The sequence below is a fragment of the Pan troglodytes genome, chromosome 9, assembly GCF_028858775.2.
Source record: "Pan troglodytes isolate AG18354 chromosome 9, NHGRI_mPanTro3-v2.0_pri, whole genome shotgun sequence".
Lineage (NCBI taxonomy): Eukaryota > Metazoa > Chordata > Mammalia > Primates > Hominidae > Pan > Pan troglodytes.
The window spans coordinates 72,327,232-73,341,679 of NC_072407.2; the positions used below are offsets into that span (position 1 = coordinate 72,327,232).

General features: G+C 50.5%; 4 protein-coding genes, 4 long non-coding RNA genes, 2 other non-coding genes and 1 pseudogene across 58 annotated transcripts; 7 read left to right on the top strand and 4 right to left on the bottom strand.

Moving 5' to 3' along the window:
• The first annotated feature begins 327 nt into the window (after positions 1-327).
• PPFIA1 (PTPRF interacting protein alpha 1) lies at positions 328-118,787 on the top strand. 38 transcript variants are annotated; one of them, XM_016921448.3, is made up of 33 exons: positions 328-462; positions 1,718-1,981; positions 54,255-54,356; positions 54,700-54,864; positions 55,351-55,425; positions 56,105-56,206; positions 56,438-56,659; positions 60,019-60,165; positions 61,798-61,932; positions 62,817-62,891; positions 63,265-63,348; positions 65,358-65,489; positions 67,169-67,231; positions 68,178-68,257; positions 68,975-69,110; positions 73,465-73,688; positions 77,986-78,217; positions 79,720-79,836; positions 80,789-80,818; positions 84,099-84,250; positions 85,437-85,609; positions 85,959-86,052; positions 92,205-92,286; positions 92,398-92,598; positions 95,499-95,561; positions 96,067-96,093; positions 106,592-106,770; positions 106,857-106,954; positions 109,303-109,478; positions 110,915-110,983; positions 112,412-112,577; positions 116,467-116,537; positions 117,382-118,787. In XM_016921448.3, exons 2-32 carry the CDS (start codon positions 1,718-1,720, stop codon positions 116,523-116,525), a joined length of 3,924 nt encoding a protein of 1,307 aa, XP_016776937.1. In that variant the 5' UTR covers positions 328-462; the 3' UTR covers positions 116,526-116,537; positions 117,382-118,787. The 38 variants fall into 38 exon arrangements, with proteins under 38 accessions (XP_016776937.1, XP_016776939.1, XP_016776942.1 ...); XM_016921450.3 differs by having other exon boundaries at positions 106,595-106,770; XM_016921449.4 differs by lacking the exon at positions 328-462 and adding an exon at positions 725-867.
• LOC129136442 (histone H2A.Z-like) lies at positions 8,463-8,847 on the bottom strand (annotated as a pseudogene).
• MIR548K (microRNA mir-548k) lies at positions 13,483-13,597 on the top strand. Its single transcript, NR_035892.1, has one exon. It is a non-coding gene; the product is annotated as a microRNA mir-548k (primary transcript).
• LOC134807260 (uncharacterized) lies at positions 118,531-132,561 on the bottom strand. Its single transcript, XR_010147270.1, has 2 exons — positions 132,301-132,561; positions 118,531-120,480 (listed from the first exon to the last, which is right to left on the bottom strand). It is a non-coding gene; the product is annotated as an uncharacterized LOC134807260 (long non-coding RNA).
• CTTN (cortactin) lies at positions 131,903-172,223 on the top strand. 5 transcript variants are annotated; one of them, XR_008538087.2, is made up of 18 exons: positions 131,988-132,267; positions 139,512-139,608; positions 141,541-141,627; positions 141,761-141,834; positions 144,070-144,199; positions 149,543-149,653; positions 150,675-150,729; positions 152,027-152,137; positions 154,761-154,871; positions 155,415-155,525; positions 156,486-156,596; positions 157,974-158,029; positions 160,413-160,482; positions 164,114-164,262; positions 166,855-166,944; positions 168,765-168,942; positions 169,311-169,382; positions 170,688-172,223. It is a non-coding gene; the product is annotated as a cortactin (long non-coding RNA). The 5 variants fall into 5 exon arrangements; XR_001707392.4 differs by lacking the exon at positions 131,988-132,267 and adding an exon at positions 132,703-132,817; XR_010147269.1 differs by lacking the exon at positions 156,486-156,596 and having other exon boundaries at positions 131,903-132,267.
• Positions 152,256-153,159, top strand: LOC104001239 (uncharacterized). Its single transcript, XM_024347312.3, has one exon. It carries the CDS (start codon positions 152,353-152,355, stop codon positions 153,103-153,105), a length of 753 nt encoding a protein of 250 aa, XP_024203080.2. The 5' UTR covers positions 152,256-152,352; the 3' UTR covers positions 153,106-153,159.
• Positions 172,224-203,785: 31,562 nt separating the features above from the next.
• SHANK2 (SH3 and multiple ankyrin repeat domains 2) lies at positions 203,786-899,228 on the bottom strand. 8 transcript variants are annotated; one of them, XM_054662506.2, is made up of 24 exons: positions 899,086-899,228; positions 871,424-871,523; positions 794,760-794,978; positions 766,004-766,207; positions 760,461-760,532; positions 757,099-757,207; positions 741,537-741,688; positions 739,354-739,521; positions 723,319-723,435; positions 700,680-700,757; positions 636,661-636,727; positions 559,925-560,243; positions 546,523-546,692; positions 537,136-537,249; positions 437,292-437,367; positions 400,155-400,237; positions 398,408-398,532; positions 238,824-238,959; positions 238,240-238,320; positions 228,307-228,437; positions 226,264-226,348; positions 225,288-225,308; positions 221,274-223,680; positions 203,786-209,364 (listed from the first exon to the last, which is right to left on the bottom strand). In XM_054662506.2, the coding sequence occupies exons 3-24, from the start codon at positions 794,964-794,966 to the stop codon at positions 208,794-208,796; spliced, it is 5,493 nt and encodes a 1,830-aa protein (XP_054518481.2). In that variant the 5' UTR covers positions 794,967-794,978; positions 871,424-871,523; positions 899,086-899,228; the 3' UTR covers positions 203,786-208,793. The 8 variants fall into 8 exon arrangements, with proteins under 8 accessions (XP_054518481.2, XP_016776964.2, XP_054518477.2 ...); XM_016921475.4 differs by having other exon boundaries at positions 226,237-226,348; XM_054662502.2 differs by lacking the exon at positions 899,086-899,228 and adding an exon at positions 898,076-898,430 and having other exon boundaries at positions 226,237-226,348.
• Positions 603,555-605,328, top strand: LOC107967140 (putative uncharacterized protein SHANK2-AS3). Its single transcript, XM_016921477.2, has 2 exons — positions 603,555-603,780; positions 604,007-605,328. Exons 1-2 carry the CDS (start codon positions 603,555-603,557, stop codon positions 604,126-604,128), a joined length of 348 nt encoding a protein of 115 aa, XP_016776966.2. The 3' UTR covers positions 604,129-605,328.
• Positions 612,495-612,603, bottom strand: MIR3664 (microRNA mir-3664). Its single transcript, NR_106648.1, has one exon. It is a non-coding gene; the product is annotated as a microRNA mir-3664 (primary transcript).
• LOC134807359 (uncharacterized) lies at positions 708,105-722,678 on the top strand. Its single transcript, XR_010147590.1, has 2 exons — positions 708,105-708,243; positions 722,047-722,678. It is a non-coding gene; the product is annotated as an uncharacterized LOC134807359 (long non-coding RNA).
• LOC112204761 (uncharacterized) lies at positions 801,765-802,566 on the top strand. The gene is made up of 2 exons (XR_002938501.2): positions 801,765-802,177; positions 802,330-802,566. It is a non-coding gene; the product is annotated as an uncharacterized LOC112204761 (long non-coding RNA).
• Positions 899,229-1,014,448: the final 115,220 nt, after the last annotated feature.

The following is a 1,014,448-nucleotide window of genomic DNA, read 5'->3' on the forward strand; positions in this document are numbered from 1 at the left end:
CCGGCGAGCACCTGAGCGCCCACCTGTGGCTCATCCCGGAGACCGCCCCCTCCCCCGCGACCCGGGCGGGGCCTGAGGGGCGTGGCTCCCGTCTAGCTCAGCCAATCAGTGCCCCGGAGCCGCCGCCCGCCCCCTCCTGAGGAGACAGCGCTTGCGTACTCGGGCCGCGGTGCTCCTCGGGCCCCGCCCCCGGGGCGGTGCTGACGCTCGCGCCGACGCGCTCGACGTCGGGCACGTAGACGCCGGCGCCGCGCAGCCGGGCCCGCTCCTCCTCCGCTCCGCCAGTGTCCGGCTGCGGGCCGGCCTTAGTGACTGGGGCGGCGGGCCCCGGGGCCGCGGCGTGGGGCGGGCAGGCGGACGCCGGCCGCGGGCTGCTTTCGTCGGCTCCCAAGCTCGCCCGGAGCGAGCAGCCGCCCGCGAGCCGCCGCGGAGCCTCCTCGCCCGCTCCCGCCGGCGAGCAAGGTAAGGGAGCGGGACACTGAGGCAGGCTCGGGGCCCAGGCGTCACCGGCGCGTCCCGGTCTCCGCGGCGGCCACGCAGCCGATTAGATGTCTCCGCGGGGAAGGGTGCGCTCCGGGACGGGTGGGGGCGAGGCCGCGGCGCCGGGTCGCGCTGGGAGAGCTCCGGCGGGACCCCCGCGCCCCAAGGGACGGCTCCGGGGACTGCGCGCTGCCCCTTCCCGAGCCCCGCGCCCCGTGACCCGGGCGCTGGGGCGAGGGGCGGGGACCTGCGGCCGCTGAAAGCCCTGGCCCGAGCGGGCTCCGTTGTCAACGGTCCTCACCCCCCGGGGTTCGGGGCTCCCGCCGCACCTGATACAAGAGGGGAGGAGTGCGGCTCGAGCAGGCTGGAGGTCACCATCCCCATCAGGTGCGCCGTCTGGGGCATCCCCCTCTCAGGGGTCCACCGCGCCCCCAATACTGCCCGAAAGGCTCAGAAGCGACTTCCCCTTTCCCTGGCGCTGTCTTTATATCCCAGACACTTAATAGACTCTCGTAATCTCACCTTTCACTTTTCCCTCTTTCCTAGCCGCCCCCGGCTGTATCGACCTGCTATGTTTCCATTGTGGATTTTTTTTTCGGTTGTAAACTTACGTAAGTTAGGTTGACCAACCGTTGCAGCCATTGGAAAACACTTCTACCAGCGTTTAACGAATCCGGTTCCTTTTAGTGCTCACCAAATCCAGCCCAAGAATTCAGGGAGCCGTCAGTTCTTCCCGGGAGCTGACTGCACACATTCCTGCAAGATGCCTGATAGATTTTGTACTTGTCAGTTTTGCTGGTTGTATGCTCCTTCTGTGCTTTTTCTGAAAAATGATTGGGTGACATGTGTTTTGACTTTCTCCCCCCCTACCCCCCCCCTCCCCACCCCACTGGGAAGTAAAAAAAATAGGTAACAGAAGCACACTTGTTTTCAGCAAAAACAAGTACAGCTTTGCAAACAGACTACCCCAGGGGTTGCCCTTTTTTGTGAGGGTAGTCCTCTGGGATCTTGACCCCTTCCCTGGATTTTTGTCTATGTTAATGTCTTCATGTTGTGTATTTTTGCACTTAATATTTGCCCTGTGTATGTTTTCCCAGCTTATTTACACACAAAGCATAACAGATCTGAGCATAATGAGGCTGCCCATCTTTTTAGCTACAGATACCTGTAAAGTTGCATATTTGTGGGAACCTGTATTCTGCGCTTAATGACTGTAGCCTGGGTCTTTCATTTCAAGATGATGTGCGAGGTGATGCCGACCATCAGCGAAGCAGAAGCCCCCCCTGGAGGAGGTGGAGGCCATGGTTCCGGCTCCCCTTCACAGCCAGATGCAGATTCACATTTTGAACAGTTGATGGTCTCCATGCTAGAAGAAAGGGACCGCCTTCTTGATACACTGAGAGAGACTCAAGAAACGCTGGCCTTAACCCAGGGGAAGTTACACGAGGTTGGTCATGAAAGAGATTCCTTGCAGAGACAGCTCAACACGGCACTTCCACAGGTATGAGTGCTTTTAACCTGAAACTATAGATTTTTCTCCACTAAATGTTTTTTTATTGGTGTCATCTTTTGTTAATGTTTCAGATGAGTATTTTCCGTAACGATTTGTGAAATGATAGTTTCTGGTGTTTGTAAGTCAAATACAAAGTTCCTAGGGATTAAACTTCTTAGGGAGAACAAATCGTTGTACTCTAAAGTCATGTGAAAATACCTCATTATTTTCATTCCTATCTTTGGGAACTGCCTAGGTTCAGGAAGTTCTCCTTTTTGAAAAAGGGCTCTGAAGCAACCAATCTATTTGGTGCCTCCATTCTGTTGTCTTAAGCCTTTTCTGGCTAAACTTGTACTTCCCATAGATTATCTCATGTATTTCTAATTTCCTAATGTAATTTAATAGACAAATAGGATTGATTTCACGGAAAAAAAAAATATTATTTTGATAGCCCACCTTTATCAGAACATCTAGGTTTTGTAAGTCACATTTGTTTTAGGGGATAGAAGACTCGAGATTGATTCCTTAGCAACTTTTTCCTTGGCAGATGAGAATTTTAAAGCTTAGGCCGGGTGTGGTGGCTCATGCCTGTAATCCCAGCACTCTGGGAGGCTGAGGCAGGCGGATCACCTGAGGTCAGGAGTTTGAGACCAGCCTGGCCAACATGGCAAAACCCTGTCTCTACCAAAAATACAAAAATTAGCAGAGCGTGGTAGCGCGCATCTGTAGTCCCAGCTACTCAGAGGCTGAGGCATGAGAATCACTTGAACCCGGGAGGTGGAGGTTGCAGTGAGCCAAGATTGCACCACTGCTCTCCAGCCTGTCTCAAAAAAAAAAAAAAAAAGATTTTTAAAGCTTAGAACAACTGAAATTGTTTCTCTGAGTATGTTACATTTGGACCAGTGTTTGAAAGACTTTGCTCATGGAGTTGAATGAGGATTTACTTAATGGTAGGTAAAGGGAGAAAGTAAAAACTAGAAGAGTGTAAGGTGAGTGGCACGGGGCATAGTGGGAGAGAAGTGGGTTATTTATGTGTTTCAGAGCTGTCTAGGCACCACGTTACTCATCATAAGTGCCTTTGGGGTGCATTCAGGTAGACCCGCATAAGCACACATTTATACTCGCATGATGGGTCTGCAGTGATAAATTAGTAAATGAATAAGTACTAGCCTTAATGTGTTTCTTGGCTGTAGTCAGTTCTCCTGAAAGATTGATAAGCCAAACGTGGGTTTCCTTTTTAGCAACAATAATTTGATGTTAGCGCTCTATGTTCCTTTTTTGTTGGATTAAAGAATCATTAAGATTTTTCTTATTTCGATCTTATAAATTACCAAGTTTATTTATGTTGAATTTTATTACTACAATTTTAAAAGAAGTAGCCAATTTATGTTTTACCAGGATTTTATTATATTTGTAGTTTAAGGTACACGTATTGAAGTGTATATCAAATACTAATATACTTAATAAGGTAGGTTTTGGAAAGAATGGGCACACAAGACATGTCAGGGAAGTGACAGGAGTTTTGTACAGTTAGTCGCAGGCTGTGGAGGTTGTCACACACACTGGTGACATGGTTGCTCAGTGATTTGTTTCTGGCACTGCTCAGTGTAGCAGCCTGGGAATGCCTAGTTCAGTGGATAACATGATGATGCCGACGGTTCACGTTACCACCTGAGCACCTGATTCCAGCCTTTCAAAAATGGAAACTATTAAGTAAACTTGTTTTGGACCCTTCCCTTTCCTGGAATCTGGTTCATCTTTGGTGGCTGGTAGTGTGACCAGATAATGAGTCCAGGAAGTGCATTTGTGCTCCTGGCACATTATGGAGGCAAGTTAGAGTGTACTTAAAAATATACATAACTATAGCATACAGCAGAAAAATTCACAAATCGTAAGTATACATCTCAGTGGACTTTTCACAAAGTTAACACACTTGCATACCACCACCCAGATCAAGAAATGGAACATTACCAGGCTTCCTAGAAGTCCCCTCCTAACTATTCCCAGTAGTTGTCCCCCAGAGCTAACCAAGGTCTTGACCTTTCACCATTGATTACTTTTGCCTGTTCTCGACTTTGTTTAAGTGAAGTAAAATAATCTGTATGTTTTGCTTCTTCATTCTGTCGTTAGCATCATGTTTGTGAGATGCAGCTTGCTCATTCTCACCTGCTCTCTGGTCATCCCGTGCACGAACAGACAGAACTTACTCTTTCTACTGCTCACAGACATTTGGGGTTGTTTCCAGTTTTTACACATGCTCCCCTAATATTGTTTGTTTTTTGGTGCAGATGTCTATAAACCTTTTTTTTTTTTTTGAGATAGGGTCTCACTCTGTTGCCCAGGCTGGAGTGCAGTGGCATGATCTCGCCTCACTGTAGCCTCCACCTCCCAGGTTGAAGCAATTCTCCTGCCTCAGCCTCCCAAGTAGCTGGGAATACAGGCACGCATCAACACCCTCCGCTAATTTTTGTATTTTTTGTAGAGGTGGGGTTTTACCATGTTGCCCAGGCCGGAGGATATGTATACACTTCTGTTGGATTTCTACAAAGAAGTGGAATGCAAATGATGGTGTGTGCATTTGTTCAGCCTCAGTAGAGAGTGCCAAAAGTGGTGGTTGTGACAGTTTGTACTACCCCAGCAATGTATGAGAAGTCAGTTGCTCCTGTACTCTTCAGCACTTGGTATTGTTGGGTCTTTACATTTTAGCTGTTCTGGTGGCTGTTAGCTGGTAGGTGGCTCAGTATGGTCTGAATTTGCTGCTCCCTGATGGCCAGGAACATGCAGAGGTAAAGCATCTCTACCTGTGTTCACTGGCCACCTGGATGTCTTTTGTGAAACGGTTATCTTTTGCCCATCTGTTGATTGGGTTGTCTGTTTTGTTTTTTACTGATTTGAAGGAGTTTTCTCTATATTCTGAGTACATATGTGCATGACAGATTGTTTTTAGACTCTTGTGTTTGCCTTTTCACTCTCTCAGTCGTATCTTTTGATACATAGAAGTGTAAAATTTTTAATGTAGCCCAGTTGATCCATCTTTTCAGTAATGTTTAATGCTCTTTGTGTCCTGTTTAAGAAATTTGCTAGGTCAAGTTCATGAGATATTCTACATTGTCTTCTAAAAACTATTTTTTAATCTTCCATCTGAAATTGACTTTGTTTATGGTATGCGATGGGGCCAAGAGAGTCTCTTTCTTTTTTTAAATGGATATCTAGTTGACCTTGCATAATTTCTTAAAAGACTATTCTTTCCCCAGTGTACTACATGCAGTGTCATCTCAGTCCAGTGACTGTAAGTGTGTGGGTCTGTTTCTGGACTCTCTTCTGCTCCTTTGATCTTTTTGTCATCTTTGCACAAATAGCACAATGTCTAAATTCCCATAGATATAGTCTGTCTTGAGATCTGGTAATTTAAGAAAAGGGTACTCACTCGGTTGCCCAGACTAGTCTCCAACTCCTGGTGTCAAGCGATCCTCTCACCTTGGTCTCCCAAAGTGCTGGGATTACCACTGTGAGCCACCACACCTGGCCCTGTAGATATTCTTTATCAAAATGTAAAAATTCTCCTCTTCTTAGTTTGCCAAGAGTTTTTTAAAAACCATGAGCAGGTATTAAATTTCTTAACATGGATTTTCTGCATCTTTTGAGACAGTCGTGTGATTTTTCTGTTATGTGGGAATTTAACTGTTTTTGTTTGTTTATTTTTGAGATGGGGTCTTGCTCCATTACCCAGCCTGGAGTGCAGTGGCACCATCATAGCTCGCTGTAGCCTTGAACTCCTGGGCTAAAGTGATCTTCCCACCTCAGCCTCTCAAGTAGTTGGAATTATAGACGCACGCCACTGCGCCTTGCTTTTTTTTTTTTTTTTTTTAATTGCATATTGTTTGTAGCCTGGGGAAGCAACCTCAGGAGCTCCTGAGAAAGAGCACCTCCCTTTTAAAAAAAATTTACAATTGTAGAATAATTCCAACCTGATCTTGATGTATTCTCCTTTTACTGGATTATATTTGGTAGTATTTTGTTTAGGATTATTGCATTTATATTCACGAGAAAGATTGACTTATAATTTCAGTTTCCTTCAGTGCCCTTGTTGGGATTTGGTATCAAGGTTATGCTGGTTTCTTAAAACAAGGTGGAATGTATTCCTTCTTTTTCTACTCCCTAGAAGAGTTCCTAGGAAATTTGTGTTTTCTTCCTTAAATGTTTGAAATAATTCTTTGGCAAAACCAGCTGGTACAGGGTTTTCCTTGTGAGAAGGAAAAATTTTAGAATTAATTTTATAGGTAGATGTAGGATTTTGAATATTTCTTCATGTGTCTATTTAGATAAAGCATTTTTCCCCGCTAGAGATTTGTTCAGGCCACCCAGACTTTCCAATTTGTAAGTTTAAAGTGGTTTATAATCCTTATTATCTGCAAGATCTGTAGTGATGTTCCCTTTTAATAATTCTTGATATCAGTAATTCATATATTGTCTCTTAATCAGTCTTGTTGGGGGTTTGTCAATTTTGTAAGTTCTTTTAAGGGACCAGCTTTCGGCTTTACATTTTTTTCTACTTACATTTGTTTTCTATTGCATTAATTTCTACTTTTTTTTTTTTGTTTGATTGAGAGAGAGAGAGATATATATATATATATATTTTTTTTTTCCAGGCACAGTCTCATTGTGTCTCCCAGGGTCAAGTCCTTAGATACTTGAACTGGATTTAACTCCCTCCTACCTTTTGTGTCATTGTTTTATATATTTCAGTTTAATTTATATTTATTTTTAAAAATAGAGACAGTGTCTTGCTGTATTGCCCCAGCTGGTTTTCAACTCCTGGCCTCAGGTGATCCTCCCCCCTTAGCCTCCCAAAACAATGGGATCCAGGCGTGAGCCACTACACGCTTTTAGCTGCATCTTACAAGTTTATGTACTTTAATTTTAGATATACTTTTTGCAGTATCATAATTATTTTGTACAGTTAATGTTTATTTAGATTTATCCTCGTAGTTTCCATTTTTGTTGCTCTTCATTCTTTATTGTTGTTTCATGTTTCTGCCGGGGATTATATTTCTTGTTTTTTTTTTTTCTTTTTTTCTTTTTTGAGACAGAGTCTCGCTCTGTTGCCCAGGCTGAAGTGCAGTGGCACGATCTTGGCTCACTGCAACCTCCATCTCCCGTGTTTGAGCGATTTTCTTGCCTCAGCCTTCTGAGTAGCTGGGACTACAGGCATATGCCACCACATCCGGCTAATTGTTGTATTTTTAGTAGAGACTGGGTTTCACCATGTTGGCCAGGCTGGTCTCAAGCTCCTGACCTCAAGCGATCTGCCTGCTTCAGCCTCCAAAGTGCTGGGATTACAGATGTGAGCCACTGCGCCCAGCCTATATTTCTTTTCCCTGAAGAACTTCTACGGTATTTCTTTGAGTTCATATCTGTGGATAATGAATTGTCATTTTTGTTTGCCTGAAAATTTTCTATTTTGCCTTTAGTTTTTGTTTTGTTTTGTTTTGTTTTGTTTTGTTTTTTAAGATGGAGTCTCGCTCTGTCGCCGGTCTGGAGTGCAGTGATGTGATCTCGGCTCACTGCAACCACCGCCTCCCGGGTTCAAGCAATTCTCCTGCCTCAGCTGCCCGAGTAGCTGGGACTACAAGCACGTGCCACCACGCCCAGCTAATTTTTGTATTTTTAGTAGAGAAGGTGTTTCACCATGTTGGCCAGGATGGTCTCTATCTCTTGACCTGGTGATCTGCCCTCGTCAGCCTCCCAAAGTGCTGGGATTACAGGCGTGAGCCACCATGCCTGGCCTTTTTTTTTAAAAATGTGATGTTTCACCATGTTTCCCAGGCTGGGGTCAAACTCATTGGCTCAAGCAGCTGCCTGCCTCAGCCTCCCAAACTGCTGGGATTACAGGTGTGAGCCACCGTGCCCAACTTGCCTTCAGTTTTGAAGGATGATTTTGCTGGGTATAGAATTCTGGGATCGTGGTCATTTCCTTACACCATTTTGTAGCAGCGAATTCATTGTTTTTTTAGCTCGCTTCCTTTTTCTTGACAAGTCAGCTTTTGGTGTTATTGTTGTCCCATTTGAAGTAATACTTCTTTTTATTTTCCCCTCTGGTTGCTTTTTATTTTTATTTTTTGGAGAGGATATGACTTTTACTGAGTTTATCCACCAGAGTGGAAATAATGTTTGTGCAAAACCAAATGTTTGTTACTATAACTCTCCATCACAATTAAAATCCAAACAGTTTTTTGAAAACAGTCAACTCAATCAAAACCCACTACTTCAGAATCAATAGCTTCTTTGAAGCCACAGTAACAAATATGGTTAAGACTTGAATGTAGAAATTTGTTGGTTGGAAAGCTAATTAAACTTCCAACTTGCTCAAGTAGAATTACAGAAAGGCAGAATTGTGTTTTTCACAGAGATACAGTTCACTGGAATCAGCCACACTGGACAGCTGGTAGAGTGTTTAGGGTCCTGAGATAATAAGGAATCCAGGCAGCCTTTAGACAGTCTGCTGTTGTCCTTTCTTCCCAATTAAAGATTTGTGGATGTGTGGAATGACACCTTTACCAGCAATTGTAGACTTGAAGAGAGAGCCCAATTCTTTATCTCCACGAATGGCAAGTTGCAAGTAATGAGGGGTAGTATGCTTTACTGTGAAGTCTTTTGATGCATTTCTTGCCAGTTCAAGTACCTCTGCGGTGAGGTACTCCAGGATGGCTGTGCTATTCACAGCGGCAGTCGCGCCCACACGTCCAGGACTGATTGTCCTAGATTTCAGGTGTCAGTGAATACGGCCCACCAGGAACTGCAAATTGGCTCTCTGTGAGTGGGAAGCTGCCTTTGTTGGCCTTTCTGGAGTCCTTCCCAGCCTTACTGCCAGCCATTTTCAATTCTGCTGAAGCTCAAACAGGCAAGGCAGAGAAAGGACTAATCAGACACACAGCAAGATCTCACCAGCTACTCATTCCTCACACCAGGATTTGAAGCTGCCTCTGGTGGCTTGTAACATTTTCTTTGCTTCAGGCATTAGCAAAACTTGGTATTTGTTGTATTGGTGGCCTGGTTCCTAATCAATTTTGGAAGTTTTGGCTCTTCTCTCTATAAATATTCCTATTTTCCACTCATCTTCACTCAGAGGGCCTCCATTTTTGTGTACATTAGGCATTTTTTTTTTTTTGAGATGGAGTTTCGCTCTTGTTGCCCAAGTTGGAGTGCAATGGTGTGATATACATTAGGCTTTTATCATGTCCTATGTGTCTCTTGTGCTCCTTTCCGTATTTTCTAGACCTTTTCTGTGTATGTGTCTAGGGGTGTGTGTGTGTGCGTGTGTATTTAGTTTTTAGAGACTGGGTCTCTCTGTTGCCCAGGGTGGTCTTGAACTCTTGGGCTCAAGCAGTCTTCCTGCCTTGGCCTCCTAAACTGTTGGGACTACAGGCGTGAGCCACCGTGTCCGGCCTGTGTGTAGGGGGGGATGTGTGTGTGTGTGTGTGTGTGTGTGTGTGTGTGTATTTTTGGGACAGGGTCTCGCTCTGTTGCCCAGGCTGTAGTGTAGTGGTGCAGTCTCAGCTCACTGCAGCATCTGCCTTCTGGGCTCAAGCGATCCTCCCACCTCAGCTCCTGAGTAGCAGGGACTACAGGTGCGTGCCACCACACCTGGCTAATTTCTGTATTTTCAGTGGAGGTGGGGTTTTGCCATGTTGCACAGACTGGTCTCAAACTCCTGGACTTAAGTGATCCACTTGCCTCAGTCTCCGAAAGTGTTGGGATTACAGGCATGAGCTAGCATGTGTGTATATATATATACATACATACATATATATATAAATCTATATGTATATAAAAATTTTTGAGAGACAGGTGGCTGGGTGCAGTGGCTCACGCCTGTAATCCCAGCACTTTGGGAGGCCAAGGTGGGTGAATCACTTGAAGTCAGGAGTTCGAGACCAGCCTGGCCAACATGGTGAAACCCTGTCTCTACTAAAAATACAAAAAATAGCCGGGCATGGTGGCACATGCCTGTAATCCCAGCTACTTGGGAGGCTGAGGCAGGAGACTCACTTGAACCTGGGAGACGGAGGTTGCAGTGAGCCAAGATCACGCCATTGCACTCCAGCCTGGGTGGCAAGAGCGAAACTCCGTCTCGGGGTAAAAGAAAAAGACAGGCACCCTGTTGTTGCCGAGGCTGCAGTGCAGTGGCGCGCGTGATCACTGTTCACTGCAGCCTCAAACTCCAGGGCTCAAGCAATCCTTCTGCCTCAGCCTTCTGAGTAGCTGGGACTATAGGTATGTGCCACTGTGCCCAGCTAATTTTTAAATTTTTTGTAGAGGCAGGGTCTTGCTATTTTGCCCAAGCTGTTCTTAAACTCCTGACCTCAAGTGAGCCTCCTACCTTGACATGTCAAAGCACTGGGATTACAGGTGTGAGCTATTGTGCCCAAAATCTAAAGTCCAGATTTTTTTTACTGACCCATCTTCCACTTCACTCATCCCCTCTTCATTTGTGTCCAATCTGCTGTTTAGCCCATAGATTGAGTTCTTAATTTCAGTTATAATTTTTAGTTCTAGAGTCTGCTTAATTCCTTTTACTATTCTAGTTCTCTAGTGAAATTTTTTCCTTTTGTCAAGTATATTTTTGAATAGTTGACATTTGCATCTGATAACTCTATTATATGGGTCACCTCTGGATCCATTTCTGTTTTTCTTTTTTCTCTAGGTTCATTTGTTGATACGCCCATTTTTGTTTTTTTAATTGAGTCAGACATTATGTATGAAAAACTGTAGAAAGCGCTGGGTGATGCTGTCTTCCTTCAGAAAGTTTCCCTCTGTCATCTGGCACATGCCCAGAGTAGGGACAGATCATCTCAGCTCAGTCAGGGCCAGGGTGACCAGAGGCTGGGATTCAGTCAGTAAGCGTCAGTTGAAGCTGCCTTCCCCCAACCTCCTGCTCCTGGTGTAACCATCCGGGGGTTCCATCTGAAACCCTGGAGTGTTTCCCAGGGCCCCTCTTTCTTGGCGTGTCCTGGAGCCCAAGTTTTGTCTCCTTAACGCCATGAGACTACTGAAAGCCCAGCTTCTCGGCCAGGTTTGCAGAGTGTTGGGCTCATTTCCTGTGTCTCCCTTTTCTCTGGGATCTTGGCCCCTTAAGTCCTGGCTGACTGTCAGGCCTGTACTTCTTTTTGTCTCCCCAGACCCTTGGGGCTTTCTAGAGCTCTGTAGCCTCTACTTTCTGCTGAGTTTTCTTCCCAGTTATCAGTGTACTCCTCCCAAATCCTTCCAAATTGTCAAATGCACTGACAGAAAGAGTGGGGGCTCTGAATAGTGGACTCACCTCAGTGGGCCTCTCTTTGGTTTGGAATGTTGGTCCCTTCATTTGTGGCTGCCTTGGCATCTCTTTGATGCCTGCAGACTTTCAAGTCATACTCACCTTTTCTAGTTTTTGGTGGGTTGCCGGGCTACAGGCCACCCCACGTATCACTGAAACTGGAGCTGAAGCGGGCGTGCTCTCTCTGTCTGCAGCATATGCGGAGTCTGGAGACATTGGTTATCATTACTTGATAGGGAGCATACAGAACCCACTCACCTCGCTTAGGCTACCTTGTCCAGTTTCTTTTTTTTTTTTTCCAGTCTGCTTCTCATGACATTGTCCAGTTTCTAATCAGAATCCCCCATTTGCCCCTGCCCAGTCACTTAACCACTTAAAGACAGTAGAGCAAGTGGCCCGCCCAGCGGGAGACACAGCCCTTGGCCTCCAATTCCCGTCTTGGCCACTGTGTGGGCTGTTCCACCCTGCTGTAGTCTCTACTCTTCCCCGTGCCCTGTGTCAGACCGAGGGAGGGTTTGTGATGACATATCTGGCAGTGGCAAAGAAGGAGGCTAGGGAAGTAGGAGAGGTTGTGTGTGTGGTGTTTAGTCTTACTTTGGAGATGGGGTCTTGCTATGTTGCCCAGGCTGATCTCCAACTCCAGGGCTCAAGCCATCCTTCTGCCTTGGCTTCCTGAGTAGCTACCACTACAGGCATGAACCAGTGTGCCCAGCTACCTAATGTTTATTCTATGACTTGATCCCATGTATGTTTTCTTTTTGAGTGCTGATTTTTTTTTTTTTTTTGAGATGGAGTCTTGCTCTGTCACCCAGGCTGGAGTGCAGTGGCGTGATCTCGGCTCACTGCAAGCTCCGCCCCCTGGGTTCACACCATTCTTCTGCCTCAGCCTCCCCAGTAGCTGGGACTACAGGTGCCCGCCACTACATCCAGCTAATTTTTGTTTTGTATTTTTAGTAGAGACAGGGTTTCACCATGTTAGCCAGAATGGTCGCGATCTCCTGACCTCGTGATCCACTGCATGCCTTGGCCTCCCAAAGTGCTGGGATTACAGGCGTGAGCCACCGTGCCCGGCTTTTTTTTTTTTTTTTTTTTTTTAAGAAGGAATTTTGCTCTTGTCGCCCAGGCTGGAGTGCAATGGTGCGATCTCAGCTCACTGCAACCTCCATGTCCCAGGTTCAAGCGATTCTCTTGCCTCAGCCTCCTGAGTAGCTGGGACCATAGGTGCGCATCACCATGCCCGGCTGATTTTTGTATTTTTAGTAGAGACGGGGTTTCACCATGTTGGTCAGGCTAGTCTCGAACTTCTGACCTCAGGTGATCTGCCCGCCTCAGCCTCCCACAGTGCTGGGATTACAGGCATGAGCCATCATGCCTGACCGACCGACCGAGTGCTTTTTTTTTTTTTTTTTAAAGCAAATATTGCCTTTGGGCTTCTCTCTAATTTCATTTTAAAGTTTCAGTTGCATTTTCAAATGGAGATTTTATTTTAAACTGGAGTGCAGTGATTTTTACAGTCTTTTTGAAAGCAACAAATGAGATTTTTAGAAGACCTCTTGCTTGAAGAACTCTTTTGTGTGAAACCTAGAAGAGAGACTGTTCACCTTTCATTGCACGTGAGGTCCCAAATTTTGCTAGTCTCTGTCCCAATCTGCCAATCCCTGAAGCAGGGAGTACAAAACTCAGAAGATTCTAAGGAATGAGGTCTTCAAATCAAATCCAAACTTAGTGAAAAAGAAGTCTACCTGTGTCAGGGGTGTTCCCTGTCAAAGTGATGGGTGAGCTTCAGCTGGTTGCAGTGGAAGGTGTGCTGGATGGATTGAGGAGGCGAGAGGGTGCAAGACAGCCCATTTAGGAGGCAGTTCCTGCAATGTGGGCATGAAGTGTTACAGCCCAAACTAGGATGCTAGAATCCGAGGGCAGAGGGCAGTAGAAAAGAACAACCTGGCGGAATTGTGTAGGACTAGAGGATGACAGCCGAGTGGCAGATACCAGGGTCAAGCTTGCGGGGAGAAGGGGGACGGGGGTGGGGGAGAGTAAAGAGGAGACGCTGGTGTTTGGCGGTGTTGAGAGGTATTTGTGGTTGTCACAGCTAGGGCAGGGATGCTCCTAAACATTCTGCAGTGGAGCCCCCTCAACAAAGAATTATCTGGCCCCAAATGTTGGAAGTGTCCAGGTTTAGGTATAAAGAATCAGAAGCTTTTCTCAAGTATTGCTGTTAGGTTGGTGCAAAAGTACTTGCGGATTTTGCTTTACTTTTAATGGCAAAAACCGCAATTATTTTTGCTTCAACCTAATATGATGCAAAATTGGCTACAACTGTAATTTGTTGAGTGCTGCAAACAAGGTACTTGCTAAGCTTAGCTTTAGTGAACAAATTAGGAAGAATTGGAATAAGGTAAAACTAGCTAAATGACTCTTCCCTGAGAATAAATACTAATGACTGCCCCTTCAGATGGTGCCCCCTCATCTGCTTTACTGACTGTTTCTTAGTAGTAGTTGGCAAAACACCTCTTAAAATACCATGCTTGTTTTCATCGTCTTTGGTGTATGAAATAGTTGAATATATCCTTTCAGAATAATATTTGGCCATTTACATCTCTCTTTTGCACACACTGAATTTGCCATCTTGTCTTCCTGTTCCTACACCTTTAATTGTCAGCAAGGAGACAGAGTCCTTCCTCCTATTTTGTTGAGCCCTGTGTGAATATTACTGTTCTAGGCTCCTGCAGTCAGTGGTAGAGACAGACAGGGTCTCTGCCTGCAGAAGACTTTCACAATATACCCATGCTCAAAGCAGGTGCAGGTTGCGAGACACATCCAGATAGAATGAAGTGGTTCAGAAGAAATCCATGATCTCGACTGAGTGGGGTGGGCTGCCAGGCACACTGTGGTCCAGAAAGGTGAGGCTTTCGAGGGGATTGGCTTAGAGCTGAGGGATGAAGGCTAAGAGGAACCAGGTATGAGAGCTTTCTTGGCAGTGGGGCTACTTGAGCAAAGGCCAGAGCAAGGGAGAGCTTAGCATTTAGCTGAGTCAAAGCTGGGGTCTGTGGCCATGGTTACTTGGCCTGGAGGGAAGGGAAGAGTGAACATGGTAAGGTTGGCTAGGTAGGTTGGGATGGGATCAGACAGAGGTGAAGACTTGCTTGTTTTTGTTTTAAGTACCTTAGGGCTTCAGTACTTTGCGTGCATCATGGCCTCAGGGGAGGGAATGATATGATTTAGCTGCGTTGTTATTTATTTATTTTTATTTATTTATGTATTTCTTTATTTAAGATGGAGTCTTACACTGTTGCCCAAGCTGTAGTGCACTGGCATGATCTCGGCTCACTGCAACCTCCGCCTCACAGGTTCAAGCGATTTTCCTGCCTCAGCCTCCCAAGTAGCTGGGATTACAGGCGCCCGCCACCGTGCCCGGCTAATCTTTACTAGAGACGGGAGTTTCACCACGTTGCCCAGGCTGGTCTTGAACTCCTGACCTCAGGTGATCCTCCCTCCTTGGCCTCCCAAGTTTTTAAAAGATCATGCTATGTGGATAATGAGCTGGGGATGGAGGGAAGAATGGACCTAGGGTGGAAACCACTGGTTAGAGTAGAGCCACTTCGAGTGCATGGGTTTGGGCTATAAAGTTAGTGCTGTGAGCAAAAATTAAAAACTCTTGCTGGGTGCGGTGGCTCACGCCTGTAATGGGAGGCCGAGATGGGCAGATCACGAGGTCAGGAGTTCGAGACCAGCCTGGCCAACATGGTGAAACCCTGTCTCTACTAAAAATACAAAAATTAGCTGGGCGTGATGGTGCGCAGCTACTCGGGAGTCTGAGGCAGGAGAATCGCTTGAACCTGGGAGGCGGAGGTTGCAATGAGCTGTGATCGCACCACTGCACTCCAGCCTCGGGGACAGAGGGAGACTCTGTCTCAGAAAAAAAAAAAACCTCTTAACATCACCCATCACATAAAGCACAGAACAATGTGTACCTTTTAATTATCATATACATAAATGCATACTGTTTTAATGCAGTATACATAATGTTTATGTATATAGTGTATACATGAATGTATTCAGGTATTTTGAGTGTCTGTATGTGCCATGCACCATTCTAGGTGCTGAATATTCCATAGGTAAAAAGGGTTATTTAGCCCACATTTTTTTCGTTGTATGAAGAGAAATGGAAAAAAACAAACTTACATAGTTCGGTTTGAGGAAGTTAAATGCATGGATGATGTAATGTGGGAGCACTTTCCACTTTTCGTTGATGTTTGTGTAGGCAGAACTAGGGAGGTGGTTTTCCTTGGGAGTTTCAGCTGCCTACTGTACTCCTCCACTCTTGGCCACCGTGCCTCGCAGGTGCCTTACCTGACTGCCATGCTGTATACTTTCATTTGGGCAGGCTTTGGGCTCCTTAAATTCAATATTGGCTCAAACCATCTTTCCCCCGCATCCGTACCCCGTCCTGTGAACGGTAGTTTTCTACGTAGTCAGGTGGCTATGTCTCTTCTTTTCTTTTGAGATGGAGTCTCATCCTGTTGCCCAGGCTGGAGTACAAGGGCACAATCTCAGCTCGCTGCAATCTCTGCCTCCCGGGTTCAAGCGATTCTCCTCCCTCAGCGTCCCAAGTAGCTGGGACTACAGGCACGTGCCACCGCGCCCTGCTAATTTTTGTATTTTTGTAGAGACGGGGTTTCACCATGTTGGCCAGGCTGGTCTTGAACTCCTGACCTCTGATGATCTGCCCTTCTTGGCCTCCCAAAGTGCTGGGATTACAGGCGTGAGCCACTGCTCCCGGCCCTATCTCTTTTCTGCGCTAACCTTATCCTTCTAGTCTCCAGGACCTGTGGGATGGACCTTTCCATCTCTTGGAGGTTACCCCTGAGGCCCACTGACTCTCAGACCTGAACCCTTTGTCTTCATTGGGTTGACTCCCATGGCCCCTGTTCTGGAGCCTCTCTGCAGTATCTTATCCCTTTTTGCAGCAAGATCTTTCTTTCTTTCTTTTTTTTTTTTTTTTTTTTGAGACAGGGTCTCACTTTATCACCCAGGTGGAGTGCAGTGGTGTGATCGGGCTCAAGCAATGCTCCTACCTCAGCCTTGTAAGAAGCTGGGACTACAGGTGTGCGCCACTATGGTTGGCTAATGTTTTTTCTGTGTGTGTATACACACATATATATACACATATACATATACTATATATATACATATACATATATATGCACATACACACACACACACACATATATATGTAATTATTATTATTTTGTAGAGCAGGGGGTCTTGCTATGTTGTCTAGGCTGGTCTCGAACTCTTGAGCTCAAGTGATTCGCCCACCTCAGCCTCCCAGAGTGCTGGGATTACAGGCGTGAGCCACCACACCGGGCCAAGATCTTTCTAAAACGCATGTACAGCTGCCTTTCCTTTGCTCAGAACACTTGAGCTCTCCATTCCTCCTCGGGCTGAAGACTCCTGTGTCATCACATCCTGGCCCAGCGCCTCCCTGCTCTCCCAGTTGTGGATAGTTCCTCACTTGCAGACTCCTTTTTTTTGTACAACTTTGTAAATAAGCTGTTGTCTGAGATTAGGCCTTTCTTATCTTCTACTTGCCAACTTCATTCTAGCTACAACCAAGTAATTTGGTGCAGCTCTTTCAGCGATCCGGTTTTGCCCTGTGTATACTGATCCTCAAAAATGCCCATATTCTGATGCAGTGGTTTGACTTCAGCTAAGTTTTTTTTTTTCAGTAGATACAGGAGTCTTTATGTTACCCAGGCTGGTCTCCAATCCTGGTCTCAAGCAATCCTCCTGCCTCAGCCTCCCAAAGTGTTGAGATTACAGGCATCAGCCACTACACCCGGCCTTTTGTTTTTTGTTTTTAAAAAAATTTGTTTTTAGAGATGGGGTTTCACTCTGTTTCCTAGGCTGGAGCGCAGTGACACAATCGCAGCTCACCGTATCCTCAGCCTCCCTAGCTCAGGCAGTCCTCCCACTTCAGCCTGTTGAGCAGCTGGGACCACGTGCATGTACCGCCACACCTGGCTAATTTTTTGTTTTATTTTTGTAAAGATGAGGTCTCCCTGTGTGCCCCAGGCTGGTCTTGAACTCCTGGGCTCAAGTGATCCTCCTACTTGGCCTCCCAGAGTGCTGGGATTACATATTGATGTTGGCCCTAACAACTTGTATGGTTAGATTTTTAAATTCAGGCGTTTGTAAGAGTTAAAGTCTAAGTGTGTGTAGGTCCCACTGCGCTGGGGCTCAACATCTCTCACTTGCTCTCCAGCCATGCCTCCTCTCACCTCTGCTTTTTTTTTTTTTTTTTTTTTTGAGACGGAGTCTTGCTCTGTCGCCCAGGCTGGAGTGCAGTGGCACAATCTGGCTCACTGCAACCTCTGCCTCCTGGGTTCAAGCAGTTTTCTGCCTCAGCCTCCCAAGTAGCTAGGATTACAGGTGCCGCCACCATGCCCGGCTAATTTTTGCATTTTTAGTAGAGATGGGGTTTCACCATCTTGGCCAGTCTGGTCTTGAACTCCTGATGTTGTGATCTGCCCGCCTTGGCCTCCCAAAGTGCTGGGATTACAGGCATCAGCCACCGCGCCCGGCCTCCCCTCTGCTTTTTGTATCCCTTCGAGGCTCACAATTCCCAGAGCTCTCCTTCTTGGTGATAGAAAGTGGGGCCACTGCCTGAGGTGTGATTGCAGACCTCTCCTTTGACTCTCTCTCTGTAATTACTTGTTCCTGGGAGACCTTCAACCTCATGGTTTTAGTGTCCATGGTGTTCCCTGCTCAAATCACTTCTTCCTGGAAGTTGCAAAGAGGTAATTTTTCCAGCTCTCCATCCGTGTACAGTGATGAACAGATATTCCTGTGTGAAGAAGAGTGTTCTCCTTTGTTCACTTTCCAGCTCTCTCAGTCACTGAGGACACTGCATATTAGAGTCAGGCATCGTCATTACTCCTTGGATGCTCATATTGTCCCTTTCAGATTGGCTCCTGTGTCTTTTTGCCAAGACCCCATTAGTTCTTGAGTGCTTCATTGCTTTCTGGCACAGAAATTTGTCCCAGGCCTACTTTGTACTTTTCCTGCCTCAGATCTGAAATCATTCCTCTCAGGAGCCCTGGTTCCCTTTAGTGGGAAGTGGCATTTAGAAATCAGCATTTGGGGCTGGGTGTGGCCACTGTCACGGGGGTAGCATCTGGTTGTTTTTTTTTTTTTTTTGGGGGACGGAGTCTTGCTCTGTCGCCCAGGCTGGGGTGCAATGGCGCCATCTCAGCTCACTGCAAGCTCCGCCTCCCGGGTTCAAGCAATTCTCCTGCCTCACTCTCCCAGGTAGCTGGGATTACAGGCCCACACCACCATGCTTGGCTAATTTTTTTTTGTATTTTTAGTATTGATGGGGTTTCACCATGTTGGCCAGACTGGTCTTGAACTCCTGACCTCAGAACTCCACCTGTCTTGGCCTCCCAAAGTGCTGGGATTGCAGGCATGAGCCCCTGTGCCTGGCTGAAGGTAGCATCTTTTATGTCCTTTCATTGGACAGAGCTAGAAAAAAATGTTCATTAAAAAACCTCCAATTTCATACTGATTCTTTAAAATAAAAGTTTTTTCCCCTTATTTTATATTTACACAGCTTAAACTGATGATTTTGATTTCTAATAATATTAACATTGTTTTCCTTATCTATGATATTCATAAAATGGGTTCAGCATTTTAATACATTGTTCTTACAAACAACCCTTCGAGTGAAGTTTAGGATTCCTTAGCAATTCTTTTGGCTTTAGAAATAAATACATCTTGAGAATATATAGTTAGAGTAATGGGTTTAAAACAATTTGTTGTAACATAACCAAGGTAATTACCAATTTGATAAACAGGTTCATTTGTTCCTATTTATTCTTAATTCAGAGTTTGCATTTTATAAACTTTTTAAGTAGCTGGGACTACAGGCATGCGCCACCACGCCCCAGCTTTTTAAGTGTTGGCATTACAGGCGTGGCTCACTGCGCCCAGCCAAGTTTATTCTTTTTCAAACCAAGTGTGGTGGCACACACCTGTAGTCCAAGCTACTTGAGAGGCTGAGGTGGGAGGATCGCTTGAGACCAGGAGTTGGAGGCCAGCCTGGTTAACATAGCAAGACCCTGTCTCTCAAAAACACATTTTTTAAAAAAGTTTATTATTTTTCAGCCAGGTGCAGTGGCTCACACTTGTAATCCCACACTTTGGGAGGCTGAGGCAGGTGCATCACTTGAGCCCAGGTGTTCAAGAGCAGCCTGGGCAACATGGTGAAACCCCGTCTCTACAAAAAATAAAAAAAATTAGCCAGACTTGGTGGTGCACATCTGTAGTCCCAGCTACTCAGGAGGCTGAGGCACGAGAATCGCTTGGGCCTGAGAGATGGAGGTTGCAGTGATCCAAGATCATACCACTGCACTCCAGCCTGGGTGATAGAGCGAAACCTTGTGTAAAAAAAAAGTTTATTATTTTTTAAATACACAAAACATTTACATGGTTCAAAAGACCAGAACTTTGTAAAAATGTAAACTCAGAAGTCTTGCACCTAGCCCTGTCGCACCCACCTCCGATAGGTGGGGTGAGGACGTGTCTGGTTTGCATGGAATAGTCCCGGTTTTTGCCTGTTATCCTGGAGCAATTAGTGACAGTGCCTTCTTTCACTCTCAGAAATGAAGCATAGCTAAGGCTTTGTTGGTGCCTGCTAATGCTAATTTAGAGATGTGGACAAAATGGTTCCACTTTGTGGATTTTTTTCCCCTGTAGCTAAAAGTAAGGGCTTGGCTGAATCCTGTAGACTTGGATTGAGGTTCTCTTGGCAGGGGAGGTCCAACCATGGAGTTCATACTCTTTTCACAGAGTCTCATTCTTATTCGGAGGAGGAAATTTCATTTTACTCTGAAAATTTGGGAGCTTGAAGCATATTGTACATTTCCAAGTTTTTCTGCTTTGCAAAGGGCTAATTATTCCTCCTGCCTATGTAGTTTTAAACCTTTGCCAGTACTAATATAAAAATTGATTTCAAGTAGTGACATGCTGAAGTTGTTGAATCATATAGAAAAGTTAAAGTTCTACTTGAGATGAATCAGTGTTTCTGAGCGATTGATCTCTTGAAATCTCTTTTTTTTGAGACAGTTTCACTCTTGTTGCCCAGGCTGGAATGTAGTGGCACAATCTTGGCTTACTGCAACCTCTGCCTACCAGGTTCAAATGGCTCTCCTGCTTCAGCCTCCCGAGTAGCTGGGATTACAGGCATATGCCACCACGCCTGGCTAATTTTGTATTTTAGTAGAGACGGGGTTTCTCCTTGTTGGTCAGCCTGGTCTTGAACTCCCGACCTCAGGTGATCCACCTGCCCCCGGCCTCCCAAAGTGCTGGGATTACAGGCGTGAGCCACCACGCCCGGCCGATCTCTTGAAATCTCAAGGTGCTGTGAGGAAGCTAGTGCAGTCTCTTCCACCTTAAAAAAAATTTGTGGGGGAAACATGAATGACAGCCGAGGTCATGGTATCCTACGTACCCTTAAAGAGAGATGTGGCAGGATGAGATGATTTCGAATAGCCTGAGTATTAATTTGAATAGTGTGACGTGGTATTTCTTTTCATACAAATTAAAATCTAAAGAACTTCACTTGTGATTAAGTGTGAGATCCCATTGATGCAGAAAGGCTTAAAGAAATTCCAAGTAAAATTTTACTTAGCAGCCCTGTGGCTCAGCTCATTTTCCTCCACCATAGATGCTGAGGTGTTCACACTGGAGGGCGATCTCAGCAGACAGGCACTGTGCTCTTTGTGTTACCTGAAGGCACTTTACAAACAGGAATTCAGTGCATTGCCCTTCCTCTGTTTCTTTTTGTGATTGATGGAGATCTGCTGACTTAAATGAATAGTTTACTTATTTATTTATTTATTTATTTATTTTTGAGACAGGGTCTCACTCTGTCATCCAGTCTGGAGTGCAGTGGCATGGTCACAGCTCACCACAGCCTCCACCTCTCTGGGCTCAGGTGATCCTCCCACCTCAGCCTCCCCAGTAGCTGGAACCACAGGCATGTGTCACCACGCCTGGCTAATTTTTTTTTTTTTTGAGACAGTCTTGCTCTGTCACCCAGGCTGGAGTGTAGTGGTGCGATCTCGGCTCACGGCAACCTCCGCCTCCCATGTTCAAGCGATTCTCCTGCCTCAGCCTCCCGAGTAGCTGGGACTACAGGTGCGTGCCACCACACCTGGCTAATTTTTTGTATTTTTAGTAGAGACGGGGTTTCACCATGTTAGCCAGGATGGTCTGGATCTCCTGACCTTGTGATCCACCCACCTCTGCCTCCCAAAGTGCTAGGATTACAGGCGTGAGCCACCGCGCCTGGCCAGTCGCCTGGCTAATTTTTGTATTTTTTTGTAGAGACAGGGTTTTCCCATGTTTCCCAGGCTGTTCTTGAACTGCTGGGCTCAAGTGACCCCCCTGCCTAGGCCTCCCAAAGTGCTGGAATCACACATGTGAGCCACCACACTCGGCCAGTGAATAGTTTAGAAGCAGGCCATGTGCGTCCTTTCTGCCTGCCTCTGTAGGTAGATTCCACTCCGCCTCCCCTGTGTGGATTCCCACATTGGAGCGCAGGCTGGGTGGGTGGCAAGGAGAGCAGTAGGTTTGTGTGGAGCATGGGCTTGGAGCCAGCTGGACTCGCATGTCCCCTTTCCCTTGTTACCTTTGTCACGTTCCCTCATCACTGAGCCTTCTGTTTGCTCACAGTAAATTAGAGATAATAATCATTTGGGTATTTTTTTAGCAAATTCGTATTGTCTACTGTGTGTAAGGTACCGTCCAGGGGCTGGGTATATGGATGTTTGGGAGATAGAATGAGATCATAGTGAATGTTTATTGCCTCTAAGCCTCTTTATAGGAATGAGCCCCCACTGAAGCCTCGTGACAGTGCTATAAAGCAGGACACTGTTATGACCCCATTTTCTAGATGAAGAAATTGGAAACTCACTCAGGATCCCATAGATATTACATGGTAGAGGCTGTATTTGAACCCAAGCAGTCTGACTCCAGAGTTCTTCAACTGCATGAAAAAGAGTGGGCACAACAGTATCCTTCAGACCCCTCTGCCCCCTTATAGTATTACTGGAGTGCACACACTTATGGTTCTTTAACGGAGGGACTTGTCTCTCAGTTAGATCCCCTTCCACCCCTTCGCACCTACTCCACCTTTGAGCATCCGGGGCAGCTGCTTGGGCTTCCCCTGCCTGGGATGGGAGCCTAGTCTGAGCAAGGTGCCTGCCCATGTGGCCTGCTGCCTGGTGCTATTCTGTCCCCATTGTTGAGCGTAGCCTCTGGCACACAGTAGACACACACACAGTGATGCATCCTAGAATGATGAAATAATTTCCTAAACGGGATCTTTTAACAGTTACCTACCTGTTCTTCAGTGGCTCATCTAATTCTGTTCCTAGCTCTTCCACGTGGTTAATCCAAGGCATTCAAAGTTTCAATTTTTTTCCCCTTCTTCATTGCTTTTTCCAGAAACTTTTTCACAGTGCAGAACAAGGGGATTTAAGTGTGCTATATGTTGGCTTCATAGCAAGTGTATGACACTATTGTTTGGTTTCCCATCAATCAACTCTTGGCCCATGATAACATTAAAATTTGCTAACCTGCAATTTCGTTGGTATTTTGATGATAACTTGAAACAAATCACTGGAACAGTAGAGAAGCAAATAAAACCAATGGCTTTGAAACATAATAGAGTCGCGGTGGCAAGGCCAGTCCCCTACCCCACTGCCTTTGGCACGTGGGAGCTGCCGATTAGCAAAGTGTGAGAGCAGGTGGCTCAGGAGCCAGTGGCGTCTTCTGGTCTGCCATCACTTAATCTGCTGGAGTCTTGTGTTACTTCTCCACATGTATAAACTGGGTGGACTGGGCCCTGTAGTTTAAAGCTTTCTGGAAGAAGCCAGTCTCCGAAGGGTCTTTTTCCATAGGTAAAACCATGCAGAGTGGCTCAGGGCAAAGTCAGCTGCCCTGGGGAGCCATTTGCTGAGACCCTCAGCCTCTGCTTTACCCTGCCCTCGAAGGGGTCCTAGGAAGACAGTTGGAAAGCCCTAGGACTAGCGATTTGATCCCTTTCAGCTCTCTGATTCTTTAAATACTCTGTAGTTCCTGCACAGTTCTCTCTCTCTCTCTCTTTTTTTTTTTTTTTTTTTTTTGACAGGATCTTCCTGTGTCGCCCAGGCTGGAGTGCAGTGAGATCAAGGCTCACTGCAGCCTCGACTTCCTGGGCTCGAGCAATCCTCCCATCTCAGCCTCTCGAGTAGCTGGGACCATTGGTGTGCAGTGCACCACCATGCCCAGCTGAGTTTTGTATTTTTTGTAGACACAGGGTTTCGCCATGTTTCCCAGGCTGGTCTCAAACTCTTGGCCTCAAATGATCCTTCTACCTCGGCCTCCCAAAGTGCTGGGATGACAGGTGCGAGCCACTGCACCTGGCCTGCACAGTTCTTTTGTTGCAAATTGTAGAGAAAGGTAAACTTTGATTCCAGTATTCACCTGCAGAAGACCTGAGTGAATGTTTGGAGATGGCGAGGTGATGGAAGTTGGCGAGGGTCAAGGGAGAGGAACACTGGGAAGGAAATCCAGTGTTTCTGCTGAAGGGATATGCCCACGTCCTTTAGACATGGGACAGAAAGCAGGATTTTGGTGTCTTTGAATGGGGGATGTAAATCCTACCTTGAGTGTAATGAGGCTTTGTGACAAAGGCAAAAAGTCAAAAGGGAAATGGTGAGAATTTTTTTTTTTTTTTAATTTTTATTTTTATTGATCATTCTTGGGTGTTTCTCACAGAGAGGGATTTGGCAGGGTCATAGGACAATAGTGGAGGGAAGGTCAGCAGATAAACAAGTGAACAAAGGTCTCTGGTTTTCCTAGGCAGAGGACCCTGAGGCCTTCCGCAGTGTTTGTGTCCTTGGGTACTTGAGATTAGGGAGTGGTGATGACTCTTAACGAGCATGCTGCCTTCAAGCATCTGTTTAACAAAGCACATCTTGCACTGCCCTTAATCCATTTAACCCTGAGTGGACATAGCACATGTTTCAGAGAGCACAGGGTTGGGGGGTAAGGTCACAGATCAACAGGATCCCAAGGCAGAAGAATTTTTCTTAGTACAGAACAAAATGAAAAGTCTCCCATGTCTACTTCTTTCCACACAGACACGGCAACCATCCGATTTCTCAATCTTTTCCCCACCTTTCCCCGCTTTCTATTCCACAAAACCACCATTGTCATCATGGCCTGTTCTCAATGAGCTGTTGGGCACACCTCCCAGACGGGGTGGTGGCCGGGCAGAGGGGCTCCTCACTTCCCAGTAGGGGCGGCTGGGCAGAGGCGCCCCTCACCTCCCGGGTGGGGCGGCTGGCCGGGCGAGGGGCTGACCCCCCCACCTCCCTCCCGGACGGGGTGGCTGGCCGGGCTGGGGGCTGACCCCCCCCACCTCCCTCCCGGATGGGGCGGCTGGCTGGGCGGGGGGCTGACCCCCCCACCTCCCTCCCGGATGGGGTGGCTGGCCGGGCAGAGGGGCTCCTCACTTCCCAGTAGGGGCGGCTGGGCAGAGGCGCCCCTCACCTCCCGGGCGAGGCGGCTGGCCAGGCGGGGGGCTGACCCCCCCACCTCCCTCCCGGACGGGGTGGCTGGCTGGGCGGGGGGCTGACCCCCCCACCTCCCTCCCGGACGGGGCGGCTGGCCGGGCAGAGGGGCTCCTCACTTCCCAGTAGGGGCGGCTGGGCAGAGGCGCCCCTCACCTCCCGGACGAGGCGGCTGGCCGGGTAGGGGGCTGACCCCCCCACCTCCCTCCCGGATGGGGCGGCTGGCTGGGCGGGGGGCTGACACCCACACCTCCCTCCCGGACGGGGTGGCTGGCCAGGCGGGGGGCTGACCCCCCCACCTCCCTCCCAGAAGGGGCGGCTGGCCGGGCAGAGGGGCTCCTCACTTCCCAGTAGGGGTGGCCGGGCAGAGGCGCCCCTCACCTCCCGGACGGGGCGGCTGGCCGGGCGGGGGGCTGACCCCCCCCACCTCCCTCCTGCACGGGGCGGGGGGCTGACCCCCCCACCTCCCTCCTGGACGGGACGGCTGGCTGGGCGGGGAGCTGAACCCCCCACCTCCCTCCCGGACGGGGCAGCTGGCCGGGCAGAGGGGCTCCTCACTTCCCAGTAGGGGCGGCTGGGCAGAGGCGCCCCTCACCTCCCGGCGGCTGGCCGGGCGGGGGGCTGACCCCCCCACCTCCCTCCCAGATGGGGCGGCTGGCCTGGCGGGGGCTGACCCCCACCTCCCTCCCCGACGGGGCGGCTGCCGGGCGGAGACGCTCCTCACTTCCCAGACGGGGTGGCTGCCGGGCGGAGGGGCTCCTCACTTCTCAGACGGGGCGGCTGCCGGGTGGAGGGTCTCCTCACTTCTCAGACGGGGCGGTTGCCAGGCGGAGGGTCTCCTCCCTTCTCCGATGGGGCGGCTGGGCAGAGACGCTCCTCACCTCCCAGACGGGGTCGCGACCGGGCAGAGGCGCTCCTCACATCCCAGACGGGGCGGCGGGGCAAAGGCACTCCCCACATCTCAGACGATGGGCGGCCGGGCAGAGACGCTCCTCACTTCCTAGATGGGATGGCGGCCGGGAAGAGGTGCTCCTCACTTCCTAGATGGGATGGCGGCCGGGCAGAGACGCTCCTCACTTTCCAGACTGGGCAGCCAGGCAGAGGGGCTCCTAACATCCCAGATGATGGGCGGCCAGGCAGAGACGCTCCTCACTTCCTAGACGGGGTGGCGGCCGGGCAGAGGCTGCACTCTGGGCACTTTGGGAGGCCAAGGCAGGCGGCTGGGAGGTGGAGGTTGTAGCGAGCCGAGATCACGCCACTGCACTCCAGCCTGGACACCATTGAGCACTGAGTGAACCAGACACCGTCTGCAATCCTGGCACCTCCGGAGGCTGAGGCTGGCGGATCACTCGCGGTTAGGAGCTGGAGGCCAGCCCGGCCAACACAGCGAAACCCCGTCTCCACCAAAAAAATACGAAAACCAGTCAGGCGTGGCGGCGCACGCCTGCAATCGCAGGCACTTGGCAGGCTGAGGCAGGAGAATCAGGCAGGGAGGTTGCAGTGAGCCGAGATGGCAGCAGTACAGTCCAGCTTCGGCTCAGCATCAGAGGGAGACTGTGGAAAGAGAGGGAGAGGGAGACCGTGGGGAGAGGGAGAGGAGGGAGAGGGAGAGGAGGGAGAGGGAGAGGAGAATTTTCTTTATCACATTTGTTTCTGTGCTTATGGAGAGGATTGCTTGTTAATGTGGTGTGATATTGAGGTTGTGTGTAAGAGCATGGCCTCTGGGTCTGGGCTGTCCCCTTAGCTCTCCGCTGCTCACTGTGAGACGTGCCTCACAGACTCGTGGTGAAGATAGTTAATTCATGAAGCTCTCAGAAGAGAGCCTGGTATTTAATAAGCATTCAATACATGTTAGTCATTCTTCTGATAGTCATTATTGAATGGGCTAAAGAAGTTTGGTTTTGGTGAAGAATGCTTTTCCCTGTAATTCCCAAAGTTAATTGTGATCAATAGAAAACAAAACCAGAGAGGCCGGGCATGGTGGCTCACGCTTCAGGCTCCCAGCACTTTGGGAGGCTGAGGTGGAAGGATCACTTGAGGCCAGGAGTTCGAGACCAGCCTGAGCAACATAGCAGGACCCTATTTTTACAAAAAATCAAAAAGTTATTTGGGCGTGGTGGTGCGTGCTTGTAGTCCCAGCTACTCAGGAGGCTGAGGCGAGCGGATCGCCTGAACCTAGCAGGTTAAGGCTGCAGTGAGCTATGATCATACCACTGTACTCCAGCCTGGGTGACAGCAAGACTTGTCTCTAAAATGAAAAAAAAAGAAAAAATGAAAAAGAAGATGTAAACAATATGGAAACATATGGTGTCCACAGTAACAGTCTCTCCTTGCACTCAGTGTGTCCACAGTGGGTGTATTGTCTGAAGGGTGCATTCATGTGTGAGAAGAATGGATGAAATTCAAAATTACTCATATTCAAAATATGAGTAATGGGTAAAATAAGCCTGCTAAGTCAAAGGGCTTGTTACGCACTACCTGTGTGATCTGCACAGAAAAATTATTGTGAGGATTCTGACTGGGTCACAGTGTCTCTGGGAAGGTGGAGAACCGGGTTTGGAGGACACTGGTTAGCCAGGCCCTGCTAGCCGGGCCCCATTTCCCCGTAATGTCTGTGCTCCGAGGTTGTCACCAGCAGATGCAGTAGAGGCTGGGAGAGCAAGTTTCTGGTGCTTTCAGCCCCTCGTCTGGGCCACTTGCTTTTCCTCAAGAGTGGACCATTTCCCATCCATAGGAAGAGGCTCAGATGCTGGGTGGCCAGCATGCCTGACAAATGGCAACAGCATGACTAAAACCCTTGACAGCTGTGCCTTGAGATCTGAAGAGAGCAGTTTCGCATTTGCTTACATGGTGGTGGTAATGCTCCTTCCCTCTAGAATTATCAGGAAAAAATGCCATGTGATTCTCTCCTCTCTGCTCTGACTTTCCTCTAGAAAGAAAAAAGAACACATATTGAATGAAAATCCAAATCAGATGTTTGGGTTTCCTTCCTTCCGTCAACTTTTCTGTTATATCACTGCCCATGTTACTTTTATTCCTGTTCCTGATTACTCCATTTAAAGGAGAAAGGTTCATAAACAAGAAATATTGCCTTTTTGGTTGTGTGTAGTGGGGTGCTGAGCTGAGTGGTAGAAGGCCTATGCAGGAGGCAGTAGTGGGTGGGTAGAATAAAGGTTTTACATCGGAAAGAATCTACATTCCAAGGTTGTTTTCTTGTACAAACCATAGAAATACTTGTTCCTGAAACAGTTTGATGATGAATTAGGAGACTGCTTAAAAGCACATTCCTGTAGATAGGGTCTGGGTGCTTTTCACAAACCCATGAATGCCTGGCACTTTCTTTTTTGTGTTCCCCAAACTATTTTTACTATAAATGGTTGTTATTAAAAGGCCCAGGTGCTGCCAGGAAGTGACATTTTCTAGAGTGTACCTAGAAGTGTTCATCCCAGAACCTGTTCATTAAAAGACTTCCAGGCTGATCTGTCCCACGGTGCTGGCCTGAAAACATCAGCTGCTGCTCAGAGGGCTTCCCTGGGCTCGGGGAAGAGCTTCCCTGCCTCCCCACCTTAGAGTGCTGGTTCTCCTGTGCTGTGACTCACTATGGGGATTGCTGTTACATTCATCTTTACGATTCTCTTAGAAGTTTACAGTGATACTGCATAAAGAGATACGGACACTTACCATAGTAAGTTACAGTCACTTTTTAAACTGCCAGTAATTTAGAGGGTAAGTGTCTAGATACAGTTATTCTGTCATCATTAAACAATTTTACCATGCCTTTTTATTTAAAGGAACATGTTCTGGGCCGGGCACAGTGGCTCACACCTGTAATCCCAGCACTTTGGGAGGCTGAGGCAGGCAGATCACTTGAGCTCAGGAGTTTGAGACCAGCCTGGGCAACATGGCAAAACCCCATCTCTACTAAAAACACAAAAATTAGCCAAGCATGGTGGCGCACACCTGTAGTTCCAGCTATTTGGGAGGCTGAGACAAGAGGATCACTTGAGCCTGGTAGGTTGAGGCTGCAGTGAGCCAAGATTGCACCACTGCACTCCAGCCTGGGCAACAGAGTGAGTCTCCGTCTCAAAAGAAAAGAAAGAAACAGATTCTGGGTAGGCCTTTTGTTAGCTGCAGCTTTAGAATAAAATGGTTTTCTTTTTCTTACAGGGGTCAGACACCATAGGATAAAATGTTAATACCGTGCTTCTGCTGACATCTCTCTGTTTACTGCTCAACACTGGCAGGCATTAGGGATTTCTTTTCATGTTAGGTAAACCCCTGTGAAAAGAATCAAGGGAAAGGTAGCACTTGCTATCCACAAAGATACTGTTCTCGGACAGTTACTTTCATCTGAACAAACCCTCTCCTCGGCCCCTCCAGCAGCCTTTATCGTGGGGTCGTCTTCCCTTCTGGATGCTCCGGGGACCTCAGCCCTGTGTTTTGTGATTGTTTCAGACATGTCCATTGGGTGTCCTGCTGTCTCTCCTGCCAGAACTGTGCTCTCCTTCCCTTCCAAGTCAGCATTGCCCTCTGCCTCTCATCCAAGCTTCGCTCTTGGCCCCTCTGCTCCCCTGCTGCCACTCAGAGGCTCTGTCAGGGGTTTCTTTCCTGATCCCCCCGATACACACTCGCCTTTGATGTTCTCGTCTCAGAGCCGGGACCTCGGTGCCTGTGGTCCAGGCTGTGCTTCTGCACTCTCCCTTTGGAGTCCACCCAGCACACTTGCCACAGCCACCAGCCTAACCTCAGCCATCACTTTGGGAGGGTTTGTTCAGTGTCTGTCTAGGCGCGGGAACAGAATCTCGACTCGCTTAGCCCGGCTACCGACTCCGTGTTTTGGCTCCCTCCACCTGCCCCACAGATCTCCCTCCATCAGTGCCAGCCATGCCCTCTGCCCCTTCCACCCGCCCCACAGATCTCCCTCCATCAGTGCCAGCCATGCCCTCTGCCCCTTCCACCCGCCCCACAGATCTCCCTCCATCACTGCCAGCCATGCCCTCTGCCCCTTCCCATAGGCCTGGACTCCCTTCTCCTGAGATGTCCCGCAGACTCCTCTTCATTACCATGCGCCCCTCAAAGCCAAAGTCAAGCCTGCATGGTTTCTTCTCACTCCTCATAGGTGCTTTTTCTCCGCCAGTTCCTACTGGGATTCAGGGGCTTGGGGCTGATTTTACTATTTATTCCTTTTATGTTTACTCAAGCTTTTATTTTTCTAATTTTTATTTATTTATTTTGAGACGGAGTCTTTCTCCATCATGCAGGCTGGAGTACAGTGGCCCGATCTGGGCTCACTGCAGCCTCCGTCTTCTGGGTTCAAGCAATTCTCCTGCCTCAGCCTCTCAGTATCTGGGACTATAAATAAGCATGTGCCACCATGCCCACCTATTTTTTTTTTTTTTTTTGAGATGGAGTCTCGCTCTGTCGTCCAGGCTGGAGTGCAGTGGCGTGATCTCGGCCCTCTGCCAGCTCCCCCTCCTGGTTTCATGCCATTCTCCTGCCTCAGTCTCCCAAGTAGCTGGGACTACAGGCGCCCGCCACCACGCCCAGCTAATTTTATGTATTTTTAGTAGAGACAGGGTTTCACCATGTTGGCCAGGATGGTCTCGATCTCCTGACCTTGTGATCCGCCCGCCTTGGCCTCCCAAAGTGCTGGGATTACAGGCATGAGCCACCGCTCCTGGCCTATGTTTTGTATTTTTACTAGAGACGGCGTTTCACCATGTTGGCCACGCTGATCTCAAACTCCTGACCTCAGGTGATCTACCTGCCTCAAGCTCCCAAAGTGCTGGGTACAGGCATGAGCCACCGCGCCCGGCCTACTCCAGCTTTTAAAATGCTACCGGCTTTAAGAAAAACACAGATGAAATATTAGGATCAAGATAAGCCGTGAGGGGGCAAAAGAAACCACCAAAAGATACCCTGGGAGGTGAGGCCAGCATGATTCTCTCCATTTAAGGTCATGGGTTTACTGTGTAAACAGGCCCTTCATTTTTACTAACTGCTGCAATGGCAGTCTGTTGTTTTCTGCCCAGTCACTCCTTGTTCCCTCTCGCCTACATACCTGTTACAAGTTTTGGGTCCTCTGCTTACCAATTTTCTGATCTTGGCCAAGATAGTTCACCTCTAAGACTGTTTTGCCATCTATAAAATCTGTAAAATAGAGATACTACTTATTACCCAATAAGTAGACTTGATGAGAACTAACATAAGGTATCTACCATGCTAGCCTGCACAAAGTAGACATTCATTTGATGTGAGGCATGTCTCTGCAAACCACTCAACACAGCCCCCAACACAGGGAAGATGGAGAGAACTCAGCTTCCCTGCGCACTTGGTTTTGGTCCTCACCATGGTATCTTCCCCTGAAGATAACATCTGCATTGGGCTGCGAGTCCCAAGCCACTTACTAGCTGAGTGACCTTTGTACCTCTCTAATCTGCCTGGGTCTGTATTCTAATTTGTAAAATAAGGTAATTATGAGTGCCTTACTGGGTTGCTGAGAGTAAAATGTGATAAAATATATGAAAGTATTTTGAAAATCATAAGGCATTAGACAAATATAGTTATTGCAGTTTACATCTTTTGAGTACCTAGCATATAGCACCTTAGAAATATTTTTTTGTTCAGGAAAGTGCTTGAATTAATAGGGGTACTTGTTCTTAAGCTTATATGTCTATTTAGTAAGCTTAATAGAACCACAGAGAGGAAATTCTTAATAAAGGACCTTCGTTTACAGTTGTGTGTCTGGATCTTTGGCTCATTTTGAGATGCCTTCTTGTTAAAGTAGAGGGTGAAACCATTCATAGAGCTCTTGTCAGACTGCTTTGCCAGACGCAGTACGCAGCACATGAATGTTTCACGGGACCACCGTGCAGTAATGTGAGCTGTCAGTATTACTCAGTTAATTCCATATGCAGTGACCGTGTGAACATGGCTGCTTTGCTCGGTTCCTTGTTGTGGCTTGGGGTTTTAACAGTGATGGTCACAGCCTTTCAGCTGGGAAGCATGGAGTCTAAGTAGACTCACGAAAGTGCAGTGAAGCGGTGGCTGTGCAGTGGCACAGTAGACAGAATCCAGCGTAGCACAGGAAAGGAGCTGGCCAGGTTGCCCTCAGGGGCCAGAAGAGCCTTCCCAGAGGAGGGGGAATGGTTGAACTGAGGGTTGTGAGGTCCCATTCAGCATCAAGGGGATCGTGGGGGTGGCAGCAGTGGGAAGAGAGGCTCGATTGGAGGAGGGAGCAGCCAGCAGCTGCGTAGGGTGGGGCAGCCACACTGGTCCTTAGAGGGGATGCTTCCCCAGGGAGCAGTGGGAGAAGGGTGGCTGACCAGGAAACAGGAAAGGCATGGAGGGCTGTGAGCTCACAGGAAGGTGGCTATCCAGGGCTGGAGTGCATTCTCTGAGAGCCTCGTGGGAGGATGGAGATGGGCAGTGGAGTCTGGGCGGGCAGAGGGAGCGCACTGCGGCAACAGAGCTGTGAGCTGGAGACAGGGCACTTGAGACGCTTCCTTGGTTGACAATAAACCCTTTCTTTTTATCATTTCTGCCAGTCATGTCGTTTTCTGGTAGGCAATGTCGTGCTTGTTAAGAAAACTGCATGAGACAGAATCAAAAGCTTTAACAAGTCCATTTATATTTATACATTCAGCCTTAGCTGTATGGTCTCGAACACTAGAGTGTTGTGTTTTCTTGACTCATCAGCAGAATATCAGGAATGTAAATGTAAATGTAGCCGTAGATACTCTCAACACCATTTTTTTTTAATTTTTTTTTTAAAGAGATGTGATCCCAGTATGTTGCCCAGGCTGATCTTGAACTCCTGGGCTCAAGCAATCCTCCTGCCTCGGTGTCCCAAGTAGCTGGGACTACATTTGTGCCACCACACCACAGGAAGAAATCCCTAATAAGGCGTCTTTCAGTTACAGCTTTATACGTAGACCTTTGATTCCTCTGTTTATTAAATTAGCAAACTTCCCATCTTTTACCTGACATCTCTTAAGACCATGTCACAGGCTGAAAGGAAAGTGGCAGCCCAGTTTTCCTTGGTCTTGCGTATGCTGAGGCTTGAGTTTTCAGTTGTGGTCTCCCATGTCTGTTAAAACACTGGCCACCGTTCTCAGTTGGCGTTCCTTGCATTCTTTCAGCATTGCACTGTGGTTCTAGACCCCGGTCTGACGCAGTGTCGGGCAGCCCTACCGCGTGTTCGAGTGCTGCTCTTCGGTAGCACTTGGTCTAGCAGAATATACCGAGTCCTGTCTGCAGAACCTTGACAAGTCTTGGAAAGCGGTCTCAGAATGCTTACTCACACACATCTGGGACATTTCCAATTTAATAAATGTCATGGAAAAAGTTTGGCAGATTGTTTAATTACATGTAAAAGCTGCTTGTGGCTTTCCTTGCTAATATGAGCCTGAAAAATGCTAACTACAATTGTAATGAAATCAGGGAAAGCTTGCGCATACCCTAAGGTTTTTCTGGAGAATTGCTTACCTGTGAACTCTAAAGCCATTCCTGAGCGGTGCCAAGTGTGATATTGTAGCATAAGAAGAGATGTACATTTGGTCTGTGCCCTGGCCCCTGGCACAGAGCTTCTCAAACTCCTGGACTCTCTGGAGTACTGAGTGTGTCCTTATGTGCTGATCAGGTGACTGGTGACTGGCTACCCCCTAGGTAGCCTCAAGGTAAGGACTGGTAACTGGAGGCCTGGCACGGTGGCTCATGCCTATAATCCCAGCACTCTGGGAGGCTGAGGCAGGCGGATCACTTGAGGTCAGGAGTTCAGGAGCAGCCTGGCCAACATGGTGAAACCCCGTCTCTACTAAAAATACAAAAATTAGCCAGGCGTGGTGGTGTGCGCCTGTAATCCCAGCTACTCCGGAGGCTGAGGCAGGAGAATCACTTGAACCCAGGAGGCGGAGGTTGCGGTGAGCTGAGATCGCGCCACTGCACTCCAGCCTGGGAGATAGCGAGACTTCGTCTCAAAAAAAGAAAAGACAAAAAAAAAGAAAAAAGGACTGGTCACTGGAAAGACCTAGGCAGGATTAGAGGGTTAGGACTTTGAGCTCCATGCCCTAGCTTCTGTTTGAACGTTGGGTTATCCAGTGGCCAATGATGTTAATCAGTCATGCCTATGTAACAAAGCCTAAAACCCTAAAAGGATAGGATTCTGGGGGCTCTGGGTTCCTGAACATGTAGCAGTTTCTGGAGGGTAGTGCCCTCAGAGGGCATGGAAGCTCTGCACCCCTTCCCACATACTTTGCCCTGTGCATCTGTCCTTCTGCTGTTCACCTGGGTCCTTTGTGATAGCCTTTAAAAAAAAAAAAATTAGAGATGGGATCTCACTATGTTGCCCAGGCTGGTCTCAAATTCCTGGCCTTAAGCAGCCCTCCCGTCTTAGCCTCCCAAAGTGCTGGGATTACAGATGTGAGCCAACATGCTCAGCCTGTGATATCCTTTATAATACATGGGTAAATGTAAGTAAAGTGCTCCTCTGAGTTCTGTGAGCTGCTGCAGCAAATTTAATCGAACCCGAGAAGGGTATCATGGGAACCCTGATTCATAGCTGGTTGGTCAGAAGCACAGGTCACAACCTGGGACTTGTACTTGGCACCTGCAAAGGACTGGGGGAGTGGTCTTGTGGGACTGAGCCTTACCCTGTGGGATTGATACACTCTCCAGCTGGACAGTGCAGAATTGCATGGAATTAGAGGCACACAGCTGCAGAACTGCATGGAATTAGAGGCACACAGCGGCAGAATTGCTTTACACCCCCGACATCTGGTGTCAGCAATGGTGGTGTGTGTGGAAGTAGGGAAAACACTTTGATTTTTCCTATCCTCATTAGCCAGGGTGGTCAGCACCCCCTCATTTTACTAGAGAAGTGGGGATGTTAATCAAGTGCCCTGCCCTTCTCAAGTTCAAGGTGCCTGAGACACTGGCACCCCTCCTGTCACCTGCATATATTTACTTCATGTTTCGATTGTCCCATCACTGCCAGCATCACCAGGCATGACCACCGTGTTCCAGAGCATGGTGGCAGTTTGTGAGTGACAGAGTGGCAGCCAGTGGCCTAGTGTCCCACAGGCAGAGCAGACTCTTTGTTTCTCCAAGGCAAGGATGTGGCAGTGCCACCAAATGGTGGTGTCAAATGATGCCCAAATGGCTCACCAAAAGCTGAGTGACAGTTGCCACAGCAAAAAAAGGGGAGAAAACATAGGTTCAGAATTTCTTGGAAATGTTTGAAATGCATGTGATAGAACTCTAGGTGGGAAATTGGCTTGTTAGATACAGTAACTTAGCATGCAACTAGAGTAAACAGTTTGACCTACCAACCCACCGACTCATCTGTTTATTTTACTTCTTTTTTTTTGAGACAAGGTCTCACTCTGGCCAAGCTGGAGTGCAGTGGCATGATCACGGCTCCTGCAGCCTCGACCTCCTGGGCTTAAGCGATCCTCTCACCACAGCCTCCTAAGTAACTGGGACTGCAGAGGCACACCACCACGCCTGGCTATTTTTTGTAATTTTTGTAGAGATGGGTTTTCACCCTGCTGCCTAGGCTGGTCTCGAACTCCTGAGGTCAAGCAGTCTGCCTGCTTCAGCTCCCAAAGTGTTGGGATTACAGACGTGAGCCCCTGAGGCTGGCCCCATTTGTTTGTTCTAATAAAAATGTAGGACTGAATTTGACTCACTGTTGACTAATTTACATTCTAAAGTGGCCAGAAAACTTCTCTTGGTAGTTTCCTTCATAGGAAAATTGGGAGGTTCTCACTCAAAATTGGCTTATATTTGGGCATATGTTAGGATACATGTAATGTTTAAGTAAAAGTAATACTTTGAATATCAAGCTAACTAGTGATAAGTTTATGGTTATTTATACTGTTAGGTAATAGGGTATTTTAATCTACCCCTTATTGCCATGGGGAGGTTTAAAAAAGCAAAATTCAAAACGGAGAAATTGCGCTGACATTTGAACAAAATAAATGGATTATTTTTCAAGTAATATTTTGTTTTTAGAAATAGTAAGGCAGCCCTGGTTTTGCATGGTGGTACTGTGGGACTAGAAAAATGGCCTTTTGGGGGCAAACTGGTGCAAAGTGACCTTTTTCTTTTGGAGTAAAACATGCATGCACACACGCACGCTTACCTGCGAAGCAATCTTAATCGTCAATGGAGAAATGGATTGCTTGTGATCTTTAATTTTTTTTTTTGTTAAGGCACAAAAATCTCTTACTGTAAATTGTAAACGTATAGGGGAGTGACAAGCAGTAAAACATTGATTAAATACACTGTAATTTATAACATTAAAAACATTGATAGTTAAAGTACGTAACCCTTTGACGCAGCAGGTTCATTTCTAAGTGGATAGCTTAGAGCAATCTGGCGTCTCCTTTTAATAGTATTTTAAATTATAATTTTTATCATAAAATGACATTCATAAAAAAACCCTACCGAAACACATAATTTTAGAAAAATCAATACAATGCCTCAATTGTGATGTAAAATAAATAAGGGGAAATTAGTTTACAGTAAAATGTTTTGTTGTGTAAATGCTTGGGCATGACAACCCTAGAAGGCATAAGGCCCGATGTGTGTACTTTCTGATAACGAATGTTTGACTTTAAGAGAAGATTGTCAGAAGCTATTACAAAGAAGAATATAGCAACACAAAAGAAGAGGTGACTCTGCTGGATAAAAATGTGTTAGGATAGGTAAAAGCAGACCAGTCATTTATACGTAATAAGAGAAAAGGTAAATAATGAGGTTAGAGATAACATGCCATTCATATTATAGATTGTCACCTGGAGAAAATGAGGAAGTATTATAATCTCACAAAAAAACCCCTAAGCCTTCTTTGTTTCCAGTGAAACGTCAGAATCCTTCCCTGGGTCATGACAGACTCAGAGGAGCAACAGGGTATCACAGAAAACATATTGCTTCCCACCTCTCCCAGCAGATGGCCAGACATGCACCCAGTTGAGTACATGAAGAGATTTTGGAGATTCCTGTATGATAGGCAATGGCGAATGGAGAATGGATCTGAAAAAAGGGAAAATTAACCTCAAGGTTTAATAACACACCAGGGTGGTAAGCCACAAGGAAACAAGCATTTTATTATGTTGCTGGCCTACTGGGGATAATTTCGCAGTATCTTTTAAATTACAAATTCCCTTTGACCCAGAAATTCTAAGGTTTTATCTTACTGGTATAGATGCACAGGTATAGAATGATGTATTTACAAGGTTATTCATTGCCATATTATTTGTAATCGCAAAAGACTGGAAGCAGGAACATAAACCTCATCAGTAGTTGAACAGTTAAATTATGATTCATATTCTTTGTATGCCAGGAAGCTGTAAAAAGGGAGGAGGATGTTATGCACTGATATGGAAATATCCTTAACTGAAGAAAAGCAAGGGCGAAAGAATAGATTTGTTCATATATGCATTAAAAAATCTCTAGATAAACAGGAAAGGCACAACTTTAGTTACCTACTGTGTGGAAGAGTGAACAGGGCTGAAAGGGAGATTTCTCTATATACACCTTTATTACTGATCCAACAAAATTAAGTACTTTTTCTAAAGGTGTGTGTAAAAAAAAAGAAAGAAAAAGGTCTGTTAGGCTGGGTGTGATCGCCCCTGTAGTCCTAGCACTTTGGGAAGCCATGGCAGGAGGATCCCTTGAGCCAGGAGTTCAAGACCAGCCTGGGCAACATAGACAGACCTTACCTCTACAAAAAGAAATTTTTTTAAATTAGCTGGGCATGATGGTGTGCACCTGTGGTCCCAGCTACTTAGGAGGCTGAAGTGGGAGGATTGGTTGAGTATGGGTGTTCAGGGCTCCAGTGAGCCATGGTTACAGCACTGCACTCCAGCCTGGGAAACAGAACAAGACTTTGTCTCCAAAAGCAAAGAAAAAAGCTCTGTCCTAATCCCCTTTCCTTTGCTGCTGCTACCACTGTTTTTAAACCTTGTTAGGGCCAAAATGTATTTAGAAATATGGGTTATACACTGACCTTAGTGATGGCTTATTTATTTATTTATTTTGAGACGGAATTTTGCTCTTGTTGCCTAGGCTGGAGTGCAATGGTGCAATCTCGGCTCACCGCAACCTTCGCCTCCTGGGATCAAGCGATTCTCCTCTGTCAGCCTCCTGAGTAGCTGGGATTACAGGCATGTGCCGCCACGGCCAGCTAATTTTGTATTTTTAGCAGAGACGGGGTTTCTCCATGTTGGTCAGGCTGGTCTCAAACTCCCGACCTCAAGTGATCTGCCTACCTCAGCCTCCCAAAGTGCTGGGATTACAGGTGTGAGCCACCACACCTGGCCAGTGATGGCTTTAGACTGTCAAGTTCAAACAGGCATTTTCTGATTTCATGCTTTGAAGACAGTTTATGATTCATTGATTTTTTGGCACATGCATAGGTCTATTAAATATTTGAAATTGAAAAATATTTTATATTCCTGTAAGCATGATCAATGCCAAAAGTCACATACTTGCTCTATTGGGAACTTTGAAAAATACTATAAATATAAACTGGATGTCATATGTTTGTATTTTGTTATTTTCTAGTGTTTTAAATGTATCCGAAACTCTTAAGTGAATATTCTTTTAAAAAATTGATCGCAGAGGCTGGGCGCAGTGGCTCATGCCTGTAATCCCAGCATTTTGGGAGGTCAAGGTGGGAGGTTTGCTTGAGGCCAGGAGTTCAAGACCAGTCTGGGCAACATAACATCTCTTAAAAAAACAAAACAAAACAAAACAAAAAAACCCAACTTGAACATTGTGGTGCACGTCTGTAGTCCTAGCTACTTGGGAGGCTGAACCTAGGAGTTGGAGGCTGCAGTGAGCTATGATTGTGCCACTTCACTTCAGCCTGGGTGACAGGGCGAGACTCTCTCGAAGAGATAAACAAATGTAAGAATAAAAAGGTGATTGTAGAAGGCTTTCATTTCTGTTGGAATCAAGGGTTTCTGCCCTTTATTTATTTTTATTTTGTTGGTTTGATTCTGCCCCTCCCCTCAGGCTGTTTAAACATGTTAATTAGAATGTATTTTCTTTGGGTTTTTTTTTTACTAATATATACTTGAATTCTGAAGTATATGAAATATACATTCTCAGTAATATTTCAGGTTGTTTTGAAACATACATGCTAATTTTTTTTTTTTTTGAAATGGAGTCTTGCTCTGTCACCCAGGCTGGAGTGCAATGGCGCGATCTCTGCCGACCGCAACCTCCGCCTCTCGGGTTCAAGCGATTCTCCTGCCTCAGCCTCCCGAGTAGCTGGGATTACAGGCATGTGCCACCACGCCTGGCTAATTTGTATTTTTAGTAGAGACGGGGGTTTCTCCATGTCAGTCAAGCTGGTCTCAAACTTGCGACCTCAGGTGATCTGCCCGCCTTGGCCTCCCAAAGTGCTGGGTTTACAGGCATGAGCCACCATGCCTGGCTGCTAATATTTTTAATTGTCTTGCTTGCTTATTCTATGCAATTATATGTGTTTAAGTATTGAAACGCTAACAACAACCAAAGATAGTTTGGTTTGCTCTTAGCAGAATGATAAAAGTACAGGAAGCAAAACTTAGAAACTCCCATGAAAAAATCCCAGTTTTGCCTAAAAAAAAAAAAGTTTTCCAAAAAATAAAAAGGAATAAAAAGGAGTGGAGCTACCATATGCTACAACATGTCCGATCCTTGAAAATACTATGCCAAGTGAAAGAAGCCAGGCACAAAAAGCCACATAGTGTATGATTCCATTCCTGTGAAATGTCCGAAACAGGCAGATCCACAGAGACAGAAAGCAGATTGGTGGGTGCCTAGGGCGGAGAGGGGAGGGAGGGTCGGTGGTGATTGCTGATAGGTATGGGGTTTTTTTGGGGGGTGACGAAAATGTTTTGAATTAGATAGTTGTAATGGTAACACAGCATTGTGAATATACTAAAAACCACTGAATTGTACACTTAAAATGGTTAGGATGGAGAATTTTATGTGACCTTTATCTTGACAAAAATTTTAAAACATAAAAGCAGTATGGTCATAAATTTTTTGAATGTATATTCACATCAGTATTTCAGTTACTATGAAGTAATGCAACTCCCTTCAGAGTCAAAACAAAAAACAAGTTAAATCATTAAGGATAATATAGTTTCAGAGCTGACGGACCAGATGGATTATAAATTGCGTTTATTATAAAGTGGCTGGCAATGCCACTGTAGCTGGTGAAGAGACCACGTCTTGAATTAAGGTTTCTCAGGTTTGGCCTTCAGTGATACTGATCTGACATTTAGAAACACACAAATGCACCCTCCTTAGTTGCTAAGCCAGAAGTTAAGAGAGAGGCACAGTGCATTTTTATTTCATCCATGTACTTTTTTTTTTTTTTTTTTTTTGAGATGGAGTCTTGCTCTGTCGCCAGGCTGGAGGGCAGTGGGGCAATCTTGGCTCACTGCAACCTCTGCCTCCCGGGTTCAAGCGATTCTTTTGCCTCAGCCTCCCGAGTAGCTGGGACTACAGGTGCGCGCCACCACGCCCAGTTAATTTTAGTATTTTTAGTAGAGATGGGGTTTCACCATGTTGGCCAGAATGATGTCCATCTCTTGACCCCGTGATCCGCCTGCCTCAGCTTCCCAAGGTTCTGGGATTACAGGCGTGAGCCACCACACCCGGCCCCATGTACTTTTCTAAAAGCACTAAGGGCTTTTTTCCTCTTTTTCTCTTCCAAATGAAAACCCCACTCTGTTTTTGTTAAGTTCAAGCTGCGGTTGGTAGTGGTGAGCTCCTTGTCATTTAATGGAGACTGAACGAGTTCTGGAAGACAGGACCAGGTTTGAGGGCCAAGTGCTGTTAGCCTTCCATCCACAGGCCAAGGACCCAGTATCGGGAGAGCAGAGAGGCCGAGGACACACTGGTTCTTAGGAGCGCTCAAGGTTGTTCACCCTTGGGAGCAGTTTGTGAGCAGTGAAGGCAGGAAGGCAGGCCGTGAGCACCCAGGAAGCAAAGGCAGAGAATGCAGACATTCTTGGAGGATTTTTGTTAGCAAAGATAAAGGCTTCGGGAGGCCGAGGTGGGCGGATCACCTGAGGTCGGGAGTTCGAGACCAGCCTGACCAACATGGAAAAACCCCGTCTCTACTAAAAATACAAAATTAGCCAGGCGTGGTGGTGCATGCCTGTAATCCCAGGTACTCCGGAGGCTGAGGCAGGAGAATCGCTGAACCTGGAAGGTGGAGGTTGTGGTGAGCCGAGATTGGGCCATTGCACCCCAGCCTGGACAGCAAGAGTGAAACTCCATCTCAAAAAAAAAAAAAAAGATAAAGGCAGGTGCAGGGTAGGCTAGAAATCCAGAAAGTTGTCCATAGACTGACAGTGATGAGGGCGTGTGTGATCATTTTCCACTTCATGCGTCAGAATGCACACAACTGCTTTCTTCAAACTGTTAACAGTACTGCTAAGAACTGAATTAACAGTTGAGATATTAAGTAACTTTATTTTAGCCATGTGGCAAAAATCAACCAGTCCATCACAGGCCAAGGATTTGCATTTGAGGAGCAGACAGAGAGGAGGTGTTAATGTGGAAGGGGCTGTGGGACACCTGTCGAGCTGCTCTCCTGGGTTAGAGGGCTGGTGGCGATACTGCCTTTCAGTTGAATGGCACTTTTGATGGTTTTCCCATTTGATTGTTACGGTTGTGGACCATGGGTAGAGTGTAGCTGTCTTTGCACACATTTTGTAGATACATAAACCAAGAGGAATAATAACTTAAGTGACATGTTTGAGGTTGGAAGGGTCAGTTCGTTTCAAACATGGAAGGACAGACAGTGAGTCAGCTTTTTTTTTTTTTTTTTTTTTTGAGGCAGGGTTCACCTTGTCACCCAGGCTGGAGTAGAGTGGTGTAGACACAGCTCACTGCAGCTTCAACCTCCTGGACTCAAGCAGTCCTCACACCTAACCTCCCGAGCAGCAGGGACTACAGGCATGCACCACCACGCCTGGCTATTTTCTATATTTCTATTTTAGAGATGGGGTTTCACCATGTTGCCCAGGCTGCTCGAACTCCTGGGCTCAAGTGATCCTGCCTGCCTCAGCTTCTCAAAGTGCAGGGATTACAAGCGTGAGCCACCACTCCTGGCCGTGAATTAGCATTTTGTTGTCTTTTTTTATTTGTTTTGAGACAGGGTCTCAAAACAGCCTTGAGCACTGTTGCCCTGGGCACTGTTGCCCAGGCTGGAGTGCAGTAGTGTGATCATGGCTCACTGCAGCCTTGACTTCCTGGGCTCAAGTGAGGCTCCCACGTCAGCCCGCAAAGTAGCTGGGAATACAGGTGCACACCACCACACCTGGATCATTTTTGTATTTTTGGGAGGGACCAGGTTTCACCATGTTGCTTGGGTTGGTCTCAAACTCCTGGCCTCAAATGATCCTCCCACCTGAGCCCTCCAAAGTGCTGGGATTACAGGCAGGAGCCGCTATGCCTAGCTAGCGAATTAGCATTTAAAAAATATATACTTCCTGGTTCCCCCTACAGGAGTGTTGATTCAGCAAGGTGAGGCCCAGGAGTCTGCATCTGAATCAGCTCCACAGGTGGTTACTGTGCAGCCAGTCTGTACTTCCCGTCTTGCCTGTGCCGCCTCAACATCGTGGAGCCTGCGTGTTTTGCTAACTCGAGAGCCCAGGTGTGCAGTGCATTATTTTTCCTGATAGGCAGCATTCTGGTTTTGTGAATGGGTGTGCCTTTGGTCCCATTGTCATCATCTGGGCTGTGGACATTGACTGGGTTCCTCCTGGGTGCCCAGCACTTTGTCACAGGTCCGGGCTTCTGCTTTTCAGAGTAGAGTGGGGAAGACAGCTGGACATGCAGCCGGGAAGTGAGGAATGCCGGGGCTGGGGGCAGGTGTGACCACCTAGCAAGGGGACCTGTCCATGCCCACGTGGGAAGTAGAGGAGGCCTCTGCAGGAAATGGCCTCAAGCTGTGAACATCAGGTAAGTGGGAGCTGGTCAGGGAAAGGTGGCAGCTTCAGAGGTCAGAGGGAACAACCGTGGTGTGGAGGGCCAGCAGAGGAACAGACGGCATGTTGAGCGAGCTGTAGATTGCTGTGACTGATGTGCTGTGAGGCATGAGTTGAGGAGGGAGACGCCGGAGTCAGAATGGGCCGAGCTGACTTCTAGAGCGGCCACTCTGACCTCTCTTCTCTGTGCTCATGGTGTCACCTGACAGAGTATCAAGGTCTGGATGAGACAATCCATGTTAAGTGCTTAGAACAATGTCTGGCAGATAATGCAACAGAAGTGTGTGTTATGACTTCTCATTTGGGTTAGAAGTTATTAGGGGGGCTTTGGGCTTGACCTTAAGGGCAATGGGAAGTTACTGAAGGATTTTAAGCAGGAAAGTCAGAGTCTGATTTGTTTCAGAAAACATAGAGAATGGATCCGAGCGGAGAAAGATTGAAGGCAGGGATGAGTTAGGCAGCTTTTTTAGTAGACCAAGGAGACACAGTGGCTTGGATAAAGGAAGCTGGGGCGAGGAGGTAGAGGAGTGGGCAGTTCTAGAAGATATGTGTGTGAGGGCGAATTAGGGGTCCTCAGCCAGTGGTTACTGTGGAGGAGGAGGCGATGTGATGTCTCAGTGTCTGACTTGGACAACTGGATGCTGATGTCCACTGCGTGAGAGCTTATGAGGAGTTGGGAGCTTGGGCAGGAAGATGATGATGAGCTCAGTGTGGACAAAGGTTTTTGAACCTCCAAGATATCTTGCCTGTAATCCCAGCACTTTGGGAGGTGGAGGCAGGAGGATCACTTGAGCCCAGGAGTTTGAGGCCAGCCTGGACAACATGACAAACCCCCATCTCTCCAGAAAATTAGCTGGGCATGGTGGCGCGTGCCTGTGGTCCCAGATACTTGGGAGACTGAGGCAGGAGAATCACCTGAGCCTAGGAAGTCAAGGTTTCAGTGAGCCGTGATTGCCCCACTGCACTCCAGCCTGGATGAGAGATTGAGGTCGTGTCTCAAATAGAAATTTTAAAAAGTACGGTTGGGCATTTGCCTAGGGTAGGTGATTGAAGCCACGGACACTGGCCGGATCAGGCAGGCACACTGCATAGGGTGAGCAGCAGACCGGAAATGTGGAACCCCAGGAGCACCAGCATTCTGTGAATAGACAGACAGGAAACAGGGTGAGGTGAACAGATGGGGGTGAACAGTCAGAGGCTACCCAGTAGGTGAGGACTGGAGCTGGCCTTTGGGTTTAGCAGAGGAGAGGTGGTGAGTGCCATGAAAGCAGCAGGCGCTGGAGACAATTGCAGTGGTGAGTAAGGGGGCAGGAAACAGAACTGAAGACCGAGACGACGCAGGCTGGGGAAATGTTTCTGAACAAGTTACGTGTCCATGTGGACACCGTGTATTCTGGTCATGTCCTTGGGTTTAGCATTGTTTAGAAAGACAGAAAGGAGGACTGATCTTTTTTGTTTTTAATACTAAGCAATACAGACTTAAAAATTAAAACAAAAAAAATTATCTTACTTCCAACTCTCATTCCCAACTGTAGTGGGTAACCAGCATCAGCAGCTTGGTGTGTATCTTTCTATATTTTATCTTATATATACTTGAAAAATACATAAAAGCGTGTGTTTGCTTTTAACCAAATAGGATCATATGGAAATGCGGTTCTGTACTATGTTTTTTTAACTCAATATTTATGTGGTCCCTAAATACTAGGTTTGGGCATACATTTTTTCAGCATGTATTTCTTAAAGAGAAACTGACAGGGAAAATAAATATGATATTGTATTAGTCCGTTCTCACACCGCTATGAAAAAATACCAAGACTGGGTAATTCATAAAGGAAAGGTTTAATTGACTCACAGTTCCGCATGGCTGGGGAGGCCTCAGGAAAGTTACAGTCACAGGGGAAGGCAAAGGAGAAGCAGGCACCTTTTTCACTGGGCGGCAGGACGGAGTGCATGCAAGCAGGGGAAATGCCAGACACTTATAAAATCATCAGATCTCGTGAGACTCACTCACTATCATGAGAACAGCATGGGGTAACCGCCCTCATGATCCAGTTACCTCCACCTGGTCCTGCCCTCGACACATGGGAATTAGGGGATTATAATTCGAGATTTTGGGTGGCTTCACAGCCATATCAAATATATTGGAACTTTAAAAATGTTTATGTAATCTGTTATACGCAAATATTGTCCAGTGATTGAAAAGCCAGTGCTACTTCAGTCACAGTGGCTTTGAACATGTTTAGAATTCAGTGAGATGATGAGACCAAATTTTTATAAAATTTATAAAATTGTGAAGTTTGTGGTCTTCTTTTCTAGTGTCCTCCTGTCCCCCTTTTATCATTAGGAGTGGTGCACCCTGCCATCTCTCTATGGACTGACGGGCAGATAGATATAGATGTTTATTAGCATACTTTTAATCGTGGCACCAGGGTTTCAAAACATGATTTGCTCATTCATTTTAATATATAAACTTCTAATTTTCTTTATTTCAAATTTGACATGCTTTTAAACCTAGACTGAGGCGAGTAGCTTCTACTGCCTGAAGATCACAGTGTGAGCTCTGCATGCCGGTTTCTCATGTCCTTGTGTCCATTTATTAGACGTCTTTTTGACTGAGAAGACACAAGACTTTGCCTTCTGTGAAGTTCTTTTTTTCTGTTTTTTTTTTTTTTTTGGTGGTAAAATACATGTAAGATAAAAATACCATCATAACCATTTTTAAGCACCCAGTTCACGGCATTAAGTATATTCACATTGTTGTGCAACCGTTACTGCCACGCATTTCCAGAACTTCCTCATCTTCCCAAACCGAAACTCCATCCCCATTAAACACCAACTCCCTATCTCACCCTCCCCACCCAGCGTTGTCCGGACACCTACCATTCTATTTTCTATCTCTATGAGTTTGACTGCTCTAGAGACCTCATATAAGTGGAATTCTACAGTGTTTTGTCTTTTCGTGACTGGCTTATTTCACTCAGCCCAACATCCTCAAGGTTCACCCATATTGTATTATGTGTCAGAATTTCCTTCCTTTTTTTTAAAATTTTTTTTCTTTGAGACAGAGTTTGGCTCTCATTGCCCCGGCTGGAGTGCAGTGGCGCAGTCTCGGCTCACTGCAGCCTCTGCCTCCCAGGTTCAAGTGATTCTCATGCCTCAGCCTCCCAAATAGCTGGGATTACAGGCATGCACCACCATGCCTGGCTAATTTTTGTATTTTTAGTAGAGACGAGGTTTTGCCATTTTGGACAGGCTGGTCTTGAACTCCTTGCCTCAAGTAATCTGCCTACCTTGGCCTCCCAATGTGCTGGGATTACAGGCATGTGCCACCATGCACTGCCAATTTCCCTTCCTTTTTATGGCTGAATAATATTCCACTGAGTGAAGTTTTATTTCATTTTCAGCAAAAGGTTAGTGAAATGTTGAAAAGCAGTTAAAAAGCAAAACAGAGCTATTGAAGGAGATTATAGAGAGTAAGAGATGTGGAATTGTAACATGTTATGGCCAAGTAAAGAAAACGGGAAGAGGAAAGGGTAAGGGGTGGGGCCCAGGCACCCACGTGAGGTTGGGGACCATAAGGCTCTGTTGCCCCTTTCCCACTGGCGATGGGGCTACTTCAAGGCATTGGGATGATGGGAAGAGGGCCCAGGCACCCACGTGAGGGTGGGGACCATGAGGCTCTGCTGCCCCTTTTCCACTGGCGATAGGGCTACTTCAAGCCATCGGAATGACGGGAAAAGATGGATCACTTTTGGCAATAAATGTCACATCTGATCTTAACTTGAAATTGACCTGATTGTGGCTTTTGAGTAATAATGTCTGGTCTATATAATATGAACCTGTTAGCCAGATCTAAACCTTTCGTTCAGAAGTGATAAACATCAGCATTATCAGGCATTATGTGAAACCAAGTTCTTTAGCTGATTTTAGTGTTACTTTCTGTTGTCTCAATCCTAGATAATGTCAAATAGAAATACATATTTGCATTCTTCAGATTTATATTTTAAATGAAAATATTCCGGTAATTATTGCATCTATTCTATTTCAGAAAATACTTGACAGTTTAATTATTAAATAGAATGTCACTTTAAACTAGTGATATATTTGACTTACAGTATTTTTAAACTTAACATTTTTTTTCCTAAATAGGAAAAAATGTACACTGACAATTAGATTCCTCTGATGTAATAAGGTAGATCATTTATTGCACATATTTGGGGTTCCTACTATTTTTTTTTCTGCAATAATAATGCAAGCAGTACATACAGGAACGTGCTTTTGGGATCTTAAACTTTGGAATGTCCCGTCTAATGTTTACCTAAACTGCTAAGTTTAAATTTGCTTTGATATATTTTCAGTTGTTGGATTCTTCTGAGCAGAGAGAAAGGTTTTTTTCTTTAAGTGGAGTAATCATGAACGTCTATGAATTCGTTTTCTACTGTAGCCACAGCAGTATACCATAGAATAGTTTTGGTAGTTGAATATATTGGGAATACTTACATTTAACCAAAATAATAGAAATTCCCTGTATTCTCTTTGGTTTTAGAGGCAAATCTAAAATCTGGAAGTTGAAATGAGGATAGTTTGGGGCTCTTAGGAAAACCTTAGGGAAACTGTATGAAACAGAAAAAGGCTTGCTGCTGGTGCCGGAAGAGTGACAGCGTGCTGGGGGGTTTGTGCGTGAGTGAAGGTGGGGCCAGGTGGGAGCCTTCCTGTTTCTGGATGGATGGTCTGTGCAGTAGTAACTCAGGCTGCATGGTTCTTGCATCATCTGAGTTGTGAAGTGTTCTTCCTCCACTTCCAGGTCCTCCTTGTTATGAGGACTTAGGCTTTGACTAGGGCTTTCATTTAAAGGTGACGAAATTTGTTCATAATAGACTTTTAAAAATAAAACACCGATATTCCACCTTCCTGGGACCGACAGTCCTAAGACCCTGCCACCTTGTCAGGATTCTTCATCTCCCCTACTGGTCCATTATTACCCTCCCAGCCCTGCCAGCCTTTCAGCTCCCTTGCCTCTTCCACTTCATTGCGCTTACCTGGCAGAAACCACCCCATTCAGTCCGTTCTCCATGCCCATTCACCTCCGCTGACCCGCAGAGGCCCTAAGTGCCGCCAGCATCTCTGTTAGTGCATCCCGCCCTCTTTCTTCTACGCGGCATGCTGCCTACCCGTCCTCTCTTCTAGATGCCATTTCATACCTTCTCCCCTCCTATCTTCCCCAAATGTAAATGCAGAATGATGACATTGTGTTTGTTTTTTCTGTGTGAAATTGGAAGAAATCAGAAAAGAAGTTCCACCAACTCCCACCACACCTCTGGATCTGCACCCCATGTCATCTGCCCTCTTTCCCTTTACTGTGGGTGATCTGTGTGCCCCAGAAAAGGTCAGCCTCTCCTCTTAGTCACTTGACTTACCTGCTTTCAGCTGGACTCATCAGTTCCCACCTCCCCACTGGATTCTTGCCCTCACTATGCAAATGTCTGTCTCATCCTGCAAAGGTCTTTCTTGACCTCATATCTTCTCCAGCCACTGCACTGTTTTTCTTCCCCTTTACTGCAGAGTTCCTTGGAAGAATTTTCTGTACTCCCTACTTTACTTCCACTCTTCCCATTCTCTTTGAACTCAGTCCAGTGAGGGTTTTGACCCGCCACTGCAGCATGCTGCAGATGTCACAGTCACCATCGATCTCCATTCCAGCAAGTCCGACCAACGAGCATCAGTCAGCTCATTTGATCCACTGGCATCAGTGAATACAGTTGATCATCCTCCTGGAAATAAGGATCTTCAAAGATCTTGAAGGGTTTCCTGGTTTTCCTCCTCCTCCCTGATTGCTCCTAGCCTCTTTTGCTGATGCCCCTCAATGAGACTGTTGGGGGCTTGATCCCCATCTCTTCTCACCCTCCACCCAGGGCCTCACTGACTTGCATGGAACAAAATGATTATCCCCATTTGCAGTCTCTACAACACACCCAAAAACTCCAGACTGTGAATTGCGCTCAACTGTCTAATAACCATTTCAAATTTAGCACGTCCAAACCCAAACTTTTACACCTTCCCTTCAAAACATACTCTTCCCGTAGTCACTCCCTTCTCAGGAACCAATGACTCCATCCTTCACTTGCTTCCGCCAGAAACCTTGGACGCATCCTCGTGCCTTTCTTTCTCTGCGATCTTTGACCTGTCAGGAGCTCCTGCTGGCTCTGTGGTGAACAGGTCCAGAGTCCCTGCTTCTCACCACCTGCGGTGAGCCCACCCAGGTCTGCTGCATAATTGCAGTCATTTCTTACCCATCTCCCCACTTCTGGCCTCACCTTCTCACAGGCTGTTTTGAAGACAGCATCCAGGGGAATCCTTTGAAAAGTGGTGAAGGGCACGGCTCATGAGAATCCTTACTTAGGCTCTTTCTTTTCTCTAATATTGATCTTAGTTCAGATCCTCATTAATCCCTGGGATTATTGCAGTGAACTCACTGCTGATTTCCCAGTCTTAATCTCCTCCAGCCCAGGGGTAGCAGTGCTTCCAGCGACCTTTCATTGCTCCAACACACCCATTTTGAGCACATCCCTTATGCTAATGACTGACTGAGACTTTACCAGTTTTGCCCCGTTTTCTGTTCAGAGTCCTCAAAGCCTGTAGATAAGGTGATTTCTATAGCCTTCAACATTAAATCCAGGTTTCATGCTGTGTGCTGTTGTTCTCTGAAGGGCTGCCCACTTATGACCTCACCTGCTTCCTCCATACACGCTGCCCATGCCCCAGCCCTGCTGAAGCCCTTGCTTATCAGATACCTTCGGCTTTTGTGAAAGAGGCTCTCACTGGCTATACAGCATGTTCAGAATTCAGCTCAATTCAAGTGCTGTGTCCTTCAGCAAACCTTCCGAGAAGCACTCCCACTTCCCATCATGGATGGCTTCAACTCAGCTCCCGCAGTATCCTGGTCACCTCTCACCCAGAGCACGTACTGCTCTGAGGTTCCTGCCAGCTCGTCTGTCTGTTCTTTAAAGCATCCTGAGGAGTGGACAGGCCCTGTTTCTGTGTTGCTGCAGCGGCCAGCATAGACGAGATATGCACTATTTCTTGAAAGAACTGTAACGTCCGATCGAGGTGGAAGCACTCACTTGTGCTTTGATGCATCTCCCCTCCAAACACAGCAGTGAAAAGGTACAATTTAAGTAGAGAAACTAACCAAAAAGCATAGCCAGCCCCCCAAGCAAGAGGAATACCCTTCAGTACACAAACAGACTAGAAACCTAGCATGGTAAGCCTGAATTGACTGGATTTCACTGGCCACCGAGCCGCAGGCTCCAAGCAGGCAGTGTCAGTAGGAAAGTGGGTTCTTATAGGGGTAAGGGTAACAGGGACTAAAGTGTTCAGTGGAGTTAGAACTAGATGTAGCTACTTTTTTTTTTTTTTTTTTGAGACACTCTCGTCACCCGGCCTGGAGTGCAGTGGTGTGATCACGGCTCACTGCAGCCTCAACCTGCTGGGCTCAAGCAGTCCTCCTGTCTCAGCTTCCTGAGTAGCCAGGTCTATGCTACTGGGTCTACGCATGGTGTGTGCCACCATGCCCGGCTAATTTTTTATGTTTTGTAGAGATGGGGTCTCACTATGTTGCCCAAGCTGGTCTTGAACTCCTGGGCTCAAGCAGTCCTCCAACCTTGGCCTCCCAAAGTGCTGAGATTACAGGCAAGAGCCACCATGCCTGGCCTTAGATAGTTTTTGGAGCTGGAGTTAGATAAGGTTTCCCCATCTAAGGCAATTCTCTGCTATACAGATTGGGGCTCTACTGGCAGTTGTGGTCCTAGGGAGGTAGAATGCAAGGCCTGGGATGAGCCATGCTATTCCATGGTTCTCTACCAGGGTCTGCACTGTTGGTGACATAACCACGCAACAGAATCCTGCATCACCATGGAAAACCTAGTTCTGGACGGAGGCCTTGGAAGGCTTGGAGGGCAACAACCACAGAACACTAGTGCTATGGGCTGAATACTTTTGTGTTCCCTGCTCTGCCAAAGTCATATGCTCAAATCCCACTCCCTGGTTTCACTGTATTAGAAGGTAGAGCCCTTGGGAGGGGATTAGGTCATGAGGGTGGACTCCTTGTGAATGGAATAATGTGCTTAGAAGAGACCCCATAGAGATCCCTGGTCCCTTCCATCATGTGAGGACATAGAAGCTGGCAGTTGGGCCCTCACCAGACACCAAATCTGCTGATGTCTTGCTTCTGAACTTCCAGCCTCGAGAACTGTGAAGAATGAATTTCTGTTGTTTATAAGGTAATGGGAGTTGGTTACAGCAGCCTGAATGGACTGAGCCACTAGACAGGGAGGAGAGCACCAGCAACAGAAAACCTTCTGTCGCGATGAGCCCGAGACCCCAATTCCTCTATGCTCAAAGACCTCTAATACACATCCTCACAGAGCTGATGCCTTACAGAGCTGTACATTTACTGCATCGGAAATTTAAGGACAGTCTGGCAAAAACTGTCAAAATAAGTATGTTTAAGATGCTTAAAAAGATAAATTAGCATCCATGAAAACAAACAAGAAATTTTCCAAAAGGAAACAAGAGCAAGAAGATATGACCCAAAAAAGAAAAAGAAAAAGGAAGAAGAACTTGAAATCTAGTAAATGAAAAGGATATTAGCCAGGATGATAGACTCTGGACCAGACATAGTCAAAGACAAAATTAGTGGATTGGCAGTTACTTCACAAAATTGACCCAGATGACAGGGACAAGATGGAGGGGCACAATGATAAAATTCAAGGTCCTGAATTCAGGCAGGCCTGGAGCCGACTCTGTACTTTGACTTGACAGTTATGTGCCATATTATGGCTATTTATTAATTATTATTTTTTGAGATGGAGTTTCGCTCTTGTTGCTCAGGCTGGAATGCAGTGGTGCAATCTCGGCCCACTGGAACCTCCGCCTCCCGGGTTCAAGCGATTCTCCTGTCTCAGCGTCCTGAGTAGCTGGGATTACAGGCATGCACCACCATGCACCACCATGTCCAGCTAATTTTGTATTTTTAGTAGAGATGGGGTTTCTCCATGTTGGTCAGGCTGGACTCGAACTCCCGACCTCAGGTGATCTGCCTGCCTCGGCCTCCCAAAGTGTTGGGATTACAGGTGTGAGCCACCATGCCTGGCCTAATAATGGCTTTTTAACTGAAGCTAGTTTGAGTCTGTTTGCTTTTTGCCTGCAAGAGAAATAATCTTTCCTCACGTACGAACCCCTTCATGAGATGACAGTGTTTCGTTAAAGTTAGGCATTAGATGATCTGACAGTCAGCTAGAGTTAATTATCAGAGATGTAAATCAGTATTTGATATGATTAATATTGGCACATAAGAAATCTCAGAAACTTAGGAAGGAAAACAAACTTGGTGGGAGGACATGGACAGAAGACTGGTCTACTCGGCGGCCTGTCCCTACCCTCCTCCCGCACGCTGCCCAGCCCAGGAGCCCGCTTCTGAATGCTGCGTTCGATCTCTGAAGAGGTTTCAGCACTTACAGATCCTTACCAGGTTTTAAGCCACATTTGGGTGATCTTCATTAGTATTGTTGGCATTTCTTTGTGTTTGCAAGTATGCACTGAAATACTGAATTGAAGAGCTATTCATGTTCTTTAGCTAATTTTATGGTCTCAGGAGCAGCCTTGTCTCCAAAACTCACTGTATAATATGTTTATAATGTCTATATATATTTAATTGCAATAAAATATACTAAGATAAAACTTGCCAGCTTAAGCAGTTCAGTGAATGCTAGATTCATGTAGTGGAATGTGCTTGTGTCCCCTCCCCACCCCCGCTGTGTTCAGCCTCTGCTGTTACTCCCCAGCCAGGCGCAGCTTTGGATGTGTCCACAGTCACCCTGCTGCTGTCTTCCACTCTCTCTGACCACACTCAGTTCTGAGCCCCACATATGTTTCTGTTGTCTTCAGCAGTGCCCTGGGATAATTAGAAACCAATTCAGTGAAATTGTGGCTAATTCTAAGAAACAGTTTCTGAAGTCATTTTAGGAGATTTGTTCCTACTCTGGAGGGCTCCTGCAGCAAGAATTCTCCAGCTCTCCCTGCTGACTAGCCAGCCGCAGTCCAGGCTGTGCCTCCATTAAACCCACACCTCCAGTTGCCTTCACTAGGACCTCCCCTGCTGCTAGGTTTAAAGAGAGTGCCCTTAGGTTTAAACGTCACCAAACTCGTTTCTCCCTGAATGACGCCCCTGGTCTTATGGCGGCAGCCAGGGCCCTCTCAGCTTGTCACTCCAGCCCTGCAGCTACCGTCTTACAGAGCCAGGGCACAGCTGATCAGGACCCCCAGTATTCTTAGCCTGCCACACTCAAAGTTGAGCCTCCATTCCAGAATGGAGGCTGGACAGAGGTAGGAAGGCCCACTTTGCCCATGACTCCACTAGCCAGGATGCAGCATCAGCACCACGTAGCTGGGGTGGGGTGGAACTGGGGGAGAGGGCACTACATTATCAGCTGCAGCAGTCTGGAACAGAGTCGCTGCCTCACTGACCTGGAAAGGGGAGGCAGGGAGCAGTCTTGGTTCAAATACAACAGACTCTGGCCTTTCTTACTGAATTTTCAGTTGTTTGCTGTGAACCCTTAGAATGATCTCCAGAGTCTTAGAACAGTTGTTTTCTTACAATGTTCACCTGTTTTCCTTGGGAGCAAGCAGGTCAGTGGAGCTTCTTGTGCTGTCATGCTGGAAGTTGATTACCCACAGTAGGGATTCTTGCAGAAGAAATATTACTTTAGAAGAGAGGCTGGGCACGGTGGCTCAAGCCTGTGGTCTCAGCTACTTGGGAGGGTCACTTGAGCTCTGGAGGTCAAAACTGCAGTGAGCCATGGTCACACCATTGCACTCTAGCCTGGGTGACACAATGAGACCCTGTCTCAGAAAGAAAAAGGAAGAAAAGGAGGCTAGGACAGGGGTGGTGGCCTTCTAGGCCATCTTTCCTCTCTCTCCAGCAACTCTAGATCACATGTCTGTGAGTCATTTAAAATGTCTTCATTCAGTTCTTGTCAGGATCCTGTTCAGGAAAATGTTTTGGACTTCTCTGGCTGCTGAGAAGGTGGACTTGGATTCCCCTTCTTTCCCTGCTGTCCTTGTCCCAGGGCGCAGGGATAGAGGGAAGTCAGATGGTCTGTCAGTGTTGTGATTTGTTAGGGAATCTGTGTGGTCCATTGATGCCCTCTTTCTCTGGAGGATCACTGAGATCCCTTCCCCATAACTTGTAATGAGGTTGCCTTTGTGTGAAGACTGTGGAGCCTTGATGAAAGGCTTTCTTTAGGGGGTCTTTCTTATTTATTTAATTTTGTTTTGTGATTTTCTAGGAGTTCGCAGCACTTACTAAAGAACTCAATGTATGCAGGGAACAGCTCCTTGAAAGGGAAGAAGAAATTGCTGAACTGAAAGCAGAAAGGAATAACACCAGGGTGAGTGTGACCTTTCTGTTCACCGCCTGCCCCTGGAGCCACTGTCAGGAGGAGGGGCGCTGTGTCAAAACGAAAGGACGACCCACTCTGTCCGGCCTGAAATACTTTTCATACCTTTTCCCACTGAGCAGACTGTGATTAGTCAGCATGATCACACATTAATGGCTTGAAATTTGTGATGAGAATTTGTGATATTTTAATACAATTGAGAGGAATTTGTTTTTCTGCGGAATTGAAGGGACTTCATTTTAGTATGAGACTGTAAAGGAGTTATTTGCCCCAGATTCAATCATGAAATTAAAAATGCTCTTTAACAAGTCTTTATTTTGGCCTTTTATTTCAGCTGCTGTTAGAGCATTTGGAATGCCTTGTCTCCAGGCATGAGCGGTCTCTTAGGATGACCGTGGTGAAGAGACAAGCGCAGTCTCCAGCAGGCGTGTCCAGCGAAGTGGAAGTGCTGAAAGCACTGAAGTCCTTATTTGAACACCACAAAGCTCTGGATGAAAAGGTGCCATCAGCCACATAAGTCTTGGTTTGTGCACATGCTGTGTATTAGGCCAGCTTCACAAGTGTTGGTGTAACTTTTGTTTTTTGAAGCTTCTTGAATTCTTGGAAATAACTTCTCTAAGAAGACAGGGTTTTGTAGGTTTAAAAAGTACTAATTGGCTTAAATGTCTTAAAATTACTAATGTATATTGATTTGCTGTTACGAATTGGGTAGTATTAGGTTGTTGCAAAAGTAATTGTGGGCAAAACCTGCAATTACTTTTGCAACAACCTGATATTTCGGGGGAAGATTTATTTTTCTGAAACTTAATTTAGAGCCATTAACAAGTTTTCTTGACAGTAAGATCAATGACAGACATTAATGGTATTTTATTATGTTATATTACACTAATATATACATTAAGTGTATATATTACACTTAACTATATATTAAGAATAAAATAAACAGTATACACACACACACAAACTCAACCCCTTTTATTTTCAGGTGAGAGAGCGATTACGAGTAGCACTTGAAAGATGTAGTTTGTTAGAAGAGGAATTAGGTGCCACACACAAAGAGGTAAGCTTGAGACTTCATCATGAGTTCAATTGGGGGGGTTTTATTTTTATCCTTTAATTATTAAAAGCAGCATAAGGCCAGACGTGGTGGCTCACACCTGTCATCCCAGCACTTTGGGAGACCGAGGCGGGCGGATCACCTGAGGTCAGGAGTTCCGAGAGCAGCCTGACCAACATGGTGAAACCCCATTTCTACTAAAAATACAAAAATTAGCCAGGAGTGGTGGCATGTTCCTTTAGTCCCAGCTGCTCGGGAGGCTGAGACATGAGAATTGCCTGAGCCCAGGAGGTGGAGGTTGCAATGAGCTGAGATTGCACCATTGCACTCCAGCCTGGGTGACAGAGCAAGACTCTGTCTCCAAAAAAAAAGTAAAAGAAGTATAAGGACTGTAGTTGTACATATCACATGTTACTTATCTTCCCAATTGAGGACCAGCCTATCTGAGTCATTTTAAGGACTACAAAATGATGGTTACCTAAGGACTCATCTGGCCAGTGGATAATAAATTCCATCTTTAATGATCTGGTTATTTTCAGGTTGGGTAGCATTGCCATATGCTTTCTCTTTTATACTATGTTAAGCAGTTTTTAGTTGTGTTTTTCCAAAAGGAGTTTTGCTATCTTTACTTATTTCTCTTATGTAAGGTATTTTACACTCATATTCAATTTTTTGCTTTCAGCTAATGATTCTTAAAGAACAGAATAATCAGAAAAAAACTCTAACAGATGGAGTGCTGGACATAAACCATGAACAAGAAAATACACCAAGCACGAATGGAAAGGCAAGTCTGTAGGCTTTGTCTTTATTCTGTTTGATTTCATTTGTTCACAGTATGTGTCGGGTTATGTGGGAAACAGTTGCTAAAGTACCGGCTTAGAGCTGAAGTGGTCATGAAAGTTGTGTAATCCAACAGATTGCATAAGTCAGTTTTGATTTTAGCTATTTCCTGGAAGTATTTTTATTTTATAGCTCACCAAACAAGGGTATTTAAGGATTTTTTTCCCCCTATCAGAGATCTTCTGATGGTTCTTTAAGCCACGAGGAAGACCTTGCTAAAGTAATTGAGCTCCAAGAAATCATAAGTAAGCAGTCAAGGGAACAGAGCCAAATGAAAGAACGCCTGGCTTCCCTTTCCAGTCATGTGACAGAACTGGAAGAGGATCTGGACACCGCTAGAAAAGATCTCATCAAATCTGAAGAAATGAACACAAAATTGCAACGAGATGTCCGTGAAGTGAGCAATAACAAAAATTACAGTCTTGTCATGAAGTTGTATGTTTGGGATGTTTTAGTTAAATGATTTTTTTTCTCTGTTTGTCTCTTACTCTCCCAATTACTTTCAACCTTTGGATTATTGTATAAGTTATATTGAAAAAGAGAGAGTGCTGTGAAACTGCCATAAGCTACCTCCCCATTTTTGTTGTGAAATCTCCTGTCCCTGAGCTCTTCAAAGTAGAGAACTAGTCCCACTGACTGACATGGCCATGGAGTGGACGCCACACTGGTCTCTCCTACCTGTGCTGCTTTAATATTCTTTAATGTCCTTGTTTGTAGATTCTTCATCTGTGCAATTTCTAGGCTGTCTTAATTTGTTCTTATGTTCAGATTGCCTTCTGTTGCACACATACTTAGCAAGCAGATATTGATACTGGCTGTGCTAGTTCACGTAGGGCAATGTGAGTATAGTCTCTTAACTGTGGGAGGGGGCGTTGCTGGCGGTCTTCTCATTTTCTGACCTGCTCCTTCAAGGAATTTGTGGCGTTGAATATTAATGGTCAGACAAACAATCAAGAGTGGAATTTGCTTCTACATGGGTCATCAGGATCGTATAGCAAAAATATGTCACAATATACTCATTGCTGACAAATATTTCTGCCATTATAACTGTGAGAAACTATTTGATCATGAATGCCGGGCGTGGTGGCTCACGCCTGTAATCCCAGCACTTTGGGAGGCTTAGGCGGGCGGATCACGAGGTCAGGAGATCGAGACCATCCTGGCTAACACGGTGAAACCCCGTCTCTACTAAAAAATACAAAAAAATTAGCCAGGCGTGGTGGCGGGCGCCTGTAGTCCCAGCTACTCGGGAGGCTGAGGCAGGAAAATGGCATGAGCCCGGGAGGCAGAGCTTTCAGTAAGCCGAGATCGGGACACTGCACTCCAGCCTGGGCGGCAGAGCGAGACTCCGTCTCAAAAAAAAAAAAGAGAGAAACTATTTGATCATGAAACAGTGAGGCTGAGTGCTTTCTCAGGTGCCCTTCCTGTCACTTTCTAACCTGCGCTTTGTCCCTTGTCAGGCGCCTCAACCGTTGAATGTCTGCTTTTCAGTTTGGTAGTTTGACGTTGAGTAATTTCATGTAGGAATTCACCACAGGAAGAACATTTGCATGTAGTATGTCACCTAAGGTTCTATTCTTTGGCTACAGCAGGAGATTATGTGGCAGAGATTAATATGCAGAGAATTTTGAAATTCTTTTAAGACCTATCACTTTTATTTTTTAATTTTTTATTTTAACTTTTAAGTTTGGGGTACACGTGTAGGTCTGTTACATAAGTAAACTTGTGTCCTGGCGGTTTGTTTTACAAATTATTTCATCACCCAGGTACCAAGCCTAGTTATTTTTCCTGATCCTCTTCTTCCTCCTACCCTCCACCCTCCACCCTTTGATAGGCCCCAGTGTGTGTTGTTCCCCTCTGTCTGTCCCTGTGTTCTCATCAGTTAGCTCCCACTTATAAGTGAGAACATGAGGTATTTTGTTTTTCTGTTTCTGTGTTTGCTAAAGATAATGGCCGCCAGCTCCATCCATGTCTCTGCAAAGGACATGATCTCATTCTGTTTTATGGCTGCATAGTATTCCATGGTGTATACGTACCACATTTTCTTTATGGAGTCTATCATTGATGGGCATTTAGGTTGATTCCTTGTCTTTGCTGTTGTGAATAGTGCTGCAGTGAACATACATGTGTGTGTGTCTTTATAATACAACGATTTATATTCCTTTGGGTATATACCCCGTAATGGGATTTCTGGGTTGGTATTTCCATCTTTAGGTCTTTGAGGAATCTCCACACTGTCTTCCACGATGGTTGAACTAATTTACCCTCCCACCAAGAGCAGGAAAACATTCCTTTTTCTCCACAACCTCACCAGCATCTGTTACTGATTGACTTTTCCACAATAGCCATTCTGACTGGTGTGAGATGCTGTCTCATTGTGGTTTTGATTGGCATTTGTCTAATCGGTGATGTTGAGCTTTTTTCCCCTATCACTTGTAATATTTAGACTTTGCTAACTTTAGTCATTTTATAAATAGGGAACAACTTGAAAATAGTGAATTCTGGGGGTGGGGGACAGGTATTTCTCAAGCAAAAAGTTCTGGTCCTAGCCTTAAGTGTTTGAAACTGTATAGTAATCATCTTGTAGACTTCAGGTAGTTGCATCCAATTAAATTAAACTGGTACTTTTGTTTCCATTTGTCAATATGCTTGAGTGTTGTAATTGTATGAGAGTTCATCCAACCCTTATCCTAGAAAGTGGGACTTGTATCTCACTACTGTGTCCACTGAGAGAGGCCGCACCCTGTCCTGTGTGAGACCATTTGTAGCGTGAGGCAGACGTAGACTGCGTCTTCTTTGAGGACACTTTCACCTCCTTGAAAAATATTTAGATATTTGAGTGTATATATTTTTATAATATTATGTAGAAACAGGAAAGCTTGGTCAACTGAGTGGCCAGACATAGTATTAAGAGAGACAAGTCTTTGTTAATCGTATAGGTGAATATTTATGGTATTTGAGGTAGTTACATTTTCATTCACATTTGAGAAAATTGACATCTTCATCAATTTAATTTTGAGGACATTATTATTTATTTATTTATTTTTTTGAGACAGGATCTCTCTCTGTTACCCAGGCTGGAGTGCAGTGGCGCCATCATAGCTCACTGCAGCCTTGAACTGCTGGACTCGAGCAATCCTCCTGTCTCAGACTCCCAAGTACCTGGGACTACAGGGGCGTGCCACCATGCGTGGCTAATTTTTGTTTCTTTAAAATGTTTTTGGCCAGGGACACTGGCTCACGCCTGTAATCCTAACACTTTGGGAGGCCAAAGGAAGGCCAAGGAGGATCTCTTGAGCCCAGAAATTCAAGACCAGCCTGGGCGATATAGTAATACCTCTATTTCTACAAAAAATTAAAAATTAGTTGGATATAGGGGTGTGCGCTTGTAGTCCCAGCTACTGGGAAGATTGAGGTGGAAGGATCCCTTGAGCGTGGGAAGTCAAGGCTGTGGTGAGCCTTGATTGCACCACAGCATTCCATCCTAGGTGATAGAGGGAGACTCTGTCTCAAAAAACAAAATAAAATATTTTTGTAGAGACAAGGTCTTGAACTCCTTGCCTGAAGCCATCCTCCCGCCTTAGCCTCCCAAAGTGCTGTGATTATAGGAGTGAGCTGCTGTATCTGGCCTGAGGATGCTAATTTTTAATTTGATTGGAAATTTGGGATTTACTTCAGTTTTTTTCTCTCTTAAGTATCTTAATGTGTAATCGTTAATTACCTACTTTTTTGTCCCCTCTGAAATACCTAATTTAGGCCATGGCCCAAAAGGAAGATATGGAAGAGAGAATCACTACTCTTGAAAAACGCTACCTCGCTGCACAGCGTGAAGCCACATCTGTGCATGACCTCAATGATAAACTTGAAAATGAAATTGCAAATAAAGATTCTATGCATCGACAGGTAATGGATTTTATCGACCTTTGTCTGGCTTTAGTTAATTATTAATGAAGTTAAAGACCCTTTTTCTCTCACTTTCATGTTGGAAATCAAGTCCAAATATCAAGTTTTTATGACCTTAGAATATTATGTTCAAGACATGTGGGAGTTCCTTCAGTTTAGAGGTTTTGATTACGTAGGATTTGATTTAACCAATTTTGTCCTCAGTTTTTTCTTTTGTTGTAATTGAAAGTTAATCTATTGCTTGTTAGCATTTTTACCAAAGGAGCAGAGAGTGGCAAAGAACTTCAAGGCAATTGGCTATTTGTAACTAAGTGGGAGCACTATGATACATGAATAGTATGACAAATGAAGTCTTGGTCGGATGCGGTGGCTCATGCCTGTCATTCTAACACTTCGGGAGGCTGAGGTGGGAAGATCGCTTGAGCCCAGGAATGTGAGAACAGCCTGTCTCTACAGAAAATTAATAAATAATTAGCCGGGCATGGTGGCATGTGCCTTTAGCCCTAGCTACTCAGGAGGCTAAGGAGGGAGGATGACTTGAGCCCTGGAGTTCAAGGCTTCATTGTGCTATGATTGTGGCCCAGTGCCACTGGACTCCAGCCTGGGCCACAGAACGAGACCCCGTCTCTAAAATAAAAAATGCGGCCAGGCGCGGTGGCTCACACCTGTAATCCCAGCACTTTGGGAGGCCGAGGCAGGTGGATCATGAGGTCAGGCATTTGAGACCAGCCTGACCAACATGGTGAAACTGCGTCTCTACTAAAAATACAAAAATTAGCTGGGCTTGGTGGCGCGCATCTGTAATCCCAGCTGCTACTCAGGAGGCTGAGGCAGGAGAATCGCTTGAACCCAAGAGGCGGAGGTTGCAGTGAGCCGAGATTGTGCCACTGCACTCCAGCCTGGGTGACACAGCTAGACTCCGTCTCAAAAAAAAAAAAAGGCAGTGAAGTCTGTAGTAAGAAATTGTGTCTCCTGTGGTTTCGTAAATCATACTTATTCTTGTAATTACGAGTATCACTGTATTCCAGCCTGGGTGACAGAGCAAGACTCTGTCTTTAAACAAACAAAAAAAAAGCTTCTTAAAAGTTATTTAGGAAAAGCAAACACTTTGACAAGAGGTGTTTTGCACATTGAAACCAAGACCAGGAAAGTGGGCATGTACTCCTGGCAGCAAGAAAACCTTACCCAGGCCGGGCACAGTGGTGCACACCTGTAATCCCACCACTTTGGGAGGCTGAGGCGGGTGGATCACTTGAGGTTAGGAGTTCAAGACCAGCCTGGCCAACATGCCGAAGTCCTGTCTCTACTAAAAATACAAAAATTAGCCAGACCTGGTGGCACATGCCTGTAATTGCAGCTACTCAGGAGGCTGAGGCAGGAGAATTGCTTGAACTCAGGAGGTGGAGGTTGCAGTGAGCCAAGATTGTGCCACTGCACTCCAGCCTGGGTGACAAAGCGAGACTCTGTCTCAAAAACAAAAACAAAAACCTGACCCAGAAGCAACTCCCATCACTGTAGCTCTTCCATCATGACTCTCTTAGTCTGTATCTGCATTTCAGTTTGTTTCAATCTGTTAAAAACTGATCAGCTAGAAGATTTGTTGCATTTTGATGCTTTGCTCTCATTTTATAGACTGAAGATAAAAACCGCCAGTTACAGGAGCGCTTGGAATTGGCAGAGCAAAAGCTGCAACAGACACTGAGGAAGGCAGAGACGCTCCCGGAGGTGGAGGCGGAGCTGGCCCAGAGGGTGGCAGCGCTATCCAAGGTAGTGCCATGAGCTTCATTCTGGTTCGGCTGCCAGGCCTGTGACTGTGCCTTGCCTGTGTACCTTGTTTGTCACTGTTCTTATTACATCAGCACCTAAATCCGTGGAAGAGCACGGATTTGGTTTGAGTGCTCTTTCATCTGAGATTGGAACAGTTTGTAAATGCCAGACATGATCCTTTTATCCCGAAGTCTACCTTGGTTTTGTGCGCTGTATACTATTTGTCCACGGCATGTGTGATCTGAGAGTTACTGCTTCTTAGAATTGTTTTGGTCACCAGCTTAAGCATAGGATAGAAGTCTCTGTAAAAGAAGGGTAGTTTTTCTCAGAAATAGGAAGATGCCGTTCTTTTAAAAACACCATCAAGATAAATTCTTAATAAACACATTTTTAAGTAATTTTATTATTTTGAAATTACTTAAAAATGTGTTTTTAAGTAATATTTATTCATTTGTCCAACAACTGTTGACTAGGCATGTGCAAGACACAGTCCCTCCAAGTTCTCCCTATTCATGAGGGAAGCAGCTAAAGAGGCAAATGCTGTCATAGGTCCTGGGATCGGCGAGTACCCAGGGAGCGCATCACCGGGCACAAACCCAGCCTCTGGGGCGTGGGGAGCCCAGCACTGCAGTGCCAGGCAGGCGAGCAGCAGGAGCTGAGGCCCCTGTCTGTCGTCCTGAGTCTTCTTGCTCAAGCTTTTCAAGCTGCTGGGGAGGGCATCCTTCTGGACCATTCAGATGGTTTTAGGGCTCACACACCTGTTCCTTCTAGCAAGTTTGTTGCTAACAGCTGTAAGAACCTATCCTCCCACTCCATGATCTGCTTTTAAAGTCTCGATGTCTTTTCTCCCCTGTTATCTTTCCTGTCCCTTGTCGGCTTTGTAGTCTGACCTTTTGTCTTCTGGGAGCTCTGCTGCTAAGGAAGCTAAACTGTTGGAACTTACTTCCAAGCTTAGGAAGGTAGAATGGGTCCACTGCTCCTTGCTTGTGCTTGCCGCTGCTTTCTGCTTTTCATGCTTACTAACCAGAAGCAGTCCAAGGATGTGAGAATCATGACTCCATTGAGATTGGGCATAGGGGTTGGGGGGAAAACACCCAGTCAGTCGCCAGCAGCAGCCATGCTTCAGAATCACCAACACAAGAGGGCTAGCCACCTCACGGCCCAGCACGTGAAGCCCCGTAGGCTGTGTTGATGGATGAGTATGTGCTTTCCATTTAGTATGGCGGAGCAGCCCACGCAGAGCATGTTGTGCCTGTTGCCACTGCAGTGGTATGCAGCATGTCGTTAATGAAGTGTAAGGATGACGTCAGCGTACGCTGTTTCTGCTGACAGGCTGAAGAGAGACACGGCAACATTGAAGAAAGGTTACGACAGATGGAAGCACAGTTGGAGGAGAAGAATCAAGAACTGCAGCGGGTGAGCATGCAGCCCTGAGGGCGGGGGCGCTGAGTGGGTGCTGCAAGGTCATTGCTCGGCTGTGGGGAGCTCAGGGCCTCCCACCCCTGACTGAGATGTTGGTCCTCCAGCTCAGTTCTGGTCGCGTGCATTTGTTTTGCGCCCTCATCTGTGAGTCGCCTGCTAATGCGTACATCCCACACAGTAGTCGTTTTCAGTCAGTATTGGGAGCTGCGGAAGAAATTTGAGATCCTAGGCAGTACTTCAGGTGTCCAAAAATGCTTCTTGCTTGTCTAGCGGCCTATCAGGGGAACTGTTCTAGGTAGCTGTGGTACCGGCGTGGCCCCCCTGCCCCCTGCAAATGTAGAGGCAGGTCCATTGTCCTGGATGACTAGTCCACTTGTCTAGGATATGGCACTGAATTCCCACATGCAGGTCAGAGGCCTGACCTCTGTCCCTGGTTAAAATACTCCAAACATAATGGCGTGTTGGAATGAATGTTTCTAAGCAAGAGCAACACCGTAATTGAGCTACAGTAAAAAGCACTAGGAAGGAGTGTGGCAGTGGAGACTTCTGTCCATTGAATCCTAAGATTGTTTTCCTGAAAGAGTTGGGTGGATGTCAATATGGAACATCCAGGAAAAAGTTATAGCAAGAGCAGTCCCAGGGCCAGCTGGTACCAGGCCTGGGGTTTGGGGTAGATTTCTCTTTAACAAGTAGGTGGAGAAAGGAAGCATGCAGTGTCTAATTTTAGAACTCTTGCACCGTCACATCAGCCCACTTTATAACATTAATTTAAGGCTACTAGATTTTGTTTTCACCAGAAATCTGTATTCTTGGCTATGCCCTGCAGAGAATCAAAGGAGCTTCTGGGAAACGACGATTCCGACTCCCAGTGAGAGGGTGCATTTTAGGCAGTCCCCACCTCCCCTTCCAAAATGCACACTCATGCTCACAGACACAACAGTGAACTTTAAGCTGTGTTCTTTAAAAATTATTTAAATGCTGACGGAAAATAAGCACAAAGAAGGATATTGTTTCTTTCCCAAGAGGAAGTATGCGATACTCCGTATGGCACATGATGTGCTGGACCCTTTCAGGTAATGATAGTTGCTACATGTTAGACCTTATGAGAAAAGGAGAGGTCACTACCCATGTTTTCCCAGTGCAGAAATTGGGCGCACGGGGTTCGAATGCACTGCTGATGGTGCGGTCTCATGGCTGTCTCCTCCTGCCTGGGCAGCATGACTCGGGTGCACGTCGTAACCCCGTGCCATTGCCTCCTGCCTGGGAGGAGCCCCCTGAGCACTGCAAGGGCACTTGGGCGATGAGGGCATGGAGGTGCCACCTGGACAGATGCCACCTACTGACACTTCCTGTCCCTTTCTGCCTGTCATTTGAGAAACAAAGGTTTTAAACCATGAACTTGATTATGGTTTTATAAAATAATAGACATGTCAGTTTTGTTACTACATATTAAAATTACTTAAGGTAATTATTTATGATTTTTGAATGTAAATTTCCATTACGAGAAATTTAAGCAACGTAAAGATATAAAGAAAAAATATGAAAGTCTCTCTAGCACAATTTTTTTTTCCAAAACAAACTTTTTAACTTTTTTGCTTTGTAAATTAAGTTCACCCTTCCTCCCCAAATCCAGACCCAAGCTTTTAGTTACACAAGGGGAAATTCCTCTACCAGCGTGGAGACAGGCTCATCCTCTAAATATCTGCTATAAATCTGCTCCTTAAGTCCCTCTGACAGTTAACAACTAGTGACATTCCTGAGGAGTCCTGTGGCAGGAGCAGTGGGACCTTCTAGTTAATGACCTTTCCAAGACTTGTCCTGTGTTCCCTGTGTCCATGAGTTGGTTCTGGTCACCATGCAAAAGTCCACTCAAGATGGCAGTGTGGGGAGCAACCGGGGGAGGGGAGGGCACACATGGGGCTCACCCTGTTGGTCCTTGTGCTTTTAAAATAATGATTGAGGATTTACGTGAGGTTTATAAGACTTTGTTTCTCCTGCTTTAGGCAAGGCAAAGAGAAAAAATGAACGAAGAACATAATAAACGTTTATCAGACACTGTTGACAAGCTGCTTTCAGAATCTAATGAGAGGCTTCAACTTCATCTTAAAGAGAGAATGGCTGCTTTGGAAGATAAGGTAAGTTAGATAACACGGACATCGCTGGAGCTTTCCCACCCTCTGCCAAAAGATTGCTCATCTGCCCCTGAGCAGGCATGTGTAACAGTGGTTAGCAGCTGTTACCGAAAATGGGAATTATTCTTTAAAGTGGAAAAGGTACGCACAGTTATCCAGTCATTGAATTAACTTATTGTTTGCTAAGTCCATGCCCCATTTGTGTGTATGGGAAATTGTTTATCATTCTTATTCTCTAGAATGAGAGTAGGTAAGTGGTTTTTATAAAGGGCCAGATTGTAAATATTTTAGGCTTTTAGTAGTTATGAGTAATTAAATAATTTTATGCCAATCAAGTCATTAGCACAAAAGCAGCCATAAATAACATGTAAATGAATGGGTCTGGCTATGTTCCAATAAAATTCATTTGTAGAAACAAGCAGTGGGCTGGTTTTGGCCGTCAGGTTCTAGTTTGCCAGCCCCTGCACTAGGATCATTTTTTGGGCCCAACCCTCACCCCTTTATTGTTCATGCATTAGAAGTTAATTTCTGGCTGGGCGTGGTGGCTCACGTCTGTAATCCCAGCACTTTGGGAGGCTGAGGCAGGCAGATCACTTCAGCCAGGCGTTCAAGACCAGCCTGGCCAACATGGCCAAATGCCATCTCTACTAAAAATATAAAAATTAGCCAGGCCTGGGGGCACCCGCCTGTAGTCCCAGCTACTTGAGAAGCTAAGGCATGAAAATCGCTTGAACCCAGGAGGTGGAGGTTGTAGTGAGCCAAGATTGCGCCACTGTACTTCATTCAGCCTGTGTGACAGAGCAAGATCCTGTTTCAAAAAAAAAAAAAAAAAAAAAAAGTTAATTTCTGTCTCATTTATAAATAGGTCACTTAGGTTGTATCGTGTACTAGAAAGGGTTCAGTCAGCTGAAACCAAATAAACCAACCTCTACCTTCGTTCTTTTTCATTTGATTTGGAAAAAGTTTAAGCCTGGACTCTGAGTACTGTCATCATGGAAACATGTTAGCTGTCACCAGAGCGAAGGGATATCCTAGAATCTGTGTCGGAGAAGCTCTGATGGGCAGCAGCTGGATTCCCGTTTGATAAAGCCTGTCCTGACTGTGCAGTGTCCCTAGCGATGGGACTCAGAAACTGCCCTGAGATTGGTTGTTAGGATTGGGGTCTGCTCATCTGAGAGACTTAATGATTCCCGCTCATTGCATGACACGTTTATTTACACGGTGCTGACCATGGAGGGCATTTCCAGAGACCATACAGAGTCGTTATCCCACTCACCTCCTTGATCAGTGGGTCAGCCTTAATGGAGCAGTGTTTTTATCTTTGATTTTAATTATGCATTTGAAACTTAAATTCAGGTTTCCCAAGTGACCAAGAAATTGTAAAGCCTAAAAGTTAGTATAAGCCAGTTTAACTGATTAAAATGAACTTGCACCATGAACTTGACATACCTACCTTTAGGAAGTTCAGTTGGTGAGGAGTAGATATATTAGTAAGAGATATAAGAGAAGGTGTCGCCGCCTCACGGTCTAACCCTGGGACTATAGCAGTGCTTGCTGGTGTGCTCTTTTACTCCGTTCCCTTTGTGTGGTCCTTTTTTTTTTTTTTTTAAACGAATACAGCCATGCTATATTTAAATGGGACATTTTAAAGAAACACTAAAGGACTATCTGTCTTTTTTCAGAACTCTCTTTTAAGAGAAGTTGAAAGTGCAAAAAAGCAGTTAGAAGAAACACAACACGATAAGGTACTGAAATCTTCTCTAAATCCATGAAGAGCCAAGTTGAACTGAGTTGATGATGATGATAGTTACTGCAGATGTCTGACAGTGGAGAGCAGCTTGGTTTGTGGCTCTCATAGTCCACTGCCATAAGTTTCTAGCACTCTCAGGCTTGTGTGTTGAATGCCTTTGTATTTCAGGTGATTTTGAGTCTGGCTATGCATATGGTTCAGAATTCAGAGTCCTTTCTGGGTTTATTTGAAGCTAAAATATTAGCATCAATGACAGTGCTGTCCAACAGAAATATAATATGAGCTGCATATGTAATGTTTAATTTTCTAATAGTCACATTTTAGAAAGTAATAGGTAAAATCTATTTTATTTAATTCAGTATATGCAAAATGTTATTATTTCATAATGTATTAATAGAAACAAGTGAGCTACTTTGCGTTCTTTTTCCACTGTGTATTTCCTAGTCATAGCACATCTCCATTTAGACTAACCCATTACAGGGCTCAGTAGCCACGTGTGGCCAGTGTTGGACAGCACAGCTCTAGAAATGAGATCAAGTATACCCATGACACAGGGATGGGTGCATACTTGATGTAAGACAATTAAACACAATACAGAGATGCACAGGACGTGAATATTGTTCCCCTTCTCCTCTAAAAGTGTCTGCTTCTCTACGAAACTAATAATTGTTAATCATTTGGTGTTTATCTTCTGAAAAGCTTTTCTATGACTAAGACACAGCTTTTCATTCATTAGGGCTTACAAAGTTAATATAGTAGTCTGAGTGTTTATGTTTATTGCAGTACTCTTGGAGAAAATTTTCCCAGAATTAAAATGTTTGGTATTTGTAACTGCTGATTTAACCTGTTAGGGTTATGCCCAACATCTGAGCACATTTGAGGCAAGTGGTTTTAAAATCTAAAAGAGATAGCAGTAATGTAAGTCTTTTGCTTTTCTGTAGGATCAGCTTGTCCTAAACATTGAAGCATTGAGGGCTGAACTAGACCAGATGAGACTAAGAGGTGCTTCACTTCATCATGGGTATGGTATTAACCAGTGAGCAGCCATATTGTCAGCACCTGTGGCAGGCCAGTTCTTGGCTATGTGGGCAGCCTAACTGGATGTGGCTAATGGTGTGACCTCAAGGAGCCTGTAGCTTAGTAGGAAGCGAGAGAGAAAAGTAACTCAAAGGTTAGAGCTTGGTACTGAGGAGACACATCATTGGCGAAACTCCAAAACACAGGAGGAGTTTTGATCAGTTAATATTTGGATATCTTAATTTAGGTGCCCAGCAGAGTGTGACACTGATGATGTAAGAGCAGAATGACAGATCCCAAGATCTCACACCACAGATGCTGGCATGGGTGGGACAATTGCAGAGTAGTTGAAGGCCAGCAGTGGCGTGTGGCTGTGTTTTTCGTCAGCCCTGGGAAAGTGGAGCAGAAATGCAGAGCCAGACATCTGGACCCAGAGGAGGGGTCTCTCTCATCCTAGACAGCTGGGCTCCTTGTGGCTCATCACCTTGGCTGTCTGCACAGCTTTTCCTGGAGAGCTTTCTACCTGGTAGGGCTGAGAGACTAAAACTGTTGGCCTGGAGCAGGCAACATGTAGCTCTTGGGGCAGATGAGAGCATTGCCCTCCCTGGAGACCCTTTCCTGTGTGGAATAACTTTTCCAAATTGATAGATTCTGCCTTAACTAAAAGAGAGTTTATTTTCTTGTCTTCTAATAATGATCATTCTTATTTTTCATGTTTCAGCCGACCCCACTTGGGCAGTGTCCCAGATTTCAGGTTCCCCATGGCAGACGGCCACACAGACTCCTACAGCACCAGTGCAGTGCTGCGGCGCCCGCAGAAAGGCCGACTGGCAGCCCTGCGAGATGAGCCTTCCAAGGCAAGGTCTTTGTGTGAAATACCTCTGCTTACGTGAAAGTTACCTACTTATCCCGTGGCTTTCAGACTACTTTGGGATAAAAATGTTGATAGGTCATTGCTTTCTTGCCCTCCTCTCATTTTCTATTTTCTGACTAAGAGTTTAGCTTTTAGAGCATTTTTTAAAATAGGGTTTTGTTTTTGTTTTTGTTTTAAAGAGGTAGAGTCTGTGTTGCCCAAGCTGGTCTTGAACTCCTGGCCTCACACAGTCCTCTTGCCTCGGCCTCACAAAGTGCTGGGACTACAGGTGTGAGCCACCGTGCCTGGCCTCTGTAGTTTTTTTTTTTTTTCCTTTTAATAGGAATTCTTATAAAAATACAGTCATTTTTAAATACAATGATAATCATGGATTTAAAGTAGTGATTAAAAATAAATGAGTAGGCCAGGTGCAGGTAGCTCACGCCTATAATCCCAGAACTTTGGACGGTCAAGGCGGGTGGATCACCTGAGGTCAGGAGTTTGAGATCAGCCTGGTCAACATGGTGAAACCCTGTCTCTACTAAAAATACAAAAAATTAGCTCGGCACAGTGGCAGGTGCCTATAATCCCAGCTACTCAGAAGGCTGAGGCAGAAGAATCGCTTGAACCCGGGAGGCGTTGCAGCGAGCTGAGAAAGCACCATTGCATTCCAACCTGGGCTACAAGAGCGAAACTCCATCTTAAAAAATAAAATAAAATAAAAAGCCGAGAGCAGTGCCTCACACCTGTAATCCCAGTGCTTTGGGAGGATCGCTTGAAGCCAGGAGCTTGAGACCAGCTTTGGCAACACAGGGAGACCCCTGTCTCTATTAAAAAAAAAAAAAAAGAAAAAATTAGTTGGGTGTGGTAGTGTGTGCCTATAGTCCCAGCTACTCAGGAGGCTGAGGCAGAAGGATCCTTTGAGCCCAGGAGATTGAGACCAGCCTGGGCATCATAGTAGGACCCTGTCTCTACAAATAAAGAAATTAGCTGGGCATGGTGGCATGTCCCTGCAGTCCCACCTATTCTTGGGGCTGGGGTAGAAGGATCCCTTTGAGCCCCGGGAGGTCAACACTATGGTGAGCTATGATTGCACCACTGCGCTCCAGCTTGGTCAACAGAGTAAGACCCTGTTTCTACAAAATAAAAGAAGTAATTGAATACATATATTCGTCATTTAGTGAAAGAATTCACCTTTGAACGTTTACCTTCTTACTTTGGTCTGTTCAGCAGCATTTGTTTCAATACACGCAAGTATAATTTTAGCCCCCATCGTCACTCAACAGCTAGTTTGGGCCAGGCCCCATTACAGACCTGTAGAGTCCTAGGCCTGCAGCAGTGTGTAATAAAACAGGAAGAATGCCTGCATCCCAGAGGACACAAACAGTCGACAGATAGAGTCTGGTAGTGTGTGTGTGTTGACTATTGGTGTGGAACAAATTACTACGGAGCTCAGTGGCTTAAAACAGTGAACATTTCGTAGTTCACAGCTCCTGTGAGCACAGGAGCAGCAGAGCAGGACAGTCCCAGCTCAATCTGGCAAGGCTGGAGCCACAGAAAGACCCAGCTGGGGCAGGAGGCCTCGGGGCCGTCACCCACCACTTGGAACTGGCCACCGGGGCTGCTCTAGGGTCCTTGCATTGTGATGCAAGCAGCCCGTACTCTAGGAGAGGGCGAGGAGAAAGTCCCACAGCCTTTCCAGTCCTGGTCTTGGAAGCCACAGCCTTCACTTCCTCTCTATTCTGTTCATTTGAGTGAGGTGCTGAGTCCTGCCCACACTCAGCGTTTGGGGTGAGAATCACCCTCCACCTCTTAAAGGGACGAGTGTTAAAAGTGTTTGTGGACATATTTTTAAACGATCCCTGTACGTCAGATGGTAATAAGCATGGAAGTGGGACTCAGGGCGGCCCTGAGTTGTGGAGTGAGCAGGGAAATAAGAATTTTAAGAAGGGAGGCCAGGGAGTCAGTATAGTGAGGGTGACGTCTGAGCAGGGGCGTGAAGGAGGAAGGAGAAGGAGCACATGGAGCGTGTTCAGTGTATTGTTATGGAGTGCCAACAGGATTTGCTGAGGGATTGGATCCAGGGTGAGAAGGAAAGAGAGGAGTCAGAGATGACTCCAAGCCTTTGGGCTTGAACAGCCGGAAGGATGGAGTCTGTTTGTTGAGATGAGGAAGACACTGGCTTAGAGGAGACTAGGAATTGAGCCAGGGCCATGTTCAGGTTGATGGGACTGTCAGCTGTCCAGGGGAGGTGGCAGGTTGGCTGTTGAATATCACAGTCTGGAACCCAAGAGACATCTAGAACTAGAGATGAAAATTGGGGCATTTTGCGCATATGGATGGTATTAAGAAACATGAGACAAGACGATGCCACCTCATGGGTGCCTGGATGGAGACAAGGTCTAAGAATGGCGCTCTGGGGTGCTCCAATGCCATCGGTGGGGAGACTGGGAAGGAATGAGACAGAGGCATGACTAGCGAGGGGTAGGGTCCTGGGACCAACTGGGTAGAGTGCTCAGGGAAGAGAGGAGAGCAGCGGAGCCCACCCTGCTTGTGGGCCAGGTCAGATGGGAGACGGGACAAAGGGACAGCTGGTGGCCTTAGTAACGGGGAGCACGTTGGAACTGCCATAGAGTAGTCCCGCTGGCAGGGAAGTAAGCGCTGAAAGCTGGCCTGCAGCAAGGTCTAGAGAAGTGGGGAGAGGAAGACAGAATGGAGGTGGCTCACCAGGATCTTTTACTCTGGTTGGGAGCAAAACAGTGGAGGGGTGGGTGAAAGGAGACCCGCCCGGGCAGGGACTGGGGAAGGGCCTTGGTTTCTGCCGTGGTGTTTTAAGGTGAGATGGGGGAGAAGATGTCCTTATGCTAATGGAACGAGCTAGTGGAACTTGCTTATCCAGAGAGGGAGCTGTGATGGCCGGAGATCCGGGTGTGAGCCAGGGCTTGAGGCTGCTGCCCAGCAGGTGGGGCTGACCTCAGAGAGGAGGAAGGCCGAGTGCAGGCCTTGGTTTTGTCTCCATGAAATGGGAAGGTCGCCAGCTGGGAGTGAGAATGGGAGAGGAGGTGTTGGGGGCTTGAAGAGTGAGGTGGCATGAAAGAATCACCCCTGGGGGGATTGCGTAGGTCCCGGCACACACACTTTTCCTTCTGCATTCTGATGACATACATAATGCCTCAGTCAGACACGGCCACTCAGCACTGAGCTGCCCATGCCGCATACACTGCCATTCTTGAGGTTGCCCTTGATTCTCTCAGTTGCTGCTGCCCTCCTTTTCCTCGTTCGAGCTTGGTAGTGCCAGCCTCAGGTAGGGCGGGATGTGGACACGCAGGTTGGTTAGAGGGAACTTGAAAACACTTATGAAATTTACAGCAACTGAGTGAACTCAGTTGATATGGATTTAAATCTTTTTTTTTTCTGTAACTTTCCAGTAGCATGTATAATTGGAGTAAGGTATATTTTTTTATTGATCCATATTAAGTATACATATTTTGGGGATATATGTGATAATTTGATACATTCGTATAATTAAATCAGGGTAATTGGGATATCCATCACCTTACGTGTTTCTCTTTTCTTTACACTAGGAACATTCAAGTTATTCCCTTGCAGCTATTTTGAAATGTATCACCTTTTTTTTTTTTTTTTTTTTTTTTTTGAGGCAGAGTCTCTTTCTGTCGCCCAGGCTGGAGTGCAGTGGCGCGACCTGGACTCATTGCAACTTCCACCTCCCAGGTTCAAGCAATTCTCCTGCCTCAGCCTCTCGAGTAGCTGGGATTACAGGCATGAGCCACTACACCTGGCTAATTTTTGTATTTTTAGTAGAGATGAGGTTTCGCCATGCTGGCCAGGTTGGTCTCGAACTCCTGACCTCAGGTGATCACCCACCTCAGCCTCCCAAAATGCTGGGTTTACAGGTATGTGCCACCACGCCTGGCGTGTATCACCTAGTAATGTTAACTTTAGTCACCCTGCTGATCTGTCCAACACCAGGTCTTATTTCTTCTAAGGCTCTATTTGCAGCCATTGATCAGCCTCTCTTCATCCTCCCCCTGCCCACCCTTCCCGGCTGATTTTCGGTTTTTGTTTCTGACTCTGCCATCTCCCAGTTGTGTATTTCGCCATGGAAATGCCACATGTCCATGTTAGGGCGTTAATATCACAAGGGTCCAAGGAATGGATTGTTGCCCTCCCCAATTTCTTAAATACTGCCTGCTTCATGTCAGTACCTTATAAGCATGGCCCATCTTTCTAAAATCTTTTGGGCTTTCATTAAAGAATTCCTAAATTTCCAATAGATTTATGTTTCTACAACTAATGTTGTTACTTTATCTACTGAGATTTGGTTTTCTTGTTTATAGGTACAAACTCTTAATGAGCAGGATTGGGAACGTGCCCAGCAAGCTAGTGTCTTGGCAAATGTAGCACAAGCATTCGAGAGTGATGCTGACGTGTCTGATGGTGAAGATGACAGGGACACTCTCCTCAGCTCAGTTGACGTGCTATCGCCCAGCGGGCAGGCCGACGCGCACACACTAGCCATGATGCTTCAGGAGCAGCTGGACGCCATCAACAAAGAGATCAGGTGTGTGCAACCGTGCATGACACTCACCACACGCATGGGTGTCTCTGAGGAATCTCATCCTGCCTGGAAAAGTCTGGATGAAATACTATTAACATTTTCTAAGTATTACATAATAATAGAACTTACTTAACTTCTGTTTTAAGAATTTTAAGGTCTGAAATTGCCCTTGAATATAAAATTCAGGTAACCAGGGCACTCTCCCCACAGTTACGGCACTAGTACCTTTCTGTAGGACATTGTGGGACCTGAGAGGTCCTTCCCCTGAGAAGCTTGCCACCTAGCTGGAGGGTGCTGAAGGGGCTCAGCCCAGCTCCCACTGCCGTCCTGAAAGCTGCACCTGGAAGGCCACATGAGCTGAGCACATCTGGAGGAGGCCGATCGGCCTACCTTCCTGATCCGGAGTGCAGATGAAAGGTGTGCACGGTGGTGGGCTGGGAAGAGATGACGGACTGAAGCCTGCCTTGAATGAATAGCAGTGGCTGCCTCCACAGGCCAGTGCCACTCACCAGAGAGACCAGCACTCAGAACACATGCACGCCGGAGCGGGCGCATATGGTGGGAAGCGGGAGGAAGGGTTGCTTATCAACCCCCTTCTGGTCTTAGTGTCCCTCCTTGACCCTGAACCCTGAAAGGAGCGCGTTGCTATCACCTGCCGCATGTGCAGCCTCCTGCACAGAAGAGGCTGTGTGTAGTGACGTTTAAAAGTGTAGAACGTTTACCTTCTTACTTTGGTCTGTTCAGCAGCATTTGTTTCAATACACGCAAGTATAATTTTAGCCCCCATCGTCACTCAACAGCTAGTTTGGGCCAGGCCCCATTACAGACCTGTAGAGTCCTAGGCCTGCAGCAGTGTGTAATAAAACAGGAAGAATGCCTGCATCCCAGAGGACACAAACAGTCGACAGATAGAGTCTGGTAGTGTGTGTGTGTTGACTATTGGTGTGGAACAAATTACTACGGAGCTCAGTGGCTTAAAACAGTGAACATTTCGTAGTTCACAGCTCCTGTGAGCACAGGAGCAGCAGAGCAGGACAGTCCCAGCTCAATCTGGCAAGGCTGGAGCCACAGAAAGACCCAGCTGGGGCAGGAGGCCTCGGGGCCGTCACCCACCACTTGGAACTGGCCACCGGGGCTGCTCTAGGGTCCTTGCATTGTGATGCAAGCAGCCCGTACTCTAGGAGAGGGCGAGGAGAAAGTCCCACAGCCTTTCCAGTCCTGGTCTTGGAAGCCACAGCCTTCACTTCCTCTCTATTCTGTTCATTTGAGTGAGGTGCTGAGTCCTGCCCACACTCAGCGTTTGGGGTGAGAATCACCCTCCACCTCTTAAAGGGACGAGTGTTAAAAGTGTTTGTGGACATATTTTTAAACGATCCCTGTACGTCAGATGGTAATAAGCATGGAAGTGGGACTCAGGGCGGCCCTGAGTTGTGGAGTGAGCAGGGAAATAAGAATTTTAAGAAGGGAGGCCAGGGAGTCAGTATAGTGAGGGTGACGTCTGAGCAGGGGCGTGAAGGAGGAAGGAGAAGGAGCACATGGAGCGTGTTCAGTGTATTGTTATGGAGTGCCAACAAGATTTGCTGAGGGATTGGATCCAGGGTGAGAAGGAAAGACAGGAGTCAGAGATGACTCCGAGCCTTTGGGCTGAACAGCCGGAAGGATGGAGTCTGTTTGTTGAGATGAGGAAGACACTGGCTTAAAGGAGACTAGGGATTGAGCCAGGGCTGTGTTCAGACCAGCCTTGGCAACATAGGAAGACCTCATCTCTACAAAAAAAAATTTAAAAAATGAGCCAGGTGTGGTAGTGCATACCTGTCACACCAGCTACTTGGGAGGCTGAGGCGGGAGGATCCCTTGAGCCCAGGAGTTCGAGGCTGCAGCGAGCTGTGATCATGCTGCTGCCCTCCAGCCAGGATGACAGAGTGAGATCTGTCTCAAAAAATACAAAAATTAGGCCAGGCGCTGTGATGAGTGTGCGTACATCAGAGCCTCACATGTTCAGGTCCCGTCACACAGTGGCCTGGCACAGAACACTGGAGCTCTTCAGGAGTGCATGGCTCCACTCCAGTGTGCCTTTCCCTGTGTGAAGTTAACATGGACAGTGAGTGCTCAGAGTGCAGGTTTGAATCTTTCTTGTCTCGTCAGTATTTTAAAGGGTTTTTGTTTAGCAACTTTAGCAGTTATAATGCAGAACTTACAAAACGGGCCAACTGTAGAATGGAATCCAAGAATTGCTTTTATATTTATGAAGAGACCGGTAAACCCTGCCCACGCTGGCTTGGCCTAGGGACACAGCAGTGTGACCAGGGGGTGCCTGGGATCTACCCTCGGGCCCTGGCCTGACGTGCCGCTTGGCCAGCCTGAATCCAAGTGAGGAGCAGGTGTGTGTGTGGAGTCCTGCAGCAGGTCTGGGTGGGGTGCTGCCACGACTTGCTTGTGAAGTTTACGTGGGTGGAGGTGCCAGTCCTGGTCAGAGAGAACAGGAGGTAAAGAAGAGAAGGTTAAGAGAAACATCAACAAGAGCTGTGTTACTCCAGCTTTTTTTTTTTTATTAAAAAGAAAAAAATAGGGCTGTACATTCTGAAGTAAGAAGTTGGTGTGCTGCCTGTGTTTTTGACTTTATAACTCCCATTTCATGTGCCACCTTGAAAACTGGCGAAGAGACCCCTGCAGCATCTGTTGCCAGGCATGGGGGCCCTTTGAAGGAGGAGGTGTAAAATAATTAGTGTGATGAAGCGTTCAGAAAGATCGTCTTTCCTCATCATTATGGGAGCTGGGAAAGGATTATATACCTTTTGTTTTTATTTTTTATGATGTATAGCTAGATAAAAGTGTTTCCTCTTTATGCAGAAAGTTGACCTGATGTAAGTGTTCTGTCCACGGACTTGTGGATTTTCTTCTATTAATAACGATCAAAAAGCACTTTTCTTAGAAATGTAAGTAGAACTTTAATTGGAAGGGTTATTGCAAGGTTTCTATATTTTAATACTAGAATAATTATTATTGGCACAGTCAAATATTAAAACTGCTGTCTAGTGATCCATGACACTCTAGGAGAGAGGAGCGTTAATCTCGAATTCCAAATTAATGTAGCATGGTTGGCATGAATCCAGAAATTTAGATGAGGATGGTAGAGAATCCCATCAGATAACGCTCTGGTTCAAATTTAAACTAAAAAAAAGAACCAACTCAATATTTTCGTTTAGTCTAAACAGTTAAGTGTTGGGAAACTCCTAATTGTTTTGTGCATCTGTTCTTTATATTAGAGTTCCTGATTTCCAGTTGAAGAAATCTGTAGATTTCTTCAGCTTTGCTCTAAGAATAGGGGAGATAAGGGTCATAAAATTTTAAAATATTACTTAGTAAGGAAATTATTAATTGCAACCATAGGAAAAATTGCCATCCAGCCTTCTCCAGAATTTTTGTGTAAATAAGTAAAATCAAATGTTAATGATATCCAGAACCAACAAGACTCAATGGAAGGTTTACTTTTTGTTGTTGTAAGATGTAGTATATTAAAAAAGATTGAGGCCAGTGTGGTGGCTCATGCCAGTAATCCCACCACTTTGGGAGGAGGCTGAGGTTGGAGGATGTCTTGAAGTCAGGAGTTTGAGACCAGCCTTGGCAACATAGGAAGACCTTGTCTCTACAAAAAAAATTTTAAAAGATGAGCCAGGCGTGGTAGTGCATACCTGTTGCCCCAGCTACTTGGGAGGCTGAGGCAGGAGGATCCCTTGAGTCCAGGAGTTCGAGGCTGCAGTGAGCTGTGATCATGCTACTGCACTCCAGCCGGCATGACAGTGTGAGACCCTGTCTGAAAAAATAAAAAATTTGGCCAGGAGCTGTGGCTCACGCCTGTAATCCCAGTACTTTGGGAGGCCGAGGCGGGCGGATCACGCGGTTGGAAGTTCGAGACCAGCCTGGCCAACATGGTGAAACCCCGTGTCTACTAAAAATACGAAAAATTAGCCGGGCATGGTGGCACGCGCCTGTAATCCCAGCTACTCAGGAGGCTGAGGCAGGAGAATTATTTGAACCCAGGAGGCAGAGGTTGCAGTGAGCCGAGATCGCGCCACTGCACTCTAGCCTGGGCAACAGAGCGAGACTCCATCTCAAAAGAAAAATAAATAAATAAAAATTTAAAAAGAGTAGAACATTTTTGCTGAAGTGTTCATTGTTTGAGCAGCTTATTACTGGAGTTTACTCATAGTAATACAGAGTATAAGCATGGTTTTTCTCATGCAAACACATTAATCTGTTTGCCGAAACAGGAGGACTGACTGCTTTTGTTTTATTTTAGGTTGATTCAGGAAGAAAAAGAAAATACAGAGCAGCGGGCAGAGGAGATTGAAAGTCGAGTTGGCAGTGGAAGTCTAGACAATCTTGGTCGTTTTAGATCAATGAGCTCCATTCCCCCCTACCCTGCTTCCTCGCTTGCTAGCTCCTCCCCTCCGGGCAGTGGGCGCTCCACCCCACGAAGGATCCCTCACAGTCCAGCTCGGGAAGTGGACAGACTGGGCGTCATGACCCTTGTACGTATCCGCCCTTTCCCTGCTGTGGCTGCCCTCAGCATACCTGTATGAAATCTTGGACACTACAAATCTACCCACAAGAAAATCAAGTACATTCATTATTCTAAGAGGTTCAAGATTATAAAAACTAGTTACTATTTAATCATTCAGTTATGACAAACTAATTTTAATATCTGGGGCCGGGCATGGTGGCTCATGCCTGTGATTCCTCACACTTTGGGAGACTGAGGTGGGCAGATCACTTGAGCCCAGGAGGTCAAAACCAGCTGGGCAACATGGCAAAACCCCATCTTTACAAAAAGTAGCTGGGCCTGGTGGTGTGTGCCTGTAGTCCCAGCTACTCTGGAGGCTGAGGTGGGAGGATCACCTGAGCCCAGGAGGTCGAGGCTACAGTGAGCCATGATTGCATCACTGCCCTCCAGCCTGGGCAGCAGAGTGAGACCCTGTCTCAAAACAAATCCCAAAAAATATTTAAAAAAATTTTAATATTTGGATGACCAGGCTAGCATGCCACCATTTGTTTGTGTGACATTAGGCATGACATCTGTGCAAAGTACAGCAGCCAGAAGGGGAAATATTTTCTGTTTTATAGGAAAAACCACTTAGCAAAAGTAAATAAAGGCAGACATCAGAGCATATGGGAAAATGCACAAAGGGAGTCAGTGCATTTCTTTCCTTTCGGAGTGCCCAACCAGCTTCCTGGGCATCTACTACCAAAAAAAAAAAAAAAAAAAAAAGGAAAAACATGAAATGGGTTCTGCATTTGAAGCCGTGAACAAGCCAGCTGCTTCGTGGCTCCCTAAGGAAGCAGATGGGCTTCTTCCCTTCACAGCTTAGGGTCACCTCTCACCTGGAAATGCAATGACCTTCTGGTGTTTGGTGTTTGCAAAGTGTGCAGATCTGAGGAATGTTTAAAACTTTCCTTTGGGCCTGGCATGGTATTTCACGCCTGTAATCCCAGCACTTTGGGGAGGCCAAGGTGGGAGGATTGCTTGAGCTAGGAGTTAAGAGACCAGCCTGGGCAACATAGTGAGAACCCCATCTTTATCTAAAAAAAAACCAAACTATCTTGTATATTTAGAATTTGTCAGTGTGTTGTCAATGAAATATTTCATATTTACACCATTTGCTTTTTAACTGTGCTTCTATCATATTTTTTCCCGTTACCATCTATTTTCGTTTTTAGTTGTGTTGTTAGCCAGCATGCAATTAAATCGACGGTGAATCATTTTAGTGGCATATGAGGTGGTAACTAGTCTATTTTGCAGTGTTTTGAAATACTGTTTTTATAATTTACATCATCTACTAATTAGGTAACATTTTAAACTCTTTGACTGTTTTATTTGTGGGTTTGTGCTTATTTCTGTCCAGAGAATTCGTAAAAACAGTTGTGTATGTATATATATTTTTTCTGGTTTTGTAATTCTGTATGCTGGCTGACAGTCTCTATGCTTCCGTCATTGGTTTTGATTTCCTGTCATCCTTTTGTTTTATTATTTTAGCCATCTCCAGATTCATTTTTAATCCAGACCTCAGGTCCCCATCAGTCAGTAGTTTACTCATCCACCTCCCCTCCCAGTTCCACCCCATGCTATAGCGATTCTTCACAGCATGCTCAGGTAACCACGCAACTGTGTGTGTTCGATCATGTGTGAGTTTGTGCTGTGATGACTTTATTAATGGGTTGTTTTTTTCTCAGTTAAAAGTATCTTTTTCTCAATGGTAATTTAAATTAGTGTATTACTATATAGTAAGTATGGATACAGGCAAGACATAGGTGTTTAAGAGTTTTTTTACTCAAATTACGTAGGATTTGTGTAATTCATAAGTGTTTCCTACATAACTAATCTAAGCGTAGAATTAATGGAAGCTGTTTACACAAACAGTATGCTTTCTGGTTCTGATGATTGTGTTCAAGACTGTAAATCTCATCAGCCTGTTGAGTCTCATCAACTATCTCTAATAGGTTATTTTTAAATTAAAATATCTTATGTGAATCATAGGATGGATGTAAAGATTCTACCTAATATTATGCTAGCTTTTGTTCTTATATATTTTCACAGGATACCTTGCTTTAAGCAATAAATTTATTTTTGAAAAGTGGTAAATCAAATTCTAGGTAAGGATTTTACATTAATGTCCAACAGGTGATTAACTAAAAGTAGGTTTGTTCAGTTTTATAATTGGTATTGCAGTAACTTCCTCATCCGTTGGAATATTTTTAATTATAACATGGATTTTATTAAAGAAAACTAAGTTATAGAGAGGTTTGGCTTAGAATAGATGATTGTTAGGGCCTTTTATTATATAGAATGCCATATTTTAATAAAACACATGAAATAGAATTTTATCTAAGTAATAATTTATAGTGTTTCTCTAATAAACCTTTAATAACTTACATTTAAATTTTTTGGTGAAAAAATGGTTCTGTATCCAGTTACATTTTCTCTAAATCCTGTCGCCTGTCATTTCTATTTTAATATATTTGCTTATACTGATCCTTGAATTTTTAACTTCAAAGTGTATATAGTAAATCTGGTTTCTCTTCATTTCTTTGCATGCATCTATCAGCCTAGTGATTTAAGGAAACATCGTAGAAAGGTAAATTGTTTAGTAATTTAACATATCTTTGTATCTCCATAATGTATTGAAGAGTACCTATCATATTTTCCATAAATGTAGCATTATGTAGTTGTATAATAATGAATGGTTGGCGTTTTAATGGAAGTGTTTAAAGTGACCTAGCACCTTACTGACAATTGTTCTATTGGAAATTGGTCATTAGCGGTTTTCACAGAACACTGGGACAAATGTAACAGCTTGCCATTCTTTCACCTTTTCAGCCTTCTGATCATTACATGCTTATTCATAGACGTAGTAGTTTTAGAAATAAGAAATTACTAGTGCAAAGCTATAGAATGTAGATGCGGGGGGACCCATTTTCATAATAATCACAGCTAGCATTGGGCTCTTGCTGTATGCCAGGCACTGTGCTGAGTGCTTTCCCAGTTTGGTATAGGCTGAGTGTCCCTGATCTGAGATGCTTAGGGCCAGAGGTATTTCAGATTTCAGATTTGTTTAAATTTTGAAATATTTGCATTACACTTACTAGTTGAGCCTCTCAAATCTGAAAATCCAAAATCTGAAATGCTCCATTGACCATTTCCTTCAAGCATCATGTCAGCACTCAAATTATAGATTTTGGAGCATTTTGAATATCAGATTTTTGGGTTTGGGATGCTCAACCCGTATTTAATCCCCATACACATCCCTGTGAGGTTACTGTTGTTATCCCCATTTTACAGATGTGGAAACTAAAGCTTAGAGAGGCCCCACAGTGCACAGTGCAGATTTGAGTTCAGATTTGTCTGATTTCAAAACCTGACAGTTGACCACTTCACCATCTAGCCTTACTTGTCTCAGATACTCTGACCTCCCTGGCAGCGTTCCTACAGAAGGAGGCCCAAGGCCACTTCTCTTTAGAGATAACTGTGGATTGGGCCTTCCTGTTCTCGAAGGAAGTAGAGCACATTAGGAGGAGATCTGCTCAGCAGCTTTTCTTTATGTTGACCCCAAATCTCTCCCTCATAACTTTCATGCTCTGGTCTGTATTCTGTGCCCCTGTTTGAAACCCGCCTGATGGTGCAGTGACTGGACAGCTCTTCAGAGATACCTAAAGGCAGCTGTCCTCTGACAAAAGTGTGGGACCTGGTCAGCAGCTGTCTGTGAGCTGCTCTGTTGAGTGATTTAGTGAAACTGCTTGGGTTCAGATCCTAGTTCAGTCACTGATGAGTTTGTGACCTGGAGTCTGTTTGTACCTTGGTTTACTCTCCTGAGAAGTGAAGATAATGATAGAACAGTGCCACTTAAAGTGGCATTGGACCTGTGGCTGTCTGTGGTGAGATAAGGAGCTTACAGCAGCAGCAACAAGACACAGAGCACGGCCTTCAGTTCAGCTGACTTCTGTTGGATTGTTTTTTCTTTATTTTTTGATGGCAAGATTTTCTCAGTGAAGGAAGTAGCATGTTGATTGACACTTAGGCATGATAACCTGGCCCTGTTGGTCACTGGTAACTTCAGCATGCTACTTGGTGTCTTTGAGGAGCCTAGGCCTCGGGTGGTTGTGAGGTTAAACCAGGGGTGCGTGCAGAGTGCCAGGCCTTGTCTACAAGAGACTGTCGCCTTCCTCCTCTGTGTCAGTGGTGTTGGTGTAGACCAAGAGGACTTCCCTGCTTTCTAGTAGGCCTGAGCTGGGATGGAGGCAGAAGTCTGGCGCGTGACAGCACTACAGCGTGTGGAGGGGTGCGGAGGGCGGCGTGTGGAGGGGTGGGAGGGCGGCGTGTGGAGGTGTCGGAGGGCGGCGTGTGGAGGGGTGGGAGGGCGGCGTGTGGAGGTGTCAGAGGGCGGCGTGTGGAGGGATGAGGAGGGCAGTGCTGGCCAGGCTCACGGGGCTTTCCCCAGACCCTGTTAACAGCTTATAGCTGGCTGCGTGTCAGCTTTCTCTGTACCCTGTTTTTGGTTTTGTTTTTTTAAAACAGATGATTGTTTTAACCTGAATTTTGAAACTTAACCTTCATATTGATAATTTCTAGCTTTGAAAGCCTTTCATTGTTTTGTGATTGCAACTGGAAATTAGGAAAGGATGCAGGATTCATTTGCATTTTAACTGTTAGTTGAGATTCTGTCCTAAATGAGCACAGCTCCATTTTGCATTGAATGCTCTTAGTCCTCTCTGAGCCACAGTGGGGCTACAGTAGGATTGATACACTTTACACAATCCCATTTAAGAAGCAGAAATTCAAACTGAGCCCAGTGGTACGTGCTTGTAGTCCCACCTACTTTGGAGGCCGAGGCAAGAATCAGTTGAGCACAGGAGTTTGAGGCTGCACCGCACCATGATCACACCTGCAAATAGCCACTGCAGTCCAGCCTGGAATCACAGCAAGAACCTGGCTCTTAAAATTTATTTTTAATAAAATAAAGTTCACTGTTCAAGTCTTGCTGTTTATAGTAATGCTTGCTGAACATGTTTTATGAAATCCAGTCCCACTCAAAACCAGAAAACACAAATGTATAAGCAAGATCTGCCTAGACCCTGCAGGGGTGAGTCTGTTCACTGTTGTTAACCACCATCCTGCTCCCTCAGCACATGGGTGTATTCACGTTCCACTGCAAAAACAAAAAAACCCTGGGAGTCTGACAAAGATCATCTTGTAATGATAAGCCTAGAAGTATTTTCTTTTAAGCTATATTGAACAAAAATGTTTAAACTGCATAAAAGTGCTTGAATTTATAGTGTCCATCCAAACATTATTGAGAAATATGAGCCATACACATGTGTATGGGGGTCATGGGCTGTTCCTTGTTTATTTTTACCCGGTTCAGACAAAAAAGGTATTTGACAATTTTGCCCAAGTGGTTTCTTGCCCTCTCTAGTGTTTCTTTTGAAGGACATCAGGAGATAAACGTATTTGTTGCTGGCTCTTCATTAGTGCAAGTTAATGCTGTCTCACATTTGTAACGATGTGGTTTATCGGTGTTGTTCAGATCTCTGCTGCCCCTTCAGAGACTGTCCTCATGATGTGCCTAGGATTCCGGGGAGGGCAGAACCTTGGGCTGCATGGAGGAGGCTGAGGATGAGGGGCATACCTGTGTCCTGTTGGGCCCCAGCGCACGCTCGTGGGGAGGCAGACCAGGAGTCTGACAACTCTGTGGTGCTGTGCTGCGTGGCCCTTCAGAATGGTGCCAGACTGAAACAAGACTTTCTGTGCTGGCAGAAAGCACAGCAAATCGATTTTCAAAGAAGTTTATGGCTATAATTTAAGGCCCGAGTTTTTCACAGTCTGCTGTTAACTAACTTGGCGCTTCTCTCACCCCTCAGTTGCCACCTTCCAGAGAAGAGGTACGAGATGACAAGACAACCATAAAGTGTGAAACCTCCCCGCCTTCCTCCCCGAGAGCCCTTCGGTTAGATCGGCTGCACAAAGGGGCGCTGCACACCGTCAGCCACGAGGACATCAGGGACATAAGGAAGTAAGGAGCCTGCAGCAGCCCCATGCAGAGCGCACTTGTCTTTTCGTTTCTGGTGTTGAGAAATCGACAAATCTTTCCTTGAGTAAAACAGTGATTTTGTAGAATTACCCATTAATTCAGTTGAGTGTATTTACATGTTACACTTAGAATGCTTACCACTGCTCTGGGCTATAGTGAAATCCAGCAGAAGATGCATATCTGTTTGGGCAAGCTTAGTTTGGAAAGAAAGGAGTTAAATGATATCAGCAAGTTTTGGAAAAACTTCATGTCTTCAGAGTCTATAAATTGACTACTTTCTATTCTTGATGGAGAGTTTGGCAAGCAGATGACAGGCTTGGTATTGGAACCGCTCTCTAGGACAACCCGTGCCTTTCTTGTGCCTTTTGTAAACTGTGGAGAGTTCCAAGTTGTACTTACCAATTTAGTGAGTGTCCCCTCTCAGGAAACCAATCAGCTGTTTTGTTACTAGTATGCTATCTATGCTATCTTTTTTTTTCTTTTTGAGACAGAGTCTTGCTCTGTTGCCCAGGCTGGAGTGCAGTGGCATGATCTTGGCTCACCACAACCTTCGCCTCCCGAGTAGCTGGAACTACAGGCGCACACCACCATGCCCGGCTAATTTTTGTATTTTTAGTAAAGATGGGGTTTCACCATGCTGGCCAGGCTGGTCTCGAACTCCTGAGCTCATAATCTGCCCGCCTCGGCCTCCCAAAATGCTGGGATTACAGGCGTGAGCCACTGCGCCCGGCCCCTCTTTTTTTAAATTCCATTGGATTTCGGTTCTGTGCCAGGCAATATGCAGGGGAGGCATGTATATTAATTTTTGCAGTAACCCCTCAGGCAGTTAACATTGCCACGGTTCTCAGCTGAGCAGAGTAATGCTCAGGGCGGTTGTGGGAGCTGCTGGAGGGGAAGCAGGCAGACCATTGGGCTTTGGCACCTGATGGCACGGAGTCAGGGCCTCCCCTGAAGGGGAGGGGAGCTCCATGTCAGAGAGAGTCTCAGCTGCCCAGAATGGGTCTCTGCGCTGGCCTCGCCGGGAGTCTGCCTTTATCATGCATGATGCACTTGGTGAGGAAGATGTGTGTGAAAGAGACTGGAAGTGCTTGTAGGGAAGTTTGCGACTGTTAATATGTGAAGTATCCTACAAGGGCACATTGTAAAGATCCGTTTTCTTTCCTCGAAGCTCCACAGGCTCCCAGGATGGTCCCGTGAGCAACCCCAGCAGTAGCAACAGTAGCCAGGACTCGCTCCACAAAGCCCCAAAGAAGAAAGGCATTAAGTCCTCCATTGGCCGCTTGTTTGGCAAGAAAGAAAAGGGCCGACCTGGACAAACTGGCAAAGAAGCATTAGGACAAGGTTGGTTGGTTTTCCGCACCCTTCTCAGCACCCAGGGGTCGGGGAGGAAGGCACTGCCTTCGGTGCCAGCAGTTCCCACGCGGTGCTCCAGGAGCCGTGTGCTCTCCAGGGAGCAGCAGCTGTGAAGGCATGGGAGCTAGAGAGCAGCAGTTTATGCTCACTTGCCACTCAGGTACAACACATTTCCCGTCTTGAGCATTTCTGTCTTGCGCATTTAGTTGTCTAGTCAGAAGCTTAGCCTTAAGAAATGATTTAAATCTGAACCTGCAAATATTCATCTGCCTATTTATGAAAACATAGAGCTTTGTCATGCTGATTTTTACTTCTGGGCTGTTCTGCTTCCTCACAGCTGGTGTTTCCGAGACGGATAACTCATCTCAGGATGCCTTGGGACTTAGCAAATTGGGGGGACAGGCTGAAAAAAATCGTAAACTTCAAAAAAAGTAAGCTTTGTATTATTTCTTCATCTCATTGAATGGTTTTCAGTTGTGCCTAAGCTCTAACTAGTGTTTGTTAATTATAATAGCTAGCTATGTATATATACATTATATTCTGAAAGCTTTACCTACAGTCTTAATTAAGCTGTACTTTCTGGAAGATTTAGTGTTTGTGAAATTTCGAAGAAACTCACACTGGTATCCCTATCATCTTGGAAAGCTGTCCAACCAGGAGATAGGGTGGGTGAGAGTTGGACTCAGCTGCCTGAGCACTGGAGTCGGCCCTGGCGCCTGCCCAGGTTCACTTTGTGACGTTGAGGAAGTGGCCTAGCATCTCTGTGCTTCAGTTTTCTCATCTGTAAAGTGGGGATCCTAGTAGTACATACCTTGTATGGCATTTATGAGAATTAAATGGGATAATGTGCATACAGTTCTTTAAACAGTACCAGCAAGTCATAAACAAGTTGTAGCTGTGGCCAGTGCAGCGACTGTTGCTTGCCAGCATTCAGGATTTGCTCTTCATACTGCTGGTCTGTCCGAAACAGTCGCCATGCTGCATTTTTCTCTCTTCCGTAGATCGGGTAGTTTTATCTCAAATAGACTCCTGATTTTATAGCCCGTTTATTCAGTTTTAATTCTAAACTAAGTCTGCTTCTGACAATAAGCTCTAATATTTGGGATGGCTTTGAACAAAGGAGAACAGGCATTGTGATGCCCCAGGGTGAGGACGTGGAGGAATCGGGTTTCTGTCCCTGGGCCTTCTGGGATGCAGGGTGAGTTGCGTGTTGGCTGACTGTAGATGAAGTAGATAGGCTGAGACAGTGCCCAAGTGAGCCAACAAATGTAGAACAAAACTAAACCCAGTTCTGCAATAAAATAGGCAGTTTGTGTAGTCCATGGGATAAGGGCTGAGCTTGAGCAATGTGGAAGATGATAATGCCAGGCTTACAGGGTGAAACTTGACGGGCTGTGTGATGACTGTGACTGTGGGAAAAATCATCTGGCCGCTTTTAAGTGCCCTGAGAAACCAGTGCTCATCTGGAAATTGGGGCCCAAAGATGCACCAGAGCCTATGGGGACCCTCTCCCCTAGAGGCCCCTTTGCCTTTAGCCCCTAGAGTTGCCAGCTGATTTTTTTCTGTTGTGAAATCTATCTCATTTTAGTTTTCTTTTCAAAGCCTTTATAAATGCTGTATTGAGGCCGGGCGCGGTGGCTCATGCCTGTAATCCCAGCACTTTGGGAGGCCGAGGCGGGCGGATCACGAGGTCAGGAGATCGAGACCATCCTGGCTAACACGGTGAAACCCCGTCTCTACTAAAAATACAAAAAATTAGCCGGGCGTGGTAGCGGGCGCCTGTAGTCCCAGCTACTCGGGAGGCTGAGGCAGGAGAATGGCGTGAACCCGGGAGGCGGAGCTTGCAGTGAGCCGAGATCGCGCCACTGCACTCCAGCCTGGGCGACAGAGCGAGACTCCGTCTCAAAAAAAAAAAAAAAAAAAAAAAATGCTGTATTGATTATATTTTAGGTAAAATGCTCTTATATTAACAGTACCATAGGAAGACTCAGTTTTTTGGTTCCCTGTAAATGGAAATTTATCGAAACCACGTAACAGCAAAATCTGATTTGAACATTGCTATGCTTGAACTGTGTAAGAATTTTTTTTTTTTTTTTGAGATGGAGTCTCGCTGTGTCACCCACGCTGGAGTGCAGTGGCGCAATCTCAGCTCACTGCAAGCTCTGCCTCCTGGGTTCACACCATTCTCCTGCCTCAGCTTCCCGAGTAGCTGGGACTTACAGGCGCCCGCCACCACACCCGGCTAATTTTTTGTATTTTTAGTAGAGACGGGGTTTCACCATGTTAGCCAGGATGGTCTTGATCTCCTGACCTCGTGATCCGCCCGCCTCAGCCTCCCAAAGTGCTGAGATTACAGGCGTGAGCCACCGCGCCCCGCCAAGAATGTTTTCAAATAACTTGGGTAATTGCCATTTGGCCCTGTGAAACTTAATGTTAGAGCTAAACTTTCTGCCTCCTGGAAACATGCTAGGAAAATTTCATTCCTTAGATTTTGCTAATGTTACTGTTTTTATGATAGTAAGTATGAGGAAGTGAAATAAAACTTCTCTGTCCTTTATGTTGTGCTTGGGATCCATGTGGAAGTTCTGAAATGTACCAGCTCCTTAGTGGGGAAAATTTCCAAGTACAAAGATTATTTGTCTGACTATAGAGGGCAGTTTCGTTTCTTTCACTTAAACTGAGATAAAACTGATTTTAGAAAAAGTGCTTTATTTATTGATTGATTGATTGAGACGAAGTCCCTCACTCTGTCACCCAGGCTGGAGTGCGATGGCACGATCCTGGCTCACTCCAACTTCCGCCTCCTGGGTTCAAGTGATTCTCCTGCCTCAGCCTCCCAGCAGCTGGAATTACAAGCGTGTGCCACCGTGCCCAGCTAATTTTTTTGAATTTTTAATAGAGATGGGGTTTCACCATGTTGGCCAGGCTTGTTTCGAATTCCTGACCTGAAGTGATCTGTCTACCTCGGCCTCCCAAAGTGTTGGGATTACAGGCCTGAGCCACCACGCCTGGCCTAAAATGTCTACATATAAATGTGAAAAAAAGTTTGCGTTTTCCAGAAAAAGTATTGTGTGAATACAGTTCAATATTTATGCCATCTTAAGAACGAACGTATATTTCTCAGAATTATTTTCTTCTTATTAACCCCTGATTTAACTCAAAGGTGTGTTTTAACTGCAAAATTTACACAGCCAGATGCTTTCACTTACAGAGAACTTAAGGAATCTGGTGAGTTTGGTGGCAAGCTGATTTCAAGTTTTGTAAGACACAGCATGGTGGGCGCGTTTGGTGCCTGGGATACGTAGTAATGAACCCGCAAGTCGGGGCTGGCTGTCCTAGAGCCATTCGTCAGCTTTGATAGTGCATAGTGCTTCCACAGCACTTTTAGAATTCCCCAGCGTTATTGAAACACCATCTCTTGAAGTAACCTTGCTTTTAAAGTGTTCCCTTTTCATGTTCTCCTTTTTGTCTTCGTAGTGCTTTCTCAGGGTAAGCAGACTCGGGAGATTTGCTGGGCTGAGTGTGGGCAGTCACCAGCCACAGGCTCTATGCTGAGCTTCCTGAGAGGATCTTTTTATTTTTTTATTTTTGCCCTTGCAAAATAAAAGAAGGCCCTTGCACCGTTGCCCAGGCTGAAGTGCAGTGGCGCGTTCACCACTCACTGCAGCCTTGACCTTTATTTTTAGTAGAGACAGAGGTCTCAATATGTTGACCAGGCTGGTCTTGAACTCCTGGCCTCAAGTGATCTTCCTGCCTCTGCCTCTCAAAGTGTTGGGATTACAGGCATGAGCCACCACACCTGGCCCAAGGATCTTTTTAGTTTTGCATGAGAAATGCTGACTCCATCCATTTCTCATCAGGGCGACCCTACATCTTTCCTCAGGACTCTGCCAGTGTGCCATGGCAATGGAGCATGGGAGGGGCTATGCCTGGGTCACAGAACTGTACTTGTGGTGGTGGTGTTTTTTTATGGGTTTTGGAGAGGGTCCTGCTCTGTCACCCAGGTGGCAACTGTACCTGTGAAAGCAAGTCTTATTCACTCTATGCAGGGTGCCAGAGGATTGAAAAGCTTCAGTCTTAAGAAAGTAAGGCAATATATTTAGTTTCGATAGTTGAGAGAAAGCACTTCCTCCCATCCCTTACATACTGTTTGATCAGCAAAAACTCACACAAGCTTCTCATTATGAAAGACAACTTTACCGTTATGCTATGTCTTAATTATAAAATGTACAACATTATTCACAAATTATATGACCTTTTTGCATTATAGCATTCTCAGTAGCAAGTGAAAGAGCCAAGTCTGAGATCAAGCAATAAAGGAGGAATGTAGTTGTTCATGTAAATGAACGGCCCAGAGGGCCAGGGTGGAGTGGCTTCAGCCATCTCCAGGCTCTGGACTCTGCATCCCCTCGACACAGGGGCCTTCTTCCCATGATTGGAACAGTCCCCCCAGAGAAAACAGGGGCTCTGGTGTTCCCACCTGGAGTGCCAGCCCAGGGGCATGGTCCCATGTTTGGTCTTACAGATCATGGACTGGTCTGATAGGGGAGGGGAGCCAGGACACACACCGAGGCCTGGGCCCGCCACCCAGATGGGGTCTCCTCTGCCTTCTCCCTAACTTCCTGTGACTCTTAGACACATCCGTCTACCTCCACTGTCTTAACACTGTTTCCACTGTTGCCTCTGGACCCAGAAGCATCTCCATTCTGGAAAAGACTTTTTATAAAAGCTAGTGATCATTGCCAGGAAGAGGGTGCTGGTGAAGTCTAGGACAGTGTACACCAGTCTCCAAGTAATAGAAGTAAAGAATTATTTTTTGACAATTATTTTTATTTACAGTGAGTATCTATTACATGTTAAAAAACGAAGTCTCTGGCAGAGTGCCAAGGCTGAGCGTAAGTTGGGAACCCTCCTGACTTGGCAGCAGTCAGATCCTCCCTGCGCCTTGGCCAGGCCCCGGACGCTAAAAGCCTTAGCAGTTAACCAGATTGTTAGCGTTCAGAGCTTTTTCTGGGATTGATGTGGCAGGAATTACCTGTACTACTTCCTAGACCCACTGGTGTGTGAAGGAAGCTCCACTGGCTGTCTTTGAGTGGCATTTGTCCCAAGGGAACGGAAGGCAGGGTTTCAGCCACCACCTGGTGATTGGCGCCATGCAGCGCGCCCTTCCTCCCAACCCCTTCATTTCGCATCTTGCGATACCACTTCATACTCCTAAGAAAAGTCTGCTGCTATTGAAATGTATTGAAGAGCCAATATCAAATTTTTAAAAATAAGTGATTCTATGGTATATGTCTTATGAAATTATTATAGAAAAAATGGACTAAAAGCAGCCTAGGGATGTTTGAATGACTTGGGGATATCTGTACTTGCAAACCAAATGTATGTGTCCTCTCCATTACAATGACACCTTCTCTCTGAGACTTTTTATTTTTTAAAACAATTAGCCTCTTTGAAAGCCTTGTAGGTAAACACTTGAGAAATAAGATGAGATTCACCAAGCTTATAGTGTTATTTCTGAAATACCTATGTTAGAGAGCATTATGTTAACCTCTGATTCTGTAAGGAGACGGGGATTCTGTAGAGAGTCAGAGGGAGTCATTCAGTATTTTCTCACTCAGGCATTCTTTGTAGTATGCACAGAAGTAGTGTGAAATGGATCGTGTTGATACTGTTAAAGCTGTAGAAGATGAAAGGAAAATGATGAGAATGTATAGTCGTCTCTCAGAGTCTATGGGGGATTGGTTCCAGGACCCCTCCTGAATACCAAAATCCATGGAAGCTTAAGTCTCCTGTATGAAATGGCATGGTATTTCCGTATCACGTAGGCATAATCTCCTGTAGACTTCAAATCATCTCTAGGTTCTTTACAATACCCAACGGAATGTAAGTGCTATGTAAATAGCTGTTGTACTGTATTGGGTTTTTTTGTTTTTTCCCACTGAATATTTTTGATCTGCAGTTGGTTGACTGTGTGGATGTGGAAGCCGCAGATACAGAGGGCAGACTGTATACTGCTAGACTTTTGCAAATGCTCAGAACACTTCGTTAACTAATTTTATATATGTGTATAATAGTGGTTCCTTGATTTTGTTTTTGCTGGTTGTAATTTTTTTTTTTTTTAGAGATAGGGTCTCACTCTGTTGCCTAGGCTGGAGTGCAGTGGCACAGTCATGGCTTACTGTAGCCTTGACCTCCTGGGCTCAGGCAATCCTTCCACCTCAGCCTCCCAAGTAGCTGAGACTACAGGCATGCGTCACCATACCTGGCTGATTTTTTTTTTTTTTTAATTTTTGTAGAGATGCATCTCATTATATTGCCCAGGCTGCTCTTGAACTACTGGCCTCAAGCAGTCTTCCTGCCTCAGTCTCCTGAGTAGCTGGGACTACAGGGGTGTGTCACTACACCTTGCAAATTTTTAAAATTTTTTGTACAGTTGGGGTCTTGCTGTGTTGTCTAGGCTGGTCTTGAACTCCTGGGCTCAAGTGGTCCTCCTGCCTTGGCCTCCCAGATAGCTGGGATTACAGGTGTGAGCTACCATGCCTGGCTGATTCTTTAATTTTCAATATCTTCTCCTTTATAGGCATGAATTGCTGGAGGAAGCCCGGAGACAAGGTTTACCTTTTGCCCAATGGGACGGGCCAACGGTTGTGGTCTGGCTAGAGGTACATCCTTCATTTAACATGCAGTTGCATGGGTTACAGTATGTGAACTTACTGTTCTACCTTGTAGACTGTACCTCACTGTGCTGCCTTCCTTCCGCTTTCCGCCTCCAGCTCTGGGTTGGGATGCCAGCCTGGTATGTGGCTGCCTGCCGAGCAAACGTGAAAAGCGGGGCCATCATGTCGGCCCTGTCCGACACAGAGATCCAGCGTGAGATTGGCATCAGCAACCCCCTGCACAGGCTGAAGCTGAGGCTGGCCATCCAGGAGATCATGTCGCTGACCAGCCCGTCTGCCCCGCCCACATCTAGAACGGTACGTTCAGAGACAACCCCTGCATTCTTTGGAAACAGGGAATGCCTCTCTGAAGGTATCACTGCCCTGTTTACATTGCTTCTCCAGTTCCTTAACAGCATATGAAGTATAGTTCTAATTCAAAATTTTAGCATCACATACATTAGAACTTTTAATTTTGGGGAATTGGATGGTCAAAAGAAACTTTATTAAATGCTTTTATGAAAGATTGGCTAGAATGGCTTCATACTATAAAAATATGAGCTTTTTTAAACATAGAAAAGCAATTACAAATTTAAATATGGAAATATGAAAAATATGAAATACGAAAATACCAAAACAAATTGGTAGAGATGGGGGTCTCGCTGTGTTGCCCAGGCTGGTCTTGCACTCCTGGGCTCCAAGCAGCCCTCCCACCTCAGCCTTCCAATGTGCTGGGATTACAGGCGTGAGCCACCACGCCCAGCTGAGTTTATCAAAATTGAATCAGTCTAAGGGCCTCTTGAAGGAAAAAGTTAATATTTTAAGGACACATTTTATAATTAAATGTTTTGAATTTCATTTTTCAGTTTTCATGATTCAAACTGAGTAATTAACATTTGTACTATATATAAAGATGTTTGCTAAGCCAATTATAGTGTATTTTTAAATGTTACTGCAATATAATATACATATAGAGAAATGCACATATGAGTGAACAGTTAAATGAATCTGTAAAGTCAGCATCCCCTGTGTGGTCCACACCTACATTGAAAAATGGGATCTGACCAGGGCTCTGGAGGCCTCCTGCTCCTTCTGAGGCACTGCCCCTTCCCTAGGGATGAGCGCCTGGCTCCTGGTGCCATAGACTGCTCTGTTTGTTTCGTTCTTCATGTGTATAAACAAGATCATGTAGTATTCACTCTCTTGTGTCTGGCTTCTTTCACTTAATGTTATGTCTGTGAATTCATCCGTATCATTCCATGTGTAAGTAGCATCTTGAGTAAAATTTTTCTGTCTAGTTCAGAGGACTGGCTCTTCCAGGCTTCTTAGAAGCACCCATTTATTTATTTATTTAAGTTTTTTATTTTTTGGAGGCAAGGTCTTACTCTGTCACCCAGGCTGGAGTGCAGTGGCTCAATCATAGCTCACTGCAGCCTCAACCTCTTGGGCTTCAAGCGATCCTCCCACCTCAGCCTCCCAAGTAGTTGGGACTACAGGTGTGCACCACCACACCCAGCTAATTTCTAAAAACTTTTTAGAGACAGGGTCTTGCTGTGTTGACCAGGCTGGTCTGGAACTCCTGGCCTCCAGTAGTCCTCCTGCCTCAGAGTCCCTGAGTGCTGAAATTACAGGTGTGAGCCACCATGCCCAGCCAGAAGCATCCATTGAAATATAGCTGACATACTAGTAAGAGATACTTGTTATCCCACCGTCAAAACTGATCCCTAAGGAATTTTTGTATTTTTTGTAGAGATGGGTCTCACTTTGTTTCCTAGGCTGGTCTGGAACTCCTGGGCTCAAGCGATCCTCCTGCCTCAGACTCCCAAGTAGCTGTGATTACAGGCATGCACAGCCATGCTTGGAAAAGGTCCCTAAAGAATTCTAATCCTCCCTTCCCCATCATTCCAGTTTGCGGACATTTTTTAAAATAAAAACTAAAGGGGAAAATAAAGATGAGATCACTGGTTGCCTTGTAACCAGTGTTTTACTGTATTTGATTTGTTTGGCCTGTAGGTGTTTTCCATTTGGGGAGCTAAAGACCCTGGGAGCTCAGGATTTCAAGCAGTTCACAAATCTGCAAATGTTCATCCAACATGAGCTGTACTTATACAGTTTCTTTCCATGTGGGAAGTCCCTGAAAGTCCTTAAGAAGGGTTATCCTACTTGAAAAAAGAAGAACTATGTTAATAAAAACAAGAATGGTTATTGGGAGATAAGGGCAGGCCAACTCCAGATTTATAAAGTTCAGACTTTTTACACTGGCTGGATTCCCAGTCTCTGCTTTTAGTCTCCTCAGGAGAAAACAAATTCTTGTTGCAATGAAGAGCCTCACACATTGCTCCAAGGAGCACGTCAGCGCTGGATTTAGGGCTCCCAGTTACCTTACAAAAAAAGTTTTGAGGGGTTTTATTTGTTTTATTTGTTTTTTTCTTCTTAATGAACAAATTATGGTGATGAACAATAAGCTTTGTCCTCCCCTGTTGCTCCAAGAGCTCCTTTCCCACAGCCTGCCTCAGGAGCAGGGTCTGAGCTCTTCCCTGGTTGTTTCACATGACAGTGGCCTTGCTGAAAATGAAGGTGCTGAGTGGTTTCTCCCATGTTTATCCACTGTCTTCAGTAATGATGGAGAACACCTCACATAAGGCAGACTCTTCACACCATGTCAAAGTGCAAGGAAAAAATCTCCCTCAAGTAGACACACAGGCCACTGTCTGTCTCGTGTCTGGTTCTGATGGCTGCACAGAGCCATCAACACTGCTTAGCACATCCGTGACCCCCTCTGCCCTGTGGCCTGCCTTCAGCCTTTCAGGCCGTCACGGAACATCTGCGAGAAAGCCCTCCAATAGCCAAAGCAAGAGTTTCATGCTGGGTTCTTTGTTGTTAATCTGCTTTAAATATATTGAATCAATAGTTACTTGAGAATTACTCAAAGTTTCCAGAAGTACACAACGTGTTTTCTTCTCTTGATATTTCACATACCTCGGGTAAGCATGGCATCTAAAGCTCTCGTCATCGTGTGCTCTTCTCCTGATGGTGTTGACCACCCGGTGTTAACAGGGAATGGTTATTCTGTACGGGCATCTGAACTGAAAAGTGAGAAGAGCGAACTTTGCCTCCTCGGCCCCTTCTCTGTGCCTGTGGCTTATGCGTGTGCCCCTCTCCTCTTTGTCACTGCTTCCCTTGCCCTGGATGTGGTTGGTGCACTGGGGTCACCTTAGACCACAGGAAATGTCTGGTTAACACACGAAGAGATGGAAACGCTCGCAGCCACGCCGCAAACGGTTAGTCACGCCCCACAGCCTGCACTCCTCCCGGCGCGTTTTCCACTTAAGACCGTCCGGGTTCTTTGCCTTTTTGTTGAAAACAAAATGTTGTTTTCCATTCAGTCGTTCCAGATAAGTATTTCCTTTAGTTATTAGTTGAAATGTGTAAGTAGAATTTGTATTTTATTTTAGATTTTTTCCAGGAACTTCAAGTTGTTAGACTCTGTCTTTTAGAATAGCTTTAATCTAGCTCTCCTTTTGGAGAGATCTCAGTTGAGCCTCCCTGTGACTGACCGTGTGGCCCTTTCTCCTTCCATGAATGTGCTTGGCATGGAGAGAGTCTGCTCCTTGCATGAGAAGTTGAAATTGTTGGTTTTGCATGAGTTTTGCATGATGCTTTGATAGTCTGAACTTTTTCACTAAGTGAAGCTGCATCTTCCCTGCAGAGTTGCGTTGCCTGCATTACCGAGCTCACCAATACTAATAGTTATGTTCTTTTGCATTCCTAACCACGTAACCCCAGGAAGATGAGGAGGGAAGCTGGGCTCAGGTTGGAGTCTTTCTCTAATATATTCTTCACTACATGTACAGCAGCAAAAAGCAATTGGAGTATGAAAACTTGTGTAATCTACTTTTTTGATGTTTATAGCATCTTAGTTTATTTGGAGTACAGGATTGTTAATGATTTGAAAGCACTGGTCAAGCAAAACATAGCATCAAAGAGTACGTCTCATGGACAATTTTGAACATTTCTCATATGGTGCCATGGCAGTTATTTTTAATTAATATAGATTGCTTTGTTTAACATATGATCTTGTATACAAAGTCTTGTGGCTTAGGCAGCTTCTGAGATTATGTATGTAATTTCCTGGTAGGGTAATGTTATTACAAGATATACTGATAGGGAAATTGTGCTCTAATAAATTTCCAAACACAAAAATTGGCATAATGACTTTTCCTCTGTGTCTTTGTGTTGATTTTTTACTAAATACTATCCTAATACTATGTCCACTTAAAGATTTTCTTACTAATGGAATCCTAAGGAATTAAGCCTCTTCTTGAGTACTGTATATTTGAATTTTCAGCTTCTCAATTCTTTAACTCACCAAAAACTCTATCCCAACTGTTTTGCATTCTGTATGTTCAGACAGCTTGCCGAAATGTCGTGCGACGCCACTGGCCTTCTGTGGTCAGAGTGTATGTCTCAGTGGCACATTGCAGCCATGAGGCATGGACAGGCAGTTCTAGAGGCTTTCCCGAATGGACTGTATTTGAGGGCTTCAGAATAATCATTATATATCTGAAAAGAATCAAAAGGATTTTAAATAATAATTTTCCTGATTACGAGGTGATGGTTGAAGCAGCTGTTTCCTTCTCTTGGTACTCCTAAAATCTAGCTCATTAGACTGTCCCCCCACCTTTTTTTATTTTTATTTTTTATTTGTATTTTTTAACAAAATAGAGTAGCTATAATGTGATTCTGTGGGCTTTTTTCTCTCTTGATTTAAGCATTCTGTGCCTCTCCTCCAGATAAATAACCTCATTGTTTAACTTGTTAGATATCCCTTTATAGGACCAATAATGACCATAAATGAATTATACAGGGTACATTTCATAATTACTTAAATTTCAGTATATTTTCCACCAAGGAGCAGAACTTGGTTAATACTTCAGTATGAAATTGCCTGAGTCAGGGACAGGAAGTGTAAATTAAATAAGCTTAACCTTGCTCTTTGCGGTGGAAATATAAACAAGACTGAGCTGTGGTGATGACTCCAGAACTAGCCGACATGCAGTCTAGTGGAAGCTCGTATCACTTTTCCCTCCTTCCTCCTTCCTGTCTTCCAGATGGGACTGCCACCTGCTGCCAAGGGCAGTACACAGTGGCCAGCTCTTAAACCAGGGAGAACTTTGAGCTGCGCCGAGACACTAGGGGAGGAAGACATCAAGGCGTGGTCAAAACCATTTATACCTCATTTAACAAAATTAGTAAGAGTGCTGGCTGCGTGGAGCATCTATGAGCAGGACACCCATGGTCCCCCCGTCATGGAGCTCCCATTTTATGGAGTTCATAAGACTGGGTTGTACTTGTGGCTGTTTCAGTGCTGGGAGTAAACACTGTGCAGTGGGTGTCTCTTGTAGTTCAGATGTTCTCTGGACTGACATCACCTGGTATGTTTTTTTTTCCAGAAGGCTGCTAAGGCAGTCCAGGAGAAGAGGTGGGTCTCCCTGGGATGGAGCCTGATCCTTCTGGGAGTTCATGTTATAGGCCACTTCAGGAGTCTGAGCAGAGCATATAATGAGGAAACAGAAACAAGTAGGGTTCTGCTTCCATGCAGTTTTCTATTTAGACAATTCCTTTGTTTAATTTCCCCATTTAAGAATACATAATCAGCAAGCAAGAGAATAATACCAGATATCCCTGCTACATGTATCAGGCCTAGGCCAGGTGCGGTGGCTCACACCTGTAATCCCAGCACTTTGGGAGGCTGAGGCAGGTGGATCGCTTTCAGCCCAGGAGTTCAAAACCAGCCTGGGCAATGTGGGGAAACCCTGTCTACAAAAAATATAAAAATTAGCCAGGTATTGGTGGCTTGAGACTGTAGTCCCAGCTGTTTGGGAGGCTTAGGCTGGAAAATCGCTTGAGCCCGGAAAGTGGACGTTACAGTGAGCCGAGATCATGCCACTACACTCCAGCCTGGGTGACAGAGCGAGACCCTGTCTCTAAATAAATAAATAAATATCAGGCCTGTAAGGGTAAGGTTTAGAAGAGTGAATCAAGCATGGTGATGCTGTTATGTAGCTGATAATTACCCAAAAATGTTTGGCATATTTCTCTCTTTTTAGAGAAGGTAGTGAAGCATTTTTTTCTAGTAGAATTTAAACATTCTTTGTTTAAATTTGAGAATTTGAGTTATTGCTTAACTTAAATTTAGAATTTGAGTTATTGCTTCTAGTTTGGACCAAATAACAAATGATACTGGAAGCCATAGTTTCAAGACCAACATGGTGTTAGTTGAGAGTCACTACAAAGATACCATAAGGTAGCTATGACTGGTGACCATAACTTAGTCTTCCTCAGCTGCAGACTTCAGGTACCTCGGGTACCTTCCTTCGATATGTGTGTGTACAGAATGTGTTCTTTTTCATTGTACACATTTTGCATGCATTCTGTTAGATTTATCCCTGAGGATTTTGCAGGTTTTGATGCCACTGTAAATGGTACTTTTTAAATTTCAATTTTCAGTTCATTGCTAGTATTTAGAAATATAGTTCATTTTTATAAATTGGCCTTGTATCCTGCAACTTTGCTTAAACCCACTTATTCTGATAGCTATTTTGTAGATTCCTTTTCTACACTGATAATTTTGTCATCTTCAAATAAAGACAATTTTATTTCTTTTGCAATTTATGTGCTTTTTATTTCTCTTTCTTGACCTCTTACAGTGACTGGGATTTCCAGTACAGTGTAGAATGAAAGTGATGAGAGTGGACATCCTTCATTTGTTCCTTATCTTAGGAGAAACACATTCAGTCTTTTTTTTTTTTTTTTTTTTTTAAAGAGACAGGGTCTCACCATGTTGCCCAGGCTGTTCTCAAACTCCTGACCTCAAGTGACCCGCCCACCTCTGCCTCCCATAGTGCTGGGATTATAGGCATGAGCCACCATGCCCAGCTGAGCAGTCTTTTACATTAAGTATGATGTTCACTGTAGGGTTTTTGTAAATGCCTTTTATCCAGTTGAGGCACTTTTCTTACATTTCCGGAATGCTTGGAGTTCCATAAATGATGACAAATCTTGTCAAATGCTTTTTCTGCATCTTTTGAGATGATATGGTTTTTTTTCAATCTCTTCATATGGTGAGTTTCATTGATTTTTCTTTTCAAATGTTGAATCAACTTATGTTTCTAGAATAATAAACCATACTTGTCATGATATCTTATTGTTTTAATATGTTGTTGACTTGGCAATATTTTGTTACATATTTTTGGATCTGCCTGAGGGCTATTGATCTATAGTTTTGTTACATCTTTGGTTTTGCTCTCAGGATGATGCTGGCCTCATAGAATGAGATGAGGTGTTTCAAACTTTTTTGGAACACTTCGTGTAGAATCGTGGTTATTTATTTATTTTTGTTGATAAATGTTTGGTAGAATTCACCAGTGAAGCTATCTTGGGTAGAGATTTTCTTTTTTGTATGTTAGAAGATTTATGATTACAGCTTCAGGTTCTAATAGAGATACGTGTTACCTGTTTCTGAGAAGCTTTGGTAGTTTATCTTTTAAGAAATTTGTCCATTTCATCTAAGTTGCTTAAAATTGTTCACAGTATTCCCTTATTCTTTCAATGTCTGTTGAATCTGTATTGATGTCCCCTCTTTGTTGTCATTTTGTGTTTGTTTTTGAGACAAGGTCTCGCTGTGTTGCCCAGGCTGGTCTCAGACACCTGGACTCAAGCCATCCTCCTGCTTCAGCCTCCTGAGTAGCTGAAGTTACCGACATGGCCACCATGCCTGGCTGCCCTCTTTTACTCCTTTTTTTTTTTTTTTTTTTTTTTCTTTGAGATGGAGCCTCGCTCTGCTGCCCAGGCTGGAGTGCAGTGGCTCAATCTCAGCTCACTGCACCTCCGCCTCCCGGTTCAAGCAATTTTCATGCCTCAGCCTCCCAAGTAGCTGGGATTACAGGCACGTGCCACCATGCCTAGCTAATTTTTGTACTTTTAGTAGAGAAGAGGTTTCGCCATGTTGGCCAGGCTGGTCCCCTCTTTCATTCTTGATAGTGGTGATTTATATCTTCTGTTTTGTCTTATCTAGTCCGGCTAGGGTTTGTTAATTTGATTGATATTTATGAAGTACTAGATTTTCATTTCACTGGTTTATTTGCTGTTATTTTTCTGTTTTCTGTTTCATTGATTTCTGCTTTTTTACCTTGTTCCTTCTGCTTGCTGTGGATTTCATTTGTTCTTCTAGTTTAAGTTTTAATTTTTTTTAATTTTGAGACAGAGTCTCGCTCTATCTCCCAGGCTGGAGTGCAGTGGCATGATCTCGGCTCACTGCAACCTCCACCTCCTGGGTTCAAGCCATTCTCCTGCCTCAGCCTCCTGAGTAGCTGGAACTGCAGGCATGCACCACCATGCCCAGCTAATTTTTGTATCTTTAGTAGAGATGGGATTTCACTATGTTGGCGAGGCTGGTGTTGAACTCCTGACCAAAGGTGATCTGCCTGCCTCGGCCTCCCAGAGTGCTAGGATTACAGGTGTGAGCCACCGCACCAGGCTAGTTTAAGTTTTTAAAAGCAGACTCTTGGATCACTGATTTTCGAGGTCTTTCTGCATTGATAATCCTTTGTCATGATTTTTGCTCTCAAGGTATTGTTTTAACTGTTTCCCACAATTTTTGAATTTTTAAAAAATTTTCTTTAAATTAAAAATATTTTCTGGTGGGGCGCAGTGGCTCACGCCTGTAATCCTAGCAGTTTGGGAGGCCAAGGTGGGTGGTGGATCACTTGAGGTCAGGAGTTTGAGACCAGTCTGCCCAACATGGTGAAACCCCGTCTGTACTAAAAATACAAAAATAAGGTGGGTGTGGTGGCTTGTGCTTGTAATCCCAGATACTCGGGAGGCTGAGGCCGGAGAATGACTTGAACCCTGGAGGCGAGGTTGCAGTGATCCGAGGTCGTGCTACTGCACTCCAGCCTGGGCGACAGAGGGAGCAATTTCCCCTTGTAATTTCTTGCTGTGAATTATTTAGAAGTATGCTAATTTTTAAATATTTAGTAGGGGGTTCTAGATAGCTTTTTATTATTGATTTCTAATTTCTGTTGAAGTCAAGAGAATGTACCTTGATTTCAGTCTCTTTAAGTATGTTGAGATTTGTCTGTCTTCGAGAATATACTATACAGGCATTAAAAGCATATATATTCTGTTGTTGGGTGGCATGTTCTATATTCTGTTGTTGGGTAGAGAGTTCTATATTCTGTTGTTTGGTGGTGTGTTCTATATTCTGTTGTTGGGTGGCATGTTCTATATTCTGTTGTTGGGTGGCATGTTCTATATTCTGTTGGGTGGATTGTTCTATATTCCGTTGTTGGGTGGATTGTTGTATATTCTGTTGTTGGGTGGTGTGTTCTATATTCTGTTGTTGGGTGGCGTGTTCTGTCTTCTGTTGTTGGGTGGCGTGTTCTATCTTCTGTTGTTGGGTGGCGTGTTCTATATTCTGTTTTTGGGTGGATTGTATATTCTGTTGTTGGGTGGATTGTTCTATCTTCTGTTGTTGGGTGGAGTGTTCTATATTCTGTTGTTGGGTGGAATGTTGTATATTCTGTTGTTGGGTGGATTGTTCTATATTCTGTTGTTGGGTGGTGTGTTTTATATTCTGTTGTTAGGTAGCGTGTTGTATATTCTGTTGTTGGGTGGCGTGTTCTATATTTTGTTGATGGCGTGTTCTATATTCTGTTGTTGGGTGGATTGTTCTGTCTTCTGTTGTTGGGTGGCGTGTTCTATATTCTGTTGTTGGGTGGATTGTTGTATATTCTGTTGTTGGGTGGCGTGTTCTATATTCTGTTGTTGGGTGGATTGTTCTATCTTCTGTTGTTGGGTGGCGTGTTGTATATTCTGTTGTTGGGTGGCGTTTCTAAATTCCGTTGTTGGGTGGATTGTTCTATATTCTGTTTTTGGGTGGATTGTTCTATATTCTGTTGTTGGTGTAGTGTTCTATATTCTGTTGTTGGGTGGCGTGTTCTATATTCTGTTGTTGGGTGGCGTGTTCTGTATTCCGTTGTTGGGTGGATTGTTCTATATTCTGTTGTTGGGTGGATTGTTCTGTATTCCGTTGTTGGTGTAGTGTTCTATATTCTGTTGTTGGTGTAGTGTTCTATATTCTGTTGTTGGTGCAGTGTTCTATATTCTGTTGTTGGTGCAGTGTTCTATATTCTGTTGTTGGGTGGCGTGTTCTGTATTCCGTTGTTGGGTGGATTGTTCTATATTCTGTTGTTGGGTGGATTGTTCTATATTCTGTTGTTGGTGTAGTGTTCTATATTCTGTTGTTGGTGGAGTGTTCTACATTCTTGTTGTTGGGTGGCATGTTCTATATTCTATTGTTGGGTGGATTGTTCTATATTCCGTTGTTGGTGTAGTGTTCTATATTGTGTTGTTGGGTGGATGTTCTATATTCCGTTGTTGGATGGCATGTTCTATCTTCCATTATTGGGTGGATTGTTCTGTATTCTGTTGTTGGGTGGCATGTTCTATATTCTGTTGTTGGGTGGCATGTTCTATCTTCTGTTGTTGGGTGGCGTGTTCTATCTTCTGTTGTTGCGCGGCATGTTCTGTATTCTGTTGTTGGGTGGATTGTTCTATATTCTGTTGTTGGGTGGCGTGTTCTGTATTCTGTTGTTGGGTGGCGTGTCCTATCTTCTGTTGTTGGGTGGAGTGGTCTATCTTCTGTTGTTGGGTGGAGTGTTCTGTATTCTGTTGTGTGGAATGTTGTATATTCTGTTGTTGGGTGGATTGTTGTATATTCTCTTGTTCGATGGCGTGTTTTATATTCTGTTGTTGAGTGGCGTGTTGTATATTCTGTTGTTGGGTGGTGTGTTCTATATTCTGTTGTTGGGTGGATTGTTCTATATTCTGTTGTTGGGTGGCCTGTTCTATCTTCTGTTGTTGCGTGGCGTGTTCTATCTTCTGTTGTTGGGTGGATTGTTCTATATTCTGTTGTTGGGTGGCTTGTTCTGTATTCTGTTGTTGGGTGGAGTGTTCTGTATTCTGTTGTGTGGAATGTTGTATATTCTGTTGTTGGGTGGATTGTTGTATATTCTCTTGTTCGATGGCGTGTTTTATATTCTGTTGTTGAGTGGCGTGTTGTATATTCTGTTGTTGGGTGGTGTGTTCTATATTCTGTTGTTGGGTGGATTGTTCTATATTCTGTTGTTGGGTGGCCTGTTCTATCTTCTGTTGTTGCGTGGCGTGTTCTATCTTCTGTTGTTGGGTGGATTGTTCTATATTCTGTTGTTGGGTGGCTTGTTCTGTATTCTGTTGTTGGGTGGCGTGTTCTGTATTCTGTTGTTGGTGGAGTGTTCTATCCTCTGTTGTTGGGTAGATTGTTCTATATTCTCTTGTTGGGTGACGTGTTCTATATTCCGTTGTTGGATTGTGTGTTGTATATTCCGTTGTTGGGTGGTGTGTTCTGTATTCTGTTGTTGGTGGCGTGTTCTATATTCTGTTGTTGGGTGGAGTGTTGCATATTCTGTTGTTGGGTGGTGTGTTCTGTATTCTGTTGTTGGGTGGATTGTTCTATATTCCGTTGTTGGTGGCGTGTTCTATATTCTGTTGTTGGGTGGAGTGTTGCATATTCTGTTGTTGGGTGGCGTGTTCTATATTCTGTTGTTGGGTGGCGTGTTCTATATTCTGGTGTTGGGTGGCGTTTTCTATATTCTGGTGTTGGGTGGCGTGTTCTATATTCTGTTGTTGGGTGGCGTGTTCTATATTCTTTTGTTGGTGGAGTGTTCTATATTCTGTTGTTGGGTGGAGTGTTGTATATTCTGTTGTTGGGTGGCGTGTTGTATATTCTGTTATTGGGTGGTGTGTTCTATAATCTCTTGCTGGGTAGAGTGTTCTATATTCTGTTGTTGGGTGGCGTGTTCTGTATTCTGTTGTTGGTGGGGTGTTCTATATTCTGTTGTTGGTGGAGTGTTCTGTATTCTGTTGGGTGGAGTGTTCTATCTTCTGTTGTTGGGTGGAGTGTTCTATCTTCTGTTGGGTGGAGTGTTCTGCTGTTGTTGGGTGGCGTGTTGTATATTCTGTTGTTGGGTGGCGTGTTGTATATTCTGTTGGTGTAGTGTTCTATATTCTGTTGTTGGGTAGTGTGTTCTATATTCTCTTGTTGGGTGGTGCGTTCTATATTCTGTTGCTGGGTGGATTGTTGTATATTCTGTTGGGTGGAGTGTTCTATCTTCCATTGTTAGGTGAAGTGTTCTATATTGTGTTGTTGAGTGGAGCATTCTATCTTCTGTTGTTGGGTGGAGTGTTCTATCCTCTGTTGTTGGGTGGAGCATTCTATCCTCTGTTGTTGGGTGGAGGGTTCTGTCTTCTGTTGTTAGGTGGCGTGTTCTATATTCTGTTGTTGGGTGGATTGTTCTATCTTCTGTTGTTGGATGGCTGTTCTGTCTTCTGTTGTTGGGTGGATGGATTGTTCTGTATTGTCTTGGGTGGCGTGTTCTATCTTCCGTTGTTGGGTGGAGCGTTCTATCTTCTGTTGGGTGGCGCATTCTATATTCTGTTGTTGGGTGGCGTGTTCTGTATTCTGTTGTTGGGTGGAGTGTTCTATCTTCTGTTGTTGGATGGCATGTTCTGTCTTCTGTTGTTGGGTGGATTGTTCTATCTTCTGTTGTTGGATGGCATGTTCTATCTTCTGTTGTTGGGTGGATGGATTGTTCTGTATTCTGTTGGGTGGCGTGTTCTATCTTCTGTTGTTGGGTGGAGCGTTCTATCTTCTGTTGTTGGGTGGAGCGTTCTATCTTCTGTTGGGTGGAGCGTTCTATCTTCTGTTGTTGGGTGGAGCGTTCTATCTTCTGTTGGGTGGCACGTTCTGTATTGTGTTGTTGGGTGGCGTGTTCTGTATTCTGTTGTTGGGTGGCCTGTTCTGTATTCTGTTGTTGGGTGGCGTGTTCTATATTCTGTTGTTGGGTGGCATGTTCTGTATTCTGTTGTTGGGTGGCGTGTTCTACATTCTGTTGGGTGGCGTGTTCTATATTCTGTTGTTGGGTGATGTGTTCTATATTCTGTTGTTGGTGGCGTGTTCTACTGTTGTTGGGTGGAGTGTTCTGTCTTCTGTTGTTGGGTGGCATGTTCTATCCTCTGTTGTTGGGTGGAGTGTTCTGTATTCTTTCGTTGGGTAGATTGTTCTATATTCTCTTGTTGGGTGGCATGTTATATTTTCTGTTGTTGGGTGGCGTGCTCTATATTCTGTTGTTGGGTTGCATGTTCTATATTCCATTGTTGGGTGGCATGTTCTATATTCTGTTGTTGGTGGCGTGTTCTATATTCTGTTGTTTGTGGAGTGTTCTATATTCTGTCGTTTGTGGCGTGTTTTATATTCTGTTGGGTGGTGTGTTCTGTATTGTTGGGTGGCGTGTTCTATATTCTGTTGTTGGTGGCATGTTCTGTATTCTCTTGCTGGGTAGGGTGTTCTATATTCTGTTGTTGGGTAGAGTGTTCTATATTCTGTTGTTGGGTGGATTGTTCTATATTCTGTTGTTGAGTGGCGTGTTCTATGTTCTCTTGTTGGGTGGCGTGTTCTGTATTCTCTTGTTGGGTGGCGTGTTCTATCTTCTGTTGTTGGGCGGCGTGTTCTACATTCCGTTGTTGGGTGGAGTGTTCTATATTCTGTTGTTGGGTGGTGTGTTCTATGAAACATCAGGTCAAGTTTGTTAAGGGTTGTTAGTTTAGGTTTTCTATATTCTTAATTTTTTTCTTTTTTTGCTTGTTCATCAGTTGCTATGAGAAAGAAGTGTTGAATTTTTTCAACTATAATTGTGAATTTGCCTGTTTCCCCATTTAGTCCTGTTGGTTGTTGCTTTATCTCTTCTCTAAAACTATATTTTAACTGACTTTTACTGATTTTGAAATGGATTTTTTCTTTAGGAAAACAAAGTGTTAAAATGTAAACCAACCAGAGATAATTTTAGTGAGCAGTGTTGAATTGAGCCTTCAAACTTGTTCATGAGTCGTGATCAATCTTTGTCACATTATTATACTAAAAACTATCTCAGAGAGGAAATTTATAGCCAGTTACAGTTTTTTTGTAGTTTGATTTAAAAGTTAAATTTATCACAACGAATCATATATTTTTAATGTTACTATTCCTGTTGTATAAAAATTTTACTAACAAATTTAAAAGGTGAGAAGAAGAGATCAAATTATTTTGCAATTATAAAATTATCATTAGTTTAGCCTTTGAGAATATAGGTAATAGATTAAAAATTCATTTTAAAAATGATATAAACTACTTTTGAGACTTCCTCCGTAACTGACCTTTTCCATTTATGAAAAGCAGACACTCGCCTATGGGGACATGAACCACGAGTGGATCGGCAACGAGTGGCTCCCCAGCCTGGGCCTCCCCCAGTACCGCAGCTACTTCATGGAGTGCCTTGTAGACGCCAGGATGCTGGACCACTTGACCAAGAAAGACCTTCGAGGGCAGCTGAAAATGGTCGACAGTTTTCACAGGTAACTTAATGGAGATAGCTCTTAATAATTCGCTAAGATTTTTCACTGTTATCATCTCTAAATCATCTCTCTTTTCTTCCAAATAGAAACAGTTTCCAGTGTGGAATTATGTGCCTGAGAAGGTTAAATTATGACCGGAAAGAACTGGAAAGAAAAAGAGAAGAAAGTCAGAGTGAAATAAAAGGTTAGTACATGACATTTAATTGATTCGGTTTACTCCTACTTGCTGGTGTGTTTGGAGCCTCAGTGACTTCCTATTTTTCAAAAAATCAAGAAAGGCTAAATTTAAGTGGAGAAAACTAACTAGTCTAGTGTCATTGCAGAGGAGGGCTGGATGAAGTTGAGTGCTTTTGAGATTCTCTTCCACAGCTAGAGAACTGTTCCCTGTGTTCTCACACATCAGTCTGGAGGTTAAATGTCTCCGGCTAGTCGTTTCCTGTGAGTTGAGAGTTTTCCTTTGGTCATGCCCTGTGTACTCCTTCACTCCGAAATGCTGTTCCACACTGTTAGATAACAACAGAGCAAAGCTCACTTGATGATTCAAGTGTGAGAAATATGACTGGGGGCTTATCCAAGGGGTTCAGGAGAACAGGAGAGCGCCGTGTAGTTCTGCTCCCGGAGGGGAAGGAGAGGCAGCGTCCGCATTTCAGCTGGTCCTTGAAGAAGGAGGAGAAGCTGCTTAGGGTAAGGAAAAGGCATTTCAGTTGGAAAACACAGGCCAGGGAGGCGTTAGAGGATGTGAGACATTCATCCAGAAGACGTGGAGTTGGTTCTCTTCTCCGTTGGGGAGTCCCTCACTCCGTACTCAAATTTATTTGTTTGTTTGTTTATTTATTTATTTAATTTATTTTGAGACAGGGTCTTGCTCTGTAGCCCAGGCTAGGCTGGAGTGCAGTGGTGTGATCACAGCTCACTATAGCCTTGAACTCCTGCGCTCAAGTGCTCTTCCTGCCTTAGCCTCCCTAGTAGCTCCTGGGAGTACAGGTGTGCTCCACCATGCCTGGAATTTTTTTTTTTTTGTAGAGACAGGGTCTCGCTATGTTGCCTAGGCTGATCTCGAACTTTTGGGCTCAGGCGATCCTCCTACCTTGGCCTTCCAAAGTGTTGGGATTACAGGTGTGAGCCACCACACCCAGTCAGAATTTGCTTTTAAAATTAGACAGTAAACATTAAGCTCAGAGTAATGACTCCCAGAATTCCTGGAATGCAAGGAAGTCACCAATAACAATAATGATAAGAAGAGGCCAGTCTTACTAACAGTGAGTAGGTGCCAGGTGGTGTTCTAAGTACTCAGGGGTTGCTTTCTTTCATCTTTACCTTAGCCCTGTCAGTCTAAGTGCTGTTTTCATCCCCACTTTATACTAAGAAAGAAACTAAGGATAAAAATATGGTTGGGAGATGGCCCAGTTGAAGGGAAGTTTACTTGTGATTGAGTTAATGTGAATCAGGAGAAAAGTCGTAAGTCGACATTTATACAGTGTGTATTATATGTATGGACTTTTATCCAGAAAAGGGCATTGGCAATGAAATATGTCCATCTGTTTTGTTTTCTGTATCTATTTTACATCTTTTTCCAATAGACAAAGATCTTTGGAAGTGTCTTTGGAAGTGATTGGTGATCATCTGCATATATTTTTAGAGTGGCTATTTTTAGATCTAATAGAGCAAATTGAATAATTTGTTAATTTGCATAAGATATTGTGGCCAGGCATGGTAGCTCATGCCTGTAATCTCAGCACTTTGGGAGGCCAAGGCAGGAGTATTGTCTGAGCCCATGAGTTCAAGACCAGCCTGGGCAACATAGTGAGACCCTGTCAGTACAAAAAAATTAGCTGAGCTTCGTGACACACGCCTGTAGTTCCAGCTCCTCAGGAGGCTGAGGTGGGAAAAATCACTTGAGCCCAGGAGGTTGAGGCTGCAGTGAGCTATGATGGTACCAGGCTGTATCCAGCCTGGGTGACAGAGCAGGACATTGTCAAGAAAAAGAGAGAGAGGAAAAAAAAAGATTTTCTGCAAAGTCTCTAATGTGCTGGATGATATTGTTAAGTTTCTCTCATTTTAAAATAAGACAAAGACTTCGAGATTAGAAATGAGAGGTTTCTGTTGAATTGAGCAAAGTGTTCATATTATTATGGAGCCAGCTCCATCCGTGATGAAGTATTTCAGAAGACTCTCCAGTCTGTGTGTGAAGCATGTTTATACATGTTAGGTATTCAAGTTCTTGCAGTCCTCTGGCTTCTGATCCCTGGATCCTCATCATCTTCTTTTCTCTAGAAATAATAACTTCATTCCTCTCGTGCTCACTGGAAGGATGAGTTCTAATGGGAGAGTCTCCCTGAGAGTGGAGCAGGGCCAGGACACCATTGTCTCAGTGCAGCAAATGGTTGTCTATTTAGCAGTGTCTCCCAGCACTTTTCTCAGGAGCCGAAGGATTAGGAACCATGGTAGGAATCTTTCTCCTGCATTACAGGGTACATGTGATAAAGATGGCTTTCTGAAGCCACTTTTATAATTGTCTTTATTCTTTTGCAGATGTGCTTGTTTGGAGCAATGATCGAGTGATTCGCTGGATCCTGTCAATTGGCCTTAAAGAATATGCAAACAATCTTATAGAGAGTGGTGTTCACGGAGCACTTCTGGCCTTAGATGAAACCTTCGACTTCAGTGCACTGGCACTGCTGTTACAGATCCCGACGCAGAACACACAGGTGACGCCAAACCTGTCTGTGTCTGCACTCATTGTTCAGTTGGCACCCTGATTATAGACAGCTAGTTATTCGAATAGAAAGAAAACTTTAAAAAAAAAAACAAAAAACCTCAGACAACTAGTTTTTGGTTTTTTTTTTTTTTTTTTTTGTCTATTGTCTTTCCCTTTTCTGTTGGAAGCATGAGAGTCCTGCAATAAACCAGATAAGGACGATCTTTCATTCCAGCCCATGTGCCTGATCAGAAGAGTGACATATATTTAGTTCTTACATGGAAAGAGAAGTGTTTTTAGGTGTGCCACATGAAGATTTTATTAATTTTGTTTTTATGGGTAATTGCCTTATGCCATTCTTTTTGACTCATGGGCTCATTTGAAAAACAGGGAACTTTTATTCCTCTACAGAACATTGAATATGCCAGGCAAGGTGGCTCATGCCCACAATCCCAACACTTTGGGAGGCCCAGGTAGGCAGATTGCTTGAGTCCAGGAGTTCGAGACCAGCCTGGCCATCATGGTGAAGCTCTGTCTCTACAAAAAAATACAAAAAAATTAGGCGGGTGTGGTGGCACATGCCTGTAGTCCCAGCTACTTGGGAGGCCAAGGCAGGGAGATTGCTTGGCCCGGGAAGTGGAGGTTGTGATGAGCTCTGATTGCGCCACTGCACTCCAGCCCGAGTGACAGAGTGAGACCCCCATCCCAAAGAAAAAGGAAAAAAAAAAAAAAAAAAATTGAATATCTTTGGCCAATACCCCTGACCAACCCACACAGCACACCCTTGTTAATATGACTCCAAGGATCATGGATCCCTTTCTGCAAAAGCCCATCCATTGAATCCACATTAGATGCCCTGATTTAAAATATTATTATGGTTCAATGTAGTCATAGCAGTGAGGGAGTTGTTTTTTTGTTTGTTTTGAGACGGAGTTTCGCTATTGTTGCCCAGGCTGGAGTGCAATGGTGCAATCTTGGCTCACTGCACCCTCTGTCTCCCAGGTTCAAGTGATTTTCCTGCCTCAGCCTCCCAAGTAGCTGAGATTACCGGCACACGCCACCGTGCCCGGCTTATTTTTGTATTTTTAGTAGAGATGGGATTTCACCATGTTGGCCAAGCTGGTCTCACCTGATCTCAAGTGATCTGCCTGTCTCGGCCTCCCAAAGTACTGGGATTACAGGCATGAGCCACCACACCCAGGCCCTAATTTTTGTATTTTTAGTAGAGACGGGGTTTTACCATGTTGCCCAGGCTGGTCTTGAACTCCTGACCTCAGGTGGTCTGTCCGCCTTGGCGTCCGAAAGTGTTGGAATTACAGGCGTGAGCCACCAGACCCAGCCAGCAGTGAGGGAGTTTAAGTCTTGGTTTAAAAAACAATTACGATGCTAACACCCTTCAAATTAGATTTGATGAAAGTTTTATTTGTTTTTCTTTGGTTATTTCAGGCCCGTGCTGTCTTGGAAAGAGAATTTAACAACCTTTTGGTCATGGGGACTGATAGAAGGTTTGATGAAGTAAGTTTTTGGCCTAACGTTCTTTAAATGTCTGAAATGTGTGTAAATGTTTAAATGTGTGTGAAATGTAAGCTGTTATTATTATTATACTTGGGACATCATGTAGCTAGGCAGTCTCTCTGGATGTTAGAAGTCAGGCTTTGCTCTTATACATTTATTCACAAATGAGCCTTTAAAAACTAATACCTGGGCCGGGCATGGCGGCTCGCGCCTGTAATCCCAGCACTTTCGGAGGCTGAGGCGGGCGGATCACCAGAGGTCAGGAGTTTAAGACCAGCCTGGCCAACATGGTGAAACCCCATCTCTACTAAAAAACACAAAAATTAGCCGGGCGTTGTGGTAGGTGCCTATAATCGCAGCTACTTGGGAGGCTGAGGCTGGAGAATCGCTTAAACCTGGGAGGTGGAGGTTGCAGTGAGCTGAGATCGCACCACTGCACTCCAGCCTGGGCGACAGAGAGAAACTCCATCTCAAAAAGAAACCCCCTCCCTGCAAAAAAAAAAACCCACAAAAGTAATACCTTCAAGAAGGTAGTTTTGTTTTTATTTTTGCTATTTAATTTTTGACATCCCTCAAAAATGGTTTTCACATCATAAAACATTGGTTGCAGCTTAGGAACAGAGTCTGTAAGTTGGGTTTTGGGGACCAGTAGGTATCCTACCCCAGTCCAGAGTGTACCCCCATACTCCTGTGCATGGGTGGGGTGGCATGTTTCAGAAGTATATTAAAAACACAAAATGTTAATTTCCCCTTAAAACCATGACTCATTTGTTCCACACGATTAGGAGTCTCTTAATTGGACCTTAAGAAAAGTTGAGTTTGACAGAGAGAATAGAAGACCACCTCTAAAGATGAAGCACTTGTTGCTATATCCTGGCATAAGATAAAATTGTTTCTAGTTAAAAATTGTTTGTAGAGCTGCGTGTGGTAGGGGCACACCTGTAGTTCCAGCTACTTAGGAGGCTGCGGTGGGAGGAAGGCTTGAGCCCAGGAGTTTGAGGTTACAGTGAGCTATAATCACACCACTGCATTCCAGCCTGGGCAACAGATCTAGACTCTGTCTGTAAAAAAATAAATAAAAATGAAAAATAAACTTTTTAAGATAAAAAAAAACGTATTACGTAGCAAGAAAGTGATTCCTGCGAGGTGTAAGAAGTAGAACATGATGCTGGGGAGAAGGAGCACATCCTCATGGCCCAGCACCGACCTCACTTCACCAGCTGAGGCCCAGCCGGACCATCACCATGCCCCATTTCACGCTGAAGTTCCAGGTTGGGCAATATATTGTGTGGTCATCAAGAAGGGATTAAATACATGTGGACAATAATACATTCTCGAGTTCAGCAGTCATTTTAAAGGACATGTAACTTTACATCTCTGACCTTTATTTTTTAAATGAATCTTGTTTTCTGTTCCTTAATTTACCAGGATGATGATAAAAGCTTTAGGAGAGCACCTTCATGGAGAAAAAAGTTTAGACCAAAGGACATTCGTGGCTTAGCTGCTGGGTCAGCAGAGACTCTCCCTGCAAACTTCCGGGTGACTTCTTCTATGTCTTCCCCCTCTATGCAGCCAAAGAAGATGCAGATGGACGGTATGTGATGGGTCACACTAACCTGTCACTTGTTGGGAGCATGAGCAGCTTTCTGTCTGGAACATTAATAATGATCTAAAACGGCCTATTTAATATGTTACAAGGCACTTGAGTATGGTTGCATGTCCAAATATAAATGTTTTTAAATTAACTCTAACATTTGTTTATAAAAGTTTAACCATAATAATAGAATTTTTAAAACACGCTTGTCTGGTTGAATCTTAGCATATTTTTCCAACTAATAAAGCTCAGTATTCGTCTGTGTTCTCAGAGAGAGACTGAGGCATACTTGTAAATATGTGTCTGTGACAGGCCGTGCTAGAAAGCTCTTTCAGGAAATAGTAGTGTAGTAGTAGCTTCCAAACCACATAATTTACTGCTGTCCACACCAGAGAAAATAACTGAGTACATTTTTAAGAACACACAGTTTCCAGCTTGTGTGAGTTCTGCCTATGCTTTCTGCCCTCCCTGCTGCTGCTGTTCCGTGCAGTCACATGTCTACCCATTAGAGGGCAGGGAAGGGAGGAAGGTGAACCTCCAAGAAGTCCCCAGTGGAGCGAGGCAGCTATTGACTATACCAGCCAGAGAGAGAGCATCACTGCCATGATTTCACATGCAGTTTGGGATTTTCCCTTAGACGGCCACTTTGATTTGAGGTTAACAGTTGACCATGGCTTCCTTACAGGTCTCTCAACTCTGCCCTTGTACTCATCTAATGAAAGGCAGTGCACAGGTTGAAGAGCCAGGCTGCCTAGGTTTGACTCCAGCTCTGCCACTAGGAGGTGCATGACCCTGAACAAGTCATTTAACTACCCTGGCCTCGGTCTCCCCATCTGTAAAATGGTCGTCATGGTAGAGTCTTCCTCATAGAGTAGTTGCGATGATTGATTGCCTCATTCATTAAGCTGGTGAAGTTCTGAGCCCGTGTCAGTGGGGGCTGTTTGGCAGCCCCTGTGCTACACACAGGTCACTCATGCTCACTTCTGAGGCCAGTGAGCAGACTGGAGGAAAGGAAGTGGCATTAAAAACTGTGCTAATCCTTGAGGCCAGGAGTTTGAGACCAGCCTGACCAACATGGCGAAACCCCGTCTCTACAAAAAAAAAATACAAAAATTAGCCAGGTGTGGTGGCACATGCTTGTAATCCCAGCTACTTGGGAGGCTAAGGCACAAGAATCATTTGGACCTGGGAGGCAGAGGGTGCAGCGAGCCGAGATTGTGCCGCTGCACTGCAGCCTTGATGACAGACTGAGACTCTGTCTCAAAAAAAAAAAAAAAAAAAATTTTTTTAAGTGCTAATTAGGGGCCAAGCATGGTGGCTTATGCCAGTAATCCTAGCACTTTGATAGGCTGAGAGGCAGGAGAATCACTTGAGCTGAAGTTTGAGACTAGCCTGGGCAACACAGTGAGACCCCATCTCTACAAAAAAAAAAAATAATAATTGAAAACTGTGCAAATGGGGTTTTTGCCAATTTTTTTTGTCATCAGTCCCTCCCGTACGTAGGTTCATAAATTTTGTTCTCTATCACCTGTATAAAAATAAAAAGAAAAGTACATTTATATAAAACCTTAGTTAAGCTGGACGCTTTGGGTGAGAATAGCTTACTTTGTGGCATTTTTAGTAAAAAGCTGTATTATTTATTTATTGTTTGCCAGAATTTGATAATATACTCGAGGGGGAAAACCCAGTATATCTTTTAACTAGGAACTTTTTACAAATTAGCATTTTTCTTCCAAGAGTCATGCATATAATTCTTAGAAAGCAGAACTGTGACTTGGCCTTCAGCTCAAGCTCTGTCACCTGGAGTCCACGAGTGCTTTCTTGTTTTACTTGTGGCTTCAATTTCAGTTTTCCTTCTGATAAATCACATCTCCCTTGTTAAATGTTAACAGGAATATTAAGAATGAGAGTTTGGATGGATGAAAAGTAAACCTAGGCCGGGCGCGGTGGCTCACGCCTGTAATCCCAGCACTTTGGGAGGCCGAGGTGGGTGGATCAGCTGAGGTCAGGAGTTCGAGACCAGCCTGGCCAACGTGGTGAGACCAGCCTGGCCAATGTGGTGAAACCCTGTCTCTAGTAAAAATACAAAAATATTGGCCGGGCTCGGTGGCTCACGCCTGTAATCCCAGCACTTTGGGAGGCCAAGGCGGGAGGATCACGAGGTCAGGAGATCAAGACCATCCTGGCTAACACGGTGAAACTCCATCTCTACTAAAAATACAAAAAAAAAAAATTAGCTGGGCACGGTGGCAGGCGCCTGTAGTACCAGCTACTCGGGAGGCTGGGGCAGGAGAATGGCATGAACCCAGGAGGCGGAGCTTGTGGTGAGCCAAGATCACACCACTGCACTCCAGCCTGGGCGACAGAGCAGGACTGTCTCAAAAGAAAAAATTTGCCAGGCATGGTGACACATGCCAATAATCCCAGCTACTTAGGAGGCTGAGGCAGGAGAATGGCTTGAACCTGGGAGGCAGAGGTTGCAGTGAGCCGAAATCATGCCACTGTACTCCAGTCTGGGCGACAAGAGCAAAACTCTGTCTCAAAAAAAAAAAAAGTAAACCTAAAAGGTATAGGGAATTTATTATAAAGAAGACTTTTTACCCTTACATTAAATAACTCAGGCACAAGCCTGCTAAAGGGATTATTATTATTGAGACAGGGTCTCACTCTGTTGCCCAGGTTGGAGTGCAGTGGCTCAGTCTCGGCTTACTGCAACCTCAGCCTCCCAAGTAGCTGGGACCACAGGTGTGCACCACCATGCCTTGCTAATTTTTTGAATTTTTTGTAGAGATGGGCTCTCACCATGTTGCCCAGGCTGGTCTTAACTCTTGGGCTCAAGCAATCCTCCTGCCTTGACCTCCCAAATTGCTGGAATTACAGACGCGAGCCACCGTGCCCAGCAAAGTTGACTATTTTAATGGCTTTTTAATTAAGGGAATGTGGGGTAAACTCCAGCAGGTCTCCCAGGCTCTTAGAGTCAGAGGGTTTGTGAAGATCATCTGTCCTCACCAACAGTCCCAACTGTCTTAACGTCTTTGCTGGAACCATGCAGGATGTTGATTAAGTGTTCCTGGTATACCTGTGGGAAAACAAAAAACATAACCGGGAGCAGCCAGTACCTGCTTCCGATTTGCAAAAACTTAAAATCCCAGTTGTTAATGGAAATCGGGCTTACTTATGGCCACACGTGTTTCTTGAACAAGACCAAAATCTGTGGTCTCTATGATTAATATTTCTGGTAGGAACTGAGACTGGGCTTCAGTTTTTAGATCAGCTTTCACCCCACTCCCTGGCCAACGCCCCACCCCTGCAGCCAGATCTCTGCACCTGCTCTGCTCCTCCCCAGGAGAAAAGGGCACCGGCTTCCCAGACACCCAGCTAGTGCTGGGCAGCAAGGTTCTCTCCCTCCTCTTAGACTGGTCTTGTACCCGACGTCGTTGGCCTCTGCGCTCAGTGGGGCTGGACAGCATCAGCAGTGCCGCTTGGTGTTTCCTTCATACCAGTGTTAGAGATGGAGCACTTAGGGCAGGGAGAAAGCCCCATTGGTCTATGAATGCAGAGTTTAGTAAGAGATAAAGGGATCACTCTAAGTAGGGGTCATTTATGCAGATGTACATTTTGAAATTGTTACTGTACCATTTGGTGCTTGGTATTTCGGAGTAGTGTTCCAGAGTCTCCCGGGGCTCTTTGGGAGCTGGGGAGAGCCACCACTGGGTGACACTTGGATCTCTCTCTGGCTCCATCCCGCCCACTCAGGCAGCTCCCCTCAGGTCCCTCCGTAGGCGCTGCTGTAGGTGTGAAGATGTGTGTCTACTTGTGCCCTCATGTGATGTTCTAAGACTAACTGCACGCTGTGTTTGCACGCTTCCTCTCGTGGCTGTTGAAACAGGCAATGTATCAGGAACACAGAGGTTGGATTCTGCTACAGTCAGGACTTACTCCTGCTAAAGTCTCCTGTTGGTGAGTAGAGAGCACCACAACCCCTAGAGATGGCTCAGAGGCACAGCAGGAGTCATCGGAGCTGCAGTGCCAGACTAGGGGTGTGGACCATGAAAGCCAGTGCAGTTTTTGGGGAATTTAAAATATATAGAGACACAAGCTCTCCGTACCCATTAAGATCATTTTGTTGTTACAATTGATCATAAAGAGGTTAGTGTGTCCTCTTTTTTTAAGGAAAAAAATGTATTTTCACCTTTTCCTTAAACCTGAAAATGCTGACTCATTTTAATTGTCTGTGGATGTCATGGGGGTGGAGTGGGGAGGAGAGCAGAGCATGGCAGAGAGCGTCAGGGGAGAGTCTCTCCTCCTGACGTCGTTATGCACATTGCTGTGATTCCTAAGCTTGCTTTGTTTTAAATACACATTCTTGAATGAAACAAGCCCAAAGTTTTGTGGTTAATTATATATTATATTAAGTGTGACACTAATAGCCTTTCAGTTTGGAGAGACTGGTTCTTAAAACTGCGGACTCTGGCTGGTGAGTGGCCCGCCCTCTCCTTGCTGTTCTAAGCAATTTTAAGGTCTCCGTTGGAATATTTGACTGGTTTGTTCATCTTTTATTTGTAATTGGTAACATGGAGACGTAAGCCAAAATGAAGTCAGCCAAGGAGCTGTCTCATTGATGTGCATAGCCCTTGATGTTCTAGCCAGTGATTCTCAGAGCAGCTACGGCACAGAAAGTGAGGGGTCCTGGAGGGGAGGGGTCAGTGTCGGGGGGACGTTTGGGCCCCAGCATCAGAAGTTCCCGTTCGTCAGTATGGCCCGGCCTGTACTGAGTGGTTTTTTGTTTGTGTTTATTTTCCAGTTTACCCACACTACTTCTACAGATGATTATGCAGCATTTGAATCCAACAAAGACTACATTTTAGAATCCAGTGGAATCTTTAATCTTGTTAATACTTGTTATATGGACCCTAAGATATTTTATTACAGAGTTTTTAATTAGTGAAAAATTCATGAATACCATAGAGAAAATATTTTAGAATTTAATGTTTCTTATATTTATGTAAACTTATGACTCTTCATTTATATAGTTACTTACTTTTTCATGTATATCCAGGCTATAAATATCCTTTCAAATCATGTTCTTATACCTAATTTTAGTCTTTCAAATGAATGTACTGTAATGCTTGTATGTATAAATCCTATGAATAGAGGGCTTTTGTAAATTATGCATTTATTGTAATTATCATTAATTTTTTAATGATAAACCATGACAAAGGATTTTACTACATTTATAATATTATGACAGAAGCCATGTGCATTATCCTTTACAGACGCAGCCTAGCTCTACAGCAATCATCCTGAAATAAGCATACCTAATTTCAAGCAATTGTTGTATTTTCATGACTGACCTTAACTGTACTTTTTCTAGCAAGAGATGCTTTATTCTGCAGCATGAACAGATTTAAAATGGCTGGTGTTAAATATCAGCTCCTAATAAGATGTGGACTGAAAACACTATCACAACACTATGAGAAGCCCCTAGCACTGGTTAACGCTTTCCTAGCCTAGTCTCTGGATTTGGGGAGCTTGTCTTCAGTGGCTGAGACCGTGAGCTGGGAGCAGTTCTCTCAGCTGGAGAGACTCGGGATGGGGTAACCTGGGGACCAGTCTAGCCCCTGCACCCTCTTCCCTGCCTCTGCTCCTTGGGAGCGGGTGGAGAGACACCCATGTGGCTCCCCTTAGGGCCAGCACCAAGCACCACGCTCTCATCCTGCAAGTCGGCGCACACAGTGGATGAAGGCAGGAGACCCAGAAAGCAGTGCAGTGCAGCTCTAATAAAGGCCTTATTTTTCTTATGTAAATCATCTTTTTACATTTGTTTGTAAACATGTTTAAAGAACGAACCTAGTGGGACATTTTTAGACTTTGATGCTCTAGCCATTTTGGATTGTGTAAGTTGCAGATGTGGCTTTTACTTTTCAAATGGCATATTAACAAGCCAGCAAAGTGTGTCAGACCATGGCGTGGTATTTATTGTGCAGCAGATCCAGAGACAGAGGCAGCCTGTCTTTTCAGTTGGTTTCTGCTTTTAATTTACTTGTACAATTCATTGTTACTGTTCTGTTTTTCTATTAATCTTTTGTCAACTTCCTGATTATGTAACAAAGTATGTACAGTCTACTTTTGAACTATTTTTATCACAGTATTATTTATTGCTTTCTTTCAATAAAGTACTGAAGCATTTTCCACTGCCAATGAAGAATACTGAGAATAAGCTCTAACTGTTTTGGAAGGCAGTGTCACCATATGGAAATTGTATTACAGAAGTCAATTGACAGAATAAAGCAGCCAGGAGATGAAGTGCAGGTTCAGGGTGTCATCCTGCCCGCTGCTCTGGAGGTCCCGAGCCTGCATCACTGCAGGAGACAGGTGCCTGGTGTTAAATTGTTAAATGCAAATGTGGGGGCTCACATACACAGTCGGTGGGTAGGGCCCAAAGGCAGAGCCTAGGCCGTGGACCGCGTGCATGCACGCATGTCCCTTAACACCGTTTCCCAGCTCTGCTTCCTTCCTCGGTGCTGGCTTCACACTCCCACCTGCTCTCCCTGCCTGCTCACAAAGGTGGCTCCCAGGCCTGCACCCTTCCACACTGATGGCCTCTGGAAATCAGGAAGCCTGGTTCCCTAATAGCTCACATCCCGTCCTGAGTTGTGAAGCAGCCCAGTGTGGCAGAGGGGAGGCGACACGCTGACAGGCTGGGGGAGTCAAGCAGGGCCCACCCATGGAAGTTGGTGAGCTCAGGCTGAAGGGCTGGAAGCTGATGCCCAAGAGGAAAGCCAGACACCAGCAAGTGTCCCTTTCCCTCCTCCCACCTCAGTGTTGCCATTGAGCCTGGGATTCGCAGAGCCCATGGCCACCACCACCCCACCTGGAGCAGGCATCAGCGGCCACTGCCGACGTCACCTTGGTCTCCGTTTCCTCATTCTGTCTCCGTTGCTGACACCTCGTCTGAGTGGCACGTGCTGTCACATGGGTCAGTGTGTCCTGGGATGTTTCTCTCAGGCAGCCATCGGGTGTTCAGTGCTTTCCTGTTTCGAACCTGTGTTTGCTGATCTTCCTGCTTAATGTAGGGAAAGCCTTGTTTTCTGTACTTTCTAGTTCTTGAGGTTAACTTCAGTGTGAGCTTTAAAACATAATGTAGTGCCTCCTTGCTTTTTTCCATTTAATAGTCCTTTTTGGCTGAACAAAGCCAAAGGCATGCGTCGAGTATCTTAAAACTTCCAGAAAAAAAGAGACTGGGCAGGGTGTGGTGGCTCACGTCTGTAATCCAGCACTTTGGGGGGCCGAGGTGGGCGGATCACGAGGTCAAGAGATCGAGACCATCCTGGCCAACATGGTGAAACCCAGTCGCTACTAAAAATACAAAAATTAGCTGGGCGTGGTGTCGCACGCCTGTAGTCCCAGCTACTCGGGAGGCTAAGGCAGGAGAAACGCTTGGACCCAGGAGGTAGAGGTTGCAGTGAGCCGAGATCGCACCACTGCACTCCAGCCTGGCAACAGAGCAAGACTCCGTCTCAAAAAAAAAAAAAAAAAAAAAAAGGGACTGGGGGCAGTGGCTCGTGCCTGTAATCCCAGCACTTTGGGAGGCCAAGCTGGGAAGATCACTTAAGGCCAGGAGTTCAAGACCAGCCTGGGCAACGTAGTAAGACCCCCTTCTCTACCAAAAAAAAAAAAGTGAAGACATTTTAAAATAAAACGACACTTGGCATGCAAACAGGTTTGACGTCTAGGACCGTTAATCTTCAAACTTGAGTGTGCGAAGCATCACCTGGCAAAAGATGCAGTTGTGGGCATCCCCTCTCCATTCAGAGCGATTCAGCACTCATTCATTGAGTATCTACTCTGTACCAGGCTCTTTTTGGTGCTGGAGAGACCGTGGTAAGAACATTATTTCACCCTTCCAGGAAAAAGAAACATTTCTAAGCCTGTACATCCAAGAGACAGCCCAGGAGTACAAGTTGCGCCATGACATTGGCATGGAGGGAGGGAGAAGTCCTCTGGGGAGGCCTGCATCACACAACATCAAATGCTGAGAACCATTTCATGTTCACGCTACATATTTACTGTCTCCTATGAATAAAACTCCAGACAGGGTTTCAGAGAACACCAATGCAAATGGACCTGTATTAGGTAATATGCCACCTTTCTTCATGTGACCTGTCATGCATCAGCTCTTGTGAGGTTGTTTTTTTGAGATGGAGTTTCACTCTTGTTGCCCAGACTGGAGTGCAATGACACAATCTTGGCTCACTGCAACCTCTGCCTCTTGGGTTCAAGTGATTCTTCTGCCTCAGCCTCCCAAGTCACTAGGATTACAGGTGCACGCCACCACACCTGGCTAATTTTTTGTTATTTTTAGTGGAGACGGCGTTTCGCCATGTTGGCCAGGCTGGTCTCGAACTCCTGACCTCAGGTGATCCACCCACCTCTGCCTCCCAAAGTGCTGGGATTACAGGCGTGAGCCACCGCGCCCGGTTGTGAATTTTTTTTTTTTTTTTTTTTTGAGACGTCTCACTCTGTCACCAAGGCTGGAGTGCAGTGGCGCGATCTCGGCTCACTGCAAGCTCGCCTTCCGGGTTCACGCCATTCTCCTGCCTCAGCCTCCTGAGTAGCTGGGACTACAGACGCCCGCCGCCATGCCCAGCTAATTTTTTGTATTTTTTAGTAGAGACGGGGTTTCACCATGTTAGCCAGGATGGTCTCGATCTCCCGACCTCGTGATCCGCCCGCCTCGGCCTCCCAGAATGCTGGGATTACAAGCATAAGCCACCACGCCCAGCCACCAGTCGTGAATACTTTAAATAGGTCTTGCCAATCGACCTCAAAAGAAGCCAACAGAGCACAATTTTTCACTCCTGATGAAGGGCGGTCGACAAGCACGACTCTGCCTTAACACTACACGGTTCTCATCTTCAAATAGACCAAAATGTGCTCATTAAACAAAATCAATATAACTTAGGAATGGGGGTATTACAGAAACTGTAAGTCTTGAGGGAGTTGAATCACCAATTCTCCAACACCCTATTTTCATTTTTAAGTTTTTTGTTATAATCAAAGTCATACATGCACATCATTTAAAGTAAAAACAAGCCGGGTGCAGTGGCTTACGCCTATAATCCCAGCACTTTGGGAGGCTGAGGCGAGTGGACTGCCTGAGGTCAGGAGGTCAAAACCAGCCTGGCCAATGTAGTGAAACCTCATCTCTACGAAAAATACAAAAAAAATTAGCTGGGCGTGGTGGTGGGCGCCTGTAATCCCAGCGACTAGGGAGGCTGAGGCAGGAGAATCGCTTGAACCCAAGACGCAGAGGTTGCAGTGAGCTGAAATCACACCATTGCACTCCAGTCTGGGCAACAAGAGCGAAACTCCGTCTCAAAAATAAATAAAAATAAAAAAAGAATTAAACCAGCAGCCCTTGCCCTTGCCCTTCCTCTCTTTCTCCCCACTCCCTAGACCATGGGGAATGGATTTGGCTATTCCTTCTATTTGCTTTCTTACTCCCAAATGATATGCGCTCAGCGTGGCGTCCTGCTTCCTCCATTTTGGGCCATGTCTTGTGGCTGATGAGAATTTGAGCACCTGGCACCTCCCTTCCCCTCTCCCAGTCTCCCAGCTGAGGTTAAGTCAAGTTGTTGGGATCAAATCCATGTTCTCTGTTTTCATTATTATGACTATATTATTTATTGGTGAGGCAAGTGGGATACTTTGATTATAACACAGGGGGGCACATGGTAAGACTATATTCCCCAGTATTCACAGATGAAATAACACGATGTCTGGGGTTTGCTTTAATCTTAGGGGGCCGGGCGCGGTGGCTCACGCCTGTAATCCCAGCACTTTGGGAGGCCGAGGCGGGTGGATCACGGGGTCAGGGGTTCGAGACCAGCCTGACCAACGTGGTGAAACCCCGTCTCTACTAAAAATACAAAAATTAGCTGGGCGTGATGGCGGGCGCTTGCAATCCCAGCTACTCAGGAGGCTGAGGCAGGAGAATTGCTTGAACCTGGGAGGTGGAGGTTGCAGTGAGTCGAGATTGCACCACTGCACTCTAGCCTGGGTGACAGAGCAAGACTCAGTCTCAAAAAAAAAAAAATCATCATCATCATCATCTTAGGGGAGGGAGGGCTTATGGATTGAACAACACTGACCATGTGGATTGGTGACTGTTGAAGGTGGATGGTGCATTCATGATGGTTACATTAATCCACCTTCACATTTGTGTGAGATTTTCCATAATAAAATGTTTGCTGGGTGCAGTGGCTCACACCTGTAATCCCAACACTTTGAGGCCAAGGCTGTAGGATTTCTTGAGGCCAGGAGCTCAAGACCAGCCTGGGCAACAGGCTCTGCCTCTGCAGTAAATTTAAAGATTAGCGGGGTGTGGTGGCACACGCCTGTAGTTCCAGCTATTCTGGAGGGTGAGGTGGGGGACCACCTGAGCTTGGGAGGTCGAGGCTGTAGTGAGTTACAATTATGCCACTGGACTCCAGCCTGGGCAACACAGCAAGACCCTGTTTCAAAAAAATAGTCCAAAAAACAATTTTTAATAGTTGTCTCAGGCAGACCCTCTATGTGATAAACTGTCTTCGTCTTTGGATGTCTGAGAATACTGCTGCTTACCCCTTCACTTCATTATGGTAATTTTGCCCAGTTTCAAACTCTAACTGCAGCCCACAGCTGAAATATTTTATATCACAACCCAGCATGCACACACTACATTTCATCAATTCTGCTGTGAACATTTTTTCATATTTTGGTATCTTAAATTAGGATGTGTCTTATAAGCAATGATACTGAAGCACTCTGGGAGGCTGAGGTGGGTGGATTGCTTGAGCTCATCAGTTCGAGACCAGCCTGGGCAACATGGCAAAACCCCGTCTCTACAAACAATACAAAAATTAGCTGGGTGTGGTGGTGTGTGCCTGTATCCCCAGCTACTCAGGAGGCTGAGGTGGAAAGATCGCTTGAGCCCAGGAGGTGGAGGTTGCAGTGAGCTGTGATCAGGCTGCTGCACTCCAGCCTGGGCAACAGAGCCGGACTGTGTCTCGACAACAACAGAAACATTTACTCCAAACTGTATTTTTGACATTATTTGTAATGGCTGTTATAGGGCCAACAGATGAAGTGGCCCTGCAAAGCTGTCTATTGTCAGGGCAATTTGCATCTGTAGAGAATCTCCATTACTGCACCCAGGCCTTATATAACACCTTGAAAAGTCTGAAAAGAGCCGTTTATCATCCCTGACGACTTCTACTTGTGAGGTTTCATCTATGTAACAAGACCCCGTTTGCTAGCCAGACCTCTTCCTCCCGTCTTCCCAGAACCTCATTTGCCAGGATCCAAGCCCTCATTCATTCTGTGGCCTCAAGACCTGACAGTGGTGCCCAAGGAGAGAATACAGTCATGGCTTCCTAGTCTCTTTCTGGTTGGCCCAGTAAAGCCCCTTCCTTATCCCTCTTTTCTACTTATCACTAGAGACAGAAACTCAAAACCATGGCGTTGGGCTGCCAAAAGCCTAGAACAGAACAACAAAATAAGGCAGGTTGGACAAGCCTGGATAAGCTCCTGTACCTCCTGGGGGGCTGGGTCTCTATTCTGAAGGCTCCTGTGTATACATGGTAAATACATGTGTGTGCCTTTTCTCCGATTAGCCAATCTGCCTCATGCCAGTGATTTTTCAGCAAACCTTTAGGGGGCCAAGGGCCTTGGCTCCCACAACATGTTAGACTTGATGAAACACATACAGTATGTGACAAAACATTTAAGACAGGCTGCAAATTCTCTGCTACTCCTCACAGTGAAAGGTAAGAGTCTAACTCCCCTCCCTTAAACCTGGGCTGGCCTTAGTGACTTGCTTGACCAAAAGAATGCAGCAGACATAACTTTGAGACCTGGAGCTAGGTCACAAGACGATTTCCTGGGTTTTGTGGAATTCTCGTTCTGAAAGAAACAAGCCACCAAGTGGCCGGGTGCGCTGGCTCACGCCTGTAATCCCAGCACTTTGGGAGGCCGAGGCGGGCCGATCACGAGGTCAGGAGATCGAGACCATCCTGGCTAACATGGTGAAACCCCGTCTCTACTAAAAATACAAAAAAATTAGCCGGGCATACTGGCGGGCGCCTGTAGTCCCAGCTACTCGGGAGGCTGAGGCAGGAGAATGGCATGAACCTGGGAGGCGGAGGTCGCAGTGGGCCAAGATCGCGCCACTGCACTCCAGTCTGGGTGACTAGCAAGTAATAAGTCCTATTACTCCAAGACCACCCCGCTGTAAGGAGGCCCAAGCTAGCCACATGAAAAGACTGGAGAGAGCTGTCTAGTGTCTGTCCCCAGCTGCTCCCGCCATCCTATTCGAAGTGCCAGCCATACACGTGATGAAGCCAACTTGGACATGCCAGTTCTCACAGCCGTGCTGGAGGAGAAGCCATTCTGACGTACCCAACATTCAGAAGCGAGGCCCAGACATAGAACCCCGGTCTTCATCGCAGCCATGGCTGACCAGATGAGCCACTCCAGTGGAGACCATTGAAATGAAGGTAAGCCGCTCCCACATGCCCCGTCTGACTCACAAAATTATGAGCATGATGAAAGGTTTCACCAGTAAACACCACCACCTTTTATGGTTTATTATGTTTGGGGTGGTTTATTATGTTACAGGAAAGAGGTCCAGATCCAGGCCCCAAGAGGGGGTTCTTGGATGTTGCACAAGAAAGAATTCAGGACAAGTCCATAGAGTAAGGTGAAAGCAAGTTTATTAGGGGAGCAAAGGAACAAAAGAATAGAGCAAACCTTTAGAATAGAGCAGCCCCAAGGGCTGCTAGTTGCCCATTTTTATGGTTATTTCTTGATGACATGCTAAACAAGGGGTGGCCGATTATTCATGCCTCCCCTTTCTAGACCACATAGAGTAACTTCCTGACGTTGCCATGGCATTTGTAAACTGTCATGGCGTTGATGGGAGTGTAGCAGTGAGGACGACCAGAGGTCACTCTCGCCGCCATCTTGGTTTTGTTGGTTTTGGTGGGTTTTGGCCGCCTGCTGCTGCTTTTTTTTTTTTTTTTTTTTTTGAGATAGAGTTTCACTCTGTCACCCAGGCGGGAGTGCAGTGGTGCAATCTCGGCTCACTGCAACCTCCGCCTGCCGGGTTCAAGCAATTCTCTGACTCAGCCTCCTGAGTAGCTGGGATTACAGGTGCCCGCCACCATGCCCAGCTAATTTTTTTGTATTTTTAGTAGAGACGGGGTTTCACCATGTTGGCCAGGCTGGTCTTGAACTCCTGACCTCATGATCCACCCACCTCCCAAAGTGCTGGGATTACAGGCATGAGCCACCACGCCTGGCTATGGCCGGCTTCTTTACCACAAGCTGTTTTATCAGCAAGGTGTTTATGACCTATATTTTGTGCTGACCGCCTACATCATCCTGTGACTTAGAATGCCTCAGTCATCTGGGAATGCATCCCAGTAGGTTTCAGCCTCATTTTACCCAGCTCCTATTCAAGATGGAGTTGCTCTGGTTCACACGCCCCTGACAATTACACAGCCACTGATATGGTATGTAAACCAAAAGTGACTCTTAAGCACCCTCAACCAACTGAATAGACCCTTCCCCCTTGGCCAAGAGGATGCCAAAGAAACCAGAAAACCGGCCAGGCACAGTGGCTCACACCTGTAATCCCAGCACTTTGGGAGGCTGAGGCAGGTGGATCACGAGGTCAGGAGTTCGAGACCAACCTGACCAACAGGGTGAAACCCCGTCTCTACTAAAAATACAAAACTTAGCCGGGCATGGTGGCACAGGCCTGTAATCCCATCTGCTCAGGAGGCTGAGGCAGAGAATTGCTTGAACCTGGGAGGTGGAGGTTGCAGTGAGTCGAGATCATGCCACTGCACTCCAGCGTGGGCAACAGAGTGAGATTCTGTCTCAAAAAAAAAAAAAAAGAAAAGAAAATCTGAGTCCACCTATGCCCTGCAAGCCCCCGCTTTGAGTTGTCGCGCCTTTCCAGATGGAACCAATGTATACCTCACATGCACTGATTGATGTCTTATGTCTCCTTAAAATATATAAACCAAAGCTGTAACCCAACCACCTTGGGCCCATGTTCTCAGGACCTCCTGAGGCTGCCTCATGGGTCATGGCCCTTGCATTTAGCTCAGAATAAATCTCTTTTAATACTTTCCAGAGTTTGGCATTTTTTTGTCAATATGTATATGAAATATACCCTTAGGTTTTCTGTCTAATATGTTCTATGCTGTCCCCTGCTCCCACCCCACGATCATCTGCTATATTTTCTTATCCGTTGCTGTATAAAGACCCACCCCAAAATGTAACGGTAAAAAACAACCAAGATTTATTGCTTCTTTTGATTCAGTGAGTTGGCAATCTCGGTGACTTTTTTCCTTTTTTTTTTTGTAGATGGAGTTTCACTATTGTCACCCAGGCTGGAGTGCAATGGTGATCTCGGCTCACTGCAACCTCCACCTCCCGGGTTCAAGTGATTCTCCTGCCTCAGCCTCCCAAGTAGCTGGGATTACAGGTGCCCACCACCACGCCCAGCTAATTTTTGTATTTTTAGTAGAGACGGGGTTTCACCATGTTGCCCAGGCTGGTCTTGAACTCCTAACCTCAGGTTATCCTCCCACCTCGTCCTCCCAAAGTGCTGGGATTACAGGCGTGAGCCACAGCGCCCAGTCCCATTCCCATTTTTTTTAAATCAGAGTCACTCTGTCACCCAAGCTGGAGTGCACTGGCATGATTATAGCTCACTGTACCCTTGAACTCCTAACACCTGGGCCTAAGGGATCCTCCCACCTCAGCCTTATGAGTAGCAGGGACTACAGGCATGAGCCACATGGCCTGGTTCTAAACATAATTTTAAAATCATACTCATGTTCTACAATATAAAATTCAACTTTAATAATTCATGTTCCCATTGTTCACAGTATTGGCTTTCTTATTTATTTTATTTTATATTTTGAGACAGGGTCTCCCTCTATCATTCATGCTGGAGTGCAGTGGCGAAATCATGGTTCACTGGCAGCCTTGACCTCCTGGGCTCAGCTGATCCTCTTGCCTCAGTCTTCCAAGTAGCTGGGACTATAGGCACAGGCCACCACACCCAGCTAATTTTTTTAAAGTTTTGTAGACACAGGGTCTTCACTATGTTGCCCAGGCTGGTCTTGAACTCCTGAGCTCAAGCAATCCACCTGCCTCGGCCTCCCAAGGTGCTGGATTATAGGCATGAGTCACTGTGCCTGGCCTTTGGCTTTCTTATTTAGTATTCATTTTTACAATCCCTTTGGAACTTACATTCTAGGTTCATTTTAATTAGGAAATGTTTCATTTTCTCTCTTCCTCACTGTGTGTGACGCTGTCTGTCTCCCTGTTCTGCAGTTGCCTCAACCTCTCTGTATTAGGGTGGGCTAAACATCTGGAACAAATGGACTCCAAACGCAATATCTTAAACACAACAGGATTTTCTTTTGCTTTCACGTAACAGGTCAGGGTGTATGTCCAGGTCAGGCAGAAGAGGAGAAAGGGATAGTAAGGAAGATCTGTTCCACGCAGTCTTGGAGGGATGCAGGCTGGTGGGCTCTGCCATCCTCAAAACAGGGCTTCCAAGGTTGTACCTGTCACCTGTAGTAGGCTGAATAATGGCCTCCAAATATGTCTGCATCCTAATAGTCAGAACATGTGATGTTGCTTTACATGGCAAAAAGGAGTTAGCAGATGTCATGACATTAAGGATCTTGAGATGGGAGGATATTCTGGGTGGGTCTGAAATGGGATCCCAAGTGTTCTTGTAATAGGGAGGCAAAGAGACATATCCGTACAGAGAGAAAACAGGTGTGAAGATGAATGCGTGGGTCTGAGGGATGCAAGAAGCTAGAAAGGCCACAGATGGTTCCTCCCCTAGAGTCTCCAAAAGGAACAGGCCCCACTGACACCTTGACTTTAGCCCATGAAACTGATTTCAGACTCTGGCTTCCAGAGCTGAAGAGCATATATTTGCATTGTTTTGAGGCACTGAGTCTGTCATAATGTGTTGCAGCAGCCTAGGAAGCTGGTCCACGGTAGGAGGCAGCCCCGGGGAGGAATGATGGTCCAGGCTCAGAAGCCATGCATGTCACCTCCCCTCATGTTCCATGGGCGAGAACCTGGCCACGTGGCAGCTCCCAACTCCAAGGGAAGCTGGGAAATGTAGTAGAGCTGGACACTCACATGTCCACTTAGTACCAAGGAGGGTGGGGGCGCTGGGTGGACAGCTACATCTCCGTCACATGTGTTGTGTTGAGTCCTACAGTCCTGCGTGGTGGTGCAAATGCCCCAGGTCCAATCTGCACTCTAAGTCAGGGACTGGTTTGCTCAGGTCCTGGACATAAGGCTGTCTGGACATCCCTCTTTGGCTGCATGGGTTTTTAAAATTTTTCTTTATTTTTATTTTTTTGAGACAGGTTCACACCATGTTGCTCCAGCTGGTCTTGCACTGCTGGGCTCAAGTGATTCCTCCCACCTCGGCCTCCCCAAGTAGCTGGGACCACTGGTGCGCCCCTGGCTGCGTGCTTCTTTTACAAGCGTGGGTGACCCAGGCCCAGCAGCTTTGCAGTTGCAGGCCCACTCAGCACTTTGCATTTCTCTTCATTTCTGGCTCACAGAGATATCACTTTTTTTTTTTTTTTTTTTTTTTTTGATAGAGTCCCGCTGTGTCTCCCAGGCTGGAGTGCAATGGCGCGATCTCAGCTCACTGCAACCTTCACCTCCCGGGTTTGAGCGATTATCCTGCCTCAGCCTCCCAAGTAGCTGGGATTACAGGCGCCTGCCACCACGCCTGGCTTATTTTTGTATTTTTATTAGAGACGGGTTTTCACCAGGTTGGCCAGGATGGTCTCGGACTCCTAACCTCAAGAAATCCATCTGCCTTGGCCTCCCAAAGTGCCGGGATTATAGGCATGAGCCACGGCGCCCGGCTTCGACCTATTTTTGAGCACAGCTATACTTCTTGCTTTGCAAATTTTACACTGTATGTGTAATTCCTGTGGCCAGCCTCAGTCTCTGCCACACATTCTCCTGCGGAGCACAATGGGCATGTGGAAGAGTGTGCTGCCCCTTTCTCTCTGGGAGCCACTCTGAAGCACCCTGCTCTTCACCGGCAGCAGACTGGTCTTTCTAAGCCACGAACGCTGCCCTCCTGCTGAAAAGTCTGCAGTGAGCTTTGTCTTTCCTTCTCTGTAAAATTAGCCCAGCTAATTTTTGTACTTTAATTTTAGAGACGGGGTTTCACTATGTTGGCCAGGCTGGTCTTGAACTCCTGACCTCAGGTGATCCACCTGCCTTGGCCTCCCAAAGTGCTGGGATTACAGGCATGAGCCACCGCGCCTGGCTGCTATATTTTCTTTACATGTTTTCTTGAATAAAATACATTTTCTTCAACCTAAAAGTTCATTTTTCCAATTTTAATAGAAATAAGAACATTTCCGTGGGCGCCCAAAGATATGTCCACAGCCTAATCCTCAGCACCTATGACTATGACCTCTTATGGCAAAAGGTGTGACACAGTGAGGGACTTGAGAGGAGGGGTTTGTGCTGGATCAATACAGTCACAGGGCTCCCTCTGAGATGGACACCACCGGCTATGCCTGCTTTTTTGACTAGATGATTTCATACCTCTGTAGAGGCAGAAATTAACCTTTAAAAAACAGGCAGCAATGTGGCCTGGCAATGTGGTGGCTCACACATGTAATCCCAGTGCAGGAGGGTCACTTGAGCACAGGAGTTCGAGACCAGCATTAGCAACACAGCAGGACCCAGTATCTACAAAAATATTAAAAAATTAGAGGCCGGGCATGGTGGCTCATGCCTGTAATCCCAGCACTTTGGGAGGCCGAGGCGGGAGGATCACCTGAGGTCGGGAGTTCGAGACCAGCCTGACCAACATGGAGAAACCCTGTCTCCACTGAAAATACAAAATTAGCCAGGCAAAGTGACGCACGCCTCTAATCCCAGCTACTCGGGAGGCTGAGGCAGGAGAATTGCTTGAACCCGAGAGGCAGAGGTTGCAGTGAGCTGAGATGGTGCCATTGCACTCCAGCCTGGGCAACAAGAGGGGAACTCCATCTCAAAAAAAAAAAAATTAGCTGAGTGTGGTGGCACGTGCCTGTAGTTCCAGCTACAGCTACTTGGGAGGCTGAGGTGGGAGGATCACTTGAGCCCAGGAGATCGAGGCTGCAGTGAGCCTTGATTGCACCACTGCACTCCAGCCCCTGTCTCTAAAGATTAAACAAACAAACAAAAAAAAACAGTCAGCAATGTAAAAAAAAAAAAATTTTTTTTTCAGAGATGAGGTCTATATTGCCCAGGCTGGTCTTGAACTCCTGAGCTCAAGCAATCCTCTGGCCTTGCCGCTCAAAGTGCTGGGATTACAAGCCTGGCCAACAATCCTTGTGCACAGAAAATGCAAATTAGCTGTGTCCAGTTAAATGCAATTGACCTTTGCACTAGAGATAGATCAGTTTTTGCAAATTCATTTCAGCATTCGTCTTCGGTTTTTTTTTTTTGACACAGGGTTTCTGTTGCCCGTGCCGGAGCGGTCCTTTTGCCTCAGCCTCCAGAATAGCTGGGACCACAGGTAAACGTCACCATGCCTGGCTAATTTTTTTCTTAAAAAAAATTTTTTTTTTTGGTAGAGACAGGGTCTTGCCATGCTGCCCAGGCTGGTCTCAAACTCCTGACCTCCAGCAATCCTCCTGCCTTGGCCTCCCAAAGTGTTGGGATTACAGGCGCGAGGCACTGCATCTGGCCAAATTCTTTAAACAATTTGTAACAACTTATGATGTATTCATTATCGAGTTAAATAAAATATTTGACGTGTTCATTTTATATGTGTATGAAGGTCATGATTTTACCTTTAAAAAAATGGTCAACACCTGACATTTCCTTCCGCCACCCGCACTTCCAATTCATCCTCACATCTGACAGTTTAGCTTTCTAAATGCCTCTTGCATCTATCCACTTCTCCCCATCTTACCTGCCACCAGCGGTCTGCCCGAATTGGCTACATTAGGCTCTACCTGGCCCTTCTCCCATCCATTCTCCACACAGCAGCCAGAGTGATCTCATTACAATTCAAACTTCATTATGTCTTATTTATTTATTTAGCGATGGCGGGCGGGGGCGGGGGTCTCGCTATGCTGACCAGGCTGGTCTCGAACTCCTGGCCTTAGGCGATCCTCCCATGTCAGCCTCCCAAAGTGTTATGATTACAGGCGTGGGCCACTGCGCCTGGCCCAAACTTCATGATGTCTCTTATCAGCTTAACTTCCTCCGAGGACTTCCCGTGTCTCCCAGAATAAAGACCGAGGTCTTCGCTGTGCTCTTTCGGCCTCTGCATGACCTGGCCCCTCTCACACCACAGCTCCGCTGCACCACCAGCCCTCTACCATGCTGAGCTGAGCCTCCTCCAGTTCCCCTGCTGCAAGACCGTTCCTGCCTTGGGACCTCTGAACCTGCTGTTGGCCTGCCTGGAAAATTCTTCCCTCCTTACCTTGTTTACTCTTATAGGGCCTTCACATCTTGGCTAACATGTGAATCGCCCAAAGAAACCTCTGGTCTCCCAGGGGTTCAGGTCCTACCGTCTCCCCAATACGATGTTATGAAACTCTCACTTCTTGGCATTTATCTCATTTCCCAGGTGAGTACCCATGTGGTTTAACGCTTGACTCACCTTCTAGGCTGCTATGTCCCTGTGGCCGGGGCTCACGTCCCTGGCACGCATGTGGTCCTTTCTTGGGGGGGAGGTGCATGGTGAGCGGACGAGGACGGCTGAGGGCGCGCGCGGAGGGAGGATGGAGAGATGAAGAGGCTCCCCGCTCCCGGACTCAGGGCACGTGCGTCTCCTCGGCTGGCTTCCTTCCCCCGGCCCCGGGCAGCGCCGCGGATCCTGAGACCCCGCCGCGGGCTGTGTGCTGCTCAGCGCCCATCCTCTGCGCGCGCAACGCTACTTCCGGGCGAGCTCTGCAGACTCGCCACAGGCCGGGCTAGCGCTTAGCCAGCTGCGGGCGGACCCCCGGGGCTCTTGCGGGCCAGGACGCGGGAGGAGGCGGGGCAGGGGGCGGGGTCGCGCGGGGACCCGGATGCGGCCCCGCCCCCGCCCGCGGAACCGGAAGTAGAGCCTGGCGCCTGGGAGCGGCTGGCGCGGCGGGATCCAGGGCCGACCCGGGCCGGACCGACCCCAGGCGGCGGTGAGCGAGCGCGGCGTCCGCCCGGGGTGCAGGCCGGGCTCTGCTTCTTCCCTCCTGTGGCGTCGCCTGGCCGCGAAAGGGGAAGGAAGCGGCGGCCGCAGCGGTCTCACCGCTCTTCCGCTTGCGGTTTCGGGGGCCGGGGCAGAGTGGCGAGGCTTTCCCGGCCTGGGGCGGGGCAGGGCGTGGGCCGGGGGTCCGCGAGGGCCACGAGGACGGGTCTGGGCCCAAGGAGGCCGGGCAGGGGGCAAGGGGGCACGGAGGGCTTGGGGCTGGGGTCCGCGGAGGAAGGTTAGAAAGGGGCCAAATTGGGGTATCAGCTCTGAGGGGAGGGTCCCTGGGCGCCGGGGGGCTCCAGGGCAGGAGAGGGGCCAGGCTGGGAGGGGTCTTGGGTCCGAGGGAATAGGAGAGGGGGATGGGCTCCGAGGGGGAGGGTATTGGGGCCCGAGGGAGATGGGCTGGGCCTGTGGGGTTCGGGGGTCTGAGCGGAGGGGGCCGGGGTTCGAGGGGCCAAGGAAGGTGGGTGTGGGGGGTCTCAAGGAAAGGGCGAGGGGTCTGAGAGGGAGGGGTCTGGGAGCAGAGGGAAAGGGATGAGGTCCGAGGGGAGGGGATTGGGGTCTGACGGGAAGGGGTCCAGGCGCAGAGCTACTGGGATGGGGTCCGAGGGAAGGGAATTGGGGTTCGAGGGAAGGGAATTGGGGTTCGAGGGGAAGGGAATTGGGGTTCGAGGGGAAGGGGTCGGGGCTCGGAGGAAAGGTATAGGGTCCGAGGGGAGGGGATTGGGGCTCCAGGGGAAGGGATCCAGGCGCAGGGAAAAGGGATGGGGTCCGCGGGGGTCAAGGCGGTTGGGGTGCGCGACTTTGAGGGGCTCGCTGTGGGACGTGGCGGAGCAGCTGGGGATCCCCCCGGCCTGCACCTGAGCGGAGATTTTGCAATCAGGTCAGTGGAGGCAGCGAGGCGCGGCTGCAGCTAGTCGTGAGGCTCTAAATTTGGAACCGTCCCTCCTTCGGGGTGTGTTTAAAATCACCAGAACGGTGCTTTGGGGCTTTCTGTTACGTTTCTATCACCTGGATAGTCTAAGGGATGCCTGATCCCTGAAGCTGGAAGGCCTTGGGTGAGAAGGGACAGGGCTTCCTCCCACTGGAATCTGTGGACGTTTGGGGCCCCTTGGGGAGGAATTCATTTTCTGCTGAAGGAAGCTCCGGAGGCATCCGGTGAGCGCTCCCTGGAATCCCATGCGCTCCCTTTGGGCTCAGTGTTGACTTGGCTGCGCAGGCTCTGTCGGGGGGACTTCACCCACTAGGTCCTTCAGGCATGATCCAGCCCTCAAGCCCGGCCGGGCCCAAGGCCGTGGCGCAGGAGGGGCTGGCCGCCTGCCCCTGTCTCCATTCACGTGTTTGACCGTGTGGGTGAGTCACTGGCTCCAGAGCACAGAGTCAGTCCTGTTTCTCCTCTGGTTAGAGAAGTATTCGCCAGATACTCAAGGAACAAGGAAGAGTCTTTTAAGTGGGACTCAATAAAAAGTTGGGGAGGCAGGGTTGTTTTGATATTAGGTCCCCTAGAACTAGAAGCTAACCTTCTGCTAAATCTTACTGAAAAGAAATTTCTTTTGACCTGGGGCAGGGGTGCGGTGGCTCACACCTGTAATCCCTGCACTTTGGGAGGCCAAGGTGAGAGGATCGTTTGAGGCCAGGAGTTCCAGACTAGCCTGGGCAACACAGGGAGACCTTGTGTCTACAAAAAAAGAAATTCGCTGGGCATGTTGGCTTGCACCTGTTGTCCTAGCTACTTGGGGCGCTGAGGCAGAGGATCTCAAGCCCAGGAGTTGGAGGCTGCATTGAGCTCGATCGCACCACTGTACTCCAGCCTGGGTGACAGAGCGAGACCCTGTCACCCAGGCTGGAGTGCAGAGGCTCTTCACAGGTGACATCTAGCACACTGCAACCTTGAACTGCTGGCCTTAAGCAATCCTCCCACCTCAGCCTCCCAAGTAGCTGGGACTGCAGGCCCAGCTAAAGCTGACTTTTAATTGTAGCATTTTGATGGACTTGTTTTTAAAACACTTTTAAAATGACAGCACACATAATCGGCAATTCAGATCTTCAGTCTGTGCCACGCAGTAGGTGCTCAGAAAAGGTGTCCTGAGAGTGTGAATTGCTGTGAGCGCTGGTTGCTGCCTTGTGTTGCAGTATTCCCATGGCCTGGGCCAGCCAAGAGCAGGGGACTGTGCTCCAGGAGCAGGCTTGGCTTTCACTGTGGCCCAAGCCCACCCCATCTGCTCAAGCACTGCTTTGAGTAAACTGAGTAAATGTTGGGGGCGGGGTTTCCCTTGAGTAAGTGTGGTGTAGGGAGTGTGCCTGTGATGGTGATTTTGGCTACGCAAGTGTCTGTTTCCTTTCTCCTCCTGCTCTACCATAGATGCTGAGGCTAATGGAAAGCTGATGGTGGACGGATGGTTCTGTCCTGTCATTTAAAACATTCTTCGGCCAGGCTCGGTGGCTCACACCTGTAATCTCAGCACTTTGGGAGGCTAAGGGCAGGTGGATTGCTTGAGCCCAGGAGTTTCGAGATCAGCCTAGGCAACATGGGGAAACCCCATCTCTATTAAAAATAGAAAAATTGGCCAGGTATGGTGGCTCACACCTGTAATCCCAGCACTTTGGGAGGCTGAGGTGGGCAGATCACGAGGTCAGGAGATTGACACCATCCTGGCTAACACAGTGAAACACCGTCTCTACTAAAAAAAAAAAATACAAAAAATTAGCCGGGCGTGGTGGTATATGCCTGTAGTCCCAGCCACTCAGGAGGCTGAGGCAGCAGAATCGCTTGAACCTGCGAAGTGGAGGTTGCAGTGAGCCGAGATCACGCTATTGCACTCCAGCCTGGGCAAAAGACTGAGACTCCATCTCAAAAGAAAAAAGAAAAATTAGCTGGGTGTAGTGACAGGTGCCTGTAGTCCCAGCTACTCAGGAGGGTGAGGCAGGAGAATCGCTTGAACCCAGGAGGCGGAGGTTGCGGTGAGCTGAGATCACACCATTGCACTCCAGCCTGGGCAACAGAGTGAGACTTCGTCTCAAACAAAAAAAAAAAAAAGAGAGAGAGAGAAATCAGCTTGGTGTGGTGGTGCATTCCTGTAGTCCTAGCTACCTGGGAGGCTGAGGTGGGAGGATCACCTGAACCTGGGACACAGAGGTTGCAGTGAGCTGAGATTGTGCCTCTGCACTCTAGCCTGGGCCACAGTGCAAGACCCTGTCTCAGAAAAAAGAAAAGAAAAAAAAAGGCTGGTGGGGGGCTTTTAGGCGCGGTGGTTTGTGCCTGTAATCCCACCACTTTGAGAGGCTGAGGCTGGCAAATCACTTGAGGCCAGGAGTTGGAGATCAGCCTGGACCAACATAATGAAACCCCATCTCTACTAAAAATACAAAAAATTAGCTGGGTGTGATGGCGCATGCCTGTAATCCCAGCTACTCGGGAAGCTGAGGCAGGAAAATCACTTAAACCTGGGAGACAGAGGTTGCAGTGAGCCGAGATCGCGCTGTTGCACTCCAACCTGGGCAACAGAGCAAGACTCTGTCTGAAAAAGAAAAAAAAAGTTATTGTGTAGGGGAATTTTTCACTCTGTCTAGACAGCAAGATTACTTCACGTTTGTGCAATCTTGATTTATACACTGACGTTTGCAAGGAAGGTTTAATGTTGAGGTTGGACAGAGTCATTATCTTCTTTTGAACCGTATTGTAACAGCTTTATCGAGATATAATTCACATACCATACAATGCGCCTGTTTAGTGTGTACTCTCCACTGGTTTTTAGTATCTTCATGCAGTTGTACAACTGTCACCACAGTCAATTTCAGAATAATTTTATCACCTCAAAAAGAAGCCCTTGTACCTTTTAGCCATGACCTCCTTATCCTCACCACCACCATCCGCCCAGCCCTGGGCAACCAGCAATGTATCTTTTGTCTCTGTAGATTTGTGAACTCCAGACATTTCCTAGAAATTGAATCGTATAATATGTGGTCTTTTGTGCGTGGTTTTCCTTTGTGCAATGGATTTGAGGTCCCTCCATGCTGTAGCAGGTGTCACTGCTGGATCCTCTTTGTGGCAGAATAAAATGCCTTTGTGTTAGGTAGACCACATGTTATGTATCTTATCAGTTGATGGACATTTGGAGTGTTTCTGTTTTTTGGCTGCTATGAATAGTGCTGTTCTGAACACTCATGCACAAGTTTTTGTGTGCTTATGCTTTATTTCTCTTGGGCATAGACCTAGGAGTGGAGTTGCTGAGTCATACAGTACCTGAGTTTAACCTTCTGAGGAACTGCCAGACCTTTTCCATTTAACATCCCTGTCAGCAGTCTATGAGGCTTCCAGTTTTTCCACACTGTTGCTGAGACTTGTCATTGGCTGTTTTATTTTAGTCATCCTAGTGGGTATGAGGTGGGTTCTCATTGCGGTTTTGATTTGCATTTCCTTGGTGGTTAATGACATTGAACAAACTTTTCCTGAGCTTGTTGGCCATTTGTATATCTCCTCTGAAGAAATGTCTCTTCAGATCCTTCAATCATTTTTAAATGGGGTTATTTGTCCTTTTTATTGAATTATAAGAGTTCCTTTTTTTTTTTTTTTTTTTTTTTTTTGAGATGGAGTCTCACTCTGTCGCCAGGCTGCAGTATAGTGGTGCAATCTCAGCTCACTACAGCCTCTGTCTCCTGGGTTCAAGCAATTCTCCTGCCTCAGCCTCCCAAGTAGCTGGGACTACAGGCATGCGTCACCACGCCCAGTTAATTTTTGTATTTTTCGTAGAGACGGGGTTTCACCATGTTGGCCAGGATGGTCTCGATCTCTTGACCTAGTAATCCGCCCGCCTCGGCCTCCAAAAGTGCTGGGATTACAGGCGTGAGCCACCGCACCTGGCCAAGAGTTCTTTATATATTCTGGATCTACAGTTCAAAATACTTTTCTCTCGGGATCGTCTTGTCACCTTCTTGATGAAGCACAAAATTTTTAATTTTGTACAATTTATTTTTTTCCTCTTGTGTTTTGGTGTCATATCTAAGAAACTATTGCCAAATTCAAAGTCACAAAAATTTACACCCTTTTAGGATTTTAGTTCATTTTTGAGTTAATTTTTCTGTATGGTTTTGAGGTAGGGCTCTAGAGGCTTTTTATCTTTGGATCCACAAAACAATCAAACTTATTTTCTATTGGTTATTTTTGTGATTGTTTTTTAAATTTCCAATATTGAGAGTATAAAATTGTGGATCTGAGCCTATCCTTAGCTGCTCATGAGTAGATTTTTATTATTTACTTTATGATTGATTTATGTATGAGACAGGGTCTCTCTCTGTCTCCCAGGCTGGGGTGCAGTGGTGTGATCATGGCTCACTGCAACCTTGAGCTCCTGGGCTCAAGCAGTTCCCCCACCTCAGCCTCCTGAGTAGCTGGGACTACAGGTATACACGACCATGCCTGGCTAATTTTTTAGGCAGAGTTGTATAGATGCTTGCCGATTACACTAATTACTGCAGTAACCAGAATGTAGCAAGCAATCTGTAGAAGTTAGGATTGCCGAAGGGAACTGGGGAGAGAGATGGAGCAAACAGTTGGGTCAGAAACCAGATAGGAAATTAATTAATTACCAGGAGGGCCAGCCAGGCACCATCCCCTAGTTCCTAATGCGTGAGAAACCACTCTGCCTGTGACCGGCTTGTTCCTAGGGACAAGGGGATTTCATTCGTCCATGTGTGTTGTCTAGCAGTATGGTGTCCAGCTGAGGCTGATGTGTGGTCCTAGGGAAGGGGTCGTGTGCTTGGCCACCCTCTGGGGAGCTGGAGTCTTGCTCCCTGCGCGGTAACCGTGTACGTTCATTAGGAATGCAGCCCGCCTCCTCCTCGGCTCTCCAGCTGCCAGTCTCATGTCTTGTTAGACAGTCACCATACTGGTTTTTCCTCCCGGCCATATCATGATCCTCTCAAGGAGTGTTTTTCTTATATTATTGTTTTAAAAAGCTCACAGTAACAATTTTATTTTATAATGTCATTAATTAGAATGAATAAAAAGTGAAAATCTCTAAGAATTATAGCAAACAGTAAATGCATACTAGCAATTAAGGCAATAATTTCTGTTTGCATTCGTAAGAAACATCATGTAGGCCGGGCGCCATGCCTCACACCTGTAATCCCAGCACTTTGGGAGGCCAAGGCAGGCGGATCACCTGAGGTCGGGAGTTTGAGACCAGCCTGACCAACATGGAGAAAACCTGTCTGTACTAAAAATACAAAATTAGCTGGGCGTGGTGGCGCCTGCCTGTAATCCCAGCTACTTGGGAGGCTGAGGCAGGAGAATCACTTGAACCCGGGAGGTGGAGTTTGCGGTAAGCCGCGATTGTGCCATTGCACTCCAGCCTGTGCAACAAGAGTGAAACTCCATCTCAAAAAAAACAAAACAAAAAAGACAAAAAGTCATCATGTAGTTAGAAATCTTTTAAAACTTATTTCTTTAGTTTCTCTCTGTTGAACTTTTTTATTAGTAAAATGCAAGTCTTCCCATCCTCCTCTCAGATTTCATTACAAAACCTTGTTACGTTTGGGAAGATTTCTGAAGTTTTCTAAAAAGATCTCCACACAGAAGGGTTTGCCCAGGGAGCTGCTCAACAGACATCCTTCTCAGCTTTTTACTCTTAATCTTTTTACAGACGGAATCAGTCCCCAATGCCTGGAAATTCCTCATTGGATTACTGTGTTTTAAACAGAATTTTGTGAACAGCCTTTTATCTCCAAGCAGAAAGAAAGGTACTTGTGCATTGTGAACATCCTAACATTCTTTTCCTGTGGATGGTAAGGGCAAAAATCCCTTTAACAGGAAACGGGGGAGGTTGCTGTTTCTGTGGATTTACTGGGAGAGAGATGATAATATTCTGGAAGGAAATTTCATTGTTTAAAAAATAAAGTCAGGTTTCTGTTGCATATGACTTAGAGGAGACAATTGCAGAAAACTCTGGAATTGAGGAAGAGAACCATTCCTGTCCTCCCTGAGGGGAAATCTGGCCCCTTCCCCACCCCATGAACATGGGTGGGGCCCCCAGGCACAGGATTGTGAAGCTCGCAAGTGCCCACCCCGCTCGCTGGTGAAGCTGCGTCCGGGAAGATGAGCAGAGACTGTGCTCTGCTAATCTCTCCCCGATGAGCCTGAAAAAGTACCAGGCAAAGACACCTGCCGCCTTTCTCCTTTGCCTTGGGGGTGAAGGTGGCCTCGCCAGCCCTGCAGGGACTCCCATCCTTTCTTGCAGCCACCTTCTCAGTGGTGGGAACCATGGGCAGCTGAAGTCCTGCAGGCGGGCAGCCCCCTCGCCAGGGCAGCATGGTGCCATGGGGCGGCCGGAGACCAAGCATCCCGTTTCTCTTTCCTGCAGCCGTTGCTTCATTTATAAATGGGCGCGTTGGGACAAGACGGACTGGTTGTGCCTTTCCGTTCTGAGATTCTAGTTCATCTGTTTTCTAAAATCCTGGCAAAAGCAGATCACTCTGGAAATTCTTGCCATGCTTTGGGCATTGACAGAAGGTTCCAGGGGCACTGTTAGTCCTGCTACACCCCTTGGCAGACGGTTCTTCCCCAAGAGACAAAGTCGCACCTAGAAATTTGAGAGCACGCTGCCCTGATTGGTCCCTCACTGTCACATTGGATTTGGACTTGAGACCCAGCCAGGCTGGAGGGAGAGGAGCCAGATGGGACATTCTCAAGCTGCGAAGGGGTTTTGTCCAGTCCTGATTCAGGGTGCTAGAGTCCCAACATGGCGCCTGAGAAAAAGTGAATTGGGTGTCCTTAGTTCAGACCCCTGGGCACAGCTTATGGTTGTTTGATTTAAAATAATCTCTCAGTTGCTCTGTGGCCTATGTGTAATTGTATTACTATTTCTGTGGAAAAGGAATCACTTCTTTTTATACGTAGTTTGAAAAAAAAAAACCTTAAAATTTTATATTTTACCACTGCAGTTACAAGAATTGTCTTGTTAGGGTTTACAGATGTGCCATTGTTCTGTATAACAGAGAAAACCTTCCAGTCTTCAAGGGCTGAGGGAGAAGGTGGCTGCCCACTTGCAGAGCTGCCTGATAGAGGAAAAGGTGGCATTTTATATTCCTGTTTTCTTCCAAGTAGAGAGTAAAGCAATTCTCCAATAAACTACTTGAAACATTTATTAAATTGTAAGTCTGAATTAGGAAAATTATTGTTATGGTTTCAGTAAGCACTTGAAATCAAAATGGGCGCACTTTTTAAAAATGTGTGATAAAATACACATACCATGAGATTTACCATTAGTAACATTTAGTATATTTATAATACATAATCCAAAATGGTGCTTTTATTTTTGGTTGGAAACTATCATCATATGATTGAACAGAACAGGAATATGTTCTTAATGAATAAATAAGTGCACACCCGACTTTTTTATTTTCCAGAAAATTTTCTCACTCAAGGTGAAGCCAAATAGTATTTCCAGTATATTTCTGACGCCAGGTGACGGCAGTGTTAGAACCCCGAGGTGAAGTTTCTTTTACTCCTGTGGTTGTCACTCAGGCTTATGGATCATGAAGGATTGGCTGGTCTTGCAGCCTCGTCCTGCTGGGTTGCCTAGAATCTCGGTAGTTTTGGCCAAAGGGCTCATCTGCTGGCCTCTGTGGATGGCGCCCTGAGGCCTCCATAACCCTCCCCGGCTGCTCTTTCAGATGTGGAAAGCTTCAGCAGGCCACGCTGTGTCCATCGCCCAGGATGACGCGGGGGCCGATGACTGGGAGACCGACCCCGATTTTGTGGTAGGAGCCGCCAGCCTTTGCTTTCCTCTTTCATGAAGTGGAAGTGGCTCTCCTGGGTTTTTCTTTGATGGGGTGGTGGTTTGTCTGTGTCACAACCCAGGCTGTGAGATTTACTGGTCGCTTTTCTTTTCAGAATGATGTGAGTGAGAAGGAGCAAAGATGGGGTGCCAAGACGGTGCAGGGCTCCGGGCACCAGGAGCATATCAAGTAAGAGGCGTCGCCACCACCCTCCCGAGGGCCCCTCTGCGGATGGAGCCCCAGGTGCAACAGGGCTCATGGTCATCTGTGGAGGGACAGCCCGTGTGGAAACTGCATTTATCTTCTTGACCTGATACCCATGCAGTAAATGAATATAAGACACACACATATATGTGTATTTGTGTAATGTGTGTGTTTATATGTGTATATTTAGATACTTCTGTGCTCAGTAATTTTTAAATTCCCATTGCAAACAATTTCCATATTTATAATTTTAGAGTGTCCGCTTCTCAGTATTGTGGCTTTTATCAGGGAACATTTGTCCCTAAGCTCTACCTTACAAGCGAGAGGTTTCTAAAGTATGAGATGTCTGAATAACTGAGACCTTAAATGCCCTGTCCCTTTTTTTATTATCTGGAAATGATTATGTGTTAATAGTGAGGTACTGTGAGCTTTGTGTTCTTATCAAAAGCCCAGAGTCGGGCACTGAGTGAACCCTGTCATTGTTTCTCACTTGGCACTATCTAAAATGCCAGCTCTTGGGGCAGTTTTTTTTTTCGTCGGGAAGTGTAGATAAAAGGAACTTTTAAAATATGCTCAGACTTTTATTTTAGGCCACGCTGGGTTCAGAGTGGATCCTCCTTTCCCTGGCTGTGAAGGCAGCACCACTGACCCGGTGACCGCCTCAGTATCCTGGGAAGACTGTCCCGCTTGACCACGGTCCCTTCAGCTGAGAAAGATTTAGTCCTTCCTCCAGAAAAGAAGGCACAGTCTGCACAATGGCTTTTTATTTTGTTTTTAAAGATTTATTTATTTATTTATTTATTTTGAGACAGGGTCTCACTTTGTCACCCAGGCTGGAGTGCAGTGGTGCAATCATAGCTCACTGCAGCCTTGACTTCCTGGGTTCAAGCGATCCTCTGACCTCAGCTTCCTGAGTAGCTGGAACCATGGGCGCACACCACCATGGCTAGCTAAGTGCTTTTATTTCTTGTAAAGATGAGGTCTTGCTTTTGTTGCTCAGGCTGGTCTTGAACTCCTGGGCTCAGGTGATTCTCCTGCCTCAGCCTCCTAAAGTGCTGGGATCACAGGTGTGCGCCGCCGCACCTGGCCCCCAGTGGCTTTTTATACACAAGTTTTAGTCCCTCTCTGGCTTGCTCAGCACACTCCCTTCCACAGAAGCAGCTTCGGAACTCCAGTGGCCGTGCGGCTGCCCAGGACAAGAGACTGGAATGGGGCTGACTTGGGAGTCCACTGTAGCCTTGGGTATTTGCTATGGCGTTAAGCAGACTCCTGAATTCGTTGAGTCATCATACCTCTTCTCATCTCTTCTGTTCCCTGTGGCTTCAAAACATGTCTCGGAGGGTGGCTTGGAGAAAAAACAACTCTCCAGTACAAAACCCTTGGGCTGGTTAGGATTCAGAGAGGAACACATGGGGAATAAGCCCATTCTTCATGCTCTGGGGCCTTCCCAGGTTTTAGGAGTGGTGTCTTTCTTTCTCCTGCTCATAAGGGTATTGGGCGGTTTCCAAGCCTGGTTTGTATTTCATCTTCAATTCTAGGATTGTCGTCCAGATGTCAAAGGTGGCGGCCTGGTGTCTCCTGGGCAGAAAGTCCGAATGCCAAAGTGGCCTTCTTATCACTCTGGGGTCTCTCAATGACAGCTGTGTCCGGCCTACCAGATTTGAGCAAACCTTGTCATCTGTTTCATTATCTGCTGTATTAAAATTTTTTAATGGCGTTTAGATGTTAAATTCTGAAACGCTTTCCTCTCATCTTTGAATGTATAAAAAAGCTGGAGTACTTCAAGTACAGACGAATCATCTGAATGTTCAGCACCACTGGACTTCTGCCAGTGGCCGAGGAAGGGACCATAGCCTCGTGTTTCCCCCTCTACCTCTGGATGATTACAGACTAGCTTTCCTATTTTCTGCGTGTGAAATAAAGGTCAAGTTTCAGTAGAGCCATCTTTAGCGGGGATTTGGGATGATCCCACTGTCTGCCTTCAGATTCGTGTTCTGTCTCCCACAGAGCATGCGTCTGATACTGCGGACTGCCGAAGTGGGTGTACCAGCCGGCAGAATAGTCAGGAAGGCACAGTGCAGGGAGAGAATCGGTGAACATCAGATAAGCAGATTTACAAATTTACAAAGATAATGTCACCTGTTCTTATTTATCATACCAGGAGGCAAAGCTGCACGTCTGTTTTATTGATCTGTTCCTATTTTCATCTCTTCCATCAAGCATACACAAGCTGAGGGAGAATGTCTTTCAAGAGCATCAGACCCTTAAGGAGAAGGAACTTGAAACAGGACCAAAAGCTTCCCACGGCTATGGAGGGAAATTTGGTGTGGAACAAGACCGAATGGATAAGGTAAGTGGCCCGCGGCTGCCTATGCCAGGCTCCTGGTGTGCTTGGACCACTAGACTGGGTGGCAGAGTCGTCCCTCAGTCTTTCCTTAGATCAGCAGTTTTGAGTCCATCTGCTGAGGTTGCGATTTGCCCGAAGTAGACCCCTGTTGATTGGACTTGCTCATGAAGTACTCTAGCTTTCTTCAAAGCTCTTTAGGAACCCTCAGAGGTGCTGGAGCACGGGTGTTCCGTGGGGAGGCCCAGAGAGGGAGATTGGCCCTCAGAGGCAGCCTTGTGATAGGACAGAAGTCCAGAAGCATCCTGGCTCTAGGTGTCATCACTGTCAATGCCTGCGGTTCCAGCCTGTAGCCTAAGTCATGCCAGTCTGAAGACCAAAGTCAAATCTGTAGGCCCCCATGGTTCACAGCACACACGGAATCCAGCCAAAGGCCTGGCTAACATCCTTCATGCGTTCAGTGACCATCAGAGCAGTCTCCCTTGTGTAAATTCGGCGCGTACCAGGCTGGGGACAGTGCTCACTCTATTCGAGAGGTCTGGGCAAGCCTCCCAGCAGCTGTCATTGATGGGATGCAGACTGCCACGCAGACGTTGATTGAGGACGTTGGCCAAATGCATCCGGCTGCACCCGTGCTTTAGGTCCTCTCTACCTTAAGAAAGGGAGCCACATTAGCTCAGGAGGGCTACCTTTTCCTTCCTGGAGAGAAGATGGAAGAGATCGCAGTGTGTTTGCATGTTTCTTCAGTAAAACAGACATCCTGGAGGTGAACTTTTGAGTCTGAGCAACATAAGCTTGTTCTGACCTGACAGATGCTTGCCTTTACTCTGTGGAAGGAAGTGTGTCAGCCAGTGTCGGATTCCAGCCGGTAATTCCATACCCCTCTCCCACCTCATGCACCAGCCAGATGAACATTTGAGCTGGGCACGGGATGATGTTGCCGTGTCACAGTGAGCTGTACTTTGCTCTGTCCCCCGCAGAGTAGATGATGTGGTGGGCCGGCAGGGCACCCCAAACCACGACCATAAATAGCCTGGGGGAGGAGTGGGGTGAGGGACCTTCTGCAGGAAAGAGACATGGATGTTGCTGTGTCACTACCACAGAGATGCCCTGACACCGAGAAGAGCAATGTGTGCAGAATCATCATCTTTAGAGTCTAAAAAAAGTCTGGTAGCTCTTAGGAGTGTAAACAGGCAGACGGACCCCTGAGTTCAGTGCAGCGAGCGAAGCATTTGCACACGGACAGACGGAATCCATGTGTTCAGTGCAGCGAGCGAAGCATGTGCACACGGACAGACGGAATCCATGTGTTCAGTGCAGCGAGCGAAGCATGTGCACACGGACAGACGGAATCCATGTGTTCAGTGCAGCGAGCGAAGCATGTGCACACGGACAGACGGAATCCATGTGTTCAGTGCAGCGAGCGAAGCATGTGCACGCGGACAGACGGAATCCATGTGTTCAGTGCAGCGAGCGAAGCATGTGCACGCGGACAGACGGAATCCATGTGTTCAGTGCAGCGAGCGAAGCATGTGCACGCGGACAGACGGAATCCATGTGTTCAGTGCAGCGAGCGAAGCATGTGCACGCGGACAGACGGAATCCATGTGTTCAGTGCAGCGAGCGAAGCATGTGCACGCGGACAGACGGAATCCATGTGTTCAGTGCAGCGAGCGAAGCATGTGCACGCGGACAGACGGAATCCATGTGTTCAGTGCAGCGAGCGAAGCATGTGCACGCGGACAGACGGAATCCATGTGTTCAGTGCAGCGAGCGAAGCATGTGCACGCGGACAGACGGAATCCATGTGTTCAGTGCAGCGAGCGAAGCATGTGCACGCGGACAGACGGAATCCATGTGTTCAGTGCAGCGAGCGAAGCATGTGCACGCGGACAGACGGAATCCATGTGTTCAGTGCAGCGAGCGAAGCATGTGCACGCGGACAGACGGAATCCATGTGTTCAGTGCAGCGAGCGAAGCATGTGCACGCGGACAGACGGAATCCATGTGTTCAGTGCAGCGAGCGAAGCATGTGCACGCGGACAGACGGAATCCATGTGTTCAGTGCAGCGAGCGAAGCATGTGCACGCGGACAGACGGAATCCATGTGTTCAGTGCAGCGAGCGAAGCATGTGCACGCGGACAGACGGAATCCATGTGTTCAGTGCAGCGAGCGAAGCATGTGCACGCGGACAGACGGAATCCATGTGTTCAGTGCAGCGAGCGAAGCATGTGCACACGGACAGACGGAATCCATGTGTTCAGTGCAGCGAACGAAGCAAGTAGATAGGAGCCTTTCCCACTGCAGACTGAGGCGAGCCCTGTGCTTAGGGGGCTTGTGGGGAGTTAGCGCAGAGAGACGTTTATTCTAAAAATGGGGCTCCCTGCTGTGGGTTGGGAAAATTACATATTGGGGAAAAGAAAGGCAACGTGTCAGGAGAGCCTGGTAGGGAAGCTGCTGTGGCTTCTCTGCTGCTGCTCGGCCTGCACCTTTTTTCAGCGCGAGTCTTGCTCACCCTAGAACCTGCAGCTCAGGCCTTCCCGAGTGCCAGGAGCTCCCTGGAAGAGCCCTCACTTCCCTCTCTCCTGTGCGGTCTCCACAGCAGCCTCTGCTTCCCTCATGAGCTGTTCTTGCCTCATCCTGCTGTCCTTCCCAGGGAGACTCCCCTCTGGGCTGGGCTTTGCAAGGGTCGGGACTTGTCATCCTCACCTTGTGCCTGGCTCAGTGCCATGTGCCCCCCCCTTAGGCCAGTGCTCTCATGGAACCAAGGAGGCTTATGGAGCCTTGCTCTCACCTCTCAGCCGGCAAGTTGGAGAGCTGTCCTAGCAGGGCGAGTCCAGCAAGGGATGCTGCTGCTGCTCAGTCTCAGCCGGCATCGGGGCCAGGTTAGCGCTCAGCTCAGGTCAGCACCATGGGACAGATACGTTGTCAAAAATAACTCAGGGCCAGGTACGGGACTCACACCTGTAATCCCAGCATTTTGGAAGGCCGAGGCAGGATGATCTTATGAGCCCAGGAGTTTGAGACCAGCCTGGGCAACATAGCAAGACCCTGTCTCTACAAAAACATAATTAACTGGGCATGGTGGTGCACACCTGTAGTCCCAGCTGCTTGGGAGGCTAAGCTGGGAGGATCACTTGAACCTGGGAGGTGGAGACTGCAGTGTCCTGTGATCGCACCATTACAGTCCAGCCTGGGTGACAGAGAGAGACCCTGTCTCAGGAAATAAATAGATTAAACTCAGATTCCAAACCGAAGGGGAAACGGCTTAAGTTATTTGTAACTTGCCTACTCCAGAAACTAAAAAAAAATAAAAAATTGAAATCTCTGCGTTAAGACTTGAGGAATATGTGCTAGAGACTTCCAGAACAAAAGAAGACATTGAGGACAAGCACACGCAAGAGGAGCCTGGACGGGCTGTCAGGATTCTGTTTATGCTGGGGCCTGAGCACACTGCACCTTTCCCTTGTGGCCAGCGGTGGCTGCATCCATCACACGGGGCAGGTTTCCTTCTTGATCCCTTGTCTCCTTGCATCCCGTAGCCCTGAGTCTACACATTCAGGCTTCAAGATACAATCTCCCCAGCGTGATTGTTTAATAACAGATGTGATTTCGTCAATGTGAAATCGAAGGCAATTTTGGAGATGAATCCCTTTCAATCAAAAAGCTGGAAACTTTGCCTAGTTGTCATTCTGGGCATGTCTTTAGATCAGTTTTCCTGTAACTTCCTTCTGATGAAAACCCATGCTGGGGAATCCCTTTGGCACGTCTGCCTCTGCCACTCCTTCATCTCTCTTTTCTGGGTGAGACCCCGGAGGACACAGATGGGCAGTCTCTGCCACAGAGGGTTTGGAGGTGATGGCTCATGTGGATAGAGAGTCAGCTGCCAACCTCAAAACAAACGTGGGAAGAAGAGGGCGCAGCACAGGCCCAAGGCTTAGGGCAAGACCTGCTTTTTCAATAGGGGAAATAGTGGACGCTCTCTGAGTTGCCTGCTGCGTCAGCACCGGTGTGGGATGCTGCTTGGGTTAGCAGGTTAGCATGAGTGGCTCCACATGCTAGAGGGAGTGAGAAGAGGGGTCCCGATGTGCCGTGGACTTTCTCCACGCCCTCTGCTGGGCCATGTGCCCGCACTGTCTGTGAAGGAGTCCTTGACCCGGCTCTGCTGTGAGGAGGGAGCCTCAGAACCCTGGGGCCTCGGTGTCAGGACTGGAGCAGGGCCAGTGCTTTGAGGTAGGAGATCTTTTCCACTTTGTGGACCAGAGGGTCTCTCAATAGAACTGCTGAACGGAGTTGCTGAATCACACAAGCAGCTGTGGACAGCACACCTGTGAATGGCTGTGGCTGTGTCCCAGAGGCGTTATTTACAGAAGAGCTGGGTGCCGGGTCTGGAAAGCCCAGGGGAACCTTGGGCTTTACCTGCTGGCTTTGGCGAACAGAAGGTCCCCAAACCTGTGTGCGCTGATGGGGGCTGACGACATTAATGATGCTGAAATGAGCTGGCATGGGAGCCGGCAGCTGGCTCCTGCCTGAACAGGGTGCTGCTCAGCGGAAATCCAATGTGAGCCTGTGTTTTGCAGACTATTTTTGTTTATAGTCTATTAGAACAAAATAGTTTGCTGGCAGACTATTTTTTGTGCCGATTCTTTGGTCATGTGATTCACAGAGGTCCCACTTCAGTAGATGCCAGCAGTCTCCACACCAGCGGGTCTCACGGATCCTGCCACAGGCTGCCGGCTCTGTGTACCTTCTTCATGCCCGGTCGTGTCAGAAATCCCCACTGGTGGCCCCGACCTGTGTCCAGGGTTCGTGTGCAGCTTCCAGGAGCCCAAGGGCTGGGGTGGGCCATGAAAGCCTGCACCAAGGGCTGGGCGCGGTGTCTCACGCCTGTAATCCCAGCACTTTGGGAGGCCGAGGCGGGTGGATCACAAGGTCAGGAGATGGAGACCGTCCTGGCTAACACGGTGAAACCCCGTCTCTACTAAAAATACAAAAAATTAGCCAGGCGTGGTGGCGGGCGCCTATAGTCCCAGCTACTCGGGAGGCTGAGGCAGGAGAATGGCGTGAACCTGGGAGGCGGAGCTTGCAGTGAGCCGAGTCCCCGCCACTGCACTCCAGCCTGGGCAACAGAGCAAGACTCCGTCTCAAAAAAAAAAAAAAAAAGCCTGCACCAAGGACCTGGGCCTCCCAGGAGTCGTGTCGCCTTCCTTGGCTCCCCAGATGGGTGTGTTAATGTAAGGTTTCCCTGCACTGACCAGGATGTGGCCTCCCCCAGCCCTGCTCTGGGAGGAAGTGAAGCGCCGCAGTGTCGTTGGTGTCTAATGCTTTGTGTTTGAACCCTGTTCCAGTCAGCTGTCGGCCACGAATATCAGTCGAAACTTTCCAAGCACTGCTCGCAGGTGGACTCGGTCCGTGGCTTCGGAGGCAAGTTTGGTGTCCAGATGGACAGAGTTGATCAGGTGAGTGATGTGGCACTGGGACTGGGGCAGGTTGGGGCAAGGGGGGCGTTCCCCGTAGATCTGAGCCCTGTTGGGCCACTTGTAGTAGCAGGCAGGTGCCCTCCAGCTCTGGGGGACTGCAGAGAGGGGCATCTGCCTCCCAGGATGCTCTGAGAGCCTGGGCTCTTCAGAGAGAGGAAGCAGGATGCGGCGGGCTTGCTGTAGCAGTCCCTGCGGTCGCTCTTCACTACGTGCCTCAGTACTGGATGGCCCTGTGTCTGTCCCAATGTGCCAGCAGGGACCGTTTCCACCCGTGTTTCTCACATGTGTGTTACTGTGACAGAGTGACATCAGAGCCTATACCGGGGGGCAGGATGCGCTCGTGTCCAGGACCCAGGCTTTGCGTCCAGGTGTTGTTGCAGTCATCCTAGGCCCGAGCCTCTTTGATTCTCTTCGGCTCGGGGCTGTTGGCTCTTTTGTTTAATAGAGGAGCGATCAGGAGCCTGGAGGGAGCAGGGAGCTGATGCTGGTGGCAGATTGTGGCTTTGTGACATATTAGCCACGGTTCTGAATTTATGTGTCTGTGAAATGAGGAGGATGATCATACCTATCTCACAGGTGTTTGCTCAGATGCCCATCGCAGTGCCTGGCTGGTGGGAGTGCACCCCTGGTGGCCACTGCTATTCTCATTACTAATATTAATGTTCTCAGCATGACTTATTTGAGAAGCGAGTTTTTGTGAAGCCCGTGGAATGAATCAGCTGAGCATTCCCTGCTGCCGCATGCTGGGGAGGGCAGGTCGCCAGGGATATGGCTTGGCCCGCGCCGCCCACTGGGCCTTGCAGAACGTTTGCTGGCCTGTCTATTTAGGATGCCAGAGCTCTTGCGTCACTGCCACCTGCACCTGGCTTAGGAACCCAGAGGTCACAGCATCATGTGTTTCATATTTTTTTAAATGTCATGTCATGAATTCAGAGAGATTGTTTCAGGGACATTGGAAAGTATTTCTCCCCACTTTTCCATGTGTTTTTGGTTGTCACAGTCTGCTGTAGGCTTTGAATACCAGGGGAAGACTGAGAAGCATGCCTCCCAGAAAGGTAAGACGCGAAAGGTGCAGAAAGAGCCCACTCCGGGGGCCCCGATGGGGAGAGTCACAGCCACCTGAAGCCGTTTCCCCGCGCTCCGGGGGTCCTGATGGGGAGAGTCACAGCCACCTGAAGCCATTTCCTGAGCGGTGGCTGTTGCCACAAGGAGGACTCTGCCCTCCTCTTCATGTTTCTGGATCATCTGGATACCACATGATGGATGTATTCCCCGTTACACATCCCCCTCGGAGCCCTGGCATCTGCTGTCATTGTGGGGCTTCTCCCCGTTGTAGCGGAAGCCGCCTTCCCTTCATCTGGGCAGCGCTCCTCCTGGAAAAGAGAGCTCACAGATTGATCGGCAGAAAGCTAACTTCCCCCTCTAAGGCTAGAAACCAGAGCTGTTAAATTCTTGTTTTCCTTATACACATACGGTCTTAACTGCTGGTGATTAATCTTGATTACATCATGCAGTCTCTTTTTTGAAAGACCAAAGCATATCGCCACCTTAAAGTTCTCAGTTTATTTTTTGCAAGCTTATTTAGTTCTTCCTCCTTTGTGTCATTGCATCATCCGGGGAACAAGCTCTCAGTCCTTACGCAGTCTCGGTGCAGTCTAGGTGGAGGTAGCTGTGGTGTGGGCAGGCGGAGGATCATGGTCTTGTCTCCCATGTTCAGCTGCATGGCTTTCTTCATATGAGGCTTTCTCTTTCCATTTTTTTCATTTTGTTTTGTTTGTTTGTTTGTTTTGAGACAGAGTCTCGCTCTGTTGCCCAGGCTGGAGTGCAGTGGCATGATCTCGGCTCACTGCAACCTGCGCCTCCTGGGTTCAAACGATTCTCCTGCCTCAGCCTCCCAAGTAGCTGGGATTACAGGTGTGTGCCACTACCCCTGGCTAGTTTTTCTATTTTTTAGTAAAGATGGGGTTTTGCCACGTTGGCCAGGCTGGTCTCAAACTCCTGGCCTCAAGTGATCCGCCCACCTCAGCCTCCAAAGTGCTGGTTCTTTGTATGAAGCTTTCCAGCTTTTACCTGAGCAGTTGATTTTCAAAGTGGGCATGCAGCGTCATTTCTGACTACACAAAGGAACTGCCCTGTAACAGCTGACAGGGCCCAGAACCCCCCCATGCACCTGTTGTGAAACAGGGTCCAGCATCACCTGTATGGAGCAGTGGGTGGCTTGTTGTACATTTTAAAATGTGCGCTTGATGTGTTTGTGAGTTGTAACCCCTACACACTTTTGCTTAGTTTAACAAAAGGAACAGTGTAGTTCGTCCTCAGGCCCCCGTGCTAATTGCTGCCCTGTCTCTCCAGACTACTCCAGTGGTTTTGGCGGCAAGTATGGCGTGCAGGCCGACCGAGTAGACAAGAGCGCGGTGGGCTTCGACTACCAGGGCAAGACGGAGAAGCACGAGTCACAGAGAGGTGGGGCGGACCCCACGGTCTGTAATCACGCGTTTGCTCCAGAAACACCCACGAGGGCATTTTCTCTCTGCACGCGTGATTGTTGTAGATTTTTTAACTGAAAATGTTTGGTGTTCTTTTCGTACCAGTGTATGTGGGCTTTTCCTAATTCGAATGGCTGTACAGTTCCCCATCGTATGAGGATTCCATAGTCCATGTAACCATTCCTTTTTTGAATGTGGAATTTAGGTTATTTATTTATTTATTTATTTTTGGTAGAGATGAGGTCTTGCCGTGTTGCCCGGACTGGTCTTGATCTCCGTGCTCTCAAGCAATCCTCCCCCACCTTGGTTTCCTTAAGTGCTGGGATTACAGGTGTGACCTGTAAATTTTTTTTTTTTTTTCTTTTAGACGGAGTCTCACTCCGTTGCCCAGGCTGGAGTGTAGTGGCGTGCGTGATCTCTGCTCACTGCAACCTCCACCTCCCTGGTTCAAGCAATTCTCGTGCCTCAGCCTCCCGGCTAGCCAGGATTACAAGCACACGCCACCACGCCCAGCTAATTTTTGTATTTTTAGTAGAGACGGAGTTCTGCCATGTTGCCCAGGCTGGTCTTGAATTCCTCACCTCAGGTGATCGCCCTGCCTTGGCCTCCCAAAGTGCTGGGATTACAGGTGTGAGCCACTGCGCCCAGCTGAAACTTGACTGCAGGGAACATTCTTGTACCTGTGTTTTGTTCACAAGTGATTATTCAAAAGAATCAACTCCTAGACATGGAATTGCTGGGTCGAAGGCTATTGAATGTAAAATTTCCAGATACTGCCAAGTTGTCCTTGGAGGCTGTGCTGAGTTCTTCCTTCCCCACTGCATAGCCTGTACACCATCACTCAGAGCATTTCCCAGGGCTGCAGAGGCTGTGGCCTGCCTGTTTCCCTGTGCCTCTTGTTTGGCCTGCACATTTAAATTTTTAAAAATATTTGCCAACATTTGAAAACTGAGAGCTTGACTATTTAAAAACTCAAAAAAAAAAAAAAATTACCCCAAAGCAAGAAACACCACTGGAAGATCCAACCACGCTGGCTTGGCATTTCCCTGAGGAAAGTGCCGGTGGCCTGGAGGGCAGCTTGGCTTGTAGTTTGTCGCGGCCTGGCCTGGCCTTCCTGCCAGTCAGGCCTTGCCTGCTGCACAGAGCTGCTTGCCTCTGCTCTCTGCCTCTTTCCTGGGAACAGTCCATTCCTCCTCTTCCCGACGCCACACAGTTGTGAGCAGCGCATGCTCCGCGAAGCTGCATGAGTGTGTGACTCCAGGGAGCCAGGGAGCACAGGCCGAGCACCTGGGCAGACGCAAGGCTCCTTGGATGCTTCAGGCCTTCTCTCCCAGGCCTTGATCCTCTGCCTTGTGCTGTTAGTGGGTCCATGAGAGAGTCATGTTTTGGTGTCACAGTGACATGCTAAATGGCTTCATTCTGAGTAGAACTGGAGTTTCTGGAGGATGCTGTGTGTGTCCTGTTTCCTGGCATCCCCCTGCGTGCTTCAGTTTGTGAAGAGTGGCCTTTGAAAGCCTTGCCCTTCTGCTGCCTCCTGAGCTTAGAGCCTTATCATAAACTCTCATCTCCTTCTAGCTTCTGGATGCAATGGATGATGTTACAGGAATTCATCTGCTGTACTTTATTTCTTTTTTTTTTTTTTTTTTTTTGAGACGGAGTCTCTCTCTCTCGCCAGGCTGGAGTGCAGTGGTGCGATCTCAGCTCAGTGCAACCTCCACCTTCCGGGTTCAAACAATTCTCCTGCCTCAGTCTCCTGAGTAGCTGGGATTACAGGCATGCACCACCAAGCCCAGCTAATTTTTGTATTTTTAGTAGAGGCGGGGTTTCACCATGTTGCCCAGGATGGTCTTGATCTCTTGACCTCATGATCCGCCCACCTTGGCCTCCCAAAGTGCTGGAATTACAGGTGTGAGCCACTGTGTCCAGCCTCTGCTGTACTTTAAAAAAAAAAACTTTTTTTCTTAATTCTTTTTTTTTTTTTGAGATGGAGTTTCACTCTTGTTGCTCAGGCTGGAGTGCAGTGGCGCAATCTCGGCTCACTGCAACCTTCACCTCCTGGGTTCCAGTGATTCTTCTGCCTCAGCCTCCCGAGTAGCTGGGATTACAGGTGTGGGCCACCACGCCCAGCTAATTTTGTATTTTTAGTAGAGATGGGGTTTCATAATGTTGGTCAGGCTGGACTTAAACCCCTGACCTCAGGTGATCCACCCGCCTCGACCTCCCAAAGTGCTGTGATTACAGGCGTGAGCCCCCTCCCCCAGCCTGTTTTTTTAATTTTTAAAAGATTAGCTAATGATTTAACTTAGAGATGGGGTCTTGCTATGTTGCTCAGGCTGGACTCAGCCTCCTGGGCTCAAGTTATCCTCCCTTCTCAGCCTCCTGAGTAGCTGGGCTGCAGGCACACGCCCCCACCTCTGGTTACCACTGTTTGTGTTTCTGTTATTACACATAAATAGCACCTTTAAATACTGTCTGTATTATTCAGTGGTCCTACAGTGGACCTGAAAGATTATTGTTTTTTTTAATCAAAGGATAAAATACTTGCATGTTCACTGATTTCGTTGCTCCTTTTAAAGTAGTCCTTTTTTGTTTGTTTTTAGATTACTCCAAAGGTTTCGGCGGCAAATACGGTATCGACAAGGACAAAGTGGATAAGAGCGCCGTTGGCTTTGAGTATCAAGGCAAAACGGAGAAGCACGAGTCCCAGAAAGGTGTCTTCCGTTTTATCTTACCCTCCAGCCAGCAGCTAGTAATGTGACAGGTGGTAGCCACACCGGAAAAGGAAAAACAAAGCATTATTGATAGCCCTTAACGTAGATGTCTCTTTTTCATGAAATACCCAACTTGAAAACGGCACATCCAGAAACACAGCTGCTAAATAGGAACTCGCAGCTTGAGTGTTATGGCGCTCCAGCCCCAGCGGCGTTGCTTATCGTGGTGGCCACACCCCGCACGTCTGTGTTGCCCGTGTGAGCCTGTGCTGTCTCATGGTGCAGGTGGAAGCCGCATGCGTGGGAGCTTCCATGGGGTCCTGTCTGGCTTAGTCACGATGCTGAGGTCATAGACTAGGTTATTTCCTGCCACTCTCCAAGGAGGGCCTCTTCATGGATGTTATCTAAAGTATTACCAAAGATCCGGAAGGGAAGAGTAGATTGAGTGAATCATATGTGTTTAACTGTATTGAAAACATACTTTCCACCTGTGACCTGCACTACCTGTTAATGATGGGTTCTGGCCTTTCATTGTGCATGTAGACTATGTGAAAGGGTTTGGAGGAAAATTTGGTGTGCAGACAGACAGACAAGACAAATGTGCCCTTGGCTGGGATCACCAGGAGAAATTGCAGCTGCATGAATCCCAAAAAGGTACATTCACTCTGCCTGTATGCGAGATGGTTTTAGAAGTTTGTTTTTGTTCCTTGCGGGGTCAGTTGGTATGTGTTGTGTCTGCGTGTGCCTGCTGCACGTTGTTTTGTCTTCACTGTTTGAAGTTGTCCTGTGTGCCCCCCCAATCCCCCAGTTCCCTCCAGCTAGTGTAGTCACAAACCCTCCCTGCTGACACGGGGGTGGTACCCCAGAGAGCTGGGTTTACCTGGAAGTGGGTTGCACGGGCCAAGCCTGCAGCAGGGGGCTGGGTTTACCCGGGAGTGGGGACATGGGTCAAGCCTGCAGCGGGGGGCTGGGTTTACCCGGGAGTGGGGACATGTGTCAGGCCTGCAGCGGGGGGCTGGGTTTACCCGGGAGCGGGGACATGGGCCAAGCCTGCAGTGCTCCTCGTCCAGGCTTCTTGTCTATAAAGTGGGCCACGGTTTTTGGCAGGAGATACTTACTTTTGAACCGAAAGTGTTTTCTTGTTGGAATGGGTGCCCCTTCCCTGGGAAAAGGAGCCTGAGGGGGCTGAAAGCTCTCAGTGTGACCCAGCCCTGAGAGAAGCAGGAGCGGGGCTAATGGGGCTGCAGCGCCCTCTGAATCTGCAGGGTCTCTCCTCCCATGTACACAGATACGCACACTCGTCTGCAGTGTGCGTAGGACGCTAAGAATGAACTGCACAGCTGGGAGTGCCTTTACTGAATTATTTGAAGTACAGTTCTTAGGCTGTTTCCAGATCTTCGCTGAGTGTTCAGATTTTAAGTTCATTCTTTAACGTTGACCTCTGGAGCCACCTTCTGGCGCTGAGCCTGGGAGTAGGATCTCAAAGGCCCTAAGCTCAGGAGAGCCCTTGCTTTCTGGAAACTGTGTTTGATTTTTGTGCATGCTCATGCAATTCTAACCCAACTGTGTTTCCTCTTTTGGTTGTTTTCCCCACCGTTGCTTGTGGATTTTCAGATTATAAGACTGGTTTTGGAGGCAAATTCGGTGTTCAGTCGGAGAGGCAGGACTCCGCTGCTGTGGGGTTTGATTACAAGGAGAAGCTGGCCAAGCACGAGTCCCAGCAAGGCACAGTTGCCACCAGCCTCCTACCCTCCCCCCCACCCTCCTGTGCGGCCACTTCTAGCACAGACTTCAGGGCTCACCGTCAGCACCTGCAACACAGTCCTCCTGTGTCACCACTTGTCAGCTGTCAGGCTGTTCGGCACTTTAAACCCATTTCTAGTAGAGCGACACTGATTTTGAGTGGTTCCCTTCTCTTCCCCCCTTCACTTTCTTCCCTGTGAACTTGTGATCTGTGTATGGCAGGATGCGCCAGTTAGTGTGTGGGTGCCATCTTTCTAACCCGGTGACCCATCCAGTCTCTGGACTGGGGCATCTCCGGTCTCCAGCAGCATTCTGCCCGAGGCTGTTCTGCTGTTATTGGTGACTGCCGTGAGCCACTGAGTCAGGCCTTCCAGATGAGGAGAGAGGTGTTGGTTCAACCAAACCACTGGCCATTTGACCAGGGGCTTCGTAGCAGCAAGGGCCAGGAGACAGGCGTGTTCTGTGTGGTTTCTGTGTTTCATTTGTGGTGGTGTTTTTGGCCGGGGTTGGGAGGTTTTTTGTTTGTTCTGTTTGATGACACCATATGTGTGTAACATCTCCACACAGAGCCACACAGTATGTACGTGAAGCCAGCTCTGCATCCTTCCTTAGAGCAGTTATGTTGTTACCTTCAAAATTTGGACTTGGTTATTAGAACCTGAACACATAATTGGAAAAACAGTAATTCCCTAACCTTGCAGGGAAGACTCTAGGCTTTCCACCTGCAGCGTTAGAAACACACAGCAGTGTTCAGGTGTGGGCAGGTAGACACACCTGGGGTGGTCCCGCAGACTGCATGGAGATGGCAGTGGCTCTCCGTGGCATCACTGCTGCATGACAGTGTGACTTTCATGTGGATCTGTGTTGCTGCAACGGAAGTATTTGGCTGGTAGAATTTCCACATGGATTTTTTTTTTCTCTTAAAAAGCAAGAGAACAAACTGCGATTGAGCCTCTTTTTAGCGCTCAGTAGAGCAGGCGCACAGGAAGCAGATGAGAATAAGCCCGTGCTGGTGCGGAAGACTGTGCTATTGAAGTGGCGCGTTGCAAAGGCCTGTCCGTGCCCTCTTTCCTTGCTTAGCTCCTGCCTGCTGCCCGCCGCCCCTCCTGCCCCTCCTGCCCCTCAGGGAATGCTGAAGCCTCTGCCCCTGGCCTGTGCTCTGCTTCTCACTGCCTGGGTCTCACGACCATGGGTGGAAGCAAAACTTGCCTTGCAAGTGAAGCCTCGCTTGGCCATTCTCGTTTCTTCCCGCTGTGGTGCACCTTCTTGGGCTGTTTCTGGATCTGTCTGCATGCACCCACGGCCACCCCCACGCTCGCCTCCACCTCAGAGTAAGTGTTGTGTTTTGCCACGTTTCAGACTACTCCAAAGGATTCGGCGGGAAGTATGGGGTGCAGAAGGATCGGATGGATAAGGTAAATATTCCAGCCCCGGAGCTTAGTGTCTTCTGCCTGCAGGGGCTCTTGGTGGGCGTGGCTCACAGTGCTGGCCAACATCCACGCGCTGGGGTGGGGCACAAGTGATTTCCGTCGTGGTGGTGGTGGTGGTGGCGATGACTGACTCGGACAGTCTTGTGCTCCTCATGGCCGTGCTGTGGGATAGGCGCTGGCACCGGCCCACCTCCTAATTGGGGGCCCCAGGCCAGGCAGGCTCAGCACCTGGCTGCGGCACAGCAGTGGACGGCTGGGCAGCCATAGGAACCCAGATGTTTAACATGAGAGGTGAGAGCCTCGAGGGCTCATGTCCATTTGAACTTAAATTCTTAATAGTAAATCAGATTGGAACCTGAGTGTGTTAGACTGCATGTGGGGCTACCTTGCTGGCAGCCAGCGCTGCGTGTGCGGTGATGAGCCATGTCTCCCGTCTTCAGCCTCATAGAGACGCGGGCTCCACACTGCCTGCTCCTGCGCGTGGCCTGTGGTCAGGGGTGGCAGGGTCAGTCCTTGCCTCGCAGCTGACCACGCAGCACCATCCAGGGGCTCCTGATGTGGGCTCCAGGGGCGTAGGCGGGCAGAGCAGGTGTTCGGGCTGGGCTCCCCAGGGAGCGGTAGCCTGGGCTCATTTCTGAGGGCAGGCGCGAGTTCACCAGGAGAGAAGGCTCAGGAGACCACGGAGGGGCGAGGTGTGGGCCTGGGTGGGACAGGAGTCACTGCAGGTTCTCAAGGAGCCTAGCTGCAGAGGGAGGGCGGGGAGCGGGGATAGAGCTGGCCCTGGAGAGCCCCACACACCACAGAGCATTCTGCATGTCGTGACATGCGTCACACACCACAGAGCATCTGACGTGCATGGCCCCAGAAAGGTTAGCAGGCAAGAAACACTGGGGGGGGGTCTACTTTGAGAAGCCCCCGGCCTCAGCGTGGAGTCTGGGTTGTGGGGGTTGGCCTGGGCAGGGGGGTGTGGTCCTGAGGAGAGCTGGAGGGGCTCGGGTGGTGGAGAAGCAGGGCATGGTGTTTGGCGCCAAGGGACGCAGGGGAGGGAGCAGTCGGGTGGATGTGGGGTGGACGTGGGGCCAACTGTGGAGCCGAAGAACTGGGAGGAGCAGATGTGGGTGTCAGCGAGAGAGAGCTGGGGTAGGGCCGGGGCCGGGGCCGGGTGGCGTGCAGAGTTGGGAGGGGAGTAGGCACGTGCTCAGAGGACACTGGGCAGGGGGACCCAGTGAGGTAGCAGGGGCCTTGCAAGGCACTGGGACAGACGGAGGGAAGGAGCTCCCCTGTGGGTGAGTCAGAGGTTGTGGCTTTGAGGCCGGAACCTGAGGGACTGCCTGTGTTGTGGGTGTCTGTGGTCAGCATTGCTGGTGTTGGCGGTGACCACTGAGCTTGTGAGCACGTGAGGAGGCAGTGTGGGGGTGTGGCCTTTCGTGTCATTGTCTTTCATCCAGGAGGGGGTGGAGCTTCTCTCTCTGTTTGCTGTGTGATGGAGGAGTCCAAGGCTTAGTGAGGGTGACGTAACTGCCCGGGTCCCCGTACATTGTGGGGATAGGGCTACAACCCAGGCTGGGAGGTGAGGTTGCCCCCTCAGGGCAAGGTGATGTCTGCAGAGGGCCCAGTGGGTGATGGGACCCAGTAAGGCTGATGGCCTTGCCTTTGAACAGGTGCAAGCGGCTCAAGGGACATGGAGTAGACGCTGGAGCTGACTGACGGGAGGAGGGAGCGGGGTCCGAGGAAGGACAGGCGGGCCAGGAAGGGGGCAAGCAGGAGGTGCTGGGCAGAAAGGGGCCATGGTATGGGGGCTCTGGTGGCTTCTGAGCCTCAGGTGTTCTCATCAGAGGTAGTGAAACCCACAGTGAAACTGGGGACGGCCACTGGTCTCCATGAGCCCTGACAGTCTCCACCTGAGTCAGCACGTAAGAGTCATCGCCGTCGCTTGGTCAGACCATAGTTGAGTCCCCTGCAATGCAGAAAGGTGTGATTGCACCACTGGGTAGTGTGGAGGACGGGCCACTGGAGGCTTGCATGTGTCCCCAGCGTCTTTGCTTCCTGTAAATGCTCACACTTCTGGGTGGCGACGGAGGGTGGGGAAGGCTTGAGGCTGATCCCAGAATTCGTTTATGGTAGAGCAGATGGAGATACATGCATTTCTTATGCTAATGCTGACCCACGATTGCCTGCAAATGTGGTTGGTAATAGTTTTCATGCCTCAGTTAGTTTGCAAAACCGAGAGGCCATGAAGAGTGCTCTGGGCTGTGTGGCTGGGCCTTTGGGAAGATCTGGGGAAGGCATTTGCATCTGGCAGGAGCTACCACAGGGCATGGAGAAAAGAGAAAAGTGCTTTCCTGACGCCCACGTCCTGTCTCTGCAGAATGCGTCAACCTTTGAGGATGTCACCCAGGTGTCCTCTGCCTACCAGAAGACAGTACCTGTCGAAGCTGGTGAGTCCCGGCTGATACCAGGAGCACCGTGTGGTTTCCCAGGAAAACACTGAGGGGAAGGACAGTTGTGAAACAGCCAGGAGCAGACGCACCACTAGTTGAAAGCGTGGTTGTTGCTGCGTATTTTTGGGAAAGAAAATGATCGTTCTGATGAAGATCTTGTTTCTCCTGCAGAGGTTTAGAGTCACCTTTTAGATGCAGCATGGTGCAGCCGTTTCAGTGGGGCCTGTTTCAAGGGGCTCTTCCCAGAGCAAAGGGGCTAAGTGCACATTCACAAGGGCCTCCACACTGCCAGTGACCAGCTTCTGGGAGCAGCTGGGGCCTGCCCAACTCCCTGAGCCGCTCGGTCGCAGCTGTGACAGGAGGAAGACATCATGACGTCGATGTGCAGGCGACAGCAGACATTCTCTCTGCTGCTCGTTCTTGGGCCCTTGACAGGGAGCTCGAAACCTGTCCTTTTCTGTGCTGGACACACGATGGAGTCAGATGTGGGCCCTGCCCCAGAGAGTCAAGTAGTTGGGGAAAATGTTATACATGAGAGCAAGTGCTAAATTTAACACAGGATGCAGAGAGCCACCACTGACTTCCTTCGGGGGCTATGGACCCACAGTTCTCAGAGTTTGAGGGCCCAGGACGCTTTGACACTTTGACCACTCGTGAGAACCCCCAAGATGTTGATGTATTTGATGACATTGACTATATTAGAAATTAGAGGAATGTGGCCCGGCACAGTGGCTCATGCCTGTAATCCCAGCACTTTGGGAGGCCAAGGCGGGCGGATCATGAGGTCAGGAGATCGAGACCATCCTGGCTAACACGATGAAACCCCGTCTCTACTAAAAATACAAAAACAAAATTAGCCAGGCATGGTGGCAGGCGCCTGTAGTCCCAGCTACTCGGGAGGCTGAGACAGGAGAATGGCGTGAACCCAGGAGGCGGAGCTTGCAGTGAGCGGAGTTTGCGCCACTGCACTCCAGCCTGGATGACAGAGTGAGACTCCGTCTCAAAAAAAAAAAAAAAAAGAGAGAGAGGAATGGTTTATTTATTTATTTATTTTGAGACCGGGTCTTGCTGTGTCATCCAGGCAGGACTGCTGCCTCAGTCTCCTGGGCTCAAGCAGTACTCTTGCCTCAGCCTCTGGAGTAGCTGGAACTGTAAGCGCATGCCCCCATGCCCAGTTAAATTTTTTTTTTTTTTGAGACGGAGTATCACTTTGTTGCCCAGGCTGGAGTGCAGTGGCGCGAACTCGGCTCACTGCAAGCTCCGCCTCCCATCCCGGGTTCACGGCATTCTCCTGCCTCAAGCCTCCGGAGTAGCTGGGACTACAGGCGCCTGCCACCACGCCCGGCTAATTTTTTTGTTGTTGTTGCTATTTTTTAGTAGAGACGGGGTTTCACCGTGTTAGCCAGGATGGTCTCGATCTCCTGACCTCATGATCTGCCCGCCTTTGCCTCCCAAAGTGCTGGGATTACAGGCATGAGCCACTGTGCCCGGCCAAATTTTTTTATCTTTAGTAGAGATGAGGTCTCACTGTGTTGCCCAGGCTGGTCTTGAATTCCTGAGCTCAAGTGATCCACCTGCCTCAGCCTCTCAAAGTGCTGGGATTACAGGCATGAGCGACATTGGAAAGTTATTAATTGGTTCACTTAAAAAGAATAAACCTTGGCCGAGTGTGGTGGCTCACACCTGTAATCCCAGCACTCTGGGAGGCCGAGGTGGGTGGATCACCTGAGGTCAGGAGTTTGAGACCAGACTGGCCAACATGGTGAAACCCTGTCTCTACTAAAGATACAAAAAGTAGCTGGGCATGGTGGTCCACGCCTATAATCCCAGCTACTCAGAAGACTGAGGTACGAGAATTGCTTGAACCTGGAGGCAGAGGTTGCAGTGAGCCTTGATTGCGCCACTGCACTCCAGCCTGGGCGACAAGAGCTAAACTCCATCTCAAAAAATAAAAATAATAATACAACTGGCCATGCACAGTGGCTCATTCCTGTAATCCCAGCACTTAGTGAGAAGACCGGCATTGTTTTGTTTTGTAAATCTCTTTAATAGAAGATGGCTGCACTCTCACATCTGCCTCTGCAGTCTATCGATGTTACGTTGTTTAGGAAGAACATGTGGAATCACCTAGGTAGGCGATTGGGAAAGGGAGGAGTGTTTGTAACCTTGAGGGCAGCGTGAGTGTCCTTCTGCGACGCCGCCCAAGCGTGCCAGGCAGTGGTGGTCCTGCAGGCCGGCTCCTCTGGCCCTGTGAGGGACTCGCTACCCACTGTGCTTGGGCAGCACTGTGTGTTGGTCATTTGGAAAATGCTGGGTCTCTGAGTTGTGCTCGTCTTCCAGTTGTGGACACTTCTCATTACACAATACCAAAAAAAATCACATTTGCTGTCATCATCGCTTTCATCTGCAGAGGCTGAGTGGAAATCAGCATGTTCATGTGGCAGCCTCACATTTTTCAAAATTCTGTCTTTTACTTGAAAGCTGGAATTTTCCTGTTGGCAACAAATACTCCAGTAATTTTTCTTGACACAATAGGCTTAGTTCATTCACTTGGAAGAAAACTGTTGCCAGATACCCAGCTTTGCATAACCATAGTTGGACTGTCAGTTGTTATTTCAGGGAAAAACGCTATTCCATGAAAAAACAGTCAACTTGCAGCTCTCATGGTTCCATTCATGTTCCTTGAAACACAGACAGCCACCGCCGCAGTCCTGGACACAGCAGGGAAGGCTCATGTGTCTTCCCACTTTTTTTTTTTTTTTGAGACAGAGTCTCGCTCTGTCGCGAGACTGGAGTGCAGTGGCACAATCTTGGCTCACTGCAACCCCTGCCTCCCAGGTTCAAGCGATTCTCCTGCCTCAGCCTCCCGAGTAGCTGGGATTACAGGCGCCTGCCACCAAGCCCAGCTAATTTTTCTATTTTTAGTAGAGACAGGGTTTCACCACGTTGGCCAGGATGGTCTCGATCTCTTGACCTCGTGATCCGCCCACCTTAGCCTCCCAAAGTGCTGGAATTACAGGTGTGAGCCACCATGCCCGGCCATATTCCCCACTTTTGACTTAAATTTTTATCATTTTTTCTTAATAGACATGGGGTCTCACTGTCTTTCCCAGGCTGGTCTCAAACTCCTGATCTCAGTCTTCCCGTCTCAACCTCCCAAAGTGCTGGGATTACAGGCATGAGCCACTGCCCTCTTTTCCATTTTTGTCACACACAATATAAAAAAATGTATACTCTGGTTGAGATTTACTATACTCAGTATACGTCAATTACAGTATACATCAGTACCTTAACTGCTTTATCAAGGACAGATGTCTTTAAGGGAAATTGGCTGTTTTTATTTAAAAAGGTGAGTGTGGTGGTGAAGATACCGTCTTATTTAGAGATCTTCCTGATGCCAGGCTTAGGGGGATTGCCAGTCCCACCAGGTACGCAGTGCCCTGTGGCAGGCGCCCAGTGTTGGCTCCGGACCAGTGGGCTGACCTGGCAGCTGCAAGAACCTTTCCCTCCTCGGGGGTTAGGGGGATGACCGGTTCCTGGGGAGATCACTCTGTGTGGGTGGGGCTGTTGTCCAGGAGCAGTGTTTTTGCTGTGCTCAAGGCACACGTCCTCCCTCCTTCCTCTATAGTGACCAGCAAAACAAGTAACATCAGAGCTAACTTTGAAAACCTCGCTAAGGAGAAAGAGCAGGAGGACAGGCGGAAGGCGGAGGCGGAGAGAGCCCAGCGGATGGCCAAGGAGCGGCAGGAGCAGGAAGAGGCCAGGAGGAAGCTGGAGGTGAGCGGCAAGGAGTGGGCCGCAGCGCACCCTCCCTGGGACCTGTGCCGAGGGGATTGGGAGCTCTGGGGCCTGGGCGGGGCTTATTCTCTCCTGGCCAGGTTTTCCTTGGAAGGCATGTTTAACTCTCCTTTAAGGCTCTCCATTAAGGCACTTGTCACTTGCAGCCACACATAGGCTGAGTCTCTGGCCACAATGCTCCAGGCAGCCGGCTAGCGCTATCCTGGTCTTGCCGGTCCAGCCCCAGGACCCGCCAACCTGCCCTGCCCTCTGTCCCTGAGCTGACAGCAGAGTCTTGTCGGCTTCCACCTCCACGGGGCTCCTGTCCAAATGTCAGCCTGAGTCTCTTCTCACCCATCCCCCTCTGGAAGCCCCTCCTTTCCCAGGTGGAAGTTTGGGGTTTGGAGGGGACTCTGTGCAGAGGCAGCCTGCTCTTGGGGCCTGCTTCTGCTTGGCCAGCCCAGCCCCGCTCACCCAAGCCCCTGGGCTGTGGAGAAGCGCTCCCAGAGAAAGATGCCAGAAGCGCACCCCTGGCAGGGGCGGAGCACGAGCCTGTGTCTGGGTGCTTTGGGTCTAGCCTGGGTGGCTTGCCACCGACAAGGACTTTCCTTGTGCTCAGCTGGATCAGGGGGTTGTGAATAGAGCCTGAGGCCTACAGATGTGTGTGTGTGAAGTTACCAGGTGTGGTTCTGCAGCTGGGGCGTCTGCAGTGTGGGGCAGGCCCAGCCTGTCTGGAAGCCTGGGCTTCTCCTATCCACCCCAGGCCCTGCCCCTGCCCCTGCAGGGCCACACAGGACGTGCTACTTTGGGTGTTTAACCTGTGGATGGCATCAGGTGACGTGGGAATTTACAACTGTCCTGTTGGGGTCAAGCAAGGCCATAGATGCCAGGAACCGTGCTAGGGTCTCAAGACCAGGGGTGGTTTTCTCTTCAACAAGACAAGACAGCACTACCATTGTTCCCGTTAGAGCAAGGCCGCCTGCAGAGGGAGAGGAGGGAAGGGGTTTGGAGTGGACACCTGGGGTTCAGATCCTGCCTGGGCAGCTCCCTGGCTGGTGTGCCTGTGCCTGCCACCTCACCCTCAGACTCAGCGTCTGGCACTGGAGCCCACAGGCTGTCAGTGAGTTTCCTGTTGCTGCCATAGTCACCACCACACACAGCACACAGCTAGTGTCTTATAGCCCTGGAGGTCAGAAGTCCTCAAAGATGTCAGCAGGGCTGTGTTCCTCCTGGTGGCCCCTCGGCCCTGTCTTCCCATCTCCAGCCTCTGCTTTTGTTGTCACCGCCCCTCCTCTGTCCCTCACACTCCTGCCTCCCTCCTCTCAGGACCTTGTGATTACATTGGGTCCACCCAGGCAGTCCAGAGTTCTCCCCATCACAGAACCCTTAGTTTCATCACATACACAGTCCCTCCCCATGGGGTCTGGGGACTGCGATGTCAGCAGCTTTGAGGGGCTATTATCCTACCCCAGTTCATCCTTTGGCCCCTAAAGCTTCATGTCCATCCCATGTGCAAACATACTCAGCCCATTTTAAGGTCCCCAAAGTCTCAACCCATTGCAGCATCAACTCAGACTCCCAAATCTGTGCCTAAACTATCTAATCGTGTGTGGGCGAGAATGAGCTGTGGCCCAGTCCCGGCACTGTCGCGTCACTGCCTGTGTGATCTTGGCCTCAGAGCACACCTGCCCCTCGAATCCTGCCTGGGTGCTGGTGGGATCTGAGGCTTGGTGCTCCAGCTCACCTGCCTCTCGTATCCTGCCTGTGTGCTAGTGGGATCTGAGACTTGGTGCTTCAGCTCACCTGGCCCTCGGATCCTGCCTGGGTGCTGGGGGGATCTGAGACTTTTCGTGCTCCAGCTCACCTGCGCCTTGGATCCTGCCTGGATGCTGGTGGGATCTGAGGCTTGGGGCTCCAGCTCCCCTGCCCCTCGGATCCTGCCTAGGTGCTGGTGGGATCTGAGGCTTGGTGCTCCAGCTCCCCTGCCCCTCGGATCCTGCCTGGGTGCTGGGGGGATCTGAGACTTTTCGTGCTCCAGCTCACCTGCGCCTTGGATCCTGCCTGGATGCTGGTGGGATCTGAGGCTTGGGGCTCCAGCTCCCCTGCCCCTCAGATCCTGCCTAGGTGCTGGTGGGATCTGAGGCTTGGTGCTCCAGCTCCCCTGCCCCTCGGATCCTGCCTGGGTGCTGGGGGGATCTGAGACTTTTCGTGCTCCAGCTCACCTGCGCCTTGGATCCTGCCTGGATGCTGGTGGGATCTGAGGCTTGGGGCTCCAGCTCCCCTGCCCCTCGGATCCTGCCTAGGTGCTGGTGGGATCTGAGGCTTGGTGCTCCAGCTCCCCTGCCCCTCGGATCCTGCCTGGGTGCTGGTGGGATCTGAGACTTGGTGCTCCAGCTCCCCTGCCCCTCGGATCCTGCCGGGGTGCTGGTGGGATCTGAGGCTTGGTGCTCCAGCTCAGCCTTGGTGTGGGTGTTTTCCGCTCCTTTCCCCAGAGCATGCCTAGAGCTTGCGCACGATCTTCTGAAACACGGCAGGCGTGACAATGCAGAGTGTCATGGCAGCATTCTGATTGCTGTTTGTTTTCAATCACAGGAGCAAGCCAGAGCCAAAACGCAAACGCCCCCTGCGTCGCCCGCACCTCAGCCAACCGAGGAGAGGCTGCCCTCGAGCCCCATCTATGAGGTTGGTGTCTTTGGTGTTTGAATGAGCGTGAGTGACTTACTGCCAGAACCCAGGTCCTGTTTGTGGAGTGGAGGAAGCCCTTGCAGGCAGGCAGTGTGGCGTGGGTGTAGAGGGCATCGCTGCATTCCACGCCCGGAGAGGGGTGGGCCAGGAGCGCCTGGGGGGTGGGTGACATGCCTCAGTGCTGTCAGGGGATAGCTGTGCAGGCCCACATACCATCCTTTCACCCCTCTGCAGCCTGTTGTAGTCTGGCCACTGTCACTGCAGTCCCTGCTGGAGTCACCTGCTATCAGATAATCAGATGGGGGTGTCTTCACCCCACTTGCTCTCTGCTGTGCAGGACGCCGCTTCACTCCTTAATGGCAATGCTGCCCTCCTTCATCACTGAGCCCCTGCCTCCTGCACAATCTGCCTTCTATACCTGCCCCATTCAGCTCTCCAGCCTTGCAGCCCCTCATGAGTGTGGCTGCAGACATGCTGTCCAGCCCCTCCCTGTGCTGCTGACCCCCTCTCATGGGTCCCCCAGTGTTCCGTCCCCATCCCTGAGTTACGGAGCCACCTGCCGATGCCCTGCCCATCCCTGACTTTGGGTCTCCTGCTCCCCGCCAGCACCTCTGCGCTAACCACACCCTCTACCTGTAACCACCTCTCCTGTCCCCAGCCCTTGCCCTTTCTCCATCCCATGGCCATCATCCTGGTCTATGCATTCATCTCTGCTCGCCCAGGAGCCAGTCAGTTACAGGGGTCACACTCCAGACCATGGTAGTTCAGGAGCCCAGAGAGAGCCCTGGAGACAGGCCGGGTCTGGGATCTGGGCCTCACTGGCCGTGGCCTTGTCACCACCCGACTGTCCCTCCTTGGCTATGCTGCTGCCTGCTGCCTTTACCCTGCCGGGCCCTGGGGGGATGTGGTAAGTGAGGCCTTGCAGCTTGTCAGGAACCGGCCTCCCCCTCTAGTCCCTCCCCTTGGCAGCCAGCGCCATCTGCCTCAAGGAAGCTCCGACCCTGCCCCTCCCGTGCAGTTCAGCCCTTGTGTGGTTCCCGGTGCCTGTGCTGAGGGTGGAGTCGCTCTCCCTGCCCGATTACTCTCCCTGGCTAGCAGCTCTCCACCACCGGCTCTTCCCAGATCTCCTGGGTGCGCGGTTCTGAGCTGTCGGCATTGCTTTCTTTCAGTCACTGCTGGTGACATCAGGTGGACCCTGGTCAGAAACATTGATTAAAGCCACTGTCGGTGATGAGCAGTTCAGAATTTTCGCTGGGGCTCCGAAGCGGCAGTGGTTATAGATAGAGAGGTGTTCCACTGCGCACCTTTGTAGTTGAATGTGATTCTTTGGCGATGCCCTGTCTGCAGGCTCAGCTGCTCTGGAGCCATGTGGTGAAGCCGCTGTCAGGCAGGGCCAGGGTCGAGCAGCACAGGCAGGAGGGTGGCCGTTCAGCCCAAGGGTGCCTTGTGTGGCCTTGGAGATGAGGCCTAAAAAAAGAAATCAGCCAAATTAACCCAACAAAGACAGGCTCTACCCCCAGGCAACAGTGTGGGCAGGGGCGTGTCTCCTAACCTGCTGTGTGGGCGTGGTTATTGCAGGACTGGAGTGTCGGTGGTGAGGACCTGGTCATCATCGGGAAGGAAATGGCATGTGGGCACTCACCACCATGGTGAACACACCGGCAGGCCTGGCCTTCCTATACCGTGTCTGTTTTCTCAGTCCTGGCTGGGACTGAGAATTAGATGGCCCGTGGGTTTCTGCTGGCTGTGGCAGTACAGCTACTGCTCTCTAGAAGCCAGCATGGGCCCCGTGCCATGTGCATGTGACCCTTCCCCAGGATGCGGCTTCCTTCAAGGCAGAGCTGAGCTACAGAGGCCCTGTGAGTGGGACGGAGCCGGAGCCCGTGTACAGCATGGAGGCCGCTGACTACCGAGAGGCCAGCAGCCAGCAGGGCCTGGCCTATGCCACAGAGGCTGTCTATGAAAGCGCAGAGGCCCCGGGCCACTATCCCGCAGGTACTGGGGCCCCACGCTGCAGCGCCCTGCCCAGGGCAGGGAGCTCCCGGGACATCCTGCTCGACCTGTGGCGTCGTTGCGAGGAGCATGGGTTTCCCACTGACACGCCTTTGCTTGCTTGCTATAGGGTCTTCTTGTCCCTGGAGGGAAGTGCTCTAGGCACATTTGGGGCATCGGCTCCTGTGCTGGGTCCCAGGAAGATCCCCATTGTGCTGGGGAGGGGTGGGCAGGGGCAGAGGAAGGGAGGGTTTCAGCTGCCGTCCTGTGTCCTTGAGACAAAATCTTAGGAAGTGTTGTCTAAAACTTGAGAAGGCTGGGAACCTGTGTGGGACTTTGTATTGTTCAGCTCTGTCATGGCTTTCTTTTAGAGGACAGCACCTACGATGAGTACGAGAATGATCTGGGGATCACAGCCGTCGCCCTGTACGACTACCAGGCTGGTGAGCGGCCTGCAAAAGCACTTGGAGGGGAGACCCAGGCAGCTGCGCCTGCCTCTGCTTGTTTTCTGAGAATTCACTTCTCTAGCGTTGTTAGTTTTAGAAATAATTTATGTTGAGATAATTTCAGAGATATAGAAAAGTTGCAGGTATAGTGCCAAGAACTCCCATGTTCCCTACCCGGATTCCATCTCTGCACACACACGCACACACCCTGTTATCTTTAGTATTCTCTGAACCCTTGGAGAGCTGCAGGGGTGCTGCCACCCCCAAAGACTCCAGCGTGTTTCCCAAGATCAAAGATGCTGTCCCACAGGGACACCCCACCCTCCAGGTGAGGGGGCCGCACAGATGCCTTGATGTTCGAGACCCCATTCCTGCCTGTCCTGCCCCAGCCGCCAGCTCCCGTGTGGCCTGCGCGTTCCCCTGAGTTCCCTTTGCGGCCTTGGCAGTTTAAGAGCAGCCTCAGCTCCTGGGCTGGCCTCAGCCGCCCACCCCGTGTTCCCTCAGGGCCAGGCTGAGCTGTGCTCTGGTGGCGGTGAGGTCTTGGAGACCATGCGGTGGGGCTCTCTGCTGGGCCGCATAGCATCCACTTGTCCCTCTGTCTCAGCCACCACCTGGTCCACAAAGTCACCACCACCCCTCTGCAGTTGACAAGCATCTTACGGGTGGCGTGGGATTCCCCTCAGAACCCCCGGCCTCTGCCTCTTGAGTGCTTCCCGTTTGCAACTTTGCATCAGCGCGGAAGCTGGCGTTCTACCATAAGTGAGCGCTGGCTGTCCCCGTTCAGTGCCTTTTGCACACGTGCATTTGCATGCACGCATGTGGGTGTGTCTGTGGCATCTCGGCACCTGTGCGTGGATTCTCATCACCGTGGCTTTTGCCCTCCATTCCCATTTCAGCCATCACCTCGGGCTTCTCTCCGGGTGTCCCCTGGCTGTCCTTCCACTGCGGCCTCCGCAGCCCATCTCCCCACCCCCTCCACAGACACGTCTGCCAGAGAGAGGGGAAGGGAGGGCGGGCGGGGCCGGAGTTATGTGGTGGAAACCTGCTCCTGAGGAAGGGGTCCGGGTGGGGTTGGTGCTTGTGTGAAGGGCTCTGTGCCTCTTTGTACTCTCTCGGTTCATGTTCACAAATCCTGGCCTTGGTGGCATGGCAGAGGCAGCAGGAGCCTCTGCGGTGGCCCGCATCTCTGCAGGGGGCATCTCTGAGCAGGCTGCCTGGGAGCTTGCTCTGGGTTGTGCTTTTTTTCTGGCAGACCAGGAAACGCTTGCACTTCAGCATCTTTCTCTGTGTTCTCTTCCCCAGCGGGCGATGATGAGATCTCATTTGACCCTGATGACATCATCACCAACATCGAGATGATTGATGACGGCTGGTGGCGCGGGGTGTGCAAGGGCCGGTACGGGCTCTTCCCAGCCAACTATGTGGAGCTGCGGCAGTAGGGCCCCCAGCCCCCCGGAGCTGCGCCCTGGATCCTCACACTACAGATCAGGCCTTCTTTGGTTCTTGGGTGGTTTTGGGTTTTTTCTGTTTTTTTTTTTTTTGAAGGTGGGGAGGGGAATATACACATTGCTTTTATATTTAATACTTTTGCTGATGCTTTTGAAAATGTTTATGCCACAGAATTTGCTAATATATTGTAATCACATTCCTTAGGAGGACTTTGGTAATTGGTTTTATGCATTGATGGTTTTTTTTTTCTTTTTTGCCAAATTGACTGTCACGCGGCAGCTTCAGGGAGCTCGCATTCTCTTGTGTGCGTGTTGCCCTCGTGCCCATCAAGTGCAGTCGGGACCTCCCAGGACAAGCACGAGGCCTCAGGTCGGCCCTGTGGCGGGTAGGCAGGAAGGACTGTCCCAGACGAGGGGCCTCCTCTAGAGTCTCACTGCTGGGGAGGAGAGGACTGGGCCTGATGGAAGTTAACCCGGAGCTAAGTCACCCAGAGCACAGGAGCTGCCATGTCAGATGGGAAATCTGCCTATGTCATACCGTGACAGCCCGCAGGATCAGGTGACTTCTAGCAGAGACCCTGGTTTTTTTCCTGTGCCCACTCCAGCTTGTCCTCATCTCTACCCATCCCCTGATGCCCAGGTTGCCGGGAGGGCTGCTGGGAGCCTCTCCTGCCCCCGCCGGGCAGTGTCACTGAGTCCTTGAAATCCTCCCCTGCCCCGCGGGTCTCTGGATTGGGACGCACAGTGCAGTTGAGGTCTGCGTCGGGCTTGGCTTTTCACAGAGGCTGATGTCTTAACTGTCACCCATATGGTCCCTGGGCCACCGGGCAGCCTGGGGCGGTGTGTGTGCCATGTCACAGCATGGCCTCTCGGCCTTGGGAAGGAAGGCAGTGCCTGCTCTGCTGTGAGCCGCCAGGAACCCTCCTCCTGTCAATGGGGGTGTAGTATTTTTGCCAAAATATCATGTTCAATTACAGTAGTTTGATCAGTTGAAGGCTAGAAGTGTGAAGTGCAGATGAGTGTGTGTTCTTCCCCAAGGTCCCCCCACAGCTCCAGGACACCGCTGTCCTGGCATTTGTGGCCACTCACTTTGTAGGAAACTCATCTCCTTCCTGAGGAGCCGGGAGGCTGGACCAGTCCCGTCGTGCAGTCAGGTGGGCGGTGTGTCTTTCCAGAAGGTCACGTGGAAATGTCTCGGGACTTGGGTCCCGGAGTGCCCATGAAGCGTGTTTTTGCTCCTGAGGTGCATTTTCTCATCATCCTTGCTTTACCACAATGAGCAATGAGGTCGGGTTTTATATGCAACTTATTGTATCTGAATTCCTGTAGCACACCTCATAGGTATGATTTTTTTAAATTAAAGAATTCAGAATAAACTTTTTTTGATCCACTTGCGTGATTTGCTTTGGTCTGTGGTCACTCCGTTCTGCAGTGGAAGCTGCGTCGACACTCTCGGTGTCCTGCGCCCCGGACCTGGGCTGGCGGAGGCTCTCCCGCCGTCCAGTGCGTCTCGCGCGTTCTGTTCTGGCTTTAGACCGAACCGTACGTTCCCTTTTCAGTGTTCCTTCAAAGGTGCTGCTTATGAACTGAAATGTGTTTACTCTGGCAGATGATTCCGTTTTTTGCACAAAGGTTCCAAGCAAAATAAAACACTCTGTGCTTAAAAGTCATTTCTGAATTACAGTTCTCAAATCCTGAGAGGGATTTTGCTCCCAGTCTCGTTTTGCTCAGGGGCACCAGAAGTTAAAGGCTAAGGGGAACAGTGGCACTGAGGGAGCAGGTGTGCCCTCGGGAGCCGGGGGTGCTGGGGAGCTGGGTTCCGGCTCACACTTCTGCCCATCAGGTGCTCCCAGGGAGCTTTCGGCTGCACGATATGCCTGCTACCCCTTCCAACCTGGGTGGTGACGGAGCACTGCCTCCTCCCTTGGGCTGTCCCACACCTGCCTCTGGCTTAGGAAACAGTGCCTCTGCCAGCTCTGCCCACAGGAGCCTAACGTGAGAGTGCCCCTGCCCTCCTGCCACAACCGGGCTGCTGTGGGTTCTGCATCACAGGGTTGCAGCCCTAACGGCGAGCCCCGTCCCACACAGGGCCTGTCTGCTGGGTGAGATTGCAGCCACCTGCAGGGAGCTGAGTCCTGAAGAAATGAGGCATGAAGGCTTGTGAACCAGGGGAAAGTCCCAGCCGGGGTGGGCAGACGGGGTCGGGGGCTGGAGGACAGGGTGTGACGAAGGGAGGGGGCCATGCAGAAAGGGCCCCCGCTGGCCCACTGTCTGCCCAGTCGGTCTGTGCCTGTGCCGCCTGCGGATGAGCATGGCAGGGGCTCAACAGGAGCGGGGCACATCTTGAGTGGGTCTGTGTTTCTGTTCTATTGGTGGCCAAGCGTGGCCTGGCAGCTTGAGTGCCTGGAGCCAACCACCTGAATCTTAGCCGCTTTCTTTTTAGATGTGGTTGGGGTCTTTTGTTTCTGTTTTTTGAGAAAGGGTCTTGCTCTTTCGCCCAGGCTGGAGTGCAGTGGCGTGATCTCCGCTCCTGCAACCTGTGCACCCAGGGCTCAAGCAATCCTCCCACCTCAGCCTCCCAAGTAGCTGGGACTACAGGTGCACGCCACCACACCTGGCTACTTTTTGTATTTTTAGTAGGGACGTGGTTTCACCATGTTGCCCAGGCTGGTCTAGAACTTCTGACCTCAAGTGATCTACCTGCCTCGGCCCCCCGAAGTGCTGGGATTACAGGGATGAGCCACCGTGCCCAGCGTAGATGTGGTCGTTTTAATGTCAGCTCACCGTGCCTTCTGTCTCAAAGTTGGATTCACTCCCCAGGTCCCCTCTGGCCTGAAGAACAGCCTAGGGGCATGCTTGCCTGGGAGCAGCTTGCTCTCAGCCTGCTGGAGGAGGGAGGGCAGGACATGGACGTGCTTTTCTCTCTTGGTGCCCAGACATGGAAAACGATTTTGTGGCACATAGGGAGCCGTCGGCACACAGGCACCTCCAAGAGCCACTGGAGCCACTGCTGGCCACTCTGGGCGCTCAGATGTGGGCACAGCGTGGAGAGTGCTTTGTCGGGGTGAAAATGCTTACTTTGCTCCTGGAAGATATGCTGGCGAATGCTTCTTCAACCCAAGATGTTCAGAGAGCGGCTGACATGGTATTAACTGTGCGCATACTGTGTGCTGGGCCTTGGAGGGGAGATGTTGAGTAAGAGAGATGGCTCAGCACTGGGGAAGCTGACACAATAAATCTGATTCCACCACTGTGCTGATTTTTATTTTTTTAATCAATTTATTCTTTTTGAGACAGAGTCTTGCTCTGTTGCCCAGGCTGGAGTGCAATGGCACAATCTCAGCTCACTGCAACCTCCACCTGCCAGGTTCAAGCAGTTCTGCCTCAGCCTCCCGAGTAGCTGGGACTACAGGTGTGCATCACCACGCCTGGCTAATTTTTGTATTTTTAGTAGAGACAGTTTTGCCATGTTGGCCAGGCTGGTCTCAAACTCCTGACCTCAGGTGATCAGCCTGCCTCAGCCTTACAAAGTGCTGGGATTACAGGCGCGAAGCCACCGCGCCCAGCCCCCACCACTGTGTTTAATTCTAACCAAGGAGAAGAGGAAGTTCTGAAAGGAGAACAAGGAGATCTGAGAACACGGCTCGGGCCTGGCCAGGGGCCTCCTCTCAGAGGAAAGCTCTCCCTGTTGCGTCCCTCCACGCCAGGGCCTGCGTGGAGTGGGCACGGTTTTTGATACCTGCCTTGCTGACCTTCAGCTCCGATTTCTTCATCTGAAAGTGAGGATAAAAGAATTAACCCCTCTTTCTAGTCAGATGCCTGCTAGATCCATTTACCTGCTTGAATTTGAGATGTATTGGCAGGATACACCTCCACAGTCTGATGGAACACACTGAAGATATCTGAACAACAAAAGGTAACAATAGATTTTAATAATTTTTACTTGTTTTGCCTGAAACATGAGGATTCTCCCCTTTTCTCATCTCAGTCCCATGTTTTTTGGTTTTGGGGTTTGAGACGGAGTCTCACTCTGTTGCCCAGGCTGGAGTGCAGTGGCACAATCTGAGGTCACTGAAGCCTCCGCCTCCCAAGTTCAAGCAATTCTCCTGCCTCAGCCTCCTGAGTAGCTGGGATTACAGGCACCTGCCATCATGCCTGGCTAATTTTTGTATTTTTAGTTAAGATGGGGTTTCACTGTGTTGGCCAGGCTGGTCTTGAACTCCTGGCCTCAAGTGATCTACCTGCCTCAGCCTCCCAAAGTGCTGGAATTACAGGTGTGAGTCACCGCACCCGGCCCCTCAGTCCTGTGTTTTGAATTCTGTTGTTTCTTTTCTCCCATTTTCCCTCTGATTATTTCTTCTGACCTGTTTGACCTCCCATGGGAAGACGAGCTCTGCTTTTGTTGATGATTGTGAAAATGCACACAGACAGCAACATAGTCAAAGAATTGTATGTTGTGTGATAAGGTGCTTTTTTTTCCTACCTACTGTCATTGTTATAATAGTGCTTCTTGGATTAAAAACCATTTGAGACAGCTCCATTGTCATTTGTGAGCTGTCAGCTTGGCCCAACTTAGCTATCTCTGGATTTAATGTTTGTCCATATTTTCTGTGAATTACACCTCCTGCTATTACCTAGGAATAGAGCTGTCCCTCGGTACCTGCAGGGGATTGGGCCCAGGACCTCCCTCCTGTACCCAAATCTGCACATACTCAAGTCCCCCAGTCCCCTGCAGAACCCACATCTATGAAAAGTTGGCCTTGTGTGTGCAGGCTTTGCATTCTGTGAATACTATATTTTTTGTTGTTTTCGAGACAGGGTCCCTGTCACTCAGGCTGGAGTGCAGTGGAGTGACACCATCATAGCTCACAGCAGCTTCCACCTCCCTCACTCAAGCAATTTCCTATCTCAGCCTTCCGAGTAGCTGGGACCACAGGTGCACACCTGCCATGCCTGGCTAATTTTTTTTTTTAGATCTTTGTAGAGACGGCATCTCACTATGTTACCCAGGCTGGTCTTGAACTCCTGGCCTCAAGCCATCCTCCTGCCTCAGCCTCCGGAAGTGCTGGGATTACAAGTGTAAACCACTATGCCCAGCCCGAATACTGTATTTTTTATATGTTTGGTTGAAAAAATATGCGTATAAGTGGACGCTCACAGTTCACACCCTTGTTCAAAGGTCAGTTGTGTTCTCCTGAGTAGGTTGTGTGAATGAGATGCACGTGAGTCCCTGCAGGCCCAATCTCCCTCTGGTGGGCAGAATCCTGGCCTCCCAAAGATGTCTAGATCCTAATCCCCAGAACCTGTGATGATGTTACCCCGCATGGCCAAGGAGAATTAGGTAGCAGATGGAATTAATGTTTCTAATCAGCTGGCCTTCAAATTGGGAGATTATCTTTTCAGCACATGGCACTGGGAAAGTGAAATTCACATGCGAAAGAGTGATGTTGGTCCCTTACCTTTCACCAGACAGAAAAATTAACTGAAAATGGATTAAAGACCAAAACACAAGACCTAAATCTATAAAACTCTTAGAAGTAAACGGGGAAAGCTTCATGACATTCATGATTTGGCAATGATTTCTTAGATACGCAACCAAAAGCACAGACAACGAAAGGAAAAATAGCTAAGTTGGGCCGAGCGTGGTGACTCACGCCTGTAATCCCAGCACTTTGGGAAGCCGAGGCGAGCGGATCACTTGAGGTCAGGAGTTTGAGACCAGCCTGGCCAACATGGCAAAACCTGTCTCTACTAAAAATACAAAAATTAGCCAGGCGTGGTGGCACGTGCCTATAGTCTCAGCTACTTGGGAGGCTGAGGCACGAGAATCGCTTGAACCTGGGAGGCGGAGGTTACAGTGAGCCGAGATCACGCCACTGCACTCCAGCCTGAGTGACAGAGCAGGACTCCATCTCAAAAAAAAAAAAAAAAAAAAAAGGTAAGTTGATTGTCATTTTAAAAACAGCATTGAAGGACATAACAATGAAAAGGGAACCTAGAGAATGGGAAGAAATATTTGCAAGTCATACGTCTGATAAGGGGGTAATGTCCAGAATATTTAAGGAACTACAGCTAAACAACAAACCCAAAGCATTTAAAAACGGGCAAAGGATTTGAATAGATGTCTCAAAGAAGATACACAGATGGAAAATGAGCAGGAGAAAGGATTCCCAGCATCACCCATCATTAGTGAAATGCAAATCAAAACCACATGGAGGCTGGGCACGGCGGCTCACGCCTCTAATCCCAGCACTTTGGGAGGCCAAGGCGGGCGGATCACGAGTTCAGGAGATCGAGACCATCCTGGCAAACACGGTGAAACCACGTCTCTACTAAAAATACAAAAAAATTAGCCGGGCATGGTGGCGGGCGCCTGTAGTCCCAGCTACTCAGGAGGCTGAGGCAGGAGAATGGCGTGAACCCAGGAGGTGGAGCTTGCAGTGAGCCGAGATCATGCCACTGCACTCCAGCCTGGGCAACAGAGCAAGACTCCGTCTCAAAACAACAACAACAACAACAACAACAACAAAAACCACATGGAGGCTGGGCAGGGCAGCTCACACCTGTAATCCCAGCTATTTGGGAGGCTGAGGCAGGAGGATCACTGGAGCCCAGAAGTTTGAAACCAGCCTGGGTAACATAGGGAGACTTTGTTTCTACAAAAAATTAAAAATTAGCTGAGTGTGGTGGGACCCGCCTGAAGTCCCAGCTACTCAGGAGGCTGAGGCAGGAGGATTGCTTGAGCCCAGGAGGTCAAGGCTGCTGTGAGCTATGATTGTACCACCCCACTCCAGCCTGGGGGACAGAGCCAAGACATTGCAATAACATCTCACACCCATGAGGGTGACTACCATGAAGAAAACGGTCACAAGAGTTGGCGAGGATGTGGGGAAATTGAGCCCCTCATGCACCGTTGGTGAGAAGGTAAAATGTGGCAGATGCTGTGAACAGTATAGCAAATCCTATTAAAAAAAAAAAGTACCATATGATCCAGCAATATGTCTTCTGGGTATATACTCCAAATAGTTGAAAACAAGGTCTCAAAGAAATATTTCTACACCCATATTCATAGCAGCAGCATTATTCTCTGGCCAAAAGGTGGAAGCAACCCACTGTCCATCTGTGGGAAAGTGGGTAAATAAAATGTGGTAAATACATAAATACAGACAGTGGAATATTATTCAGCCTTTGAAAGGAAGGACAGTCCTAGCTATTCAGGAGGCTGAGGTGGGAGGATCCCTTGAGCCCAGGAGTTCAAGGTTACAGTGAGCTATATAGTCCCGCCACTGCACTGGGCAACAGAGTGAGACCCTGTCTCTTAAAAGAAATCCTGACATGCTACAACACAGATGAACCTGAAGATGTTATGCTAAGTGAAAGAAGCCAGTCACAAAAAGACGAATGCAGTATGATCCCACTCGTGAGGTCCCTAGAGCAGTCAAATTCACAGAGACAGAGAATGGTGGCTGCCAGGGCCTCGGGGGCGGGGTGGGGGGTGTGGAGCTAACGTTTAATAGGCACAGAGTTTCCATTTGGGAATATACCTTAGTCTCTGTGTTGCTATAAAGGAATACCTGAGGCTGGGTAACTTCTTTTCTCTTTTTTTTTTTCTGAGACAGTTTCGCTCTTGTTGCTCAGGCTGGAGTGCAATGGTGCAATCTCGGCTCACTGCAACCTCTGTCTCCTGGGTTCATGCGATTCTTCTGCCTCAGCCTCCCGAGTAGCTGGGATTACAGGCACCTGCTGCCACTCCCAGCTAATTTTTTTGTATTTTTAGTAGAGACGGGGTTTCACTACGTTGACCAGGCTGGTCTGGAACTCCTGACCTCAGGTGATCCACCCGTCTTGGCCTCCCAAAGTGCTGGGATTACAGGCATGAGTCACCGCACCCGGCCGAGGCTGGCTAATTTCTAAAGAAAAGAGATTTGGCTCAGGGTTCTGCAGGCTGTACAGGGAGCATGATGCCCGTGTCTGCTCCTGGGGGAGGCCTCAGCTGCTTCCACTCATGGGGGAGGGGAAGGGGAGCCCACGTGTGCTCAGATCACGTGGGGGAGAGGAAGCAAGGGGGGCAGGTGCAGGCTCTTGAACAACCAGCTCTGGAAAAAACCAACAACTCCCTCCCGCCCCTGGGTAGGGTATTAATCTATTCACGAGGGATTTGTCCTCATGACCCAAGAACTTCCTTAGGCCTCACCTTCGATATATGGGATCAGTTCCAACTGAGGTTTGGAGGAGTCAGACAAACCCTCGCGAACTCTAGCGGAAGCTGCGGGCGTTCTGGAGCTGGACGGCGGCGACGGCAGCGCGACAGTGTCACTGTGCTGCAAGTCAACGAACTGTTCATGGAAACACGGTTAAAATCGTGATTCTTACGCTTTGAATATTTTACCACATTTTTTTTTAAGGCAGATTCCTTTCAATCATCTGAGTGAGCCCAGTGCAATCTGAAGAGTCCCTACAGGTGGAAGAGGCAGGGGCCAGGATCCAAGGAGCACCACAGCCTCTGGAAGCCGGGCAAGGAAGTGGACACCCCGGGAGCCTCCAGCAGGAAGGAAGCCCCGCGGACGCCCTAACTTCAGCCCAGCAGACCTGGTCAGATTTCCGGCCTGCAGCTCTGTTAAGGGGAGACGTTTGTGTTGTTTGAGGCCACCGAGCCTGGTCATCTGCGCTGGCAGCCGCAGGAGCCCAGGCCACCATCCCCACGAGGTCCGTATACTGTGATGTCTGCCTGGGCATTCTGCACAGGGTCTTTATTTTCTCTTCCCCTCCCCTGCAAGGTCAGTCCCGGGAGCCCAGAAGGTGCTTGATAAATGATCTGCAGCTGATTGAGTGAAGGAACGAGTGAGCCGAGCCAGTCAGCAGCATTAGTGTGATACGTGTTGCTTTTCAATTAAAGCTCTCTGCCTCTCGGTTGAGCAACTTTGAGAGCCGGGGTCCCCACCCTTCTGTGCCCCTCATGGTGGGTCTTGTACCCAACAGCTTGCCAGAGCAGAGAGCCATGAATAGGGTTTGGTTTCAGGAAAGATGACCAGGAGACTCAGCCCAGGAGTCAGCCTGAGTTCAAATCCTGGCCCCACGCTTCCTGCCTTGTCACTCTGGGCATGTGATTCAGTTCTTGGCTCTTGTACATTTGGGTGGAAACTGACAACTGCCTGCCATGGGGAGAACCAGCTTGCCTGCCTTCTGCACCACGGCTGGCACTGATCATTAGCAGGTTAAAAAAAAAGCTTTGCCAATAGGCCGGGCACAGTGGCTCACACCTGTAACCGAAGCACTTTGGGAGGCCGAGGCGGGGGCGGGGGGGAATCACGAGGTCAGGAGATCAAGACCATCCTGGCTAACACTGTGAAACCCCGTCTCTACTAAAAATACAAAAACAAAAAATTAGCCTGGTGTGGTGGCAGGCGCCTGTAGTTCCAGCTACTCGGGAGGCTGAGACGGGAGAATGGTGTGAACCCGGAAGGCGGAGCTTGCAGTGAGTTGAGATCGTGCCACTGCACTCCAGCCTGGGTGACAGAGTGAGACTCCGTCTCATAAATTTAAGAAAAAAAAAAAAAAAAAAAGCTTTGCCAATAGGTTGAGGTGGTCTCATATTGTCGGTTTAATGCACCTCTCACTATGAGAGGGTAACAGCTTTACATTTGTTTAGGAAAGATTTGTTTTTCTCTATGTGCTGTATATTTATAATATTTGCCTACCTTTCTCCCCTATTTTTCCATTTGTCTTTCACTTTGTTTACGGTAGGATTTTTTTTCCTGCAGAATTTTAGAATTTTGATGTGGTTTAATTAATCTGCAGTGCACGGCTCAGAATTCATCTTCCCATAGAAACAACAGTCTAAGCAATGGTTTGGTTTCCAGACCAGCTCACTGAAACGGATTTCATTCATTGTCTAATGCGAACACTATACCCTATGCGGTGCGGACTTCAGCCTGACCCTGAGTGAAATGGGAGCCACTCCAGGGTTCACAACCAAGCAGGGAGATGAATTTGTGTTCAGAAGATCTTTAGGGGGGCACAGGAGGAGGAAGGAACCCCAGTTAAGAGGTCAGTTCAGTAACCCAGGCAAGAGGTGTGGAGGCGTAGACAGGGGTGGCATCAGCGGAGTGGTATACGCGGGCCTTAGCATCTGGCTGTGCTTTAACGATAGACCCAGCGAGAATTGCTAGCAGATTAGACACAGCAAGAGGAAAAGAAAGGAGTCAGGATGATTCCAAGGTTTTTGGTGCCTGCAGCAGGAAGTATGGAGTTGCCTTTTATTGAAACGGGAAGGACTGAGGGAGGTTCCTTGACTGCCCGTTAGACATCCAAGCACCTGCTGGAATTCCGTGTGGGGTTCAGGGATGAGACCCAACTGGGAACGTAAGTGTTAGAATTGTAAGCATGAGTTAGAACCATGGATTGGATTAAACCCCTAGATGTGGGTATTTGCAGACTGGGAAGATGGCCAAGGGTGAAACCCGGGGCACCCCAGGATTTAGAGGTCAGGGAGAAGAGAAGAGACCCCTAAAGAAGACCCAGAAACAACAGGCAGTGATAGGATGATGGGGTCCTAGGAGCCGGTGGCCAGGGCATCCCAAAGAGGAAGTGCAGCCGCGGTGTCAGAGGCTGTGGCGGACACAGGGGAGATGAAGATAGATCTGACCGCTGCTCCAGCATGGGGGTCACGGGGACCTTGAGCAGGAGGCTGGCGCAGCAGAGGGAGGGGAAAGCTGGTGGGAGCAGGCCCCAGGGAAAATGGAGATACACTAGCCCTAAAGGAATGCAAGAATATTTCTCAAAGCCATCATTCCAGCCCCAGCAATTACAACCAAAGAAAGTAATTCAGAAGCTGCATTTCTCTTGAGTGTTGCACCTTCAGAGCCTGGGATGGGGGAGCAGGAGGGTGTGGCACAGTCTGAGGGAGGCCTCTAAGCAATTGTCAGACCTTTTTATTTATTTTACTGTTACTTTTCTGAATGAACATATTTAATATAAAAATATGAGTTCAAGCCGGGTGTGGTGGCTCACGCCTGTAATCCCAGTACTTTGGGAGGCCGAGGCAGGCGGATAACCTGAGGTTGGGAGTTTGAGACCAGCCTGATCAACATGGAGAAACCCCATCTCTACTAAAAATACAAAACTAGCCAGGCATGGTGGTGGGCCCCTGTAATCCCAACTACTCAGGAGGCTGAGGCTGGAGAATCGCTTGAACCCGGGAGGCAGAGGTGGTGAGCCTAGATCGCACCATTGCACTCTAGCCTGGGCAACAAGAGCAAAACTCCATCTCAAAAAAGAAAAGAAAAGAAAAGAAAAGAAAAAAAAAATATATATATATATATATATATGAGTTCAAAAGCAATCCAGACAGTACAGATCAGTGTAACGTGAAAAAAATAAAGCCTTCTTCCTCTTTTTTCTCCCTTCTTAGAGGCGACTTTGTCAATAATTTATGGGTAATTTTATAAATTTTCTCTGCATATAGGAGCATGTATGTATAGTACAGAAATCCCTTTTTATATACAAAGGGATCATACTGTACTTCACCTTCTACAACGTGCTTTATCAATGTGATATATTTTGCCCATCTTTCTCTCTCTTTTTTTTTTTTTTTTTTTTTTTTTTTGAGATGGAGTTTTGCTCTTGTTGCCCAGGCTGGAGTGCAATGGCGTCATCTCAGCTCACCGCAACCTCTCTCTCCTGGGTTCAAGCGATTCTCCTGCCTCAGCCTCCCAAGTAGCTGGGATTACAGGCACCTGCCACCACACCTGGCTAACTTTTTGTATTTTTAGTAGAGACAGGGTTTCATTTTGGCTAGACTGGCCTCGAACTCCTGACCTCAGGTGATCCACCCGCCTCGGCCTCCCAGGGTTCTGGGATTACAGGCGTGAGCCACCACGCCCAGCTTGTCCATCTTTCTCTGTCTCATTCTTTTTGTACCCTCTGCAGAGAATCTCATTTGTGTGTGAAGGTCAGGTCAGCCCCATCAAGGGACATTTACTGGCTTTCCGCATCTTTCTGTTACCACAGCGCTGTCCTGTCCTGAGACTCAATGCACACTTGTGCGCCTGAGTCTGGAGGGTGAATATTCAGCAGTGGGATTGCCCAGTGTGTGACACTAATAACCAATATGCCTTCCCTGCTCTCCTCTTTGTTACAGTCCCAAGTTTCTTCAGCATTGCAATGCGGTTGAAAGACTACAGTTGTCTGTCACTTGTCATCTGATTTAGCTCTGTGACTGTTCTGGAAGCAAAGCTCAATTGTGGAGGATTTCTGGGACTGGTCATTAGAAGGACAGACAGCTGGAGTATCCTTTGATCTCACCACTCTTCCCATTTCTCCCTTCTATCCTCTGGAATGTGGGTGTGATGGCTGATGGCTGGAGCTCTGCCAGCCATTTTTGACCATGAGGCATCCTGAAAGATTTTAGATTCATGTTTGCATCATGGAGCTGCCGCACTGGTCTTGCCTGCTTTAGGACTTTTTTTTCCTTTGAGACATGGTCTTGTTCTGTCACCAAAGCTGGAATGCAGTGGCGAGGGCTCAAGCCATTCTCCCACCTCAGCTTCTCGAGTAGATGGGACCACAGGCGTGTGCCACCATGCCCGGCTTTTTTTGTTTTCATTATTATTTGCAAAGATGGGGCTTGCTATGTTGCTCAGGCTCGTCTTGAACTGGGCTCAAGCGATTCTCCCACTTTGGCCTCCCAAAGTGCTGGGATTACAGACATGAGCCACCACACCCAACTTGCTTTAGGATCTTTTTAAAAAATGAGACGAAGAAGTAAGCTTCTATTTTTTCTAAACCATTGTTATTTCTAGTCTCTATTATGAGTCCAAGTACGAATCCCAATTGATCCACTGAGTCAGTGAGTACGAAATTTCCCTCTAGCATGTTTGGCACTCATTTACATGTGAGAGCATGTTTCTTCTTATTTTTGCAGAATTCAGGTATAAAAATTTTAGGCTGAGCATGGTGGTTTACACTTGTAATCCCAGTACTTTGAGAGGCCAAGGTAGGAGGATCACTTGAGCCCAGGGATTCAAGACCAGCCTGGGCAATGTAGTATGACCCCATCTCTATGAATAATAATAATAGTAATAAATTAAGCTGGGCATAGTGGTGTGTGCTGTGGTCTCAGCTACTTGGTAAGCTAAGGTGGGAGAATCACTTGGGCCCAGGTGGTCAAGGCTGCAGTCAGCTGTGATCATGCCACTGCACTCCAACCTGGGTGACAGAGCAAGACCCCATCTCAAAAAGAAAAACCTCTTTGCCAATCTAAGAGGTCAAAATGCATATTATTTTTGTTGCTTTATCTTTAATTCTGCTTCCAAAGAATGGGCCCCTCTTTCCCTCCTCCTCTCGTTTAATTTTCTGTTTGCTTCCTTTCTTACAAATACACAAGTGATTCATTACATGCTCATGGTGAAAACTCAAACAAGGACTTTCAGTTCTGGAAGTATTTTTAACTAGACATTATGAAAACTCTTTTGCCATACAACACCAAAAATGGTAGATAAATTGTAATAGGTATCTTTTAAATGTAAAGTTGAGCTTGCAAAAAGATCAAGAAAATCTTCAGGGGGACAAAGGAAAGAGGAAGCAAGAACACAGAATGGAAGGCCAGCCCTGAAGTCTTGATCACCGCGAGACCATCCAGGCATTTTTCTGGATGTCAAACAGTAACAATATACTAGAACTTTCAGCCTTGGGGTTTAACAGATGTGTGGGGGCAGGAGTGCGCATTTGGAAAGGGTACCTGAATAAGGCTTGGTCCTGAAAGGGATATGACCTCAGGGAAAGGGTGGGAGAGTGAAAAATCTGTCCGTGGTCGAAGAGTGATATTGACCTAATTTGTCTAGTCATCTGATCTGGGTGGGGAAAAAGAAGTTGTGTGATATTTGAGCAAGATTTTGCCTAAAGGAGATTAATGACTGGTGCAAGGAAATACAGAAGGCTTACTGGACCAGGATCCCCAAGGGGGCTGGAGCGACCTGAGAGGGGGAAGAGAGATTGACTGACATTTCCCACACTAGCCACTAGGTGGGGCCATTAACTCAGGACAGCTTGGTTGCCCTCTCATTGTACAAACTGGATTTCCCACTCCCGCCTCTTTGCTTAAGAATTGGTGATGGAAGGATAAAAGAGACAATCTCAGTAAATCCAGAGACAGAAATCAGACTCGTGGTTGTCAGGGGCTGGGAGAAGAAGGGAGTGGGGAATGACTGCTAATGGGTACAGGGTTTCCTTTTGAGGGTGATAGAAATGTTCTGGAACTAAATAGAGGAAGTGGTTGCACACACTGTAAATGTACTAAATGCTGCTGAATTGTGCACTTAAAATGGTTAATTTTTAAAAAAGCAAATAGAGAATGATTCAGTCTTGAAGTTTGTGATGTAGTGAAAAACAGACAATTTTGATACTACATGAAAGGTACAGAGGCCAGGGTCACTCAGAGGAAGGAGGGTGGATTCAGGGGAAGATTCTGGGAGAAGGTCAGGAGTGAGCTGAGTCTGAAAGAACAAGTTCAAGTAAACCAAGAGAAACAGGGAACTCTGAGTAGCAGGAGAGGCAAGGCTGAGACGTGTGTGTGTGTGTGTGTGTGTGTGTGTGTGTGTGTGTGTGATCAAGGGCTTCGATGCAGCTGAAGCATCCGGCACATGTGGAGAATAGAGACACAGGCAGGGGCAGATCAGAAAGGTTCATAGGTCATCTCAAGACAATTGGATTTCATTTTAAATGCAGTGAGGAGTTACTGAATTTTAAGCAAAGAAGTGACCCGATCTGTATTTTGGAAGGATCATTCTGTCACTGATGTGGACAAAGATTTAGAGGACACAAAAACTGGTGACAGCTTTATTCAGGGGCTTCTGCAGGATCTGAGGGGATATTATACTAGGAATGGGGGGGGGGGCCATGCTGCTGTTTGAGATCATGCATTTATACAATAAATCCTCACTTAATGTCCTTGATAGCTTCTTGGAAACTGACTTTAAGCAAAATTACTTACTGTATGCTGTGAGAACTTAACTCTTGTTCATATGAGTTAGTCTATGGTAAATTAGTTTTGTTATGCAGACCATTATTTCACTTAAAGTCAGTTTCCAGGAACCTATCGACTGTGTTGTGCTAAAACTGACTGAAATTTCAGTCTATACTTGTTCATTGCTGGTATTTGGGAAAGCAAATGGCTTTTGTACATTAACTTTGTACCCTGCAACCTTGGTATAATTGCTTATTAATTCCAGGAATAGATTATACATTTATAGTGGCATTAGTTTGTATGGCCGTGTGATTTTTCTGGTGTAACCAGGACTCAGGACTTGGCAAGGTGAGGGAGTGGGGGTGAAGAGCACACGTGACTTTTTTAGCCTTCCAGCAGTAAGTGGGGATCTGCATATTCAGGAGAATAACCAAGGCCGGTGCTGCAATACAACCCTAAAAATGGATGTCTGTGTCATCTAAACAAGCAGCAGCTAAGCTGGGTCTCTCAGAGGCCTTGTAGTTATGTGGGCCAGCTGTGATAGCATTCTGTCTCTCCTTTAATTCACTGTACCTTTTCTGTGAACATCCTGGGAGCCTCAGATTGACCCACACCAGAGAAGGTTTAACTTCCTGCATCAGATAGAAAATGAGTGATAAAAGTTGCAATCAAACTGGCTGAGGCAAAGAAGGGAATTTGTTGGCTTGTGTATTGGAAGGCCAGAGGTACCTCTACCTTCAGGTAGGGTTGGATCCAGGATCTCTGCTGTGTTCTCGGGCCTTGGTCTCTCTATTTCCTGGGTCTGTTTTGCCCTGTGTCACTTCATTTTAAGGCAGAGTCTCCTCATGAAGGGACGGGCAATGCCTAGTGGTACATAGCATGGGACCCCATCAGCGAGAGCCCTTCTTCAGCCCAGTTGTTCCAGTGCAGATCTCTGGATTTGGACTTATTGGTTTGACTTTGGTCATGCACCCATTCCTGAACCAATCCGAATAGCCAGGGATGGAAGATACTAGCCAGGCCAGGTCACATGGGCCATCCCTAGAACTGGGGGCTGTGTGCAGGGGAGGGGCTCCCACAAAGGAAAGCCAAGGTGGTCTTAGTGGAGGGGAGATACCCAACAGGCAGGCAAAGCACCAGGGCCCTCTCCCCTTGCACTGGGCAGTCCTGTTTGGTTATAATTTCATTATCCTCGGGAGTTGCTTCGCATGTGGCCAGCTGTGGCTATCCAAGCATTCATGTGCTCTGTGACAAAGGAAAGGTCAGAACTTTACCGTGACCAGGACTCGCATACACTTCTGTCCCACACTCTCACCAAGTGAAAGATGGTTTTTTAGAAATAGTGGCTGGGCATGGTGGCTCATATCTGTTCTCCCAGCATCTTGGGAGGCTGACACAGGAGGATTGCTTGAGGCCTGGAGTTCAAGACCAGTCTGGGCAACATAGCAAGACCTCGTCTCTACAGAAAATAAAAAAAAATAGCTGGGTGTGGTGGTGTGCGCCTGTAGCCCCAGCTATTTGAGAGGCTTAGGGGAGAGGATCACTTAAGAGACCCTGTCTCTTTAAAAAAAAAAAAAAAAAAAAAAAAAAACTGATGCAGAGGGTTTTTTTTGTTTTTTTTGTTTTGTTTTGTTTTTTGAGACAGGGTCTCACTCTGTCACCCAGGTGGTGCAAACTCGGCTCACTACAACCTCTGTCTCCTGGGTTCAAGTACTTTCTCCTGCCTCAGCCTCTTTTTTTTTTTTTTTTTTTTTTTTTTTTTTGAGACGGAGTCTTGCTCTGTTGCCAAGGCTGGGGTGCTCAGCTCACTGCAAGCTCCACCTCCCGGGTTCACGCCATTCTCCTGCCTCAGCCTCCCGAGTAGCTGGGACTACAGGTGCCCACCACCATGCCCGGCTTATTTTTTGTGTGTGTTTTTTTAGTAGAAACGGGGTTTCACCATGTTAACCAGGATGGTCTTGATCTCCTGACCTTGTGATCTGCCCACCTCAGCCTCCCAAAGTGCTGGGATTACAGGCACGAGCCATGGCGCCCGGCCACCTCAGCCTCTTGAGTAGCTGGGATTTCAGGTGCTCACCACAATGGCTTATTTTTGTATTTTTAGTAGAGACGGGGTTTTACCATGTTGGCCAGGCTGGTCTTGAACTCCTGACTGCAAGTGATCCACCCGCCTCCGCCTCCCAAAGTGCTACGATTACAGACGTGAGTCACTGCACCAGCCTGGGTTTTTTGGTTTTTTTTTGCTTTCAGTAAATGAAATATGAGGACCCCTTTTTTTCTATAGCATACACAAAGTGAATGGGTAGTAACTCTTGAAATACAAAGGATTAAATTCTAAAAATTTCTTCTTATTATTATTTTTTAATTTTACACAGTCTCGCTCTGTCGCCCAGGCTGGAGTGCAGTGGCGCAATCTTGGCTCACTGCAAGCTCTGCCTCCCAGGTTCAGGCCATTCTCCTGCCTCAGCCTCCCAAGTAGCTGGGACTACAGGCGCCTGCAACCACACCCGGCTAATTTTTTGTATTTTTAGTAGAGACGGGGTTTCACCGTGTTAGCCAGGATGGTCTTGATCTCCTGACCTCATGATCCGCCTGCCTCAGCCTCCCAAAGTGCTGGGATTACAGGCGTGAGCCACCGTGCCCGGCCTAAAAATTTAATTTCATTGATGATACTCATCTTTAAGGACTTTGCTCCTGAGAAGTACAACACTGACGTCCCATGGGAACTCCCTGTGGGTTCTGGGGCTGAGGAGTGCCCAGCAAGCTCCTGACTCCCAGCACTTGGTGACCCCCACCTCCTGCCTGTTCCGTGTCACTGCACTAGTCCAGCTCATCCAGAGAGTGACATTGATGAGGCAGGGCTGCGTGCAGGAAACCCATGTGGTGCCAACGAAGAGCCCACAAGGATGGAGGGTCTGCCCACTGTGCTCTTCCAGGGGCTGAGATTTTAGTATCATTTAAATTTACTTATTTATATTTACTTTTTTTTTTCTCATTCAACACCTTCGGTATGTGTCATTTTTAGGTTTTTTTTTGTTTTTGTTTTTGTTTGGGACGGGTCTTGCTCTGTCATCCAGGCTAAAGTGCAGTGGCACAATCACAGCTCAACGCAGCCTCGACCTCCTAGGCTGAAGCGATCCTCCCACTTCAACTTCCCAAGCAGCTGGGACTACAGGTGTGAGCCACCAGACCTGGCTAATTAAAAAAAAAAAATTTGGGGGCCAGGTGGAGTGGCTCACACCTGTAATCTCAGCATGTTGGGAGGCCAAGGTGGGTAGATCACCTGAGGTCAGGAGTTTGAGACTGGCCTGGCCAACATGGTGAAACCCCATCTCTACTAAAAATACAAAAATTAGCTGACTGTAGTGGTGCACACCTGTAGTTCCAGCTACTCGGGAGGCTGAGGCAGAAGAATTGCTTGAACCTGGGAGGCAGAGGTTGCAGTGTGCTGAGATCATGCCACTGTACTCCAGCCTGGGTGACAGAGTGAGACTCTGTCTCAAAATAATAATTTTAAAACATAGAATAAAAATAAAATTTTATAGAGATGGGGGTCTCCCTATGTTGCCCAGGCTGGTCTCAAATTCCTGGACTTAAGTGATCCTCCCTTCTTGGTCTCCCAAAATGCTGGGATTACTGGTGTGAGCCCCCTTGCCTGGCCTTTTTTTTTTTTTTTTTTTTTTTTTTTGTAGCAAGTTTTCTAGAATGTTTTTTGGTGGATTCCTTGGGATTTTCTACATAGACAATCACGTCATCTGCAAACAGGTGGTTTCAGTTCTTCCTTTTCAGTGTGTATCTTTCTGATCTTTTATTTCTTTTCTTACCTTATTCCAGTGGCTAGAACCCTAGCACCGTGTTGAGTAAGAGTGGTGAGAGTGAACACATTTGTTATCATTCTTAGGAAGAAAGCATGCAATCTTTCACCCTTAACGTATGTGTTACCTGTGGGATTTTTTTGTAGATGATTTTTTTTTTTTTTTTTGAGACAGGGTCTCACTCTGTCACCCAGGCTAGAGTGCAATGGCATAATCTCAGCTCAATGCAACCTCTACCTCCTGAGCTCAAGTGATTCTCCTGCCTTAGCCTCCCAAGTAGCTGGGACCACAGGTATGTGCCACCATGCCTGGCTAATTTTTGTATTTTTTGTAGAAATGGCGTTTCGCTGTGTTGCCTCGGCTGGTCTCAAACTCCTGGGCTCAAGCGATCTGCCCACCTCGGCCTCCCAAAGTGCTGGGATCACAGGCGTGAACCACCTCGCCTGGCCTGCCTTATTGTTTTAGATCATTAGCTCCTCGAAAAGCCAGCGAGCGCCCTGTCATGAGGACACTCAAGCAGCTGTATGGAGAGGTCAGTGTGGCGAGGAACTGAGGCCCCCTGCCAGTATCCTGGTGAGCAAGCTGCTTTGGAAACAAATCCTCCATCCCCAGCAATCTCCTCCATCCCCTCCATGTCCTCTCTCATGAGAAAGTCAGCCAGCCTCACTCTCATGAATCATGACTTTCTGTTTTTCATCTCAGCTGAAATCTCATGAGACCCTAAGCCGAAACCACCCAGGTAAGCTTCTCCCCACTTCCTGACCCTCAGAAACAGCAGAAAATAATACACATTTAGGGCTGTTTTAGGCTACTACCTTTTGGCATAGTTTAGAAAGCACTGTAGGGGAGCCAGAGGTCACCTCCTGCCCCTCTTTAGCTGTTAGTGGGCTCTTCAGCCAGCTTTAGAAACTAAATCAACACCAGGCAGATGAGCAGGAGAAAAGCACACATGCTGTATGAGTTTTGAATGCTTGTGGGGATCTTCACAAAGGAGGGAAGTCTGGAGATGTAGCCCAAGCGAGATGCTTTTACTTTATTTTTGTCCTTCTTTTCTTTTTTCTTTTCTTTTTTTTTTTTTGAGATGGAGTCTTGATCTGTCCCCCAGGCTGGAGTGCAGTGGTGCGACTTGGCTCCCTGCAAGCTCCGCCTCCCAGGTTCAAGTGATTCTCTTGCCTCAGTCCCCCGAGTAGCTGGGATTACAGGTGTGTGCCACCACGCCCAGCTAACTTGTTTGTGTGTTTTTGTAGTGGAGACGGGGATTCGCCATGTTGGCCAGGCTGGTCTTGAACTCCTGACCTCAGGTGTACCACCCGCCTTGGCCTCCGAAAGTGCTGGGATTACAGGCCTGAGCCACCATGCCCAGCCTCCTTTTTCTTTCTTTCTTTTTTTTTTCAGACCCACCCGAGAATACAAAGATGCTTTTATGTTTTTTAGGCAAAGAGTAATAAATTTGAGAAGAAACAACAGGACAAAGAAAATCTAGCTGGGGCAGTCAATTTTCTGGGGGAGTCACTTGGAGACGTACAGGGGCATGTAAAGTAGGTGGAAGATGAGGACTACTGCATTATCTATGTTTATTCAGGCCCATTGCAGCCCCCGATGTCCGGTCTCTGGTGATAAGGGCTGCTTTCTTGCCCTGGCACAGAGAGGGGACCCCTCCCAGAGGCATCCTTATGCTACCTGCATGCAGGAAGTGACAGGTCACCTCACCCTTTCTGAAACTACTGGTCATGGTTCCCAGGCATCATTTCTCCAGTTTTCAGTTCCTCCAGTTTTCAACATGAAATAATTGTAAACCAAAAAGTGTCTGAGACAGGTCTCAATTTATTTAGAAGTTGATTTTGCCAAGGTTAAGGATGTGTGCCTGGAAGACAGGCCTGTGCCTTCCTCCAAAGGTGGTTTTGGGGGCTTCAGTATTTAAAGGGAAAAGCAGGCAGGAGGGGAAGGAAGGGAGGGCGTGGCCACGTTACGGAATTCCCATGATGCAAGAGAAAAGGGGCAGTAGGGGAATCGTCAGTTACATATTCGTTACACAAAACCCGGTGAACAGAGTGGAGACATTTCGCCTTTTATCCGTCACTCTCTGCTTGGGAACAAAAGGAAAGGCAGCTTCTTGCACGACTCAGCTCTCAGTTTAGTTTTTTCCTTTAGGTGGAGTGGATTGGGGTCCTGAGTTTTTCTTTTCCTTTCACATAATCGATATACCAATCTGGCATACTGGGGGATGGTGTGTCCTTCACTCCTTCAGCAGCAATGGTAACTGTCAGAGATGTTTGCATTTCTTATTTGGATCCAGCAAAAAATGGGCATGGGTTCGCGCATGGAAAATGTTGCCATGCTGATGTGCGTGCCTGATACCATCTTGCGGGAGGGGGGAGGGGGTGGGCAACAATTAAACATGTCCTTCAGCTCACAGTTCGGCTTCTAAGGATTTATCTTCGCTACAGGAGCATGTTCATAAAGGAGACAACTTTTTTTTTTTTTTTTTTTTTTTTTTTTTAGTATTTATTGATCATTCTTGGGTGTTTCTCAGAGAGGGGGATGTGGCAGGGTCATAGGATAATAGTGGAGAGAAGGACAGCAGATAAACACGTGAACAAAGGTCTCTGGTTTTCCTAGGCAGAGGTCCCTGTGGCCTTCCGCAGCGTTTCTGTCCCTGAGTACTTGAGATTAGGGAGTGGTGATGACTCTTAACGAGCATGCTGCCTTCAAGCATCTGTTTAACAAAGCACATCTTGCACTGCCCTTAATCCATTTAACCCTGAGTGGACACAGCACATGTTTCAGAGAGCAGGGGGTTGGGGGTAAGGTTATAGATTAACAGCATCCCACGGCAGAAGAATTTTTCTTAGTACAGAACAAAGTGGAGTCTCCCATGTCTACTTCTTTCTACACAGACACAGTAACAATCTGATCTCTCTTTCTTTTCCCCACATTTCCCCCTTTTCTTTTCAACAAAACCACCATTGTCATCATGGCCAGTTCTCGACGGTCGCTGTCTCTTTGGAGCTGTTGGGTACACCTGCAGAAAGGCTGTCACTTCACACTTGGAAGATTACACAGCGGCCAGGCAGAGGTGCTCCTCACCTCCCAGGCGGGGTGGCCGGGCAGAGGCGCCCCTCACCTCCCAGACGGGGAGGCCGGGCAGAGGCGCCCCTCACCTCCCAGACGGGGCGGCCATGCAGAGGCGCTCCTCACTTCCCAGATGGGGCAGCCGGGCAGAGGCGCCCCCCCCATTTCCCAGACGGGGCGGCCCGGCATTGGCGCTCCTCACTTTCCAGACGGGGTGGCCATGCAGAGGCGCTCCTCACCTCCCAGACGGGGCGGCCCAGCAGTGGCGCCCCTCACCTCCCAGACTGGGCGGCCGGGCAGAGGCGCCCCTCACCTCCCAGACTGGGTGGCCGGGCAGAGGCGCCCCTCACCTCCCAGACGGGGTGGCCGGGCAGAGGCACCCCTCACCTCCCAGACGGGGCGGCCGGGCAGCGGCGCTCCTCACCTCCCAGACGGGGCGGCCAGGCAGAGAAAGGAGACTTCACTGCCCATCCACAAGGGCTGGTTGCATACACTGCAGAACATCTGTGCAAAGAAACTGGACAGCCTACAAAGAACAATGATGCCTGGGAACCATCGCCAGCCTACGCTGTTGACTAACAAAGGCACGGGCCCCGCAGGAAACAATTCAGTAATTTCCACAGGGTTGGAGATGACTCAGCAGTTCCACTCCTGCACGAGCACCCGAGAGTTGCCCTGATAGCCGTGCACTTGGGCGTTCATCACAGCATTTGCTTTTTACATGTATTTTTAATTTTGGAATAATTTCAGATTTACAGAGAAGTTACAAATCCAATACAGAGAATTCTTGTATACTACCCTGCTCAGTTTTCTCCTACAATTAACATCTTAATCATGATACATTTATGAAAACCAAGAAATTAACATTGGTAGAATGTTATTAATTAAACGACAGATTTTATTTGGGTTTCATCAATTTTTCCACGAATGTCCTTTTTCTGTTTCAGGATCCAATCTAGGATCCCACATTACATTTAGAAAAGCATTGGTTTTGGTTTTCTTTTTCTTAAAAAATAGATTTATTAAGATAATTTGCATACCATATAATTTACCTATTTACATTGTACAGTCCAATGGTTTTTAGTGTATTGACAGAATTATGGAAATATCATCACTGTTTAATTCCAGAAAATTTTCATCACCCCAGAGGAAAGGCCCTACCCATCAGCAGTCCCTCCCATCCTCCTCCTCCCGCCACCCACACTCCTGGCAACCACTTGTCTACTTTCTGTCTCTATGGATTTGCTTGTTCTGGACATTTCCTGTAAATGGAATCATATAATATGTGGTTGTGACTGGATTCTTTCATTTAGCATAACGTAGAAAATCAGTGTTTTAAAATTTTTATTTGAGTTTTTTTTTTTTTAAGACAGAGTCTCCCTCTTTTGCCATGCTGGAGTACAGTGGCACGATTTCGGCTCACTGCAACCTCTGCCTCCCAGGTTCAAGTGATCCTCTTGCCTCAGCCTCGTAAGTAGCTAGGACTACAGGCATGTGCCACTATGCCCGGCTAATTTTTGTATTTTTAGTAGAGACAGAGTTTTGTCATGTTGGCCAGACTGGTCTCAAACTCCTGACCTCAAATGATCCTCCCGCCTTGGCCTCCCAAAGTGCTGGGATTACAGGCATGAGCCACTGCACTACCCAAGACTAATTTTTTTTTTTTAATAGCAGTTTTAAGTTCACAGTAAAACTGAGTAGAAGGTACATAGATATCCCATATATTCCTGGCCCCGCACACAGCAGCGTCTCCAATGTCAACGTTCCCCACCAGAGTGGTCCATTTCTTACAAGCAATGAACCTACATGGAAACATCGCCATCACCCACCTGCCAGTGGTTTACGTTAGGGTGCACTGTTGGTGGTGTGCATTCTATGGGTTTGGACAAATGAATAAGGACACGTATCATACAGGATAGTTTCACTGCCCTAAAAATCCTCTGTGCTCCACCTAGCCATCCCTCCCCCTCAAAATAGCATTGTTTTTAATAGTGAAAAATTGGAAATAATTTGAAGATCCATTGACAGATGAATAGCTAAATAATTTTGATATATTCACAGAATACTATTCAGCTGTGAATATAAATGATTTAGACTACATCTGTCATCTTGGATGGATCTCAAAATGCTAGTGAACAAAATAAGCCAGCTGCAGAAGGATTCGTGATTGCCAATAACTATAATATCAATGATAATTGTGGCCAACACTTAATTGAGTGATGACTGTGCTGGGCATGGTTCTCTTCATAAGGATTGCTAATTTATTATGCATGAGCTAGAGGCCATTTATATAAGGTTTTAAAATGAGCACAATAATACTACATATTGTTTATAGAAGCATACATATGCAATAAACGAATAAAAACAGGCACAGAAATGATGAACGCCAAGTTCAGGGCAGTGGTTGCTTCTAGGGTAGGAGGAAAGAGGGTGGAATCTGGACAGTATGAAGGATTTGTATTGTACCTGTAATGTTTGATGTCTGAAGCTGGGTGGTGGGCATGGCTGTTTGTTATTCTCCATCCTTTTGGTATGCCTGATACATTTCATAATAATTTTAAAAAGGACAAGACTACTGCAGAGAAATGCATAGAGTGAGCTCTGTTTGGGTTTTTAAAATGATTCCTACATCTATGCTTGCAGATGTAAGCACCAGCCCTGGAAAACATTGCAAGGGATTCTTAGTAGGCCCAAGCTTTGGGAAAGGGCCCAGGGGGCTGGGGAGCTGATTAGGAGGGGATACATGCTTTTTCCTGCTGCCTTTTGAATTTTGTACCACACATAGTATTACTTATTAATTAAAAAATAATCTGAACTAGCCAGGCATGGTGGCACATACCTATAGTCTCAGTTACTTGGAAGGCTGAGGCAGGAGGATCACTTGAGCCCAGGTGGTTGCAGCCAGCCTGGGCAACATAGTGAGACCCTGTCTCTTTAGAAAAAACAGGCCAGGCATGGTGGCTCACACCTGTAATCCCAGCACTTTGGGAGGCTGAGGTGGGTGGATCACCTGAGGTCAGGAGCTCGAGACCAGCCTGACCAACAAGGTGAAACCCCATCTCTACTAAAAATACAAAATTAGCCAGGGATGGTGGCAGGCACCTGTAGTCCTAGCTGCTCGGGAGGCTGAGACAGGAGAATTGCTTGAACCTGGGAGGCGGAGGTTGCGGTGAGCCGAGATCGTGCCACTGCACTCCAGTCTGGACAATGGAGCGAGACTTCATCTCAAAACAAAACACACAAAATAATTCAACCTCTAACCATATATTTCCTTTTGCTTTGCTAGGTAATTTCCTACCCAGGACCTCATTTGCTCCCACAAAGTCTCTGGGGTTCCAGCGACTGTTAGCCCCTTTGAGATGAGAAGGCAGAGGCGCAGACAGGTTCCTTGCTTCCTTGGTCAGTGGTTGGTGTAGTCTTGGAACCCAGGTGGCTGGTTCCCAGCTGAGGTTCTTCCTGCCCTGGACAGTGGAGCTCAGTGGGAGGGGTACCCTGGCCAATCCTCAGCATTAGAGGCCACAGTGTGCTCTCTCTGGTGTTCCTTGTGGCCAGATGAGCTGCTGCAGAGGTGTCCACAGGCAGAGCTTGGGCAGTGCTGTGGTGCGGCCCCTTCCTCATGAGGTGGCCACTGCCTCTGGGACTGTGGGGCAGTGCTCAGTGCTGCATGGCCATATGGGAAACCACAGTGGCTGCAGTGGTCTCCCTGTGTCCCCTGATGTCCCACAGCTGGAGGTTTGGGGGAGGTTTATACTGCGGGAATGAAAGTTTTTATGTGCTCAGACTTAAACAGGCATGGGATCACCTGGAGGGCTTGCTAACACACAGCTCACTGGGCTGTGCCCGGAGTTTCTGATTGCGTGTGTGTGTGTGTGTGTGTGTGTGTGTGTGTGTGTGTGTGTGTTGGGGGTCAGGGGAACTTGCATTTCTAACCAGCTCCCAAGTGATCTAATCTGCTGCAGCCAGTACAGGGACCACACCCTGAGAATCACTGCCTTAGAGCCTCCTCTTCTGTAAACTAGGGGCTGATGGAGCCACAGGGGACTGCCAGACAGCCGGTATACAAGCTGCCCTGCCACTAAAGTCACCCATGCACCCTGCACTCTGAGGGCCTGTGGCTGTAGCACTGGTGTCTGTCACCCACCCCTTGCCCCAGTCAACTGAGGATGGGGTTATATGGAGCAGTTTCTCCACCTTCCCATCAGACTCCCCTGGGAGCCTGTTGAAAACAGATTCCCAGGCTTCCTTCCTACTGAATCCGAGTTCCCAGAGGAGGCCTGGGCATCCCCCTTTTCACAAATGCCCCCTGCTGTGCTCAGGGAAGTGGAATGCAGGGATGCAGACCTAGCCTCGCCAGCAGTGCCTGCATCCTAGCCTCGCCAGCAGTGCCTGGTGCGTGTGGGAGACGCAGAGTCTCTGACTCTCAAATCCATCCCCAGTGCCTGTGCTGCACACAGGAGTGAGATGGATGGAGCTTGGCCCCTTCCCAGCTCAAACATAACTCCCCCGGAGAGGTGCGGCAAACAGAAATGGGAGCCCCCATGCACTCCAGGCGGCATGTCAAATGGTGCCGCCATTGTAGAAAACAGCTTGGCAGACCCTGAACAAGTTCAACATTGCAATACCACAGGACCCAGCAGTTCTACTTTTCAGTATATGCCCCCCCAACCCCCGCCAAATTGAAAATAGGTGTTCAAACAAAAACTCATGCACAAATGTTCACAGCAGCCCTGTCCACGATAGCCAAAAGGTGGAAAAAACCCAAATATTCATCAACTGACAAGAGAATAAACAAAATATGCTCTACTCATTCAGTGAAATAATATTCAGCCATAATAAAGAGCAAAGTTCTGATACCTGCCACAACTTGGATGAATCTTGAAATACTGCAGTAAGTAAATAAGCCAGTTACACAAGGACAAATATTTCCTGATTCCGTTTGTACAAAATGCTCAGAATAGGCAAATCCATAGTGATGTTAAGTAGATTTGTGGTTGCCTGCAGCTGGGGATGGGGTGGTGGCAGGAACAAGGAGGGCCTGCTCACTGAGTACGGGATTTCTGTTTAGGGTGATGGAACTAGGTAGTGGTGATGGCTGTACAACATTGAATTTATCTAATGCCAATGAACCATACACTTACACATGTTCAGTGAGGACACTCCACCTGAACACACTCTTGCTAGCATCTGCCACGTGCCCACCCATTGTCCATTCCCCTTCTGCCTTGCTAACATTTTGTCCTCCATCCCACCCACCCCATTTTGTTCCTGGCAGCACAGTGCCAAGCTAACCACTCACTCTGCCAGTCTGCCTTGCTTCTAAGTTGCTGCAGACACCATTGTGGCTGATGTGTTGGTAGACATTTCTGGGAAAGCATTGACTTTTCTGTTAAAAGAGAGAGACTTGGCTGTCATAGTCTTGTCCCTTCTTCCTACCTTGGAAGAGAATGTCGTGTGTGGAGTGGCAGCAGCCTTTGGGTGCTGTGAGGTGGTAAGTTTGAGGGAATCTGAGACTTGACACTGTTGAGCTGTCAGACCAAAGCCGGGAACCACCCACCTCTTCTCCAGCACATACTAAGAACATCCTATTCTAGGTGCTGGGGCAGTGAACAAGACTGACAAATCCAGGCCCTTCTGGAGCTTACATTTTTGTGTGATATGAAAAGAATAAACCATTATTTGTTTAAATTGCTTTTAATTGGAGTTTCTGTTATTTGCAGCCAAACATGATATCAACAGACACAACTGTTTACTTCCATTGTTTGATGTACGTCCAGGGGTCAGAGTGAAAATGTTCACATCTGTGTTAAGGTGCCCTGGCCACATAGCTAACAAGCTCCAGAACTTGGATGAGGACAAGAGTTCTTTAAGGCTGGAGCCCTGACTCTGTTTCAATACATGTCCTTTTTATATCTGTCCCACCGCTCTGCACAGACCCTGCCTAGGGTCTGTCTCGTGGGTTGAAGTGTATGCAGCAGCACCATAGTGATGTGAACACCACACCTTCAGAGGACTGGATGTAAGATGATACCGTACTAGCGAAAAGTGGTCGTTATCCCGAATGCCAACTAAAAGGACATTGTCAAGGACATCACACCATACCACTCAATGGGATCTCACACCACCATTTCCATGAAGGGCTGGGGACTGACGGCCATGCAAGCAAGGTTTGGGGGCTAAACGGAAGCCAAGGAAGCAGGAGTGGAGGTGTAGGTGCGTCATGATTCAATGCAGGGAGAAGGTGGGTGTTAGGACTGGAGGTGACTTGGGTGACTGGATGCGAACTCAGCTTGGTGGCAAGGCTGTGGCAATTCTCCATTTTCCAGGGTGTGCCTAATGTGGTTACATAGCTTTGAAATTCAAAGCCATAACTCTTAAACAAACCTCAAACATGTGCACCCCCACACTGAAGGAGGGACTTCTCACTGCTCCCTTAGGAGGATGCAGGCACCTAAGGGGACATCAATATCCCGGCTCCCTCCCAGGGCACCTGCCTCGTCTGTGGACCCGCCTCCTAGTCCCAGGGATTGGCTGATAGCTGCCCTGCCTACTCTAGCTCAGCCAATCGTGGATCCCCATTCTTTGCCAGTGATTGGTCAATGTGAGGCATGTGACCAGTGGGCCCAGAGTCCTCTGCGCGCCTTGTTCAAAGGCGGGAGTAGAGTGCAGGCTAGGCTCAGAAGGTGGGATGGCGGCCGTGGGTGGCTGCATCCTGCTTGGGACCTGGGTGAGGTGGCGCGGGGGTTGTTGTGGGGAAAGGTGGGCCTGGCTTTGGCCCCTTCCAGAGTGAGGGCCCCCAGTGACCAATCTCCTCCCCGTTCTGTGGCCCTCGCCCTCACCCAGATCCCTGGCCTGGGAGCCGGGGGCTGCGGGCCGCGAGGAGGGCGAAGGCCGCGCCGCTGCGGCGTGAGGACGGCTTCGCACGCGGGAGCAGGCCCGGCGCCACCTGAGCTCGGCTGCCTGCGCGGAGGCGCCCTTCGCCTACTGAGAGGAGAATGAGGGTGAGTAGGGGCGCAAGTGGAGCGTGCCTCGGGGCTGTGGGTGTGGACGCGCCGGCAGGTGTGGCGGTTTGGGTTCTGCAAACCCTCCCTACGGCGGCTCTCGCGTCCTGGAGCGAGACGCCGGGTGCACGACGCCAGAATCACTGAGGTGCCGGCTCCCCGCGGTGAAGGCTCCAAGGAACGGGCCTGGGCCCGGCCGGCGCGGCTGGAGCAGCAGTTCTCCGGCAGCCCTGCCCTTCCTCGAGTTGGGCCTTTGAGGGGCCTTGGGGCCTCCCGGGGCGGCGGCCTTGAGCCATTAGTGTTGGCTGAAGTCTTAATAACAGGCGAGAGGTGGGCGGAGACATGGGGTTTGAGAGGCTGTCGTTTCCATAGGCCGAGGTTAAGCCTAGGCCAGGTGAGGGCTCCGAGGCGCCCGGCTAGAGTCGGGCCAAGGCTGGAATCTTTGTCCTCATTCAGGGACGCCTTTGCGGTCTTTGAAGCTACGCTCAGGTGAGCCGAGGGCAGACACTGTGTCTCCTTCCGGAAGCTCGGGATTGCGATACGCGACCCCAAACACCTGATTTTGGGAGAATGGCTGCACTCCCAGCCCCTCCACTGTGGGCCTTGGTGCACGAGTCGCGCACCCTCCCAGCATCCCCTTAGTACCCCAAGGAGCTGTGGGACTTTCCACTCACTGAAACGGGGCCAGTCTATACAGGCGTCTTTCCCTTGTGGAGCCCAGCTCCGTGTGCCAGAAACAGACTCGTGGGGTTTGGGGGTTTCAGCCCAAGCATCCGCCCAGAACACAGTCTGCTTCTGCTGCGGCCGCTGAGAGGACTAGGGAAGTGTTCCTTTCCACACCCTGGGACAGGACGGGCGAAGTCCGTGGGTCTGGTGGCCTTGGGGAGCAGGGCAGGTGGAAGACTCCCAGGCACTTTCCAGGCAGGGGACTAGGAGGGCCCGTGGAGGGGCAGGCAGTGCTCCGAGCCTTTGGGGAATCCCCTCTTCCTTACCCGGTGTCTGAGGACCAGATGGAAGCTGCAGGAGTGGGAGTGGCCACAGCATGGGCACAGCTGCAGTGGGCTGAGGCTGTGAGGGGGCCTCTAGGAGGGGCTGTCCCTGCAGACATTGCCTGGGCCAGGGTTACAGCAGTGCATGAAACAGGCCGTGCCTCCCCCACGGGGATTGTCTTCCAGAGGCATGTGTGGGCGGGGTGGGGCGGTGGGCACTAATCAGTGAGCAAGTAAGTAAAGCAATAAGCCAGTAAGTGCCCTGGGGATGTGGGAGGGGGTGATGGCAGTGAGTCCCATTCTAAATCAGGTGATCTGGGAAGCCGTGTAGGTACGGGGACCCCACAGGGAGGCGGTGCTGAGGTGGCACTGTGGCTGGAGCCAGGTGAGCAGGGAGGAAGCCCGAAGAGGAGGGTGGGTGGGGCTAGATGGCTCCGGACCTGGTGGGCAGAGTGGTAGAGCTGAGGTCAATGTGGCCGTCTCTGTGTCGCTGCTATGAATGCACAGGTGGCTTGTGTTTCCTGCTATTTCTAGACCTCTCTTTTTGTGGTCTCCTTCCTTCCCACCACACTCTCCACTTAGCCCTCCTGGGGCCTGCCGGAGAAAGCTGGTCCCATGCCTATTGGCGAGGGAGGCTGGTCTTTCCCAGCACGCATGCTGGGTGTTAAAGGTCTCAGGCTGTGTGGTTTTCCCTGGAGCCTCGATGTCTCTATCGGGCACCTTGTATAAACTCCCACTTGTGAAGATGGAGCGTTTCTTAGCTCTCCCAGGTGGCTCCAAGGCCAGGAGGGCAGCTGGCCATGCCCTTGGCGTTAAGTGGAGCTTCACAGCTGCATGGGGCTGGCAAGCCATTTCCAGGCTCACTCGGGAGCCATGAGACCCCCTTCTCATTCTTCATTAGCTCCGCCTTTCTCTTCTGCCAATGGGGGTGACAGTGGAAGGAGAGGAAGGGGCTGCCCCAGTTCTGACTGGCAGAGGGAGGCCGTGGGCTGTGGGAGAAAACACATCATCATCGTGGGGGGCTAGGAGCTCTGTCATATGGTGGTTGTAATGAAATGGGCTCTGGCTGGCTGAGGCCACAGAGGTGTGTGTTGGGAGGGCTCTCTCTGGGCAGTTCACAGCCACAAGAGGAAGGCTTCACGGAGGACCTGGGAAGGACTGGCCTCGGGCAACTCTGCCCCCATGGTGAGGGCCCACAGTCTGGGGATATCTTGTGTAGCTGCCTGGAGGCCATGGGCAGTGGCAACTGGTTCTCCAAGCCTCAGTGTCCTCGTGAGAAAAGGAGATAGTCACCTCAGTGATACTTAACCTCATAGGATTCTTGTGGGAATTAAAGCAGATCCATGTGTCACATGCCCTCTAAGCCAAGGGGACTTTACAAACATTGGGTCCTTTCTCTGAGAAACAGGGGTTTCTAGGTCTTGGTTCTCCTGATCCCGGTGGAGTGAATTAAGGTAACCAGATTGCCACTGAATTCGGTCTTCGTTTTCCACAACCCTGAGGTGATTCAGCTGGTAGGGACTCCCCCCTTGCCCCGCCTCCTGAATTCTTAGCCCTGCACATATGACATCAGATGGGGCAGGGAGAGGAAGCACCCTGTGGGTGGAGCAGATTCGGAGCCAGCGATGGTTCCCAAGGCCCCGGGCTGGGTTCTGTCACCTGTAGATAGACTTGGGAAGCTGCACAGCAACCTCTGCTTCTCCACTTGCTGTGGACCTTGGCAAGACTTAGTTTCCTCATCTGGGAAATAGGGCTTTAGTTGTTACCTCACAGGGCTTTTAGCCACTTGGTGGGTGCAGTGATCTGAACGGTGCCCGTCCCAGATAGCACTAGGTAGACTGAGTGCTGTTTCCAACCTGTACCGCCTCTTGGGTATACACACAGAATGCTTGTGCTTGTGGCCACCTCTGCAGGGCTGCAGGGGCTATGTGTTTTTCCCACTCCCTGGGTTCTGGGGTTTGGAGAACACGCTTAATTCTGTTTTTGCAGTCATCTTGGGCAGAGATGACTACAGTTGGGCAATGGCAGGATGGCTTGCCTTCCAGGAGCACCGCGTCAGAGGGGCCGGCCCCCAGATGCAGGTGGCTGGTGAGGGGTCTCCACACTCTGTCCTATGAACTGGGCCATTTCCGTGGTCCCTACCTCACGGGGGCCTAGGGCCTGGCTGCCAGGTCTTACCCAGTGGCTGTGAGCAGTGCCAGGGCCCCTCCTCTGGCTCTCAGACACATGCTTCATACTTGGAGCGGAGGTAGCAGCACATGTGGAGCAGGGTGATCAAGAAGCTTTGGCCACATCTCCCTGAGCACCCTGCAGGTTCTTGGATTATTGGCTGCATTGTTGCCTGAAACTACACAATCTGAATTCCAGTGGACTCTTCTGGCTGGTAAATAGCCACACCGATAATAGTCTGTGAGCTGAGCAGGCACAGTGGGGAGTTCTGGATCTGAGTAGCTCCTCACTCCCTGGAGAGATGTGTGTGGCAGGACAGCCTGTGGCAGTGCTCTGCCTCCAGAACTTCTGCGGCCTGTTTGCAGGGGGGCCCCCGAGAAGATGGGGCTGCTGCCGCTCCCATCTGTCCGGAATCCCACAAACGCTCACTATTGCTGTGGCTATTCTGGTCCCACAGGCAGATGGCAGCCCTAATATGCTCACTACACCCCAGGCTCATCCTCTAGAAAGGCAGAGGCTGCTCAGGGAAGCTTCGCACTTAAAGCAAATGGAGCATGACAGCATTGAGACAAGAATTACGCTGATGTACTTCTCACATCGTTTTTTTGTGGAAAGAAAAACACACATGTTGCCACTTTCACTTGTGAAAAATGGAAACAGTTTTCCTGCAATGAGTGGCCTCAATCACTAAAAATGAATTTGTGTATATTTATAACAAAACGTCGAAATGATTGATATTGATGGCTTCGTTAAGCATTACCAATGAGTACCACCGGGGGGCGGCACAGCACAAGGGGAGTAGGTCAGAGAGCCCAGGGCTCCTGTGGTTAAACTTTTCTCCTTTCCATGAAAATCCTCAAACACATTTTGTATTTTAATTAAATGAAAATACTGAAAATGATACAGTAGAGAGCACTTTTAATGGAAAATTAATTGATAACACAATCTTATTTCAATTTACTTTTTATTTTTAACTTAAACGACTGTGTATTTTCCACAGTCTTATGATGAGAAAGGCTCCAGAATCACGTGTAGGTGTCCTCAACATTTCATAGCTCGAACCGTCCTTTCTTTACGTTGTGCATTGATATGGGCTTCTCAGTTCAGAAAACAAGGCACTATAACTATTTTATCAGCTACATTAATACATTGAAGATATATTTATCCTTTCATGAAAGATACAGCATTTGAATACAATATGGTTTTATGCAGATCAGGTTCAAAACACCCAAGGCACACACTTTATTTTTTTCCTTTTTTTTTCTTTTCTGTGTTTATTTGAAGGCTCGTATTAAAATTTCAAAATTGGCATGAACAAAGAGTTCCAGAGTGGAATCAATGGACAGGGATTGTTGTAATTTTGAACATAAAACGGTAAAGACTGTGGAATGTAGAACAAGTTACAGGAACGATAAACAAAATCACCAATACAGCATGGATTAGAAATCAAAGTGATGAGATCTGCGGAAGTCTGAGAAACAAGTTTGGAAATTCTCTGATTCCCCACAAAGCACGGGCAGTCCTGTCTGCATGCAGCTGCTGTGGTCACCCAGCCACTGTGGAATGTTCACCTACTTGCATGGGTACATGGTTGTCTACAAATACAGAAACACATTCCAGTTCGCCAGTTAGTAAAATGCCTCCAATTTCAAGTAAAAGAAAAAATCTTCCAATAATTTTCCTAGTAAGGTAAACGAATATATTCATCTAGGAAAAGTGGTCTGGAAGAAACCATTGGAAGCAAAGTCTAGGGGGGTGCCAAGGTTTGGGAGAAACTATTGGATGGTGAAGCGGGAGAGCTTGAGGGTGAACTACAAAAGATATGAGGACTGGAATTTTTCCTGAACATGGAAGCATAGAGGCTGCTGCTCAACTGGGGAATGTGCCAAAGTAGAAGAAACTTTAGGAACTAAAGACAACAAGTTTTCACTGGTGAGGCCAAAGAAGAAGTTCAACGTTTAGGTTTAAAATATGCTTCCCTAAAGCGGAGGGATGGCCCATGTCTTCCTGGCTTAGTTCTTTGCCAGTAGACACAAATTCTCTCTTGCTCCAAGCCTTAGCATGTGGTTTGCTTGTCAACCAGAGAGGCGGCCCAGTTCTGCCACTCCCTTGGCCTTATGGCTAGAAGACACCCTGCTGGGGTGTGGGGAGACTGGACCCTAAGGGAAGGGTCCGGATCTGGCTGGCTCTCCGCGGCACCACTGCTTCCACCCAGAACAAAAGGAGAAGCCGAGCCTCAGCTCCACGCCTATAGCAGCGGTCACAGAAGCAGATTTTGACGTTTTGCATAATTCTGAAATAACATGCACGTATCCATTGATAAATTGAGAATAAGGAAATGGAACCAAGGCAGATTAGCTCAGTGACAGGAGCCTGTTTACTCGATGAGAGAGATTTTTCTGGTCAGTTTTAGAGAGGCAGAGCTGGCCACAATGCTTGAGATAATCTACATTAGATTGCAAGTCGGGCAGCTTTTTGTTTAATTCAGACAGTGTTCACTGTTTGTTTGCAATCAGAACCACAACCTTAGTGCAATAGTATATTTATTTTTTTACAGTAATTTTGGTTGCCATACAAGAGATTTAAGGATTGGGAGAAAGTGCAAATTACAGGAGCTTTTTTTTTTTTTTTTTATAAAGTCTAAAAAGAATAAAAGCACAAAAGTAACAGCAACATAGATAATGCGAACACGTGTTACACAAACTATAGTGTGAAACATATTAGTATTTAAAAAACAAAAAAAAATTGTTAATGGGAAAATCAATATTGTGGCCCACACACAAAAAGTCATTGCCAGATCAACTGGATAATGCTTGCTTGTTCAATAACTGAGAAAAAAATTTACCATTTTATTAACTAAAGTATCACAAATAATTCACTTTGTGATATGTAAAGTTCAGCAAATCAACAGTCACATTGAGTAATTTTTATATTATGTGAATTAACTTAAAATGTGCGCAGACACCCTGGAAAAGGTATCTTGGCAGGTATACATAATTTACATTTTGAGAGATTTGGGTTTTGTATACACAATATTACAGAAACTAGGCATGTAAATGCAGTTTATTTAAATTACAGTATGTAACAAAAGTTGATCTTAAAACCTGGAATAATATCAACATGATCTTTAGATGAGCAGTTTAACATTTGTTCCACCATTAAAGAGGAGCATGGAATAGGGCCTCGTCCTAACATGTCCCAAAGGGGGAGAACAGTGGGTGGTGATTTGAATGAGGAACTATTGCTTTCAGTACCAAAATAAGCAGATAGAGATAGAGACCGATTCATCTTGGCAACATGTGTTTATTTGTTGGTCAGTGCAGGTTCTGATAGGTCTATTACTTCTCTATAATAAGACAGTGTAAAAATAAACTATGTTATCAGCTCTTTAGTCTTGCAGCCAGCTTGCTTGTGGTTAGTGGCATGTGGCTTGGAGTATCTTTAAGAAAGGGAATAACATCTGGCCCTCACCAACTGGCTGCCAAAGTTCAACAAACCGAAGTCACGAGTTTCGACTGGTTGTCATCTGCCAGCGGTTTCCTTGACTCTCCTTTGAGCTAGTGTTTTGCCTGGCACTGAGCACAGAGGTAATACCAACTGTAGGCCCAGGGAAAGCGCCATGCCAAAGGAATGGACTCATGGAATTTTGCGGTATCATCAAATGGAAGACAAATTAATGGCCAAACCACCGTTTTTACATTTTCTAAAATATGGGGCAGCCTCAGCAGGCCACCTGTAGTATCCTGTCTTGAAATTTATCTAGAGTAATGCTCATTCATCTCATGATGGAAAAACTGAAAGCACACGGAAGTAAAGCGCCTTAATATTCAATTGACTTCAAGTTGGATTGGATCATTTCAAATACAAAGATTGACCTGCAAAAGGTTTTGGACCAGAAGGTCCAAAAACTTGGTTCCAACATCAGGGGTGTGTGACTGGAAAAGCGCGTGTGTGTGGTGTGTGTTTTGTTTTTGTTTTTGGAGAAACTGCTGCATTATGAATTGTAACCACTTTGAAGAAATTGTCCTTCAATGACGAAGTTCTAGCAAAGATAGAAAATATAACACAGCTCTGCTGGTTCAGATGCATCCAAATAAGGTTGATTTAAAAAGGTCATACTTTTATAATTATTCCACAGAAATAGTATTATTAAATCACAAAAGTTTTTTTTTTCTTTAACTTTCTAGCACTGAAGTGGCACAAAGGCTGCCTAGTAGACCAGCCACTTTTTTTTCTTAAAATATTGTGCTTATAAACTATCTGTACAACTATTTAAACTTGCAGTAAAGAAAGATTTTAAATTGCTAAATTTTATGTGTTCATTCTAGAGCTGTTCCAGACCTAATCAAGAAAAAAAGGAAAAAAAAAACATGTTTTATAATTAGAGATGGGCTGAGCTAGTTCTGAAATCATAATAAAACCAAAAACCTGACATTCGAGTATCCTCCAAATGGGGGAGAATGTGCTGGAAGCCTGACTGTGTGTTTTGCGGCCCATGTGCATCTGGTGACCTCTTTTGGAAATTCGAGGTATTGTTATGGGGTGGAGGGACTCCGGGGAAAGAAAGGGGCGGGGCTCAAGAAAGCCTTGCCAGAGAGGCTGACCTGGCAGCCCAGGAGACCTCCCTGCTTTCCTCTCCTCACGCCTCTGCTTTCACTCTGATCCTGCCGCCCACCTTCTGTTCTCAACCCTGGGTTCTGTCTATACTCCATACCCACTGGGTCCTCAAAGAAGCTGTTGTACTGTTAAGACAAGCTGGTGGGATTCCTAGACACCCAGAGCAATAGGGGAAAAGCCTCTAAGTACCATCTTCCCTGGCCTCCGAGAGCAAAAGGACTGTCTCAGCAGAGATGCTCACCCTTGGCTGGGCACAGAACTGAGGATGCTGTGCCCGCCCAGCTCCCAGAGGAGACGCTGTCTCACTGGCAGCCGCATGTGCCCGCCATGAGCCATGCGTCTTCTTGTCCTTCATGTCAAAGTGGATGCTCACCTGCTCTGATCTTTGCAGAGCTCAAGACATCTTCAATTAAAAAGAATTCTGAGAGGCAGAGAAGCCCTTATTCTCCATCCTGGATGGGTGCTCGTGGCAGACAACTGCTCTTGTCCTGGAGACCTGGAGCTTGGGCAGCTGCACGCTGGCTGGCTCCCTTGGCCAGGTCTCCCCTCCATTGTGGAATCGTGACTTTGTGCTTTGACTAACTCCATGTGACATCTGCTTGGCCACCTTGGAATTATGCTAACAGATTTGCAGAAATAAAGAAAGCTAAGCAAAGCTGGGCACGATCCCATCCAAACTCCCAGCACTGCCAGGAACCTCATGGCCAAAGAGCCATGGATGCAAACCACAGGAGGAGATGGGGAAAAGAATCTGTGTAGGAAAAAGTTTCTCTGCCTTTCAGGCCCATGATGGGGCACTGGACAAATGCATCTGGGAGCATCTCACTGCAAGCCAAGTGCAGGAGAAAGAGGGGCAGATGAGCATCAGGTGTCCTCCGAGAGGCCACAGGACTGAGGAAAGGCCTCATGCCGGGGCCTGGGGTGGTGAGAGCTGCCCGGAAAGCAGAGGACGGAGGTCTCAGGAGGTATCTAGAGTGCACTGGTGTCTGCCTACAAGAGCTAGGATCCCGTGCAAAATTGACGGGGAGCCTCTCGGACCCGGCAAAGCGAGGCCACCTGCATGCTGGGCGGCAGGCTGGGAATCTTTTTCCATGTTAGAAAAACTCCCTCCCCTTGTCCCATGTGTGATAGAAACTGCCCAAGACACCCACATGGTGAGCCAGGGGTCTGAAGACCCAGCCATGTTGTGGACACAACTCAGTATTTCTTTGGGTACCAGGAGACAAACCCATGGAGTGGGGTTGATGCTCACAGACTTCGCTTGGCATTCAGATGTTTCAGCACGAGCCCATCTCTACTTATAACAAGAGCAGTCTGCGAGGTGGAGAGCAGCCGTCCTTATCTGTCCAGCAGCTGTTTCAAAGCCCTTTCTATGTTCATTCTGTGCCCGACTCGAGTTACCCCAAGATCGATGAGGTCCTCCTTCTGCAGGTTTGGTAAGTGACTGCCATCGATCTCATTGTCCATGAAGGCCTCTTTATGTTCACCTAAGTTTAGACTTTCCAGCCAATCGGCCACATCTGGTTTAGTCCACAGGTGGACAGGTTTAGTTGTAAAAGGCTTATTTGAGATTGGCTGTTGCAGTATCGAGGGGGATGGCGACCTACTGCGTCCCGCTGGGTTCAAGCCAAATAGATCCCCAGAAGGGGGCTGGCTTGGAAGGCTAAAGACATCTGAGAGAGCGGGAGAAGGAGAGGCGGTGGCAGCAGACAGGGGGGCGGGCAGGGTCTCTTTGTTCATCTCTGTTGGTGAGACCACAGGGCTTGGGGCACGTCTTGTTCCTGAGGTCCTGCTTTCATAGTCGGGGGGCCGGCTCTGCAGGGTGATGGGCTGGGAGGTGCCGGGGCGAACAGTGAAGGTGACCGTCGTGCTCCGTGTACCTGAGATGGTGCTCATGATCTCCGGGCTTCTGAAACAGCAACACAGAGAAAACCATCACAAGGCAGGTCACCAAGTCAGGGCAGCTGGCTGCAGATCACCAAGGAAGGCGAGGGAGACGCCCAAACCATGCCAGAGTGTCTAGTGGCAGATCCACTGGCAGTGAACGAATGATTTGCCATGCCAGGGTCGGGGAGGGGGAGAAAGGGGCCAGAGCAAAGTTGGAGACACCAGAGCACACCACGTCAGCCCACTCACCTGAACTGGGACAGAGGGGCTGGGGGACCTGCCTGTGCTGGGGGGAGCACACCACGTCAGCCCACTCACCTGAACTGGGACAGAGGGGCTGGGGGACCTGCCTGTGCTGGGGGGAGCACACCACGTCAGCCCACTCACCTGAACTGGGACAGAGGGGCTGGGGGACCTGCCTGTGCTGGGGGGCAGGGCCGGGGGACCCTCAGGAGGGTGGCCACTGAGGCACTTGGAAGGGGTCCCTTGAAGAGGGCATGGAGACAGGGACAGAGTGGGGTCCTGTCACCTGGGTAGAACGTGCCAGGCAACATCTCCAGCGCCTCAGCTTCAGCAGGTGGGAGGGAGCACACCTGGAGGACAGGCCCCTCAGCCGCCTGGCAGCCTTAGGCTTTTTGGGTAAATGGACAAGAGCAGGGCAGGATCCTTCCCAGGTGGCCCCTTTCAGTAACTGGAACCCCTGTAGCTACGCAGGGCACTCAGGGTTTGAGATCACCCGGAAACCCAGACAGCAGGGCGTGGCTTGTGTGGCCAGTGTGGGCTGCGCTCACCTTCCTGAGGCAGCACTGTCCAGCGCCCACCCAGTGGACAGTTTTGTTGCAGAAGGAGCTGGGGTACCCTGTGTTATTTTTAGCCCCTTTCATGTGAGAGGCTCACTGGTAGGACACACGGGCCTTACTGAAAAGCAGAACGCGCGAGGAGCCCTGTCTTCCCCAGGGTGGCCATGGGCGTCCCCGAGGGTCCCCTGTGCCTTGCCGCTCTGGCTGGGCAGGCAAAGCCCTCAGAGCTCAAGTCAGGGAGGATGACCCTTCTAGCTCCAACCTTTACTGGCCCCAGGGTGGTGGCCAGATGACTCCCACAGGCAGGAGGTCCCATCTCAGTGCCAGAGAAGTCCAAGTCCTCACGCTTACCCACGTGGAGGTGGCCTTTCACACACCACTCCCTCACGGGCTCTGGCCAAGGCCTGTGGCAGGCACTCTCCACACCAAGAGAACTGCCACTCTGGGCCCTAGTGCATGTTTTGCTGTCCCCACACTGAAAGCCCATTCATCCTATTGTCCCTAGGAAAGCCACAGCCACTGGGGAGGGGAGGAGGGGTGTGGGTCTCCTGCCTTTTGGGCCCATTCACGTGGATGTGAACGGCCCACCCACCGCTTCTGAAAAGATCCATCCTACCATGGCTCTCTCTTCAAGACCTGGACTTGAGAGATGTCTGCTGGAGCCCTGGCTCTGCCAGATGCCAGCTTGGGTGCACTTTTCTCCTGTCTCCACATCTTCCCACATGAAGTGGGCTCCTCTCCCTCCTATGTGGTGGGTTACCCTGGGTGGAGGGGCTCTGGAGAGCATGAGGAGTGCACTGGTGTGACATCATGACCGTGAATGGTGGTGGGCTGCAGTGTCTCAGTGAAAGGGTCATGGGCAAGAGGGGGAGAGCTGCAAACAGTAGAGATGCTGCCGTGTGGGGAGACTCCCTGGAGGGCAAGACTGAAGCCCCTGCCCGTCTGCTGGGGGCCAGTTCATCGACTTGCACTGGGGCTGTCTTTGGAGCTCAATGGCTGACCAGTTAGAGCAGCACTTCCCAAAGAGGAGCCCACAGACCCTTCATAGAAACCACCTGGGACACTGGTGGGCCGTGAGGACTCCTGAGCTCGTCTCAAACCTGTGGAAGCAGGAGTGCTGTGCATGGGGACCAGGTGTCTGCAATTAACAAACTCCCCAGACACTGAGAGACCCTGAACCTTAGAGGCCATTTGGTTAGGCCTTGGTTTTCATTCCAGGGTATGCACAAAGCTAATGGCCCAGAACCCTCCAGGAGCTAAAAGCAAAGGGAGTGACCTGGAGACGGGCCCCGCTGCTGGTCTAGTCTGTCTCTCTCCGTTTTTTTCTTTTCTCTTTCTTTACCATGGATGTATATTTGGGTGAAACCAACCATCAGTTACCTAGGTTCCCCTAAGCTGTGGGTCAGTTTCCTACTTGATGTTAGTCACTGTTGCTTAAAGTGTGGACTAATCCATAGTGAGAAAGGAGGGGCAAATCTGAAAGGGGCCTGTGCTGTGGACTGAGGCTTCAATCCTACTGTGAGAAGTGTTTGCAGGGGCTGGTGGGTGCACTGCTGGGCCAGGGACCCCATCCACCCATAGGGTGTTCACGTGCTATTTTCCAGAGGGCTGGGTGCCCCTGAGTGGGAGATGTTACAAACCAGGCATCCCCATCTAGAACCTGCCCCCACCCTCAATGGTGGCTTGCTGGTCATTGGTTATACTGCTCACACCAACAGGCACAAGGCAGGTGAGACTCTGAGGATTCCTCCACTGTTTCTGGGCCCAGTTACTCACAATCAAGAAATCAGAGGCTGCACACGGTGGCTCACGCCTGTAATCCCAGCACTTTGGGAGGCCTAGGTGGGTGAATCATTTGAGGTCAGGGGTTCGAGACCAGCCTGGCCAATATGGTGAAACCCCATCTCTACTAAAAATTAAAAAAAAAAAAAATTAGCTGAGTGTGGTCGTGGGCGCCTGTAATCCCAGCTACTGGGAGGCTGAGGCAGGAGAATTGCTTGAACCCAGGAGGCGGAGGTTGCAGTGAGCTGAGATCATGCCACTGCACTCCAGCCTGGGCGACTGAGCTAGACTTCTTCTCAAAAACAACAACAACAACAATAAAAAAAACCCCAAAAAGCCCGAAATCAAATCAGAGCCCAGTGGGGCTTCACAGCAGGGGAGAGGGGCCAGCACCCTCTAGTATCTCAAGAGAGAGGTGGCCTATGGACATAGGATACACGAAAAAACCTGCAACCCCCCCCTTCTCTGGTCCTCAAAGAAGGTCGAAAGACCAGCTCCAGTTCCAACTTAAAACTGGGGGTGCTGTGGCCTGTTCTTCTGTGTTTATTCCAGAGTCACAAGAGCACAGGTTTTGGGGAAGGCTTATTTGTCCACGTTGATAAAACAAGCCAAGATGATTGAAATCAAATAATGGGTAAGTTGAAAGCCACTGCATTCAGAGGTGATTTGGGGTGTTAATTAGGGCCAAGGACCTTGGGGCACAGGGAATGTTTCCTATAAAATGGGAAAACATCTTACAAGAAGACATATGCCCACAGAGGACTAGAGGAGGAGGGGTAGCTGGGGTAAAGTTCTGGTCTCCATGTGCTTTTGCTAAAGCTGACTACATGGTGACTGTGCCTGCAGCCCTGACTCTGGGCAGCTCCACCGTGGCAGCATGACTGGTGCCTGGCCTTGGTGCTCACCAGGCCTGTGAAGCAGAGGCAAGTGAGCCCCAGAGTGAGAGCACCTACCTCACGCCTGGGCAGTATTCACCACGGGTATCTCTGGCCCAGAGGGTTGCCCCAGTGCCGCCCTCACTGGGAAAATACCCAGCTGTTCCCAGGTAGTTGGGATTGATTTTGGTTTTTGTAAGGAAAGGCTCTGCAGGCAGCTGTGTGTGTGGTTAGGAAGCGAAGAGGAGGCTCTGCAAACACCTCGGTGGGCAGCGGGAGCGCGAGAGTGGCACACACGGGGTCACGCAGCAGCATAGCAGGTGGCACTTACTTCTGTTCAGCACGACCCTCTTCTGTTAACACCGGTCATGGGAGCAAATGAAAATGACAAATGGAATGACTTGAGACAACACTGCAAAAATTAATGAACAAGAAAGGAAGAAACAGAAAAAAGCTGCTTTCGACAGATGAAATGAAGGCAGTGGGGCAGACCCTGGCTGACAGCCCATCCGTGGTAGTCCCTTTGGCCTGCCACAGCCTGCCCAGAGCTGAAACATCAATATGGCATCACTTTCATAGGGAGCGTGGGAAACTCACAAGCTTGTCTTCTCCTTCTTTGGCTTGGGATAATGTAACCACTTGTAAAGAAGAAAAATAACCAGGAAAAAAGAAAGAAAATAGTAGCATTGGAGTGAAGTTCGCCTCTGCCTGAAGCCCACTGAGAAGCAGCTTATTGCCAATTTCCTACCTCAGGTGCCTGAACCGTCTTTCCTGTGGCTTAGGGAGGATAAACGAACATTCCTGGTGGGGGAGGGCACCCCAACAGGACAAGTGCTTTGCTTCAAGTCTACATCATGAGATGACAGCCCAGCCGTTAATCACATGGGCGTCACGTGCTTGGGGCCTGCCAGTGTCCTGCCCAACATCGCTATAGAAAGTAACCGCCTGCGAGTGTGAGACGCAGGGTGAAGGCCACCCTGGGCTGCCCACCCTGCCCTCCTCAGCAGCTTGACTCTCTTGGTTAATCACATTGATGATATTCACTGGATCTTCCCGGTTGCACAGATGGTTACGTTGCTAAGCAACCGCTGGGTTCCCAGTCGGAACACACAGGAATCTGCTGCCCTGATTTAGAACACAGACACATATACATACTCACCCAACTCCCCACCAGGTCACCACTGTCTACCCTGCCTTTTAAATCACATTCATGTAGAAATGTGAGAATTAAAAAAAATCAAGGTAATTGAGGCACTCAGAGAGGTGCTCTTATTTCATCAGTCAGTACAAGTTAATTGGGGTGAGGTAAGTAAAGAAGCAAGTGGCTTTTTTACTGTTTACAAATTCAATTTGGCTTTTTTTTTTTGGAGACTGGGTCATGCAGCAATCATAGCTCACTGCAGCCTCAACCTCCTCAAGTGATCCTCCTGCATCAGCCTCTGGCATAGCTAGAGTAATCTGCTATTTAACTGTAGCTGAACATGCGCCAGGGGCTGGTCAGTGATGCTGATTAGGCATGCTGGTTCTGTCCCTCCCATGAGCCGCCTGTCAAGGGCCTGCTGGGCCTGGCCAGCACTGAGGCTGGACTTGGAGCCTGTCAACATATGTTCTCTCCAGCACACCGCACGCCTCTGCATTTTAGTGATGAGCCCCCATCTTGCATGAAAATAGCACTTATTTCCAAACTGCTTTCTTATTTTTTCCATCTTTACAGCCTCCTGATAAGCAGGGCATTGAAAAGATAGAACCGGAGGCAGCAAGTCCTTACCTAGCTTCCCCGAGGCCTGGATGTGGGGACTGGAGCCCACACTGCTCAGCTGTGCCATGTGTTATGTTGTGTGTCTCAGCAGCTGCCAGGGCTCCGCCTCACCCCCAGCTCTGAGTGCCATGAGGGGGTCCTGGTCTAGTTTTAGTCCTCGAGGTCTGGCCCAGAACAGGGGTGTGATAAATAATTGTTGACTGAAGTGTTGATGGATAATATATCCTTTTCCCAGATCAGAAAGTTAAGTGACTTGACCGAGTTACAGAGCCAGACCTGGGAGCGGGGCAGGCAGCCTGAGGCTCCGCGGCAGTTCCACCAGGAATCCAGGTCTTCAGGCCAGGAGGTTCGCAGCTAAGATCAAGAAGGTGCCCAGCTCTTGGGAAGAGAGATTAACCCTGTGATATGCTTTTGCCAAAAGGGCCTCATGTCCAAAATGGGGAGGAAGACTCTGACTTGAGATTCGCCTGTTGATGGGCAAGGACGAGGCACTCCCATTCATCCTTGCCCAACGCCCGCAAGTACCAGCCCCGATGGACGCACATCCTGACTAGTGCTCCCAGCCACCCACAGTCGCATTCACTGATGTCACATTCACTTTTCCATCAGGGCCTGGAAACCCTCAAACCACCTAGTGGTCCTGAGATGCTGAAAACACCGTGAGGCAGCTTCTAGTACCAAGTCAGTTTTGAAGCAGTCTGTGCTCTGGGACCAGCTGGGCAGAGATAACTTTTTAACAACCCAAAGTTATTTGAAAATCAAGAGGCTGTCAGGATAATACTGCAGAGAGCCCAGTAGGGACTGGAGGCCTTGGGAAGGGGAGGCAGGTACCGTGAGGCAGCAGGTGCAGGGGCCTTGGGAGGAAAACTCGCCTGAGCTCACATCCCAGGTAGCCTGAACTCCCTCAGAGGCCTCTGGGACCTGGAGTTTCACAGGACAAATCTCCCTGAAGCCCATCCATCCCATGGGGAAGCGAAGGCCAATCTCGAGGTCCCTTCTGGACCCCACCCACTGCAAAGGGCTGGCGACCTAGAGGGGACTCTGGGGAACTCTTATAGGCCATGCACCCTAACAGAAGCCATGGGGGACCCCCACAAGCACATACTCACTGCTCTGTTGCCCCCACATACAGAGCAAATGTGAAGCTGACCTCTGCCATGGAAGCGATGGTAAAGAACATCAGATTTATCTGGCTTTACTATCGGCGCCTGGTATGTGTCAATATCTCTCAATAAAGCTGGAGGGCACATGACACCTGGGGCTCCTGGGTCATAGCAAGTTTGTTTTGGGTCAAAGCATATAAGTCAGGCAAGCTGCTGTGTTCTCCTGGGTTCCTTAGGCACTTAACCCTTGAGTCTCCCTGCTTGTCTCCAGAGTGCAGGCCCTACACTCCCACAGCAGCCTCCCTGTGCCACCAGTGCATTCACCTGATCACACAGCTGCCTGGGCCATCTTCAGGAAACAAAGTCTGGTCATGCCAAGACTTTGCTGAAGCCCTCTGAAGGCAGCCATATCTGGAACTCCATTCAGCTCATGCCCATTACCTGCAAGCCCCTTGTGACCTGGCCCTGCCCAGCCCTCCTCATCTGGCCATGGTTTCATGAGCACAGAAGGCACTTTCTGGCCTCAGGGCCTTGTACGCTCTGTCCCATGCCTGGGATGCTCCACTCCTGGTTTTCTGCAAGGTTGGCTCCTTTTTAAATTTCTGGTCATTCAAATGTCATTTTCTTGCAGAGTGTCAGTCCCTTTCTGCACATGCTCACTGTAACCTGCTAGGGCATCCTAGTCCGCCCTTTCTGCATGTGGTCAGGGTTAACCTGCTGGTGTCCCGTGGCTCTCTTCTGCACGTGGTTATTTTTACCTGCTGGTGCATCACAGCCCCTTTCTGCACTGGTCACTAACCTATTAGCATGTTGTGGCTCCTTTGTGGCATTTGTCACAGTTTGGGTTTGTCTTATTATTTGTTGTCCATTTCTCCCCTCGAGAATTTGAGCTCCCCAAAGGGAGGGGCATCTGGAATGTTTTCTTGTTCAGTGATAAATCCTGGGCACAGCATGGCGCCTGGCACATAAAGGCAATCCCTAACTTTGTTGAGTGAATGATTAGTGACGGAATTGCTGCCCCATTCTGAGGGTCCAGGCATCCTTGTTGGTGTATTCCTCGTTACTCTCTAGCCTCAGCCTGGCACTAGGCTTATAGAAAGTAGCTCAGTGAACTCCTGACTGGTGAATTCAGGAGACGGTGGGGCTGGGCCATGATTCCAAGTCTGAGTGTCCAGCCAGTCTCCTAGGCCTGCACCTGGGGAGCTTCCGGCTCTGAGCTTTTGCAGCCCCAGGCTCCTGTGCTGGGACCCCCAGCGTGCAGCACTGTCAGGCCTCTGGGCTGGCAGCTGTTGTCTTGGCATTCTGCTGAGGAGGGACCACTGACTCTTCACAGAGACACACTCACTCTTCCTTCCCCAAACCAGTTTCCTTCACTTTGATCCAGTTTGAGATCAAAGATGAGACTACCTCCTGGAATAATCAGGCCAGGTGGTCCTGGAACACTTTTCTTAGAACTGACGCCTCCATTCTTGGCAGGGTGTTTTCAGATCACCCTGGGAGATGCCTCTAATATGATGTACTTTTTTCTCTTTTAACATTATGTACTAAAGAGAACTACTTCATCATCTTCCTTTCGTCGGCGTATTTGTAATTAAGACGCCTGCAAATTCCATGTCATCCTTGATTTCAGGGAAGAGCTTTGAGCAGCAGAGACTCATTCACGGCTAAAGTTAAATCAAACATACCCAAGGAAAACAAGGATCTAGTTGTTTAATCTTCAGCTGCTTCCTTTGATCCCATCCTGGATTCTTGCAAGAAGTGAAAAGAAAGGAAGAATCCAAGGATGAGAGGAACTTTAAAAGGGTCAAGTTCAGCTGAGGTTTCTGCCCATTTCATGAATGAACATTTGAGGAACAGCTCTAAAAATTGTCCCTTTCTTAGGCAGTCAAAACTTGTTTCTATGGAAATGGGATTTTTACACCACTGCTTATCTGTCATTTCAAAAAGCATGGCTGGTTTTCAGTTTTCCCTAGAAAAACTCACTTCTTTTTCCTCAGTAGGAATTCCCTTCATCCAATTTCGTACCTCATTTTGCCCAGGGCCATTCACAGCTCTTAATTTTTAGATGCATTTAAAGGTGGTGGTGAGTCGCCCAGGCAGTGAACTCAGGTGAGAGTTCTTAAGGCTCCCTCTGATCCTCAGATGATCAAATGCCTAGGGCCCATCAATGAAGGCCACGCCCAGCAAAGGAGACATGCTCAGAGATAGGTCTGTGGCTGAGAGGAGACAGCCCTCACGGCAAGGGGGACAGCTTTGTTGCCCTGGCAACTCTGTCCTGGGCCCCCCCCCCCCAGTGGTGGTTCTGACTGCCCCCCACTTGTCCTTGTCAGTGTGTCCCGTGGCCGTGGCGCACCTCCATGGGGGCTTTGTTCCAAGTGCTCAGCCTGGTGAGGTTATTAGATCTGAGAAGCAAGGGCGAGGGAGAGGATTGAGCCTAGTTTAGTGCCTACAGTGAATGCTCTTCATCTTTGTCCTCTGGCCTCAGGCCATCCTGTTTCTAGTCCAACTCTGAGTGTAAAGTGTAACCCTTGGCCGGGAGCAAGAAGGGAACAGACATGGCCTCTGGGAGCTTGGCAGTGCCAGTGAACCCCTAGTGACTAAGCCTGCTGTTATCGGCCGCAGGGTGACCTCCTAGTGACTAAGCCTGCTGTTAGCCTCTTGCTGACCAAAGAGCTTGGCCTAAGGACAGTCAGAGGCCTGAGAGCAGCCCCGCCTGCGGCAGTCTCAGCCTTGCAGGTGTTCGGTTTGCCAGTTGGTCATTCCTTCCAAGGCAGTCCCTGGCTCCCACAAGGTCAGGAGTCAAACCCTGAGCCAGCTCCATGGGTTGGAGGTCTAGTTCCGCGTCTTCCTGTGAAGTAGCCTCGGCTCAGTAGCTTCACCGCCCTGCCTTCGGCTTCCTTGTTTGCACAGTGGGAAAAATTACAGGCCCTGGCTCAGGGGTGCCGTGGAATATAGTGCCTGGCGTTTGGTGAATGCTTTGTGTCATAGGTGTGGGCTCCTGTTCTTACTGTAAGAGAGCCGGGCTATAAATAACAGGACAGCTGGGAGGCGGCCGTTCTTGGCACTCACGCGTGGGTCGGCGGTGGTATGCAGCTGCTCTCCTTCAGAGTACAGCAGGATTCTGCCCTATGAAGTCTGCTTTGAGCCAGCCCCCTCTCAGGGTCCCCCTGGAGAAATGCAGGGCAGAGAAACCCTAGAGACGCTGCAAGTTGGGGTCCCACTCCCCTGTGGGCACCCCAGGAGCTGGCCCAGCCTGAAGACGAGTAGAGGGGATGAGCTGTCCAGCTGCCACTCAGGGAGAGGTCTCCATGGACGGGGTCCCTGGACTCCCCGAGTGGAGTGCTCAGGGGAGCACAGCTTGGTGCAGGATGCCCTGCTGACCTGAACAGTGGATTCCTTCCTCCAGCCCTAGAGCCATTCCCTTCCAGCTCCTTCCTTACTGCAGACATTGCTTACAAGGGGAAGTGAGAGTCAGGAAACCCCAGCCTGTGTCCCAGCTCTGCCTCCTGCTGGCTGTGTATGTGGACAAGCCGCTTATCCTCTGAAAAATGGGTGTGACTCATACCTGCTCCCCAGTTGTCATAAAAATTACCCACCCATGAGAAAGTGTTTTGTAAAAATGTGAAACACTAAGATAAGGCCTCTTTAATTATTGCTTCCACATAGAGTAATGACGGAAGAGCCACATTAGTATGTAATGGGGAAGGGTTAAACTAGTCAGTTTTTCAGATTTTTGGCCCAGTGCAGTGACTCATGCCTGCAATCCCAGCACTTTGGGAGGCTGAGGCGAGTGGTTCGTTTGAGCCCAGGAGTTCGAGACCAGCCTGGGACACATGGTGAGACCTCATCTCTACAAAAAAAAAAAAAAAAAATAGCTGGGTGTGGTGGCATGCGTCTATTGTCCTAGCTACTCAGGAGGCTAGGTGAGGTGTGAGGATTGCTTAAGCCCAGGAGGTCTAGGCTGCAAGGCTGCAATGAGCCGTGATCACGTCACAGCACTCCAGCCTGAGCGGCAAAGCAACACCCTTTCTCAAAATTCCTGGAGGCTGTTGAGTGTACTTGTAGGTGTATACGTACATAATTCTTAGACTTTCTCCTTGACTGGAGGCACTGTCTGAATGTCCGCAGTGTAACTGTGCTTCTCTGTACCAATGCCAGCCTATCGATACTCCTTTAGAGTAATAGATGACATCCGAGTCATTTATTTACATCCACACTGAAAAATAACTGGGAAAATTGGGGCTCTCAGGCTGCATCTTGAGCCCCAGCTGTATGTGATGTCACTGATTAATGCACTGAGTGGCTTAAATCAAATGCCTGCCCAGCAGGGGTATGGAGAGAGGCTTCATTAGTCAAAATGATGAAACCCAAGATCAAATATCAGTGGGAGAGACTGAAGATGCTGCCACCTGGGGAACAGCAAAATGGTGCACACCACAGGGAAGGAGAACCAAGAACCATAAGCCATCACGGGAGCCAATGGGGCTCCCCAAAGCCACAGACTGCTGAGCCCTGATACGGTTTGGATCTGTGTTCCCACCCAAATCTCATATGTGAAATTGTAGTCTCCAGTGTTGGAGGAGGTGCCTGGTGGGAGGTGATCAGATCATGGTGGGGGAGTTCTCATGAACGGTTTAGCACCATCTCCCCTGGCTACTGTACATAGTGAGCTCTCATGAGATCAGGTTGTTTAAATAGACTGTGGTACCTCCCCCGACTCCCTCTTGCTCCCCCTTTGGTGATCACTGAAAGTTTCTTGAGGCTTCTCCAGAAGCCAACATCATGCTTCCCATATAGCCTGCAGAACTCGAGCCAATTAAACCTCATTTTTTTATAAATTACCCAGTCTCAGGTATTTCTTTATAGCAGTGCAAGAATGATCAAATATAGGCTCCTTCCAGACAGCCTCAGATAGAGCCCTCTGGTTGCGTCTAGAAATGACTCCTGACTTATTCTACGTTCAGTTCCAATGGAAATTATGTAAACCCTGCACAATACTGTGAAGGGCTGACATGGACACAGCTAGAGGCTTCTGCCCCTGGGACAGGATGGGCTGGCAGGGAAGAATGTACTGCACTTAGAGTTCACCAGTACAGCCATGACCCTGTGCCTCCCTAGCCCGCAAACCTGGTAGTGATGGGAGGGGAAGAAGAACCCACACGTGTATTCAGACACCTGCACCCGCTGCCCACCCACTCGCTGCCCTCTTGGGGCAGCTAGTCTCCTGCAACCAACTCGAAGCTTGGTTTGGGCTTTGGCGAGGCTCTAAACGGCCTTCTAGGTGGTCCTGGCAGAGATCTGGAGGGCACAGAAGAGAGAGTGGAGCTTCTCTTTGGAAGCCAAGGTGAGGAGGGCTTCCAGCAACCTCATTTCATTACGAGTCTTTATGAAGGAGTGCTGTGTCCCACCAGGATGGCTGTGATCATTACTCGGCTGTCCCGGAGTCCAGGAGCATGAGAAAAAGAAGTGTTACTGCATTAACAGACGTGGCCCACACAGGCTTTACGAATTCCCCTCTTCGTGTCCGCTGGGGCTGCTACCCGAGGGCCTTTCCTGGTCAGCAGGGACAGTGCACGCAGAGTGGTGTGCATGTGCACCAACCGCGGACTTACCTTGGAGCGAGGCTGGCGGACTTGGCTCCCATCGGTGAATCCAGTCCTTCCCCCGGCTTTGCCGATTTCTCTCGGTTCATTTGCTGTAGGATAGAGTTCAATTCACTAATAACGTTTGCCTTTGGGCCTGAGAGAATCGGGCTTTTGATCTCTGTGACGTCGCCCCACAACTTGGAGGTCCTTGGCTGGAGAACCTTGGCCATCCCAGGCTGGGCACTGCCCGGCGGGGGCGGGGGAGCGGGCGGGGGGATAACAAAGCTATCTACATCCTCTTCCACGAGCGCGTCTTGATAAAGTGCATTGCTTTTGTGAATGATGGGCTTCATTTTTGGCTTAGGAGGTACTGGGGGTTTGTCAACCATAAATGCTTGCCCATCTGCATAGACTGTGCAGGTGTCCACATTCTCCCCACCTTCGGAAGACAGGGTGGAGATGCTAGACACGGTGGAGATAGTGCTGGTCGTCTCGAGGTGGTGGTCGCTGCTACTCCGGCTGTCCACCTCCTCGATCCCAGAGTCGGCGACGGCGTCAAAGCTTTCAGGGGGTGGCAGGAATGAGGCAGGCAGACAGTTTGAAAGACTGGCTGGCTTCTTGCTGTCTGCAGAGTTGGTTGGTTGGCTGGAGTTCAACGAAGGGGACTGAGGGGTGTCGCTTTTCTTCTGCTTCACTAAGTCTGAGAGAGCCGGGACAGAAGCTGCCCGGTCATCGGGGATATCAAAACTATTTGCAAATTCCAGGGGAGGAGGCAATGGCTCTGTAAAAATAAAATCCTCATCCAAGTCCACGGATGCCAGAGGGGGAGGAGGGATGCGGAATGGCAAAATCACCGCCTCTTCCATGGAGCCCACCGCGACGATGGTTCTGCCGGGCACGGTGGTGGGCTCGGGGGCAGCGGAGATCTGTAAAGCACCTTCGGTTTCGGAAACACCTTCTGGCACCTCGGACGGCGAGCTGTCTGGCTTCATCTCCACCTCTGCCTTCTCGCCCTCTTCCTGCAGGGCGTTGTCCAGCTTAGTGGCGTCCACGGTGTGCACCATCAGCAGGCCAGCCGACTTCTGCTGGGACGTGTCCATGATGTCGATCAGCATGTTCTTCTTGTCATCGCCTTTCCGGTCTCGGCCCAGGTCGGTCTCGTACTTGTTCTCCGTCTCCTGCCGCCTCAGGGGTCCCCGGGTGTTCTGCCTGGTGACCGTAGGGAAGCCGGCATCCAGGCTGGGCCGCATTTTGGTATCAATGTAAAGAGGTTTGTTGAGGTCGGCCTTGGGGGCCTCCCCTTTGGGTCCCTGCTGAGACTCCTTCATGGCTCGGTCCCTTGCGGAGAGTGCCAGGGCCAGCGGGGAGCTGGGATCAAGCAGCCGCCCTGTGAGTGGGTGGACATAATTCCCGGGGCCGGCTGTGCCGCTGCTCGCGGAGGGCACTGCTGGGCTGCTCTCGGGCCCCTGGGCTTTGGACGTGGAATTCAGCGGCCTCCCAGCCTCACCCTGAGCACTGGCCTCGGCGCCACCCACGAAATGGTTTTCGGGCTCCCTGGGCGTGGCACTCGGCATGGGGGATGACAGCTGCTCAGCGCTGTCCTCGTCAGCAAAATCCCCCTCCTCGGGGAACATGGAGGGCCGCGTCCTGGGGGCGGGTGGCCCCAGGCCCACATCCTCATCCCCCAGGTCTGTGGAGAGGAAGGCCGGGGAGTTCCTCCTGGCTTCCAGCCGCTTCTCACGGTCGCGGACGGCTCCGGCGATGGCGGCGGCGAAGGGGCTGCTGACGGTCAGGCTTTCGTCAGGCCGCAGCTGGCTCGGTGGCTCTGGGGCCTGGGGGTCGATCTCCATGCTGCTGCCCTGGCTGCTCTTGCCGCTGCTGCTGGTGGACGGCTCCTTCACGATGATGGTCGGGATAGGGATGGAGCACGTCTTCTCGGGGCTGTCCTCCACGTTGGACTGCTTCACCAGCATCCCCTTCCGCCTGGCGGGCTTGGCGGGGACGTAGACGGCTTTGCTGGCGATCTTCCCCACCTCTGAGTATGGGTTTTCGGGCATCTGGCCTCTCTTGTTGCGGAAGTTGGCTTGCGGGCCGGCATTCCGACTGTAGAGGTCTTCAGAGTCCAGGGAGTAGCGGTCCAGCTCTCTCCTGAAGTACATCCCCTTCTCCCTCATCATGGTGGCCACGGTGTCGGACCTGGTGGCGGGGGACACCTTGGCAGCAGAATTCTGATTGAACGCAGGCTTAATCGTCCCGTAGACTCTTGGAGTTGGGGACTTGGGGCAGTTGTAAGTGGTTGGGGAAGGTGGTGGTGGGGACGGGGGCACAGACTGCGGTGGAGGGGGGATGTCCTCAGAGGTGTCCGGCATGGACAGGCTTCTGGTGAACTTCAGCATTGGAGGAGCCAGAAACTGCCGCTCTTCCTCTGTTATTCCTACAAGCAGAAAACAGGTTTAGCTTTAAGTCACAATAGCAACAAAGCCTAAGTTCCTAGGAACGTGCGATACGCTACATCTCCACAAACTCACAAATTCAGATGATGAACCCGGTGTTCAGGAAACACAGCACAAGCCACGATGCCGAGTGGTTAGTCACATGGCCCGTTGTGAGCCAAAGGACAAGAAAGGGAAGAACAGAAAGGCACTGGGGATGCTGTGAGTACGCTGCTGCTGTGGGGCCTCCAGGCACAGGCTGCAGCAGGGGAGCTGTGTGAGGCCAGGGCAGGAGGGCCCCTGACGCTGAGCCGTGTGCCAGTCTGCAGGCCAAGTGGGCAGCTCGCCTTGGGGCTGCTTGTGCGTGTGTGTGTGCGCGCACGTGTGCTTGTGCTGGCATTGTGGCATTGTGCTTGGGGCGGGGTTGGCTAGACCAGGAGGTATCCTTCCACCATGCCCCTTCAGGCATGGTAAGGGCTCCTGGGGGTGTTTTTAGGGCAGGGGTCTAAGGCTGTCACCTGTGCATCTGAAATGAGAGCAAAGGGTTGCAGGTATTGCTGTGTTTATGTGGCAAGGATGGTGTGCAGTCCACCGTCCAGATGGCACTTGAGCCCCACGGCTGCCCAGATGTACAGGGAGGCCTCTGCCACCCTGAGCGAAGCCATCTGCCCACAGTTGGCTCTGTGCGTGCTGGGAGGAGGTGCTTTTCTTCCAGGGTCATGTGAATCCATTCATTGCCTGACTTCACTGGGCCCCACTAAGGGTTCTATGTTTCCTCGAGCTCTCTGGACCTTCAGAGAGATGGATGGCTGGGGAATTGCAGCTCAGAGGAGGGGCCATGTGGGCTCTAGAGCCTGCCCCTGAGGGGAGGGAGCCCAGGTTCCTTTAAAGTCCTGGACTGAGCCAGGAATAGGATCCTGAGCCAGGCCTCAGTGAGCCCCTTCTGGGTCCCAGCGGCAGTCCTGAAAGTGGTCCTGCCAAGACCCTCTGGAGCAGGGGCTGAGAGCCCAGCGGACCACCATAATCGCAACTAACCAGGGTCCAAGTGTGGCTGACCTGGCACAAAGTATGAGTTGACCTAATGAAAATACGTGGATGTTGAATGTGTGGGGATGCGGCTGAGGTCCTACGACAGCCAGCAGCGTGGCCTGAGGGTTCTCTGGGTGTGTTGCCTAGGTGTGACTTTACAGACTGTTCAACAGCTGAAGACACAGACACGTCAACAGGAGCACTTGGAGAAGGGAAGCGAGACACGCACACACACCGACAGACGCATGGCACAGGGATTTCATGTTGGGAGCATGCAGGTTTTCAAAGAGGTAGCAAAATAAATTACTTGAAATGAAAAAAAGTCCTAGGACAAACTACAATAATTTATTCCAATGAAAACTTCCATTCGATAAGGGTATTCCAAATTTAACATACTCCTTGTGGGAGGACATTTTGGCATTGCAAAGATGGCTCGTTCAAGGTGTTCTCCATTGACCAGTCACTCTGAGTTGGCTGTCTGGCAATTATGTTCCCAAGGAGTACTAATTTAAGAATACACCTTATAAAGTAAACTGGGTTACATTCAGATTACAGATTCCAAACCGTAAGGTTCACTAACCTGATAGAAAGATTCTGCTGTCTGACAGGAGGAAATCAGTTGTTATTAACCAGTAACCGCAAGACAAATACGCAGCTTTCCCTGAGTTTGCTGGTGCAGGGGGAGCTTTAAGCACAGCAGACACCACCTCCACGGCCACTTACTGCCTAGTGACTGCCTACAGTTATCCACCTCAGACTCACAAGCACGCTGCGCTTTTGCACAGCAGCCCAGAGGCATTTCCAGAACACACAGGACAGTGCCCCTGGGGTGGGCTGGGCAGACCAGAGTCCCAGGGTTGCCTCCACAACTCTCACAGGGCAAGGGCCTTAGCTTCTACCAGAATTGACACAGTAAAGGCAATGCTGAATTATCTCACAAAGGGACTGTCTCAAAGGGTCAAGTGTGACCTTGTCTCAAGGTCAAGTGTACCTTTGCCTGCAACAGAGTCAATAGGAATAATTGTGACATTAAGAAGAAAGGAAGGCAGTTTTCTGCAACACACAGTACATTATTTCATTTCGAGACCCTGACCCAACCACCCTTGGAAGTACATCTGCTGAGCTCATACTCCAGGCCTGGTGGTGGCTGGGGAATGCAGGGAACCCACTTACCCTTCCCACCCTGAGCAGGGCAGGGTGGGGGAGGGGGGTTGGCTCGCACCACCCCGCCCACCCTCCCGCTTTACCCTGCTGGAATTATCACAGATAACTGGGCTTCAAGATGACAGAAGCCACCCTGGATTTTGTGTCCTTCAGGGGGGATGAGTTTCATGCCACTCAGATGTTCCAATGGCTCCCTAGTGGGCAAGGCCAGGTTCCCACCCTCTGGTGGGTGGGCTGGCAGGGCCTTGCTGGGGTGGGACGCCAAGGCAACTGTGAGAGGCCCAGGGCTCAGAATTCCTGAGGGGCCTAAGGCTGTGTTTGAAAGCCCAGGGGCAACTTCTGTGGGGGAGTGCCACACTTCTTACCTATTGATTTCTGCCTTCGCATCGTACCTCGAGGGATGCCCAGAAACGGGGCTTTTGGGCTCCCAGGAACAGTGGGCGTCATCACGGCGATTCCTTGGCGTTCGTACACAGACTGCAAACCAGAGAGCCTAGGGTGAGACGCAGCCCTGGCCAGCCCCCACCCACGGTCACAGGGCCCAGAGACCACAAGGGAACTTCCGTCACTGTGGCTTCCCCAAGCTGCTTCTGGAGCCACCTAAAGTCTCCAGTGGGGCTGATGAGAACCACAGCATTGAGGACCCAGGAAGGGCCCTCTCTAGGTGCCTTTCCTATTCGCTGCAGCTACTATTGGCCTTTGGCCCTGTTAGGATGGCAGCATGCCCTGTTCCATGGATATGTGGTCTGCTGCAACACCATTTGCCAGAGCAGCTGGACAGATACGTCTCTCTGAGAGGGGGGCCAGGCTGGATGTCCTGTGGGAAAGGGCACAGAGTGGTGGGCAGTGGGGTCTGGCCTGGGTCCATACCCCACTCCCTATGTGCCATGTGACCATCAAGTCCTTACATAGGAGTCACCATCTCCTCTTTCATAAAATGGGCTCCTGACACCAGCCCTACAGTGTGTGCAAAGGCCAACCAGGTATTGTGGTGGTGTGTGGGTGAGCATGATGTGCCAGCTAGCTTAAGCCCTGGAGCTGCTCAGGGGCACAGCCTGGAGTCTGCAGCAGTGAGCTGTCCCCAGCTTCCTCCCTCCTCAGCCTGTCCCAGGAGGAGCCTAGAGCTCCCCTCCTCCCCTCCACCTTGGAGGCAGAGTCCTGGTGCTGCCAACTCTTTCACTTCCCCAGGCTGCTGTTTTGTCTGCAAAACTGAGATGGCTCAGGGCCCCAAACCTGTAGTGTTGAAGGCCAACCCGGGAAAATATCAGATGCAGATGCTCAATGGAAATATTCGTGTGCAAGCTTTTATTGCTCCAGCTTGGAGATGCAGTTTCCATGTGACCACAGCCTCTGTTTGTCTCACTCTATGGCCCTGAGGCTGAGGAGCAAAGTGGGACCCTTTGGGAGGTCAAGGGCACCGTGTCTCAGACACCCCCCCAACTTGGTGGGGCATGTGGGTGCCACGAAGGACTGGGAACAAAGTGGGAGGCAAGGACCGGCAGGCAGGGCCTGGAGGGGAAGTCCCCTTGTGGAGTTCAGAGGTGATGGGAGGAGGTGTGAGGGCAGATATTGTAACTGTAATTATTAACAGTTGTTTAATGCACATTACAGAAAAGCCTTGTGGTAAATTTATAATATTTATAGGTGTTATTGTTCAAGAAAAGGCTAGACATAGGCAGTTTGATACTGGTTCAAAGAGAATACTAAGGTAAGCAATCAGGACAGGTAGGCAGTGCTAGAATCTGACATCAGGTTCAGATGGCTGCCTCTGCACAATGGAGAAGCAATCCAAGGGTCCAGGAGGCCACACCTTGTTCAGCACGTGCCTGGGGGAATCAGCAGCCTCTGCCCCAGGCCCTTTTCCAGCTGTGTGCCCTCCTGACTGCCTAGGGAAGGTGACCATGGCACGGGCAGCCTGCTCTGAGCCAGGCACCCACTGCGCCCAGCAGCCACTGAAGCCCTTCATGGCACTTCTGGCTCCGAGGACAAGTGTTGCCCAGGATCTTGGAGAGTGTGGGGGACTGCCACATGGGATGTGGGACAGACGGCCTCTTCCACACCGGAGCATTTCTGTGCTCTGGGTGGACCAGGAGGCAAGAGCCCCTCTGTCTGAAGAGTGTGTCAAGGCCCCTTACTTCCATGTGCTCACGGGTCCTCAGCCAAGTATGATGGGACACCTTCGAGGCTCAGGGCACTGAGTGAGCAGAGATAGTCAGTGCGGTAAGGGCAGGGCTTGGATGCAGCCTGCTCTGTCCCACCACTGTGAGTCTGCACAGACCCGGCTCTTTGTCCTGTGGCCACTTAGATTTGGGCCCCACCTCTGGACAGCACGAACCAGACATGAAAGCGTGTGCACCTCAGCTACTGAGACAGCCCACTCACTTCCTGGGCACCGTCGGCCCCCGCCCTTGTGGTCCCAAGGTACAGCCACTCACGTTCATGTCTGAGCCCGCCGGGAAGCACCGGCTGCTGGGCCGCTGCTTGATGGTCGCCACCCTTGGTTCCACAGCCATGTTCTCAGCAGCGCGGGAGGGCTTGGAGGCCGGGACTATCTCCTCGGGTTTATCTGCAATAGAACCATGAGGATTGGAGCAGCAACACCAGTGGGGGAAGCTGGGTGTAGATAGGAAAGCGCACAGGTGCAGCAGCCACTCCAACATCCAAAACTGTGCAGGGGGCATTTGTTGCTGCTGTGAGGAGCATGCGTGTGCCTCTGCCACATGCATTCCCACTGGGGCATGGGCTCCTTCCCAGGACCTTGCCCTCGGAGGCATGCACGAGGCATGGACATAGAAGACCCTCCACAGCTCGGCCACCTTCTCGTAAGTGCCCAGCCCCCAAGGGCTCTGAAGCTTTTTGGGACATTTCTGTTTTTTGGGACATTTCTGTGTTTTTTTTTGTTTTTTTTTTTTGAGACAGTCTCTTGCTCTGTTGCCCAGGCTGGAGTGCAGTGGCGCAATCTTGGCTCACTGCAACCTCCGCCTCCCAGGTTTAAGCAATTCTCTTGCGTCAGCCTCAAGAGTAGCTGGGATTACAGGCACCTGCCACTACGCCCAGCTAATTTTTGTATTTTTAGTAGAGACGGAGTTTCACCATGTTGGCCAGGCTGATCTTGAACTCCTGGCCTCAAGTGATCCACCGGCCTTGGCCTCCCAAAGTGCTGGGATTACAGCCATTTGGGCCATTTCTTTAGTGGAATCACTTTATTCTTTCTAATGGGATTTATTCTTGTGAGGGTTAACTAAACTGACTTTTTGAAGTTTTTTTTTTGTTTTTTTTTGAAGAGACTCAGACATATGGTTCCTTTGTAACTGTGATTGCCAAGACATGAGGACCTGCCACCCAAGGCAGCGTGGGTGTTTCAGAGGCCAGGGTGCTCGTGGCCCCAGGCGTTAGTAAGTGTTGCAGAGGGAAGGTCTCTGTTTATTTTCCCCAATGCAGAACCTTCCCATTTCCTTTAAAAAAAAAAAAGAAAACCAAAGTTTAGTTATAAGGGATCCTTAGCAATTAACAAAAGTTTTTTAAAGAGGACATTTGCAGCACATTTTTTTTTTTTACTTGAAAACTGAAGCACATCCCAGAGCTCTCCTGACGCCTTAGCTTCGTCTCAGGGTGTTTGGGATCAGGCATAAGGGTGTGTCTAAGGCTGTTTAAATGCAAGGGCCCTGTGCCACTGAGACCTGGAGAGCTGGTCTTCCAGTCGCGATGTGCATTCTGGAAAAGGTGACCCCAGCTGTACTTCTAAGATGTCACTGGGTTGGGACAAAGCCAGTGTGGTGTCTGGTGGGTGTACCCCATTCTGAGCCTTTGAGACAGCACTGGCCTTACTCCCTGGGGAGAAGCAGGCCATCTAGAACATTCTGCCTTCTGGCCACCCTAAGCCCACTCTTGGGGTCTGGTGGCTCCCATGAAGTGTGTGCTAGGGCCTTGCCCAGACTTTGAGCCATGAGGCTATTGTGCAAGTTGGAGCTGAGCAGAGTGCAGGGAGGAAGGCCCCCATCTCCAAGTTGTTCTTCAAGCTGAGGCGGAAGTTACCTGTCATGGCAGCTTCTCACGGGGAGCTGACCCACGGGCAAAGCTCCCAGAGCCACGGCACGGATCAGGGTTGTCCAACACAAAGGCATCAGGCTCCTGACAAAGGCAGCCCAGACCAGAGGTCCCCACAAGAGGGAGTTTGGGGAGAGGAAATGGGGGTGTGCAGGGGACACTGAGCCAGGCGCCCTGTGATGGCCCCTCAACCTTGCAGAGCAGCTGAGACGTACACAACTCTGACACCTATGGACACTCTCACAGTAGAGTCTGCATGAGGGGCCTGGTTCCAGGCCTGTGTTCCAGACCCTTGGGCCAGTCCTGCCCCCACCGGGCCAGAACCTCAGGGCAGTCTATACTTTTTTTTCTTTTCTTTAAGATGGACTCTCACTGTCACCCAGGCTGCTTGGCTCACTGCAACCTCCACCTCCTGGGTTAAAGCAATTCTCGTGCCTCAGCCTCCTGAGTAGCTGGGATTACAGGCGAGCACCACCATGCCCGGCTAATTTTTGTATTTTTAGTAGAGACGGGGTTTCACCATGTTGGCCAGGCTGGTCTCAGACTCCTGACCTCAAGTGATATGCCCGCCTTGGCCTCCCAAAGTGCTGGGATTACAGGTGTGAGCCACCACACCCAGCCATACACTTTTAGTCTTCAAACAAGGATGGGGAAGAAAAGGCAGGAGAATGTGCAGCAGAGGCCATATGGCTGTCACGCCCAGCACACTTACCATGGGGCCCTTCAGGGAGGTGTTTGCCGACCCCTGGCCTGGACCACGTTTCCAGTTGTCAGCAAAATGCCAAGTGTTCACGCAAAGCAAGAAAGCCCTTGCCCCATAGTGTCCGGGCAGCCAAATCTCCCCCCACAGCACTCTCTCCCTTCATGACCAAGTCCAGCTGACCAGGCCTGCAGGCTCACTGGGCCCCAATTCTGCGTCCCTGCTCACGCATTCTCTCCTGTGATTCCTGGACCCACAAGCCCTGCTGGCTCTTCGATGAGCCTGATGCCTCCTTGGGGGCCTTGTCATTCCCCCAGTGGATGCTAAGCATCTGCTTCTCAGGGAACTGGTCAGGCACGGTAGGAAACACCCGATTCTCATCTCACTTGGCAGTGGGGACATCCTGGCTGTGACCTGTGACCCCAGTCCAGAGCTGTGCTGTCCTCACCTGCGTTCAAGGCCCTCATCCCAGCTCCTCCGGCTGCAGCAGGTGCTGCATGGCTGCCTCATCTCACATTCCCTTTGCTGGGGTCCCTGTCAATCTCCCTGGGCTGCACGGGCTGGGTCCACCTTCCATGGTCCCAGCAATTTGCTTCCTCCAAGGAGCCTTTCTCCTCCCAGGGCTGGGCTGGGACTCCTTGGATGGCTGGGGTCGAATTGGTTTCTGTGCAGGCCTCTCTGCCCTGGCCTCGCCGATCAGCTGGGCTTCTCCCCCTTGACTCGGGACCAGGTGATGCTTGGGTGATCTCCTCTGGCCGGCTGTGATGTGCAACTCCAGCTTGGTCTATCCCTGGAAATGGGGGCGCTAGGCAGTGGCTGTTCTTTGCCTCAAGTGAGATGTGGCCGCTGGTGGCCCCCAGAGTATTTTTCTCCAATGAAACGGGGGTTGAGACGTGTCTCCTGCACCAGGGAGTTATGTCCCACAGCTGTGGTGAGCCAGGGCACTGCGGGGTGGGGATACCCCGGGACCTGCTTCCTGACAGTGCTGGCCCGGGCCCCTCCTCTGACCCCAGTGGAGCGTGAGGCCTGAGCGGGGTGCAGCAGCATGTACCTCCATGAACATGACCCAGAAGGGATGCCACCAAGTTAGGGGAAGAGCAGCTGGAGCCCAACAAAACATCCCACGGGGGCATTCCAGGTGGCGAGCTCTGGGGGCAGCCGCAGAATCCAGCCCACCTGATACTGTACACAGGTGCAGACAGGGAAGAGTGCCTTCCTGGCTGCCACCTGCCTGTGCTCAGACCTGCACCTGTGGAGATGCAGGAAGGCCCATCCGAGCCAGAAACCCCTGGGCATCCCTCCAGGCCTGACTTCCAGGCTATGGTAAGCTCAGAGGCTAAGGTGGCAGCTGGGGCTGAATAGCGGAGGTGAGGGAAAGTCATCGGCATTGAACATTGACAGGTGTCAGACCCAGAAGATGCAGGACGGCCGAGGCCCTGCAGGGGAAGGCCTGGGCGCAGGTGGGTGTGGGAAGGCTGTGGCCAGGCTCTGCTGTGCTGTTGGCCATGTCTGGGCACATCAAGGAAGGTGGGACTCCTCTAGGGCATAACAGCTTTCCTGGGATTACAATTTAAATGAGCCAGATCTTCAAGAAGCTCCCGTTTCCAACTGGGCCCTTCCAGAAGCCATGTGTCTGTTTTTTATGTATTAACAAACCCCACAGCTGATGAGGCTGATTCATTTCCATCCACTGCACACTGAGGGTCTGCTGCCCGGCCTCCCCGGGGCACCACCTCGACTTCTCACATTCCCAAAATGAACAGGCTGCAGGCTGCGATTTTAGGACCTCAGGGCCTGCGGCAGGCATCTTGTTAAATACACCTCATGTAACTGTGTGCCCAGGGTGAAGGAAAGGTGTCCTGGTCAATAATGACAGCCGTCCCTGAATCGGGTGGAAGTTCTGGGCCGATCATCCTGTTTCTCATCCTAATGAGAAGCTGGCTGTAGTAAAGGGATTGTTCCCATGTCGAAGGGAAAACATTTCAGGTCTGAGATGCGTAAGGCCATATGGGGGCAAACCATGGGACCAGGCGGGAGCTGGGGCTGGCGCTGGGGTCCCCCAAGCCTTGTGCCTGCCATGTGATGGGCTGCCCAGCCCTGGGCCCTGGTGGGCAACGGCTGCAGAAAGTTTGTTTGGAAATGGTTGGGGTCACCATTGGCATGGTTTGCCTCATCCAGGAGAACCACGAGGCAGGGGTGGGGGCACCCTACCCATCATCACAGTCGCCACATCAGAGGGTGGGGCTGGTCATGTCATTGAAGGTGCATCCCTGAAACTGTGGCCACCTTGCCTGTGGACATCTGGTCTCTGTTTTAAACCTTTCCCTTCCTAATAACCCCAAAACAAATGTTCTTTTGAACCAGAGCATGTGAGAGCAGCCGGGCGTGTTGGGATGGTAGGGTCAGGGGCTAGCATTCGTTTTTAAGTTAGAGTTAGTGTAATTCAAATGAAAAAGGAAAACCCTGCATTGGCTCCCCACAGGGGTGTGGGTCCCTCCTGGCCCTTGTCTCTTGGGGACGTGGCCAGTGGGATGGTACTGGCCTGACTTGCTCAGTCCCTATCTTGGAGATCTTGTTTACCAGGATATGGAGACTTTTCAGAAAAGCCACAGGACTGAGATTCCTGCTTCTCATTCTAGGCTCCTAAGGATTATGCTTAATTTATAAAAGCTCAGAACTAGGTCTTTATTCAGGGACTCCGGATGAAGGGGATTAGCGAATGTGGCCCCTGGCAGTCTTAGAATGAAGTGTTCAGTGACAGAAAACAAACAAGCCTCAGACAGATTTGAAACTGTCAAATCCCAAAACACTCCAGTGAGGAGCTGATGAAGATGCCCCAGCAGTCACCCGCATTTCAGCCCTCTGAGCAAGCGTGTGTTCTCTCTACTAGACACGTGATGCTGACCAGGCACAGGGAAAAGGGAGGGGAGGTAGGTTTGTCACCTGCCTGCCCTGCCTGTTACCAGAGCCCCCCAGCCCATGAGCTGACTCTGGACCACGGCCTGACTTCAGTGCAGGTTCCCCTGATAGGGGGCAGGAAGCAGTGTGCCCTGTGCTAGAGAAATCTTGCCACTGCTCTGCATCCTCAGCAAATCACAAGGGAGTCACCAAATCGAGGAGTGACACGACCCCAGCGTCCATGCCGAGGCTGGGAGGCCCAGGACCACCCAGGCACCTGGTGGCCGAGTCTCCTGGAAAATAGGCTCTGCACTGAAGCGACACTAGGTCCACTGTCCAGCGAGTACCTTTGCCTGTGGCCACACAATAGGCCCAGAGCTTGGGAGCCAGCCCCATTGAGGGGCAGAGTGCCCAGCTGTTTGCCTGTTGACTCTTCAGAACCTTCTGGGGGAAAGCAGCAGACCAGACCTGTGGAGGGCTGCATGGGGCTGCTCCACCTCTTCAGCTTTCCTGGGACCTGATTCATGGTCTGCTTCACATCCTCTGGCATGATCTAGGGACCCTGTCAGTTCTCAACCACTGCTCTCTCCCCTTATGTGGGCTTGAAGTGGTCTGTCTACTTCTCTGGAGTTGCAGTGCCACTACATCCTGTCTCTGGGTGAGAGAGTACAAATGTCACTCCATTTCCAAAAGGAAAACACACATCTGCAGCGCCAGATGTTAGAGGATAGAAGCCGCGTGTGTTAGAAGCAGCGGCTGTTGCCAGTTGGCCGGCCTCTTGGTTTAATCTTCCAAAGAGGCAGTGCAGGGTGGGAAGGGTGTGCTTGGACCCTGGTGGACTGGTCCTGGCCTGCAGGCTCTGAGTCACACACCTTCCAAGGGCTAGAGTCTGAAGGTACAGCCATAGGTGCCTGGTAGGGTGAAGGCCACAGTCCCCTTCATGTGCCCAGGGGCAGAGGCCCCACCCCAAATCCTGCCTGACAGCCGGCTTCTTCCTGAGCCCAGCACAGGGTCTGGGCACTAGGGCAGGTGCTCAGAGAACACTTAAAGACTAAACAAGGATTTTACAGATGGAGAACTGAAAACCTGGGATCACTAAGCAGGGTAAAGCTAGCGGGGACAGACCTGGGATTTGAGGTGCTTTGCCAGGGATGTTACGATAAATGACCATGCACGGGGGGCTTAAAACAATGGAAACGTATCCCTGCACAGTTCTGGAGGCTGGAAGTCCAAGGTCAGGCTCCTTCAGGGGTCTGGGGAGGATGAAATCCATGGTGTTTCTTGGCTTGTTCCTTCCTTCTTTACAAGGACACGCCACTGGATTTAGGGCCCACCCGAGTCCAGCATGACCTCATCTTGATTAGATCTACAAGGATCCTATTTCCAAATAAGGTCCCATTCACAGAACTTTGGGGGTCACTTTTCAACCCAATACAACTGTAAAGGCCTGACTTTTGTTCCACATGGCCTTTCTGGAGTGTGACGAGTGCTTTTTCCGAGGCGAGGCCAGTCCTCCCAGAGACAGGTGGAGGCAGCACGAGGGGCCTGGAGCATTTGCCATGCATCCACTACGTGCCCCGCACTTCGCATGTGCGCCATGGGATGCCCTCATGGCCCTAGAGGCAGGGGCTGTCAACAACGCTCAGTGTCTTCAGTCCCCAGCTGGATCCCCCAGTGTGACCAGGCTGGGCCACGGCTGCTGGTCCCTTTGGGGTCTTCCTGCCCACACCCTTGACCCCTGTTATATCTGGGGTTGAGGCTCTGGAAGCTCAAATTTGTAGCCAGTTTCTCTTGCTCAGACGGGAGGTGGATCTTCTCTCTGGGGCTCCTGCCCGTGCTCTGCGTGGACTCTGCCTGGCCCTGCAGGCTGTCACTCTTATCTTCTGATGCCACCCTGGGGGAGGAGGGTGGTGTGGATGGGGCCAGGTCCCAGCAGGCCACAGGCGCCCACGGTGGCTCAGCCACCTGAGTCCCGAACTGTTCTCCCTGACAAGGGACTTCTGTTGTCCCACGCTGTTCTGGCAACTGGGTCCCTGGCAGCCATGGTGGGGCATCTTCCTCAGGTAGGTGATGAATAGAGGGCCATTCCCGTGAGCTGGGGTTTGGCCTTGGATTGAAGGGGTGTTCACACAGAAACGTAATTGCACGACATAGAAAGAAGGGTATTCTGTACCCCGGGCGTCCACCACATCCTCGGCGCAGCAGTGGGGCCTAGAAAGCCCGCTGGGAGTTTTCTGGGCAGCTGTAGGATGCTGGTGCAAGCCCGGGGCTGCTGCAGAGAGGCCGCTGGGATGACACAGGTCGGGACAGTGGTGGTTCTGTGCCCACCTCACCCATTCTCATCTAACATGATTGGGACACAGTTAAGATGTGCCTTAGGGCCGGTGCCTCTGGCCAGGTGCTAGGCTCCTCCCAACTCCAAGGGATTAATTAAAAGCTGGGAGTGCTGCTTTTAATTGTTGGGGGAGCTGTGTCCAGCAGCAGGCGAGCAATACCCCCCGATGTGCTTGCTGCTGTGAAAGGGGGAACCTGAGTCTATCTGGGGCCTGCGGTCCGGCTGCCCACAGCCACAGTGACTGCCAGTCTCCCACTCCACACCAGCCCTGGGTGGGGAGGTGTAGCCAAAGGGCTCACACTGCTCCCTTCTCCTTCTAGTGCCCCACAGGGCACAGGGCAGCCTCTTGGGGAATGGGTGATTTCCGGGCCTTAAAGGGAGGCAGTTCCTGCCCACCACAAAGGGGTCCTGAGGGCCAGGAATGCAGCCAGAGGCTCTGCTCATCTGCAACCCCCCATCCAGGCAGCCCCAGCTGAGACCAAACAGGGGTCCGGCCAGCTTCACGGTCATGACGATGTGAACACAGGTCAGGGAAGAAACACAGGACACGCTGGGGAATCACAGACAGAAGCCAAGCAGAAAGAACAGACAGATGAATGTGCTCCAGGGCAGGGCTCCTCGGGCAGGACCCGGCAGGAGAAGCCAACAAGGCGTTGCGACACATTTGAGACTTCACGGCATCACAAAGGATGTTTCTGTTCCACAGGGGGGTGATGGGCAGGGGGCTGAGACAGACACTGGGCCTCCCTTACCCTTCTTCTTCCGGACCGAGGCTTGCAAACAGAAAGGGGACCGCCATGAGCCACCAGGATGCAGCGCCCGCCCGCAGCCTACACTCGGGCCTTGTCAGCTCAGGGCACCTCAGGAGCAGGCTGGGCCGGCAATGGGGCGGCAGGCAGGGGCTGTCTGGAACGCTGCGAACGCAGGCTGCGCTATCCATGGAGTGGCTTTCCCCAAACCTTGGCTGCCCGCACAACTCTGTCCTGTCTGCCCTGCTCGTTAACCTACTGCCTGGCAGTGGAAAGGGGCTTTCCTTCTTCCTCAGCACCCCTTGTCCCACCAGCACCCTGCCAAAGTAGGGAGGAGTTCTCAGAGCAGACATGAGCAGAGGTGGCGGGGCCAGCCTTTAGAGTGCACCTGTGGCCTTTCCTGCCTCATTCTGTTGTTTCTTGACTGAGCTGAGCTCTCAGGAGCACCCCTTGCAAAGATGAGAGCTGCTAGGCTTGTCCCTCTGGGGAGCCCCAGGACAGGCCTCTGTGGAAAGGGCCTGGAGGCTGGTCACCTCCTCCGTCGCCTGTGAGGCTGGGGCATGCGGGGCACTACTGGTTCTGGGTGGGTGGGGCAGCACCACTGCAGGGCTGCTGTTTTGGACTGAGGCCTCATGCCCATCCTCAGACTCTAGCCCCAGAACCTCGTGAGAAGCGGCCTGGCCGGCCTCAGCGCCCTGGGCCGAGGAAGGATGACTACTGCTTCACTGCTGTGGCAGCACTTGCTAGACCCCTCTCGGGAAAGCTGCCTGTGCCAGAGTGCAGGGAGGACGGGGCCTGTGAGTGAGAGCACCGGCCAGGGCTTGGCTCTCAACCCCCCAGGCCAGCCGGACTGGACCGTGGGCCTTGGGCGGGGGCTCATTTCTGCGCCCATGTAAGCTGCCTTCACCAGCTCCAATTTGTGCTCCAGTGGAGCAAGCATTTCCACCTACACGCCATCTCTGTGTGTTTCAGAGCCACCGTCTTTCCAAAGGTGTCCCTGGCTCCATGGTGACTCCCCAGAACAAACAGGATCCTGCATGGCCAGCATGGCCCACGTGACTGCTAGTCGCCCTTCCCCTGTCTACAAGATGGAGTCAGAGGGCCAGAGCCTCTCTCTGTTGCTTGCAGACCTTACACAAAGGTGCCGGGTGTTCCCTAAGCCTGCTGTGCAGACCAGACTGCTCTGCCAAGCCCACGCTATCTACACACAGATCCCCGGAGGATGGAGCCTTCTGGTCTGAGCCACGTGGGGAGCAGCTCACACAGGCCTCCGAGGCCTGGGCTGAGGTGGATGTCAGTGGGGGTGCCCTAGACAGCAGGGGGAGCTGCTTTGGGGACCCAGTGGGGCTGCTTACCTTTATCCACTAGTGAGAGGCCCAAAAATTCAAAACAAAACAATGTTAGATAAACAGAAAAGAGGAAAGGCAGGACTAGCAACAACGCCCCGCGAGGCTCCGAGGGAGGTGCACACATGGGGCTGCAGGGCATGCGGGGGCATTTCCTGACGCACGTCTGGGTACAGGGGCAGGAAGGGGGTAGCGAGCAAGCGTGGGGGTCATGCACAGCCTGGTGCTTTGCAAAAGGCAGCTCAGGGACCGGCATGGTGACTGTACAGGGCTGGGCCGGGTGTGCGACTTACCGAGCTCCTCCAGCTCCGAGGTCATGGACTTGGAGCGCAGGGTGAGGGCTGTGGTCGGTGCCCGCTTTGGAGGCGGGGGAGCTGGAGGGCAGAGGAGAGATGGGTGTGAGATCCCAGCCCATGTTTCCAGATATGGGAATAAGGCCAGCAGTGGCCCTGTGGCTGGCAGGTGGGTCTCAGGCTGTTTGGCTGCAGTGGTCAGGGATTGTGCAGGTGTGCTTATGATGGGAAAGGACAGGTGCTCAGGAGGATCTTGCCATATCCCTGAACTGCAGTGCAGGCCCTCATGGGTGGGCCTGGGCAGGGGGAAGGAGGGGACAGGGCACTGAGTGGGAAGCCTGCGGAAAGGATGCCTGCTAGTGACTAAAAGGGCACTCCTGGTGGGACATAGATGATTCCGGCAGCGTGTGAGCCCCAAGTCATTGTCGTGGGCTCTGGCGGTAAATTCCAGCCTCACCCCTGTGCCTGGGCTCTCAGAAGTGTGGGATCAGCTGGAGAGAGGGCCCACTGCCCCCCAGCTGTCCTGCCCGCCCCCCCCCCCCGGTAGGGCCCCAGGCTGGAGCTGGGCAATGTGGGGCATGTACCTTTCTTCCTGGCGGTGTCGTCGGGGTCCAGATTCCTGGTCACCGTGACCACCTTAAGGACCAGGTGATTCCCTCCCTGCCGGATCATGTTCACCACCTGCCTGTGGCCGACTTTGACAACATTCTCATTGTTAACCTGTGGGAAGGCGGAGAGGATGGCGTCAGTGAGAGCCAGCGGAGAGGAAGACAGCTGGCACCCACCCAAGGCAGAGACATGTGGGCTCCTAAAAAGGGGGCGAATGCAGGGAAGCGAAGGGAGTGAGACCATCATCTTTTTGGAAGCAAAGGTGCTTTTGGGGAAACCAGAATGAATGCTGCTGTGACTGTGGAGGTCACTTAACTGTGGCTCAGGAGGTTGGGGGAGGCCTTCCTCTGACACTGCAGCTCTCTGCTGAGTCCTCCACAGCTGCTGCAGAGGAAGGGCTGATTTCTACTTAACCTGAGCATCCTTAGGTGCTTACTTTTACAGGCCTGGGGCAATTTTCAGGGCCACCAAGAGACTGCATGTGAAGAGCCTGACAGGCGAGTTCCAGGGCTGGGCTGCAGTGCCAGGCTTTGCATCCTCACAGGAGGAGGAAACGTGGCGCTTAATTGCTTCTCATGTATTCTGGGAATGCACATCACACTGACGCGGCCCCTTTCCTCCCACTCCCTCCCTCCCTGCTCTCCCGCTCCAAAAGCCTGGGAAGGCAGAAAAGCCTGGCCCAGCAGGGCGCTCACAAGAGTGGGGGCCCTGTCCCTGTGCTGGTCTGTACAACTAGCTGCCCCAGTGCTCCTGGGACGGGGAGTGGCAGGCTGGGGACCCCCAAGGCTGCCATGCTATGGCCACTGCCCTGCAGTTGAGGAGCTCTTAGTCCCTTTAGGAGCCGGTTACCTCCTGCCCTATTTGTCCTCACCATGGCAAATGCACCTGACACGGAAGTAGGAACGGACTCAGGGTGCCATCCCCCTGGCCCCTCTGCTGTCTGCTCTTCTCACCTCCCTGAGCAACGCTCAGCAGCAGATGGCCTTGGCCTCTGCCTCCCAGCCCCACGCTACTCCCAGAGGAAAACCCAAGTGATGGAGACTGGAACTGGGTGGGCGTCTGGGCTGACACTGCCCACCCTGGCTACTGCAGGAGTAACACTTAGTGGTTTTCAAATGTTGCTCTGAAAAGGCCCCGGCCTCACCCCTGCCCATGGAACTGAGCTCCACAGGGGGCCTCTGGCACCTTCATCCCAGCAGCTCCTGAATGGGAGTGCAGCCCAGAGGCAGCTGTCTCTAGGTGGCAGCTGGGAGGGGGAAGCCCCGGAAGGTGAAGTTTACAGCTGCTTCACGCGCCACCTTTGAACAAAGAAAAGCACCCTGATCGTAAACAACAGCCAAGACGTCATGCCCCTCACCAGCCACACTGTGCTGTACGCATATCCTCCTGCTATGGATTCTTCAAAAACTAAACATCTGGTATACCCACAAACAGCAAACTTAAAGCCTGTGTGCTGCTTGGTGGATTTTCACAAATCCAACATCCCTGTAAGAGCTGGATAGAAGCAGGTACTGCCTGGCTCCCCATACTGTTGACAGGCCCAGGATGTGCCAGTTTCGGTCACCTATGAGACGGCTGCAGAGCTCCTCCAGGCAGGGCTGCGAGGAGCCCAGGGAGGACTCAGTGGGGCCAGGGCAGTCCCCGTGCCAGCTGCTTTGCAGTCTCTGCTGTGGGACCGGCTCATTCCCATGTACTCAGACCCACCCGGTTTCAGCAGTGAGTATCCAGTGTCCTGGGTCCACTGGACAGCTGGTCACCCTGCACTGCCCTGAAGATACAGTCTTGGGAGCAGGACCATCCTAGTGGGGCCTTGGGAGAGAGGCCCACCTACAGCGGCAGTGGTCTTTGCAAAGTGACTCCTGGGGGCTGTTCCTTTCACTGAGGTTCTCAGAATGTAATTAGGAAAGCAGATGGATTTAGGAAGTAAAGGAGCCGGATCGAGGAAGACAGCACCGGGAGTTCTCGGAGGGCAGACCTCAGCTTGCAGGACCCTCGCTGCTCTGGTACAGACAGGCAACCGAACACCAGCCACGCGTTATCGGGTTCTCTCCCCTCCCATGAGCACACCCGGGTAGTGGCTGTTGCTCATTCATTCATTCATTCACTCATTCCAGTGTTTCTGTTCCCCGTACCACTAAAAGCCATGAGGCACAGGCAGTTCAGCTGTCTCTGCCTCCATCTGTGGGAAGTTTGCGTCCTCATCAGGGAGTTTTGGCCGACACACAAAGAAGTGAACACATAACTTCAGGTGGCTGAGTACCACCTAAGAAGGCAGAACCAAGTAAAAGGAGACTGAACAGAGGCCTGGACCCACCAGGAAAGAGCAGTGTGGGCGGAGTCATGGGGTGGGAATGGGCAAGGAAGCGGTAGGCAGGGGGGCGCAGAAAAGGCCAAGGCCTGAGAGCAGGGCCTTGGATGCCAGGGTGAGGTTATGGGCCAGGGAGTGCTGAGGCCCGATGCAGAGATGAGGCATCTGACCCGAGCAGCTGTGAGTATGAGGTGCCAAACACACGTGGGGGGCACCGAGACACTGGGGTCTCAAGCTGAGATGGAGGAGGCAGGCTGCCCAGGCTCAGGAGCCACGAGGCCAATGTGTGAGGCCTTGGTGAGAAGACCTGGCAGTAGGGAGCCCCCAGCTGCCTGGCCACTAGATCCCCAGGGATCATCCCTTGCAAGGCTGTGGGGAGAGAGGGGAGGACTCGGCCCCACCTTGAGATGGGCTGGGACCAGCTTTCCTGCTCTGGGCAGGCCCCCAGTGCCGGGCCTTGAGGGGGCTCCAACCAAGAAAGTGCATATTACTGCCTGCTTGCTCCTGCCACCCGCTGTGGGGCATTCTCTGGATCTGATGCTTGGGGAGAGTATGAGACTGGGCTGCCAGTCACTGGAGAAGCCAAGCTCAAGTTGCGGCCTCCTGAGGGCTCGTCGGGCTGATGGGGACTTTAACAGCCTGGCCACTTAGGCAGGGAGGGGCTGGGGATGTGGCCTCCGACTGCAGCCTGCTAACCATCACGGCCTTGGGCTCACTCCCTAGAATCCTCATCCTCCAGAATCTCCTGTGGTTCATTTGTGGTGGCTGGATGCTGTCCTTCTGTGATCTTGGCCAGAGCTGGCCCTTGGCCACTTTGGGAGAAGAAGTTTGTTCCTGTGCCTTGGAAGGGTCAAGGGGCTGGAGGGCCCTTTTCCTCAGAAGTGTCAGAGACAGACATTACTCTTTTCTGGGCAGGGGAGGCAAAGGACCAAAGAAAGGCCTCTCGGGGAATGAGCCACTCATGGGGGATTCTCAGGAAGCTTGGCTGCGGGGCCAAGGACCTTGGCGGCCCCAGCACCTTCCTTGTCTGTAGCCGACAGCCTGGGTGCACGTTCTGGTGGCACCTCCACACACTCATGCTGCCCCAGCCAGAGCTGCTCCTGCACAGGGCCAGGCTGGCTGCCCAGATTTGATGTCTCATATCTGAGTCTGCAGAAGCTGCTGTTCCCACCCAACTCCTAATCAGGGCTCCCCAGTTCCTGATTCCATCCCCTGTACCCCTCGTAGACCTGCTGCCCTCAGCAGACTGCAGCAAATGGCAGGACCTGCTCAGGAGAGCTCAGAGGAAATGAGGCTCCCATGGGCCCTGGAAACATCACTTGGCCTTCTCTGAAAGCTGATGACAAAGAGGCATACAGGGCTTGCAGGGGTGGAGCTAGGTTTGGAATCAGTTGTTGGGCATCTGATGCCCCTCTGACGTCCAGAATCTGTCTCGCCCAGGTCTTTCGGGGTCATGAGCCACTTCCAAACAAAGTTGCTTTGGACGAGCTTCCCTGCAGTCCCAGCTCCACTTGGAGGGCCCTCCCTCCTGCTTCATGGAGGGATGGTATCCGGTGAGCCCTGGTCCTGGTGGGCCTGCACCCCTCCAGAATCAGCATATTATTGGGTCCGGAGCCTGTGGGGGCCCTGCTGCTTGCTGGGTGCCCGTGGGCAGGACGCCTGCCTCTCTAGCGGGGTGTCCTCAGTAAACAGCATGGCTTCCTGCCCTGGCAAGCACTTGGGGGCAGGGAGGTGGTGCCAACAGGGCCTCAAACCATCCACACACATCCTAGGATGTTCCCTTTGGTCCCCATCCAGCGATTACCAAGGGTCAAATCCCACCCACACAGTGCCTCAGTCAGTTTTAACTTAGCTGTCACAATTTAAAGAGTATAAGACCTTTGCATAGAAAGTCTAGAATTTCAGTTTTCATTGAAAAATTAGAACCCTCGCACTTGGGGAGTTGGGCCTCCCACTTGCATGCGGCATCCTCCCCTGCTGTTAGCTGGGGCTGTGACTGCTGCTGTGCCCGCCCGCCCCAGCCTCCTGGGCCCTGACATCACCTTCTCAGCTTGAGGGGGCATTGGATTTGTGGCTCTTGCCAGCCACCAGTGAAACAGAAAACTGCTATCACTGCCTTTGATGCCATCTGCGTTTAGAATTTTGGGAAGGGACAGATTGAACTCTGCACATTGCTGGTCTCAAAATCAGCCTGGGTGACATTCATGAAACTGATTTCTATTTCCTACGGGAGCCGCAGGTGACTGGTGAGCCCTGTATCAATATAAGCTTCCCAGGCCAGTCTCCTGTGTCAGAGCTCAGATCTCAAAACACATTGACCTTGTGCCCAGAATCTTTCCCCTGCAGAGGGAGAGGGATGTCTGCGAGGGGCCTGCAACAGCCTTTCTGAGCATGAGGAGGAGGCAGAATGGGGGAATGTCATGTGGGCGCTGGGGCAGAGGCAGGTGGCCATCCCGTCTGTCACCACTCCGCATTACCCTGAACCCTAGATGCAGGCCCAGTGGACAGACACGGACATGAGGTCTGGAGGGGCCTGTGGGGGACCCCAACTCAAACTTGGGCTTGCAAAAGCCAGGAAAGTGGCCCCGAATCTTGCACTTAATATAGAAACCACATCGTTTCCATCAATGAAGAGCCAGTTCCAGCACCAAGCATGTGGTCCCAGTGACGCGCGTTTGTAATTAGACCCTAAATACCATCAAGACACTAAAAATGCCGACTTCCCCAAAGCAGCTGGGGCTGGGAGGAACCCGCAGGAGCGGGGCTTGTGATTTTTTGGAGTGTTTAGAGGCTCTGCAAATGAACTCAGACCGGTAGTAACTCCTGCAACGCACATTTGCTTTGCACCCCTCCAGGGTGTGGTTTAGATTCTGCCGAGAGGGGACAGGCTGTGACAGTGTGCCACAGGAACCTCTATCATACAGGCCCAGGACAGGAAGACCCCTTGGTGAGAACCTGGCCGCACTGACAGCCTGTGCCCGGCTCTGACCTCAGGCAATGAGAGCCTGCCTACTGGGAACACCACAGGGCACCAGGGCTCATGGGGGTGGATGGTGCCCACGTGCTGCTGGGCACACACCTGCCCTGTCCCCCTCAGCTGAGCACAGAGAACCCATCCCAACCTTCCACCCACACTGACCTTTCCCGACAGAATGCTCAGCACCCCTCCCCACATCCCATCCCTCCAGCTTCCCCTAAGGCCGCCATCAGGGCTAAGTCCTGGGGCGGGGCAGAGTCTGCCCCCTGCCCTACCTTGCCTACTGGTGCATCATCTCTGTGTCCCCAGACACTTGTTCTGGACTGAACTGTGTCCTGCCCAAATTTATATGCTGGAGTCCTAATCCCTAGTATCTCAAAATATGACCTTACTTGGAAAGAGGGTCTTTGCAGATACAGTCAAGTTAAAAAGGGGCCATTAGGGTGAGCCTAACCCAGGTGACTAGTGTTCTTATGAAAAGGGGAAATTTGGGCCAGGTGTGGCGGCTCACACTTGTAATCCCAGCACTCTGGGAGGTTGAGGTGGGCGGGTTGCTCAAGCACGAGTTTCAGACCAGCCTGGGCAACATAGTGAGACCCCATTTCTACAAAAAATACAAGTTAGCCAGGTGTACTGGTGTGTGCCTGTGGTCCCAGCTACTTGGGAGGCTGAGGCAGGAGGATCACCTGAGCTCTGGAGGTCGAGACTGCAATGAGCCATGATTGTGCTACTGCACTCCAGTCTGGGCAACAGAGTGAGATCCTGTCTCAAAAGAAAGAGAGTCGGGGGAGTCTGGATATAGAGATATGCACACAGGGAGAAGGCACCATGAAGGGTGAGATCAGGGTGATACTTTGAGATGCTAAAGGTTGCCAGGAAACCGTCAGCTCCTATGGGAGAGGCCTGGAAGATTTTCCCTCACAGCCTTAGAGGGAACCCATGCTACTGCCACCTTGATCTCAAACTTCTTGTCTCCAGAGCTGTGGGACAGTCCCTGTCTGGTTGAAGCTGCCCACCTGCAGTGCTTGGTGACCAGGCCTGTGCCTTGCCTGGCCTTCTTGGTTACCACCCTGAGGACTGTTCTATCGCAGCCCTCAGCCACAGTGCATCTCTGTCTGCTGCCCACTGAGGCTCACCTGCCCCTGCAGCACCAGCTGTTGCCCATGCAGTGGCACAGGTCTCCAGTGCTGCCCAATGTGAGCAGACACTGATTGGGCCACAGTCTTGGCTCTTGGTCTCACGACCTCCCCCAGGGGCCCAGTGTGGGGACACTGGCTATTGGCCTCAGAGCAAAAATGGCCTCAAGTCCCATTTATCCCATTGAGGGGGGGCTCCCAGCATGGAGCTCTGCACTCTTCCTTGCAGGAGCTCAGAGCACGGCCAGCTGGCATGTAGCTCTGAGTCTTCAGCATTGGTGTAGCCTTCGGGTCAGCTTTCCTCAGCTCCCCTGCCCCCTCGCCCTGACTTTCAGCTCTGACTCAGCCCACCCTGCTGGCCATGACTTGAAGCTGGGGACTTGCAGTGGCTGCATGTCTATGTCCCCCCAGTCTATGTGTTGAAACCCTCACCGCCAGTGTGATGGGGTTGGGAGGCGGGGACTCTGGGAAGTGATTACATCATGAGGCGGAGCCTTCGTGAATGGGATTAGTGCCCTTATAAAAGGGATCCTGGAGCAACCCTTTGCCCTTTCTGTCCTGTGAAGAGAAGATGGCTTTCTGCAAACCAGTTTGCCGGCCAGTGCCATGATCTTGGACTTCTGGTCTCCCGAGCTGGGAGAAATAAGTGCTGTTTAAGCCACCTGATCTGTGTATTCTGTCGCGGCAGCCCAAATGGACTAAGAACTCAAGTGACAAACCATAGCTGTGCTTACTTACCCAGGAGCCTGGCCACAGCTGTTCCCGTCTCCCATCCCCTGCAATTACATATATTGTACCAGGCTTGAGATGGGGAGGGAGGAGGTGTCTTGGCCAGCAGGTGACCCAGGAGTGACTGGTCTTAAAGGGAAGCTGGGAGGCAGGGACTGGAGGAGCAGACCCTGGGGCCGCAGTTCACCCAGACCTGCAGAGATGGCAGAGGCAGCTCTGGCATGCAAAGGCCACAGCCCCCAGATGCTGCTGCTGTTAGCAAACCTGGGGCCAAGGTTTGTGGCTGGAGCATCTTAAAGGTCCTGGGGGAAGGGGTGTTGTGAGTGGGAACTCAGAGGCACTGTCATTGGAAAATGACTGCCGCAGCCCTGGGAGGGAGTGGGCAGTGCAGGCTGGAGGCCACAGCCCTCCCGCGCTCATGTTTGTAGCAGAGCTTTTGCCCTTCCCCACCCCACAGAGGTCCTATTGAAACTGTCCCCTTTAGCAGGGCTAACTGGGGCATGTAATGTGGGTCCCTGAGAAGAGATTGTCCTTCCTGCCTCTGCCAGCGCCGCCACCCCCAAGTTTCTGCCACTGGACCCAGCTGTCTGTGAGGCCTCTGGATACAGATCCTGTCCCTCCTTTCCCTGCTCCTCCTCTGTCCAGGAGCTGGGGGAACCTGTCTGCAGGAAGAGGGTGTCCTCCAGGATGGGCCCATGGGTCTTCTACCTTTAGAGGAAGTGTCTCTGCCTTGTGTGAGTCATAGCACAGTGAGTCCTAGGGGTTCCTGGAGTCCTCCCTAGGCTGGGCACACAAAGGGTGGAGCCCATGCTCCCAGCTGCCTTCCCCTTTCCTGGTGAAGAGGAAGTGTGACTCCATTTTCCGGACAGAAGCTGCGCAGCCACATGAAGTGGCAGCACCTACTCCTTGCTGCCTCAGAGCCAGCCCCAACCAAAGAGGCTGCGCCAACCTCCCGTCGACCATGCTGGTCTTAAGTTCTCATCCTATTCTGCAAAATAAACAAGCTTTGGATGAAGTCCTTCCCCAAAAGTAAGAAACATACCAAGGACAAAGCTGTGCGTCGTGTGGCTTTGGGTTTTTGTGCACCTGCTCCCCGTGTGAAGGTGAGCACTTTGACAACAAGGCTCAAGGATGCCAACGGAGTGTGCCCCAGCGCCCATCAACACTTCTATGGGAAGAGTGGGGCAAAGGCACATGGCTGGCAACTCAACTCAACGTGAAATTAATTGACAAGACCAGCACGCAACAAGGCAGGACTGGATACTTCAGTTACATTTCCCTACCCAGTTCAGCAGGGACAGAGGAAAAAAAGCTTTAGGATCTTTAGAATTTCCCAGCCTTTAAACAAACCTAAAATCAGTTTAACCTGCAATGAGACTTTGGAACCAGCTACAGTCCTTAAAACAGATGCCAGAAATTGCTCATGTGGTGACAGAAACTGCAGAATAGGTGAAATGCTTGCTGTTTCCTCATATGCTCAGGTTGGCATCTTGAGCTTCCATGGGGTTTCGGTGCCCCTCAAAAAACCTGGACCTGCAATTCTGGAATGCTGCCACCAGGGGAAGGTATGGCTTGATCACTTGCCAGATTTATAGAGGGCTCAGGTAAGTACTGCAGCTCCTGGGGATAACTGCCTTGGAGTAGAGAGAAACTGTTGAGAAATCATGGATCCAGATAACTCCAAAAAAAGAGTAATGTGCCTGTCCATGCATCACCCTTACATACAGACATGGAGACATTTACAGAGTGAGTGAATCACAGCCACATCCAGGTAGATGGCAAGAACCCAAGCCTATCATCAGCCACAGTCCAGGGAATTTCTGTGAAGAATGAGCATACCTGCCTTCCTTTGTAAATAATTCTCTTCTTCCACTTAAATCGTTATTTAAAATATCAAAAGTTGTACATACACATACACAGAGTTTACAGAAACAAAGAGTTCCACAAGGATTGTCATGATGAAACCCCACCAACCCAGCCTTACTTCTCACTCTGAGCCTTCAGCTATTTAATTTTATATCTATCAATCACTCCATCTCTGAACACCTATTTTTGCCACTTGATATTTACATTTTCGATATTATCCGCTGACACACTGTTATGGAAAAGGATGACTTGGCTCAGAGTTTGTGAAATGTGGCACTATGGTGATTTTGGACCAATTAATTCTTTGTTGTGGGTGTGCACTGTAGGATGTTTAGCAGTGTCCCTGAATTCTACCTGCCAGCTGCCAGCAATAATCTCCACCCCCAAGCGTGAAAATCAAGAATGTTTCCAGATACTGCCAAATGTCCTATGGAAGGTCAAGACACCATCAGTTGAGAACCACTAATTTGGCTCTTTTTAAAAAATCCTCCCTCCCCACTATTTTCCCAGTACCACCATCCTCTAGATGTATTGATATCAAAATTTTAACTAGATCACCATTCAGGATTTACATCATGACTATGTAAAATCTATTCATAGCTTAAACTATATAGTATACTATGGTTATTTCATCTTTTCCTGTACATTTTGTTCTCCCTAGAGCAAAATAATTTTGTTTGTTGGTCGGTTTTTCTATGTACTTAACAGTAATCCAAATCCAAATGCTTCCCTAATTATGTAAATCTCTTTTCAGAGTCTTCAAATACATTATCCATTTTAAGTTTGTCTTCCTGAAGAAATATTTCCTGAAGACTTTTGATCTGCACTGAACAACCAGGATTAAGTGTTTTCTAGCAGCTGTCCCCATTACTCTAATCCTCAGGATTCCTTTGACTGATTCTTTCCTGTGTTGGATCTCCTGAATCCCTGTATTTGTTTATTTGGTTCAAAAACCTCATTTTTTGTAAAGGACATCCTCCAGTATCTTCTCCCCAAATGGAGTTAGGACATAATTTTTTTGAGACTTTGACTATTTGAAAATGGCTCTATCTGTACACTTAATTGGTAGTTTGGCTGGGTATAAAATTTGAGGTTGGGGAATAAGGTAAAGTAAATTCCTAAGACTAACTAACTCTTCTGCAGGTAATAGCTATAAAATCTAGACAGAGTACAATCCCCACCCCCAAACCAACAAATAAATTCTCTGAAGGTTCTGAAGAGTGAACAAAGACAGGCAGATTTTAGATGAGAGTTGAAAATTAGAAGCTTTGTGCAATGGATGCATTATGGTATGAGTCACCTGCAGTTTTTTTTATTTTTTTTAATCCAGATCCTGCACAAACCTGCAGTTCTGATAGAAATCAGAGGATACAGCCCACAGTGGCCATAGCAGCCAAAGTGAGGGGAGAACTCCAGAAAAGAGAGAGCCAGAGAAGGGTAGTTTCATATTCTGTGTGTAAACTTTTCATAGGTCTTTGGTTGATGTCTGAGCTGAGCTGTGTGTGTAAGGAAGACTCAAATAGGCTTGCTGATAAGGCTGAAATTTGAGCTGCTGCCACTGCAGGGCAGACAAAGGTTGCAATTTGAGTTTAACCAAACTCATTATCAGCTAAAACAAAAACGTTAACACCCATCAAAGGAATGTAATATAATCCAGAGTTGCCAAAGCATAACATTCACGAAATTTGGGATACAACTCATTTAGCAAACCCAGAGATGACCCAGATGTTGGAATTATCAGAGAAGGACTTTAAAAAACAGCTACTGTAACAATACCCAACTAGGTAAAGGAAAATAGGCTTATAATGAATAAAAGACACGAAATCCCAAGGAAATTTTAAAAAGAATTATATGGAATTGTTAGAAATGCATCAGCTGGGCTTAACATCAGCATGGATATGACAGAGCTAATTGTTAGTGAATTCAAAGACACGCCAAGAGAACATATCCAATGCAAAGAAGAGAGAAAAAAAGATTTTAAAAAGTAGAACAGAGAGTATTAAGGATCAAAAGGTCTAACATAACGTGAATGAGAGTCTCAGAAGGGGGGAAAATTAGACTCAAAGAAGACAGAGAAAACGAGTCATAAAAAATACTTGAAAAAATGGTACCCAAGGAATTCCCCAATTAGGTGAAGGACATAAATTTATAGATTCAAGAAGCCTGTGAATCCCCAAAAAGATAAGTATTTTAAAAATTATATAGGGACATTATAGTCAATTCTGCTCAAAGCCAAAGACAAGGTGAGAATCTTAAAGCAGCCAGAGAAATTATTTACATTATTCACACTCTAAATAAAAATGACTGAATGATTGCAGACTTTGCATCAGATACCATGGAGAAGAACCTCTTGTAGAAGACTGCGGAACAACATCTTTAACAGGTGAAAGTAAAAAAAACACAACTAGAATTCCATTTCTGGTGAAAATTCTTTAAAGAATGCAGGCAAAATAAAGACCTTTATAAAAAAATGAAAACCAGGTTATTTGTTGCCAGAAAGCCTGCACTAAAGAACGTTCTTCAAGCTGAAGTGAAGCGGGACTGGATTTATGGATGGCACAAAGGGTGCCACAAATGGTAAATACCTGGATACAAAATAAAAGATGATTCTCCCTCTTAATTTTAAAAGCAGATATCACTGTTTTAGGCTAAAATAATACTGATTTTGGGGTTTACAAGTGTGTAGATGTAACACACATGACAATTATATAATAAAGTGAGGCAGGAGTGAAGAAGATGCATCTATATGGTTGCTGGGTTTTTATATTTTACATGGAGTGTACAATTTGAACTCTAAGTAGACTATGGAAAGCTAAGAATGTATACTGTAATCCTTGATCCACTGCTAAAAGAATGTGAAGAGCTACAGTGTAACGCCAATGGAAAAATTAAAATAAGGTTCTAAGAATAGTTAAATAATCTAAAATAAGGCAGAAAAAGGGAAAAATAAAAACTGAGGAGATAAACAGAAGACAAACTTGTAAACCTAGATGGAACCACATGAACAATTCTATTAAATGTTAAATAGAATAAAACTCCAACTAAACATCAGGCCTTATAAAATGGTTTAAAAAGACCTAATTATGCTGTCCGTACACTTTCAATACAAAGACACTGAGAGGCTGACAGTTAATAAATGAGAAAAGATAGTTCCTGGGCAGAATGGCTGTTAATATCAGACAAAATAAATTTTTGACACAGGGTCTTGCTCTGTCGCCCAGGCTGGAGTGCAGTGGTGTGATCGTGACTCACTGCAGCTTTGACTTCCCAGGCTCAGGTGATTCTCCCACCTCAGCCTCCCAAGTAGCTGAGACCACAGATGCATGTCACTATGCCTAATGATTTTGTATTCTGTGTAGAAATGTGGTTTCACCATGTTGCCCAGGCTGGTCTTGAACTCCTGGGTTCAAGTGATCTGCCCACCTTGGCCTCCCAAAGTGCTGGGACTACAGGCATGAACCACTGCGCCTGGCCATTCAATGACTTTTTAAATATTTCTTTTATTTTCTCTTTGAGGTATCCTTATTTTATACACAGTAGACCGTCTGGACTGACCTTCTAATTTTATTATCTTTCTTCTTCGAAGGCCATATCTTTCTCTTTTCTGAGAAATTCTTTTCAAGTTTATCTTTCAATCTATCTTTCAAATTTTTAATGCCAGCCCGGAGCGGTGGCTCATGTCTATAATCCCAGCACTCTGGGAAGCTGGGGTGGGACGATTGCTTGAAGCCAGGAGTTTGAGACCTGCTGGGCAGCATAGTGAGACCTCGTTCCTCGAAAAAAAAAAAAAAAAAAAACATTTAAAAGTTAGCCAAGCATGGCAGCACGTGGCTGTGGTTCCAGCTATTCAGGAGGCTGAGGTGGGAGGATCCCTTGAGGCTGAGGCTGCAGCAAGTCCTGATCACACCACTGCACTCCAGCCTGGGCAACAGAGCAAGACCTGTCTCAAAAAAAATTTTTTTTATACCTGCTATAATATTTTTAATTTTCAGGAACTCTTATTTTGTTCTCTGATCATTTCAGAAAGAACATTTTACTTTTTTTTTCTTTGATCTCACTGAGCATATTAATAATACATTTCTTAATCTTACTCTTCCTGCATATTGGTTTCTTCAATTGTTTTCAGTGTGTTTGTTTTGGGCTGTATTTCATATTAGTTCATCAAATGTCTGATGTTCCTTGGAAGGCAGCTCATATTTCAGAGTAGCTCCTAAAAGACTAAGTTCGATCACAGCCAGTTATTTTGTGAATACTGACAAATGGATCCTAAAGTTTATATGGAAAGGTAAGAGGCCCAAAATAGCCAACACAATATTGAAGGAGGACAAAGTCACAGGGCTGACACTCCCCAACTTCAAGAGTTACTATACAGCTACGGTAATCAAGGCAGCGGGGTACTGGTGAAAGAACAGACAAATAGACCAATGATCAGAATAGAAAGCCCAGAAATAGACCCACACAAATATAGTCAACTGATCTTTGACAAAGGAGCAAAGGCAGTTCCATGGAGAAAGGACAGTCTTTTCAACAAGCCATGCTGGACATCCACATGCAAAAATGAATGTAGAGACAGACCTGAAATCTTTCACAAAAATTAACCCCCAGTGGATCACGGACTTAAATGTAAAAAGCAAAACTATGACACTTCTAGAAGATAAGAGAAGATCTAGATGACCTTGAGTTTGGTGATGATTTCTTGGATACAACACCAAAAGCATAATCTATAAAAGACAAAATTGATGTTGGACTTCCTTAAATTAACTCTGCAAAATGCACTCTGAAGAGAATAAAAAGATAAACCACAGACTGGGGGAAAATCTTTGCAAAACAAACACTTATCAGATAAAGGACTGGTATTTGAAATATAAAAAGAAAGAACTCTTACATCTCAACAGTAAGAAAACAACTGAATATAAAAATGGGGCTGGGCATGGTGGCTCATGCTTGTAATCCCAGCACTTTGGGGGGCCGAGTCGGGTGGATCACCTGAGTGAGGTCAGGAGTTCAAGACCAGCCTGGCCAACATGGTGAAACCCCGTCTCTTATAAAAGTACAAAAATCAGCCGGGCATGGTGGCACACATCTGTAATCCCAGCTACTTGGGAGGCTGAGGCAGGAGAATCGCTTGAACCTGGGAGGTGGAGGTTGCTGTGAGTCCAGATGGTGCCACTGCACTCCAGCCTGGGCAACAGAGTGAAAAAAAGGGCAAAATATCTGAATAGACAACTCACCAAAGAAGATACACAGATGGCAAATAAATGCTCCACATCATGTGGAATTAGCAAATCAAGCCAACAGTGAGACACCACTACACACCTATGGAATGGCCAGAATCTCAAACACCGACAACAGCAAATGCCGGCGAGGATGTGCAGCAACCGGAATGCTTATCGTTGCTGGTGGGAACCCAAAATAACACAGGCACTTTGGAAGACAGTTTGGCAGTTTCTTACAAAACAACACACTTTTACCCTATGATCCAGCAATTGTGCTCCTTTGTATTTACCCAAATGAGTTGAGAACAGGTTCATACAAAAACCTGTATGCCGAGGTTTAGAGCAGCTTTATTAATAATTGCCAAACTTGGAAGCAACCCAGATGTCTTTTGAGAGGTGAGTGGACAAACACACTGGTCCATCTAGAAAACGGAATATTAGTTAGCACTAAAAAGAAATGAGCTACCAAGCCATGGGAAGGCCTGCAGGAAGCTTACAAGCATGTTGCTAAGTGAAAGAAGCCAATCTGAAAAGGCTGCACACTGTATGATTCCAACTACATGACATTCTAGAAAAGGCAAACTATGGAGAAGGTAAAAAGATAAGTGGTTGCCAAGGGCTCAGGGGGAGGGAAGGAAGGTGGAACAGAAGCACAGAGAATTTTTGAGGGCAGTGAGGCTGTTCTGTTTGATACTATAATGGTAGGTACAGGATATTATACATTTGGCAAAACCCACAGAATGTACACCAAGAGTGAACCCTCATGTAGACTACGGGCTTTAGTTAATAATAGTGTATCAATATTGGCTTCTCAACTGTGTGGGACATTTGCTACAATTGACAAGCCAATTGAAAAATAGGGAAAACAGGGAGAGATATAAGGGGGTATGTGGCAAGTCGATACTTTTCACTCATTTTTCCCCATAAACTCCTCAAAATATAAAGTCTACTAATTAAAAAGAGGCTCATTTCTACAAGTTTTTATTATGGAAGAAGCCCAATGTTACATGACAGTAGAGAGATGAGTACCCTGAGCCAGTGCCGTCCCTTCAGCCAGCGTCAGCCAATGCTGGCTCCGAGAGCACCCACCCAGCCCCTGGGGCGATCATATCCCTCTGCGTTCCCTGGAAATGGCTTAGCGTGCTTTCTATGAAAAGACAGAGACTCTTATTAAGAAGAAACACAACTGAAGTGGGAGGATTGCTTGAGCCTGGGAGATTAGCTGCAGTTAGCTGGGATCACACCACTGTACTCCAGCCTGAGCAACAGAGAACCTGTCTCAAACAAAACAAAAACCAAAAACCACAATGCCATTCTCATGCCTAAAAAGCGACTGCATTCCTGGTATCATGAGGCACCCCGTCATGGCTCAGGCTCCCTGAGTGTACAGCTGGTTTACTTGACTTATGAGCAAGATGCACACCTCACATCTGGCTGGCACGTCTCTGAAGCCTTTTTACATCTCTAGGCTTTCCCCATTCCTCTTTTATCCCTTTGCAGTTCATTTGCTGAAGAAACCGAGTCAATTGCATCCTGCGGCATTGCTTCTATTAGTGGTGGTCAGAGGCGGGATTGCATCCAGGCGCCCTTTGCAGGCGGTGCCGGGCATACCCACGCCAGGAGCCCCGGCACAGCTGCTTGGGTCTTTCTGCGACGAGACAGCACCGGTGGGTCAAGCACCCTCAGCCTGTCCCACTCCCCGTCAGCTTGCCACTTAGTGTTTTTAGCAGCCACTGGTAAATGCCATGCCCAGATCCTTCACCTCCTGGGAGCTGCAGAACGCTGATGTTCAACTTCTGTCGCTCCTTCTCCACTTACTAGTTGGAATAATTTTTATTTTAACTTCTTGAGACAGGGTCTTGCTCTGTCACCCAGGCTGGAGTGCAGCGGCATGATCTTAGCTCACTGCAGCCTTGACCTCCTGGGCTCAAGCGATCCTCCCACCTCAGCCTCTCGAGCAGCTGAAACCACAGGTGTGTGCCACCACACTGGGCTAATTTTTGTATTTTTTTGTAGAGATGGGGTCTTCCTGTGTTGGCCAGGCTGTTCTTGAACTCCTGGGCTCAAGTGATACACCTGGGCCTCCCAAAGTGCTAGGATCATAGGCATGAGCGCTGCACCCAGCCACACTAATTTTTAAGAAGAAACTTTCCCTTTTCAACACTTGGATGACCCTGAGGCACAGTGTATGTGAGAAGGTCCAGATACGGGCCGGATACTCGCCTTTCATCAGTTTTCATGTGAATGAGTCACTTCTTTCAAGTGACCAGTTCTTTAAAAAGTGTCATTATGGGCGGGGCATGGTGGCTCACGCCTGTAATCCCAGCACTTTGGGAAGCAGGTGGACCATCTGAGGTCAGGAGTTTGAGACCAGCCTGACCAACATGGAGAAACCTTATCTCTACTAAAAATATAAAATTAGCTCGACGTGGTGGTGCATGCCTGTAAACCCAGCTACTCGGGAGGCTGAGGCAGGAGAATCGCTTGAACCCAGGAGGCGGAGGTTGCCATAAGCCGAGATCGCACCATTGCACTCCAGCCTGGGCAACAAGAGTGAAACTCCGTCTCAAAAAAAAAAACAAAAAGTGCCATTATGAACTCAAGAATGTTTATAAGAACATAGCTGATAAAAGTTTGAATCCACTACAATTACTATTGTTTTTATTTTATTTTATTGAAACGGGGTCTTATTCTGTTACCTGGGCTGGAGTGCAGTGGCATGATCTCGGCTCACTGCAGCCTTGATCTCCTGGGCTCGAGTGATTCTCTTATCTCAGCCTCCCAAGTAGCTGGGACCCAGGACCACAGGCATGCACCACCATGCCTAATTTTTTTTTTTTTTTTTTTTTAAAGGCGAGGTCTCACCATGTTGCCCAGGCTGGTCTCAAACTCCTGGGCTCAAGCAGTCTGCCTGCCTCAGCCTCCCAAAGTGTTGGGATGACAGGCGTAAGCCACCACGCCTGGTCTAGTCTTTGTTTTTAAACAAATCTTTTATTTCAGAATAGTTTTAGATTTACAAAAAACATTGTGAAGACAGTATCTGGAGTTCCCATACACTCAACACGGTTTCCCCTATTATTAGCATCTCACACTGGTATGGGACATTTGTCACAATTAATAAACCAGTATTGATATATTTCATTAACTAAAGCCCACATTTTATTCGGATTTCTCTAATTTTTACCTGACGTCCCTTGTCTGTCCCAGGATCTGTCCAGAACACCACATTACGTTTAGTTGCTGCTCTAGGCTCTGCCTGCTTGGATGGTTTCTTAGACTTTGTTTTGTTGACCTTGACAGTTTTGGCTGCTGGTCAGGTCTTTTGTTCTACCCCTGAATTAAGATTTTTTTTTCTCATTATTAGACTGAGGTATATACGGGTGTTCAGGAGGTAAAGAGCCATTCCTGTCACATAGTATCGAGGGCACACACTGTCACCAAGACTTTTCGCTGTTGGTGCTGGCCCTGCTCGCCTGGCCAAGGGAGGGCTCACTGGGCTCCCCCGCTGTGAAGTTACTCTCCTTTCCCTGCTTTCCACACTGTGCTCTCGAAAGCAAGTCACTGCATACTGCCCACACCTAAGGGGTGGGGAGTTACATACCACCTCCTTGAGGACAGAGTATCTTTGCACATGTTAGGGAAGATTTGTCTATTCCTCTATCTTTCAGTTGTTTATTTATCAGTGTGGACCCATGAATACTCATGTTGTACTTTGAATGATAACCAAATGTGACTTTATTTTCTAGCTCAAATTGTCCCGGCCGTGGTCTTTGGGAGCTCCTTGGCCTCTGGGAGCTCCCTGGGATTTGCTCCAGCCTTTTGTTTTTTGACCACTTCCTTCCTTTCCGGTTCTACAAGATGCTCTAGGCTGCTACCTTTTGCCGTGCTTTCGAATCCTCCACTGTGCTGTATGAGCAGCCCTTCCTCACACTGGCTCCTGAGCCCATCACATGTGACTTTGTGTCTTCAATACCTTCCTCGCTTTTGGATGTGACAAAATATTCTACACTCTTCATGATTATACTGATAGCTTCAACAGAATTTTAGGATGATGCTGTTTTTACTTATTTTCTTTTATATTGGTGTCTCTTTCTCTTTGCTGAAAATCTAGGTTCCTAATGACTGCCATTAAGGTCATGATCTATTTGCTCTATCATTTATTAATCATCTATCCATCTATCATTACTTTCAGACTAACACCACCAATGTCATTACTCATAACAGGATTACTGAAAAGAGGTTATGATTTCTTTCCAGTTTGCAATGACATGCAAATTGCCACTTGACATAATTTGTTAATGCCATTAATTTAATTAGCAGTTATGTTCATTTCTATTATTTTGCTTTGGATTTTGAGATTTTTGAAATTTTGACTGTGTTTTACAATTACGTGAAATATTTACTCAATTCCAAAATTGAACCTGGTACTCTCTCTCTTCTACTTCCTCTTCTTGTATTCTCCCCCTTGAGGCAATGCTAAATTAAAACAAGTTATTTTGGTGGATTATCCTTCCATTAAAAAGGAGAAATGAGCAGATACCTGTGTGTTTCTGTATGTGTATGTGTGTGTGCACGTGAGCATGTGTGTGGGTGAGTGTGAGCATGTGTGTGGGTGAGTGTGCACGTGTGTGTGCACATTCCCTCCCCACCTTCCTTGGGTAAACAGCAGCACGCTGGTCACATTCTTCTCGCCTTGCCTTTCCCACGTAACAACACCCCCTGGAGACGGTGCCACGGCAGCTCCCAGAGACGCTCCCTGCACCTGACTGCAGCCACATGTCCTCCCCGCAAGGCTGTTCCGCGGCACACACTGCAGGCTCCTACTGGTGGGTCTCATCCCCTGGAGACGGTGCCACGGCAGCAATCAGAGATGCTCCCTGCACCTGACTGCAGCCACATGTCCTCCCTGCAAGGCTGTTACGCGGCACACACTGCAGGCTCCTACTGGTGGGTCTGGTGCTTAGTGTTCTGCTCTCCAAACAGAGCTGAAAACAGCCACGTGAGTCCTTGTTCTAATTTTCCGAGTGCACCTTTGGGCTATGTTCACATCTATGGGGTTGCTGGCTCTAACGGTTTCTTATCCAAACTACCCATCAGCCCTTAGCCCAGGCTACCTCCACCTCCTAGGCAGAGGCCACAGCCTCTTGCAGTTCTGCCACGTGATTCTGACTGTCCCAGCTTTCCCCACCACAGCCCCGCTCCAGCTTTCTGAGGCCTTTGAGTCCACTTGCTGTGCAGCCGCCATCGCCGTTTCTGCTCTGTCCTTGTTGGTCTCTGCCTCTTTAACGATGGCTTATCCTGCTGCATGCATGGCTGAATGCACGGCTTAACCTCTATCTGGATTTGATTGATTGGCAGTGTCCCTCTTTTGCTGGACGTTGCCAATCAAACCTCTAAAAATTCATTTATTCTTGAAAAAGATACAAGAAAGTACCAAAGGGGTGGCCACAGCATGGCTGTCCAGGCACGGGCGCCCTCCCAGGGCAGCCACACTTCTGCACGTGCAGGGTTCTCATTAATTCTTAGCTTGTCTCCAGCCATGGCTTATTCAAACCCTGATCTTATTTCCTCCTTTGACTAGAAAGCTCTCTGGTGGTACCCCCTCTATCGTCTCTCATCCTACCCAGGGGCTCTGAGTCCCTGCTGGCTCAGGCTTTGAAAGCCCAGGCCCCTTACCCGGCTCCAGCTCCGCAGGCTGGCTGGCCACCTGCTCACACTGTCTAAGCTTTTTCAAGGCTGTCCTTGGCATCCATTCGGACCGTGTCCCAGTCCCTCAGTTATTGCAGCCATCAGAGGGGGAGAGGAAAGAAGGAAGAGAAGGGCACTGCCCCCACCTCCAACCAGGCGGCATCATTTGAGACTTGTGCAGAAGGGAAGCTGCCCCAAGCCAGCCAGGCATTTGGGCCCCTAAATGCCACAGCTCCTCTCTTAGCGGCCACAGTTGCCCCGGCAACGTGCGGCTGCGGGCAGGCTACCTTCACTGAGGCCTCCCTCCAGACCCGCAGCTCCAATCCACACCCTCTTTGAAAAATGTTTACACACAGTGCCACGAGGTCTCCGGCAGAGGGCTTGCGGGTGCAAGGAAACCCACAGGCCCACACCTGCAATGCTGGCGTGGGTGTGGAGGGGCGGCTGCTTGTCTCCTGCTCCTCCCCGAGCATCAAAGCACGCGGGTGGCACAGCAGGGTGTGCTTCTGCATCCGCCCAGGCCAGCTGGCTGCTGTGTGCACACCGGGAGGCCTCTCTGTCCAGAGCACCAGGAGGAGGCTGGCCTCACACCTCAATGCGACTGGTTACAAATACAGATTCCCAGCCCTCACAGCAGCAGGTGCTCTATAAATACTATTGGGCAGTTCTCTTTGGGACTGTGGTAAAACACAGCAGGGTAGGAATGCCTGGGTTCAAGTCTCAGCTGCCCCACTGTCTGGTGAGTTTGTGACCGCAGAGCAGGGCTCTGGCCCTCATCAGCTCTATCTGCAGCAGGGGAGCAGCAGCTCTGGCAGTCTATCCATGAGAATGCCTGAGGACGGGTGTGTGACTGGAAGGGGGGATGCAGAGGCCCTGCTCTGCTGGGGAGGATCCCCGGTGCTGCCCCGAAGCCCTGTACTGCAGCCCGGCTTTCCCACCTAAGCAGGCTTTGTCTATGGTGCTGCCCCCTCCCTGGCTGTCCTTCCCATGTACCCTGTGCAGCAGCCGGTCCTGGAGGGCAGTGTTCACTGCTTCCTGTGTCAGGAGGCGCTCGCTGCTGGGGCTGGGCTGTGCACGAATCAGGGGCTGTACGGGATTCTCAGTCCACTATCTTGTTCTCAACAAGAATATCCATAATTTCAGTTCAAAGCAGTGGAAGAGCATCATATGGAGGCAGAGTCGGAGAGCTGGGGTAGCTTCCTCTGACAGCACCCTTCATCCTGCTGTGTCCTTCAGCTGTCCTCCCTCCCCTGTGCTGCTCCACACGGCCACTGCATGCTGGCTTCAAGGTCCCTGTCAGGGGTCAGGGCCCAGGCTGAATACCTGGCACATGAGGGGGCCTGGCCATATTTGCAGCGTGACTAGCAAGGGAATATTAACAGCCAGTGTCAACTGAGCACTGACGACGTGGCTGCCCCTGGGCTAAGGACTTTACATAGTTACACCATTCAGTCCTCACTAGCACCCTATGGACCAGGTGGCGACGGGATCCCATTTTACAGATGAGGGACAGAAGCTACAGCGGAGCCCTGGGTCCTCCCCTCTCTACCAGGAGAGTAACCAAGAGCAGTCCCACCCCCTGGGGGGCAGTGCAGCTGTGAATGCCACCATCGGAGATGGGAAAGCACCAGGGGCAGCTGTGTCGCTCACATCCATGCTCGCCTTACCAGCGTGGATGCACAGAGTCCCAGGGAGCCTGGAGAAAGGTATGGACTATCTTCAACTTAATCTGGTGGTGACACCCACTGAGGTTGCTGTTCCCAATGTGCTATCTTTACCAGAGCAAATTGGTACAACCCCAGACACTCGGATGCAGCTAAGACCTTGTGAATTCCTTTGCTCCACATTGATCTGCAAGGAGTACCAGTAGGAGTCTGCTTTCACCTGACAGCACCAGTGGTCCACATGCACAGCCCGTCCTCAGGCTACCCCGAGCCTCCTGCTCTCTGCCATCCCGGGGCCTTCAGAGATCCCATCAGCTCAGCTTTCCAGAAAACATCATGCTGTCCACGATACTGATGACATTACGGTAACTAGATCATGAGCAGGAAGTAGCAAATGCTTCGGATGGCTTCTATGCAAAGAAGGGTGGGGGAAGCCCACAGAGATGCAGGGGCCTGCCAGTTCAGTGAGGGTTCTGCGTCCTCAGTGCTCTGGAACATGTTGAGATAGCCCCTCCAAGGGGGGAACATTCCACTGCCTCTCACCATCTCATGCACACATGCACACATACATGCTCACACGCACACAGGCACGAGGCTTGGCAGGTCTTTGTGGAGTGTGGAGGCAACACAGGCCACATTTGAACATTTTCTCCAGCCCATCTACAAAGTCCTTTGCAAGCCTGCCCGCTTCTAGTGGGGACCAGAGTAAGATAAGGCTCTGTGCAGGTCCCAGCTGCAGCAGCACAGGCCTTGCTGCCAATCGGCTTGACAGCCCAGCAGCTGCAGCGACGCTTACAGTACCCATGGCAAACAGGGACGCGTGTGGAGGCTCTGGCCAGCACCAGCAACAGAATCCCAGTGCAGGCCTCGAGGACTTGGGAGCGCATCCAGGCCCTTCTCCGCAGGTAACTCTTCTTCTGGGAAACACCTCTCTGGCTTGCTCCTGGGCCACGGTGTATACCCTGCCCAGGCTTGCCCAGCTAGGTCACTTCTGTTAGCTTTGTGTACCAGTCCCCAGGCTCACCCAAGGAACAGACTCTCTGGGTGGCAGCCCCTCTCCAAGAGTTAAGGACAGCAGCCCCTAACACCCAGGACAGCTCATCCCGGGTCTGTGAACCCCAGCCAGCAGGCCCAGGGATGGGCAGGGGATGGTGGATTTTTTTTTTTTCTGCCTTCTGCTAGGAGCATGAGACAGACTAAGAGAGAGGTGAGAGAAAAGGGCATTTGGAAACGAGCTTCGAGGTAGGGGAGAAAACAGGCTCTTTCTTTTGAAATGCCAGGGTTGGCAGCATCAGAACAGGAGCGAACAGGGTCCTGGTACTGTGCAGCCCCACCTCCCAACGCCAGGGGAAGGGAGCCCTGGCACCCCCGTAAACACACACACCAGGTCCTGGATGGGACCAAGCCACCACTTTGCCCCCTGAACAGCACACTCAGAAGGGGATCTCTGCTCTCCAGCTAACACCCCTCCTGGCCCCCAGGGATGTGGCTCCTTTAGTTTTGTGGAGGTGATGGTGGGAAAGTCCTGTTCTCAGAAGCTTCCTTCCCCCTCCCTGCTCTGTGACTCCTGTCTCCGCTGCTGGACTTCTCCACCTTAGTCTTGGTGGCCTGGGGGGCAACTGCCCATCATTCTCAGCCAGCAGGCCTCTCTCAGGAGGACAGGCCCTGGCATACTCCGCCCCCACCCCCCACCCACCTTTTCAATTCAGACACAACTGGCCAGCACTCACATTAAAACAGAGATCCGGAGAGTAATGGAATGAACTCCTGGTAGCAATAAGACACCAAACTATAAACAAGACCTGAGGCCATGCCAGGCAAGGTGATCCTGCACCCTAAACCTAAGAATAAGGTGGATTCTGGCCGCCACAAGGCTTTTCTGATTCTCTAGCAGCTAAGCAAGCGCTGGCCTTGGGATAAGCAACATTAATATAATTGTAGCTCATCCACCTCCAGACACTGACAGCTGGCCCGTGTTCCACCAGCCATAACCACAGCTGTGACTGGACAAGAGACTGATTTCAGTGACTTTCTCCTGACAAGAGACCACTGGCCGTGGGCTGGCTCTCGCTGGGTCACAGAGGCTGCACTGAGCCCCTTTGAGTCCCTGCTTCACCTTTCCACACGCAGGGCCTGATTGCCATGCCTTTCAATGTTAAGTCTCTACCCGGAGGTGAACATGGGAGGCGTGTACCATGCATGTGTGCTCAGCGCACACACGTCAGGGCCCCTGTGTGAATACTCACGGCTTCTATAACCTGCTGAGTGTGCTTAGCCAGCGTATCCTCATTCCAGCCCCACTCCCCTGAAGTGCCTGCTTCCGGCTTTGGCCAGAGGCTATGCTTCCCAGCTGGTCACAATGCCACCTCGCAGGCGTAACCCTTTACAAAATAAAGTCTCCTTTCAAAATTTTATGATTTTGTGATTTCTTTTCAGTTGACACCACTCCTCCCCCTCCCCTACTCTCAGGCAAGGACCCCCTCCCTCCCTCCTGAACACCCCCTATCATGTGCTGCCGACCTCTGCAGGCCTGGCCCCCTCGGAATCACATCCCGGGGGAGCCCCTCTGAGCCCACTCTCCTCCCTGTACCGGCCCCATCTGGCCACCACCCTGGGAGCATCCCTGTCCTCGTCTCAGAGGTATGCCAACCGCCCAGGTCACCTTGGCTGCTGACCAGACGCTCCCAGTCCTCAACGCTTCCTACATGACCACATCCCAGACCCTCCTCACACTGTCCCCTTCCCTGATCCTGGCCTCCAGGCCTCCTCCACATCGTGCTGGTGTTCTGACCCACACACGGCTCTGATTCCACAGCTGTGGTCTGGGCGGGCCCTGTGTGGGGAGGGAGAGCCCAGAGACCTGGTCCTTTATTGACCAGACGCTCCTGAACATTCTGCCTGGGTCCTGTCCCTGTCCCCACCCCCAGGACTCCTGTAGTTAAAGCCTCCTGGGGAGGGTGTGGTGCCGGCCTGGCTGTGGACTTGTGCTGACCCCTTCTGGAGCCGGGATGGACTCACCCTGACCTTGTTCCTCTTGAGCAGAGCTTGCAGTCACCTGCAGCTCATTCTAGAACGACCCCCATGGTCCCAGCTTCCCAGTGGGCCCTGGGGAATGGTGTGGGCTCAGGTGGGGCCTGATTCAAGTTGGGGAATCCTAAAGTGGCATGGCTTCCTGGTGTGTTTAAAATACTCATTTGCTCCTCACTCAGAAGGGCAGTTGCTATAAATGGCCTCCAGCAGCCTGGAGATGGCACTGATGGTGTCATCAGCCAGCTCGGGTCTGAGAGGCACCTCCTCCCTGGAGCCCCCGTGGTGGTGAAAGGAGCAGGGGCCCTGAGGCCGGGCCCCCAAATCTCCCTGGCCATTCATGTGGCCTCTCAGGGGATGTGGTGGTGACTCAGACTCCGAGGTCATGGAGAAGGCCCCTCTGATAAGCTGAGCTACGAATGTGCCTGACTCTCCTTCAGGAGGCTAGGACAGAGGACAGAGGACACCCAGGGACAATGGCAGACCAGGGCAAAGGGCAGAGAGGAGGCTGCGGAGGCAGCCAGGCAGCCAGACTCCCGCCCATGCTCCTTCACCGGGCGACCCAGACCTTGCCAGGGTCAGGTGTCTCAGCCACAAAATGGGATGGTGGTGAGAGGGAGGGGCCTGAGTGCATGTTAAGGACCTGGAGAGCTGCCAGGAGCATCTGGAGCAAATGGGCAGGCCACACTCTCATGACCGTCCTCCCATCCCTGCAGATGATCCGGACCCAGACGACAAGGCAGGAGGTGGAAACCAGGATGGCGGTGCAGAAACCAACCGAGCATCAGGTGCACCTCGGCGTGATGCTGCCAGCCCCAGCTGAGGACCTGGCAGGCCAAGAGGCTGAGACCCCGTCCCCAGGTGTCCCTGAGTTCTGAGGGTCAGGTTGTCCATGTGTGGGACGAACGTGGCTCTCGGGCTGCTGTGGTGCCCTAGTATCCGGTGGAAGCAGGAAGGTTTGGCAGGTCCTCAGCAGGGGTGCAGCCTCCTGGGCTGACGCGAGGCTCCTTGCCAGTGCCTCTACGCGCAATGCAGGTGCCACCTGGTGCCCATGGGACCCTGGAAAGGGGCTCCAGGTCCCACGAGAACACCCCAGTTCATGGCCCTTTATGGCACCCATGGGAGGGGCTGGATGGGGCTCTTTCCCGTTTACTGCGCAGTGTTCAAGTTGCCCAGAGCTCCGTTAGCCTGCCCCGGTCAGCCAGCGTGGGGGCAGCAGAGCTCCATGGGGAGGGGGGCTCCTGCATCCTGATGAAGGCTAGGCAGAAGCAGGCCCGGCAGAGCCTGAGGCTGAGGGCAGAAGGGGGTCTCTCCTGGGCGATTCTTTACTATGCCCTGACAAGCGGGTCAGCTCGCCGGCCCCCCAGGGGCATGGAAGGAAGGAAGCGTCCTCAGCATCCGTGCGGGAGATCACCTACGCCAAGTGGGGGAGGGTGAAAGGTGAAGGGGGGTCCGTGGCAGCCGGCGAGCTGGGAGAAGCACAGCACCCAGAGGAACCCAGGTGGCGGCTCCTGCTCCAGGGTCCCCACACCTGCCTCTCAGGAGGGGCTCCCCTGTTTGAAGAAATAAAAGGTCCTGGGGAGGCCCCCGTGACGATTTCCCCCCACTGGTGGCCTTGTGGGAGCCTTAGGGGAGGAGACGGGATCTCCTCAATGTGATGATGGGGGCAGATCATGGGGCATCCTGGAGCCTGGGTTGGGGTGGAACTCAGTGGGTTTCAGACACCCTGGTCACTTACTCCCCTTCGGGACCAGGGAGTAAGAAACGGGTGCCTGGGGAGCCAGTGGCACACCAGGCCAGGACCAGTGTCTCATGTAGCACCAGCTCAGGACCCGTGTCATGCTAGGAAACCATCATGGCACCCACTACTTGCAACAGCAGGGTCTGTACCCACTGCAGAATCTCACCCAGTCCTCCCAGCAGCCCTGTCAGCAGCCACTACTGCATCCCCATCTTCCAGATGGGAGGCTGGGCCCAGAGAAGGCGGGTGACTTGGCCAAGGCCACACAGCTGGTAATGGTGGCTGGTGCAGTGGAACCGGGCAGTTGGGGTTCAACACACGGGTTCCCCATTACCACCCAAAACCCCCCATAAGGTGCCATGGGATGCAGGCTGCAGTGCGGCGGATGCAGATTCTGGGTTATTTTAGAACAGCCTAGAAGGTCTTCCTCTCCTGACAGGGATTCCAAGATCTATACACCTTTGCATTGTGGTAAAATACACGTGGCCTAACAATGACCATTGATAACATTTAGTACAGTCACAGCACTTTGCAACCACCACCTCTATCTAGTTCCAGAATGTTTTTGTCACCCCAGAAGGAAACCCTGCACTCATAAGCAGTCACTCCCCTCCCCCTCCCACTGGTAACCGCTCACCTCCTCCCTGTCTCTGTGGATTTGCCTATTCTGGGCATTTCATGTGAAAGGAATCAGACACTATCTGGCCTTTCATGCCTGGCGTCTTTCACCTGGCCTCATGTTTTCAGGGTTCACAACGTTGGACCAGGCATCAGTCTTCTGTTCCTCTTTATGGCTGAATAATATTCCATTGCACAGACAGACCACAGTTGGTTTTTTTGCTTACCAGTTACGGCCATTTATGGTTTGGGTTGTGGGGATGTAGGATGGTGCAGCTGCTATGAAGACAGTATGGCATTCCTCAACACTCAACAGAGTTACCACATAATCCAGCAATTCCACTCATGGGTACAGAAGAAGAGAAAGGAATGCAGGGACTCAAGCAGATATTTGCTCACCATGTTCACAGCAGCGTCATTGCAATAACCAAGAGGTGGGAGCAACCCAAATGTCCCCTGATGGATGAGTGGATAAACAAAATGTGGTCTATCCATGCAATGGAATATTACTCAGCTGTGAAAAGGAGGAGGCCGGGCACAGTGGCTCATGCCTGTAATCTCTGCACTATGTTGCCCAGGCTGGTCTCAAACTTCCGGGCTGAAACAATCCTCGCACCCAGGAGTTCGAGATCAGCCTGGGCAACACAGTGAGACACCATTTCTACAAAAAAATTAAAAACTAGCCGGGTGTGGTGACACGTGCCTGTAATCCCAGTTAATCGGGAGGCTGAAGTGGGAGGATTGCTTGAGCCTGGGAATTTGAGGCTGCACTGAGCTATGATCATACCACTGCACTCCTGCCTGGGTGACAGAGCAAGACCCTGTCTCAAAAAAATTTAAAAACACAAAAGGAAGGAAGTGCTGACACATACTACAACGTGGATGAGCCTTGAAGACATCATGCTCAGCGAAATAAGCCAGACACAGAAGGACTAATACTGTGTGATTCCATTTATCTGCAGTCCCTAGAGTAGCCAAATCCACAGAGACAGAAAGTAGAACAGTGGGTGCCCGGGGCTGGGAGAAGAGAGAATGAAGAGCTGGTGTTTATTGGGGACGGAGTTTATTGGGGACAGTGTTTATCGGGAAGATGGAAAGTTCTGAGATGGATAGTGGTGACGATTGCACAACAATGTAAGTACACTGAAGTGTATGCTTAAAAATGGCCGAGATTTTGTCTGGGCTTGGTGGCTCATGCTTGTAATCCCAGCACTTTCGGAGGCCGAGGCAGGTGGATCGTTTGAGGCCAGGCCTTTGAGACCAGTCTGGACAACATAGTGAAACCCCATCTCTACTAAAAATACAAAAAAAAAATAAATAAGTAAAGCATTCGTCGGGCTTGGTGGTGCACGTCTGTAATCCCAGCTACTTGGTGGCTGAGGTGGAGGTTGCAATGAGCCAAGATGGCACCACTGTACCCCAGCCTGGGCAACAGAGCACGACTGTCTCAAAAAAAAAAAAAAAAAAACAAAAAGGCTAAGATTATAGATTTTACATGTATTTTACTATGATTTAAAATAATAACTTTTTAAAAGGGAGAGGCACGGCCCAGGCCCAGGCGCCTCACCTGCCAGCCCCATGAGTGGCTCTCTGGGCCTTTGCATCCATCTGTGCTGGGGGCTGGTGGTGGGGCCACTCTTTGGGGTCTTGGAGGATCAAATGCAAATGCACCCACGCGCCCGGGGGCCTGAGCCTGGGGTGCATGCTTGGCAGAGGTGAGCTGGGGTTTTCTTTGTCCCACACTAGACTGACTGCCTCGCGGCTGGACGACTGTTCCCAGGCCATGGTTGAGGGTGAGGCCCCAGGGAGGCCTGGGACCATGCCAGGGCAGGCAGGGTGACTGTGGCATGCAGCAGGGCTGTGAGGACAAGTCTAGGGCTAAGGTCCCATCTCAGTGTCCCCAGGCCTTGCTGTGTGGCCACAGGCATTTTGCTGCGCCTCTGCGTCCTAGGAGTGGGGATAAGCAGCACCTCGGGGCTGGCATGGGGACTGGGTAGGAGCGCAGAGACACTGAGCGCCTTGGGAAGTCCTGGGCCTGCATGTCACTCGGGGGCTGGAAGTGGCTTCTCCACACCTGGTCACTTGCTGGCTGGCCCCCCACTGATGAGACGGGGTCCTTGCAGCTCCGCTTCTCCCCATACATTTCTTTCCTGCCTCGCAGCTCTGGGTGCTGGGGCTTGTCTCTGCCAAACCTTCCCGGAGCTGACAGTAGGGACCAGATCTCTCCTTGTCTGCCTGGACCGTGGTGTGTAGTGACAGTTCTGGGATATATGCCCCTCTCTAGGACAGAGGCTGGGTACGGAGCTCTGAGCATTTTCCTCCAACCTGGGCTTCTTCCCTCTGGATCACTGCACCTGGGCAGAGAGGCCGAAGGAAACATCTCCTTGATTCTTTTGCTTGTCATTGAGAAACTCAATGCTGAGCATGAGTTGAAATTTCAGGCATGCTGAGCTGAAATTCCTGTGGCAGCAGCTGTTCTCAGGAACGTGTCAGTTCCATAAGGCAGGTGCCCCCACACTGTGCAAGATAAATGTGTTTCCGGGTGTCAGCAGGCAGGACTGCCCTGGACAACTGTGTAGGTTGTTCACTCCACAAGGGCGTCTGCTGGGGGTGGTGTTCAAGTCCACTCTGTGCTCTGCCCCCCATGCTGTGCACAGCTGCTGGCATGCCCGCCTAGAGTGGGGGGCCTTCTCACATTTGCACAAAGGTATTGTGGGCTCACAGAGGTGGCCCATCAGCAAACGCCTCAAGTCTATGGGCAGAATTGTGGGTCTGTGTGCGTGCATTTTCCTAGAGGGAGGGCCCCTGGTCCTCGCCAGACTCTAAAATGGAGTCACAACCCAGAAAGAGGCCCAGAGCCCCTCTTCCAGGGAAGCAGGCACAGCACAGTGAAGCCAGCTCCCAATACAGTCCATTGTCCATGGGAAAAAAAAAAAAGCATTTAGTGGGAATGCAGAATGGTGCGGCTGCAGTGAAAGAGTTTGAAGGTTCCTCAAAGAGTTAAACACAGAATTACCCAATGACCCAGCAATTCCATGCCTACTTATAACCCCAGAATAATTCAGAGCAGGGTCTTAGACCGACACGTGCACATTAGTGTCCACAGCAGCACCATTCAGTAGCCAAAAGATGGACGCAACCCAGTGTCTATGGACAGAGGGATGAATAACACTCTGTGGTCGAGCCATACAGTGCGACACTCACAGAAAGGAATGAAATGCTGACACGTGTTCCAACAAGGAGAGCCTCAGAGACATGATGCTGAATGAAAGAAGCCACGAAGCACCCCACTTTGCATGATTGCATTTCTATGTAATGTCCAGAGTAGCCAAATTCACAGCGGCGGAAAGCAGACGTTGCCGGAGGCTGGGGGGAGGGGCAATGGGAGGGACGGCCCTTGGGGACGGGGTTTCCTTCTGGGGTGATGGAAATGTCCAGGAACCGGAAGAAGGTGATGGTTGCACACCCTGTGATTGTGTCGAATATCACTGTACACTTTTGAATGGTGAATTTTATGTGTATTTTATGAACATTTTACATATTTAGACTTTTATTTTTGTAGAGATGGGGTCTTGCTGTGTTGTCTAGGCTGGTCTCAAACTCCCGGGCTAAACCGATCCTCCTGCCTTGGCCTCCCAAAGTGTTGGGATTACAGGTGTGAGCCACTGTGCCTGGACTTCTTTTTAAAAAGACAATCGATTCAAGGTCTCAAATACAGAGACTCCTAGGTGCAAATTCTACATCCTTATTCCAGTGTCAGAACTGCTGAGAATGTCCAACCTAGCTCCAATCACAACCCAGGGGCCCATGCCATCTGGCCCCTCCCCCTGCTTGCCTGGCATTCCCTCTGCCGCAGCCATGCTGGGTGCCCCTCTGTTCCCCAATGACTGGCTCCCATCAGCTTTTTGGGGGACATGCATATTTTTTTAATTGAGATGAGCTTATATAATGTAAAATTCACACTTTTAAAGTGTGCGACTCCATGGCATTTAGTACATTCACAGTGTTGTGCAAGCACCACCTCTAGTTCATCCCCCTACAAGGAAACCCCCTACCCATTAGCAGTCAGTCCCCACTCTCCCTTTCCCCAGCCATAGGCAAGCACCAATCAGCCTGTCCTGGACATTTCATGAAAATGGAACTGTGCACCATGTCTCCTTTTGTGTCTGCTTCTTTTACTCAGTGTCACCCCTTCCATGCTCACCCACAAGGTGGCACATCTCAGCGCTTTCTTCCTTTTTATGGCCAAGTAGTGTTCCACTGCATGGGTGCCCATTCTCCAAGAGCTGTGGTACATGGCTGGTCTGAGCTCATCCCAGCCCAGTGTCTCTTGGTGAAGGAGGAGTAAAGGCCAGTATCTACTAGGCACTGCCCTAGAGGGGCAGTGTATTAGTCTGTTTTCCTGCTGCTATTAAGGACATACCCAAGACTGGGTAATTTATAAAGGAAAGAGGTTTAATTGACTCACAGTTCTGCATGGCTGGGGAGGCCTCAGGAAACTTACAATCATGGCAGAAAGGGAAGCAAACACGTCCTTCCTCACATGGCGGCAGGAGAGAGAAATGCTGAGTAAAAGGGGGGAAAGCCCCTTATAAAACCTTCAGATCTTGTGAAAATTCACTCACTATCATGAGAACAGCATGAAGGTAACCGCCCCCATGATTCAATTACTTCCCACTCGTTCCCTCCCACAACACATGGGGATTATGGGAACTACAATTCAAGATGAGATTTGGGTGGAGATGCAGCCAAACCATATCAGGCAGTAACTCACTTAAGTCCTTGCTCAGACCTGGGAGGCAGGTGCTGTCCCCATTCACAGACAGAAGCCACCATGGAGGGCCCAGGGCAGGACACAGGGCTGGGACAAGGCTCCAGGTGTCCTGGTCTGCAGTCTGTGGTCTTGCCCCTGAGCCAGGCTGGCTTCAGCAAATGCCAGCTGGATGAAAGAATGACAGTGTCCTAAGACTGCTGGGGAGTCCAAACTGGTGGCTTCACTCTAGCATGTCACTTCTTCCCATAAATGACAGTGACACAGTTCATCAGTTCAGGTGACCCTTCAGATACTACTGCACAGACCGAGGGATGTAGAGGACAATGGCAAGGTGGGGACTCACGATCTGCATGATGGTCTTTCCCTTGACTGTCTGCCTCACCGAGAGTGCAGTCAGGCCATGAAGCTGCTTCGGCCCAACAGAGATGAGGATAGTCAAGTTCGTTAGCTATGCAGGGGCAGGAGATGTGGATAGTGCCTCTGGCTGGGGAAACACTGACAAAGGAGCCATGGCTCCAGGACCCTGGTCAGGGTGGTCCTCGGCTCTCACACTCTGCTTCCCACCCATGTTGAACAGGGCAGAGCTGACCTGGAGGGAAGACTGGCTTTGGGGCAGGTGAGGCAGGCACATGAAGTAGTGCTCATGACCAGGGATGGTTCCCACGAACACCTTCCTCCCTCCCACCCTCTATTATCCATTTTCCATCCATCCGCTCACCTAATCCATCTTCCCACATGAGTCAGTCCATCCATTGCTCTATCCATCCATTACTCCATCCATCCGTCCTTCCATCCATCCTCTATCCTCCATCATTCAGTCCATCCATCACTCTATCCCTCTGTTCTTCCATTCTTCCATTCATTATCTACCATCATCCATCTACCATCATCCATCTGCCATCATCCATCAGTCTAACCAGTCCATCCATTTATCCATCATCCATCCATCCATCCATCTGCCATCATCCATCAGTCCAACCATCAGTCCGTCCGTCCATCCATCCATCCATCCGTCCGTCCGTCCATCTATTCATCCATCCACCATCATCCATCAGTCTATTCATCTGTCTGTTTGTCCATCCCCCCGTCCTTCTGTCTGCTGGTGCATCTCATGTCTGTCAGGTTGCCTCTGTGAGGTCAAGTGTTGTGCTAGACGCTGGGGAATGAATAACTCCTGGCCCCGCCTTTAAGGGCTGCACAGTTGGGCAGGAGGATGGCCACCCAGAGGGACCGAGGCCAGCCCTGCAGCAGGGCCACCCAGCAGCACTGTGGGAAGTCCCTGTGCTCCACGGGGCAGGAGAGGTTCGGGTGGGCCATCCGCTGGCAGGGAGCTGGGCCCAGGCACTTGGGAAGCTTGGGAGCCTGAGAAGAAGGTGTCAGGGCCTGGTAAGCTGTGGGGGAAGCAGTGACTGGCTGGAGACCCCAGGAAAGGCACATAGCCCAGAATGGACATGTGGCTCACCCGAGGCTGGGTGACTGAGGGGGCTGCGTGGGGGCTGGGCCTGAAGCCAGACCAGCCCTACAGGGCCCAACTCTCTGCAGGTGCACACACTGTCGCCAAGGCACGTGGACACACCTGCACCCCCAGGCCCCAGCCACCGACAGCACCATGCCTGCCCCCTGGGGGCCCTCACCCTGGGCTGAAGCCCACCCAGGTCTGCTGGAGGCACCGACCCAGGAGACCTCCTTACCCTGGCCTCACTGCCCGGCTCTGTGCTGAGCCTGCCCTGTGTGGTCTGAGCGGAGCTCACAGTGCCAGGGGCTGGGCCAGCTGTAAGTGGCGGGGTGTGGCGGGCTCATCACGCTTGTTGTTTGTTAAAGTTCAACTCCGTTGGACCAAGCTGAGATGAGGCTTGGTCTAAAATAAAACTGGAGCTGCGTCAGCGTGTGGGCCGGCTCTGTAGGCTGGAGGCCACTCCACAGCCAGCAAAGTGTGGCTGTGCACCCCAGGGCTGTCCCCACCCAGGCTGGTGAGCTGTCCCCATGAGGCCGAGCTGTGGCCTCTGGTGAACCCGAGAGGCAGAATGGCCGGCCGATCCTGAGGCTGTGTCTGCACCCACATGGCTGCGGTGGGCACAGGGCCCACTCCCAGGGACCCGATTCCCACACTCAGTGTCTCCCATGAGCTCCTGGGCTTCAGGCTTGTGGCTCCCCTTCAGCTGGGGTCAGACACCTCAGGCTTGGCTCTCACTTCTTGAGCCAATGTCTTGGACATTTCGTGAAAATGGAACCGTGCACCGTGCCGCCTTTTGTATCTGCTTCTTTCACTCAGTGTCACCCCTTCCATGCTCACCCACAAGGTGGCATGTCTCATCACTTTCTTCCTTTTTATGGCCAAGTAGTGTTCCACTGCATGGGTGCCCATTCTCCAAGAGCTGTGGTACATGGCTGGTCTGAGCTCATCCCAGCCCAGTGTCTCTTGGTGAAGGAGAGAACCATGGGGTGAGGACAGAGCAGAGGACCCTTCTTACTCCAGGAAATAAACAGCATTTTCTGAGCCGTGTTGAGTGTTGGGCTTTGTGTCGTACGTCAGCTAGAAGAGGGTTCCCCAGATGAGGCTGGGGAGGGGTGGGGGCACGGTCTGCCCATGCTCCTTTTGCTCCCTCAGGGCCTCCCAAACACTGAGATCCTAGTTTGAAAGGATCTGCCAAGTTCCCTGAGCGCCCCCCTCTCAGAGTCCCCTGCAGGGGTGTCCCCAACAGCCCCTCCAGAATTTAGGCCTGAGAAGCGGAGGAGGGAAACCTCCCCCCAGGATGCTCATTAGGAAAGAAGCCCCCAGTGCCAGCATGGCAGCCCCCAAAAGATATGTCCTAGCCCCCGGAAGCTGTGAATATGACTTTATTTGGAAAAAGTCTTTGCAAATGTAATTATGTTTCTCAACAGAATATGACCCGGGATTTATGGTGGTTTAAAATCCAATGACAAGTGTTCTCGTAAGAGACAGAGGAGGAGGAGACACACAGCTGGGAGAGGGCATGTGGAGATGAAGTCAGAGACAGGATGCAGCCAAGCCAAGGAACGCTGGGAGCCCCCAGAAGCTAGAAGTGTCAGGAGGCCTCCTCCCCGGAGTCTTGGGATGGCACGGGGCCCTGCCACACCTGGCTGCAGCCCTGTGAGGCTGCTGTCTGACTTCTGGCTCCCAGGACTGTAGGGGAACACATTCCCCTTGCTTGAAGCTGCCCCGTTTGTAGCCACTTGTGGCAAGCCCAGGCCACTCAAACACTCCCAACAAAGTGAAGAAATAGGCGGCTGGGCCCTGGCTCAGTCCTGCAGAGGCACGAGTCAGCTCTGCGGAGGGGACCCTCGACATTCTGTTGGCAACAGGGACTGTGTGTGTGGGGCCAGGCCTGGTGCAGCCGACGTCAACCCTGCAGCAGGTCACAGAGGCCCGTGGGGGGTCTTCCAAGAGGCATTTTATGGGGCACGTGCCCTGAGGAACTCTCTGGCCAGTCACCTGCCCTAGCTGGATTTACATTGAGAGGGCAGCGAGAGACCCCATGAGTGTCACAAAACAGTGATCTCAAAGTAGCTCACTCACTTGCAGAGGGGCGTTACCCTTGAACACTCGTGACCATCCTGGGCCCAGCACACCCACGGGGCAGTAGCGAGCGGTGGAGATGAGGGGCAGAGACCAGTGGGGATTCAGGCGGTCACTGTCACCTCCCCAGCCTGAGGTCTGGGTAAGGCCAGAAAGCTGAGTCACCCCACCCGGGGGCTCCTGCAGCCCTGACTGTGGACATAGCCAGCAGCCCACACGGAGTCCCTGGGCGCTGACCTCTTCCAAACAGCCTTGCCAGTCCTTCCCCCAGAATTAGCCGACAGTGACCCGGAGGGACCAGGGGATCTGAGGCCACCGCCTTTGTCCCGAGGGGCTTGGCCAAGGATGCACAGTGGAGTGGACACTGCCTGCCAGGCCTCTTGTGGACTGCACGCTAGGCCTCTGTGCCAGGCTCTGGATGGGGCAAAATCACAGGTGGCACATGGCTCATATGGTATTCTGGGGATGCGTCCTCCCCTGAGCCAGTGCTAAGGAGGTGGCTCCCACTGTCCCATGCAGTGTCCTGGCCCTTGGTCAGAGTAAAGCTCTGGTCAGGAGGAAGGAGCAGGATAACGTGGGGCTAACCTGTCTGCTGCAGGAAATGCATGGAGGAGGAGGTGGCTGTCACTCTGGCTCCGTCAGTGGTGGAGTCTGTGCTGGTTCCCTGGGGCTCTGCCTGCTCCAGGGGGAGATAAGATCCACCAGCCAGGCGGCAGAACAGCCCCCGGGGCAGAGCCTCCAGGGAACAGCCCCATTCCACACAGAGAAAGCACTGGGTGGGGCGGGGGGCACGCACAGACGGTGGGGAGGGCTGAGTGTTGGGGGCAGCCCTGAGTGCTGTCTCAGGGGCACCCCCCAGCCTCACCATCAACCACCCCTCCATCAGCCTTGGCTACTGAGACGCAGCCTAGAAGAGGACGTGGGCTAGGAAGCCTCTTGGGTCACCCCGTCGGCCGCCACAAGCCTGGCACCCAGGCACTAGGCTTGCAGAACTACTCTGCCTCTCGCTCGGGGCCGATGTACGGGTTTACTTTTACCTTATGCAGAGTTCTAACAGGGTGGCTAACTGGATCTGTGGCACACAGAGGATCAGGATCAGGAAATCAGACAAGGAAGAAGGGCTGCAGAGGCAGGCCCATGCACACAGAGGGAGAGGCCAGATGGCAGAGTGTGCACGGCCAACCCCAGGATGCAACAGCACCGAATGCCAGCGCCACAGAGAGCAGGCTGTGCCACACGCGGGCCTGGCACGGCTTGGTGCCCAAACACAGCTGGCAGGACAGCCTTGGATGGACTGGAGACATTAAATGATGTTCTCCATTTAAAGAAAGTAGAGTAAATGAAGAACATTCTAGAACATTCCATCCCAAATGGGGGCCAGACTCCGAGTCGGGGTGCCCAACAGATCTGCGGGGGAAAGGTGCTGTGACACCGCGGTCTGGGGGGTTTAGGGCACACGGAAAGCTCACTCGCCACGCTCACTCGCCACACTCACCACGCTCACTCGCCACGCTCACTCGCCACGCTCACTCACCATACTCACCACGCTCACTCATGAGTGGATGAGCAATCACAGACAGCACCACAGGCTGGCGGCAACTCCGGCGCTCTTATCTACCCAGCTTCTCCCTGCCCAGACTCTGCTGTGGGGACCAGGATGTAATCTGGGCGCTGACCCATGTCCACCCTCTCCTCGTTCAGCTGGGATGAGCCATGACCCAGCAGGCTGGGGTTTCCAGGGAGTGCACTTCTCTCCCGGGGGGGCCGTAGCAGAGGGCCTGGGTGCTTTAACCACAGACGTTCATGTTCCTACAGTCCTGGAGGTGAAGTCCAAGATCAAGGTGTGGGCAGGGTGGGTTCCTCTGGGGACTGCGAGGCAGTTTCTGTTCCAAGCATTTTTGTGCCCCTGGTGGTGGCTGGCAAGCCTTGGTGTCCCTGGCTTGGAGGAGCATCACCCCCCTCTGCCTCCATCTTCGCCTGGCCTTCCCGCTGTGTGCCTGTCTGCGCCCAAACCTCCCTCTTCTTACAAGGACGTGGGCCAGTAGATCAGGGGCTGCCCTACCCTTGTGACCCCATCTTAACCAGTCACATCGCAATGTCCCAATTTCCAAGCAAGACCTCACTCTGAGGTAATGGGGGTTAGGGCTTCAACGTAAGAATCCAGGGGAACACGATTCATTCCACAGCCGTGAGTTATGGGCATGCTTGTCTCATCTCACACGCCTCCCCCAGGCCAGTGTCCCCAAGGGCAGGGGCCAGGGCTCACCCATCTCTGCAAGAAGGAGAACAGAACCAGCAAGCGGGGCACCCATGGGCAGGTCAAGGGGATGGCATCTGAGAAACCCAGGCAGGCTGGGGCCCCCTCCCTCCTGCGGAGTCGAGGTGATGAAGGCAGGCTGGGGCTCCTCTCTCCTGCGGAGTCGGAGTGATGAGGACCATTCTCATCTTACCACCTCCTCCCTGCCCGCGGGAGCCTGGGAGTCTCATGTCCAGCCTGACACACACACGATACCCATGGCCGCAGCTTCACGATTAGCGATGGGGGTGAGCTGACTCCATGGAGGCCTTGAAACCCACCCCGTCAGCCCCACCCAGGGCTGCATCTTTATAGTTTTAATTTTTAACTGTACTGCGGTAAAATCCATATAACATAAAACTTCCAACCTGCCCAACATGGTGAAGCCCCATCTCTACTAAAAATACAAAAATTAGCCGGGTGTGGTGGCGGGCGCCTGCAACGCCCAGCTACTCGGGAGGCTGAGGCAGAGGTTGCAGTGAGCTGAGATCACGCCACTGCACTCCAGCCTGGGCGAAAGAGTAAGACTCAAAAAAAAAAAACTCAGACATAAAACTCAGCACGCTAACCTGTTAGCGCACAATTCAGTGTCACTGAACACACAATGTCCAGAACATTCTCATCTTCCCAAACTGAGCCTGTCCCTGTGAACCACTAACTCCCCATCTCCTTCCGCAGCCCCTGGCACTCACCCTCCGACTTTCTGTCTCCATGGACTTCGCTACTCTAGAAGCTTCGTATGACTGGGATGGTTCAGTGCTGAGCTTGTCTCCCGTGACTGGCTTATTTCACTTGGCATAATATCCTCAAGGGTCCTCCATAGGAGGCCTTTGTAGCCAGTGTCGGTTTTCCTTCCTGCCTAAGATGGAACGATGCTCCCTGATCGGGATACACCACATTTGCCTTCCTCCTGCACCCGTGATGGACAGTTAAGCTGGTCCTTTCACCTGAGAACACCTGTCCTTCCGTCAGCCTGGCTGCACCTCTAAGCCTTCCCTACTCATCAGCCTGGCGGGAACAGTAGGAATAGCCACTGGCCCCCCACCAACCATCCTTGGCTTCATCAAGAAAATGGACAGCTGGCTGTGCTGGCTGGGCAGCATCCTGGCGTGCCCTCCTGGCCAGTCACCTCTGCAGGTAGCAGGTGGGCTGGCAGGCACGAGCCAGCTAGGACACGGTGAGTGATGACTAGATGTGTAGGTGACTGTGGGCCTCACCAGAGACCTCTGGGCAGGCAGGGGTGAGGCCAGCAGGCACTGACAGATGTGGGGCGTGGAGCCTGGTGTCCAACTTGGCTCTGAGAGCCCGGTTTATGGCCTAAGGCAGTGGTTTTCAAGCGGGGGCAACCCCCCCACAAAACACATTCAGCCATGTTGGGAGATATTTTTGGTTGTGACAACAACTTGTGTTGCTACTGGCATCTTGCGGGTGGAGACCAAGGAAGCTGCTATACATCCTACAAAGCACAGGACAGTCCCCCACAACAGAGAATTGCTGAGTCCCAGGTGCCACCAATGCCGGGGCTGACCCTGCCCTAAGGCTGAGGGCAGCCATCTTGGAAGGCAGCCTGCAGTTCTTGTGGCAGCTGGCACAGAGCAGGACCCATGCAAACCAGAGAGCTCCTCACTCAGAAGCTTCTGCACACCCCGTGACAGTGGCTAGAGGGGGTTTACTGCCCAGGATCCACGCTACTCCTCTGTGCACAGGCCACTGAGTGCCCAGTAGTGCCTGGGCAAATGCTGAGTGGCTGCTGCATGGCATGGTTGAGTTATTGCAGAGAAGTTACAAAAACAGACTACATAGTGAGCTGACCGGTGGCCCTCGAAAGATATGTCCATGCCTTTAACCCCTGGCACCTGCCAATGTGACCTTATTTGGAAACAGCCTCTTTGTAGATATAATTAAGTTAAGGATTCCGAGATGAGATCATCCTCGGTTACTGAAGTGGGCCCTGAATCCAGTGACGGGTGCCCTTATGAGGGATGAGAAGAGAGAGGAGGATGAGGCTGTGTGACGACAGAGACACAGGTTGGCACCATGTGGCTAGCAGCCAAGGAATACCGGGAGCCCCAGAGCTGGAGGAGGCAAGGAAGGACCCTCCCCTAGAGCCTAGAGGGGGCTCATGGCTTTGCCCACACCTTGATTTTGGAATTCTGGCCTCCGAACTGTGAGAAAATCCATGTGTGTCGTTTGCAGCGCAGCCCCTGGAGGTGCATGTGGGCTGTGCTCAGCCCTGCTTATGGGACACAGCCATAGCCTCCTGACCCTCACTGGGCAGGGCTCTGGGACTCTCTCCAACACCTCCACTCTAACCATCAGGTCCTTCCTGGAGCACAAACCCAACAGCCCAGGAAGGTTGGCAAACGACTCAGAAGTCATGTGGGCCTGAGTGGCTACTCCTGGAAGCTGGTTCCCAAAGAAGCATTTTCACAAGACGACCTGATCACGCAGCTTCCTGCCTGTACCCTGGCGGGGTTTCCAATGGGCCTCCTAACTCCCGGGCACCATAGCCTCAGTTTCCCCACTGCCATGAAGAGAGGCAGGAAATGTTCCCAGGGGATTTCTCTAGTATCTCAAGGGCTGACTGTCCCCCCATCTGGAGATCTCAGCAGGAAGGGGGCTCCCCCGGGACCGCTGACCAATCCCACAAATGAGAACTTGAACAGAGCAAGCAGGCGGGTAGAAGGGCAGGGGCGGCATGTGCTGGGTGAGGAGTCAGAGCCCTCAACCGGCCTGGTGCAGGGTGGCGGCTGAGCTCCCCAGGGTAACTGCATGTGCTTTTCATGGAACTGGAACTGCAGTTTGATGGCCAGGCACCTTTCAGATCAGAGGATGCTCTGTTAGAGAAAGGCATGGAGGAGCCACACACAGTCTGCGTTGTGAAATGGGTATTTGGTTTTCCTCTCCTCTACTGACACATGGCTCCTAAAATCTCAGGACCCTCCAGAGTGCTGAGTGTCTTTGTATGCTAGTGAGATGACTGGTGGCTGGGGGTCCCTAGATAGCTTCAGAATGGGGGCTGATTACCAGAAGAACCAATCCCAAGATTAGAGGGTTGGAATTTTCCGCCCTGCCCTCCAGCCTCCAGGGAGGAGAGAGAGAGGCTGAAGGTTGAGTCGATCACCAATGGCCAATGATTGAATCAATCATGTCCGTGTAATGAAACTTCCATAAAACCCCCAAAAGGACAGGGTTTGGAGGAGTTTCTGAATAGATGAACACGTGGAGGTTCCTTGGGGGTGGCGTGCCTGGGCAGGGCATCAAAGCTGCACGCCTTCCCCTGTACCTCACCCCACACATCGCTTCATTTGTAATATCCTTTATAAGAAACCGGCAAACGTATTTCCCTCCATTCTGTGAGCTGCTCTAGCAAATTAATTGAACCAGAGAAGGGCATCATGGGAACCCTGATTCATAGCTGGTCGGTCAGAGGCACAGGTCACAACCTGGGGCTTGTTCTTGGCACCTGCAAAGGACGTGGGGCCCATCTTGTGGGACTGAGCCTCACCCTGTGGGATCAACACACTCTCCAGGTGAGCAGTGCAGAACTGAATTGAATTAGGGGCACCTGCTGGTGTCCGAGGGAACCGATTGCTTGCTTGCTGTGTGTGGGAACCCCACTCATCTGGCCACTGAGGGCTCTGTGTGGATTGCGTTGAGAGAGTATAGTGGGAAGAAACTGAGTTTGCTTTTTCCTATAGCCTCACAGTCCCCCCAAATTTGGCCTCAACGAGAGGCTGTTAGCAGACACGTTCCCATTTCTTTTTTTTTTTTTTTAATAAAATTTTTTATTGATCATTCTTGGGTGTTTCTCACAGAGGGGGATTTGCAGGGTCATAGGACACTAGTGGAGGGAAGGTCAGCAGACAAACAAGTGAACAAAGGTCTCTGGTTTTCCTAGGCAGAGTGTTTGTGTCCCTGGGTACTTGAGATTAGGGAGTGGTGATGACTCTTAACAAGCATGCTGCCTTCAAGCATCTGTTTAACAAAGCACATCTTGCACCGCCCTTAATCCATTTAACGCTGAGTGGACACAGCACATGTTTCAGAGAGCACAGGGTTGGGGGTAAGGTCACAGATCAACAGGATCCCAAGGCAGAAGAATTTTTCTTAGTACAGAACAAAATGAAAAGTCTCCCATGTCTACTTCTTTCTACACAGACACGGCAACCTCCGATTTCTCAATCTTTTCCCCACCTTGCCCCCTTTTCTATTCCAGAAAACCGCCATCGTCATCATGGCCCATTCTCAATGAGCTGTTGGGTACACCTCCCAGACGGGGTGGTGGCCGGGCAGAGGGGCTCCTCACTTCCCAGTAGGGGCGGCCGGGCAGAGGCGCCCCTCAGCTCCCGGACCGGGCGGCTGGCCGGGGGTGGGGCTGACCCACCCACCTCCCTCCCGGACGGGGCGGCTGGCTGGGCGGGGGGCCGAGCCCCCCACCTCCCTCCCGGATGGGGCGGCTGGCCAGGCGGGGGGCTGACCCCCCCACCTCCCTCCCAGACGGGGCAGCTGGCCGGGAGGGGGCGCTGACCCCCCCACCTCCCTCCCGGACGGAGCAGCTGGCCGGGCGGGGGACTGAGCCCCTCACCTCCCTCCCGGACGGGGCGGCTGGCCGGGCAGAGGGGCTCCTCACTTCCCAGTAGGGGTGGCCGGGCAGAGGCGCCCCTCACCTCCCAGACGGGGCGGCTGGCCGGGCGGGGGGCTGAGCCCCCCACCTCCCTCCCGGATGGGGCGGCTGGCCGGGCAGGGGGCTGAGCCCCCCACCTCCCTCCCGGATGGGGCGGCTGGCCGGGCGGGGGGCTGACTCCCCCACCTCCCTCTCAGACGGGGCGGCTGGCCGGGAGGGGGCGCTGACCCCCCCCACCTCCCTCCCAGACGGAGCGGCTGGCCGGGCAGGGGGCTGAGCCCCCCACCTCCCTCCCGGACGGGGCGGCTGGCCGGGCAGAGGGGCTCCTCACTTCCCAGTAGGGGCGGCCAGGCAGAGGCGCCCCTCACCTCCCGGACGGGGCGGCTGGCCGGGCGGGGGGCTGACCCCCCCACCTCCCTCCCGGACGGGGCGGCTGGCCGAGCGGGGGGCTGACCCCCCCCACCTCCCTCCCAGACGGGGCGGCTGGCCGGGCGGGGGGGCTGACCCCCCCCACCTCCCTCCCGGACGGGGCGGCTGGCTGGGCAGAGGGGCTCCTGGCTGGGCAGAGGGGCTCCTCACTTCCCAGTAGGGGTGGCCGGGCAGAGGCGCCCCTCACCTCCCGGACGGGGCGGCTGGCCGGGTGGGGGGCTGAGCCCCCCACCTCCCTCCCAGACGGGGCGGCTGGCCGGGCGGGGGGCTGACCCCCCCACCTCCCTCCCAGATGGGGCGGCTGGCTGGGCAGAGGGGCTCCTGGCTGGGCAGAGGGGCTCCTCACTTCCCAGTAGGGGCGGCCGGGCAGAGGCGCCCCTCACCTCCTGGATGGGGCGGCTGGCCGGGCGGGGGGCTGACCCCCACCTCCCTCCCGGACGGGGTGGCTGCCGGGCGGAGACGCTCCTCACTTCCCAGACGGGGTGGCAGCCAGGCGGAGGGGCTCCTCACTTCTCAGACGGTGCAGTTGCCAGGCGGAGGGTCTCCTCACTTCTCAGACGGGGCGGCCGGGCAGAGACGCTCCTCACCTCCCAGACGGGGTTGCGGCTGGGCCGAGGCGCTCCTCACATCCCAGACGGGGCGGCGGGGCAGAGGCGCTCCCCACATCTCAGACGATGGGCTGCCGGGCAGAGACGCTCCTCACTTCCTAGATGGGATGGCGGCCGGGATGAGGCGCTCCTCACTTCCCAGGTGGGATGGCGGCCGGGCAGAGACGCTCCTCACTTTCCAGACTGGGCAGCCAGGCAGAGGGGCTCCTCACATCCCAGACGATGGGCAGCCAGGCAGAGACGCTCCTCACTTCCCAGACGGGGTGGCGGCCGGGCAGAGGCTGCAATCTCCGCACTTTGGGGGGCCAAGGCAGGCGGCTGGGAGGTGGAGGCCGTAGCGAGCCGAGATCACGCCACTGCACTCCAGCCTGGGCACCATTGAGCACTGAGTGAATGAGACTCCATCTGCAATCCCGGCACCTCGGGAGGCCGAGGCTGGCGGATCACTCGCGGCTAGGAGCTGGAGACCAGTCCGGCCAACACAGCGAAACCCCGTCCCCACCAAAAAAACATGAAAACCAGTCAGGCGTGGCGGCGCGTGCCTGCAATCGCAGGCACTCGGCAGGCTGAGGCAGGAGAATCAGGCAGGGAGGCTGCAGCGAGCCGAGATGGCAGCAGTACAGTCCAGCTTTGGCCCGGCATGAGAGGGAGACCGTGGAAAGGAGAGGGAGAGGGAGACGGGAGAGGGAGAGGGAGACGGGAGAGGGAGAGGGAGACGGGAGAGGGAGACGGGAGAGGGAGACGGGAGAGGGAGACGGGAGAGGGAGACGGGAGAGGGAGAGGGAGACCACGTTCCCATTTCTTAAGGCAACTTTCCAGAAGTCAGGAAACAGCCTATTTGGAAAACCCAACCCTGACCTCCCACCCTGTGCCTCTCCCTGGGGATGACAGGCCCGGTTCAAATCTCTACTCTCCACACGCAGGAGAGAGTCCTGGGGCCGCAGAACCTCTCCAGCCCCGGCCTGCCCACTCTGTGCCTCAGTGTCCTCATCTGGAAAATGGGCCAGTCCCAGCAGCTACGGGGGAACATAGCTGCTGTGAAGATAAAATGAGCCCCCAAAGGTGGAGCCCCACGCGTGGGACCTTCCAGATCAGCTGTTAGCAATTGTCATTGTTTAGCCTGGGGTTTGGAGGGGGGCAAGGCTACTGCCCCTGTCTGTCCCTGTGAGACCTGGAGCAGCTGCCCGTGGGAGAGTGTCTGACGGATCTCACTGTGGGCCGTGCAGTGTGTATGGTTCACCAGGGCCCAAATCCCTGCCCAGGGAGAGGCACTCAGCAGGGTCAGGAAGGGCCACCCCGCCCTCAGGTCACAGTAGACACCATCCCATCCTGACACCCCCTCCCTGGCCTGGACCAGCAGATGGACTTGGGACCAGGAGCGGGGTGGCCACCTCTGCAGGGACACGGGTCTTTCATCCGGTAGGCGACAAAAGGGGAGGCCCCTGCTGCTGCTGTGACCTGAAACCGCAGTCTCACTGCGACGACAGAGGCGAGACCTCAGCCCACCCTCAGGCTTCTGACGCCACAAAGGAGCAAATGTCACCGGGGCTGTCCTGGGCAAGGCACCGGTGTCCCCACCCACAGGTCCTTCAGGGATTGCATCCTCTGAGCCCACGTGAGCACTAAGGACACCGTCGCGGGACCACGTGGGGCTGCGGCCTCTGGGGACGGGCCAGCTGCTGTGTCTCCTGCTGGGGTGGCGGTGGACCTTGGGAGCTTCTCCCACACGCCAAGCACGGGCACAGGATGGCCTCTTGGAGGAGGACGGGCCGGTGGCAAGAGCCCAGGCCAAGGCAGGCAAGGGCCACTGGGGCCTGGGAGGGGTTGTGCTCTGATTCCCTGATCACCACCCCAGCCCTGCCGTGGGCGTCTCTTTTTGCCTGAGAATGGATGGAAGTGGCTCCTGCAGTCCCTGGGCTCGCGCTGTCTGAGCTCCTAATCCGGCTGGCCGGAGGCAGCCTCGCATTGCTAATCAGCTCCTTTGTGTGCCAGTCTCGTCTTCCTGACCAGCTCCCAGCTCCTGCCTGTCTGCAGCTCCTGCTCCAGAGACATTCACGGCCCCTGACTCACTGCAGCCTTCGTTGGCTCTGGGGTGGGGCTCCCAGGGAGGGGCTGGCCAAGCAGGGGAGTCAGGGCAGCTCTGGGAGGCCCCGAGCCACCGCACGCTCTCTCCTGGATGGCGCCCACCTCAGCGCCCACTGCAGAGCTGAGGGTCCTCACCTCGGGGTCTTGGTTTTCTCCCCTGAGAGCAGCTCAGTGACAGCACCGTCTCCCTAAGGCCACTGGGACGGGATAATTCACGCACGCCCTCCGTACGGCGCCTGCACACGGTAATTGCTCATTAAACAGCTGGTGTTGTATTTTTTTCTGACACCAAATACATCATTCCAACATCAACCAATTCTCTAATCCCTGCCAGCTGGGTGTCCTACTGCTCAGTTCAACTCTGACAGTACCTCCCAGAGTCAGTGCAGACCCTGTGGGCGAAGGGCCCAGTCCCACAAGACTGCCCCGGCCTCGGAGGCCAGTTGTCAAGAAGTGGCTCCCCAGATGACCCACACTTCTGCCTGGCTGACTACGAGTCAGAGCTCCCATAACCCTTGCTCAGGTCTGATATTTGCTAGAACCATTCACAATACTCGGGAACATGCATCACTTATGGCAACCGGTTGATTATGGAGGCTGCACCTCTGAGCAGCCCACAGGGAAGAGAAGCTCGGGGCAAATGGGGGGTGCAGAGCTTCCACACCCCCTTGGGTACCACCAGCTCGGAACCTCCCAAGCCTGGTTGTTTTTTAAAAATTTATTTATTTAAATTTTTTTTGTTTGTTTTTTGTTTTTTTTTTGTAGAGATGGGGTCACACTATGCTGCCTAGGCTGGTCTTGAACTCCTGATCTCAAGGAATCTGCCCGCCTCGGCCTCCCAAAGTGCTGGAATCACAGGTGTGAGCCACTGCGCCCAGAGTTTTAATGGAGGTTTCAATACTTAGGTACAGCTGATTAATCATTGGCCAATGGCAATTGAGCTCAACCTCCAGCCCCTCTTCCTGAGCCTTCTGCACCTCTAGAATCATGCGGTTGGTTTTTCTGGTGACCAGCCCCTGCCATCCTGAAGCTATCTAGCCTCCGCCTCCCCTAAGTATCATCTCATTAACATATAAAAGACAGGAAATTCAAGAGGTTTTAAGAGTTCTGTGCCAGGAACTAGGGACAGAGACCCAATGCATGCTTTTTTATTATTCCAAGTTGTCAAGTTGTCAAGAGTCCAGACACCTTGCCTCATTGGTCAGTCTTTCCTCAAGATCGAGACCCTCCCAGCTTCCCTGACCCTCATGCTACAGCCCAGTCCCATTGAAGCCTCCCCCTGCCGACTGGGCTGGTGTAGACCCCTGGTGGGCCTTGGTGGGAGGGCGTCCACTGCCTTGCTGGCCTTGGCAGATGCTGGGCTGCCCCAGTCCCCTCCCTGGGAACAAGGGGTAACAATGCATACACCTCCCTGCTGGCTCTGGGTGTCTCCAGCGTATCAGGCCCTCGAGGTTCCTCCAGCTGCAGAACCTTCTGGGGGGCATCCTGCCTTGGCCAGCTCTGTGCTTGCCAAGCTATGATTAAGATTCTTTGCTTCACCAGGCTCCCTGGACTTCTCCTGAGTCCATCTGTGCGCTTCCGTATCAAATCCAACTTTAGCAAGAACTCCCGACCCTGGATACCTGATCAGGCCGCTCACCTCCCACCCCCACCTGGGATGTCTGCTCACCCCAGCCTGCCTGCAGCAAGAATCCCGTTAGGTCAGTTTACCCAGAATCTCCCTCACCCTTGATGCTTCCACTCAGGAATTTTCCACCCTCTCACTCCCACCCACTCCTGGGCCCTAAATCTCCACTAGCCCATGCAGTATTAGGAACTGAGTCCTATCCCGTACTAAGTCTCCTCCCTATTCAATATTCTGCTACTCCCCTACCGCAATAGTCCTGGATAAAAACTGTATTTATTAACAACTTTTTTTTGAGACAGAGTCTCGCTCTGTTGCCCAGGCTGGAGTGCAGTGGTACAATATCGGCTCACTGCAACCTCCGCTCTTGGGTTCAAGCGATTCTCCTGCCTCTGCCTTCTGAGTAGCTGGGATTACAGGCACCTGTCACCACACCTGGCTAATTTTTGTGTTTTTAGTAGAGATGCTGTTTCACCAAGTTGGCCAGGCTGGTTTCAAACTCCTGACCTTGGGTGATCCACCCACCTCACCCTCCCAAAATGCAGGGATTACATGCATGAGCCACCGCACCTGTCCTATCACTTTAACTTCTGTTCAGCTCTAGTCACCCCACAGCCCAGCACAGAGCAGGTGCCTGTAATCCCAGCTGGACAGCGTGTCTGAGTATCAAACAGCTATTCCTCAGTCTTGAGGAAGGTACAGATCCAATTTGAAAAGAAAAGCAACTTCTCTGGGACCCCCACTTGAATAGCTGACTTGAAAGGCTGAGCTCTTACTCTACGTAATTGTCTTCCAAGTGCAAATTAACTCTGCTAAAGGAATCCTTGGTCCCCATAACCATTTAGACACAATCGAGACAGAGAATTTCAATGTTCTTGGCAAGCCCCTGCAAGCCCGAGGCTGAGCTTCATGGCAGCAGAGTGAAGATAAGCTTGTTATCAGCTCACTGAGTTTGAACTAGAACCGGAAACATCCTGTCTCCCTGCCAGCCACACAGAATGCCCTAGAAGGCTGTGGGTGTGGCTGGCATCAGCATCCTGGCCTGGCCTGGTGCAGCCTTCTGGGCAAAGGAGGCGCTGACATATGTGGCTTGTACTGGACAGATGTGGGAGCCACTGCCCTCTCACTCCGCCTTCCTTCCCAAGGATGGCCGGCAGGGGTTGCCAGCGTCCGGGTGGGCTGTGCCCAGACACTGGCCACCCCTGGAGCAGGCGGCTGCTCTCCCCACTCAGCGGACCGCTGCCTGAAATAGATGCTTCCAGTTTTCTCCTGTGATTTTGATCTTTCTGAAAAGAGCCTCTGACACAGACGTGCACACACAGCCATCTCTAACAATCGATGGATGGCTGGATTTCCCTTCCTCCTGGGACTGCCCTGATCCCAGGTGGGGAGACTCTGCTTCTAGGGCTGCCTAGCCCAAGTCCCGTCCCGTCCACCCGCCACTTCCCTGCTCTTGACCTCAGCCTGCCTCCCGCTGGGCTCCGTTCTCAGGGCAGCACCTAGAGTTTGGTGGGAGGCTGGCCGGCGCCTGTGCCCGGACATGGAGCCCACTCTCTGTCCTTCCCCTTCCAGAGTCCCCAAGGATGAGAACAGAGGCTGTCACTTTCTCCCCTAGGAGGCGGGTGTGGTCTATGGGAGAGGCTGCCCTGCGCAAGTGCTGAACCCTGGCTGTTGGGATCACGGGTTATTGTGGGTTGAAAAGTGTTACCCCCAAACCTATGTCCATGTCCTAACCCCCGGAGCCTGTGAACGTGACCTTATTTGTAAACAGGGTCTTTGTAGATGTAATCAAGTTAAGATGAGGTCACTGGGGTAGATCCTAATCCAGTCATTGGTGTTCTCAAACAAGAGGACAATGTGGACACGCATGGTGGGAAGGAGGCCAGGTGAACACCGATGCAGAGATGGGGGCTGCTGCTGCAAGCCAAGGGGTGCTAGGGGTTGCCAGCAGCCACCGGGAGCAGGAAGAAGCTGGAGGAGTAGGCAAGGCTCCTCCCCCAGGGCCTTCCGGGAAAGCATGGCCCTGCTGACATCCCGACTTCAGACTGCTAGCCCCCAAACTGTCAGAGACCACGCCTCTGTTGTTCTAGCCACAGGGTCTGCGGGACGCTGTGACAGCAGCCCCAGGAAATGGATTCCCAGGCACAGCTGTGCACACGGGGGCGCTCGACGTGAAAGCTCATGCTGACCACACAGGCCCTGAGACCATGGTTCGACTTACGTAGGTACTTATCACAGGCTGCAAGCACCGCAGCCCCCAGTGACCTGTGCAGCGGAACAAAGGATTCCACGCCGACTGAGCCAAAGGCATCCCTTCCAGACATGGATGAGGTGCGGGTCATTTCAAGTTTCTTCTGCCTCTCTCACCCCAAGCCCACAGTCACACTGGTCCCCCTAGTGAAGGGCCCTTAAAAATAAGCTCCCGATGGCCCAGAAAGGTGCTCCTCTGTATTTAGGAAATGGAGCTGCCTGCTTCCTCTTTGGTGATGGGACATCGACTAGGACGGCCTCATGACATTTGCGAAGCGAGGTTGCTTCCGCTGTCCTCTCCTTTGGTGCTCGAGGCAGTGTGGCCAGGGGCAGGCGGGGGCCGTGGCTCCCCTCTCAGAAGCTGGGCTCAGCTGGGAAGTGACCCGAGGTCCCCGGCCAGGGACTGGGGAGCTTGAGTGGGACACCAGGGTCCCAGAGCTCTGTCCCTAGGATGGGACGAATGTATTAGGACCTCGAAGGAATCTTCAGTCCTGTTGGAATTCATGCCTCTTGGAGGTGAGACCTTTTCCACAGACAGTTAACACCGACACAGGTGCTCGAGGAAACAGAGCTGCATTTTAGGTGTGATTCTCACCATACCTCCATGTTTGGGTTTTTCACCAGGCAAGGGGCTTGCAAAAGACACAGCGAAGCTCCGGTTCACTCGCAGCCACCGCCTCTGGGGGACTTGGTGGGCTCTCTCCTGCTGGGCTCTGTCAGGGCTCTGTCCAGTGCTGGCCAAGGCCTCCCCATGTGCAGGGCACTGCCCTGTAGCCTCCCCGGTCCCCCAGAAAAACCGCACTGGCTTGGCCACCACTCCAGAAGCCAGGAAGCCAAGAGCAGCTCAGGCCTACCAGCCCCCACCAGGCTCCCCTCTTCCTACTCCTGCCTGGGGTTCCTGTATCCCTGGAAAGAGAGGCACCATCAACCCACCCCCTCTATGCTCACCCAGCAGCCCAGGTGTTCTGCTGCAGACCCACTCCCGGTAGCACCTCTGGGAGGGGACACATCCCTGCCATGAATGACCTCAGCCCCCTTACAGCCCTTTCCCCATGTCAGTTAGGCAGAGGAGACCCTCCCTACCTGGAGGGTGGGCAGGAGCACAGCTGGTCTTGGAGCAGACGCCACCCCTCCCCTGCTGGAGCCTGCTGCATGCGTACCCCCAGGTGGGCTGGGGCAGGGGATGCTCTTCGGTTTTTGGCAAATGCTGCGTTCTACACCCTGGACCCTGCTTCTCACTATACCAGGGTCTTTCTATTCAAGACTAAAGTCTAGCCCACTGCTACTGCTGCTCAGTGAAAATCTCATCTGCTGGATCTGCTGGCAAGGCCTCCGTTCAGGAGGAAAGACCACATCCAAGGGGTCGGCTCGCATTTGGTCCCGGATTCTCGTGGGTTGGTGGGCTAAGAACTGAGCGATGTTGTTAGCGAAGGTCCCACATGAGGGAGAACCCTGGGGAGGGGCCCGGTGGTGAAGCGGGTATACCCTGTAGGCTCAGCGCCCAAACCTCCCTTCAGTCCTGGGCCACGGGGCTCTCCCAGGCAGTCAGCGGGTGGATCTCAGGGCAGAACAAGCTCCAGGAGGGCCCAGAGGTGGTGGAAATGTGAGTCCAGCCTCAGGGCCTCCACGGAGCAGGTCTGAGAAACATCGAGGTGTGGATGGATGGTTACGGAGAGGAACTTGTCTAGCCTCATGAGCAGACACGTGTGGACCCAAACAGCCACCCTGCGGTGGTAAACGCTCTCTGGGAAGGTCCAGGGACACTGAGAAGGTGATGCCCCTGAGGGCCAAGCGGGGAGGGCCAAGGGGCTGGAGTGCCAGCGGACCCCCTCCCACCCCCTCCGAGACCTCATCCCTGTACTTTGCTTGGGGCTTCACCGGGGTCTGCATTTTCACATGTGCTCACTCTGCCTGTGTCTGCCGCAGCAAATGTTCTTTATGAGGGAGAAAACACATACAGCAACTTCCCCTGGTGTTGCCTATGATGTGGCTCTTTCAGCTTCAAAGACGTGTCTGAGGCTCTTTCCTGAGGCCTTGAGAGGGAGGCTGGAGCCTCTGCTCTGCGCCCTGCCCGCTGCCCCTCCCCCTCCTTCCCACCACCTCCCCCATCTCCACCCGGCCAGTCTGACCCTAAGCTGCGTGGACGGGGAGTGGAGCTCTACCTCTTAATTTGTGGGCAGAATTCTCAAAACATTCCTACCACATGCAGAATGTCACACCTTTCGCCCCAGCATCTGGGCTCTGATGGCAACCGCATGCCTGTTATCTACCCCCGGCCTCGGCAGCCCCGGTGTGATGTTTGCCATGGCCTGCATTCCAGGCATGGCTGCTTCCTCAGGCTGACTCAGTGGTTTTTTTCACTCAAATTCCCAAGCCTCCACTAAGCAGGAGCATGAATAGAGCTTTAATTCTACAACGATGCGCTAGTTACATCTTTGTACTAAGACACTAAAATAAATATGCTCCATCAACATGAAGCATAGCCCTATATCCCACTTAGCCTCAGCTGCGGGCCCCACCTGGGGATGTGGTGTCTCTGCTCGTCCACCTGGTCCCTGGCCTGGAGTGATGTGAAACTCCCGCAGGCCTGGACTCTGGGTTCTGTAGCAGGCACAGTCAGGAGTGCTGGGCTAGGACCCTGCCGTATGGCCTTGAGGCTGGAGGGCTGGGGAGCGAGACTCTCTATGCGCCAAGCCTGTGCTGCCAGCTTCCCAGCCCGAGGCAGGGGGGAGCCCGTGGGGGCGTGAGCTTCCTCCCTCCTGGGGTCTGTACATTTTATTGGAGAGCATGGATGAAACTTGAATGCGATGAGTAATTCCAGGCAGTACCCGAGACCACGTTTACCAGTGACAATGCCTGAGGTCAGGGTGATTCCCAGGAGGGCTGCATGGAGGAGGCGGCCTTGACCTCGGCTTTGAAGAATAATATGAGTAGGTGAGGTGACAGTTGGAAGGGGCAACCGGCATTTCCCAGGTACAGCCAGGCTGCCTGCGAACAAACGCACACAGGCGAGCAGACAGAGTGGGCCTCTCCTGGGAGGGGAGAAGCTGAGAGAATGCCCCGGCGCCTCCAGCCCAGGCCAAGCCTCGGGAGGTTGGGACTCCTGGTGCCCAGCAGGGCCCTGGAACACTCGTGCACCAAGCTCAGGGAGATTTATAGCTCAATTTAGTTCCTGTATGTCCCATGTCACAGCGAGTCATTTATCGAGTGCTTCAACTTGACAACAACTGAAAAATTAATCCCAACAGCAAGCGATTAACTCTGCAAGGGGATCAGATGTCTCATTTCCCAGGCTCTAATCTCCAGGCATTCGTCTATGAAGCGATTCGTCACTTTCTACCCAAGATGACACAGGCAGAGGCTGATCCTGGGCAAGCCGCGGGCCACCATGGGCTGCCTCTGGGGCTCGTCGCTGGGCGTCATTAAACCTGTGACTCGAGGGCTCTCCGTGGCGCAGGGGGCCAGTGACAGACACAGCCTGGGGCGCAAGGGAGTCGCCGTGTCCAGCTGCATCGGGACGTTTTCCTTACACACGTGTCTCAGGACGGAGGGTGACTCTGGTGCCCACCTGCCCTCTAAGCTGGACCCAGTTCCGGAAGCCTCTAGTCGTCAGCTTGGGCTGCCCTAACAGAGCACAGACAGGGCAGCCTAAACCACAGACAGGCTGGAGGCTGAGGTCTGAGAGCAACGTATCTCAGCGTTGGCTCCTCCTGAGGCCTCTCTCCTTGGATGGCCGCCTTCCCCCGTGTCCTCATGTGGTCATCCCTCTGTGCATGTCTGTGTCCAAATCCCCTCTTAAGGACACAGTGATATCGGATTAAGGCCCCCTCTAATGGCCTCATTTGACTTTAATAATCTCCTTTATTTTTTTTTGAGACAGAGTCTTGCTCTGTCACCAGGCTGGAGTGCAGTGGCGCGATGTCGTCTCACTGCAGTCTCTGTCTCCCAGGTTCAAGCAATTCTCCTGCCTCAGCCTCCTGAGTAGCTGGGACTACAGCTGCCCACCACCACGCCAGGCTAACTTTTTTTGTAATTTTAGTAGAGAAGGGGTTTCACCATGTTGGTCAGGCTGGTCTTGAACTCCTGACCTCAAATGCTTCGCCCACCTCGGCCTCCTAAAGTGCTGGGATTACAGGCGTGAGCCACCGCGCCCGGCCTGATCTTAATCATCTCTTTAAAGACCCTGTCTTCAAATACAGTCACATTCTGAAGTACTGGGGATTGGAACACTAATGCATGGATTTTTGAGGGACACAACTCAGCTATGACGATCCCCAGCAGCCCCCTGCCATCCTGACTGCCGGTCCCAGCTCCTGTCCTGACAGCTCAGTCACTGGAACACTCAGCCACGTGAGGTGCAGGAGTGCAGTGGGACGCACGTCGATTCAGGGTCAGGAGCCTGGCACCCGGGCTCTTTCACCAAGGGCCATGCGATCGTCAGCAAGACGCTTCTCCTCTCTGGGGGAACATGCAGCAGAACAAGACAATGTCAGAGGTTTGCTTCTGCCCTGCCACTTGAGCTTCCAGTGATGATCTGCGTGACATAGGGTTGAAGTCAGGATGTGTGATACATCCCTATATTAGTTAACACTCCCTCAGTGAATAAAAGCCCAGTCACATCAGGAGTCACTCCTCATCCAGGTGGGGTTGGGATAAGCTCACTTGCAATGGGTGATTCAGGGGTCCCTGCGTGTGCTGCAGAAGAGGCTACAGGCCTGGTGGACAGGAAGTCAGCAGCAATCTGAATAAAGTCATGAAAGAGAACTCGAAATGGCCTGGGGTCGCTGACCGGACTGGCTGCAGGAAGTCCCCGCTGGGGACGACAACCTTGCTTTGCCTTCTCCTTTGTGGGGAGCAGATGGTAGGAACAGCCTGTGCTGATAGGGGAGGAACTCCCGAGTCCAGCCCCTGTCCCCAGAAAACACAACATCTGCAACCCTCCCCTCCTGATAAGAAATCACAGGCACCTCCTTGACCCTCCAACCACTTCTAGAACATTCCATTCCCCTCCTAAGAGCCTGGCTTTGATGAGCCCCCAAGGGGGTCCAGTCTCAGATGGCCTCAAAAGTCAATGCGTGCTCAGATGATCACTCACAGTGCAGCTTCAGGGAGGGTTCCAGAGCGGCCTCTTTTCCACCTGTTCTGTCCTCTCGGATAATGGGTTCCCCTTGTAATCCTGGATTCCACCATGAGTCAAAGCTTGCAAGGACCTACCTGATCTTATTTTAACAAAGACTTTATATTTTGGAACATTTTTGGGTTTACAGAAAAATTGCACAGAAAGTTCAGAGTTCCCAGATTCCCTCTCCTCCCCCCTCCCCCAGGTTCCTCTGTTAGTAACACCTTGCATGAATCGGCTGTTATTTGTTGCAATTAATGAACCGATACTGACACATTATAATTAACTAAATCCACAGTCATCAGAGGGTTCCTTCTGGGCATTGTATATTCGTTGGTTGTAACTATCTATAACGCCCCGTTCCCCCACTCCAGTGCCATACAGAAGAGCGCCACTGCCCAACAATGGCTGTGCCCCGTCTTTCACCCTCCCTGCCCCCAATCCCTGGCAACTGCTGATTTTTCACTATCTCCATCTTTTTTTTTTTTTTTTTTTTGAGAATGTCATATACAGGCACACCTCACTTCATTGCACTTCACGAACATTGCATTTTTTTTTTTTTTTTTAACAAATTGAAGGCCTGCAGCCACCCCACAGAGAGTCAGCCCATCAGCACCATTTTCCCAACAGCACGTGCTCACTTTGCATCTCTGTGTCACATGTTGGATAATTCTCACAATATTCCAAACTTTCTGTCTGTTATCGTGATCTGTGATCTATACTTTTTGATGCTACTATTGGATTTTTTTGGGGGTGCCGTAAAACACACTCAAATAAGATGGTGAATTTAATCGATAAATATTGTGTGTTCGGACTGCTCCACCGACTGTCCACTCCTCCATCTCTCTCCCTCTGTGCAGGCCTCCTTACTCCCTGAGACACAACACTATTGAAATGGGGCCAGTTAAGAATCCTACAATGGCCTCTAAGTGTTCAAGTGAAAGGAAGCGTCACACATCTTTCACTTTAAATCAAAAGCTAGAAACAATTAAGCTTAGTGAGGAAGGCATGTTGAAAGCTGAGACAGGCTGAAAGCTAGGCTTTTTGTGCCAAAGCTAGCCAAGTTGTGAATGTAAAGGAAAAGATCTAGAAGGAAATTAAAAGTGCTACTCTGGGCTGGGTGGAGCGGCTCACGCCTGTAATGTCAGCACTTTGGGAGGCCAAGGTGGGAGGATCACTTGAGCCCTCGAGTTTGAGACCCCATCTATATGAAAAATAACAAATAAATTAGCTGGACATGGTGGCATGTGCTTGTAGGTCCCAGCTACTCCAGAGGCTGAGGCAGTGGATCACTTCAGTGCAGGGGTTTGAGGCTGCAGTGAGCTATGAATATGCCACTGCATTCCAGCCTGGGTGAAAGAGTGAGACCCTGTTTCAAAAGAACAACAACAACAAAAAAGCGCTACTCCAGTGAACATACAAATTATCAGAAAGTGAAGCATCCTCATTGCTGAAATGGAGAAAGTTTCAGTGGTCTGGATAGAAAATCAAGCCGGTCACAACATTCCCTTAAACCAAAGCCTAATCCACGGCAAGGCCCTAACTCTCTTCAAGTCTATGAAGGCTGAGAGAGGTGAGTAAGCTGCAGAACAAAAGTCTGAAGCTAGCAAGGGTGATTCATGAGGTTGAAGGAAAGAAGCCATATCCATAAAATAAAAGTGCGAGGTGAAACAGCAAGTGCTGATGGAGAAGCTGCAGCAAGTTCTCCAGAAGATCTAGCTGAGATCACTGATAAAGGTGGCTACACTGAACAACAGGTTTTCAATGTAGCCTGTTTAGGTTAGCTTCTTTTGCTTAATGATACGGATTTAAGTTTCCTCCATATATTTTGTGACTCAATACACCTCATTTCTTTTTTATGCCTCGATAGCCATTTCTTTTCATTGCTGAATACTTTTCCATTGTCTGAATATATCACAGTTTGTTTGACCACTCACCTACTGAAGGACATCCAGGCTACATCCAGTTTTTGGCAATAAAGCTGCTATAAACACTTAATGTGCAGCCTGATCACATTTATTTTCTGTCTCTTTCTCTCTCTCTCTCTCTCTCTCTCTCTTTCCTTTATTTTTTTGTCTTGCTCTGTTGCCCAGGCTGGGTTGCCAGGATGCAGGCACAGTTCACTGCAGCCTCAAACTCCTGGGCTCAAGTGATCCTCCTGCCTTAGCCTCCTGACTAGCTGGGACTACAGGGACCCACCGCCATGCCCAGCTAATTTTTTTCTTTTTTTTTTTTTCTTTTTGAGACAGGGTCTCACTCTGTCACCCAGGCTGGAGTGCAGTGGTGTGAAATCAGCTCATTGTAGTCTCAGCCTCCCAGGATCAAGTAATTCTCCTGCCTCAGCCTCCTGAGTATCTGGGATTACAGGCATGTGCTACCACGTCCGGCTAATTTTTGTATTTTTAGTAGAGATGGGGTTTCTCCATGTTGACCAGGCTGGTCTCTAACTCCTGGCCTCAAGTGATCCGCCCGCCTTGGCCTCCTAAAGTCAGCCATCGCTCCTGGCCTCATTTTTTCTCATTTTAAATTTTTTTTGGTAGAGATGGGGTCTTGCTGTGTTGCCCAGGCTGGTCTCCAATTCCTGGGCTGAAGTGATCCTCCTGCCCTTGGCCTCCCAAGGTGCTGGGATTATAGGCATGAGTCACCACACCTAGGCAAGCCTGACTGTATTTTTACAAAGCCAGGGCCATAAATGTAGTGGCATTGCTGGTGTGACTCAGAAGGACCCAACCACTTCCATATTTCAAGTGCTCACCACATACCAGGCATTGCACTAAAAGCCTCATTCATTCATTCATTCATTCACCTCTTCACTCAATATTTACCAAGTGCCTCCTAGATGCAGGCTGTGTCCTGGGTGCTGGGAATGAAGCTATCAACTGGCCTCAGGATCTCATGAATTACAGACAAAAAGCAAGCAAGCAAACAGATGATCACATGTGAGTTCCAGGGCAGGGACTGAACCCAGGCTAGCCCACCCTGAGGCTCTTGCTGCTAACCACCACCTCCTCCTAAGAAGGGACTCACATGGAGAGCGTTCCATATGGAAGCTTCCAGACACATGTTCTGGATGCTCAGCAGTGGGGGAGGAGCCCAGATGGAGTTGGCAGTCCTGGCTCTGAGGCTGGATGTGACCCTTGGGAGGCTCATCCCAGAGCTTGATGTCGGTCTTGCTGCTAAAGCCGGGAGCAGGGAGCAGGCTGGCAGCACCGCGGGGCCAGGGCAAGAGCTGACAGTGGGGCCTGGCGGAGCTGTGGGTGGGGGGCCCTCACAGCTGTGTCCTCCAAGATTCCCACAGTCTGGAAGGACAAGCAGAAAGCCCCCTGACGTGGGCTTTCCTGTGCAAAGGCCCAAGTGGTTCCGGAGATCCCCAGTGATCCCGAGGAGGCTGGGCCTGCATGTTTCCAACAGACAAGCGGCTTTCTTCATGTACACAGCTGCCCAGTGCATCTGAGCCCACCTGGACCCTGCAGCTGGGCTTTCTGCAGCCACAGCTCCCAAGCGTGCCGAGCCGGGGCTGAGTCACTGCTACTATTTGAACACTTTCCCCTTCAAAATGACAGTCTTTGGCAAATATGTTAAATACCAATTGAGAACAAATGCCACCAGGAACTCTGATCATCCTTCATCTGCTGAGCAAGGAAATGCCAGGGGAGAAGGGAGAGGAGGCGAGACCGTGAGGGGGCCCGGGGTCCATGCTCTCCGGCTGTTCCGTGGCAGGGGTCCAGCTGCCCACCAAGGAGGCCTGGGTCTTTCTGGGGATTCTCGGAGAGGTTCTTTCTATCTGGAGGTGTGTGAGGGGCAGCCCCCTGGCCCCCCGACTGGAGGCTCATTCACCTGCCCACTGGGGCTTGGGTAGGAGCATCAGGCCATGGGCTTGTGGGCTTGATGTCATGTGGGGGACACCCGTACCTGCCCTCTGGACAATGCCACAGGAGCTCTCAGCAGGAAGAGAGCAGCCGGCTTCCCCCTGCGTCAGCATCGGGCTCAGCCCATTCGGCGTGCACGACCCAGCCCAGTCGTGCCTGTCACCGCCACAGAGCTGGCCTTCAAGACAGTGCCTGGACAGAGCTTCGGAGCTCAGGCTGAAGCCAGCCTGCCAGGGTTCCAAGCCTGGATCTGCCAGCTCTCACTTGGATGGTCTTAGACAAGTGGCTTACCTCTCTGTGCCTCAGTTTCCTCGTCTGTAACACAGAGGCAATATCAGTGCTCCCCCATGGGGATGCTAGCTGTGAGGCCACGTGGGGAGGTAGTCAGTCCAGGGCCTGATGCACCTTGGGCCCCTGAGTTTTGCAGAGAGCCAGATTCTACACTGGGCACTGGGGGAGTGAACTGAAAGAGACAGGACTGTGCACCCCTGAGCGGGAAGCGACCAGAAAGACACACTGACGGCCCAGAGCGCAGGGATGAGGCAGCTACAGGAGAGCACAGGAGGGCTCCGGCTTCCTGGAGGACGTGAAAGAAAACAGCAGCACAGCTGCTGCATGGAGAGAAAGCAGCCCCCGTTGGAGTCGGCCTGCAGCGCGTCTGCGCACGGAAGAGAGATGTGCTCGGGGCGATGTGCACACACACGCCTCTTAATAACGATTTCCTCATTTCGGAGACTCTTAATAACAATTTTCTCATTTCACAGACGCTATATATTTTTTTTTCCAAGATGGAGACTCTTTCTGTCATCCAGGCTGGAGTGCAGTGGTGTGATCTCGGCTCACTGCAACCTCTGCCTCCAGGGTTCAAGCTATTCTCCTGCCTTAGCCTCCTGAGTAGCTGGGATTACAGGCACCTGCCACCACACCCGGCTAATTTTTTGTATTTTCAGTAGGGATGGGGTTTCACCATGTTGGCCAGGCTGGTCTTGAACTCCTGACCTCAAGTGATCCACCTGCCTCGGCCTCTCAAAGTGCTGGCATTACAGGCGTGAGCCATCACACCCGGCCCATAGACCCTAGTTTTTTTAGAACACTTTTAGCTTTACCAAAAGAAACCAATGCAGAGAGCGTTCAGAGAGTTTCCACACACCACGCTTCTTTTTCTCACACAAATAGCAACACAGTTAACAGTCTGTCTGCTCCTGGCTTTTTTCACCTCAAATCACTTACTCAGGAGATCATTCCCTAGCAGGACCCCCAGAGCTGCCTCAGCTTTCTGACAGTGGCACGGCACTCCTCACACTGGGCGCTCCATAGCTTACCTGGCCCACGCTTTCCTGGGGACACACCTGGACAAGTGGAGCTGTGGGATCCAGTCCTGTTAGCACAGAGGCTGGGCCAGAGGGCATCTGCATCGATCATTTTCATAGGAATTGATGAGCTGTCCTCCAAGGAGGACGTGCATCGTAACCTCTCCCCAAAACAGAAGACGGTGCGCCCTGCCCAGTCCCCTCCTGCCCAAATGGTAGATGATCAGACTCCAAAAAAAGAGCCCTCACACAAAACAGCCCTTTCCTCTTCCTGTCCCAGACCACCCACATTCTGGGGGTTGCTTTATTTATTTATTTATTTATTTTGAGACAGAGTCTCACTCTGTTGCCCAGGCTGGAGCACAGTGGCGTGATCTCAGCTCACTGCAGCTTCCGCCTCCCGGGTTCAAGTGATTCTCCTGCCTCAGCCTCCCAAGTAGCTGGGATTACAGGCACACACCACCACGCCAAGCTAATTTTTGGATTTTTAGTAGAGATAGGGTTTTGGCATGTTGACCAGGCTGGTCTCGAACTCCTGACCTCAAGTGACCTGCCCGCCTCAGACTCCCAAAGTGCTTGGATTACAGGCGTGAGCCACCGTGCTCGGCTTGGGGTTGTATTTCAAGTGGAGCAGAATGTCCTGGATCCTCTGGACACCCCGGTGAGTAATTCTATATACTAGCAAAAAATGATCACAAACAGAAATTCAAAAATACCTCTACCATATCTTCAAAAAATACAAACTAGGAATAAATAGAACAAAAGATGTGCCAAGACCTGTATAGCAAAAGCATTAAACATGGCTGAGAGAAATGGAAGATCTCAATAAATGGAGAGGTTTTAGATCATGTGGCAGGAGACTGAATCTCTCCCAACTGGATCTATGGACTCAATGTAATTCCTGTCACATCCCCAGTAGGAGTTTTGTTTTTTTTTTTTTTGGATTATAAAATTCATGTGGAAATGCAAAATATCTAGAGTAAGCAAAACAACTGTAAAAAAGGACAAAGTTGGAGGACTAACTTGATCTGATTCCAAGACTTTTTTTTGTTTGTTTGTTTTTTGAGACTGGGTCTTGCTCTGTCACCCAGGCTGGAGTGCAGTGGCACGATCTCGGCTCACTGTGACCTCCAACTCCCGGGTTCAAGCGATTCTCCTGCCTCAGCCTCCTGAGCAGATGGGATTACAGGCACCCACCACCACACCCAGCTAGTTTTTGTATTTTTAGTAGAGACGGGTTTCACCATGTTGAACCAGGCTGGTCTCAAACTCCTCAGGTGATTCGCCTGCCTCGGCCTCCCAAAGTGCTGGGATTACAGGCGTGAGCCACGGTGCCCGGCCCACTTACTATAAAGATACAGTAATCAAGACAGTGGCACCAAGCTAGACAAATAGATAATGGAAGAGAATAGAGAGCGCAGAGATAGCCCCACACACACACGAAGAACGGGTTTTTGATAAAGGGCAAAGGCAATTCAACAGAGTAGGAATCTGCAGGATTCTTCCTCTCTCATTTCTGCTGTTGGCTATGTGTGTCTTCTCTTTTCTCCTTCTGGATCAGCCTGGCTAGAGGTTTCTATTTTTTTGAGACATGGTCTCACTCCATCACCCAGGCTGGAGTGCACTGGTGTGATCATAGCTCACTGCAGCCTCTACCTCTGAGGCTCAATCAATCTTCCTGCCTCAGCCTCTTGAGTAACTGGGACTACAGGCATGTGCCACCATGCACAGCTAATTTTTGTATTTCAGTAGAGACAAGGTTTTGCCATGTTGCCCAGGCTGGTCTCAAACTCCTGAGCTCAAGTGATCGCCCAGCTTGGCCTCCCAAAGTACATCGATTTTCTCGACGTTGCCAAAGAACCAACTTTTGGTTGCTCCATTTTCCTTGTTTTTCTATTTTCTATGTCATTGATTGCTGTGAGCTTAATTACTTCTTCTGCTTGCTTGTTGTTGTTGCTGAGACAGGGTCTTACTCTGTTGCCCAGACTGGAGTGCCGTGGTGCAATCATAGCTCACTGTAGCTTCAAACTTCTGGGCTCAAGTGATGTTCCCACTTCAGCCTTCAGAGTAGCCAGGACTGCAGACGTGCACCGTCACACCCAGCTAGTTTTTAACTTTTTGTAGAGATGGCAGGGGGGGTCTCACTATGTTGCCCAGGCTGGTCTTGAACTCCTCGCCTCAGGTGATCCTCCCATCTTGGTCTCCTAAAGTGTTGGGATTACAGGAGCGAGCCACCACACTTAGCCTTACTTTGGTTTTAATTTGCTCTTTTCCTTTTAGCTTCTAAAGGTAGAAGCTGAAGCAGTGATCTGAGGCCTTTCTTCTTTTCTAGTATAGACATTTTGTGCCAGAAATGTTCCCTTACAGACACTTTAGAGGCATTCCACACATTTTGATATGTTGTACTTTCATTTTCATTTGGTTCCAATATTTTCTAATTTCCCATTTGATTTCTACTTTGATCCCGGTGTTATTTAAAATAATACTATTTACTTTCCTAATATCTGGGGGATTTTCTAGAGATCTTTCTCTTACTGGTTTCTAATACGATTCCGTTTTGGTTAGAGCACACATCTGTATGACTTGAATAGTTCCAAATTTATTGAGACTTGTTTTATGGACTAAAATATGGTTTATCTTAATAACCCTTCCAAGTACACTTGAAAACAAAGCACAGAGGATTCTTTCCACAACTGTCAGTTAAGTCAAGCTGGTTGATGGGTTTGTTCATGGTTTCCTATATCCCGGCTGACTTTCTGTACACTTCCATCAGTTACAGAAGGAGAAGTGATTATACTTGTAGTTTTATCTATTTTTCCTTGCAGGTCTATTTTTTGCTTCATGTATTTTGAGGCTCTGTTATTAGGTACATACATGTTTAGTGTTTTTAATGTCCTTCCATAGAACTGACCCTTTTACCATAATGAAATAACCTTCTTTAATACTGTTAACATTCTTTGTTCTAAAATCTATTTTGATACTAATATCGTCATCCCAGTTTTCTTTGGATTAGTGTTAATGTGGTATATGCCTTTCCACCTTCTTACTTTTAACTCTTTTGTGTCTTTATAATTAAAGCGAGTGCTCCTTGGAGGTGAGCATTTATTCAACTTGAAGAATCTGCCCTTAAAATAAGGGTGTTTATATCGTCTGCATTTAATGTGTGATTATTGATAGGAAGTTTAACTCTGTCTTCTTTCCATTTTGCTTTTCATTTGTCCCTTGTACATTTTGCCCACCCCCGCCAATTCTCTCATTTTCTGCCTTCTTTTGGGTTGATAATTTGTTTGTTTGTTTGTTTTGAGACAGAGTCTCGCTCTGTCACTAAGGTGGAGTGCAGTGGCACGATCTCGGCTCACTGCAACCTCCACCACCTGGGTTCAAGCGATTCTCCTGCCTCAGCCTCCTGAACAACTGGGATTACAGGCACCCACCACCGCGCCTGGCTAATTTTTGTATTTTTAGTAGAGAGGGGTTTCACCATGTTGGCCAGGATGGTCTCGATCTCTTGATCTCGTGATCCGCCCACCCTGGCCTCCCAAAGTGCTGGGATTACAGGTGTGAGCCACTGTGCCTGGCCGGGTTGATAATTTTTTATGATTCCATTTTATTTCCTCTGTCACCTTATCAGCTATTATTCTTTGTTTTGTTATTTCAGCAGTTGCCTTAGAATTTATATTTATAGTAGACACCCTTAACTTATCACTGCTGATAATCAAGTGATGTTCTACCACTTCGTGTACAATACAAGAACTTACAACAGTACACTTCCACTCTTCCCCTCCTACACTTTGTGCCATTGTTATCACACCTACGATCTTTCCATGTCGTAATCCCCAAGCTACATTTATTCTTCTGTTTAAAGACAGTTATCTTTCGAAAGAATTAAACAAAACAAATTTTACATATATAGCCATGCAGCTAAGTCCTTCGTCCCTTGGTGTATTTCCATCTGTGGTCACTTTTTTTTTTTTTTTTTTTTGAGATGGAGTTTTGCTTTTGTTGCCCAGGCTAGAGTGCAATGGTGTGATCTTGGCTCACCGCAACCTCCGCCTCCTGGATTCAAGTGATTCTCCTGCCTCAGCCTCCTGAGTAGTTGGCATTACAGGCGCACGCCACCACACTTGGCTAATTTTGTATTTTTAGTAGAGATGGGGTTTCTCCATGTTGGCCAGGCTGGTCTTGAACTCCCGACCCCAGGCACTGTCTTTTTATCTGAAAGACAACCTTTCATATTCTTTATAGTGTACCTGCTGGTGATGAATGATTAAACCTTTTGTATTTTTCAAAAGTATTTTACCTTTGTTGAAATAATTCTGTTTGAATAATTCTGTTTGAATTCTGTTGAAATAACTCTGTTGAATAATTCTGTTTTTTCTTCTCTTTCAATACTGTAAAGGTATTTGTCCACGATCTGCTCACTGGCATTGCTTCTGACACTATGCCTGCTGTCATCTTTCTCTTTTCGTCTTCATGTGTCACGTGTCCTTTTATCCCCATGTGGCTGCTTTTAACATATTTGTCCTTATCTCTAATTTGGAGCAATTTGAATCCTATGTGCCTGGGTGTGTTTTTGTTTGTTTTTCTCTCATGTGTCTTGTGCTTGGAGTCTATTGAGCTGCTTGGGTGTGTGAGTTCATTGTTTACTTCAAATTTGGAAAAAGTTCCCTCATTATTTCTTCAAATATTTTTCTTTTCTTTTCTTTTTTTTGAGATGGAGTCTCACCCTGTTGCCCAGGCTGGAGTGCAGTGGTGCGATCTCAGCTCATTGCAACCTCCGCCTCCCGGGTTCAAGAGATTCTCCTGACTCAGTCTCCCAAATAGCTGGGATTACAGGCACCCACCACCATGCCCAGCCAACTTTTCATATTTTTAGTAGAGATGGGGTTTCACCATGTTGGCCAGGCTGGTCTCGAACTCCTGACCTCAACTGATCTGCCCGCCTCAGCCTCCCAAAGTGCTGGGATTACAGGCATGAGCCACCGCACCCAGCCTTCAAGTATTTTTTCTCCCCTCCCCCTACAATCGCCCCCTCTTCAGGGACTCTACTTACATGTATATTGGGCTGCTGGAAGCTGTCTTGCAGCTCACTGACTGATGTTCTTTTAAAAAGAATTCTTTTTTTTTCTCTGTGTTTCACTCAGGATAGTTTCTATTGAGACTTCTCTGAGTTCACTATTACTTTTTAACGTTTAATCTACCCTCGATCTCATCCTGTGTATCCGTCATCTCAGACACTGTGGTTTTCATCACTGGAAGTTTGATTTGGGTTAAAATGTAAAGAACTGCTTTATGCTAAAATACATACAACAAAATTTATCATATTAACCATTTAAAAATGGACATTCCAGTGGGCTTTCAAAATATCTTCTGTGTCTATATTTAACTTTTTGGACATATGGAATACAGTTTTAATGATTCTTTTAATATCCTTGTCTGCTAACTCTAACATCGGTGTTAATCCCCAGTCAATTTTGATAATGGATTTTTCTCTTCCTTACGGGCTGTATTTTCCTGCTTCTTTGCAAGACTGGGAATTTCTGAATGGATGCCAGACATCATGAATTGTACTTGTTGGGGGCGCTGGGTAGTTCTGTATTCTGGTCTTGAGCTTTGTTCTGGGTGTAGTTAAGTCACCTGGAAGCAGTTTCATCCATCCATCCATCCATCCATCCATCCATTTATTTATTTTTGAGATGAAGTCTTGCTCTGCTGCCAAGGCTGGAGTGCAGTGGTGCGATCTCGGCTCACCGCAACCTCCGCCTCCCAGGTTCAAGCAATTCTTCCTGCCTCAGCCTCCCGAATAGCTGGGATTACAGGCGCCTGCCACCATGCCCGGCTAATTTTTGTATTTTTGTAGTAGAGATGGGATTTCACCATGTTAGCCAGGTTGGTCTTGAACTACTGACCTTGTGATCCACCCACCTCGGCCTCCGAAAGCGCTGGGATTACAGGCGTGAGCCACCACGCCTGGCCTCAATGTCTTCAATGTGGATGTTCTTCCAGTCTCTGCCTGAGTTCCCTCTCCCTGCCCCACAGCCTGGAAATGCTCAGTGCAAGAAGCTGGGGCAAGTATAGGGCTCATCCCATCTGTTTCTCATGCTTTAGTGATCACTATCGTTTATTACCTGGTGTCTGGTTGTAAAACCTATTACTTTATATATTTTATCTTTTCTTTCAGTTGTTTCATGAGGAAAGGTAAATCCAGTTTCTGTTTCTCCATCTTGGCCACAAGTAGAAGTTGGAGCAGAAGTAGGCATTATTATTATTATTTTTTTAATTTTCAAGTTTCTTTTCTAATGGAAAATTGCAAACATAAAGCAATGTAAAGAGTAATACTGTATTAGTCTGTTTTCACGCTGCTGATAAAGACATACCTAAGACTGGGTAATTTATGTAGAAAAAAAGGTTTAATGGACTCATAGTTCCACATGGCTGGGGAGGCCTCACAATCATGGCAGAAGGGAAAGGGCATGTTCTACATGGCAGCAGGCAAGAGAGAATGGGAGCCAAGAGAAAGGGGTTTCCCCTTATAAAATCATCAGATCTCATGAGACTTGTTCACTACTATGAGAACAGTATGGGGGAGAATGACCCCATGATTCAGTTATCTCCCACTGGGTCCCTCCCACAACACATGGGAATTATGGGAGCTACAACTCAAGATGAGATTTGGGTGGGGACAAAGCCAAGCCATATCAAATACCATGATGAGCTCCATGGTCTACCCTGAAACTTCTGCCATCGTCCATCTCATAGCATTATTTTTAATAAGACAAAGACCACACTTTCCTGACTTTACACCACCTCACTTCTCAGGGATGCTGTTAAGAGTTGACCCCAAATGGGAGTGGAAAAGTGACGCTGCACCCTCGCAGGACAGGGATACTCCCCTCATCAAATCCAGGGCTGGGACCACAGTCCCCAGTCCCCAGGCTCATTTGCAGAAGCATGGCTCCCACTGTCTGAACCCCAACATGGTTGCCAAGACTTTCCACTCTGAGTCCTTCTGAAGTTTGCAGTCACAATTGACAAGATATGGGTGACTATTGATCCTGAAAAGGAAGAAATTCTGGTGTTTCTAAGAGTGAAATTTACCCCACCCTGCCCTTCCCCTCCCGTGTTTGATGGTGAGTGTGCCCCGAGCAGCTATCCTGGCTTGCACAGATACTACCAGAGCAGACAAGGGTGATTAACAAGTAATTCATTTAGTCTCCATCATAACCACTTAGCAATCCATTTCCTCTCTATTTCCTGTTCAGAGACCTTTGGATATGCCAATCTGAATAATTGATTGGAGCAGAAAAGCCTCAGGCCTTTGAAGTCCCTCATTAATTACCTGGACAGGAAGAAGGAAGAATCTCTACTCAGCCACAAAGCGGCTAAACACGATCAAAGAAACCATACCCGGCTTTAATGGTTCCCTCCGTTAGCCAGAGGCACCATTTCCCCTCGAGGCTGGAGGAATGCTTCTGGAACCCTCTGAGCTGCTGCTGAATGCCACCACCATTGTTATCGGGTGGTGCCACCATCTACTCTAAGTTAAACACACCGGGCTATGATTGATGGAGAGGTGTCTGCAGAGCATCTGTTATGAAGCTGTGATTGGCTAAATTGTGTCCCTCTTAACTCCTATGCTGAAGACCTAACCTCCGGTACTCAAGGGTGTGACTCTATACGGAGACAGGGCCTGTAGAGAGGTAATTAAGTTAAAAGGACATCATGAGGATGAGCCTTAATCCCGTCTGACTGGTGTCCTTATAAGAGCTGGAGATGAGGCCGGGCGTGGTGGCTCATGCCTGTAATCCTAGCACTTTGGGTGGCCGAGGTGGGTGGATCACGAGGTCAGGAGTTTGAGACCAGCCTGGCTAAAATGGTGAAATCCCGTCTCTACTGAAAATACAAAAATTAGCCGGGTGTGGTGGCGGGTGCCTATAATCCCAGATACTCGGGAGGCTGAGGCAGGAGAATTGCTTGAACCCAGGAGGTGGAGGTTGCAGTGAGCCAAGGTCGCACTACTGCACTCCAGCCTGGGTGACAGAGCAAGACTCTTGTCTCACAAAAGAAAAAAAAAAAAAAGAACTGGAGATGAGGACACAGACACACATAGACAGACGACTATGGGAGGACCCAGGGAGAAGGCAGTGCCTACAAGCCACGGAAGGAAGACCCAGACCCTGAGACACCTTGATCTTGGACTTCTGGACTCCAGAACTGTGAGATTCAACGTCTACTGTCCCAGCCACCCTGTCTGTGGTGCTTTGCTGAGGCAGCCCGAACTAAGACAGATGCCACACCCTGGAATAGCTGCAGGGCTGGGAGGGAAGCTGTAGACACTCTATGTATTTGTCCAACCCAAACACGTCAAATGGACTGAGCTATTCAAACCAAAACTCAGCGAGGAGACGGGCAACAAAAGAGTTAATGGGGAGACAGGATGTGAAATGGGTCTGGGCCATCAGCTGATGGCCAGTACTGGAGGCTGGGTGCAAAACTGCGGTGAGGCCAGCAGCGGGGTGGTGGAGTCTGGCTCCGATCCTGCCTGCAATGGATCCAGTGAAAGGGTCAGGGCAAAGCTTCCAACAAGGATAACCTAGAAAGCAGGCCCGCAGGCAGCTGTAGCTGCAGCCTCTTCCGCGAGACTTAAGCTGAGGAGGCTGGAGCCAGGGATCCTTCGAGGGGCGGCGCCGTCTCCAACACCAGGAAGAATCTTCACTTCCTCTTCGAAACCGCCCTGGAAGTGAGCTTAGGGACAGAGCTCAGGCAAGGCAGTGCCTCACTCGGTGGGTGAAGCCTCCTTGCCTCTCTCACAGCTCCCTGAAAGCTCCTTGCAAAGAACTTCTCTGTTTAATAACCTCGGAAAAGCATTAAAAGCGAGTCTGAAGAACTCATTTAATGGATTCTTGGAGGCAGCTGCAATCCTCGGAGCTCCGTGAAGCTGGGGAACTTATTCTTGGTGGAGCCTCCAGCTGGAGAGAAACTGTTTGAATTTCCCCAAAGCCAATTCGAGTTGTTGTTCCTTCTGGGAGGATACATCTCCCAGCACCTCCCCTCTCCCATGTGGGCAGCGGATTCCTGCCCCCCGCCCACTTCAGCAAAGCCAAGAGTAGCAGGCAGGGGCGCCCCAGGCCAGGCATGGTCCGTCTGGAAGAAGCCAGGTTCAGGGAGCAATTCTGCAAGATAAACCACCCTCTGGAGGGTGTGGCTCCAAGACTTTGATTCTTTGAGCCACCATGGCTAGACAGCCCCCTCCTTCCTTTCTGACAGAGGACTTGAGCCCTTGGCACTGCAACCCAGTTGTTTATAGATGGCTGAGAAGCCTGCCTATGTCCAGCAAGAGTGCAGCTGTGTGGCCAGTGGACTCAGCATCCACGTCCGAGGGACTGCTCACATTCTCTGAAGATGTTCAAGGCTGCCCATGTGCCCTTTCCCCGTTTTCAGGCATGCAGCATGCAGGCCCCACTCCTGCCGCTGGACTTACAGTGAACGGAGCCAGGAAAGCGAATCTGCCCTGACTTGCCCTGGATTCTGCAGGAAGGCCCCACCTGAACCACCTCAGTCCCACGGAGAGGGGGATCCTCTGTCCTCTCAGGGCCAATCGGACTGAGGACAGTCCCAAACCCCCGGGCCATCCCAAGCCTAAGTGTGTAGTGACCCCAGGGGAGGCTGGTGGCTAAGCCATGCCGCTGGGGTCCTGGGGGGTCAGGCTCGGGAGCGTCTGGGGTGATCCTGCTCATGCGCCTCGTGGACGCATCTTGCCCCGGTTTCCAGGTGCGGTGGAGCGGGGAGCTCCGGGGCTGGCAGAGTGAGCAGGGCCTGGGTCCTGAGGGAGAAGGCGGTTCGTAGGCTGCTGTGCTGGGCAGAGGGTGGATGGCGGGGTTGACCAACGATGAGGCCCCAGAAAGAGAGGCATGGGTAGTGCTGCCGGCTGCTTCCCCATCTTACCTCTGCTGGTGCCGCAGCCCTCTCCTTTCTGTGGCCCCTCCCCACGTGGAGGAGCCTGAGGAGGTTAGGACAGCCCTCGGGCTCAGGAGTGCCCAGTGACCCAGTCCTGGCCAATCAGGGGTTCCCGTTTCCCAGGCCACAGTGATTGGTTGAGGGATGGTCATCCAGGCCAATCAGAATCCTGCCTGGGTTTTTCCTCTACATCTACTGGGGAAGATGCTCTCCTGTCCCTGGGGGGTTGTGATGCTGGCAGATGTGTGAGCACGGAGGGGGTTCCTCAGCCCGGGAAAAGGCTGAGGCCGGCACAAAGAAGCAAGGGCAGGAGGTCAGTACGAGGAGACGGGGACGACGGTACAGAGCAAGACAGAGACACTCACCGAGACAGAGACACAGAGACAGAGAGAGAGAGAGAGAAGGGAGTGAGAGACAGAGACAGGCCCCCAGCACCATTGTGGACTCCTGCCTCCAGCTGTTGAGTCTCCCCCTGCACATTATTCACCTATGAAACTTGAGCTGTTCGGTTGGGCCTCCTCATAAGCTGTCGCTACCTGACTGTTTTTTGACCTATAAAAATGGCAGCTTCACAAGGCTTGACTGAATGACAAGAGGGAACTTCTGTGGCTTGCCGCCGAGAGTCCTGGAGAAAGTAGGTTTGGCCGGCGGCCACGCCGACCCGCAGGAGTCCTGCCCATTTGAAGCCCTTCCCTCTTTTAGATCTGCCGGGTTTACAAGGGGCCCGGGTCTCTCCCGTTCTTGATGATTAATTTTCTAAAACTGGTATTTCTAATTCCTGATGGTAGAACTTCAGGCCCCAGTGCCTCCCTAGGGTGCACGCGTGGGTGCCCCTGACCCAGGATGGATACTGTCTGGCTCTCTTTAGGAGCTGTGGTCAAAGGTACCCCTGCTTGCTGCAGGACCAGGACCGGGGTCCCACTGCCAGGCTCCCCAGGGAGGCCTTGCCCTGAAAGGGGCCCTGGGCAGCCCGCACTGTGAACTCCTCCTTTGGACAGGGCTAGCTCCTCACCTGCTCTGCTGCAGGCCCGGGTCTGCCTCCACAGCTGCGGCCTCCAGTGGTGTGTGTGGGCTGCAGCTTCAGACAGGGTCACCCTCCAGGATCACTGCAGCCCAGCTGGCTCCATGAGAGGGAGTGCCAAGGGGCTGGAGGATGTGGGTGTACTCGAGTGGGGAGTGGGGAGTGGGGAATGGGGTGTCATAGACCGAGGCCCTCTGGGAATCAGTGCCCACTCACACCCGGGGCCCACACCCACCAGGGCCTCACACTGAGCTCCCTGTGGAGCTATGGGTGCAGTTCCAGGGACATACACTGCTTGTCACCCAACTGGAAATATGGGTGGGGCTCTGAGAGTGGACAGTTTCATAAATCTTGTAGTTATCTTGTGCATAACATAACTATACTGCATCTTGGGGGTCAAAGCACTCCTGTGCGGTGGTGTTCATGGGTGTTAGCATTTCTTTCTTCTGAAGCAATCCAGGAGGCTCAGAAAACCACAGCAGCTGGGTCCTGGAGGCGGATTCTAGGGAATGACTCTCCCTGGCTTCCCCCAAGGCCTCTCTGACCCTGTCCAGCCTCTCCCCCACTCCCTGGAGGTCAGGAGTGTCCACTCTGGGGTCAAGGCCGGGCTCTGCATCTGCACCCGTGTTTGTGACTCTCCATTGCCCTGCAGAAGATGGCATTTAATCCTCCCTGCTGCGGGCCAAGGACAGTGTTGTGAGCATGAAGTAAGCATCAAATACCTTGTGGGTATTCACCTTAGAGGCTGAGTGACTTCTGGTGATCCACAGCCCGAAAATGGAAGGGCAGAGAATCAATGCCAGGCTCTCGGCTAGGCCACTGGGCCCAGCCAGACCTTCTGCAGAGAAAGGGCATGGCAGCAGGTCCTGGATACTTGGATACCATCGTGCTACTTTTTCTTTGAAATAAAATGTTCATTTTCCAGTATAAAAGTCTAGATGCTACCCCCACCATATGTCCCACCCCAGCAATAGCTGGCTGAGCCGGAGTGGTCCCCTGACCCCACAGGCTAATACAGTGGCCTTGGGTCTAGGGAGGAGAGGTGAGCTGAGCCTAGCAAATTCTGTCCTTGGGGCAGAACCAGGGGATCCAGGTGTCTGTGCAGGGAGCTCAGTTGGAGGCCCCTACAGGCAAGGGCTAAGGTCGATACTGGAGGAGTCGGCAAAGGAGGGTGGTGCGTGCAGGGAGAAGTGATGAACCCTGAGGAGAGGGAGGGGTGCGGCATCAGGGGGCCCCAAGGAGGAGTGGAGACGAGGGGAGAGGGAACTGGAAAGCGAGAGAGGAGGAGGAGGGGTAGGGCTGGGTGCTGTGGGCTGAATGTCCATGTCTCTGCAACATTCCTGGGTTGGACCCTAACCTCCAATGGCATGGTGTTGGGGGTGAGGCCTCTGGGAGGAGACTGAGCCCTTGTGATGGGATCGGTACCCTTATAAAAGGGACCCCAGAGAGCTCGCTTCCACTTTCTCCCTCTGCCACTTGAGCACAGCGTGAGAAGGCGGCCATCTCCACACCAGGGACAGGCCCTCGCCAGAATCCGGCCCTGCCGGCATCCTGCTCTCAGGCTTCAGCCTCCAGAACTGGGAGAAAATCAACCCCTGTTGGGTTTTGAGACGGAGTCTCACTCTGTCGCCCAGGCTGGAGTGCAGTGGCACGATCTCGGCTCACTGCAACGTCCACCTCCCAGGTTCAAGGGATTACCTGCCTCAGCCTCCTGAGTAGCTGGGATTACAGGTCCCCACCACCACACCCGGCTAATTTTTGCATTTTTAGTAGAGATGGGGTTTTGCCATGTTGGCCAGGCTGGTCTTGAACTCCTGACCTCAAGTGATCCTCCTGTCTCGGCCTCCCAAAGTGCTCAAATTACAGCCGTGAGCCACCATGCCTGGTCACCCCTGCTGTTTTGAAGCCCCTCCATCTAGGGTATTTTGCCCTAGTGGATTTAGCTGACTCAGACAGAAGGGAAGGGAAGGAAACTAAGGGAGGAGAGAGAAGAGGGAAACAAGGAGAGAAAGCCTCTCTGTTCCCCACAACGTTCCACTTCCGGCTTCACAGAAGAAGAGACAGGGATGGTTGGCAAGAATAAGAAAAGAGGCCCAACATCAGGGGTCTCCAGGGAAATGTGAGCTAAAGTCACAATGAGACGCCACCTCACACTGTTCCAAATGAAAAAGACGCCACACACCAAGTGCCGGCGAGGCCCAGGAGAGGCTGACCCGCCACACGTGGCTGGCAGGGATGCAAGATGGTGCGGCTGCTTTGGAAGACCGCTTGGCCGTCTCTCAAGCTTACACATCCATCTATCACGTGACCCAGCCTTTCCTCTTCTGAGTATCCAAGAGAAATGAAGGCACCTAACTACCCCAAGTCTAGTGCATGGACATTCACAGCAACTTTATGCGTGGTAGGTCGGAGTGGCTGCAACCAAACGCCCATCGATCGTGACTGGTCACCAAATTGTGGGCCATCAACACGATGACGGCCCATCACTCAGCAACGCGAAGGAACGGGCTGCCGGAACACACACGCCTCAGAATAATCACACTGCCTGAGAGGAACCAACCCAAAAAATAGCATCAGTCGCGTGACTCCATTTTATGTGATGTTCTAGAGGGTGCAGGCTGCTGTGATGTGACGGAGCTGGGCAGTCACTGCAGCGGTGGGGGCGGGGCGGGGCTGTGATGTGAGCTGGGTGGTCACTGCAGCGGTGGGGGCGGGGGGGGCTGTGACGGAGCTGGGTGGTCACTCCAGCGGTGGGGGGGGGGGGGGGGGCGGGGGCAGGAGCAAGCCGGCTGGTGGATGGACTTGTCACCTTGACCTTGGCGATGGTTTCCCAAGAATACACACGTGAAAACTTAATAGAATTGCACACTTTAAATATGTGAACTTGACTGGACATTGATTATGCCCCAATAAAGTTTTTAAAAAGTGTATCATGATATGACTGATACCACAGGAGAGGTTGCCCCATGTGTCTGTGTGTGTGGGGGCGGGGGGGGGTGGTGGGGCATGGCATTTGATATAAAGAAAATAGGAGTTACTGGGACCAAGACATGAAGATGACCCCAGTGGCCCCTCCTACATTGACCAGATCAAGCTTCAGGTTCTGGGAGAGAGCTGGAGTCCACATCCCACGCAAGCCCCTGGCTGCCCCTGAGGGTGAGGAGGGGAAACAGGGCGCCAGCCGATGCCCCAAGCCCCCAACCCCACACCTCACTTCAGCCAACGGCCACTTTTATGTTCTGTCTGACTTAGAGTATGCAAAGTACTTCTCACACCGAAGACTTCAAGGCACACTTACCATCCTGGTGACAGCGGAACCCGCTGGGGGCCCTGAAAGGCCTGGGCTGATGATGTGGTCTTGGGCTCCACACCCTGCCCCAGGGGCGGATGGCGCTATGCCAGTTTCTCTCCAGCCACCAAGACCCATGCACCTGGCCCCCAGCCCGGGTCCTTCTCCAAACATGGACACTTCTCAGGAAGTCTGGTCTCCTCCTGCCAGCGCTGAGGGATGGCCAAGCCCCCAGCATGGTGCTGATGGAGAACTCGGCCAGTTCCTCTTGTCTATGACCACAGGGCTCACAGCACTCATGGCGGCCCCTGCCCAATCTCTCAGACCCTGCCTCAGTTTACCCTGCTGATCAATCTCCAGATGGGCCAACACAGACTGTGGAGGTGTGGCCCAAAGCCAGCCCGTGCTTGTTTGGGGCCTTTCTTCTGAGCTTCCCCACACTCCCCACAGCCTGCTGGGAACTCATACCACAGGGCACTAAATTCCCCACCTTCCCCACTGGGAGAGGCAACATCAGGGTAGGGGGTGGGGGTCTTTGGAGGCAGGAGAACAGGCTGGCTTGATGCCTGCTTCTGCTCCATCCCAGCACTGCAACTGTGACTGATCACCTAATGTCTCCCATTCATTCATTCAGTCATTCTTTCACTCATTCATCTGACTCTGGGGCCATGGCTCCTCCCATTTTCACACATTTGTACTTTGCCAGGGGACTTCTAGTGACTGTCCCTTTGCCCATGGGGGTGGCGTGCCCTGAAGGGTCCCCTCCCCTTCTCTGACTCTGCATGCAGCCCTGGCTTCACCATGGAGCAGAAAGAGAAGGAGGGGCTGGCTCTGATGGGATCCACCCTGTGCACTGGGGACCACGCCGTTCTGCAGCATGGAGCACAGACCGGGGGTCTCAGTCTATGAACTGGGGGATTAGGTCACATGTTTGCTGTAGTGCGAGGACACCCAGGACATGGAAGCCCCTCTGAAACCATCATGGTTGGCAGCCTTACAAAACTCTGACCCCAAACCTCGCTGCCCGGCAAGCTTTCTTTGCTTTCCTTCCCCATCCTCTTCATTTTGCCATGATACCCGGAGGCTGAGCAGAGAGGCCCCGCTATGAGTCCCATCTATTCTGCAGGCCCCACCCAACCATCCCCATCCCCACACTCACACACAGGAAGCCACACACACAAAGGGCACATTTCTGTTTCAAAGCCTTCATTGCAGCTGATCCTCTGCGGTGCATTCAAGCTGGGCCCTCCTTGCTCCCTGCTCTGGGTGGGGACAAGGACAGCACACTGAGTGGGAAGGACACTGGGGTCCAGGCCAAGCCACCCAGGCGGGCAGCAGAGGAACGGTCACCCAATGGTGACTGTCAAAGTACAAAGGCCAGCCGGATGTGGTAGTTCACGCCTGTAATCCCAGTACTTTGGGAGGCCAAGGTGGGCAGATCACCTGAGGTCAGGAGATTGAGACCAGCCTGGCCAAAATGGCAAAAACCCATCTCTACTAAAAATACACACACACAAAATCAGCTGGGCATGGTGGTGGGTGCCTGTAATCCCAGCTACTCAGGAGGCTGAGTCAGGAGAATTGCTTGAACCCGGGAGGCAGAGGTTGCAGTGAGCTGAGATTGTGCCACTGCACTCCAGCCAGGGCAACAAAGTGAGACTCTGCCTCAAAAAAAAAAAAAAAAAAAAACAAAGTACAAAGGCCAACAGAGTCAGCCCCAAAGCGGGGACACAGAGTCCCCTGGGTTGGGGAGGAGACATCAGGCTTTTCTTTATCATTCCCTCTGCCTCCACCTTTGGTGTTTCCACATGTGTTTTGCAATGTGTGAGCGCTTTACAGACTGCAAGTAAGTCGACACTCAGGTGGTGGGTGGGGGGCGCAGGATGAGATGTGTGGAGACTCTAGGGCTGTGAGGTGGCTGCTGACTGGCTTCTGCATAGCCCCCGCCCATGGTGGGTGATGGGGTGGCAAACTTGGGGGGCGTGGGCTGGATAGGGTGGAGGATGCTGAGCTCCTGTGAGGTTCCTCGGAGCTAGGCTGGGGCCCTGGTAGGTTTTAATTCCTTACCGCAAAATCCCCTGGGCCGTGCTGCAGCCTGGCAGTGTCAGGGACTCAGTAATTATTTGTTGGTGGAGTCACCTGAGTATTGAGAGTCAGGAATGAGCTTCGGTGTGCTGCATGTCCCATTTCCCAGAGTGGAAATGTGTTCCCCCCTCTCCCCACAAGGAGAGCATTTCATGGGCTTAAATTTTGGCAGACAGACTCTTGGAATCTGAGCACCAGGCCATTTGTGTCTACGGGGAACTACCTGTCCCTCAGCACTTCTTACAAGCCCTTTGTTGTCACAGGTGCTGGGATGCAGACGAGGAAAGGAGAGGCTGGGGGTACAGGGACACGGAAGCTGCAGGTGAAGATGTGGTGCAGAGCCCTCCTGCGAGGGACAGCAAGCGGCTGCGGCAGACCCCATGCACCTCCTGGGGAGACAGCCGTGCCAGTGGGGAGCACTGGACTTAGAGTCAAAAAACCCACACTCACGCCTGTAATCCCAGCACTTTGGGAGGCCGAGGCGGGCAGATCATGAGGTCAGGAGATCGAGACCATCCTGGCTAACATGGTGAAACCCTGTCTCTACTAAAAAAAATACAAAATATTAGCCAGGCATGGTGGCGGGTGCCTGCAGTCCCAGCTACTGGGGAGGCTGAGGCAGGAGAATGGCATGAACCCGGGAGGCGGAGCTTGCAGTGAGCCGAGATCTTGCCACTGCACTGCAGCCTCGGCGACAGAGCGAGACTCCATCTCAAAAAACAAACAAACAAACAAAAAACCCCACACTCCCAGCCCTAACTCTGCCCTTACCAGCCTGAAGAAGCTACCTGGCTCTCCCAGGGCCTCCGTTTCCCCATCAGTAAGACTGGGATGCCCAGGGCTGCTGTGAGGCAATGAAAGCCCCTGCAAACAGGTTTCATCATACCCTTATCCCTCACTTTTCTCCCCTACTAAATAGGGCAGTAGTGCTGCCAACCCTGAGGGACTGTAAGGGGGCCATGAGTCAGCACCAAGGACAGAGCAGGCAGGTGGTAAATGCCTGGTGAGTGCTGGTGGCTCTCTAGAAATAATGAGTATCACGCAGTTAGCGGAAGGGGTGGCCAGGACACTGTGGGAGCCCAGGAGAGCGCCCGTCCTGCACCTGCCACAGAGGCCACGCCGCTGCCTCCCTCCCTGGGGATGAGCTCCCCCAGTGTCCCCAGCCCCACGTCACCAGACGCCAGCCTCTTCCCTCAGTCTGGATACGGTGACACAGACGTGACACCGTGGAGCCCAGACACCCCCAGGAGGACTCGTGATCCCCGTGCGGTGAGAGGAAGGAAGAGTGACTCAGAGCTGCATTTTTCTGGAAAGCATGATAAGGGATCATCAGTGTCAAAACCCCGAGCTCCAGGCAGGGGCCATGATTTCTCCAGTGACCCCAAGACCACCAGGAATGACCCAACCATGTGGAGAGTGAGGAGGGCCGCGGCCATGCCTGTCTCCTTGGTGGAGCCACTTCATGGCACCCACGGACCACGAGACATCTCTGGGCTGGGGAAAGTCACAGGATTCCCTGAGCCTCGATTCCACTGCAAATGGGGACCAAAAGCCACAGGCGGGTTTGCAGAATTGAACCAGGTAACAGGCGTGGGGTCCTGGCCAGTGACCACCCCCAGGCCCACAGGCACTGCTGCTACTCCTTTTGCAGGGGAATCATCCTTTCCTGATGTGCACAAAATAGATGAGGCAACAGATTGATTTGAGGGGCCAGGACTGGTTTCCCACCCAGGCCCACCCCCACCTGAGCATTCAGGCACTGGACTCGTGGCTCCCTGCCCTGGCTGCACTGTACCCCACAGCCAGGTGGGCTGATAAACGGAGGCAAACTGTGGGTCACCATTCCTGTGTTACAGTCCCGACCCCCACAACCTCAGAACGTGACTGTATTTGCAGATAGGGCCTTGAAAGAGCTGATTAAATTAAAATGAGGCCATTAGGGTGGGCCCTACCCTAGTAGGACTGGTGTCCTTTAAGGAGATGAGGACACTGACACACTGGTGGGGATGACCTGTGAGGGGACAGGGAGAAGGCGGCTGAATGCGAGCCCAGGAGAGAGGCCTCAGGAGGAACCAGCCCTGTTCCATCTTGATCTCCCACTCCAGCCTCCAGAATGTGAGCCCACCAACGTCCCATGTAAGCCGCCCAGTCTGTGGGGCGTTGTGGTCAGCCTGAGTTGACTCAGACACACGAAGACACACTGACTTAGTGCGGTGCCATGGCATCTCGTACACTGTACTCTCGCCATTGCACAGACAGGGAAGCGGCCTAAGATACGGCGCCTGTCCAAGGTAGGACTCGAATCCCGGCAGGATGCCTGCAGGGCACACTGTACTTCCCAGAACCACAACAGGCTGCAAGAAACAGAGACTCTTGCTCCCCCAAGACGGGAGGAAGGCAGATTGCTTTTGAACTTTTATTCCAGCCCTGCAAGAGTGGGTTTCAGGAACGGCACCTTCCCTGCTCACCTGAGGATGGTGATGTTGTTGGCGCAGAAGGCGAGGTCTCAGGGGGACAGGCGCATCACGATGCACAGCCTTCCCATCCTGGACCACAGCATTGCACGGCCCAAGAGCTCGTGGCCACGACGGGCTCCGGAGGCCCACATCCTTCATTTGCACCATTCTGGTACTGACAGTGGTTCCTCCCCTGTGGAGTAGACAGCGTGTCCCCGAGAAGGTGGGGGGCCCTGGGACACGTCTCGCAGGCAGAACCTTCATCTCACACCATCATGAACCAGCCAGGTGTGTGGCCTCATGCTTGGTGTCATCGAATCTGCTAATTTACATGAAATGGAGCAACAGGATGGCCCATGGAAGATTTTAGCCCAGTTCAGAGATAACCAAGAGATTGGTTTTCTTCTCAAAGGGGGATGATTGCTCTTTCCTTGGAAATGTTACTTATTCATGATGGTTTAGATGTCGGGGATGCAATGAGCCCAGAGACCATCTGCCGGATCACTCTCAGCTCTTCCCTGGCCTCCCCACAGGATGGGCGGCCTCCCCTTACAGCGCATTCCCACACACCTCAGCACCAGCCGGGCGACCCCATCCACCCTCTGCCCAGCTGTTGCTGAATACAGGGACGTGGGAACCTGAACACAGAGGAGCATGAATGCAGGTGAGAACAAGGCCTGTGCTGGATCCAGGGGAGTAGAAACACAGGGCTACACACCCTAGGCCCTACTCTGATTTATTAAATTAGGTCTTGCTCAGTCTCCAGGTCCAGCTCACCCCTGGCAAGGTGGCCAAGGGCATGGATGCATCCCCAGTCCAACCCTGCCCTGTGCTGGGCGTGGGGCATCATATTTCTCAAGAAAATCATTTCCAGCCAGTGAGCTCACTGGGCTACCTTAGCATCTACATGAAACACAGATCAAAGTCCCTCATAGGAGCATGAAGTGTCCCCGAAAAGGCCCAGCTGTGGGACAGGACAATGGTGGCTGCCTCTGAGGACAGCCAGAAGAGGCTGCAGCTGGCACTACATCCCTTCCCTTCCTTCTGCCCAGAAAGTGGCGCTTGCAGGCCACCCCATAAGGCAAAGCCCAGTCTTGGGTGATGGTATGAATGTAAGACAGGCATGGATGAGGCTGGGCCCCAGGTGGCATCTCCCAGGCCTGGGCGGTGATGGCATGAATGTAAGACAGGCATGGATGGAGCTGGGCCCCAGGTGGTGTCTCCCGGGCCTGGGCCGGATCCCAGGACCCCCGGTGTCCCTGGGACCTGTCCTGTGCAGGTCAGCCTGCTGTGGTCAGCAAAGCCACGGCTGCAAGATGTCTACGCCCTAATCCCTGGGACCTGTGTGACCATAAGCCGCAAAAGGGACTTTGCAGATGTGATGAAGACTTGGAGATGGCCCTGATGTTCAGCGTCATCACAAGCGTCCTGATAAGTGGAGGAGGAGCCAGGAGGAGCAGAGCTGGAGAGGTGAGGATGGAAGCAGAAGTTGGAGGGATACGCTGTTGGCTGGAGATGGAGGACCACAAGCCAAGGAACACAGGCGGCCTCTAGAAGGTGGAAAAGGCAAGGAAACAGGCTCTCCTGGAGCCTCCAGCAGAAACCAGCCCTGACCACACCTTGACTTTAGCCCAGTGAGCCCTGCATTGGACTTCTGGCTTCCACAACACTAAGATAATAAACACGTGTTGTTGGAAGCCACCAGGTTCGTGGTGACTTGCTGCCAATGCCTCAGCCATGGGAAGTGCACAGCTGATTTCTACAAGGCTAAGAACATCAGAAAGCCGTGGACATCCACCAGGCTGCTGTGAAGGGACACTTTGCAGACCAGCCCCTCCCTTTTGGTTATTAATAAACAGGGGCACGGGGCGGCTGGGCTGATGCACAGCGCAGCCTTACTGGCTACATTTTGCAACTGAAGACCCTGTAATAAGCCACAAGGTGAGAGCTCAGCCCTGTACCCCAAATGGCCCCAGTGTCCAGGGGGCCACCAGCAGGGTGTCTCTGAACATCCCTTTGTCACTGCAGACCATGCCAGCCTCCAGAATGCTCAATCGTGTCCCTTACCCTCCTGCAGGATGAAATTGGACCGCCAGTGAGCGGCGCAGGCCTGGAGCCCGGGCTGCTGGGGACCCGGCCTTGTCTGGGCAGTCTGGGTCTGCTCGGTGTTGCCAGAAGAAATTGTGGGCACTTGGTGGCACCCATGGGGGCTCAAGATGAAGGAAGAGGGAGTGGTGTTTTGCCAGGACCAAGGACAGCACCATGGCACTGGCTCAGTGGTTACAGGAGCCACTTCCTCCCACTCTTCAGGCCTGAGGCCGCTTCCCTGCTGCTGGCTGCCCAGCCAGAGCCAGGGCTGGGGCAGGCGGGAACAGCGAGGCCAGCAGGCCACGGGCCACATCTTCATGACACCCTGAGAACACAAAGCCTGTGCTGCTCTCAAAGTCTGGAGCCAGTTTGGCTGGGGGGACCCTGGGGGGCTCACCTGCTGTTCCCTCTGTGGGTCCCAGGATGCTGCAGCACACACATGTGGGTATACACCCCACACTCCTCTGTCACTCTGCCCTGACCCGGAGCCCACCAGGTCCAGGGGCTCTCAAAGTTCTGGCTCTTCCCCGTCATCAGCACCTAAGTGTTCGTCACTGCGAGGCCTTCTGAGGAGCCACCAGGGAGGGGGGTACGCCAGATCTAGGGACAAGAGGCACCTGGACCGAGAATAGATTAAGGTTCAGGGCACTCCCTTCTCCAGAAATCACCATGAGGATCTCCATCAGGGACGATGGCAAAAGTAAGTCTAGCGTTTGAAGGGCAAGGGAAGAAAAGCTCTTGTAGTCACTGAAATAAAACCACAAACCCGACTGGCTGTTCCAGTACCTTAGGAAAAGCCTCTGCCTTCCTCAAAGATGGCATCTTCCTATCTGAATGGTATATTTTGTGTTACATTAAGGTTGTTGGTGCTTCAGTTTTTGTTACTGCTTTTTTTACTTCTCACCAACACCATAACTCACTGTACTTTAAAGCTAGCTAGGCCAGGTACAGTGGCTCATGCCTATAATCCCAGCCCTTTGGGAGGCTGAAGAGGGCAGATCACTTGAGGTTGGGAGTTTGAGACCAGTCTGGCCAACATGGCGAAACCCCATCTCTACAAAAAATACAAAAATTAACCAGGCGTGGTGGCACGTGCCTGTAATCCCAGCTACTCGGGAGGCTGAGGCAGGAGAATCACTTGAACCCGGGAGGCGGAGGTTGCAATGAGCTGAGATCATGCCACTGCACTCCAGCCTGGGTGACCGAGCGAGACTCTGTCAATCAATCAATCAATCAATCAATGAAGCTAGCTAGCTGAAGGCAAAGACTGAAGTTGGGGCCTGGTGCACACAGCAGCATTCCATGAGTATAGAGAGTCCAGCCCTGGAACTGGAGGAACTCACCCCAAGCCTCACTCTGCCAGCTCTGAGCTGTGTGAGCGGTATGGCCCCTGGGAAGCCACTTAATCTCTTTGGACTATGATTTAATGTCCTGTAGAGCAAAGCTCCTGATCTCCTCTCTTGGGCACATGAGGGTTGGGGCCGTAAATATTTGCCGGCTCTGCCCCGAGCCTGATGCCCACAGAGGCCATCCTGCCTCCCCTAGGAGCTGCTGGTCAATGGGAGGGGACAGATCCCAGGCCAGGCCCAGTCTCCTTTCCCTGCCGAAGAGCTGAGGCCAGAGGAGGGGTTGGCCTGGGGAGACAGCAGACAGACCCAGGGTGGAGAGTCCAAGGTGCCATCAGTCAGAGAAGGCCTTGGAAAGAAAGCAGAGAGGGGCTCCACCCCAGGGGGCCAATGCCGCCATCCTCATGATGAGAAGGGGCCTGGCATTGGCACCAGCTGAAAGGACCACCTAACTGTTCCCACACATCCAGGGCCTCCAAGCCCCTAACTCTATTACTGCTGACTGAATGCCATGGAGGCCGCCAGCCCCGGCCGGATCCAGTTAGCTCATGCACACATCTGCAAGTGACGGGAGGGCTGGGTTGAGATGCTCTCTGCTCAGCCTGCTCGGCAGATGGGACCCACTCAGCTTCCCTGTGGAGTCCCTGAGCCAGTGTGTCCCTCTGAGCTCCCTACAGAGGCGGCAGGCAGCAGATATAAGCTCAGTTCCATATCTGACCAGTGCGTGCAGGCTAGGCAGCGGGAGGATATGCAAACCTCTCCCCTCGTTCACTGAGGGTGGCCCTGGAGCGATGGGCCTTCACAGGTCCTGGTGGGCACCCAGTCGGGTGTGGGGTTGCAGGGTCTCACTTCCGATGCTGTCGGGGTCCCTGAAGGGGCCTTATCCCAGAGATGACAGCCAAAAACACAGCGTGTCACAGGCAGCATCTGTGTGTGCTATGGTGGTGTTCTAGAAGCTGGCGGAGCTTCAGAACCATCTGGGGGGCTTTGGACAAATGTAGACCCTGGGCCCTCTCCCTGGTGATCTGAGTCAGTCAGTCTGGGCCGGGGATGGGGGTGGGGTGTGCGTGTCTGATGAGCAGGACCCTCAGGTGTTGGTGAGGTCTGAGAAGCCCCAGGAATCACTGGCAGGGTCTGCTGTGCATCTCACTCTTCTGAGGCTTGCAGCAGCCTCGTGGGGCCAGGGTGCTGCCCTGTGGCTGGGGGTGCAGCTCAGCACTCCGACAGCCACATGGAGCGGGGGACAGAGGGAAGATTGGGGGAGAATCTGCATGGTGCCTGGCCCTGGGGCAGGGGCACTGGGCTGTGGCTGAGAACATGTTAGGGAGTTATGGAGGCCAGAGCGAGGATGCCTTCATCTACCTACGGGCTCAGGTATGGCTCCACAGATGGAGGATTCCCAGGCTGACTCCAGAAGGCCTAGCAGCATGTCCCCAACTGATGCAAGAGGTGGGAGGAGGCCTTGCTGGCAGAGGGAGCATGTGGCGAGAAGGTGACCTGGAGGGCAAGGGTACAGGGCCAGGATAGAGCCAGAAGATTCAGCTGCAGAACTGGGGCCAGCGTGTGGCAGCAGCATCCACAGTGCCCTGATCTTCGGGGCTGTGGCACAAGCAGAGGGAGTCCAGTCCTGCCCTGTGCCTACAGCACAGCAAGTGCTCGGTGAATACTGGCAGGTGCGATTTTCATGAGCTCTGATTCTTGCAAGGGGCTGGCTGACTTCTGGCTCCAAGGAGGGCAGTGCCAGGAAAGCACAGCTAAATGCCAGCTGCCCAGATGGCACGGAAAACATGCACTCCGGGTCACCGAATCCCAAATTCACTGGGGTTGAGCCCCCTCCATCTTGAGTGGCTCAGGATAAAACCTGGAGCCCGTCCACCCCACGCTCACTGTCAGGAGCCTCCTAATGACCCATTGAGGCTGTGTGTCCCTTCTGCAGTCTTTTGTCCACCCAGTGGCCAGAACGATCCTCCGCAACCCAACAAGATCTCACCACCACCCCACGGTATAACGCCCGTGGGCTACCCGCTCCTCACAGGTAAAAGCCAGCACGGCCCAGTGGCCCACAGGTTCCCACGGCCTGGCCCAGCCATGCCTCCCCTCTCTCCCCTGCCACTCTCTGCAGCTTGCTCAGCCCAGCTGCACAGCTCTCCTGCTTCCCTCCAACCTCCGGGCATGGCCTGACCACCGTGCATGACTCTGCAGCCACCCCGAGCATGCTCCTCAAGGTCTCATCCCCGGCCAACCCCCAGAACCATTCAATTATCGGCCGTGATGGCTGCCTGTGACTCGGGTCTACCTGCCAGCGCTTTGGCTCCACTCTGCCCTTGGTTGGCCCCTGACGTGTCCCCAGCTCTGAGAGTGGGGCCTGGCTCAAGGGCACACTTGCGGGTCCGGTGAGTCCGAAGGTAGGAGGTAGTTACTAAGCCAGGCATCCTGGCGCTCGAATCACGTGCAGGGCTGAGTCTGTGTTCTGATCCCGTGTGACCGGCCTATCATCTGTGTCTTTTATTTTCTCTTTCTGATGCTCTGGCATCTAGGGTTTTGCTGACCCTGGAGGGACGGCCCCTCGAGAATCAGGCAATCCCTAGAGAAAGTAAACAGCTCACCTGAGAGCTGGATTTTCAAATGCTAACCAACTAAAACAGAGGCCACCCCACCCCTCCTCTATCTGGGTCCCATGCTCCCAGCCACTAACCCTGCCCCCATCACCCCAGGGCTGGGTACCAGACAGCCTAGGCCCCAGAGCTCTGAAATGATTCCAGCTGCCAACGCTAAACCCACTTATACTGCCTGCTTTGTCCGCTCCTTCCTGCAGAAATCATGGTAAAGCTCCTGTCCACATTTCCCCCTTCTCTCCCTCTGCCTCCTAATGGACCTTGTGCTTCCCTGAATGGCCCCCAAGGCATGGCCTCCCCTACCTCCTGGGAAGAGTGAGTTAGCAGCTGTCCCCCTGATCCGTTGGTCTCGCCATACCTGAATAATAATAAAACCTACATTTTAAAACACTGGGGTACACAGGACCTGCCTGACAAAGGATCCAGGAAAGCAAGTCCCTGAAGGCAATTGTTTTGTGTCATTCCACTACATGTTCTGAAAAGAGTGGCAGTGCTGGCATGGTCTGGTGCATGCTGGTGCCTGAGATCGTCAGCGGAGACGCAGAGGCCTAAGGGCTGGAGGACAAGCCCCTGAGCTCTGTGGCTACCACCCCAGGGGCTTGGATGCACTGGATTTTGTGTGTGGGGGCATGGTGAATACCGCCTCGCAGCCCCTCTGAGCTGGCACAGCTCAGGCCACAGCACGCCCACTCTGGCTCAAGGGAAATGGTGCCATGCTCTGGGCCCTGGGAGACCGCCTGACTCGAGGGTGGGCTCCTGATCACAGGTGGTCCATCCACTGGCTGGCAGGGGCTAAAGCCAAGAGCTGATGCAAAGGGCACTGCCAATGGGGCAGGGATGACCAGTAGAGCCAGCTGGACAGGCTGTTTTTGAAGCAGAGAATTTGGGACCAGTGACAATAGAACAGACTGGCAGAGTGGGGCAGGGACAGCATGAGGGAGGAACAGGGAAGCAGCCAGTCGGTAAAGCTGCCCCAGGTCCTCACAGCTCTAAGTCCCAGGCCACACTGCCCTGCAATGCTCTCCAATTTCACCTGGCATTTAACACAAATTGACCAGAATCATTCCCTGTTCTTTGTTCCTAATAAGGATAGGCTTGCTTTTATCCACACATCCATTCATCCATCCACCCGCCCACCCACTCACTCATTCATCCATGTATTCACCCATCCATCCATCTCTCCTTTCATGTATCCATCTACCCATCTATCCCTCCGTCCATTCATCCACCCACCCCACTACCCACTCATCTATCCATTTGCCTACCCATTCACCCACCCATTCGTCCATCTAACTAGCCATCCATCCATCCATCCATCCATGCATTCACCCATCCTCCATCCATCCATCCACTTAACTACCCAACCACTCATCTATCCATTTGCTCACCCACCCATGCATTTGTCCATCCAATTAGCCATCCATCCATCCATGCATCCACCCATCCTCCCTCCATCCATCCATCCACCCATCCTTCATCCATCCATCCATCCATCCATCCATCCATCCATCCATCCAACAGCTATTTGAACTGTTTAATGACAACCTCCCATAGGGAGACAGCTGGGAAAAAGACAGATTCAACCCTGACCTTGTGGAGTTTGCAACCTGCAAGTGACAACTGAACAAGCAGCCACGAGTGTGGTGAAGTTTCTTGGAGAATCGCACAGGTGCCTGCCCTGGGTTGTGTAATATGGTGGAGGCTATTCTAATTAGGGGGAAGGTCAGGGAAGGCTTCTCTAGGATGTAACTGGCAGGACTGAATGTCGCCCAGGAGTCAGCAAGGGAGAGAGGAGTGCTTGAGGCAAGAGAGCTGTGAAGTGGGCAGTGGGGGCAGATCAGGAAGATGGGAATGGGGTGCCTCCTCAGGGACCCTCTGGAAGAATCTTTAATACATGGGCACAAGGATCACTTGTGCCTTAGAAGGCTTGCTGTGGGCAGGAGGGGCAGGTGTGAATGAGGGAGGTGCTGGGGCCGGGGTCACCTATTGGCTTCTCTTAAGGCATGGCCGGGGCTAGTGGCAAAAAGGGCCCCAAGGTGCTGCATAGCTTGTCACTCAGAGCTGGGCAGCCTGGACACACTGCTCTTCACAGGGACCTTGGAAGCTAACTCCAAGGTGGCCCCTGCATGGCCGGCCAAGGGGCACATGCTGGGACGCAGACTCTCAGTACAGATCGCCAGCCTCTGGCACCGTCGCCGTGGAAACCAAGTGGCAATGAGAAATTTAGCAATTTGAAAAAAGCATTTCCTTCCCTTATTTATATCTCTTGACCCTTATCCTAGGGGAATGGCGAGGGAAGCACGGCTCGCAGCTGGAGCCGGGAGTGGGCAGGTGTCTCGAGGGTACCGCTCCCCGGAACGGGGAAGGACACCAGTAACTCACCCCCCCAGAGTGGGCAGAGCCTAGAGACGCCGTCCCAGAATACGTCACTCCTGGGAAAGATGAAAATAATGCAGAAAAGGCAAAGTCTCCCTCTTCCCTCCCCTACCTCACTCCTCTCCCAGAGACGACCTCAAACGTCACTCCGAAGATTGTTATTCCAGGTCTTTCTCTATGCACCGCTGGGCACACGCAGGAATACAGACACATGCCAGTGCTCTTGTTGAACAAAATGGGGTCACGCTGTAGCCCATGGCTCCTCTGCAGCCCACTCCCTTTGCTGAGGGCCTGTGTTGCTCTCCCGACCACAACACTAGGGTTGTTGCGTCACTTCCACTGCCGTACAGAGTTCCACGGTGAGCTGGGCCGGGCTTTATGAAAGCAGTTCTCTCAGATGTCCAGGGATGCCACGCCACATGAACCACCAAGAAATGAAGCAATGCACTTGCCAGTCCCTCCTCTAAATGCTTTCTCTAAAGGCAACCTGGCCAACAGGAACCCTAACTAGACAGGCCCTAATGGGGCAGAGGGGAGAAGCGGGGAGAGCGATCTGGAGAAAGGAGCCTGTCGCGGCACCACGGGTACATCTGTAAACATGAGAGTCAGGGAAAAACGAAATTGGTCTGGGGCATTCTACACAGCCATCAAAGGCATGGATGACAGTGCTTACCGACAGGAAAAAATATTCCCCACACGTTCAGAAAAAAAGGGTAGGTTACAAAATGGTATGGAACAGCGAGTCCGACATTCAGAGAAAACGTGTAAAAAAGATGCAGAGGCATATCTTGTTTTATTACCCCTTGCTTTATTGTGCTTTGGGGATACTGCATTTGTTACAAACTGAAGGTTTATGGCAACCCATTGTTGAGCACGTCCAGTTTTTTTTTTTTTTTTTTTTTTTTTTTTTTTTTTTTTTTTAAGAGATGGGATCTTGCTCTGTCACCCAGGCTGGAGTACAGTGGCGAGATCACAGCTCACTGCAGCCTCAAACTCTTGGCCTCAAGTGAACCTCCCACCTTGGCCTCCCCAAGTGCTGGGATTCTGGGTGTGAGCCACTGTGCCTGGCCTGAGGCAAGTAAATCTGTTGGCACCATCTTTCCAATAGCATGTGCTCACTTCATGTCTCTGTGTCACATTTTGACAATTCTTGTAACATTTCAAACTTTTTCAGTATTATGATATGTCATGGTGATCTGAGATGACTGATCTTTGATGCTTCTATTATAATTGTTTTGGGGTGCCATGAACTGTACCCATATAAGACAGAGAAATTAACTGATAAATGTTGTGTGTTCTGACTGATCTACCAACTGGCTGGTCCATCATCTCTTCCCATCTCCTTGGGCCTCCCTATTCCCTGAGACACAACAATATAGAAATTAGGCCGACTTTAGCTCTTATTTCACATGCCAAGGGAATAAAAAAAGAAATAAGGCCAATTAATAATCCTACAATGGCCTCTAACTGTTCAAGTGAAAGGAAGAGTCACTCATCTTTCACTTTGGATCAAAAACTAGAAATGATTAGGCTTAGTGAGGAAGGCATGTCAAAAGCTGAGATAGGCTGAAAGCTGAGACAGTCCTCTTGCACCAGTTTAGCCAAGCTGTGAATACAAAGAAAAAGCTCTTGAAAGAAATTAAAAGTGCTACTGCAGTGAACACACAACTGATAAGAAAGTGGAACAGCCATATCACTGATATGGAGAAAGTTTTAACTGGTTTGGATAGAAAATCAAATTGGCCACAACATTCCCTTAAGCCAAAGCCTAATCTAGAGCAAGGCCCTAACTCTCTGCAATTCTATGAAGACTGAAGAGCTGAGGAAGTTGCAGGAAAAAAGTTGGAAGCTAGCAACTTCCATCAAGTTTAAGAAAAGAAGCTGTGTCTGTAACGTAAACATGCAAGGCAAAGTAGCAAGTCTTGATGGAGAAGCTGCAGCAAGTTCTCCAGAGGATCTAGTTAACTTCACTGATGAAGGTGGCTACACTAAACAACAGATTTTCAATTGAGACAAGACAGCCTTCTTTTTTTGAGATGGAGTCTCGCTCTGTCACCCAGGATGGAGTGCAGTGGCGCGGTCTCAGCTCACTGCAAGCTCCGCCTCCCAGGTTCATGCCATTCTCCTGCCTCAGCCTCCCGAGTAGCTGGGACTACAGGCACCCGCCACCACACCCAGCTAATTTTTTGTATTTTTAGTAGAGACGGGGTTTCACTGTGTTAGCCAGGATGGTCTCGATCTCCTGACCTCATGACCCTTCCACCTCGGCCTCCCAAAGTGCTGGGATTACAGGCGTGAGCCACTGCGCCTGGCCAAGACAGCCTTCTATTGGAAGAAGATGCCATCTAGGATTTTCATAGCTAGAGAGGAGAAATCGATGTCTGGTTTCAAAGATTCAAAGGACAGGCTGACTCCCTTGTGAGGGGCTAGTACAGCTGGTGACTTTAAGTTGAAGCTGGTACTCATTTCCCATTCTGAAAATCCTAGGGCCTTAGGAATTATGTGAAACCTACTCCGCCTGTGCTCTATAAATGGATCAACAAAGCCTGGATGACAGCATATCTGTTTACAGCATGGCTATTTACAGCATGAATATTTTAAGCCCATTGTTGAGATTTACTGCTCAGAAAAAAGAGATTCCATTCCAAATGTTACTGCTCATGGACAATGAACCTGGTCACCCAAGGTCTCTGCTGGAGATGTAAAAGGAGATTAATGCTGTTGTCATGCCTGCTGACCCAACAGTCATTTACAGTCTATGGATCAAGGAATAATTTTGACTTTCAAGCCTTCATATTTAAGAAACACATTTTGTAAGGCTATAGCTGCCATAAATAGTGATTCCTCTGACGGATCTCGGCAAAGTCAATTGAAAACCTTCTGGAAAGGATTCACCATTCTAGATGCCATTAGGAACATTTGTGATTCATGGGAGGAGGCCAGTATGTCAACATGAGCAGGAGTTGAGAAGAAGTTGATCCCATCCCTCATGGATGGCTTTGAGGGGTGCAGGGGAAGAGGTCACTGCAGATGTGGTGGAAACAGCAGGAGAACTAGAATTCGAAGTGGAGCTGGCTGGGCGCAGTGGCTCACGCCTGTAATCCCAGCACTTTGGGAGGCCGAGGTGGGAGGATCACGAGGTTAGGAGATCGAGACCATCCTGGCTAACACAGTGAAACCCCGTCTCTACTAAAAATACAAAAAAAAATTAGCCGGGCGTGGTGGCGGGTGCCTGTAGTCCCAGCTACTCGGGAGGCTGAGGCAGGAGAACGGCGTGAACCTGGGAGGCGGAGCTTGCAGTGAGTTGAGATCAGAGATTGCGCCACTGCACTCCAGCCTGGGCAACAGAGCGAGACTCTGTCTAAACAAACAAACAAACAAACAAAAACAGAAGTGGAGCTGAAGATGGGACTTAAATGCTGCAATCTCATGAGGAACTTGAATGGATGAGGAGTTGCTTCTTAGGGACAAGCAAAGAAAGTGATTTCTCGAGATGGAATCTACTCCTGGTAAAGATACTGTGAACATTGTTAAAATGATAACAAAGGATTGAGAATATTCCATAAGCCTAGTTGATAAAGCAGCAGCAGGGTTTCAGAGAAAAGACTCCAATTCTGAGAATTTCTGCTGTGGGTAAAATGCTATCAAACAGCATTGCATGCTACAGAGACACCTTTCATGAAAGGAAAAGTCAATTGATGTGGTAAACTTCATTATTGTCTTATTTTCAGAAATTGCCACAGTCACCCCAGCCTTCGGCAACCACCGCTCTCATCAGTCAGCAGCCATCAACATTGAAGTGAGACTCTCCAATAGCAAAATTATTATGACTCGCCGAAGGCTCTGATGATTGCTAGCATTTCTCAGCAATAAGGTATTTTAAATTAAGATATGCACACTGCTTAGACATGATGCTATTGCACACTTAACAGACTACAGGATAAACATAACTTTTCTATGCACTGGGAAACCAAAAAAAAAAAAAAAGTGTGCATCTCGCTTTAATGTGGTATTTGCTTTCCTGTGGTGGTCTGGGGCTGAACCCACAAATATCCCCAAGGTCGGCCTGTGCAGAAAACAAGAGCTGAGAGTCATCCTGGAGTTAACGAGGCTTCTCTTGGGGCCAAGGCTTTCGTGCCTGGCAGATTCATTGCTTATAATTAGTATCCCTCTCCCCAGTAGATGTTATCTTTTAAAAAAGGAAAAGACAAAGAAATGGAGGGAAAGGGAAGGTCTACAAATGGGTCAGAAAAAGGAAGGTAGAGACCAGGCATGGTGGCTCACGTTTGTCATCCCAGCACTTTGGGAGGCCAAGGTGGGCAGATCACTGGACCTCACTTGAGGTCAGGAGTTTGAGACCAAACTGGCCAACATGGTGAAACCCGGTCTCTACTGAAAATACAAAAATTAGCTGGGTGCGGTGGTGAGTGCCTGGGATCCCAGCTACTAGGGAGATTGAGGCAGGAGAATCGCTTGAATCTGGGAGGCAGAGGTTGCAGTGAGCAGAGATCACGCCACTGCACTCCAGTCTGGGCTACAGAGACAGACTCTGTCTCAAATAAAAAAAAAAAAAAAGAAAAAGAAAAAGAAAAAAAAGAAAAAAGAAGGTAGAAAAGAAAGAACCAAAAGATAGAAGAAGGAGCCGGAATCCACAGAGCCAATCTGTGCAGATAAATTAGAGGAGTAAGCGCATTGCCCTGGACTCAAATGCTGTCAACTTCTGGAGATATATTTGCTTTTCTTAAAAAAAAAAAAGAAAAAGAAAAAAAAGCAACATCATAGCTCCATTTTTGTCTTCTCCAAGGAAACATAACACATTTCAACAACTTAAAAAGGGACAGGAAGACCATGTGAAAACATCCTGAAATAGTGTTTTCTCTCAAGGGCAGACCTGAGCTACACTGATCTCCTGAAACATTTTTTAAAATGCAGAGATGTGGGCCGGGTGCGGTGGCTCACGCCTGTAATCCCAGCACTTTGGGAGGCCAAGGAGGGTGGATCACTTGAGGTTAGGAGTTCGAGACCAGCCTGGCCAAAAGGGTGAAACCTCATCTCTACTAAAAATACAAAAAAATGAGGTGGGTGTGGTGGTGTGTGCCTATAGTCCCAGCTACTCGGGAGGCTGAGGCAGGAGAACCGCTGAAACCGGGAGGCCGAGGTTGCAGTGAGCTGAGATGGCACCATCCAAGATCGCGCCATCGCACTCCAGTCTGGGCGACAGACCGAGACTCCGTCTAAAAAAAATATAAATAAATAAAAAATAAAAATAATAAAAAATAACAAGCAGAGATGTGGAGACTACATTTAAATAGGGCATGTAGGAAGCCCAGTCCCTGTCAAGCCTCTAATACTCTCCTGTGGCTCAGGCTGTGAATTGATGTGTGCCGACCGCCGGCCTCCTCACTCTACCTGCTCCGTCTTCCCTCTGCACGCAGGGGACAGGGGAAAGACAGAGGCAGCTGTCGCTGGTCCCCCAAGGGACAGCCAGGGCAGGTGAGGACTGGGTCCTGCCTGGGGAGGCTGGCACTGTCTTTGGGTCAGTCCGAGAGGAGATGCAGTCTGCTCCCACTCGGAGTGAGAGGCAGGACTTCTGCTGACTCGGGTGGAGCTTCCACGCAGGCTTTTGGGTGGGACGTGGCCACCAATCTGATGCAGCCAACACAGACCCAAGCAGCACACACCCAGCTCTGCATCCCAGCACACCCCCCCCTGCCACGGCCAGGGGAGTCTCTCTGAAGGCCGTGCGGCATCTTGGTGGCCCCCCTTCTGCCCAAGGCGGGTCTCGGGAAGCCTCTGTCCCTCTGTCTGCACCCCCAGTTGAGGGCAAATGTGTGCAGCCCTGGTCCTGGCCTGCTTCACCTCTTAGAACAAGGGCTGCGTGGTTAGGCCAACTCCCTCCTCCAGCCCCCTCCCATTTCTGCCCATCATCTAAGCAACAGTGGCTGCGTCTGCCCTTTCGCTATGACCCAAGGCAGCTGCGGATTCCCACCCATGCTCCTTCAGCCCTGCAGCCATGTCCCTCTGCATGCACCTTCAGGGACCCGATGTCCAGCAGAGGGACACCCAGACATCCCCACCTCGCCTGGGGTAGCACTCAGGGTTTCCAGCCTCCTCGGCCCTGCCCCCAGGCCTGTCACCTACATGATGCAACCCCAAGATGTCCAGCAAACCCTCGCCGAAAGGAGGGACTCACGAAGGGAGCCTGCAGCTGTCGGAGGGGTGGGTCCCAGCCCTGGCCTCGCGTGAAAAACTCCTCACGTCTGTCTGGCCCCATAGCTCGGGGAAGGCCTGTGGCTGCCCCTGCTGCCTGTCAAAGTCCTCCCAGCACCATTTCCAACATGAACGCACACTGTCCCAGCACGCGTAGGACTTTGGTGGCATTTTTGGCTAGGTGTAGCTCCTCTACTTATTATATTCTATAATTTCTCAGCAGTCTCCACGCAGTTCTGAGAACTCTTGCCGTGTTGAGAAAAATCTAACCTACAGCCTGTTTTTAAATGAATGTTGCATTTAACAGTGAATGAAGGTAGGATATAGTAATTAAATATTTACTAATCTGAACATTCTTGCTGCCTTTTTTTATTCTGGGGCTGTGAAATGTTGTTTCTAGATCTGGATCCTGGAATGCTCAAGAGCTCTTACACCAAAGTGGTCCTGGAGGAGGCTGGTGCTGTTTCATCAGACTAAGCCTCAGTTTCCCCACCTGGGCATGGTGGCTACCTCGCCTGCCTGCCCCACGGGACGTCTGAGCAGGTGCGTCAGAAAATACTAGAGTGGCAGGAAGGCACCTCCCACACCTACAACACCCCCAGGGAGCTCGGTCCACAACCCACTCCTGTTGAGTGAATGAACGGAGTGAAGAGTGAGCTAAAGGGCATTCAGTGTCAGGAGGCCTGGGGCAGGGTTGGGCAGGTTACATTCCTGACTTTGTGGGCAAATGGAGTGTCCACCTTCTCGAGTGACAAGGACTCCAATCTGGATCCCTTTGGCCTCAGCTGGAGGGACCTATGCAACTGTTATCATTAGTTCCTTCGTTCGTTTGTTCGTTCGTTCATTCATTCATTCATTCATTCAATGAATTGCTACAGTCCAGATGCTGTTCTAGGCTCTGGTGATACAATAGTGACTGATGCGCATGTGGGACCTGCTGGTGTCAGATGCTGAGTGAACCCACGTGGAGGGTGTGAGGAAGGGATACAAGTGCCAGGGAGGGGCTTGCAGAAAGAAGGGTGGACCAGATGTCCTCCAGGGCCTCTTCCTAGGCACTGCCGCGTTGGAGCTGCCCAATTCATAAATCGCTGCTTGCTCACATCAATTCTTTAAAATTTTATTGTGCCTCAGCTGACTTTATAAACAATGCCCATCCACAGATGAATGAGTCAACAGTTGTGGTCTACCCACACCATTGGATATGATTCGGCCACAAAAAGGACCGCAGCTTTGACACGCCGGGGCGTGGGGGATGCTCAGCAACTTCATGCCAAACGCGAAAGATCGCGTTACATGAGTCCACACACGGTTGCCCTCGGTGCACTCTGGAGATCGGTCCCAGGACCCCGGCACAGACCCAAATCCAAGAATATTCAAAAGTCACACAGTTGGCCCTGAGGAACCCACGCATATGAAAAGCCAGCCTCCTTTCTACGTGGGGTGGGTTCTGCATTCCACGAATACTGTATTTTTGACCCATGTTTGGTTGGAAAAAATCTGCATGAAGTCAACCCAAGGAGCTTGAGTATCAACAGTATATGAAAAGCCTGGAATAGACACACTTTTAGAGGAGAAGTAGCTTGGTGGTTGCCAGGCTGAGGGCGGGTGGGGGCAATGGGGCGCAGGTGCTTACTGGGTCCAGGGTTTCATTCTAAGGTGAGGAAAATGACTGGGAACTGGATAAAAGTTGTGGTGGAACAACACTGTGAACCTCGAAATGTTACTGATTATACACACTGAGTGAATGAATGGAGTGAAGAGTGAGCTAATGGGCGTTCGGTGCCCATCACGTAAGCAACAGTGGCTGCGTCTGCCCTTTCGCTGTGGCCCAAGGCAGCTGCGGATTCCCACCCATGCTCCTCCAGCCCTGCAGCCCATGCCCCTCTGCATGCACCTTCAGGGACCCCATGTTCATGGTTCATTTTACCTCAGTAAAATTTCAAAAAAAGTGACCTTGAACAAACGATGAGAGAAAGGCTTCAGGGCCAGGAGCCGGGAGCCGGGTCTCTCTGAGCCCATTTCCTGGTAGGCTTCACATCTGGGTGGGCCTCATTCTTCCTCATTCCCCAAGGTGGTTTCTGCAGCCTGCAGGGCCCCCCACCTCTCAGCCCTCACCTGCCAATGGGCCCAATGCTTGCTCTCTGCCAGGGTACAGGAAAAACCCAGGCTGGCCCCTCACATCGGCCACCGGATGGAGTGGGGGGTGGCCCTCCAGGCAGCTTTGGCCAGGAGGGCAGTTTGAAGGGTGCAGCCCGGCCGTCCACCCCGACCCCCTCTCAGGAAGCCCCGGTGCCAGCGCCACCCTCCACGCGCCCCCTCGCAGCCAGCCGAGGCCGCTGCGTTTGTTAAAAATACGCAGCACCATCTGCAGCAACTTGGAATTTAATAAATTTATTTATAAAGCGACTGAGGCTTCTTTTAAAGTCGAGCTTTTATCCCTGAGATGAGGCTCCTGAGGCCTATGAGGCTCACCCAGCTTGGCTCACTCTCTCTGAAAACCACACACTGACCCAGACAATCCTCTGCGAAGGCGGCGGTGGACTGTGGCCTGGAGCCCAGCCTACAGCCCCTGTCACAGGAGAGGTGAGGGAAAGTTGAGAACCACAGGGCTTCCACGGCTCAGGTTCCCCTGGACTGTGCTGAATGGCATCTGCCCAAAATTCGTGTCTACCCACAAGGGGCTTGCCAGCCCTTCCCCAGCTGCTGGGAGGCCCCACCGCCCTGGGTAGCGGGGGAAGATTGAGGCTCACCCAGACGTGGACTTCACCAGGAAATGACTCAGAGAGACCCAGCTCCCAGCCACAAAACCCTTCTCTCAAACTGCGGATTGTGGCCTGATTTGGACACGGGGTCTTTGCAGATTTAGTTAAGGTAATGTCATGCTGGATTAGGGTAGGACTTTATTCCAGCGATTGGTGTCCTTGTGAGAGAAAACAGAGCGGGGTTTCAGTCGCAAACACAGAGGAGAACATCGTGAGGATGAAGCAGAGATTGCGGCGACCATCTCCACGCCAAGGCATCAGGGGCACCTCGCCAGGATACGGGAAAGGCAAGAAAGCCCCTCCCCAAGAGCCTCCAGAGGGAGCCCACCCAGCTGACACCTTGGTTTCAGAATTCTGGCCTCTAGAGCTGCAGGAGGATCAATCTCTGCAGTGCTGAGCTGTCCTGCGTGTGGTGATTTGTTTGGCAGCCCAGGCGAGCCCCCTTCCCCGCCTGCTCTGTGGGGCACCTGGGCCAGGGCTGGGCCAGAGCCCGGATGCTTCCCAGTGCCATGGTGCCTCCTGCTGACTTCAATTCCCACAGGCAGACCTGGCGCCTGGGAACCAAGAGGGGAGGGGCATGGGCACCAGTTCCGGAAGGAGCCACAGGCACCAGGCAGAGAAACTGTCCAGGGTATTTCCAAGGGACAGGCCAGGGTGGGTGGGGCAAAGGGAAAGAGCTCCGAGGACCCCCTACCCGGGTTCTAGGGTTCTGGGGTTGGAAGGGGCATCAGGGTCCTGGTCTGGGACCCACCCCCACCAGGCCTTGCTATGCCAAGAGGACTGCAGGACTTTCCTGAAGTAGAAACCGCTGAGGGCAGAATCCTGATGCAGGGGGTGGCAGGCCCAGCAGGGCAACGGCCAGGACAGCAGGGCCAGTGCAGCGCAGGGACTGGTGGCTGCCCCTTCCCTCAGGCCTTCCTTCCTTCCTGCCTTCCCTGGGCTGCTGCAAGGCTCACCTTCTAGACCACAACAGTCCACTCTCTCCGGGGTCACGGGCACTTTGGTGGGGTACACTTAGGGGCTGTCTGGAGCTGTGCTCTCCCCCAGTGTGAGGAATCATCGAGGCTTCTCGGAGGAGGAGAGAACAGAGGACAGTGCGTCGGGCTGTGGCACAACATGGGCACAGGCTCGGAGGCAAGGGGCCTTTCCCATGACTGAGGTCTCCTATGGTCTATATCTATTTTGCAAGCGCAGACATCCTCAGATCCTATGAACAAAGCTGCATACTTGTGCACCGGTGCTCGGGGGTGACTGGTCTATATCTGTTTTGCAAGCGCAGACATCCTCAGACCCTATGAACAAAGCTGAATAATTGTGCACCGGTGCTCGGGGGGTGACTGTTCCCTCCAGACTCAGGGGCGCAGCAGCACAGAGGAGCAGGTTTCGCACAAAATGGGCACAAGGTCACTGAGCCCATGATTACTCCTGGCACTCATGCCAGGCTCAGCACCCGCCGCCAGGGGAAACTCCTCCCTGTCCCTCATTCTCTCTCCACCCACTGCCCCCCGCCTTTGAGCTATTCCCTTCCGCTACCCAGGCACCCCATAATAACTGTGGAGATGCCAAGAAGCAGCAAGTACTTAGTAGACACAGGAAACCTGGAGGAGCCCTGGGAAGGGGTTGCCTCTTTGCCACACCATGGATTCGGGGCTCACAGGGAAAGCCCCCTGAGAGGCGGCCAGTGGAGCTGGCGGCGGTAAGATAAGAGGGTAGAGAGGATAGAGAGGGTAGAGAGGATAAGAGATTTTTCTTTACCTGGCAAAGTCCTCATGGGACTTCTGAGCAGGCACATCAGAAAATACCAGAGTGATGGGCCAGGTGCAGTGGCTCACTCCTGTAATCCCAGCACTTTGGGAGGCCGAGGTGGGTGGATCACCTGAGGTCAGGAGTTCGAGACCAGTCTGGCCAACATGGCGAAACCTCGTCCCTACTAAAAATACAAAAATTAGCTGGGCATAATGGTGGGCACCTGTAATCCCAGCTACTTGGGAGGCTGAGGCAGGAAAATTGCTTGAACCCAGGAAGTGGAGGTTGCGGTGAGCTGAGATCACACCACTGCACTTGAGCCTGTACGACAAAGCAAGACTCCATCTCAAAACAACCAACCAACCAACACCAGAGTGGCAGGATCCAGACCCCTTCAGACCCCACCTGAGATGCAACCCCTGAGAGAGGCCTTGTGGGCACCCCTGCACCAACCAAGTCTGACAGCAGCTCCCGGAAGCTGTGCTTCGTCTCTGCACAGCACACAGGGCAATGCTGTCCGTTAACTGCCCCTCTGGACACTCAGGGGTGGAGTGGGCTGCAGAACTCTGGCCATGCGCTGGAGTCCAGAGCCAGCAGGGGAACGTGCCGTGGACAGGGTCCCATAGAGGGGCAAATGGAGCCCGTTTGCAGCTGCAGGCGATGGGGCAGGACGAATGACTGGCTGTTCAATACGTGTTTGTCGAATGACCTCAGGGCCACACAAGTTGGGCTGGAGAGAAGGGTATTGGAAGGTGGAGAAGAATAGAGGAAGAGGCTGGAAATGGAGGCTTGGCAGGGAGCCCTTGACTATCTGGGAAGGAGCTGAAAATGGATCTGAAGTTAGCACAAATGACACAAGAAAAAATAAAAACTCGAAGAGTTCTGTAACCTTGAAAGAGATTGAACCAGAAGTTGCAAATCCTTTCATAAAGAAAACATGAGGCCCAGATGGCTTTCTGAGCAGGGTCAAGCCATCGCAGAAGGAACACATAATTCTAACTCGAACAATGTCTTCTGGAGAAAAAGAGAGAACACTCCCTAGCTTCTTGGGAGACTGGCAAGAGCTTGACTCCGGTTGGAAAAGAATGGCCTCAGAAAGGAAAATTACAGACAAATCTCACTCATGACCTTGGATGCAAAAATCCTAAACACAATATTAGCAAATGGAATTTGGCAACATATTAAAAAGATTACTACATCATGACAAGTCGGGTTTATCTTAGGAAGCTAAGACTGATCTAACAGAAACATCAATTAATACAATTCATTAGCAAAGAAAAGCCGTGTAATTTTTGCAAGTGATACAAAAAAGGACTTGAGGAAATTAATTATCCGCTTGCAATTAAATAAAAATCTCTTGCACACTAGGAAAAGAATAAAATACTTTAACCTGATAAGCTGCACGTCAAAAAAAAAAAAAAAGACTAGAGTCAACAGAAATTTTGAAAGCTTTTTTTTTTTTAAAGATCAAGAACAAAGCAGGTATTCCCACTATTCCCACTTCTATTCAGCATTTTATTGCAGGTCCTAGTAGCGGAGAAAAAAGGAGAAAGGAAGAAAAAAGATAATCAGTCGATAAAAGATGAGAATTAATAAGAGAATTCAGCAAAGTGGCTGGATAAAATAAAAATCAATATACCAAAGCCAGCCATATTTCTACATTTCAGCAAGAATCAGCAAATGCAATTCTGAAAAATATATCATGAAGTGACATCAGTGAAACTACCTAGGAATAAATCTAAAAAAGGTTTTGCAGAAGCTCTTTGTGGAGACACTTAAAAAACCAGTTTGAAAGAGAAATGTAGGCAGGGCGCAGTGGCTCACGTCTGTAATCCCAGCACTTTGGGAGGCCGAGGCGGGTGGATCATGAGGTCAGGAGTTCGAGACCAGCTTGGTCAACATAGTGAAACCCGACTCTACGAAAAATACAAAAAAATTGGCTGGGTGTGGTGGCGGGCACCTGTATTTCCAGCTACTCAGGAGGCTAAGGCAGGAGAATTGTTTGAACCTGGGAGGAAGAGGTTGCAGTGAGTTGAGATTGTGCCATTGCACTCCAGCCCGGGTTACAGTGTGAGATTCTGAAAGAAGAAAAGAAAAGAAAAGAAAGAAGAAGGGAGAAGGAAGGAAAGAAGGAAGGAAGGAAGGAGAGAAAGAAAGAAAGAAAGAAAGAAAGAGAAAGAAAGAAAAAGAAAGAAAGAAAGAAAGAAAGAGAAAATGTATCATGTTCTTGAACAGGAAGACAACATTGTGAAGGGGTTAATTTTTCCCAAATTGGTCTATTCTGGGTCAATGCAATTCTAACCAAAATCCCAATAGGGTTTGTTGTTGCTGTTTTGTTTTGATGTAACTTGATAAGCTGATTGGAAAATGCATATGGAGCAGGCACGGTGGCTCACACCTGTAATCCCAGCCATTTGAGAGGCTGAGGCGGGTGGATCACTTGAGGTCGGGAGTTTGAGACCAACCTGAACAACATGGCGAAACCCTGTCTCTACTAAGAACACAAAAATTAGCCGGGCGTGGTGGTGCAAACCTGTAATCCCAGCTACTCAGGAGGCTGAGGCATGAGAATTGCTTGAACCTGGGAGGCGGAGGTGTCAGTGAGCCGAGATTGCACCACTGAACTCCAGCCTGGGTGACAGAGCAGGACTCTGTCTCAAAAAAAAAAAAAAAGAAAAAGAAAAAGAAAAAAAGAAGAAAAAGAAAGAAAATGCATATGGAAATGTAAAGAGCCAACGATTGCTCAAATAATCCTGAAGAGATAAAAGGTGGGTGGGTTGGGGGTGAAGGGGAGAAATATTCAGAGGTAATGAAGGTGGTGCTCAGATAGACAAATGGACCAACGGACAGCCAAACCACAGACCTGCATCCATGTGGAAGTTCGGTTTATGACGCCTCCAGCACGGAAGATCTTGGAGAAAAGTGTTTTATTCCACCAATGCTGCTGGAAGGATGGGGTGTCCTCAGGGGAAAAAGTGAAATTAGATCCATGCCTCACATAACACACACACATACACACACAATCTGAATTCTTGGATTAAGGACTTACATATGAAAGACAAACTTTAAACTCCTGGAAAATAAGATTGGGAAACAGCTTTACAAACTCTTGGGAGAACATAATTTCTTAAATAAGACAGAAAAATCACAAACTCTGAAGGAAAGTTTGATAAATTCATCTACATTAAATTAGAAATGACTTGTCATAAAAGAATGAAAAGACAAGCTAAAGATTAGTAAAGAGAATATATCTATATCTATATCTATATCTATATCTATATCTATATCTATATTTGAGATGGAGTCTTGCTCTGATGCCCAGGCTGAGCGCAGTGGTGTAATCTCAGCTCACTGCGATCTCCACCTCCTGGGTTTAAGCGATTCTCATGCCTCAGCCTCCTGAGTAGCTGGGACTATAGGTGCATGCAACCACGCCCAGCTAATTTTTTTTTTCTTTTTTTTGAGACAGAGTCTTGCTCTGTCATCAGGCTGGAGTGTACTGGCACGATCTCGGCTCACTGCAACCTTTGCCTCCTGGGTTCAAGTGATTCTCCTGCCTCAGCCTTCTGAGTAGCTGGGACTACAGGCGCGTGCCACCACGCCCAGCTAATTTTTGTATTTTTAGTAGAGACAGGGCTTCACCATGCTGGCCAGGATGGTCTTATCTCTTGACCTTGTGATCCACCTGCCTCAGCCTCCCAAAGTGCTGGGATTAGAGATGTGCACAACTGCACCCGGCCAATCTTTGTATTTTTAGTGGAGACAGGGTTTCACCATGTTGGCCAGGCTTGTCTCGAACTCCTGACCTCAGGTGATCCACCTGCCTTGGCCTCCCAAAGTGCTGAGCTTACAGGCGTGAGCCACCGCGCCCGGCCACTAAAGAGAATATATAAAGAACACAAATCAATCCGAAAAGGATGAACAACTCAGTAGAAAACTGGCAGAAGATGAGAATAAGCATTTCCCCGCAAAGGCACCACAAACAGTCCAGAAACATAAAAGATGCTCAAGTCCATTAGTAATCAGGAAATGCACATTCAAATGGCAATGAAAAATTATTAAGTACCTCCCAGATTGACAAAAGCTGCCAGGTCTGAACCAGAACAGGGGCAGCTGCAGCATGGAGCCAGGAGACCTGCCACCCAGGTGGCTGGAACGCAGCTGATACAGTTTGGATATTTAACCCTGCCCAAATCTCAGGTTGAAATCTAATTCCCAGTGTTGGAGGTGGGGCCTGGCGGGAGGTGTCTGGGTCTTACGGCGGGTCCCTTGTGGCTTGGTGCTGTCCTTGCAATAGCGAGTGAGTTCTCGGGAGCCCTGGTTAAGTGCGTGGCAGCTCCCCCTGCTTGCTTTCGCTCTTGCTTCTGCTGTGTGAACTGCCTACTCCCATTTCACCTTCTACCATGAGTAAAAGCTCCCTGAGCCCTCCCCAGAAGCAGATACAGGCACCATGCTTCTTGTACAGCCTGCAGAACCGTGAGCCAATTACACCTCTTTTCTTATAAATTACCCAGTCATAGATATTTCTTTACAGCAACACAAGAAGGGCCTAATGCAACTCCCTGCAGAGAGGTCTCGGCCTCCACGTGGTAGAGCTGAACACTTGCCTCCTAGTGATCTAGCAGCTGCTCTCCTAACACCTACACTCAGACATCAGGAGAATACGCAGGAGTGCTCAGAGTTCCTCTGTTTACAGCCCCCCAAACCAGGAGGGGGTCACACGTCCCTCAGCAAGAGGACAGACACATCAGCGATGGGACGGGTCACAACACCAGACCCCAGATTCCCACCTCCACGAGGCTCTGGAAACAAAAACATTTCATCCTCTTCTTTTCGTTAATTATACTGGTGGCAACGCCTGTATTTACTCTCTGCATTTATCCCACTGAATAGTTGGACATTTTGATGCAGAAAAATCAGTGTGCTTGATTACATGACATGATTGGACTGGAATTATATATAAAATACATAAAATGTTACATCCTCTGAAATTTATTTTATAGCATAAATTGTATAACATTACATTTTACAATATTAAACAAATACATGCATGATGTATGTTTATTCTGAAATGCACGTGGACCCACAGGCTTTGGATAGCGACTAAGAAGCTGTCTATCATATGATAGAGTCCTATACAGGTGGGAAAATGAATAAACGAGACACACACACCGGGGAGGCAGAACCCCAGAGCATACTGCTGGCCCGTGGCAGAGGTCGGCAAAGAATGCAGGTGGCAAATGTCCATTTACAGAAAGCTGGAAAACAGGTAAACGTTAGCTTTGTTTAGTGATATCAACACAGGTGGTAAAACCCCAAGGAAAATCCTGAGGAAGCGGTGGTGGGGGACCCCTCACAGCCCTACTGGCTCTGCACGGTGTCCCTTGGCTCAGGCCAGCACCTCCGTGATGCTTCCATGACATGGGGAGAAACCGCCAACCATGGGCCATGTACACCAGATGGGTCCAGGCCCAGATGGCAGTTGAGCCCGAGGCTCAGGCCCCATGAGCAGTTGTGGGCAGGAAGCTTGGCTGCCGTCCTGAGACCAACACCAAGCCACAGCCATCACCGCTCCTCCTCCAGGCTTCCCTTCCTCCTCTGGGGCAGCAGCCCATCTTCCCAGCTGCCCGAAGGAGAAAGGCATATCCCCAGTGTCCCTCCACATCCTGACCCTGACCCTGTCCAGCAGCTGGTCCACAGCTGCAGTAAACCCAGAGTCCAGCAGAACCTTTGCTCAGTAGGCACACAAATCATTCTTGAGCAGGTGAGCCACTAATAATGTGTCACCGACACCAAGGAACAGAGGGTTGAGTGACTTGCTTCAGGCCACACAGCTAGTGAGGTACCAAGCTGGGACCTCGGAGAAGGTGCCTCCTCCATGCTAGGCAGCCCTCTCCTGGGCCAGTCCTGCTCCCCACTCCCAACAGCCTTGGTGCTTTCAGAAAAACTCAAGAGGCGCCAGGAGAATCCCACAGTCCCCCTTCTCAGCCTAATTTGCAGGCAAGGAAATGTCTGTGGAGCTCTCCACTCATCAGGATCCATCCCCTGCCCAGGGGACAGGCAGAGACCTGCCCGATGCCCTGGTGGTGGCCGCAGGAATGCTGATCAGATGGTGCTTGGCACCCAGAAGAGGGGTGAGGAGAGCAGAACGACCCGATAAAATTATTTATGCAAATATTTAACCACAGGCACTGCAGCAATGCAAAAGTAACATCGAGGGGCCCATGAAATGTTAGCTGCCTGCCGCCCCAAGTGCCTGTGTGCAGAGCCGGCAGCAAGCCAGAGAGGGCGGGAGGGTTTGGGGAGGAGACGGTGCCTTGGAGGGAGCAGCCGGGAGGGAGGGACAGCCCCTCTGTCTCTGCGCAGGCCCAGCTGCTCAGGCAGAGTCTCCCTTCTCCTCCCTCCTTTAATAAACACCCATGAAGGGCTCTCTCACCCATGGTGGGGCGTTTCCATGGTGAGCAAAACTGGGAGACACAGGTGAGCGGAGCAAGAGCACGAGAGTGAAGCTGGATGCCCGTGGGGGGCTACCCTGCGCTCCCTGCTCCTCCCAGCCTCTCTGGCAGATCTGCACATGGCAGATGGGAACTGTGGGGCACACAGCTACGTGGAGGACCCTCCAGACCCCTCTGCCCTCTGAATGGTTGGGACAGTGAGTCCAGGAGGGCCAGGGGGTGGCCTGGGAGAGGTGGTGCTGGTGCTCTGGGCTGCAGTGGGCACTATGATCACGCCAGTTTACAGACATAGACGCTCGGCTCGGGGAGGGCAGGCGCCTGACCCTAGACCCCCTGGTGAGTGGTTGCTGCGTAGAGACAATGAGGACCGCACTGAAAGCAGTGGCAACAAAGCTTCCCCAATGTCATACATGATGCGTTGATATACTACACATGTATACATACAACACGCATTCTACATACAACATGCATTCTACATACAGCATAGCGGCATACCGCAAGCATACGCAGTGCTTTTCATAAACAAAACCACTGAAGTCTCACAACGGCCCCTGAAGGGGGTCAGTCATATGATCCTCACCCCATTTCACAGATGACAAACTGAGGCACAGAAGGGCTGAGGGTGGCAATGGGACGGAAGCCCCAGTGGCCTGGCTCTGGCCCCCTCCCAATCCATCTGCACTGGCCACACAAGGGTGCTGGACACAGGGCAGTGGGGTGTGGGCAGCGTGTGAGTCACAAGGCAGGTTCCGCGGTTTCAGGGCCCATCGGGATTCACCAGCAGCAGCACCAGGCTCTACAGTCGGGGCCAGATGGGCCTTGGTCAGGCAGCCTGGGGCAGGGCCAGGGGCCTGCAGCAGCCCTCCGAGGATGGGAGGCTCTGAGAATCCTCAGTGAAGGGCAGGGCTTCAGCCTGGGTTGGCGCTTTTTAACAGGGCCACGTGTCTTTCTACATAAAAAAAGCCCCCTGTCATGCCAAATCTTAAAGTAAACATGCCTCTTCTGGAAGATGCTCTCCCTGCTAGGCCTGGCCACTCCATCGTTGTGAGCCCCGGGGGTGGGAACACCCAGAGTGAGAAGTGAAGCCTCCTGCAGCCCAGCCCGGAGACAGCCTGGCTGGCCATGCCCAGAAGGCAGCAAGCGGGTAAGCCCGCGACAGGCGCACCTTCAGTGGCTAGGAAAGGGCCCTTGGCAGGAAGCCCCCCTGTGACCACTCATGTTTAGGCTGGACACTCCACACTTGCATTTTCCTAATGCAGCTGGTCTCTCACCCTCCAGTGATTAGCACGCTGGGACCACAGAGCCATGTGAGCTCCTGCAGATTTCTTAATGGCCGGCTGCCTCCGGTGGCCTTATTTTTAGCCATTTCCACTCTACTGACCGCTCAGTGAAGCTCAGATGTATCAGGCGCATGGGGAGCATGTCCATATCGAACTCTCTCCAAGGAGGCGGAGGGGGACGAGGAACGCAGAGCTCAACTGCACGTTTCCCTGGGCTCATTGCACAAATTGAGTTACAGATGCAGATTTCCAACCCATTTCTTGATGTTTTCCTCCTGGAACCAGAGCAAAGAAAACCCGAGGAAACTGCACGGCAACAGGCCCCAGGACGGCAGGTGGGCTGGCAGCAAGACCACTTTCTTATCTAGAGCTGGATTTAGGGGCCTGAAGCCAGCGAGGAAGGAGGAAGGAGGAAGCACAAATTTAAATGACCCTTCTAGAACAACCTATTGTTCCCCCCCCTCCTTGGGGTAAAAAGATGGCATGAAGTACCCTCAGTTAAGAATCCTGGGGAAAAATAACCATCCGAGGGTCGGGCTCCCCAGACAGACGACAGCAGATCGGGGCTGCTTCATGAGTGCTCTGCTGCCAGGAAGTGTGCATGGCACGGGGGCAGCTGGAAGGTCGTCCAGAGCCACCCCAATACCAGCAAAGACCCCACTCAAAAATCAGCCCAACCCATGTCTGGAAATCAGCTCTTCTGGCTCCATTGCCCATCCTTCCCCCACCTTTTCCACTGAAGAGACTCCTACTCACTCTTTAAAGATCCTAGCATGAACAGGCTTGGTGGCTCCTGCCTTTGATCCCAGTGCTATGGGAGGCTGAGGTGGGAGGATCGCTTGAGGCCAGGCGTTTGAGACCAGCCTGGGCAATCCAGCAAGATCCCATCTCTACAAAAAATAAAAAATTAGCAGGGTGTGGTGGCACATGCCATCATATGACCCGGGGGGGAGGGTGTCACATGATTGTACCACTAAACTCCAGCATGAACCACAGAGTGAAACCTTGACTCAAAAAAAACAAAAACAAAAACAAAAAAAAGGCCCTAGCTTGTATCCTCAGCCTTACTGTGCAGACTTCAGAGTTTGAATCAGCAGGTCCTTTGTGGGGGGCCAAGTCCTGCAGTACAATTACCCCTCAGACTCCCCTCCTGGGCGTCTGTGTCTTTGAGGGCCTGTGGTCATCCTCACCATTTCTGTAACTTCTAGGTCCTGGCTTGGGGTTAGGAGCTGCCCAGGTGCAAGATGGAATGGACCGTCTGCTCCTTGGGCCTCAGGTGCTTCTGCAGTCCTGATTCCTGTTACTGGGTCAAACCACAGCAGGAAGATACGGAAGGGAGGTGCGCTAGGTGATGTCTCTGAGCAACCCTGTTCTTCGGCTGTTTTCATCCTTCAATGCAAAGCCCTTAAATCTCTGCACAGCCCTGGAGAAGGATGAGGCTCGGGACCTGAGTTCCCAGTCATGTCGTCTGTGTCTGCAGCTCCTAGACAGGTGCCTGGAGGGGCAGGCCAGCAAGGGGTGCCCACCCACTTGGCCCCTCCACATAGCCGGGGTCAGTGGAAGTCCAAAATCCACACTCGGATCTGAGGCCTCAGCCCTCCTCTGTGGCCCCTCAGAGGGGGGCGGCCTTCCTGGAAATATCCGCCTTCCTCCCCGGGCACCAACAGCAATATGTGCCTTTTCAGGTCTGGGAAGAATGTGGCTCCGGGGTCTGGGTACTGCAGATTGCCCAGGTCACGTACCCTAGGTCCTAGGGGAATTTTAACAGATGAACTGGTTTCCAGGCTGAACTCTGAGCCCAGCCTCCGTGGAAGGTCAGAGGTGACCAGCTGGCAGATTCTAAGAACCTGGCCACTTTCCGGCTCCTCTCTCCCTATGTGCCTGCCCCACACCCAGCTCCCCAACCAAGTACATGCTTGGCCAGGTCTTCCCGGAAGTCAGAGGTGACCAACTGGGTCCTGGTCACCATCACACCCCACTCCCTGTCCTCAGGTGCCCATTCTGTGCCCAGCACCTGCATGCACACACTGGCTCTAGGGCCTGTTTGCCAGCATTTACTCCCTGGGCCCACGGGTCCAGGGACTTCTTGGAAAATGCCTGTGGCCGTCAGCAAACAGAGAAGATCAGCTTGGAAGAAGGACTGGCCTCCCTGTATACCCCTGGCTTGTCCAAGGAGAACAAGGGCAACTCCCAACTCCCCACACCACAGGGCCCCCAGGACACACCACCATCCTGTGAGCAGGCAGCGGCCAGCTCTGCTCTGTGTTGAAGCAGCAGCACCGCCTAATGCCAGCCTGGCTGGCCAGTTCCGAGAGTTGGGGTTAAGCGGGAGAGGCCGCAGCCCATGGGGTGGCCAGAAAGAGTCCACTGAGTATTCTGTCTCTTGGACAACATTTAGCCCCCCTTTCAGAAAGAAGAATCTGGTTCCAGCTCCATTCTTGCATTCCTGTGGGGCAGCATGAGCAGCTGCTCATTTCCACAGTTGACCCTGACCAGAGAGGCTGAGTGGCTTGCCCAGAGTCACACAGAAAAGGCAGTGCCAGGGCTCCTGACCACTGCCCGCCATGTCCGATTCCTGCTGCCTTTGCCAGATAAAGGTAAATGTGCCAGCTGCTCTTGTGGGAAATCGGAATCTGACCCTAATTTGCAAGAGATTTTTCTTTTTCTTTGTTTTCTTTTAGAGACAGGGTTTTGCCATGTAGCCCAGCCTGAGCTCAAGGGATCCCCCTGCCTTGGCCTCCCAAAGTGCTTGGATTGTGGGTGCGAACCACCTCACCCAGCCAGAAGGGATATTTCTTTCCTCTTTGTGAAAAGAGCTACTATTTTCAGCTACTGACTGGGCTACAGGAGGAGCTCCCTAGTTGAACACGTAGGGGGCCTGCAGGCTTCCAAGGCCACCTGGCGATGGGAACTTTTTCTCTCGAACACCCCAGCTCCTGATGGGGGATCATGGGGTCTGGAGGGTAGGTCTGCACCTCTGAGTTCTGGGACCTGGGCTAAGTCACCCAGCCTTTCCCTGAGCCTCAGCTTCTTCATCTGTAAAATGGGGTCATGTAAAGGCTCTGCAGGTGGGCAGGACACAGCACTCAGCAGCAGGGAGCCACTGAGAGCTGCTGTCCCTCCTCCTCTTGGCCGAGCCTGGGCCCCATCAGCTGCAGGAGCGCTGCTTCCTCAGGGCCTCTCTCCCTGCTTCACCCACCTCGAAACGGGGGTGAGGGCCACGGGCTCCCAGAAACCCATTCACAGCCGAAAGCTCATGCTATTTAGTCTCATCTGTGTGCAGCCGATCAGAGAATTGATCTCAAATTACAAACCTCTCAGCTAAACGCGGTCTATTACGCAAAACCTCATTCCAGCGGCTATAAATAACCCTTACAACATAGTCCCCAGGAACTCTCTGGAAAGATGCGGCACGGTTTTGAATAACGAGATAATGGAAACACAAACCCATGCTAATTAATTTCACTGCTCAGAGAGAGCTCGCTCCTCGCTTAGCCACGTTCAGTGGGACTCAATCAAGAAAACCCTGGGATGAAACGGGAGACGTCTCAAGGGAAACCTGTTGGCAGGAGGGCCCAGCCACGTGGAGCTGCAGCAAGTGGCTGCCTTGTTTGTTCACGGACCTGTGGCACCGGGCGGCCCAGAGAGGGCCTGGCCGGCTCCCACCTCTCAAAGCCCTGCTCGGACAATGCTGCTGAGGCGAGGCTCCGGGACGGCCCACCCAACAGAGGAATCAGACACAAAGGCAGCCCTGGGCTAGGTCTGACGGCAGATGGTTTCAAAGTGAAAGAGGAAGAATCCGAGGACTCCTGTTGCAGGGTCACAGGAGGCCCCAGGAGGTGGTTTTATCTGTTCAAATTAGAGACCCCCCAGAGAGATGATGACCTGGCGTGTGAAGAAACCAGCATGGGTCACGGGACGCATTCAGAGGTTCCTCAGTAAGTTAAACACCCAACCACCATGTGACCCAGGAATTCCACCACACAGGGAGGCAAAAACAAGCACGCACGGCCATGCTCGGAGCAGCCCCATCCGTGATGGCCGAGAGGCGGTGGAAACAGACCCAACGCACATCCACTGGTGAATGAACAAACAAAACGTGGCACATACAAATGATGTGGGATATATGATAGAGAGAATGGAATAGATACATAATATATCTATATCGTATATTGTATATACTGTACATTGTATCTTGTATATACTGTATATTGTATATTCATATACTATATTGTATATTGTATATACATGTACTATACTGTATATTGTATATACATATACTATATTGTATATGTATATAGATATACTATATTGTATATTGTATATGTATATAGATATACTATATTGTATATTGTATATGTATATAGATATACTATATTGTATATTGTATATGTATATAGATATACATAATATATCTATATTGTATATTCCATAATATACAATATGGAATATGTATATTATGGAATATTATTCGGGCATGAAAAGGAATGAGACACAGATCCACACTACAACAGGGATAAACCTTGCAAACATGACGCCGAGTGAAACAAGCCAGGCGTAAAAGGCCACATTCTGTGATTTTATTTATAGGAAATATACGGAATCAGTGCATCCATAGAGACAGAAAGCTCACTGGGGATGGCCAGGGACCAGGGAGGGGTGAGGGGAGCGGCTGCCAGTAGGTTCGGGGGTTCCTTTTGGGGCGGTTAACTAGGTCTCGGTGGTGGTCACACAGCCTTGTGAATGTACTAAATGCCACTGAATTATTCCCCCTTTAAATGGTTAAAATGGCACATTTTACATTGCATGTATTTGACCACAATGAAAAGAAAACAGTTATGGGACCAATGGGAGCTTTGGTGCCCCTAAAATTCCATCAGCATTGCCTGTTCTTAGGCTTGTTCACCTCTTAATACGAGGCGTGCAAACTCAGCTCCCAGTCCCCTCTTGCTGCTCAGCTGCAAAAAAATGAATTATTGCCTGGTTTTATGAGTCTAATGTTGTGACCTGCTCCTGCCACTGATGCCAAAGCCAGGAGGTCTGTCAGTCAGGGTGGCACATGACACGCCTGTGCCCCCGGCCAGTCCCACTGTCCCTGATCTCAGCTTCTCCCATGCAAACTCAGAAGCTAGAAACAGGCTGCTGGCCTTTGTTCTTCTCTCCCTGAATCCAAGGATGATGGTTTTCCAAGCAGGCTACATTTGTAAAGTAATCCTCGACTCTCCGTTTTATATTAATGAAAGCCAGCCAGAGCTGCTGATCGGCTCCAGTGGATGGGACAGGCCCGGAGAATTCCGTGGGGCAGCCGGCACAATGCCAGCCCAGAGCACAGAGCGCGGCGTGGGGCTGGCGTGCAGGAAAACCAGGCACCCCTGCCGGCCCCTCTGGGCTTTCTGCATCTTTTAAGCAGCTCTCAGAGCCCACAGACTCCATTCCAGGGCCTGTGGGGATCCACAGGACTCATGCCAAGAATGACGGAAATCTTTCTGAGCTCAAAACTCTCTGAATTTGAAAAACAAATGGTCCTTTGAAGAATGCTGCTTCCATATGGAACCATGGGGCACGGTGATCAGAAGAGCTCCAGCCTCTTTAAAAACCAGCAAATGATGCACCCTGATCCCTTTGAACGTCCAGAAAAAGGCTGAACCTAGAGCCATAGTGACTAAGAGGCAATTGCAGCCTTTCAAAATCTCCACAACCCCAGAATTGCCTTTTCACATGTGAAGCCAACGCTTCAGAATGCAAGAAAAGTGGCAGCTTTCAAAAGGAGTTTGGAGGTTCTCAGATTTAAGCGCAAATGCCACTTCCTGGGGCTGGTGCTAAAACTGCAGGAAAAGGCTGGTTGGCAGAAGCTCACAAAGGGGAGTTTATCAGTGTTGCAAAGGGCATGTTCACGGACACCTATTGGTGTTGGCCTTGTTCTCTGTGGGGATGGTGAGGCGGGGCCAGCAGCCTGCAGGGCTGTGGCATTACCCGTTCCTCGACAGTTTTCTCAACTCATCGTCACTCCAGCCAGAGCCCTGGGCTGCTCCCCACCTGCTCTGCTTCCCCATCTTCCCTGCAATGCCCCATGGCAGCCCTGGGTACTTGGTTACTACCCCACGACCCACGTCCTATCCTTCAGGGACTGCCTCACCTCTGGGCTGTTTGGAAGGACAGAGTGACATGGGACAGAGACAGAGGGTGTCTGGTTTAAGGGCTACTTCTGCATTTATCATTCCATTCTTTATTTTAGGTCTAATTCAAACCATGATTTCAAAAAGGCTAAGAATGTACAAAGGGAAGGGACCCACTGGCCCCAGGGCAAGATGGGAGGGTGTCCTGGTGGAGGTGTCGTCTGAGACTCCTTCACTCCTCTAGCCATTTACGAAGAATTTCTAGGTAGTCAAGCACCCAGGATGGGCCTTCCAGGATGAATGGGGGAGTTTAGGAAACTGCCTTCGTTTCTACTGAAAATGGAGAAAAAAGGCAATTTTCACTTCTTGCAGCACTCAGCAGTGTGAAACTGGGCTGCTGCTGAAAGGGAACGAGAAGCCTCGCTTCAAATTTACTTGCCATGGGAGGTGGGGGAGGGGGGGCGGGTGGCGAGGGGCGTGAACACTGGGAAGGCATCACAGAAGGGGAGTGTCCTGAGCGTTCTGCCCAAGATCCAGGAAGGAGGCGGCGTCCGGGCGTGACACAGGCCCAGGAGGGGAGCTGGATGGGGTGGTGGGGAAGTTGCCTGCGACACCTGCCTGGGAACCAGGGCTCTGTGCTGGTGGTGGGGCCCCTGTGGGGATGTGTGTTCTCACAGAGAGGACTTTAATAAGGGTTTTGAAGGCGTCCTGCTGCTGAGTATGGGAACTCACACGTGCCGGGCGGGAGAGAATCAGGGCTGGGCTGATCAGGGAAACGCAGAGGGCAAAGGAAGCCTACCTGTAGCCCCCATCTCTGACAGAGGCAAGATGAACAAGCACCTGCCATTTACCTGATAGCAGCTGCATCTCTCGCCAGGTACAGCTGCAGGCGAAGGCATGAAAGGTTGGGTTTCTCTACATACGTGTGTACACGTATACATACACATATGCATGCGTGCATACATATTCTTGGGGGTGTTTTGCCTTCTTTGTACAATTATGAATATCTTTAGATCCATGCATACTTTCTGATGGAACTTCATCCCTGAAGTATGCATACTGTACAGGCAAGGTTAAACGAAACTCCACGAAGAAAAATGCAAAACGCTCAACGCTCCAGAAGCCCCCAGCGGCCCCCAGCAGCCACCCTCCTCCCGGCAGAGGCACCCGGGGTCTGCGCGTGCAATTACCACGCTCTATCTAGCACTCACTGTCACCTGCTCACTTCCTTAAACAATACATGGATTCCCTTTGCCTTTTTTCAAATTTTACAGATATCATTTTGGCCTTTTTTTCTTTGGAACTTTCCATACGCAATATCAGAGTCTATGTATTCCTCTGTGGCCTCCACGTTCCCCTCCACAGCATGTCTGAGATTCACGCGCCTTGATGAATGCAGTTGGCATTCATTCATTCTCCCACCGGCGCACTGTACTCCACGTGTGAGCAACTCACGGCATCCGGATCCTTTCTTGTTCACAGGCACTTGCATCATTTCCAGCGTCTTGCTGTTATGAACAGAGGTGCTTGGAAACTTCTCGTGTGTGTCTCCTGGCCCACGTGGGAGAATGTGTCAGGGGTGTGTGCCATGGAGTCATATGCTGGTTTGCACAGCAGGTGTGTCTTTCATATAGTGGGCAATGACTACTGTTTTCTAAAGAGGTTGCAAGATTTGGGACTTTTTTTCATGTTTTTCTTTTTTCTTTTTTTTTGAGATGGAGTCTCACTCTGTCGCCCAGGCTGGAGTACAGTGGTGCGATCTTGGCTCACTGCCAGCTCCGCCTCCCGGGTTCACGCCATTCTCCTGCCTCAGCCTCCCGAGTAGGTGGGACTACAGGCGCCCGTTGCCACGTCCAGCTAATTTTTTGTATTTTTAGTAGAGACGGGGTTTCACCGTGTTAGCTAGGATGGTCTCGATCTCCTGACCTCGTGATCCGCCCACCTCGGCCTCCCAAAGTGCTGGGATTACAGGCATGAGCCGCCGCACCCGGCCATGTTTTTCTTTTTTTAAAAACAAAGTGTAGAAACTCAAAAGGCTCTGGAAGACCTGGCCATGTGCAGCAGTGTTATGAGTTAAACTGTGTCCCCCAAAAAGAGGTGTGGAAGTCCTCACCCCAGGACCTCAGAAGGTGACCTTATTTGGAAGGAGGGTCATTACAGATGTAATTAAGATATCAATTAATGTGAGGTCATAGGGGAGTAGGGTGGGCCCTACATCCAATGACTGCTGTCCTTGTAAGAAGAGGGGAACTTGTTTGTTTCTTTTTTTTTTTTTTTGAGATGGAGTCTCACACTGTCACCCAGGCTGGAGTGTAGTGGCACAATCTCAGCTTACTGCAACCTCGGCCTCCCGGGTTCAAGCAATTCTCCTGCCTCAGCCTCCCAAGTAGCTGGGATTACAGGCATGCACCACCATGCCCAGCTAATTTTTGCATTTTTAGTAGAGACAGGGTCTTACTATGTTGGCCAAGCCAGTCTCCAACTCCTGACCTCAAATTATCTGCCCACTTCTGCCTCCCAAAGTGCTGGGATCACAGGCATGAGCCATTGCGCCCAACCAGAAGAGGGGAATTTGGACACAGACACACAGGGAGCCCACCATGTGACAATAAAGGCCGAGACTGGAGCCAGGCAGCGCAAGCCAGGGAAGGCCAAGGAGTGTCAGCACGACCAGAAGCTGGAAGAGGCCAGGAAGGGCCTCCTGGAGCCTCTGGAGGTAGGGCTGCCCTGCTGACACCCTGACCTTTGTCTTCCAGCATCCAATGATGCAGTAAAAGTTTGCTGTTTTAAGCCAGACAGTCTGTGGGTTTTTTTTTGTTTTTGTTTTGTTTTGTTTTGTTTTTGAGACAGAGTCTCCCTTTGTTACTGGGGCTGGAGTGCAGTGGCGTGATCTCAGCTCACTGTAACCTCTGTCTCCCAGGTTCTAAGAAATTCTCCTGCCTCATCCTCCAGAGTAGCTGGGATTGCAGGCATGCCCCAACATGCCTGGCTAATTTTGCATTTTTTAAGTAGAGATGGGGTTTCACCATATGGGCTAGGCTGGTCTCCAACTCCTGACCTCAGGTGATCCACCTGCCTTGGCCTCCCAAAATGCTGGGATTGCAGGCATGAGCCACCATGTCCAGCCCAACCTGTGGTTTCTTAGCAGCCCTAAGAAATAAGTACAAGCAGCATTCCAGGCCCTTCCTTCATCCCATCCTCCAGTCTTTGTCTCAGTGACCAAATAGGCCTTGGGTCTGTTGCTGTGAGAGCAAGGATGACCAATCCCTTCTGCAGATCTCCAAGAGTCTGTGTGCTCCTCTGAGCCTGGGGTGAGCCTCTGAGCCCTTCTCAACACAGGGCTGCAGGCCTCCCCTCCCCACTAACTTAACAACACGGGAGTACTGGATGTCCCCATGGCCGTGTTAGAGGCTTCTGGAGAGGGAAGAGGAAGTGGGCAGCTATGCTGCTCCTGGCTGGGGGGCTGTGGTCCCAGGGCCTTGCTTTAATGGGTTAACTGGAAAGGCAAAAGGAAGGAAAGAAGAGAAGCCTGCTTAGATTGGATTCCCCCCATGCACAGAACCCATTCGTGGACATGCCATCTGCAATGCTTCATGGAAGACATCTTCCGATGGCAGAGGGGGATCATGAACTCAACACTCAGCCTCCCTCTGAACCAAGAGCTGTTGGGGAATGAGTGGGGGGTGGAGAACAGTGGGTGGGCCTAGAAGGAGAAGCTGAACATTGCCTAAACACCTCTGCCTAATGCAGCCCACACCCTGCTCCTCCTGGTGGACTCTGTGATGAGGGCCTGACACCTGGTGTGGGACTGTCCTCTAGGTGGCCTTGGACGAGCCCAGTTCTCCCCTCTCTTTTGCTTTCAGTTCTTAAGAATAACCATAGAATGTGCTAGAAATGCAACACCCTGAGAGAGGGAGGGCTGACTTGGAATAGCCTGAGCTCTGTCCCAGTCTTCCCCGGAAACATGATGTCCATCAACACTTTAGTCCAAAAGTCATATGGCCCTGGGGTATAAAACCCAGGAGGAGCTGCTTTCCAGGGTCCCTTAGTGGCGGCACAAGGGGGCACATGCAGTCAAGACTCCGGTCAGCTTTCCTGAGCCTTACAGGCTGGCTCGGCCAAATCCCAGGCTTCTATTGTCCCTTGCTGCATATCTGTAAGCAACGAACCAGTTCATGGAACTCGCTGTGTGGGCGGCTGGCTCACCAGGCTAGGACAAGGTGGTAAGCGGCGTGTGGTGAACCTGCTCCACACCTTGGGGCAGAGCTGTCAGGCCATTCAGTCCAATCCTGGGGTTTGGTGGTAGAAGGAAGCCCACCCACCCACAGGTCTAAGCCACCTTGGCTGGTATTGGCTTTGTTGGCAACAAGGGAGGAACTTGCTCTCTGTGGCTCTTACATCCTCGGTCTGTCTCTTTGTTGGTTAGTGGGGAGGTGAGGGTGGGCACCAGCGTTTACTGGGGCCACTCAGACCCCAGCTGTCCCTGAGAGGGCTGCTGAGGAAGGAGTAGCAGACAGCGTGGATGCTGAGACCAGAGCCTGCCTCTGGGAAATGGACAGAGGCCTTGGAACCCATCCTCCCTTCACTGTCCTTGCCATTAGGATGCCCTTCCCTGCATTCAGGGCCTCAGCTGCTCATCAGGATGGGGGGCACATGAGATTGCCATTCTTGTAGGTTGACAAGAGTTCAATATTTGCTAGTTTGACATGATGCAACTGAACGGACCCCACGGCCGACTGCTCCTTGTTCCGATAAGTAGCTACTGAGCTGAAGGTCCCCGAGAAGTCCCAATGAGCAGAAGGCCCAGGCCCTGCGTCTGTTGGCGACCCCACACTGGGCTGTCGGAACTGGCTCCAGGGACCCCGAGAGGAGGCCCTCCCCAGCCTGGGAGGGGCCTGGATGGCACCTCTGAGTTGGGGCCTACACTGAGATCAGAGGGTGAGCTGAGCAGAGGATGTGAATTCGAGTGCTAGGACCGCCCGAGGAGGGCGCTGGGTGGTACTGGGGAGGCAGAGACAACTCAGGAGGCTGAAAGTCCAGGGATGAGGGAGGCAGGGCCAGGCCACGAGGACAGAGGAGGCACTGTTCCCCACGGGCCCTGGAACCGGGTCCCTGGTGCCCAGTGCTGGGTCCTGAGCAAGTTCTCCTGAGGGTTAAAACATTCACACCTGAGAAGGAAGGCAGGGTGGGGTGTGGGGGGATCTGAGGCCTCCGGAGGCTGCTGGGTGAAGGCTGGGAGTGCCAGAAGGGAGTACTTCCAGGCTGGGGTGGCCCAGAGCCTCTCCCTGGCCCAGGGGACTCCTGCCAGGCTGGCTCCTGACCAGTCCCCAGGCGAGGGGAGCCTGTGGGGCGTCCCCCGACAGGGGCCGCTGAGGAAGAGGAGATGACAAATGCCCCGCAAAGGGCCACAGGGTGCAGCAGCCAGGGGCAGAGCCGTGTGTGCTCCTGTGTGTGTCTATGATAGTGTGTGTGTATGTGTGTGAGACAGTGTCTGAGAGTGTGTTGTGTGTCACTGTGTGTCACTGAGTGTGTGCCTATGAGCATGTGTGTCTATGAGTGTGTGTGTAGGTGTGGCAGTGTCTGAGTGTGTGTATATGTGTGTGTCTATGAGAGTGTGTATGTGTGTGAGTGTGACTGAGAGTGTGCTAGTGTATGTGTGTCACTGAAAGGGTGTGTGAGCTGTCTCTGTGTGTGTGTCAGTGTCTGAATGTGTGAGTGTGACAGTGTCTGAGTGTGTTGTGTATGTGTGCATGTGTGTCACTGAGAGTGCATGTGTGTCAATGTCTATGATGGTGTATGTTTGTCAGTGCCTGAGAGAGTATGTGTGTGTGTGTGTGTGTGTGTGAAAGTGTGTAGTGCATGTACGTTCATGTTAAAACCCTTTAAAAATGTAAAAATCTTCCTCAGAAACTCAGTCATGGATGGAATGTGGCCCCCAGGCCAGAGTTCACCCAGCCCTGCCATAAAAGAAAGAAACGCGAGGACGGGAGTGGGGAGGTGGAGCAGATTTGTCAAAACAGGGGCAGTCAGAGCCTCTGCAGAGCTGGTCGTGGGCTTCAGAGCAGAGCTAGGGGGCAGACGCAGCTGTCGCCACGGGAAGCATAGGAACCCTCAGAACCCCACGGGACCTACAAAGCCTAGAGCAAGCTCAAGTTCAGAGTTAACGGGAGAAGGTGGCCGGAATGAGGGAAAGAGGCTTTCATGATCAAGGTGGAGTTTACCCCACGTGCATATGACCAAAACTCTGAAAAACAGTATTTTTCTGAATAAACATCTACCATGCCAAGCATGTTAGAAATGTTTGATTCAAAGAGAACACATGGACACAGGAAGGGGAACATTACACACCGGGGCCTGTTGTGGGGTCGGGGGAGAGGGGAGGGATAGCACTGGGAGATATACCTAATGCTAAATGACGAGTTAATGGGTGCAGCACACCAACATGGCACATGTATACATATGTAACAAACCTGCACGTTGTGCACATGTACCCTAAAACTTAAAGTATAATAATAATAATAAAAAAAAGATGTTTGATTCAGGCTGGGCACAGTGGCTCACGCTTGGAATCTCAGCACTTTGGGGGGGGCGAGGCAGGTGGATTGCTTGAAGTTAGGAGTTTGAGACCAGCCTGGCAACATGGTGAAACCCCGTCTCTACTAAAAATACAAAAATTAGCCAGACGTGGTGGCACGCCTGTAATCCCAGCTACTCAGGAGGCTGAAGCAGGAGAATCATTTGAACCCAGGAGGCAGAGGTTGCAGTGAGCCAAGATCACACCACTGCACTCCAGCCTGGGCAACAGAGTTAAGACTCGGTCTCAGAAAAAAAAAAAAAAAAGAAATGTTTGATTCTGATGTGATTCGTGCAGGGGTGATTTCAGAAGGTCAGAATGAACTCACTGAGAGGGAAAAGTCTTTGAACAAAAGGACAAAAGTCTCCAGAGTTAACCGCCATTTATGTCTAGCCTAACCATCCGAGGAAGGAACGTTCTAGAATCCCAGGGCCACCCCCGCCCTAGGTTCCAATGAATGGCCCCTGGCTCTGCCCACAGCCAGGCCTGGCCTCACCTGCAGGTGATGTGCATGGCTCGGATTCAGTAATTAAGTCATAAAACACAAGCTGGCTACTTAGAGCAGAATTACGAGGCATTGCGGCTTGTGAATACGGTAATCCAGCTTAATTAACACCGACTGGGAGAGCAAGGTGCAGGCTTCTGGGTTAAATCAGCCCATGCGGAAACCCTGGCCGCCGCTTACCCTCATCACACTATGCTGAGCATTTGTCATTGTGTGGAATAAAAATAAACCTGAGCTTGGAAAACTGGGCAGGTAACCCTGGAAAGGCCCGGAAACCACCCAAGGCTGGCTCTCCAGGGCCTTTGTGTTAAAATGGAACAAATCCAGCAACCCTGAGAGGCGTATCCAGGGCAGGCGAGCTTCTCTGTGACAGGGGACACACAGGCTGACCCGGCAGATGGCCAGGAGATGGACGGGGTGAATCATTGCAGGTGCCGTGCACAGCCGCCCCAGTCCCTTACCCACACCCTTCGTCCTGCAGGCTCGATCCCCCTTCAGGACCCCCGCTTTCTGTCCATGGCCCTACCCAGGGGAGGCGGACCCCAGCCCAGCCTGTGACACTCTAAGGACTTCCTGAGGGTTCATCATTTCAGCCTGACAACCACCCTTGGGTTAGATTCTTATTGCTCGCTGTAATTAATTACTACAAATTTAGTGGCTTAAAACAACAAAAATGTTCTTATGTGCCAGTTCTGTAGGTCAGAGGGCCAAGCCAGGGCTCAGGGGGCTGAGAGAGCGGCGTTGGCAGGGCTGGCTCCTTCCGAAAGCTCTCAGGGAGGGTCCTTTCCTGTCTCTTCCAGCTCTGGGAACCCCTGGCGTTCCTTAGCTGAGGGTTCATTACTCCAAGTTCTGCCTTGGGGGGGTCCCATGGACTTCTCCCCTGCATGCATCAAATCTACCTCTGCCTCCCCCTTATAAGGACGCCTGTGGTCACACTCAGGCCCCCCTAAGCGATTCGTGATGACCTCCTGATTGCAGCAAGATCCCTCAGTTCATTGCATCTGCAAAGCCGCCTTTCCCATGGAAGGCAGTCGGTCGACAGGCTCTGGGGATAAGCACGTGGACATCTTGGGAACCCTTATTCAGCTGGCCACTGGCAGGCACAACTGGGCTCTGCGGAGAGGCTGCCCAGGGACCCTTCCAGGCAGTGATAATGCCTCAGGGCCCCTCTCTTCCCCATCTCCCTCATTCTCTTTGGGGCTGTCCTGGCTGCCTCCATGAGGCGTGCTAGTCAGTGCCGGCTCACAGGGAGGAGGCCTCCATAACAGCAAGGCCCTTGGATGCTGGAGGGTGAGACGCTGCCCAGTGTGAAATCTACCTCTGTTACCATGGGACTTGGAGGAGCACGTTTGGGGCTCAGCTCTGCTAACTGATGCTCAGGAAGGCAGGAGGGGAGAGTTTTAAAAGAGCCACAAAGTACCCCGGAACTTAGAAGGACACTTGAGGACCTTGTTAAAGACTGGAACAGAATGTCTATCTTGGGAGAGGGCGTGCTGGTCTCCCTCTCTCTTCTCATAAGGACACGGATCCCATCATGAGTCCCCACCCTCTGACCTCATCAAGCCCTAGCCCCCTCCCAAAGGCCCTGCTCCTGACACCATCCTGGTGGGGGTTAGGGTTCCAACATTTGAGTGTGGGGGTCACACAGACATTCGGTCCACGGCACCAAGCTGATGCTTCTTGGTGTCTGAGATGGGGAGAGGCCTCTGCATAGCCCGGCTGGCTCTTCTCTTTCCCAAGGCAGAAGAATCATTACCTTGCCGGGGCCTCATCAGAACAAAAATGTAATTGTTTTGTGCCTTTTAGAAACCTCCTGAGTTGGGAGAAATGGAGATTTTGGTGGCTGTCCATGAAGTACTTAATTAAGCAGAACAGGTAATCCCATCGTTATTACAAGAAACACACAGAGCTCCAATATCTGTGGAAATGCAGTTGCCTGTGGGCCTGGAGGCTGCCTGCCCTGCCTGGTCTCCCCCACCCCCACCATGGGCGCCTTCCTTCCCAACTATCTGGGTTGTTGCATTAAGGCTTGTCTTGCCCCCAGACAAAATGTGGAGTCTGTTGTTACCGTCTGAATGTCTGTATCCCCCCAAGTTCCTATGTTGACACATTTGGAGACAGGGCCTTTATTGGAGGTAACTCGGGTTATACGAGATCATAAGGGTGGGGCCCTGATCCAATGGGATTAGTGTCCTTATAAGAAGAAACTCCAGAGAGCTTGGTGGCACTTTCACGCACACTCTCTCTCTCTCTCTCCTCTCTCTGCCATGTGAGGAAGCCAGCTGCCTATAAGCAGGAAGCGACCCCTCACCAGGAACCAAATTGCTGGCACCTTGATCTGGGACTTCTAGTCTCCAAATAAATGCTTGTTTAAGCCCCCTGGTCTGTCGAACCTTATTACAGCAACCCAAACTGAATAAGACATGTGGGGCCTGGTATGATGTAATATCTGTGTGACCACAACAGGCCTCAGTTTCTCCATCTGAAATGGGGATGGATGGTAACAGCACCTGCCTCAAAGGCTGTGGGGGCTGAAATGAAAGCTCAGGCACCAAGGCACTGGGATCGGGCAGGGTGTGGTCCCGACTTCACCTCTACAGGCTCACATCAATGACAGCAGCCCCTGGGCAGCCTGCTCTGACCTCCCAGGAAGACCCCATTTCTGGGGTGTCCAAGGGGCAGTCCTAGACACTTGAGGAGATTAAGTGTCATAAGACATCAGCCCCTCTGTCCTGATCACTATTTTACAGATGAGGAAACTGAGGCAGGAGCGGCCAGGGTACTCACTTGAGGTCACAGGTGGAACATGCGAAGCAGAACCCAGACCAGCTTGGAGCCCAGCACTGCATGGCTATTGCTTATGCCCTGCACACCATCTGCCCATTTCTTTCTGGCCTGGCTCCTGCCTCTGCCCCACCACGCAGCCAGATGCACACCAAAGGCTGTGCCCCTACAGCACCCTTGGCGAGGACGTGGCCCATGGCAGGTGCTTGGGAAATACGGGTGGACTGGGTGGAAGGAAGGAAGGAGAGAGGGGACTGGAAATTCTTCCCAGCTCCTTCATTTCCCAGATGGAAGGTGATTTCATCAGATGGGAGGTCTGGTACGGTAGCCCCAGCCATGCGCGGCTGCTTACATTACAAAACAACCCAGGCAAGTGAGTGTAGAAGGGGAGACTCTGCCTGAGGACGTGGGTATGGGGAAGAATGATGGAGATACATGGGGATGATCCATTGCTGTAACTCTTCTGGAGACACCCATAAATGATCCCAGAAAAGCATGATTGAGGGCTTAATGGCAGAGGTGATCAAGTGTGACTGACAGGTGTTGCCGACAGACATCCCAGCCTGCACACCCCCAGGCCTGGCCAGCTCTTCCGTCCACACAGGAGGGGTGAGGGCCAACTTCTGAGCTCGTTTCTCTTCCCGGCTCTGTCCACATGGTGCCGGGAGGTTCTGGAGCTGAGCCCAGCGCCATGTGGAGGGGCCTGGCCCACCTTGCTGGGCTGGCTGCCCCAGGCACATTGGGGCAAAGGGGTGTTTGCCTGTCACCAGTGGGGTGGGTGAGCCTGACAAGAACAGCTGGTCAACCACTCCTCGGCTCCTTCTAGAACCATCCAAACCCAGCAGGATGTCCAATGGAATGGACATCTCCAATCCAACACAGCACCGCAACTTCCCCTGCCTGCCAGAGGCTTCCCCGTCTCAGCAAAGGGCCCCACAGCTGCCCGGCAGTGTATGGAAGAGCCCAGGACTCACTCATGTCAACCCCCGCCCCCACCTGTGCTGTGCCCCAAAACCACCCCCAGCCTCAGTCCTCTCCACCCCGGTGTTTGATGTGGAACAGCCGCCAATGGGGCTTCCTGACCCTCTGTGTGAGTGTCCTGGGCTTTTGTTACAAAGCACCACAAACTGGGGGGCTTAAAACAACAGAAATTGATTCACTCACAGTTCAGGCGGCCTCCAGTCCAAGACCAAAGCTTCTGGGAGGGGCCATCCGTTCCGGGGCCCTCCCTCAGCTCCAGGGGCTGCGGCCACCCTGGTGCCCTCCCTTTGGCTTGTAACTGCACCTGCCAGCCTCTGCACGTGGCCTTCTGCTCATGATCTCAAGATCTCATCTCAAGATCCTTAACTATAAATGACATCTAAGGACATCTGCGAAGACTGTGTTTCCAAATGAGATTCCCAGTGGACACAGTTCTGTGGAACACCATCCAACCCCCTACTGTCTCCAATCCAGTCTCCGAACGGAAGTCAAACAAGCTGAACAACACACACGCGCAAGCACCACTGCTCCCTGCCACAAACCCTGTCACCTGGGGAGTAGAGTCTAAATTCTTCTCCACAGCCAGGTGCGGTGGCTCACACCTGTAATCCCAGCACTTTGGGAGGCCGAGGCGGGTGGATCACCTGAGGTCAGGAGTTTGAGACCAGCCTGACCAACATGGTGAAACCCCATCTCTACTAAAAATACAAAATTAGCCAGGCATGGTGGCACACACCTGCAATCCCAGCTACTAGGGAGGCTGAGGCAGGAGAATGGCGTGAACCCGGGAGGCGGAGTTTGCAGTGAGCCAAGATCGCGCCACTGCACTCCAGCCTGAGTGACAGAGCGAGACTTCGTCTCAATTAAAAAAAAAAAAATTCCTCTCCACATCCTGTGGGGCCTGTGCCTGCCTCTCCCACCCTTCCCACACTTGGGTGCATGGCCTCTGCCCCTCCAGGTCCCCGGGCGGTTTTTGCCTCTGGGGCTCTGAGCCCACCTCCTCCGAGGCTGTTGCCGACCTTCCCTGCCGGCCAGCACTGCACAGCTATTGCTTATGCTCCCCGCACCATTTGCCCTTTTGGAGGATCATCGTTATTTATTCATTTCTTTCTGGCCTGGCTCCTGCCTCTGTCCCATCATGCAGCCAGATGCACCCCGAAGGCTGCGCCCCCACAGCACCCTTGATGAGGACACGGCCCATGGCAGGTGCTTGGGAAATATGGGTGGACTGGCTGGAAGGAAGGAAGGAAGGAGAGAGGGGACTGGAAATTCTTCCCAGCTCCTTCATTTCCCAGATGGAAGGTGGTTTTCATCAAATGGGAGGTCTGATACAGTAGCCCCAGCCACCCGCGGCTGCTTAAGTTTAAATTAATTGATATTAAATACGTAAAACTAAGAATTAGCTCCTCAGCCACACTGGCTGCATTTTGAGTGCTCAGTAGCTGTGTGTGGCCAGTGGTGCCATATCGAGCACATGGGACATTTCCAGAAAGTTCTACCAGACAGAGTTGCTTTAGACCAAGGAAGGAGAGAGAATTCAGGGCTGTCAGCATTATGAAGGTCCCAGGGCATCTCTTCCAGCCTATGGCCCCTCCCAGGCCAGGGCAGGGTGTGGACAGCAACAGAGACCCCACTGGGGAGCTGGGGTATAGGATGGGTCACAACTCAGGGCTAAGGGTGCGCCCAGAGCTGCCACCAAGAACTGGAGCCATGGGAGGCAGGGCACCTTCGTCCCTGTGCAGGGAGGGGCAGCCTTGGGTGTGGACTCCTGGGAGCAGAGGCCCTGGTTTCCCTAGGGGAGGGGTGGGCCCGGAGCTTCCTGGGAGCCTGCAGCCTCAGGAGGGGCTGAGGCCGGGGGAGTGTGCAGGACTAACGGACACCATGCCTGCCACTTCCTGAGCTGAGGGCAGAGCTGATGGGGGCGGGCTGTCACCTGCATGGTCTTATTCCCAGACTTGCATCCTACCCCTCTCCCCCATGGAGGAGGTGGGAATGGAGCAACGCCCCCAGCCAATCCCCAGGTTCCCTGGTGCTCCCAAGGGATTCCTGCCAGCTCTGCGGCCCTCAGACTTGAGGCCAGGGGGTGTTGGACACACTGCACCCCTCACAGAGAGAGGAACAACCATCCCCTCCTGCCTGAGCCAGGATTCACCCCCAGACATCCCTCAGAATCCATTTCCATCTTTCCAAAGAGATGCTCCCATGGCCACAACCTGCTTCAAAAAAAAAAAAAAAAGCCTCAAACCATCTTTCCCTTAAGGCAGCAGTCCTCAGCCAGGGGCGATGGTGCCCCCCCAAACCCCAGGGAACCAGAGGAGGAACCAGGGAACCACGTGTCAACGTCTGGAGACATTCTTGGTTTTCACAACTGGGGGCTGGTGCTGGCATGGAGTGGGGAGAGGCCAGGCTGCTGCTGGACACCCCACAGTGTGCAGGAGGGGCCCGCAACAGAGTGATCCTGCTAGAAACGTCCCTGGTGTCGTCCTGGGGCAACACTGTCCCAGTTCCACACCTGGCAGGGCGGCTCTGCGAAATGCCCCCACCCAGAGCCTGGTCTCTATCGGCTCCCTCACCTGGTGGCCTGCGGGGGGTGTCCCAAGGGTTCTCACCAGGAGTTTAGCCAATGTACAGTTCGAGAGAACAGCCCCCACAAGACCACCCTTCCTCAATTCAGACACCAGCTGCAAGTTCTGGGGGTCTCCAAGACCACCCTCAGGTTTGGTGATTTTTGGGAAAGACTCGTAGAACTCACTAAAAGCACCTATGCTCACAGTTATGGTTTATTACAGCAAAGGGATCCAGGCTGAGATCAGGCAAGGACAGGCAGGCATGGGGGGCAGAGTCCAGGAGGGTCCAGACATGGGGTGTCTGCCGTCCTCCCCGGGAAAGTGGGGATAAGTCCCTCCCAGAGATGACGTGTGACAACACGCAAGGGGCATTGCCGCCAGGGATGCTCCCAGACCTTTGGTGTCCCGAGTCTTTGCTGGGGCTCTGTCACACACTGCCTTGGTGGCAGGGCTTTAGTTTCCAGCTCCTCCGGGAGGTTAGGGCTAATCCTTCTGGTCTCCAGTTTCTTCTGGAGGTCCAAGCTGATGTGGCATGACCCAGAGCCCCCACCATAAATCACACTGTCAGACTGTCCAGCAGTCAAAGCCCCCAGGCAAACAGAGACACATACATCAGGCAGGATATTCTGGGAGCCCAGAGAACACCTCCCAGGAGGTGAAGGCAAAGGTTAGCTCTCTCTTTGGATCAAGTTGGTGCTTCACTACCCAGACCTCCCTCCCTCCATTTTAGATCAGAAAACTGAGGCCCAGACCTTAGGAAATCTGAGCAGGCTCTGAGCAGTGGAGGATGTGGGCTCTGAGCCAGTCCCTGCACTCTCCTCTTTTACTCAGGCCCCTCCGCTCCCCAAGTCCCCTGCCTCCCAGAGGTCCACAAGCCCAAGCTGGGGGAAATCTCAGTGCAGCCTCTTGGATCTCTGTGCAAAAATGAAAAAAAAAAAAAGACACGTTTGTGCATAAAATACACACTGTAGAGGAAGGAAAAATGCAGGAAGAGAAGTTTCCAGTAATTCACCCCATGGCAACCACCAGGCCAGCGTGGGACCTGGAGTATTAATCCTCTAAACCTGGGGCCCCTCCCGCTCGGAGGGCCGAGGGCTGCAGGCCTCTGGGCCCTCCCCGCCTCCAGTTCTGCTGCCTTGTTCTCACTCCCAGGCAGCCTCCGTCCCAGCCTCCCATCCCGGCTGAGCATGGTACCCCGCACACACGGTTGCTAAGAAACCGTTGCCAAGAGTCACAACTCAGCTGGCAACGGAAAACACCCCCAGCAGCACCGTTTGCTGGGCCCATTTAGGAAGACATGTTTTCTGGTCCACTCAATGCCTCATCCTCTTTGCAAACATTTCAAACGTTTTCTTTTACATGGCTTCTAGATATCACTTAGCATGCACTCTATATTTAGGAACGGTTATGAAACAAACATATCACCCACAATATCTGCACTGACTATGGCATGAAGCCTGGTACTGGGATCAAGAGGCAGGGAGACACCAGGGAAAAATCCTGCCTCATATCACAGCGAAGCCTGGTGCTCCTGGCTGATTTGGGAGCTTGTCGGTAAGTCTCATCTGGTCAAGTTCGACAACCCCCAGGTGGCAAGCTTTACGCCACAAAGCCCATTGGACTGCAGGAAACAGGAAAGATGGACAGCTCCAGTCCTCGGCCAGAGGCAGAGCTCGTCAGTCAGTCTCATCTGGTCTAATCCCACAACCGCCGAGTGGCAAGCTTTACGCCACAGAGCCCACTGGACTGCAAGAAACAGGAGAGACCGATGGCTCCAGCCCTGGACCAGAGGCTACTATCCCTGTAGTACCTCTGAAAGGCCAATCCTTGTAGCAGCCCTGAAAGGTCCAGATGCAGCCCCTTATTCTGCAGAGGAGGAGTCCAAGGTGGCCCACCCACAGGAGGCAGAGCTGGCCTCTGTTGCTGTAGTGGAGAAATACTGCACCCCAAGCCACATCATGACACTCTTCGGCCCAGAGTGGGCAGCCTGAAGAGGAAAGACTCCATCCCAGCAAGGATGAAGGCTGCGGTTCCCAGGTCCTCCGTCAGCACGTATCTCATTTCCTGGGCACCCAAGACAGGGACCCCGGGAGGCCCTTTGGTTGGCTTTGGCGCAGCCGTGAAGGTCAGACGGGAGCCTGGAGGTGGGGGGCGTGGGGGTGGCATGGCATTGGGGGACTTTATCCCTGAAGTGTCTCCTCTCACAACTCGCTCTAGCACTAAAGGTTCCTGTTTTTGAGGTTTGTGATATTAGAGTTGTTCCCCAAAATTCCGATTTTCCTCCTTCTTGGGCACATACAGGGCTGCAGGTCTCCACCCTCCTGAAGTTAGGTGCGGCCAAGTGAGCCGGCGGCTGCAGGGACGTGTGTCACTCCAGGAAAGGTGAAGACCAACTCACCACCCACCACACTGCCCTTGAACCCAGATGTGGCAACTATAAATGGATGATGGTCCAGCTGGTGGGGGTGTCACCCAACCCGGTTCCTAAGTGAGGAGGGCAAAGGACAGCACCCAGCAGACCTGACAGGGCAGTGAGAGTGAGCAGGAAATAAGCCTTTGTTTTTTTAAGCCATGGCAACCTGGAGATTATTTGCTACTGCAGCCTAACCCCGCTGTCCTGACTGTTACAGGTCAGGTGGCTACAGCAGAATAGCCCTTATCCTAAACGCTTGGACTAGAAGTATTCTGGATTGCATATATTTTTGGATTTTGGAATATTTGCATGTACATTTGGTATATCTGCACATATAATCACATATATCCTGGAGATGGGACCCAAGTCTAAATATGAAATTCATGTATGCCTTATACACATAGCCTGAAGGTAATTTTATACAACATTTAAAGAATTTTGTGCATGAAACAGTTTTCATTGTGTTTTGACTGGGACTTACCCCATGAGATCAGGCTTGGAATTTTATACCTGTGGCATCATGTTGATGCTCAAAAAGTTTGGGGTTTTAGAGCATTTTGGATTTTGGATTTTTAGATGAGCTCAACCTGGATTGGACCTCAAAGGGTGCCCTTATACAAGGTCAACATGCCTAGCAAGGAAGAGAGTTGTTTTTTGTTTTTTTTTTTGAGACAGAGTCTCGCTCTGTCGCCCAGGCTGGAGTGCAATGGTGTGAGCTTGGCTCACTGAAATAGCGGCCTTCCAGCTTCAAGCGATTCTCCTGCCTCAGCCTCCTGAGTAGCTGGGATTACAGGCGCATGCCACCATGCCCAGCTAATTTTTGTATTTTTAGTAGAGACGGGGTTTCACCATGTTGGCCAGGCTGGTCTCGAACTCCTGACCTCAGGTGATCCACCCGCTTCAGCCTCCCACCGTGCCTGGCTGAGAGTTCTTAAAACTGAAGATCTCCCAGGTAAGCCCATCTTTGTGTGGCAGGATCCACAGGTTAGGCTGGGAGGGTCCGGGAGCAGAACGTGGAAGCCAAATTCTGACGGGCGCAGCAGGGGTGGAGGCTGATGGCACCAAAGTCGGGGGCGGAGAGGGCAGTAAACACATGTGCCCCCCTCTGTCCTACCCAGGCCTCGGTTTCCCTGCTCGCAAAGTAAGCATAGTCACTACTAAGCAGTGCCTTAATATATCAAGAGCTCTTTTCCCCGGGGCCTCCTTATAGTAGCTCTGAAATGTCCTGCAACAGCTCCCTATTTTGCAGAGGAGGAGCCTAAGGCGGCCCACCCATGGGAGGCAGAGCTGGCCTCGACGCCAGCCCCATGCTCACTCCACACCCAGCATCATGATGCTGCTGTCATCCCCCAACTTCCGGCTTCCCGAGCTGCAGGCAGTGGAGACCCACCATACAGCAGGCTGTTAGCACCGACTCTGGGTGGTGAGGGGCTGCCGAAGGTTCGGCCCACCTGCCCTCCCCAGGACAGGCTCAAACTGAGTGTCTAGGAAGAGTCTCTTGACTAGGGGAGTGAACAGGTCCCAGAGGATCACAGTACTGCTGTGGGCTCTGGCTGGGTAAATCATCCCAGCTCTGGGGCTCTGGGCTGCAGCGCGGCAAGGCAGTGTGTTCTGCACAAAGACAGGATGTACTTGGGGAGAGGCTGCACCATTGTTGTGAGCGGAAGAGAAATTAATTTTAAGCCTGGAGTTGATTCCAGCCTGGGAGGGAAACGCCAACACTTGGAGAGGGATGGTTTCAGGCATGTGCGTGCCACAGCTCACGTGCTCACTGCAGCCTGAATTCAGTGGGGAAACGCGCCCCGGGCACCCTCCCTCCTCTGTCAGTGTTCCAAGCCACCCCCACATCCCAGCACCGGAAGAGCCTGGCCCCTCCTTCCATCTAGAGAGCCTTGGGTGTGTTCTCCGCTGAGCCACACCCTGTCCCCTGCCCCACCAACTAAAACACACCACCCAGGCTGCTGCCGAAAAGGCTGGGAGAGGGGCAGCGAGCCAGACTGAAACCGCCTCTTTCGAACACTCTGAAGGGTTTGGTCAGTTCTCTGTCATTTAACTTAGTGCTTGGTGATGAGGACACAGAATAGAGTGTGGCTCCGCTGCTGGCCTCCCGGGTCTCCAGGCCTGATGGAGTGGGACACATGGACGTCCAGCAGGTTCCGGCCTGGCGGGAGAGGGAGGTCTGGATCACAGGCTGCGGGCCACCGTGACCCTGGGGGCCGCATGTGGTGGGAAGGGCAGCGGGATGAGCTGGCAAACACTGGGGACTCCAGCTCCCCTAAGGGCCTCCGAACTGCCGCCACAGCCGCTACTGCTAGGTGCACTCTGACATCAGCTCCAAGCCGGGGAGAGGGGGGTGCTGCCGTCAGGAAGGTGCCACCTGGGCCAGAGGCACAGGACACCAGGGAGCACCTGCTGCAGAGCTGGATGATCCTGGTGCCCTCTAATGCCCTGACTCCAATAAGCCTATCTCTGGGCCTCAGTTTCCCCAAGTGTGCAATGAAGGGCCTGGCCATCCAGACCCCCAGCAGATCCGGCCCCCTGACATCCATTCTAGTCCCCTTCCTCACTATGAGGACCCTAATATTGTCTTGGCAGTTAACAGACCCAGCTACAAAACCCCTTTTCTCAGTTTCCCCTGGCTGCTAGGAGTGACCAGGAGACCCCAGGGTGCTTATCAATGAGACAGGAGAGGACATCATCTGTGGGCTTCCAGAGAGGGGCAGACAGCATGCACACTGCTTTTGCTCCTGGCCCTGGTCCTGGAGATGCACTACCGTGGGCTTTGGCCCCCACTCAGCTTGCCCTATGCTAGAAGGTTCCCTGATGGCAGTGGGGTGAGGTGGGCTGCAGGGCCCATGCTTAGAGCAAGAGAAAAGTCAGCCATCCTGCTGGGCTGGCACTGACCGTGCAGGTGCCCTGAGGCCAGACGGCAGGCAGCAGCGATGCCCCAGGTCCCAGGCCCCAGAAGGCTGGTCAGCCCCCAGGACAGGAACCAGGCCACGGCTGAGGACTGTGAGGGTGGCAGACAGAAGGACAATCAGACCCAGGCTGCCCAGACAGAGGCGGGGCCAGGAAGAGATCTGCGGACAAAGTGGCATCTCTAGGCCTCTGGAAATTGTGTGTGATTTCAAGCAAAGAGACAGTAGTGGTTGAATTTTGTCCCCCTAAAATCCACGTCTATGTAGAACCTCAGAGTGTGACCTTCTTTGGAAGTAAGGTTGCTGGAGATGCAATCACTTGGGATGAGGTCATCCTGGAATAAGTGGGCCCTAAGTCCACTGGTTGGTGCCCTTATAAGGAGGGAAAATACAGACACACAGAGACATGGCCACGTGCAGATGGAAGCAGAGACTGGGGGATGTGGCCACAAGCCAAAGAACACCTGGACGCCCCAGAAGCTGAAAGAGACAAGGAAGGGTCCTCCCCTAGAGCACTGGAGGGAGAGGGCCCTGCTGACACCTTGACATTGGTCTCTGCCTCCAGAACTGTGAGGGAGACACTTCTGTTGTTCAAGCCCCAGCTGGTGGCTTTGAACCCTTTGTGAGAGCAGCCCCAGGACACCAGCACAAAGGGTGAGCATGTAGGAGGCTAGTGTGGTGACCTGCGCATCCTGTGGTCCCTCCCTCCGGCGCCCAACGCATCCTCAGGACTAGCCGGGGCCTGGGGACCGGACAGGGAGCAACTGGCAGCAGAGGGTGATGACAGAGCCTGCATTCTGGAATCTGACCCACAAAGGGCTGTGGCATTCATAGGAGAAGCCACGGAAGACTGGCAGGAATGACAGAAGCAGCAGCGAGAGCCCTTCAGAGGACCGCGAGACGCGAACTCCCACCCCAGCAAACCACCAAGGGGAAGAGGCGGGCCCCCATCCAGGAGGCCTTAGGAAGAGGAAAGCTGACTTTTCTAAAGCAAATAAGGTCCAGGTTGCCTAAAACAGGGGAGGGTAGCCTAAGGCTCTCCCAGACTCATGACAACTTAGAATTGTACAAGTGGCACATTTAGCTAGAATCTGGGAGGAGCCTGCTGGGGGCCGTGCCATTCTGAGGGTTCCCGGAGTTACACACACACACACACACACACACACACACACCCACACAACCTCCCTCCCACCTGCCTTCTCCAAATAAAACCATGTCCCTGGTCCTTTTCTCTTGGTATCCACCTTCTCCATCATGGAGGAGGTCTCAGCTCCTAATCCACTCGGCAAAGTCCCAGCAGACAGTGAGTCACTGAGTGCTGGGCCAGGCACAAGCTGAGCTCAGGGCCTCCAAGGCAAGGTGACCCAGAGGGCGCTGGGAATAGGACAGCGTAGGTGCCCCCGCAGTGGGGGATGTGGCCGGGTGTCTGTGAGGATGCTTCCTGCATGACAAGCTGGGGTTATAAGAACACAAAAGCCTGTAGGATGAAGCCTGGCCCAAAGCAGTCGGGGTCCCCTGACCTCCCCGGCCTCTCTCCAGGCAGTGTTCTCCCCAGGGCGCCAGGCTTCCCCAGCTCCAAGTCTGGGCGTCTGAAATCTGCTGTGTAATTGGATCATGCTCCGGCCCGTGCTGAGCGCCCATCTGCGCCCGTCTCGGAAAACACAAGTCTCAGAGAAGGAAAGCAGTTGCCACAGGTAATTTTCTATCAAATATATTACATTTCTTGGAATCACATGCAGAAGTTAACTAATTAGATTCCCCCTTATTTTTGAAATGCTTTCAGAGGACAATGGAAAGGTTCACTCTGTTCTGGGAAACGCTTCATTTAGACGCTAAACATTAGAATGCGATTTGTCCTTCAATCAGGGAAGAGTGGACTGAGCGGACATTTTTGTTTTTGTTTTTGAGACGGAGTCTCTCTCTGTCGCCCAGGCTGGAGTGCAGTGGCGCGATCTCGGCTCACTGCAAGCTCTGCCTCCCAGGTTCATGCCATTCTTCTGCCTCAGCCTCCCGAGTAGCTGGGACTACAGGTGCCCACCATCACGCCCGGCTAATTTTTTTTTTGTATTTTTAGTAGAGACGGGGTTTTACCGTGTTAGCCAGGATGGTCTCGATCTCCTGACCTCGTGATCCGCCCGCCTCAGCCTCCCAACTGAGCGGACTTTTAAGGATGCTATCCACGCTCCCTGCTCCTGGTTCCATCACGGGCCCCGAACAGCCGCAGGTGTGTGAAGGCAGGCTGGGAAATACTTCTGAGTCAGACCCACCTCTCTGGTTCAACCAGAGGCTCCTTTCTCTCCTTGATAACAATCCAAATTGTGATTGTTTTATAGAACCGCCTTTTACAACAGAATCGTCTCCCCACATACCATTTTCCCTGATGCTGCCTGACAATCCTTGTCTCCCAGGGATGTGGGCACACAGCCACATGCTGCTCTACCTCCCACCCGCCCTGAGCACTCGGCGGATGCTGGGACTCTGCCGGCCAGCCAACCAGAAAAGAGCGCATGAGGGTACATCCGGGCTGCAGAAGAACATACTAATTGGTTTATTTTTTGAAACAAGGTCATGTTGATCTGGAAGGTAACTCGGGGGAAGAGTAGACAGGACCAGAGGGAGGACAGAGGACAAGGACATCATTCAGCAAGATGAGGGCCTGGGAAGCTGGGTCTCTGAGAAGCCTGGGCCCCTTTAATCCCAGTGAGCCCCTTGCATGGAGCGTTGATGGATGAGGGGCAGGCGGACAAGGACAGGCGCAGGTGCTCATTGAGGAGAGAGGTCCTGGGATCCCCAGACCTGGGCATGAGGGGGCTGCCACTGGGCACAGATGGGCAACCTGGGCACCATGCAGAATAGTGTCTGCAGCTGATTTAGACACGTTGAATATATAAATACGTTATATATATTATGTATGTTATATATAACATATTTATACATATATTCATATACATAACATGTTATATTTTTACATATGTATTACATAAAAATATATTGTATATAATATATATTCTATATAAAACATGTATAAGTGTATTTATGTATATATAAATAACACTGAGTTGAATATACAAAAATCCTGAGTTCATAATGACATACTGGTGAGGAAGAGAGAGACAGACCAGGGCAGAGAAGACACAGGGAGAGAGAAAAAGACCCTACTTCATCCCTCAACAACATGATAGAAAACCAACTCACTGGACATCAGTAGAGATCACTGAAGCATCAGCTTCCTATAGAGAGACTTGACAATGAAAAAGAAAGAATTAAGCATTTATCTTGCCTTCTTGTACAAACAGTGTTCAGCTTAACCAAGTCATCTTATTTGATATGTGAAAGTTCTTTGAGATGGAAGAATCTCAGCTCATCACTGCGAAGGAATGCCAGGATTAGGAAGTCATCAGATGCAAGCCTGCAAGCCTCAGTGTACTCCTCAATGTCTGCAGGGCCCACCCCAGAGAGAGGCCCCTGGGTGACCAGCCGGTGAGGAGCTTCAAGAGGAAGGATTCACCATCACCACCTGGATCCCGCGTGCAGCTTTTGTCACAGCGGTGGCGAGCACAGTCTCTGCCTCCTGGGGAGATGGGGTGTGAAGCTCACAGCACCTGCGTGTGGCTGGGCCCAACATTAACAGCGCTGCAAGAGCTCACCTCCATTTATAGGAAGTGGGAAGGACCCAAGGACTGGCCGATGACACCACAGGAGGCAGAAGGCACATCGGGGGTTGGGGGCAGCCTATGGCCAACCTACCCTGTCCCTCTAACAACCTACCCTGTCCCTATAACACATTGCTGGCAGGAAACATGGGAGATGGCTCAGACTGGAGACCTGGGGACATATCTACCAAGTGCCATGTGGGTCCTGGGTCAAAGTCACCACCGTGAAAAGACATTTCTGAGATAATTTGGGACATGTGCTAATGGAGGGGTTTCAGATTCCACCCAGAGACCACTGCTGGGTGCGTGGATGGGACAGTGACACTGGGGCCCGCAAGAAAGATCCCATGCTGTGAGAGACAGACTGAAGGGGAAGAGGGAGTGACGCGATGCCTGGGATTTGCTGAAGAAAAAAAAAAGAATAAAAAGGTCCGTCTGTATATGGATGGCAAGAATTTCTTGGTAACAAAAGCACAGCCAATAAAAGAAAAAATAAATACTAAAGTCGATGAAAATTTAAAACTTTTGTGCATCAAAGGGCACCATCAACAGAGCAAAAAGGCAGCTAAAGAATGGGAGGAAATATCTGCAAATCATGTATCTGGTAAGGGGTTAATATCCAGAATGTGCAGAAAACTCTTACAACTCAACAACAGAAACAAAAATCTAATTTAAAAACGGGCAAACTGGCCGGGTGAGGTGGCTCATGCCTGTAATCCCAGCACTTTGGGAGGCCGAGGTGGGCGGATCACTTGAGGTCAGGAGTTCAAGACCAGACTGGCCAACATGGCAAAACCCCATCTCCACTAAAATTTCAAAAATTAGCCAGGTGTGATGGCACGTCCCTGTAATCCCAGCTACTCGGGAGGCTGAGGCAGAAGAATTGCTGGAACCCAGGAGGCAAAGGTCGCAGTGAGGTGAGATCACGCCATTGCACTCTAGCCTGGGTGACAGAGTGAGACTCCGTCTCATAAATAAATAAATAAATAAAAATGGGTAAAGGACTTGAATAGACATTTCTCCAAAGAAGAGATACAAATGGCCGATAAGGACTTTTCTGAAAAGATGTTCAACACCACTAATCAATTAGAGAAAGGCAAATCCAAACTACAACGGGACACCATCTCACACCTGTTAGGATGGCCATGATCCTAAAACAGAAAGTAATGATGCTGGTGAGTATGTGGGGAAACTGGAGCCCTTGGGCACCGCTGGCAGGAAGGTAAAGTGGTGCAGCCCCTGTGGAACATGGCACGGCTGCTCCTCAAAACCTTAAACACAGAACAAGCACGTGAGCCAGCAATACCACTTCTGCATCTATGCCCGAAGGCATTGACAGAGGGGTCTTGAAGAGATATCTGCACACCCACGTCCACGGTGGCAGCACTATTCACGGTAGCTAAGAGGTGGACGCAACCTAAGTGTCCACCTACAGATGAACAGACACACAAAAGGTGGTGTTTCCGTAGAGTGGGATAGTTATCATTCAGGCTTAAACCAGAAGGAGATTCTGATGCATGCTACAACACGGAGGAACCGTCGAAGGTATTACACTGAGTGAAATGTACCAAGCACAAAAAGATAAATACTGCAGGATTCCACTGACCTGAGGTCCCTAGAGTGGCCAAATTCATAGGGAGAGAAAGTGGGATGGTGGGTGCCAGGGGCTGGGGGAGGGGATGGGGATGAGTGTTTAATAGGGAAGAGTTTCAGTTTGGGAAGATGAGAAGGTTCTGGAGATGGATGGTGGTGATGGTGAATGGAAATGTACTTAATGCCACTGAAATGTATACTTAAAAATGGTTAAGATGGTAAATTTTATGGTATGTGCACTGTACTACAATTTTAAACATAATAAAAAGTATAACTGTAAAAAAAAAAGGGGGGAGGAAGTGAATGGAGCAAATGGGGGCTGTGATCTCTTGGGGGCCAGCTCTCCACAAGGTCTTCATAAACCCTCGGTCACGCTCATCTGCTGCTCAAGGGCCTCCAATGGCTCCCCATTGCCCTGGGCCTTGCCACAGCCTGAAAGGCCCCGTAGGGCATGGGGCCCGCCCCTTTCTCTGCCACATCCACCCCTCCCGAATGTTCCAGAACACGCAGAGTCCTTCCCTGGTCCAGGTGGGGCATTGCACTCACCACCCCGGTGCCCGGCCCACCCTCACCTCAGCTCTACCCTCCTCTTCAGGTCTCAGCCTAAATCCTTCCCCTTGGGGAGCCTTCCCTGACCACCCTGTCGACAAAGGCGTGGTCTCTGCCCTGTAGCTGCACAGCATCCTAGTGTGTGTGTGAGTATATGCGTGAGCATGTGTGAATGCATGTCAGCACGTGTGTGTGTGAATGTGAGTCTGAGTGTATGAGCATGTGTGTATGCGAGCATGCATGTGTGTGTACATGTATGAGTATGTGTGTGAGCATGTGTGAGTGTGTGAATGTTAGCATGTGTGAATGCATGTTAGTACATGTGCATATGTGTGTATGAATGTGAGTCTGTGTGAGTGTATGAGTGTATGTATGCGAGCATGTGTGAGCATGTGTGCAAGTGTGTGCGCATATGAATATGTGTGAGCACGTGTGAGCATCTGTTCAACGATGCATGAGGATGTACGAATATGTGTGAGCATGTGTGAATGCGTGTTAGTACATGTGCATATGTGTGTGCGTATGAATGTGAGTCTGTGTGAGTGTGTGTATGCGAGCATGTGTGAGCATGTGTGCAAATGTGTGAGCATATGAATATGTGTGAGCACATGTGAGCATGTGTATGTGTAAGCACGTGTGTGAACATATGTGCGAGGATGCATGAGGATGTGTGAATATGTGCGAGCATGTGTGTGAGCATCTATGTGAGCATTGTGAGCGTGTGTGTGAACATGTGTGTGGGCATGTGTGAGCACTTGTGTATTTATAAGAATGTATGTGTGTGTGAACATGTGTGTGCACATGGTAGCATGTGTGTGAGTGTGTGTGTGAGCATGTGCAAGCGTGTGTGTGTGTGTGTGTGAATATGTGTACCGTTTCCTGGGGTTGTCACGACAAATCACCGCAAACCAAGGGGCTTCAAACAACAGGAATTTTTCTCTCAGTTCTGGCGGTGGGAAGTCTAAGATCAAGGTGTAAGCAGGGCCACACTCCTCTGGTGGGCACGTATGTGGGTGCATTCATGTGTGTGCACGTGTGTGTGCATGTGTATGGGTGCCTGTGTGTGTGTATGTGCACGTGTGTGGGTGCCTGCATGTGCATGTGTGTGTGCATTAGTATGTGTGTGTTTCCATTCACAGCACAGCCACAGCCTCCAGTTATGGAGCCTGTTGACCCACATAGTGCCTGTCAATCTGTGCAGCGCCTGTTTCCCCAGCACTCAGGCTCTGTGAGGGCAGGGCCTGCTCTTCCTCTCCGCAGGATCCCAAAAAGGCCCAGGCTGGTGCTGAGTACGGAGTCAGTGTGTGGCCCGCACACAACTGATTAGACCCAGGGTGCCTATAGAGACCCTCCTGCTATTCACAGATGGGGGCAGGTGGGGCTGGGCTGGGTGTTTACTCCCCTCCTGGCCGGGCCACGGCCAGCTCTCCTCCTGCGGTGCAGAATCCAGGTGCCCACAGAGACAAATGAGCGGCGGGAGAGCCAGCCCATGATAGGCAGCTCCTCAGACCTCCCCCCACCAACCCATCGGGAAGCAGCCACTGCAGAGAGGGTGTGACCCGTGGGAGGCCGCTGCCCAGCGCTCAGGAAGGCCGGGGCACAAAGGATGCTAGGCACTGGGAGTGAGGCTGGCGCCCTGGCGAGGGGAGACTGGCTGCCCCAGACCCTCGAAAGCCCTGGGGCCCAGATCCTGGCAGTCTTGCAAAACAGACCTAGGTGTCAGACCCCTTTCCTTCCCGCACCCCACACTCTAGGCTGCCCAGGGGAATCCCAAGGAGCCTTGGTATCCCAGCCAGCCTCAGGCTGACCAGTGAGTCTACCCAGTGACGGGGCTGGCGCCCCGTTTGGGGTCTGCGAGCTGCCCACAGCTCACGCCAAGCCGGCTTCTGCTCTGTCCATCAATTCAGGCCCACTGAGCACAGCTTCTCGGGGAATGCTCAAGAGCCCCATGCCAGGTGGGTCCCATTCACAGATGTCTGCTCGCCAGCCAGCAGGAAGCTGGAAAGTACCCCCAGGACAGCTAGCAGCCCACAGTGAGCTGTGAGGCACACAGCAATTCGGGGCTAATTTTCTCCTGCAAAGAAGTTGATCCCATAATCTGGCAAATACACTAATCATCACTGCACTGCTCAGAGCAGGAGCTTAGAGCTACAGAGTCCGGGGGGAACAGGCTCGGCATAGAATGAGACCACGGACTGCCGGCTTGAAGAATGTGCTGCCAGGATATGAAATCGAAAGCTGGCAATGGACCACAAGCCGCTCCCAGTGACAGAGGACCCAGGCCACAGACCAGCTGCTGTGCTGGGCACAATGCTTCTATTGTCACGGAACCCTGCATCCACGCCCGGCCCCACTTGCAGATGGGAAAGCTGAGGGTCTGGGGCAGCAGGATGTGCTCGGCGCCCTGCTGATGACCTTCCCTGGGCCAGCCTGACCCCCGGCTCCTCTGATCCTCTCTGCTTAAATGGAAGCAAAGAATAAGTTGTAACAGCCGAGGACCAAGGAGCAGCTCTTCTGTCAACAGATGCACCGGAAAATCCGTGGTGGCCAAGGAAGCCCTATTTTCTTTAGTCTGCTCAGCATTTCTTGTACAATAATAAAAACATCTGAATTTCCAACAAATATAATAGAAAGATTTCCTAGAAAATGATCTATTCTGGCTTTGGTCAAAAAAGTTGAGAGTCCAGCCGGGCACGGTGGCTCACACCTGTAATCCCAGCACTTTAGAAGGCCGAGGCGGGTGGATCAGGAGTTCGAGACCAACCTGGCCAACATGGTGAAACCCCGTCTCTACTAAAAATACAAAAATTAGCTGGGCATGGTTGCAGGTACCCGTAATCCCAGATACTTGGGAGGCTGAGGCAGGAGAAGCATTTGAACACGGGAGGTGGAGGTTGCGGTGAGCCGAGACCATGCCACTGCACTCCAGCCTGGGCAACAAGAGTGAGACTCCATCTCAAAAAACAAACAAACAAACAAACAAACAAAAAAAACATTGAGAGTCCATGGCTCACACTGCCCTGAGTCTCACAGAGCCAGCCTGGGCTGGTGCTGGGAAGGGCTTCCCCTGCTGGCTGAGGGTCTCTGCAGCCAGGACGTGCCACTCCCTGATGGCATCTAGAGGCCTCTGTGTTGGGGTCCCAGATGGCAGCCTCAAGAAATGGCCAGTTTGGGGTGGAAGTGGGCTCCGCAAGTGCCTGAAAGGGAGTCTCAGTCCATCAGGCCTTTGCTCAGGGTGCCGTAGCAAAATGCCACAAACTGGTGGCTTCTAGACAACAGAAATGTATTTCTCACCATGCTGTGGGCTGGAAGAGTCAGTGTCTGGTGAGGGCCCCCGTCCTGGTTTCTTCTCTTGGTGTCTTCAAAGGGCAGAAGGGGCAAAGGGGCTCTCTGGGGTTCCTTTTATAAGGGCACTACTCCCCCTCATGAGGGACCCACCTTCATGACCTCATCCCCTCCTGAAGGCCCCACCTTCTAAAACACCATCACACTGTGGATGAGGATTTACTGTATGAATTTTTCAGGTGACACAGACCATCACACCACAGCAAAGAGGGCCTGGTTTTTCTTTTTCTTTTCTTTTTGAGAGTCAATTTGCATCTGATTTTCCCAGCAACACATTAATTGGGTAAAGCCAAATCCACATGAGTAGGTGGGGTGGGTGCAGGAAGGAGGGTGGCCTGAGGCTCCCCTGGCTGGCCAGGGACATGAAGGTGCCCTGCAGGTTCTGGCCTCCAGGGCCTGAGCGGACCCCCCTTGAGCCCCAAGGGGTCTTTACCTGGCTCCTCTCTAAACTCTCGGCCTCTCAGTGGTGGAGTTCTACATGGCTGGGATTGGGACATCAGTGGACCCAGGGACGGCCCCAAGGAAGGGGCTAGGTCTCAGACATAAGGAGGAGGGGGCAGGTCTTCAGGCCCACAGGCCCATCTGGGGCTCAGAGGGCTTTGCCCAGGCCGTCCAGGGGGCTGGGGGCTGCAGAACGTGCAGGTGCAGCTGGGATGTGTCGCCAATGGTAAGCAGGCAACCTGGGGCCACGCACAGCTAGTGCAGTGGGCTGAGTGGTGTCTCCCAGAAAGATGTGCCCAGGTCCTAATCTCCGGAACTGAGAATGGGATCTTATTTGGAAAGAGTCCTCACAGACATAATTAAGTTAAGGACCTTGAGATGAGAAGATTATCCTGGATTACCTGGCTGGGCCCTAAACCCAGTGACAAGTGTCTTTATAAGAGAGAGGCAGGGGGAGATTTGAGACACAGAGACGCAGAGAGGAGAAGGCCACGTGAAGATGGAGGCAGAGACTGGAGCGATGCAGCCATGAGCCAAGGGACGCCTGGAGACACAGGAAGCCGGAAGAGGCCGGGAAGGATCCTCCCCTAGAGCCACCATGGGGAGCAGGGCCCTGCCAGGCCCTGGATTTCAAACCTGTGGCCTCCAGCACTGTGAGTGAACGCATCGCTGTTGTCTCAGGCCACCCAGTTTCTGGTCATTTGTGACAGCGGCCTCAGGACATGAATACAGCTGTGCTTCAGAGAGGACTGCACGAAGCTGAGGCCCGAGCCCTGACCTGGGATCACAGGCATGTGCTAGAGCTGGGGGCCCACTACGAGCAGGGGAGGGCTGGGGTAGGAGGGGCGCATGCCCAGTCAGGATCCCTCCCTGTCCCCCGTTCTCTAGAACAGTCCCTCAAGGCTGGGCTCTGGAATCCTCTGTAAGTTGCTCCATCTCAGAAAGCCTCAGTTTACTCATCTGTAAAACGGAGAGTCAGGCAAGTCCACCTTGCAGAGCTCCTAGGAAGAATTGAGGCGACTGCTGGGTAACCTGCTTAGCACCATGAGTGCAGGCAACGAGCATCTACACAGAGAGCCTGGGGACTTAGAGGGATGCAAAGAGCCTCTTCGCTCGAGGCCTGAAGGTTCAGACAGCTAAAACATGGGCTGGCTACTGCCTGGCATCCCTCCCTGATGAAAAATAACAATAGATCGTGTACAGAATTTTTAAAATTCTAAGTATTTTTTTTTCTTTATTATGCTTTTTTTTCTTTTTTCTTTTCTTTTTTTTTTTTTTGAGACGGAGTCTTGCTGTGTCGCCCAGGCTGGAGTGCAGTGGCACGATCTTGGCTCACTGCAAGTTCCACCTCCTGGGTTCACACCGTTCTCCTGCCTCAGCCTCCTGAGTAGCTGGGACTACAGGCGCACGCCACCTTGCCTGGATAATTTTTTTGTATTTTTAGTAGAGATGGGGTTTCACCGTGGTAGCCAGGATGGTCTCGATCTCCTGACCTTGTGATCTGCCCGCCTTGGCCTCCCAAAGTGCTGGGATTACAGGCATGAGCCACTGCGCCCGGCCTATGCTTTTTTCTTAAACATGCTTTAGCTTGTCTAGGAGGATCCAGTACAAGGCATTGTGAGATCAACAGCAGAGAATGGTATGTGCTCTCCTTCCAGAGGCACAGCAAGACCGCCTGCCCCAGCCTCCCCTGCAGGGAGGAATGACCGCCAGTTGAGATTGCAGTCAACGGAACAGAAACAGAAGTGATATGCACTTTCTCTTCTGCCAGCCAGAGGCAGCCGAGCCCGGTGACCCGGGCATCTGCGTGTTCAGGATGGAGGAGCTGGGAGCTGGGATGAGCCTGAAGCTGCTTGGAGGAGAGCTGCCTGCCCGACTTGAGAGGGGCAATAAATATCTTTCCACGGCTCAAATGAACAGCCAGTTTTCAGTATGCGGCTTGTTACGGTGTCCAGCATTGCGGGCACGGACACACAATGTCTAAAATGGGTGCAGTTCTACAAAGCACACCCGAGATCCCTGGGCTGTGGGCAGTCCAGCGGGCAGGCAAGCCCCTGCCCCAGCTTGCAGCTGTGCTAGCACAAAAGGGCCAATCTCTCTGGGCAAGGGTTGCACTAGGCAATCCCACTGGGGATGACTCTTCTGGGTGACCAAGGTTCAGGCTCTTTCCTGGGAGTTCCTGGGTCTGGAGAGAAGGCTACGGGGGACTGGGTACCAGGATGGGTAAGGTCAGAAGGACAGGGGCTGGGGTCACTGGCATTCCCCTGAGGGAGGCCGCATTTCACAGGCTTTTCCAGTTGGTGAAGCCTTTGCCCGCAGGGTCTCTTTAAAAGGAAACCAGACAAAGCCAACCCAATACTTGCTGCGCTGCGCCCTGACCTCAAACCATCCTGCCTAGCTACTGGCAATTAGGCTGCCTTTGAGATAAATTTTCTCGCCTAAAAATGCCCATGGGTCTTACAACTTTGATTTTCCGTTCGATTCAAATTTAAATCCAGAATCGCAGTGCTGTGGGGGGTGGGGGGGAAATGCCCAGGATAAAGACAATGTCCTAGCTAACAAACCAACCAGTGAGTGACAGAGGGGCCTCAGCAGGAAGTCTGGGCAGAACGGAGCTTGCTAGGTCACCCCATGTGAACTGCTTTGGAGAACAGAGTGGTAGCTTTGTTAGATTTATGGGGACGGCGGCTCAGCCTGTCTAATCGCAGTTGAGGCGGGGCCGAGAGGTGTCTCCCCTGTGTCCACGCTAGCTGGGTGCTTCCCTCCCATGGACGCAGAGGCCGGGCTGCCACTTCCATCCTTCCCCTGACACCTCCCATCATCTTCTGGGAAACACCAAGTGACACAAACAGGACACTGATTTCCTGGAGATTTATATCTGGCTCAGAAGTTGCACCTGCTGAAGAGGTGAAGATGACAAAGGCCCTCCATGCGACCGAGAATAACGCAGAGATGGTCCCTCGGGCTTGAGAGCCATAATTTCACCAGGTCGTTTATTTCTAATTAGATAAAGAATACAAGTTTTTAAAAAAAGTTACTTCACAGAAGAGCCAAGGTGACTATAGTTAATAATAATTTATTGCATATTTCAAAATATACAAGAGAAGATTTGGAGTGTTCCCAGCACAAAGAAATACATGTTGGAGGTGACGACATCGCAGTTATCCTGATTTGATCCTTAGACATCGTGTGCATGTATCAAAACGTCACATGGGCCCGTACATATGTACAATTACTAGGTATCAGTTAACAAATAGCTGAGCCCCCTGTGACTCACCCTCCACCCATCTCTTCCTCCAGTGGGTTACCTTGGAGGAAGGCTTATCTTGAAGGATTATCACATTGGTGTGGAGCTTTCCAGAATTTTGCATAACATTTATGTTCCCTTGGAAAATGTGGAGTACAGAGAATACATATAATATTTTTGCATGCTTTTTTAAAAAGCAGAGGCCGGGTGCGGTGGCTCATACCTGTAATCCCAGCACTTTGGGAGGCCGAGGCGGGCGGATCACGAGGTCAGGAGATCAAGACCATCCTGGCTAACACAGTGAAAACCCGTCTCTACTAAAAATACAAAAAAATTAGCCGGGCGTGGTGGCAGGTGCCTGTAGTCCCAGCTCCTCAGGAGGCTGAGGCAGGAGGATGGCGTGAACCCAGGAGGTGGAGCTTGCAGTGAGCCGAGATCACGCGCCACTGCACTCCAGCCTGGGTGACAGAGCGAGACTCCGTCTCGGAAAAAAAAAAAAAAGCAGAAATATTATTATACTACAGTGGTTGGTCTGTGACCTGTGGTTGGTATTTGGGATGGTGTCTTGGGAATCACGTCGTGGTTGGTATGCAAATATTCCTCTTTCTTTTATACGTTGGCATTGTTTTTGGTCATTTGAATGAGGGTTGAGCTCCTGCCATGTGCTGGGTGCTTTCTCTTGTAGGTGAGCAAGAAAGACAGTCTTTGCTCTCATCGAGTTATGGTCCCATGGGGGAAGACTGACCAACAACAAAAGGTGAATAGAAACCATACCGTGTGCTGGCCAGAGCTATGAATAAACAGGAAGCCGACTAAGGGACTGCAGGTGGAGGGTGGGGGGGAGGAACAGAGAGGGGCAGAGGAGATCTGGGGTCGGGGGCTGAGCTGGAGCTCTGCCCAGGGTCTCAGCTGACCCAAGGGTTGTACGTGGCGGCGAGCAGGGGTTATCACTGGTCCTGTTTCAGAGCTAAGGAAACATGCTGGGACTTGCCCCAGATTTAACAGGAAAGCCCAACTGTTCAAAAGTTAAACAACAAAAAGTGAAGAACATTGCTTTTTTTAAAATTCCAAATTTAAAAAAATGTAGTAGAAGACACAAAGCATAAAATTTGCCATTTTACAGTGGCCAGTTCATGGCATTAACTACATTTACAGTGTGTGCAGCCATCACCAGCATGCATCTCCAGAACTTTCTCATCCTCCCAAACTGAAACTCTGTCCCCATTACACACCAACTCCCCATCCCCTTCCCCAGCCCCCGACACCCACCATCCTACTTTCTGTCTCTATGAATGTGACGGATGTGACTACTCTAGGAACCTCACTTGAGCGGAATCATACAGTTCAAAGGAAGAGAATGTTGTATTTGGCCACTCCTGGCATCTGTCCATCTGCTTCCCGATGGGTCCCAGGCTGGATACCTCCATGTGGGGTGGACGCAGCGACAGGAACTGAGGGGGCCCCCGGCCAAGGGCAGGACCAGCAGCCCTCCCGCATGGCAGCTCCCGCCTGCTGCAAATGCAAGAGGGAGGTTGATCTTGGAAGAACACACCTTTCCAACGTGCATTCCCAGAGACAATGCAGATCTCAGCAAAGTCAGGGGTGAGGACAGTGCTGAAATACATCTCCAGACCTGCCTGCCAAACCCCACAGAGTCACTTGAGTCCCACTTTGCTGTGCTCATTTCATTGATTCCTTCCTTTATGCATTCAGCAAACAACAGCCCATGCCTTTTGCCAAGACCGACACCTGTGCCTCAGACAAACACGTGGAGAAGAAGGTGACTGCCTTTAAGATGACCCCAGCCTGGCAGGGACTATGAACAAGCAGGAAATTCATCAAAAGATCTCGTCAAAGGCTGGGCATGGTGGCTCATGGCTGTAATGCCAGCACTTTGGGAGGCTGAAGCGGGCAGATCACCTGAGTTCAGGAGTTCGAGACGAGCCTGGCCAACTTGGTGAAACCCAGTCTTTACTAAAAATACAAAAATTAGCTGGGCACCTGTAATCCCAGCTATCTTAGGAGGCTGAGGCAGGAGAATCGCTTGAACCTGGGAGGCGGAGATTGCAGTGGGCCGAGATCACGCCACTGCACTCCAGCCTGAGCAACAGTGAGATTCTGTCTCAAAACAAAAACAAAAACAAAAATAAAAAACACATCAAGAATGCTTTGAAGAAGCACACAAGGTACACACAAGCTTCATCCTGCTCAATGCCAGAATCCCGGTGTTGCTGGGCTGAGGCAGGGGCTGTCTAGGGGGGCTATAGGCTGGGGATAGGGCTGGACGTGGGGCTGCTGGGCACACAGCCTGTTCTCCAGGAGCAACAACAACAACAAAAACAAAAAACAAAAAACTGAACAACAAATCAGTCCACTGTAATCAGAAGGCTCATCGAAAAACACTCCGGAAAAATTAACTGACAACAAAAAATGTCTTCCTGGAAAAGATGAGGCTGGGCCCAATACAGGAATTAAAACCAATCACTGCTGACCCCACACGGGTGCTGCCGAGGTTCAGCTGCTATATTTACAACAAGAGAATGATGCATATGTCACGAATTGGAGGCAACGCCACCTGCCACAGGCCCTCAGGGCTGAGTCCCCTCAAATTCAGTGGCCGACACCTCGCAGTTTCGCTTCAGTCCAGCAGCAGACTGGGGAGCTGGGGCAAGGCAGAGTGCCCTGGGCTTTGAGTCCAGCATCGGGGTGGCCAGGACCCCCGAGAACCCTCTGACCCCCTGCCCTGCCACAGCAGGAGTCACACACAGTGTTCAAGAACTCTGGAGCCGGAGCCAGACTTGGGTTCGAATCCTGCCCTGTCACTCCCTCATCATCACCTGTGATGGGTCATCCTACGTTCACCAAACCTCAGCTGTTCCATGTGCAAACTGACACTAATGCCATCTCCTTCCTCACACTGCTGAGCATGGAAGGGGACCCTGGCATACAGTAAGTGCTCAAGAAGTGGCAGAGGTCATTATTGAAACAGTCCTTGTTATTGTTCCCAGAGCTGTGTGGACCCCCAGAACTCGCATGCTGGTAGCCTGTGGCGGCAAGGGCAGCGTTTGGATCTCCTGTGCTTGGTGCCCCCTCAAACCCAGGACATTGAGTGTAAATGACTGTGAGCCTCAGGCTGGAAAGATCGTTTCCCTTCCCAGCTAGAAAGACTCATCCATCAGGCTGTGTCAGACGCACCTGAGCCCTCCAGGGTGGTCAAAGGTAATGAAGCTTGTGTCCCAAGTGCAGCATTTAGGGCTTCCCAAGGCAAAGTGCCCAATCAGGCTCTCTATTCTCCAAGTTCATGGTGCATGGTAGCCACAGCTCACCTCTCCCAATACACAGGATCTCCAAGGGCCACCCTGCCATCCCTCAAGTTCCTCAGCCCATGTTTTCCCTCCTTCCTTCAGTTTGACAATATGGGTGAAGCAACCACTTTGCAGGATGTCTCTGCTTAGGGGCTATGGAGAAGCATGGGACCTGAACTCTGCACTCTTTGGGAAGAAGGATCAGATAGGATTCAAATCTGTTTCACCAACCACTAGGTTCCAGGCTTGAGCCTAACAAGCAGTTGCTCAAAATAACTTGGTAGATGTGTGTAACCCAGATAGATACCCTAACCCCACGTGGTCCAGTCCTTGTTGGAAAGATTTTCAAAGAATCACAGTCCAGATACCAAACAGATAGAAAACAGCGTTTCTGATCTTTAATAGTACTTCTCCAGTTATTAAAAGGAATCTAACTTTTAATTAATTAATTAATTTATTTATTTATTTATTTTTGAGACAGAGTATTGCTCTGTCGCCCAGGCTGGAGTGCAGTGGCACAATCTCGGCTCACTGCAACCTCTGCTTCCTGGGTTCAAGCGGTTCTCCCTGCCTCAGCCTCCCGAGTAGCTGGGACTACAGGTGTCCACCACCACGCCCAGCGAATTTTTGTATTTTTTTTAGTAGAGATAGGGGTTTCACCACGTTGGCCAGGCTGGTCTTGAACTCTTGACCTCAGGGGATCTGCCTGCCTTGGCCTCCCAAAGTGCTGGGATTACAGGTATGAGCCACCGCGCCCAGCCAAAAGAAATCTAACTTAAAGCACAAAGCAATATCTTTTGGTAGCCCCAACTTTTATCATCTGTATGTAGAAGTAAGCCCCCAGTTTTCCTTCAAGTCTTGCCTGTGCATAACTTTTGTTCCTTCCGGCTTTCTGCCTAAGCTCCCTCTGTTTCTTTGTTTTCCTCTTTCCTCTAGAATCTGCATCACAAAAGACATCCAGTTGGGCAAGACCCCGCCTCCCTGACAGGTGGCACAGGAGGGTGGTTGGAGCAGAAGGGTGGGAAGTGATACATGGATCTTGGAAGAACAGCCTGGCTCTGCCACTCGCCGTGTGTCTGTGGGTATGTGAGTCCCCACTCTGTGCTGTGGCCTCCTCATGCAGAGAAAGGAGCTGATAAAAGTAACCGAGTTAAACTTAACACAAAGTGAGTTCATGTGTGTGAACTCTCTCAAAAACGGTGCTGGCACACAGTAGGTGCTCAAGCAGCGTGAGCATTTTACACAGTCACTGCCGTGGCTGTTCGGAGTTTTATTTGCAGTCTGTATCATGCTGCTCAGCAGTTAAGCTTTTGTTGGATCTGAGCTCTGTCTTAACAAAAGGGGACAGGACCCCCTTCCCTCTGCGGTCCTTCTGCCCAGGCATGTGACGAAGGTGGTGAACTCAGCACTCACTGAACACCCGCCCATCCCACCCCGGATGGGGACTCTGGGGTGTGCATCAGCAGTTTCAAGAAACACAGAATGACCACCTGACCCAGCAATTCCACTCCTAGGTATGTACCCTAAGGAACTGAAAACGAAAACTGGTACAAAAACGTTTACGTCGACATTATTCACAACCATAAGTTAGAAACAGCCCAAGTGTCCCTGAACTAGTGAATGGATAAACTAATTGTGGTCTAACCACATGGTGGAACGTTATTCACCCACAAACAGAAGGTAGTACGGACACACGCTACCATACGGATGAACCTAAAGCACACGATGCTGAAAGAAGCCAGACAAAAGGTTGCCTAGAGCATGATTCTGTGGGTGGAAAATGCCCGGAACAGGCAGACCCAAGACCCAGAGGGGATGAGTATTTGCCTGGGGCTGGGAGGGAGATGGAGAGTGAGTGCTAATGGGTTTGATGGTAAATTTTATGGTCTGTGTATTTTACCACAATAAAAAAGACATACCCAAGTGAAAAAAAAAGTGTATAAACACATGACAAAATGTATTACTAACAGACACATATAAAGAAGTAAAATTCCACAAAGATAAGCCTTGTTATGCGGACACTGTCTCCTGGTGGCAGCATCCCTGGTTTTTTCTTTGGCTTCTCTGCATTACCAATTTTATTTGTGTCTGACATGATTTACTCGAAACACAGTGAAATAATGCTAATGTAAAAGCTGGCTATCAGGCAGATATGGGGGTAAAGTTTACTCAAAATTTCCTAGGACCAGGGGTACAATTCCCCCTGTAAACCCCTCAGGATTCCAGTGGGCCTGGGGAGAGAAGGCTGGCACCTTCCAGGGAAGGGCTGGCTTCTCACGCTCTCTCTGATGTAAATGAATCCACCCCTCCACCTCCATCAGCTTTTCAAGTTCAGGCCCTGATGGAGAGGGGCAAGGGGTTTGGGAGGAAGGAGACCCTTGTCCAAGACGGAAGTTCTATCCTGGCTGTGCTCTCCTCAGTGGTGCCTTCCTTTCCTTAAGGAATATTTATTGGTGGCCTGCCATGTGCTCGGCTCTGGGTGGTCCCTTATCTGATGGGGCATGTGCAGGAAGTGACTATGGCAGAGGGTTATGAGTGGGCATCACAGGCAACTTTCAGGGAGCAGATGCAGGAGGTGCCCTGGTAAAGCAGGTGGAGGAGGCAAAACTGTGGGCAAGTGTCTGGGGACAGGAGGGGTGTGGCACATTCCGGAGACCAGAGAGAGCGTCCAATGGCGACGTTCATCTCCTCACTGGCCTGGCACATGTGCCATCTCCCCTTCTCACTCATATAACCCACTCCTCCATCTGCAGCCCCAGCCCTGAGGGTGCTGAAGGAGGTGCACATGCCCAGGACCGTCCCTGTCTATCTCCATGACCCCCTAGGTCCTGCCACAGAGACTGAACACAAAGGAGATGCATGGGAAAGTCTGCTCCATGGGACCCATCTGAAGATCCTGGGGAGAGGGAAGTAGAGAACTTGCTGGTGGGTGGTTGATTTCATGAGACCACAGCGGGGCTACCATTCTCAGGGCTCCACAGCATCAGCTCTAACTCCCCTTCTCATCCCACTCTGCTTACTGTTGGCGCGCACACACCCTAATTCCCAGGGCTGACAAACTCCATCAATTAAAAGATCCTGTGGGGCATTTAGCACAGGGCCTTCCTCCAGTTCATTTGCCAGTCTAACCACTTGTATCATGAAACTCCCCACGAAAGGGCACCAAAGGCGAAGAGAAATCAATGCTAACAAGAGCCTGCTGAGAACACTGGGAGGTGGGCAGTGGGTGTATGGGAGGGAGGAGGGGGGCAGGTGGAGAGGACCCAGAGGCACCAATGGGTGCATCAGAGGACCTGGCACCAGCAGCTTCCAACATGGAGATGTCAGCCCACTATGCCTCCTGCAGCCTTCGCTCCATGTAGCCTGGGGCTGGGTGTACAGCATCCACACACAGAAAAAGATGGCTGTAAGATTACATCCCAGTGATCTGGGACTTACCTGGAGCATCAGACAGACACAGTGCAAAAGAAACAAGCTTTGGAGTCAGCTTAGATTCAGACCTCCCTGGAGGGCCCTGGGCAGGCTTCTTAATCTCTCTGAACTGTGCTGCATGCTGGAGATGTAGCAGAGACCTGGTCAGCAAACTCTCTGACCCACAGGGAATGTTCCCTGAGGGAGGTGGATAGTAAGTCAGTCACCTAACACGGGAGATGTATGATTCCTATGGTCATGGAAGCACACGGTGTGAGTGTGAGAGTCAGGGCAACCTGAGGGTGCCAAGAGGGGCCTCTCTGAGAAGGCATCATGTGAGCCGAAACCTCAGTGGTGAGGGGAGTGGGGCTCGAAGCAGATGCAGATGGACATGGCAGGACATAGCAGATGCTCAACCATGTTGGCTCCTTGGCCCCTCCTTGTGGAAGAGATTTCTCCATCGAGTAGATGAGACTGTCACTAAGTAATGAGCCTCTATGCCCAGAAACTCCAAGGACACAGGGGACAGAAATGAAAGGTGCAGGGATGGAGGGAGGGGACATGCTGAGGGCTTTCTCCAGACTCCTGAGGAAGGCTGCATCCAATCCTCCCAGCTGTCTAGTTCAGCACCCTGCAGAGAGCCAGCGCCCTGGAGTGGTTCAGCACCCTGGAGACAGACCATGCCACACAAGGGTTCAGCACCCCGGAGAGATCCAGCAATGCTCTTGCTCTGTGCAGCTGTACAGCCACACACATTTGTACCTACTTCACTAACAACCCAGGCCCCCACTAGACCAGCCGGTCACGCCCAGCTTCATAGCATCTGATCACTCCCCAAATCCACCTTGAACATTCTTGACCCCCTAAGCTTTTGCTCAAGACCTTCCTCCTCAGTTCTGCCTGCAAAAACCTCACTTACCCATCAAAGCCTGGAGCCAACACCATCTTTCATGAAGCCCTTTTCCTGATTTACTTTGGGGCCTTCACCACACTCTGCTTTTTGCCTACCCCTTCTAGACTGTGTGTTCCTCAAGGAACTGTGTCTGATTCACGTCTTTCTTCCAGCCCAGTACCTGGGAGGCAGAATGTATGCTTCAGAAATGAATGAGTGAAGCTTCAGAAGTAATTTTTACAATTGCCACCATTTGTTGAGAACTCATGATGCCAGAAGCTGCTACATGCTTCACACACACTTTTATTTACAGTTCAAGAAACTGAGGCCAAGAAATGAGCAACCTGCCCAAGTTCACACAGTTAGGAAGAGGCAGAGCCTGGATTCAAACCTGGATCATATGGCACAGCCTGTGCCCTTGACCGCGGCTCCTCTCTGCCTCTCTGCAACCCTGTGTGCTGCCATCTGCCAGTCCCATGGCATCTGAGCACAGCAGCCATGGTCCCCTGAAGTGATTCTGAATCTTTTTATAGCCTGAAATTGAAATCACTGATGCTTCAAATTAGAACCCCAAAATGAACGAGCCAAGACTTCAGATTTGCAGTTGCCGAGCTGCCCGCATCCACCTTCTCAGCAAGATTCCTGGGCCACTCCTCAGCCCGAACCACCTGTTCCCAGTCAATATGGAGCACAGAGAGAACGACCTCCCCAGGCCCAGAAGGCCACATGCAGAAAAGGGATCCAACCTCCCCGCCATCCAGGGCTCCCCACAGAGCAGTGGCCTCTGTCTGGGAGAAGAAAGACCACAGTGCATTAAGCCTCAGAGAGCAGACCCCAATGCTGTTGGCCTCAGAGACTGAAGATCCCCAGTGCTATTAGCCTTAGAGAGTAAAGGCCCCCAATGCTATTACCCTTGGTCAATGGATCCTGACGACACGGTGAGAAGCCACTGAGCTGCCAGGACAGAAACACCCCACACTCAAGAGGGATGCAGGACAGACCCTGTTTGTCTTTGGTGTGAATGCAATGAAATATTGGCCTTGATGACCAAAGCACCAATGTGACCCTGGCTCAAGAATTCAGCAGTCACCCTGGGTTCCTGCTAACATCAGCTGGTGTTTGGTCTTTAACTTGGTTATTAAGTAGCCATTCAAAACCATCTAAATAAGAGTGGAAGAAATTTTGGGGATGGGGTGGAGAGTTCCTAGATTGGTCATCAGGTCCACCAGCAGGACATGTGACAAAGTCTCTCACAATACCCCAAAAGGCAAGCTAGAGAAATGTGAGCTGTGTGATGTGGCTGAACCACTAAACCCAAGGGATGCTGGCACCAGGCAAACCACAACAGGGCTCTGGCCTTGGCCCTGGGATTTGCTGCTAGAGGGCAAAGTGGGCATCAGGAATAGGAATTCCAAGGTGATCTAAAAGCCAGACCCATGCCAACAGAGAATTGTACAGGCTGGTAAGTGCTCTGGGAGCAGTGGTTTGAGTCAAAGGAGGAGATATGCCTGCCAGGGACTTTGGAGGCTGGCGGGTGGGGTGGGACAGGTACCTCTATTAGTGATATTCCCCACAACAGAGGCACAAGGAAACCATGGCTCATGTACTCTTGGCTGGAAGTGTCCGACGTACTTCGCACATGGTGGGTGTGCCCTGTGACTGCTACATGCTTCAAATAATAGTGGTAACAAACATCAGTCATTATTATAATATTATTATCCCTGTTTGTTCAACTAATAGCCACTGGTTGCCTCTTCTGAGTCAGGCATCATTAATGATGATGAAAGACAAGATGATAATCAATGACAAATACTGACTGAGGACGGGTGGGGTGCATGCATCTTTAGTCCCAGTACTTCAGGAGGCTGAGGTGGAAGGATCATTTGAGGCCAGGAGTTTGAGACCAGCCCAGGCAACAAAGCAAGACTCTGGCTCTATAAAAAAGTACAAAAGTTAGCTAGGTATGGTGGTGCGTGCCTGTAGTCTGAACTACTTGGAAGGCTGAGGTGGGAGGATCTTTTGAACCCAGGAGCTCAAGGCTGCAGTGAGCTGTGATTGTGCCACTGCACTCCAGCCTGGGCAACTGAGCAAGATCCTGTCTCTAAAAAAGAAAGTTGATTGAATGCCAGCCCTGTGCTCAGCGCCTCTGACCAGCAGTCCAGTGCTAAGAGCCCAGTTCTGCACAACCACCCATTTTATCAACAGGAATACTGGGACCCAGCAAGCATAATGACTGATCATGATGCATCTGGACTTCATTTTCTTTCCTTTTTCTCTTTTTTTTGAGATGGAGTCTCGCTCTGTCACCCAGGCTGGAGTGCAGTGGCGCGATCTCGGCTCACTGCAAGCTCCGCCTCCCAGGTTCACACCATTCTCCTGCCCCAGCCTCCCGAGTAGCTGGGACTACAGGCGCCCACCACCACACCCGGCTAATTTTTTGTATTTTTAGTAGAGACGGGGTTTCACCATGTTAGCCAGGATGGTCTCGATCTCCTGACCTCTTGATCCGCCTGCCTTGGCCTCCCAAAGTGCTGGGATTACAGGCGTGAGCCACTGCACCCGGCCTGGACTTCATTTTCTTTCCTCCAAGTAATATTTAACTCTGAAGCTGTGGGGATTGACCCTTGAGCAGCGAGCTCTAACAACTGTTCTTCACACCAGCTTGGTTGCAAAGTCAAACATGCTAGAGGCCACCTCACATTTCTCAAGTCCCATTTTAAAATACCAGCCCAAGAAACATATATATTTTTTTCAAGACAGAGTCTTGCTCTGTTGCCCAGGCTGGAGTGCAGTGGCGTGATCTCGGCTCACTGCAACCTCCCTCTCCCGGGTTCAAGTGATTCTCTTGCCTCAGCCTTCCAAAAAAAAAAAAAAAAAAAAAAGAAAGAAAATGAAGTCCATATTCAGCATGATCAGTCATTAGGCTTGCTGGGTCCCAGTATTCCTGTTGATAAATTGGGGGGTTGTGACAGTAGCAGAATCACCTGAGATGAGCTGGGCTCCTCAGCACTGGACTGCTAGTCAGAGGCGCTGAGCACAGAGCTGGCATTCAATCAACTGGGATTAACAGGCACATGCCACCATGCCCAGCTAATTTTTGTATTTTTAGTAGAGACAGGGTTTCACCATGTTGGCCATGCTGGTCTCGAACTCCTGACCTCAAGTGATCTGCCTGCCTTGGCCTCCCAAAGTGCTGGAATTACAGGCATAAGCCACCACGCCTGGCCTTATGAGATACTCCCAGGGTCTCCGAGGAAAACACCAGGGCATCCCTCTTAGCATCCTGACTTAAATACAAACCACGAGTATAAAGAAGATCCACGCCCTCTCTCGTGCAAGTATTTAATACGAGGAAAATGTAATTAGCAAACTCGAGCACCACTTTTCAAGGATGAAGGATACTGCCACCTGCTTTAACTGCAAGGGAAAACCTATTTGGAGAAATTAACACAAAAATGAGATTGGCCACTTCAGGGCCAAGAAAACAATCACAAAAACCATAGGCGTCATCAGAGCCCTGCAGCAGGCGGGTAAGGAATGGCCCCGGGAAATTAATTAATGCCCAGGAAGGCTTTTTCCTCTGACAGCAAACAGCACTATCTGTGCCAAGGGGGCTGGACATTTGTCTCCTCTGTGAGATAACTTTCTTCTAAGACACAGTTTCCTATGTATGAAATGGATACTTTTCAAAATATGAATACTTCGATTCTAGGAAATCTGAGAGAAACATCTGAAAGAAAGAGAAAATAACACAATCTTACCACCTAGGGGTTAATATTTCCTTTCCTTTTTGTTTTCTATTCTATGACTATACTGGGGAAAGATGGTATTAGATGATATTGTGCTGATCATTTTGATTCTGCCTTTCTCACTAAGTAGAATGTAACCTTTTCTGGTTGGTATTAAGAGCTCCTTGTAAACATCATTTTTAATGCTTTCTTATGAATTCACAACAGATGTCCACTGCCACTGAACCATTCTCCTATTAGCCCCGCCCCCTCCCTGCCCCAACTCCTTGTTTTTGCCACACTGTAATTGCTACCTGTTTTTGTTTTTGTTTTTTTTTGTTTTTTTTTTTTTGAGATGGAGTTTTGCTCTGTCACCCAGGCTGGAGTGCAGTGGCGTGATCTCGGCTCACGGCAACGTCCGCCTCCCGGGTTCAAGCGATTCTCCTGCCTCAGCCTCCTGAGTAGCTGGGATTTCAGACACGCACCACCACGCCCAGCTAATTTTTTGTATTTTTAGTAGAGACGGGGTTTCATCATATTGGCCAGGCTGGTCTCGAACTCCTGACCTCAGGTGATCCACCCGTCTTGGCCTCCCAAAGTGCCGGGATTACAGGCGTGAGCCACCACGCCTGGCTGATTTCTACCTGTTTTTTAAAAAATTATTCCCTTAGCATGGATTCCTAGATGTAAAATTCCTGGTTCAGCTTTATGTCTCTTGTTACATACTACCACATTGATTTTGAAAACATTTATGGCAACTTAGGCTTTCCCCCAGCAACACATGAGTGCTGTCACCAGCAAGGAGTATAGTCACAAAAAAGTATTTGCTAATTTGAAAATAAAACAGTCACCTCACTGCTTTTCTTTTTACCGTTTGCCCATTTATACATAAAGCACATCAAAGTGTTGTTCAGGCATCTTTGAGCCATGACATTACAGAGTCAGACAATGTTGGATTGGAATTCCACCTTCTCCACTCACCAGCTACATGGCCATGTAGTTACTGCACCTATGTACCTGAGTTTCCCCATCTGTAAAATGGGGAGGAACACACTTGCTATATGGATGACTGTGAGGGTTAAGCGGAGCACTGCAGGGCTTGTAGGGCTTGGAGATCCAGCTCAGCTGCTATAAACAAGGACACAGGCTTCTTGGGACATTTGTTGCAAATGTTGTTTGCCCTCTGCCTGCCTGCTGTTGAGTTGAACTGTAAGGATGTCTCAGTTACAGGATATTTTAGATCACAAAAGTCATTCAAGAAACAACATTTAGGTTGTCAAACAAGGGGTTTGTGGAAGACAGTCCTAGTCTTAAGACTAGGAGATTAACGCAGCACCTGCTTGTGTTTGGGTCGAGGAGACTTTAGTTGGCAGGCCACATCAAGAGGCTGGAATGTCAACTTGCACTGGGCCAGTGGGTCATCACCTTGCCTGCCTGTTGGGACCCCCGGCATCACCACTGCAGCTTTCATGGATGCCCAGCTCTCACCTCATGCTTCTGATTCAGGGCGTGTGGGCTGGAGACGAGGTTTCTATAACCCTCAGGTGACTGACACCCAGCCAGGTTTCACTGAGTGAGACCTACAGTGAGCCCTGCATGACATCCAAGTGGCGTCCCCACCTCCACATCTCCTTACACACTTGATGCACTACCGTCATCCAGGAACCACCCACATCCTCCTTAGCACATGTCGTGAACTTCAGAAGCAACCTGTGATCTCTCCAGCCCCATGTTGTGGGAGTGAAGGGGCCTAATAAGGGCCATCTCAAAGAGACAGCAGACAAAGTCTTCAGCAAACTCTTACGGCAGGCTCACTCTCCTTTGAAACTCTCTGGTCTCAGCTTCCTGACAAGCTCTAATCATTATGAAAACCAGTTTGGACTGGGTTTCCTGTTGTCACCAGAGGGACATGGGCCTCTGTCACTCCTGGCTGGTGGAGGCCCCATCCTCACCTCTGACCTGCATAGAAAGAAACACCTGCCCTGCTTCTCTCGGGGGCTGTCACTGCTCCAAGCCTCGGCTTCAGCCTCCCTCAGCAGGTCCCACGGGCATTCTCCGCAGGGGCATTCAACTTCCCGCCGCCCTGCCCCTCCCACGGCCTCTGAAATCTCTCTGGCTCCTTCTCCCCTGGGCTGGCTGACATTTCACAATCTGGGACGGCTTAGTGTCACTGGCTATCCTGGGAATTCCGGCACACTAGCTGATCTGAAATGGCAAATCGCACCATCCATGGGGCCACTGTGATCAAATGTCCCTACCCGTGGGACATTCACTTATCTTTCACGTCCACCTCTGAGGTGAACCTTTTATTATGACACAGCTTGAGTGATAACATCTATCTGTCTCATGAGACTCCCGATTTGGAGATAGCTCAAAGCCTTTGATTGTGGTTGGTAGGGTCAGGGGGTGGTCAACCAAGGAACAAAAACAACAGCAAAAGAACAAACTCTTCCCAAAAGCTTAGGTAGGAGAGAAATAAATTCTACAAGCTAAGTACCCAAGAAAGTCATGCACAGCAGGAAATCATGACAGGCACCAAGGCCGAGGGCTGGATGGCCACGTCGGGGCATTCTCACAAAGTTAACGAGGGAAAATGAAGTTCTAGAGATACCAAAGACATTAAAAACCAACATTCACTTCAAAGGGTGCCCATTGGTCCAAAAGTTCAAACCGCAGCATGCATTTTTAAAGAGAAAATAAAAATCTGTCACACTTTCAAGGTTCTTTCAAAATAGCAGAGAGAAAGGAAGGCTTGCCAAGGGCTGCTTGGGGTAAGGAAGACAGAATGCCTGCATTTTGGGCAGCTTTTCACATAGAGACCTTGCACCTCACCGGGAGCTCAGAAACCCCACTGACTCTAGGACTGGCTGCTCACCAAAAAGAAAATTCACGTGAGACATGTGAGGCTATTTCACACCATCCCTCCAAGGTCAAAGCTCTTCACTAAAAATAGAGAAACATGGTCTGTTGGAACAAACACACACCTATTATGCTATACAAGATTTTAATATTCCGGTGGCAAAATCCAGTCGCTAGGAACACAACTCAATGGAATTCTCAGTCTTAAGCCCCTAGAGGAGAATTTCTGAGTCCCAGAGGCAGCTGTGGACATGAACTGGGAAGAGCCAGGATCGCGCAAGGGTCCAGCTGCCTGAGCCCCGCACCCTCATTAGTGTATGACTGGTGTGGAGCAGCCTCGTAGGGCTGTGGAGGGCCCAGTGCTCCTTGGGTTATCTGTGATAATCATAATGCAGGCGCAGCCCTAATGCATCTCAGGACCAGCCATTCCTAGAATACTGGAAGTCAGAGGTTACCCAGAATATAAAACCTGCCCCAAAATGGCAAATCTATTTGCATACCAGAGGTTAAAAGCAATGTCAGAGGAGGTGCTTAGAAACAGAAGTGTGGAAACTCTCAAAGCTCCAAATTTCCACAAAGGCTTCAAACCGACAGGACAGGTCCACCTTCTCAGCCCCACCCAGGTGAGCGCTGCAGCCACAGACAGCTACATCTTCTAACCCACTGAGGCTCCGCTCACTGGGCAAGTGCAGGGCCCACACACGTGCCTCAGCAGGCCACGTTTCTCTTATTGATGAGTTTATCCAGGAAACAGTCCAATGAGCTGAACAACGGGGGTTGTTCTTGCATCTGCAGCCCTCTTTTATTATTGAAAATCAAGAACCAAGAGTGACCTATTTCAACACCCCCCCCCACCCTGCCTGTCACACGTGCACACACTCTTACACCACCTATAGACTTCAGCCCTGCTGCTAGGCCCAAGGTCACGCCCCCCCAACAGACACACACACACACACACACACACACACACACACACACACACACACGAAGGGGACTCACATCCCAACTGCATCCTACAGAGGATGATTCAACCCAGGCCCTCTGCATTTCCATGAAGGTTACAAATCGAGTTAGCCCACAAAGCCACGGCGGGCTCCGGTCTCTGTCATTCTGGTGGTGCACCCGACAGTTTCAACACACAAGAACCCAAATAAGCTCATTTCTCATTCAAACCAGGTTCTGATTGGTCAATAATAATTTAAATGCATCTTCCAGCAAATCAAAGAGATCAACATGAGGCACTCAGAATAAGTTTAAGCACCTGCTCCATCTTACCTGGCTCTCCAATAGTCTCTTCCCTTCTGACTTTCCACTGCCCCCTAATAGTCCTGAGGATCTCTAAGGAGATCACTAGCAGAATCATAGCATGAACAAGAAGCTTGGGAGCTTAGGCCTGATTGGGAGAAATGATCGCGGGTAGCCCTCTCACCACGGGTGGAGATGTGGGCTCCTCATTTACAGAACGAATGTCTGTCTGTCCGGCCCAATGGCAGGGACCACCAAATGACTGGCTGGATGCCACGTACCCACCCCTTCCACCTGCATGTGGAGTTCTGATGTACACGAGGCTGGGCTCAGGGTGACATGGAAGAGCGTGTGCATCCAAGAAATGCGCACTCCCAACAAGGACCATTCGAGTCTACTGAACCTTTAAAATATCATCTTTTTCAACCTGTAACATTCTTTTCTTCTTCCTACTTCCAAAGAGTCACATGTTCCTTTGCATAACAAGATTAAAACTGAACACCTAAACTCACAAAAAGGCCAGGTGATCAGATGTACTGGGGCCTCCGAACCCCTCGCACACACCAACGTGCCAACCCTAGGGACTGTTTGCAGAGCCGGAGCACTCAAACCTCTATTCTCTAAAGGAAGAGAATGCTCTTTCCTTTTCAGTACCAGCAAAAGTTCATTTTCAAAGCATCTGAATTCCTAAGTTTCCTTTTTGCACCATCGACACCAGCCATCCCTCTTGCCCGGGCTCCTTGGTCTTGGAAGGCCATCGTCCATCTGATGGGGTGGTTACCACAACCTGCAAATCTACAAGCTCTTAGCCATCAATGTTACAGACCTCACGCCAGCAACTGCCACACAAGAGTGCTTGCCGACTCACCCATAGGACACAAGAAGGGACGATGACTCCTCTTGGTGCCTATTTAGTCACAACTAAACCACCCACAGGTCTGCACATGTCCCCAACATCATGGTGACCACATGCCTCCTCTTTCTACCTTCTACTTCAAGACCAATGACCAAATTCCACAGACTTTTCCTCCTTCCAACGGGTTACGGCCAAGGCCTCCAAGACAAGCCCAACACCAGGTACACAGGCAGTGGCACCCACGGTGGGAGAAACTGACCAATGAAAGTTCATGGCAGCCTCCACAAGCACCCCCAGACTGGGCCTCGTGGCTGTGCTGCCAGGACTACGACCCTCTCCCCGAGAGTCGGCGCTCTCCCCAAGCAGAAAGATACAGACACCTGTGTCCCTACCTCAATCAAGAAGTCCCCGGTCCTTAGTCCGGCTTGCCATGCCACCCCACCTTCATCCACGGACTCCAGGTACTGTAGGGCTGGGAACGCCGGTGTTGGTGTGAATTCTTCAATGGGTGTGTCAGCTGGGAAGACAAGCAGCACCTGGTTACAAGCCTGGGAGATGTCTTCCAAGTTCACATTGCCTGACCTCCCCACGGGACCCCGGGAGGAAGTGGGCCCACTCATCTCCCATTGCAGGTGGCTAGTCCAGGCCAACTCTCCCCCAGGAAAGGCTTGAGATTCATACTCATGGGCTGATGCAACTCAAGCAATGAAGTCAATCGCACTTTGGGGCCGCCATCATATTTCTTGGCCTCTCTGCTGAAACCACAGGATAATGTGCTCTGTGGTACATGTCTACACGCCCATCATTTTCTTTAAAAGCATCAGTGACTAAACATTTTCGGTTCTAAAAATGGAAAAGTTCCTCCCCTGCCACACAGAGCTACAGAAACACCACACTAAACCACTTGCCAAATTTACATCTACGTAGACTCGCAACCAAGGGAATTCAACTTGGAACGCGGACGGAACATCACGCTGACCCAGTGGGTGGCTACAGATTTGGAATGTGCTCATGAGTCCTCTCTACAGGGAGTCCAGGCCTCTGTGACCACTCTGTGTGTGACCAGTGTCCCTGGGCACTGGCATGTGTGTGTGTGGGTGCTGAACCACTACTGCCCAGCACAGTGAGGCTTGGCTTCTGGGGCCCCACACAGCTGCCAGGTGCAACTCCAGGGCAGGAGATGGACTTTTCTAGGGAGGCATGAGTGGCCAGGGGTGGGTGGGTGTGGAGATAAAGATTCCAGCAGGGGGAGGGGAGAGCAAATCACACAGACAGGCGTGGATGCTCTCACAGAGACAGATGCATCTGCTCTTTCTCTCTCTGGACAGCTCGCTATGGAGCTGCCTGAGTCTGAGGCAGGTGGGCATGCCAGCTGGGGAGGAGGCCTCCTGCAGCACAGGTGCGGGACCCCTGGCACAGCGCGTAAGCTCCAAGATGAAACTTCCACATGGCTGAGCCACACACGCAGTGGGCGGATGTCCCCTCTCATGGGGAGGCGATGCCATTTTGTTTTCTTTTGGAGGGGAAGCTGCGCGTGCAGGGTGACTGGGAGGTGCACCGCCATGGACTGCATTCCTGAGCCTCCCACGACGGGCCACGTAACGTGTGTGCTGCCGGCTCAGTCCACGGCAGAGGGGACCATCTTGTCACATTTCCTTTGCAAAGTCACCTTAGAGGTGAGCACACAAATGCCTGCCGCCCTTGGAGCCAAAGCCCACTCCCAGAATGGGGCAGTTTCTAGGTGCCTGAAACTCAGGCCAGGGCAATCCTGGGGATTTGAGACCCGGAGCTCTGAGGGTAGCCACAGTCTGGCTCAACTAGAACACAAAATACGGACCACCCCATCATTTAAAAACAAAAGGTAGGAGGGGCAGGAGGGAGAGAGAACCCATTCAGAACAACATCATCTACAGAAAATTAAAAACATTCCTAACGTTTTCTGAGTAAGGCACAATGTGAAGGAACATGGTTGTCTAGCAACCGAGTGCCCCCAGGAAAAATGCTTATTTAATGCTTATTCCTGAGCTGGGGAACGTTTTTCATGCAGGCGTATACACACACACACACACACACACACACACACACACACACACACACACAACATGGGAACATATTCAGGCTCGGAGCGGCTGCTCTTACCTTTGGCCCCTCGAAGCACGAATCCAAAGCCCTCATTGTCTTTTTTCTGCAGGACCACCGTCTTCTCCTCAATAATGCAGTCACTGTAGAGAGAATTCCGGGGACAGCGACCATTATTGTAGCCCGTCATCATCACCGCGGCCGCTCCTCCGCCGGGGACGTTCATCATCATAGCCAATTAATCACCCCAGCTCGCCAGATCCAGGCAGCATGGAGGAAAGAAGGCAGCGAGGGTGCAGGAGGAGCGAAGGAAGAGGGGGGTGGCTACCGGGATAGGCGAGCGTGGCACAATGAGACTTGCAGGGTGGGGGCAGGCAGAGCCGGAGCCAGCCGGAGGAAGGAGTCATACATGGTGGGGCGGCTGCCGAGGGATGGCTGAGCTGGAGGCTCAAGGGGGGCTGGCCAGGACGCCGCCCAGGGCAAAGAAAGTAAGTGGCCCGAACGGCGGCGGCGGCAGCGGCGGCCTCAGCAGCGGCGGCGTCGGGAATGAGCTCCTCCGGCTTGTCCCGACCACACGCATCTTCCAGGGAAGCCCGGGAAAATCAGCCAGAGGAGAAATGAGGCAGCAGTTTTGTTTTGCTTTTCCTTGAAGGGGGTTTAAAATAAAATCAAATCCTATCTGCTCCCCGCACGAGCCGGCAGCAGGCACCAGAGACGCAGGGACCTGCGCGTCGCATCCAGCGCCCCCTCCCTCTCCCGTCCCGGCGCCGGCGGTGTGCGGCAGGCAGGAGCCCCCACAATCATCTGACGAGCCCACAGTGCGCCCGGCGGCTGCCTGGGCGTCATCCCGCGCGAGCATCCGCAGGCTGGGCTGGGAGCGGGCGGGGAGGGGGGAGCGGCTGGGGCTCTCTCTGCATCCCCCCCTCCAGCATCTCCCCCGTCCCTCGCAGCCTTGGAAGGTGGCCGGTGGCCGGTCGGGGGGTGGTGGGGGCTCCCTGGCAGAGGACTCAGGACATTTCGGTGTTAAAGCCCCTGAGAACACCAGCCCCCTCTGGGGATGATGAATTCATTGCTGGGGAACTGGAGGGGGTATGTGGCTGCCCCTTTGAGATGACAAGCTAAAGCCACAACTGCTTGCCTCTAGCCATGGCATTTTTTTTTTTTTAAGGCAAGAAACCAAAAAAGCTCCAACTTTGCTCTAGTGTCCACAGTGTCCTCTCGCTTTTCCTGCTGCTCAGGGACGGTGCACTGCTCAGTGAGCCTCCAGGCTGCGGCTGAACTGTCCTCCACCCCCACCTTCTGGGTGGCCCGCGGGGGCAGAAGGGGAGTGAGATGAAGGCTGCCGGCACCCCCCCCCCCCCCACCGTAGGACTCTGCTGCTGCCCGGAAGTTAGTGGGGAGCTGGGAAGGCCTCTGCGGAGGGGAGCAGGGAAGGGAGGGAGGCAGCGTGGAGGGAGGCCTCTGCAGGGTCTTGCGGGGCTGTGTGTGAGCCTCGGGGGTGAGGAGAAAGGACACCAGGCCAGCGGCCCAGCCGGAAAAAGCTGCAGATGGGTCATGAGGAACCCACCAGGCCCCCGTCGCACAGGGGCAGTCCCAGGGATGCAAATTTCAAACAAGGCCATGTGCTGACGGACTCTTGGTCCCAGAGGAGTGCGGGTCAGCTCTGCCTGGCACCAGCACCAGGTTCACGGTCTACAGGAAGCACAGGGCCCCAGGTGCAGCCAGCTGGTGACAGCACAGCCACCCCGGATTGGGGGGCCCTGGGGAGGAGGAGGGACGGGGCAAACGTGGATGACAGGGCTCAGTATCCTGGACAAGGGACGAGCAGCGGCCCCTCGATCCTCCCATTTTACAGATGAAGCTGGTGAGGCTCAGAGAGATCGGAGGACCCAGCTAGGGAACGCGTGCTCTTCTCACCACTCCACGCACACACCCCCGACAGCATCAGAGGGTCGTGCATGGAGGCATGCTGGGGTGACCCTGTCTTCCAGGAATAGCCCAGCATGAATGATAGCTTCACAGCCGAAGACCAGGACAATCCAGGTGACTGGTCACTCCCGTTGTCAGCAGCTGGGAGGGGGGTTCTGGCCCCTGACCTTCCTTACCCTGCCCCCTCCCCAGAGACAGCCTGCTAAGTGCAGGGAGGTCCACTCTGGGGAACTCGGTCACAACTGTGAGCCCCTCTTGGCTCATCCCTGGAAGCCCACTTACCCTGCTCAGGGCCACCAAACAAGGGCTGACACAGGGTCAGAGGTCCAGGACCCTGGGAGCCTGGGGGTGAGGTCACATGGTTATTGTGACCTTTAGAAAATGATGGGGCTCTCTAAACCTCAGTTTCCCTGCACAGCAAGAGTGGGTAAGAACAAACCTACAGGCCTCTTGGGATCACCATGGGGTCAGATGAGGCCATGCCATGCTGGTGTGGTGTAATAGGATGCCTCAGGCCGCTGTCCCTGTGACGGCTGCCATTAACCTCCAGCAGGCCTGGTAGGCGGCCAGGACTCTGCAGCCCTAAGGAGGCTGAGCAGGGAGAGCTGGGGCTCTACTGCCATGGATTTAGGGGTCCATGAGGCATTGATGAGCAGACCCTCTACCAGGTCCCTCGACCTGTCTCCACGGCCCCCCACAACGAGAACACAGACTTGTGTCCCTCATGGGAAATGCCTTCTAGTCACCACCCATTTTCCCTCTGAACTCCTGAAAGGGGAGTCAGCCCACCCCGGCCCCATGGCTCACTCACGGCCGGGGAGGCGCAAGCTGTGTGACCAGCCTGTGTGTCTCCTGTGTCTCCTTCATGGAAGGTTCTCTAAAGGCCAAGGCTGCCAAAGCCAAGAGCCTCTGCTCAACCCTGCTGTGCACCTGCTGTCTGCAAGAGGAGCTGCTGAGGGTGACCGCCTCCCTGAAACCCTGGAAGGATGATGCCGAACCCTGGGGTCTGGAGCTCAGGGCCCTGCACTCTCCCTGGGGACACATGGGCTGATCAAGTCCATCTCCACCCAGCTCCAAGGGGAACCTGTCATGCGCTCCAGGCGTGCTCACTTGCACTGCTGGGCAGCTCCTCCTGCAGTGCCCAACGCCATCCAAACCTTGCATCTCCAAGATGACCCAGACCACTTCCTGCCAGCATACCCTGCGACGGGAACTTCTTAGGGCCAGGGGGGCTGCCCAGACACTTGCTAACTGTCTCCCATAGACTAGAGAAGGGCAGGGGCATTCCAGTGTGGCTGGTGGAGGCACAGGCTTTGGCATCACAAGGAGCGTGGTTCAAATCCCAGCTTTGCTTTGACCCCGAGGTCACTGACCTATCAGGCCCCAGAGCCTGCTCTGCAAAATGAGAACAACAAGATACACCTGATGGGTCCTGAGCTGGAGGCCGTGGAGTCGTGCATCCATGCCTCAGAACCAGCCCAGGCAAGCAGCACATGTTCATAACTCCAACAGTTACAAGTGGGATCCCTGTCTGCACACGCCACCCTCTCTTCCCCGGACCCCCTTCCTCCTACAGGGACCCCTCTGATCTCGATATCCAGGGCTAAAACCTTTTCAGTGATTCCTAATGCACCCAAGAACTTAGTTTTTTAAAATTAGAGACGGGGTTTTGCTCTGCCACTCAGGCTGGAGTGCAGTGGTGCCATCACAGCTCACTGTAAGTTTGAACCCCAGGCAGTACGTGATCCTCCTACCTCAGCCTCCCAAGTAGCTGGGACTACAGGCACACACCACCATGCCCAGCTAATTTTTAATTTTTTTGTAGAGACAGGGTCTCACTGTGTTGCCCATGATGGTCTCAAACTCCTGGCCTCAAGGGATGCTCCCTTCTCGGCCTCCCAAGGTGCTGGGATTATAGACATGAGCCACCACACCCTGCTCCATCTGAGAATTTTCTAGCCCACACTTGTAACTGTGCAAAGATCTTGCCCCAAGACTGTAATGGCCCTGTCCTGTTTACTCAGTAAAACACGAAACTGCTTAGTCTCTGACATTAAGAAGGACTGTTTCTAACTTCTCTTTCCGGCATTGTTTCAGGATCTAAACAGCCCCCACTCCCCACCCACCATGAACCCATCTCACTTTCACTCGCAGACAGACATGGGTTTGAATTTCAACCCAGACATTGACCACCTTGACTACTTACAGCCTCAATTTCCTGACCTGCAAAGTTGGGGAGAAACCTCTGGCTTGTAAGTTTTAGGAGGAGCAAGTGAGGCGATGCCCAGTGAATGCCCCATGAGCAGGAGGCTCCTTGTAACCAGGGGAAGCTGCTCTTCTTAGCATCCCCGTCCACCTTCTTGAGCTGGGTGACCCTGGAGAAAATGTCCCCTCTGAGCTTGTCTCTTGTGGGGGAGGGGACATTTTCTACAGGGTCAATGGGGGCAGTGACCTCATCCTGCAGACCACCCCAAATGCCCACAGCACCCCGCATAGGCCAGGTGCCCCATGTGTGCCCAGAGGGGATGCAAAATGGGTATGAACTCAAGTCAGGAGCAGAGCAGGGAGAAACGGATGTTGGGTGGGAGGTGGGCGAAGGATGACTACAGGGTTTTGAGTAAAAAGGCACCAGAACAATCCCTGGATTCCTAGTTAAACCCAGAAGGTAGACTCAGTGCTGCAGAGGACCTACGGCATGCACCTGGCTTGGCCCAGGAAGTCAGAGAGGAAACAGAAAAGGCAGCCCCAGGCCCTTAGAAACTTTCAATGTTTTGGGGAATTCATGAAAAGCAATGGGACACTCTAGAAGAGTCATTCCTTGAAAGGAGCTGCAGTCACTGTGTCTGAAAGGCGGAACTTGGCAGCACCCCCCATCCCCATGCAATCAGACAGGGGGGTCTCACACGCAGGCCTTAGGAAGGGGCCTTTCTGGAGACAAGAAACCCTCAGAGGCTCCTTCTGCTGGTTCATGAATCTAAAACCTATCCCAGGATGACAGCTGCGGCTGGGTCCGGAAGTTGTGGCATTGAGTTCTGTGTGCTGCCCTAGAACTGTGCTGAAGTCCCTGTGAACCAGAGTCTGCCCTGACCTTGGCCCCTGCCAGCCTGCCCTGCCCCTGCACCAGCAGACCCACTCTCCACATGCAGATGAGATGCACTGCAATCCAGTTTCATGGGGAAATGACCGAGGCGCCTGCACGTTCCCCATGCTGCTGTTGGGACAGCCTTCTCCAAGCCTGTCTCACCCCCTAACCTGCTCACTGACCATGTGCCTGAAGTAGGCACTGTGGGCTCCTTGTAAGCAAATGCCATGCCCTGATCCTCTGAGTATCTCCATGCAACACAACATTGACCCCTGCTTATTGATTGAACAAAAAATGTAATCCAGCGGCGCACTCCCCAAATGTTTTCTGAGCTAGGTGGAAGGGCACTTTGACATGCCCCAAATGTACCCTCTTTTGCCAACATCTGCTTGCAGCAGGAGCTGTGGAAGGTGAAGGGGGTGGGCAACCAGCCCCACCACGTACAGCTGTGCAGATTGTGCACTGTACAACTATGGAGGAAACCATTGCCATCATGGCCATCACGGCACAGGTACTAATGGTAATTTCGGCACAGAGGGAAGAAAAATGTCTTAAGGAAGGGGCAAGCACCTTTTCCTAGTTCAAACAAAGATGGGGTCTAGGCTGCCCTGGCCACGCTGCCATGGAGAATGCAAGAGGTATCCCTATGGGAGCCATATTGGCTTCCCGGAGACACAACTACCTCCATGTTGATGCCCTCCTGGGAGCCACTTGGAGGAGAGAGCATCAAAGGTTTGCCTGTTTCTGCTCACCCACGGTCCCACTGTATGCTGCAAGAGAGCTTATGGGATACACTTGGAGCACTTAGCACCTTGAAGCAAGACAGGAGGGTTGTGGAGACCCAGGGATGGCCACGCAGCAGGCCCCAGAGGTCTCTCCCCGCTGGCAGGCCTGAAGATGCTCCTGGTGTCTGCCTCGCAAGACCACAGGTGGCCACACACCCTGTGGCTTTTAGCAGTGGCCCGGGTTCCCTTTCTCCCACTGGGCACCATGACAGACTCACAGGGAAGGCTGCGCTTTCCCTGGTCCAGCGGGCAGCAGGTGCCAGTGATGACAGTTGGCGTTTAGGATCTGTCAGTCACTTTAACAAGCTCCCTTGGCAGCAGCACCTGATCCTGGAGGTGATGTCCATTTGGAGGCATGGGAAGCCAGGCCTGAGCTGGCCCAGACGTATGGGCCTGAGGGGCTCTGGGTGGCTCTGTGTGCCTCCCCACACATGGGGTGGATAGATGTGGACATTTTAACTCTGAACACCAGTGTTATTGGGGTAGACCAGATGGCTTTACTCATAGCTCTCAGGATCCCAGCTGGGTTGGTGGCCCCGTCTGGTGACAGCTTTAGTTATTCCGTGATCAGCTGGGACTGGGTTTCAAAGTTCAGAAGTAACTGAGGCCAGTGTCAAGCCGCTGTGTAAATCAATAAATCAATCCAGCTGTTACATCCTGAATACCCACTGAGAGTCAGGGGATGAACTGGGTGCTGGGCATTTAGGAAGGAACAAACCAGGCCCAGTCTGGTCCTTATAGAGTTGTCTGGTGTGGTCAGTTGAATGGTGACTCAACCCACCCAAAAAAATGTGTCCAATTCCTAACCCCCAGCGTCTGTGAAAGTGACGACACTTGGAATTTGGGTCTTTGCAGGTATAATTAGTTAAGGGTCTTGAGTTGAGATCTTCCTGGATTTAGGGAGGGTCCTAAACCAATGACTGTGCCCTTACGCGAGAAAAGAAGAGGGAGGTTGACACCCAGAGGCAGTGCAGAGGAGGCCATGGGAAGGTGGAAGCAGAGGCTGGAGTGATGCGGAGGCTGGAGTGATGTGGCCCAGCTGAGGAGCACCGAGGACTGCAGGCCAACAGCAGAGGTGGAGGAGGAAGACTCTCCCCTGGAGCGCCCGGAGGGAGCGCGGCCCTGCTGTCATCTTGGTTTTGGACCTCTGGCCTCCAGGGCTGTGACAGGTAAGTGACTTCTCTTGTTTTGAGCCCCCTAGTCTGTGGTGATCGTTAGAGCAAAGGCTGGGCAAGTGAGGAAGATAAACATCAATCCACAGTCACAGAAATGTGTGCCTTCAACAGTGCAGGACGTGGTTCTGTGAGAACCATACGGGCACCTGGAAGACTTCCTGGAGCAGGAGGACTGAAGTATACATAGGAGAATGGGTTGGAGGACTGGGGAGGGGACAGAAGAGAAAAGAACATTCCAGACAGAGTGGGGTTGGAAGGTAGGCAGCCGGCCCTTATGTCTGAAGGGCCGTGATGAGGCGGGAGGGCAGGAGCAGCTGACCACAGGGGGCTGCAGACGTTGGCTGCCTACTCACCCAGGGCAGTCTAGGGACACAGCTTGGCGGTGACGCACAAGTGCAGGTGTCAGCAGGGCCCCAGCCACTCACGCTTTACCACAGTTTCACCCATGAGGGCTGAAATGGCAGAAGAGCTGTTGCCCTATGGCTTTTCCTGGCGTTCTTTCCGGTGAGGCCCGAATCCTTCTGGAATGACTCAGGGTCAACTTGCACCTGTGCCAGGAACTTCCATCCAATGATCATGCTTCCATCTGAACAATGCACAAGCACGAGTCGGCTGCTGCTGGCTGAGGAGGCTCTCTGGCCATCAGCGTGAACACTGTCGTGCTCCTGCCTAGAAGCCCTGGCTGTTCTCTTAAAGCAGCTGTGAGTGGTCTGTGGGGAACGGTGGATGACAGAGTTCCCACCTCTGCCTCTGTGCAGGGTGGGGCTTCCAAGGTCAGAGTGGGGCTGAAGCGACGGTGGTTCCTTTGGCAGGGGTTGGACATCGGATGAGGCACTGATGTCAGAACGTGTGCACGTGTGAGGTCCAAGGTCCAAGACCAGCAGAGGAGGGGGCTGCACATCTGAGCATTCGGTGGGGGGCGTTGCACATCCCAGCACTGGGTGGGAAGGCAGAACTGGAGCAGCCGACCCGCCCTGGGTGTGCGGAAGGGGCCTCCAGAGCCACCGGGCAGGAGGCAGCGGGGCTGTTTCCACAACCAGGCCCTACAGGTCCAGACTCCAGCTGTCTCCGAGGGTTGCAGGGACCCCCAAATGTGTCTGCAACCTGAAAAATAAAATTCACCGGCACCAAAATCCAAAGAGAAAACAACAGTGCAGTTAATCTCTGTTGAATTCAGTGTCTCTGATATTTAACATGGGGTCAACGTCACGACCCATTTAAGCTGGTATCCATAAACGCATCACTTCATTGCGTGTAGAACCACTCGGAGGGCAGGTGTTCCCACCTTGCAAGAATCCTTGGGTGTGCTGATGGCGGCTGGGGAATCACAGGAGCTGCTGGGGAACGATCAGTGTATCACTCATGGCCAAACAAGTTCAAAGGCAGAATGATTAAATCACTTCCGAATGTTTTTCATGGCAGAAAGGTACATTGAACATGGGCTGTGGGTGTGATGTCTGATCAGACCCAGGCGGGGGCCGCTGGAATGCAGGGGGGTGGAGCAAGGTCCATAGAGGTGGGTGGTGGGACCTGGGAAAGCCAGGAAGGACTCCCCACAGAGAGACTGGGTGGTACGTTTATTGCCCCTGAAAGTCCTTCCCAGAGCAGCTGGAGCCAGGAGATCTGCCTTCTCCAAGGCAGGGAAGGGCCTGAGAGCAGCTTCGCTAAATCATTCCTGGTGTAATCGCATTTCAGTGGCAGGGCCTGGTGAAGGCAGGAACTGGAGCACTATATTAGAAAGAGGATCCTCCAGGGAACGGTGATGGCAGTGGATGTCCTAGAAATTTCCGGGCTCTGCCAATCAGGAAAGATGAGGCTAAGCAGAGAGCTTTCAGCAGTTCCGTGGGGGGTGTTGAGGTGAGGACCCAACAGGTGTCCCAGCTCAGCGGAGATGCCAGCTCGGGCGCTTTGGCCGCCGGGTGCGGGCAGCCAGCCCAGCTCACCGTGGCAGAGCTGGCTGCAGGGCAGCACAGAGGGCCGCTTGACAGGCGGGGCAGGCTGCGGGAGAACAGGAGGGTTTCCCCGTCATCTGTCACTCCCAAGGGGCATGGGGGAGCTTCTCAGCCCATGACCACACATGCAGCTGCTCCCAGCATCCTGCTTCCTGGTCGGAGAGTTACAGTGTGTGATGCTGCTCTCTTGCCCTTCCTGCATAACTCACAGGGGAAATGATGCCCAACGCCCAGTGCCATCCTGGTGCCTGAGTGACAGCCCCGGCCAGCCTGCTCCTGGGGAGGCCATTGCTGTTTCCAGGGCAGGAGGTGATGACTTTGGGCAATTCCTGCACGGAGGGGACTCCTCCTGGCTCCCAGGAGCCACTCTCACCCACGGGCAGGGGGCTGCGTCGCTTCACGTGGCATCAGGAGGGCAGTGGTTCTGTACTCATGCAGCCCGCACACCCGTGCCCAGAGACGTGCGCTGGCGGAAGCCATTTCTCAAATCGGCAATTATGAAAACGCCCTGCCCGGCGCTTATTATGACCATTTTCCTCCTCATTGCTAACATGATAAGCAATGCAAGTTTTTCCTAATAGAAACAATAATGTACAAAGAACTTGATTCAAATTAAATTGTCTCATTACTTTGTAATAAATCACCCACAAGCATTTCCTGAGCACTACCAGGCATGTTACCTGCCAGGAACGGCTGGCGGAGGAGACAGATACGGCTTAACTGCGCTCATGATCATGACGGGGTGTGATCAGCGCTCCCTGCCGAGATGAACGGAAACGTCGTCTAGGAGGGAGAATGCTAGGAGGGAGAATGCCGGCCTTGGAAGCTGAGCACCCCGGTGGAACCCCAGCTTCCCCAAACCAGCGCCGTGCCCCTGGCCAAGTTCCTCAGCCTCGTCGAGCGCCAGTATCCTCACTTGCCGACTACAGATGTCAACCACAGCCTTGAGACCACAGTGGGGTGGGAAGCTCCTTGTTTAAAAGGCCCCTGGCCAGGATTCAGCACTCAGCAGGGGCTGGAAGCCTATTAGCATGTGAGAATGCACCTTAGAACTTGCTTCATTCTGGAGACCTTATGCATAAACAGATATTTTCACTTGTCCCCAGGTAAAAGACTCTCCTACTGAGATCAGCAGAGGCCTGCCCTTGGGTGTCCTTCCTTATGGAGAGCAAGACACACGGGTGTGTTAGCCAACAAGGAGAAAGTCTCCACACTGTGTGTGTCTCACAGGTGGGCGGGTCTCTGCACACAGGGCTGTGGGCAGATGGGGTGAGGGCAGGGGGCCCCCAAGCAAGGGATGCCAGGATGCCTCCCTGTGCTTCCAAAGCTGGCACGGACTCTGCGGTGCCAGGCAGAACACCCAAGTGCTGGCCCAAACCCGAGGAGCTGTCCCGAAGTGAGCTCTTTCCTTCCCCCACAGCCAACCTGTCTGCAAGTACCATGAGTATCTCTATTCTGAGCCCACCGAAAAGTCTCCTCTGAATTCACTCTTTATGTAAAAACCTTAAATCGCACTGTATCTCCCCCACTTAAAACACCCCAACAGATCCCCACCATACTTTTCTTTTCTTTTCTTTTCTTTTAGAGGGGGTTTTGTTCTATCGCCCAGGCTGGAGTGCAGTGGCGCGATCTTGGCTCACTGCAACCTCCATCTCCCGGGTTCAAGCGATTCTCCTGCCCCAGCCTCCTGAGTAGCTGGGATTACAGGTGCCCGCCACCATGCCTGGCTAATTTTTATATTTTTAGTAGAGACAGGGTTTCACCATGTTGGCCAGGATGGTCTCAAACTCCTGACCTCAGGTGATCCACCTGCCTCGGCCTTCCAAAGTGCTGGGATTACAGGCGTGAGCCACCGCACCCAGCCTCCCCATTATAATCGAGGATAAAATCCAAATTCTCCACCATGGCTAAGACCTTTTGTGATCTGATTCATGCCCCTTCTCCTCCTGACTCCTCCCATTCCAGCCATGCTGCCATCCTCTCTTCCTCCAGCAGGTCACACTCATCTCCACACAGTGCCTTTGCGTTGCCTGTGCAATTCTCAGGACACTGCTCCAGGTCTCCCCGAGCCAGGCTGCTGTCCCTGCAGGTCCCCTGGGTCACCTCCAGAGATGGGCCTTGCCGCCTGGTGGCTGCCGTCTTCCTGTGTCCCCAGCCCTCCAGCTTTTCTCTCTGCTTTGCTTTCTTCTGGCCAGTTACTATGTTTGAAATTGTGATTTGCTTGTTCACTCATTTGCTGTCTGACTCCCCCAGTAGCATGTGAGTGCCCCCGAAGGCAGGACGGTTCTGCCCACCACACTCTGCAGCCTTGGATGGTGCCAGCCACCGGTGTTATTTTTGGAAGGAAGGAAAAGTGCTGTTCTAGGTGGAGAAGGCCCACTTTCTAGTCCTGGCTCTGGCAAGAACTGGCAGTGGGACCCTGGACAGGACCCTCAACCACCCTGAGCCTGGGTTTCCCTGTCTGCAAAATGAAAGACCAGGATATCTGAGCAGAAGCTTCATCAGTGCTCCTGACGCAGTGAAGGAAGCCTGAGCTGGAACCTCCTATGTGGTCTTTGATGCAGGCTGGGTGTCCCCCTGTCCTGATGTTTCCTGACAAAGGGGTTTTCTGGGATATGGGGCTGTCAGTTTTAAAACCAAGATGGTCCTGGACAAATGGGGTGAGTTGGTCGCCCTCCCAGACCACCCCTTGTGCCTGGAGTACAGTACTCGTGGCTCTATTCAAAACCATTCTCCCACATCCCTCCAATTCGGCGGCCCTCGAGACCCTGCAGGCTGGTGGGAGCACCGCCACTGAAGGTCCAGGCAGCCTGCAGCGACAGGTTTGCCCAGGGCACATGCCTCCACTAGCAGCAGGGCCAAGTCACACTGAAGCCTCAGCCTTTGACTCTGAACTGAATGTTCTTTAAAAAAAAAAAAAATCAGGGGAACAGTACAACTGCCTGGCATTTTGCTGTGAGTGCAGGAAGGGACTGTTGATGACTTTTCCTTCATTCGTTAATTAAAATGACAGGCCAAGCCTGCCCCATCTGTCTGTCTCAAAGCTCGCCCACAAAGACCATGCTGGCGGGCCATGGGACAGGCCACAGGGGTCTCCTTGTGAGGCAAGTTCCCAAGTCCCTCTGGTGGGGGTGGGGAGTAGATGGCCCCACAGCTACAAAACCAGAAATGTCCTCCTCTCCCGGGAACCAGACTCAGTGTGACAGTCACCTGATGTCCTGGGCTTTGTAGGGAAGGCTGATTCTAGGGCTGGGGGCCCACCTGCAGCCCGTGGTCCCCCCACCAGGATCACCTGCCCAACCTGGATGGCACAGAGCTGTTGAGTGGGAGGCCATGAGAAACCCAGGCCAGGCCCATGCCGGAGGAGAAGGCCACCGCTGCCGTCCACCCCTGGCCACCAACCTCCCTCCACTCACTAGGGCCACTGAAAAGTTTGCTTCTCTTCCAAGTGCTGATGCTTCATTAAGAGACTGGTGTCACCAGAGGGGCAGTTGTAAAAACAGTTAAAAGTAGGAGGCTCATATAATTTGGCTATCTGTCCCCTCCAAATCCCATGGTGAAATTTGATCCCAATGTTGTTGGTGGGGCCTGGTGGGAGCTGTTTGGGTCATGGGAGTGGATTCCTCATGAATGGCTTGGTTCCATTCTCCCGGGGCTGAGAGAGTTCTTACTCCTAGTTCCCACAAGATCTGATTGTTAAACAGAGTCTGGCACTTTCCTCTTCTCTCTCTTTCCTCCTCTCTTGCCAAGTGATGCCAGCTCCCCTTAGCCTTCCGCCATGAGTGGAAGCTTCCTGAAGCCCTCACCAGAAGCAGATGCTGGCACCATGCTTCCTGGGCAGCCTGCAGAACTGTGAGCCAAAGAAACCTCTTTTCTTTATCAATTACCCAGGCTCAGGCATCCATTACTGCAATGCAGCTGAACTAAGATAGAGGCTGACACATTGTAATGGGAAGTATTTTAATGATGTCCCTTTTTTTTTTTTTTTTTGAGACGGAGTTTTGCTCTTTTTACTTGCCAGCTTGGCATGATCTTGGCTCACTGCAACCTCCAACTCCCAGGTTCAAGTGATTCTCTGACCTCAGCCTCCCAAGTAGCTGTAATTATGGGAGCCCGTCACCAGGCCTGTCTACTTTTTGTATTTTTAGTACAGACAGGGTTTTGCCATGTTGGCCAGGCTGGTCTCGAACTCCTGACCTCGGGTAATTGGCCTGCCTCGGCCTCCCAAAGTGTTGGGATTAGAGGCGTGAGCCACAATGTCCAGCCAATGATGTCCTTTGGAAGGGGTTCTGCAAATGTTCTAGACCAGGCAACGGCCCAGAGAGTGAACATTCCAGGCTTTGAGGGTGGATGAGTGGTCCCTGTTGCAACTACTCACTCTGCTAGTTGTGGCGCAGAGGCAGCCATGACAATATGTAAATGATGGGTGGGGCTGTGTTCCAATAAAACTTTATTTACAAAAACAGGCAATGGGCCAGATTTGGCCTGTGGGCTGCAGTTTCTAAAGATAGGCTCTAAATATTCTAACGACATTTAAGTCCACACAAATAATACATGTACATGGCATATAACTATGTATAATAAAAACTAAGAAAAGTCTCAGTCTTGCTGCAGAAGCCATGCTGACATTACTGTGTACAGGTGTGCCTGGCTTGATGTAACACCTGAGCTCTGGAAAAGAGGCGAGGAGAACGCGTTTTAGAAATGAGATCATCTGTGAGATGCCTGAGAGGTTCAGAAGGATCACATGGGGAGTACTTTCTGGAAAACAAAGAAACACCTCTTTACTTTGTCTAGGTTTTTATGCTCTGGTTGGCTCCAAGTGGGGATAGACCTGAATTCTGGCTTAATGAGTAATAATTCATAATTAGAGTAATTAGTGTAATTATTATGCTACGGCCTTTGAGCACCTTCCACACACCAGGCGTTGTTCTAAGTGTTCTGTGGGTTTAACTAATTGAATCCTCATAATGACCGTATGAGGCAGGAGCTGTGATGACGCTCACTTTACAGGGGAGCAAATAAAGCAGAGAGGTTGAGTGATTTGCACCAGAACACAGAGCTGGAGGCAAAGCCAGGCTGTCTGAACCACTGTGGGTTACTGAACGATAGTGATACTGAAGCACTGTTGATTCCTGGCCAGGTGGGAGCCAGTTCCCCGACAGCTCACAGCCCTCCCAACCCAGACAATGACAGAGAGAAAAGAAAGAACCCTCAGGGGAGGCGTTGGTCCTAGCAGCATGTTCTGGAGAAAGAACTGGAGAAGGAATTGGTGATTTACTGTCCTGCCAGTATCTGAGCTGCTGGGAGGGCACCCTGGGATGCTCTGAGAAGATTTTGCCAGGAGATCCTGCTCTGTATCAAAAAATTTGAAATTGGAAATGGTGGACCAAATGCTGGGCTGGGTAATGCCAGGGAGGAAGGACACGGTGGGGTGAGCAAGGCCAAAGGCAAAGCAAGGCCCCACACCTAAAAATGGGTGCAGGAACATCTGGATAAACGTTTACAGTTCACACCCCATGCTGGTTATGCCTGTGTTTTATGATTCCCATCTCAATGAACTGGCAATGTGTCAGAAGACAAGGCATCTCCTGGGCACAGCAGGTGTGTGCTGGTCTGTGGTTCACACTTTTACTCCCACCTACAACACTCTATACCTGCTATCTCTATCAGTTGAACTCCTATTCATTCTTCAAAGCCCACTGCAATAGCCACCACTTCCGAGAGGACCTTAATGCTGTCCCTCACGTGACACTGTGTGCTTAGAGGGAGGGGACTAAGTCTTCTTTCTCCCCCACACCCAGCTCCTGGCGCAGACTCTGGCACTCTTCCCAGCTTGCTGCCTGCTGCAGCGGCTGGAAAAGCCAGACACTTGCTATTGCAGCCTCTCCTGCAGTTATGGATGGTCATGACCCTATGGAATAGTTTTGGCCAAGGAGACCCAAGGCCAAGCGGACCCAAGGTCCGCTGGGACCTCTGGGAAAGGCTGGACTATTTGGAAAGGGAGTGGGGGCTGGGGAAGTGCTCCCTGGCACCCCCTCCTTTACGTTCCTGAGTAGGACGTGCTATGGGGACATCATACTTGGAGCTATGGCTGCCATCTTGCCACCATGAGGGAGAGGCCAAGAGGCCTTCAGAGATGTCACTGCCCATGCAATGGATGCTAGCTGTGCCCTCCTCTGGACTCGCCATTGTGGTCTCAGCCACTGTGAGTGAGGTTTTTTATTACTTGCAGCCAAATGCTTTCTAATGAACATAATGTGAATATTTGGAGCTTGGAGTGAGGGGGCAGGGTAGTTATAAATTAGAAGATACGGGCAAAACACTGGGATGGCTTCCTGACAACTTAAGAGGTCTCCGAGTTATATTCTGGGTTGGGAAACACTGACCCAGCCCTTATTCCTTCAAGGACTCTAGTCATTGGCAAGGAGGATTCATGAGCCCCGGTGACACAGATGGGGGCCCTGCTCCATATTCAACTGTCCAGAGAAGATCTAGTCACAACCCCTCATCTCAAATGAACTTTGGTTCAGAAAACAGAGAACTAAGGAAAAGTGGTTTCCTTGGACTCAACCGCTCTGAATTTCCCACTAACCACAACACTGACTTCCTGAGCAAGCTGGCTAATCCCACGTATACAGGCAATTACTTGTACATCACAGGGCTGGGGACAACACACACCAAGGCTGAGAAATCTCTAAAAAGCCAAGTGAAGTAAAGAGAGACAGAGTTTAGGTACAGAGGGGAACTTAGCAACGGAGTGGATCAGAAGATACAGCCAAGGCCCACGGTCTGGTCTGGACCTGATGAGTGGATGTCTGAGGCCAGACGCTGCCTCTGCTAATGGGTCCCTCTGCTAGACCTGAGGACCAGCCTGTCCACAGACTGGGCTTCCAGACACCCCAGACAAGCCACACAGTTGCAAAGTCTTTGTCATTCAATGCATCCAGCTGAGCGGCCAACATCCTCCTCTTGGATTCAGCACGTGGTGCCGAGTCTCCTCTATCCTTTAAGTGTTCCTAGAACCCGGGCCACCACCCACGATTCTGAAAGTTGGCCTCGCTCGAATGAAACCCTGCCTTCCCTCTGACCTTCCATGACACCACTGATGCCCTGTCTTTGTGACCGGACCCTTGGCCACAGCATGGGGGCTGAAGCGTCTCCCAACAAGATAAAGGTAAGGCCGGTTGCCCCTGGACAACCCTGCTCATTGCACCCACCCAAGGAAGTCCACCATTAATATGACCACGTCCACTGCTGAGATGACCTCCAAGAAGCGGGCAGGCAGGGAACCCTCAGAGCACCAGGTCCAACACAGCACGTCCCACCAGAAGCCCCGTTGAGGGCTCCGGGAGCCAGGCTCCCCCTGAGCCCGAGATGCCCACTCCCTCTCACACTGCTCTGCACTCGACCACCAAAGCCAGGGTCCTTGCGTACCCATTTCCCAGATGTGTGCAAACTTCTCACTGAGGAAGACACATCTTAAGAACGAGCTGCTTGTCCCAGTCGTAGGCTCGCTCCTTCTTTTTGCAGAAGGTTCCAGCCCTCTGTTCCCTTCCACCATCTCCACTGGCATCCTCACTGCCATTTCCCATGGTGTCCAGTTCATTTATTTTGTTAGGGGGCCCCCTCCAAAGACAAAAGACAACCCCTTGCACCAATTTTCCCAGGTCTTCAGCCCCAGCCAGTTTCTCACTTTAAATCTTCCCCGTTCTCCAGGACTTCCTGATTTCCTTCTCATTTTCCTTCTTGTTCTTTTGTTGTGTTGTTGTTTGTTTGTTTTTGAAACAGAGTCTCACTCTGTCACCCAGGCTGGAGTGCAGTGGCACGATCTTGGCTCACTGCAACCTTCACCTCCTGGGCTCAAGCGATTCTTCTGCCTCGGCCTCCTGGGTGGGAATACAGGCATGCGCCACCAGGCCCAGTGAATTTTTGTAGAGATGGGGTCTCGCTTTGTTGCCCAGGCTGGTCTCAAACTCCAGGGCTCAAGGAATCCTGATGCCTCAGCCTCCCAAGGTGCTGGGATTCCAGGCATGAGCCACCACGCCCAGCCTCCTGCTTGTTCTTTATTAAAGCTGGAGTTATCTGTCCTGCCTCTCCCTGCCTCTCCCTGCCTCTCGACCTGCTCATTTCCAGTCTGCTAAGAACAGGCTTTTTTTTTTTTTTTTTTGAGATGGAGTCTTGCTCTATCACCCAGGCTGGAGAGCAGTGCAGTGGTGTGATCTCAGCTCACTGCAACCTCCACCTCCCAGGTTCAAGTGATTCTCCAGCCTCAGCCTCCCAAGTAGCTGGGACTATAGGTGTGCACCACCACACCCAGCTAAGTTTTGTATTTTTAGTAGAGACAGGGTTTCACCATGTTGGCCAGGTTGGTCTCAAATTCCTGACCTTGTGATCAGCCCGCCTCGGGCTCCTGAAGTGCTAGGATTACAGGCATGACCCACTGCGCCCAGCCCAGAACTGGTATTTTTCTAACTGCGAACTGTTTGGTCCATGCCCCTGACCCCAAGTCCAGGCTGCACAGGTATTCATTTGCCTTGACATACGTCCTCCAGATATCCCCAGGTTACCTCCAAGCTCCAACACACTCACTCTCCTTAGCCAGGGGATCTCAGCATGCTCGCTAGGACAACCTTCCTCCCCCGCCCTCACATGACTGGGAAGAAGAAGACACCAGGCCCGTAACAGGTGACGGCACGGGGTCATCCGTGCAAATGCAGGTAGTAAAACACGCCTGACCGCAACGCTGGGCTCTGGCAGGTTGGGTATGCACACCATGCCAAGCCCCATGGGGAGCCCCTGCCCTCATTCTCTCTCTCACACAACATACTGTGGAGGGAGGCACCGTTTTCTTTCCCATTTTACAAACAAGGAAGCTGCGGCTCAGAGAGGTCCAGTGAGGAGCTCAAGGTCACACAGCTGGCAAATGGTGGAGCTGGGCATCCAACCCCCGAGGCCAACTGCAGAGCCTGTTCCCACCACCAGCAGCCAGCCAGCCCCCTTTTGAGGAGCAGGGCAGGCCTATCCCCGGATCATCAGGGAGGTGGGAGATCTCCCTGCACCCTCGGCCCCCTCTTTTGGGGTGTGCACCTGCCTGGGGCAGTCCCTCTGTGCCTGGCAGCAGCGGAGGCTTCCAGCCATCAGCTCTCTCCCCATGACCAGTACAAAGGGCTGTGTCCCATTCCCCTGTGCCGGGGAAAAGTGGGTCAGGGCTGGGCCTGGGTCCTGCCGAGGAACAGAGGGCACCTCCACTGAACGGGAGGCTTGGGAGGCCCGGTGCCATCTGTCGTGCTGACTATACGCCCCAGGGCCTGGAACGGTGTCTGGCGCATTTTGGGGTATCATGAGGATGTCTGTGGCCTGAGCAACAAAGGCCACCGCTGCCCGCTGCCACACCCCAGCCAGGCCCTCTGGCCCATGGAGTGACAACTAGAACCGGTGCCCCTCCCTCGGGACCCTGGACGTCCACCTGCCAACAGTTGTGTGATCCATTCCCAAATCCACAGAGCCCAGGGTGACTGTGGCCTTTGGGGCTGCACAGTCCCTTCCCAGACCCCTATGATCACTGTGACTGGAAATGACTTGGGGTCCCACGGAGGCCGACGGGTGGGACAGGGGTCGGTGGGGCAGGCAGCATGCAGTCTGCACAATCTGAGAGAGGCGGCGTTTCCTGTCCTTTTCTGCTGCATGTCCTGGCCCTGGGGAAGGGAGCAGAACTCCTGCAGCCTCGGTTTCTCCATCTGTAAAGTGGGGCCATCGCACCCCATCCCAGGGAGTTACACACTCACAGCTAATGTCAGCCAAAACAGCCTCTGTCAGAGTGGGTTCTCAACCTCTTCAGTCTATGCACTGAACGCTCGCAAGCACTCTGTGAGTGTCCTGTGACGGCTGTAACAATGTAACACAAACTTGGCAGCTAGACACATTTAGCCTCTTACAGTTCTGGGGGCCCGAGGTCTCACTGGGCTAAGACTGAGGTGTTGGAGGGCGGGCTCCCCACCGAGGCTCCAGAGGAGGGGCTGCTTGTGTTCTCTGGTTTCTAGTGGCCACCACGTTCCCTGACCCATGATCATTCCTCAGATCACTCCAGCCTCCACTCCCATCGTCCCAGCTCCCCACTCTCTGCCTCTGACCCCCTGCCCTCTGATGAGGACTCCTGTGATGGCACAGGGCCCACCTGCATTCGCCAGGACCATCTCCTAATCCACCACCAGCTGATTAGCTGACAAGTCTGAAGCTTCATTCCCCTTGGCTGGGTGAAGTCACACACTCACAGGCCCCAGGGGTTAGGACATGGATGTCTCTGGGCTCCACAGTTCACTTGGCCATGCCACCCCAGCCTCTCTCTCTTTCCCTGGTGAGGCTCAAGGTGGATGAGGCTTTAATATGGAGTGGGGGTGTTTTCAACAATCTTTCGCAGATTGTGGGCTGACTCATCCAACTGCAGGCACCGTCCTCCTTGTGGGGACTCTCAACAGGATGCAGGCACACCTCAGATTGGGCACCAGCAAGCAAGCAGGCAGGTCCTGCGGCCGAGATACTCCCACACTCTTCCTAGTAAATCACACTCTCCCTGGGTGTGAACCATCCCCGTCAATGCTCAGACCACAGGCCAGTACCCACTTAAAAGGCAACTGGCTCTGGGGTGCTGGTGGCCCAGCTGACAGGTGCCCTGACTTGCAGGAGGACTCAGAGGACACTGGCTGCTCAGGGATGCCTCTGCATCTGTGTCTTGGGGCTGCCGGCACCTGCTGGGAGGGTCCTGCCTCTTGAAGCACACAGCGGCACCGGCTCTGCCAAGTCCCCCGTTCTCTCTCTGCTGCTCAGCGTGGGGTCCCTTTTCTCTTGGCAAAGTCTGACGGCGGAAACCCCCTGAATAAACAGCTCCTGCACAGAGATGTTTCTCCGCGGCTCAGGATTCGCACTGGAGGAGAATTCAGAAGTCCAAGCCCATCATTCGATGCTGCCAAATTTCCGCCAGCCTCAGCGGTAACCTTCTCTGGCAAGGTTAAAGGGTCTATCAGATTCCCGGCCCAGAAACTAATTAGATAAAGAGGAAACCTGGGCCCCCTGGGGTATCTCTTCAAAGGCCGAAAGGTGCACATCCACCACATCCACCCCACCATGCCCAGAAATGGGACCCACCAGCGGCACTGCCTCAGCCACCCTGGACTGTAACCATCCAGGCTCTCAGCCGGATCCCTGCTGTACCTCCACAGGGGAGAGGCCAGCTCATTCGCATGAAGGGAGACTGAACGGACGCTGGGGCACACTGAGCTCCCCAGATCACTCACAGCAACCCTCCTGCCCATGCCTTTTGGTTTGGGAGGCGACCCAAGCCCAGTACCTAATGGAGTGACTGGGGTGGGAGCAGGAGGCAAGGGTATCCAGGCTCCACAGAGAAACCCCTTTCTGGATCAACCAGAGCTCTAGGTTTTAGCAACAGAAACCACCTCCAGAGATCTTGAACACTGTGGGGTTCTGCACGGGCTTCAAGTCAAAGATGTGGAGGGGCGGACATCACCGGGCTTTATAATAACAGGGTCTGGGCATGCTCGGGGTGAAATCTAAGGGAAATGCATCTGGGTGTGGCCTTCCCCCAGGCGAGGGGCTGCGGCTTTTCCCTTTCAGAGAAACAGGAGTTCGACAACCTGGAGAAGAGTATAAGGCAGCCCAAACCTGCTGGAGGGTGCTTGGTGAGAGGGCCTTTGACCCACAGGTCAGGTTCCAGGACTGATCCGACAGAAACGCACCCTCAAGAGCACCACAAGGCAGGGCCAGGGCTGCTGCTGCTACTGCCACTGTCTGAACTGGAAACATTTGAGCCATCTCCAGGGGACATGCTGGGTCCACCCCACCCCCGGACGGTTACTAGGAAGGACACTGTCTACACGAACCCATGGGCATGGAAGCTGGACACCAACAGAGTGCAGAAACAAACTGCAGGATGGCGTGTGGCGGAGCCCGCTGTGCCCCACAAATACACGAGAGGAGGACACAATGATGTTGCAAAGGCTGGCGGGAGGATCACCGAAGGTCAGGAGTTTGAGACCTGCCTGGCCAACATGGTGAAACCCTGTCTCAAACAAACAAATAAATAAATAAGGCTGGCGGGCACAGCCAGCCATGCACAGTGGCCCCTTCTGGGAAGTGGGACCAGGAGGATGATATTGACTTTCTATATTTCTGCATTCTTTGAATATCTTGAGATGGAAAAGTGGGCACTGTTGTTTTCTAAAACAGACAATGAAGATGGGAGGGAGAGAGGGAGGAAATGGGGGAGGCAGGTAGGAGGAAGTTTCCGGTTTGCCCAAGGCCACAGAGAAGGAGGCCTGGAGCCCTTGTCCTCCCAGGTGGGGGAGCATCCTGGTTCCTTTGTTGAACTCACTCTCTCAGGACCCAAGAGCAGCCATGGATGGAAGAAAATGAAAAGACAAAACGCAAGTCCTAAGCACAGGAGGATGACGTGAGGATGGGGAATGACACTGCTCTTCACCACACCACCGAGGCATGGGTCAGGTGTTACCCTGAAGGTGAGGAAACCGAGGCCAGGGGTTAGGTGACAAGTCTAAGGCAGATTGGCTGGAGAGGGGCAAAGCTGGGACGCAGCCGAGAGGGTTGGTGTGACCGCTGAGCCACATCCCCTGTAAGGCGCCGTCTCCCTGATGACCTCAGTTTCCCTGCTGGTCTCTCCACCAGGCTCACCGCTGGCTCAGGATTTGACAATTACCGCTCCCTCCTTTTTTACTGAAATTTTTAAATTTTATTTTTAGAGATGGGATCTTGCTTTGTTGCCCTGGCTGGTCTCAAACTCCTGTGCTCAAGCAATCCTCCCACCTTGGCCTCCTGAAGCTCTGGGATTCCACCGTGCCTGGCCACTTCCTCCTTTCTTTTCCTTAGTCCTAACCTTCTTCCTGTCTCTGGCCAGCTCTCACCTCAGCGAGCTCCACTCTGCCGTTTCTGTGTAATTCAGCAACCTGCCCTCTTCCCCACCCAATCCGTGCTGCTTTTAACACTTTCCTTCCACCCCTGGAACTTGCTGCCTTCTACCGATGGTGCATCTCTGTGTCTGTTAGCTCACTGATATGCCGCTACATGCTCTTGGAGTTTCCTGTGGACACTGTAACAAATTGCCACAAACCGGGTGGTTTAAACAGCAGAAATGGGTTCTCTCACAGCGCCGGAGGCCAGAGGTGCAGTATCAGCATGACCACTGTGGTGAAATCAAGGCATCAGCAGGGCCACGCTCCCTCAGGAGGCCCCAGGGGAGGAACCCTCCTTGCTTCTTGCCGCTTCTGGTGGCTGCAGCGGGCATTCCTTGTCTTGGGGTCAATCTCTCTAATCTCTGCCTCTGTAGTCATGTGGCTTTCTCCTCTTCTAGCTTCATGATCTCCTTTTTGTTTTTTTTTTTCAGACAGAGTCTCCCTCTGTTGCCCAGGCTGGAGTGCAGTGGCGTGATCTTGGCTCACTGCAACCTCCGCCTCCTGGGTTCAAACGATTCTCATGCCTCAGCCTCCCAAGTAGCTGGGATTACAGGCCTACACCACCACGCCCAGCTAATTTTTGTATTTTTAGTAGAGACAGGATTTCACCATGTTGGCCAGGCTGGTCTCGAACTTCTGGCCTCAAGTGATCCACCTGCCTCCACCTCCCAAAGTGCTGAGATGACAGGCGTGAGCCACTGCACCTGGCCCTGGATGCATAGTTTTGAATAAATTAATGAAAAGAGAGAGAGACCTGGGTCCCTGTTCCTGCTACTCACTCTTCATATCCACGGCCCCTCTCCCAGGGTCTTCACTGTCCCCGTCCCCCTACCCAGTCATCACCCTTGAAGTGTGAAAAATGGCTCCCAGAGCCTGAAACCATGAAGGTTCAAAGGCACACTCCTGGCTGGGCACGGCGCATGCATCCCAGCAGTATGGGAGGCAGAGGTGGGAGGATTGCTTGAGGCCAGGAGTTCAAGACCAGCTTGGGCAACCTAGAGAGACCGCATCTCTACACACACACAAGATTAGCCAGGTGTGGTGGTGCACACCTGTACTGTGGCCCCAGCTACTTGGGAGGCTGAGGTGGGAGGATCACTTGAGCCCAGGAATTCAAGGCTGCAATGACCTATGATTGCACCACTGTGCTCCAGCCTGGGCGACAGAGGGAAACCCTGTCTCTTAGCCCCCTACCCCCACCCCAAAGGCATACTCTCTGGTTTCCTAGGAGAATCTGGTTTGGTATCTCACACTCCCTTCACCCAGGAAGCACAGGCTGTGGAAAGAGTGTCAAGGTGGGAGCAGGTAAACCCTTGGCCCCTGTCCGTCACTCAGTGTGACTCAGTGAGTGCCTGAGTCACACTCAGGGCCAGGGACAGTGCCCCTGGCCCTGCCAATCCAGTGAGCATTGTTGGTCCCAGCCCTGCCCTGTCTGACCGGTTGCAGCCCTTCTGATAGGTCACGTGCCTCACTCTGCCTCAGTGTACCCTTTAGGAAGAAGAAGGGACTCCAGAGATCCCTCTTGGCACAAATGCAAAGGTGAGGATAATTTGGGAAAAGAGGCAGGGCAATTACTTTGTGCATTTTGGCAGTGGGAATGCTGTGCTGCAGAAAGGTGAGGCAAAGGACCCTGGGCAAGGCCTGACCCCAACACCACCTTAGTCCCTGCCTGGGGTCCCTGACCTCAGTCCAAGCCATTCCCCCAGATGGTGTGGCCAGAGGACTCCAGTTCTTTAATCCCTGCCTTCCCATCTGACAGTCCCAGAGGCTTGGCGAAAAACCCCCCAAAAAACAAAAAACTGGCAAATGAAACCCAGGAAAGAAAAAAGCTCCCAACCTCCAGTCTGGGCCTCTCTCTTCCAATCTGCTTTTGAACTCGCTTTTTCCACCCTCCTCCTGCCGCCCAGAAAAGAGCTGCCATCTTCCTGGCTCCTCCCCTTCACTCATCTTGGAGGCCTCAGAGCTCCACGGGGCCAACTCCAGGCCAGGGGACCTGGGACACATGGTGCCAGCTGTTATAACAGGCATTAGGCCACCAAGCCAGCCTCCACCTTGACCTTGGGGGCAGTAGAGTCAGGTTTTAATCAGCACATGCCCTGAAGAGCTAAGCCCTGCTTGTTGGTTGGCAGGGCCTGGGAGTGCAGCCTCTAGTCCTGACCCATCTGACCAAGCTCCCTGACAGGGAAAGAGAGGGAAGCAGATTCTAAGCTGGACCCTCCCGAAGACTTGGATGGGCTGCATCTCTTTGTAATCCTAAGCATGGGGACAGGTGCCCAGTGCTTCATTCTGTCCTGGAGAGAACGGGGCAGCAGAGCCCTAGGGAGGACAGGAGGCAGTCTCAACTCCTTAGACTGCCCTGAGCACTTTTCATGGCATACTCCTTGGCACTGGGGACACAAGTCTCCTTCTCACTGGGGCCATGCTATCCCCTCCTTCCCATGAAGTGAAAATTTATTGAGTGCTGACAATGTACCAAGTACTGCCTATAGAGAGGTCTGAGCACACTGCCCAAATTTGGTCCCCACCCTTACCCCAAGTCACAGATTCAGTCAGCCACCCACCCACTCACCCATCCATGCATCCATGGGTCCACCCATGCACTCATCCATCCATCTGTGTACCCATTCATTCATCCACCTATCCAGCCATGCCTCCACCCACCCACCCATCCACACACCCATCCAGCTCCCCTTCCTTCCTTCCTTCCATCCATCTATCCATCACCCATCTACCCATCCATCCATCCATCCACCCATCCACACACCCATCCAGCTCCCCTTCCTTCCTTCCATCCATCCATCTACTCATCCACCCATCCATCTATCCATCCATCCATCCATCCATCCATCCATCCATCCATCCATCCACCCACCCACCCACCCATCCACACACCCATCCAGCTCCCTATCTATCCAGCCATCCATCCTTCCTTCCATCTATCCATCATCCATCTACCCATCCATCCACTCATCCACCCATTCACACACCCATCCAGCCCCTCATCTATTCATCCGTCCATCCATCCATCCTTCCATCTATCCATCATCCATCTACCCATCCATCCATTCATCTATCTACTCATCCACACACCCATCCAGCTCCCCATCTATCCTTCCTTCCTTCCAGCCATCCATCATCTGTCTATCCATCCATCTTCTCACCTCTCCCTCCACTCAACTCTCCATTCTCTGAGAGCTGGACATTTGCCAGACCCTGTGCCAGATGCCAGGGAGAAGGAGACAAGTCAGTCAGTCCTGGTCCTATCTGGAGGAGACACAGGTGTAGGACAGGGGTGGGCAGAGAAAAGGCAGTCCTGCATGGCCCAGGTAATGTTGAGTCAGGGAGGTCTGATTGCTTCTCACTCTAGCTCTACAAGTCAGGCACCAAAGACTCCTCCCTGCTTCCTGGAGGAAGGCCCAGAGCACCAGGCTTTGGGCAGAGGCGGGGATCAGTGTGAGCATTTCCCGAAAACCTGCTGCTTCCCAGGCACAGCCTTGGGTATCCCTCCAGAACCAGTCTCCTCATCTGCTCCCTGGAGAGGCACCCCTTGGCCTTGTATGCCACTGATGGCCCCTGCCTGGACCCCAACTAAGAGCACTCCTGCCCATCTTGGGCTGCCCTCTGGATACCTCTGCCCACTCTGGGTCAGGCCCTGGAATTCCAACCCTGCCCAGCCTGTCTCAGGGTTTGCAGTTTTGTCTAAAGCGCATTCATTCATCGTGACCACTGGCCAGTGGTTATGGCAGTTTCAGGCCCAATGTGTAGAATTTTATATTCACAAGAGATCTCAGCAATGATGTAGGCATTTTACAATGTAGCCATCTTACAAATGGGGAAACTAAGGCCCGTGCAGGAAGGTGATGTCAGAACTGGGACCAGGACCCCTGGCACCTGAACTCCCAGGCCTAGGCCTATCAGGCTTGAAACCTGCTTGCTGGAGCTTCAGATCAGCACACTTCATTACCCTGTGTAAGACCCCGACTCAGAGCACAAGGTTGGAGCAGGGGTGCAGAGGCACGGATATTGCCCAGGGATGAGCCGAAGCTGGCTCTTAGGAGCTGCCAGGGCTGACTGTGGGCGCCTCTTTCCAGCTTGCTCAGTGACCTCATGTTGGCAGCTCGGAATGGGCCATTGTGGGGCAATTTGCACCACTGAAATCAGTAAATGCTACCAATCAAGGTGGATATAAGACAGGAGCACGAGAGGGGCCAGGTACAGTGTGGGGGTAGGGGGGTGGGCGGGGGCGGTGTGGAGGCAGAGGTCAGCTTTGGCAGCTATTGTGAGAACAGCTCCAGAGAGAACATGACTAACTCCTCTCCTTTGCCTGCCGGCGGGGCTCAGGGATTTTAGGAGACAGAAGATTCCTGCGCAGCTACAGAGCTCCTGAGCTCTGGGGGCCCCTGCCCCATCCAGGTGGGGAGCAAGGCAGGCCTCTGGGAGTGCCCTCAGTGGGGCCCTGCCTGAAGGTGCTGAATCCCAGCCCCCCAGGCCCTCCTCTGCTGCTGCTCCGATGGCCCCACCCACCACCGGTGTCCCCACCATCCACCCACTCGCCACCTGGGAAATGTACTAAACGTGGTCTGAGGCTGCTCTGAGCCAGGAGCCTCCCTGTGGTGAGGAACTCAGCTCCCAGCCCCAAAGCAGGGTACTTGGGTCCAGAACAAAGCAGCCAGACCTTCCTGCCTGGCCCCACAGAAAAGGCCATCATGAGGGTGTCCAGGCTGCTGAGAGCTTGGCCTCCCCGCTCTCCAGCCAGAGTGGTCCTGGAGCCACTTACCCCAACCTGAAGACCAAGTGCGCCCAGCCCCAGTGCAGAACAGTTGCTGAGCTGGATCCCCCCTGCAGGGCATGAGGAGGCCCCTCCCCTTCTCCACCCTCAGAACCCATCCAACTGTTTTCAGAGGGTCTGAGCGTACCTCCAGCCAGAAAAACCTACCCTCACCTTGGTCTGGGGCCAAGGTCCAAAGTCCCCAAGTCAGGTGCTTGACGTCATAAAACTGCAAGGGGAAGTTGGCCGTGGCCAGGTCGGAGCACACCTAATTTCGCGCACCTAATTTTGCATCACTGAGTACTGGAGAAGGAGGAGTCCAGGCCTGGCCCAGCCAAGCCAGCAGCCCCGGCCATCCCAAGAGACTCATGACCCACTGTGCACCCAGGAAACATAGCAAGTGTCAGCCTTGTGCTTGGCTCTTTGAAATTATATATTTCACAGATGATATCTAAGAAATCTGAATCTCAAAGCTCCGTGACAGAGGCAGAATCACAAATGCTCATTTGCAGATGGCACAGGCAGAGCTGAGAGTGGATGATCTTGTCACGGGGCTGGCAGGTGGAGAGGCTGGGAGGGAACACGGGCTTGTCTAACTCATGAGTCTAGGCCCTTTGTGCCTCACTGCCCCCTTTCCCATCAGAGAGCCTCCTCCCCTTTCATGACTCGGCAGGGACACTGCGCTTCTGGGACCATTTCTCCCCACCACAGCTCTATCACCTGGCCATCTGTGCAGCTCACTTCAAGATAAACAGACCAGCACTTCAATTTTCAATTTGGATCCTACTACTTATCCTATAGGTATGCATGAGAACCTATGTCTATCTTTGCTTAGAACTTCTGGTGGGAGTGGGGCCAGGAGCATGTCTCTAAGCCTCTCTTTTTGGTGTTTGACCTGGAGGAACGTGCAGTTCACCCGAGCTCTGCCGTGAGAGCAGTTACGTGCAGAGATCTGCCCATACCTGGCTGGCTGGTTTGTTCACAAAGAGATCCGGAAACCACTTCTCTCAAGCTTTAGAAGCTTATCCCATTGTTGAAAGGAAAAGCTCTTGGACAGTAACAGTGTGATTGACAAAATAATAACTTACATAGACAGGTTGGAAGTTAAGGACATTTCCCAGAATACAGAGCAAGAAGGCAGAAAAAAAAATCTTGAGAAAGAATAAGTGACAAATGGGGAGAAGGTAAATGGTCTAATAGAGGAAATCCAGAAAGGCTGAACTGAAAGAGGAAGCCATGGAATTGCCAAGGAGGTAATAAAATACCTTCTTGAAGTGGAAGCTGCTTCAGTCTGGAGGGGCCTCCAGAGCAATGAGCTCAATGTGCAAAGGAAGTGCACACTCACATCCACCATCAGATTTCAGAACACTAAGAAAAAGTAGAAAATATGACATTCCTACAAACTTCTAGGGAGGAAAATAAAGGGTCGCTACCTACAGTGGAATGAGAATCAGACAGTGCTATAACTTCTTACTGGCAATTCTCACCTGCCAGGGATAAACAGGAACATTGAATAATGAGAAAAAGATCAATTCAGAACTGGGAACAGAACCCCCAGACACCTGAACTTCCAGGCCTAGGACCATCACCAAGAAGATAAAACAGTCCTGAATGAGTACAAACCTAACATCAGAACTTCAAAATACATGAAGCAAAATCCGAGAGAACTGAAAAGAAAAAACAGACAAACACAATAATATTGGAGAATTTCAGCATTCCTCTCTCAAAAATTGACAACAGAGGACAAGTCAGCAAGGCTCTAAGCCATGAGTAGAGACGGGATGGCGATGAAGCAATGCCTGGAGAGTTTTGAAACTGGAGTTCTACAACCTGGAGAACATTTGATAACTAGGGAATTTCCAGACAGGGAGGTTACATTCCAGATACCTTTTGTTGAAGTGGAGGATGTATCCTGACAGAACAAGGGCAAAGACAAGAAGCAACTCACGTATCCACTAGCTCAGTGAAGTGAAGTTGCAGGATGATCATCGTGTACTGAGAACTGGAGTTCAAATTGGAGCAGAATGTCAGAGGACTCCAACAAGAAGAGGACAGATTCCAGTGATACATCAGAAAAAGAATGATATTTTAGTGGTATGCTCAAGAAGCCATAATTTTTCTCCCACGAGAAAAAAAAAGGCAATCAGAAACTCCAGGAAAAACAAAATCTTCATGTGAAAATCATGATCCTAATATTAAGCTGAAATGTAGAATTACTCTGAAACACTGATAGAGTGGAAAAAAAAACTCATTGGGTTGTGATACTATTAGTACCCTTCTTCTCATAGGTCTGTAAAGAGGAATTGGAATACTAACCCCATTTGTGTTATCATCATAATGTAATACTTCCCATGTGTTTTTTTTTTTTTTTTTTTTTTGGTGTCTATGCTGGTCTCGAATGCCTGGGTTAAAGCGATTCTCCTGCCTTGGCTTCCCAAAGTGCTGAGGTTACAGATGTGAACCACTGCGCTCACCCTCCACTGTTTTTTAACTTCTGAGTCCAACTTGGAGACAAAACTTAGAACCCATAAATATAAATATAAATATAAATATACCAAAGGGTCGAGTGATAGTGTCTAAAATGTATTAAACAAGAGAGAGAAGTTTGAGAATGTTATTTAAAGGTAATCCATTAGCATACTGGCAAGAACTATTCAAAATTGGAGGTGAGGGTCAAACTATGAAAGCCTCATTTTTTCCAGCAATGTGTCAAGGATGTTTCACATTTTAAAATTAAGAAATACGGGAGTAATCATCACGTTGGGAAGATACCCACCAGAAGAATGAAGCAGACATAATTTAAAAACTTTTTTCTGCCAAGTGGGGCTGTGTGGATGAGGCTGGGTCAGAGTGGGCACATAATAATTTATTTCTACTCTTAGCCCTATCTCTGTAGTTTAATTAATTACTTTCATTACATGCATGCAGTACTTGGATGAAAATTTATGGAGGGAGGAAAAATGTGAAACTGAGAGTTCACTGAGAATGGATGAGGGGAGGGGTCCCTGGGGCAGCCGGACTGTGGGGTGCTAAGGGGAACAGAGAACATGGACAAGAGCCAAGGGGCCAGCCCAGGGAAACAGCAGGAGGACGAGGAGAAGACAGGACTCCTTGACCCTTGTGATGGACTAAAGGAGGGAAGGAGGGAGAAAGGCAAGGGAGAATGAGGAGGGGGACACTCAGGTCCCCCGTTTAGGCATTGGGAGGGCTGTCCATCACAATAGAGACCACAGAGAAGAGCAGTACTCCCTGGAGAAATGACTCACCCAAATGGAGACCTGGTTCCGGCCACCATCTTTACCATGCTGAGAGAGCACAAAGGAAGAGCTGGGCCATCTGTGGTTGTGATGCCTTCCTTTGCCTACGCCCAGAGAAATACCTCTCTGTTTCAAAAAACTACAAAAGAACTATATACTTGCAAAAATAAAAATAAAAATACGGGCCAGGTGCGGTGGCTCATGCCTGTAATCCCAGCACTTTGGGAGGCTGAGGCTGGTGGATCACTTGAGGTCAGGAGTTCGAGACCAGCCAGGCCAACATGGTGAAACCCCGTCTCTACTAAAAATACAAAATAATTAGCCAGGCATGGTGGCACATGCCTGTAATTCCAGCTACTCAGGAGGTTGAGGCAGGAGAATCACTTGAACCAGGGAGGCAGAGGTCGCAGTAAGCTGAGAGCATGCCATTGCACTCCAGCCTGGGCAACAGAGCAAAACTCTGTCTCAAAAATAAATAAATAAATATTAAAAAAATAAAAATACAGAAAATGTATGAAATAAACAGTGAAATAATCTCTTGCCCTGCCCCAAACTATGCCTCAAAGAAGCCGCCATGGGGGCTTCCATATTAACTGCGAGGCTCAGCCTTCAGTTGAGAGTAAGGAACAAATGGGGTGTGCTTCCTTCTGTGTCCAGACAGTAGACATACTCAGGGATAAAGCCTTCTTTTCAAGTCTAAGAAATAAGAAAAAATATATAAAAATACAAAATAATGGCGGAGGAAAAATGAGGGAAATCAATGTTTCTTGCCATTCAGTTCTTACAACCTACACACTGAGGCAGTCTTCTAGAGCGCAGAGTTAGGGTTTCAAAGGAAAGCCAGCTACCCACACACACTGCTCACAACTCAGCACCCCTCTGGATTTATATAGCACATGCCTCTTAGGAGCTGCAAGTACTAAACATATTTTCTCATTCATCCTTAACACGAACACAACTGGAGATACAGAATGAGTTGGAAGCAGCTCTACTTTGCAAACAACAGGAACTGAAGACTCAGGGAGGGGAGGCGAGCTACCCAAGGTTGCATAGTGACTTAGCTGGAAAGCCAGAGCGATAACTTAGGACCGGTGATTTCTCAGCATCTTTAGAACGCTTCAGATAACATGCATATATGCTTCTATTTGCAGGGCCCTTCTCTAGAAAGAGCCTCAGGAACCCAGCAACAGAGATTCTCTCTAGGGAGAAGAACTTCGGGACCAGAAGGCAAAGATGGGAGACCTACTCTTCACACTCTATCAATTTCCTGCATATCTTGAATTTTTAAACCAGGTATATGTATTTCTTATTACTGATTTAGAAAAGATAAAAATTGGGCTGTGAGGCTCGAAAGCCATGAAAATAGGGAGCTGTGGACAGTGGATATTCAATGGTGAGCAGGCATACTTTGCCATCCTTCTAATTCGCTCTCTAAGAGAAAACTGGTTTTCTCTAAGGGAGAACAAAAAACAGATGCTCAGCACCTTCTTAAATCCTTTCCTTGAGTGGCATTAATGGACATGTTCCTTTTGAGCAGACCTTGCTGCCAGTAAGGATGTGCCTCTGGGAGCTCCCAGCAAAAACGAAGAGAAGGTGAGAACTAAGTCCTCCATGCTCTTCCTCACCTCCATGTCCATGCCCCTATCCAATCTAACTCCATCCTACCCCTCAGTTCCATCCACCTCTCTACCCCACCTCCTCCACCAGCCCCAACCACCATTGTTGCTTGGCCTGGATAATGGCAATGGGCTCCTCACTGGTTTCCATCCATCCTGCCATCTGCTTTCCTCCAGAAAAGTGATTCAGATGATGTCTCTTCTGCCTAACGCCCTCCAATGCCTCCACTGCAAGTGCGAGAAGACCCAACTCCTTTCATGAAGCACGAGGTCTTTCTCTGACATTACTGCCTCTACTCTCTTCTAGGCCATGGCTATTCCTGCAGTGTCGAATCTTCTCATCACCCCAGTGCTTCTGCACTTGCTGAACCTTCTCTTGAGGGGTGATTCCTCCTCAATCTTTGTGTTTCAACTCAAAAGTCACTTCTTCAGGGAGACACTCCCTCCCTGGCATCCCTACATAAAGCCGGCATGACCCAGCCTCCCAGGATTCTATGACAGCACTCATCTGCTTCATAGCATTAACTACAAAGTGAGATCCTCTGCTTCATTTGTTAACTTTATTGTGTACCTTTACTAATTAGACTGTAATCTACTTGAAGTCAAAGAATGTGCTTGTCTTGTTTATCTCTATATCCTCAGCTCCCAGAATAGTCAGATCTTGATAAATATTCATTAAACAGATGGACAGATGAATGCAGTGGTTGGGTGGATGGGTGGATGGATGGGTGGGTAGGTAGGTGGATGGACGGGGGAGTGAACAGATAAATGGGTGGATGGATGGATGAAGAGATACATATGGATGGAAGGATTCATACATGGATGGATGAATGGATAGATGGATGTGTGGATAGATGGACAGGTGGACAGGTGACTGGGTGGATAGATAAATAGGTGGATAGATGAGTGATAGAAAGATAAATGGCTGAGTGAGTGGATGGCGGGAAGGATGGATGTATAAATGGAGTCCGTTCAGCCTAAAGTGAGACCCTGAGTTCTCCCCCATCCCACCAGGTAGATTTCTCTGGGGTATCCCATGATGAGGCTGGGGATTTGGTTAAAGAGGAGTGGGAACTTAAGATTCCCATTCCCTGAGTGGAGACATGTTTTTAAAAATGACATTGAAATATCTGTAAAGTCCCAAGTAGAAATGGCCCTTAGGGCCTCTGCTGTTTGACCTTAATTAATGTGGCCATTTCTAGATCCTTCTCTCACTGTTTTCCGAGTGAGTGGAGGGGAATCCCAGGGAGGGAATTGGCTGGAACAGCTGAATATGTTCACTAATGAACTGGTGTGTTTCAACATTCGGCTCTCCAGCTCTGAGACTCTGAGCAGTTTTTGACATAAGAGGAGGTTGGAAGGGGAGAAACCTCCTGACTGATTCAGAAAATGTCTCCACTGAGTCTCACTTCCCATGGCATTTTCTCTCATTACACTTGCATCGGCAGTGGGGTGGCCTCAGCCCTGTGCTGTCTGCCCAGATTGTGACCCCACAGCCTACTGTGGATAATTGGCCCACAGGGCTGGCACTGCACCCAGGTTCCTGCTGCTCATTAGTCTACTTGCAACATGAATGCCGACAAGGGTTTGTGAGCTACAGGCTGTTCTGCACCCATGCCCTGGTGACCATGGCCTCCAGATGCTCCTCCTGCTCCATTGGAGAAGCTGGCAGTCAGCATCTCACTCCACACCCACTCCAGAGTTATGCCATTCCAGGGTCACAGGGGTGCACAAGACCTACTCATCTCTGTCCACAAGCTCCCATGCTGCCTGCCCTCCTTCCATGCTGCCTGCTCTCCTTCCACACTGCCCGCTCTCTGCCTGCACTGCCCACCCTCCATCCGTGCTGCCCACCCTCTGTCAGCACTGCCTGTCCCCCTGTCCACCCTGCCATGCTAATAGGTTCACAGTCTGGCTGAGGCCAGTTCTGCTGGTCCTGGGCAGGGTGGCCTCCCTCAGGCTAACCCTGCACCCGTTATGAACCAGCTCACAGTCAGGGATGAACAACGATAATACCATCATCCTGAATACGTCAGGATTCCACTCATCTGAGGTTCCTAGAGTCATCAAATTCATAGAGACAGAAAGTAGACAGGTGGGGGCCAGAGTCTGAGGGAGGTGGAGCGGGGAGTTTGTGTTAATGCAGACAGAGTTCCAACTTTGCAAGATGAAAGACCTCTGGAGCTGGACGGTGGTGTCGGTTGCACAACACAGTGAATGTCTTAATACCACTAGACGAGTGATTCACTTAAAAATGGTCAGAATAGGAAAGTTTATATTATGTGTATTCTACCACAGTAAGAAAAAATGGGGGGGTGGGTAAAGAATGAAGTACTGGTGTGTGTCACTGTGTGGATGCACTTTGAAAACATGATGCAGAGTGGAAGAAGCCAGACACAAAAGACCACGTAGTGGCTGATTCCATCTATGTGCATCTCTCCCAACAATGCTTTGGGAGGTGCTGACTGTTACCACAAGAAACACTGGCCCTCCTCCTCGTCAGTTTCCCTCAACCCAGGCTGGCTTTGGGCAGTACCATCCTCACCGCGGGAGGGTGGGGCCTGAATGCCAGGGCTCTACTGCCCACAGATCAGGCCACATACTCAGGCTCAGATGCTCATTAACTTGGCCTTCCTTTCCCTCCATCAGTGTCCCTCTAGCAGGTGGAATGTAACACCTGCGTTACCAGGTTGCTGGGAGGCTCAGCTATGAACAGGGCTGTGCTCCATGCAGGGTGGGTGGCGCACGGGAGGAGTGGATAAGCAGTGCTGTTGTGACTCTTGTTTCTTTCAATGAACCACAGGGTCACATGAGGCCCACAGCTTGTCTGATCCCTTGCCGTGGGAGTGCTGGAGCTGACTCCTAACTCTGATCAAGGCTGAAGCTTTTTCACCATTTGCTTAGAAGCTACCAGTTGACCCCAATGTGGTCTGCATGTTCCTCCTCTCTGAGGTGAGGTCCCAGGACCTGGCAGAACAGGTGTTCAGTACACATGTAAAACAAAAGCCCTTGACTGGACACCAAAACAGGGATGCAGAGTTGGTGGGGATCTTGGAGATCATCCAGTCCAATCTTCTGTGACATTCTGGCAAGAGAATCCTCAGCCCTGCTTGGCTCCTTCTAGTATGGGGAGCTCACTACCTCCTGAGGCAGGCTGAACAGCCACAATAGTTCTGCAAGTCTTCTCTTGGCTGAACTCCAGCCCATGTCCCTGGTACTTTCTGGCCCTGCTGTTAGCCATGTGTCACACCTTTGCTACAACACCCTAGCCAGCTTTGCCCACAGATGTCTCTCTTCCCAGGCAGGTCCTTCCTCTGCTCCTCTGTGGGGAGACTCAGGCACTATGTATCATTGTGCAGACTCTGCTTGCTATCACAGATCCTATCACAGTGTGATAGGCCCACTGACTATGACCACCTGCCCAGGGTCCACTTCTACAGGCAGCCTTCTTCTGCTGCTGCAGAAACAATTCATCTGGCTCAAATAAAGGCTCATCAGGAGAAGCTGTGGTCAGCCCCTGACCTGCCTTTAGGGCTGCGTTTGTGGCCAGGCCACGGATCACACTTGGGCTTCAAGGTCACAAAGTGGGCGAGTGTAGCAAGACCTGGAAAGTCTGTGACATTCCCTGGAGGGGTCTTGGCTCCTCTCCTGGCTATGGCATTCCTTTTACAGCACACCTCATTTACGAGAGAAGCGGTTGGGACAGGTCAGCATTATAACTGAGTCCAATGAGCAATTCTGCTCCTAAGTGCACACACATACTTGCATGCAAATATCAACAGCAATCAATACCATTCACAACAACCAAAAGGTGGAAATAACCTGTGCTCACTGATGGATGAAGGGATGAGCAAAATGTGGTCCGTCCATACAATGAAACATTATTCAATCCTAAAAAAGGGAAGAAAATCCAGACACGCTACAACACGAATGAACCTTGAAGACATTATGCTCAGTGAAAGAAGCCGGTCACAGAAAGATGAATACTTCGGGATTCCACTCATCTGAGGTTCCTAGAGTCATCACATTCATAGAGACAGAAAGTAGACAGGTTGGGAGCTGGAGTCTGAGGGAGGTAGAGTGGGGAGTTTGCATTAATGCAGACAGAGTTCCAACTTTGCAAGACAAAAGAGCTCTGGAGCTGGATGGTGGTGTTGGCTACACAACACTGTGAATGTTCTTAATACCACTAAACTAGTGATTCACTAACAAATGGTCGGAATAGGAAACTTCATATTACATGTATTTTACCACAATAAGAAAAAATTGGGGGCGGGGAAGGAATGAAGTACTGGTACGTGCCACCATGTAGATAGACTTTGAAAACATGATGCAGCGTGGAAGAGGCCAGACATGAAAGATCACGTAGCGGCTGATTCCATCTACGCGCAGCACCGAGGCAGGCAGAGCCCACAGACAGAAGCAGGTGGGTGGGTGCGAAGGGCAATGGGAGTGGGAGTGACTGCTAATGGGGTGACAAAATGTTTTGGAAGCAGATAGTGGTGATGGTTGCCCAATATCGTAAACGTACTAACTGCCACCTTATTGTACACTTTAAAATGGTAAGTTTTAGGTTACGTACATTTTACCTCAATCAAAACAGACAAACAAAAACAAATCAATCAGCTAACCCAGGTTGGATCCCTCCACAGGCAGGTCTAAGAGTCGAGTGTAGGGGTCTGGGCTGCTCATCACAGATATCCTGGAGGTCGGGGAAGAACCCAGGGTAGGGCTTCCGGACCCTCCCACCTCTGGAGGAGATGAGTGGGGTCAGCTTCTGAGAAGGGGCTCCTCAGCCAGCAGGGCCGGGCGCAGGACCCTCACATCCCCGGGGCCTGCACCTGCACCTCCTTCTCTTTTCTACCTTACACACTGGCCCTTGTTGAGCTTCAACATCCAGGAAGAACCCTCTATCTGGGGCTCCCCACATGGAGGGGCCTTTCCCCACACTCGGGGCCAGCAGGACACCTCCCCTGCCCAGCCTCAACCTCCCCTGCAGGTACCCCCCCAGCCTCAACCTCCCCACAGAGACCCAAGGATGTTCCCACAGCTGGTGACACACAGGTGTGGTTTCTGCAGAAAAATCCAACCATGTGCCTGTGCCAGTCACATTGTCAAAGATGCAGGGCTCTTTCCACACATCAGACGAACTCAAACCTGCTGTGCTTAGAAGATCTGGCTACCTGGTGGCTCGCCTGCCCCCTTCCTTCACAGCCATTCCACCTAAGCAGAAGTGGCAGGAATGGATGAGAACCCAAGGACCACAGAGAAGGCAGAAACCCAGACCTGAGGCATCCGAAATACTCCCCCGGGGGATGCCGCTGCCCCAATACTGCCTCAAGGCTCCTGTGGCCCACTGCCGTCATCCTTGACATTTGCATGCTTTCGCAAAAACAATGCTACCCAGCCCTCTCCCTGGGGCCACCACACAGGTGTGCTCTGGCTGGACACAAACCGAAGGTGGCACCAAGTACACCTCTCAGGCAGGGGCTCCAGGAGATGGTGGCTTCCATAGTCCTAGCCCGGTAACACGCAGAGGGAGGCAGACACGAGGGGCCTGAAAGCTGCATGCAAGGTGGTCCAACGCATTTGCAGCACAGACGAACAGCTTTGACCAGAGGGTCCTGGAAGAGAAAGCAGCGCGTCTTACCTGGAAGTGTCGAAGCTGTCATAGGAGCCCACGGTGTAGTGCCTGAAAAGCTTCTTGCTGCGGTCAGCGCGGGTTTCTGTACAGAGAGGGAAGAGAAACACCATTCAGAAAAGTCATGGTCCCCGAACGCGGAACCCACAGCACGTGAGGCTGGTGGGCCCTCTCACCTACTCCCCAAAATGTGAGATGCACTGTCCTGGGGAAGAGTCTGGAGGAAAATGAGGCCTGGTTCTGGGGCTCAACTTTGTGAAATTTGGGGAATGCATGTGCACCCCAATGCTGGCTACTGAAGAGTCAGGAGCACCACTCCCTAAGGGAGGCAGAGTCCCACAGGCCTCAGCTCACAGAGGAGGCAGGAGGAAGCAGCCTGCAAAGATGAGAGGGCCAGGCCAGCTCAGACCCCAACAGGGCAGCCCGCTTGGCTCATGGAATCCACTAGAACAGCATTCTGCCGTGGTGCTGCTGAGCCTTCCAGCAAAACTGAAAACCTGCAGACAACTGCCATTTGGGAAAGAAAGAACATTTATTGTCATTTTCCTGATTATAGTTCCTTTCTCCTAAAAAAAAAAAAAAGCACCAAACCCACATGATTAACATTTCTAATTAAGTCCTCTGCTTGCTCCCCTTACTCAGCAGATTGAGACATAAATTTCATGGGAAATGATATGAGTGATGTAATTAGATTTAATGGATAGCTCAGTGCTGGAGGGAGAAAAAAAACACACACACAACAAAAAGACATAAAACATAGCAGCTCACGAGTTCCTGTTTACTTTCCTCCCAAACAAGATTTCCTGCATGATCTCCTACCTAAGCCCTGCAAAACATCCAAAGAAATTATGCAACTGACTTCAGGAAAATGGCCCAAAGTTTAATCTAAACTCTGTAAACAACCTTCTCTGTTGTTAGCCTCCTCCATCCCAAATTCTGAGGTGAAATCATTTTTTCTTCCGCTCAAACCCCAAAATGCACATTTGCGGTTCAAAAGTAAATAAGGGAATTGAGAAAGGTCTCCACACCTTTCATGTGCCCAGAGGCAGCCAGCTGTTTACCAAAAGCACATGTTCCAAGAACCCTTTCCCTTTTCCAGCAGTGTGGTGTTGCCCTTGAGGGCAGGAAAGGAGGCAGGTGTTGAGCCCAGGACTACATTTCCCAGCCTCCCTTGAACCCAGATGTGGCCACGTGACTAGTTCTCACCACTGAGATGTGAGCACAAGCAGGGTGGGAAGGGTCCCTTCCAAGCTTAGGCTTTTTAGAAGCCAGTGTGCTCTCCCGACTCTGTCTTCCTGCTTCTGCCGGCTCAACGCTCAGGCCTCTGAGACCCTGGGGTCAACAGCTGGGTCTCTGTGCCCTGGACTCTTACGTAAGCAAGAGTTGCATTTCTACCACATTAGGCTGCAGCCTTGGATTAATTTGACACAGTGGCTAAGTCTTTCACATGGAAGCTCCCAGCTGTCTCCACCCCTTCCACACTGCTCCCCACAAACCCCCGAGGCTCCTACAAAACACAACAGGACTCCCCAAACAGCCACATCATCACCATCTCCATCATCATCACTGACACTTATTGAGCACTTACTCTGTACCAGGCCCTGCTATAAAGTGTTGCCCAAGTATTCAATAGTTTAACTGCCATGACCACCCAGGGAGTGGGGCACACTCCACTTCGCAGGCCCCTCCAGTGCAGCCAGGGGCACCCTCTGCCCTCCACTCCATTGAATGCCACTCCTCAAAGCCTTGCTCAGGGCCATGGGAGCCCTCCTTGTACAACCAAAAAGACGCATTGCACGATTACCAGATAAAAACACAGTATACACCATCAGATTGGTCAGAGTGCACAGGGCCCTCACCAAGCCAGCACCGGTCCAGCCAAGCTGCACACACCTCCCCTTTGCTTGGCATCTGCAACAAATAGGCCCAGGTGCAGGAGGACACCTGTGCCCCCCTCCTCCCTGGCATCCAGCATCTTGCACAGGTCCAATTCCAATCATCATTTATGAAGTCTGCCTGGCAGCCAGGCCCGTGCCTCGACTGCAGGGATTAGAAGAATTCAGCAGGGCAGGGCCTCAGGATCCCAGGGATGGGGCGAAGGAGGAGCCCCAGGGTGCTGAGCCTCCACAGGCTGGATGAGGGGCCCAGCACGTGGGTAGCTGTGAGGTGGGAACACATGGTCAGGCAATCCCTGTGACATTTATGTTGGGCCATGCATGTGCAGGGACAAGTGAGACTTGCACCTTTCCCTAGGGTTAAACAGAGCAGCTCACAATGCCAATGAAGGGCCACAGGGACTGGCTGTTAATTGCTATTATTACTTTTAATTGTCTCTGCTCCTTACACCCTCATGTGGCAGCTTTGTGCTGGCTCTCTAGGGAACTGCTGGGCGCTACCAGCTGATTGGTGCAGGATCCTGGCTGAAATTGGAGGCCGGGGCCAGAAGCAGAGAGGAGTGTGTAGTGGAATGTGTGCGTGTGTGTGTACGTGTGTGTGTGTACGTGTGTGTGTGTGTGTGTGTATTTACCAGAAAAAAAGACTATTTCAGTAAAGGAACCATTTCTAGGCTAGGTAAGGTAGCCAGTGTGTCCCAGACTGGAGTTTCATGGACCAACAAAACTTTAAACAAAGAGAAAAAGGGTGTAGACTAACATAACATTCACCAAGTTTTACATTTGGCTCAGTAAGGATATTAAGAACAGTAAATTCCCCTCTGCTATCAAAATTGTAAGAAAAAGGAATCTTTTTTTTTTTTTTTGAGATGGAGTCTCACTCTGTCATCCAGGCTGGAGCGCAGTGGCGCGATCTCAGCTCACTGTAAGCTCCGCCTTCCAGGTCACGCCATTCTCATGCCTCAGCCTCCCAAGTAGCTAGGACTACAGGTGCATGCCACCACGCCCAGCTAATTTTTATATTTTTTTTTTCGTAGAGATGGGGTTTCACCATGTTAGCCAGGATGGTCTCAATCTCCTGACCTCGTGATCCACCTGCCTCGGCCTCCCAAAGTGCTGGGATTACAGGTGTGAGCCACTGCACCCGGCCAGAAAAAGAAGCCTTTAAAAGGACATTATCTCTGACTGCTTCATGCAGGAATCCCCCTGCACAGGCCTTCCCTGTCTCCTGGTTCCCAGAAACAGTTATACTTGGGCTCTGGGATATAGTCCCTAAGGGACAGGAAAGGGACCCTAAGGGACAAGATCATTATCACCATCACCACTCCCATCATCATCACCACCACCCTCCATCATCACCACCATCATCACCACCACCATCACCACCATAATTACTGCCATCATCACCATCATCATCACCACTATCATCATCATCAGCATCACCATTACCATCATCATCACCACCACCACCATCTTCTTCACCATCATTACCAACATCACCACCATCATCATCACCATCTTCTTCACCATCATCACCACCATCACATCATCACCACCATCTTCTTCACCATCATCACCAACATCATCACCATAATTACTGCCATCACCACCACCATCACCACTATCATCATCATCATTACCACCACCAGCACATTCTTCACTATCACCAACATCATCACCACCATCATCATCATCACCACCATCTTCTTCACCATCATCACCATCATCACTACCACCATCATCACCACCATCATCACCATCATCACAATCACCATCATCACCATCATCATCACCAACACCATCACCACCACCATCAGCATCATCACCACCAACACCACCACCATCATCACCATCATCACCACCATCCTCTTCACCATCATCATCACCAACACCATCATCACCAACATCATCACCACGATCATCACTATCATCACCACTAATCATCATCATGACCCCCATCACCATCATCAGCACCACCATCCTCTTCTTCACCAGCATCATCACTAGCGTCATCACCACCATCATCAACCACTATGACCACCACAATCATCTTCTTCACCATCATCATCATTGCCATTATCACTGTAATCATTATCATCATCACTGCAGCAGAAGACATATTTATGTATTGTCAAGTGTGGAATGCTCTGCTAAATTATCTCATTTCATTAAAAGTAAGTCTTTACCCTTAATTGGTACTCACACAATATCCCAAAGTAAGCAGATTTCTTGTCCCTGGTTTACAGAAGTAGCAGAGTGCAATGATAAGGGATGTGGGCTCCAAGGCCAGGCTGGCTCGATTCAGAACCCAGCTCTGCCACTTACTGGCTGCAAGTCCTCATTATTTCATCTTTAAAAGGATGATGATAGTAACAGTCCCTCCTTAAAGGGGAAGGATTGAGGAATCAATACATGTAAGGCACTAGAACGGTGCATGGCATGTTGAAAGTGCTATGTAATGTTAACTAATGCTGTCGTGGTCATACATTAGATTAGAAACCTCTGCCTCCCAAGGTGGCCTCTCAAGGTCATGGAGTCCGTCAGCAGCAGTGTGGGCCTCCGATCCCAGATCTGTGCCTCCACAATCAGTGCTGACAGCAACCAATGGCCATAGTTGGTGATCCACTTACCAGGGGCCACACGTATTCTAGGTGTGTGTGCTTCACCTGTCTGAGCTCAGTAACGTTGCTGTGTCTGGTTTACGGGTAAGGAGGGGGAGGCTCACAGAGTTTGAGTGAGTCACCCAGCCAGGAAGTGGCAGAGCCCATTGTGGTGCAGCCTCCGGCGGTAGTACCCATATGGGGCTCCTGGGAGGTGGCATCTCATGAGCGACCTGTGTAAATCCAGGTGGTCTTCTTAACTCTGCCACATCCTGTGGAGGTGCCCTCAGCAGCCTCGGTTTCTAACCTGGAAAAAGCGGGGTGGGCTAGACGGCCCTTGGGACCCTGCCCCCAGTGTTACAGTGCACACTTCATGGCATGTCCAGGCTTGGCCCCCTGGTACTTGCTGTGCGCTGCGCTGAGAGGCAAGGGCTGCTGGGCTGCCCCTTCCTAAGGCTCCCTGGATCTCACTGGTGAAAACGCGGGTCACAAATAAAACACCCTGAGGCAGACGAGGGGAGGAGCAGGAGGTCAGGGGCCACACCAGCCTCCCTGTGCACCAGTGACAACAAAGGATGCTGGCTGTTTCCTGCTGCTGAGAGGTCAGCTTCCCAGGTGCCGGGGCCCGAGGTCAATTCTGCCTCAGAGCTGACCACACCTTCAGCCGCGCATGCACCTGCTCACCTGGCTGGCCACATCCTCCCTGTCTTCTGTGGGACCAGCCCTTTCTCAGCTCCAGCCATGTGGTCAGGTGAGGCTACCCTGCCCCCTCCCCACCTGACTGCCCAGCCCTGGGCTCCTGCAGTTGCCATGGGAGCCCGGCTGGAATGTCCCTTTGATCCCAGTGAGTGACGGGCTCAGAGGAGGGGCCTGGGACCACAGCGGGGACAATGCCGCCCTACTCCTGCTGCTGGGGTTCCCACGCCTCAGGCCACAGAGGGAGGCCAGCCTCCTGAGGGGGATACCTATGTGCAGGATGGCACAGGGCTCGGGAGGAAGAAGGGCAGGAACAGAGACAGAGAGACCCAGAGAGACGGGCGACTGCCCTAGAGACACAGCTGGAAACCCTGGACACAGCCATGCCTGGCTTCTCACTTGTACAAACTAAATGCATATCCTTGGTGGTATAAAAAAACTTGGCTTTCTGTTGTTTACAATGGAAAGAACTAGGAATGATGCAGTAATGCATTTAATAGTTGTGCTGCTGCATTGCGTGGCTAAGAAACTGCCGTGGCCACATAGCTTCTCTGGGGACACAGCCGCTTCCCTTCACCATGGGAAGGTCCTGGTGAGGCTGACCCTCAGGAGACCAAGCAGCCCACCCGGCACACAGGGGTGCATGTGTGGGTGTGGTCTAGGGATCCTGCTGGACTCTCCTGGGCCCTGGCATTAGCAGTAAGTGACCCAGGGCCCACTTAAGGACAGGTGGCTTTTTTTCTGAGATGTTCTGTAGTCTGACTGCTGAGAAAGGTGATCTTGGCTTCCTTTTAGAGATGCGATGGAAGGACACGGGCTATGGCCACCATTCAAAGCACAGGGAGGGAGTGAGTCCAGCAATGAAGCCAGCTCATGGCGGAAGACAGAACCAAGTTCAAGGTCTGGGTCAGGGAGAGATGGACACAAAAGACCTTGATGCTAGGAGTCCCCGGATTGTGGCTTGTGGTGGTCACTGAGGCTACTAATCAAATACTTCTGGCTTTCCACCAGGGCATATGTGGTCAGACACTACTTCTTAGCTCTTCTGTGGTTGAGTAGGCCCTTGAAATTAATTTTGGCCAGTGAATTTTGAGAGGAAGTGAATTCTGTTATTTCCTGGCTGGAGGTTTTAATTCCAAATGCAAGACCCCCACCCACCAGCATTGTCTTTTTGTCCTTGGGCATGGCCACCAAAACATTTGAGAAGCTGGTGGTTCTATTAGTCTGGGTCCTCAAGTCACCCCCTGTTGATGTATGATGGGCATAAGGTGTGAATGAGAAAGAAACTTTTGTTGTTCCAAACCACAGAGATTGGGGAATTTTTTATTTTTTATTTTTTAAGGCTAGTCAGGTGAAGCAGTGGGAATGGAGAAGGAACAAATAAAATCTGTAACTGGTTGTGATCAATGAGTTGTAAACACTGCTGCACTCAGAGCAGCCAAGGGGAATGCTTGTTACTGCAGCTTCATATAGGGCAAGCTGACTGATACACATCTCCATGGCCCTCTTAGTCCTGTGGGCCAGTACATCCTAGGCAGAGATGGGTTTCTGTCACCAGCAACCAAAATTGTCCTAGCAAGTATAGGAGGGAAGACCAGACAAAATCAAGGCAAAGGCTGAGTTTGGCCTCCTCTGAGAGAATGGCTGTACTTTCTAGGAGAAAAGGAAAAAACCACCTACTAGACAATGGAAATGGATCCCATTAAGCATGGCCAGAACACAGCATAGAAGCAGGCACTTTATGTGTCTCAGAGGAGACCCCTCTGCCTGTGATAAAGAAGCCAGGGAAGCCAACCATCCAAGAGGGAAGTATTGACTTGTCTGCTTCCTTAACCATGGAGAAACTTCTTGACGTCAAAACCAAGCTTCCAACCAGGCCTTCCTCCCAGTCAGCGCTGGGATCAGTGCATCATATAGCAAGGGCTCAGCAATGTTTGTAGTGCTCCACATACATGGAGGCTAGCAGTTACTACCACTCTAGTCTGAACCACCATGATCTTGCACCTGGACTGTTGCAGCAGCCTCCTGCCTCCTTGCTTCCATGCTTGCCCTTCCCTTTACTGATACACATTCTATAGAGACAATAGAATGAGCTTTTAAAAAACGTAAATCAGGTGATTTTCAACTCTGCTGCTTAACGTTTTCCAACAGCTTCCCAATGCAACCAGAGTCACATTCAAGCTGCCTTCTATGGCACAAGCCAGACACCACGTGGCCCTGCCTGCTCCCTGGCTCATCTCCCACCGCTCTCCCCTCCTCGGTCCCCCCAGCCGTGTTAGCCTCCTCTTTGTCTCTTGAACAAGTCGAGCTCATTCACACCTCAGAGCCTTTGTGTGTGCTTAACTCTGCCTGGAACATTCCTTCCCCAGCTCACATTTCACTGCAATGCTAGCTCTCCAGATCCTACAACACAGCCTGGTGCATAGCGGGCACTCAGTAACTCTGGAGAAAGTGAGCGAATGGGTCAAAGCCACACGCCCTTGGACCCTTTGCTCATATTCCACGTTGGCCACGTCATCTCCTTGGGTCTGAATGGGGCAAGTTTGAGATACAGGAAGCTGGATGATTACAGCTCCAGCTGGGGATTGCCGAGGCAGGGGACACAGCCCTGGCTGGGGCAGTGGCTGGCTGTGACCTCCTCACTTTGCATCTCTGGGCCTTCCCCTTCTCAGCTGTGAAGTGGGCCGGTGGGACTAAACAGCTCCTTAGGCTCTTGAACTTGTCAACCCGACACATCCCTCTGGGTGTAAGGCGACTCACCTCATGTCCCAGGAGAGGGCCATCGGTCCAGACATCTCACACATGCAGCATTTGAGCATGCAGGGCCTGAAAGCTGTTTTCTGAGTATGGCCTAGAAAAATCTACACTGAAAGGAAAAAAAAAAAAAAAGGCCAAACCTAGAAATCCCACTTAATATACCTTTTGGGACTCACGAGAGGCAGTGACAGATTGCGTGACAAGCTTCAGACTGTCAGCATTTAAAATAGACCTTTAAGCAGGGCTGCTGGAAAGAGGATGCTGTACAGCTTGGCAAGGAAGCCAAGATGGGGCATCCGGGGAGATTCCAGTGGCCTCTGATCCTGGGCTCTGACTGTTTCTGGAAAAGGAAATAAGAGGATTTTTCTCAAAGAAATTTACTAAGACACTGAAAGGCCAAAAGCTAATCTTTAAGGATGGGTTGGGAGGAGGTGGGCTATAGAACTAAGAGATAGAAGGTGGGGCAGGTGTGGTGGCTCACACCTGTAATCCTAGTACTTTGGGAGGCTGAGATGGGTGGATCACCTGAGGTCAGGAGTTCAAGACCAGCCTGGTCAACATGGCAAAAACCCATCTCTACTAAAAATATAAAATTTAGCTGGGTGTGGTGGTAGGCACCTGTAATCTCAGCTACTTGGGAGGCTGAGGCAGGAGAATCGCCTGAACCCGAGAGGTGGAGGTTGCAGTGAGCCGAGATTGTGCCATTGCAGTTCAGCCTGGGCGACAGAGTGAAAACTCCATCTCAAAAAAAAAAAAAAAAAAGAGAGAGAGAGAGAGAGATAGAAGGTGAGAGGTGAGGACAGGGTCCTGTGAGCATGCTGACCTCTACACTCCAGCCACATTCCATGGGCAGTGGTCCCCTCTGTTCATGAGACACACGTGGACAGACAGAGGCAGGAAGGATACACAACAGTCCATCTTTAGACAAGACAAGCTCGAGCTTAAATCTCTCGCTAGCTACACAACCCCAAGCAGCAAACCATCTCCCTCCAAGCCTCAGTTTTCTCAACTGTGCCCTGGGCCAAGAGCAGAGTTTACAGGGCTGCACTGAGGACAAGATGAATGCACACTTCTAAATAAATCCTTTCCCCAGCATCCGGCCTGGGGAAGCCGTCGAGTCACGTTGGCTACTGTTGTCTGTCCAGGAATCCAGCTTGGACATTCTGGTCTACAAGTCTCTCTGAAAACATCCCCCTGCCCTTTGCAGACAGGAAGCTCTGCTCCCTGACCACCTCTGTACCACCTCACCCCACGCCCCAGTTACAGAGGGCTGGGCCATGAGATGGCACCTGTGTCAAGCCAGGCCAATCATCAGAACCTCCCCTGGGAATCTGGAGTAGATGTGGACAGTCTGCTCCCGGTGTGCACCGAGGACATCACAGCTGGGGCGACGAGGCTGTCACCACACAGCACCAGTGGAGAGAGGCATGTGCTTCCAGGGCCTCAGGAGGCAGGGCCCTGCCTTCTGCCCTCGATGACCAGGAAAAGCCCTGGCGTCCCTAGACCAAGATCCATTTCTTCATGCAACCCAGCTCAGGCAAGCTTTGTATTTCTTGCAATCGGAGGAGTGCCATCTTTCAGTCTGTCTGTCAAGCTGGGTGGAACCTGTTGTTACCCAAGACGTCATCTCAGGTCCTGGCTCGGTGGCCCATTTCTCCCGATGGACTGCCCTGGACACTGCATTTCTCCTGATGGACGGCCCTGGACACTGCATTTCTCCCGATGGACTGCCCTGGACACTGCAGGGCTTTGGGCATCCTTGCCTCCAATCTCTAAACATTGGGATTCACGATGACAACCAAGTAACGTCCCCTCCACGTTTCCAATCAGTCCCCGCACTCCCCCACCACAAGAGCCACACGCTGCAGACATTTCTGGGTTACTTTTTGTCAAAGGGCAGTGACAATGACCAGACAGAGGGCACTGAACAGGCAGGGGTCAGATGTCTCTTGTGTCCATGACAAAGACAGTGAGGCCCCGAGGTTTGGCCAAGGACCTTAAGGCTGACTTCAAATGACCACAGAGCACTTCCGGGTCAGGCAGCCTTGGATCGTCTGCCTTGGCTGGGAGCCGCTCCTCCAAGCCCTTTGAGGGGTCCCAGATGATAATATACTGAGCTTTTTCATTCTTTTCCCCAAGTGCTACGTCCCAAATTTACTTTTGTAAATTGACAATAAGCACAAATGCCACGGGAGAGTGGGAAGATGATGCCATGCGTCCTGAAGAGGGGATTGAAAGGCCTTCTGATGTGTGGACCCCCTGCTGACCTCCAGGGCAGGTTTTAAAATACACAAGAAGGGCAGGGCGTGATGGCTCACACCTATAATCCCAGCACTTTGGGAGGCCAAGGCGGGTGGATGGCTTGAGGCTAGGAGTTCAAGACCAGCCTGACCAACATGGCAAAACCCCATCTCTACAAAAAATACACAAATTAGCTGGGCATGGTGGCATGTGCCTATAATCCCAGTTACTTGGGAGGCTGAGGTGGGAGGATCACTTGAGCCTGGGAGTTTGAGGCTACAGTGAGCTGAGATCACATCACTGCACCACAGCCTGGGTGGCAGAGTGAGAACCTGTCTCAAAACAAAACAAAACAAAACATACTAAGAATTCCGATGTAGGCGAATTCTGAATGGGACATTTCAGAAGGTGACTGCAGAGAGCTGAGTCACATCAGCTAAAGCCCTGAACACACATGAACATGGGCCCAGGAGCCTGGGCAGGTTATTTGACTGTGTCCTCTGCCACATGGCAGGACCTTAGCTAATGCTGGCTATTGCCAAGGCTCCTGCTGGGAATGGGGAGCAGGGGAGAACCCTGAAGGTTGAGATCAGGTCTGACCTGGCTGAGGAAGGAGGAGGAAGTCTCAGCAGAGATGGGGAAATGTTATATGTCAGCTATAGCTCGACAGAGCCTACTCGGTGACCACAGCCATCCTGACATCCCATGGGTAAATGCTCAGGACAAGCCCTAGAAAAATTCTGTAGGATGCCCATTTCACAGACACGGACACTGAGGCAGAGCATAGTTAAGGGAAGGCTTAGCGCACACACTCAGTGTTGGGCCGATGGAGCGTGTGGCTGTGGCAGAGACAGCTGGCAAAGGTACACAAGTATCATGAGATTTGGGGTTGGGGAAGAGACTTGGGGGAGCCCTGGCGAGCGAGTCCATGTGACGGCTGAGCACAGAGGCTGGGGAGAGAGGAGAGAAGAGGAGCCAGCCGCAGGCCTCAGGTCACCAGTGGGGCGGGTGGGCTCCCGGGGTCCAGGGTAGGATGTCCTCGGAGCTGAGTCTATGCTTTCAGGGACGGAGGGGGACAGGTGGTGAGAACGGTTCCCACGGAGAAGTAAAGGAGGATGAACACTGAGATTCCCTGGCCGCTGGACTTGAAATTCAGAGGCCAGGAAAGGGTGGGGCAGCAGAAGAGGTTTTCTAGGCGCTCTCCCAGATCAAAACCCACCACCACCTTTGCACTGAAAACCCCTGTTCTGAGATGAACGCGATTTTAGGGCTGCTGAGCGCCTCCTCAGTGGCCGTGGGAAGACAGGGCCTTGACCCCTACTGGCTCTCCCCACACCTGGGGGCTGTGCCGTCCCCACAGGCGGGCCTGGCTCCCTCTTCACAACGGCCTAAGAGCTGCCGCACGACAAGTGACCAGGCTCTGAAGTCAAGGGTGAGCAACCACTGCACACAAACTTTGACCTGCAGAGAGGACTGTAGGAGACTGTGTCCCACTGCCCCCTCTCGGCTATGGAATGGGGTAGGAGGGAAGCTTAAAACCCAAGGAGGGCTGCAGACACCCTGCTGAATGCGGACTGTGCCGGAGCACATGAGGCCGGCGAGGGAGGCAGAACTGACAATGCCCCCTCGACCTTCGCCCCCTGGCATCACCCTCACAGTAATGTCAGGGTTGATCAGGTGGGACCGAACTAATCTCATCATCTCATGAGCCCTTTGAAAGCAAGTACTTTTCTCTGGCGGGTGGCAGAAGGGGAAGTCGGAGAGACTAGATGAGTTGGGGAGCCCAGTCCCATAGACTCAGGGAGCCAAATCCTGCCCACAACCTGAATGTGCCCAGAGGCAGACTCCTCCCCGAGCCTGCAGCTAAGGGCCCAGGCCTCAGACCCCTCCACCGGAGCCCTGTGAGAGCCTGGGCAGAGAACCCAGTCCAGCTGCCTGACTTTGGACTCACAGAGCCTCGGGGTTGGGGGTGTGAGCAGACACGCCTGTGGTCACGGGTTCTGCAGCACAGGAAACGGAGGGAACTGGGGCTGCAGGTTCCTTCACAGATCTTTTTTTTCTTTTCCTGAAGATTTATCTGCAATCTCACCCAAGACGGAGATTGAAAAAGAGAGAGAGAGAGGGAGGGAGAGGCATGTGGGTGAAGGGAAGTCCCAGAACATCTTCCCTTCTTCCCTCCCTTGAAATCCATCATCCTCTCTGAACTCTCACTCTTCACTCTTTATCCCAAAGAGGCAAAAATCACAGCAGTGGGCTCTGGGGCGGGGTGGGGTCCCCAGGACTTCCGTGTCATCCTGGTTGTGATTGCTGAGCTCCTGCAACGTGCAGCCTTGAGTCCGCTCTGGCCACCCTTCCTGCCGTTTAGAGGGCTCAGGGTCACCCGGGTGGCAACGTGGCTGGGCTGTCCAGCTCCGAATCCCCCCAGTGCTGCACCCGAACGCCTCCCTCCCACGCAGCCTCCTGCCGTCTCCGCAGGTTTTAAATCAGACGCCGCTCAGGCTGTGCCCAGGCTGCTGAGCCAAAAGCGGGATCAGAACCACAAGGAGGAAGAAATTACTGATGGGGATGAAAGACCGAAATAACTTTTCTTTTTTAAAACCAAAGATGCTGATGGGCTCCTTGCAAGGCAGAGGAACACACAGGCAGCAGTGCCGCAGGCAGGAATGCTAGGAGTGTGCGGGGCTTGGAGCCAGCACGCCCGCCTGGCCTCCAGGCTCAGGACTCCACTCTTGGGGCCCAGTCTCTGCTCTGGCAAGCTGTTGGGTATGGGACCCACCGCGAGGGGGACAGAAGGGTGGGGACCCTGGCTCTCAGAACTACTCAACTGAGAGGCACAGAGCTTTGATTTGAAAAGCAACACGTATCACAAAAATGCCGCCAACTGGCTCGGCTCACTTGTTCCTTTGCTCAATCAGCAGCAGATCATTCATCAAGCACCTTCTGGGCTCCCGGGACTGACCTTGCAGGGGAGGGGAAGAGAAAATAAGGACCCTGTGCAGAATGCCCAGGCACACGTCACAGCACACGGACCTCGTGGGGATGGTGGCCTGGGCTCCTGCGGCTGCCGGCACAGACGACCAGGCTCGGTGGCCTCAAACAACACAAACGTCTCCCCTTACAGAGCTGCAGGCTAGAAGTCTGACCAGGTCTCTGGGCTGAAGTTAGGGCATTTGTGGAGCTTCCTTCCTGCTGGAGGCTCCTGGAGTGTGGGGGATCCACTTGCTTCCCCCACCCGGCTTCCAGAGGCTGCGGTGTTCCTTGGATCCCGGCCACTGCCTCCACCTTCAAAGCCGGCAAAGGCGGGACAAGTCCTTCCCCCCCACCGCATTGCATCCCTCTGACTCTCAGCCCTATGCCTCCTTTCCCACATTTAAGGACCCTTGGGGTCACACTGAACCCATCCAGATAACCCTCAGCTGACAGCAACCTGAGTTCCCTCTCCGACCTCCACTCCACGTGACCATGAGGCTGATGTATTCAGAGCTTCTGGACATTAGGACGTGAACATCTCTGGGGGCCGCTATTGTGCCCACCATAACCACAAAGAGACCATCCCTGTCAGACAGCACAGCTGGGCAGGCTGTGCTCAGAAAACTGTTTACCTCCCCATCAGCAACAGAGCTCAGAACTTTCAACAGGACAGAAACTATGAGGGTGGCAGAGAAGCGGCTTCCAGGAAATGCACTTCTCTGTTCCCAGATACAAACAACACTCAGTTCCAATTCGGATTCTGCCACTTATGGTGAGCCCTAGGGCGGAGCCCAGTTCCTGGAGACTCCTCCTGTAATGGGTGGGCGTGGCCCTCACTCAGACTGAGCCGCCAGCACGATGGTTCCTCGCTCGGCTAAAAGCGCCCAGCTCTGCACCAACAGCCCTTTTCCTGGTCTGCACCACATGCTCGGGGGGCCATGCTCCCCTTCCTGGAATCACACTGGTTTCCAGTAGTGGAAGCTGCCTATCTGCTGGAATTCAGCACCAACAAGCACCCGAGTCCATAGTTCCACTTGTTCCCAGCTCCCTGGAAGATCGTGGTTCCTCCCATGTGCACACATGTGTGTGGCATGTGTCATCCGCCCTGCTCCTCTTTGCCCGAAGCTGGGAAGAACAGCCTCGTGTCACACGCCTGGGTAAGACCCCAGCAGCGAGGTGCAGGGGAAGTTTGCCAAAAGAATCACGTGCTTTGAATTCCCTTAACATTGGCATGGGTTTGTGTGTGGGCAGGGGAGGCACCAGCCCTGTCGGGCACGTGCCAGTGCGTCCTCAGCACTCTGACACCACACAAGGGCCAGATCTATGGACTCCAAATCCAGGGGCCAAGGAAGCAGGTGCCAGCATGCTGGGCTGTGTTTCCATCCTCCAATAAACAGAAATCACTTCGGAGAGCCGGCTCCGTCTGCTCCTGGCACAGTTGGTTTTTCTTAGTCATCTCAGGAAATTGTTGGTTGTACTGCAAGATGAGTGAAGCACCTTAAGAAGAACACGGGTTGCAGTACTGACTTGCCACTTTACGAAGCAGTCTTTTTGCCAAGCGTAGCTGTGTCCGCTTTCACAGAACCCCCGTAGCAGCAGGTCTTGGGCGTGGAGCAGCCAAGGCCCACGTAGCAGTGGCTTCATGTACGGAGCCGAGGGGGAGGCTCACAGGTTGGCTGAGGGTGCCCAGCAAGGCGGTGGCTCAGTTGCATGTTCCACTGATCATCAGAAAGCCAGGGTGAGGTGTCAGCCTCCAAGAGTCTGAGGAAGAGAATGGGAGGGAGATGCCTCCAGGCGGCAGAGCTGTCACAGTGCCGGGTGTCCGTCACAGCACCGGGTGTCCGTCACAGCGCCGGGTGTCCGTCACAGCGCTGGATGTCCATTGCTGCCACCATGTGATCTTGATCTGTCCTTTTCCACCATCTGTCATGCCTCGCCGTGTGCCACACGCACCATTTAAGTGTAAAACACACTCTCTTCTGAATGCTCCCAGCAACACTACAAGAAAAGTGCTAGCAGCGTTGGCCTCTGCTGTACAGGTGAAGAAGCTCAGGTGCACACCAGCGATCTGTGCCAGTGTCCAAGCTCTGGGCACTGCCTTGTGGCCGTGCTAAGTGCCTTCTTCCTTCCAACAAACTGCTTTGGCTCACTCAACAGCTATTTGCAAGCAGCAGCTCCTCCCTCTACCCCAGGGGCCAGGAAGCTCAGCGCTTCTCCCAGCCTCCCTCCAGGAGTGCCTAGGTCCTGGCCAATGAGACAGGAGCAGGCGCCTGCCAGGAGGGGCTTCCTTTCCCCAAACCAAACCTCCCCAGAGCCTGAAGCTTTTCAGCCCTTCCTTCTTCCCTGTCTGGAATGCGGAAGTGGCTCTACATCTATGCTGCCCCCAGAGCATGCTGAGGACACGGAGGAGAAGGAGAGAAAGAGCCACATGCCCAGATCACCGTGGCGCAGCTATGCCCACCTGGCCCCTGCAGCCTGGCCCCTGATGTCTGTTGGGTGAGATGAGTAAAGCCCTGTGTGTTTAGGCAACGGTTTCTGTTTCTCCCAGCCAGGCAGGGTCCTAACTGCAAGGCCTTATCTCGTTTAGCCACAAACAGCCCCATGAGACAGGCACTGTCATTATAATAATCACTTATCAGATGTGGAAATCGAGGCACCGGAAGGTTAAATGATATTCCTCTATAACACAATCAGCAACTGATGGAGCTGGTGATTACATTAATATCTTAACATTTCTGCAGTATTGCACACAGAGACTCCACGAGAGGACTCGACCCAGGAGAAAATCAGGTGTGATCTGATCATTTCCAAGGTCACCTGGCTGCTGAACATCAGAGCTGGGATCCAAACCCAGGTCCTCCTGGCTCTGAGAGTCAAGGTCACCCCATGGCCTCTGGCTACATCCTCCCTACGGCATTTTTCTTCCTTCCTTTTTTTTTCTTTTGCAAAAGATTGGTTTTACCTGTAGCATTTCTGTCTTATAAGAGACAGAATCTTGTTCTATTGCCCAGGCTGGAGTATAGCAGTGCAATCATAGCTCACTGCAGCCTTGAACTTCTGGGCTCAAGCAATCCTCCTGCCTCAGCCTCCCGAGTAGCTGAGACTATAGGTGTGCACCACCACACTTGGCTTTTTTTTTTTTTTTTTTTTTTTTTTACTCTCTGTAGAGATGAGGTCTATGTTGCCCAGGCTGGTCTTGAACTCCTGGCCTCAAGCAATCCCCCCACCTCAGCCTCCCAAAGCACTGGGATTACAGGCATGAGGCACCACACCCAGCCCCACCTATAACATTTTTGAAAGGATAAATCTCAGAGGTGAGTGGTGCCCTGTAGATAATATTTTTTACAATGCTACACTGGAGAATTATCCGGGAATGTGGGAAAAACCTGGAATCCTAGGTTCTTGGAGGAAGGACCCTCATTGGAGAATGGGACGGGCTGTGCCCAGGGTCACCCAGCCGGGAAGGGAGGATGCTCAGCTCTGCCCTGCTGCCCTCCCGCCACTGGGCTCCTTTGCCTGCTTTGTAAGCTCGGTGGACGCCTCCCACCCTGGGCACCCAGTGCCTATGGGGAGGGCAGTGTGGACTTCTCTTTTGCCCACACTAGCCCTTCTTGCAGCTCTCGGGCCAAGCCAGGCTGGGGACACCGTAGGAGGGGAGGCTACACTCAGTCTCTGGTGATGCTTCCCAATTACCACCCTCCCAAATTGGCTGGACAAATGAATCAAGCTGTTGGCTGTCACTGAGTTGGTTTCTACTCTATAGTAATTAGAATGTTTTAAAAAAAAATCAGCCCAGGAGCTCAGTGGAAGCATGTATACCAATACATCGAGCCAAACTCACAGTTTAAATGGAAATTAGAGTAAATGGATGAATCTGTGCCTGATTTGCATTTGCTGATGAGCTCGGCTGGGAGTGTCCATGCCGAAGCAGGCTCCGTTTCGAGAATGGCTCTCTCTCCTCTATCTGTCCAGAAGGACGCCTGGCGAATGTGACCCACATGCCCCTGGACCCGGCAGCCCAGGGCTGGAGTCGCCAGTGGGGAGGAGGGGTGGGGTATTGTGGCCAGACTCCAAAAGACTTGTCCACGGCTGAGCTAATCCGGCCTGGGCTCAGAGGGGAGCAGAGCCTGCCTCTGGCTGTGGACAGGGCGTCTGGAGGGGCCTCACTCTGTGTACCCCTGCCCCCCATGCCTGCCCCTCCAACACCCACTGCCTAACCCCAAAACTGTCTTAGGGCTCTGCCCCCCATGCCTGCCCCTCCAACACCCGCTGCCTAACCCCACAGAACATCCTGTCTTAGGGCCCTCTTTGTGGTCGGCCTCTTTCCCCGGCCAATCAGAGCACCTCGAAGAAGGCCGATGATAATCAGAGCCACCATTCTCAGAGCAAACACCCCAAGTATCTCCTGGCACGAGGTGCTCAACACTGCTCCCGGCCAGGCCTTGTTACCCCCAAGAGAGGGCCCAGGAGGGGGCCATGTCCAAGGGCACGCAGGAGAGCCTGGATTTAAATCTAGGAATGGGTGGGGGCGGGAGGATTCTTTTTAGCTTTATAATCTTTTTTAAGGATGCCGGCAGCTGAGGCTTCAGAAATAGGACATCTAGAAAAAAGACCTGTTGAGCTCAAGGAAACCGCCCTGATCGTGTGGGAAGACAGCTGCTTCTTTATTGCTCGGATTTCGGTGCTGGGACCTTGGCCAACCGAAGTTCTTGGTCAAGGGGACCCATCTCCATCAGGGTGCCTTCTTGGGGAGGATGAGGTGGGTCCCACTGGTGCTAACAAAGACCACCCGCCCTCCGCCCCTGGCCGTGACCTTAACAAGCCAGGGCCAGATGCTCAGGGCTCATTCCCTGCCACTCACCAACACGGGGCACCCCCAAAAGATTCTACATGTCGCTGACAAAACCCAGAGTTGCCAGGCGGGTGAAGACCAGCGGGGAGACTGGGCAGGGGTCACCGTAGTCTCGACAGCTCATGGCTCACATGGATCTCTTCAACCGCAAAGCAACATCTGGGAGGGACGCTCCTCGGTGGCAGGCGCCTCACATCTCACTGGACCGGGTCCCGGAGCGCCCCCCCGCCAACTGGACCCCTCCCAGCCTGGCCATTCCTGCTCTCCTCGGCCTTTGTGGGCAAGAGGGAGCAGTTGGTGAGAAGCTACTGGAGAAGTTGATATAAACCATTATGCAGCCTGCAAACGCACAGGGTGTTTCTCCCTCTCCACCGTTACCACGCGGAAGGAGCACACCGTCCACTTGGTTAAAACAACAACGGAAATCCACCCAGCCATGCTGTCTTTGGAGAAAGGCAGGCTGCACTCGGGAGCAGGCACGCTGCCCCAGGCCAGCCTTGCGGGGACTTTCAATACAGTTTGTCGGGTTAGGAAAGAACACGCCAGAAAATGAACAAGCCACATCTGTAGCCACAGCACCTCATCATGCAACCGACCTCCCTTTGAGGTTAACCACAGTGCTTACTAGGAAGAGATGTATGAGTTTGTCTTAAAAACCCACCAGCCGCTCAAAGGGACCCTTGAGACTATAAACAGGATCCCTGGGATTCTGGATGCAACTGAGAAGCCTGTTTCCTCCCGAATGATCTGAGGCTATATCTTTATTTCCATTATAAATCAGAAGCAGGTGAAAGCCGTGATGGAAACAATAGCCTTGGGGCGCCCAGCAAGCAGGACACAGTCCCCCTAAAACACACCAAGTGCAAAGCCATTGCCACCCCATCTCACCAAGCGCCGGCAGGACTGCCCGAGTCCCACGGTCCTCCCGTCCCCGCAGCTCTCGTAAAGAACAAAGGCTCCGCACACCAGCCCACAGCGTACCTCCAAAATGAACTTTCTTCTTGAACCGTGAATTCTCGGCCATCCTTTCTAACCTGGGTGTGACCATCTCACTCGGACCACTGCTCCTCGGGGTCTCCGCGGAGACTGAGTCCGTGGGGCGGCCTCATCTACTACTGCCTGTTAATTCAACAGGAAAAAAAAAAAAGTTGCAGCCCTCTGGGGGCAGAATTGAAGAAGAAAAGAAAAAAAAAAATCAGATGAAGAAGAAAGATGGCTCCGGGAATGTTTCATCCATGAGGAAGTTCACAAATTTGACTTCTGGGGACTGAACATCCAAATCAGATGAAAATTCGCTTCTTTGACACAAGTTGTAAGCCCCAGACTGGAGCTGCGTCCTTCCACTTCCCACTGTACCAGGGACTTTTTTTTCCCCTAGTGCCGGTTTCCATGGCAATGCATCAGTCACTAGTCTAAATAAGTACGGGTGAAGGACGCCTGAAAAACCAGTGCAATTACGCATGCCATTAGCAGGGAGAGGCAGTGATTCAACCCGGCTATTAGGACGGGCCGGAGGTGTCACTTAGAGGCGGTGGCTGTCCTCGTCCCCAGTAATTGCTTTCTCATTTTGCAAGGCTTGGTGTTTCCTCGGTCTTGGCCGTTCAGAGCCCTGCTTTCTGTGAAGGGGCAGCCGGGCAGCCAAGCCCATTTTGGCTACACAGACGCCCTGAGCCTATGCTGGAGGGAAGGAACTGCGCCTCGGTGGAGGTGGCCCTGGCCCAAGGCGTGCACTGTGCCTTCCTCTGGGCAGTGGGTCCTTAGTGGGGCTTGGGGCATCAGGAGGCAAGGAGGGATTTGGGGAAAAATCCATGGACATGCTGCCGAGTCCATCTGCAGGGTCACGGCCAGCACTCCACCCTGTATCAGGGTCAGGGCACAGGGCTGGGGGCTGAGCCTCCTTCCAAATACCTGCAAGGACTTCTCGGCTTTCAAATACTTCCCAATCGGTACGTCCGGTGAGAAGGGGAATGTCACAGCAGGGCAGGGAGGGAGTGCTCCTCCCTTTTTGATAGAGCTTATTCCCTTTTTTTTTTTTGAATTGCTGGCCTGAATGTCCATCATGGCCCGGGACAGAAGCCCTCACCTTCCTGAGCTGCAGGCTTTCAGTGGGTTAGAAAATGGATTGGAAGGGGTTGGGGATACTCGATGGATGTCCTTCATCCCCCTGGAGAGGCAGAGTGTGTGGCAGGGAGGCAGCCTGGACTGAATCCCACTTTGCCGGTCACTGGCGCTATGAGCTTGGGCTTGTTTCCAGTTATCTTGATTTGTCAGCTGGGGATAATCACGAATTATCGGTAAGATGGAAATCAGGGTCATGAGAATACAATGAATTAAAGAAGGGTGCCTGGCATACAGTAGGCACGCAAGGAAGATCAGCTTTGTTCCTGTTCTTACGTTCACTGCCCATGTGAAGAGCACGTCAGGTGCCATCACCTGCAAGCTCGCCGTGGCGCAGTGAACACTGCCTGGGGTTCCAGATAGCGTGGGGTGTAACTCACTCCTTTGATTCCCGTTAGCCCACCCACGTTGGAATAGACACTTTGTAACGGTTCAAATAGACACTTTGTAACAGTTCAAAGATGAGAAGCGTGGACCTGGAGAAGGTTAGCGACTGGCTCAAAGTCACACAGCCAGGTAAGGGTGGACTTGGGGCTGGAACCCAGCGCTGTGCCCACCCACTATCCATGCCTGCTGCCCCAGCACTCCTGGGGACATGGACGTCATGGTGCTGTGTGCATGGGCACCCAGCGGGTTGCTGGGGATGAGGATGGAGCTGGGCTTCACTCTCATGGGTGGCCTGGCAGATGCTGAACCTAACCCTAATCCTGCCCGCATGCAGCATGGTGGAGGGGTGCGGAACCCCGACCTACGTGGGATCCTGGTTTCTGCGGCCCTTTCCTTCTGCCCGTGGTCTGATGTGATCTATGGGCAAATCGGAGGGTCATAAAAATAGCCCTGCCTGGCACGCCAGGGGCCCAGGGGGCTGCTGCTGCTCGCTGGGATTTCAGTGGGAGGCAGAAGCTGCGGAGACAGGAGGTAAAAATAGCAAGGGTTTCCACAACAGCCCCGCGCTCCCCTGCTCCAGCATTTGACACGGCAGCACATGAGATCCTCTCGTCCCACTGCGCTGGAATCTTAAAGGTTCCTGTCCTTGGAGACACCCTATCTTGCCAGGAAAATGAGGAGCTCGCAGCTGCACACAGCAGAGGCTCCACCTTCCCTGAAGTCCTTAAATCCCCCACATCAGGCTGACTAGGAAGGCCAGAAGTGGGTGAGGGCTGAGCTTCAAAGCAAAAGGGTTGGTCCCTTCCCAGTGGGTGACCCAGGCAGGTTCCTCAACCTCTCTGAGATTCAGCTTCTGCATCAAGAATAAGCAGGCAGACCAGAACAGCTCCTGCTGGAAGGCAGAGCCAGAACCATCGGACCGCTGGAACCAGCTCCATGAGGGCAGGGTCCACGTTGCCCCTGGATGCAGCTGCACCCCCAGGGCCTGGTACCTGGGAGATGCCCATAAACACCGACTACCTGCACACACGTGCTTATAAACTGTAGAGTACTGTACATAGTGCCACGGTCATTACTGATGTAGGGGTCATCACCTTGTCTAACTGGTTTATCACAAAATGGACATGATCCAGGGACATCTCCAGAAGCTACAGAGAATGAGCCTGGGGTCTGGTGTCCACAGCCCCCGCCTGTCAATCTGCTCCCTGATGCCATGGGTGATGGGACTGGAGGAATGTCCCTGGCATTCTTGGCCCTGTGACTCCTTCGTTGGTGAAAAAGTGGGGATGGAGAAAGTGCAAGCTCCCAGGGGGCCACGAGGAGAACCCATGAGGGTGTGTGGAAAGTGTCTCAGTTGAAATCCACTCATCCGTCACACCCCCATGGCAGGGAGGCCCTAAGAGGTCCCCAGGAGGGAGGGCTGGAGATAGAGTTGTTTACGCTGTTCTTGGCCCAACACCAGTCTCTAATTACCCAGAAACATGCAGGAATGACAGGTGGGACTGATAGCTGTGTGTTCTTGAGGTATACATGTGCCGACACACGTGAACACGCATGTGAACATACATGCACACATTCATGTAGCACACCGGCGTGCACAATGCACACGTGTGCATGCACATATATACACACATGCTCACATACATGCAAACACATCTTCACACACACGTACATGTATGCACACCCATGCATGCACACATACACATCTGTACACACATGTTGGGGAGGAACAGAGGAGAGACTGGGAATTGGGAATTCTTTTCTTTGGAAAAATAATCTCAAGGCTTTCTTTCCTTCTGGAACCCAAAGGAGTCCAGTCCTCATTCCCCCAGTGACCTGAGCCCGGGCTTCCGTGTGCCAGGCAGGCCTGAGGTGAGATCCCTGACTGACTGGCAGTCCGGGCATCTTCTCTCTGTGCCCCTCCCTTTCCTCCAGTTAACACCTGGACATCTCTCCACCGACGTCTAGGGAGACAAAGGTCTCCCTGGCACGCTCTGCTGCTCCTTCCCGAAAGAGGCGAGCAGCTCTTGAGTTTCATTTCAGGCGCATCACACCTAGTGGGGCTGTGAGGGTTTCCCTCAGGGACTGCAGCCGCTCCCAGGCACACTCTGAGGCTTCCTCCCCAGTGTCTCACATGGGCATGCCTGAAGGTCGGTTCTCAATGAACTCTTGCCCATTTGGATTTAATACATGAGTCAGGATTAAATGCAGGGGTCAGAGATGCCAACATCTTGGGGCAGACCGTGTGTACAGGAGCTGGTGCTCCACCACAGGGAATTGTAGGGGCTGCGCTCCACTGAATATTGGAGGTGTGTACACCCCACTGTTGGGGAAGGCCTGTTCTTTCTGAGGCCAGCTGTGAGTGGGGCTGGGCTCAGGGCACCACTTTGTGAGCAGCGTTCTTGCTGAGGCAGTTCTACCCCCAGGGTGTGGTCTGGAGGTTCGTGGGCCAGCTAGTGCTGTCCCAGTGCTGGGGAGGTACCACTGGCATGCCACAGGCAGGGCTGGGATGTGGGACCGTCAGCAGCCAGTTACCCTGCATGCAGGACTTCCAAAGGTCCCACCCAACCCTAGACAGGTGCAGTGTCTTTTCCTAACCATCTGAGCTCAGAGCCTAAACTCTTTTCGCAAGAAGCACAGCGTGTTTTGAGCACGGCTTGAATACATACAATTCTTCAGGAATGCCAATGACTTCAACATCAAGGGAAGAATGTCCTCTGTTTAGCTGAGGCTTTGAAAGAACTGCTCACCAATTCCCCCAAATGATGCCACTGGTGGCAGGGCCCGTCGAGGTGTGAGTGCACCTCATGTGGCACTCAAGGTGACTGCAGGATCATCCATCCCATCCTTTGTTTTCCCGTCCAGTGGCACCCAAGTGCATGGATCTGGAAATCATCTTCCCGCTTTGTCATGCCATCCTCTCCTCTGTCCTCACTGTCACTGCTGGGATGTGTGCTGTCTCTTGGTACTCAGCCCCATTCCTGCCCTTCAGTGCTCTCAGGGGCTAAGTATGCACGCTGCATTTCCCACTCTCTTGCCAGGGCAGCAGTCAGGCTCTGCTGATGGGAGGCATTTGTGCAAAGTTGGCCTTAGTGGCTGGCACAGGTGGCCACTGAGGAATGTCAATAGGATGCTCCTCACGCTCTCAGCAATACCTCTTGGTTCTTTTTACTCCTGTAACCCTAAGGGACATGAAGGCTTCCTGCAGTGACCAATCTTTGGGTGACATCACCTGTCCCTTTCTGCTCCTCCAGCCTTTCCAACAGTTTTGGAAACAATTTCCTGTATTCAATGCCCTCTGTTTGAAATACCTACATAGGTGATTGTTTTTTCTGACTGCATGGATTCATAAAAGGTATTAGCTTGAGTTTTTTTGAAATTATGTATATTGTTAATTTTATTCTATAAGAATTTCATTTAAAGATAACAAGGGGAATCCTTGCACATCATTGTTTGAAAAAATGGGTGCAATGTGTCTATTAGAGGTGAGAACCACAGAGCAAAAATGAGAGATGGTTTCTTAAAGGGTTGAGGATGGTGGAGCTAGGAATAAAGGTCAAAACCACTACCTCCTAACATAGTGTACCTCGAAGGCTGCTGGTGGCTTAACCTGGAGACTTATTAAAAGAATCTCTTAGCTTAAAAGCAGGACTTACGACTTATGAGAAGTGGCAGGAGAATAATGTGCTCAGAAAGATTCTAAGCCTCCTGAAAAAGAGGGTTTTGAAATAACCAAATGCTTTCAAAAGAAACCTACTTTGTTAGATAAAAATCTCACTGTTAATAATGAATAAGCCTCAGTTTTAACTTTTCTGCCTGGTCCCTCATCTCCTTACCTTTATGGGACTTTTTTACAAAGCACCGTCAGACCCCATGTGGGGCTAGAAATATGCTCATGGTCCTTGTGGTAGACAAACTCATAAGGTGGCCCTGGATTCTACCTTCTGGTCTTCAGGCCCTGATGTGATTCTCTCCCACTGAGTGTGGGTTGGGTCTCAGACTTGCTTCTTCCAAGTAGAATACAGCAAAGGGGACAAGATATACGTGACTTCATGCACATGATTATAGGATTATATGATTATATTAGATAGTAGCGATTTTCTTGCTGGAGGGTCTGTCTCTCTCTCTCTCTCTCTTGCTGGCCTGATGAAGCAAGCAGTTGCCTTGGGGAACCCCATCTAGCAAGGAGACACAGGTGGCCTCTGGTTGCTGAGAGCAGTCTCCAGCCCCCAGCCAGGAATGAAGCCCTTACTCATAAAAATACAAGGAACTGAATTTCTGCCAACAACCTGTGAGAGCTTGGAAGTGGACCCTTCCCCAATGAGCTTCCAGATGAGAACGCAGCCCAACCCACAGGCTGAGTGAAGCCTTGCAGAAGACTCAGCTAAAGCATGCCTCTCTCCTAACCCAAAGACACCATGAGAGAGTAAATGCATGTTGCTGGAGCCACTGATTTTATGGTAATATTGTCATGCATTAATAGGTGACTAATCAAGTCCCACACTGTTTAGACTTATGAGCCATGCCATATAGCCTTACTTGGTGTAACACTATAAAATATTCTATGGGTGAAACTGTCTCTCCTAGACCTGAGTAAGAGGATGTAGAGAGGCAATGTGGGAGAAGCAAACTGAAGAAAGAAACAAGAGCAGGTGTCCTCAAATAGTAATGAAGCAGCTCCAAGGAGCCAGCACTCTCCTAGGTGCTCTTCTGAGTACTCTAGGGACAGAAATAAGAGCAGTTCCTTTTCACAGCTCAAGACCTTGCCAAATCCACTTAAAAAAAAAAAATCCCGCATCAAACCCTGACTCCTCAAGAGGTGTGTTCTGGAGGCCCCAAAGTTCATTCTTTTTTTTTTTTTTTTTTGAGATGGAGTCTCACTCTGTTGCCCAGGCTGGAGTGCAGTGGCATGATCTTGGTTCAATGCAACCTCCGCCTTGTGGGTTCCAGCAATTCTCCTGCCTCATCCTCCTGAGTACCTGGGATTACAGGTGCACACCACCACTCCCAGCTAATTTTTGTATTTTTAGTAGAGACAGGGTTTCACCATGTTGGCCAGACTGATCTCGATCTCCTGACCTCAAATGATCCACCTGCCTCAGCCTCCCAAAGTGCTGGGATTACAGGCATGAGCCACCGTGCCTGGCTCAAAGTTCATTCTTACACTTTGCTCAGTTAAGGAAGAACCATCAGTGCAGCAGGTTTTGTTGTGGTGGTGGTGGGGTGTGTGTGTTTTCACGTGCCTGTGGCCATAGGTGTAAAAATGTCTCCAAGCACTATTGCTGTCAGAGGACTCCATGTCACTAAGCGTCCTGCTAAGAGCACTGTGAGCTCTTCTGGGTCTTTTCTGAGTCATCCTCTCCTCCTTTGATCTCATCAAGCATGGTATCCTTTTGGAAATATCAGACAGCATCCAATTTGGAGGATGCAAGAGGTCCAGAATTCCCGAGCCGGGAGGCTTAGAAGAGTTGTGGTGACCAGGTGACTGCCGCCAACCACGTCCTGTGGAGAGCCGTGTTGACACCTGCGGCCAGGCTGTCTGGGCAGCCTTGTGTCCAAACACCAGCTCAGAGGCAGCAGGAAGACGCTAACTCTGCATTCCGGAAATGTCACCTGCTCAGTGTTTGGGAAGGGAAACCTCTCTCAAGATCTAACGGGGTGATCAGGTAGCAGACTCTAGTCAGAAGAAGCAACTTGCTGCTGATGCCCATACACCCTACAGGGGAGGAGACATTTGAGATGGGTGAGATAAGAAAAGTCTTCAAGGTAGTTAAAACCAGTCCCAACCAAATGTCGGTCTAAAAGGAAGGAAACCAACATTTGCTAAATGCCTACTATGTGCCATAAGCTTTCACAGGTAAGAAAAGATTTTTTAAAGTATGTTTTAAAAAAGGAATATTCCAAAGCTTGATTCTTTGGGGGGAAAATACTTAAGCTAAGGCCATTATAAGACTATCGTTAGCGTAAATAACATGGGCAAAAATAAGCACCGTACAGTGTACTAAAGGGAGGGATGTTTTTCTACTGTGTGGAATTTTAGTGAGTAAATGTTTCCCTACAATATTCATAAATGCCACTAACACCCCAAAGCAGCAACATTTAACTTATTTGCAGCTGGTTCTGTGTCATATTTAAAATGAATCATTTTTCAACATTTGCGGACTCTTAAAAGCTGAGTGTGGCAGGAGGAATTTCCTTGGGTACTGGGACAGGAAGGCACATGGCGCTGAGGGCTTGCCAGGGTGCGGTGGCCCAGACCCGCTCCTCCCAAAGGGCCTGGGGCCTTTGACAGCTGCATGTCAGCTGCAACTGCTGGCTGGAGCCCGAGGCTAATGAGGTCAGAGCAAGGGCCTGGTGCCCAAAGAGGCTCACTATGGACCAAATCACTTGGACCAGTGGGTGTTGTTCAGATGAACCTCACCCCAATACCGCACGATCCCAAGAGGATGCGAGGAGAAAAGATGCATCCATATCAACACAGAAACACTGCTATCCACAGCAACACTGAGAATGTCATTTATCAAAGGCCCACTTCTTGTCAGCACATTGTCAGTACTCTACGTATTTTATTCCCTGTCTTCATGGATGACCCGGTAGACCTCTGAAGACAACTGAAAGATGGTGTACAATGAATGAAAAAATGTGTACAGAAGCATGGGGGGAAGAACAGCCACCTTCTAAGCTGCATCATCTCTGTTCCTCACAAATACCTAGACAAAGCAAGGCAGACGTGTTGTTCTAACTGCTCTGCCTGACAGTCCATAAAAGCATGTCGAAGCAGCTGGATGCCCAGGAGGGTATGCGTGAACTCACACACACAGGCAGTGGAGGGACAGAGCTCAACTCGGAGCACCAGCTCTCTCCTCCATGTAAGCTTCTCCATGCTCAGCTGAGTTTCTCAGAGCTGTACTTGGTAAGTGCATTGAGGGCTTTTACACCTCCTTCCCCGCTTTAGGGATGGGTGCCTCTTTTTCAGTGAAATCTTACCCAGAACCTAACACAGAAGCAGCAAGTACAGAGGCCCTGCCCCCTCACCTCCCACCAGCATCTTGGAGGGACCTGAGCTCCCTGGGGCTGGGTTTGGAAGCTGGGGATAAAGAGCTCTTGCCTGTCTGTACCAAAAGCAAGGAGTGCAGAGGTCTGGCCACTAAAAGGAGCACCAGAAACCTCTGGTCAAGATGCACTTTGTTAATTCACCAATGCCTTATGGAGCTCACATGCCAGGCTCTGGTCAGGAGGCTAGAGATGTGGGGTCTTTGCCCTGAAGCTGTTCTGAGTCTGGTGTGGGTGGGTGGGGTGGGCAGATAAATTAGACCCCCTTGGGATCAGGGCTGGAACGGAGGTGGACAAAGCTGGTGGAAGCCAAAAGGCAGGGGCAAGTGTCTCTGTCTGTGGAGATCAAAGATTTTCAGAGAGGGAGAAAGTAAGCTCATTTGGGAAGGCAGGTGGGGGTTGGCTGTGGTAGATGGCAACAAGACCTAAAATTATTCCCCTCCCTGAACCTATACCCGTATGCGATATGACTTTGCAGCTCCTCTTATCAAGAGACAAAGCCTATCTGCCCAGACCTTAAACTTGGTCTGGTCCTGTGATACTGGCCAATAGCATGTGGTGCAATTGACCAGTTCTGAGTCTAGACTCCAAAAGGCCTCATGTGCTTCTGCTCACTCCTGGAAGGCTGTACAGCTGCCATGTCAGTAAGCCTGGGCTAGCCCACTAAAGGATGAGACCCAGACGCCCTGGTCATCCCTGCCAACTTGCTGAGAGCTCACCAACTGCCACTACAGACACAAATGGAAATCTACCTGGGAACAGAAGACCCTCCCTGCAGAACCCACCCTAATTTGACTTACAGAATCATGAGACAAATGATGGTTGTTTTAAGCCACTAACTTTTGGGATAATTTGTTATGCAGCAACAGCTGACTAATACATTATGACTCTGGGCAAGCCACTTGATAATTTAGCAACAGTTTTACCATCTACAAAATGGAGATGACAAATCTTGCCTCTGGCACGGAGCAGTTGTGAGAGTCACATGGGAAACTATGTAAAAATGCATTGCGAATTTTAAAGTGCAAGGTAGCTGGGGTGGAAGTATTACTATTAGAATAACCTGGAAGACAAAATGTGGGAGGTTGGCCAATACTTCACATATGAACTGCTATATTCGGGGTCTTTCTCCAGAGAACAGCAGAATTCCCTGAGGGGCTCCTTCGGGGATGCCAAGTCTCCACTGACTCTTGTGTAGTTTCCAGGGCTTTCTGGCAACTAAGGTAGTAGGTAATTTGTTCCCTGATGTAAGAGGCACCATGGTAGAGCAGGGGTATCCTAGGAGCTGGCATCCCAGGCAAGGTGTTGGTATTCTGGCCCTATTGCTTTGTAGCTTATGCTCTAAGCTAAGACTGTTCCTCTTGCTAGGTGGTTTCTTTGTGGGTAAATGGATGCTGCTACCCCTGCTCTGCACTCCACATGGGGCAGGCATAAGGTAAAAATGAGGTGGCCCATGTCAAAAATTGGTACCACCCTGGGTTAAGACTCAGGATAAAGGACCTCCCAAGGTCCCGGGTTGGGGGCCCCAGCCCTACCTGCAAGCATTCAGATGGTGTGGTCAGCAACACAGCCTCTGTTCCCCCAAGATGTTGGATGGGGGCCATGGGCTGTCCTCAGTTTCTGTGCACAAACATTTACATCAACAAAAGAAAACTTCCAGAGCAGTAAGTAATTTTCCTCAAGGGACAAAGGAGGCGAGAGGTGTTCTGACGAGTTTTGTTGGCTGACATTTTTCAGAAGTTATTTACGGGCTCAGCGAAGGCATTTATTGTGTTTAGTGTTCTATGCTATAAATGCTTTGGAAAAGGAGAGTAAATGAATATGCAAGCACCCAGTGTCAGGGCAAGAACAGGCAGGTGTATGCGGAGCCTACAGCTTCCCTGGCGGCTCCCTGTTGACTGTCACCATAGAAACCGAGCCATGGGGTTAAACCGACTCCCAAAGGGCAGTGCTTGGTTAGGAACACAGGGAAAAGTACTCCCCGGTTGGAATCCAACAAATGAGAGTGTCCCACGCCTCCCCAGATGCAGATGGGTCCTTGTGGGATCCAAAGAGGATCCCTCTGGGATATGGGAGAAGGGACAGAGGTTTGTCTGCAGCCAGAGGCCGGATCCGAGGCACTGTGACTTGGGAGTGGTCACCCTCGGTTCATTTGGTAGAAGGCAGCCCCCTTACTGCCAATATAACTCAAGACAGCCTGGCAGCTGGACTGGTTCATCACGCAGACTCAGGAAGCGTCCTGAGCGGAAGCAAAGTCATCCCAGGGCTTCAAAGAGCCCCAGATGAAAGCCACAGGTCCAGAGCTTCTGAGTGGAACGGGGCTGGGCTTTTTGAGTCTGATGGACAGAGATAATGGATTCTTACCCAAACAACACATCTGCCTGGAAACAAACAAGGCACAAACAAATACGCACACCCAGAACACTGACCATGGGTGGTCTTTCTTCTGCCCAAGGTGCTGTTTGAATTACTGTGTTACCCCCAATTCAGGTTTGCTTTAAAGAAAAACAAAAAACCAGTTACAAACACTTTCAGTGACACTCACACCTTCTCCTACGCATGCCCTCTGATCACGTAAGGAGGCCTGCAGCTAAACATACCCATAAGGGGTTCAAGAAAATGATCCTCCCAATGGGAGATGGCGCAGCACGGACCTTCTCTGGTGTTGGCACCTGAGAAGGAATGAAGGGCTGGGCGTGGTGGCTCACGCCTGTAATCCTAGCACTTTGGGAGGCCGAGGTGGGTGGATCACCTGAGGTCAGGAGTTCGAGACCAGCCTGGCCAACATAGCAAAACCCTGTCTCTACTAAAAGTACAAAATTAGCTGGGTGTGGTGGCGGGTGCTTGTAATCCCAGCTACTTGGGAAGCTGAGGCAGGAGAATCACTTGGACCCGGGAGGTGGAGGTTGCCGAGATCGCACCACTGCACTCCAGCCTGGGTAACAGAGCAAGAATTCATCTAAAAAAAAAAATTAAAAAAAAAAAAAAGAAGAAAGAAAGAAATACTGATACACGTGGCAACACAGATGCGTCTCAGGAACTTCCTGCTCAGTGAATGAAGCCAGACACTAAGGGCTCTATCTACACATGTCCAGATACACATGTCCACAGAGGCAGGAAACAGACTGGTGGGCTCCAGGGACTGGGGGCTGGGGGAAATAGGGAGGAAGTAACTGCTTCATGGGCACGGGGCTTCCTTTTGGGATCTAAAAGTATTCTGGAGTGAGCGAGAGAGAGGTGGCGGTTGTACATACCTGTGAACGTACTCATGCCACTGCACTGTGTACTTTCTTCATTTTTTTTTTTTTTTTTTGAGACGGAGTCTCGCTCTGTTGTCCAGGCTGGAGTGCAGTGGTGCGATCTCGGCTCACTGCAAGCTCCGCCTCCCAGGTTCACGCCATTCTCCTGCCTCAGCCTCCCGAGTAGCTGGGACTACAGGTGCCCGCTACCACACCAGGCTAATTTTTTTTTGTATTTTTTTTTTTAGTAGAGACGGGGTTTCACCATGTTAGCCAGGATGGTCTCGATCTTTTGACCTCATGATCTGCCCGCCTCCGCCTCCCAAAGTGCTGGGATTACAGGCTTGAGCCACCGTGCTTGGCCTGCACTGTGTACTTTAAAAATGGGGATAGTTCTGGCGTTTGAGAATGATATCTCAACAAAGTGTTACTAAAAAAAAAAAAAAAAAGCCGATAGGTGCCTGAGCCAGGTGGTCTAAGTCCCAAACCTGCTCCACGACCTATGGCTTCATGATGTGGGGCAAGCAAAACCACCTCCCCCTGCCTCGGTTTTCTCCTTTGTCATGATACCTACCATTGCAGATGTGTCGGGCCTGGATGTGTCAATGCACGTGAAGCTCTTAGAAGGGCCTTGGAGAGGAGGAAGTGGGACCTGTGTGCCAGCTGCTATTATGTGTTTCAATCTTATCATCAATGCTATTTGCAGCATGAGGCTCCAGGAGCTGGCGCAGGTGAATCTCCCTCTGTGGAGTTCCCCGAGCTCTTTGAAGCAGGATGTGTACATTGGTTCAACAAACACCTAGACTGAGTTCCTGGCCTGTCAGTTCCTTGCCTTCTCCACTCCTGCCCTTGCACCTGCCTAGTGCAACAGGCCCTGAGATTGCAACCTCCCCACTCACGCCCAACTGTCCCCATGATCTCATCACAAATAGATGCCCAGGACTCACCCCCGAAGCCCATCCCTATAAAGCTGTGCACACCCCTAACTGGACTGCATCTCACCCGACTATCCCAGACTCAACCCCAATGCCCACCCCTGTAACGCTGAGTGTGCCCCTAACTGGACCGCATCTCCCAGCCCTTCCAGCACTGTCCTCAGAGCTGTCTGATGAGCTGATGTCTCCTCACATCCATTCCTACCCTGGGCACCTGGTCCCTGCAGATGAGCAGCCAGGCTCCTGGCCAGGCCAGCATCTCCTCCTCTCCCTGCTGAAGGATGAGGCTGCTGCGGCAGGGCCACCAACTCCCAAATCATCCAAGACATCTTCTCTGGACCCCATGTCTTCATTTCAGCAACTTTCCTTCCCAAAGTGGCGTCTGCTCACTGCTATGCCTGGGACCTCTCTTTTTTATTTCTTTTTTTTTGTAATTGAGGTGAAATTTACAAAACTGAATACTAATCATTAAAAAAGTACAATTTGTTGGCAGTTAACACATCCACAATGCTGTGCAACCAGCACTTTTATCTAGTTCCAGAACATTTAAATCACCCAAAAAGAAAATCTCATACCCATGAAGCAGTCACTCCATGTTATGGACTAAACTGTGTGCCCGCAACACACATATGTTGAAGCCCCAACGCCTAATTTGACTGTATTTGGAGATGGGACCTTTAAGGAGATAACCAAGATTAAATGAGGTCGTAAAGGTGGGGCCCTGATCCTTAGGATTAGAGTCCTTATAAGAAGAGAAAGAAACACCTGTGCACCTTCTTGCTCTCAGCACACACAGAGAAAGGCTATGTGGGGACACAGTAAGAAGGTGGCCATCTGCAAGCCAAGGAGCGAGGCCTCACTGGGGACTGAATTTGATGGCACCTCGGCCTCTGACTTCCAGCCTCCAGAACAGTGAAAAAGTAAGTGTCTGTTGTTTAAGCAACAGTCTGTGGCATTTTGTTATGAAAGTCCAGGCTGACTGACATACTCCCCGCTCCTTCTCCCCCATCTCCTGGCAACCACTCATCTACTTTCTGTTTCTACGGATTTGCTAATTCTGGGCATTTCACAGAAATGGAATCACACAGTACACAATGTGTGGCCTTTTGTGTCTGACTTCTTTTACTCAGCATCCTGTTTCCCACACTCATGTGTGCTGTGTCAGTCCCTCATTCCTTTTAAGGGCTGAATAATATTCCATTCACTGGACAGACCACAGTCTGTCCATCCATCCACCTGCTGGTGGGCATCTGGGCTGCTTCTGCTTTCTGGCTATTGTGGATAGTGCTGCTGTGAACATCTGTGCACAGGGACTTGTCTGGACACCTGTTTTTAATTCTCTGGGGCTCTCTTCTTTCTTGAGCCCTCAAAACCAGATTCACACCAGCTACCAGCAAGGTGCCTGTGGCCTCCACGCTGCGAGGTGGAACGGCTGATGAGCAGCCCTCGTCTCAGCTGACACAGCCGCCTCCTCCTCCTGCACGTGCTCTGCCGGGCTGGGGCGTGGCCAGGCTCTCCAGATGTCCCCTTTCTCACTTCCTGGATGCTCCTGGCCACTCCTGTGGCCTCCTCCTCAGCTCCCCATCTTCTGAACGCAGTCCTCTGTGTCTTCCTCTCTGGCCACACACACCCCCAGGGTGACCTGCTCAAGTCTTGGCTTCAGATGCCATCAGACTCCTGTGGCCCCAGCCTCACCCTCCAGCCCAACCCACGCAGGCTCCGCCCTGACACACTACAGGCTGCTCAAATGTAACTCGCCCAACATTACACGTAACATCACCCCATCTCTGCCCTGGCGCCTCATCCAGTTGCTGAAGCCGCAAGCCTCGCCTCTGCTCTCACCCTCCACAGCCAATCAGACAGCGAGTGCCTGCAGGTCACAGACAACTCCGGACCCTTCTTGCTGCCCATTCACAATCTCTGCTCTGGCCTGAGCCACCTTCCTCTCTCTCCTGGGCCCTGTGCCTGGCTCTGGACCAGTCTCCCCACTTCTCTACTGCTCTGTCCTTTCTCCACCTGGCCCCAAAGCCATCCTTAGAAAGCCGAACCCATCACATCTCTTGCCTGCTCAGACCCTTGCATGGCCCAGGATTTTTTTCTGTGTCCCCCAGCCTCACTGAGCTGGGCTCAGCCTATGTGACCACACCTCCCCGACCCTCCCCTCCCTAGAAGCTACAGCCGCGCTGCCCTTCTTGCTGTTCCCCAAGCACAAGTCCATTCCCGCCATGGGGCCTTTGCACCTGCTGTTCCTGCTGCCTGCAGTGCCCCAGCCCATGCCCATGCAGCCCATGCCCTTGTTTCTGTCCGGTCTCTGCTGACACATCCCACCTCTAGGTGGCCATTTTTGTCCTGCCTAGGAAGCCTGCCCTCCCCTCTCCAGCACTCCCCAGCCCTGCAGCTGCTTCACATCCCCAGCAGCTGCCATTTCCCTGCAGGGGACAGGCCTGCCAGCTCTGTGAGGGCAGGGACTCTCTGTTTTGCTCCCGGCTGTAACCCCAGCTCTGGAAATGGTGTCTGGCACACACAGCCCGCGCGAATAGCGCTCTGTGGAATGAATGAATTCTAAGCTTCTCCTGCATGTCAGATGCTGCCGATGGAGTGATGACTAAGCAGTGGCGAGGGCACAGGCTGGGCGGGGTGGGAGAGACAGACGCGGAGCAGATCATCTCAACTGAGTGGGATCATCCGCGACAGAAAGACGTGTCACATGCTACCGGAGCCACTGAGAGTGCCGGAAGAGGACTTCGCTGGAAGCGTGGAGAGGAGGGACTGTCACAGCTGGGTTTTGCAGGATGAGTAGGAGTTGGGTAGATGGACACGTGAGGGAAGGGCATCCCAGGAAGGAGGAAGAACATAAGCAAAGGCCCAGAGGTGTGAAAAAGTTTAGTATGTTTACACAGAAGCAAGGAGTTGATTCATATTAACAATTTATGTGTGATACAGAATGTCTCATTCAATGCACATGTTAGCCCTGTGTGGTGGGTACAGTGATCATCGCCATTTTAGGATCTGAAAAAAGAATGTGAGAGGCTCCATCCCTTTCTGGAGGCTTCACAGCTATGGGTGACTGAGCTGGAATTGGAACCCAGGGCTGCTGCCTGCTTTTGTCAATAAAGTTTTATTGGCATGCTGCCACTCCATTCATCGGGGTACTGTCTGTGGCTGCTCCCTGCTACAAAGGCAGAGCTGAGAGGCTGCCACAGGGAGCACGTGGCTCCAAAGGCTAAAATATTTACTCTCTGGCCTTTACGGATAAACTCTGTGGACCCCTGGCCTAGGTCATGGAGAGGGGGGTGGCAGGTAAGTTAGGGTGGGCCGTGCCCCACTAGAAGAGGGACCCGGGAAGGAGGGCCTGGCAGGTCTGGGGAAGAGGGAGGCCCAAGAAGAGGGGCAGGCTCAGCTCCCATGAGGTGTCTGTGCAGGCACAGGGAACGGTGAGGACAGGGACTCAGCTGCCAAGGCGGGGAGGGTGACCCCCCCAAGCACTTGCTACCCCTGGGTGCCTTTGCTAGGCCCAGCTCGTGCCTGGCCAAGGTGGGACCTGGAGACAAAGCGAAGCCATGGCTCTGTGTACTTGCTCGTGCACTCGCACACTCATGGAAGACAGGGGAGGGTGTGCAGTGACTGGGGAGAGGGGAAGAGTCACCAGGGGCTGGGAGGTCCCTGGCGGCAGGGAGGGGGCAGGAGGCACCCTCTGAGCAGCGCATCTGGGAGGAGCAGGTGGAGTATGCAGAGCAGAGCCCGCAGGAGGGAATGCCGGGCAGCAGGTGCGGCAGGCAGGGGCAAGGGTGTGGAGGCCAACCTCCAGGGCACCGTGACAGGGGAACTGGCTATGTGAGGAGATGTTTTAACTGGGTTGTTCGAGAATGTTTTGCCTGATGCTTCTGAGCAGGGATTGAACAGAATAGTTAAAACCCGAGGGAGGTCGAGTGAAGGTGTGTGAAGGTGACTTCAAAGGTGAGGCACATTTCATGATGAGCGTGAGGGCGCCAGTGGGCCACCTGACTCTCATACCCATCCACACGCTCCACGCTGACAGCTCAGGGTGCCTGTGGCTGGGCTGGCAAAATTCAGCCAGGCTTCACCAACCACAGGCAGAGTCCAGGAGCCCAGCGGACACAGAGCCCTCCTGCTGTGTGCTTCAAAGGATCCAATGGGTGAGGACCAAGGGGTGGGGTGGGGAGGACACAGGCCCAGCCAGGGCCCCCGGACCAACACCAACTCTCCTCCCAGCCAGAGGCTGCCCTGGCCCAGGCTTTCAGCAGGGGCCCCACGGCCTGTGCCCTGGAGGCCAAGGGGTGTCCTCAAGACCGAAGGGTGCTGAGGGGTGGCCTGGGGACCAGCCAGTGTTACATAGCCACAGGAATGGCTGCTGGCCCCCAGGGCCTACCCAGCAACCACCTGAGTGATGAGGACCCTTGGGGATGGCCGTCCTGCCACCACCCTCCCCCAGGCTTGGGAAGGAAAGAGAAATTTTGCCAAGAACAGAGTACAAGGCCCATGAAGCTGGGAATGGCAGGATATTTTAAGCAGTACAAGGGGGATTCTGGGTTGCCCTGGAGACGAGCGGGCCCAGGCCTCGGCGGCTGTAGCACATCTGTGCTCTGTGAGGCCAGTCCCGTGTCTGGGCTCAGGGGCGAAGGGGACCCCTCCATCGCGGGGTCAGTGTGGGAAGGTGGGCGAGGCCGTGGCCTCCCCCCGGGTGGGCAGGTTTTCGGGACTCTGCCCAATCTGTCAGGGAACCCACTGCCCTGTGTTCAAGGGACTATCTTCCCCGAGAGAGGCGGCAGGGACTGAGGACAGAGGCGCACCTTGTGAGTGTTCTGCAAGTGTCCCAGGTGGAGCTGGGCAACCAGGCAGGGTCTTGGGAAGGCCTGGCTTCCCAAGAGATCCTTCCTTGGGGAGGAGGGATGTGCAGGGAACTCCAGAGAGGAAGAGGAAGCCACACCTGTGGAGGCTTCCTGGGGTCCCGCAAGCCAGCCTCACCCAGCATGATAGAAAATGTGCAGAGGGCTGGGTATGGTGGCTCATGCCTGTAATCCCAGCACTTTGCGATGCTGAGACAGGCAGATCACGAGGTCAGGAGTTCGAGGCCAGCCTGGCCAACATGGTGAAACCCCATCTGTATTAAAGATACAAGAAATAGCTGGGCGTGGTGGCGGGCGCCTGTAATCCCAGCTACTTGGGAGGCTGAGGCAGAAGAATTGCTTGAACCTAGGAGGTGGAGGTTGCAGTGAGCTGAGATTGTGCCATTGCATTCCAGCCTGGGTGACAGGGTGAGACTCTGTCTCAAAAAAAAAAAAAAAATGTGCAGAGGGAGGGAAGTGGGAGGCCGAGTACTCCTTCTCCCAGTGCTCACTGGCCCCGAGGTCCACCTCCCCAGAGCACCATGCACTGGCCCAACTTGAGGTTCTTGTAGCTCTCTCTTCAGCGTGTCCACCCTTCAGGCAGGTGGCTGCGTGGTCATGTTCTCCAAACCCTACACCCATCACCATCCTAGCCGCTCACCTCCACAAGCTCCATTCACCTCCCTTGCCCTGGGTACACGCTCCTTATGATGTGACCTCAGATCCTGCCACTTGCCATGTTTTCCTGATCCAGGCCATCGCCTTCCTCCACAGCCACTAGAGTAGCCAAGGATGGGCAAACTAGACCCAAGCCTGACCCAGGTCTGAGGCTCGGGAACAAGAACCCAGCCAAGCCCAGTGGCAGAGGAGCCAGTCAAGGCCCCTGGCTGGGTTCTGAAACCACACACACCTGTGTTCACATTCAGGCCATGCATGGCCTCCTGGTGGCCAACCGCTGGTTTCAGAGCTCACTCATTCAGCAAATAGTTACAGTGTGCCCCTCTCTAGTTGTGAGGATGTAACTGTGTGGGCGGGGTGAGTGCTGGTCCCCAAAAGATGTGACTGTACCCTAGCCCCCAAAACCCACGAGTGTGACCTGATTTGGAAAACAGCTCCTTGTAGGTGTGATTGAGTTAAGGATCTTGGGATGAGGAGATCACCCTGGATTTCCCAGGGGGGTTCTTAAATCCAATGATACGTGTTCTTCTGAGAGTCAGAAGAGAAGACGCAGACACAGAGGAGAAGGCCATGGGAGGACAGAGGCAGAGATGGGGAAATACGGCCACAGCCGATGAATGCCTGGAGCCACCAGGAGGTGGACGAGGCAGGAAGGACCCTCCCCTAGCAACTGTGGAGGGCGCACGGCCCTGCTGCCACCGTGATATTGGACTTCTGGACTCCTGAACTGAGACAATCCGTTCTCTGCTGTTCTGAGCCACCCAGTTTGTGGTCCTCAGGAGAGTCACACAGCTTCATTCCATGGCGGCTCCCCGCCATGCACCCCAACACAACCCCCACCCCACCCTCACACCCTTCAGATCCCAGGGATGAAGCAAAGGACAGCACCATCTCCCTGGGGGTGAAGTGGCTTCTCCAGAACCAAACGGTTTGCCAAGATGTGGTCAGGGCCAGGGACTGAACGTGAAATGGGAACGGAATTCAGCCTCTTCCTTGCGAGAACCTGGGGGTTCTGAAACGTGGCCTCTAGAATCCCAGTTTCTGTGTGAATTTCTTGTACCATGTGTGTTCCCAGGGGCCTAGGGAACCTGTCCCTACTCTCCTTCACCCGTGGCCAAAGTGGGGACAAAATCCTTTCTGAGCCAAAGTCCCTACTCTCCTTCACCCGTGGCCAAAGTGGGGATAAAATCCTTTCTGAGCCAAAGTCCCGAGCCGAGGGCTACACCCCTCAGAGACTCCTGGGACTGCCAGCCCTGCCCAGCCACCCTGGTGGAGTCAGGTCCCTCACAGGCTGGGTGCAGCCCCCCAGGGGTGGGGGACTGGCTTCTGGGTGCAGCTGCATTCACTATCATTTCCCAGCCATGTGGCGCATCCTCCCGTTTCAATGTTAAAATAGAAACAAGTTCAAGGAAGATGCATTCACCTGCCTGATCTGCCTGCCAGCTTCCTGTGAGGTGGCAGCCCCAACGGCTCTGAAAATGATCCTCACCCATCAGGGTCCTGGGCTCAGCTCTGTGCCCTCTGCACCTGGGACACGCCAGCCCCCAGGTGGCCTGGCCTTCTTTGAGATCTGTCCAGAAACACATCCCAGGCACAGGTGGCTCAATGAGACTCTGGCCGAGTTCCCCAGCCCTGCATGCATCTCGCTCCAGACATCCCTGGCCACCTCCATCGCACTGAGTTCAAACCCACATGATACGCCCCATTTCTCTCCAGGAGACCGTCTGCAAAGGCTTCCGCCCTCCCTGACCCTCTAGAGAGGGCAGCCCAGGCCCCAGTGGGCAGCCAGTATAGGACGGGCAGCCCGGGGCAGGGCTGCAGCCTCAGCCCCATCTGGAATGCGAGGGTGGTGCTCCTCCCACAGACCCTTACATCGCAAACATTTTGAGGACAAATGATTCCAGAATGAAGGCTTCTTGGGGCCGGTTTTCCCTGCACACAGATGGCAAGGAGGCCCGTCATTTGCAAGAGCTGGCACTTAAATGAAAAAACACTAAGTATATTTGCTAATAAGGTTCCAGGGTGAGCATGTGTGACAATGACAAGTGTGAAGGTGCCCTACGGTGAGCCACGGAGACGTGGGCGTCACACCAGAATCTGGGCCCAGGCCTCATGATGCCAGGAGCCGGGTGCCGGGCTCGGCAGCTACTGCACCGGCTGGCTGCACGGTGACAAAGCCCGCAAGACGGTGGCAAGAGCTCCCTTGCATATCGCATGGTTGGCTGAAAGCCCCGAAATCTGTCCTGACACCAAAGCAACCATGCATCGCACAAGAGAATCAGCACACGTTCCAGGAGGGGCTTGGCAGCAATGCCACGAGTTTCAAAACTGCTAAGAGACCTGGTAGATGCTCGAGCCTTACAACAACCGAAGCTTCTGAGGAAACCGCGTGTGGCCTGGCAGAAAGCCGGACTCCCATCAACAACGTGCAGGGAAAGGCGCTCCCCTCTGTCTTCTGTGCACCAGCCCCAACCATAAACACTCAGTGGAGGCTGCACCACAGCCCTGAGGGGCGCTGTGCTTGTTTGCAGGTCACAAGTTGGACGCCCAAGGCTCCGAGCAGTACCGTGGCTAAGGCTGCACAGGAAGAGGCCGCCATCACTGCCCCTCGTGTGCGGGGAGCAAGTGCATTCCCAGGGCCCATCGCAGGGAAGTCCCCGGAATCTACAAAGCTGCCCCATGGTGTTCTGGTCTGTTTAGGCCCAAACTTATCCACTGTTTCAGCTACCCAAGGGACCAATGGAAGCACAGCCAGCCGCTGGACCCCTTGTCCTGTCTTTCTGCAGTGGCCACCGTACTCATTCTTATAACCCCCATCAGTGCTGACCCGTCTCCAGCCTGTGTCCCCTGACAATAGAGCCGACTAGCCAGAATGCCCACCATGCCAGAAGCCTCCCGCCTCTTTGGAGGGAAGTGGTAGTTTATAACAAAAGCAGTAAGCAAACCACCTCACGGCCTCCAGCCACGTCCATGCACTGCCACCAGCCTGCCCAGGCCCCAGAGGGTTCTGCTGCCCCCCTCGAATGGAGATCCGGCCCATGGAGAAAGACAGCGGGGTCACTGGACTCAACTTTCCCATGTAGGGAGGGGGTCTGTGGCCCGACGGAAGGACCTGTGGTGTTCAGACACCCCTCTGGATTCAGTGAGTAGGGCTGGTGAGTTTCTCCAGCCAAGATGCTGCATATCCCACCATCTGGCCCCATTGTCTGGGGACAGGACACACTCCACTTTATCTCCTGGCCAGTGAGTTAGGCAGGTGGCGTAGCTGAGCCCCATCAGGAGCCTGACCCACCAGCAACCAACTGAACCTCAGCCAGAGGGCCTGATGGTGGGGATGCGGCATGTGAACTTCAGGGGCACACAAAGCCCAGACGCAGACCCGGGGCATCTCCCATCTCCACCCATCTCCACTCATCTCCACCCATCTCCACCCATCTCCACACATCTCCACCTCCCCACAGAAGGGAGGAGGCCAGGAGGTGGACAATGAAGACAATCGTGTGGAGCAGCTGCTGCAGTGAGGCCAGGCACAGACCCCAGCCTTGACGCCCAGGCTTCCCCGTCCTCTCCTCTTGCCCCTGAAGTCTACCTGTGCCCACGTGGGGAGGGTGTATGTGCCTGTGCCTTGTCTGGGGAACACCTGGATCATGACCTGTGGCTGCTGGGCTCTGCCAGATCATGTGATTTGTCTTGTTCTGGTTTCAGATTCTGAGCCTGGTGAGGTTGGTCCAGGGTCCCACCACCAGCTAGGGTCAGCTGGGCCCCAGGGAGGCTGTGATGGGCTGAATGGAGTCCCTCCAAATTCATATGCTGAAAGCCTAACCCCTGCTCCTCAGAATGTGACTGTATTTGGAGGTAAGGTCTTTAAAGAGGTGATTAAGTTAAAACGAGGTACTGTGATGGGCCCTCGTCCAGCATGACAGTGTCTTTGTAAGACAAGGAGAGCCAGACACACGAGGCACCAGGGAGGCACCCACGGAGGACGGCCACGTGAAGACAGGCCAGAGCCGCCGCAGAGGATGATGATCCCGAATCCTGGTATTCGGTGGCACACAGGTAGGGCACAGAAGGCCAGCTTGGCTCCTTCGCCATCAGGAGACCTTGGACAGTCACACGACCCAGACCAGGGGCCCGGCAGGGGCAGGAATTTTGGGATTGTTAATGGCTCCGTCCACAGCACCTAGGACAGACAGTGCCTGCCACACAGCAGGTGCTCATGGCTCCGTCCACAGCAGCTAGGACAGACAGTGCCTGCCACACAGCAGGTGCTCACTGGACACAGGAGGTGCTGAATGAAGGACTGAAAGGGCTTCTCTGCCCCTGCAGCCCACATCTGTATGAATGAAAACCATAAAGGTTGTCCGCAATGGGTTCTCGTGACAACCCATGAGAAGGGCTCCCTCTGGGGATAGAAACACTGTATGTGCTCGACAAATAAATGCCAGCCCGTTTATCCTGACCTCTGCTCTGTGTCTCTGTGGCCTGAGATTCCCCTAGGCTGGGACCACCCACCCTCCACCTTGAGTTCCTGAAGCTTCCCCGGTCTTTTCTGGGTCTCTCAAATCCTCGGTTGTAAACAGGGAGTAGCTGAAGCGCCCTCATCCCCTGGGGTGATGCGTCAGAGGAACTGGAACTGAAGTCTTCCTGTTCCTCCCCCTCACCCCCTGCCCGGTTGGATAGGCCCCAGCAAGCAGCATCAGTCAGCCCAAGTTTATTTTTAATCACATGATTACCCGGGGTCTTTTGTCACTTAAGCAGTTTAACTGGGAGTGCAGCACTCCCACAGCAGAGCAGCCAGAAGAAGCGTCAGCTGGCACAGCCTGGTAGCAGTGGACAGAGGGAGCCAGTCCTTGGAGCCAGCCTCTCCCCAGAGGCAGTTCTGGATGTCCAAGGCCAGTCTGGTCCTATCCAGCAGATGGGAAAGGGCAGAGTCCCTCACTGAGGGAACATCCTGAGCACCTGCAGCCCCTGGCCAGGTGGTGCCCATGTATGTTGATCAAGGGGACAAACTATGACTGAGACTGATTTGATGGGCAGCAAGGTGGAGGGGATGAGGTTATTTGTGTTATCTCTTGCTTAACTGTTCATCCATTCAACTTCCGCTCATCCCATCTGTCTATCCATCCATCCAATCATCCATCTCATAAACTGAGCTGTTGCTCATTGAGCACCTACCTGATATACCTTCTCCCACTTTTGAACTCCCTCAAATTCTCAGAGGTGTCGCCTACCCATCCATCCATCCATCCATGCATTCAACCACCCATCTATCCAAACATTCATGCATTTAACCATGCATCCATCCATCCATCCATCCATCCATCCATCCATCCATCCATCCATCCGTGCATCCAACTATCCATCCATCCATGCATCCAACTACCCATCTATCTATCCATCTATCCATCCATCCATCCATCAATCCCACCCATACATTCATTCGCTGTTCACTGAGCACCAACAGGTATCTTCTTCTACCTTCAGACCCACTTAGCTTCCCAGAGGCATTGCATAGTCACTCATCCATCTGCCCACCCATCCGCCCCATGTATCTGTCTGTACCTCACTGAGTACCTACCAGGTACCTTCCCCCACTTTCTTGGAGGTACTGCCTACTCATTGTTCCCAGCTGCCTGGGTACCCTGTGTGTCCTCCCCAGGCCCCTGACATGTCCCCTGCCAGGTTTCCAGTCTCCTCTGCACCCTATGCCTCACCATAACTTAAGTGGTTGATGCTTACCTCCTCGGAGAAGGAAGGAAACTAACAGAAAACCTACTATGTGTTGGGCACACAGGCTGCCTCTGTTTTCTCATTAAACAGTCATCACACGTCCATAAGGGACCATCCTACTTTTCTAAGAAGTCACAACTGGCAAGGAGTAAGGAACAGAAGGCATATTTAACTCTAGATCCAGGATTCCTTCTGCTGCCCCCAGCAGTCCCACAGGAAGTAGCCCCCATGATGGTGGACCCTGAGAAGTGTTAAGGAAAGAGTCAGTGTCCAGAATTCCAGATTCCCACCTGGTTCCCCTGCTGCCCCAGCTACAGGACTGGTCTCTTCCAAGTTCCCACCTCCTCATCTGTAAAATGGAGTAATGAAAACCACTCACAAGGTAAAACATTAGATACACTGGCTGTCCACCTAGGAAACTCCAAATTCTGACAGCTTCCAAACCCTGGAGGCCACTGCCCTGTCCCTGAGCCCACATCCCCTGTGGCCTCATGGGCCAGGGAAGCAGACAGCTTGCAGTCCTCTATGAAGCAAAGCCCCTTCCTCCTCCTTCTGCTGGCAATCTCCTACTCATCCTTCAAAACCCAGGTGGACTGTTGCGCACTCTGGGAAGTCAAGCTCTCCAGACCCTATTGTCTCTTGGTTTCTACCGACTGCTCTTGAACCCACAGGGTGAAGGAAAAGGGCCTCTCCCTCAGGCCACTGCACAAAGTAGAAGTTTGGAATGCTTTTTCAAAAGCTAGGCATATTAGTTCTCTGCCTAGGTCCAGGACAATTCTTGGCAGGTTTCTCTTACTAGTAACTACCCAGGCCAAGCTCTGAGAGGGATGGGGAATCCTAAGCAGTCATCACATATTTAACTCCAGATCCACAGTCCCAGTCCAGTTCACACCACCCCCCACCCGGCTCTGCCATCCCATAATCCAGCACTTCCCCGCATGACAGACAGGCAGGCCCAGGACGCGGAATGAATGTCAGCACTAATCTGTTTAGGCTCAAAAGGAGGCAGATTCAGAGCTCTCCATGCACAGCCACCCCACTGGGCAGCGTGGCTGACTGGCTGCCTGAGATAAGAGGCAAGGGGGCGGCCTGGAGCGCAGGCATGGCCACTCCCTGCTGGGGGTGGGGGCTGGAGTCTCCCTGCACAGGTGTGACCAGCACTGATAAAGGAAATGGAAAGAAAGTTTGCCTTGGGCTGGAAGTAGAAAATTCACACCTCTGACGCCTTGCACATATTTGATGAGCCGGCTCCTGGCCTGGCGTCCTTGGATGTCTGGCATCTGGAATTCTGCAGAAGCTTCGTGCATATTTTGCTGAACACACCATGTGGCTGCAGTGCTGGTGGGACCTGAGAGGGGATCAGAACCTGGGAGAGGGGAGGTGCCTGAGGGCCAACGTGCATCTGCCGGTGCTGAGCGGTGGGGACACAAAGGCACAGGGCAGGGGCTGGAGGGGAAACCTGCTGAATGATCGATAACAGCACAGCCAGGAACGCAGGAGCTGCAGGAGCTAGAGCTGCCAGATGCCAGGGGCAGCGCTCGAGCTGCACGTCTGTGTGCCCCCCCCAGTTCATATATTGGGGCAGAAATCCCCGGTGTGAGGGTGTCTGGAGGTGGGGGCTTTGGGAGGTGATTAGGGTTGGAGGAGGTCATGAGGGTGGGCTCTGGTGATTAGTGTCTTTGCGAGAATAGACACCAGTACCCCTCTCCCCCCAATGCGAGCACATGGCACAAAGGCTGCTGTCTGCAGACCATAAAGGACTTTCCAGCCTCCAGAGGGCTGAGAAACACTTCTGTTGTTTGAGCCACACAGTCTAGAGGATTTTTGTTACAGCAGCCTGAGCTGACTCAGGAGGAGACGTGATTCCTACTGGGACTTTATTCATCAACATTTACTGCACACACACTGGATGCTTTGGGATAAGCACACAGCTACAGAAAAGCTTCTCTATAGAGCGACGACAGCAGTTACCCTACACAGAGGGGCCGGGAGAGCCCCCACGGGAAGTTGCTCCATGTCCCCCTCACCTTCTCCTCCCTCCTCCAGGCGGGATCCTCAGATCCTGGTGAACTCTGCCCAGCTCCTACATTCCCTGCCCACCAATTCTTATGGATTCAGGCTCCAAAACGTCTTTCTTTCTCAGGTCTCCTTCCCTCCTTTCCTACCGGGCTGCTGCGACACCCCCACATGGCTCTTTGTGGCTCTGTGAGGCCCTGCCAAACCCTCAGGGTCCTCTTCCTAAGACCCCGTCCACTGCACCTCCTTCTGCCGCAGAGACTCAGCTGCTCCCAGGCCCAAGCCCTCAGCCCCACACCTGGCCTCAGCCTTCCCTCCGGATCTAACTCCAGCTGGGCATCCCGGGCCACACTTCACGCAGCAGCCACCCTGAGCTGCCACCAATGTGTGGCTGCAGGCCCCTGCCTCCTACCCAAGGGGAGGAAAGTGGAAGAACCAGGAACACACAGGGCCCCAGGGCCACATTCACGCACCTGGCAAGTCACCACCCCCATGGCCGAGGCTTTAGCCCAAGGCACAGGGTGGGTCTCTGGCCTCCCCCAGGAAGCTCCTGCCCTTGTGGGCTCGGGCGATCAGATCCCAGGGAGGTCTTTCCATGACTGCAGTAGAGGCTGGTCACACCCTACAGCAAGCATCACTGAGACCCATGTAGGGAACCCTGCTGGGCCCTCCTTCCTCACCTCTAAGCACCCTCTCTGCGCTCTGCAATGTGAGCCTGCAGTGGGGCCTGGCAGGCTATGCCCCCGGCCCCCTAGGGGGTTCCTGCTAGGATCTGCCTACGGGAGGAATGAATGAGCCCAGAAGGCTGGAGGAAGGCAGGCAGCTTCCTCCCTCCTCCTTGCTCCTTTCCAAGTCCCTCTAGGGCAGCCCACAGCAGCTCCAGCGTCCTGGCATCTCTCCGTGCTTCCACTGCCCACCTGGCTGTGCCCCTGCAGCGGTGACCGTGGTGGTGGAATTGTGATGGCTGGGGACCGAAGTGCCAGCGTTCCTCCAAGCACTAGGACATCGCACAGCCAGACGAAGTTTCTTGGGGCCAATAGCCCTGGGCTGTGGGAGCCCCGGCTGGGCCACACCCCACCTCAGGCATCTGAGGGGCCCCTTGGCTGCACCCCTGCAAGATCTCAGCTTGGTCAAGCACACAGGCCACCTCTTGAGCGATAAGCACTGTCTTGCTCCCCACCAAGGCTTGAGTCCAGGTAGCCACTTCCCCCAGCCCAGGCAGTGGCAGCTGCACCCTGCAGCTCTGAAGTGAGAGTGAAGGCACAAGAGGACAGACACCACGGGGGACACCGGCGCCCTGACCCAGCATCTGCGGCAGCACCAGGAAGCCAAGCAAACCTCTCAGCAAAAAGCCGCCCCAAGCAGCCAGGACTCCTCATCAAGGATTGTCATTTTCACCCCAATTTCTACCCGACCTCCAACTCAGGGTCAACCAGAGAAAGCCAAATCTGCTCCCCCGACCAATGACTTAGAAGGCCCCAGTGCTAGTGAGCCCCGCCTTTCTCTGCTACAAAGCGTTTCCCTCACTGCCTGCCTTTGAGCCTCTGCCTCATGTAAGTAGCAGGGCCTGGCTGTTGCCACAGCAAGCTCGTGATACCCAGCCTCTGCTTGCTCTCGGTTGAGTGGTCTCCACGTATTTCCATGCCAGCCCTGGGTGCCCACATCTCTCATCTATCACCCTCCCTGGGTTGAAACACCCGTGTCTCAGCCCTGGGGCTCACAGTCCCTCAAAACAAACCTCCGGGCCTCCGTCCCCTCCTCCTGCTGCCTTGAAAACACAGTCTTGGCTGTGTCCCTTGGCTCTGTCCCGCCCCTATGAGTGGTCCTGCCACTCTGGTGACTACCCTTGGAGTGTCCTGCCCTGCGCTGGCCTGGCCTGAGGTAAGCCTGGAACTCAGAGAGCCCCAATCCTCTCCTGGGAACGTGGGTCTCGTGTAGAGTAAGCTTGGATGGGTAGAGCTGCTTGGAGCTGGCCTGGCCCCCACCTGGCCCAGGGTCTGCCTCCTACTTCTGTGAGCCATCCCACTCCCTGCCTCACCTGAGCTGTCCCTAGGTCACCTGCCGCCTTGGAAGTTGCAGAGCCTTGGTGGGAAACGCATTGCTGAGGATGCAAATGCAACTGAGGCTCGAAAGGTGGCCTCATGCCCTGATCCGCCACACCTGAGACCTCGAGCGAGTGTTATTCCTTCATCCGTGTCCTTCACGGTTGTCAAAAAAGGCCTCGGATGTGAAACCATTTGGGCGCATTTACGGAAAAGAAGGCAGCTGAGCACATGCGTGCTGCACCCTCCTCTCCAGCTTCCAGCCAACCCGGGGCCTGGGGGCTTTCATGGGAGTTACTGAAGGGAAAATCACACAGGTGCTGACCCGAGACAGGGCTGAGGACCTGCTGGGTCAGAATCTCACACCCACGCTTCAAAGGTGACTCTGACACGGTCCAGGAGGCTGTGAACTCACCCAGCAGATCTGGGGGCAGAGCCCAGGGCTGGGTAGCGTGCCCAGCCACACTTGTAGCACAGAAGCAGCCTCTCCCACCACACTCTCCCGCCTCTCCAGGACAGGGAAGGCTGGGCCTCCCTTCAGGGTGGGGGATGCAGGCTGCCCCGTGCTCACAGCCCCCATCTCCTCTCCCACCACACTCTCCCGCCTCTCCAGGACAGGGAAGGCCGGGCCTCCCTTCAGGGTGGGGGATGCGGGCTGCCCCCTGCTCACAGCCCCCATCTCCTCTCCCACCACACTCTCCCGCCTCTCCAGGACAGGGAAGGCTGGGCCTCCCTTCAGGGCGGGGGATGCGGGGTGCCCCGTGCTCACAGCACGCATCTCCTCTCCCACCACTCTCCCGCTTCTCCAGGACGGGAAGGCTGGGCCTCCCTCCAGGGTGGGGGATGCAGGGTGCCCCGTGCTCACAGCCCCCGTCTGCCCGCTGCTTTCAGGGTCACCCCTAGGAGGGGCCGATGGGAGCCTCTGGGTCTGGTCCCTACCCTCCATCTTGTTGCTCCCCTTTGGTCATCAGCACTTGCAGGTGGCCTTGGGTGACTCTTCTGTGTCCCCAGGCATGTCACACGACCTCCCACCTCAGCTCCTCTATGCCCCGCTGCCCCCACACTGGGGGGAGGGCTCTGCCCTACCCTTCCCATCCTAGCCTCAGGTCTGGGCTCTCCAGATCTCTCTGCCACAGCCCCTGGGGATGAGGGTGGCTTGTCTGCTTCCCTCCACCGCTGTACTCCCTTTTACCCCTGCACCCCCCTACCCCTGCACTCCCCTCCCTCCACCCCAGCACTCCCCTCCCTCCATCCCTGCACCCCCCTACCCCTGCACTCCCCTCCCTCCACCCCTGCACTCCCTGCTCAGTCTCTTCCCCTGGCTCATCCATGGTCCCCACGAGTGACTGGGGACTGGGCTGCATGGGGACAAGCCCGAGGTGGTAAGACTCCGCTTGGGTTCACAGAGGTAGGAGACTGAAGGGCTGGGTGGGGTACACCACCCTGAAGTGGAAACCGGTGGCAGAGTTTGCAGCAAGTGCACAGGGAGGTGGCAGGCGGGGAGGTGGGGCTCGGTGCCATGCTTAGGATTGCCCTGCTCTCCAGAACTAGCCCTGGGCAGCAGGGATGGGAGGGACCCGGGCAGTTACCAGCTGGCTACCCGGAGAACACAGTCCTGTTTTCTGCTGGTGGAAAAGTCCTTTCATGGCCTGACATTCTCAGGCTCCTAATCACCCCAGGCCAGGAGCCATGGGGGCCGGGTTTCCTTGTCACATCCTGGAAGGACAGCTGAGTAACTGAAGATTGGCTTACAGACCAGTGTTGGGATTTGGAAGCCTGTTTCCAGGGCAGCCTTTAGACCTGGCACTGCTGGTGGCCACCGGGCTTGCGTTGGAGATAGCACTGTTTGGGTGGGGCTGACCTGGCCCTCCCTCCATATCCCCAGGCCCCAATTCCATGCTGAATAGCAGAGACAACAGCATGTGTGTGCACATGAGTATGTATGTGTGTGTGCATGCATGCTGCACATATGTATAGTGTGCATATGTGTGAACAGGCATGTGTGTGCATGTATGCCACATGGTACATGTATGTGCAGTGTGCATGTTTGTGAGTGTCCACGTGTGCATGCGTGCTGCACGGTGCATGTATGTGCAGTGTTTGTGTGTGCACACATGCATACATGATGTACATATAGCACACACATGAGCATACGTGTATGTGCACATATGTGAATGTGTGTGTGTACATTGACAATAATAAATATTAGACGAAAAAAGAGGAGAGGGAAGGAGGCAGGAGACTGCACTGCTATATGGAACAGTGGAGCTGAAACGGGGGTTATCTTGTCCACTCTGTACACCTCCTAGTCAGGAAAACTAAAGAAGTCACATGACTTGTCTGAGATCACACAGCAGAGAAGGACCCTGGGTCTTGACTCCCAGTTCATTTCTCAGCCCACTGCACCACACTGCCTGGAGGCTCTTCCTGTTCCCAGGAATTCTGAGCTGCTCCCAGGATACCCACCACAGACAAACCCTGCACTGAGGAGGCCTCGCCCAGACATAAATCACCAAGAGACACGCTGTTCTGAAAGCCACCAGTGCCGCAGGTCCCCCATGGATGGAATCCCTGGGGCACAAGGTCCTTTTGGCAAGAGTGAGGAAGTCAAGGGTGAACATCCACTAACCAGAAAAAGGGACCATCCCCTGCCCACCCCCACAACCATGGTGGGTGCCTGGCTAATGCCTGGTGCTCCCTGGAGGGACTGCTGGCAGGAGGGCAGGAAAAGACACTCCCTAGAATCAGGGAGGGCCAGTGCCCAAAGGGGGCCCCATCAGCACCTAACCCATCAGCTCCTAATGACCTCAGATCCAACAGTCCACCTTTAAAATAAATATTTTCTAATGCCACCCCGATATTGCCAGGAAATAAAATTCACAGATACTAGAAACTTTCAGTATACCCACCCCCAATATAATTCCTTCTAACTGTTAAGGTGCAGACAAACTAGAAGAAGGACATTGTTTACAACACAACCGTCTGCATCTCCATGTGAAATGCTCATACCTACACAGATGGAGTGACCGTGAATGTGAAGACCACTAGTGCAGAATAAGCTGGCAACCCCCTCCCACCAGCCCTGCTGCTTAACGGTGAAGTGGAGAAAAGCTCTTGGAAAAGTTCCAAATTAAAAGCCAGCACTGGAGAGTGCTGCCCTTAGGACACTGTAGAACAACCCTCCACTGACAGCAATCAGAACACTACACAACAGAAACAATAACGAATCCCCCCATCACACACACACAGTGACCTGAGGGTTCTGAAGAGTAAATAAGAGCAGTCAGATGGGCTCAGGTGTTAGTTTGCATTTCATGGGGGCTTTGTCCTGAGGACCTGCTGCAGACACACAACCATGTGGCACAGGCGACTAAAACCCCAGTACAGCTGACATCTTTCAGGCTGAAGGATTCAGGGGAAGAAGTGCAGGCAACTGTAGGGGAACTGGGGAGTGAGAGGAGAGCCCTGGAGGGAGAAGAGCCAGAGGAAGGGAGTCCCCAGTTCTGGGTGTGCACTGCAAAAGCCCCAGGCTGACCCCAAAGCACGCATGTATAGGACAGGCACAAAGGAGTGGAGCAAAAGCTTAAATGAGTGATCTGAGACTTTAACCACTGAAGGCAAGATGGAGATTCCAGTTTGAGTCTAATCATAGTAGCTGTCAGCTCAAACAAATCATAAACATCCTCCAGAGGAATATAACACAACCCACAATCTACACAACATAATACAATATCAAGCAAACAATCCAAAATTCCTGGGACAATATGACCCCATTCTCAAGAGAAAAGACAAGAGATAGCAGGCTTGAGATGATGCAGATGCTGGAACTAGGAGGCAATGAGTTTAATGCCACTATTGTAACTATTTCAACAAGGAAAGGTAAATGTGGTGAACATTTTCATAAAAAGGAACCAAATGAAAATGTTAAAGTTGAAAAACACAATATCTGAAACAATCCAATGGACAGCCTTAGTAGGATAAAAGTGACGAAGACAAGACTCAGGGAACTTGACAAATCAATGACATTTGTCTAATCTGAAGAAGAAAGAAAAAAAGACTGAAAAAAAAATAGACAATGTCAGGGTTCCAAAGGACAGTATTACAAAAAATCTAAGGATTGCATAATCACAGTCACAGAGAACGAGGCAGAAAAAAGTATTTTAAGAAATAATAAACAAACTTCTCAAATTTGATGAAAGAAACGAATGCACAGATTCAAGAAACTCAGCAAGTACTTCTAGTTCCAGGAAAGATGGAGTACACACACCACACTCTGTTTCCCTAGTTAACGCAGCTAGCAAACCTGGGCAGATGCTGTTATTTATGGACTCTGAAAAATAAAGAGTAGCAGGCAATTGGAGAAGAAAGGCAGATTTCCAAGTACCACTAAAGAAGCTGTGAGTTTCCCATTTTTTCCCTTGGGCTGTCACCTGGCTGGGACTCAAAGGTAGCCTGAAAGCCACATGTGTATAACAAGTGTGGATAAAAAGAGCTTCAAGAAAAGGGAGCCCCAAGGTTCAGAGCACATGGGAGATCTTCCCTTTCATTCTTTATTGCCTTTTCTCCCACCCACAGCCTCAAGCAATCCTGTGGTGGCGGAGGTTGGGCAGGCACCTAAAACTCTGGAGGAGGGGATCCTTCTTTCTGGCCAGAGGAGCTGTGGTCCACACACGTGGAGGAATCCCCATTGCTTTTGGCCTCTCTCTCTCTTTTTCTGCCATTTGACCATGGATGAAGATCCATTTGCAGTAAGTTTATGGCAAAGCAGGGAAATTAATTAAGGTCCCAGTTTTTCATCCAGAAGCCTGATAAAGGGGTCTCCATGGACACGGAAAATGTCAGGGAGACTGTAGTGAGGAGGGAGCAGAACAGGGATCGTGTGAAGTGGTGTGTGAACTTCTAGGCTCAGCTCCAAGTTGTGCACAGGTGGATCTGACCTCGAACAGCATATCAATGATATTCAGAAAAGAACTAAGAGATAAAAACCACCACCATCTCCAAGCTTGGCGAGTGTCTGTGCATACGTGGGACAGATCTCAATCGCAAGCCAAGGGGTTAGAAGCTCATTTGACGTTGGAAACCATGCATATTCTATAAAAGGAATTTAGGGCTTGATCTCAACCAAGTGCTCAAGTCAACCTATTCCATCGGGTTTAAACAAGACCCAGAGTATCTTAACAAAATATTCCAAACGTCCATGATACAGGTTTCATTTACTTGGCATACCAAGAACTAGAAATATGCCAACTGTCAACGGAAACAATACAAATGAAAAAAAATTACTAGATGTGTCAAAAGCAGAATATAGAAGACAGAGGAAAAAAATAGTGACCTTGAAGACAGATCCATAGAAATTATCCAATCTGAACAAGAGAGAAAAGCACATAAACTTACAGATTCAAGAAGCTCAATGCATCCTAAACAGGATTAGCTCAAAAAATCCATTCCCAGACACGTCCAAATCAAATTGCTGAAGACTAAAAACGAAAAAATATATACTGAAAGCAGCTAGAGAAAAATGACATATTTCATACAGAAGAAAAACCACAGGAATTACTGCAGATTCCTCATCAGAACTATGGAGGTCAGAAGGAAGTGGAACAGTATTTTTAAAATACTGCAAATGCAGGATTCTATACCCAGGGAAAATATCCTTCAGGAATAAAGGTTAAATCAAGACATTTTTAGATGAAGCAAAACCAAGAACATTTGTGGCCAGCAGGTCAACTTTAAGAGGAATGCCAAAGATAATGCTTGGAATGGAATGGATATGATACCAGAGAGAGCCTTTGAAAGTCAGGAATAAAGAAGTACAGACAAAATGGTCAATATCTTTTAATAGACTATACTTCACTTCTTACATTCTTGAAAATACGATGGTTGAAGTAAAAATTATTATATTTTATGATAGTAGTTTCAATATATGTGGGTTTAATACACGTGATAGCTACACCAAAAAAGGGAGAGAATAAAGCGATCTATATGGTGGTAAGGTTTCCATGTTCTACTTGCAGTGGTAAAGCATTAAGTAAACTGGGAAAAGCTACATATGTGTATTGAAATCACAGACTAATTGCTTTAATCAAAAAAAAAGCTATATAATTGTTTTAAAGCCTCCAAAATTAAATTAAAATGGAAAAGTAACGAGTCAAATAATAATCCAAAAATTATCGGGAAAGAAAAATAGAGAATAACATGCAAAGGAAACAAATAGAAAATAAGAAATAAAATGGTAGATATAAATACTAACACATTAATAATAACATTAAATTTAAATGCTCTAAACACATCAAATAAAATAGATCACCAGATGGAGTTTTATTTTTTTATTTAAAAATTTGACTTCTTTATTATTTTTTTGTAGAGATGTGATCTCACTTTCTTATCCAGGCTGGTTTTGAACTCCTGGCCTCAAGCAATCCCTCCCCCCTTGGCCTCCCAATCAGATGGACTTTCAGAAAACTAACCAATGACATGCAGTCTATAAGGACTCAAATTTACATATAACAACATAGGGAGGTTAAAAACAAAGGGATAGAAAAAGACATACACACACTAATAAGAAGAAAGCCAGAGTGGCTATATTAATATCAAAGTAGTCTCAAGTGCAAGGAAAATTGCCAGGGATAAATAGGAACATTGAATAATGATTAAAAAAAATCAATTCGGCCGGGCGCGGTGGCTCACGCCTGTAATCCCAACACTGGGAGGCCGAGGCGGACGGATCACGAGGTCAGGAGATCAAGACCACGGTGAAACCCCGTCTCTACTAAAAATACAAAAAGTTAGTCAGGCGAAGTGGCGGGCGCCTGTAGTCCCAGCTACTCGGGAGGCTGAGGCAGGAGAATGGCGTGAACCCGGGAGGAGGAGCTTGCAGTGAGCTGAAATCACGCCACTGCACTCCAGCCTGGGTGACAGAGCGAGACTCCGTCTCAAAAAAAAAAAAAAAAAAAAAAATCAATTCACCAAGAAGACACGCCAGTCGTGAATAACCTAAGTATAATAATACCTAATGCCAGCATAAACCTACAACCTAACATTGGAACTTCAAAATACACGAAGCAGGCCAGGTGCAGTGGCTCACGCTTGTAATCTCAGTACCTTGCGGGGCCGAGGCAGGCAGATCACCTGAGGTCAGGAGTTTGAGACCAGCCTGGCTAACATGGTGAAACCCTGTCTATACTAAAAATATAAAATTAGCTGGGTGTGGTGGCAGGTACCTGTAATCCCAGCTACTTGAGAGGCTGAGGCAGGAGAATCGCTTGAACCCAGGAGATGGAGGTTGCAGTGAGCCAAGATCATGCCACTGCACTCCAGCCTGGGTAACAGAGTGAGATTCTGTCTCAAAACAAAACAAAACAAACAAACAAACAACAAAACAAACATGAGGCAGAAAACAACAGAACTGTAAAAAAAAAAAAACAAAAAACAAACAAAAAAAACAAAATGGACAGCCACACGATGATACTGGAAAATTTCCACATTCCTACGCTCTCAGCAATCAACAACAGAGGACAAGTCAGCAAGGTTATAAACACTTAAAAATACCATCAAAAGGACCGAACTGACATTTAAAGAGCACCGCACTCAACAATAACGAGCATAATATACATTCTTTTCAATGTCCATAGAATATTCGCCAAGATAGACCACAGCCTGAGTCAAAAAAATAGAAAAAGAACAAAATCAACTCAAAGCATGGAGAAGGAAGCAAATAACAAAATAAGGACAGCAATCAATAAGCTAAAAGCACAGGGAGAAAGGAGAAAACTTAATGAAGTTCAAAGGTAGTTCTTTCAAAAGATCAATAAAATTGATAAAATTTTAGTAAGACTGACAAAGAAATAAAGAGAGAAGACACAAATTACTAAAAGAGATGATATCACTACAGGGCTGACTTTAAACAGATAATGAGGGAATACTGTGACCAAGTCTAAGATAAATTTGACAATTTAGGTAAAATAAACTAATTCTCTAAAAGTTGCAAACTTCCAGAACTCACCTAGGAAGGAGATAAATTGTCTTACACCTATTAAAGATATTAATTGTGTGTGTGTGTGTGTGTGTGTGTGTGTGTGTGTGTGTGTTTGAGACAGAGTCTCACTCAGTCACCCAGGCTGGAGTGCAGTGGTGCAATCTCAGCTCACTCCAAACTCTGCCTCCTGGGTTCAAGTGAGTCTCCTGCCTCAGCCTCCTCAGCAGCTAAGATTACAGGCGTGCATCACCATGCCTGGCTAATTTTTGTATTATTAGTAGAGATGGGGTTTCACCATGTTGGCTAGGCTTGTCTTGAACTCCTGACCTCAAGTGATCCACCCACCTCGGCCTCCCAAAGTGCTGGGATTACAGGCGTGAGCCACTACGCCTGGCAATTGTGTAGTTTAAAAAGCATCTGAAAAAGACTTCTTGACTCCAGTGGTTTCGCTGGTGAATTTTGCCAATCATTTCAAGAAGCAGCAACACCAACTCTACACAATTCCTCCCAGAAAAGAGAAGTGGAGAGAACGCTTCCCAAATTAATTTATAAGGGCAGCATTATTCTGATACACAAACCAGACAAAGACAGCATAAGACATCAATACACCAACATCCCTCAGGAACATAGACACAGATGCTTAAAATATTAGGAAGTCAAATCCAGACATATATTAGTAGAAAGGGAATCACGAGCAAGTGTGCTTTATCCTGGGAGTGCAAGCCTGGTTCAATATTTGAAAAATTTATTGATGTAAGCCACCATATAAACAAACTAATGAAGAAAAACAGATAATCATAGCAACTGGTGCAGAAAAAGCCTTTGAGGAAATTCTACATAGGTGACAGCCTCCCTCCGGTGAGCTCAAGCAGAGCCCAGCCTGGAACCTGTGGCCCATGCCTTCCACATTTGGGTTCTGAGTAGCCTGGCAAAGGCAGCGGTAGGAGGAGGTGGAAATAAAGAGCTTTCTGGCCCCCATGGTCTCTGACATTACTTGAATACCATGGACCCATAAGAGTTAGTGGCGGGGCCTCAGTGGCAGGAGAGGGAGGACAAGGATGAAAAGTCCAGGTGTCTGGGCAATGCTGAACACCTTCCAGATAGCACGTTTCCAAGAAATGCTGACAAAACCGAAGAGCTGGGAAGTGCTGCTTCAAATATCTAGATTTAACACGGCCCCAGATGCAGAGAGACATCGATTACAGGGAGGCACCTGGGTCCCTAAGAAGATACTAATACAGCAATAATAACGGCTATGATTACAAAATAATAAGTAACGATACTAGTAAAAGCAAGATCCCAGAAGTACTTTGAAATGTCCTGCACAATTCCTATGTATGAAAACCCTGTTCATAATCTTTTTTTTTTTTTTTCTGAGATGAAGTCTTGCTCTGTTGCCCAGGCTGGAGTGCAGTGGTGTGACCTCGGCTCACTGCAACCTCTGCTTCCCAGGTTCAAGTGATTCTCCTGACTTGGCCTCCCAAGTAGCTGGGATTACAGGTGGCCACCACCACACTCAGCTAATTTTTGTATTTGTAGTAGAGACAGGGTTTCACCATGTTGGCCAGGCTGGTCTCGAACTCCTGACCTCAGGTGATCCACCCGCCTCGGCCTCCCAAAGCGCTGGGATTACAGGTGTGAGCCACTGCGCCCAGCGCGCAGGCAGCCTTCTTCCTGTGGGTGTCCACCCTCCAGGGGCTTCCTGCAGAAACTGTGTGCAGGGGTGCACCCCGGCCCCTCATCCCATCCCTGCCCTGTGAGCGTCCAACCTCTTGGCCTCTCTGGTGCCCTGTGGGCACCCGGGCAGAGCCAGTGGCTTTCCAGGCACGTCCCCAGCCCCGGCCCCGGCCTGCAGTGGTGGCAGTGGGACCACAGCGGAGATTCTGGGGACAAGGCCCGGCAGGTTCTCCTGGCAACCGGCCTTTCTTGTGCGGAAGGGACTCACTCCTGGAGGCCGCCCTCGGCTCCGCACCCCGCGGCTGCCATCTAGTGGTCACAAGCAGGGACGCCAGTCAGTGAGTCCGCTCCTACCAGGCGAGCGACAGGCCACAAGAGGGAAGACACCGCGCCAGCAGATTCCTGGAACGCCGCGGCTTCCGGAGGGGCCTCCCAGTGCTGGGGCCATCGTAGGGCCACTTTTGCGTCACCCTCCGATTGTTGGAAGTACAAGTTTATTTCCATCTTACAGGATGGCTTTCCGTTGCCCAGCTCTTGAATACCCAGCCCTCCCAGCTGTGCCTGTGCAGAAAGCCAAGCCTATGACTTAGCCGCTTCACCGAGCCCCAGGCCCCACTGACGTCCTGGGGCCAAAGGCCTCTGTGATCTTGCGGAGATGGCTCTGCTGCTCTGAGCTCGTTTCCTCACTGGCTGCAGCGGGTTCAGGGTGACAGCTGCAGCCCCCGTGCGAGCAGGTGCAGGAGACATCCCCAGCTCCCCCAGAGGCAGGTTCCCAGAGCGAGGCAGAGAACCTTCCAGACTCCAGGCTGGAGGTCTCTCTTCCACCCTCCAGCCAGGGAAAGCTCCCTTCCTGAATGTCCAGGCTCTGATGGGAAAGATCCTTTACCTGAAAATGCTCAAATGCTGGCCTGGGTTCTCTGAGCCTTAGAGGCACATTTTCTGAAACAGGGATAATAAGGGTTCCAGGAGCACTCACTGATCCTGGGGGCTGGCCACGGTGCTGGGCCTAGGGATAGACAGGAGGTGAACCAGAGAAGAGCCCAGGTTAGCAGGTGAAGCCCCCACGCTGCCTGGCACAGAGCACACCCTCTCCCAGAACAGGCATTTGAATCCACCGCCGCCTGCATGCTCCTTCCCTCCAGCTGTGTGGGCAGGGGCTGTGGCTACCTCTCTAACTAGTCTCACAACCCCTGCTGCCCTCTCTGGGGTCCAGGCAGGTTCCATGGCATCATGCTGGACCCTGCTTTCTGCCACTAGCAGGGGAAGACGGGGAGGCTTGGAGCTGCTGAGGGCAGGGCCTCGGCTGCACACTCTGGGGCACCAGGCAGCCCCACACCCCTATCATCTCAGTGGCCACGCAGCCTTGAACATATTCTGACATACGGAATTTTGCTTTGTAAGCTGCTTTGTCTTTCTGGGAACGTGTCCTCTAAGCTCACCTTTACACAGATCTGCAGCTTGTCTTATGTAGATCAGCACAGAATGTTACAAAAGAGACCGGATACATAGAGCAGACCCTGGGCTCAGACCCAGGCTCCAAACCTCCTGGGCCAACCACTCCACTTCCCCAGGTCCTTGCGCCCCCGTCTGCAAAATGGAGCACTAGCAATTTCCATGATATTGGACGTTTGGCAAGGATTATGGAGGGGAGCCGTGTGAAGGTCAAAGGCTGGCAGGTAACAAATGCTTAATAAATGTGACTACTCTTATTTTTATACCTCCATGCATCCCTTTAGTAGACAAGTATCTACTGAGCCCCTGCCCTGAGCAGGAGAGACAGGAAGCAGGAAGGTTAATAGCAGTGTTAGGAGCTGGACTCCTGGGTTTGAATCCCACCCAGCTTTGCCATTTATGAGCTGGCTGACCTTGAGCAAGGGGCTTACACTTTCTAGCCTCGGTTTCCTTATCTGTAAAAAGGGATAACAACCATATCAACCCATGCAGATAAGAGTGAGCATAGCAGGCCTGTGGCTGCTGCCCTGAGAAAGTCCTGCCTGCAGGGCTGGCCCCTAGCTGGTATCTGGGAGCTGAAATGTCCCCTACATGGAGAGGCCGGGACACCCAGCCCTGCGGCAGCAGCTCCCATGGCGTGTTGAGCCAACACTGTGGTGTATGCAAGCAAAACCCCAGCTTTCCTTCCAGAAGTCGGGAATTGTGGCACGTGCCAGGCTGAGGGTGCCTACGTGACAGGATTCCCAAGGGAGAAATATTTCACACATGTGGCTGCATTTTTTCCTAGTGGGTGGGGAATGTGCTGTGTCCCCTCAAGGAGAGAGGGAGGGGGCTTCAGTCTGCTCATGGATGCCTGCAGACTCCGCCTAAGCTGTGGCACTGTTATAAACCTTAGACAACAGGATGACTCTATATTGAGTCCTGCGAGTCCTTCCAGAGGACCCCAGAATGTGTGGGTGGGGTCCCCCGACACACCATCCCATAGGCCTGCATGAATGTCCCAGGGTTGCTACAACAAATGACCCCAGACCAGGAGGCCTGGACGACAGATGTTCATTCTCTCAGTTCTGGAGGCTGGAAGTCTGAGATCACGGTGTCTGTAGGATGGGCTCCTTCTGGAGGTGAGAGACAGAACTAGATGGATTTCCTAGGCTGACTAAGAATCCCTAAGCCTAGCTGGGAAGGTGACTGCATCCACCTTTAAACACGGGGCTTGCAACTTAGCTCACACCCAACCAATCAGATAGTAAAGAGAGCTCACTAAAATGCTAATTAGGCAAAAACAGGAGGTAAAGAAATAGCCAATCATCTATCGCCTGAAAGCACGGGGGAGGGACAATGATCGGGATGTAAACCCAGGCATTCCAGCCGGCAATGGCTACCCGCTTTGGGTCCCCTCCCGTTGTATGGGAGCTCTGTTTTCACTCTATTAAATCTTGCAACTGCACGCTCTTCTGGTCCGTGTTTGTTACGGCTCGAGGTGAGCTTTCGCTCGCCATCCACCACTGCTGTTCACCGCCATACCAGACCCGCCGTTGACTTCCACCCCTCCGGATCTGGCAGAGTGTCCGCTGCACTTCCGATCCAGCGAGGCGGCGCCCATTGCCACTCCCAATTGGGCTAGAGGCTCGCCATTGTTCCTGCGCCAGCTAAGTGCCTGGGGTTGGTCCTAATCGAGCTGAATAGAGCTGTAACACTGACTGCATGGCCCAAGATTCCATCCCTTGGAATCTGTGAGGCCAAGAACCCCAGGTCAAGGAACAAGAGGCTTGCCACCATCTTGCAAGTGGCCCGCCATCATCTTGGGAGCTCTAAGAACAAGGATCCCCAGTTAACAGAGGCTCTGAGGAAGAATCTGCCCCAAGCCTCTCTCCCAGCCTCTGGGGCTGCTGGCACCCCTCAGCAGTCCCTGGCTTGTGGCCGTATCCCTCCAACTTCTGCCTCCATCTTCACATGTGAGAACTAAAAATAAAATCCTAAGCCCCCGACTGACTGGAACAAGGGGACACCACAGAAGCCTTAAAAACTGAGTTCTGGCCGGGCGCGGGGGCTCACACCTGTAATCCCAGCACTTTGGGAGGCTGAGGCAGGCGGATCACGAGGTCAAGAGATCAAGACCTTCCTGGCCAACATGGTGAAACTCTGTCTCCACTAAAAATACAAAAATTAGCCAGGCGTGGTGGTGTGTGCCTGTAGTCCCAGCTACTCGGGAGGCCAAGACAGAGAACTGCTTGAACCTGGGAGGCAGATGTTGCAGTGAGCCAAGATCACGCCACTACACTCCAGCCTGGGCAACAGAACAAGACTCCATCACAAAACCAAACCAAACCAAAACAAAACAAAAAAACTGAGTTCTGGCCGGGCACAGTGGCTCACACCTGTAATCCCAGCATTTTGGGAGGCTGAGGCAGGCAAATCACTTGAGGTCAGGAGTTGAAGAGCAGCCTGGCCAAACCCCGTCACTAGTAAAAATACAAAAATTAGCTGGGCATGGTGGCAGGTGCCTGTAATTTCAGCTACTTGGGAGGCTGAGGCAGAGTTGCTAGAACCCGGGAGGCGGAGGTTGCAGTGAGCCCAGATTGCACCACTGCACTCCAGCCTGGGCTACAGAGCAAGACTCCATCTCAAAAACAAAAAACAAAAAAGCAAAACTGAGTTCCAACCATGATGGGACAGGAGGTTGGGCACGTCTTGTTATGCTGCTCCCTGTTGAGGTTTAGCCACAACTGGCCGGCGTTAACACTAAAGGAGAGATTGTGAGACTGATGGAATGGGCTCCTGGTGGCAATAAGAGACTGGATTGTAAGCAAGACCTAAGACTGTGCGAGGCAAGGGTGAAGTCATGCACCCCACACTTAAATAAACGAGTTCTGGCTGTCATAGTGCTTTTCTCTTCCTCTAGCAGCCAGCAAGCCCCGGCCTTGGGATGGACAACATTAAAACCATTGCAGCTCCACCAGTTGCTGATAACAGACCCCATGCCAGCAGCCATAACTATAACTGTGATTGGATAAGAGGCTGATTTCAGTAGCTTTCTCTTGATAAGAAACCACTGGCCAAAGACTGAGGCATGGGACAGATTCTACCTCGGAGCTTCCAGAAGGAACCCACCCTGCAGACACCTTGATTTCAGACTTCCAGCCTCCAGAACTATGAGAGACCGGCTCTGCCGGTTTACAGAGGCCGCACACTGAGCGGCTTTACATTCCTGCTTCACCTTTTGACATACAGAGCCTGACTGTAATGCCTTTAAATGTGAAGCCTCCACCCCAGGTGAACATGGGACGCATGTAACACGCATGTGTGCTCAGTGCACATGTCAGGACCTGCTTTGTGAATATTCACAGCTCCTCCTGTAACCTGCTGAGTATGCTTAACCTGCCATAACCTTAGCCAATGCATTCAGCATAAAGCCCCGTTCCACCCTCTCCTCCTCGAAGCGCCTGCCTCTGGTTTTGGCTAGAGGCCCAATTCCCAGTTCGCAGGTTGTAACCCTTTATAATAGTCTCCCTTCTAAATTTATAAATCGTGCAATTCTTAGGCTGACATGTGACTTTCTGCTCCCCACGTTTGTTCCCCCTCTCTTCTAAGGTCACCTGCCATTGGATTTGGAGGCCATCGTAATCTAAGATCTCATCTCAAGATCCTTAACTACATTTGCAAAGATGCTTTTATTTTCCAAATGAGGTCTGACTCACAGCACCTGGAAGTTAGGACACATACTGGTCATGGGTGGGGCCAGCATTCAGCCTGACAGGACCCTTGAGGGGACTCGATGAATCCCTACCCTACAGCGCTGTGGGAGGGTGCAGCACAGGGAGCGGCTCGGGAAGGCCCCATGGTGGCTGCTCCCCTGAGCATTGCACACCTGTCCCTGCCTAGGCAGTGGCCTGGAGGCTTCCAGCTGAAGGCAGTTGCTGAGGCTGCAGGTACCCCAGGAGCAAATGAAGGGATTAACCTGGAGGGTGGTAGTCAGTGTAGGAAGGCTCCCGGGAGGAGTGACCTGTGGGGCAGAGGCTGGAGGATGAGAAGAGCCAGCAGGAGGCGGGTCCAGAGCCATGTTTGCAGGGCTTCAATGCGGCGAGGTGATGGTCCCCTGGAGGATGTGCTGAGGGAGCTGCAATGCCCAGGGGCAGTGGTGGAGGTGCCAGCTTTCCAGGCTACAGGTTGGGTGGGAGAGGCCCCACTGGGAGGAGAGCGTGGGACCCTCCTCTATCAGTGTGCTGGGTCTCTGGATAAATGAGACAAAGTCGTCTGCTGTGGACTGAATGGTGTCTCCTCCCCACAAATTCAAATGTTGAAACCCAAACCTCTAACAGGATGGTATCTGGTGTGGGGCCTTTGGGAGGTGACTGGGGTGAGATAAGGTCATGATGGTGGGGCCCCTATGATGGGATTTGTGCCCTTACTAGGAGAGATAAGAGAGTCCCAGTCTTTTTCTCCCTCGGCCACACGGGGGCATAGTGAGGAGGTGTCCATGAGCCAGGCAGGCTCCCTGATCTGGGACTTTCACTCTCCAGCACTGTGAGAAAATTGATTTCTGGTGTGTGAGCCCCAGTCTCGATTGTGTTTTGTTTCAGCAGCCTGAGCTGAGACATCAGCCTTCCCCAGACCCACAGAACGAGGCACCATGTCTGCGTGGGATGATGATGATGGTGAAGGGTGTCCAGTGAGTGACGCGCCTCTACGGGTCCTCTGGCTCATCCCGGGTGCACCAGTGTTCCCCTCACATTCTGGAGAAGACTCTGAAACCCTCCAAGGTGCAGGGCTTCCCCGGCTTTGCCGTGTGTTCCAGTCTCTGGGGGTCTTGCCAGCAGGCAGGCTCTCATTCAGTAGGTTCTGGGGGCCTGGGAGCCTGCATTCCTAACAAGCACCCAGGTGACCATGCCCATGCTGTGCTCCATGGGCCACGTTGAGTGGCAAGATCTTCACGAGTGGCCCTTGACCTCAGCCATCCTTGTGCAGATATCCCCAAACCTGAGCTGCCCCGGAGGGCTTTTTAAAGCATAGAACTTCAGATTCCAGGGTGGAGCCTGGGATTCTGCATTCCTAGCAAGTTCCCGGCTGCTGCTGCTGGTCTGGGGCATCCAGCTGGAGCAACACTGCCCAGGTGGTTCTCAGCCCCAGCGGCTTTTCTCAATGACTGCTGCCCTGGCCCCGCCTACTCCATCAGCATCTGTGGGCGTGGGGTTCTTTTTGCAGCGCCCCAGAGATTCAGAGAACCCCTGACTTCGCTCCTGCTCTCTTTTCCTCAATCTGCCAATGCTCATCTCATGAATATTTCATCTTTAAAGCAGACAGAATAGAGCAAAGCTCCAACAAAGCAAAACCTAAGCCAACGCGGTAGTTCTCAAAATTCTGTGGTTTTACAAACGTGGCCTGAAATTAGCTTATTTTTAAGCCGAAGGAAAATGGGGCCCATGTTAATCGCAGACCTCCCAAGTGTCCTGGCTGGAGACAGAAGTTCTCCCTGGGTGGGTACTGCCAGGCTGTCGGTTAGTGGCATCCAGGGCCCCCCAGACCAGCAGGATGCAGAGGAAATGAGAAGGAATGTCAGTGGTGGGGGCACCTCTTTTGAGTCTGTATTCTGGAGTTGGTGGGCAACTGGTCTGAGGGCCATGGTGAGAGTCTTCCACCAGGGTTTTTGTGGTGCCAAGTGTCCGGGTGCTTGGAGACCACCCCAGGGTGCTGCCCCTCCAGTCTAAGCCCAGCCACCGGATGACAGGTCTGACGGTCCAGTACAGAGGTGCACAGACCCCAGGCCCCAGGTCCACAGATCGATCCCACAAGCAGTGGAGGTCATAGCTCCTTCCTCAGTATGAGCCATCTGGATGGCCTAGTGTCTACCTTAGGGCAGGTGCCCCTGGGTCCTCTCAGGTAAGCCACACTGACCTGGAGAGGCAAGAGGTGAGGGGCATTAAGGCCACCTGGCCCTCTACAGCGGCCACCTGAAATGTGTGCCCTTATTTCAGCCCAGAGGAGGAGGGAAGCACAGACAGGTGGTGGCCTTGTTAGAGAAGCTCAGAATGGAGGCGGGAGAGATGCTGTCGCTTTTCAAAGTCATGGCTGGTGGCCAGGCCACGTGATGGGAGCACGCTCACCTGCACACCACCATGAGGCCCGCCCACACTGCATTCCACCCGGGCACATCCCTCCCAGCCACTCAACTCTTTCCTAACCACCCCCTTTCCCTGCCAAAGAGCCTGATCTGAAGGAGCAGGGTGTGACAGGGGAACTCCTTGGCTGTGCGACCTGGAACAAGTCACTTAACCTCTCTGAGCCTTAGTTTTTTCATGTGGAGGATAGAGCGAAAACCAACCTGCCTTGGAGGGTGGGTCTAAGTTACAACAAATGCAACCCAAATGATGCATCGTAATGAACACCAGTGATGAAGCACCTGCCACGTGCAGCAGCCACGTACATAACCATCTTTGAGACAGGGCCATGGGATGGGAACTCCCATCCCCATGGGACAGCAGGGGACACAGGGGCACAGAGGGTTTGCTGGCAGGGGTGGAGCTGCTCCGGGATAACTGTGCTGCCCTGAGGATTGGGTGAGTGGATGTGGGTGAAGCATCAGGGCCTGGCTCTGCAGGGAAGTGTAGCAGAAGTTGGACGTTCTCATGACTCCCATGCCCTTCTGTGCTCTGAGCTGCTCGGGACCAGGCTGGGCTCGCAGTGGTCAGTGAAAGGCCGCCTACTGGGGCCAGCCTCATGAAGGGGCTGAGGGCCATGTGCTTTCGGGCCAACAGCACCCACAGAAAGCACCCTGTGACCTGGACAGCAGCATGCCTGGCTCTGAGCCTGTTGGGCCATATGGATGCCCGATGCATAATGGTCTGCAGCTGACTGCAATAAAGAGCAGGCAGGCAGAATGCATTTGACAGGAGGGTGTCACCCCTAGAACCACACCCAGGGAGACGGAGAGGCCCAAGCTTCAAGGGAGCACAGCCCCATTGCAGGCTTACTCGAGAGAGAGGCTCAGCTGTCCTGGGCCTCTGGGCACACTGTGAGTGGATGTGACTCAGCATCAACCACACTATTAAACCGCTTTTTAAAAGGGTGGAATGTGTGAAAGTTAGATGCTGACATGAAATCATACCACATTAAACTGCATGTATTTAATCAGAGCTGTGGGAATCATAGAGCAAAGTTTTCCATTGCTCAAACTAACTATCTGATTATTAAGTCATCCATATACCCACCAATCCATCCATCCATCTCCATCGATCCATCCATCCATCCATCCACCCACCCACACATCAAGCCTTCCTTTATCCCTTCCTTCCCCTCTCTCTTTTGTCCATCTATCCATTCACCCACCCACCCACCCATCCATCCACCCATGCATCCACATATCCACCCATCCATCTATCCACTCACCCACCCATGCATCCGTCCATCCATCCATCCATCCACACATCCATGCATCCATTCACACATCAATCCATCCTTTATCCCTCCCTCCTCCCTCTTCTATCCATCTATACATTCACCCACTCACCCACCCATCCATCCACATACCTACCCACACATCCATCCATCCATCCATCCACCCACCCATCCATCCACCCACCCATACATCCACACATGCATCTATCATCCATCCACCCATTCACACATCAATCCATCCTTTATCCCTCCCTCCCCTCTCTCTTCTATCCATCTATCCATTCACCCACCCATCCACCCACCCATCCATCCACCTGTCTACCCACACACTGATCCATCTACCCATGCATCCACATATCCATCCATCCATCCATCCATCCATCCATCCATCCATCCATCCATCCAGCCACCCATGCATCCATTCACATATCCACCCACCCACTCATGCATCCACACGTGCATCTATCCATCCACACTTGCATCAATCTATCCATCATCCATCCATCCATCTACCCACTCACCCATCCATTCACACATCTATCCATCCACTCACACATCCATCCATCCACTCACACATCCATCTGTGCTTTATCCCTGCCTCCCACTCTCTCTTCCATCCATCCATCCATCCATCCATCCATCCATCCATCCATCCATCCAGTTGGTCACATATTTATTAGCACCTGTTTTATGCCAAGTTCTATGCAGGGCAGGCACTGATGAATCAGACAGGGTGTTACATATGGCCCCTCTCCCAACAGATTCTTAGGCCTGGAGGGAAGTAATCCATTAATGAAAGACAAGCCACTGAACAACAGCCCAAGGGAAGAAGACTACACCAGTTCTGTTTTGATCGGGGAGAGAAGTGTCAGGGCAGGAAGTGGGGAGGTGCAGAACTGAGGTGGAAGGGAAGAGGGAGTTGGGCCTGCCTTCCATCCATTTCCTGTTTCCTGGGGAAACATTATAGCCCACGTCTGTGTGCCAGTCTTTGTGACCCAAGTGGCACGGCTGGCCGCCTCCAAAGATATGCATGCAATTCAGGTCTGGTCAAAGGGTTCATCCAACTCCCTTGGCCAGCATGATTGGGTCAGGGATGGGCAGTGATTCAAATCAGTCCAGTGAAATTAGATCCTGAACCTTTTTTTACAATGACTGGGAAAGAGGCAGTCTTGCTCTTATGTGACTACTAAAACAGCAGAATGCTAGCCTGGTGCTGCCGGTGACCACCTCTGCATGGCATGGGGGAGTTCATACAGACAACACCAGAGAAAAGAGAATGAGAGCTTCTTAAGGCTCCCTAAGCACCTGGATCCAGCCAGGACTGAAGCTGTTATTCCTAAACTTAAAAGCCGTTAAATTTCTGTTTGGTTTCAGCCAGGATAGGCTTGTTTTCTGTCATCTGTAACTAAGTGTCCTTAATAACATGGCAGGGTATAGCCTCAGCAAAGAGATCCAGGAGCTCCCAAGAAGCAAGAACTCCCATGAGGCTCTGAAATCCCCTGCGAGAGACCCAGGGTGGCTGGTGTAACATTAAGTGGGCACAAATGCATCTGGGGCAAGTCCCTCCCCAGCTCAGGCTTCAGTTTCCCCATACGTGAAATAAGTTTTGTTTTCTCACTTAAAGCTTCCCAACACTTTTCTTGAATGACATTTTGTACCTTATATCCTGAACTGCTCTGAAATTGGGAGGAAGTAGAGGACATCTGTACGGGGTGAGCACCTTGGAAACGGGAAGAAAGCCATTACCTAGGAGGTACTGTGACAGACGTGGCCAGCTGCCTACTCTAACATCAGTTCTAAACTTACTCACCCATAGCAGGTTATCTGGAATAAAGCCAACAGCTCAGCCTCCTTTGAGATGATGTTATGGCTGATCATCCATAATTGGAAGCAGAGTGGACAATGTGCATGTCCTTAAAAGAGGGAATGTTTTCTTGAACCTTTCGCTCTTCCTCTATTGGAACGCAGATACAATGGCTGGAGTCTAAGCAGCCACCTTGAACTGCGAGGCAGCCTATTAAGGATGTTGGAGCAGCAAGAAAGGCAGAGGCCAGGTCCCTGTATGTTTGAAGCCCTCATATCAGCTCTGGACTGCCGCCCTCTGTCTTCTTTAATATGACAGAGAAATATGCCTCTGTGTCATGTAAGCCATGTTCTTTAGTTGTTTTTCTGTCACATGTGGCTGATGGGACTCTGAATAGCAGCACGTCTTGGATAATCTGGCTGGGAGGAAGGAGAAGTCAGAGGGGAGGAAGGGGTCTCTTCTTTCAAGATATGGATATTTGGATTTTTGTGTTAATTTGAAAGCATCTTATTTGATGCTTTCGAATTACAGAACATTTCCCTCAAACACCTCCAGGCCCTGGTTTAAGTCACTAAAATAGTTTCCACTCCTAAGCAACCGCATCAGGGGTTTAATCAAACAATAGAGCATTGTACGTGGATATCAATGCCCCTCAGAACAGATGGGGCCGGAATGCTCCTTGCTGCTCTAACAGGTAGGCAGGGATCGCTCCTCGCTTGTTAAAATGTACCTGTCGATTTTCCTCTTGTTTCATAACAACTCCATTTTGTCACTCTAATTTTAGTGGCAATGTTTTTGTTCCAATCAGCGATCATTTTGGAAAAGTAGGCTGCTGGAAGAGCTCTTGGCATACAAAATGACAAGCAATTTTTAAACGGCATAAGACGGGTGATTTTTAACCACACGGAATTCTAAATCTGTTTTGAGCTGGTTAGCGCTCCTTAGAAAATAACTAGCTGTCCGGGAGATGTGATGTCCACTCTGCTAGCTCTGGCGTGGCAGGCCTACTGTGTGCCAGGCACGGACACGGGGAGGCATCAGACAGGGTCCCTGCCCCAAGGAGTTGCAGAGTGGGGACACAGATGAGAGAAGTGAAAATGGACATGGGCGCTGGGCTTTAGAACTGAAGGCTGGCTGTAGAGATGATGTTAGGCCAAGCCGCTGGGAGAGCCTCACCTCTGCCTTCCAGCCCAGGGTCCTGCCCAGCCCCAGGAGAGGGCCAGGCAGCAGCCAGACTGACCTCATTCTCTGGGCTCAAGATCCCAGAATGTAAGAAAGTTTGGCGGTTTTTCGAAAAGTTAAACACAGAGTTACCATATGACCCACCAATTCCACTCCCAGGTAGGCACACCCAAAAGAAAAAGAAGGAAAAACAGGTAAGCATATCCTTACATATGGACGTTCACAGCCGCACCACTCACAGATGCAGCCCGAAGGGTGGGAGCAACCCAAGTGTCCCTCAACAGATGAGCACATAATGAACATGGTCCATACACAAAAGGAAGCGCTACTCAGCCTTCAAAAGGAGCGACGTACCACCACAACGCCACAATGTGGACGAGCCTTGAGAACATGGCACTGAGTGAAGGATGCCAGTCACAAAGGCCATGCTGGAGGATTTCATTGATAGAAAATGCACAGGAAAGGGAATCCGCAGTGATGAGAAGTAGATTAGTGGCTGCCAGGGGTGGGGGGGGGGGCATGAGGAGTGACGGCTAATGAATATAGGGTTTCTTTTTGGGGTGATGGAAATGTCCTCAAATTAAAAAGTGACAATTCACAACTCCAGGAGTATCTAAATGCCACAGGATTTTGTACTTTAAAATGGTTAATGTCAATTTCGCCTGAATCAAAACACAAAAACCTTCCAGAATGGTCTGCTGGGGCTCAGATATGCCAGTGCTCCCTTTCCCTCTGCTTCTTGCACTCAGATTACCACCAGGGGTCCTCTGGGTCTCCCCTGCCTGACTCTGCAGGGATCCGTGCAGAAAGGCGGGGCAGGGTGCTAGAAACAACACCCAGACCCCCTTTAGATCCAAGCTGGCCACTTTCTAGCTGGGGTGGGGGTGCTGAGGATGTTGCTGAACTTCTTGGAGCCTGTTTCCTTCTCTGTAAAGTGGCGACAGCTGCACATCTCGGGGCCAGGAGTGGCATCAAAGAGACGATGCAGCATGCAGTGTAGATGTGAGCTCCCTCCCTGCCTGTCTACTGGGGCAGAGGCCATGTCTGATGGACAGGGTAGTTCTGCCAGTGGCTATTTACTGAGCAGGCCTCTGCACCAGACAGTGAAGTAGTGATGGAGGAAGTTGTGGACAGGGAGGATAAAGTCCCCAGCATCACCTGAGAGATAGGCAAGAATAGAGCTCCCCAAATCAGCCAAGTAATTCTGGCCACAAGAGTGTCACCACACCAAGAGAAGGATGAGGTGAGGAATGTGACCCGGAGGCAGTTCAGGGAAGGCCCTTGGAGTGGCGGCACAGTGGGGAGGTGGCCTGGCCCTGTGGGGAAGCTTGTTGGCAGCAGAGAGAGCTGGGTGCCTGCAGGAGTGAGGGCCGGAAGGAGGGGCCGTCTCTAACCACTTTGGCATCTCAGGAGTCTGTGGGGCACACACCACAGCCTGCACCCCTGAGTTATTTAACTTGCAAAGGAAGGGAGTAGCCATTTGCAGGAGGTTTTCCAGGCAGGTTTCCCTCATCAGGAGAAACAAGGCTGGGGGAAGCCTCAGGCCATGGGGAGCCTGGAGATGCAGGGAGGAGGCGGGCAGTTGTGGCTGCAGGGGTGTGAGGGTGAGGCCAAGGACTTGGCTGCTCAGGCCTCAGCTCTGGCTCCTGGCTTCCAAGGTTCCCACCCTGCACATGGGAAGAGGGGCCAGGTGGGCACCAGTGGCGGTGTCAGGTCCAGAGACCCACTCCAGGCGGGTGGGGAAGGCAGGTGTCTCCAGCTTTCCCCAAAGGTGTCTGCACAGGTGGCCGAAGCTTCCCAGGCTTTGGTCTCACATCCGCATCTTGGGTCTGCCTCGTCGGGGTCTGTCCACGCTAGGCCATCGCTCTTCCCCAGGTGTAATTCGCTGAGAGGCTTTATTCCCTGGAATGCAGGGCCTGGCATCCTACTTGTTCTAGTAAGAGGGTGGCGGGGTGAATGAATGGGTGGGTGGCTGGTTGAGTGAATGACTCGCCTGAGAAGTTCCAGTTCCGGTCTCCTTCAGCGGAGCAAGTGCAGCCCATCATCAGGGCCTGTGCTCCTGGCAGTAAGTAGGGCAGCCCTGCTTCACGCGGCGGCCCCAGGGACGGTACCCACTGCCCTCCTTTGCTCGCAGACATGTCCTCGTTTGGATGATAAATGATGCGGTCACCCTGGCACACAGACTCCTTCTAGGAGGATCCAGGAGAAATGCCAGGAGCTTCAGGAACAACAAATAGGTCAGGTCGCCACTGGGGTTGTCTATCTGTGCCAGAGCTCAAGGACAGAGCATGTCCCTGAACAACGCTGGAGCTGCAGGGTGACCTGAGCTTGTGCTCAACGGACGTGATGCATACCTGGTGCACACGGCAGGGGGTGGGGCGGGGGGGCTCTCTGAGCCTTCCGCGAGAGCACATGAAATGGCATGTGCGTGCATGCACATGTACACATGTGTAAATGTGAGGGTGTACGTGTGCTGAGCACAAGTGAAGCATGTGCAGCATGTGTGTAGTATGTGCATAAGCACACATGTGCGTGTGTTCTATGTGGGCATGTGTAGGCATGTGTGTGTGTTCTATGTGGGCATGTGCAGGCATGTGTGTGTGCAGGCATGCATGTATGTGCACATTTGCACGTGTGTAGGTGTGTGTGTGTGCATGGGTATTTTTCATCTGCTACTCAATGAGGTCTGTGGCTGCATGTGTTTGTGAGAGAGGCACCAGCCAGCACACCCTGGGTCCTGCAGGTGCTGGAGGCTGAAGGGGGTGGGCATCCATCATCTTCCTCCGCCATCTCCTACCCTATCCCTGGGCCATGGAGGAAGGCCTTACGTAACCTTGTGTTGAGCATGTACCTTCCCAGTGGCCCACGGACAGTGTGACCTGGGCCCTCTGGCTCCCTCTGATTCTGCTCGCAAAGCAGCTGAGGGGAAGATGAATACCCTTCTCAGCTGAGTATGTGGGTCAGATAAAGCTCTGGTCTAGGGGAGAAAGTTCTAGTCTCTGCTGCCGCCCACTTGATGTGTGACTTGGAGCTCAGCTGTGTCTCCTGCTCTTTGCCTCTGGTGTCCTCCTGGGAATCAGCACCACCAGACCAGCCTGGTCTCTGATAGTAGGAATCTTGTATACACAGCAGACTTGGGAAGGCCCTTGAGGGTGACTGGGGTCATGGCCATGGGCCTGTGGTCCTCATGCCTCTGCTCATCCGCCTGGGTGGGAACTTTCTGTGCCTAGCACTGTAGAGGCCAGCTGTCCAGCTGTGTTAACGCTGAGGCCCCCAGCTGGCCTGAAAATGCCCACCTGGACAGAAGCCACTGTGCCTGGAGCGGCCAATGAGCCGGGGTCACCATGTGATGGCTGGGAAGTTACTTAGGCCCAGGGGCCTTCTCTCTAAAACGGGTCCTCAGATGCAATTCTGGCCCTGTTTATCCAATGGACGGCTCTGGGAAAGGGCTTGGGCACCTTGAGAAGTTGTAACCGTTTACAAATAAAAAGCTCCACAGTGATGATGAAAGTGACACCCATTTCGGTTCTCTGAGAATCAACTGGAGCATGGGCCTCCTCTCTCCGAGGAAAAGTAACCTTTCCCCCAGGTTCCTGCTCTGGGATCAGTCCCTCTCCGACACACAGAGTGCTCCAGAAGTTAACAGGCACAGTTAATCTGTGCACAGTTAATCTGTGCACAGATCTGCAGGACCCTGGTAGTCAATAAGAGATCCCTCCTTCTCTCCTTCCCTCCCTCTTACTTCCTTTTTTTTTTTTTTTTTTTTTTGACAGGGTCTCACTCCATCACCCAGGTTGGAATGCAGTGGTGCAATCTTGGTTCACTGCAACCTCCGCCTCCCAGGCTCAAGCGATACACCCACCTCAGCCTCCTGAGTAGCTGGGACCACAGGCATGTGCCATCACACCTGGCTAATTTTTTTGTATTTTTGGTAGAGATGAGGTTTCATCATGTTGCCCAGGCTGGTCTTGAACTCCTGAGCTCAGGTGATCTACCCTTCTCAGCCTCTGAAAGTGCTGGGATTACAGGCATGACCCACGGCCTTCGGCCCAGAGACAGTTTCTATAAAAGACGGATTCTTGCCATCTCAGCACACCATCGCGAAGGAGTGATGGGCTCTTTCAGAGACATGGAGGGCGAGGCACCTTGTGACCACATGCACAAGTGACCAGCACACAGAAGTGGTGGGGGCAGCTGGGTCCCTGGGCGCCTGACCCAGGTGGGGCCCATCCCAGGGCAGTGGCATCTGGATGGAGATGCCCAGTGGCAGCTCATCTTCCTGCATGAGGACTGCAGTGCTGGAACCTTCTGAGCACATTCTCAGGGTTAAAAAGGTGAACGGAGCAGCTGGGCTGGGTGGAGCGGGTGGGTATCCATCGGGTCGGACGATGGCTCCAGGGGATCTGGCAGTTTTTGGCAGTTACTTCACGGGACAGAGGCTCTCACCCAAGCCACCTGGAGGAGGGGTGTAGAGCTGCGCTGGGGGCCCAGCGAGCTTCTGCCTCCACCGGGAGGGGTGACTCTAAGCTCATTCCAGGAGCAGCTGGGCTGCCGGCCAGCCTGCCCCACTGTGGCCACACACGGCCACTGATGGATTTAGGATTTGGAGGTTCATAAATAATGAACACTTCCTGGAGCCAAATCCCCGTTCCCAGTTGAGCTGCCAGGACTCCAGAATCTGCCCCTGGTCTGTGCCATCAAGGTGAGGAAGCCAGGAAATCGCAACTGGGCCTGGGGGTTTTCACCACAAGGTGTCTTTGTGTAAAGGCAGCAAAGCTCTGAGGTCTAAAAGGTGAAGGTCTCTAAGGATGAGGACGGCTCAAGTCAGTGGAACCCACTGTGTAAGCTGTGAGACCCCGGGCAAAATGACAAAGGGCCCCTTGTTTAAAATGATTCAGAGTCTCCGGGTGCTGACAGCAGAACATTACACAAGCATGGGGCCCGTGTGACAGTGGGTACAAGCCCCCCTAGTTTGAGAAGTGTATTGGTGTGGTGCCTCACGCCTGAAATCCTAGCACTTTGGGAGGCTGAGGCAGGTGGATCACTTGAGGTCAGGAGTTTGAGACCAGCCTGGCCAACATGGTGAAATCCCATCTCCACGAAAAATACAAAAATTAGCCGGGGGTGGTGGCACATGCCTGTAATCCTAGCTACTCGGGAGGCTGAGGCAGGAGAATCACTTGAACCCAGGAGGCAGAGGTTGCAGTGAGCCAAGATCACACCACTGCACTCCAGCCTGGGCAATAGAGCAAGACTCTGTCTCAAAAAAAAAAAAAAAAAAAAGTATATTATTCCATGCCTCTGAAAGAGTGAAGGACAGGCCATCCTCACATATGCCTGATTATACTGACTATATCATGTTGAAACATTGGAGAAACTATAGTTTCAGAAAGGGTGAGCTGACCTGTCGCTTCCTACATGCAGCCAGTGATAGAGATGCCTCTGGAAGGGGTCCCCTCTCTGCACCAGGGCGAGAAAACGGCCCTTGTCACCAGAGGCTGGGCACTGGAGGCTGCAGTGGGCCTGAGTAAACATACGTAATGGAGTAGCCCTCATCTTCCACTGCTTTACACCACCTGTATATGTCCTAGGGACTCCACTAGAAAATTTACTGTCCTAGCCAGATTTTCTTTGCCCTGTCGTTTCTTTTCAAATTTATCATTCTTTGTCTAAAAAGTACAAAAGCGTCTTGCTTGGGTCACTTCTTTGCATTTCGCTCTCTTGCAGAAGATCCCCATGTATATGTAAAACCAATACAATTGGTATGCTATTCTTATTAATCTGCCTGCTGTCAATCTGGTTTCTAGATCCAGCTGAAGAGCCCACTAAGAGCTAAATGGCAGTTGGAGGTGACCTCTGGCTCCTCTAATCCCCCAGTCTCCGCCCACCCCCAGGGCTGTGGGCAGGTCTTATCTTTACTGAGCTGCCAAGAGCTGAACCAGAGAGAGGCCTTCTAGAACTTGTAGGAGGAGCTGGGGGTGAGGCAACCACACTACTGGCCTGGATGCCAGTGCACTGCTCAAGAACAGCTACAAGGTGATGTCTTGCTGTGCAAAGTAGCTGGGCGAGTGGCTCACAGGGCAGCGTCCTAAAGACAAGAGCAAAGCTTTGAGATGACGAGGCCGTTCCTGAAGCGTTATTCACAAGAGGGAAACATGCAAACAACTGCAGTATCATAAGTCAGAAGTGGGGGGAACAGGTGACAAATGTCACACATCTGTGACAACTGGAAGAGCCATTAGCAATGGTGCTTTGGAAGGATCTTTTCAATTCATGACATCTCTTTTCACTTGGAAAAATGCAGATTCATAATCATAGAGAATGAGCTTAATGTTGCTGAATATACATTTATGCTCAAAGGACTACAGCCTCAGTGGTGACTATGAACGTGGGATAGACTCAGGAGTGATTTTAATTTTCTTCCTTATACCTTTCTTTATTTTCCAAATTTGCTACAGGACTAGATATTACTTGTATAATAAAGTATTAGTTTAATAAGTGACCTTCTCTCCAAAGAAGATGCACAAATAACCAATAAACACATGAAAAGATGCTTCACATCATTAGTTATTAGGGGAATGCAAATCAAAACCACAATGATATATAGGTCTGATACCCACTAAGATGCCTATAATGATAACAACAAACCAGATAATAGGTGTTGGCGAAGATGATGGGGAAAACTGGAACCCTTCCTACACTGTTGTCGGGAATGTAAAATGAAGCCACTGTGGAACACAGTCTAGCAGTGCCTCAAAAGGTTAAACCTACAGTTCCCTTGTGACCTAGCAATTCCGCTCCTAGATATATACCCAAGAGAAGTGGAAACAGGTGTTCCAACAAACCATGCACACAAATGTTCACAGCAGCCAAAAACTGGAAACAACCAAAGTGTCCATCTTCTAATAGAAACAAAGTATGGTATAACCATACAATGAAATACAACTCAGCCATAAGAAGCAGTGAGATTCTGATACATGCTATGGCATGGGAGAATCTCAAAAACACTGTCCTAACTAAAAGAAGCTGGTCATAAAGGACCCCACATGGATGATCCCATTACATGAAATGGACAGAACAGGCAAATCTAGATTGAGAAAGTGGAGTCATGGTTGCCAGGGCTCCGGTAAAGGGGAAATCGGGGAGTGACTTTTGTTTTTTTTTTTGAGATGGAGTCTTACTCTGTTGCCCAGCCTGGAGTGCAGTGGTGCGATCTCGGCTTACTGCAACTTCCACCTCCCAGGTTCAAGCAATTCTCCTACCTCCACCTCCTGAGTAGCTGGGACTACAGGTGCATACCACTATACCCAGCTAATTTTTGTATTTTTAGTAGAGACAAAGTTTCATCATGTTAGCCAGGCTGGTCTCGAACTCCTGACCTCAGGTGATCCGCCCGCCTTGGCCTCCCAAAGGGATTACAGGAGTGAGCCACCGTGCCTGGCTGGGAGTGAATTCTAATGGGTACAAAATTTCTTTTGGGGTGATGCAAATGCTCTGAGATTAGAGAGTGGTGATGTTTGCACAATCTCGTGAACATGCAAAAAGCCACTTAATGGTGCACTTTAAAACAGTAAATTTTATGGCATTGAAATTATATATCAATTTAAGAAAAGAAAAAAAGGTTGATGTCCTGTGTGAATTCCTTCGGATCACAGAATAATATAAAACTAAACAGGCGAGGGTTAACCGTCAAAATTTGATTTTAGGCCAGGTGTGGTGGCTCACACCTGTCACCTCAGCACTTTGCAAGGACGAGGTAGGAGGACTGCTTGAGGCCAAGAGTGTAAGACCAGCCTGGGCAAGACAGTGAGACTGTCTCTAAAAAATAAACATTGCTTTTAGGCTGGGTGTAGTGATGCACACCTATAATCCAACACTTTGGGAGGCTGAAGCGAAAGGATCACTTGAGTCCAGGAGTTTAAGGCTGCAGTGAGCTATGATTGCACCACCGCACTCCAGCCTGGGCGACAAAGGCAATCCTGTCTCTTAAAAAGAGAAAAAATTGGCTGGGTGTGGTGGCTCAGGCCTCTAATCCCAGCATTTTGAGAGGCCGAGGCAGGCGGATCACAAGGTCAGGAGTTCAAGACCAGTCTTGGCAACATGGTGAAACCCCGTCTCTACTAAAAACATAAAAATTAGCTGGGGGCATTGGCACGCGTTTGTAATCCCAGCTACTCGGGAGGGTGAGGCAGGAGAATCGCTTGAACCTGGGAGGCGGAGGTTGCAGTGAGCCAAGATGGTGCCATTGTACTCCAGCCTGGGTGACAGAGTGAGACTCTGTCTCAAATGAATGAGAAAAAATTATTTTGCAGCCTGCTTTGATTCAATTAACCACTTTGAGGTATCTGGAGGTTGCGTCTGCTGAAGATGAGTGTTGACTCTAGACCCACATTTGCAGATGGTGCCCAATCCACCACTCGCGGCCATGTCCTCTTGGCTTCCTGTGCCATGTCTCCTAGAAACACGGGTTCCTCCCTGGACCCGGTGCTCCTAAGCCACACAACCTGGCTGTGGACAGGGGGCTACAGAGTGTCATCCAAGATGCTCTCCTTGGTTACATGATTTGTTTGAGCAGGAGCCTGCCCTTTACACATCCACTCTACATATGCCTGTCTTAAATTTAATCTGCAAATGTGGAGGTTTCATCGTTACCAGCACGCGGCCCCCATAAGCCAATGTTTATTCATAATCCCCGAATCTGTTTCCCATCGTCTATTTCAGAGGAGCCAAAAACAACATCTTCATTCAATAACAGAGCACCATATGACAGCTTTCATTTCCCAGAATGAGCCATGGCATGCTCTGGAGGTTGCAGCGGGGGCAGGGGTGGCCTTTGGCCTCCATCTTTGCCCCAGCTAGAAGGGGGCTCCCAGCCCTGGCTGACCAGACCCAGACTTGGTGTCCCAGTGCCAAGCGAGAGAACGCAGGTCTGTCCTCACTAGGTTCCCATCTGGCAGATGGCACATCAGTGTTTCCACTGCATGTACTGGGAGCAGCCCATTCCTTCCACCTTTTCAGGGCATGACAACATCAGACTTCTGGAACACCCAAGAATCCAAGACACTGATGGCATGAGTGAGTGGGGGCAGGTCACCCACCCCTCCCATGTGGATGTCCAAGCCCCAACCCCATTCCTCTGGCTCCACAGGGGTAGGGCTGAGGCCTGCAAACTGGACTTGGGGGATAGGACAGGCATGCAAAGTCTAAGGCCACAGTGCATCTGGGTTGGCTGAAGGTAACTGATACCTTAACACTCTCTAGGGGCCAAAGACTCGAAGACAACCTGGCCTGGGATGCCAGTGATGTTGCTGGTATCGCCAAGAGCCTCATGCACACCTCACTGCCTTCCCTGTTGCTCACAAACTCTATGGTTTTAAAGACATCTCATTGGGTAATGTAAAGGTTTACAATAGGAAGGGATGCACAACTTGAATTGTGGTGAGCTGTGTATGAAAGGTAGAGTGAGTATCTATAAACATCCCCAAGCAAAGCCCATCCATCCATCTACCTAGTCACCCATCATCCTCCCACCTACCCACCTAACTGGGTGGGTCTTACTAGATTCCCACCTACTCACCTATTTATCCAACTACTCACCCACTCAGCCACCCATCCATTCACCCATCCATCTATCCTCCCACCTGTCCATCCCTTATCCACTCATCCATCCATACATTCATCCATGCATCAATCCATACATCCACCCACCCATCCATCCACCCACCCACTCACCCATCCTCCCATCTACCCACCTAACTATTCATTTAGACATCCATCCACCCATTGAGATACCTACTAACCCATTTATCCATCTACTCAGCCACCCTTCTGTCCTCCAACCTACCCACCTACCCATCCATTCATCTACCCACCCACCCACTCATGCATCCATCCATCCATTCATCCACTCATTCACTCACCCATCCTCCCCAACCTACATATGCATTTACACATCTGCCCATCCATCCACCCACTCATCCATTTATCCATCCACTCACTCACTCATCCACCCATCCATTTACCCATCCACCTACCCATCCATTCACCCATCCATCTATCCTCCCAGCTACCCATCTATTCATCCACTTATCTATCCATCCATCCATCCATCCATCCACTCACCCAGTCATCCATCCACTCACCCACCCATGCATCTATCTATCCATTCATCCATCCTTCTACCTACCCATCCATTTATCTATCTGTCCATCCATACACCCATCCACCCACCCATTTATTCATCTACCCATCCACCCACTCACCCATTAATCCATCTAACCTCCCACTACTCTTCATCCTTCCAACCCTGCTAGCCCATTCATCCATCTGATCACCCACCCATCCATCCTCCCACCTACCTATCCATCCATCCATCCATCCATCCATCCATCCATCCATCCATCCATCGGAAGTACTTTCTCAGCCCCTACTCCATGCCAGGCACTGTGTGAGGTGCAGAGAATACTGATGTGAGTCAACTGTATCCTCCTGATTCTTGGCTCTCATGGAGGGTAGTAAACCTTGATCAATTGACCCCACAAACAGGCGTTTACAAATTAATTAACCTCCAGGTCCTTGCCTTCAGTCCTCTTGGCTTGCACCATTTGCACTTATTAAATCTGCTCCAACACGAGGTTCCTGATCCCAGCTCATCAAACATATCACTGGGAAAGCTGCTTAAAAATACAGATTCCCAGGTCCCACCCCAGACATTCAGGTTTCATGAGGTGGAGATAGAGCCCTGGCATCCACATTACTTTTCTATAGTCCAGGTTGAGGGCCATACCCTAACACATGGCTGTCCAGACACACACAACACATGTTTCCTGGGTATCTGCAGCTGAGGAAGGAGAATAATGATAGGAGAGCTAGCTTGCTCCTGGTGCTTTCCAGGTTGAATTCATTCCCCTCTCATAGCAGCCCTGTAGCAAACACATTACTGTCAATGCCAACAGAGGCTCAGAGAAGCTGAGTAACTTGCCCAAGGTCACACAGGAGACATAAATCAGGAGTCATGGACTCTGATGTTTGCCTTTTCAATGGAAAAGAATCCAGGTCAAACCCCCAGAACAGCCTTGAGACTGACCTAAAAAGGCTTCTAAATGCTGATGGGCCAGGGTACACCCTTGTCAAGTAGCAGTCTCTGCCTTCGGCTCACACAACAAAATGGCCCCACAGAGGATGGGATTGTGTGGTAAGAAAGGGTGAAACTGAGAAGTCATCCACAGAATGCAGCTTGGTTTACAGCTGTGACTCTTTGCCTCTGAAATAGACTAAATGTGTGTGTCCCCCTCAAAACTCCTATGCTGAAGCCATGACCCCCTCAGTGTGACTGGATTTGGAGAAAGGACTTTAGAGAGGTAATTAAGATTAAATGAAGGTACAAGGCAGGGCCTTGACCCAAGAGGACTGGCATTCTTAAGAAGAGGAAGAGAGAGCAGAGGTGTGCATGCACAAGGAAAGGCCCTGTGAGGACACAGCGAGAAGGCGGCCATCTGCAAGCCAGGAAGAGAAGCTCACCAGGAACTTCCCCTGCCAGCCCCTGATCTGCAGCTTCTAGACTCCAGAATTGGGAGGAAATACATTTCTGTTGTTTAAGCTGCCCATTTTACAGTATTTCATGATAGCAGCCCAAACTGACTAATATAGACTCTTCCCTGCCTACTGCCCTCCACACTGGCAGCCCAGTGTAGCACTAAGAAGGTTTCTAACCCCGTGAATGTCCGGGCCATGTCACTGCCCCTCTCTCCTGAACCCTCTGCCCACAGTGGCCACTGTACAAGGTGACTTTTGCAGACACCACATCCTGTAGCGGCAGGAGGGGCTGTGGAGAAAAAAAGGACAGGGTTGGTACCTAGCATTACCAGGTTGCCATAGTAACCCAGAGCAGGCACCACCACTGCTGGGAGGGGACGAGGAAGGCCTGGGCCCCACAGCAAAGCCAGAGACTGGATCCTCCCAAAGGAACCTGAAACAACACACAGACCTGGCAGAACTCTATTTTGAGGGTGAACCCAAGCATGGAAGCTGGTCCTTAAAACACAGAGCGGCTGCTACGAAACAGCAGCACATACTTCACGGCAGCGAGGCTCTGAGTGTGTTTTAATAAAGTGGCATACGAGACAGAAAGGGCGGGGGATGCAGGAGTCTGCCACGGTTGTTTAACAAAAACATAATCATTAGCAGACAGGACAATGCGTCCTCATAGCTATTTTATGTTCTGTGAGGGAACAGCTAGTAACTTCTTTGGAAGCTGGCTTTTGTGGCTTATTAATATTTTAGATTACAATTGTGCTAATAGAGTCATTTGCTTGTATTTTTAAATGCTCTAAAGATAACAAAGACATTCTATTTTGGAAGAACCAAACATGGGTATGCTGATGTTTTGCCGAGGGTTTATACACACTGTGACTAACGACACTTCTGTTTAATAGGACTGTACCATGCCCTGTTCCATGGCTCCAACCAGAGCCGCCCAGAGATGTGGGTGACAGCTCCCACCCCTTTCACATCCTTGGGAGGGCATTCCTACTCCCTGAGAAAGCAGGTCACAGCAGTATCCTCCTCTGATCTTCAAGGAGCTGAGGCGCTTGGCGTCCCTGCTGAAGGCATATCTCTAACTATGGCCTGCAGAGGTCCTGCCTGCCACCCCCTCCTTCTGCTGGTTCCAGCACCCCAACTGTCCTTGGCAAGCCATCTTCCCTACACCCCTGACCCAGACCCGGCCAGTCACCCTTGCTGGTGCCCCCACCCCCTAGCCAGAGTGACTGGTTCTGGGTGGGCATGGACATCATTCAGGTCGGTCCCATCAGGGCACATTGCAGGACTCTCGCTAAGAAGCTAGCACAGAGCCATTTTCTTTCTGCAGGACTTGGACCTATAAGGACATAAGCCCTGGAGCTGCCAGGCACCATCCTGAGAGGGAGCTGCTCAAAGAATAAAGCCCCCATGGAGAAATCAGGCCAAGAGATGGAATGAGAGCTCCCTGGGGATACCATTTGAGCAGCTGGATCCAACTATGCCTGATGCCAGACAATTTTAGGCTTCTCCATTATGTACACTAATAAATTCCTTTCGTAGGGACAGGGGTTGGAGGGAGCCCTGGGGTTTTGTCGCCTCCAATTTAAAAAGCAATAATGACCAGAGAAGCCCTTGAGTTGGTACAAGGGAAGGGAGAGGCCCTGGGTCAGAGTTTAACCCCAGGGCTCCAGGCCAGCTCTGCCATGAGCCAGGCATTCGATCCCCAGTAACCAGAAGCCCAGATTTCCTTCTCTGAAAAATAGAGGCCTGGCTCTAAATGAGTTTTCCCAAATTGGAGTCCAGAAACTCCAAGTCATCTGAGGGGCATCTCATGTCTGTTTATTTGGTGCCAACATGTAGATGATAACCTAAATACATGACCCTATACTTATCTTTAAAGACAAAACTGTTTTTCCCTGGTAATGCACTTTTTTTTTTTTTTCAGATAGAGTCTTGCTCTGTCACCCAGGCTGGAGTGCAATGGCACAGTCTCGGCTCACTGCAACCTCTACCTCTGGGTTCAAGCGATTCTCCTGCCTCAGCCTCCCGAGTAGCTGGGATTACAGATGCCTGCCACCATATCCGGCTAATTTTTTGTACTTTTAGTAGAGACGGGGATTCACCATGTTGGTCACGCTGGTCTCAAACTCCTGACCTCAGGTGATCTGCCTGCCTCGTCCTCCCAAAGTGCTGGGATTACAGGCCCTGGCTGTAATTCACATTTTCAAAGACAGAACTTCTGTTTCACAATAGTTTTTTTGTTTTGTGATTTTGTTGTTGTTGTTTTAACGCAGGAGATTTCCCTCTTAACAGTGACCTACACGTTACTAAGTCAGAGAGATTTTGAACTAAGCAGTAACTATCATCCCTTACGGTTCTCACCTTCTCTGGATGGTGTTTGTGTCGGTTCTCTGTTTATGAGCCCAAGGAGTGAGGGGTTCCATTCGTCAGCTGACCCACATGTAAATCCTCAGGCTGAAACTCATAGGGCTGTGAGACCCCGGACCGGTTGCTTAATTTCTCTGAGCTCACATCCTTACATGCAAAATAGGAACGACAATACTGAACACACAGTTCAGGATTGTTCTGGAGATTGGAGGAAAACCATGAGAAACGTCCGGTTTGAAGCCAGCTGCCCAACAGGCACTGGCTGGTGTCGGAATCGGGGTCAGGATTATTGTCAGGACCCTCAGAGCCCCATGGTACCCACTGCCCGGTGCAAACCTCTGAAGCTCCCCCAACCCAGGCATCTCTGAGAGCCTTAAGTTAAGGAGCCTGTCTGGGAAAGGGACCATTGCTTGGTCATCCTCAAAGCTGCAGGGCAGAGTTTTCCAAACACAGTCATTCCTACACATTTATTTCTAAAAGCAGCTTGCAATTTACTTACTTATTTTATATATATATATATATATTTTTTTTTTTTTACTTATTTATTTATTATACTTTAAGCTCTAGGGTACATGTGCACAACGTGCAGGTTTGTTACATATGCATACATGTGCCATGTTGGTGTGCTGTACCCATTAACTCGTCATTTACATTAGGTATATCTCCTAATGCTATCCTTCTCCCCTCCCCCCACCCCACAACAGGCCCCAGTGTGATGTTCCAAAGGAATATAAATCATGCTACTGTAAAGACACATGCACACATATGTTTATTGTGGCACTACTCACAATAGCAAAGACTTGGAACCAACCCAAATGTCCAACAATGATAGACTGGGTTAAGAAAATGTGGCACATGTACACCATGGAATACTATGCAGCCATAAAAAATGATGAGCTCATGTCCTTTGCAGGGACATGGATGAAGCTGGAAACCATCATTCTCAGCAAACTATCGCAAGGACAAAAAACCAAACACCGCATGTTCTCACTCATAGGTGGGAATTGAACAATGAGAATACTTATTTATTTATTTAGAGACAGTCCGCTCTGTTGCCCAGGCTGGAGTACAGTGGTGTGATCTCGGCTCACTGCAACCTCTGCCTCCTGGGTTCAAGTGATTCTCCTGCCTCAGCCTCCTGAGTAGCTGGGATTACAGGTGCCCGCCACCACGCCTGGCTAATTTTTAATAGAGACAAGATTTTGCCATGTTGGCCAGGCTGGTCTTAAATTCCTGACCCCAGGTGATCAGCTCGCCTTGGCCTCCCAAAGTGCTGGGATTACAGGCGTGAGCCACCGCGCCCAGCCTTAAAGCAGTTCTTTAAGTCACCATTTTAAGTGGAAAACCAGCCTCCCTGGCATAGATGGAAGGAAGCCTTCACATTCAACAAGGGGGAAAGCAGGCTATGGGGTCCCAGTAGAGCTGCACTGCTGTCTGTGGGAGGCACTGGGCCAGGCCCGCCTTCTCCAAGTTATAAGGAGGACTACAGACCACAGAGCTGTGTGGAAGAGTCCCCAGCCCCCAGAAAAAAGGCAAACCACACTGTGGGAGCAGTTATCTGCACACCTGCACCACTGACAAAGGTCTTGCTTCTGAAGTATACAAGGACTGACCACAAATCAATACGAAACAGACAAGCCTGAAGAAAAACAGGCAGAAGACCCGAACTGGCGCATGGCCAAAGACGACACACAAACAGTCACCCAATACATGCACAGAAAGGTGCTCGGCCTCAGAAGTAATAAGGGAACTGCAAATGGCAATCACAACCATATCATCATCGCACACGCAGCGCGTCCGCAGCGGAAGGGCCCGTCAGTAGTGAGCTGGCGACACGTGGGCACCATTACTCTTACAGACTAAATGTCTGTGACCCCCTCCAGAATTCACAGACCTGCAATGTGATGGGGACTTTGGGGTGTGATTGGGTTTAGATGAGTCACGAAGCTGGGGTCCCCAAGATGGGATTCCTGCCGTCCTAAGAAGAGATAGCACAGTGCTTTTCTCTGTCTCTGTCTTTCTGCGGATGAGGACACAGAGAGACAGAGGCTGTCTGCAAGCCAGGAAGAGGGCTCTTCCCAGAAATGGCCATGCTCGCACCCTCATCTCTGACTGTCCAGCCTCCAGAACCAGCATTTTAGCCCTCCAGATCTCAGTGTTCTGTTACAGAAGCCTGGACTGACAATGAGGTCCAGGCAGGACAGGGTTGCAGAATTCAGAAAAGCAGAGGACGTGTCCAGCCTGACCACGGTCACCCCTGGGGTATGGGCGATGGAAGGGCACCCACGTTTACATCGAGACACAAGGGTAGGGACTCCCACAGCAAGCGGACTATGACTGCCCACGGCGGGACAGAGGGACAAATCCCCAGTGAACGACCTCACAGTGAAAACAAGTGACCCAGATCTACTCACATGGCCCAGATACCAGGGACAGCTGTTGGGAGAGAAGCCAGCACAGCACAGCACACGCCAATCCTGTCTCCATATGGCTCACGAGTGGGCAGAGTCCCACGACACTGTCTGAGGCTGTGTAATAAGAGCCTGGGACTAGTAATAAAATCAGGAAGCAACTGTGTGCGAGACCAGCCCTGGGCAGAGACAGTTATCCTGGGGAGGGAGCTGAGGAGGCAGAGGGGGCGTGTGGGTGGGGTTGGGGGTGCTGGGTCCACAGGGTTTGTTTTATAACTGCCCACTGGACGTGCGGTTGTTTTGTGAACCTCTCTGTATGCTTGTTACGCGCCACACAGAAAAATTAAAAATAAAAGCATCACACAGGCACCAAACAGGATCCTCCCATCTATTTGGAAGGCCCGGAAGAGGAAGGAGTGAAGGGGAACTGCTGGATTCTGGGTCTGACCTGCAAGGTCGTCTCCCAGATGCCTGCCCTGGGCACCCACTGTGTGAGCCTTGGAGGTGACACAGACTCAGGGGGTGTGAGACACAGGGCAGGGGCCACTGGGGACAGGCTGGAAGTGGGAACAAGTGGCTGCCTGAAGGCCCCAAGGGTGTCTCCGGGGCAAAGCCGGGATGTTTCAGGTGCTGCAGGAAGAAGCCGGGCACCCTGTTCACCCAGCCAGGGTCTCACTTGGCACAAAGAGGCCTCGGGAGAATACACAGAAACCCCTGCTTTTTTTTTTTTTTTTTGAGACAGAGTCTCGTTCTGTCACCCAGGCTGGAGTGCAGTGGCAGGATCTCAGCTCACTGCAACCTCCGCCTCCCGGGTTCAAGTGATTATCGTGCCTCGGCCCCCCAAGTAGCTGGGACTACAGGGCGTGCGCCACCACACCCGGCTAGTTTTTTGTTTTTTTTTTTTTTTTAAGTAGCGACGGGGTTTCACCATGTTGGTGCAGTGCAGTAGTGTGATCTCGGCTCACTGCAACCTCTGCCTCCTGGGTTCAAGCGATTCTCGTGCCTCAGCCTCTCGAGTAGCTAGGATTACAGGTGTCATGTTGGCCAGGCTGGTCTCGAACTCCTGACCTCTCAGGTGATCTGCCCACCTCAGCCTCCCAAAGTGCTGGGATTACAGGCATGAGCAACTGTGCCCGGCCATAGAAACCCTGAGTTCTAATCCGCATTTGCCATTGACCAGCGAGGTGATGTCCCCAGGTGTTACTGTCCCCCTCTGTGGCATGGGCTGAGCTCTGTCTGCCTCCCCGGGAGCCTGTGGCTGAGGTCCAGGGAGATGCTGGGTGGGGAAGTCAGGACTCCTCTGGCTTCCCCATCTCGGTAAATGTCAGGGCCTCTGCCCAGAGTCCTTCAGCCCCGGGGCCAGGGCCCACGCTCCAACCGCCACTGCTAAGAGCCCTCCTGCTATTGGGGGCTGCTGTCCTGCCTCCCATCCATGGACACAGGAAGCCACAGGTGGTCCCCTGCAGGCTGAGCTGTCAGGGCCAGGGACACGAGGTGCCACTTTCAGCTTTTGGTCCCAGGTCCTGAGCACAAGTGGTGGCTTCCCAGGAGGGCCATCTGCAGAGGGTCTCTGGGTTTCCATGGGGTGTCCTGGGGCCTGTGTGCCTGCAGCTGCTAGGCCCGTAGGATGCCTCCGTCCAGCACAGACCTGATTTCTGGGTAGCCTGTGAGCCTCCGGGAGGACCCAGGCTATGGGCCCGATGGGCATGGCCAGGAGGGGACAGGAGACCTGCACACCACACAGGACAGACCCCTGGGGGCGCCTGGGCCCCCTCCTACCCTCGTCCACACACCATCTTACCCCCCCAGACTTGAGGAGGCATGAGGTTTGCTGCTAAAAGTGTTGGGGTGACCCGAGGGGGAGGGGCCCTCACTCATCAAAGCAGATCTCTGCTTTAAACCTGCGTTGCTCCAGATGGCCCCCAAAGCTCTCCTGTCCAGGGTGGTAGCCCATCCCCTTACCTAACTCTCCTCTCTCCAAAAGTCTCCTCTCCTTCTTTTTTTGCCAGCTGGCCCTGCTCCCCACAACCCCGCCAAGCTCCATCACCCGCTCAGTGGAGCAGAGGCAGCCTGCCGGTTGCAGGGAGAGGAGTCTGTTCCCAGTGAATGCCACTACCTCTGTCTCTCCAGCACCCCCCAGGGGCTGGGCAGGGCCTGTCAGTGGGGTGAAGGGAGGTCTCTAGAGGGTGTTCCAGGTGGCCGGAGCCGCCGTTAGTCTCAGGCTTCCAGGTGGTGCTGGACCCTGCCACACCTTCCAGGGGCTCACATGTTCCAGGACAGGGGGTGCAGTGACAAAACAAGAGAGGTAACAGCGGCCTTGGGCGTCATCCCCCATCTCGGGCACCAGGCTGCCCAAACAAAAGCCGAGATTAATTTGCACCAGGTCGAGGGAGTGGACATGGGGATGCTCTGTCCGCTTCAGGGACTGTTTGGTTTCTAAGCACGGGCTCAAAGAGGAGGGGTTCCACTATCACCTGAGGGTGGTCGCCTGGGCCCACTGATGGGCTGGTGTCCTACCTGCTATGCACAGATGGGCCCGGGACCAGACCTCTAGCAGTGTAGAGGTTCCCACACTGCAGCCCAAGTCTCCTCTCAGGGTAAGCGGGACCGTGCCAGCGTTTGCAACAAACACCAGGAGTAACTTTCAAGTGGAAACACAGCTGGCACGGGCAGCACAGGGCTTATCAATGATGGGGCAATAAAGTGGAATTATGACCTTTGCACCTGTCCTTTGCTTCTGTGCCTTTCTCCTCTGCAGCCACCCTGGGCTGTCTCTGGCCTGGCCTCCTTTTACAATGGAGCTGGGGGTAGGACAGTCTATTAGACCAAGCCTCACAAAGCAGGGAAGCAGATGGGCAGGGGCTGGGTGGAGGTGAGGGCAGAGCAGGAGTGACAATGACCTGCTACTGTAGCCACAGTGCCCTGCATGGCCAGAGCCTTGGTGGTGCTGGTGTTCCCAGGTATTACTATCAGGAAGCCCATTCCATCAGTGCTGTTGGTAACAATTCTTGTATGCGTATGGACTTTTATACCTTTGCATTCTTCTCTGTGAGCCACTGCAACAACCCTGCAGGGCGTGTCTATCTGCAGGGCATATAAATCCAACTTACAGATGAGAAAGCTGAGACATACAAGGGTAAAATAATTTTTCTCAAGGGCACCAAGTGTGGTGTTGATTTCTTTACATCAAGAGGGGATGTGAGGAAAGAAATGAAATTTCAAGAACTAGAAGGGGAAAGCCAGGAACCTCCTCCAAACAAAGGGAAGGCTGCACAGGGCTGGGATGAGGAAGAATATTTGTTCATGGCCAGAGCAGTAGCGTTCACCAAGGTGGAGTGCCAGACTTGACTAGCATCATCCCTTTATCATCTTAAAACCTCTGACACCATCACCACCAGCATCATTGCTAGTCACATCACTACCACCATCAATCACCATGACTATCACCATCAATAGAATCACTACCATCATCACCAACAAAAACAGCATCACCACTATCATCACCATGACCACCATCACCAGCATCACCACCATCATCACCATGACCACCATCACCAGCATCACCATCATCACCAAGATCACCACCATGAGCATCACCATCAGCACCATGACAACCACCACCAGCATCACCACCATCATCACCATGACCACCACCAGCATCACCACCATCATCACCAAGATCACCACCACCAGCATCACCACCACCAGCATGGCCACCACTACCAGCAGCATCACCACCATCATCACCATGACCACCACCACCAGCATCACCACCATCATCACCATGACCACCACCACTAGGATCACCACTATCATCACCGTGACCACCACCACCACCAGCATCACCACTGTCATCACCAAGACCACCACCACTAGGATCACCACTATCATCACCGTGACCACCACCACCAGCATCACCACCATCATCACCAACACCACCACCACCAGCATCAACACCATCATCACCATGACCACCACCACTAGGATCACCACTATCATCACCGTGACCACCACCACCACCAGCATCACCACTGTCATCACCAAGACCACCACCACTAGGATCACCACTATCATCACCGTGACCACCACCACCAGCATCACCACCATCATCACCAAGACTACCACCACCAGCATCAACACCATCATCACCATGACCATCACCATGACCACCACCACCAGCATCACTACCATCATCGCCATGAGCACCACCACCAGCATCACCACGATCATCACCATGACCGCCACCAACACCACCACCACCATAAACAGCATCACCATGGCTGCCATCAACCACTTATCATCATTACCACCACCACCACCACCCCTGGTCCCTGACTCCAAGGCCACAAAATCTTAACATCTCAGAGGCTGGCTGACCCTGGGGATGCTCCAGCCTCCAGGTAAAGGAAACAGATGTCAGCTCAGATGTATCTATGTTTATTTAGGTCCTGGGCTGGCCACCCATGCTTCTGAGCAAGTCACTCACCATCTCTGACCTCGTGTCAAATGGACTAACATCACTGCATGCCCCCCTCCCAAGTTTACTCTGAGGATCACATGAGTTACCTATAAACATCAAATGAGAGGTGAGAGGATGCAACCACAGGGACAAGGTTTGGAACTGTGTGCTCTGAAAAGGCTGGAACGATAATGTTACATGGCCTGCAGGATGGGGGAACATGACTTACTCCAGTGCATACTTGATATGGCTCCCGAGGGAGAGCAGGTGGATCCCAGAAGCTGACCTAGTGTTGAACTGGGAGGCGTGACAGCTAAGAGGACAGGTCCCCCACCAGGGCCATTGTGGATGAGGACTTTCCTCATTGTGTCATCTTCTTATCAATGGCCACAGACAAGAAATCTCAAAGGACGGTGGCCCCAAGTCACTTGTGACTTCAGCAGCTTCCCTTTATCCATGATTTCACTTTCTGAGGTTTTAATCACCCACGGTCAACTGAAGTCTGAAAATATTGAACAGAAAAGTCCAGAAATAAACAGTTGAAAAGTTTTCAATTGCATGCCATTCTGAGTAGCGTGATGTCGAGTGCCGTTCCGCCCGGGGGAAGTGACTCATCCCTTTGTCCAGCGCACTCCTGCTGTCCACACCACCCACTGGTTAGTCACTTAGGAGCTGGCTCTGATATCAGACCAAAAACACAGTGTATGCAGTACAGGGCAGTACAGGGTTCAGCGCTGTCCCCCATTTCAGGCACCCAATGGGGGTCTTGGGATGTAGCCCCTGAAGATAAGGGGGGACTGCTGCAGTCACAAAAGAGTTGGTAAAACCAAGAGGTCCCCATCCTTCTCCTGCCCAGCCCCGACCCCAGGGTTGGATTTGGGAGGAGGAGATTTAAACTCCAAGTGTGTCCTGAAACCCCGACGAGGCCACACAGGGTGTCCTATAGGAGACAGGAGGTGACGGCTCCAGGTGTGGCTTCAGATGATAGAGGAGCAACGCACTGCGCTCAGGGCGATTTCTGGGAGGAGGAAACACAGCCAGCCTCACCACCACCCTGTCGGGTCCACACGATCTGAAGGAGAGATCCGAGAATGTTATGCCCATTAGTCCTTGGGGTGTGGGGCTGGTGGCGGTCCGGAGACACTTCTCAGAGCAAATGGCAATGCTAAGCTGTAAGATGCTCCCAGTAAGGGCCCCCTACACTGGTAAATTAGAGAGTGGCTGGAAAGGAGAGTCCACGGCAGGGATTCTGAATGGGAACAGTCCATGGGAAGAGAGCTTGGGAATCTGGACAGCCTGGCACACATGCTTCCCAGACACATACACAACACGTGTTTTCTTATGAATAAGCGGGGATCATAAAGGCACCTCCCATTAAGGGCAATTACGAGGCTCAAATGAGGTCCTCTCTCTTCTCCATTGAGTGCCACAAAAAAGTAGAAAAGACACACTGCAAACCACATCTGTTTCCTGGTCAGAGCTCTGACTTTCTGATCTAGACCCTGTGCTTATGGCTAGCTTCTAGAAACTTCTAGAGAGCCATGGGGACTATTCTTAAATGCAGACTTACCCCACAAGAGTGGCCAGTCAAGGGAAGGCACGGCTAATCCCATCCTACACTCACACCTTCTACCCAGTCGAGACCCCTGCACCAGGGAGTCAGCCAGAAGATTCCGGAAGCCCATTCTGCAGAGAATCCCATCAAGTCACTTCCTCGGTGGTCTCTGCAGCTGATTGAGGATCCCAACTCCAACAGGCTCTGGCGGTACATACGGCACAGGACATGCCAAAACTATACTGGGTAGGTGCTGCTCATCTGGGTAGGTGCCCAGGAGTGAAGTAGGAGTTGAGAATGTGGCATCTTACGCCCCAGTCTGAGCTGCCTGGCTGTGAGTCCCCCACTCCTACCTCAGTGGCTTTCAGGTGACCAGATCCTACCTGTCTCTGGAGGATGGAAACAGGGATGTACAGCGGTGACTCATCACACCGATTTTCTCACCATGTTCTACATGAATGGTGCTCACTGATAGTCAAGTCTTTTGTTTGTTTCAGCAACTAAAATACGATTTGCTCTGGTGCTGCTTGGCCTTGTCATTTTCTCAGGGATAAACAGAGAGCCCTGGCCTGACAGTTTCCATGTACACATAAGATGTGTCGCTGAAAACTGCACACACGTGCATTGCATTCATTTTTCATAAACTGCCTCATCCATGGGTGCCAACTGATTACTTGGGAAATATTTTATCTTTGTTTCTTAGTCAAGATACATCAACAGGGGCAGCCCTGATTTCAATGTGTAGAATTCTGAGGAGGAAGGATCAAGTGATTCTACAATCCACCAGCCTGAATTCACAGATGAGGAAATTGATGTCTTGGAAGATGCGGAAGGCAGTCAAGTCCCCAGCAGGGGAGGTGGGCACTGTCTCTCCACCCAGGGTGCATGTCCACCCAGGGCACTGTCTCTCCACCCAGGGTGCATAAAGAGGGTCAGCTTTATGGGCCAACGGACCAGGCTATAGCACCCAGTTATGCAGCCAAGCACTAGCCTAGGTGTTGCTGGGAGGGTATTTTGTAGATGTGGTTAACATTTACAGTCTGTTGGCTTGAAGTCAACATTTTTCTCAGTAATGTGGGTGGGCCTCCTCCAATCAGTTAAAAGGCCTCAAGAGCAAAATTGAGGTTTCTTTGAGGAAGAAGAGATTCTGCCTCAAGTTTGCAGCACCAGCTCCTGTCTGGGCGTTCCAGGCTGCTGGACTGCCCAGAGGATTTTAGACTTGCCCGTTCCCATGATCGGGTGAGCCAAGTCCTTGAAATGAGTCTCTTAATACATACGCTCTATCTGTATCTACATCTGTGTCTACGTCCTACTGGTTCTGTTTCTCTGGAGAATCTTGACTCAAACAGTCACCAGGAGGTGGCTCCTGGCCCGGGACCACAGGTCCCAGCATCTGCAGCATCCAGGTCCCCTCCACAGGGTGTCACGGGCGATGATGTGTGTCCCTGCTGTGCCAGAGCCTCACACAAGAGGGCAGCGTTTCTCCATTCTCTCTCCCCGTCTCTGCAGGCTGGGGGCAGGGGACCCTAAGGTCCTCAAGGATGACCAGGACACAGAATGGAAGGGCCTGGACTGCTTGGTCACATCATGGAGAAAATCAGCCCGTCTGCTGACCAGAAGAGACCACACTGGGTGGCTACTGGGCAGGAAAAAAACCTGCACTCCATTAAGCCACTGAAGTTGTGGGTTCACTTGTTGTAGCAGCTGACATTGAGCTACCTAATACAAATGGGTGGAAAGCTTTAGAGTCTTGACAAAAGCCAGACCTTCCAACTCCTAACTGATCAAGTGCAACACCACCCAACCTCCTTTTCACAAACGCGGTGGGCCAACTGACATGCACTCTGTCCTGGATAGGCACCATGCAGAGCACAGGTGTCCCTGCCCTCAGAGAGCCTAAACTCCAGCAGGATGGGGTGAGGACATGCATGTAATTAAGCACCAATTTTCTAGAGCACCATCTTCCAAGATGCATCTCCTCTTGCATATAATAACAACATAGTCATATGTGGCACTTAGCTCTCAGGTCTCTGGGCTGATGCATGCAAACAAGTGAGATTTTATAAGTCTGGGCATGCCTCTGTCTCTTACGCACAGAAACAAAAAAGCTATGATCATAAACTTCCCCCCAACTCTTCATACGCATCATCTCCAGGCTTCACATTTCAGATAAAGAAGTCTACTCAGAGCCAGCCAGAGACAGCTGAGCTGAGAATAGACCCGGATATGTTTCTGTTTCCCCATTGCCTCAGGTGGATGTGCAGGAGGATTAATCACTGGCAGTCACACCAGGATCACCACCCTGATCACTGCATGAGAAACACTGTCCTGATGCAGGTACAGGTCACAGCTCAAGCATCAGTAGTTACAAATAATGGGTCATAGTCCCTGCCCAGTAACTCCCTATCTGTGTGCTCCGACATGCTGAGATGGGGATGCTTATGTGTACAATGCAGGTGATGATTCCTGCCCTACTTATTCCAGAAGGTTGGATGAGACAGCATGCAGGAAAGCCCACTGGAGACTGTGAAGTCCCATAAACATGCAGCCTTAAGAAATTACAACTAAGGCTCAGGTGAGTAAGCCCACTATATCTTGAAGGCATAACTACCAAACTATTCATGGAACTAAGCTGAACTTGTATCATTTGACCAACCATCCATCCAACCAACCAACCAATCAGCCAGCCAGCTAACCAACCAACCAACCAACCAACTAACCAATCAGTCAGTCAGCCAACTAGTTAATCAACCAACCAACCAGTCAGCCAGACAGCTAATCAACCAACCAACCAACCAACCAACTAATCAGTCAGCTAGACAGCTAATCAACCAACCAACCAACCAGCCAGCTAGCCAGCCAGCCAGCCAAGCAATCAATCAACCAACCAACCAACCAACCAACCAACCAACCAACCAACCAACCAGCAAGCCAGCTAGCTAATTAACCAACCAACCAATCAACCAGCCAACCAGCCAACCAACCAACCAACCAACCAACCAACCAACGAGGACCACCATTTGATTTTGCTGTTTGTTATCCCCAACCTCCAGCGACTGTCATGAGGCTATGAGAATTCACTGGGTCCTGAGCAGCCACTTCTTTACTGAGTTATTCATTCTGTGAGTCACTCACTTATTTCATTTAATGTTCATGAATGGAGTTTACCAACTAAATGTTCATTTTACAACATAAAGCAATGGTGCTCCATAAAAGAGAAACAGCTTCCAAGGGTGCAAGCAAGGTCTACTGTGTAGAAAGAGCTTGGTGGATGGGAACATCTAAAAACATTTTGTACCATCTTCCAGATTCTATGTATATCCAAAGTCTTCTAATTTTCAGCATCAAAAAAAGCTACAAAAAAGGCCAGGCATGGTGGCTCACACCTACAATCCCAGTATTTTGGGAGACTGAGGCAGGAGGGTCACTTGTGCCTAGGAGTTCAAGAACAGCCTGGGCAACATAGTGAGAACTCGTCTCTACAAAAAAATATACTAATAAAATAAATTTTAAAATAAGGCAGGAGAATCATTTGAGCCTGGGAAGTCAAGGCATGTAATGAGCCCTGATGGCACCACTGCATTCCCACCTCGATGACACAGCAAGACCCTGACTCAAAAGAAAAAAGTGACAAAAAGCACTAACGTGGAAGAAAAAAAGAATAATTTGGATTAGATTCAAAATTTTAAAAACCCTTCTACTCATTAAAAGACATACAGTTGACCCTTGAACAACATGGGTTTGAACTGCATGGGTCAACTTACATGTGGATTTTTCAACTAAATGTAGATTGAAAACACAATATTCGTGTAAAATAAAACCTGCATATACAGAGGGCTGACTTCACATACACAGGTTCCATGGAGATGACTGTGGGACTTGAGGTGGATTTTGGTATATGATGTGAGGTGGTGGTGCCCTGGAACCAATCCCCATGTATACTGAGAGATGACTGTAGTTAGAAAATGAAAAGGCAAGTCACAGGCTGGGAAAAATGTTTGCAGCATATATTTGACAAAGGACTGATAAACAGAATATATAAAGAACTCCTACAAACCAATAAGGAAAAGATGAATACCACCATTAAAAATGAACCAAAGACTTAAAGAAGCTATACATACAGCAAATGAGCACACAAAGAGACGCCTAATCATCATCCCCAGAAAAATGCAAAATTACACCCACAATAAGATATCATTTCATATCTATTAGAACAGCTGAAGTTAAACAGACCGATATTGCCAAATGTTGATGAGAAAGTGGAGCAACTGGAACTCTCACACACTGCTGGTAGGAGAACAAAATGGGACAGCACTTTGGAGAACTGTGTGGTAGTTTCTTATAAAATGAAAATGTTATCATACAACCCAGCAGTTTTCTACCTAGAGAAATAAAAATGTATGTCCTTAAAAAGACTCACACAAAAACCTTTTTTAGCAGGTTCATTCATATTAGCCAAAAGTGAGAAGCAATCCACATGTCCATCATCAGGAGAATGATCAAACTGTGGTGTAAATACACCATAGAACACTAGCCAGCAATAAACATTTATAAACTGCTGTCTGGGCATGGTGGATCATGCCTGTAATCCCAACATTTTGGGAGGTCAAGGCAGGTGGATCCTTTGAGGTCAGGAGTTCAAAACCAGTCTGGCAAACATGGTGAAATCCCCTCCTTACTAAAAATACAAAAATCAGCCAGGTGTGGTGGTGGGAGCCTGTAATCCCAGCTACTAGGGAGGCTGAGGCATGAGAATCACTTGAACTCTGGAGTGGGAGTTTGCAGTGAGCTGAGATGGTGCCACTGCACTCCAGTCTGGGCAACAGAGACTCCGTCTCAGAAAAAAAAAAAACATATAAACCACTGAGTCCTGCAATACATAGCTGATATCACAGGCATTAGGCTGAGGGAAAGAAGTTGGGCCCGAGAGTACAAGTTGCAGGGTCTCATCTACATGAAATCCAGTGATAGGCAAAATCTATGGTGACAGAAATCTATGGTCTATGGTGACAGAAATCAGAATCACACTTGCTTCCGGTGTGGGATGGGGAGGGATGGCTGGAAGACAGCCTGAGATCACTTCCTGGGGTGAAAGAAAGGTGTTTTTAAAAATTATTTTATATATTTTTTGAGATGGAGTTTTGCTCTTGTCACCCAGGCTGGAGTGCAATGGTGCGATCTTGGCTCACTGCAACCTCCACCTCCCAGGTTCAAGTGATTCTTATGCCTCGGCCTCCCAAGTAGCTGGGATTACAGGCATCACCATCATGCCCAGCTAATTTTTGTATTTTCAGTAGAGACAGGTTTCACCATGTTGGCCAGGATGGTCTCAAACTCCTAACCTCAAGTGATTCACCCGCCTTGGCCTCCCAAGGTGCAAAGATTACAGGCATGAGCCACCACACCTGGCCTGTGAAGGAAAGGTTTAATATCTTATTTGCGGTTGGAGATGTGGGTATATACATTTGTCAAAATGCACTGAACTAGATTTTTCTTATAATCTGTGTGTTTTCCTGTATGTAAATCACACCTCTATAAAAGAATATAATACAAAAGAAGGTGCTAAGTCACGATCTTAGAACACCCAAGGGCAAGCAGAACCCAGCAGGAACCACTGTGGAATCCTCCCCACCCTCCTCGACTCCTCTGTGCTGTGATCTTGGTGTACCTCCTTCCACCCCAGGTCACAGAGATGCCTTCCTTCCCTGACCCACAGCCTTTGTGTTAGAGGAGAGTTCTGATGTTCATTTTTGCCATCTGTGTTAGGGAGAAAGATGGCTCCTCCCTAGGATGCCCAGGTCCTAATCCCTAGAACCTGTGAATATGCTCCCTTAAGGCAAAAGGGAATTAAGGTTGCAGGCAGAATTAAGGCGGCCCATCAGTTTACTTGACCTGGATTAGCAAGGTGGGCCCATCTAATCACACGGGTTCTTTTCTTTTCTCTCTTTTTCTTTCTTTTTTTTTTTTTTTTGAGATGGAGTCTTGCTATGTTGCCCAGGCTGGAGTGCAGTGGTGCAATCTCAGCTCACTGCAACCTCCGCCTCCCAGGTTCAAGCAATTTTCCTGCCTCAGCCTCCCGAGGAGCTGGGACTACAGGTGCATGGCACCATGTCCGGCTAATTTTTGTGTTTTTAGTACAGACAGGGTTTCACCATGTTGGCCAGGCTGGTCTCGAACTCCTAAACTCAAGAGATCTGCCCACCTCAGTCTCCCAAAGTGCTGGGATTACAGGTGTGAGTCACTGCACCTGGCCATAATCACACAGGTTCTTAAAAGTGGAAGAAGAGGAGGCAGAAGGGAGGGTTGGAGAGATGCAATGGAAGAAGGACCCTACCAAAAGGTGCTGGCTTTGGAGACGGAGGAAGGGGCCATGAGCCAAGGATGCTGGAAAGGCAAGGAAACAAATTCTCCCCCACAGATTGCAGAAAGGAATGCAGCCCTGCTGATGCCCTGACTTTAGCCCAGTGAGACTCACACCTGCATCATCCCAGGTAGAAAATACGGTTTTATCAAGGACATTGTCCTGGGAGTGTGAGCTGGAGCAAGATCACCCTTCTAGAAACCTCTGTCTTACCCCTTAAATAACCTCCTCCCACAGTAAACACAAACACAAACCACCGCCCCTCTGGAAGCTGCCTGCACAGGATGTACATCTTCTGGTAGACTCAACCTCGCCCACCTGCCCTGGGTGGGGACCCTGTCAACGGGGCTAGAGAAAGCCATACGTTCTCATCTAGGGCACACAGGGTGATGCCGGCAGGTGGACGGGAAAAGCCCACAGGAGAGAGGAGGAAGACAGGTTACTCCAGCTGCCCTGCTTCCTCCTGCACACTATCCTGGAAGCCGCTACTCTCTGGAGGATGGAGAGATCAGGAAGCTCAAATGATCCCCCTACGCAGCCCTCCAGGACTGCCCCATCCGGGTGTGGCATAGCCAACAAAGCCCGGTGCTGGCACAGTTGAGTCCTTCCAACAAAAGAGTGGAGGGAGGGCAGCCAGTGTGGCTCTGAAGGTGAGTGCCAGGAAAGGGAGGAGTGGTGGCTGCTCAGGAAGAGGAGGACTGGAGGACAGGGAGAAGGAAGGCATTGAGCAACCCTGGGAGGCAAGCTGAGCTCCGGGGCCTGGCCCTTCTCAGACAAGCGAGGCAGGGGAAGGTTGCTTGCAGGAGAGGGTGGGTGTGGACCAGGGGTGGACGGGCAATGGCAGGGCTTGGAGGTCTGGCCTGTGCCAGTGCTCAGTGTGATTGCTGCCCAGTGTAAAGCCCATGTGGTCTACCTGGTTCAACTCTGCTTATCTTGAGGCAACAGGATGCCTGAGGTCAGAAGCTCCCCCTGGTGACCAAAAAGGCTAAGACTAGTGGGATCCAAGATGGCAGCTCACTTGGCTTCTGAAGAACCTCTAACCTCATTACAATCTGATTTCCATGCTAAATGACCCTCCCCCCAGCACCAGGATAGTTGACAATCACCATGACAACAACAGAAAGAAACCGTAAAAGGACAGAAAGGAAGGCGGCACACCGGTTCTGAGAAGCTCTCTGCCCATTTCCAGAAAAGACATGAATATTCCTCCCCTTGATTTAATGCCCAATCCCTTTATTACAGAGGCCCCAGCTCGGTGACTTCCCAGCCCTCGGGAGCTGATAAATGGATCTGTGAGCCAAGCTCCCGCTTCTCGGTTCCATGGCCAACAAATAAAGCCTGTGCTGCTTGAAGCTCACTTTTGCTTTTGGATACTGGCTGTGTAGCACACAACAGAGAAAGACCCCATTCTTGGGAAGACCAGCTTTGTTGGTAACATTGTCATCGCCACATCCAGAAAAACACACTCTCTCCCACCCAGCCTTCCAAGTGGAGCACATTCCCAGCTTCTCCTTCATGGTTAAGTTTGGGACATGTCTTACCTCGATACCCCACAATACCGTCTGGTGTCTAAGCCTGAGCAGGGACTCATCAGCAGGGAAGCTGCTGCACGAACTGAGTCCCCGTTGAAGCCAAGATCTCAGACAGAAAACCTACTGAGCCTCCCTGCTAGAGACTGCAAAGCCAGCCAGGTCCAGGACAGACTCCTCCTTGCTTTCCAGAACACACGTTTGTAGGGCCTGGCTGGCCCTGGCAGATCTGATCAGGTGGCAGAGGGCTACCTAGTGAGCCCACAGACTAGGAACCTCAAAAACAGGGCAATGGGCCCGTTTGGACAGAGCTCAGAGGCGGCAGGCTCCGCACAAGAAGGCGTGCATGGTTGGTGGCCGCAGCGTCCGTGGCCACTTGACACGTGTTCTGTGAGCCTGGGATTCTACTAAAAGCCAGATGCCATTCACATGCGGACTGCTTTCTTCTTATAAGACACTTAAGGCTTCACTTTTCCTCCACTCTCATACACACACACACACACACACACACACACACACATACTCGGTACCATTTTATATAAGTGGTCTCCTCTTCACATTTTAATCAATTCAATCTCTCGGCAATCAATTTTGAAACGATTTTCAGCAAGTGCTATATCTGGAGGTTCTAAGAGAGATGCTGGAATGGCTTCCCGTCGGAACACTGAACTCTTTCGAGCAGTTTTTACGGAGGCGTTTGCTACGTGTTCTCAGGGCGGCACGGGAGCATCTCGCCTGCACATGGGAAGCTGCCTGTTTTATGCCATCGATAGAAGAGATCGAAAAAGAAATCTAATCAACCCCCAAAAGTCTCTCTCTGATGGCTAGAACATACGGTCCAGGTTTTCTGGGACGTGTACTGAGCAGCCTTTTAACTAAAAGCTTCCACACCATCTTGTAAGGAATTTCTGGTTTGGATGAAGCCCAGAGGAATGAAAGCAACCAACCTGTTTCCAAAGATCTAGAAAGTCCTGAATTCGCAACTCAGCCTCCCTCTACGACGCAACGGCCGAATCTTGCCACGGACAACACCGACCACGGGCCTGAGATAGGCCTGCGGGATCGAGGGTGGGCGGCCACTAGCGCTCGCCTTACCTGCCTGGCTGTCCCTGGGCTTACACTGGACCTCCTCCACGCATTCCGCCGGAAACCATCCGATGTGGCCGCGGGCGCTGCCTTCCCAGAAGCCCCCTTCGCCGATGCTCAGAACTAGAGACGACAAAAAGGGAGAGGTGTTAGCAGGGGGGACGTGGAGGGCCTGAGGGTGAACAAGACGAGTGGGGCTGGGCAGAGGCAGGAGAATCAGCGCACCCCTGGCCAGGCCTGCAGAGCAAGTGGCTCTGGTGTGACTGCACTTCCTTCAGCTGCTGATAGTGCTAAGAGGCATCGGGGCATCACCACTGCAGATCACAGGTGCCCTCTGCCCCTTAGGCGATGAGACAGGAATGAAGCACTGACATGTTTGCATCTTTACGTATCTGACACCACGTCATATGAATGGATGTGCACGGCGGCCCTGTAGCATCTCTCAGTGTTGCACGTGAGACAGGACAGTGGTGCTTGGCTGTCCTTACCATCAATGATTTCAGATATAAAAGTGGAGTCGGGGGGCACCGCCACAAAGCAGGGAGGAAATGATGAGGTCGTACCTTCCCCTCCTAAGCTGGGCAAGAACCGGAGGCAGATGGCCTGGAGGAAAGAAAATCCACCTGCCCGGCTCTGTCTGGATCTTCTAAACAAGCGTGCGGAAGGAGAAATCACAGCAGAGGTCTGGGCGCGGTGGCTCATGCCTGTAATCCCAGCACTTTGGGGGGCCTAGGGGAGTGGACCCTCTGAGGTCAGGAGTTCAAGACCAGCCTGGCCAACATAGCCAAACCACGTCTCTACTAAAAATAGAAAAATTAGCCGGGCGTGGTGGCCCATGCCTGTAATCTCAGCTACTCGCTCAGGAGGCTGAGGCAGGAGAATCACTTGAACCCGGAAGATGGAAGTTGCAGTGAGCCAAGATTGCGCCACTGCACTCACAGCCTGGGTGACAGAGTGAGACTCCATCTCAAAAAAAAAAAAAAAAAAAAGAAAGAAAGAAAAAGAAATCACAGCAGAGGATGGGCGAGCAGCTCACGAATCATCTGACAGTGGTGTGGACGTGGAATTATCTTCACTTAAAATGGAAGAAACTGCACTAAAAACCTCACACAGTCAGCACCAGCCCCTTGGAGGCCTGGCCCACAGGCGTGCTGGCTTATTAATCAGGAACCTATTCATTACGTGGTTGCTGGCAAGGACTGCAGGTTTCTTTCTGACTTGTGGTTGAAAGAAGCCAATTCCCCAGGAGAGAAGGGATGGTGGCCACACAGTGACCCTGTCCTGGGGACCACGTACATCACTGGACAGACACGGCCACCCCAGCCTACAAGGTGGAAGTTGCTGAGTCCAGACACAGGCATCCCTCCCCAGCCCATGTACTGGGTACACAGTAGGCCCTCAATGAACATCCGCTGGAAGAATAAAGCATGTTTGTTTTTAAACTCAACTGCTGAGCATGGGTGAGGGACATAAGCCCAAAGACACCATGGGGTGGGGGGAAGGTCAGGAGGACCCCGCCGGTCCCCATGGCCCTACTGTGATAACTATTTCTGTCATAAAGCTTGCAGTGGCAAAGTGAGGAAGGAAAATCTTTATATCTTAGGGCTTTTTTTTTGTTTTTTGTTTTTTTTAGAGGCTTTGTCACCCAGGCTGAAGTGCAGTGGTGTCATCACAGTGCACCGCAGCCTTGACTCCCAGGCTTAAGTGATCCTCCCACCTCAGCCTCCTGAGTAGCTGGGATGACAGGCGTGTACCACGACACCTCATTATTATTATAATTACTTTTTTAGAGACAGGGTCTCACTATGTTGCCCAGGCTGGTTTCAAAACCCTAAGCTCAAGCAATCACCTGCCTCCGCCTCCCAAAGTGGTTCGGATGACTGGCATGAGCCACTGCGCCGGTCTGTATCTTACTTAGGACTTTGGTGCTGGGCCAGGGATGCCCTCAACACCTTCACTCCCTCCTAATGTGTCTAAGCAAGGAGGAAAACAATCTGATTTCTCCACATCTTTACCTTCTTTTAAATTACTCAGGATCCAAAGGCACCAGCCCTGCTGAAAGAGGAATTATGGCCCCAGAAGTGTTTTCCTCTAGCCCTCATTTGAATCTTAAAGGCCAGACAGAGAACCACTCAGCCCACGATTTTTGAAGGTTAATGGAACTGAAAACCCCACTTTATAAGTTCCTAATAACCTGAAGAAATGACCTAACTGAAACAGATCAGCCACATCCCAGGTGACCAGGACAATCATCACTGCCTGAAGCATCTCCTCCAAAACTCGATGCAGGGCCTGTGGGCTCCTCTCAGCCCAGCTGGCCGGGATGTGCCTCACAGTTTCCCAGCAGAACCCTGGACCTGAGAGGGTCATCTCAGAGCAGTAACCCCGGGCTGCAAAGGGAGGCCAAGGACTTGCTGCTGCGCCACCAGGAGCCAGTGCCCACAGATACCCACACTCTCCTTCCTTCACGGCTGTGAGGTCATTCTGCTGTTTTATATGGGCCTGGGGAGAAGGGAACTGCATAGGTAGAGATTGGTATCATCTTCCATGGAAGCTCTGCCCTATCTTAGCTATGTGATGCTTGGGAAAACTCGGTCTCTCTGTACCTCGGTTTCCTCATTTATCAGAGCATGACAATACTATCTAGCTCATAAGTGTTTCTATGCGTGAATCAGAGGCACGTGAGCCCAGTGTGGAATGAGGACTCAACACTCCTGCCTGACTTTCCTTCCAAACTCCCCTCTCCAGGAGAATCACACCTTTTGGTTCCATATTTAATCTCTATGAAGTATGCACTTCAGGATGTGTTATTGTTATTACAAGACCAACCAAAAATATGAAAGGCTGTTTCCAACGGGCTTGTACAAGGAGGCAGAGGTGACGTGCCGCAAGGGGTCCCCCCAACACGGGGAGCCTTCATGTCAGGGGTGTAAAAAGAGCAGGACCTGTGCCGAGGGTGCAGGGGAATGGAGGAGGGGGCCCCTTCTGGGTTTCTGGTTGTGCAAATGGTACCTGCTGGTCCTCTTCAGAGAATGGGGAGCAAGAGAGGGGTTTGCGCCTTGAGTGCCTCCCTGACAGAACATCTGCGTCCAGGTAGGAATGGGTGTTCCTCATATGGTGAGGAAGGGGCGGGGCTTGGCTACCCCATAGTTTGCTGATGCAATTCATTCAAAAGTAAAGACTCCACACCCTGGGTAAGAAGAGGTGGAGGAGAAGAGGAAGTCCCCATCCACCCAGCAGTACAAGAGCGAGCACTGGGCTGGGAGGTGAGAGACTTGGCCCCATCACTGGGATGCTGAGGGACCCCGGGGACTCCTGTTCTCTCTGTGGCCCCACCTACTCCATGTGGAACACTAGGGTGAATTCTGAGAGTGAATTCTGACCAGGCAACCAGGGGAATTCTGGAGTCTGGAGTCCTGCCTTGCTCTTGGGTGCTCCGGCTAGAAAAATTGTCAAGGACCCTGTCCCTGGAGCCCCAGACTTGCAGGGGAATACGGTGTGATAGGACTGACTCTACCACAGAGGATCAGATGAGAATCGTCCCAGCCAAACCGAGGGGCAGGAGGAAGACTACGGAAGCAAAGAGGGGGTGTGGCGAGACTTGGGGCAACCCTGCAGGAAGAGGCAGTGCTTTGAATGGTGGGTAGAGAGCAGGTGAAGGCACTGCACCCAGGGCATGAGGACCGGGGGAGGGGCACATACGGCATGGCTGGGGACCCTGGGAAACCTGGCTAGAAAGAAGGTTCATCCTCAACACCATGTCTGCTCCAACACAGACGATGCTTTAAGGCACCTATGAGAACCAACTGCGGATCTCTCTATGGGCCCCACATGCTTCCTGAGGCCACAGTGGGGATAAGCTTGTTGGAGAAGGGCCAGCCCTGCTGTCCTCACCATGGCCACCACAGTGGGCTGCTCCCTGCCTCAGCAGCTCTCTTGCAAACTGGAAAGCAGCGGTGATTCCCTGTACTGGATGGGTCAGGGGTGGCTCCGACCCCACTGCTACACTCCACCTTCTCCCCGTTGACCCCAGCCTGGGTACAGAAACCTGCCAGGTCACTGTGGAGGAGGGAGGAACCGAGACCCAGTGTTTCTCCTGTTCTGTACCAAACACGCTGGTTTCTAATGTACCTCTGGGCCATCTTCAATTTCAAACCATGCATGGTGTTCTTGAATCCGCATATCCTTCTGCTTAAATTGACACAGGACTTACTTGGGTCAGGGACTGTGCTGGTGTCTGGGGTCACAAAGATGGTGCAGGATTTGGGGCAGACACCTGGAGGAGCTTCAGAAAAGGAGGATGGCCTTACTGTCCACCTACCTAATGTCACAGAGCAAAAACGCTGGCGCCCCCTGTGCCCCCACCCCCCAGCATTGGCAATGCTATGTCATGGGCTTAGTTTTTTGCTTGCCAGAATGGGGGCTTGCAGTAAGCAGGGTCAATCATCACTGCTTCCCTAGGCCTCACCCATGGCCAGGAACCCTCAGGGGTTCATTGTGTGTCTGTTAAATAAATGAACCCCTAAAATGACCACGCTCACTGTGCTATGTGCTGCATCAGAGGCCTGTGTGGCCTGGGCCAAAAAGTAGAGAGGGAGCGTGGCAGGTGGGGGTGGGGACACTCCCAGAGGAAGGGACATGGCAGCCGAATCCTGAAGGAGGAGCTGATGGGAAGACACAGGGATAGCTGCTGTTTGAGCAGAGGAAAAGCAGGATGGAAGCATGGTAGTGAGAGCGTGGGACAAAACACACACTGCTATTTAGAAAACTGTCATTCTTTCACGCTGCCATGCACTCACTCACTCACCACCTATCCAACTACCCACCTATCCACTCATTCACCCACCTATCAAACTCAACCGCACATCCATCCATCCATCCATCTTCCAACCTACCCATCCATCCATCTACCCATCCATCCATTTACCTATCCATCCATCCATCCATCCACCCACCCACCCACCGATTCATTCATCTTTCCATTTACCCATCAACCCATCCATCTATCTACCCATTCATCCAACTTCCCATCTACCCACCCACCCATCCATCCATCTACCCATCCATCCATCCATTTACCCATTCATCTATCTTCCCATATACCTACCCATCCACCCATCCATCTACCCATCCATCCATCCATCCATTCATCCATCTACCCATTCATCTAACTTCCCATCTACCCACCCACCCATTCATCCATCTACCCATCCATCCATCTACCCATCCATCCATCTTCCCATTCATCCATCTTTCCATCCAACCATCCATCCATCTATCTATCCATCCATCCATCCACCCACCCATCTACCCATTCATCTATCTTCCCATCTACCCATCCACCCATCTATCCATCGGCCCATCCATCCATCTATCCATCTACTCATTCATCCATCTTCACATCTTCCCATCCATCCATCCATCCATCCATCCATCCATCCATCCATCCATGAATCCATCCATCCATCCACCCACCCACCCATTTATCCATCTTCCCATCTATCCATCCATCCATCCATCCATCTTCCCATCTATCCATCCATCCATCCATCCATCCATCCAACCATCCATCCATCCATCCATCCACCCACCCACCCATTCATCCATCTTCCCATCTACCCATATACCCATCCACCCATCTATCTATCCATCTATCCATCCATCCATCCATCCATCCATCCATCCATCCATCCATCCATCCAACCGTCTGCCTGTCCACCCATTCGTCAATTCATCTGCCTCTCCATCCATCCGTCCATCCATCCGTTCATCTGCCTGCATGCCTGCCCATCCATCCACCCACCCACCCAGCCATCCAGCCATTTCATCCGTCCATCATCTATCCCATTCCAAGCACAGTGTCACATGCTTGGGAAACAAACAAGAAGAAGACAAAGTCCTGCCTGCAGAGGGTCTACAATCCGTCACAGTCAGGAATGCTGCAAAATCACCTGAGGAGCTTGTTAACTATTCAGATTCCCAGGCTGTGTCCTTGGAGACACAATTCTGCAGATGTAGGGATGGATGGCCAGGAGATCTGCACATTTAACAAACTCCCCTCATGTCTCAGATGCAGGGACTTTGGGAAGAGAGGCTGAGAAACTGCACTCAGGTACACAGCTTGGACAGGAGCCTCTGGCTCAGGAGCCTGATGCTGGATCTCGCATAAAGAACTATCGGGAGTGGAGGGAAGAATGTGCCAGGCACAGTGAAGGACAAAGAAGAGCCCTTGAATTAAAAAAAAAAAAAAAAAAAAAAAAAAAAAAAAGGAGGGTCAGTAGGGGAATCAGAACATGTACACACCTATTTTTGGGCACCCCTTATTTTAGGAGAAAAATGTTGGGGTATGTTTTCCCAGGTACATGGTATGCAGCTGTCTACTGGGAACGTCAACCCCTTCCCAAATGGGACCGAGCGGAGGAGATGTAAATTAACCTTCTGAAAGAGCCAGGAGCAGCAGTGTTATCAGCAGGACCCCAGGGCCACCCTGGGGCCCGTCACAGCCACCCTGCCTGCCTGCTTCCCAGACCCGACTTCCACTGCAAAAAATGAGTTTGGTTTCTCTGGAAACCCTCCCAGACCTGCCCCTGCCAGCCAGGCAGCTGGGTTTCCTGCCCACAATGGTTGTTCCCTTGATATCAAGGGGACAGAATTCCTCCAAACGGCCTTGGCTCTGCAGGCAGTGGATCGGCTCGACCCGCCCGCCTCTAAGCACTGCCATGCAGGCAGCAAGGATGTGCGGGCCACCCCACGATGGGGAGGAGGCACCGACAGCTCGGCAGGAAGGAAGAGCGGCGCCACTGGCAGCAGGAAGAGGCTCCGTGCCAATTGTGTGCAAATGGCCTGCGCGGCCCACTCGAATCTCTTTTCAGAACAGCAGTCCTTTGCCATCGATCCTTTGAAGTGTGAGTTTTGGAACCGAGCTCTGTCATTTCTGTTCTCCCTGGGAGACAGGCCTAGCTCCCTGCATGCCCCACGCTCCTGCGAGGGGCGGGTTCCAGTCTGGTCATGTTTGAGGAGGTGCTGCTGGGTTCCAGTGTGCTGCGGATAGGAGTCACGTGACCTCCCTTCTTTCCTTTGTTGAATCATTCTATCAAACCCAGGGAGTTGGACAGGGGAAGGCCCCCCCAGAGCTTCTGGGAATTAAGGTGTGAGATGTGGATTCGCCTGCCATGTCCCAGGACCCCTGCGAGTCCTGGGTCCTCAAGTCTGCCTACCACTGCCAGCCTGTGGGAGACTCGGACCCACTGATGGGGCTCATCACCAGCTCCCCCTCTCCCTTGAGCTCCTGCTCATCCATGCTGCTACTCAGGGTCCCCTCTAAGGGACTCTCAGCTGTTTAGTGCCCACTCCCACAGGCCTCTGCTCTATGTCTAAGGGACTGGGGACAAGTGCCAAGTTCACAGCATGGGAGCCTGTCTGCAGCTCTGCCCCTCTCGGAGCATGGGTCAGCATGCCTGAGTGAGTCCACAGATGCCCAGCCCCAGGCTCTAGGTTCATCTTCACAGGCCTCTCTGCCCCTTTGGAAGTCCAGGACTAACCTGGCTGCCCTACAGGAACTGCCAGCCGCACCCCAGCCTTCTCCTTGGGCATCAGTGAGCTCCAAGCAGGACTCACAGAGGAGCAGCTCCCACCCTCCGACCCCTGAGCCCCAGGCTTCTCCTCTTTACAATAGGGACAGGCCTGGACAAGAAGACCGTGTGTCCCTTCCTGCTCTGGAGAGACAGTGAGCTTCCTTGGCTCCCACTTGGGCCTAGAGGGTGGCCCTGAGTGTGCAGACCAGTCAGAAAACACTCTAGGAACTTCGGCTCTCACTTCCTAGAACGGGGTTGCTAACAAGGCCAGCATCGGCCCTGATCCCTGCACAGATGGCCCCTCTTGCTCCCCCACTGCGGGGCCTTAACATCCTTGTCACCCGACATCTCAGGGCTGGCCTCAGTGGGGAGGAGGGAAGGTGGCTCTCAGCACTAGTCCTCAGAGAGAGAGCCAAATTGATGGGGTAAGTGTGAAGGATTTTAAAGTGGCAATTACACCAACCTACAGTGTTGTAAAAACAAAACAAAAAACTAAGTTTTTAATGAACAAAAAAAATCTCAACAAGGTAATAGGAGATCTTGGCAAATAAAAGGCAACAATAAAAACAGATAAACAGAAAAGCTAGCAAACATGATTTATGAATTATAAAACTCAAAAGACAGACTTAACAGCTACAGGGACATTTCAAAGGAAAGGGTAAGTGAACTTAAACAATAACCAATAGAAATGATCTAATGTAAAGAAAAATGACTGAAAAAAATGAATAGAGCTCCAGAGACTTGTTTGATGCTATCAAATGATGAAATATGTGTGCAGCAGAAACACTGGCCATCAGGCAAGAGGGCGGGGCTCTGCCATCATTAGAATGTTGCAGTAACCCAGGTCAAGCTGACCTGATCAGTGTGTCGCGCAGAGAAAGGAACTGAGTCAATTACCTGCTGGGGGCCAGGAGGCAGCCAGCTGGGGAAGGCGGGATTTGAACCGGGCCTACTGACCTCTAAGGGCCGCACCTTCCACCCATGCCACTCCAATGGCAACCTGCCCTCCAATGGCAAGGCCCTCCAATGGCAGGGCCCGGCGTGCTGCCCTCCAATGGCAGGGCCTGGGCATGCTGGCCACGTGTGCTAGGCCTTTCTTGCTCCACCCAGTGAGTTCCTACCACCCCACACAACCTCCGCAGCCCACACCTGCCATGTTGCTTCTGCTATGCGCCTCAGATGCCACCACTGCCAACTTCCCTCCAACCCTACTTTTATCTTCCTGCAGTGCTTCACACACCTGATTTCCCCCTGGGCAGAAACCATCACTGGCTCCCCAGTACCCTAGGAACAATGTCTAACCCCTTCTTGACCTGGTGTTGACAATGGCCCCCCCAGAGGCTTCTCAACGCTGGTTCTCAGGATTCTGCTTTGAGAATCTTTCCTTCCAACCTGGTAGAATTCCTTCCTTTGAACACTGCAGGCCCCGGGCCTCAGGTCACACCGGACCATCTACCTGGAGACCCCAAAGCCGACCCATGCCAGGGCCCACCCCGACACTTCAGACTTAGGGGATGGAAAGGAGCTCTGCTCTTCGATGCCCTCATCTGGCTCCCCCACTGCCCTTCGCAAGTGGAATCTCATTCCCAGTGGACATGTCTCCTTCGATCCCTGAGACCCAGCACTGGGGAAGCCGCAGCAGCTCCCTGGACAGTGAGGGAAAGGGTCTGGGAACGTCACTCTGTTCCCCATTCCTGCCCTTCCAGGGGCCCGTATTTTCCATGGAGAAGCACAGCCTTGGACATCGTCCCCACAGCAGGCCGGGTGAAGGGCCCCAGCCTGACCTCACTCCAGGAGCGGAGGACAACCAGCAGACACTGACCTTTGACCCTGTCGCCACGGTGAAGGGGGATCTCGCCGTCCACTTGGGGTTGGTATGGCTTGACAGCGACGAAGAGCCTCCCGGGCACGGCACTGTAGAGCTTCCGCTTGGGCCCCGGGTACTCGAAGGCCGAGAGTGAGTCCTTGTTGGCACCAAGAGCAAAAGGTGACCTGGACCAGGTGAGAGGGGCAGAGAGAGAGAGAGCAGAGTCACAAGGTCACAAGCCACATGCCACAAACCACAGCCAAGCCATTCAACGCATGCTGCGCCTCGGCTGGCCGCATCAGAACTCCTGATGCCAGACAGGAAGATGGGAACGGGCCGGGGCAGCACTGTGGTCAGAGGCTCAGGCAGATCCAACAATCCCACTCGCAGGTCTGCCCCGCACAGACAGAAAGCTGCCACTCGGGGAGACGTCTGCACACCTGCGTTCACAGTGGCACCGTTCACAGCAGCCCAAGGGTCCCTCCACAGAATGGAGAGACACAGGGTGGTCCAAACATACGATGGAACGCTGTTTAGCCTCCATCAGGAATTAAACTCTGGGCCAGGCGTGGTGGGATCACATCTGTAATCCCAGCACTTTGGGAGGCTGAGGTGGGCAGACCACCTGAGATCACGAGTTCGGGACCAGCATGGCCAACATGGTGAAACCTCGTTGGTACTAAAAATTCAAAAAATAGCAGGGTGTGGTGGTGAGCACCTGTAATCCGGGCTACTGGAGAGGCTGAGGCAGGAGAATTGCTTAAACCTGGGAGGCAGAGGTTGCGGTGAGCCGAGACTGCACCATTGCACTCCAGCCTGGGTGACAGAGTGAGACTCTGTCTCCAAAAAAAGAAAAAAAAAAGTAAACTGTGACACAGGCTACACCGTGGGTGAACCTTGGGGACACTGCTCAGTGAGATACACCAGACACAAAAGAACACAGACTGTGTGATCCCAGCCATGCGAGGGCCCGAGAGCAGTCAGATTCATGGACACAGAAAGTAGAATGGCAGGTGCCGGGGGCTGGTGGAGAGAATGGGGAGTGAGGGTTCAATGGGGACAGAGTTTTGGTTTCACAAGATGAGAAGGTTCTGGAGATGGATGGTGGTGATGGTTGCACAACACTCGAATGTATTCCACTGAACGCCACTGAACTGTGCACTTCAAAATGGTTCTAAGGTGATAAATTTGATGTTACACATATTTCTCCACTATTTTACTTCATTTTATTTATTTATTTGAGACAAAGTCTCCCTCTGTCACCCACGCGGGACTGCAGTGGCATGATCTCGGCTCACTGCAACCTCTGCCTCCCAGGTTCAAGCGATTCTCCTGCCTCAGCCTCCTGAGTACCTGGGATTACAGGCGCCTGCCACCACGCCTGGCTAATTTTTGTATTTTTAGTAGAGATGTGGTTTCACCATGTTCACCAGGATGGTCTCAAAGTTCTGGCCTCAAATAATCCACCTGCCTCGGCCTCCCAAAGTGCTGAAGTTACAGGTGTGAGACACCGCACCTGGCCTATTTTGCCACTATTTTAAAAAAGACTAGCCTGGGCAACATGATGAAACCCTATTTCTACAAAAAAAAAAAAAAAAACAAAAACAAAAAACAAAAAATTGGCCAGGCATGGTGCTGTGCATTTGTGGTTCTCGCTCCTCGGGAGGCTCAGGTGGGAGGATTGCTTGTGGCCAGGAGGTCGCGGCTGCAGTGAGCCATGATTGTGCCACTGCACTCCAGCCTGGGTGACAGAGTGAGATCCTGTCTCAAAAAAACAAAAACAAACAAATCCCAAAGAGACTCAGGTGGAGACAGAAATCCAGGAAGGCCATGGGTGTCCGACACTTCATCCACCTCACTGTGAGCATCAGTCACACTGGACGAGGAAGCACCCAGGGCCTTCCATCAAAATGGGTCACGACCTCGGTTCTCCCAGCGCAGTTCCCAGCAGCCCCAGCGAACCACGCTAGAGGAACTCATATCCGTTCTTGCTGTATGTCATTGATTTTGCACAGAGCTATGTTTTCAACCTGACTTCTACACCCGACAGTAAGACACACCTTAACAGGGCCCAGCGACAGGACACGCAACACAAAGTACTCTGAGATGCACCTACACAGTGCCAGGACGGGCGTCCTTAGAAACAAACACATCTACACGGAGGAAGTTGTCCAGAAATTCAGGACGGCCCTCCCAGGCACATGCTCAGAAAGACAGGGAAAGCGTCCACCTGCGGCTGGCATCCTCCAACAGGGCGCCTGGCTGCAGGGAAGCGAGTGGTCTCTGACCATGGTTCCCCTCCCAAACTTTAGGTGCTGTGGCCTCTGAGGCGATGGAGGCAGCATCAGTCTTTCTATGAGGACAGGGAGGAAGGGCCCATGCACACAGGGACCCACGCAAAACAGGCTTGCAGGGAAAGTTCTAGAAGCGGATGTGACTACCCTCTTTTGGCATTTCACATAAGCCTCCCCCTCATCACGTGCCTTCACTACTGTAATCACCCGACTCATGTGTCCCTGATAATTGCCTTATAGTTTGCTCTGTGCTTGTATAAAGTTACAGAAGGGCAATGGGGCTGTATTTAGTTCTGATTCTTACTCCTTCTCTCAGCATTAGGATGGTGAGATCTGGCCATGGGGACCTTACCCATGTCAACGTGTTTGAGGAGCCAGGGCTCCATGTACTCCGATTACTCTGTAGGGAGCAGATTGGGCCTGAACACTCAGTCTGTCTGCCTGACTCCAAATCTCAGATTTGTCCTGAAACCATGGGGAGCAGAGACAGGGCAGGACAGTGGCCTCTTCTGGAACAGGTGGGCGTCTTGGATGCTTACCTGGGCTCTGAGGACATTGAGAGATGGGGGAGGCTGCAGGCAGCTAGGACTTCCCTGTCCCGTCCCTAGGGATGCCATTCCTCCCCCAAGTCACAGCCACAAATGTGGCAGTCACAGACTCCTGGGGGCACAGGTGTCTCTGAGCTGTCACTGCCATGCAGCCTGGGCACAATATGGAGCCCACCGGGCACGGTGTGGCACAGCAGTGCATCGATGTGCACAGCCAGGAGAATTCCAAAGGACCACTGTTCCCCATCGATGGACATCATCTATCCCCAAACACCCCAGGAGTTCCTGGAGCAGGAACTCCTGCAAAAGCTAGGTTTGGTGGCCTCCTCTTGTCCAAAGGCATAGCTCAGTGAGCCACCAGGGAGCAGAGGGAAAGGACACTGGGCACTTCCTGCTCTGCAAGGGGAGCTGATGAACGCAACAGCAGCGCTGGGCCAGGCCCCCACCTGAGAGGCTTCCCTGCCAGCCTGCCCAGCCATCTGCACGTGTACCAGCACTCAGACACATTCATTCAACTCAGCCTGACTCAGGCAGGGCTGGACTGGCACAGGACCGAGAGCTGGGAGGGGTGGGAGCCTGCACTGCAGGCACTGAGCTTCTCACAGCTGTCTCCTCTCTGGCTCCCAGGCCAGCAGGGACGCCGGGAGGAGAATCCCGGCAACCAAGGGACTCCAGGAGAATACAGCACCCCAGGGTCAGAATCCCTCCTCTCCTTGAACTTCCCTTAATGCACCTGCCCACATCTGCCCCGAGTGATGAAGCCAGCAAGGCTGGCGGCCATCATGGGCTCTGTGGACGGCCTGAACCTCCCGTCACTCCCAGGCTGATCTGCCCCAGCTGTGTGACCTTCAGTGAGTCACTTTACCTCTCTGAGCCTTAATTTTCTTATTTGTAAAATACGTGGTAGAGGGTGGGGGTAGGGCGAATCCCCACCACCTGTGGTTGCTGGGAGAATAATGAGAAAATGCAGATGAGAAGCTCAGTTCCCAGCCCCGCTGCAGCTCCGAGGGCAGTCACTGTCTCTGCATTGACCATTATCCAGGCTGGACCGGCAGCAGCCAGAACACAGGGCTATGCCGACATCATCTCAACCCCCTCTCCTGGCCGGTGATGCGACATGGGCGATAGGAGGAGCTGGATGCATTAGGCCCCATCAGGACTGAAGGTTAGTCCTAGTGATGAGGTCACAGGTGGCCCCAGAGTCCCCTGGGCTGCATGGATGCTCTTCAGCAGGTGGAGTGGCTGCAGGTCAGGTCAGCCCAGCCCCATGATCAGTCCCCAAGCACCCGGATAGGTTGACTCCAGGGGGAGCAAGGTGAGTCTTGTGGGCTTCCTCCCGAGGGGAAAGGGTGGGTCAAAGTCTAGAGGAAAAATCAGATGAACGAGGCTGACAGTAGCTGGGGCAGGGCAGAGGGTGAGCCACAGAGCAGGAGTCACAGGGTCTGTTCACAACTGTTATGTGTCTGACACAGCAGCTGCTTAAGTCTAGAACTTAGGAACCAAATGAGGAGTGCGTCTTCTCAGGATTTCCACACCCAAAGAGCTCCTGCAAGGAACCCCACGGCCCCACTGTGCATCCTCAACAGCAGCTGGCAGGGGACACTGAGCCTGCCCTACTTGAGAAGTCAGTTAACTTCATCAGAATTAATCCATCCACTCATCTCTTCTCTGTTATCCACCCAGGCCTCCTTGCCCAAATACCTGTTCTTCCATCCATCCACCCACCCACTCATCCACCCACTATCCATCATCGATCCATCCATCCATCCATCTACCCATCCATCCATCTACCCATCCATCCACCCATCCATCTATCTACACATCCATCCATTCATCATCTACCTATCCATCATCCATCCACTCATCCATCCATCATCTATTCATCCATCCATTCATCCAACATCCATCTACCCATCCATCCACCATTCATTTATCCATCCATCTACCCATCCATTCATCCATCATCTATCCATCCATCATCCAGCCATCCATCCATCATGTATTCATCATCCATCATCCATCTACCCATCCATCCACCATTCATTCATCCATCCATCTACCCATCCATCCATCCATCTTATCATTTTTCTGAACACCTATTCACTCATCTACCCAAAGTTCAGAAAGATCTTGCCTGAAGCCCAGCTGAACACTTACTATCCATCATTGGACAAGTTAGCTACCTCTCAAAGCCTCAACCTCCCCATCAAAAAAGGGGATGATCAGGAGTAACTGTGATAACGCACTCTGCCAGGTGTTATGCAAACATCAGCACCTTCACACTGCCCTGCTGCAGCTGCAAAGTCAGTAACAAAGTGCCTGTCTCACCTCACTGGTCCAGCTGGCACCAGAGTGCGTGTCACTTGACAGAGAAGTCAAAGTGAACACAGCTCCAACCTTGAAGCTCTGTTTCTTGATTCTCTTTGCAGGAATCAGTTCCCTAACCCATCAACCCCAGAGCCTGGGGAACCTTTATCTAAAAACAGGAAAGCCTTATTTCTTCTAGACCAGAGTGGTGTACACGGTTGCAGGCAGTGATTACCGGGCAGTGACGTACGGTTCCAGCCAAATGCTCACATGTCTTCTTATTCACTATTAATTTGAACCTCAAAAAGTCCCACAAAGGCAGAAGATGAAAACCTTTGTCCCCATTTTACAGGTGAGAAAATGGAGGCTCCATAAATGGTGACTTGGGTATGGAAATACAGAGCTGGTCCTCACATCCTAGCTCGGGGTTCCCTGCTCTGTCTGGTGACAGAATGAGGTGAACAAGATCTCACCTGCTACAAGGTGTCTTATCCTTGTGATGTCTCATTTGATGAACTACATCCTCCTGCCAGGTCCCACTCTTCCCACAGCAGCCACAGTCAGCAGCAGAAGCCAGACCTCTGCAGCCCAGGGAGAAGAAGGGCTGCCCCGCTCAGGAGACATGGCACCCGGGCCACGCTGGGGGTCCCTCCTGCTGTCCTGCCTGCACAGTGAGGACTGGTCTGAAGTTCCTGCATCCCAAACTATCCATGTTTTCCTTATGTTCTGGCCAAGAACAGCCAGGAGGGATTCTAACCAACTTGTTTGGGTATAAGGGCCAAATCACTGAATTCTTAAAATGAAAAAATTGGTAATCTTCTCGGTGGGGTGACTTGGATCAGTGAGTTGGGCCATTTCCCAGCCAGCCTGGGTGAACAGGAACTGGCCGACATACTGACCTTTCTCCATTCATTCATTCACCAGTCAGTTACACATTCATTCATTCATCCAGCAAGTACTTTGCGGGTGGGCTGTGAGCCCATCGCCATGTGGGTCTGCAGACCCCCGTGAATGGTAGACACGGATGCAGGCCTCAGGGAGCTGACGGTCAACTGGGCAGAAGCACAGGTCAGCAGATGCATTTCCGCCCATCTGAGGGGTCAGCACAGAGAACAGGGCCAGGACTTGAGGTCAGGGTTAGAGTCCACAGGGCCTACCCACAAAAGACACAAGAGGGGACAGCTGGGTAGTGCAGAGAGAAGGGCAAGGGCACGGGAAAGGCTCTGCAGGGATGTTCGGGGAGAAATGGATGCCCCACGGCGCAGTGGTGCCAGTGAACGAGCACCAGCTCACCCTGGATGCAGCCTCAAGGCTGGACCGGAGCAGACAGAAGGTGGAGGTGGGGAGCCCCATTGAGGGCCCCTGTGGCCATCCCAGGGGAGCTAGGGGAGCCCCTGATGTGTAGAATTGTGAGAAAGTTGGAGGTTTCAAGAGGCACAATCACCCAGGCCTGGGACCTACTCAAGGTGGGTAGGTGGGTGTGTCTTCCAGGTTACGGCTCACGCAGAAGATGGCAGTAGGGGAATAGAGAAAGCTGTCAGCTCAGGTCTCTGGCACAGAGGGCAGCACAGCAAATGCAGGAGGTCCCAAGCCCTTAGCGTCTGTCAAATGTTACTAAATGCTATTGGCTGACAGTTGTTTTAAAGTTGAAGGCTCAGGTCCTGTGTCATCTCCTGTCTGGTCAATATCACCTCCCTCCCTGGCTTCCCAGGACTGTGAAAGTCAGCCCGCACCCAAGCCCTGTGCGTCTCGGGCCTGAGGGCTTCACGCTGCCTCTGTGATTCTGGTGACGGCATCTCTGAGGATGCACGACGGGGACTTAGGATTATTCGCAATGTCTCACCTTGCTGGCTGCAATGACTGCTTCAGGGACGGACACAGGACACCGGCTACCCCTCCATCTGGCCCCGGCTGTCTGCCAGACTAACCCTGGGCACAGGTGAAAGTCAGTCTGGGCATGGTGGCTCACCCCTGTAATCCCAGCACTTTGGCAGGCTGAGGCAGCTGGATCACCTGACATCAGGAGTTGGAGACCAGCCTGGCCAACATGGCGAAACCCCATCTCTACTAAAAATACAAAACTTAGCTGAGTATGGTGGAGCATGCCTATAAGCCCAGCTACCTGGGAAGCTGAGGCAGGAGAATCGCTTGAACCTGGGAGGTGGAGGTTTCAGTGAGTCAAGATCGTGACACTGCACTCCAGCCTGGGTGACAAGAGTGAGACTCTGTCTCAAAAAAAAAAAAAAGAAAGTCAGGGCCACCGGGAGAGCTCCCAATTCCACACCTCACCCCTACTCTGCCAGCAGGGCCCAGCCACCCCCACTTTCTGGGTCAGGATGACGGGGCACAGGAGGGCAAGCAGGAGCCGCAGTCCTGGCACTGACTTGAAGCCCCTCTGCGGGCCCCACACCAGCAGTGTCCCTGGGCAGCCAAGGCCCCTTCTGCCCATTTCATCCGCCTGAAACCCTGAACGCAGCTGCACCTCAGTTCCCATGCCAGTTTCAGGAAAACAGAGGCCACTGGGCCAAAGACGGGCTTCCCAGAGCCCCACTGGGTCCTGCCGGGGTCCAGCCCCTGCCTGTGTGGCCAGGTGGGTGCCGCTCTTTCATGCGTGCAATGGACGACGCATGGACAGGGCGGCAGCATTCATCTCCACCAACTGAACTCAAAAGCATGAGTCCTTCTTTCCTGCTGAGCTGACCCCACCCAAGCAACGTTCTTGAAGGAGAGGGTGGCCAGGACATTCCCTGGTGGGTGAGGCCAGAGCACCCCTTGGGACTGGCTGCCACTTTGTAGAAATACATCCAGAGTTGTTCTGAACCCGGGAAGGCCAACCAGCCCCTTGGCAGCTGGGAGAGACCCAGAAGGAACAGGGATGCCCCCACCCCACACACTCCCAGAGCAGGGACTCAGGTGTCTCAGGAATGTTCTCAGGACAGTGGTCCAGCAGTGCCAGTGGACGCCACCAGAGGGCGCCCCCAGGGGCGGAGCTGGCTGAGCCTCACACCTGAGGGAGCAGAGGTGTGCAGGTGCACTGGCTCCTACCCTCCCGGACCAGCACCTTTAGGAGGATGGGAGAAGACACACACACACACACACACACACACACACACACACACACACACACACACACACACGAAAATGAGAAGGAGGAGGCACAGGGAGGAAGGAAGAACACAGGCCAAGGGACAGGTGGACAGGTGGGCAGGAGAGACTGTGGGGGAGGATGGGGGCAGGGACAAGTGTGGGGCGTGTTCCTCTCTCTGTCTCAGAGGGACAGCCCTGCCACAGGCTCTGGCTCACCTGGGAGGGGCTTGTGCAGTGATGGGCAGCGAGGGACCCTGTGGTGTCTCCACTAACAGCCCTCACCTCCCAGCGGACACTCACCATCCACAGATCGGCCCCCTCACACCCCTTGCAGCCCCCTTCCTGTTACACCATCACTGCAACACCAGCTCCCAGGCTGGGCCCGGTGAGCTCCTTGGGGCGCTCGCCATTGTGCAAGCTGGCTCAGGGCAGCTTCGAACCAGGGTTGGCACCTCCATGCAGGAAGCAGACCCTGCCTACAGCTCTGAGCCCAGGCCAGGAGGCACTGGGTTGCTTGGTGCCAGCAGGAGTCCCGGTGGGGGCCCTGGGGAGGCTGGGAGGCCTCCCTGAACCCCATCAAGGCTGCACTTGAGGGTGTGACCTGAGGCTGGTTCTGACCACACTGCCACGCCCACTGCAGTCCTGGCCAAGGTTTCTGGGGCTTTGGGTCAGCGTTTAGGCAAATAGGTCTGGCCCAAGAGGGGTGCTGAGCATGTGCAGAGGGACAGGGGACCTGGCCAGTCGCCTCCCTGCCCAGGACAGTCAGCCTCCTCCTACCTGGCCATCTCTGCTTCCCCTGCTTCTTAGCCCACACAGGCCTCTGCCACCGGGACAATAACACCTGATACCCTCTGCTCCCTGCCCCATGGCAGCCAGCGGGGTCTTTCTACACTGTCCACAATGAGGATGAAGATGAAGACGACCCTAAGAGCGGCCGACGTTTCTGCAGAACCGAAGACTGTCTATGAGCAGCTGTGGATGTCAGTGCAGGCCGGGTGCTGAAAGCCACTTAATCCACCCAGCACACTCGGGAGGGGGTGAAAGTCATCAGCCCCACTTTACACAGGAGAAAACAGAGGCACAGAACCAGCAAGTGACTTGCCCAAGGTCAGCCGGCGGGTGGGTAGAGCCAGGTAGCCCTGGCGGTCAGCACCGCTTGGGGGATGTTCAGCACCAGTTGCTCAGCATGGGCTGATGGGCAGCTGCTCCACCCTTCAGACAGGAGGAAGTGGGGAGGGCTTTCCCCTCCACGACAGGGAGAGCACGCTGTCACTTATGCTTCTGATGGTAACCAGAAAGAGCTCTGGGTCATCCAAGGCCCCCAGAGGCTGGGAGCTAGCAGCCTCCCTGAAAGTGGCCTGTTAGTGCCACATGGCCAGGGCCCGTTGCCCTAGGAAAGAGCTGGTTTTTCAGGAATAGTAAGGCAGGCGCACAAGGCATGGGGCTGAGCTCTGAGCTTTGAGCTTCGAGGATGAACAAGGAGCAGAGGGGCTCAGCCACCTCCTGGAGCCTCCAAATGGCCCTGGGTTGGGTTGCACAGTCCTGTGATCCACCATCCAGCATCACCAGGGCTGGCCGAATGAGCGTTTCCCTATCTCAATAAAGGCCACTTCCACACTGGGGCCTCGGTCCACAGCCAGGAAGCAGACAGCTCTAGCCAGGCCCCCCTCCCCTGGCTGTACCTTGTTTGCAGGACATTCAGACCAAGTGTGCTCAGGGCACCAGCCTTTGCACCCCGGCTGTGTCACCTGAATGTCCCTGCGCCCAGCATGGGCCTGGGTAACTGCTCCATAAGCAAACAATGTGCAGTGAACTGGCTCCCTTCTGTGCCCCTCACCGTGCAAAGACACTTCTGCCCCCCGAATGCATATGGCCCTATGCAGGGACAGAACACAACAGTGGCACCTGCATGCCCCACCCTCATCCCAGGGGACCTCAAAAAGATGCCTGGAGAAGCATGCCTGCCTCCAACTCTCCATCCCACCTGGTCACCTCAAAGGCAAATGCTCACCACTGCCGTCCCATAGGAGGGGACGTCAGTGCCACTGGCAGGTCCTAGTTAGGACACGGGTCTTAAGGGAAGGACCTCTCAGCTCATCAGTGCCCATCCAGAGGGTTCCTCCTACAGCACAGCTATTGCTACCATTGAGGATGCTGAATCCTGGACAGATGGATATGGACAGGGAGGCTGTGAAGGGGTGGGGAAAGGGAAGGTGGAACAAGGCCAAGAAAGAAGGGACTGACGGGTCAGGGCCACCAGGTAAGAGCAGTACCCCTCGACTTGGGACAGGCAGTGGCCCACAGTTAGGGGGACCGGCTGTCCTGATTTTAGCACTGAAAGTCCCGCATCACAGGCAAACCTGAATGGTTGGTCACTCTACCAACGGTTCTAGGTGACAAAGGGGACAGTCTTGGCCGAGCTCTGGGTCTTGGGTTGGACATGGACCTGGGCTCTAAGAACCAATGTGGAATGCGCACTGGCTGGACAAGGTGCTGTGGGAGGCGGCCACCCTGAACGCCTTCAGCTGATCTTGAGAAAAACCTGAAGTTGGTCTTTCTGGGACCCTTTTTTGAGATGGAGTCTCGCTCTGTCACTCAGGCCGGAGTGCAGTGGTGCCATCTCAGCTCACTGCAACCTCCGCCTCCCAGGTTAGAGCGATTCTCCTGTCTCAGTCTCCTGAGTAGCTGGGATTACAGGCATGCGCCACCACATTCAGCTAATTTTTATATTTTTAGTAGAGATGGGGTTTCACCATGTTAGCCAGGCTGGTCTCAAACTCCTGACCTCAAGTGATCTGCCTGCCTTGGTCTCCCAAAGTGCTAGGATTACAGGTGTGAGCTACTGCACCTGGTCCCTTGTTTTATAATTGACAAAGATTAGGCAGATTGGGTTTTACCTGCCCAAGGTTATGCAGCTATACAATGGTACAGTCCAGAAGCGTGTATGCAGGAGGCCAGGCAACGAGCATTTGAGGCAGGCAGGCCACCATGATGACCACACACACACATACACAATGATTCTCTCTCTAACATGCACGCGCATGTCTACACACCAGCATGCACACAGGCAAATGCACACAGACCAAAAAAACACAAAAATGCATGCACATACATACACAGGCATACACAAACACATACACACATGCACACACACATGTGCATTCTGTCCCCCGTTCCTCACACATGAACAGGGAAACAGGGATGGTCAGACCGCAGCTGCAATACACCCGGCTGCTTCTCTCTCTCCCGAGCCACATCTAGCACATCTAGTCTGCAGCCAGCTCAAGTCCCTGGCCACGCTGCCTTTGCTGTCTTATTAGATTTTGTACTGGGTGAAGGGGACACACTCTTTTTAAAACTGTAGTCAGAAGTCTTGCTAAGTGTGTGAAGTGGAATTGGCTGCCTCGGGGGAGCCCTTTAATTTAGCTTCCCATTGTTCTCAGCACCTGGGACTCCTCCCTTGGGGTCCTTCCAAGCAGGAATCTAGACCAGAGGCAGCTGGACCTCCTTGTTTGGCTCTGGTGGGAAGCGTCTGTGGGCTAAAGGCCAAAGCGTTGAGAGGACGTGGGGTCTGCCAGCTCTAAGAGGGTCAGGCCTCAACCCTGTCTAGGGGCCGGGAGAAGTGGGCTCTCACCGGCATGTTCTCCCCACAAACTCCTTGGCTGTGGCCCCAAAGCCTGGGCTGCTGGTCATAGTCAGGGTGATCAGCCCCTCCTGGGACCACGTGAGGCACTGACCCTCCTCAAACTCACACGGAGCTTGCCAGGTGGAGCCCCTGGGGGCAGGGGTGGTGGCGGTCTTCCTCCCTGACATCTCTGACCTTAGCTGGCAACAGAGCATGACCCAGGCCTGCAAGACTCCCTGCAGCCAGGCTCTGGACCCCGAGTGGCTTTGAGGCCAGGGAGGAAACAGGAAGCATGTAGGATGGGGGCAAGGGTCAGGGGCCTCAGCACTGAATGCCGACATCACCAAAAACATGGCAACGGCCGGGGAAGCACGGGTCCAAGGCCCAAATATGAGGGAGTGCCAAGTCACCAGATGCCAGAGCCAGGGGCCTGTGCCGAGTCCTGCCCTTGCTACGTTCTGGCTGTGTGACCTCGGGCTCCTCATAGAGGCGTCTGCAGCAAAGAAGCCAGCACAGTGAACTCCTGGAGCAGCTGTACCCATGAGAATGTGGAGGCATCGGTGGCAACGGCCACTGCCCCTGCAGGTGCAGCTTTCGTGGCTGGAACCAACACCAACCCTAGCACCTGGGGCCCCGACAATGAGCTGATCCCTGGGAAGTCTCTTCCTCGCCTGAAAATTGTGGGAGGTAGCGTGAGAAAGGCAGAGACCTGCTTGGGAGTTGGAGCTCTGAGTGCAAATCCAGCTCCCCTGGCTGCTTGGGAGGCAGGAGGGTGGGGAGAGACCCAGACCTGGAGTTGGACGCCGAATGGGGTGCTGGGCAGGAGACCACAGGCAGTTCCCAAAGTCTGCCCTATGCTGCCCATGTCCTTGGCTAGGAAATGGAACGAGGCACAGGCTCCTGTCACCTGGGGCTGCTTCAGAGACTGACAGACATGCCCTCTGTGCTCCTGCCATGCTGGACCCAGGCCTGCAAGTGCTCCCCTGAGGGTTAGCGCTACCTGAGACCATCCCTGCAGCTGCTGAGACAGCCAGATGCCAGAGCCCTGAGCCGGCCTCTCCGGCCCCCAGCATTCTCCTCTGGGCTGGGTTTCTCCCTGCCACCCGCGTGTGCACCCTCAATTTGGATAAGGTGTGTTTGCAGGCTTGCAAACATGGCCCTTGGGAGGGCACACACCCCTGACCAGGCTTGCAGCCCTGCCTCTCTCCCTCTTGACATTTCACTTAGGACCAAGAAGTCAGTACACAAGGAAAGGAAACAGGACCCGAGACGCCAGCAGTATCCCCAGTCCACCCCAGGATGCTCAGCTCAGCCTGCACACCTGCCCCGAGCTTTCATCGTGTGCCTCCATGAGGCTCGGGAAGGTGACCCCAGCCCCCCCGGGGGAGACCGTGCCAGCAGGGACAGTGAGCAAAACTCAGGCATGAAAGTTTCCTCAACACCCGGGTTGGAATAAAATGGGCTTCCTGCTCAACTTCTGGGCCACCCCAAGTTGGAGGAGCTGGGACCCCCAGCACGTAGCGGTCTTCCTTCCCTTGGCGTCTGCCACTCCTTACCCGACATGCCAGAGAGGCTGCGGCCTCTTGCCGTCCTCGCCTGCGCCGCCCAGCCTGTTGAGCGATGGGGACCGACTGCGGGGCCCGGGCACGTAGCTCCCAATGGTCTTCGCGGCCCCCTCGGGCTTGCTGGGCATCTGCTGCAGCAGCTGGGGTGAGAGGCTGCGGTGCGAGGTGGCCGTGGAGCAGACGGCCCAGTCAGGAGCGCTGGCATTGAGGTTGTTGTCACTGTTGGAGCGCAGCAGGACCCGGGGGGCGGCCAGCGTGTTGGGGGGCCGCCGCCGGCGGTTGGAGTACGCCGGGGCCTCTCGGAAGGGCACTGGGGAGAAGGACATGGAGAGAGGCCGGTGAGTGCATCTGTGTCGTGGTCAGCTGGGTGGGGACCCTAGGGAGGTGCAGGCCTGCGTGCGTCCAAGCCCCCATGCGAGCCCAGCAGAGGGGAGCTGTGAGTTCTGGGCCGAGACCCCAGCTGGACTCCACCAGGCCCAGAACTCACCCCTGACACGGAAGCAGAGAGACAGGCTGGGGACGGAGAACATCTCCACGGCACGGAGCTCAAGCCAGTACTTCGCATGGAAGGGACGTGGGGTCTGAGCTTCCATCTGGCCCGGGAGACGTCCGGCTGGCTTGGGCATGTGTAAGGACGGGCCACCCCATCACACAAAGCAGAGAGGGCACTGAGCTGCCTGCCGCAAGATGCCTCCTCCCCACAACCTAAGTTGAGCCTCTGGGGTGGGCTGAACTGTGTCCCCCAAGTTCGTGTGTTGACGTCCTAAACCCCAGTTTTCAAAATGTGCCAATATTTGCAGGTAAGGTCTTTACAGAGATCATCTGCGTGGAGGGCCATTAGTGGGGGCCCTGATCCCATAGGATTGGGGTCCTTATAAGAAGAGGCGATGAGGACACAGACACACACAGAGGGATGACCCCATGAGGACACAGGGAGAAGGTGGCACCTGCAAGCCATCAAGAGAGGCCTCAGGAGGAACCAGCCCTGCGATGCCCTGATCTCAGACTTGTAGTCCCCAGGACTGGGAGGTGTAAATATCTGGTTGTTTTTGTTGTTGTTGTTGTTGTTGTTGTTTTTGAGACAGGGTTTCGCCCTGTCACCCAGGCTACAGTGCAGTGGCACGACCTCGGCTCACTGCAGCCTCCGCCTCCCAGGCTCAAACAATTCTCCTGCCTCAGGCTCCCAAGTAGCTGGGATTACAGGTGCCCGCCACCACGCCTGCTAATTTTTGTATTTTTAGTAGAGATGAGGTTTCACCATTTTGGCCAGGCTGGTCTCGAACTCCTGATCTTGTGATCCGCCTGCCTCAGCCACCCAAAGTACTGAGATTACAGGCATGAGCCACCGTGCCCGGCCAATATCTGGAGTTTAAGCCACCTGTCTGTGGCGCTCTGCCACGCCTGAGCCAACCATACAGTCTCCGAGTCCACTGGCTGGATGATTCAATCTCAGTCCTCACTAAGAAGGTGCCTTCCTCCCTCCCATGAAGTGGGGACTGTGTGAGGAAGCAGGGGCTGGGCACCCCTTATCTGGCATCCTACAAAGCTCTAGACAGGGCCAGGCCCTCACTCTCCTCACTCAATGAGACCAGGGGCTCAGAATGACAGCAACAGCCCCTGGGAGCTTTGAGGGGTGGCAGCCACACCGCAGCTGCCTTGGTTTACCCAGAGCTCCAGAGCCTAAGACAGCGAGTGCCCTTTCCAAGAAAGAAGACCTCCTGAAAGGCAGCCCTCCAAGCTCCGCAGGAAACAGCAGAAACCACCATCACTTGGGGGCCAAAGGCACGGGCTTCTCCCCGGCCCGTGATAATCGTGCCTGCAGCAGCTTTTCACCGGCTACAGGATTCAGCCCTTAGGCTGAAGCCACGCTTGGCTCTGAAGTTTCCACTGCACAGGACCAGGGCTACCATCTGACAAACTGCAAGGCAAGAGAAAACACGTGTCCTCCCTGGGATTGGGTCTGGGGGAACCTTCATGCCTCAGAGGAGAAGAACGTCACAAGTAGTTTAGGACACAGGTGGCAGTGACGAAGCTCTTGGGGACACGGATGGTGCTGGCAGAACTCAAGGGGGATAGAGGTGGTGCTGGCAGAGGTCACAGGGACAAAGATGGCACTGGCAGAGTTCATAGGGGACAGAGGTGGAGTTGGCAGAGTTCATGAGGGACAGAGGTGGCGCTGGCAGAGTTCACGGGGGACAGAGGTGGCGCTGGCAGAGTTCACGGGGGACAGAGGTGGCACTGGCAGAGCTCACGGGGGACAGAGGTGGCTCTGGCAGAGCCCATGGGGGACAGAGGTTGCGTTGGCAGAGCCCACGGGGGACAGAGGTGGCGCTGGCAGAGTTCACGGGGGACAGAGGTGGCGCTGGCAGAGGTCACGGGGGACAGAGGTGGCGCTGGCAGAGCTCACGGGGGACAGAGGTGGCGCTGGCAGAGCTCACGGGGGACAGAGGTGGCGCTGGCAGAGGTCATGGGGGACAGAGGTGGCGCTGGCAGAGGTCATGGGGGACAGAGGTGGCGATGGCAGAGCCCATGGGGGACAGAGGTGGTGCTGGCAGAGGTCATGGGGTAACAGAGGTGGTGCTGAGTTCAGGGGGACAGAGGTGTCACTGGCAGAGCCCATGGGGGACAGAGGTGTCACTGGCAGAGCTCATGGGGGACAGAGGTGGTGCTGGCAGAGTTCATGGGGGGACAGAGGTGGCGCTGGCAGAGCCCACGGGGGACAGAGGTGGCGCTGGCAGAGCCCACGGGGGACAGAGGTGGCGCTGGCAGAGTTCACGGGGGACAGAGGTGGCATTGGCAGAGTTCTTGGGGGACAGAGGTGGCGCTGGCAGAGCTCCTGGGGGACAGAGGTGGCGTTGGCAGAGTTAATGGGGGACAGAGGTGGTGTTGGCAGAACTCATGGGGGACAGAGGTGGCACTGGCAGAGTTCATGGGGGACAGAGGTGGCGTTGGCAGAACTCAGGGGACAGAGGTGGCATTGGCAGAGGTCATGGGGGACAGAGGTGGCATTGGCAGAGTTCATGGGGGACAGAGGTGGCGTTGGCAGAACTCGGGGGACAGAGGTGGCATTGGCAGAGGTCACGGGGGACAGAGGTGGCGCTGGCAGAGCTCACGGGGGACAGAGGTGGCGCTGGCAGAGCTCACGGGGGACAGAGGTGGCGCTGGCAGAGTTCACGGGGGACAGAGGTGGTGCTGGCAGAGTTCATGGGGGACAGAGGTGGCGTTGGCAGAGTTCTTGGGGGACAGAGGTGGTGCTGGCAGAGCTCCTGGGGGACAGAGGTGGCGTTGGCAGAGTTAATGGGGGACAGCGGTGGTGTTGGCAGAACTCATGGGGGACAGAGGTGGCACTGGCAGAGTTCATGGGGGACAGAGGTGGCGTTGGCAGAACTCGGGGGACAGAGGTGGCATTGGCAGAGGTCATGGGGGACAGAGGTGGCATTGGCAGAGGTCATGGGGGACAGAGGTGGCGTTGGCAGAGTTCACGGGGGACAGAGGTGGCGTTGGCAGAACTCGGGGGACAGAGGTGGCATTGGCAGAGGTCATGGGGGATAGAGGTGGCGTTGGCAGAGTTCACGGGGGACAGAGGTGGCATTGGCAGAACTCATGGGGGACAGAGGTGGCACTGGCAGAGTTCATGGGGGACAGAGGTGGCGTTGGCAGAACTCGGGGGACAGAGGTGGCGTTGGCAGAGTTCACGGGGGACAGAGGTGGCGTTGGCAGAACTCGGGGGACAGAGGTGGCATTGGCAGAGGTCATGGGGGATAGAGGTGGTGTTGGCAGAGTTCACGGGGGACAGAGGTGGCATTGGCAGAACTCATGGGGGACAGAGGTGGCACTGGCAGAGTTCATGGGGGACAGAGGTGGCGTTGGCAGAACTCGGGGGACAGAGGTGGCATTGGCAGAGGTCATGGGGGACAGAGGTGGCATTGGCAGAGGTCATGGGGGACAGAGGTGGCATTGGCAGAACTCATGAGGGACAGAGGTGGCGCTGGCAGAACTCATGAGGGACAGAGGTGGCGTTGGCAGCGGTCATGAGGGACAGAGGTGGCTTTGGCAGTGTTCATGGGGGGCAGAGGTGGCAGTGGCCGAGTTCATGAGGGACAGAGGTGGCGTTGGCAGAGCTCCTGGGGGACAGAGGTGGCACTGGCAAAGCACATGAGGACAAAGGTGGTGCTGGTAGATTTCACTGAGGACAAAGGTGGCACTAGCAGAGCTCACAGGTAGAGAGGTGGTATTGACAGCTCCCAAGGACAGAGGTGGTGCTGGCAGCGCTCACAAGGGACACATGTGGTGCTGGCAGGTTTCATTGAAGACAAAGATGGCATTGGCAGGGCTCACAGGACAGAGGTGGCGTTGATGGAGCTCCTGAGGGCAGAGGAGGTGCTGGCAGAGCTCATGGGGGATGGAGGGTGCTGGCAGAGCTCACGGGAGACAGTTGTGACCCGGCGCACCTTCCCCACCTCCCCAGGACACAGGGCAGCCCTGGAGACAGAGCTAGAGCCAAGCCTGGGGGGCCGCACAGAGCTGCGCAAAGCATCCTGAGGTTGGATACTTGGACTTGACACACTTGGACGTCAGTGCCTGCTGTCGGTAAGAACCTGGAGGTGGTACATTGGGGAGGTCGCGGTGTCACACCTGCTCTGATCTGGTTCCTCTGTGAAGCCTTTCTGTCATTGAAGATGCCCCGCTAAGCAGCCGGGGCTCCTCAGCCAGGACTTTCATCCCACTCCTAATTTCTCAAAGCACACGGATCCATGAACGCCACCCAGGCTGGCCGGGGAGAGACAAGGAACGGAAAAAGCTGACGGCACTCTCCGTGGACATCTCTCCTTCCAGAGCCCCTCGAGGGGCTTGGCCTGGGATCCACAGCCACCACCCACGAGAAAAACCTCATCCCTGGGACAGGTCACCGAGTCTGTTTTGTTGGTCTTGAGGGAAAACCATGTTGGTGCCCTCCCTCTGGACCGGCAGATACTAAAAAAAACCTTGTAGATCACTGAATGTTTGCATGGAGGCTTACAAAGATACGACTGGCCCAGAGGGCTTCCGGGTGATCCGGGAACTGCCTGTCATTGGAGGGGGCTGGGCGGGTGGATTAAAAGACCTTGCAAAGGGCTGATGAGCCCACAGTCTCAGAGAGCGATTATCTTTCATTTACAGAGATTACGTGTTGGAAGACTGTATTGGTGTGAGAGCCAAAATCTCAAACAGACACAGCCAGCAGAAAGCAGCCGCAGAGCCCCCAGCTTCCTGGGGCACCCCAGGAGAGGCCACGGCTCTCCCTACCCACGTGGAGGAGACATCACAGGGCCCCCAGTCACGGAAACGCTGCCTCCCACAGCCGACTGCCTCACGCCCAGCTTCCCCGCCCCGACAATGCAGCCAATTCTCTTTTTCTGACCCTTGTAACTGGGGGAGGTATGCATACTCTTCATAGCAAGTGATGGCATTTGGGGGAGTCCTGGCAGTTGCTAAGATAAACTCATTAGGAAAAAAAAAAGTCTATAAAAGAACAGAACAGATACAGAATTAACCTAACACCAAAATCCCCAACTGAAATTTTCATGCTGTTCATGGATTATAAAAATTGAAACCCCAGAAGGTGAATTTTGGTGAATAATGTCAGAAAATGGGCACAGACAAAGGTTGTTATTTATATACATTCCTAAGATTCTGTCAGAAGAGTATGGACTTAGAGGGGGGAAGAATTCACATGGGGAGGCCACCCTTGGAGGATTAAGGAATAAAAGAGCTGGGACATTTTCAAATACATTTTTACTCTGTAGACCACGCAAGTTACTCAAATGAAATCTCACCGGTGACATCAGTGTGAACATTTTAATGAAAATTACCTCGCTTAATTACCAAGATTCATATTAAATTCGTTTCCTGAGTACTGAAATTTCTTCGGTGTTTATTTTGCAACGAGCTGGGGCTGGGAAGTACCTTCCTCATTTCTCTAAAGTCACACCTTTTTATGATATCTGATTTCCTAAAATGAGAGCTCTCTGACAAAACTCTCTAACTGGAACCATCCATGGAAATGATGATTTTTTTTTGTGAAAAGGGTTAAAAATAACTGTTTTCTGTCTGAAAATGATTAATATTCCACCCAACTGTTTCCTTCTTTTAGGCAATCTGCACTCTAAATAGGTGGATATTTTCTTAGCTGGCTTACATGCATTTATTTATACATTTTTTTCCCCACAATAAAAATTACACAAGGTATGACAAAGAGAGTGTGCACTTTTAAAGTTGGCCACGCTCCCTTCCCATCCATTCCATGTAACTGCAACCCCGGGATGGGAGAGCCGGGAGCGGCTCGGAAGGTAGCCACCCATTTGGTGCAGCCAGCCATGTGCCCCGACCTGCCTCGGCCAGTGCCTAGCAGCCCTCTGGTCACTGAGGACTATAGTCAAAACTTCCTTTATTTTCCCTAGGACTTAGTTCCTAACACACTTCGTGGCACGGTCCCCACGGATGGCCATTCCGGAATGCAGTTCCACAAGGGCTGAAGGTTTGAAAGCAGCACACGATAAGGCGAGACCTTCCACCGCGTTATATTCCGGACCAACTCAAACCAAACCGTATCCCAAACCAAAGTCATTATCCCCTAACATGCCAGGGATTAACAACTGGCAATTTTAGGAGGAACTGGAGTCCTCCCTCTCCCCCACCCCGAGAATCAGCAAGCAGCTGCTAATTCCCATGCACCCGGCTCCCGACAGCTTTTTCCTTACCTTCCTTCTTGGTGAAGGCATTTAACAAAGACTTCATTTTCCCTCTGACTTTGGCAGCGGTCCGCTCATTATATAACCTTCCTGGATGGGAGGAAGGACAGGCGTGCAGCCCGGCCCCTCGGTGCTAGAGCAGCTGGGACCCGGGGAGAGGTGGCGGGTGTCTGGGCACGGTGCACTTCCGAGCATAGCTGGGCATGCCAGACCCAGCGTGCTGGTGACAAAGCCCACCCCATATTCTGTCTGTCAGCTGGGAACCAACTGCACGTAGACGGGCTGCTCTCAAACCCGGCTACCTCTCGCGGCGCGCGTCATGTGAGCCGGGCTACTCTGCTTTTGTGCTCAGGGCATTGAGGAAGAGGCACCGCGGAGGGTTAACGCGGATCAGGCGTCCTCGAGCTGGCAGCTGGGAGACGCCGGGAGGCATGAGTGAGCTCGAGCCCCAGTTATCCAAGGAAACTCGGGCTGGTGCTGGGCGCTCCATGCGCCTGTGCCTAAATATACTGCACTGTGCTTTTCTATTTTTTTTAAAAAAATTTTTTTTAAAGAAAAAGCCAAGTTTGTTTGTCAGCTAGCAGATGTGGTAAGACAGACAAGGGGGAGGGAAGCGTACAAGTACCAGATAAGCTTCACACCAGACCCACGTTCCCCGGGCAGACATGGCCAGCATTCTGGAATTTCTGAACACGACCTACATTTCTGTTCAAAAGAATCAGACACAAGTGCCCATGACTTCTCTGGCTCCCCACCCATCGAGGTAATTACCCTGGAAAAAACAGGACTCCACCCCCTCCTACTTTTTTTTTTTTTTTTTTTTTTTTTTTAAGAGAGAGATAAAAAGACAATTAAACTGAGACCCTGCCAAGGATGGCCCCGATTCCAGGCAGCTGATAAAAGCGAGCTCTTCAGGGTCACTTTAGGCATTTCCTCAGCATTTCCAACCCAACAGAAGAAGAGAAAAGAGGAAAGCTGCCCCTTGGAAGCCCTACATGGAGAAAGTCAGATTTATAAAGCAAACACAGAGAAGTGGATGCAGGCTGGTGCCCTGTGGCAGGTGGACAGTGAGTTATTTCTACACCAGGAGAAGGAGCTTCCTGAAGCTATGTGGAGCATCCAGGGGCAAGGTTCTGTTGCCGGATGCCTCTGCTGGGCTATAATTTAGTGTGCTGTGTGTGTGTGTGTGTTTTTTTTTTTTTTCTGGTTGCTAAGAGAACTGCTTCAGAAATTTAAAACACACACACACACACACACACAAACACACACACATACACACAACCAGAGAAAGACGAGACAAGACAAGGAAAAAGCAACCAGAGCACTAAAGTTTAATTCCATATGGTTGACACACTTTGTGTCAATAAAAATGGCGGTGTGAGAACAAGAAGGCTGGGGGCCCCCCAGGAGCCTTTCCCTGAAGGCGTACCAGGGACGGGACTGCGGCATGCCTCGGTGAGGGCCTCTGGCTTTAGGGAGAGCAGAGACTGCCACAGAATCACTGAGTGTACGCCCTATATCAGCTGAGCACCCGAACAGCATCTCTTGGCCGGGTGCGGTGGCTCACGCCTGTAATCCCAGTGCTTCGGAAGGTGGAGGCGGTTGAATTGCTTGAGCCCAGGAATTTGAGACCAGCCTGGGCAACATAGTGAGACCCCGTTTCCATGAAAAATAATTTAAAAACATTAGCCAGGTGTGGTCGTGCGCCTGTGGTCCCAGCTACTCAGGAGGCTGAGGCAGGAGGATTGCTTGAGCCTAGAAGTTCAATGCTCCAATGAGCTATGATTGCGCCACTGCACACCAGCCTGGGGATAGAGCAAGATTGTCTCCAAAAACAAACAAAAAACCCCACAAAAACCCAGAAATAACAATAAATTTCATCTCTTATTTAACTCACACAACTCATGAGCCGTGTCAAAACTCTGCCGGGGTGACATTCTCACCCTACCATGCGTCGCCGACTCATAAAACCGAGTCAAAGCCATTTCTAAGACTTGCATTAAGAAACGGTTCTGAGGTCAGAGCCACCAGTGTGTCCCACAGAGTTCATGCACCTCCTCGGACACTCTGAGCAAGGCTGAACAGCTTCCAGAAGAACCCTCCTCGGATGCACAAAGCGTTCCCCCACTTCGGGAGGCCTGACGATGTGTCCTCCGGGTGGACCAGCCAGGGGGGCCAGAAGCTTTCCAGATGGTGAGTGTCTAGTTCATTGCCATGTGCTGGCCTGGCTGCCTGCCCTGGCTGGCGAGCGCTGGGAGGCTGAGACGGGGATGCCACCGTGTCCGTATTGGTGTGTACAGGGAGCTCCTCCAAGGCTGGGGGACCCGGCTGGTCGTGTGCTCAGCCACGTGAGCCCAGAGGACTCACCAAAGCTCAGGGAACTCTCGGGGAGACTCAGTGACGCTCAACACCCCCTCCATCTGTCACTGATCGATTCCCTCCCAAAAGCACAGAGCCTCATCCCAAGCCAAGTTTCTGAGCCAATCACTGCTCCGGCGCTGCTGCCTCTGCGGCCTGCCGTGGTGTGGGGAGAGCCTGCACGTTTCTGGGCTGGTGAGGCCAGGATAGCCCTTGGCCTGAGGCCAGCGGTGTCCTGTCATCTTTGGCTGCCTTGCCGGCCACAGAAGACCTTGGGTGGAGGGTGGAGGGAAGAAGCCACCTCCCTGGGACCATGTGACAATCCTGCATCTGTTTTGACTGGTGGACCAGGCAGGGGACAAAATGGAGCCTTTTTCCCCTCACGGGGGCCTCCAATGTCAAATATGTCAAAGGACCAAGAAAAGGCCCTGCCCCGTCTAAACCAGAGAAAAACCCAGAACCTCTGGACGGGAGCCACGCAGCAGCACTCACAGCTGGCCCAGAAAGGACCCTCAGCGGCCACCGTCAGGTGCGTGTGCAGCAGCTGCTCCTGGAGGTGCATTTGCCCACAAGCAGGAGCCCAGGCAGGGGTTCCATGAACCCTGGGCTGCCCAGGGAGAAGGGAAGGAGCCTTCCCAAGACAAGGCCCCGTCACCAGGAATATAGCTGGCTTCCACCCCTGGGGTCCCTCTGCCCCGCCCACCCCCACCCCTGCACCCCATGTCCCATCTGGTTTGGGGGCATGCGCAGAAGACAGCCAGCCAGATCCGAAGACCCAGGCCTGCTTCTCAGCCTGTGCAGGGGTGAGGGGCGGGGCACGATGAGGCTTTGGACACAAGACGATTTGAGGAATCCAGGGAACACCCCCAGGCTAAAGGATCCCTTTTCCAGACACCTTCAATTCTTTCAATAAGCAGACAACTTTTCCCGCCCACACTCGGAGGAGGCTGAGTAAACCATTCACAAAGATCAGGAGCGGTGGTGGCTCCATCACTCTCATGCACACACCTACTGAGTGCCCGGTCCTGGGCCAGGCTCTGCCACACGGGTCTTCTGGTCAACCCCACAGAAATCCTGCCAAGGGAGTTGGGCCATTCTTGACACCACTGTCCTGGCCATGTGGTAGGCTCTCCGTGGATAATTCCAGCGACGGGGGGCTCACTACCTTTGCACAGGGGTTCTCGCTGTCAGACGCGGGCAGCAGCCTATAAGAGCCTCCTTCCCCCACACCCACCACTTGCCCCCTTCCCTGGTGGGTGCAGACCACTTCCTCATTTGCCAGGAAGTCTGGCGCTGAAGGCACAGACTCTGCCCCGACAAATGCAAACCTTTGTGCAGCCTCCAGGGCGGTTTTCATCTGGTGTCCCCATCCCTGCCTTTCTGGGGGAATATTTGTCTTCCAGCCCTGGGATGTGGCCATGGGAACATCAGCATTCCTCCTGCCCCTCGTTTTATGAGCATGTCCGTGGCCTGAAGCCTGCCCTGCCTGCCTGGCTGGGAGGGAAGTTCTGTGTGGACAAATGTTCCGTGTGAGTGTTTGGGGTCCAGGCCCTCCCAGAAATCCACACTTGGGGTTATCGCAGGAGACGAGCTCACCCCTGAGCCCCAGGTAGATGGTTCGCATTCTCCTGCCATCTGCACACAGGCCCGGCCCTTCACCCTCCAAGCCACGGAGACCCAGAAACCTGCCACCGACCAGGTGACCTTGGAGAGCTGGGGCAGCAGAGGCGGGCGCACAGCCTCCCGCAGAACTCTGGGAATTCGCTAGCGCCCTTCCCATCTTTAAAACAAGTATTCCGAGGATGACCGAGCGCTAGTGGTTGAGACGAAAATTAAGACGAAGATAAAAGATGAAACTTAAAAACCCATTTTCCCTGGAGGCTTCCAGAGATCTTCTTCTCTGAGAAAAGCCTCAGGCTTTGGGAATGTCCCCGTGGAGCTGCCATCCTGGGTCCCTGAGACCAGCAGCAAGGCTGTCAGATGAGACAGACGAGGTTCAGAGAGGCTGAGCGCTAAGCTGCCCAGGGCCCAGGAAGGGTCAGACATCCCTGCTGCACCCACATAGGTTTCCACGCATTGGAGCCCAAATGCCCACAGCATGGCTGAGCCCTCCCTTCCTTCTGCCTTTAGACCCACTGTTCCTATAGGGGTCCTGCGTGGAGGGCCTACAACGACCCTGGAGGCCTGTGCCAGCCACATTCCTACTGAATGCAGATGAGGTTTTATTTCAAATGGATTTCATTCCGGAAGAGGGAGAGATTGGAGGGGAAGAACTTCCGGGTGTGAGCTGGGCTGGGGGCAGGCGGGTAGCAGAGAGGGTGGCAATGTGAGTGGTTGGTGATGAAGCTATCCACCTGCCTGCCTGCCTGCACACCCACCCGTCCCAAAACTCAGGCAAGCACCTTTTGAGTCTGTTTGTTGCCTGCCCGCACGCCCACCCATCTCAAAACGCAGGCGAGCACCTTTTGAGTCTGTTTGTTGTCTATGGACAGATGAAAAACCAGGAGGAAAGAGGAGAGGGAGGCTCTGAAGTCAGAGTTTCCAGAAAGGAAAAGGGTCACCCCCAAATGAACCCCAAACTCTCAGCCACCCAACCTGGCTCTTCAGACACCAACTCAGCTCCACTCAGCCCAGTTCCAGTGCCTGGCCCTTGGTGCTTCGTGAGCCAGTGACATCCAAAGCCCCATGCCCCCTTGCCTCCCTCCCTGCAGCCCCTGCCCACAGGCACCCCACAGACTCACCCCATACACTGCACCACCCCCTCAAACCCTGAGACTCACTAAGCCCTTTATTTGCCATGTCTTTTGACAACTGCCTGACAACGGGCTGAAAATAATTTCACTTCTTGCATAAAAAAAAAGCTCTTCACACATCAGAACATTTCAAGGTGCTCTGAAGTCCTGGCGGGGACGCCGTACCAGGTGTTATAAACATGCCAGCGAGACTCAGAGGTGCTCACAGGTCTCAGAAACGTCCTCGTTCAGTGGCGATCAGACGCCCGCCTCCACTTGCTGTGGCTTCAGTGCCCACGTGGTTTGGAAAGAGCTGGACGTGGGAGTCAAGACGCAGGTTTGGGTGCTGACTCTGTATCATGCCCCCTGCAGCCATGGGCCGGCTGGACACCCCCTGGCCCTCAGTTTCCCCATCTGTAAAGTGGGAATAGCACAACTTACCCCACAGGGTGGAGCCACCCGAGCTTGTGTTTGAAGCACAAAGGAGAGGGGCTTGGTGCACGCAACACCGTGGGGACACCTTTGGGGACAAGTCTCAGCTCTGTGAGCCCGGAGAAGTCCCGTGATCTCTCTGTTTCCTAGTCTGTTAATGGGGATATTAATGGTGCCACTTCACAGGAGAGTCATAAGGATAAAGTAAGTTAATATTTGTAACAGTAGTACCTGGAGGCAGTGTCAGTGATCCCTGAATGAATACATTTAAGTTTTAAAAAATCTGTAAGTGGATAGCAAGGCAATCCTCCTGCTTTGCCCTATCTCTATAATAAACAAGTCCTGGTCTATTGCTCACGATGCATTCACATTATCCTTCTGGGTGCTGCCTCCTCCAGGAAGTCTCCCTGACTGATCCAGGCAGCAGACAGACCACTCCTCAGGGCTCCTGTGGCAGCAGTCAGCCCTTGGGGCATGTTGTGGAGCCAGGAGCCTCCCAGCTTCTCAAAGGCAGGTTCCGTGTCCAGCCCTCCTCCCTGCCCTGCACACTGGCAGTGATCCCTAGTGCTCTGGAGATGAATGAATGAATGAATGGAGTGAATTAACAGAGGGGGTGAGTCCTAGCTTTTTTTCTGAGTGTTCCAAAGCACTTTACTAGGTTCACCAGGCTGCTCTCTAGTTGTGCTGCTCTCCTGAGGCCAGAAGCCACCTTCCTTGTCCAACTCCCACCCTACTCCCACCCCCTCTTCTGCCCAGGGCCTTGCATGTACCCAGTGGAGGCCCAGGGAGGCTTGGGCTAAGCCACAGCCACGCTACCAGCTGCCCCAGACCCTGAGAAGGCCTGTACTGCCCCGCCTTGCCCCACGAGCAGGTGCAGCCAGGACAGCATCCTTAGCGTCCTCACTGCATCTGCAGAGCAGCTAGGCTGTTGTTCTCAGCATCCTCACTGCATCTGCAGAGTGGCTGAGCCAGTGTCCTCAGCATCCTCACTGCATCTGCAGAGCAGCCTGGTCAGCGTCCTCAGCGTCCTCACTGCATTTGGAGTTCCCTGCACCCCATGTCCTGCCTGGAAACAGTGAGGGCTCATCCCTCAGCTTCCCCAGCTGCTGTGGTTTCGAGTTCGAGCCCATCAGACACATGGGCCAGGAAGGCACTGATGCAGAAGGAACAACTCACGGAAGCCGGCGGGTGTGGCACGGGGCTCCAGCACAATGTCAAGCTCCTGCCAGCGCCTCTGACTGTGCACAGCACCAGGTATTCCATATAGCCCACCTGTGGCTAGACGCCCCGACTGGCCACCCCGGCTGGCCGCAGTTCCCAGGCCTGGCTCTCCAGCCCTCTTGGAGCACAGTGACCGCCTGACATCTGTCAGAGTCTTCTGCCTCCTGCATCAACAAGCCAGGGTGGACTCTACTGCTGGTGACCCAGACCCTGACCGGTAGAGCCCGTGAGGCTGGGTCTCGGGCAAGAGAGCTGGGCATGCGACATCTCTCAGGGAGGCCTCTGGTCCAGGGACCCTGACAGCATCTCTGCAACATCTGCAGCTGGACTTTCTGGGTTCAAATCCCACAAGGTAACTGTCCATGAGTCACAAAATGTCCCTGGACTCTGGATCCCCAAAAACAAAGCAAGCACAGTGATGATGGTCACTTCAAGGAGCTGCTCGGGGGGTTAAGTGCTTACTGGGTGCAGTACTTACGCACAGTGAGTGCTCAACAGAGGTTAGCTGTTGCCACCACGACCACGACTGAAGTTTGTTTATTATTGCTGACTGTTCATTATTGTGATTATTACAACAGCTTGTTGACGAGGGAGGTCCTGACAGGCATTCTCAGTCTCTCTGGGCAGCTCAGGTGGCTGCAGGCAGTGGAAGGCCATCAGGCCGCTAGAGACAGGGTCCTGACCCAGGCCAGGACAGTGTTGTCTCCCCAAGACACTGCTTCTGTGTAACTCAGACCCAGGCCCTTCTGCCAGGAAGGAGCTCCAAGTTGATGAAGGCACAAGGGCCAGCTTTGAGCGTTACCTTCAACTTAAACCCTGGGCAAAACCCTGAGCGTGATCACAACCAAACCAGAAGGGAAGAAAATAAAATGTTGGGATGTAGGAAGCAATGCCAAGAAAATTCCCAGGGTTCTGGGGCAGGGGATGCCCTGATATCCCGGAGATTTATTAAGGCTCCACCCCATATTTCAGGGGGAGACGCATGGGAGCACCTGAGCCTATTTCCACCTTAACACAAAATACACAGGAGGTGGCTCTAACTCTGGTCCCACCCCATATTTCAGGGGGAGACACAGGGGAGCACCTGAGCCTATTTCCACCTTAACACAAAATACACAGGAGGTGGCTCTAACTCTGGTCAGACTGAAGGCCCATGGGGAGCTGAAAAAAGAAGAAACTCTAGACGGTCTCAGTGGCCCACCAGCCCAAGCTCCACTTTATCTTGCAGAAACAAAGACTGAATGCTGAGAAAGTATGTATGCAAGAGCCTCAGCCAGCGGGGGCCAAGCCAGGAGCAGGGGTGGCAGGTGCAGGGCAGGTACAAGCTAGAGCGGGATTCTTCCTGCCCATCCCCCACCAGATCCAAAATAGCATCTCTTGCTTCTTTCCCTCGTAGCTTTAGATAACTGCAATTTAAATATTAGTAGGCAACATTTCTCCATCTCACAATAATTGTTAAATGAATCATGCTTTTATAAATAACACAAGATATAAAAAGGCATCTCAGCAATAATGCGTGGTTATCTTTGCACAAAGAGGTAGGAGTCTGTGGTGTTTGTAATGTTCCCGTTGCTGGAGTCATTGAGGGAAGCTTTGCTCCTGCAGGATCGAGGGAGGCCTGTGGAAAATCGGGGTGAGGGCAATGAGGAGCGGGCGTCGGAACCTCCCACAGGGTCTCTCTCCCTGGTTGGAGAGCTGAAAGGGGCTGGGGGTGTAACTCCAAGAGATACCACTCACCGGTTTTCTGACCCTGAATTGAGCTTTAGGGCCAAGAACATGGCTATTTTGGGGGGCAGTGGGGAGGAGCTCTGGAGGGTAAAGGTGGGTCTGACCACAAAGAGAGGTGAGGGGTTCCCAAGGTATATTCTAGAAGAATCACAGCCTCCAGACATTGCCTCCTCTGCCCTCCCTCCACGCAACTCCAGCCTTGGCCACAGGCTCCCTGCAGAGCCACAGCCCCAGTGCACAGGACACTACTGTGTGCGGGACACGCCTGAAGGAGGAGGGGTGGAGCCAAGGGGCGTGCAATGGCTTACGGGCAGCATGAACCATCCCTGTGGTGGCCCTTCTGAGAGCTGAGTGACTGTGGATACCTGGGCCTCCCACAGGGGAAAATGAGGCTTATGTGCTGAGACGTGCTCCGCCAGTTCTCGAGGACACAGGACGCTCAGTCAAGAGGCTCATGTGCTGAGATGTGCTCCACCAGTTCTTGGGGACATGGTCCGCTCAGTCAGGAATCACAACCAGGGGCCGAGGTGCAGGCCAAGTGGGCTGGGGGCTTATGGAGGACCCCGGGGCCAGGGTGATCTTGCACCATGAGAAGAGATGTCCAGTCCCTGGGAGGAACTAGAGCTGAGCTGGAGGACCCCTCTTGGAGTGAGCCATTCTCTTTCCACAGGACCTGATGGGGTCCTTTGTTCCAGCTTCTTATAAAAAGAATGAAATCTGAGCTTGGTGGTGGAAGATGTGAGTCCTGGGTCAGTCTCTGACTCAAGGCAGGGTTCTGGGACTCAGTTTTCTCATCTGTAGAATAGGGTGACCAGCCTCACTCTGCTGAGGTCTCATGAGGTCTCTGAGAATCCTACAGGCTAGACAAACCCAGGGAGGAGAAGCCTGGAGATCTAGGGGCAGAGTGGGCTCCCTCTCGGACCTCAGTGGAGGCTGGGGGAGTGGGCACCCCGAGCCCACTGCACCCCGAGCAGGGCAGCAGCTCTCCCTGTCTCAAGCCACACTGGGGTGGGCTGCCCACCACCTCCTCTCCCATACAAGAGAGCCCACCAAGGTGCAGGAGGGACTCCTGAAATGTGGGTAGGAGTGTCGCTCCGTTTCCAGCCACAGACACCCTTTCACAACATGGCCTGCTTGCCCATGGGGGGCCAGGGGAAGGCCCAGCTCTCAGTCCTTAAGGGAACGTGCCTGCTGCCTCCTCTTTCTGAGCGGCTGCACACTCAGAAGCAGCATGGCTCCTTAGCCCTGATTCTCAGGCCGGCTCCACACAGCTGCCACTGGGCACAGAGGGAAAGCTTGGGCGAGACTGGGGGTGAGGACAGTGCCCGCTTCCACCCTTGCTGCTTGAGACCTCAGGCACGTGGCTGTGCCTGTCCGAGCCTGAGCCTGCAAGTTGGAGAAAGGATAATAACAGCAGCTGTCTCGAAGGCCAGCAGTTGTGCAAGTCAACATTTACAAAGTGCCAGGTACAGAGGGAAAGGACTTCCCGTGGGTGGCCCCGGGTGCCACCCAAGGCCTGGACCTCTACATCGTTCCTGTTGCTCCCCCATGGGTAGACGCTGTCTGGAGGGCCCTGCCTGCCTCCATCACAGCCTCTGCTCACTGTTCATAGGCTCCTCACCGCCTGGGCATTTGGTGCCAGACTGCAGATGCCAGGACCACACAGAAAGAACCACTGCAGCTGCCCAACGCCTGGGTGTCTCAGGACACATTCAAGCGCTAGGCCCACCCAGCAGCTCCCCTCACAGACTGACTTTCGTAAAGCAGCACCTGAGACCATCTGAGGCTGACTACAGTCACCAAGTCCTGTGGCCTGAAGGTTTACATCCCCTCCAAATTCATGTGTTGAAACCCTAACCTCCCACATCATGGTATTTGGAGATGGGGACACTGGGAAGTAATTAGGGTTGGATGAGGTCAAGGAGGTGGGACCCCATGATGGGACTGGTGTCCTTGTAAGAAGAGACTTGAGAGTTGGTCGCTGTCTGTCTCTCTGTCTCTCCACCATGGGAGGGCTCAACCAGAAGGCTGCCGTCTGCAAGCCAGGAAGGGAGCCCTCATCAGACACCCAATTAAGATCCAATCAAGGCTGGCACCTTGATCTTGGACTTCCCTCAGAACTTCGAGAAAAATGTTTCTGTCGCTTAAGCCACCAGTCTATGGTATTTTTTGTTAAAGTGGCTGCAGCTAATGAAGACACCAGGCAGACTGAGCATGCCACTGCCCCCTTACAGGCCACTGCCCCTTACAGGCTTCCAGGGGACTTACGCCATTGCCTCTGCTGCTCCTGCTCCTCCAGATGCCCCCTCACCCACACGGGCCCTGTCAGCTCCCTCCCAGTGGCCTGGACACACCTCTGCCCCTGCTGTGCCTACCCTCCATCTGGCATTCCTCTGCCTGCTCTTCCCATGTCTGGCTGCTTCCAACTCCAGGCCTTGTGTACTCACGCTCATGGTCAACACATGAGGAGGCTTTCCTTCACCATCCTGCCCAAGAGGGTTACTCTCTTAATCTCTATGCTAGCCCCTTGTGACTTTTTCCTTCATTGTATTTATTGAACATTGAAGTTACGTTAGTTTTAAGTTTGCTTATATGGTCTTTCTCCCCCAAGTAAAATGTCTGTAAACTGCTGACAAGCGCAGTCTGTCTTAATCACCACTGCATCACCAGCACAGAGCCCAGCCCCTCTCAAAGATGTGTGTTGAGACCAGGCACGGTAGCTCATGCCTGTAATCCCTGCACTTTGGGAGGCTGAGGCAGGCAGATCACTTGAGGTCAAGAGTTCGAGACCAGCCTGGCCAACATAGCGAAACCCTGTTTCTACTAAAAACACAAAAAATGAGCCAGGCATGGTGGTGTGCCTGTCATCCCAGCTACTCAGGAGGCTGAGACAGGAGAATCGCTTGAACCCAGGAGGCGGAAGTTCCAGTGAGCCAAGATGGTGCCATTGCACTCCAGCCTGGGCAACAGAGCAAAACATTCTGTCTCAAAAAAAAAAAAAAAAGAAAGAAAGAAAAAAAAAAGATGCATGCTGAGTAACTTCATCCAATAAATGAATAAATAAAAGGAAGGCACGTTCCTACCTTCCACCCTGGACTTGTATGGTGTTTGCCTCACCGTGTGAAATGTCTTCCCACCATGAACACTGCCTCCCTACAACTGGGGCCTTCTGGAAGACCTGGGGCAGGGGAGGGGCCTTCACACAGTTTTCTATGCTCAGGACACAACAGAAGACCCCGCACAAAGTGGGAGCTTATCAATACATGTTCTGGTTATCTTAGGTCCTTGTGTGCCTGCTTCAACACTTGGGTTGTTTGATGCTGCTTCTAACAATTGTGGCTTCCTTTGGTTGCACATTGCATTTTCCTTCTCTTCCTAGCTAGTAATTTCTGATTCTATGCTGGTCATTGTGTTTGTTATGTTGGAGAGACTCTAGGTTCTGTTATCTTCCTCTGAGGTGTGTTTAGTTTTTCAAGTAGGTAGTAAAACTATCAGTGCAATGCCTTGCCCCGTGGATGTGCAATCTGAGGCTTTGTTGGGGGAGTCTCTGTTGATTTGGTCCTGGGATGGAGTCCTGACTCCTAGGGCCCCTCTGTGGCTCCAGCTCTGGATGTTTATCAAGCTCCTCTAACATGCTGGGACTCAATTCTATACTCTGTCTCTCCTGTGGAAGAAATTACTGAAGTCTCCCCAAGGCACTTGGGCTTTTAGCTACTGTTTTCCACTGAGTCCCTGGACTCTCACTCTGCACAGGCCGATTCAACAATCCAAAAGGAATTTATGTGCAGACTTCAGGGCCCTCCACTTTCCAGGATTTCTATTGACTTCCAGTCTCTCAGGCAACTCTGACCCCAACCTCCAACCCCTGAATCCACAACACAGTAAGACTCCAGTTTATTAATGTGGGCCTTACAAGGGTGGGGGGCCCCTCTTCTGTCGAGGGTCCCAGCATCTCTAGTTCTGTCTAATTTTGGCCACTTGCCCAGGCCTACAAGCAGCTGGTGTTGGTGTTTATATAGAATTTGTCCAGCGTTTGCCACTGTAATTAACAGGAGGGTTAGTCTGACATGAGCTGCTCCATCACTATGGGAAAGCAGAAGTCATGGGCTCATCAATACATTTATAATTATATTTAATACAACACACTTGCGGATATTCAGTAAAGTGGGGGAGAAGTCATCCAATAGGCTTCTTCAAATTACTTTTTCATTCTAAATAAAACTAAGGACAATGGTAAAACATGTGGGCTCCAGAACTCAGACCATGTGCTTGGAGGTGTCTTGGTTGCTTTATTTGGTAACTCAGCCTAGAAAGCCCTCAGGGAAAGGGCGGGTCTGGGCCAGTGGCCCTCCCCACCCCACTCCACAGCCCGTGGTATCCGGCAGCCAGCGCACTCTCCCCAGGTCTGGAGGCAACACACACCCCCCTGGTAGAGAGGGCGGGTACCTCAAAGGAGAGAGGGGAACAGGATGGGCTGGGACCACTGACTACGTAAGCCAAAAAGTCCTGAGCAGACAGGAGGTGCAGCCTTCCTGTGCCACTGGGCTCCTGGACCTGGACTTCCTTATACCCCATCAGGAAAGGACCACAGCCTTGGAGGGGGTTTATTTCAATACAAGAATCCAACTTTTGTAAGGTTTGAGTACCTCCAGGAGGCTGGAAGTGAAGGTGGGTTGAAGGGGAGGTCCCTTTTTAGATCGAGGTGTCCCCGGTAAAGCTGCCAGGCCGCCCTGGGAAAGGAAGCACTCACCAGGCGGCTGAGTGAGGCTGGTTCTCCACCTCAGTTCTTCACCTAGTTAGCGAATCCTAATGCACATTTATATTTTGGGAACTAATTAAGGCTCAGTGACTGATTTAACCTTCAAATAAATTCCTCCCAGGGCCAGGCTGGCAGCATAGTGAATATCAGGCACCACATCTGCAACAAGAAAACCTCAAAGTCTAGGAAGAACCAAAACCCAAAGGGAAGGGACATGGAGAGGAGGGAATGTCAAACGTGAGGTGGGCTCGGCCGGCCAGCAGCTATGCAGCCTTGGGGCTGAAGGCAGAGGGCGTGGGGCCCACCGGCTGACTCCCCACATGGTGACGGCGTACAGTCTGGGAAGAACAGTGTGAGGGGCTTTGAGGACTCAGGCATTGTCACGGTCACAGCTTCCCAGGCAGTGAAGGCCTCACTGTGATCGCCACCTCAATGTCAAAGCCAACCAGAGGTGTCCCGACTCCTGGACAGGGAGGTAGTTGGGTGGGTGCCTCGGAGGGCAGGTGAGAGCTCACCTGGCACACTACAGAGCATGAGGCAGAGATGCCCAAGGGCAGGTCCGCAGACCCACCTGCGTGTTCCGGGTGCTACCTCTGCCTGGCTGGGAGTCCCAGCTCCCTGGAGCCTCAGTTTTCCCATATATCAAAAGGAGACTAGAATGCACCCCAGAAGTCCTTCAGGCTGCAAGATCCCCCCTCTCAGCTCTGAGGAGCATCCTTGTCTGGGAGGAGCCCTCAGAGGAGCAGAGTGTCCATGGGCCTGACTCCTGGGATTCTAGGGGCATTAACTGACACAAAAGGTGGAGACCTGGGAGGGGAGCCCTCTCCCTCTGAACTGTCCACAAATAAAAGGGCACACAGCAGCAGCCACATACTGTAGCTCAGTGGCCAAGGAGAGCTCTTGGGACCTCAGCTATCAGGGCAGGGCTCTTCCAGGCAGCGGGAGCCTGGGGAGGGCTGGGGGGCCATATCGGGAGGCTGGAGCCTGCAGACTCAGGATCTCCCTCCTGGGTGCTGAGGACAGGGACAAGGAACTGCAGTGGGGGTTCTCATGCTGCAGCCACCCCAGCACCGGGCACTTCTAAGAGATGCTGATGAGGCCACCCCCATCCATCAAGACTTGACTGTGCTTCACTGGAGCTTGATAAGACTTCACCTGAGAAACACTCTGGCTGGCTCTGATCTCTTCCAGAGGTGTATAAAACATATAGGAATAGGCCAGGCGTGGTGGCTCATGTCTGTAATCCCAGCATTTTGGGAGGCTGAGGCAGGTGGATTGCTTGAGGTCCAGAGTTCAAGACCAGCCTGGCCAACATGGTGAAACCCTGTCTCTACCAAAAATACAAAAAAAAACAAAATTAGCCAGGCATGGTAGCGGGCACCTATAATCCCAGCTGTTCAGGAGGCTAGGGCAGGAGAATCGCTTGAACCTGGGAGGCAGAGGTTACAGTGAGCTGAGATGGCACCACTGCACTCCAGCCTGGGTGGCAGAGCGAGACTCCGTCTTAAAAAAAAATAGCAATTATCACCGCAGTGAAAGGTGGGCAGTGGCAGCAGGTGATGCCTGTGACACGCCAGGCATGGAGGGCAACAGCTCACGGCTTCCATCTCTCCTTCCTCCACCGCCACCCAGGGCACAGCCATTTTCCCCATTACACAGCAGAGGAGTCCAAGGTTCAGAGCAGGTCAGCAACTGGATGGAGGTCACACAGCCAGGCCAAGATGTGCTTGGGCTGAGCCTGTGGAGTCTGCCTTTGGCCCCATCGCTGACCCAGCTGCTGAGAGTGAAACTCAAGCCCTGTGGTGCCACATTCCAGGAGGGTCTCCACCTTGGTTCTTCAGGAATTCTGGCTTGACCTGGGTGCCTGCAATCACTGTTGGAAGGTCCAGGGCCCCTTTCTGTCTGCTTCTCCCTTAGGCACTAGAGCCAGCTACTGCAGAATCGGGGTGAGTCTCCAGCCCGCAAAGCCAGGATGACGTGACTGCTCCTCCTGCCTGGCTTCTTGCTTCTCTTCAGGACCCAAGCATGCAGTGCCACTTCTGATCTACAGACCTTCTCAGGCCTCAACCCCAACCCTGACTGTGCGTGTCTGCTCATCAGCTCCCAAATCTTCTCCAAGTCTTGGCTACTGTCACCGACCGGGGCAGACATCCCTAGAGCCCACACCCTCCCAAACCATCCTTTACACACGGTCCTTGTGCTGTCACTGCCCTTATTCCTGGGACCTAACTGCCCTTCTCCCTTAACCCTGGGCTCCTGCAGGACAAGAGACCTTGTCTCTCTCTACTCCACATGCCCTGAAGCCTGGATGGGTGTCACAGCTATTTGGCCCATGCTTGCTCAAATCACGAACAGAACAAACGCAATATTGGCGATATCTGACAACTCACCAAGCATTTACTTCCAAGTATATGAAATCTCATTATGTTATTAAAATATTTAAACATTTTACTAATTTCTTTTTAGTAAAATTTGAGGATGGTTTTGCCTTCCCTTGACTTGGGGCCAAAACCCATGCTGGAAAGAGACAGACACTCCAGGGAATAAAGCATATTCCCTGCCGGGAGGCTCCAGACCTTTCTGCAGCACCATGGTGACCCCGAGGTGGTCAAGCTATGAGTCATGGAGGCCCATGGCCCACTCTGCTTCAATCAGCACTGGGGTTTCGCTGTGCCACCTTGGCCAGGCTGCATAACCTGTCTGAGCCACTGTCTCTCCATGTGCAAATGGTGTTCTAGGGCCCTCTCTGCACTTGTCCCTTTCAGGAGCTCCTTTAGCTTCAAAAGCAGAAGAGAACTGGGCACAGGGAGGGGTCAGCAGCCCTGCACTGTGAGCTCCTGCCCTGGAGCGAGCACGAGCCTCAGCCTAGGTCCCTCGGCCAGGAGTGTGTCCTGCTCCCTGCTGTGCCACCTGGGATTCTCGTGCAGCTTAAATGGAACTCGGCAAGGAAGCTGAGCCCTGTCCTGAAGCTAAAGGAGACACTGCTGGAGGCTCCCAGAGGGGTGGGGGGCAGCACGCAGGTCTCCCTACCCAGAGGCCCAAGAGACGGCCGAGGTGAAGCTCCCTCAACACGGTTTCCTCTTAGCATCTGAGCTTGCATGGGGATCTGTGAGAATAACACGGACGGTGGAACCTTCCACTCCACAGGCTCAGGGGGCCGGGCTGGGCGGCCATTCCCTCGTGTCATCTGACTACCCTGATGCAGTGTCATACCCCTAACACAGGTGTGGCTCGCATCTGCACAGAGCTGCCCACACCACACCCTGGGCCTCAGACTCCCAGAGCGGGCTGGGCAGACCCTGGACTCTCACAGCATGTGGAAGGCTGGGGTGTGAGCCCAGAGCTGAGGCTGGAAGGTACAGGTTTCAGGTCATGGGGTCAGGGAGCAGAGGCTGCAGTGGAGATGCTCAGGTGGTGACTGTGACCGGGAGGTTGCAAAGACAGCTATTAGGGTGGGCTGGGCTGCTATGGGGTGGGCTGGGCTCCTATGGGGTGAGCTGGGCTGCTAAGGGGTGGGCTGGGCTGCTATGGGGTGGGCTGGGCTCCTATGGGGTGGGCTTGGTGGGCCCCAGGAGGAGGAAGGGAAGCAAGTCTTGGTGGCTTTTGGGAAGAGTTTATGGATGGCTGGCGCTGTAGACAGAGCTGAAATTCGTATTGTGAGGTCCTGACTCCTAGTGGGACTGCATGTGGAGCAGAGTCCTTCACGGTGGTTAAGTTAAAGGGAGGCCACTAGGGTGGGCCCAAATCCATTCTCATTGATGTCCTTGAAGAAGAGGAGATGAGGACAAAGACACGCACAGAGAGACGACCCTGTGAGGTCACAAGGAGAAGGCGGCACCTACAAGCCGCAGAGATAGGCTGCAGGAGGCCCCAGCCCTGCGACACCTTGATCTCGAGCTCCAGCCTCCAGGACTGTGAGAACATAGAGGTCTGCTGTTGAATGCCCCCCAGCCTACCTGCAGGGCTCTCTGCACACGGCAGACTGATACAGGGCTCAACCGATTCTTAGAGGACACACGAGTCAACTTCCCTAAAACAGAACTGCTCCAGCCCTCCCAGTTTGGTGCTCAGGGCCCAGGAGTTCACGAATGTCTCCTGGTGCTTCCGTCGGAAGGCCTGTGAATGCCATCTCCTTGGGTGGGTGGCCATACCATCTTCATCTTCCTCCTCAGTTTGGGGACACGGCCTTCGTGGACGATTCTCCAGTGAGCCCTCAGTTTTCCTAGGGTAGGACCACACTGTGCTGCGTGCACCATCCCCTGTCCCATCTGAGTCCCCATGGTGGTGGGAGCTCCCTGGGGGATGAGTGGGCGCCTACATCCATCCACACACACCCAGCCCTCGCCTGGCTTCCCCACATCTCTGGACAGGAGGACTCTTCTGGCAGTGTGTTCTCCCTGCCACAGGCACCCCTACAACATTAGTTCAACTCATTAATACTCTGCTTAAAAAGAAAAATCTAATGAATGCCCCATTTTCCTAATTGGGTCAGCAGAGCACGCCTTGAATAGCATTCAAGCTGTTCAGTTTCTACCTGAAATTGCCATGCGTTTTTCCATTTGGGTTGGGGGGCCGGGGGCGGGGCATGAAAATCTCTCCCCCTAAATCCTTACTCCAGCCTTCACAGCCAGCATTCTCGACAAGGGGATCATCTAAAACGCTGGGCACGTTTCTCGACATAGCACAAACTCACTGGAACCATGGGGTTCGGGGCCACAGTGGAGGAGTTGGAAACACAGGCTCCACGCCGGGCACTGCCCTTCACTCCCCACACTGAGCACCTGGCCCTCCTGCGGCAGCCCTTTGAGTAATCTCGTGGGATGTTACATAATATTCCTGGAGGACACATGCTGTTCTTTTACATGACAAATTCCTCAGACAGGGATCATCTCAGTCCAGCTGAGATGTTTTTCGACTTTCCCCATGATCAATAACACGGCGGAGAACATTTTCACGCAGGTGGCACCTTTCTTCATTTGAATATTTTACATTCCCAGGAGCGGAAATGCCAGGTCAAAAGGTCCGAGCACCCCCATGGCCCTGGGCACGTGTCTGGCCAATTGCTTTCACCAGAGTTATGCCAATTTATATGACCAAATCACTGGGACCCAATTTCTTCTTATGAAAATAAAATAGGGCTGGGCGCAGTGGCTCACACCTGTAATCCCAGCACTTTGGGAGGCTGAGACGGGTGGATCATGAGGTTAGGAATTCAAGACCAGCCTGGCCAAGATGCTGAAACCCCGTCTCTACTAAAAATACAAAAATTAGCCAGGTGTGGTGGCACACACCTGTAATCCCAGCTACTCAGGAAGCTGAGGCAGGAGAATCGCTTGAACCCGGGTGGCAGAGGTTACAGTGAGCCATGATCGTGCCACTGCACTCCAGCCTGGGTGACAGAGCAAGACTCTGTCTCAAAAAAAAAAAAAAAAGAAAGAAAAAGAAAGAAAAGAAAAGAAAATCTTTTTCTAAAATGAGGTATAGAGAAAATGGGTTTCAACCAGAGGACAATAAACTTCGAAGATGAGAGGACTTTCCACTGGAGTGGATTAGGGGAGACATAATTTCACGCTGAAGGACTCATCAGAACAGAATAGTTTCTCCTTCTCACAGAGAAATGGACTCTGATAACATCAGGCCTATTCCAAATCTCCAAGTCCGTGGCATTTTTCCTACTCGGCTTCGTGAACTTCCAGTGGAATGTGCTTGTTGGCCCCGGGGCCAGCGCGGGGCCGTCTTAGGTGCCGAGGATAGAGAGGGGGTGTTGGAAGAAATGGGTGGGGATGCCTCCAAACCACCCACAAAGACCGTTCCCAGAGACCAGAGGCAGGAATGGCAGACAACCTGGTGACACTGAGATGCCAATAAAACCCAGGATTGATTGATGGAAAGACGAGCCAAGCCAGGGAAAATCAGAATGAAACGGACGGCCCCGGGTGAATGAATGCACATTTCCCATAATTACATAGAGATGGAAATAAGCAGCACAGAACAAAGCGAGAAGGACAGCCCACTTCCAAGTTGTTTGCAGCAGAGGCTGAAAATAGACACCGGAGAGGTGGTGCTGGATAGAAACCGCCAGTGTTTGTCTCCGAGCTTCCTGCAATGAAACAACAAGCAACACACTGGGGGCAGGAAACGGAGCCGTCAGAGGAAAGCACCCCGGAGACGCTGTTCCCCGTCCCCCGACACTGGAGAAACAGGTGGCCAAGGGCAGCCGCCAAGGTTTCCAGAGGCTGGTGCCGAGCCCAGAGAGACCTGAACTGGGTCCCTGGGAAAGCGGAAGGGCAGAAAAGCGAACTGGAGAGTCTAGAGTGCACTTCCAGTGGGACGGCACCCCCAGGCAAAGTCAGCTAAAGAGGGTGCCGGTGGTGGGGTCTTTCTACCGTGGCAGAAAACGGAGGCACCCCTCTTCTTAGGGGTTCCTGGGAGGACAACTGAGCCTTCAATGCCTCAGGTTATTTTTCTGTAAATTAGTATTATTATTATTATTAGAAACACGGTGTCACTTGGTCGCCCAGGCTGATGTGCAGTGGTGCGGTCTCAGCTCACTGCAGCCTCAACCTCCCAGGCTCAAGCGATCCTCCTGCCTCGGCCTCCCAAGTAGCTGAGATTACAGGCATGTGCCACCATGCCCGGCTAATTTTTAGTTTTTCATTTTTTGTAGAGATGGGGCCTTGCTATGTTGCCCAGGCTGGCCTCAAGCGATCCTCCCACCTCGGCCTCCCAAGGCACTGGGATTATAGACATGAGCTGCTGCGCTCGGCCTCATCTGTCAATCAATAACAAGGATGACGCTGGGAAGCACAGGTCAACTGCTGGTGTCCCAAGCCCTGCTCTCAGCACTCCACGGACCCCAGGTGCCTAGCGGCCACCTCATCTCAGCACAGAAGGCAGCGTCATCATCCCCATGACACAGATAGTCCAGTCACCTGCTCCCGGCCACACAGCTGGGAAGGAGCCAGTGCTCCGAGGTCTATGTTCCAATGTAAAGCACCACACTCTCCCTCCCACCCTTCTCTGAAAAATGGGGGCTAGAACAGGACCACTGGGTGCTGTGAGCATGAACGAGGTCGTCCAATGGAGAGCCTTCGGTGCCTCCCAGGCCCAGAGCATGGTTCAAGGCCCGTGGTGCTATTTAAGAGTTTCTCTGTGCTCATAAAAGAGCCTGCTGCCACGGGGACTGGCTGCTGCTCTCTGATCTGAGGATGGGCAGGACTGCAGCTGGGGCCTGGGCATTCCCATCCCTGAGCAAGATGGCATCACTTTACAGAGGAGGGGTGGAGGCCCCCATCAAGAGGAGGGGACCTCTGCCCCGGCCCATCATCAATCTTGTGAGGGTCCTCGACTGTGCTGCGACCCCCACCCCAGTACAGGGTGCTGGGAGTGTGCTAGGGAGACAGAGACACAGGTCTACGTTCCAGGCCTCAGCTATGGAGTCCCACCATGGCACCCTGCAGGAGGCCGTCCCTCCTGCCCACTCTGCACTTGATGAGGTCCACGCCTCCTACCGCTGCAATTCTGTTGAGGTTCTAATGAGACAGGGTCCCCCAAATGCAGCCTTGTCTCACAGGGTGGTGACGGGGTTGGCAGCAGCAGGGCCTCCTCTCTGAGATTTTCAGCAAGAAAGTGATGCCAGGAGGCAAAACCGTCAATCCCAGGATCTGCTGTCAGCGTTAAAAATAGGGGGAAATGTGCCTGACTGCCAGATCCCCTGCCAGGGAGGGTGCTGCCCCCCTACCCCACTCAGCATTTTAAATTAATTTAAAATTGCTCTGGAACGGAGGACCAGCACTGAAAACCTGCCCGAGCATCTCTCTGCGCTCAGCAGCGACCCCATCCAGGGTCTCATCTCTGCTCCTGAATTTCCCATGCTCCCTCTCAATTCACTCCACTCAGGTTCCGAGTTCACAAGCAGAGTCTACCACGCAAACTCTCCCACATCCCCACAGAGAGGAACCAGCCTGGCTTTGCCTGGGGTGCCCCCACCCACCCAGTCCTCATCATCTGGCTGCAGGGGTGGGCCAAGAGCCAGCCCAGGGCCTGCCCAGCAAGGCCTGGACCAAAGAGGGGGACAGGGCTTGGAGACGGTTCCCAGTGGAGGCCCACCAGGAGACCACGTCCTCCCAGGCTTCACGGCTACAGGAGACCTGGGGAGCCCAGGGCTGCTGAGGTGACCGTGGCTGGAGGGGACCAGCCAGCTGGGGTGTGGCTTCATCTTGCTAGAAGGCATGGCAATGCCTGCGGTAGGGAGGGCGGCCCCACACCTATTCCCAGTTCCCAAAAGGAGTCTGAGGTCCGCTGGGCTTCATTTCACAGCCAATGAAACAGAAGACGAAAGGCCCTCTCAGGACAGCCGTCTCTCCACAGAGGCTTAGCGACAGCAATCTTATCACTGCTGCCTAAAAAAGAAGCCAGAACTCTGGATTTTTATGTGAAATCTCCTGATTTTAAATACCAGCAACGAGTTCCTATTTTATCAAAATGTGCCTTACAGCATGGGCTAAAAGAATCTGCCCGTGAGCCGCCAGGAATTGTGGGGTGGGGGGTTTGAAAGACGGGCAATGTCAGGGCCTGGCGGGGGTGATGAACCCACCCGTTCCTGCCACTTCCCAAAGTGAGCTCCGCGGGACCCTGGAGACCCTTGAAGATGACTGTGCAAAACAGGTTCTACAGTCATGTTTGGGAAACGCCAGGTCAAACAAAGCTAAGGGGCTTTTTTATTGCAGGCCTTACCAGGACCTTAAAGGCCCTAAAGTGCACTGCAGGCCTTATCAGGACCTTAAAGGCCCTTAAGTACATTCTGAGGGTCCAGGAAGGAAGTAAAGCAGGTAGCGCTTCCAATGCGATTTGACCACAGACCTGTGCTTTGCAGAGCAGCCACGGCACTCACTAGAATCCAGCACCTTTACCTTGAAAGGTAAATGGCAAGTGTGCAGTTCAGGGTCCGAGAAGCTTGGGCAGGGATGTACCACGTCCAGTGATGCAAGCCACCCTCAACTGTGCAGTCTGGCTGTGATCTTAATTACAGAATGGGAGAGCCAGTCCTTTCCCCGAGCAAGCAAGCCTGATGCCAGCTTGTTTCAGGACCACCAGGAATGTCAACAAGTGCATGATGCTGGGAGACAAACTGAGCACCATACAGACAGCTGGGCCTCTGAGTGGGTGAAGGGGGACCTTGCTCTGAGGCTTGATGCTGCGTGAATGAGTCAGAGAAGGATGTGAGTGGTGCCCAGGGACGTTGGCTGCAGGGCCACTGAAAATATGAATGGTAGAAACGGCCTGGACCTCACACTCTGGAATGTTCAGACATAGGGGCACACACCCCCTCCCCACCAGGACACAAGGCACAATTACCAACAAGATAAATACACTCATAGGCAGGGTGTGAGGATGCATACCTGAAATTCCAGCTACTCAGGAGGCTGAGGTGCTATTGTTTGAACCCAGGGATCTGAGACCAGCCTGGGCAACACAGTGAGACCCCATCTCAATATATTAATATGTATATACATGCATGCATGCCAATGGCTGGTCTAAAAAGGTGAGGTAGAGAAAAAGACACAAATCCACAATCTACTCTCCCTAGATCACATCTGTGTGAATTCTGTCTACGGGTGCACAAATGGGGCTGAACAGGGACATGGAACCTGGAAGTCCTTCTCTGCACTGGAGGCCAGCAGGCTGTGGCAGGCCAGTGTAGGAAGTGGGTGCCTGGGCTCAGGGTGGACCCTAGAGCCAACTGTACTAGAGCATAACCCTGGGCAAGTGCCTACCCTTTGTCAAATGAAAATACAAGGGATCACTGTGTGAGAACATAACACCCTAATATACATGTTAGCATGCAGTAGCCATACTCCTTCCTCTCTTTGAATTTTCTTATGAGGGCATTTATGTCAAAAGAATGAAACCACAGTAAAAAATATATGCAAACAGCAGTGTTGGGTCAAATCTGTTAATAGCTGCCATTTATCAAGTCTCCTGGATGGTGATCTGGGGTCCATGATCTCCCTACGTTATCTCTTTTTTTAAAAAAAATGTTTTTACTCATGGCAAAATACATATAAAATTTACCATGTTCATCATTTTTAAGTGTACAGGTCAGTGACATCAAGTATATTCACAGTGTTAGGTGACCATTACACCATCTGTCTCCAGAACTTTTTCATCTTCCCAAACTGAAAATGCTGTCCCCATGAAACACACATGCCCTATTCCCTCTCCCCTAGTCCCTGGCCCTCATCATCCTACCCTCTGTTTCTATGAATCTGACGACTCTAGGGACCTCATATGAGTAGACCGGTACAGGATTTACCCTTTAGTGACCAGTTTCTTTCACTCAGCACAGTGCCCTCAAGGTCTCTCCATGTTGTAGCCTGTATCACAACCTCCTAAGGTTCTCCTTCAATCTTCACAACAGTGTCAGTGGTCAGTACTCAGGTGACCAGATGGGATCAGAGAAGCCAAACAACATGTCCAAGATCACACAGCTGCACCTGAAACTTGAACCTAGAGATGTCTGTCTCCAAGCTTCCACCCCAGGTGTTATACCTCCTGCCCCCAAGGCCAGAGAAGCAGTGGTTTTTGATGCATTTTTTCAAGCAACTGGCTCACTTTACCCAAATGAGATGCTCATACTCACTGGGGGCCAGGGTGGTGTGGTTTACCAGCTCTCCCTCCTGCCCATCAGACAGTCCCTAAAGCACCTGTGAGGAACTCTCTGGGACAGTGTGTAGAAACCATACCAAGGATGGATCCTCAGCCTCCCCTCTGCCAAGAGCCACGTGTCCTCACCATGCACGCCCGAGCTGAGCTCTCTCCCAAATTCCAAGATCTAAGTGTAGTGGGGGCTTGGGCCTCGAGTCACTGTGCCTGCAGTTCCCGTGGGCTCCTGGGGAGAGTAACTTATGACTCTGAGGCACCCGGGCCTTCTAGTCAGTTCTGGATCCCATCAGACTGCTGGCGAATGGGGAGAAGTTGGGAAAGGTGACCTCACAAGGCAGCTCCTGATCTCAGCTTTGGGCAGGGGTCCCTGAGTCCAGACCAGCTGAAACAAGTACCCGAGAATCCTGACAATTGTGCTGCTGGGCTCTGCAGCCCTGACAACCCCTTCGCCCTCCAAGCCACACATTTTCCACTTTTAAAATGGGCTCACGGCCACTCTTCATGCTTGCTGCAGGGGTAGAGTGAGCCAACACAAATTTGGAGCATCCGTACCCCAAGGTGACCCATTAACAGTGGCTGTGGCTCATTAACAGTGGCTGTGGCTCTCACAGGAAGGCTGGGACCCAGCCCTGTAGGGACTATCAGTCCCTGGTGAGAATTCCTGAATCCTCTCCAGGATCCCTCCCTACTCTCTGGACTTTCCACTTCATGGAGCCCTTAACTCTCAGATCCAAATACCAGAGCCTTGCAGAACAAGAACAGACTTTCCTTCAGAAAAGATCTTCTCCCCAACAAAGGCACAAGAAAGGGCTGTTGTAGCTGGGGCTCCTAATTGTCCCCCACTTCCTGTTCTCCTGTCTTCCTCTGAAATGTAACCTGGCCCTTCATCTGGTCACCCGGCTGTCCACAAAGAAGACGGTTTAAGAACATGGCTGTCCACTTAAGAAGGGAGCTGTGTGATAAGATCCTGACCACTGGGACATAAATAAAAGAAACAGGTCCACTTAAGGAAAGTGTCCTTATAGGAAAAGGGAATAATGCCTTTCTCCTGCCCCTTTCTCCTTTCTGCTGATTGGAATGATGATGTAATGGGTGGAGGTGAGGCAGCCGCCTTGGACTGTGAGGGCAATTGAGCACGGAGTCCACACATGATGAAGCAGTAAGTCAGAAGAACATGCGTCTCAGACACCACAGAACCCTGCCTCAGTTATGGACCACCTAGCTGGACTTTTATGGAAAAGACAAACTTTTTTAAAAACTTAGGATTTTTAGTTACTCACAGCCAAATCTCACCATGACTATTAGAGGCTAGCAATGCCAATTTAGAAATACTTGAGAGAGCAGTAGCATCGTTATTAAGGACCCAGAGCTTGGGGTCCAGTTGGACCATGCGTGGAGGTTCAAACTCTTGCTAATCATCCTGAGTGGATGCAAAAGTCAGAGCCTCCCAGCCCCCAGGCTGGTAAAGTGAGGCAGACTCATAAACGACTGTGATCGAATGTGATCAATTAATAAGAATCACTGCCCCATGAAACTCTGCCAGGCAGTCTGTTCCCATTCCCACCTACTCCTGAAAGCCGTGAAAATAAAACACAGTCCCTTTTAAAACCAAGACCTTCTGGGCCACTCTGTGCCCAGGGAAGCAGGACTACTGCAGGAGTCCCCTGGCTGCTGGGGAGGAGCATGGGCAGGGTCTGCAGAGGCGAGAGAGAGCTCGGACTCAGACATGACACACGGCCCACCTGTTAGAGCATATAGCTCCTCATCCTGCTGTTTCCAAAGCATTTGCACAGTGCCAGATTGTACAGACCACAAAGAAAACTGGCTCCTGCTTAGAAGCTTTAAAGAAAGAATATTGGGAGAGCGACGAACGTAAACCGCAGTCAACTTCAAGGCCATCCCAGAGAAGCCCTTCAGAAAGAAGTTTCCTCAGAAGGCCATGCAGGGGCTCCACGGGGCCTGCAAAGGGTGTTGTGTTTGTGGGATGCAGAGGCCAGGGCAGGAGGGTTGCAGGGGAAGGGCAGGAAGAACGGGGTGGCTGTCCATTTCCAGCAGGACACTGCCACAGTCTGCACTCCACGAAGGTCCCCAGGTTTCTGGGGGACTGTGTGTTCCTCAAGATCCATGACTGGCTGGGCACAGTGGCTCATGCCTGTAATCCCAGCACTTTGGGAGGCCAAGGTGGGCAGATCACGAGGTCAGGAGTTCGAGACCAGCCTGGCCAACATAGTGAAACCCCGTCTTGACTAAAAATACAAAAATTAGCCAGGCATGATGGTGCATGCCTGTAGTCCCAGCTACTTGGGAAGTTGAGGCAGGAGAATCGCTTGAACCCAGGAGGCGGAGGTTGTGGTGAGCCGAGATCATGCCACTGCACTCCAGCCTGGGCAACAAAGCAAGACTCTGTCTCAATCAATCAATCCACGACCAGGATGGCTGTGCTGTTAGGAAGAAGCCCAAGGTAGAGGCCAGGGGAGGGGTTGCCTTGGCAAGGCCTTGAGTCTCTACATCACTGTCAGCCAGAGGAAGTCAATGTTCCCTGAACCAGTGGGCCACGTGGGAAGTTCTGCAGAGCCCCACAACCCTGCCCTGGGGAAGCAGAGCCCTCAGGCCCACTCGACAGGCCATCTGGGGTGCCCCCTGCTGAGACACCTTCAGTGCCTGGCATTGGGTTTACGGGAGACAGCAATCCTTGGCAGGGTCCTCCTGGGCTCCTTAGAGCCTGTAGGGAGAGTGAAGTTGGGGGAAATGAAACATGAGCAACACTCCGTGAGCTCTGGAAACAGAGCCAGACTCTTTCTAGGGAGCAGACACTGGAAACTCCAGCCAGGTGGACCTGGACCAGGCGTCCCGGCGCCTCCCACGGGCCCTGGAGCTCAGAGCACAGCTTCCTGGGAGAGTCCAAGTGCGGGAGAGGGTGTGAGTCACGGTGGCCGTGGGGACAGACGAGACCCTGAGGCTGCAGTGAGGCTGAGTGCGTCGGCCATTGTCACCCAGTGACCGAGAGAGGTTTGAAGCGGACTGGTGCTCAGTTCTGGGTGCAGCCTTAAGCGTCTTTCTCAGTCTCTTTATGGCCAGGGGGGATGCCTCTCAGCAGGCAGGGCAAAGGCAAATGTCTCCTCCCAACAGCTCCACCAGCCCGGAGCGTGTGATGTGTGTAGGATGCTTCCTGGGCATCTGCCTCCACTCTCAGTAACGGGAGGGAGACAGACTGAAAATACAGGATGCGTCCCATGTTCCTGGAGCTGCCGTGACCGCTTAATACACAATGGGTGACTTCAGACAACAGAAATTCATTCTCTCACAATCTTAGAGGCCAAGAGTCCAAAATTAGGGCTGTGGCAGCACTTCCTCCCTCCAGGGCCTCTAGGAGAGGACCCTCCCTGCCTCTTCCACTCCATTCTCTGCCTTCGTCTGTGTGTGGCCTTCCTCTCTTGGTGTGCCTCAGTGGGTTCCTGTGTCTGAATCCCCCCTCCTTCTTCTTATAAAGACATCAGCCATTGGTCATACTAATCCAGCATGACCTCATGTTAACCAAACCAATTAAACCCACAAAGACGCTATTTCTAAATAAGGTCACATTCTGAGGTTCAAGTTGGACATGAAATTGAGGGGACATTATTTGACCCAGAAGAAAGACCCTGCAGTGTTAACAGTGATTCACTTGGGGAGTGGGGGAGAAGAAGCTTTGGATGATTTTCATATGTACACGCATTTACCCCTTGCTTTTGTGTAATTTCTATGAAGACCACATATTACCTCTCTATTCAGAGGCAAATAAATAATAGTATATTTTTGATTAAGAGAAAATTATTTAAGATCTCAAAGGTCCTTGTTGACTGTCATGAGTAGGAAAGTTACCAATGCTAAAAATGCTGAGATTGAATCTGATGAGTCCAGCAGAGAGAAGGCTGCTGGCTCATGGCCCAAGAAACCCAGTGCCTTGTAACTATGGCTAGTGCTGTTACTAGCACTCAGCCCAGCCAACAAAGTTGAGAGCTTGAGCAACAGGAAAGTGAAGTGAGCAGGTGCCTCAGATTCCACCCCCAGTGGCCGACATTCAGCCCTGTAGCTTGAAATCCAACTGAGCGCATGCATGGCTGGATTGAGGGAGAGGGACCAAGGTCCAGAGGGTGAAACACGTGCTTTCCATCCAGGCAGAGGCAAGGAAGGGCCTTCTGGGGAAGGAGATGCAGAAGTGGCCCAAATGGAAGATGGATGCAGGCCCACACAGTGAAAGGTCCCGCCAACGCTGACAAGCACAGGAAGGCCAGTGAAATGTCCCTCTCTGTTCTCAATGGGGAGCCCAGGGAGAAACACCCACAGCTGGAAGCAGGCACCACAGGGGGCAAAGCTGCTGGGGTGTGAGTACACTGCCCCATGGCCTCTGGGGTCCTGGACAAGCCCTCTGTCCACCACAGAGCAGGGACTAGGCACTGGTCTCCCTACTACACCTGTGGTGCACGCAGGGAGTGAACAGCAAGAGCTGTACTTTTTGTTTTTGCAGAAATCCAGATCACGGTTCACCCACGACTATCAGAAACCCACCCCCAGATGTTCATGACTGTCCATCAATCTAGGAGGTCTGGGCCTGGCCCGTAGTCCTGAAAATCTGGACACCCTCAGTGACCTGCTAATAAGAAGGGACAGCCATTTGGCTAGATGCCAGCATATGGCCCAGTGGCTCTGGCTGTTTGCACAGCAGGCTCGGCTGCCCCTCAATGACTTCATGATGAGGGATAATTAAAACGGCTTCCCTGCATGTTCTCCTCCCTCATCCAATTTGGTCACGTGATGAACAAGCTCAGAGGAAATTAGCAAGGTATTCTAAGTCCTACAGGACAGACATTCTAGCAGGTGAGGAGTAAGCCAGGTTTCTGGAAGCTTCCCATATCTAGAATGTTGGGTTCTGGGCAAATTGCCCATCAGTCTGGCCCAACTCAGTCACAGAAGGTTTCAGATCCCTCCTCTTTGCTTCCCCAACCCCTTGCTCAGATCTGATCCTATCAGCTCTTCCAACAACCTCCAGGCAGGTCCCCCTTTAGCCAGCTTCCCCTTCCTGATTCTTGAACCCCAAAGTTATAGCTCTGACCAGGGCATCTGCTTTAAAAATCTTCAACAGCTCCCATGGTTAGAACAAAAGTGAAGGAATGGGAATTCCTACATTCAAATCCTGGTCTCCAACTTCACAAGAGGTAACGCTAAACCGGCAGACCCTGAGGGCAGAGAAGCTGCCTTCCATGGCACAGGGCCTGGCATGTGGTAAGCTCACAAAAAATGTGAGATGAACAGAAGAGAGGAAGGAAAGAAAAAAGAAAGGTGGGAAGAAAGGAAGGAGGTAAATCGATGGCAGGATGGGTAACTGCATGGATCGTTGGATGAATGGATGGATGGGTGGGTGGATAAATGAATGGATAAATAGATAAGTGAATGAGCAGAAACACTAATGAATGGATAGATGGATGAATGAATGGATAAAGAGATGGATGAGTGCATGGATAGAGAGATGGAAGGATGGATGGCTGAATGAAGAAATGGATAGATGAATAGATGAATGGATAGATGGATGGATGGAAAGACAGATGAATAAATTGATGGATGGATGGATAAATGAATAGGTGAGTGAATGGGTGGGTGGGTAAATGGATAGATGAGTGGGTGGGTGGTGGGAGGATGGGTGAATGGGTGGTTCAATGGGTGGATGGATGGGTGGATGGATGGATGAATGGATAGGTGATGGGATGGATGGATGAATGAATAGATGAATGAATGGGTAGATAGATGGATGAATGAATGGATGAATAAATGGACAGATGGATGGATGGGTGGATGGGTGAGTGAATAAGTGGGCAAGTGAATGTGCAGATGAATGGATGGGTGACTGGATGGGTAGATGGGTGGTTAGGTGGGCGCATAGATGAATGGATGGACAGATAGATGGATAATTGACTGGAGGAAGGAATAGATGAATAAATGGATGAATAGGTAGATGGATGGATGGATAAATTAACAGATGGATATTTGGATGGATGAATGGGTGAGCAGATAGGTGGGTGGGTGAATGGATAATGAGTGGATGGATGGATGGATGGATGGATGGGAGGATGGGAGGTTGGGTGGTAGGTGGCTGGATGAATGAATGGGAGGGTAGATAGATATATTAGTTGTATATATAAAGGCAACCTTCCCCTCTTGGACTGTTTTGCCCATCTATTATATTTCCTTGCCTCTAGGGGGTGTGAGTTTAAACCATGCTTGATACATTATTTCATTAAAAACACCAACAGCCTTATAAGGGAGGCATCTGATTCCTGCTTTATTGAATCAGAGAATTTCAAGGATCTTACACAGAGTCCCACTCAATAAGCAGGTGGGACAGCTGGAATTCAAACATCTGCCAATCTGTGCCCAGGACTCTTTGCCCAGTGTGGTTCTCCCTGCTCTTCCCAGCCCCAAGCATCATTTGAAACTCTGGATACACACCAGATGGATACCCCTGGCTGGCCCTTCCTTAACTTCTGTCTACCTCGTCTCTATCCTTAGTCTGACAGGGTTGGTGATACCTGTTTTGGACTTACATCTCTTCCTGCTAACTTATGCTCTCTGCAACAGCCTGCCTCTGCGTGCAAATGTTCCTGCAAGAGGGATTAAGCAAACATTTCCCTGACGATGGCCCCAGCAGCCAGGAGGCAGTCTCAATAGCTGGTTTCCATGCTTTGCATAAACTTCAGTGGACTCCAAGGGCTGGAGCCTGAGAGCCCAATCGGGCCACAGGATGACTGACACTGGACAAGTAAGCGGGCCTCAGCTCCCAAGCTACAAAATGGGAATAATGCAAGTAGCACCCACAAAGGGTTGTTTTAGGAATCAAATTGGATAATGCACAGGACTTAGCACCCAGTAAATACTCAATGTACGGTGACCCGCTTTTCAAACACCTGCTCCTAAGCAAAGCGTTCTCAACCTAGCCACAAGCAACCTGGAGGCTAAGCCCTCCCAGGCTGACTCTGGCCTTCCCTAGCACAGGGCTCAGTCATGTGCCCAACAGAAGACTGCTGGGTCTTGGATATCCTATTTCCTTTTCCTCAAGTGGCCTCACTTCCTGATAAAGACCTTGGTGCCTTTCTCAGGACTTGGGAGGGCCAAGCCCTTGGGCAGTGCCCAAGAGAGCACAAGCAGTTGACATACGGGTTCTGCTGCCCACCCCATCATCCTCAGCACTTTAGTTGACGTGATGGCCCACCTCTTGCTATTAGGGGCATCACGGAGCACAAGGGGAGATCTAAGCCCACAAGACTTGCAACTCTCCAGGAAGAACTGACGGCAGCCTTAGCACATGACATCACGAAGACACAATGACCCTTGAAGGCCAAAAATGGTGGTAACAGCAGATCACAGCGGTGGGGCACGTCCATGAGTCACACACCATGTTCCACGGCTCACACACATCCTCTCAAGATGCTGAGACCCAGGATGGGGCTACATCTGACCTAGTGTGTGGGTGCTTCACTGCAGCCTCCACCCACCCCACCTTGGAATCCTTGTACTGTAGCATGATGGATTATCTGGGCCTGTGGCAAGTTGCAAGACACCATTTGGAGAGGGAATTATTCAGATCATAGCACACCCATGACCTGTGCTTCTCAGCTTTCATCCCAGCCCAAATGTGCCAGGAGCTAAATTTAGGGTGAGGGTTGTACCCAGCCTGTGCTCTGTCAAGAAGGAGCCGAGTGCTGCTGCGAAACCACCCCAGAGCATCTGCTTCCTGTCCCCTGTTCATAATCCATTTTAAATGAAGTCATCAAAATTCACTGCCATGTTCATATAAAATAACAGTAGCAACTGCCACTAAATTTGTATTGCACTGTGCGGCCAGGTTGCTCTTCTCTTAGTCATGGCCATGCCAGGTAGGCAGGGTGCATGTGATACCCATGTCTGAAGCTGCAGGCATGGCAGTGTGCCATGCAAAAGCCCATGGCCTCCTGTAGTCTTTGCCATCAACTCAGTGGGCTAGACTGGAAACCCAGGCATGACCTGCACACCCAACACCTAGCAGCAAGGCAGATTCCAACCTGACCATGGCTCTCCAGTCTCATGCCCATGGCTGAGTATCCCATGGACATGGCAGCAGCCTTCCAGTGTGAGCCCTGCTTCCTTCCTTGCTAAAGACAGTTATCCACACAACAGCCAAAGGATTCTTCTTAACAACAGCAATCATGGAAACTTCTTTGTTAAAACTCCTTAAAGGTTCTCCCCATTTAGAACAGAACCCAGACCCCTGATTTAGAACATGAGGCTCAAGGGACTTGGCTCCTATCTCCAGCCTAACTTTACTACCTCTTCTCCTGGACTATGCACCTCCCACTCACACCTCCATCTGGTTATCCCTGGCATCTGGGAGAACCCAAGCAAGTTCTTTCCCACTGCAGGGTCTTGACCAAAGCTGTTTTCAGGAATGTGCTGTCCACACACCTGTACACGCTTGTCCCTCCCAAAGGCATTCCTGAGCACTTTGTTTTTACTACTGGGCAGTCCACCTTGCCCTGAGTCTCATGCTGTCCTTTCCACACTGGAGCACTGGTGTTGGGCCTAGAGTCATAAAATGTTTACATACAGCACTGCTCTGGATGGGTGGGGTAGATGAATGGAGAGGTGAGTGGATAAACAGAATGGTGGGTGGGTGAGTAGATAAATGGATAGGTAGGTGAGTAGATAAATGGATAGGTCGGTGGATGAATTGGATGGACACGATGAATGTATAGATAATAGAGAGATGAACAGATGTCTGGATGGATGGTTGGATGAGGGTAAGTAGGCAAGTGGGTGAATAGATGAGTAGATAAGTAGATGGATAGTGGATGAATGAATAAATGGATATACAGATGGGCAGATGGATGGGTAGGTGAGTGGAGGGATAGATGAATGGACTGATGAATGGATGGATGAATGGAGAAGTTGGTAGGCAAGCGAGTAGGTGGACGGAAAGATGGGTAGATGGGTGGGTGGACAGATGGATCGATAGATGGATAAGCATGTGGGTGGATGGATGGATGGACAAATGGATGAAGTGGGTAGGCAGGTGAATGGATGCATGGAAAGATGGGTAGGATGGATGGGTGAGTGGATGGATGAATGGGTGATAGGTAGATAGGTGGGGATGGATGGACTAGTCAGAAAAGTGGATGAATGACATCATAGGTAGATATCATCACCTATACAACTGAGTCAGAGAAACTTCTTCAGAGAAGCTGAGAAACTGAAGACACAGAACCAGCAAGTGGCAAAACAGGGTCAAGTCCCTGCCCTTGAATGTGGTTTGACCTCCACGAAGTGAGAAAACGTGCCAGGAAGCTTGTTACCCACAGATTGGTTCTACCCTCGAGGCTGGTGTCCAGCATAGCTGAAGAGATGCACTAAGCCCTCTTTCCCTATCAGGGCTAAACACAAGGACAGATGACCAGACTCTGGAGCACCGCACCTCCAGGGACAGTCAGAAACCATGTCCCGGGGTCCAGCTCACAGTCAGGATTGATCAATGGGATGCCAATGACTTCTAAATTCAGCTTTGGCAACAACCTCACAGCGCCCAGGCTTGGCAGTCATCCTTGTGTGTTCCTCAAAGAACCCCGACTATCTCCCTCCCTGTGGAGCAAACATCCCCACCTCCAACCTCCCCCAACATCTGACCCTGTCCCTTGCTCCCTTCACATAGTAGGAGTCCCTTTCTCTCAGAAGCCTCTTTGCTCCAGACCAAGGTGAACACAGCCCACCTGATCCCGCCACCTCCATACCCTATCACACCTGGTCAAACCTTCTCTACCTGCCCCAAAGCCCCCATGGCTATGAGTTACTTGGGTGCGGGGGATTTTCTCAGCTCTGTACTTGGCACCCCCCGACTCTCATCAGCCTGAATGTCCCCTTAGGCCATGTTATCCTCGTGCACACCTGCCCATCAGATCTCTCCCACCACCCATTAAGGTGACGGGTCTCTTTATGTAACCCCAAGAAAGAACGTTTTGAAGGTGGAAATTGTCTGTGGAATGCAGGAAGGAATAAGGGAATAAGAATTAGACCAACAGAGTGTGTATTTCATCTGTCCATCTTCAATCCCGATGTGTGCAGTGGGAGACTGCGAGGTCCCCAGGGACTGGGACTCAGTCTTGCTTTTCTACCAGTTGGGTGAATGAACCAGGACAAATGATTAAGCATTTCTCCCTTACTCTCTCACTTGAAGAAAATGGATGAATACTTGTCCTTTGACCTCTCAAAGTCATAAAAGTATAAAATGAAATGCGAGCATGCATTTATAGTTTTAGAAAGATACGCAAGGGGCCTGGCGCGATGGCTCATGCCTGTAGTCCCTGCACTTTGGAAGGCTGAGGTGGGAGGATCACTTGGGCCCAGGACCAGGTGTTCGAGACCAACCTGGGCAACATGGCAAAATCCCATCTCTATTTAAACAAACAAACAAAAAAGAAATAAAAGAAAATGTGTATGTGAATCACACCACAAAGCCCCTTCATTCCAAATTCTTTCTGCAGGAGCCGTGTGCATCTCAGGGGATACTCTCTTCCCAGGAGCCACGGAAAGGACATCCCTCGACCTGCTGGGCACACGGGGAGCAGCGCTGGCCTTTCTGGGCCCCCTTGTGGGAGGGAAGCATTCCGACCTGCCCCCTCTGCAGGCACTGTCAGTCCAAGCTGGCAGCCACCACCAGGCATTTTAATCAGGCCCAGGTTAGTAAATCCTGCCACTTCCCTGAGGGTTTTAACCCTGCAGTTGGAAGGTCATGTTTAACAGCAAGACCTACTATTATGCCTCTGTTTCCATGTGAAAATAAATGAGTCCCAAACCTACTAATGGTTTTGCTCCTCCAGTCTGTCCTCTTAAAAATGGGTCGTGAAGGACTAATGCTTTTAAAACACTATAAAACAAGGTCTGTAATGGCTCTGATGCCTCAAAAGTGTATTAAGATGAAAATTTATGTTTTCCTACACCATACGGCATTGAAATACAAGCTCTAAAATAAGAGGCAGAATTATTGTGTGTTCTGACAAAAAATCCCCAGCCCTACCTGCACCTGAACTTGCATCAAAACATGATTTCCATCAAAATTCCCATCAAAAGTCTTATTTGGTATAAAGCAGTCTTTTTGGGTTAATTTTTTTTTTAAACCATGCAAACATCCATGTCAGAGTTAATTGCACTGAGTTGGCCTCCTCTACGAGCCAGTTAACTCTGTAGCTCAGGGCCTGGGGTTTGTTTCTTTGACTCCTCTGGGCAGGTGCAAATATAGCAACCTACAGTTGCCTCTGCAGGCTGCAGGGTTTGTGCCTTGAGACAATCCCAGCAGATGCTGACCTCAGGCCAAAAAAGAAAGGCAGGGAATAAGCCAGACCTCAGGGGGCTCAGAGCTAGACAATAAATAAGCACAGGAATAAATGAGTGATCCAACTGGGAGGAGAACCAAAAGAACAAAGCAGAGATGTGATCAGTTAGAAGAGGAGCAGAGCCCAATTTGGATAGGGTGGTCTCGGAATAGTGGGACACAGGTGCAGCCAAAATGCAGAGAGCAGGGGGCAGGGGCAAAAAAAAAAAAGTGAAAACCTGGGAAGGATCCTGTCACACTGGGTCTCCCAGGCCAGGGGGAATCTGGTGTGGAGCCCAACCTGGATGGACTCCATGAGGTGACACCTCTCCCCACGATGCGGCTGTCTCTGTTTCAGCTGATCTAAGCACCAGACACTGAACTGATGGCACACCTGCCCAGTGCCCAGGTGCCAGCTCCCCGAACACAGCCTGACTTCATCCCAGTTCATCCAGATTCCTGCTGCAAACCTGCTGCGATTAAGTGTCTCAGGGGGAGGGTGTGTGACACAATCTGATTTATGGTCTTTGTTGAAAGATCCCTCTTCGAGCTCCTGGGGTGAAGACTGGGTTGTAGGTAAAAGGAGTAGAATGTGGAGCCCGGCTGGGAAGCTACTACACTGGTCTGTGTAGTCTCTGGAATGGGCTTGAGTAGAGACAATGAAAACGGAAAGAAGTGCAATACGTCAGTTGGTATTTGGAGCCTGGACTGGACTGGCTGATAGACTGGACTGGCTGATGGACAGGACTAGACTGGCTGATGGACTGGACTGGCTGATAGACTGGACTGGCTGATAGACAGGACTGGACTGGCTGATGGACTGGACGGGCTGATGGACTGGACTGCTGATAGACTGGACTGGCTGATGGACTGGACGGGCTGATGGACTGGACTGCTGATAGACTGGACTGGCTGATGGACTGGACTGGCTGATGGACTGGACTGGCTGATAGACTGGACTGGCTGATGGACAGGACTGTGGATGATACTCAGGCTTCTGGCTTGAGTGGATCATGAACAAAGAGGGAAATCTATGTGCTTGGGGTGGGGGTGGGGAGCTTGGTTTTGGACACATTGCACATTTTGGATCCTTTGGGATTCCCCCATGGGAGTAGTCAACTGGGCAGCAGGACACAGTCTAGAGTCTAGTAAACTGGAGGTAAGAATTTGGGAGGAGGAGACATGGGTGTGGGGCTGATTTTGCTGAAGTGCCCGTCTTGGGGCTCTTGGTCTCAGCAGGAGACAAGCCGCCTTACCTCAGTGATTCAGGGACTCAGGGACATGGGCTAAAAGGTGTGAGCTGGTGGGCAGGGCAGAGGCTGCTCCGCAGGACTTATGGAACAGGGGTAGCATCCATCTTAGATGGCAGGGATCAAGGGGTTTTTATACCTGGGTAGGTCTAGAGAAACCGTGAACACTGTCACATTCCAGGGACAAATCTCAAAAATAATTTGTAGGCCAGACAGCAGGTGAGAGAGGTCCCTGGTCAGGAGGGGTTGGCCTGGGTTGAGTGGCCCACTGGTGTGGGCTCCATGAGGTGACACCTCTCCCCATGACATGGCTGTCTCTGTTTCAGCTGATCTAAGCACCAGACCCTGAGCTGATGGCACACCTGCCCAGTGCCCAGATGCCGGCTCCCCGAACACAGCCCGACCTCATCCTGGTTCATCCAGTGCTGGCCCTGTCTGGACGAGCCCCAAGCATCCTCTGCTCGGTGCCCTGGGACGCCTGTGAACTCCTGGCCACGGCTATGTGGTGGAAGACATGGATTCTGTGGGGGGTTTTCCTTATCTCTAGGACTCGCCCACCTGCTCCCATGCAAATCTTCATTTTAACTCTGGATCCCAGTGAAGGTACAATTTAGAGTCTAAAATAACTCAGGCTGGTGCAAACGGAGCTTTGCTAGGCCTGGTGCCTCCTTTCAGTCAACATCTGGTCCACTCTCTCTGGCATCCTGGGCTGGGGGTATGGGGAAGAGGCACTGGCACCCCGTTTCGGCCTCTTTATTTGGAGATGAGATCTTTACAGCTACAGAGAGTCTTTAAAGTGGAGTCACTCAGGTAGGTCCTCATCCAACAGGAGAGGTGTGTTGTAAGAAGAGGAAACCTGGACAGACAGGAAGAAACCGAGTGAGGATGACGACAGCCACCTGCAAGCCAGGAGGAGAGGCCTCAGGAGAAACCAGCCCCGGGACACCCTAATCACAGGCGTCCACCCCCACAACGATGAGAGAATGTTTCTGATAAAACCACCCAGTTTTTGATACTTTCTTATGGCAGCCCCAGCAAACAAAAACTGGCTCCATGGCCTCCCCTGTCCTGCCCCTCCGTCTCTACGACCTGGGCACCTTGCAAGCACAAGGAAGGGACCCTCCAGTTCGGGGTGCCCACACACCTTGCTTTCTTCCTTGAGCTCTGGTCACCAAGGAGGCAAAGGGGAGAGAGGCTTCCAAGGGGCCCATCATTTGGAAAGGGAAAACCAGCTTCCGTTGCCGTGGCAACTCCACTGGGATGCTCTGCTATTTGCACATTTTGAAATTGGAGGTGGGTAGTGAGAAGGGAAAAAGGAAAGAAAAATTGAGGGAGATGAGAGTATCCAGGGCAAAAGAAAGGAGAGAAAAGCAAATGAAGTTTAGGAAAAATCCAGCTTCGGACAGGTGACCCTGACAGTGCTTAATGAGCTCAGATGAGTCCCAGGGGCTCGGGGACTTCCCCATTAAGTCGTGGTGGCTCCAGCCAATGTCAGCCCAGGTCCCCCACTGTCAGAGAGGAAACAGAGGCTCGAAGATGAGAAGTGCCCTGCACAAGGTCACCTTGTGACTTGGAGGATTCTCCAGGTAAAAGCAGCCGTACTGGGGGAAGGCCTCTATTCTTGTAATGAACCAAACGTTTGTGCCAACCCCCCAAATTCATATGTTGAAGTCCTAACCCCCAACGTGATGGTTTTATGAGGTGGGGTCTTTGGGAGGTAAGCAAGTCATAAGTGTAGAACCTTCATAAATAGGATTAATGTCCTTATAAAAGGGACTCCCAGGACCTGGATATGGTGGTGTGAACCTGCAATCCCAGTGCTTTGGGAGGCTGAGGTGGGAGGATCCCTTGAGGCCACAAGTTTGAGACCAGCCTGGGCAACATGGCAAGACCCCATCTATACAGAAAATACAAAAATTAGCCGGGTATGGTGGTGCACACCTGTAGTCCCAGCTACTTGGGAGGCTGAGGTGGGAGGATGGCTTGAGCCCAGGAGTTTGAGGCTGCAGTGAGCCATGATTGCACCACTGCACTCCAGCCTGGAAAACGGAGTGAGAGTGTCTTAAAGAAAAAGGGGCCCTAGAGAGTTCTCTGGTACCCTGGTTTCAGACTTCTAGCCTCCAGAATGGTGAGAAATAAATATGTATTTTTACGAGCCATCTAGTTCATGGTACTTTGCTGCAGTGGCCTGAGCGGGCTAAGACCTTCCTCCTTGGAGATCCCATGGAGTGGGGTTCAAGGGGTCCTTATGATACCCGTGAGAGGATTTGAGTCAGACCTGCATCCCACCACAGGCTCTAAGGAGAGACTCAACTTCTAGGGTCTGGCTGGCAGACTTCTCTCACTGGACAAACCATTCTAGAGAAAAGCAAAGATGCTGCAGAACTAGGCGACATCTAAATTTAGCCTCACAAAGAATCTAGAGCACGGGAGCAGGGAAATACTATTCTGAAGGGACAAGGAGAAGAATACAATGGGCCCAGGAGGCTGAATTCACCGCGAGTAAGGGCACGCGGGGGGCGTCTGAGAAAGTGCAGAAGTCAGGTGCCGGAATGGCCAGGCTGAGATGCAGCTGCGCGTGCCTCATTTCCCAACCACCCATTGGATAGAGGTGTGCCTCAGGGTGGGGTGGGGTGGCCGGGCAGGTTCAGCAGCAGAGGGTGGGGCCACAAGCATCCATCTCCAAAATTGCTCTTGAGTCTGCTAGCAAGGAGCCACAGGACACTGCCTGGCACCGCCTTCTGATGTAGCCGGACAAGAAGTGTGTTCTTTTCCAGCATTGAATCAGATCCTGTCTCTCAAAATGAGCCTCAGATAGATAGATTCATTCATTCATTCATTCATTCATTCACTCACTCACTAATTCCTTCACTCACCCTGCAGAAACCAAGCACCTGCCTTGTGCTAGGTACTGCTCTACCCAAGCATCAAGGAATATGCCCACAGTGCTGCCCTTCTGCAACTTCAAATACCTGGCTTTCTTGGGTCGTGGCCCCTCCCTGGCAGTCCCAGCCTCGGGCACTGCTCCCCTGGGCCCTCTCCTCCCCGGTGCTTTCTGCAGTTTCTTAGTGGGGGGCTGCCTGGCTGTTCTCCAGGGTCCACGGCCTGTCCAGCATCTTGGTCACTAATTCCGCACGCAGATGCCTCTGTCGGAAAGGCCTAGGGTGGTCTCCACTTTCTGGATTAGACTCTCACCCCCAGGCCACCAGGGAGCGGTCTGCTGCAGTCTACACCCTCCTGGTGAGACTTAGGCTCCATCCAGACAGCACCACCGAGTGGCTCCCCTGCCATCAGAAGGCAGGGGCAGAGAGTGCAGCTCAGAGGAGCCATAGCCCATCGCACCCCACGACACCAAATGGGGGGAACCATTTGGGAGGGATCTAGTCACAGAAAATGGAAGTTGGGAACCGAGACTCATTTTTGAGAGAAATGGTCAAAAGAGCCACACCCGGCTAATTAGGATTCTGAGAACGAGATGCTGCTGAAATAAGAAGGGAATAGATAAGACCAAGAAACATCCCAGACCTAACATTTGGCTACAAAGAAGGAGTCCAAGTGTTCTTTTGTGTTGATGTTCCGGAAAGTCAAAATTGCACTTTGCTGCAGACGTCAGTAACTCCAGCACCAAGGGTTCACGGAGCTTGCATTTGGGAATCCGAGGAGAGCAATTTACAAGGAGTAAGGATAAAATCTAAAGTCCTATCTCAGTAGGAATGACTTTTCTTATCAGTTCACGCAGGGGCCCGGAGACACACAAGTCAACAAATAGGAGATTTTTGTGATTTCTAAAGGTCCACTTTTGCTAGAGTTTTCCTATGTCTACCCAGCAAATTTTCATCTCTCCGTTTCCCTAAGGAAACATTTCTTAAGGGGTGACCTAGAGGCAGCCACTCTCTGCCTGCACATGGACTTAGCAGGAGCTTCATGACGGCCCTTGCTGGTCTTGAGAGCATCTCTAGGTAACAGAGGAGGACAGATCAACAACCACACCAGCCTCTGCCTTCACTCCCTCGCTGTGGCTCTCACCCCAGCAGACAAGGCCTGGGGCTGACATTCCATGAAGCCAGGAGCCAAACGAATGATACGTCGTGGACACCACCATGGACAGCACAGAAGGGAAACAGGACCTCGTAGCCCAGAGGGATTTGAATCCAATTAGGTGTATTAAAAAAAAAAAAAAAGAGAGAGAGAGAGAATGAGGTCCCTTGGGGTAGTGGATCCCCACTCCGACTCTCTCAAGTTCTAGAATACGAAGGTGCCATCCTGAGGTCAGCTGTCTCCTATCCGGGTAGGGGTAGGTGGAGGGTGCTGGTGGAAGGACGCTCTTGTCCGAGTCCTCAGTAAATCCTGAACACAGGGGAGGACCAATGAGGAGAGTGCACACGTCTTGGCTCCACACGGGCAGCAGGGCCGAGAGCAGGTCCGGAGGCCAAGGATCAGGCCAGGACTCCACCAACGGAGGACGAGAGGCAAGAGCCGCTGTTAACAGCAAACAGCTATGTCCACTGCCAGGGAGTACGGCATGCGCATGAGGGCTGAGGGCTGGGGCAGGACGGGCCAAAGCTGCCTGAGCCAGGGATGCCTTCACAACCTCGCTGCCCCAGCCAGAAAAGTCTGCCCAGGCCACCGGCTCGTGAATGTGGGGTCAGCTCAGCCATGTTCCCTCTTGAGAATTGACGCTATAGATTTGTATTCATTACCCACTGAATTCAGAGCCAGCCAGACATCCACGTCTCACCCCAATAAAAGCTTTAACATTTACCCAGCGGCACAGAGTCATTATTCTGTGACAATATTCCACTGCTGACCTTTATTGCCTACGACTCTCTGTGAAGTTTCCAAGGAAGCATTTCAGCGTTCAGCACACAGGACCCAGGTCCACCGCCTCCACTGCTCCTGCACCGGCCGGCCCCCGCCTCCCGCCCATCCATCTCTGGGCTGTTTGCCTCTGTCTGGACTTCATGTACTGACAGTGTGTTTGCTACCACTTAATTCCATCACTGACTGTGCCTCCCTCTAAATTGATCAGTGTCAATTCTGGGCAAACAATTGGGTGGAATTACCAGCGGGTCCACCCGTGCTGATTATGCAAATAATGTACGCCGTCACCAAGGGCCCGGTGCTGGCAGTAAGTGTCTAAACTCCTTAGCATTTGACAGCATAATTGAAGACACAAATATGAAGCCTAATGAAGAGTTTCTTTTCTCAAGGAAGACTCCCTCGTTCTTGCTTTCAATGGCTTGGCCCAGAGGGTGCAGGTGAAGAAGGTGGGTCGCATAGACACAGAGGCTGAGGGGGTCGGCATACGGACACCTGTCCACGGACATGGGGCGGTGTGATCTGCTCTTGGACAACCCCAGGGTCATAACCTGTGCCTGCTATGATAAGCCTGGTCAAGCTGGATAAACTCCCAGGCCTCGGTTTCTCCATGTGTAAAATGGAAATAATACTATAATAAACAATGACAACAGTCCAGAGTCCCTCTACCACCACTGCTACTAGCTGGGCACGAGGCTATTGACTATTATTTATCCCTGTGATACAGAGGAGGCAACTGTGGCACAGAGAGGTTAAGTAACTTGTCCAAAGTCACACAGCCTGTGAAGGGCAGAGTCAAGACACAAGCCAAGAAGGTGGGTTCCAGAGTCCAGGCTCAGCCTGTGGACTGAGCTGGGCCATGTCCACATCTTACACAGTCAGCCTCACACCCCACGGGGGCAGCCCAGGGCCCCACCCACACAGGGAGCACAGTCACTGGAGCTGCCATGGCCAGTCCTAAGTCCCGTCCGGGAAAGGGCTCTGGCACGGAAAGCCCTCTTTGGACACATCATGCGGCCTCCTCATCCTCACCCATTCTCTTCCACAAACCTGCCCAATTCTCACCCAGGGTGCCAAAGTCCAGAGGATGTTGGGGGAGGGCGTCCTGCAGTTAGAAGCCACGTCCAGGTAGGCGCTGAGTGCTAGAGGCTGAACTGTGTCACCTGCAAAATTCATGTGACGCAGGCTTAACCCCTAGGATGTCAGCATGTGTGCGACTGTATAGGGAGATGGGCTTTAAAGAGGCAACTAAATTAAAGTGAGGCCAGATGGGGCAGGTCCTAAATCCAATCCAACTGGCATCCTTACAAGAAGAGATCAGGACACAGACATACAGAGGGATGACCCCATGAGGATACAGGGAGAAGGCAAAGTCTACAAGCCAAGGAGAGAGGTCTCCGGAGGAACCAGTCCAGAGACCCCTTGATCTCAGCCTTCCAGCCTCCAAAACGGTGAGACGATAAATGACTTGTGTAAGCCTCCCTGTCTGTGGTGCTTTATGACGGCAGCTGGAGCAAACTCATACACCATAGATCCCGACAATCTGTCCTAGAGGCCTCCAGACCAGCAGGTTTCGGAGGGAGGTCAATGTATCGGTCCACAGGCCACAGAATGCTTGGGATGCACCGATCGGCATGTTATTAAACCCACTGGGACCAACAGAACTCCACACATCCCATACCAGAGTGATTAATGCTTCCAATCTCAGCCTGTGCTGTAGGAGGCTTTCATATTTCACGGCAAAGTTGTGCAGACCAGTTGGTTCATGGCAGGCTGTCTGTCCCACCTTGCTGCCTACGGCCTCCCCACCAAGCCAGGCTCGGGTATGGAGCTCCTGACCGTCCACAGCACTCTGTCTGCTCTGTGTCCTGGGCTAGAAACCTGATAACCAGCAGAGACTTCCTTGGGTTGGGCACCCTGGGCTCGGTGACCACCGTGTCATCTTGGCATGTCCCCATCATCTCCTTGATTGTCCTCCCCCAGACAGGGGGCTCGACGGGGAGTCCATGGTGGTGTTGTTGGAAGATGGGATGAGAACTGACACTGTGGTCACTTACTGCCGCACTGGGTGCTCAGTCACCGCTGGGTCAGTGCAGGGACCTCACCACCAATTATGTGAATGCCTCCCCTCTGCCTGAAGCTCCCCAGGCTCTGCCTTCTCACACACCCAGAAACCCTCACAAAAGTCCACAAGAGTCCCCCCAAATCCATGTCCACCCAGAACCTATGAATGGGGCCTTAACTGGAAATAGGGTCATTGCCTCCTTGCAGATGTGATCAGTGAGGTTGCGACGAGGTAATACTGGATTAGGGAGGGTCCTAAATCCAATAATTAGTGTCCTTATAAAGAGAGTGTGGCCCAGGGCACTATGGAAGAGGTTTGAGGATGAGCACAGCAGCAGAATCTGAGTGCTGGAGGCTCACCCGGGCAGAGTGTGCTCCACTTCGTTCCAGGGGACTGAGAGAAATGAACCCGGGGTGAGACCCAGAGCCGTCCCCTCCTGCAGTCCATCCGGGCCAAAATGAGAGCCCAACCAGTGGGGAGGGAGGGGCAGATTCAGGAAATAGAAAAAGTGGAAGGGGCTGGTTCTGGACAGATGGGGAAAGGGCAGGTGAGCACCAGGAAAGATCTAGGAAGGTTTTTGGGTTTTCAGTTCCTGGGCCATAACTGAGATGGGGTGCCCAGGAGGAAGGGCCAGCTGGCCAGGAAAGATGGGGTATGTTCACTGGAGCTGCTGTAACCACAGCCTGGGTGACTGAAACCACAGGGATGAATTGTCTCATGGTTCTGGAGGTTGGAAGTCTGAGGTCAAGGTGTTGGCAGTGGGGGGGTTCACACTGGGGACTGCAGGGAGACTCTGTTCCAGGCCTGTCTCTCCAGCTCCCAGTGGCCGGTAGGCAATCTTTGGCATTCCTTGACTGACAGAAGCATCACCCAGAGCTCTGCCTTCATCTTTGTGTGAGGTTTGCTCCGAGTGCCTGGCTGTGGCCACATTTCATTCATTCATTCATTCATTTATTTATTTGAGATGGAGTCTTGCTGTATCGCCCAGGCTGGAGTGCAGTGGCACGATCTCGGCTCACTGCAGCCTCCGTCCACACAGATTCAAGTGATTCTCCTGCCTCAGCCACCCAAGTAGCTGGGACTACAGGCACCCGCCACCACGCCCGGCTAATCTTTGTATTTTTAGTAGAGACAGGGTTTCACCATGTTGGCCAGGCTGGTCTCGAACTCCTGACTTCAGGTGATCCATCCGCCTCAGCCTCCCAAAGTGCTGGGATTATAAGCGTGAGCCACTGCACCCGGTCCCATTTCCTCTTTTTATAAGAATATCAGTCCTACTGGATTAGGGCCCAATCTAATGACCTCATTTTCAGCTGATGACTTCTGTAAAGACCCTACCTCTAAACAAGGTCACACTCAGATCCTCAGGGTGATACTTCAACATATGCATTTGCAGGGACACACTTCAAAGGGGAGTCAGGGGTCTGGGCTCGCCTGGTGGCAGGCTCTGCAGGAGATGAGTCTGAGGGTCCAAGAGGAGGTCCAGGGAGTGCTCTGCAAGCCACCAGCCCTGAAGATCACTGGCACCATAGGAGCAGGGCAGGATGGGCGGGGGTGGGGTGCAGAGAGCAGAGCAAGGGCAACCACAGAACCTGGGGCCACACCACCTTCTGAGATGAGCCACATAGCCTGGCACTGAGCCTCCTTCACGTGCTGAGGCCACATCTGTGTGCCATGGAGCCTGTGAGCCCCTGGAGGGAGAGGCTGTGCCTGGGACCCTGCGGATTCCCCAACACATTTGCTGAACAAGCAGGGCAGGGAGAGAAAGGAAAGTGAGGTTGAGACAAATATTATAAATATGACCATATCCCTGATGGAGAAGAAAGTCAAGAAAGAGTTCATGTTGAAAGGCAACACGGGCCAGACACACCTGGTACTCAGGGGCCCTGCAGGGTTTTACAGCAAACTGTGGCCACATGGGGGCTGGGAGGGGACAGCCAGGTAAGAGGCACAGTCCCCATCTGAATTTGACTGAGAGACTCTTTGAAGCCGTCTGAGATTTCCATATACGATTTCTATTAATATTTAAGGCAAGACGCATCCCATCCTCCATAACAACACGGTCTTGAAAGAAGCCTTTGAACTACTTGAAAGGTAAACCCAGCATTATTCTTGGATTAAGAACTCTTGTTCATTCAACAAATACAGCCCCACGACGACATCCCTGAACACCAGAGCCAGAGGTGCCTTGGCATGTGCACGCTGCCTGCTTCTGCAGCAGTAGGATGATACGTGTGTGGCCTGTTACGTCACACCGCCAGTGGGTCTGGGCAGTGTCCCATTGCCAATCGCGGGAGGAGTCCTTCAGGGCACGGATGAATAATCACGCTAAGTAGGATAAATAAAAACTATAAATAGCCTCAAATCAGTTCAGGTCAAGTACTACTGCCAACGAGTTACGGAGAAGGCATTCGCTTTTCAGATCTTTTTGCAGATCCACATTGAAGGTAGGGAACTCTGTCTTTACTCCTGAGAGCTCATGTTGGAAGGTACTCACGAGTGAAGACAGAGTTCCCTACCTTCAAGTTTACAGAGGAGACGGGGTGCACAGTGGAAAGGAGGGGAAAAAAACCCCGCACGCATGAAGAGGAAAGACAAGTAGGATGCAGGCTTGGAGGTGGAGGCTCGGTGGGACGGGGAGAAAAAAGGACAAGACCCTTCCCTAGAAGCGCTTGGTGGACACAGTGGGTGCAAACGACCAAGTGGCTGGATGGAGGGAAGAGAGACCCTCAGATGGAGGGAATAGGGGGCCCCCATACAGAGGGGCCCCCCACAGACCAAAGTCAGGGGCACAGAGGTCCGTGAGCTACGTGGAATGAGAGATGGGTCCCTGGACCACATTACTTCCGGCTCCCTGGTGTATCTCCTCCATGTCCTGGCCACCTGCGGGTCCCTGTTCTCCTCCACACTGGCCACTTGAAAATTGATGGGTGGCAATTTTCACCCCTCATTGTCCTAAGGGTCGTGGGGGCTGCTTTGCTTGGTGCTGGAGTCTGGGGTCACAGTGGAACATGGCATTGATTGCTAAGAGGAAGGGACCCCACGATGCCCTGTAGAGCCCAGCTCCTTGGGGCAGGAGGAGCACATATCCACTGTCTGCCCTCTCCCCACACTCATGACCTCCACCTCCCCCAGCCCCAAACATTACAAAAGCTAAAGACATCCTGGGCACCTGCGAGAAAGGAAGAGCGGAGGTAGTTCCCACGTCCATCCTGGTGCCTCTGCCTCCTGGGTGGCGACCTTCAGGAAGGTGAAACCTGCAGCTTGGGCCCTGCAGTTTATAGAATGATATGTTTGTGGTTCCCTAAAACAAAGAGCCGTTGCCACAGCAACCGTGGCATCCCAGCACTCAGAGGCTATTCTCAGACACTAAACAATGAGTTTTGCCTTTCAAATGCATTTGATACAATTTGCTTGGAAGGCATTAACATCCTCTGACAAAACCCATGAGGAAGAGGAGGGCAGGGGAGAGCTGACAAGGTCGAGACTTGCAGGACTTCCAGGAATCACACCCATTCATGAGACAGGAGGGCCCAACAGCCCCAGACACTTTCAATAGGCAAACAGGAAATGGGAAACAGCAGAGGGGAGGCAGGCAGGATCCCTAACCTTCCAGCAGCAGTTCCGTGGAGGAGGAGGGGCTGCCCAGAGGTGAGGCAGTTGGGATCCCTAACCTTCTAGCAGTGGTCCCATGAAGGAGGAGGGGCTGCCACACACCCTTTCGGGGCTTCTTCAGGAGAGACGTTCCACAGTCCCATCTGGGGCAGTTCTCTTCTTCAGGGTCACTGCAAAGATGGCAGCACAGGCCAGAGCCCGCAGCAACCACTTAATCCACCCTGCTCACTCTGCAAAGGACACTGAGTGCGTCCCCTGCTCACAGCCAGCCATTGCTTCCTCCATTTACCATTTTTTTTTTTTTGCCAGTTCATGAACAACTTTGCTATTGTTTACAACGATCTCATGGGATTAGAATACCAAACAGTGATGCCAGTGAGAAGACCAAATAACCTTCATTCCTAGCACCAGCCTCCTGTCACTAGCACGCTGGGCAAGCTGCCCTCAAAAACAGCCCCCGGGCGTCAGTGACAGGAACACGTGTCATCAGGAAAAAGGCATGATGTAGGCAGGCTGGGGGCAGCATCCCAATGCAAAGTACATTTTTGAACAGACTAAAGAACATGTGAACAGTACACAGAAATTCCTCCATCTAGCCATCTATCCATCTACCTATCGATCCATCCATTCATCCATCCATCCATCTTATCTATCAATCCATCTATCTAATCTATCCTATCTATCCATATCCATCTATCCATATCTATCTAATCTATCTACCTACCTACCTAATCTGTCCCTCCATCCATCCATATCTATATACTCCATCTATCTATCCATTCACCCATCCAGCTATCCATCTAATCTAATCTAATCTAATCTAATCTATCTAATCTATCTATCTAATCTATTTATATGTAATCTATCTACCCACCATTTATCTATCTATCTAACCTATCTATTGAGACAGGGTCTCTGTTACACACACTGGAGTGCACTGGCCCAGCCGTAGCTCACTGTAGCCTACAACTCCTGAACTCAAGCGACCCTCCTGCCTCAGCCTCCTGAGAAGCTGGAACTACAGGCACATGCCCTCCTCTGTATGGCAAAATTATTTTCATTAACAGTCATGTAACAACCATCATTTTCTTGATTTGTGCATCAGTTTTAAAACCAAATATTTTGAAAGAATGAATGTCAATTTTAAAGGTATTATCCAAATTCAATAAAATAGTTCATGTAAGCATTGAAATCTGCATATCTGCATTTACTAAAAAAAAAAAAAAAAAATTCCACCTTGTAGTTCACATCCACTGCCGTTTCAAATTTTAAACACAGATGAAAACTCCGAGTGGCTACCTAGAATGACAGCACTGAAGGAACACAAGTTCACTTTGTCTTTATAGTTACTGTGCCCTCATGTCTGTTTCAAATCTACCGTGCAATAGCAGGAATGGTGATCACAGGGCATGGAGACCAGGCCATTCCGGACCCTGCAGACTTCACTCCAGTCAAAAGGCTGTAGCTAAGCCCACTCATGCCTGAGAACCACATGTAACTATAACAGGCTTCCCCAAGTTAATGTTCATACAGAATATGGTATTCGCTAAAGGATACATTATAAAAAGGTGCTAATTTGAAGTTCACAGATACATTTCAACAGCAAATGTAGCAATTGCTTAGATCTTAGACCAACGATTGGGGGAAGGAGTATTTTATCATTGGCGATTTTTAGAACGGGGGGACACGGTGATCATTAAAAGGGAAGGGACATTTAGCTGGCTTTATTGTTATTTGGAATTCTCTCCAGATGAAGCAATAGAAGTGCCCTCCTATTGCGCGTACCTGGGGCAGACAGCGTCACTCACTCCACTCCCAGTAGAGCTCTGCTTTCGGAACATGATGATAAAGCATTAATATTGCATGTTTGGTGAAACCCCGTCTCTACTAAAAATACAAAAAAAAAATTAGCCGGGCGTGGTGGCAGGCGCCTGTAGTCCCAGCTACTCAGGAGGCTGAGGCGGGAGAATGGCGTGAACCCGGGAGTGGAGGTTGCAGTGAGCCGAGATTGCGCCACTGCACTCCAGCCTGGGAGACAGAGTGAGACTCCGTCTCAAACAACAACAACAACAACAAATATTGCATGTCTGGGAGCTGGGCATGGTGACTCACGCCTGCAATCCCAACACTTTGGGAGGCCAAGGCAAGTGGATCACTTGACCCTAGGAGACCAGCCTGGGAAACACAGTGAAAGCCCCGTCTCTACAAAAATATAAAAATTAGCTGGGTGTGGTGACGCATACCTGTGGTCCCAGCTACTTGGGGGGATGAAGTGGGAGGATTATTTGAGCCCTGGGAGGTCGAGACTGCAGTTGGCGGCGAATGCACTGCTGCACACCAGCTGGGGTGACAGAGTGAGACACTGTTTCAAAAAAAAAAAAAAAAAAAAAAAAAAAGAGGCTGGTCACAGTGGCTCACGCCTGTAATCCCAGCACTTTGGGAGCCCAAGGTGGGCAGATCACCTGAGGTTGGGAGTTTGAGACCAGCCTGACCAACATGGAGAAACCCCATCTCTACTAAAAATACAGAATTAGCCAGGTGTGGTGGTGCATGCCTGTAATCCCAGCTACTCGGGAGGCTGAGGCAGGAGAATCGCTTGAACCCGGGAGGTGGAGGTTGCAGTGAGCCGAGATCACACCATTGCACTCCAGCCTGGGCAACAAGAGTGAAACTCCATCTCAAAAAAAAATTATATATACATATATACACACATGTATATACATAATACACACACACACACATATATAGACACACACACACACACACACACACACACACTTGGCTGGGTGCGGTGGCTCACGCCTGTAATCCCAACACTTTGGGAGGCCGAGGTGGGCAGATCACGAGGTCAGGAGAGGAGACCATCCTGGCTAACACGGTGAAACCTCATCTCTACTAAAAATACAAAAAATTAGCTGGGCGTGGTGTCGGGCACCTATAGTCCCAGCTACTCGGGAGGCTGAGGCAGGAAGATGGCATGAACCCGGGAGGCAGAGCTTGCAGTGAGCCAAGGTCACGCCACTGCACTCCAGCCTGGGTGATGAGTGAGACTCCGCCTCAAAAAAAATAAAAAAAAAGAAAAAAATTATACACACACACACACACGCACGCACACACGCATACACATGCATATATTGCATGTTGATTCATTAACGAGGAAGCTGAGGTTCAGAGGAGTGTTTCATCCATGTGGGCTGCAGCAGGTGACAATGCTTCTAGGGTCTGCGCAAGTGAAGGCAGGAAATAACAGGGCTGCTGCTGAGCGCAGAGTCGAGTCTCGTGAAATGCTCTGAGCAACGGTGGGGTCGGGGATGTTCCATCGGAAGGGGCCAGCATGCTGAGGCAGAGCGCCCTGTCTAGTGGCCACTCCAATACTCTGGTCCCGTGACTGCCTCTCAGCCTGGGCCATCTGGACACTGGCCAACAAAGGGCCTCACCACCTGGACCTTGGAGAAATTCCACAAGGGACTGAGACCCGGTGAGATTCTAACAGCTGGAACACACACATGGCCCTGGTGAGAAAGGAGTAACTATTGCTTCCTGTCCCAGCCACACAATTTCCTCCCATCTCTTCCTCACTGATATTTTTATTTCTCTTCAGGACACAGAAAAAGAATATGGATAATTCATAACTAAAGGAGCAACAATGGTGTTCTGAATTATTTTCCCCTCTTTTTAGAACACATCAACATGTAATTTGTGCCCCGCTCGCTGGATAACTCTGAGAGCAGGCAGGTGTTCCGAGGTCCTCAGCCAGGGTCAGGGCCAGGAGGCCTGGGCAGAGCCCTCACCCTATGCCGATGGCCAGCCTGTGACCTCGCATAAGCCAAGAGGCTTTCTGGGCCGGATTTCTATAGTAACCGGCCACTGGGTCTGCCGGCATACGTCGCCTGACTTTCTGCTGTTCTATTCTTTGGCAGAACACCCTTCCCCTGCCTGCTGGCTGCCTGGAACTGAATGAAGCCACCGTGATTTCAGGGAGAGATCCCGGCTCCTGCCCTCCCCACCAGCTTCAGCAGAACTCTGCCCTCTTGGGTCACGCATTTCCTTTCCTTACTTCACCAGCTCTGGTTGTACACATCCGAGACTCCCCAGGACTCTACCAAGGGCCTGATAGAGGGGATAGAACATGAACACCTTTGGCCACTGTGATTGGTTCAAGGATGGTTGATACCCAAAGCCATGTCATTGGCTGGACTCCTGAAGCTCTGGCCAGAGCAACAAGGAGTAAGAAGCTTACTTACTCAAGGAGTAAGGCTGAGGCCAAGCAGAGGGAAGCCAAGTATAGACACGGATAGACGGGCACATTCTATAAATATTCCCTGCGGAGAAAGTGGCTGTTTCTCTCCTGCACCAGGAAAGAACAGGTCTGAATAGTCAGCAATTGACTCAACAAATATTTGTCAAGCACCTACCAGGTGGCAGAAGCCATATTGGTTGGGTGCGCTGGGGAAAAGAGAAGACGTAACACCTGCCTTTGTGCAGCGTGAGTCCGGCGAAGAATGCAGAGAAGCAGGAGGGAGAGTCAGCGGTTCTGAGAATGGCTCAGCCGCCATTGACTCGGCCTCAGGAGCAGGGCACTGGGGGTCCCAGACACAGGAAGGAAGGTGTCGCCTTTATGGCCTTCGCTCTGTGGATGAAGTCAGCACTGCAGAAGGCTGCCCCATCCACATCTCTCTTACAAAACCAAGCCGCAGCTGCCTCCTGCTGAGCTGGGATGCAGATGAATATTCATGGAGAACTGGGAATTGGGAGTTGATGACCAAGTCATTCCAAAGGCAGGACCCTGGGAGGGCCTCGACAAGGTCTAGACCCTAACACTGGGCCACACCTCTCAATGCAGCCCTAACTTCCCCTCCACATAGAAGGGAGAAAATTCGGAACAAACATACAGGGCATCATCACACGGGAATTCCCCATCCTGCTTTCTGGAGCAATTTACCATATTAATTGGCTGTGGCTGATGCTCAGAAATCATGGAAAGCCACGTTTCAACCCACAGGAACCCAGGGACCTCCCTCTGGCTGCATGGTGGGTTTGGACCCTGCCTATTAAGCCAATGGTCTTGCCCAACTCAGGGCACCACCATGACGGCCTTCCTCGGGGGTGGTCTTGGACAGGGGACTGGCAGAGGACTGGAATGGGATCTGTTCTTATTTTTCAGCCTCTACTTGATAAATGAGTCCATGAGTTTGCCATGAGAGGTGAACTTCCTCCTGCTCCATCAGAAGGGACCCTGACAAGCTCTCTGCTGCGCTGCCCAGGGCTCAAAGCAGCTCCCTTCCCACCAACTCCTATGAGCTTGTTCCAGGGTCATGAATGAATGCTGAACGATTTTGGAGAAGGATCTGGTCTAAGGCCAGTAATGAGGCTGCTCCCTGCCCTCACCTCCAGCTCCAGCCAGACTCTCTGCCCCTCCAGGTCATGTGACTTCTCCTTTACCATCTGTCCCCCAGGGGACATCCTGAAGTCTGGTCCTGGGGAAGGAAAATGTTTCCTGAGGCTACGTATCTTCCTGAAGCTGCCCCCATCTTGGTGGACTCCTTGGTCAGGGCAGCCCATGTGCCCGGTGGTCCTAAGGACGAGGGTATACTGATGCCTCCATCTGGCACCTGGATCCACGGAGAATTGGGGACCAGAATCCCATGAACTGCTGCTGCTTCATTAGCTGTTTAATGTGTCCCTTCTGGCTTGGCTAAAAGCAACAGCACTTAGGTACATATGCGTACAAGTTCTTCCTTTTCTGTCTGAAGCCTCCATAACGTCTTTTCACTTATGCTTATTAGAACCAGAATTAGAAACCTTTCCTCTGTGCAATTTAATTCTACCCAGCATATTCTTACGAGGCTCCGATATTTGAAATCCCAAAAGGCACTTCAAGAAAGGACTCTCGATTCTCTGTCTGAATTCGGGCTCAGCTCAAAAGAGGGTCTCAAATGCAGGGAGTGGTGAGGGAGAGAGGTTGTTATCTGTGGTGGCTTCTGAGGCTCAGAGAGGTGCCGTGGCTGGTCCAAGACCACACGGAAAATTCCGGATTGGAACCCTCGTCCCTCTGGGATTTGGTCAAACGCTTTTTCTTCAGCTCCACTACCCAGGTGCTTTTGCATATTAACATAAATTAAGATCTCTGTGACTATTTCCTGACTCCAGTGCCAGTGGCTAGAAATTCAGGGGTTGAATCCCTTGCCCCAAAGGCCATGCGGGGCCCCCCTCCCAGGCTTATGGAGGATCGATGGGCTCTGACAGCAGGACACCGGCGGTGGGACACTCTCTCCTGGCACCAGCTGAATGGGGCCTCGGCTGGCTTCCTGCAGTTGCTTCCAGGCCTGGAGAGCCAGGGACTCCCCAGGGAAGGGCACAAGCAAGGAGTCAGGGAAAGCAGAGTCCACAGGGATCCCAGGCCTCTCCCAGGAATGGTGACAGAGCTTCCTGGCTTTTGAGGGTAGCCAGATGTTTCTCCGAGTTTCAGGACCCTGCTGTTGCAACTGTGCTGTGCTGTGGCCCACTCAGTGGTAGATGCTGTGCAGCTCTCCAGTGTGAGGCCCAGGGGCCGGTGCTGTGCCTGCCAGGGCTCCAAGCTCCCCGGCTAGCCTTGGGATAGTTAGCCCAGGCACCCCAATGTCTATCCCGAGCTCACCAGCTAGCCTGGGCATAGATAACCTGGGCAGCCTGATGTCTACTCTGAGCTTCCTGGTTAGCCTGGGTATAAACAGCACATGCACCCTGATGTCTATGAAGCCAGCCATGACTCTAAATGTGAAAAGGCAGGTGCACTAATCGGGCATCCTGGTCAAAAGAAGGGCTGTGGTCAGCTGGGGAGGAGACTGGGCTTCGGGGGCTGCTGGAAGAGTCTACGAAGAAAGTTGGGGAGATGGATGGAGGTGCGCTGAGAAAAGGAACACCCTGAACAGAGGACTGAAAGATGGGGCAGGGACAGCTCCTGCCTGTGAGCTGCCTGGAAGGGGCTTGGAAAAGAGAAAGCCGGAGAGGCAGGTGGAGCCATTCAGAATTAGGAGCTTCTGAGACTTCCATTCAAGTCACCTGGAAGCGGGCATGCCCCCTCTGTGAGGCCGGGGGCATGTGCCCATGGAACACAGAAGTCAAGACTCTTCTCTGCTCCTCGCCCACCCCTGGGCTTGCCCCCTATGCTGGGATGGGGAGACCCTGGGCTGGGGCTGGGGAACACGATGTCTGCTCCCATCAGTCTGTGTACCCTCACCAGAACCTCTGCCCCACTGACGCATAGATTTTCCCTCCACAGAACAAGGAGGACTGAAGGGGCTAGGGTCCCAGCTGCCACCTGTGGATAGGCATCCTGAGAGGATAGAGCTCCCGGGGCCATCAGCCACATTTGCTCAGGTGCAGAATCTCCAAGGGGGATTTCTCGCTGGGTCTGTGAGTCATGAGACTAAGCAGGGGTTGCCAAGATTCCCAGGACCCTTTCACATTCTGAGTCTGTGTTCCCTGGGGTCACCAACTTTTGGGCATCCCAACCCTGAACGACAGTTACTTCTGGAAGCACCTTGAGAGTCTTTCTTTTTGTTAATAGAAACAGAATCTCTGTCTGTCATCCAGGCTGAAGCACAGTGGCCCGATCATAGCTCATTGCAACCTTGAACTACCAGGCTCAAGCCAACTTCCCATTTCAGCCTCCTGAGTGGTTGGGATTACAGGCCTGCACCACCACGCTTGGCTAATTATTTTATTTTCTAAAATTTTTGTAGAGATGAAGTCTCACCATCTCACCCAGGCTGGTCTTGAACTCCTGGGCTCAAGCAATCCTCCAGTTTCGGCCTCCCAAAGTACAGGGATTACAGGTGCGAGCCACCTTGCCTGGCCAAGAGTCTTTCTACAGCTTCACCATGAAGCAGGTGGGTGAATCAGGGGTACAAGATAGACACAAACCTTAAAACAATGGCTAATGGGGTTGGTTACAGTGTCTTATGTCTGTAATTCCTGCACTTTGTGAGACTGAGGTAGAAGGATGACTTGAGCTCAGGAGTTTAAGACTAGCCTGAACAATACAGGGAGACCCTGTCTCTATAATAATAATAATAATAATAATAATAATAGTAAACTCCAGGGGGCTTGGATTGTCCTCTTCTGGGTAGATCCCAATAATCTTTCTCCCCAGGTGGATGGGTGAGCACAGAGTTCTAGAATTCCAGAGCTCTTTTGAGTATACTAGATCCTTTGGCTTTAATTTTAATTTTTTTTTTAAGAGACCAGGTTTTGCTCTGTTGCCAGGCTACAGTGCCGTGGCCCCATCATGGCTGTGGCTGCTCACTGCAGCCTCAAACTCCCAGGCTCAAGTGATGCTCCCACCTCAGCCTCCTGCACCCAGCTAATTATTTATTTATGTTTTTGTAGAGATAGGGTCTCGCTAAGTTTCCCAGGCTGGTCTCAAACTCCTGGCCTCAAAGGATCCTCCCAGCCCAGCCTCCCAAAGTCTTGGGATTATAGGTGTGAGCCACCACACCCAGCCTGGATCCTTAAATTCACTTGCAGGAAGGGAACCCTTGCTAGAGAGGCGGAAAACATCAGTGTGAATTCCCCAAGCCCCCAGGGGGACACACTGAGGACCAGGGTTAAAGGGTGACTCACTGGCATGATGCTGGCAGGTGAGACAAACAGCATGGAGGAGGAGGAGGGAAGAGGAGGAGGAGGAGGAGGGAGGGAGTGGGGAAAGGGAAGGAATGAGCAACGGAGAAGGAAGTGGAGGAGAGAAGAACGGGTGGCTCTGCTCGGCCCATTCACCAAGTGTTTCCAGGCCTGGTGAGCTCCGGGGTGGGATGGGAGAGGGGCCACTGCAGTGTGGAAGGCAGGCAGAAAGGCCCCTGGGCTGTGCCTGTAGCTAGGAGCTGGGAACCAGTTCTATAGCCTACAAGCAAGGGATTTAATACATATCTCAGAGTGATGGGGAAATTGATTTTCCTTGATAAAATGGTCCAGTGAAAAAGATCATGACAGAAGCTGCCAAGGATTCCTTTCCTTGGCAGTATCTGGTCACTGCTGCAGGCTGACATGTGACTTGTCATTAATAGGTCACAGAACAGGAGCAGGGGCCAGCTGGGCTAGTCTGTGCAGAGGCAGGCTTAGGTCAGAGGTAGGGCAGACCCCAAAACTTGCTTGCAAAATCAGCCAGGAGCACAGCGGTGAGGGGTGGCGGTGCAGGGAGAGGACGGTGATCCCCACGGCTTTGCTAAAAGGCGGCAGTGGCTTATCCTCATGTCCACAGGAAAGGCCACCTCTGTGCCATCTGTCCACGCTGGCCCAGCATCTGCAAGCACAGGAAGCCAAGAGGCTGGCCTGGTCCTCCAGGAGGGCAGAACTGTGTGGATTTTGCAGGAGTGAGGGGAGGTCCTGAGGAAACAGCTGCAGGTGAACAGCAAACTGCAGGGCAGGCAGGAGGCAGGTGGAGGTGAGGGCGGGCTTGCCTGCGGCCTGTGGGAGGGGAGGGCAGGAGCCACGGTCCCAGAGGTCAAGGTGGCAGAGAGAGAAGCAGTGTTATGGGCAGCCTTAGCAGGAGTGAAGGGGTGGCTCCGGAGTCAGGGCTGTCGGTTCCAGCCCCAGCTCCATCCCCACCCTGGGGACCCTTGTCAAGTGTCTGGGCTCCAGGATCCTCATCCTCCTGCGCCGAAAACGGGGCAGTGAAGGCGCCTCCCTAACAGGGCTGTCATTAGGATTGAGCACTGAGCACTGAGCCCAGGCCTGGCTCTGAAAGGGCTGAAGGCACAGGAGCTATTTTTGCTGCTCAGATCAAGGCAGCAGTTGCCTCCTCCTCTGGGAAGCCATCCTGACTCTATGCCCCATTGGGATTTAGCACCCCCTAATGCTGGCCTCAGCCTTCCCACCCTGATACCTACGGCAGGTATAACATAAATGTCCTCCATCTGTAGGAAACCAACAGCCAAAAGTCCAGCTCCTCAGCTATGGCACAAAGTCCTGGTACACCTGACCCCTGGACCTGGCGCAGGGCCTCCATGTGGAGAAATGACCTGGGCAGGGACAATCCAGAACCTGACCCGAGCAGGCAGGACCAGACCAAGAGAACAAAGGGGGCCGGGAAAGGGGGCAGAGGCCACACAGGACTCCGGGAGCCCACCTGAGAGGGTGTGCTGCGGTGTGGAGCAGGACAGAGCAAAACCAGGGGGCCCGGGAAAGCCCCCAGGGTGCACCTCACCACCCTCCTGGACCCACGCCGGAGGCACAGAGAAGGGGTGGGCAAGACCACGTGGAAACAAGACCCGGCCTCCACCTGGGCTAGGACATGTGCCCTGAAAGGCAGGCGGGGCTGGGGAGGCCCAGGCAAGGGGAGAAGGCGCTGAGGATGCTGGCAGGGCACGGAGGGAACACCTTACAAGAGGGGACCAGGAAGGAGGAATCTGCCTTGGTCATGACCTTGGTGGTCTTCAGCCCTCTGCAGGAGTCAGAGCTGAGGAACCAGAGGCCAACCTGCTGGGCCAGAGTCCTCGGTCTCAGAAGGGTAGGAACAGAGATCTGCAGGGAGCCAGGAGCAGGGGTGGGTGGCGCTCAGGGGCAAGGGAGGAACTTTCTGGGAGAATGGATGCAGAGAGCAAGAGGAGAATGCACCAGCCCATGCTTGGCTCAGGCCAGTGCACCAGGGCACACCCTGTGAATGCCCGAGTAGTGTTTCCCACCAGGCTGGCATCCACCCCATCAGAGAGGGCTCGGGGCTGTGATAATAATGGGGTCAGGGGGTGCTTCTCACATGTGGTGGGCAGGGGCCAGACAGGCTAAAGTCCTGCAATGCATGGAACGGGCCCCTAGGGATTGTGAGTGACCCACCAGATGTTCAGACAAATGCAAAACCTGTTTATCTGCACAACCTCCTGCGTGTTACTTAGAAACACCACACAAATCTGCACAGCTTTAATACTCCCCGAATTTTCCAGGAATGCAATGAAAGACAGCATGGGCTTTGTTTGGTTTGGAACTTTCCTAAGAGCTGTTGACCATTTTGGAAGCCAGCCCTGCCTTGGACCACACCCGACCCATGGCTGAGCATCTCCCAGCTGCCAGAGGAGCTCTGGGGTTCATGGTGACCGGATTGGAAGGGAATGACCATTGAAACTGCACTGGGTCTTCTGGGACAGACCCCTCCCTGCCTACGGTGTCCGGTCCCCCCCACCGAGTGTTCCTGCTTCATAGAACAGTGTTCCTGCTTTGTAGAATACAATGGGTTTCTTTTCTTTTCTTTCTTTTTTTGAGACGAAGTCTCGTTCTTGTTGCCCAGGCTGGAGTGCAATGGCGCGATTTCGGCTCACTGCAACCTCCGCCTCCCAGGTTCAAGCGATTCTCCTGCCTCACCCTCCCGAGTAGCTGGGATTACAGGCACGTGCCACCATGCCTGGCTAATTTTTGTATTTTTAGTAGAGATGGGGTTTCACCATGTTGGCCAGGCTGGTCTTGAACTCCTGACCTCAGGCGATCCACCCACCTCAGCCTACCAAAGTGCTGGGATTACAGGCGTGAGACACTGCGCCCGGCCGGGGGTCTTTTCTAAATTCCACGTGTATGTCAGGGTATGTTATCTAAGAGTTTCATTTGAGGATAATGAAGGAGATGTTATACAACACTTTTTCTAAGAGAACTGGGGTCTCGTGTGGTTGGGAACCAGGGAACAAAGTCATCTCCCGTAAGTGCCCTGGGAGCGCTGTATAGAGGGGAACCGCGCAGGGACCGCATGGTGAGGGTCAGGCTAGGGCACAGTGGAGACTCTCTGAGCTTCTGCCCTTCCGTGGGGGATGGAGTGGGAAAGGCTCTTCTCTAAGGGTGCGAACTGCCCAGGACCGGGGAGCAAAGAGCTGGGAGAAGCTCAGGTTTGGGGAAGAGTTCAACCCAGAAGACGGAAGGAGTCGATCTCTGTGTGCACCGTGGGGGATCCGCAGTGGGACACGCTTCCCAGAAGCCACGTGTCCACTGTGCGGGAGTCAGTGCGGCCAGGGACTCTGTGTCCTCCACCCAGTTCCCCTGAACAGTGCTCCATTTGGCTGAAGAGGGGACAGGCCGCAGGGTGGGCTCCAGTGAGTAAAGGGGCTGCGCAGGAGGCATGGGGCAAGGGTGTGGACAGAATGTAGCAACGAACATCAACAAAGACAAGGCACACAGAGATGCATGCTGGGCAGGAGCTCCGGCCTCACTGTCACTGCAGCATCCCATCAGGACAAAATCCACAATTGCCCCGGGAGCACCATGTACACAGCATTCGGGGCAGGCCACACAAGACGGCTGATCCTCCAGCGGACACTCCCTGGGCGTCGGTGCTGGAAATCGGCCAAATGTAAAAATACCCTCCCAACCCAACACGCTGGCCACCTGTGGCCCTTACACAAAGCCAGTCACCTTGGATCCCATCCCCGCCAGTCAACTCCGCTTTACAATTTGGAACAAAACTTCTAGACAGATACGCACGGGAGAAAGTAGGACCACAGCAACACGCACGTGACCGACCCCTTCAGCTGACATGAAAATGACACCAAGCAAGACTCCAGAGTGGCAGACGAACAACAGAGCTGGTTATGTCCGGATAAAACCAGCAGCCCGGCATGCGAAGTCAGCACCACACACACACACAGACCGGAAACCACACGCAGACTTGCACAGCTCACTCGGTCCCGCGAAGAGGGACGAGACAAGACGCAGGTCAGTCCCAACAGACAGGTCACAGAGGCGGCCGACTGCTCCCATATGCCTTGAAACTGCTGTGTCTGTTGGGGGTTTTCTGTCCTTCCTCTCCGGCAATTTGTTTTGAAAATATTCTATGGGAATCTGGTCAACAACTGTGTGACTGCTGCAGAATGCTAAGTAAAAATACAATGTTGACTTTCCTTGGGAGGGTTTATTCTTAACACGCACAGGAGGGGACTCAATAACGGGGACCCCGACCACTCTGATCTAATGAAATGAAATAGGTGAGGATTTGGGGTTTTCCTTGGAAGCTGCTGGTTCTGCTTGCAAACACAAAGGCTATTGTGATTACTGCAGATCATCATTTGTGTCTCATTGGAAGGAGCACATTTCACAGTCAAAATGCCAGGTAAACTGAAATTTTTCAAATCAGATCTATTTTATTTCACAGCAGGTAGTATCTAGCAAACAGGTATATTTTTAAAGGATCATGGCTCAAAATCAGCCTGAATTTTACTTTCATACACACAATCAATCACACAATCACACACACACACACACCCCTAACATATTACATTAAGCAATCTGTTTGAAAACACCACCCTCTATTCATCATCTATACATATCTAAAGCATAATTATACAGGCACCCGGTCTTGAAACCTAGCAACGGTATCCAAGTATTCCTTTGTCGGCTAATCAGGCACCCAAACTCACACATCAGCTCAATGTGCCTCCTTTTAAAATATAAAAACCCCTCGCTTCTCTCTCCATAGCTACGGAAGGACAAGATGTATGAAAACAAACCTTGTTCGGTTGAGGAAGAACAACCCATGTCATTTAATCCATCTGACAGTGCATCTCCCCACAAAGCCGGGCAAAAGCAAAAACAACAAAGACCGTAAAAAATAGGTTATCCCAGTCCAAAGCTTATCAGCTGGCAACATGCTTAATGTGTGCACGACTGTTTCAGATGCGGGCTCCCCGGCACCCGGACAGTCTTGCTATTTGGGATCTCCATCCCACAGAAGCCATCGTCCAGGCTCTATGGCAAAGCTTTTATAACCTGCTGGGCTCATTTACTTGGCCGGCTAAACACTGGACGACAACAAGCAAGGATTAACTTTGGTATTCACGTCCACATTTAAACCATCACTTTCTTTGAGTTGGCAAATAAAATCACCAAACAGAGGTCCCATTTAATTTTTTTTTTTTTTTTTTAAGAGGAAGGGGACAGAAACAGCATCACAGCATCAGACAACAGCAACATACATGCTGGCCGGATTGTGAACAGAACGCTTCGCGGCAGGCTGAAACCTCTCTTTTAAAGAGATACACTTGAATCCATTTCTGGGTTCTACAGACCTCAGAGCACCCATTCATCACCTCGCAGTGTTCATTGTCTTCTCCCCTAAAGCCACATTCCAGCATCATAAGGGCACTGATTTCCTGGCACTGATTGCTTCTGTGTTTGGGAAACAAAGGATCCCTCCTCAGTAGCAGGGAGGCCACTTGATCCTTTAAAGAGACTTTTTAAAGGAAAACATCCCATTGACCAGGCTGTACACGGCAAGTCAGAAAAATGTGTGGTATTTTAATTTACCCACTTTGAAGCACCAACATCCACCCCACACCGACCTCTAGCTTGGAATTTGCTTCCACCAGACCCATATTGAGAAGTGTGACCCAACCCCATAGAGGCAAAGGTGAGTCTCACCTCCACTTCTCGACAGGAGAAAGCTCTGCTTGTGAGCACCAAGGGTTTGCCCTGACGCCAAAGCATGAGCCAACAGCCTCAAGTTTAAGGGACAGGCCTCGCTTCATCCATATGTCTCCTAAGCTAAGTTGTATAAGACAAGTCTTGCTGAAGACCATAATGCAGAAACACCATGATTCCTGAGGTTGACAGAGATAGACAAATGGCAGGCGAAGAATCTAGAGTCCTCTGGTGATCATCTGACACCACCCACCCCCACCCAAGAGGCCAGGAACGGACAAAAGATTCACCCTGAGGAAGAAGGACTACAGCAGCACCCTGAGGTTATGGAGGATACGGGGTGGAGGAAGCCAAGCCACAGAACCTAGAATCAGGAAGCCACATGGCCACCCACGATCTAAAGCAGAAATCCAGAAATCCCTGGCTTGAGGACTCACGACATCAAACCCAACACAGCCCACTTCCTCCAACTGCCTCCTCTCCTCTGTGCCTCTGAGCTCGGCTGCTCCTGAACTCTGAAAATGTTCAAGTCAGATAAAACACTGCCCTCTTGCAAACACACTCAATGCAGCAACTGATTTGCCAATATGTGTCCCACCCTTGACACTCAAGACCGGGTACCAGGGAAAGCAGGTTTGAGGTCAAGAACAGAGAGTAGGGCCGAGCGCGGTGGTTCACACCTGTAATCCCAGGACTTTGGGTGAGGCTGAGGTGGGTGGATCACCGGAGGTCAGGAGTTCGAGACCAGCCTGACCAACATGGTGAAACCCCATCTCTACTAAAAATACAAAAATTAGCTGGGTGTGGTGGCAGGTGCCTGTAATCCCAGCTACTCGGGAGGCTGAGGCAGCAGAATCGCTTGAACCTGGGAGGCGGAGGTTGAAGTGAACTGAAACCGCTCCACTGTACTCCAGCCTGGGCGACAGAGGGAGACGCCATCTCAAAAAAAAAAGAAAAAAAAAGAGAGAAAGAGGATGAGAGAAAGGCTGACTTGGAGTGAACAAGAGCTGGGGGAGGAGCCATCCATCCAACATGCATTGCCCGAGGCCCCACCACGTGCCTAGCACAGTGGGGATGGCAGAATCAGATACCATCTGTCCTTGAAGAGGTAACAGCCTGAGAAGACAAAAGTCATGAAGCAATGTGAGTTCCCTAGAGTGGGTGGAATGGTGGTCCTCAAAAAGATGGGCCCAAGTCCTAATCCGTGGGACCTAAACTGCACCCTCATTTGGAAACAGGGTCTTTTCAGGTGTGATGAGTTGAAGGATCTCAAGATGAGATCATCCTGGATTTAGGGTAGACTCTAAATTCAGAGACTGGAGTCTGTATAAGGGAAAGGAGTAGGACCTCTGAGATATACACAGGGGAAGCCATGTGAAGACAGAGGCGGAGGCTGGGGTGATGCATCCACAAGCCCAGGAACTTCAGAGTCAAGGAAGGATTCCTCCCTTGGGCCTGCAGAGGGAACCAGCCCTGCCAACACCTTGATTTTGGACTTCTGGCCTTCAAAACAGGGAGACACAGTCAATTCCAGTTGCTTGAAGCCACTCAGTTGGTGGTCATTTGTTGTGGCAGCCCTGGGAATCGGGTACACAGCCCATCCCTGGGTCCTGAGCAGGCCCACGAAAGATGTGGATGAGCAGAAACGCCTGGCAGGTCCTGAGAAGCAAAGGAGGAGCTGGTGCTGGGACGTCCGGCATGAGAACCACCAGCGGGATTTGAAACCGCAGTTCCAGAGGGCCCCTCGACCACTGAGTCAGACTCTGATGGTGGCGCTGGGCATCTGCATTCCACACAAGTTCCCCAAGGGACTCAGATGCACCCCAAATCATACAGGCCACTGGGCAGCGGGGGCCTCAGTGGGTAGGAGAGGGTTAGGGCAGGCGAGTCAAGATGACAAGACCAGGACCAGGACCAGGAGTGGGGTGGTTCAGAAGCTGTCTTAGGGGCGGATGCCAGCAACATAGAAGGCTCCTGGGAATGGAGGATGGAGAGAGAGCAGAAGAGGCAGACGCAGCTGGAAGACTGGGGCCAGGACATGGGGGAGTAGGAGCTGCAACAGCCAGAGAAGCAACGTGTGCGGAAAAGTCTGTTTTCCTGAGCAGGTGTGGTGTGTGCTCCCATTAAACAGCAACAGATTAGTAGCTCACTCCACCTAGGAAGGGTGCACAGGATCCACCATCCTTCAAACATCACTTTTAGATCTGGGGGGTAGAAGGGGACAGAGGGACATTATCTTCCATGGTCATCCCCTCCCCCAAAGAGCCTGGGACATGCAAATATTTCTGAATCTCCAAATTAGCACAGGGTCTGTGAAAAAGGTGCTCAATGAAGAGTTGTCACCAGGCTGGGCGTGGTGGCTCATGCTTGTAATGCCAACACTTTGGGAGGCCGAGGCAGGCAGATCACCTGAGGTCAAGAGTTCAAGACCAGCCTGGCCAATATGGTGAAACCCCGTCTCTACTAAAAATAGAAAAAATTGGGCCGGGCCCAGTAGCTCATGCTTGTAATCCCAGCACTTTGGGAGGCTGAGGCATGTGGATCATGAAGTCAAGAGATTGAGATCAAACTGGCGAACATGGTGAAACCCTGTCTCTACTAAAAAAAAAAAACAAAAAAAAACAAAAAAACAGAGGCCAGGCATGGTGGCTTAGGCCTGTAATCCCAGTACTTTGGGAGGCTGAGGCGGGCGGATCACCTGTGGTTCAGAGTTTGAGACCAGCCTGACCATCATGGAGAAACCCCGTCTCTACTAAAAACACAAAACTAGCCGGGCATGGTAGCGCATGCCTGTAATCCTACCTACTCGGGAGGCTGAGGCAGGAGAATCGCTTGAACCCGGGAGGCAGAGGCTGCGGTGAGCCAAGATCGCACCACTGCATTCCAGCCAGGGCAGCAAGAGTGAAACTGTCTCCAAAAAAAAAAAAAAAAAAATTAGCTGGGCATGGTGGCAGGCGCCTGTAATCACAGCTACTCAGGGGGCTGAGGCAGGAGAATCGCTTGAACCCGGGAGGCGGAGGTTGCAATGAGCCGAGATCGTGCCACTGCACTCCAGCCTGGGTGACAGAGTGATAGACTCCGCCTCAAAAAAAAAAAAAAAAGAGTTGTCACGGGAAGATGGTGACCACATAGGTGTTTGAGCTGGTGAGAGTGCAGGCATCTTCAGGACCTGCCATTTCAGGTACCTGACATGTGCAAGTACAGCCTGGGAGAAAGGATGCCTCTCCTCTAGCACAGGCAGTCTGCCTTCCTCAGCGTATGCGGGCTCCTCTCTAGATGGGAAGAGACTGGGGCCATATCTTCCTGCTCAGTTGGTGGCAACAACCACCAACGGAGTGGCTGAAAACCACCAGAGGCCGGGCACGGTGGCTCACGCCTGTAATCCCAGCACTTTGGGAGGCCGAGGCGGGCGGATCACGAGGTCAGGAGATCAAGACCACAGCGAAACCCCATCTCTACTAAAGATACGAAAAAGTAGCCGGGGATGGTGGCGGGCACCTGTAGTCCCAGCTACTCCGGAGGCTGAGGCAACAGAATGGCGTGAACCCGGGAGGCGGAGCTTGCAGTGAGCCGAGATTGTGCCACTGCACTCCAGCCTGGGTGACAGAGCAAGACTCTGTCTTAAAAAACAAAAACAAAAAAACACCAGAATTTACTATCTCATAGTTCTGAAGGCCAGAAGTCCAAAATTGATGTGTTGGCAGGGCTGGTTCCTTCTGCTGGTGCTCTGGGTAGACAGCCTCCAAGGTCTCATAGTTGGAATTCTTTCGTTCTGTGATCCCACAGAGGTGACTATGCAGCACCAAAAGCGTGTCCTCCTCCCTCCCTCTCTCAGTCTCCATCCCCCAGGGTAGAGGACCAGGCTGCACCTCCCCTCTGAAGGTCTCCTGGGTGACCATGATGGACCCTCACCCTGACACTGCTAAGAGCATTCTGGGAAGGAGCATCCCAGTGACAATTGAAAATTTCATGGTGGGTGAGAAATGCCACAGAAGACATTCCTCTTTGAAATGTTAATGTGGAAGGTGGAGGAATCTAGGCTTTGCAGAGAAAACAACAGATTCTGTGGGTGAGAAGTTACTCTGAGCCCCGCTGAGGACAGGGGTGGCCAGGACCAGTTCTGACTAAAACATGATGTCTCTCGAAAGCTCAGAAGATGAGCACCTCAAGCCACCCTGGTGAGAGACCACTGTGAGCTACAAAGGCTTCCCTCGGGGGCTGCCAGGCAGCACCGTCACACCGTCATGAGGCTGGCACCTTAGTCCATCAGTCCATCCATTCTCAGACAACTCTCTCCAGCCGCCAGGCTCCGCCCCATGCGGTCTTAAGCATCATCTTCCTCCAGCCCTACCCTGCCTTCTAAGCACAGCTGGGGAGCTGGCTAGGAGCTGACAAATGCTTAGCTCTAGTAATCCTAGAGCGAGGGAGCCTGGATGAGGAAGCAGAGAGGAGAGACCCCTCTAACTATGGGGGGGGGGACTGCCCTGTTGGTGATCTGTGGCCCAGGAAGCCTCCTCTTCCCTCTGGCCACCTTCCCAGCTCTGGTTCTAGGTCCAGCCTCTATGAAGCCTCCCCAGCCTGCCCCATCCCAGTCCACACTGATGCCTGCAGCTCTTGTATGGTGGAAGGTTTTTCTCAGCTTCACCAAGGAGGCAGCAGCATGTGGTGGTTGAAAGGACAGGTTCTCAAGGTAAGTACTTCAGCATCAGATGGACATGGGGTTGAAATCTGGTTTGCCCAATTCCTCCAGCATGTGGCTCTGGAAAAGTTCTGAATTTAAGATGTCATCGGTGCCCTGCCTGCATCTCCTTGGCACTCACTGTTCCCAGGTATGTGCACTGCTTACCCCCACAGGCCCCTGCAATTCCCCAAATCCCTGATGGGGGTCTTGGTACCCAGAGGGAGCACGCATAGGAGCTGGAACTGGTGGGTAAATACATGAACTGCTTCATAATGACCAGGCACACCCTCTGCAGGTTCCCAGAGGACCCCAGGGGCCTGAGCCTCCGGGGCCCACAGAGTCAACTGCTCATGAACACATATGTACAGCTGGTGCCCTGCCCTTCCCTGACTTCCTTCCCTAAGTCCCTGCTGGTGCTTTCTGTATCTCCTCCACAATAAACAACTTGCCCTCAAATCCTCACCTCAAGGTCAGCTTCTAGGGGAGCCCCACCCCAAATGCCATGTCGCCTAGGCTCTTCTTCACATGGAGACCACAACTGCATCTGGACGTGGAGGTTTGCATGGCTGTGATGCTGTACGTGAAGTGCTGGTCTGTAGTACTTGGTAAGTGCTAACTGTTTTCACTGTGGTTACTCATTCATTCACCCAGAAGTTGGGCAGCTTTCTTAAACAATGGGCAAAGACCCGCATGCAGGAGTTAGCAAGACACATGCAGGCAAAAAACGCACAAGCTAGTGGGGAAGAGAGTATGAGACCCTCCCCACCACATATCCAGCACCTGGCCCCTGCCAGAGGGGCAATGCAAAGTGGGGGTGACCACAGGGGAGGGGGAGAAGCAATTGGGTTCCAACCTACAGGTTTAGTTAAGAAGGCATTAGTTCAGGATTTCACAACAGATTCACCGTTCTTGGATCAATCAACACATTGAGAGATGTCAGGTTCCTAGAGGACTCAGCCTCCACACCCTTCATCTCTCTCTCCGGGAAACTTTCAACACAATTGATCTAAATGGCACAGTTTTTGTTGATGCCAGTTTGCTAGTTCATAATCACGAACCCTTAGATGACTCAGATGAAACAAGAGGTTTTTTTTCTTCTTCTTCTTTGTAGATGCACAAGGAACCGCATGGGCAAGTATAGATTTTCTAAACTATCCTTTCCCTTTGGGGCCCTGGGAAAGCCCCCAAATCAGGGAACAACAGACACTGACTCCCTGCGTAAGCTGATTGTAAAAGCCAGTCCTGCTTCTTTCCTGCAGGACTGGGGATTTTACAAACATACGGACATGAGAGAATCAAACCTCGATCCTGGCACTTCAAAATATGTTAGTCACGTGAGCCTGTGGTGGGTGCCCCCCTCTCTCAATGGGGGGTGCTGTTTACAGTTAATAATTGATCAGAACAGGTAAAGGGTAATTAAAATGTATTCGCCCAACAAATGGGCACTCCTTTTATAATAATGAAAAAAACCTCTCTGTTCATAAAGAGTTGTCTGCATCATAAATAAGAAAGGTATTCATAATAATTATATCCCAAAACTGAAAAGACAACAAGTGTCTCCCAAGCTGGATTGTGAAATCAACTCGGTGCTTCAACGTACTTGGAAAGTCAGCCTGGTTTTTGTTTTGTTTTGTTTTTGTTTTTGTTTTGAGACGGAGTTTAGCTCTTGTTGCCCAGGCTGTAGTGCAGTCTCGGCTCACTGCAACCTCTACCTCCCGGGTTCAAGCGATTCTCCTGCCTCAGCCTCCCGAGTAGCTGGGATTACCGGTGCCTGCCACCACACCCAGCTAATTTTTGTATTTTTAGTAGAGACAGGGTTTCCTATGTTGGCCAGGCTGGTTTCAAACTCCTGACCTCAGATGATCCACCCACCTTGGCCTCCCAAAGTGCTGGGATTACAGGCGTGAGACACCGCGCCTGGCCCCTCCTGTTTTTGAGTAGGGGGGTTTAGTGGCTGGACCTTACCTTCTCAGAAGGGAGGAAGGGTGGCTGTGACTCCATGGGGCAACACTTAGGGTCAGGGGTAGCAGCCCCAATATCTCTCAGCTCCATGTGGAGAGCTGGGATAAGGAGGCCACTTCACCCCTTCCTCTTTGTAGTGCAGGCCCCAGTGAGGGTAGCCCAATGGGGTAGCCCTTAGCTTGTTACCATCCCAGACAACTCAGGATCTGTGGAGCTGGCGGGGGCTCTGCCTCCAGGGGTGCCAGCAACAACCCCTGTCGTCATGGGCGGGACCTGTGCTCAGACTCCCTTACCTCCCTTCTTCACTGTGTGCCCCTGGTCAAGAAAGTCCCACTCCCTTCACAGCAGCCAATATTTTTAGCTCTCAAACCAAAGCTATCCTGTGTGCTGCTCTTTCATATTAGGGAGGCAGCAGGAAGACGGTCTCTGGCACTCTGAGAGCTCAGTTCATTTTCTAAATCATTTTGCAGACATTAACTCATCAATCTCTATAATGCGCTCATGGAGGTGCTGAGGCAGCCCTGGCAGAACCCTGGATCTCAGAGCAATTAAGTGATTTGCCCTGGCTCACAGGAGGGATGTGCAAGTCAGTGTCAGGCGCAGCCTTTGGGAGGCCCCGAGGCTCTGCACAGGTGCTTGATGATGCAAGCCATGCATCTGGCTCTGCATCCTCGTGCGGTTCTCCAAGGTGGGGTAGGTACCGGCCGTGGTTGACGTAGGGCACACATGCCACACGGTAAAGCCTCGACAGCCAAACACAGTTCTGCTTTCCCTGATGCCAAAAATGAGGTGACGGGCACAGGCAATAAACGACACCCAGGAGCACCCCCCTGACCCCTTTGATGGGGTGATGCCATCTTCGAAAGCTCACCACTGCCGGTCCAATGGGACTGCTCCCCGCTGCAGGTCCTGTGGAAGCGCGGGGCTGGAGGAAACAGGCCAGTGGGCTCGTCCAAGTTGCAAGACTGGGCCCAGCCGATGGCAGGGCGATGGGAGAGAGGAGGAGCCCCAAAGACTCTCCTCCTGGTTGGCACAAGGGGTACTAAAAAGGGGAACGGCCATCAGCACAACTGCGGAGGAAGTGAAGCAGAGGCAACCAGAGGGGAGCCGAGAGGATGCCACTGGCTCTCTCTCCACCCTCATCGGGTCACCAGCTCTTTGCCTAAATAGAAGCGTGGATGTTACGGCACCTTCCAATAAACACATCCAAATCAGCTGCAAATTAATTTGTTTCAGCAATCAAGAGCCGTGCCCTACATCCATTGCTTGATGCTTAGCACATTCTCCAGTTTGATTTCTTTTCTTTTTAGATTTTTAAAAAAGATGTCTTATTTTTAGAGCAGTTTTAGGTTCACAGTAAAACCAAGCAGAAGGAATAGAGCTTACCCAGAGAGCCCCTGCCCCTCACGTGCAGTCTCCCCAGTCATCAACACCCCCCTGGAGTGGGCAATTTGTTACAACTGAGAGCCTACAGTGTCACTCGAAGTCCATAGTTTACATTAGGGTTCACTCTTGGGCTTGTACATTCTACCAGTTTGGACAAATGCGTAACGACATGTATCAATTTTTACCATTAATGGGGAAAATCAGATACATACATCAGATAGGGAATCCTAGAGCCAACCCTTAGCATAAATTAAACACTTCCTGTTCCTCTCCCCATTTTACTAAATCAATGATGTTCACATGGAAAGAAACCTTGCAACAGGGACTGTCAGAATAGATCAGAACATCATCCTTCTAGAGAGGCATGTTTCAGACAGCCTAACCTCTAAGGTCTTCCTTAGCCCCATCCCCACTATAAGTTAAAAAAAGTTAAGACCAGAGACAGAAAATGGGCTAATACTATGTTAAGTTTTGCTAAAAGCAGGCTCTAAACCAATCTTAGGAGAATTTTAAAAAGCTGGTGAGTGACTGATTCCTCAGAGCATCTCCAAACCAAATCCCAACACAGTTTCTTCACGTGCCTACTCACCAATGTCTGTTTCCTTGTGGTTCTTGATGTATTCTGCCAGCTCAAAGTTGCCTGCTATTATGGCCACCTGCAAAGTGAAAATCACATTAAGTTAAGTGTCACCTGCAGAACAATGATTTCTGCATATACTATTACATCATTGAAGGCCTAACACCAAAAGAAGTCCAATCAGAACCTTTAAAATGGCAGCCGCAATATCTATCAACACTCATCCACTCACCTTGCCAACCACCACACTCGCTTCTGTCAAAGCAGTTGGCTGTTCTATGATGATAAGGTTGTCATTGCTCTACAACCTATATGAGTGGGGGCCTCTGTCCAGAAGGCATGTGGGGCAAATTACCCATAGAGCAGCTGAGGATTCAACCAGGCCTGAGTCTGGAAATCTCCCCATTGACTATGTCCTGTGTACCCACGGGGCTTGACTGGTTCCAGCTCTGACACCCCGGAGCCCTGTTTATCTGATTAGATGCATGCCAATCTACATAACTGGAAAGAAGGGGAAACCTCAAAAAAAAGCATTTAAAACTCATCAGATTTCAGTTATGTGGGAAAAATTCTACCCATAGATGTATGCACAGCCAGATGAGTGGCACCAAAACCATCACCTACAGGAAATTGTTCCAACTCAGGCCCTACAGATCTGTTGCCTAAAGATGCATGATCTTTGATATGGGAGAGCAGTCAGGCAGGTAAAGCCAAGTATCCTAGGATGGCCATGGAGACCCATAAGGAAGGCCAGGACCAGAGACCACACGGGCAAGGCACACAGTGCCTCAGAAGGACAGACCTTGGGCTCAGGGCAATACATATAACCCACAAAAGGAGCCAGGCATTCAGATGCCAGCCTGGAGAAATACACATACATCTACAATGCGCTGATGTCAAGTCATAATGTAAGTGGACCTTATCCAAACAGCTGGGGGCCTTATGAGCAGAAATTGAGGTTTCCTATGGAAGAAGTCTTTCCTTAGGACTAAGGCATCAACTCCTGCCTGAGTTTCCAGCCTTACCTACTGATTTCAAATTGGCCAACCTCATAATCATATGAGCCAATTCTTTACAACAAATTATAAACAAATGCAGACTTTAGTGCCAGGAGTGGGGTGTGGCTATAACAAATATCTATAACATCTTCCCAACATGGGCTTACTTCATTTGTTTAATTTAAATCAACCTTTCTTCTTGTGTGTATGAGGTGATCTGGTAAGGTAGGGTGGGTGATTTTTGGTTTTATGTTTTTTCTTCCTTACTTAGGGCATCTGTAGGCCTCAAAGGACCTTTCCTTTAGGTCATATTCCTCAGAAAGTCTTCGCTCTTCAGTTTTTATTTTTTCTTAAAGAATATTTTTAAAGCTCAAATTTGTGTAATAATTTGGGACTTTATTTAGAATTATTGGCTGCTGGCAGCAGCAGGCTATTCTGAAATGTCTCATAATATACATATACACACACACACTTTTTTTTTCTTTTTTTTTGGCAGGGTCTTGTTCTGTCATCCAGGCTGGAGTGCAGTGATGTGATCTTGGCTCACTGCAATCTCTGCCTCCCAGGCTCAAGTGATTCTTGTGCCTCAGCCTCCTGAGTGTCTGGAATTACAGGCATGTGCCACCATGTCTGGCTAATTAAAAAAAAATTTTTTTTTTTGGTAGAGACAGGGTTTCACCATGTTGGCCAGGATGGTCTCAAACTCCTGGCCTCAAGTGATCAGCCTGCCTCCCAAAGTGCTGAGATTACAGGCATGAGCCACTGTGCCTGGCCAAATATATACACACACGCACACACACACACACACATACATATATATATATATATATATATATATATATTTAATAAATATGGTATTGGTGAAAAAAACCAAATATCTAAAAATATTATGGAAATGCTTTGGAACTGGGTAATGATTACAGGCTGGAAGAGTTTTGAGGTGCATGCTAGAAATATGAATGTTAGAATGATTCTGCTGAGATATCAGATGGAGATGAAGAACACGTTACTGGAAACTGGAGGAAAAGTGATGCTCGTTCTAAAGTGGCAAAGAACTTGGCTCAACTGTGTTCTAGTATTTTTGTGGAAGGTAGACTGTGTGAGCGATAAAATCAGATATTTAGCTGAAGAGATTTCTAAGCAAAGTGCTGAAGGAGCAGCTGGATCCTCCTGACTGCTTATAGTAAAATGCAAAAGGAGAGAAATGAATCGAAGAAGGAATTGTTAAGCAAAAAGGAACAAGAGCTTGAAGATTTGGAAGATTCTCAGTCTATCCATACCGCAAAAAGTGAAAAAGCCTAACCACATTGCAACAAAACGAACACTGAGGGTATGGCTGGAACATCACTTGATAATGTATGGGATTATAAAAGCAGGAACACTGCCAGTTTGAATGGAAGGTGATGGAGATAAGACAAATGAAAGAAGACTATCGGACTTAATGGATTTGACAGAAGAGGGTAACAGAGCTGTCTGGTCACAAATGTGTGCTACTCTTCAGGAAGAAGGCAAAATAACCCTGAAAGGAATTCAGAGATCATCAGATCCACCCCTTGGTTTCAACAGTTAGATGGTCTCTGCCCAAAGACTTATGGGCAGGACCACAGGGCAGAGCTGTGAGGTGAGATGGTTTGTGTGTGTCCCCATCCAAATCTCATCTTGAATTATAATCCCCATGATCCCCATGTGTCGAGGGAGGGACCCGGCGGGAGGTAACTGAATCACGGGGGTGGTTTCCCCGTGCTGTTCTCGTGATAGTGAGTGAGTTCTCATGAGATCTGATGGTTTTATAAGTGTCTGGCATTTCCCCTGCTGACACTCATTCTCTCTCCTGCCACCCTGTGAAGAGGTGCCTTATGTCATGATTGTAAGATTCCTGAGGGCTCCCCAGCCATGCGGTACTGTGTATCGATTAAACCTCTTTTCTTTATAAATCACCCAGTCTCAGGTATTTCTTCATAGCAGTGTGAGAATGGACTAAGATGTGGGGGAAGCCTCCTGAGTGGCGGCTTCCCTTGGGCATGAAGGTAGAAAAGGTGGCTTTAGAGATAAGCATGTCTCCAGGCCACATTCAGAGAGACAGAAGCTGAGGTGCCCTCCTCCCAAAAGGGGACCATCTCTTCCTACAGCCCACCTCCAACTCAGCTTTGGGAACTGGACTTAGGTGATGTGGACCCATGCCCTGGCCTGCTCAGGCTGAGCCAGACATGTCCTTCTCCAGGTCCCTGATGGTTGTGCTGGCTCAGGATGGCACTAGGCCTCCCTGCCCACAGGCCCAGGCATCTCTCCTGCACTCCTACAGACCAGCCCTTGCTGAATGCCTGAGGTGATACTGGCAGACTGGCGGAGGGATGCGGCCCCAGAGGTGGAGGGCATGGGCTCTGGCCTGGGCTGCCTGGGTGTAAATCCAGACTTGTACTATGTGACACTGGGCATTACGTGTAACCCACAAACCTAGGTTTTCTCACCTGTGAAATAGGTTTGGTGTGTGGATTTATTGAGATCTCACAAGTAAAGGTTTAGAGCAGTGCCTGGCACATGGCCAATCAACCCTAAAAAACTATGCTATGGGCCAGGCGCTGCGGCTCACACCTGTAATACTAGCACTTTGGGAGGCTGAGGCAGGCGGATCACTAGGTCAAGAGATGGAGACCATCCTGGCCAACATGGTGAAACCCCATCTCTACTAAAAATACAAAAATTAGCTGGGCATGGTAGCATGCACCTGTAGTCTCAGCTATTCGGGAAGCTGAGGCAGGAGAATCACTTGAACCTGGGAGGTGGAGACTGCAGTGAGCCAAGATCATGCCACTGTACTCCAGTTCGGTGACACAGCGAGACTCGGTGTCAAAAAAAAAAAAAAGTTTGCTATGATTAGAAAAATGATGACTATGTCTTCAAACACTGCAGACTGCTCATTGTAAAGGTAACCCACCCCCAGGTCACCCAGCGCCCCACAAAAATGCACAGTCAGATACACACAAGTGCACACCCACATCTGCACTGGAACACACACCTAGGACAGCTGCTGAAATAACACGTACGTGGACCATCCCCTAGTGATTCCGGGATTCTCCTTCCAAAGAAAAGCCCTAGGAGCTTAAGCCCAGGCACCTCCCTGCTGGTCTAAAGGACTCAACTCACAGTGCAAATGAGAACAATGCAAACATTTACTTGTGATAATTGCCTGACTGTTTCTCCCCTTGATGATTTCAAGGCCTAGAAATTCCTCTTGGCAGAAAGCAGCCTCCTGCCTGTCCTCTGGCACTGCCCGCCCTATGCTTGGCTTATCATGGATTCCCAGTAAAAGTCTTCTGGGAGAAGGAAGAGGGAACTGGGTCTTATGTGACATCTCAGCATTGCTCAGTGTCAGGCTGGTGTCAGGCTCAGCATTGCTGGTGTCAGGCTGCTGGTCTGGGTGCATGAGGAAGGCAGAGTGTGGGGTCTGTCTCTGTGGCTGCAGGTGTGCACAGCAGTGAAAAGAATACTCACAGCAGAGACACAGCCGAGGCTCAGGTGCCACACACTGCTCTGAGTGAGTTCCCAGGAGCGACCTCTTTTGATCTTAACAGCTCTATGAAGTGGGCACCATTATCTCTACTCGACAGAGGGGGAAACTGAGGCACAGAGAGATAAGGAACGGGCTCCACATCACAGTGAGCACCAAAGTCAAGACATTCACTCAAGCCGTTTGGGTTCAAACTCTTCATCTAATCACCTTAGCTTATAATATGCTGTCATTTTCATGGACTATGGCATTTTTAAAAAAAGTTATGATATAATCACAGGTCAAACACCTTTGTAAAAAATAGAAGCATAAGAAACAACAAATGACAAATTATTCTCGAGGGTTATGACAAGCCACACTCAGGCTGGGCACCCACAGAATCTTCTATGGTGAAAAGTGCCCTGCGCAGGGGAAGGACTAGTCCTGTAAGAACGGACGCTGCTTTGTCCAGGTTTTTCAGAGCCCTAGAGGCCTGGAGGGGAGCCAGTGAAGAAATGAGAACTCTGCTCTCTACAGCTCGCCTGTTTTTCCCCCATTAATTCAACTGTCCTCCTCCTTCCTTGTTTCAAATAACATTTCGGTAATACAGACAGATGCCTGCCTGCAGGGTACGGCCATAATGCAACCTTGAGGGGGAAATGTTAGGGTTTAAAGAAACCCAGAGCAGGAAGGAGCCCCTTACCCCCACAGGATGTAGAGAGACTTCCTGTCGCCTCCCTCTGCAAGCCATCGCCAGCTTTGGAGTACCCGGAGAAGGAGCACCTGGTGGGGGTTACAGCTCAGGCAAAGGTTTGGAGGATGGATGTCAGATGTGGTGAATGTGCCAGCAAGACAGGCAAGATGGATGTGTGGAGGGAGGAAGGTCAGAGGTCAGCACAGAAGGCATTGACTGGTAAGTCATGGGAGGAATCCACATGTGAAGCCAAGGGAACCCTGGCTTCTGCGGCTAGGAGGTGACAAGAAACCATGGCCCTGGGAGGCATCTGGGGACAGACCATACGAGGGAGCCCTGAAAAACAGCAACAGGCAAGATGTCTCCATGGCCCGGGGCCCGGCCGGCACCCTTGGACAGACAGGAGGCTGGGAGAATTCAGACGATGGGCAGCCAGTTCTGTGCCATGCCACTGGACAGCAGAGCAGCAGGCGGCCACCCGGGCAGTGTCACTGCACCACACTGGGCATTTGTATGAGACGCCTCACTGGCATTCTAAATCATCCTAATTCTCACTTCCGTATCTGCTGGCTGGGAAGGAGGAAGGCCTTTTATGGACATTTAAACAAGAGTTATGTAACACAAAGCAACAGTCTGTGTTTCTCTTCTGTGGATCTCAAAGGAAAGGGAGGGGCGGAGCCTCCAGGGAAGATGCAGAGGGCATCCTCCCTCGCTGGCCTCTCAGCCAAGTGTGCGGCCGAGGTCCCAGCCCCTGCCGCCTCCCCACCTGTCTCCCTCAGAGCTGGGATTTCTCGCTGTGCCCTTGGGGGCTGCCTCTCAGGGGGCTCCCCTTAGCTCTTGCCCCAAGACAGAGCTAGCATCACTTTCTGGAGCCTTTGCTGTGACCTTATGATTGACATCCTGCATTTGAAGTGTGATCTACAGTTCCAGGCGGCATCGATGGCTGAAGTTTTGTGTGATGAGGGCACCACAGGATTTTTTTGTGGGAATCACCCCCAGTTGTAAGTCCTCAGTGCCCTAAACTGGGTTTTCCTGGAATGAAGCAATCATATCTGAGATGGGAACCTTTTGCTGGTGCTGACAAAGCCCCCTGCAAGAGTTGGCACTGGGATTAACAAGTAGAGGAAAGCAGATGGACACCCTGCCAGGGGCCCTGGGGGCTCTGCCCTTGGCACTCAGAGCCACAGGGACCCCTACAGATGCAGGAATGTCAGGAGGGAGCCCACATTTTTTTTCAACAGCAGTCACTCTGCAAGGCAGTGCATCTCCCCAGGAGAGAGCACGGCCCCCCTCCACTGATCTACCAGCTGGGGGAGAAGGGGGAGTTTCCATCTATTCTCCCAACTCAAGAATTGACAACCATCTCCTCCTTAGCACCTCAAGTGCTTACACCTAACATTAAGTTAGCCGGCTGGACTCAGTGGCTCATGCCTGTAATCCCAGCACTTTGGGAAGCTGAGGTGAGTGGATCACCTGAGGTCAGGAGTTCGAGACTAGCCTTCCCAACACGGTGAATCCCCGTCTTTACTAAAAATACAAAAATTAGCTGTGCGTGGTGGCTGGCACCTGTAATCCCAGCTACTTGGGAGTCCGAGGCAAAAGAATTGCTTGAACCCGGGAGGCGGAGGTTGCAGTGAGCTGAGATTGCACCACTGCACTCCAGGCTGGGTGACAGAGCAAGACTCTGTCTCAAAATAAAATAAAGTAAATAAAATAAAATAAAATAAAATAGCATTATCTTAGCCTCAAGCTTTGAAGCACATCTTTGAAGCCTATAATATGACAATCACAGCCCACTAGGACTTAGGATCACAGAAAGACTGGGGACTCGATCCATCACACTCATCATTGGCAAGCGTCATTGGGAAAGACAGTAGAGGCACCCAGGGCTTGTCCACGAGGGGCTGGGGTCCCAGGGCTCGAGGTTGGTTCAGACCCCTGCCACATACTCTGTGCATGACCACTGGCTGGAAGCCCCGACTTGTGAAGCCCTGTTGTCTCTTCTGCCACATGCATTGCAATACCGCAGAGACTTCCTGTCCCTTCTCTTCTTAAGCCATTGTCCAGCTTTGCAGTACCAGGAGAAGGTGCTGTGTGCCAGATGCAAAGCCCTGCAAAGCTGGTGAAAATGCCACCTGCACATCTTCCTAGAGCCCTGAGCTCTGCCGAACCCCAAACCCTCCTTCTCCCCAAAATGCCCCACTTTGATGCTGTGTAAGCAGGTAAGGCCCATTCCAGGAGCAGCACCCCAAATTCCCAGCACAGACCCTCGTACCTGGTGCTTCCTCCAATCCCCTAATCTGTATTAAATTAGGCAGCCCCTGCTATCCACCCAGTCCTTGCACCCACCCCATCAAGGACACCTGTAGACTTCATGGGGGCACTTGTTCCTCGCTTGGTGTTGCCTGCCCCACAAACTCAGAAACAAACCACTCAAGTAGTAAGTGGTGAGAAGGATCAGACCACCACAAGGTGGGTGCCTGGAAATTATCTGAGTCTCATGCCAAAGGACAGTGCTTGGTGCCCACAGGGCCCGAGCGTGTTCAGGAGGTGCAGGCAGGCTGGGGGCTGGTGAGCACAGCAGGTAAAGCTACATGCTCAGGTCCCGCAGGTGGCGTGGACTGCAATCCCATGCCATCACCTAAAAAGCTGCACCCTCAGCCTCTGAGGAACTTAAAGACCAACACGGGTGACATGGCTTGGCTCTATGTCCCCACCCAAATCTCATCTCATAGCTCCCATAATTCCCACTGTTGTGGGAGGGACCCGGTGGGAGATCTGATGGGTTTTTTTTTTTTTTTTTTTTTTTAATGGAGTCTAACTCTGTCACCCAGGCTGGAGTGCAGTGGTGCAATCTCAGCTCACTGCAACCTCCACCTCCCAGGTTCAAGTGATTCTCCTGCCTCAGCCTCCTGAGTAGCTGGGATTACAGGTGCCTGCCACCACACCTGGCTAATTTTTCTAGTTTTAGTAGAGATGGGGTTTCACCATGTTAGGCAGGCTGGTCTCGAACTCCGGACCTCAAGTAATCTGCCCACGTCAGCCTCCCAAAGTGCTGGGAGTACAGGCATGAGCCATCGTGCCCAGTCAATCTGATCGTTTTAAAAAGGGGAGTTTCTTTGCACAAGCTCTCTTTGCCTGCCGTCATCCATGGAAGATGTGACTTGCCCCTCCTTGCCTTCCACCAGTATTGTGAGGCCTCCCCAGCCATGTAGAACTGTAAGTCCATTAAACCTTTTTCTTCCCAGTCTCAGGTATGTCTTTATCGGCAGCGTGAAAATGGACTAATACAGTGGGGAAATGGGAGGAACAGCCTGGGTGCTCTTAGGCATGGCATGGTCTCAGGATGGTGGAAGGTGGAGTGGGGTGGTGCCAGGAGCAAGGACAGCCCCACAGGGACTCAGGACCTGGACAGGCTTGATGGTGGGAAATGAGCCAGCCAGACAGGCAGGCGAGGAGGACCTGGGGCTGTCTGGTTGGTCCTCGCCACAGTTCTCTGAGGATCTGAATTCCACTGCTCCTATTATATCAGGCAACCCCTTTCAAGACAGCTCCCTAGACAGCTCCAGCACTGTGTGCAAAATACCTCCCTGGGCTCAAGACGCCCACCCGCACACCCTTCACTGAACACCACAAAGTGCCGCATCCTATACCACCTAGCACTGAACTTGGCCTGCTGTGATGCTCTTCCTGCTTCGTGTAAGCCTGCATTCTGAATGACGAAATGACTCTCCCTGAGCCCAGTGGCCGTGCGGATTTCTGCCATGGTCTGGATATTTGAGGCCCCCTCCGAATTCATGTGTTGAAATGGAAGCCCCAGTGTGAGGGTGTTAGGAGCTGGGGCCTTTGGGAGGTGATGAGGTCATGAGGGTGGAGCCCTCATAAATTAGATTAGTGCCCTTGGAAAAGAGGCTGCAGAGAGAGCCTCACCCCTTCCGCCATGTGAGGACACAGCAAGAAGACCGCCATCCAGGAAGTGGGCCCTCATCAGACAGCCCATCTGCTGGCCCTTGATCTTGAACTCACAGCCTCTGGAGCTATAACAGATCCATGCCTATTGTTTATAAGCCACCACCCAGTTTATGTTTTTTTGTTTTTTTTTTTTTTTTGAGACGGAGTTTCGCTCTTATCGCCCAGGCTTGAGTGCAGTGGCACGATCTCCAGTCACTGCAGCCTCTGCCTCCTGGGTTCAAGCGATTCTCCTGCCTCAGCCTCCTATGTAGCTGGGATTACAGGCACATGCCACCATGCCCGGCTAATTTTTTGTATTTTTAGTAGAGACAGGGTTTCACCATGCTGGCCAGGCTGATCTCAAACTCCTGACCTCAAGTGATCTGCCGGCCTAGGCCTCCCAAAGTGCTGGGATCACAGGATTGCACCCAGCTCATTTTATGGTATTTTGTGATGTGACAGCCTGAACAGACAAAGACAGCACCCAGCCTATTGCACCTGTCACCCAGGCCAGCCCCAGGCTCCGACAAGGTGCCACAAAGCCCTGCCTTCCTGCTCAGGGCTGGGACATGGGCAGCACATGCGAATGCTCTTCACAGTGGTGAGGGCGCCATGGAGCGGGACTGTCGCCTTTGAGGGTGGCTCTCGGGTGGCCAGGGCCCTGGAGAGGCTGTGGACTTGCTGCAGTGCCCACAGTGTGACCTGTTCCCTGACGCCAAGAGGTAGAGCCCAGGCGAGGGTGGAGGCCACCTCTCTCCTCATCACTTGCTCAACAAGCTCCTGGGATCCACAGCCAGAACTCGGAGGAAAGCCACTCCACCGCCCCGACGAAGCCTCCTTCTCTTGCCAAAACGAAATGTGCCTCCCGACACAGAGAGCTGTTTAGAGGCGGCTCTGTGATCCTGACACCCCCTCGCCATAACTGGAAAATGGCTTCTTGGAAAGGCACGAGAGAAACCGAGCACTTGGGATGTCCCCGTCTTTGTTTCCTTCCAGATAATGGTGCTTCATTTATTTCAGACTCCTGTGGCAACTCAGGAAGCCACTGATGCCCAAAGACCCCAGGTCCTGGTAAGAATGTTTTAATTACAGGCATCCTCCAAACACGGCAGGGAGTGGGCCTGGGCTCCTGGCTCACCAAGGTCAGGGGTCGCCGAGTTCCCCTGCAAACTTCAAGGGAATCTCTGCCCATCCCCAGGCTAAAACCCAGAATCTGGAGAGGCAGTTGAGGCCTATGTCGTTCCAGAACAGCTCCCTGGGGCTTTGCGAAAAACCCCATGCGGGGCCAGGGCCTTTGCAAATCGATGTGTATTACCCAGAAGCCCCTGGTTGCTCCGGGACTTTACATCTAACTTGACAGGGCTGACCAGATAGAGCCAGGGCTGACTCAAGCAATGTCCACAACTCCTGAAGTGCCGGCTCAGGGGCGTCGTGGGCCAGGACCCCCGGCCAGAGGAAGCAGCTGGGGACTGGGAAGCTATTGTAGGAGCAGTTCCATGCTGGGTGACCCAGTGAGCCTCCCAGGTTAGAGGAAGACCCTGAGCATTTGAGTAAGACTTGCCTGGGTCTCGTCTGCCAGTATCCCCAGAGGCTGGGGATGAAACAGCCCCTCAGTCCCACAGAAGGTGGAGCAGGTCCAGCCCTCAGCACCCCTCCCATGGCTGAGTGAAGGGGACCCCCTGGGTTGTGGCCAGATTTCACTCAGGCAGCACTGTGCGGTGGTCAGGACCACAGGCTTGGACGTTGGACAGCCCCAGAGGGAGCCTTCTAGCACCAATACCACAGACAACCTCCCCCCTTCTCAGGCTCCTGAAACTGAGAATAAGAATAAAAGTATGATTCTTCTATGACTATCATGAGAATTAAAATAGTTAATTAGCAAATAATAATTGGCAAATGACTTAAAATAGCGCCATTCAGTATCACCAAATTGAATGCAGAGATCCATATATTGAGATGATATCATGGCTAGGTGAGTTTATTTTAGAAATAAGAAAATTGACGAATATAATTCATCGTATTAGCAGATAAGCAGGGGAAATCTACATAATCATCTTTGACAGTTGCAGGATCGGATTTTGGATAAATATTTTATCAAGACACATCGGATATAACATAGATTCATGATAAAACTTAATAGACTGGGTCAGACATGAAGGCTCATGCCTGTAATCCCAACAATTTCGGAGGTCGAGGCAGGCAGATCACTTAAGGTCAAGAGTTCGAGACCAGTCTGGCCAACATAGCAAAACCCATCTCCACCAAAAATACAAAAACTAGCCAGGCATGGTGGCACGAACCTGTAATCCCAGCTACTTGGGAGGCTGAGGCAGGAGAATCGCTTGAACCCGGGAAGTGGAGGTTGCAGTGAGCCGGGATCGTGCCATTGCACTCTGCGCAACAGAGTGAGACTCCGTCTCAAAAAAAAATAAAAAAAAAAATCTTAATAAACTGGGAAGAAAAGTGAACTTTGCCTGCTAGTGCAGCAGTGAAACAGATTGTTGCTTAAGAGACCACCCTAAAACTAAGGGCTGCATGGGTCTGAGGACTGCCGCTCTGGACTCCCTCACGTGACTGCGTTTAAGTGGAGGGTCAGCCTGGCTGGCACGTGCAGGATGGCCTCACATGGGCCTCGTTGTTGGCTGGAACACATCTGTTTTCTTCCATGCATCCTCCCATCCCCCAGCAGACCAGGCTGGCTTCCTTACACGGTGTCCTCAGGACAGTGCTCCACATAGACAGCATGTCAAGCTGCCAAGGAGGGAAACAGACTCCGCCTGTGCATGGGAGTGGCTGCACTTTTCTTCCTGCCACAGTTTCATTCTGCGATTTTGCCATGACTGCAGCTCAGACATGGTCATGGGGATCTGCAGGTGTTCTGGGTGACCTTCTGGTTGACCTTGTCCTTTTGGTCCTGGGATCGAGCAGAAGCTCCGAAGGCTGCACAGCAACCTGGGATTCGGACCAGGCCTCCAGAGCTGCACCGACACTGGCAAGTTACCTCCCAGGGATGCTGGGGTTCAGCACCAAGGTGACTCTAATTACAAGGGAAATGCTGAAACAGGGGTTGGCGGTGGGGGATCATATATGAGGAGGAAAACCACTTTCAGCGTTTGAAAGTTTCTGACCTAATCAACATCAACGTCAAACCACGACCCAACTGATCTACCTCCATTTAGTCGTTCAGTTTCCAGCCAAGATGTTGAAACGTCAGCCAGGGGAAAAACTGGCCACCTCCTTGGAGGAGGCCACATCCCCTTACCCCTCTTAGGGTAGAAGAGACCTTCTGGGCAGTATTATCCTCTGTCCTATGAAATACGTATGGCAGTTAAGGGAATAAAAACCTCGAAAAACATCAGCATGTAAGTTTAACAAACACACAAAAGAATGGGAAATAATTCTTTCATGTGGACCAAATGCAACCTCCCTCTCCCAGAAGGATTTGCCAATAAAATGTAAATTTTTCCTTTGAAATAGCAATGGCATTGAAGGACATCATTTGCTCCCAGAAATCTTGATAGAAAAGCAACAGTTCTTTGATGTTTGCAGAGGAATGATTTTCAAGAGAGTGGCTCTGGTGGGACCCTGGGGCTAGAAAGGCGTGAGCCCACAGGGCAGTTAGACTTTTCTACTTGGCTTCCAGGAACCCTAGACTCACAGCACAGAATGAGGGAGGCTGAGTCTAGTGAGAAGAGGAGATTTCTGGGGATTACAGATGTTGCTAGGCTGGCTTTCCTGTGCTGTAATGATGAGGAGAGTGATCGAGCTGATCATAATGATAACTACCCATGTTTACCCAACACGACACGCAGCCCAGCATCTAAATACAGTCTCTAAATTCCACCCTCACGGCATGCCTTGAGGAAGTAGAGCTGTTGTGATCCTTGTTCTGCACATCAGACAACAGGCTTCGAGAGCTCAAATGAGTGAGATTTCTTCATTGCATAAAGGAAGGCCCTGTCCATTCGATTCCAAAGCCTAGGAGAAGGCAGGCATTACACACATGGCTTTGTGTGGCTCTAACTACAGAAAGTTCTCTTGCACAGCAGCCCAGGCACAGCCTCCCTGCTTAAAAAAGGCAAGAGGGAGATTAGCAACGAGATTTGGTTCCAAAGCAAGAATTGAACACCATTTTCTGCAGGACAGTAACCAAAGAAAGAAATCATGGCTGACAACGGGGTACGCTTGTGTATGAGTTTGATCAGGCTGCCGTCACTAAGCACCACAGACTGGGCTGCTTAAGCCACAGACACTTATCATTTCACTGTCCTGGAGGCTGGAGTCTGAGATCAAGGCATCGCAGGGCTAGGTCCTCCTGAGGCCTGTCTCCTTGGCTTGCACTGGGCTGCCTTCTCTCTGTATCCTCACACCGTGGTCCCTCTCTGTGTGTCTGTGTCCTCATCTCCTCTTCCTATAGGGACACTGGTCATATCAGATTAGGGCCCAGCCTAGTGACCTCAATTTAACTTAATTACCTCTTCAAAGGTCCCATCTCCAACTACAGTCACATTCAGAGGTACTGAGGATTAGGGCTTCAATGCAGGAATTTAGGGGGACACCACTCAACCCAGAACAACTTGCTTAGCACAAGAGTATGCAGAATCTCTTTGCCTTCCTCAGGGACACCTAGGGTCCCCCGCAAACACCCAGGTCAGAGGTGTCTGGGGCCTGCACAAGGCTTGAGAATCTCTCCCCTCACGTGGTCTGTTTTCAGGGAGCAAAGGGTGGGAAGAGGCTACTGCACACTCGATTGTCACAGATGGACACACAGGAGCAGAAGCAATCACTGCCTCTCCCATCCCCATGATTTGGTTATGAAAAGTGTCACACCCACCGAAAAAGTTGAAAGAATAGGCTGGGTGTGGTGGCTCACACCTGTAATCCCAGCACACTGAGAGGCTGAGGTGGACAGATGACTTGAGGTCAGGAGTTCGAGACCAGCCTGGCCAAAGTGGCAAAATCCTATCTCTACTAAAAATACAAAATTAGCCGGGCGTGGTGGTGGACACCTGTAATCCCAGCCTCTTGGGAGGCTGAGGAAGCAAAATCACTTGAACCTGGGAGGCAGAGGTTGCAGTGAGCTGAGATCGCACAACTGCACTCCAGCCTGGGCAATAGAGTGAGACTCCATCTCAAAAAAAAAAAAAAAAAAGTTGAAAGAATAGAGTGATGAAAATCAATACACTGCCAAACTGGATTACACAATTGTTTACATGTTGCTTGGTGGTGTGTGTGTGTGTGTGCACGTGCATGTGCACATGCTGGGGGCACATGTGCACATAATTCGATTTTTGCTAAGCCATGATGATGCATCCCTCTCTAAACACCTCAGCATTTGCAGAAATGAAGGGGGTGCTCCTGTAAGTAATGTCACACTCAGAAGATCGGCATTCACCCCCAGACTTCCTCCAAAATCACTCCACAGGCACAGGTCTCCACATGCCTCTTTCCCCTAATTTTTTGTACTGTTTTAATTCAGCTAAAAGTACATGCCACGAAACACGCAGGCCTTAAGCACAGAGTTGGATGAGTTTTTTGTTGTTGTTGTTGTTCTTTTTGTTTTGTTTTGTTTTTGAGATGGAGTCTTGCTCTGTTGCCCTGGCTTGAACCCAGAAGGTGGAGGTTGCAGTGAGCCAAGATCGCGCCACTGCACTCCAGCCTGGGCAACAGAGTGAGACTCCATCTCAAAAACAAAAAAACAAAAAAACAAAAAACAAAACCTGCCTTCTCAGAGCAGGGGGTTAGCATTCCATGCCCTAGTTACTCCACATTCTCACAGACAACACTTGGCACTGTCCATCTTCTTAATTTTGGCTATTTGTGTGTGTGTGAAGTAGGTGGTTTTAAACTTTATTTGCCCCCCAACTTCTCCTTTTTTGCAACCTCACCATTGCTATCATTAGAATAAAATTAATTATCTGTTTTCCCAGAGGGTGGAAAAAGGCAGTGATTCCAGGACTCAGGCCAAGAACTGGAGACATCAGCCTCACAGAAGCTGTGAGTGCACCTGCAGCTTCTATGGGCCAGGGAGTACAACTCATGGCTATTGTTGTTTGCTCAGGAACATCATCTCCTACCCCAAAATGACAAGAGTGAGAATGGTGGTAGAAGTGGTCAGTGGCCAGGCGTGGTGGCTCACACCTGTAATCCCTGCACTTTGGGAGGCAGAGGTGGGAGGATCACCTGAGGTCAGGAGTTTGAGACCAGCCTGGCCAACATGGTAAAATCCCGTCTCTACTAAAAATACAAAAATCAGCTGGGCATGGTGGCAGGCACCTGTAATCCCAGCTACTTGGGAGGCTGAGGCAGGAGAATTGCTTGAACCTGGGAGGCAGAGGTTGCAGAGAGCTGAGATTGCACCACTGCACTCCAGCCTGGGCAACAGAGTGAGACTCTGTCAAAAAAAAAAAAAAAAAAAAAAAAAAAGAAAGAAAGAAAGAAAAGAGAAGAGAAGAGAAGTCAGCTTATGAAGGTGGTGGTGGTGACACTTACCACGTGACCTTATGCAAGCAGAAAATATTTTACTTCTTTCAATGATGTGAAGGAAGTTTAACAAATTATATAAGCTAAAATCATGCTTATGGGGTATCAACTACATTTTTTAAAATTGGACTAGTTGGGTGTTGATATGGTTTGGCTGTGTTCCCATCCAAATCTCAACTTGAATTGTATCTCCCAGAATTCCCACATGTTGTGGGAGGGACCCAGGGAGAGGTAATTGAATCACGGGGGCCGGTCTTTCCCATGCTATTCTTGTGATAGTGAATAAGTCTCAGGAGATCTCATAGGTTTACCAGGGGTTTCTGCTTTTGCTTCTTCCTCATTTTTTCTCTTACTGTCACCATGTAAGAAGTGCCGTTTGCCTCCTGCCATGATTCTGAGGCCTCCCCAGCCGTGTGGAACTGTAAGTCCACATGCTAAACCATGATGATGCATCGTGCACCACGATGATGCATCTCTAAACACCTCAGCATTTGCAGAAACGAAGGGGGCGCTCCTGCAAGAAACGTCACACTCAGAAGATCGGCACTCACCCCCAGACTTCCTCCAAAACCACTTAAACCTCTTTTTGTTTCCAGTTTTGGGTATGTCTATCAGCAGTGTGAAAATGAACTAATACAGGTGTTTACACGGGGTTTTATTTGGTCAGCTTCTACAGAAATCCAAATTAACAATTTCATTAAAGTCACTATCATGTGTCACATCGGGGAACAATTTCTGAGACAGGAACGAAAATTGACCACAAAAAGATCGCCCGGGAAAACTGTCTTATTTCCTTCAGTTCTCTGGACTTATCAATTTACAGTCTCAGGGAACTGAACTATAGATTCTAAGCCAGTTCCTCATTCATTTCCTTTCCCCTCCACTTCTCCAGCAAAGAAAAGGAAATTAAAAAAAAAAAAAAACAACCTACCCTCCCATCCTCTCACAGCCTCCTGGTATGTTTATAAATAAATTCAGGTTAGGTCATGTCGTTTAGAAAAAAAGGCATTCAATTTATAATTAATCCCAGTGAGAAAGAAGAAACTTATTATATAAAGAGATTTGTTTTCCTTCTTTTCCTTCATTTGTCCTAAATGATAGACCCTATTATGACAACTTGGACCCTTCAGGGACCATATGGAATACCCAGGGGGCTCTACGTGCTAAAATGGATGGGAGGTATGAGAATTAAATTCAACACAATTAAATAACATAAAATTGCATTTCAATTCCTCCGGGAATAAAAAAAAATCAAAAGGCATTTACTGTATTAGGAAAATTCTAAAGATCATTATTAAGTTCCTTGTAACTGGCAGGTAAAAGTTCAGGAGAAAGAAGCAAACAGAGAGAGGAGAAGGGAGGGAGACCAAGAGGGAAAGAAACAGCAAAGAACCAGGGATGGTTTTCCTCAATGTTGTTTTTAAGATCCTTGCAAATAATTTAAAAACCACTAAAAATATAAGCTAAGGCCTCAGAGTTCCCACTTTGGGATCTGGGGGCTAAAAGAGAAGATTCTGAGTTTAGACGTTGGCTCTAAACCCTGCCCCAGACTTCATGCGGAAACATACCCTAAAAAGGCATCCTCTCCAGAGACGAGGAGCAGCAGGCATTAGGACCCTACATGGTGTCATTGCCGGATGGCCAGGCTCTCTGTGCTTCTGGTTCAATCAGAGCCGGTCTTTTCATTTCCATTCGGAAAACAACACTCACGTTTAACCACACAATCATCTCATTGTTCAGGTAATGCTGCCACACTTCATTAGGGAAAGCAGCTGGCATCAGGGTGTTCTCGTTAGAGCAGTGCTGTGAGTGTTTATTGCTTTTCAATTAATCCACTTTTGGCTTTAGCATATTTACACTGGGGCGGCAAGCAGAGAACAGGGCGGCGGTGGGGGATTTCTGTAAGGAGTTGTCGGGCCCTCAAAGCAGGTGCAGGGCCCCGCCCAGCCACACTGCCACTGCAGCATCTTGTTACAGGGCCCTGAGAAGGCACACCCTGCTCAGCTGCATTGGACAGCCTGTTTCCGGAAATCGGGCTCTGGGGCTCATACAGAGCCACAGGAACAAGTGTGCAATGGGGTTCCGCTGAGACACAGAGTCCCTCCCCCGACCCTCTTGGTCTTCCTCTCAGGTAGAATCCACCTGGCACCAGGAGAGCATGAGCAATACCCAGGCTTTTCTGGCATCCCCTCAAACCAGGGGCTAGAAAAAGGTCATCACACCACACCTCCCACCTGTCCATGCTGGGGCCTTCCCGGGAATACAGAGAGAAGCTTAAAAACCCAGCCTCGCACAGAAAGGCCTTTCAAAAACACAACACCCTTGCAAACAAACACAAGAGGCTGAGTATATGAAGAGGAGGGTTGGGCACAGTAGCTCACACCTGCAATCCCAGTGCTTTGGGAGGCCAAGATGGGAGGATCACTTGAAGCCAGGAGTGTAAGACCGGCCTGGGCAAGGTCTTAAGCAAGAACCCTACCTCTACAAAAAAAAAATAAATAAAATAAAATAAAATAAAATAAAATAAAATAAAATAAAATAAAACAAAACAAAATAAAATTAGCCCAGCATGGTAGCGCACACCTGTAACCCCAGCTATTCAGGAGACTGCGAAGGGAGGATCCCTTGAGCCTAGGAATTTGAGAATTTGAGGTTGCAGTGAGCTATAATCGCACCACTGCACTCCAGTCTGTTGACAAAGCGAGACTCTGTCTTTAAAAAAAAAAAAAAAAAAAAAAAGAAAGAAAGGAAAAAAAAAGGAAGAAAATTCAGTTGTTAAAGTATTTAACTGGAAACAGCAGGAATCTTGTAGGCTACAACACCATTCACTTTGGAAATGCCCTTTCCTCTCCACAAGCTGCATCTCAGCTTCCTTTCCCTAATCTTAGTAATGTGATCTGTGGGTGAAGCCGACAGCTATTGGCTGGCAATGACTTTCCAGATGATTTCTGGGTACTGCTGGCTTGCGGGACACGTTCATCCTCAGCTCCCAATATGATCCCTCAAAAATACGGATGCCTTCTTTAAACACAGACGTTGGGCCCTCGGAGACACTTTGCTGCCACTGGGAATCTCATCTCAAATGTGCAGGGCTGCTGTTCCCAAATCCGCCAGCACATGTTAGCAGACTGTACACACACCCCCAAAAAAATCCCCTAGCAACTACACGCTGGCGCCTAACATTTTAATTCTTTCAGTTATGATTCATGGTGCCATCTGTGGACAGATAATGAGAGACAATAATCCAAGAATAGCTATCAGGCATTTGTTCAGCAGAGTTTCAGCATCAGTTGCATCCAAGTATGGGAAGGGATGGTGCCATCCCAGGAGTGCCTAACCACTCCCACAGCTAACATGGGACTCAGTGAATCAGATCAGCAGGTCTGGCCGCCGAGCCCACCCGAGTGACATCATGCCCTCAACTGTGCTCAAACTCCTGAGAATACTGAGAGCATGGCTGCAAGGTCCAGGAGGGAGTTAAAGGCAACAGGCATAAGAGAATTCACAGGAGCCCACCCCATAAAAGGGCTGCCTGCCTCGCGGGACGGACGGGATGATGGAGGGGCTGTGGCTATGAGAAAGGGGACTCCCTTGAGGCTTGCTTAAGCTTGCCAAGGAGAATGATGCGTTGCTCAGTCATAAAACCAAGGCCATGCTTTAAAGACTTCTGGATGACTTGACTTATGACACTCAGGCACAACATCATTTTTTTCTCATTCTAAACACTGTGTGTGTTCCCTGACCTCCACTTATTTCAGAGCACAGGCCTGGCTGTCAGCAGACACAGACTTGGGTTTCTGGACACTACACCCTCCACCCTGTTGTGCTCTTCCCTGATTCACATCACCTTGCTCTTGTTTTTGGGAGCCAGACATGTCTAGGGAGGCCTACATATTTTCTGCAGAAAAGAATTAGAGAAGAATGAAGGGTAATTACCACCTTCTTTCAGTGGTTTGCCCAAAGCCATTCTAAACCGGGCAATGTGTCTACCTGTGAATCCTGAGAGATAAAGGACATTCTTGGCCGTCCCTTGCCTCTTGGGAGAGGGTAGAGTTCAGATAAGCCGAGCCCCATGCCCCGTGTAACAGTTCATGCTGAGTTTAATACTCACGGGCACTGTCTGGGGGAAAGGTTGGGGGACACGGAAATGGCCTAGTTGCAGCAGAGTGGGAGGCAGCATAGAACAGTACCCCTCGCCAACCCGGCTGGCCATCACATGGCCACACAGTGGACAGAGGTACAGAAAGCTCTTGGCACTTCTGAAATGTGAGGCTGGCAGACAGCAGAAAAGCTAAATCCTAGCATCAGTCACTCATGTGTATGTGTGTGCGTGTACACACACACACAGCTGCCCCGCCACCCTTTCACACAGTAGCACAGCAAGCTTCAGGAATTATTTCCAGAATTCTAATGGAGCATGATTCACCGGCAAGAGGATGATGACCTAATTATCCACCTGTGTCAGTTAAATGGCAAGAAGCCCCCTCGCCCTCCCTTCGCCTGGCACAGCATTCAGCATCTTCCTGCTGTCTGAAGAGAGGCTTGCAAAATGCTAATGTGACTCCAGGGTCTCTATCCTGAAAGCTTGCAGGTATCCAAGCAGCCTGGGGAAAGGGAAGCCAGGAGCACATGGAGTCCAAGAAGAAACTGAGCCCCAGCAGGCTCTGGTGTCTTAATGTACAAATGTCCTCCTATGATAAGCAAATGTATCATTTCTCAATCTCCACGGTACCTGCGACCTTAAGCACCAGGTGCATGTGGGGAGGGTATGGAGGGAAGTTAGGAAACCATTGCTTTTGGATGCTTTGCTTAATTTTTATTAGGACACAGAAAATGAAAAGTCAGCGTGAGGAGAGGGAAAGCGACCAAGAGAAGCCACTACGCAGCAGGGCAGTGAGCTGCTTCGAAGGAAGACAGCAAGTCAGGTCTTGGCCCCGATGTCAGCTGAACATCCCAGCCTACTCCAAACATCACAGGAAGTTAAGGATGCAAGAAAAAAACAAACAACTCCCTTGAAAAGTGGGCAAAGGACATCAGCAGACACTTTTCAAAAGAAGACATACATGCAGCTAATAATCATATGAAAAAAAGCTCAACATCACTGATCATTAGAGAAATGAAAATCAAAACCAGAATAAGATACCATCTCATGCCAGTCAGAATGGCTATTATTAAAAAGTCAAAAGACAACAGATGCTGGTGAGGAGAAAAAGGAACTCTTTTACACCGTTGGTGGGAGTGTAAATTAGTTCAGCCATTGTGAAAGACAGTGTGGAGATTCTTCAAAGACCTAAAGACAGAAATGTCATTCGACCCAGCAATCCCATTACGGGGTATATACACAAAGGAATATAAATCGTTCTATTATAAAGATACATGCACACGTGTTCACTGCAGTACTATTCACAATAGCAATGACATGGAGTCATCCTAAATGCCCATCAGTGAGAGACTGGATCAAGAAAATGTGGTACATATACACCATGGAATACTATGCAGCCATAAAAAAGAACAAGATCATGTCCTTTGCAGGGGCATGGATGAAGCTCGAGGCCATTATCCTTAGCAAACTAATGCAGAAACAGGAAACCAAATACAGCATGTTCTCATTTATCAGTGGGAACTAAATGTTAAGAACACATGGACACATAGAGAAAAACAACAGACACAGGGGCCTTTCAGGGGGGTGGAGGGTGAGAGGAGGGAGAGGATCGAGAAGAACAACTAATGGGCACTAGGTTTAATACCTGGTTGATGAAATAATGTGTACAATAAACCCCCAAGACATGTGTTTACCTAGGTAACAAACCTGCCCATTCTGCACATATACCCCTGAACTTAAAAGTTTTTTGTTTTTTGGTTTTTTTTTTTTTAAATAAGGCCAACAGATGAACATCTCAAGGCAACCCATATTTTAAGTCATTTTACTGTGAGGACCCTGACCCAGGAAAGAAAAGCAATTGCTATAAAACAGGTGGCCCACTGATCTGCCATGAGAGCCAACTCAACAAGAGATTCATCTCCCAAAGGCAGAACGCTTGCAGCCGCTCCATGCGGGGCGGGGGCCTAGGGAAGAAAGGTCACTAGACTCTCCTAACAGGGCTCCTGCATCAGTTACAAGGTCAGGTCAAGTCAGACGTGTACCCTCTCCACGGAGAGAGGCCGATTGGTATCAATTTTATTGATACAATTTATGTCCTAGAATCACAAGGTCACCCAGCACCCACTCGTAGTTTCATCATCCATGCCAGGTACAGCCCAGGTGGCTCTGCCAGTCGAAGTGGAATTAGGGAAGAATGTGCCAAAGTCTACATGGATATCCTTATTTTAATTGATTTTTTATTTTTTTGAGACAGAGTGTTGTTCTGTCTTCCAGACTGATGGAATGCAGTGGAGCAATCTCGGCTCACTGCAACCTCCACCTCCTGGGTTCAAGTGATTCTCCGGCCTCAGCCTCCCGAGTAGCTGGGACTACAGGCGCCCACCACTACACCTGGCTAATTTTCATATTTTTAGTACAGATGGGGTTTCACAATGTTGGCCAGACTGGTCTTGAACTCCTGACCTCAAGTGATCTGCCTGCCTCGGCCTCCCAAAATGCTGGGATTACAGGGCATGACCCACCATGCCCAGCCTTAATTGACTTTTTAAGTTGACAAACAAAAATAGTATATACTGATGGTGTACAACATGTTTTGAAAAACGCATACAGGCCAGGCACAGTGGCTCAGCCTGTAATCCCAGCACTTTGAGAGGCCAAGGCGGATGGATCACTTGAGCCCAGGAGTTTGAGACCAGGCTGGACAGCATAATAAGACCCCATTTCTACAAAAAAATTAAAAATGTACCGGGTGTGGTGGTACGCACCTGTGGTCCAAGCCACTCAGGAGGCTGAGGTGAGAGGATTACTGGATCCCAGGAGATCGAGGCTGCAGTGAGCCGTGATCACCCCACTATACTCCAGCCCAGGCAACAACAGAGCAAGACCCTGTCTCAAAAAAATAAAAAACAAACAGAAAGAGAAACATGCATACAATGTGCAATGGCTAAATCGAGCTGATGAACACGCACACCGCCTCACATGCTGACCATCTTTTTGTGGTGAGAACACTCAAATTTGACTCTCTCAGCTATTCAAGTATACAATGCATTGTTAACTGTGGCCACAATGTTGTACCACAGATCTCAGAACTTACTACTTCTTTTTTTTTTTTTAACTCTTTTTTTTTGAGACCGAGTCTCACTCTGTTGCCCAGGCTGGGATGCAGTGGCACGATCTCGGCTCACTGCAATCTCCGCCTCCCAGGTTCTAAGCAATTCTCCTGCCTCAGCCTCCCGAATAGCTGGGACTAAAGGCGTGTACCACTACACCCAGCTAATTTTGTATTTTTAGTAGAGTCAGAGTTTCACCATGTTGGCCAGGCTGGTCTCGAACTCCTGACCTCAGGCGATCCACTCGCCTTGACCTCCCAAGGTGCTGGGATCACAGGCATGAGCCACAGTGCCCAGCTGATCTCAAACTTACTTCTCCTATCTCAGCGAAATTGTGTATCCTTTGACCAACACCACCCCAGCCCCCTCCCCAACCTCCCAGCTTCTGGTAGCCACTATCCTACTCTCTGCTTCTATGAGTTCAACTTGTTAAGATTCTGCACATAAGTGAGATTGCATCATGCTTGTGCCTGGCTTGTGGTGCTTAACATTATGTCCTCCGGGCTCATTCCATGGATGTCTTTTAAATAATCAATCAAGAGCAACCAACCCAAGCTTGGTAACTGGCAGCTTCCAAAGCTGCAGAGACATAGCCATGTTGGGATAAGACCTGGCTTCTAGTCTCAAGTTCAAGTTTACCAGCTGTAGCACTCTGGCCAAGTTACTTAACATCTCTGAGCCTCAGTGTTTTCATGTGTAAACAGAGGTAATAACAGACCCTACCTCACAGGGCATTTTGTCAATTAAAGTGAGATAGTGCATACAGCATAATTATCAGTACTACCCAATACACAAGCACTTAATAAACAGTAGCTACTAGTATAATCATAATTATTTTAAAAGCACTCTCTATAAATAGAAATATTATGTATGTATGCACGTATGCATGTATGTAGAGATGGGATCTTGCTATGTTGCCCAGGCTGGTCTCAAACTCTAAGCTCAAGCCAGCCTCCTGCCTTGGCCTCCCAAAGGGCTGGGTTTACAAGTGTGAACTGCCACACCCAGTCTATTTTTAAAAATGATTACCTATGATGAAGGAAGAGACAAGAGTGGAAAGGAGAGGGGGAGGGTGGAACTTCTTTGTGTGTAACTTGGTTTATAGATTTGACTTTAAAATGCAAATATTCTATAGAATTACAAACCAAAATTAAAATTTAAAAAGCAAGTCATTAAAAATCAAAAATAAAATTAAACAAATGAACCTAAATCCGTACATAGCTGCTGGCAAAAACAGAGAGAAATTATTCCAAATGTCTCTCAAGCACAGTAGTTTAACTGCATGTCCCTAACAGGGTCTACTCCAGTGACAGCACACCACTGCAGGGGAGAATCTGAAACCACTACAGCAGAGTATTGCTGGTAAGTGCTGGCAGCATTACGTGAAGAATTTTTTGTGCATGGTAGAATAAACCAAAAGAAGAGTGATGTTGCTCATTAAAAGTTAAAGTTTTTAGCATAGCTGAAGGCGATATAGATGTTAAGATCAAGGAGGTTAAGTCAAAACCTTGTCCTGAATCACAACAGGCAATATCAATATAACTCATGATGCATATTACCTAAAAAGTAAGCCCCCTTAAACTTAGACATGGCCCTTAAACACCAGTTTCCACTAAAAGAAACAAGCTTCCCTGAAAAATGGCTGATTCCACGTCTGAGACAAGAAATCTGAAATGTCTCACCATACCAGAAAATCAGGAAGCTATCAATGACTATGAGGTCATGTCCAAAAGACTCAGGAAATGGTTGGAATCAGCCTCCACTGGGCACAGACAGATATGATGAAGTAGCTAGAGGCAGATGAATGCTCCCACCAAAAAGAGAATAAACAACAAAAGACAACAGTAAACATATCTTTCAAAGCATCAGGGATCTACTGAAGCTACAAAGACCACAGGTGCCAAGGTTCGGAAAGAGGACAGCTGTCGAGAGGTGAGCAGATGTGCTAAAGCTGCTTCTCCCCTAGGATCATTTGTACATCCCAGACTCAGGGAAAGGGCTGAGAATTGGTCCTTGGGCCAAGAGCCGATTCCTGCTAGCTGTAGAGAAATCCCTGGAGTTTTTAGCAGTGAAGTAGGGCTCCTAAGGCAAAAACTGCAGACCCGAAGGGGAGTTGTCTGGGCTAGAGGAAGGAGTAGAAAAATGAATGAGGCATTCGGCTGCTTTTCCTTTCAATATTTGCCGAATTCTGAAATTGGGAGGAGCAGAAGGTGAAAAAGCGAAGCATAAGAAATGGAGGGCAGGGCCCACCCAGGAGAGAAATGCTGGTAAGCACACCAGGCTCTCACTTGAAAGTGCTGAGGGCTACAATCTAGAAGGAAAGGAGAACTGGAGTTAGAATGAATCTTCTCAAAACTACAACCCAGCCTTGACTCAGCTCAGTCTCTGACTGCATCAAGGTGACAAGGCTTCTCTCTATCTGCCTAACAGAAGAAATGATAATCCTCTCTGAAAGAAAATAACATTACCTAGAGTCTCCATAATTTTTAAATATATATGCAATGCCTGACATTCTATAAACAATTACTAGTCATTCCCACAGACAGTACCATGTGTTGGAAAACAAAGAGAAAAAACAGTCAATAGAAACAGACCCATGGATGATCCAGATATTGGAGTGAGCAGCGAAGAACTTAAAAATGATTAGTATGATCAAGAAGGTAAAAGTAAAACTGAAGAAAGGAGCTGAAAAGATGGAGAATTTCAAGAAACAATTGAATGCAGAAGGGAATCAATCATAAACTCTAGACCTTAAAATCCAACGTCTACAATTAAGGACCTCAAAGGTAGGCTTAAGATCGGATTACATGTAGGAGATGGATAAGGAAATTGGAAAATTGGTCAATAAAAAATGCACAAACTGAAGCATAGAGAGAAGGACAAATGGAAAACAGAACGGACACATATAAGACACACTGAAAGGCTCTGACATATATGTGAATCAAATCCTAGAAGGAGAGAGGATGAAAAATAGAGCAGAAGTACTACATACATTAAGCCTAAACTGACAAAACATGTAAAACCACAGACTCAAAAAGCTCTATAAATCTCAAACGAGATAAACACAGGAAAAAAACATAGCTAGGCACACAAATACTGAAAACCAAGGACAAAGAAAATTTCTAAAGCAACCATAGCAAATGGCCATTATCTACAATCACACCGACAGCAGTCTTTCAAAAGAAACTAGATAAGGGATGTGACAAAGAAAAAAGAAAATAACTACTGATCTAGAACCTGTACCTCACAAAAATATCCTATTAATAAGGCTAAATAATGACATTTTTGGAAAAATCAAAGCAGGCATTCTATCACCAGCATGAATTCTAAAAAGGACTTCTTTTAGCAAAAGAAAGATGATCCCATAAAAAAAATTCAGAAAGGAATAAAAAGCAAATGGAAAATAAGTGAGCAAGTAATAAAGAACAGGAAGATGTAGGAGTGGTGAGTTTCTAAACGTGTTACCAAAGCTAGGAGATGCAGGGGAGGAAGCTGACCTGGTGACATAAACAAAATACAACATCCCCTATACTTTAAACAAACAAACAAACAAAAAACCCATAAGCAAAGTTGAAAGGAGATAAATTTGAAAAAAAAATCCACACATTTGTAACTTATGATTAATGAGTTAAAGTACCTATTATATTACTATATATCTACAACACAGAAATCCAAACCCAAAACCCAAACAGGCACAATCCAACTGACACTTTTTATGACAGGGAGTCATTGATGGTAAAAACCCATCAACTGTAAGGAAGAAGAAAGAAATTTGCAGTTGCATGGTCAGGAGGGGGTGATAATAGATGATGGGTCCCCACTGTTTCCCTCCAATATGACTGCCCTGATCCTCAGCTTTCCTCTTTTTGTTTTGTTTTGCTTTGTTTTTGAGATGGAGTCTTTCTCTGTTACCCAGGCTGGAATGTAGTGGTGTGATCTTGGCTCACCGCAACCTCTGCCTCCTGGGTTCAAGAGATTCTCCTGCCTCAGACTCCCAGGTAGCTGGGATTACTGGCATGAGCTACTATGGCCAGATAATTTTTGTATCTTTAGTAGAGATGGAGTTTCACCATGTTGCCAGGCTGGTCTCAAACTCCTGACCTCAAGTGATCCGCCCGTCTCCACCTCCCAAAGCGCTGGGATCACAGGCATGAGCCACTGCGCCCAGCTGCTTGCAACATTTTTTGAGAGAGACAGGATCCCACTCTATCGCCCAGGCTGGAGTGCAGTGGCGTGACGTAACCTCAGTTTACTGATAACTCCACCTCCCAGGCTCAAGCAATCCTCCCATCTCAGCCTCTCAAGTAGCTGGGACTACAAGTATGCACCACCATGCCCAGTTTGTTTTTATATACTTTTTTTGTAGAGTCAAGGTCTCACTATGTTGCCCTGGCTGCTCTTGAACTCCTGGGCTCAAGTGATGATCCCGCCTTGGCCTCCCAAGGCGCTGGGATGACAGGCATGAGCCGCCACACCTGGCCAAGCATCAATGTCTTAACCCTGATTAGCCTAATTGGGCAGCTCCTCTTCTCTTCCAGCCAGTGACATCCAGCCTATAAGAATGCAGACCGGTGAACCACTGCCCAGTGATGGCTCCCCCAGTGCCCTTGTGAGACACTGCAGTGAGCCCCGTGTCTGCTCAGGGGGAGGCACGAGGGAGCAGACAGGGGCAGGAGGCTGGCCAACTACACAGAAACCAATACCATCACAGGGAAAGCCTTGCCGGGCCCTAGGTGCCATCATAAAACCTTTGCTTTCAAATGCACAAGACTCAGCATCCCTCCTGCCACACTCCCCACCACCCTGCACCGTTACCAGAGTCCCCAGGAGTCCCTCCTGACGGTACAGATACTGACTGGCCTGACCTGCCATATTGAGGACATGCCCCAGAGCAGGTCTCTCCATGGACAGGAGCTCAGTCCGTGCCTCCTGGGTAAGATGCTACATCCCAGTCTCACCTGGGACACGCTGCTCCTAGATCTCGGGGCCGGGCTCAGGTGTGAGAGTCAAACACCAGGGGCTCTGTCCAACAGCCAGCGAAATGGTGGGGCTGAAGGAAAGCCATGCCCTTGCCTGATACTTTTTTTAAAATTTTTATTTTTAAGACAAAGTCTTGCTCTGTCACCCTGGTTGGAGTGCAGTGGCACGATCCTGGCTCACCACAACCTCTGCCTCCTGGGTTCAAGTGGTTCTCCTGCCTCAGCCTCCCGAGTAGCTGGGATTACAGGCACCCGTGACCATGCCCGGCTAATTTTTGTATTTTTAGTAGAGACAGGGTTTCGCCATGTTGGCCAGGCTGGTCTCAAACTCCTGACCTCAAGTGATCTGCCTGCCTTGACCCCCCAAAGTGCAGGGATTACAGGCTTGAGCCACCGTACCCAGCCCCTTGCCTGATACTTGATAAGGGTTTTACACTTTTATTATTTCATTAGGCACCACAAAACCTTATAAGAGAAATGGGGCTTATTTCAGAGAACAGATAAAGGAAAAGCTACGCAGACAGCACAGGGTCTGCCACTCCCAGAACAAGGCAAGGCTGGAGCTGCTAACTTTGTATTGGAAGCGTTCACCAGGACCCTCCCTTCCCATCACCATCCGGGCTCACAGGGGGGCAGATTGAGCACCCACTTGCCCAGCAGAGATGCGCACTCTAAGCTTCCCTCCACCAAGCGGTCAGGAAATAGACAAAGCCAGATACAACTCTCCATAGCGGTCGACACCGCAGAGGGGAGTATGTGTGGGGGTTTCACAGTGGGCCACTATTTATATCTGCATGAATCAGCAGCCTTAAGCTGTTTCTGAAAGCTTAAGCAGTTCCTGTATGTTTAAGAAAGCAATGGTTAAATATATGCCCTATTTCATCAGCAACATTATGGAATAAATATTTCAACGATACCCTGCTATGTTGACTCTGTGCTAAGAAAAAAACAAGCATTTTTATTAAAGACGACCCGCCAAAGTGAAGAAAGCCCTGTTAATTCTTGCAGATTAGGTGCCCAATAGGAGTAGGTACCACCTGGAAACCAAGCTGTGTAATAGGGAAACAGCATGTTCACAGAACATGTCTCTTCCAGTGCCTGGTGCCCCACCCCATGTGTCTATAATCAACACCAAGCAGACAGGCACCTGTGCAAAAGTCAGATACTTAAAAACTGGTAGAAAAAACATATGAATCAAATCATTCCTATGGTAGAGCTTCATGCTTGTGTTAGGTTAAAATATAAAAGCAAATCCACTACAAATGACTGGTAGGAGCACCCTAGTGGGAAGAAAAGCCGGATTTGCACAGCGTGCCTACTGGATGTTACATGAACATGAACTTGAGAGGTGCTTGACCTCCCCTGCTTGCCTTGCCATGTGCAGACAGCACTAACTTCTTATTGTCCAGGATGTGTAAAGAGATTATTCTCATGGTCTGCGGTGCTAACATCCTATAAACCTGCCACAAATACAAAATTAGCAATACTGAGCTGTTGCTCCTAGGAGAAACACAGTGTTAGGTTCCTGAGAGCCTCTGGTCACACCTTCATCAACCCATCAATACATAACCTAGTTTTATGTATACTCTTGATTAAGGACACCTTATTTATACATATTGTTGACTCATTAACATTGTATTGGCTGGGTGTGGTGGCTCCCATCTGTAATCCACCAATTTGAAAGGTTGAGGCAGGTGGATTGCTTGAACCCAGGAATTTGAGACCAGCCTGGGCAACATGGTGAAGCCCCCTCTCTACCAAAAGCACAAAAATTAGCCGGGTGTGGTGGTATGTGTCTGTAGTAACAGCACTTTGGGAGGCCAAGGCTGGCAGATCCCTTGAGCTCAGGAGTTCGAGACCAGCCTGGGCAACAGAGTGAGACTCCATCTCTACAAAATACCAAAAAAAAATTAGCTGAACATGGTGATACGTGCCTGTAGTCCCAGCTATTTGGGAGGCTGAGGCAGGAGGATCACTTGAGCTCAGGAGGCAGGGGTGGGAAGGACATGCTTGGCTCAGTAAGCCAAGATGGCGCCACCGCACTCCGGCCTGGGTGACAGAGCAAGACCCTGTTTCCAAACCAAAACAACCAAAACAAAAACGGTGCATTCACGGCCAATGGCACTATGACTCACACATGAATGAAGTTTCTCTAAAGTGTGTTTTCTTCATGAGCACACCACAGCCTTCTCGCACTTGGGAACCCCAGACAGCACTGCAGCACTACGATAGGGGCCATTCCATACAGCAAAACCACCAACAAACGGCACACAATTTCAAAAACCACAGCACTAAAGAGATGGCAAAAAGGACACTTGTTTAGGGTACAAGAGCTGAGACCAGAAGGCAGAGCGTGGCCCCATTCAGCCTCAGCTGGGCACCTGCGGGCTGGATGACTCAGACTCTCCACCGCTCTGTGTGGCTGTGAATAACTGTGAAGGCGCATGAGCTTTTATATTTCAGTGTTACAAATAAATTTTAGTGAGTAGGCAAAATCACAAATATGGAATCTGTGGATAAGGAAGACGAACTGTGCAGAAGTGTGCGGCGTCCATGGTCTGACCCACTCGAGCTGGAGGAGGCATCTGATCCTTACTTACCAATAACCACTTGTCTCTCTTCTGCCTCCTGCTGGGTCCCTTTCCACCTGCTTAAAACAGGCAAAAGCCGGTGATCAGAATCTCTGCCGCACGACGTGGCAGGGAAAAAAAGAATACCAGGCAGGCACACATCATATGCTTGCCAAGGCATCTCAATATGTTAATTTCTTTGTTTTAAAAAAATAAGGGCCTAGAGTAATAAGAAATAGACTCCAATGCAACACACGGAGACAAAAGATACTTTGTAGCTATTTTATAAACAATAATACTTCCCATAGTGTTAAAATAAATAAGAGTCCCTGAACGCTGACTCTGAATTCCATTTAAATATTCATGAAGATTCTGAACTCGATCTCCAGAAAAGATTTCACAATAAAATATTCCGTTTATCCCATCTCTCTTGCTATGCTCCCAGGGTCATTTCACTGCCTGGTGTGACGGACTTGAGAGCCGTTGGAAGCACAGGAGACTCAGCTTGTTCTATGTGACCAGCGAATCTGGGCCAGGTTGGGACTGATGGGGCCCGACATGGGGAGAGGGCAGGCGAGTCAACACAAGGAAAAGAACCCCAGAGAGCAGCCATCTCCACAAGCAGTGAGTTCCCCATCTCTGCAGGGGTTCAAGCAAAGGCAGGCAAGATCTTAAGGAGACGGAAATTCCCATTAAGACACAGGCAGGGTCCTGGTGACCTTCAAGGCCAGTGACAGTTCATTTTATGCATCACCTTGACTGAGTTCCAGGGTCCTCAGAGTAAACTGTTATTTCTGGGTCTATCTGGGAGGCTGTTCCTGGATATATCTGGGAGAATGTTCCTGGATCAGCATTTGAATCGGTAAACCCAGAGAAGCAGATGCCCTCCCCAAAGTGGGTGGGCCCCATCCAATCCGTTGAGGGTCTGAATAGAACAAAAGGAAGAGGAAGGGGGCATTAGCTCTCCCCAGCTGACTGCTGGAGCTGAACACAAATCATTTTCTGCCCTTGTCCTGGCATTTACACCACCAGCTTTCCCAGGTCTTTGGTTTGCAGATGGCAGATTGTGGGACTTCTCAGCCTCCGTAATCACATGCGCCAATTCCTTATAATAAATCTCTCCTCATTCTCTTTCTATATATATGTATATATTTATATATGTACACATATATACATGTATCTTATTGGTTCCATTTTTCTAGAGAACCCTGGCTAATACAAGGCCTGTCGACACCACAAACTGCATGCCCTGAAACCCAGAGGGAAAAGGGCATTGTCGCCGATACCTGTTCCCATCGATGGAGACCCCAGCCATGGAGCTGCCCCCTCCACCATGCATTCCAAAGGTGTCTAGAAGGGAAAGAAAGGCTTGTATGCTTGAAGGGGGAAAACTGGAAGGCAGAGATCTGAGACAGCTGGTCAACTTGCTACAAAGCCTAATTCAGGGCAGAACAGGCTCTTGTGGCGCACCTGGCATGGATCAAGGGCTGTCCAGGACAGTCCTAAGATGCATTTTTTGACATGAGAAACAGAGCATGGTTGCCAGAACAACCTCACCCCCAGAAGATGCAGCAAAGGGTTTACTGCTTGCTTTTATGTGGAACACGAGATGGGATCACAGGGCCTCAGAATGGAGGAAAAGCCTGTGGTAACAGAAAAAGACATTTGTTTCAAAGCAGATCCCTGGGGGGGAAGACGAAGACTGGGTGGGGGCATAGGAGGTGCTCCCCTGGAGGAAGAACCAGCCCCTCCAATGGGATCCATGGGGCAGAATTAGGACCAAGGGAGAAAAACTTGCAAGCCGGCCAAGATATGAGCACTGATAAAGGTGCCTAGGGCTGGAAGTTAGGAGCCCACCTACGACCGTGAACCCGGACAGGTGGTAGAGCTGCCTTCAAACCCCCACACCAAAAGCCTACACCAGAGGAGAGAGGCAGGAAGATGCACACACTGAAGAACGGTAGGGGGTGACCTGAAAGTGACTCCCCATCTCTCCTGGGAGGGTGGGGCTGGCAGAGTCAGGAAGCAGACAAATGTTAATGCAGACCCTGGGGGAGTGCAGACCTGTGGAGGTGCACACGTGTCTTGTGGAGAGAGAAGCTGGGAGGGCACTACTTTTTCAGCAAAAGAAGCAACACCACCCACAGGACAGGGAGAACAATGCGCCCAAGGGCTCGTCACTTCCTTACTCTCTAGTGTGACTTCCAGAACTTGTACCTGAGGTTGCCATCTGTTAGTGGTGTGTGTATCATAAGGAAGCCTCTGCTTTTGCAGAAATATCTGAGGGGTAGAATGGAGAGACAGGATGCCGAGGTTTAAATGTGGCTCTGCCCCAAGGCACTTACTACTCAACCTCTGTCTGGGCAATTTCCTCATCTGTAAAATGGGACGTGCCTCAAAGGGCTGCTGGGAAGATTCAGTGACTTGCACGTGAGTGTCAGTTCCCTGTTGCTGCTGTAACAAATGATGCAATGTGAATGTATGCTCTTACTGTTCTGGAGGTCAAAATCCTGAAATAAAGGTGTGCTGTCAGCAGGGCAGCATTCCTCCTGGAGGCAGTAAGGAAGAATCCATTTCCTCCCCTCTGCCAGGTTCTAGAGGCCATCTGCATTTTTGGGCTCATGGCTCCTCCTCCATCTTCAAGACCAGCATGGCAGCATCTTCAAATCTCTCTCCGACCTCCATGCCTGTTGTCACATGACTGCTGACTCTGACCCTCTGCCTTCCTCTTATAAGGACCCTTGTGATAACATGGGGCTGACTCAGGTAGTCCAAAACTATCTCCCCAACTCAAGATCTCAAACTTCATCACATCTGCAAAGTCCCTTTTGCCATGTAAAGTAACATGTGCACAGGTTTGGGGGATTAGGATGCAGACATGTTTGGGGGGACATTCTTTTAGCAACTGCAATATTGAAAGCTGTCAGATCCTGGGTGACTACAGAAACGTGAGCTTTAAGTGCCACAGACCGTCACTGAAATGACAGTGGTGAGTAGGATGCTGATGAGGACACACATCTGGTGTGAGCAAGCCCTGCAGAAAGCCAGAGAGTAAACACCTTCAGCTTTGAGGACCACACGGTCTCTGTCACAGCTCCTCAACTCTGCCCTCCTAGCACAGCAGTAAACACAGGTAACATTTCAATGAACAGACATGACTATGCTCCAGAAAATTTTTATTTACAAAGATAAGGCTATGGGCCAAGTGCAGGACCTACTGTGTAAACCTCAATGCAGAATATTTTCTTGGTTCCAATCATTCAATCTCTCCCTGGATGAGGATCAGAAAGTCCTGCCTTCTGCCTCCCTGTGGAAGGAAGCATGTCCTTCCCACACCACAGATGTCATGCTCTGCCGGTGCTCTGCTCCCTCTGCCCAGAGAACCACAATGTCTCCTTTTGTCTGGATCCTGGGACACAGAAGAAACTGGGGCAAATTGATAGTCAACCTTTAGACGCAGTTACCAGATGGCTTGAAGCCACTGGGAATGCGGGGATGTTTGTTATGAGGCATAACTGGGTCCAAGCTGACTGATGCAAATACAAAGTGTTAGTTATTAATATTGTATTTATTGTTTTAGTGCTATTCCAGCACCTTCTCTGTTCTCACCTGGCCAATGTGAGCTGCTGAACCTAAGCCACTCTCAAGTCACTGCCACGTCTGGGTAGAGGTCATTGGTCTCAGAGGTTGATCTTGCAAACATAAATGCCTTTTCTCTTGTTTTTATTTCTTTGTCTTTTTTTTTTTTTTTTTGAGACAATGTCTCACTCAGTTTCCCAGGCTGGAGGCTGGAGTGTAGTGGCACAATCATGGCTCACTGCTGCCTCGATCTCCCAGGCTCAAGCAATCCTCCTGCCTCACCCTCCCATGCAGCTGAGACTACAGACATGCCCCACCACACCCAGCGGTTTTTTTTTTTTTTAGAGACGGGGTCTCACTATGTTGCCTGGGGTAGTCTGGGGCTCCTAGGCTCATGCAATCTTCCTGCCTCAGCCTCCAAAAGTGCTGGGACTACAGGCATGAGTTACCATGCCCACCCACAAATGCATTTTCTGGGTACGGCTACAGAAGCCATCAATGGATAAATGGATGCACAAAATTCAGCCATGAAAGGGAATGAAGCCCCAACACACGCTAACACATGGATGAGACTTGACCACACCATGCTCAGTGAAAGCAGCCAGACACACACAGCCACATGTTACATGATTCCATTCACATGACATGTCCAGAATAGGCAAATCCATAGTGACAGAAAGTAGACTCGTGGTGCCAGGGGCTGCAGGGAGGGAGGTTAAGGGGAGGCTAGTGATAGGGTTTCTTTTTGAGGTGATGAAAATGTTCTAAAATTGACTATGGTGATAGTTGCACAACTGTGAATATACCAGAAACCCCTGGACTATACACGTTAGACAGGTAAATTGTATGATCTGTGAATTACATCTCAGTAAAGCAGTCTTTTAAAAGAATAGCACAAAGCACTGGGAAACCAGCACCAGGGATGTCTGTCTACCCCTCCGCACAGCCCTCAGAGGGTGGCAGCGCTGGGACACCCTTGACCACAAGTCAGAGCTGCTGGTGTGGCCACGGCAAGTCAGGAAAGGGAAACCGAAGAGGCTCCAGAATCACCCGTCCTTGTGTTCTCCTTCCTGGTGGCGGCACTGTCCACCGGTCACCAGGGCCAGCCCTTTATAGGTCATCTCTAAGCCCTCACCCGCCCCTCTGAAAGGGGCAAGAGAAGGTGTCTGGATGCCAAGGACACAGCTATAATTAGAGACCACTTAGTGGCACACAGGGCAACAGCAAGGTGCTGGCGCCAAGCGTCTATCACAGCAATGAGGTCTCACATCTAGAAAGCCACTGCCTGCTGCTGAAGGGCCAATCTCTTCTGAGCAGACACCCTCTCAACGATGCTTATTATTTTTCCAAAGTGAAAATCATACTAATGTTTTTTATAAAGAAAGAAAAACATCATCCATCTTCAAGCCTGTAGAAATCCTAGCAATTCGAAATTAGCATAACAAATATTTTTTTAAGAAACACTGAAAGAGCCTCTACGTGCAGTATTTATTACCAATTTCCATAAGCCCACTCTAAACTTCTTAGAATTACCATAATCTCTATGATACGGTATCTTCCATCGGAAATGAGTGGAAATGTCTTTTTCAAGCTGAAACTGTGATGTTCTGAGAAGAAAAGAAAACATTTTGCAGACATCTGGTTCTGGACAAAAGTGTTGCTTCTGCCTTAGCCATGGAAATCCACCCCTTGGGGAAATCTGAACAGCCGAAACAAAGTTCCGTGGAGGAAACAAAGGCAGTGTCTCTGATAACAGCCACGGGAAATATTAATTTCCAGATACACTCATTTTTATCTTAAAATCTTGTCCTATATAAAGCAAGGCCTCATCTTAGACACTCCGGGAGCTAGAAGGAATAAGGGGTCTTCAGACCCCCTCCGCAGCAGAAGCAGCAGGACTCTGCTGGGTCCGCGCACATGCGGCCCCGCTAAGGGAAGCGGATGCATGGAAACTGTCCAGACCAGAGGCAGATCCATGCCCCTAAGACTTCAGACCAATTCCCAGGAAACTATCTCTGTTTACAAAGATTAAAGCCAATTTCCAAGTCAGGCATCTGGGCCACACCTTCCCATCCTGTGAGTAGAGATCCACCCTCAAGCATTCAATCTTCTGCAAACACTGACCAAAGCAAACACCAGGGTAGCTTTGAAGTGGCCAGGCCCCAGAGACCCCATGTGGGGACCACCTGGCGGGGCAGGGGCTCTCCTAACTACACCCCCTGCCTAGGCTCATGCCTTCCATACAATATTGTCCTGGTGGTTGCCACAGAAAACAGAAACTATTGAAAAGCACAGCATACCACTTCACATGAATTAGCATGGCTACTACATAGAAAAAAAAAAGGAAAAAGAAAATTACAAGTGCTGGTGAGAATGTGGAGAGACTGGAACTCTTGCACACTGTGGCTGGGAATGTAAAATGATGCAGCTCCTATGGAAAACAGTACAGCCGTTCCTGGAAAAATCAGAAATAGAATTCCTATATGACCCAGTAATTCCACTTCTGGGTCTATACCCAAAAGAATTCAACCCAGAGACTCCAACAGGTATTTGCACACTCATGTCCACAGCAGCATGATTCACACTAGCCAGAAGGCGGGAGCAGCTCAGTGTCCACCGGCAGATAAATGGATGAACAAAGTGTGGTGCATCCATGCAGGTGGAATATTATTCGGCCATGAAAAAGCAACGAGATTCTGACACAGGCTACAACATGGAGGAACCTTGAGGACACTGTACTGAGTGAAATAAACCAGTCACAAAAAGATGAATACTGTAGGATTAAACTTAAATGAGCTCCCTAAAGTTCTGAGATTCATAGAGATGGAAAGTAGAATGATAGTTACCAGAGGCTGGGGGAGGAGGGAACAAAGAGTTGGTGTTTAATGGGGACAGAGTTTCAGTTTGGGAAAATGACAAAATTCTGGTAGTCATGGCCACACCACCCCATGAATGCACTTAATGCCACTGAAGGGCATGCTGAGAAATGATCAAAATTGATAAATTTTAGGTTATGTGTATTTGACTACAGTTGAGAAAAATATGAATTTCTAAATTCTCTTGAAAACCAGGAAGATCTGACAACAATGGGTATATGTATTTATTGTAATTTTTTAAAAAAGCAACAACAGGCCGGGTGCGGTGGCTCATGCCTGTAATCCCAGCACTTTGGGAGGCCGAGGCGGATGGATCACATGAGGTCAGGAGTTCAAGACCAGCCTGGCCAACATGGCGAAATCCTGTCTCTACTAAAAATACAAAAGTTAGCTGGGCATGGTGGCGCACACCTATAATCCCAGCTACTCGGGAGGCTGAGGCAGGAGAATTGGTTGCAGTGAGCTGAGATTGAGCCACTGCCCTCCAGCCTAGGTGAGAGAGCAAGACTGTGTCTCAAAAAAACAAAACAAAACAAAACAAACAAACAAAAACAACAACAGCTGGGCGCAGTGGCTCATGCCTATTATCCCAGTGCTTTGGGAGGTCAAAGTGGGAGCATAACTTGGCCCCGGGAGTTTGAGACCAGCCTGGGCAACATGGCAAAACTCATGTCTACAAAATATCAAAAGAATTAGTGGTGTGTGGTGGCACATGCCTGTAGTCCCAGCCACTCCATAGGCAGAGGCGGGAGGATCACTTAAGCCTGGGAGTTGGAGGGTGCAGTGAACCATGAGTGTACCACTGCACTCCAGCCTGGGCAACAGAGCGGGACTGTGTCTCAACAACAACAACACCAAAAAAAAAAAAAAAAAAACAAAAAACAGCAGCAACAACAATGCCCACTGCACATTAAAACCAGGTAGTCACTTCCTGCTGCACACTCAGGTTCCTCACCCCAGGTAATGGAGGCCCGTGCAGCCGGCCGGCCTCCCTCCTGCTTCTCAGGCCGCCTCTGCTTCCTAAACAGCCCAGCCCCGCCCAGGGTGCAGCCTCAAACACAGGGGCTCTGCCTGGGAAGCAGTCCTTGGCCGTCCCCACCCTGCTACAGGGTAAGCTCCTTGGCTTTCCGAGGCCAGATGAGATGATGCTCCCCAGGAAGGCCACTGGGTCTCAGACTAAGTCACCCCCAGATAGCCTCTCCTGGCATTCTTTGCAATTGTCAGACCAAATTCCATCAAATCAAAGCCACCATCAATTAAGGAGGCTCCTTATTTTATGTCCCAATGATAAGAGAAAATGCTGCTGCTGAATATTTCAAATACTATTGATTATGATATAGAAGAGGCGAATGGGAACCCCTTAGGCTGACATGCCACGTGTGGGTAAATCACGAGTGGCGTGATTTTCCTCCCAGAGACCAGTGTGGCCGTTCAAAGAGGAGGACCTCCTTGCTGGGGAATGTCCTGTCCCCAGGTTTTCAATAAATGGGGGTTGGATGATGGACAAAGCAGGAACATTAGGTAACAGTCAGGGACCAGCGGGACAGGGGCGGAAACCTCTCAGGGTGTAGCAGCCAGAAGCAGGGTTGGTCTCTTAGGAATCAGAATCTCAGAGTGGGTCCTCCTGCCTCCAGGACACACCAAACTCACTGGTGTGCTGGGCACAGATGGGCGTCAAAAGGTCACGTGGGCTTTCTAGAGCTCCAACAGGGCTCTCCTGAGAGCCCACTGACTCTTGAGAACTGGGTAGCAGTGTGGGAGCCAAAATGTGTCCCCTCATCCGTGGGCTGGGCCAATGTCACAGACATTCATCCTTAGTGCTGATGAACAAGCGACCCCGATGGTCACAGGAGCACCCAGGGTGGACAGGACTGTCACCGTTTAACAGATGCAGGGCCTGGCACTCAGAGGGGAGTTACCAAAGAGACGAGCTGGTCGGGCTTAGCAGGGTCTGCCGTCTTCATAATGGGGCTTCGCTTCTGGAACTGACTCCCTTCTTGAACTGCCTGCATTTTGCCGGGGACCGCGATGCAAACCAAAGCGACGCAGCGGCCGTGTGGAAGCATTCACGGAGAGAAGGGACGGGGCAGGTCTGGAGCTAGCCACCCTGCTTCCTCTCTCCACGGGTAAATGGCCGTGCCTATGACAGGAGCCCTCCTTACCCGCGGTTTCAGTTACCTGCAGTCCAATGCAATCCGAAAATATGAAACAAACAAAAAAAAATTCCAGAAATAAACAATTCACCTGTTTTCAATTGTGTGTCATTCTGGGCAATGTGATGAAATCTTGCCTCCTGTTGCTCCGTCCTGTCCAGGATGTGAATCATCCCTTTGTCCAGCGTGTCCGTGCTGTCTAGGCCACCCACCCATTTGTCACTCAGGAGCTCTCTCAGTTCTCAGATGAAAAACACAGCCCATACATGTAGGGGTCTGTACTATCCTCCATTTCTGGCATCCACCCAGGTCCTGAAACACAGCCCACACGGGTAAGAGGGGTCTGCTACAGTCTCATTTTGCAGATTGAAGAACCGAGTCCTCAGTTTGTAATTAGCCCCTATCACGTGGTTAGCCAGGAGTGAAAGGGAGAGTGACAGCCAAGCAGACGGGTTCAACGACACCTCTGAACCACCTGGAATCCATCTCAGGAGGTCACTCCCCCTGGGTCATGCTGAACTTTCCAACAGCCTAACACCTAAAACCACAACCGAGTCTATTCTGGCCTGGACATGAGGTCTTTTCTGAACCTGGGACGCTAACCTGTTATTTATTTATTTAATCAGCAAACACATCTACCATGTGCCGGGCCCCGAGTGGGACAGCTGCCTTGAATGAAGACATGAAAAAAACAGACTCTGTCCTAAATAGACACTTTCCAAGATCTGAAAGGCCTCCTCCAAGAGACAGCAACTTGGGAATGTTTTAAAACTCCATGTTCTGAAAAGCATAGCGACTCTTTGTCCTGAGTTCCTCGTCATGTGAGCGGGCCTCTTACACCGCCCCCGCAAAGGTAAACCATTCCAGGTTAAGCAGGGATTTGGACGTGCCCATCATGAACAGCCTTGGGTTCACACCCGCCAAGGACCATCTCTTTCCCCTACCTGTCCCTGCTGCACCGGCTGAAGTGAGCACCATTCCTGGAGGCCTGCGGCTGAGGTCTCACACGGATTGAAATCAATTTGGCCACATTAATGTCTCAGCTGGCTGAGATTTCTCTTTCTCAAGTAAACACCATTCCTTAAATGCCAGCTCTGTGGAGCTTATTCTCAAAATGTTCAGAAAAAGGAAAAACCCATGAAGAAGAATCATAGCACTAAAACCAATGCGAGAGTTTTCAGATACCTTTAAAGCAACAGGCGAGGCCAGGCGCGGTGGCTCACGCCTGTAATCCCAGCACTTTGGGAGGCCTAGGCAGGCAGTTCACCTGAGGTCAGGAGTTTGAGACCAGCCTGGCCAACATGGTGAAAACCCATCTCTACTAAAAATACAAAAATTAGCCGGGCATGGTGGCACGTGCCTGTAGTCCCAGCTACTGGGGAGGCTGAGGCAGGAGAATCACTTGAACCCAGGAGGTGGAGGTTGCAGTGAGCCAAGATCACCCCACTGTACTCCAGCCTGGGTGACAGAGTGAAACTCTGTCTTAAAAAAATAAAAAAGAGAGAATTATATAAAAAAGTAAAACTAAAATAAGGCAACAGGCAAAAGAAGCAAGACCATGTGTTTTTGTGTTTGTCTTTGCTATTTATTTCTCTATCTTGTTGACAATCATTTTGGTCTCTGAAGATCATGTTAGCAACCAAAAGCCAGAGCTGAAACAGTTCTCCACTAACGAACAGGTTCATAGAGAGCTGGTGCAGGCCGGGTGGGTTCAGGCCTCCTCGCTTCCCGGACTCCAGCCCATGTGCACCCTCAGGGTTCCCAACAGCCCTCCCTAAAGAACAGCCAGAGACTGTGAGCAGGAAAACACCTCCAATGACGGGTAACGCACACTGGTACCCACTGTAAGTCCTCAAGGTGATTCAGCCAGCACTGGGTTTCCAGTTCCAAGGAACCTTCATTTCTCCTTGGTACTGACTCTTCCACCTTCCTTTCCCTCCCTGAGATGTCTTGATTGGCCTGACCTTTTTTGAAATGTCACTGTTAGCTGTCGCTTTTAAGTTGGAAGATCGAGATTTGTAGCATCAGTCACATACTTCTGCCCTGACAAACCCCAGTCCTCCGCGTGGAGTCAGAACATGTCACTTACCAGCCCTGTACAAGCTAAGATGCTGTGCAGGGACCTCTGGGTTCCTCAGGATCGATAGAGCCTGTGTCTAGAAGAGTTTAAGAGTCACCAAACACTAGATGCACAGATGCTCTCAAAGCTCAAAGGAGATGGAAGAAAACATCCCTTGGGGAGAACAAGTGACGGGAGCACAGAAATCTTTTGAAACTCCCCAAGTCATGTGGTAACAGGGACGTGTCCAAAAAAAAAGCCCCAAATGCCTTCAGTGATCACTGCTGCCTGCCTGATGGAGGCTCCCCAGGACCTCGCTTCCCTGAGAGCCCGGTGAGGCCCCTCCTACGTGACCTTCGGATGATGGACAAGTGACATCGTCAGCCCCATGGGGTCTCCCAGATCCTACAACTTCCTGAGGACATTTACCTTCATCAATTGGTGGCCAATGCACCTGGAGTACCCAGAGGGCCTGGCCTTGGCAAGTGTGCAAAAGATGGGGGTGGCCACCATTGGATCATGTGCATTCTGCTATCAAAGATCACGGTCACAGTGGCTACTCCCATCTTTTGAGTACTTTATAGTGTGTGTGCGTGCATCTTTTTTTTTTTCTTGAGGGGCAATAGAACATTTTTTAAAAGGCAAAGCTTGGAGAAAAAAGGTCTAGGTCAAGTCCTGGTGTTGTCCCTGTTTACTCAGGAACTGCTTATTGTTGAGGAACACAAATCCACTCAGATGGGCCCAGTCCCAGAGGCAGAATCTCACAAAAACCTAGTGCAGGGTGTGTGACCTCTCAGAAGCCAGAGGGCCTTTGGGGCCTCTCTCTTCATTTGCATGTGTGTGTGGATGCCTGTGTGCATGCCTGTGTGTGTGTGTGCATGTGTGAGCGTGATCTATCTTATTCTCTCCGGGTCTATATCACCTTCTCACTTTACTTTTTTTCTAGCATGTCCTTCTCCAGCTTCTGCCTCCCTAGGAGCAGAGGGCTCTTCACAATTCCAGCAGGAATGAGTCTCTGCCCCAATCCCAGTTTCCCCAAGGACAAATCTGATTGGCTCAAAATTAGCCAATTGGCTAGGGACAGAGTGGGGTGAAGGTCGGAACAGAACCCAGAGAGGGTTTTCAGGTGGGACCAGCATCACTGTATGTGTGGGTGTGGTAGAGGGGGGTGTCCTGGGCACAACTTTAACCCCTTTGAGCCTAGAGGAGATGTGCTGAGGATAAAATAACACAGAAGGAGCAAACGAAGGTAGAACCACTTCATGAATGTGATCCACTTAGTTAATACTCTGGAATATTGTTGAATACAGGATTCCCTCCCCAACAAGGAAAGGCATGTTCCTGAAAACTTATATGCAGCTCTACTCAAGGGATTACTGAAACAAAAGACGGGAGGCACAGAGGCTATCAGGGGACTTATAAAAATACATATATGTGTCATTTTGCTCACTAAGATTTAGCCAAAGAAACAGTATTTACTGACAGCCACCTGTACGGGTCAATCCTGAGGAATGTGCTGAGCACAGGCAGTCCCTGCCCTTTGGAAACGCGGCTTCTAGTCGAGGAGATGATAAAGAGCCCAGAAGGCAATGGGCAGCCAGCCAAGGACAGGGAGAGGGAAGCCCAGGAGCTGAGGAGGAGGAGGAGAGTTCCAGGCAGAGGAACAGCATATGCAAAATGCCAGAGATCAGAGTCAGGCTAGTGGACTCCAGTTCCACACACCTAGAGCATGGAATGCAGTGAGCACGGCAGAGAAGGGAGGTGACGTGATAACCACCACACTCAGAGGGCCCTTCTTAGCGGGGCAGCTGCAGGGAGTGACACGACCCCATGTGTAATCTAGAAAGGTGAGGAGAGGGTCTGGGCCACCAGCAGCGGGAGAGAAGCTGGTGGCTAATCCAGGAGAGACACTAGGGCGCCGGAACTATGAGTGGCAGCAGGGACAGAGGGAGGCAGACAGGCTGGAAAGACCTTCCAAAGGGAGATGACAGACCCTAAGGGAACCCGGGGTGACTTTCTTTCTCATGAATAAGATGATGAGGACCAGGCTGTTCTTTCTGACTTTCCCTCCCGGGCTTTGGGTTTTGCTGGGAGCTTCTCAAGATCTCGTGCACTTACGTTTAAAAAGAGGATAGCTCCAACATGTTGGGAGGCCAAGGCGGGCAGATCACCTGAGGTCAGGAGTTTGAGACCAGCCTGACCAACATGGTGAAACCCCATCTCTATTAAAAATACAAAAATAATTAGCTGGGTGTGGTGGTACGTGCCTGTAGTCCCAGCTACTCGGGAGGCTGAGGAAGGAGAATCACTTGAACCTGGGTGGCGGAGGTTGCAGTGAGCCGAGATTGTGCCATTGCACTCCAGCCTGGGCAACAGAGTGAGACTGTCTCAATAAAAATAATAATAAAATAAAACTAATAATAATTCTAAAAAAGAGGCTAGCAAGGTGCTAGCAAGGTGCTCCATGTCTGGGGCAGCCTGCTCACCAAGGCCTCTCCTGAGCTTCGTTCTCCATCCAACAGCTCAACAACTTTGGGATTTGCTGACCTGGGCCCTCCTGGTCCACCCTGGTCCTACAGAACTTCTCACACCTCATTCCCTTCCCCATGATGGACCAAGAAAGGCCCCGTCCTACCCGTAGCCCTCCCCGCTGTGTGGCTCCTCTCTTTAGAGGTAGGCAGAACAACGGCCTAGAAGAGATCAAGTCCCAATCCCTGGAGCCCATAAATAAGTGACCTTTGTCTTCATAGATGTCATGAAGTTAACAATCTTCAGATGCAGAGACTATCCTGGATCATCCAGGTGGGCCCTAAATGTATCCCAAGTGTCCTTCTAAGAGGGTGATTTGACACAGAAGAGAAGGTAATGTGACCACAGGGGTTGAGCTGGGGTGGGGGTCCAGAGATTGGTGTGATGCAGCCACAAGCCAAGGAGCACCAAGACTGCCCATCACCACCCAGAGCTGGAGGAGATGAAGAATGGTTTTTCCCCAGGGCTTCCAGAAGGAAGGCAGCCCCACCCACACCTTGATTTCAGACTTCTGAACCCCTCAACTGGAAGAGAATCAATTTCCTTCCTTCCTTCCTTCCTGCCTGCCTGCCTTCCTCCTTCCCTCCCTCCCTCCTTCCCCCCTCCCTCCCTCCCTCCTTCCTTCCCTTCCTCCCTCCCTCCCTTCTTCTCTTTCTCTCTCTCTCCCTCTTTCTCTCTTTTGAGACAGAGTCTCACTGTGTCACCAGGCTGGAGTGCAGTGGCGCGATCTCGGCTCACTGCAACCTCTGCCTCCTGAGTTCAAGCGATTCTCCTGCCTCAGCCTCCTGAGTAGCTGGGATTACAGTCACATGCCACCATGCCCAGCTAATCAGCTAATTTTTGTATTTTTAGTAGAGACCAGGTTTCACCATGCTGGCCAGACTGGCCTTGAACTCTTGACCTCGTGATCCACCCACCTTGGCCTCCCAAAGAATTTCTGCTGTTTCTACCCACCCAGGGAGTGGTCACTTATCACAGCAGGCCCAGGACACAAAGGCATCTCTCCCATTACCCAGTGCCCCTCCTCCTCTGATAATTCCCCCCAGAACCGACTCAATTTTTCTAAGAGGATAAATTATAACTGCCGTAAACCATTGTCAAAAGGGGTGACAGCAACACCCTGATGAGAGGGTGAACATTGGTTGCTGGAGGGGGCTTGAAGCACAGCAATGCAGTGATAACTAAAAAGATTTACAGCCTATGTGGGGCATTAAAACTTCATGGAGGGTGCAAGAAAAAAGGAAAAAATGGCTGAAAAAGCACCAGCTAAAATGAACTAGCACCACACAGGGGTCATGGGCACTTCCTTCCTTTAGTCATAAAATATCTGCTGAGCTCCCAAGTGTGCTATGTGGCGGGGAGATGATGACCACGGGACTGGCCTCTGCCCTTCTGAAGCATTCTTTCTGGTGGGAGACGAAGATAGAGATTTATGGGTTTGAATCCCAGGAGGCAGAGGGGCTGATGGAAAACAAGTTTGGTGTCTGATAGTCCCCAATTTCAATTCTTCCTCATAAGCTTGTCGGTAAAATTGGTTCATAATATTTAAACATGCAGAACATTCAAGGACCATGTCACACCAATAAAGTATCTGGCCCCTATGTGTATATAGTGGATACTCAATACACGTAGTCCTCTCTCCCCTCCCCCGAGTTCTATCTATTCATGAACTAGACAGATAGCTAACTCCACACACTGCACAAAAATGGAGGCTGACACACTTAGACACATGATGCCTCCCAGAACTACATCTGAAGGATGACAGCAGGCCGTGTGTTGAAAGCAAAATATTGCAGAACTACAGATAACAGAAGCATTACGGTAAACTGAGAAAACTACTTAATACTCCTGACCTGAAACATATCTCCTAAACTTGCTGTTGGGGTCGCTATGGACTAAATTGTGTGTCCCCTCCCAACTCTCCCAAATTCATATGTCAGAGCTCTAATCCCCAAGGGGATGGCATTTGTATTGGGACCTCTTAGGGGTGTTTAGGTTTAGGTGAGGTCATGAGGGTGGGGCCCCACGATAGGATTCGTGTCCTTATAAGAAGAGGCACCAGAGAGCCAGCTCACTCTTTCTTTGCCACATGAGGGCACAGGGAGAAGGAAATCAGCCCCCATGAGAAATGGAATCAGCCACAACCTTGCTCGGACTTCCAGCCTCCAGAACTGTGAGTGATAAATGTCTGTTGTGTAACACCTCCCAGCCTACAGCACTTTGCTATAGCAGCCTGTCTTTGTCTGTTTTGTGTTATAACAATAATATAATATATAATAATAATAATATAATAATACTGGAGACTGGGTCATTTCAAAAGAAAAGAGGGCTGTGTGTGGTGACTCATGCCTGTAATCCCAGCTATTTGAGGGGCCAAGGTGGATGGATCACGAGGTCAGGAGTTTGAGACCTGGCCAACATAATGAAACCCCATCTCTACTAAAAATACAAAATTAGCTGGGTGTGGTGGTGGGAGCCTGTAATCCCAGCTACTCAGGAGGCTGAGGCAGGAGAATTGTGTGAACCCAGGAGGCGGAGGTTGCGGTGAACTGAGATCACACCACTGCACTTCAGCCTGGGCGACAGTGTGAGACTCTGTCTCGAAAAAAAAAGAAAAGAAAAGAAAAGAAAAGAGGTTTATTTAGCTCAAGGTTCTGTGGTGTGGGAAGTTCAAGGGCATCGCCTTGGCTTCTGGTGAGGGTTTCTGTGCTGCAACACAACATGGTAGAGAAGGTCAAAGGGGAAGTAGACACATGCAAGGAGGAACCACACCTGACGGGTGTCCTGGCTTCATAACAAGCCATTCTTATGGGAACAAACCCATTCCCATGAGGACTAATCCCATCTAGAGAGTGAAATCTCACTCACTACTAGAGAATACCACCAAGCTATTCATGAGGGATCTGCCCCAGAACCCAAACACCTTCCACTAGGTCCCACCTCCCAACACCCCCACATTGAGGAATCAAATTTCAACATGAGATTTGGTGGGGACAAGCGAGCCATATCCAAACCATAGCACAGCCCTAGCAGACTAGCAGAGTGTCATTTCCACTTCACTTCTAACAGATGAACTTGAGGATTTACATTCAGGGACAGATACTTCTTCAGGATAGAAACAGTGGATTATAAGTATCTCACCAAGCATCAGTTGCACTCTGCCCTCACCTTTTGCATTTCACAAGCCCTTCCTCCTTAACTCTGCACCAAGCTGTATCAGGTTAACACTGCCACTCAGTGGCCAGCTCAAGAAATTACATGGAGCCATAAGACCAGACAGGCCCTTTGCCTGTTCACTTACATTTGTTACTGAGGGTTCTGGGTCTGGTGCTGGGTGCCAGGAGAATAAAGATAGATGGGAAAGTGCATCCCTCTCAAAGCACTTTAAAGTTTAGCTTGGGAGACTTATGCATGAACCATTCATTGTAATACAATACAGAAAAGGTACCCAGCAAGTACTGTGGGAATCAAAATAAAAGCTTCCTGCAGAGGAAGCACTTCGGCTCTGAGGGGTGGGAAGGAGTTCACCTGGCAAAGGTCGTGGCGATGGAGCAAGCAGTCTCACCTGGCTGGAGAGACATCACATCATTGAGAAGATGGTGCTCAGTCACCGACATGTTCAAAGGGGTCTGTCTGTGTCTGGAGGAGATTATGTCCCCTGTTGGAGGTGGCTCAGCAGCAGAGAGGGTGGCTAAGGCACTTCTTAGATAAACTCAAGAAAGAAAGTGTGGCCGTGCTAGGGAGGGCACCTATGGAGCCCTGCACATGAAACTGGCTAGGACTACAACCCACTCTAGTGTCCTTAGGTGGAAACTCAATTGGATGCCCAGGCTTGAAGCACCTTGAGAACTAGGGATCTGGCCAGGCTGCTAAGCAGGCCAAACCCAGGAGGAACCAGGAGCTTTTCCCATGCAAACAGAGATGGCAATGGGTCCAGATTTAGGGCACAGCAAACTCATGGGGTGAGCAGGTGGCAATACCCCTGGGCGGCAGGGACAGGGGCTGAGGAGGCAGGAGAAGAGCCTGGGCCAGAAGGATGGCAAGTCCTGAGTGCTGTGGAGCACTGACCCTGAAATGCAGTCTTGTTTGCAACACCCAGTGCCAGATCAGGAGACGGAGAAGAGGTAATATTAAAGATTTTCTCTAAACAAATGAAATTTAACTTTTACAGCAACAATGTCCTGTCTGGATGGATGCTTTGTTCTACATGGGGTATGAGCTGCTCCCCTCCCACCCAATCCCTTCCTCACCACAGGGCCAACCACATCCCACGCCACAGTGCTTTTTCAGGTGCTTGCTGCCTATTTGTAAATAGCAAACATCTGATCATCCGTCTTGATTTCCTTCTGTTTAAATATTACTTGTTGACTTCCTGCCAGGGAAGATGAGAGTTTCACTCATTTATCACACAGCCCAAGACAGCCACAGGCCCACTTGGTTAAATCATGGTTCCTGTGTTTATGCTATTATGGCTAGCTACATCTTGTCCACAGCAAGGTAGGCAGTCGACTGCAATTCTATTTCCCTCGAGTATATAACAGCTACATTTTGAAATCTGCCTTTCTATTTACATGTAACGAATTTATCACCAAGTTCTGACAGAGGTGTAAATTGCAGAGCGCAGGTCTCTTCCTGTAAGGTGCAAACACATCTGGCAATCTCTGTTGCCTGGGTTTCTGAGTCACCCTCTCCCAGAGCCATCCACCCTCCTGTGCCCACCTAGGCCGAAGCTCCACACTCATCCCAGGCCCGGCCCGGCCTCTGCCCGGTGCCAGGGCCCTCCCCGGAGTCCAGGTCTTCCTGTCCCCTGGCTCACTCCCTCTCTGGGTGAAGCTCCTCTCCAGCAGCTTCCTGAGAAAGCAGCATAGGAGGGGCTGATTCGAGAACACGTGCATCTGAAACACCTCTGGGACTGTCTCACTGATTTGCTAGAACACTGGTTTGAAAGGATTTTCCCACTGCACTTCCCATATGGCTGCTGAGAGGACAGACCCCAGATCCTCTATGCGCAACTTGGTTTTTCTCTCTTGAAACTTTTAAGATTGCGTTTCTGTTTCTATTCCCTGAGTTCTGAGCTTTTAGGACCTCCATCCTGCCTGGGGGTGTCTTCTCACACCAGGGCCCTTTCAACTGGGAATCACATCCATCTGCTCAGTGGCTTTGTCTTGGATGATCTCTTTGTTTATTTCTCCCTCATTATTCAGATGCTGAACCTACAAGATGACTCCTCCAATTCTACCTGATTCCAGGGCTCTCTTCCACCTCCTTGTGTTCATCTCCAACATTACTGCTATGCCATTTTTTGCAATCATTATTGATCTTCAAGAGTTTCTCAAATGCTCCCTGTTTCACAGATGCTATTATATTCTCTTACTGCACTGAGGATATTAGGTACAGTATCTCCTTTGGAAATTCCCTTCTGTTCCCCAAATTGTCTTGGTTTCCGCCCAGAGTATTTAGTTCTGCTTGTTTCATATCTGCCTTTGAGATGACAGCTTTCCTTTAATGACAGGTGATTATCAGCTGCCCATCTCCATCTTCTACTTGAGGCACTTATGCAGGGGATGGAAATTGTGTATGGGTGGCTCTTGTCAATAGAAGGACTTCCCTCGGGGTGCTTTGCTGGAGAGATGAACCATAAGATCCTTGGAGGAAGCATTCTAGTCAGAGTCCACAGCAGTGCAAAGGCCCTGGGGTGAGCATGTGTTTCCTGTGCTTGATTAAAAGCAAAAGTGGAGGCCTGGGAGGCTTGAGCAGAGGGAGGAGGTGAAGGCAGAAGGCTGGTGAGATCAGCAAGGCCCCCACCAGCCTGGTCGTGGTTCCTCCAAGGTGCTGTTATCAGCCACACCTACAGCCTCATGTGGAAGGGCCAGGCCTCCAATACGCTGAGCTCCGACGGCTTCCAGCCCTTCCTGCTGCCATCAGGGATGGTTTTCTCCAGACTGCCACCTCACCACAACCACTTCTTCATTTCACACAACGGAGCCCAGGGTTGTGTGCCTGCCAGGCCTTCAGCATCACTAAGCTCATGGAGAGCCTTGACCCGCAGGTACCTTGCAGGCCCCAGCCTGAGTGCATCAGGGCATGTGGGCAGGGTTGACCTCAGGTGGCTTTGCTTAGAGAGACAACAGAATGACTTTAGACTCCTGAGACACTAGGTTACCACCAAAGCTGCAGGTGCCTGGGGATGCAGCACCCCTGAGTGGGAGGTTATGGGGGAAGAGCTCGAGGGCTCACCCTTCCAGCGCACAAGGAATGGCTCTCCTAATTCTTGGATCTACAGCCCTTGGTGGGAATGAACGTGACCTCAAGTCCTCTCCTTCACAGCCTCCCTCTCCACTAACCAAACCTTCCCAGTTCAACCTCCCTCTCCACTAACCAACCCTTCCCAGGCTCTACCTCCCTCTCCACTAACCAACCCTTCCCAGGCTCACCCTCCCTCTCCGCTAACCACCCCTTCCCAGACTCAACCTCCCTCTCCGCTAACCAACCCTTCTCAGGCTCAACCTCTCTCTCCACTAACCAACCCTTCCCAGACACAACCTGCCTCTCCGCTAACTAACCCTTCCCAGGCTCAACCTGCCTCTCCACTAACCAACCCTTCCCAGGCTCAACTTCCCTCTCCACTAACCAACCCTTTCCAGGCTCAACCTCCCTCTCTGCTAACCAACCCTTCCCAGGCTCAACTTCCCTCTCCGCTAACCAACCCTTCCCAAGGCTCAACCTCCCTCTCCACTAACCAACCCTTCCCAGGCTCAACCTCCCTCTCCTCTAACCAACCCTTCCCAGGCTCAACCTCCCTCTCCACTAACCAATACTTCCCAGGATCAGCCTCCCTCTCTACTAACCAACCCTTCCCCAGGTTCACCCTCCCTCTCCACTAACCAACCCTTCCCAGGCTCAACCTCCCTCTCCACTAACCAACTCTTCCCCAGCATCAGCCTCCCTGTCCACTAACCAACCCTTCCCCAGGCTCACCAACCCTCTCCACTAACCAACCCTTCCCCAGGCTCAACCTCCCTCTCCACTAACCAACCCTTCCCAGGCTCACCCTCCCTCTCCACTAACCAACCCTTCCCCAGGCTCACCCTCCCTCTCTGCTAACCAACTCTTCCCCAGGGTCAACCTCCCTCTCCACTAACCAACCCTTCCCAGGCTCAACTTCCCTCTCCACTAACCAACCCTTCCCTAGGCTCAACCTCCCTCTCCACTAACCAACCCTTCCCAGGCTTAACCTCTCTCTCCACTAACCAACCATTCCCAGACTCACCCTCCCTCTCCACTAACCAACCCTTCCCAGGCTCATCCTCCCTCTCCACTAACTAACCCTTCCCAGGCTCAACCTCCCTCTCTACTAACCAACTCTTCCCCAGGCTCACCCTCCCTCTCCACTAACCAACTCTTCCCCAGGCTTACCCTCCCTCTCCACTAACCAACCCTTCCCCAGGCTCAACCTCCCTCTCCACTAACCAACCCTTCCCAGGCTCAACCTCCCTCTCCGCTAACCAACCCTTCCCAGGCTCAACCTCCCTCTGCACTAACCAACCCTTCTCAATTAACCAACTGACTTGGAAAATCTCCCTGTGCTGACCCCAATCTGGTGAAATTCTTGAGGCACCTCTCCAACACACACACACACACACACACACACGCCACCCACCCCCAACACACACACACACACACACACTCGTGACGTTTCAAGGTTAGAAAACAGCCCTGCAGTACCCAAATGTAAGGAACAAGGCCAGCATTCTGGACTAAGGACCCATCAACTTCCAGAACATTGTGCAGTAGGGTCTGGCTGCAGAGCACCTGAAACATGGGAAATGTGCTTAAGGAACTGACATCTACATTTTTTTTTTTTTTTTGAGATGAAGTCTTGTCCGTCACCCAGACTGGAGTGCAGTGGCACAATCTTGGCTCACTGCAGCCTCCACCTCCAGGGTTAAAGCTATTCTCCTGCCTCAGCCTCCCGAGCAGCTGGAATTACAGGCATGTGCCACCACCATGCCTGGCTAATCCTGGGTAATTTTTGTATTTTTAATAGAGATGGGGTTTCACCATGTTGGCCAGGATGGTCTTGACCTCCTGACCTCAGGTGATCCTCCTGCCTTGGCCTCCCAAAGTGCTGGGATTATAGGTGTGAGCCACTGCGCCTGGCCTGAACTCTACATTTTAAAAAATTATAGTTACATATAAATACCCATGTGCGTCCTGTGGTTACTGGACTGGACAGGGAGCTCTAGAATATTCTGCCAAATCCAGATGCCTCACTCAGCATCTTCATGAGATTTTACCAACGTTGCTCCCCATCCAGGATAGCATCTGGGTGGGTGACGGATGCACAGATTAAATGCCATTTTAGAGTTCTCTTCTGCACTGCTGGCACTGTACATCTCCCCCAGAGTAAAGTCCCTGCCAAGCAGCGTGGCCCTCTGTGGTCTCATTTCCCACCACTGGTGTGGGCACCATCCCACCCCCACCTCTGCAGCTAGCCAGTCTCCTGGCTGCTTCCCACACACCCCAGGCATGCACTGACCCCAGGGCCTTTGCACGTGTCAGCCCCACTCTTTGAGATGCCTTTCCCTCTGACATCCTGAGGGCCCACTCTTTCCTTCCTCTTCTCCTGGTCTTTGCCCCAAATGTCACAGAAGCCTCCCTCGGCTCCCAGCGTGAAGGAAACTCGCTTCCGCATTGCCAGCTCCGTACCATTCCACCCTCACCCTGCTGTATTTTTCTTCCTGTCATTTACCAACCCCGACATGTTGCACGTTTCTCTGCTTACTTGTTAATTATCTAATGTGCACTTCCAGAGAGCAGAGTGTGGTGTGGCTCACTGATGTGTCCCCAGCACCTAGAAGACAGCGTGGCTCTTACGAGAAACTCCATATGTACTGGTGGAAACAATGAATTCGATCCCTGATTACTTTTCATCATAGATATGCACCAAACATCAGCCACATTTTGGGTTACCCAGGTTTCTACGCCCTAATCTAGAAATACAACTTCCACTTCCCTGTTTCTATGGGAACACAGAGTCTGAATCCCAAATAAGACTCAGAGGAACTTTTAAAAGAAGCTACTTCTAAATGACTGACTCCGCCAACTGCGTGCCCTCAGCAGGGCCACGACGCTGCAACGTGGAGGAGGTGGACCAGGGGCGGGCTGCAGGGTGCGGTGGGGAGTGTGGCAGGCTGGAGAGCACAGCCTTTCCAGAGGGGCCACGCTCCCAACCCCTGCCGAATGTCCACATGCACAGAGGCTGCCTGGGTGTGGCCACGTTTCCTAATTTTTCAAGAGAAGCTGGAAAGCTGAATTTTTTAATGAAACTCCTGGAAGTTTAAATACCAGCAACACATTCAATTTTTTTTTAATTAAAAAAAATTAAATTTTAACATCTGGGCAGGTTACAATCAAGCTCTCTTGGGTCAGATCCAACCTCCAGACGGCTGACGGTGAACTTTACACTACGGCTCATTCTATCAACCAAACGAGAGCTGGGCCCTGGGCCCAGACTCACTGCCTGCCCTGCAGGAGGTTGACTGATCACAAGATGAATGGCAGGTACCAGCCAGTGCCCAGCTCCCTGCCAACCAGCTGCTTCTAAATACACTGGATAAACACACCAAAAGAAGGGAAAAGAAATAAAAATAATGATTTGCTTGGTCACTCACATGTGGAAGAGAAAAGGCTAAAATCGAAGCTGATACTCCCTCATTCAGTCTGCAGGAGCCTCAGTACCGCCCCTCCCGGCTCCGCCCACAGAACACAGGCAGCGGGGGTGAAAGTGGGCGAAGAACCCTGTGCACAGCAACGTCCCCAGGCCTGGCATGCTGCCCGGCAAGCAGCTCCCCCGGGGCGCATCATCTTGGCAAACTCTCCCAGGACCCTGGGCTGCACAAGCTCAGAGACTCCGCCCGTCATGTGGGGAGACGTCCTCACTCTCAGGCTCCACCTGCTCACCCTCCCTTCACACTGAGAATAGGAAACCTGAGATGGACCAGAATCCTGGAGGTGGCACCAGCCACGTTTCTTCACCCTGCTGCATAGCCACCCAGGAACCCACAGGGTGACCTGGGCTCCAGACTAGGGCACCAAGCCTCACGGTTGGAGTGTTTGCAGGGATCATGGGGGGCCGGCCGGACACAACCACCTCCTCCTGCCATGGAAGGAAGTCTCCGTCCTGCACACTTGCTGGCACTGCCCTGGCCCATGCTGCAGGCCTCCCTGGGCCCCCGTGGCCTGGGCCAGCCTCTCTGGGCTCCCAAGGTTGGCCTGTTCCTACGGTAGGGTTGATGCTGATGACAGTACTCACAGTCATGAGGCACTGTCTGACCCCTCCACCTGCGCGTCTTAGTGAGTCGGGGCCTCTATGCCAAAACACCTGAGGCTGGGTCGATTATAAATGGCAGAAATCTATGGCTCACAGCTCTGGTGGCCGGGAGTCCAGGATCAAGGAGCCGGTAGGTGCAGTGCCTGGGGAGGGCTGCTCCCTGCTGCACAGGTGGTGGCTCTCAATGTGTCTTCATGGGCGGAAAGACAAGGCAGTTGCCTTCAGCCCTTTTTTTTGAGATGGAGTTTCGCCCTGGTTACCTAGACTGGAATGCAATGGCGCTGACCTCAGCTCACTGCAACCTCTGTCTCCCGGGTTCAAGTGATTCTCCTGCCTCAGCCTCCCGAGTAGCTGGGATTACAGGATTTCGCTCTATGGCCCAGGCTGGAGTATAGTGGCAAGATCTCTGCTCACTGCCACCTCTGCCTCCCGGGTTCAAGTGATTCTCCTGCCTCAGCCTCCCGAGTAGCTGGGATTACAGGCGAGCACCACCACACCCAGCCCATCACACCCAGCTAACTTTTGTATTTTTAGTAGCGACAGGGTATCACCATATTGGCCAGGCTGGTCTCGAACTCCTGACCTCAGGTGATCCGCCCGCTTCAGCCCCCCAAAGTGCTGGGATTACAGGCGTGAGCCACTGCACCAGGTCCACCTCCAGCCTTTTGTACAAGGGCACGAATCCCATCGCGGGGGCTCTACCCTCATGATGTAATCACCTCCAAAAGGTCCCACCTCTTCGTGCTGCCACACCAGTGATTAAATTTCAACACAATTTTTTTTTTCTCAGACAGGATCTCGCTCTGTGGCCCAGGCTGGAGTACAGTGGCATGATCTCTGCTCACTGCCACCTTTGCCTCTCAGGTTCAAGTGATTCTCATGCCTCAGCCTCCCAAGTAGCTGGGATTACAGGTGCATGCCACCATGCCCAGCTAATTTTGTGTGTGTGTGTATGTGTGTGTGTGTATGTATGTGTTTTTTGTTTTGTTTTGTTTTGTTTGTAGAGATGGGGTTTTGCATGTTGGCCAGGCTGGCCTCGAACTCCTGGCCTTAAGAGATCTGCCTGCCTAGGCCTCCCAAAGTGCTGGAATTATAAGCATGAGCCACTACGCCTGGCCAACACATGAATTTGAAGGCACATTAAGACTACAGCACCTATATGTGATTCTATGCAAACTTCTGGACACTCCCTTAACTGCAGTGATTAGCCCCATTTCAAAGAAGTAGAGAGGGGTTGCATTCATCTCCCCTGACTGCTGCACCGTGACGTCATAAATTCATTTCCCCTGGCTGCTGCACTGTGATGTCATACATTCATTTCCCCTGGCTGCTGCGTGGTGATGTCATAAATTCATTTCCCCTGGCTGCTGCGCTGTGACATCATAAATTCATTTCCCCTGGCTGCTGTGTGGTGATGTCATAAATTCATTTCCCCTGGCTGCTGCATTGTGACATCATAAATTCATTTCCCCTGGCTGCTGTGTGGTGACGTCATAAATTCATTTCCCCTGGCTGCTGCGTGGTGACATCATAAATTCATTTCCCCTGGCTGCTGCGCTGTGATGTCATAAATTCATTTCCCCTGGCTGCTGCGTGGTGATGTCATAAATTCATTTCCTCTGGCTGCTGCACTGTGACATCATAAATTCATTTCCCCTGGCTGCTGTGCCGTGACATCATAAAGTGGGTGGCTTAAACAATGGAAGTTTCTACTCCCACAGTTCTGGAGGCCAGAAGTCTGAATTCCAGGTGTTGGCAGGGCTGCCCACCCCCACCCAAAGGCTCTAGGGGAGGGTCTTTCCTGCCTCTCCCAACTTCAAGGACATTCCTTGGCTTGCGGCCACATCACTCCAATCTTGGCCTCCATCTTCACATGGCGTTCTAACCCTTGTGTGTCTGTCTCTTTTTGCTTTTCTTAAGAGGACATCTTTCAAGATTAGGGCCTCCCCAATCCAGCATGAGGTCGTCTTAACTCAGTGACATCTGCAAAGGCCCTAGTTCCAAACAATATCACATTCACAGGTTCTAGATAGACATGAATTTACGGGGCAAACGCTTTGACTCTGTAAGGGAGCATTTGGAGACTTTTAAGTAAATCCTAAGTGGCCTGCCCAGGGGCACCAGCTGAGAAGAAACCCAAGCCGGATTTAAACCCAGGTTCTGCAGACGGGAATGCTAGGCCCCTGCTGTGCCCTCTGGCCAGATCTGTGGCTGAGAGTGGGCCGGTTTCCTTGGGGCGTCTCTCCTGGCCGAGGTCTTGTGCCTCAGTAAATGCAGACCCAAAATAAACCACCTTCTTGGGTGACTGAGAACCAGGAAGAGAATTCTGGAAACAAGTTCCATCTTGTTCATAGAAATGGTGTTGGACACAACACAAAACCTTTCCAAGGGTGCGCTGTGGAAACCGTAGTCCTTTGCCAATTCCCGGCTGCATTTGCTCCCTCCTCTTTTAAAGTGGATAGACACAAGCTGTCTAGCTACTTGGCTGTCTTGTTCAAATAAATGGAATTTTATCAAATCACCCAGTAAGTGCAAAATGCAGTCTCTGGGTGGCGATGGAGCTAGTACCCGTCTCAGTGCTGGAACTGTTCTCAAGTTGGCTCCTATGCCGTGGCTTTTCTGTGTGGCTTTCGTTGGTGGCAAACAGCAGAGACGCACCCAAGCTGCTTACGATTTTCATGCAAAGGTGAAGCTGCTTCAGGGCGGCACTCTGGGGGATGCAGATGGCAGGGCGGCCCTGGCTTCGTGTGTCCGGGGGGGCCTGAGCAGCAGAAGTGTGGGAACTCGCCACTGACACCCACCTATGGTCTCTGGTAGCTGCTTTCTGTGGCTGTGGGAACAAATGATCACAAACAAGGTGGCTTCAAGCAACAAACCTTCCATGCAGTCCTGGAAGCCAGCGTCCAAAATGGCATCACTAAGCTGACCCCGAGGTGTCATCAGGGCCATGTTCCCCAGGAAGGCTCTGGGGGAGGGTCCTTCCCAACCTCCTGGCAGCACCATCTGATCTCTGCCCCCATCCCACGTCCCAATTCCACCGCCTCCACCTTCACGCAGCCTCCTTCCCTGTGTGTGTCCTACGAGGACCTTGGTGATTACACTGGCTTACCCAGTGCTACACTTTGAACACTGGCCCTTTCCAATCCTCACATTAAAATTTAATCCCCAGTGTGGTGGTGTTGGGAGCGGGGCCTAGCAGGAGGTGTCCGGGCCATGGGGGTGGATCCCTCATGAACAGATCCACGCCCTCCCCTCCGAAGTGAGTGTATTAAATCAGGGATCTCCAGAGGGACAGAACTGATAGGATACATTTACACAGGAAAGGGAGTTTTTTAAGGGAGAATTGGCTCACAGCATCACAAGCAGAAGTCTCACAACAAGCCATCTATAAGCTGGGGAAGAGAGGAGCAGGTAGTGGCCCAGTCCAAGTCCGAAAGCCTCAAAACCAGGGAAGCTGACAGTGCAGCCTTCAGTCTGTGGTCGAAGGACCAAGAGTCCCCGGCAAGACACTGGTGTAGGTCCCAGAGTCCAAAGGCCAAACAACTTGGAGTCTGCTGTCCCAGGTCAGTAGTGGAAGGAAGCATCCAGCATGGGAGGAAGAAGGAAGCCAGGAGACCCAGCAGGCAAGGTCATCCCACCTGCATCCACCTGCTTAGTTCTCGCCGTGCCAGCAGCCAACTGGATGGTGCCCACCCATATTGAGGGTGGGTCTTCCTCTCCCAGCCCACCGACTCAAATGTCCACCTTCTCTGGCAACACCCTCAGACACACCCAGAAACAATACTTCACCATCCCTGCGGGCATCCCTCAATCAAGTTGATGTGTAACATTAACCATCACAGTGAGTGGGTTCTTGCTCTGCCAGTTCCCACTGAGAGCTGGTTGTTAGGAAGGGCCTGGCACCTCCCTGCCAGGGAGCTGGGCCAGCTCCCGCCTGTGGACTGACAGGCACGTGCACCTCTAGGAGAGCCGTGTGTGTATGTGTGTGTGTGTCTAATAGACAGTCTTACATGAACTTTACAATTTGCCCACATCAGCTCATAGAAATTGCAATGCAGACGGCAGCACAACAGGGACGTCCTGGGACCCTGCCCATGGCACTCATCAGGGAAGAGGAAGGTCCTGGGAGAAAACGCCATGACCTTGTTCCCACATCCACGTGGATTTCCACAAAACAGGGAAGGCACAACCAAACAGTCTTGTTGGGGCTCATTTAACAAGGAGAGAAACTCAGAAAGCCACCTGGAGGGAAGAGAAGGGTCCGCTGAGCAGATTTCGTGGGTTTCTGAAAAGTGCAACGCCAGGAACCACAATGTCACCCACGGTGTCAGGCGGCCTTCATCGCGGACTGTCCCTCAACCACGCAGTTGCCTCCACCAGCATGATCAGAGGAACTGCAGAGTGCACAGCCACTGGCAGAGTGCTCTGGCAGCCACTACCATGCGTGGCATGAGAAAATGTACTCATCCCCCTCTGGCTAAATTGCTAAATGTGGGAACTCAGTTTGGAGCTCTGTGCAAAAGGAAATCAGACGAAGGGTCTGGGGGGCAAAAGCCAGGCTCTGACATTTCGGGAGATCCGCCCTCACTTTCATGGGCTGAGTCCTCCCCCAGTGAATGCACTGGGGACAGGCCACATCCAAAAACGCCTTGCCCGGGATCCTTGAGTGAAGAGCGCAATACAACACAGAACCATTGCCAACGGCATTCCTGGGCCTCTGCCATCACCGGCTTAGCCTGTGGCGATGCTGGGGTCCATCACCTGATTGCCAGAGAACTGGAAATTCAGTTCTTTGTTTCTGGCTTCGGCCTTTCTCCTCCTTCTATGTGCAGTGTTAAGGGTTAAGGAAGAACACGGGGTCTGGCATGCAGCAGCCTATGCCCTGTTCATTGTCCCTTTAGGAGCTGTGTGACCTGGGCTCTTCATCCACAGGAGGCCCTGCTTCGTGGGACCACATGGAAAGGGCTCAGCACAGGACTAGGCAGGGTGCCCCCATGCACTGAAAGGTACCCAAACCACCAAGCACAGTGTCATTCATCAGAAAGACATCCACATCAAGGCCTTCTTTGTCTTTTCCCTCCCATTTCATCCTTGTCCTTCCCTGCCCATATTAAATTTGGGCCTTATTAAAATGGAGCCATTCTGAACGTCTCTCATTGCCACTGCCTTTTTTTCCTGATTTTCTCCACCCTTTCTTTGCTTCTGGATGTCTGGTTAAAAACTGTTGAATACAGCCTGGAGACCGACAGAATGACAGCACGTGGGGAGAAGGCTGCCCTCTCCAAAAATACAATGCCAGGTGCTAAAGTCCCTGTATCCAAAAAACAGTGGAAGCCCCTTTCAGAATGCAGCTGCTGGGAGGCAGGAACAACTCCTCCAGTCAGTTCCCCTATGCTTCAGCCAGGGTTCTCCAGAGACACAGACCCACGGGATGTGTGTGTGTGTGTGTGTGTGTGTGTGTGAATGTACACACACTTACAAATACATATATATTTACACATATATTTGTAATATGTGTCTATGTATATATTTGTGTATGTGTGTACTTTACGTGTGTATGTGTACACATGCAAAGAGATTTATTTTAAGGGATTGGTTTAAATGATTGTGGAGGCTGACAAGTCCAAAATCCATAGGACAGGGCAGCAGGCTGGAAACTCAGGCAGGAGTTGATGCTGCAGTCTTAGGGCAGAATTCCTTCTTCTCTGAGAAACTTCAGGTTTTGCTCTTAAGGCCTCCAACAAATCGGATGGGGCCCACCCACATCATGGAAGGTATACCTTTACTTAAAGTCAAGTGACTGTTGATGTTAATCCCATCTACAGAACACCTTCACGATGACCCCTACATTAGCATCTGAGTAGATAACCGGGTGCTAGAGTCTAGTCAAGCTGACATATCAAACTACCCATCACATGCAGCCCATTTCTGCCTCTCTCCCTTGCTGTACCCCCTGCTTGGCTTGGGTCCTCTACTGTTTAGACTTCTATCCATTCTGTTTCTCTTTGTCTTCAGAATCAGGAAGTTCACTATCTTGGACTGAGCAATCCAAAAAGCAAAGGGTCCCTGATGATGTTCATTTCACACTTGGTTGCAAGAGAAGTGCCTGTCGCAAAGAAGTCTCTTCCTCACCGCAGATCCCAGAGCCCTGAACTGGAAGTCAGAAGGCCTGGGGACCGCTGACTTATCACTAATTTTGGAATTCTTACCATCTGTCTCTCTAGATTTCCATTTCTCCTAAAAACTGGGGATAAAAAAGCCAACCTCACTGGGTTGCTGAACATTAAACAAGAACATATAGAAAAGCATTTGTGAACTTTAAAACTCTGTGCAAATGGAAAATTCATCACTATCATCATCACTATCATTTTCAGTATCTTTTTTTTTTTTTTTTTTTTTTTTTGAGATAGAGTTTTGCTCTTGTCACCCTGGCTGTAGTGCAATGGCACGATCCTGGCTCACCACAACCGCTGCCTCCCAGGTTCAAGCTATTCTCCTGCCCCAGCCTCCCGAGTAGCTGAGATTACAGGCATGTGCCACCATGCCTGGCTAATTTTGTATTTTTAGTAGAGATGGGGTTTCTTCATATTAGTCAGGCTGGTCTCGAACTCCCGACCTCAGGTGGTCCGCTCACCTCGGCCTCCCAAAGTGCTGGGATTACAGGCGTGAGCCACCATGCCCGGCCCATTTTCAGTATCTTAATCACCATAATCATGGCCATCAGCAAAACCATCACTATTATCACCATCACCATCAACATTACCATCATCATGACCACCACCATCATCATCAACATGACCATCATGAACACCATGACCACTATCAACATTACCATCATCATAACTACCATCACAACCATCAACATTACCATCATAAGGAACACCACCATCACCATCAACAGGACCATCATGAACACCATGACCACTATCAACACTACCATCACGATAATTACCATCACAACCATCAACGTCACCATCATCATGACCACCATGATCACCATCAACATGACCATCATCATGACCACCACCACCACCACTGACATCACCATCATTATCATCATTATCAATATCACCATAACACCATCATTATCACATCATCACCATCATTCTTCAACATACACCCAAAATGTTTAAGTGCTTCATCTCTACCTTAGATAAATCCACTTCTGTCCATCTTCTGATTCTCAAACCAGAATAAACATTAGAATCCCTGGGGAAATTAGGAGAACACACAGCACTGGTCCCTGCCCCCAAGAGTTTCTGATCCAGTGGGACTGGGGTGAATCCTGAGAATCTGCCTTTCTCTCAAGTTCCTAGGTCTTCTGATGCTGTCTGTCCAGTATTTTAAATCATTAAGCAAGGGTCAGCCAGATGAACTCCAATAATCCCAAGACTTCTTAGAAAAACCTGACTTTGCAGCACAGTTGTACATCATCAGCACTTTCCAGATGAACATATTTGATCCCTTTTCAGTGGTGCAGCCAGCCATCATTTCTCCCACAAACTCAATATTAAATGATTCATTTTTCATAATTGGGAGGGGAAGAACAACTGTGAATGAAAAATAAAAGCTGGGGATGTTTTATGGGCAAAGATCCACAGAGTGAATCCAGTCTCTTTGTATTAATAAAACACAAGGCAGGAAGATAAGGAGGAGGAAGCTGGCTCCTGACAGGCACTGCCAGGGCCCATTCTGGGCACATAGATTGGCAGAGACCTCATTCCACCAGTTACCTGGGCAACGTCTACAGCATACAGAGTCTGATCAGTTCAGGGACAGTGAGTATCACTTTCTTTTGGAATCATTTGTGGCACTGATTGATTGTCCTTAGCAAAATAGAGACAGATGGCACAGGGTTGGTGCTGGTGCAGTTTTGCTGCTGTGAGGGCGTACTAAGCATCCTGCCAGGTCTCACGTAATAAGGGTATCCCCATCCCAGGTGGTCACTGCACCAGTGGTGACAGGGCTGTAATGGGGACTGACAGGGAGGGGGCAGGCCACCCAAACTGACCTTTCATCCGGGTGCCATGGAAGACTCACTTCCCTGGAGTGCCGTGTGGCCGTTGTAAGTCACCGCCCAGGAGAGTCAGAAATGGCTTTTGTATTACCCAAGTGTTTGCCTTGAGTCAACGGGTATCAGCAGCTGTTTTCTGAGCAATTTAAGCAACTATGTGACTTTTTAAAATAAAGGACCAAAGAAATATATTATTTAATGCCCCAAAAAATAATGTTTAATCCAAGCCCATGAATGCACAGCTAACCCCAAAGGGGCAGGCGCAGTCACACCGTGAAATCAAAGAAACTCACACCCTCCTCATATTCACCACTGGAAAGAGGACATTTTCTTGGAGTGTAACTGCAATCTCTATAGACCCATCAGCAAACCAGAGACCCATTTCAACAATCTACTTTATATTAGATATTTGCAAACTGCCAGATTTAAGACTAAAATCCAGGCTCACCATGATTGAAGAGTTACGTAAACTCCCTAATGGCTGATATGGTTTGGCTGTGTCCCTACCCAAATCTCATCTTGACTTGTAGTTCCCATAATCCCCACGTGTCATGGGAGGGACCCAGTGGGAGGTAATTGAATCATGGGGGTAGTTACCCCCATGCTGCTGTTCTCATGATAGCGAGTGAGTTCTCATGAGATCTGGTTTTAAAAAGGGCTTCTCCCCCTTTTGCTCAGCACTTCCCCTTAATGCCACCATGTGAAGAAGGATGTGTCTGCTTCCCCTTCCACCATGATTATAAGTTTCCTGAGGCCTCCCGAGTCATGCTGAACTGTGAGTCAATTAAACCTGTTTCCTTTATAAACTACCCAGTGTCGGGTATGCCTTCATTAACAGCATGAGAACGGTTATAATAGTGGTTATGAAACATCTGGGCCCAGTTGTTGGGCTGAACTTATTCATTTTCAACAAAACAAGCCTGTATATATTAGGAATGTCTAAGAAGAGTATTAGTAAAATCATTCGTGGAAGCCAATTCTAAACTAAAGTCCTCTCTCAGTGCAATAAGATACACAAATCATTTCCAAATGAGGAGAATCATGGAAATGTCAATTTTCAGTTCAAGTGGATCTGACTGTGTATAACATCAAAAAGCATTTCTATAACTCGTTTAGCTAAAAAAAAAAAAAATACAAGCATTTAGCTTAAAGGATTTTATTTTCACCCTAAATGGTTCTCTGGACAACTGCATCAAACGTAGATGAGTTCCATATCTGTGCAACAGAATATTACCCAGCCATGAAAAGGAGTGAAGCACAGGTGCAGGCTACAATGCAGGCGACCCTCAGCAACATGATGCTGAGTGACGGAAGCCAGACACAAAATCTCATCTATTATATGATCTCATTCATTTCACATGTTCAGAATAGGCAAATTCATGGAGATGCAAAGTCATGAGTGGTTTCCTAGGGGCTGGGGGAGGGGGAGTGGGGAGTGGCTGGTTAGTGGGTACAGGGTTTCCTTTTGGGAAAGGAAAGTTCCCAAAGCTAAGTTCTTAGCTAGACAATGGGGATGGTTTTGCACAGCATCATGAATATTCTTAATACCACCAAAGTGTACACTTTAAAATGGTTCAAATGTTAAATGTGATGCTATATGTATTTTGCCACAATTTTTAAAAAAGTTTAGGACCTGGGCTTGTGCATTACACCACAGAACACCCTGGCCCATGATTGGCTGGGGTTGTTCTCCCTCCACTCTGGGACAGCGGACCCCATGGGGGTGCCGATGGAAGGCAAGTCCCCTCCTGTGTGATCCTCAGGAAGCTTGTCCCACTGGATGGAGGGGCGGCAGAGCCAGCATCTCCCAACAGCTGCACAGTTGGAAGCACTTACGTCTTTGCTGCCTTTCCGGCGCTGACTGCTGCATGCATTTCCACATTATTTGTGCCATTTGCTCTAATAGGAAGGAGCCAGTGTGAGCAAGCACACTGAGACGGGGCAGCAGCTTTGCACTAAGAGAGGGAGGCACCTAGAGCAGCCTCCGAATAAGAAAACATCCGCAACAAAACGAGCCGACCTCATGTCACACATACAAACACGACCGTGGAGACGCAGAGCCATCACCCACTGTGATCCACACACATCCTTCCTGATGCTGAGATCTCTTTTACCTGAAATGGAGTCTGGCTGTTGTAGTTTTTTAACTCCTTATTTCCGCCTCGAAACAGAAGCACTCTTGCACAGCTGTCCTGCAAATAGAAAAGGAGAAACCTGTTTGTAAAATGGTAGCACAGACATTCTCCAAAGAAATCTGTCCAGAGTCTCAAGCTCACAGGAAACCAGGGAAACAGAAGTGCACAGTTAAAAGGGAAAGCATGTTGCTTTCATCTGGCTCCTGCATGCTGTCAGGTGAGGCTCACCTGCTGCCAACTATGGCCAAACAATTTCACTTTTTAAGACTGTATCCTATAGAAAGTCTTGCACATGTATATAAAATATACAATAAATGAAATATCTTCAGTAAAATACAGAAAGGAAGAAAGAAGAAAGAAAAGAAAAGAAGAAAAGAAAAGAAAATCTGGAGCTAGCATACATGTTCTAAAATAGGGGAGAGTGGGGATATATTCTAGAACATTCTTCACCTAGGCAGTCTCAGGACAAAACAAGGCAGATGACTATGAACTGAGAAAAACATATCCAGGAACTTCTAAATAAAAAAGGCAAGTCCCAAAACAATAATATTGGCCGGGCGCAGTAGCTCACACCTGTAATCCCAACACTTTGGGAGGTCGAGGTGGGCCAATCACCTGAGGTCAGGAGCTTGAGACCAGCCTGACCAACATGGTGAAACCCCATCTCTACAAAAATACAAAAATTAGCCGGGCATGGAGGCATGCGCCTGTAATCCCAGCTACTCAGGAGGCTGAGGCAGGAGAATCACTTGAACCCAGGAGGCGGAGGTTGCAGTGAGCCGAGATCGCACCCACTGCCCTCCAGCCTGGGCAACAAGGGTAAGACTCCATCTCAAAACAAAAAACAAACAAACAAAAAAAACGAAACCCCCAATAATATTGCTTAAGTTCATTTACATTTTAAAGGCTTAAAGAGAAACTAATAAAGGCTTAAAGTCTATATTATAGAAAAGCAGGAACTATGTCTGGAAGGATATGCACCAATTAACGGTATTTACTTTCATGGAAAGGAAAAGGATTAGGGAGAGAACAGAAGGAATCTTTTTACACTTTGTTTTTATTTTTTGAGACACAGTCTCGCTCTGTTGCCGAGGCTAGAGTGCAGTGGTGCAATCTTGGCTCGCTGCAACCTTCATCTCTTGGGCTCAGGCAATTCTCCCCACCTCAGCCTCCTGAGTAGCTGGGACAACAAGCATGTGCCACCATGCCCAGCTAATTTTTTTTTTTTTTGGAGAGCCAGGGTCTCACTATATTGCCCAGGCTAGTCTCGAACTCCTGGGCTCAAGTGATCTGCAGGCCTCTGCCTCCCAAAATGCTGGGATTATAGGCGTGAACCACCATGCCTGACCAGAGATTCTTTTTTTTTTAATATGTGGGCTTATATTATTTAATGTTGTTAAAAGCAAGCAAAACGGTTTTTTTTTTTTTTTTTTTTTTTTTTTTGAGACAGGGTCTCAGTCTGTCACCCAGGCTAGAGTGCAGTGGCGCGATCACAGCTCACAGCAGCCTCGACCTCCCACCTCAGCCTCCTGAGTACCTGGGACTATAGGGATGTGCCACCATGCCCAGCTAATTTTTGTATTTTGTTGTGGAGACGAGGTCCCCCGTGTTGTCTAGGCTGGTCTCAAACTCCTGGGTTCAAGTGATCCGCCTGCCTCAGCCTCCCGAAGTGCTGGGATTACAGCGTGAGCCACTGCACCCAGCCTCTTATGCATTTTCATAACAAAAATGAATCTGCATCCATCCATTGATTGGGCATCTACCATTTGCCCATGAAGCTGATGGAGAACTTCTCGCCAACCCCTCTGAAGCTCCCAGTGAGGACTGCAGCAGCAAATAACTACTAATAAAAAGGCAGTGGTAGAATGTTGACGTAGCCAATAAAAGGCAGCAGCAGAATGTTGATGTAACCAGTGGGGACTGCAGCGGCAAATAACTACTAATAAAAAGGCAGCAGTAGAATATTGATGTAGCCGTACCGACTATTAGAATAATTTTGCCTAGCAAATGCAGTTGGCTGTTTAGAATAAGCAAACTCTGTTTTTGGAAGTGCATTTAAATGATCAGGGGCTGGGCTGGTGCTTGTGCCTCGGCAGCAGGGGCCTGACACCGGGCTGGGGGCACCTTCTCCTACAGGACTCTGGGCCTCAGCGCAGGTCACAGCTGAAGCCTGTACTGGGCAGATCCTGGGAATTCCATCCTTACCTACAGTCTAGTGTACAGACAACAGGTGTGACCACCTGGACTCAACACTGCACAAATATACACCGAATAAAGGGGTAAGTGGATTAAATGACCAGGGCTTCCCACCCATGACAGGTCAGAGACCCCAGCCCGGGCCCCGGGGGAACCCCATCCCTGGGAACAGCAAGATGCCAAGCTGAGTGGACACTGCACAGGCGGCGGGACCTGGCAGATCAGCAGATTTGAAAGAGAGCTGATTGGTCGGGCGCGGTGGCTTACGTCTGTAATCCCAGCACTTTGGGAGGCTGAGATGGGCGGATCACCTGAGGTCAGGAGTTCAAGACCAGCCTGGCCAACAACATGGTGAAACCTTGTCTCTACCAAAAATACAAAACTTAGCTGGGTGCGGTGGCAGGTGCCTGTAATCCCAGCTACTCGGGAGGCTGAGGCAGGAGAATCACTTGAACCTGGGAGGTGGAGGTTGCAGAGAGCCAAGACTGTGCCATTGCACTCCAGCCTGGGCAACAAGAGCGAAACTCTGTCTCGAAAAAATAAATAAATAAAATAAAAATAAAAATAGAGAGCTGAAAATCTAGAAGGAAATAGGGAGCAGCTGCCAACAGGTCCTGGGTTTCAGTCTGGGTGAAAAAAAATGTTCTAAGGTTGACGGTCGTGATGGTTGTTGGTGGTGATGGTCGATGGTGGTGATGGTTGATGGTGGTGATGGCTGCGCAACTCTGTGGACAGACCAGCGATCATGGAGCTGTACACTTTAGATGAGTGAACTGTATGGTGTGTGAATTGCATCTCAATAGAGGGTCACATACATATTTAAGAGGACAGACAGCAGGAAGGCAGGCCACCCTGGCAAAGAGTCTTCATCCCTGGCTGGGTGGGTCGGGCAGGCCAGGAGCACCCTGAGCTCTCAGGATCCGGCTGATTTCAGGGTGGGGAGCCCACCAGGCCTCCACCCCATGATGGTGATTATTAATGAGGGAACCACACCCTCTCCGGCAGCTAAGAGTGTGGGCTGTGCTCACTTGGGAGACACAGGTGGGCGGATCTGAGTTGGGTAGTAAAGGCCGCCCCGTCTCTGCGTTCTCCAGCATCCTGGGGCCTCGGTGACTGTGGCCGGCTTTGTTCATCGACTGTGTAAAAAGCCACCTGCATGCTTGGGGGTGCACTCTGCCTCAAGCCCCACTGAGGCTGCCTCTGTACAGAGTGGGGGGCTCTGGCCACAGATGCCAATGAGTCAGGCATGCGGAAGTGAGTGTGGACCGCTCCACAGACCGTGCTGAGTGTTCTGTCCCACCACCCTACAGGAAGGTCAGGTTGGTTTAGAGGGGGATCCCCAGAGCCCCTGCACCCCGATTCCAATTAGAAGCAAAACCACCATGGTTTCCCCACCCTCTGACACAGTGGTTCTCAACCGGGGGTAATTTTGCCTTCACGGGAACATCTGGCAATGTCTGGAGACATTTTTGGCTGTCACAATTGTGAGTGATACTGGCATTTACTGGGTTAAGGCCAGGGATGTTGTGAGGCATCCTGCAATTAATAGGACAGCCCCCCATGGCAAAAAACCATCCAGCCCCAAACCTCAATAAAGCTGAGGTCAACAACCCCTGTCTTCATGGCTCCAAATGTTACTGATGATAGATATGAGTCGTGAAGAGCTGCATCCCTAGAACGGTCTCAGAACAACACGGACTGTATGAATCACATGCCACTCCCCAAGCCCACTGGCCCCTGGCCCCAGCCGGTCAGGCCTCAAGGGGACGCCAAGCCCTATGCTATTCAGGGTCTCGCCCCTGGAACGTGTCCTCAGACTCAGGGACAGCCCAGCAGGTTTCACAGAAGATGTTCACCCACTCCTGGGGAGCAGGAAGGCAGAGGCGGCTTCTGTCACCTCTCACTATGAGGACCATGCATGTCAGCAGGGGAGGGACAGATGCCCATGGAGCTGTCAGCCTGAGGCCCACAGGGCAGTGGTGAAAGCAGAGCCGGCAAAGCCACGTGTGAGGCTCGAACAACACTGCAGATGGAGGCTGAGCTGAGAAAAAGCAAACACAAGGAAACGAGCTGCTAGAAGCCCATGGTGTTTCAAAACAACGTGTGAGTCTGCAAAAGCATGCAGCAGCTGATATAGGGTGACGCTCCGCGCAGGGTTTCAGGGTGGGAAACCCCTGGAAAAAGCATAAATGTGGATTCCAGTTTTTACGCTGAGATTTCCATACTCTACTAATTATTGCCATAAATATATGTTGCTTTGAGTACAGGAAAAAATATGTAAGGGAATTTTCAGACATAACTATGTTCAGCAAACGAATCTTTCATTTCTGGGGTACAATTAAATCCAGAGTTTCAAAAACAGAAAGCCCTGGCGTCAGTTCTGCTGTGCCCAGGGTCCACACCGTGGGAGGTGCAGGTCAAGACTGCAGGCCTGCTTACTTCATTTTAGGGTTGCAAACTACGGCCCTTGGGCCTAATCCTGCACATCTAATTTTGTAAATAAAGTTTTACTGGGATGCGACCACATCTACTCACCTGCATATTTTCTGTGGCTGCAAAGCCTGAGGTATTTACTCTCTGGGTCTTTACAGAAAAAAGGGTACCCAGCCCAATTTTAAAAAAGCAGTCCTGCACCTCCCTAACGCGGTCACACATTCACAGAAATGACCACACTGGCAGGATGCCCTAACAGTGGACATGTTAACAACGGTCTTCAGGCCCCACTTAGGCTGATGACAGGGAGTGCAGGGTGATAACCAGCTTCAGCACTGAGAGAGCGGTTCTGCCTCTTGTCTTCTGAGCCTCAGTTTCCTCCTTTTTAAAGTGGGGATACCGGGCCCATCAGGGTGTCACCGGGAAACTGGGAATGGTGAGTTTCTGCAGGTGACCGGCATTTCAAGAGATGCACAGAATGCAGCCTTCTCCACCGGGATGAGACAGAGTGTGGAGAGCACTGGGCAGGTCCCTGGCTTTTCCAGTCCCAACCTAGCCCTTCCCCCGCTCTGCCCCAGCTGCAGGACTTGCCCTGTGTCCTGATCATGAGTCCAAAATTTCCCGTCAAATCACCCCCAGTGGGGTCCTGTTATTTCCAACCCCAAAAAGTCTTTCTTTTCTTTTTTTTTTTTTTTTTCTTGAGACAGGGTCTTGCTCTGGTGCAATCTCGGCTCACTGCAACCTCTACCTCCCAGGCCCAAGCGATCCTCCACCGCAGCCTCTCAAGTAGCTAGGATTACAGGCGCACGCCACCATTCCGGGCTAATTTTTGTATTTTCTGTAGAGACAGGGTTTCACCATGTTGCCCAGGCTGGTCTCGATCTCCTGGGCTCAAGCAATCTGTCCACAGTGGCCTCTCAAAATACTGAGATGACAGGTGTGAGCCACTGCACCCAGCCCAAGGTCTTTATCAAAATCACAGTATTATCAGGCTACGGTGAGCAAAAAGTTTGTTTTTTGCTTTGGTAAGAGAGAAAACGAAGAGGAGGCGGAGAGACCACAGGGCCAGGAGAATGGGATGATGGCTCTCAGCCAGTTCCCATCTGGGGCCTGGTGGGGGCAGCAAAGGGAGAACAGGGCAGCAAGAGAGGAGGGACCTCATGGGGGTGGGCATCAGTGGGGACATGAAAGCTGGCCCCTGGGGGTCTTGCTCACCCATTTGCTCTGGGCTGTAACTGCACCCTGGCCCAGTGGCCTAGAAGAATCACCCAGCACCGGCAAACCCAGATGGCTGAGAGTGGCCTGGCGAATTGGAATTCAGAATATGAGAGCCCTGCTCAGGGAGGAGCCTGGGACACTCTTTCCCATCTCCTCTTATTTCTCAGTAAGAACTTTTTCTGAAAATTCCCTATTATAGGCTGGGCATGGTGGCTCACACTTGTAATCTCAACACTTTGGGAGGCTGAGGCGGGAGGATTGCTTGAGTCTAGGAGTTTCAGACCAGCCTGGGCAATACAGCAAGATCCCGTCTCTACAAAAAATGAAAAAAATTAGCCAGGAGCGGTGGTGAGTGCCTGTAGTCCTAGCTACTTGGGAGGCTGAGGCAGGAGGATCTCTTGAGCCCAAGAGGTCATGGCTGCAGTGAGCTGTGATCGTGCCACTGCACTCCAGCCTGGGTGACACAGCAAGACCCTGTCTCAAAAAAAAAAAAAGAGAGAGAGAGTAAGAGAGAAAGAGAAAGAGAGAGAAAGAAAAGGAAGGAAGGGAGGGAGAAAGAGAAAGAGAAAGACAGGGAGGGAGGGAAAAGAAAGAAAAAGAAAAGAAAAGAAAATTCCCTATTATAAAGGACACGTACTTCCTATAGAAAGTTAAGAATAAATCCTCAGCAGGCACTGCCATTCCAGGGCGATACAGGTAGGATCCAAGAAAAATCCTCCACTACCTCCAGTCACTCAATGACTTTGACGGAGTCAATATCATACCTCCGACCCATTACCACAGTGTTTCCCAGATGTCAAAAAGAGCTCAGGTTCCAGTTAGTTATTTTGAAATTCAAGGGTACATGGTTCACTTGGCTTAATAACAATGATACCTCCATGTATGTATGCATATCACACATGTGTCTGTGTACACGTGTGTGAACATGTGTGTTTGCAGTTCAAAATGCACATCTACCCGCTCCTTCTGATTTAACTCTCAAGGTATGGGAGAACTCTCTGCCAGGGAGAACAGGAGGCCCATTTTACAGAGAAGGTTAATGTGAAAAACTGCAACAACTTGCAGCTTCAGAAAGGAGGAGAAAGGAAAAACTGTGATCCAGGAGGTGCTGGTGGGAGCTTTTGGCTCCCTTGCAAGGCTGCTGGCTGCCCTGGATTCCTTTCAGAGGTGTATCTTATCTGACAGGTCTTTATCCTTTTAAATAATTCAGTGAAGTATAAATATAGAAGCAACTGGAATGCTTTTTGAAGACCCGAGCATCAAGAAGAATATCATTTTCACTGCCACTTTTTCTCTTGGCATGAATTTTCCGAGACACTTCCCTTAATAAATGTACCTCCCCACGAAGGAGCGTTCCTGGGGCTCGCACTGTGCCCGCTGAGAACACAGTGTGCCTGCAGTTCCCATCAGCTGCTGGACCCCCAGACCCCATCATTTCCATTTACAGATGAAGACCTGCAGTTCCCACTGGCTGCTGGATTCCCCAGACCCCATAATTTCCATTTACAGATGAAGACCTGCAGTTCCCACCGGCTGCTGGACCCCCAGACCCCATCATTTCCATTTACAGATGAAGACCTGCAGTTCCCACTGGCTGCTGGATTCCCCAGACCCCATCATTTCCATTTACAGATGAAGAGACAGACAGAGGAAGCCACTCATTGATGCATGCAGTGAGTCCTCATGGAGCTGCCAGGTACTGTCCTAGTCCCTGGGGACACAGATGCAAACCAGAAAGTCAAGGTCTCTGCCAGGCTTGGGCTGGAGAGGGGGCACAGAAAACAACCACACAACCTCAGGACGGGTGGGTCTGATGCAGACAGTGGAGAGGATGCGGCTGGCTGGGCAAGCTGAGTCCTGGGATGGGAGGAGAGAGAGCCTGGGGACAGCTGGGCGGAGGCAGAGGCCATCCCAGCAAAGCACCAAGAACCGAAGTAGAAACCGGCAAGGGGCCGGGAGGCAGGAAGGCAGTGGTGGGGCCAGGCAGCAGCAAGCTGGGATGAGCTGGGCTGGATAGGAGAGAAGGGCACAGGACACAAGCCCTGGGTTATGCAAACAGGGTTCTCAGCAGGGGAGGGATGAAGAACTTGGGTGACAGAAAGTGGATTTGAGGGAAGACAGACTGGAAGGAAAGAGGCTGGATGGTGAATACATAGTCCCGGGGAGAGACGGCAGGGCCCCAGGCGAGGGTGAGAAGGGTGGTGGGGACAAGAGGGGTGGAGGGGACAAGAGGGGTAGACGGGCCCAGAGAGGGTGGAGAGGGAATGGACAAGTCCCGGGATGAGAGGGACGGTGAGAAACAGGAGGTGGCCAGGTTTTGGGCCTGAGCTCCAGGGGAAGGGTGTTATTTACAGAGTGGGGAGCAGCTGCCGCACTGGAGTCTCCTAAGAGGTCGGCACGTGGGGCCATTGGCAAGGAGCAGACATCACTGCCAGAGCTCAGGGCAGAAGTGAGCTGTGAGACTCCGACTGGGGACTCTTGGGGTTTTCTAGAAGGCGTACAAGGACACAGACAGGCCCGCCGGAGGTCACCTCGGGAGTCACTGCAGGAGGGAATCTGGGTAACAGGAGCGTGCAGTGCAGACACCGAGAGATGCCACAGAAACGTTGAGCTGGATGGGGACAGAGACGGGACCATGGAAGTGCCATGTGGGTGTGACTGGGTTTGAGCAAGCAGGGGTGAAAGTCTGACCACACTGTCTCAGTGAGACAACAGCCATGAGAAGGTGGAAGCCATGTGTGCAGAACTCTCCCGGGGAGATGAGCAGTGAGTGGGGAAGTTGGGGGGGGGGGTGTGCAGAACTCTTCCAGGGAGATGAGCAGTGACTGGGGAAGTTGGGGGGGTGTGCAGAACTCTCCCGGGGAGATGAGCAGTGAGTGGGGAAGTTGTGGGGGGGTACGCAGAACTCTTCCAGGGAGATGAGCAGTGACTGGGGAAGTTGGGGGGGGTTGTGCAGAACTCTCCCGGGGAGATGAGCAGTGAGTGGGGAAGTTGTGGGGGGGTATGCAGAACTCTTCCAGGGAGATGAGCAGTGAGTGGGGAAGTTGGAGGGTGTGTGCAGAACTCTTCCAGGGAGATGAGCAGTGAGTGGGGAAGTTGGGGTGTATGTGCAGAACTCTCCCAGGGAGATGAGCAGTGAGTGGGGAAGTTGGGGTGTGTGTGCAGAATTCTTCCAGAGAGATGAGCAGTGAGTGGGGACGCTGCGGGGGTGTGTGTGCAGAACTCTCCCAGGGAGATGAGCAGTGACTGGGGAAGTTGGCGAGGGGGCTGTGCGGAACTCTTCCAGGGAGATGAACAGTGAGTGGGGAAGTTGGGGGTGGTACAGAACTCTCCCAGGGAGATGAGCAGTGAGTAGCAAAGTTGGGGAGGAGGGGTACAGAACTCTCCCAGGGAGATGAGTGGTGAGTGGGGAAGTTGGGGGCGGGGCATACAGAACTCTCCCAGGGAGATGAGCGGTGAGTGGGGAAGTTGGGGGGGGGGTACAGAACTCTCCCAGGGAGATGAGCAGTGAGTGGGGAAGTTGGGGGGGATACAGAACTCTCCCAGGGAGATGAGCGGTGAGTGGGGAAGTTGTGGGGGGTACAGAACTCTCCCAGGGAGATGAGCGGTGAGTGGGGAAGTTGGTGGGGGCGGGGTACAGAACTCTCCCAGGGAGATGAGCAGTGAGTGGGGAAGTTGTGGGGGGAGTGCAGAAGTCTCCCAGGGAGATGAGCAGTGAGTGGGGAAGTTGGGAGGGGAGTACAGAACTCTCCCAGGGAGATGAGTGGTGAGTGGGGAAGTTGGGGGAGGGTACAGAACTCTCCCAGGGAGATGAGCGGTGAGTGGGGAAGTTGGTGGGGGGGTGTGTGCAGAACTCTCCCAGGGAGATGAGCAGTGAGTGGGGAAGTTGGGTGGGGGGGGGCTGCAGAACTCTCCTGGGGAGATGAGCAGTGAGTGGGGAAGTTGGGGGGGGTATAGAACTCTCCCAGGGAGATGAGCAGGGAAGTTGGCGGGGGTACAGAACTCTCCCAGGGAGATGAGCAGTGAGTGGGGAAGTTGGTGGGGGGGTTGTGTGCAGAACTCTCCCGGGGAGATGAGCAGTGAGTGGGGAAGTTGGGGGTGTGTGTGCAGAACTCTCCCAGGGAGATGAGCGGTGAGTGGGGAAGTTGGGGGTGGTGTGTACAGAACTCTCCCAGGGAGATGAGCAGCGAGTGGGGAAGTTGGGGGGGTGTACAGAACTCTCCCAGGGAGATGAGCAGTGAGTGGGGAAGTTGGCAGGGGGTACAGAACTCTCCCAGGGAGATGAGCAGTGAGTGGGGAAGTTGGTGGGGGGTGTGTGTGCAGAACTCTCCCAGGGAGATGAGCAGTGAGTGGGGAAGTTGGCGGGAGGTGGGGGGTGTGTACAGAACTCTCCCGGGGAGATGAGCAGTGAGTGGGGAAGTTGGGGGGTGTGTGCAGAACTCTTCCAGAGAGATGAGCAGTGAGTGGGGAAGTTGGGGGGTGTGTGCAGAACTCTTCCAGAGAGATGAGCAGTGAGTGGGGACGTTGCGGGGGGGGTGGGGTGTGCAGAACTCTCCCAGGGAGATGAGCAGGTGACTGGGGAAGTTGGGGGGGAGGGTGTGCGGAACTCTTCCAGGGAGATGAACAGTGAGTGGGGAAGTTGGGGGTGGTACAGAACTCTCCCAGGGAGATGAGCAGTGAGTGGCGAAGTTGGGGAGGAGGGGTACAGAACTCTCCCAGGGAGATGAGCGGTGAGTGGGGAAGTTGGGGGCAGGGCATACAGAACTCTCCCAGGGAGATGAGCGGTGAGTGGGGAAGTTGGGGGGGGGTACAGAACTCTCCCAGGGAGATGAGCGGTGAGTGTGGAAGTTGTGGGGGATACAGAACTCTCCCAGGGAGATGAGCGGTGAGTGGGGAAGTTGTGGGGGATACAGAACTCTCCCAGGGAGATGAGCGGTGAGTGGGGAAGTTGATGGGGGCATGGTACAGAACTCTCCCAGGGAGATGAGCAGTGAGTGGGGAAGTTGTGGGGGGAGTGCAGAAGTCTCCCAGGGAGATGAGCAGTGAGTGGGGAAGTTGGGAGGGGAGTACAGAACTCTCCCAGGGAGATGAGTGGTGAGTGGGGAAGTTGGGGGAGGGTACAGAACTCTCCCAGGGAGATGAGCAGTGAGTGGGGAAGTTGGTGGGGGTGTGTGTGCAGAACTCTCCCAGGGAGATGAGCAGTGAGTGGGGAAGTTGGGTGGGGGGGGTGCAGAACTCTCCTGGGGAGATGAGCAGTGAGTGGGGAAGTTGGGGGGGTATAGAACTCTCCCAGGGAGATGAGCAGTGAGTGGGGAAGTTGGCGGGGGAGGTGCAGAACTCTCCCAGGGAGATGAGCAGTGAGTGGGGAAGTTGGCGGGGGAGGTGCAGAACTCTCCCAGGGAGATGAGCAGTGAGTGGGGAAGTTGGGGGGGGTGGTACAGAACTCTCCCGGGGAGATGAGCAGTGACTGGGGAAGTTGGGTGGCGGTGTGCAGAACTCTCCCGGGGAGATGAGCAGTGACTGGGGAAGTTGGGAGGGGGTCTGCAGAACTCTCCCAGGGAGATGAGCAGTGAGTGGGGAAGTTGGGGGGGGTGGTACAGAACTCTCCCGGGGAGATGAGCAGTGACTGGGGAAGTTGGGTGGCGGTGTGCAGAACTCTCCCGGGGAGATGAGCAGTGACTGGGGAAGTTGGGAGGGGGTGTGCAGAACTCTCCCAGGGAGATGAGCAGTGAGTGGGGAAGTTGGGAGGGGGTGCAGAACTCTTCCAGGGAGATGAGCAGTGAGTGGGGAAGTTGGGGGGGTGTACAGAACTCTCCCAGGGAGATGAGCAGTGAGTGGGGAAGTTGGGGGGGGTGTGTGTGCAGAACTCTCCCAGGGAGATGAGCAGTGAGTGGGGAAGTTGGTGGGAGGTGGGGGGTGTGTACAGAACTCTCCCGGGAAGATGAGCAGTGAGTGGGGAAGTTGGGGGGTGTGTGCAGACCTCTTCCAGAGAGATGAGCAGTGAGTGGGGATGTTGCGGGGGTGTGTGTGCAGAACTCTCCCAGGGAGATGAGCAGTGACTGGGGAAGTTGGGGGGGGGGTGTGTGCGGAACTCTTCCAGGGAGATGAACAGTGAGTGGGGAAGTTGGGGGTGGTATAGAACTCTCCCAGGGAGATGAGCAGTGAGTGGCGAAGTTGGGGAGGAGGGGTACAGAACTCTCCCAGGGAGATGAGTGGTGAGTGGGGAAGTTGGGGGCGGGGCATACAGAACTCTCCCAGGGAGATGAGCGGTGAGTGGGGAAGTTGGGGGGGGGGGTACAGAACTCTCCCAGGGAGATGAGCAGTGAGTGGGGAAGTTGGGGGGGATACAGAACTCTCCCAGGGAGATAAGCGGTGAGTGGGGAAGTTGGTGGGGACGGGGTACAGAACTCTCCCAGGGAGATGAGCAGTGAGTGGGGAAGTTGTGGGGGGAGTGCAGAAGTCTCCCAGGGAGATGAGCAGTGAGTGGGGAAGTTGGGAGGGGAGTACAGAACTCTCCCAGGGAGATGAGTGTTGAGTGGGGAAGTTGGGGGAGGGTACAGAACTCTCCCAGGGAGATGAGCAGTGAGTGGGGAAGTTGGTGGGGGTGTGTGTGCAGAACTCTCCCAGGGAGATGAGCAGTGAATGGGGAAGTTGGGTGGGGGGGGGTGCAGAACTCTCCTGGGGAGATGAGCAGTGAGTGGGGAAGTTGGGGGGCGGGGTATAGAACTCTCCCAGGGAGATGAGCAGTGAGTGGGGAAGTTTGCAGGGGAGATGCAGAACTCTCCCAGGGAGATGAGCAGTGAGTGGGGAAGTTTGCAGGGGAGATGCAGAACTCTCCCAGGGAGATGAGCAGTGAGTGGGGAAGTTGGGTGGCGGTGTGCAGAACTCTCCCGGGGAGATGAGCAGTGACTGGGGAAGTTGGGAGGGGGTGTGCAGAACTCTCCCAGGGAGATGAGCAGTGAGTGGGGAAGTTGGGAGGGGGTGCAGAACTCTCCCAGGGAGATGAGCAGTGAGTGGGGAAGTTGGTGGGAGGTGGGGGGTGTGTACAGAACTCTCCTGGGGAGATGAGCAGTGAGTGGGGAAGTTGGGGGGTGTGTGCAGACCTCTTCCAGAGAGATGAGCAGTGAGTGGGGACGTTGCGGGGGGGTGTGTGCAGAACTCTCCCAGGGAGATGAGCAGTGACTGGGGAAGTTGGGGGGGGGGTGTGCGGAACTCTTCCAGGGAGATGAACAGTGAGTGGGGAAGTTGGGGGTGGTATAGAACTCTCCCAGGGAGATGAGCAGTGAGTGGCGAAGTTGGGGAGGAGGGGTACAGAACTCTCCCAGGGAGATGAGTGGTGAGTGGGGAAGTTGGGGGCGGGGCATACAGAACTCTCCCAGGGAGATGAGCGGTGAGTGGGGAAGTTGGGGGGGGGGGGGTACAGAACTCTCCCAGGGAGATGAGCAGTGAGTGGGGAAGTTGGGGGGGATACAGAACTCTCCCAGGGAGATAAGCGGTGAGTGGGGAAGTTGGTGGGGGCGGGGTACAGAACTCTCCCAGGGAGATGAGCAGTGAGTGGGGAAGTTGTGGGGGGAGTGCAGAAGTCTCCCAGGGAGATGAGCAGTGAGTGGGGAAGTTGGGAGGGGAGTACAGAACTCTCCCAGGGAGATGAGCAGTGAGTGGGGAAGTTGGTGGGTGTGTGTGTGCAGAACTCTCCCAGGGAGATGAGCAGTGAGTGGGGAAGTTGGTGGGAGGTGGGGGGTGTGTACAGAACTCTCCCGGGGAGATGAGCAGTGAGTGGGGAAGTTGAGGGGGGGTACAGAACTCTCCCAGGGAAATGAGCAGTGAGTGGGGAAATTGCTTGGGAGGGTACAGAACTCTTCCAGGGAGATGAGCAGTGAGTGGGGAAGTTGTGGGGGGTGCAGAAGTCTCCCAGGGAGATGAGCAGTGAGTGGGGAAGTTGGGGGGGTGCAGAAGTCTCCCAGGGAGATGAGCAGTGAGCAGGGAAGGTGGGCAGGGGGTCCGTGAAGCCAAGGAACTTCTGGAGACAGAAGTGGGTGGAGTGTCTTCATAAGCAAATGAGCATGACGTAAGAGAAGGCAGAGGTCAAAAGCAGAAACACTGGTGGCAGACATGCCCACAGGCACAGACAACGTTGCAACCAGGATGTTAACTCGGAAGCTCCAGGCCCTGTCAAGCCATTTCCTTTCAACGGCACTGAGGCTGTCTTCACTTAAATGTCACAGATACAAATTACTGCACACTCCAAAGTGTAAATTAGGAGTTTGTTTTCAGGTTAAGCTATCTTTTGAAATAAGGCCTTTTGGGCAGCCATAAATGTAAAAACAACTAAGATGTCTGCATGAGTAAAACGGGGAAGTGGCTGGGACGCTGGTGTCATTGGGACAGGGCTGGAACCTGGTCCCTCAGACCAGCCCTCCCCTTGAAGAGCTGTGCCTGTAAGGGCCAGGGTAAGTACGAACACACCCCTCACTGCCGTGGGCATAGGTGCTTCTGCCTGACCTGTGCCCAGTAGAGGCCCCTTCCCCAGTCAGTGGGTTACAGAAATGCATCCACAAGGCATGGGTTGGAAACCTGGCTTCCTCATTTACTAACGGAGCGGCCTTTGACCACTCCTGCATCTTCTGGCCTGTATAAAGGGAAAGCCAACCAAGCCAGCCACCCACCAGAGCTGGGGGAGGTGAAGGAAAGGGCGTGTGGACACTGTCGCCATTCAGCGAGACCCACACCCACAATGCCCAATGCTCAGGGGGCCATCACCCCATGATGGCCCCATGGGAGCTGCCACAGCTTGGACAGTTTCCCCGTGGGACACCAGCAAGGGCACAGACGCAAACAGGAAACACCACGTCTTCCTACCCTGGCTCGCGCTGGTATCAAAGACAGGCAGACTGTTTTTTATTATTTTTACCTTCCAGACAAATTGGCCTAGCCTAGTAACCTTTGATATTTAAAACTTGCTTCGCTCCTTCGTCATCCAGGGCAGAAAAATGAACCCCAGGCTGCTCCCCTCCCTCTGGAGCTCTTGGAGAGCCAGGATGAGGTGAGGGGTTGACAGATTAGACACAATTTGATACTTACAATCAAAGCCCTAATTAGGTGATTTCATAAAAGAAGAGAGAACATTCTAATCATAGTGTATTTTATTACAAGTGTGGAGGTGGTAAGGCCTGCCTAAAACTGATAAAGCACATGTAACAATCCATACACCTGGGTGCTTTTAGATCTAACAAGGAGAGGCTTGTTACAGGAATATCGTCAATAGCAGCATCACCATCATCATCATCATCACCAGCCTGCATCAGTCACCATCAATGAGACCATCGTCACTATCACTGTCGCCACCATCACCATCACTGCCATCATCACCACCACCACCACTACCACTATGACCATGAACATCACCACTACCACCACCATTGCTCACCAACAATATGACCACTGTCACCATCACCATCACCACCATCATCACCACCACCACTACCACTAACATCATCAATATCACCAGCATTACCACCATCACCATCATCATTATCACTGTCACCACCATCCTCACCACCATCATCATCACCACCACCACCATCACCATCATCACCATCCATATCATCACTAGCATCATCGCCACCATCGCCATCACAACCATCATCACCATCACAACCATCACCATCACCACCATCATCACAATCATCATCACCATCACCTGCCGTCACTCACCATGAACATGATCACCGTCACTATCATTACCATCAGCACTGCCATCATCATTAGTACCATGACTTAATCTACAAGTAGAAAGAGGAAGGGGGTGATGTACACAAGTAGTCTCAATGGCACACTGAGTGACAGACACTCCTGCTGTTTAGGGCCCAGAAACTGTGAATCCTAAATGCCCAGCAATGCTTGGCACAGTCCTAGACAACAGAAGACTGCATCCTGACCCCCAGTGTCTGTAGCAGAAAAGCTCAAGGGCTGTAAGACTCATCCAAAGAGACTGGAAGAATCTGAATATCTAGGGAAGGCAAATAAAGTGCCTTTGCTTGACAAGTTCCCCAGCAGCACAATGCAACACTGCAACCATGACTGTGTATTTGGCGACCACAGGCCATGTTCAGGGAGAAGGGCTGTCAAGCCACCATTAGATGCCATAGTGACTTTGGTCATGCTCTGTGAGGGCAGAATGGAAAGAGACCTTAATGGGCATGGAGTCTGGTATGCTGGTCCTGTCTCACAGTGGAGCCAGCTGCTGCTCTGCAGATTCCTCAGCATCACTGGGATTCTGGGTTATGGGCTGGAAGCCTGGCAGCTGTACTATTCACAGGTTCTTTGGGTAATTCCAATGTGGAGGTTACAGCTCAGCTAGAAACCTCATTTATTCTGCTGCACTGCCATCACCATCACCATGACCATGCTCACCACCATCATCAGCACCATCGCTGTTGCCATGACCACTGTCATCACCATCACCATGATTACCATCACCATCACCATCACCACCACCATCATCACCATCAACTACCACCATCATCACCATCAACCACCACCATCATCACCATCACCATGGCCACCATCACTATCACCATGACCACCCTCACCACCATCATCAGCACCATCACTATCAACCACCACCATCATCACCATCACTGTCGCCATGACCACCATCATCACCATCACCATGATTACCATCACCATCACCACCACCACCACCATCATCACCATCATCATTATCAACCACCACCATCATCACCATCACCATGGCCACCATCACTATCACCATGACCACCCTCACCACCATCATCAGCACCATCACTATCAACCACCATCATCACCATCACTGTCACCATGACCACCACCATCACCATTACCATGATTACTGTCACCATCAGCACCATCATCATCTTCACCTTCACCATCATCACTATCAACCACCACTATCATCATCACCACCTTCATCATTGCCACCACCACCATCACCGCCTTCATCAACACCTTCATCATTATCACCATCAGCCTCACCATCACCACCTTCATCATCACCACCATCATCAGCACCACCACCATCGCCAGCCTCATGACGACCATCAGCAACAGTATCATCACCACCTTCACCATCACCACTAACACCACTGCTATCATTACAGCCACTATTTACTGAGCATCTACTATGTTCCAGGAATACCATATTACCATATATTTGTTTTCTATTTTTAGCCTCTTAGCAACCCTGTGAATTCGGTTTAATTATCCCCACATTACAGATAAGGAAATTCAGGGCCCTAGAGAGACAATAGGTTGTCCAGGACAGCATAGCAAGGCAAGGCAATGGGCTAGTCCAGATGAAACCCAGACCACCATGCCTCTTTGAATTACTGTTCCACTTCCTCAGGGCTGCCTCCTGACTCCTTTCCTTGAATCCTGTCTTGATTCAAAGGCACCTCTGTCCCATCCCTGAACAGTCTGTTGTTCAACACTACTCCCTGCATGCCCTGTGTGTGTGTGCCCTGTATGGCACCCTTTCTGCTTAAAGTTGCTAGAGTGGTTTCTGCCACCTGCATGAGTGCCTGCTCTAATGAACCACATGCCTCATACATGTGTAGACAAGGGGGAGTGAGTATAGCAAGGTGTTCAAATGGTGACTCAGGAAGGAAAGAAGCTTTGGGTCAAGTACAACATGCAGTGCCTGCAGGACAAAGGTAGGGGTTCTGCATTCCTCCTGGTCACTTACTGGCACCTGGAAGATGCAGACATGAAGCTGTGCCTCTCTTGGCATCACACGAGATGTGGTTTGGACCAGCTTCTTTAACTACATCAGTGAGACACTCCAAAGAGTTTGGGGAGGGCATGAGGGAGGAGATTAAAGACACCCTAGAACCCTAAGGAGGAGTATGAGGGATATACGAAGCTGGATCCTAGACCACTCGCAGACATTCCGACTGACACTGTAGCCAGAGGTCAAGGGGCCAACCAGTCCAGAGCCTATGACCCTGCCCATTGGTTCTTGGAGGCTAGGCAAGGCTGGAAATCAAAACCAGGGGAGCCAGCTAATGCATTTCTACCCAGACAGAAGAGGGGGCACACAGGCGGGAGTTGGAACAGCTGTCCGCCCTGGAATGGGAGAGCTCTCCATACTACCTCCAGAGGCTTCCTGGCTGCAGGAGAAGCCACTCAATCCTGGGGAGGGGGATCCATCAATAAGACAGATGGGGGAGAGGAGGAGATGCAGCCTTCCATTCCAAGGCTTAGAGAAGAATGGCCCGCAGGCCAAATCAGCCCACTCCCTGTTTTGTAAATAAAGTTTTATTGGAACATGGCTACACTCTGATTTACACACTGTCTATGGCTGCTTTTGCACTACAGTGGCAGTTGAATCGTTATGACGGAGTCCATGCGACACGCAAAGCCTAAAATGTTACCCAACTGGCTCTTTATAGCAAAAGCAGATGGCTCATGTGCTAACCTGAGGCCCGAGGTGGGGAGAGGATGTCCTGAGAGCCCCAGCCAGCTTGGGACCCTCCTGGAGCCGGCAGCTGAGGCATAGGACAGATATGGGGCATGTGGAGTGTGGAGTGATACCAAGTCAAGCTCAATACAGATCATCAAAATGTGTTAACCTTTTCTAATCAGAAAGAAACATCAACACTTTCAAATACCATCTTGTCCACAATTATTTCAAGTGACAAAAAACAGACTTTTCTTGAGTTTTCAAGATAAAATGTGCTTGCAATCTACTGGGGAAAATTAAGGAATGTTTTTTCCATCCAAAGCAGTAATTAGGAAGCAGATGTTGGTGCAGATGTGTTTACCAGCCACAGCCAAGCCTCATGATGTGTTTTTCTAATGCAGCTGAGTAATGTATCTCCACACTCACACAGACATTTCAGCATTCACACCCCGTGGCATACCTAGGGACACAGCTGCATACAAACTACATCAATGTGCTTTCTTTGAGTGGGGGAAGTCTGCAGCTCTGCAAAATGCTGCTCACAGCTCAGCTGAAATGCCACCCAACCGCAGCTATGAAAGATGGCGGCTTATGCCTCTGATGATATCCACACGTGCTTCCTCTCAGGTGGACCCAAGGGGAAGGGAGCATCAGCAGAGAAAACAGGGAAGGCATAATAACTGTCTGGTCCTGGACATTTTGCCCTGGCTATGTCTCGCAAAGGGCTGCAGAGAAAAATGTACAACTATGTGAGGGAGTCATCAGCAGAAGGCTTGACTGAGGGTCAGGAAGTCTGAATTGGATCTTGAAGGATGCATAGGAGTTTTCCAGGGCAAAGAATCCAGGAAGATTGAACAGCTAGAAGCAAAGTGGGACTCCAGCAGAGTGGCTGGAGGGGCCTGGGCTGGTGAGGAGCCATGGAAGGGCTGGGGAATGGCTTGGGTAAAGGATGAGGCTTGAGATTCCACCCCGGAGGCCACCATGAGCCAATAGGATGGGAGCACTGCTTTGGGATGGGAAGAGAATGCTGACAGCCTGCAGAGGATGGACTCTGGCACAAAGAGCCCTGGGCATCCAGCAGAGTTCCTCCTCTGAGATCTCCCTCTGTTCCTCGAGGATAAAGAGCCACATCCCCTCCCACCCCACGCTGCTCTGCCGCTTAGTGTAGCATCCACATCTCGACACCCTCCAGATTTGAAGTTCCTTGAGATCAGAGAAAGAGAAAAAAGAAGGCACGGACAGAGAAGTCCTTCAATAGTGATGTCCAGGAATTCACCTGACTTTGAGCACCAAGGAAACAGAGAAACAGCCCCCTGTCCTCCTAAAGCAGTGCCTGCACCCCACCTATGCCCCCGTGAGCCCAGGGCCCCTTCTCACCAGCTCCACTCCACAGGCCGCCCCCACCACTTAACCCCCCATGGCTTCCCCGCTCCTACAGGACCAGCAGCCTCCTGCGGGACCAACAGCCCCCTGCGCCCCCGCTTCACCTCCCCGTGAGGCCACGGTGCACACACTGGGCGGGGTGTCACTTGGCCTTGTCATTTAGGATGCAGCCTCCCAGAAGGCAGGGCTCACATCCCAGAAGCCTTCAGTGTTTCCTAGACACATTCACTTCCTGCTCTCCTCGGCTCTCACACTTGGTCTTACAGGGAAGTGTGAAGATGATTTGCTTTTTCACATCAAGGTTCCACTTGTGGGCATTTTTCCCCGAAAGAAATGAAAACAGGGTCTTGAACACATGGTTGCATCTATGCTCATAGCTGCATTATCCACGACACTCAAAAGGTGGAAGCCACCGAGGGTCCCCTGACAGATGTCCACGCACATGATCCACACAAGGGAGTATTATTTACCTTAAAACTATTATTCAGCTTAAAAAGGAAGGATCAAAAATTCCGACACAGGCTACAGCGTGGACAAACCTCAAAAACATTGCACTCAGTGAAATCAGCCAGACACCAAAGGACAAACACTTTATGTTTCTACTCATATCAAGTCCCTACAGCAGGAAAATCTACAGACACAGAAAGTGAACAGGGGTTGCCAGGGGCTGAGGAGAGGGGAGAGTTACATTTGATGGGGACAGAGTTTCAATTTTGCAAGATTAAGAGAGTTCTGGAGATGAATGGCAGGCAATTGCATAGCCATGTAAATGTACTTAATGCCACCGAACTGCATACTTAAAAGTGGTTAAAATGGCATAAATTTTGTTATGTGTATTTTACCACTTAATGAAAAAGCACATTGGGGCGTATCTGTCCCATGCAGTGGTGGAAGGCTTGCTTTTTTTTTCTTTTTCTTTTCTTTTCTTTTCTTTCTTTTTTTTTTTTTTTTTTTTTTGAGATAGAGTCTTGCTCTGTCACCTAGGCTAGAGTGCAGTGGCACTATCTCAGCTCACTGCAACCTCCGCCTCCCGGGTTCAAGCGATTCTCTTGCCTCAGCCTCCCGAGTCGCTGGGATTACAGGCACATGCCACCACACCCGGCTAATTTTTGTATTTTCAGTAGAGATGGTGTTTCACCACATTGGCCAGGCTGGTCTTGAACTCCGACCTCAAGCAATCCGCCTGCCTTGGCCTCCCAAAGTGCTGGGCTTACAGGAGTGAGCCACTGCGCCTGGCCAGGCTTGCTTTTTTAATTTTTATTTTGGAGACAGGGTTTTGCTCTGTTACCTAGGCTGCAGTGCAGTGGCATGATCTTGGCTTGTTGTAGCCTTAAACCCCCAGGGCTCAAGTGATCCTCCCACCTCAGCCTCCTGAGTAGCTGGGACCACAGGCACATGCCACCATACCCGGCTGATTTTTAAAATTTTGTAGAGATGGGGTCTCACCATGTTGCCCAGGCTAGTCTCAAACTAGATCAAGTAATCCACTCCTCCCTCAGCCTCCCAAAGCACTGGGATTACAGGTATGAGCTGCTGCACCTGGCTGGAAGGCCTGCTTTTTTCATGTGATGGTGCCACGCATGCCTGGTGGGAGTACCAGAACTATCCTGGGGCTTTGTCCGCCACGTCCTTCCCCATCTCATGACTCTGATCTGCCCCTCTCCATGTTCCATATAGAGACCTGCTGACGGGGTAGATGGCTGACTCCAGAACTGAACAGAGTTTGCATCCCAGCTACAGAGGGTGGACAAGAGAGCCCGGCTCCTCACGCATCTTATGGAGCATGGACAGCATGGAGGCGTGGCACCGACCAGACCTGAGTCTTGAGCCCAGTTCTGGCACCAGCTGTGGGAGTGGGATGCTCGCCTTGCTTTCCTGGGGCTCTGTTTCCTCCCTTCTACAACAGGGTAACAGTTCCCACCGAGGCAGCAGGTGAAGATGACCTGAGATGCCCCCTGCAAGGCCTTCCCGGTGCCCCCCAGGGTCAGGGCTGGCTGGGGTGCGTGCCACTGCAGCGTGTGAGAAACAAACTTACCCGTTTAAACCCGACGAATGGACTTAGAGACCCGGAGAACAGCGAAAGTGAGACTCTTAATGATGGTTTTGCAAATCAGGTGTCTGATGGGCAGGCACACCTGGCATGGTTTCAACAAGCAATTTATCCCCCAGTGCACAGGTGCCTCCCCCAGCTCCTCAAAGGCTGAGTACTATGGGTTACAATTTTTCTGGACGTTGCCTATTGGTTGTTGGGTTGGGGCTTTACGTGTTTTTTTAAGGATTGTTTCGCTGTGTTTTGCTGCAGTCCACAATGTGTTGCAATTTTAATTAACTTAGGGGCTTTTTAAGTATTTGACTTATGACCCAAGTAGCTGGGCAGGCTGATAAGAACAGACAATGCAAGCTATTTTGCAAGCTAGCAAAGTTTCATCTTAGACTAAACATTTTTGGTTTGGGTGAGGGCCACTAAGGGGCAGGGGCTGACAAGCAGGCATTGGCTATTTAAGCAGGGGCTTAGTATATTTTGTTTCTTTTGTAGTTTGCTGACCTAAGCCAATTTTTTTTTTTTTTTTTTTTTTTTTTTTTTTTTTGAGACGGAGTCTCGCTCTGTAGCCCAGGCTGGAGTGCAGTGGCATGGTCTCGGCTCACTGCAAGCTCCGCCTCCCGGGTTCACGCCATTCTCCTGCCTCAGCTTCCCGAGTAGCTGGGACTACAGGTGCCTGCCACCATGCCCGGCTAATTTTTTGTATTTTTAGTAGAGACAGGGTTTCACCATGTTAGCAGGATGGTCTCGATCTCCTGACCTCGTGATCCGCCCGCCTCAGCCTCGCAAAGTGCTGGGATTACAGGCGTGAGCCACCGCGCCTGGCTGACGTAAGCCAATTTAAGGCACTTTGTTTTGGAAATGGACCACTGTATACATTATTTCCTTTAAACGCGCTCAGCACTCACCTGGTTGTAGAGGGCGCAGATGTGCAAGGCCGTGTTCCCCGAGGCATTCTGGGCACTCATGTCTGCCCCGTAGAACAGCAGGTGCTCCAAGTGCTGCACGTGCCCGTACCTGCAGGCCTGAAACACAGAACCCAGGCTGTGAATCAGGAACCCTCTGCCACGACGGCCGCATGCACACACAAAGTACACCAGCCACTCGGCTGCTCCACCAGAACCCCAAGGCAGGGCAGGGCCTGTGCGGACCCCAACCACCCACCCACCATCTGGGCAAGCGCTCTAAAGACATCAGCATGCACCACCAGACCCCTGGCTGTGGATCAGGGAGAAAGACCTTCATGGTGGGATTGGGGACTGGTGCTCAGCTGTGAGACAGAGGGTCTGGGAAGGGGCCCCAACGTCCCTTCCATCCTGATCCCGGGGCCTAGAGCCCAGAGGTGCAGGACGTCTTTCTCCCAACCTCAGTGCCCAGCTCCACAAGATGCAAACCAGAAGGCTCAGACCCGGCTTCGGTTACCCAAGCTCCCCCTTCCAAGGGGGCAGCACAAAATGGCCAGGAGAGGCCTTCACAGCCCTACACTGCATCCACAGGAGTGAGCCCTGTCCTTCGACGTGCGACGGACGGCCCCACGACTGCTTTAATGCAGTCCAGCTCCTAAGTAAGTTGCAGGATGCAGGGGTAGGGCAGACCCACACTATGATAACTCCTCTCTGAGAACTGCAACATGTGTGACTTGTGAACCATCAGGGCCCAGGGGTCAAACAGACCCAGGCCTGAACCATTTATCAGAACTTTCGCCTGAGTACCTATGCGCACCCTCATCTGTAGGCAGAAACAACCCTCAACCCTCACAGGGTTCAGATGAGAATCATGTGGGACAAAGAACACCACAGGGCCTCACACGAGGCTGGGCACTGAGTCAGCACTTGGTGAGCCAGTGATGCCCCTCCCCACCCAAGCTCACAGGGGCCAGGGAGGTCCCCACGCAGGTGATGAGGGCCCCTCTGTCCAGCCACACACTGCTCGACATGGTGGCCACAACCTTGGACCTGGAGAAAACTCGGTCCTGACCTAACACGTCTCACTCCCAGGGTCGGGAGGGAAAGAGGTGAGCCCCACCAAGGGCAGGCAGCCTAGGGGTGTTGAGAGCAGTAGGCGCCATGGTAGCCCAGGAAGGGGTTCTCATGAATCCTGCTCTACTGCTAATTGAGACAGATAGAGGTGAATTTCACCTTCTCAGGGTCCATGAGAAAGAGCTACACCTCAGCAATTAACAGTAAGGAAAGATGACAGGGAAGATATTGAAACTATTAATTGGATGAGCTATAAAAAACAAACAAACAAACAAAAACAAACAAAAACAAAAAACAAAAACCACACACACACACGAGAAATTTCCATTTACCATTGCTGTGTCTCCCACAAATCTCATTAATTTATAAAGTAGATCCCTGTTGCAGGTTTCCTTGCTGTCACCTGCCTGGCCCCCATGGCCCCTTCTTCTGGGAACTCCACCTGCGTTTGCCTTTGGGGGCTACCCCAGCTCCACTCTCAGAGGTCCAGGGAAGGCCTCCCCACCCTGCTCCTGCAGAGGCACGGGACACAGGCAGGAGCCATCAGGTTCCATCTCCCCAGGCACAGTAAGGGACGCCCAGCTGACCTTAGAGAAGCTGCCAAGTTCCAAGCTAGAACATTCATCAGAACTACTGGGGAAAAAGTTCTTTCTTTCTTCCAGAGTGGGGAGCAGAAAAGTGACAGAGCCCGGGAGCTGCTGGGACCCTCAACACAGAAGGGATGTGTGACAGGGGCAGGGAGAGGAAGAAAGGAAAGGAAAGAAAGAGAGAAAGAGAGGAGACAGGAAGAGACATGCACAAAGCCAAGATGACACTGTCTGAGCCCCTCTAAGCTGCAACTGACCCTGGAATTTCAGGGACATAACAATGAGGCATAACTCCCTCCCCTCACCCAGTCGTTTGCATTGGGATTTGTGTTCCTTGAACTGAAGGATCCCTGGCTATTTGGCACTCCCCAAAGGACTTCTGGGAGGCAACACTTTGTTAAAGCTTAATTTAATTGCTCTGTGGTCAATAAAGACAACTAATGTTAGCATAAAAACACTGAACAATTAATCCACACTCATTATTCCCCTTCCCCCAGTTAATCTGAATTTATGAGCTTGTAAGTTCCATCAGTCAGATGGCACCAGAGCACTCTTCCCTTGCAAGGGCAAAATAGGCTCAATGGGAAGAGATGAAACGGAGCCGCTGACTCCGGGTGGATGTCTCGTAGGCGTGTTCCCAAGAGCATGCTTCCATTTTCCACTTTTCCCACATCCATTGTTTTATAACACACAAACCCGGGAAATACAGAAAAGGGCTGAACAAAAACCAAAAGTCACCCAGAATCCCACAGTCTTAGCACTAGCAGTAATTTTTTTTTTTTAAGTGTCATTTCAGCTAGTCCCTTCTTTCTGTTTTAACCCCTGGTGGTTGAGGCACGGAGCTCACACCTGCTGAGGAAGATGCAGCTACCATGCAGGGGGGTGAGGGGGATCCAAGCCAGGTGGTGGGCAGAAGGGTCCACAGACGGCTGCACGCAGGGCTCTGCACACACAAGGACACTCAGGAAAGGGAATGGGAGCTGGGCTCTCACTGTCAAGGAAGTTACAAATACAGTACAGGAGAAAACTAGAATATGCCTTGTGGTGTTGGCTTGGAATGGGAGTATCAGTAGAAACTCACGGTTCCTAATATAGAGACTAATAAAAATGAAAATGTGGATGCCCGTGTGTCTACCCATCCCTAACTCTGCCTACTGAGAGGGTGCGGGACCAGCAACAGCCCAGCAGCCATCAGCACCCCAAGCACCTGCACCTTGGCTTCTAAATACCACTCCACACTAAAAAGAATCAGGCTCCTTGGAGAAGCAGCTGATTCCTGAGGCAAGGAAAGAGCAAGGTGAGCTTGAAATATCTTGTTGTGCCAGAAATAAAGGAAATAGTAAAAAAAAAAAATCAATGGGGCTGTGTCCCAAGGACACAGGAGCCATCCTGAAGGGACACCCACTGGCTAAAACTGGGATAATAATAACAGATTATTACCTCCTGAATAAAGAGAACTCTGCAAGTCTGCCTTGTTGTAAATATATGAATAAATAAACAAGAAGAGAAAGCTTTTCTTTACAACAGCAAGCCAACTAATAATGTAGAAGCAATGGTAGGATTAAAAAAAAACTCCATTTAGCAACCATAATAGCATTAATTCTGGCAAGAAAGGCCAATGGATGCCAAAACTGTCAGGTGAAAGGGGTATGAGAAAACAGATTTTTGCATAGCCTCAAAGATCACCAAACAAGATCTATTAATTACAAAGGAGCAAAGTAAGGCAGGAGGTGGGACTCAGGAAGTGGGACTCAGACACCGGACCAAACTGAGGACTAGCTAAAACAGGGCGGGGCAGAAGCAGCTTTCCATAAGACACGCCCATCAGTGTGCCACATCAGTTTACTGTTGCCATGGCAACACCCAGAAGTTACCACCCCTTTCCCTGGCAATGGCCTGACGACTCAGAAGTTACCACCCTTTTCCTAGCAATTCCTGCAGAACCTGCCCCATAATTTGCATGTAATTAAAAGTGGGTATAAATGTGAGTGCAGCCTGGCCTCTGAGCTGCTGCTCTGGGCACACTGCCTCTGGGGCAGCCCTGCTCTGCAAGGAGCAGTCTCTGCTGCTGTTCACAGCTGCTTCAATAAAGGTTTTGCCAACATCACCATCCTGCCCTTGAATTCTTTCCTGGGTGGAGCCAAGAGCCCTCCTGGGCTAAGCCCCCATTTTTGGGCTCACCTGCCCTGCATCAAAAGACGAGAAACCCAACAGACCCCACCTGACTAGGTGGTTGGTGTGACCTCCACAATGAGTACCAGGCGAATGGTCCCCACGTGTCCCCGTGAGGGCATGATGCTGACAGCACAGCATCCTTTCTAAGGCATTCCTGCCAAATGCATATGCTGGATCCCATCACGAGCGAACACTGAGCAAACCCAACAAAATGACCACCCCAAAATCTTCAAAACAGTCACAGCCACAGGAATTAAGGGAAGCCCGAGGAAGTCTCCCAGATGGAAAGGCTCCAGGCAGGTCCCAGGCTGGATCCTCTTCTATCAGGGATGTTACTGGGACACCGTCACCACTCAAATGTGCTCTCCACGTGGAGGGCATATGGGAGTTCCTTGTACTATTCTTGCAACTCTTCTATAAGCTGGAAATGGAAACAGTCATTTACAATTTTAAAAAGAAAGTTAATAGGCCGGGTGTGGTGGCTCATGCCTGTAATCCCAGCACTTTGGGAAGCCGAGGTGGGTGGATCATGAGGTCAGGAGATCGAGACCATCCTGGCTAACACAGTGAAACCCCATCTCTACTAAAAATACAAAAAATTAGCCGGGTGTGGTGGCGGGTGCCTGTAGTCCCAGCTACTTGGGAGGCTGAGGCGGGAGAATGGCGTGAACCCGGGAGGCGGAGCTTGCAGTGAGCTGAGATCACGCCACTGCACTCCAGCCTGGGAGACAGAGTGAGACTCCGAGAAAAGAGAGAAAGAAAGAGAGAGAAGAGAGAGAGAGAAAGAAAAAGAGAAAGGGAAAGGGAGGGGAAGGAAGGGGAGGGGAAGGAAGGGGAGGGGAGGGGAAGGAAGGGGAGGGGAGGGGAAGGAAGGGGAGGGGAGGGGAAGGAAGGGGAGGGAAGGAGAGGAGAGGGAAGTGGGGAAGGAGGGAAAGAAGGAAAGAAAGAACGAACTCGCTTGACACAAAGATACTGAAAGCTACCAAAGTGTTAAAAGAAGGAATTCATCCTCCCGCAAGAGAAGCAACACTAACCTCCTTTTCTTATTTTGAAAAGGGTGTCTGGTCTCTGGCTGTTGAGAGACAGCTGAGAGGGTGATAGGAGGGTGGAGAGTAATGGGATGAAAGGCAAAACACTGCCCTTGACACCTGCACCCCGTACCCACTCTCCTGAGGTGCTTTTTGGAAAATGCACGTGTGGGAGGCTCCACCCATGTCTGCTGCCTCTGAATCTCCTGCTGAGGCCTGGGCAGGGGCACCTGGAGATGGCTCCCCTCGAGACTGTTTGCCCCAGCGATGCCTAGCGTCCCACCCGCCCTGTGCAACCACAAGACTTGGTGTGAATTAGAAAAAAGGGTGCTCCTTCCTTCAAGCCATTTAACGCCACCTGCTGGACACTGGTGATACATCTACAGGACCTAAAACTATGGCAAGAGGAAAGGCGCCACCTGGGGTTGTGCAATGCCCAGCACAGCAACCAGAGCAGCGGGGAGGTCACTGCACTGCAGGGGAGCAGCACAGGTCGGCTGAGACGAACCCCCTATCACTTCTGCTTGGCTCTGTGCCCCAAACAAAATTGTTCCCAACCACACTTAGGCATTTCTCCCAAAACATATGCCTTGTGACATGAGGTAGAGACACCACAGCCCACACAACAAAGAGTCACATCATTTCAGCTCTCACTGGGTCAGGAAGTGCGCTGCCCGTCAGTAGAGAAACAACGTCTCGTCCAAACACAAGCAAATCCCCCTCGCATGGCCTGAGCCACCAGCTGCTCTGTGGCCCCGCATACCACGGTTTTCAAAGGCTGGCTGTGGTCTTCCTGCTGGCCCAGTAGTCAAGGAGGCCAATGCACCTGAATGAATGCAGGAACACGGGCAGCGGACGAGCTGTGATGCAAACCAGAAAGTGGCTAGTTCGGTTTTGTTGGTGTTGCGGGCTGAATTGCATCCCTACAGCATTCATGCGTTGGAGTCCCCACCCCCAGTACCTCCGCATGGGGCTGTATGTGAAGAGGGTCTTTCGAGAGGTGATTAAGTTAAAATGAGGCCATTAGGGGGCCCCTAATCCCATCTGGCCTGGCTGGTATCCTTATAAGAAGAGGAGCTGGGGACACAGACACACAGAGGGACGACCCTGTGAAGATGCAGGGAAAAGGCGGTGTCTGCAAGCCAAGGAGAGAGGACTCAGGAGGAATCAGCCCTGCGACGCCTTCGTTTGGGACTCCAGCCTCCAGAACTGTGAGATAATGAATGTCTATTGTTAGAGGACCTTTGCAGTGGCAGCCCTATGCAGCAAACACAATCACTTTGGGTCTACTAATGTGTGCTGTTCAGCCTGAAATGATCACAGACAAAAGACATCATGCTATAATTCCAAAAGGAGAGATGACTGGCATTCCCACATAAAGCTGCGGCCCTTGCCCACCTTCCCCACGGAGCCCATCGCTCTCATAACATGATTTTTGGAAAGATGAGGTCTCTTAAAGATGTCACCTATGTCAGGAGGGCAGGATAGAGGACCTGCCAAAGTGCAGAGGGTGGGGTGCTGGTCTCGGGGTCTTCACCCATCCCCTCTCCTGTTCCCCGCATGTCCCTGAAGAGTCAGGGCTGACTGGGAAGGCAGGTACTCAAGGGTCCTCATTCCCTCTGGAGGCTCAGAGAGAGGGGATGCCTCTCTTCCTTCTCCAAACAGAACCTTGCCAGGCCAGAGGGGCTCAGAATATGGAACTGACCTCCCAGGTCAATTCAGAGCTGATCCCCTGAAAGCACAGCTCACTGTTGCGGCTCCAGACATGGGGGCCACAGAGGCTCGGCCGCTCGTGCCCAGGGGCAGACCCTGAGCCCCAGGTCCAGAGTGACACGGGGAAGGGCTCCCGTGCTCCGGTCCTGCCACCTGGCAGGGACCCCACACTCTCACACCCTGGAGGTGCTCATCTGGAAAGGTGCAGTACCTGCCAGCACCCACGTCCCACAGTGAGGCTCGGTCCCAGTTCCAAGGCTGCCAAGCACATGCCAGCACAAACGGCCAGAACCCTGTTCACAATGTCCCCCCGGGGCCAATTCATGCCAGCTGCCCAGATCTGAGGGTCACCTGCCAGCACCACAGCCTGGTTCCAACACTGCTCCCACGTCCCCTGGCCAGAATGAGCCACTCCTGGCTGGCACTGTGGAGCTCCTGGGCTCTCCACCTGGCTGCTGTTCACGCTGGCCCTTCCTGTGCTACCTGGCATTGTGCTTACTGTGACCAAGCCCAGGCTTGGACACCGTGGTCACTGCGGTGCCTGAACAGTGGTCATCTCAGTGCCTAGGCAATGGTCATCTTGGGGCCTGGACACAGCAATCACCTCAATACCTAGATGGACAGTGATCGCCTCAGCACCTGGACATGGTGGGTACCACAGTACACTAGAAAAACCTCAATCTGAAGGAAGACCACACCCCATGTGGCTCCATCCCATTCTAAATGCTAACTTTCCAGTCAAGCATTGACTCCCATCTCTACCAGGCAGCTCACGCTGGGCTGTACACAGTCCCACCCTGGCCGGAAGGTAACCAGAAAGCTTGGACCCAGAACGACATAACGTGGGGCTCCAGCAAAGAACCTCCCACAGGCCTGGGAGGATCAGGGGCCTGTCCCCTCGCCGTGGGGCCCAGAGAGGCTCAAGAGCTGAGGGCGTCTGGCCAGGGATGGGCAGGGGGCAGCCTGGAGCAGGAGGAGAGGAGAAGTCACTGTGGCCCGAAACTATTTCTTTAAGGCGGACACTCTTCATTTAAATGTGATAAATAACAAATAGCAGCCAGTAACAACATTCAGACTGATGTCACACCCATTGCACAATGGGAGCAAAATCAAACGAGGGGCTGGGAGCAGGTGTGGTCGGCACTCTCTGAATACAACGGATTGTTTCTGAACGCCCGCCCCCCCCCACCCTTCTGAAACAGGTTCTCACTCTGGTTGCCCAGGCTGGAGTACAGTGGCATAATCTTGGCTCACTGCAGCCTCCACCTCCAGGCTCAGGGGGTCCTCCCACCTCAGCCTCCCAAGTAGCTGGGATTACAGGAATGTGCCACCATGCCCTAATTTTTGTATTTTTGGTAGAGACAAGTTTTGCCATGTTGGCTGGGCTGGTTTTGAACTTCTATGCTCAAGTGATCTGCCTGCCTCAGCCTCCCAAACTGCTGGGACTATAGTGTGAGCCCCTGTGCCCAGCCTAATGTATTATTTACTTCTAATGATGACGTCAGACGCGGCCACATGATGATGACAATGACAACAATGAGGATGATGATGGGGGGACAGATGATGACAATAATGATAGGGACATTTATTAAGCACCTGGTCTATGCCGGGCACTGCAGAAAATGCCTCACGTAAATTCTGTCATAGCTGTCTCCAGAGCTCTACAAACTGTTACTCAGCCAACCTGAGAGATTAGCACACAAGCTCAGAGAGGGTGGGGCACTTGCTCAGGTGAGCCAGCGAGCGATGAGGTGGGTTTGCAACCCCAGGCTGCATAACACCCAGGCCAGAATATGGCCAACAGACAGCATGAGGAGAGTCCCTCATCCCGAAGATACTGAGTCAAACTCAGAGAGGGAGGGAGGGAGCCAGGCTCTGCCCCAAGGAAGGTACCGGGGTTCAGCACATGGAAACGCAGGGTCTGGATCCCTCACCAAGTGGCATCCTCTCCAGGACCACACCCCCTGTGGCCAGGGCCAGCGTGCTGTGAAGTTGCACGGTGGATGTAAAAGTCTTTAGGAATTAAAAATACAGAATGAATACCCCCAAATCTGACCCCTGATGTCCTTGGGTTGTGGGAATGCATTGGGGTGTTTCTTAATTTGCTTCTTTATACTTCTTTGTATTTTCCAAGATTTCCATGATGCATGGGTAATTTTTTGGTAATCAAAAACAAAACAAAACAGGGTAATTTGAATAACAACATTTTTTTTAGTGGGGGGAGACAGAGTCTTGCTCTGTCTCCCAGGCTGGAGTGCAGTGGCGCAGTCTCAGCTCGCTGCAAGCTCTGCCTCCTGGGTTCATGCCATTCTCCTGCCTCAGCCTCCCGAGTAGCTGGGTCTACAGGCACCCGCCATCACTTGCTGCTAATTTTTTTTGTATTTTTAGTAGAGATGGGGTTTCACCGTGTTAGCCAGGATGGTCTCGATCTCCTGACCTCGTGATCTGCCCGCCTTGGTCTCCCAAAGTGCTGGGATTACAGGCATAAGCCACCGCACCCGGCCCGAATAACAACTTTTAAGATAATTTGTAGACAGCCTGAGCTCAAATGGGGCTCTTCTAACATCAGCCTGTGGGGACGGGGCATATCCCCACTGTGTGAAGTGGAGGGTGGATCTGAAATGTGTCCTTAGGCCATGTGCACCTGGCCTGAGACAATGATGGGAAAGCAGCGGGCTGGGGAACACCTGGAGTACACCTGCAGCATCTGTGAGCAGGCCTGGCTGTGGCCGCACAGGCTCTCCCACACGATGAACGCCCAGAACCCTGGGACAGGGCTGTCCATTCTCCAGGTGCTAGAACGGAGACACAGACTTTAAATGCAAAGCCCATCAGCCTGAGAGCTCGGAGGTGCTTCTCCCGAGAGGGCAGAGCCAGGCACAGCCCAGTGAGGTCCAGGAAAACCCACCTGCCCCTGTAATTTCTTCTGCCACAAACGTGCTGTGAGTGGTTTGGATGTGAGAACCCTACAGGCAGCATAGAGAACCAGGCTTCTGGTAAGAGACAGGCCAGGAGTGAATCCAGCTCAGCCAACTGCTTGCTCCGTGGCCTTGGGCAAGTTACCTGCCCTCTCTGGGCCTGTGAACTCATATGGGAAACAGCAATGAGAAGTAACCAGCTCTGAGGATATAGAATCATAGTGCAATTAAAGCAGCTCGGGACAATGAATGCCCCCAAATTGCTACGGGTCCTATACACATTTGACCATTTTTACAAAGACAAGCCTCTGTCATGTGCCTGGAAGGGTTTGTTCATTAAAGGAAATCTGAAATTAAATGTTCCTCTTCCAGGAGCACTCCTGTTTTAATGATATCAGTGACAGCTCTCAAAATCAGTAGACTTTAGGCTAGGCATGGTGGCTCACTCCTGTAATCCCAGCACTTTGGGAGGTTGAGGAGGGCAGATCACTTGAGGTCAGGAGTTCGAGACAAGCCTGGCCAACATGTTGAAACCCTGTCTCTACTAAAAATACAAAATTAGCTGGGCGTGGTGGCACACGCCTCTAATCCCAGGTACTTGGGAGGCTGAGGCAAGAGAATTGCTTGAACTCAGGAGGCGGAGGTTGCAATGAGCCAAGATTGCCCCACTTCACCCCAGCCTGGGCAACAGAGCAAGACTCCATCTTAAATATATATATATATATATATATATATAAAATATATATATATATATATAAAATATATATATATAAAATATATATATAAAATATATATATATGTTATATAACATATACTATATATTATATGTTATATAGTATATACTATATATAATATGTTATATAATATATACTATATATAATATGTTATATAATATATACTATGTATTATATATGTTATATATTATATATGTTAAATAATATATGTTATATAATATATAATATATGTTATATATGCTATATTATATATATTATATAATGTAATATATAACATATCATATAATATATTATATAATATTATATTATATATAATATAATATATAACATTATATATTGGGCCCCATCCAATCAGTTGAAGGCCTTAAGACTGAGGTCCCCTGAGAAGGATGAGATCCTGCTAGAGATGGACTTGAGACCCGCACTGTGGCATTTACCGGGCCACTTGGCAGGGTAAATGTGAGCACTGATGAGGATGATCTGGGAGGCAGGCGGCACTGTCCGCTGCTCCTGCAGGCCCGTGCAGGGCACCCGCACCCATCCCTTATCTGCTCCGTCCCTTATCATCTGATAGGCACAAGGGCCCTGCAGATGAACGAGACGAGGCTCGCGAAGGCAAAGTTGCTTCACATTATCACTGAGAATCTTTAGCAGGGGAGAAAATGGCTTTCCGGGCCTTTCATGAACAGGCAGCAGACCACTAGAGGGCAGTGAACGCACCTGGCTGGCTTTCCAAACCCTGCTCCACATTTTCTAAGCTGAGGTGGGAGCAGGCGCACTGCCCCAGAGCTCAAGCCTCCAAGGTACCAGTGCAGCTGCACAGGCTCAGGCCCCGGGACCAAGGTGGCCGGGTGGCTCTGGGACAGCCAGGCTCTGAATGCAAAGCGCAGGGCCTCAGGGACAGAACCTGGCCCTTTGCAGGCCAGGAGTCACAGCTGAGAGCTGCAGTGAGTGACTGATGGTCAGGGCTCCTGCCAGCCTCCACCGTTACCTCCATCCCAGGGCCAGCTGGAGAGATGGGCCCGGAGACATTTGCCTGGTTGGGAGAGAGGGCAGGAAAAAGGAAAAAGGAGGGGTGTGGGAGGGGAAAGGACGGAGCTCCAGGAATCCCCAAAGTTGAGACACAGGGGCTATTCTGGCAAAAGGGCTGGCGGCTGGATTCAGGACTCTGTGAACTACTCCACGTTTAAGGAGGTTTTAGCCTGCATCACACCTTCAGAGCTCAACAGGAAAACAGCAATGCAACCAGAGCACTGTGATGTCTAAAGGGAAGACATGTCTGAAAAACACAAATTCAAGCAGGCATTCTCACAGAGAACAAGCGAGCTTCGGGTCCCATACGCATTTAGCTGGTTTTGTTGTTGTTGTTGTTGTTGTAGTTTTGCTCTTATTGTCCAGGCTGAAGTGCAGTGGCGCAATATTGGCTCACTATAACCTCTGCCTGCTGGGTTCAAGCGATTTTCACGCCTCAGCCACTCAAGTAGCTGGAATTACAGGCGTGGTACCTCCACACTTGGCTAATTTTTGTATTTTTAGTAAGACAGGGTTTCACCATGTTGGCAAGGCTGGTCTCGAACTGCTGGCCTCAGGTGATCCACCTGCCTCAGCCTCCCAAAGTGCTGGGATTACAGGCGTGAGCCACCGCACCTGGCTGCATTTGACTATTTTTACAAAGAGACGCCTCTGTCCTGTGCCTGGAGGACTCATTCACTAAAGGAAACCTGAATTTAAACCTTCCTCTTCCAGGGGCGCTCCTGTCTTCATGAAGTCAGTGACTGCTCTCAAAACCAGTAGACTAAATTGATGATTCTCCATAATGTGAGTGGACCCCATCCAATCAGTTGGAGGCCTCAAGAGAAAAAAGACTGAGGTCCCCTGAGGAGGAAGAGATTCTGCCAGAGACAAACAGGATCCACGCAGCGGCATCAACTCTTCCTGGGTCTCCAGCCTGCCCTGCAGATTTTGGACTTGCAGCTCCACCACTGCATGAGCCAATTCTTCAAAATACTATTTTAAAAAATTCTGTATCTGTACACACACACACATGCATGCATGTGCACACCCTATTGGTTCTGTTTTTCTGGAGAACCCATCACACCTGAACACACAAACAACATTGAGTGGTTTCTATGGTGTCATCCAGCGACATCAAATGACAGTTCTGTTCACGTGAATCACCGACTTTGAGTTGACTGAGAACAAGACTCATTCTCCATTTGGCCAGGCGGGAGGGACGTCCCCAACGTCCATGTCTCTTAGAGACTCACAACTCAGCCTTGTCCCCTGGGGCCGGCAGCTGTTAGGCAGAGACCCTGTGAGACTTGAGAAAGATGTGGGTGTTCAGGGTTCCATGACTCCCGCCCCTCGCCCAGCCATGTCTGCTGGTAGAAATGTCTCGTGGGTGACTGCACCACCCCACCAGGGGCCTCCCCTCGTCCTGAACTTGACCTTGTGGGTGACTGCACCACCCCACCAGGGGCCTCCCCTCGTCCTGAACTTGACCTTGTGGGTGACTGCACCACCCCACCAGGGGCTGCCCCTCATCCTGAACTTGACCTTGTGGGTGACTGCACCACCCCACCAGAGGCCTCCCCTCGTCCTGAACTTGACCTTGTGGGTGACTGCACCACCCCACCAGGGGCCGCCCCTCGTCCTGAACTTGACCTTGTGGGTGACTGCACCACCCCACCAGGGGCCTCCCCTCGTCCTGAACTTGACCTTGTGGGTGACTGCACCACCCCACCAGGGGCCTACCCTCATCCTGAACTTGACCTTGACCTCAAATCAGCCTAGTGAGTTTTAAAAACCAAGCTCATTAGCGCTTTGGCAGTCCCAAGAACTGCCCTTTTCCAAGCAGGTCACCTTGGAAGCTTCGGACAGCTCCCAACACGCTGAGATTCTCCTTTGGGAGCTGCCTCTTCCACATCCTCAACAGGAGCCGAAGCTCACGCCATGCAGACGGGCTTGGCCTCGAAAACACCAGCACAGAGCTGACAGCCAAGTGTAGCAAGGAGAGGAGACGGGCAGAGGAACGGGGCCATGTCTCAGGGCGTGAGCGTCTGCATGGCCACTGCATGAGCACCAGTGCCCAGAAACACAGAACACTGTCAGGCCTGCTCAGAAGCATGTCCACGCACATGTGGACCTGTATGTACGTGCGTGCGTGCGAGTGTGTGTGTGTGTAATTTATGTTCGTCTTTCTGTCTCGTGTCTGGTTTCCCCCCACGGGAACACCAGGGGCTTGCATCAGGCATTTCTGTTCACTGCTGCAGGCTGTGTATTCAGGACACCGAGACACCTGGCTGGGGCTCACACCCAGTAGATGACGTTTGTGGCTGATGAGCACCCATTAGCAGTGGGTGGGGTCTGTGGTGCACCCGGAATGGCTGGAAGTGGGTCAGGCGTGAAGAGGCGAGCGTGGTCAGGCCAGGAGACCTCTTGGGGACCCCCTGAAACAGCTCAGACACAAATGAGGAAGGGGCCAGGGAATGAGCGTGGCCAGGGCCAGATGCTGTGGAGAGGCTCAGAAGGGCCAGGCCTGACACTGACACACAGCCGAGGGATGGCAGGGCCATCTGGGGCTGGAACCGTTGGTTGACAAAGGGGGAAGAGGTCAAGGGGAGGAAGGAGGAGAGAACAAGGACAGAAACACTGGCGAGTTTCCACCAGGGACAAAGCGAGGGCAGGGCAGGAGACAGGAGGGGAAGCAGCTCCCCCAACCCAAAAATTTCCGAGTGCTGTGCAAGAATTCACCTGCTGCTTCCACATTCAGGATATATCAGTCAGGGTTCTACAGAGACACAGAATGTGTGTGTGTGTGTGTGTGTGTGTATCCTGCTGCTTCTACATTCAGGGTGTATCAGCCAGGGTTCTCCAGAGAAACACAACGTGTGTGTGTGTGTGTGTGTGTGTGTGTGTGTGTGTGTGTGTGTGTCCTGCTGCTTCTACATTCAGGGTGTATCAGCCAGGGTTCTCCAGAGAAACACAACCTCTGTGTGTGTGTGTGTGTGTGTGTGTGTGTGTGTGTGTGTGTGTGTGTGTGTCTGTGTACATACATACATTTATATGTTATATATGTATATGCACGCAGAGAATTTTTAAAAGTTTAAAGCTTAAAAAAGACACATAAAATTAAAGATAGAAATATTTTAAAGAGTTGGCTCATGCAATCACGGAGGCTGTAAGTCTGAAATCTGCAGGGCAGGCTGGAGACCCAGGGCAGTGTTCAGCGGGAATCTGGAGTCTTTTTCTGGCAGAATTCCTTCTTTCTTGGGATCTCAGTCTTTTTTCTCTTAAGGCCTTCAACTCATTGGATGGGGCCCACCCACATCATGGAGGGTCATCGGCTTAACTCAAAGTCCACTGATTTAAATGTTAATCCCATCTTAAAAAACACCTTCTCAGCAACATCTAGAATATTGTTTGATCAAATATCTAGGAGCTAGAGCCTAGCCAAGTTGACACATAAAATTAATGATCACAGGGGAAAATTATTTTCCTTTTTCATAAAGAAAAGCACAATAATGACAAGAAATCTCATGGCGGGTGCATGGAAGAGGACTTCCAAAGACCAGTCATTACTGCTTCCCTGCCTGCGGACTCCAGCTTGGGTGTGGGCCGGGGGCTGCCATGAGCAGCCCCACAGACCCCTACTCATCCCTCGGGAGGAACAGGGGCTTCTCCAGGCTGCAGGGCCGACGATGAACCAGAACTGACCTAGCACAAGAAAGCCCAGGGAGGGCGGGGCCTGCTGGCACCCCCGCTGCCCACTCTGACCACAGTGGGCAGAGTGCATAACCTCCCTTACAGGTGTGTAAGGTGGTAATGGCAGAGGAGAACGCAAGGTAGCCAGAGAAACCATGGCAGTCACTGTGTAGAGGACCAAGCAAGAAACCAGTCAGGGCCCTCTGTCCTTGACCTCCCCTTGCTGTTCCAGAGCCTCCTCTTGACCTCCTAGGTAGACAGGTGCTATCAGCTCTCCCAGACCCACCTCACCCCTCTGCCTGGAGACCCTGGCCTGCAGCCTGCACCACAGCACTCCCTCACTGTCCTCCAACTCTGGCAGGGCTCAGCCAAGAGAAGAGAGGCAGATATTCCTTCCCTGAGTCCTCCCTGACATGGGCCTGCGGGCTCCCTCCTCAGCCCTGGCTCTCCTGCTCCCGGGAGCATCATCTCCTCTCCCTGCCCGTCAGCTCACAGGTGCTGATGGCTCCCCAAGACTGCTCTTCTATGGGGTCCTCAGCCTTTAACCCCATCCACACCTCTACCTGATCAGGTAAAGACTTTTCACTGGAGACAGCAGGTGAAGTCCGTTTCTTGCCAAGAGCAGGCTGACCTACCTCCTAACCCAACTGTTGCAAGGTTGGGCCTGAAAAACACGCCCCTCGTGCGTGCAAATCAGGCCTTCCTGGGGCTCACCTGTGCTCAGAAAACACCGGTGCTTTCTGGTATCCTGCCCTGTCAGGACGGTAGGAAGTTGGAGAGGGCAGGGCTCCTGGGAAGGGGGCGTCCACCCCATAACTGCAGGGCACTCCTGCTGTGCAGAAACTCAGCAGCCTTGCCTCAACTTCCAGTTTCTCCAGTGAAGTCAGAAATGTCTATTTCTATGCAAATGTGTCTGTTTTCAAATACTGACGTTCACATTTTAAAATCATTTTTAATTCACACATTTTCAGGAACTCTGGGCAGGCCAAACAAAATACCTGAAGGCAGGATCTAACCTTTGGGCCACCCTGCTTATCTGTGGGATCGGAGGAGAAGGGGAAGTCAGTTCCTGGGTACAACAGAGTGGAGAAGCGGGCCCACGTACCTGGTGGATCTCGTGCCAGCCATTCTCATCTTTGCAGCACACAGTGGCGTGTTCGTGCAGGAGAAGCTCGCAGCAGTAGGGATCACCTCCCACGATGGCTGTGTGATACAGCGGGGTGAGGCCGTAACTGTCTTTATAATCTGGGGATGCACCAAGCTCTAAAAGGGTCTAGGAAAAAAAAAATCGAAAGCCGTCGTTATTGGTCTCATGACCCCTTTTGCAGAGTGAGGTGATCCAGAAAGCAGCACCAGGACCACCCTCCCCCAGGTCAAGGCAACCCACACCCTGAGTACCCAGTGCTTCTCCTGGGCTCCCCAGAATTAAGAAGGGTATAACCTGGCCGGGTGTGGTGGCTGACGCCTATGATCCCAGCATTTTGGGAGGCTGAGGCAGGTGGATAACCCAGGGTCAGGAGTTCAAGACCAGCCTGGCCAACATGGCAAAACCCTGTCTCTATGAAAAATACAAAAAAAATAGCCAGCGTGGTGGCAGGTGTCTGTAATCCCAGCTACTTGGGAGGCTGAGACAGGAGAATCGCTTGAACTTGGGAGGTGGAGGTTGCAGTGATCCAAGATTGCACCATTGCACTCCAGCCTGGGCAACAAGAGCAAAGCTCAGTCTCAAAAAAAAAAGGAGGGGGGGGGGGCAGGTATAACTTTAGACAACTACATTTCTAGTTCTGAAATAGCAAACAGTGCCCAGAAATGCAGGGCAGGCTGACATTTGGGAGACGAGGAGACCTGCAGCACTCAGACCCTTCCTCGGCCTGGTCAACATTTTGTGCCAGTGGTGTGGCATGGGCAGCAATACAGTGACTGCAACATTTGCGGAAGAGAGAAAAGGTGCATGGTTTAACCTACATGCCCAGTGGAAAACCACCTCATTCTGCACGCTGAGGGTGGCGAACCTAGCAAGCATCGCATCTTCAAGAATGCTCCTGATTTCCAAGGAAGCCAACGGGTACGGTGTGGCTCTGTGTCCCCACTCAAATCTCAATTCAAATTGTAACCCCCAGTGCTGGAGGTGGGGCCTGATGGGAGGTGATGGGTCATGGGGGCGGATTCTCAGGAATGGCTTAACATCACCCACTCAGCGCTGCTTTCGTGATAGTGAGTGAGTGCTCATGAGATCTACTGTTTAAAAGTGTGGCATCTCCTCCCTCTCTGTCTTCCTCCCACTCCGGTCACGGGAACTGCCTGCTCCCGCTTCACCTTCCACCATGATTGGAAACTTCCTGAGGCCTCCCTGGAAGCAGAAACTGCTCTGCTTCCTGTACAGCCTGCAGAATCATGAGCCAATGAAACCTCTTCTTATAAATTACTCCGATCTCACATTTCTTTATTGCAACACAGGAACGGACTCACACACCAACAGAAGGGGTGCAGCTGAAATGAAGTGAAAGTCCTGAGACTTTAGGGACAGTGAGGCCCCCGTCTTAGGGGTCAACCTGCAGCGGCACGTCCCATCCCTGCTGGTGTGGGCTCTGGTGGAGGATGCCTGGGCGTGCACCACCCTGTCCAGAGGCGCCGTGGCTGCAGTGTGAGGCAGGGGCACGGAGCAGTAAGACAGCAGCAGGGGAAGGTGAGGCGCGGAACCCACAACAGGGCAGGCTCCCCCGGACCCACCACAGGGTGCTGGGGGGATCTACCATGTGGCTCTGTGTCCCCTCCCAAATCTCAATTCGAATTGTAACCCCCAATGCTGGGGGTGGGGCCTGGAGGGAGGTGATGGGTCATAGGGGCGGATTCTCAGGAATGGCTTAACACCACCCCCTCGGTGCTGCTCTCATGATCATGAGTGAGTCTTCCTGTGGATGGGGTTGGGGTTCACCACTGGCCTTATGGGTTGAAAAGACAAGTCCCTTGACTGAATAGAAGGTGAAAGATGACTTCTTGGGAACCATTAATTCTGAAAGCATCAACAACCAGGAGAGAGAACAGGAAAATCTGAAACCTGGCTTCACTTCCAAGCTCCGGCCAAAACACTGTGCACGGACTCCTAGGGTGGGCCGGAACACTGTGCACGGACTCCTAGGGTGGGCCAGAACACTGTGCACAGACTCCTAGGGTGGGCCGGAACACTGTGCACGGACCCCCTAGGATGGGCACTGCGGGGATGGGATGGGGCAGCCGCGCGGAATCAGAGCACGGGGTGGCACCCACGTAAGATGGGCCCGAGTTTACCTTCAGGGCAACTTGGTTCCTCGCTCGGGCAGCTTTGTGTAGGGCGGTCATCCCATCTTTGGCACGGAAGTCCAGGTGAGCTCCACCATTTTTGAGAGCTTTGATGACCTCCACAGAGTCGTCCAGCTGAGCGGCTAAGGTCAGGGGGGTCTCTGAGGAACCCAAACACACACACTTTAGAACCAACATTTGTCACACTGCTCACAAAGCCATATTCAGATGCCCAAAACTAAGCTGAAAGAACTGACTCCCCTCCTCCACCTCCAGGGTGTTTACAGCTCCCACCACCTGGGAACCCCAAGAGTCCAGGCGGGCAGCGTGGCTCAGGCACCCCCGTGCGATGCAGTGACACGCAGGGCCACGCGTACAACACAGCGGTGGCAGAGGCAGGGATTCAACAGGACTGCTGTGTGGGCCACAGTCCAAGAGGCTCCCTTGCTGCCCTTCTCTCTGAGTACGCAGAATCCTGTGGTACCATCTGGGTGCTTCCCGTACAGAAGGAGTGACGGACTAAAGCCCTCATTGAGATGTGAAAGGCAGACACCCACCTTTCCTCATTCAATGTCACATTTATGGGCATCTTGGGAGATGCCAGCCATGGGCTGCAGGGACACAAACACAAATGAGACATGAAGTCCGTGCCCCCTGGAGCTCCCAATCTGGGTAAGTGGAAACCTTCCTTCATTAACGCGGCGCAGGATGACCCAGGAGGCAGGGCAGAGGCCCAGCAGACAGAAGGATGCCGTCTGCCTTTGTAGGGACAAGGGACCCGTGCAGATGACCCTGGACCAGTCTGCAGATGAGCGTGGCTAAGGACGTCAGTATCTATTACAACAAATCTTTCCGTCCACTCTTCATCTTTCTAATATGCCCACCATGGCCACTGCTAAACAAGAGGAACTACTTTGAGGTCCTCTTTTGAGAGTTCCTCATTTGAGAGGCTCTTAACGTTCCAGAAAAGTGCACAGAGTACCAGGACAACACACAAGTTCCCATGACCCAGAAACACCAATAATGAATATTCACTCGGTCTCGAAGCACATTCCAGTGAAAGAAAACTCGGATGCCTTCCACAAGGCATGTGTCTTGCTGACCCCTCACCCCATCCCATCCCCCTCCATCCCAGAAAGGGCACCTGCCTTGTGAGTGTGCACTGACTATTCCCATCTATTTTTAATTCTGATGTTTACTTATCCATACATGGGTACCCTCCTGAGGACTTTTAACATTCACCCTAGGAACCACTCTGCAGCTTGGCACTTCATGGTGATATGCACATGCTTAACCCCTCCATGTCAGAAGTGTGCTGTGTGTAGACATGCCACCATCTTCATTCATCCTGTCTCCATGTGAAAAGCACGCTTCCTGTCTTCCCCAACTAGGATGCCGTGTGTAGACATGCCAGCATCTTCATTCATCCTGTCTCCATGTGAAAAGCACGCTTCCTGTCTTCCCCAACTAGGATGCCGTGTGTAGACATGCCAGCATCTTCATTCATCCTGTCTCCATGTGAAAAGCAGGCTTCCTGTCTTCCCCAACTAGGACGCCGTGCGTAGACATGCCAGCATCTTCATTCATCCTGTCTCCATGTGAAAAGCAGGCTTCCTGTCTTCCCCAACTAGGATGCCGTGCGTAGACATGCCAGCATCTTCATTCATCCTGTCTCCATGTGAAAAGCAGGCTTCCTGTCTTCCCCAACTAGGATGCCGTGTGTAGACATGCCAGCATCTTCATTCATCCTGTCTCCATGTGAAAAGCAGGCTTCCTGTCTTCCCCAACTAGGATGCCGTGCGTAGACACGCCAGCATCTTCATTCATCCTGTCTCCATGTGAAAAGTAGGCTTCTTGTCTTCCCCAACTAGGAACGATGTTCTCATGAATGAATGCCATTGCACATGACTCTGTTGCATACCCTCCTGATGCAGAAGTTTTAAAGAAAAATAGAAATTTTCTGGGACTAAGGGACTTCAGTGGCAGTGGGGGATGTTTCTTGCACAGAAAACAGCTACAAGGCAAGGAAGGCTCAGCAAGGGGTGTGGGGATTGAGACCAGTTGGAACATGGCCAGAGTTCCACATGTGCACAGAGAGGTGGAAATGGGGCAGACGCCAGAGAAAAACAAACTCAAGGGGTGACCCCTGCCTGCTAGAGAGAGGAACAGTCAGCCCCTCGTTCTCTGTCTCTTCCCCGGTGGCATCCAGGCTGAAGCACGAGTGTCCGAGGGCATCTGGGGGGTTTATTCCTTGGAGCATAAAGGCCACCATGGGAGAGTGGACAGTCAGGGAAGTGACTGATCCTCGAAGGGCACGAAAAGACTGGGGCTGTCGGGAGCCACCAGTATCGACGCTGAACATTCAAATCTTACAGCGACTTAATGAGCGTGTGACACTCGTTCGGGGCAAGGTTAGCCTTCAAAACAGTTAGGATTTTCTTTCCCATTTGACTGTTCCCTTTTGCCCAATGCAAAAAGGCAGTCCAAAGCAGATTTTTTAAAAGATATTTTAAATTAACATATAATTTTCATAGCTGACAACCTCAGCTGTTCCATTTTATAAATGAGAATGCTGTCTCAGAGAGAGCTGGTGGCAAGTGGTAAAATCAGATCAGAGGCTTGAATCCTGACTTTTGACTCAGAATTACAGATGCCTGCAGCCAAACCACGTCCTGTTGGTCAGTGCCAGGCAGTTAAAGGTGGCTGCATAAACGCACCGGTGGAGAAAATGATCCCACTCTGTTCATGGCTGTGTCTCACGTGCAGGATGGGGAGCTATGTGTGGTCCTTGGGTGGCTTCCAGGGCCATCCAATGACAAGTGGCAGCCTTCTCAAGGGTTCCGGAATCCCTCCTCAAGTGATGTTCCAGACTTGCATGTTCACCTCTGGCCAGGACCCACCCTGGGGAGGTCAGGAGACCCCCTCTTCCCGCCCTGGCTTAGCCACCACATTTGCAAAGAGCACGTCCGCTCAGGTTCCACATTTGGGGCTGATGGAATCACCCCCGAGAAGATGCTGGTTGATGAGCTATAAACCGGTGACAGATATAACAGCGCTGCCCGGGATGCACACCCAGTGACTGCACTATCACTCCCCTGATGAGCATGGGAACCACACAGTTATCTGGCACCATGATTCTTAAGACTATTCCTCAGGTTTTGCATTTTGAAATTTCTTTAGTTTTAAAAATAGACTGGAACCTCAACAAGCATAACCTCAGAGTGGCCCCAGTCTCCCTCAACGTGAACAACGGGTGGGAGTAGAAACACCTGTAATATTTTGAGATAACCTCAGAGACACGCAGACCCTCCAACTAGAGGCTGCCCAGCAGCCTGTTGGCTCCAGGGATAAGCAGGATGTGCTTTGAAAGGGTGAGAAGTGGGGGCTCCCGGAAGCGCAGCAGGAGGGCACTAGCCACGGCTGTTTGTCCTGACACTGGGAGGTGGCACAGCAATGGGGGGTGGGGTGGGGGCAGGAGGAGTGTAAGTGTTTAAGACAGCTGCTGCTACCCAGCGGGCACAGTGCAGTGCAGGCTGGAGCATGTGTATGCCAGTGTATGTGTGCACACCTATGTGCATGCCTGTGTGCCTGTGTGTGCATGGCTGTGTGTATGCACACCTATGTGTGCATGCCTGTTTTTGTGCACGCCTGTGTGTCTGTGCATGCCTGTGTGTGCATGTGCCTGTGTGTGCATGTGCATGACTGTGTGTGCATGTGTGCCTGTGTGTGTGCATGCCTGTGTGTGCATGTGTGCATGCCTGTGCGTACATGCCTGTGTGTATGCATGCCTGTGTGTATGCAGGCCTATGTGTGTGCATGCCTGTGTGTATGTGTACTTGCCTGTGTGCATGCATGCCTGTGTGTGCATGTGCATGCCTGTGTGTATGTGTACATGCCTGTGCGTGTGCATGCCTGTGTGTCTACATGCCTGTGTGCATGTGCATGCCTGTGTGTGCACATGCTTGTGTGTGTGCATGCCTGTGTGTGCATGCCTCTGTGTGCATGTGTGCACACCTGTGTGTGTGCTCCTAGGTGCATCCTAGTGTCCAAGATCAGTGGGCTGCAAAAATCAAATGACTGGGCAAGCGATTCTTCCTATGAGGGGAAGTGACTGGTGTCAACAAAACCCAGCTCTTTCCCTGAAGGGCTGGGTGGCCTCCAGCAGGTTTTTTAGAAGATGATAGTTCAGGAGGCTGGGGATGCTCAGAAGGAAACCATGATGTGAGAGAAGACCACAGAACGTATCACAGGTGTAGGAATCAACCTCGCCGAAAGGGATGGGGAATGAACCGCTGACCTCAGTAGCTCCAGACATGAGTGGAGTCTGTAAGACTAAAGGCAAAAGGAACAGAATAAATAAAGCTGGGTTATAAGTCAACCAGAAAGTGAGTGCAACCACACTGATAGAAATAAGCTAGGGATTCACAAGTGAACGGGAGGAAGGGGCCGATCTTGCAATGCAGACAAACTCCAAGCAATTCGCATCACTTCTCTGTCCTCAGGGGGTGATGCGTAGCCCGTACCACCCCCCACCCCGATCCCCTTATGTGTGGGCTGTGCACAGTGGCTTCCTTCTGAGAGCATAGTGTGGGAAACAGAAAAACGGGACCATCTCTCCGTGGGGAAACCTGATGGACACGAGCTCAGCCAGGAGATGGGGGGGCAGCATCGCCCACGATGAGCCAATGAGCCACACCAACAGGACGGGCCCTCGGCACCAGGTGATGAGAAAGGCTCTGTGCTCTTCCTCCTCACACCCACAGCCCCTAATCGTGAAAACACCAGATGGATCCCAATAAGGGGCACCCTACAAGCACCTGACCAGTCCTCCTCTGAAACTGTCCAGGTCATCACCAACAGGGAGAGCCTGGGAAACAATCACCACCAAGAGGTGCCCAGGGAGACGAATGAGGGAATGTCATGTGGGAACCCGGGTGGGGCCCAGGGACAGGAAAGGACAAGCAGGTAAATGCTTATGAGAGAAGAAAAAGGTGTGGACTTTGGTTAATAATAATGCATCGATATTGGTTCTCTAACTGTGAGAAGCGTACCATACAACTTCCGCTCAGAAGAATACTGGAGTAAGATGCTGATAAGGGGGGAAGCTGGGTATAGGATATATGGTAACTCTGTGTACTATCTTTGCACTTATTCTGTAAATCTAGAACTGTTCTAAAATGAAAAGTTTGTTTACAAATGTCTCCTGGCTATTGTGCGGGTTAACAGATTTAATGTAAAAAATGCTGCTGCTCAGAGAGGCAGAAAATGTTTGTGAAAAGCATATAAAGTACTTGTAGCCAAAATATACAGAGAACCCTTAAAACTCAACAAGAAAGCAAACCACCCATTTAAAAAGGGAACAAAATATTTAAATGGATACCTCACAACAGAAGATATTCAGATGGCCAACACACACGAGAAGATGCTCCACACCGTATGTCATTAGGGAACTGTGAACTAAGACAGCAATTAGAGGCTGTGTTCAGTGGCTCATGTCTGCAATTGCAGCACTTTGGGAGCCAAGGCAGGAGGATCATTTGAGCTCAGGAGTTCAAGACCTGCCTGGGTAACATGAGGCCTCACCTCTACTAAAAATTTAAAAATTTGCCAGGCATAGTGGCATACGCCTGTAGTCCCAGCTACTCAGGAGGCTGAAGCAGGAAGATCACTTGAGCCCAGGAGGTCAAGTTTGCAGTGAACCATGATCACACCACTGCACTCCAGCCTGGGAGACAGAGTAAGACCCTGTCAAAAAAAAAAAAAAAAAGATACCTCAACACAATCGTCAGAATGATGAAAATCTACAACACTGACAACACCAAATGCTGGTGAGGATGTGGAGCAACAGGAACTCTCATCATTGCCAGTAGGAGTGTAAAATGGCGCAGTCACTTTGGAAGACAGTTTGGCGAGTTGACACAAAACTAAACACGCACTTACTCCACAATCCAGCAACCCAGCTCCTAGGTGTCTCCCTGAATGAGCTGAAAACTTACGTCCACAAGGAAATCTGAATGTTAGTGTTTACAGCAGCTTTATTCATCGTTGCCAAAAATGGCAAACAATCCAGAGGTCCTTCAGTAGCTGAGTGGATACATTATCCGTTGCACATGCAGACAACAAGATGTTGTTCAACACTAAAGAGAGACAAGCTGTCAAGCCACAACACGATACGAAGGAAGCTTAAATGCATATTGCTAAATGAATGAAGCCAATCTGAAAAGGCTGCATGCTGTGTGATTCCAACTCGATGACATTCTAGAAAAGGCAAAACTACAGAGCCAGTGGTTGGCCAGGCACAGTGGTTCACACCTGTAATCCCAGCACATTGGGAGGCCAAGGCAGGCAGATCATGAGGTCAGGAGATCGAGACCATCCTGGTTAACACAGTGAAACCCCGTCTCTACTAAAAATACAAAAATTATTCAGGCATGGTGGCACACGCCTGTAGTCCCAGATACTCAGTAGGCTGAGGCAGGAGAATTGCTTGAACCCGGGAGTCAGAGGTTGCAGTGAGCTGAGATCACACCACTGCACTCCAGCCTGGGTGACACAGCAAGACTCCGTCTCAAAAAAAAAAAAAAATCAGTGGTTATGAGGGGTTAGAGGGAAAGGGAGGGATGGACGGGTGGAGCACAGAGGAGGGAGGGATGGACGGGTGGAGCACAGAGGAGTTTTAGGGTAAGGAAGCTATGCTGTGTGATTCTGTAATGGTGGGTACAGGACAAGATGCATCTGTCCAAACCCATAACATGAGCAGCACCAAGAACGGACCCTCATGTAAACTATGGACTTCAGTTATTGCAACAAATGCCCTAAACCAGCGCATGCTGTCAATAACAGGCGAGCTGGAAGTGAAAGTGCATAGGGGAAAACTCTGTGCCTTCTGCCTGGTTTTTCTGTCAACCTAAAACTGGGCTCTGTCCCCGACCCCAAGACAGGCTCCTGTGGACCCTGGCCCCTGCCTCCGTGTCACCCTTACCCTCGCCACTCCCTCCGCCGCATTTTCCTTACTGAAGGCACGGCACCTCGCTCCATCTAAGAGTCACCTATATTCCCTTTCAGAACATGGCAGTGTGTACATAAGAAAAACCCTGAAAGAATGAGACACTGTATTTGAAATAATTGGACCCTTAAAAACAGGTCTCTTTTTATGAGGAACTGTACTGAACAAACCAAAGGCACTGGTAGCAAAGGGAGTTATTTACTCGAAGTCTTCCAGCTCCTTCATTGGCACTGGGTAATTTCTGCACCTCTCACCCTCTGCAGATGGAGGTTTACGAGGTTCCAGAACCATTATTCTCTTGAATTGCCTCACATTCCCGGGTGCCGTTAGTTCTGGGGAATCGCACTTGGCGATTCATTCAGGGGCCAACGTGAGACTGCGGAGCATGAACCGTCAGTCACTGCACGCATCAAACAAACCCCTTCTGCTCTTCAAGAGGATGCTCTGAAGGTGCTCAGTGCACCGGGACCCAGAATGTCCTCGAGGCCTCCTAACTGAGCGGTGCGGGAGCTGGGAAGGGGCTCCCTGTGACACAGCTACAGCAGCAAGAAGGGGAAGCCGGGGCTGGGGGGCGGCCGAACGGGAGGAGCTCAGCCTGGTATGCAATGAGTACACCCCGACCCTGGAAACAGATTCAGTAACTGGATCTCATCAGTGAGGTCCAGACACATCACAGGTGCTCTGCAGAATCTGGATCCGTAAAGGAACCATCTCTTTTTGACTTCTCATCCAGATACTAAAAGAGTCGAAAGGCATTTCTAGCTTTATTAACCAGATCTCTTTTGTGGTGCCTGAGGCTTCTCTCAAATTTGGAGACAACGGTGCAAGATAAAAGGGCCAACCTAAATTTTGTTCAAGTTGCCAGGTTCGCTTCCTGTTTGGGGCTTGGAAACACAACTGGTCTCATCTCAGAGGTTCCAACCAAAGCAGGAGAAGAGGCCTGAGACTCTGCTGGAGGAAGTCTTTATTTTTTTTTTTTACACTACTTTTATCATTGTTACTTAATAAAATTTACATTTAGAACAGGTACCAGATGGTCGCCTGCAATCACACAGGCTGTTTTGTTTTCATTGACAGGTCGTTCCACTGGGATTTAATTATCTCAGGCTAGAGGGCTGCTTCCCTCCGCTCTGGCCCCATGTCCAGCCCCAAAACAGGGACGCGGGGCCCAGGTCTGCAGGGTCCGGGACTGAGCATGGCGGCATTTCCTGAGCTTAGCAAAAAGGCTGCTTTCAACTCTAAGCACAGACTCTGCTGTCCCCTGGGTGGCTTTGAGAAGTCACCAAACTCACTGTGGAGAGGCTAAAATATGGGATGGGAACATGCCCAGGCTGCTGCCGACAACCAGGAGGAAAGTGGGAATGTGAACAGCTTGTCCCCGACCTGGGCCTGCCTGGGTCATCCACGTCCAGCCAGGCCGGCTCATGCCAAGAGACCCCTGTTCGTCCCACTGCCTTTTCCCCCAGGAGTTGAGAGCAGGGACCCCCCAGGGCAAGTGGAGCCCAGGCCCTGCCTCTGCCCTCCCTGGTGACTCAGTGACTGGCCCAGACTGGGCTGTGGTAACAAGATCCCAGAGGCTAGGTGGCTTAGAAGTGACAGACATGCATTGCTCATGGTTTTGGAGGCCAGAAGTCCAAGATCAAGGTGCTGGCAGATTTGGCGTGTGTCTACCTGGTTCACATAGGGCACCTTCTTGCTGTGACCTCACCTCACGAAGTGGAAGGAGCAAGGGAGCTCTCTCTGCCTCTTTTGTAAGGGCACTAATCCCATTCACAAGGGCTCTGCCCCCAGGAGCCCATCACCTGCTGAAGGCCCCATCCTCCTAATACCATCACCTAGGGGGTTAGGGTTCAACAGTATAGAGGATGCAGACATCAGCCCTAGCGGCCACCCAGTTGGGCTCTCAGAGCTTCAGATTCCTCCCAGGACAGCGGTGCCTGCAGGGGACCCCCTTGATTACAGAGCTGAGGCCTGGCAAGGCCCTGTGTGCTGCTGGAGCACAGCAGGTCACCAATAGACTGCAGCTATCACTCTTTAAGTGCCCTTGTTACTGGTAGGGTGGGTAACAGTGCCAGTCTCCCTGGGACCAACAGGCTTCCCAGGATATGAGGCATTCAGTGCTAAAACCAGGGCAGTCCCAGGAAAACCGGATACACTGGTCACCCTGCCTGTTTCCTGGAGGCAGCCCGCCAAAGCCAACTCTGTGTTTCTCCCTCTGCATCCAAAACCAGGAGAAAACAACATTGACTGAGCTGCCGTAGTTGATGCTGATGACAGGAACATTCTGGAACTCTATTAAAGGTGACGCATACCCCATACGCTTAACCACTGATATGGTTTGGATGGGTGTCCTGCCCAAATCTCACGTGGAAATGTAATCTCCGGGGTTGGAGGTGGGGCCTGGTGGGAGGTGACTGGATCATGGGGGCAGATTTGTCATGAATGGTTTAGCACCATCCCCTTCCTTGGTGCTGTCCTGACAATTGTGAGTGAATTCTTGCAAGATCTGATTGTTTAAAGGTGTGTGGCACCTCTCTCTCTCTCCCTCCCTCCCTCCCCCCCTCCCTCTCCCCCCCTCTTTCTCTCTCTCTCTCTCTCTCTCTCCTGCTTTCACCACGGGATGCACCTGCTCCTCTCTCTCTCTCTCTCTCCCTTGCTTTTGCCATGCAATGCACCTGCTCTTCCTTTGCCTTCCGCCATGAGTAAAAGCTCCCTGAGGCCTCCCCAGAAGCAGATGCCACCAGCTTCCTGTACAGCCTGCAGAACCTAGAGCCAATTAAACCTCTTTTCTTTATAAACTACCCAGCCTCAGGTATGTCTTTACAGCAATGTGAAAATGGCCTAATAGCACCACAATGCTCACCTAACGCTCACATTTTCCCGGCACCACCATAGGTGTTATCATTCAATTTAGGAGACAAGAGGATGGAAGCTGAGAGAGGTTCATTAACCTGGTCTTCACACAGCCAGCTGCAGAGAAGTAGGGGTTAATGTCTCCTCTCTGGGGGCTCTCCACGGCCTGGCACTGAGCTGGGCATTGGAAGGGTCGCCTCTGCAGTCCCAACACAGGGCACCCCCCATCCTGCATCTCTGAAGCCCAGTGTCTCCAACAGTGATGTCATCCGTGTGGCCAGGTAGTGTCTGCATTTCAGTCAGGAGGATGCATATCCGTCCCTTACACTCTGCCTTGACAGAAGCAAAGTGAAGGTGGTGTCTTTCCTGGCAGCACTGGGCTCTGGCCCCTCGTTGGAACTTGTGTTTAGCTTGTCTCCACTGATACTTGCTCCATGTGTGCCTGAGGGTTGCTATAAGCCATTGTGCTGGAATTACCCACAGCTTCCTTTGTTTCTGAGAGCACCCACCCTGGTTCACTTTTCTCTTTTCCCCCGTCACCCTGGGTCCCCACTTCCCTGCCCCTCCAACAGCACTGCTGGTTTCTCTCCTGATTTGGAAAAAACAAATGAGAATTCTTGAGACACTGGTGGCAGGCGCAGAAGCTGGGGAGCAGGGTGGTGTGAGACCAGGGCCATCTGCGCTGTCTGCAGCCGACCTGTGGGTCTGCACTTGGCCTTCGGTTTCAGAACTTTCTGCCTTAGTTACCCCTTTTCCCTTTTTATTTGCCATAAGTAATGTTTTTGGCCTTACAAAAAAATGCCACTGTGTATGATCGCTATTAGTTTGATCTGTACAAAAACCCACACACGGGTGTTTATGGCAGCTTGACCCACAATTGCCAAAAGCTGGAAGCAGCCCAGATGTCCTTTAGGAGGCAAGTGGATAAGCAAACTGGGGTACATTGGAAAATGGAACATTATCCAGCACCAAAAGGAAACACGCTTCCAAGCTGTGAAAGGGCCTGGAGGCACCTTCCGCACATGCTGCCATGTGAAAGAAGCCGATCTGAAACCCACTGTGTGATTTTAAGATTCCAGCTCTAGAACATTCTGGAAAAGGCCAAACTACAGAGACAGTGAAAAGGTCAGCAAGGTTGAGTGCGGTGGCTCACACCTGTAATCCCAGCACTTTGGGAGGCTGAGGTGGGTGGATCACTTGAGGTCAGGAGTTTGAGCCCAGCCTGGCCAACATGGTGAAACCCCGTCTCTACTAAAAATAAAAAAATTAGTTGGGCGTGGTGGTGCACATCTATAATCCCAGCTACCAGGAGGCTGAGGCAGGAGAATCACTTGAACTCGGGAGGCGGAGGTTGCAGTGAGCCAAGATCACGCCACTGCACTCCAGCCTGGGTGACAGACAGAGACTCAGTCTAAAAAAAAAAAAAAAAAAAAAAAAGAAAGGGTCAGCAGCTGCCAGGGGCTCAGGGATGAAGAGGGGCACAGAGGAGCTCTCGGGCAGTGAAGCTGATCTTTATGATACTGTGACGGTGGATACAGGACATCTGGCAAAACTGACAGAACGTACAACACCAAGAGTGAACTCTCATGTAAGCTCCGGACTTGAGGATCACTATTGGGTACAGCACCAAGCATAAACCCTCATGTAAGCTCTGGACTTTAGGATCACTGTTGGGTACAGCACCAAGTGTAAACCCTCATGTAAGCTCTGGACTTGAGGATCACTGTTGGGTTACGACTCCAAGCGTGAACCCTCATGTAAGCTTGGACTTGAGGATCACAATTGGTTCACTGATTGTAACAGATGTCCTATACTAAAGCAAGATATTACTAACACAGGAAACTCGGGGAGGAGTCAATATGGGAACTCACAGTACTTCTATTCAATTTTCTGTCAGCCTAAAACTGCTCTAAAAAATCGGCTCTGCTCATTTCACAAAAGGGAGGCAGGGGAAGAGGAAGTTCTGCTTTATAGAGAAGTATCAGCTACTACAAGAAGAAAAACTGGTTCATAAAATTGCCATTTGGCAACAACCAGGAGAGAACTGATTCCATAATTCTGCCTTAAATTTTAAAATTGAAAATAAGAGGCTGGGCTCAGTGGCTCACGCCTGTAATCCAAACACTTCAGGAGGCTGAGGCGAGAGGACTGCTTGAGCCCAGGAGTTTAAGACCAGCCTGGGTCACATAGGGAGATCCCCATCTCTACAAAAAAACACAAAAATTAGCCCAGAGGCTTGTCATCATGAGAATATTTCAGAACATTCATAAGGTAACTCCGTGCTACCGTCTCCATGGATCAGGCTCCCAAGCCGTTTCTACTCAGCTCTGGAAAAAATGGTCAGGTCTTTCTACTTTAATTATGCTGCTTCACAATGGCTCACAACAATTATGGACTTTCTGCTTTGGCACCAGCCTAATCCAGAATTCCAGTGGCAGAATTCCAAGTATGGTGGCACGTGCCTGTAGTCCCAGCTATTCAGGAGGCTGAGGTGGGAGGATCAACTGAGTTCAGGAGGTCAAGGCTGCAGTGAGCTGTGATCCTGCCAGCCTGGGTGACACAGTGAGACCCTGTCTCAAGAAGAAGGAAGGGGAGGGAAGGGGAGGGGAGAGGCCAGGCGTGGTGGCACACACCTGTAATCCCAACACTTTGGAAGGCCGAGGCCGGTGATCACTTGAGTTCAGGAGTTTGAGACCTGCCTGGGCAACATGGCAAAACCCCGTCTCTACAAAGAATACCTTGGTGTGGTGCCACATGCCTGTAGTCCCAGTTACTTGGAGGGCTGAGGTGGGAGGATCACCTGAACCTGGGAGGACGAGGTTGCAGTGAGCTGAGATTGTGCCACTACAATCTAGCCTGGGTAACAGAGGGAGACCCTGTCTCAAAAAAAAAGAAAGGGGAGTGGAGGGGTAATGATTTCTGTCAAGGCCAAAACCAAAACAAAATAAACCCCCAACCTCTATGTGTGGTCACCATCTCCCTGGGTGACGCAGGGAAGTGTCCCGTAAGGAAGCACGCAGGCATTCTTCCCTGCACGCATTCTGTCCTTGAGCACCAGACCCACCGGGTCCTGTCCCAGACCCTGGCCCCGTGGGTCTCTGCCTTTGCTGGAGACCCTAGAATGCCTGTCCTTAACTATGTGCTCTTTCCCAGGAGCCACTTATCGGGGACCTGATGACACCAGGGGTTCCTCTGTCTTCTCTGGGTTTGGTCTTTGTGATCAGTAAACCAGCCCAGAGGCTTGTCATCATGGGAATATTTCAGAACGTTCGAAAGGTAACTCCGTGCTACTGTCTCCATAGATCAGGCTCCCGAGCCTTTTCTACTCAGTTCTGGGGAAAGTGGTCAGGTCTTTCTCCTTCTTTAATTATGCTGCTCCACAACGGCTCACAACAACTATGAACTTTTTGCTTTGGCACCAGCCTAATCCAGGATTCGAGTGGCAGCAGTTTTAACTCCAGGCAGGACCCAGAGAAATTGCTGCTTACCTGTTTCAGAGTCTGCACTGATGTGTTTTTAGCAGTAAATTGAGAGTCTATTCTGGAATAACAGTCATCTCAGAACCTTAAAGTCGAGACATTAACAGTCTGGTGGAGGAAGCCAGGGGGAGGCTTGGCTCAGGACAGGGGCCAATTACAGGGGGCACATCAGGAAGGGAGGTGCAGAGCAGCTCAGAGGGGATGTCCAGCCTCCCTCTACTGCTGGCCAGGCCAAGGCGAGACAGAGAGCCACGCTGCCCAGTCCCCCGCAGCAGCATCAGAAACAGCCCTCGACGAGGCCAAGATGAAGACATAAGTGGCTCTGCCAGGGTGGTGAGAGCCACGGGCAAAGGCTGCCTCCAGGGAGAATCCGGGTCAGCAGCTCAGAATGAAGGCTGCCCCTGGATGTGCCCCAAGGCTCAAGGTCATGCTCAGGAGCACCTGGGTCCATTTACCTTCACAGCCTCACATGGAAAGGGCTCATGCCCTCACAGAGCCGGGAGCTGGCACAGGGGCCATCACTGAAGAGAAGCTGCCACATCAGCGCAGCACGAGACGCATCCACGTCAGGGAAAGATGGTCGGCCAGGGCCCTCCCAAGCCTCCTGCAGACCTACACGCCCTCCATCGCACCACCATGCCTGAGCTCAGGCCTCTCTGCTTCCCAGCTCAGCTCCTCTCCTCCTCCCACTGCCTGCCCCACAGCTGAGGGCCACTGCAGCTGCCCACCTGCCCTCCAGATGCCCTGCTACCCACCTCTGCCCACCACACGCCCTTGTCCCAATCACTCCCTTTCCCCTCTCCCCCTCTCCAGATGTCCCTACCAACACAAGCCCAACCCAGCCTCCTGCTCCAGGCCACCGGCTGAGACCGCCCAGACCTCCAGCGGAAGCCCAGCCTTGTCCACGTCACTGCCCTGCAAGCAGACCCCCAGGCTTCCCTGCCTCATGGAGGATCGGCGCAGGGCCTGGGGCTGCTCAGCTGTAGCCAGGCACTCACCTTCCTTCTCTCCCCCTACCCCCGGGGGCACTCTGTCCCCTCTGAGCCTCGCTCATGCAGTCCTGCCTCCCAACGTCACAGGCATCAAAGCTACCAGCAGCCACAAGCCCGTGCCGGCTTCTCCTGCTGCTCACAGTGAAGCCTAAGGGACACAGACAATTGCAAAAAGGCAAGGACAGTCCCCCGGCAGTGCTCAGACAGAGCTGTGCAGGCTGAATCCACACCCAGCGGGGCCCCCCCAGCGTTCAGAGGTCTGAGGGGGCTCCCACAAATGATGAGAAAGTGGCATTCTTTGGTTGACAAACACATTTGTTGTGTATTTTATATTTTTGAGGTGTGACACCAGTATGTGATGATGGCACTATACCATGCAGGGGCCAGAAGCAGGGCTGGCACACTCAAGACAAGAGGGGAGGGAGTCCAGGAGGAGTATTCCCAGCCCAGGACAGCCCACCTGAGGGGGCATACTCTGCGTTGCATGGAGACCCTCACCTCCACCACTCTTGGTTCTCCAATAGGACCTAACCTCTGCCTGCCAACTCCAGCTGGTGCCCTGCTGGCAAGAGACTGTCACCTGGGGTGACAGTGCCCACACCCAGGGACAGTGGGTGATGTCTGGAGACACTGTTGGTTGTCACAGCTAGGGGTTGCTATTGATGCTGAGTGGAGGCGGGTGCTGCCACTGAACCCTGTGATACATAGGATGGCCGCGCTGCAAAGACTCACACACTCATGGAACCACCAAGGGCCTGGGCCACCTTTCCCGACCGATGCCCAGAGGCCCGCACTCATGAGGAATGTGGTTTCCAGCAGGGGAATAAGATGCATGGGTGCAGATGCCCATCTGCTGGGCTGCCCGTGCCCAGCGGGAGGCAGAAACACACATCCTCCACCTTTACAAACATACATGTCTGTAAAGATCTGTGTGCCCAAGGCTGGCACAACACATGCGTGTCATCTGCTCATTCATTCACTCATTCACTTCCTCAACAATTCTGCACTGAGCACCTGCCGTGCTCCAGGCCCCATGCAAGACGCTGGGGATGCCCCATGGACAAGGTGGGCTCGACCCCTTCCGACTGAGAAGACAGAGGAGAGTGAGAATGCACCTTTAAACACCAAGCAAAACCAAGAAAAACGTAACTGCAGCGTTATTCACAGGTAGCCTGAGCAGTGGGCTGGCCTTTTCTATGCTTCCGTAAAGCCCGGTAAGGTCCCCTCTAGCAAGTGCCCACCTCCGGTCTCCAGGTCGTGGAAATTGGGATCCAGGCCTCGGTCCAGCATCTTGGTGATCTTCTCCACCAAGCGATGCTGAATGTGATCCATGCATTTCTTCAGATTGGTCTAGAAGGAAAAACAATACAATTGAAACATCTTTATAAGAAATGTCCCAACCTGAGCAACAAAGTGAGACCCCGTCTCTACAAAAAATAGAAAAATTAGCCAGACATGGCTGCACACGGTGGCTCATGCCTGTAATCCCAGCACTTTGCGAGGCCGAGGCGGGCAGATCACGAGGTCAGGAGATCGAGACCATCCTGGCTAACACGGTGAAACCCCGTCTCTACTAAAAATACAAAAAATTAGCCGGGCGTGGTGGCAGGCGCCTGCAGTTCCAGCTACTCGGGAGGTTGAGGCAGGAGAATGGCATGAACCTGGGAGGCGGAGCTTGCAGTGAGCCAAGATCGCGCCACTGCACTCCAGCCTGGGCAACAAAGCAAGACTCCATCTCAAACAAACAAACAAACAAACAAAAAATTAGCTAGACGTGGTGGCACATGTGATTCCAGCTACTTGGGAGGCTGAGGCAGGAGGATCGCCTGAGCCGAGGCTGCAGTGAGCTGCGTTCATGCCTCTGCACTCCAGCCTGGGCAACAGAGCAAGACCTGTCTCAAAAAAGAAAAACAAATGTCTTTCCAGGCTCTGGGAAAGTTCCTGACTGGTGCACTCGGGAGACCCACCCTCGCCAGGGCGCACCGCAAGCCCCGAGGCTCCTGGAGCTGAGGCTTTTGGAACCACAGGGTGAGCACAGTGTCTGGCACGTGGCAAGTACCATCGGCCTATCCTGGATGAATGTTTAAAATCCCCTCACTGTTCACCATCCTAGTGCTACAGACTTAACGTGTGTGTCCCCGCAAAATTCATAGGTTGAATAATCTCCAATGTAATAGTATGGAGAGGTGAGGCCTTTGGGAGGTGACGAAGTCAGGAGGGTGAAGCCCTTGGGAATGGGATTAGTGTCCCTGCAAAAGAGGTCCCAGAGAGCTCCCTCGCCCCTTCCTCCACGTGAAGACACAGCAAGACGATGGCCATCCAAACCAGGAACTGGGCCTTGGCCAGACGCTGAACCTGCCGATGCCACGATCTCAGACTTGCAGCCTCCAGAATGGTGAGAGACACACTTTTGTTGTTTATAAGTTACCCAAGGTATTTCGTAAAAGCAGCATAAATGGCCTTAGACACTTTGCTGAGAGCTACGGATGCTCCTTTGCTTTCCTAAGAGACAGTTGGGCTGCTGGAGCACTTTTCAAATCTCCAGTTTCCAGGACCCACCTCCCGCCTCCATCCCCAGGGAGTGAGGCCTGCAGATTGGTACTTAACCCACTTTGTGGTGAACCCCGTGGCCACACAGGCAGAAATAGCGATGCCTGGTCCCCGAGTGGCTCAAGGTGAAGTGCGGGACTCATTTCCTGTGAGGTCATGATGGTCCGCAGATCAACCTGATGGAGTGGGAACTTTCCCAGCCTCTGCCAGCCTCGCTGTAAGAAAAGTCATGATTCTCTGCCCATCCAGAGCCAGTCTGGGCTGTCTGAGCAGGACTGTGGGACTTGGCACCCTTCCGCCTGCTGCGTCTAACACTCCTCACCAGCCTAATTCTTTGCCCCTACTCCATACCTCTCTCAAAACACACAGAAGGGGGACAAAGGTGGCTTCTGACACAGCAGGTTCCTGGGCCCTTCAGCCTCCTGGCACGGGCAGGATTTCCACCTGCCCATTTTCTGTATGTTTCGGAACTAGAACTGACCAAATGCCCTCAAACACATGACTTACACGTGGTGTCACTGAAAATCTGCATTGCTATTTACGAATCAGCATTTTTAAAATTCACAAATACGTTTTTATCTGCACATCAGAGGGTGATAAAAAACAAAAAGCCAAAACCCAGAAGCACCCAGATCTTGCCGTCTGAATACCGCTTTCCAGGCAAATTCCAAGGCAGAGGCAGGGGAAGTATAGGAAGAGCCCAGAGCATCTTGTGCCATAAAGTGGCTGGTGTGTCAAGGATGGTGGGGATGCACCACATGGCAGAACACCACAGGAAGGGCAACTGCCGCCCACATCTGGACAACTTGAGCACAAAAATCAATAATGATAATGACAGATTAGAACTCAGTGAGCACAGTAAGAATCCTGCCAGGCACAGTGGCTCACGCCTGTAATCCCAGCACTTTGGGAGGCTGAGGCGGATGGATCACCTAAAGTCAGGAGTTTGAGACCAGCCTGGCCAACATGGCAAAACCCCATCTCTACTAAAAATACAAAATTAGCCAGGCATGGTGGTGCGTGCCTGTAATCCCAGCTACTCAGGAGGCTGAAGCAGAAGGATCACTTGAACCCGAGAGGCGGAGGTTGCAGTGAGCCAAGATTATGCCATTGCACTGCAGCCTGGGCAACAGAGCAAAACTCTGTCTCAAACAAACAAACAAAAAAGAATCCTCGCATGCATCTGATATAAGGAGGAGGGGCAGCAAAACAAAAACTGAGACTATCCTGCTGGCTGAGAAAGCCATTGGTGAGCTCGCAGCTGCAGGGGAGCTCACCTGGAGAGCATCAGGGCCCTCAAAGGGAAGCGCTTCAGGCAGCTGCCCGGACTCTCCATCCCATGCTCTGCAGGGAGTGCAACGGGGCTCTCCTTAGGAACAGCACCAGGGACCAGGGGCCAGGACAAAAGCCTCCTGGGTATTACAGATTCCTCCTCCTGTTGGTTAAGCAAAGTGCTCCGCCCACACACCCTATGCCTCAGCCCCCTCTCCACGCCTCCTCCTCGACTCGCACAGCACCCTGAAAGACAGCAGGGTGTTCATGGTGTGGATGTCTTATCTGGGACTCTGAGCTCAAGGCATAGTGCATTCCGCCAGGTTCTGAACACTCTGTGCAACGCCCCTGCTGCTCACCTGCAGTCTAACTTCAGTGCAGTTTATGTCAATAGCACTTTAACAAGGTTTTTCCTGAAGCAACAACAGCAGAACACTAATACGGGGCTCACTGTGGACCCTCTTCCCTCCACCATGCTGGGCGTCCAGATCCCACTCTCTTCAGAGCCGCCGCTTTTGAACCTCCCTGGAGCAGCCAGTAGGATCTGCCTCCCTTCCCCGAGCACCCACGGCCACACCAAGCAGCCCCTGCTGCCTCCCAGGTGGGTCTAAGCAGTGTGCACCGTAAGGGCCAGTCTACCTGTACATCCCAGCCGAGCCACACGCCATGCCAGGTACACAGCAGGTGCCCCTGGAAGAGGAGCATCTAAAGATAACACAACAAGATAACAAGGAGGACGCCGCCCGCCTAACGTGTAAATAACAGCCCGTTCCCTGCATACCTTCGTGTGGAGCTTGGCCAACTGTTTCTCATCGAGACTGGCTTGTTTATACACCCGCTTCTTGTATCGAAACTGGCATAGAAAAGAAAACAAAAAGAGAGAAGACAAGTCAATACTTCGCATAGTTGTTCAGAGGGAAAACGGGCCTTTTCCTTGGCTATGTCACAGAAGACAGGGAACCCCACAGTAAACTCTTCCAGTTTTAAATAAATGACTGGTATTTGCACCCCAGAGCCTACAACATCCTAAGCGTCACTTTTGCCAAGATTCTGCAGCAGTTTAGCTAAAAAGCCAATATAAAGAAACAGGAGCAAGGGGAAGGGAAGATCCTGCAGCTGAGAAGCTGGGAGGTCTCCCTCCCGGTGATCGGCTCTCCAGCTAACTGAGTGGTTATGGTTCCTCCCAGGGGAATGGATCAAGGCATTTTTGGTAAATGAGGATGCTGCTTCAAACACCAGGTTTTTCTCCTACATTGTCCACCTTTGTTAAAACACACCCTAAAAGCCTGGGCTGGGAAAGGCCCCACCTCCTGTACTCCTGCAACCTCCGGCCAGATCGCTGAAGCCACTGTTTTTCCCTCCAAACAGCAGCGCCTCCTTTGAACTGGAAATTACATCACTGCATGAACCGAGGAGCACGTCTTCCTCGGATGCACAGAGTAAGGAACATTGTCGGAGCGGGCTTGGTGAGTCTCTAAAATACCTCCTCCCTCCCCTAGACCCCCGCTTGGCTGGAGATGCTGCAGAAGGTCTGGGAAGGATGCTGAGCATTTAGGAGTCACTGGAGTTTGGAGCTGGGACCTCTGTTCCAATCCCAGCCCTAATGCTCTCAACTCACAGAGTTAACTCAGGGCTGGGCACTTTCCCATCTCAGTTTCCTTATCTGCCCCATGGGGATAATAGCATCCACCTCCCAGGGTGGCCTGAGCATTGAATGTGAGCTTCCTGGCACAGACCTGGCACTAGACAAGTCCACTTTATCTCTCCCTCCTTACTGCCCTTGATGCCATCACCCTGCATGGTTACACATGTGCTCAGAGCCAGCAAAAACTGCCCCTGGGTAAAATGACGGTGCGGGGCAGGCGGCGGGTGAGCTCATCCTGAAACTAAAAGTCGCATCTCACAGAAAAGCTTCCAAATAAACAACCCTAGTCTCCTTTCTCCACCACGCCAAACAAAATGGCTATTTGACAAAAGACAAAATTCGTGTGCACAGACTGATACTTGTGGGGTTTTGTTTTCAACTGGCCAAATAAACCAGCTGTGAAATCAGAAAGTTCTGTGAAGTGCAGGCTGCACAGCGTTTGGGGAGAAAGTGCGCTGGTCAGAAGGGCATCCATTCATTGCCCAGAACAGAGCAGGCAGGAGGAGCTACAGGCCCATTTTAGAATTTCCACCTCTGATTCTAGATTCCAGGACACCAGGTTCTGTGCGGCCAGGCCCTGGGACCAATCACACCTCTGGTCCAGATTTCAGAAGCCACAAGTCACTGAGAATGATGCCAGGTGCCTTCTTAGGCTCACGATCACGTGGCTAAGCTTAAAAGTCTCAGGGAATTCAATTCCACAGGGTCCCCTTCCCAGATACAAAATAATCCACTCGGCCCATAGCATCTCTGGGCAGGAGGGTAAAGGACTCAAGGGGGGATTGTTTATTCCAGAGGCATAAACATTTATAGCCTGTGGCTACAGAGGACACCAGCTCAGGACCACAGACCCTTTTTCTTGCTATTTCTCCAACATTTCATAGGCAGCCCACCATATTGTGCTGAAATTATCTGAGGCAAAGAGCCCAGGCTCATGCCCGCCCCTAATGTGTCAATCCCTGAGCCAATCTCAGCCTTTGCAGTGGGTCATGCAAAGGAGATTAATAAACCTAAGTATCGGCATCAATTTTGGCCGGGCATGGTGGCTCACGCCTGTAATCCCAGCACTTTGGGAAGCCGAGGCAGGTGGATCAACCTGAGGCCAGGAGTTTGAGACCAGCCTGGCCAACATGGTGAAACCCATCTCTACTAAAAATGCAAAAATTAGCCGGGCGTGGTGGTGGGCACCTGTAATCCTAGCTATTCAGGAGGCTGAGGCACAAGAATCGCTTGAACCCAGGAGGCAGAGGCTGCAGTGAGCCGAGATCACACCACTGTACTCCAGCCTGGATGACAGAGCGAGACTCGGTCTCAAAAACAAAACAAAACAAAAAACAAAGTATCAGCAACAATTTCATGACAATGAAACCAGAGCAGCAGCTGCAAAGTCAATTTGGGGACTTGTGGATGGCCAGGCTCACAACGCACACACTGCTCCATGAACACTTCCTCTGGGCCTCACGACCACTCCCGGACATCACTACTAACATTCACTCAATGTCATGAACGGGAATCTGGGGCTGAGAGAACATGGGTGGCTGGCTCGAGGTTGCACAGCTGCAGGTACTGGGGCCAGATGTAGAGGAGACTCCCAAATTCTCTGGTCTTCTCGCCCAGTTTTCCTGCCATTATGGAAATGATCAGCCCCTGAAATGAACTGCATGGATTTACTCTTCCTGGTCCATCACCTCCCACTGGAGTGTAAGGTCCGTGGGATCAGAACCTTGACTTTTCTGTGCCAGAAAAGTGTCTGGTCCTTAGTTGGCCCTCAATGACAAATTTTTTCCCAATGGATACCCATTTTACAGATAAGCAAACTGAGGCCAGGACAGCTGAATGATTTGCTCTAAACCACACAACTTCCAAGTGGCATCTCATCTTTTTCTACACCGAAACCCCTCCCTGAATCTGACACATGGTCCACACTGGGGATCCCAATAACCTCAGCCTCAGTGTCACAACGGAACTGAGAAACGTGCAGACGCGGCATCACCTTAGCCCTAGGTGGGCGTCCATGACATCTTGGGCTTCAGAGGAATCTCTAGTCACTGAGTAGAGAACCCACTTAGGTTGCTCAAGTGCCAGCTGCAATTACACACGTGCAGCCTCTTGCTGTTGACTAAGCTAAAATGAGTGCAATCACTGAATGATGCCAACATGTTGTGCAGGAGTAGAAATGATCCGTTTCTGGCTTCTCTTAACTGACGTAACCCAACACGTATACACTGCAGGAAATAATGCCTGTAAACTTGGGGCGTAGCAAGCCTGGGTGAGAAAGGTAGGGACAGGGGTCGTGCATCACATGGAAATGCGTAGGGCTGCCCCGTCTTACTGATTGGCCACTTCTGGAGGGAGGCCCAGGAGCTTGTGGCTGCTGACAGCAGCTCAAAGAGCCCTGGTCACCCGGGCAGGAAGCAGAAGTGAAGCTGTGCTGTTGAGAACAGCTGGATGGTCACAGCCACCCTGTTACTCAAGGACTCAGAGATGAATTGGAGAATGGTATGGTTTGACCGTGTGTCCCCTCCAAACCTCATGTTCAAATGTGATCACCGGTGTTGGAGGTGGGGCCAGGTGGGAGGTCTTTGGGTCCTGGGGCGGATCCCTCCTGAATGGCCTGGAGCCCTCCCCATGGTAGTCAGTCAATTCTCGCTCTGTTAGTTCACGGGGGAGCCAGGAACTACTCCTCCCCTGCTTGCTCTCACACCCCCTCTTGCTGCCTAACACCTGCTCCTGCTTCGCCTTCTGCCATGAGAACAAGCTCCCTGAGGCCTCGATGCTGAGCCCATGCCGGCACCACACTTTCTGTACAGCCTGCAGAACCGTGGGCCAATTAAACCTCTTTTCTCTTACCCAGCCTCAGGTTTTTTTTGTTGTTGTTGTTGTTTTAGACAGAGTTTCACTCTTGTCGCCCAGGCTGGAGTGCAATGGCACCATCTTGGCTCACTGCAACCTCCACCTCAAGGGTTCAAGCAATTCTCCTGCCTCAGCCTCCCGAGTAGCTGGGATTACAGGCACACATGACCACACCTAGCTAATTTTTGTATTTTTAGTAGAGCTGGAGTTTCACCATGTTGGCCAGGCTAATCTTGAACTCCTGATCTCAGGTGATCCACCTTCCTCGGCCTCCCAAAGTGCTGGGATTACAGGCATGAGCCACCTCACCCAGCCAGTTATTTCTTTATAGCAATGAAAGAACAGACTATCACGAGGAATATGATGTAATTTAAAAATTCCTTCTTTGTGCCTGACTCCTGGCAGAGTTCCTAAAACCCTTGGACTGTCCTCAGTGATAAGAGTATCTCTGGAGCACTAATGAGATGACTGTCAACTCCCAGGTAGCTTCCAGGATGGGGGCTGGTGGCCGGAAGGATCAGACTATGACTCGAGGGTCAGGACTCCCAGTCGCCCTGCTGACTGGCAGGATGGAGTCCAATCACCATGGTCAGTGATTTCATCCTATGTAATGCCTATGTAATGAAACTTCCATAAAAATCCCTCAACAATGGGGCCTGGGGGCTTCTGAGCCAGCAAACACATCCACATGCTGGGAGGGTGGTGCATCCCCAACTCCACAGGGACGGAAGCTCCTGCACGCTGGGCCCTCCCAACGTCGCCTAGTGCACCTCTTCATCAGCTGTGCATTTGTACACTTTGTAATAAGCCAGGGGTAGCAGTTAAAATGCCTTCTTAGGTTCTCTGAGCTGCTCCAGCAAGTGATAGAACCCGAAAAGGGGGTGGTGGGAACCCCTAGTTCACAGCCAAATGGGACAGAAATGTGGGTGGCCTGGGGACTTGACGTTTTTGGAGGGCAGTCTTATGGGACTGAGCCCTTAAACTTGTAGTTAGTGTCAGAATTGAATTAATTCTTGACATCCAGCTGGTGTCTGGAGAGGTGGAGAAGGAAAATACACCACCCATTAGGCGCTGGGAAGGAAAAATTTAAAACCCCTCAGAGAAGCATGGGGAGCCCCGTTCTCCGTGCCCAGGGCCCACGGTCCTGGTTATGAAAGCCTGAATCAGACCCACGGTTTATTATTCACAGCAAGATTTCTCTCCAGGGATTCTTTGAATCTGTAGTGAAAAAAAAATGTATAAAAGTTGTACAACAGTGTGAGATTCACGGCAAAATCAGAAGCAACCTTTTAATAGTCCATTTTCACACTGCTATAAAGAAATACCTGAGACTGGCTAATTTATAAAGGAAAGAGGTTTAGTTGACTCACAGTTCCATATGGCTTCGGAGGCCTCAGGAACATTACAGTCATGGTAGAAGGCGAAGGGAAAGCAAGCACCTTCTTCACAAGGCAGCAAGAGAGAGAACAGCAAAGGAGGAACTTCCAGACACTTATAATAAAACCATCAGATCTCGTGAGAATTCACTTACTATCATGAGAACAGCATGGGAAACCGCTATGATCCAATCACCTCCCTCCCTCAATACATGGGGATTACAGGTCCCTCCCTCAACATGTGGGGATTACAATTAGAGGTGAGATTTCGGTGGGGACACAGAGCCAAACCATATCAAACCTCAAGTCCCCAGATTGATTTTTTAAATGTGGGGATAATTTCCCAATGCAAATGGAATTGGTCTCGCCCCACCACCATGTCTCCCCAACCCACCACGGCATCCAGGCTGTGACACAACCACAGTCCATGCACCGTGGGCTGAAATATACCTCCAGGGAAGGAACGCCCTCGCCCACGGGCTGTGGGTACTCGCGCAGGAGCCGCTCCTCATCCAGGAACTTGCCGTCGCGCCCGTTGCTGGCCGGCTGGAACAGGCCGTAGTTCAGGACATCTTTCAAACTCTGGGTTAATGTACACAGGATCCGCTGCTTTGCAACCCACACCGTGGCGTCCGGGTTAAATCGAATGCATTTCTGCCAGGAAGGACAAAGACAGCTGATGAGTGACAGAGGATGCTACCTGATTCACCTATGTGGGGCGCGTGGTCAGAGAGGCAAAGCTGCTTCTACCCCTTCCCGACACTTCCTCTGAGCAGTGAACCCACGGCTTTTCACGATGAAAAATAAAGCCTACTGGTTGCTGGGACACAGACATTTGGTAAATATAAAAGGGAAAAAGGAAAGACCGAGGCATTGGTCTCTTTGGCCTTGATCTCACCATGAACTCAAATCTCCAGCACTGGCCGGGTGCGGCGGCTCACGCCTGTCATCCCACCACTTTGGGAGGCCAAGGCAAGCAGATCACAAGGTCAGGAGATCGAGACCTTCCTAGCCAACATGGCGAAACCCCATCTCTGCTAAAAATACAAAAGTTTGCTGGGCATGATGGCGTGTGTCTGTAATCCCAGCTACTCTGGAGGCTGAGGCAGGAGAATCGCTTGAACCAGGGAATTACAGGTTGCAGTGAGCCGAGATTGCACCACTGCACTCCAGTCTGGCAACAAGGCGAGACTCTGTCTCAAAAAAAAAAAAAAAAAAAAAAAAAAATTCTCTAGCCCTCATAGTGTCTTTTTGGTCATCAATGATCACCTGTCGCCTCAGGGCCCTCTCTCACTTGCATGGCACTTCTCAAACTTTTGAAAAACACAGGTCAGAGACCCCACTTATGTCTCCCTAACAGAATGTCTGATTCAGCAGGTCTGGGTGGGACCTGAGAACCTACATCTCAGACAAATCCCAAGGTGCTACTGCTGCTGCCGTCCTGGAGAACACACATTCAGAGCCACAGCCCGCGCATATTTCAGTGTGACTTAATTTTGACATGGATCGTTCTTTAGCATTTCAGATTCGGTGGAAGCCTTGTCTTATAACCACACTGACGAGAAAGTTTTCATACTACCCACGCTGACTCTGAACACAAAAGCTTTAAAAATGCAGTCATCACCTCTCCCAAAGGACACAGGAAAGCAATTACAGAAAAACGATTTGATGGAAAATCAAATCAGTTGCCATGAGAGTTCATTTTTGCAAAGTTAAATAGTGTCAACAGGGCCTGCAAACCAATCACAACACTTCAAACATATAATAGCACCTCTGAGGACTGAAATAACAACAACTTGGTCATGTTCCCAGGTCCCCTCTGTGAGACTCACCAGTGAGCCAGGAAAGGCAAAGGCCAGGCAAATACACTTCTAGCCATGACTTCTAATTTTTGTTGAATTAAAATTATATTCTACTGAACAGCTGTCAGCAGGGGCTCAATAATTCACTTTGTCACTGTCAAAGTGTTCAGAACAAAAGGAGGTTTGATTGAATATAAGACTCAAACCAATTCTCTATCTGAGGATTCTGTGGGTTTGTGCCCAAGAAAGCAAAAGGCCCTATCATCTTCCCAAGACAGCCCGAGGGTAAGTTCCTCATTGCTAGGAAAATGATCCTGGGACGGCCAACAGGAGGCCGGGTTCAGTGGGCGGCCAGAGTCCTCCCTGCCAGGAAACCTGACCCTGTGCACAAAAGCTCCTGTTTCTCCCTTCCAATGTCAAAGGCTGAGCTCACGTGTGGCTCTCAAAGCTCCCCACAGGGCTGTGAGGCTGGGTGGGGGCAGTTGTTTATTCCAGAAAGATTTCCAGACCCGCACCCTCCCCCATCCTTGGCTAAGCAAGGACTCTCTGGAAACTCCTGGCACAAGAAACAAGCTGTATCAGGTGTGACCAGGTGGGGCCACTCACTACTCACCCTTCAGTCGCAGGAATCCTTCTGGGCCCCTCCAATTCAAGCTCCAACATCCACAGAGCCCATGGCTCCCTCCCTGACACCTGCAGAGAAGCTTCAGCCAAGGGGCAATTCCTTGGAGGAGCACAGGGCTCCAAACTGCCTCTCAGGGGACTTCTGTGCCACTGCAGGTGATTGCAAAGATGGGTGTCCACCGTCATTTGTGGACAGGGTGGGGATGCTGTGTCTGTGCAGCACGGGGGCCAACCCCACAAAGCAAGAACCATCTGCTCCAGAAAATGCTAAGAGCACCACCTTGAGAATCATCTAGAAGGAGCAAGAGCTCAAAGGTCGGAAAGCCTGGGTTTGCAACCCAGTGGGGCACACCAACCTTGATTCCTAGGGAAACCCACCCACCCAGCAGTCCTCTGATTCCCCCATGAAAATCAGAGCCACTACTTAACTTCAGGGCTGCTGTCAGGATCAAACGGAATATAAATAAGACATGTTATTATGGGCTGAACTGTGCCCCTCTAAATAAATGTTGAAGTCCTAATGCCGATACCCTATGAATGTGATTTATTTGGGAATAGGATCTTTGCAGACGTAATCAAGTTAAGATGATGTCATACAGGAGCAGGGTGGACCCTAATGCAATAACTGTGTCCTTAAAAAGGGAGTAAATCTGGATATTAGCCCTTTGTCAGATGGATAGATTGCAAAAATTTTCTCCCATTCTGTAGATTGCCTGTTCACTCTGATGGTAGTTTCTTTTGCTGTGCAGAAGCTCTTGAGTTTAATTAGATCCCACTTGTCTATTTTAGCTTTTGTTGCCATTGTTTTTGGTGTTTTAGTCATGAAGTCCTTGCCCATGCCTATGTCCTGAATGGTACTGCCTAGGTTTTCTTCTAGTGTTTTTATGGTTTTAGGTCTAACATTTAAGTCTTTAATCCATCTTGAATTAATTTTTGTATAAGGTGTAAGGAAGGCATTCAGTTTCTTCTACAAAGAACTTAAACAAATTTATAAGAAAAAATCAAACAACCCCATCAAAAAGTGGGCAAAGGATATGAACAGACACTTTTCAAAAGAAGACATTTATGCAGCCAACAGACACATGAAAAAATGCTCATCATCACTGGTCATCAGAGAAACGCAAATCAAAACCACAATGAGATACCATCTCACACCAGTTAGAATGGCGATCATTAAAAAGTCAGGAAACAACAGGTGCTGGAGAGGATGTGAAGAAATAGGAATGCTTTTACACTGTTGGTAGGAGTGTACACTAGTTCAACTGTTGTGGAAGACAGTGTGGCAATTCCTCAAGGATCTAGAACTAGCAATACCATTTGACCCAGTGATCCCATTACTGGGTATATACCCAAAGGATTATAAATCATGCCACTATAAAGACACATGCACACGTATGTTTACTGCGGCACTATTCACAATAGCAAAGACTTGGAACCAACCCAAATGTCCATCAATGATAGACTGGATTAAGAAAATGTGGCACATATACACCATGGAATACTATGCAGCCATAAAAAAGAATGAGTTCATGTCCTTTGAAGTGACATGGATGAAGCTGGAAACCATCATTCTGAGCAAACTATCGCAAGGACAGAAAACCAAACACTGCATGTTCTCACTCATAGGTGGGAATTGAACAATGAGAACACTTGGACACAGGGCGGGGGAACATCATACATGGGGGCCTGTCTTGGTGTGGGGGGTTGGGGGAGGGATAGCATTAGGAGAAATACCTAATGTAAATGACGAGTTAATGGGTACAGCAAACCAACAAGGCACATGCATACATATGTAACAAACCTGCACGTTGTGCACATGTACCCTAGAACTTAAAGTATAATTTTAAAAAAAAGAGAAAATCTGGACACGGCATCATGCACACGGGGAGACGACCACGTGAATGGGAAGGCAGAGACTGGTGTGTCCCATCTGCAAACCCAGCAATGCTAAGATTTCTGGTAAGCCCCCAGAAGCTGGGGTAGAGGTAGAGAATCTGGGACAGATTCCCCCTCAAGCCTCAGAAGGAACCAACCTTGCCTACCCCTTGATCTTGGACTTCCAGCCTCCAGAATTTGAGACAATACGTGTCTGGGATTTAAGGCACCAGTCTGTGGTTGGTTATGGCAGGCATGGGAACTCATAAACGTGTGAATCACCTGCCACTAATTGTGGCAGCAAAAAAACAGCAGCAGCATCATCTCTGAGAGCGGAACTCAGCAGGTCGAGCATTCCCAGCTCCCAGGGAGCTCCCCTCCCTCCATACGTGATGGGAGCCACCCACGTGTTCACACCAGCTCCCGGCAAGCCCACGACGTCAGAAGACACTTTGGATGAATCCTACTTCAATTCTTCACTTACCCATCATTGACTCACTGTCCAATCAGGCAAACCCCAGGTCCAAGAGCAGGCCTGACACAGTACAGGTGACTGACACTGGCTGAATGATGTGGGAGCCACAAAGACAATAAATAAGAAGCAAACCAGTCTGAGGTCACCATTTGTAGTGGGGAAAGACACCTACTCAACTGTCACACAATATGGAAAAGGTAAAAATCCATGCTAACACGAGCTCCCTTGGGGACCCAGAGGAAGGAGTAAGTGACGCTGCTTGGTAAGGAGCGCGCATCATAGGCTGCTGCCCAGGAACACAGAGGGATATGCGAGTCTGGGGTAGGACTTCCAGGTTGAGGGCCCATCATAAGGAGAGGGAGGGAGGCAAAGGTAGAACAGTGATGAGTCTAGCAGGTGGATGGCCCAAGACAGTTTCTGCCTTAAGTGACCCTTCCTGGTCCCACTGTTACCAGTGTGAGCCTTGGTCATGTCAAGTTCTCCTTGAGGAGAACAGTATCAGATTCTGGTCTCCCCACAGCCCTGCGAGGTGGCTATTCCTTTATAATTTGTTAGAGATGTTCTGAGTGAGTGAGTGATTTGTTAGATGACTCACAGATAGTACAGAAAGGATGGCAAAGACAACAGTGTATAGGAAGTCCCAACCCTGGCCAACTGGAGGAAACACCTCTCTTCTCCTTGAGCTTCTATCTTCTGTGCACAGGGTCCTATACCAGCACCAGGACAGGAGTGGGTGAGAGGACACGAAGATGACCAAGATGTGCTCTAGCCCCTTAAAGAGTTCAGTGTCTACAGGGAGGGGATGATGATGATGGTGGTGATGCTGATGATGAGGGTGGTTGTAATGGTGATGATGGTGGTGGTAGTGGTGGCAGTGATGGTGGTGATAATGGTGATGATGGAGATGTTGGTAATGGCGATGATAGTGATCATGATGGTGATGGTGATTGATGGTGATAATGGTGATGATGGTATTACGATAGTGATGATGGTGATGGTGATGATGGTGATGGTGATGATGGTGGTGACGATAATGGTGATAATGATGGTATGATGACAGTGATAATGGTGATGTTGGTGATGGGGATGGCAGTGGTGATGATTGATGATGGTGATGATGGTGATGGTGATAATGGTGATGGTGGTGATTATGAGGATGGTGGTGATGATGGTGATGGTGACAATAATGGTGATAATGATGGTATTATGATAGCGATCATGGTGATGGTGATGATGATGGTGATGCTGATGATGATAATGATGGTATGATCGTAGTGATAACGGTGATGATGCTGGTGATGGGGATGGTAGTGGTGATGAGAGTGGTGATTATGAGGATGGCGGTGATGATGGTGATGGTGATAATGGTGATAATAATGGTGATTATGAGAATGGTGGTGATGATGGTGATGGTGATAATAATGGTGATGATGGTATTATGATAGTGATGATGGTGGTGGAGGTGATGGTGATGATGGTGGTGATGATGGTGACGATAATGGTGACAATGATGGTATGATAGTGATAATGGTGATGATGGTGGTGGTGATGGTGACGATAATGGTGACAATGATGGTATGATGATAGTGATAATGGTGATGTTGGTGAAGGGGATGGTAGTAATGATGATGGTGATGGTGACAATCATGATGATAGTGATGGTGATCATAATGAGGATGATGATGGTGATGACAGTGGTCACTGCAATGATGACAGTAGTGGTGATGATGAAGATGATGGTGATGACAGTGATAATGATAACCATGACACAGTGATGATTACCATGTATTGAATCCTAATAAGCCAGAAATTATGCTAACCTTATCACCTTCACCACAACCCTAAGTGGATATTATTACTTTTTGTATAATATTATTATTACTGTTTATATAATAATATTATTCTCATTCTCTAGATAAAGAAGCTGAGCCTCAGAGACTCCAAGTAACTACCCCAAGGTCACACTTCTAGAAAGCAGTAGAGGTTTGGTTTAAACCCAAGTCAAATCTCCCAATCTCCCGAGTTCTTGCTATTCAAGTGATAGATGATGTTCCTCTCTATACACACCCACCGCCAATCTTAGTGCAGGCAAAACATAAATTAGAGGCATATCCCATTCTATTTCACTTGCTTTATTGAGCTTCACAGAGAAGGTGTTTTTGCAAATTGGAGGTTTGCAGCAACTCCGCAACGAGAAAATCTATCGGCATTATTTCTCCAACAGCACACGCTCACTTCATATCTCTGTCACATTTGAGTAATTCTTGCACTGTCAAATTTCTCATAATTATTATATCTGTTAGGATGATCTGTGGTCAGTGATCTTTGATGTTACTATTGTCATTGTTCTGGGGTGGCATGAACCACACCCACATAAGATAGGAAACTTAATAAAAGTTCTGTGTGTTCTGACTGTTCCACTGACCAGCTATTCTCCCACCTCTCTCCCTCTCCTTGGGCCTCCCTATGCCCCGAGAAACAATAATATTGAAATTAGGTCAAGTAATAACCCTACAGTAGCCCCTACGTGTCCAAGTGAAAGGAAGAGTCACACATCTCTCATTTTAAATCAAAAGCTAGGAGTGATTAAGCTTAGTAAGGAAGGCATGTTGAAAGCTGAGTCAGGCCAAAAGTGAGGCCTCCAGCACCAAACAGTAAGCCATCATGTGAATGCAAACAAAATGTTCCTGAAGGAAATTAGAAGGGCCACTCCAGTGAACACGCAAATGGTAAGTGAAACAGGCCTTGGTGCTGATAGGGAGAAGGTTTGAGTCGCCAAACTTTGATGATCAAGACGGTCACAACATTCATTTAAACCAAAGCCTCATCCAGAGCAAGGCTCTGACTCTCTTCAATTCTCTGAAGGCTGAGAGAGGTGAGGAAGCTGCAGGAGAAAGGCTGGAAACCAGCAGAGGTTTATTCATGAGGTTGAAGGAAAGAAGCCATCTCCATAACAGGAAAGTGTGAGGTGAAGCAGCAAGTGCTGATGGAGAAGCTGCAGCAAGTTCTCCAGAAGATCTCGCTCAGATCATTGATGAAGGCGGCACACTAAACAACAGATTTTCAATGTAGACAAGACAGTCTTCTATTGAAAGAAGATGGCATCTAGGACTTTCATAGCTAGAGACAAGAAGTCAACATCTGGCTTAAAAGCTTCAAAGGACAGGCTGTCTTGTTAGGGGCTAATGCAGCTGGTGACTTTAAGTTGAAGCCTATGCTAATATATCATTCAAAAAAACCGAGGGCCCTTAAGAATGATGCTAAATCAATCGGCCGGGTGCGGTGGCTCACGCCTGTAATCCCAGCACTTTAGGAGGCCAAGGTGGGCGGATCATGAGGTCAAGAGACAGAGACCAGCCTGGCCAACATGGTGGAACCCCAACTCTACTAAAAATACAAAAATTAGCTGGGTGTGGTGGCAGGCACCTGTAGTCCCAGCTACTTGGGAGGCTGAGGCAGGAGAATTGCTAGAACCCAGGAACAAGATGTTGCAGTGAGCCGAGATCATGCCACTGCACTCCAGCCTGGTGACAGAGTGAGACTCCGTCTCAAAAAAAAAAAAAAAAAAAAAAAGAATTATACTAAATTAACTCTATCTGTGCTCTATAAATGGAACAACAAAGCCTGGATGACAGCACATCTGTTTACAGCACATGTTACTGAATATTGTAAGCCCACTGTTGAGACCTAATGCTCAGAAAAAGAGATTCTTTTCCAAATATTACTGCTCCTTGACAATGTACCTGGTCACTCAAGAGCGCTGATGGAGATGTACAAGGAGATAAACGTTTTCATGCTTGCATACACAATATCCATTTTGCAGTCCATGGATTAAGGATTAATTTCGACTTTCAAGTCTTATTATTTAACAATATATCTTGTAAGACTATAGCTGCCACAGATTCCTCAGATGGAGCTGGGCAAAGCCAAGTCAACTGAAACCTTCTGGAAAGAATTTAGCATTCCAGATGCCATTAAGAATATTCATGTTTCATAAGAGGAGGTGGAAATGTCAACATTAAGTTTGGAAGAAGTTGATTCCAACCCTCATAAACGACTTTTTTTTTTTTTTTTTTTTTTTTTTGAGATGGAGTCTCATTCTGTCACCCAGGCTGAAGTGCAGTGGGGCAATCTTGGTTCACCACAACCTCCGCCTCCCACCTCAGCCTCCTGAGTGGCTGGGACTACAGGTGCCCACCACCCCACCCAGCCAATTTTTTGTATTTTTAGTAGAGACAGGGTTTCACCGTTAGCCAGGATGATCTCGATCTCCTAACCTCGTGATCTTCCCGCCTCGGCCTCCCAAAGTGCTGGGACTACAGGCTTGAGCCACCGCGCCCAGCTAAGAATATTCACGATTCATAAGTGGAGGTGAAAATATCAACATTAAGTTTGGAAGAAGTTGATTCCAACTCTCATGGATGACTTTGAGGGATTCAAGCCTTCGGTGGAGGAAGGAACTGCAGATGTGGAAATAGCAAGAGAACTGGAATTAGAAGTGGGGCTGATGATGGGACTGAATTGCTGCTAATCTCATGATAAAACTTGAATGGATGAGGAGTTGCCTCTTTGGGATGAGCAGAGGAAGTGGTTTCCCGAGATGGAATCTACTCCTGGTGAAGATGCTATGAACACTGTTGAAATGTCCACACAGGATCTAGAATATTCCATAAACTCAGTGGATAAAGCGGTGCAGGGTTTGAGAAGATTTCATCCAATTTTGAAATAAGTTTTACTGTGGGTAAAATGCTATCAAACAGCATTGCATGCTACAGAGAAATCATTCGTGAGTCAATTAATGCAGCAAACTTCTTTGCTGTCTTATTTTATGGAATTGCCACAGCCACCCCAACCTTCAGCAACCACCACTCTGATCAGTCGGCAGCCATCAACATGAGGCAAGACACTCCACCAACAAAAACATTACAGGCCACTGAAGATGCAGGTGATTCTTAAGTATTTTTAACAAAGTATTTTTTAATTAGGGTATATACACTGCTTTTTTAGACATGATGTTATTACATACTTAATAGACTACATAGAGTATAAATATAACTTTAATGTGCATTGGGAAACCAAAAAATGTGTGTGCCTCATTTTATTGCAAGATTCATTTTACTGCAGTGGTCTGGAACCAGACTCACTATCTCTAAGATATGCCTGTTATGTAAGTCATTGAGAATACTGAAGAAGATGTTGATGTTCAGGTCATTTCTGGATCAGAAGACATATTCCCTTTGTTCAGACCTTCCAGGCTGCATACAACCCCGCGCCCCAGCCTCTGGTGGACCAGCCATCCTCTCCGCGTCTGCCGGCTGGAGCCCCACTCATCCTTTCCACCGGGGCCGAGGTCTCACGATGTCACCTCCCTGGCCTCCTGCAGGCTGAGCTGACCACTGGGCACCTTGGGTGGGAACACAAGGAGCTGCTCCGACTGCCCACGGCCCTCAGGCCAGCTGACTGGCCTTGCTCCCTTTCCTATCTGGCCCATGAGTCTCGGCCTCTTCACCTTGCATTTCCTGTCTCCCAGGAAGGTGGGAGCAGTGCTGAGTTTCATATTTTGCCTTAGGATGTTTCTCCTCACTCCTCACTCTCTCCTAACTGGCAGGCAGGAGTTGGTCCCTCTGTCACTCAATCTCCTAAAGGCTGTGATGTCCAGATCCTTCCGAAACCTGCTGCGTGCCTGGCCCAAGGGGCTCAAGACACAGAAAACCTGCAAATGGATGTAACGAGATCTCTGAGACACAAACCAGGCTGTCTTCTCCCTTATCTCCAGAAAGGCAGTACATACAGCATGAGACCTGGGTGGTGATGGAGTGGGACAGGGGCTGACATGGTCAGGAGCTGTGGAGACGGAGTTTGTGGCTGACACCAGCCTTGCGATAATGTACACACCGATCCCGGAAAGTTCTCAGGACTTCTTCAGGCCAGCCTCAGCTCTCTCTAAGTTCCCTTCATACCACAAAGGCCCTCAGCCACAAAAGGGAGCTGTGTCCTAGCACAGATGAACCATCCACATCTTCCCGTCCCTCGTACTTCTCCCCATCTCTCTCTCCCCCGACATCTGTCTCAGCACCACTGCAACGTCCAGCCAGTTAAGTGCTCCTCCCTGCCCCAGCCCGAGCTGCCTGAGGACAGGGGTTTCTTTGAGTCAGAGTCTCATTCTTTCGCCAGGCTGGAGTGCAGTGGTGCAATCTCAGCTCACTGCAACCTCCACCTCCTGGGTTCAAGCAATTCTCTTGCCTCAGCCTCTGGAGTAGCTGGGACTACAGGTGCCCACCACCACGCCCGGCTAATTTTTGTATTTTTAGTAGAGACAGGGTTTCACCATGTTGACCAGGATGGTCTTGATCTCTTGACTCCATGATCCATCCGCCTTGGCCTCCCAAAGTGCTGGGATTATAGGCATGAACCACTGTGCCCGGCCATTTCTGTCTTTTTCTTTGCATAACCAAACCAAAGCTAGTAAACGTGGATGGCATTGAACAGCATTGGATCAACATTCCAGACATGGAACACTCCTGGGTAGTATCATCCAACAGTCAAGAAAGGTCTGGACTTCACAGCGGGGCTGACGGGAGTTTCTGCCTACTGAGTCTTGCTTGTACTCAGTGGACTGTGCAGACCATTAACTACAGCAATGATTCTGGCGAGGGGAGGCTACGCCACCGAGGTCTGCAGAGCTGTAAGTTACAGAGCTAGGGTTGGCCATGCTGTTGAACAGAGTGATACATCTACACCCCTCTTAGTACAGTTCATGGTCAAGCTCAAATCAAAACCAAAGAGCAGGCGAGGCAACATAGGGAAACCGTCTCTACGAAAAATGAAAATTTTAAAAAATTAGCCAGGCATGGTGGTACGTGTCTGCAGTCCCAGCTACTCTGGAGGCTGAGATAGAAGGGTCCCTTGAGCTGGGAGGTTGAGGCTGCAGTGAACTATGATTGCACCACTGCATTCCAGCCTGGGTGACAGAGCAAGACCCTGACTCAAAACAAAACAAAAGAAAAAATGGAGACAGTGAGGGAAGGTCACTCACACTTGGTTCACATGAGTTACAAGTATTCTGCAAGGTGAGAGGCTAAGAACTGAGACTACTGGACTGTGGGCAGAACGCGGGCACTGGAGACAGGCAGAGGCAGCTGTGTTTGGCCTGAGTCTGCCACTTACGCTGAGTTATGAGTCACTCGGGCTGCTGTGGCAAAGCACCACAGAACAGGCTGCTTAAACCGCAGACATTTATTGTCTCCCATTCTGGAAGCCATAAGTCTGAGATCAAGATGTCTGCAGGGCTGGTTCCTCCGGAGGCCTCTCTTCCTGGCTTGCAGACGGCCACCTTCTGTGTGTCCCCAGGTGGTTGTCCCTCTGTGCGTGTCTGCGTCCTCACCTCCTCTTCTCATAAGGACTCCAGTCCGATGGGATCAAGGCCCACTCTAACAACTTCATTTAACTTGATTGCCTCTGTAAAGACCCAATCTCCAAATAAAGTCTCATTCTGAGGTCCTGGGCTACGACTTCATTCGATATAGAAATTTTGGTGGGGGAGAGACTTAGCCCACAACACTGAATGACCACGGGGCGAGTCTCCGCAACCTACCGAGGGCCACCACCTGCCTGTGGTGGGACACGTCCGCACTGCTGAGTAAGACACATAAACAATGGTGGAGCAGCAAACCAGCGCCGAAAAGCATCTGGCCTGCCAGGGTCACTGGAGCTTCTTGGGCAAGGCTGTTTTGATTTACAGCAATGTAGCAAGAAGAGTTTCCTGTGAGAGACTAAATTGCTTTCCAAATCTGTTTTGGGCCCTGTAAAATGGCGATGATGACGGGTGATTTTGGAAGATTGTAGTGAGGGCAAGGGAGTGTCTAGACAAAGCTTGAGAAAATGGTAAATATTATACCATATAAAATAGGTCTTATTGCCATGGGTTATCTGAAGGCTGTGGAAAGGGCCATCTACAACGAGGCTTGGATTACACAGATGGATTCAGGGACCTCCACCTTTACGGCATCTGCTAACTCACCTTCCTCAGATGAGACTTACATCCACCTTCCTCTTGACTTCTACCCAAGGAGCCCAGGAAAAGCCAAGAGAACAAGGGGGAGGAAATGCCAGAGCATCTCAGGTCGTGGCCCCACGGGGACATTCCCTATTCAGGATCTGGAGCCAGAAACGCAGACCCCGGGGATGATCAAGATGCCAGCTCTGCAAACGCGTGTAAGCAGCGTTCAGCAAGAACTTAGGAAAGCCGGAAAAAACTCCAAGTTTCTGAGCACGTCATTCATTACAAAGAAGCGCATTTCACATTCAGAATTTCCTCTGCAGTTACGGTTTCTGTCATCATCAAGTTCTGCATGATGCATTTTTAAGGACCCGTCATAAACACAAGCTTGGCAGGGCCACGGAAAGGTGCGCGCAGGCGTCTTCGGGTCTTTGATAGCTGTTCACCTGCAATCCGTGTACTTGCATGCCTCCGACAAATAACCAACATCAAGGTCACCCCAAACTACAATTGGTTTATTCCCAAATGCAGTTATCCAAAAAAAATAATACTTCTTACTGCGGACAGAGGCCCATTGGGCTGGTGCTCGTGGTGGCAAACACTAAAACCCCGGCACGGGTAACACACGAAGCTGAAATCAGACATGTCAATGGAACAGGGAAATGCGGGGTGACCTCGACTCAGAAGGACAGCCTAGTCGGGGGTTGCTGAGGTCCAAGAGTCAGGCTTAGTGCTTCTGCATGTTTAAACGCCAATAAAGGGTAACGGAGCTGTGGATTCGTTTTTCCAATCAGAACATTTTTCGCACAGTGAAAGCTTCATGGCAGCCGCTGGATGCGGTGGCGAAGTGGTGGGCAGACTGTATCTCCAGGCGATTAGTAAGAGGCTGCCTGTCTGTCTCTGCTATTGTCAAGGTGATGCTAACCTGGGAGACACTGCTTGGTTCTGCCAGTGGTCCATGGACTCCTTGGGGGTGACTTAATCTTCCTCTTTTCATAGCCATGATTTCAGGCAGAGCCGTTGTAAAGCAGAGATCAGATGCTGGCCAGAGAAGTCCCTTTAGAAGCAATAAATTGAAGTGAAGTAATAGACAGCCATGGAGGGGGGGTTATAATTAAAAAGTCCTGACTGCAGACACAAAACACTTACTATGCGCCCATAGCCTGGCTCGTAAGCATGTTAAACACATCATCTCTTCCTTATGTTCTCCGGGAGGCAGCATTAGCACCCCCAGGCTGAAAGAGGAATGCTCCAAAAATGCCAGATCATTCCCAGAGCCACACAGCTGCAAGAGGAGGAGCAGGGATTAAGGGGGTCCCTGAGGCCGAGCTAATGAGTCCAACTCGATCCTGGCAGCACACAGACGGAGCCATGAGTCAGGAAGATTAAGCCAGCAGGAGGTCAGAAAGTGGATTAGCGACGAGGCCACAGAGGCAGGTGAGGCTGCTGCCGGGATGCAGATGCTGCTCAGAAGCTGTGGTGTGGGAGGCCTTGTCCGCCCAGAAGGGAGAGCAGCGAGGGAAGGGTGGAGGCTGGCGGGGAGAGAGAGTCGGAGCCAGGCTGGAGGAATCGCCCAGGTCCAACCTCAGAGCAAAGATGCTGGAAAAAAGCCTCACCCTTGGATTTAACACAGAAAAGTAAAAACTGATGATCTGCGGCCCTGGTATTGCCACCCTCTGGATAAGCCTTACCAGCTTGGGATGCCAGCAAAGAGGGGACGGCTGCTCCTCACCAGCATGGCCCCAAACCACAATACTCCCCCTACACTGTGGGATTTACAGAGCTTTGCTACAGAACTTGTAGTAATTCCAGACCAAAGTCACTTTTCCCGTACATTGTTTTCTCCATGAGATTTAAGTAGGCATTAACTCTAAGCCAACGATGAAGAGCACCTCAAGTCAGACGTTTTATGTGCAGGCTACGGAGACCCTGCAAACTGGGCCAATCTCTCCCATATATAAAGCACGAACCCAATACATAACAGAGGAAGGGTCCACATATAATCCTTACTATATTTGCTTTAAATGACGTGTAAGAAAACAAAGTCCTTCTCTGCCTTTATCGAGGATGCCCTGTGACGTGAATAATAACCAATATGATCAAGGCTTGACTTTCCATGGCAACTTTCACTGGAGGGCCCCACGGCCTTCCCTTTTTTTCTAAACAATTTGTAACTCACCAGTTTCTTGACTAAAATAGTCAAGTGTAAACCACTCCTCTTAAGGACAGGCAGGCTAGTTTTCATTGTTGTATTACAGAGACAGTGGAGGCAGAGGGAAGGCTGAGGGGCTGGGGAGCAGCACTCTCTTTGGTCTTAGCAACCAGTTAATGAAACCACAATCAGATTCCATGCCTTCTACCTCCCCAAGAGGTAATCCAAATGCATACTACAAAGGACATGGCGAGGCTACTCAAAGTGGAGACCAAAGATCCTAACCATGTATTTCTATAATCAAGAGAATGGATAGATGGGTGAATGAGTGGATGGAGGGAGGGAGGGAGGGGTGAGGTGAGTAGGAGGATGAGTGGATGCATGGATGGGTGGCTGGGTAGGTGGGTGGCTGGGTAGGTGGGCGGCTGGGTGGATGCACAGATGGATGGATGGATGGATGGCCGGCCGGCTGGCTGGCTGGCTGGCTGGCTGGCTGGCTGGCTGGGTAGGTGGGTGGCTGGGTGGATGCATGGATGGATGGCTGGATGGCTGGCTGGCTGGCTGGCTGGCTGGGTAGGTGGGTGGCTGGGTGGATGCACAGATGGAGGGAAGGATGGATGGACAGATGGAGGGAGGGAGGGACGGAAAGACAGACGGACGGAGGGAGGGAGGGAGGGAGAGACAGACGGATGGACGGACGGATGGATGGCAGGCAGACAGGCAGGCAGGCTGGCTGGCTGGATGGATAGATAGACGGATGAGTGAGTGGAGGGGGGATGTGGATGGATTGGAGGGTCAGGGGATGGGTGGGTAGGTGGGTGGAAGCGTAGAGTGGAGGGGTGGTCTAGGGGGCCTCCCTGGTTAGGCTGGAGTCAGTGTTGGGCCACACTCCATGGACTCAAAGTTTTTGAATAAAGACCATTATCATGTTACCATCTTCTGCCCAAGTCCTTTTTGATGACTTTTCTTTTAGGGCAGAAAATGTGCTCATGTCAAGGCCACATATACCTAAACTTCTAATTAAGTCTATAATCCCAGAAGAATTTCATTTAGCTAACAAGCAGCTGGGAGAGAACATTCTGGAACAAAACATCTGAAACTGAAAGGGCAGCCCAAAGGAAAACTATGTGTTTTTTTTTGTTTTTAGCGAAGGGGTCTCATTACGTTGCCCAGGTGATCCCCCTGCCTGAGCCTTCTGAGTAGCTGGGATTACAGTTGTGCACCACTGCGCCCGGCTACATTCGTGGATAAAAGAGCTTTTACCTTTCTCGGTGGACTGGGTGACTTGACAGTGCAGAAAGCTCCTCCGTGGCAGGAGGCCTGGAGTGGGCACTGGACACAGCACAGGTGGGAGGGGAGGGGCTCATCTCCAGCAGGAGAGGCAAAGAACTGAGAAAAGGCTTCCCTCTCAGTCCACGTGCGGTGCCACCCCATCACTGGCGATGGCCAGAGCAGGCATCTGGGGAGGAGAGAGGTGGAAAGGGGAAGTGACTGCCAACAGGGGTGGGGTTTCCTCTTGGGGGGATGGAAGCTTCCTGAGATTCACAGTGGTGATGGGCTCACTCATCCGTGAATTTCCTAAAATCCAACGACTTGCACACTTCCAATGGGTGAATTATATGGCATGTATATTACATCTCAATTTTTTTTTTTTTTTTTGAGACGGAGTCTTGCTCTGTCGCCCAGGCTGGAGTACAATGGCACGATCTCGGCTCACTGCAACCTCCACCTCCCAGGTTCAAGCAATTCTCTTGCTTCAGCCTCCTGAGTAGCTGGGATTATAGGCGTGCATCACCACACCTGGCTAATTTTTGTATCTTTAGTAGAGATGGAGTTTCACCATGTTGGCCAGGCTGGTCACAAACTCTTGACCTCAAATACTCCGCCCGCCTCGGCCTCCCAAAGTGCTGGGATTACAGGCATGAGCTGAGAAACTGCAAAGACGCAGGCCTCACATCTTAAACCCTCTCTCCAGGACAGCCCCACTGGCTTTGTCACAGGGAAGTGTCTGTGGGTCTCCAGCTTTCCCTGCACTTCCCAGGGTCCCAGCCTCCAGCACCATTTACCTGGAGCCCCCATCTCTTCTAATCCTTCTCCTCTCACCAGAGAGGCCAAGATTACCCTTTTCAAATATAAACGATGTCACATGCTCTGTACCAAACCTCTGCCCATCAAATACAACCATGGCCTCCTTGTCATGACCCTATACCTGGACGCCCACCGCCCACCTCTGCTGCCTCACACACACTGCTCCCGCAGCCCTCAGCCTTCTCTGCTGAGCCAACACACCAAGTTCGTGCATACCTCAGGCTGGCTGTCCCTGAAGACCCTCACCCTAGAAGATTCCAAGCAAAGACCCTCTCCCATCCTCTGAGGCTCAGTACAGCCATTGGCGCCTCACCCCACAGAGGCAAGGGTTTAAATGAATTCACTCACTCTGTAGCCAGATACCCAGCATTCACTCGGTTGTACCGGCTGATGGGGTACAAGGATGAGCAGAGCCTGCACTAAGTGTCCTCGTGGAGCGGAATTGCTACCCAGCTGCCCCCCAGGTGCTTAGCCGTGAAATCCCCCTGTAAACAAAGAGACCGAGGAGAAGCCATGGAGCCACGGAATCCTCAGGAAAAAGAATCCACTGACTTGCACACTTCCAATAGGTGTGTGCCCAGACTAGGGGGGATATGATTTTTTTTTTTTTTTTGAGATGGAGTCTCACTTTTGTCACCCAGGCTGGAGTGCAATGGCACAATCTCAGCTCACTGCGACCTCCACCTCCCAGGTTCAAGCAATTCTCGTGCCTCAGCCACCACACCCAGGTAATGTTTGTATTTTCAGTAAAGATGGGGTTTCACCATGTTGGCCAGGCTGGTCTCGGACTCCTGACCTCAGGTGATCCACCTGCCTCAGCCTCCCAAAGTCCTGGGATTACAGGCATGAGCCACCGTGCCCGGCCGGGGAGGACCTGATTTTTATCCTCAGACCGGGAAGAAGTCACAGGAGGGCTGGGCTCAGCGGTGGCCACGGTGTTCACATGTACACAACCACCCGAGGCCTCACCTAGAGAACTTCTGACAGTCTGGTCTGAAGCTGTTCTGGTTGCCCAAGAGGAAGACGACAGGAAAGGTGGGGTGGTGATGAAGGCTGAGGGAACAACACAGGCTTGCAGGGGTCTAGAAGGTACAGTGACCAGACTTAGGGAGGGACTGGCTATAGGAGCTGTAGAGATGGAAGCTCAGGAGGACGCCTACAGTCTGGTTGCGACGGCTGAATCAAAGATGGTCCCCATGGCGAAAAAGTGGAAAGAATCCAGCTGACCATTGAGTGGGAATGGACTCACAAGATGTGGTCCCTCCATGCAAGATGATGAGAATCAGAACAAGTCTCAACAGGGCTCTGCTAAACGCCACCCTGGGGATGGACCTCAAAGCCATCATGCTTCAGCCTCAGCGTCCACCAAGAGTGGATCAAGGAAACGTGGTGCATATGTGCAACGGAATGCTACTCAGCCATAAAAAAGGAGAGCATGTCTTTTGCAGCAACAGGGATGGAACTGGAGACCATTATCTTACATGAAAGGACTTGGAAACTGAAACTCAAATCCTGAATGTTCTCACTTATAAGTGGAAGCTAAATAATGTGTGTGCAGGAACGCAGAGCGTGGAATGATGGACACAGGAGACTCAGAAGGGTGGTGGGGGGTGAGAAATTACTTAATAGGTACAAAGTACATCATTCAGGTGATGGTCACACGAAAAGCCCACACTTTACCTCTATGCAACATTCCCATGTAATAAAACTGCATCTGTACCCATTGAATTTATACCCAAAAAAGCTGATTATGCTGAGTCAAAGAAATCAGGCACAGAAGGCCACATGTTGTTTGACTCCATGTCTGGAATAAGCAAATCCACACAGACAGAAAGTGGCTTCCTGGTCGTCAGGGGCTGGAAGTGGGGTGGGGATCCACTGCAACCCAGCACAAGGGATGGAAACCTCCCACACCAGGATGATGGTGACAGGTGCACAACTCAGCAAATCCACTAGGAATCATCAAATGGTATTCTTTTTTTTTTTTTTTTTTTGAGATGGAGTTTTGCTCTTGTTGCCCAGGCTACAGTGCAGTGGCGCGATCTCCACTCACTGCAACCTCCACCTCGCAGGTTCAAGGGATTCTCCTGCCTCAGCCTCCTGAGTAGCTGGGATTACAGGCATGCGCCACCATGCCCAGCTAATTTTTGTATTTTTAGTAGAGACGGGATTTCACAATGTTGGCCAGGCTGGTCTCAAACTCCTGACCTCAGGTGATCCACCCACCTCAGCCTCCCACAGTGCTGGGATTACATGTGTTAGCCACTGTGCATAGCTCTGAATTGTATTCTTAAAGTAAGTAAATCTTATAATTTATAAATTATAACTCAAGAAAACTTTTTGAAAAGAAGAAAGTTTTAGTCTTTTCTTTTTTTTTAATCCTTTTTTAAAATAAGTATTAAAATCCTTACTTAAAAAAAAAAAAAAAGGTAACTGCTATCTAAGAGAGCAAATAACAGTGGGGCCAGACCTGGAGGTTCCTAGAGAAAGTTACGGTCATAGCATTGGTTTTGCACAACTTGAGTTGAGGGGCATCTGGGCTTTCAACAGAGAAGGTATGGAGGGGGAAATAAGGCCCCGCCCCCACAAAGGAGGCTGCAGCGGGAAATGTGACCGTGGATGCTGTGTGAACGGAAATTCTATTGCCGCCAGGGTGCTGGGTGCAGGGAGCCGCTAACAGAAGTTCTATCGGTGCCAGGGTGCTGGCTGCAGGGAGCTGGGCCTGGCCGAGAAGCCCTCCCGCCACCCACTCCCTGGCAGGCCCAGGTGTTGAACAGAATGCAGCAGAAGGTAAATCTGACCAGAACTGGCTTTCTACCTGGAAAAATCCACCCGAGGGAAACAAGGACAAACCTTCTTGAAGTGGAATTAAGAGGCTGCCATTCAGGATCACGACCACCCAAGCTGCCAATCTCTCAGGCACACGGACTCCATCAACTCCTAGAAGACACCCAGCTCTCACCTTGCAGGGTCCAGGAGCAAGGAATCAGACACACACACAGCAAAGCATCGAAACACAGCTTCTAACGGTAACGAACCACCCCTGCACCAGCCGCCCAGAGCCCTCTCTCACAATGGGGGGGCGCACACACACAGCAAAGCACCCGAATGCAGCTTCTAATGGTAACGAACCACACTCCTGCACCAGCCGCCCAGAGCCCTCTCTCACAATGGGTGGGTGCACACATACAGCAAAGCACCCGAACACAGCTTCTAACAGTAACGAACCACACCCCTGCACCAGCTGCCCAGAGCCCTCTCTCACAATGGGCGGGCGCACTCACACAGCAAAGCACCTGAACACAGCTTCTCACGGTAACTAACCACCCCTGCACCGGCCGTCCAGAGCCCCCTCTCACAATGGCCGGGCGCCTCATGGTCTCTGAGGATGAGGAGCCAGCCCCAGGTACAGGAGGGGAAGATAGGCTCAGACGTTGCCAGCACAGGTAGAGTCCTCCCAATATTCAAAAGTAGAGGAATCCTCAAATACAAAATGCAAATGCGGTAATTATGTGCCTGTGACCAAAAAGAGGGGATTAAATCCTGAAGGTGGAGGAGGTGAAACCTCCTTACTTTTGGGGTTCTATTTTAATCCACAATAATAAGCAGACGGGCCAAGGCCACTTTGGAATCAAGCATATCCGGCCGGGCGCGGTGGTTCACGCCTGTAATCCCAGCACTTTGGGAGGCTGAGATGGGAGGATCACTTAAGCCCAGGAGTTCGAAACCTCTCTGGACAATATAGTGAGACTCTGTCTCTACTAAAAAGAAAAAAAAATCCCAGTGTGGTGGCGTGCACTTGGGAAGCTGAGGCAGGAAGATCCCTTGAGCCAAGGGTGCAGTGAGTTGTGATTGCACCACTGAACTCCAGCCTGAGTGACAGAGCAAGACCCTATCTCAAAAAAAAAAAAAAAAAGAAAAAGAAAAATCTGAGAGTCCATTTGGAAGCAGCAGACAGACGAGAGGACATCCCCGTCAGCAGGTGCATGCCACAGGGTGAGGCAGCACAGCGGGAATGAGAGGGCAGGGCCCTCCCAGCATGGCAAAGGTAGTGGGGATTTTGAGTGACTGTACAGGCGGGGAGAGAGGGAGGACAGCTGAGTGACAATGCATGGTCTTTGAGGGGGTCAGGTTGGCAGTGCAAATGCTTTTTCCTAAATGAAGTACCCCACTGGAAGATGCATGTGCTTTATAAATGGAAGCACTGACTCAAGCACAGAATGGGACACTCATTTTCCCTGAGCGTCTGCTGGGAGGTGGGCCAGGTCGCAAGGATCAGCCCTCAGAGTGACAGCTTCAGCTGAGCTACTCGGTGCCAGGCCTCAGGGAGAGGCGGATGCGGAGCTGACGTACACACCCCAGGAGAGCCCGAGAAAGGCTGCCACAGCCCCGTTCTATTTTCTTCTCTGCTCTCCTTGCAACATGGCATTCACTGTGGATTAAAGGGGTAGGGGGAGGGGGGAGGGATAGCATTAGAAGATATACCTAATGCTAAATGATGAGTTAATGGGTGCAGCACAGCAACATGGCACATGTATACCTATGTAACAAACCTGCGCATTGTGCACATGTACCCTAAAACTTAAAGTATAATAATAATAAAATAAAATAAATAAATAAATAAAAGAAAAACCACTTTGGGCCATGGGGCCAGTTTTCTTCCCTCTTCCTCATTCACACTCCCCCAGAAATAACAGAGCTCACCATAGTTTGTATTGATTTTGGCACATGCCACTTGTTTTAAAGGCCATGCTGAATGTCCAAAGCCAGCACTCCACCACTGTGCATTTGAGAGGATGCAGAAAGGCTGCCCTCCCTGTGCCCAGAGCCCACCCCACCACTCCCTGCATGGCCCGGGAAGCCCACCCACACACGACTATTCAAGTGAGGGCTCCAGTTGTGCCTGAAGGGTTGTGAGCACTGCTAGAGTCTCTCACTCAATGACTTAAAGCTTCAGTTCCACTGGAGGGTGAGGCTCAGAAACAGCACTCACTCGGCCAGCAGCAGTGGGCCCGGACAGCAGGGGAGGAGGGGTGGCATCGGGGGAGAAAAGGGGCCGCCCAGGTGCTTCTCCAGCACCAACTCCCAGTGGACGGGCACTGGGGCCTCGGTGCAGACTCACTCGGCAGCTCCTGGCTGGCTCCTCCAGGCAGGGTTCCAGGAACTGTCTCGTGTCCCTGGCTACACAGAGGACTCAGCCCCACAAGGGATTTCTCACACGGGAACAATGTCTGCTTTGTTGCTGAGAGCTCACACCCGGGGGATTTCTGGTTTCAGCCTCCAGGGGCTTTGTTTGTCTTGAACAGAGTGAAGCAAAGTGGTCTTCAGAAGGTTCCAGAAACAACCAGGCTCCCACGAGTAGAGACTAAACCCTGAAGAGGCCCTGGCTTTCACGAGGAGGTGCTGTAGGTTAAATCTGGGCTGGAGCAGAGCTGTGGCTCCATCCATCACTCCAACAGGTCTCCAGTGACTCTAGTAAAGTGGGCAGAACACCTGCTGGGGAAACAGCCCCTGCCCTGCAAGGGGAAGATTACCCTGCCAAGGAAAGCGTCAAACAGGCAGGGAGGCAGGGTCTGGCCGGGTGTAGAAGGCCCCTGATCTCCCAACACCCTTGCCCCAGTGCCGATGGAGGACCTCGGTGGCTGAGATGACCGGGGCCTCCCTTCTACGTGGCTGATGAGAGCCTCCGAGTGTGGGTAGCACCAGCAGGAGGGTGGACCCAGGAGAACAGAAACAGTAATGGGCCCCTTGTGGCTGCTCCCCGGGCTGAACGCCAACCCGCAATGGCTCACTTCACAAGTGGTGTCTGTTCCCGACAGGTGGAACCCCGAGGCTCAGATCTTCAGACCCTCGCCCAAAAGTGTAGAGTGAATGGCGAGGGAGACGTGTTTCTGACTCATGCCAGGATGACTGGGGCCGGGGCTGCTTCCCACGCAGCGCTGCCTGCTGGCTGCCTTCCTGCCAGGAATTCAACTTGCAGGTGCAAATCAGCCCAGTACCAAGCAGTTGGTGGCACACCCAACGCCAGCCTCCCAGGGCTTCCATCCAGCAGGTTTCAAGGCCCAAGGCTGGGTGTCCCCAGGACAGTGGCTCTGCCCCTCACTGGCTCTGAAGTCTGACCCTCCTGTTTCCATCTGTAAAGTGGGATTAAGCATAAACCCTCCCCATGAGTAGGAGGGAGCAGTGGGGCTCCCAGGGCTGGCTGGTGTCCTACGCCTTCCTCCGCCTGCAGGTTACATGCTGCGTTCCGTTTGAGTGTACGGGACACATGCCCTGTGGACGGGTGTGTTATCCTTCAACAAAGATGCTCACAGTGCTGTCTACCTCAAGGCTGACAGCAGTTTGGGAGATCGAGGTGGGCAGATCACCTGAGGTCAGGAGTTCGAGACCAGCCTGGCCAACATGGTGAAACCCCCTCTCTACTAAAAATACAAAAAAAAAATTATCCGGGTGTCGTGGTGGGTGCCTGTAATCCCAGCTACTCAGGAGGCTGAGGCAGGAGAATTTCTTGAATCTGGGAGGCAAGAGACAGAGGTTGCTGTGAGGTGAGATGGCGCCATTGCACTCCAGCCTGGGCAAGAGAGCGAGACTCCTTCTCAAACAAACAAACAACAAGAAGATGTGACTTTGCTCCTCCTCCAACTTCCACCATAATTGTGAGGCCTCCCCAGCCATGTGGAACTGCGAGTCCATTAAACCTGTTTTTTATTATAAATTACTCAGTCTCCGGTAGTTAGCAGCGTCGTTATTACCAGCATGAGAATGGGCTAATACAATGTCTCAGGGAAGACAGGGATTCCAGGCCCTGCACGTAGACTCCACTCTCCCAGCCCTGGGCCTGCTCATCTGCAAAGGCAAACAGACAGCCAAATCTAACTTCATGATGGAGCCAAACGGAATTCACCCATGCGCTATGCGAACCAACAGAAAGCCCAAACTACTGACAGCCAACCGAGACGAGACAGGCAGAAACGTCAGGGAAGCCACAGGGACCCCGCACAGACACAAAATGAACCACAGCAAGAAAGACAGCACGCAAACCTCCAACGGTCTCCGAGCTGCATGAAAACTCACCACAATTAAAAGAAGAAAAGCCCCCAAGAATGCTTGATGCCAGGGAGGACAAAAATAAGACAGAAAACCTACCAAACAAACAACTCAAGAGAGTATTTTCAAAAAGAGAGAGTGCAGGGCTATGGAAACAAAAACTCAAAGGAGCATGACTACAGTAAATTAGAAATCACAAAAATTAGAACGGGTCTAACTGAGAACACAACAATTAAAAGCTCAAGAAAATCATGGCAGGCCGGGCGCGGTGGCTCACGCCTATGTAATCCCAGCACTTTGGGAGGCCGAGATGGGCAGATCACCTGAGGTCAGGAGTTGGACACCAGCCTGGCCAACATGGCAAAACACTGTCTCTACTAAAAATACAAAAATTAGCCAGGCGTGGTGGCGCATGCCTATAATCCCAGCTACTCAGGAGGCTGAGGGAGAAGAATCACTTGAACCCAGGAGGCAGAGGTTGCAGTGAGCTGAGATTGCACCACTGCACTCCAGCCTGGGCAACAGAGCGAGGCTCTCTTTCAATAAAAACAAACAAACAAACAAACAAAAAAATGGCAAACAAGCAGAAAAATGCCAAGCAATTAAAGCAATTAGAGAAAAAGATAACAGATATGAACAAGGAAAATCCAGTATAGGAATTATTACTATCCAACCAATAACACAGAAAAAGTAACAAAATACAGGAAAACATTCTTAAAATGAAAACATCCTTAAACAGAATCTGCAGAGAGAAAGTTTTTCTAGGAAAAACCAAGAATGCCCAACACCAAACACTTCCTGGTGTAGCAACGGAAGCCACTTCTTTAGGAATCTAGTCCAAAAAAAAAAAAAAAGTCACCTATGAGATGGAAAAAATAAATCTGTTGGCCTCAAATGTATTCAAAGCAATGTTCAGGGCAGGAAGACAATCAAACAACATCCCCACAGACGGGAAATTGTGGCTCAAAAATACAGAGCAGGTCGGGCACAGTGGCTCAGGCCTGTAATCCCAGCACTTTGGGAGGCCGAGGCAGGTGGTTCACCTGAGGTCAGGAGTTCAAGACCAGGCTGGGCAACATGGTAAAACCCTGTCTCTACTAAAAATACAAAAAATTAGCCCAGCATGGCGGCAGGCGCCTGTAATCCCAGCAACTTGGGAGGTTGCGGTAGAAGAATCGCTTGAACCTGGGAGGTGGAGGTTGCAGTGAGCAGAAATCACGCCACTGCACACAAGCCTGGGTGACAGGGTGAGACTCCATCTCAAAAAACAAACAAACAAACAAACAAAAAACCCACAGAGGAAAAGAGTTTTCAAGCTGGAGGGAACAAGCTGACATTTTCAAAACACAGCCAATCCTCACCATTCATGAATTTTGTATTGGGGTATGCCTACTTGCTAAAATTTATTTGTAACCCCAAAATCCACGCTTTTCGCACAAAACAGCCAAAGGTTTCAGCTGCCGGATGCGCGGGTTCCCACGGGAGGTTGAACAACGTGGTGGTCCGACTTCTTGTCTCAGCTCTCATCTTGCAAACAAGCGTCTGACTGCAGCCCATGGAATGTCATGATTCTCACATTGCTTGTGCTTTTTGTTGGTGATTTTGCCATGTAAGAGGGGTCCCAGCAAAGGGCTGAAGTGCTGTCTACTTGTTCCTAAGGCAAGAAGGTTGTGATGAGCTTCACAGAGAAAACATGCTACAGAAGCTTCACTGAGGCCTGCCTGAGAGCGCTGTTGGCTGTGAGTTCCATGTTAACGAACCAACATTACATAGTAAATATGGCATCTTTAAACAGCAACACACATAAAGTAAGATTCCGTATTGACCTATGGTCAAACGTGACCAGGGGCTTGTAGGAATCAAACACTGCACTTCCTCTGGGAGCAATGGCCAAGGCGTCACTCATTCAGCATCTGTGGCAACTTTTTAGAACACAAGTACCACCGATAACCAGCATCGACCATCCATTCACTGAGAAAGCACTGCTCTCAGGAACTCTTGCTAAAAAAAACCCACTGAACAGTGAATTCCCTCCAATTAAAAGCAAAATAACAACCAGAAAAGGATCTGGCAAATGAAAAGGCCATTGCAAAGGCAAATGATGGCAGTGACCCCTGCAAGAGAGACAGAGTAGCTCCGGGCCCTGGAGGCACAGTGGATAGTAAGTGGGAGGGACAGTGACAGTGTGCAATAAGTCACTGTCCACACCCAACAAGGCTCAGGAGGTGGGGGAGGGAAAGTGTGCACGTGCGTGCACCCATGCACACATAACTAGCTACTCATTCACCAAACTGATGCCCTTTTCTTCCTGGGCTCAGACCTCCACTGCGTTTCCCAGCCTACTCTGCAGTCAGGTGCAACCTCCTCATGAAACGAGGAAAGGTGATGGATGCACTTTACAAGTTCTGTCTCTTCCTCCCTCATCTTCTGGGCAGATACAGAGGACCCCGTGGAGGATTCCAGAGCTCCAGGGAATGGTCCAGCTATCTAATGGAAAGAGCCTGGGTACCTGAATGTCTGTATGGATCAGAACTTCCCTCCTGTCCATCCTGCCAACCCAGGTGGACTGAGAAGAGAGAAAAAAATAAAGCATCTATGTGTTAAGTGCCTGACATTTGGAGGCCTTTTATTATAGCATTGAGCTTAATTTACCCCTAAATAATATAGGAAGAGGGGACAGTGAAAAGGGAAAAAAAACTGTAATAAGAAACAAAAACAAATTCCAGCCTTCCAGTGTTTCATAATCACTTCTTTTACCTTCACAGATTTAGCTGGAAAAAGTCTCTTGTGACAAAAATAAATAAATAAAAGAAGCATTTCCTTCACCATCTTTTTCTCCTCTTATATTCAAATAAAATAACAGTGATGATGCTCATTTCTTAAGAGCGTGTGTGGTTTGAGCCCACGCTTACCAAGGTATTTCTATCCATATGCACATCCAGCCACTGCCTGTAATCCTGCAGAGGGACGTGTCAGAACGGGGGTCTGCCAAGTGTTGATGTGATCACCATTGCTAAGTCTGGCATTTGTGCTTTCCTGCATTACTTGAACTTTTCATAACAATCATTTATAGCTTTTGTAAGAGGCATTAAATAATATAGGAGAAGGAACTCCAAAAGACCACGCCTATCCTCCTGAACAGTCTTTGTACTACCAGGGAAGCCCCTGGGGCCGGTGGCATGGCCAGATTAGCTCTAGGGCATCAGGCCACCCTGAGCTTCCCCCCCAACGGGTGTCTAATCTTTTGGCTTCCCTGGGCCACATTGGAAGAAGAACCGTCTTGCGCTACACATAAAATACACTAACACTAAAGAGAGATGATGAGCTAAAAAGAAAAAAAAGTTGCAAAAAAACCCCTCAGAATGTTTTAAGAGAGTTCATGCATTTGTGTTGAGCCGCATTCAAAGCTGTCCTGGGCTGCATGTGGCCCACGGGCCTTGGGTTGGACAAGTTTGTCCTAGACAGTGAAGCCACTTGGCTGAGTTCATCCCTAGAGGGCACGTGTCAGCACGTTAGTCCCCTCAGCCCAGTTAGCGTCTCTCTCAGAGGGAGCAGGGCTGGGGGTGGGCTGAGCAGAGGGTCCCTGCTGGACTGCAAGCTGCTGGCACTGGGGGAAGAGGAGACACACATTTAGCCCTCGCTAGGGACCAAGCCCTGAGAGGTGCTAACCCCAGGGCATCTCTTAGCTCCTCCACAGCACCAGGAGCTGGGACCCTGGATGGGCACCAAGTGAGGCACCAGCAACACTCAGCCAGTAGGCAGCATGATGCTTCCCCGATCTCCAGCACTTGGGTCCCCCTTCCCCATCGTGGCTGGGGCCGGGAGACTGTATTCAGAGGTCGGGGTGGATGCAGAGCACTGGGCTTGCCCCCTCAAGCACCTGCAGCAGCCTACACCACCAGCCCACCTCTGCCCACTCCTTTAACCCAAAGCTAAAATGAGAAGGGTCCTCCCAGCCCACTGAGGGAGACCCTTCTAGAAAGCACAGATGGAGACTGTGACGAGCCTCACCCAGATGCCCCTCTGAGTCCTAACTCTTGGATGTCTACCATGTCTACTCCACAGCAAATGGGCTTCGTACCAACTGCCCCTACTACTGCCACCCCCACCCACATTCCCCAGGTGGACAGACGGCGTGTGAAATGTTCGCAGGCCAACCCTACTAGGCGCCTGCTTGCAACCATTATGTCTGCTCCACGCTTCCAGCTCTGTCCCACATCTCCGATTTGAGACCACATGTGGCACAGTCCCCACCATGAGCAAGAGGGAACGTGGCTGGGCGACTGGCCCCCAGCTTGCTCTGGTGGATTCAGGCAAAAGATGAAGCCACACCCCTTCCTCTGCACATGAAGCTCCCCTTTACAGACAAGATGAAGCCACACCCCTTCCTCTGCACAGGAAGCTCCCCTTTACAGAAAAGATGAAGCCACACCCCTTCCTCTGCACACGAAGCTCCCCTTTACAGACAGCCCCAGTTCCCAGGGGCCAACCTCCTCGGGGAAGGCAAATCCAACAAAAGGGACCCTCAGGCATAAGGACAGACATCCAGGGCACAGCCAGCGTGGGCCAGGGCAGCCTGAGGGCTCTGGGCGGCACAGGAATGACACTAGGCCCAGGGCTGGAAGGACAGGAGGAGGCGGACAGCAGCCACGCGGGAAGGAGTGCTCAGGGCTGTACCCCCTGGAAGTGGGGGAGCATGGGACGCTGGGCCTCTGGCACGGCGGAGTCTGGCACCAGGAAAAGGCAGGGCCAGGCCTGAGAGCCTCCTGCACTTGGTGCTAGAAGCCAGTTGTGGGTGCACCTGCCGCCCGGGTTTTCTCTATGAGGCTGTGAAACACTCCTCTCCATCTCTGGGACTCTTGCTTCAGGTCTGGCACATAGTAGGTGCTCAGTGAATGTTTGTGGATGGAGTTGGGGACAATGACAGCAACAGCATGATGTGAGGCCAGCGGCAGCAGGGAGGGGAGGCGGGCACGGCAGGGAGCCTGGGGGGACGGGGGCAGAAGTATGGAGCGAGGAAGGAGCACGGCGTGCCCAGAGCAGTCAGGACCGTGGGTCCGGGGAGGACCAGATCAGGCCTCTGGCGTTCAAGCCACAGGTGACATTGTCCAGATGTGAACCAAAGGGCAGACCACGGGGCTCACCGTCTGCTGCAGGTCATGGATGACCACGCGGATCACCAGCGTGTTGCTCTGGCTCTCCTCCATCCTGGCACCGCCCGGCTTCTCCGCAGTGGCCCGGATCGTGTCATAGATGGTCTCTTCTTTGGAGCTGTCTGACTCCGACCCCACAGAGTAGTCGGAGAAGCTCTGGGCCATCTCGTCCTCGCTGGATGTTGGGCTGCGCGGCATGGCTGCCTGTGTCTTCAAGGTGGGGAGAAGGAAGACAAAGAACGGGAGATGTGAAAATGAAAGAAAACCCAGGGGCACCGTGGACACTGTCACTGGAACACACGTGGGCTCGGTTTCACAGTCCGTGTTTGTTGGTGTGACCACCAGCCGAGGGCCCCTGGTGTGCACACGTACAGATCCCAGAGGGCGGACACAAGTCGGCACCGCCTGCTCCTCCCTGGAGCTTGAGCCAGAGGCGGCAGCCAGGACCCAGGAAAACCCTGCAAACTCTGGTACCAGCGCCGTGAAACCCTGGCACTCAAAAGGAGCCTGAGCTAGCCACGGGGATGACCACAGCTTACAAAGATGATGCAGAGGGCCACTGGGGCTGTCTGAGCTGCCCAAGGTAAAAAAAAAGGCTACCTTTTGTTTTCCTTGGAGGACAGAGCTTCAGGAGAGGAAGAAACATGGGCTTCAGGTCAGAATGGCAGCAAGTTCACGCTATAATAACCCCCTCTGCTTCAAACACAGAGCAATGATAGGTACCGTGTAAAAATAGAACAAAAGGCCAGGGCCAGGCTCACAGATGAGAGAATCTCCCCGACCAGGACTGGAGTGGAACCAAGAGTCATGAGCAGACTGCAGCCATCAGACTTGGGGGTCCCCAAGAGGCAGGGGCAGCTGAGAGTGCAGCTTCCTCAAGGTCAAGTGCAATAAAAATTACCCCACAAAGAGTCAGGCCAGGTTGCCAATGGCCACCTTAGACCAAGGCTTCTTGTTTTTTTTTTTTTGAGATGGAGTTTCACTCTTGTCGCCCAGGCTGGAGTGCAATGGCGCGATCTCGGCTCACCGCAACCTCCGCCTCCCGGGTTCAAACGATTCTCCTGCCTCAGCCTCCCAAGTAGCTGGGATTACAGGCATGCGCCACTACACCCAGCTAATTTTGTATCTTTAGTAGAGACAGGGTTTCTCCATGTTGGTCAGGCTGGTCTCAAACTCCCAACCTCAGGTGATCCACCCGCCTTGGCCTCCCAAAGTGCTGGGATTACAGGTGTGAGCCACCGTGCCTGGCCAGACCAAGGCTCTTAAGAAGGACACAGAACTCTGGGAACAGCCATCCACTATTTGGTGGCTGCATCTATGACATCCCCCACCTCTGCAGGGCAGGAGTACAGAAAGGGTTGGATAAAAGTTGGCTTGACCCGGGGATGGCAGGGACTGGTGGAGGAGGGGCCATGCTGAACCAGCAATTCCACTTCTGGGTGCGTTCTGTGGGGAAGGGCGAGGCCACGTGCATATGGAAAGGCATATAAGATTGTTCCCTGCCAAAGCAGCATGTGGAAATGCATGGTCACCCTGATTGTTTAGGGACCCCTTGATCAAGCTGTGGTCTCTTCATTCCCATGAACTCCACAGCTGTGACAATGAATGAACCCAAGCTACATGTGGATGATCCCTGAAACATAACACTGTGCAAAAGGAAGGCAATTCACGGAAGGATTCAAACCACATACTATCATTTCCAGATAAAGGCTGGAAAGATGCCACACAGTCCTACAGATGGTACATGGGCATTTTCACGTGCGTAACGGCACAGAAGCAGTCAACTGGAAAGGCACATGCCCAATGCAGGAGAGCAGTTCCCTCTCGGAGGAAGACAGGGTGGGCCGCGCTGGCCGCGCTGCTTAGAGCCATGAACTTCCTGAAAGCAATTCCAGCAACTACAGGACAAGGTCAAACTTGGTACAGTTGGGGACACAGATGTTTGCCGTATTATTCTCTTTGTTAGAAATCATTCACAAGGAGCAAGGAAGGAGGGCAGGAGTGCAGGGGGCAGAAGAGGCCACCCCAAAATATGCTGCCTGGGCATAAGGACAGTCCTGAGCTGAAGACAATGGAGGAAAAGCAGGTGCGAGAACAGCTCGCTGCCTTCCCCCGCCACTGGTGTGCCTCAAAGCAAGACGTAAATTCCAGAAGTTCATCACTAGAGACAGCTTTACACCCTTGCCAGCCCCGCCCTGGAGGAACCTACAGAGCTGACTTCACCAAGAGACTAGCCTTCAGCTGCTGTTCCTTTCCTAAAGATTGGCCGCCCCATAATTTGCCCTCCAGAAACTCACAGTCCTTTCCCTTTGTCTTGTCGCTTCTCTACAAATGTACTGTTCCTGCTCTGAGGCACCAACCCAGCCCAAGCTGTAGGCACTTTTTCAGACGCTCGTCACTGACGGGTGCTCTATGTGTTCACAAACCGTTTTTCTCTTGCGACTCTGTCTTATGTCAGCTCAATTTCAGGGCCCCAGGTAGAGAGGAGGGTAGTAGGAAAAGAAATTTCTCCTCTGCAGGGGGAGGGATTAGAGGAAAGGAAGGAGGGGAGGGAGGTGGATAAATGAATGGATGGATGGATAGATGGCTGACTGTGTGGATACCCAAGAGGGAGGAAGGAAGGGAGGAGGGGAGGGAAGGAGGTAGATGGATGGATGGATGAATGGATGGATGGCTAACTGTGTGCGTAGGTGAGAGGGAGGAAAGAAGGGAGGGAAGGAGAAAGGAGGGAGGGAGGGAAGGAAAGAAGGAAGGTGAGAAGGAAAGAAGGAAGGAAAAAAGGGAGGAAGGTAAGAAGGGAGGGAGGGAGGGGAGGGAGGGAGAGGAGGGGAGGGGAGAGACAGAGAGGGAGAGGGAGAGGAATGGAGAGGAAGGGAGAGGAAGGGAGGGAGGGAGAGGAAAGGAAGGAGGGAGAGGAAAGGAGGGAGGGAGAGGAAGGAAGGGAGGGAGAGGAAGGAAGGGAGGGAGAGGAAGGAAGGGAGGGAGAGGAAGGAAGGGAGGGAGAGGAAGGAAGGGAGGGAGGGAGAGGAAGGGAGGGAGGGAGAGGAAGGGAGGGAGGGAGAGGAAGGGAAAGAGGAAGGGAAAGAGGGAGAGGGAGGGAGAGGAAGGGAGGGAGGGAGAGGAAGGGAGGGAGGGAGGGAGAGGGAGAGGAAGAGAGGGAAAGGGAGAGGAAGAGAGGGAAAGGGAGAGGAAGAGAGGGAGAGGGAGAGGAAGAGAGGGAGACGGAGAGGAAGAGAGGGAGAGGGAGAGGAAGGGAGGGAGGGGGAAGGACTGAGAGGGAGGGGGCAGGAGAGGAAAGGAGGGAAGGAGGGGGAAGGAGGGGGAGGGAGGGGGAGGGAGGGGGAGGGAGGGAGAGGAAAGGAGGGAGGGAGGGAGAGGAGAGGAAAAGAGGGAGAGGGAAGGAGGGAGAGGAGAGGAAAAGGGGGAGAGGAAGGGAGGGGGGAGAGGAAAAGGGGGAGAGAGGAAGGGAGGGGGAGAGAGGAACGGAGGGGGAGAGAGAAAGGGAGAGGGAGAGAGGAAGTGGGAGAGGGAGAGGAAGGGAGGGAGGGAGAGGAACAGAGGGAGGGAGAGAGAGAGGGAGAGGAAGGGAGGGAGGGAGAGAGAGAGGGAGAGGAAGGGAGGGAGGGAGAGAGAGAGGGAGAGGAAGGGAGGGAGAGGAAGAAAGGGAGGGAGGGAGAGGGCGAGGAAGGGAGGGAGGGAGAGGGTGAGGAAGGGAGGGAGGGAGAGGGCGAGGAAGGGAGGGAGAGGGTGAGGAAGGGAGGGAGGGAGAGGGTGAGGAAGGGAGGGAGGGGAAGGAAGGGAGGGAGACAAAGGTAGGGAGGGAGGGAGAGGAAGGAGGAGAGGGAGAGGACAGGAGGGAGTGGAAGGGAGGGAGCAAGAGGAGGGGAGGGAGAGGAAGGGAGAGGAAGGAAGGGAGGGAGAGGAAGGAAGGGAGGGAGAGGGAGAGGAAGGGAGGGAGGGAGAGGGAGAGGAAGGGAGGGAGGGATAGGGAGAGGAAGGGAGGGAGGGAGAGGAAGGGAGGGAGGGAGAGGGAGAGGAGGGAGGGGAGGGAGAGGAAGGAAGGGAGGGAGAGGAAGGGAGGGAGGGAGAGGGAGAGGGAGGGAGGGAGAGGGGGAGGGAGGGAGAGGGAGAGGAAGGGAGGGAGGGAGAGGGAGAGGAATGGAGGGAGGGAGAGGAAGGGAGAGAGGGAGAGGAAGGGAGGGAGGGGGAGGAAGGGAGGGAGGGGGAGGAAGGGAGGGAGGGAGAGGAAGGAAGGGAAGGAGAGGGAGGAATGGAGGGAGAGGGAAGAAGGGAGGGAAGGAGTGGGAGGAACGGAGGGAGAGGGAGGAAGGGAGGGAAGGAGAGGGAGGGAGGGAAGGGGAGGGAGGGAGAGAAGCAGAGGGAGGGAGGGAGGGAGAGGGAAGGAGGGAAGGAAGGAGGGAGGGAGGGAGGGAGAGGGAGGGAGGGAGAAAGATGGAGGGAGGGAGAGGAAGGGAGGGAGAAGAAGGAAGAGGGAGGGACAGGGAGGGACAGGGAGGGAGAGGGAGGGACAGGGAGGGAGGGAGGGAGAGGGAGGGACAAGGAGGGAGGGAGAGGGAGGGACAGGGAGGGACAGGGAGGGAGGAAGGGAGGGAAAGGAAGGAAATGATAAGAAGGAAAGCTGAGAAGACTTCCTAATGCAGGACCTAAGTCTGCTGCCAATTATTCACATTAGTGGAATGTCAGGGTAACAATGACATTGATAATCCCAAATCAATAGTTTAATCTTCTATTTAGTCTCTAGCTATAAACCAAAATATATTTACTGTGCACCAATTATACATGAGGGATCCCCCTAGGGTGTGTGTGGCTTCATGTCCAGCGCACGTTCTTTCTTTGTAAGAAAGGCGCCATGCCATGGTCCACAGTTTTCGGAGCACCCTGTGTCCAACCACCTAACACAATCCCCGCGTGGATATCCTGGGGACTCTTGGCTGCGTGGAGTGGGTGGGGGCAGGAACTTCTCACCCTGTGTTTAGACACTTCACAAGGCACAAATGACAGCACGAGCCAAGAAAAGGGGGCACCTGTTTCTTACCCTCAAGTTCCTAAAATGAGAATGGGCTTTATAAGAATCCTGAACTTAGGAGTTTTCACACAACATCTGGATTTCACTCATCTCTAGAAAAATCACAGGCTCCCGCCTCCTGAGCCCACTCCACCCACCTGGCAGCCATGTGGGCACCGAGCCGTGTGGCCCTCTCAACAGGGAAAGGGCGACATGATTCACCCAGCCCCACCTCACTATGCCCTCTGCACCCTGGGAGCCACTGCCCCTCACCATCCAGGTACACTGAGGCTCACCCTGCACTCAGCTCACCCGCCCCATCAGCCCTGGGACCCGGCAGCAGAATTGTGTACCCTGTGCTAGTGTTTTACAACTGGGGGGCCCTGTGAGTGTTCAGGAACCTACCGGGGAGGCCACGGGCAGTTCACTAGGAACCAACACTCTATGTCCAATTAGGAGAAAGCTGATACCCACTGTTGACTCCCAGCGCTCTTCCGGTGTGGGAAGAGCCTGCCGGGTAGTGGGGTGCACTGGAACCGTGTCCTCAGCAGGCACTCCGGCCTCACCCCTCAGCTTTACTGCCCAGAAACCTGACAGCAGCCACTCCTCATCAGATATCAACCTCCACCTGTAGCTGCGATGCCACCCCCATTTCACCCGTTTTTATTCTTCGTCCTCATTCTCCTGGGCCCTGCTGGGTTGGAAAGCAGTGCAGGTATGAGGGTGAAGGGAAGGAGCCCTTCTTAAGTGGAGCCAAAGGTACTCAGAGCTCATGTCACTCATTAATGCAGAAAGAAGCCTAGTGTGGTAGCGAGGCCAGCCTCAGCGTCAACATCTGAAAAACGGAGGGCGGGGGGAGCCCGCAGCTCAGAGCCCTGGCACAGAGCAGACACGGCCCACACTGGTTCTGCCCCAGCTCAGGTCAGATAACGTCTGACTGGCAAGAGCAGGCGAGAGACCGTCCAGGCTCCAAGCTGCTTCCAGGGGTGCATGTGTAGGAAGCCCCCCTCAGTGGACAGTGGGCACCCAGTGAACACACGCTTGGTGGGAGGCCACGGCTCCCGATCGCAGACGCCCACAAGAGCAGTCAGGGGGGCACGAAGGGGGCGATGCTGGCAGAATGTGGTCCCCAAATCAGCCAGGCAGCAGCATTCCCACTCTGGCCACAGCTGGTAGGTAGGAACGCAGGTCTGGTGTTGCCAGGCCTGCAGATATCTTTTAGATATGTCAGATTTGACAAAAAAACGTGAAATTTATAAACATTGAAAATTCACTTTGTTTGTTTTTTTATTGAGACGGAGTCTCACTCTGTCGCCCAGGCCAGAGTGCAGGGGTGCAATTTTGGCTCACTGCAACCTCCGCCTCCCAGGTTCAAGTCATTCTCCTGCCTCAGCCTCCCAATTAGCTGAGATTACAGATACCTGCCACCATGCCTTGCGAATTTTTTGTATTTTTAGTAGAGACGGGTTTTCACCATGATGGCCAGGCTGGTCTCAAACTCCTGACCTCAAGTGATCCACCTGCCTCCACCTCCCAAAGTGTTGGGATTACAGGCGTGAGCCACCGCGCCTGGCCTGAAATTCACTGTTTTTAACGGATTACTTTGCAGGCCACATAGTACACATCTACAGCTGGACCTGAGTCCAGGAACAAAACCAACAGCCCACAGCAGGAAGGGCGGCAAGGAGGGGCTCCTGAGGCCACAGCCCCTGCTGCTGCCGGCGGACACCTTCACCCCCTAGGACTCCTGTGTCCCCTTGGTACCGGCTCCGGGGGTGATGGTCACAAACAGGCACATCTGCTCCCAAACCATGGTGCAGAAGGGCTCCGGTGCTGGGTCCGAAGAGGAACCGGGATTTCGTGCAGAAGCAGGTGAGCAGAGAGGAGGAGAAGGCTGGGTCACACCTCCCGGGCTCTTTCCAGAACTATCCTGGGAGCTCATGGCCAGAGATCTGACTGGGAGGGTCTTGACCTTGGTAAGGGTCTTGAGTAACCTGATTAGCAGCTTCCTGGGAACAGCAGACACCTGATCACTTCCTGGGAAAACATTTAATTATTAACTCCCGGGGAGAGCCACCAGGCAAGGCAGAAGGCGCAAGTCCCACCTGCATTTCAGACAAACAACAAAGACACTTTACTGCATGTCCCAAATAATTGCACGGGACATTCTTATACTAAAAAACTCTCTGCTGTTCATCTGAAATTCAGGCAGAACTGGGTGCACTGCGTTTTATCTGGCAACACCATGGGAGAGCCAGGGGGGCTGGGCTGAGTTCTCTAACCCCGTGAGGACCAGCACACCGGGAGGCTCCGCAGAGAGAATGAAAGCAAAGCCGAAGACGCAATCTGAAATCCTGGCTTCCCCAGGAAAAGCCAGTGCCAGGTCAGAGGAGGGGAAGGTTACTCACCACCCCGGGGGAAACTGTTTTCTGTGTAACTAATCTCTCGGGCAGGTCGGGGGGGAAAGGCCATAAAACCCCAGGTCCATGAACTTCAATGACTCTTAGTGTGTGTTTCTCTCCTTGGCCCTCCTAGGGTAGCTACTAATGAGGAGAAAAGAAAATCATCACAGTCAAAGCAAGTTCAACAAAAACAGCATTTTGCTGCTAACTTGCTCCAAGAAAACCTAAAATCTTCAACTGGCTCATTCGTCCTCCAGTACCTCTGATGAAAAGGTAGACAGACTTTTCCACTAATTATTTCAGCCACTGTGAAAATATGAGAGCTGACCTGGGAGAGAAGATACATAATAAAAACAAACAAAAAACCTCACGGCCAGTGCTGACTTTGTCAAGGTTAGAGTTGCAAAACCTTCGTAAACACCTTTAAAACTGCAAGAGTTCAGCCGGGTGCAGTGGCTCACGCCTGTAATCCCCGCACTTTCAGAGGCCAAGGTGGGTGGATCACCTGAGGTCACTCAGGAGTTTGAGACCAGCCGGTCAACATGGTAAAACCCCATCTCTACTAAAAATACAAAAATTAGCCAGGTGTGGTGGTGGGCGCCTGTAATCCCAGCTACTTGGGAGGCTGAGGCAGGAGAATCGCTTGAACTTGGGAGGCGGAGTTTGTAGTGAGCCGAGATCGTACCACTGCACTCCAGCCTGGGCAACAGAGTGAGACTCTGTCTCAAAAAATAAACAACAACAACAAAAAAAGTGCAAGAGTTTCCTCATCTGAACTCTGATTTAAGATACTTTTTCACCAAAAGAAAAGAAGGTTTTTATTGATATGGAATCTCTGAGAGACACCCTGTATGTGAATCACATGGAAACCGAGATTTTGTGACTACACATTTCATTTATTTTGTGCATTCCTGTGTGTAAAATGCGCTCGGCCTCAAGGCAGTGAGGACCCCGAGGCTCCCCTGGTGCCGTTTACAGACATTTAAACTCGGGGTCAAACGGCTGCAGGACTGACAGCACTCCATTGGAACCTGTGGAACTAGAACAGAATATTCAAGGAATCCAGGTTCCATCGGATGTTAGAAAATTGCCGTTCTAAGAGCTGACATAGACATAGGGCTGAGAGCAAGTGCGAGGGTGTGGGCTTTGGGGAAGGGTGGGCTGCCAGCCAGTCCAGAGTTGGCCAGGTGCGAGGGAAGGGGAGGCCGGCCGGGCAGAAGAGAGAAAGACACGCTGGCTTCCTTCTGTTCATTTAACCCACTGTTCTCCTCCCTGCACCTGCAAAACACATCAGCTGAGAAGGAGCTAGAACACAACACATGGGGGCCCTGGCCAAGGGGGTGGACTGCTCTGGAAGTTTCTGCAAAAGCAGACCTTCTGACACACTGCCCCAAATACTGGAGGGGTGAACTTACCCCACCCACGCTCCCAGAGGGATGGACCTACCCCAGCCCACGCTCCCAGAGGAGGGATGGACCTACCCCCGCCCACACTCCCAGAGGAGGGATGGACCTACCCCCGCCCACGCTCCCAGAAGAGGGATGGACCTACCCCAGCCCACGCTCCCAGAGGAGGGATGGACCTACCCCCGCCCACGCTCCCAGAGGAGGGATGGACCTACCCCCGCCCACACTCCCAGAGGGATGGACCTACCCCCGCCCACGCTCCCAGAGGAGGGATGGACCTACCCCCGCCCACGCTCCCAGAGGGATGGACCTACCCCCCGCCCACGCTCCCAGAGGAGGGGTGGACCTACCCCGCCCACGCTCCCAGAGAGGTGGACCTACCCCAGGCCACGCTCCTGGAGGAGGGGTGGACCTACCCCAGCCCATGCTCCCGGAGGAGGGGTGGACCTACCCCAGCCCAAGCTCCCAGAGGGGTGGACCTACCCCAGCCCACGCTCCCAGAGGGGTGGACCTACCCCAGCCCACGCTCCCAGAGGGGTGGACCTACCCCAGCCCACGCTCCCAGAGAGGTGGACCTACCCCAGCCCACGCTCCCGGAGGAGGGGTGGACCTACCCCAGCCCACGCTCCCAGAGGGGTGGACCTACCCCCGCCCACGCTCCCAGAAGAGGGATGGACCTACCCCCGCCCACGCTCCCAGAGGAGGGGTGGACCTACCCCCGCCCACGCTCCCAGAGGAGGGATGGACCTACCCCCGCCCACGCTCCCAGAGGAGGGATGGACCTACCCCAGCCCACGCTCCCAGAGGAGGGATGGACCTACCCCGCCCACGCTCCCAGAGGAGGGGTGGACCTACCCCAGTGCACGCTCCCAGAGGGATGAACCTACCCTGCCCACACTCCCAGAGGAGGGATGGACCTACCCCCAGCCCACGCTCCCAGAGGAGGGATGGACCTGCCCCTCCCATGCCCCCAGCCACACCCTCAACATGGAGACACCACCAGCCCCCAGTAACTGAAGCAGAACCTGGCGGGGAGGTCTGGGGATCCCACCACACCAATGCCGGGATTCAGTCTAGCACCACCTCTTCCAGCAGTCTTGCCTAGAAGCTGTCCCCCAAACCCGCCCTGCTCCACTACCCCTCAAAGCCCCCCAGAGAGGTGGCCGCTCCCACCCACCCCAAGTAGAGTGACTATGGCCGTGGCCACACAAAACCACGTGGCAACCCCATGTCAGGGCTGTGCCTTCTGCCACGTAGCCCCCAGGCACCAGCATGGCATTAGACACACTGTGAGCTGAACTGTGTCCCCTGCTCAAATCCGTATGTGGAAGTCCGAATCCCCGGGGCCTGGAAAAGTGACAGTATTGGAGACAGGGCCTTTAAAAAGGTACTTAAGGTTCCACAAGGTCTTACAGGTGGGCCCTAATGCAAGGCTGGTGTCCTTTTATCAGAAGAGGGACTCTGGACACACAAGGGGCACCTGGGGGTGCATGCGCACAGAGGGATGATCACAGGAAGACACAGCAAGAAGGCAGCCACGTGCACGCCAGGGAGCGAGACCTCAGGAGGACCCAGCCCTGCCACACCTTGATCTCGGACAAACAGCCTCCAGGACTGTGAGACCATCAATGTCTGTCGTCTAGACTGCCAGTTCTGTGGTGCTCTGTGATGGCAGCCTGAGCTGACTCCTCCAGTCCCCAGGACCCTCCTGATAGGTTTGTGAAACAGATGCATGGAACAAACAGATTTCTGAAAAGAACCTCCATCTATCCAGGTTTCCTGGGATTTCCCTAATCACCATCAAACAAACACTCTGTTACCAGCCCTGCTGGCATCTCTGGATGAACTCAAGAAACGGGATCCTGCCTCTGAGTTTCCGCCCTCCACTGGTGTCACCGTCTCCTGTCCTGAGTTTCTCTCCCCGTTCAGCCAAATCCTTCCCTTTCAGACTCGCTCTACCCCAGGTCAGAACCAACTGCCTACGGTACACAAGCTCCCCTTCCTCTCACCTCAGAGGGCCTGGAGTCCACGCCTAATTCCATATCTAATTCCTTCCTAAGCTGTGCCTCCTGACTCCAGCTCCGAGAACTAATTCCATTACACATACACCCTCCAACCCTCCTCTGGACACATACATTTGTGAAATGTAACTGGATAGAACAAAAACACACAGGTCATTTTGCTGCTGAATTTTTAAGAGGGCTTTATATGGCAGTGTCTCAGAGAAAGGGGTAAACGCAGCATTTCCCAAGTGCACTTGCCCCAGACATTCTTTTCCCCTGGGGCTCATAAACAATCTCCCACAACAGGAAGAGAAGCTATGGTCTGAGTTGCCCATGGTCCCTTCCTTGCTAGACTCAAGATCTTAGAAGCAAAAGCCAATCACATACCTACAACGCATGGCCCACTGAGGCCAGCACCTTGCCAAGTATTATCGCCTGAAAGAGGGATAGCATTAGGAGATATACCTAATGTAAATGACGAGTTAATGGGTGCAGCACACCAACATGACACATGTATACATATGTAACAAACCTGCACGTTGTGCACATGTACCCTAGAACTTAAAGTATAATAAATATATGTATATGCACACACACATATATATAAAGACACTGACAGCAGGAACTCTGCAATGGTTCTCTATCTAAAAGAAATGGGCTCTAGGGATATAACGGCTACTTCACACCTTCCTCTTAATGCCAAAACCAATATCCCCAAATCAGAAAACAAGCTACTAATAAATCAGATGCCTGAATTAAAATGATACGTCACTTAAGAGCACTCCCTTAGATGAATTGCAATGCCTCACTGGTGTGTTCTATTAAGACATTGGGGTGTCCAGGTCTTGAGAAGGACTGGTGAGATGGTACATTCATTAGGTAAGTCTATTTCTCTTCCATGCCTCAGCATTCATGTGGAAGTGTGCCGTTTTCTTGGTGGCACCAGTAACCACACCACTAAAGTGGTCTGCACCGTCTTTCTTTGGCCAGACTCAACACAGCCTCCAACAGTCTCTCAGCTTCTGCTAGAAAAGCCAGAGAGAAGAGTCTGTCTGGCTTTCTAATTGGGCCTCAGTGGGTTTCTGTCCAGGCTGCTGTAAAGAGCACATGATTTATAAAGAAGTCTTCATTTTATGACAGGTTTCCATTTCGGTTTTCTTAGAGCAGAATTCAAGGGGTTCTGGCCAGCTAGCATGAACCCACTCTTAGCCTGTTTGTGATACGCTGGCCTACCCATCTCACAGTTCTGCCGAAACCATTCACCGTGACCAGGAAGGGAGCGACTTGCCCAAGGTAAAAGGCTTCCTGGGAGACAACCTACAGAGAAGGAAACCAATCAAGACAACAGGTCAACAAGCCCCTCCTGGGACACTGCCCCTGTGTGCAGCTCTTAAGTGTGGGTCCAACAAGGCCCTGTGTCCAGCAGGAACAAGAGGCCCAGCCACGGACAGCCTGGGGGGACACAAACCACCCCTAGTCATGACCAAAGTCTTGGAAAACTGGGAATAGAAGAGAATTTCCCAAACTCGAACAGAGCACCTACTCAAATCCTGTAGCAAACATCAAAAATAAGTAAGCAAACAGATAACCGAATGCATTGTTTATGGACTAAAAGCAGGGAAATCATTATTTTCAGATAATATGCTTCTGTGAATAGAAAATCCAAGAAAATCTAGGGACAAATTAAATAATGTGTAACTGTAAAACTAGTTAAAAAAAAGTCCAGCAAAATGCCAGATAAGAATATACAAAAGTTAAGTGAATTGTTACATTAGCAATAAACAATTGAAAAACATTCAAAAAACACTATAATACCACCAACAATAACTAAAGTCAACTAAAAAAAAATCTAACACAATATGTATGAGACCTTTGTGGAGAAAAGTAATACTACATAGCATTATCTTTTTGAAATAAAGAAAGAAATGAAGGTAGACCCAAATAAATGAAGAGCTATACAATGATCATGGACATTAGGCTTTAATATCTTCAAGATGAAAATTCTCCACAAAATATAAACTTGATGTAACTTCTAATAAAACCCTGATAGGACTGTTGGTAGAACTTAACACTCTGATCTTAAAGCTCAAAGAAGACGGAGAGCCACATAAAACCAAGATAACTCTGGAGACTAAGAGGAGACTCATTCTACCAGATGCCGAGGCTTACCAGAAAAAGTTATAATATGAAAACAGTATGGTATTAGACAAAGACAAATAGATGGATTTAAAAAGCACAGAACCTTAGGCTGGGCTTGTAAATATCGGACTCCCATATGTGTCGGGGGAAAGAGAAGAATTAATAAACGTATGAGGCTGACACTAGCAGGTATTCACATGGAAAAGGTGAGAAATAGAGCCCCATACCACTCCAGACACACAAACGCATTCCAGATGCACTGACTACTGTCACGTGAAAAGCAACACAACAAACCTCTAGAAGAAAAAGTAAGAGGCAATGCCTTCACATAAGGTCCCTAAGACGGGATTCTGGCTTCTCAATAAATGCTGCTTTATTGCTGTGTAAGAAGATAGCACAGACTTAGTGGGTTAGAGCAACAGAAATGTGCGGCAATGTACTCTCATCACGCTGAGGTCAGAAGTCCTAAATGAGTTTCATGGGGCTAAAGCCAAGGTGTTGTCAGAGCTGGCTCCTTCTCAAGATTCTGGGGAACAATCCACTTCCTTGCCTTTCTCGCATGTTGGTGGTGACCTGTACTCTGACACTCATGGCCCCTTCCTCCAATTTCAAAGTGGGCCACTCCTATCTCAGCTTCCACCTTCACATCACCATCTCCTCTTCTGCAGCCAAATCTCCCTCTTAAAAATAATGACCCTTGTGATGACATTCAGGGCCCACCTGGATAACCCAATTCCTCCCATCTCAAGATCCTTAACTTTATCACATCTGCAAAGCTCCTTTTGCCGTATGAGGTCACACATTCAGAGGTACCAGAGACTAGAACCTGAATATCTTTGGGGGCCATTAATTAGCCAGCCACAAATATGTTCAATTGTTATTTGCTCAATAAAACAAGGAGAGAAAACAAGTGTTTCTTTCTACAAGGCATCGGGTACAAGGCATGAAGGGACAGACAAATTAGACAATGTAAAAGTTAAGACTTCCATCAGACACAACAGCAAGAAGACACCTCAGGCCGGGCATGGTGGCTCATGCCCGTAATCCCAACACTTTGGGAGGCTGAGGTGGGTGGATCACTTGAAGTCAGGAGTTCGAGACCAGCCTGGCCAACATGGCAAAACCCTGTCTCTACTGAAAATACAAAAAAATTAGCTGGGCATGGTGGTGGCACACCTGTAGTCCTGGCTACTTGGGAGGCTGAGGCAGGAGAATCACATGAACCCAGGAGATGAAAGTTGCAGTGAGCCTAGATCGTGCCACTGCACTCCAGCCTGGGTGGCACGAAAAAAAAAAAAAAAAAAAGACACCTGAAAGGAACCTTTACAACATAGGACAGAGCGCTGTGGAAAATCTGGGAAGAATTCCTACAGGGCAAAAAAGAAACAATTCCAGATGCAAATGGGTACAGTCCATCGCAGGGGACACCTGAAGGGCTAGTTGGCATGGGAGAACACATCCCAAAGGTACCAGGAAAACAAGCAATGCCAAGGCCCACAGCGAAAATGCAGTCCCAGGATGGGGAAGGGAATGCAAAGTGGGACTGCTCCGGAGGCTCCTGGGGACTTTGTCATCCCCCCTTAAAGCAGCCCTCAAATTCTCACTGCTATGAACTGAACTGTCTCCCTCTAAAATTCATATGCTAAGGCCCTAACCCCCAATGTGATGGTATTTGGAGGTAGGACCTTTAAGAGGTAATTCAGGTTATGAGACTACAAGGGTGGGGTCCTGATCCCATAGGACTAGCATCCCTATAAAGAAAGGAAGAAACATCAGAGAGCCAGCATGCGTGTTCACGTGTGGTCACGCATTCCCATCTCCCTGCAACCAACCATGTGTGGACACAGTCAGAAGGTAACCCTCTGCAAGCCAGGAAGCAGTCCCTCAATGGGAGCTGAATCAGCCAGCTCCTTGATCTCAGATGTCCAGCCTCCAGAAAGGTGAGAAAATAAATTTCTGCTAAGTCATCCTATCTATTCTGTTATAGCCTGAGCTGCCCAAGACACCCACCTTCTACAACATCATGTGTAAAACATAACAGAGTTGATGGGGAAAAAGTTGAGGAGGCCACTCCAATGTACGCCATTTTGTCCCCAGAGCCCTGCAGAAACCAGGAAAATCCCTGCTGTGTTATTTCAGCTCCAGCAATGACACCTTAAATGACAGTCCATGTTGGCAGCCTTCATCCCTGGGCTGCTGAGCCTCCTGAGACATGTCTGTCTCCAAAGAAGATGGCTTCCAATAGAAACCAGTTGCTTCAAAACTGAAAACTAAGTTTGCAGACAGCCTTCTTTAAGAAGTTTACTTTTGTTAACCAGAAATAAAATTCTAAGTCCACCACCAATTGAATGGATCCCCCAGCTGCTCTTCGCCAAAGGCATTCCAAAGTAAAACTGAAAAACTAGTTCAAGGTATGATGGGAAGTGGGGATTGAAGATGCCTCATTATATCTGCCTCCCTTTGGAATTCAGGCACAACTGACCAGCATTAACATTAAAATAAGAGATCTCAAGATGGACAAAATGGACTCTTTGTAGCAATAAGATACCAAATTCCAACCTGACTCTAGTATAGCATCACATGATAGACAGCAGGTCCTGAAAGAAAACAACGTATTTTTTTACCAAGATATATTTCTTTGACATATTTTGAAATGGCCCTGAAAAGCTGTCTCTTGTGGGGAAAATTTACACTCTATAGAGAATCCCCTTCCCTTTCCAGGTCTCTTCCTGATCCAGGAGAGATTAACTAAGAGCCTGGCATCTTTTTAGATCTGTTAAGAGACATTTACCCTCTATTCTCCCTGAAGTCTGCTACCTGCAAGCTTCTTCCACATAATAAGAACCTTGGTCTCCACAACCCCTTATCTTAACCCAGACATTCCTTTCTATTGATTCCAGGTCTTTACATAATAACAACTCTTTCAACCAATTGCCAATCAGAAAATCTCTGAATCTACCTATGACCTGGAAACCCTCCCCTGACTCCATTTTGTGTTGTCCCACCTTTTTGGACTGAACCAATGTACACCTTACATGTACTCATTGATGTCTGCCTATAATTTCTACCCCCTAAAATGTATAAAATCAAGCTGCAACCCAACTACCTTGGGCACATGTTCTCAGACCTCTGGGACTATAAAATGGGCCTTAGTCACTCACATTTGGCTCAGAATAAACCTCTTTAAATATTTTACAGAGTTGACTATTTTTCATTGGCATTTTCTTAGACACAGGAGGAAATGTCTTCACAGTCTGTCCACAGGCAGGGCAGCATCCTCAAATCTGGTAGACAGTGTGGAGGCTCCCTAAGCCATTGCAACAGCCTCTCCTTACACTGAATGAGACACCCCTGTAGCATTTTCTGCTTTTTGTTCTGGAGCATCACATGATCTCAATGGACACTTGGTGAATTAACCAATGAACTGGAAACAGCTTAAATGCCACTGTCTTATTCTACTTTTTGTTGCTATAACAAGATACCATAGGCTGGGTTATTTATAAAGAAAAGAAGTATATTTCTTACAGCTCTGGATGCTGAGAAACTCAAGAGCATGGTGCAGCATCTGGTGAAGACCTTCTTGCTGCATCATGATGTGGCAAAGGGCATCACATGGTGAGAGGGTGAGATCATGCATGTCAGCTCTGGTCTCTCTTCCTCTTCTATTGAAGCCATAAGTCCCATCATGGGGACCCCATGCTGACGACCTTATTTAATCCCAATTACCTCCCAAAGGCCCCACCTCCAATCAACAGATGAATTTGGGGATCAAGCTTACAACACATGAAATTTGAGGAACATGTTCAAACCATAGCAGCCACCAACAGGAAACTAAGTAAATGATTGTATAGTAATATCAGGTAAAATTATAGAACAGTGAAGACAAATCAAGTAACATACGTTGGCATGTGACAGTGAAATGGGGAAATGTCAATTGCAAAAGAATAGATACATTTATCTAAACACTTTCATACACGAATTAAAAATATAGATGGCAATGGCTATCTTCACCTATCTATAGCCCAACTTCAAAACAGTGATTACTGCTTCAAAACAGGGAAAACTGATGAGAACAAGTGGCAGTTATCTCAAAATAAATAAATATATAGTCTGGGCGTGGTGGCTCACGCCTGTAATCCCAGCACTTTGGGAGGTCAAGACGGGCAGATCACAAGGTCAGGAGATCAAGACCATCCTGACTAACATGGTGAAACCCCGTCTCTACTAAAAATACAAAAAAATTAGCCAGGTGTGGTGGCGGACGCCTGTAGTCCCAGCCACTCGGGAGGCTGAGGCAGGAGAATGGCGTGAACCTGGGAGGTGGAGCTTGCAGTGAGCCGAGATTGCGCCACTGCACTCCAGCCTGGGCAACAGAGTGAGACTCTGTCTCAAAAAAAAAAAAAAAAAAAATATATATATATATATATATATATATACAGAATAGAAACAAATATGCAAATAGGGCAAAATCTTAAAATGTTTAATACTGATGGTGGGTATAGAGTCATTATTGTGTTTGTCCACTTTTCTGTGTTTATAATGTTTTTCACTAAAAATAAAAACTTTAGAAATTAGATGACCGTGGCACAGGGTCTGCCTGTAATTGTCTTTCCAGTGCAAGCCCTTGATAAATCAAATCTATTCATTTTGGAAGCTGGACAGATGTGCTTGTGGGGGGATCTCAGTGGGTGAGAACACGGCAGGCCGTGCTGCTGCAGGGAGGCAGAGCTGATGCTTCTTGAGGGCTTCCTGCACATCAGCCTACCAGCTAGGCCTGCATTTTAGTATCTCTTGTCAGTCCCAGGAGAATGTGATAGGAGGGCGTTGTGACTTCCCTTATCTGATAGATAAGGAGCCTTAGAAGATAAGCTCCTGGTGCATCACAGCCAGAAAGAGAGGCAGCTCACCCTCAATCCAAATTCAAGATTCTCCAGACGATTTTCAAAAGATAGTTTGCTTGTGCAAAAAGGAGCTCAGTGGAAACTGCCCCAAAAGATTGCAGTGTGAGCTCTTAGAGGAGTGAAATTCGGATCAATTCACTCCCCATCCTTTCACGCAAATCACACACCCTCTTCAACAGGGAGGCTGGAGGAGGACAGAAGGCAGAATGCAAAATATCTATACATGCATGCTTTTTATTGTGCACTTCTAAATTAATAGGCTTTATTTTTCTAGAGCAGGTTTAGGTGTATAGGAAACTCAGCTGATAGTACAGGGAGTTCCCACTGATCTAGTTCCTAGTTTGTAGTCTGTCTGCTCTAACAAACCTGTTGCACTTAGGATCTAAAAGGAAATGTAAAATCAAAATACAACCCTCCCAGATGCCAGTGGTCTCCAAATTTTCAGGTACCCTGTGTTTGTTCCTCAGCCTCCCCGCAGTTGACTTGGGTCCATCTGGAGAGTTCTGGCTCCTGGGCTGTGAATGCAAGGGAGGGGTGTGGCAGTCAAGACTAGCCACTAAAATCATCCCCAGGTACAAGCCAAGTTCTTAAAATCCCAGTACCTGGCAGTGGAGGGCTGGGGGATTAACTGGCCTTTGAAGATTAAATATCACAGCACACTGCATCTCAGCAGTGTCTGTCTAGGCAGAGAGGCTTTGGCATTAAACAGACCCAGCAACCTAGGCCACTGCAGAGAAGACAGAAGCATGACCGGGTTCTATTCCAGCTCCAGACCCAACACCAGAGCAGCCACAGAATAACCCAGCAGGCCCCAGTGTCCCCAGTGAGGGGCTGACCGCAGGGTGACCCACCTAAGACACCTCCAATTCACAATGGGGCCTCATGACAGCTGCCGCACCTTCTAAACTATGGGTTACCAGAAACTAAGTTAAATTACTGTGTCTAGGAACTGGGAACATCACACAACAAAATCACACAGCTCTGAGACCTCTATGGAGCGATGAAATGTCACTGGTAAACAGAGATGTGCCTGTTACTAAACATATTTAGTGTATAGATGTTCTTGTACACTAAACAGATTTCAAATCAAGGGTAAGAACTCTCGACAGCTTTCTGTGCCGTACCCAATTCCATCAAACGCCGGCCTCAGGCATCTATCTGTTGGGGGCCTAGGAGAGACGCCAAGTCCTTGAGTCTGAAGGGCACTTTCCAGTCACCTGCTTGGGGACGGCCATGACTCCACCATGAGTGGGGCTGTGGCTACTCCATCCTGCCATCATCTGTAATGACAGTATTTAAGCTGGAGGTGGGTTCCTTTAATTCCTATTATTCCAATGTTTGTGGGAACCCAGCTGTCCTTTGCAATCCTTAACTTTAATTTTCTTGTCTTCATTTTTTTTTTTTTTTGAGATGGAGTCTCACTGTGTTGCCCAGGCTGGAGTGCAGTGGCACGATCTCGGTTCATTGCAACCTCCACCTCCCGGGTTCAAGTGATTCTCTTGTCTCAGCCTCCCAAGAAGCTGGGATTACAGGCATGTGCCACCACACCCAGCTAATTTTGTATTTTTAGTAGAGACGGGGGTCTCACCATGTTGGTCAGGCTGGTCTTGAACTCCTGATCTCAAGCCATCCACCCGCTTTGGCCTCCCAAAGTGCTGAGATTACAGGCATGAGCCACCACTCCCAGCCTTGTCTTGTTTTCTTAAGAGGAAATATTTTTCCCATCTGGGGCATTTTAAACTATCGCGCTAACCTCATGGCGAGAGAATCTCTTGCAGACCTCCCTGGGAGCTGCCCCCAGGTGTGTGTGCGTGTCCTCAGTGTATCCTGCTCCTAGGACGCTATGCTGTGCAGCAGCCCCACAGCCTCAAGGCCCCAACAGCATGAAGAATGAAGCCCAAACACCAAGCGGGAAGGCTGTTGTCGCTTCTCTCTGCGAAGCCTGGTCAAACCCTACAGCGAGATCATTCATCCCAGAAATCTTCCTCCTGGGAACTTCTCAGCCCTTGAGATTTGGATGCCAGGGGTTGCCGGGGGACCTGGTAATCATTCACCTTGAAATACCCCCAAGTGAAACAGGGGCTCAGCCAAGGTTGAGAACTGGCGACATCTTTTACGTGGTGTAGTCATGTAACCTTTTCTCAGGAGCAGAGACACGTCTCATCCTCGGGCCTCCCTCCTGGAACGCTTCCCGGCTGATCTCACAGTCCAGCCCCACCAACTCCTCAGGACCCAGTGCAGACCACGTCCAGGGAGCACCCTCCATGAGCACTCTGTCAGGAAGCCATCTCCTCCATCCTCTGCTGAGCGTGAGTGGAGGACAACTCTCCAACCTCCCGCATGCTGCACAGACAGACGAATGTGAGTGTCCACACGCCCCCCAGCCTGGACCGACACCGACAAGCACACACTACTGCTCGCCTGGTGTCAGCCCTTCCCTTGAAGGAGGCTCCTGGCAAAAAGGCAGGGATGACAGGACAGACTGGGGGTTCCACAGATCAAAACTACACAGGCCAAGCACCAAAGCAGGTGCCGTCCAGGTACTGGGTCACCTCGCTTCACCCTCTCACGGATGTCCTGGAACAAAAGGTCTGCAACAGATAGTCTGTGGGCTGTGCCACAAAGACGCCAGAGATGGGCAGACAGGACCTCTGAGTGGGAAGAGAATTTGAGCACTGGAAGGATCTAGGTAAGGACAAGCCAAGAAATTAACCGGACAGCTACTTCTTTCCAGACAGCAAGAATGCAGTGAATTCTCATACAGCAATGCAGCACACCCCGGTATTACAAGACATGACTTTTCTTGGTTTACCTTCCAATCCACACGTCTTTTTTTTTTTTTTTTTTTTTTTTTTGAGATGGAGTTTCGCTCTTGTTGCCCAGGCTGCAGTGCAGTGGCATGATCTCGGCTCATTGCAACCTCCACCTCCCAGGTTCAAGCGATTCTCCTGCCTCAGCCTCCCGAGTAGCTGGGATTACAGGCACCTGCCACCACACCCGGCTAATTTTTGTATTTTTTAGTAGAGACAGGATTTCACCATGTTGGCCAGGCTGGTTATGAACTCCTGACCTCAAGTGATCTGCCCTCCTCAGTCTCCCAAAGTGCTGGGATTACAGGCGTGAGCCACCACACCGGGCCCACGCTTCTAAAAGTAATCAATATTCACAACAGTGGCAGGTAGCATCTAGGGACCATTTGACAACACTGATAAAAGGTCAACTGAGGCAGAATAAGATGCATAAAGAGTTAGTTTGAGCAAACAGTGATTTATGAAATCAGGAAGCACCAAACTGAAGGTATTCGGTTGGTGCAAAAGTAATTGTGGGTTTTGCCATTTCTTTAAATGGCAAAAACTGCAATTACTTTTGCAGCAAACTAACAGTTTTGGGCTCCACCACAGGGATGGAAGGGGAAAGCATTATGGGGTGAACACAGACGCAAGGCAAAGGAGACACTTGGTTGGTTACAATGATGTGGACGCTGTACTGGCTTATCCCATTGGAAAGTCCCTAGTTGAAGTTAATTGACAGCTTCTGATTGACTAAGCTCGTGTTTCATTTTTCTTTAATATAGACATTTATCAGAAATAGCTCAAGTTAGATTTCACTCAGGTGTTGCACATCCAGCAAGGCTGAGGTCACTTATGAAGTCTGACTGGCTTTGCTTAGGATTCTTTAGGCCTGTTTTCCTTTTTAATTTAACAATATAAAACAATTCATGTGACTCCAAAATATGTATGTACATAAGTCTACACAGAATGTGTATAAAACCAAGCTGGGTGCGGTGGCTCACGCCTATAATCCTAGCCACTTTGGGAGGCCGAGGCGGGTGAATCACCTGAGGTCAGGAGTTCAAGATCAGCCTGGCCAACATGGTGAAACCCCATGTCTACTAAAAATATAAAAATTAGCCAGGTGTGGGGGAAGGTGCCTATAATCCCAGCTACTCGGGAGGCTAAGGCAGGAGAACCACTTGAACCCAGGGTGCAGAGGTTGCAGTGAGCTGAGATCGTACCAATGCAGCAGCTCCACCCTGGGTGAAAGAGTAAGACTCCATCTCAAAAAAAAAAAAAAAAAAAAAGAGAATGTGTGTAAAACTAGATACTGATTTTTGCATATCTCAGCGGTAGAACTGTGATTTGTTTTATATTCATAACAATATTTAGTGAGAGTAAATTTTCAGAAAACTAAATTAAAATGTTTCCATTTTATAGAAATCATTTAGATTAAAATTTTGAGGCCAGGAGTTCAAGGCTGCAGTGCTCTGTGACCTCACCTGTGAATATCCTTTCCAGCCTGGACATAATAGCAAGACCTCATCTTTTTTTAAAAAAGATATAATACTCATTAATTTTAACTTGTATTTTGCCTTTGAGCAGTTAATTTGGAATATTTTAGCAGATATCATTTTTGGAATCATGAAAAATGTTTAATGCTAAATTTATTTCAATTAATACTTTTATCAAAATACATCCAAATTTTTTTTCTGTATTAGTCCATTTTCATAGACATCCAAATTTTGTATACATTGAATATATTAAATTTCTAATCATTTAGAATATTACTCTCAATGGAACACAGATTGTGCAAAATGCTAGACTAGAACAACGTAGTGGTAATTTTGCTGAACAGACTAGCAGGACAAATATATTTTCTGGCATATATAATAATGAATGACATTTATATTTATTACTTATCCAAATGTCACTATGCATCAATGAGATGCCTAAGTGTGTAGCAGAACAATTAAACTCAGCCATGTCTGGTGTATCACCAGCTTTCAATCTCATGAAATAGTCAATTCCCACATGATTTACATTTTGCCATCATGAAGGGATGTCTGTGAAAGCAGAAGAAACTATGATCTAATGTGCTAGCTGGGTGTGTACCTAACTTTCAAATAGGAAACACGTCACGTGGGCTTCCGCTGGTGCTCCTTGCCCAGACCCCAAATAGTAGGGACCGGCTGGCAAGAGGTGGGCACTGAGGGATGTGTTGCCTGTTCCAGACCTCCAAGGTCATGGCAGAGCCCACGCTCAAAGGGGTCTCCAAAGAGGCAAGGAGCTGGGACACTCCCAGGTGCCAGGAGGAAGCAGCTATTTCTCCCAGGACAAGGGTCAGACCTTCATGCATATCAAATCGCGAGAGCTTTAGGAAATGCGATGGTCCTCGTCCTCCCGGGATTCCTGCTGTTGCTGGCAGGGGGTGCATTAGTCAGCTCTGCCGCCATCACAGAATACCACGGCTGCGGCTATGACAGCAGAAAAGTGTGTGTGCTCACATTCTGGGGACTGGGCGTCCAAGATCAAGGTGCGGTACAATCAGGCTCCCAGTGAGAGTTCTTCCTGGCTCGTAGACGGCCAACTTCTAGCTGCTCTCAGCACGGCCTCGTCTTTTTGCACCCGCGGGGAGAGAGTGAGCCTTCTGTTTTCTCTTCTTCTAGGTGCACTGTATTGGTCCGGATTCTCCAAGGAGACAGCATCACCAGGAAATGTATACAGACACATGCAGGTGGGCTTGTCAGGGGGCTGACAGAGTCCCCGCGATGACAGAGGCTGAAAAGACCTGCGACGGGCTGTCTGCAGGCTGGAGTCCCTCGAGGCTGAGAGTGAGACTCAGTCCAGGTCCTAAGCCTCAGAACCGGGGAAGGTGATGGCGTAAGTCACTCTGAAGCCAAAGGCCAGAGTACCCGAGGGGAAGCGGCTGCCTGGGGATCTGGGGATCATTCAGCTTGAAATGCCCCCAAGTGAAACAGGGACTCAGCCAAGGTTGAAAATTGGTGACATCTTTTACATCTTACTGGCCGCTGGTCAAGTCCTGAAGTCCAAAGGCTTTGGAGTTGTCCAAAGACAAGAGAGGACGAGTGTGTCCAGCCCAGCGGCTCCATGCCCTCGCCCCTTCTCTTCATTGTTCTCTCTGGACCCCCAGCATATTGGATGGGCCCACCCATACCCAGGGCAGATCCCTGCCTCCAGTCCCCTCAGACTTATGTGCTAATCCCCTCCGGAAACCCCACACAGACACGCCCACAATAATACTTTACCAGGTTCCCAGGTGTTCCTTAGTCCAGTCGAAAGGACACCAAAGATCACCCCTCAGGGCACTAATCCCATCAGATTAATCAGATTAATCCCTGTGGCCTCGTTTAACCAGGATCACTGCCTTAGAGGCCCCATCCTCAAAGACAGTTGCGATGGGGGTCATGGCTTCCACGGAGGAATCTTGAGGGGACACAGTCTAGTCCACAACGCCTGGGAAGGCCCAGCTCTGGTCCTGAGACCCTGGGCCTGGGAGGCCTCCTTGGGGCAGCAGCAGTGGGGTGATGGGAATGTCCCCTTGGGCAGTCCCCCATGGCTGCCCAAGGGTTGAACAAGGTGGCAGACTTCACCACTCAGCCCCATCCGTGGCACACTGACCATCTAACCAAAAGGAGCAAACAATTGCTAGGATTTCCAACACAGTGATTCCCACCTGGCACAAGGGAAGCCCTCAAAACATGCCACCATCCTGCCAGCTCTCTTCCCTGACCTCACACAAGGAGAAGGAGCGCCCAAGAAAGGCGTCAACCTCAAGAATGCAGGGGCCACGGTGGGCCACATGCTTTCTCTTGTTACTTTATTTACTTAAAAGAAACAGCCGCCGGGCACGGTGGCTCACACCTGTAATCCCAGCACTTGCGAGCGGATCACAAGGTCAGGAGTTCGAGACCAGCTTGGCCAATATGGTGACACCCCATCTCTACTAAAAATATAAAAATTAGCTGGGCATGGTGGCGGGCACCTGTTGTCCCACCTACTCTGGAGGCTGAAGCAGGAGAATCGCTTGAACCCGGGAGGCAGAGGTTGCAGTGAGCTGAGATCGCACCACTGCAGTCCAGCCTGGGTGACAGAGCGAGACTCTGTCTCAAAAAAAAAAAAAAGAAAAGAAAAAAGAAAAGAAAAGAAACACCGTGAGCAGCATCTTCCCGTATTTCCAGTGGCCTCTTGGGAAATGATCCTGAGAGGGGAATAACTCTCAGGGCACATGTACCCCCTAAAGGCACTCCCCCATGAGAGAACAGTCAGACTGCCACCCAGGAAGCCTGCATAGTTAACGCCAGGGCAATGCCTGCCTCCTGCAGGTGCATGGTCTAGCCCAGCACGCCAGGGCAGGCAATGGCAGGTACACACACAGTGACTGAGTCCCGTGTGAGAACGTGATCAAAAATGCACGAGCACAGCAAATTCGTGCTCCTTCAAAGACACTCTCGTGGGCTGCATTTCAAAGTGCTCTGGCCTCCGGGGCCATTGGGCTGCTGGAGGCTGAGAAGTGGGCATCCCAGCCAGCACTCAACTCTGTCACTGTGCCCTGTCATCTCTTAGCAGGGAGAGGCAGAACGCCTTGTTTGATGAAGTGTCTTATAAATCATGCCTTGTTTGATGAAGTGTCTTATAAATCTATTACATTTATTTTTTCAAGCTACTGGTCTTTTGTGACTATAAAATACTGGACTATTGGAGTCAATAACCATAAAAGGAAAATCTGTCTCACCCCTCATGGAGGACAAGATGAAACGGAAGAGGGAAATTGATTCCAGTATAGGTTTCTCCTTCTGGCTGGGATCACTGCTGGAAGGCATCTGCTGTGACCCTGCCTGCTTTTGGAGCAGATGTAAAGGATGAAGCTCCCGGGTGCCTCCAGGCAGGGTGGCTGCTGGCCTGGCCTCAGGATTGGCACCACTGCATGTGGTCCAGGTGTGAGTTCACCCTGCTGGAAATATCCTGACTGTACAGCACACAAAGCTAATACTGTTTTGAACCCTCTTCTTTGATGAACCAGGCGAATGTCCCCCTTGGAAACATTCTTTCACATCCACAAGCTAAGAGGACTTCCACTACAACAATTTTAACTTCTGCCCAAAGAGTCAACTATTCCAAAACATGCTGAAACCTACCCAAGTGCACTGGCGTGAAGAGTGTCCTCTCAAAATTCGTCTTCACCCAAATCTCAGAATGAGATCTTCTTTGAGAATATTTGCAGATGTAATTAGTCAAGATGAGATCATATAAGGAGCGTGGGCCCTAAATCCAATGCCAGGTGACTTTATAAGGAGGGGAAATGATACAGAGGCAAAGACAGGGAAGTGACCAGGTGAAGACTGAGGCAGAGACTGGAGTGATGTGGCCACAAGCCAAGGAACATCCAAGGCTTCCAGAGGGGAGGAAGGACCCTCCTCTAGAGCCTTTGAAGTGAGCACGGCCCTGCCGATGCCTTGATTTCAGACTTCTGACCTCCAGAACTGTGGGAGTAAGTTTCTGTTGCTGTGAGCCACTAGTTTGCTTCCATCTGTTTCAGCAGCCATGAAAGCCCAATACATCGAGGCTTCACACTTATGGAAGTGGCACCATTAAAAACTGCTGTCGATGTATTTCTCTTTGGATGATATGTACGCTTCAAGTCTCATCCTGATATCTTTGCAGAAGGAGGAAACAATCATGGTAGTCATTGCCATTAACAAAGGTGCTTAGAAGCCACTGATTTAACACAGTATCTGTGACTGGAAACAGTCATTAAGAACACAGGACCAGGCACAGTGGTTCATACCTGTAATCCCAGTACTTCGAGAGGCTGAGGCGGGAGGATCATTTGAGTCTAAGAGTTTGAGACCAGCCAGACAACAGGGTAACATTGTGAGACCTCATTTCTATAAAAAATCAAAAATCAGGCCGGGTGTGGTGGCTCAAGCCTGTAATCCCAGCACTTTGGGAGGCCGAGGCGGGTGGATCACGAGGTCAGGAGTTTGAGACCAGCCTGGCCAATATGGTGAAACCCTGTCTCTACTAAAAATACAAAAATCAGCTGGGTGTGGTGGCGCACGCCTGTTATCCCAGCTACTTGGGAGGCTGAAGCACGAGAATCACCTGAACCCAGGAGGCGGAGGTTGCAGTGAGCCAAGATTGTGCCACTGGACTCCAGCCTGGAGACAGAGTGAGACTCTGTCTCAAAAAAAAAAAAAAAAAAATCAAAAATTAGCTGAGTGTAGTGGTGCATGCCTGTGGTCCCAGCTATTGGGAGGCTGAGGCAGGAGAATTGCTTGAGTCTAGGAAGTCAAGGCTGCAGTGAGCTGTGACTGCACCACTGCTCTCAGCTTGGGCAACAGAGTGTGATCCTGTCTCAAAAGAAAAAAAAGAACACAAGCTTTGGTGCGGGGCACACAGGATTAGATTCCAATGCTGGGGCTCCCTCAGGGAGTAGATTGGACACAGTGAACATACCCAGCTTTGTGTTCATGATTTCTACTGCCTGGAATTCTCTCCTTGTCTCCCCCTCCTCCTCTCCCAGTTTACATGTCATGCTCTCAGATAAGCCTTCCCCGGTTACCTTTCTGCAGCTACAAAACACACACACATGGTCGCATATCTGCATTTACCAGAGCAAGGGATTTTGTTAAATCTGTGCCTTATCTATTTTGTGTGTCGCTCCCAGGAGGGCGAGAGACAAAACCCGTCGTCTTCGCCAGTGCTTCCTCGGCACCTAGTCCGACTCAGCACAAGTACGAAGAATGAATAAATGAGAAGTGGCAGGTTCCTGGATGGGCATGGGAAAAACACAGCTGAGCATGACAGGTCGCCCCAGGAAATGCAAAGCTGATGAAACCTGAGCCACAGAGGTGGTGTCAGTGAGAAACCAAGGCTGCTGCTGGGTGGTCCTGTGGACACCGAAGCAGGAAAGTGAGTCTGTAAAGAGAGCAGAAGGAAGGAAAGAAAAAGAGGGAGGGGAGGGGGAGAAATAGACCAAGCCTGGAGAAAGAGAAGTGGGGACAAAAAAGGCAGAGGGGCAGAAACAGACAGACAGACAGAGAGAGAGAGAGAGAGAGAGAGACAGAGACAGAGACAGAGACAGAGACATCGCTTCCAGCCAAGATGGAGGAAGGGAAACTGGATTTAGCATCCTACCTGAAACCACCCAAAATATATCCAAAATATGTAAAAAGAAAAATAACATATATTTTCAAAGTATAGGACAGGATGCACAGGAGAGAGGAAATAATGAGGTGAGCCCTATGATGACTCCCAGCTTTCTGCCTCCTCAGGGTTTCCAGACCATGCTGCAAGCAAGGACCACCCAGGCAAACTCCCAGAGTGGAGGCGATGGGGCTGAGAACACAGGAAGGCCAAGGTAGCTCCAGTTTGTGGGACAAAACCAGGAGGAGAGAGAATGGAACAGAGCCTAGTAGAGATGTGTTCCCTTATTCAGAATATGATGGATGCAAGCATGTAACAAACCGCCTTAGGCCGGAGAAAGAACCACCCAAAAGGACTGGCAAAAATAATACATACTAATTACATAGGCCAGGAACAGTGTCTGTTCCCATCTCACCATTCATGGGGCAGTGAACATACAGAAGGGTTTTGCCTCACTTAATGGGAAATAATCAGACATAGGCTGAACACTGCCATCATCCCACCCAACGAATATTCAAAGCAAGACCCAAAAGGATCAAGCTGTTTCTAAGTAAATTAACTAAATCCCGCCCCCCAAAAAGCTCAAGAATATGTACAGAAATCCAAAACACACAGGTCCAACAAGATTAAATTCATATTTTATAATGTTTAGCAATAGAAAATTCAATTAATAAAACAATGAAAAATTATCACACATGCAAAGAAGAAAATATGACCCATAATGAGGAAAATAACCAATCAAAACTAAGCAAAAATACCAATGTTATAATTAGCAGACAAAGCATTCAAATCATATTAACTGTATTCTGTGTGTTCAAAAAGGTAAGTGGCAACATGGAAAAAAATTAAACTTCCAAAGATAAAAACTACAATATCTGAAGTGAAAAATACCCTGAATAGAATTAATGGCAAATTACACATCACACAAAAAGATTTGTGAACTTGAAGTCAGAGCAATAGAAACTGCCTAAAATGAAACACACAAAGAAAATAATAATAACACCAACAAATGATAATAAAAGAAGAGAGTATCAGTGAACCATGAAACAATGTCAAGCAGCCTAATATGTACATTGTTGGAGTTTCTAAAAAAAAGAGGGGGGAACAGAACAAATATTTCTATTTTTGGCCAAAAGTTATTCAAATTTGATGAAAACTATAAACTCCCAGCTTCATGAAGCTCAATGTAGCCTAATCACAAGAATCATAAAGAAAATTACACCAAGGCACAACATAACAAAATGGCTCAAAACCAAAGATAAAGAAAAAATCTTAAAAGCAGACTAGGGAAGGGAGACATGTTACATCCAGAAAACAAACTTAAGAATGACAGCAGATTTCTTGATGGAAATGATTCAAGTGAGCAGACAGTGGACTGGCATCTTTAAACAAAAAAAGTCAAACTAGAATTCTATAAGCAGTGAATATATCTTTCAGAAATGAAGACTTTTCAGACATATAGTAGCCGAAAGAATTCATGACCAGGAGATCTGTCCTACAAGAAATGTTAATGGAAATTCTTGAGGCAGAAGAAAATGATACCAGATAAAAATATGAATTACACAAAAGAGTGAAGATGATCAGAAATGGTAACCATGAGGCTAAATATACAAGTTTTTCTTATTTAAACCCCTTTAAGACAACTGACTAAGCAGGAAAAAAATGTATCATGGGGTTTACAAGACATATAGAAGAAAAATATACAACAATAGCACAAAGGTTGGAGTGGGAAAATGGAAGCATATTATCGTAAAGTTCTTATGCTTACCTGAACTGGTATAATACTACTTGATGATAAAACTGTAGTAAGATAAAGATTTATGCTATGAACCCTAAGCCAACCATTGAAAGAACAAAACAAAGAGTAATCGCAGATAAACCAATAAAGATAAATGGAATCATAAAATTCTATTAATCTAAAAGAAGACAGAAAAAGAAGAAAAGCAGAATGATGTAACAAAAAGAAAATAAATAGTAAGATGACAGATTTAAATCAAATCATTATCAATTTTTCCATTAAATGTGACCCAACTCTAAGCTTTCTATAAGAAATGCACTTTAAACCAATAAGCCAATTCAAAAATAGGCAAAGAATTTGAATAGACATTTCTCCAAATAAAATATGCAAATCGCAAATAAGCACATGAAAAAAACATCCAACAGCATTAGGCATTTGGGGAATGCAGATCAAAACAACAATGAGATACCACTTTATATCTACTCAGAGGGCAATAACAATAATGATAATAATAAGTGGAAAATGACACATTTGGTGAGTATGTAGAGAAACTGGAACCCTCATGCACTGCTAGTAGAAATGTAAATGGCGTGGCCACTATGGAAAATAGGATAGCACTTTTCCAGAAGTTTAAATAGAGAGTAACATCTGATCCAGTAATTCCACTCCTAGTTATAAATCCAAAAGAAGAGAGCGTAGGGACTTAAACAGAGCTTTGTACACGAATGTTCATGGCAACAGTATTCACAAGCACCAAAATGTGGAAACAACCCTTTCACCTGTCCATCAACTGATGAATGAATAAATAGAATGTGGTCTATTCATACAGTGGAATAAAACTCAGTCTTAAAAAGGAAGGAAATTCTGACTCATGCTACAATATGCACAAGCTTTGAAAACATTATGCTAAATAAGCCAGACACAGTAGGAGACATCTTATATGATTCTACTTATATGAGGTACCTAGAATAGCCAAATTCGTAAAGCCAGAAAGTAGACTGGTGGTTACCAGAGGCCAGAAAGAGACGGGAGAGGAACTATTGTTTAATGGGCACAGAGATTTTGTGAAAAATGACAAAAGAAAGTTTTGGGTATAGACAGAGTGGTGGTTACACAGTGTTGTGAATGTATTTAATACCACTAAGTCGTACACTCCTGAATGGTTAAGATGATAGATATTATGCTATGCACATTTTACAACAATTTAAAAAGTCTTTAAAAAGAACTATGCTTTAAAAATAAAGACAAATACAAGTAAAAAGTAACTGGATACAAAAAAGCATACTTAGTATTAATTTGGCCAGGCGTGGTGACTCACACCTGTAATCCCAGCACTTTGGGAGGCTGAGGCAGGTGGATCACTTGAGCCCAGGAGTTCAAGACCAGCCTGGCCAACATGGTGAAACACTGTCTCTACTAAAAATACAAAAATTATTGGGAGTGGTGGTGCACGCCTGTAATCCCAGCTACTCAGCAGGCTGAGGCATGAGAGTCACTTGAATCTGGGAGGCAGGGGTTGCAGTGAGCTGAGGTTGCACCACTGCACTCCAGCCTGGGTGACAGAATGAGACTTCGTCTGAAATGAATGAATGAATGAATAAAATAAATAAAAGCATAAGTTAATATTAATCAAAAGAAAATTGGAGGATTATATTTTTTTCCAGAAAGCTGGATAAAAGGAAACATCCCAATGCCTTCTGTGAGGCCAATATTACCCCGATACGAAAAAGAAAACACAGACCAACATTCTTCATGAACACAGATGCAAAAAGTCAAAATAAAACAACAAATCAAATCCAACAATATGTAAAAAGGATATTTCATAACCAAGTGTGATTTTGATCAGGAACTGATCAAATTTAACATTTGGTTCAACATTTGAAATTAACTGTTGATTTAACATTTGAAAATCAAAGCATACTAACAAACCATATTAACAAACAGAAGCTAAAAACCCTATGAGTAGCTCAATAGTTGCAGAAAAAGCATTTCATAAAATCTAACACAGATTCAGGATAAAATCCCTCAGCAAAGCAGAACGGGAAGGGAGTCTCCTCAGCCTGAGAAAAGGCATCTCTGAAAAACCCACAGTGTCCACCGTATTTACATGGGAAGACTGAGAACTTCCTCCCTAAGATCCTTGATCTTACAAGGCTGAGGCGTCCACTTTCACACTTCTCCTCAGCAAGACAAGAAAAATACATAAAATGCATCCAGAGTGAGATGGAAGAAATAAAACCATCCTTATTTGCAGAAGACATGATTGTCCCCATAGAAAATCCATTGGAATCCTTGAAAAAACTACTAGAACAAGTGATTTTTAGCAAGACTGAAGAAGGCAACAGGAATATACAGCAATCAATTATATTTCTATATAATTGCAATGAATGGTTGGAAGTTGAAATGTCAAAACAACTCTATTTACAAATGCCAACAGAAAATAAGACATGCTTAGGAGAAAATCTTGGCGAAAGATGTGAAAGATTTACACACTGAAAACAACAAAACACTGCTGCAAGAAACTACAGATGACTCGATAACCGAGGTGCCACCTTGCAATGCGAGTCTCAAAGTCCACCTTCATGCAAACCTCTGCTGGCCAATTAAGGTTACAGGACTTCCAGGCACAGGACATCCCGGGAGCTGACAACCAGCGTTCACGCTGTAACCTGCCTGCCACTTGGGAATGACAAGCATCTTGCTGAATTTCCCGGGTACAAATGTCATTATCTTCACTTTGCACTTGCAGAAAAACATGACTCAGAAGCAAATAGCTCTGGGTATCCTTATTCCAGGTGTACTCACAATTACATCTAACTCCAGATGTGCCGACCAACACCTTGTTATTTATCAGAACAAACCACGGGGCACAGAATATGTGCTTTTCTTTGAATGGAGTCTACCTGCTGGCATTCTTTATCAAGAGGTACAGGATAGAAGGAAAGAGAATAGAGGAAGTGGTTTCCAAAGAAAAATGTGGAGGAGGTGACAAGCTTTGTTAATTTATGGTCTGGGCAGTTAACACAGCTTTTCCTACCAGGGTAGGAGCAGAGGGAAAGCAAGAAAACACGAAGTTCCTTACCCTGTGCCCATCTAACAGCGCTTTGTACAAGAAGTCGACAGTGAAAGTCTAGGTTGCAAAGAAAAAAAGAAAACAAACCCCTACACACAAAGTTCAGTTTCTAATGAAAATACATACAGGCTTCTAGAAAACATCTACAGATGGCATTTTTTTTGGGGGGGGGGGCGGCGGGAATGGCATGTTTGAACAAACCTGTCAATCCACGTAAACCACACCACACTAGGCCACACACCAATGTGGATCAAATGAATTTCAGCTCAGGAACTTACACTTTTAGGAAGTGCTGAAGCTACAACCCAAGAAGGACGGAATTTTTACCAGCCACCACTCTTACATATACCACTGGAGAGGAAGCAAAAATTCACGGGGCAAGGTCAGACCATCGGACAGTCCCTCCCCTCCACCAACGCCCACGAGGCACAGCCCCGTCCGGCTGTCTAGTGTATTTCTGGCCATAAAGCAACCTTCCACTTCCATGTGGCAAATCAGCCTTACCCCTGCTTGAAATCACACACAAAAAACAGCAGCGAAGGGATTTCATTTTTAATGCATATAAACACAAGGACAAACAGGAAAGGAGAAGCTGGGAAAGAAACCAGAGATGGCGGAAGATCCTTGAGTGCAACTGCTGCCGAGGGGAGGTCTGGAGAAGCCGACCAGCTTGCAGCACAGAAGTGCAAGAAGGCCCAGGAATGGAATTGCAGGTTCCTCCCGCTGAGCTGAAGGCAGGAAGCCTGGTTCAAAGTTTGTTAATAAGGTAGCACTTGGATCCCCTCAACACAGCCAGCTCCTCTTTCTCCACTACATCACTCTCATGTGCAAAGAAGCCACTGGGTAACAAGTGGCACATGGCCTTTAAGAATGGCAATGACAGCTGGGCACGGTGACATGTGCCTGCAGACCCAGCTGCTTGGGAGGGAGGGCTAGACAGGAGGATCGCTGGAGCCCAGGAGTTCAGGGCCAATTTGGGCAACATAATGAGGCTCTAAAAACAAACAAACACACAAAAAAGGCAATGGTCATATGACAATTCAGGATCTCAGAAGAATGAAGCCAAGGTCAGAATCTCATCTTGACAACCCCAGTGTCAAAGAAAACCAATCGGAGTGGCCACCAGCAAGAGGAAAGGGCAGGTGCTATAGGCAGGAAAGGAAGCAGCAGAAGCCTCCAAGCAAGGCGCCCGCTCATGGTGAAACACTGCAATACCCTACATCCAAGGCAACCGTGACACTGCATGCACAACGGAACCAGGACAACAAAGAGCCGCAGGTGTGGGGACATGCCCAGGAATCCTCAATCCTGGACGCCGTCAGAGCCACCTGTGGAGCAATAAGATGTTCAGGTTCCCAGCCCCCCCTCCCCCGCCAACCCAGATCTACTGAATCCGAATCTCCAGGGGAACAAGTGGGAAGAAGAATTTGTATTTTAGCAAGAAACCTACGATTCCAAGGGGCCACCTGGATGAAGCATCATGGGTGTGACCAACCTTGCTGGAGGGGCAGTGCCCTGCAGTAACCCTGGCAGGGGGTCCCTCTCTATCCCTGTCTCCCCCTCATAGAGGACGGCTGTGATGACAAGTGTTTTCTCTCCTGAGGAGGAACAGAAATCTGCTTCCCAGCAAGTTCCAGAGGCTAGGGCCTTTTCCTTCCCCAAGGCAGCAACTTCTTTAGGCAAAAAAAAAAAAAAAAAAATCTCTCCAAACATGGTCCTATTCCAGGTTCCCATGCCTGTAAGTAGCATGGCTGTCCATCTGCTGGGAGGAGATTGTTCTCGGGGCTCCTGAGTTTCTACACACAGAGCAGAAACAGTGCCTGTCTTTGTTCAGATGATCTTTTCAAATGTGCTTGTAGATGGAACAGCCTTGAAGATGGATTTGTTTCTTGGGACTACCACGACAAAGTACCACAAACTGGAATTGAAGCAAAAACGGCAGAAATGTATTATCTGACAGCTCTGGAGGCCAGAAGTCCAAGATCATGGTGTGGGCAGGGTTGGTTCCTTCTGAGGCTGTGAGGAAGCATCTGCTCCAGGCCTGTCCCCCAGCTTCAGGTGCATGGCCTCAGGCGTTCCTTGGCTGGTAGGTGACCATCTTCTCCCCGTGTCTTCACACGGTCTTCCCTCCATGTCTGTGTCTGAGTTCCTCCTTCTTATAAGGATGCCAGTCATTCTAGATCTGGACCCATCTAACATTTCATTTCAACTTGATCATCTGCAAAGTCCCTATTTCCAAAGAAGGTCTCATTCTCAGGTCGAGGGGTTAGGACTTCAACATATTTTATGGGGAGCGGGGATGCAAGGTAACCCATAACGGAAGATATGGTGTTTCCCTCTGGCGCAAACGGCAGACAGGCTCACTGTCTAGCATAAAATATTTCGCTTCCCTAAGCTCAATGTTTCTCTCCCACAGCGTGCCCCACCATGCATGCTGGCATCATCCATGCCTCTCTGCATCACGGTGTGGGAATCAGGTCTCAGTAAACCAGCACGAAAACCCTGAGGCTCTGTCTAGTGCTACTGGTGTGAGTAATAAACTCCTTCATCTCTGACCTGGGAGTCTTGTGTCTTCATGAAACTCTGGTGAGCTCACTTGTTAGCCAGCCAGGAGGGGAAATCTCAAAGCCTTCAAGGCTCTTGACAGTTTCGATGAGGAGGATGGGATACTCCCACAGACAAGGCTTTCTGGAAGACGAAATAAAGAGGCTCTGCAGGCTGGGCTCCAGGATATGAGAACCCTCCCTGGATCAGGTAGCAAATGTTCTCGTCCAAGTGATGGAGGGACAAGGGGCAAAGGTGCCAGAGTTTCGAGGCTGAGGATGAGATCCTGGATGGAACAGGCTGCCCGACTCATGCTGTGGGTAAAACTCACTCTCCCCCGGGTGAGCAGAGAGGGGCTCCTATCAGGACAATGAGGCGGTACTACCCGCAGTCCCAGCTGTGAGGCCACAGGGCTGCAGCTGCTGGGCCAAGACTCTGGCATGCTTTAGAATGGTGTCAGTGAGGAGGTGCTTGCTTTTCAATGCAAAGCTCTAAGCAAACAGAAAATAGCAGCCCTTCATCTGGCTATGCCCTGAGCAACTGCGACACTGCTAGAAATCACTACATCAATGCATGCGGCTCACAGGCACAAGGCCACTCTCCCTCTGCTCCCATGGATCCCTGACACCCCTCTACCCTGACTGCAGCTGCTGTAAGGAGAGAGATGACTGGGGGCAGGTGGCTCCATCCCCAAGAAACCCCAAAGACCACCCAGGCCCACCCAGCATGCTGGGAAACTTCAGGGAGGGGAGGAGCTCCAGCTTTTAGGGCTCTGTTGGAGACAGGTGCCCAAGTCACAACCCCACCCGGTCTCATGGTGGGAGATGGTGCCTGGACCCAGCTGATGAGGCCAAGTTTATTGGGGAGGGGGAAGCTAACGTAACCTTGTAGGGGGAGAGGTTGGACCACGTCAATAAACTGGTTTTGTGGCCTCCACATCCAAAAGTAACATGGGAAGGGGTGTGTTCTACGCTTGTACTTCCCCATTTCACACCGGCCAAGAAGGATGCTCCTGACTGGGGAGCGCTAACTAGAGCCCCTGGGCTACAACCCTGACGACTCCATCAAGCTGCCCATCTCTGAGATTACCGACTGGGCAGAGGGAGACAGCCCCTACCCGGCGGCGCCTGGACTTGCCTGGCACGGTTCCCAGGCACCCACCTGTCAGTATGCTCTTTTTGAAACTGAGCATCTGATCCATGGAGGGAGGCCTTGTGATTTTCAGGCTTGATATTCCCATTTTTGGGTGGGCCAGCCCTGACTCAATGGCCCACAAGATAGGAAAGGCCCCACAAGTCTCGCTGGTCAAACAGCCATGGTCTATTCTACACTGAGGCCAGGCTGCACACAGAGGCATCCTGGCCCCCACGAAAAGCAGTGGCTCTCACGTCCATCACTTGAAACAATGTCGCTGGCTTCATGGGGCCCTTGATTCAGAGTTTGCCCCTGAATGTCGGGGCTGGGTTCACTGATGGTTCAACAATACTGAAGCCCAATGATACCCACTGGGCTGCAGCAGCTGCTCAACCCGAGGGCTGGCTCTGTAGAACTGCAGGTGCCCACAGCCACACCACTTAGTGGGCAGGACTCAGGGCCCTTCTCAAACCTGTGGCCAACTCTCCTCCTGATGAACTTGGTTATGTTTTTACTGACCCATGGGCAACTGCTGGCAGCAACCTCACTGTCTGGTCTGCCACTTGGAACAGTCAGATTAAAGACGTCCTTCTTTGGGGCCACACATTCTGGCAAGTCACGGCGGCTGATTGAACATTCTGGGTCAGCATGTAGATGCCTGAGCTCAGAGTCCATTTGTTCTTTGATGAGACTGAATAAGACCAAGCTGTTGACTGGGCCTGCACTGCCCAGAGGCCACCACTACTACCCAGATGCACCATCATACCAGAGAGCACCCCATCCACCACTGCCTGGGCACAAAGCTAAACACTCTGTTCCTGACGCAGAGACCACCTCTGCATACCAGACTTGTGACTCCTGCCCACAGCTGTCCCGTCTGTCCCCCGTGAGGGCAGGCCCATTGCTCCTGCCTCCTCTCAGCCAATCAACCATCTCAAAATGTGGTGCTCTCCCCACCAGGGGTACCGGTGGGGGCCTCAGCAACACTGAGACCATTATAGGCTACCATGATGCTGTCCCAATACAATCAGCCAGCACTGCCCACACTGTTATGGTTGTTGAAACTCACCTGTGGCATGACTTCAACTTTCCAGACCATCTACACTCAATGATGGTGTACCTTGTATCACAAAAGCCACTTGCCAGAAGGCAGAGCGTTGAGACACTCGAGGGACTGTCTACCCTCCCTACTCTCCACCCTTCCTACCCTCACCTCCTTCTGGTCCTTAGTAGAAAAGTCTGATCACTATATATGGCTAATCCAGGAAGGAATCATCTCCTCTTGGCCACATTCTGAGTAATGGCCAGGAAGAGAAGGATGGGGATTATATAGACCAACTGTGAAAACTCAAGGTTCCACCCTGACCATTCTTGGGCATGAAGCTTCTTTCTTCCCTCTAGCAGCGAGCCCAGGCTGGTCTGGTTGGTGCAGCCTCCAGGTGACTACCCAGCCAAACGGGGACCTGGAGGGTTCAAATCTCATTCCAGTTCAGCCACCTGGATTCTCCTGTTGACTGACATGGTCCTGGGTTGCAAGGACAACACACACTTGGGAGAGTGCACTGCTGACCATGTCCTTCCACATGGGACAAAGCAGATACAATGGGTCCTCCAGTTTTATAAAAATGCCTCTTGCACTTGACCCTTCAGAATGAAGGTCTGGGGGCAAGGAGGGGACAATCAAGGAAGAAGGTGAAGTTGCAGCTATTGTGACGAGACACCAATTTGGGGGGTGGGTGGGGAAAGAACAGCAACCCCAGAGCCTGGAGAGGGAGGGGGACATTAATAGTCTTGCCTGTCTCCCATGGCGCATTCCCAACAATGGAAAATACAATGGTACGGTGACACCCCCAAAGGGTGGTACATTTCACTGGCTGCTGGGTCTAGCATTCTCTGCCTTTCTGAGTCACCCATGGCTCATTCACCACGATGGAAAATACACTGGTACAGTGAAGCCCCAAAAGTGTGATAAATTTCACTGGCTGCTGGGTCTGGCATTCTCTGAACCCAATTTGATGCCCATTCACCTTACTGTCACTGAGAAACCTGTCAGAAAGCACATGGGAGAACTTCAGTCCTGCACGTCCCAGGCAAAACACAAGTCAACACCTGCTGATGTCTTCCCCAGCCCCAGCCTCACCCCCACTCCTGGAACCACTGGCCAGTCATTCGGTGGAGTGGACAAATGCCGTCTGGCATGGACACATTGAACAGTTTGGACCCGCAGACTGAACTGAATTATTCTAACTGAACCAGGCACCTTAAGGTCTATCAGTCATCTAGGAGTCCATGTTGGAGACACTGACAACCTCTATCCCCCAACCTATGGAGGTCCCTCTTGCGGGGGCTCCAGCAATTGCAAGCAACCCTTACTTTCCAGGGCACCGTGTGCCCACAGCTCTCTACTTCCTGTGTGGAAGCCAAGTGTCACCTTGCTTCCCTCCTGAGAACACGGACACTCGTAACTCAGAGGGGTCATAAGAGACCTTCGGGTATATAAGCAGAAGCACTCCCTGCATGTCACATAGCCCTCGATCACTGAGAAGTTCCCTCCAAAGTGGAGCTGCCCTCAGTGACTTGGTTAACTTTTCGGGTTAGTGGCACATTATTTCTGTGAATGCTGCAGACAGCTATCCATAGGAGACATCTAACTAGAAAAGGTTGTAGGAAACGTGTCCCACGACTTAGGGAAGGTGATCAATGCCACTACCTCAGCCCTCGGCATTCAGCCCAGCCTCAACTCACCATCCAGAAGTGTCACAGATGACAGGATTGCCTTTGACTTCTTCCTTGTGGTTCAAGGCGAAGTCTGTGCAATTGCCGATTCCTCCTGCCGTAGCTGGTTTATTAACACATGCCGCCAAGCGGAAAGGTCAACAGAAACTTACGGAGAAACTAGCTTGGTTTCTAATGGGACCCTGAAGGCTTGTGGGATTTGCTCAGCTGGCTGGATCCAGGACCCTGGAAGTCACAATTGAGGTTAATACTGCAGTCCTGTTGGCTGCCGTCTTAATTAAAGACTGCATGAGACAAATGGGGTGGATTTGGTCCCAATCTGTCTGTTAATCAGCATGGCCAACAGAATGGCACACTCAGGAAAATTTGCCAGGATGATGTAGACATGAGGGGTAGATATTGCTCAGGAACAGTTCTTCATGGGTTTCTCATGTTTTATTCAGGGACAGTTCTTCACAGGTTTCTCATGTTTTGTTTGGGGACAGTTTTTCATGGGTTTCTCATGTTTTGTTTGGGGACAGTTTTTCATGGGTTTCTCACGTTTTATTCAGGGACAGTTCTTCATGGGTTTCTCGTGTTTTATTCAGGACACTTCATGGGTTTCTCATGTTTTATTCAGGACAGTTCATGGGTTTCTCATGTTTTATTCAGGACAGTTCATGGGTTTCTCACGTTTTATTCAGCACAGTTCATGGGCTTCTCATGTTTTATTCAGCACAGTTCATGGGTTTCTCATGTTTGCCCAGGAACCGTTCTTCATGGGTTTTCATGTCAGGAATGTACAGACCCAGGCAGAAGCCTCGGTGGGAGGTAGTACTTGGTGGGTTTCTCTTGTTCTGTGTGTTACGTGGGCAGAGGCACTGACTCTGCCTTTTTCTGGCCCATCCTCTAAGATGTTTGTACAGCGAGCAGCCTTGGAAGTTAGAGACAGTGTCTTCCTCTGGAGCAAAGGGCAAGTGTGCTGAAGTCATCCTTTATCAAGGATTCTATTTCCCTAAACTCAGCGCTTCCCTCCCACAACGCAACGTGCTGTGCATGTGGTGCCGGGTGGCCTTCCCTGCACTGTCCTTGGAAATGCTCTTCCTACTGGTGTTGCTGTGAGGAAGGAACTGACCTTCATCTCTGATCCAGAGGCTTCGTGTCTTCTACTGGTATCACGAAACTGAGGTAGGCTAACCTGGCGGGTCAAAGGTCAGACCCCACACAGTCCTTGCCACCACACATCTGCTCCTCCCATTAGAAACTGAGACATCACCGGAGACGTTTCCCTCTGCCTCTGCCCCGTTTTCCCAGCCACTCCTGAGACCTGGTGATCTTGCCACCTCCATCCCTCTCACATCCTGCTGAGACCTCCCCTTAGTATCCCCTGCTGGTGTCACTCTGGTCATGGACCACTGGAGCTGCCCACTCACCATCCTACCCCCATCTGCCCAGCCCCTTCCGGCATACGCCTGAGAAGGTCAGCCCCAAACGCCCTCAGCAGCCCACACCCAGGCCTCAGTACACACCATCCCTCAGCAAGTTGTGCGTTCCCAACCAGGACCTGCTGAGGTCTCTCCAGAAACAGAATCCCCTCCCTCTGGGGAGAAGGACTTCAGCGCAAGGGAACAGGAAAACACTGCAAATATTTACAGTGGACGTACGAAAAGGCACAGGAATACTGAGTAATTGAAAGGCGGAAATAAACGAGGCCCCATGAATTACCCTGGCAACCAGGTACAGCCGTGAAGACAATGAAATTCACTGTGCCTATAACCCAAAGTCAAGACGAAACTGAGGTGTGGGCCCAAATGCACCGTGCTGGTGCCAGAGTGCCCTGCTCACTCATCTGTCGCCCACCACACCTCTTCTCATCTGCTGAGGGCCTGCCACGTCCCTGCACTGTGCTGGGTGCTGGCCTCACTGAGATAACTACGACCACCTCCAAATGGAGCTAAGGCCTACGTGGTCTCTCAGGGACCCTGACCTTCTCTCTAGCAGGGGTCACCCCTCACAGAGGCAAGTGATGGGTCAAGGTGGGTGGGAGCAAACCCTGGGGTTCTCTCAATACAGCAGGAGCGGGCCCCAGCTCCACGGCCCCCCACTCCCACCTAGATGGAGTCCCAGGAAGCTGCCCCACCACAGAGCAACAGCCAGGTCACAGCAACCACAGACGGCCAGGGAAGACAGAGCTCCTGGCTCCCAGTGATGAGGCTCTCCGGGTTGGGTTGTGAAATAGTCACATCTGCCATTCTCGGCTGAAATCCCCGACCACTCGTTCCCTCTCCCTCCCCTTGTTCCAGGTTCTCATTCCTCAGGCTCCTCCTGGCCACCCCGGCTTCCCGCCATCCACCAGCAGGTGTGTGATTCCCCCAGGGGCTCCCAGACCCCGTTCTGTTCCATATCCCGGCTCAGCGGTGCTGTTCAGGGCTTATTCCAGTCGCTGGTGCCTCGCTGGTGACCAATCAGTGCCTGTGTAATTGACAAACTCTACCAAACCTCAGAGAGTTTCTCAGTAGAGAGAGTCACCCCAACTTTATTCTTTTTTATTCTTTTTTTTTTGAGATTGAGTCCCACCCTGTTGTCCAGGCTGGAGTGCAGTAACACAATCACGGCTCGCTGCAGCCTCAACCTCCCAGGTTCAAGCAATCCTCCCATCTCAGCTTCCTGAGTAGCTGGGACTACAGGAGCGCAACCCCCACACCCAGCTAAGTTTTTTTTATTTTTTGTAGACTCAAGGTTTCTCCATGTTGCCCAGGCTGGTCTCAAACTCCTGGGCTCAAGCAATTCACCCGCGTTGGCCTCCCAAAGTGCTGGGCGTGAGCCACCGTGCCTGGCCATGGTCCCAACTTTACCATGAGCCCACCAACACTCAGAGAGGACAAGCTCTGTATCTGAGGCCAGCAGGTCTCAGGGACAAACTCCATGTCCAGAGCTCCCCTCCCAAAGCCTGTGCTGCTGCCCTTGGGGGTGAATGAACACGGGAAAGGCCGCAGCTGAGGCCTGGGGAAGCTCTTCTGCCAGCCTGGCTTCAAAGCCCCAACATCTGGGGGAGGCTTCACCACGACTGCTAGGACAAGAGGGGCACAGTAAGGAAGCTGAGCACTCCGAGCACGAGGGCGCAGCCCAAGCGTCCAGTAGCATGGTGAAGAGCACAGCTGACTTGTTCCCAGCAGCCCAGCCCTTATCTGCAAGGAAGCCCCAAGTCATCCACACATAGGTCGACCAACAGCAGAGACGTCCACCTGCAGGGCCCCAACCCCACGACTGAAAAAGAAACCAGCCAAGCACAGGCACTGCTGCCCAAACTGCCCAGTGGCTACAGCTGCCATTGTTCAGTCCTCGCTCTTATCCAAGCTGGCCTTGGACTAGAAGATGGCCTTGCCCCTTTGGAGCAGAGGGGAAATGCTTCTGCAGCTGCAAAGGTGGGCGTTGTTGGCAGCAGCTTCAGAAGGCTTTCGCTTCTTGTGTTCTCCTTCCAAGTAATCAATAACCAGGCCCTAGAGGCAGCGGTGCTAAGTACTTAGCAAGGGGACAGCATGAGGCTCCATCCAGACCCTTAAGCATCTTGGCACCCGTCTGCCGCACTCCTGAACTAACCCCTGCAATGGGAGAAAGGGACGTCTATACCACTTCTCAGAGGAAGTGTGGCTCACCATTGTCTGGAAAATGAGGCCTTGGAACCAACAGATGGTTGATGGGGAACAAGAGAAAGTGCGTCACCACCCACCAAGGCATGAGCCCTCTGCAGGGAATCGGCCTCTTAAGGCCTCTCCCCTTTCTGACAACGTATGTGCAGAAGTGTGTGACGTCCTGCAGGCCGTGACAGAATGCCAGGACATGGGAACAAGGGCTGCACGCAGGCGTTGAGAGGAGGCTTCTGCAGGTCAGGCAGAGCCGAGTCCCAATCCCACGGCTCCACCCTGGGCTGCGTGGCCTGCACGAACCCATCATTTCTGTCTCGGCCTCACTTTCCCCATCTGGAAGGTGGACGTCCAGCCCCTGTGGTGCTGGAGAAGGCCATTGTGAAGCTTAAATGTGAGGTATCTCTGGTGTGTTTGTGCACACATATGCATGCATGCATCCTTTTCTCCCATGCAATGGGAGAAAGGGATGTCTACGCCACTTCTCAGAGGAATTGGGGCTCACCAAGAAATACCTCACACCAGAGATACCAGGCACAGTGGCTCACGCCTGTAATCCAGGACTTTAGGAGGCTGAGGCAGGAGGATCACTTGAGCTCAAGAGGTCAAGGCTGCAGTAAGCCACGATTGCTCCGGTGCACTCCAGCCTGGGCAACAGAGCAAGACCTTGTCTAAAGAAAAAAGAAAAAAAAAATGCAAAAATGAACGCAGCACACTCAGCTGTATCCCCATCCATGCTATGTCTTTGTTCACAATTTAATACTGATAAACTGTGTGTTATGAGGGAGACAGGACACTGCATATCACCTCAGATGTCTTCGCCTGGGCTACCGTACAAAGCCCCGCAGACAGGGCAGCTTACACAACAGACATTCATTATCTCACATCCCAGAGGCTGGAGTCCGCACAGGGCTGGGTCCTCCTGAGGCCTCTCTGCTTGGCTTGCAGACACCACCTTCTCACTGTGTCCTCACAGGGTCATCCCTCCACGCATCCCTCATAGGGTCATCCCTCCACGCATCCACAGGGTCATCTGTTTCCTCATCTCCTCCTCTGTTTTTTGTTTTGTTTTGTTTGGAGATGGGGTCTCACTCTGTCTGTCGCCCAGACTGGAGTGCAATGGCGTGATCCCAGCTCACTATAACCTCCGCCTCCCAGGTTCAAGGGATTCTCCTGCCTTAGCTTCCCAGTAGCTGTGATTACAGACATGCACCACTACGCCTGGCTACTTTTTGTATTTGTAATAGAGACGGAGTTTCACCATATTGGCCAGGCTGGTCTCGAACTCCTGGCCTCAGGTGCCTGCCTCAGCCTCCCAAAGTGCTGGGATTACAGGTGTGAGCCACTGTGCCCAGCCCTTAACTTTATTTTTTATTTTTTTTAAGATGGAGTCTCGCTCTGTCGCCCAGGCTGGAGTGCAGTGACGTGATCTCAGTTCACTGAAACCTCCGCCTCCTGTGTTCAAGTGATTCTCCTGCCTCAGCCTCCTGAATAGCTGGGACTACAGGCCCACAATACCATACCTGGCTAATTTTTGTATTTTTAGTAGAGATGGGGTTTCACCGTGTCGACCAGGCTGGTCTCAAACTCCTGGCCTCAAGTGATCCATCCACCTCAGCCTCTTAAAGTGCTGGGATTACAGGCGTGAGCCACCACACCCGGCCTTCATCTCATCTTCTTATCAGGACACCGGTCCTTTGGATTAGGGTCCATCCATATGACCCCAACTTAACTTGATTACTTGTCTCCAAATACAGTTACATTCTGTGGTACTGGGGGTTACAGGTTCAACTTAGGAATTCAGGGAGGGAACACAGTGCAGCCCATGACAACTCTCCACTCTGTTCTTCATGACCTGTGGTGACGGGGCTCCTTGAGGACTGTTGGGCTGTGACTATGAGAGCCCATTGACCAATACGTCAAACAAAACTGCTACTTTATGTCAGAATCCACATTTGTGATGCTTGTACCTCAGTCACTGCCTGGAACCCTGTTTCCTGAATGGGGCAGGATGACATTGGAAGGTCCCAGGCTGTCCCCACTGTAATTAGAAAGACCAGAACCTGAGCCTTTATGAAGATATTTTAAATGAAAAGAAACACAAGGTCCAGGTGAAAGGAACAACGTGCCCCACCCTGGGTGGAAAAGCCTCGCCTTTCCCAGGAAAATGACCTAATCAATCCAATTTCATACTCTCTGTCTTCAGTCATTACTGGAATATTCACTTACAAATGCAAATTGCAAAGAGATCTATATTCATCAAGGCTTCCTTTTTCCTAGAGAGCTTATCAAGCTATCAGAGGCTATCAGCTCGTAAAGGTGATAGGAAAAGGCGACACCCAGAGAATGCAATCATGCCTGCTTAATTGCATCGCAGGCAGGGTGCTTGAGGAAAAGATGAAGCGCCTTGTATAAAATACTGCATCCTTAATGGGGGAACCTTCCTTGTCAAAGGCAAACATCCAATTCAAACAAGAGTTGGTACAGCTTACTCTTCCTCCTTTAAAGAAGTCTGCAAAACCAAACCTGGCTGTCTGGAAAGTATTAGAAAAAGGGAGAAATAAAATCCTTCCTCTCTTTATTGCCATGTTAGATACACAGAGACAAATGGCCTCCAGGCAATGCAGAGACATAACTCTGCTAAAGCCAGATTCCTCCACGAAATCATACTAATAAATCAACTCAAACCAAAGGCACGGGCCCCAATGATGGTCACACTCACCAGAACCGGCTGAGAGGGCTTCTGTGGTGGGTCTGGAATCCCAGCCCATGGGTTCTGGGGCTGTCTCATCAGAGCCTTGCAGCAATTCCAAGAGGAGTGTGTGAGTGTGTGTGGGAGTGTGTGTGTGCATGCACACATGCATGTATATGTGTGCACAAACACACCAGAGATACCTCATTTCCTGGGCTCCCCTACGATCAGCAGAGCTGTTCCATATCCCAGGGCTTGACCTTGAGCTGGACGTGCAAACATCTCATGACCCCATCCAGAGGAAGGGTTGAGGTCTCTGTCATAACATGAGATAACAGGCTGGAAAGAGCCACAATTTCTGAGGTCAAAGGGTACTGGCGTGACTGTTAGGACCAGAGTCCCCATCCCATGTGCCCCTAGCCACTGCCTGCTCCCCGTCCAGAGCTCTCCAGCCTGCTCTGGCCCTGGGCACCTGCACGAGTTGGCCAGGGCTGCTATGGCAAAGTGCACAGACCAGGCACCTGAAACCACAGAGACACGCTGTCCCATGCCCCCGGAGGCCAGGAGGCCCAGGTCCAGGCAGGGTGGGTTACCTCTGCAGGCACAGATTGTTCCAGGGCCCTCTCCTTCGCCTGGGCACTGCCATTTTCCCTGTGTCTCTATACAGCTGTCGTCTTCTAAGGACACCAGTCACAATGGATCAGGCCCCACCCTACTGGCCTCATTTAACTTGATTACCTCTTTAAAGACCCTCGCTCCAAATAAGGTCACGTTCTGAGTACTTGGGGTTAGAGCTTCAACCTGTGAATTTGCGGGGACACAGTTCAGCCCACAGCAGTGCTGCTGGCGGGAAGGGCTGAGTCAAGAGCAAGATCATTCCCATTTTCCATGGAAATCAAGGCAGAGAGAGATCCCCAAGCCTTACTGACACCAAACACATCACCACCCACTCCAGGATGGGGTGGACAGCAGGTATTCGGGTAACCCAGGGAAAGTTTTGTGTTCAAAGTGACCTGAGGCCACATCTGGGGATGCTGGTCTGTAGGTGGCTGTTCTGATGGGACCACAGTTACTCACGGGGACAACTAAGCAGTGGGTGCCCGATGGAGTTGATGTCATGAAGAGACCCCAGCATCAGTGCCGCGCGTGACAGCTGAGACCTGGGGACCTGGGCGTGGGGGCTGCAGGAAGTCGGGGCAGGCTGCCACTGCCTCAGCCTCACTCTCTCTGTGGCCTCAAACCCCAACGCCACTCACCTGCACTTCTTTAAATCACCTCACCTTTGTGTCAACTGAGAATTAAGCCACCAAACAGGATGTTAACAGCTGGATCCAAAGAGCAGGTGCCAATGGGAGAGGGGCAGGTCCAGACAGACACAGAGTACCAGTGACCAAGGAAGTGGATGCTAAGTGACATGCGGGTGTGAAGGGACTGAGGAAATGGCCACATGTCTTCAGAGCCAACCTGCAAGTAATTAAAATGTCTAAAGACCGCAAAGAAACGCAAAAGACAACCAGACCATTAAAGTGAGCTCCAAACTTCCTGGGAAAGTATACTTGACAGAATAATTCAGGCTTCCATAACTTGAGCAGGGACTGGTGGACAGCAGGACCCAGCCCTCTGCAAATCACAGAAGACCTGCTACAGCTGCAGAGAGCAAGGACCATGAGGAAGAAGCAAATCCTGGGTGCCAGCGCTACACCCACCCCAGTCAAAGGTCAACTCCAGCTACTTAGACAGAAGGTCCAGTCTGCTTCCTTCGTGGGTTAATGGTTTACAATCCCAATAAGGCTTAAACCTGAGAACAGACATGAAGAAAGAAACCAAAGCCACCTGACACATGTTGTATGTAAAATCCAGAAATAGAGCTCACTTTTTACGTAGGGCACCTATTTATATTTAGTATTAAAAAGTGCCTAACTGGCCAGGTGTGGTGGCTGACGCCTGTAATCCCAGCACTTTGGGAGGCTGAGGCGGGAGGATCACAAGGTCAGGAGTTCGAGACCATCCTGGTTAACACAGTGAAACCCTGTCTCTACTAAAAATACAAAAAATTAGCCAGGCGTGGTGGCGGGCGCCTGTAGTCCCAGCTACTCGGGAGGCTAAGGCAGGAGAATGGCGTGAACCCGGGAGGCAGAGCTTGCAGTGAGCCGAGATGGCGCCACTGCACTCCAGCCTGGGCGACAGAGCGAGACTCCGTCTCAAAAAAAAAAAAAAAAAAAGTGCCTAACCAATTAATCTTGTCATCACAGCCAAAATATGCAGGTGAATGATTGATGGAGACATGAAATTTTATACTGAAAGCATAATTTTAAGAAAAGTGAAAACATTTCTTAGATGTTTCAGAAAATTTAGGATTCCCATTTTCAGTATATTGCAATTAATAAGGATTATTTACATACCCGAAACAGAGTTTTTTCATAGAATTTCAGGAATTCAGGTTTGTAAATGAGATCACACTGTAATCAGAGGCCCACTCTTAAAGGATCATAAAATCAACTAGACATAAACAGAGAAATCCTTGCAAAATTAAATTTACAAACTTAAAAAAAGTAAGTTTTTGAATGTATCACTCTAATAAATTAAAAGTTTAATGCTAAAATCACACATAACAAAAATACTCTTTTCTGAGGGGAAATCTTCCCTTGAGGAACAAGAAAGGACCTGGTGTTGGTACCTGCCTGCCATAGAGGAGAGTCAGTCATAAAAATAAATGTGATGGGCCGGGTGCAGTGGCTCACACCTGAAATCCCAGCACTTTGGGAAGGTGAGGCAGGAGGATGGCTTGGGCCTAGGAGTTCGGGACCAGCCTGAGCAACATAGCGAGACCCTGTCTCTACAAAAATATTTAAAAATTAGCCAAGCATGGTGGTGTGTGTCTGGGGTCACAGCTACTTGGGAGTCTGAGGCAGGAGGATTCCTTGAGCCCAGGAGTTTGAGTCTGCGGCTGCAGTGAGCCATGATCACACCACTGCACTCCAACCTGGGCAATAGAGCAAGACCCTGTCTCAAAAATAAATTAATATATATGTGAATAAATGGATGGTTCTTAAATTCTAGCTACATGCTTTAATCTACCCAAGGCTCTCAACCCACCTCTGGTTTTTTGTTTTTTTCTTTTTCCCGAGACAGTGTCTTGCTCTGTTACCCAGGCTGGAATGCAGTGGCATGATCCTGGCTCACCGCAACCTCTGCCTCCCGGGCTCAAGCAATTCTCCCGCCTCAGCCTCCCAAGTAGCTCGGATTACAGTCGCATGCCACCACGTCCAGCTAATTTCTGTATTTTTAGTAGAGACGGGGTTTCATCATGTTGGCCAGTCTGGTCTCAAATTCTGGGCCTCATGATCCACCCATCTCGGCCTCCCAAAGTGCTGGGATTACAGGTGCAAGCCACTGCACCTGGCCCTGCCTCTGGTTCTTTCTGCTAAAAAGGGAGAGAGACTAGCAAGGTCCTAGAAATGTCAAAGGCTCTCTGGCACGACAAACCAGGGGTCTCCCTGCACGCCCTCCCCGGCATGGCTCACAAAGACCCATCCCTGCCCGATGCAATGGCTCACGCCTACAATTCCAGCACTTTGGGAGGCCGAGGCAGGCAGATCACCTGAGGTCAGGAGTTTGAGACCAGCCTGGCCAACATGGTGAAATCCCATCTCTACTAAAGATACAAAAGTTAGCTGGGCATGGTGGCGGGCGCCTATAATCCCAGCTACTCAGGAGGCTGAGGCATGAGAATTGCTTGAACCTGGGAGGCAGAGGTTGCAGTGAGCCGAGATAGCGCCACTGCACTTCAGCCTTGGTGACAGAGTGAGACTCTGTCTCAAAAAAAAAAAAACCCCATCCCTGCTCTCAGCATTTATTGGATGAAGGCCCTCACGTGCCTCGCTCTCTCCCTAAGGGCTTGAGACCTCACATGGAACAAAATCAACATAAATCTCTGCCCTGGGAGACCATGTGTTGTCCTGGGAGTCACAGCAGAACTGAAGGTAGAAGAACTTAGTTCCGTGACTCAGTGTGACCCAACGTGTTTGTATCCACAAAACCATTTCTTCATTTCCTTCCCCCCAGTGTCCAGCCTGAGCACATTGCTGGGCCCTCCCGGGTGGGGTGGAGGAGGGTGTGGGCAGGTTCCAAGATGCTACCACTCCAAGCACGTGCTACAGCCTGTGCCAACCTCAGCACACAACCCTGCTCAGGCCTGTCTCAAAAACAGATTAATAAATAAGCAAATAAGTGTGATGGCTCTTAAGTTCTAGCTCAGTTCTTTCATCTAGGGTTAGGCCTCCCTTGTGCCAGGCAAGCTGAGGCTGCCAACACCCTGCCCCACGAGGCCATCTTCTTCTCTGTCTCTCCATCTGGGAAAATCCCACCTGCTCTATCAGAGGGTGAATCCTGGGGAGATGGACCCCATGGGTCTCAGATTTTAGAATTTGTCTGCATCTTCTGAAGAGAACCTGGCAGGCATTTTATTTATTTATTTATTTTTGAGACGGAGTCTCGCTCTGTCGCCCAGGCTGGAGTGCAGTGGCGCAATCTTGACTCACTGCAAGCTCCGCCTCCCAGGTTCATGCCATTCTCCTGTCTCAGCCTCCCAAGTAGCTGGGACTACACTGGCAGGCATTTTATAAAACACTGTTGATTAACCGAAAGGCCATTTCTGAGCCACATCACTTACCCATGCTCAGCCCCACGGAAAGGGCATTTAAAGCAAAGAGTCTTAATCACCAACCCCAGCCAGGGAAGAAGGAGTCGGGCACCCTGGTCACAAACTCCAGCATCAGAGAAGTCCAAGTTCAAACACAGGGGCAGTCACTGCTAAGGATGGTGAAAGCGCAGCAGTTGCTGAAGCTTCACTCTGTGTGCCGTTTCCGGTCAGCTCCACACCCAGCCTTCAAGGACAGCGGCTTGAGTTTGCATTTTTGCCTTGCTTTTAATTAATTTTTTTTTTAGAGATGGGGTCTCACTATGTTGCCCAGGTTGGTCTCGAATTCTTGTGCTCAAGAGATCCTCTCGCCTCAGCCTTCCAAAGTGCTGGGACTGCAGACATGAGCCCCTGCACTCAGGCACTTTTGCCTTTGTATGTTATGAATGTTGTGGCTGGTGCTGGGGCCTCCTGCCCAGCATCTGTCCCAACAGGACAGTGACCCCAGTTAGGATCTCCCCCTGTGGGGAGTTTGGAGGGGCCGGCAGCTCTCGGGTTAAACAATCCCGTTCTCCCAGCCAGAGAATGGCTGAGGAAGGCTCATGCCATATGAGGAGAGGTCTCTAGAGGGGCCTCCAAGAAGGGTTTCTGCACCCTTGAGAAACAGCCCCACAGGAAACAGGCCTTCTCTTCCCCAGGACCCTGTCAGGAACATCCCACTACCACACCGTGAGTCCACGAGCTGTGAGGGGTGAGACCACAGCTGACCCCACAGACGCCGTCCCCCACCAACCCCCATCCATGGCTGACTCCACACCACACTGGGGATGGGCCGAGACCAGACTCCCTTCCACGTCAGTCCCACCGGGGTCCCCTCCTGTCCAGCAGATGTCCTGGAGGTTCAAAATCCAGAAGACAGCAGTGAGCCTCTGAGGCAGATGTCTCGTGTCTGTGGGCAAGTGAGGTTGCGAGGCGGTGGGGTCTTCAAAGGCAGAGTTGGTTCTGGATCCTGCACTGGCGGCCGTGGCTCATGGAGGCCTGAGCATCCCGTGGCAGGCTCCTTAGACTGCAGCTTTGAGAGTTGCCTGTGATGCTCGGCCCAGCATCGATGGTCATGACCAGGCCCATTTCCTCGAATTCCATCCCGTTCTGCTCAGTCACCTGCCACCATGCCGCAATGGACACGGGGCGGAGGCGTATTCAACGATGTGGCCCGGAGCCCACAGGTGAGGCACTCCAGGCCAGGGGGCATGAGGGACCCCCCAAGAAGGTCCAGAGACCAGAGACGGTCTCAGCAGTTACCAGTCACTTCCCTTACTCACAGGAACTGTAGGCCAGCGTTCTCAGCTCTGCCACTTGCTGTGTGACTTTGAGAAAGTCACCAGACCTCTCTGAACCTCAGCCCCTCCAACTGTAAAATGGGAGCTTTACTTCCCACCTCACAAGGCAAATCCACAGAAGTCAGCCTCTGCAGATGTGAACAAGCCGCATATTAAAATAGAAGACTCAGCCACAAACTGTGTCATCACCTGGAGGCAGCCAGGGTTTGCTCCAGGCAAATGGGCAGGCAGGAGCCAGACCGAATGAAATGTGACCTGCCGTAGAGGCAATACCTGCAGCTACACGTGACCACTCAGTCAAAATGAAGGTTGCAGTCACGCCCCAGGAAGAGGCACTTCATGGATGGGAGGAAGACACAGCAGCAAGGTTGCCTTGGCTCTCAAAGCCTTCGCTAAAACGTGCACACTCCCCAAGCCGCAGCCCACGCAAAGCAGCTGCAGGGGAGCATGCAGGAAAGATGTGACAAGCCGGCCACTGCCCCTAGGACCTGAGCCCAGTGGATGCCCTTGAAGCAGCTGGGTCGTCAGGAACCGTGGAAGGAAAGCTGGCCGCACGGACACCGCACCCTGCCATAGGGAATCCTAATCCCCTGCGCTGGAAAGACCGAGGACAACCTTGGCCAGACGTGCAGACCCTGTAGCCGTGAGCTGCTGGGGACAGAGTCGGGGGTATTAAGGATTCAAGGAGACAGCAAAATGCCAGGCAGGAATCCCCTCGGCAAAGAGAATGAAGCTTCATTTCCAAATAGATTAATCTCTCAAAGGCAGACATGGTTTTGTCTTTTAGGGCATTTGTTTCCTTAGCAATTTTTTAGACAGATAAAATTCACATAACATAGAATTTACCACTTTAAAGTATTTAATGGTTTTTAGCCATGTTGTGTAACCATCACCACTATCTAATGTCAGGACATTCTCAGCACCCCACATGGAAACCCTAAACCCATTAGCAGCCGCCTCCCAGCCTCTGGCAACTGCTAGTCTATTTTCTGCCTCTATGGATTTGGCCATTCTGGACAATGCGGATAAATGGAGTCACATCACACGTGGCCTCTGCGTCTGGCTCCTTTCACCACACGTAATGTCCTCAAGGTGTATCTATGCAGTAGTCCTCATCCGTAATCCATTCCTTTTCAGGCCAAGTCACATCCCATCACATGGGTACACCACACTGTTTATTTATTACTCAGCTGACAGACATCTGACTGATTCCAGTTTTGGGCTATTATAAATAACGCTGCCATGAGCATGTATGTAAACATTTTCACTCGTACCTATGATTCCATTTATCTTGGGGACACACACCCAGGAGTGGAACTGCTGGCTCATGTGCTAACTCCACGTTTAACTTCACTCTACATTTGACTTCACTCTACATTTGATTTCACTCTACGTTTGACTTCACTCTACATTTAACATAACTCTACATTTAACTTTTTTTAGGACTTGCCAGGCCATCTTCCTCAGCGGCAGCCACGTGTTAACCAATACCATGGGTATGGCTCAGACAGTAATTCTCTTCCCACTGCTGTCATTTTGTCTTCAAGCCTTTATCTGCATGCTCAGTCAGGAGCTTCACACCATGGTCAGATGTGTTTGTCCTCAGTCACCAGACCACAGAGAGGTATCAAGTCTCAATACACACACACACACACACACACGCACACACACACTTCAGATCTTTATTTTAGTGACTGTCATATGGGGAAAACCCTACGTGTAAATAAAGGTATGTGCTCAAAGCTTTGTTCAGTGGTGCATTCAACCAATATTGGGCACCTGCAATGTGGCAGGGCCTGCCACAGGCCCCGAGGATGCATCAGTAAACAACATAAAGCCCCCACACCGACCTCCCCCGAGCCATCAAAGAGACAGACACGACAGTGATGGTTTAACACAATTAGCAGTGCCCAAAAATTCCTCCCAAGATGGAAAATTAATCTTCCAATTAGGCCATGAGGAGCTCCTGCAGATGACATGCATTCATCTCCCTCAACCGTTCCTTCTCCACAGCAACCACGTGCCCTCCCCCGTATTCCAACTTGACAAAGCGGTGGAAATCTGAGGCACTGCAAAGAGAGAGGCCTCGGCTACGAGAAGCACCTCTTGTCTCATCGATATATGGGATCCGTTGTGATCCCGAGGACAAGCACGTCTTTCCACGCCTCAGGAGAGCTGTGCTGCCCACCGCTGCCTGCCCGGAGATTGCGCCGAGCTGGCGTGTGCCACAAAGGGTGATCACCACGCTGTGTCCACTGCACTCCAATGCCATGATGGTCGGAGCTGCTGCTGCTGCTACTCACTTGGCCACAGACGGCGGTCACTGACGGCGGTCACCTGCACAGCAGGGGCTCGTGAGTGAGGGTCCCTATGAGCCGGTTCTCTTTCAAGCCCAGACACCAGTGACCTCAGCTTTAAGATAAATCCAGTGACTATTCCCATTTTACAGATAAGAAAAGCAAGGCTGAGAAGTATAGGTCACAGGTTCACGGCCACAGAGTGGGTACAAAGCAGAGACTTGTCCACGCCCAGCACACAGACTCCGAGGGTAGTGGGGCTGGCTTTGAAGTCCAGAAGGAGCACGTTGTCTCCCACCAGGGGACGGGGGATGAATCTGTGGGAAGGAGGCAGGGACGAGGCACCTACTCCAGTTCCTCCAGTCGCCCTGACCCGAGGAACAAACCTGCCTCCCGGAACCTGCCCAGTGGCTTCTGTCAATGCCAAATTTCAAAGGCACAGCCATGAGCCCTCCAAATGGATTAGGGTCACCTGTTCTACAGGATACCGACCAATTATTGTTATTTGTACAAGTCCTGGTTTATCTGATTCTCTGATTCTTCACAGCTGTGTGGAGGAGGGGTGTGCCCACATGGCTCACGGGTACACAGTAGGTGCTTAATCACTGTGTGCCAAGTGAATGAATGGCTGCTTGACGATGAGGGTGCAAGGTGCACAAACAACTCCCTGCCTTTAAGGCATCTGCATGGGCCTGGTGGACACACCCTTCTGCCGGGTGGCAGCCCAGATCAGGACCTCACCCCAGAGGCCACTGGTTCCCCAGCCCCATCCCCTCCTCATTCCTCCCCTCAGGGCCTAGACAGGTCATGGAACCACATCTCAGAATGTGCACAGAAGCACAGAGGGCACACAACCAGCCACTCTCTGCAGCTCAGGTCCTTGTACCTTAAGAACAGCCTACCTGGTGGGTGGGCAGGTGACTGAACCCATTTCAGAGATCCATAGACTGAGGTCAGAGAGGTGAGGGTACTCCCAGCCCCTCGGCGAGACAAGGCGGAGCTAGGACCCAGGTCTTCCAACTCCATGCTCAACATCATACCCACATCTCAGGCTACCCCTCCTCAGGAGCTGGCTTCCAGGTGGCTCTGCCCAGGTGTCAAAAGGGGTCGATGTTGGCCAGAATGACCCACCGGGAAAGCAGCCAGCACACAGAGTCACTAAAGGTGACCTTTGGGAAGTCTCTGAGTCATAGGCCAGTCAGAGCACACCATGGACAATCCTCTTGTCCATGTGGGATTCCTGACCAGATCCCACCCAAAGGGCACAGCAAGGTTGTCTCCATCCACCTGGCCGGCTCCACTGCCCGCTGTGCCAAAGTCACCTGCCCTGGTTAAGTCAATGAGCATGCAAGGGGCAACAATGAGCACGGCACTGACCCAGGGTCAAAGCCATGGGAAACTGCCTCGGAAAAAACGGAGCCAGATGCCACCAGGATAGTTGGCACTGGGGCTGGGTGACTTTGACCCTTTTTCTCTGTTTTCCAAATTTTCTGTGGAGCAGCAAAATAAGAAGTAAACTGAGATATGGAAAACACTGTGTGTCCACAGGACTGCACACACAGGCATGCTTATGGAGCAGGTGGCCCTGTGGGGTTCCAGTGATCTCAGGTACCACCTGCAAGGGTGGGTCAGCTTTTGGAATCAAGGGTCACACCAGCGTAATGACCATCTGTGAGGGGGAGGCGCAGGGTCTAGGGAGATGTGCCCCAATTGTCTGCTGGAGATGGTGAGGAGGCAGAGAACCTTTGCCAAGACCTTAGTGGTCAGCATTTGCCAACAAGTCAATCTCCCACATGCCTAAGAGATAGGTGCTATGATAACCCCTATTTCAACAAGAAAACAATGAGATATAAGAAGTATCTAAATCAGAGAGCTAATAAATGGTCAAACCAAGATTTGATCCTGTGCAGCTTGGACCAGATGCCAGACATTTTAATACTATAGTGCAATAAAGGGTTAACTCAGCAGGCCTGGGTTGTCCAAACCCCACATACTCCAAAGAAAGACTGGGTCCTCAGGACAATTGCTTGAACTGGGGAGGCAGAGGTTGCAGTGAGCCGAGATCGCGCCACTGCACTCCAGGCAACAGACCAAGACTCCATCTCAAAAGAAAAAAAAGAAAAGAAAGAAAGACGGGGTCCTTACCCAGCTCATGGGAGATCCCCTCTGAGCCCTGGGAATATCCTGTGTGGTAAGAGTGCCTGAGTTCACCTGGGGCCTTGAGTGACATCAGATGGCCTGTGCTAACAACACGCGTTACAGTGGGGACCCCAGGCCACACTGTAGCAGCATGACCTCTCAGGGGCCTGGGGACTAAGGCCAGTCATACCTATGTGAAGAACTCCCAGGAAAAGCCCTGGCTCCGAGGCTCAGGAGCAGGGTGCAGGGGGCTGGACTCCTTGTGTGCTGTCACACATCTTTGGGGGGAACCATCTACGTGCCGCCCCGGGAGAGAACGCGGAAAGCAGGCGCCTGGTCTCTCCTGGACTCTGCCCCACATGCCTTTTGCCTTTGCTGATTCCACCCTTCGCTGTGATGAACCCTGCCTGTCGCTAAAACAGCTTCACTAAGGACTCTGTGAGTCCTTCTCATGAATCAGTGAACCTGGATGGGGGTGGCCTTGGGGAGCCCTGAACACAGCTGTCCTGTTCCAAGGAAAACTGCAGGCCAGGGGTAGGGAAACTGAGGTCTGGCTGGATTTACAAGAATGTAAGTTACTTTTATAAAAGTCAAAGATGTAAATAAAAAAAACCCCATAAACTCCATGGAAATGATCTGGAAGGGGCGTGCTCACATGGTAACTGTGGCACCAGGCCCCCGGCTCAGGGCACGGGCAGAGGGCCCCTGCTGGGCTGATGGTGCGGCTTGGTAGGAGTGTCCCATGTGCAAGTAACAGGACCTGGCGCACCTCCCATCTGCGCTGCCTCTGTAAAGTGAGCCTGTGCCAGGAAGGGACCCCATGGACACGTTCTCGGGTGACAGGCTCCGACGGGAAGAGGCACCACAGGGTGCCGCTTGCTCACCTCCTCTCCCCTGGGTGAAGGCTGCGGCGAGGTTTCAGCTGGGGCCACTGTCTCCTTCCAAGACAGCCCCAGTCTAACCCTGACCAGAGACACAGAAAACAAGACCAAGAATGCACTCATTCTGGGACTGCTAAGTGATGAGGGCCACCGTGGAGCCACGCCGGACAAGTCCTGGGAAGGGGGCAGGAGGCAGGGGTTCGGAGCACTCCACCTCCCCAATGGCCCATCCACAGGATGCTGACCACGGCCGGGCAGGGAAGGGACGCCTGGTCCCAGGTAGGAGGGTCCCTCTGCAGATGGAGATGAGGGAGGAAGGGGACAGCTAGCTCGGGTGATGTCAGCCTTGGGTGATGTCAGCCTTGGGTGATGTCAGCCTGGCCTCCCTCCTCCCTCCCTCACCTGCTCTCTCTCCTCTTCCCCATGAAGGCAGCCCCAGCAGGGTGCCCCAGTTAACACCAGAGGCAGGAAGGCCCCAAGTGCCCAGGGAGTCCCAGCCCTGGATTCCGTAGCACCTTTGTGTAATGAGCTACTCAGACCCAAGTTCCCGTGGCCTTTGCAGCCAGAGGCCTGACCACAGAAGTACCCCAGGCCACGGCCTCTCAGCAAGGGCCCATCCTGCGGGGTAGCCCCTTTTCTCACAGTCACCACCCTGCATCCAGCCCACATTCTCCCTAGCTTTGGGTCATCTGGAAATCTGGTGGTCATGCCTCTCTCTGGTCAGAGGGTACTGACCAGCACCACCCTGACCCTCAATCAGTGGCAAATCCAGCAGCATCCTGTGGCTCTGCCTCGTGCCCCTGCTGGGCGCTCCTGCGAGAACCTCCACCCTCCAGCTCCTGCCTGTGCCCCTCTTGCTGGGCTCCAGTAGAGGCTGCACAGCCCCTCAGGAGGCAGTGCCAGGAGACCCACGTGCCAGGACGGAGAGTCCCCTTCAGCCTCCTTCCCCAGTCCCTCTAGTTGTTTGTTAGCATTCAACTTTGGGAAGTCCGAGTCGGCTACCCAGAGATTTCCAAGATGTCAGGGAAGCACCACACTTCCAAATTTTACCAGGAGGAAAGTTCCAGAGAGGGGTAGGTCTGCTAATGCTCCCTCCCCAACACCTACCAAGGCACTCCTAATGTGCATCTAGGCATGTTGGGTCAGGAGTGTTATTTAACCACTTGTTGGTGGCAGGGGGGTGGCAGAGTCCGCAGGGTCACTGTAGGAAGATGGCCAAGGATGGTCTCTTGGGGCCATGTCAAGAGTCGTTTCTGGATGGCTGCTGAGATCTGGGAGAAAGGAAAGGCCCCTCAGCCCTGTGTCCCCCCAGGGCGGCAGCACGTGAAACGGGGCTGGGGACCTCTGGGGAGAAAAGCTCCAATCAGGGCTGAGCTCTCATCGGCCCCATCCCCATCCAGAGAGGAGCCAGGTCCAATTTCTCTCCGTGTGCCCTGCGCCAGCCTGCATGGAACCCTCCACGTTTCCTAAAGTGGCTACTCCATGAACACAAGGGGAAAGAATACGCGAACGCACTCTGCAAAGTACACATCTGCCCGTGCTGATGGAAGAAGAAGGATACTAGTGCAAAGTCTTCTGTTTCTGAATTCCCTCCCATTGCTTCCCTCTCCGGACAGGCACACACACAGGGCGACTCCAGGAAGGGCTGGAACAACGCCTGCACGTGATCAACAGCATCCGCACACCCGGATCTCCTCTGTGCGTTTAGTTAACTATTCCTTAGAGGTTACATCGTGACTGTTAAACAGCTGTTGGAAGCCAACTCTTCCCTCTGAAAACATCCAGGCAGAATTAACACTGGAATGCGGATCTGCAACTGCCACTCAGAGTGTCAGGAAGCACAGGAGCGTAAATATTTAGAGAAAGCCGGGAGCCAGCAGCGCCGCACCCCCGCCAGCCTACATCCAGACAGACAGAGAGATCGCACATCTCACATCCACAGTTACAGAACCACAGCAAAATTACAGCGCTCATGTCCCCATACCTCCAAAAGACTAGCTTGCTACCTCAGTAAACAGTTGATAATTTGTAATATAATAAAAACGTCAAGGCTGGGTGCAGTGGCTCATGTCTGTACCCCCAGCATTTTGCAAGGCCGAGGCAGGAGGGTCACTCGAGGCCAGGCATTTGAGACCACCTGGGCAACATAGCAAGACGCAGCAACTACAAAAAATAAAAGTAAAAAAACTAGATGGACATGGTGGCACATACCTGTAGTCCCAGCTACTGAGGAGGTTGAGGTGGGAGGCTTGCTTGAGGCCAGGAGTTTGAAACCACCCTGGGCAACACAGCAAGACCCTGGTCTCTACAAACAGTCAAAGTAAAAAGAAGATTAGCCAGGCATGGTGGTGCATGCCTGTAGTCCCAGCTCCTCAGGAAGGCAGGGAGTGAGGATCGCTTGAGCCCAGGAGGTCGAGGGTACAGCAAGCTATGACTGGGCCACTTTACTCCAGCCTGGGTGACAGAGTGAGGCCCTGCCTCAAAATAAAAAAAAGAAAAGAAAAGAAAAAAAAAATCATGGAAGGAAAGAAAAAAAAATAGGAACATTTGGATTCAACCAACACTTTAAAATTCCTTTTTTTTTTTTTTTTTTTTTGAGACAGAGTCTTACTCTGTCAACCAGGCTGGAGTGCAATGGCGCAATCTCGGCTCACTACAACCTCTGCCTCCAGGGTTCAAGTGATTCTCTGGCCTCAGCCTCCCGAATAGCTGGGATTATAGGCTTCCGCTACCACACCCAGCTAATTTTTGTATTTTTAGTAGAGACAGGGTTTCACCATGTTGGCCAGGCTGATCTTGAACTCCTGACCTCAGGTGATCCATGTGCCTTGGCCTCCCAAAGTGCTGGGATTACAGGCGTGAGACATCGTGCCCGGCCCATTTTAAATTTTATTTCTAACAGTCTCAGATAGGCCAAGCCTCCTACATTAGGTTTGTTTGCTTGTTGTGGTGAATTACATTCTCTCTGATTTTTCCCTTCTTCTTTCCAAGAAAAGGGGAAATTAGCAAGTTTCTAATCTATTTTCAGTGCTTTGCTGAGATGCAGGTAAAGTTTAACCAAGAAGCAAAAACAAATCGACAGAGCAGGACAGCACTGACGCCAGGGCCAGCTGCCCCGTGTGACCCCGTCTCTCTCCCTCAGCCAGGTCTTCCAGTCCTCGCTTCCAGAATCTAAACAGCTCTAACTAGTCCTCAGTGTGACACCGTCACTGGAGGCTGACCCTGCACCAGGCCTCTCTGGAAGGTGGCACACTCAGGGTAACTCTTGCCTCTCCAGGCTGGAGAGCGAAATGCCAAGAAAAGAATTCCTCTGTGTTCCTGCCTGCTTCCCAGGCAGGCTTACCTAAATTTCAACAAATTCCACTGCAAAAAAAAAGAAAGATTGGCGTCTGAGAGGTATACTGGGTTTGGCAGTCTGAGGGCTCCCAAGAAAAGCTTTTAAGGGCCTTAAGACACCTAAAACCCACACATGAAGAAAACCACAGCTGCCCTGAACATCCAACTAGTCCAGCGTCCCTGTACTTAAACCCGAGGAGAGGCACAGAAAGCCATGCAGTGGTGTTCCCAGGGGCCCCACTGTGCACCCAGTGTGGCAGGAGGGTGCCCTGGAGGGGCATGAGCTGGAAGTGGGCATCACTGGTTGAGTGGGATGTGCCAGGGCAGGGAGAAGCTGTCCTGGGAAGGAGGGCAGCCCCAGCAGAAGTGTCAGGGGAGATGGGGAAGTGGGGGGGAGAAGGGACACGCACCAGAGCCCAGTATGTGCAGAAGGCTCCAAGGATGGACTGGGTGAGGCTATGGAACAAGGGAAGAAAGAATCTCAACCCCATAAACCCTAGCCCGATGCTGCTTTCCAAATCTCGTCCAGAGGACGTTACATTGCCAGGACAGGGCTGTGCACCCAAGTGTTCCTCCCCACCCTCCCTTCCCGAGTCCTAGGCAGGTGCTGTGGACATTACAGGTGGGTATAAAACAGCCCTGCCTCAAGGGAGCTCCCAGGATAGAGTGGCTGGCATAGCAAGGGAGACCAAAGGGCAGTCTCTGGGATACGAAACACTGGCTTGGAATCCTGATTCCGATTCCCCTAGGTGTGATCCTTGGTGAGTTACTGAATCTCCAGCCTCAGTTTCCTTATCTGTCCAAGGCAGGTTGGAGGCTTAACAAGAGAGTCTAGGAAGACTGGACTTTTTATTGAGACAGAAGTGCTCAATAAATTGCATCTAAGGCACGCACACACACACACTCTCTGACTTAGAGCAGAGGTTGCTAAACTCTGGGAGATCACAGGCCAGGAAACAGAAGAAAAAGAAATTTCATGATCCTGTTGGGATGACCAACGTTATATGTCTCCAGGAAAAGGCGTCTGCAGAAGTGAGATGCACCGTCAGCCACTGTTCCTCACCAGAGAGGACACTCGGCCCCAATGTCAGGGGAAAGGTCAGAGCAGAATAAAGCCCAGTCCTCTGAGTCTAAGCCACTGTGCTTCAAAAGCAGAACGTCCCTCTCAGGCCCTGGCTCTCCTCATCTCACCACAGATGGAAGGAGCTGGTCAGGAACCAGCCAGGCTGAATCACGAAGCAGGAGGCTCCTCCAGCCCCATCCCCAGGCCAGGATAAATGTCGCTCTGGGTGAGGACTTGAGGAAAACCACAGGGCCTTGCAAGGACTGTCATGATTGTTCTCATCAAGAAATCCCCTTTACAATTTGTAGTGAGTGGGCCACTCCCGACGCAGGCCAATCAGACACACCCTCCCACGCCCTGCCTCAAGAAAACCCACGTGCAGGGCTGACCCAGGAGGGAGCTTCGGTTCGCAGGAGCCCAGCCAAGCAGGTGTGGAGGGGGTCAGGCTTCCCTGTCCAGGGACACACCTGGGTGCTCCCCTTTGCATAGGTCGTGCCTCCTCTCAGAATCAGGAACAGCCATGGTGCCCCCTCCCACCAGCACACACATGGTCATACCCAGACCCAGCTCCTCACTCTTGACTCAGTGAACTTCTGGGAGAGCTGCAAAGCCAGGCAGCAGCCGTCCCTTGTGGCAGAACACACAGCAGACAGGAACCCTGTGTTGGTGTCAATGTGCTGGGTGCTCCTGCAGGAGACCCTCCATACTGCATGTCCCTGGACTACCAAACAGCGCATCTGCTCTGGAGGTGAGGGTCTTCGTCCCATCCCATCAACAGAGCACCTGCCGTGAGCTGCCTAGAGAGATATACTGGGGGGTCTCTGCCAGACTAGATCCCAGGGGCCTGCCTGGCGCCCCGTGGGGGCTCTCTGGGACAGCAGGATGTGTCCATTCTTCACAAGACTCATCAGATGCCTGGCGCCCGGTGGGGTATCTCTGGGAGTGGCAATAAACCACCGAGGATTCGACACAGGACGTGGGTTGTGTGCTGAGGCATCCATTCTTCACAAGACTCATCAGATGCTCAAACAAGTCCGTGACCCCAAAATGTGAACAGAAGCTTTTGATCATCTGCAAGGGAACTTCCGAAGGCAGCCTCAGTCCCAAGGGGTCTCCAGGGGCTGCAAAACCATACCCAGTATTTAGTGGTGCATACCTGGTCTCAGCCCTTGCCACCTGGTCCTCTTCATTGGAAATCCACAGGTGTATATATATATATATTTTTTAATTAATTAATTAATTTATTTATTTATTTTTTGAAACAGAGTCTCTCTCTGTCGCCCAGGCTAGAGTGCAATAGTGTGATCTTGGCTCACTGCAAGCTCTGCCTCCCAGGTTCATGCCATTCTCCTGCCTCAGCCTCCCGAGTAGCTGGGACTACAGAAGCCCGCCACCACGCCCGGCTAATTTTTTTGTATTTTTAGTAGAGACGGGGTTTCACTGTGTTAGCCAGGATGGTCTCGATCTCCTGACCTTGCGATCCGCCCCCCTCGGCCTGCCAAAGTGCTGGGATTACAGGTGTGAGCCACCATGCCCAGCCCAGCCCAGATACATATTTATATTCATGTAATGTGCTTTTGTTTCTGTTCACACTCATCTCACTTCTTCCCTACCGGCAGACTGTTCCACAAGTGTCAGGAAATCCACTGCAGCTGGAGACCAGATCACTCCATCCACCCACTTCCCTCCACTTGACCTGGGGCTCAGTGGATACCGAGAGACCCAGGCATCTGCTGAAGGAACTGGGGACAGAGAGCACCACTGTCCTAAATAAAACACACTCCACACCTGGACAGCACTCTCCCTGCTCCAAGAATGAGCCCGGAAGCCTCAGGACTGAAGAGAAAAACATCTTGGGGGCAGTGAAGAGAGTGTGATGCAGCGCCGGCACTCCCCTCGTCCTCACGGATTTGGGGAAACACAACAGGTCCAAGACAGACGCATGAGGAGAGGGCAGAGGTGTATTCCAGTTCAGTCCATCTGCACCGCTGACAGGATCCTGCCATTTGACCCCTCAGGGTCCTGTTTCAGGGGGGTCCCCCAGGGCTGCTGCAGCCCTAATTGCTCCCCTTACCAAGTTCACGATGACAGCTCCCTGAGACACCCACAGGCCCCGTGGCTACTCCATATTCCCTGGCACCCAACCCTGGACTCAGTCCAGCACACTGTGTCCTACTGGTCAATTTCCTTTTTTTTTTTTTGGAAAAAAACATTGAGATTTTAAAATTTACACATCATCGAATTCACTCATTTAAAGCATGTAACTCAGTGCTCCCAGCATTTTGGGAGGCCGAGGAGGTCAGATCGCTTGAGCTCAGGTGTTCAAGACCAGCCCAGGCAACATGGAGAAACCCCGTCTCTACAAAAACATAAAAATTAGCCAGGCATGGTAGTGTGTGCCTGTAATCCCAGCTACCTGGGGGGCTGAGGCGAGAGAATCACTTCAGCTAGGGAGGTCAAAGCTGCAGTGAGCCACGGTTGTGCCACTGCCCTCCAGCCTGGGCAACAAAGCAAGATCCTGTCTCAAAAAAAATAAATAAATACAATAAATAAAATGTATAATTCAGTGGGTTTTAGTGAGTTCACAGAGTAGGGTATCTATCACCACAATCCATTTTTGAGCATTTTCAAAAAAAAAAAAAAAAAATTAACCTGTATCCCTTAGCCATCACTCCTCAAGCTCCCCATCCTCTCCCTCAGTCTCTCCCCAACCACTAATTATTTTCTCTATATATAACTTGGCCACTTTGAGGCATTTCATATAAATGGAATCACATGATGTATGGTGAGTCAATTCTCTTTCATTCTTTTTTTCACTTCTTTTGAGAAAAGCTTTGCGGTTGTCCAGATCTCCTCTGTGCATGGTTCTTCAAGTTGCATGCCTGAATCACTTCAAAATATGAGATGGGAACACATTGGAACGACTCTGGCTTAACGTCCACCTCAAAGCCTATTCACTGTGTCTTCAGCTTTCACTGAGGTCAAAGATATTTGAAACCATTTTGTTTTTTGCAAAACCCCACCTGCAAACACCGTGTCGCATGAAAAAATTCTTCCTAGATGAGAGCACCAAGAAAAGTCTGCTTTCCAAATGAACTGATATTAGACAAAAGAATTCTGTTATTCCATCTTTCTCTTCTTGCCCTGGCTGCCAGGAAGCTCAGAGATTAAAAACCAGATGTAACTGTACAAATGCTCTCTTATGCTACAGTTGGGTCTTAGAGACTCCTCATGCTTCAAGCAGAGTTTTACCAGCGTGGCATGCAGAAGATTCATTTGGGAAATCAGCTAAAAAGACAGATTCCTACTGAATCTGATATCCTATAGATAAGGTCTTAAAATCTGCAATTTAAATAACATGCCTAAAAATGTTCTCAGACCTGGCTTTAAAGCCAAAGCAAAATGTCACAGCCCTTTTCCTAGGACTTAAAAGACATTCTGGGGAAAACAAGCCTCGTTCCTCCTCTTGTATCATCTTCGTCCTCACCCAGTGAGCATCCATGTGCATCATGTGGCTGTTTCCAGGGGTTGCAGTGAACAGAGCAAACGTGCCCATTCCACGAGAAAGGGCTGTCATTGCTCTAAGATGATGAGACCATCTTTGGCTGAGATGGAAGGATTTATAGAAATGAGCATGCTGAACACAATCCTGTTCCCTGGATGAATAAACTCAATCCAAGTCCTCAAAGGGTTCCAGCAGTTTCCATGAATCCACTTCCTCAACGTCAAACACCAGAGCTTTGCAAAGCTTTAGGACGTTCTTGCCACCAGGAATCCCTGCTCTGGTAGGAGAGGTTTCTTTCCCCATTTCCCTCACTGGGTAACCAGGTCGAAACAGCAGGTGGAGGCACAGGGAGAGGAGCACGGACCCCAGGCGGAGGCACAGGGAGAGGAGCAAGGACCCCAGGCGGAGGCACAGGGAGAGGAGCAGGGACCCCAGGCGGAGGCAAAGGGAGAGGGGAGAGGAGCAGGAACCGAAAGACACTGTGCCCATTTCTACAGCGCTGCAGGGTGCAGGACTGCTGCTGCCACCCAGGTAAGTCCAGGGGGCTTAAGGGCTGAGGTTCTTTACAGAGAACAAGCAAAGGTGGAAAAGGAGAATCTTCCCGGGACAGCAGGGACTCCTAGCAGCTGAGGGGCCAGGCACAGGGAGGCTCTCACAACAGAGGCAGATATTTCCCACACGGCCAGCAGCCTGCACAGCCGTGCCTGCCAACAACTGTCTGGTATTTTGTGAGGACGCCAAGATTCCCGTACTCTTTCATCCCTCTATTCTGGAAAACACAGTTTGCTCCAACCTTTCACTATCCTAAATAGTGCCAAGTTGGACATCCTTATGATCACAGTTTCACTTTACTCTTCCCTCTGGATAAATCCCCAGGGGCAAGGTTTTTAACTCAAAGTCCATTTTCCTGTAAAACAGAGGTTCAAACACCACACAGAGGAGAGCACAGACTCTGTCCTCTGTGCTCTGGAATTGTTTTTAATCACTGCATGAGCCATGTGGGGCATTAGACCTAAATAGCATTGTTGAACTCTGAGGGTCTCCTTCTGATGTTCCCCACACTCGGAAACTGACTCCCTGTGGGAAAAGGTGGTGGCCACACCTGAGCACTGGGCTGATCTTCCTTCTACAAACATGTCATCTCCCTCTCTGGCTCTTGCCAGCCTGCCGCCTCCATCCACACAGAGGAACGGCCTTTCTGATAAGCAAACTGGACTAATCATGTCTTCTATTTTCTGTCTTAGGACGTTTTGACATCTAGGGGAGCCTCGCAGACACTGGGAGAGACCGCCCCTTCCAGAGCTGGCTAGTTCCCAAAGACAGTAAGTGGCTTCCTTGGGCCACTTACCATGCACTCGCATGCACAAGCCAACCACCCCTTTTTCAACTCCTGTTCACCCAGCCAATATGAACCACCCCTGCCCTAACGCGCCCCAGGACCAGGTGCCAGGCAAGCAAAGACCTCCCCTACAACCCCAGGCCTGCTGCAGTGACTCACCCAGCCTGGCCCTACCTCTCACAGAAACCCCCAGAAAGGCTCTGGCCTCAGTTTCCTCCCACCTCCTGCCTCCTGACCAAACCCTGGGGCTTCCCCTGTGGCCCCAGGGCTCATGCCCCCTACTCTTGGGAAATGTAAGCCATAAAACCTTCTTTTGGGAAATCTTTTTGTCCTCACTCAGCCACCTCCATCAGTTAAAATCCCGCAGCACAAATGAGACAGACGCAGCAAGGAAGACAGTTTCCACGCAGGTGAGGAACCGCGTGCTGGCTCCCCTCTGGACCCCCCAGCAACAAACCAGGGCTCCCCAGGCCCTAGAGGGACACCCTCCCTTCTTTTCCACCCACAGCCGAAACACACACAGCTGGGACTTCTTTCTTCTGTAGCCAAAAGACATCGTGATTTAGCGCCATCAGCTTTGCTTGAGAAAACGACCTTCCCTAACCACACGTTTCCGAAGAAGTGTCATCTCTGCTCAGCCTGCTAGATAGGGAGACTAAAATGTGAAGATGGGTCTGGCTCAGGGTCCCACTGCTGTCTCAGCAAGTCTGGCCAGAAGCTAACTGGAGTCAGGCCAAGGGGGCATCACTCTCAGACCCTTGGCCCACCCAAGTGCCCACCCACACATCTGTTGCGTGCCACCCCGGGGCTGCCCTGTCCTCCGGGGTGGGGTATCATGCAGTTCTGATTGGGACCCATGCAGCTGTCCTCTTGTGCAATTGCTAAGAAGGTGAAGTGGGGTCACAAAAGGCCATTCTAGACCAGCAGGTGCTCGATGGGAGGCCTGGGGGTGGCCACAGCCTTTCGTTCTGGTCTCCAGGTATTGAAGGCCACCAAGCATCCCGCCTTCCACACATCCTCCTCTCGGCAGGGAGGGAGAAGAGAATAGGGCTGCGTGGCGGTTTCCTCCTGGATCCCACATACACAGAGGAGCTGGCTGTGCTGCAGGTACATGGGGCTTTCCCTTCAGCGGACAGCTCCCTCCACCAGCCATTCTCCCACAGCCCACACGCTCACACCATCAGGCAGGCATGCCCCGATGTGTGATGTCCTTCATCAAAACCCCTCGTGATAGTGCAGCTTAATGCCATCCGAGTGCTGGAAAGAACCACAGGCCCCAGCTCTCACCCTGGAGCCGCAGCAGGGCCCACGCTCTCTCTGAGCCTCGGTGTCCACCACAGTCTCAGCGGGGGCAGCACCAAGTAACATCTGGTCCCCCTGCCCCCTGCGTCTGTACTTTTGAGGCCTCCCTGGCTCCCCTCACCCTGTCTGAACACGCCACTCTGTCATCTCAAGGCTTTGTGTCTCCCATGAAGCCTTCAGCAGGTTCTGCCCTGGTCACCCCTGGCTGCCCATCAGCAGGGCTCATGTCCCAGAGGCACCGAGGGAGCTTCAGACGGTGCCTCCTGCCAAGACAGGCCCCCTGAGCGAACGTGAGGTCAGGCCTGAAAAGAAAGCAAGGAAGGCCTGCTGAGGATGTACCTCCTTTCCCAGGCAGGCACCTGCAGAAGGCCACAGCCCCAACTGTTCCCCGAGGAGGTGTCCCCACATAGCCATCCGTGGCACAGTGGCTCCCACTCAGGGCCCTGCTAATGTCCTCGGACATCCATCTACACCTCTCTCCCTGCACACACTGCAGGCGTGCCAGCTCAGGAGCTCAAACCTCTGCAAACACGATTATTTAGCAAAACCCAGACATGACACCCCAGAAGCGGCACCCCCACTCTGTAGTCAGACCACAACCTTTTTAGGGACAAGGAGTGGAGTCAGGCTCCCGCAGCACCTACCACCACCTTGGGCACATTGCTGATGCTCAAATCAAATCTTTTGAACCACAATGAGACAGTGCCTCCCCCACCCTCCAGGATGAAGATAACCAAGAAGAGAGATGGGAACAGAAGCAGGCAAGGGAGTGGAGCAAGTGGAGCCCTCATCCGACGCTGGAGAGGAGGTCCAACGGCGCAGCCGCTCTGGAACACGGTTTGTCCCTCCTCCACTGAGGGACACATGACTCCACACGGCCCAGCAGCTCCACTCCTAGGAATCTACCCGAGAGAAACGAAATCGCGTCCACACAAAAGCCTGTACAAGAATGTCCAAGTGTGTAAAAGCCAAAAAGCGGGAACAACCCAAATGTCCAGCATGTGATAAACATAATATTGGATTAAAAAGATGCTGTATCATATGGTGCAGTATCACTCAGCCTTTAAAAGGAAGGAATCACTGAATCATGCTAAACGTGGTCAAGCCTTGAAAACATGATGCTGAGTGAGAAGATGGACACAAAGGTCACGTATTATACGATTCCATTTATATGAACTGTCCCAGATGGGCAAATCCGTAGAGATGAAATGGAGATTTGTGGTCGCCAGGGCCAGAGGTGACTGGTTAGAGGGATTCAGGAGGAGGGAGTGACTTCTAATGGTACAGGTTTTGGGGGGGAATATAAAAAAAGATTACTCTTCACAAATGTTAATATTGATTTGGGTGATGACTGCGCCACTCTGAAAATACAGCCACGTGCTGCTGTCAACATTTCAGTCAAGGAGGGACTGTGTATGCGATGGCAGTCCCATAAGATTGCAATGGAGCTGAAAACTTTTTATCACCAAGTGAGGTCACAGCCACAGGGACGTCGTAGCTCAATGCATTCCTCACGCGTCTGTGATGCTGCTGGCCTAAACAGACCTCCTGCACTGTCAATCTAATTAAAGTCTAGCACATACAATTTTGTAGGTACATAGTACTCAATAATAAGAAAAAACTATGTTACTGGTTTATGCATTTACTATATTTTTTAGAGTATATGCCTTCTACTTATTAAAAAATAAAGAGGCTGGGTGCAGTGGCTCACGCCTGCAATCCCAGCACTTTGGGAGGCTGAGGTGGGAGGATTAGCTGAGGTCAGGAGTTTGAGACCAGTCTGGCCAACATGGTGAAACCCCGTCTCTACCAAAAATACAAAATTAGCCAGGCATGGTGGTGCATGCCTCTAAGTCCCAGCTACTTGGGAGGCTGAGGCAGAAGAATCGCTTGAACCCGGGGGGTAGAAGATGCAGTGAGTCAAGATCGTGCCATTGCACTCCAGCCTGGGTGACAAGAGCAAAACTCCGTCTCAAAATAAAATAAGAGAGTAAACTAGGGGCCAGGTGCAGTGGCTCATGCCTGTAATCCCAGCACTTCGGGATGCCAAGGCAGGTGGATCACTTGAGGTGAGGAGTTTGAGACCAGCCTGGCCAACATGGAGAAACCCCACCTCTACTAATAAATACAAAAATTAATTGGGCACAGTGGCGCGCCTGTAATCCCAGCTACCTGGGAGGCTGAGGCTGAGAATCACATGATCCCTGGAAGTGGAGGCTGCAGTGAGCCGAGATCATGCCACTGCACTCCAGCCTGGGCAACAGAGCAAGACTCCATCTCAAAAAAAAAAAAAGTAAACTGTAAAACAGCCTCAGGCAGGTCTTCCAGATGTTCTAGAGGAAGGCACTGTAATCACAGGAGATGCCAGCTCCACGCATGTGGAGCTGCCCCTGAAGACCTTTCAGTGGGACGAGATGCAGAGGTGAAAGACAATGGTATTGAATATCCTGACCCTGCGTAGGCCAAGGCTAACGTGTGGATTTGTGTCTTAGTTTTTAACAAAAAAATTAAAAAGTAAAAAATTCTTTGAATAGAAAAAGGCTTATGGAATAAGGATATATGGAAACAAAATGTTTGTATAGCTGACAATGTGTGTTTTAAGCTAAGTATTACTGCAAAAGAGTCAAGAGGTTTTTTGTTTGTTTGTTTTTTGAGACAGAGTCTCACTCTGTCGCCCAGGCTGGAGTGCAGTGGCGCGTTCTTGGCTCACTGCCAACTCTGCCTCCTGGGTTCACACCATTATCCTGCCTCAGCCTCCTGAGTAGCTGGGACTACAGGCACCCGCCACCACGCCCGGCTAATTTTTTGTATTTTTAGAAGAAAGAGGGTTTCACCATGTTAGCCAGGATGGTCTCGATCTCCTTACCTTGTGATCCGCCTGCCTCGGCCTTCCAAAGTGCTGGGATTACAGGCATGAGCCACCATGCCCGGCCAAGAGGTATTTTTTTAAAAAATTAAAAGTTTATAAAATAAAAAAGTTACAGTAAGCTAAAGTCAATTTATTATTGAAGAAATTCTTTTAATTTTCTTTTTTTTTTTTTTTTTGAGATGGAGTTTTGCTCTTCTTGCCCACGCTGGAGTGCAATGGTGCAACCTTGCCTCACTGCAACCTGCGCCTCCCAGGTTCAAGCGATTCTCCTGCCTCAGCCTCCAAGTAGCTGGGACTACAGGTATGTGCCACCACGCCCAGCTAATTTTGTATGTTTCATAGAGACGGGGTTTCTCCTTGTTGGTCAGGCTGGTCTCAAACTCCCGACATCAGGTGATCCACCCGCCTCAGCCTCCCAAAGTGCTGGAATTACAGGTGTGAGCCCCCGGGACTGGGCTGTTCTATTTTTAAATTGAATCTGTGGTGCCCAGGGATGAGCAGCGTGAGGGCAGGGTCTGGAACCTTCATCGCTACCTTCTCACCACCCAGCTGTCCCCATCAGCACAGAACACCTACACAGCCAATCTCCATCAACTCCAAGGTCTCTCAATGGGAAAGACTCACGTTAAAGTCCAATGACCCCTGAACCAGACACAAGTTGCAGTGGCAGCATAAACAGCACTGGGCGTAACTAACTGGGAAGGAAGCCCCAGACTTGCTGTCCTGCCACTCAACCTGGCCTCGTTCTTCCAGCACTGCTGGAGACTGTGCCTGAATGCCTCCCTCTTCTGCAGCCCCCAGCAGGAAGGAGTCCCAAGCAGCCTTCTCTGTAGGGCACCCAGAGAGAGTGGCATCTGTGCACCCCACAGGTGGTCAGCATCCTACACAGACATCGCAGAAGAATGTAACGGAGCTTACCCAAGGCTCTGTGGGCAAGCTTCAGACCACGAGGACACCATCACGTGTGATGTCCCACATACCAGCATTTAGAGAAGCCAGATGAGGAGAGAGCATTTCTCAGAATCACATCAGAGAAAAGTGGCATGGTTCTAGGCAATGCGCTGAGATCATTTAGAACAAGGCCCACAAAATTTTCTGTAAAAGTCCAGCTGGTAACTACTCTCAACTCTGCAGAGCATGCAGTCTGTCACAACGATTCAACTCTGCCACACACAACGTGGAAAGAGATGAGCATGGCTGGGTGCCAATAAAACTTTATTCACAAAAGAGAACCCAGATTGTCAGGAAATATCACAAATTACACATCTGACCAGGGATTAGCATCTAGCATATATCAAGAACTCATACAATCCAACAACTCAAAAATAGGCAAAGAACTTGAATAGACATTTTTCTGAAGATATTCAAATAACCAATAAGCTCATAAAAACATGCTCCACATCACTAATCAATAGGAAAATGCAAACCAAAACCACAATGAAATATCACATCAACACCCCCTAGAATGGCTATTTTAAAAAACAAAAACAAAAAAAACAAACAGGCCAGGTGTGGTGGCTCACACCTGTAATCCCAGCCCTTTGGGAGGCTGAGGTGGGCAGATCAGCTGAGGTCACCAGTTCAATATTAGCCTGGGCAACATGGTAAAATCCCGTTTCTACTAAACAAATAAAATAAAATAATTAGCCAGGCATGGTGGTGGGTGCCTGTAATCTCAGCTACTCGGGAGGCTGAGGCAGGAGAATCACTTGAGCCCAGGAGGCAGAGGTTGCAGTGAGCTGAGATCACACCATTGCACTCCAGCCTGGGCAACAGAGCGAAACTCCATCTCAAAAAATAATTAAATTAAATTAAAAATTTACAAAAACAAAAACAGGCCAGGTGTGGTGGCTCACACCTGTAATTCTAGCACTTGGGGAAGCTGAGGTGGGTGAACTGCTTGAGCTCAGGAGTTCAAGACCAGCCTGGACAACATAGTGAGACCCCCCCCCCCACCCATCTCTACAAAAAAATTAAAAAATTAGCCAGGCATGATGGCACATGCCTGTGGTCCCAACTACTCAGGAGGCCGAGATGGAAAGGAGGATTGCTTGGGCCTGGGAGGCCGACGCTGCAGTAAGCCTTATTGTGCCACTGCAATCCAGCCTGGGTGACAGAGTGAGACCCAGTCTCAAAACAGAAACAAACAAACAAACAAACAAAAAACAAAATACAAGTGTTGGCAAGGATGTGGGAAATTGGAACCCTTGAGCCTTGCTGGTGGGAATGTAAAATAGTATAACTGCTGTGGAAAACAGTACGGCAGTTTCTCCAAAAACTAAACATAAAAAACCATATGAACCTGCCATCCCATTTCTGGGGATAGGTATATGCCTGAAAGAACGGGTGGATATCTTGAGGAGATATATCCGCACACCTACGTTCACAGAACACTATTCACAACAGCCAAAAGGTTGGAGCAACCCAGTGTCCACCACTGGATGAACGCATAAACAAGGTGTGGTCCATTCACAGAAGGAGTATTTCTTAGGCTTAAAAAGAAATGAAGTTCCAATACATGCTACAGTGTGAATGACCCTGGAGGACATTACGTTAAGTGAAAGAAGTCAGGCACAAAATCTCACATGACCCCACTCCCATGAGGTTCCTAGAGTGGGGAAATCCATGGAGACAGAAAGTTGAATAGGGGTTGTCAGGGGCTGGGGAAGAGGAATGGGGAGGGAGGGTTCAATGCGGACAGAGTTTCAGTTTGGGAAGATGAAAAAGTTCTGGAGACGGTTGGTGGCGATGGTTGCACAGCCACAAAAATGTGCTTAATGCCACTGAACGGCACACTTTAAAAATCGTGAAGATGGGCCAGGCACAGTGGCTCACGCCTATAATCCCAGCACTTTGGGAGGCTGAGGCAGGTGGATCACTTGGGGTCAGGAGTTCAAGACCAGCCTGGCCAACATGGTGAAACCCTGTCTCTACTAAAAATACAAAAATTAGCCGGGCTTGGTGGCAGGTGCCTGTAAGTCCCAGCTACACAGGAGGCTGAGGCAGAAGAATCGCTTGAGCCCGGGAGGCGGAGGTTGCAGTGAGCCGAGATCATGCCACTGCACTCCAGCCTGGGCAACACAGCGAGCGAGACTCCATCTCAAAAAAAAAAAAAAAGATGAAGATGGTAAATTCTGTATTATGTGTATCTTGCTAAGACTTTAAAAAAAAACAAAATTTCATTTACAAAAACAAGCAATGAGCAGGATCGGAACCTCACACCACAGTCTGCCAGCTTCTGGTTGGGCACAAGGCAGTGGGTGCCCAGCAGGAGACGGTGGCCGGAGCGCAGGTGCAGAGGACAGGGTCCTCACCCCAGTCCTGCCCTGGCAAATGCCGCTTGATCCCCTGTTTCCCCACCCAGGAGGGTGCTCTGGAGCATATCCTCTTGGGTCATGTCATTAATCATTAGGCGGTGTCTGATTACACCCACAAGTGGAAAATATAATTTGAGACAAAAGCAAAGAACACCTCAGGAAAAACCACATCTTCAAATTCATCTAATCTAGTGTCTTCAACAGTCAATGAGAATTGCAACATTGTCAATTAATTCCGTTACTCCTAAGTGGAACCCTTCTGCCACTAATTATGCGATACCCTGGCTGCTCACTAAATTACCCCTCGAGGGCAATTTTCCAGTTTTTTTCTGAGCAGCAAGGGGAGGTGATCGGTAGACAAGGCTAGAAACCCAGGATGTGTGCAGGTGCCTAGGTGCTGGGAGTCTCCACTGTAAAATGACGCTGCAGCCATGGCACGGGGGCATGAGGTGCCCACACGACAATGTTCATGATGGATGAATGGGGGTCTGAGGACATTGGGAGAGCCACTGAGGAGTAGGGTCCCTTGGTGGCTCCTGTTAGGGCGGAACTGGGACACCTGAGGAAGCAGGAGAAGCCGCTGGAGGGTGAAGCGCCCAGGTGAGCATGGCCGGGTTGGTGATTCTGGCTCACCCTTCCCTGCACCAGGACCAGCACCGCCTGGGCCTCCCAGATCATTGACATCCCCAAGAGGAAAACCCCACCCACCCCACCCCATCCAGCACCACCATCCTGCCTCCAGCCGAGGGGACTGATCTTCCCAGAAAGCAGCACAGTTCCCCTGTCCCAAGGTCACCAACTGTGTGGGCTGAAAGTGCCCTGGCCAGAAAAACAAAACTAAAACAAATTCACTCCCAGCCTTCGTGAGTTGCCCAGACAAGTTTTTCCTTCTCTCCTTCCCATTAATCGCAGCCGCCAGGGTTGCAGGGTTGCAGGGCTGCTGCTCTGGAAGCAAGCGCTCCCCATCACTTGTGAGCCAACGGCAGCTCCTGAGTGACAAGCAAAGGCTCAACCCAACAGCCTGAGTGTTCCTTTCTTACGAAGCTCCCAGAGGAGCTAAGAAGGGAGTTTCAGGGAGACAGGTCCCAGCTGTGAACCGAGGCCCAGCTGGCCGGACGCAGGCACCTTCCAAAGGCAGAAGCGCATGCATGCCATGGTTGTTAGCTCTGCCCCAGCCCCGGGAGACAGAATGAATAAATAGCAAGCCCCAAGTCCAAGCTCTGAGGAAGCCAAAGGCAGCTGACTGCTGACAACATCTTATGGCTTAACCCCGGGCCTGCAGGGACACGTGCTCCTTCCCGGGTGGACAGGGACTAATGTCCTTCCCTCTCTGAGTCTGCTCCTGCTCTAGGATAAAGGGGTGGACCACCTTCTCCAGCAGGGTCACACGTTCTCATATGCATCCTTGTGACACCTTTCGAGGAGGAGCTGTGTACTGGGCCAGTGCTTCTGCACAAGGGACAAGTATGCAGCATCGGCCAGAGACGAGGGGGACTGTGGAGGATGCAGACCCAGCCCTCAGCCAAGACAGCCAGGGAAGGCAGGAGCACCCTCCACGGAGCCGTGTCACCATCCCTCCACCTGGGAGGACACTTGTCCACATCTGGGAGGTGAGTGACAGCAGAGGCTAGAGAGGGAGCTCAGAGATTTGGAGGGACACGCGGGTGCAGAGAAGGGCTTGAACATGGGGAGGGAGAGAGTCCGACTGGATTTCAGACGGGATTGGTGAGCTGTAGAGCTGGAGACAGGAAAACCAGGCAGGTGAGGCCGCCCAACTGCGATGGTGGCCAAGACCAGGGTAGTCCTGCATGGGGCTGTGACTCCGACATTCCGCTCCTGCCTGCCGCGTTTAGGACCCCAGGGTGCGCATTCTCATGGGGTGGTGGAAGGTGAAGCAGAGATAAACGATCGGCACAGCAACAGCCTTCCATATGCGTGGCTTCAGTTACCCTGAACTCAACCAACCATGCGCACATTGGAAATATTTTTTAGTTGCATCTGTACCGAACATGTACAGACTTTTTTCTTGTCATTATTCCCTAAACAATACAGTATAGCAAACATTTACATATCATTTACGTTGTTTAGGTATCATACACAATCTGGAGATGTTTTAAAGTATATGAGAGAAAGTACTTAGGTTATATGCAAATACTGCACCATATTAAATCAGGGACTTGAGCATCCATGGACTTTTGTATTCATGGGAGGTCCGGGAACCAATCCCCTTTGGATGCTGAGGGATGGCCCTTCCACAGTATTAAGATCTCATGCTGCACACAGTTAGGAAAGCGTATCTGACGCAGCTTCTTGGGCAGGCCCGTGCAGCTGAGAGGCCCTTCCCTGCACGCGGGCACCACCAGGTACACCCCCATCCACGTGAAAATGACGGAGAGGAGCTGGAAGCGCCTGCACCACTCATCTGTCTGCAGCCACACTGTCTGGGTCTGGCATGGGCACGTTGGTGAGGATAGCTCAGAAGGATTGAGAAATTGCCCATAGGGCTCTGGACCACACAGATCTGTCTTTATGGTCCCTGGTATACAAGGCCATGCCAGGAGGCAAGGGTCCTATACCAGCAGGAGCCCAGTGTGCGGTCAAGCCAAGCTGGATTCAGCCACTCAATACCCACGTGACCGTGACCAAGTATCTAACTGCTGAGAGCCTGTGTCCTCACTGAAAATGTTGGTAATTCCACTTTCTGCATGGAGCTGGTGGTAGTCAGGGTCAACGTTGATAAGATATTTGGCAGACAGGGCCTTTAAGCACATTACAGGTGAGGTGATACCAGCAAGGCACAGAGGAGGCGCTCAAGAATAGAGCCACTGAGCACCAGCCCACAATCTGGCCTCTGCAGAGCACACAGACCTGGGCTTCACTGCACCCTTCCCTGCACGTGGGCATCACGAGGCGCACCCCCGTTCATGTGAAAATGACGGAGAGGAGCTGGAAGCTTCTGCACCACTCATCTGTCTGCAGCCACCCTGACTGGGTCTAGCCTGGGCACACTGGTGAGGACAGCTCAGAGCACGGTCCAGTAGCCAGAGGCATAGTCCCTTTCATATCTCGCAAAGTCACACAAGCGGGCCACCAAGGACAATGCCATCCACCCTCTTCCCACCCAAACACAAGCACAGGGCACACAGGGCCTGACAACAAGAAACTGAAAGTCCCTGGCCACAGTGCAAAGGTGGGGAGGTGGACCAAACCCAGACAGTGGCCACTGGCTTGCAGGTAACAAGGACAGGGGAAAATGTTATAACTCACCAGAGGTGTTGGGAGACTGAGCCCCACAGATGGCCTCTTAGAGCAGGAACTGTCTGTATTCTAGAGGGCCAAAGCAGGGTGCCTGGAGAGATTTCCAGACCTGTGGAGAGATAATGAGACCGGGGCATGGTCAGACACAGACTGTTGAGAGGCACATGTTAAAACTTCATGTAGATTCTGATATTTCTGTGCTAAAAACCAGGGATCGAACTTCTGCTTCCGGGCAGATGGAGTAGACACATTTTTCCCTATTCCTCACACAAAGCACAACTAAAACTCAGGATGCTGTATATAAAACAAACCTAACACTCTGCAAGGTGGAGAGAAGGCAGACCAGCCAGGGACATGGTGTGAGCTCTCTGGGTTTTCTTCTTGCCTCATACATCCCAGACGTGGTGCTGAATAAGCCAGCAACCCAGAAAAGCCAACAGGAGCAGGAACAATACCACAACAAAAGCATATTCTCTTTAGTCGAAAGACTAGGAAAGCGGCAGCTAACAGGGCAATATATTTAGACAACAGGTCTACTCCAGCCAGACACTGCAGAAAAATCTGTGGCCTCAGCCCCACCCACAGCAGCAAAGGCCGAGTAGGGAGTCTAGATTTCCACCCTGTGTGGCTATAATGAAGCACCAAATCCCTGCCAGCGTGGCATCAAATAGACCAACGGAAGGAGCTAGCACATTCATCCCCACCAGGCAGTAACAAATCCTCCTTTCACTCCGGCATTAGTATAGGCAGCATGGGGAGCCTGGATTTCTATGGCACCTGTCAGTAATGAGGTGACTCCCCTTTCCACCTTCCCTTGTGGAAGTGGCGTCAGGAAAAGTTAGCTTACAAAAAAAGTTTAAGTAAGACTAAAAGTCTCATAACATCATACAAATATGTCCAAGTTTCATTAGAAAATCACCCATCAAACCAAGGATCAGGAAGATTTCAAACTGAAAAAAAGAAAATCAATGGATGCCAACATGGAGGTGACAGAGATGTCAGGATGATCTGACAAAGAGTTGAAAGCAACCATGATAAATGCTTCCACGAACAATTACGAACATGCTAGAAACAGATGAAATAACAGAAAGCCTCACCAGAGCAGTGCATTTCACCAAAGATATAAAAAAGAATCAAGTGAAAATGATAGAACTGGCCGGGCGCGGTGGCTCATGCCTGTAATCCCGGCACTTTGGGAGGCCGAGGTGTGTGGACCACTCAAGGTTAGAAGTTGAGACCAGCGTGTTCAACATGGCAAAACTCCATCTCTACTAAAAATACAAAACTTAGCCGGGTTGGTGGTGGGCACCTGTAATCCCAGCTACTCAGGAGGCTGAGGCAGGAGAATCACCTGGACCCAGGAGGTAGAGGTTGCAGTGAGCCGAGATCATGCCATGCACTCCAGCCTGGGCAACAAGAGTGAAACTCCATCTTACAAAAAAAGAAAAGAAAATGATAGAACTAAAGAATACAGTAACTGAAATAAAAGACTCAGTGGATGGACTCAACAGCAGAATGGACGGGACAGAGGAAATAATCAGTGAACTGGAAGACAGAACAACAGACATTATCCCAACTGAACAATAGAGGGAAACAGACTGAAAATAAATAAACAGAGTCTCAGGGAGTTATGGGACAATAATAAAATACCTAACTTTAAATGCTTGAAATCCCAGAAGGAGAGAGAAGAGAGGGAGGGTCTGAAAAAGTACTCAAAATGTCCCAAATTTGCTGAGAGATATAAACCTACAGATTCCAGAAGCTGAATGAATCCCAAATAGGATAAACCCAAGAAAATTCACACCAATATACATCAGAATTAAACTTCTGAACACTAAGAAAAAATGTTGAAAACATGCAGAGAAACCAATACTTACATTTCTCATCAGAAACTGTGGAGACCAAAAGAAAGTGGCACAGTAATTTTCAAGTGATGAAAGAAAAGTATTCTCAATCCATAATTTTACACCAACAAAAATATCCTGTAAGAATGAATGGAAAATTAAGATAGTCTCAGATGAAAGGAAACAAAGGAAATTTGCCACTGGCAGACCTATTCTAAAAGAATAGCTAAAAAGAAGCCTTTCTAAATAAAAAAAAATAATAAAAGAAGGAGTTTTGGAACATTAGGAAGGAAAAAAGTATGGTAAGCAAAATGTTTGGCAAATATAATAGGCTTTCCTTCTCAAGTTTTATAGATTATATTTGATGGTTGAAGCAAAAATTACAACACAATCTATGTGGTTCTAAATATATAGAGCAAATATTTAACAAGTATAAATGGAGAAGGGTAAAGAGACAAAGATTGTATATTTCACTCAAACTGGTATTACAATAGATGATAAAATTAAGTATACATGATATAATGCCTAGAGCAACCACTTAAAAAGCTATACAAAGAGATATACTCATAAACACTACAGATGAATCAAAATGGAACCCTAAAAAATGTTAAAAAATGTTCAAATAACCCACAAGAAGGCAGGAAAAATAGAAACATGAAAACCTGAAATAACAAATGTAAGGCCTAATGTATCAATAATTGCATTAAATGTAAATGGTCAAAATATACCAGTTAAAAGACAGAGATTGGCAGAGTAGATTTTAAAAGATACAATTAAATGAGGTCTATAAAAATTTGCTTCAAATATAATGACATAGGTAGGATGAAAGTAAAAGGATGGAATAAGATACCTTATACAAACAGAAGTCAAAAGAAAGCAATCATGGCTATGTTAATATTAGATAAAGTAGACTTCAGGGCAAAGAAAATACCACAAAGAGAACATTACATAATGTAAGAGAGGACTCCACCAAGAAGACATAGTTATTCTAAACGTGTACCAAACAACAGAGGAGCAAAATACATGAAGCAAAAATGGATAGAACTGAAGAAAGAAGACATAAATCCACACTTATAACTGAATACAACTTTAACAAACCTTTCTCCACAATTGATAGAATAAGACAGGAAAATCAGCAAGGATACAGAACTCAGTAATATACCCAATCAACAAGATCAAAGTGATAGTTGTAGAACCTTCCTCCACTGTACTACAGCAGAATTCACATTCAAGTGTTCATGAAATTTATAGCATATATTAGAAAAGAACAATCTCAAATCAAATTCTAAGTTCCTACCTCAAGAAGCTAGCAAAAGGAGACCCAAACAAACCCAAAACAAGCAGAAGGAAGAAAATAATAAACATATGAGTGGGAAAAAATGAACAGGAAACAGAAAAACAACAGAGAAAATCAGTGAAACAATAAGCTGACTCTTTGTAAAAGTCAATGCAATTGACAAAACTCTAGCAAGACTGACCAAGAAAAAAAGACAACACAAATTACCAATACCAGGAATTAAATAGGAGACACCATTAAAGACCCTGCAGACATGAAAAAGATACTAAGGGAATACTAAATCAGCTCTACACACATAAATTTGACAATGTAGATGAAATAAAGCAATTATTCAAGAAATACAAACTACTTCACCTTGCCCAATTTGAAGAAGGTAGTTTGAATCATTTCCTACAACTATTAAGGGAAGTGAATTCATAATTTTTAAACTCCAGTTTTTTTGAGAAAAAGAAATCTTTAGACCTAAATGAGTTCACTGGAGAATTCTATGAAATGCTTAAAGAATAATTAATACTAATTCTACACAATTTCTTCCAGAAAGTAGAATAGGAGAGAACATTTCTTAATTTATTTTATGGAGCAACTACTACCCTGATACCAAAGCCAGAGAAAATGAGCACAAAAAGAAGATTACAGGCTGGGTATGGTGGCTCATGCCTGTAATCCCACCACTTTGGGAGACCGAGGTGGTTGCATTACCCGAGGTCAGGAGTTCAAGGCCAGCCTGGCCAACATGATGAAACCCTGTCTCTACTAAAAATACAAAAATTAGCTGGGCATTGTAGTGGGTGCCTGTAATCCCAGCTACTCGGGAGGCTGAGGCAGGAGAATCGTTTAAACCTAAGAGGCGGAGGTTGCAGTGAGCTAAGATTGTGCCATTGCACTCCAGCCTGGGCGACAAGAGTAAGACTCCATCTCAAAAATTAATTAATAATTTTTTAAAAAAGAAGATACCTTATACAAACGTAAATCAAAGGTCTTCATGAATATAGACATAGAAATCTTTAACAAAGGAGTAACAAATAGAGTTCAGCAATATATCAAAAGAATTATATACCATGACTAAATGGCATTTATTCTAGGGATGCCAGGCTGTTTCAATATTTTTTTTAAAAATCAATCAATGTAATCTACTATTATCAACAGAAAAAAAGATCATATCAATCAATGCAGAAAAAGCATTTAACAAAATTCAGCATCTTTCTATGAGAAAAACTCTCCCCAAAACAAGATGGGAATTTCCCCCACTTGATAAAGAACATCTACAAAGAAACACGAGCCAAGATTCACCAAATAAAAACAAAATGCTTTCCCCATATGATCAGGACCAAGGCAGAGATGCCTGCTCTCACCATTCTTACTCAACATAGAGCTGGATGTTCTAGCAAGTGTAATATGGCAAAAAACAAACAAAGATTGGAAAAGAAGGAACAAAATTGTCCCTATTTGCACACAGCATGAAAAATCACAAAGAAACAACCATAAAACCCCAAAACCTCCTGGAAATAATAAATGAGTTGAGCAAAGTCACAAGACACCAGATCAACATATTAAAATCAATTGTATTCTCTAGCAATAAACATGTAGATAGCAAAATTAAAGATACAATATCACTTATACTTGCTCAAAAAATGAAAGAGTTGGCTGGGCGCAGTGGGTCATGCCTGTAATCCCAGCACTTCTGGGAGGCCGGGGTGGGTGGATCACGAGGTCAGTAGATAGAGACCATCCTGGCCAACATGGTGAAACCCCGTCTCTATTACAAATACAAAAATTAGCTGGTGCATGCCTGTAATCCCAGCTACTCGGGAGGCTGACGCAGGAGAATAGCCTGAACCAGGGAGTTGGAGGTTGCAGTGAGCCAAGACTGCACCACTGCACTCTAGCCTGGCAACAGAGTGAGACTCCATCACAAAAAAAAAAAAAAAGAAAAAGAAAAGAAAAGAAATAGGTATAAACCTAACAATACATATTCAGGAACTGTATGCTGAAAGCTATGCAACACTGATTGAAACAAATCAAAGATCTAAAAAAATTTAGAGATATACCCTGTTCATGGATTGGAAGACTCAACATAGTCAGAAGGTCAATTTTTCCCAAATTGATGTGCAAGTGATGATGATGAACACAATTCCAGTCAAAATCCCAGCAAAATTTTTTTGTAGATATGGACAAGATTATTCAGCACTTTGAGAGGCCAAGGCAGGTGGATCACTTGAAGTTAGGAGCTCGAGACTAGCCTGGCCCAACGTGGTGAAACCCCGTCTCTACTAAAAACACAAAAAATTAGCCGGGTGTGGTGACGCACACCTGTAAGCCCAGCTACTTGGGAGGCGGAGGCAGGAGAATCACTTGAACCTGGGAAGCGGAGGTTGCAGTGAGTTGAGATCATGCCACTGCACTCCAGCCTCCAACCTGGGCAACAGAGCAAGACTCTGCCTAAAAAAAAGCTGAGCGCAGTGACTCACGCCTGTAATCCCAGCACTTTGGGAGGCCAAGGCAGGCGGATCACAAGGTCAGGATATCAAGACCACGGTGAAACCCCATCTCTACTAAAAATACAAAAAATTATCCGGGTATGGTGGCGGGCACCTGTAGTACCAGCTACTCGGGAGGCTGAGGCAGAAGAATGGCGTCAACCTGGGAGGTGGAGATTGCAGTGAGCCGACATCGTGCTGCTGCACTCCAGCCTGGGCAACAGAGTGAGACTCTGTCTCAAAAAAAAAAAAAAAGTATATGGAAAGGCAGAAGAACTAGGAAAACTAACAGTTTGCAAACAAAAAAAAAATGGGAGGAAATCAGTATACTCAGCTTCAAGATTTATTATACAGTATAGTAATCAAAGCTGTGTGGTTCTGGTGGAGGGACAGGCACATAGCAATAGAACTCAATACAGAGCCCAGAAAAAACCCACACAAATATGCCCAACTGATTGCTGATGAAGGTGCAAAAGCCACTCAATGGAGGAAGGACTGTCTTTTCAACAAATGATGCTGGAGCAATTGGACATCCATCAGCAAAACAATGAACATCAACCTAAGGGTCATGCCTTATACAAAAATTAATTCAAAATGAATCATGAACTTACATGTAAAATACAAAACTACAACTCTTAGAAAAAATGGGAGAAAATCTTCAGGATCTAGAGACAGGAAATGAGTTCATAGACCCAATGTAAAAAGCACAATCCACATACAAAAATATTGACAAATAGGTTCTCATCCAAATTAAAAACTTTTGCTCTGAGAAAGACCTGCTGAAGGGAGAAAAACACAAACCATAGAGTGGGAGAAAAATGTCTGCAAACCACATATTTAACAAATAATTCGAAATAATATGTGTCTAGAATAAAGAACTCTCAAAGCTCAACAGTTAAAAAAAATGACAATCCACTTAAAAGAGCAAAAGATAGAAAAAGACATTTTTCAAGAGGATATACAGATGGCAATAAGCACATGAAAAGACGTTCAACATACCAGCTATTAAAGAAATGCAAATAAAACAAATATGACCATACACCTATCAAAACAGCTAGAATGAAAAATGGTGACACCAATTGCTAGTAAGAAAATAAAGAATCACATTGCCGGTGGAAAACTTGGATCTTACACGTTGCTGGTGGAAATACAAAATGGTACAGACATTACAGAACACAGTGTAGCAGTTCCTTAAAAACCTAAATATGTAACTCCCATGTGACCCAAAAACCACACTCCTAGGCATTCGTCCCACAGAAATTCAGACTTATGTTACGGGCCAGGTGCAGTGGCTCACACCTGTAATACCAGCACCTTGGGAGGCCAAGGCAGGTGAATCGCTTTGACCCCAGGTGTTCAAGACCAGCCTGGTCAAGGTAGCGAAATCCAGTCTCTACTAAAAATACATAAATTAGCTGGGCATGGTGGCATGTGCCTGTAGTCTCAGCTACTTGGGAGGCTGAGATGGGAGGATGGCTTGAGCCGGGGAGACAGGGCTTGCAGTGAGCCAAGATCATGCCACTGCACTCCAGCCTGGGTGACAGGGCCAAGTGTCTTCAAGGAAAAAAAAAAAAAAAGACAAAGAAACCTATACACTAATGTTTATAGCAGCTTTATTCATAATAGCCAAAAACTGCAAACCACCCAGATAGCCTTCAGAAGCTCAATGGTTAAACAAACGGATACATCCACACCATCAATACTCAGCAATAAAAAGGGAAGAACTTTTGATACACAAGACCTGGGTGACTCTCTAGAAAGTTGTGCTGACCAAGGAGGGGAAAGCCAATCCCAAAAGGCTACTTACTGTGTGATTCCATTTCTGTATAATTACTGAAACGACAAAATTACAGAGATGGAGAACAGATGAGTGGTTACCAGGGCTTATAGAGCAAGTAGGGGTGGAAGGAAGTGTGTCAGGCCATAAAAGGGCACCATGAGGGGTCCTGGTGTGGACAGCAGCATTTGAATCTCGACCGTGTCAACATCAGCATCCCAGCCAATACTATCGTACTGTCCCAGGATGAGACTATGGGGGTAAACTGGGTATATCTCTGAACTATTTCTTACAACTGCAATCATCTTAAAAATACAGTTGGCCCTTAAGCAACACAGGTTTGAACTTCTCAAGTCCTCTTACACGTGGATATTCTCCCACCTCTGCCGCCTCTGAGAAGGCAAGACCAACCCCTTCTCCTCCTCCTCCTCTTTCCCCCCTCCTCTCCTCCTCCTCCTCCTCCTCTTCAGCCCACTCAACATGAAGACAATGCAGATGAAGACCTTTACTATGATCCACTTCCACTCAGTGAGGAGTGAATGTATTTTCTCTTCTTTATGATTCTCTTAGTAACATGTTCTTTTCTCTACCTTATTTAAGGTAAGGTTATTTGTTTGTATAACATACAAAACATGTGTTAATGGACTGTTTATGTTATCTGTAAGATTTCCAGTAAATAGTAGGCTATCAGTAGTTACATTTTGGGGGAGTCACAAGTTATACCTGGACTTTTGACTGTGTGGGAGTTGGAACCCCCAACCTCTCCATTGTTCAAAGGTTAACTGTAAAAATTTTAAGTCTTTTTAAAAGTACACTGTGGAAAACAAAAGAACAAAACTTTCACACAGCTTCAATGAGAGGCAGCAATTTCACTCCTAGGCATACAACTAAAAATAATAAAACATACATCCACACAAAAACATGTAGGCCAGCCACAGTGACTCACACCTGTAATCCCAGCACTTTGGGGGGCCGAGGTGGGAGGGTGGCTTGAGCCCATGAGTGTGAGGCCAGCCTGCAGGTACAGGAGACCCCATCTCTACCAAAAAAAAAGTGTATATGAATGTTCACGGCAGCATACCTCATAACAGCCCAAAAGTGGAGGTAACCCCAACATCCCTAAGCTGAGGAATGCATAAACATCTTGTGGTCCAGCCTTAAAATGGAATGTGATTCAGCCATCAAAAAGAATAAAGGCCTGACCCAGGCTACAACACGGATGAACCTCGGTAACACGATGCTAAGTGAAAGAAGCCAGTCACAAAGGATCCCATTTTGCACGATTCCATTTACGTAAGATGCTCAGAATGGGCAAACTCACCGAGACGGGAGACAGATTAGTCGTTGCCAGGGGCTGGGAAGAGGAGGGAAGATCAGAGTGGGAAGCAATGCTGATGGTTTTGGCGTCTTTATTGGGGGGATAAACATGTTCCTAAATCGACTCTGATGGTTGCACAATCTCCCTAATTTACTAAAAAACACGGCACTGCAGGTTTTCAAAGGGTGAATCACAATGGTATGTAAATTATATCTCAACAAATTCTCTAAGAAATCCACAACTGGGTTCTAGGAAATTTTAACGGCATCTGTTAAAGGGGCATGCTCCTTCCCCCAGTAGCAAATAACTGAATTACTGAACTATTTAAAATGTTGGCCTGCAGGCCAGACACAGTGGGTCATGCCTGTAATCCCAGCACTTTGGGAGGCTGAGGTGGGAGGATCACTTGAGGTCAGCAGTTAAGAGACCAGCCTGACCAACATGCAAAACACCATCTCTACTAAAAGTACAAAAATTAGCTGGGCGTGGTGGTGCACGTCTATAATCCCAGCTTCTCGGGAGGCTGAGGCAGGAAAATTGCTTGAACCCGGGAGGCAGAGGCTGCAGTGAGCCAAGATCATGCCACTGTACTCCAGCCTGAGCAACAGAGCAAGACTCGTCTCAAAAATAAATAAATAAATAGAGCCGGGAGTGGTGGCTCATGCCTGTAATCCCAGCACTTTGAGAGGCCGAGGTAGGCGGATCATGAGGTCAGGGATTCGAGACCAGCCTGGCCAACATAGTGAAACTCCCTCTCTACTAAAAAAAAAAAAAAAAAAAAAAAAAAAAAAAAAAAAAAAAATATCAGCTGGGTGTGGTGCGTGCCTGTAATCCCAGCTACTCAGAAGGCTGAGGCAGGAGAATTGCTTGAACCTGGGAGGTGGAGGCTGCAGTGAGCCAAGACCATGCCATTGCACTCCAGCCTGGGCAACAGAGCAAGACTCATCTCAAAAATAAATAAATAAATAAATAAATACAAACAAAATGTTAGCCTGCAGATGCACCTCTATTTTTGGAGGTGCTCATCACTCTTACAGAGGTGGAAACCATCATTGTGAGGAGTTCTGAAACAGCTCTGGGACCCACAGGAAATGCCCCCCCCCCAAGACTGGTCCTCCACGTGCTGGACTCCGAGTCGGGGGGCCTGTCTGTAGCCAGCCAGACCCAGCCTGCCCGTAGCCAGCCAGACCCAGCCTGCCCGTAGCCAGCCAGACCCAGCCTGCCCGAGCCTCGGTCCCCTTTTCTGGAAGGTGCCACAAAGCAGGGGCCTGGTCTCTGGAGCAGCCCACCTTGCCTGACCCCAGCCCCCTCCATGGCTTCCCCACTGCCCGCATTCGAGCTAAGTCTGCGTCCTCTTCTGTCAAGGAGGGATGAGTGACCACACTCATTCCAGAGTCCCGGGCACTGGAGGAGCATGGCCGGGTGGTCCTGCTGCCCCACAGGCACCCCATGAACGGAGGGAGGAAATGTCACACCCTCCCCCTCTAATATTCGAAACATGTATACAAATGTTCACAACAGCACATTTTACAACAGCCAAAACCCAGAAAGAACAAAACACCCACCCACACACAATGGAGACACGAAACATGAGCTACCGTACAACGGAGTATCTCCAGCCATAAAAAGGAAGGAGGTACTGATCCACGCTACAGCACGAATCATCCTCTGTGGGATAAGAAATACACTGGGCTTTGTCCCCAGTTCCCAGCACAGAGATCCTAATACCCTTAGAATTTCCTGAGTAGCAGAAGTGAGTCCCTTTTGACCCTACTGGAGCTTATGCTAATGAGGTGACTTAGGGTGGGGGCCCCAGTCTCAGACTGGGACTGGTCACCAGGAACACAGGTGTCTAAGAAGGTGGGAACTTCTGGCCCCACTAGCTGAGCTCCGGAAGGTACTGGAGATTAAGCTCTATAAAAACTCTTGCACAGGATGGGCACGGTGGCTCACGCCTGTAATCCCAGCACTTTGGGAGGCCGAGGCAGGTGGATCACCTGAGGTCAGGAATTTGAGACCAGCCTGGCCAACATGGTGAAACCCTGTCTCTACTAAAAATACAAAAATTAGCCAGGCATGGTGACATGCACCTGTAATCCCAGCTACTCGGGAGGCTGAGGCCGGAAAATCGCTTGAACCCAGGAGGCAGAGGTTGCAGTGAGCCAAGACCATCCAATGCACTCCAGCCTGGGCAACAAGAGTGAAACTCTCTCGGAAAAAAAAAAAAAAAAAAAAAAAAAAAAAAAAACGTTAACTTTATGTTACGTGTATTTTACCTCCATAAAGGAACTAAAAAGAACCTCTCATTCTCGACGGCTCACAAGGGTTCAGGATCCACTTCATGGAGCGAGGGGAAAACACTGAAGGCAAAAGGCCACCATGTACAGGCATGCAGCAGGGACAGAAGAGCCTCCGATCTTCAGTTTTTGTCGGAAGCCACCTCCTGAGGTCTATGTGACACAGCCTGTGGGGAGTGGCTGCTGTGACGATAGGCACACACTCTCTCACGTGTGTGTACACCATCTCCCATCCTGCCGGCTGCCTTTGCTGAAGTCTGTGCCAGAAGCAATGTGACTTTATCAGATGCACCCATTCTCCTGCTGAGAAAACTGAGGCCAGACCAGCAGGTGCTGGCGGCAGAGCCAGGACCAGGAGGAAGCCAGGCTGGCCATTCCGTTCTTCCTGCTCAGCCTCCTCCGCCCCCTCCATGGACACTGTTTGTTTCAAAGGCAGGACCGGACTGAGGGTGATGTTGCTCGGGACCCATCTCACCATCCATAGAACACTCCTCATTCTCCACATCCCCAGCTCAATGGCCAGAGAAGGCAACGGGGCAGACTGAAATTAGCTTATCAACAGACACCATGCAAAATTATTCAGGAACAAAATTTAAAAATGCATTATGCCTCCTGGTTGAACCACAAAATGCTGTGACCAGTAAAAGCATCAAAACCCAACATGAGGGCGGGCGTGGTGGCTCATGCCTGTAATCCCAGCACTTTGGGAGGCTGAGAAGGCTGGCAGATCACTTAAAGTCCGGAGTTCTAGACCAGCCTGGCCAACATGGTGAAACCCCATCTCTACCAAAAATATAAAAATTAGCCATGTGTGGTGGCATGCACCTATAGTCCCTGCTGCTCCAGAGACTGAGGCAGGAGAATTGCCTGAACCTGGGAGGTGGAGGTTGCAGTGAGCCGAGATCACGCTCAGCTTGTGCCTGGTTCCGGTAGGCAACTTACAGAACCATGACCTAAATAAATCAGGGTCAGCAAGAGACCGCCTATGGGCCAATTCTAGCCCAGGCCTGTTTTTATAAGTAAAGTTTTACTGGAATACAGCTGTGTCCATTCCCTCATGTATTGCCTTTGACTGCTTTTTTGGAGAGACACTGTACAGCACATAAGCACAACATTTTTACTCCAGCCTGGGTGATAGAGCGAGACTCTTGTCTCAAAACAAACTTACTTTAGCTTGGGTGACACAGTGAGACTCCATCTCAAAACAAACAAATAAACAAAACCCAATGTGGCACCTCCATAGTCCTATGAGGTCTTTCTGTGCCCAGAGGGCAACACTGCAGGCAGCGGCCGGGAGGGACTTGGCGCAGGTGGGACTGCGCTGCGGGCCTGGGAGGCTGTCACAGTAATGGCTCCAATCAGTCATACCTCCTGGATCTAGCATCTTGGGAAGTCTTCTCCCACAGTGACCCTGGAAATGGTCACCGTTCGCTCTGGCCACGTCAGTAAACCCGAGGGGACTGCAGCAAATGTGATGCAAGCAGATACTGCAGACCACGGCATCCTGAAGCTCCCCCTCTTGCTGCCCTTGGGAGCCTAGAACCACCAAGTAGCCAGTGGGCAATGAGGACTGAGTCCAGGGACTGAGCCCGGCTGTAGTGGGCAACTTGCAGAACCATGAGCTAAATAAATCAGGGTTGGCAAGCGACCGCCCAGGGGCCAATTCTAGCCCCAGCCTGTTTTTATAAGTAAAGTTTTTATTGGAACACAGCCATGCCCATTCCCTCATGTATTGCCTTTGACCGCTGTTTTGGAGAGACACTGCACAGCACGCAAGCACGACATATTTACTATCCAGCCCTGAAGTGAACAGGTGTTTTAGCCTTTGTCTGGGGTGGTCTGTTATGCAGCAAAGGTTAACTAACAGACCCTCAACTTAACAGCGGCTTATTAGATAGCTGTCGTTATCTCCAACCTAAAGATCACGAAGCCGAGGGCTGCAGCAAAGGATCCAGTCACTTGCCCAGATCACTTCGTGGCACTTACGGGGAGGCTTCGGCAAAGCAGGAGTTAATCCTGTTTGTCTAACACCAAAGGCCCCAAGCCCACCACAACGCAGGCTTTATAGGAGGGCCCCTAACTGAATCACTAGCTGTAGAGCCTACCCCATCTCCCCTTCCCAGGCTCCCCACCTCCTCTCTCTCTTTGGTAAAAGAAGGCAGGATGAGATTTCTGATGAACAAAGGTTCATCCATGTCAGGAAAAGCCACTGAGGGCCACGAAGGCTGACAAGGATGAACACACACCACTACCCAGGCTGGGGGGTGGTAGAGCAGCCCAGCCACCTGGAGTTCCCAAGGGATAAGGGGGTCCCCTCCCAAGGGGCTCTCCCTGTGACACACAGACTCACCTCTGTCCCCAGGCCCTGCACACATGCACACACGGACTGAGGGTGGGACTCAGGGGGCCCCCAATGTTGCCGATGTCCCTTGCAAGAGCTGGGAGGCTGCTGCTGGGCACCCCATCATCCTGAATCCCTGAACCCTACGCACTCATGACGCCCACGTGGGAGGCTCTGCAGAGAACAGGTGGAGACCCCAGCATTCCCTGCTCTGCCTGTAACAGGACCTGTGTGCAAACCTGAGGTCTCAACAGGCCAGTGGGCAGCCCTGACAAGACAGGCACTTTATAGACCCAACAATCCAACACAGATAATGCAAACATCACAACTAATGACAGTAAGAACAGTTGGCGGTACGTGGATGCTTACCATAGTCTCAGTTTTACATAAATTACCTTATTTAATGCTCACAGCTACCTGAGATATGTTAGTACCCCCATTTCAAGGATAAGAAAACCAAGGCCCAGAGAGGCCAACTGGCCTGTCCAAGGTCACACAGCAACACAGCAGAGCTGCTCTGCACTGCAACGTACCACTTACTACAGCAAGGAAAATGAATCCAACACTCCCCAAACCCCAAAGATGTCGAGGTAAGAGCGGAGAGGCCAGAGGCCCCTCCTGGCCAGTGCTATGCTCCCTCTGTGGCCCAAATTCTCCAGGCAGATCACCCATCACCACAGCCTAGAGAACAGGGTGCTGAAACACAGTGACACTCAACTCTGCTGAGCAAATGCACTGTCTGTGGCCAGAGCTTGCTCGAGTCAATCAGCAGAAGCATTGAAGAGCTGGGGCCCTCTGTGTCCTCTCTGTCCCTATGCTGACTGCACCTGCCGCAGAGGACTCTCCCCAGAAGAGGAGCTGTCCAGAGACACAGTCACAGGGACAGACTTCATTCATGGGAAGATCCAACTCACAGTTTCACAAGCATTTTGTTCACAAATGCTCAGGGGGCTTGAGGAAGGACTGGCTGTCAACAGATGACCGGGAGGGGCCGCCAGGCAGGCCAAGAGAGAGGACTCACTGGAGTGAAGGAGATTAAATGCTCCCATCCCTTTCTGTTCTACTGGTTATAACACGCAACATGCTACATGGGTTCAAAGCCCCAGCCAATGCACCTCTCTGGAGCTCAGTTTCCCCTTCTGTGAAATGGGCATTAAAATACTCCCAGAGAGCAACTGGTGATTCCATGAGACCATATGCACAAAGCTCCTGGCTCACAGCAGGTACTGAAATGTCCTCCGACAATGTCTGCAGATAATACGTTAATAATGATAATGATGATGACTGACTAAGCTACCTACAAAGAAACAGGTCACTCTATGTTATTACTGCACTGTTAATGGTAAAATTTTTTTTTTTTTTTGAGACAGGGCCTCACTATGCTGCCCAGGCTGGAGTGCATTGGCACCATCTCAGCTCACAGCAGCCTCGACCTTTCCAGGCTCAGGTGATCCTTCCACATCAGCCTCCCGAGAAGCTGGGACTACAGGCACACACCACCATGCCCAGCTAATACTTGTTTTTTGTTTTGTCTTGTTTTCTAGAGACAGGGTTTTGCTGTATTGCCCAGGCTGGTCTCAAACTGCTCTCAAGCAAGCCACCTACCCACATTGGCCTCCCAGGGTGCTGGGACTACAGGCATAAGCCACCGTACCTGGCCAAGAAGTCATTTTTGCCTCTACATGTGGAGTGTCCTGCAGCTGGCCGGATGGTCTGTGACCTTAGAGGCATTTCCTTTCGTTCAGAAAATCACCCACCCCACCCCAGGCCACTAAGCCCACCAGGCACAGGCTATGTCTCGCAGGGCGTCTGCCAGGTGTCTCAGGCAACCGCACATCCCCGGGAGCTGGGCAAACACCAGGCGGTGGCCAGAAAGCCGTCTGAATATCCAAGGGTCTCCATGAATGTTCAATAGTAATATGATACTTATTCTAGACTGCTTCTGGTAAGAACCTCGTTCTTCAGGAGAATGAACTCCAGAAGCTATTTAACCAGGCTTGGTCTACAAAGAGCCTGCCACGGGGTACTTGGAGGCTTGTCAGGATAGGGATTCTCGGATCCAGCATAAAACCTGCTGAAAACCCGCTGCGGGACCCAGACACGGTGTATCTTCTCCCGAGGTCCATTGTTCTCCAAGAGGTTTGGACCTGGACTTTCCAGAGCCAGCAGTGCAGAACCCTGATTAATTCTCAATGAGCTCTGGGGTCCTGCCCACACTGGGGTCTCTCTGAGTGACAAGCCATGACAAGCTGTCCTAGTCCATCTTCTCTCCCTAGCCCCTCTCCTGTTCCTCCAAACAGAGTCTTTGCTGCTAACTCAAAGGAAGCACATCAGCAGGAAGGGGGCTCCATCCAAGGGTGAGAAGGTGGCGGTGGAGGCGGGGACACTGCAGGCCAGGGGGCCAAGCAAGAAGGGGCAGACCCCAGCCCCTAGAGAATGAAGGTTACAAATCCAGGTTGCCCCATAGCAATATAACTGGAGTCACAAATGTAATTTTAAATTTCCTAGGAGACACATCAAAAAAATAAAATGGGCTGGGCATGGTGGCTCATGCCTGTAAATACCAACACTTTGGGAGGCTGAGGTGGGAGGATCGCTTGAGCTCAGGAGTTTGAGGCCAGCCTGGGCAACACAGGGAGACCCCTCTAAAAAACAATTAGCCAGGTGTGGTGGTGTGCACCTGTAGTCTGTGTGTCTGTGGTCCCAACTCCTTGGGAGGCTGAGGTGAGAGGATCACTTGAGCCACGGAGGTCCATTCAGAAAATAGAAAGCTGAGTGGTCGATGAACCGGAACTGGGAGCAGCTTTCTATGAATCAGAGAAAATGCAAGTTAAAAGGAGACACCATTTCCCACGCATTAGACTGGTAAATATCAGGAAATACCAAGTCTTGCTGAGGAGGAGGGGCCCAGGGAGTTCTCACACCATGTGGGTGGGATTGTAACTTGGTACAACCCCTGGGAAAGCAATTTGAGAACATTGGTGAAAGCTAGCTCTGTGCACGGTGAAAGCCCCGGGCTAGGCAACTTCTCCTCTAAGGAGGTACCCGGGGAAGCCCCGCCAGCCCTGCATAGAAGAATGTTCCCTGCAGCACAGTCTGAAAGAACGAGATCCTGAAAACAACCCAAATGTCAACAGGAAAAGAAAGAATAAAATGCGGTTAACCATTCCATAGAATGTATAAACTGACCTACATGATCAACTCAGGGTGGATTTTTTTAAGTGACTATTAAGGAAACATCAAGGCAAAGCTTCCAGCGAGCGGGAAGTGCCCGGAAGCCCCGCTTCCCCTGCCCCACACAGGCGACCCAAGGCCCCATGGGACAAACAAACACGTACCTTCGCCAGCAACTGCATATGAGATCAGCAAATGACCCATTGCACAATCAGCCTGCGTTTAAGATCATGAGGCAACCGGAAAGCATCTAATCAGTTAATCAGCTACATTTTGCAGGAGACACTCTCCCCCCTGCTACTGTCTCTGGTCCCTGTTTTTCTTGGGATCCAGCCCTAGGCTGGGGCTGAACCCACAAAGATGAGACACCCCCACCAGGTTCCCAGGGAGCAGCACCTTGCCTCACTGGAAGACACCAGACATGGGAAGGAGTCATGTCCCACAATTTCTCCCACACTCAGGGTCACCCCTACTTTCTCCTGAGACCCATGAAGAAAGTTGGGGCCTCCTTCTGTGAGAAAGCAGCCTAGGCTGGAGCGAGTGGGTAAAAGATCTCAGCTTTAGTATCTCAAGACCAGACAGGCCTGGGGCTGGACGCTGCTTTTGAAGGTGTTTTCTAAAAGCAAGGACTCAAGATACTGGCACAACCATGTTCGCAGTAGCATTATTCACAACAGCCAGAGGGTGAAGCCACCCAGGTCCTCAAGGATGGATGAATGTAAAACAAAATGTGGCCCATCCACACAATGGAATATTACTCAGCCACAAAAAGGAAGGAAATTCTGACACACGCTACAACATGGATGAGGCTTGAGAACATTATGCTGAGTGAATTAAGCCAGACTCAAAAAGACAAACACTGCATGATTCCACTTGGATGAGGTCCCTACAGAAGTCAAAGAGACAGAAAACAGACTGGTGGTCGCCAGGGGCTGGGAGAAGGGGGCTGGTTTGCTAGTGTTTAGTGGGGACGTAGTTTCAGTTCTGCAAGCTGAAGAGTTCTACAGATACATGGTGACGATGGCTGCTCGGCACGATGAGCGTCCTTAATGCCTCAGAACTACACACCCAAAAATGGTGAAAAGGGTAACTTTTTATGTTATAGGTATTTTGCACAATTTATAAAATGTGCATTGGGAAAAAAAGTGCTCTCAATTTCCACTGAACTCTTCCTGTATCACACACCGCTTCCTTCACCTCCTTTAAGTGTTTGCTCAAGGACCGCTACCTCAATGCAGCTCACCTCGACCATCCTGCTAAAACAGCAGCCCCCCTGGCTCCCAGCCCCCACCAGCAAGCTCTCCTTTCCTCCCGCACTACATCACTGCTTCTTTATGATCTCCTTTAATTATTGTTTGCTCCCCTGGCGAGGATGTCGACCCTACAAGGGCAGAAATATTTGTCTGTCTGGTTCACTGTTGTATCCCAGAGTCTAGAGCAGCCTAGCAGACACCTGCAGCACATGCCACAAAAGACGGCAGAATACGCATTCTTCTCAAGGGCATGTGGAACATTCTCCAGGAGAGGCCTCATGCCCGGCTATAAAACAGCCTCATTAAACATCAGCAGGACTGAAATTATACAAATAATGTTCTCCAACCACAATAGAATGAAATTCGAAATTTATTTTACAAATGCACAAATATGTGGAAATTAAACAGACATCTAAATAGCCAATGGGTCAGAGAATAAACCACAGGGAAATTGGAAAACACTTTGAAACGAGTGAAAAAGAAGACAAAACATATCAAAACTTATGGAATACAACTAAAGCAGTACTTAAAGGAAATTCAGATCTGTAAATGTCTATGTTAAAAAGAAGAAAAATCTCAAATCAGTAACCAAAACCTTCCACCTTGTGAAAGTCAGAAAAAGAACGGGAAACTGAACCTGAGCAAGCAGAAGGAAGGAAATAATAAAGGTTAGGGCTGAAGTTAATGAAATCTAAGCTAGAAAAGCAATAAAGAAAATCAATGAAACTACAAGTTGGTTATTTGAAAAGATCAACGAAATTGACAAACCTGAGCTGAAATGATCAAGAAAAGAAGGGAAGACTCAAATTACCAAACTCAGGAATGAAAGAAGGGATATTATTACCAACTTACAGAATTAAAAGGAATCAGGCCGGGCGTGGTGGCTGATGCCTGTAATCCCAGAACTTTGGGAGGCTGAGGCGGGCGGATCACGAGGTCAGGAGATCAAGACCATCCTGGCTAGCACGGTGAAACCCCGTCTCTACTAAAAACACAAAAAAATTAGTTGGGCCTGGTGGTGGGCGCCTGTAGTGCCAGCTACTCGGGAGGCTGAGTCAAGAGAATGGTGTAAACCCGGGAGGCGGAGCTTGCAGTGAGCTGAGATCACGCCACTGCACTCCAGCCTAGGCAACAGAGCAAGACTCTGTCTCAAAAAAATAATAACAATAATAATAATGAGACGGTGCTACAAACAACTACATAGCAACCACATTAGAGAAACTCACATGAAGTGGACACATTTCTGGTGGGACACAAACTAACAAACTTGACTCAAGAAGAAACAGAAAATCTAAAAAGACCTATGACAAGCAGAGATCCAATCAATAATTTTAAAAGTTTTCACAAAGAAAAGCCTAGGCCCAGATGGCTTTATTGGTGAATTCTACCAAACATTTAAAGAAGAATGAAGGCCAATTTTGCATAAACTTTTCAGAAAAAAATGGAAGACAATGCTTCCCAAGTCATCTTATGAGGCCAGTATTACTCTGATACCAAAACCAGACTTCACAAGAAAACTATAGGCTTCCTCGGGCAGCCAGACACCTACAAAGTCCTCTCCACTCTCCTGTCTACACCTGCAAGCCTGCCTCACTCTATAAATTGGCCAGGCTGCTCTCTCAGAGTCTCCTAAACTGCCTTAGGCTCTGCCAGCCTCCTTGACCCCACAGTCTGGAAGGTGCCTCTGCATGCTCCCACCATCCTAGACCCCACAATCAGAGGGCCTGCCCCTGGGGTCAGAACCAGCTGGTGGCTGTCTGAAGCCCCTGACTAAACTCCACAGACATATCCTGAACGACAAGAAAAGGTACATGCATCACTCAAAGCATCCCTTGGACCACATGGCACAGCCAGCTTTCAAACGGGACCCATGCACTGACAAGGCGGATCACACGCTCCTCCCAGAGGCTCTCAGCGTGCAGCCCCGGGAACCAGCCTATTCGAGAGATCTATGAAGTCAAACCATTCTCATCATAACACTGAGATGTGAGCTGCTTTTTCAAGCTCATCCTCTCCCAAGTACACAACGGAAGCTACAAAACGTGTGATATTGCAACAAGCTGACTGCAGGAGCAGATACGGGAACCCAGCTGTCTTCCATTAAACCTCACAGCAAAAAGACCACAAAAATGTTAAACAATGCCACTCTTCTCACCAAGTGTTTTTTTGTTGTTGTTGAGATGGACTGTCACTCTGTTGCCCAGGCTAGAGTGCAGTGGGGCAATCTTGGCTCACTGCAACCTCCGCCTGCCGGGTTCAAGTGATCTTTTGTGCCTTAGCCTTCTGAGTAGCTGGGACTACAAGTGTGCCCCACTGTGCCTGGCTAATTTTTGTATTTTTAGTGGAGACGGGGTTTCACCATTTTGGCCAGGCTGGTCTCGAACTCCTGACCTCAAGTGATCCACCTGTCTCGGCCTCCCAAAGTGCTGGGGTTACAGGTGTGAGCCACTGCACTATTTTTTTTCCTCACTCTGTCACCCAGGCTAGAGTACAGTGGCGTGATCACGGCTTACTGCAACATCGACCTCTCAGGCTCAGGTAATCCTCCCACCTCAGCCTCCTGAGTAGCTGGGACCACAGGTGCGTGCCACTACACCTGGCTATTTTTTTATTTTTTGTAGAGATGGGGTCTCATTATATTGCCTAGGCTGGTCTCAAATTCCTGGCCTCAAGCAATCCTCCTGCCTCAGCCTCCCAAAGTGCTGGGATTACAGGCCTGAGCCACCTCGACCGGCCTCACCAAGTGTTTTTCTTATTTTGAAAATAGTTGTTATCCATAAAAACACATTATTTATACCAACATGTCATGAGTTTATTACTGCTATTTTTAAATGCATTAATAATTAGATATTTGTAAATTCTAATAGCGTAAATAACAATAGATTCGTGCTCATACATAAAAAGCTTCTGGGTCCTTCAAAATGCTAAGAGAGCAAAAAAGATTCCTTAAGCTAGAAGTCTGACTACCACTGTGCTACCTCATCTGCTTTACCTGAAAGTGAACAGAAAAATAAACTGGTGTGCCACCCAGGAGGCGATCTGGAGGCCGGGGAAGCGACGGGTGCCTTCTTCTGCACGGTGGAGTGGGCAGCCGCCAGGTGTGGATCCCAGCTGGGCCACGCGACCTTCGGCAAGTTCAGCCACTGGAGCTGAATGACCCTCGAGGGAGGGAAAGTCCAGAACCAGGACGAGGGGCAGTAGCGACGCCATCGGGTCAGTATCTTCCCCTGCCAAAGTCCCCTGGTCCATGCTTAGGGCCACTGTAGGACCTTGAAATGCAGACAGGAGCAAGGCGTGGTCCCTTTCCTGGGGGACCTGTCCACCTCGTGAGGAGGGGTCAGACAGGAGCCCGGCTGGCCCAGGGGCAAATGCCTCTAGTTTGCAGGCCCCTGTACAGGAAGAGGGGAGTGGAGCAGATTCTTCAAATCCCAGGGACATTTGTGCGGGGTGGCAGGAAAAACATGGACAGGAACGGCTGAGCCCTATGCTCTCAGGGGTACAAATGAGGCCACAGAAGCGTCCCCCTCCACTCCCCAGGAAGCCTGCATTCTCCCCAGGGAAGGAATCCAGGGCAGGATTTTCAGGAAAGACAGGCTTGGAGGCTCATTTCCCACCTCCCAGGAGCCCGGAAGTCTGTGTCAGCTCCAGGTCTGGAAACCCAGGATGCCCTGCACCCCATTCCTTGGGCCCTAAGCCTCCCAGGACCCACCCCGGTGGACCAGGGAGCAGACTGCCAGCTGTCCAGACTCTTGGCCATTCCCCACCCCCACCGAGGACTCTAGGTGCTGACTCTGGATTCTCCTTGAGAAGAGGAGGGGACTGATGAGCCGGAGTGAGGAAGACGTGGGGCAGGACACCCCCAAGTCTGCAGGGAGGCAGCAAAGCCTGGCAGTATCCAGAGCACACACCTGGCATCACATGTCACTGCCTTCACGTAAGTATCATCACTGTCCCCAGGTAAGAATCACCTGCAGGACCTTGAGTACAGGTGTAATCTTGTGAACTAAGATCTCCCTTGCAGGGGGCTTCAAAATGAGGTGCAAGGACCCTTTCCACGTAGACCCAGCTCAGTCTAAAGGGTAGCCAAGTCTTTCCTGAAATTGCTCAGTGGAGAAAGGCCTTGGATCCCCTGCCCACCTCCCCTCCCTAACATCCCTGAGGCTCTTTTACATAAGAAAGGCATAGCTATCCCCTGGAAGCTGGTGAGGGGGTGGTGCAGCTCCAGGTGAAGAGCCCTCCTGATACCAAAACAAAAGGGCTAATGCAACTAGGGCTTCAATTAAAACACCAAAAACACCCACTGCCTTCTCACTCAGAGATGCAGCTCCAGTAACAGCTCCCCTTTTCCATTTCTAAAAATCTGTAATATATTTATAGTTTTTGACCAACTGCGCCCCAGCAATGACTGTACAGCTTTTTCAATTGAGAAGTAATTTTTTTAAATACTTAGCAACTCCAGGTCACGGGAAATTTTATGAAAGTCAATTTATGTATATTTTTCGTGCAGAGAAGTATGCTAGGTTGATTACTAAAAGACCCATGAGCATAAAAGTCTATTACATTAGGATAAAATTATTTGGGGAAGTGGCTGTATAAATTCAAGAACGATGAAAATGTCCTAAAGCTCACTTACGTATCCGTCAAGAAAAAGTGGCTGTGAGTCACGATGGGTTTATATCACAGTGGGTAAAGAGTCAGGCAACAGTTCCTTTTAAAATATCGATATTTACCTCACAGAGGTACCGTAGCCTTTACAAATATTTAAACCTATAAAGAAAAATTTTAGACGTTGACGTTAAAATGTGTGAGAAGCTTGGTAAATGATGAATGGCACAATCTGAAAGGAGTTTACTGGCAATTCTTTCAGCTTTGCTGGATATTTGAATTTTTCATAAAAAATTGTTGCAGAAAATGTATGAGAGAACAAGCTGTTTTTTAAAAAAACAACACTTTCAGGGACAGACAAAAAAAAAAAAAAAATGGAAGAGGCAGGCCCCAGCCCAGCAGGGCCATGGCAGGGCTGCAGTGCTTATGACCTCTAATGCATGCCTCCTGGGGGGTCTCTGGTGAGGCCTTTCTAAGTCCAGCAACTCAGGGCTGCTCCAGCTGATCTTCCTCTCCCTCTGGGGGGCTCCCGTGCTGCCTTTCTGCTGCAGCAGAATTTCTGGGACGGGGAGCCAGGAGCCCTTCTGCATTCCACCATTTGGAATCTGCAGCCTCAGATTGGGAGTTTGTGGCCTAATTCCATTCACACGCCCCTCACTGAGCTAACCCCAGAGCTAACCCCAGAGTAGCTACCATACCCAGCAAGGACAATTTTCAAACACTGTCCCCAGTCGTGCTCTGGTGCAGTGCCGGGTTCGGCAATGACATCTGGCAGCCAATCGGGGAGCCCAGCATGTCTCTGCTGCTGCCAGCAAACTCCTGGCAGCCCCACAGGCTTTTAAGAACTTAATCTCCCAGGGAGCGAGCTGCGTTTCAGCCAGTCCCTCCCTGAAGGCCCATCCCCGGGGTATGTGCATCCAGAGAGACCCAGGCTATGGTCCCTAAACCCAGGGCAGGCTCTGGGTAGTGGGCATGGGCCCATCGTCCCCCGCCCTGCAAAGAACGGAAACCCTCGAATGCAGGGAAGGCTTGCATCAGAGGCCACTGTACCCCAAAGCCCAGCATCAGTACTGGCGCCATGGCCAAGGAGACAGCCGTCCATCAGCGGCATCAAACCAGTCCTTGAATCTTCCTTCAACAATGGAAAACGTGGGGCACATCAAGAAGTATGATGAGAAACTGGTTTTCACCTGCTGACCGCAGCGCGATTTCACAGCACGGGAACGAGAAGACTAATTTTCTAACCGCTGCCTGGCGGCTTTCTCCAGCTGGGCAGCGTGCATTTAACCACCGGGCGGTGTGGGGTCAAGGGCTCCCCTACCCACTAGCTGTGTGGGCTAAGGCAAGCGGCTTCACTCCTCTGAGCTTCAAGCTTCTGATCTGTGAAATGGGAATCGTAATGAATCGGAGCTGGCTCATTGGACTTCTGAGATTTACTGAGGGAATAAATAGCAAGAGTGTGGCACTAATGCCAACCAAAAGGAAAATGCTCGATGAGAGTCTCACTACCCGCGCTGCAGCTGCTGACGTTATTATTGTGACTAGCGGGTGCCTCTGTCCCCACCCTGGGAACAAGGACTGGGTCATTCTGCCAAAGGCCCATGTTCAGTCCCAGGAGGATGCAATCAAACAACCCGGACCTCTTCCAAGGGTTTGTATACCCCCACCCCACCCCACGCTGGGTTGGGGACCCTTTCTATGCCCTGCAGCACTCGATGGTCACCTCCATCACAAGCCCTGTCACAACACGGACTAACTGGACTGTCCAGTCACGCCTCTTCCTCCCCATTATCCTAGAAGCTCCCGGAGGCAGCCCTTGTGGCCAGTCCAGGCTTGGATGTGGCAGCAGGCCCTCAGATGATTATTCACGCAGAAAGAAACAAATACACCCTAGATATCCTCTGACCATGAGAGAATGACAGGCCTCTCATTTTGGGTGGGAGGTTAGGTGCAGTGGCCAAGTCACAAAGGTCACTTAGCCCTGGGGGGGCTGCAGGCTCCAAGCCCTGCACTCAATATGCTTACAGCCTCTCAACAAGTGATTCATTCTCCGGGTGCCCAGGTGGATGGCAAGGGGTGGGGGATTCCAGAGATGGAAAAGACCCGCCTTTGTCTGGAGCGATCCTCCCTTCTCCCCTCTCCTTCCCTTTCTTCCACAAATTCCCCAGTCTATAGAAACGGAGAGGGTCAAGAACTTTGCTGGAGGTCATGTGGAGGCAAGAAGATTCTCAAGGGTCCCTCCCTGGGGCTCACAGTCCCAGTTACAGGACAAGTGGAGGCTCCTGAAGAGGCTGTGCGCATCCATTTCCACTGGCTTTTCTCAGCCACACCCTCCCTGCTGCCCTAAGGAGGGGCCCTCAGACTCCAGGTACAACAGCCCCAGGTGAAAGCTCCGGCTTGAGTTTACAAAGCAGGAGGCTGGAATTGCAGGCAGGTAAGACCTCAGGTGTCCAGGCCCAGAACTCTTTCAGAGTAGGAGGCACAACCTCAGGCCCTGCAGCAACTCCCAAGCTGAGCCCCACTTTAGAAAAGTCCTCATCAGGACTGACGGGGATGCCAGAACTCTCTCGTCTGCAACTCTGTTACGTATTTGGAAGTAAGGCAAGTATGCTAAAGCACTGCCTTCCTATAAAGAGCCATTTTTAGGAGTGTGTTTCTGTATACTGGTTAATTCCCGGCCCGTTTTTCTCTCCCATCCTTTTCCTCGTCACTAATGAAATATAAAATACAATGTGGTCTCAGAATCCCTTTACCTTCCTCTGGGCAGCACTCACATCTGATATCACCTGGCTCCCCAAGCCCAGGCCTAGACCAAGACCCCTAGAAGCCAGCATGGCCCTGCACACAACCCTAAGCACCTGAATGAAGAAATGAATGAATGAAAATCTTGAAACTCACCCAAATAGGAATACGGTTTTCTATAGCAGACTGTACTTGGAGACAGTACGCAGAAAGATCCCCCCAACAGACCGCCCCCCTCCCCGGGGGTGGGGGGGAATCTAATTTGTTAAAAGCAGCCAAGTGCTGTCAACCGAGCCCTCTGGGATCATCTTTATAGGTGAAATCACCTACTCGTAAAGAGTTACCTTTCATACTTGAATTCCAACCTCCTTCCAAAGGGACCCAAAGAAGCACCAAGCTTTCCACCCAATTCTTCCTTCCAGGAAAACGAGGAATTCCTGGGTGTAATAATGGAATCAGAGGCCTTATATAGACAGTGCTTCCCAGGAGCTGAATCATTCAGGCACTACTGGGACACCCAGATTCCTATCAGGACAAGAGTCTCCCTCAAGCCCCCTTAGAGGACAGTGACATCCGGCATAGAAACCCACAGCTCCCACCTACCAATCCCCCTCTTAGAGCAGACACGACGGCTTTCCCTCAGAATTAACACTGAACCCAGACGGGGGCCAAGCTCGCTCTCCTCACTCCACCCCCACAGGCTCAACCCTATTAGGACCCTCAACCTCGTTTCCAACTCACAAGTAGTTGGAAAACTCCAAAAGCAATCGGCCCGGGGCTGTTCTGGACCTGCTGAACCCTCTGGGGCACCAGGCTCGGTTCCTAGTGCATAGAAGGGCGTCACTAATTATGTGATGCGGACCGCAGGGCACCGGGGTTAAGGCTGAATCTGCCAGGTCCTTTTCCAGGGGCGCAGAACTTCCCTGTGGCTGGGTCTGCAAAACCGAGGCCCACATCCCAGGTAGAGATCAAATCGCCCTCCCCCACCGGGGGACTTCCGAAATTACCTCTCTGGATCTGGAAGCTTAATTAGCTGATTGGCCTCATTAACGTTCGAACTTGAGTTTCAAACGAAAAAGAGGTCACTCAACTATCCAATTTACAACCTCGAATTTCCACCCGAAAACCACTTTATTTTCGGATGGCCTCTGAGGACGCCCAGGCCCCTGCTAGCAGCTGCCAGCCCCCGAGAGCCCTACGTACTTTCGCCTGACCCCCCCCCCCACCACCCACCCCTCACCTGCCTGGCCCGAGCGCCTTCTCAGTTCCAGGCGCCCCGAGCCCCTTTAAAAGATCGGCTGCGAAAACCCACGGTCACCTGCACCACCCTTTCTCCCTCTGGGTGCTCCAGCCCCACGGAAAGGCAAGCCTCGCCCACGCGCCCACCCACCTCGAGCAGGGTGTCCGCACGCAGACCCGCCTGGAGGGCGCCGCGCTGCACCCCCACGCCAAGCCCCAGAACCCTGGCGGCGAGGTCCACCCCAGCCCCCGCATCCCCCCGAACCCGGGCGGCGAGGCCCGCTGCGGTGGTCGCACCTGCTGGCTCAGTCCGGCGGCTCCAGCCCAAGTGACGAGTGCGCTGTCGGCGTCTCCGGGAGCGGTCTCCGCGCCTGGCGCCCGGGGCCGGGGCCACCCGGTGGAGGCGCCTGGGCCGCGGGCTGGGCGGGCGGAGCTGCCCGGCCGCCGGGGAGGAGGGATGCCCGGGCGAAAGTTGCCAGGGAAACTTGATCAACTCGAGCGCGCCGGTGCCAGCTTCCTGCATAATTCACGGACGGTGGCGGCCGGGCTGCGCCCGCCGGGTCTCCCTATCCCAGCTGGTGAGCACTGCGGGCCGGGGTCGGGCACCCGGCTGTGGCTCAGCGCGACCCCCGGAACCTGGGCGCCCGACCCGCCACCCCCGGGCCCGTACCAGGCGCGCCGGCCCCGGCCTCTCCGCGACAGCTGCTGCTGCCGCCGCGCGCGCCTGGATGGGAGCTCTGCGTGCAGGGCCAGGGTGACCGCAGCGGGGTCTCGGGGGACCTGGCGGCCACGGTTCGGGTCTCCGCCCCCGCGCGCCACCTGGCGGCCCCGCGCCGGCTCCTCCGCTGGGCTCGCTGGCCCGGGTCCTAGGGCTGGCGGGCAGCGACCCGGGGCAAGGAGACCCCGGGAGAGCGGCGGAGGTCGCGCCACACGCGCTGTTCCAGAGGAAGGGGCAGGACGCGCCAGAGACAACGTGGTCCGTGCGCGCAGAAGATAAAGCGGGGGCTCCTTCCTGCGCCTGCCCCCACGCCGCTTCCAAAGCTTTCGACACCGGCCCCTGCCCGGGAAGAAAGGCATGCAGGGGGAAGGGCTCTCTACGGAAAATCGACCCCCACCTGGACACGCGGCTCCCTCCCCACAGCGCCCACCTCTCCAGCCTCTCTGGGTCCAGGACTGCGCTTATCCGGTAGTTGGTGCTCCCAGAATCGAGATGCCACCAAAATGCCGTCAGTGAGCAGGATCGGGTGCCCAAGGGCCACCTCCCGTCCTCCCCGGCCCGCGCCCTGCGTCCCCGGCCGCCGCCTCACCTGGCTCGGCGAGTCGGGGGCGGGTCCGAGCCCCCCGGGAGCGCCAGCGTCCGCGCACACCTGGATCGGCCGCGGGAACCCGAGCGGCGCCGCGCCCAGCCCCGCCGGAGCGCGGGAGCCGCCGCCGCGGCTCAGGTGCAGGGGGTGGGGAAGGACCCGGCCCCGCCCGGCGCGGGAGCTGGCTCCGGCGAGGGTGGGGGAGGGGCCCTCTCGCCGCCGAAAGGACGCGTGCGGCCCAGGACCCGCGGGCGACCCGCCCTGGACCCCCACCCCCGCCCACGCCGCGGACCTCAGTCCCCCGCCCCGATCCCGCTCCCGCCCGCGGCTGCGGCTCGGGCGCGCGCGTGGGGTCTGTTGTGGCAACCCCGGGAGACCGCGGGGCGCCCTGGCCGCCTCTGCCCCGCCCCGGGCTGCGTGGCTCACGGACCTCCCCCTCCCTGGCCAAAGCCGGCGGACGAGAAAGTCCCTGATTTTTGTAAAGTCCGGTTCGGTCTGCACGGTTATCCCGAACGCAGCTGGCTCCCGCCACAGAGTATTTATAATAATAGGATTCGGAAATAGAGGCCGCCTGCACATCAAAACGTTTGCAGAGCAAATGAAAACTTTGTACCCGGGTGATACGCCGGCGTCTGCTGCCCAGGCCACCAGTTCTGGGGCGCCTTCCGCCCAGGGGTGCACAACGGTATCTCCGCCAGCTGCCCTCCAAGCCAAGAAAAGCCAGGGGGTGGGGTGGGGGGAGCAAAAGCCAACGGCTCGGGTGAATCCCAGAGGCCAAAGGCACCCTCCGGAGACTCCAGGAATCCTGTTATTATCCAGGACTCCGGATTGCTAGGTTTGCGGAAGCCCAAAGGGGCGGGTCCTGAGCTTGGAGCTGTGGCCGCAGTGTGAGCCATCGGCTGATAGATTTTCTCAAGGCCTTAATCATTCACTGGGAGTCTCCCCCATTACGAGCTGCGTGTTTCTGAGTAAGCTCTTGAGGTCTCTGTGTTCTGGGTTTTCCAGTATTCTGGAAGGGGTGGGTGGGGATCAGAGTCCAAGCTGTGGAGTAGAACTGTCTCCAGAACCCTGGAGCCCGGCATTATGCAAACCCCTAACTGTGCCCCCTACATAGAGTGTGTGTGTGTGTGTGTGTGTGTGTGTGTGTGTGTCAGTCAGTCTATCTTACAGGACATGCCTGAGAGGTTTGCATGGGCTGGTGACTTCAACATACCAAAGGCAAAGTTAAATATTTGCTCTAGATACTTTTTTTTTTCTGCTTGCATAATTGTCCCACATTTCAAAGAAGTCTTTAAAAGCACTTAGGTTAAAAAAAAAAAAAAGTTGTGTTTGGGGCCTGAATATTTCAGGACACACATGGAATAAATATTGTAACTCCTTGAGGGCGGCTGCCTTATGCAAACGTCTTTCTCGTCGCTGCTTCCTTAAGCATACACTTGATAAAATATTTGTTGAATGACTAAAGGAGTCAATCAATCAAAAAATTGTAATCCCCAAAACAGGAAGAAGGACGCCCTGACAGGATCCTGCAGGCATCCTTTGTTTGGCATGGAAGCTGGGGTGCCTGGGAGAGGTGTGAGCAGGACAATCGGATGTTCTTTGGGTTGGCCGGTGGCAGATGCAAGACCTGGGTTGCAGGGAGTGGGGGTGGGGGCTCTACCTTTCCATAACAGTCCATCAGTACCCTCCCCACCAAAGAAGGCAAGTCATCTGAATAAAGTGGTGTATTTACCCTGCAAACCCAGCTCAAAGACCTATCCTCAGGATATTTCCCTCCTCTCACCAGATTCCCACCCCTGGAACACCCCTTCCTAGGTTTCTAGAACCACCGCTGCAGATAGACCAGACAGCTGGTCACAGTTCAATTGTGAACACTTTTCGGCTATCTCAATGCAAGGTTTAAGACCGATGCCATTATGCTATCTCCAAGAAATACTTCCCTAGGGACGCAGGCCTCTGCCAGCCTTCCACCCAAGTGGACACCCCTTGGGCCATCCCCCTCCAGTCCTTCTGATCTGTTAGCCAACAAGAGCGCTGTATGAGAGCCCCGACATTCGGCATTTTAAGGACAGCATCCTGCTTACGCCCCAGTTTCTTTGTGTCTGTTTAGAGATATCCAGTTCAGCCTTGTGCTCCGATGAAGCAACATCCTTCAAGTCTGTAAAAATCTCTTATGATCCCAAAACAAAGAAAATCAAGGTTACAGGTGATGGATACACTAATTTCCCTAATTTGGTCATTACACATTGCATACATGTATCAACATCTCACACTGGACCCATAAATACGTACAATTATGTGTCAACTAAAAGTATTGACAGCCAAAAAAAAAAAAGGCTCTTATGAAAAGGTTCAGGGTCAAATAACGCTGCCACAGTGCCTTTATTCACATCTTAACGCTCTGAGCAGGCATCTCAGGTTGAGGGGAACACCTAACCCCCGCCGCTCATTTGAAGTAGGACCTCTTTTGGCATTCTAATTTCTGGGGGGCCCATAGCCACACACACCACCAAGTGCCTTGTTTTAGGTTCAGTTTAGGAAAAGAAGACATGACCCTCCTGGCTTCCTGGTTTCAGAACCCTCTGGTTTTGTTTCTGGAAGCTGCCTTCTAGGATTCACCAGGTTTTGCAGAAAGGAGTAAGGTTTTCCATCTGGTCATCTTGTCTTTTTTCTTGTCCAACCTGAACCATGAAACCATCAGCCACATCTGTGGAGTACACGCTGTGTGGTTCTGAGCACGCTAGGACTTTCTGGGAAGAGTAACTGTTTTATAGAGAACTGGAAACTGGGACACCGTACCATCAGGGATGTGAGATATAGCCACCTTTTTGGTCCTGGGGAAAACATTATAAATATTTTGTGGCTTAGATTAACCCAGATGCTCACTGCCTTCAGCAGCAGTCCCTTTCTCCCAGAGAAGCTCCTGGGTTTGGGGCTTAATGTATTAATAGTTGGAGGCCAGCACATCTTCAGAGAATGATTCTTAGACAGCCCGAGTGGCAGTGGCCTAACCCAAGGCAACCCTGTTATTTAACAGGTCGGAAGCTGAGGTCCAAGGAGGGGAGGAGACTCACTCAAGGGCGTGAGGTCAGAGCCACACAGGCAGGTGTGCACAGGTGAAGCCAGGTAAAGGCAAGCACACACAGCTGAAGCCAGTTAAAGGCAGGTATGCCCAAGTAAAGGTAGGTGCTCTGGCCAGCAAGTCTGCCACATCCCCTCGTCCCTGCCAGATTCTCCCATGCTTTTGCCATTTTTTTTCCTACTTGTTTTCCACTACAGCAAGAGGTCCACTTCCGTCCTGTTCCCGCCCATGTCAAATACTGGAAAATTCACTCATTTCTCCATAATTTTGTGACAACTAATTCAATCACATAAACCTGATGCTGTAAGGATTCCCAGATTTTACACGTCCTCTCACTCCTGTGCAGAAGTGCCTCTCACGTCTCGCCTCTAGCTTACTGTGGATTTTTATTCCTCTCCATTAATTTTCCATGAGCTTATGTGGATGGATTTGCTGAGAAAAGTCTCCTGGGACTTTGAACGTAAGCATCTTGGCTGCCACCTGGGAGATTGGAGGGAGAGTTTGTTTCTCCTGGAATCTGAGCTGATGAGAGGGGATGGTCTGAAGCTTTTCCTGCTGCACTGGAGCGGGAGGATGTGGGGAGCAGCAGGCAGGAGGGAAAGCTGCAGGACAGGGTCTGCCAGGCTTCCCAGCCAGGCCATGGGCTCTTCCCTTGAGGCCCACGTCCGGAACAAGGGTGTCGTCCACCTTCTCCCAGGCCTCCCTTGGGGGTGCAGGGCATCCTGTAGAATGGAGGAGTTCATTCCCCGAGGGGCCACTTCCAGTCCTTGTGGAAGCAGAGCTGGGAGGCTGGGAGAGGGAGCTGCTCTGCCTCCATCCAGCAGGTGAACAGTCCTGCTGGGGCACACTCTCTGGCTTCTAGGAAGGGCCTTTGGAGCCTCCGTTGCTTACAGCAGGGTCCGGGACAAAATACCTTTATTTGGAGATGGCCTCCTTCTGCATCTCCCTTCCGCTGCTCCCTCACTCCTGCTCCCTGGAGTCAACTCTCAAATGGAGGAGCCTGCATCCAAGTCCTTGTTTCAGGGAAAGCATTGAGGGGAAACCCAAAATAATACAGTGCCCCCCCAACCCTTATTACAGGGGATACTTCGAAGACCCCCCAGTGGATGCCCGAAACTGCAGATAGTACTGACCCCGGTATATTACTATTTTTCTATCTCATGATCCGGCCGGGCAGGTAGTGTAGGCTGCATGGAGACACTGGACAAAGGGATGGTTCACATCCAGGGAGGGATGGGGCCGGATGCCCTGAGATTTCATCACACTGCTCAGAACAGCACACAGTTTAAAACTTATTAATTGTTTATTGATGAGATTTTCCATTTAATATTTCCATGCCTTGGTTGACCTGGGGTAACTGAGACCACAGAGAGTAAAACTATGGATAGGGGGCACTACTATATTAAAAACTGTCTTGTGGGCCAGGCACGGTGGCTCATGCCTGTAATCCTAGCACTTTGGGAGGCCGAGGCGAGCGGATCACCTGTGGTCAGGAGTTTGAGACCAGCCTGGCCAACATGGCGAAACCCCATCTCTACTAAAAATACAAAAAATTAGCCAGGCATGGTGGCGGGTGCCTGTAATCCCAGCTACTCTGGAGGCTGAGGCACGAGAATCCCTTGAACCTGGGGGGCAGAGGTTGCAGTGAGCCGAGATCGCGTCACTGCACTCCAGCCTGAGTGACACAGGAAGACTCTGTCTCAAAACAAACAGATAAACAAAACAAAACAAAACAAACAGGAAAAAAACCTGTCTTGTGTCATGGGTCAGGATGCCTGAAGTCACCAGCAGACCATGTGAGTTGAGGCTCCTGTGAAGGAACCTTAAGGCGGGAGAGGTTTCAGCTAATCCAAATCAATATCAGCAACTTGATGCTATTATTGAGAAATGAAACAAATTGGCCAGGCACGGTGGCTCATGCCTGTAATCCCAGCACTTTGGGAGGCCAAGGTGGGTGGATCACTTGAGGTCAGGAGTTCTAGACCAGCCTGGCCAACACAGTGAAATGCTGTCTGTACTAAAAATACAAAAATCACCCGGGCATGGTGGTGCATGCCTGTAATCCCAGCTGCTTGGGAGGCTGAAGCATGAGAATCGCTTGAACCTGGGGAGGTGGAGGTTGCAGTGAGTTGAGATCATGCCACTGCACTCCAGCCTGGGCAACAGAGGGTAGATTGTCTCAAAAAGAAAGGAAGAGAGAGAGAGAGAAGGAGGGAAGGGAAGGGAAAGGACAGGAAGGGGAGAGGAGGGGAGGGGAGGGGAGGGGAGGGGAGGGGAGGGGAGGGGAGGGGAGGGGAGGGCAGGGCAATCAGAAGATCCCATTATAACCAACTCAAAGACCCTTGGGGTTTTTTGGCCAAGCAAGGAAATAAGCAAAACTGTTTTTTTGTTTGTTTGTTTTTTGTTTTTGAGATGGAGTCTTGCTCTGTCACCCATGCTGGAGTGCAGTGGCGCAATCTTGGCTCACTGCAAACTCCGCCTCCTGGGTTCACACCATTCTCCTGCCTCAACCTCCGGAGTAGCTGGGACTACAGGTGCCCGCCACCACGCCCGGCTAATTTTTTTGTATTTTTAGTAGAGATGGGGTTTCACCACGTTAGCCTGGATGGTCTCGATCTCCTGACCTCGTGATCCGCCCGCCTCAGCCTCCCAAAGTGCTGGGATTACAGGTGTGAGCCACCACACCCGGCCATAAGCAAAACTTTTTAAATGATCAACAGGCAGAATACATCAAGGCTTTACAAAAACAGCACACTGTGACTAAGCAAGGTTTGTCCAAGTAATGCTGGAATATTTCAATATTAGCAAACCTATTAGGAAATATGTTTGATCAAATAAAATTTCTTGGTTAAAAAAAGAAACTGCTTGAGAATATTTTAGTATTATTCAATTTTGTATATCAAACCAGCACTGTGTCCAATATGAAAGGCTGAATTGCCCTCATTCAATTCAGGAACCAGAACTGTGACACTGCTAACATTACCAGAACTTAACATTTCTCTAAAATGCTAGCCAATGCAATCGAATAAGAAAATTAAACAAGAAAAATAAGCATTGGAAAAGAGGAGGCAAATTTACCATTTCGGGAGGTGCTATGATTTTCTTGATTAAAAACCTAAGGAAATAAACTGAAACTGGAAGTTCATGGAGGATTTTAGTAAGACTATTCGAAAGCACTAGCTTTTCTTCACACAAACAACACGTCGGAAATACAAAGAAAAATAAAACCATAACTCCTGGTATCAACAAGACAAAAGGAAAAATATGCCAAGACAAATATAATAACAATATTCCTAGGCCTATAAGAAAAAACAAACTAAAAACCTTCTTGAGGAAAAGAAAAAAAAAAGTAGAATGAACAAAAAACAAGCATAAGATTGTGGTTAAGAAGAGGGACTGTTAAGACAAACTGCCTGGTTTCAAATCCCAGCTCTACCACCTATGAATTGGTTGGATGTAGGCAAGTTCCCTATCCTCTCTTTTTCTCCATTTTCTTTTTTTTTTTTTTTTAGACGGAGTCTCACTCTGTTGCCCAGGCTGGAGTGCAGTGGCACCATCTTGGCTCACTGTAAACTCTGCTTCCTGGGTTCATGTGATTCTTCTGCCTCAGCCTCCCAAGTAGCTGGGATTACAGGCGTGCACCACCACACCCAGCTAATTTTGTATTTTTAGTAGAGATGGGGTTTCTCCATGTTGGCCAGGGTGGTCCCAAACTCCTGACCTCATGATCTGCCCACCTTGGCTTCTCAAAGTGCTGGGATTATAGGCATGAGCCACCACGCCTGGCCTTTTTCTCCATTTTCATACCTAAAACGGAAGTGGAAGCAGCACCATCTTGCTGAGAAAGTTAAATGGACAAACTTATGTAATCTACTCAGAACCACACACCTTGCAAGAAGTAATTTTTTTTTTTTTTGAGACAGAGTCTAGCTCTATCACCCAGGCTAGAGTGCAGTGGCGTGATCTCGGCTCACTGCAACCTCCGCCTCCCAGGTTCAACTGATTCTCCTGCCTCAGTCTTCCAAGTAGCTGGAATTACAGGCACCCACCACCACATCCAGCTAATTTTTGTGTTTTTAGGAGAGATGGGGTTTCACCATGTTGGCCAGGCTGGCCTCCAACTCCTGACCTCAAGTGATCCACCCACCTCAGCCTCCCAAAGTGCTGGGATTACAGGCGTGAGCCACTGCACCTGGCCAAGAAGTAATTCTTACTAACGTAAGTGCTGCTGACCTTGCTGTTCTTGAATAGGGAGACGCTACTGCAAGGCGGCAACTCTTCCTCAATAGATCATAAAATCCAACATAGTCCTAAACACAATCATGGCAGGATTTTTTTAACTTGACATGCAGTTTATCTGACTGGTAAAATATTTATGTCTAGAAAATATAAAAGAATAAATTAAAAAGATAAAGACAAGTCCATGTATAAAGTGGGTGAAAGACTTGAATAAGGACCTCAAAAAAGAACCTATCAAGATGGCCTGTGAGCGTATGAAAAGGTCCCCAAGTTTATTTGTCATCAGAGAAACATGCAAAATAAACCAACAGCGAAATACCTCTGACACCTGATTGGCTAAAATGACAATGGGAGACCATGCCACGGGGCCGTGGACACGCGCATGTACTGCTGTTGGTAGTGTGAATTGGCACAGCTGCCTGAAAATATGTTGGCAGTGTCTACTATGACCCAGCAGGTCTGCTCGGAGGGAGACACTCCAGAGGAATGAGTGTATATGTGCATCAAAAGATGCACAGCAGGCTGGGCACAGTGGCTCGCGCCTGTAATCCCAGGACTTTGGGAGGCTGAGACAAGTAGGTCACCTGAGGTTGAGAGTTCGAAACCAGCCTGACCAACATGGAGAAACCCTGTCTCTACTAAAAATACAAAATTAGCCAGGCATGTTGGCACATGCCTGTAATCCCAACTACTCAAGAGGCTGAGGCAGGAGAATGGCTTGAACCCGGGAGGCGGAGGGTGTGGTGAGCCGAGATTGCGCCGTTGCACTCCAGCCTAGGCAACAAGAGCGAAACTCCATCTCAAAAAAAAAAAAAAAAAAAAAAAGGATGCATAGCAGCCAGGCATGGTGGTCACACCTGTAATCCCAAAACTTTTCAAGACTAAGATGGGAGGATCATTTGAGGTCAGGAATTTGAGACCAGTCTAGGCAACACAGCAAGACCCTGCCTCTTAAAAAAATACAAAAATTAGCCGTGCATGGTGGCAAGTGCTTGTAGTCCCTGCTACTCAGAGGGGCCTGAGGCAGGAGGATCACTTCAACCTGGGTGGTTAGAGGCTGCGATGAGCCACGATCGCACCACTGCACTCCAGCCTGGGAGACAGCAAAACCCTGTCTCAAAAATAAATAAATAAATAAAGAGACGTAGCATTCATTCTGTGGCAAAACCAGAAACCATCTGTTATGGACTGATTATTGGCGTCTCCCCAAAATTCACATGTTGAAATCCTACCCCCTAATTTGGTGGCATTAGGAGGTGGGGTCTTTGTCAGGTCATTAGGATTCATTGAGGTCTTAAGAGTGGAGCCCCTGAGAATGGGATTCATGCCCTTAAAAGAGTCCCGAGAGAGCTCCCTTCTCTCTGTCATCTGTGGGAAACACAGAGAGAAGACGCCATCTGTGAACCAGGAAGTGGGCCCTCACCAGATGCAGAATCCGCCAGCACCTTGAGCTTGGACTTCTCAGCCTCCAGAACTGTAAGAAGAAAACTTTTGTTGTTTAAGCCACGCAGTCTATGGTATTTAGTCCATCGCACCCTGGACGGACTAAAACATCACCCAAAACTCCATCAACAGTGAAATGAAAGAATAAATGAATGAAATACTGATCAGCAATAAAGATGAAGGAACTGTTGCTACATGCAAAAGTGGGAATTAATCTCACTGTTACCATTTTAAGTGAAAGAAGCTTTACACGTTGTATAGGAAGGTAATGTAAAATCACATTTGTAGAAGGTTGAGTAATAGGCAAACGTAATCTGTAGTGTTGGCAGCTGGGACTTGGGGAGAACATGAGGAAAAGCTCTAGATGCTGAGTGCTCTGTTTCCTGATCTGGGTCTGCTCACATGGATGTGTTCAGTTTGTGAAAATCCATCAAGTCATGCACTTATGATTTATGCATTTTTTATAGATATGCTAGACTTTGATAAAAGTTGACTTTAGAATAGCAAGGAAAACAGGCCCGGCGCAGTGGCTCACGCCTGTAATCCCAGCACTTTGGGAGGCCAAGGTAGGTGGATCACGAGGTCAGGAGATCGAGACCATCCTGGCTAACACAGTGAAACCCGGTCTGTACTAAAAATACAAAAAATTAGCTGGGCGTAGTGGCGGGCACCTGTAATCCCAGCTACTCGGGAGGCTGAGGCAGGAGAATGGTGTGAACCCCGGAGGCGGAGCTTGCAGTGAGCCAAGATCGCACCACTGCACTCCAGCCTGGGCGACGGAGCCAGACTCTGTCTCAATAAAAAAAAAAAAAAAAAAAAAAAAAAAAAGAGAGAGAATAGCAAGGAAAACCTTCCAAGAGAGCAGCAAAGGAGACCGGCCCTACTCAAGCTTAAATATACCAAGAAGCTGTGATAATTACCAAGTGTGTAACAGGCACAGAAATAGACTGATAGAGCAAGCGACCCATCGGAAATAAAACCAGGTTACTCATTGCCTGCATTCTGTGCTCCAGCCACGATGAACTTCTTTCAAGTTTTCACAACGCCAGGCTCTCTCTTTCCTCTGTTTTCCCATTCCCACCATGCCTCTTTGACTGTCTATCAACTGTCACTCAACTTTTACAGCAAAGCTGAAATACGATCTGTGTGCCAGTGCCATGTGCTTCAGAGCATCTTGTCAACCAGTACATCTTAACTCTCTCAGGCCAGGTGTGGTGGCTCACACCTGTAATCCCAGCACTTTAGGAGGCCAAGGCTGAAGGATTGCTCCAGCCTAGGAGTTCAAGACCAGGCTGGGCAATGTGGAGAGACCCCCTCTCTACAAAAATAATAATAATAATAATAATAATAATAATACAACCGCAATTAGCCAGACATGGTGGCACACACCTATAGACCCAGCTACTGGGAGGCTGAGATGACAGAATCAGCTAAGCCCAGAAGTGGAGGCTGCAGTGAGCTGTGGTTGTGCCACTGAAGTCCAGCTTGGGCAACGGGAGTGAGACCCTGTCTCAAAACAATGAAACAACAAAACCTGTTAACTCGCTCCTGCTCACCTGGATCTGCAGCACTTACACGGAGCCTGGCTCTTGGTACGTGCTCAGTATGCTTTTAGCAAAGGAAGGCGGGGGGGAAGGAGGGAGGGAAACTGGGAGGAAATTTAGCGATCATAAATATGCTTTTAGAAATGTATAGAAAGAAGGACTATTCAATATATGGTGTCGTAGTACAAGCCTAGCAATTTTTGAAAAATATAGCTAAATCTCTAGCCAACTTCTCGTAGCAAAATAAATTTCAGATGAATTGAAGATTTAACCAGCCAGATATGGTGGCTTGTTCCTATAGTCTCAGCTAATTGGGAGGCTGAGACAGGAGGATGGCTTGGGACCAGGAATTTGAGACCAGTCTGGTTAACATAGTAAGACCCTGTCTCTAAAACACAAAATTAAAAAAAAAATTAACCAGGCATGGTGGCACGTGCCTGTGAGTCCCAGCTACTTGGCAGGTTGAGGCAGGAGGATCACTTGAGCCCAGGGGTTCAAGGCTGCAGTGAGCTGTGATTGTGACACTGCACTCCAGCCTGGGCCACAGAGTGAGACTTCATTTCTGAAAGAAAAAAAAAAAAAAGGTTTGACAGTTCCTTAGAAAATTAAGCATATCCTTAATATATACAACCTATGTATTTACCCAAAAGAAATGAAAAGTCTGTGTTCACACTAAAACTTGTCTGAATGTTTATAGCAGATTTATTCATAATTGCCAAAACATAGAAACAACCTAGATGAATATCCTTCAGTGAACACTGCTCAGCAATAAAAAGGAACATCTCTGGACACATGCAACAAGGTGGCTGAATTTCAAATACGTTGTGCTATGAGAAATAAGGCAGCATCAGGAAGAAGGCTGCTTACTGAGTGATCTCACTGATAAAATATTCTGGAAAATGCAAAGCCCTCGGCATGGAGAAGAGATCAGTGGTTGCTAGGGTTTGGGTTGGAGAGAAGCTGCAGAGAAGCAGCAGGAGGGAATTTTGGGGGCGATGGAACTGCTTTTTATCTGGATAGTGTGGTGATGACATGGCTGTGCATTAATATCTTTATTTATTGATAATTCAAAATGATGAAATAAAATCAAAACTGTTTATTTCCTTTTCTACAAACAGAGGAGCAAAGACAGATGCACCCCAGTGTCTTCCAGGACATGAGAACAGGGGAGCCCGCAGGACTGGGTGACGTGTAAGAAGTAGCAAGCGGCCAGGCGCAGTGGCTCACATCTGTAATCCCAGCACTTTGGGAGGCTGAGGCAGGCAGATCTCTTGAAGCCAGGAGTTCGAGACCAGCCTGGCCAACATAATGAAACCCCGTCTCTACTAAAAATACAGAAATTACCTGGGCATGGTGGCAGGTGCCTGTAATCCCAGCTACTTGGGAGGCTGTGTCAGGAGAATAGTTTGAACCTGGGAGGTGGAGGTCGCAGTGAGCTGAGATTGTGCCATTGCACTCCAGCCTGGGTGACAAGAGTGAAACTCCATCTCACAAAAAAAAAAAAAAAAAAAAAAAAAAAAAAAAAAAAAAAAAAAAAAAAGTTGCAAGCAAGGTGACTGCAGCATGGCTACAGGTGTCAAAGGGAAAAGTGTAGGAATCCAGGAAACTCAATTCTAAGTTATTCTAAGGACATAATCACATCGTCGCCAAGGTATTTGTGCCTGAAGGAGATCACCTGTACGTAGGTTGATAACCTCCCCAGTCTGGAAAGTATTAATAGCTGTGATGGTTGATTTTGGCTGTCCACTTGACTGGGTGAAGGGATGACCATATGGCCGGTAAAGCATTCTCTCTGGGTGTGGCCTGTGAGAGTGTTTCCAGAAGAGATTGGCATTTGAATCCGTGGACTAAGAAGATCCACCCTCACTCAACGTGAGCAGGTGCCATCCAATCAGCTGGGGGCCCGGATAGAACAGAAAGGCAAAGGAAGGGCACATTTGCCGTCTCTTCTGGATCTGGGACACCTGTCTTCTCCTGGCCTTGGGTATCAGAGCTCCAGGTTCTCAGGCCTTTGGCCTCAAACTGAGAGCAACACTATTGCCCCCCTGGTTCTGAGGCCTTTGGCTTGGGGTGAGCCATGCTATCGACTTCCCTGGTTCTCCCGCTTGCACAGGAGGTCCTGAGACTTCTCAGCCTCCATCATTGTCTAATCCAATTCCCATAACAAAGCCCCTCTCTGGCTCTCATGCTTGCTCACTCTCTCGTTCTCTCTCTTTCTCCCTCTGTGTGTGTGTGTGTGAGTGTGTGTAAATGTACACTGTTGGTGCTGTCTCTCTGGAGAACCCTGCTCACTAATACAGCACCCAAAAGCCTGTCAACAGTGCTATGAATGAACAAATCATGCCATCCTCATGGCAACAGAGTGAATGCACTATTACTACACAACATGTGGATGGATCTCAAAAATGGATTAATCTCACAAATATAAGTGCTCAGCACAAATAAAATGCAACATGGGAAAACAATAGAATACTATGCAGCTGACACAAATGGGGATGTAGATCTCAATTTACAGACACAAAAAGAGGACCCCGATCCCTCACTGAGTGGCAGAAGTGCAGTATAGAACATCGCACACAGTCCTGTTCATGAAAAAGCACGCACAGCATCGCACACAGTCCTGTTCATGAAAGAGCACGCACAGCATCGCACACAGTCCTGTTCATGAAAGAGCACGCACAGCATCGCACACAGTCCTGTTCATGAAAGAGCACGCACGGTTGTACTTTCCATGCATGTGCGTGCAGGTGGGGAGCTGTGCTGCCAGACATTGTCCACCCAAATATTACCATGATGTGAACAGTCTTAAAGCTGCCAGAGATGAGCACAATGCATTGGGGTTTAGAAATATTTTTGCTGTTGCAGGAATGCTATTGCCAAACACAGTTGGATGTGCCTGGCACAGTAAACATTTGTTTGATCAACCAAGGGCCATTTCCAAAACGGTGGGGTTTCCGTCAGTGGCCTCCGAGTGGCTGACTCCCCACCGCCCGGCATGCGCACACCTTCCCCTTACACACCTTCAGAAGCATCCTGGGTCTCCACGTGTCTCACGCCTACTTTGAGCACCCTTCTGTGGGCCCCCCGAAACACTGGGGTCAGCCCAGCTCTGTCCCTGACCTTCTCCCTTCTCGCAGTTCCCAGTTTTCATAGGTGGCCTTGTCCACAGCCACGTCTGCTCTGCAGCGCAGCCTCTGCTAAGTGCCCCACTTGGACGTCCACGTCTGGTCACCTCACTAGGACTCCAGTCTCAGCACATCTGAAAGAGAGCTCAACATTCCACAGTGCTTGTTTCCCTCCACGCTCCCTGCTGGGGGCAGGGGTGGCAGTACTGTCACCTTAGTGCCCTAAGCGAGGACCCCGGAGGTATCCTGGACCCCTGTTGCTCCGCCACCAGCTCTCACATGTCCGAGCCCTTCAGAATCAGCCTCCTCCACCTGCCTTGGGTCCCGCTTGTCTCTCCACCTATCCTGCTGGGGCCTGCCGTCATCCATCTGTTGCTGATTTTGAATCTCCTTCAGCCCCTACGCCTGCCTCATTCACCAGCCCTGGAGCTCTTGGCCTGGCCTCCAACTGCACCTGGCTTTCACTCCTGTCTGGCTTCCATCCCTTCCGCGTCAGATCCAAACCCCTTCTCTGGGTAAACGGCCCCTTGGAGGTGCCGACCTTCTCACCCGGCTCCTTCCTCATCCCCTCTTAAGACTGGCTCGCACATCCACTCCCTTCAGAGAACTTCCCAGTTCTCCTGGCTCCACTGTTGCCCCTTCCAGGTAGGGCCAGTTCCCCGAGATCCTGCCCTCAGCTGCGCTTGCTCCTCCTCGGGGGGAGGGGCTGTATTTTACCTGCCTTGTTGTTTCCTGAGCCCAGCAACCCTCCACATTTGCAGAGTGGAGCCGGTAAAGGTTGGGACTCAGGCCTGGTTTCCAAACCAGTTCCATGTAAGAAATGTGGCAGAGCTGCTCCTGGGGCGAGTTACATGCGGGCCTCTGGGCTCAGAATCCAGCACAGAAAGGAGGTGCGTGCTGCCTGCTTTCTAGAAAAAAACCAGGCCCTGCCAGATGCTGCACCGCGTGCATCTGGCCAAATGCACTCTGCTACGATGCGCTCTGTGAAAATCCTCTTAAGGGGCACAGTGATTGAATTTATCCCCAAGGTCCAAAGTTTATTTTCGTTAGAAGAATCAACTTTGCTCAGGCGCGGTGGCTCACGCCTGTAATCCCAGCATTTTGGGAGGCCGAGGCAGGCGGATCACTTGAGGTCAAGAGTCAGAGGCCAGCCTGGCCAACATGGTGAAACCTCATCTCTACTAAAAATACAAAAATTAGCCGGGCATGGTGGTGTGCGCCTATAATCCCAGCTACTCAGGAGGCTGATGCACGAGAATGGCTTGAACCCAGGAGGCAGATGGGTGACAGAAGAAGACTGTCTCAAAAAGAAAAAGAAAAAAAAAATCAACTTCTATGCATTCACTTCTCTGAAGGCAATGTGGGACGTTTTTTAAGTAAATGATCGATAAAGCAATGAATAGGGTCTACTGCTGCTGTCTGGGAAGGATATGGAGCCACTTGGTCAGTTTCCCACTTTTAAAAAGGCCTCCCTTTGCCCTTCCCCGGGTCACAGTTAAGGAAATTAATTCTAAATGGAATAGGCAATATAAAAGTCAAAAGAAAATGGCAAATGGTAAATTACTTGACTTTTTTTTGACAAGAGACCCAAGGCCTTCTCCCCCCGACAGCCTCCCCTAAGCATCTCATTCCTTATAGGAATCTACCCTGAGGCCAAATGCAAAGTGTACCAAGGGGATCATTTTGTTGGAGACGATTACATTCATTTCTTTGGAGTGCAGGATGCAGAGTACATAACTACAGGGTTTAGATAGGGTTTGCTCTATTATAACAAAACAGGGTGCTGCCTCTACTCAGTCCATCCCTCCCTCTCTGGCTGGGTTTGGGGGATCTGAGGCAGGAGGCCATTTCCAGGCTATGCAGGCTGGAGCCAGCAGGGATCCCCGGAACCCCAGGTCCCACTCCCTCATCCTCTAAGCTTCGCCACAGCCTCCACTCTTCCCCCAAGAAACTGTCTCTCTTGGGGTCCCATAACCACCCACCCCACCACCCAGGGCAGGCCCCTGGCCTCGAGGCCCGCTCTAATAGATAAACTAGAGCTAGTGCAGCTCGCAGGATCGAGCACCAGAGCTAGTGCAGCTCGCAGGATTGGGCAGTCGGGCAGAGTGGGAACCCCCAGCTTGGCAGCCCTGCAGTCCTCACTCCCAGCATCTCCCAGCCTTGAGTCGTTTGCAAACCACCATCAGTTCTTCCCCATCTGCCTGGTCCCTGCAGTCACCTGGTGGTCCCCCTACTGCCCTGTTGTTCCCTGGGTGGTCTGGGCTCCTCTCAGAATGAGTTCATGCACCTCGGGGAGCTGTGCCCTGGGAAGGCCCCCCTGCACAGCTCCCTCAGCCCCTGGCTCTTCCTCTGTCAACTTCCTCTACTAAAGTGAGGTGGGAGCCAGCCGTCGGCTGTTTCTATGGCAGTGGAAGTTCAGAGGCTGGCGGGGGCTGCATGAGAGGGCACAGCCGCCTCACCAGGCATGTCCTTCATCGTCCCACCACAGCGTCCCAAGCTCCACCAAACATCCCTGGAGAGAGTGCAGACGTTGGAAACAATCCAGGGCTGCAACTAGGATGCTGGAGAGTCAGGCTTTCCCATCTTCATTCTCACTGCACTATTATTGTAATTCCATTACTGTTGATTGATTATTAACTAATACTTACATTCTTCATTGTTATTATGAAAATAACAGCATAATAGGTTAACCGATGTTTGTCAAGACAGACTCTAAAAATAAAAAGAGCAACCTCCCCCCTGTCAGTCCATGCCCCTCTCTCCATGCCCAGTTCTATCCCAGCTGCCTCTGCAAGGTGGGAGTGGGTCCAAGCCCAGGCTTTGGGAGGAAGAGGAGAAGGGAGGAGGAGGAGGGAGGAGGAGGGAGGAGGAGGAGTCTGAGCCAGTCTTCCTAGATTCCAGAATCTCTCTGATTTCTGTTCCGCACAACATCAGTGGATGCGAATTGTGCCCCTGTGACTTTTTGGACTTTAAAACCACCCCACCCTCACACTCTCCACAGAACAAACAGAACATCGTGCTGTCCTTGTGTTTGTGGCAAGACAGGCCAGCGGAAGAATTCATTTCACACTTTGGAACACTGAGAATGGGAACGGCCTCATGGAGAGGCTGGCTGGGGGTCGGGGGTGGGTAGAGGAGAGCTGGGAGCTGGCCCTGACTGCGTGGGGACATGGCACATGGAGCCCTGGAGCCCTGGTCCCCTCTCTGCCAAGTGTACCATCTCTATGATGCTAAGGGGCTTACCTGGACATGCTGAGTCCCAGATTCCTTGTTAAATAGGGACAGCAGGCTGGGCACGGTGGCTCATGCCTGTAATTCCAGCACTTTGGGAGGCCAAGGGGGGCAGATCAGTTGAGGTCAAAAGTTCGAGACCGGCCTGGCTAACATGGGGAAACCCTGTCTCTACCAAAAATACAAAAATTAGCCAGGCGTGGCGGTGCATGCCTGTAATCCCAGCTACTTGGGAGGCTGAGGCAGGAGAATCACTTGAGCCCGGGAGGTAGAGGCTGCAGTGAGCCAAGATTGCGCCACTGCAATCCAGCCTGGGCAACAAAGTGAGACTCTGTCCCCAAAAAAACAAAAACTACAACAAAAAAAATCCTAGGGACAACAATAGCGTGTCTTCATTGGGTCTTATGAAATGAGGGTAAATGAAATCTCACATAGAGTGAGGCTTGGCACAGAGCCTGCCACATAATAGATCCTCAGCAAATGTCAGCTATTGCTGTTATCACAACTGGTTGAGAGAATTGCAGGTATTGCATCTGGAAATAGAAGGCTGGAGGTGGCATTAGGGTTGCCATTAAGATCACTGAGAACAATGGCCTGTGAAGGTTGGATTAGACTTTGCACAGCTCCTGTTGGGACAAAAGTAACATCAATGGAACTTTAAAGTGATGATTCGGGTTCAATACAAAGAACTGGCCATGCCACAAGTTCAGTGGCCCAAGCTGCATTACATTCGGGGTGCACTTTCAGATTCAAGAATTTTGATGGCTTGTAAGGAGGGGTTAAGGCGTTTAAGACTCATTTTAAAAGAATTTCAGAAATCTGAGAACAAGAGTAAAAACTCCTGCATTTCCTACAATGCCTCTACAGCATGAAACTGCTGTCTGCACTGCCGTATATCCTCTCCCAGTTGCTGTGGCCACTCTCGGGTGCCTGCTGGATGGCCCCTCTGTCCACACCCTTTGTACACACAGCAAGCTGCACCTGCTCTCCTGCACATAGCAAGGCCTGTTTCAACCAAAATTCTTTCTTGAAGACAGAACCTTTACTATGCCCACCGTTGTAGCAACAGTTCATCTTACTACGTGCTGGACAAAATATCAAAAGTTGGAGGCAGTTCCTCTATGGAGGTGTTTCCTACCCTGTGGGCCACCTGGGCACACCCCTTAGGCGCCCCCAGTCCGGCTCCCGCAGGAACACCCTGGGTTGTCTCACCGGGAGAACCATGTGGCTGGTGGGAAGGGTTCAGGCCAAGGTGAAACATGACCGGTGACCGGCGTGGAGGCTGCAGTGGGGATCCCTGTGTTGGCTGCAGGGCTGAATGAAAGAACAAGAGAGGTTTCCGCTGAACTCTTGGAAAATACAGAGAGCCTCCTAACCCTCCTTAGTTAGGAGTGATTAACACTCTTATTAAAGAAACCTTTGTGTTCTAGGCCCTGGCATTAACAGTTAATTGGCCCAATAATAACTTAATTAGGAATGTACATTACAGAGAATTATAACCAGGGCCTTTCACAGAGTGGTTTGCCCCGGCTCCTCTCCATGTGTTTCCTGAGAGCCTTTTAATGCAAGGGATGTACAGACTGGCAGACCAAGAGATGCCCGTCCTTTGCTGTTGCAAAGAACTCAAAGAGAACAAGAATGGGGCCTCCATAAAGGTGGGATAAAGATGCAGAGACAATTTGGAATAAGCAACTGATAATTTTAATAACAGCTAAATATAGATTACTTGCATATCTGAACTTTTTTATTGTTGGTTTTATTTTATTTTATTTTTGAGATGGAGTTTCGCTCTTGTTTCCCAGGCTGGAGTGCAATGGTGCGATCTCAGCTCACTGCAACCTCCGCCTCCCGGGTTCAAGTGATTCTCCTGCCTTAGCCTCCTGAGTAACTGGGATTGTAGGCATGCACCACCATGCCTGGCTAATTTTGTATTTTTAGTAGAGACGGGATTTCACCATGTTGGTCAGGCTGGTCTCCAACTCCTGACCTCAGGTGATCCACCTGCCTCGGCCTCCCAAAGTGATGAGATTACAGGCATGAGCCACCATGCCTGGCCTGGTTTTATTTTTAATTCTATAATGAGAGCTTAGATTGCTTCATAGGCTTCTGTGGGTATGAGTTTCGTTGTCACATTTTTTTTTTTTTTAAGAGGGAGTTTCACTCTGTTGCCCAGGCTGGAGTGCAGCAGTGTGATCTGCAACTTCTGCCTCCAGGGTTCAAGCAAGTGTCCTGCCTCAGCCTCCCGAGTAGCTGGGGTTACAGGCACACGCCACCAAACCTGACTAATTTTTGTATTTTCAGTAGAGATAGGATTTCGCTATGTTGGCCAGGCTGGTCACGAACTCCTGACCTCAAGCAATCCGCCCACCTTGGCCTCCCAAAGTGCCGAGATTACAGGCGTGAGCCACCGTTCCCAGCCACGTGTGTTCTTAAAAATAGCAAATTAACCTGAAGGCGGGGGTAGAAAATGAAAGCAACTAGGTAGATCTGGCCTTTTGTGGGGCTTCAGAATCTTCTTACCAAGTGTCAGGGAGAATAGGTACTCCCTCTCTTGAGTTGGGTCCTGTTTTGTGACACAGAAGAGGCCATGTGTGCATCTCACCGTGGCAACATGAGGTCAGGACTGAAGAAATTTCCACTCAGAACTCTGACTTGCTTCTGAAGGCTTTGTTCCAGCACCCTGGCAGCCTTATTCTCTGTGTCTTGGGATTAATAACTACTAAAATTTCTGTAAAACAGTCTGCAAAGCAAATTGTGGTAAAGTGCTGATGATAATTAGGCAAGGAAGGCTGGGAGCTGATTAAATCACAGTGGCTTGATAGATAGGGCCTGGGTGCCCGTTAAAGCTCTGGGCACTGTTAGCCAAACTCTAATGCTCGTCTGAGGATGTGAGTTCGAAACCTGTTAACTGCACAGAGGGACCTGTCTGCAGGGTCAGATGGCCTGGGGGCTGCTGTTGGCCCAGTTGGGGATAGCAGGGTCCTCGGGGATTCTGCTGTGATTTTCACAGTAGAGACCCCATCCCCAACCCACACCAGCAAAGGAGCCTGCCTGGGCTCTCAAAGGGGAGCTAGGTCAGTTGTAGATCAGAGGGAAGAATGTTGCAGGCTAACTGGAGAGCAAACCCTCAGAAGAGGAGAGGGGAGCAGTGCTGCAGGCAGCCAGAGGAGACCTGTGTCAGCCAGTATGGGCTGAGTTATGCTGTGGTAACAAACATCCCCCACTCCAGGTGGCTTAGCACAACAACATGATTTCTCACGTCATTTATTTTTCACTGTGGGAAGCTGACCCTCCAGAGCAACTGTCCTCCATGAACCTCCAAAATTGTCACCACAAAGGAAGAGTGGGCAATGGGGATCACCCACCAGCTCTTAAATGCTCCCTCCTGGAAGTGGCACATCCCTGACATTCACACCCCATCAGCCAAGGAAAGCAACCGGCCAGGCCTAACTCAAGGAGGCAGGAAAAGGTCGTAGTCCTTCTGTGTTCAGGAAGGGAAGGAGAAGTAGAGCTAGGACTGATCGGCCTCAGCAGTGTTTACCACAAGGCCATGTTTTATGTAGAAACGCAGGGTCAGCTTTCCTGGGGTTGGGGCCTTCAACAATGGCTCCTGTCATTGGAGGGATTATACCCATGCAGGTAATGCCCCCTCCCTAAGAGCACACAGCCCGCCTCCCTCCTATATCAAGAAGAAGGAGGATATTAAAGCCACACACACACACACACACACACACACACACACACACACACACTTCTCAAATAGTAGTATTGGACTCTATAGTGTTGAAATGCTTGGGCTTCAAGTCAAACAACTGAATTTGAGTCCTGACTGTCACCCACTAGGGTGTGACTTTGGACAAGTAACTTAATCTTCTGAGCCTCTGTTTTCTCATTTTTGAAATGGGAATCATAATGATAAACTTCTCATCAGATTATGGTGAGAATTAAATAAGATAATTTAAGTGAAATCCTCATAAAAAGTGCTCTGAATGGTGAGATATTTGCAGCTATCACCATTGTCATTATTCGTGATATAAATTACATTCTACTCACTAACATTCATAGCAATTCAAGCCCAAAAAACAAAATGGAGCAAGATCTGAAGAATTACTGTAGCAGCCACAAAATACTAGTTCCAGCTTGGTTTCTAAAGCCCTCATTACTTATTCAGCAGAATCCCAACTTCTCTTTTTATTTCTTTTCATGCAGAGCACTGGATTGCATTATTGTTCAGCAAATATCGACTCTACTCCCCCACCCCACCCTGCCATTCCACCATGGGTGAAGTTTACTCATTCGCCCCATTGATGTTGCCTTGGCCAATGATATGACTTGCTTTGGCCAATAGAACCTGGATGGGACTGACCACCCTGACCTGGTGGTAAGGAACGCAGTGCAGGTGCCCACCAGTCCTCACTTACTCCTGATCTCCACTCTGAGCAGAACAGACCCCAGAGATGGCTGCCCCTTCATCCTCAGTCTCAGAAGGAGAGACTGTTAGAAATGCTTGTTCCCTGGTGCCACAAAGAAATAGCACTTGAACATAAATTTAGTTCTCTCAGTAAGGCAATTTTTACTTTCTGCAGAAAGGGTGCTCATCACAGATGGAACAATGGCAAGAGCACACCTGAACAAAGGAGAGAAGCAATTTTTTTCCCTTATGCAGTTTGTGCCTGCTACTGTGTCCTGTCTCCATTGGCTAGAGCTGGACCACACAATCTAAACTAAAACCCGACTGGGTAATAATTTTAAAACTTTTCTAAATAGGTAAAAGCAATGGAAAACAGAGGAAAAGAGGAAGTTGCTTATAAAAGGACTTAGAAAAGTAATAACATTCCCAAATAAGGAAGGGGCATGGGCTGCGAGCTGGGACAGGCCTGTGAGCAAGTCTAGCACAAATATTTTGGTGAAAGTACAAGGACATAGAATGTACTACATGCCTGTGAGCATGTCTAACAGCTACATAGGATAGGGCTTAACAAAGAGTTATTAGCATAAAGCAAGGAGGCTTGAAGGAAGTTAGGCTTTAAAAGAAACTTATTTGTTAACACTTATGATTTATTCTTTAATAAGAAGGGCAACTTTGAAGAGGAACTTTTACTTCTACAGAGACCCACAGAGGGGTCTTCTTGGCAGCGCTTCTGACCACAGCCTAGATCCCAGCCCAGCGAAGCCCGCTGAGTCTGGTAAGAAACACGTGCTTGTGATCAGAAGACGTTAAGGTTTTGGGGTTGTTTGTTACCACAGCAAAAGCTGACTAATACCCTTAGAATAGGAAAAGGACTTTCCTTGATCACAGATTGTCTGCCAAATACATTCAGCTTCAGCATTAAAGAAGAGACAGGTACACGCCATTTTATTTAGCTTCACTTTATTGCATTTTTTGCAAATTGGAGGTTTGTGGCAACCGTGTATCAAGCAAGTGAATCAGTGGCATCTTTCCAACAATATGAGCTTGATTCATGTTTTTTTGTCACGTTTTGATAAATATTGCCATATTTCAAACCTTTCTGTTACGAATAGTTCTGTGATGGTGGTCTGTGATCGGCAATCTTTGCTGTTACTGTTGTAGTTGTTTTAGAGCACCATCAACCAATTGATAAATGCTGAGTGTGTTCCGACCAATCCACCAACTGGCCATTCCCCTCTCTCCCTCTCCTCAGGCCTCCCCATTCCCTGAGGCACAGCAGTATTGAAATTAGGCCAATTAATGACCCTACAATGGCCTCTAGGTGTCAAGTGAAAGGAAGAGTCACATACCTCCCTCTTTAAATCAAAAGCTAGAAATATGCGGTGTTTGGTTTTTTGTCCTTGCGATAGTTTGCTGAGAATGATGGTTTCCAGTTTCATCTATGTCCCTACAAAGGACATGAACTCATCATTTTTTATGGCTGCATAGTATTCCATGGTGTATATGTACCACATTTTCTTAATCCAGTCTATCATTGTTGGACATTCAGGTTGGTTCCAAGTCTTTGCTATTGTGAATAGTGCTGCTATAAACATCACTCACAGGTGGGAATTGAACAATGAGAACACAGGGACACAGCAAGGGGAACATCACACACTGGGGACTGTTGTGGGGTGGGGGGAGGGGGGAGGGATAGCATTAGGAGATACACCTAATGCTAAATGACGAGTTAATGGGTGCAGCACACCAACATGGCACAGGTATACATATGTAACAAACCTGCATGTTGTGCACACATACCCTAAAACTTAAAGTATAATAATAATAAAAGAAAAAAAAAGCTAGAAACAATTAAGCTTAGTGAGGAAGGCAGGTTGAGAGGGGCTGAAAGCTAGGCCTCTTGTGCTAAACGTGAGCCAAGCTGTGAATACAAAGGAAAAGATCTTGAAGGAAATTAGAGTGCTACTCCAGTAAAAACACGAAGGAGAAGAAGTTAAAACAGACTTATTGCTGATACGGAGAAAGTCTGAATGGTCTGCGTAGATCAAACCAGTCACAACAGCCCCATAAGACAAAGCCTGACCCAGAACAAGGCCCTAACCCTATGAAAATTGAGAGAGGTGAGGAGGCTGCAGAAAAAAAAAAAAAAGTTGGAAACTGGAAGAGGTTGGTTGATGAGATTTAAGGAAAGAAGCCATTTCCATAACATAAAAGTGCAAGGTGAAGCAGCAAGTGCTAATGGAGAAGGTGCGGTAAGTTCTCCAGAAGATCTAGCTGAGCTCATCGATGAAGGTGGCTACACCAAACAGATGTTCAATGTAGACAAAACAGCCTTCTCTTGGAAAAACATGCCATCTAGGACTTTCACAGCTAGAAGAGAAGCCAGTACCTGCTTCAAAGCTTCAAAGAACAGGCTGAATCCCTTGTGAGGGGCGAATGCAGCTGGTGACTTTGAGTTGAAGCCAGTGCTCATTTGCCATTCTGAAAATCCTAGGGCCCTTAAGAATCATGCTAAATCTACTCTGCCTGTGCTCTACAAATGGAACAGCAAAGCCTGGATGACAGCACATCTTTTAATGTTTACAGCGTGATTTACTGGGCTTTTTTGGGTTTTTTTTGAGACAGAGTCTCTGTCACCCAGATTGCAGTGCAGTGGTGCAATCATAGCTCACTGTAGCCTCAACCTCCCAAGCTCAGGTGATCCTTCCACCTCAGCCTCCCCAGTATCTGGGAATACAGGTGTATACCACCACGCCCAGCTAATTTTTGTAATTTTTGTAGAGGGCGGTTTTGCCATGTTGCCCAGCTGGTCTTGAACTTCTGAGCCCAAGTGATCTGCCCACCTCAGCCTCCCAAAGTGCTGGGATCACAGGCATGAGCCACCGTGCTCAACCTACTGAACATTTTAAGTTCACTATTGAGATCTGCTGTTCAGGAAAAAAGATTCTTTTCAAAATATTACTGTTCATCGACAATGCAACTGGTCATCCAAGAGCTCCGATGGAGATGTACAAGTAGATTAATGTTGTTTACATGCCTGCTAACATGACATCCACTTGCAGCCTATGGATCAAAGAAGAGTCATTTGTAATTTCAAGTCTTGTTTTTTTTTTTTTTTTTTTTTTTTTTGAGACAGAGTCTTGCTCTTTGCCAAGCTGGAGTACAGTGGCACAATCTCGGCTCACTGCAACCTCCACCTCCTGGGTTCAAGCTATTCCCCTGCCTCAGCCTCCTGAGTAGCTGGGACTACAGGTGTGCACCACCATGCCCGGCTAATTTTTTGTATTTTAGTAGAGATGGGGTTTCACCATGTTATCCAGGATGGTCTCAATCTCCTGACCTCGTGATTCACCTGCCTCAGCCTGCCAAAGTGCTGAGATTACAGGCGCGAGCCACCGTGCCTGGCTTCAAGTCTTGTTTTTTAAGAAATACACCTTGCAAAGCTATTGCTGCCAGAGATAGTGATTTATATGATGGATCTGAGCAAAGTCAATTGAAAACCCTCTGGAAAGAATTCACCATTCTAAATGCCAGTAAAAAATTTATGATTCATGGGAGGAAGTCAAAATAATCAACAAAATATCAACAATAGGAGTTGGGAAGGAGTTGATTCCAACCCTCATGGATGACTTTGAGGGGTTCGAGCCTTCGGTGGAGGAAGCAACTGCAGATGTGGTGGAAATAGCAAGAGAACTGGAATTAGAATTAGAAGTGGAGCCTGAAGATGGGACTGAATTGCTGCAATCTCATGAGAAAACTTGAACAGGTGAGGAGCTGCTTCTTATGGATGGACAAAGAAAGTAGTTTCTTGGACGGAATCTACCCCTGGTGAAGATGCTGTGAACATTGTTGAAATGACAACAAAGGATTGAGAATATTCCATAAACATAGTTGCTTAAGCAGTGACAGGGTTTGAGAGGAATGACTCCAATTTTGAAAGTTTTACTGTGGGTAAAATGCTATCAAACAGCATCATCAGCTACAGAAAAATCATTCATGAAAAGAAGAATCAATTGATGCAGTAAAATTCATTGTTGGCCGGGTGTGGTGGCTCATGCCTGTAATCCCAGCACTTTGGGAGGCTTAGGCCAGAGGATCACAAGGTCAAGAGATCGAGACCATCTGGCCAACATGGTGAAACCCCGTCTCTACTATAAATACAAAAATTAGCCGGGCATGGTGACATGCTAGTACCAGCTACTGGGGAGGCTGAGGCAGGAGAATCGTTTGAACCTGGGGGGTGGAGATTGCAGTGAGCCAAGATCATGCTGCTGCACTCCAGCCTGGTGACAGAGCAAGACTCCATCTCAAAAACAAAAAACAAAAAACAAACAAACAAAAATCACTGTTGTCTTATTTCAAGAAATTGCCACAGCCACTCCAGCCTTCAGCAACCACCACCCTAATCAGTCAGCAGCCATCAACATCGAGACAAGATCATCCACCAGCAAAAAATTCCAACTGGGTGAAGGCTCAGATGATCGTTAGCTTTTTTTTTTTTTAAAGGAATAAAGAATTTTTCGTTAAGGTATGTACATTTTTTAAGACATACTGCTATTGCACACTTAATAGACTCTATTATGGTGTAAATAAATAAAACTTTTTCTTTTTTTGAGACAGTCTCACTGTGTCACCAAGACTGGGGTGCAGTGCCGTGATCTCAGCTCATTGCAACCTCCATCTCCTGGGTTCAAGTGATTCTCCTGCCTCAGCCTCCCAAGTAGCTGGATGCCCATCACCATGCCTGGCTAATTTTTGTATTTTTAGTAGAGATGGGGTTTCACCAAGTTGGCCAGGCTGGTCTCAAACTCTTGACCTCAAGTGATCCTCCTGCCTCTGCCTCTCAAAGTGCTGGGATTGCAGGCATGAGCCACCATGCCCAGCTGTAAATATAACTTTTACATGCAACAGGGCACCGAAAAATTTGTGTGATTTGCATTATTGCAATACTTGCTTTATTGTGGTGGGCCAGAAGCAAACCCAAAACATCTCCATGGTAGGCCTGTGTGTTGCTAATGCAGAAAGATGTCTCCAATAGGTTGTAGATTGAAAAGTGATTAGTTGGAAAAGATTTTTGCTAATGTATATTTATTCATAATGATGTGCATGCATACATACATGTGTACACACACAAACAAAACTCACCTGCAAAAATATATTTTAAAAAGTTAACACTATTTGCCTCTTAGTACTGGGCATTATGGGTGATTATCCACAAATACTGTTTTGAATTCTTTTAAAACTATGACATTATTCCACAGATGATAAAAGAACCCCAAACATCAGAAGTCAGAGGCCCAATGAAAAAAAGTACTTCTCCTATTCTAACCCCATTCTCACTCTTTGGGGACAATAGTTTCTTCGTATGGCTCTAGAAATGTTCTCTCTATAGCCATATTTTCTTTTCTTTTCTTTGTTGTTTTTGTTTTTGTTTTTGTTTTTTGGAGACAGAGTCTCACTGTGTTACCCAGGCTGGAGTGCAGTGGCACGATCTTGGCTCACTACAACTTCCTCCTCTCAGGTTCAATTGATTCTCCTGCCTCAGCCTCCCTAGTAGCTGAGATTACAGGTGCCCACCACCACGCCCAGCTAATTTTTGTATTTTTAGTAGAGATGGGGTTTTAACATGTCGGCCAGGCTGGTCTCGAACTCTTGACCTCAAGAGATCTGCCCATCTTGGCCTCCCAAAGTGCTGGGATTATAGGCGTGAGCCACCATGTCTGGCCTGTATTTTCAAGTAATTCCAATTCACCAACTAACCATGGAAGTAAGGTTTATCAAATCTCTGAGTAAAAAAAAACATGATGATCTAAAATAATATTCTAACCAGGACAAATTCTTCATGTATTATGCAGGGCTAATCTGTTTCTCATTAAAATTATGGATTAAAATTTAATCCTCACACTTTTAGAAACAAGAAAATACAGTCTTTGTACTCTATTTGTTTACCTAGTTGAAAGGTGTATATTTAGCTTTGAAAGAGAAATCTTAATGCAAGAATTCAGGATTATATATGATGTCATGGGATCACTTTTTAAATCTTTATGAAAGGATTTTAAAGAAAGGAAAAAATTTCATCAAGATTCTGGGTCAGTTCTCCAGGACTCCCAGACCTACCCTGCAGATTCAGAATCCTTCCATGTTAGCAGAATTGGCAGTGAAGATCTGAAGCCATGTGAATGGAGAGCAAATAAATTAGCATGGTAGCTTTTCTGGAAGTTTACTGTGGGTTCATTTCTACGATGTAAATATGTTATTCGCAGGTACAGCCGGGGGAAAAAGTTAAATAGAATTTGACTCTGCAGCAATCCACATAGGAAGCAGTCCTGTGAAAACAGATGGGAAGAGGAAGCTTCCCAAAAAGACATACTTTTTTTCTAGCGAAGCGTCTCTCCTGGTTTAAAAGATGTAAGGTATCAAAACTGATTACTATTTCTGTGGAATGTGACCCATCCTGGGGCCAAGGGAAGCCCTGGGTTCCCAGGAATGAGATTTTAGCATCCAGGATGTGAAAGGTGAGAAGTGTGGAGTGAGGTGTGGGGGTCTGGCTGGGCAGCCACATCCTGGCTGGGGTCTGCGAGGGCCCCTATGGAGTGAATGGAGTCTCTGAACCCTCCCATCATGCCTCCTTTTCCTGGCCTTTTCTAAATGACTCAAAATTTCTCTCTGGCCTCCATTTAACTAGGGAATTCCACCCACCCTGGTCTGCCTTTTCCTCCTCCCCGCTGTCTCCAGATCTGAGAAGCCAGTGGGCGAGAACCTACAGAACTGACCCAGGACTCAGAAGCTATGGGCCACTTTGGAAAACAGCGTGGCCATTTCCTGAAAAGGTAAACACACCCCCGCCCTCCAATCCAGCCCCTCCACTGCTAGGTACTTACCCGGGAGGAATGAAAGTTCGTGTTCACAAAAGGTTTCAGGCATGAATGTCTGTAACAGCTTTGCTTGTCACAGCCCCAAACTGGAAACAACCTTAAAATCCATCAATAGGTGGATGGTGAAGCCAAGCACAGAGCATCCACACCACAGGAGGCAACTCAGAGCCCCACAGGAGTCGCTATGGACACACGCACCGTCTGGGGCAGCCTCAAAATTATGTGGCTTAGTGAAGCCCAGACCCCTCCAAGGTACCTGCTGTGCGATTCCAGATATATAAAAGCCTAGAAAATGTAAGCCAAGGCCAGGTGCAGTGGCTCACACCTGTAATCCCAGCACTTTGGGAGGCTGAGATGGGTGGATCATCTGAGGTCAGGAGTTCAAGACCAGCCTGACCAACATGGAGAAACCCTGGCTCTACTAAACATGCAAAATAAGCCGGGTGTGGTGGCGGGTGCCTGTAGTCCCAGCTACTCAGGAGGCTGAGGCAGGAGGATCGCTTGAACCCGGGAGGTGGAGGTTGCAGTGAGCCGAGATCACACCACTGCCCTACAGGCTGGGTGACAAGAGCGAAACTCTGTCTCAAAAGAAAGAAAGAAAGAAAGAAAGAAAGAAAGAAAGAAAGAAAGAAAGAAAGAAAGAAAGAAAGAAAGAAAGAAAGAAAGAAAGAGAAAAGAAAATCTAAGCTGAATCCTCAGTGACAGGAAACAGATGGGCTGTTGCCTGGGGAAAGTGGGAACACAAAGGAGCGTGAAGGAATTGGGGGTGAGGGGTCCTTCATCACTCGATGGTGGTGGTGGCTTCATTAGTGGACACAAGGGGTCCCCAATCAGGGATTATTTTGCCCCTCACAGACTAATTAGACCCCTGGCATCTAGTGTATAGAGGCCAGGGATGAGGCTAAACATCCTGCAGTCCACAAGACACCCCCCGCCCCCCAAAAACAATTAGCCCCAAATGCCAGTGGGGCTGAGGCTGAAAAACCTGGGTGTATACACGCTTCACAACTTACATAATTGTACACTATTTATGTATGTATGTACGTATGTATTTATTTTGAGACAGAGTCTTGCTCTGTTACCAAGGTTGGAGTGTAGTGGTGCAATCTCGGCTCACTGCAACTTCCAGCCCCTGGGTTCAAGTGATCCTCTGTCTCAGCCTCCCAAGTAGCTGGGACCACAGTCATGTGCCCCCATGCCCAGCTAATTTTGTATTTTCAGTAGAGACAGGGTTTCGCCATGTTGGCCAGGCTGGTCTCGAACTCCAGACCTCAGGTGATCCACCCGCCTCGGCCTCCCAAAGTGCTGGGATTACAGACGTGAGCCACCGCGACTGGCCCAGCATTGCACGCTTAAAATACGGGCAGTTTACTGTACGTCAATTATACATCAATAAAATTGTAAAATCCGTGAAATCTCAGCCCTGCCATTTGCTGGTTGCGTGACGTTGGGTAACCCACATCCCCTCTCTTGGCCTGTTTCCACTGTGAAAATATGAAGGAGTGGGTAATAACATTTCTTTCCTAGAGCTGTTGAGCATTCAGTGAGATCCCGAGGTGTGAGCCAAATACTAGGTATGTAAGAATATGCAATGATGTCTAGACGCACTTCTGTTTCCCTCTGTTGCCATCGGAACTGACTTCAGCTGTCAGGTGAGCCGCTTGGCAACACCATCCATGGAAAAGACATTTAGACTGAACACAAGTCCTTAGAGACAGCAGAGGACCGAGTAGAAATGGCCCCTGGATTTTAGGTAACAGTGCCAGGCCCGTGGGGCAGGGGAAGGAACACTGGACAGAAGCTGGAAGTCACTTTGCCTGTGGGTAACAGGGACCTTGGAGTGACCTTGAAGCCTGGCTTTCAGCCTGACCCCAACAGGAAATATGACTCTGACATGATTTATTTAAAAATACAAAATATTCATACATCATTATTATTATTTTGCCAAGGTTATCATTCACTGGGTTTCAGCCACAAAAACACTCAGGAAAATTGAAGAGACTCGAAGTTCTTAAATGAAAGCCCACCTCTTCCAGGCCACCCTCGAGTTTGGGCTTGGTGCCTGGTGAGGCCATTTTGAGGATTATGAGTGGTGCACATTTTTGCAATTTAGCTGGAGACCCAGTAATCATGGCATTATCCTCCCTGGGCCCCGTCCCCGTCCCCCCTCTTCATTCAATTGCACCTTGAGGAAGATAAATAGGAGAGCAGCTTAGGAAACAGGAATGAGAGTCCTCAATCACCTCTTTGTTCACTCCGACCACTGGGCGAGACAGCGAGAGTGACTCTGGCAGCAGGAACACACCACCTTTGTCTCACGCGTGGCTCCGGGGCCTTTTGGAATCCAGTGGCTGAGGAAGGTGGGTTCTTCCCCACTTGATCAGCCTGGAGCATCTCCAGGCACCCTTGTGTCTTAGGGTTAGCTAAGAGACAGCCGGGGCATAGCTAGGGCATAGCTGGGGCACAGCCAGGGCATTGCCAGGGCACAGCAGGAAACGTACTTGCAGCTTCTGGTCTCGTTCATTTAATGGCTTTTTCCCAAATGATGGCAGCAGCGCCAGAGAGCAGGTGGAGAAGACAGCAGGGGTGGGGGGTGGATTCCAGGGAAGTCTGGGATGCCCCAGACTGTGGTCCTCAGGAATGAAGGGCTGTTTGGGGCCTCACTTCTGACCATGCCTCGTACCCACCCCGCGAGGACACTTCTCTGCTGCAGAGGGAACCCCATGGGCCTCAGGTTGTCAGGGAAGGCTGTCAGCTTGGCCCCACCTCTGGGGCTCCTCCTCGAGCTTGGGACACTCCATGGTTTGTGCTCTATGCTCCGGGGGAACCACATTCGCCCTGGGGCATCCTGTCTTTGCTGATGGTGTTCCCTCTGCTGACAGTGCTGTTCCCATTCTCTGGGCAATTCCAACCCTGGAGAGTCCTCAGGGTTCTTCCAGGACAGTGTTCCACCAAGTGATGCCTCCCCATTCCTGAGGCTGGATGACAAACTCATCCCCCGGGCTCCACATATCTCCCGTTTCCTCCCACCACGGCATTGACTTTGGGTGCTGGCCTCGTCTGACAGGGGTCTCCCCACAATTAGATTGTGCCTTCATCATTTTTGAATCCCCAGTACCAGGCTCAGTGCCCAGCACAACTGATGTGTGTTGAATAAACGTGCTCCACAGAGGGTGAACAATGTGGCTTTCTAAGTGATTTTTCTTTTTCCTTTTTTTTTGAGATGGAGTTTTGCTTTTGTCACCCAGGCTGTAGTGCAATGGTGCAATCTTGGCACACTGCAACCTCCACTTCCTGGGTTCAAGCAATTCTCCTGCCTCAGCCTCCCGAGTAGCTGAGATTACAGGTGTGTGCCACCACACCCGGCTAATTTTTGTATTTTTAGTAGAGACGGGGTTTCACCATGTTGGCCAGGCTGGTCTTGAACTTCTAACCTCAGGTGATCCACCCACCTTGTCCTCCCAAAGTGCTAGGATTACAGGCGTGAGCCCCCGCGCCTGGCCCCTAAGTGATTTTTCTATATCAAACACCAAGCAGAAACAGGGGCAGCGGAATGGAAGGCTCGGCTGCTTTCGGACAGGGGAGAGGTCAGCTTCTCAGAGCCTTCTTGACCTTCAGCCTCTGAGGCTCGTATCGGGAGGAGGGGCCCCGCTGACGCTGTTGAGTGCCAGCTGCCTGGGTTCAGAACAGGCCAGGCTGGTTGGGTTGGTTGTGTGTGGGAGAATCAGGAAGAGGGAGCTTGTTCATAATCCAGCTCGTTTACCCAACAAACAATAAAACAGAAGGCGGGATTGTTCGGAGATGCCGGATGGCAGCCATGAGAAAGACCCCACTGGTCTGAGAGGTCTGTGCAGGAATGCACGGAGCCTGGGAAACACAGAGAGGTATGGGGCCTGAGGGTGAGGACGCAGGACAGGTTAGGGACGGGTGGCGCTGGGTGCTGGCTCTGGCAGAGAGCAAGCCAACTGGGAGCATTTCTTTCCAGCCCCGTGGCTGATGGTCTCGCCGTGCGTGATGGTGAATTTTATGTGTCGCCTTGATGGGACCTTGGGGGTGCTCAGACATTTGGTCAAGCCTCTGTGTTTGCGAAGATGTTTCTGGATGGGACTAGCATTCAAATCTGCAGACCGAGGCAAGCAGAGTGTCCTCCCCGCAGAAGGTGGGCCTCACCTCATCCATCAGGGGCCTGAATAGAATAAAAAGTTGAGGAGGAGAGAATTATTTGCCTCTGCCTGTCTTCAAGGTGGAACCATAGGTCTTCTCCTGCCTTTGGACTTAGACTCAGCAGAAAGAGCACCTCCCCTGGCCAATGCTTTTGGTAGGATTCCAGAATGTGCACTCCTGGAGCCCTGGACCACGGCTGGCTTGGTTCCAGCCCATCTGTGACCATCTCTCCTAGGATGCCGGGATGTTCTGTGGGGCCAAGCTAGGGCTACTTGCCTACTTCTGCTGCAAGGGAGGGGTCAGCCCCATGGGAACCAAAGTGTGGGGATTGGGGCAGCCTGATTCTCTAGGAAGAACTGCTGCACTCTTTCTAGAAAAAAGGAGAAGGGATTTCAGGCAGCCCAAGCTAACAGAGGCCTGCTGTGCACTTGTGTGTTCTGAGCACTGGCTAGGAAGTGCAGGGCTTCCAAGAAGACCTAAAATTCATGAGAACCAAGACAAGGCAGTGAAGGTGTGATCCTGATAAAAGGTGACCAAGACAAGGCAGTGAACGTGTCATCCTGATAAAAGGTGACTGCAGGGGCTGCCCAGGGCAAGGAGGGCTCAGCCTGGAGTGGGTCCATCCCGTCCTTGAGTCATTCTGTCCTTCCCCTCATCTGACAGGTGCCTGGCTCTTTGTTCTTCCTTCATCGTGGGGGACAAGGGTGCAGGGGACGACGTGTTCATTTTCCTCTCCTATGCTCAGCTCACGGCCCCCGCCCTCCACTCCCTGCCTCACACTGATCACTTTCCCATTCAGCAGGTTCGATGCACGCACAGGATGCACGCGCCTCCTTGCAGAACACCGTGTGGGGCTTCCAGTGAGCGCTTCATATTGTAAATGCCGCTGTGCCCCGGATCCCACTGTTTCACTCAACACTGTTCTTGATTGTTGTCATCAAGTTTAAAAAAAAATTATGGTAAAATACATATAAGCTAAAACTGACCTTTTTTTTTTTTTTTTTTTTTTTTTTTTGAGATGGAGTCTTGCTCTGTCCCCAAGGCTGGAGTGCAGTGGCGCAATCTCGGCTCACTGCAGCCTCCGCCTCCTGGGTTCAAACGATCCTCCTGCCTCAGCCTCCCAAGTAGCTGGGATTACAGGCACCCACCACCACACCAGGCTAATTTTTGTATTTTTAGTAGAGACGGGGTTTCACCATGTTGACCAGGCTGGTCTCGAACTCCTGACCTCAAGTGATTTGCCCACCTCAGCCTCCCAGAGTGCTGGGATTACAGGTGTGAGCTACTGCACCCAGCCCATTTTAACCATTTCTAAGTGTATTGTTCACTGGCATTAAGTTCATTCAAACTGTTGTGCAGCTGCCACCATCATCCATCTCCAGAACTTGTCATTTTTCCAAACTGAAACTCTGTTCCCATTAAACCCCAACTCTATGTTTCCTCCTCCCCCAGCCCCTGGCAACCACCATTCTACTTTCTGTCTCTATGGGTTTGACCATTCTAGGGACCTCATTTAACCTGAGGCCTACAGCCTTCACCTTTCTGTGAATGATTTATTTCACTTGGCGTGACATCCTCAAAGTTCATCCATGTTGTCACCTGTGTCAGAATCTCCTTATTTCCAAGGCTGAGTGATATTCCGTTGTGTGGATGGACCACACTCTGTTTATCCATTCACCTGTCAATGGACGTTTGGTCCATTTCTATCTTTTGGCTAGTGTGAAAAAAAGCAGCTGAGAACATGAATGTACAAATACCTCTTTGAAACCCTGCATTTAGTTCTTTTGGAGACAGACCCAGAAGTGGTATTGCTGGATGACATGCTAATTCCATGTTTAATTTTTGGAGAAACAGCCATCCCATTTTCCACAGGGGCTGCACCGTTTTACATCCCCACCCACAGTGTGCAAGGGTTCCATTTTCTCCATGGCCTCGCTGACACTTGTTATTCTCCACCTCGTTGACAGTAGCCATCCTGAGGAGTGTGAGGTGGTGCTGTGTGTTATTCTCCACCTCGTTGACAGTAGCCATCCTGAGGAGTGTGAGGTGGTGCTGTGTGTTACTTTTACTTGTCTCCATGCAGCTAAGGGCACGCCGGTGCACACCTAATGCAGGCAGGGTGACACCTGCACAGTTCCATCTGCTGCTTCACGACGTGTTGCTAACTCAGTCGCCGACCACTGGACTCTGGGCTGCTCCATTCCTAACTTCCACAGTGTTGTTGGATACCGATGCAAGCCCTTCTGGGGAAGACACAGTGAGAGCCTCTCTCAGGCATGCATTCCTCAGCCTGACTGCAAGGTCGCAGCCCCCTACAAAGCCCAGTCTGAGTGCTTCCCAGGCTGCCATGTGCCAGGTCTCCCTCCCACGGCTGTCCTGGAAGGCTCTGCTTTGCACCAACTTGCCAGCACTTGGCATTAGTCAACCCTCTAGCTTTTACCAATCTGATGGGTGTAAAGGGAATTCCTGCGTTTTACTTTGCATTTCTCTGATTCCTGTGGGTTTGAGCAGCTCTTCATTGAATTGTGTGTCATTTGCACTTTCCCTTCTGGGAATTGTCTGTTGGGGTTGGCTTTCTGTCAACTTAAACAGGAGCAAACTTGGTTACTTTTAATTGAAAGCAGGCTCGTTGCAGCAGGGGAGTTTTACATGCATAGGAAGGTCAGGTCCAGCCCTGCCCGTCTTCGTGCATACTCTCTCTTTGGTCACTGCTGTGCGGCATGGTGAGCTTGGCACCCGGCCTTCAGAACGCAGCCACAGAAGGGAGTTCATGGGCTAGGCATTCTGCTAAGGGACACAGCTGTCTCTGGCCCCTGCATCCAATTACTGGACTCTCTGCTTCATTGCTGTGGTGGAGCTGCCAGCCTGAGTCTCCACATGTTCTTTCAACTCTCCCTTGGTGGCCAGCCCAGTGTGCTTTTAATCATTGACAAGCAAGAGGATGCCACAGAGAAGGATGTTGGCTGCTGTTCAGGCATTTGGGGACTGGCAGGGAGGGCTGCTGTCCACGACGGAGGATGCCACAAGTGGATTCAAGACTGAGTTTTTTGTTTTTCTATCCATCACCTCAAGCATTTGTTATTTTGTTTGTGTTACACATAGTCCAATTATACTCTTTTAGCTATTTTTAAATGTACAATAAATTTTTATTGATTCTAGTCACCCTGTTGTGCTATCAAATGCTAGATCTTATTCATTCTAATTACATTTTTGTACCCATTAGCCATCCCCTTTCTCTCCTTCCCACCCCCCAACTACCCTTTGCAGCATCTGGTAACCATCATTCTACTCTCTATCTCCATGAGTTCAATTGTTTTCGTTTTTAGCTCCCACAAATAAGTGAGAACATTTGAAGTTTGTCTTTCTGTGCCTGGCTAATTTCGCTTAACATAATGACCTCCAGTTCCATCCATGCTGTTGCAAATGGCAGGATCTCATTATTTTTATGACTGAATAGTACTCCACTGTGTAAACGCACTGCATTTTCTTTCTCCATTCCTCTGTCAATGGACACTTAGGTTGCTCCCAAATCTTGGCTTTTGTGAACAGTGTTGCAGTAAACATGGCAGTACAAATATCTTTTCGATATACTAATATCCATTCTTTGGGGTATATACCTAGTAATGGGAATGCTGGATCATATAGCAGCTCTATTTTTAGTTTTTTGAGACACCACCAAACTGTTCTTCACAGTGGCTGTACTAATTTACATTTCCACCAATAGTGTACGAGAGTTCCCTAATCTTCACATCCTCACCAGCATTCGTTATTGCCTGTCTTTGGATAAAAATCATTTTAATTGGAGTGAGATGATATCTCATTGTGGTTTTGATTTGCATTTCTCTGATGATCAGTGATGTTGAACATCTTTTCATATGCCTGTTTGCCATTTGTATGTCTTTTTTTTTGAGAAATGTCTATTCCAATCTTTTGTCTATTTTTTAATCAGACTATTGGATTTTTTCCTGTTGAGCTGTTTGAGCTCCTTATATATTCTGATTATTAATCCCTTGTCAGATGGGTAGTTTGCAAATATTTTCTCCCACTCTGTGGGGTGGCTCTTTACTTTGTTGATTGTTTCCTTTGCTGTGCAGAAGCTTTTTAACTTGATGTGATCCCATTTGTCCATTTTTGCTTTGGTTGCCTGTGCTTGTAGGATATTACTCAGGAAATCTTTGCCCAGTCCAATGTCCTGGAGCATTTCCCCAATGTTTTCTTTTAGTAATTTCATAGTGCGAGGTCTTAGATTTAAGTCTTTACTCCATTTTGATTTGATTTTTTTATATGGTGAGAGATAGGGGTCTAGTTTTCTTCTTCTGCATATGGATATCTAGTTCTCCCAGCACCATTTATTGAAGTGACTGTCCTTTCCCCAGTGTGTGTGTTCTTGGCACCTTTGTCAAAAATGAGTTCACTGTAAATGTAGGGATATATTTCTGGGTTCTTTATTCTTTTCCATTGATCTATGTGTCTGTGTTTATGCCAGTACCATACTGTTTTTATTACCATAGCTCTGTAGTATAATTTGAACTCAGCTAATGTGATTCCTCCAGTTTTGTTCCTTTTGTTCAGGATAGCTTTGGCTATTTTGGGTCTTTTGTGGTTCCAAATAAGTTTTGGAATCATTTTTTCTATTTCAGTGAAGAATGTCATTGGTATTTTGATAGGAATTGCATTGAATTTGTAGATTGCTTTGGGTAGTATGGACGTTTTAACAGTATTGATTTTTCCAATCCATGAACATAGAATATCTTTCCATTTTTTCTGTCCTCTTCAATTTTAATTGCTTGCATCAATCTTCTATAGTTTTCATTGTAGAGATCTTTTACTTCCTAGGTTAAATTTATTCCTGGGTATTTTATTATATTTGCACCTATTGTAAATGGGATTACTTTCTGGATTTTTTTCAGATTATTTGTTGTTGGCATATAGAAATGCTATTGATTTTTGTGAGTTGATTCTGTATCCTGCAACTTTATCAAATTTTTTTTTATCAGTTCAAAGAGATTTCTGGTGGAGTATTCAGGTTTCTCCAAATATTGGATCATATCATCTGTAAACATGGTTAACTTGACTTCTTCCTTTCCAATTTGGATGCTCTTTATTTTTATCTTTTGTCTAGTTGCTCTAGCTAAGACTTACAGTACTATGTTGAATAACAGTGGTGAAAGAAGGCATCCCTGTCTTGTTCCAGATCTTAGAGGTAAGGTTTTTAGTTTTTCTTCTTCAGTGTGACACTAGCTGTGGGTCCATCATATATGACGTTTGTTGTGTTGAGGTACGTTCCTCCCATACCCAGTTCTTTGAGAGTTTTTATCATGAAGTGATGTTGAATTTTATCAAATGCTTTTTCAGTCCAATTGAAATGCTCATATGGTTTTAATTCTGTTGATATGATGTATCACATTGATTGATTTTCATATATTGGGCCATCCTCGCATCCCTGGGATAAATCCTACTTGATCATGATGAATTATCTTTTTAATATGTTGTTGAATTTGGTTTTCAAGTATTTTTTTGAGGATTTTTTCATCAATGTTCATCAGGGACAGTGGCCTGTAGTTTTCTTTTTCTTTTTCTTTTTGATGTGTCTTTGTCTGGTTTTGGTATCAGGGTAACACTGTCCTTGTAGAATGAATACAGAAGTATTTCCTCCTCTATTTTTCTGCATGGTTTGAGTAGGATTGGTATTAGTTCTTGTTTAAATATTGTGGTAAAATTCAGCAGTGAAGCCTTTTGGGTCTTGGGCTTTTCTTTGCTGGGAGGCTTTTTATTATGGCCTCAATTGTATTACTTGTTATTGGTCTGTGAAGGTTTTGGATTTCTTCATGGGTCAATCTTTGTAGATTGTATGCATCTAGAAATTTATCCATTTCTTCTAGGCTTTCAAATTTATTGGCATATAGCTGCTCTTAGGTGCTTCTAATGATCCTTTGCATTTCTGTGGCATCTGTTGTAATGTCTCCTTTTTCATCTCCATTCTTATTTTTGGGTCTTCTTTCTTAGTCTGGCTAAAGGTTTGTTGACATTTTTTATTCCTTTCTCAAAATTTTTTTGACTTTCTTGTCAAGTTTTGTCAAGTTTTTCTACTTTTTTGTTATAGGCATTTATTGCTATAAACTTTCTTCTTAGTACTGCTTTCATTGTATCCAATAGGTTTTGGTATGTTGTGGTTTCATTGTAATTTGTTTTGAGAATTTTTTTAACTTTTTATTAATTCCTTCATTGACCCACTGGTCATTCAGGAACATGTTGTTTAATTTCCATGTGTTTGTATAGTTTCCAAAATTCTTCTCATTATTGATTTCTAGTTTAATACAGTGTGGTCAGAAAAGATACTTGGTATAATTTCATGTTTTTGAATCTTTAAAGACTTGTTTTGTGGCCTAACATATGCTCTATCCTTGAAAACAATCCATGTGCTGAGGAGAAGAATGTGTATTCTGCAACTGTTGGGTAAAATGTTCTGTAAATATCTATTCATTCCATTTGGTCTATACTGTAGATTAAGACTGATGTTTCTTTGTTGATTTTCTGCCTGGATGATCTGTCCAATGCCGAAGGTGGGATGTTGAAGTCTCCAGCTATTATTGTATTGGGGTCTATCTGTCTTTTAGCTCTAATAAGATTTTCTTTATATATCTGTGTGCTCCAGTGTTAGGAGCATATATATTTACAATTGTTATATCCTCTTGCTGAATTGACCTGTTTATCATTATATAATGACTTTCTTTGTTCTTTATATAGTTTTTATTCTTGAAATCTATTAGGTCTGATCTAAGTATAGCTACACCTGCTCTTTTTTGGTTTTCACTGGCATAGAATATCTATTTTATCCCTTTATTTTCAGTCACTGTGTGTCTTTGTAGGTGAAGCATGTTTCTTGTAGGCAATAGATTGTTGGGTCTTGTTTTTATATCCATTCAGCCATGCTTATGCCTTTTGATTGAAGAGTTTAGTCTATTTACATTCAATGTTATCATTGAAAAATTAGGACTTGCCCCTGCCAATTTGTTGTTTTCTGATTGTTTTGTGATCTTTTCTTCCTTTTTTCTTTCCTTCCTGTCTTCTTTTCAGTGAAGGTGATTTTTTCTCTGGTAGTATGTTTTAATGTTTTGCTTTTTATTTCTGTATATCTGTTGTATGTTTTTTGATTTGAGGTTACTATGAGGCTTACAAATAATATCTTCTTATAACCCATTATTCTAAACCCGTGAGAACTTAACACAGATTACATAAACAAACTACAAACAAGCAAATAGAAAACTAACAAAAACTCTACACTTTAACTTCATCTCCCTGTTTTTTTAACTTTTTATTGTCTCTATGTTTTACTATATCTTGAAAAGTTGTTGTAGTTATTATTTTGATATGTTAAACTCTACACTTTAACTTCATCTCCCTGTTTTTTTAACTTTTTATTGTCTTTATGTTTTACTATATCTTGAAAAGTTGTTGTAGTTATTATTTTGATATGTTAATCTTGCAGTCTTTCTACTCATAATATGAATAGTTTACATACCATAATTACAGTACTATAATATTCTGTGCTTTTCTGCGTACTTACTATTTCCAGTGAGTTTTGTACATTCAGATGATTTCTTACTGCTTATTAATGTCCTTTTCTTTCAGATTGAAGAACTGCCTTTAGTATTTCTTGTAGGAAAGGTCTGATGTTGGTGAAATCTCAGTTTTTGTGTCTGGGAAAGTCTTTATCTCGCCTTCATGTTTGAAGGATATTTTTGTTGGATATACTATTCTAGGATAAAACGGTTTTTTCCCACGTTTTAAATATGTCGTACCACTCCCTCCTGGATTGTAAGGTTTCCACTGAGAAGTCTACTGCCAGATGTATTGGAGCTCCATTGTATGTTATTTGTTTTTTTTTTTTTCTTGCTGCTTTTAGGGTCCTTTCTTTAACCTTGACCTTTGAAGTTTGATTATTAAATGTTTTGAGGTAGTCTTATTGGGGTTAAATCTGCGTGGTATTCTATAATCATCTTACATTTGAATGTTGATATCTGTCTCTAAGTTTGTAAAGTTCTCTGTTATTATCCTTTTGAATAAACTTTTTACCCTGATCTCTCTCTCCCTACCCCTTCTTTAAGGCTAATATTGCTTAGATTTGCTTTTTTGAGACCATTTTCTAGATCTTGTAGGCATACTTTATTCTTTTTTATTTTTTTATTTTGTCTCCTCTGACTATGTATTTTAAAATAGCCTTTCTTCAGGCTCACTAATTATTTCTTCTGCTTGATCAGTTCTGCTGTTGAGACTCTGATGAATTCAATATGTGAATTGCATTTCTTGGCTTCAGAATTTCTGCTTGATTCTTTTTAATTATTTCAATCTCTTTGTTAAATTTATCTGATAAGATTCTGAATTCCTTCTCTGTGTTATCTTGAATTTCAATGAGCTTCCTGTAAATAGTTATTTTGAATTTTCTGTGTGAAAGGTTACATACCTTTACATACATACCTTTACATCCTGGTGTATGGTTACATACCATACACCAGGATTGTTCACTGGTGACTTTAGTTCATTTGGTGAGGTCGTGTTTTCCTGGATGATCCTGATACTTGTGGATGTTTGTTTGTGTCTGAGCATTGAAGAGTTAGATATTTATTGTACTTCACAGTCTGGGTGTATTAGTCAGTTCTTGCATTGCTATAAAAATATACCTGAGATTGGATAACTTATAAAGAAAAGAGGTTTAATTGGCTCATGTTTCTGCAGGCTTTATAGGAAGCATAGCAGTTTCTCCTTCTTGGGGAGCCTCTGGAAGCTTCCTATCGCAGAAGAAGGCAAAGGGGGAACAAGGCACTTCACATGATTGGAGCAGGAGGAAGTTGGGGGAGGAGGTGCCATATATTTTTAAGTGACCAGATCTCATCAGAACTCACTCACTGTCACAAAAACAGCACCAATGGGTAAATCTGCCCCCATGGTCTAATCACCTTTCATCAGGCCTCCACCTCCAACATTGGGGATTACAATTCAACTTGAGATTTGGGGTGGGAACACAAATCCAAACCATATCACTGGGCTTGTTTGTACTCATCCTTCTTAGGAAGGCCTTCCAAGTATTTGAAGAGACTTGAGTTTTGTGATGTAAGTCTTTGGTCACTGCAGCCATATCTGCATCAGGGGGCACCCCAAGCCTAACACTGTGGCTCTTACAGACTTGTAGATGTAATGCCTTGGTAGTCTTCGGTAAGATCTGGGAGAATTTCCTGGATTACTGGGTAGAGACTTGTTCCCTTCCCTTACTGTCCCCCAAACAAACAGAGTCTCTCTCTCTCTGTGCTGAACTGCTTGGAGCTGGGGGAGGGGTGATACAAGCACCCCTGTGGCCACCACCGCTGGGACTATGCTGGTTCAGACCCTAAGACAGCACAGCACTGGGTCTTACCAAGGCCCATGGTGACCACTGCCTGACTACTTCTTATGTTTACTCAAGGCCCAAGGGCTCTACAGTCAGCAGGTGGTGAATCCAGGCAGGCTCGTGTCCTTCCCTTCAGGGTGACAGGTTCTCCCTGGCTGTGGAGGGTTCCAAAGATGGCATCTGGGAACCAGGACCTGCAGTCAAGAACCTCAGGAAGATACCTGGTGCTCTATTCTACTGTGGCTCAGCTGGCACTCAAGCTGAAAAACAAAGTCCTTCTCACTGCCCGCTCTTCTCTCTCCTTTCCTCAAGCAGAGGAGTCTCTCTCCATGGCCACCACTGCCCCAGCCTTGTGGTGAGTACTGCCCAGCTACTGCTGATGTTCACTCAATGCCCATGAGCTCTTCAATCAGCTTGTGGTCAATGCTTCCAGGCCTGTGTCTCTCCTTTCAAGGCAGTGGGCTCCCCCTCTGGCCCAGGACAGGTACAGAAATGCTGTCCAAGAGCCAAGGCCTGCAAGTGGGGACACCAGCAGCCCACTTGGTGCTATACTCCACTGTAGCTGACCTGGTACCCAAGCTGCAAGACAAAGTCCCCATTTCTCCTCTCTCTACTTTCCTCAAGGAGAAGGAGTCTCTCTCCCCATAGCCACCACATCTGGGAAGGTCCTGGGTCACGTCTGAAGCCAGCATGGCTCTGAGCCTCACCCAAGGCCTGCAACAAGTAATTCTTGGATAGTGCTGCTGATTATTCAGGACTCAGGGGCTCTGTAGTCAGTTGGTGATGAATCCTGCCAGGACTGGGTCCTTCTCTTCAAGGGAGCAGGTTTCCTCCTGTTCCGGGGTGTGTCTAGAAATGTCATCCAGGAGCTAGGGCCTGGAATAGAGGCCTCAGGACTATGCCAAGCAGAGGGATGGAGTCTCTTCTGGAGCTGTGAGCTGCACTGCCTGGGATTGGAGGATGGGTGGTGCAAGCACTCCCATAGCTGCCCCGACTGGTGTCTCACTAGGTCATGTGCAGCCCAAGTCCACTGGCTCTCAGCTCAGCACCAGGACTTGCCCAGGAATTACAGTCCTTGTGGCCTAGACTTCCTTCGAGTTTACTTAGAACCCCAGAGCACTTTAGTTCATGGTGTCAGGGCTTGCTGGAACTCAGGTTTTGACCACTGAGATGGGTGGTTTCCCTCCAGCTAAGGTTGGTCTAAATGCTCCCTCCATGATCACCAGCTGAGTTCTGCCATGTGTTGCTTTCTGCTGTGACAGCACAGCACAGAGTTCCAATGCAAAGTCCCACAATCACTGCATTATACCTCCCCAGAGTGCACAGATTCTCTCTCCATGCCACGCGGCTGCTGCCAGGGGATGGGGGATAGGTGGCATCAGCAATTCAAGGCTGACTTTCCTGCCCTCTTCAGTGCATCTTTCCTTAATATGAAGTTAAAACCAGGTACCATGATTGCGCACCTGTATTTGGTTTTTACGAAGGTGCTTTTCTTGTGTGGATAATTGTTCAATTTGGTGTTCTGTGGGGGGTGGGGAATGGTGATCACTGGAGCCTTGCATTGAGCCATCTTGCTCTGCTTCCCGACCTCGAGATTGAGTTCTATCCACAAACCAGGAGACACAGGAATTACACTTTTGTGGCTGATTACCTCCTTAACATTATTAAGACATGGAGCCATTTCCCTGGACACAAATGTGAAGTCACCGTGTAAAGGGCAGGAAGGAGCCTACCCTGGCAGTGATGTCAGGCAGGACCAAGATGGCGGCCATGGAGACACCTGTGAACGGGTGTGCTTGGGTTAGAAATGATTATCAAGCACAACAGCAACGTGCTACCAAGTTTGTGATCTGGGGAAAGAGAACACAATACAGAAACAAAGGGGGCATTGCACAGGGGAAGGTGCAACATAAAGCTACTGTCTATAGACTCAATCACCTACTGCACATGCACACGAGTACCGAGAACCTGCCTGGTGGTTGATGCACCCTTTTCCCAGACGCAGACATGAAGGAGATGTGGGTCCCTGCCTCATGAGCCAGATTCATGTAGAAACCAATGACTTCAGGGCAATATAGATGCCAGTGGCTTTTTCTGTGGTGTAGGGCTGCCAGATTCAGCAAATAAAAATGCAGAATACAAAAAGATGCTACACATCTCATGTCATCATCAGGGAACTGCACATTAAAAAAAACGACGTAGGCCAGGTGCGGTGGCTCATGCCTGTAATCCCAGCACTTTGGGAGGCCGAGGCAGGCAGATCACGAGGCCAGGAGATCGAGACCATCCTGCCTAACACGGTGAAGCCCTGTCTCTACTAAAAATACAAAAAGAAATTAGCCAAGCATGGTGGTGGGCACCTGTAGTCTCAGCTACTCGGGAGGCAGAGGCAAGAGAATGGTATGAACCTGGGAGGCAGAGCTGGCAATGAGCCGAGATCGTGCCACTGCACTCCAGCCTGGGTGACAAGGCAAGACTCCGCCTCAAAAAAAAAACAACAACAATGTAATGCCACTACACACCTATTAGAGTGCCCCAAATCTGACACACTAACAACAAATGCTGGTGAGGAGGTGGAGCAACAGGAACTCTCATTCATTGCTGGTGGGAAAACAAAATGGTACAGCCACTGTGGAAGACAGTTTGGCCATTTCTTGCAAAACTAAACATACTCTAACCATATAAACCAGCAATCATACTCCTCAGTATTTACCTAAGGACTTGAAACTTAAGTCCACACAAAAATCTGCACACAAGTGTTTATAGCAGCTGTATTCACAATTGCCCAAACTTGGAAGCAACTGAGATGTCCTTCAGTAGAGTAGATACATAAGCTGTGGTACATCCAGACAATGGAATTCTACTAGCAATAAAAAGAAATGAGGTACCAGCCATGAAAAGAAGTGGAGGAGTCTTAAATGCATATCGCTACATGAAAGAAGCCAGACTGAGAATGCTGCACACTTTAAGATCCCAGATAACGATATGACATTTTGAAAAAGGCAGCACTATGGAGACTATGGAAATATGATGGTTGCGATGGGTATGCAAGTACAATGGTTGTGATGGGTTGCGGAGAGGGAGGGATGAAGAGGTGGACCACAGAGGATTTTTTTTACTTTTTTTCTTTTTTTGAGACAAGGTCTCACTCTGTTGCCCAGGCTGAAGTGCAGTGGCGGTATCAGAGCTTGGCTCATGCAGCCTCAGACTCCTGGGTTCAAGTGATCCTCCCACCTCAGCCTCCTGAGTAGCTGGGACCATAGGCATGCACCACTACACCTGGCTAATTTTTCTTTTTTTGTAGAGATGGGGGTCTCACTATGTTGCCCAGGTTGTTCTTGAACTCCTGGGCTCAAGTGATCCTCCCTTCTCAAGTCTCTCAAAGTGCTGGAATTACATGCGTGAGCCACTGCGCCTGGCTTCAGGAGATCTTTAGGGCAGTGTAATGATTCTGTTTAATACTGTAATGGTGAAGACATGTCATTGTAATGTTTGTCCAAACCCACAGAATGTGCAACCCTGAGAGTGATCCCTAATGTAAACTATGGACTTTAAGTGACGACGTGTCCATGTAGGTTCACCAGTTGTAACCAATGCACCACTCTGGTAGGAATGTTGGCAATGGGGGAAGCTGTACATGTGCGGAGGCAGGGGGTATATGGGAACTCTCTTTCTGCTCAATTTAGCTGTGCACATTAAACTGCTCTTAAAACAAGGATGAGCTGTAGATGAATTTTTTTAAATGCAGGATTCACAGGCAATATGAATTTCAAGTAAGCAATGGATAAATGTTTTAGTGTAAGTATATCCCATGCTATATTTGGGACATACTTATCTTAAACATTTTTTTTGCTGGCAAGCTTAATTTAGAGAGAGATGTAAGAAGAGTCAGAAAATTCAGAGAAGTGGGTGTTGTTTCTTAGTGAACGAGGGGCCAGAGGGTTTGGACCAGTGGTTTCTGGTTCTGAGGAGGGATGTGGCCACCTGACTGCCTCTGCTTCCTCTCCCAGATGGAAGGTGCAGGTCTCTGTTGTATAAAAGGAGGAGGCCAGAGCCCTAGGCTTTGCTTAAAACAGTCTCAGAAATAGGCAGGTCTGCTGTGTTTCCCCATCCAAGGACCCAGTCACACCTCGCTTAGAGGTGGACAGCATCCCCTGGTCCTGTGACAGCATCCCCTGGTCTGGTGTGGGCACCACAGGCACGGCTGTAGGGGCAGCCCACAGGCCAGGCTTCATGGACGAGCTGCTTCAACTTACAGCATTTCGGATGCCCTTCGGCACCTGCCGATGTTCTCAGGGACACTGAGGTTTTGGCCGTGGGCATTATGTCAACAGTTTAAAATAGGCATTTTTAGAATCCTGTGATATAATTGCTTTCAGATTCAGCCTTTAAAAAAAGTTTCTTTGAGCCTATGGTGGCTCCAATTCAGAAGAGAACATCTTCTAAGTCACTCCGTGAGACCCACATTTCAGTAGCAGTCTTATGCCATTTCGTTCATTAAACAAGTATTTATTGAGTGCCTGCTGTATGCCAGACACAGTCTGAAGATGCAGCAGGGAACTAGCCACACCCCTGCCCTCAGGAAGCTGACCTCCCAGTGGGGAGACATCAGCAATAGAAGTAAATAATCAATATGCTGGGGACCACCAGGGATGTAAAGAAAGCTGGGTGCGGTAGGCAGGGTACGGCCTCCCAGTGAAGTGTCCAATCCCGGGAGCCTGCGAATATCTTACCTGATGTGGAAAAAGGGACCGTGTAGATGTGACTAGGGCCTTGAGGTGGGGAGATGATCCTGGATTATTCGGATGGGCACGGTGTCATCACAGAGTCCTTAGGATAGGGAGGCGGGGTCCCTGTGGGTAGGAGATGTGGCAACACAAGTGGAAGTCTATTCAGCATGGGACAGAGACTGGAAGATGCTACGCAGCTAGCTTGGCCTCGCAGGAAGGGACCACGAGCCGAGCCAAGGACCACAGGCGGCCGCTAGAAGCCAGACAAGGCAAGGAAACAAGTTCTCCCTGGAGCCTCCAGCAGAACCCAGCCCTGATGACCCCTTGATTTTAGCCCAGTGAGACTCCAGACTTTCAGAATTGCTACAGAATAAATGTCTGGTTTGAAGCTACTAAGTTTGTGGTCCTTTGTTGCAGCATCCCCAGGGCACTCCTATGCGAGGTCAGGAAGTGAATTTAATGTTAGTGTAGGGACGGGGGACAGGAAAGTCCTGCCTGACAAGGTGACATTTAGGCGGATGCAGGGTAAAGCGTGGCTTGTTCCGCGGCAGCAGCCAGGCTGATCCAGAGCTCAGAGCCCAGCCCAACACTGGGGGACGTGACACAGTGAGGAAGTATGAAGCTCCAGCAGGAACTCCAGCCAGAGGGAGCACGAGGAATGAGTCATGTCAGCCTGGACGTGCCCAGCCTCAAATTCCAGCATAGCTGCTCACCAGCCAGTCACTTGACCTCCCCAAACGTGCTTGTTCTGTTTGTCATCAGTTCAGTGATGTGGCCACAAAATCCGCTCCAAAGGGCCGCGTGGTGGGTTGCGTGGTGACTTCCCGCAGAGGGTACATCCACCCAGGACCTGTGTGTGCGGCCTTGTTTGGAAAAAGGGTCTTTGCAGATGTGATTAAGGAAATGCTGAGGTTATTCTGCATGGGAGCGGCTGTACCTCCAGCGTCCTCATGAGAGAAGAGAAGGGAAGGGCAGAGGACACGGAGGGGATGTGATGGAAACACAGAGCAGACACTGGGGTGATGCATCTACATTCCCAGGAGCATCGTGGATCACCAGCAGGTACCAGATCCCAGAAGAGACAAGGAAGGACCCTCCCCTAGAGCCTCCAGAGGAACCAGCCCTGTGACACCTTGATTTTCAACTTCTGGCCTCCAGCCGGGCGTGGTGGCTCACACCTGCAATCCCAGCAGTTCGGGAGGCCGAGGCAGGTGGATCACTTGTGGTCAGGAGTTCGAGACCAGCCTGGCCAACATGGTGAAACCCCGTCTCTACTAAAAATACAAAAATTAGCCAGATATGGTGGCACATGCCTGTAATCCCAGCTACTCAGGAGGCTGAGGCAGGAGAATCGATTGAACCCGGGAGGCAGAGGTTGCAGTGAGCCGAGATTGTGCCATTGCACTCCAGCCTGGGAGACTCCATTTCAGACAAACAAACAAAAAACTGGCCTCCAGAACTGTGACACTAATAGATTTCTGTTGTTTCAAGCCCCCGAATTTGTGGTTCCCATTTGTTCTGGCAGCTCTAGGAAACTAAAACAAGCTTCGAGGAGGAAAAAGAAAACAAGCATGAAAAGTTCCTACGCACAGGAGGCCCTCACTACGAATTAGCCCTGATTGCTACAAGCCAAGAGCCATTTCTTTTTTTTTTTTTTTTTTTTTTTTTTTTTTGAGACGGAGTCTCGCTCTGTCGCCCAGGCTGGAGTGCAGTGGCGCGATCTCGGCTCACTGCAGGCTCCGCCTCCCGGGTTCACGCCATTCTCCTGCCTCAGCCTCCCGAGTAGCTGGGACTACAGGCGCCCGCTACCACGCCCGGCTAATTTTTTGTATTTTTAGTAGAGATGGGGTTTCACCGTGTTAGCCAGGATGGTCTCGATCTCCTGACCTCGTGATCCGCCCGCCTCGGCCTCCCAAAGTGCTGGGATTACAGGCGTGAGCCACCGCGCCCGGCCCAAGAGCCATTTCTGGAGAACAGACCAAGGAATAAAAATGTGCGCTCTGTTTATCACAACTGGAAAACCAAAGAACAAAAGGAAGAAGTGGCCACCCAGCGCAGATAAAAATATTTAACAATGTTCTATTTCACAATTTTGCCTGGTCTGCTACCCAGACTTGATGATCAATGAGGAGTTTTCTCTTTTTTTTTTTTTCGCAACCAAAAAGAACGTGTTGCATAAATTCAGGTTTCCAGCGACCTGAGAAAGGCAGAAAAACAGCCTCTCAAGCTCTCCCCATCAGCCAGGCAGTGGCCTCAGCTTTCCAAACCGCATCAGTGAAACCCTGGGGACAGACTGATGTGGAATAGCCCAGGGAAGGAGGCAGGGGCCTTTTCTAATGACCCTGAAGAAGCCAGGCACAGCTGCTGCCAGGAAAATGAAAGACACAGGTACTGACAGTGGAAATTGAACAGAGGTTTTGGAGAAAATGCAGGCAGAAGCAAAGATTTAGGACGTATCTATATCTGAGGTCTTTCCTGGAGAGATGCCTTCTTGGAAGCTGGGTACATCTTCTTACAGAACAAATAGAAGGCTTGCCAGCCTTCTGCTCTCAGCTTCTGAGAATGACTCCATTTGTCACCGCACGCGCTTGTCCCATCTCTGCAGGCAGCTTTGGATGGTGTCCCCCAGGACTCCGTATCTGGCTAATTTTTGTATTTTTAGTAGATATGGGGTTTCACTATGTTGGCCAGGCTGGTCTTGAACTCCTGACCACAAGTGATCCACCTGCCTCGGCCTCCCGAACTGCTGGGATTGCAGGTGTGAGCCACCATGCCCAGCTGGAGGCCAGAAGTTGAAAATCAAGGTGTCACAGGGCTGGTTCCTCTGGAGGCTCTAGGGGAGGGTCCTTCCTTGTCTCTTCTGGAATCTGGTACCTGCTGGCAATCCATGATCCTCCTGGGAATGTAGATGGTGTTTACCAGGGTGCACAGGATAGGGGATAGTGAGAGTCTGAAATCACAGGGCCAGAGTGGAGTTGGAGGGTGACTGGAGGCCCTCTGTCCCTAGAGACCTGGGCCGAGCCAGTTTCCTCACCCGTTAGCCAGGCTGGGTTGCTCGGCGGCCCAGGACACAGCACGACCCCTGCAGGGGCCCAGCTGGGAAACTTCCAGAGCACCCTGCCTACAGGAGGGCAGTGCTGGTCTGACCTGTGTTAAGGAGGGACAGCAGGATGAACCGCCCACCTCGAACAGCCCCTCTTTCCCCGGCGTGTCATGAAAGCCCCTCCTCTGGGGACCCTGTTAGAGTGAACTGCTTCTTCCACAGTTCTTTCAGAACATGCGGCTTATGGCCTCATCACAACACCTGGCATGCTGCTAAGGAGCCGTCAGGAGACAGAAACCACACGGGTATTTCGGCAGCCAGAATTTAATAGAGAAGAATACAGAAGGGATGCTAGCTGGGTGCCAGTGACTTCTCCCGAGCTGATCCACGCACGGTGAGAACTCAGGCGTCATGAAGACAGCAACAGCAGGACTCAGCCACTCCCACGGAGGTGAGGCTGCCACCATAACAGCAAGGAAGCCAGGAAGTGCAGCCCACAGGGCGTAAACTGAGACTTCCAAGGAGGAAGCGCTGGCTGGCTGGCTAGCTGGGGGGTGTCTCTTGGGGATGGGGGACACAGGGTCCCTGGTTCTGTGAGGGTTGGCAAAATCATAGGCAAGATCCTTTCTGCTATGGGAAGGAAAGAAAAAGAAAGGAGCAGCAGCAGCAGCCGTAGGAGCAGCAGCAGCAGTAGGAGCATGGCCAGAACAGGATCGAGGGACAAAACCTTCCCCATCCAGCCCCGCAGTCCCCTCCAGCATCCCCTGTGCGAGCCAGCCAGGCGCCAAGAACGCCCAGTGTGTAAGGGCAGCTGTGACATGGAGAGGCCAGGGTCACGCACACCCCTTGGGCTGTGCAGCCTCTGTACGCACCCTTCTTCTCCTATTTGCACATCTCTCCAACAGCAAGGCAACTTAAGCTTCTGTCTAACAAGCTGCAAGCATCCTCCACACAAATGAAGATTTTTCTTACCCTCTCCCCCAACTGAGGAGCTGTAGAAGCCACCAGTCATTGTGTCTGTCTTTGGCAGCTGGTCCTAGCACTACCTCTGGGCCATGCCAGATCTTTCTCCTCCTCCTCCTCTTCTTCTTCTTCTTGACAGGGTTTTGCTCTGTCACCCAGGCCGAAGTGCAGTGGTGCTTTCGCAACTCACTGCAGCCTGGCCAGGCTCTAGTGACCCTCCCACTTCAGCCTTTCCAGTAGCTGGGACCACAGGCATGTACCACCATGCCCTGATAATTTTTGAATTTTTTGTAGAGATGGGGGTCTTACTATGTTGCCCAGGGTAGCCTTGAACTCCTCAACTCAAGGGATCTTCTTCTCTCAGCCTCTCAAAGTGCTTGGATTGCAGGTGTGAGCCACTGCCCCAGCTGAGATAGTTCTTAAATCCAATCACCACTTTGATTAGTCCTCTACAGCTGATGTAACAAATTACCACAAATGTAGTGGCTTCAAATGACACCAATTTATTGCTGCTGCGGTTGTGGAGGTGAAAAGTCAGACAAAAGTCTCACTGGGCTAAAGTCAAGGCATCAGGAGGGCTGGTTCCCTCTGGGCCCTCTAGGGGACAGTCTGTTTCCTTGCTTTCTCCAGCCTCTCGAGGCTGCCCAGTGTCTTGGCTGCTGGGCCCTTTCTCCATCTTTTAAGCCAGAAACATTGCCTGTTTCGCTCCACTCTTCCAGCTCCCTCTGAACATAGCTGGGAAAGGTTCTTTGCTTTTAAGGATTCATGGGAGTAGGTTTGGCCCATCTGGAAAATCCAGAATAACCTCCCTGTCTCTGAGATCCCACTTTAATCGCACCTGCCAAGTCTCTCTTGCCAGGTAAGGTCACATGTTTGCAGGTTCCAGGGATAAGGATGTGAATGTTTTTGGGGTCCATTGTTCTGCCTACCACAGAGTCCCTTCCGAAAATTCCGTTGGCTACAGACTAAATCAGAAAGCTGATCCCTAACAAAATATGTTTAAAGAATGAGAAGAGAGACAAAAAAAATAGTGAACGTCCATAAAAACAATCCCGTGTATGTAGGGATACATGTGCCCATCAGAAGCAAGGCCAGGACACCTGCGCATGGCCATGGTCTGTGTTTCTACAGCTGCCATCATGAGCCCTCTTCCACCGTCATTTCATGTCCCCTTTGACCTCAGTTGGGTGGGGTGTCTTACCTGGGTGGGGGAACCAGACACTCATTCCTGAAGGGTCTGAATCCTCAATGGTCTGTCTTTTTGGGGGATAGTTCACCACTCACTTGTACTATTAATTATGCAAGAACCAACAGGCACCCCAGAGAATCCTTTGGGTCTAGAACTAGTCTTCTTCCTCCCCACCATCCCACATCATGTAGCAGCAACTAAATTTCCCCTTGGCAATTGGGATCCATCACTCTGGCCGGTACAGTGACCTTCCTCTTTTCCTGCAGGTTCAGTGGTGTATGGAGCCCAAAATGGCCATGTAATCATCTCGTTTTCCACTTCACTGGAACCAATGTTGTGTCTCCAGGTGGAAACATCCTGTGCAAACCAGCAACACTCAAAATTGCAAAAATGGGAAGCAAAAACTCTGCAAGTGGGTTACGGGATGGCATAGCAGACCAACCATAGGCATTTACCTCCTTAGAGTTTCAGAAGACAGTGTGGCCTCAGAAGATCTGCAAGGATTTGAGGACTGGGCTCTTGTCTGAGTCCTTTCTGAATCCCTAAGTTCTTGTCCAGGGTTTGATACAGCAAGATGCCCCCAACTCAGCAGATTCTTCTAAATGCAGATGTACCCAGTCTTTCTTTTCCAGGACATCGTAAGCATCCAGAGAACCACCCTGTGTCTACATCCCCCCAAGAGCCACCTTGCCCAAACATGGACATGGTAAGGTCTCTAGTCTACATCCAAAGACCAACCCATAGAAGATTAATACATGTTTGAAATTGGATTGAATTTCCTTGATAATTAGTCAGAATATGAATGCCTCATTTCTTAAGCCATGATCAAGAATCCATACCCTACTATGAATTAGTCCATAAACTCTCCATCAAAAAGTGGAATGGGCCCAGGCATGGCGGCTCATGTCTGTAATCCCAGCACTTTGGGAGGCCAAAGTGGGAGGATCACTTGAGTCTGGGAGTTCAACTCCATCTTAGGCAACATAGCAAGACCCTATCTCTACAAAAATAACCAGGCATGGTGGCGTGCACCTGTGGTTCCAACTGCTCGGGAGGCTGAGGTGGGGGGATCACTTAAGCCTGGGAGGTCAAGGCTGCAGTGAGCCATGATGGTGCCACTGCACTCCAGCCTGGGAGACAGAGTGAGAGACTCTGTGTTCAAAAAATAAAAAAGGAGAATGGAAAAAGAGAGAGAAATAGTATGGAAGCCCAAGACATGCTGTAGCGGGTTAAACAATGCCCCTCAAAGTCCATGTCTAAGTCATAACCCTGGGACCTGTGAATGTCCCCTATTTGGAACTAGTATCTTTGCAGATGTGATTAAGTGAAGGATCTCTAGATGAGACCATTCTGGATTCAAGGTGGACCCTAAATGCAATGACACGTGTTCTCATAGAAGAGGGAAAGACTCAGAGCCTCCAAGGAGAAGGCCATGTGAGTGAGGACAGAGGCCAAGATTGGAGCAATGCGTCCACAAACCAAGGAGTGCCAGGCCTGCTGGCCACCACCAGGAGCTGGGAGAAGCAAGGAAGGATCCTTCTCTAGAGCCTTTGGAGGGAGCCCGGCCCTGCTGCCACCTTGATTTTGGACTTCTGGCCTCTGGAACTGTGAGAGAAGACATTTCTGTTGTTTAAGCCCTCCAGTGTGTGGCGAATCATTACAGTAGCCACAGGAAACTCACACTCATCCCTAGCGGGATGTCAGGCCAGGTGCAACCGCACAAGGGGCCCATATGGGCACCATCGGCCAGCAGAGAGAGCTGTAGAAGGCGCGGCAACAAAGAGGGGACGGGTGCCCCAGGAAACACACCCACCTGCCCCTCCCAACTGTGTCCAGCACTCCTGGTGGGCGGCAGACTCGGGGCAGTCGAAGTGGAACCAGCTCTGCCAATGGGAGCCTGGGGATCTGCAGTGGCCCCCGTGTGGGCTGGGAAGCTCTAGACTCATAATTGGGGACACGGTAGAACCCTTGGTCAAACTGACGCCCACCTCCAAGGGGAAGGATTTCCAGGCAAATTCAGCAGGTGGGAGGGGCTGTGCGTCTCCACACCTTACGTGACCAGGTCACTTAGGGCTTACGAGACAGTGGCAAAAATACAATTGTTCTCCCGCCAGGGCGGGACCCAGAATGAACTAACCCACAGCCTGAGAGGCAGGAGGGCAGCATGGAGTCATCCAGAATGTTTTCCTTCAATGAAAGAATGAGGAGGGACCAGGAAACCAGGAGAAAATGAAAGTGCCACTGGAAGGGCTGTGGGTGGGGGGCGGGGACAGTGGAGTCATCAGGGAAATGGGTAGACCTCAGGTTCCCTCCCGTTTGAACGTGTGGGGACTTAGAAAACCTGAAGCCATCCAGAGAAGAATGGAAGCTGGGCCAGGGTTTGCGGAGACACTTTCTTTTCTTTTTTTCTTTTTTTCTTTTCTTTTTTTTAGACAGAGTTTTGCTCTTGTTGCCCAGGCTGGAGTGCAATGGCGTGATCTCGGCTCACTGCAATCTCTGCCTCCTGCAATTCTCCTGCCTTAGCCTCCCAAAGTAGCTGGGATTACAGGCACCCCCCAAAATGCCCAGCTAGTTTTTTTGTACTTTTAGTCGAGACAGGTTTTCACCACGTTGGCCAGGCTGGTCTCGAACTCCTGACCTCAGGTGATCCACCTGCCTCGGCCTCCCAAAGTGCTGGGATTACAGTCATGGTCCACCATGCCTGGCTGTGGAGACTCATTCTAACCAGACAACTTAATCGCTTCTATCTGCAAATACACAATTCCTCTGGAAGCAAAGAATGAGGCCGCAATTGCGTAATTTGAACTTTTGTGCAGCCTTATGAACTGATGCCTGGAAAAGACTTTGCCTGGTTTTCCTGTGCAAACATGAAAAGTGGTGAAGTGTTAGGCGGGTGGTCCGTTTGGCTCCCCAGCAACCCCTTCCCACATGTCTGTTGGGCAGTGAACACATTTTTTTCTTTTTCTTTTCTTTTCTTTTTTTTTTTTTTTTTTTTTGAGATGGAGTCTCACTCTGTTGCCCAGGCTGGAGTGCAGTGGCGCGATCTCGGCTCACTGCAAGCTCCACCTCTTGGGTTCATGCCATTCTCCTGCCTCAGCCTCCCGAGTAGCTGGGACTACAGGCGCCCGCCACCGTGCCCGGCTAATTTTTTGTATTTTAGTAGAGACAGGGTTTCACCGTGTTAGCCAGGATGGTCTCGATCTCCTGACGTCGTGATCCACCTGCCTCGGCCTCGCGAAGTGCTGGGATTATAGGCATGAGCCACCTCGCCCGGCCCAAACACATTTCTTTTAAAGTGACACCTTTCCAGCAAAACGTTCAAGGTCCCGTGTTGACACAGCACCTGTGAAAATCTGTCACAGGGGAGAGCAAAAGCAAACACAGCCTTTCTAGAGGTGCTGCAACCTCGGCTGTTCTGTAAAGGGCATGAAGAAGGGTGATCCCCCTTAATATCTCTGTGCCCCTAACCAAGGGCTGCACGCTGTGCCCCCAGGATCTTGCAAGTCACATGAGAACTTTGTTGCACGCTCTGGTAACGAGCCAGCCCAGAACCCAGCAGCTCGTAGCAGCTTTAAAGCAATGACATCATTTATGTTTCTCTTTCACACCACATGGGTGTGGGGGGTAGGAGGGACCTGGGCATATCTGCGGGGGGTTAGTGTGTTTGCGCTGCTCAGATGGTGGCTGCTCTGGGGTCATTTGAAGGCTTCCTCCCTCATCTGATGGAGGCACTGTCTGCCGACTGGGACCTTAGCTGGGCTGTTGGCCAGAGCTCTGTTAACTTAAAAATCACACAATCTGTAAATTTAGCAAAGGAGACCCTTCCATGTCTTGTAAAGGACTGCAGCCTGCAGGGTGCTCCTTTGGAGAGGCTGGGAAGCTTGGCCTCTGGTAGAGACTGGAAACTGGCACTTCAGAGGAGGAGGAGTTGGATGAGAATTTAAGCTGAATGGGTTGGCCCGGTATACATATTTAACAGGTTACAAGGGGAGCCATAATATGTTTATAATTTGGTCTCTTATTACCACAAAGAGTCTGTTCTATCAGTCTCATGATCTCTATTTTAACATTAATGCTGGTCACTCATGTCTAAACTGCGTAAAGGAATGGGTATAACAGGCTGTGTCTGACTTGCCATCTCCCCATGGTCATCTCTGACGCTGTGGCTGGCAGCTGTCTCTGCACATGTCTGCAGGGCTCTGCACTGGGTCCCCGTGAGCAGAGTCAGTCCCAGCTCTTCCTCTCCAGGGTCTGGGTTATACAACTCAGCAGGAACATCCCTAAATCAGCTCACTCAGGAGGCTGGAGGTGGTGGCAGGTTCTCTCCCTCTGCCCGCCCCAGCCAGCAGCAGCTGCTCACTGTCAACCCCTAAAGGGGACCCAGAGGATGCCAGGAATGGGGATGGGGGCAGCCTGGGGAGCAGCCCCTCCCTCTCTGCACTGCAGATGCTAAACCCTGCTGGGAATCAAGGGGGTCTCACACCCCACTGTCACTCTGGTTAATGAGCAATTTGCTGGAAATCAACTCCTCTGCCTTTGCTCTAGCCTATTATCTAGCAAATGAATAATTTTTGATCATTATTGACAAATTTCTGAAGCAGCATTATTGGAGTGTTTAGTGACTCGGAGCTTACAGTATATGATGGCCTGTTACTCAACGGCAGCTCAGGGGTAGCTTTCTGCTGCAAAGTCAACTTTAATGGGCCTCAAAGCATCTGCCACAGGAAATCACAATACAGCCTTTGTGTATGTGCCTCCACCTGCCCCACCAAGCCAGGTAAATTGATGCCACAGTGGAGGACCCATGTGGTTATTTGGAATGAGAATAAGGTGGACTGGCAGAATTATCTAGAAGGAAAAAGTAGGGTTTAGTAAAGCCTTTAATTAGGTAGTGCTCTGTGCCACCAAGTCCATTATGATGAGTCAAACACACCCATGTCCACAGAGTGAAGCCAAGGAGATAGTTGGTGTCAGGGCTCCCTGACAGCATCCCTTTCTGAAGACATGCACCTTAACTCCTAAACTTTGACCCCTGAGCAGCAGGTGGTCTTAAAGAAGACACTCGGCCAGGCGCGGTGGCTCACGCCTGTAATCCCAGCACTTTGGGAGGTGGAGGCGGGCGGATCTCGAGGTTAGGAGTTCGAGACTATCTTGGCCAAGATGGTGAAATCCTGTCTCTACTAAAATACAAAAAATTAGCCGGGCCTGGTGGCTGGCGCCTGTAGTCCCAGCTACTCGGGAGACTGAGGCAGGGGAATCACCTGGACCTGGGGGGCAGAGGTTGCAGTGAGCTGAGCTGGCACCACTGCACTCCAGCCTGGCAACAGAGCAGGACTCTGTCTCAAAAAAAAAAAAGAAGAAGAAGAAGAAGACACTCTAGGCTGCTCATCAGGAGGCCTGGTTTTAGTCCTCCGTGGGACCATGAGTGAGCACCTTACCCTCTGTCATCCACTCCGTGATGGTGTGCTTCCTGTGTACCAGGTGTGAACCCAAATATCTGAGACAGGCCTCAATCCATTTGGAAAGTTTATTTTGCCAAGGTTAAGGATGTGCGTGTGCCACAGCCTCAAGAAGTCCTGGTGACATATGCCCAAGGTGGTCGGTCAGGAACAGCTTGGCTTTAGGGAGCCATGAGACATCAATAGATACATGTATGATGTACATTGGTTCGGCCCAGAAAGGCAAGACAAGGCACACCACACCCAGCTGTGCACACGTCAGCAATCCAGGCAAGCTGTCCCCACTGTCGTTGAGCTCAGAGGCTCTCCGGGGAGGTGGACATTAAAGAAACGCTTAGACAAATAGGTCATTAAAATGGTGACAGACTCTCAAAGGCAAGATGCTAAGGCCAAGATTCTTAGATTCTAAGGCTTACAAAACCATGCAGAGTGCATCTACACTGGCTGTCCCCCCAAGTCTACTCCTATTCTCCTTATTCCTAATAACAAACAGATTTTCTTAGGGACTACCCCTCTATGGGGCAGACCTGGGATTGGGAGGGATGGCCCCTGCCCCCAGCTCAGGGTGGGCTCTGATGGGGATCACTGCTGTGATTGGTCAGTGCAGGGCATGTGACTCAGACCTAAGCCAATCAGCACACAGGCATCGCCTCTCTGGTGCAGCAATTGATTGGTAGATAATCAGGGTGGACCTAAGAATTTGGTACAATGTTTGGGGATGGGGGACCTTTGTGGCCCAGCAAGGTTGGCTGCAAAAATTTGGTACAAATTTTCCCCAGTTCAAATGAAAATGAAGAGCCTTTGTTCAAAAGTCAGGAATAACGTGTTAGTAAAGCTATTGTAAGATAAACTTGTCACTGATTTCTTCCATTCCTCTCTTGATGTCCTATTTTTAGATTTGCAATGAATATCATTCTAAATAAAGAAAAATTTAAAATTTAAATTATTCGTATAAATTGGTTTTAAGCTCATGTATAAGATCATTGAACCTGTGTGTGGAATTGGAGAAATTATACCATTTGTCTTTCATGGCTCACACCTGCACATGTATTGTGTTCTTGTAAGACAAAACAGCAGCTTTTCTTTTACTCCTCCAGATGCATACATTCTAAACTCTCTACCTTCCACTTACTGGTGGATAAGGAAGAAGTGAAAGGTGAGGGGACTTTTTCTTTCCTTCTGTGTCATAATTCTCAGCATTAATGGTTGGCTATAACACAGAAATCACATGAGTAAGAAAGAATATGACGAGGCCCGGTGTGGTGCCTCACGCCTGTAATCCCAGCACTTTGGGGGACTGAAGCGGGAGGATTGCTTGAGTCCAGGAGTTCGAGACCAGCCTGGGCAACATAGTGAGACCCTGTCTCTACAAATAATAAAAAATTAGCCAGGTGTGGTGGTGTGTGCCTGTAGTCCCTGCTAGTTGGGAGGCTGAGGTGGGAGGATCACTTGAACCTGGGAGGTCGAGGCTGCAGTGAGACATGATGGTGCCACTGCATTCCAGCCTGGGTAACAGAGTGAGACCCTATCTCAAAAAAATAAAAGAATATGATGGGTTGTTCCCCTCCACCACCAATTCATATGTTGAAGCCCTATCGCCCAGTGCCTCAGGATGTGACCACATTTGGGTCTTTAAAGACGCAAATAAGTTAAATTGAGGTCTTCAGAGTGGGTCCTAGTCCCACATGACTGTGTCCTTATAAGAAGAGAAGGACTCAGACACACACAGAGGGTTGACCCTGAGAAGACATGGGGAGAAGGTGGCATCTACAAGCCAAGGAGAGAGGCCTCAGGAGGAACCAGCCCTGCGACGCTTTGATCTCGACTTCCACCCTCTACGACCGTGAGAGAAAAAGTATCCGTTGTTTGAGCTCCCCAGTCAGCAGTATTTTGTTACAGCAGCATGAGCTGACTAACACAGACTCCTCAGTTGTTCTGGTTCTTATTTATTTATTTTTCATCTTTTTTTCTTAATAAAAATAAAACATAGAGATGGGGTCTTACTATGTTGCCCAGACTGGTCTGGAATTCCTGGGCTCAAGCGATCCTCCCACAGCCTCCCAAAGTGCCAGGATTATAGGAGTGAACTGCCATGCCTGGCCTGTTCCTTTTCTTCGAGGGCCATCTTTCTGCATTTGAAGCAGGCTCTGACTTAAGTGGAAATGGCATCCTCCGGGGCTGTACCGCGTTTAGGCATTTGCGGACCTTACACACTGGGCTTGCACTCTCTTGGAGTCTTGCTTAGCGACACTACAGGAGAACTGTGCAAGGCTGGTGAGCATACACCAAGCTTGAGCCTCCTGCCACAGACACACTCCACTGTCCCATTGGACTTCAGTTACAAGACACATGTTCAAAGATAGACTACTAAAAATGATAAGATGGTGACAGCAGAACATTAAACCAAGGCTGGGGCTGTTCCAAGCACAGGCCCCGTGTGACGGCAAGTGTTGTCCTGGGTCTAAGAAAGGAAGCACAGAAACCTCGTGCCCGGAAGGGGAGCCACAGCTCAGGGACAGAGCCGAGAAGCAGGGCTGAGCAGAGCTGGGGGAACCCAGGGAACACACCCATGGGGCACAGAGTGACCGCCCCTCCACACCTGCTCTGTGCTTCCAGCACCAGAGCCCTGTTGTTGGAAGCACTTTAGTCTCTCACTTATTGCAAAAGACTGACCTGATTCCCAGACCTCAGTCTCCCCATCCTGTGGAGTGGGGATATCAGGTGCCCACCCTGCCTGTCTGCTAGTGTAGAGGTGCTTCGTGAAAAGCCAAAAACTCAACAAAAATGTCAGAAATCATTGTGCATACGAGATGGGAGAATTCCCTTGACGCCTTCGCTGGACTTTCGACAGGGGTGTGGCTCACTTACTCGCACTCAAACCCCTTCGGGAGGGGGAGCATGCAGGCAAGCAGGTGCTGGGGCTAGGGCAAGCGCTTTTAGGCTCTGGCACCCTGGCAGTGTCTAGGGGTGTGTTACAGTTAATGCCCTTTTAGCAGTTGCCATCCACAGACAGCTAAATATTAACCAGCTCAATGGAGAGTCAGGGTGACAGTTTTTTACACCCTGCCCTCTTGGTACCCTGGTTATTGTTCGGCATCCAGGAAGAATCAGGTCGCACCAATGGTTTGAAAGGTGATGAATGCGGAGGATTTTATTAAGCGGTGGAAATGGCTCTCAGCAGAAGGTGAGCTGGAAAGGGGATGGTGTGGGAATAAGGTGATCTTTCCCTGAAGCCTGCCATCTTCAGCTGGGTTCGTCTCGGAAGCTCTGCCGTCTGAAGTTAAGCTGTATCTATCCATAGTCTCTGATGTTCAGTTGCTTCTTCTCTCGATGTTCAGCCACTTGTCCTTCTGCCAGCTGAGGTCTAGGGTTTATAAGCACAGGATAGGGAAATGGGGCAGGCCAAAAAAGTAACATTTGGGTGGGAAAACAGGGATAACTGTTCTCTTTTAGGACTGAGGTTTCCAGGCTTGAGGGTGGAGCCTTTGCCGGGGAACTGCCTTCTGTTACCCAATATTTCTCTGCCTTCTGTTCGTATCACATATGCATAAAAACATAAACATGGCTGGGTATGGTGGCTCATGCCTGTAATCCCAGCACTTTGGGAGGCCGAGGTGGGCAGGTCACCTGAGGTCAGGAGTTTGAGACCAGCCTAGCAAACATGGTATAACCCTGTCTCTACTAAAAATGCAAAAATTAGCCGGGCATGGTGGCGCGTGCCTGTAATCCTAGCTACCCAGCTACTCAGGAGGCTGAGGCAGGAGAATCACTTGAACCCGGGAGGCAGAGGTTATGGTGAGCCGAGATCGCGCCAGTGCACTCCAGCCTGAGCAACAGAGTGAGATTCTGTCTCAAACACAACAAATAAAACAAACATATCTTCATCATCAGATCATTCCTGTGATTGTCCAAATTAACAGAGAAAGGTACTTCATAAAACAGCCCTTTTTTCCTCACACTGTAAGCAACCTGTTTCAGCTCCACAGGAAGGTCTTCTGCATGCTGATGTTGAACATCGATCCCCCTTCTTGGTGCACCTGGAGACCCCTAATTTCTTCCAGCTGCTGCACTCATACCGCCAGAAAGCAGCCAGAAAGCCTCTGTGATTTGGGACCTGGAATCCTGGGTCAAAATTTCTTGGATCTGAAACCAAAAGGCCAAGACAGTAGTATTAGTTTTCTGGGGCTTTCTGACACAAACTGAGTGACTTAAAACAATGGAAATGTACCCTTTTACCATTCTGGAGGCCAGCAGTCCACAGTCAAGGGTTGGTTCCTTCTCTGAGAGCTCCTGTTGCCCCGTTTGCATTCCCAGTGCTGGGATGAGAGCTCCTGTCGCCCCGTTTGCCTTCCCAGTGCTGGGATGAGAGCTCCTGTCCCCCCGTTTGCATTCCCAGTGCTGGGATGAGAGCTCCTGTCGCCGCGTTTGCATTCCCAGTGCTGGGATGAGAGCTCCTGTCGCCGCGTTTGCATTCCCAGTGCTGGGATGAGAGCTCCTGTCGCCGCGTTTGCATTCCCAGTGCTGGGATGAGAGCTCCTGTTGCCCCGTTTGCATTCCCAGTGCTGGGATGAGAGCTCCTGTCGCCCCGTTTGCATTCCCAGTGCTGGGATGAGAGCTCCTATTGCCCCACATCCTCACCAGCATTTGGTGCTGTTGGTGTTATGGATTTTAGTCACTTTCATAGGTGTGAAGTGGTATTTCCTTATTTTAATTTGCATTTCCCTAATAGCATTTTATATTGAGCATCTTTTCCTATACTTTGTTATGGACTGAATGTTTGTGATCCCCCGAAATTCCTATTTTGAAGCCCCAACCCCAATGTGGATGTATTTGGAGATAAGACCCTTATGGAAGTAATTAGGGTTAAATACAGACATTAGAGGTGAACCCTCATGATGGGACTGGTGTCTTTTTAAGAGGAAGAGAGACCCGAATTTGCTCTCTCTCCATACACATACACTCAGGAAAGACCATGTGAGGACGCGGTGAGGAGTCACCATCTATAAGCCAGGAAGGAGGTCCTCACCAGGACTCAACCCCATTGGCACCCTGACTTTGAACTTCCAGCCTCCAGAACTATGAGAAAACAAATTTCTGTTGTTTAAACCACTCAGTCTGTGACATCTTGTTACAGCATCCCGAGCTAAGGCATGCTTACTTGCCATCTGTATATCTTTTTTAAAAAAAACAGAGACGGGGTCTCCCTATGTTGTCCAGGCTGGTCTTGAACTATTGGACTCATGTGATCCTCCTGCCTCTGCCTCTCGAAGTGTTAGGATTACAGGTGTGAGCCACTGTGCCTGGCCTATATATCTTTTTTGATGAGATATGTTTTCAGATCCTTTGTCCTTTGCCCATTTTAAAATAGAGTTGTCCTTTTTTCTTATTGTAGTATTTTTAAAATTCTTTGTATATTTTGGATACATGTCCATTATCAGATATGATGCATTTTGCAAATATTTTTTTCCTATCTTGGCCTTGTCTCTTCATTCTTTAGCAGAGCAAAAATTTTTGATTTTAATAAAATTCAACTTATCTATTGTTTTCTTGGATGATGCTTTTGGTGCTGTGTCTAAAAACTCATCTCCAAACCCAGGGCACGTAGATTTTATTTATGTATTCTTCTAGAAGTTTTACAGTACATTTTATAGTATTAAATATAATCCACTTGGGTCTATAATCCATTTGAGTTAATTTTTCTGTAATAATTTTTGTCTAGATTCTCTTATTTAATGGCTATCTAATTGTTCCAGCACGATTTGTTGAAAAAGATTATTTTTTCTCCGCGGAATTGCCTTTATGCCATTGTCAAAAATCAGTTGACTGTATTTCTACAAGTCTATTTCAGAGCTCTCTGTTTCATTCCATTGATCTATGTATTTATTCTTTCACCAATACCACAGTGTCTTAATTAATGTAGCTTTTAGTAAATCTTAAAATTGAGTAGTATAAGTTCTTCAACTTTGCTCTTCAGTATCATGTTTGCTATCCTAGGTTTTTTTGTCTTTCCGTATAAATTTTAGAATTAGTTTGTCAACGTCTACAAAATAGTTGGCTGGGGTTTTTATTGAGATTGCATTGAATCTATGGATCAAGCTGGGAAGAATTGATATCTGAGCAATATTAAGTCTTCGTATGACCCAGAAGTTCTCTCCATTTATTTAGATCTTATTTGACTACTTTCATCAATGTCCTGTAATTTTCTGCATAAAATCCTGGAGGTATTTTGTTAGATTTATACCTAAGTGCTTGATTCTTTTGATGCTACTATAAATAGTATTTTTTTCAATTTGAAATTCTAATTGTTCATTGTTGGTTTATTGGAAATCAATTGACATTTGTATATTGACCTTGTATCCTGAGACTTTGCTATACTTGCTTTTTAGTTCCAGGAGTTGTTTTTGTAGATTCTTTGGAGTTTTTCCCATAGCCAATTATGTCATCTGCAAAAAAATTGAGTTTCTTTTTCTTTCCCATCTGAATACCTATTTCGTTTTCTAAACTTATTCTGTTAGGCAGAACTTCCTGTACGATGTTGAATGGGAATGGGAACCTCCTTGCCTTCTTCCCAATGTCAGGGGAAAAACATTCAGTCTTGCACTGTTAAGTCTGATGTGAATCATAACATTTCTTTTTTAGAGTAAGGAAGTTGCTCTAGTCCTAGTGTTTTGAGAGTTTTTATCATGAATGAGTGTTAGATTTTGTTGAATGTTTTTATTCTATGAAACATGATGTTGACTGTTTCAGCAACTATTGATATAATCAGATGGTTTTTCTAATTCAATGTGTTAATATGATGAATTACATGGATTGATTTACGAATGTTGAACCAGCCTCACATTCTAGGAATGAACCTCACTTGGTTGTGATGTATTATCCTTTTTATATATTGATGCATTCCATTTGCTAATATTTTTTAAGGATATGTGTATCTATGTTTATAAAAAATATGGTCCTTAGTTTTCCTTTCTTGCAATGTCTTTATCTGGTTTTGGTATCAAAGTAATGCTAGACTAATAAAATGAGGTAGGAACCATTCCCTCTGCTTCTATTTTCTGGAAGAAATTGTGGAGAATTGATTTTACCTCTTCCTTAAATATAATATTTGGTGGAATTCACCAGTAAAACAATCTGGAACTGATTGATTGAATTTCTTTAGTAAATATAGGTCTGTTCCAGTTATTTATTTCTCCTTGTGTGAGTTTTGGTGATATGTGTCTTTCAGGAAATTGGTTCCTTTCATCTAAGCCATCACATTTTGGGGCATAGTTATTTGTAGTATTCTGTTACTATCCTTTTAATGTCCAAGGAATCAATAATGATGAAACTTTCTCATTTCTGACACTACTAATTTGTGTCTTCTCTTTTTTCTTGGTTAACCTTGCTAGAGGTTTATTAAATTGATTGATATTTTTAAAGAACCAGCTTTATTTTGTCTCATTGGTTTGCTTTATTGTTTTCCTATTTTCAATTTCATTGATTTCTAATTTTTGTTCTTTCATTCGCTTTGGGCTTATTTTGCCCTTTTTCCTTTACTTTCCTAAGATGGAAGTCAAGATTATTGATTTTAGAGCTTTCTTCTTTTAAATATATTCATTTAAGGCTGTACATTTCCCATTAAGCACTGCTTTAGCACATCCCACAAATTTTGATAAGTTGTATTTTCATTTTTGTTAGTTCAAAATATTTAAAACTTCCATCAAAACTTCTTTTTTGACACACAGTTTACTTAGAAGTGTTGCTTATTTTTCAAATATTGCAGAATTTTCCAGTTATCTTTCTGCTTTGGTTGCTAGATTAATTGCACTGAAATCTGAGATCATACTTTGTATGGATTCTGTTATTTTAAATATTTTAAGACATGTTTTATGACTGAGAATGTGGTTTGTTTTGGTGAGTGTTCCATGTGAGCTTGAGAAGAATGTGTGTTCTGTTGATGGAGTACTCTGTAAATGTCAATTAGATCAAGTTGGTTGCTAGTGCTATTCAGGTCATCAATATCTCTACTGATTTCCTGCCTGCTTGATCTATCAATTAGTGATAGAGGAATATTAAAGACTCCAACTATAATAGTACATTTGGCTATTTTCCCCTTCAGTGTTACCAGTTTTTGCCTTATTATTTTTATTTTTATTTTTGAGATGGAGTTTCGCTCTTGTTGCCCAGGCTGGAGTGCAATGGCACAATCTCAGGTCACTGCAACCTCTGCCTCCTGGGTTCAAGCGATCCTCCTGTCTCAGCCTCCTGAGTAGCTGGGATTACAGGTGCCTGCCACCACGCCCAGCTAATTTTTTGTATTTTTAGTAGAGACAGGGATTCACCATGTTGGGCAGGCTGGTCTCGATCACTTGACTTTAGGTGATCCACCCGCTTCAGCCTCCCAAAGTGCTCAGATTACAGATGTGAGCCATCGTGCCCAGCCTGTTTTTGCTTTATTTTTAAGCTCTTTGGTTACATATAAATATTTAAGATTGTTATCTTTTTTGGAAAATTGACCCCTTTATCATTATCTAATGCTTCCCTTTGTTCCTGACTAATGTTCATGCTCTGAGGTCTAAGAGAGCTACTCCAGCTTTCTTTTGATTGCTGTCAGCATGGTCTATTTTTCTCTATCTCTTAACATCTATCCTAGCTGGGTCTTTATATTTAAAGTGGGTTTCTGTAGACAGCATAGTTCAATCTTATTTTTACTCTACATTGGCAAACTTTATTTTTTTTTAATTGGTGTAGTTAGACCATTCACATGTAAAATTGTGGTTGATATATTTGTTTTCTATTTGTTGCATTAGTTTTTCATTTCTCTCTCCCCTTTCTGCCTTTTCTGGTTTTGAAATTATATTTATTGTATACATTTTCCTGTCATTGTTCTAGAGTTTACAATATACATTTTAACTAATCTAAATTCACCTGAAAATACACTATACTACTTTATGTGTGTGGTAGAAGTAACTTACAAGAGTATTCTCTATTCCTCTTTCCTGTTCCTTGTGACATTGCTATTATTAATATCATTCATACATATGCTATAATCCAATATGTGTAACCCAATACATTGTTACCATTATTGCTTATGAAAAAAGTTATCTTTTAGGTTCATTAAGAATAACAAAAATAAATGATTTTGTTTTACTTTCACTTATTTCTTCTTTGATGCTCTTCCTTTCTTTGTGTAGATACAAGTTTCTGACCCATATCATTTTCTTTCTGCATGAAGAGCTTCTTTGAAACATTTCTAACAGGGCTGGTCTGCAGATGACGAATTCCTTCAGGATTTTCCTTTGTTTCCTCTAAGAAAGTATTTCTTTATTTTTCACTTCTGATGGATAATTTTTCTAGATATAGAATTCTTGTTGGTTTTAATTTTTTAATGTATTTTTTATTTGTAGAGACAGAGTCTCACTCTCTTACCCAGGCTAGAGTACAGTGGCACAATCATAACTCACTATAACCTTGAACTGCTGGGTTTAAGTGATTGTCCTGCCTCAGCCACCCAAGTAGCTGGGACTACAGCTGTGTGCCAACATGCCTGGCTAATTTTTTATTTTTATTTTTTGTAGAGACATGGTCTCACTATGTTTCCCAGGCTGTTCTAAAATTCCTGGCCTTAAGCCACCCTCCCATCTTGGCCTCCCAAGAAGCTGCCATGCTCTGCCTTGTGTTTTTTGTTTGTTTGTTTGTTTGTTTTGTTTTTTCAACATGAAGTATTTTATGCCACTCTCTTCTTGCTGGCATGGTTTCCGATGAGAAGCCCACTGTAATGTTCACCACTGTTCCCCTATAGATCAGATGTTTTATTCCTTTGCCTTCTTTCAAGAATTTTTCTTTATTTCTGGTTTTCTGCAGTTTTAATGCAACATGTCTGGGGGGGTGTATGTTTGATATTTATCGTGTTCAGTGTTCTCCAAGCTTTCTGCATGTGTACTTATTGTTTCTCATTAATTCTGGAAAGACCTTTCCCATTATTACTTCAAATGTTTCTCTCCTCTATCTTTTCTTCTTCTTCTAGTATTCCAATTACATGTATGTTACATCTTTGTTTTTGTTTCTGTTTGAGACAGGGTCTCACCCTGTGACCCAGGCTGAAGTACAGTGGCATGATCATAGCTCACTGCTGCCTTGAACTCTTGGGCTCAAGTGATCTTCCCTCCTCAGCCTCTTGAAGTGGCTGGAACAAGAGGCACACACCACTGTGGCTGGCTAATTTTTTCATTTTTTGTAGAGATGACATCTCACTATGTTGCCTAGGCTGGTTTTGAACTCCTGGCCTCAAGTAATCCTCCTGCCTCGGCCTTCCAAAGTGCTTGGATTGCAGGCATGAGCCACCACACCTGGCCTCTATTGAATCCTTGAGATGATCCCATAGTTCCTGTGTGTTCTATTCTCTGCTCAATTCTTTTTTCTCTTCGGATTTCATTCTGAGAGGTTTTCATTCCACTGTCCAGATGCTCAGACCCTTGCCAGGTTGTGTTGAGGCACTGATGAGCCCTTTGGAGGCATTCTTCTGACTGAGTTTTTCATCTAGCATTTTTTTTTTATTGGTTCTTAGAGTTCCTATCTCTCTGTTTACATTACCCATCTGTTTTTGCATGTTGTCTACTTTTTCCATTAGATCCTTTAACATAATAATCACAGTAATTTTAAGTTCCCTGTCTGATCATTCTAACACCTGTGTCACATTTGAGTTTTGCTCTGATGGTTGCTTTGTCTCTGCAGACCATGTTTTTTTCTTGCCTCTGAGCCAATGCTAACCCTCTGCTGCTCTCCTTTAGAAAACTGGTTTACCAGCCCACACCTGCTTGAGACCTTAGGCTTGTATTCTAGGAGGGAGGGCCAAGACTCCTGGCCAGCCAGACCACTGACATGCTTTATTTTGTTTTGCTTTCTAGTAAATCTGAAAATAAGCCAACAAATTTGAAAAACTCCAGTTCCCTTCTGCTTCCAGGAGAAGGAGTTTTATGTCATCCCTGCTGTCTCCAGCAAATTCAAAGGGAATGGTTGCCGGCTTGGCAAATGTGCAGGCAGTACTAGCTGGGTGTCTCAGTGTAACTTGTGTTACACTGAGAAGCAAACATATCATCCCGAATCAATCACCTAATTCCACGACAATCACCCACATCAGACCTGTCCAATCTGTGTGACTTGGCTCACATGAAAAACCAATTAAAAGCCTGGTAACCTTGGGGTCACTGCATTGCTTCTAGCCTTGTCACCATGATGAGTTTTCATATTAGACTTGTTATTTCTGCCAGAGCAGTGGTAATTTGCTACAGCCATCGGCATACAGGTAAGAAGGGGAAGAGATGACGTTCTACAGGTGCTGGGGCCAAAGACTCACCAGAACTTGTCAACACAAAGGGCAGAAGGATGGCCCAGGTCATCCCCCTGGTGGTCCCACCTCCTGACTTATTCAAGGTCACACGGTAAGTGGTGAGTTGGGCTTTGATCCAGAGCCCTGCACTTTTACCCACTGGGAAAGGAGGATTAGGGCTGAGGCTTCCTTCTCTAGTGGCCCTGAGGCAGAAAGGAGGTCCACAGTCCAGGTCTCTCTGACCATCACCTCCCACCTGCCTCATGCTTTGTCCCAGTTGCAGTGTTGAGTAAGGAAAATCACACCACATCTGCAGCTGCTTAATCAGCCCTGGAAGGGTCACTGCAGGAGAAACAGTCTTCAAACTGAACCTCCTAAGCCTGGTCCTGTGCACATAAGTGTCCCATAAATATTATTATCCAAAACATGCTCCTCAACATACATTAAGATGTATATGATAGATGCTAACAATGTTCTTAACTTAAAAATATTGGGAGCTCAGTATAAGCCAGCCACCACACTGATCCTGTACATACATTTCTCTAATATCTGACCCCTGATCCTGAAATATATGTACCCGATCCTGTACATACATTTCTCTAATACCTGACCCCTCTTCTTACCCTGGCTCCGAGCTCCGTGAGGGCAGGGACCATCCCTGTACCCATTTGCTGTTGTCCTCTGGTTCCTCCCTCTCTTATTCTATGAGGAGTTATCAGAAAGCAGAACAAGTGAGGAGAGACACAGAAGCATTAGGTATCACTAGGCCCACGTTCATGAATGAACACGCTGGGAAGAGAATTCGAGGAGCTAGGATTTGGGAGTTTGGGATTCCTTGGTTTGCCCCTTCCTGCCTCCACTGCAGGGTGTCCTGACTGCAGCAAATCCCTTAGCCTCCCTTAACCTCAGCGTCCTCATCCTCAAAGCTGGCCCCATGACCCCTGATAGGGTTTGGATCTGTGTCCTCACCCAAATCTCATACTGATTTGTAATCTCTAATGTTGAAGTTGGGGCCTGGTGGGAGGTGATTGGATCATGGGGGTGGTTTCTTATGAATGGTTTAGCACCATCCTCTTGGTGGTGTCCTTGTGATACTGAATGAGTTCTCCCAAGATCTGGTTGTTTAAAAGTGTGTGGAACCTTCCGCCTCTCTCTCTTGCTCCTCCTCCCACCATGTGAGCTACCTCACTTCCCTTTCACCTTCTGTCATGATTGGAAGCCTCCTGAGGCCTCCACAGAAGCAGATGCTGCCATGCTTCCTGCACAGCCTGCAGAACCATGAGCCAATTAAACCTCTTTCTGTATAAATTACCAGCCTCAGATATTTCTTTATAGCAGTGCAAGAACAGACAAATGCACCCCTGCTTGTAGAGTGGCTTGCATGAGATCATTGTGCAATAGCCTAAGATGCAGTCGACACATGGCAGCTCTCACTCATTGATTAAGGGTAGGTTGGAGGGTGCAGGGAGGTGTAGTCCCTGTGGGAGGTCGAAGGGCAAGGGTGTGGGCTTTGAAGTTCACATGCCACTGCTCTCCACCTGACCTGGGGAAAGTCACTTATCCTCTCTGCCTCAGTTTCCCTATCTTCAAAGGAGAATTATACCCTTTCTGGGTTACAGGACACACTGTGAACCAGGCTGTGCATTTCATAAACTATTCTTTGGACGTGTACTGACACTGAGCTCATGGGGCATCCTGAGAGCCAGAGGTAACATCGGGCAAGGGCAGATCACATGTGCAGGGAGCCCAGGACGTGGCGGCTGTCACGTGGTCATCCCAGGGACCGCCAGGGGGTGACCTGGACCATCCTTCCGCCCTTTGTGCTGACAACTTCTGGTGAGTCTTTGGCCCCAGTGCCCTGCAGAACATCATTTCTCCCCCTTCCTTCCCGCGTGCTGATGGCTGTAGAAAATTACAACAGCTCTGGCAGAAATTACAGGTCTAATATGCGAACTCATCATGGTGACAAGGCTAGAAGCAAGGCAGTACCTCAAGGTTATGCAAACTCATCATGGTGACAGGGCTAAAAGCAAGGCAGTGACCTCAAGGTTGCCAGCCTTCTAATTGATTTTCATGTGAGCCAAGCCACACAGATTGGACACGTCTGATGTGGGCGACTGCTGTGGAATTGGGTGATCAATTTGGGAGGATACGTTTGCTTCTGAGGGTAATTAGCTCCGTTACTTGGCTTACCCAACCCCCACCTGCTGGACAGGAAGATTCCCCGGCTGGGAAGACCGGTTGCTGAAGCCGCTCTCAGAGTTCTGTCTCTGCTCCAACCCCCTCGACCCAAACCCAGTTGGGCCCCACCCAGATGCTGCCATGCCCTGAGGCCTGGGCGCCCATTCAGGGAGAAGATGCCCATTTCCTAATGCAGTGCCTCCGTGGCAGGACCACCCAAAGCTGCCTCCCGGGACAGACCTCATGGAGGTTCCAGAGTTGAGCATACTCTTGGATTCTTCTGTTGAGTATTTTAAATTAGGACTGCTCACTTTCATGCCTGGGTTAGCCTTTGTCAGACACTGTCAGGGCAGACTGAGGAGCAGAGACTTCCTTTCTTTTGATCTTTATCCCTCCATCCACTTACACGAAACCTGAATCTTAACCCCCAAGCATGAAGAAGATTGCACTCCTCAATTTACTTTAAATCAACCCAAACTCAGCCCCGTCTCCCATCTGAGGTGCTAAGGGACGATGCAATCTGTCACTGTCAAGACATCTTTTCCCCCTCCGGCCAACGCCTCCCTGGTCCTGCCAGGTCTGGGGTGCTCTTGTCCCCGCTGTGTTCTTAAGATTCTCCTGGCAGGGCCTGGGGATCTTCCCTGCTTTGGGAGGCCCCAAATGGAGGGTTGAACCACTCTGGGTCCCCTGATCCCTAACTTCTTCCCAGGCTGCAGAGCTGTGCCCGTCTCCCGTCTTGTGACCCTCAAGGGCTTCCCCCAACACTCCTGCATGAACAGTTGTTTTTTGCTAGTCCAATGTCCTCTGGCCTTCTGCTGGTGACAGTACCATGGTATTCCGGTGAGGTGGTCACCCCAGCCCACTCTTGGACTCCATGTCTTAAGTGTCTGTGTCAGTGGTCAAAGAGGAGGCTGCTGTTGCCAGAGGCTGAGGAACACACCCAGTGCCCAGGCCCAGGGAGGTAAATGCTGGGGATGCCAAAGCCAAGGACAGAGGCGGAAGAGCCAGGGAGAGCCAGTTCTGTGGGAACCTAGGGAGGAAACCAGTGCCAGGAGGCTCCATCCAAAGGGCCAGGGTCAGAGTCAGGGCCACCGGCTGCCACAGGAGGCCTGAAGGCAGGTGGAGCCCCAAGTAAGGAGGGATCGGAGAATCCTGGGGGACAGGGGGCTGCTCAGCCACAGCAGTGACTCCATCTTCCCGAGCCCACATTCACTGTGCAGGAAGAGGCTTTCTAAGCCCCATCAGAATCTACAAGGCCATCCTGTGTATCTGCTTGTTGAGGGTGCAGTCCTCAAGAGGACGGCATCCAGGAGGGCAGGGTCCTTGCCTATCCAGGGCTGTGTCACCAGCCCCTAGGGCGGTGCCTGGTGCTTAGTGGGGGCTCTGTAAATACCTGAACACTTAGATCCTATACTGAAGCAATGGCTTTCTATAATAACTCAGAGATGATATCACAGGGCAGCTCCTTGACTATCCGGGAGGCTGCCTTAGCTCCTTCCCATTCGAGGTCCTGGCACCCAGGAAGTACCATCATGTCTCTAGGGAGCTGTCTCAGGCTCACCCACACTGGCCTGCACCCTGGATCTGCACAGGGCATCCCATCCCTGCGTCCCCTCCCTGGGTCATTCATTATTCCCGTCACTCACCATGCACACCGGCACCTATTCCGTTGCCTCCAAGGAACTGCAAGTTGATAGGTGACACTCTGCAAAGACACCAAGAAACGTGTTGCTACAACCTGCCACGAGTGCTGTGCAGGACAGGCACAGGTGCAGGGACAGGGATTCTGGTGAGGTGGCCTCTAAGTGGGGGCCTGAGTGATGAGGAGCCAGTATAGAAAGTGGGGGTAGTATTTCAGGCAGGACGTCTGTGCAAAGGCCCTGAGGCTGGTCAGCATGAGGCACCACCCAGAGGGGAGTTCCAGATGAGAGGGCAGGGAGCCTCTGGCCCCGCAGGGCCCTATGGGCACAATAGGGAATGGACCATATTCTAAGAGTGGTGAGATTCTTCTGGAAGATTTTAAGATAGGAACTAACAATCTAATTTGTGTTTTAAAAGATTATGGCACCAGACATGGTGGCTCATGCCTGTAATCCTAGCACTGAGGCTGAGGCTGGCAGATCACTTGAAGTCAGGAGTTCGAGACTAGCCTGGCCAACATGGTGAAACCCCGTCTCTACCAAAAATATAAAAAATTAGCCAGGTATGGTGGCACATGCCTGTAATCCCAGCTACTTGGGAGGCTGAGGCAGGAGAATCACTTGAACCTGGGAAGCAGAGGTTGCAGTGAGCCAAGAGTGAGCCACTGCACTCCAGCCTGAGAGACAGAGGGAGGGGGACTCCGTTTCAAAAAATATATATATTATGACATCCATTCTGTAGAGAGTGCACTGTGGGGAGCAAGAATGAGGCAGGAGCCCCCCCAGGAGGTTCTGTCCAAAGTCCAGGAGGGAGACGGTGGTGGCCGAGGAAAGGGAGAGAATTGGACCCATCCGTGGCTTTGGGGTTTCATGGGGAGTGAGGAGGAAGTAAGAGAGGAGGGTTGAGGAAGATGGCCAGCAGGAGCGATGGGAGGGTGGTGAGGCTGCGGCCTAAGCCCACTGGGAGAAGAAAAAGCACACAGCAGTGGGGAGGGAGCATGGGGTTCCATTTTGGGAACAATAGGTAGAGATGCCTGCAAGACCCACACGTGGAGATATGGAGCAGAAGGGTGGAGAAACACACCTGGACACCCAGCGCAGGAGTTTGGGTTGGAGATGGGAGGAGGCCTCTACCCGGGATGCCAGCATGGCACCTGCAGGGGCTAAAAGAGTCTGCCAGAGAGACATGTCTGATTCCTAACTCCCACCACCTGGGAAAAGAGTCCCCCAGAAAGACGTGTCCCTGTCCCAACTCCCCCTACCTGGGAATGTGACCCTGTTTGGAAAAAGGGTCTTTGCAAGATTTGATTAAGTTAAAGATTTGAGCCATGTTCATCCTGGATTTTCTAGATGGGCCCTAAACCCAGTGACGAGTGATCTTAGAAGAGAACGGATTGGGGGTTGAGACACAGAGAGAAGTGGAGGAGGCCCTGTGAAGGGGAGGCAGGGACTGGAGTGGAGTGGTCACGAGAGACGAGACCACCGGCACCGGAAGCAGGAAGGGTCCTTCCCCAGAGCCTTCGGAGGGGGCACAGCCGGGCTGACGCCCTGATCTCAGACTTCAGGTCTGCAGAATTGTGAAAGAATAAATCTGTACTGTTTTAAGCCATCCTGATTGTGGTCATTTGTGTCATTTGTTTCATTTGTTACAGCAGCCACCGACATGAATATGGCCCTCCAGGGAGGTTGGGGGAAAATGAAGGCTGGTTGGAGGCGACACAGCCAAGGTGGGGCTGCAGAACCACGTGGACCCGCTCTGCTCACGAGGGTGGGCCCCAATCCCATCTGACTGGGGTGCCTATCAGAAGAGGGGGCGAGGACACAGGCACACACAGAGGGATGACCGCATGAGGACTCAGGGGAAGGTGGCCAGGAAGAGAGGCCTCAGGAGGAGCCAGGCCTGCCACACCTTGATCTCGGCCTTCCAGCTGCCAGGACTCTGAGACAGTGTCTGTTGCTTAAACCACACGTCTGTGGGGCTTTATTAAGGCAGCCACAGCAAAGGAATACAGGTGGTATTGCACAAATTCCATTTCCCAGGGGTGGCGGAAGCCAGCCTGGGCCTGGATCCTATTGCACTAGGAAGAGTGCCCTGGGGTCAGGTGCCGTGGGAAGCAATGTTCAGTCTTTCAGGACTAGGCACATCCTCATCTGTCCCCAGAACAAGCCTGGTCCTGGTGACCTCTTCCTTCAGAGCCTTCACAGCCCCTGCGGGTGGCCACAGGTTTGCACCAGGTCCAACTCGGTAGGAAGCGTCACTGCTGCTTCAGGGAAAAGCTTGGCAAATTGAGGTCACGTTGCTTGAAGGGCCAGGAAGGTGGTGTTTCCTTGCTGAGTGCGAGGATCTTCCAAGTTTCAGCACCATTCAATTACAAATCACCTACAGTTGGCCCGGCCCCAGGAGACCCTTCCAAGGTGTCAACAGCACAGCCCACTCCTGGATTTACTGCCACTCCAGAGGCCGGTTCTCCTTGGTCAACTCAGAGCCATGGAGGAGCCAGCCACCGCCAGATTCCATGCCTCTCAGCATTTCCAACACCAACCCCACGGAGGAAGATCTGTCACTTACTGGTGATTTGCTTGTCTGGGGTATTAAATGCCATGGCTGTCCTCTTCCTGGGATGTCCAGCAGACAAGTGGCTGCACTTTCGCCCAGTCCTCCTCTGGCCAGTCGGTGGACTGTGGATGTGTGGCATCCAAGAAGCAACCCCAGGGGAGGCTGGGAGGTGAATCAGGCAGCCATCCTACTTGCAGCCCAGAGACTTCAATAATATCCTGAGGCTTGGAGAAACGTGGGCTGCAGGCATGATGCCCTCTCGGGGCCCATGCAACTCCAGTGTTCATGGGGTCAATGCAGATGTGCACGTTTGGGCACACGAGCCGCACGACGCTGGCAGACTGCTTTCCTTACTCAAACTACCGCACCCGGGGGAGGCATGGAGCCTGCCTCAAGGGCAGGGGCCAAGTGCAGATGGACACAGGGTCTCCTGTCATCCAAGCCTCTCGTTTCTGCTGTGGTCTGTGTGATGCAGAGAAACACAGAACACATCTGAGGACCCATCTGCAAAATTGTCTGGGTCTGTTTTTCCAGCCTCTGGCTTTTAAACTTAGCACGTCCAGGCCCTGAGCCCCCTTGCCCTGGATGGTTCAGTCTCTCCTGTCTCCAGACAAGAGCAGTTGCAGGCAGGAAGCCGGCAGTGGCCTCTAAGGCCTCCTCCCTGTCCTTCTGGAGACCTGGCATGAACACTCCCTTCCACCTGGTGCAGGTGGCACCTCATAGCACTGCACCAATGTACCCCTGTCCCCACTCCCAGGCTGCACTTCTGCACCCCAGTGAACAGACAGATTTTGAATCCCTGTTCATGCTGAGCTGCCTGACTTCTGGTCCAGCCTTGGCTCCCAGCACCTTGCTCTGGGCCCAGCCCCTGTCATTAGCCTGACTTTGCTTTTGAATCTGCCTGGTGGACTTGGTCTCTGCACCAAGATCCTGGGGACCGCCTGGGACTTGGCTGTGCATCCTGACCACGGTGTATGAGGAACTGCCCAGGACGCGGGCTCTGAACCCCAACTCGTGAGCAGGCGTCCTCTGCAGGCCCTGCTTGCCTGTGCACCTGGCTGTGGGAGCTGGGCTGTGTTTCTGAGCGTTTCTGTTTCCTCAGCTGTAAGATGTTGGTAGCGATGGTCCCTGCTCACATGGTGGTTTCGAGGACCTGAGGAACCCATCCAAAGTGCTTTCATTAGGGTCACTCAGAGTGACCACCGCATTGCGCAAGCACGGTCAGTCCTCAGTCCCCATCGTGTTGGCCCCAGGAACGTGTGGGCAGTGCCCCCTCCTCCCTCTGCGGTGTTGGCTTCCAGGGCTCTGTCGCCCAGGCTAGGGTGCAGTGGCATGGTCACAGCAGCATCAAACTCCTGGGCTCAAGCGATTCTTCCATCTCAGCTTCCTGACTAGCTGGAACCTTAGGTGTGCACCACCATACCAAGCTAGTTTTTATTTTTTTGCAAACGATGGGGTGTTGCTTTGTTGCCCAGGTTGGAGTGCAGTGGTGCAATCATGGCTTACAGCAGCCTTGAATTCCTGGGTTCAACTGATCCTCCAAACTCAGCCTCCTAAGTAGCTGGAACCTCAGGGGTGTACCACAATGCCCAGCTCATTTTTTTAATTTTAAATTTTTATTTATTTATTTTCTTTGAGATGGAGTCTTGCTCTGTCGCCCAGGCTGGAGTGCACTGGTGCAATCTCAGCTTACTGCAACCTCCGCCTCCTGGGTTCAAGTGATTCTCCTGCCCTTGCCTGCTGAGTAGCTGGGACTACAGGCATGTGCCACTATGTCCGGCTATTATTATTTTTTTGTGTGTGTGTATTTTTAGTAGAAATGAGGTTTCACCGTGTTAGCCAGGATGGTCTCAATCTCCTGACCTCATGATCCACCTGCCTCGGCCTCCCAAAGTGCTGGGATTACAGGCATGAGCCACTGCGCCTGGCTCCTATCTTCCTCTTAAGGCTGGAACAGCCCAGCTGGACATGTTCTTTCTCTGCCTGCAGTCCCTTCCTTGCTGCTCTGCTCCAGGCGTGTCTCTCGTTCCACCCAGGTGCCCACACCCCCAGCCCAGACCTTCCTGCACTCCAGCTATATAGGCCTGAAAGCTCATGGCTGCATGTATGTCTGCCAGTATCTTCAGTCCAGCTCCTAACTGTCCCTGCCAAAGGTGCCACACTGGATCCTGCTACATCTTGGGTGGTGGCACCTCCAACCTTTGGGTTCGTTGCTCAGTTTAAAACCAGCCTCCCTCACTGTCTCACACCCAGATCAAACGTGTCAACAAGCCGGGCATGCGGGCACAGGCCTGTGGTCCTAGCTACTGGGGAGGCCGAGGTGGGAGGACCCTTTGAGCCTGGGAGGTCAAGGCTGCAGTGAGCTGTGATTGCCCCACTGCACTCCAGCCTGGGTGACAGAGCAAGACCTTGTCAAAAAAAAAAAAAAAAAGTCGATTCTGTTAATTCTGCTTTGAAGCTAAATCCCAGCATGAACACTTCACAGCCTCTCCACTGCCACCTCCCGGGCTGAGTGGCTGTGTCATCGTGCTTAATTGTTGCAGTAGCATCTTCTCTGGTCTGCCTGCTTCCACTCTTGAGTGCTTAGAGGTTCTGTGTGGCACAGATCCTGGTGTGATCCTTTAGAGCAGTGGCCCCCAACCTTTGTGACACGAGGGACTGGTTTCATGGAAGACAATTTTTCCACAGACAGAGAGGGCGGGGATGCAGGGGGGATCTTTTTGGGATGATTCAAGCACATTGCCTTTATTGTGCACTTAATTTTTGTTATTATTATTGTGCTATAATGAAATTACACAACTCACCATCATGTAGAATCAGTGGGTGCTGTGAGCTTGTTTTCCTGCAACTAGATGGTCCCATCTGGGGGTGATGGGAGACAGTGACAGATCATCAGGCATTAGATTCTCATAAGGAGCAGGGAACCTAGATCCCTCACATGTGCAGTTCACAATAGGTTTTATGCTCCTATGAGAATCTAATGCTGCAGCTGATCTGACTGGAGGCGGAGCTCAGGCCGGAATGCTTACTTGCCTGCTGCTCACCTCCTGCTGTGCAGCCAGGGTCCTAAAAGGCTGGGGATCATTATCCTTGCTTTAGAGGGTGGGTCACAGCATGTGACTCTGTTCAAAACCCTAGAGGGCTCCCCATTTCTCCTTGAATAAAAGCCAAAGCCCTTACAAAGGCCCACTGGACCTGCACCAACTGCAGAAACCCCATTCCTTGCATTCCCTGCCTGGCCTTGTCTCCTTCTCCCCCCATCACTTGCTCAGCTCCAGCCCCACAGTCTTCCTTGCCCTTCCCCAGACTCCCCACCCGTGTACCCATCTGCCCTGGAGTCTTTGCATCAGCCATTCCTGCGTCTGAAATGTTCTTCCCCACGCCACCTCCTCGCCTTGACTCATACATCACCTTCTCAAGGTGGCCGTCCCAGACCACTCTATCTAAACGTGCCGTCTGCACCCAACACTCATCCCAGGTCCCCGATTGCCACTTTCCTTCCTTCTCCATGTTACCACCCTTTGACAGTGACCTATTTGTTAGGAAACTGACCTCTTCTCCAGGTCAGTTCTTATCCATCAGACATATTGTTAGGGCAGGAATCGGTCCCCTTGAACTCTGTTATGCTCCAAACGCCTAAAAAAATGCCTGGCATGGACTGGGGCTGGCTGGATGTTTGTTGGGTAAAGCACACGTGGGAGAGGTGACTTCCTGCGTGACCAGGCCTGTGCATTTCTGCCGGCCTCAGTACACACTGAAGAAACAGAATTCTAAAATGACAGCCAGAGGTGGGCCAGCCACTCGATTCTGTGGTGTCACAGTGAGGTCCGGGGGCCTGTCCTCCTCCCCCCACCTCTTTCTTGAGCCCAGCCTGCTGCTGCCTTGGCTCAGCTCCCACTTGGTGCCCCTTCCCCACCTCCACGCTGAAGGTTGGAGAGGACAGAGCCAGGTGCCCACGCACACATGACGTCAGAGGCCTCCACAGGCAGCAGAGGGGCAAACGGCTGACAAGGACGTCTCATGACCATGGACATACCTCTAGGTTACATGCATACTTTACTTCATCATGAAGCATTTTTCAATCTGAGAAACACTCATGAGAAATCTAATTCTCAACACAGCCACCAATGGCCAAGGAAATAATGCATTGGTGAAAAAATGGAATCTCTGATTGTGAGGCAGAGCATCACAGCATTTAAAATAAGTGAGTAGGCAATGGTGGGCTTTCTTGTGTGTTTCTTGGGAAGTCTGATGATGTCCAGTTCTGGATATTTAAATTGTGCTGGGAGAGGTCCCACGAAGATGCAAATTTTGCAGAGCAGCTCCCATCACCTTGGTCTAGCCACACAAGGCCCCTCAGATGGAGAGAATGGAGGGATTACCCCTCCCTGCTCCCCAGAAGCACCTGTGGCGTCTCCCTGGGTAGGGACCTAGAGGCAGGTGAGGTGGGTGGACCAGATGCTCTGTTCTCTGAAGGCTTCTTTCTTCCCTGTGCAGCTCACTCCTGGATCCAGCCCCTCCTTCCCACGTGGGTCAGAGTCTCTGGGGAGTATGCACAGTGACCTGGAGGCTCTGATGGACCGGGCTGTGCCGGGGTTCTCACTGCTTGAACAAAGATTGATGGAGATGAATGACTGAGGAACCCATGACACTCCATCTAATTTTTCTACGAATGTACATGTGCATTTTCCTGGGAGGAAGGTCAGTTCCTCTCATCAGATTCTTAACATTTTCATAACCCCTGAAATGTTCACACCACTGATCTAACTGGAGAGAAAAGCTGCTCCCACAATTTATTTCATGAACACCAGCTATATGCTGGGCAGGAGCTACAACATTTCTCTAATATCATCTCTTGGATATGGGGATGATTCTCTCAGCATTGAAGGGGAAAACACTGAGGCCTGGAGGTGCCTACAGACTCACCTGAGGCCGGCAGACACTGGGAAAACAAAAAAGCCTCCTGGATCCGAGGCTAGGGCAGGTCCCTGAGGACCAAGGGGCATTCCTGCTGGTGTTCCCTGGATAGGTGCATTCAGGAAAGAGCTGGGATTTGGCCAGAATGGGAAGGGCAAACAGCAAGGGTGCCAGGACCAGCCACCCAGTACTGCACAGAAGGTTGGCCACCAATGCCTGGGGCACCTGAGGTGGGGGCAGGGCAGAGAACTCAAATCTCTGTGAAGAAACAGGCAGGGTGGCAGCAGCAATGGAGCATGAGTTCAGAGTCAGGGGCCAGCTTCTAGGGTGACCCTGCATGCCTCGGCCGCTGCCCCTCCCTGACGGGGTTCCTCTCCTGTAGAAGGAGAATGGGGGCTTACTCACCCAAAGGCTCCTCCTCCTTCCTATGCTAAGCCTTGCTGGGAGCCCTTTCATGACAAGGGGCTACAGATGAGTCTCCAGGGCTGTACTCGTAGACTTGGGAGTATGAGGCTGGGGCTGTGCCATCAGCAGATGGCCAGTCCAGCTTTCCTCCTGCTTCTGAGTTTCGGCTCAGCCTGGGGACACCAGAGCAGAGAAAACTGCCTCTTCCCAGCCCACATCCTGGGAGGACCAGGCAGACGCTTGATTCAGTGCAAATCCTGGGGCCGCCTCCAACCTCATGCTAAGTATATCCACCCTACTCCTCTTCCCACATATTGCAAACCTGCCCAAGCCACAGGACAAAGGGGCTCCCATCTTTTCAGGGCTCATTGCCTTGAGGGTGCTTGGGCAGGAATCAGGCCTGATGGGCACCCTGGGCACTGGCCATAGAGGCCACAGCTGTAGCCCCAGCCACAGCGGCAGGTGGGACCATCCAGCACTTCCCCAGATGCTTGGCCTGCATGAGGGACATTAAAAGCATTGCAGCTTGATCCTGAAGATAGATCCATAAAACTGTAGCTGAAATGAGATAGCAAGTGATGGGCCCGCCTCTCCCTTTTCGCTAATCTCTTTATTCAACCTCAATTTGGTGTTGAAACACACCCCGATGCAAACCCTGCCTTTGCCAAAGAGATTTAGAAGGGCAAGGTAAAAGATTATGCAGTTTCACATTCCAAAGTGTGTGCATAAATCTGCATATCACATGCATATATTACAATGGATCATAAGTGCATAATCAACTCAAAATAATCGGTTTTTGTTTCTTGCATTTTTAAATTTGTTTTGTACAAATGACATGGATCCTATTACTCGTAGCTCTACAATGGAATTGTGCTGATGACTGGATGAAGAGTTGACGCCAAAGCACCTTTGGGAGGGAAATACTTTGGGATTCAAGGTGGGCAAGGATCCAAAGACTAGCACAGTAGGTTTCACTGTGTCTGTACCCCATCCCTTTCTTGCCCAGAGCTGAGTCCAGGGACTAGTCTTAGCACCAGGAACAACTCTGGCAAGACTCTGGGTTGATTATCCCCTCTGTGCCTCAGCACCCTAATCTGTGAAATAGGCACAATTTTTAAACATTTTTTTCCCTCTTCCTTTAATGAAAATCACCAGAGTCATCAGTCAAGCTTCAGCTGCAGGAAACAAATACAATCTAGATTCAGAGTTTAAGACAAGAAGAGTGGACTGGCCAGAGTGGCCAGTCCTTGGCTGGATATCCAGGAAAGTCTTAGGCAAGAAAATGGGGAGAAGAAGGCTGCCCTTGGAAATACTGACTTCCAGAATGTTCCATGGGGCTGTGATGCAGGGGTCAGCTGCTGCCACCTGCACAGCTGCCTCTTGACACCAATAAAGCAAGTGGCCATAGGCTAAAAGCTCAACATCCCTGTGGTGGTGCCCATCACAGAAGCTGAGAGCAGCTGTGGCTCACACAAGTGTATAATTGGAGGAAACTCATTTTCATACAATGCCTAATTTGCATACAGGGCCCACACTGCAAGGGCACCTGGGAAATGTAGTTTTTAGATTTCTGGCATCTGCAATACAAGAAGCCCCCCCAGAAGGGGTTGGATGGCCAAGGGCCCTTTCACCAGGCCAATTACACCTGGCCAGCTGGGCACTGCTGGCCCACCAAGAGGCTGACTCAGTTCCTATCCCCAGCTCATTACACTTCAGTGACTGGTGTTTCCTTGCGCAGTGATTGCTCTCAGATACGGGAGCAACCCAGTTCAGAGTGATGGAGAGCTGGGTTCTGCACTCAGACTTGGGCTCTCACCTGGACTCCACCCCTTCCTAGCTCTGCTGTCTGGGGCATGTTACAGAATTTCCCCAAACTTTAGTTCCCTCCGCTATGATGGGGATGGGATTAAGACAGAGGACTATTGGGAAATACAGAGGGCTATTGGGAAAACCCAAAAATATGGTGTTTACAGCATCTCACTCAGTTCCTAGCAGGCAGTAAGTGCTCAGTAGACACAGGCCATGGTGGTTATGGAGGAAAACAAGGATGGGGGGTTGGGGAGTGGTCACTGTGGTACTGGACAGACTGGTCCTAGAATCACACACAGGGGTTGGGCCTTTCAGAGTCACCAGGCAGTGTTATGTCTTGAGAAAGCATCTTCCTTGTGGTCTCCTCATTTGAGAAGCAGTACTTGGACCCTGAGCACTTAAAGCCCTCCCAGCAGGGCAGATGTGCACCAGGGGAGGGGCAGAGCTCAGGCTAGGCCCAGGAGAAGGAGGGAGGAGGACTGGCTCCTGCATTTCCCCAGCACCCCACAGGTCCCTGCCCAGCTGGGCTGAGTTGGGAGGACAGCCATTTCCAGGCCCCCGCTGGGCTGTGCACATGGAGAGCCCATTGCCTGGCTCCTTCCCACTGGCCCCCATCTCTGCACCTGCTGTGCCCATTAGCCAGCCCTCCCCAGCTGCAGCCCTCCAGCCTCCCCAGGCTTTGCTGGTCAGAGGAAAACTGCAGACAGGTCTAAGAGGGTCATGCTGCTGTGGCCCCCCTGTCCTTGGCTGGGGGATGGGAGCTGGTTGCAGTTCTCCAGAAGCTTCTCAGAGGGTTTCCACATGGAAGTGGCTCTGAGAAGCTGCCTGCACCAAAGCCCTGCAGGGGGCATGAATCCACATCCCCAGTCCCTGCCATCTGTGTCTGTGGGAATGATCCTCATCCAGGGACTCGCTACTTCCTAAGACCCTTACTCTGTGGCTGACCTAGAAGCTTCAGGAAGCAGGGACAGGGTCAGTCACCTCCTCTGTCACCCCAGGGACCATAACAGTGTGGATACATGACTGTACTAGAAGGTTCTGTATGTGGAGAAGCATTTGTGGTTCAGAGCACAGAGGAGGCCTGAGCCCAATAGGACTTCAGGCTCTGGCTGTATGATGTGCACAAGTTACAGAAGCTCCCTTAGTTTCTGGGGTTGGTGGGAGCATTGCAGGACTGCCAGTGCAGGGAGGTCTCCAGCCTTCAAAAGAGAGTGTGTGCACAACGTCCTCTCAGAGCCAGGCACAGGGTAAGTGCTCAGGACATGGGAGTTGTTGTCATGCTGAACTGACCTCCAACCTATAGCTCAGCCTTTTGGGGTGTGCAGGCCAGGTCTCCACTCTTCATGGGGGATGATTTCCACAGGAGAAAGCAGCTTGCTCTCTCCTGGGCATTGACTCTTCTCCAGGCTGCAGGGCTCCTGCCTTTGGTTGCTCCTGGGACTATTTCTTCTGGATCCATTCTGAAGGGGATCCATCCCCTTCCAGAGTCTACTGCTAGGAAGCAAATGCTGTACTCCACAGTGTTTGGGGTTGGGATCCCAGAGCCTAGCTGGGTTCTCGCCTCCCTTTTCCTGGACATAATACTCCTGTTAATGCAGCCCAGTTCTGGGGCAGCCTGGTGTGGTGATGAATGGCCCAGAGTTTGCAGTCCACCAGGCTTGCACAGGGAGGTGGACAACTCACCCTCTACAGAGGTGTGGATCTAGGGTGACTGCTGGGCACTGGCTTCTGCCAGCTGGCCTCTGGGCTGTGTGGCTACTTTTCCCACCCTTTGGTCCTTCTGAACCCAGGGCCTTTGCTTGGCCCAAGACCTCCACCCTGGTCAGCTGGCTCTCCTGCTTGGTTTGGGCAGAGCTTAGTCTGAGCAGGGACTCCTGGCCTGGGTAGGAGAGGACGGGGGACAGATGAGGCCAGGGAGATGCATTTGGCATTGTGGCTGTCCTGGGACTGGGCACAGTGAGCAGAGTGGCTGTTCATCAGCGAAGCTGCAAGCCCAAGGCTCTGGGAGGTAGGACTGATGTTAACAGAATAGACACTGCAAAGCCTCGATGTTGCAGACCTGAGACAGAACCCAGAAGTTGGAAGACAGCCCTGGAAACTTCTGGGCTCTGGAGGTGGCTCTGCGCTCACCTGCAGGAAAACTTCCTCATTAGCCATTAGAATGATGGAGCTGCCTCCTGTGCTTTGGCCAAGGGCAGTTGACTGGAAGGTGTTGCTCTGTGCGGAGCCCTGAAGAGAAATCACCCTGACTTTGCTGTGTTCCAAGAGTGCAGCTGAGAAGATGTGATCTTGGGAGCCAGAGGCCACAATGTCTTTTTTATTCATCTCAATTTATGTTCCTGGCAAGAATAACAAAGGAAATGCTAGAGGTACAAATGAGCAGAAAAAATTATGAGGAAGACCACATCCAGGTGCACGGTGGTGAAATTGCACCAGGACGTGCCAAGCCCATCTTTAGTTCAGAATTCCTCCTCATCTGTAGGAGACCATCCATCATCCACATTGCACAGTTCTGAGAATGAGCGCCAGTGCCATCAATAATTCCACCAGGGCAACAGGTGTAAAACAGGGATTGTCCTAGAAAGCCGGTCCATATGGCTGCCGCCCTTATCTGTGCAATCGGCTGATTTCAGGGATAATGAGATATTCGATGAGAAAGGTTTTGTGACTTAGAGCAGCACCAGAATCAGTGCCAAGCCATTTTTGTAGCTCACTTATTTGTCCCACAGGCAGTGTCCTCTGGCAATGTGCTTTGCTGTTTGAGCTCTGAAAGGTGGTGCTGGAGAGGCTTATAGAGAGGGGTACCCCATGGCTTGTGAGCCCACCCAGGGCCCAGGCTTGCCCAGAGGCAGCATGGAAAATGGAAAGAACAGGGGTTTTGGGGCTGGACCTGTCCAGGTTCCCTTTAGTTTCCCACCCCACGGCTTCATAGCTGAGCACAGATATTGGTTGTTGGTGCTGTGTTTCTCCAGGACCTGCCTCCTTAGGTCTTGGTAAGGATAACCTGCCCTTCTAAGACACACTCTAAAAGCACTGGTCCCTTCTGCTTTCCAGCCTCCCTGGAAGCTGGGCATGGGAATGTGGATTGACTCAGCCAATCAGATGAGCCTGCCCTGAGTCATTTGTCCAATCAGGTGTCCTTTCCCTGAAAGTCTTGCCCAATCAGATGCACCTGACCTAAACAGGGACAGTCAGATGCAGCCACTGTAAATTGTGTCCAATCAGATGTCTGCCCTGAACTGTGGATTGGAACCAACTGTGGATTGGAAAAGGAGGCTGAGATTGGGAGAGGCCAGTGTGACCTGGTGGCCCGTGTCTGGGGCCGGCAGGGCATATGTCCACGCACACCTCCTGTCACCAGTTCCGCAGCGTTTTCCCTTCCTTCTGGCCATGTTTGTGCTGCCCTTTATTTTTCTAATACATTTCTGTTCTGCTTATGCAAGACAGAACCTGTTTTTCTCTTGCTTACAACTAAAGAACCCTGGCTAATGTGCTGCATGAGCTAGAGCAGTTCTTGCCATTCTCTGAGCCTTACACAGTTATCTTCACAATGGAACAAGGATCCCTACCCTGCAGGGTTTGTTAAAGATGAAGGAGCACGCTTTCTGCATAGCACTGCATCCAGCCACGTAGCCCTGGAGCAGCTGTGGGTGCAGCCTGCATAGAGGGGGAAAGGAGCTGTCGTGGTTTTGATGTTTGTCTCCTCCAAAGCTCATGTTGAACTGCAATCTCCAGTGTTGGAGGTGTGGGCCTGGTGGGAGGTGATTGGATCATGGGGGTGGCTCGTTCATGAGTGGCTTAGCACTGTCCCCTTGGTGATGATGTGATAAACAAACTCACCCATCCAAACCCAAAGAATGGACTCAGGCACCTGGAGAATGGTGAACATGAGACTTTTAATGATGGCTTTGCAAGATCAGGTGTCGATGGGCAGGCACACCCAGCACGGTTTCAACAAGCAGTTCATCCCCCAGTGCACAGATCGCTCCCCTGGTTCTTCATAGGCTGAGTACTGTGGGGTCACAATCTTCCCAGATGTTGCCTATTGATTGTTAGGCAGAGACTTCAGGTGTTTTGTTTTTGGGAGTTGTCCTGCTGCACTTTGTTGCAACCCACAATGCATTGCAATCCTAGTCAGCTCGGGGGCTCTTCAAGTATTTGACTTATGACTTAAGTATCTGGGCAGGCTGATAAGAACAGAAAAAGCTAGCTATTTTGCAGGCTAGTACATTTTCTTTTCTTTTTTTTTTTTTTTTTTTTTGAGACTGAGTCTCGCTCTGTTGCTCAGGCTGGAGTGCAGTGCCACAATCTCAGCTCACTGCAACCTCCACCTTCCGGGTTCAAGTGATTCTTCTGCCTCAGCCTCCTGAGTATCTGGGATCACAGGCACGCGTCACCATGCCTGGCTAATTTTTGTATTTTTAGTAGAGATGGGGTTACACCATATTGGCCAGGCTCGTCTCAAACTCCTGACCTCAAGTAATCCGCCCGCCTCGGCCTCCCAAAGTGCTGGGGTTACAGGCGTGAGCCACTGCCCCCGGCCTGTAAACTTTCATCTTAGACTAAACTTCTTCAGTTCATGTAAGGGCAACCAAGGGGGTTGGGGGGCTGGCAAGCAGGACTTGGCTATCCAAGCAGGGGACTAGTATATCCTGTTTCTTCTGTAGTTTGCTGACCTAAGCCAATTTAAGGCACTTTGTCTTGGAAATGGGCCACTGCATACATTATTTCCTTCCATGAGTGAGTTCTTGCTCAGGAAGTTTATGCAAGATCTAATTGTTTAAATGTGTGTGGCCCCTTCCCCCATCGCTCTCTTGCTCCATCTCTCATGCTGCGACACGCTGGCTCCCTGTCACCTTTCACCATGATCGGAAGCTTCCTGAGGCTTCACCAGCAGATGCTGGCACCATGCTTCCTGTTCGTGAGACAAAATGACACCTCTTTTCTGTATAAATTACCCAGCCTCAGGTATTTCTTTATAGCAATGCAAGAACGGCCTGACAGAGGAGCCTACCATAGCAAATAGCAGCGTGTGAACTACCCATTAAAGTACTTGCTAAGCTAATCTCCTCCTTTCTGCCAAGGGGTTAAAATGTTCAGAAACAACAATTCAACCTTCAGAAATGATGGCAAGCCAAACTCATTTAATGTGCGGCAGGCAGAGCTTCGCTCCCCGTACACGGCTGCCAGATAACATGTGGGATAAACAGTGGGTTATTATTTATTTTAGTGTAAGTATGCCTCATGCACTATTTGGACATACTTATATGTAAAAAAAAATACTGTGGGTCTGGGATTCCAATATAACTATGCACCCTGTTACTTTTATTTGCTAAGTCTTGGCCCCCTCACACCCTGGTTGCCTCCTCCAGGATTTTTTCTCTTGACTCTCATGTCCTACGTTTGCTTTGCTTTGGGGGAGCTCTGCAGACAGCCAAATGCTGTTTTTGCAGCGTGACTCTGAAAGCCTGCATTTGCTCCAGAGCTTATTAAGACAAGCCATTTCCACCACGATGAAGAGCACGCACGCACAGCCGTATCCCAGAATCAATGGTGTCTCAATGACAAAATTGAAAGCATTCTCACGTATTCCACCACTGGGAGTCCAATATGAAGCAGCAACACCCTTCTGGGTCATTATGGCTCATTTTCACTTTCAAAAGCACATGCTTCTGGGTGGTCTGGTCCCCGCGCCTGCCTCCGGCCCTCCTGTTCCTCACACCCATGCATAGTTAAGGTCCATTATGCACCCGACTCTGTCCAGGCAGGGAGCTGCCAGGGACAGTCATTTTCCAAAGAGGAAACACATTTGCTTAGCAAGTCTAGGCCTGCTGGTCTCCCCATCCAGACAGACATGGAAGCTTCTCGTTACTTCTAATGCATCGCCCTGGGAGGCCGAAGGAGACCATTTCGGGAACTGTGCTTCCCAGCACAGGCTCTACCTCCAAACACAGCAGGCAGGGGACAGAGCCTGGTGGCTGCCGCATGGTTACCTGTAACCAAGAGGTCACCCAGGGCTGAGGTGTAGGTGAGTCAGCGGCTACCCGTGTGTGGTCTCTCTGGAGCCCGCAGAGCTGGCAACTCAACTAGGAATTCAAAGCTGTGATTTTACACGTCCGTGGAGCAGATATCAGGAGCTTAAAGAAATCATCTTCATCCCTTACAGTCCCTGGGGATGCATCTCCTGTGCTTCTCTGGTCTTTAAAGAGAAGGGCGATTTGGGTTAATTACCATAGTTACTGTCATTGCCTATTGGGCTCTGTGATGCTGGTTTCTCAGGATTAGTCATAAAATACGTGGATGGCCATTCCAAAGATGAGTTCTTACTGTAGTTGATTTTAAAGGCACTTCAGGGGAAGCCAAGGAACCAAGCTGCCAAAGGGCTACTGATGTTCTTTTTGGACTGAGCGCAACGGTCCTTTCACGTCTGCGTTCCTCCATCCGTCACTGATTCGCTCCAACGACACTGGCGGCACATTCACTGTGCACTGAGGCTTCTGGGTGGGGTGTGGGGCCTCTGTGGTGAAGGAGGATGAGATAGGGAGGCCCATGTCCTGCAGGTCACAGTCCAGTGAGGAGTGCTCCTGAGACAGAGTTCAGCCTACATGCCGTGGAAATGGTCAGCCTTAGGGGGCTGCACAGCAGGCAGTGGGTGTCAGGGGTGCAGTGGGGGCAGCTCCAACTCCACCTGGCCACAGACTCATACTCCGTCTTTCTCAGCTTCTGCCCTAATCCTGGTCCTCCTCCCTGTGCCCCCCACCCCTGCATGATGACACCTAGCATTGGTGCAGGCTGGGAATGCAGCTCTTTAGCTGAGCTGAATGCCTGCCTCAGCCTCACCAGGCCACTGTCACAGGGAGAGGGAAAGGGTGGTATCGGAAAGGCCACCATCACGGTCTGATGTGCCCTGGGGTTTACACTCTCAGGGGATGGTCTGTCTATGCTTAGGTCAAAATTCCAGCATCTGCCTTGCTTCCTCTTCTCTGGCGACCTTTATTGACCCTAAGCAAGTTCTCTTAAATCTACTTTGAAAGCATAGACTAGTCTGCACACATTTCTCCAGCTTTACTCCGTCGCCCTCGCCCTGGTCACTGGTAACTCTCTCCTGGGCTTCTATAGTAACCTCCTAAGGGGTCTCTTTGCATGTCCCTTCTCTGTTGATACTGTCTTCTTAGAATGGCCAGAGTGATGTTTTGTTTTTTGTGGTTTTTTTTTTGAGACAGGGTCTCACTCTGTCGCCCAGGCTGGAGTGCAGTGGCACAATCTCGGTTCACTGCAACCTCTGCCTCCCAGGTTCAAGGGTTTCTCCCACCTCAGCCTCACGAGTAGCTGGGACTACAGGCACAAGCCAATACGCCCAGCTAATTTTTGTATTTTTAGTAGAGACAGGCGTTCACCATGTTAGCCAGGCTGGTCTTGAACTCCTGACCTCAGGTGATCCTCGTGCCTTGGCCTCCCAAAGTGCTGGAATTACAGGCGTGGGCCACTGTGCCCGGCCCAGAGTGATCCTTTAACTGCATAAACCAGATCATGTCCCATCTTTACTGAAAACTCTCCAGTAGCGTAAGATCCAGACCCCTTGCCTGGGCTTACAAACTCTGCAGGCTTCAGTTCGCAGCCTCCCCAGGCGCTCGTGTTGCCTGCTTCCACAGGTTCCACCGATGGTCCTTTCTTCTCTTCCACAGACATTCCACGCCCATCTCTACCTCAGGGCCTGGGCGCCAACTGTTCCTTCCACCTGGGGTGCTCTTCCCTGGCTCCTTCTTGTCATGTGGGTCTCCACTAAAGACCATGATCTCCAAAAGGAGACCTCACTCTCCACCTGCCATTAGCCTGACATTGGTTTATTTTCCTTACCCGTCTGCCTGCTCTCCGCCTTGCCCTGCTGGAGCCTGTTTGTCTCGTGCATGCCCTATCCCTACAGCACTGTCTAGCAAGGAGCAAGTGCACGGTGGGCAGATGTGCTCGGGCGAGCTGAGGTGGGAGCACAGACATGCAGGGATGGGGTGGCTCCTAGGTGGACCCCCACAGGTGGGAGGAGCTGGCCAGGTGACGAGTCAGGGAGGACATCTCGGGAGGAGGCAGCAGCTCTGGACAAATCTCAGGTGAGAGAAATAGCTTGGGACATTCAAAAAATGGAAAGATGACCAACATAGACACGGCATGGGTTGCACGGCTGGCCACTCAAAATGTGGCTGAGAGGTCCATGCCAGGCAGGGCCCTGCAGGCCAGGCTGTGAAACGTTGTCCGAAGGGCAACAGGACAGCACTGAAGGCTTTGAGGAAGGGGATGACATGGTCCAGTTTGCATTTCACAAATGTTGCAAGGAGGAAAACGGAAGGGAGTAGAGCTGGGGGTGCCCAGGAGACCAGCGAGGGGCTCGCAGCCATCCAGACAAGAAACCAGGGGCTTGGGCAGGAGGTCTGCATTGAAGGGAGCGCCAACAAGTCCCAGGAGAGTCAAGGGTGACTCCTCAGGTCTCGGGGTGCTCATGAGGCTTCCCGGTGGAGAACGTGAGAAGTGGGTTGGGTAATGTGATTATGTCACATCTCAGAGCCGGAGGAATGCAGAGTCCTCCGACCACAGCCACGTCAGAGCTCAAGTTCAAGCTGCGACTGATCCCCATGGGCTGAGATGTGTCTCCCCACAATTCCTATGTTGATATCCTAACCCCAGCACCTCAGCACGTGACTGTATTTGGAGACCAGACCTTTGTTTTGATTATTTATTTGTTTTTTGAGACAGAAATCTCTGTGTCACCTCGGCTGGAGTGCAGTGGTGCAATCATGGCTCAATGCAGCCTCGACCTCCTGGGCTCAAGGGATCCTCACACCTCAGCCTCACAGGAAGCTAGGGCTACAAGCGTGCACCACCAGCCCAGCCGACTTTTTTATTTTTTGTAGAAACGAAGTCTTGCCATGTTGATCAGGCTGATCTCAAATTCCTGGGCTCAAGTGATCCTCCTGCCTTGGCCTCCCAAGTAGCTGAGACCACAGGCATGTACCACCATGCCTGGCTAATTTTTTAAAAAATATGTTTTTAAGAGACAGGTTCTCACTATATTGCCCAGGCTTGTGTCAAACTCCTGGGCTCAAACAATCCTCCTGCCTCAGCCTCCCAAAGTGCTGGGATTACAGGCATGAGCCATCATGCCTGGTGGAGATAGGGTCTTTATAGAGGTGATTATTTTAAAATGGAGTCACATGGGTGAGCCCTAAACCCATCTGACTGGTGTCCTTATCAAAAGAGGAGATGAGGACACAGACATGCACAGGGGAACACAGGGAAGGTGGCAGCTATAAGCCGCAGTGAAGGGCCTCTGGAGGAACCAACTCTGCTGCCTTGATCTTGGGCTGCAACCCCAGAACTGTAGAGGATAAACACCTGTGGGGCTTTGTGACTGCAGCCCCAGCTGACTCATGCACTGATACTGAAGCAGAAGCAGGCAGGGAGTGGGGAGAGAGAGAGAACCCCAGACCACCTTTTCCAGCCAAGCTTCCAGAAGAGCCGTCCCACTCCCATTTCGCCTCCTCACTTCCCAGCCCTGCATTCGGGGACCCTCTCTCCAAGAAGGCCTGTCCCCACGCCCTGGTCATGCTCCACTTGCCCCATTCCCGGGGTCCATTGTGGGTTCCGTCCCTTCTTCCACCCATTCCGATGCTGTTTTTCCCGGGCTCTCCTCACCCAGGGAAGGGCCCTCGCCCCACCCACAGGCTGGGGACTCAGGAAGCCCATCTGCGGCCACATTCTCAACGCCCATGCTCCCATCCACCCTCCCTGCGGCCCCTGACACGGCTGCTCACACCCAGGCCTACCACGTCCTCCTCCCGATGTCCCTCTGCTCTGCAGCAGGCTCAGGCTCAGGGACAGCATTGTCATCGCCCTGAGCACCCATTGTGGAACCCCAAGGCCGCTCCATGCTCCTCCCTCCCACCCGGAACCCAGTCAGCCGCCAACTCCTTTGACCCACATGATCCCTCTGCAGGCTGGGATTAGAATTCGCGTCCTGACCCGGAGGCCAAAGCCCCTGCTGGTCCCCTGCCCTCCTCGGGTTCTGCAGGCCAAGAGCCGGGGTTTTGGTGGAGCCCTGAGTTTGAGCATTGCCACTCAGGGTTGAATGGCCTTTGACAAGTTCCTGAAGCTCCCTACATCTCAGTTTCCCCTTCTGTAAAGTGGGGCTAGAAATACAGCCTCCCTGGCAGGGCTATTGTGTTATACCAGACACAGAGAGTGCACAACACCGTCCTGGTCATTGCTGAACTAGTGAGAGCTGCTTCCCCTCCTCTTCCTCTTGCCCTCTCCCTCCTCCTCCCTCCGCTCACTCCCACTCCTCTTCCTCCCGCTTCCTCCTGCCCGTCCCTTTCCTCTCCCCTGCTGCAGCCCCTCATCTCCTGGCTCACCCTGTCTAGATCTGCAGATGCTCTAGTTCTGTGCCAGGCTACAGTACAGCAGGTACATTTCCTTCAGGAAGCCATGCCCTGCTCCTGACCGGGATGAAGGAGCCAGTGCCCACCCCTCCGTGAGGCCAAACCTGCTCCTGTTCCCCAATCTGTGTGTCCCCTTCCCAGACTCCTGTACGGGAGTTCAACCATTTCCAGAGACCCCACGGAGGCTGGAGTTTTTGTTCTCAGCCTAAAGGGTCTGTGTTGTTTTCCCAACCAGGAGACTGGGGCCAAAGCGTCGAACAAACAGGAGAGCAGGCCCAGCATCTGCAGCCCCAGCCGCAGCTGATACACAGCTAGACGCCCCCTCCTCACAGCCCCCTGTAGAGTGTGCAGAGACATGGGATTTAGAGAAGGGAATGAGGTGGTCCTGAGCTGTTTACTTTGAGAAATTAACCCCAGAAACTGCTGAAAGTCACTGTAGTGTGAGTGGACAGGTACTTCTGCTTTTCTGGGAGAAGGAAGTTGCTGGGGGGTCCTCCAGACAGCATTCCCGGCCTTGCTCTCCCATGTCTGCACCTGGCATTGGAGAGGAGCAAGTGCTGCTCTTAGATCCTGCATTTATTTTAGGAGGTGGGGAGGGGACCCCTGGCCCTGACTACCCCAGGGTGGCCTGTGAACAGCAGCATTTCATCACGGGGGTGCTGGTCAGAAAGGCCAAACCCCAGGCCTGCCCCACGCATAGGCACCGTGCCTGGTGCATGTGGGCTTCGTAAGTCAACAGGAGAGTGGACTGTGTCATTGGTTCAGTGACCAGCCGTATTCAGAAGGACTGGAACACGGGGTGTACATGGCAGAGCCGTGGGAGGAAAAGCGAGTGGGGTGAGCGTCTGTGAGTGGATAAAACCCAGCTCCTGCCCTTGGAGAGCTCATAGGTGAATTGGTTCATAACCTCAATTTGCAGGATTTCCCGGGACTAGCCTGTGCCCCAGTGAGTTTGCTACTCAGGGTATGATCTGAGGTCAGCAGCAGCCCCTGAGAGTTTATCGGGAAAGAAAAGTCCTGGGCCCAACCCCAGACTGGCAAATTGGGTGTTGAGGCCAGGAATCTAGGTTTTAACAAGCATTCCTGGTGATTTTTTCTTTTTTCTTTTTTTTCTTTTTTTTTTTTTTTTTGAGACGGAGTTTTGCTCTTGTTGCCCAGGCTGGAGTGCAGTGGCGTGATCTTGGCTCGCTGCAACCTCCACCTTCTGGGTTCAAGTGATTCTCCTGCCTCAGCCTCACAAGTAGGTGGGATTACAGGTGCCCATGACCACGCCTGGCTAATTTTTTTATTTTTAGTAGAGTCAGGGTTTCTCCATGTTGGCCGGGCTGGTCTGGAATTCCTGACCGCTGGTGATCCACCCACCTTGGCCTCCCAAAGTGCTGGGATTACAGGCATGACCCACCCCGCCTGGCCTAGCCTGTCCTTTTTAAGCCACTTTCCCAGAGACTTCATCCTGCAGCTGCCAGTCACATCGCGTGGTTCTTAGATGTGTCGCATGATGAGACCTAGCAGGGGCGCAGGCTGGGAATGCAGCCCTTTAGCTGGGCTGCACGCCTGCCTCAGCCTCACCAGGCCACTGTCATAGGAAGAAGGAAAGGGTGGTATTGGGAAGGCCACCATTGCGGTCTGCTGTGCCCTGGGGGTAACTCTTAGTGCTGCCTACCAGATTGTCTTGTTTTCCTCTGTGCATGAACATGGCAGGATTGCCTATTCTGTCTCCTTTGCAGGGAGTAGTGAATATGGTACAAGCTACTCCCTATGGACTGTGGGGAGAAGTAGGCAAAGCATTTAAAATGCTGGCATGCGACTCCAAGAGCACTCTTCCTTTGCCTGGCAGCTGAGGGGCTTGAGCACACAGCTGCTCCCTCCCTACACCCTGGCCCTGAGGGACATCTCTGCACAGAGCCTCCCTGCTCACTGTCCCTGCTGCCTGAGGACCTGCAATGGATATGTGATCTCAACAAGAGATGATCTGTGAAATGACTGGGATATGGGGGATGTTTGTTACTTCAGCATAACCTTGATCATCCTGACTGATACAACAAATATTGTAGTCCTATAAAATAATTTTTTAAACAAATTATTTCTTCATAATCTGCTCATGAAACTCTTGTCCCTTCTTCAAGACGCAGTCCCTCCTCTGGGAAGCCTATCCTGACTTTCTAGAGTTGAATTGACCTTGCGTTTCCACTCTTCTTTACATGGTGCCTCTATAGAGTAGTGGCTTCCTAGATTGTCAGTTGTCTATGTACCAAACTCCCCTCCCCAAACTGAGTTTCTTACGGTCAAGGTGGCATTTATCTCCATATCCTAGCTCCAGAACAGTGCCCAGCATGTATGAGGCCTTCAAGTTGGTCTTGCTGGATTGAACTGAAGTAGAGACACAGATAGACAGGTGCATCAAACTGCAGAATTTTCTTGTCCATATGCTTTTGCTCATTCTTCCTTCTGTGCTTGCAGTGTTCTATTTTGCTTCTTGAATCCCCATCTTTCTATTTATATCATAAATTATATTTATATTCACCTGTAAGGGTGCTGTCTCTTGTAGGGAAAGTGATTGATCATTCAATAAATGTTTTTTGAGAAACTACTATGTGCCAGGTACCTTTCTAGATTCTGGATATACAGTGATGGATGAAATAGACAAAGGTATGTTCATTCCAGTGGATAAGATAGAAATAAAAATACATTAGGATATAATAAATACATAACGTCAGCTGATGACAAATGCTGTGCAGAAAAGTAAATCAGTGGAAGGGGTTGGAGAGTGATGGGAGATGCTGCTTTTAAAGGGAGGTATAGAAAAGCCTCTTTGAGTAGGTAACATTTGAGCTGACCCATGAAGAAAATGAGGAAATTCACCATGCACATACCTGCAGGAAGAGCATGTCTAGTAGAGGGAACAGAAAATGTAAAGCCCATGGTGGGAAGCACAGGCAGGCCAGTGTGACTGAGTGCAGTGAGTGAAAGGAAGAACAGAGATGAGACTGCAGAGGCAGTTGGGGCTGGATCTTTTAGGGTCCTAAAAGCAGGGCTGAGCAGTTTGAATTTTACTGTAAGCTCAATGGGAAGCCAGGATTGTTTTAAATAGGACAGAGACAAAATCCAGCTTGTGCTTTAAAAAGATCATGCTGGCCAATAGTTGAAGAATAGATTGGGTTGGGGGGAGTCTCATTAGGAAGCCATTGAGTGTCCCAGGTAAAGGTTGATGGTATTCCAGGTGAAAGTCAATAGTGGCTTGGGCAGAGGGTGTCAGGGAAGGTGCCACAGGGGAAGAACAGTTCTGAAGGCATGGGAAGTGTGAATCCCACACTGTATTTTGGACACGTCTGATTCAAGATGCCTGTTAGACACTGAATGGTCTTTCCAGGAGACCAGATTCACTAGTCTGGAATCGTGGCAGTGGATGGGGCTTGGCATGTAAGTTTGAGAGTTCTTAACATTAAGGTGATTTTTAATTCAGTAGGCTGGACTGGATCACCTGGAAAAGCTGGTAGATAGATCAGCACAGAGATCTGAGGACAAGACTGAAGGTTTCATCTAAGTTGTGAAGGAGAGAGAGTTAGCAAAGAAGGAGAAAGAATGGCTTGGAAGGTAGGCACAAGGAGAAGCGCAAAAGAAGAGTGTGTCCAAAAGGCAAAATCAAGACTCTCATTGAAACATGAAATGAGCACCTAAGATGCTATTTAACTGAGGAATAAATGAAGGAACTAATCAGATGTTACAACCAGTTCAAAGGAGGAGTCAAAGCCCCAGCCATTCTAGAGGCACTAAAGAAATCTGAATCAAATTTACAAACATTCAAGGCAGGTCTACCAGAGGCCAATAACCAATTGCATTCCAGCAGACACAACTAATTTGCCTTTCTAGAAACAAAAGTTATTTGCATTGTTCTCAGTTTTCTACAACTTTTCTCAATTTCTACAACTAGCCCAATGAAAGGTAGAAAGAACCCAGAGGGTGTACTAGACAGGATGCTCAGTAAAGTTTGCTTGGTTTTTTCTTCCCACTTTAAATTCTTCTCCCAATTTTTCCTGACATAGGGACTACAGTGTCTTAAAACTCACAGGAATGAAGTCTTTCCCAAAGGAGAAAAGATCAGCTGTGTCAAAAGCTATGGTGAAAGGAAGATGAGAATGTGCTAATGGATTTGCCAGCATGGTGGTCATTGGTGACATTGACAAAGGTAGTTTTGGTGGATTGGGGGAAGAACCTCAGCTTGGATGGGGTTCAGGAGAGATTGCAGGGTGAAATAGTAGAGACAGAATGGACACTTTGGGGAGTTTAACCACAAAATCCTCTGAGAGAGGCTCAGAAGGAACAACTCTCAGGGCCCCACAGTGATAAGGTAAGTTCTTAACACATCCCTTGAGGCCACCTCCGGAGACTCGTTCCTTCCCTTGAAAATGCCAATCTAAGCCATCGTAAGCCACCTGTCCCATGGGAGAGCATTAAAGCAAAAACCCTAATTATCAAAGGAGAAAGAATTTTAGTCGGTGCAAACAGGATAAATACCATTACTTTTCCCAAGTGTGCATTTTCTGAACCCGGAATATTGGGGCCCACCAAAAGGCTGCAACAATTTTCTAGGTTCCAGGTCAGGGTTTTTCTCTTCTGTCAACTCCTTGCTGCCTCCATCTTCCAGTGCCCAAGTGCCCTTCTTTCCCTGCTCTCCCTCCTTCCCCTAAAGCTGCTCTGCACTGGCTCAGAACCAGTGGCTGAGGGCTGACAGCTATTATGAAGCGCAGCAGGAATTTAACCTGCATTCGGGGCTCCAGAGCCCTTGCTCTTTTAGCTGCATTGGTGCTGCTATGCTAGTGTCTTCTGCCGAGAGAAAATGTGTTGCAAACACCTATGTTCTTCCCCAGGTGAAGCGCTGTGCTCTGCAAATGTGTGATTTTGTGCACTTGCCTCAGATAATTATCTGATCATACCGAGGATTACCTTTGGGAAAAACAAAGAGGCCAAGGGAAACCGAGAGAGGAAGAGAAAATGAGGGAGGAGCGTGGAAGGCTGGGGCTGGGGCGGTGCGGGAGGGGCTCGGCCTCAAGCCGCCCCATCCCCAGCACTCATGCTTTGCAGGTTCCCTCTCACTGAAGCCGTCTCACAGCAGACACTGTGGGAGTTGGGCTTCTTCCCACTTCACAGAAGCAACTGAGGTTCTGGAAGTTTGGTAAGGTCCTGGGCTGGGAATGACACCCATGTCCAGGTGACTACACGGTCCTATCCTCGGCCTCCCAAGCAGCTGTGAACCTGGAGGAGTTGCCTTTGAACTTGGAGCAGCACTGGATTTTCAGGAAAAGCAAAACTAGAGGCAAGCGGGAAAGAAGAGAGTGTGTTTTTGTTTTTTTGTTTTTTAGAGGAACCAACAGCATCGGCCAGGGGCTGTGCCCCCCCAGGAAAAACCCTGCTGTGGGGACGGCAGGCCATTGGCCATGGTTAAGTAGGGGCCTTGCTGGGGGAGCAGGTACAGCCTGAGGATCCCCTTTGTTCAGCCGTACATCTATCCGAGGCTCAGGCTGTTGTTCCCCGTTCACTCCCACAGTGAGTCAGGACTGGGTGGAAACAGGGCCAGTCACTCAGAAGGGTCTCGACCAGCTTCCTGGGTCGGGGATGACAGGGCCAGCCCGAGAGAGGCCGAGGGGAACAGGGAGCTCAGGTGGTTGGGCAGGAGCCAACGCTGAGAGTACAAGAGAGGTGGCTGCACAAAGGGAGTGAATCTCCATGACGTCTCTCTCCTGCACAGGGACCCAGAGTTACCCTGTGTGACATGCACGTGTGCAGCTGCAAGTTACGCAGCTCCTAGAAGCTGGTGAAGCGGGCTGATGTTGGTCGGAACCCACACAAGAGAAGAGCCAGCCTCCTGTGAGGCTTGTTCCCTCCTGATGTGGAGCCTTGGGATGTGGCTGGAGTGCCTTTATGTCCACCTCTAACCACCAAATACACCCCATTTGCCACCAGGGGTTAGCTGGCCACTGTCACAGCAGGCGTGGCAGCAAAGGCATACAAGGACCAAGTGGCTGGACCACAGCTAAGAAGGAGACAGAAGCATAAACCCAAATCTCCAGGCACTCCTGGGTTTCACGATTCTCTGGTGTTCTTTGAAAGCATAAAGAAAAAAAATGAGGATTTTAAAATGGCATGTTCTTGTAATGATGATGAGATCTGGGGTTTTCCAGAGATGCACCTGTAAGCATTGTAACCCCTGTCACACTTTTTTTTTTTTTTTTGAGATGGAGTCTCACTCTGTCACCCAGGCTGGAGTGTAATGGCACCATCTCGGTTCACTGCAAACTCTGCCTCCTGGGTTCAAGTGATTCTCCTGCGTTAGCCTCCCGAGTAGCTGGGATTATAGGCGTGTGCCACCATAGCCAGCTAATTTTTATATTTTTATATTTTTAGTAGAGCTGGGGTTTCATCATGTTGGCCAGGCTGATCTTGAACTCCTGACCTCAGGTGATCTGCCCACCTTGGCCTCCCAAAGTGCTGGGATTACAGGTGTGAGCCACCACGCCGGGCTCCCCGTCACAATTTCTTAGACATCATCACTATCTGTCCTTGTAGGAGGCAAGGGCTTGTTCTTTTTCTTCTTCCTTATCCTCCTTTTGTAAATCAAAGTAGGGCGTATGTGTGTGTGTCTCTGTGTGTGTGTGTGAGTGCATGCCACATAGTGCCAAAGGGCTTGTAAGGATAAACAGCAGCCCCCACATGCAACCCACCCAGCTTCTTTAATTCTTTTAAGTATTTAAGTATTTCTTTTATCTTTATTATTAAACAATATGTTGCTTTTGTTGCAATCTCTTGATTCATCAATTTTAGGCATCTCTACAGAATGGTGAATATTTACCTCTCTTTAAATCAGGATCTTAGCCAAAAGCAGTGGCTCGTGCCTGTAATCTCAGGACTTTGGGAGGCTGAGGCAGAAGGATTGCTTGAGCCCAGGAGTTCAAGACCAGCCTGGGCAATACAGGAAAACCCCATCTCTACCAAAAAAAAAAAAAAAAAAAAAGGGGCCAGGCACGGTGGCTCACTGTGAGTGCAGTGGTGCAACTATGGGTCACTGCCTCCTTGACCTTGTGGGTGCAAGTGATCATTCCGTCTCAGCCTCCCAAGTAGCTGGGACTACAGGCACACGTCACTATGCCTGGCTAATTTTTTGGTTTCACCATGTTGCCCAGGCTGGTCTCAAACTCCTGGCCTCAAGCGATTCCCCCACCTTGGCCTACTAAAGTGCTGGGATTACAGGCATGAGCCACCATGCCTGACCCAGGATCTTTCTTTTGAGCTGCTGCCTTCTTGGTTGTTTTTCCCACCTCTGCATAAGGCTTGATATAGTTTTACAACCATTTTCCCTCCTGGAATGTGAACTGCCAAGGGCCTAGGCAGCATGCATCATGATTCTTTGCCCAGAGCCCGTATTTGATAACCACTTTCATGAATAAAGATTGACATCCTTCCAGCATGCCATGCATGTGATCTTTAAAACCAACCGCACCCTTGGTGCTCTTAGATATCAAGAAAAGGAAAAAGACCTCCCTCACATGTGTAGATTTTGGCAAACATCTTTCACTTGGCCATTATTCACTCTGTATCCGTTTAGACTTGGTCAAAACCAAGTCTCCCAGGAAGAGTCTGCAATGAAGGAAAACAATCACAAAAACATCTTGAGTTATAGAACTAGTAAACTGTCTGGTTTTGTTGTTGTTGTTGTTGTTGTTTTGGATATTTACTGCTTCTCATAAGCAAGATAATCTGCCAGGGTTTGGGGTGTTATTGATCAAGCATTGGTAGAAACATAGCTAGCTTCCATCATTCCTACCAGAATTTTCCCAAACTGCCTCTTTTTTTCCTGCTGGCAATTATATGGGCTTCCCCGTCAGATGAGGGCACAGGACTCCCTCTCCCTCAGACTAATAAAGGCCCGCCTTGCAAGGCAGGTAAACAGGGCCGTCCTTTACAACTTTGCCAGTCTATTCTGCCCCAAGGCTGCTGGTAGCTTCTGTTGTGTTGTTAAAGACAATTTAGCCAAGTTTATTTTTTTTCTCAAAGACTTTGACTTTAAAAAAAAAAAAGATTCCATTGTGTAAATGTCTTAGTGCCTCACCCGCTCTCTAGATGAGGTTTTGGGCTGTGGAATTGGGGCCTCTCCATTTCTGACGTCCCCATTTCCCAAAATAGGCCATGTGTGAGCCAACTCGCTGGCCCAGATCACCCGCCGGGGCCCTTGGGTATGTGACTGCGCCTGCCACAACTCTCAACTTGACCAATACTTTGTTCAAATCCGTGCAAGGGGCCCAGGATGCCTTCAGCGTTCACCAGGTTTCATAGGGCCAGACTCAAGTTTAAAGGCCTCCTTCCAGAATCTTCAAAGGAGACTAGTTGGCTTCTAAGTCATTGAATAAAATAAAAATGCAGAATTTTCTTATAAATTTATAAGTATGCTCAGAAAAATGTAAAGTGTCTTCTTTCCTAGTGTTGAACGGATCATGAGAAATGTCTACCTCCCTCCCAGAACACTTTATTTCCTTCACTTGAGCCTCCCAGCCACCTCTCCTAAGATGGCACGGCTGCCTTGGACCAGAGAGTGGCCCGTTGCCACAGACAAGAAGTGGTGCTGGGATGGCCCCCTAAGAAATGTGACAAGTGGTTCCAAGTCTTGGCTACAGGCTCAGATTGAAGGATCCCTAAATCCCCTTCCAGCCTTCAAGGCCCTTGCCATGCTGAGAACTCAAAGGATCAAAGGTGAAGGTTTATACAACCTCAGTTACAGCCCAATCCATGCCTGGATGTCCTGACGTTGGCAGCTGGGTATTAAGGACAGGAACTTCCCATTTTCTTCCTCCTTGGCCCCTGCACTCCACCCTCCAGTGAACAGGGGCCAAGGGAGCAACAACTCTATTCAATGACTTTAGGATGTACCGAGCATTTACCCACAAAACAGGAATGAGATGGACAGGAGGCCCAGGGAGGGAAGTGGGGGTCACCACTGGGGAGGTTTCAAAGCAATCCCTGCCTCTAGGAGGTTTCAGTGTCATGGAGAAACATAATTTTTTTCTGAATCTTGGGCAAAGAGTAGCAAGTATTTTTAGAAAACCAACCAAAAGCCAAAGGGAATATTTTCCAGCCCCAACCTCCTTCATTTTCCTCCCATCCTAGCCAGTTCTTCTTTCCTTCACAGAATAGAGCACATTTGTAGTTATTTTACCTATTTGGCGATTATTGTTTTCTGCACCGCACACTTGGAAACTCATGTGGGCAGGAGCTGGGATGGTTTTGTCCCCCAGTGCCTGAGGGAAGTTCTCAACGTGGACTTGCTGAATTGAAGGGCAGGTGGATGATTGGATAAATCCTATTTATTAAATCAAAAGGCAGCATTAAGCATATAAAAGTAGGTTGGGTGTGGTGGCTCACATTTGTAATCCTAGTACTTTGGGAAGCCAAGGTGGGAGGATCACTTGAGCTCAGGAGTTCAAGACCAGCCTGTGAAACATAGTGAGACCCTGTCAAAAGAAGAAATGAAAGAAAGAAAGAAGGAAAGAAAGAAAGAAAGAAAAGAAAAGAAAGAAAGAAAGAAAGAAAGAAAGAAAGAAAGAAAGAAAGAAAAAGAAAGAAAGAGAGGAAGGAAGGAAGGGAGAGATGGAGGGAGGGAGGGAAAGAGGAAAGAGGAAAAAGAAAAGGAAAAAAGGAAGAAAAGAAAGAAAGAGAGAGATGGAGTGAGGGAGGGAGGGAAAGAGGAAAAAAGGAAAGAAAGGAAGAAAAAGAAAGAGAAAGATGGAGTGAGGGAGGGAGGGAAAGAGGAAAGAGAGAAAAAGAAAGGAAGGAAGGAAGGAAGGAAGGAGGGAAGGAAGGAAAGAAAGAGAGAGAAAGGAAAGCCACAGACTGGGAGAAAATATTCACAGAATATTTATCTGACCATGGACTCATGTACAGCCTATATAAAGTACTCCTTCAACTCACTATAAGAATGGGCAAACTATATGAACAGACACTTCACAAAAGAAGGGAAAAATCCCTTCACAAATGGCATCTGTCACTCAACAGGGACTTGTTTCATTTGCTGATGGAGCATCCTCTGGCTTCTGGCATTGGCCCCTGGTCTCTTGGCCAATAGCCCCATGCTCCTCCTCTGTCCATCAGGTTGCGTGGAACTCACTCTCCCTCTGTGCCCTGAAGGAGGCCATCAGGACATTACATTCCTGTAATACAAAGTCACCTCCAAGATGGGCACATGACCCAATCAGAGACAGGGAATTCAGGGACTTTCTTTAGAGCTGTGGGGAAGAGACTTTTATCCCACCAGACCTGAGGTGGGAGGCCAGAGTCCCAGAGCTACAGGTGGCCAGCTTGCTGGGCCACAGAGAGAGCTGGCCTGAGAGTCGATCTGACCAAGAAAGAAGCAGAGCCAAGGGGGAGGAGACCAAGCCCAAAAGACATCACTGAGTCCCTGGATCCAGCCTAGCCTGAAATCCATGTGGTAGGGTGCAAAGGGGCCATATTCCTTCTGTTTCTGAACGCATGCTGCTCTTCATTGTAGCTTTAGAGTCCTCAGTCTCCACACCTTTGAATTTGAACTTGGCCACGTGACTTCCTTTGGATAATGCAAGTAGCAAACGCGACACAAGCAGAGGCTGGAAAAGTGCTTCTGCACAGGGCCTGCTCTCTCCTGTTGCTCTAGGGCCAGACTGCTGGTGGGTGAGAATTTCCACAAATAGCCCAGTCACCCCATCACCCTGCTGACTTTTGTACCAAATGACAGCCAGAGCCAACTGGCCGTGATGTGACTCAGGATGTCCTAGAACACTGGTCCCCATTTGCTTGGCCAGGTGACAGCCAAACTGCCCAGTTCACTCACGGCCTTGTGAGCAATCATCCAGTGGAGGTTGTTTCAATGCACTGTTTTGGGATGGTTTGCTACATAGCAAAGCTAGGGGGCACATAGATCAACCACTGAAGTTTTCAGTTATACAAGACAAAGAAATTGCTCTGGCTGGGTTGTCAAAGCTCTCTCTATTCTTCCATGTCATCCTGATCACCATTTATGGGTCTCATATAAGCATTTATCTAAAACATTTTTTAATCTACATACATATTTGAATCTCTTTCTACATATACACACACTATATATATAGATTCTATACTCACATACATAATACATATGTACACACACTATCTATATACACACACACAGTTGACAAGCGTCATATAGATATACAGTTGACCCTTGAACAACAAGGGTTTCAATTGCAGAAGTCCACTTATACTAGGATTTTTCTTCCACCTCTGCCTCTCCTGAAACAGCAAGACCAACCCCTCCTCCTCCTTCTCCCCAGCCCACTTGTATTAGTCATGGTTCCCTAGAGGGACAGAACTAATAGGATACACACACACACACACCCACACACACATATATATATAAAGGAGTTTATTAAGTATTAACTTGCATGATCACAAGTCCCACAATAGGCTGTCTGCAAGCTTGAGGAGCAAGGAGAGCCAGTCCAAGCCTCAAAACTGAAGATCTTGGAGTCGGATGTTTGAGGGCAGGAAGCATCCAGCTAGGGAGAGTCCAGCTAGGAAGCATCCAGCTAGGCCAGTCTCGCCTTTTCACGTTTTTCTGCCTGCTTTATATTCACTGGCAGCTGATCAGATTGTGCCCACCAGATTAAGGGTGGGTCCACCCTGCCCAGTCCACTGACTCAAATATTAATATCCTTTGGCCACACCCTCACAGACATACCCAGGATCAATACTTTGCATCCTTCAATCCAATCAAGTTGACACTCAGTATTAACCATCACACCATTCAGCATGAAGATGACAAGGATGAAGAACTTTATGAGGATCCACTTCCACCTAATGACTGTCTTCCGTCTTCCTTATGATTTTTTTTAGTAACATGTTCTTTAGCTTATTTATGGGAAGAATACGGTATAGAACACATACAACATACAAAGTATGTGTTAGTCAACGGTTGATGTTATATGTAAGGCTTCTGGCCAACAGTGGGCTATTAGTGAAGTTTTGGGGGAGAAATTTTGGAGAAGTTATATGCAGATTTTCAACTGTGCGGGGGAGGGGGTGTGGATTCCCCTAACCCCTGTGTCATCAAAGATCTACTGTATGTTTAGACTAACCCAAATCTTATTCAACACTTGGGTGCTTGTGCACAGCAAACAAAAGAGAATATTTTAATTTTGTCTCTAAGGCCACCTCTAGTGATGCCTGGAGGTTTCGTCTGCCATCCATCCACATTCTCTGGTCTTGGGCTGACTCTCACTCAGCCACCTTCTTCCCGACACCTTCCAGAAGCCTCTCCCCATTGGCTAGTGACATGTGCAGACTCAGAGGTGACATGTGCGTGCTCTTGGCCAGGGCCTCTGACAGTGACCCATTTCCTCTCCAAATCTGGGATGAGCTGTGTTCATCAATTAATCATGGTGACCTTGCTTAGCGACTCCCCTTCCTCTACCTTCAAATAGAGGGAGGCAACCTGCAAAGCTGGGTGCCATCCAGGCTCATGACGCACAGGCCTCACCCAGTGGGGTAGGGGTGGGCATGGGGTCCATCCTCCAGGCTGAGGCCAGGCAGCTGGAACTGGGTCTTGAGAGCTGAGGCTGGCCCCTTCTGCTTCCCTCACAAAGGCAGCATTCTGGGCCTGAGCAGGAAGGACAGGGCTTCTGTCTACTGCACCCTCTGGTCTCTGGGAATCGAAATGGAGGATGCCCCCAGGAGAGCCTGAATAACTATGGAGGGCTGCCCCTTCTGGAGCTGGAGGAGGCAGGGAGGCAGGCACACCAATTGTCCTGGGGCTCAAGGCTGGGGCTGGCCCCATCAAGAGATGCCAATGTTGGGGAGGTATGGCCGGGTCATGGAGCTGAGGCTGTACTTGGTGGGATGCTAACTTGAGGGCCACCAGGATCAGCACACCTGCCCTCAGGCCACCATGGTGTATTCTTCCCCTGTCTCACCTGCCTCTCCATCTCAGAATAGTCTTAGCTGGTCTGGCTCCTAGTAGGCATGCACAGCAGCAGCCCAGAAGCCAGGGCTGTCCTGAGGCTGTTGTGGCCAGCCAGCCTGGGCAGTGGTGACGCTAGGCCCTCAGGGAGAAGGAAATGAGTGGCAGGTGGGGAGTTTTCTGTGTGAGGCTCCAGGCAAAGGCTGACATAAGGTAGTCACTGGTGAAGGGAAAGGCTTCCCTCGAGTGCTGGAAAAGTCAGAGGACAGGAGGAGGTTGCCCTGGTGTGGATGGGAACAAAGCTCCCTGTGAGAGAGGGACATGAACATGTGGTCTTGGTGATCCTCCTTCCCTGCTCAACCCCGCAAGTCTCGGTGAGTGGCCCCCTGCCTTCGTGCCCTCCCTGGGGGCCTCTCCACTGGCTCTTCCCCCCGCCACAGGCCCAGCATCATCTGCTCTCTGCTTCTGAGTCCCACCCACGTGGAAGCGCTCCCACTCCAGGCATGGCTACCCAACACTGGCCCATGCAGAGGTCTGGACTCCCGCATCTGGGAAGGGGAGTTCAAACCTGAGAGATGGACTCGTCCTTCCTGAACAAGGAGTCCTGGGCTGGAAGAGGACAGAGCCAGGACCATCACCCACCGCCCCAAGATGCTGGAGGGAAATGCTCCATGGTCACACCCAGGACAGTGGGCCACTCTCTGCAGCCTGTGCTGGTTCTCCAGGGAGAGGCAGTGGATCCCAAAGGTGGGAAGGGACTTCAGGGCCCTCCAGGCTTGGCTGGAAGGTGATGGTGGGAATCCTGCAGTGGACTGCAGGATGCTGCAGGGACCTGGGGCTTTTGGGACCAGGAGAAAGACAGGGGCAGAGATGAAGAAAGACCCAGGTTCTGGAGACCAGCAGACCCCGAGGTTAAATTCCAGCTCTGATGTATACACTCTGCATCAAAGAACTCCCGCCAGAGGCCTGCCTTCCCATCTGCATTATGGGAGAGTATCAACAACTACCCATGGGGATACTGTGCAGATGAAATTAAATAATGCACAGCAGGCACTCGGTTCAGCACCTCACCAGTTTGGCACCATCAATAAGTGGGAGAGGATACTACTGATGCTGCTGATATTGTCATCGCCTTCATTATCACCATCATCATCATCGTCATGGTCCTTATAACTGGTCTGGGGAGGCGGAACAATCACCAATATGGGACCAGGGTAATAACAAATATCCCTTAACTCAGCAAAAGCTGTACAATTACAGAGCATTTGGCTCCCTCTGCTCCTGACAGTATACTGATGCAGCACAGCAGTGATGTCCAGCACTGGGATGGGAAGGAGGGCCGAGGCTCAGAGAGGTTGACATCGGCCCCAGGCCACCCAGTTTGTCAGCAGCAGAGCTGGGAGGAGCGCAGCTGGCAGCTGCCATCCTTGTGTCCTGTCTCCAATCCCACCCTAGTCAGCCTGGACTCTGGGCAGGGCAGCAGCTTCAGGGGACCTCCTGGCAGTGGGACTTGCCTGCTTAGCTGCTGGTATTGTGAGCTCCCATCATGGGCATGAAGGAGTGGATCATTTGTGAGCACAGTTTCCCTGCCGTTAGTGCCCACCAAGGGGACCTCGTCGTCATCCACGAAGAGAAGCTCTGCACTGGGGAAATAGCAAGAAGGTCCTGAGTCTTCAGAAAAGGCAGTGGTGAGCAGGGTGTCTGGGTCTAGGATGGTCCCCTCTACAGCTTCCACCTGCCCATCTGTCTGTCTATCTATCTATCTATCTATCTAATATATCTATCATCTATTTACCAACCTACCCATCTGTCCATCTACTATCTATCCATCCATCCATCAATCCATCTAGCCATCCATCCATCTATCCATCATCTTTCTATCTATCATCTATCTATCAATCTATCATCTATCTATCATCTATTATCAATCTATCACCTATTTACCCACCCATCCATCTGTTCATCCAATATCTCGATATCTGTCTATGTATATATCCATCCATCCATCCATCCATTTATCCATCCATCATCTTTCTATTCACCCATCCGTCTGACTATCTGTCTATCTATTATCTATCTTCTCTCATCTATCTTCTATCATCCATCTATTATCTGTCTTCTGTCTTCTCTCTATCCTTCTATCCATCCACCGATCCATCCCTCATCCACCCATCTATCTTCTATTGATTCATCTACCCATGATCTTACCTATCGTCTCTTTAGCTATCCATCCACCTGTCCATCTATTAACTGTCTTTCTATTTATTCATCCATCCATCTATCCATCATCCACCTATCAATTATCTATTCATCCATCCATCTATCCAGCTATCTATCCATCTCTCTATCCATCCTCTCTCTCTCTCTCTCTGTCTCTCTACTAATTATCAACTCTCTGACACTACCAAATCTCTCATCTATGAATCATATGTCCCCCCTTCTACCAGACCTCAACTCTGCCTTGTTGCAGGGAGGGTATGCATGGCCACTGACCTCTGTAGCCAGGGTTGGCCTCACTCTTCCTCCTTGAGTGAAGCTGCTGACCATCGTTTGAGCACACCTGCCTGTGCACATGAGCATGTGGTAGAGTTGCAAGTCTTGAGTGCTAAAACTAGATCCTCATCACTTCTTTCCTCCAAGCCCATGTGACTTTGAGGAGGCCCCTCCCATTTTCTGGCCCTGGACAGTAGTGCCAACTCTCAGGACTACTGTAGGAAACAGATTAGTGGATAGGATGGAGCTCTCCTTAGTTACCAGCAAGGTGGGGGTGTGAGAACAAGAAAGGCTCAGTTGCTTTAAATAAAAGTTGTTCAACACTCATGCTTGGCCACCGACACTGTTGCACATGCATTTCAAACTGCCCCTTCCTGGTGGAGGAATTACCTAGCAGTCAGCTTCTCCATGCAGGAGGAAGGCTGGTGGGGTGCCAGTGCAGTTCAGGTGAAGCTGGGCTAGGACATTTGGATATGCCATTGAGAGTGCTCAGGCCCTGGGTGGGCTTTGGGAGAGTGGGTGCTTCCTGATCTTAAGGTGTTTCCTGATCTTGAGGTTTGGAGGTTCTCTTGAGGTAAGAGCCTGGGGTCTGCTCCATGCATTGCAAACTCCAGGGTAAGAGGAGATCAATCCAGGGTCTTTAAAGAGAAAATTTAAGAAGGTTAAGAACAAAGAAAAAATAGTGCTTTCAGAAGTATCAGCCAGAAGTCATGATTTGTATATAAGTTCCCCTAGTAAGTTTTATTGCAAGACCCCATAGTAATTTGTTTAAAATCAAAAGAGAACAGAGATAATAAGATTTTAAAAAGAGAAGTCTCTAGCTTCTGAGCAGCTTGTTTTAATGTCATGGTTGGGAGCCTAGGCTCTGCCACTGTGTGATCTTGGGCAAGTCTCTTAATATCTCTGCTCCTCAACTTTTTCATCTTTAAAATGGGTATAAATATATTAAAATAAGTTAGATGTTAAAAAATAATATCGACATAGACTACAAGAGTCACTACATGTCAAGTTCTTAGAACAGTGCCTGGCACAAAATAGGCCATCAATGAATGTTAGTTATTACCTAATGTATGATAAGCTTTGACTTTGTCAATAGAAAAACTAAAATACCAGTGGTTTGAACCGCATGACATTTTATTTATCTCTCATGAAAAATAATTCAGCAAATAGACAGGCAGGACTAGACTGGTGGTTCCATGGCCGTCTGGGACCCAGGATATTTCTGTCTTCTCTAGCATTGGCTTCTGCTCTCACTGTCCCTTAGAGCTGCTGGAGCTCCAGCCATCACGTCTGTACTCCAGGCCAGGGGAAAGAGGAAGGGGGAATGAATGAATAGACCACAGTTTTCAGATGAGTCTGTAGCATTTTTAAAACAGCTTCATTGGTATATAATTCAAATACTGTATAATTCACATATATGAGTGACCATCACCACAATTAATTTTAGAACCACTTCATCACCTCAAAAGGAATTCCCCTACCCTTTAGCTCCCCAGACCTAACCAACCACTAAGCTACATCCTGTCTCTATGGATTTCCCTTCTTTGTATATTTTATGGAATCCTACAGTATGTGACCTCTTGTGACTGGCTTCTTTTGCTTGCATTATGTTTTCAAGGGTCGCTATGGTGGATTTTGCCCCTCTCAGGCAGTCCTGGAAGTCCCACCTGACTCTTCTGCTTATATCTCACTGGGAAGAAGCTGGTCATGTGGCCATACCTCACTCCAGGAACATCTGGGACATTGTTTGTTCAGCTGGGCACATTGCAACTCCCAGATAGAACCAGGGTTCTATTTCTAAGGAAGAAGAAAAAAGGACAATGGATGGCAGCCAGAAGTCTGTCACCAAGTGCTGAGCACCACTCAGGGTTCTGCTGAGGATCTAACCCACTCTCTCTATCACACCAGATAAATCTTTCTAAAGTGACTTCCATTTCTTACTGTAAGTCCTGTTTTATCTTTAATCCTCACAATAAGCCATAGAGCCAGGCACTATTCTGATTTTATAGATGAGGAGACTGCAACTGAGGAGATTGGGCATCTTACCTGAGACCAGAGCGGGGGTAGGTGACGCAGCTGGGCCTGTCCGCCTTGAGAACAGGGTTCCTTACCTCGGCCCTATTGACGTTTGGGGGTGGGTCGTGCGCATTACGGGATGTTAGCACCATCCTGGTGACCACTACACACTAGATGCCAGCACCACTCTCTCCTCACCCAGTGTGACAACTAAAAATGTCCCCGGACATTGCCAAGTAGATTTTGATTAAGTGGAAGAGTGGATGAGTAAATGAGTGAATGAGTGGTCGAGTGGCTGAGTGAATGAGTAGTCGAATGGTTGAGTGGTTGAATGAGTAAGGGCATGAGTGGTTGAGCAGATGAGTGGACAAGTGGTTGAGTGGTTGATTAGATGAGTGGCTGAGTGAATGAGTGGTTGAATAATTGAGTGGATGAGTGGCTGAGTGGTTGAGTGGTTGAATGAATGAGTGGATAAGTGATTGAGTAGATGGGTGGTTGAGTGGTTGAATGAATGAGTGGATAAGTGGTTGAGTAGATGGGTGGATGAGTGGTTGAGTGGATGAGTGGATGAGTAGTTGAGTGGATGAAGGGTTGAGCAGATAAATGGTTGAGTGGATGAGTGGATGAGTGGTTAAGCAGTTGAGTCAATGAGTGGATGAGTGGATGAGTGGATGAGTAGTTGAGTGCATGAGTGGTTGAGTAGTTGAGTGGCTGAGTGGGTGAGTAGTTGAGTGGATGAGTGGGTGAGTAGTTGAGTGTATGAGTGGTTGCACAGTTGAGTGGATGAGTGGGTGAGTAGTTGAATGAATGAGTGGATGAGTAGTTGAGTGGATGAGTGGATAAGTAGTTGAGCGGATGAATGGTTGAGTAGTTGAATGGATGAATGATTGAGTAGTTGAATGGATAAGTGGTTGAGTGGATGAGTGGATGAGTGGTTGAGTGGATGAGCAGTTAACTGGATGAGTGGTTGAGTACTTGAGTCGATGAGTAGATGAGTAGTGAGTGAATGAGTAGTTGAGTGGATGAATGGTTCAATACTTGAGTGGATGAGTGGGTGAGTAGTTGAGTGGATGAGTGGTTGAGTGGATGAGTAGATGGGTGGTTGAGTGGATGAGTGGTTGAGTGGATGAGCAGTTAACTGGATGAGTGGTTGAGTACTTGAGTCGATGAGTAGATGAGTAGTGAGTGAATGAGTAGTTGAGTGGATGAATGGTTCAATACTTGAGTGGATGAGTGGGTGAGTAGTTGAGTGGATGAGTGGTTGAGTGGATGAGTAGATGGGTGGTTGAGTGGATGAGTGGTTGAGTAGTTGAGTGGATGAGTGGTTGGGTAGTTGAGTGGATGAGTGAATGAGTAGATGAGTGGATGGGTGGATGAGTGGTTGAGTGGATGAGTAGATGAGTGGTTGAGTGGTTGAGTGGATGAATGGATGAGTGGTTGAGTGGATGAGCAGATGAGTAGTTGAGTGGTTGAGTGGATTAGTGGTTGAGTGGATGAGTGGTTGAGTGGGTGAGTGGTTGAGTGGTTGAGTGGATTAGTGCTTGAGTGGATGAGTGGATTAGTGGTTGAGTGGATGAGTAGTTGAGTGGTTGAGTGGATTAGTGGTTGAGTGGATGAGTGGTTGAGTGGGTGAGTGGTGAGTGGGTGAGTGGTTGAGTGGATGAGTGGTTGAGTGGATGAGTGAATGAGTAGTTGAGTGGATGAGTGGTTGAGTGGATGAATGGGTGAGTAGTTGAATGGATGAATGGATGATTGGTTGAATATATGAGTGGTTGAGTATGTGAATGGATGAGTGGATGACTCCCCACATGGAAGCCAAGTCAGTGTCTGCTAACTGCCCATCATCTTCCCAAGATGCTATGGAGCTTGTGCCTCAACCCAGGAGACTTTGGCTTTACCTGGAAAGCCCAGGTGTCTCTAAATTGACTTGTAAGAGGGTCATAGAGTGAAAAATGAGGCCAGTTGCCCAGGCAGGTAGAGACCCTGATGTCTGGACCTGTAAAGAATAGTGACCTTAATGAAGGGGATATAAACACACCCCAAGCTGCTGTTCCCAGAAAACTGTGCTCAGAGAGGCTTAGAAGTGTGGTTCTCATGGGTTATCTAAGTTGAACCCAGAGAATGAAAAGGAACCTAATTCTGTGGGCAGGTTTGGACAGTGACCCTTGATGGGCACTCCTCCTTCATGAACCCACTGAGTGGGCTTACCAGGAGATTGTCCCTCTGCCTCTATTTCCACACCTGTGCCTGCATCACCTGCCAGGGAGAGGAACTGCCTAAGCCAGTCACTGTGGGGGCCCATTCTAAGGTCACCAAGGCCTCGGAGACGGCAGAGCCCAACCTGAGATGCCACTCAGCTGAGGCTTGACCTGAAACCAGCTCAGTGGCTTGGGGGAGGAGGCAGGCTGGGGAGGTGGAGGTGCGTGGGCCCTCTTTCAATAAATAGAATATTTGTCTTTTAAAACAAAGATCAGTCTCAGGCCTGAGGTCTCCCAGAGGCCCCATGGCAGCTGTTGGAGCCATTTGGAAAATTCTCCAGCGTGCTGGCTTTCTCAGGCTGATGTTGAGGGCATCCCCTGAGAGGTCAGAGGGAGAAACAGCCAGACATCCCTGCCTTGCTGGCTGCTCCGAAGCTTCCCCACAGATGGAGAGGGACAGATGGTGCTCACTGCCAACCCTCTTGCTGGGTTCCCTGACCTCATTTGTTTGTTTAGGAACATAGAGCACCCTCTGCTCTCAGCCACAGACAGCCACTGGCCAGGAGGAGAGGCTTGGACCAGACTCAGGAGGCCCCTTGTGCCCCCACGTTCTTAGTAGCTGAGTGGTCTTGGGCCTCTGATCCCCAGATCCCTGTGGTAGGTCCTAGCAGAGTGAGCCCTTTGGAGGTGTCACTTCCTGCTCTGGCCCAGCCCTGGCAGGGGCAGGGAGAGTGGGTAGGGTGGATGGATGGGCTTCAGGCCTGGCTGGGCTGAACAGAAGTGCACTCGGGTGGGAGGAAGGCCAAGCTGTCATCATGTTGCTGGGCCTGTGACCCGCCCCCCTACACCATAACAATGGGAGCTACTGCAGCTGAGGCCACCATGGCACACACTCTGCCTGTGTCCTTCATTCCCAACAGCCCAGCAGAGTGTCCGTTTGTCCCCAGTGTCCCTCACTAATGAGTGAGGACACAGGTGGAGAAGCTCAGCGTGGAGGTGGCAGGGCTGAGTGCTGCTTTGGAGCCAACGTCCCTCTCTAATGCCCGGCCTGATGCCTACCCACTGCCCTTCCTGAGCCTCAGCCTCCTTCCCAATCTGGGTTCCCTGCTGGCTCAAGTCCTCCAATCCTGAGAGAACCAAAGCTCTTCACCTTCCAGCCAGGCTCAGTGGGCCAGGAAGGGGCCCTTGCAGGCCCTGGGTCTGTCCATCCCAGCCCAGAGGGGCTGCTTTGGCTGTCAGCCAAGGGAATAATAGGAAGGAGCCTTGGCCTCTGATGTCCTGAGTGAGGCCCAGCTGTAAGCTGAGGGTGGCTGCCTGGCATCTCGCAGGCCCTGGCCGACCCAGCCAAGGGGACACAGCCTGGCCCCGGTCCTTCCCCAGGAGCCCTGTCCCTTCCTCACTCCAGCCTTCCTCTCTGGAAAAGGCAGAACTTGAGAAAGCCTCAAGGAGGAGGAGGCCGCTTAAAGATAGATGTGCAGTTTGTGCATTGCACATGGGCATCACTGTCACCTGGCTTTGATGAGGTGCGTGTCCCAGTAGGCAGGAGTCCAGCACCTTCAAGGGTGCCACTTTCTAATGTGAGGAGTGACACCTTGTCCTGCCTTCATCTCACTGCAGATTCTGTTTTCCTGCCAAGAGCTGCTTTAGTCACATTGTCTCATTCATTCATTCATTCATTCATCCATCCATCCATCCATCCATCCGCTAAATATTTAAGATAACCGTGGTTTGGCCTCCATAGGTCTCATCTGCCTTGCATTCCTATGCCCTTGGGCAGCCCTCACTGAATAGGGTTTGTGTTCTTTTTTAAATTTTATTTTTTAATTAAGAAAATTTTCTAGACAGTGTCTCTTAGAACATGTGGAAAAAAGCAAAAATAAAATATAAAATAAAATAAAAGAGACAGGGTCTCACTCTGTCACCCAGGCTGGAGTGCAGTGGTGCAATCACAGCTCACTGCAGCCTCGGCCTCCCAGGCTCAAGCGATCCTCCTGCCTCAGCCTTCCAGAGTGCTGGGACTATAGGCGCATGCCACTGTGCGCAGCTGGGCTAGTGTTCTTAATGGCAAGGGCTTGACCTCTCCTCAGGACCAGATGCCCGCTGGGCATTTGAGAGCCTTGATTTCTGGACGCTGTCCCCAACTTGCAGATGAGGACACTGAGCCCTTGCAAGGCTCAGGTGCCTGAGTACCTGGCCCTCAGCACAGGAGGCCATGATTCAAATGCAGGGAGCTGGGTTCAAGGCCTCTGCTTCTCCTGTCCATGACAGAGAACATGCTTCCTCTATTTGGAAAGGGCTCCTGACTTTGGATTGTCACATCGGACTGGAAGTGTCTGTGCTCCAGGCTACAGGGTGGCCCAGGCTTTGTCACTGGATGGCCAGACCTGGCTCCCAGGATGCTTCAGAGCTCAGCCTTTCTTCCTGGGCAAGGGTGAGCCCTCCTGGCTGTAGTGCCTGGCTCCTTGCACCACGATGGCCAGGGCTCCCAGGAGAGCAACCAGCTGCTGAGGCCCAGGCAACTTCTGTGGGGTGGAGGTGAGAGGCCTGCAGCAGGGCCAGAGCCGGCAGGAGGGCGTGTGGTGTGGGGGCACACCTGTTCATGACGTCCCCAGCCGTCTTGGGGTTTCCTATCAGAAAATGAATTATGTCAAGCAATTGGTGAACAAGAAACTGCCCTCTACTCGCTTTAGGGAGAGACTCTGAGCTGCAGGAACATTCGAGGTGGCAAAGCATGCTGAGCTTGCTGGTGTGTTTCTTTCCCGGGTTCTAAAAATGTTGACCAGACCAGGTGCAGTGACTCACACCTGTCATCCCAGCACTTTGGGAGGCCGAGGTGGTCACATTACCTTAGGTCAGGAGTTCGAGACCAGCCTGGCTAACACGGTGCAACCCGGTATCTACTAAAAATATAAAAAATTATCCAGGCATGGTTGTGCGTGCCTGTAATCCCAGCTACTCGGGAGGCTGAGGCAGGAGAATCGCTTGAACCCAGGAGGCAGAGGTTGCAGTGAGCCGAGATCACGCCATTGCACTCCAGCTTGGGCAACAAGAGCAAAACTCTATCTCAAAAACAAAAAAAAATGTTGACCAGACTCACAAAGTGGGACAAACACACTCCATGGCTTCTGCCCAGGCCCTGCACTGCTCAGGGCAACTGCCCAGCTTGCTGTACTCCTCTCCAGACCCTTGTTTTCCGACCTCTGTCGTGCCCCCAACTCATCCTCCAAACTGTTGCTGCTGCGGAAGTTGTTCTAAAATGTAAATTAGACCAATTTCACCTGCCACCTCTCTCAGGGCCCTCAAAGGAAACAGAATTGACCCTGAAATGGTTCACCCTCCTGTAAGTACTGTGGGTGTGAATTCTTTTTTTTTTTTTTTTTATACTTTAAGTTTTAGGGTACATGTGCACAACGTGCAGGTTTGTTACATATGTATACATGTGCTGTGTTGGTTTGCTGCACCCATTAACTCGTCATTTAGCATTAGGTATATCTCCTAATGATCTCCCTCCCCCCTCCCCCCACCCCACAGCAGGCCCCAGTGTGTGATGTTCCCCTTCCTGTGTCCATGCGTTCTC

Coding starts and splice junctions, on each gene's coding strand:
- PPFIA1 (XM_016921448.3), top strand. CDS start 1,718: ATGATGTGCGAGGTGATGCCGACCATCAGCGAAGCAGAAGCCCCCCCT. Junction 1,982..54,254: donor TCAACACGGCACTTCCACAG/GTATGAGTGCTT, acceptor GTGATTTTCTAG/GAGTTCGCAGCACTTACTAA. Junction 80,819..84,098: donor TAAGGAAACATCGTAGAAAG/GTAAATTGTTTA, acceptor CTCACCCCTCAG/TTGCCACCTTCCAGAGAAGA.
- LOC104001239 (XM_024347312.3), top strand. CDS start 152,353: ATGTGGAATTTAGGTTATTTATTTATTTATTTATTTTTGGTAGAGATG.
- LOC107967140 (XM_016921477.2), top strand. CDS start 603,555: ATGCCGGCTCCCCGAACACAGCCCGACCTCATCCTGGTTCATCCAGTG. Junction 603,781..604,006: donor AACTCTGGATCCCAGTGAAG/GTACAATTTAGA, acceptor CTCATCCAACAG/GAGAGGTGTGTTGTAAGAAG.
- SHANK2 (XM_016921475.4), bottom strand. CDS start 794,966: ATGCCGCGCAGCCCAACATCCAGCGAGGACGAGATGGCCCAGAGCTTC. Junction 700,758..723,318: donor TCTGCGCCCTCTACAACCAG/GTGAGTGCTGAG, acceptor TTCTATTTGCAG/GACAGCTGTGCAAGAGTGCT. Junction 537,250..546,522: donor CCGTGGCGACAGGGTCAAAG/GTCAGTGTCTGC, acceptor TGTCGTCTCTAG/TTCTGAGCATCGGCGAAGGG.